Source organism: Lagenorhynchus albirostris, chromosome 11 (genome assembly GCF_949774975.1).
Source record: "Lagenorhynchus albirostris chromosome 11, mLagAlb1.1, whole genome shotgun sequence".
NCBI classification, from domain to species: Eukaryota; Metazoa; Chordata; class Mammalia; order Artiodactyla; family Delphinidae; genus Lagenorhynchus; species Lagenorhynchus albirostris.
This window is the reverse complement of record NC_083105.1, coordinates 37,006,535-38,159,967: the sequence shown is the minus strand read 5'-3', so window position 1 is coordinate 38,159,967 and position 1,153,433 is coordinate 37,006,535. Positions and strand designations below refer to the sequence as shown.

The 1,153,433-nt window shown below is 36.0% G+C and overlaps 3 protein-coding genes, 1 long non-coding RNA gene, 1 other non-coding gene and 1 pseudogene across 12 annotated transcripts; 2 read left to right on the top strand and 4 right to left on the bottom strand.

Moving 5' to 3' along the window:
• Positions 1–48,887: 48,887 nt before the first annotated feature.
• On the bottom strand, positions 48,888–183,421 carry LIN7A (lin-7 homolog A, crumbs cell polarity complex component). Of its 4 annotated transcripts, none has more exons than XM_060165119.1 (6): positions 183,288–183,421; positions 142,226–142,318; positions 92,416–92,487; positions 89,911–90,120; positions 57,906–58,124; positions 48,888–51,537 (listed from the first exon to the last, which is right to left on the bottom strand). In XM_060165119.1, exons 2-5 carry the CDS (start codon positions 142,316–142,318, stop codon positions 57,906–57,908), a joined length of 594 nt encoding a protein of 197 aa, XP_060021102.1. In that variant the 5' UTR covers positions 183,288–183,421; the 3' UTR covers positions 48,888–51,537. The 4 variants fall into 4 exon arrangements, with proteins under 4 accessions (XP_060021102.1, XP_060021100.1, XP_060021103.1 ...); XM_060165117.1 differs by having other exon boundaries at positions 142,200–142,318; positions 183,288–183,415; XM_060165118.1 differs by lacking the exon at positions 48,888–51,537 and adding an exon at positions 76,838–77,018 and having other exon boundaries at positions 57,971–58,124; positions 142,200–142,318; positions 183,288–183,415.
• Positions 92,990–95,158, bottom strand: LOC132529197 (lupus La protein homolog; annotated as a pseudogene).
• A 47,483-nt stretch (positions 183,422–230,904) lies between the features above and the next one.
• On the bottom strand, positions 230,905–292,777 carry LOC132528946 (uncharacterized). Its single transcript, XR_009543341.1, has 8 exons — positions 292,136–292,777; positions 290,398–290,523; positions 288,528–288,645; positions 285,988–286,082; positions 268,746–268,800; positions 266,770–266,887; positions 234,131–234,238; positions 230,905–230,987 (listed from the first exon to the last, which is right to left on the bottom strand). It is a non-coding gene; the product is annotated as an uncharacterized LOC132528946 (long non-coding RNA).
• Positions 292,409–440,175, top strand: ACSS3 (acyl-CoA synthetase short chain family member 3). Of its 5 annotated transcripts, XR_009543339.1 has the most exons (19): positions 292,412–292,823; positions 326,961–327,105; positions 343,249–343,437; positions 347,156–347,290; positions 349,793–349,933; positions 361,851–361,931; positions 362,012–362,107; positions 384,607–384,758; positions 395,276–395,379; positions 409,596–409,691; positions 412,433–412,496; positions 422,295–422,376; positions 424,527–424,649; positions 426,173–426,210; positions 427,500–427,566; positions 436,848–436,947; positions 437,033–437,208; positions 438,049–438,212; positions 439,944–440,069. XR_009543339.1 is itself a non-coding variant. In XM_060165113.1 (18 exons), the coding sequence occupies exons 1-18, from the start codon at positions 292,516–292,518 to the stop codon at positions 440,097–440,099; spliced, it is 2,253 nt and encodes a 750-aa protein (XP_060021096.1). In that variant the 5' UTR covers positions 292,410–292,515; the 3' UTR covers positions 440,100–440,175. The 5 variants fall into 5 exon arrangements, 3 of the variants coding, with proteins under 3 accessions (XP_060021099.1, XP_060021096.1, XP_060021098.1); XM_060165113.1 differs by lacking the exon at positions 438,049–438,212 and having other exon boundaries at positions 292,410–292,823; positions 439,944–440,175; XR_009543340.1 differs by lacking the exons at positions 426,173–426,210; positions 427,500–427,566 and having other exon boundaries at positions 292,414–292,823.
• On the top strand, positions 407,178–407,279 carry LOC132530082 (U6 spliceosomal RNA). The gene has a single exon (XR_009543646.1). It is a non-coding gene; the product is annotated as a U6 spliceosomal RNA (small nuclear RNA).
• A 1,768-nt stretch (positions 440,176–441,943) lies between the features above and the next one.
• On the bottom strand, positions 441,944–916,452 carry PPFIA2 (PTPRF interacting protein alpha 2). Its single transcript, XM_060165096.1, has 35 exons — positions 916,352–916,452; positions 915,659–915,765; positions 909,914–910,164; positions 857,786–857,836; positions 854,358–854,471; positions 831,715–831,768; positions 636,004–636,105; positions 624,419–624,583; positions 618,035–618,109; positions 588,513–588,629; positions 563,042–563,263; positions 546,972–547,118; positions 545,767–545,901; positions 540,365–540,448; positions 539,979–540,110; positions 538,363–538,425; positions 534,626–534,717; positions 530,028–530,163; positions 528,096–528,316; positions 525,433–525,670; positions 521,227–521,256; positions 518,241–518,371; positions 516,360–516,514; positions 504,427–504,520; positions 479,476–479,557; positions 474,991–475,191; positions 467,558–467,620; positions 466,278–466,307; positions 464,523–464,716; positions 460,553–460,650; positions 454,318–454,493; positions 453,368–453,436; positions 445,612–445,771; positions 444,312–444,403; positions 441,944–442,314 (listed from the first exon to the last, which is right to left on the bottom strand). The coding sequence occupies exons 3-34, from the start codon at positions 910,160–910,162 to the stop codon at positions 444,345–444,347; spliced, it is 3,939 nt and encodes a 1,312-aa protein (XP_060021079.1). The 5' UTR covers positions 910,163–910,164; positions 915,659–915,765; positions 916,352–916,452; the 3' UTR covers positions 441,944–442,314; positions 444,312–444,344.
• Positions 916,453–1,153,433: the final 236,981 nt, after the last annotated feature.

Below are 1,153,433 nucleotides of genomic sequence, written 5' to 3'. Positions count from 1 at the left end.
TCAGACTAAAAAATAGAGAAATTAAATCACCATTTAATAGTGGGAACTAAATTGAAAGGTCATGATGTTGATGGGACTAGAGAGTTTATGAAAGGCCATACGCAGGCTGAAATTATGGGAGAACATGAGTTAAGGTAAACCAAAAAGCCAATTGGTAGTGGAATAGAGTGGATTCAGAGGCAGAAGAGAACACAGCGCCCACTATTTGTAGTACATATAGGTCCCTGGATAAGAGTTGAAGTTGACCACTAATTTACCACTAATTAGCTGAGGGTACTTGGGTAAATTACTTAGATTCTCAGGCTGTTTTTTCACTTATAAATGTGGATAATAACAGAACAACTCACACAACTTTTTGTGAGAGTGGCATGACATAAGGCATAAAAAATGCTTAGCTTAGTGCCTAGTCCATAACACATACTCATACAATGATAATAAAAGAAAGTACAATGATTGAGATTTAGGATGAAGACTCATGAATGCCTGATGTGGGGATCTTTGGAATTATCTTGATTCCAAAGAAGTCCTCTTGGTTTAGTGACCATTGGCTCAAGTGATTCCCTTATTACTTTTCATGGGAGTCATATATGAGCTACCCTGAGTGGATTTGTAACTAAAAGAATCACAGTAAAACATTCTCCAAATATTAATCTGCAGATTTTTCTTCAGAAGGCCATTCATATACTCAGTGATCTATGGACTCTTTCCCCCTTGATGGCAATCTCAACATGGACAAAATTTGATTTGTCTTTTACTCCTACATGTCGTATTTCGTTTTGTAGCACCACATGCATACGTATGCATGCCAAAAATTTTAGAATCATTTTTAATTCCTCCTTTTCCCTCAACAATTAATTTAGTTTGTCTGGATCATAACGCAAAAAGGAATTGTTAAAATAATAGTAGTAATAGCAGTAGAAACAATAGTGTATTTCCTCAATAAGCGTAATTTTCCACACTGCAATTTATGAAATCAGTCTGAGTTTTATAGTCTTTGACTGCATTCATGGAATAGGATGCCTTTTCTCCTCAAAAAAGTTGCAAATTGGACATCTTATAATCAATGAGATTTTAGGGTAAAGTAAATGTTGACTCTAAATGAAGTTTAAGAAGGGACATTTATTCATCACTTTCTTTTATACCAGAAACTGAGTTTTACATGCCTTATTGATGTTGATCATGAGTAGATAAAAATAATTACCTCCATTCATGGGGTGACTACTATGATCCTGGAACAGTTTTTGAAGTCTGATATGCATAATATATAGCTAAGCATAAAAACAGCTCACGGAGTTGAGTACTACCCACTCCAGGCTACAGCTGAAGAAGGGCTTACACACAGAGGGGTAAATAACATGATTAATTTAAAAGCAGAGTTTCTGTAAACTCTTCTGTTACAGACCTATGAAGCAACTAGAGTTCAGTGAAAACCTGAGGCAAGGCGAGGCTCCTGAGCAAGTATTTAACTTAGATCTTGAAAATGGTGTTTTGGTATCCTGGTTGTTTGGAATGGAGAGCGAGTAAAGAGAACTAATTAAGAGGATACTGTAATAGCCCATGCATGAGGTGACATTTCCTTTAGCCCTTGCTGAGTTGTCCAGGCAAAGGGGGCTCTCAATGAAAGTTGTTGACTGATTGAACCACTGAGGTGGTGTCTGCATGATGCCAGACATCTGGATATAAAGACAAAAATCCAGTCATCCAGATGGTAAGGTTACATGATACAACACCATCAAACATTTAAAACTTTTAACTGACTGACTGCCTTTCTTACTTTACATCCAGATAAACAGCATTGAGTTAACTCAGCTTGAGCATGTACCAATTGCTATTCCTTGCTTTTTTTTAGGGAATGGTTAGGTTGCCATGCTGATGAATCACTAAAAGAGTAATGGTGGTATACTAGACAGGTGAACATGGAAATAAATGAGAACTAGGAAATAATGAAGAAAGTGAAAGCTTCATATGAGCAGAGACGCATTTTAAATACTATTTGTTGTGGTTGCCCTCTTTTTCATTCAAAGAATTTTCATTGGGTTGGGTGTCTCAAGCTTATAGCATTACAGTTCCCCAAGTAACTATTATTTTTTCACATCAAAGCTAACTCCTTGAAAATATTTCGCAGACAATTAAATGTTAACACTTTCCTTCTGCGCACAGTTAAAATGAGATATAAAAATGAAGCACTGTAATATCATATTTAGTTCACTAAAAGTAAATTATCCTCCTAAGTAACTCTATTGCATATAATAATGTATTTTTAAAATCCCAATTTTGATAAAATCATACTGCTGTAATTAAGTAATGATGGTAATAGAAACATACCTTTGTTCTTTAAAAAACTGTCTCCAAGTAAATATAACTTGAAAATAAGGATATTAATTTATCATTGAAGATAATGCCTTTTAATCATATTCATTCTATGTCCAAATGCTAAGTTGACCTGTTGTAAGTGAAAGTTTGAGTAAAGCAACTGGTTAACTGGGTGTTTTGTGTGAATGATGATAAAGAGATTGATTGATATGGGGTTGGCCTTTTTTTCTTTCTTGAAGAAATTACTGATTTTTAAAGTTACTTTTTGAATCACTTGGGTGGCTTTACATTTTGTGAATAGGGATAATACTCTTTTGGAAGATAAGCTTTCTACACAGGAAAGTGACAAAAAATTGAGATGATTTCCTGAATAACGAAACCCACAACTCCACTGATTTAAGCTGTCAAAACTTTTTGGAAGGATTATGAGTTTGTGGCTAAAGAATACTAAAAGTATGTGGGTTTGTTTTTTTTGTTTTGTTTTGTTTTGTTTTGCTGCTGCATTATTAGTACCCTCAATGCAGAACTCTTCTATGTATCCCTAGCACCTCGACTTGCTTCAGGCGTTTAAATGCTCATTAAATGTCTGTATTCTTATATCAATCTGTATACTTGTGCAGAAACTCTACTGGAGGAATTCAAACTTCTTCCCATATCTAATTGTAGCTCAGAACAACTATCCTGCTTTAAGTGTTATAATCTCTTTCAGAAAGACAGGATATATGATATGAATAGTCTCATACAAATTTAGAACCAATTCAACATGAAGAAATGAGTATCTGCTACAAAGACAGCTCTTTACAGTCACAGGCTTAATAACAGAGCTAGAAATAATTGCATAAGAACAGTCTGCCAACATTTGAATGGCAGAAAGAAATTTTTATAAAGTTACATGAAGAATTTTGAAAGTCTCTCAGGCTTGCTATGCTGGATGGATAAATGTCTTTTATATTGACATACTGCCAACTCAAAGCATCTAAAAGCCTTTCAGAATTACATATAAACACAAATCATTTCACCCACCTCTGGGCTGGAATGTGACAGCTGGTTAAAGTAAGCATAGCAACACCACACAACAATGTCAAACAGGATGAATGGCTTAACCAATCAAAAATAGAGCATCAAAGTAAAACTGCTCAAATTAGACTTCTGGCCCGGCAGAAAGGTTAAATGTTCTGTACTGGTATAAAGTCTCTAGTATACTTAATGACCACGAAAGTCATGTTAGTATAACCAACTGAATTCAAGATGTGATTCAACAGCTCAAGAGTTCTTTAGTACTATCACATGGAAACGTTTGTGGTTTTCTGATCCAACATAAAGAATGTAGAAAGCTATGTATATAGTACTTAAGGGAATGACCTGTGAAATAAGAGTGACCTTGGTCAAGTCACAAGTTCCCAGCTTATAAATTGATCAAACTACTTTCCCTCTCTGTGCTTTATTTTCCTCAGTCATAACAGAATTCTTAATACCCATTTCCACAAGATATTTTTAGGGTTAGTTATATGTATGTGTATCAAGCTCTGAAATCAATTCTTAGTACATAGAACACACACCATACATGGAGCAAATTATTTTGCCTATTAATGGTCAGCAAAATTCATACAAAATGTCAGGGAGGGGATTTTGAGAATTATTTCCTAATACACTAAATTATTCTTAACCTAGGGATCTGACAAGTTGTTGACCCAAGAGGTTGTTTGGTTTAACTTAAGACATTACAGCAGTAGTGATAGATTAAATACCATAGCTAGAAGTTATATTTAGGTAGAACTAGAGGAAGATAAGCATACTAATTATTTTTCCTTTTTTTCTGCCTAGCAATAAATACTTAAGCAAAATTCCAAGATGAATTGTTTCCAGCTCAGTTCGACAAACTCTAGAATGTTCAAACAGATATTACTGTTTAAACAGGAAGTTATATAATGCTGTAATATTAAAGTTATTTAAATGAATTACTTAAAATCATTGTTCCTTTTATTTTGGTTAATGTACAAGTTCTAATAAAATCTTATCTTCAACTCCAGAGACTATATCTTCTCCATTCCATCTCTTTTCTGAACTTTGGCCTTCATTCTTTGAATGAATAACTAAAGATATAACTTTAAAATGTTTTCACAATATAAATTAAATTCTGAAATATGAACAAATGTATGTGAACATATAATACAAAAGTGCTACAAAAACTAGTTCTTAACAATCCTTAGAGAAAAATATCTGAGTTCTATACTGAAATCATATACCAGTGATTGGTGTTAAGTGATCTACAGTCATATTACAACCATATGCTCTTCAATCTATCTAGGTTAATATGGCTATTTCACCATATGTGAGAATATCATTTTTAATCCTTACTCGAGTATGGTAGGCAAAATCATCCCTTTTAAAATCAATGTATAACAAAAGTAGAGCGGCAAGACTTAAAGCTCACTGAAACTAAAATACATAGGATTCTAATTATTAGTATAATCCTCTCCGGAGGTTAATTCCTAAAATCATGGCTATTAAGTTTCATGTGTTATATTTACTGTGGCACTTGGGAACATTGACAAAGGGTTGAGTATCTCCGGTATGCCCATCCTAGCTTTACTCACTGAGCCATATCACTTGCTGGTAAGCTATATAAAAGACTTCTATTTTTATGGGTGGTATTTTTTCAATTATTTTATGTATTAGCTCCCAGTAAATGTTCAGTCAAAAGTAATGACATTTTATAGAATTTTGAAAACTCCTCCACGCAGTACTTGTACTACATATTCCTATGTATTAATGCACAAAGAATGACGGTGTGTTTGGATGAGGGAACTATACATTTAATTGCTTCATTATTTTTTCCTTTTGAGTTTTTTCCAAGTTTTCTAAATGGACACTTTAATAAAGAAAACAAAACAGTGCACAACTTATACAAACTCTTCTTATATCAACATTATCCAACCTGTAATTTCCTCTTTAGAGAGTTAGTTGACTTTTGAAAGCAGCCCTAATGTTTCATGTGCTGTTTGCACACGGATACATCTACTCTCATTAGATATGACCAAAAGAAGAAAGGGTTGGGATGGGTTGGGAGAGAAGGAAGGTGTATATGAGGGGTACTACCAGACTTACTAAAAACCCATTAAGCTCATACACAACACTGACAAAAGGCTTTGCAAACGCTAATTGGAGTATATGTCTTTCCCTACTGCCCCTGTGACCATTCAGACCACCCCCTAAAAAATTATCCCTCCCCACGTATTATTTATACTCAAGACATCTGCTTTGAGAAAGACCATGCTAATTTAAAGACACAGAAAAATAATGATTTCAATCTAAGAGCTCATCCCAAGTCTATTTCAGGGCCAAGAATAGGTGCTAATAATTACAACTCCAGTATCTCTGCTTCTCAATAATTAGCCTTTAAATGCAATTATTTGTTGTAGCTTACTGCAGTATAATAGCTTATGTTAATCCCTTTGCATAATTTGTATTAGTTTTTATAATTATAAGACAAGTCTCATTCCTATAGCCAATAGTTTAATCAACATTTAGATGTATGTTTATTACCAGTACATCCCTCGTATTTTTTACTTTCAGTAGACAGAGCCATCTCTCCCTGAAAAAAACAGGTGGTCAGAGTCATCTGGAGAATATTCCAGAAGTCCTAGGAAAATACTAGATTTTCTGAAGACTGGAAATGAGGGACTTGTAATTCTTTAATAATCCACAAAATAACATGAAGATGCATACTTTATGTTACTTTTCCTAACAGATTTACAGAAAATTTTCTAATAAAAATGATGGGCTGGCTATAAGTTGGTGATAAAGAAGAGAAGCTGAAAGAAGAAAATGTTTTCATGGGAACTTCCTGATGTAAAATATAGGGGATTATCAGGGATGAAATTGCATGGCTTCCATAGGAAATCTGACCAGAGGAGGGAAGAGACACAGAGGCACCTGGAACACGTTTCTTTATTGTTCTTCTCCCCCTCCAAATCAAATATTCTCTTAGTGAATTATGAACCCCAAATAGCTGTGAGTAATGTCTGTAATGCTTGCCTTCTAAAGGACTTAAGCTGAGCTGCATAGTTTATAGCTGGTAAACTGGGAGTCAATCTTTCACTGCAGTGATGTATTCATTGCACTAAGAACTATTTCCATTGTAAATTAATTCTTGAAATGTTGGACCATAAATGTCATCAGCATCATTACCCAATCTGCTACCAGAAGCAGCGACTCAGTCAGTCTGCTGCAGGTGCTGGCTTCTAAAAGCAAGGTGCTCCAAACCAAACACATTAAACCATGACTCCATTCTTAAGGGCAACTGCTTTCAAAGGCCTCTTTGCATTATACTGCTTGGCAAAGAGATTAATGGATGCCATTTCTGACATGCAACTGGCTTCAGGGTTTTTCTTTTGCTCTTTTAGAAGGAGGTAACTTTCAATGCCTCTTAACAAATATATTTCCCAAATGTTCCTTCTTTAGAAGGCTCCGCTAGTTCAATCAGAATTCACCCTCTTTATGCCTTTGTTTGGAATATATGGACTTAAAATATAACCAGTTGTCAGGTCTTTATTGAGTCATCAGTGTGCAGAGAACTTACGTGGAGGCATAAAAGAATCAGGCAATACAGGGCTGCCCGTGAGGAGCTTAGGTTTTTGTAGGGTGAGAAGCAACCCTACCATGATGAAAATCAGGCAACAAATAATATATAAAGCCAATTTCAGGTATTAGTTACTCGGGGCCCTCATGGTACATTTTGCAGTGTTTACTAGGGAAAAAATGTTCTTGGAGAAACCAGAGTAACATGAAAGTTTACATTTTGGGCAGATTTTGTTGAATAGTACATCATTTGGAATATTAAACTGATTTCACAATTGCTATGCAGAGTAGACAGAATTTTAAAGGTAGTTTTCTTGTTTGTTTTTAGAAGATGTTCTTTCTTTTCAAACTGTTCAGGTTAATTCAGTGGAGTGTGCACAAAATCTAAAGCTCAGGATGCATCAATCTGGTGAAAAATCTTTTGTGCTGTCGAAGAAAACTGTTATTTCTTTAATCTTCTGATTTTGTAACCCAGGTAAGCACTAAAGAAGTGTTCTGTTCCTTTAAGAACTCGGTTGGAAAATGTTAAAAACCCTTCACCTGAGAAAGAATATGTGATTTAGAGAGAGGTCAGTGAATACATGGAAGTACTGGGAGGCGAGGTGGGGTGCCTGAAGAGGGGTAAATGTAAGTAAAGTGAAGAAAAAAAGTCATTCATCTGAAAGCAAAAGTCTGATTGAATAATTCTAAATTGGTGTTCAATCAGTTTAAGTAATGAGTGGCCAATTGGAGTTCCTCAACTCCTGACATCTATTTATGTCTTACCTCCCAAAGGACTTTAATTCACTGCCTTGTTTTAATAACAGGTATTTACTGAGAATTTACCTAAGGACAGTCACTGCAATCATTCCTCTACATGCATTATTTTACAGGTTATGAAACCATGTGAGGTTAGATTAAGAACTTTACTCAAATGTTAGACTAGCATTCAAGCCCAAGATGTATGACAGAATCATTCTTTTTTCCTATAGTTAGATTATTCACATTCAAAAGAAGGCAGAGTAAACCTAATTATATCTCTGCTAAAGAATCTGCATTTTATCCTTTTTTTTTCCTTCCACCTTTCCCAGTTCTGACCTCTTCCTCTTTATCATCTCCATCCCATCTCATCAATTCTTAATTTTAAGGTCAACATAAATGCTATGTCAGTGCTACTTGAGCTGTGCACATCATCAATAAACACAGTAAAATAAGTTCAAAGGAAGAATTAGCTATTCTGGTCACTTTTTTCTAAGAGGTTAACACTATTCAAGTGTTAAAAAAAATTTTATGAGCCCTTCCAAAACAAACAAATTGTGGTACCTAATTTCAAGAGGCTTACAATCACATGTGGAGGAAAGAAACAGACATTTTTTGCCTTTAAGCTTCAATCTGACTCTGACACTGATCTTCAAGCACTAGTTACTGAGCTCACTGATTAATGATATTGTAGGGAAAGGAAGCGCACAAGACCCTTTCATCACTCTATCAATCAAAAATATTTACTGAGATGTTTCTTAAAAATTCAAATGTAAATGATGAGAGGCAATTGGATATATATGTTTGAAGTTTAAAAAAAGGACTGGGATGGAAGTAAAACTTTCAGATTTTAAATTAGCTAAATATTCCTTGAAGCGATGAACATATTGGAAGGAGTGTAGAATGAAGAGAAGATGATTAAGAAGGATCCTTAAGACTGCCAATATTTAAATGAATCAGGGAAAGGAAGACAAATTGGTGAAGGAGGCTGGGAAAGTGCAGTCTGACAAGTCTGAGAAAATGAGTAAAGCGTTATATGGAAGCCAACGGTCCAAATATAATACATGCGGTTGCTGTTGTATGTTTAGTTTTGTGGCAATTAACAGTGTCAGTTGATCTTGATTTGATGGGGGAGTGAAGATGGGGTTATTTATTACCAAAGCCTGTGTTCCATAATGCCTTATAAAGTGGGTGGCAGGGGAGTGAGCAGCACAGGACTCTAAGAAAAAGAGTCAGACTTCTGGTTTCAGCTCTAACATGGAAAAACTTTGGAAATCATCCACCTGTCCTTTATTTGCATAGATGTGAGGCCTGTGTATAAAACTTAAATATTATACAAATTACTAGAGCCAATAAGAGTTCAGGCAGATGGTTAACTGTAAGATCAATATCTGAAAATTTCTTATTTCTTGGGAGAAATTTTTAAAACTTTATTGAAAAATATTCAGAAATATCTGAATAAAAAGAAAGGTATACTATATCCATAAATAGGGGACTGGGATATTTTACTCATGTCACTTTTCATCAAATTTAATCTTTAAATCCAGTATACTTTCATTGGGGAATATGATGAGAACTCTAACATTTATGTTGAATGACCAGGATACAACTGAAGAAGCCAAAGGTGGGGTACTTGCTCCACCTAATATTAATATTTACTATAAAAGTTATAGTAATTAGGCAGTTTGATACTGATTCAGGGACAAATAGAGCAGTGGGGCAGAGGAAGAGGATTGAGAGCCCCCAAATAAACAGACCCACCCATATGTGGACACTTTATGAATTATAGTGGTGGTATTTGAAATTCAGTGGTGAAATTATGGCTCTTCAACAAATTGTGCCTGGACATTTTATTATCCTAAGAAAAAAAGAAAGAGAGAGAGGAAGGGAGGGAGGGAGGAAAGGAGGGAGGGAGGGAGGAAGGAAGGAAGGAAGGAAGGGAGGGAGGGAGGGAGGGAGGGAGGGAGGGAGGGAGGGAGGGAGGGAGGGAGACTTTTAGGTAGAATGTAAATGTGAAAAGCAAAACTTTTAGAAGAACATATAGAAGAATATCTTTATGATGTTCAGGTGGATTTCTAACATAAGACACAGCACAAAACACAAAAAGAAAAAAATGATAAATTCTTCTACATTAATATTTTAAGTATTATTCATCAAAAAACGTAATAAAAAGTGAAAATATAAGCCAAAAGAAGGTTTTACAACACATCAACCAACAAAGGATTGTATCTAATATACATATATAATATATAGGTGTATATATGTATATTAAAATATTTAAATAAATAATGAAAAAGTTAAAAACTGGGCAAAATATGTAACCCAGAAAATCATAAGAAAGGAAACTGGAAACCTGAATGGTCAATAAACATAGAGAAATTTGCTCGACTTAATTTGTAATCAAGGAAATACAAAATGAAACTATAATTGGCTCTCATTTTATGCATAGCAGATTGGCAAATGTTGAAAAAGCCGACAATCCCAGGTGTTGGGAAGGATGTGGAATAATGGGAGCTCTTAAATGCTGCTGGTGGGAGTGTAAATTAGAACAAATATTTGCTAATCACTTGTCCCTTAACTAATAATTTTAATCATGTACATGGCTGTGACAAAACAATTTCATTCCTAAATATATAAACCCTAGGGCAGAAGTCTTCTGACTGAGTTACTTATATATCTCAAAGTATACAAAGACTTTCCAAGATATTTCAAAGGAATAGGGTTTCAGGTGCTCAATTCCCATATGCACACTTGCTTAAAATTGGTGTGCATGAGAACACATCTCAGCAAGTTTCTTACGTGTTCCTCTCCATCTCCCCTCTTAAACAATCTTTCTTCCATTTTATGAGTCAAAGGTAATCCTCTCGGGCTTCCCTGGTGGCGCAGTGGTTGAAAGTCCGCCTGCTGATGCAGGGGACGCGGGTTCGTGCCCCGGTCCTGGAGGATCCCACATGCCGCGGAGCGGCTGGGCCTGTGAGCCATGGCCGCTGAGCCTGCGCGTCCGGAGCCTGTGCTCCGCGACGCGAGAGGCCACGGCGGTGAGAGGCCCGCGTACCGAGAAAAAAAAAAAAAAAAAAAGATAATCCTCTCACCCATCCTGAACCTTACTAGGGTACATTGACCCCAGGTGCAAAAATCACCAGGATGCCAAACAATGGAACAAATTTAAATATTGGTGTATGTATTAGGAAGGTGAATGGCTATAATGACTAACATAGTCTTTTGATGACAAGTAGTTTCTAATCATCCCCTTTTACTTATTTAATGGAGGACCTAATCAAGGTATTTACTAATAGGTCATTAAAAATAGTGTTTTATTGGAGAGCCCTATGTGATTTTGACATATAACTCAGAAACAATTCAATGAACTAAATGACATTAGTTATTAGTCAGCTATCTTCTTCCGTTCATACTTACTTATGTGAATAAGATTTCTTAGTGCTTATTTTTATGAAAAAATGGATCTGAACCCTGCTTTACTTTAGCGATTAGTAACAGTCATTCTTCGATACATGAATTGACAAAGAGGACTGTCTCAAAAAATAAAGTATTTCATTAAGGAATATTTCCAATATAATTTTGCTTTTTATGTTTAAGAATTATCAAAACTAAACATTAGTTATTTTGATCAATTATGTATTACTACTAATTGTAAAATCACAACTTAATCCCAAAGAAATTTTTTAACACTCAGGATTTTATAGTCAGAGGAAGTTTCATTTTTTAAATTTAAATTTTATATCTACCTTTGTTGCAGGAAATTATAACAGTGAGATCAATAAAAGACCTTGAGTCATAAAAATTATAATGTATTAAGATCATATGGGCAAAATAAATAGAAGTACAAGTTTGAAAAAAAGGGATATGCTTGTTTTGTTTTTTGCGGTATGCGGGCCTCTCACTGTTGTGGCCTCCCCCGTTGTGGAGCACAGGCTCCGGACGCGCAGGCTCAGCGTCCACGGCTCACGGGCCCAGCCGCTCTGTGGCATGTGGGATCTTCCCGGACCGGGGCACGAACCCATGTCCCCTGCATCGGCAAGTGGACTCTCAACCACTGCGCCACCAGGGAAGCCCAGGGATATGTTTTAAACTTAATGTATTTTAAGTGGAATAAAAATATGAAGTACAATGCAAAATATCAGATCATATTATATGTCGTAAGAGTATCATTTCTTTAAAATGCTATTTCAGTTACACGTGTGTGTACAACATGTGTGTAGGAATGTGTAGGTATCTATGTGTATAATGAATCATGATATGTAAAAATAATTTTCATGAGAGTAACAGCAAAGATCATCCCAACTCAGGTCATTCTGATGCAGCAAGCCACATAATCAGAAACAATAACCTAGGAGCAGTAAGGCTGAAAGAGTAAGACTTTAAGACTTTGTCCTACCAAATAGATATTTTAATGTATATGCACGTATATGTGTATGTATGTATAAAATTATTTAAGATCTCAAAATACATATTTGGGAATCAACCTGAACTCTTGAGAAAGAACTGATAGCAAGGAACATAGTTTTCACGAGGCTGTGGGGTACAGGACACATTCAGTAGCCAGAAGAACCCTGAATCTTAGAGATAAATTTCAGGAGAAAGAAACAAACACACACATATACCACAGTAGTATGAATTAGGTTGATAGGGAGAAGAAACCTACTAAAGTACACAGATCCAGCCCATACAAGAACATAGACACGTGGGTGAGGGCTGAGCTTGGGGAGACTCTTACACTATAAAAACCTGATGAAGATCTATTCTTTCACATCTTAGGTTAGGAAGTTGGCATCTCCAGAAGTAGATCTCAAAATGGGGATCTGTGTGCAAGTAGTTTATTAAAGAAGTGTTCCCAGAAAAATCTGGTAAGAGAGTGAGAGAATCAGAACAGGAAAGAGGAAGAAGCCAAGAAAGGATATGATTTCAGACAAAGCTCCAGTAACAGCCTGATGTCACTGGGATCTCTGGAATGTAAATTTTGTCTTAGAATTTGTCCTCTCTGTAGGCAAAGGATCTGGGCTTTCATATTTAAGTATCAAGTCAGTCATGGCCTAAGGGCCCTGCTGGTGACCTAGGAACTTCCTGCTCTCTGCACTTTCAGGGAAAGTAGCTCTAGACAGGGTCAGCACTTTGTGTGGAAACAAGGCACACAGAACCTGGAGATGAGCACAGAGATGAAATCAAAGGGATGTGAGGGCACTGGGCAGAGCAACAATGATAGTGTGCACTACCCTTTGGAATAGTTTTCTCTCAGTAGGAGACAATGCTATGGAAAGGGCCAGTTAGGGTCTATCAGAAGGGTAAAGTGAGCCATAGATAGGAAGGTTCCCAGGGGCTCCTAGGGAAAATAAATAAAAATACAATCAACCCCCCCCAATAAAATAATTTTTAAAAATATGAGAATGGGAACTGGGCTAGTTTAAGGATATATTATTCCAATCTTCTATATTTTCTTTAACGTTGTAGGAATGAAATAACTTTGGCATGCCAGTCATAATACATAAATATGATTTAATTACAATGCACTTTATAAGCTTTAAGAAGGAACTATTTGGCATAATTTAGAGGGCAAGGGGAGGATATGGGAAAGAATATATTTCCTGAGTTTAGCCTGAACTCATGCTATGATAAATCTGCCAGTTTGCTGACTGTATCTCTAGCTACTAGAAAAGAAGACATCCAGGAAAGGTATGTAAGTACAAATGTAGGGTTTTTTTCAGGTTTATTGAGGTAAAACTGACAATAAAAATTGTTTATATTTAAGGTATACTGCTTGATGTTTTAATATATGTATATATTGTGAAATGATCACCAAAATCAAGATAATTGACGTATCTGTCAATCCATCACCTCACACAGTTACCATTTTCTTTTTTCTTGTGGTGAAAATCTACCTCTTAGATTTCAAGTTTACAAATATTTCTTGGCTGCTTTCAGCACCAGGTGAGAGAAACGCAAGTCTGGAATTTATGCCTTTATAAGGAGGCAGATATAAAAATGAAATACCAGTAGGAATTATAATCCAATAAAGAGGAAGATGTGAGTAATGGTGCATATTAGAGTAAATAGCATTTTGATTAAAAGGTTTAAAAACTCATTTTCTTTGGAATAATCAAAGGTGATTATTAAAGGTTGGCCCTTCTAACCATCTATCAGCTAGAAATGTTTTGGGCTGAAAGTAGCAACAACCTCAACTTTCAATGGTTAAATAAATAGGATAATATAGTGGTCAAAGAATAGGTCCTGGACATGAATTTTGTAGATTCAAACCTTAGATAATAAATTTACGCAAATTATCTAATTTCTCTGTGCCTCAGCACGCTCATCTAAAAGTGGAGATAATAATGGTGTCTATATGTAGTTGTGAGAATTAAAGTTAATACATGTAAAGTACCTGAAGTATACATGTACATAAAAGGGTACCTGAAATACAGTGAGGAATATATAAAGAAATAACTTAAAATTTGTCTTATATAAATAAAACCATAGAGATGGTTTTATTTTTATATATTTTTATTAATCCCTAGAATAAGTTACCAAAGGAGGTTCCTTCAGCCCCTACAACAACCCAGGCTTTACTTCTGGAATGGGATAATAAATTCTGTGCCTATTCATTTTGTATGCAAGTGGAATACCACGTATTTATTTTTATGTCTTCTACCTTGCTTAAAACAAAATTCAGGCATCTTTCCATATCAGCACTGTAGGTCTCCCTCATGCTCTTTAAAATCAGTACAGTATTCCATTATACCACTATACCATTATTTACTTTACACTTTCCAAACTGATGCGCATTTGAGTTGTTTACAAACAACACTGCAATGTGTATCCTTGTATATAGATCTTTGGATATTTATATGAATATATTTGGATGGTAAAATTAAGAGTTAAAGGATTTGATGTGACCCTACTCTGTGTAGACTATTACCGTAAGGATTAAGAGGAATTCAGGAAGATGAGAAAAATGATAGAACATGTTAAAACTAGAAATTTACATATATCTCACATGATTTAGAACATTCTGTGGTTAAATCTAAGTAAATGTGTACTAAAAACTGGGACTGAATATTTTAAATTCGATTTGACTAATCCTATAAGGAAATCCACCATCAACAAGTTTTTCTTGTGTATATAGAGCTTCTGATCAGCTTTTCAGAGCCGAGCTTTTAAACATGAGTAGACAACCAAGAATAAGCAGATGTACAATGAAAGAAAACATAATTAATAGAAAATAAAATTTTGGAGGAAACAGACACTGTGCAGAGAGAAAAAAAACCCTTCAAGAATCTATAAAAATATCTCCATGGGCAATCATTAAACAAATATTTAAGGGCCTACTATGTGCCAGGCACTAGAGATTCAGTAGTAAGTAGAACAGACAAAAGGCTCCACCTTGTGATGCTTAGAAATTATTGTATCATGAAATAAGAAATAACCCTACAAAAGGAATATTTGGAGAGCAAAAGAGGTCATGGAAATATAAAATATGAAATATTCAAGAGAAGGATTGAACAATAAAATTAAAGATACCTCCTAAAAAGTAGAAAAGACAGAGCAAATAGAAAAGATTAGACATTTTATTGGACCAGGCCAAGTGTTTTAACATCCAAATAATAAGAATTCTAAGAAAGAATAAAGAAAGCGGTGGAAAGGAATAATGAAAAAACTTCGAAATATTCCCCAGAAATAAAGAACAGGGTTCGTCAGGTTGAATTAACCATTGGTGCACAATGAGTGACTACTCGGCCAAATCAAATAACATCAGTATGCAGTTTCAGAAGATCGAGGACAAAGAGAGGGTTCTGAAACCTTCCAAGAGAACTCAGATTTATACATACGATCAAGATCTGAAAGGCAATAAACATATTAGGAGCAATGCTGAAAGATTGAAGGCAGAAGAACAATACCTTCACAATTCTGTACAAAAGTTTTTTCAATCTAGACTTTTTTCAATTAAGTGTGAAGGTAGAAAAAGGGCATTTTTAGTAGACATGCATAGCTTCAAAAAATTTACCTTCTTTCAGAAAGTTTCTAAAGGATGCATTTCACAAGTAGAAAGGAGTTCTACTTGTTCAAAGAACAAGCGAAACAAAATCCACAAAACGGGAAAGCAAACACAAGAATGCGTTAATGGGAAATTTCAAGGGGACAGCTGTTCATCTGGCCAATCAGACTGGAGCAAGACAGAATTCACCAGAATAAATATCTTCAGGAAAAGAAAACTGGAGAATACCTTCTGTTTTTAAATATATCGAGAAGTAATAACGTGGGAATGAGTGAGGAGATGAACTTAATATAAATGTACAAAAAACTCACACAAGAACAAAAGAAAACAAAAATGAATTCTATGGAAAACAAAACATTGTGCAGGAGGGGAAGAATAACCCATATGATATATGGCCCCTCTGTGAGTAGCACTTATAGAACCCCAAGACCTAAGACTAGGAGTAATATGGAATGAGGATGACATCATAGGCTGGTCGGTGGATTTTAATTCAGATACTTGAGGTCAGTTCTCAACTGATTTTGACCACAAAACGTCATAGGTTTTTTAGTTGATTGGGTGGACTGAGAAAATATGGCCACAATATTTTGCTGCATATCAACTGTGGGCTGATCTTGTGGCTTGCTTTAGCAAATAAAATGTCGTATGACACTGTACAGGTTCTTGAACCTAGAACCCGTGAAGTCTTGCAGCTGTCCCCTTCCCACACTTGGAACTCTGAGACTCTGTAAAGCAGCTCAACCAAGGCTTCTTGAGATAAAAGAGTACATAGAGAGAAAGACCCTGCCGTTCCAGCTGCCCCGGCCAAGCACGATCCCCCAGCAGCACACCAGCTGAATGCAGCCCCATGAGGAAGCTCAGGTGAGACCAGCAGAAGAGCCATCCAACCAACCCACAGAATCATGAAAATAATAGACTTTTGTGGTTTTCAGCTACTATATTTGGGGGCACATTGCTCTGCAGCAGTAGACAATGGATACAGCATATTGTATTTACTTGCCACTTCCAGTAGCACCTCTTCCCTCCCAGCTCAATTTTATCAATCTTACCCTGAATATTACTTGCTGTTGCTTTTCCCAAGACATTTCCTAACGTAGGACATATTTCCATTATTAAAACTGTGTAAAAAAACTTGTTTGTTGTTTGGTTTCACATTCCCTTCTAACAAATACTCAGCACCTACTGTGGATCAGGGTATATATATATATTTTAATATGAGGTCTAGCCTCTGACTTCATTTCTGGCCATTACCTCATTCCATCACTTGACCTAGTTGCAATCCTCCAACGGTGACATTTATCTCATGTCTCTTAGTCTTGAACAAGACACCGGTCCCTCTCTCTGGAGTACTCTTCCTTCCTAATCAGCCTGGCAAATGCTTACCTAGACACGTGGTAATACTGCCTTTTCTTTGCAAAGTTTAAAAATTTGCAATGTGGGATCCTCAGTGACCAGGTCTAATTTGTTTCTACTCAGCATATTCAAATCTTCTTTATTTTCATCTCCCACTAGAATCTGCGCTTCTTATGTTGTGATTCTACACTAAATGACAAAGCCTCCACTTTCTCCTGGGCCCAAGCATAGTGGTTGTTCCCACTGCTTTTCATTGTATTATTTTTTAGGCGTGTGAAACCAGCATGCTTCGGAAGGTTTTCACCTGATCTCCACATTGGTTCAGTTGCAGAATCTTCTTCAGCAGATTCCCGAACTGATGCTGCTTTCGAAATATTGAAGCTTGTATTCCAGGGTCCAATAAAGACCAATACCTCTGCTATGTGCTCCCCAAGACACTGTCTTCCTGAAGCTTTTGAAGGTTCCAGATCTTCCTTGTGCATATTTTTTTTACAGAGCTGCTATATTTTATTTCCCTTTAATATTCTCCTACTCTGCTTAGAAGAGTTAAGTCCAGCTTTTATAGTTAACCTGATTCTTAAGTTGCTCCCTTTCCTAGTTGAGACAGGTGGAACTAACACTGTTGGCCAAACTTGAATGTCTTGTTCTTTCCTTTCCTATCTTTGTTTTCTGGCTCAGACTTATCTTTCTTACATATTTCTCTAGATTTTGTCTCCTTGGTGTCTGCTTTAGACAGAAATATCAAGTTTAAGGGGCTGCTAAAAGCTTCCATAATTCAAACAAATTATGTCCACCTTTATTTTCCCCAAGTCAGATAATCTCACCCAGGAGATGTTCTTCTATCAGGCAAATATTCAGATCAGGCATGGACGCTGTTCTTGTCCTGCCCAGCTTCCTTTAGGGTCTCATCTCGTCTGTGCCTTCCCTAGGATTCGTGATGTTAAAACTCCCTGGATCATAGCCCTTCAAGGCAGAGGCAGTATATGCAGGCCTGTTGACAATAACTCTCACCTTGAAAGTTTACCAAGTAATTCTTGAGTCTCTATGTCAATGTCCCTGGTTTTGTTTTCTCAGTAGGTCCAAATACTCTACATTGAAACTGTTTGATAACAGCTATTCAAGGTGGGGGACTCCAGGTGTACTCACTTTGTGCAGCTTTACTTGAACTAACTGTGCCATTCAAGGTCAGGAATTTCCTGAATCCTGCTCTTTGTGCAGCATTTTTTTTTTTTTTTTTTTTTTTGCGGTACGTGGGCCTCTCACTGTTGTGGCCTCTCCCGTTGCGGAGCAGCAGGCTCCAGACGCGCAGGCTCAGCCGCCATGGCTCACGGGCGCAGCCGCTCCGCGGCATGTGGGATCTTCCCGGACCGGGGCACGAACCCGTGTCCCCTGTATCGGCAGGCGGACTCTCAACCACTGCACCACCAGGGAAGCTCTTGTGCAGTATTTTAACCTGCTCTTTAAGATCTTACTTCTCTTCCTCTATTAGATGTTATTGGATCCTAGTTACTCTTTGTGAATAATGGAAATAATTCCTTTCTTTTATATGTTCTCTTTAAAAGAAATGAGACCTGGAAGCATTTTCTATTTTTACATCTGTTTATTGTAGCCTTGAAGATCATATCTGTCTAGAATATCATCTATGGTCTTAAAATTAAAGAATGCTTTCTCTTCCTCAAGTTTACTTATTTGCTTTCCTTTATTTATTTGTATTCTTCTCTTGCTCCTTTCTGAGTGTATGGCTGAAACCTGTTTTTCCAAACCATTTCTTGATTTCTTGGGAACTGTGATTCCAAGAAATATGTTGTTCCAGGTAGAAGCCTCTTTAATTACTTTCATAACCTTTAGTTTTGCAAAGTTTCTCTGGGTTGTTTTCTGCCTCCAACCAAGAAGAAGGAATATTCTCTTTATGGTAAGGAACTACCTAATTTTACTTTTTTGCATAATTACCGAAACTGACCAACCTAATACAAATAAAATCAGAGTTTGGGCCTCTGAGATTTAAAACTAAGGTTAGAACGTCCGTAATGAACAAAGCTCCGGCCATTTCGAGACCACGTAGTGATGTTAGTGGAAGGTGTGCACGCAGGAACATGCAGACAAGGAACATTAATCGAAGATGTTAGCTCTTCGTCTGCCAGGAATGCAGTTTAAGACAACAAAAAGAAGGATGGAATTTTGGGCAGCTGACCTAGCACTGTCTGTTCAGGCCTGGCACTAATAATTTAAAGTCTGAAATTCATTAGTGTAGTTCACTTGGAACTCGACGGTCTCTGCTGTTCAAAGTCCCAATCGGAAGGCCTGGCTGAAAAAACAGAGCATAAGCAGCAAATGTTTCTCTCCCTGTCAATGTGCAAAAAAGAACAAGTGCATTTTTCGGTCTCTTTTGCAGCGCCATGACAGAACGCTGTTTACAATCAAGCTACAGCAGCTTGCATGCTAGAGCCCAAGCGGCCAACATCTGCCAAGGCCATTACGGCCCATTTCTGCTGAGATACAGTCGATGTGCCTGAGGATAAAGCCACCTTAAGTTGTGATGACCTGTCAAGGTCAAAAGAACCACAGAGGTTGCACTCACAAAATCCTAAGTTCTGAAGCCACTCACCTAAATCATGCCAGTTTAAAGTCAATTATGTAACCTTTAAAGCATGACATGGTGGTACAAATTTGACTATTAGCTAGATTTTTAAAAAAATGAACACTTGATTAAGTAAACCACCACCACCACTTCAAGCTCCAGTTATATTACCAGAAGCCTAAGAGCAGACCATAATATATTCTCTGGAGGCAAACAGATTCCAAAGGGAATCCAGAGGTGCCAGGCCATGCATGCTTAGTTCCTTCCCTCAAAGTCCAAACAGCAAAGTCACTCCTCCCTCATAAGAGGCCTGGAATTTTATTGTAGGACAGTCACACTATACTGCTAGTTCTCAACTGAGGGCAATAACTGGAGAAATTTTTGGTTGTCAGAACTGGAGAGGTGTTACTGGCATCTAGTGGGCAAAGGCCAGGGATGCTGCTAACCATCCCACGAAGCACAGGAAAGCTCCTACAATAAAGATTTTTCAGCCTCAAAATGTCCGTGGTGCTGAAGCTGAGAAATATAAAAGTTGGGAAATGATATTTCCCTCTAACGTCAAATTTGTCGTCTCACCAACAGTACACACAAGGGAGGTAGACGTGATTCTCCACAGAGAGCAGAGCACTGGTAGGAAGGGAAAAGCTATTAGAGTATAAAATGACAAATATCTTTTTCAAAATTATGTGTGTGTGCTCACATTTGGAATTATTAAGAGTAGCTACAAGGCAATATTTTAGGTGATTTTAATTCCAACATTTCTAAACCTATAAAAATATAAATTTTTATTTATATTAAAATTTTCCACGATGGTTAATTACTATTTCTGTAGTGATACATCTGAAGGAGTAAGTCACATCCTCTACTTGAGACAATCAGTCTGAGCCCTAGTCAGGGGAAAGAGAATAAACCTCGACATGATTCTGAGCCTTGCAAACACATCAGGGAGCCTGTATCCCCACTTGGAAGATTGCAAAAAAAGTACTATTCAGATTCTGACAGCCCTGCTGGGAATAAAGAAGAACTTATTACAATTATTATTATTTATCTTTCAAGTGGCAATAGAATTCTCTCTGCTCTGCGGAACATAAAGGAACACATGACTCGGCAAATTCTTCATCATGAGCTCTCTGGTGTCTGTATTTTCCCCTCTTGTGTGGCATAACCAGGAAGACAGAGTTGCTTGATTCCTACCATATCATTAACTCTAAATCACTTCTGAAACGAGAGCCCTGCAAGGAGGATTTAGATAACGGCACATCGAAGAATAAACGCAGTCTAAAAATATTTGGTTTAAAACCTCATTCACAATGTGCCAAGTGTGATTTTCTTTGACGTGCTCTTTTGTCTGCCTTTGCAAAACTATAATCAGAATAATTTCCCACTCATGTTCAATGGGGAAGAGCGTGGGGATTTTGTGACCCAGCTGGCAAATTTATAGAAATTGAGGAAAGTCCGGTTCAAAGAACTCTAGAATCATAAAATGCTAGAGTGAAGAGAAAGCAATGGTCATCAAAACTAACTTTCCTATTTTTAAAAACACAGAAACTGAGATCCCAGATGGAGGTATCTCTTGCTGAAGATCACATTGTTCATTAACAGAAGAGCCAAATGCCCTAAACAGTCCTTTCTTTACTCTGTGACACTTTCTCATCTACTGCATTTTTTCATCAACTATTCACTGAACATCGTTATAGGCCCTTTGAATCAGAGAACATCGTTACAGGCCCAAAACTGAATCAGAGAACTCTTATAGAGCTAACAGCTGAGTAAGAGGACGGACTTGTTTATCCAGAACTGCAAGAGCAGACATTAAGTGATACATGAGAGATACAGGCACTAAAACACAAAATCAGAGAAATGAAACTCTAACTCCTACAGAAACTAGACAGATAACGTAAACATGTGAAAGAGTCTGTGTGTGAATAAAGGGATTAGCGAGGACTGGGGCAAACAGAGACTCCAGGGAGTACTGTCAGCTCTACCTAATTATCACCAAGAAAGAACACGGGCCCATTTTCTTTTTTCAAGAGAAACTAAGAATCTCAATTTTTATGTAAAATTGTCACATTTTTTTTTAACCCTTTAAATTTATTTATTTATTTTATTTATTTTTGGCTGTGTTGGGTCTTCGTTTCTGTGCAAGGGCTTTCTCTAGTTGCGCCAAGCGGGGGCCACTCTTCATCACGGCGCGCAGGTCTCTCACTATCGCGGCCTCTCTTGTTGCGGAGCACAGGCTCCAGACGCGCAGGCTCAGTAGCTGTGCCTCACGGGCCTAGTTGCTCTGCAGCACGTGGAATCTTCCCAGACCAGGGCTCGAACCCGTGTCCCCTACACTGGCAGGCAGATTCTCAACCACTGCACCACCAGGGAAGCCCCTAAAATTGTCATATTTTTAAATGGTGTCAACTAAATGAAATTGTGTTAAAATTCCTAACTTTGTATGTGCATTGTAGGGAAAGGGAGGAATGATAAGGAAAAAGGAGAAAAGGGATGAACTAGATATGATTAAAGGCTGTGGGGCTGAGATGGCCATTCAAGCAGGATGCTAAATGTCATGCAGGTTTACAGCTGACCCTGTCCCAGCAATCCCTCTCCTTAGGATCCTGTTATATTCCATATGAGTTCTGTGGTTTTGTTTTAGAGTGAAGTAATTGTTGAACTATCTATTTTGGATGTCTTTTCATTACCTCAATAATAAAGCAGATTTTCTGACTCTAACAGGATTCATATGTACCCTGGACACTAGCATTTGCATTTTTTCTTACAGATTGAGATGTGAAACATCTCTGCAGCTTTTGTGCTACTCCTTTGAACCTTAGTTGGGCAGTGAATCTCTTTTGTGACAAGTTCCTACTGAAACTACAAAACAGATGGGAGTTGGCTAGAAATCATAAAGAACAGAGAGAAGCCAGCCATGAATTACAATTGCCAAGAAATCCTCCAAAGTTATTCTGTATTAACTGGCATGGAATATAATGAAGACCCAGAAGACTGAAGAATAATTGAGTCTTTTGTTTTTGCCAAAGAGTAGTGAATGCTTTTTGATAGATATTAAGCACCAGTTTTCCTTCTCCTAAGATAGAGATGGATGATTTCCTTTCAGACACACAGTAGTTAGGGTATAGGATGGGGAAATGGTTGGTACTCATGTCCTTTCTGCCACCCACGACAGGAGTTTCTGTGCCACTAAACTGTGAAGTGTGGTGCAGTAATGGCTCCTCATAGAAGACATAAATTCTGTCCTTTAAGACATTTAAAATAGAATATGTGTAGGAATTAATGCTATTTCAGCCATGTATTGATATAGCAGGAGACAGAAATGGATTCATCTTAAATCAAGGCAAGGAAAGCACAGAGTAACTCATTATGGATGATTTTTTAGTTTCCATAACTATTCTGTTTTTCAATGAAGAAACCATACAACCACTGGGGGAAACGTTTACTGAGCACTTACTATGTGCAGGGTATCGTCTCTTTGCTGGGATTTGTCTGATGAACAATGTAGTTCTCAACATCTACCATGTTCCTTTTTAGCCTCTCAGCCTTGGAAATGCTGTTTCTTCTTTGTGAAATATGATGCCCTTCTGCTTGTTCTTCAGATCTCAGCTTAAAGGATCTCTTCTCTAGGAAGCCTTTCCTGCCCCTACGAGGCTGGATTAATAGCTCTTTCCTATGCACGCTCATAAAAGCCTGTGCACATCTCTATTACAGCCCTGGACTTCCTGTCTCCTCTCTAGACTGTAACTACAGGCAGTTTTATTCAACCGTATAGCATTCTTACTTCTCAGAGTTCTTAGCATACCCCACTCACTCAATGAATGATTGCTGCAGGAATGAATACATGAGTGAACGAAGGAATGAACAAACATGAATGAATGAATGGATGGATGAATGAAATATACTCCAGAACATAGAGGGAATGACTTACTTCATCAGGAAAGACTTTACAGAGAAGACAGAAATACTTGTTGGGACTTTAAGCATTCTTTAATTCACTTAGTAAAGTTTTCTTGAGGGACTTCTCAGTGCCATATGCTTTTCTAGGTAATGGTAAGTACAGGAAGTCCAGAGCAAAAACGTCAAGGTCTCTACTGTCAGATCTTACAGAGTAGGGCTAAAGAGACTATAAACAACAGACTAATAAACAAATAAATGATAAATAAATAATAAGTAAATAAAAACATTTTAGGTAGTGATAAGTGCTATGATGAAAATAAAACAGTATTATATGAAAGGGCATGAATAAGGGCAAAAATGAGTACAACTTTTCCAGAGTTTAACTTAATCAAAAACTCTTTATAATTTTGTTAACTGATTCTGTTCAACTCTCAAGCTTGCAGCTTACTCGAGGCGTTAAAGCTGTCTTCTGGAAGGCACATTGCTCTAGTTGGGCAAGATCTTCAGCACCTTGCTGCTCCTTGCTCTCCTACTTCAAAGTTTCTGCCCTTTTCTACTCCACACTCAACAACACCCCTTCCTCTTACTCAGTTAAGCCTAAAATCAAACTCCAAATCTCTTAGCAAACAAGCTGTTCCCCTTTCTGTCTCCCTAGCCAAATGATCCAAGAAGAAGACAAGAAAATAAAGGAGAAAGTGGTGTCTTATGTTTGGGCTTTAGAGTTTTAAAAAAATGTGTTGTGGGGTTGGCGGTCAGCAGGCACTGAGGGAAAAGTGTCTTCCTCTTAAATGGGATAAACAACACTGCGGCTGTCCACACAGATATGTAATAGATCTCTGGGTGGCATGAGATGAATGGCAACCCAAAATTCTTCTGCAAACCTACTTAACAATAATCAAGGAATTTACATGCTGGTCAACCCAGAATACATACTACAATTTAAAAACATCTAATGAAAGCACTGAAGTGTCAACAGAGTTGTCAAAATTCTCTCTTTGAATGTGAGCATGTTCAATTCAGGCATTTCATGACTCATACCCATAAGCATTGTGGTTATGTTCTATAATAATCCCAAAACTCATTATAACAACTATGGATGAGTCAAATTTCCCTCACATTGATTTCTTAGTAATTTGTGCTCTTCCAAAAAGTAATGCATAGATTTTAGATACTCAGACTAACAACAGGTCATATTTGTTGACTGAAACATCACTGAGCACGGATTATAAAATCTATTATTCTAGCTTCTGCATCACTAAGGCAAAAATTTCAGTTTCATGGTAAATTTAAGATGCCTATATTACATGCAGAATTTCTCAATATAACATGCTGCTTCCAAGTTGGATTTTTTAAGTGAAAAAATAAGCACTTTAAGAAAGCTGTACTGGGCTTCCCTGGTGGTGCAGTGGTTAAGAATCCGCCTGCCAATGCAGGGGACACAGGTTCGAGCCCTGGTCCAGGAAGATCCCACATGCCGCGGAGCAACTAAGCTTGTGCACCACGACTACTGAGCCTGCGCTCTAGAGCCCACTAGCCACAACTATTGAGCCCACATGCCACAACCACTGAAGCCCATGCCCCTAGAGCCTGTGCTCCGCAACAAGACAAGCCACCACAATAAACCCGCGCACTGCAACAAAGAGTAGCCCCCGCTCGCCGAAACTAGAGAAAGCCTGCGCACAGCAACGAAGACCCAATGCAGCCAAAAATAAATAAATAAATTTATATATATAAAAAAAAGGAAAGCCATGCTAAGAGATTAGATCTTAAAAGTTCTCATCACTAGAAAAAAAAAATTGTAACCACGTATGGGGACTGATATTAGACTTACTGTGCTGATGATTTTGCAATATACACAAATACTGAATCATTATGTTGCTCCCTTGAAACTAATACAATGTTATATGTCAATTACACCTCAATAAGAAAGGAAGAAAAGAAAACAATGCAAAAAGGGGAGTAAATGAAAGCTGTGCTGTTCCACTAAAATACAATGACAAGTATTTTCCATTTATTGATTCACTCAACAAATATTAATAAAAACCTACTATGTAACCTTGCATTGTGCTAATTGCTGGAATGAAATGGAATGTACTTTCTAATTAGGAAGATATTAAATAATTATTCATATAAAAGTTAAATTACAAAGGATATAATGGTTACCAAGGAAAAACATATGGTGCTTTAAAAGCAAGTGATAGGGACCCTGATATAGTTTAGAAAGTCAGGAAGGCTTCTCTGAGGAAGAAATAAATGACGTGAGATTTAAGGGAATTAACTGAGTGATTAGAGGGTAGCTGGGGTGTGGGATTAGGGAAGAGATCTCCAAGCAGAGGAACTGCATACCAAGCCCCTGCACCAAACTGGGTTCCATCAAAAGGGCCAGTGTGGATGAAAAGGATCATTTTGAGATGAAACTAGAGAGGTATGTTGAAGCCAGACCTTGTAGGATCCTGGTAACCACTTTAGATATATCGGTCTTTGACTTAAGAACAACAGGAAGCCCTTGATGCATCTGAAGCAGAAGAATGATAATATGGTTTGTCATGGGTCATGTTTGAAATAATTTTTTGTTAAGTATGCCTCATCCTACATTTTAAAAGAATGAATAAAAACCTGTTTTGCTGTGCTTAAAGTGGTAAACAAGCTTTCCCACCGAAAGTGTTCTTTTGCTTGTAAACATGTTTTTCTCACTAGTTGTTAAAGTTGTAAACATGTATACTCCATTTTGGGTAAGCATAGAGCACTTTGGTTAAAGAAGATGAACACCTGCTGTGCCTCAAAGATGCAAACATATTTTGAAAAGTAAAAAAAGAAAGTTCTGGAATATATTCATAAGGAGTGATAGAACTTGCAAAACCATTATATAATCAATGATGTAATGGCTTATGTAACTTTGGGTCTAACCAATCAAAATGAGGCTGATACAACTGCAAACCAATCGAATATGAGGCCCTTCCAGAGTGCCCAGTTTCCCCAATTAGCTTATAGGTCTCCTGGCCAGACTATGAGGCACATTGAATCGCCAAGTCCTCGAGAGTGTGCAGAGCTGCCTGCAAACCGCCACGTGCAGACCATTAGGTAAGTCTTGCAAGTGACACCATGAGACACACCTGCTGGGAGTAAGCGGTGGCTAAGCTAGAGAGAAAGACTGTCAGTCACTGGACAGACAGCTTATGCCCTCTACCCCCATTCCATTTTGCTTGCTTGAAGATGTTTCTTAGCTTCTTTACAAAATAAAAAAAGTGAAAGCCTTTTGAGCTAAGTGGTATTTATCTGCAGTTTCTCTTGGTCTTGTCAACTCATCAAATCCCCAAACCTAGGTCCTTGTTTGGACCTGAGGTATATTTCCATAGACTGAAAAAGGCATGCCTTTAGAAAATCTCTTTTAGACTAGATGAAGAACTGCCTCCCTGGACACCCTTTCCTTGTTTTGCTAGTTTTTCTTCATCTCCCTGATCTAAAAATGTTGTTGTGACTCAGGCATCAGTGTCTTATATCGCTATAATTATTCCCTTAGTGAAATCATTCAATCTCATGGCTTTACATATTATCAAATGGTGAAGGCTCCCAAACTTATATCTCTAGTCTAGCTTTTTCCTCTCTGAACTATAAACTCATAAATCCAACTGTCTGATGAACCACTCTACTTAAATGTTTAATAGGCATCTCAAACTGCACATGAACAGAACTGAATTTTTTATCTTCCTCATGCAGTAAATGACAATACATTATTTCAGCTACTCAGGCAAAAAAAAAAAAAAAAAAACCCAAAACAAACAACAACAACAAAAAACCTTTGTGTAATCTTTGCCTCTCTTTATTTCATGCACTATAATGATTTATCAAAAAATCCTGTTGGCTCCACCTTCTAAATATACCGAAAACCAAAGAACTTCTTATCACCTCTATTGCTACCATGTTGGTTTAAATTACCACTTTCTCACACAAGATTATTGTGAGACTCACTTACCTAGTCTCTGCTCCTGCCTTGCCCTTTTCAGTCTATTCTCAACATAGTAATCAGAAAATTCCTAATGAAGCATACATCTGATCACATTATTCCTCTGCTCAAATACTTCAATAATTTCTCATATAATTCAGCACAAGGATCTACATAGTCCTTGAAGAGGTATTTCCATGTCACTTCTCTACTCTCACCTGTACTGCTCTTTCCCCTCCTTGCTGTTTATTGCACACATTCGTTCACTCCTACCTCGGGACTTGAGCTTACTCTTTCTGTACCTGGAATACTCTTCCTCCAAATACCCATGTGGCTCACATCCTCACTTCCTTTAGGTCTTAAATCAAATGTCACCTTCTCTGAACACAGAGGTATTCCTTGACATCCCCCATCCTTGCACATGTCTTACCCCTCATTTCCTGCTTTATTTTTCTCCTATAATTATTACCATCCAACATAATCTATATTTTACTCATTTATCTTGTTTATTATTTGTCTCTACCATTACAATATAAGCTCCTGAGGACATTTTTGGTCCATTATATTTTCCCTTATTATCTCCAATGGCCTAGAAAATTGCCAGACCCTTAGCTACTGCTCAATGAATCCACACTGAACAAAAGAATTCGGGTTCAGGGCATGATGAGTAAAAGTGTGGTGAATGCATTCAATAAAGTACTAGGCAGCAGGCAGAAGTACTTAATTAGCTGTACAAATAGCATCATGGATAAATTTTAAAAGCATAGTGTTGAATAAAGAAAAAATAAGATAGAGAGTATAATCTCTTGCATTATGACATTTACACAGTTTCTAAGCCCATTACACTGAAATAGTATCATATTTATTAACAAGTATATATACCTACATGAATAAGCAGAATGAGAGAAAAGAATGGTGATGGGAAGTACAGGGAGAAAAAAATATGAAATAAGAGAAGAACATTGCATGGACTGATGACGACAGTGTGCCATGAGCTGAGAAATACGAGTCACCCAATTCTTGACACCTGGGGTCCCTAAATAACCACACACACACCAACAGGAATCACTCTTACTGTAGAGTGGGGAATGACTTTTAGGGGGCAAAAGCCAATGTAAAGTATCTAGTTAAGAATCCATAGCGATTGTCCACGCGAGATATGGTGGTTGGTAGAATAAAAGGGGAGATGAGAAGAAGTGGATGCATTTAAAAGATACTGGGGAGGTAGGGACTTCCCTGGTGGCACAGTGGTTAAGAATCCCCCTGCCAATGAAGGGGACACGGGTTCGATCCCTGGTCCAGGAAGATCCCACATGCCACAACTACTGAGCCCGCATGCCACAATTACTGAAGCCTGTGCGCCTAGAGCCCATGCTCTGCAACAAGAGAAGCCACCGCAATGAGAAGCCCGCGTACTGCAACGAAGAGTAAACCCTGCTCACTGCAACTAGAGAAAGTCCGCGCGCAGAAACAAAGACCCAATGCAGCCAAAAATGAAATAAATAAAACAGATTAAAAAAAAAAAAGATACTGGGGAGGTAAAAATCTATAGGGTCTGATGCTGGATTGGCTATTGCATGAGGAAAGATAGGGAGATTTCAAAGATAATTCCTAGGTTTCTGATTCTGATGTTATCATTTGCTAAAAAAGCAAATATTAGCATAGGAATTTCCTCATCATTTTTGATCTGTTTCTATATTTATAATTTTTATCATCTACTTGAAATACATTCAGATAGTAGTGTTCATGAAGCTAACACTATAGTATTTTTTATCGATAGATGCTTGAATTACGTCTTATGGAATTCATACTTCATATTTTCTGATTCATTTCAACTTCAGATAAAATGATGAATTAAATTGAGTCCAGTTAGCACTTTAGATTACGGGACGTTACTATATTAAAAAAATAATCGTTAAAGCTTCAGGATTCAGGGCTTTGTACTTTGTACTTTGCAAAGCATTACTTAAACAAATTGAGGTAGTGACAAATGAAGAGCACAGAGTCTGATAACATAAAATGAAACCCACAGCAATTATTTGCAGTTGGTTGAGGTCAATTTAGTTGAAGCGTCTTGCAAGAGATAAACACACACACATATTTAAACTGAAATTTAAAAGTGGCTGTCTCTAAGTACTGAAATTAATCATTCCTATTCTCATCTTTCTATTGCACCCTATACCTTTATGATAGCACTTAGCACTTTCTGCCGTGAATTATAATTATTGGTGTTGTATGTCTGTGCCTCCTACTCAATTATAACCTTTTACTGGGAAAAGAAAATACCTCATTTTTTGTATCCTACTTGCCACCCACACATTGCTTAGTGCATAATGATCACTCAATATATGTTTGTTGAATTTAGTTTTATATACATATATATATATATATATATATTTTTTTTTTTTTTTTTTTGCGGTACGCGGGCCTCTCACTGTTGTGGCCTCTCCCGTTGCGGAGCACAGGCCCTGGACGCGCAGGCTCAGCGGCCATGGCTCACGGGCCCAGCCACTCCGCGGCATGTGGGATCCTCCTGGACCGGGGCATGAACCCGTGTCCCCTGCATCGGCAGGCGGACTCTCAACCACTGCACCACCAGGGAAGCCCAATTGAATTTAGTTATCTTTTAAATTATCCATTTTAACTTCTGCTGAGACATTTTCTTTTAATAGACTGGATCCGAGCCAGTTTTCCTAAGGAAATGAAAATGACTTTATAAGCGTGAGCTTATATTTGATGAACCTGACTCCTAGACCCTGAAGCATTGTAAAATACATTTTGAAACTCCATTCAAAGAATTTGTCATGTTCTTTTCTCTTAGATTTCCCCCCCATTCTTGTTACTCTTACTGTTCTGACCCAATTATACTCCTGGCATCTGAAAAGCAACTCTTCGGCAAGAAATGATGATAGAAATCTGTGTTAACAGAGGTTTGAATTTTGCCAATCTCACATAAAAGAGGAAAACAAGTGAATTTATATGTGAAAGTGCTTAGAACAGTGACCAATAAATCTTCAATGTATCTTAATTCCTCTCTATACACTACTTCTCTCCCCCTACTCCAATTCAGTCGTTCAGCAAATATTGAGTATTTGTGGTAGTTGGGACACATCCATCAATCAAACAAACCAAAATACCTGCCACTGTGGAGCTTACATTCAAGTGGAGGGAAATAGACAAAATAAAATAAGCAGCATAAAAGATGGAGGGAAGGGGGAGTGAATATAGACACACATGTATGTTGTTGGAGGTGATGAGTACTAAGGAACAAAAGGTTAAGTAGAACAGGGTATTATGGGCTGGGGATGTGGAGGGGTGTGGACAGGCAGGTTGCAATATTAAACTGAGTGGTAAGAGTGACCACATTGTGAAAATAAGACCTGAACACAGCTTTGAAGGATCTGCAGGAATTAGTCAAACAGGGGAGGGTATTCTGGGCAGAGAGAACAGCTAGCTCAAAGGCCTGAAGGTGGCCATGCCTGATATTTTTGAGGAACAGCATAGAGGCCAATGTGACTGGAGGGGAATGAGCTAATGGTAGGACTTGAGACAGAGAAGTGAGAGCTGGGTTACAGGAAGCCTTGAAGGACATTTTAAGTACCTTGGCCTTTATTCCTGGTGAAGAGTCATTACAGAGTTCTAAGCAGAGGAGTGACACTATCTGACTTTTATTTTTAAAGGATCTGGATGCTGTGTTGAGAATAGATTGGGGGTGGGTATGTGGAATCAAGGAGACCAGTTAGGAAGTTATTACAGTAATTCAAGTGAGAGATGGTGTCTGGGACCAGGATGATGGCAATGGAATTAGTGAAAAGCGGTCAGCTTCTGGATACATTTTGAAGGTCGAGGCAACAGAATTATCTAACAAACTGGAAGTAGGATGTGAGAGAAAAAGTGGAGTTGGGGGTCACTCCAATGCATATGCCTTAAAAAAAGTGGCAGGTTGGAGCTGCCACAAATTAAGATGAGAGGGTACTGAATGGGGGGTGAGGCAGTCAGAAGTTCAATTTGGATGTACTAGATTTGAGATGTCTATCAGTCATTTGAGAACTTACCTTTGAACTTCTTGGTTGAAAAAGAGCTTTGAGACTACAGTAAATAGAGTATTTGTCTGTCTAATCAATAATGTGTCTTTACAAATTAAGAGGTTCATTGTGGAAAGGACTGGATGGCTTGCATAGGGCTACACAGCATGACAATTGTTGTCACGAACAGTTGTTCTTTCAAACTTCAACCTAGTCATGGTCAGATTGCATAACCATAGCCATGGTCAGAATCCTCTGGCCTACTGAAGGGAAAATCTGTCAAGGGTAATGATTCCAGTCACCCGAGAAGGGGCTTATGGGAAACCTCCCTTGTAACAAAGACATACAACTAGCACTCATTAAGAGTTTGCATCATGCCAGACACACTGTCCCGTGATCTCACTTAAGGCTCACAGCAGGCCCGTGGGCTAGGTCCTGTAACTTTTTCCCCCATCTTACATAAAAGGAAAAGAAATTACACAGAGATTAAGCAATTTGCTTAAGGCGCAGAGCTGGGATTTAAATCCAGCATTCTGACTTCTGAGTCTCAAGTTCTGTACCTTCTCCCTTCTCCCTTCAGCTTAAGTGTTCAAGTCCTATAAAAACGCAGTCAGTGCTCAGAAGGGCAACTTTGAAAGCCAGTCACCATGTCTTTTATGGCAACTGAGGATATGACAACAGGTGTTTTGACAGAGGGAGGAGCAATCACGTGACTACTCGGCACTCAGGGAAGATGGGGGGCTGGGGTTACAGAGAGTGTAAGAGTTAAAGACCTGGGAGGGGGGAGATTAGAACGCCCAGATTTCAAAGACAAGTTTTCCAACTTGATTCTACGAAAGACTAATTATCCGTTGGAGAAGACCTGTTTAAATAAAACCCAGGGAAGGTTTTACAACATTAAGGGATTGTAGTCATACCTCGGATATATTGCAGGTTCAGCTCCACACCATTGCGATAAAGTGAGTCACAAAGTTTTTTGATTTTCCAGTGCATGTAAAAGGTATGTTTATACTATACTGTAGTCTACTGAGTGTGCAGTAGCATTATGTCTAAAAAAAAATGTACATACCTTAATCAAAAGATTGCTAAAAGATACTAACCATCATCTGAGCCTTCAATGAGTCATAATCTTTTTTGCAATAGTAACATTAAAGTTCACTGATCACAGATCACCATAACAAATATAATTGAAAAGTTTGAAATTGTGAGAATTACCAAAATGTGACACAGAGACACGAAGTGAGCAAATGTTGTTGGAAACATGGTGCCAATATACTTGCTCATCTCAGGGTTGTCTCAGACTTTCAATTTGTAAAGAAAGCAGTATCTGCAAAGCACAATAAAGCGAAGTTCAGTAAAATGAGGTAGGCCTATATTTTAAATTAAATGAAAAATACATATCATGGTGATCTTGTGTATTAAAGAATAATTTGTTTAAACTTGCCTAGAAGCAAGAATTTTATACTGCAGTTTTATTGATTTACAGTTGATGGAGTGGAGTTTAATTTAAAACGTGCCAATGACTAAACTAAACTCTTTATTGGCACTTACACATGAAGTTAAATTGAGAATTCACTTTTCTTCTTTTTGCAGCTAGCCTTGCTATGACTAGAGAGAACTTCTAGGGATGTCTCTGTCAGTAGATTAACTACGGTGACAACCCACAATGTTCACCTTCTTTAGACACTTCAAGTAATTCCAGGAAGCAGGGGCGGTACATGTGGACATCTTTCCTTTTATTAGTACTTGCTCACTTTCAGAGAGGAGACCCTGCCTCTTCAATCCAAACCCACAAAGTATATGACAGTTGATAAAGTCTTTAAATATATTGAGATGGAAAATGGCTGAGACGTTTTGTTTTAGTGTATGCCTTCTGGCATCCTTTATTTTTGAAAACAAAAGCACTACTGTTTGTCAATCACTTTATGTCTTCGGCTTTATTTACGCTCCTTTTGTTGTAAGTTTTTGACATTTTCATGTTCAAGTGATTGAAGAGCCTTTATTGCAAGGCATTTGTCTGCTACCTGGTGGTCAGATGGAAAATTGCACTTTCAAGCACTAAAAAACCATGTGTGTATTTCTGAATCACGTTAAAAAATAATAATAATATTTCAAATTGGCATTCAGAAGTCCATTGTCTTTCATTTTATCAGTAGGTGTGTCCTGCATTAGGTTAAATCATTGTTTTCTTAATTTCGCTGAGGCTTCAAATATCCCTTGCATTATAATATCCTAACATTTATACAGAGAAATTTTTATTTGCTTCATTTCAAGTGTACAGAGCTATAGTCTGGGATATCAGTTATTAAGGAGCAAAAAAGGAGAAAAGCAAGATTAAGGGTCATTCCTAGAACTGGGAGGGAGACTGGCGTTTCACAAGATGCTTCTGAATTGCTGGAATGGTAGGTAAGACCTAGGCTTTTCTCTGGTTTGTCTTCTTTATAACACATACACACACATGAAGAAGATAGGCTTTTCTTGGCAGTGATTATTCATTTTTTATAATTTTCCATTTTGATATCCAGGCCCAAAGTGGTGTGGCAACTGTTCAGTCTAACTCAGTACCCCTAGAAAGACAAATGCATCAGCTTCTCTTCTCTAGGTTTTCTCTCCTATAAGTCCCCAAATCCCCTAAAACATATGCACACCCAACAGGAGGTAGGTTTACCTACCCATCTGCAAGTAACCCTGAAAATCCGTAAGCAGAAGCAGGATGACTGTGACACTAATGAGGCTTAAAGCTTGGGGCTCCTCACTTGCAGCAGCCAGCCCTGCGAGAGGCCCGAGCAAGTGTTTTCACATAATCATGTGTTCCTATACAATTAGCAAAAAGTAAAGCATTTTAACGTAATCCGTCAAAACCATTTTTCATTGACTGGCACTTCTTTATATTTCCCCTACAGTGGCCTTGGGCATTTTAGGTTTGGGACAAGGGCACGATGAGTTGCGGATACTCCATTTTAATTGTAATTTATAAAGCCAGTTTGGAATGTTTCAATAAAACAAGGGAGAAATTATAACTCTTGATGTGGATATATATGGATATTATTGTACCACTTTAAAATGTATTTAATAATGAACTGAGAGGACATATAAATTCACATGAGTGAAACATGAAAAGAAAAGGTCACAAAAATGAGTGATTGGGACTTCCCTGCTGGTGCAGTGGTTAAGAATCCACCTGCCAATGCAGGGGACATGGGTTCGATCCGTGGTCCAGGAAGATCCCACGTGCCACGGGGCAACTAAGCCCGTGCGCCACAGCTACTGATTCTGTGCTCTAGAGCCCGTGAGCCACAACTACTGAGCCCATGCACCACAACTACTGAAGCCCACGCACTCTAGGGCCTGCATGCCACAACTACTGAGCCCGCATGCTGCAACTACTGAAGGCTGTGCACCTAGAGCCCGTGCTCCGCAATAAGAGAAGCCACCACAATGAGAAGCCAGCACACTGCAAAGAAGAGTAGTTCCCACTCACCACAACTAGAGAAAGCCTGCATGCAGCAACAAGGCCAAAACAAAAATTAAAAAATGAATAAATAAATAAATAAAATAAAAACTATGACCAAAAAAAAAAAAGAAAGAAAAAAAATGAGTGATAAAATCAATACAAATTAATCTGATATTGAGGAGTGAATTACAACAAAACAACAAATCAGATCATATCCAAAATAGTATTTTATTAAGAGGTAAAGATAAGCTTGAATAAAAGTAATAAGTAGGCTCTTGGCTTGATAATCCAGTCAAAAGGAAGTATTCTATATGAACAGAGTGGGAAAAGATAAACTGCTTGCCAATTTGGTAAGAAATACTGAGAGAAAAAGAAAACTTTAAAAACTCTCAATGCACTACCACTACAGTGAGGACATCAGTAACAAAGTGTTTAGAGAGTATTGCCCTAAAATAAATAGACTGCCAGATATTTCTCCAGCAACAATGAGTTTATTCGGGATCAGCAGAGAATTGCAACTCAGGGTCTGCAACCATGGTGAGCCACTTGAAGTCCCTGAGTAACAAGAGAAGGAGAACACCTTTATAGAGGGAAAAGCAAAGTTGGGAGGGTTGTGGAAAACAGAGGCCATGGCTTTTCACTGGCCAAGTCCCTGCCAGGGAAGGAGAGGAGTCTTTCTTCTTCTAGGTGGGCTCTGCTATCCTCATAGAGCATGAGAGCTCCCTGTTCTGGTCTCCAGACTCTATTTAATGGAGGTTTCTCGTTATTAATTTTTTACAGGAGTACTGTCAATTCAAATAGAATTAATATTAAGATAAATCATGAGCAAAAACTGTCCTGAGACTTTATGACTTATATATGACAGAAGGTTTTCCAAATTTAACCACAGTCCTAAAAAATTAATTTTATGTTCCAAATATCAAGTCATGAAGTTTTAAGAAACTCTACCAAAAACAAAAAAACAACAAAAAAATAACAACAAAGTTTAATCAACCAGTTTAGAGGAGACTGCTAAATGATCTTTCTATTTTTTCCATGGAAAATATTATTAAGTCAATGTTGTATCAAGAGACAATTCATAGGGACTTCCCTGGGGGCACAGAATCCACCTGCCAATGCAGGGGACACGGGTTTGAGCCCTGGTCTGGGAAGATCCCACATGCCAGGAAGATCCCACATGCCACGGAGCAACTAAGCCCATGCGCCACAACTACTGAAGCCCACATGCCTAAAGCCTGTGCTCCACAACAAGAGAAGCCACTGCAATGAGAAGTCCACGCACTGCAACCAAGAGTAGCCTCCACTCACCCCGCAACTAGAGAAAGCCCATGTGCAGCAACGAAGACGCAACGCAGTCAACAATAAATAAATAAATTTACAAAAAAGAGAGAATTCATAGACAGCAAAAAGAAAAAAAAAACGAAGAAAAAGAACAAAAGAACGAGAAAGGGAAAGTTAGAAATTATGTAACATCTGGATTTTGTGGAATTTGTCAAGTTGTGAAAATTTATAATTTCTTGTGATTTCTTTCTCACTCTAAATAAATATGCAGTTTCACCTAATTTTTATTTGCAACTTTTCTTTAAAAGCTTCATTTTCCACCTCTCCTCAGTATAAACTTCAGGTCCCTCAAAAGCAGAATTTACCCCTATACACACCTTCACTGTAACTGTTACCAATCATGGGTCCCTTCTCAATTCTTATAAACCAAGGTCTCTCTCACACACACACACACACACACACACACACACACACACACACACACTCACTCAATTGTGATTTAATTTCCTCTAAGAATAAAGACCTGGGGGCTTCCATTGCTAATTATCAGAGAAATGCAAATCAAAACTACAATGAGGGGCTTCCCTGGTGGCGCAGTGGTTGAGAGTCCGCCTGCCGATGCAGGGGACACGGGTTCGTGCCCCAGTCCGGGAAGATTCCACATGCCACGGAGTGGCTGGGCCCGTGAGCCATGGCCGCTGCGCCTGCGCTTCCGGAGCCTATGCTCCGCAACAGGAGAGGCCACAACAGTGAGAGGCCTGCGTACCACCAAAAAAACAAAAACAAAAACAACAAAAAACAAAACTACAATAAGGTACCACCTAATAACAGTCAGAATGGACATCATCAAAAAGTCTACAAATAACAAATGCTGGAGAGGATGTGGAGAAAAGGGAACCCTCTTACACTGTTGGTGGGAATGTAAATTGGTGCAGCCACTATGGAAAACAGTATGGAGGTTCCTTAAAAAACTAGAGTTGCCATATGATCCAGCAATCCCAGTCCTGGGCATATATCCCAAAAAGATGAAAACTCTAATTCAAAAAGATACATGCACCCCAATGTTCACAGCAACACTATTTACAATAGCTGAGACATGGAAGCAACCTAAATTTCCATCAACAGAGGGATGGATAAAGCAGATGTGGTATATATATACAACAGATTATTATTCAGCCATAAAAAGGAAACAAATAATGCCACTTGCAGCAACATGGATGAAGCTAGGGATTATGACACTAAGTGAAGTAAGTCAAAGACAAATATCATATGATATCACTTATATGTTGACTCTAAAAAAAATGATACCAATTTACTTAATGAACTTATTTACAAAACAGAAATAGACTCACAGACATAGAAAACAAACTTACGGTTACCAAAGCAGAAAGGGGAGGGAGGGATAAATTGGGAATTTGGGATTAACAGATACATACTACTACATATACAGTTTTGCTGTACACCTGAAGCATTGTAAAAAACTGTACTTCAATTTTTAAAAACTGGTTAAAAAAAAGACCCAGAGGCTTTCCAAAAGTCATTTCATTAACATAACATAAGACGCCTTTATTGTTCTCAACACAGGAAGTACCAAAGGTTTTAGGAGCTTTCTGCCACGAAGGGGGTCAAAGACCAAATACAGTCTCCCCTCTGTATTCAATGGGGATTGGTTCCAGGACCCTCAGGGATACCAAAACCCAAGGATGCTCGAGTCTCTTATATAAAACGGTATAGTATTTGCACATAAACTATGCAGCACATCCTTCTGTATACTTCAGATCATCTATAGATTACTTTTAATACCTACTACAATGCAGATGTTACGGAAATAGTTGAAAATAAAATGTAAATGCTAGGTAAATAGTTGCAGGCATGTGGCAAACTTAAGTGTTGCTTTTTGGAACTTTCTGGAATTATTTTTCCCAATATTTTCTATCTGAAGTTGGCCGAATCCTTGGATGCAGACCTGGAGGATATGGAGGGCTGACTGTATTTTTTATTACAAATAATATCATCCAGGGCTGTGTCACAGGACCCAGTGGTAAGGCTAGGTAAGAATCATGAGATTGGAAATATACAAAGTGCAGTGAATATTCAATTTACAAATCCCCTCAGTTTATGGCACACAACCACACAACCTTGCACAAGGTTAGTCACGCAAAGAAGAAAGAGAAAAAGAGGTAACGAACCACTCTGAAGAGGGATCCAGGAAGCAGCGTCTCAGTATGAGAGGTGGTCTCCAGTCCAGCAACTGGACTTGCGCTCATCCCGAAGTTGCCTTCTGTTCTGACAGAGCCTGCGGCAGCATCCCTCTGGAACAGCTCGCAACAGCTTAAAGTCTGGTCAAGTCGCTCATGGTCTCTTAAGGAGGCTGCTAATAGGGTGTAACAATTATGCCCCAAGGGGTCTTGCCTCTATGAGATCTCCTGTTTCAGTGAAGTCTTTTCACGGACGTTACCAAACAAATTTCTTGTCTAAAGCAACGCTCTAAGACACTCGCGGTCCTATATTGGACGTTTTGAAACTAATAATGGCAGTTCACACCGGCCATCGTGATTCCATTTTGAATTACTTAGCTTAAATCCTATGAGTTTCACACACGATGAGTAGAAATCATAACGCAAAAGAAATCACATCGTAATCGGCCACTGTAACAGCAGAACCAGCCCCAAACCGGCCTGGTCCTGTTTCTAACAAGATACTGAGTTGTTTTTCAGAGACAACAGAACAAAACTGCAAGTCATGCAGCCGGAGCATGCTCGGAGGAAAAAATTTTGACCTCACACACTACCCGGAACCAAAATTTCAGGAGCCAAAGAGCCAGGACATGACCGGAACCTGAAGGCAAGAACACTTTCAGAAGTGAAGGGTCCATACTTCCGGAAGATGTGCCGCTGAAGCCTCTTTACCGCATCTTGCCATAAATGGCCAAGTTCCAAAGCCCTGCAATCGAAACCTGCCCCGCCCGTGCTTCCGCATACCAGCCCTCCCCCACAACGCATAAAAAGCTTGACCTCATCCCAGATGGGGGGAAGACGGATTTGAGCCTCGCCTCCTTTCTCCTTGCCGGTCGACCTCTCAAAAACCAGTGCCATAGTACTGGCTTCTGTGATCTTCTGACAGTGAGCCCTTTATTCAGTCACACTGTTACCTGATTGGTTAAATTTTGAAGCAAGTCCTTTGCTAGAATTGGACTTTGATTCAAAGGTAAGGACTCACAAAAGGATAAAACAAGTTTAAAATTAGAGTGTAACAGAATTGTGATAGGATTTTTTTGTTTGTTTCTAACCGTTTTTTTTTTCAGAATCTCTATACCTTGTGGGTTTTTTGTTTGTTTCTAAGCTGTTATTTTTCAGCAACGTTTACTTGAATTTCCGCCTTGCAATATCATGGACAGATTCCACAACTTTCTGGTAGCTTATTTTTATTGAAATTAAACCCAATTCTATTTAAAACTGCAATTTTTATGTTTGATACACAGTCCTTCTCCAGAGTGTACCTAAGCTGTGCTGTTCAAAGTGTGGTTGACAGACACTTTTTGGTCCATGAGGTTTGCTACTGGTAAGAGGCAAAGTAAGTGAGAATAAGCATTTAGCAGCTTGTGGAGTAACTTGACATTGATGTAACATCCAAGCCCATCCAAGCCCTTCCTCTAAGTTCTACACTCCATCACATGGATACAGTGCCACTGCTGAGGCCCTCATCTGTGAATCCTGAAGGCCACAGGGAATTGGAATGAAGTGGAGATTTGTCCCCATCTTCTTCCCAGACACCACATTCCCTTCAAGCCCTGCTGGCACAAACCCTGAAGGGGGTCCCCCTAACTTCCATCTCTTTGTTCATGTATGTCCCTACACCCCACATGTCAAAGCTCTTCTAAGAACCCTCTCATGGCACTCAGCTGTAGAAGCAATGGCAACATCAGGGAACAATAGATCTCTGCAGCTCAGTAGCCATTCATCTGGGGAGTGAGGTTCTAGTAACTTTTTTCTTTTTTAATTAATTAATTAATTGATTTTGGGGGGGCTGTGTTGGGTCTTTGTTGCTGTGCACGGGCTTTCTCTAGTTGCAGTGAGTGGGAGCTACTCTTTGTTGCGGTGCGAGGGCTTCTCATTGCGATGGCTTCTCTTGTTGCAGAGCACAGGCTCTAGGCACGCAGGCTTCAGTAGTTGTGGCTCACAGGCTCAGTAGTTGTGGCTCGCGGGCTTCAGTAGCTGTGGCCCACGGGCTCTAGAGCGCAGGCTCAGTAGTTGTGGCACACGGGCTTAGTTGCTCCGTGGCATATGGGATCTTCCCGGACCAGGGCTCAAACCCGTGTCCCCTGTGTTGGCAGGCAGATTCTTAACCACTGTGCCACCAGGGAAGCCCCTAGTGACTTTTTTTCTTACAGTCACCTCTACTCTTTATGAGAGAGTGTCTTGAAGCTCCCCTCTCTCACATGGCTTAGCCTGGTTGGGAGTGGAGGTGGAGATTGAAAGCTTTCTCTCCAAAAACTGCATTCTCTCTCTCTCTCTCTCTCTCTCTCTGTTGCTGTGGTGTTTGGTGGTATGAGAGAGGTTGAAGTTAGTGGGGCTAATTCAACTACCTCTTAGAAAGTCCAAGGCTTTTTTTAGATTATAGGAACATATGATAAATTCTGATTTCAGCTTCAGGCCTTAGCCATCATTCTGAACAATAGAAAAACAAATTCTCTCAACATCCTGTTACATCTGCCTCAGTGGATTACATTCTGTTTGAGAGGAAAAGGTTGAAACCACCTGTGATGGTTAATCTTACGTGTCAACTTGACTCGGCTAAGAGATGCCCAGAGACCTGGTAAAATGTTTCTGGGTGTGTCTATGAGGGTGTTTCTGGAAGGGATTAGCATTTGAATCAGTAGACTGAGTAAACGTCACTCTCACCCGTGCAGGTGGGTAGTCATCCAATCCATTAAGGGCCAGAAATAGAACAAAAAGGCAGAGGAAGGGTGAAATTACTCTTTGCTTGAGTTGGGACATCCATCTTCTCCTGCCCTCTGATATAGACGCTCCTGGTTCCAGTTGGCAGGTGGCGGATCATGGGACTTCTCAGCCTCCATAGTCACAGGAGCCAATTCCCATAATAAATCTCCTCTTATATACATCTATCTGTTTATCCTTTTGGTTCTGTTTCTCTGGAGAACCCCAACTAACACATCATCCTATTAGCTGTCGCCTTCTACATGGGCAGCTGGGAACCCAAGCAGCAACTATGCAGAGTAGTCTGACTTCTGAGGAGGGACAGCAACCCACAGTTCAGGGAATTCCTGACTTTGGACTCAGTTGTTTCCTTTTCTAATAGTAAGCCACATCTAGACTTCCATATGCAGGTAGTCTATTTCTCTGAAATAAAAGATGTTGCAGGAATTAAAATGTGTTAATATATGTGAAGCTCTTAGAACAGTGCTTGGAACATGGTAAGCACTTAATAAATGTTAACTGTTAACTATAACTTTGCCTACTGAGGATTCTTTACCAATCATCTTATTTCAATGAAAGTACTCTTGTGGACTGATTGCAAAAATGGCTGTTTTCTGTCTCTCTGTGTATGCGTGCCCTTTGCAATGAACTTCTCCTTTCAAAACATAGAGACTTGGGCTTCTCTGGTGGTGCAGTGGTTGGGAGTCCGCCTGCCGATGCAGGGGACATGGGTTCGTGCCCCGGTCCGGGAAGATCCCACATGCCGTGGAGCGGCTGGGCCCGTGAGCCATGGTCGCTGAGCCTGCACGTCCGGAGCCTGTGCTCTGCAACAGGAGAGGCCACAACAGTGAGAGGCCCGCGTACTGCAAAAAAAAAAAACCCCAAATCATAGAGACTTCGCCCCCAGTCCTTGAATCTGGGCTGGCCTTGTGACTTACTTTGGTCAATAGAATGTGGTGGAGGTGACATTGTGTCAGTTTAACTCTCAAAAGGCTCTGTGGACTTTTGCTCTCTCTTGAATTCTTTCCCTTTGCCATGGGAACAAGCCCAAACGATCCTGCTGGAGGATAGGACACCATGTGGAGGATCGCTGAGGCACCTCAGTTGGGAGTCAGCCAACCAAGAAGCTGAGCTGCTGAGCTGATTCAGGGCGATTGATTATGGACACTTGGGGAAGCCCAGGCGGCCAAACCCACAAGGACTTCCTGTCTGAGCCCAGCCTAAATTGATGAGCTTCAGAATTAAGAACTAATACATGATTCTTGTTTTAAGCCAAGATTTGGGGTAGTGCTCCTCCTCTAGTCAATGTCTATCTCAAAGCTATTCCAGACTCCTTCCATACCTACCAAATCCCACTCAGATTTTACCACCCATTTCAACTGGTATCTCTTCTAAGAAGATTTTTCTAGTTTCTCTGTATTGTGTTATCTCACCTGTAATTGACCCTCTTTTTGATATCTGTGTCCATTTTGTGGTTCCTTTCCTAGCTTGCCTTGAGTAGAACTATTAGTGTGTTACTGTTTTTTGGCTTCCCTGCAGCTAACAAATGATACTCAGTAGACATGAGGTTGTGACCAGGGCTAGCCAATCATGCCACCTTTTCCCATAGTGATTTGCCTCAGGTGGTGAGCACCAGAACCAAGCAGGGCCATTCAGAGACTGCCTGTACGATATAGACTCTGAGAATAAGAGTCTAGTTTTCTTTTTAGACTAAGAGCTATAAGGATACATGCCTGGTACTGCAAGGACTAAGGGAGAAACAGACAAAGGAGAGAAACTGACTAGCAGGGAGAACAAGGGCCACAGACAAAAAGAGGAGAGACAAGTAGAGCTGAGAGAGAGCAGGTGAGAATTCTATCAACACTGAGATCCCAGATCTGGCCTGCTTTGGCGATAGTGAATTCTCTTTTTCACTCAAGCTCTATTCAGTCTTGTTTTTGTTACTTGCAACAAAATGGAATCCTCCCAGTCATCCTGTGAGTTGAAGAAGGTCAATAAGAACCATCATCCTAGGGCTTTATCATTTCTAGGTAGGTAGACAACATCTTGTTTTGTCTAAATTGGGGCACTTCTGAGAGTTGAAGGGGGTGCTGTAATTATTCTGAGAAAACAGGTGTTAGCTGAGACTGTCCCTGGGTTTCCTAGAAAAAACAAATGAGCCTGGATCTGCAAAGCTGAGGAGCAGATACTAGAAACTTGTGTTACAAAAAATTCAGGTATAGACCATTTATGGGTCTCCTTCTATGGCAGCCAGTCAGCCTCTCACTCTTATAGCCCTTTTAGATACAACAATGCATTTAATGAACAGAAGCCCATAGGAAGCACGATTTATTAGACAGGTAGCAATTAAACTCTCTGAAACTATGTTGCATTCATGTGGGATATTTCTTGAAGTTCTGTTTGTAATCATTCTAACTTAAAGAATGGAAAAAAGTGCATTTCTTTGTCTATGTATGGGAACGTTCCTTTAGGATATTGTGGTTTGTTTTCCTTAGGTTGGGGGGAGGGATTAAATTAATGTCATGTTTAAATTAAACATTGAACATGTTTGTTATATAAATGTCATACTCATAAAACAATGTGTTGGCAACACAAAATAACACAATGTGTGGCTAAGGCTAGTGAAATGTTTTGATTTCAATTAACTTTTATTTTTCCGGGTAAGTTAAGGAGTTGAGACAATAGTAATTACTCTCCCAATCCCCCATTCCGAATGCAGTGGTTTGCGGGGGGAGGGGGAGGTCTAATGAAGAGTAGGTAGTTCTGTGTTCTGTTGGAGGGTAGCCATAGGGAGGACCATTAATATAGGACTGGAGTCCAGTTGAAAGTAGTATTATGGTGCCCATTTTGTTTGTTTGGCTGTTGACTTGCAACCCAGTTTTTTTGTTTGTTTGTTTGTTTGTTTTTGCGGTACGCAGGCCTCTCACGTTGTGGCCTCTCCCGTTGCGGAGCACAGGCTCCGGACGCGCAGGCTCAGCGGCCATGGCTCACGGGCCCAGCCGCTCCGCGGCATGTGGGATCCTCCCGGACCCGGGCACGGACCCGTGTCCCCTGCATCGGCAGGCGGACTCTCAACCACTGCGCCACCAGGGAAGCCCGAAAACCAGTTTTATCCTTCATCATTTCTCCCGCGGAATAAGTAACCAAATATGTGGGGATAAACCAGCAGTAAACCATTGTGTGTGTGTGTGGAGGGGGTGGTGGTGGTGATGGTCATCCAAAATGTTTACATCGACCTCCACATTCATCCTGAGAATAAAAATCAGATCAGAAAAACCTAGGAAATAAGTGATAAGGATTACCACTTTTATCGTTACTTTTTTTTTAAATCAAAATACTCAATAATTAAGGCTTTATTCTCTTTAAAAGTATCTGGTGTTGAGTTCTCAATTCTGGTGAACTTCGCTGGTGAGCTACTGAGAACTGAGACCCCCAGAATAATCCGGAAGCCATTCTGTGAAGTTGACAGGTGAAAGGTAATTCCTTTTATGAAATATTAAGCACCCGCGCCATATGTAATTACTAATTGCAGGAGAAATCAAGATGATAAAGACACAAATGGGTATACTACAAGACAAGCTAAGAAAAGAGCTAAGGAGGGGTACAGATACCACAGTGGAATTTGATGATGGTTAATATCAGGCCTGGAAAAATTAGAAGCAGCTTCTTGGAAGAAGCACCATCTGAAATGGGCCTTAAAAGTTGAGGATTTTTTTTTCAGGAGAAGGAAAGAGGCATTTCAGAAATAATCAAAAGCTCAGGGGAAGAAGAGTTTAGGAGTTTCCAGGAATAGGTAGTGGTCAACTTGGATGGCAAGATAGAGCACGGCTGAAAAAGCAGTGCTATCTAGTCCGGAAATCCACATCTCAAACCATACTTGTTGTCTAATGTTAGGATGTTAGCATAACCCCGCACATTCACACACACACACACCACCCCAAACAAATATTTTGGAATTGGTGCATCATAATCTGATACAGTCCTGTATCTTCACCACAGAACACTGCTAGTCTCTCACTGCATTTCATTTCATCTAGAAGAAAAACTTGTGATATTTTTCAGTGTCATGGAACCCCGTGACTTCTATTTCACAGTCCATGTACCAGATTTCGGTACCATCACATTTCATGTTCTGTGTTTTGCCCTTGTAGATGGAGGGGTGGCACTATAGTGTTCTTCTCCAACATCATGTTAATGTTTTGGTTCAGAGTCTTGACTAGAAATCTTAATTTTTTTTGATGAGGGACCCCTTGGAGAATTTTGAGCAAAGGAATAGCTACAGGGGGAGTTATCAAGCATCAATATGTAGGGAAATTTATATGGGTAGACACAGTAATTGGGAAAACAGTTAAAAGCTCACAGAAGTCCTAGTAAAAAGTACTAAATTTCTGTTCATAGGTGGGAATATTGAAAATGGATAAGATAGTTGCGAGAGACTTTGTCAAAGTAGAATGTAAGAATTGATGTGAATGGCAAATGAGAAAGCTCAGTAGATTTGTACAGAGAACGGTAATATCATTAGTAAAAATAAAAGTGTCAAAAGGGAAGTAGAAATTAAGTATCGTTTTGGACAAAAGGCTTATGAGTTTACTGTTGTATTACGTGTAAAGCTAAACTTTCCAAAATATTATTTGAAGGAGCTAATTAGCTGGTAGTAGGAAAGAATGATGAGGTAATAAAGTTTTCTTAAGAATACTTCTTGCTTCCACAAATATGAACCAGCATTTAAGTTGCATCATATGCCCATTTAACTGGGAGGGGCCAGAGGGAGAATAAATTTAAATAATGAGTATGATTCCTCTTTCTCAATTTTTGCCTTTCATATTGGTTTTAGAACCTAACCCCTCAATAGCATGACCTCACTGTATGATCTGGAATGGAGAAGCACAAGGAACTTAACAGGAGCTTAATTCATTTTACTTAATAAATCCAAATATTCAGGTGCCTTCAGCATCTAAAAGTCCCTCTATATTCATGCTTTAAAAGAACTTAAATTTGAGAATGAAGACAATAATTCCAGTCTGGTATCTAATACTTTTACTTCCCAGCAGCATATTACCACTTTGGTCAGGTTGAACCACTGCACAATTTTGCAGCTCTTTCAGAAAAATAATGAAAACAATTAGAAAGACAAGATCACATGCAATGGTGAGAAAATAGTACTATGGCCCAATCTTTCCCCATAAATGTGGAATATCCTCGATTCATCTCCCCATTGTGTATTTATTATAAGCCCTTATAGCAAGGGATTTTGTTCTTTCAGTTTTTTTTTTTTTTTTGTAGCACCAAATAGACACAGTGGCTAACAATAAGTAATTCTCAAAAGTCATTGCAATAGTTATCACATGTCAGAAATTTTCTGGATCTGTACTTTTATCCATTTCCCTGGCTTGAAGTGTTCTTCATGAGAGTAAGCTGCAACTTAAGATTGAGTTCTCACTCTGTTTCTGCCACTGATGTGGTTTGTTGATCATAATACTTTACTAATATCTTTTTATATACTACTTTACAATTTCAAAGAACTTTTATATACAGTGACCCATTTATGTTACTGACATTTATTTTAATGTAATGGTGTCCCCCAAGCCACAGATAACGCTTAGACACATGAGCTTTTGTGTTATACTGTGTGGGTTCAAATCCCAGTTCCATCTGCTAACTGTGTGACCTTGGACAGGTCACATATCTGTGCTTCAGTTTTCTTGTCTATAAAATGGAACCTACTAAATAGAGTTGTTGAAGGGATTCAATGATATAGTCTATGAATGTACTGGGCATAGTAGTAAAAGCTAAATAAGTGTTAGTTATGAATAAATTATTACCTACCTCACTGGTAGGAGTAAGAGCTAAATAAGTGTTAGTTATGAATAAATTATTACCTACCTCACTGGGGTATAACTATGATGTTTGGGTACACTGAGCAGCATTTTTGAGTGGTGTGTTTAGAAAAGCAAGTTCACATAAATATGTGCAGAGTCTTTCATGATCTCCATGGGGTAAGGGATTCCATTTCTTCTATTAGCTGTGAAGAAGGATCCATTAGACAGTAACCCTAGTTATTGCTAGAGCAGTGTTGAGGAGCCCCTCACAGCAAACTCCATGGGGGTGCCGCATCTGTCTTGTTTGCCATTGTATTTCCAAAACGTAGCATATGCTAGGTATACAATAAATATTTGTTAGATGAATAAACACATGGAAAAGTCTTAATTACTATGTGATTAATCTTTAGCTCAGGTACATTCTAAGAGTCAAATAAGAAAGGAGAAGTGATCTTTTGAAAGCAGGAAAAGATTTAGAGATGGTGTCTCCAATTACAATGAAAGCCTTAGAGAAAAGTGGTTAATATATATTGAAGGACATATTAATAATATGCTTGATGATATGAATTTTCTTCTTTTTTAAAAATGAAAATATTTTACAAAATTTATAAATGCAGTTCCATGTTTGGATCATCCTTGTCATATAACTCAGGGACCTTTCATAAATAGCTAGAAAGGTTGAGTTTTATTCATTGTAAAAACTCTGAATCCCCAAACATTCCTATCTAAGTGTTCTCAAACCCTTGAAGCCTTTGAAGTAATTGATTCCAAATTCATATATCTAAAAAGTATTTATAAAGAGTCAATTCTGATTCTAATTATGTAATTCAGAAATTATAATGCCAATCAGGATAATATAAATTGGTGAAATCTTTCAAATTATCAGAAGGCAAAATTTATTTTTTTGTCTAATTTCATTCATTTATTTAGTTGTCCATTCATTCAACAAATATTAATTGAGCGCCTCTACTGTGCTGGCAGTATCCCAGATGCTAGGGATACAGCAGTCCACAAGGCAGTTATAGCCCTTTCTCAGGGATTTTATGATCTAGAGAGGGATGAGATGGGTAGGACTACCCCACGTTTCAGGAGATTTTGCCTTATGTTGGCCTCCCTGAATCTTCAGAGCATTGATTTCTACTTCATGATGCTGTTAAAGCTGGTCTTACTAACAGGCTGTGTCTGTGTGATAAACACAAACTAGCCAAAAGATGAGAAATTCAAGCATTATTCACACATCCACAAGTATCTATAGATGTTAAAAATAATGTAGACAAAGTATTCCAACATCTCAGAGTCCTATGGGCACAGTTGAGTAAAATGAACTGAGATCAGATCAGTTTGATTTGTCATGGTTGAAAACTGCATTTGTAAATTGGTATAATCCATCTCCAGCCAAGTTCTTCAGAGACAGCCTTGAATTCTTAAAAAGCTCCTGAATGACAGATTTTGTATTAAGATCTTAGCATTGTCTTAAAAGATAGTCGTAGTTCACATAACTAGAGAATTCCCTATTGATTACATGATTGAGGAAGCACAAAATCTGTTATTCTTTCCAAAGTCAATTGTAATTTAAGCTCATTATCTCCCTGTGGAGGTTCTATTTCAAATGGCAACAGAATCAAAATGTAAATGCCTCAGTGAAAAGGTTTAAGGATTCTTTTACTGAACTATGCTGTGTATTTTGCCTTCAAAATCACAGCAGGAAAGAGTTTAGAAAAATCTGGCCACCAATTAGGTCAAGGGAAAGAAATAAAATCCAGCAGGATCGAGTTTAGAAAAATCTGGCCACCAATTAGGTCAAGGGAAAGAATTAAAATTCAGCAGGATCACTGATGAATAGTCACAACAGATTTTTCCCCGACTTTTAATATCTCATTTGTTTACTATAAAGCTTCATGTAAGAGCAACATGATGTGTCTTTATTTTAATATGATTTTGGACTTGTCAGTGGCTCTAATATGATCAGTAATAATAAAAGGCATTAATACAAGTTGTGGTAACTTTCTTCCTTTTCCCTCTGGCTTCAGTGAACCTTCAGACAACCACAAGCAGCCTCTCTAAGTCTACTGGCTACTTTTGACGAAAGTAGCTACTTTTGACGAAAACTTTAGGGGAAAGCTTACATTTCAGCAACTAGATTTTACTGAAGAAAACTGGCCATCTGACTGGTCATTTGTAAACAGGACTAGTGTGACATGTAATCTGTCCTTAGATGCCTTAGGTGTGATGGATTGCCCCTTCACTTGGATAAACGACTTGGCATACATTTATTAGCACAAAACATTATGCAAATGAAGCATAAAATACAAAGGTTTCCAGAAAACACAAATGTAAGCTGTCTGCCCATTTGACAGTTGCTTCTGTAACACCATGACAATATTTATATTGACATGAAAACATATAACTTAATAGTAACCAATCACTTACGGCTAAACGAAAACATACCTTAAGCTCCAAATTTATACAGTGTACTGAGATGTGTTGAAATGACCATTTCCTCATCACAAGGGTGCAATGATTTCCCTTTATGACAGTCTGTGGTATAGCCTGAATAGCTTGAATATTTTTCTGTTAAATGATAACTAAAATATATGTTTTATTAAATTTTTCTTATAAAAATGGGAACTACCTCTTTCAAACTGAATAATACTCCTGTATTCTTCATTCATTCCCTTAGTCATGCTTACTTCTTTTGTAACCCTATTTTACATAACATTCAGGGTCCTCACCCTTGCTCCACCCCCACCCCAGTTCTCTCTAGTAAAAAATGATACGTGTTCAAGAAGGGGAATCTGTTACCACGGCAGGACATTGCTGAAATAGGTGCACCTCCTGGTTTCCTTACTGTTTGTCCTCTGTTGAGTGATGGGCTATGAAGAGTAGGCAGAACTTGGTATTGACAATAACACCACCCGACAGGGCAAAATGAAACATGTGGGGTAGTTCCAATTGGTTTTATTTTCAAGAAAACAGTTCCTAAACTGAGCTTCATAAATTTCTAATTTGAGGGACTATCTGAAATGTGAAATTTATTGTCTCTTGGGGAATCAGTTTCTTCATTTGAGAAAACGGAATATTCAAATATTTGCCTCAAGTTTTAATGATCTCTCTAGAATGTTTCAACTGGACATTTATTCTTTCTTCAGGTACATTTGTGTGGCTAAGGTATTTAAGTGCCCAAATAATTATTGCTTCCTGCTAATTCCATAAAGTAAAATCAGACTTATGTGCCTAGATTCACCATAAGTTAAAAGTTATGATCAGTATAGATGATTTTAACAGATCATTTTATAGTAAATGATACTTTCTGAAAGATATCTCACTATTTACGTACATGAATATGTGTAATGAAGTAGGTATATTTTTACCGTAGAAGCAGCAATATCTTTTCATTCACAATATTAATATCTCTGGTTTCCTTATGCCTAATTTTAAGAGGAATAATACTTTTGATCTTATATTGCCAAACATATCCAGTTTATACTTAGGAAAAATGATCTAGATTTTGTATGACATATATTTGTATATATATATATATATGCACATCCATAATTTAGTTTTGTAAAGCCCTAAGCTTTGAAATATCAAACAGACTTCTATGACAGCACATCCGTGTAGGTAAAAAGAGTTTAAATTTCTCCAGTTTATCAATCAAAAATATAAAATTAACAAAAAATATTGAGAGCAGGGTTATATATAAATATCATACGAGGATCAGTTCATGAAGCCGGGTCCTTTTGCTAGTATTCTCTTACCAGATTCATAACACTTGGTAAGAAAAGACCTAAGTTTGTAACAAATACACTCTGATAATATATATTTTGTGGAATAAAAGACATTATATTCTGTTAGAATTAATAAGAATAGATACAAGCAAGACTTAAATTAAAAAAAAAACAAAAAACAGTACTAGAGTTCTCTATCCTTGCTTTTAACTAACTAAAAGTTGAGTTGAAATTGCCCACTCTATTAATGCATAATAAAATTCATGGAAACAGAAAATAAAAAGCCAAATGCTTCTAGAACCTGAATTGAGTATAAATATAGTATAATAACTTGCCATTTTCAAGAGGGGAACAGAGGTTGAATTTGCAATTAACTGGAATTCTAATTCAGACAACTCAGCAATACAGACGTGGAACAGGTCTGGGTGAGGGGCAATGTGTAGGTTTCTTTTAAGTGGCGACAACCTTGAACTGATGCAGTTTGAACTATAGCCTAATGAGGGATTTGTTATTCCCTGGAAAAGCTATAGACCCAAGATTCACTTAACCCTGGCCCTGGTGATTTATCTGAAAGTCATGGACTTTATTCTTCTTATTCTGTTTCAGTCTGCAGACTGGAAAACCTCTCCCTTTACACACTGAGAATTCCCACTGCAGTGAATGGAAGGTCTGTGTGTGTAAAGAGCACGTGAGCAGCGGGGGTTTAGCCCCAGAGAAAGAAGGTGTCGAGTTGCCTTTGTAAAGAATTTATACACCACGTGTTCACAGTTTCTTGACAGGTATAATTATCAGTGTTGTCTTTTCCTTTACTATGTGCTGGGATTCTGAAGCACGGTTTCAAACTTGTGACTACTGGGTGTTTGATCAAGTAGCTTCAAGGACCTGAAAGGGGGGGGAAAGAGTGAAGAGAAATCAGTGATTAGTATTCAACTACAATATGCTAAAAATATCAAAGAAGCATGTGCTATGTGAGAACAGCAAGGATTATTTTGGGCGCTATCATTCATGCACAGCCTTCCACATGTGAAAAAACTGATGTCTGCAAAGGAAGTAATTATCAAATGAGGATGGAAAAGACACAGTTATTCCCTAAGATTAAAGTTTAAAAAATCAGTTTGGAAACACTTCAAATGTAAAACATTTCTTCCTCCCAATTCCAGATGACTCTATTTTTCTTCACGAAGGCAAAGAAGAGATAACTTTTATATATTATGACTTTTAGGGTGATTAGTGTTGCTCCTGCTGAGACACATGCAAGCAAAGCCTCTCTCTGATAGGCTGGAAGCACCAATATCCCTTCTGTAAAGCAGATAGTAGGCCTGTCTCTTCTCCTACGAGGTCAGCCAGCCTGACACAGAGTAGAACAGAGTAAGCAGATGCCCCACATGGTCACATTTGGGGGAGCAGCCTCCCCAAACATTCCCCCAGACCTGTCACTTTTCTACCATTATGGAGTCATTTCTTTCAGAAAGAACAGTGGTTTTCAATCTTTGTTTTTAAAGCTGCAGATATTTTTATTTCAATGAATGCAGAGCACCACACACAAAAAAAATTTTAACGAATTGTTCTGGTTCATGTGAAAGTGTGCGTGGGGGGTGGGTTTGCCATCTGCCTACTCTGCATCAGCGCTCTCCAGCCACCAAGCCTTCTAGAGAAATGCCTAAAAGCACCTTGGGCCTACAGCGTAGAACTGAAAGTCAAGCCTGAGGCCACTGTACTGCTTCAGGAGTCACCTAACAAGATATTGCATAAAAATATCATCTGCCATTAGCATTCTCACTGCTATACTACTGCCACTACTATTACTGTTGAGTGCTCACCAACTGCCCATATTTTGTAAAGAGTTTTACATGTTTTTTCTTACTTAATCTCCATAACAGACCATTTTCGTGAGTCTCACATTGAAAAACTTCCTTCAAGTCCCTTAGCTACCAGGTGACAGAGCTACCAAGTGACTGAGTTTTTAATCCATTAACTTATCGTACAGTTACAGGTCCTAAGGGAATGGGACTTAGAGCAGATGAATTTTAGTAAGAGTCTTGGGTCTCTTCATCTACCAGAGGGGGAGTAGGCCTGAGGGATATGCCAGCAGCTGAGAGAGCACGGGGCATCCAAACTGTGCATCACTGAGATACCCACTGGGAAGAACCACCTGCACCAAATGTTCTCATTATTTCCCTCATTCCCATGATTTACAATTGAACAGATTAATGATTCATTTTTTTGAAAATAAAAGCCTCATTTTCACATTAGTTGAATTTTTGTTGATCAAATTGCTTTGCTAATTTTTCAATGAGCCACTGTGGTAGGCAGAATAATGGCCGCTGAAATATGTCCACGTTCTAATCCCCAGAACCTGTGAATATGTTAGATTCCATGGTAAGGGAAATTAAAGTTGTAGATGGAAGTAAGCTTGCTAAACAGCTGATGTTAAAATAGGGAGAGGGCTTCCCTAGTGGCGCAGTGGTTGAGAGTCCGCCTGCCGATGCAGGGGACACGGGTTCGTGCCCCAGTCCGGGAAGATCCCATATGCCGCGGAGCGGCTGGGCCCGTGAGCCATGGCCGCTGAGCCTGCGCGTCCGGAGCCTGTGCTCCGCAACAGGAGAGGCCACAACAGTGAGAGGCCCACGTACCGCAAAAAAAAAAAAAAAAAAAAAAAAAAATAGGGAGAGTATCCTGAATTGTCCAGGTGGGTCCAATGTAATTAGAAGTGGAAGACGGTGAGAGAAGAAAGACTAAGGGAAGGGGATGTGATGACAGAAGCAGAGGTCAGAGGGACGCAATGTGAGGACTTGACCATCACTGGTGGTTTGGAGGGTGATGAATGGAACCAGGAGGCAAGGAATGCAGGCATCCCCTAGAAGGTGGAAAAGGCAAGGAAATGAATCTTCCCCTAGAGCCTCTGAAAGCCCAGTGAGACTGTCTTGGGCTTCTGTCCTACATTATTACAAGAAAATTAATTTGTATTCTTTTAAGACATTAAATGTGTTTTGTAATTTTTAGGCAGCAACAGGAAACTAACAGAGCTGTAATGGCGAAATACTCTGAAGCACAGGGCACTGTTTTAGAGGTCAGTGGTGAGGGTTAGCGCCAACTCTAAGCAGTGTGAGACTGAACTCCTGGAAAGCTCATGTGAATGTGTCTATGAGGTGGGATGGGATATGAAAGGGCAGGTGCCATTAAAGAAAGAGGTAGAGCAGCACAGCTGTTAAAAGAAAGAGACAGGCTTCCCTGGTGGCGCAGTGGTTGAGAGTCCACCTGCCGATGCAGGGGACACGGGTTCGTGCCCCGGTCTGGGAAGATCCCACATGCCGCGGAGTGGCTGGGCCCATGAGCCATGGCCGCTGAGCCTGCGTGTCCTGAGCCTGTGCTCTGCAATGGGAGAGGCCACAACAGTGAGAGGCCCGCGTACCACCAAAAAAAAAAAAAAAAAAAAAAAAAAAAGAGATGATGGGCTTCCCTGGTGGTGCAGTGGTTGAGAATCCACCTGTCAATGCAGGGGACATGGGTTCGAGCCCTGGTCCGGGAGGATCCCACATGCAGCAGAGCAACTAAGCCCGTGCGCCACAACTACTGAGCCTGCACTCTAGAGCCCGCAAGCCACAACTCCTGAGCCCGTGTGCCACAACTACTAAAGCCCGCGCGCCTAGACCCCGTGCTCCGCAACAAGAGAAGCCACCGCAATGAGAAGCCCGCGCACCGCAATGAAGAGTAGCCCCTGCTCGCTGCAACTAGAGAAAGCCCACAGGCAGCAACGAAGACCCAATGCAGCCAAAAGTATAAATAAATAAAACAAAATAAAATAAATGAGATGCTTATGGGGTGGGGGACAAAATAGGTGAAGGGGATTAAGAGGTACAAGCTTCCAGTTATAAAATAAATAAATCATGGGACAATGTATAGCATAGGGAATATAGTCAATAATACTGTAATAACATTGTATGGTGGCAGGTAGTAACTAGACTTATCGTGATGATCAATTTATAATGCATATAAATGTCAAATCACTATGCTGTATGCCTAAAACTTAATAATCAAAGTCAACTACACTTCAGTAAAAAAAGAAAAGAAAATGCTTAAAGCTGAATAAATGTGACAGTTTCTCACAAAAAGTGGGTACAGTATTAAAAAGAAACCTATATTCATATTATCTGCTTAGGTTTCTGTAATGTAATTATGTAGTGATCATATTTACTGCATTTAAGAAATGTAGTATATTCTTCCTGATTAACAAAGATGGAAGTTAGGGAAAAAGACAACTGAGATTCACTTGAGGAGAAGTTTAAAATTAAAAGTAGGCATAAGACACGTTTTCCACATACTACTTTCATTCAACCTATTTTCCATCTGTATGTACCACTGACCATTGCTAGTTACTTAATAACTTCTACCATCTCAGACAAAATATTATTTCTAATTTATAGAACAGAAGTTACATTTCATGTGATAAACAGTAAGACAATATCTGACAAGTATTTTTGCTTTACCTGGTCTTTGCTTGACTTGTCAAACTTAAAAAAAAAAAAAAATCAGAGATCTGTTCAAAGTAAATAGTTTCAGATCTCTTCTCAAAAGCAACCACAGTATGAGTTGGCAAGTGTAACAAATCCCATTTAATCCTTAAAAAATCTAATTAATTAAAAGTTGAACAAGAGCTAATGTAGGTCTCTTTGACTGAATCCACCATAAAATCCATGGATGACATGACAGAGTTGTACTTTGCTTGTACTTGAAATGGTCACTACAGTTTCATCTCAAGGGTCCATGATCCTGTGCATTACAAGTGCTGTCTTGGCAGGCATAGATATAAATTTCATGTTTACTTAAACAGAGCTTTACCGTATCCTGTGCAACAAATAAACATGGTTTTAAATGCCTTTTATTAAAAATGTTACTCTTCGATAATGAGACAGTAGGAAATTCTCAAGTGATTTAATGAAGACTGATGGAACAGAGAAATGGAATTGAGTATATGGCCCAGCAGTATTTATAGCCAAGTTGTATACTTCCAAAGATGACTGAATGAGCATAAATACTGGAAGCTTTTAGTAAGACCTCAGAAGTCGGAATGACAACATACTTCTTTTAAAACATTTTAAAACAATTTTACTATGGGCCAGTGTGGTAAAACAATTTAGGAGAATTGGTACAAGTCTGTATTATTGAGAATGGAAGAAAAAATGTGTTCAGGAAAAGAGTGTCAATGTTTGACTGAAGAATACTGGATCGTTATTATTAGCAAGAAGACCTTTGCAAGGATTCTGAAAGTACAAATGTGAAGTACCTTTATGTTTGAAACGGATTAGAGAGAAGGAGGATATGGACAAAATGACTTGTCTATAGGCATCCAAATCATTGCGTCATCCCAGCCCAAACCACCATATCTCTTGCCTGGACTCCTATATAATAGTCTCCTAATTGGTCTCTGTTTTACTCTTACCCTGCACTAATCTATTCTCCCCATAGCAGCCAGAGTGATCTTTTTTTAACACATAAATCATGTCACTCTTTTGCTTAAAAAGCTTCAGTGGTTTCCACTGCAATAACATCTAACTTCCCTAAGCAGTTTAAAAAGCTCTCTATAACCTGGCCCCCATCTATCTAACCGTCCTTCTCACTCTTTATTGCCTAACTACCTCAGCTTTCTTTCTATTCCTCAAACGTCAAACAGGCTCACATCTGCCTCAGAGCTACTGTACTGGCTATTTCCTCCTCTTCTTATGCTCATTTCCTGGCTTCGCACTGTCATTCAACCTCAGCTTAAATGTTACCTCCTCTGAGGGGTCTTCCCTGATCACCTCACAGAAGGTCATCACCTAGCCAGTCTCTATCAAAGCACACGATTTTAACTCTACAAAGTACTGGTCTCAATAGGATATTTTTTATCTACCTGTAAATTAACTATCTCCTCCAACCAGAATGTAAACACCATGACAGCAAGGATTTTGCTCTGCTCCTGCTGTTTCTATAGCCCATTGAACAGTGCCTGGCCCATCACGGTAACAAATAAATATTTATTGTTAAATAAATGTAGTTTTTAGAATGGAATGTAATTTTAGATAAAGACACCAAACTGTGATATATATATAACAAAACTAGCAGGCTATAAAAGAAAGATAGTTGAATCCCCAGAACTCTCTGTGAATAAATCCCATACTCTTTTTACTTCCCCATGCAGCTTCTTTTCATGAGTGGCGCAAAAAAGTTGAAAATCTCTTCTCGAATTCAGTGTGTGCAAATAGTAATCTGATATTGAATGAGTTAAAACCACCACTACCCATTGTCATCTTCCCAAGAACATTTGAACCTCATTTCAAATACACATTTGCAGACATCATAGCGTAGAGGTATATAACAATATGAACTGTCTCTTCCAAAGGATAGCAAGGAAAATTTATGTAACTCCAGAATTTCTGACGTTGGCACATGAAATACTTGGCAAAATAAGAAGGGAAAATATTCTATTACAATAATTCTTGTAAGTGTGGTTGTGGGGAATCCACTGAAGCTATTGCAGCTTTGTATCATTCATCTAAAAAATGGTGTTTTAGTGATACTTACTGTGAAGGGGTTTTTGAGGATAAGGAATGACATGTGAGAGCCTAGCACATAACAGGCACTTCAGAGATGGTGGTTCTCACTCTTAACATTTTTTCTTGAATTTTCTTAAAAACATGTAGCAAAAACCTGATTTAGCATTCTTTGTCACAAAGTGGAATTTAGAAAAAGGCAGGTGTACCTTAGACACATTTTAACTGAGCACCCAGAGAGAATTTCAAAATCTCTCAGAGCATAAACACTGCCAGGTCTCTACTTCATTCTTTTCAGTGGAGCAGTTTTCTAGTAAACTGTTTCAGTTTAGTTTGTACACTGTGCAAAGGCAACTGGCCAAGGAGGTGAGGGGGGCTGGAATCTAGCCCACACTCTTGTCATATAGCCATGTGCCTGAGGATCTGGGTTTGCACAGAGGCTGCATTTTTGTAATTTGTATAAAGGCATCATATAGTGTGTGCCTGGCCTCCTAAAGAATATCATTTTACAAAAATACCTTACATTTGCAGGGAATATGGCTGAATGACACATAAAGTAAGCAACTGTCTTGTTTACATTTTCTGAGGTCATTTTTTTATTTGTTTGATTTTGTTTGGATTATTAAATCTAGTAATTATGTTCCAGCTGTCTAAGAAACTATATTAAAAAAAAAAAAACATGTAAGGGACTTTCCTTGTATAGAAGAAGGCACCTCTTACCTATGACATGTGGTTTTGCTGTGTTTGTTGCTGCCGCTGCTGTTGCTGTTGTTGAATTAGCAATTGTTGCTGCTGCCGACGCCGGGCTGTCCGTAGCTTTTCAAAGCGAGCCTCCATTTCTTCCAAGACTTTCGGGGTGTATCGGACCACCAGCTTGACGCTGTCCTTAGCAGCCTTGAGTAGTTCCACAGCTTTCTCATGGTGTTCTCCTTCCACACTCTGAAAAGACAGTGACATTTCTTAAAGGGGAGAGTTTCCATGTTCTTTTCTCGAGAGCCAAATGTGAAATTAGTGTCATAGTACAATCCTACTCTGAAATTTCAAGAAGATATGGCAAATGAGATGTATTGCCATTGTTATTATTTATTACATTTGTAGCTGAATCGTGGGCAGGTTAGGCTGCACTAAGGTACAGGATGGGTTGAATGGAGGTTCAAGTTAGGAGGGTGAGAAACAGTGAAGAACTAAACGATAACACTAACATTTAGAATGGAATTTCTAAATTTCCCCTGGAAGAGTAAATGCACTAGTCTGGACACTTTGGAAAAAATTTAAAAAGAATAACGAATGGGGACTTTGCCTATCTGATATTAACATTTATTAAGAATCTAGGGCTTCCCTGGTGGCACAGTGGTTGAGAATCTGCCTGCCAATGCAGGGGACACGGGTTCGAGCCCTGGTGTGGGAAGATCCCACACGCCGCGGAGCAACTAGGCCCGTGAGCCACAGCTACTGAGCCTGCGTCTGGAGCTTGTGCTCCCAACAAGAGGCCGCGATAGTGAGAGGCCCGCGCACCGCGATGAAGAGTGGCCCCCACTTGCCCCAACTAGAGAAAGCCCTTACACAGAAACGAAGACCCAACACAGCCAAAAATAAATTAATTAATTAAAAAAAAAAAAGAATCTACAATGCTTAAAGCAGTGTCTTATTGGTGTAGTAAGGAACAGTAGAACGAAACAGAGTCTAGAAGTAGATCCATCATATATAAATCTTGATTGTACGATAAATGTGAAATTTGGACCAAAGGGGAAAAGAGTTGTTAAATAATGATGCTGAAACAACTAAAATAAAGCACAGGTCAGTGTTCATCATCTTGCAATGCAAAAGGAATTCTTAAGTAAAAATACCAAGAAAACCCCCCACAAAAATCAGATTTAAAGATTGTAAGTTTCTATGTCTCACAAACCATGAAAGGTCAAATAACAAACTATAAAAAATATTTTCAATACACGACAGTCAATTTGTTAATATTCTTCAAATGAAGAGCTCTTACAAGTCAGTAAAGATCTAAGCAAAATAGGCGAGAGAACTCATGGACAAATAATAATTTTTAAAATGCCCAATAAACCTATGAAAAAATGTCCAAGATCCCTAATAATTAAAGAACTATATATGAAAAAATATTTCATTTTTAATTTAAAAATGGTAAAGATGTATTTTTAAATATGGTGTACTGAAAAGGACGTAGGGAAAAGGTACTCATATACTGTTAATATAACACAAACTGGTACAGTTTTTCTGGAGGGCACTATCGTTATACACTGGATAAACCCTTTATAAATGAAGATTTTTACTTTCAGGAAAATTTACTAAGGATAAAATCAGATATACACACATACCTATAACATAGATGTGATGTGACAGAGAACAAAAAATAAATCAATTCTTGGCTTTTGAGTTTCAGAAATACTCTTTGAACGTCATGGCACAGACAATAGTTGGGGAAACTATGTTTACTATAAGTAAACTCAAAACGGCTCCCTTTGTGTGTGTGTGTGTGTGTGTGTGTGTGTGTGTGTGTGTGTGTGTGTGTGTGTGTGTATGTGATTTATTTATTTATTTAACATCTTTATTGGAGTATAATTGCTTTACAATGGTGTGTTAGTTTCTGCTTTATAACAAAGTGAATCAGTTATACATATACATATGTTCCCATATCTCTTCCCTCTTGCATCTCCCTCCCTCCCACCCTCCCTATCCCACCCCTCTAGGTGGTCACAAAGCAACAACCTAAGTGTCCATCATTGGATGAATGGATAAAGAAGATGTGGCACATATATACAATGGAATATTACTCAGCCATAAAAAGAAACGAAATTGAGCTATTTGTAATGAGCTGGATGGACCTAGAGTCTGTCATACAGAGTGAAGTAAGTCAGAAAGAGAAAGACAAATACTGTATGCTAACACATATATATGGAATTTAAGGGAAAAAAATGTTATGAAGAACCTAGGGGTAAGACAGGAATAAAGACACAGACCTACTAGAGAATGGACTTGAGGATATGGGGAGGGGGAAGGGTAAACTGTGACAAAGTGAGAGAGTGGCATGGACATTATACACTTCCCAACCCTTTTAATGTTTCTCCAGGTTGGGATTAGGGAGTAGTAAAAGAGAAGAAAAGTTGTAATCAGACATAATAGAACCCTGAGAAAGGAGGCAGTCCTTCCCTTTCAGCTGACCCCCAGGGTAGATGACATAACTCCGATTTTATAGGATCCAAGTGCAAAGGCCTTCTTGACTTGCTTCCTGGGTAAAGCTCGGGGGAGAAACGTGTGTGATGTGACAGATAGAGAGCAAGATAGGCTTAAACACTGCCAGAACACCGAAGAGTGGCACTGAAGTGGCAGAGAAGGCCACCCAAAATTGGTTGAGATTACATTTTCACAAGCCAAGGAGAAGGGGGGCTAAAATGAATATTATCTTGAGTTACAAAAAACAATTTGCATTTCAAGCACACAAATTATATCTTGAGATTCCTAATTACGACTATTGTACAGATTTGGAGACTTAAGAATTGTGTTCCATTCTGTCATTTGCTTCAGCGAGGTGGATGTGGACTGCAGAAAAAAAACGCTTTGAACTTAGCAATGAGATAGCCATTGGTGGCCTTCAGTCATTTGTCTGAAAACCAGGCAGATACTAAGGGTTTAAGAAATGACTGTGGAGAGCCCTGGAGGCAACTTGTATAACCACTCCTTTGCGGAGTCTGGGTTAAATAGAGAGCAAGGGGTTATAAATAGCTGTTGAGTCGAGTGAATTTTTATCTGTGGCGGAAGCCTAGGAAAATAGGCTTATTCACTGATTAATTTATTCCTTTAATTATTCACTCAGTCATTGACTTGGACACTCAACAGATGTTTATTAAGCATTTATTTTACCAGTCATGTTCTACTAAGTTCTCTGGAAGAATATGGACAGGGGAAAACTTTGACAACTTTGTATAACACAAACTCTGTTTTCAGTGTGCTTGTAATTTCTTTGTAATTTGCCCCAAGGTGAATTGTTAATGTATTAACAATTAATGTATGGAATTCTCCTTTAAAAGGAAAACTGGCTGATTTGCTTGTTCATACCCTTCTCTAGTTTCTTTTCTAATATTAAAACTTACATGTTTATATGTTTTAATAACAATGGTTCACCCATTTTCTAGGCCACATGATTAGTCTCCAGACTTCTTTTTGGCTTTTGTTCTATTTGCTTTCATTTAATAGGGTTGGAAATTCTAGGCCGGACCTTTGGAGGCCCATTATCCCAGTTTAGGCACTCTGCCTACTATTTAGAGTTGCCCCACGAGGGCTGTGGGACTAATACGTGGGACCATCAGGCTCTCACCATAGAGAATGGCTGAGAAACACGGCTGGTGTGCCATACTCAGCCCTGCAGAACTGGCAGGATTACCTCTCTCAACCCCAGCGCTGCTCTCCCCAATACGGTTAGCAACTGATAAAAGGCAGATCTCACAGGGGCTTCCTTGGTGATGCAGTGGTTGAGAGTTCGCCTGCCGATGCAGGGGACGCGGGTTCGTGCCCCGGTCTGGGAAGATCCCACCTGCCGCGGAGCGGCTGGGCCCGTGAGCCATGGCTGCTGAGCCTGCGCGTCCGGAGCCTGTGCTCCGCAACGGAAGAGGCCACAACAGTGAGAGGCCCACGTACCGCAAAAAAAAAAAAAAAAAAAAAAAGCAGACTCCACGGTCTTTGAATCCAGATTTTTGCCTCAGTGCTCTATCTTTGGTTTAGACGGTGACTCAGATTCTTTCGGGCGTGGCAGAGTTAACGGGTCTCCTAGTCTGACTCTACCTTTTCACTCTGTCTTTCCCACCAGGGCACAGAACCCACATGGGATCTGGGCAGTGTCACACTTCTTCATTTCTACTACTAAAAATGCTGTGTTAAAAATAATACAAATCACATGATTAAGCAGTATAACAGAAACTAAGAGGTAACTCAGAGATTTGAAGAAATATAAGCATGTTTATAAGACTATCATTTCAAACACTCAATAACTTTGTTTTTAAAATTGTTTTCAGAAAAATCTTGAGGATTATTCTGGGTGGCTCTCTTTTTCCACTGGCTTTGCCTACTTTATAAATACTTTGGGGGGCATATGTTTGTCTTAAGCTATGATTTATCTCTGGAGTGCTTTTAGTCCTTCAGTATAACTTTTTAATAAGAATAAGGCAGTTTTCTCTCCTTTCTCTCCCTTTTAAAGTAAGAACAAAAAAGCAGACAACCTTTCCTGTTCCATGCATAGAAAAAGCTATCTGATCAGTTAGGGTATACACGCTGAGGAACAAACACCTGTCAGCAGGTACTCCCTTAGCCCTGAAAGTTTATCATTTATTCCTACTTTTGACTTAGTCTCTCTCACTCTTAATGAAACTATGCCTCATTTCAAGCTAAAATATTTAAAACATGTTTTGAAATACAATAGTTTATTTGTAAACAGTTAAGATTTCTATTACAGATATAGATATGTGTATACACACACACACACACACACACACACACACACACACACACACACACACACACACACACACACACACACACACACACACACACACACACACACACACACACACACACACCCTCCTGATTCAGGAATTGTCCTTTATAACAATTAGCTCAGTTTGAGCAGTCACTGAAAACCTGTAACAGCAGCTTTTCACATAGGATGAAAACGTGGCCTTTATGTGATTTGAGGAGACCAAGGAAAACTTCCAATTTCAAAGTGAAATTCCCTCCTCTGTTAAAAAACCCTGAACTTTATACTTTCCATAAGAGCTTTCTATACTTTCTAAAAGAAATTCTGTAGTTTTAGATTTCATCCTCTTGCTTTAAGAGTTTATTGTACCTATTGCAATTTGAGGAAGTCATTAGCATGGGTTAATTTAACAAGGCTTTCCAACAGACATCTGGTAAAAGTTGGATGTCATTAAGGAGGTGAGGGGTGGTGGGGAAGGCATGGGGGTATACTAGGTATCCAGGAAACTTAGACCAAAGAGAAGTGGTCTGAAAAAAGAAAAGCCCCTAAAGAGAAATATTACCTACTCCACAGTAGTGCCTAGTCTGGCCACGAGCCTTTACCAAAGTAAATTAAAATGCACAGGAAGAATGGACATTCCCATCCTGAAAATATTTGTTTCCCCTGCTAAATTTTTAAAAAAACACAGATAGAAATCCAAATGAAAAGCAGAGTTCAAGTGGTTTTATTAATATTACCATTTCCAAATGCATAAATACAAACTAATAAAATACTAAACTGAAGAAAAACTGTAAGAACTGGATCTTCTAAAATGTTAATATATAAAGGAATATATTTTCATTCAGGAAGCTGGGAAAAATGATCTCAGTAAATAACCAGACGCATACTTGTTTCATTAGTAATCTCATGTAGTAGTAGTAAGCTGCGGGAAATTTTAAAGTTAGTTACTTTGATGCAAATTTGGCAAGTCAGTGGCTGATAAATGAACCAACTTTTAAACATTGTTGCATTCTGATTTTTCAGTAGTATTTTTTCCCCCCACACAATATGAGTTATCAAAATGGCTGCTATTTCTTGGTACACTCAATATCTTGGTTGATTAAGAATCCCCTCTAATAAGAGAGAACTTTGGATTACACTGCATACATGAATTTGCTCACAATATGTGCTCTCCCCCGTTATAGAAAAACCAGTTGTTAAATTTTGACCTTGTATAGACCTCAGATGGAAGAGATGCCTGCCCTGGAAAGGGATCTCAATATCTGTGCACAATCAGTTGCCCAATGGCCCATGCCCAGGTCTTCATGTGCATGTGGTTCTTTCTCTGTGAGGATTACATGGACATAATCCTGACCCAGCTTGCTGATAAGCTGCTTAAACACTTTGTTGGATAACGGAGAGTTGGCTATACCTCTCAGTTACTGTAGGAGTATCTAGAGCCAGGTTTATGCATAGGCTCCTAAATGCGTCAGTCATTCTTTTGGATTAAGGACCAAATAATGTTATCAGGAAATAAAATGATATCAAGGATATTGAGTTATGATATGTTAGTACAATTAAGTAGCTCACAAACTGAGAATATCATACCTGCAAAGGCCCTTAGAAGCAACCTCGTTTATCTCCTTGTACCTTAATACATAAGGAAGTAAAGACCAAGAGTGGCTGTGACTTGGTCCATTTTATCAATATGTTAGTTGCAGCCAACAGCCTCATTCTGCTTTTTTAGATTAACTAATTCAGATAATGGTGGGTCGGTTTTTACATGATGTGAAAGGATAGAAACTAATGACAAGGATGTGTCAACTCCTAGCTCTAAAGTGCATGAGTTGGCCAGTGAAGAAGCAGAATAAGACTATATGCTCACTATTAGTGGGTTATTATTCTCAACTTTGAAAAGGCCCAATATAGCCAAAGACAGACCTACTCCTTTCCCGCAAAGGTAATTGTGACTGTTCATTTTGTTCTTATGATAGTTCTGCTTTTAGTCCATGAAGGTGTTTTGATATTATTTTAAGAGTGTGTGTGTCTATACATAATAAATGTGTGTGTGTGGGGGGGGTGTGTGTGTATACTCTAACATTCACTGAGCACTTACTGAGTGCAAGGCGGTGTTAGCTGCTTTGTAATGGAGAGGTAATGGAGAGCTTAAGAAATTTGTCCCAAGTCCCCAGCTAGTCAGATGGAACTTAACTGAGATCTGTTTCCAGAGACTAGGCTCTTACCTACTAATCCATAGCCTTAAATAAGATAATAAAGAGAAAGTAAATAGCATATCAGCAGTTCTCCTATTCATGGGTATTTTCAGACCAGTTGTTTTTGAACCTGGATGTACACAGAAATCAACTTAAACACTTTTAAAATATAGAGACCTAGGCTGTATCCCAGACTTGCCGTATCAAGGTCCACAGCAATACGAGCTAGGAACATGTGACATTATAAAACTCTGATACAGCCAGCCAGCCACTGATGTGCAGATTAGTGTTTAGACATAGTGCCCTAGACTATAACCACCTCAAATAGTAAATGCCATCTTAGGAGTGTCTTTACTATGTTACTCCAGGAAAGAGGGCTGGATAGGTGAGGGAAATCTTACAATTTTGCCTTGGTGTAGCTCTGTAGTCAGCATTTTTGGTCATTAAAAAAAAAACATATGGACTGGATGTTTAATTCAGAATGGACTATCAAACAAAATTGAGTTATTTGCAATGAGGTGGATGGACCTAGAGTCTGTCATACAGAGTGAAGTAAGTCAGAAAGAGAAAAACAAATACCGTATGCTAACACATATATATGGAATCTAAAAAAAAAAAAAAAGGTTATGAAGAACCTAGGGGCAGGACAGGAAGGAATGAAGACGTAGAGAATGGACTTGAGGACGTGGGGAGGGGGGAAGGGTAAGCTGGGACAAAGTGACAGTGTGGCATGGACATATATACACTACCAAATGTAAAATAGATAGCTAGTGGGAAGCAGCTGCATAGCACAGGGAGATCTGCTCAGTGGTTTGTGACCCCCTAGAGGGGTGGGATAGGGAGGGTGGGAGGGAGACGCAAGAGGGAAGAGATATGGGGATATATGTATATGTATAGCTGATTCACTTTGTTATAAAGCAGAAACTAACACACCGTTGTAAAGCAATTATACTCCAATAAAGATGTTTAAAAAAAAAATGAACTATCTCCACACAAGTTATAGGATATATTCAGAAAAAAACCTTTATGACTCTTTGATCCTTTCCTTTTCTCAAATATGTTAATATCCTGTTCTAAATGTATTCTCTTTTCCTGAAGAAAAGTGGCAAGTATAAAAAGTAGTACATTTATCCTCTGGAAAAAATATGCTAATTCTCTCCCATAGTACTTTGTTCCTGCCTAAATGCTAATATCTATTTCAGTGCACTGTAATTTATTAGTTTTCAACCATTCTGCTGTCACTAGACTGTCCGAGGGCAAGATGAGTCTTATTTATCTCTGTGCCCAGCATCTATTGTGTGCTCAATAAATACTTAGTCAATGAATAAGCCATACACACACACACACACACACATTTATATATATATATTTTTAACATCTTTATTGGAGTATAATTGCTTTACAGTGGTGTGTTAGTTTCTGCTTTATAACAGAGTGAATCAGCTGTACATATACATATATCCCCATATCTCCTCCCTCTTGCGTCTCCCTCCCACCTTCCCTATCCCACCCCTCTAGGTGGTCACAAAGCACCGAGCTGATCTCCCTGTGCTATGCGGCTGCTAAGGAGCCAGTACTGCCCAAGTTTGAATTTGAGCTTCTTAACTTAGCAGCTTTGTGAGCTCAGACAAGCTGCTTAGCATCCCCACGCCTCAATTTTCTCATCTGTAAAAAGGGTATCATAGAGTGTTTACTTTATAGAATCATTATGGGCATTACATTTATTGATAATATACACAAGGCACTTGGAAGAGCACCTGACACTTTAAAAGGGTCCAAAAAATGTGAGCTGTTTGTTGAACTGTTTCCTGGGTGATCATGTCACTGTAGGGCTTCAGGTGCTTAAGGACAATAACAGCAACAACAAAATATAATTTGCCTTTGGAATAGGTAGAAGTTTCTTTTATATTATCTAGGAAGCCAAAGAAAATGTATTTACTAAATTAATTATGTATGGAGTTTGTTGGAAGGTTTGAAACTACTTAGGTAAATCAACTGCTTCTAATCACAGTCAAGTAATTTAGAAGCATCATTTCCATACATACAGTTGATATGCTAATTACAAATGATCATCATTTATTCATGAAAAACTGCTCTCTCAGTCCCTCCACGGTGCCAGACTTTGTTAGGGAAAGGAAGAGCGTGCAGGAAATTCTCTTGATAGGAGCATGCATAATGTGAGCAAACTTGAGAGGGGAAAACCATCAAATAGCCAAACACGACAAGAGAGCAAAGAGGTTAATGGGGGGAAAAAGTGTATGTAATTACACACATGTTTATCCTGTGAGAGTAGTTATACATATAAAATTTTTTGAACCATGGAAGTAGAGAATGCAGAGCACTAGCAGTCGGCCCAGGGGCAGAAAATTTAAAGCAAGCAAAAGTTTTAAGAAAAAAATCAGCACCAGAAATCACAGATCTAACAGGTGGTTGATCTGAGCCCAGATCCGGAGCCTAAAACTGGAAACAAATACAGCTACTGCATGTCAGTTGTAAGGCTTTATAGTAACTCTGCTTAACCCTCAATGTTCTGGCGCCGACAGGAGGAAAAGAAAGTCCTGATGGTTGCTGGGATAAATGCAACACACACATGCACACACATACATGTATACCTATACACTCAATAAACATATATACACATGCACACACATGCACACACGTATACGCATACACACACATACAGCCATCTTCAAGAGTACAAATGTGAACACTAGACATCTGGAACCAGAACAAAGCTGTGTGGAAAAATATTCCTAGAAAATGAGATCTTGAAATCGGTCTGTTAATTTTTGAGGGGTAGGTTTCACCCGGGAAGCCGAGTTCCAGGGTACACTTCCAATCAGGATTCACGCTGATCTGTGCTTCCAAAATACGTGCTCTGCCCACCCACACTCTCCCAAGCCGTGACACTCTGTGACACTAACCCCCCCCAGGAGCAGAGCCTCTCGCAAACGTCCAGAAGCAGGAATATCAAAATTGCCGACTCTTGATATTTGCTTCCAGGTCTGGTTTGACCTGAAAGGGGGGTTGTGGAGGTGATGATAACATACCCACCAAGAATCCCCTCCCTCATACCCATACGTGCTACCATTACAGCTCCACTTAAACATGCAAATACATCTCAGTCACTAAAATCTAGTGTGGTTCCTAATCAAATCGTCAGACCAACCCTGAGTACAGCCAGTGTGACGGGGCAGAAAGGCCAGGGATTCGGATTAGGAGGATCCCGGTTTGAGTCATAACAAATCACTGTCGAAGAGTGTGACCTTTAGAGAATGACCTCACCTCTTTGTGTCTCAGGTCTCCGATGGACACTGTCCTGGTTTTAGGACTGAAAGTCCCAGAAAATACCTCAGTCCTGGGCAAACCTAGACAGTTGGTCACTGACTAAGACGCAGGAAAATGTAAAGATTGAAGAATGCATAGTAGTGCTTGGTACATGACATATCTTCAGTAAATGTTTGTTTCTGCAGTAGCCCTTGTGGAATTTGAATTTTCAGTGGACATAGGGGGGAGCAATTTTATCAAAGAAGGATGGGTCTGTTGAACACCAAAGGGCAGCATGAGGAGAGGAAAGGGAAGGGAAGGAGGGATCTGAGTTAAGAGAAAGGTTTGGAAGAATAGGTTCGAGGGCGGGGGAGTCATTTTTGCTCACTCTGAAACCCTGCCAACACCCTAAAGACAGGTCTAGTACCACGGAGCATTATCTCCTTCTGGTACTGTAGAATCCCAAGGATGATGGAGCCTGGCTTAAATGGCAAAGCTAGTTTAGGAGGAGTATCCAGATTCAGGTGAGGCTTTTAAACTGATGAACCAGGCCTGCATACCTGGACACTGGTTGGATCCCCGAGGACAAATACCAAAGCCCATCCTTCAGATAGTCTCCACTGATTTTTATGGCAGGCGGGTTATGATGTGATGCAGACAGGATGAACACTGGAAGGTTCTTTGAAAGACTTTGCAACCTAGAAAAAGGCTTAGCCTATAGGGAGTTTATGGGAAGTCTCCCTTTCACTAAGCGTGGCATACATCATCCCATCTTCTCTCCCTAGATGTCAGCTTGTATTATGCTGCAATGGCATCAGGATTCTGTCAACCAGAATAGTTTTCTTTTTTCCTTCAGTATCTTACTCTAGTGATCTCAGAGAGACCGTTGTTTTCTAAGGGGTATCAATGGAGACAATAACAGGTCTCTGAAATTATTCACCCAAACTCTTCAAAGGGTACCCTTTATTATTTAACCTGTCTTAGAATCCTAGAAGCCCTGCCAATTATATAAAGCATAAAGGAGAAACACAACAAATCTAGGCACAAGTTGTCTGAGTCCAGAGCTGTCAAATGTGTTTCCTGTACAGTGTAAAGCAGCAGGGACTTTTATGTTGCTTTGTACCATGAATAATATACAGTAATAATAGCTATAATGCTTAATTTAATTACAGAGACTCAAAATTACAGATGCCTTCTTGTAGGAGAAGGAGTGAAAATTTAAGGGATATTTCAGGTTTTACTGTCAAATATCTCACTGGCTCTACATATAAATGTCTTTTCCAATTAAAAGCACATCACAGGGGCTTCCCTGGTGGCGCAGCAGTTGAGAGTCCGCCTGCTGATGCAGGGGATGTGGGTTCGTGCCCCGGTCCGGGAGGATCCCACATGCCGCGGAGCGGCTGGGCCCGTGAGCCATGGCTGCTGAGCCTGCGCGTCCGGAGCCTGTGCTCCACAATGGGAGAGGCCACAACAGTGAGAGGCCCGCAGAACGCAAAAAAAAAAAAAAAAAAAGCACACCACAGAATATTCTGTGGATTTGTCACCAGTGACTTATACTAAGATTTTTCAGGTAATTCAACAAAATAAAACTGTATTTATTTTAAATGTTCTAACTGGCTCTAATCCCCAAAGATTCTTTTCACCCCTCCCCTCTGGCTCCTGCTATCACTAGCCATGCAGCCACCCAAACTAGGCATCCAGGGGATGTGGTTAACTCTCCCCTCAACCCACATCCAATTAACCACGGATACTGGTTGATATTTATTCCCCATTTACCAACTCATCTCATCCTCTCCTCCCTCTTATTTCTTACCATTATAAAATATCCTCTAGTTTCTCTCTTGTCTAAATTCTTCTCCAGATTCTAGCCTGAGTCACTTGGTCTTCCTGTGTCCTTGCTGACAATCTACTGAAGGGCAGAAAGAACACAGTTCTGGTAGACCCTGTCCTTGAAGGCAGGGGCTACTGAGCTACACTGATTGTTTCTTCCCAGGCAGGACCCAGCCCAGTGCATAGTACCCACCCAATCTGGTGAGTGCTGGCTTTGAAGGATAGGCCCAAAGATTGCCAGCTGTATACTGTAGGGAAAGTTATTTCATTTCCTGAGGCCCAGTTCCCAACATGCAAAACAATGTGAATAACATTTCCTTTAAAGATGTCATTTAAAATTTAATGAACTACCCATGTAAAGTGCCAAGTGCTACACCTGGCCCACAGAATGCACCCAATAAATGAGGGTCCCCTTACCCCATGAATATTTCCCCATTTTCTAGAAATGAAAATAAAAGTATCCTGTGGCATGCAAAGCACTTCCATCACACAGGCAGGTCCAACTCTATTTCCTTATATTCAGCTTCAACATATGAGCACCATGCTTTTGATTTTACCACATATTTTCGTGTTTCCGTAATCTCTCAGTTTTATTCCCTCAGACTAGATGGTTCTTCCTCCTTCTCCTGTCTTAGGAAAGCTCCACTCATCATTCAGAGTCCATTCCAAATAGCACTTATTCTCTAATATGTTATTTTCTTGCTCAAAATTAAGTGTAAACACCTTACAATGGCCTGTAAGGACCTTTACTCTCCGCTCCCAGCTGGCCTCTCCAACTCCACCTTCTAAGACTCTCACTCTCATTCAAGCCCCAAATTACACTGGAGTTCTTTTTTGTATTATACATGCCTGGTTCATTCCTGCCAGGATTTTGTATGACTAGTTCCCTCTCATAAAGTTCTCAGGTAAACGATGTTCAACTTTAATATTAGTTAGAGAGATGCAGATTCAATCCAGAATGGAATAAACATTGTTCACTTATTTTTAAAAATTGGTAACTATTGCTGAGGATTTGGTGGAAATTTTTATTCTCATACAATTGGCAATAGAAGCTGGAGGTCAATTTGGCAGCATCTATTAAAATAAAGTGTGCCCATGTGCTCCTAACCTGGTTTGCCACCTATCAGTATTCACCCTAGAAAAATAGTCATTCATATACATAAAGATTTTCGTTGAAGCAGTGTTCACAATAACAAAATGAAACAAAACAAAACAAAAAAACAATTGGGTAACATGCTAAATGTCCATCAACAGGGGAATGGTTGAATGAACTCTGGTACCCACATACCATGGAATACTATACAGCAGATTAAAAAACATAAGTATGTACTGAGAAGACAAGATATCCAAGACATAGTTCTGAGAAAGCAAGTCATAGAAAAATAAGTATATATGAAAATATTAGTGTATTTTAAAAACTTAAAATAATGACTAACATTCATTGAGTGTTTACTATCAGGTACTGTTCTAAGTGCTTTAAATTTATCAAAATAGTGACTCTTCCTACATACCTGGTGAGGTATGTAACGTTATCATCCCAATTTTATATATGAGGAAACTGAAGAACAGTAAGTTTCCATGGGCGCACCATTAACGGGTAACAAATCTGTCTCCAAGCCTGGCCTCTTAATCACGGCTCTATATTGTCTCATACACTTTATATCTAAAAATAAATAAACAAATAGCTGAATACATGTGTGTGTGTGTGTACTTGCATGCAAAGGAAAACACTTGGGTAAATACCCACCATCATAGTGTTTCCTCAGGCGGGGAGAGGAAGGAACTGGAATGGAGTGATGGTGAGGAAAATGATTAAAGAGGCTTTTAAAAAAAATCTGACCAGTTTTTTAACATTGAATTCTTTGGAAATTTTATAAGGATGCATTCACATATTTCTTGTATAACTACTGTAGCCCAGAATCAACATGAGGAAAGTGAGTCATTCTAGAATAAACTGAAGAAGGTGGGACAAAGGATAATTTTGTTTTCAAAGTGCTTTGAGGCACAGCTTTGAGGTAATTTGAGCAAAAAATAAATTATACCTGCAATTGCCTGGGCCACTTAGGTGAAATGAAGGGGTTTTAGCTACATTACCTCAGAAATTATGGACGTAGAAGTGTGGTTTGTGGGAGCTTCAAAACCCCAATTATAAGGGAAGGCCACCAAAATTCCATTCAATCACGACCGAACGCTTTTTCTCCTGGCGTCGTTAATTTGCTGAAACCTGAGTTTTCCTTTCCTCCGTTAACTCTTGGTTGTTTATTTGTCCATGCTAGCTTCAGTTACATGACCTGCTAGATCATTCGTTTAAGTGTGAATGATATAAATTGAGGATGATGTTTGACTAAGACCTGGTGAAGAAGAATTATGAAACACCGCATGTTCGAATTTTTGTTTTTCACTAATGGCTCCTAAGATGAAAAACTGCAGTGATTTCGAGGCTGACAGATGTGAGATCCCAGAGAGAGTTACGAATCAGTCGACCTAGAAATTCTTTTGAAAATGAAATGAGTTGGTTTTATATTTCTCCTTTAGTACGATTATTATTGATCCTCTCCTCCCATTTCCCCAAATAACAATGTATTGTAACAAAGAAACACAGCTCTTCCCTACATAACAGGTTCATCATGAGATCTGTTTCTTCTCTCATTAAAACATTAAGTTATATCTACCCCTGGTTACCCTGCCTCAAATTCCGGCCCCTTCTAGACCACTCTTCACATTGCAATCACGGCAGTCTTTCTAAAATGCATATTTGATCGTATCACTCTCTTGCTTAAAATCTGTCTAAATCCCCATATTGCTCAGATACGGCCCTAGCTTTGCAGTCCAGTGTGCCTCATTACAATCTAGGCCCTGCTTACATTTTTAGCCTCATTTGCCAACTCTTAAGGGTCCAAATGGAAGAACTGGCCTGGCCATGTTCTCTCGTGTCTGGACTCTAGCATGGTTTACTCTGAGGTGGCCCTTTCATGCTCCTTGCTGCCTCCATCCACCTACCCAGCACCTACTTGCCTATGAGTTTTCTTCACAGAAAAGGAAGGAACCACCTCTGGCCCTCCCATGCCTGGGTTAGATGCCCCGGTTATGATCTCCCATGGAACCCCATACTTATCCTTATTTACAAAATAGCCTATGTTGCAAAGATAGTCTTCTTCCCTGCCTATTTCCTCCCCATACCTGTAAGCGTGAAATCAGGGTTTTTTTAATTTTTTTATTTTTTTGCATTACGCGGGCCTCTCACTGTTGTGGCCTCTCTCGTTGCGGAGCACAGGCTCCAGATGCGCAGGCTCAGTGACCATGGCTCATGGGCCCAGCCTCTCCGCAGCATGTGGGATCTTCCCGGACCGGGGCACGAACCCGTGTCTCCTGCATCGGCAGGCGGACTCTCAACCACTGCGCCACCAGGGAAGCCCAGGGGTTTTTATTTTTTATTTCACTGGTGACTAGGACAATACCAGGACCAATAATATTTTGCCAAATGAATGAATAAATATCTAAGTTTTATGACTGATTAATGTTCATCTACAAACTTGTAACTTGGGCTTCCCTGGTGGCGCAGTGGTTGAGAGTCCGCCAGCGGATGCAGAGGACACGGGTTCGTGTCCCGGTCCGGGAAGATCCCACATGCCGCAGAGCGGCTGGGCCCATGAGCCATGGCCGCTGAGGCTGCGTGTCCGGAGCCTGTGCTCTGCAACGGGAGAGGCCACAACAGTGAGAGGCCCGCGTACAGCAAAAAAAAAACAAACAAAGAAAACAAACTTGTAACTTAACTATGCTGTCACTTCTCAGAGAAAACATAATGATTTCTTATTTAAACCAATGGCTGCCCCCTTAATTATGAACTAGTAACAATCAACACAATTAATTTATATAGTAAATAAATAATTTATAATTATTTAATTAATTAATTTAAATAATTTATATAGTACCTACTACGTGTCAGGAACTATGTTATGCCACTTGAACACCAAAACATAAAAACAAGATAGCCACTATTATTACCATCTCTTAGCAGTGAGGAAACTAAGGTTCAGAGAAGTTACCAGATTGCTTCGTAAACTCCATAAATTACACTGAATTAGTCTGTGAGAGTTAATTTGCCCAGTGCATTTAGAGTGCATAGGAAATGCCTGGCCTGTAAGCTCTCAAAGGAAGGCTTTTCTATTACTACAGAAAAGTCAATTCTGTTACTACACTTAAAGGGCTGCCTGCTTTATTTCTACACCTAGTGTTTGGGGATTTTCAAACTACCGTTAATATAGTGGCATATACATTGAGTAGAAGATACATTTTTGAAAAGTTGCATATCTTTAATTAGCAAAAACTTTAAAAATTAAAACTGTGAGCTACTACTGCCAAATTCACCTCTACCTTCTTTGTTTCTTCTCCAACATGCCAGTACTCTTCCATCTTAGGGACTTTGCATTGATTCTTTCCTCTGTCTGGAATGTTCCTCCCTAGATACTCATGCGGCTCCCCCCGCCTCATCTCCTTGATTCCTCTTCTCAAATACCACCTCCTCACTGAGGCTACTCTGCCCAGCAGCACACCCTCCTCTCTCTACCCTGACATCCCGTATCCTCCTTAATCTTTATTATGGTTGATAATAAATACTTTTTGAATGAATGAATGCATGTTAAGACTATGTCCAGGCAATGCTGTACAACCTCGTTTGGCCACATATGTGCTCCAGATACAGGGCATTTACGTATATTTTGTCAATATACTGCCCTATTTAGTAGCTCTCAAACTTAGGGTTTGGTGGAGTAGCTGAGCAGGTGATCATGGTTTGATCTAGGAATAGTAACACAACGAAGAGAGGTAAAGCTAAAAGTTCAGCTTAGGTTACCCACGTTCCTATAAATAATTGAAAGTGCGTCAGAGGGAATTTTAATGACTATATTTGACTTGTTTTCTTCACAGAATAATCAAACATGCTTACTAAAAAATTCCACATAATTAAACTCTCGACGATTTCCTTAAAAATTAAATAAATTTATTAGAGGCAGCAGGTTTAAGTGATTGGGGTACTTTGTGGAACACTCAAAATATGTGCAAAATTATATTCAATACAACTGAAGGAAAACATATCTTAATACCTACAGATGTTGACACCATAAAATGATGTGTGATCTGATAACTAGCATCAGACAGCTTTGCATTATCCCTCCTGCCAACTGCATCCAACAAAACAGGACCCATGTGAAATGATGTATGCAATGGGTCCCTGTGGTAATTAGCTAGAAATTACTACATCCTGGTCAGTAATATTTAAAATTGCTTCTAACATTGTATAAGAGTGAAGAGCAACATAATAATGATCATTTAATATAAACTTTAAAAAAAATTTAAACAGATCATGGGCACAAAAATAAAGAGAATTTCAGGATTAGCAGCTGTCCCACTCCTAGGCTTGTGGCCAGCCTTTCAGATCTGTTGTAAAACTCAGAGGGCTCTGGTACCCTGAAGACTTCACTTTTAGACTTTATTGAGTAGTCAAATAGATACTGTGTCTTCTAGACTTAGGCAGAAGAGAAAAGTGGCAAGGCCTTAGCATATTTCTGTTTATGACATATTGACACACAATTTCTCCAAATCACCCAAACCTACAGCTCAGGCCAATTATAAGTAATGTGGTCCTGTCTATTTATGAAAAACTTAACTTGATGTTTCTAGGAGAATTAGGTAGAAGTGAGCTCCTTTAGGGTATGAGCTATGATTTGTTTAAACTTTCCCTTTCCCAGTGCCAAGCACATGGCACGTGGTTAATAATTCTTTTTTGGCAGTCTGATTGAAGCCTTTAAAGTGGTATTCTTAAAATACTGTTTGCCTGTAGAGACAGGTTCAATAATGGTGAGCGGTCAATCTCCTTGCCTTTGTTATGGAAGGTAATTAGGGTCAACTGCAGGGCTCCTCCTCACAGATCCTCAATTCAGAGACAAGCCTTAGATAAAGTCTCTTTTCAAGAATTGGCCTCATTTGTGAAATTCCGCGCATGCTATGATTTGGTAGAAGTCCATTCTATTCACATACACCATACAGTGTATAATGTACGCAATTTAGATTTTAATGGTGCACCTAATATTTGGTTTGTATCAGTCTCCTTGAAATTGGACCCGTTTAGTTTAAGAAAATGGTTCTCAACCAGGCATGATTTCACCCCTCAGGGGAGAGCTGGCAATGTCTGGAGACACTTTCGTTGGTCACCACTGGAGGCGGGGAGTGTGACTGGCCAGGAATGCCGGCCAAACATCCTACAATAGACAGAACAGCCTCTCCAACAAAGACTTATCCAGTTTAAAATATCAACTGTTCTAAGGTTGAAAAACTCTGATTAAGACAAATTAATTTAGTGAAAAGTTTACGAAGCAGAATTTTTTTAAAAAAATAAAGTTTCCTACTTTAAAATGCTGCCAGTTTGCTAGAACTCAATTCATTTAAAATTACCCGCGGCCTAAAACCTATGCCCTCTCCAAAACCAGATGAAATCGTTCTATTTTGTATACTTTCACATGGATGACCTGCAGACACCACAATTTGCTAAGTAATGGGCACCTCACTTTCTTGCCTGAAACACCTTTTTTTTTTTTTAATTGCCAAGTCACTGGAACACGTTTTGGACCATCACCAAGTGGAACTGTACTCTTAGGCCCCGAAATGCAGTTTTCTCTACATTTGTCCATGATGCCTGTGGGCTCCCGCCTCTGACCTGACATCACCGAGTCCTCCTGAGAGCTCAGCCTGAAACATCTTTTCTCCTGTATCCACAAGAGGCAGGAACCATGCCAGAAACTTAGGACTTCCTTGGTAATTCCCTCTCCTTTACCTCTCACATCTAGTCAACCGCCAGGTCTTGCTTATAGTACCATTACCTCCAAAATAGTTTTGAAATCTCTTCCTTTCTCTCCATCCTAATTCTTTTCTTGCAAGACGTTCATCATGTCTCTCCAAAACTCCTAGGAGTTTCCTAGTTGATCTCCCCACGTCCAGTTTTCTCTCCACTCCTTCACATACTCCCACTCCCACATGCTGGCAGTTGCCAGACCAACTTATCTAAATGCAAAAAAAAAAACATGTTATGTTGGCCATTTCCTACCACCTTCAAATGGTAAGTCCAGACTACTTATCATGGTTTATGGGGCACACTACGACATGGCCCCTGCCCACCCCTCCAAACCCAATCCCACCACACTTTGCCTTATTCTTTCGCTACAGACATCATGCTGTTTCTTACGTTTGTGCATTATGTTGTCTCCTCTGCCTGGAGTAACCCTCCATCAACCGACATTTCTATAGATAACTACTATTTATCCTTTTAAAATTCGACTTATATATCATCTCCTCTACAAAGCCAGAAGGTGTTTTTCGTTTTTAAAAATTCTGAACTGTCCGCCAACACTGTCCACATTATCCTATGGCAATAATTGGCTGGAACTGTGTTGGGACATTTCCTCTCTAGATTGCCACAGTTCCCACTTGGTCATCTCCATTCATTTATATAATCTCCTCTTGGTCCCCACTGTAGTCAAATTTATCTCTCCTACTCTAAGGGGAGCCAAATCTACTTTTACAAAACCAAATCTATTGCAGCATCATGCTCCCTTGGCTTTCAGAAGTAGAAGCTCAGTGACTGTCTAGAATCCTCAAGTTTTCTAATGTCACATTTTACTATATTTCTGAATACGTACTGACTACTGCATATGTGGTGATGAGTTCAGAAGGAAAAAGCTGAGTTGAGATGCAGGTGCTGGGTGATAAGCTAGGCTCAGGCGGATTTTAGGAGATCAAATCTTGTGCATACCAGCCTTGCAGAGATTTAAATTCATGCTCAGTCAAAAACATAACTGCAACATATTCAGACTTTAACTCCAGGATGTAAAGTCTCAGTGCCTTGCTTCATATTCAAAGCTACCTTCCTAAGTCTTAAGCTACGCCATATTTGCTTAGTTGTTGGTGATAACAGGCACACCTATGAATAAAAACATGACTTCTGAGAAGTGTTTAGGTGCCACTGAAGGGCTACAATGTAATTTACATTTCAGAGTAAAGTCAGCAGTAAAAAAGTTACCAACAAATGATTCTGTATCTATGAGAAGACAGAGCAAACCAAGGAGGGAAGGCTTATGGTTCAATATGAGACACTTTGCAACTGCATTAAAACTGTCCACACCCCATGGCTGAACTTAGAAACTGTGGTTCTGGCACCACAACATCTAAGACTCTCTCACTGAATTTCCCATAGCTGAGGCTCAGCAACTAACATTTGAGTGAAAGTTTGGGCATGTTACATGAACCCCCCAGTAATCACAGGCAGCTCATGAAGTGTTATTTGATTCCCACCTGTATCAGTGTCTTCTTTCTTTGAGTGTATAATCAGGAACAAGATAATCCATTCTATAAAACTGTACAAACTCTGAGGCTTAACTCGGTTTGCATTTCATTGGGTACACCTATGGAGCTGTGGTTATATTAACAACATTCCGACTTCGCTTTAGGCTGGTACCAGTAGTCTCCAGGCCAACATTTAGTAAGTTAGAAGAATGGTCCTTCTCAAGCAGGTTGGGCTTAAATCGAATCATAAAGCATAGCTTTTAGGTAACAGAAATTGGTTTCTCCAGTAATGGTTAAAACAATAACTGGTAATTGGGTTTGATGAGTTTCATAAAGCATAAATGATGCCAGAACGTGACCTAGCACAGAACTTGAAGGCAAGCACTGTATTCCTTCAAGGTGAACCGCTTATTTCTCAGCCAATAGAAGGATCCTTACTCTGTTTACATTTTCTGCTTTTGTAAATTAAGACTTTGCTGCCACAAGAACTATGAAGACATCCATCTGGGGGTTTGGTGAAAAGGCTGTTTACTAATAATATACAGCAATAATGCTATATTTTTGTGGAAAGATAAAGTCATATTTTTGCCAGTGCTATATTTATCAATTCTCTCTTTTACCTTCATTAGGAAAGGTAGATAGGATGCTGTCATTACATCAGTTTTACAGATGTAAGGACGCCCAAAAATCCAATGACTTGCCAATAATCAACAGCACATGAGTGGGAGCTAACTGCCTTTGAAATTAGAATATTTAATGAGAGAATTTTATTGTCCCTTGAAAATAAACAGAGCAGAGGAAATGACTTAGTCCGAGCTGAAAGTTTATATCTACATGCAAGAAAATTGTAGGACAGGAAGGAGACTATTACCTGCCTTAAAGAAATTTATATTAACAGTTAATAATAATTAATAGTTAGCAGCTATTGGGGTTTTTAAAATTATTTTATTTATTTATAATTTTTGGCTGTCTTGGGTTTTCGTTGCTGTGCATGGGCTTTCTCTAATTGTGGCGAGTGGGGGCTACTCCTTGTTGCTGTGCACGGGCTTCTCATTGCAGTGGCTTCTCTTGCCGCGGAGCACGGGCTCTAGGCACGTGGGCTTCAGTAGTTGTGGCACATGGGCTCAGTAGTTGTGGCCTGTGGGCTCTAGAGCACAGGCTCAATAGTTGTGGCACACGGGCTTAGTTGCTTCGCGGCATGTGGGATCTTCCCGGAGCAGGGCTCAAACCCGTGTTCCCTGCACTGGCAGGCGGATTCTTAACTACTGCACCACACGGGAAGTCCCAGCTATTGGGTTTTTAAAAGATATCTGCCATAAGGGCAGATACTTTCACACACTTTCTCTTATTTTAATCTTCAGATCAGCCATGTGAGAAAGATAGTATTATCTGTTTTACAGATGATGAAATAGAGTCCCCAAATTGTAAATGGTCATATTATGGTTAGACTATCCTTAAACTCCTCAGAAACTATAAGAACTTGAAATGTAATGACTTATTTGAAATGTTGAAAATATCAACTGACAAAAAGTAAAAGGTTTCTAATTTCCATTAAAAGTAGTGATAAAAAGACAGAAAACTACTTTTAAAGTTATCAGATGCCAGATCTTATTTAAGTGGTTTAAGGGTTTAGTAAGAAAATTTCAATATAGAAAAAATAATAATACTACACTAAAACAGAAAAAGTATAAGACACTTCAGTTTTTAGTGACTAGCCATAGTAGGTATCAGAAATTCTTAGCATAATACCAGATTTCAGAATTGACGGACAACATCGAGATTCCCATTGCACTTAGAATAAAATATAACCTTTTTGGTAGCACCTATAGGAATCTGCCCTATCTGGCTCCCACCACTCTTCAGCTCATCTTATCCGACTCTCCATGACCCAGTCTCTCTGCTCTTTTTTCAGCCAATCCTGAGACAGGCTGGGACCTGAGACTGGGACCCTTTGCTGCAGGGCTTGCACCTGGACAAATGTCTCCTCCAGCAACAAAATACAAAGAAACTATAAGGGACCAAAAATAACTGCGTGCATGCACAGTTGGGGCAAATTACGGACAACAAGATAACAAGCGGACCAAATCCTATTGCTACTTCTGAAGAGCCAGGAGCAAAAACAAGATGTTGGGAGCAAAAGCAGGGTATTGCGCATGCCCCCTGCACTCAACACCACCAAAGGGGTGGGCAAAGCACCTAAGCCATCCCTCCGGCCAGACCCCTGGACACACCCCTACCCTCACCCCATATAGGAATGAGCTTGCCCCTCCTTGGGGAGCGAGCAAGGGAACCTGTTACTTATTTTCGCTCCCCCGTGCTGTAGCAGGGGCCCCAGTAAAGCCTTGCCTGAATTTCTTGTCTGGTTTCTTATCAATTTCTATTGACTAAGGAAGGCCAAGAACCCTGGTAGGTAACAATCCTACACTGCAAGTCATGGACTTTCTTGCCTGGATACCTTCACACAAGCTTTCTTCTGATGATGACTGACTCGTCCTTGCCCTTAGTCTCAGCTTAAATGTCACCCCTCAAAGAGGCTATCCCTAACACTATTAAAAGGAGCTCCTCTTATTCTTTTATATGGCACCTTGTTTTCTTCCCCTTTTCCCCCTTTAACACTTGTTATAGTACTTCATTATGAGGCAGTGTTATATTCTGAAGTATTGATATAAATTTGTGTTTTTTCTGTACTTCCCCTTCCCCTTTGCTTCCTTCAGCTTACATTTTACAGAGCAAACAAAGAACTCAGAAATAGCTGAAAGACTTTGACTTTGACAGTAAGGCAGAAATGCATTTTTTTCCCCCTGTTATCCAAAGACTAGATAGAGATTGGGGCCAGGGGGGCGGGGGGCAGGAGGAAGAGAAGGATGAAAAGCTTCACTGATTATACAGGCAGAAGTAAAAGGAGAAAAGTATTCAAAGTGGGAGGGGAAAAAGAAAGTTGCATTGTCAGAACCAGGAGTAGGTGGAAAATACTCAGCACATACTGTCCTGAGAGTGGAAAACCAGTGTGCTCATGGTCTGTGGACAAGTGATCCCTTTCCATAGTCCTGGAAACTTGTAAGCCTTCTGAATTTAGAATAATGGTTTTCAAAGACATCAGGTCTTATTCACTGGAACCTGTAAATGTTGCCTTGTATGGAAAAAGGGTCCTTGCTGATACGATCAACTTAAGAATTTTGAGATGAGATTACCTTGACTTATGCCCTAAATGCAATCAGAAGTGTCCTTGTAAGAAAGAAGTAGAGGGAGATTCAACACAGAAGCTGCAAGGAGCAAGAAGCAAATTCTCTCCTAGAGCCTCTGGAGGGAGTCCAGCCCTGCTAACACCCTGGTTTGGGGTCATTCAAACTGATTTCTGAGTTCTGACCTCCAGAAATGTGGGAGGATAAACTTCTATTGTTTAAGGCGTCAGGTTCACGGTAATTTGTTACAGCAGCCACAGAAACTAATACACACATGGAGTAAAAATCTCATTACTGTGACCAGTGTGGAACTGAACTGAATCTCTGGGGGAATTTCCTTTATGCTGGGATAAGTGATGGCTATACCACCAGTTACATATACATGGATATGTATACAGGCATACCTTGGAGATACTGAGGGTTTGGTTCCAGACCACCACAATGAAGCAGATATCACAATAAAGTGAGTCACACGTACTTTTTGGTTTCTTAGTGTATATAAAATTATGTTTACACTACTCTGTAATCTATGAAGTGTACAATAGAATTATGTCTAAAAAAACAATATGTATACCTAAATTTTAAAATATTGCTAAAAAATGCTAACCATCATCTTACAATGCAAGGTTGCCACAAACCTTCACTTTGTAAAAAACTCAATTATCTGCAAAGCACAATGAACAAGGTATGCCTGTATGTTATTATCATCATCACTATTTTTCTACTCTTCACCGGACAGAAAGTTCCACGAAGGTTATAACCCTTTCTCTTTTGTTCACATTTATACCCAGGTCTCTGTTTAGTAGCTGTCACATAATAAGTGCTTTACAAATAATTGTTTTTTTTTTTGTTTTTTTTTTTTTTTTGCGGTACGCGGGCCTCTCACTGTTGTGGCTTCTCCTGTCGGACGCGCAGGCTCAGCGGCCATGGCTCACGGGCCCAGCCGCTCCGCGGCATGTGGGATCTTCCCGGACCGGGGCACGAACCCATGTCCCCTGCATTGGCAAGCGAACTCTCTACCACTGCGCCACCAGGGAAGCCCCTACAAATAATTGTTGAATGAATGAAAAGTATTGCTAAAATAGCACAAAATGAGAAAAACACAAACAACAAATGGTAAAAATAACTACGAAAAAGACTGTACCAGAAGAAAACTGAATAGTCAAATACCCATTACTAGCAATCTAAATAGAGATTTCGGCCAGTCTGACCCCATGGGTGGGAATGCTTTCCGGCATATAGAGACCTGTACTTTAATACTTGCTAAATGTGAGTGTATTCTGGCATTGATACATTTTCGGTCAGTTTCATCAGCACAACCTCAGGGTATGCTCAAAGCTCAAGTTGGTCTATTAACGTCTGAGAGCTAATGTACCTGGTGCCCGTTCCTGTAGGCTGAAATCGCAGGGCGGGAATGTAGCAGTTCTGGCCTGTGAGCTATGGTTAGCTGCTCGGTTGGGATAGCACAATATTCTTCTATTCTGCTTTGTAAGTGAGAAGATCTATCATGAGCCAATTCAGAATGAAGGGGACTAGAACACTACCTGTTCAATGTTGCAAAATATACCGGATTATGTTGCCTTGTTTGTGCCATTCCTGAAGTGACTGGGTTAAGGCAACATAATCGTACTTGTCTTGGAGCCTTCACAATTGTGAGTGGAGTGTCACATGAAATTATTCAGAGAACAAAAATTTTCAGCACTTAACTGAAATTCCAGCTTGCACTCCTATTTAATTATAACCCAAACAATCTCGCACGCAGCTGCCCAGCAAGGTAAAGAATCTGGTAACAATTCCTTGGCAAAGAGAATCTGAGAATAGCTTTACTTGAGGCCTCCTAGCCTAGAACTCAGGGATGCTCATGCCAGGCCTCTACAGGGACCCAAAGGCTGAGGCTCTGCTTTGCCTTCCCCCTCTTTATGCCTGTATGGCTTCCCTCTAACAGCCGCGTGGACCCCCAAGAGTGAGTGTGGATCAGGGCTGTCACTGGCTGTTCAGGCCACACTCTGGCCCTGTGCTTTCTGTGCCTGACACAAGGTGGAGTGATGGGTTAGGCAGGGATGGAACCATCGAACACATTCATACCAAACTCTCTGCACCCCCTCAGGATTCTGAGACGTTTGAATTCAAGTAAATGCCTCCTTTTCCAAAATGCTACTGTTTTTTAGGAATGGTTCTTAACTTTTTAAAGGTCAAAGCCCTTTATGAGAAACAGAAAAACAACAGACCCTCTCCCAACAAAAAATGCTTATGCAAACCTATAAAAGTTAAAAAAAATTTAAAAAACCACTTGATCATTTCTATACCATACAGGAAAATACTCATCTTTTAAGGGCTAAGATATTTATTTACCCTTAAATTAGGATGAATAAGGCCAGACTGCCCAGGTTAGACTCTCCACTTCTGTCATTCAGTAGCTGTACAAACTTGGGCAAGTCATTTGATCTCGCTCTTCCTCAGTTTCCTCATTTGTAAAATAAGAGTGACAATAAGAGCACCTACCACAAAAGATCATTATGAGGAAATAATAAATTCAATATGTAAAGTGCTTACAATGGTGCCTGGAGTTAAACAAATATATATGGAGCTTTGACTAGATAGGTGCTGTTCTAAGACTGAAGGCAATGAACAAAAATTACTGCTGTCAATGGGGCATGTGTTTTTAATGTAGAGCTTAAATTTTCATAGAAATCTTATAGTGTATTTCATAGTAATTAAAAATATCTTCTTATGTATATTTTCTCTTTGTTCAGATAATAGATAAGTAAGATTTAATACAGATTTCCCATCTGGGATGCTGTAGGTTCACAGAGCTCAGATCTAGACAGTTCTAATTTGTGTTTCATCCTCATTCCACACCTGATAGCCTTTCTGTATAAATAATTTGGGCTGTGAGGACTCACACTTAACTTGGCATAGGTATTTATAAAATGGGAGAAAAGCCAGATTCCAGGAAAACAATTTATGCTGTCCCATCCCTCAAGTTTTACTCATTCATCTGTTATGCTTAAAAATCAATTAGCGCTGTTCATACACTGTATCAACAGCTTTATTTAGGATTAACTACTGGGCAAATTTAACTGCAATTTCCCTACCAATGATGCTCTAAAACAATGCCTGGATTTCAGGAGCTAATGAAGGTCTCTTTTGACTATGACATATTTTTAAAGTTCTTATGCTTTTATTTTATCTTTCTGCCCTGTGCCTTCCTGTCTCCACCTGTCCTCTCTCCCATCAGCACCAGAAGGATATCATATTTCAGGTTGATTCTTGTGGACTCTCTCCCTTTTAAAAAATTATTAGGAAATAATTATTGAGTCACAGGAAGTTAAAAAGAAATGTACAGGGAGGTCCTATGCACCCTTTACCCAGCTTCCCTAAATATTAACATCTTTTAAAACAACTGTATAATATTAAAACCAGGGCATTGACATAGGCTCAATCCACGGAGCTTATTCAGATTTCATTGGGATTTACTTTTTAAGTAACCAGTTATTACATTTGGTAAGCATCGGTTTTGATCACAATGAAGGCTGAAATTCACTTCTTGTGTGTGTATTTGGTGTGGGCCTGTGTGTGCACACGTGTGTATCCATTTGTGTGTGTGTGTGTGTGTGTGTGTGTGTGAGAGAGAGAGAGAGAGAGAGAGAGAGAGAGAGAGAGAGAACAAACTCTGACCCTACCCTTTTCATGAGACTTTTGAGGAACAAATGGGAGAATTTTAGGTAAATACTGTTCATAAACTGTAAAATGCTAGATAAATAAAAAGCATTATATTGTAGTATATGTCTAATGCTCTGTTCAAAAAAAAATGTCTCATTAGTAGGGTACACAGAGAGTAGGTAGAGCCTACTTACCTGTATAAGGAGGGTGTGTGTGTGTGTGTGTGTGTGTGTGTGTGTGTGTGTGTGTGTGTGTGTGTGTGTGTGTGTGTGTGTGTGTGTGTGTGTGTGTGTGTGTGTGTGTGTGTGTGTGTGTGTGTGTAGGGGTATTTAGGAGTCTCAGCAAAATCCCATCTGAAAACACAGTACACAGAAGGGACCTTGGGACCAACTGTTCCAGTCCTCTACATTGTACACATATTTTGAAATACTCTTGCTGGTTAGCCTTCTAATCTCTGATTAAAACTTCAAATGATGGGCACATACTGACTAATGATTCAGTCTTTCCCTATGTGTTTAAAGGTCCTTCCTTATAATAAGCTGTAATCTGCCTTCCCTGTGGCTTTTATCCACTGGTCTTGGTTCTGCCATCTGCTGCCACACACAATGGAGGACAAGTGAAGGCAGCCATCGTTCCCCTGAGTCTCTTCTCTACCCTGAACAAGGCAAGTCCTTCTTTCCGTACAAGACTGCTTGACTCTGGATGAGCTTCTTGTTCTCTCCAAGGATGCAACCACGATCAAAGTACAGTGGGGCGTGAGCTGAACAGCATATTCAGAGCTGGACCAGTCTCCTCCTCTGTCTGTACATGATACTTGTATTAATGGCCCCTATGATTACATTAACATCTTTTTGTGTTTTTCATTTTTCCCCTCAACTTGCTTCATTTTTCTCTTGAAATCAATTGAAATCCCCTGGGCTTTTTTTTTTTTTTTCCCCCCTCAACTTGCTTCATTTTTCTCTTGAAATCAACTGAAATCCCCTGGGCTTTTTTTTTTTTTTTAAAGTGTAAATTTGCCTTGTTATTTAGCCATTCCTTCCTGATTCTGCACATAGGTAGCTAGTTTTCTGGGCAAATGAGCAGGACTTCATGTAGATTCTTATTAAATTAGGCCTGTTGTACCATTCTATTGATATTTTTTGTATCCAGACTCAATCACTAAATGTATTTACTGACCCTGCTGGCTGCATGTTGGCTGTAACCTTTATATACAGCCCTTTAGGTCCTTCTCAAAATTGCTGATGAAACACTTTGGTATAAAAGGGCAAAAAGGAGATCATTAGAAAGCTATAAATTCTAACTATAACACTGTGACCTCCTGTTACCGTTAAATTTTAATTGAGCATTCAGCTCTAAGTTTTTACTGAGGATTGACCTAAGAAGTAGCCATGCGCAAAAAGCCTCTGTGTAAAATTCTATAAAATTTTATTAGGCGATTCAATATCTCATTTGTAAAAATCCCATGGGAAATTTCTCCTGGAACTCAGGGATAGAAAAAAATCCCTACCAATGCTAGCTGAGCTGGTATAAGTTTCCTTCTGCTTTGATTTCTAAGAGGCTAAGAGAAAAAAAAGTACTTGCTCTACTGCTGTATCTTTTCTTTATTTCTATTTCTTGATTTTCTTCCCTTCTATCCCACTTCATTACCTAACATGCCATGTTAATAAATCCGTATTAACATATTTTACTTTTTATCAGATATCATGATATATCCTTTCTAAAAGCAGATAGGGCATAAAAACGAACATGCATAATTAAGACATCTTTTCATGTGTCTTTTCAGACGTTTAAAGGTCCATGCAACAATTTCTTACTTTTCAAGTAGGACACTAGGAAATTTTCCCCAGAGTACTTGTACTGAAGTAGTAAGGTTTGCTTCAGCCCTTCAAATCACTTCCTTCCAAAATTTGTTCTCAGTTTAGAATGGCATGTTCTGAAAATCTTCCATATTAATTTCCCCAAATGGTACTTTATTTTAAAGTGTAAATTTGATCATTTGCTAACATTTTCTCTTTTTGGCCCTTCCATTACAGAATTTTTTTTTTCATTAAATACTGCTATCTGCCTGGAATTATTTATCCTGAAAAGACTTGTGGATTCAACGTTAGGAGCCCAGGGTTGTTGCCTTGGATTAACTACTTTGTGTGACTATTGGAAACCCACTGGGTCATGAAATTTCTCATTTACAGAAGGAAAACTACGTTTTGATGAATATCTGATAAATATTAGTACTGTTAAAATGTATATAACTTACTTTTAAGTACTTTAAAATAGGTAGTTTATAATGTATAGTTTGATTATATAGATGTACCATGTTTTAAACTCCAAACTTAGAAGCTTAAAGCAGTCTAGGTGGTCAGCAAACATTATAGAGTGTTACCAAGGCAACATTCTAGAGGTTGGTCACGACAAAAGCATTTGTTATACCCATCTTGATGCTTTGTTTTATTAGCAACATATGTCAGAAATGGATTCCCACTGGCACAATTAGTGACTTATTAACTAGCATTATAAATAGAACTTAATCGACAAAATTAAAGGTTTTAAATATAAGTGGAATACTAGAGATTTTGGAGATGTCCCCCACCTTTGCATGACCAGGTTACAAAACTCTTAAGGAGGCCCACAGCCTGTACCGAAGGATCAGTGGCCTAAGTTGAACACTAAAGCTTCTTATTTCCAACTGTCACTCTAGTAGAATTTCTGGTTGTTTGATGCTGAATATAAAGATAACAAAATCCTGGCTCTGGAACGTTGTTTCATCTGCCTCAAGTAAACCTTTTTTTCAAGGTAATGACTGGAATATCTGAATAGGCAGAGAACTAGGATATCATCAAACTTATGGAAGAGGTTGTATGAGTCTATTAATGCCTATTTGCTAGTAAATGTTTGCTAAAATATGACTATATGTGTAGCAGAATTTGCTTTAAAACTTATAGCTGGCAATAGCAATATCATAGGGGGACTGCTAACCCTTTTCAACATTCTGCAGTAACCACACTTACCTATCAAAGGTGTGTATAACCAAATTATCACAGGATAGCTCTCAACAGACATTTTGCCTCATTTTAATTTTCATCAGAGCCCTTCAAATTAGTCACTACTCCCCTTACTCAGATTAGAAAATTCAGGTTTAGGGGATATTAATCCATAAAAATATGGATATTGAGTGGTAGAGCCTGATGTGTCTGATTTCATTGCTCCAACTGCTCCCGCAGACTCCCAGATAAAGTCACATGGTCATTGCAAGGAATGGATGAGTGGTTATGAAATGGCAGCAGCTGGGTTCTCTGCAAATGTTTGGGTTAAACAAAGGCTCTTTAGCCCTTTTGACAGATAGCTTAAAGTCAACTCATATTAAATTGATTTGATATATATTTACTGTTCCTTTATATATATATATACACTTACTATTAATATAGTTTTGGTTCTTTTTTTGTACTTCTCATGTTTTAAAATCTATACTCTCTTTTGATCTACCCAATATATTCAGAGAAATTGTACTTTCATACACTGAGGCACAGATTACTCTGTGACATAATTGCATGACCTAGCTCTAGAGCCCTCTCCTAGAAAGCTTGACTATAAAATTATCAGTTGAAACATGCTTTGAAAAGTCACAGTTATCTAAAAGTCAATAAAAAGCTCATCTCAAAGCATTGTTGCATAGAAAAAAGTAAATGAAATGGTAATTTTAGAATTGGAATGCTTAAGGGAAATAAAATATTCATGGACTGATGATTCTGATGTACAGCAGGGATCAGTGGAGTTGAATGAATGATTTGGGGTCCTATAAAGCTACTAATCAGGCTAAAAAAAAATGCAAGATATAAATAGAAGAATTTACTCCATAGTTACCAACAAAATATCACATTCCAAATTCATTTATTTTGGATATTACGTCCTTAGCAGAAATCAGTATGGCCACAAATAACCCAAATCTAATTTATTTTTTAAAATCTTAAGTTCTTAGAAGACAGATCCTAGGTGAACAGAAAAGTAAGCTTTGATATGTTCCTATCTATACTTCTGAAATTTATGCTTTAAGGTTAATTTTTTTATTTAAGTAGAAGTTATGGGGAAAAATTATTCATTTCACATGAAGCCATTTCATTAACAACTCGTTATTACATGTGGAGGTAATGGCATCCAAAGAATATGAGGTTATGAAAAAAATGTATGTTCTTAGTTTTAACTTCATGTGAAAACTAAAATAAATATGATGAATAGATAATATAATCAAACTTTTCCAGGAAAGAGGCTGATCTATTTTTGTTATACTCTAGCTGTATACCCGGCTTACAGAATTATCTGTGCTTTAGCCTTTCCCATGTGTGTTATTATTACACATATTAAAATTATTCTTCCTCTTTAATGAAAATGAAAAATATATAGAGTGAGAAGTTTTAGCTTCATTTTTTAAATGTGTATATTTGCTCATAATAACTCAATAAAAGTGACTTGAAATTATGTTCTTTTAAATATTAATTCAATTATAGTATTATATGGGGGAAATTCTACTAGTTGGGATAATATCTTGGGATGATTTTCCCACTAGGTCCTACTTATCATCCCTGAATAAGACAAAATGAGACATCAAAACTATAAAATTGCTGCTTTTGTAGGCTTAATATCCATCAATGCTGAGGAAGCTGTTTGGACACAAAATTAAGATTTGTTCTAGGATTTCAACATTGACTTTAGTAACAGCAGGGGAAAAACAAGAATGTGCTTAGAGAGAAAAACCTCTGATTATGTTATGAACGTACCACTCCATTCACTGATAGTAGCTGGTCTCCTCGCTTGAGGCCTCCGTGTCTTTCGGCCACCCCTCCAGGAATGATGCGAGAGATATAAATGGGGGAATTTTGCTCCTTTCCTCCCATCACATTAAAACCAAGGCCTTCATCCGTTTTTGGCAGCTCGACTACCCGAGGGTGGGAATGGCCTTCACTAGCTGCAAAAGCTGCAACTGTTGCCTGAAAGAAAAGATGGTCATTTGGTGATAAAAACGAGGGAAATAAGGCTCATCACATGACTTGCAGTGTGTAGATCTGGCAACTCCTCCTATTTTATAGCATTCTCCTGTGAAAGAAAGAACACGAAAGGGAGGGGGCTTTCTTCATTTAGATGTCCTTTATAATTCCTTTCTTTGGTAAAGCTCAGCCCAACTATTGATATTTCCACCTTTCTAGACCTTACCCATTATGATAAAAATTTCCCTTCCTCATAAACATCTTTCCCACTAACCTTGGTTAGATGCAAATCTTCCTACTCTTGGACTCCAAATAGCTTTGGTACATATAATACCTACATATGGTACATAAACTATAATTACTGTATATATTGTATATATGTTGACCATGGGCACCCGAAGGGCCAAGATCGTGGCTTCCACTTCTTTGTATGACACACGGTCTAACTTGGTGTTTGCACATAAATGTATTCAATACACTGATGAGCACTTAATATGTATATGTACTGGTGAATACATCTAGAATTTTGCTATTGCCAAACCACTGGCTTAGAAAATTTAGTTTCTTTTTCTTTTTTAATTGAAAATGCCTAAAAGAAAAAAAAGCTAAAAGAAAATAATAGATTCAAACAGATTATAATTATTTCATATCAATATTCCATATTATTATGAGAGGTCCTCTTATCTGGCACAGGTTTTTTCCCCTATATTTTACATTAATATTTCAACTACTGCAGTAATGTAGGCAAAATGAGCACTCCATGGTTTTATACCTAGATGTACAAAATATCATTTGATATGGATATAACTTTATTTTAAAATTCATATATATTAATTTAAAAAATAAGTTGAAGGAAACAACTTACCATTAGTTTTCACCCCCCTCCCCTCCATAGAGAAGATTTAAACAGTTTCTATCAAGAAAAGATTCTTCTGCCTGCTTCTTATTTTCCACCTCTGGTAAACTGCCTTAACCACAGTTGGTTGGATACCTACTATAAAGTGATTTACTCAACACTGTGAAAATATTGATTCCCAACGACTGTACATTCTTTTCCACACACAGCATTATCACATCAATTTAGCATTATGCTACTGTCTGCATTTAGTGAAAGATAGTGAATGATATGGAAATAATGGCTTGCTTTTAGCTACATGCATTTGCTCATGCAAACCTTGCTGTCATGCATAGATTTTAATGGCTGACATGGATGCAATGCAGACAGCCCAGAAACAACCAGAAAATATTGTGCTATTGCAACATTATGCTGCTATCCTGCTGTTCTACATGAATAAGAAATGAGAATGGTAAAACACTACATAATTCACTTTCCCCTTAATTAAACCATGTAGGGATCATTTTTCTGTGTGTGTTCCACTTCAGTACAAGCAAAGCATGATGTAATGATAATAATACCCTCTTTTTGCCTGGGTTAAAAAAATCAAAAAACAAAAAAATCACAAATCTATAGTGTTCAGTTACAGAATGAAAACTGAAAAAATCAGGAGAGAAACCAAACAAGCGGTGATGTAACACAAAAGAATTAAATGGAAAATTCTGATTATTTTCAGCAGTTCTTATTTCTTACACATATTAGAAAGAGAAAAGCTTTTAAAAAGCAAATGTGTATCTATTATAACATTTCTGTACTTGTAAAGTAAGAACTGCATTAGTGATTTTAGTTTAAAACTATTATTTCCTATGGTCTGTTTCCCAGATAATTTCATGATCCTACTGCTGTAACATTTTCATTCGGAAGGTCTCTGCAATCTCTGGATTTGAGTTTTTCAAGAGCAAATGTGGTCACTACCAAAACAGGTAACAGACCTTCCCTTTAGGTCAACATCATATTCATTCAGCTCCTCTGCTGAGTATATGGAAGAATCCTGCATCAGTGGGTATCAGGTGAGTTCTCGTCATGTCTAGCTTGAGTCAAACTTTTAGACTTGTACAAATCTTCATGCGTTGAATAGGGAACAGGTTCTTTTGGATCAGAGGAATGTGTCAGAAAACCAAGAAGTATTTATACAATGAACCAGCAGATTTGCTTGTGCCAAATGAACATTCAGTGAGTTTAATGAAATCATTCTCCTTTCTTAAGCTACAGAAGCAGCAGAAACGTTCAATTTTCCATTAGGATTTTTACCTGGGAAGTAGTACTGGTTCTAGACTCTGGGCTGCCACTGATGTCTAAATTCTCTTACAGTGTACACACGAGAATACCTGAAACACACACGCGCACAATCAATTACTAGATCACTGGGGTTAAGTATATTTTTAAAGTTACTCAAGTCTTACCTTTGCTGTGGCCCTGGCACGGAATTCAGGACAGCCATTAACAGTTATCGTTTCATGCATATATTGATACACCTAAAATGTTCACATAAAAAAAGAACGTGTAAGAACATTAAGAATATCAATTCTTTCATTGCAGATAGGACAATAAGTTTTCATTGTAAGACAGAAGTTCCCTATCACAAAGTGAAATAGCTTTGAATCAATTATCCTGATGATTTGGACCAAAAATCCCTCCTATTTTTTTTTGTGGGGGGGGAGCGGGCAGGTGGTGGTTAGGGCAGAGAAGAGAGGGCAATCACTTTTATTCACTTTTTAATTTGGCTATCCATGTTTATCAAGTAATAAAGCTTTTATATTTGGTTTTATAAAAACCGCTGTTGGTAAAAATTTTTACCATTATTTATAGTTCTATCTCTCAAATACGTAATAAAAATAATGTATATAGTTATTTCCTGAATCTAGGTAACACTTTAAAAATAGTTTTCTAAGTTAATATTCCACAGAGCTGGGATTACAATATCTTTTCCTTGAATGTTGGAAGGTATGCCAGTTGGAATGTGTTACTGATACACATTCATAATTCATAACTATAGAGATTCAGGAGCAAAGACAAGTAAAGTAAGAGATTCTTGGAATTAGTAATACAGAACAACATATCAACTATGGGTTCATGTTAACATTCAGATGAAATAGAAAAAATGGGGGGTAAAATCTGGACCCAGAATGATGTCATAGAAAGCATACAGGTTTTGCTGACTAACGGACCTACATTTGAGCCTTATAATACAATTGGGGAACTATGAGGTCTTGGTTGAACTACTTTACCACTTTGATGCTCTTTTTGCCCATCTGAAAAATGGGTAAAGAATATTTATTTAGTATGGTTGTTTCTTTTTTTTTTATGCAGTATACAGTTTATTACTTTGTACTAACACATTCTCAAATTACAAAGGCAATTTAGTGAAAGAATGTTTCTTTTGATATTTGAATAATCTGAAAGAACACAAACAGAATTATACATAAAAACATACTCGTTTGGATAACAACAAAAAGACAAGTTAAACAACAAAAAAATTTTCCTTTCTTACAGGTAGACATTGAAGTGGACCTAATTCGGTTTCCTGTTTAAAAGCCTCCAAAGACAAAAGCAGCTTAAAATCTAATTAAAATGAATAAAAAATGTTTACTAAATTACTGGTTTTTGGCACCATTTTCTGTTTTCTGTTGTATTATTATTATTATTATTTTTTTGCGGTACGCGGGCCTCTCACTGTTGTGGCCTCTCCCGTTGCGGAGCACAGGCTCCGGACGCGCAGGCTCAGCGGCCATGGCTCACGGGCCCAGCCGCTCCGCGGCATGTGGGATCTTCCCAGACCGGGACACGAACCCGTGACCCCTGCATCGGTAGGCAGACTCTCAACCACTGCGCCACCAGGGAAGCCCTGTTTTCTGTTGTTTAGATGAAGGTTCTTTGTCTGTTTCTTCTCTTGCTCTTTTTACTGGTCTAGATGCACCATTTTCATCATGTTCATCATCACTATCAAATTTAGTTTTCTTGCCCTGAAACTGTACTTTTCCTTTAGCAGACCCAATCTGGGCAGCTTTATTTCCCTTTCCTTTTCCTTTAAACCTGCGACCTTTTGACTTCTATTTGTTTAGGGATTCTTGTTGATCTTCTATTTTTTTCAATGCTTCTTTTTCCACATCTCTTTCTAGAACTTCCCAGGTGACCTCTTTGTTCCTTAATTGTAGGTTACCATTATTCGCGTCTTTTGCTTTCCATAGCTTTTTCTTTAAACAGAATTATTTCCTCTTTGGCTCCTCTGACAAAGTCTATCCATTTTATTTCACCATGATTTGAGAAAAGGACATGCAAATCTTCTCTACACATCTGATCATCTAAGTCCCCCAAGAATTTCAGCAAGCAGCCAATCTTCTAGAGATTTCATTTCAGCATTTTCTGCTAACTTTTGTTTTTCTTCTTGCTCGTGTTTAGCTCATAATTTAGCTTCTATTTTATTTTGCTTTCTTTCTTCATTTTTCTCTGTAAAGTAATCATCCTTGAAAAGTATTAGCAGGTCTGTGTCTTTGTACTTCTGGCCAGGGGTCTCAACAAACGCCTTAGCAGATTCAATGGTATCAAATACAGCAAATATTGATCCCTTAAATACTTTGTGCAATGTTCTTCTCATCTTAATATTTAGTACCTGACCTTTATCTTCCAACCATTCTTTTATGTCATCAAGGGTTGCATCAATTGGGAAGCCTTTAATATAAACAGATCTGTTTTTTACATCAGTTTTATACTCATCAGTCACTTCAGGGAAGGGTTTGCTTGGAGATCTTCTAATTTTAGTTTATCTTCACTTATTTCCATGAGTTCTGCTTCACTTATTTGCATGAGTTCTGCCTTTGATTTGCTCAATGCTTCTACTATTACATTAAAGTCTGTCGTTAGACGGTTTAACCTATTAAATTTTATCATTATCTCCAAAGGTACGCAACCTTCACCCAGTTTGATCTGTTCCTTTAAAAATTTGTCGCGTGGAAAATTGAAGTCACCAAAATAATGCTCGATTTGATGACAGATTTTGGCCTCCAGAGCAGCCATTTTTTCATTATCACCATTTTCTGCCATTCTGGCTATTTTTAAGTTCCCGGTCCCACAGAGACGCGCCACAGGGTCACTAACAGCGACCGCAACATCTCCCCTCCCCAGCACCGCCGGCTTGCCCAATGCACCTCAAGAAGATGGGGGTTGTCCCGGCCAGTATGGTTATTTTTCTTTGAAAGAATACTTTCAAAACGCCATCCAGAACAGGTACTCCTTAGACAGCAGGTATCATTACTAATTATGATTCTAGACACAACTATACAAATTGTTGAAACATAACAGAAAAACTGTTTTTCCTTTAAACTACCAGGGATGGGGGGGTTAGGAAATCAGTAGTAAAATAAATTGCTCAATTTTAAATAAACTGAAGTATAGAGGATGACTTTTAAAGGATAGTTTGAAGAGGATATTTTGAAAAAATAACACGATTAAATATGCTTGATTATATGCTCATTTTGAAGATTTAAATAATAAATTTGTAAATATCTATTGCATAAGGCACAGGGGTAAAAGTCCATTTGGTATTATGCTGGAGTATTTTTCAGGAGTGACCCATTAGCCACATCAGTAAAAGATGAAACAGGAGAATTTTAATTGAAGATTTTTTCCTTTCTATTGATCTTATTTTATATGCTTAAGTCAAAAATTATTAAGGTGAATTCAAAATTTGATTAATTCATCCATTCAACAACCATTCATTGAATGTCTGGGACTGATTTCCCAACATTTTTTATTGGCTCATGTCTCAAATATATTTGGTTGAATCTCCACTAATGCTGATTCATCTTTCCCAGGTAGCATATTTAGGAGGAGAAAGACAAAGTGGTCTGGAGCAGAAAAGTAGGAGCACTACTGAGGATCCACCTTTAATCCTTATGTTTCCACTAAATAACTGGGGTATTCAGTTTCTGTGGGAAATCTGAACAGGAAGAGAGCAAGTTTCCAGAAGACCATTTTGTGGAACTGGGACCTGTTCATGCAAATTCTTTAGGTTACCAAAATAACTGCTAAACATGTTTCCATGTTATTTCCTTGAAAGTGTATCGTTTTGTTTCACAGAAATGGTCCTTCCACAAATAAATGCCACTTACTTGCTCTTACAGCCCATTTAAGAGGAGGATTTTCTCCAGCCTGTTTGCCTGTTTCTCTTGTTAATAAACTCTCTCAAATCTGACCCGTTTGCTCCATCCTAACTTATTTATTATCTGTTGCTCGAAGCACGGAAATAGTGTCTTAATTGGGTCTCTCTATCACCAAAACACTATAGACTTTAGTTATCAACATCAAGTACCTACCTGACCATAATGCTGCTGTGCTCTTGGCTGTCTGCTGCCCTTACAGTAAAGGTTGCAAAGTCAAATTCTTACAAAAGTCAAGCTAGTGAAAATAATGCAGAGTACAGCCTCCTCTTTCGTCTTGTTTTCCTACTTCCTTTTCTCCTCCCTGAGCATTACCCAAACATATCGTACCCTCTTAGTTGCCCAGGCTTTTGCACATGCTGTATGTTCTGTTTGGAATGCCCTTCCATCAGGAAGACTCTTATTTATCTAAGTTTAACACAATCATTAAAGGCTTAATTCAAATATTGTCTTCTCTGTTAAACATTCTCTGCCTTCCCCAAGCAGAGTAAATTTCTCCCTCCTTGGCTCCTGGCCAACTGAGTTTGTCTGGAGTCATTGCGGTCATCTTTTCCAGAGGAGTGATGTGTTTGTTTGCATCCAAGGATGTTTATGAGGACAATCATGTAGCAAATAATTGGGGGAGGAGGAATGGTTGTCATCAATTGATTAAAACAAAAACTACTTTTTTTAACCAAGGAGGTGAAAGGCCTGTACACTGAAAACTAATAAGATGTCGATGAAAGAAACTGAAGACACAAATAAATGAAAAGATATTCTGTACTCATGGACTGGAAGAATTAATATTGTTAAAATGACCATGTCACCTAGAACAATCTACAGATTCAATGCAATTCTTAACAAAATTCCAACGGCATATTTCACAGAAATAGAACACAATCCTAAAATTTATATGGAACCACAAAAGACCTGAATAGACAAAGCAATCTTGAAAAAGGAGAACAAAGCTGGAGGCATCACACTCCTTGTTTTCCAACTATATTACAAAGCTGTAGTAATCAAAACCATATGGTATAAAAACCATATTGGTATAAAAACAGACACATAGATCAATAGGACAGAATGGAGAGCCCAAAAATAAACCCATACATGTATGGTCAATTAACTTATGACAAAGGAAGCAAGAATACACAATAGGGAAAGGACAGTCTCTCCAATAAATGGTGTTGAGAAAACTGGACAGCCACATGCCAAAGAATTAAACTAAACTATTATCTTGGACCATACACAAAAATTAATTCAAAATGGATTAAACACTTGAATGTTAGACCTGAAACCATAAAACTCCTAGAAGAAAACATAGGTGGTAGATCCTTGATATCAATCTTAAAGATTATTTTTTGGATCTGACTCTAAAAGCAAAGACAACAAAAGCAAAAATAAACAAATGGGTCTACATCAAGTTAAAAAGCTTCTACACAGCAAGGGAAATCATCAACAAAATGAAAAAGCGGCCTACTCAATGGGTGAAAACATCTGCAAATCATATATCTGATAAGAGGTTAATATCCAAAATATATGAAAAACTCATCCAACAGCAAAAACAAAAATGAAACAATCCAATATAAAAATGGGTAGAGGATCTGAATATTTTTCCAGAGAAGACATACAGATGGCCAAGAGGCACATGGAAATATGCTCAACATCACTAACCATCACGGGATGCAAATCAAAACCATAATGAGATATCACCTCATACCTGTCAGAATGGCTATTACCAAAAAGACAAGAAATAAGTGTTGGAGAGGATGTGGAGAAAAGGAAACCCTCATGTACTGTTGGTGCTGTTGTAAATTAGTGCACCACTATGGAAAGCATTATGGAGGTTCCTCAAAAAATTAAAAATAGAACTACCATATGATCCAGTAATTTCACTTCTGGGTATTTATCCAAAGAAAATGAAAACACTAATTTGAAAAGATATATGCACACCCATGTTCACTGCAGCATTATTTAGGGGAGCCAAGGTATGGAAACAACCTAAGTGGACATCAGTGGATAAATAGATAAAGAAGATATGGTATATACATGCAATGGTATACTAGTCAGCCAAAAAAAAAAAAAAGAGTAAAATCTTGTTACTCATAACAATGTAGATGGATCTTGGAGGCATTACGCGAAGTGAAATAAGTCAGACAGAGAAAGATAAATACCACATGATCTCACTTATACGTGGAATCTAAAAAAAACAAAACAAACAAACAAATAAAACCAAGCTCATAGATACAGAAAATGGATTGGTGGTTGCCAGAGAGGGGAGTTGGGAGTGGGCAAAAAGGTACAAACTTCAGTTACAAAATAAGTCATGGGAATACAGTGGACAGCATGGTGACTACAGTTAATAATACTGTATTGCATATTTGAAAGTTACTAAGAGAGTAAATCATAAAAGTTCTAATCACAAGGAAAAAAAATTGTAACTATTCATGGTTATGGATTTAAACTAGACTTACTGTAGTGATTATTTCACAAGGTATACAAATATTAAATTGCTATGTTGTACATCTGAAACTAATATATGTCAATTATACTTCAATAAAAAATAAAAATGAGGAAAACTGAAGCACAGAAGAAAAACTAATTTTGTAAGAGCCTGAGATAAAGCAAATACAAATTAAGAATAATTATCCTTAACACCCCAATTTGAACTGTGAACTTAAAAACGTGCTATGCAAGAAGTAGTACTATATATAGATAATTGCACAGGCTCTGGAGATGACTTGGAAACAAACCCTGGGCCACTTATTAATTGTATGATTTTTGTCAGTTACTTCATTTCTCTGGGGCTCAATTTTTGCATTTGAAAAATGTGCTTAAGGCATCAATTAACTTCTAGGTCTGTTGTGAAGATTCAATAAGATAAGAACAGTTTGTAGGATGTAGTAAGTGCATAAAAAATTAGTTATTATCACTACTATTATCATTATTATTTAATGTTTCCCAATGTATTTGACCCTGGGATCTTTGAGGAAGAATCCTCTAGGACTAGGAGTCTATGAACACTTTTAGAAAGAACTGATCAAAGACTGTAGTTCTCAACTAGGGGAATTTTGCCCCTGCCTCCAGGAGACACTGGGCAATGTCTGGAGACATTTTGGGTTGTCACAAATGGGGAGAGGGATGGTGCTGCTGGCATCTAGTAGTCGACATGCCCAGTAGCCGGGATGCTGCTAAACACCCTACAATGCTCAAGGCAGCTCCCCACAATAATGAATTATCTGCCAAAATGTCAATGATGCTGAGATTGTAAAACCCTGAACTAATGAATCAAGCTATATATTTTCTTTTGATGTGTAATAATTAGTGAGCTATAAAACAACACTTGTATCGCACTGAGAGAAGGGTCTCGTAAATGTTCAGTAAATAATTTTTGGAGTCAAATATGATTCTGGTGCACATTTAACAAGGACTTGCTGTAGGCCAAGAGTAGTGCTAAGCGTTTTATATTTATGAGTTCATTTAATTCTCACAACTTGTGATTCAGGCATTCTACACACAAGAAAACAGCCATGGAGATGATAACAAAACCACAACTGCACAGCTAGTTAGTGGCCAATTTGGTACAGAAATTGATATCCAGTTGCCTCCCAAATGTTTCCTCTTTTAACCACATCAGGTTTTCTTATATTGAGACAACATCGGACCACCACTATTTTGGCAGCATGTGTTGAAACAGATGTGCAGATGTCACAAGTACTTATATTTTGCATAAAAGTTTCTGGGTTTTATATGGTGTCTACCACCTATACAAGTGGTGGCTGCCAATCAACAATATGATTCTGAAACCAACAAATGCACCAACTCCAAATGAAAGTGAAATAGCATTTCAATCCTCTTTTCTGGTTATAACATACTAAGATTAAGTGAAATAAATCCAGTGTTATCGTCAGTCTTTTTTCCTATAAAATACAATAGATTCTGATACTTGGTTTTCAAAAGTGAGCTAAAAAGGTCATGGTCTAGTTATAGAGTCAAGTCAAAACTTGGAGATATTAATTCTACTTCCATTAGCTATGTCATCTTAGGAACGTTTCTTAGCTTTTTACTTCCTAAGAGGCAAAACCTATCCCTGCCTATCTTACTTTTCAAGGACAATTGTAAAAGTATAAAATTTTGAAGAAAGGTGTTATGGAAAGCTAAAGTATTTCCCAGATACCCTGATAAAGTTTCTGAAGGGAAAACAGAAAATGGTTGTATGAGCTTCTTCAAGGGACAGTGCATGGGGCTTATGGTCCTCTGAATCTTTTGGGTCCCCAAATGTCTGGCAACCTTACCTACAGCATTTCTAAGCACATTCTATTGGATATTATGGGTTTAATTCCTAGTGAAAGTCAAATAACTTATAAAAACTCTTGTATAGAGTTTTAGTTTACATCTTAGTCAATAATTTCCTAACCTTGAATAAATCCCACAAATTCAATAGCATTTTGTATATTTAGAAGCTATTCTAAGCTATTGAAAATTTACAAATACAGATCAATTCAATAAAGGCAGTGGAATTGTGGTGAGTTGGTTCAAAAAGATCCATTTATTCATTCATTCAACTAATATTTACTTACAAGCTATTCTAGTCAGTAGGTTAGGCACCTGGGCCAAAATATGAAAAAAAATATATTGGCTGTTTCTAAAACTTTGAATTAGTGTTAATGTTCATTATAGAAGGAGTGTTTTAAAATATTTTAAGTGAATAGTTTAAATTTTACTTTTCTTTATATTAAAAAGCAGATAGCCTATCTTTTCTGGATGGAAAGTTTGTCACTGGGAGAATATCAAGTACAAATGTCATAAAAGCTTCTCTTGTGGACCAAATTTACAACAGAATTCCCAGTTAGAGTTAAAACAAACAGCTAAAATTCAAATGCAAGAGGATTCTTGCTTCTTAGCTCTCATTTATCATAGACTATGTAGACAATATCACAATATAAACTTTACACTGAATCATTCTTCTTGATCTTGAAAACCCTGATTGGTACAGAGATGTAGGAAAGGGATGACAAATCTATATCATCAGTTTCTTGCCCTTTACTCCTTTTCTATGTGACTTTAAGGGACCTACTATCTGTGCACCTTAGTTTTCTACTATGTAAAATGCTACCTTCAAGAGTCAGCCAAAGAAGACAAAGTATGTGGCTTCATGAACCATAACCTGTTATTCTTATACTTTTATTATAATAGCTGCTATATTTCTATTATTACTATTATATGCGTGTCTGAGATTTGATTGGAACAATGCCTTTAGAATTTAGCTGCTTGGTGAGAAGTGTGGAAAAAACTTTGAGTTCAAAACTAGATTCTGATTGTTCTGTCTTCCGCTCTTGCAGATAGCTGTGTTGACTCTTGTATTTTGATGTTCTTTAAAGTCGCTGCGTGAGGCAAACACTACTTAGGCTCACCTTACCCCACCCCCATTTTCCACTCCCTCCTCCCAGCACTGCCTGGCCACATGACCCAGTTCTGTCCAGCGAGAATTCAACTGGAAGTAGATGAGAGGCTTCTATGAAAGTGTTGCTGTTTTGGTATAAACACTGTCTGTTTCCCCACCTCTATTTCTCATCCTGATTGTGGATAGTATCAGCTGTAGTAGCAACCTGTAACTGCAAGAGAAAGGCCAGGGAAACACATAGACATCAGCTCTGATCACTTGGAGCTCCTGAATCCCTGTGAGCAGCTGCCTACTCTCAACTAATTGTAATGAAGAAAAACAGTCTATTTGTTTCAGCCACTGAAGTTGGATTTTCTGCTACTTTCAGCCAAGAGAATTCCTCATTGCTACATTACTCAAGTAAATGTTATACAGAACTATGCTATATTTAGAGCCTGTTTTCTTCTAGCCTCTTCCAATTCCAAAAGTTACAATTTTTTCATTAGAAGTCAAAGCAAATTTGTTAATATGAGGGTTTAGAAACTAAGAGAGGATAGACTAAAGTCACAGTAAAAAAAAGATGCAGAAACTAACTCTTGGAAAAACACTGTTAGGAATATGAAAAGACAAGCTGACTAAGAGGAAATATTTGCAAAACACATAGCTGATGATGGCCTTCTATCCAGAATATAGAAAGAGTTTTCAAAAGTCAATAACAAGAAAACAACCCAATTAAAAATTGGGTAAAGTATCTGAACAGGCATGTCATCAAGAAAGGTGTATGGGTGGCAAATATGAAAAGATAATCAACATCATTAGTTGCTGGGGAATTCAAATTAAAATCATAATTAGACACATGTACACACTTATTAGAATATCTAGATTTTTAAAAATTCCGACAATACCTAGTATGTGGAAGAATGTTGAACAACTAGAACTCTTGTGGTAATAGAAAATGGCACATCCACTTGAGAAAACAAATTAATAGTCTTCCACAGATTTAAACCTAAACTTGTAAGGTTCACTTACCTACATTTAGCTATTTATCCAAGATAAATAAAAAATGTATATTCATACAAAAATTAGATACAAGCACACTTTATTCATAATCACCACAAACTGGAAAAAACTCAATAGGCTTCAACTGTGGATGAATATCAAATGGAAGCACATTCATACAATGGAATACTGCTAGGCAATAAAAAGGAACAAACTACTCATACATGCAACAACGTGGATGAATTTCAAATGCATGTTGCTAAGTGAAAGAAGCCAGACTCCATAGATGTCATTTACATGATACTCAGGAAAAGGCAAAATAATAAGGAGAGAAAACAGATCAAAGGTTGTCAGAAGCTGGGGGTGGGATGAATTGACCTCCAGGTATGAGAAAATCTGCGGAGTTTTGGAACTGTTCGAATATCTTGATAAAGGTTATGGTTAACATGATTGTATGGGATTACTAAAATTCTGAAACTGTACACTGAAAAGGGGAAATATTACTCGATGGCAATTATACTTCAATAAACCTGACTTTTAAAAAAGCAGAAAATATTTCTTAAGAGATGAAAATATTCAGAAACTTAATTGTTATTTTGGAAACCTAAAATAAAGACCTTAAAACACAAAAAACCTACAGATATTTAAGAAAGTATTTAATATAATAAAAAGATAACATTAGCCCCCATTACTCAAAGTTTATCAGTGTGGAAAGCAACATATACTTTAATGGATGATAATATCTCTTTCAAAGTGTCTTCTTATAGATGGGCTAGCTACTAAAATGTCAATAGAATTATAATCAAGATTAAATAAACTTCTCTATATCAATGACTGGAAAAAAGAAAGAAATTTTTCAGCAACATTGTGAAAAATGAAAATGGCATTAAACCAAGTTACCTCAAGAGGGAAAATAGTAGAAAGACATATGATCAGATTAGAGAAAATGAATGAGAAAGTCTAAATGAGAAAATTACATGGTCCAAATCCTACCACATTATAATATTAATTAAAGCTTCTTATATGTAGGTTTTTATTAAAAAGCAAGCAAGAATGTACTTTTTTAATAAGAAAAAAGCAATGTAAGTATTAAGACTGATATTTATATCTATAGCTATCTATAATTTTTTTAATGGATTTCTTGATTTTTCAGATTTGGAAACTGAGATAAGAGTTGAATAAAGTTATTTGATGTGGACTTTGATTTTAAAATACTTAAATATTTTCATAACACTAAAAGTGAAGACTGAGCTCCCTCATGTCCTTATATAATTAGAGGCCACCTGGGTAGTTGGACAACATTCACAATATTAAGCCACAGTGTATTTATAATAAAAACTTGGCAGTTTTTCTGAAAGCAAATTTTAGGCCAAGGGAGGTATCTAAAATAAATATGTGGCTCTAAATTTAATTGCATTTAGTGGAGTCCATGCATGCAGAAATCGAGTGCCCTGATGTGAAAGTGCATACTGTACTCGATGTGACTAGAATAAAATAGAAATAGAGATTTCGTCACCAAACACATGGTCTACTTATTTTAGGAGGCTTTGTAGAAATAGTTCCAGACCAATTGAAAATTGGCTCATCTATTAAGGAAGAGATATTCAAAAAATATCTAATTTTTGCCTTGAATTTTTTCTTCCATTTTGGAAAAATGGCAGCTATAATTAAATGTTATACATTTAAATCTATAGCAATCCATGTATCTATATTGTTCCCATATGCTTTTCTAACTATGGAAATGTTCCATTTAAAATCACAGTGTTAGAATTCCTATAAACCACAAAATTTAGGGTATAAAATTTAATGTCTAGAACATAATGTCTAGAACCAACCATTTTTTGAAAAGAAAAGAAAATGGTACACACTGGTTACAATTCATGTCTACTACAGTAAGACCATCAAGAGTCAAATCAATCCTGTGAAAATCCAAGAATAAAATATCTTGGGTAATGTCTTTTTCTACATCTCTCTTTGACCATCAACTTTGATGAAAACACGCCACCCATTGGCCAAGAAAAACACTAACAGGTATAGAGAAGCAAAGGATAATACATCTCTATTAGGTTGAAATGATTTTAAAAGAGAGTTCAGAGACTTCCCTGGTGGTGCAGTGGTTAAGAATCTGCCTGCCAAGGCAGGGGACACGGGTTCGAGCCCTGGTCTGGGAATATCCCACATGCTGTGGAGCAACTAAGCCTGTGTGCCACACTACTGAAGCCCACACACCTAGAGCCCGCAAGCCACAACTACTGAGCCCACGTGCCACAACTACTGAAACCCGCATGCCTAGAGCCTGTGCTCCACAAGAGAAGCCACTGCAATGAGAGGCCTGTGCACCACAACAAAGAGTAACCCCTGCTCAACGCAACTAGAGAAAGCCTGTGCACAGCACAGACCCAACACAGCCAAAAATTTATAAAAAAATAAAAATAATTAAAAAAAAGAGAGTTCAGTCATTAAAACAGACGTTTGATAATATTACTGGTAAAATCAATATGTTGATATTCTTGCCAGAAATGGTGGCATTATCTACAATCAAAAACAAAAATCACTGAATTTGAAGATTGAAAAATATGTGACATTTGGGGTAACTAACATTTCTGACCCCTCTCTTTCAAGTGTGGGCCTCTGTACACCTGCTTACTTATTGCCTCAATATCCCCAGAGAAGGAAGACCTATCTGCTCACATGATTGGTCAGCACCCAAGAACCGTATTAAGCCATGGTTTTACCAGGGTTACTGACAGTGTCTCTAAAAGGGTTAGGAGCCACAAGACCCATCTTCTACTCTTTCTGCACCCATGTCACAAGAATCCAGGTAGGAGTTGCCTGCTTGGAGGAGATGTAGCTGTTGCTCTCGTTTTCTATTCTGTAATACCTCCTTAAGCCAAACCTGACATCTCAGATTCAGACTGGAGAAAAAGGGGGATTCATTTAGATGTAAGGACCCAAACTTCATTCTCCAATCTATATTTTACCAGAAAGAGCCGTACTAGAGAGGATTTGGGTGCTTTCCATGCTAATAACAAAGTGGTCGTTTGTTTCCTATTTGGTTATGGGTCTTTCACGTTGCTTCCTTGGTTGGTAACTCCTTGAGAAGGACAGAATGCAGGACAGGATCTGAGTACTCCTGGACCACTGGCTATGATACCATCTTAACAGCACTGAAATCTCAAGTCTACCTCTCACAGTCCACACGTGAGACTCCATAACTCAGACTTTCTGCTGCAATGTGATACATGCCATTTGTGATCTGCTTTAAAGGGCACTAAGCAGACTACAGCAGTAGAAAAGCTGAATTGAAATGGTCCATCATTTGTGACCTAACTCGTGTGTTAAAGTGAATTTATGAAAAAGGTATTACTAGACTGAAGGAAAATATAGTCTCAAATTGCAAGTGATCAGCAATGCTTAGATAGAGATGAAGATAAGGAACGTTTTGGACAAATTGATGTCTTTCAATATCTACTCATCTTCTTAGCCAAGTTATAAAGGGACAGGAACTTTTTCTAAAATGCTGTTATAGGTTAATTCTAATGAGAAGGGCACACTAAGAAAGTTCTCCAGCACTCTGCTTCCTAAAGATGTGGCAGGGATGAGAGGACCCTCAAGGAGGATAACCTGGGATCACTTCCCAAAGAGGATTAAATGCCCCTTCATGCCTGACAGTAAATGGATGGCACATCCTTTCTTTTTTCTTCTTCTTTTTTTAGTTCTGTAGGAACTCAGTAGGGAGGCATCAGGACTGTTGGTATGTTACATATCACAGTCTTCAGAATCGCCATCAATTTTAAAATTTCCAAAAGTTAGTTATATCATTTGTTGTAAGTGAATTAAAATGATTCTGCCATATACTTACATTTTCCAAAGGGAACAGAAAATACTCTGTAGAGTTTTACAACTAATTATAATTATTCTGTTATATAAAAGCAGAAGCATTAGTTGTGAAACTATAAAACTGAAGAATGACTATAATTTTTAAAACTATGCCATTAACCGTTAATTTCTCTACTTATTTTTATAATTGGTTTATATTTCCTAGTGGGTTCTTAACACACATAACTTTCATAAGGTAGTACAAATACTTTGTACAAATTATTTAATAACTGCAAGGAAAAAATGAGATCACAAATAATGGATGATTTCCACAGGGTCCACGTGGCAGGTGGCCAAGCCACCAGGGAGAAATCTCTTTCCTTATGGTTGTCTAAAAAGAATTCCCTTAAGGCAGCTGTTCCTGTCCTGTCGTTGTTACACAGCAAGAGTCCCCTGTGACAGGAAACGCCTGAGCAAAATTTTGGAAAGATGTCATTTCCAATTAGTATAGCACCATTTAAAGGGGCTGGATTATCTCTATTTGCTTACTTTGGGTAAAATTCAAACAAAGTTTGGGGCTTATAATCTGTCTCCTTTTTTTCTGATTGGATTAAGACAATGTGAAATCTCATGAAGGATTCCAAAGTTCTAGGATATTGGCTCAGCAGGGTTGAAATTTACCTGCGTACTTAAAAGTTCGCAAGAGTTGTAAAATCAGTTTCTGCTTCTTAAAATAGGTATTTATCAGGAAAATGAACTAATCATTTTGGATAATTAGGAGTATATTGTCAGTGCCATATGAGTCATATCAGCTAATCAAATGAATAGTAAAGAAAAACTTTAACTCAGTAAAAATCAACCTGATTATTCAGTTGATTGAGATAAAATTATTACAGCTAGTAATAAAGTTGCCAGAGGTAACAGTAAAAATACAGGATGTACAGTTAGACTGGAGTTTCAGATAAATGATGAAAAATTTTTAGTTAAATTATGTTCTCTGCAATATTTAGGACATCATAAATGGATCATGGTTGAAAAGGAAACTATTATAGTTTGGCAAGCAAGAGATGCTGGATATAATTCAGAGTAGAATGGTGAATATGATTAAGGAGTAAACGGAACAGAATTTGGTGTTGGAAGCCTCTGGGTGAGAAAAGATGGAAAGGGGTCTAGTTTGCTGGCATGGGCAGGGATGCAGGATAATGAGTTTGAGTCATTGTGTGATCTCCAAGAAATGTTCAGTAGACAGCTAGATATGTAGGACTGAATATTAGAAGAAGTATATGGGCTGTAAGATATAATTTGTGAGTTATCTATTTATTTAGTTGGCAAATGAAGTCCTTTATGTATATGTTATCCTTTGGGAGAAATTTAGAGTGAGAAGATGTGAGGGTCTTGAGGGGTTCCAACATCTATTTATGTAATTTATGAGCTGAGCCTTAGTATTATATTTAACCTATAGAGCCAAGGCATCTATTTGAATTTATATAACTCATATATAGGCCTTTTCAAATAAAATATATTCAGGAGAGAGGGAATACAAAGAAATAAAATTTTAAAAAGTGATTTGACAGTAAAAGTAATCGATATATACTATAGAAAATTTGTACAACTGTACAAGCAAGAAATTAGAATCAGTTATAATTCCATACCAGGATATAACCACTGTTAACATTTTAGGGGATTTATTTCTAGTCTTCTTTACTTACTGATTTTAAGAAATCAATATCAAGTCAGTCATTACCTACCTTTTATAATCTGATTTTTACTTAAAATACTGGGAATATTTTTGTCATGTATTAGTCTTCTACATTATTTTAATGGTGCTATCATATTTAATCTTATAAATGTGCCAAATGTATTTATGAAAAAATGACTGAAAAATGAAAGGCGCTCCATGTATAGATCTTACCATCTGTCCAAAAGACAGAGTTTATCAATTACCCTTTTTACTATAGCCTATATACTTCATACTCAGTGATTCCTACCTCTTCTTGCTTCTGTTCAGATAGACTCAAGAAAATACAGGCCCATTTACTGGTAACTAGAAGTCTGATAAAAAATGAAAGGGATGGGATCGATAGAAAAGAGAAACGGACTATTTATAATTATTTCCTGATCAACTTTGGGATATTCACTGCCAAATTCATATTAGACTTGTCCTGATTTTCTTTAACTCCTGAGCATGAAAGTATACACTATATAATTTAACTCAGTATTTTACCAATTAGATCAGAGCCAGATCATTAAAACACAAAAACGAATTGTATCTATAAGCATTACTCATCAGAATCCTAGTGGCACAGACATGTTAAGTAGTGGGTCCTCCTGATTTTCATAAGAAAATGTGAATTAGAAAAAATCCTACTGGAGATAGACATATGATTTTTGAACCACAGAATTTCACTCCTAATGCAAAAAAAAAAAAAAAAAACAGAATCAGATTGTGTGACTTATTTCATAATCTACTAATTATTTTTGTTCTGCTTTGCTTTTTTTCTATTTTGATTACTTGAAAGTTAAATGAAGTTAAAACTGAGTTATAGACAGTTCGATAAGAAGAGAAGATATTAACAAATTATAATTCTAGTAATTCCCTATCTGGTTTTCTGCCAATTTATGTGGTACACAGAAATAAAGATCTTTTATACTTACTACAGGAAGCAATGCTTGCTATAGATAAATTTTTCTATAACAATTAAATAGTGAAAATTACTAACAGATTATTTCTGAAATTAAGTCAGTACCAAAAAAGCTTGTTTAATAAATGAAGCTTCAGAGTGCAAGCGGTTGCAGATACATGCTGAAAATGAGTAAAAAAGAATCCTGACTTCTGGTCTGGGTTTTAATACCAAATGATTGCATCATCACTTAAATTTTCCAAAGGTTCCATAGTTCCTCCTACTATTTAGAAAGTGTTTTTAAAACATGTGCTAACTCACCACTTAAAGACTTTTTTAGATAGTAGCTGTACAGCCTTCAAGTAGTCTTCAAAATAGAGAAGCAGAAGATTTGGTCCTTTCTCAAATAAGTTATCAGATGGCAGAAGTTTTAACTGTCTCAGTTATGACCAAATCCTTCAGCGTACACTAACCCTACAGTGAGGCACATTTTGGTAATCTCTGGGAAACCTATAAAAATAGTTTCATCATGTTTCACATGTTTAGGTATCCTGGAAAATTATGAATTATGATCCTTTATATTATACACCTGCATTCCTAGGCCTCATTTCTCTTCTTGAATTGACTATATTGAATATGAACACCACCGCTGACTCTTGTTAGTTGCAATAGTTATGGTCTATAAAGTCTCTGCAAACATTGAACTAGCAAATACTGGACCACTGCTCCTATGGAAAATTCAGAATTGGGATCCTATGAGCCTCTGGTTACATCTCCATCAATTGATGAATTTATTAGCTTGTTTTATGTGACTTTTTGTTTAAAGACACTTTATTCAATATATATTGTTGATAATTAACATTGAACTCAAGGCCAACAGCACTATAACTCATGCCTGAACAAAAGTTAATCTAGCAAGAGCATTCTCTCTGAAAGGTACATCACAGCCTTCTGGCCCTTAGGAACAGTGGACAGCACCTACCCATAGGTGCACACAAACTTAACCAAGCTGCTACTGATGGCAGATTCATTTGGCCTGAATTACCCAGATTGCTCAGGTCCCTTCCCATTCTATTCTGATGAGTTGTTTACTTATATGTCCTAATGACTATGATTGCTCAGTCACCCAAGAAGGGAGAAAGGAGGCTCACAATAACTCCCCTGGTGGTAAATAAGTGTGGAAAATGAGAATATTTTGATGTGGCCCATCTGATGTGGCATTTTGACATAGTCCTCCTAACACAGACAAGTAAATGTAAAACACTATTTTGTTTTAATGACCAAGCAATGGGTACAACAGACATCTCTGGTCCTCATCCATCCTGAACCCCATCTGGGGGTGTGGGTCAGGAATAAAGCTGTCATGATTGCAGGCACGCATAATGCCTAGGAATAGGGTAAGTGCTAATATCGCTTCAAGATCCTGATTTCAATACTTTTGGATAAATACCCAGAACAGGGGCTGCTGGATCATATGGTAGTTCTATTTCTAATTTTTTGAGGACCCTCCATACTGTTTTCCATAGCAGGTGCACCATTTTGCATTCCCACCAACCCACCAACAGTGTGTAAGGATTCCAATTTCTCCACCTCAACCAACACTTTTGTCTTTTGTTTACGCTAAGTGAAATAAGCCTGTCACAGAAAGACAAATACTCTATGATTTCACTTACAGGAGGTATTTAAATCAAATTAATAGAATCAATGAGTGGAAAGGTGGTTGCCAAGTGGCGGGGGGTGGGGGGAGGGATGGGAAAATGGGGAATTACTAAACAATGGGCATAAAATTTCAATTAAGCAAGATGAATAAATTCTAGAGTTCTGCTGTACAACACTGTGCCTAGAGTCAACAATACTGTATTGCAAACTTAAAAATCTGTTAAGAGGATATACCTCATGTTCAGTCTTGTTAATATCATTTTTAACAAAGAATAGGGTAAGGACACCTCTTGTGCACTGAACTGGAAATTCTTTTTTAAAAGCTAACTGATGAAAGGCTCTTTTTCGGGGGAAAACACATTAAAATATTCCTTTGAGGATAGGGCAGCCGCAAACATTCACTTAAACCCCAAAATATATCTAGATTTTATTTTAGAAAAACCTCATCTGCATTTTTGCAAAATTTCACATTTTTAAAATAAAAAAGATTTGTCAAATTACATGTCAATTATACCTCAATTTTCTAAAAAAATGATTTAAGATTATTTACACAGACCTTTCATTATTTCCATATCTACAGACAAAGTTACGCTCATAAGTTTAAGGGCATAATACTAAGAGCAACTGTATTTATTTCTTTGTTGAAACCAAATGAGCTAGACATGAGGTTCAAGATGGCATGGCAAATCAATTTCAATAGTCAATTCCCAAACTTGACCCCTATGATCTAATTATAACCTTACGGCTCTAAATATCCCCACTCTACTTGGAATCTATATGAGATTTTGTAAAAGTTGGTTCCATATCAAGACCAGAAAGAAAAGTTTAAGAAAATCACTTTATTGCTACAACAGAACACAGCAAAAATGATGTGAAAAAAATAACGGACTGTTTATATTTGCCGTTTTAGGATGAAGGCCTTTGAATTTTTTTGTTTTGAAAAATGATTTTTTTTTATTTGCCAGGAAGTAGGCATGTGTTTTCATTAGGGATATTGTTGGAAGATTCCTACAAAGAAAAACATCTGCATCATTATTACTACTGTCAGAAAAATTCTCTGGCACGCAAAGCAGGGAATGCCACTTGTCTCAGGCAGCAGAGATGCTAACTCATTAAAAAGCCCAGACCTGAAAAAGAACTGAACTTCATTTAACTTTTGGGAGTGATATGCCAGGTTTAATTATAGAATGTAAGAAAAAAGACACCAAAATGCAACATTTTTTCTGTGAAAATATTTCATAAGACGTTTTCTCTCTGAAAGAAAAAGTAGGTCAGTTTTATCAATGTGGAAGATGATTTGAATCCGAATGCATTATTAACCAGCCCTTAGGCATGACAAAAATCTGCCTTTGTATTTCCATATCCTGCAAATTAAATCCTATAAAAATCTAACTTTTGAAGGGGGAAAAATGCTCAGAAAGTTTTAATTAGGTTGAACTGCTTCATTACTACCTACCCTCAATCAGGTAAATGCTATCAATTCAGATTGATGCAAAGAATCTCTTTCTCAGCCACTGATTATTCCTGTTACATGGCCCATTTATTTTTATCAGAGATAACTGTCAGCATAACTCAGCATTAAAGGAAAACAACTTCTGATTCCATGCCTGCAAGTCTAGTGTCCTCTTTATTTTCTTACTGCCTATGTAAATGCATATTTTTAAAAGCTTTTATTGAAAGAATAAGTTCGCATAGTCACTTTTCTCATCTGTTAAGCAAATTATCACTTTGTATTATAAAATTAAAGAAATTCTACATTGACATGACCAATGAAATGAAAAGCCCATTTATCTGAAATTTTACCAGGCTTGTTTTTTTAAACTGAGTGGCCTATCCTGTTATCTAATGAGACTAGGGGTGCCTACTTATTATACACTATCTATACAGTTCTTATTATCTTACTTTAGGACAAAGTAAGAAATCGAAACCCCAGTCCAGGGAGAATGGATACATGATACGTATGGCTGAGTCGCTTTGCTGTGCACCTGAAACTATCACAACATTGTTAACCGGCTATACTCCAATATAAAAAAAATTCTATACTTATATATATATGTGTATATATATAAATGTTTTTTGGCCTTGGGGGGAAAAAAAAGCCCAGTCCAACGACTGAGAAGTGGAAAAGAGGGATAGGATCAATGACTGCCGGGTGATATTAACAACATCTTTGGAGAAACCAGAAATTTTCTTTGGCAGCTGTCACGATGTAGTGTGATCACATACGTGGTCAGCATGTAGCACACCCAAAATATCTACTCTTACACAGTAAGGTGACACTGAAATTCTCAGCAAGATTCAGAGTCCACTGCATAGTGTTTTATGAAACTATGAGAAGACAAACAGGCCGCTGTCCTCTGGCTCTTAGATAAGGAGATGAACTGAAGAGTTACTGCTATGTGATCTCCACCCTGGAAAGGCAGATGACAAGAAGTTACCCTCCTCAAAATAAGAGGAAGTACAGCCTTCCAGAGAGTGGAAAATGTTTCTTCTATAAAGTGGTTGTCATAGAATTGTTGCCATGATTTACCTTGAGCTGTTAGGATTCTTGCCTGTGCCTCGCAAGTGGAGCATACGCCACTGTGGACCATTTCTTAGGTGGTTTTCTAAATTCAGTATTATGATAATCATGGACCAGGTAACAAGGTGAGAAAGCAGATGGCCTTAATCTAATTCACCAATGTTAAATAAAAGTATGTGTGTGTGTGTGTGTGTGTGTGTGTGTGTGTGTGTGTGTGTGTGTGTGTGGTTGAGGGGATTTGTAACAGCTGACAAGAAAAATAAATCTTCCTTTCTTGAAATTATATATAATAAAAGCCCATATTTGTTTCTATTATGTAGACATATTCTTCAAAGACTAAATGTAATAAAGATGAAAGGATTCTCTCACTTTTAATTATCTCACATAAATTAAATTTCAGGTTACTAAACAGATATAAAGCTTTAAAAAAGGAAATGATCAGACTACTCTATCAAGAGTAGCGGGGGGGGCGGAGTCAAGCTGGCAGTGTGGGAAGACACCGAGTTAGCATCTCCCCACAACTAGGGCGCCTGCCGGCCGCTGGTGGGGGACCCTGATGCCCAAGGAGATGAGAGGAACCCCCAAGTGAACTGGTAGGAGGTGGGGGGACTGAGGGGGGAGGAGAAGTGGAGGCCAGACAAGATTGGTGCCCCTGAGGCCGGGGAGATCAGGAGAGGCAGGTGGGAGGGGCCCTCCAGTAGAAGCTGGAGAGGAGCAGAGGGCATTTGACCCACCCACTCGGGCACAGGGAGCCTGCTGAGCTCCCAGGCTGATCCCCTGCCCTCCAAGCCCCCCGGCCCCAACGCTGCACTGGTCCTGGGGGCTAAAGAAGGAGGGCGAGGGGAGAACAGGAGAGGCAAGTGGGAGGGGCCCTCTGGGAGGAGCGGGAGAGCAGCAGACGGCATTTGCCGCACCCACTCGGGCATTGGGAGCCTGCTGGGCTCCCAGGTGAGGTCCTCTGCCCTCTGAGACCGGGGTGGGGGGCACGACTGGGCCCCTTCTGTTCCTGGAGCCTAAGCCCCATCCTCCACAGCCTCCAGGGCCTTTTCCAGCCGTGTCCTAAGCATAAGCCCCACCCACCACCCAAACCTCGCCCTTGCTTAGGCCCCGCCCTCCATAGCCAAGGCCTTCTCCCCCTTTTTTTTTCTTTTCTTTCTTTTTTTCTTTTCCCTCCTCTTCTGTTTTCCTATTGTGGTACTGATGCACCTCCCAGTTGCTGGTTCATCTATATTTTTATTTTTATATTCTTTCTAACATATCTGCTAATTTCCTAGTCTAATCTTTTTTTAACCTTGTTATTGTTCTATTTTTTTTCCTCATGCTGCTTGGGGGATCTTGGTTCATGATCCAGGGGTCGGGTGAAGCTCCTGTGGTGGGAGCTCCAAGTCCAAACTACTGGATTAACAGAGAACCTCAGATCCCAGAGAATATTCATTGGAGTGAGGTCTCACGGAGGTGCTCACCTCAGCACGAAGACCCAGCTCTACCCAACAGCCTAGAAACTCCAGTGCTAGAAGCCTCAGGCCAAAAAAACAGTAAGACAGGAACACAATCCCACTCATAGAAAAAATTTAAAAATGAGACAGCGAAAAAATATGTCACAGATGAAGGAGCAAGGTAAAAACCTGCAAGACCAAATAAATGAAGAGGAAATAGGCAATCGACCTGAAAAAGAATTCAGAGTAAGATAGTAAAGATGGTCCAGAATCTCACAAATAGAATGGAGGCACAGACTGAGAAAATACAAGAAATGTTTAACAAAGATCTAGATGAACTAAAGTACAAACAAACAGAGATGGACAACACAATCACTGAAGTGAAAAATATGCTAGAAGGAATCAACAACAGAATAACTGAGGCAGAAGAACGAATAAGTGAGCTGGAAGACAAAGTGGTGGAAACTGCAGAGAGGCAGAATAAAAAAGAATGAAAAGAATTGAAGACAAGCTCAGAGACCTCGGGGACAACACTAAATGCACCAACATTCAAATTATAGGGGTCCCAGAAGAAGAAGAGAAAAAGAAATGGTCTGAGAAAATATTTGAAGAGATTATAGTTGAAAACCTCCCTAACATGGGAAAGGAAATAGTCAAGTCCAGGAAGCACAGAGAGTCCCATACAGGATAAACCCTAGCAAAAACACACTGAGACACACATTAATCAAACTAACAAAAATTAAATTCAAAGAAAAATATTAAAAGCAGCAAGGGAAAAACAAAAAATAACATACAAAGGAATCCCCATAAGGTTATCAGCTGATTTTTCAGCAGAAACTCTGCAGGCCAGAAGGGAGTGGCAGGATATACTTAAAGTGATGAAAGAGGAAAAACCTACAACCAAGATTACTCTACCCAGCAAGAATCTCATTCAGATTCGATTGAGAAATCAAAAGTTTTTCAGACAAGTAATAGCTAAGAGAATTCAGCACCACCAAACCAGCTTTACAACAAATGCTAAAGAAACTTCTCTAGGTGGGAAACTCAAGAGAAGAAAAAGACCCACAAAGACAAACCCAAAACAATTAAGAAAATGGTAATAGGAACATACATATAGATAATAACCTTGAATGTAAATGGATTAAATGCCCCAACCAAAAGACACAGACGGGCTAAATGGATACAAAAACAAGACCCACCTGTATGCTGTTTACAAGAGATCCACTTCAGAACTAGGGACACATAGAGACTGAAAGTGAAGGGATGGAAAAAGATATTCCATGCAAATGGAAATTAAAAGAAAGCTGGAGTAGCAATACTTGTATCAGATAAAATAGACTTTAAAAAATAGAGACTGTTACAAGAGATAAGAAGGGACACTACATAATGATCAAGGGATCAATCCAAGAAGAAGATATAACAATTATAAATATATATGCACCCAACACAGGAGCACCTCAATACAAAGGCAAATGCTAACAACCATGAAAGGAGAAAGCGACAGTAACACAATAATAGCAGGGGACTTTTAACACCCCACTTAACACCAATGGACAGATCATCCAAACAGAAAATAATTAAGGAAACACACCTTTAAATGACACAAGAGACCAGATAGATTTAATTGATATTTATAGAACATCTGCCACCCAAAAGTGGCAGAATACACTTCTCAAGTGCACATGGAACATTCTCCAGGATAGATCACATCTTGGGTCATAAATCAAGGCTCGGAAAATTTAAAATAATTGAAAGCATAGCAAGCATCTTTTCTGACCACAACACTATGAGACTGGAAATCAGTTACAGGAAAAGAAACTGTAAAAGTCACAAATACATGGAGGCTAAACAGTGCACTACTAAATAACCAAGAGATCACTGAAGAAATCAAAGAAGAAATTTAAAAAATACATAGAAACAAATGACAATGAAAACATGATGACCCAAAACCTATGGGACACAGCAAAAGCAGTTCTAAGAGGGAAGTTTACAGCAATTCAATCTCACCTCAAGAATCAAGAAACATCTCAAATAAACAGTCTAACCCTATACGTAAAACAGCTAGAGAAAGAAGAACAAAGAAAACCCAAAGTCAGTAGAAGGAAAGAAATCATACAGATCAGAGCAGAAATAAATGAAATAGAAACAAAGAAAACAATAGCAAAGATGAATAAAACTGAAAGCTGGTTCTTTGAGAAGATAAACAAAATTGATAAACCTTTAGCCAGACTCATCAAGAAAAAAAGGGAGTGGATGCAAATCAATAAAATTAGAAACGAAAAAGGAGAAATCACAACTGACACTACAGAAATATAAAGGATTATAAGAGACTACTAAAAACAACTCTATGCCAATAAAATGGACAACCATGAAGAAATGGACAAATTCTTGGAAAGGTACAATTTTCCAAGACTGAACCAGGAAGAATTAGAAAATATAAACAGACCTATCACAAGCAATGAAATTGAAACCATAATTAAAAATCTTCCAACAAACAAAAGTCCAAGACCAGATGGCTTCACAGGCGAATTCTATCAAACATTTAGAGAAGAGCTAACACCCATCCTTCTCAAACTCTTCCAAAAAATTGCAGCGGGAGAAACACTCCCAAATTCATTCTACGAAGCCACCATCACCCTGATACCAAACCAGAAAAAGATATCACACAAAAAAAGAAAATCATAGACCAATATCACTGATGAACACAGATGCAAAAATCCTGAACAAAATACTAGCAAACAGAATCCAACAGCACATTAAAGGGATCACACACCATGATCAAGTGGGATTTATCACAGGGATGCAAGGATTCTTCAATATATGCAAATCACTCAATGTGATACACCACATTAACAAATTAAGGAATAAAAACAACACAATCATCTCAATAGATGCAGAAAAAGCTTTAGAGAAAACTCAGCACCCATTTATGATAAAAACTCTCCAGAAAATGGTCATAGAGGGAAACTATCTCAACATAATAAAGGCCATATATGACAAACCCACAGCAAGCATCATACTCAATGGTGAAAAACTGAAAGCATTTCCACTAAGATCAGGAACAAAACAAGGATGTCCACTCTCACCACTCTTATTCAACATAGTTTTGGAAGTCCTAGCCATGGCAATCAGAGAAGAAAAATAAATAAAAGGAATACAAATTGGAAAAGAAGAAGTAAAACTGTCACGCTTTGCAGATGACATGATATTATATATATAAAATCCTACAGATGCCATCAGAAAACTACTAGAACTAATCAGTGAATTTGATAAGGTTGCAGGATACAAAATTAACGCACAGAAATCTCTGGCATTCCTATACACCAGCAACGAAAATCAGAAAGAGAAATTAAGGAAACACTCCCATCTACCACTGCAACAAAAAGAATAAAATACCTAGGAAGAAACCTGCCTAAGGAGGCTAAAGACTTGTACTCAGAAAACTGTAAAACACTAATGAAAGAAATCAAAGATTACATAAACAGATGGAGAAATATACCATGTTCTTGGATTGAAAGAATCAATACTGTAAAAATGACTATACTACCCAAAGCCATCTACGGATTCAATGCAATCCCTATCAAACTACCAATGACATTCTTCACAGAATTAGAACAAAAAATTTTACAATTCGTATGGAAACACAAAAGACCCCGAATAGCCAAAGCAATCTTGAGAAAGAAAAAAAGGAGTTGGAGGAATCAGGCTCCCTGACTTCAAACTATACCACAAAGCTACAGTAATCAAGAAGTATGGTACTGGCACAAAAACAGAAATATAGATCAATGGTACAGGATAGAATGCCCAGAGATAAACCCACACATATATGGGCACCTAATTTATGACAAAGGAGACAAGAAAATACAATGGAGAAAAGACAGGCTCTTCAATAAGTGGTGCTGGGAAAACTGGACAGCTACACGTAAAAGAATGAAATTAGAACACTCCCTAACACCATACACAAAAATAAACTCCCAATGGATTAAAGACTTAAATGTAAGGCCAGACACTATAAAACTCTTAGAGGAAAACAGGAAAAACACTCTTTGACATAAACCACAACAAGATCTTTTTTGACCCACCCCCTAGAGTTACAGAAATAAAAACAAAAATAAACAAATGGGACATAATTAAACTTCAAAGCTTTTGTGCAGCAAAGGAAACCATAAACAAGACGAAAAGACAATCCTCAGGATGGGAGAAAATATTTGCAAATGAAACCACAGACAAAGGATTAATCTCCAAAACATACAAACAGCTCATGGAACTCAATATTAAAAAAAACAAACAAAGCAGTTAAAAAATGGGCAGAAGACCTAAATAGACATTTCACCAAGGAAGACATACAGATGGCCAAGAGGCCCATGAAAGGATGCTTAACATCACTAATTATTAGAGAAACTCAAATCAAAACTACAATGAGGTATCACCTCACACCAGTCAGAATGGCCATCATCAAAAAAATCTAGAAACAATAAATGCTGGAAAGGGTGTGGTGAAAAGAGAACCCTCCTGCACTGTTGGTGGGAATGTAAATTGATACAACCACTATGGAAAACAGTATGGAGGTCCCTTAAAAAACAGAATAGAACTACCATATGAGCCAGTAATCCCACTACTGGGCATATACCCAGAGAAAACCATAATTCAAAAAGAGTCATGTACCTCAATGTTCACTGCAGCACTATTTACAATAGCCAGGACATGGAAGCAACCTAAGTGTCTATCAACAGATGAATGGATAAAGAAGATGTGGCACATATATACAATGGAATATTACTCAGCCATAAAAAGAAAGGAAACTGAGTTATTTGTAGTGAGGTAGATGGACCTAGAGGAGTCTGTCATACAGAGTGAAGTAAGGCAGAAGGAGAAAAACAAATACCATATGCTAATGCATATATATGGAATCTAAAAAAAAAAAGGTACTGATAAACCTAGTTGCAGGGCAGGAATAAAAATGTAGACATAGAAAATGCACTTGAGGACACGAGGTGGGAGGGGGAACCTGGGGCGAAGTGAGTAGCATTGACATATATACACTACCGAATGTAAAATAGCTAGTGGGAAGCAGCAGCATAGCACAGGGAGATCAGTTCAGTGCTTTGCGATGACCTAGAGGGGTGGGACTGGCAGGATGGGAGGGAGGCTCACGAGGAAGGGGATATGGGGCCATGTGTATGCATATGGTTGATTCACTTTGTTGTACAACAGAAACTAACACAGTACTGTGAAGCAATTATACTCCAATAAAGATCTATTTAAAAAAAAAGAGTAGTAGGTACTTGATTACATTTGAATATGGTTCAGTTAGATTGCTAAGTAACTGACTTAGAGTTCCTTTTGAAAACTATTAAAGCATTTTTTCTGACTTCTTATTATATTTTTCTTACTATTATTTCTATTTTTTAATCCAGTATAGCTACTCATACAAATAATGTTCTTAGTTTCAATTTTTTTTAATTTAAATTCTATTGTTTCAGTTAGGGAGCACTCAGATGGAAAAAACAAAAGATGTAATTCAAAATGGCTCAAACCAGATGTATACTTCAGACTTACAGTCCACATGAAAATACTTATCTCTGAAGCGTTACTACACTGATAGGAGAGCAAGGGAAAGCTGGAAACAGCTATTTTAAGCCTCCTGTAGTGAAATAATGGATGGTTAGCAACTTGACTGCATCTTGGTAGCTTTTCTTCCCTCCGATAATGCTGAAGTTGCCTCCCAGGAGAGTGTAATAGTAATTATGGGAGGCCATCTGCCTAGGAGCAAGGTAATCATTCACAAAGTTCTTCAAACATGTCAGTGTTTGTCTACTCAAGGATAAAGAGACACCAGCCCTGATGATAAGAGAAGCAAGACACTGAAAAGAGTTATGTCTTTCTTCACAGTTGTGTATTATTTGTCTTTTGGTATTATTTGTGTCAAAGTTCCCAGGAACTAATTAATTCAGAAACCAAGAAGTGGATAGTATCTCATTTAACTGTCCTCTAACAAGATACATCAGAAATGCTACCTGCCACATTGCTCAGGTGACCCATCACTCAGCTTTAATTAACTAAGTGAGCATATACAACTTATTGGATAAGATCACTAGAGGGCAGTACCTGCCTCTGGGCTGGTTTCACAAAGGGCTTTTATCACCCATAATCACTATCAAGTAGCAGGATAGGCTCACCCTTGAGGAAATCCTAGAGCAGACAACAGTCTCCAGTGTCAAAAACCAACCCACCGCATCTCAACTGCTCTGCACTTGACAATTTAGGAAGACTGATAAGGGTGTGATACCCAATCTAAACAATGACACAACAGCCAGCAAGAAGCTGCAAGGTGAAGTACAAGGTGAAGCTAAGGTAGCCTAAGTTTTGGCTTAGGTGGAGAAAGGACGCTGGCATTCAGCAATTTAAGCCAAGGTATTTTAATCTTTTACAACAACAACAAAAAAGTCCTTTAGTTCATGAGACAAATGAGCAGAAGTCTACAAAGCCCAAGTGAAGGTGTCATGTGAACTCACTTTGTTATGTAAGATGCATGTGCTTTCTGGTCACACATAAATAAAGAGAGCGTTCAATCTGAATTAGAGGATTCCTCAGTTGGGGGAGTTCTGTGGACACCTGATATGTCTGTCCCTTCTACTCAATTCAAACTGCATGGTCAGATTGTTTAGTTGGCTGTGTGTGGAGTCATCTTCAGTCAGAGGGCACCGCACTCCACCAGAGCACCATGCAATAAGCTTGGTAAAGAGTCCCAGAAGTTTAGGCTGAAAACCATGTCTGTTGGCACCTTCTGATTTTTTTAAATTCACGTTTCAGGTGTCCTTAGAATAGCCATATCCTTAACTTTAAAACTGTTGGGAATCATTTCACTGAATAACATTTTTTGGAAGATTCTAAGAAGTATTGATAGATGGCCATATAACAGTATATGTGTTGTTACAAATTTAAATGACTATGTAGCTACTAAGAGCATAATTATCCCTTACGTAATTTTTATATATATATATATTTTCTTCTTTTCAGCCTAAGAGAAGGTCACATTTGAATACTCTTGAATCTGGCCCGTGGTGTACTGAGATTAAGTGGACATGAATTAGGTAACTGTGTTGCATATAAACCAATCATACAAAATATAAAATTACAGAATCAAACACTTCCAGTAAGCATTTCTCATAAACTTTGGAGTTCTTCATGGAGAGGAAGGTAACCAGATGATTGAAAGGAAGGGAAACCATGCTGCATGAGGAAAGTTAAAAGATGTGAGGATGTTTAAATCAGGGAGAGGAAACTTGCTGGTTGCAAGGCTCCAAGAACTTCTGCTAAATCCCAATAGATTTGGGGTTTGTCGTAGAATGTCAATGTACATAGTATTTCTCCTCTGTGACAAATGCACAAAATGACAAAGAATATGTTATGAGAAATCCAGTCCTATACTTTGCACAAATGGTCCTTCTGCGCCTATTAGAAAAAGCTGGCCCTTCCTCAAGACACAGCCATCTGCCAGGAAACTGTAGTAATAAATATTCAAATTCAGGACAACCACAAAAATAAATGGTGTTCCTAAAAGGTTCAGTGCACAATCTTACATGGTACCCTTGAGAAGTTCAGAAGACTTACTAATGTAAGTATACTCTCCTTTTCAATAAAAAAGTTGAATCCTGCTTGTCCCCATAATAACTGATGCTACATACAGAAACCGGGCAAGTCCTGGGCAAAGGGTGAAGGACAAGCAGCTGCTACAAAATAAGCAGAAGTGGGGAGCACAGCAAGCATAGAGGACTGAAGAAATGTTCCAAAGGTGCACTAAATTATAACTATCATCACAAACACCCACGGTGTTTGGCACCATCATCTATGGCTTACTGGGAAGCCACAAAGGAAGACAGAGTCTTTTGTTACTAGACACAGTGAGCAGGAACTCTCCAAGTTTCAAATGAGCCAAGACTATGGCCAGACTATGTATGGATGAGTCAGGAACTTCACCAAGAGCTCCTCAGGTACTAGCTGGAAACTGAAAATTAGCATTTCATGCAATAAAGTAAAATATTTTTGCTGTACTATCATAGGTACATTCAGATTCACTCATTTTGAGCCTAATTCACTGTTATACGTGAAAACTGTAAATGTGATACGTTTGTGTCATTTTTAGCAGCCAACAAGGATTCTAAGGAATTATTTGTATACCTTAGGAAAGGTCAATGGAAAATTCTGCTATAAATGGAAAAATGCATTCATGTAAAAATGATCTAAGCCCCAACGTCATAAACCTAGTAAATGCTGCATTAAAAAAAAAAGAAAGAAAGAAAGAAAAACAACCAATATCACACACAGAATTAAAAAATCTTAGGCTGAAAACAGAATGTGCAGGGTGGAGCATGGGAGGGGGAATGCATCCATCTCATTCAGCTTCTTTCTCTCTTCCGGACACTAAAAGGCAAAGGCAATGGGAGGAGAGAAGGTAAAGAGAATATATCAGTGGATACTTGGTTTTTAGAGGCCAAGTGAAAGGAGAGGTGATGGAGAAGAGTGGGAAACAGGAAATGTCCCTCAGAGTTAACACAACATATTCTTTATTTATTTATTTCCTAAATAACTTGCTACATTAATATAAAATTATGTATATTGAATTGCATTGTCTGAAACGCTATCTCTAAAAGGTTATTTCTCTATTAGTAAAGTGAGTCAACAAGCTTAATTACAATGCAACTGCTTCTAAATCCAATTAAATAGTTTTATGTATTCAAATTAGCCATTGAATTGAGGAAAACTCTCTTTTTACTTTTAGTTGCTAATATGCACATTGATACCAAACACACACTGAAATATAGTTCAATAAGCATATGTTTTCCTAACAATTTTAAATATTGCTTTCTTCAAAGGAAATCAATATTTGTAAACATCTGAACATTTGGCATTAAATAAATAAAATAGCCAGACAGATGATTAACTTATGAATCTTTTGCTGTAAGCTCATATTTAATTAGACATCCTCTGTAAAACATCTCTCAAAGTTAAATATAAGTATTTGATGGTCAAAAACTTTCTGGGACTTCCATGGTGGCACAGTGGTTAAGAATCCGCCTGCCAAGGCAGGGGGCAGGGGTTCGAGCCCTGGTCCGGGAGGATCCCACATGCCGCAGAGCAACGGAGCCTGTGCACCACAACTACTGAGCCTGTGCTCTGGAGCTCGCGAGCCACAACTACTGAGCCCACGTACCTGGAGCCCGTGCTCCGCGACAGGAGAGGCCGCCATGATGAGAAGCCCGCGCACCAAAACGAGGAGTGGCCCCCGCTCGCTGCAACTAGAGAAAGCGCACACAGCAACAAGGACCCAACGCAGCCAAAAATAAATAAATAAACTTAAAAAAAAAAAAAACAACTTTCTGGAATCTTATAATAAATGAACAAACGTAAATCTTTATATCACTGGAAATTCAATGAGAAGAAAACATTTTGTCTTCTACAGAATGCAAATATTCTACGAAATATAATCACATTAGTCAATATTTATTTTTCTCACTATTAGATCATTATAACTAGCTAACTAAAGATAGAATAAATGTTCTGGGATTTTTTTTTTTTAAGCTATAGCTTAACAGAGTCCAATTTTAATTATACAGAAATTCAGATTGGGGAAATTCATATGTGTAGTCATATGTTCAAATATTTGGACATTTCAGTCTGTCTTTGCATTTGGCAATGCAAATATTATAAAGCTGTAATTACAATAACAGTCAATTTCAATTTCATTTGTTTTTATTTTTATACCATGATGACTAAATCATATTTTAAATGGATTCTTTTATTACCCAAGTTTATTCTTTCTAAGATGAAAGTTTGAACATCAGGTATGATTCAGCAATTCTATTACTTTTAGTCCTTATGTCATGGAGATCTTGATAATTCCTCCCTCAGCTGTAATCATGTGACACAAAGCAAATGAACATTCTCAATGAATTTCTTCCCCTTAACTACTGTTTGAATAATTGCCTATGCTTGACAAGGTATTTTGCATGAAACATCAACAGTGTGATTTGAATCACACTCATAATTATAAACTCTTCACCAGAGTAATTAATAAATTATCATCCTCCTATGGGACTATCTTCAAATATTTAAAGTATTTATTGTTGTGAAGTTCTGTTGAACTATTATGGGGCCTTCATAATTTTCTAAGTCCTTTAATTTCTTCTAATCTAATTATTTGGATATATTTTTTATTGAAATATAAATGACATAACTCTGTCATATCTGGAGGAAGGACACATTTTATAGCTTGTTTAGAAAAGTCTAATTTACTTAGCTAATGTCTGGCAATCCCAATTCTCTCAATGTGCAGTGGTAGTTGGTTAATCTCTATCCTAGACACAAAAGTAATTGCTGTCCCATCTGTGAGGAAACAATGATTTTCAAATGAATTTTATTAGAATTCAGTTATAATTCACTTTCTGAAATAAACAGTCAAAAATATCTGGCAGTTAAGCAGGTGGTCACAGAGTAAATTTAACAGAATATTCTTTCAATCAGAAATTTCAGGAAGTAGTATTATTTAATTTCTCTACACAGCCAGCAACCTTTCCCACATTGACTACATATGGGTTTATAGTTCTCAGAATAGTTAGCCCTGAGTATTTTTTAGAAGATGTGTTACAGCACTGTCATCTTTGTATGAGTGCATGCCTGTTGATATTTCCAAGTAGACAGGACCTAAAAATGGTGATCAAGGTGTGTGAAGAAAATGATATCAAGGAAATCAGTGAAAGAAAAATAATGTATTCTATTGGGTGTTGCAGAGAGATTAATTTCCCTTTCCTTTCTTGACCTTAAAGAAAGAGAAACATTACTAATTTAATGCAGAAGGTACACATCTGTCCATTATCATCAAGGTGACACTTCTGTGGGCTATCCAGACCTCCATGATTTCCCTGTTGCTGTTGTCCTTGGCAACTGACCCCATCTTTCCAGAAGCAAGACTGAGGAGAGGAAGAATATGTGTGTCTGCTGGGCCCTAATCCCTCCCTCAGTGACTCTGAGGTAAATAGTTTATTGTGTTGTTTTTGTTGTTGCTTGGTTAGTTCTTTATTTGATTTTTATACTTGCATATGTCTTTGCACAGCCCCTGAGAAATTTGCAAAGATGCCTTTAAAAATGACTGCTGTCAAAAATAGACCCAGAGACATAGAAAACAAACTATGGCTACCAAAGGGGAAAGGGGCGGGAGGAGGGATAAATTAGGAGTTTGGGATTAACATATACACACTACTATATGTAAAACAGGTAATCAACAAAGACATACTGTATAGCATGAGGAACTATACTCAATATTTTGTAATAAACTGTAAAGGAAAAGAATGTGAAAAAATAGGTATATAAATGTGTATAACTATTTTATGTGTAAAAATAGATATATATGTGAATCGTTTTGCTAAACACCTGAAACTAACACAACACTGTAAATCAACTATACGTGAATAAAAATAAATAAATAATAAAATTAAAAATAAAAATGACTGCTGTCTCTTGCCTATTAACTGGTAGGACTGGACGCTATGACTGCACCTCCAGCTGCTAGCAGTGTGTGAATGGAGAGCAAAGAAATTTTTGGCTGCACTTTAGCCAGTAGGCCAAGTCTGGGATGTATTTCTGCTGACCTATTGGAAACAGCAGCATGGAGAAAATGCAGTTCAAAAGTTTCCAAGTGGGGATTCCCTGGTGGCGCAGTGGTTGAGAGTCTGCCTGCCGAGGCAGGGGACACGGGTTCGTGCCCCAGTCCGGGAGGATCTCACGTGACGCGGAGCGGCTGGGCCCGTGAGCCATGGCCGCTGAGCCTGTGCGTACTGCAAAAAAAAAAAAAAAAAAGTTTCCAAGGGGCTTCCCAGGTGGCGCAGTGGTTGAGAATCTGCCTGCTAATGCACGGGACACGGGTTCGAGCCCTGATGTGGGAGGATCCCACATGCGGCGGAGCAACTAGGCCCGTGAGCCACAACTACTGAGCCTGCGCGTCTGGAGCCTGTGCTCCGCAACAAGAGAGGCCGCGATAGTGAGCGGCCCGCGCACCGCGATGAAGAGTGGCCCCCGCTTGCCACAACTAGAGAAAGCCCTCGCACAGAAACGAAGACCCAACACAGCAAAAATAAATTAATTAATTAATAAACTCCTACCCCCAACATCTTCTTTAAAAAAAAAAGTTTCCAAGTATCAGGCTTAATAAATATTTGGGGTCTCTTATAATATGGCCAACAAATAGACATGAGAATACAAGGTAGTTTTGGAAGACAAGATTACCTGTAACAGTTTTCTTTTCTCTTTATCTAGGAGAGCAGGCCTTCTCCCTAAAGTTGTGGCTACTGGTTGAAACGGTTTCCCTGGCTGTCGAGCTAACTTATTAGGAAAAGGACTATGGGCACATTTGAATAGATAAGCATATTTGTGATAGATCCTGAAACACATTTGCTAAAGCTTAGTCTTAAAAATACTAAATTAAAACAGAAACAGACTCACAGACCTAGAAAACAAGTTAGTGGTTATCAAAGGGTAGAGGGATTGGGTGACGTGCAACATAGGTAAAGGAGATTAAGAGGTACAAACTGCTAGGCATAAAATAAGTAAGTTACAAGGCTGTAAAGTACAGCACTGGGAATCTAGCCAACATCTTATAACTTTGTTTGGAGTATAATCTATAAAAATATCAAATCACTATGTTGTGCATCTGAAACTAATATAATATTGTAAATCAACTAACTATACTTCCAAAAAAAAAAGCCCTAAGTTATTCCAGACGGGACTGAAATTTTCTAGAAATGTCGTAACTGTTTTGGTGATATAATGCCAAGTATACAAAGATTAGTAACTAGATTTTTACATTGCCTTCTGGAAATTTGTTTAACAAATATATGATACAATATATTACAAAAACAATACATTATCTTGTGTTAAATGAGGCAAAGAAAGAACCAGAAGCAAAACTTTTAAATAACCCTGTTGGTATACATGGAACACTGATATGAATAGGAATTACGGAAATGGAATCATGATACAATTTTCCAATCATTTTAGCTCATTACCAATAAGTAGTGAAACAAATGTTTCATTGTTTCTACACTGCATAGTGTTCTATTTTTGCCACTGTCCTTAACAAGTGAAACCAGAACTAGACTTGGATTCAAGAGAGTGATTCTGTACTAATTCAGGCACTAACCAGCTTGAAAGACCATGTAAACTTTCTGGATCTTATTTTCTCATCTGTAAAATTAAGAGGTTATAATAAATCAAGATGCCAAATGGATCAGTTTCAGAGGATTTTCCAGCTCCTGCATTTTTAAAAAATATTTGCACATGTACGTATTCTTGGAAAAACGGTCCATAATTTTACCAAATTCACAATCACCAGAATCACACAGAAGTTTATAACTCCCCAAAGTTAAGAAGCACAGGACTAAGTGCTTCCTAAGATTCCTTTTACACCCTATACATATTATTTAATTTTATGTCAAATACAGTTACTACATGAGAACCCACGTTACGTATTTGCACATTTATACCAACATATATATTTATGCAAATACATAAAGAGCCTTGAAATTTGATTCTAATTACAAGTCAGTTTTCAAGGTTGGAAACAACTTTTAAATGTAAATAAAATTTCGCTTCTAATTACAGGTAGCCTTTCAAAGTTGAAAGCCATTTTAATGTGAGTAAGATCTTCTTTTGAACGAGAGGTGTCATCATGTTTTGTCTGGGATTTGTATGAACTCAGAGTCCTATCTGAAATTCAAGACTTATAAAAATCAAATATCTGCTTGTCTACTAATGAAAATGAGCCATCTTAATGAATTTCTTCATGCATCCAACAAGTATTTATTAAATGCTCATTATTATAGACACTATACTAGGTGCTAATTTTACTGTGATGACTGAAACATTCTCTGCCTTCATTCTAGTAAGATAGATGACTTTACTTTAAACCCTTTATTAACTTCGATGAAAGAAACAGAAAGAGACCCACAAATTGTGAATGTGAAACTATGCTCTGAGAACATTAGGCTATGTTCTTTTTTTTTTTCCTTCCCTCCTTGGGCCTCGGGTGCAAAGAACAGAATTGGAGTTACCATAAGCTTTAATTTATGGCACATACTCATCATTGTCCACTGATCCATGAATGGCTTGCTCTTATTAATTTACTTTTACACATTAGCAAGCACTGACAAACCTCCTAATGAAACAAAAGCTAGGATCACAACCTGCAAGAATTAAAACTATGCCTCGCTCCCTGCTGCTCCCACCCACCCCCATATTCATTGCCTTGGATCTCCCAAATGAGATAAGTAGGGAAATAATGAAGGGATAGATAAATTGACCAATTAATCAGAAAACCCAGAAACAGATCCCTGTGTATAGCTTTTGGTATATTAATGTAATGGATCAAGGAGGAAGTTATGGATTATTTAATAAATAAAGCTGGAAATATTTACCCTTATAGATAAAAAAAGAAAAAAATGGATCCCTACCTCACACTATACAAAAATCAACTCTAGATAGTTTAAGGACATAAATTTTAAAAATAAAATTTTTACTTTTAGTAGAAATTATAGGTGAATATCTTTTAGACACTGGAGTAGGGAAATATTTCTGAGGTGAGATACCAAAATGGCATTGATTATTTAAAAAATGATTAATGTGAATATTTAAAATTTAACAATTTTAAGACATCTTAAAGACACGTTACAAAGTAGCTGAATATATTCACTATATACACCACCAGTAAAGAATTGATAACAAGAATATATTAAATATATATGTATACATACATATACAAAAGCACAAACTAGTAGAAAAATACATGAACAGATGTTTCACAGAAAAAGAAACATATTTCCAATAATCACAAGAAGGGATATTCAACAATTTAGTGATCAATTAAATGCAAATGATGACTGCAATGAGATCCATTTTAGTTATTCAACTGGTAAAAGTTTAAATGTCTCATATGCCAAGAGTTGGAGCTAATGTGAGTATGCACCTTCTATATTGCTTTCTGGGGTATAAATTAGAGCAACCAAGTTTAAAAACTGGCATTACCTCTTAAAGTTGAACATTTTTACACCTTATGAACCAGAAATTCCACATCTACATATATATCCAAGAGAAGTCTTAGTCATCTAATAAATAAATAAATGCATGTATGTTAATAGCCACACCAATGATCATAGTGAAAAGCTTGGAAACAACTCAATGCTCTCCAATGGGAGAGTGAATTAATAAACATTTACACAATGGAATATCACACAACAGTCAAAACAAGTGAATCACAGCGACACACACACAAAGTTTGAATCTTAGCACTGATATTAAGTGAAAAAAAAATATCGCCAAAGATTTTGTTAGCATGATACCTTATAACATTTTAAACACATAAAATTAAAATAAATGTGTTTGAGGATTAAACACAGACACTGAGACTATATAAAAATCAAGGAAATGATGCATACAAGATGTGGTGGTCAGTTTTTAACCCTAAGTCTTCTATGAAAGAAGAAAAGGAAGAAAAGAATGAAGAAGGGAAACAAAGAAGGGAGGGAGGAAGTTAAGTGCCTTGCATATATTTGAATTACAAGTGATACTAATTTCATTCCCTTTTCTATGTACAAATCACACTCAGGGATAACAGCAAGCTGGTTAAAAACGCCAGTTTGTAACTTAACATTCATTTTAGATGGCTTGTACAAATGGACTTGTCTACATGTGTTGGCAATACTGAAGCAAGAAAAGGTTAAATGACTTGTTCACTGAGAGAAAAAAGTTATCATCCGTGGTGCCAAAAATAGAAGTTCTGATTTGCAGTCCTATGACCTCAACAGAAGACAGAATGTTCACTTTATCTGACTGATATAAAACACAGCTTCTCTGAGGGCTCTATTATTTTGAACTACTGTGTAAGTACATGTAATTACAAGCTTCTGGAAATATGTACTGTTTATTTTATCATTTGTAGTAGCAAATAGAAAGGCTAGAGCTGAGTATTTACCCAACAGTGATGCTAAACAGCCTTCAGAGTCATTACAGACTATTTGTAAGGGTCTGTTTAGATACCTTTAAGATCAATGACCCATTAGTGCAATTGTACTCTAAGATGGTTCCTGCCACACAGACCCTGTTCTTGCTACCAGAAAGTGATATGTTGATGTTATAAACACGCCTTACATTGTTAAAAATGTGTCTTCTCTCTGAAAAAGCTGCAGGAATAGAACTCTAACTATAGTTTACAAAATCTGTTTCCAGTGAGTGATGTAGTCATTTTGTTTTTGCAATTTCCTGTGATAAAATTATAGATTAGTTTCTCCGAAAAGCTCAATAAAATGAGTACACTTATTCTTTTATTATTTTTATCCATTTAGAAATCTTCATAGTATCTGTCTTTCCCACCCCATTCATACAGTCTCACAGTCATATATTCCTACCATGCATATATACTCAGCTTTACATAATTCCATGTAATCTACATAAAGAAAAACATTAAGGACTTCCCTGGTGGTGCAGTGGTTAAGAATCCGCCTGCCAATGCAGGGGACACAGGTTTGATCCCTGGTCTGGGAAGATCACACATGCTGCGGAGTAACTAAGCCTGTGCGCCACAACTACTGAAGCCTGCGTGCCACAACTACTGCAGCCTGCGCACCTAGAGCCCATGCTCTGCAACAAGAGAAGCCACCACACAACAACAAGGAGTAGCCCCCACCCTCCGCAGCTAGAGAAAGCCCGTGCGTAGCAACGAAGACCCAACGCAGCCATAAATAAATAAAATAAATAAATATTTAAAAAGAAAATTACTTGCTGTGTAACTATGTATAGATTCATAGAATTGGAAGGACCTTAGAGTTAGAGATGAACTAGTCATGTAGTTACTCAACTGATACCATCATCCTTTATTAGAGAGTTTTCTTCAGTTTTTGAGGGATGGGGGTGGGAGGAGATATCATAGACCCTTTTGAGAATCTAATGAAGTTATGGTATTATCCCAAGAAAATACATGTGTAAATGTTCATGTCTTTTTTTTTTTTTGGCCTTTGACATTGAGTCATTTCACAAAGGATAATGTGACTCTTTTTCCGTAAAAATTAATGGCTGTTCCCTAGAAAATATAATTCCAAATTAAACAAATCATATAAAAAAGAAAACTTTGTGCCTGCTTAAAGTATGTTTCAATAAGAAGGCTGTTTTATTTGGTTTAGAAAAAGTTAATATTTGGAGTTATCTTTTACATGGAAATATTTATGTCATTTTTAGTATCCAATCAAAGTCTGGTTTCATAGCAGCAAGTGCTCAAAGCTGCAGCTCACATCACTTTCAATAGCAAAGTCAGTTAAACACTATCAGAGCAGAGTAGCCTTCTATTGACACCTGGGCTTTCTCTAATACACTTCAAGTTGAATTCAGGTTCTACCAAATCCTTTATCCTCAAGTCAAATGATGTTATTTTTGAAAGGCTGGTGTCAACTATGCAGCCTCTGTCAGCAAGGAATGACGTTTGAATCCTTTTTACATTTGAATCATCTAAGCAGAAGTAACCTTTAAAAGAGTTTTGCAGGCTTTCCAGTTGTTGTAGATCTTCCCCATGCATAAACTGACAAGGCTTTCTCCGTTTCAACTCCCTTTCCCTCACAGATATCCTTCTTTCAGCACTGTAAATGTCACAAATTTTCAGCTCTAAAATCTCTCCCTCCAAAATGGCAGCTGTTTCCAACAGCAACTGTACACGATCAGCAAATCTGGAATCTAGGGACTGGCCTCCTTCTTATGGCCTAACATCTCTACAATAAAATCTAGCCTCGAATGAACCTCTCTTGTCAATTTTTTCTAAGATATAGCAATCCTTTACTTAAAAAATAAACATATTGAAATCTCTGACCCAAGTTCAACCAAGAGCATTAACACATCTTCTGGAAAGCCAAGAAACTTTTGTCAGTAAAAAGAACACATTTTGCTCCATTCCTAAATAAAAACTTGAAAATATAGGTTGCAGGCTATAGCTGTGAAATTATTGGACCACTTTCCACAGAGGAGGCAAGGCATCTTTTAGGATTATTGTCAGAGTCCTTGACATTAATGCACCCTGATGTTGAAAGTAATAAGTCTCTATGAAAAGTAGAAAGTCTGTCTTCTTCACCACACTAATCAAGCAGGATGCTAGACCCAGAAACTCCATATGTACTCCTCATGTACACAAAGTATCAAGATTTTTCTTCCATTAGGAGTTTTGTTTAACAAAGAAACTTTTCACTGTTAGAACAACTTGGCCTTTAAAATATCCACGGGGGTATCTCTCTCTCTCTCTCTCTCTCTCTCTCTCTCTCTCTCTCTCTCACACACACACACACACACACACACACAACAGGATATCATCATTCACAAGATAGATAAAAATCAGAACTTACTGAAACAATCATAGTTTTCACCCAATTGCATGCCAAGTGGAAATGGCATAGCTATTATTTTCACCATAACTGGCTGCAAAATATTAGCAAAATATCAAAGTTCAGAAGTAGGTTATAGCAAGTGAACAGAGGCACTCTTTTAATTTTGTGTTGTTTTTCTCAGCAACCCACCAGTTCAAACATTTCTAGAGCGCATGATTTGATCAAGCTTTCTCCAATTATTTAATGGTTTCTTTTGCTTGGAAAGGTGTCAAGACACACTGTGGCAAATATAAGTTTTAGTAAATTTTCACTTTTTAAAAATTGAGCTTTTTCTGTAGAAAACAAAAATTCTATATTCTGTGATGTATTTTCAGGATGCTCAGAAATAAGCTTTCTTGACTTCAGGCTCTTGTTGGCAGGAAACTTATCACACAAGAAACAGTCTGGCTTTTGTGCCCCATCACATTTAGCAATGCAAATAAAATCAAAGGAAGTGTAAGAGCCACCAAGCTTTCTTTTCTTTGTCATCTGCCAACTTAAGTTCAGTATGAACAGAAACATATGCATAAACATAATTTCAGATACATTTTTGTTAATTCTGACGAATGTAATGCTATTCTAAATGCCACTATATGACAAGGATGATAATTTTACAGAATGAATCCATGCCACTCTATCCATATTTAAAGTAAAACACTAAAAAACATAGTTTGCCATAAAATTTTTTGCACATAAAGAGAAGGAAATAAAAATAAATCTTATATATATTTGCTTTTTCCACACTTACAACATGAAGCCTATACATGACCTTAAGTTAAAAACTATTGTTCTAAAGTAATCCGAAATATGACCAAATGACCTCCGTTGTTATTAACTTCTCAACATATGACAAGGGTTCCAGATCCTTACGATATTGGTTTATTCTAAAACCACTCCAGACTGTCAACATTTTTCTTAAAATGTGGATCTCCCTATTAAAAAAAAAAAATTCTAGGGACTTCCCAGGTGGCACAGTGGTTAGGAATCTGCCTGCCAATGCAGGGGACGTGGGTTCGATCCCTGGTCCTGGAAGATCCCACATGCCCCGGAGCAACTAAGCCTGTGCACCACAACTACTGAGCCTGTGCTCTAGAGCCCGCGAGCCACAACTACTGAAGCCCGCGCACCTAGAGCCCATGCTCCACAACTAGAGAAGCCACCGCAGTGAGAAGCCTATGCACTGCAACGAAGAGTAGCCCCCGCTCGCCACAACTAGAGAAAAGTCCACGCACAGCAACTAAGACCAAACGCAGCCAAAAATAAATTAAAAAAAAAAAGCAATCGTGTAAAAAAAAATTCTACATTTGTTTGATTAGTAACTAAAGAACTATTATTCTCTATAGTTGTAACTAATATTTCCATTAAAACATAGTAAAATTTTGTGTTGTCACTAAAACCACTAATTATTTCACCAAAATAGGTACCATTTCTTAACTAGTTACTCTTTTAGCTAGGCACTATATTAGTCAAGGTATTTTATACTTTTTATCTCATTTGATCTAGTATTCCCACCAGTCCCAGGAAGTTATTTTATGTAAAAAAAAAAAAATTAAACAAAACCAAGATCATAGAGATTAAGTAACTTGCACAAGATCACATAATTAAATGGCCAAGCAAAACTTTGAATCCAGGTTATCTGAATCCATTGTCAATGCTCTTTCTAATTCCATGTAATGTTCTTCCTATCTTTCCATTATATATATATATATTTTTTTCTTTTTTTTGCATTACGCGGGCCTCTCACTGTTGTGGCCTCTCCCGTTGTGGAGCACAGGCTCCAGATGCACAGGCTCAGCGGCCATGGCTCACGGGCCCAGCCGCTCCGCGGCATGTGGGATCTTCCAGGACCAGGGCACGAACCCGTGTCCCCTGCATCAGCAGGCAGACTCTCAACCACTGTTCCACCAGGGTAGCCCTCTCCATTATATTATAGTACATTATGCCATGATTAGCATCAACCAGCCTTCCTTCTTTCTTCCCTCCTCCCTTCTTTCCTCTTCCTTTCTCTTCCTTTTTTCCTCTCACTCTCCCTTCCTCCAACTCTTCTTTCTCCATCTGTGTATCCTTGTTTCATCTCATCTTGTCACTACTGACCCAAGGATATGTTTTCTTAAAGTAATTAGAAATCTATATGCTATTATACAACCAATCATTAGCTTTCTCATAAAGCTCATTGCATTTGCCATCTGCGTTTTCATGCACAAAGTAGATTAAGATGCTGTACAAAACAGCATCAAGAATGAGCACTTGAGTCATAAAGTTATGGCCCATGAGACTGTGGAATTAGGATGCAATGGCTCAATTTATTTTAATGCATGACAGTGGGGCAATGAATATGTCTATTAGTCTTATGGGTTTTCTTAGATCTAGTCTATAGAAACTACCATTCTTATTCCCATCTGTTAACTATTTCCTGACTTACCAAAACACTGTACCCAGTAATAATTTGGGACTCTACTCTTTAATAATAATGGCATCCACTGATTGTGTAATTATTGGCTACCAGACTGTACTAGGAGGTTTTACATGTATGATCTCTAATTATCAGAATCACCTCAAGGCTGATGGTATTACTCCCACTATTAAAAACTGACGAAATTTTAGAGAGGTCAAAAATAAGTAGCTAAGTTGGGATTCGAACATTGGTAAACTTGACTACAGCACGGCTCTAAAGACTTTGCTGCTCACTCTGATCTGACAAAATGTCTAGCAGTGACATTTTCCACATGTTACTGGTGGAAGGCATGGTGGTGATAATTCTCAATCTATACATCCCTCCAAAAAAAAAAACTCATTGGAAACTAAGAGCACTTAAATGGCAGACTGAGGGGCTTCCCCGGTGGTGCAGTGGTTGAGAGTCCACCTGCCGATGCAGGGGACACGGGTTCGTGCCCCGGTCCAGGAGGATCCCACATGCCGTGGAGCGGCTGGGCCCGTGAGCCATGGCCGCTGGGCCTGCGCGTCCGGAGCCTGTGCTCTGCAGCAGGAGAGGCCACAACGGTGAGAGGTCTGCGTATCGCAAAAAAAAAATAAATAAATAGCAGACTGATACATTCCAACTATTTCTTCTATGTTGATTATACCTTCAAGTCTATAAAGCAAAGAAAAACCTTCATAAAGAAATCGTGTGAGGGCTTCCCTGGTGGCGCAGTGGTTGAGAGTCCACCTGCCGATGCAGGGGACACGGGTTCGTGCCCCGGTCCGGGAAGATCCCACATGCCGCGGAGCGGCTGGGCCCGTGAGCCATGACCGCTGAGCCTGCGCGTCTGGAGCCTGTGCTCCGCAACGGGAGAGGCCACAACAGTGAGAGGCCCGCATACCGCAAAAAAAAAAAAAAAAAAGAAATGGTGTGAGACTTAGATGGGGTGGGAGGTAGTGATGGAGGGTTAATGAGCTCCATCCTAAGGAAGAAAAAAAAGAGTAGGAGCAAATGGGAGATAAGCTAGAAGCAAATGCAATCTATGACCAAAGTGTCTCAACATTTAAAGTGTCTCAACATTTAAAAATTTATGAGCCATCTAATGGGCATTGGTACACTATATCAGATAATAATTTCACATAGTTTTAAAAAGATTTATCACAGCTTACTAAAAACACAACATAGTTTTAAAAAATTAATTTTGTTTTATAGCAGTAAAAGGGTTGATACTGCTTATAACCTTTTTCCAAGGTAAATTTGGCTTGATGACTATTTTATTTTTTTTAGCTATGAAAATGGAGACGCATGATTTAATAGAAAACATATTTGAGTTTGATGACTATTTTAGTATCAGTCAGGATAGCTTGAGTTTTGCTGTGGTACCATAACCCCAACATCTTGGGGGCTTAAAGTAACAAAGGTTTACTGCTTGCTGATCCTACATGTTCATTAAGAGTTAGCTAAAGCCTGCATTTCTCATTTTCCCACTCTGTAATCCAGGCTGATAGATCATTTATCAAATAAAACATCACTAGTCGTATGAAAAGGAAAGGGAACATAGCAAATACTGCACTGACTCAAAGGTTTCCATGAGGAAGTGGCAAGCACCCTTCCACTCACATTTCCTTAGTCAAAGCAGTTGTCATAAGCACATGTAGCTGAAGGGAGGATGGAGAAGTCCAACTGTAATATGTCCTAAGAAGGAGAGGAGAATTGGAATATTTTTCAATAATCCACTATCACAGAATGATAGCTTCTAGGTAGAGTTGGTTTTATTTTCTTATTGTATAGTTCTATTGTATTAGAAAATACTAGCACACACCATCTGGTGATCGGCCAAGGAAGGTAGTTTGGGGTAACTATGTCATTCAGTTCTGTATATTTGGTTCAAATATGCAAGCGACAGGCATAAGTGTAGGAGTAAGTCCACACCACGGTGTGCTCTCAGCAGCACAGCATACACCAGATCAGTGAGCATATCACTCTGGAAAGCAGGAAGCCTGAAGGCTTTAAAACTTGGAAGATAATGATAGCAAATAGATGGCTAATTCTGTTTGTTCGTGGGTTTTTTTTTAACATTTTAGTTTCAGAAGGAATTTTTTGGTATTCTGTTGCAGAAATTGGATTTTCTTTTAAAATATGACCATTCAATATACTATTGATTTCCTACTCTGAAGCACAAGAATATAAAGTGTTGGGAAAAAGTCCATCTTTTGGCAATTGAGCTATCTGAATGGCAACTTAATTCTCTTAGGAAATTCTCTTATCCAAAAATCAACATTTTATAATCCTTTTATTTCAACCGTTATTTTTCCTTATATTTTAATTTATAAGTTTGGGTCATTCAAGCTAATTAATAAAGTGATGAACTAAAACTTGAAGAAGCCACTTCAAGTGGCAGAGATGATTTTTACTGGGAATCAGTAGCATAGATTTTTAAAGTTCATCTCTCATTCAAAACTTTGTGTGAACTTTTGTCAACCGGTACCTCTCACTTTGGAAAAGCAGCATCACCTGTCACCCCATTTCTCTGCCATGTACTCCGAAATTACTTGCACCGAATAGGTACAATTGAATTATTAATCAGGTCTTGTTAAGATCACTGAGCAAAAAAACACAAGCAAGGTAAGTACTGCCAACTACCATCTGTATTCTGTGAATAAAGCTGGGTGTGGATTGTCATTCAAGTGCAACTCATTTATTAATAGATCAATGACTTTCTTAGTTGTATACATAGATGGTCTCATTTCAGTACTGATCTCAACAAAACTTTTTCAGTCTTTGTTACAGAGTACAGAAAAAGTTAAGTAGAGAAAACACCTCATCTCTTTTAATCATCCACATTAAAAAACAAAATAAAATTGCATGAAACTATTCTTCCCATATAAGTGCTGCACATACGCCAGAAGCTGATTCGGTGGTTTCACCCAAATGTAAAGCAAAATATGGGATTGCCTCAACATGAAACAATAACTACTGTCACACATGTATATGGCAAAAACAAAACCGGCAATAGCTTGTCCTGCTTTCTTTTAAAGCATAAATTTGGGCTTTACAGTCTTGTTGGCAGTGGTGTGACCTGCACCTGTTTTTGCTCTGGTAAGTGCAACTAAGAAGGGTGCCTCTTTAGTTCTTGTTCTTTTCTCCAACAGTCCTGACAACATTTATAACTTTCACACTGGAAAGTATTTACTGGCAAATATTTCTGAAAAGCCAAATAATTTAACCACAGAAATTCTGAGCATTATTTGAATAAGAAACCAAAAGTTCAAAGGTTTCATGCCAGCATGACAGGCAGTACCCAAGAGACCAGGAGTGAAATTAGATGTTATTTTCAGGTATTCATCTCTTACATCATCGTACTTCCTAGTTGTACTTTATTGGCTTGTGGATTCACCTGTCTGGCAAACTGTATTCATATTTTATATTTTTATTGAACAAATTTTCACTAGATGGATTTGCAATATTATTCAATGATTCAGAATTTTTGTATACATATAGGGTTTACACTTTTATCATTACTTCCCACAGTTAGTGTAAAACAACCCCATAAGAATAATAAAAATCCCAGACGTAACAAATATAAACAATACTATGCAACTGGTATGAAATGTTAGCCAAGATGAAGGGACCAAATCAATTTCTATATAACATGTATTGCCTTTTTTTTAATTTATTTTTTTAACATGTATTGCCTTTTTTTAAATTTATTTTTTTAACATGTATTGCCTTTAAGAACAAAATTATTACTAAGGACGGTGCTGTGAACATAAAATTAATCTTAGTCCAAGTTTATAAAATGTAAGGTAGATAAATTATATCATCTCTTTTTCCCCTGAAATTTTTGGACTGCTTATAGATCAGTTATAGATTTGCATGGACCACTAATGATAAACATAGCACACTTTACCACAGAGTTCGTAAGATATATTTATAATGCCTATACAATGTCTCCATATTTCTTTTCATTTTTTTCTTACTCCCATCCTCTTTTTCCTTACCAAGGTCTTTAAAGAAGAAGGCCTGTGTGTTTATGTGAACAGATATCTACATCACATTTACATCTCCAGCATCAGCTTCTCCCCTAAGCTTCAGACTTAGATACCTGCCAGACATCTCTACGTGGATGTCTGAAAAGGACCATCAATTTACTATGCCCAGAACAGAGCTCTTGTATAGTCTTATCCAAACCTGGTCCACCTCCAGAGATTCCCACCTCATTATATCACCACTGATCCAACTGTTCAAGTCCAAACCTAAGAATCCATTGAGACGCCTCTCTCTCATCCATATGTCCAATATGTCAATGCTTATTGTCTTTATTCTCAAAAACATACATATTGAACTTGACAACTCCCCACTACATGCACTGCTGTCACTTTGGTCCAGGCTGCCATCATCTCATCTCTTACGTGACCTACTCCTTACGTTATTACTGGTCTCTCTTATTTCTACTCTTGCACAGACACTTGTATTCTCTAAGTAGTCAGAGGAACATTTTTAAAAAGCTAATCAGGTGAGGTAAAACTCTCCAAGGGCTTCCTATCATGCTTAGGATAGAGTCCAGTGTTCTTACCATGGCCTGCGAGGCCTTGTGTGATCTGCTCTCCAGCTGCCTCTAGGAAGCCTACCTTCCTTCTTTCACTGTTCCTTCCATGGACTGAGATAATTCTTGCCTCTGTGTTTTTTCACTTGTGATTTCCTCTGCCTGGAACACTATACCACCTGATACCTGTGCGACTTGTTCCTTCAATTAGGTTATTTTCTGACCACGCTAATTTAATAGAGCCCTACCCGTACTCCCTTAATCCTGCTTTATTTCTCTCCATAGTCTTGTCACTTTCTGATATTGTATTATATATTTATTTATCATCATTTTCTCACTGGAATGTAAGTTCCATAAAAGTAGAGACTTTGCACTGATCACAAGCCGAATTCCCAGTGAGCAGAGAGAGAGATTCGATGGTTCCTATTCTTTAGTTAGTTCTGTGGAAAGAGAAAGGTGATAGGATATCTAAGATGAAAAGTCAGCCACCAAATCTCAGGGGAGTAGCACTCTGTGAAAGATAGGGGACTTAGCCTTAGTCTACAGAGTGACTACAGGAGGCCTGTGGAGTTTCTACATATCTTGTACCTTTCCCACTGAGCAGCTGATAGCCGAGAATTCATACACTTTGAGGAATTTTCTTTCAGTCTTCGGTCAAATTCATCAATTAAAGCTTAGAGATGGGGGAATTCCCTGGTGGCGCAGTGGTTAAGAATCTGCCTGCCAATGCAGGGCACATGGGTTCAAGCCCTGGTCTGGGAAGATTCCACGTGCCGCGGAGCAACTCAGCCCGTGCACCACAACTACTGAGCCTGCACTCTAGAGCTCTCAAGCCACAACTACTGAGCCTGTGTGCCACAAGTACTGAAGCCCGTGCACCTAGAGTCCATGCTCCACAACAAGAGAAGCCACCGCGTGAGAAGCCCGTGCATCGCAACGAAGAGTAGCCCCCGCTCACTGTAACTAGAGAAAGCCTGTGTGCAACAACGAAGACCCAACACAGCCAAAATAAATAAATAAATAGATTTTAAAAAAAAGCTTAGAGATAGAATTATGGTTATTTCCTTAAGCTGCGTTCATTATAAACAAAAATTAAGTAGTTAACACCTTCACTTAATAAAGATTTAGCACAAGCACAGTCTAAGTCAAATCCCAGCAAAATCCAAATATTAACCTCATTGGGTAGGCTATCGTTTACATATGTAGTGAGAGAGGTCTTGTGTGTCTCTGCCTTAGGCACTTGAGGTTTCTTCACTTAGTGACAACTCATAAACTAGCACTGTTGAGGCACAGAATATGTGTTACCCACAAGTAGAGTTGCAAAGAGGAAGGGAGGCTGATACAAGCATTCCTTGAGAGGTGCATGCCCTCTGCTACAACAAACTCTCCTGGCAGTCACTGGGTTCAGCTGGCTTTGGAGAGGATGACAGTACTTAATTCACTACTGGGGACTTCTAGCAGGACAAATATGTTGGATATATGAACTTTAAGTGCTAATTAATGAATTATTATTTAGTACCTGATAGGGAAGGGGTGATGGGCTTACTGAATAAAACAATGTAGTGTATATATCTTAAGTGAACATCTTGTAACCAGTGAAATACATTAATTGATTAGTCAATTCCACCACCAGTCAATAAAAAATTCAAATAGTCATTTTAAACACACTTGTTTCACCTCAGGCTTCTTGAAACTGTTAACCAGGAAAGCATTATAAAGATTTGTTGAAGGGCATATCAGCCTGTTCAATTTCCCCTTATTGCACTAGACAGTAATGTCTGGATAACTATAACTTTAGTCAGTAGGAGGTTACTCTTTCAGATTTACCTGAGGAAGATTTAGCTGAGTGTTCTTTTAAGAAAAGCTCAGTCCCCATTAATTATGACTATTTCCACCTGAATTTCCAGATGACTTCACGTGACTACTAAATAGTTTAGACTACACGCCAGAGTCCCCTGCTGAGGCAGTCACTTCATTGGTACCGTAAGATCAACATTTGGTTTTATATGAATGCATAAATCCTAACTGAATCTAATTTTGGAATTTAGCAGACTAAATTATTTTTATCATCTGTCCAAGCAGTTAGAAAGCTAAGATGCAGTTACAATCTTAACTACTTCAACTGTTTGTGTGGAAAAGACATGTTTTCTGTTCAGAAGACATATGGCAGAATATAGTTATTAAAATCTTAGTCTCATACCTCTCGAATAGCAGTACAAAACTCACTCTGGAGCACTTTTTTGAGGGACTGTAGCTTGTGCACTGGTACTTCTCCAGATTCCTGCAGTTTTTCCAGTAATTCAATTGCTCTGGCAACATCTGAATGAAAAAAAAAAATATCAAAATGGAGAGACATGGAGTAAACTGAATCTCATCACCAACGTACCATCATTTCAGTGACAATGAAAACAGTGACAAAGCAAAGTAAGTGGAATTAATTGCAAAATGAGAATTTACAATTCATAGCTTATTGATCTCATCTTTTGATAAAAGGTCATTTAAATCTATTCCACACAATTTGTCACTTAATACATCTTCCTTAATGGCATTTCTCATAAGTTATTTCTTGTCACACAAATTAGTTTGAATATTCTTTCAGGAAAGAAGAGCAGGAAGCATGTCTTTTGTATATTCTGATACCCCAATAACCAAATGAATCCTGTTAATTTTACCTCTGAGATGCTTTTTTCAGGTTTTCTTTTCGCATTCCACATTTATCACACCTGCATTTTTACAGTTATTAGTATGATGATTTGATTAATGTGCATCTTCTCCACTTGTCGATAAACTCCTTGAGGGTAAGAACTTAATTGGGTTTATTCATCACTGCAGCCCCAGAGTCTGGTGTAATTTATGTGGTTAACACCAGGCTACGGTCATTTAAGTTTTAAGGCGCCCCTGTATCTTGGGAACAATTAAATTATACTAAGGATAACCAGCTTAATAATGCTAGGAAATTGGGCCGTATGGACAGTGCCAATATATAATTTCCCTGACCAGTAGAGAACAGACTAAGTCAGATGACCTGGGGGTATACTGGGCCGCACCTAATGGAAGAATAAAATTAATTCTTACTTATGACTTCAGTAATACTGCTAGCTATGTTATTCGCACTTTGCCTGTTTTACCAGATTGTTGTTTCTTGCATTACCAAATGTGTCAATGAGCCTCTGACAAAAATATATAGCTCTATATGAGATCGATGATTGTAACAGTGTAACTCCAGATATGGCAAGATGCAACAAGAGGGGATTTTTTCCTGGACTGCAACAGACTAGTAAGACAGACGGTCCAGAGACTTTTGGCTACCGTTAATAAGGTCTAGTCCAATAATAGCACATAGAGTGGCCTACCAACAAAATCTTCGTCAGACCTGGGAATGAGCATTCCTAGCACTGTGGGATAAAATGGTCACGAAATACCTCTCAAACCATGGTCGAATTTATGACAGTGAGGGGGCCCTGTCACCTACAAACTGGCACTTGCCATCTACCTCCACAAGGATCAAATTATGAGCTGCTGCAGCTGCTGACCTTCAACACCCCCTAAAAGGAGTTCAAGGTGGAGGTCGATAATGAGGCCCTCTGTGCTTTGGGAAAAACTGGCAGAACAGGTCTTTAGATAGTTAGATATTTTCAGGAGAAGATTTTATGAGCCCAGTTCTTGCATCTCCTCGTATCTAGAAAAGCACTAAAATCCTTCATGGTGGTGTCTGCTCCTCATGACTAGCAGTAATTTTCACAGGACCAGCAGAAACCTTCTCCAAAAAGTAAGAGCCTGATTGCATGTACTCCCCCTCCACGAAAACCACATATACATTGACCTTCCCTCAGACCTCTTTGGAGCAGTTTCTCAGAACTATGTGGAATGCTGTCTCCCGGGCTATAGTCCTCATTTTGCCCCAAATAAAACTTACACACACACACACACACACACACACACACACACACAAACACACACACACACACGTTAATATATCAAGACACACAGTCTCTTATAGCCACAGCTTTAAAATTCCCAGGATGGTCTTGTATTGCCAAAAGAAAATGATATGATGAAGGCTATTTTAAAAATACTTATGGTGGGGCTTCCCTGGTGGCGCAGTGGTTGAGAGTCCGCCTGCCGATGCAGGGGACACGGGTTCGTGCCCCAGTCCGGGAAGATCCCACATGCCGCGGAGCGGCTGGGCCCGTGAGCCATGGCCGCTGAGCCTGCCCATCCGGAGCCTGTGCTCCGCAAGGGGAGAGGCCACAGCAGTGAGAGGCCCGCGTACTGCAAAAAAATAATAATAATAATACTTATGGTGATCTCTTCTACCTCTCTTGCTGTAGTCAATAACTCACTGAAAAGTCACTTAGGCATTTATGTATAGAATAGAGATTTTCAATTCCTAAGTGATTAACTCCAGAAAGTATCCCGTATCCCTGCCATCAAATTATAAATTCATCCATCCATCCACCCCTCAATTTGTGTTCCTATTAAACTTGGCACTAGCTTAACAAGACACACTTCTGAATTCACAACTAAATGAGAAAAAAACATAACAGTATAGCTACCTATAATAAAATTTCTACCACCTCTGAATTAGGGTGGGGTTGGTATAGGTTTATGTATCTAACCAAAGAAAATAACCAAAAAGTAACTTTAATGGAGACTCTCCTTTGACGTACTGCCAACTGATTGCCAATCTTAGCCCAAGGAAGCATAAATCCTGAAATCAGTAAGACACTGCCAGTTTCAAAAGTCTGTCCTTTGTTACATAAACTGAAAGTCAACATAGTCAACTGTACCACACCAGCCACATCCACAATCAGTAAGATACCAAGCTAAGAATTGTATGCATTTCTAACTGCATGAAAGACTCTAGATGCCAACAGGCACTTGGAACTCTCAACATGTTTAAAACTGTGCTCATCATATTTTTTTCCTGAAATTAGCTCTTCTCTTCTTATATTCCATATTTCTATTAATAGCATCTCCATCCAGCCTGTCTTCCAAGCTAGACCATGGCATCATCTTTCAGATTCACCCCCACATGCAATTAGTCAGTAAGTGCTGCAGGTTCTATCTCAAAATGCCTTTTGAATGGAAACCCTTTGCTTCATTACTTCTCTCCTGAGGTACTGGAACATCTCCTAACTGTTCTTTAAGTGGCTTTTCTTTTACAGTCCACTGTCCACTCTGCTCCCAGAGTGATAAATCTCATTATTATACTCTCTTGCATAAAACCTTCTCTGGCTTCCTACTGCCTAAAGGGTGAAATTCGGACCACTTAGGGCTACATACAAAGCTCTTAAAAACCAACCTCTTATGACTCATCTCTAGAAACCTCCTCCTGCCCATTCTATACGTTGACCATCCAAAATTTTCACTATTCTAGGACATGCCACAGGAACACCATGTCTCTGTGACTTTGTACATATCATCCCCTGTTCCTGGAATGCAATTAATTTATTCATCCAATAGTGCCAGGCATGGGAGACACTGTGGTAATAGAGACAGACGGGTGCTCTTGCTTTCATGGCATTTATAGGTCTGACGGATCACAGATACCCAACAGAGGGGGCATGAGCTATAAAAGCAGCTCTACAGGCTAGTACATGGATGTCTAACCAAGACATTTATCATCATCCAGGAGGTCAGGGAGGAGCTCTTTGTGAAAATAACAGCTAAGCACAGCCCTGGGTAGGAGGTACAGGTGAGGACAAGGAGAAAAAAAGTTCCAGGCAAATAAGTGTGGATTGAAGTCTTACCAAGAGTGTGGGGCATTCAGAGAACTGAGAGTTCAGTATGGCTGAAGTTGAAACCAGGCCAAGAGTAGCAAGAGATGCAGTAGAGAGAAATCATATCACGGAGGGTGTGTTAGGTCATGTAGGGAAGACTTGGCTTAAATAGCATCTCCTTAGGCATGTCTTCCCTGACCCTCCAAGGCAGATTTAGTTGCTATCATAGCCATGATCCCACAGTCCTTTGTTCACTTATCCACTGTAATAATTACTACTCTCTGCTATAGCTCTTTTTGCATATATGTCTCCATCCTTCACCCTTGCAGATATATTAGCTTCTTGAGGTCAGGAACAGTATCCTATTTGTTATTGTATCCACAGTTCAATGAGGAGTACTTGACAGATACTAGGTGTTTATATTTGTTGAATGAATGATGGATTAATTAATGAGACTAGCTAGGAAGGCAGGGGTTAGAGGTCTATGTCTAGGTGGACATATAACTAACTTCTCCTGAGACGAAACCTCCAGATCACTATCAGCCGTGATCAAGACTGGCTTGGGTCTGGTGTGGGGGGAAAGGACTCAAGCCTGAATCCGTAGGCTAAAGGGTATCACGTGACTGAACTAGAAGAAGTTCAGAAAAGCTGAAAGTGACTATTCAGGAGTTCTCACCCTGGACTGCACTTTAAAATTACCTGGAATACATTTTAAAATTATTTATTTATTCCCCCATTTTATTGAGATATAATTGACATATAACACTGTATTAGTTTAAGCGTACAACGTAATGATTTGATATCTGTATACAGCAAAATGATTACCACAATAAGTTATTAATGCCTGAGACTCACCCCAAATGAATTAAACCAGAATATATGGAAGTGTGGTTCTCAACCTTGGCTGCAGACTGGAACCACCTGGGGAGCTTTAAAACCCTTGGATACCTGGGTCTCACCCCAGAGATTCCAGTGAGATTAGCATAGGGGGAGGCCTAGGCATTAGGCTTTTGAAAGCCCTCAAGGTGATGCTGAAGTGCAGCCATGGTTGAGAACCACTGGTCTAGTTGGCATGGGTAGTTTTATAGCCCTATTTAATGCAAATGTGCATGCAGGGTTAAGAACCTCTGCTACAAATCAGTGGTTCTAAAACATGAGTGTGCCTAAGAATTACCTGCGGAAATGTATTAAAATGTAGGTTCCTGACCCCTCACCCCCACTGGAGGGAGGTTGATTCAGGAGGTATGAGGATAAGGCCCAGGAATTTGCCTTTTAAACAAATGATTCAAGGGATTCTAAAGTAGTTTCACAGACCCCATTTCAAGAGACAGTGAACAAAATGATGGTTCAGGTTTCTTTCAGCCCCAGCATTCCAGAAACACTTGCATTTTCTATTATTCTTTGATACCCTGTAGAACAGGATACTGAATGGGATTCTTCTGGGAGTCTCAGAATTATTGACAAAAGTCCATGAATGAAAGTAATTAGTGTTAAGTACCAGCCCCACCCTGAAACAATGCTCCTAGCAAAGGCTGCTCACCTGGATCACCTGTGGAGTTTTAAAACCAGCCTGCTTCCCCAGACCAATTATTCAAAATCTCTAAGTGTGAGATCCAGTCATGAGGTTTTGTTTGTTTCTTTGTTCTTAAGCTTCCAGATGATTCCTATTACCATCCAAAGTTGAGAAATAAAGTTCAAAACAGAGCGATCAAAGAAATTAGACACTATCCACTATATTAAGACTTATTCAAAGCTGGGCCGGTCCTGTTATGTAATGTAATACCATAGGCCGTTTCCAGTTCTTATTAAGAGGTAACTGTGGGATTTCCCTGGTGGCGCAGTGGTTAAGAATCCGCCTGCTAACGCAGGGGACACAGGTTCAAGCCCTGGTGCAGGAAGATCCCACATGCCATGGAGCAACTAAGCCCGTGTGCCACAACTACTGAGCCTGGGCTCTAGAGCCTGCGAGCCACAACTACTGAAGCCCGCATTCCTAGAGCCCAAGCTCCTGCAACAAGAGAAGCCACTGCAGTGAGAAGCCCATGCACCGCAACGAAGAGTAGCCCCCGCTAGCCGCAACTAGAGAAAGCCCACACGCAGCAACGAAGACCCAACACGGCCAAAAATAAATAAACTGATTAAAAAAAAAGATTTAATTGTGAGATGAAAGAAAATTCATGAAAAATTGTTAAGTCATTAACTTTGGACAGAATACTAGGTCTTTTGCTTCTCTTCCATTAACCAAGCGAGGAGTGTTCCAAATAGAACCAATTGTAGCCATTGGGGGTTGCCTGCAGAGGGAGACTAGAATCCCTTTCCTGGTGACACAGGCAGCAGACATGGTGATCTGCCTGCCCTCTGCCTATCTGATCAGAGGGAGAGATCTGGAGAGCAGTGGCACTAGAGCATGAACCATCTTGCTGGCATCTATCCAGGGAAATCTAGCAGTATGAGGTCATGGGGTATGTGGCAGTTGGTAAAAGCCAAAAGAAGTCTAAAAACTAAGAGTGAGTGAGATCAGGTCCCTCCAGCCCAGGTCTGGCTGGTGCTGCAAAGATGTGGTGAGTGATAAATTGGATGTTAGACTGGAGCTTAAAATGAAATTCTGATTCCCTTTAGCTCTGCAAAAGTACCAGAAACCTGCAAGCCAAGGTCTGGAAGGAAGCAAAAGAAGCCTTTGAGTAAGTAAAATACTTGTTCTTAAAATGATTGCAGTAAAGTGTGTGTAGTTTATTTATGAGTTCCCTTAGGGTTCTCATTGAGAACCTCACACTTGTTTTATGAAACTATTCTACAAAATTTGGTTACTAATACAGAAGTCTGGGTTTATCAGGATAGCTCAGATTAGAAGAAATATTAGATAACGACTGGGGAGGCTGCTTGACAAACACAATGAAGGCAAGAAGATCTCACAATTTTTTTCTGAAATGGACTCGTCCTCTGGTCTGCCAACTCTCAAGCCCATACTTCCACCATCTGTCCCTAACCACTGGACTGCCAGGGAGCTCTCTGGAGAGCATTTAAATGATAGGGAAGAGTGTTTCTCTGCCTTGGCTACCCACTGGAATCACCTGGGTTAACTGAAAAACAAAACAAAACAAAAAACAGATACCTAGATCCTACCTACATATATTTCGGATTTCATTGTTCTGGGATATGGCCTGGGCATTAGTATCTTCAGAGCACTCCCTAGAGATGACCATGCTGAGAATCACTGATATGGCCTCTCAAGGTACACCCCAGGGAATCTAATAACAATGTTACTTATTGCTGTCACGTACAGCAATTGCTAATTGCTCTCACGTACAGTGTTTAGTATGCACGAATTATAAACATTTTCCTTCTCTTAGCACTATGAAGTAGGTACTATTATCTCCATTTTACAGAAAAGGAAACTGAGACCCATAGAGTTAAAATTACTTCTCTGAGGAAAGAGCTAGTAAGTTGTAGAGTTAGGATTTGAATCCCGGCAATATGGCTCTAGAATCTGGACTACATTTGAGATGTGTCTCAGGAATCTATATTGTTAAAATCATTCCCAGCACCACTTCTCCAACATTGTTAACAGAGATTATGCTAACCTGATCAACAAATCCTTGCCTGAGGGCTGAAAACAGTGGTTCTCAAATTTTAGTCAACAACAACAACAAAATAACCCTGGACCATTTATTAAAAATTAAGATAAAAAAAAAGAGGCTGAGGGTGAAGCTTTGAAATTTGCTCTTTTAGTAGTCACCTCAGATGGTGCTGATGCAGAAAGTGGTTCACAGATGCACTTTAAGGTTACTGATAGTTCAATATGGGATCCAGAATAAAGTGAGTTAAAGGCCATCATTTATTCATTGTTTACTTGCCTTACTTAGCTCATCTTATAAAATCCTCAAAAATACATAAAAGGATTACTACTGTTCCTATTGTATAGTTAAAAACAAAATAAAACAAAACACCAACTAAGGCTCAGAAAGATGAATTATCTGGCTCAAGGTTACACAGCTAGTAGGGCCAGGATTTAAGACCAGAGGTGTTTGACTCCAGTGCCCATGCTCTTATTTATTTCTCTAACCTGCCATGGAAAAGGGATTAGAAATAAAACAATAAAGGTATGGCAAACTTATTTTTTAAATATAGCATCATCGCAAACTGAGGCAAACAGATATAACACTGCCCAGAGTCCTGGAAGGTAACCCTTCAATACATTATAGTATAATCAATGTGCTCATATTGATAACTTTTTTTTTTTTTTGCGGTACGCGGGCCTCTCACTGTTGTGGCCTCTCCCGCTGCGGAGCACAGGCTCCGAACGCGCAGGCCCAGCGGCCAAGGCTCACAAGCCCAGCCACTCTGCGGCATGTGGGACCCTCCCGGACCGGGGCACAAACCCGCGTCCCCTGCATCGGCAGGCGGACTCTCAACCACTGCACCACCAGGGAAGCCCCTTGATAACATATTTTAATAATTAAAAATGACCAAATCATCATCAACTGCCTGATGATAGTAAGATACCATATTCTGGAAAGACTTCCTTTAAAATAGTTGAACATTATAACCAAAAACAATAAAATATTGGAACTTAAGTGGGATGAACTTCCAGTCATCTGGAAGAGTGCAATTATCATCTTCTCTTTCCTTAATGATGACTTTTTATTAACTTGGTTAACATTTAGACTGCAGAATTTAACTGATGACTCATCTGCATCTGGAACTTGGATGAAGATACAGCTGGGTCATTTAAGGCACACTGTCCACTAATTCCATAAAAATGTATTGAGTACTATGGCAAACAATATGAATGATCTACCCCAAAGTCATCTAAAACCCTCATATCCCTTGCCTTCTTCTACTACAAAATCTGGAAAGCAATCATACTTCTCTTTCCAGACTCTTCTGTCATTTGGCCAAGTTGTTGTAAGTGTAAAGTCACTGGGTATGGCTTCCAGGAAGGCTTTTTTTTTTTTTTTTTTTTTTGTGGTACATGGGCCTCTCACTGCTGTGGCCTCTCCCGTTGTGGAGCACAGGCTCCAGACGTGCAGGCTCAGTGGCCATGGCTCACGGGCCTAGCCCCTCCGCGGCATGTGGAATCTTCCCAGACCGGGGCATGAACCCGTGTCCCCTGCATCGGCAGGCGGACTCTCAACCACTGCGCCACCAGGGAAGCCCCAGGCAGGCTTTTTAGATGAACAAAATGCTGGCGTATGCTTCAGCTTTTTGGTCTTTGAACCCTTACTCTTTCCCCATTCTCTTGCCAGCCTTAAATGTGCCTAGAGGTGAATCAGCCATTTTGTGATCATGAAAATGGCTGTCACATGCTAAGGCAGGTGGAGTAGGAAGAAGGAAGGGGCCTAGTCCCTGATGTCATCACTGAGCTGTGTACTGGCCTTGAACTGTGCAACCCCATGATTCTTGTCTATGAGACAAATATATGCTTTACTGTTTGGTTCCCTGTGACTTGCAACCAAATACAAACTAACTAATACCAGAGGAAATGACTTTAAAGGCACTATCCTAGCAGGGATAAGGTTGATGTTATTGAGAAACTGGAGTCACGTATGGTGGTCCTTTGACTAAGATAACCATGGAAAGCCACTCTGGGAAGGTGACATTGGACTGAGACTTGAATATTGATAACAAGCCAGCCATATGAAAATCCGAAGGAGAAATATCTGAAGAGAATAGCAAGGGCAAAGACCCTAAACTGAGGGGAGCAAGCCTACATAGTGGAAGAACAGACAAAACCAGTGTCAGTGGAGCACAGTGTGTAAGGCAGAGAGCAATAGCAGCAATGGTGTACTGGTAAATGATTAACAACCCGCTCTCCAAAACACATGGACAAAACAGAAAAAGCCCTTATTTGTAGCGTTTTCTGATTTCTGTAGTGTAAATACTGCTACCATGACCAGTTTCAAGCTACCAACATGATACCACTGGCTTGAAAAATTCTTGACTACTTGACTACTCAACACTCAGCTCTCACAAGGCAGAAAGTACCGATTACGGCACACCACTGTATAGGAAACAAAGTTTGAGAAGTAAACAGGGGTTAGATTTTAAGCAGATTTTACAAGAGCAGTGGTTGAGAATCTGCCTGCTAATGCAGGGGACACGGGTTCGAGCCCTGGTCTGGGAGGATCCCACATGCCGCAGAGCAACTAGGCCTGTGAGCCACAACTACTGAGCCTGAGCGTCTGGAGCCTGTGTTCCGCAACAAGAGAGGCCGCGATAGTGAGAGGCCCCATGCACCGCGATGAAGAGTGGCCCCGGCTTGCCACAACTAGAGAAAGCCCTCGCACAGAAACAAAGACCCAACACAGCAAAAATAAATAAATTAATTAATAAACTCCTACCCCCAACATCTAAAAAAAAAAAAAAGAAGGTTATATTTTTGTGTAATTACCAAAGAAAGCCATTGAAGAGTTTTGGGCAGAAGAATGATATGATTTGGTTCACATTTTATAACTATCATTATGACTACTGTTTGAAATGTTAATTCCAGTGGGTCAAGGATATACACAGGAAACCAGTTAGGAAGAAGGCTATTACAGTGGTCTTGGCAAGAAATGGTGAAAGCTTCAATTAAATGGTGGCAGCGGGGATGCCAAGGCACAGACAGCACAGGTGGGGAGAAGAGGAACCAGTACCCCGAGGAGGTGCACAGCTGTATGATGAGGTCCCAAAAGAATGTCTCTTCAGCAGAAAAGGATTTATTAGTGAATACAGTCACATGCCTTAGCCTGTTCCATCAATAATTGTGTCTGCCTCTTTACCCATAAGCAGATGGTGTCAACAAATTGAACAAGTAACCAGAATAACGAGGGAGAAGAAAAGTATCAGCACCCTGAAGACAGAATTATTTTAAAAGCACATAATAAGAGTGTGGTACTTTCTCCTGTTAGTCTCTTCCTATCCATATAAGATCCCTCTATTCAGCGTCAATTAGGGATGATATAAAATGTTTTAGCACTGCACCAAGCAGTTGGAGAATATGGATATAAACCTAAAAGTCAGAGACCTGAGAAGTATAAAATGTGGTAATACTGATTATATACAGTGATTGTGAGGTCTGAAGGAGAATGTAATTACGATGAGATTTTCATATAGAGTACCTGGCACATGAACTATACCTGACATCTATACCATCTTTTCTTTTAACCCTTTCTTTCTGTGGGCCCTCACTTCCTGTTCTATTAGTGGAAATATTTGAAAAGGAAATGTTAAATTATGGGAAGGAAACTATGCTACTCAAATTTCCTTTGAAAAGGTGACTAGAGGTCCTCTTTTTGAAGACATACTTGACCCACAGAGTTTAAGGAAAATGGCTATGGACAACTAAATCTAGCCGTAAGTTAGTATTTCATGTACAGTATTGTAGAAGTCATTATTAAGTCTACATTTTAAATAGTGTACATGAAATACTGACTGATTACTAGCTTCATGATGTATCTAAAAATTGGACCAAAGAATGCTCAGTTTAAAAATCTCATGCTGCACAACAGAGCATGTGTACCAACAAATGAAAATAAATGGCCAATAATGCTTTGCACTTGCATTGCTCTGATATGAAAGGAAATTCTGTCAATTTACAAGTAATAATGAGACATGACAACCATTGTGTCCTTCTCATCTGACACTCATCTCTGGATCCACCCACGACTTGCCATGTTCCTTAGAGGCACACTAACTGGTAAACCTTAGGACTAGCTCAATTTAAATGTGCTCAAATTAAAAGCTTTACTTAGTATGCTGTGAAAAAGAATCCCAATTTATGTTTATTATCAAAAGCTGAATGAATTCTCTTTCTAGGATTTGGGACGACAATGAAGTGTATCACAAAAGTCTGACAATACTAGAATTTTTAAATCATGAATCTCAAATTGTTTGCCAAACCTACTGCAACCAGAAGAACACTTTACGCTACAAAATGAAAAGCTGTAGTTGCTAAGAGATTCTCTGAAGTGGCCGGTACCTGTTTCATGTGAAAGTGATTACTTACCCAATAAACAAATCGTTAAGTATACAAAGCTTAAGATACAGCTTTGTTAAACAATCCGTTATGTGGTCTGAATGAGTAACGTGTTCCCAGTTTTTAAAGGAACTATAGTCAACGTTTTCTTCTTTTTCTTTCCTTCTTCCTTTTTTAAAAGAATTCATCTAATTTTCCCAAGCAGCTAAAATTGAAGCTTGATTTGCCTACCATCACCTGAGACCTCAGGAAATCAGGAGTTTCAACTTCCTTTTTTGTTTGCGCTTTCTTTTATCTCGTATTTGATGTCTTTCCCTTTCTTCTATGTTTTCACCTCACGTTTCTTTTTAATCTTCCACCCATGTCTTTACATAATGACAGCCAACTATAACCTTCGTCCTAATGACAGTGAAATTAGCTCATCTCATTTTCTGTTTCCAGCCTTCTTGGCAACAACGCAAATGAACACCTGACTTGATCGTGTTTGGAGAATCTATGAGAAATTAGACCTGGCCAAAATGTAATCTGTTTTTGCATGTCTGAAAGAAGTTGAACCAACTACTGCCCTCTTTTACGCTAAATACTAAAACACCTGTATCCTATTAATTTTTGTATGCGCCATTATATCCAATCCAGAATCATGACAATTGTAGGCCCTTAAAAACTGGTTGTTGAATACAATTGATTGTACAGAATTAAATGTTATTGTTATATTATACAAGTATTATGTATTATGTACTTATATATACCTATATATTATATTAATATTATATACAAGTATTTGTCTTCACTAGTTAACAGTGATACTATATCAAGCCCAATTTGACAAGATTTGGATTTCTTACAAAATGTGAATTCTGAGAAAATTAGGATTTAAGGGACTAGACTCCATCTTTTTATAATAATCAACTTTAACCTTCTACAAGTGGGTGGAGTAAGAACCATGGGTATGACTTGGAAAGTGGATCAGAGTTTATTTTAGCACTCATGAAAATTTTTAGGGAAGCCTTATTTTAAACTCTCTGGGAGGTATTTCAAAGTACATTGTCCAAACTACATTTTGTATGCAGACAAACTGTTTCTAAAATTTCTTAGACAATGGATACAATGAGCATTTCTTCATTAGCCAGTTAAGTACTGGGAGTATAGTTGTAGGAATACAACTGCCACGTACAGATTAGCAAGATGATACCTCAACACTGCATCACCAGCGACCCAGCCTGTCCATCCACACTATGCTTTATTCACACTTCATCTACAGCCTCAACTGATTTTAGATGCACTTGATGAAAGAACAAAACACTTTTCACAGAGCTTTAAATTTAACTCTTAACTGAAGTCTATATATTTTACCTTCCCTTCCATAACTCCTTATCTGTCTAACGTTTTCTCAATAGAAGTTAAATAATTATTGTCTGGCATCTTAAAATACTAGACACAAAAAGATATGGATCCTTAGGCTCTATGAGTTTTAGTATTTCCCTGGCTTAGTACGTAAGACATAACCAAGCTTTTACACTGGTAGTGATTCCACCTGTGTATATTGTCAAATTGGAAATTTTTTTCCTGGTAATTATTACTAGGACATCCCAATCGCCTTTTTCATATTGCTCGGGAAATTGGAAGGGAAAATTTTATCAGGAAATTGCTGGAGAGACACCCAATCAAGTTCGGTGTTTTCAAAGAGCTCATTATAAAGAAACCTTACAAATTTAACTTTTCATGTCCTCAAATATCTCCTATACTAGAGAATGGATGAATGTTTTTAATCTAAACTGACACTTCGATAAATTATTCTGCTGTCAAGCTACTTAATAATGTTTCCTCTGTTACCTTATCACTACTATATCTTACTATGACTCAGTTGCTTAGTTACTTTGAGAATTGTATAGTGAGGTTAGTGCAGTGCTATCTGTGTCTTTAAAAGATGATTAGAGGACAAAGTGAAGCTTGGTGTTTGCAGAAATTGCTATGGTGAATAGTTGTTTAGAACATGACTACTTTCAAGCTGTGCAAAAGATGATTTAAAATTCCAAATAAAAATCGTGAAATAATGAGTTTCTCCTCATTACATTAGATTCCCTGGGGCTGCTTTGTCAGACTTTCAATTGATGTTTCTTTTATAAAACAAATCTTGGGAATAGAGGAGGAGGAAAAATAATTGTTTAGTAACTTATTGCATTTGCATAGCAAATAGTAACTAATGAAGTGTTATTTAGTCATAAGTACAGTTAAATAAATTTAAAGATGACAAAAAACAAACTTGAATGCCTTTTTCCCCTAATTACAAAATAAATTCACTTCTTGGGGAGGTTTATAGGGTAAATATAAATTCCAGTCCTATGCTTTAGATATGTTTTCTTTGTTTAAAAAATATGAAAAAAATTTAATTTATGTTATCAAGACTATCACTAATCATTCTTTCTAAGATGCCCACTCTGTGCCATGGTTCTTTCATAGTACCGTCCATCTTTGTTTCCTAGTACTTATTATTGTAATTGTACATTTATCTCCATGACTCTTTGACTACTACCTCTCTCCTGTAGATTGTAAGCTTCATGAGAACAAGAACCATGACTGTTTTTTGTTCTCCTTTGATGTCCATGCCCAGCTGAAGGCCTGTAACAGGGCAGGTACTCATTAAATATTTACTGAATAAATAAATGAGCCAAAAGAAAATACCTGCCCAGAGATGGAGGAAATATTTTGGAGTAGTGTTGACTTGCTCTATGCTATTCAACACACACTACACAAAAGACTGTTCACTGACTCCGTAACCATAACTCAACTGCTGTATGCATGAAAATGTATCAGAAACATTTTTTAAGTGTAATTTTAAGGAAATTCTAGGAGATGAAGTTTGGAGGTTCGGTTGTAGACTCTAAGCATGAGGAGTTAAGTTTAAAATTCACAAATAAAACATTTATTTGGATAAAAACAGATGCTACAACTTCATATTAGATTAAAAATAACTTCATATTTTCTTGTCAGATGAAAAAAATTTAATCCCATAGACCACTAGATGTCCTTAAAATTATACTTGTACCTTTTCTAGTTCGTGAGTCATTAGGATCTGACTCAAAACAAACAGGCAAATGCAATAAACTCGAAATGACTTGTTCAACAAGGTCCTGAATTTATAGTAAATAGCTGGGTTTTGCTCCATTTGAGAGAAGATTAAATAAGCTTAGCTTTATCTTTTGAATAAGCTAATATCGCAATACTTAAATCTGAGTATGAATTCACATTTTTTAATGGAGAACAAGCTACTCATACATAAACAAGTTTAATTTGAAAGGCATTATTTTTCAAGTGGCCTTAACATAAGCCACTCTTGCCATAGTTTACTGAGTAGTTTTATCTTACCTTTAATTATACATACTCTGAATACCTTAACTCAGGTGCAAGAACGTCATCACATTCTAATAATACTTTAAACACATTTATTTTTGTTACATTTATCAAGGATATCTCTAACAGGTAAGGAAAAAGATTAACATGTCTCTCTTAGGGATCCTTTTTCTTCTACATGCATCTCAGTGTCAACACTTATTAATGCATATAAACGATGCAAAAGAAAAGAGGAAATTATGTTGGTTTATTAAGTGCGGATAGAGGTAACCTTACTATTTTTATCTGACATTTCAATAATAGAACGCCAGTTCAAATGCCATAGAAGTCTGAAAGCAGTGACTGAGAAAAACATATTGTTGGGCTTCCCTGGTGGTGCAGTGGTTGAGAGTCAGCCTGCTGATGCAGGGGACACGGGTTTGTGCCCCGGTCCGGGAAGATCCCGCATGCCGCCGAGCGGCTGGGCTCGCGAGCCATGGCCGCTGAGCCTGCGCATCTGGAGCCGGTGCCCCGCAACGGGAGAGGCCACAACAGTGAGAGGCCCGCGTACCACAAAAAAAAAAAAAAAAAAAAAGAAAAAGAAAAACACATTGCTTACCTGAAAATCATTGTGTATTTAAAGGCATTATGCTCTTCTTATGTATGGGGGTAGATGATGTATTTAACATGTGACTGTCAAAGTCAAGGAACATTTTAAACTAAATTAGATATGAAATCAATATGGCTATTTTTATCATGAATCATAGACTTCCTTTAAAACTACATTCTAGAGAAAACATATATATATATATATTTTTAATTGAACAGTTCTTAAAAGTTACTCAAGCCAGTCTCCTGAGAAGTGCAAAAAGAAATCCTTTATGTGAACTGATCCATTACCATACCAGGTGAATAGAAAATAGTAAAATTCAAATAAGCATTTTAGGAATTCCAAAATATGAATAAGTGTTATTTCATTCCAAGAAAAAATAAGAATAAAAAATATGGGGGTTTTGGTGGAAACAAATCAAGACTTTATTGTTTTTATTTGCAATTAAAATGTCAAATGCAAGAATTCACATGGCAGGGAGTGAGTTGAAGAAAACACAGGTGCCTAATTCGCAAACTACAAAAAACAGTATAAAGGTGACCATCTGGGGAGAGCTGGCTGACTCAATTTTCCTGTGAGCTTACCGTCTGCTCCATATTTTTCTTCCAAACTCCCCATTCTGACCTTGAAAATGCATCTACATGTTTTGCTACATGCATTTCCTTCTAAACATAAATGCAGGTAGACTTAATTATGCAAAGGATATTAACACAACAAAGGACATATTGTGCTGTATTTTATTTTATCTCAGTTTTCTGATTTTTTTTTAAAAGGTTTTATTTCTGATGGTGATACTTTTTCAGCCTTTCAGCTGTTCTATAAATTCCTAGATCACAGCAAGATCCTTTTTGACCTACCTCCTAGAGAAATGGAAATAAAAACAAAAATAAACAAATGGGACCTAATGAAACTTAAAAGCTTTTGCACAGCAAAGGAAACCATAAACAAGACCAAAAGACAACCCTCAGAATGGTAGAAAATATTTGCAAATGAAGCAACTGACAAAAGGATTAATCTCCAAAATTTAGAAGCAGCTCATGCAGCTCAATAACATAAAAACAAACAACCCAATCCAAAAATGGGCAGAAGACCTAAAGAGACATTTCTCCAAAGAAGATATACAGACTGCCAACAAACACATGAAAGAATGCTCAACATCGGGCTTCCCTGGTGGCGCAGTGGTTGGGAGTCCGCCTGCCGATGCAGGGGACACGGGTTCGCGCCCCGGTCCGGTAAGATCCCACAAGCCGCGGAGCGGCTGGGCCCGTGAGCCATGGCCGCTGGGTCTGCGCTTCCGGAGCCTGTGCTCCGCAACGGGAGAGGCCACAACAGTAAGAGGCCCGCGTACCGCAAAAAAAAAAAAAAAAAAAAAAAAAAAAAAAGAATGCTCAACATCATTAATCATTAGAGAAATGCAAATCAAAACTACCAAGAGATATCATCTCACACTGGTCAGAATGTCCATCATCAAAAAATCTAGAAACAATAAATGCTGGAGAGGGTGTGGAGAAAAGGGAACCCTCTTGCACTGTTGGTGGGAATGTAAATTGATACAGCCACTATGGAGAACAGTATGGAAGTTCCTTGAAAAACTAAAAATAGAGCTACCATACCACCCAGAAATCCAACTACTGCGCATATACCCTGAGAAAACCATAATTCAAAAAGAGTCATGTACCAAAATGTTCATTGTAGCTCTATTTACAATAGCCAGGACATGGAAGCAACCTAAGTGTCCATCAATGGATGAATGGATAAAGAAGATGTGGCACAGATATACAATGGAATATTACTCAGCCATAAAAAGAAACGAAATTGAGTTATTTGTAGTGAGGTGGATGGAGCTAGAGTCTGTCATACAGAGTGAAGTAAGTCAGAAAGAGAAAAACAAATACCGTATGCTAACACATATATATGGAATCTAAGAAAAAAAAAAGGTCATGAAGAACCTAGGGGTAAGACGAGAATAAAGACACAGACCTACTAGAGCATGGACTTGAGGATATGGGGAGGGGGAAGGGTAAGCTGTGACGAAGTGAGAGAGTGGCATGGACATATATACACTACCAAACGTAAAATAGATAGCTAGTGGGAAATAACCACATAGCACAGGGAGATCAGCTCGGTGGTTTGTGACCACCTAGAGGGGTGGGATAGGGAGGGTGGGAGGGAGGGAGACGCAAGAGGGAAGAGATATGGGAACATATATATATGTATAACTGATTCACTTAGTTATAAAGCAAAAACGAACACACCATTGTAAACCAATTATACTCCAATAAAGATATTTTAAAAAATAAATAAATAAAAAGAAATTCCTAGATATTCCATGATACACCTGCAAGTGCTGACAAGCACAGTTCTAAGCAACAACTGCTTCTTTTTTTTTTTTTTTTTTTTGCGGTACACGGGCCTCTCACTGTTGTGGCCTCCCCCGTTGCGGAGCACAGGCTCCAGACGCGCAGGCTCAGCGGCCATGGCTCACGGGCCCAGCCGCTCCGACACGGACCCGTGTCCCCTGCAACGGCAGGCGGACTCTCAACCACTGCGCCACCAGGGAAGCGTAACAACTGCTTCTCTGAGAGCAGTGGTCCACAAGGAGGCCCAGAAGGCAGATCTCTGAGAACGTCAAGGAGAGGAGTTGGAAACTAGGATTGTACTCCTTATGTGGATACAATGAATCATCACAGGGCGGATGACAAAGCTGAAACAGTGAGGAATTCCTGGCTTGTCACAATATACCGATTGCCCAAGTATGCTGAGGATGTCAGGATTTCTGAAGGAGGCATCACACTTTACTGACATGGGGAATTAATACTCTGAGCATAAAAACAGATTTGACACTGGTTTTCTTTTTATGTCTCAGTCTGAATACTGAAAATGATGCTTACTTTCAAGTGCTTACTTTCAAGCACTTGTTGCCGCATCGTTTCTAAAACTAGACTTTTGCTTTATCCCACATTTTTTTTTCTGGAAAAAAAAAAATCTGTAGCTATCACTTCTTCAGTATCCCTAATTCATGGTCTAATCATTGGCCTCCTGCACTGTATACATGGTATCTGCTCTCCTGAAACTTGTTTCCAGCCTTGAATTCTTTCCAGGTTAAAACACTGATTTATACTTGGTTGTCCTTCAACATCTTAAAGTTCATCAAGTGCTAAGCTAAACTCATCAAGTTTGTGAATCCACATGTCTCCCCTTTGACTTTTTTCCTCTCCCCATTTTCATCATCTATTAGTCAGTAAGGCATGCCCATCATTATCTCATCCTTCCTTTTCATTCCTATAACTCTTCCTCAAATTCAGGTTAGGTCATCCAGATTACAACAATAATACAACAGTGGTCCAAAACTGTCAAACTGTTCCAAAGAATAATAGGATTCCTGGAACAAAGAGTTCCAGGATCTGCATATTCCGTACGACCTAGAGATTCACAAAGTATCTGAAAGGCTACAGTAAAGAAACATCTTATTAAGTTTGTTTAACCTGATGTTTGGGAAACCCAATATCTCCTAATTCATTTTACCATGGAAAGGTTTTCAAAGAGCATCCAATAAAATCTCCCAGAGTCATGTTTGTAAAACATTCTTCTTCCCCATAGATTCAATCCTGCAGCCAATTTTCATAGCAGCTAATAAATATACAGCTCAGATGATTTCACTTCCCTGCTCAAAATTTTCAAACACTCTCGCTTACCCATCAAACAAAGCTAAGCACCTCTATCTATCTGCAACCTACACGTTTAATCTGCTCTTTCATGACTTCATTCATCTCTGTAGTTCACCAGACATCAAGCCTAGGATCTACTGTACTACAAGCGCTCATCCTCAAACCAAATAAATGTGTTTCATTAAATAAATGTGTACCATCATTTAGCAATGAATCAACCTTTCACACAAAACTCTGGTACTGTGAACAGCTCTTTAAAGACTTAATGGCTTCCTGATGCTCTCCAAACTTAAACCAAAGTCTACTTTGCTAAAGAAAAATATATTTACTTTCTTCTCTCCATGATCTGAAAAACTCTGCTGTAGATAGTTACATGCACTGAATATTTTTAACAAATTGAATTGTCATTATTGCATGGTTTTCCTGAAATAAAGGTGGTATGTGGTGCTTAGTATAATTGAGCCAGATGGGAAATTGGTAAGTAGATGTGGAATGATCATATTATCTGTGATCATTCCTTAACCAGTGTCAAAACACACATTCTTGTCCAATTTTAAAAAAGTAACATCTATTGAAAATACTTCTAAACCTTAAAAAATTTTAGGTTATAATTTTAACTGAAATGGTACTTACTGTTCAAGAAATACTCAGTTGCACATCTGCTTTGGGTCAAGCATTGGTACCAGGCAAAAAGCAGTCAACAAGATGGACACAGTTGTTACCACAGTGTGTAGTTCTTACCAGGAGTTCCAGGCATGCTGAGAATTATATCTCCCTCCAGCTACTATGCTATTTCTCTGAAAGCAAAAGTTCTACAAAATGTTGTTCTTACTGTCCCTAAAATATCTCATCCTCTCCTGAGTCTACACCAATGAAGCTTTTACCTACTATTTCTAAAAAGTGTCAGGACCATCAATGATCTTCACACTGCTAATCGCAATGGTCAATTCCCAGACGAGGTCTTACCTCACCTGTTACCATTTCACACAGATAAGCCTTCCCAGCTTCTTAAAAGACTTCATTTACTTGGCCTCTGATCACCACTGTCTTTTGCTTTTCCTCCCTGGCTGGTGCTTCCTCATCTTCTCAACCTTTAAGTGTTGTAATTACGCAGAGCTGAATCATCAAACGTCCCATCTTTTCATCCTCCAGATGGCTTTAAATACCATCTATACGTTGATAATTCCCATATTTATATCTCCATCCTGGACTCTTCCCTTGAGCTCCAGAGTTTTTATACAGCTGGCAACTCAAACTCTTCATTCTAGCGTCTGATATCTCAACACATCCAAAATCGGTATTTCTCCTGGACGTAAACCCCTCCCCCTACGCTCTTCTGGAGTCTTTCCAATCTCAGGTGAAACTTCATCTTTTCAGGTTCTCAGACCAAACACCTGATTCTTCATCAACTGCTTTGTTTCTCCTACACCTTATACTCAAACCTGCATCAAATCCTGCAGGCTAAGTCTTCCAGGCGTGTCCAGAATTTGACCATTCATCACTACCTTTCCTGTTACTACCCGGATCCCTACCACCGTCATCTCCGGTCTGGATTCTTTTATTTACTTCCCAACTAATCTAGCCCGTTCAAACTAAAAATCCCACCATCTGTGGCTTTAGTATATTAGACTAAAAGCCAAAGTCCTCAAAATAGCAAGCGTCAGCCTCCTCCAGTCCGAGGGCGCGCTGGCCTACCTCCAGTGCTCGGCTGGGCTCCCGGAACGCTTCCAGGCCGCCGTCTTCCCGGGGGCGGCCAGGTGGCCCTCAGCGGCCGCAGTCACCATGTCCGGCGGCGGGTTACCTACAGCTGCGTGGTGACGAGGCTGCCTGGGGCCCCCTGTCCCGACCGCCGACCGCTCCAGCAGCTCAGAAAGGAGTTGGGCGCAGACCTGCTGCGGTGGATGCTCTGCGGTGGCAGTCCCCAGGCTGGGACAACTGAACTGCCCCTCAAACATATGGGAACCATCTTCGGAACCCCGGACGGAAGCGAAACCCCTCTAGGGTGTTCGGGGGCCCACCAGCCCGGTGGAGGGCGAGGCCTGGCGTCCCAGGGAATCATCAAGACTCCCAGCCCCCAGCCTCGGGTTGCAGTTCCGGGAGCGGCCTGGCGCCACCTCGTGGCTGCTCCCGGGGCTGCACCCTTAGGACTTGGCTTTCCTAGGACTATCCATCCAGAAGCCACACCCTGCGCCTTCCCCCTTGGCCCTGCCCATCCCAGAGATAACTGTAACAACTAAAATGACATCACTTGTCCAGAAAAGAAAAAAAAAAACCCAAAGCCTCTCTGTCTTCATCTCTTTCTACCCTTTCCCTTGTTGACTGTGCCCCAGGCACAGGGCTCATTGCTGTTCCTAAAATACTTTCAGAACATTATTGCCTCAAGGCCTTTACCCTTGCTGTTTCCTCTGTGCTACTTTTTCCCAGTTATCCTCGGGGAAAACTACTTATTTACTTATACAGTAAGTCCCTTACATATAAACCTTCAAGTTGCGAACTTTCAAAGACGCGAATGTGCATTCGCACGTCCAATCACATAAGTTACTTCACGTGTCTGGGTTACATTGTCAGGTGCGTGCATCCTCCACAAGTGGTTGTGCTTTTGTGTACTTTATTGTACAGTACTGTATAGTAGTACAGCATCTTTATTTCAAGTAGTACAGCATCTTTATTTCAAGCCCAGGATGTCCGGAAACAAGCGTAAAAGCAGTGGTGATAGGTATTATAAACCTATTACAGAACAGTACGATATAGCCGATTGTGTTAGTTGGGTACCTGGTTAACTTTGTTGGACTTACGAACAAACTGGGCTTATGAACACACTCTTGGAACAGAACTCGTTTGTATGCAGGGGACTTACTGTATCTAATACAGGAGGACTTCCCTGGATCCACCCCTACTTTCCTTGGCTCTGTCACCGCCACCACCCCCGCAAACCTGCTTCATGTTTCTTCAGATTACTTAAAATTATAGAAAGTACTATGTACTTATTTGTTTGTCTTGTCATCCTCCACCTCCACCCCACTACCATATAAGCTTCACAAGAGTTGAAATTCTGTCTGTGTTCACTACACAGGACCTAGAACAGGAGTTGGGACATAGTAGGCACTCAAGAATCGAGTGAATAATTGGGTGAATTTACAAAAGGGCATTATAAGGTGCTATGGAAGCATAAAACAGAGGGAACTAAACTAGGCTCAGGGAACAAGAGTTTTTGAGGAATCTGAAACCCAAATGCTAAAAAGACAAGTAGGAATTTGCCAAGAAACGGGAGGAAGAGGAAGGGAAGAGTTCTCCCCACAAAGAGAACAACATTGCCAAGATCCTGATTTTATTTAACAAATATTTATTAAACACCTGCAATGTGCCAGGCTGTGTTCTAGGTATTTGGAACATAAGTAATAAAGGGGAAAGGCTATACATAAATAATTTTTGGCATATGATCAGTTAATAAAATTAAGAACATATTAAGATATATTTAAAATATTGGAAAATGGGAAGCCACTAAAAAGTTTAATGCAAGGAATGACATGATCAGATTAATATCTCAGAAAATCAAAACCAAACATAAGCCTTACCCCCAGTTCCTGGCTGTTTTGATACTTAACCAAGAAGAGCTTCCTTTCAGGTTCCACAGTCATTTCTAATATAAGCCCTTAGAATCAGATAAAGTGAAAATGGTGCTAATTATTTTCCTGTATGTGAATACAAAACAAAAAAAGTCTTATAAATAGAAGTTTTCAAGTTTTTCAAAACTTTAATAATAATTTAATGTCATTTTATTTTTTAAAAAATCTGCTTTTAGTATTCTTTTCTCATATTTTTCAGGAATCTTTTTCAAATTTACTTATTTTTTCAGTGCCATGTTCTCTCCTTATAGTTTCTATTTTTAAAGTGCATTTTAAAATCATTATAAATATGCTTAGAGTCTCTTTCTGGTTTCTTCTATATCGAGTTCTTTTAGTTTTTCAGACATATCTTCCTTCTTCTCTCTGAATTTCTGTTCCTTCTGCCCAAAACACAGGGCTCACTAACCCCCTGGTTTGTTGTCAGCACTGACTCACTCGAATGTTCTACCTCCTTCTCATTCATTTCTAATGTTTATTTGCGAGCTCACCTTTGGCAGGGATTGTTTGTTCTATGAGAAACCAGTAATGTAGCTGAATGCTTCTTAAGAGTGCTTTCATTTTACTTCCTCTAGTCTGTCCTAGGCTAGGACTCGTTTTATGTAAGTTCCTTGAGAAAAAGTTTCCTGAACCAGCTCAGTGGTATATATTCAGACTCCAAGCTAAGCAATGCAGTTTAGGGTATGGGTATAATGAAGATCTAACACATCACCCTCAGTTCCTGCTTTGCCCCCAGCCATGGGGCTTATTTCTCAGTCTGGGACCACTTGGCATCCCCTTCATCTCCCTCCGTCCACTTGTACCAAGATGTCAGCATGATACCACTGCCATTCCAGCCTTCACTTCCCCTTTCATTCCTGGCACCTGGAGATAATGCTTTCTCACTTGCATTCTAAGCTGTAGAGAGTTTAATTGTTAGATTTTATGTAGCACATCTTGATCTTTGTAATGGGAGAGGTTCTGTGTTAGCTCAGTCTGCCATATTACAGATTCACTCAAATTAGTCTCTGAATTGAATTTTAATTTGAAATATGAGCAACAACATAAAGACAGTCTGCCTAACCAAACAGTCACTCAGATGTGCAGATAAATACCAAAAATTAACCAGGCTGCAAAAATGCTTTCAAAGCCTGTCTTCCCAACTGGGAACACAATTTCTTACTCAATTAGGTTAGTGTGAATTTTAGCTCACATAGGATAAGTTAACTTTGCAAAACTGTAATAGTATAGGAACCTTGAAGAGCACAGAAACCCATCCAAGCAGAGAGGGGAGGTGAGCCAGGCTCACACCCAGCACAGGCTCACTCATCTGTGGCAGAGCACGGGCAGAAGAGTGCCATACAAATGGGGAAGAAGAATTCAGCTAAAGTGTTTAACTGATTGATGAAAGTCCAAATGTGAGCTAGCATGACAATATAAAACCTCTGGGAGTGGCAAAGACAGGCAATTTTTACAAACTTTTACTGGGAGCTCGTGAGAAAGAATGGGTCAGAGTTAAGAGTAAAGGTAAAAACCTGTTACAACTGGGAGACAGATAAAAGAAAAAACCTGTATGCCAAGGTGGAGGGAGAGGGAAGCAGGAAACAGTGTTAATTCCAGGATCCAATACCAATACTATTAGAGGCCCCCTACCGCTGAGGGAGGGGCAGGGAGCTCTCCCACCAAGACCCTCCAAGGATGAAGCCAGAGTTTAGTCTGGGAGACCAGGAAGAGGCAGCATCATCGAGAAAGCCCCATCCTTGAGGCTCAGGCACAGGGTCTTCCTGAGACCAAGGCTGGGCCAGGACAACAGAGAAGCTCCTTTGTGCCCCACCACCAGGCTAGTAAGTACCAAGAAAGGAGCGACAGTAGTCTACCCCTGTGGCAATGTAAGAGCAAAGAGCAAGAATCAGCTGGGACACGGGTGTACAAGGAAGACTGCAAGCTGAGGGTCAAGCAACTCAGATGGTTCAACTGAATGCAAACGTAAAGGCCATTCTCTCTTTTCTATTTCTTTAATGCTCTAAAAGCAGAGGTTGGCAGGCGTTTTCTGTAAAGAATCTGAGTAAATAGCTGAAGCTTTACAGACCAAATGGTCTCTGTCTCTGAAATTCCTCACCTCTGCCACTGTAGCCTGAAAGTAGCCTGAAAGCAGCCATAGATAACATGTAAATTAATGAGCATGGCTATGTTCCAATAAAACTTTACTTATAAACATGGAAATCTGAATTTAATACAATTTTCATTGTATTAAAATATTTCACTGTCACAAAATATTTCTCTTCTTGAGTTTTCCAACCATTTAAAATAATGAAAAAAACATTCTTAGCTCTCAGGCTGGATTTGGTTTGGGGGTTATGACTTGTGAGTCCTGGTTTAAAGCACAATTAGTAGCAATGAATTATGCATTTATAGCATAGATTTAACAATAGCACAAAAGACAAGAGGCAGCAGTTGGAAGTGTATTATTTTAAGGAAGGCTGTGATAAGTTAAAGATACACACTGTGGACCCTAGCCAACACCCCCCCCACACAATACAAACATTAAAAGAAAGACTTATAGCAAAATAAGCAAAGGCCTCCATCAATATTAGATCAGTAAAGTATTGTTTGAATGTAAGACAAATGATTAGATACAGCTCCTTTACATTTGGAAAATGCATAATTTACAATAGAAAATTTCATCTCGAAAAATATCCAGGAGAAACTGCTAAGAAAAAAATAAGTAAATGTATTTAAAGAATTCAATGTATTTGAAAATAATGGAGAACAATCCAAGAGAAGAGGCTCTGAAAACTTGTTCGTACATGTAAGACAAAGATTTCAAAACTCACACAGGGAAAAAGATGCAACTAAGGAGGAAATTAGGTATACCTCCGTGTGCATCTGTGTACAACTTATCTTGCCTATAGCTAATGTGTTCAACTACTTAGGATAGAGGATTGCCGAGGCTAAGATCATGTGATGATTGCTATACTGTCTTAGCTTAAATTGCTATAACAAAGTAATAACCTAAGTGGCTTCAAAAACAGACCTTTATTTCTCACAGTTCTAGAGAGTGGGAAGTTCAAGATCAATCTGCCAGCAGATTCAGTTTCTGGTGCAAGTCGCTTCCCAGCTTGCAGCCATCTACCTTCTGGGTGTATATTCACAGGGCGAAGAGAGAGCTCTAGTCTCTTCTTATAAGGACACTAATATCATCATGACCCCCACCCTCATGACCTCCTCTAACCCTAATTACTGCCTAAAGCCTCCACCTCCAAATCACATTGGGGGTTAGGATTTCAACATATGAATGGGGAAGGGAGAGACAAAAACATTCAGTCCATAGCATATACAATCTTAATACTTTTCTATTCAAAGTTATCATTTGGAAGCCAAACTGTCAATACTTGCAAAATGTGTGTCATCAGAAGAAATGAGTGTCTACATGATCCAGAATACCTTATTTATCCAGAGGCATGTATCTGTCAAAGTCAACTAACTAAAACGGGTCTGAGAAGCTGGAGTGATGCAGAATTTCCCTTTGAGCCATCCACATAAATATCTCATCATTCCGTTAGTAATATGCATTGCTGTCCTGCCTTACTTGTTTTATTTTCCACTATTCTTTTACAAAAGCTCCATTTTCTAGAGAACATATACTATACCAGAGAAGGAAAGAAAATGAATCCTATATTTTCGGGTTAAAAATGGTTAAAAATGAACCATTGATTAATTTTTAGTTATCTGTAAGGTTTTGAGGCAGGAGATAGATGGGCTCCAGGCCAGACATTTACACCTGGCCTGTTCACACTTCCTGGGGTGAGAAGAAGATGGGCTCCAGGCTGGACTTTCATTACCAGCCCCCTGTTTACACTTCCTGAGGCAAGAGAAAAACGGGCTCCGGACTACATATTTATGACCGGACTCCTCATTTATGACCGGACTCCTCTCTATATTTCGAGATCTGCACTTTGATATAAGAAACAGCAACAGGAATAGGGTAGATAACTGGACATTGGACACTTTTATGGCAGGGATAGAGAGGGGCTAAACCCTGTTAAAAGATCAGGAGGTCATACATTTCCCATCCTTAGGGCAAGGGAAACATTGCACATGCGCAGAAAGGCTCCTTGGGGGTCAAAAAGGAGGGGGTGCCACCCCATAATTTGTGATGCTAAGGCCATCCCATAGGCCTCTGGGCTGTGATCCATCTTGGAAAAAAGTTGTGCACACATGTTGGGGAAAGTCCTAGGGCAGGTGTGGAAAAAGGAACCAGATAATTGGCCAAAGATAAACAAAGACCCGGAAGAACTGACCTATATAGATGACTTAACGGCCTCTTTCCTGCACGCCTCCTCATTAGGGAGGAGGCCCACACCTTTCTCTCCGGGTGTGCATCTCTGCCTTGCTTCTATCTTAACTAAACCAACCGCTTCTCTGTGTGCTCTCCCACTTCTTGCTGTGCTATGTCTCCAATAATAAACTTTGTACGTGTTTTTAGTTTTTGCCTCCGTGAGAAATGTATTTTTTACTAGGAGGCAAGAACCAGGGGGGGTCTGGTGGCTAGGATTCCTGGTTTTCATCCAGGCTACCCGGGTTCAATTCCTGGGCAGGAAATTAAGATCTTGCCTCATGCCACCACTCACTGCTGCCTCTCTGAGATCAGTTTACTTAGATGGATCATCTCTCCCACATTTAATGCTAGGCAAATACAGCATGGCTTGGGCCACTGAAACACATGTTAAAACCTCAAGGCCTATATTTTAAAGATCATGGGTTAGCAGAGTGTGTTTATGCCCTTCAGGCCATTTAGAGCCAATCTTGAAGGAAGAAAAGAAGTCACAATTTTCTCTTCATGCCTGAAACTCAGGTTGTGCTGCACTTGTCTCACTTAACAGCAAAGACTGTACAGAAAGGGACTTGGGGCCCTATTATCACTTTTTCAACTCCCTCTGTGAGCCTGTCAAAATTCCAAGTATATGAAGAAGTTTTATCTGCGCGTGACAGATCACTGAAAGATAATCTAAATGTCACAGTCATAATCTCTTGGTTCACTGGCACAGCATGGAAAGAAGGAACAGAATCTTGCTAGACTTTCTTTTAATTCCATATTTGGGTATTTTGATCTTTTGTACCAAGAAAGTAATAAACATGATTAATAATAAGCACAACCATTTATTAAACACCTGCTATTTTCGAATAATTTCGAATAATAGACTTTTAAAATACATCACTTAAATTAGTCTTTACCAGCATTAGTATATACCCCTCTTATAAGCATTGAATAACATTCTTTCCTTTTTGTCTGAACAACATACTGTCCTGGTGGTGCCTCCTACCAGTCTGTCTGCTCTTTGAAGCCTTTGCAAGCACCTCCGTGTTTGCCATCCCTTACAAGTCCACGTCCCTCAAGTCTTGTTACAGACCCTGTTACAGACCTATGTACTTGCTCTCCACAGTGTAGCATAGTGATTAAGCTCAAGGTCACAATATAAACCAGACTGAGTTCCAATCCCTTTATTTAGCCTCTTTCTGCCTCAATTCGCACATCTTCAAAATACTAATAGCATGTGCCTCAGAGGTTTGTTTTCAGGACTAATTGAAATGAAATATGAAAAACTCTAAGCACAATGCCTGACGTAGTACATGCTCAATATGTGTGAGCTGTTACTATAATACTCAAACTATGTTATCATAAATTATGTTTCATGTCTGTCTCCCCTGGACTGCACGCTCTACCCCCAACCTTTGACTCGGTACCTGCCACATGGTAGATTCTCATTCTCTTTTCCTTGCAAGGCTAAGGAAGAACCTTAGCCTTGCAAGCCTATGTAACCACAGCCTGTAGCCTATGTATCACCACATAAAGTGGGTGTCATTATTCCTATATTAAGAATGAAAGAAACAGAATGTGGAGAGAGTAAGCAGTATTCTAAGCTTCCATACATAGTAAGTGGCAGAACTGCAATTCAAATCCGTATCTGTCTAAATCCAAAGCTTGTGCACTTTTCATTTACTGCACTGGGAAAAACACATGCTCTGGGGAGAAGGGGTGGGGAATAATCAATCAGTGTTGAGCACTTACTATGGACTTGGCAGCGTTCTAAGCACTTGCATATGTTTTCTTAGTTAATTTTTACAGTAATCTTAAGAGATAGAAACTATTATTATTTTCAATTTTATAGATGAAAAGTAAAGGACAGAGAGGAGATATTAACAGGCCAAGGTTACAGAGCTAAGGAAGAGGCAGGCATAGATAGGATGTGAACCCAGACGTCTGGATCCAGTGCTCACACTCCTGACTGGCACGTGTATGCCTCTCTCAGCGTCATGTGATGCTTCAAAATTAAACAGCACTAAACAAGAGTCAAAAAGTCACTCTTGGTTATATTTTCCCCAGTCAACTGTTTAGTACACTTTTTTTTTTTGGCGGTACTCAGGCCTCTCACTGTTGGGGCCTCTCCCGTTGTGGAGCACAGGCTCCGGACGCGCAGGCTCAGCGGCCATGGCTCACGGGCCCAGCCGTTCTGCGGCATGTGGGATCTTCCCAGATCGGGGCACGAACTCGTGTCCCCTGCATCGGCAGGCGGACTTCTCAACCACTGCGCCGCCAGGGAAGCCCTGTTTAGTACACTTCTGATATCTGTATAAATAAAATAAAATTAAAACCCTGAACATCTGCATAAACTCTAGTCCCTGTCCTTAACAATTACCGAATCATAAAGTCCATCTGTAACAACTTTTCCAATTTGTCATTCAAGTTTTGCCTGTACTTTTCCAGTAATCTGGTAATGGAATGTTCACAAATTCCTGGAAGGCACCCATTCTAATTTTGAACAGAATAAATGTGGGGAATTTTTTTTTCTTGCTTTTTTTTAAAAATAAATTTATTTACTTATTTATTTTTGGCTGTGCTGGGTCTTGGTAGCTGCATGTGGGCTTTTCTCCAGTTGAAGCATTGCGGTGCGCGGGCTTCTCATTGCCGTGGCTTCTCTTGTTGCGGAGCACGGACTCTAGGCACGCGGGCTTCAGTAGTTGTGGCTCACGGGCTCTAGAGCGCAGGCTCAGTAGCTGTGGTGCACGGGCTTAGTTGCTCCGCGGCATGTGGGATCTTCCCGGACCAGGGCTCGAACCCGTGTGCCCTGCTTTGGCAGGCAGGTTCTTAACCACTGCGCCACGCGGGAAACCCGGGGATTTTTTTCTTGAATAAAAAAAATCTGGGCTTCCCTGGTGGCGCAGTGGTTGAGAGTCCGCCTGCCGATGCAGGGGACACGGTTTCGTGCCCCAGTCCGGGAAGATCCCACATGCCGCGGAGTGGCTGGGCCCGTGAGCCATGGCCGCTGAGCCTGCGCGTCCGGAGCCTGTGCTCCGCAACGGGAGAGGCCAGAACAGTGAGAGGCCCGCGTACTGGAAAAAAAAAAAAAAAAAATCTGTCATCTTGTATCCTTTGCTAACTCACCTAGTTTTACCCCCTGACTGCTATGCAGTATTTGAAGAAAAAAAACACTAAGTTATTCAGCACACATTTGAGCACATGTCTTTCAGGCACTGTGATAGGCAATGGGTACACAAAGATGAATATAAATAACTTATGTTGTCACGGTGACGGCAGTGTAAAAGAAAAAATTCTATATTGTGTGGTAAGTGCTCTAGTACAAATTTGAAAATTAGTGTTATAGAAGCATCAAGAAAGAAAGGATTTAGGGAAAGATTGAGCTGGCAAATTAGGTATTTATACAGGAAATATTTGCTTTGACCCCCAGGCATCTCCAAATGCTTCCTGCTTCTACAGCATACCAAAATAAACACGGTCTCTGCCTCTTAGTATAGCTTGAAGGCAACAAACAGTATCTGTCCTTACCTCCTGGCAGTAGGGTGGGAGTACAGTTGACTCTCCATATCCGGGGGTTCCGCATCCACAGATTCAACTAATTGCAGATGGATGGTTGCTTGAATCTGCGGATGCAGAAACAATGGCTGACTGTACCACACCTTTTTATGTAAGGGACTGAGCTTCCTCTGAGTTTGTTATCAGCAGGGGGTCCTGGAACCAATATCCGGCGGATATCGAAGGATGTCTTCCTTGACTTTGAGGACTCAGGGAAGAAATAATTATCATTGTTGAGTGGTGCTCATGTGTCAGGCCTGTTCTAAGTATTTTGCACGTATTAACTCGTTTAAGGTTCGTCGACCTTATGAAGTCACTGCTATTTTTATCATTTCCCATTTCACAGACAAGAAAACTGAGATTCAAAACAGTCTAGTAACACTGGAAGTTACAGAGTTAGTAAATAGAAAAGCTAGGATTCAAACTCAGGCAGGCTGGCTCTGGGGTGCATGTTTTTTTTTTTTTTTTTAATTAATTTATTTTTGGCTGCGTTGGGTCTTCGTTGCTACACGGCGGGCTTTCTCTAGTTGCAGTGAACGGGGGCTGCTCTTCATTGCGGTGTGCGGGCTTCTCACTGCGGTGGCTTCTCTTGTTGCGGAACATGGGCTCTAGGCGCGTGGGCTTCAGTGGTTGTGGCACACGGTCTCAGTAGTTGTGGCCCACGGGCTTAGTTGCTCTGAGGCATGTGGGATCTTCCCGGACCAGGGCTCGAAGCCGTGTTCCCTGCATTGGCAGGCGGATTCTTAACCACTGCGCCACCAGGGAAGTCCTGGGGTGCATGTTTTAAGTGTCATACTAAACCATCCCTGTCTCGACCCAGAACTGAATCATTATGGCTTGACTGAGGTACAGGGCCTGCCTGAGGTTTTAGTGGTGGTTGAGTGGTGTCCAGTGGGGCAGTATTCACTGGGCAGTAGAACCAAGAGCAATGAATAGACAGCGCTGGCTCCCTTTTCCTGGTGAATGAATGAATGAAGAATACATTCATTTTCATTAAATTTTATCTCTTTTACTGTACCCTGTCCAAGCTAGTTATAATTTCATTTATTTATTTATTTTGAAGATTTTGGCAAACAACTTTTATTGAAAAACATTACATTCTTGTTACACTTTTAAAAATATCTAAATTTGTGAGCTTACCTGTCTATTAAACATTATATATATATTTTACTTTGAATTGTTGCTATTGTTTCACGGGTTTTTCTCTATTCAGTATGGAAAATTGATTTGGTACCAGTGAATGGTAGATATAATCTTTAAACTTTCTTTATAGATTTGTTATATATATATATTTTAATTGAAGTATAGTTAATTTACAATGTTGTGTTAGTCCCTGGTGTACAGCAAAGTGATTCAGTTATATCATATTCTTTTCCATATTCTTTTCTATTATAGTTTATTACAATATATTGAATATAGCTCCCTGTGCTATACAGTAGGTCCTTGTTGTTTATTCTATATATAGTAGTTTGTGTCTGCTAATCCCAAACTCCAAGCTAGTTATAATTTTAGAATACCGATTTGGTTGGCCAAATTAGTTGCTATTCTTCTTAGCTCTATGTCACTTATAAAAAAATCTTCTATGGCACTCATCCAAAATATTGGTAACAATGTTGAATAGGACAGAGAACCAAATCGCCTTGGAATAGTGTTTCAACCACTAGAAATCCAACAGTGCAATCATCCACTTCACATACCTCACACTTTCCACAGTGTTTCTATGAAAGTTGTGCTGTCGTGAGTATATAGTATTGCTATGGCACACACCTGAAATTTGAAAAAAAACTATTCTTGGTGATCCCATGTAGGCTCTGTGGGATCACCACTTTCTTTTTTAAGTGCCAATATCACATTCTTCTATTAATATGCCTTAGATTTTTCTGCCAGGAGGCAACAACAAGTAGATTGGTCTGTAGTTTCCCCAAACATCTTTAACACCTTTTTGGAAGCCAGGATATTTGTTCATCAGCAATTAGTGCTCTTTGACAACTTTCCTCAAAAATCACTTTCAGCATTCTCTCAGCCATATTTCCAAATTCAATACCATTAAATAGACCCAGCTATGATTTGATGGAGTTTTTTTCCCCATCTAACTTGGGGGTTTAAATCTTATTGCCATTCTATGATTCCCATTATTCTATCCTTTTTCCTTTTTTGGTGAAAGATGATTCTTTGATAGAAAAAAAAACAAACAGAGCTCATACTGAAATATCATTAACTATCACCACAGTAGGCAAGTAAACAAAAATAGCATATCCAGTTGGACTTGGAATAGCTGTGTTTCTAGAGGAAATTACCACCAGTTTAAACTAGAAGCCCTTGTTTTCTGTCCAAGTCAGATACTATCTGAGTATAATTTCAATATAAGTTTCAATTCAACCCAACTTTTTTCAAGTAGTCTTTGGGTATATTTACTTTTACTTTTAATAGACAAGTCTTCAAATTCAGCTAGCACATCACTTAGTAAAAGTCAGTCATGGAGAAAAAAAAACAAAAACAAAAAAACCTCTTTATCACTTAGACCAGAAGTAAAGCATTGATTTAATCTACATGACTTTTAAGGTTGTGTTTACATTTGCCAACCCAGAGTGATTTCAAATTAAATCGATTCTAACTTGTTTATCAGGACATAGCTCTATTATCCATCCATTTGTAGTTAAAAGGAAAAAAAAAAAGTAAGGCAGTATAGCTTATGCGTGTGTGTTGGTGGGGGGGCAGATTCTGCTAAGCCCTCCTCCTTTTTTGTCTTTTTTTTTTTTTACCCTTTTCAGTTGTACTCTGGCATTAACTTGCCTGGTTCAATTAACAAGTTAAGATGGCAGGTGGATGCAAGCAATGGAAGTAGGGCTACAAGTATAAGTATCAACACCAGCACCTCACATCCTTTCTTGGCCCTGGAGAGCATTCCACTTTTAGGTCTGCTACACACACACAAAGCAAAGTGACAAAGTAAGGTAGCCACCACTTTTACATTATTATATGTTGGAAGGCTTTTTTTTTTTAGCATTACGAATGACTCCATGATAGCTAGTCCAACTAAGTCAATTTCATTCATTCATTTATTCAATTAATCAATCAATCAATATTAAGAGTGTGTTGAGCTCTGTGTAAACAAATCCAGCAGAGTCTCTGACCTGATGAAGACTATATCTTAATAGACAGATGTCAGAACTAAGTAAAGAACTCTCTCCAAGAGGTATTGGCTTTGCACCTATAGTAGCATCCTTAAAACCCAATACACATATCTTCCCATTTGATACTCCTCTCTAAATGTTCTCTTTTCCTTATTAAATAGCTAAGCCCTAGCTGTGATCCTGAAAAAGCACCCCAAAAGCAAAAGCATTACTTTCATAAATGACCAGAGAACACCAAATACATCTCAGAGCTTGGATGGCTGACACACCAAACTAGAAGGTATTCACCAGATTTCTGTTTCTTTTCCTGGAAGTTCAATCATTAATTTTTCAATTTCAATTTTAAAACTGTGTATAAAACTCTCATTAAATGGAAAATACCTTTTTCAATAACTAAGACTTTTTAGAAATTTGGTTCCTTCTCTTTGTAACTTTTCATTATCAAACAAAAAGAAAAGGTGAATATGACACGATTCTGACTCCTGGAAAATATTTTGTAACAGTAGTGCAAAAAGAAACTCAAATATTGATTTGCAAAAAAAATTCAATATGTTTTTAAATGTTTAGTGACGCTTATGGAAAAAATGAGAAAGAAAGCAAATACTTAATGTTTGTAGACTAAAACATTTCTGGCTGCTGATTAAAAAGACTTTAGGACAAGAGCCATAAAATATAGTCAGCCCCTCTCTCCTCCCCATCACAACCATCAGGGCATACAACTTTAAAACAACATAAAGACTAGCTTAATTTTTACTTTCCTTCTTCCTTAATTTCTCCTCATGCTAAAAAATAAATAAATAAATAACGAAGAGAGAGAGAGGAGGAAGGCCCCTTTGGACTATGAACAAAAGCAATTTTCAGGCAAATACAGATTTTATAAAAACTGGTGAATACAGCTGATTAGAAAAGCTATAGGCTGCCCAAGGCTTGAATTAGGAAATACATAAAGTAATAAGCTCCACTTGCCTTGAAAAGGGAAAAGGGAAGAGAGAAAACTTTTAATGTATCACAAATTCTATGAAAAGTGTGGCACTCGTGGGATTTCCATTTGCATTCAACTTTTGCACTCATGTTTTTTTTCATAAGTTTGAAATCCACAAAATAAAAGCTCTTGGTTTTCTATTAGAATTTTCAAAGGACGAAAGTTTTAATTTTTTTAAAGGGAAAACACATCAAAATTTGTTTAATCAATATTTTACATTAAAACTTATTTTAGAATTCAAGAAAAGAAGATTTACATTTACACTTTTGCAATGTATCCAAGTTGAATTTAACTCACAGAGAAGTTCAGTGGCTGTGACACCAGCATTTTATTTTATATAGGTGCCTAAATGCAGATTGTAAACTATTGATCATGTTATAAGCAAAGTCTCAAATATTTAAAATTACACAATTTCTTTTTTTTTTTTTTTTTTTGCGGTACACGGGCCTCTCACTGTTGGGGCCTCTTGGGGCACCAACCCGTATCCCCTGCATCGTCAGGCGGACTCCCAACCACTGCGCCACCAGGGAAGCCCAACAATTTCTTTTGTTTTTAATAAATTTATTTTAAATTTAATTATTTTTATTTTTGGCTGTGTTGGGTCTTCATCGCTGTGTGCGGGCTTTCTCTGGTTGCGGCGAGTGGGGGCTACTCTTCGTTGCGGTGCACAGGCTTCTCATTGCAGTGGCTTCTCTTATTGTGGAGCACAGGCTCTAGGCACGTGGGCTTCAGTAGTTGTGGCACGAGAGCTCAGTAGTTGTGGCACACAGGCTTAATTGCTCCGTGGCATGTGGGATCTTCCCGGACCAGGGCTCGAACCCGTGTCCCCTGCATTGGCAGGCGGATTCTTAACCACTGCACCACCAGGGAAGCCCCTAAAATTACACAATTTCAATTACTCATAGAAATTATTTTAATTATCCATTTTTCTCCAAGAATTGACTTTGTCAGTCTTCTTTATAAGTCATGCAAAGACTTCCTTATAAGTCATGTTTTTTTAAAAAGCCATTCTGCTTAAAATCAGGGCAAAAAGATAAGCAGAAGTAACATTTTGGAGAATTCCATTGTATTATCTTTTCTGACCTTGAGATGGTAAGTGAAGGAGAGTTGGAGCTACTGGACTGAAGGAAAGTGCCTAAATCCATGCATTTTTTAATAGTGAAGTATTCCTATGTTCTTCGTTATAATGGTATTAAATATCATGGATTGCACCCTGCTTTGTTCCCTTGATTTTAGCTGAAGGTCATTCCTGACTGTAGAGATTAAAATCTGGGCAAAGGTGTAGGGAAGAATTGCACTGAATATTGTAAATTCTGGAAGAGATGATTCCACACTAATCTCCTTATCAGCATCTTCTCTTTGCCACAAGGGTAAATTACAGTTACTACTTTCTACATCACAGTCTAATATAAAATATCACACTGAAAATGAAGATATCTCATATTATGACCACTTGGGTTCAACATGTAGATCTATGCATAGTGACATGTAAATTACAATGATCAAGATATCTTTGGGGCTTCCCTGGTGGTGCAGTGGTTGAGAATCTGCCTGCCAATGCAGGGGACACAGGTTTGAGCCCCAGTCCGGGAAGATCCCACATGCCACGGAGCAACTAAGCCCATGCACCACAACTACGGAGCCTACACTCTAGAGCCCACGAGCCACAACTACTGAAGCCCACATGCCTAGAGCCCGTGCTCCTCCATAAGAGAAGCCACCTCAATGAGAAGCCGGCACACTGCAAAGAAGAGTAGCCCCCGCTTGCCACAACTAGAGAAAGACCCACACGCAGCAATGAAGACCCAACACAGCCAAAAATAAATTAATTAATTAATTTTTTAAAAAAGGTATCTTTGAAAATTTAATTATAATATATAGTGTTTTAGTCTAGCAGTAAGAAGCAAAAAGTTGAGATTTTCTTGGTATACTTATAACCAACTATCTGCCCCAGATGCATACTTAGAGTGTTGTTATTTCTTGGTAATTTTTCTTTTCAGTCATTTGCTTGGTTATGGAGGTATTAATGGGATGGTAGCCAAGCTTTACATGTGCAACAGCTTTTTCTTGTATTTTTCCCTCTATCCATAATGCTTTTCCTAAGGACCTTATTAATACACCAGAACTCAGATTAAATTTTACTTTCTCAGTGAGCCTTCTATGACCAACACCATCTAAATAGGTCCTTCCCCATTATTCTCTATCCTCCTGTCATGTTTATTGTCTTCAGAGCACTTCATATTTTCAACTAATCTAAAATCCTAATTATAATTTATATCATCTGGCCCCTGGCCACCAATTCACAAATCCCATTTTTTGCCACTCTTCCCTGTGCTCACATTTTCACACTGACTTTCTTGATGCTCCCAGGATACACACGTGAGGTCCTTCTCCAGAGCACATTCTTCCAGATACCTGCAAAGTTTGCTTCCTCACTTTAATCGGGTCTCTTCTCCAATGTCACCAACTCGGAGGAAAGGGTCTTCCTTGACTATCATGTTTCAAACAGCAGCCCATCACTCTCTTTGATTCAGTCTTACTTTTTCTCACTAGCACTTATAGTTGTATACCTATGTGTTGTTCAGTGTGTGGTTCTCTCATTAGTATGTAAACTCCATTAGGCTTTATCTACTTTGTTCATTAGGACCATATTGCTTAAAACAGTGCTTGCCATAAGGCTGACACTCAATAATTTGTTGAATGAATGAATGAATTCCTAACTTATTATGTTTTCCCCACTGGACTCTTAAGGACCATAAAAGCAGAAACTTTGTCTCTGGCATTCCTGTAGCATCTCTTATATAGCAGGTGATAAATGAATATTTATTGAATAAATGAATGGTTTGAATGAGTGTGTGTGTGTGTGTGTGTGTGTGTGTAATTTCTTCCCCCCCCCAACCTCTAATTACCATGAAGACTATGTGGTAGTCTGTTTAGCTCATCAGTATATAGCAATCCCACAGTAGCGTCTGACTTGGCGGTAGGCACTCAATAAGCAATCCTAAGGACTGGGACCAGCGTGAACAGGAACCTGCTGTGACCACAGCCACCCAGAAGCCCCCACAGAGGTAATCTGAGGTCTTAATGGCAGACGGAAAAGAGTTTAGGATACACACAGAGCAGTGAAAACCTGAAGCTACCCTGTTTGTCCTTTCAGGGGCCAGGCTGGTTCTGGCAAAGGCTTGCTTCCCAGACAAGACCCAGGAAACGAGCGCAGACTTCTGAGCTTCTTACTTTCAGATATCTTTTGAATTCTGGGAGGGATCAATCTTAATTTCAAGCCATAGCTTTGCTTTGTTTGCTTAAAACCTCTGCCCTGAAGATTCTAGATGAATCTGTTGATAATGCCAAAGGGCACCAAACAAGAAAAATTAGATTTTAGCATAAAATCTCCCACTAACTAGTAGAGTAACCTTGAAAACATCTCTTATCATTGCTTATTTCATGTTTTTCATTTGAAAAATGAAGATGCTAGAAAAGAACCAGCAGGATACATATGGATCATGTATTTGGGTTTGCTTGATGAGATGCCCTTAGTAGGCTTTATGCAGTGTCTTCTTTCCTTTTCTCCTGTGCTCACCTGCCACAATCCCCCTTGGTTAATAATCACAGATAAGTAAGCTTTGGTTGCTGATGGAAATCTGTCAAGTGCATGGGGGAAAACAAAGTTTAAGAACCACTGGCCTATGTTCTCCCTGCCATTCTTTCCAGGGTCAAAATGTTGTGAATCTATAAGCTGTACCTCTGTTCACTATGAAACCCTTATATTTTAACGGCGCTTAAGTTGTTACAATCCTTAGTTCCCTTACACTAATTTACATTAATTTTTGATCTTCTACTGTGCTCAGGGACTATGGCAGGCACTGAGAATACAAAGATGAAGTTAGAAATGGTCTCTTCCCTCAAGGAGTTCTGTTCAATGAGGAGATAGATGCAACAGAGTTTGAGAAATGCTTTGATGACGCCAAAGTAGTGGGTGACCTCAGGGCACGTCAAAGGACACCTGGAAGAGGTGGGAGAGGAAGTGATCTGCAAAATCTTCCAGCAGGTGACCAGAAACTGAGTCCTAGTTTTAATTCATTGAATTCTAGACTGTTAAAGCTGCACAGTGGCAGAATCATTTAATCCAAACTCCTTATGTGCCATAGAGGAAAACTGATGCCCAAAGAGGCTAACCAACTACTCCAAAGTGAGTATCAGAGCTACAGCTAGCAGCCAGATAAGTATTATTGGGCTCTCTCTTTTAAGAGATTCTTTTTCTTGTAGGAAAATTTTTATCAGTTTATTTCATCAATTTAATGATGTAATTAAACAGTTAATTATATTTTAATAATGTATAGGGGAAATTATTAATATGTATTGACTTCATGCACATTAATGATGCCAGTAACCCACCATCTGTAAATTACAGACCTCGCAGTGAGCTGCTGGTGAATTTATTCAGATAGATTCACTGTCTCACCCACCCTTGCCTCTTGAGCTACTTATTCCATGAACCTAATCACAACTGGGAAGGACAGGTACAGTCTGGCTGTGAACAAGAACAAAGAATAGAACTTAGTCTGATTGCACTTCCTCTCCACAACTGATCCAGGCATTTAAAGTAAGACCCCCCCAAAGTGAAATGTTTTTAGTAGTGTTAGTATATAAAATTCCTCAGGTATGCAATTTTCTTGGAGTTTGTTTGCTTGTTCGTTTTCTCTCCTAACGTAGTCGTTTTACTTGCGATGTTTAAAGACTATGATTTAGGAATGGGACAATATAAGATCTCATTACATTAAAACAGAAATACTTGGGAAATCCATAATTTCTAATAGCTTGCCATCTGTCTGGTTTTTAGAGGCAATGGATTTATCCTGCTTAGGGCAGATGATGATCCTGGGGAGAAATCATGGATTATGCAATGGATTTCTGACCTTTTTAACTACTGTTATTAACTTACTAGCTTGCAAAACAACATTTCCCAACATAAAATCAATTATTTTTTTATCTTTCAACTCCTACCCCAAGTAAGGTTGCTATGGGCACCACATAACATCCGCTCTGGCCCCAACAGATTACGTTAAAGTCACCCACAATCTCTCCAAATTAAAAACCTCACTAAGTTTGCCCTGGCTTTTTCACTGTACTCGCAGCAGGATGCTCTTTTGCCTTGCCCCACAGTCCAGTTTAATCCGCTACTAAGAATATTTTTAGAGGCACATCGGACTAAATCATTTTCATCTGAGCACACCATTTCCAAATGGCCGCCCATGGTCCTAAATCCGGCCTCTGCGGACCAGGACGAGGTGTCCTCCGCTGCAGAGTCGTGAGACTCAGCGCATTCATAACTGGACGTCGGAAGCCAGAAAGGAAACTCGAACACGCAAAGGACAGGTATAACCCCGCACGCATGCACCGGAGAGGCCGAGATCGCAGCGGAGGTTTACATCCTTAGGCTTGGGGAGGGCCTGGGAAGGAAGCAAACATTGCTTCCCCAGTCAAGTCAGAGGGCAGAACGCACAGGGTCGGAGGTCAGAAGTTGAATTTCAACCCAGCCTGCGCTGCGTCCCAGCGCCTTCCGCAGCCCGGGCACCGCGGTGGCACAGGGCTGGGAGAGGACGAGGCTGGCTGGGGCAGGACAAACTGTGAGTTGCCACTGCCGGAGAGCCGCCGGCGGCGGGGGCAGACGCGACCCCTGGCGCCTTCAGAGCGCGAAGCCCGGGAGAGCAGGGCACGGCTGCCGCGACGCTGCGCCCCCGGCCCCGGCACGGCTGCCCGCTCTCCGCGTTGCCCTTTCGGCCGAGGTCAGCTCCCCGCCGCGGCAGTCCAGCCGCCTTGCGCCCCGGCACAGGTCACACGGGGTACGCCTTGTCCGCCCCCGGGCGGCTGCCCGGGCACCCGCAGCCTGACCGACCCTCGCCCCCCGGCGCGGGGACAAACTTCCTTCCTCCCAGGCCCCCGGCAGCGTAGGCTGGCAAGCGGCTCACTCGCCAGGCTTCCCCGGTCTCCGGCTGCAGGCGCCCTCGCCCGGCTCGGCAAGCTTCCTCCCTGCCCCTCACCAGCCCCAAGCCCCGGGCGGGCGCCGAGCGATCCCCGCGCCTCCGCTCCAACAAAGCCGGCGGCCCGGAGGCGATCCGGCGAGGGGCTGGGAGTGGCGGCGGGGACGCCACAGCCCGGCGAAGGCACCCTTGTGCCGGGCGAGTGAGGCGTGAAGGGGGCAGCGGGGACGTGGCGGGCAGAGAAAGGGGGAAGAAAGTATCCTGCTCTCAGCGCGAAAGCCTTCTTCGCTCCTCCTCGTTGCCCTGCTCCCCCTGCCCGAGCGCGTCTGGCGGTCCCGGTGGGAGCTGGCGGTCCCGGTGGGAGCTGGCGGGGGCAGAGGGGGAGGCAGAGGGGACGCAGTGGCCTGACGGGTGAGCTGCTCCCTTACCTCTGTCCAGAGTGAGCGGCTGGACCACTGTCAATGTCGCCATGTCTGCCGTGGGAGCCGAAGTGACGCTCAGCTTCAGCATCAGCAACCGCTTGTAGTGAGAAAAAGAGGAGGAGATTGGGGGCGGGGTGGAGAGGGAAGACGGAAAGGAGGGGGGAAGGAGGGAAGGTGGTGGTTGTGGAGGAGAGAAGGCTTGGGTGGGTTGGCAGCCAGATGGAGACGCAACTGTTCCGCGAGGGGCAGACCTTCAGATGCGGCGTGAAGCTGAGCAGGTACCGGAGAGCGAAAGCATCGCCGGCTCTGACAAGGAAGGCTCTGCCCTAGAACTTTGCTCTTCCACCCCAAGGATCGCTGGATGCGTGTAGCTAGTGTGTTGCTTTCTTTCAACTTTCCACTCAAAATGGTCAGAGTGTACGTGCGTCTGGGGGAAGGGAGAAGAATGAAAGGGAGGGGATAGAGGGGAGGGAGGCAGAGACATGATTTTTTTCGGATTAAGAGAATTTGTCAACCCCTTAATCCCATCCCCTAGAAAGAAAATGCTTCTAGTTCAGAAATGTTGGGGGTTAACTGTAGTTGCTGCTAATTTCTGTTAAAGTTTATTTTGGAATGTTGACTTATAACAGTACACAAGACAGAGTTCCATCACTAGGCCCCCGTTAAGGACCTGAGTATATTGCCTAGAAAATAACTTATCTCACAAGCAAACTTCTTAATAATGGTTTTAAATTAAAAATCACAATGAGAAAACAATTAAAAACACAAAGAGAAGTTTCTATTACTAAGTTTGAAAACCATGTCCCTAGCACTCCTCCAGGCTGACCCTCAGAGCTGCCACTTGCTGATTAATTAACATATGTGACAGGAATTGAACTAAGCCATGGCCTGACTTGGGGATTCAATACAGTCCCTGCCTTCCAGTAGCCTGTAATCTAATGGGAGATGATGTTTTTAAAAGGGTGACTTTAGAGTCAGTTGATCAAGATTCAGTTACTAGAACCTTCAACTATTAGCTGTGACCCCTTCACCCCAACAGACTGCTTTCACTATCTTGCCACTGTAGGGACTCTCATTTTCTTGATCAAGAAATTAAGAGGCATATAGAAATCTTGTGTAAGCAGAAGGGTGATGACTATGGGTTCAGGATTGGAAATGACAAAGCTGCCTCCGTCACCTTCCCTATGACAGAGCAGAATTGTTTTGGCTAGCAATATACTCCTGAAGACAGACACAGTTTTACAGCAAAATATTTGCATATAATCTACGTCATTGTATTCTGATTACAATATGGATGGTTTCTGAAAACTTTCCCATCTCATGGTTTACATTTGAAAAAAAACTAACAAACAAGATTTCACCAGTGATTTGGGAAAGTCATAAATGATTGGCCAAACACCTAACAGACCTTAAAGACAAACGGAAAATAATAGTTCAGCATGCCTATATTTTCATTTAGTGTTTAGACAGAACACTGATCTGGAAATTCAAGTCTTAGTTATGTGCTTTTCAGAAATCAAATCTCTAACTGATCCCCAGTTTCTTCATCTGTCAAACAAGGGCATTTGTAATCTTCAATCTCACTGAGGTTCTGTAAAATGAGGGAACTAATTCTTCCCTGCAATCTCACTGAGTTTTGTGAGGGTCTGATGAGATCATGCACATGTATGTGCTTTGAAAACAGTAAAGTATATACAAATATATTCATACAACAAACATACATCCCACCTGAACTGTATGGCAACACTCTGCTAGACACTAGCCATGCAAAGATTAATGAGATGTGGCACTTTTTCTAGACAGTGCTCAGTACAGGTTGGGAGACAAATAATGAGCTGGTTGTGAGAATATGAGCAAGCTCTGAGCAAAAATGAGAGCAGTAAGTGCTCTAAGCACCGTAGAAAGGAACTGCTGTGGGAGACAGGAAGAAGCAACAATTCTGGTGGATTATCATTATTCACCTCCCCTAAATCAAACAACAGACAGAAGTTGAATTGTGGACAACAACAACAGAGTATGTTCCAAGGCTTTGCACAAAATACCAAACCTCATTCAATAACTGAGGACGAAAAGAACATACAAATCCCTTGGCCACTAATGTAGTTCTTAACAACATCCTGTATTGTGAATATGTACTTTAGTGGCTTGATTCATAAATCTAAAAGCCATGATTTCAATACAAATCCCAGATTGTGAAGTCCATGATGGTAGGCTTTTTGTCTTTTTGTTTCCTGATGTAGCCTCAGCACCAAACATTTAATAGAATGTTTCTGGACTTATGCTTTGAGCTCCCTAATTGAAAATTTACTCTACCATTCTCCCTCTCTGTTGACTCTGTAGGGTTTTGTATGGATTGAAAAAGACAGGACGAGAAAGCACAAATCACCATATATTCGTTAGTTATTATTTCTAATAGTGGCAAGTTCAATGCCTTTAGCGTATGTCTGCACAGGTGTAAAAAATGAATAATAAACAATTCATTATCTGTTAGATTTTGTTTTTTTATGAAGGATGAATAACTAACTACTGTCTCTGATAACACTTGTGAATTTCTAATTGAGACATGCAGAAACATAAGAAAATATCCTTAATCTACTGTATTGCTTTGGTAGATATGACCATGCTTAAGTCTCTTGAGTAACTGCCTGGACCACTCCTGTATCAAACACAGTGTTGCATCAAGGTCAATATACTTGATCCATTCACATGTGTGTTGCCTTGCTAATTGTGTATTAATCAGGGAATTGTTAAAAACACCTGTGATTATACTTTTAGCTATTTGGTTACACAATCAGTGCAATTTTTCATTAAATGATATATATTAATTTACCTCTGTGGCACCTTTATTTTCAATGAAATTCATTAATTCAGAAATACTTATTGAACACTTTATATATATGCCAGGCTTGGAGCTAGGTTGGTTTCTCTTTATGTCTTCAGCCCAGAGGATTAGGTATTATTATCCCATTTTATAGATAAGTAAACTGAGACTCACAGAGGTTAAGCAACTTGCTTAAAAATAGTAGCACCTGGGGCTTCCCTGGTGGCGCAGTGGTTAAGAATCTGCCAGGGGACACGGGTTCGAGCGCTGGTCCAGGAAGATTAATGTTTGCTCTGATTCTGCCATAGGCGATAGCACATGCCGTGAAGCAACTAAGCCCGTGCACTACAACTACTGAGCCTGCACTCTACAGCCCGCGAGCCACAACTACTGAAGCCCACGCACCTAGAGCCCGTGCTCCGCAACAAGAGAAGCCACCATAATGAGAAGCCCACGCACCGCAATGAAGAGTAGCCCCCGCTCGCCGCAACTAGAGAAAGCCTGCGTTTAGCAGCAAAGACTCAATGCAGCCAAAAACTAAATAATTTTTTTAAAAAGTAAATGTCTTTAAAAAAAAAAATAGTAGCACCTGTATTCAAGAGCCCCTGTGCTTTCCACTGAGAAACACACTTCACCTTGCATTATTCAAGATTTAGTGATTTCAGTCTTTTATTTCAGAGTTCCATATATGAGTGTATGTGTGTGTGTGTATCCTCTCTCTTTTTTGTTATGCTTGAGATATACTCAAAGAGAGAAATGCATGGAGGAAATTTAGGTCAAAGGAGGAAAGAACTATGACACTGGTTCCATTTTATATAAATACAGGTTAATATTAAAATGACTACCTATTTTGAATATAAAGTCTCTTCTTGTTAAAAAATTCATTCAAAGTTACGTTAAGGTCTGTTTCACTTAACTGAATCTTTGTGAATTAAATGACAAAATCAAGAGAAGGTTTGAATAAAGCATTAGCATACCAAGAAAATGTGTTTAGTTAGATTATAAATGGAGTATAATAAGCACAGTTTCATATGAGGAAAATAACACCACAAACTGGAATTCTTTCAGCCTTGGGTGTTAGAAATTATTTTTGACTGAGTCATGATATCTCGTTATCTTCTTTAATTCTCACAGCTTTGTCAAAATAGCACTAGATTAAGATGAAGTGCCAACCTATACTTTGGAATATAAAGGTTTGGGGTTTTTTGAATAATCATAGAGAACCTTACTATATTATTCTCTCCTTAGAGCTTTTTTAAACTGAGTGGCAAGTATGTTCACGGTAAAATATCTGAATCTTAGACTTGTTTTAATAACTACTTATCTGTCTGTTCAGTCAATAAATACTGTACTTACTATATCCCAGACTCTGTTCTAGGCACTGAGATATTGCAGTGAATAAGAAAAGGCCCTGTTCTCACTTGGCTTATATTCTATACGGGAGAGAAAGACAATAAACAAACTAAGAAACAAACAAGAAAGAGGTCAATTAGTGACTATGTGCTGTGCAGAGAATGAATAATTTGAGGACTGAACTGAGTCTAGAATAATGTCAGGATTACAAAAGACAGAGATAAGGGAAAAGGGCATTCTGAGAAGCGGGAGAGAAAAACCAGGGATAGGAGAGCAGACATGGTGCATTTGGGCAAAATAGGCAGTTCAATTTGGAGCATAAGAAAAACAAGCCTAAACAAGGGCCATTGAGAGGTTGTGAAAGATAATGTAATTAACAGAAATGTAATGAACCTTTCATGAATAGCTTTGTGCCCATCATACAATGAAATGTACAGACTATCCAGGCTAAGAAAAAAAATTGTGTTGTAGCATCTACATTAAAAACTACTAACATCAGAATGAAATAGAGTTACTAATTCTGTGTTGAATGTTAGAAAATTGAAGATGAAATAAAATATAAAATGTTCATTTTAATTATTTTTCACTTCTTTCAAAAAAAGTTTTTTAATTTATTTTAATTTACTTATTTTTGGCTGTGTCGGGTCTCCATTGCTGTGCACGAGTTTTCTCTGGTTGCACTGAGCAGGGGCTACTCTTTGTTGCAGTGTGTGGACTTCTCAATGTGGTGGCTTCTCTTGTTGCAGAGCACTGGCTCTAGGCGCACGGGCTTCAGTAGTTGAGCACGCGGGCTCACAGGCTCTAGAGCACAGGCTCAGTCATTGTGGCGCATGGGCTTAGTTGCTCCACGGCATGTGGGATCTTCCCAGACCAGGGCTCGAACTTGTGTCCCCTACATTGGCAGGCAGATTCTTAACCACTGCGCCACCAGGGAAGTCCTCAAAAGAAATTTTTTAAAATTTTGAAAGAATTCTGAAATCTGAATAATCCTCATTTGTAGGGTCTTATTTGCATTATTTTACATTACCAGTTATCATGAAAATAATAAATATAATAATTAATGTTTGCTCTGATTCTGCCATAGGCAATAGCACATGTAATAAGTGCAAAGTCTTTCTGGTAATTGTTTATTTTATTTATGCCTATTTAATTCATAGAATATAAAATGATGTTTTTGTTTCATTTTGAAATGAACATTTTTCTGTTTTCACAGTTAGAAGTTATAATTGATCTTTTATGATGAAATTTAAATTCAAAGCTTACAATTTTCCTTTTTTCTTTATGCATCCCAACCTCACAGTTACATCATTGGGAAAGCCTAATAGATGCAAGAGAGGCAAGATAAAGTGATTTTTAAAAGTGATACTGCACTCATTTCTTTCTCTCATCTACTCAGGAGATACTTCTGAACTTTTAGAACCCACAAACTTTAATGTTTTTTAAAAAATATTTTTAGGGCTTCCCTGGTGGCGCAGTGGTTGAGAGTCCGCCTGCCGATGCAGGGGACACGGGTTCGTGCCCTGGTTCGGGAAGATCCCACATGCTGCGGGGCGGCTGGGCCCGTGAGCCATGGCCGCTGAGCCTGCGCGTCCGGAGCCTGTGCTCCATAACGGGAGAGGCCACAACAGTGAGAGGCCCGCGTACCGCAAAAAAAAAAAAAAAAATTTATTACCATCACATCTTAAAATGTTTTTAATATACTCAATTTTGAGTCTACAATTATGCTTTTATTCAACAAATCTTTATGATGCACCTGCTACTGTATATGCCAGACACTGCTCTATGTTCAGTGGTAAACATGGAAGGAGTGACTTTCCTTATGGAGCTTAGATTTTATGAAGGGAAACAGATAAAACACAAATAAACAATAAATCAGATAATCTTAGGTAGTAGTAAGAACCACAAACAGTGATATGCTGAAGGCTGTTCACACGTGAGACCCAGTTATGTGCATCTTGCCCCAATGTCACTTTTAGTGACATCACATTGGTATCTTTAGACTGGCCATGGTGGGAGTGTTTACACCATATTGGCAAATATTACATATGGAAGCTTTGTGTTTTCCTCAGGAAAGCTAGTTGTTAAACATTTGCCATCATACCATGAAGCCTACAAGGAAAATAAAATAGAAAGTTGTGATGAAACATGCAGCAGGGAGCAGGCAACATTAGAATGATCAGAAAATAAGTCACATTGTGTTTGATACAAAAATTTTTTAAAATAATATATCTACCCTGTATTTGATGGAGTACTGACTAGGATGCCGGGCCTGGGATGAAGTTAGAAGAAATAGGAGACATTCATGTTATTTCTGAGGAATTACAAAATATTTGGAAAGGAAAGAGAAGCATCAATGGAAAGGCATAGTATGAATTACACAATGATGTATCAACAAGAATAAGTGATAGTATAAATTTGTATATGTTAAAGGCATACATAATAAAAAAAAGTCTGGGTTCCTTGAATGCTTCCTGGAGGCAGTTTACATTCACTTTTATTTTTTTATTTTATTTTATTTTTATTTTTTTATTTTTTTTTGCGTTATGCGGGCCTCTCACTGTTGTGGCCTCTCCCGTTGTGGAGCACAGGCTCCGGACACGCAGGCTCAGCGGCCATGGCTCACGGGCCCAGCCGCTCCGCGGCATGTGGGATCTTCGCGGACCGGGGCACGAACTCGTGTCCCCTGCATCGGCAGGCGGACTCTCAACCACTGTGCCACCAGGGAAGCTCTTTTATTTATTTTTTAAAATAAATTTTTAATTTTTAATTTTATTTATTTTTGGCTCTGTTGGGTCTTCGTTGCTGGGTGTGGGCTTTCTCTAGTTGCGGCGAGCGGGGGCTACTCTTCGTTATGGTGCGAGGGCTTCTCATTGCAGTGGCTTCTCTTGTTGCAGAGCATGGGCTCTAGGTGCATGGGCTTCCGTAGTTGTAGCATGCAGTCTCAGTAGTTGTGGCACGTGGGCTTAGTTGCTCCACGGCATGTGGGATCTTCCCGGACCGGGGCTCAAACACGTGTCCCCTGCATTGCCAGGCAGATTCTTAAGCACTGCATCACCAGGGAAGTCCCTACATTCACTTTTAGAGGAGACTTGGAGATATTTTCTTTCCTGTATGCGGATAATAAAATGTCACAGAGGAGAAAGCTACTCTTTGCAATTTTGAATCAAAAGATTGCTACCAGGGCTTCCATGGTGGCGCAGTGGTTGAGAGTCCGCCTGCCGATGCAGGGGACACGGGTTCGTGCCCCGGTCCGGGAAGATCCCACATGCCACGGAGCGGCTGGGCCCGTGAGCCGTGGCCGCTGAGCCTGTGCGTCCGGAGCCTGTGCTCCGCAACGGGAGAGGCCACAACAGTGAGAGGCCCGCGTACTGCAAAAAAAAAAAAAAAAAAAAGATTGCTAACCAAGTGGACCAGATATTCTATGGGATTTCATGAAAACTAAAGAAAAGGAGGGACAAGATTATCATAATTGGGTGCCTATATGTTACTAGAGAATCTTATCATGGTGATGAGAGAACTCTATTGCCTTGATCCTTAAAAAAGGACACTAAGGATGTTCAAGGCTTGTTTTATTCAAACTTTAGCTTTATTTAAAATATGGTTTAAATGGGTTTCTCTTGAAAGCACCTCAGTTCCTGACTTTCATTTTTTTCTTAATCCTGCCCAACTTCTCTCGAATTCTGGAACAATGGAATTAATTAGGAATATTAGGAAGAAACAGATGAAAAGGCCATCTTCAAATTCTTCCCAGATTGTGACATGATACAGTAATTGAGGCAGTAACAGAATTTACTGTAGGTGTGCTGAGGGTCATACTGCCAGTAATTAGCAAGTTTGAGAGCAAAATGCAACATTAGCATGGGCAGCACATTCAGGAGAGAGTTATAAACTCTTGTTTTTATCCTTCAATTCTCTAAATTAAAGCAAAAATCACTACAATTTTAATCAGTTTGCATTTAAATGTGATCTTTCTTAGGCTCAGCCTGAAGCATAAAGTGTAATATCTTTTTCCTATAACTTCTCAGTGGGGTCAAATTATGTTTTTCTTAAACTAGGTGCCCCATTCTCTGCTTCTCTGCCTTCCCTGCTTTTCTGGTGCTCGATGAATTCTTATCCCCTTGCTCGTGTAGGTGATCCTTCTGATGCTTATAATCTTATTGTGCCATTCCCCAAGTCCGCAGCTATGCAAGACGCCACCTTGAAATACAGGATCTCTGAGAAACTTCCTCTTTCAGTGATTTCTTAATTTTACTTCTTGCTCAAAGCATTTACTTGAATAATAAATACAATTATGACTTTATTTTGGCTTCTTGAGGATTTAACTGGAATAAAAATTTAAAAAAAATAAGGCAAATGAAAAATGTTTTAACTCTAAATCATCAGGTTCCTGTCACCTCGAATTTTGCAGAGATCAGTAGTGGCAAATCAAGCCGAACAAATATTTTTGTCTAGACCCCAAATCAAAGCAATTGCAAATAAATGGAGAAAGTAAGCAAATCTCTGCCATTTTTAACCTAGGACAAGCAAGTAAACTATTAAGTCTTTTATGTAGTTAATATATTTTCTTTTTAACGAGGAATTTTTTTTGAAATGTTAAGTGTAAGACAAGGCACATGGAAAACAATTCTTGATAGGTATTACAAAATCTTACCACAAGTAACCAATGTTAACAGGGATTTTCGTGTCTTCTTTCAGAAATTATATGTACATACACATATATATGTGTCTACACACATTCATGTGTGTTCACATATCTTTTAAAAAACTCAAATAGCCTTATACACCATATTTTACACCTTGATTATTTTATCTAGTGATATTTTCATATCAATACATTATATATGTAAGATCTCTTAACTACTTCAAAAAATTCCACTGAAATCTTCTCTTATAGATGAACTTTCAGGCTGTTTCTAGGTTTTTGCTATCTCAAACAGCATTAAGAAGGAAAATCTTTCTTGTTTATATCACCTTTATGAGCATAAATTCCACTCGGTTATAACTGTGTACTTCCGTATAACCCAGGACTAATGTGGCCCTTTTCAATGATAATGCTCTCAGATTATCATACCTGCAGCCATTTTATTCCTGTTTCATTGTAGGCATTCTATCCCATGAGAATTGATACCTCTTTTCTATAGAACTGTCATATTTAATTGAACCTAAAATGTCAAAGTGACTGAAAAAAACTATTTGCCATAGACTGAGGACCATTTTTGTCTTCAAAATATGTGGTATGAAGCACCATCCAGCAATCCAGTAAACCAATGATGATCACCCCAGTTTTCAACTGAGAAACTAACAGTGTCTAAAGCAAGTTAAAAATTAAGAGCCTAGGGCTTCCCTGGTGGCGCAGTGGTTGGGAGTCCACCTGCCGATGCAGGGGACACGGGTTCGCGCCCCGGTCTGGTAAGATCCCACATGCTGCGGAGCGGCTGGGCCCGTGAGCCATGGCCGCTGAGCCTGCGCGTCCGGAGCCTGTGCTCCACAACGGCAGAGGCCACAACAGTGAGAGGCCCGCGTACAGCCAAAAAAAAAAAAAAAAAATTAAGAGCCTAAAATAATCCACTTTTGGATATTTGTTCTATTGAAGGTTTTATTACCACCAAATGAGATAGGAACACAGTGAAAGCACAAGAAGATGTTTAAGTACCTTGTTTTTTCAAATAAAGTAACACATTGATTCACTAATTAGAGAAAACTCTAAGTAAAATTTAAAGTGAGAAATACTATTCTTTCATTAAATGTTGTTACTAGTTACTATTCAAAAGAATATTTAAATGTTAATGCATGTAGTGCTCTCTACTGGTCTTATCTTTATTGCAACCACACTGTGTCAAATTTGTATTTACAAAAGGTCATGAAAATTGTCTCTATCCCAAAAGACTACTAGTGTTTTTTAAAAATTTCTATTTGGTGTCTACTTTAAGTGTGTGTGTGTGTGTGTGTGTGTGTGCATGCATGGACACACAAATATTCATTTTTGAATTTCCATACTGAAGTCAGTTTTGAACCCTGCACATGAATTGATGACATACATTATCACAATTCAGTAATACAGAGATATTAAAAAAGACGGGTATATAGTTTTAATGCAGGGGATAATGTTTTTCAGTACAGTTAATAGGCAGTGGCAGCATCTAGGGTGCTTGCTTTTCCTGATCCCTGGAGAAGACAGGTGAAGGCCTCCTAGGAGGAGAATGGGTGGCTGTGTGTATTCAGCAATTTTTACGGGACAGTGGTCACCATCATGAGCTCTTCTCTTTTTTTCCCTCCACTACTCCTTCCTGCTCCACTCCTCAAATATTTAAAAAATCAACTTAGTGGTGATTTTTTTAAAGCTTAAGAGCAAATTTTATTACCAGTAGTTATGAAAGCTATTTGCTTCAGAAGTATGTGTGTGTGTGTGTGTGTGTGTGTGTGTGTGTGTGTGTTAGATAGAGAGAAAGAAAATACATTCATTCATTCATTCAATAGTTTCATGTCAAGTGGCTGCTACGCACCAAGCCCTGTGCACTGAAGATAAAGCACTGAAGATAAAGCAGTAATCAAGACCACTGATACTCTACTGGAATTATTGGTATCTGTGGAATTACTTCTCAATTAAAATAGTTACAAATGCTATTAGGGGAAGTACATGGTACAGTGAGAATCTATAACCTAAATCAATGTTTAGGGATTCAGAAATGACTTCTCCAAAAATGGAACATTAATGGTGTGTTTAAGGAGACACGTGAGCATGTTTAAACACTAGCCATTCTTTAGTATACTCAGTTCCTTCTTAAGCACAGAACTGATTTGGGAAAGTTATCTTTTCCATCATTACTGCCTGATTGAGTGAACATAAAAGGAAGGAACACTCATTACTCTGGGGAACTTCCTGGCCACGAGTTTTCAATATGGTCATCATTTGTCTAAAGCAATACATACCAGTCCTATATTTATTACTAACATTTAGTACATTATATTAGGCCTACTAAAATATTTGTTTGAAGCTAATTACTATTTTTCATGACTATTTGATATTACTTAGGAAATACCCACACATGCTCTTACTGTATTTGGTCCGAACAGAGAGAAAGCAACTTAATTCTAAAAAAAAGACAGCATTGATATTGACATATATACTACTGAACAAGTTGCATCCACCCAAATGTACTCCTCCAGAGTCAAAATAAAATATAATGATATTTTTGAGCCAATAAGGATGTTAAAGAACATCAAATCTGACCAATAGTGGAAAATGAGATCCAGAGAGATTAAATCATCTGCCCAACTTTTCCTAGCTAGTGAGGAACAGGGCTCAGACTGAAAGCCAAGTGACAATCAGTTCAGTCCTTTTTATACTACACTATAACACTAGATTGTAAATTTCATGAGCAGAGAGACAATGTTTGGTTTGCCACTGTATATTCATTGCTTGGCATAAAACCAGTGCTCAATAAACACTAGTGAATAAAAGAATGAGTAAAATAATCATTTTTCCTAGAAGATAAACTTCACTTTAAATGCATTTTACAATGAAAAATTAGGTCACTATATTTATTGATTGCTTCATTTGTACAAGATATTTGCTCTACTATATTCTATGGAGATTTACAAGAAAAGGATAGATAAAATGTGACCCCTGCCCTACAGTAACATATAGCTGTCATAATTATCTCCAGAATAAGGTAGGGCTTGGTAAGTGCCACAACATTAAAATATATGAACAAAGGATTACATGGAACATGGTAGGCATCATGAAAGACATGTCATTTATGCTGCGTCTTTGAAAACAGAAGGATTTTTTAGGTGGAGGCAGAACTGAATAGACGTTTCAGTTGAACTGAACAGAATGTGTAAATGTACGCCTCAGGAAGCAATGGCATGTATGTTATTATTGAAACAGTTAAACTTGACTGAAACATGGAAGATGTGAAGGAAGTAGCAAAATATTAAGATTAGAAAGAAGCTGGTAGGGAAGGGGAATGGCAGGTACCATAGGGGGCTTTGGAGGTCACTGAGAAAAGTTTAGAATTTATTCAGATGGCCATTAAAGTTTTTGAGCAGGAAGGTGAGGAGGTTCTTCTTGAAATAGTATATTAAAATTTATTACAGAAAAATGATTACAAATTCTAAATAGAGTAGCAGAAAGTCAAAATTATCCATATCAACTGGTGATGTTCTAGTCACATATGAAGAGAAAAGACCCAATCTGAGGTCACACAGACAGGGCTTCACACCAAACTATAGCTTGGTTGATTGGTTGCATAGCACTCAATGCAATTTTCTTCATTGTTCATCATGGAAGATATGAAACAACATTACTTTTTTGAAGGCTTTTGACTCTGGCTAAAGAAGTATCTCTAGTATACAAAGGAAAAGTAAGCAGTGGCCAAAGTTTGAAATTCTGAGGACTCAAGATTTCTTAACACCACACATCTTCCCTAAAATGTCACTGTATATATCCCCCCAAACTCTTTGCTCTTTTGTGAACTCCTACTACTGTAGTAGCTTACCTTATACTCCAGGTAGTATAAAAAGAACAATAAAATAACAGTAAAAAAAATGAGAGATTTTGTTATGGAGAGGATATAATGAAAATACTACTATTACATAGAAAATAAGATATTCATTAGGAGACGTTTTAGGGAATTATTGAGAAAACTTCTTCATTCCAAGGTAAGCTTTGAAATAATGATAATAATACATTCATTCAGTTGAAATGTTTTGAGGAAAATGAACTAGATGAGGACAGAGAGTGGCTATAAAGATTTAAATGGTGGTGCCTATACTGGGTCATTTATGTCAATTCTAATTAATATTAACATCAGTTTTAAAATTAGAGACAAAGCCTGAAGAAAAAAAATGGAACATGTTACTGAGCCTGTAGAAATTGTATTATCAGGCGGGAGGTATCTTCCTCTCCTTACCCCAAGTCTTTATGCGGACAAAATTCCCACCCTAGATTTTCAGCATCATAATGTGTTAGTACATAGTGATTGTCATTTTTATTCAGACTAGTGGTCATATAAAACAGAGATCCATATGTGTGAAAGACATATTTTAACCATAAATATGAGATTTTTAATCTTTCATTTTCATATGAGATATATATATATAAATATTATAGCTCTTGAGACATAAAGTATCTGCATCTGATATCAGTGGAACTTTCATAGTAGGAGATGAGATGATATATTTAGGAAATAGGAGAGATGCAAATGAGCAAGTTAACAATTCTGTGTTATGTGCAGCTCATAATTGCTGCTCTGTGAAGAGTTCCCACTGAGTCAACGGGAGGTGTGGGTGGAGGTTAGAACCAGGTTAATTGTTGCATTCAACATCATTCAGGAGAAAAAGTGTAGGTAAAATTGCAGCATTTATACTTCTGCCCTTCAATTCTCCTTCATCTCTATACTTGTATTTTCTTCACTTATTATTTATATCCCGTGTCTGAATGTTTTCCTCCCTTGATTCCTTAGGTTATTGAAGAGATACGGTCCATGAAGTTGACTTTCAAGGCATTTTAAAAATAAAGAAAATGCCATTCATCTATCCATTTTCAATACAGAGTTGGAAATACAGTTCCTCGAAACTATGACCAAGTAATATGATTGAAAAACAGATTTTGTGAGGAAAGAGGTATTTTACTATATGTCTCCCTGGCATGCTAAGGATTGCGGTACACCATCAATGCTAAGCCTCCAGGTAATTTTAATTATCATCCGACAGGTCATTTTTCTTTTTTAGTAGTTTCCTTTGGGATCCACCTACTCAATGACTAGTAGTTTCTTCTATGTAAGCAAAGAACCTCTGACTTCAAATATGCTGCTTCAATAATTTGGCCTTCATATTCTCTGAGTCCTCATCTTCACAATGTGATTTAGATCTGGGTTATAGTATAATAATGTGTCAAGGATACTACTGCCTAGTTATCGCCAACTCCAGGTAGAAATTCTCTTTAAATCTGAGACTTTATTATCAGTGTTTCTTCACTACTTTGTTAATTTAGAAAGTTAATGTTTGTGTAAATTAAAGAATGCCTGCATTTTGCTTCTTGTCTTCTTAAGTATTATTTTATTCTCCTTCTCACTCTTCAAATTTTTCACTTCTTTGTTTGCTTTTATGCTCACCCCTTTTACCAATATTAATATTGCCCTTCCAAATTTTTATTTTTTGAGACATTCCATTGCTAAATTTGGAAAGCGTTTACACAAATCCTGAGGGAACTGAAAGTAGCAGAAAGAAATATAAAACATTTTGTGGACTGTAAGTTGTCATCTTATGAAATGCAAAAATCCTTTTTAAAGAGGAATAAACAAAACTTACTTTTCTTTTGTGTCTTCAACTTTTCAAAGAGAGCTCTGGAAAACAACTTTTCATTAAGTTACAAATTTCCTTCTATGGTAGAAAGGCTTATACTGTATATTTGTTTCACAGGCTTATTGGTGATTTTTATTTTTCTTTTAACCGTATAGAAACCATGAGTCATACACTCATTTTCCTGGTTATACAAAATACAAGTTCGTTATAAAATTTAAACGAATTAAATATAACATGGCAACACCTCCATCAGACGAGACCTTTTCAGATGGGCATTACTTTATTGCGATGAGGGATCGTAACTGTGTTTCCTCCAGAATGAGATGTAGGTTGAACTTCCTCATCTTACTGGCCTGGAATCTCTACTTCCTACAGGTTTCATTTATTAATATTTTGGTGTTACTCATGACTTAGAAGTTTTCATTTGGACACAGCAGCATTTGGGCATCAAATTTGCCTAATTCTATCTGTATCACTGGAATAGTTTAGAAGTTAAAATCCAGGAATTTTTATTAAGAAAATTTTAAAAGTAGACATATAAAAATAGAATATAGACAATTGCAGTTGATTCTCCCAGCTTGATAACAGGTGGACATTTTTAGGCTAAACACATTATCTCTATTATCTAGCAGTAAAAGAAAGTATTGTGATTACAAACAAATGCATTTATCAAAGTCAAATGAGATTCTTATAATCCTTATCTTGTACCAGAATGTTATCTATTAGAGTTCTAATATATTAATATGAAGACATAATTCAACGCATTTAACATTTTTCTATGGTTTTCGGCAAAAGATCCAGTTCCACTGATCAACATTGGGCATGTTTCTAAGAGTTAAACCAATACTGAAAAATGTGAAAACTCCTGATTCTTTTAAAGGGCATAAGCTAAACATGGACAAGACCATGTTTGAGTTTTGTTTCATTTTGCTTTATTTTGTCCACATACCTAAAATATAGTAGTGAATGAATAATGAGTAGATGGAAAGAAGGAAGGGAAAGAGGAAAGGTACAAATGAATGAACAAATAAATGAAGAGTGATTAAAACTTGTCTGAAAAGGCGACACTGCTAATAAAAATATATTTCTAAGTATTTATTTTATATCTTAAATTTCATATACCACCTGCAATACAGCAAGTAGACTAGTGTTACCTAAAAACTTCTGAGACCTAATGAACAGATAAGTTGTCTGTAATTGGCATATCCCAGCACCCTGTTAGGGAGGACTGACTTCTACTTACATTGCATTTACTTCACAGGATGGCTGTGATTTTGCAAATTACAGTGAGATTGCTTCTTCCTAAGGTTAATCTTAAAGTCAGCTAGTAAGGCAAAAGATTGCCCTTGAAAAACCCCTTCTATCTCCTATAAAACTCGATTTGGGGTCTATACCCTTATATAGTAATTCTTAAATGCATTAAAATTTTAGGAGTACTGTGTTAAGTCAAAACAAAGTTGAAACCCTCAGGAGTGAGTCACTCAGTGCTCAGTGAGAGTATGGCTTCAAGGTTAAGAGTCTCTGCTTTGAAATCAGCCTGCTGATTTTGAATCCTAGATCCAATGATTAGAACCTGTGTGACCCTGGCTAAATGACAATGTCTCTTGCCCTGTTTCCACATCTGTAAAATTGGATTATAAATGGTACCTATGGAATAGGTTGTTGTGAAGGTCAAATGACATAATCTGTGTAAACTGTTTGAAACAGTGTCTGGCATGCAGTAAGTGTGTTTGCTATTCTTCCTGACTTTATAACAACTATAAAATTCCTAATAGAGAACAAATGATGGATGAGAATTATAAAACGTTTCTGTTTGCCTGAAGGATTTACTCCATTCTGTTTTAATAAATCAGCCTCTGTAAACTTAATGAATATAAATAAATTGTGTCTTAGGAGGAGGTTAACAAGATAAAGTGTCACTGGCACACAGTAGACAACGCTTACTGGATTTTAATCTAAATCTTGCATGTGAGCAGTTGGACATGCATACTATTCTTGGAAAAGATACGGAGATGACCTTGACTGCTTACATCTATCTTTCCAGACTGTCGGTAAGTATTGAGGCCCCACTGAACAGGAATCAGTCTCAGGCCCTTAGGCATTAAATGCAATTCATATGAGGGTTAGGTTCCAAATCCCACTCAAAAGTTGTTTTCTGGGCTTCCCTGGTGGCGCAGTGGTTGGGAGTCCGCCTGCCGATGCAGGGGACACGGGTTCGTGCCCCGGTCCGGGAGGATCCCACATGCCGCGGAGCGGCTGGGCCCTTGAGCCATGGCCGCTGGGCCTGCGCGTCCGGAGCCTGTGCTCCGCAGCGGGAGAGGCCACAGCAGTGAGAGGCCCGCGTACCGCAAAAAAAAAAAAAAAAAAAGTTGTTTTCCTATAACATAACTCCACTGCTCTAAGACGTACCAATTCACTCCTGCATAAATTTTTTTAACATCTTTACTGGCGTATAATAGCTTTACAGTGTTGTGTTAGTTCCTGCTGTATAACAAAGTGAATCAGCTATATGCATACGTATCCCCATATCCCATACCCCTACCCTCTTGTGTTTTCCTCCCACCCTCCTTATCCCACCCCTCTAGGTGGTTGCAAAGCACAGAGCTGATCTCCCTGTGCCATGCAGCTGCTTCCCACTAGCTATCTATTTTATATTTTGGTAGTGTATTCATGTCAATGCTACTCTCTTACTTTGTCCCACCTTAACCTTCCCCCTCCCCGTGTCCTCAAGTCCATTTTCTATGTCTGTTTCTTTATTCCTGTCCCACCCCTAGATTCATAAGAACCTTTTTTTTTTTTTTTTTTAGATTCCAAATATATGTGTTAGCATACGGTATTTTTCTCTTTCTGACTTATTTCACTCTGTATGACAGACCCTAGGTCCATCCACCTCACTACAAATAACTCAATTTCGTTTCTTTCTATGGCTGAGTAATATTCCATTGTATATATGTGCCACATCTTTATCCATTCATCTGTCGATGGACACTGAGGTTGCTTCCATGTTCTGGCTATTGTAAATAGTGCTGCAATGAGCATTGTGTTACATGACTCTTTTTGAATTATGGTTTTCTCAGGGTATATGCCCAGCAGTGGGATTGCTATGCCACATGGTAGTTCTATTTTTAGTTTTTTAAGGAACCTCCATACTGTTCTCCATAGTGGCTGTACCAATTTACATTCCTACCAACAGTGTAGGAGGGTTCCCTTTTCTCCACACCCTCTCCAGCATTTATCGTTTGTAGATTTTTTGATGATGGCCATTCTCACCAGTGTGAGGTGATACCTCATTGTAGTTTTGATTTGATTTCTTTAATGATTAGTGGTGTTGAGCATCTCTTCATGTGTTTGTTGGTAATCTGTATATCTTCTTTGGAGAAATGTCTGTTTAGGTCTTCTGCCCAGTTTTGAATTGGGTTGTTTGTTTTTTAGATATTGAGCTGCATGGGCTGCTTGTATATTTTGGAGATTAATCCTTTGTCAGTTGCTTCATTGGCAAATATTTTCTCCCATTCTGAGGGTTGTCTTTTCATCTTGTTTATGGTTTCCTTTGCTGTGCAAAAGCTTTGAAGTTTCATTAGGTCCCATTTGTTAATTTTTGTTTTTATTTCCATTTCTCTAGGAGGTGGGTCAAAAAGGATCTTGCTGTGATTTATGTCATAGAGTGTTCTGCCTATGTTTTCCTCAAAGAGTTTTTTATAGTGTCTGGCCTTACATTTAGGTCTTTAACCCATTTTGAGTTTATTTTTGTGTATGGTGTTAGGAAGTGTTCTAATTTCATTCTTTTACATGTAGCAGTCCAGTTTTCCCAGCAACACTTATTGAAGATGCTGTTTTTTCTCTGTTGTATAGTCTTGCCTCCTTTATCAAAGATAAAGTGACCATATGTACGTGGGTTTATCTTTGGGCTTCCTATCCTGTTCCATTGATCTATATTTCTGTTTTTGCGCCAGTACCATACTGTCTTGATTACTGTAGCTTTGTAGTATAGTCTGAAATCAGGGAGCCTGATTGCTCCAGCTCCATTTTTCTTTCTCAAGATTGTTTTGGCTATTTGGGGTCTTTTGTGTTTCCATACAAATTGTGAAATTTTTTGTTCTAGTTCTGTGAAAAATGCAATTGGTAGTTTGATAGGGATTGCTCTGAATCTGTAGATTGCTTTGGGTAGTAGAGTCATTTTCACAATGTTGATTCTTCCAATCCAAGAACATGGTATATCTCTCCATCTGTTTGTATCATCTTTAATTTCTTTCATCAGGGTCTTACAGTTTTCCCCATACAGGTCTTTTGCCTCCTTAGGTAGGTTTATTCCTAAGTATTTTATTCTTTTTGTTGCCATGGTAAATGGGAGTGTTTCCTTAATTTTTCTTTCAGAATTTTCATCATTCGTGTATAGGAATGCAAGAGATTTCTGTGCATTAATTTTGTATCCTGCTACTCTACCAAATTCATTGATTAGCTCTAGTAGTTTTCTGGTAGCATCTTTAGGATTCTCTATACAATATCATGTTATCTGCAAACAGTGACAGTTTTACTTCTTCCTTTCTGATTTGGATTTCTTTTTCTACTCTGATTGCTGTCGCTAAAACTTCCAAAATTATGTTGAATAATAGTGGTGAGTCTTGCTCCTGATCTTAGAGGAAATGGTTTCAGTTTTTCACCATTGAGAACGATGTTGGCTGTGGGTTTGTCATATATGACCTTTATTATGTTGACGTAGGTTCCCTCTATGCCTACTTTCTGAAGAGTTTTTATCATAAATCAGTGTTGAATTTTGTCAAAAGCTTTTTCTGCATTTATTGAGATTATCATATGTTTTTTATCCTTCAATTTGTTAATGTGGTGTATCACATTGATTCATACAGCATATTTTAAATTCATTCTTCAGTTGATGGACATTTGTTTTTTCCCACTATTTTGCTATTATAAGTAATGCTGCCATGAACATTCATGTATGAATTTTTGTGTGGACATTGGTTTTCCTTTCTCTTGGGCATATACCTGGGAGTAGAATTTCTGGATCTTATGGTAAATCTATGTTTAACAATTTTAGGAACTATCAAACAGTTTTCCGAAGTGGCTGCAACACTTTACAACCCCACCAGCAAAGTTGTTTGTTGAGTGACTTTCTTGGACTAATTCAGTCTGTGTTCTTTCTTGTATCCAGCCAATGAAGTCTCTTCTCAGTTAACTTAGTGATCAGCTAATGATTAGACAGAGATTTGCGTTAAGGCCCTGAACCAGTAAGTCTCTCAGTCTTGCTGAGACCCTTTGTTTGTGTGTTAGGGTACGCCTTCAGTGCTCCAGCACAGTTAAATCTCTGGCTTAGTCTTTACTTCCTACCTAGGTAGAGCATCAACATCAGCCAAAGATGGGCATTCTCAGGTCATTCCTGGGTATATGCACAGCTCTGCATGTGAGCATCGTCTCCTAGATTTTCAGGAATATGCCAGTCCTTTTCAAATCCCCCAATAAACATCTCATTCCCCATTTCCTTTTTGAGATTTTTGGTCAACCTCTTGTTAGCTACAAGTAGTATCACTGCCTCAGGCAGCTGCAATATCAAACAATTACCAGTAACTATTTTCTACAAATACCCTGGAGATAAGGCTCACACATAGAGAGTTCTGAGTTAGGTCAAATAAAGGCAAGTTCTAAGAATGAAACTTTACCTAGCAGCTGCTAGAAAGGTCAGATAATACCATTTCTCTGGGGATGAGACTTTAGGAAAATCCAAAACCACTCTGTCCCTCCAGTGGCTGCTGGACTGCTTGTTGTTACAGCTGTTTAGTTGTGAGCCTGTGGGTTTTCAGTTCTACTATGGAGCTGGGAAGTGGGTGATGGGAGTAAGGCAAGTTAAAATGCTACAATACTTACTCTTCTTACTGAGATTCAGCCATTTTTATTGCATAAAGACTTCTGTAATTGTTGCAAGCCTTTAGTTCACTTCCAGAGTTTTTAAAAAATTGATTTTGAGCATTATTGCTATTGTTCTCATTGTTTTTATGGGGAGGAGATTTCTGGAGATCTTGACTCTGTCACTCTGGAAATGCTACTTGGGTCATCCCTTCTGGTATGTCTCAGTGGTATCTTAAAGTCAACATCCCAAAATGGAATCATCAATTACACATTGTATTTCCCTACATTTTAATAATCTTCTTTTATAGTCTGTCTTAATGAATTGCTCCAATACTCATTAGGCTACACTAGCCAGAAATCTCTTTTATCTCTCACCCCCATATTCAACCCATTACCAAATCCAGCATATATTATTTCCTAAATGGCTCTCAAATCTATCCACTTTTTAGCATTTCCAGTAAAAACATCATGGCTCATCTTCTCAAAAACTGACTCCTGAGTGCTATAATAACCCTTTGACTAATCTACCTGCATCCAGGCCAGCATCATCTCACCATTTTTCCACATAATAGACTGCATGACATTTTTAAAATGCAAAAATAGTTATGTCACTTTGGGTTAAAACTCTTGAATGCTTTCCCTACTCTCTTAAAATAAAGGCAAACATTCTTACCATGATCCTCAAAGCTTATTCACGGTCCAAACTATCTTCCGCCATAAGTTAGTAGCATACATTCTACCCTCTACCTGGGAAATTTTCCTTCTTCTCTTGGTCTAGTGAACTTTTACTCACTATATCTGAGCCCAAGTGTGACTCTCAGAGAAGCTTTCTCCGAGTCTGACTAAATCACACAGCACCACACACTTGTCCTTCCTAGTAATTATTACAAGAGCAATTTCATATTTGCTTATATGATTATTTAATTAATATCTGTCTTCTTTTTTAGACTATAAGCTCTATGAGGATACTTTTCTGATGTTGTTTACAGTTGTATCCCCTGAATTTTACCACAATGCCTGATGCAAATTTGTGATCAGTAAATATTTGTTAAATAAATGAATGTTAATAATGATCTGTGCTAAGGCTATAATGGAATAAGCAAAATTAATTCCTTTAGCCAAGAAGTTAAACAACATAACTATCCAACAATCACAGGAATCAGTCTGTCTGTTTCACCTTTAGTGTTTTACTCTTCATTGAAAGAATTACTAGTTGCTTTTTTAAAAAAATGTTCAAACTATGGACATCAGGCCAAAGTAAGCATGTGTAGAATTTACATACTCAATTTGGAGTTAATCAATAAAATCAGATTTTGAAAATTATTTTGACAATTAAGTTCACAATAGCACATTGTATAGATTTTCTATATTTAAGTATTAGCATAGAGTACCAAAAAACTAATAAATATTTTTTCTATTTAACACATATTCTCTGATCTAGCATCATGAATAGATAAAGTTAAATTGCTTGAGTTGCTTGAGGACTATCCATTTAAAAAAGTTATTTTCTAAATTAATTAATTAATTAAATTAAATAAAATAATATGAGTGAATGAACATAATGGATAATGCCTTAAGAGAAAGAAACAAGAAAAGGAAAAAATTTTTTAAACCAAAAAGAAGATAAAAAGAATTTTAGAGAAATGGCAAAAATAAAAGATAGGCAAAAAAGAGTCAGGACAGCTCTGAAAAGAGTAATATAAATACGTATAAGAATCTATTATACCATAAAAGTGACATTTCAAATCAGTGGGACAGATTAGTCAATAAATTGTGATACATACATGTTGGGGTATAAATATTTCTCTGGAAGGATCCACAGCACGGCAAAAGCAGATGTCTCTGAGGAGGGAAATGTGTGGCTGGGGAACATGGGGAAAAGAGTGAGTTTTCATTGAATTCCCCTGTGTACCTTTTCTAATGTTCTGTCACGTGATTCTATTACCTCTGAAGTTCGCCTGAGTTCAAACCCCAGTTCCCCCAATTGCTAGCTCTTAATCTTGGGCAAACTCTTCACACTCTCCAAGCCTCTTTATCTGTGAAATAAGGTCAGTAACTTAGCCTGGTGCTGCCTGGCACAGAATAAACTCTCAATAAATGGAGATTATTAGTGAAAACAAAAAAAGTTATTTTCTAGGCAAAGGCAGGATGGTTCTAAATTATTTTTTTCTGTTATATTGGGGGAAGCCCTTGAAATCACTGATTTGTGGTTAACTATATTCCTAATAATATGTCTTTTGAAGGGACTATCATAGGTCTTCCAAATGATTAGATTGCTTCCTTATCTTCAAATAGACTGAAAAAGATATTTCCTGAGGATTAAATCAGGGTCTATCACTTCACTTCTAGCATCAGAGACCCAGGGTATCAGTGATACCTTATTCCAACATGATGTGACACAACCCTTGCGAAATATCAGTTTCTCTTTCCGTAAGATTGCCAGTGTGGCTTAATGTGGCTTAGAACCATCATTTTATAACTAAGCATTTTGTCACAGATTTGAAATGCTTCAGATGACAGCTTTGGATTTCTTTGCTTAAACTTTTTAAAGCAATCTCTGCAATGAACTGTGCGTCAATTTTAGATGTATTCTTGACATAGACTTGTCCTTGCATTTCAAGCTGCACCTTACAAGCTACACATTTTCTACCTGGGAGATAGTTATTTACTTGGGAAATATGTTTATGGTGTAGACTATTTTTTTCCTTTATATGTAGGAAAACCTTGTTTTCTTCCTTATTATACTGATTTTTTTCCTCCCAATATACAAATGAACTGCCATTCTATTGTATTGCTCACTGTGATTTCCCAGATGTTAGGCTAACTCTCTTACTGCTTTTGGGTAGTTTCCAAAATACAATACTTGAATTAAATGTGTCCCCAGTAGATTTTACCCTTTAACTGTGTCCTTCTCTCTTTTTTGTACTGCTATTATATAGAATCCCTCAATGACTTTATTATATTTCAGAGCATGATTGTTATTTCCTGCGATTTTTGTCTTTTCCACTTGAAATATAGTTTCTTATTTCTCTAGCATTTTTAGGATTGAAGCCCATTAGTTACATAGGCAAAAGCTGCAAACATTTCCAAACAACACATTTTAGTATGGTATATTATCATGAAAGAATAAACATATTTAGAACTCCTTCTTCATTTTATTCTGCTTTGTTGGATCTATATGGTAAAATAATTTGTACATCTAAATATGTAACTTATGGTCATCCAAATATAATAACTTTTCAAGTGTTCTACCAAATATTTTAATATTCTGTTTTATAATAGTTTTAGATTTACAGAAGAATTACAAAATAGAACACAGAGTTCATATATACCCCAAACCTAGTTTCCAATATAAGCAATTGTTGATAGCTTACGTTAGTGTGATATATTTGTTACAATTAATGTGGCAATAAAATCCTAACATTATCATTAACTGAAGTCTATAGTTTAAGATTTCCTTAAGTTTTTTTCCTGGTACGTGGGCCTCTCACTGTTGTGGCCTCTCCCGTTGCGGAGCACAGGCTCCGGACGCACAAGCTCCGTGGCCATGGCTCACGGGCCCAGCCACTCCACGGCATGTGGGATCTTCCCAGACCAGGGCACGAACCCGGGTCGCCTGCATCGGTAGGCGGACTCTCAACCACTGCGCCACCAGGGAAGTCCAAGATTTCCTTAGTTTTTTACCTAATGTTCCAGAATTTCTGTTCCAGAATTCCATCCAGGAAACCACAATGCATTTAGTAGTTATGTCTCCTTAGCCTACTCTGGGCTGTGACAGTTTCTCAGGTTTTCCTTGTTTTTGATGACCTTGACAGTTTTGAGGCATATTGGTCAGATGTTTTGTAAAATATCCCTCAATGGGGATTTGTCTGATATTTTTCTCATAATTAGACCGGGATAATGTATTTTGTGGAGAAAGACCAGAGAGGCAAAGTATCATTCTCATTATATCATATCAAGAGTACCAGGGCTTCCCTGGTGGCGCAGCGGTTGAGAGTCCGCCTGCCAATGCAGGGGACACGTGTTCATGCCCGGGTCCGAGAAGATCCCACATGCCGTGGAGCGGCTAGGTCCGTGAGCCATGGCCGCTGAGCCTGCGCGTCCGGAGCCTGTGCTCCGCAACGGGAGAGGCCACAACAGTGAGAGGCCCGCGGACCACAAAAAGAAGAAAGGGAAGAATTAGAACCAAGGAAAAATATGAGCCAGATTGATCTCTCAGAACATTTTAAGTTCATTGCTGAGCCAGGTACTCTCCCTCTGTATCAATTCTGTCTTTTCCAGACCAGTTTTTTGAATTATTCCCAAGTTTTAAACCCTCATATTCATAAATCCTTCTATGAGTTTATAATTTTGGATGCTAAATCCATTGATCAAAGTTTCCGTTACCAAGGCAGTCCAGCTGTGAAACAAGGTTACTTGTGTGGTATATATTTCTTCCTTAAAACTGTTACAAGTCATGGTAATCAGTAGAGAGCTGGAGAAAGATAAAGTATTACAGGTTAATCACACAGTATGCCTTATATGGGACATAAGAACTCTCCTGTTACTGATTTTACTAATTGTTTCTAATTGTTCAAAGTTCATTCTCCAAAATAATATGATCTTTCTTAGACTGGTGTCAAATGAAATAAATCTCTCTACCCACTATGCCATTGATCAGTGATATAAACCTACAGTGATGTATTTAAATGATACACCAGTTCATATAACTATTCATCATTCACTATATATGCTCTGGTTCAAGGAAGAAGTCTGTGGAAAAAAGGACTAGAGTAGTAGATTGGAAAAGGTGGGTAAAAAGGTTATATTGTTAGACTTTTTGGTTTATAGATAATATTCCAGAGGATATTAATAATAATATTAATACTATAATTGATATTAATAATGGAAATAATATAATATATATTATATAATATAATAATGGACACAATAATAGATGTGTCCATCAGTCAGGAATACAGAAACCACTCTAGATATTTCAAGTGTAAAGGGATTTAATGCAGAATTAGTTACAAAATTGTTGGAAAAGCTGGGTGAACCAAAGAGTACAGTGCTTTATCCATTGATCCAGAGCTGGCACCATTCCTGCCCTGAAGCCCAGCCTTGCCACTACTCTGATGGAGGCTATGTCCCTGCTGTTACTGCAGATGAGTGGGAACCTGGGAGCCACACTCCCACTCCCATAGAAGAGACTATGTGACACTACTGCTACTACTTCTGCTGAAGGCATCTCCAAAGGCAAGGAAAGATGGCATCTCTCTTCCTCTTGCTTTCCAAAATTCTGTACACAACTAAAAAGGGAAATATATCGGTTTGCAGGATACTACTTCTAAAGTTCAAAAGTGAATGAAGGAAGGCAAGAATAGAGCTTATTCCAGGAGAAAAATTACCAAAATACATACAATATGATGGGTACCATTTTAACTATTTTCGGATAGAAAGATATTAATTTAGTTCTCATAACAATCCTGTGTGGTAGGTATGCTTTATACCTATTTCACTGATGAGGAAACTGAGACATAAAGAAGCTAGATAATATCAACTTGATATAGCTATTAAGAGGTGGAATTAGGATTTGAACCCAGGCAATATAACTCTAGAGTTGATACCTGTAATCACTGTACTACAATTCAACAAGCACAGGTGCTCTGGAACCTGTTTCATTTGTCCAAAGGAAAAAGCTAATTTTTTCCAAGACCCCCTTCCAAGTATTTCTGATACATACCTGCCCAGGTATTTCATATGGCCTGATCTTCTCTTGCCACTGGTATTGGCCACATTTGATCAACATAGCTCCTCCTTTTTGAATAACCAACAATTTCAATGGTGAGTAATTTCTCTTTCTGGTCACATTCCCTTGAGCCACTGCTACTATCACTGTTCTGGCTTCAGCATGAGGAAAAACACTGGCCTTCCCCATTTTCTCTATGCCTAATATGAATACTTCACCCAAACAACAAAGAGACTCTCTCTTTAAGTTCCCACAACACAGCTAAATATGAAGCTACCACTTGGCTGGATTTTACTGAAGGCGGAAGATAAAAAAAGGATTTGAAAATACAGAATAAATTATAATTACAACAAAATAAGGTTGCTTTTGGAGCGTGCCAGTCCAGGCCCATCCCTGAAGAGTCGCAGTCATCGGGCACCTCCTGGCCTGGTTTCAGACCTGCCGCTAAATGGCCGGGGCCAATTTCCTCTTACCACATGGCATGTTTTTGAGTCTGTCTCTATTCATCAGCCTCCTGGCTCACTGCCCAAGCTCCAGTTAGAGAAGAAGTCCCTCTCAAGACTGAATTTCCCAGCTTTTGTTTCTTTTCCCTTACTAAGAGAAAGTATCCAAAACTTGGGATGCAAAAGAATGACTGCACGTCCTTTCCATGACATACTTTAGTACCATTAAACAGGTCTGCTCAAGGCTTATCTAATTCTCTAAGAGGATTCGGTTTTGTCTGATTAACTATTTACTACTGACAAAGTTCCACACTCCATGTAGTTAAATGTTAAGCTTTAGAAGACTGTTAAACTGTAAATGATTTTTGTCCATTTGAGACACAAATGATTTCTGTCTGATAGAAAAGGTAACCCAAAAGGTTACATTTTATGGTCCTGGAGTCTATTAAACAGTTTTGTATTTAATTTAGCAATGTCATTTCAGCATTTTTTTTTTCTCTCTGTAGTACATACTTTGTTCTTTCTTATACTCCATTGAACCAGCTTAACATTTGGCTTAATCCCTCACTAATGTTTTTGACTTGAGCTTACTGTATGTTTCTGTGAGTTATATTTTTAACTTTTAGAAAATTATACTTTGATACTCTGATTAGTAAAATAGAAATGTCTACTTCCTTCAGAGCAAGTCTGAACTTGGAAAACATTACAAATGTAGGTCCATATACAATAAGACTAAATATTTGAAACTTATAAATTATGACTACAGGCTATTAAATGAAATATATTCTTCCCTTCTACTTTGACAAATATCACTTCATAATAAACACATTGAAAAATATCTATTAGGCTTTGGTAATGTTTATTACCGAAGGTCAGCAAAATTCCAAAAATGAACAAATTCAAATATTACGTCACATACTCGTTAGTCTATTGAAAAGAGTAAAGTATTTGGATGAGTAATAAAGCAAAGCAAATTATAAATTATATATTTATTTCATATAATTTAATTTTTTAGCCCTCAGCAAAATTACTCATTACACTGTTATAATCAAGGTTTTCACATAATTTGTATTCTATTGACAATATTGCCATATTAGACCTTTGCTGAATATTACAGTGCTTAAAACATGTTTATTTGCTTTAAAAACTTCAATTTGGAAAAATTTATCTGGAACTGTTTATAAAGTTATAATGCAGTACTTGGAATTAGTCTATAAAGTTTCATGTTCAAATATTTGTAATGGTGGTAAGACTTGAAAAATTAACATTTCACTGAAACTATTTCAAAAATACTTAATTTAATTATATTAATATAATTTTATATTACTTATATCAAGATTTTTCCCATTTCATACTGCACCATCTATAACCATACATGTTTCTTTGAGTTGTTTCATTGCTAGGATATTATAAGGAAAATGTAAGGTAGTGATATATGCCTTGCACAGTTTGCTCAGCTCTATTCCATCAAGACCATACCTTGAATTTATAATAGCCAGAAAACAGTATCTATAGAACTTAGTTTCAGTATTAGTTGTCTACGAATCTTCTCCTTTATAATAGTTATGCAAATATTTTAAATTTTCTTAATTTCTTCATTTTATTAGAAATTCAATTTTGTTGCATATTTTACACAAAGTTTTTTAAATTAGAAAAATCATTTTCTCTAAATTTTGAAATAGTGTATTTTAAATGGTCAAAAATTAAAGTATCTAAATTAGTTTTGTTTACCTTTATAAGTATTTGTTAACATTATCAATGTCAAGCAAAAGTTCATATCAAACAACAGCAGATAGCACAAATTCAAAATTGATTTCATTTTCTGTCAAAGACCACAGTTTGCTATTTTACTGTTGGTTATTTAAAGATTGTTTTAATATTTTTGATACTTTATCCAATTATTTATACCAAGCCAAATGGAGATTTTTAATACATGATGAACATTTTCTGCAATTAATTTTGTGCAGCATATACACACAATTTTGAGCATCAACTATATAAAATTAGACAGATTCTAAAAATATTAATAAACATTGAAACCTCAAATTCCCATCACAACAGTATAAAAATTTTATACTATTTCAAAGATACAATTCCATACTCATACACATCCCATGAGATTCTCAGACCTATTATGGAATTGGTCAAAGAAGATAGAAAAATTCTGTGCTTAAGACAAATTCTTAAGAATTTGGGCTTTCTGGGGCAATGTATGGACTAATTAACTTTATTTAACAAGATAATGGTTTGGTATAATATTTGGATAACATGTGAAATACAGAAATTCCACAAATCTTTCCCCAAACAGAGAAAGATCTTCAAGCCTTCCCTTTACTCAGCATTCCTTGTGTTTAGGGTGTGGTTTCATCATTCAGGTTTTATTTGAGAACCTTGTTGTTTTCCTTAACTCCTCTAGTGTATCTTGTTTTAAAAGCATGTAGTAGACATTTCCACAGTGAGTCTGAAAATGGTGATAAGGTGGGATTTGGTATTTATTCCACCAAATATCTTAAAAAAATTTTCCACTATACTGATATAGCTGAAGGCTTTTTTTTTTTTTTTTTGCAGTTCAAAGTAGAATATATAGCACAGATAAATTTTTTTTTTTTTTTTTGGCCACATTATGCAGTTTGTGGGATTTTAGTTCCCCAACCAGGAATTGAAACCAGGCCCTCGGCAGTGATAGCACAGAGTCCTAACCACTGGACCACCGGGGAATTCCCCATAGCATGAATAATTATTCTGGGTGTTTGGCCATATTGTTGAATGTACATATTTCTTCTTTAGCAACACATTTAGGGCTATTTCATGAACTCGCCCTTGAAATTACTAATTTCAATAATGTATTTTATTTTTAGTCTTTTAACTAAATAAAATAGAAAATTTTAACCACTTTTTGAAATTTCTATTAAATCTTACTAAACATTTTTACACTAGTAGTTGTAGCAAATACTACTATTCTGCTTTCTAGAGTTTAGTGTCCTACTAGGTGTCTATGTGAGGGTTTGGTATTACACTTCACACATATTAGGTCTAGACCAGCACTGTCCAATAGAAATATAATGTGAGCACATATGTCATTACGAATTTTCTACTTGTCACAATTTAAAAAGTAAAAATAAAAGATGAAATTAATTTTAATAATGTTTTAACTAACATACCCAAAAACAATGTTATTTTAACAAATAATCAATATAAAAGATTCTTACGATATAATACATTATTTTGTCAACTCTTTGAAATCCAGTGTTTACACCTATAGCATTTTGGAACAGCCTCATTTCAAGTGTTCAATGGCCACTTTGGCTAGTGGCTACCATATTGACAGTGTAGGTATAGACTGACCTATACTCAAATTTAAGAGAAATATGAATTGTTTTATATTGTAAAATGTTTTTCAGCCTCCATTAGTGACTGTCACAACTATTGCACAATATGAAAGTACCTCAGAAACTATGAATTGGAACAGGAAGCAAGAAAATGGACATTCAGTACAACTGGGAAATGGTACTTTGTTAGGCAAGATTCTACTGCATACCTAAGAGAGTGAATTCAACAAGTTAGTTGCCTTCTATCTTTTCCCACTCGAATCATCCCTGTGCTTGGAAGTGTAGTCTGTCTCAAACTTCAGCAGCAGTACAACACATAAACCTCCACACCTACTAACAGCAGTTGCCTTTGTTTTGAAGACACAGGGCAAGCGATGTGAAGTAGCCTTTCCTGGGGCCTGACCAGTGTTTGCGATATATAGATTCCCTACAAATGGCCCATCATTTAATTCATAGTTAAAGGTCAGATTTCATCATCTTATAAGACCAAGACTCAGCTCTTTTTATTTCATAAGTAACTTCCCAAAGAAGAACACACAATCTTTACAAAGGCAAATACTTTGCCAGTGCAGGGCATCTTGCTGTAAACATTCAAAACAAAACAGAAAGAGAGAAAGACATTTTGGGCAAAGGAAAGAACAAGGAGAGTTCTGATTAAAAAGGTCCAAATAATTGCACCAGTTTCCCTCAAGAACAAAATACAGGAGGCAGAGTGCTTGCTTTATATATGTGTAACTGAATAGCCTAATAAGGTATTTCCCCTTCCCCAAGAAAGCAATCTATGTTTTAAAGGACTATTTGAATTCCATCACTTTCTCCCAAGTTCCTTTCCAAGCCTCTTTTTCTAATTTTATCTGATGTCAGAATAAAAGAGTAACATTTTTCCAAATTGAGATCTAAAATGGCTAATGAATATTTTTTTATTCATTCTTCATATATTTTATATTACATTCACTCCACCCCAGCCACTACTCTAGATGCTGAGGGTTAAAGTGCACAGTCCATGCTTCGGTCTTTTAAAGGATATATGTCATAGTCTGGCTTATTTATTTGCCCAAGTGAAAATATTTTTGAAGGCAAGGTGCCTTGGGGACACAGAAGAAGGATCTATTAGACAAGCAAGTATAGCATCCATTCCCAGTGCTATTTCTCCAGAGTAATGAGAATTAAATTCAATTCCCTATATTAATCTGCATTCATTTTCTGACTGTTGATGACCTTGAGACCATGAATAGCCAAAATTTCACAGGGAGGGGGCGTGGAGAGCCCAGCTGGGACTCCCCTTCAATAATATACTAAAGCCATAGAAGAATAAATTCAACCCAGTTACAGCCACATTTTTACAATCCTCACAACTGTCCCCATTGCACACAACTGTTTATTCTGCTGGAAAGATCAATGGATTATCTGTTTTTTCTGATAACTTACATCATTACTCTTCTCTATTTGTGAGTAAAATGGTGGATTAAAAATAGCACAATTAAGATTGAAGATAACACAATGGCTTTTAAAATTTAATGTGAAGAATATAATTTGTTAACTCTAGATAGCCTCTGATTTAACTGTTTAGAGTTGTAACACAGGGTAGGAGGATATGGGTGTGTTTCTGAATCTAGGCTCAACAGACCAGAAAATGTGCTAGTGAGTGCTTGCACATGAGGACTTACTAGAGTGATCAGAAATAACAAAGTCAAGTGGAAATCAATAGCATTTATTCTGAATCACCTGAATCAGAGGATGTGTTAAATCACTGATTCTTTTATTGAAATATGTTGAATATATTTATGAAATTTTATCTGAATTAAAGTATAAAAATCTTATTAAATGTTCATTCTATAGTTCCTCAATAAAAATCAATATTAGCCACTTTTTTTTTTTTTTTTTTTGCGGTACGCGGGCCTCTCACTGTTGTGGCCTCTCCCGTTGCGGAGCACAGGCTCCGGACGTGCAGGCTCAGCAGCCATGGCTCACGGGCCCAGCCGCTCCACGGCATGTGGGATCTTCCCGGACCGGGGCACGAACCCGTGTCCCCTGCATCGGCAGGTGGACTCTCAACCACTGCGCCACCAGGGAAGCCCATAGCCACTTTTTAATTTATGTATTCTTTCAAATCAGTATATATACTCATTCAAGTATCCCAAAGCATGCTCACATATATTATTCCATTTATCTTCATAGTAGCCGCTGCGAGATACAGAGGGGTTATTATTATCACTTCCTGGGATACTTGAATGAGTTCCTTGGAAATAGGAAAGCGAGGGAACCATAGGTTAAATGAATAGAGAGGCAAGCATAAATTGATTTATAGCTTCAAAGCCCTGCAAAATAAAATCATGCTTAGTTTACAATTTATTTTTAGAAATTATAGTTTCCCAGGTGTTTTAAAAGCAATATTTATCACCTTAGACTTTATCTGATAATTGTAAAATGTAGTGGCTTTTCAATTACCCTAGAGACTCATATTTTATTTCTGGAGATATACTCCATATAAGAAAATAATGCCGGAATGATGTATATCTAAATATTAATACGATCTTGGTCAATAATTAACATATGAAAAAATTCAACAATTTCCCGTTATGCATGAATACTTGAGTAATTAATTTATGGATAAATGTCAAAAATGCAATTCACATTTCCCAGTACAACTTTGCTATTCTAAACATACCTCGCATAATCATTCACTTTCAAAAGCGTCATATTGAGAGATTTCATGAGGATGTAAAATGGCTAATATACAATTCAGATCACTTTTATAACCTTGGTGCAAATGAAAATATAGGAGAAAAAAAGTCCATTATGCTTTAGTTACAAAAAGAAACAACAAAAACCCACACAATAAATAAGACAGTCTCTCAGCCTTGCCTTAATAGACCGTCTGCTCTTGTGAAGCAACCCTTGGGGAATGGATTAATTTATGTCCTAGCCTAAGGGGGTATGCCACAGAGGCTCTCAACCTGTGTTCCAGCGTTTGGTTCTTCCCTTCATCTCCTTCCAGTATTGACATTATCTTTTCTTTGCTGATCTTACCATATAAAAAGCTTTAAAAAATATCAGAGGCAAGATGATAGAATCCTTTGTTTACTTTCTTTCTTTGTCCTTTCTTTTCTATCCTTTTTATTTTATCAAAGAGGTTGTGCATGTATAATTCGAATATGGTTACAGCACAGAATTCTCCATCTCTTAAATTTGCCTGTAGAAAGGGATTCTGTAAATATGCACTTTTAACCTTTTATGAGTTTGTGTTTACTTGTCTTATGGGAATATACACACTACTCTCCTGAACTGATAAACTATAACCACAGCCATGGAGCCTCCATGTCTATGTCCCAGTAAATGCTGCAGAATGACCTGAAGAGTCATAACTGAAGAGTGTATATAAGGGCAGAGGTTGATGCCCTGGTGAAATATTCCAGCTGGATATGTGAGGGCAACAGGGATGAGTAGCCACCAAAAGCACTAAATAAATTGTGGCTACCTTTTCCTTTTTTCCATCAGTTTGTAGGTGTCAGCTAAATGATTGCCTAGCTTTTGGAGAGTCATCCTCTGCATTAGCATGCGCGAAAAGTTCAGAGGGAGACTTCTTAACTTTCCATGCGCTGAGACTCAATAACTGCCCTCCTATATGCCAATGAAAGACTCAAATCCACTGTGCATTAAGTCTTGTTGACCACTTAATCCACACACTGTTAGTTTTTCTAAATGACTGTTTCATTTGCTGTCAACACAGAACAAGATATCTTTGGCACTCCAAGGCACTTGAACTTTTTTTCATTGACTCTTTTAAAAATTTGGTTCTGATTAGGATCATTTGCCTTTTCATATCTGTCAGTAAAAGCACTGTGATAAAAATGAGCATGTTTAGTGAATATAATATTGATGATATTTTCAGATCTGAAATGAATTGGCTTTACACGTTCTCCATGCCTGGGGCATCGCTCAGAGCCAAAGGCAGAGTCAGATTGCAGTGTGATTCACCACATTAAACCCCGCCCCCCCCCATCTTATTCTGATAGAAACTGATGTGACCAGATTTGGATCAGGCCTGACTGTTGGAAGGGGGTATGGTGTGAGTAGTAAAACAGGAGCTGAACAGGTTCTCTGGAGTCAATTTGGTCATAGTTCTTCCCCAATTCACTAATATCTTGGAGGGCAGTTTTCTGTCTTCTACTATTTTTGTTTTTGTTTTGCTTCCAAGTGTGTACTCACCTGGAAGAGCCCAGTAATAAGTGCTAAATCACACTAATTAAGTAAGGAGTCTTTGCTGACCACCCAATCTAAAGTGACCCACCCCAGGCACTGCCTAGTCCAATAATTGTTTATCCAACATTTTCTAGTTCATTTGGTTTTTTGTATATTATTTGGTATCCCCATGATGGCAGGGCCCCCAGTACTTGGAAAACTACCTGAACTCCTATCATCATAAAGTAAATATTTGTTCAACAAATAAATAAATGAAGAACGCTAAGGTTTTTGAGGGTTTCCTCTCCAGGAAAGTAATTATTGTTGTCAGGCTGATGTGTTTAGTTTAGAACTATAGACACATCCCTAGGAAATAATGAAACAGTTCCGCTCCTTGCACATCTCTGATTTTCCTGCAGCAAGAAAAAGGAAACCAGAATGACCCAGACTCCTACATTTCTTAAAATCTGTGAGTAACTACAGCTAACTTTTAGTACTATGAAACAGAAACCAAAGGAACGCTCGACTATGTCAGACCTGAGGAGCTAGGCTAGAACTGTGTATAATTAGGAATACAATGAACCAAAAAACTTATTTGTAAGAAGGGTGCTGGACTAAGAAAGAATTCTTTTAGTCATAAGAATCTGTCTTTTATCAGGATAAAAGTTAAAATAGATAGAAAGAGTGGCTATTCTACGTGTGGTAGCCATCCATTGTAAGCCAGAGATTTTTCTATATTATTGCTTTAATGGGGGCATGCAACCGTCTTTTTCACTCACAAGTATAGAAGTTGATAAAGAATTTCTGCCAAGATACTGAGAGACAGACCAATAATACTGTGAGGTCAGGCTGAAACTCAGTGTACCTAATGACATGTATAGCCCAACTGATCAACTTTATGAAAAAGAAATATATGTCTAGGAAGTTCCCTTTATCTGTGGTCAAATTAATATAATGGGACCTTTTATTGGACTGAGAGGACTGATGTCTTTTTCAGATCCATGTGTATAATGAAAAGGTATGTTTGTATTATTCAAAATATTAAAGGTTATGTTGCAGCAGTAAACAATGCCAAAATCTTAGTTGCTTAAAATAACGTTTACTGTTTATTTGTGTTATATATATGAACTTGGTTTAGCCAGAAAGCTGTGTGTATCATGGTGGCACAAGGATCTGCATGATGCTTCCACATTTGCCTTGGCAGGGAAGGAGAGCATGAACATTTGCTCTCCACTCGGAAATGCTTCTATCCAAAAGAAGATAAAGAGGCACTCATTACTGCTGCTCACATTTAATGGACCTAAGCAAGTCACATGGGCGTTCCTGACTTTACGAGGATATATTTTCTTCTTGTCTATCCAGGGAAGCTCTAGTTATGTCTGCCATAACAGCTCTGAGTATAAAAGAAGGGTTACAAAAGAAACTGGCTGTTGCAGGGTGGCATAATGTTAAAAGATAAGGAGAAAAAACACTTTTTAGCAGAAAACAATCCAGAGGTAGAGGCAACAGGAAAATGAAGCAGGGTGTGGTGTAGTCAGTAAAAGGGAGAAATGTCACCTCCAACCATCCCTTCCTTTTGCTTCCTTTCCTTAACTTTCCTTTCATTTTTTTTACTTCCTCCTTCCCTCCTTTCCTTCCTTTCTTTCTTCCTCCCTCTTTCCTTCTTCCTTTCTCTATGTCTCCCTCCCCCCCTCCTTTTGTCCTCATCTCTCCTTGTATCTTCCTCCAATGTCTGATTGGGACAAAAATATTGTTAAGAATTGTGGTTATAAAGATTAAAAAGATAGTGCATTAGTAATGCCTAAGTATGTTATTACTCAGCTTGTAAACCTGACTCCATGTCTGTGTCAAGTTCTTTTATGCTTTAGGATGAAAGACATGACACAGTCGCATATACCTACTTACTTTCAGTTTAAGAACATTAGACCACTTTTTTGTTGGCTCTCACTGAGGGCACACTGCATGAGCTCCCCTATCTGAAGGAGTAGGTATATCCTATCAGTCTGTGAGTCCCTGTTGTATCCTCTTCTTCCTTTCAGTCAAGTGATGGTATCTTTATCAGCATGTCATGGTGGCAGCCAACAGAGCAGGCAAGGAGCTTGAGTGGTTCCATCAAGCTGTCCCTGAAAGTAGGCCTAGCACCACCTCCCTTCAAAGAGCTGAGCAACTGAAACTATGCTTCTTCTCTGCCATGACCATAGACGCTCAGCTGGTTCACTTCAAATCTTCCCAGCCCATCACACTATTTAAATACAAACCAACAGGTACATCATCGTAACAAATTATTTTCAAATAGGGGTCTAAGAACTTTTTCAAATTTGGTTTGATAACCAACTAGACACCCTTAGCAGCAGGGAACTATTAGCCAACAAGCCCTGCCTATAATATTCCCAGGATCTTCTCTGGTCAGAAACACAAACACTATGTAAAAGAATTTACAATATAAAAGGTAGAACAATAAAAAATGGAAAGCTTTAAGAAAAACTAAATAAAATTGCAATGTTCTAATTTTATATTTTTGGCTAATGCTTAGTAATAAAAATACAAATATAATAACTAACATTTTGATGAGCATTTACTGTGTGCTAGGCATTCTGTTGAGTCTTTTACATGGATAATCTTATTTAATCTTCACAACAAACCTATTACAGAGGTATACTTTGCCCACACAAATATGCAAGAAGCAATGAGAGTAGAGGTGAAGTTCTGTCCAAGTCTCCCTGAAGAAAGCGAATCAATAGAACCTGCACAGAGAAGGTGATGTTTGGAGACAAGACTTGAAGAATGATTAGGAGTTTGCCAGTCATGTAAGTGTGTCACACAGAGGGAAAACATGTTAGAATAAGATACAGTTTGGAGGAGGAAAGGGAAGTAAGACTCAGTAGGTTCAAGGGGTCAAATCACCAAATGGCTTTTGAGCCATACTAAAGAGTGTAGGTTGTAGGGAACCACTGAAAATTCATGAACAAGAGGTGACTGTATTAGTTGCTTAAGAAACAAACAAGCACCCCATGGTAATGGAGGATGGATTGGAATAATAAAGAAGGAAGGTATAAACTTCTTTAATATATGCACACATATAAGTCACAGAATTGACTAATCTAAAATATATGGGCTTCAAGGCCACACAGACCTGGGTTTGAAACCTAGTTTTTGCTACATAATAACTCTATGATTGTGGGGATATTATTTAACCTTTTTAAAATCTGTTTTTTTCATCAGTAAAGTGGAAATGATAATAGTACCTACCTCATAGAATTAATAAAATAATGATTATAAACTCCTTAGCATAGCCTTGAACATAATATCCACTAAAAATATTATAATGTAAAATGCATCATACAGTACCTAGAACATAGTTGGTTCTCAGAAAATGTAGCCTTTACTCGTGTGTTTATAGATATCAACATCTCCATCAATCTCCATTATCTACGTACCTCGGTTGTAGTTGTATTACCAGAATGTATTATAAAAGAAAGAACTGGACAATTGGCTGAAAACAAAATGAAGAGAAAATAACACTCTGGGAACTCTTTTTCCGAGGTGAAAAATAGAAACTGAGACACTCTCCATGCACTCCCACAAAGACTCAGTCCTCCCATAAGAAATCAGAGAAGGTTCTACATATTGTCCATGAGGAGACATCTGGTGAAAAGAGGAATAAAATTCAGTGGGCTATGGTTTTTCAGGGGATAGAAAGCAGAGCCCATTATGCCACAGGCACTAAGTCAGTGACTTCAGCAAGGAGTATGAGTGGAAAACTTTCCCTCTTTTGTAGATATCCCAGACGAAGCTTCAGCAGCATCAAGGCAAGGAAGATGACAGCATGAGAAAGCTTTTATAATCGTTAAGGTTTTAGGGGACTTCCCTGGTGGAGCAGTGGTTAAGAATCCACCTGCCAATGCAGGGGACACGGGTTCGATCCCTGGTCCGAGAAGATCCCACATGCCATGGAGCAACTAAGCTCGTGCACCACAACTACTGAGCCTGCGCTCTAGAGCTGTTGAGCCAAAACTACTGAGCCCGCATGCCACAACTACTGAAGCCTGCTGACCTAGAGCCCATGGTCCGCAACAAGAGAAGGCACCGCAGTGAGAAGCCCATGCACAGCAATGAAGAGTAGCCTCTGCGCTCTGCAACAAAGAGTAGCCCCCGCTCGCTGCAACTAGGGAAAGCCCATGGGCAGCAATGAAGACCCAACATGGCCAAAGTAAATAAAATAAATAAATAGTTAAGGTTTGTTTTTTTTTTAAAAAACCTCTTAAATGTGTGGGTATAATATTGATTCCATAGTACTTAAAAATATGTGTGTGGCATATCCTCCAACATAAATATATCAGTTATACTTCAAAAAGAAACACAAAAATTACTCTAAATAGTCCAAGAAGGAAGAGGTTTAATACAAAGAATTGGAAGCTTGGAAAACCACTGTGTATGTTGGAAGAGTAAAGGTGACGAACAGCTACCATAACTTTCAGATTCGCTGTTAGCTTTCTGCGACTCAGGCAGTTTCAGGAAATGTAGGGATCCACTACGTATGTTTATAGTTGCCTGAAGCTTCAAGGCAGATAATTTGCAGAGAAATTCTCAGAGGCTACTGCAAAAACATCCAATTAAGCTCAAATACATCCCACTGTTGACCAGGAGCAATGCATTTTGTTTCCCACATGAGCACCTTTCTTGGTAAATCTAGGCCATAATCTTGTTGGCAAGGGAAACAGACAGAGAATAGAATGATTCAGGAATGGTGCTAAGTCGCCAACAAACATAGATAAGAGAAAATAACGTTTCCACTAAGCAAAGTAGGTACACGCTAAGATAGGTAAAGACATTCATAAAGCTTTTAGTCTGGGTCATTTTAAAACATTTTTTTCAAAGAAGAATGCAATTTATTTATATTGATCGGTGTACTTTCAGTATATTTATTTATACTGTTATGTTAAATATATATATTTCATAGATGAATAACAAGCAAATAGAAATGCTAGTTGTAGGCATTAACAATTAGGATAGTCTTTTGATAAAAAACACTGTGAAACTGGATATCCACATGCAAAAGAATAAAACTGGTACTTCCCTGGTGCTACTGAGCCTGTGCTCTAGAGCCCGTGAGCCACAACTACTGAAGCCTGTGCACCTAGAGCCTGTGCCCCTCAACAAGAGAAGCCACTGCAATGAGAAGCTTGCACACCACAATGAAGAGTAGTCCACGCTTGCTGCAACTAGAAAAAGCCTGTGTGCAGCAATGAAGACCCAACGTAGCCAAATAAATAAATAAATACATTTATTTAAAAAAAAAAAAAGAATAAAACTGAACCTCTACCTCACACCATATATGAAAATTAACTCAAAAGGGATCAGAGACCTAAATGTAATAGCTAAAAATACAAATTCTTAGAAGAAAACATAAGAGTAAATCTTTGTGATTTTGGATTAGGCAATGGTTTCTTAAATATGACACCAATAGCACAAGCAACAAAAGAAAAAAATGGATAAGTTCATCTCCATCAAAACAAAACTTTTGGCTTCAAAAGACAGCATCAGTAAAGTAAAAAGACCACCCAAAGAGTGAAAGAAAATATTTGCAAAAGGGAAGAAAATTTGCAAATCATATACCTGATAAGAGACTTGTATCCAGAATATACAAAAGACTCTTACAACTCAACGACAAAAAGACAAATGATCTAATTTTTAAATGGGCAAAAGATTTTAATAGACCTATCTCCAATGACGATAAACCAAAGAGAAAAAAGATACATGTGAAGAGGCACAACACCATTCATTCATTAGGGAAATGCAAATTAAAACTACAATGAAGTACCACTTCACACACACTTGGAGGGCTAAAACAAAACAGACAAATAATACCAAGTATGCTTAGGGTGTGGCGGAACAGGAACCCTCATACATTGCTGATGGGACTGTAAAATGCTACAACCACTTTGGAAAACAGTTTCACATTTTCTCAAAATGTTAAACATAGAGTTACAATAAGAAGCAGCATTTCCACTCCTACCTAGGTATATACATACCCCAAACAATTGAAAACACAAAAACTTGCTTATTAATACTTACTGCAGCATTATTCATAGTAGCCAAACTGTAGAAACAACCTAAATGTCAATCAACTGATAAATGGATAAACAAAGTGTGGTATAGTCCTACAGTCCTATTCCTCCCTAAAAGAATAAAGTACTGATACATGCTACAGCATAGATGAATCTTGAAAATATCATTGTTAGTGAGTGAAACTAGATTAAAAGGCCACATATATGATTCCATTTATATGAAATGTATTGAATAGGAAAATCCATAGAGACAAAAAGTAGATAGTGATTTCTAGGGACTGAGGTTAAGGAGGAACAAGTCATGATTGCTATGGGGTTGCTTTCGGGAGTGACCAAATGTTCTAAAATTAGATAGTGGTGAATATACCAAAAACTACTGAACTGTACACTTTAAATAGCTGAATTTTATGGTATGTGAATTATATCTCAATAAAATTGTAATTTAAAAAATGGCAGAGCTGAAATCTAAAAGTAAAACAAAGAACAGAATGCTAGTCATTTAAACTCTTATGCTGACAAATACTTAGAACTATAAGTTATAAAATACAAAACAAATTATAAAATAATGAAATGAGATTAAAAAGTTTTTTATTCACAGGTATATAAAGTGAGGAGGGATTTGGAGCGGCTTATAAATTAGATTATATGTTACCAGATGAAAATGAGCACTTATGTTTCATACTATAGTCAACATGGTATCAATCCTACTACATGGATGCCTAATACAAACTTTTAATGATGCTTCTCTCTCAATCCCTTCCAGCATTGCAGTATTAAGAATGTGAAATGCTGACACTTTTAGACTTAGCAAAATTAGAGAATCTAGACATATATTCTGATTTTTAAAAGTCTGTTATATGTACATTGCCATAAAATAAAGGTAATAAAATGTGAATGTTAAATACTAAAAGAATTATTAAATAACATTCAATTGGAAGAAATTTGGGGGAAAATACATGTTTTTGTATTTATTATGTTTCAGCTGAAGCAAAGAAAGCTATTTTAAAACCAGAAACATCTTTCTAATTTATAACAGTAGCATGAAGGTGACTAACTTTACTAGGAGAGAATGACGTTGAATTATTCAAGAGAAATACTTAAATTTTTTTCAGAACAATGGCAACTAAGAAAATGAAAATAATGAATCAGTATATTTGAGTTTTAAATGTCTACATAAAGATGAACAGTGGGCACATTTAAATTTCAAATAAAATCTATGATTTTTCTGGTATCAGCACTGTAGCAAAATGGTTTTTTTTCTTCTATACCAGTCATATATGCTTTTACCACTGGGGATATTTTCCCTTTCATAGTTACTAATTTAAAAACAAAAATAATTATGATAGATAGAATAACTCATAAGTAGATTATACTAGCATTCTTTATAATCATTGCTTTTTTTTCTCTGCCTTATCCGTACTTTTTTTTTTTTTTTTTTTTTGCAGTACGGGGGCCTCTCACTGCTGTGGCCTCTCCCGTTGCGCAGCACAGGCTCCGGACACGCAGGCCCAGCGGCCATGGCCCACGGGCCCAGGTGCTCCGCGGCATATGGGATCTTCCCGGACCGGGGCACGAACCCGTGTCCCCTGCATCGGCAGGTGGACTCTCAACCACTGCGCCACCAGGAAAGCCCCTTATCCGTACTTTTGCCTCATATTCGTTATCTCTCTAAAATTTATTTTTAATTTCTAACTTCTATCCTATGATTCTATTTGTTACCTCTTGCCATTTTACATTATTATTTATTCTTTTTATGCAATACTCCTATCCTATTCTTAGATATCACTTTTATTCATTGGCTTTATTTTATAAATCTGCTTATTAGATATGAAAATAATTTTTCACCCAATTTTGAATCTTCCTAAAATAGTAACTCACATAAATTCAAAACCTGCAGTCTGTCTCTGAAGTTATACCCATAAAAAATATTACTGGTAACAGGTTTTTTTTTTTTTTTAAATTGTACCTAGCAGAGTTATTTTAATTTTATGCCTCACCACAGGAATTCTCTATAGGAATCTTAAGCATCTCTTCAACCCATAGGGTTTGGGGTTTACTACACTGATGACATTCTTTTTAGGTCTGGTTGGCAAGAGTCAAGAAATCTCTCAGACGCCTTGTCATGACGCACGATGTACCAGAAGTTAGGAAGTAATCTCCAGGATTATTCTGGGGCCTGCTATCTCGGTGAAGTTTCTAAAGTGCCAGTAGCCTAGGTCATGGTGACATATTCCCTCCAGAGTAAAAGATAAATTGCTACATCTTGCACCCCACCCCCCACCATTGAGAAAAAGGCCCCTCTAAATTCTGCAGGCAGCACCCATTGCCACCTCCCTCTCAATATGCATTGCGACCTCATGGGGAGTTTCTATAAACAACTGTATGAGAAAGGAAACTTCCAAGGGTGGTTTACATAAGAAAACAGATTTGTGGGACATCCCTAGCAGTCCAGTGCTTAAGACTTTGCCCTCCTATGCAGGGGGTGCAGGTTCGATCCCTGGTTGGGGAGCTAAGATCCCACATTCCTTGGGGCCAAAAAACCAAAACATAAAACAGAAGCAATACTGTAACAAATTCAATAAAGACTTTAAAAATGGTCCACATCAAAAAAAAAAAATCTTAAAAAAAAAAAAAGAAAGAAAACAGATTTGCAACCAGTCAGAACTACAAAATATAACATAACAACTCCACTCAATTAGGTTCCTGGAAGACAGGGGGAGATCTTCCTAGCAGGTAGAAGCTTGAGCAGTACATTTAGTGTTTCACTTTGCTGGTGATGGAAATGACAAGATATATGGATACAGATCTTCCTCAACTTACAATGGGGTTACAACCTGATAAACCCATTGTAAGTTGAAAGCACTGTAAGTCGAAAATGCTTTTAACACACTTAACCTACCAAACATCATAGCTTAGCCTAGCCTACTATAAACGTGCTCAGAACACTTACACTAGCCTACAGCTGGGAAAAAATCATCTAACACAAAACCTATTTTATAATAAAGTGCTGAATATCTCATGTAATTTCTTGAATACTGTGGTGAAAGTGAAAACCAAAATGGTTGTATAGATATAGAACGGTTGTAAAAGTGTCAGTTGTTTACCCCCGTGTGGCTGACCAGCAGCTGAGGCTAGCTGCCATGGCCCAGAACCACAAGAGAGTATCATACTGCATATTACTAGCCCAAAAGATCAAAATTCAAAATCTGAAATACAGTTTTTACTGAATGTGTATCGCTTTTGCACCATCGTGAAGTTGAAAACTCATAGGTCAAACCGTCATAAGTCTGTATATACCAATTAATAGATGGTCTCAAAAGATTTACTGAATAGTGATGAACATGGAAGGAACATAACTGGAGCATAAGTAACAGGGACGTTAGGGGAGGAGTAAATGGGAGATCAGCAGAGGAGAACCTTTTAGGTAATCACTGAGTGTGAAGGTAATTGTATCCCATATATACACCGCCTCACCAAAGGGCATACACTGCATAGACTCTTAATAATCATGTAGGTAAGATGACTTGACCTATAGATGTTAATCAGTCTCCTTCAACAGCCACCCCGGTGCTTGCTCAATGAATTCAAGAACAAAGTGTCCAAGGCCATTCAGATGGAAGTTGTACAAAAGTTAAGCCATATGGGCGTACTTTCTCCAAGGCTAATCTGGCCAGTGAACACTACTGCTTAATACCCAGTCTGTCAAGACTTAAGAAAGCTGAGTCTCCAGTATGGCACCATTCACTAGGACCAGCCAGTCACCTGGTGGCAAATTGATATATTGAATTTTTACATCTTATTAAGGGTAGCAATCTGAGCTCTGTGGAGCAGACACTGTGTATACGGATATCCCTTCTCAGTTCCATAATCTTTTCCCAGAAGCATCAACCCTTGGGCCCACTGAATGCCTTACTCACTGTCATAGAATCTCAAACATTGTTTATGACCAAGAAACTCATTTACTGTGCCATGTGTGGCAATAAATTAATACCCCTGGGATTTACTGATCTTATCAGCTACCCAATCACCTAAAAGGACAATGAGAACATGTGGGTCTGGCACTAAGGGAATAAGTGGGAGTGGTTCATCTCATTACTACTGTCTCAATTCCTGTCCTAACAACTTTGGGCTCTCTGATGCATAAGGGAGGAATACTTCTACCATGGGACAAAATAAAATTTCTATAAAACTAGAAGTTGCAATTGTCAATGAACCAACAGGCAATGAAGGGGCTTACTCAACAGTTTGGGATGAATGGTCCCGTTAAGGAAAAATAAGGTCTCTACTACACAGTGGGGTGGCCTGTGAAATAGAAGGGAAACTCAGAAGCAGGTGAGGACAAAGAGGACTTAGAACAGTTGCCAGAAAAAGGAAGTAGTTAGTATCAACTATTGATTCACATCCAGATGCAGAAATCATTACAGTGCCCAGGCATACTTTCTTGCTTAATTTTTTATGCATATATTTATGTATATTAACCTATGTCATTTTTTCCGTTTCTCCTTTTTTTTTTTTGCGTACTCCCATTGTGGAGCACAGGCTCCGGACGCGCAGGCTCAGCGGCCATGGCTCACGGGCCCAGCCGCGGAGCGGCATGTGGGATCTTCCCAGACCGGGGCACGAACCCGTGTCCCCTGCATCGGCAGGCAGACTCTCAACCACTGCGCCACCAGGGAAGCCCTCTCCTATTTTTATATAAAGTATTTTTGTGGTTGTTAACTTTATAATATATTGTTTAAAGTTTACCCCAAAATATTGTGACCAAACTAGAAGGATATCACCCTGATTTGGATAAATTAACTGATGGAATTTGGGATCATACCTTTATAAGGAGAGAGTGAGCATATATTTATTTGAATAAGAAATAATTATAACATGTTAGATTTAAGAATGCTATTTTTAAATTTGAATATAGGTAGAAGGTTCTATATGAATGCTGAATGGACAAATGAATGACTGTGCTGTGTATTATTTTGGAGGGACCAACCGCCTGCACGCTTATTTCTTTTCCTTCCTGTCCTCATATCACAGCAACTGGAAGTCTAGCAAATGCATTTCCCAGAATCTCTTGCCAGCGGGTTTCTGGTTTAGAGTCCACCAAGCAGAGGCCACAAAGTTCAAAATGCCATGAGAAGCAGAAACCATTGTTCTTCGTCCAGTAAGTAGACCTCATGGGCTTGAACAACTGTGATGCTTTGCAGTTCCTTTTGATCCCCTTGGAAGTTGTTCATCTGGTGTCGTGGTGACCTGAGATCATTAGTGGAAGTTTCCTGTGATTCTGAAACTTTCTAATCCCCTCATGGCTGGTGATAAAACTGAGTAATAGTGAGTAATAATGAATGCTTTCCACAGTCGCTGCTTCTCCAGGCCTTCCTATATATTTTTAAGTCACTAGTTCACTGTATTAAATTTCTCGCTACTTAAAACAGCAGAGTGGTTTTTTTATTTTTATGACTGAACTATGACTGATACCATGCAATTGCTTAAATCAATCTTAAACATTTGAGATTTGGCAACACTGCTTGTTTTAGCCTCAACTTTTCAATGAAAATTTGATAGATCAACTTTCACCACACTGAGCAAAACCCTTAGATAGGCTTTCCAGGATAAGAAATGAGAAAACACTACTATTCTTAGGGAAGAATATGAAAAGTCTATGATATTTGATATATCATATTTGATCTATAACATAATTATGATATTTGATATAACAATTATATTGCGTTAATATTTCTTGAATGTTTACTTTGTGTCGGGCTGTGTTCTGAAAACTTGACATATATTATCTCATTCAATTCTCACAACAATCCTAGGAGGTAAGACACTATGTTTACCCCTATTTTAAGGATATAATAACAGAGGCTCAGACAGGTAATTTGCCTGACGTTGCAGAGCTTGAAAATGGTAGAGACTGCATTTGTATCCAGGTATTGTGACTCCAGAGACCTTACTTTTAAACATTGCAATATGCTGCCGTGTAATGCAATATATAGAAGTCAATCCAAAGATGCATAGTCAATAGAAGCAGTTAAAATGTATAATACGTGACCATAGGTTTTATACAAATTAAAATATTTTCAGAGGTTGTCTATGTAACGTGACTGTGCTCCTTTCCCTGCCTTTCTGTGCCCCCTCCCCCAACTCCCACCACTATTCTGGTATTGGTTATTTGTTAAAAACAATAATGATGGCTATATTAATAACTAATGTTTAATGAGTAGATATTGGCCAGGCACTGTGCCAAACACTTCAGAAATGTATTTTATTCAGTCTTATTATTGTTCACATTTTACAGACTGGAAAGTTGAGGCCTAGGTGATTGAGCGATTTTTCCATGTAGATGAAATATCAGTAATAACCCAGCCTACTCTCTCCAGAGAGTGGCACTTAACCAGGCTATCATGTTCAGGAAGCTGTCACTATGAAGGAAATATATACATTCATGTCCCTTAGAGAAAGTCCCAGTATCTTGAAGGCATTGGAGAAATTCAAATTTAAACTTTTCTTTCTTTTCTTCTTCTCTCTATAAATACCTCTGTGAAAATAAACACATGCCCGGGACCTAAATTAAACTAAAGTGGCAAAGAAAATGAGGACACTAGGCCTAAAAGAAAAACTACTTTCTGCTTTGTCGATAGTGGATTCTTATGGGACTCTTGCTTCTTAAGGAGAATTCTGGATTTATTTCCTGCAAGTGAGAACTTTTATTCTCTTAGTTTAAAAGAAAGTAGAACCAGGAAAGGCCGCATACATGTAAGGCAGAGTTCTGCAGATATCTTGATGTTTGAAGCAAACAGAAGGCATTTATTTGCCTTTTCATTACTATCTTTCTCAGGTGATATGAACACCTATTTGGGCTGGTGAGGGGAGGAAATCTGGATCTAAGCCCTTTGAGATTTCAGGTTCTATAACTCCCAGAGGAAACGAGGATTAATAAAGCATTTTGATGTCAGCAAACTGATACACCACACATTGCCCTGTGCTTCAGTTTGCTCTGCATTTAACACATCAGCTGGAGAAGGCCTGTACCCATCAGCTGCCAGCCTTAGAGTGATCCAGGTTTCACCTTGAGCATACCTCTGAAAAATACATTGCTTCTTTCAGAGGCAGTTATCTGCCAGGTGCCTCATTATGTGATCTCAGAACACCCTATTCATTTATTTTAATTAATTAATTAATTAATTTTTGGCTGTGTTGGGTCTTTGCTTTGTGGGCTTTCTTTAGTTGCAGCGAGCAGGGGCTACTCTGTTGCAGTGCCCAGGCTTCTCCCTGCGGTGGCTTCTCTTGTCGTGGAGCACAGGCTCTAGGTGTGTGGGCTTCAGTAGTTGCGGCACATGGGCTCAGTAGTTGTGGCTCGTGGGCTCTAGAGTGCAGGCTCAGTAGTTGTGGTGCACGGGCTTAGTTGCTCCGCGGCATGTGGGATCTTCCCGGACCAGGGCTCGAACCCAAGTCCCCTGCATTAGCAGGCGGATTCTTAACCACTGCGCTACCAGGGAAGTCCCCACCCTATTAAATTTTGTGGCACTTACCACAGTTGTTGTGATATATTCGTAAAATTATTCTTTTTGAATTTGTCTTCCTCTTTGGCCTGGAGATTATGTTCTACTGTAGACTAAAGAAATTGATTTATAACTGTTATAACTGTTGTAAATTAACAATCAAAGGCTGTAACTATAGGGTTAAAAATAAATAGGGAGAAACATTTTTTCAGGGGATAAACTAGTGAATGTAGGCTTATGTTTTAGAACTTTGGTGAATATATCACTGAGCAGGAAAATTAAAAACCTCAGATTTAGAGCAGGCTTTCTTAATAATCCTAATTCTATTGACACATTGAGTATTTGTGGTGGGAGCTGTCAAACTACTGGGTTAAAAATAAATGTAGTTTGGAGACACTACATGTAGATTCAGTTATGGTGGAAAGAATCAAGAATTTTAGGCTTGGAAGCAAGCCAAATGATGGTCAAATATTCTAATTTTACAAGTGAAGAGGGTAGGTGCTCAAAGTCACACAGTTATTTAGTTTCAAAGCTGAAATTTAAAATAGGTGTATTCGTATCAACATCAGTACCCTTTCTGATCAATGGAAGACACTGCTAAGTTCCACAAATCTACATCAGCCAGTGAGTGCCCTCTGTTGTGAGCAATAGAAATAAACTCCAGTTAACTTCAGCAGAAATGAAATTTACAGAATAATGTTAGGACTTGTGAAATAAAATCACTATGAATTTGGCTTCAGTTGGGTCAACCAAGAGACAGACTTTGGCCAGAACTCCACCAACCTACTAACTGCAATAAACTCTCATTCTTTCCAGCAGATTGCAATGGCAGTCTGAGATACTGGGAATTAACTTGGCTCAGTGTACAACTCCCTGAAAGGTCTGGGCAAGTTAGGTGGGTAACCAGTCATCAGTCATTTTAGGGAAGCAAATAATTAGACCCATGTCAGCTGACTGAGTAACACACTGAATGAATCAGGACTCTCCGGGAGGTGTGCTCACAGTAATACCTTCAGCCCAATTTCAAATTATATTGCTCCTTTTTTATTTTTTAACATCTTTATTGGAGTATAATTGCTTTACAATGGTGTGTTAGTTTCTGCTTTATAACAAAGTGGATCAGTTATACATATACATATGTCCCCATCTCTCTTCCCTCTTGTGTCTCCCTCCCTCCCACCCTCCCTATCCCACCCCTCTAGGTGGTCACAAAGCACCGAGCTGATCTCCCTGTGCTATCGGCTGCTTCCCACTAGCTAGCTATTTGATGCTTGGTAGTGTATATATGTCCATCATTGCTCCCTCTTTTGTGGAGCACCGTCTATTTTCACTAATATTCCCACATATTTACACACATAAATATCAAAGTTCTGAAGTTCTCTGAGTCTGTAGGAAACATGCTGGTATATGGCTCCAGTTGGAAGCCTGGAGACCATGAAGGATGGACCACTGGATATGAAGAAAATTGACTTAACAAAACACTCTCATGCAAGGGAGTTACAGTGTTTTAAGCAAATGGAAAGGGGTTTCTTTATCTGGTTAGTGGGATTGGATAATGAGGGTATATATATATTTTTAGAGAAGATGTTGGGGGTAGGAGTTTATTAATTAATTAATTTATGTTTGCTGTGTTGCATCTTCATTTCTGTGCGAGGGCTTTCTCTAGTTGTGGCGAGCGGGGGCCACTCTTCATCGCAGCACGCGGACCTCTCACTGTCGCGGCCTCTCTTGTTGCAGAGCACAGGCTCCAGACGCACAGGCTCAGTAGTTGTGGCTCACGGGCCTAGTTGCTCCGCGGCATGTGGGATCCTCCCAGACCAGGGCTCGAACCCATGTCCCCTGCATTAGCAGGCAGATTCTCAACCACTGCGCCACCAGGGAAGCCCCATGAGGGTATATTTTTAAGCCCTAAGAATCTCACCCATATAACCACACCTATTATGTCCTCACTCTTTCAGAACCGATGCCATAAATTGTGAGTCACAAATATGTTTTGCACCCTGACATTCACTGCAGCACTATTTACAATAGTCAGGACATGGAAGCGACCTAAATGTCCATCAACAGAGGAACAGATAAGGAAGATGTGGTGCACATATACAATGGAATATTACTCAGCCATAAAAAATGAAATAATGCCATTTGCAGCAACATGGATGGACCTAGAGATTGTCATACTGAGTGAAGTAAGTCAGACAGAGAAAGACAAATATCATATGATATCGCTTATATGTGGAATCTAAAAAAAGGGTACAAATGAACTTATCTACAAAACAAATAGAGTTACAGATGTAGAAAATAAACTTATGGTTACCAGGGGATAAGAGGGGGAGGGATAAATTGGAAATTGGGATTGACATATACACACTACTATAAATAAGGACCTGCTGTATAGCACAGGGAACTTCTACTCAATACTCTGGAATGACCTATATGGGAAAAGAATCTAAAAAAGAGTGGATATATACATATGTATAACTGACTCACTCTGCCATACACTTGAAACTAACATAACATTGTAAATCAACTACACTCCAATAAAAATTTTTTAAAAAATTATTAAAAAAATGTGTCTTATGTAATTTAAAATTTTCTAGTAAGCCACAATTTAAAAGGTAAAAATAAACACATGAAATTAGTTTTTATAATTTAGTTAACCCAATATGCCTAAGATATTATTATTTCAACATATAAGCAGTAAAAATGAGATATTTTACATTCTTTTGTTCTTAAGCACTAAGTTTTCAAGTATCCAGGGTTTATTTAGCCGTATGGGGCTAGTGGCTACTATATGGACAGCACAGGTTTTATCCTCTTTTTCTCTCCTCAAGCTTTTCAGTATGATTATAAGTAACTACCCCGCCCTATAGTCTTGAATCCTTCATGCCTTGCATACCTTCATTGCCAGATTTTCACCTGTCGATAAGAACAGATTTGCATTCCCCTTCAGCACTGTTTAGGCAACATCGAACCCAAGAATCCTCCTTTCTCTAAGCATCTGCTGTCTACAATCTATTCACAAATACCAATTTCTTCACCAGAGTGTTTATTGTAAGCAACACCACCAACTCTGGAGAACTTAAGGAGAAATTATTTTCCTGGATGAATAATGATTAGCTAAAAAACTTCAGTTCAAAAGTCAGAGAATCAGTCTCAGTTAGAAATCAGGGAATACAGTCTAGTTCATGCTAAGGATACCACTCTTGGCACCTGTGCAAGCCTCACAGTACTGCTTTGCTAATGTCTTCATATGTACCTGCATCTTTGCAGATTCAAAGTCAAAGCTGAAGAATTTCACTGATTCAGTATCATGAGCTGGCTCTTTAGGGGGTCAGGGAGAAGTGATATCTAGATCCTTCAGTTTCTGTAGTAGAAGACAGAGTTCTCTTATCACTTGAATCAGGGGAATTCTTCCCAAATAAGATGGGCAGTACAGTGATGCAAGGTAGGATAATGGGCAGTAGGATAAAGAAGTCAACTGTCCCCTACAAAAACACTGGGGAAATAAATACAGTGGAATAAGTGCATTTTCTTATTTTTGGCAAATGAATTTATGGGCTGTCATAAATGCCCTCAGTAAAAACTAAGGGCTTATTTGAAGTGAGAGTTCTTATTTTTTGATCACATTTATGTTGCTAAATATTTTACATTAAAAAATAATATTTCTGATTTTAATAAATCAAATTTTAAAACTATGGCTTCATAACGTAGCCAGTGTTAAATGTTTGGTAGGTTTTTTTTCCTCTGCCAGGAGTAAAATTTTAGAGGCTCTCTGACAATTATTTTGAAGTGATAAATAAAAGCCTTCATAAACTCTTTATCACTGTAATTTTGACATTGCCAGAGTTTTAAAGTCCTTAAGAAAAAAATAATTTAGTTCCAAAAACAGCTTTAAAAAAGCATAAAAATTTTTGTTATGGTATCAAGGCAGTAGTATTCAGTAGTTTTTTTTAATGGAAGAAGAAGACAGAGAACCCACAGCACTCACCATTTACATTAATTTCAATGTCACTATAACTAGGATTTAAAATGCATTTTTATTGCCATTTGTAATCAGCTTCAAAGGTTAGAAAAATGATGTATACTATGCCCCAGTCTTTCCCATGTTTCGTTTTCTCCATGCCATGTAATGAAATGTGAAAACGGCAGGATAATGAACTCTGTGGGATCAAGGGACTGTGTAAAACCTCATCGCAACCAACCAATAAAAGCCTCTTAAGAGGAATGTATGCAGGACACAGCACAGCTGAATTGTGATTCAGGGGCTGGCAGACATACAGCAACAAAGAACTAGGGTTTAAAAATGAGTTGTAATCCAATTTTGATTGATTTTAAATGGAAAATGACACAAGGAAATTCGGGTGCTAAGTGTTATAGGTTCCAGTCTGTTTTTCCTAATTTTCTCAGCTGATGCCTCAGTACAGATTTTCGGGTAATCAAAAACATTCATTGATAACTAACGAGTTTATGATTAGGACAATATTCCAGAGTCATAATGTAAAGATAAGTCTAACATTACCAAGAAATCAGCTATGATTTTATTTGTTCTATTTTTTCCTTCTGTATATAATGGTTAACATTTTTATTAAGTGCTTGCTATGAGCATATACTGAACACATAATATTAAAACATATAACCAGGTAATTAATTCAACTTCCTTATAATGATTTAAAATGCCAGTTTGGTAAATGTGTCCCAGCTGATTATATTGAGAGCAATTTGATGTGATCAGCCAGCTAAGTGACTTATCTCCACCTGGCATATTGCTACTTTCTTCATCCTGCATCAGGCACTAGTGGCAAAATGAGCTATGATTCCAGCTGCTTTGGTACTGATGCCCTTACTTACTCAATTATAGAACACTTTGCTTCATTAGACACTGAGGAGCGCCTTAAATAGTAGAGGAACCAACTATATGGGTTTTTTTTATTTCCCAGAGTACCATCCATGCCAGAAGACAGGAAAAAATCAATAGAGATGGAGCTGTCATATTTTTCAAGCAAAGTATTCTTTACAGTGAGAGGCAAGTCACAATGAGGATGACTGAATGAGACCCAGCATCTGAAGGGAAATGAAGACGCAGTGTAGCATGAGCATATCTGACTCAGTTTTCTAGCTTCTACTATATTCCCACCCTTTCATAGCCCATGCTCAGATCATAATTTCACTACTCATTTAACATCTTTATTGTAAACATGAATCCAGAGTACAGAGACTTCATTCTTATTTTCTATCTCAAGATTATGTCAAACATTACTTTCTTTAACACCCCTGACACTTCCTATGTATCTTTTCCTATAATGTCCATATTATTCTGGGTTTTGCTTTTTTGTTTATTCAACAAATATTTATTGAGAACGTACTACATTCCAGGAACTGTTCTGGCAGCAGTGACTGGAGCATGAACAGGGCACATATTATTCCTGATATCATAAAGCTTAAATTCTAAACAGGAGAGGCAGACCATAAACAAACAAATAAATAAGTAAAATATAAATTATCAGAGGATGCTAAACGCTATGGAGCAAAATAATTCAGGATAGAGAGTGGGGGGGCTTCCCTGGTGGCACAGTGGTTGGGAGTCTGCCTGCCGATGCAGGGGACGCGGGTTCGTGTCCCAGTCCGGGAAGATCCCACATGCCGCGGAGCGGCTGGGCCCGTGAGCCATGGCCGCTGAGCCTGCGTGTCTGGAGCCTGTGCTCCGCAACGGGAGAGGCCACAACAGTGAGAGGCCCGCGTACCGCAAAAACAAAAAACCAAAAGAGAGTAGGGAAATTGGAGGTATATTTTTAAATAGGATGGCTAGGGAAGACGTTGCCAAGAAGATAACATTTGAGTTACGGCCTGAAAGAAGAGAAGGATCAAACTCTGTAGACATCACAATTATGTTATTAATAAGAGAATGGGTTTGTGCAGCTGGGATGAGCTACATAAAAATGCATCAATGTAGGTAATCATAGAAATTATTAATACAATAACCACAATGCTATTATAATACTTTTGACAGAGGTATCCAGTTTACTCTTAGAAGCAGAGTCCACAGAGCACCTGCAAACTATTAATCAAGTAATCATAGAAGGTTTGAATTAAAGTTGTAAAATAAGAGTGTGAAAAAACACACATTATATGTGTTCAATTGTAACCAAAATGTAGTGTTGGAAATTAACCAAGTAGAAGGTAGCAACTTTGAAAGGTAATAATATATGATAGTTTGAAAAATGCATGCAGTTTAATATTATGAGACAGGTTAGTCCTTATTAATATAAATCTACCACTAGAATTTTTAGAGACAATTTTGTTAGCCGGAGGAGAGACTATGATATTGTGATGAATAATAAGCTTATATGTAGAAGGCTTACATGTAGCTTGGGCAAGAGCGGATCTTGTGTATAGATCATTATTTAGAGCCTATTACTAAAAACATGAAAATTAGGATCTTGATAATACTTTTTAAATGAAAGGTATTTTTAAACTTACATTAATAAATATTAATATCCTTCCTCAATTTAAAAAATCTGGATGGCCTTTCATTTTATATTTAAAAGCTAAGAGTCTAAGACACAAATTCATTTGATCATATCATACATACAAATTAAATCAAACTCTATAAAGAGGTCATAGAATAGTTCACTAAGTCATATAAATAATTAATGAGTCCATGATAAAAAATAGATTATTCTAATGATTCACTTAGTTTTCTAAGTATTGAAGACATTCAAATAGGCAGCTTACTGTTTTTCCTTGGATTCATTTTATTTTTATCATTTTCCTACAAAATACCTTGTAATCCAGCTACCACTGTTGGTATACTTCCCTAGGCATTAACTCAAGTTAGCTTTTAAAATGTTAATCACACATTCTTTGAATAGATACAGGAGGCTGGAACATTAATTAAGGTTAGATTAGTCGATGAAAGAGTTTAACATTAACTTTAGCAGTAATGAAATGCTATAAAAAGTATATATATTCAATGAGCAGAAATTTTAGCAGAGAGCAAAGGTCCTTTCTGCTGTAGCAGATTTATTAAGTCACTATTAATATTTTACAAATTCAGTCTCCAAAAAAAAGTAGCAATGGCTTAGTTACTTATCTTCCCATTGCTTTCCTAGAAACCATATACAGCATCAAGGAGAATAGAGGGAGGAAAGAGGGAATTCACAAACTATATTTTCTGCAAAGCTAGGAAGCATCGAAATTCTGGAAACTACACGTACACATAAGGAAAGCATATGAGACCTGTGAAGTCTGCAGGGGAAACTGCTGGGTGCAGGGTGTCAGGGAAGAGTGGGGAGTTCTGATTGGCAAGTATCAGACATTGATAGGAAATAATCTCTCTCAGGAGAGAGTCCTACAAAGAGTAAGAATTTAAAAACTTTAATTAAAAATTTTCCAAAGCAATTATCTGTTCAAATAGAAAATAAAATCTGCATTAATAAATTTCTTAGATAAAAAGAAAAGAAAAATGAGAACTTGGGGGATACAGCCAAATGTATCTGTTCAAATAGAAAATAAAATCTACATTAATAAATTTCTTAGATAAAAAGAAAAGAAAAATGAGAACTTGGGGGATACAGCCAAATGTATACTCAGAGGTAAAGTAACATGCTTTAAAGAGGGCATCATGTTAAAAAAAACCAAGATGTTAATAAATTATTCAAATAAAGAATACAGAAGGGATGAAAATGGTTTACAGAAATATGAGAATGGAAATAAATGGGATCAAAGTAGAAAAGTGATAATTTTTTAAAAATTAGGAAAGAAACAATTCATAAATAAATCCAAAATATGGGATTTCTGTTGCAATTATTTTTGTTTTTGCATGTTTGTGGAAAGTAGGGATGAGGAGGGTGTGTGATAAAATAGAGCATAAACTCTATGACAAATGTGATAAAAAAAAAATTTAGACATAAAACAGGAGATAAAATGAGAGATATGAAGTTTAAGAGACTACCTTTCAGAGACCCACTAATAGATTTGAAAATATTATTGAAATAGGTAATTTTCTGAAAAATTACCAATATTGACTACAAAAGTAAAAAAAAAAATTGAATAATAACCATGGAGAAACAAAAAATACATTATTAAATTTATTAAAGGATTCTTTCCTTAATGGCTTAATTGTAGATGTGACTGATTCTATACAAACTACCACAGGTTAGAAAAATGGAAAGTTTTTTCTGTCATTTTCAAAGTGAACATATTTCTGAGCACAAAACATAGTAAAGTTCTCTTTCCCTCACTCACTTTAGGCAAACCTGCTTATGACTACATAGAATAAAAAGGAAACCTTTGGGATTGATTAAAAATCACAACAGAAACAGAAGCAGACTCATAGACACAGAGAACAGACCTGTGGTTGCCAAGGTGGATGGGGAGTGGGGGAGGGTTGGATTGGGAGTTTGGGACTAGCAGATGTAAACTATTAAATATAGAATGGATAAACAACAAGGTCCTATTGTATAGCACAGGGAACTATATTCAATATCCTGTAATAAACCATAATGGAAAAAGAATATGAATCACTTTGCTGTATACCAGAAACTAACACAGCATTTTAAGTCAACTATACCTCAATACAAAAATTACAACAAACTAATAACCCTCTACAACCACATAGAGTTATTCATAGGAATTCAAGGATATATTAGTATTAGGAAATATAGTGATATTATATTATCAATGTATTATAGAAAAAATACAACCATTTCAATAACCAAAACTGTATATAATAGAATTACATATCTAAAAGCTTATGAACCAAGAGGAAAATGAGGCAAGTATGGTGTTACAGAAACCTTGAGAAAAATGTTTCAGTTAACAGGTTGGGTGTTGGTTCTAAGATCTGGAATATAATGAAGATAGAAAGAAAGCCATTGTGTTAAGTAAGATGGAAAGTATTGAGACCTTGCTAAATGTAGTTTCAGGAGCAGAAGGGAGAATAGAGTGAGAATACAGAGAGGAAATACAGATAAATCTATGACGTTGGCTATGAGGTCAACAATACATAAATAATTGAATTGTGTGGTAAACTATCCAACTTCTTTAATATCAACTTTGGAATAACTAGAAATTAGAAGATTGTACACCTAACTAGAGATTCTATCACCTATAATATTCATTCATTCTTTCTTTCATTCACCAATAGCTGAGCAGCTACTAGAGAGAAAACACTGTAGCAAAGGATTCCAAATTTTATTCTGTTCATGAGGAGTTTGTGTGTTCTAGTTTTGGAAATTAAGATAATTAAAATACAGAATAGAAGGTTTAGGGCTATAATAAATTTTGTGCAGGCCAAACACACACACACATACACACACACACACAGCAGAATATTTCCCATAATTATTTCTTGCAGACCATGGTTTAATGCATATCCCAGAAAAATGCACACTAATACTTTTTAAATCATATTTTATCTAGAAAATAAAGGTAGATATATTTAAATACGTTATACTATGATAAAGTGTAAGTCTCTAAACACAAGGCAATTACTTGGACGCTTCAGGCATAATAAATCAATAAAATGAAACCATGAATCTTTCAAGGAAAATTGTTGGTTGTTCAGAATTTGTTTGGGCATCACAAATCTCATTTTCTCTTTAAATATTGACCTAATTTTAGTAAAGCTTTTTGGAGAGTATAGGTAAATCAAAACCTTCAAATGCCAGGAAAAACAGAACTGGACTAGGAAAACAAAAATTGCAAAAGTTGGTGAATGATAGTATTGATAGTTCAGATAATTGGTCCAAAACTGCTTTTTATTTGTTAATTAATTACAAACATGAATTCTGAAAAAAATTTACTGAGCACTTACCTTGTGTAAGGTACTGTGACATGCAATAGGAAGAATACATAAAGAAGCAAGAAGTCTACCCAGTCATATTTTATAGTTTAAAGTCTTCAGCATTTCCAGTAGTGCAGATCTCTGAAACAAATTACCTGTTTTGTCTTATCTGAAAATTTTATTCTTTATTCTTATTGTTAAAAGGATATTTTTGCTGAACATCAAATTCTGATTTCTTTTAGCACATAGAATTCTGGTTTCTTTTAGCAATTAAAGATGCCGTTCCATTTTCTTTGTTTTTTTTTTTTTCCGAATGGGAAATCAGTTCATTTAATTCATATAGCTATTCCTCTGAGTGTCATATATCTCGCCCCCCCCGCCCACCTTTTGCTACTTAAGACACTTTCTTTTCTTTTGATATTCATTTGTAGTTTGATTATACTGTCCCTCAGTGTTATTTTCTTTGTATTTATCCTTGTGTGGAGTTAGCTGAGCCTCTTGTTAGTCCCCAGATTTGTGAAAAATTTCTCCAAATATTTTCTGCCCTATTGTCCCTCTCTTATATTTCTAGAACTCCATTTGCATGTATCAGACCACGTAACAGTTATCACAGTTCAGTGATACTATTTATTTTTTTTTACAATTTTTTTATCTACCTTCAGATTGGCGAATTTCAGTTGATCTATGTTCAATTTCACTGACATTTTCTTCAGTCTCCAATCTGCTGTTAAGCCCATTGAATATATGTAAAGGCCTTGTCTGCTCCTTCCAATACCTCAGCCACCATAGAGCTTTTTCTGTTGAATACTTTAAAAAATTTCTTGACAATGAATCACATTTCACTACTTCTTTGAAGTCTAGTACTTTTTATTACATGTTAGACATTGTTGGAGAAAGATGTAAAAACTGTAATTTCTGTTATCTTCCTCTGAAAGTGTTTATTTTTGTTCTAACAGACAGTTAAATTACTGGTCATTCTCCTTGACCTTGTGGAGGGTTGTTTCAATACATTGCTACTTTGTTTTAAAATCTGAAACTTACCATTTTAATGACTGATATTTCACTAAATCTAGCTGAGATATAGTTGAGAGCAATTATAACAACAGCAACACTGCTAATGGATTGAATCGCTTTTAAATTTATTTATTTATTTTTGGCTGTGTTGGGTCTTCGTTGCTGCGTTTGCAGAGAACGGGGGCTACTCTTTGTTGAGGTGCGCAAGCTTCTCATTGCGGTGGCTTCTCTTGTTGCAGAGCACGGGCTCTAGGCACGCGGGCTTCAGTAGCTGTGGGACGTGGGCTCAGTAGTTGTGGCTCACAGGCTCTAGAGCGCAGGCTCACTCGTGGCTCACAGGCTTAGTTGCTCCATGGCATGTGGGATCTTCCCGGATTAGGGCTCGAACCCCTGCCCCCTGCATTGGATTATTAACGACTGCGCCACCAGGGAAGTCCCTGGATTGAATCACTTTTAAAAGGTTTTCAAACAGAAAGAGAGACACGAAGAAAGAAAACAAGTCGGTTGCCTTCCCATTGCCCTTAGGATAAATGCAATCTCCCAAGATTGAGATACATCACCCTTCATAGTCCCATCCCAGAGTAACTTTCCAGTTTTCCAGTCTCTGCTATCTTCTACTAACACCCAGCAGTAGAACCTAACTCAATTCAAGACTCAAAACTTTTGCAAATGCTGTTTTCTACACCAAGGATAGTCTTATGGCTAATATCTTTTCAATACTGCTCACATGTTACTCATAAAATCTGTCCTAATTCTATCAGACAAGGTTAGGTCCTGCATCCTAAGACCTTCTACAATACTTTTTTTATATGTCTATAACAGATTTTATCTCAGCATATCAGTTCTCTAGAGGAATTCTTCTTGAACATTTATTCATTTATGCAACAACAGCTACTCTGTACGTAAGATGTACCAGGCATTGGTCTAGGTGCTCAGGATACAGTGACAAAAATAATACAAATGATTTTTTAACTCAGAGTGTAGCGGGTGTTGTGTTCAGATTTTGTTGTGAGAAGCAGTACTAGACAGTGGTTAAGGGGACAGACTTTGGAACTGGACTGCATGGTTTGAAGCCCATCTCTACTATTTATGAGCTGTATACCCTTGAACAAGGTATTTCCCTGTGTCTCATTTTCACCATTTGATAAGTGTAAATAGTATTTCATAGGTTCCATGTGAGCTTAAAATATGTAAAACATTAGAATGGTGCCTGGCATACAAGAACTCAATAAATATTTTATATTATTTTTGTTTCTCATGCCTATAGTATGATGTCCAAAACAGTAGGTGCAGACAACATATTGTTGAATGAATGAATGAATGAATATCTATGCTTCTGGATTAAAAGATAAATATCACATATCGAAGAAATTTTATATTGCTTCTCTTTTTTTTTTAAACCAAGAAAAAGTTATATAAGAAGCTCTAGCTTCTTATATAAAAAACGCAAGCTAAGAAATGTTAAAAGTTGGGGCTTCCCTGGTGGCGCAGTGATTGAGAGTCCGCCTGCTGATGCAGGGAACACGGGTTCGTGCCCTGGTCCGGGAAGATCCCACATGCCGCAGAGCGGCTGGGCCAGTGCGCCATGGCCGCTGAGCCTGCGTGTCTGGAGCCTGTGCTCTGCAACGGGAGAAGCCACAATAGTGAGAGGCCCACGTACCGCAAAAAAAAAAAAAAAAAAAGTGGATTTATTAATGCAGTAACAGTATTTGCTTCTATTCTACTGCTACTTTCACTTGTTCATTCAACAGAAATTTTTTGTGCTCTTCTTAATTAAAAACAAAAAATGTGACTGTTCTTTTCCTTGGGAGTTTATAAGCTAGATGGGAAATTGATATGTAATTACATATAATAAAATAAAATGTAGTATACAATGAGTATGTGAAGGAAAGAAATGAATCACACATTTGAAAGCATGCATGAACTGCTTGGCATATATTAATTTGAATTATATGAAACTGCCAACATTTTAATGGCTTGACTATTCAAATGGCAATTTTATATGATTCAAAATAATAGCAGATCATAAAAAATACATTCCATGTATCAGAATAATATGTTATTCAGAAGAGGGGAAAACTTTCAAGGATTCATTTTTCAGGTTGACAAAGCTTTAGAAAAAAAGGCGACTGGAACAGATTTGAAGAAAAAGTAGATAAGAGTCAAGCGATTCAAAACAGTGATTCTTAAAATGCGGTACACAATCTTAGAGGAGCATAGGAAGTAATGACCAAACCTGAAAGAATAGCGGTCAGGTATTTTTTAAAAATAGTTATTTTATTTCATTTACTTCATTTTTCCCATAGTATTCCACTTTCTGAAGTTGAAAGGCGGAGGGAAAATTGCTCAAGATAGGGTCTCTCTAACTAATGAAGTAAACATTCTTATAATTAATTACATTTTACAGATCTAGTAACTTTATAAATCTAATAATTTTATTTTATTTTTATTTTTTGGCTGCACCATGCACCTTCCAGGATTTCAGTTTCCCAGCCAGAGATCAAACCTGGGCATGCTGCAGTGGAAGTGTGAGGTCCTAACCACCGGACCACCAGGGAATTCCCTATAAATCTAATAATTTTAAATATCTATGTCTATGTACTTTATGATAATATTTCCGCCCAGTAATTCTTACTTAATATAACTCCTAAAATTCCAAGTGACTAAGCTGGTTTTTTAGTTCTCTATTGTGTAGCACTAAATTATTCTGCGTTAAGTCAGAAGAATTTAAGTTAATTTTCTTGATCTACTTAGAAATTCACTTAGTGAAATGCAACAACATGCATTTCAAGGAGTCAGTTCTTTGTTCAAAATCATGCATTTAATGAATAGAAGGATACCAGAGCTGCAGGACACTCAATACTTAAAGCACTGCATAAGATTAAAAACACTGAGTAAATAGAAAATAAGGATTTTTAGTTAAGTTTCATGCTTTAAAGTGCAAGTTACTTGAACTCTAATTAAAGATAGACTATTTGTTAATATTTCTCACTTGAAGGCTTCGATTTATGCTTTTTTAAAATGGAAATTTCAAATGATATGTGTGTTGTTTATGATAAGTCCACTTAGCCAAGGGAGAATTTTGACTAGATTTCATATTAATTTATCTGCCTTTAATACTGATAATGTCATTTCAGCATCTTCACATGACATGAAAATAAGCAAAACAGCTACTCAGTCTTTGAACAAAATATATACTAAAACAATGTGCTTTGTCTAAAGCACTTACTCAAAAATTACTCCAATATGCTAACTAATCTGAACATTATTCTCTTACAGATATCAGTTCCATTCCTGAAACAATTATAAATGAAAATAAATATGTAAGGAGACAACAGCATTTTGATGTTGTGCAATCACCTCTGAACTGGGATTTAGGAGATCTTTGTTCGTCACCTGGGAAATGAGGAGTGTAAATTAGATTGTCTTTATCAGCTCTAACGTTTCATGATACTAATACTAGATTCACAAAGGTTCTGAAACTGCTGTAAAAAGGGCTTAATGGAAAATGCAAAGAGTTTGCCAGAAGATAAGCTATGTGTCTTATCTTTTTCTTTCTCATAGTTTAATCAGTCTGTACTGAAAGAAAAAAATCTTTTATACACAAAGAAGAGATATTGTTTAACTGAAAACCCTTCCAAATATAGCAGAAAAGGAGAAATAACTCTTCTTTGCATTTAAATAACCCATATGAAAGAATTAAAAATATATTCTGAAACTTTTATCAAAGTATCTGTTTTTCACTTGATCCCACTTGCAAAATAAACGTATTTTGACAAAATCAACCATAGGTAAATGTGTGAAGAATCTATAGGAAGACACCTTCTTGCATCCCAAATATTTAATCTTCATGCTGGGCTCCTCCTTCCATTATACTGATATCTTTTCTAACTCCTTGGAACACAGGAGTTCTTTTTGCCCACTAATGCTAAGACTAGTTTTCAACTGATTACTCACTATAGGGAAGTGCAAGGTAGGAGCCTACTCAGTGAAAAATACATGGATTTTAACACTGAGGACCCAAAGTGGTGAATACCTAAGTGATGAAATCCCAATATTATAGTATATTTAAGCAAAGTTCTCTTCCATCAGACTACCAAGTAGATACAGAGAAAGCTGGTCGTACATTTGCACCTCTATATTAAACGGTTACAGATCTATTTCCTTGGGTTTTAGGCACAAACTCAGGTTCACACTGGCATAAGAAAATAAATGGTGTAAACCATTTAAGCATTAAAGTTATGGATAATGAGGGACTAAGGTCTAGAGAGAGACCATCAAAGGGATGTTTGGCAGTAAGAGGAAAGAGTATTTGGCATGTCAGCTGAGAATCAACAAGAACTTACACAGGCAGAGAGAGGGGGGAAAGAATCAAAACGCACAAAAGGGAAAGTCATCTGTTGGGCTTCAGAGCAAACACAATATATCTGGTGTGTGAAACTCTGATGATGCTTATCGCATAGCTCAGAATATTCAAGTCTACTTGTAGAATACTGTCCTTGTCTGAGCATGCATGCCCTCCATTTGATCCCTCACTAATCCCTCAATAACTTGCTACACGCTTCCAAGAGTACCCAAAACAAACCAAGAGAGTGAAAACACCAACCAACCAATGAACAAAATCAGGCAATTTTTATTTGCCTGATTTTTCTTTGACTTTATAGAATGGTATAAATTGAAAACCTTATTTCTTTATACTTGGTAAAAAATAAATCTCTTTAGTTAATTAGACAACTAAATCTCTTTAGTTAATTAATAGTCACTAAGCTTACCTAACAGCTTCAGAAGAATTTATGTCAATAATTAACTTACTCTCCATTGGTAGTTGAGTGGGGGTGGAGATTCTAGAAGCCTGGACTGAGCCTGGCACAGAAGGAAGACAGGATAAATGACAGGAATAATTCCTTAAGAAAGATAATTTACCAAAAGTGACATAATAAAAAATAGTCTCTGGGCTTCCCTGGTGGCGCAGTGGTTAAGAGTCCGCCTGCCGATGCAGGGGACATGGGTTCGTGCCCCGGTCCAGGAAGATCCCACATGCCGCAGAGCGGCTGGGCCCGTGAGCCATGGCCTCTGAGCCTGCGCGTCCGGAGCCTGTGCTCCGCAACGGAAGAGACCACAACAGTGAGAGGCCCGCGTACCGCAAAAAAAGAAAAGTCTCTGAACAGTTCTATATCTATGGAAGAAATTGAACCTATAACTTAAAATCTTCACAAAAAATAAAATGCCAGCCATTACTTGTGAGTTCTTCTAAACGTATAAAAAATACATAATATTAATCAAAGCAAAACAAAACCAAACCTTCCTTGGCATATAAAGAGAGGGACTACTTTCCTATGTATTTTATGAGGTTAGAATAAATCTGATACTAAAACATGACAAGGACAATGTAAGAAAGAAAAATTACAGGCCAGTATCTCTCGTGACATGTAAGCAAAACCCTTAAATAAACATTAGCAAGTCAAATAAAGTAATATAAAAATATATGATGTGTTATCATGATGAACTGTGATTTGTTTCAGGAAAGCAGGTTTGGTTTAATATTAGAGAAGTTATCAATATAATTAATCACATTAATAGAATAAAGAATAAAAATAATTTAACTATATCGATACAGAAAAGTCATTTGACAATATTCAACACTCAATAATGATAAAAAAATTTCCACAAATTTCAGTGGAAGTAAGCTTCCTCAATTGCGTAAAGGATATTTATAAAAAAACTCATAGTTAACATTACATTTAATGATGAAACATTTAATATTTTTTCCTTAGGTTGCGAATAAGGCAAGAATGTCATTATTACCACTTCTATTAAACTCTGTACTGTAGGTTCTGTCCAGGTCAAAAAGCATTAAAAAAGTATAAAGGTTGGGAGGAAAAAGGGAAACAGATGACATGATTGTGTATATATATAAAATCTAGTAATACTTACAGATAAACTAGTAGAAATTGCTCTGTAAATTTATCAGGATTCAAAGCTAATATACAAAAGTAAATTTTATTTCTATATGTTGTAGACAAGAATTAGAAAATAACAATAAAATATCATTTATAATAGCACAAAAAATCTAACACCTAGAAATAAATCTTCCAATAGATTGCTAAAACTACAAAATATGGTTGAGACAAGTTTAAAATAACAAAAATAAATAGAACAGAAAGAATGCCATGTTCCTGGATTGGAAGACTCACTACTTTGTACCATGCAGAATTTTAAAAGAGCCCTAATGGTTCACACCATTGTGTAATCTCCCCCTCCTGACTGTGGGCAGACCTTTTAACTTGCTGCTAACCTACAGAATATGGCAAAGGTGATGGGATTTTACAGACATAATTAAGGTCCCTAATTATTAAGAAAAAGGACAATTATCCTGAGTGGGCCTGGCTAATCACATGAGCCATTTAAAAAAGGGTTTAGACAGCAAAGAAGGAAGAAGTCAGAGACTCTTTCCTCCTGGTCTTGAAGAAGCAAAAGCTGCCAGATTTCTATGCTGCCAGATTTGTGTATGGTCAAGGTCTGATTCCTGACCTCTGAGGGCCCCTGAGACAGATCTAAAGTAGAGGGAGACTCGGGCCTTAAGTTAATGGAGAGAAATCACATAACCAATGAGCTGGTAAGGTCCTTCACAGCATTTACCACGTTTAATGCAGGGGTCAAATAAATGTTATTCCCCCCAGTGATTCAGGCCACAATGAACTCCCAGATTCACCCTACACAGACAGTCCAGGAGACCCTAGAGCTCATTAAGAACACTGTGGCTGATGACTGTGTCCGGTTCCATGTGTTGAGTGCCTTTGACCCCTGCCCATCAGCCTCGTTGATGACCAAGCCTTGGGCTCCCAACTGCTCCACCAGATTATGTAGTTCATATACCTGGAAGTCAGTTTTGGTCCCCAACTACTACTGTATTGACTACTGTAACACTGACAGCTGACACTATATAAGCCTCACCACCAGCATCTATTGGCTCAACCCGCTCCACCTCCAGCCTTAGGGCTTCAGGAGCATCCAAGGAATTAACAACAATATCTCAGTCTAAGCCTATGAGACCCAGGTGAAATTTATTTTTGAGTTGATGCAGAATATTGACATAGACCTGGGGCCAGTTTTACACTTCCCACCTGCTCACTCCTAAACTCCTCCAAGAACAAGACCGGGGGTGAGGGAGGGCCAGCAGGAACCTGGTTATCCCTCCACCCAACTTCTCCATCCCTCGATGGAGTGGCTTTCTGGCCCCTCCTATCTTAGAAGGTATCTGGCTTCTCTGTTTCATGCTGGCTATTTAACTACTCCACCCTCCAGGCCTGACTTACCAAAGGCATATCTGAAAAATCTCAACCAGCTTTTACCTGCTTGAAGTGTTTAATTTAGGGCACTCTTGATGGGCTGCTTTCTCTAGAGCTTATATATTTCTTCTTGCTGTAAATTCCTTTCCTCTTTTGCCCTCCTCTCTTCTTGGATTATTTAGCTGTCTCCTCATCTCTCCTCTCTTGCTACCCATCCCATCCCCTACCCTCCAATTTATTTTACATCTGGAGCAGGACTTAGCCAAACGGTGCTGCTACCATAATTGTCACAACAATTAGTCAAATAATGTGCTCTGTGCAGGAAAAAAAAGAAAAGAAAAAGAAATGAATATTTAAAAGAGGACCCTGAGTTTCAGATCAGACCCCAGACCCTGCCAACAGTTTGACTGCAGCCGTGTGACCCCTAGCCCTGGGTAGGGAACCTAGATAAATGATGCCTAGACATTGGATTGTGGAAAATGAGATAATTAATGAGTGTCAGTTTAATTCCCTAAATTTGTGGTAATTTGTTATGCAGCAATAGAAACCCAAAACACTAAAAATTTTAAATCTCACCCAAATTAATCTACAAATTCAACAAAATTCCAATAACCCCAGAAGCTTTTAAAAAGTAAAATGAACAAGCTAATTCTAAAAGGAAATGTAAAGCTAATTCTATAAGGAAATGTAAAGAATTTTATGAGCCAAGGAAATCTTGAAGAAGAATAAAGCTGGATTACTTATATTCCTAGACATCAAGACATAAATCTATAGTGATTGTGAATATGTGATATTGGTGCAAAGATAGATATATAGATTAAGGAAACACAACAGAGAGTTCAGAGATAGATTCACACGTGTGTTCATCAGTTTTGTGATAAGAACATCACTAAAGTTTGTTGTACAAAAACAGTCTTTTCAATAAATGGTGCTGGGCCAGTTGAATATTCATAAATAATATGGATAAACCTTGATCTCTAAAAATTTAATTTGAGATGTACCATAGATATAAATATAAAAGGTAACATAATAAAGCTTCCAAAATAAAATATAGGAGAAGGTCTTCAAGTGTTTGAGGTATGCAAAGGTCCCTGAAACAGTTCACAAAAAGTGAATGTTGAAAGAAAAAAATGATAAATTGGTTTTTATGAAATTAAGAATACCTATTCCACAAAGGACACTATTATGAGAGCGGAAAGATAAGCCACTGGCTGGAACAAGATAATTGCCTGACATACATCCATCAGAGAACTTGTCTTCAGAATAATATACATCTTGTTCAATAGAAATCAATCAACAAGATTAAGAAAATCAATCAATAAGAAAAACATAGATCTCGATTTTATAAATGAGGAAACGTAAAGGCAAACAAAGAGAGGAGATTCAGATGGCCAAAAACCATGAAAACATGTTCAGTGTCATTGGTCATTAGGGAAATGCAAATTAAAACTGTAATGAGGTATCACTGCACAAAAACTGGAATTATTAAAATTAAAAGACTAATAATACCAAATGTTTTCTTACTTAAAAGAACTTGGATATGAGGTAAAATTCAGATTCTTGATTTGATATTAAGTTTAAATTGATAATTCAGGGTCTTGTTCTTTCTTTTCCTCTACATGTTAATATTCTCAGGGGACAGACGTTATGGATATTGACTAGTAAGCTTCTTGGAAGAAAACCTGTGGTTCGTCATGTTAACAAAGAAAACTATGGTGTTCTTCAGTACAGTGGGGAGAAAGGTCAAACAAGACAAGAAGAGAGGGGCTCATAGAAAGCTTCTGAACAGAACTCAGTTATAGCATAAATTACTCTCTATGAAATGATGTGAATAGACTTCTAGAGGCATCATGTCCAGGGAACTGATTATTGCACTTCTGTTTTTGTTTTGTTTTGTTTTGTCTTTATATTCTTCCTCCACTTCTTTTCTTGTAGAAATAACATTTTAAATAATGGTAGGTATAATGGCAGAATACTTGCAGACAGGAAGGTATCATTACTGCAGTATTCTACAAATTTTGCTAACTATGTGATCTGCCCTAAGTATAAGAATCTTAACTATAATTTCTAATGGAAGTCTCTATTCCAATATAACTTTATAATAATACTAGGAAGGTTTCTTTGATTCAAATTATGAGAAATTGAATGAGAATGATTCAACTCACACTGCAGAGAAAAAAAGTGTGCTGTGCAGTTAAACACAATTAAATAACTATAAATAATTCATACATTTCTCATGCTCATTACTAAAGCACTTGCTCAGACCCTTAGACATAAAGCTAAGGAACTCTCCTTGTAAGGTATCTTTCCTTTTCCTTTGTCCAGCCTCTGCTGATCTCTGTATGTCCCAATTTCCTCCAATCCCACTAACCACTGATATAAAATTGCTTCCTTTTATCAGGGACATTATTACTAATAGTAGAAATTGATGAGTCTATGATACATTTTCTCCTCCTCCTTCTCCTCCCCTTTCTTCTCCTTCTCCTTCTTCTTTCAACCTATAAAATTCTTCCTCCCAGGTATAGCTGAGTGAATCATTTACGGACACTTCACCCTATATAGGCCAATCAGATTCTGCCTTACAGGAACTTGAATCTATGATTCAGAGACAGGGAGGCAGTCTTTGAGTGTGCATGAATCCAAAGCTGTAAACTCAAGAACTGTGGGGGTCCTGTGCCTGGAGACCCATGCTAGTTCAAGATCTCGAGACTTAATCACATTGCACGGATATATGTGTGTGTGTGTGTGAATGTGTGTGTGTTAAGGGATTAAGGGATGACTATATAAGCATTCTTGCTTATAGTAATTTATTCAAACTACAAAAATAACTCCTTAAAGCATATATTACAACAAAAGATAGACGTACTCAAGGGTTTGCAATAATAATGTGTGCTACTGCATAAAGGACCATAACAACCCTTCACAAGAAATGTCACCATTTTGAGGATTAAAGGAATTAATGCATATAAAAAAACTTAAAACAGTCTCTGGGAGATAATGGGCACTCAATAAATTTTAGTTATTATTATCATTATGGAAAACTGGGTTTGGTGATCTCTTACGATAAAAAAAAAAAAGAGGTAAAAGGAAAGGGAAGGTGAAGAAAAGAGAAATGACATTTTTATCAGAACATGCGAAAACTTTGCATTGCAAGTTCACAAGAGTGTGGTCAGAGTAGAAAATAAAACAACACTGTGGCTCAGCTCTGAAGAGGATAGCTGAATAACTGTGAAATGAGGGGTTTTCTTTCCTTCAATTTCCTAAAGTGCACTTTAAAAAAATCACCCATTTTCTTTTAATCCCTTTAAGTATTCAGCCAAAAATTGGTGCATTGGAAAGTGTATCGCGAATACATGCAGCTTGAGAACCAACAGGCTAGTTAATGAAATTATTCTAGTGTAGTTTTTATTGCCAAATTAACTGTCGCTGAAAGATTAATTTAATTTATAAATATTTTTCATAGAAAAAAAATGAAGGAGGATGAGAGCAAAGAATTGTTTAAATCAAGATATATGATTTGGTTCTCTCTTAAGCCCAAATTCAGCACATAAAGTAACAACAGTCTAATTTAGTTATATAGAATTATATTCTAGAACAAAAATTATTTTTAAGATACTGTATATAATCTTTCCTTCAATATTTTCTATTGCCTACTAATAAAATTATCAAATAAAATAAAAATAAAGTAAAAACATTAGAAGGATAATATTATCTACATTTATGTATCCTTTACTGTGTATCAGAAGCTCTGCTGGGTGCATTACATAGATGATTTCTTTCACCCTATAAGGCAGGCTGCAGGGGACATTGATTTTGACATTCTCAGCTGCTATCTCTCTCCCTCTTTCCCTGCAGTGAAGCTGCTATGTGGTCTGTTTAAGACTGAACTCAGTCCCAAATCTATACATTGGCCTACACCAGTAAGAGAACTCTTTGTCATTTTTCCTGCTATAGAAATGATTTTAAAGGGTAGGCATAAGCCTCTAGATGATTAAATCCAGATGAAGTTTCAAGGCCTTATATTTGACATTTGTGGGAAGAGCAGGGCTCTCTTAACTCTGGAGGGAACAGGGTGAGATGGGAGGCTCACAACTGCTGCAGACATTTGGCTAGCCCAAAGTAAGCCAACATTGGCACACAACCTTAGAAAAATGCAGCCAGAGCTGCCATCAAAGCATTCTTGAAACTTTTGAAATCTCAATTTACATGAGCTAAATGCATTCATTTTGGTTATTTAAATTTTGGGGAGGTAGTTCTTAAAAACTTATAACCAACCATCCTAAATGATTCACAGATGTATTATTATCCCCATTACATACATGCAGAAAATTAGATTTGCTATGTCATCGCCTAAGAAAATAAGTTCTAGAACTAGAATTTGGATTCTGGAAGTCAGAACTCTACAGCTATAGTGTTTAACTGTTACCATAGATGGCCTTCCTAAATGATGTTTGAAAACACTGTAGCATTTATTATCACATTCAAGAAAGTTTAAAGAAGTGTTCTTTATTATTTCTTCATCTAATTGAAAAAATTTTGATGGTGAGGTTGGTTTTTGTTTGGGTTTTTTTGTTTGTTTTGTTTATTTAATTTCTTGGGGCAATGTTATATAAAGGACTGAGATAATGATTTGGATGTTTTGGAATCCAAAGAGTTGGACTACTCTGTATAAAAAAGGAATTTTGAAAGTATGAACAATCATAATAATTATTCCATTTCTCTAACTTGGAATTATTGTTGGGCTCTTGAGTGCCTTCTCTGTTTGAGGTACTGAGTGGTTAGTTTGGAGCAGTGGAAAGAGTATAAGTTTAGAGGATGAGAAGTTTGGAGACCTTAGATTAAATTCTGATAAATTCCTGAAGGGCTCTATGATATTGATCAGTCTTTGAACCTCAGTATCTTCTACAAAGATTAGTTAATAATACTTCACTCACTGGCTTATTGAACAAGTGAAATGTGATAATAGGACTATGACTGGCAGAAAGTGAGCCCTCAATAAATGGTATCTAAATCATATAAAATATTTTTGTAAATTCTGTATCACTATAGAGGCTGTTAGTAGTAGTATCTAATATCTGAACTTTCTCCAAACAACTGTGTTCCTCAGGTAAATGGTGCTGGTACATATTCATTCCTTCTTGGCAACACAGAAGAACATTAAGAGCACACTTATGGGCTTCCCTGGTGGCACAGTGGTTGAGAGTCCACCTGCCGATGCAGGGGACACGGGTTCGTGCCCCGGTCCGGGAAGATCCCACATGCCGCGGGGCAGCTGGGCCCGTGAGCCATGGCCGCTGAGCCTGTGCGTCCGGAGCCTGCGCTCCGCAACGGGAGAGGCCACAGCAGTGAGAGGCCCGCGTACCGCAAAAACAAAAAAACAAAATAAACAACACTTATGCTCTTACTGGACACATTTGCACATCTTATCACCCTTAGTCAAAATTTACTGTGTACTTCTCCTTGTTGCATGGTGTGTTAGATAGGATAGGATACGGACTTTGTAGTCAAACAGACTATAAATTTCAAACCTCGATTCTGATCCCAACTCTGATACCAACCATGCAAACTGAGCAATTGCTAACTTTTCTCAGGTCATTTGCCAAAAAAGAAGAAGAATTCTTTTTATTTTTAATGAAATAAGTGAGTGGATTACCAACCACGATAATAATATAAATATATGTGTAAAGTGTTTTGCATAAATTAGTCATTAATATTTATTCCTATTTGTCCCTCTTGCCTATCTCCTTCTTCACTGTCACCTAAGCACCACATCAGAGTATTTTTTTATGTGTGGAGGAATCAAGACTTTTCTGCTTTAATGAGTGAAATTTTTTCTCTTTGAAATCCAAGGAAATTGGGAAATCCATCTTAAAGTGCTGAATATAGTTCAAAGTGATCAAAACTAAATCAAACAATATTTCCCCCTACGTTTCAGACAAGTTAATGGATTCCTTCTAAATACCACTGATTAATATTGCTTCAAAAACTTCACCTGGCTTAAAAAATGGAGGGTTCCTTGCAAATCTTTTGTTTAATGTTTACTGTAAAATTTAAGATCAAATTTTTCATGAGCATTAGAATATCAAGATTATAATTCCATGTATTTTGCTGTGTATGCACATACGTGCATGCATGCACACACACACACACAGAGGAACTATACATAAAATAATACATCTAAATTATACAGATCCAAAATCTTTCTCTTTTTATATATATATATATATATATATATATATAGGAATTTTTAATCTGAAAAGCATGAGTAATTGCCTTAGTTCTCCATTTTTTATGCGCTTCATAGATCAACTTTAAATTTCACTCTTTTAAATTAACTTTGCTTGCTGTCCCAATAGAATAGCACTACATAGCATATATTAAATATGTAAAAAAGGTGCTTTATAATGCATTATCTTCACCAAAGTAAATTAAGGCTCTCTTTCAAAGAAATAGGATGTCTGTGTAGAATGCTAATAAGTTAAATGTTTATTTTTATGGGAACGGTTTCTATCATAAACAACAATCGTTCTTAAAAAAGAAAGAAGGAAAAAAAGCAGCAGAACAAAGCAATAGTTTATAAAATAAAACCTGAGCAGGTGCAGAGAAATACAATATTCAGGGTAGAGTAACGGTAACCTCTACCTTTGGGTAGTTGTTGTTTATATATTTAGAATTAGTATGGTGTCTGTAGGAGATTACACAAAGAAAGCCAAAGTAAAGGCCTCTCTAAAGGAGATGTATATTGTGTAGGGACTTTCTATCATCTTGTACCCTGAGACTGGTTCTAACAAGGGGCCATATTAGTATGCAGGCATTTGTGTTTTATTTCTTTTCCAGTTTTTGTTCTTGGAATGAGGTATTCCCATGAAACTCATTAAACCTATTTCTGCAGCTGACACACCACTCAGGCATGAATAATCTAAGGGTAAACAGAAAGTTGATATAAATATGCAAACATTTTTGATGAAACAAAATAATAGGGAGCTAAAAAACTGGGAGTGACTCATTAGCACAAAAAAGAACATTTAATCATTTTTATTAATGTTTAGTTATGAGAAACTCTGAGTTTTAAATTCTTGTCCAAATGCATGCTAGAACTCTTTAAAATTGTCAAGTGCTCATGCAGATATGTTAGTAGTAGTAGTATGAATATTTAAAGCATGGGGATGAGAAAATTCAAATAAATAATTATAAATTCCTTTTCCTTGATCATCTTTTTTTTTTGCGGTACATGGGCCTCTCACTGTTGTGGCCTCTCCCGTTGCGGAGCACAGCCTCCGGACGCGCAGGCTCAGCGGCCATGGCTCACGGGCCCAGCTGCTCCGCGGCATGTGGGATCTTCCCGGACCTGGGCACGAACCCGTATCCCCTGCATCGGCAGGCGGACTCTCAACCACTGCGCCACCAGGGAAGCCCTCCCTGATCATCTTTAAGATAGTGTCTTACATACAATGTAACAATGCAGGGAAGGAATCGTTATTTAATACCTTCTTTGGGGATATTTGCTTATCACTCTGAAAGAAATACTCCGGGCTTCACTAATTATGCAAATTCAGAAAATAGTCCACTTTGAACAAATGATTATATATTTCAAGAACACAAATTGAAAGAAAAAAATCTTTGTAAAATGACTACTGATACAACAATTAACATTCATCAGATTGGCTCAACTTAATGTCTGATGACACTCATAGGGACGTAAAATTCAAACTTCACTGGTGAGTGTCAATTCAAAAATTCCATTAGGAGAATAATCTCTCAACAGCTACTGAATAAGAAAATGTGCATGCCCCTCATCCCAGTCCCTCCACTTCTAGGTGCTACCATAAGAAGCACGTGCTCATGAGCACAGGCATGCCAATTGCAGCATTGTTTGTATTAGTGAAAATTGGTTTTAATGTGGTTATTGATATAACAAAAATAAACTATTAGAACCATACCTCACATTACACCTAAAATCCATTCCACATGGGTTAAAGACTCTACTGCAAAAGCAAAACTTTATAAAGTGTTCAAGAATGTATAGGACATTTACTGGTGTAGGAGAGAAAAAAACAAAAAAACGTTATACCACTGTGTATGAAAACTTACTGAAATATATATCATATTAAAATTACAAGGTTTGTTTTGAAAAGAGACATTGTAAACTAAAAAGACATATCTTAAAAAGACGTATCTTAAACTTAAAAAAATACTTAAAATCCATGTAACAGAGAACTACTTTTTAAAATAAATAGAAGAATTATTATGAATCAATAAGAAAAACAAAACCAACCCAAAAGAAAATAGATAAAAGCATGTGCGTAGGTAATTCAGAGAAAGTTTGATAAAAATTACATTAAAAATGCTAAACCTCTTTAGTAAGCACAGAGATAAAATTTTAAATAATATTTTGATACCATTTCATGCCCAATAGATTGGGAAAATTGAAACAGGCCTGACAGTAAAAAGGTGGGTAATATATACAGAACTGTTGATTCTTCTAAGATATTGGTGTGAACGTAAACTAGCACAACCATTTTATTACAGATAGCAATTTGGCAATATTTAGCAAATTAGAAGATGCTCACACACCTTGATGGAGCAATCCCACAACTAGGCATATGCCTCAGTGAAACTCTAGCACATGTGTTCCAAGTTAAAGGTACAAAATATTTATAAGAGCATTTAAAAAGTCAAATCTGATTTTTTTTTTTGAGTTCTGTCAGGTCACTGCTGAGTTTTTCTAATTCTGATTTTATGTTGTATTTTTATTAGTTTATTTCTTATGTATTTTTCTTGATATCTTTTAGCTCACTTTGAAATATTAGGCACGGTTTTAATATTTATTTGTCTGTCTATCTATCTATTGTATTTCTTTTCTGGGGTCTTTTAATTGCGTAGATATTCTTCTATTCCTTTTTTTCTTTCTACTTACGGGATTCACACATTTGTTTTCTCTTACTCATTTTAGTGTGAAATTAGTTTTCCTGAATTTTTAAAGGAAGCTTTGATTCTGATTGGTTCTTTTATTTCACAGAGCTCCCCCTTCTGTTGTTTCCAGTAGTAACTTGCTTCCTGACATTCCCGGCTCTACTCTCTCCACAACTATTATCTTTTCCTTACACTCTGTTATCTATGTTACGCTAAATTTGTGTTCTTCCCTGGGCCCTGCCCTGGAAGTTGGCCTTGGCAGGTCAATTTCAAGCCTTCTGAGAACTCTATTGTCCCCACTCCTTCAGGCTTCCTTACTGCAAGCTCTTGTGTTTATCTACATTTGAAGCATGCCCAAACTCCCCCCAGTGTCAGTTCTGGTTGTTATTGTCTTGCAGTGCTTTCCAGCAAACATCTATTGGCTATTTGAGTGCTCTCTTCTCATGCCCATCTGTGGCTCCACTGCTTTCTTCTGCTTCCCTCTCCCCTGGCAGCCTCTTCCTCCACATATACAAACACACACGTGCATGTGCATCTATTAATTTATTTCTTATTCTTTGTGGCTCTTTATTTACATTGCACTCTCTCATAGAGCCCTTGTTCTGGAGGAAGCAAGCTGCCATGTTGTTTGCTGCCCTATGGAGAGGTCCATCTGGCAAGGATATAAGGAAGGGCTCCAGCCAACAGTCCATGAGGAACTGAGGCCCTCCGTCTAAAAATCTCCAAGGAACTGAATCTTGACAACAGCCAAGTGAGTGAGCTTGAAAGCAGATCCTTCCCCAGTCAAGCCTTCAGATGAAGACACAGACCTGGCAAATCCCGATAACAGCCTTGTGAGACTGACTGAGGCAGAAGAATCTAGATAAACTCTGCTTGTGTTCTGGGCCCACAGAAAATGTGAGATAATAGATATTTATCAATTTAAGCTGCTAATTTATTATGCTAGAATAAATAACTGATATAACTCATACCTGCAAAATTATGTATGTGTGTTATATATTGTGGCATTATTTGTAATTGCTAAAAAAGTAGAGACAATCAAAATGTACATCAATAGAATAGTAGTTAAATAAGTAGAGGTTCATTCATGAAATAAAACATGATGCTACACAAAAAAAGGATAAGAGTGCTCTTTATGCACTGATATGAAAAGATAATCAGTATGTTATTAAGTGAAAAAGCAATGTACAAAATAACGCATAGCATGCTAACATTTATTTACGCCTATAAAACTTGTCTGCAAAGATACAGAAAAAACTAGTAACCATGGGTACCTATTCTGGGGGACTGAGGTGGGTAGAAACTGAGTGGCTGTAAGTACAGAGGTGGGAGGGAGATTTTCAACTCTATAGTGTTTTAGGTTTACTGATTTTGGAATCCATGTGAATGGATTAGCTGTTCCACAAATTAATTAACTGTTTAAATGCTTAAAGGGAAGAAATAAGTAAAATGTTTAACAAAAATGCATTTTCTTTTTCTAAAACAAAACATAACATTGAATAAGAAAAAGAAAATTGCATTCTGTGTTGTGCATGGACATGTTTTTACAGCAGGCAAATCATAATATATAACTTATTGATACTTGCTTATATAATAATAATATATAATCAATATAATATTGATTATATTAATAATATATATAATAATAATAATATATAATCAATAATAATATATAATCAATAATAGATAACTTGTTGTTACTTATATAATAATAATTTTTAAATGTGCATGGGAATGATAAATTCCAAATTTAGGCTAATAGTTATTTCTGGAAAGAGAATGATGTGAATAAGATTGGAGAAAAAGAAGCCAGGTGACTTCAACTGTATCTTTCACATTTTAATTTCCAGTTAGGTCATATAGATTGAAAAAGTACAGAGAAGGACAGAAATGTGGAAATACTTGATGTTTTCAGGTAAAGGAATTATTTTAAGAAAATCACTTAAATATATTTTATATTTTGATGACATTAACATTAACTGGGATTCTGTAAAAATTCTCATGAAATTTAAAGATGGCTATATTGTATAGTTATTGGGCCTATTTTGAGAGAGTTCATACAAAGAAACATAAAATTTCATGTATCTATTTTTGATATTAGGAACTATGGAAGTAAAAATCCATCAGTGTGACATACAGGGTGAGAAAGTGAGCACTGAGCATCATATGGGTAATTTTTTCAACAGCCATTCCTTGAACTTATAAATCTACATTTGATTGATTGAACTCAATCAAACAGCCACACCTAATTTATTGAGAAATGTAATTTAGTTGTGTGCACAGGGAAAGAAATGAAATTTAGTGAACACAAAGCACAGTCTCTTCCACAAGGGATGACACTACTAAGCATGTGGGAATGTTGACCTGATGATGCCAGACCTTTCCATTTTTTAAGAGCAGCCAGAAATTTAATTTTCTTTTTTTAATGTGACATCTCCGATGTTTAAATGTTGGCAACTAAATCATTCTTTGAATGACCTTATATGAGCCAAACAAAATATGTCTACAAACTAGACCTGTAGGCCAATAGTCTGCAAACCTCGACAGTACTAAAATATCCTACAAATGAACACTGAGAGGGACCAGAGTTCAAGATCTCTTTTCCTGTAGACTGTGGGTACACAGTATTCTAAAACTAAGAAGAGCTGGTGAGAGATACCACAGAAGCTAAGGGGTAGGACTAGGTTACACCCAGTAAATTAGGATGAGGACTCAAAGGCCACTGGATCCAGCAAATCAAAAAATAGGGCCAGCCACAAACTGTAATAAAGTTATACTCCCTGGCTCCTTGAAACTTGTAATGCAGTTGGAAAAACGCTGCATAGAAACCGAAGTGTCCACAATACAATACAGCCCAGACTTCGTGGTATAGACTGAACATCAAAATTAGAGAGTTAATTCATTATTTTGAGATGTGGTTGTTAGAAAAAATTTTGTGAGGTAGGGGAGACTTGAAGTACACTTTGAAGAATGTAACAATAGGGCTTCCCTGGTGGCGCAGTGGTTGAAGTCCGCCTGCCGATGCAGGGGACACGGGTTCGTGCCCCGGTCCAGGAAGATCCCATATGCTGCGGAGCAGCTGGGCCCATGAGTCATGGCCTCTGAGCCTGCGTGTCCGGACCCTGTACTCCGCAATGGGAGAGGCCACAACAGTGAGAGGCCCGTGTACCAAAAAAAAAAAAAAAAAAAAAAAAGAATGTAACAATAAAGAACCTTGGGTATATTCACATAATAAGTGGAAATGTGAGAAAGAAAGAAAAGACAGGAATTCTAAAGAGCTGAATTAACTCACAAGTTCTTCCTTCACTAGCTACCTGAGTTCAGAGGCTTCTAATTATCTCCTAATCACTATCCTCACTTTCTTCTCAATTTTTAGCTGGGCACAGAGCTTCCTTGCCTTTAGGTCTGATCATATGTCTAAATATTAGCTAACGGCTATAAGGAAAATAGGGTGTGCAACTTCCAGAAAATGCTTTTAAAGAGGGTCCTTTTAATCTCTCTCTTCTTGCTGGTTAAAATGAGTACCTATATGCTGAGACTCCAACAGCTATCAGGGACCTTGAGGTGGCCTTGGGAATGGAAGTCCTTTATAGCATAGTGGCAAGACAGGAGCCTGGGATAGAAACCTTTGGGCTCCCTGGATATGTAAGAGAAATAAACTTGTCTCATTTATGCCATAGGTATTCTGTTTGGTTACTATGGTTTTCTCTTAATTTTTTGCTTTAAAAAAAATACTCAAACTTGAACATATTATTTTACCTCCCTGAGCTGGTATTTCCTTAAAATGAGGGAGGTAAAGTTGTTAAGATAGTCCCATTGATGTCTTCATATTTCAACATTCTGTATGATTCAACAGGAAATTTTTAAAAAATCTCTTAAACAATTGTGTCCTGTCAGTTTGCATCAACACATCTTATACAAAAAGCGAAAATTTCAGTCAATTACTCAGGTATTTTCTAATGTATACAAGTTTCTCTTTGAGAAAACACATGATGACATACATCACACCTAAAATGGAATACAATATACAGGTATCCCCCTCTTTTCGAAAGTTTGCTTTATATCACTTCACTTTTACAAAAGACCCTCATTAGTACCTATTTTTGCTAACTGAAAGAAATCTTAAGAGGATTTTTCCTTTTAGGAAAAACGGGACAATAGTACTCAGTATTTGTTTTGCAGGGAGCCGTTTACAGAGGCAGTGCTCACCCCCCAGCAGCGAGAGGGCACCTCCAAGCTCTTTTCCTGGGAACTACACTCAGCACCTTAGCATCAGGCCACAAAAGCTTTACACTGTCTGTAAGCATCTGTGCTTTATCTCAATTTATTTTTGCATGTCCTTAGCAAGATGTGCCATCAGGTAATTGCTTCTTCACTTTACTCCATTTCTGCTTCCCAGAGTTTTCACAGGAACACTCAACTTTCAGATAGCGGAGAAAACTTTTATTCCAACAGAAGTTGGAATCAAAAAAATTCCAAATTTGCTCATCCATTAATGGATGAGCAAACAAAAAACTGCATCATTAATGATATTGTTGAAATTTTTATAACTGATCCCTTAAAGCTGATGATTAATATTACCTTCCTCCTGGTCAACTTTCCCCAAAGCATATTCGTTTGAATAAAAATCTTGATAAGAAATCAACAAAATACATATGCTAGGGTGAAATAACTGTTTATACTACTTTAATCCATGTTTCCTTTTGAGAGATTCACCAGACACATTAGAATAGGAGAAGTCCTGAGCCATCTCAAACAAGCAGATAAACAAAAACACTTATTTCTGTTTAATCAGTTATGTCTACAATATATTGGACCATAACAGTATTTTTCTTCAGAAGAGTGGTTGGGAAACAGTTCTAGATGGTATAGTTTTCCAGAATTCTTTCTTTATATCGTGCTGCTCTCCATTTAGGAAAGTAAACAAAGCCCTGAAGTAACAGATAAGTTAAAATTCCATTTGCTATTTCACAGCATACCCCACAAGAAAGCTGTTTGTAAACCACAGCTTGAGATTCTCAGAGGAAAAGAAGAATGATCAGCGAGCTCAGTTTAGACACTGCACATTTAATTTTACCTTTTGGGCTCTGCCTCTTGTAGCAAAGCTCAGCTTTGAATCAGAAGTACCATTATTGTACTGTGAGCTTTAAAAAGATAATTGATATTCACCCTGGATTTAATGTCCTTGGAGAGAGATTTCAAGAACAGAATTTTAGTGGTTGATTCTAGACTCTTCCTTGTCTGTAAACCTTACAGTTTACATAGGCAATAAATATTTTTTGAAATCAGTAAAAATGGAAGCAAGAGACTAACAAGTGAGAGAAGTACAATACAAAAATAAGCAGTTAGTACTTGGAAATGCCTCCTTTTTGGTATAGCGTAATTTTTTTTGTTGTTCTTTTGAATATTTTGTTTAGCAAGAGAACAGAAATCTTCTACAGGGACTAGGAGATGCCATCTGGTGATTTTATACAATATCACTACTAAAAAAAGCTCTATTTTCCCCAATTGTAATAGATCTAAAAACTCATTCTTTTGAGATTTCATTGATAGTGCCCAGAAAAACAGATTTTTCTTTAATTTCTTTTTAGCATTCAAGAAAATAAGCTAAAAGCTATTTTCATGATTTAAAACACCTATATGATTTATAATACAAATTAAGGAATGGAAAGAAAAACTGATATAGATCAAGAATCATAAATTCATAAAACTTCAGAGAATCCAAAATATTTTGAGAAGTATAATAAAAAATTATCTTAATATATTTCCTCTGGAAATCATAGCTATCAAAAGGCTACAAAAGGCCATGTTACAAACATGTGGATTTTTAATCCATAGAACAGACGGCAGATTTTCATTTTATTCAATTGCTTTACTAAGGGATGAATCAAACATCTGGTAGAATTTCTATTTTTACTTCATTTGCACTTATAACTCTAATTACATATAATGGAGTGCTAAGAACAGTTAACAGAATACTGTTATAGAAACATAATAACAATGTAGGATTATTAATTCAAAACTGCCATTTCTGGGAAAAGCCTAGAAATCAGTGGGTGGCAAGTAAAATATGAAACATTTGCTCAGAAACAATTGTCAGTTTTACATGTCAAAATATATGGATGGTCATGCATAGCTGTTTGTGTTAACGATTAGTACTGATGTATGTTTTTAGGTTAAAACAATGGATGCATTATACAGGGAAGAAAGAACATCTATAGAAGATGAGAGAGGAGACTGACAATTTTGGTTTTTAGCCAAATTCAATTTCACTGGGTTGTTAATAACTTGATTGGAGGTGACTGTGTTTATTTTGGGAACCTGTGCTTTTACATGATCACAAAATGCGATAACGCATATGTAGCTCAGACTGAAAAATACACGACACGATAGACCTGAGGATTGTATTTTCAATTTTGATTTAAATGTTTACTTGTCCACAGCAGAATTTTATGAAGTCCCTGAACTTATGAACCCATGCCAGTCTACACGGCTGGTTTAACATGTGCAATGCTTGATTGTTTTTCTGAATGACCACTAATATTATTTTGTGTACATAATTCACAATATTCTATTTTGAAATCCAGCATAACATTTCATTTCAATCTACTGATTTAGTCCTCTAGGAAGGCCAGAAACTATTAAATTTTCAAAGCTTCTCAGTGCTATTCCTGTATCTAATAGAAATAGCCAATTGAAAATAACCACTGTGGTTTCTCCAGGAACCTGGCTGTGCCTTGTTTCACAATGTCTATTTTCTGAGACACAATGTAACCAAAATTAATCTCAAGCTTATTAAATTGCTGTACCAGCCTTTAGAGGTGACTATTTTTATAAGAATAAATTCTAAAAGTTACTAAAGAAACAATGAGACACTGCCTGTTATTATTGGCATACACCTGCTGCTGTTATGAATTACATTGCTTCAGTAAATGAATTTCAGATAGCAAATTGTTTCTTTAAGTATCAAGAATAACCTTTTTAATAATATGTATTTCAAGTTATAATCCTACTAACATGAAAATAAAATAAATTTTTTACTAAAATAAACACACTTACCTGCTTGCTTACATAAACAGAAAGTATCAAGCTCTTCTTTTAACAATTTAGAGTCATTTTTACAATCATCAGTTTTATGCTTGGCTTTAGTATGGTTGCTTCTCTATTTCCTTTCTTACTGTTATTTAGTTATTAAATAACAGTTTAGTTTGTCAGTGTAATGCTGAGCACATGAGAAGTTTAAAAAAATATTTGTGGAATGGATGCACAAATTCTCAAATGAAGCTTCCAGTTCTCTTCTTAATTTGATGTGGACAGAGAAGTAAGACACCCAAGTATTAAAAATGTGTATTCATTATATCTAATGTTGAATCAAGGGTCTAGCCAGTACACAAGATGCATGAATCTTAGAATACTAGGTATTTCAGGGGGTCAGAACTTTTTCCATTTACTATCAGGTTCTCAGATTTGTTACAGATGTTGAATTTACCAAAAGATTGACCACTGAATACATCAGATGTTATTATCAATGACAAAATGACACGTGGAAATAATATATTGTGTTCTTGGGCAATACTATTACATTAACAAATATATGCCTTGCCTTGAATGGTTTTTATCTTTAGTTATTGGTTTAGATATAGAGGAAAAGTCACACATCAACTTTAGAATTTGCCTCTTTCCACATGTGAGGCCAGAATCAATTCTGCGTAATGGTACCCTGAGAGGATAATGTGGTATAAGTTGAAAACTGCAAGATTAGTGAGCATTCCTTGGGAACTCTCTGGGTTTCTTTATATATTGCCGAACTATTCTCTGTGTTTTTATTCTTACTAATATCTCCTAGGCTGAATATATTGATACTTTGTCTCTATTATATCTACATTATAGAGGACTTTGATGTATCTCTAAAACTCATTTGTTTTCATATAGTTGAAGTCTATTCCCAGACCCTAGAGATGTTAACTTGATTACGCCAGTGATAAATTAGAGAATGGTGACCAAAAACAAGCAAAAAAAAGCAACGTTGTTAGATAATTATTTTTAGAAAATATTTGTATACTGAAAATACTCTTTTCATCTAGATTGTTGAATTCCCTATAAAAATATAATTTAATTTGGAAAATTATATTTCTATATATGTGCTTTTTCTTCTCTTCTAGTTTTGGTACATTTATTCTTTAATAAAGTTTTAAAGATTTGATTGATACTAAAGTACTAAAAGTTGTTCTGAATTTTAACCTACAATGCTTATTATAATAATCTTAATTTTCATCATGATTTTTCCTGAAATTTCTAAATAAAACGGCAGATTACTTAGAAATGGTCAAATCTGTTTTGACTTTTTAAAATACATCTCAGTGAAATTTGTTCGATGAACAGTAGTATAGACATTCTGTGGAGACTGAGGTAATCTCCAGTTCACAAGCTGCCTTGGATTTGGATGGCACCTGTCTAAAAGGTGGAAAGCGTACTGATTATAGAACCTGAAGTTGGGGTCTGCAGCCCCCCTGGATCTGAGGATGTATCCTGTGGTTTTTACAATCATTTCACTGTATAATTTTAAAAATTTATGCTTCATTCTGTGTATGTGAGCTGAGTAGCAATGTTCTTATTGTCTTAGGTTCAACAGCTAAAAACCCAAGGCTGAGAAAAAAGCAGCATCAATTCTCTGCATTTAAAAGAATGTTGAAAATAATTGAGGCTATTATCTCCCTGATGGCTGGTTCCCATTCCCGATTATTGCCCTAGTCCCTATCCCAACCTCAAGTCCATTTAAGCAGAACCCCAGGAAACAGGGAGAACCAAAATTTATTCAAGTTGTGAATTATTTACCCAAGGAGGAAACTACGGATTTTTACTTCTTTGCCTGAAGAGTGAAGAAATGGTGCTTACCAAATCCAAGAGAGAAGACCTCAAGGAGTGCCACCACCACAAATTAGAAGTCAACACTGGTATCTCACTCCCCAGGTGAACGTTTTCTTATGCAGCATACTTGTTGATTTATGCCTGTCTGTTCAGAGGTAAGAGAACTAGTTTATGGATATAAATTAAATGTGATTTATTAAAAATTTCCTATAATTGTACATTTAATATGTATTTTTTCTGGACCCAGTTGTTTCAATATGATCTGCAGTTCATCAAAATACAATAACTAAAAGTAAAATTTTATTACAAGTATATAATAATTTCTTAGAAATGAATTCTTAATGAGATTAAGATAGCATCCTCTTAAGACAAGATTAGTTCATACAATTTTATAAGCTACAAAACAAAATTATAAATCAATGTGTTATTTCTCATTACGTATTTTTTAACAATGCAATGTAATACGTAGCTCAGATCATAAATCATTTATTTACCTGGAAATATTTCCTTGTTAAATGTGTGTACATACATGTATTAAACTCTGATGCTTGGTCATTCAAATAGTTAAATTAAAGCATTGTACAAAATCAGAAAGAACTCTATTATTTTACTAGCTATTGTGATCACATTTTTCTTGTATCTAAATAAAGAGAAACTTATCTATTGCCAAAACTAACCAGTCTGGCTAGATTTACTTTTACTTTTTATTAATAAAAGGTAGAAAATAGTCATTTCATAAGATGAAATAAGAGGAGGATTAAATAATTAAATATTTCACAATATGACTTGATAAAATAGGTTTTAACTACTTTGTTGAATAATACATACCAAATCTGAAAGAAAGCATAAAAAATTTGCCTATGGGTTTTATCCAGTGTATCTTGAAGATCTCAGTAATCTCAAAAAATATTCCAATTACGTTAAAAGGATCTACTTCACTAACCTATACTGCTTCAACTCTTCAAAGTTTTTCTTTTTAGCTAATGACAGGTCCCAAGGATGAATCTTGAGTATAGCTTAAAAGAACTACTTATAATTAAATACATGAAAAAAGCTATTTTCGATATTTAACATTTCTTAACTACGTGTTATTTGCTTTGCTCTTATGGAGCTCCCTGAAAACTGATACATTCTTTGACAATGTGAAAAGCTGGAAGAGGTGAGATCTTTAACAATTATCAATACCAATCCATTTTAAATGCCAGTTTTTCACTTTTAACAGAAATATCTGTACGACGGAAAAAGACCCAAGTCCTGAGATGGTTTATATTTCCTTGGTTATCCATTGACACTGATTTGTTTTCTTAAGCCAATATTTTGAAGTCACTTTGTTTGACGTCCAGAGAGATTTTTGAGATGTGTGCCTTTCTTTTGTGAAGCAGGATAGAAGAGATAGGGAGAGGAAGGTAGAAGGGAGGAACCTGCTTTGAAGTCCCTTCTACAGATTTATTCTCAGCTAGATCCCTCTCAGGAAAGGACACATCCTTGCTCCATTATTCCTTTTAAATTCTTGGTGTTATATTGCTTTGCATACCTAGGTTTAGAAACTGCTCCAAAGAGTATTGTAAAGGCAGTAATTAAAGAAAACTAAAACTCTCTATTTGTACCTAACCAAGTCCATACTCTTCAATACCTGAAAAACTAGATGGACAGATAGATAGATTTGCATGTATGTATACACATGCTTTAGATCATCTGATAGATTCTTTTATCATCATGCAACTGCGTTGTATTTTCTATGTAAATTTGTGTTTATGGTTTTATTAGACCAAGATATTACATAATGAAGTTTATGTGTGGTGAGTAGTAATTTTAAATGTGTTTAATATTTAATTATAGTATTTCTCAATCTAGGGTCCATAGACCCTTAGGGATCCACAGATACATTCTCAACAGTCTGCATGATCTCAGGTCTGAGAAATTCTGGTTAATGGACTTAGTCATTAAGAGCTCAGGCCATAGAGCCAATCTCATCTGGTTCAAATTGCAGCACCCTCACTTACCAGCTGTGGATCCTTGGGGAAGTTACCTTCCTTCTCTGAATCTCAGTTTTCTCACCTATAAAATGACAGATACAATGCAATGTAAAATGCTCACTTCCTCTTAGGTTGAATTAATTAAGAGAAACATTTCATCCATCCATAAAATCAGTAAGTCAAAAATGTTATTTCAGAATAACAGAGACTCATTATTCTGATGTTTGGATTCTGGATATAATCAAGTGAAAATAGTGTACCCTACTTCAGAAATACTTGTACTACTTTTGTTAGCCATCATGATCAAACTTTTTCTGTGCATTTAAAGAATGAGAAACTTTATATGGCTAAAAATTAATCAATCTGGTAGCTAGCATACAATTTTGGTTTACTAATAGAAAATACATTCATCTTATAAGTTCAAATAACTTGAGGATTAACTCTAATTGGAATGAGCATTTCATTATATGATTTGATGAGTTTGAACTACCAATATAGCTTTTCATTATATCAGACTCCCTAGAATCCCAAATTGTTCTTTTTCCACTGATAGGAAATTGTCTAATAGAAATATCTTAGCAGAAAATATGAACCTTGTGGGAGAGGAAAATATCAGTAATCATTAACAAAATCATTTCAGTGTTTTATGGGACAAGGGAGAATATTTTGGCCCTATGGCAAGCACTGTATACTTCTAATTTAGACCCATATTTCTTATTGTAGGAATGCTGGAAACAACTGATAGATTTTCTAGCAATATCCAGATCAAAGCCACCTTTATTTAGGCCAATGGGTACATAATTAATGATACTTTAATATACAGCAGCTTAATTGCCAGCAGCTTAAATATGAATGATTTAAAATCTAATTTCCTAAAAAAAAATCCACAAAGATTAAGTACAATTTTCCATAACACCCAAGTAAACAAGCATCAAAAGCTCAAGGTTAATAATAAAAATAACAATCATAAAACTAAAATCTCATAGATCTTCTTGCAAATAAATTACTACATTTATGGGTGATAAGATATAAATCTTATGATAGCAAGATCTAACAAGAAAGGAGCATCACAAACCTTGCTAATGTTATATTTTAGTGTCTTGATAGGTGACTGACTTATAAATATTCTTCAAACTTCTATTCTACTATTTACTTGATGTTAAAGCCTGGCCAATTGCTTTGTATTTTCAAAATACTCATATCAGGAACTTTAAGTTTCTTATTCTCTCAATATTCTAGTTACTTAAGCTTGGGGGTGTCATTTATAATTTATTTTAATTAATGTGCATTAAAGGTATTTGAGATTTTTTAAAAATTTCCACTCCTAATAATATGTTTACTCTGAGAAAAATTGTGCAAATGCTGCTGGTCAAAATGCTGATATTTGTTAATCAGCAGATCTAGGATATCTGGAGCTGGATTTCCAGCTCTCAGCTTTTGCATCGTGAATAAATCGTGACCACATGACCCAAGCAGAAAAGTACATGCTTTACCCAAGATTCAAATACTAGTTAGACCACAATACTTTTACCCACATATTTTGAAGTTTTAAAAAAGTACAATTATTATATCATGTCCATAAGACTGTGGAACATCAAAGTTTATACTGGCATCAAAGGTGACCATATTTGATTTACTGTAAATATCAATACAAGTGAGTCTACCCAGTAATCTATCTTTCTCTACAACTCCATAAAAATATTTTTGTGTTTACACTTTACTCTCTAACTCAAAATCTTACTATATCTAATTTGATTCTATTCCAAGCTCTTCTACATACTATCAGTTTAGTCTTCAGCAAGGCATTAATTTTTCTGAGGCTTAAATTCGATGGGCATTTAGGTTGCTTCCACGACCTGGCTACTGTAAATAGTGCCGCAATGAACACTGAGGTGCATGTGTCCTTTTGAATTATGGTTTTCTCTGGGTATACGCCCAGTGGCGGGATTGCTGGGTCATATGGTAATTCTATTTTTAGTTTTTTAAGGAACCTCCATACTGTTCTCCATAGTGGCTATATCATTCCCACCAACAGTGCAAGAGGGTTCCTTTTTCTCCACACATTCTCCAGCATTTCTTGTTTGTAGATTTTCTGATGAGGCCCATTCTACCTGGTGTGAGGTGATACCACATTGTAGTTTTGATTTGCATTTCTCTAATAATTAGTGATGTTGAGCAGCTTTTCATGTGCCTCTTGACCATCTGTATGTCTTCTTTGGAGAAATGTCTATTTAGGTCTTCTGCCCATTTTTTGATTGGGTTGTTTGATTTTTTGTTATTGAGCTGCATGAGCTGTTTGTGTATTTTGGAGATTAATCCTTTGTCTATTGATTCATTTGCAAATATTTTCTCCCATTCTGAGGGTTGTCTTTTCATCTCGTTTATAGTTTCCTTTGCTGTGCAAAAGCTTTTAAGTTTCATTAGGTCCCATTTGTATATTTTTGTTGTTATTTCCATTACTCTAGGAGGTGGGTCAAAAAAGATCTTGCTGTGATTTATGTCAAAGAGTGTTCTTCCTATGTCTTCCTCTAAGAGTTTTATAGAGTCTGGCCTTACATTTAGGTCTTTAATGCATTTTGAGTTTATTTTTGTGTATGGTATTAAGGAGTGTTCTAATTTCATTCTTTTACATGTAGCTGTCCAGTTTTCCCAGCACCACTTATTGAAGAGACTGCCTTTTCTCCATTGTATATCCTTGCCTTCTTTGTCATAGATTAGTTGACGATAGGTGCATGGGTTTATCTCTGGGCTTTCTATCCTGTTCCATTGATCTATATTTCTGTTTTTGTGCCAGTACCATATTGTCTTAATTACTGTAGCTTTGTAGTATAGTCTGAAGTCAGGGAGTCTAATTCCTCCAGCTCTGCTTTTTTCCCTCAAGATTGCTTTGGCTATTCGAGGTCTTTTTTGTCTCCATACAAATTTTAATATTTTTTGTTCTAGTTCTGTAAAAAATGCCATTGGTAATTTCATAGGGATTGCATTAAATCTGTAGATTGCTTTGAGTAGTATAGTCATTTTCACAATATTGATTCTTCCAATCGGAGAACATAGTATATCTCTCCATCTGTTTGTGTCATCTTTGATTTCTTCCATCTGTGTCTTACAGTTTTCTGAGTACAGGTCTTTTACCTCCTTAAGTAGGTTTATTCCTAGGTATTTTATTCTTCTGGTTGCAATGGTGAATGGGATCATTTCCTTAATTTCTCTTTCTGATCTTTTGTTGTTAGTGTATAGGAATGCAAGAGATTTCTGTGCATTAATTTCATATCCTGCAACTTTACCAAAATCACTGATTAGCTCTAGTAGTTTTCTGTTGGCATGTTTAGGATTATCTATGTTTAATATCATGTCATCTGCAAACAGTGACAGTTTTACTTCTTCTATTCCAATTTGGATTCCTTTTATTTCTTTTTCCTCTCTGATTGCCGTGGCTACGACTTCCAAAACTATGTTGAATAACAATGGTGAGATGGACATCCTTGTCTCGTTCCTGATCTTATAGGAAATGCATTCAGTTTTTCACCATTGACAATGATGTTTGCTGTGGGCTTGTCATATATGGCCTTTACTATGTTGAGGTAGGTTCTCTCTATGCCCACTTTCTGGAGAGTTTTTATCATAAATGGGTGTTGAATTTTGTCAAAAGCTTTTTCTGCCTCTATTGAGATGATCATATGGTTTTTATTCTTCAGTTTGTTAACATGGTGTATCACATTGATTGAATTGTGTATATTGAAGAATCCTTTCACCCCTGAGATAAATCCAACTTGATCATGGTGCATGATCCTTTTAATGTATTGTTGGATTCTGTTTGCTAATATATTGTTGAGGATTTCTGCATCATATTCACCAATGATACTGGTCTGCAATTTTCTTTTTTTGTAGTATCTTTGGTTTTGGTATCAGGGTGATGGTGGCCTCGTAGAATGAGTTTGGGATTGTTCCTTCCTCTGCAATTTTTTGAAAGAGTTTGAGAAGGATGGGTGTTAGCTCTTCTCTAAACGTTTGATAGAATTCATCTGTGAATCCATCTGGACCAGGACTTTTGTTTGTTGGAAGACTTTTAACCACAGTTTCAATTTCATTATTTGTGATTGGTCTGTTCATATGTTCTATTTCTTCCTGGTTCAGTCTTGGAAGGTTATACCTTCCAAGCATTTGTCCATTTCTTGCAGGCTACATTTTAATGGCATAGAATTGCTTGCAGTAGTCTCTTAGGATGCTTTGTATTCCTGTGGTGTCTGTTGTAAATTCTCTTTTTCATTTCCAGTTTTATTGATTTGAGTCCTCTCCCTCTTTTTCTTGATGAGTCTGGGTAAAGGTTTACCAATTTTGTTTATCTTCTCAAAGAACCAGCTTTTAGTTTTATTGATCTTTGCTATTACTTTGCTTGCTTCTATTTCATTTATTTCTGCTATGATCTTTATGATTTCTTTTCTTCTACTAACTTTGGTTTTGTTTCTTCTTCTTTCGCTAGTTCCATTAGGTGTAAGGTTAGATTGTGTATGTGAGATTTTTCTTGTTTCTTGAGGTAGGATTGTATTGCTATAAACTTCTCTCTTACAACTGCTTTTTCTGCTTCCCATAGGTTTTGGATCATCATGTTTTCACTGTCATTTGTCTCTAGGTAATTTTTGATTCCCTGTTTGATTTCTTCAGTGATCTCTTGGTTATTTAGTAATGTATTGTTTAGCCTCCATGCATTTGTACTTTTTACATTTTTTTCCCTGTAATTGATTTCTAATCTCATAGCACTGTGGTCGCAAAAGATGCTTGATATGATTTCAATTTTCTTAAATTTACCAAGGCTTGATTTGTGACCCAAGATGTGATCTATCCTGGAGGATGTTCCATGTGCACTTGAGAAGAGAGTGTAATCTGCTGTTTTTTGGATGGAATGTCCTATAAATATCAATTAAATCTATCTGGTCTATTGTGTCATTTAAAACTTGTGTTTCCTTATTACTTTTCTGTCTGGATGACCTGTCCATTGTTGTAATTGAATCGTTAAAGTTCCCCACTATTACTGTGTAACTATATATTTCCTCTTTTATAGATGTTAGCATTTGCATTATGTATTGATGTGCTCCTATGCTGGGTGCATATATATTTATAATTGTTATATCTTCTGCTTGGATTGATCTCTTGATCATTATGTAGTGTCCTTCCTTGTCTCTTGAAACATTATTATAATGTCTATTTTATCTGAGTATTGCTAGTCCAGCTTTCTGTTGATTTCCATTTGCATGGAATATCTTTTTCAATCCCCTCACTTTCACTCTGTATGCGTCCCTAGGTCTGAAGTGGGTCTCTTGTAGACAGCATATAGATGGGTCTTGTTTTTGTATCCATTCAGTGAGCCTGTGTCTTTTGGTTGGAGCATTTAATTCATTCACATTTAAGGTAATTATCGATATGTATGCTCCTATTACCATTTTCTTAATTGTTTTGGGTTTGTTTTTGTAGGTATTTTCTTCACTTGTGTTTCCCACTTAGAGAAGTTCCTTTAGCATTTGCTATAAAGCTGGTTCGGTGGTGCTGAATTCTCTTAGCTTTTTTTTTTTTTAACATGTTTATTGGAGTATAACTGCTTTACAATGGTGTGACAGTTTCTGCTGTATAACAAAGTGAATCAGCTATACATATACATATATCCCCATATCTCCTCCCTCTTGCATCTCCTTGCCACCCTCCCTATCCCACCCCTCTAGGTGGTCACAAAGACTGAGCTGATCTCCCTGTACTATGGGGCTGCTTGCCACTAGCTATCTATTTTACATTTGGTAGTGTATATATGTCCATGCCATTCTCTCAGTTCATCCCAGCTTACCCCTCCCCCTCTCTGTGTCCTCAAGTTTATTCTCTATGTTTGCGTTTTTATTCCTGTCCTGCCCATAGGTTCTTCAGAATCATTTAATTTAATTAATTTTTTTTAGATTCCATATATATGTGTTAGCATACGGTATTTCTTTTTCTCTTTCCAACTTACTTCATTCTGTATGAGAGACTCTAGGTCCACCCACCTCACTACAAATAACTCAATTTCCTTTCTTTTTACGTCTGAGTAATATTCCATTGTATGTATGTGCCACATCTTTATCCATTCATCTGTCGATGGACATTTAGGTTGCTTCCACATCCTGGCTATTGTAAATAGAGCCGCAATGAATATTGTGATATATGACTTTTTTTGAATTATGGTTTTCTCAGGGTATATGCCCAGGAGTGGGATTGCTGGGTTGTATGGCAGTTCTATTTTTAGTTTTTTAAGGAACCTTCATACTGTTCTCCATAGTGGTTGTGTCAATTTACATTTCCACCAACAGTGCAAGAGGGTTCCCTTTTCTCCACACCCTCTCCAGTATTTATTCTTTGTAGATTTTTTGATGGTGGCCATTCTGACTGGTGTGAGGTGATACCTCATTGTAGTTTTGATTTGCATTTCTCTAATGATTAATGATGTTGAGCATTCTTTCATGTGTTTGTTGGCAATCTGTATATCTTCTTTGGAGAAATGTCTATTTAGGTCTTCTGCCCATTTTTGAATTGGGTTGTTTGTTATTTTGATATTGAGATACATGAGCTGCCTGTAAATTTTGGGGACTAATCCTTTGTCATATGCTTCATTTGAAAATATTTTCTCTTATTCTGAGGGTTGTCTTTTTGTCTTGTTTATGGTTTCCTTTGCTGTGCAAAAGCTTTTAAGTTTCATTAGGTCCCATTTGTTTATTTTTGTTTTTATTTCCATTTCTCTAGGTAGTGGTTCAAAAAGGATCCTGCTGTGATTTATGTCATGGAGTGTTCTGCCTATGTTTTCCTCTAAGAATTTTATAGTGTCTGGCCTTACATTTAGGTCTTTAATCCATTTTGAGTTGATTTTTGTGTATGGTGTTAGGGAGTGTTCTAATTTCATTCTTTTACATGTAGCTGTCTAGTTTTCCCAGCACCATTTATTGAAGAGGCAGTCTTTTCTCCATTGTATATTCTTGCCTCCTTTATCAAAGATAAGGTGACCATATGTATGTGGGTTTACCTCTGGGCTTTGTATTCTGTTCCACTGATCTATATTTCTGTTTTTGTGCCATCATACTGTCTTGATTACTGTAGCTTTGTAGCATAGTCTGAAGTCAGGGAGCCTGATTCCTCCAGCTCTGTTTTTCTTTCTCAGGATTGCTTTGGCTATTCGGAGTCTTTTGTGTTTCTGTACAAATTGCGAATTTTTTTGCTCTAGTTCTGTGAAAAATGCCATTGGTAGTTTCATAGGGATTGCATTGAATCTATAGATTGCTGTGGGTAGTATAGTCATTTTCATAATGTTGATTCTTCCAATCCAAGAACATGATACAAACATCTGTTTGTATCACTTTTAATTTCTTTCATCAGTGTCTTATAGTGTTCTCCATACAGGCCTTTTGCCTCCTTCTGTAGGTTTATTCCTAGCTATTTTACTCTTTTTGTTGCCATGGTAAGTGGGTGTGTTTCCTTAATTTCTCTTTCAGATTTTTCATCATTTGTGTATAGGAATGCAAGAGATTTCTGTGCATTAATTTTGAATCCTGCTACTTTACCAATTTCATTGATTAGCTCTAGTAGTTTTCTGGTAGCATCTTTAGGATTCTCTATGTATAGTATCATGTCATCTACAAAAAGTGACAATTTTACTTCTTCTTTTCTGGTTTGGATTCCTTTTATTTCTTTTTCTTCTCTGATTGCTGTGGCTAAAACTTGCAAAACTACATTGAATAATAGTGGTGAGAGTGGGAAACCTTGTCTTCTTCCTGATCTTAGAGGAAATGATTTCAGTTTTTCACCATTGAGAATAATGTTTGCTATGGGTTTGTCGTATATGGCCTTTAGTATGTTGAGGTTAACTTCCCTCCATGCCTACTTTTTGGATGGTTTTTATCCTAATTGGGTGTTGAACTTTGTCAAAAGTTTTTCTGCATCTACTGAGATGATCATATGCTTTTTCTCCTGCAGTCTGTGAATATCATTTATCCCATTGATTGATTTGCGTATATCGATTGATTTGCGTACACCACCTCATGGTGTATGATCCTTTTAATGTGCTATTGGATTCTGTTTGTTAGTATTTTGTTGAGGATTTTTGCATCTATGTTCATCAGTGATATCGATCTGTAGTTTTCTTTTTTTGTGGCATCTTATTCTGGTTTTGGTATCAGGGTGATGGTGGCATCATAGAATGAGTTTGGGAGTCTTCCTCCCTCTGCTATACTTTGGAAGAGTTTGAGAAGGATAGGTGTTAGCTCTTCTCTAAATGTTTGACAGAATTTGCCTGTGAAGTCTTCTGGTCCTGGGCTTTTGTTTGTAGGAAGATTTTTAATCACTCTCTCAATTTCAGTGCTTGTGTGTGGTCTGTTTATATTTTCTATTTCTTCCTAGTTCAGTCTCAGAACGTGGTGCTTTTCTAAAAATTTGTCCCATTTCTTCCAGGTTGTTCATTTTATTGGCATATAGTTGCTTGTAGTAATCTCTCATGATCTTTTTTTTTTTTCCTCATGATCTTTTGTATTTCTGCAGTGTCAGTTGTTACTTCTCCTTTTTCATTTCTAATTCTATTGATCTGAATCTTCACCCTGTTTTTCTTGATGAGTCTGGCTAATGGTTTATCAATTTTAACTATCTTCTCAGAGAACCAGCTTTTAGTTTTATTGATCTTTGCCATCATTTTCTTCATCTCTTTTTCATTTATTTCTGATCTGATCTTTATGATTTCTTTCCTTCTGCTAACTTTGGGGTTTTTTTTGTTCTTCTTTCTCTAATTGCTTTAGGTGTAAGGTTAGGTTGTTTATTTGCGATGTTTTTTGTTTCTTGACGTAGGATTGTATTGCTATAAATTTTGCTGCATCCCATAGGTTTTGGGTCGTCGTGTTTTCATTTTTTTCTAGGTATTTTCTGATTTCCTCTTTGATTACTTCAGTGATCTCTTGGTTATTTAGTAGTGTATTTAGTAGCCTCCTTGTGTTTGTATTTTCTACAGATTTTTCCTGTAATTGATATAGTCTCACAGTATTGCGGTTGGAAAAGATAATTGATACGATTTCAATTTTCTTAAATTTACCAAGGATTGATTTGTGACTCAAGATATGATCTATCCTGGAGAATGTTCCATGAGCACTTGAGAAGAAAGTGTAATCTGCTGTTTTGGGATGGAATGTCCTATAAATATCAATCAAGTCCATCTTGTTTATTGTATCATTTAAAGTTTGTGTTTATTTATTTATTTTCATTTTGGATGATCTGTCCATTGGTGAAAGAGGGGTGTTAAAGTCCCCTACTATGATTTTGTTACTGTCGATTTACCCTTTATGGCTGTTAGCATTTGCCTTATGTATTGAGGTGCTCCTATGTTCGGTGCATGAATATTTACAATTGTTATATCTTCTTCTTGGATTGATCCCTTGATCATTATGTAGTGTCCTTCTTTGTCTCTCGTAACACTCTTTATTTTAAAGTCTATTTTGTCTGATATGAGAATTGCTATTCCACCTTTCTTTTGATTTCCATTTGCATGGAATATCTTTTTCCATCCTCTCACTTTCAGTCTGTATGTGTCCCTAGGTCTGAAGTGGGTCTCTTGTAGACAGCATATATATGGGTCCTGTTTTTGTATCCATTTAGCATTCAGCCAGTCTATGTCTTTTGGTTGGAGCATTTAATCCATTTACATTTAAGGTAGTTATTGATATGTATGTTCCTATTACCATTTTCTTAATTGTTTTTGGTTTGTTTTTATAGGTCTTTTTCTTCTCTTGTGTTGCCGACTTAGAGAAGTTCCTTTAGCATTTGCTATAGAGCTGGTTGGTGGTGCTGAATTCTCTTAGCTTTTGCTTGTCTGTAAAGCTCTTGATTTCTCCATCGAATCTGAGTGAGATCCTTGCTGGGTAGGGTAATCTTGGTTGTAGGTTCTTCCCTTTCAACACTTTAAATATATCATGCCACTCCCTTCTGGTAGAAGTTTTGCTGAGAAATCAGCTGTTAACCTTATGGGAGTTCCCTTGTACGTTATTTGTCGTTTTTCCCTTGTTCCTTTTAATAATTTTTCTTTGTCTTTAATTTTTGTCAATTTGATTCCTATGTGTCTCAGCATGTTTCTCCTTGGGTTTATCATGCCTGGCACTCTCTGCACTTCCTGGACTTGGGTGGCTATTTCCTTTCCCATGTTAGGGAAGTTTTTGACTATAACCTCTTCAAATATTTTCTCGGGTCCTTTCTCTCTCTCTTCTCTGCTGGGACCCCTATAATGCGAATGTTGGTGCATTTAATGTTGTCCCAGAGTTCTCTTAGGCTGTCTTCATTTCTTTTCATTCTTTTTTCTTTATTCTTTCTGTGGCAGTGAAGTCCATCATTCTGTCTTCCAGGTCACTTATCCGTTTTCTGTTTCAGTTATTCTTCTATAGATTCCTTGTAGTGTATTTTTCATTTCAGTTATTGTATTGTTCATCTCTGTTTGTTTGTTCCCTAATTCTTCTAGGTCTTTCTTTTTTACTTCTTATAGGTCTTTGTTAAACATTTCTTGCATCTTCTCGATCTTTGCCTCCATTATTTTTCCGAGGTCCTGGATCATCTTCACTATCATTATTCTGAATTCTTTTTCTGGGAGTTTGCCTATCTCCACTTCATTTAATTGTTTTTCTGGGGTTTTATCTTGTTCCTTCAACTGAGACATAGCCCTCTGCCTTTTCATTTTGTCTCTCTTTCTGTGAATGTGTTTTTCATTCCGCAGGCTGCAGGACTGTAGTTGTTCTTGCTTCTGCTGTCTGCCCTCTGGTGGATGAGGCTATTTAAGAGGCTTGTGCAAGCTTCCTGATGGGAGGGACTGTGTGTGTGTCTTTTATTCCCTTATTCATTCACTCACTCTTTAAGTCAATTGGTCAATCAGATACAGTCTCCAGAAGACACCTATTAAATATCTACCATGTAACATTACCATGCTAGATATCAAGGATACCAAGATAAGCCTGATCCTTACCCTCAGAAGTTAGAGTTTACTGTGGCAGAGAGTGGATTGTGGTAAGTGCTAAGACAGTGGAAACAGAGGCACCTACTACACTTAGAAAAGTCTTCCTGGAAGAGGCAATGGACAAGGAGGGATCTTCAGGCTGAGGAGGAATTATCTTAGGAAAAAAGAAAAGAACGGTCTAGCAAAATAAAACAATGTGTATTAGCAGAGGAGAGTGAGAACCAGTCATAAAGCAACTTAGAGATCTGGTAAGAGATGAGGAAGGGGAGGGAAAGAGAGGATAGTTCATGGAGGGCATTGTAAGTTAGGTTGAAGAATTTGGAGTTTATCTGGAGTACACTAGGCAAATCAAATTATTCCCCAGTTTCTCTTCTGTCTCTGACCTGAATGGTCCATTTCTTGGGTCATAATTTGGCATAAAGTCTTCTGTGAGTTTTCTCAGTGTACCGTCATGCTTCTGTTGTCATCACTGCCATTACTAAGTATTTTGGACTATATATTCTGCACATTTAAACATTTATATCCTGCTGGGTACAGTTTTCCTTTGTGATCTATATATCAAATAGTCTAGTATTTCAAGGTCCCTTGTAAAATATCTTCTGTTAATTTCTTTGAGTCCTTATGCCTCAGTTTTTTTTTTTGAATAATAAATTGTCTGTGATTGTAAAAAAAAAAAAGTCTAGGGCTTTCCTGGTGGCGCAGTGGTTAAGAGTCCGCCTGCCGATGCAGGGGACATAGGTTCGTGCCCCGGTCCGGGAAGATCCCACATGCCACGGAGCGGCTGGGTCTGTGAGCCATGGCCGCTGAGCCTGCGCGTCCGGAGCCTGTGCTCCACAACGGGAGAGGCCACAACAGTAAGAGGCCCGCGTACCGCAAAAAAAAAAGTCTAGTATCATGGCAGATACTGTTTGCACATTGACCATGGGGCTATCTGAAACTTAAATTAATGCTATTACTTGATGCTTCTGGACCATTCCATCTATGGCCCTCTTTTCTCGGCAGCCCAGGAAGATCCATTCCTCCTTTCTCCAAGATAACTTGATGCTGCCCTAGTAAAATGCAATGGGGACTATAATCCTCCAGGAAACAACACTGTCTGATACCCACACACACACACACACACACTCATGTACATATACTTAAAAGCCTCCAATTTCCTGTGACCCTGAAGATAAGTTCCATATTATTTTATGTGGCTTAAAAAGCACTAAGACGACATTACAAGTCCTGGCCATGTCTTCACTTGACCGTTAGTAACTGCTGTGTCTGGGTGAGGTGAGATGGGGCAGGGAGAATACAAAGAGGCTCAAGTGTGCTCCAGACAGAGGTTACAGCATGGCCAGAGATGAAGATGAGAAAGGCATATGTCTATCTGAACCTCTGAAAAAATTATAGCTATTTTCATAAGTTTTTCCTCTGCTTGGAACACTCTTGTACTTGTTGCTTGCTCAACCCCTGTCTATTATTGCATTTCCACATTTAAAAATCATGTCCTTCAAGCAGCCTTCTCTGGCTTACCTCCTTCCCCCACTTTTTTCAAGAATGATCATGTACTCCCATACTCCCACAGCACTTTTCTTGTAATTGATTATTTAAGTTTCTTTCCTAACTAAACTATAAATTTGATGACAACAGAATTTTGCTCCTGTTATATTCCAATTAGCCAACAGAATGCCTGGCATATACCTGATGCCTAATAAATACATGCTGAATCAATGAATGGAAATAACCATTTGTTTAGTACCAATTATGAATTAGGCACTGCACCAAGTGCTTTATATGCATTATCTCACTTAAGCTCACCAGTATTATTCCCATTTTACACACGAGGAAACTGAGTCTTAGAATAAGAGACTTGCTCCAAATCACACAGCTAATAAGTGATAGAGCAAGGACTGAAAGCAAGGACTGTCTGATTCAGGAGCCTGAACTCCTAACCTCTCTATTATAACAATTTCTCCCTGGTTCTCCCTATTATATTTACTCATTTGCTTTTGTTGAACTGGGATTTACAACTTGTTTGGCCTATATCAAAGGTTATTTGAGTGAGTGGAAAAAAATCATAGGTTTTAAATGTTCTTAAGTTTCTCCATTTCTCTCTCCTCTTGGATAAATGTTAGCTACACATGTTCATTATCAATGCTTCCACTTGTATTTTGACCTGATGTATTTTCAAAGTGTACACCTCAAATTTTGTTAATTTGCCTCTACCATATGGTTAGACATCTTGGTTCTTTTTGTTAATAAGAGGGGAGGTTACAGGTAAGTTTAAAGTAGAGTTAAAATAGTTATGCTCTTTTGTTCTTAATAAATCTGTTTTGATTGCATGCCAATGGTATTACTGTTATTTAAAAAAATTTTTTTAACCTACGTTCCATTTCCAAAGAGAAATTTGAAGTGGGTTGTGTTTTTTCCTTGGGAAGCTTTCTGATTGTCATCTTTCTAACCTAAGATGATTAAGTGTAGTTTTGAGAGACAGAGGAAGAATACTGCCTACAAACCCCAAATCTCTTAGATCTAAATCTTGCACAAAAACCTTGATCAAATTACCAAAAGTAAAATTGCAGCAGCTCAGTTAAACATTCACAGGATTATTTATTTTGAATTGATTTAAATGTATACTTCAATAAATCACTTAAATGTTATTTTCTAATACTATTTGTGGAGAAACAAGTCAACTTTGGGGTTATCATAACTATCACAAAAAAATCTGATTACCATTCAGTTATATACAACATAACTAAATCCCTAGTATAGATTTAATTTAGTTTTTACAGTAAAAGTCTTTGCTTTGCTCTACGTATTTTGTCTTTCATAGAAATTTAAGAATTTTGTTACATATCTTTTTTTTTGTTACATATCTTAATTACAACTTAATTATAATAGTTTGGTCTTTTTAATTACCACAATGCATTTACAGTGTTGAGATTCAAATTTATTTGCCTTCTGTAGAGTCTTATAGAGTGCTACTACATGCAGCATTGTCAAAATCAACAGGCATTGCACATGAGGTAAGCAACAAAGGAGTACACAGGGCAAAAGTCAGTCACTTTTCTATTACTGCTTATCTAATCCTGAAAAGAATAAATGTTCATGTTTAAGGAAATTGTGTGTTTTTTTAAGTTACATTTTTTTTTTTTTTTGGTGGTACGCGGGCCTCTCCCTGCTGTGGCCTCTCCCGTTGTGGAGCACAGGCTTCGGACGTGCAGGCTCAGCGGCCATGGTTCATGGGTCTAGCCACTCCGCGGCATGTGGGATCTTCCCAGACCAGGGCACGAATCCATGTCCCCTGCATCGGCAGGCGGACTCTCAACCACTGCGCCACCAGGGAAGCCCTTTAAGTTACATTTTTAATTCAAATATTGATTGTGGTCTAAGTGTCATTCAAAACAGTGTTGTTCAAAGACAAAATATTTAGTTCACTTCCTAAAGCATCTGATCTCAGGAAGACAAATTATAAATTACAAAGGAGGCATCTACTTAACTGAGCTTCTGCCTCCTCTGTACTTGTTTATACCAAGTGACTCTTGCTTGTTTTTAATGTTTTCCCATCACAGAGAACATACATGGGAAAAGCATGGTCTTGATGATGTCAAGGAGAATGTTTTTGAGGAAAGGGGTGAGGAATATCTTTAAAATGACTGATCTTCTTTCTAAGGTTAGTAGGTTAAGAACTTTATTAAGCAGACTGGATGTTCTGGGTCTAGAATAGCCATTGAGTGTACTCCAATTTGGAAAATTACTATCAGTTATAACAGTGAATGAATAAGGGGTATTTGGCACTATTTGGCAGTATTAAAATTGTATATTTTGGGGGGGCACTAATGCACTCAACTTTTCTTGAGTCTTATGAAGTCCAGAAGGGGGTTTAAGATGTTGACGTTTGGGGGTTTTGTTTGGTTGGTTGTTTAGGTTTTGTTCTGTTTGTTTGTTGGTTGGTTGGTTGTTTGCAAGGGGAGAGGGTGAAATTTCCTTATAGCTCTCTAATACGGACCTGACAAGAGAATTAGCAAAGGCTAAGAATGATTGAAGAATTAAGTGCCTGTCTACACGACAGGTAAAACTGGAATACAGAATCTAGGAGAAAGGGCTTCCTGAACTTGAGTCAAGGTGGGATTCATTATTAAAGTTCCATAAAATATAAACATCGTAGAAAAAAGGGACAGTGTGTCATTAGCAAACCCAAAGCCACCTCTTTGAAGGCCTTTTGTTACAGATGTCAGATTCAGGAGCTAATGGTTATGGTAAGGACCAGAATAGGAGGCTCAAAACCCCCAAACTTTATAAGCATAAATCAGATACACTTCTGTTTTTGAAATCCATCCAATAGCTCTCAACTGCATTTAGAGTAAAATCTAAATTCCTTTCTGTAGTCTATAAGATCCTTCAGGATCTAGCTCTTCCTGTCTCTAATACAGCAACTCTCAACCTTTAAACATGCTCCAACATCACCTGTTAACTTTCTAACTCCCATACCTATCAAGCTTGTTCCATCCACAGAGACCTTAAAAGTGTTCCGTCTGTCCCTCTCTCTAAAGTTCTCTTTCCCCATATATTCCCATTGGCAGTTCCTTCCTATAGATCAGGTCTTAGTTTAATATCACTTCCTAAGGGAATTTGCTCACTTGCCCTTTACTTTGTTTTATTTTTATCATAGCCCACATCCTTATCTCAAATATAGTTATATGTTGTGTTATAGTGTGCTAAGTTATTATTTTCTATATCTGACTACTAGAACATATACATCATGCGATCTAACAAAAAGCGTCTGTCTTCTTGGCCTCTGTATCCATGTATGCCTGACATATAGTTGATATTCAATAGCTCTTTGCTGAAAGGGCTACCTGAACAAATGAGCATACATCGAACTAGTCATGTCTCCAAGCAGAATAACAGAGGAGTTTTGGAGCAGGTGAAGGTCCAGGAAGTCACTCAACACCTGGAAGGTTTGGCAGAAGTCTGTCAGGGCACAATCATGACTGGGAGGCCGAATCTTTCATAAATAGAAATTCATGAAACTGGACAATTCTGGAATCCAGCTCTAGGAGCAAAACTCCAAGCCCTAAGAGGCTCCCAAATTATTCCTAAACAGCATAGGTGCTTCAGTTAATAAACTACTCCTTAGGTAAATGCATTTGGATATTGCATTAGCTCTTTTAGAATAGTAAGCTTCAGTCTTCACAGCTTTAGATTGCTCTTGCCCATAACTTGGCTCATTTAATGCTTGTAATAACTCTCTTAGGATAGTAACCTTTTGTCCTATTACTGCAGATTCATTTTAATAAAGTCTATAGGCTGTAACATAGCACATTTAGAATTTATATTAACTCTTTGAGTTCAACAGTTAAACATCATTAAATGCACCGAAGCAGGATTATTCTTTCTTGATTTAGAGAGGATCTTAAACTCTTAAACATTTTCTGAAAAATAAGTGTATTAATCAGGTAGTGTCCCCTAAAATTTATAGACATGATCTATGAAAATATAACTTTCGGTTATCCTTTTGGCAAAGATATAAAACGTTTATTTCAAAAATAGATTATGGGATGTGAAGGCAAATTTGTACTTTAACGGGAAACAAATGGAACCAAGCAGAGTCTGGATTGAAACAGAGCAGATCAGTTGTTCTCAGGCTTTTACACTCTGCAATTCTCTCTTAAGTGGCACAATGCCAGTACACACAGGTACACAAACACAGACAACATGCCACTAATTTGGTCATTCATTCAACTAACTTGTATTAAGAAGTGTTTGCTGTGTGTGGGAACTGTGTAAGGTATGGGGACACTGAGGTTAAACTAACATTATAATACATATTTCTGCAGGGGCTCACAGTCTTCCAGGGGAGAAGGGTTGGTAAAGGTAATTACAGTAGTGTATGCTATAACAAATATATGAATAGGGCAGAGAAAAGCAAGGGCTCATCTGCTTAATGTGATCAGGGAATGCATCCAGGAGATGAAGAGATTTGTACTAAATCCTAAAGAGAGAGTTGGAAGCGTTGCCAAGGTGAAGAAGCCACTGCAGTCAGAAGGAAGATTTGTGGAAGGTGAAGGACTAGGATTTTATAGGGAACTGTGAGAAGCCAGGTATGAATAGAGCCAGGTGTGTGCATGTAGGAAAAGGCAGTATATACAAAGTGTAGAAGAACTATCTGGCAACACTCTTGGCAGTTTGGTAAGGGGCTATAATTCTTTCCTGTACAAGATTTTAGTATCCTTGGTCTTTGCTCATGTTAAAAAGTAAACTCCAGTCACTACGACAAAGCAAAAGTATTCTTACTTTTGGCAGCCAGCCTCCAAGATGGTCCCCAATCATCCAGACTCTTCCTATTCACACCCTTGTATAGTCTCCTCCCACATTGTACCGAAGTTTGTCTGTGTGACCAATAGCATAAAGGAGAAGTGATAAATTGCCCTTCTGAGATGAGATTGGGTCATAAAAGATTGTGGAGTCTGTCTTGGTCTCTCTCTCTCTCTCTCTCTCTCTCACACACACACACACACACACACACACACACAGACACACACACATCACATCACTTAATCAATCCATCACTCAATCACTCATCTTGCTCCGGGGAAAGCCAGCTGCCATGTCCTCTGAACAGCCCCTTGAACTGAAGCTTCCTGCCAACAGCCATGTAAGTGAGCATGAACTCGATACCCCTGCCCATTGGCATGATCATAGTTCTGACCAACAGACCACCTGGCTACCACTTGATTAGAGCCAGAACCACTCAGCTAACTAACTCATTCTGATTCCAGATCCAGAGAAGCTCATATGAGATAATAAATATCTGTTGTTTTAAGCTGCTCAGTTAGGGAATAATTTATTAGACAGCAATAGATAATAGTACACTACTCATTTCCAAATGCCCTCTAGGGGAGCAGAATAGATCCCAAGTGAAACCGGCAGGTCTATGCCAAAGACTTTGGGCTTTGGACTTCTCACCATAGGCAGGTGGGAAGCCACTGACAGATTTTAGGCAAGATGGTGATACAACTGATTTATGTTTTAGAATGATTACTTTAATCCTAGGGTCTTCCATTCCATTTTTGGGTCCTCCACTATTGCTTTTTCATCTGCCTCTAAAGGGCCTAACAAACCATATGGCACTTGCTGACGTGTTTTCTTCCTGACTAGACTGTGAGCTACTTAGGAACAGAGATGGATGTATTAGTACCTCTTAGTCATTTATAAACAATTCTTTGTGTTCCGAGAATCCTGCTGAGCATGGGGAGGGAGAGGCACTCAGTAAACCCCTATGAATTAATTGAGTGATAGGAGATAGTTGAACCTGCAGAAAGGGAGTTGGGCTAGCAGGGTACTAGATTAGCTCGCTGAAGGAGTGACGAAGGAATGGACTTTAGAAATGTCAAAGGAGAAGAAAGCAGAAATTAGTCATTTCACACACACATACATTTTTAGTTAGTTTTGCAGGTGCAATCGTCTATCAAAAAACCTAAATCTTTGTACTGTCTCCTGGGGTTGTCACAGCAGAGGTGAAAGGGGGAGATTCCCAGAAACATTACTTGAAGTTCGTAGGTATGAAACAATGTTACTAAAAAAATGATAAAAAAAAATAACAGTTTTCTTACTCTTTCAAAACTGATAAGTTGGTTTATACTAGGCTAATAAAAGTTTCAGTGGGAAGAAGCAATATAATGTTATAGAGAAACTCTATATCCACATACAGTTATAAGTATATAGATATAAAGAGGCAAACTTTATATTCATACCAAGTTATAAGAGTATCTGGATTAAGCAAAAAAAAAAAAAAAAAAAGCAAGTGTAAGCAAATAACAAAGAGAAGTCCATTGAAATCCTTTTTATACACAAAATATCTCCACTGGGAATTCTGAACACACTCTAGAACTCTAAATATTCAGGTGTTCAATTCTAAAAACAGGTAGGGATTTGTATTAACAGGTAAAACAGAAAAGTATCACAAGAGTCATCTGAAGTCTCACCATTCAGAATGATGGTTGGAAAAAGTGTCCAAATACTTTATAATTTTCTTATGCACATAAATGAGATATCTTTTTTCACGATCTACTTAAAGTAAGCAATTTCTTTGCCTCCATATTTTCTTCAATTTTAAAGTAGCTTCATTTGAAAGACTTGTGTTGTCTTTAAAACCCCCAAATGATTACCCACTTCCTTGTTACATAAGAGCGGCTCTTGTTTTGGTTAACTGGACTTGTTTTTCATTTTCTAGTTTAATTTTGTATCTTCTTAACACACACACACACACACACACACACACACACACACACATTGGTAACCCAAAGTAATGTTAGGTAATCAACTACACTTTATGAACAATTTTATTATAAAGGATATTTTTCCTTTTCATCATTTGTTCCCTGAAAATGAGATAATTTCTTATATATTTAAAGTATTATTACAAAAAATTGAGTAACAAGCAGTGGCTTTGGTTTAAGAATATAAAACAGAAACAGAATACTTTCTTAGGAATAATCTGTGAAGAAGAATTAAAATGACCTCTCAAGGATTTCGGTGATCTGATTAAAATATTAGCCATTTTTACTGGATTTTCCATCACAACTGCATTGATGAGATTTCTCCCCCTCAACTGGAAATTGCTATACAGATAAAAACAAAAACAAACAAAAAAATGAAAAAAATAAAAACCCTAAGAACTTGAAAAATATGATTGGAAATATTTGCCTAGGTTGTTCCTTTTCCAGTTTTTCTCAGATAAAGACAGCTACATTTTTATTACCTTTTACTAATTAACACTAAATTTTAGGATCTTTTTAAGAAATAAAAATAAGGCTGGTGGATGAATCCCATACCTTATATTTGGTTGCTAGAATGAACTGAAGTTGTAGAGTTCTTCCCATCCACTGGAATGTTATTTGTTTTAAAACAATTCTTTCATCCGCCTTTTTCTCCTTGCCTTTATTGTAATTACTATGTGGGCAAAAAGAAGAAAGTTTCAAAATAGGAGTCTATAATTACATTACTATGAGTCATTTCACTTTAGAAGTTTTAAAAATATTTACTAAGCCATGAAAGTCAGCATATTTTCCAGAAATTCTCTGCTAAATCAGAATAAATCTGCAGTGTTTCTGCAGGCTCAAATTTCAGCTCAGCATGTACCTGCTGCAGAGATAAAGTAATTTTTGCAAATGATTCCATGTGTACTTGCCAAGTTTTCATAATATCCAGGAAATTCAATATATAACATTTTTGCTTTTGTCATAAGTGAAAATCTTAGTAGTTCTAATACTTACCCAAAGTTAGACATTTAACTCTTAACAAATTTATGCAAAAAGTTGAATTGTGTGGTCAGCAGAATACATGACCAGGGTAGTCTACACTTACTTTTCAATTGTGTACTCTTTAATCCCTTTTACTCTCTGCGAAAAAAGTTAGTCTGTACTAAGAATGACTGATCCTAGGCAGAAATTGTAATCCTAAGAAAAATGAAGTTGTAGGATTCCTGTAGCTTTTTTCTCTTTTAATGCTAATTCCACTCTGCTCTTCTAATTTTCAGCAACGTTTTCTTAGGCATTAAGTATTTCAATTCCAATTTCCTCCCTTCCGCTCATTCCTTCTTGAGCAGTCTTTCACACTTTTTGATTCTCTTCACTCTTTCCTTCATTATTATGCTTTTCCCATTTACTAGAAAGTTTCTCTCGGATAATCTGATCAATTAATCTTTGTTTAAGATTTCTTTAAAATGTCATCTTGAATAGCATATTAAATATACCGTTTATTGCCATACAATGAAATAAATATTGTACTTATAAAAGGCTGGAATTTTAGAGGGCTTGAACACTGAAAAGATTGCAACTACCTTGTCTCCAAATTAGTCAAAAATCTTATTTTATTTTTTGAAGCAGTATGGAATGTACATGCATGTTTCAATCAAAATAATTTCTTGCAAAAATTTCTAACTGTAAAATTTCAAGGGTGTTAATGAAGCTGGAGGTTTGGGGGTTGATTTTTTGGAGTGGCTGTTTCTTCACAGGCTTTAAATTACCTTCATTTGCTACTGCCTTGGTGCTAAGCAATTTACACATATTTAAACCTTGCAACAATCCTGTGAGGTAAGGATCATCAGCCTCAAAATACAGATACTGAAATTACAGTGTAGGGAAATTAGCTCATTTTCCTAGTTTTCCCACCTAATTACAGGCAGTACTAGGATTCAAACCGGGTCTCAACGGCTAATGATTTTAAGCTTTTCACATGCTTGGCGATAGTCAACAGGTTTTTAGTGTCAAAGGTGAATGGTCTCAAACTCAGGTCCTGGCCTGCATTTGACGCTATTTTGCAGCTCTGCATCTGGCTCATGTTTCTAGTCTTACTGCCCACTCCTGTTCTGCCTCTCCACTACACTCCTCCTGTGCTGTACTGTATGCTCTTCCCTTGGCTTGAAATGGAACTTACATTCACAATCTGTTTCGTAAAATTACTTAAAACATGACAATGTACTGCAGGGTCCAGAGAAAATGGTTCCACCCAGCAGTGTGTGTGTGGGGGTTTAATTTCATCTCACACAATCTTTTAATTAGGCCTTTGGTTTTTAAGCCCTTAACCTTCATTCTGAACCTCCAGGGGAACCCAGGGCCTCCAAATCCTGAGGCATTTCAGGTGTGTGACGAGGAAATCCATTTTCTCCATTCACCTTCCCCTGCCCCCACCCCAGTCACATACCATGAATTCATTTTCTTTCCATTCTCTCACTTGTTTTCTTGTCCTCTCCTGTTCTCTTTGTTCTTCTGGGTGTTTACCATCACCACCACCGCCACCACCACCGTACTTTCTTTTTCAGTGAGGTTTCTAGAAGAAGAGGAATGGATGTGGGTATTCACCTTGTCATATTTTATTGGAAGTCTAAAATCTTTCTTCTTTTTAATAATCACCCTGGTATGAAAATTATGGACTTTGGAGTCAGATTCTCCACCTTTTCCAAGTCGGGGCACAGAGAGAAAATGGTCTTTGTATAGTATGCTGGGGTGGGTGGCAGGACTAACCTAAGGAGCCTGTGCACCTTGAATCACTGGTGTGCCAGGATATCCGTCACACAGCCTCAAGGTGGTAAACACTGGGATTATACTTCCCGCTTCTTAGTACTTGGGAAATACAGGAGCTAACATATTTGAAAGTGCCAGCACAATGTGGATACACAGGAAGAGCCAGTAGAGATCTGCCTGCTTCCTTCATATCCCCCCCCCCCCCGGCAACAAGTCACAACTTACACAATGCAGGGGCTCACATATCTGTTAAGCAAACGACTAAGATGGATGGACATCACTGTAATACAATAGGGGATGATTTGCAGTCAGAGGATCTTGTAGACCAGACAGCAGCATTAGACGGCTGGGCAGAGGAAAGAAGGAGGACAGGAGGTTATCGGGCTTCCTAACTCTCTCTGCATTCAAATAGTGACAAGTGCCTTTTGCTATTGGAAATCATTTGCTGTGAGGCCTTTGGTAGAGAGGTAGGCTGCAGGTGTTAGGGAAAAGTCTAGCGCCTTCTTAGTTGAAAGGGAATAGCTGAGGTGATTATTTAAAGAAATGTTCTTTGTTTTGCATTAGATTTATCTCTGTTCTGTTTAACCTTTATCTTCACATTATTCTTTTCCTGCAGAAAAAAAAAATCTGTTTACAATCTTCCTAGGGTCGGGGCATTCATTATTTCCCACTTCAGATTTGGGAATACACATCTTTACATTTAAAACTGCAAACACCGTCACACCAAACAGCATATGTTTGGCGTAACAAAGGCAAACGCGACCGCATCTGTAATTCACTAACAGGTAGAAAAAACAGTGAAGGAATCTGAAGAATGTTAAACCCAGACGGTAATCCATACCGCCTTTCTCTTTTAATTTTCCTCAGCTTCCTCTTTTTCTCTTTAGATTCATCTTGACTTTGCTCTTCGTTTGGGCTTAAATTTTTTTTTGGGTGGGGGGAGCGTGGGGTCTCATCCAAAAAAAAGGGCAAAGAAACTCCAAAGAGGCAAATGGGCAGGGAGGAAAATCAACAAGTCACCCTGCTTTCTGCCTAGATCCTGCGGGGAGTCCAGTTGGCAAGTGAATCCCCATTCCAACGGCGTAACCTTCCCCAGCGGCAGTCACCCCCAAAGCACTTCCCAACTCGGTTGGGCAACCTCCCTCCACTTCTCCTCCTCTCACAGCTGTCGGGAAATCCTGGAGCAGCCCTCACCCAGGAGCCGCTTGTTTTCTAAATAGCCGAGGTTGGAGCTTGTTTTAAAGAGAAAGAAACAAAACTCGACGCTTCAGGGGCTGGGCCGCAGAGCCCAGCTTGGCGGATTCCCGCTGCGGGCCGAGGCGCGGCCGCTCCACCGGCTGGCTCTCCAGAGACCAACCCCGAGAAGCTGCGCACTGCTTGTTTGCTGGAAAACAATGAATTGGGTCCGTCGGCCTCACCTTAGGGGTACCTGTGCGTCGGAGAAGGGAGGCCGCTCTGCAGCCTGAGGGCGGTTTTCCAGGCGAAGTCGCGGAGCTGGAGACGCGCAGAGGCGTCGGGTTTCGCGCGGCGCCGCTCTCGCCCGGCGCGGGGACGCTGTGCGCCCCCCTCCCTGCCCCCGCTGCAGCCTGTGGCTTCCCCCGCCGCTCCAGGTCGGTTTTTCCCGGCGACTCCAGTGTGACTTCCAAACTCCCGGGCTCTGGGCACACCTCGGAATTTGCCCCCGCCTCCTGCCTGCTCCCCTCGGGCTCCAGGAAGTCGCGAGCGCCCCAGGGGTCGCCCGAGGAGTGGGCTCGGGACGGCGGGCAGCGCAGCCTGCAGGGGGGCGCCAACGGCAGCGATGAAGCCATCTTGGCTGCAGTGTCGCAAAGTCACCGGCGCCGGGGGACTCGGGGGGTCCCTGCCCGCGTCCTCTCCCGCCCGGGGAGCCGGCCCGGCCCGCAGGGCGTACGTGGCCCCCGGCCAACGGGGCGCTCTCGGGGGCCGGGGCTGCCGGGCGCTGTCCTCGGGCGGCTGCGAGTACAAGACCCACTTCGCGGCCTCGGTGGCCGACCCCGAGAGGTTCTGGGGCAAAGCCGCGGAGCAGATCAGCTGGTACAAGCCCTGGACCAAAACGCTGGAGAACAGACATTCGCCTTCCACCAGTTGGTAAGTGACGCCTTCGCCCACCCCCCTCTCTCTTGGGTGCCAAGGCTTGGCGTCCCCTGCACCGGAACCTGGAGTTCTTTTGGGAAAGACAATGCGACTGGAGATATGCTCAGACCTTTTAATTTGTGTTTAATTTCAATTTCGTAGTCAGCTCTTTTGCCTTGTCCTGAAGGATTAGGTTACCTATTGTGAGCCCCGCTTCCTATAGACCAGAAATTTACCTGTTTGGCAGGGCTCTGCTTAGTTGAGCAAGAGCCAGCCCCCAGGGACAGCACAGTCTAGTATGGGAAGCAGCCACGGGGAAACAAGTGCAAGAAGAGGGATAAACTAGGGGAGTGTTACTAAGTATCCACACACTCGGAGGAAGAACGACTTCAATAAGATTACACCTAAGTAGGGTTTGGAAGGGTGGATATGTCTTCTCAAAGTCCACAAGGTCCTAATTATTAAAGTCCACGAGGTGGAACACAGGTTGAAATTTGACTGTTGATATAGTTGCAACTAATTGTGTTGGCTGGAGAGGTGGGAAAGGGGGCTGGTGAGTCAGGGGTTGGTTTGGGAAGGGATTTAGGTATCATGCCAAGTAGCTCGGATTAGGTCCACAGCCCTGTCCTGTATATGAAGCTGCAGTACCGGGTACCCAGAAAGAATTTGCATACAGGTAGGTGGTGCTAGAAATCATGGTAGGATTGAAGTTTTTTGTTTTTCGTTTTCCTCCTAGAGTTGCAGTTATAAGTAGTTATAAACATTGTTTTTATATTGTAACAAACAGATACATTTGTAGATACATTCTGTATCTGTAGAATGTAGAATGCCAGAGTATTAAGGGTGAGTCACACAGTCAGAACTCAAGAGTTGTGGCTGTTCTTTGGGCCATGGGCCTTAAGAGTGTGGTTGCTTTCATCAGCAAGCCATTAGGGAGAGATGTTTCCTGTAAAAGTTTGCAAAACACTGCAGTGGGGTTTCCCACTACCATTTCCAAGTTCCCAGCAGTGAGATGGGGGAATGACATGGTCAGGTTTGCATTTGACAAATGCCTTCTTTTTTTTTTTAACATCTTTATTGGAGTATAATTGCTTTACAGTGGTGTGTTAAGTTTCTGCTTTATAACAAAGTGAATCAGCTATACATATACATATATCCCCATATCTCCTCCCTCTTGTGTCTCCCTCCCATCCTCCCTATCCCACCCTTCTAGGTGGTCACAAAGCTCCCAGTTGATCTCCCTGTGCTATGCGGCTGCTTCCCACTAGCTATCTATTTTACATTTGGTGGTATAGGTAAGTCCATGCCACTCTCTCACTTCGTCCCAGCTTACCCTTCCCCCTCCCCATGTCCTCAAGTCCATTCTCTAGTAGGTCTGCGTCTTTATTCCTGTCCTGCCCCTAGGTTCTTCAGAACCATTTAGTTTTTTTTAGATTCCATATATATGTGTTAGCATACGGTATTTGTTTTTCTCTTTCTGACTTACTTCATTCTGTATGACAGACTCTAGGTCCATGCACCTCACTACAAATAACTCAATTTCATTTCTTTTTATGGCTGAGTAATATTCCATTGTATATATGTGCCACATCTTCTTTATCCATTTATCTGTCAGTGGACACTTATGTTGCCTCCATGTCCAGGCTATTGTAAATAGAGCTGCAATGAACATTGTGGTACATGACTCTTTTTGAATTATGGTTTTCTCAGGGTATATGCCCAGTAGTGGGATTGCTGGGTCACCTGGTAGTTCTGTTTTTAGTTTTTTAAGGAACCTCCATACTGTTCTCCATAGTGGCTGTATCAATTTACGTTCCCACCAACAGCGCAAGAGGGTTCCCTTTTCTCCACACCCTCTCCAGCATTTATTGTTTGTAGATTTTCTGATGATGGTGACAAATGCCTTCTTGTTGAAAGTAGGAACCTGAAATGGAGAAAGACATCTTGACCAGAGACTGTTCTCTGTCACCACCATGCTCTGTCCTCTGTCGATTATTTGGAGCTGTTAAGGTGGTTTTATCTTTAGAATCTGAGCATATTTCCCCAACCAGTCAATTTTTTTAGTAGTGTTTCAGAGGATTTTTCAGATCCTCTCTTATGTGCTGGACAGTGGCCCAATCACTCGGTATGCATGCGGCAAAGCGGTAGGGGTAGGAGTCATGATGGTCAACAGCATGGTATCTGGTGCTGGAATTTTGAGTTTGAGTTCTGGCCCTTACAGTTACTGGCTGTGTGTTCATAGGCAAGTTGCTTAATGTCTCTGTGCTTCAGTTTTCTCGTATATAAATGTAGAACTAGTAAGAAGATTAATTTATTAAAGGGTTAAGACCAAGTCTTAATGAAATAGACCCTATAAATGTTAGAGGAAGAATAGTTGTCTTTGTACTTTCATACCACAATTATTTAAGAACAGGAAATCCTAGTGTTTCTCAGATCAAAACACAGAATTATTGTCTCGCCTAAGAATGTGTTCTCAAAAAGTTCTGTGTCCGTATATATGTCATAAAGTATGGAACTGAGATTATTTACGTGAGCGTCCTTCGCATAAAACTGTGTGCAGAGAACCCAATTAAGAAGTCACTGGGATATTCCAAGTAAAAACCAATGAGGGCCAGACCTAAGGCAATGGTCAGACCATTGCCAATGGTGGCAATGGAAGGGAAAGGACAGGTTTCTAGAGGATTAGTTGAAGTTGGTGAGGGCTCAAGGGAGTGCAGAGAATGTGGAAATCAAAGTGTCCATTAGATAGACATTTAAGATCTGGAGATTTTCTCTCTGATGTTTCTTTCTCTTTTTAATTTCTGGTTGCTTGCCTAAATTTTAAAAAATTGTATGCAGGCTTCCCTGGTGGTGCAGTGGTTGGGAGTCTGCCTGCCAATGAGGGGGACGTGGGTTTGGGCCCTGGTCTGGGGGGATACCACATGCCACGGAGCAACTGGGCCCCGTGTGCCACAACTACTGAGCCTGTGCTGTAGAGAGCCCGTGAGCCACAGCTACTGAGGCTGCGTGCCACAACTGCTGGGGTCCGCGCGCCTGGAGCCTGTGCTCCACGATGGGATAGGCCACAGCAGTGAGAAGCCCATGCACAGCAGCACGGAGTGGCCCCCCTCTTGCTGCAACTAGAGAAAGCTCGCATGCAGTGGCAAAGACCCAACACAGCCCAAAATAAAAACAAATAAATTAATTTAAAAAATGTGTATGCCTAAAATGTTCCTTTTTTTTTTTTGCGGTACGCGGGCCTCTCACTGTTGCGGAGCACAGGCTCCAGACGCGCAGGCTCAGCGGCCATGGCTCACGGGCCCAGCCGCTCCGCGGCATGTGGGATCCTCCCGGACCGGGGCACGAACCCGTGTCCCGTGCATTGGCAGGCGGACTCTCAACCACTGAGCCACCAGGGAAACCCCAAAATGTTCCTTTTTTAATGAGGATTTTTGTCAAAGGGTCCTTGTAGGTATTTTCAAAAATTCAGTACATTGTAGATCACTGATATTTGACAATATTGTATCTGAATTCTGTCTTTGTACTCTTGGAATCACGTGGCTGTACCTGTTTTATAGCAGCCCAACAGATCGAAGTGAATAACAGATAAGTCTTTGAGTCTGTATTTATTTTAGCAGTGTGATTCCGTGTTACTAAGGAGTTTGGTTGGCAGAGCAGAGTTGGGGAGGCAAGTAGACACAGCAGACCATACATCTAATCTGAAACTTCATTCAATATGTGGTTTCAATCTGAATCCTATTTGCAGATATTTCTCATTGGTTAACATTTTTCTGCAAAGGTAAACTCAAGGGCAGGACAAATGTCTTTTTTTTTTTTTTTTAATTTATGTCCATAGATTCTAGGACAGAACAGACATATGAGTTTGAAAAGTGATAGTCAGATAACAGGATTCATAGACCTGATGATTTTTGATTCTGTATGTCTTGGGAGGTGGTAAGTGGATACAGGCACAATTTGATGTGAAGGTGCTTTGCTTCTTTTTGAAGCTGGGATGGGGGAAGGGAGATGTTGACTGCCAAGTTCTTAAGTAAAATGAGGAGGGGTCGCTACAGCTAATTGTTCTCTTCTAGGTGGAGCTGGCATAGGTGTAGTCAAGATCTCTGATGCCCTTTGGCTTCCAAGAGGCAAGAGGGATTCTCTTTCCTCATTACAAGCTTGTCTGTTCATTTTTCATGAAAGTAAACGCCCCTCCGAATCTACAGGCCTACCAAAAGCCCCAATGCATAAATAGTAATGCATATTAGCTTTCATAATGGCATACACTACCCAATAGTAGTTTACGAATGCAGTAGTGTGAGCATGGAATAGAAATCTTTAAGGGTGATATACTAGGGACTTTCTATTGTAGGCAATAGCCCTGTAAAATACATTTCTGGGACTGTAATCGCTGAGATCTTTGAAAGACAAATTACATGTAGGTGCTTTAGGAACATGTGAAGAACCACCTTTCCTCACAGTTTGTTGGTTAATTCACATTGTTGACACCTAGCTTTGGGGGGACTAAATTCTCTATTATAGAGACTTCAGTAGAGAACTGCAATATAAGGTGAAGCAATTAGAACTCCTAGTAATTTCTCTAATCCTGGAACAACAGAATGGATGTTTTGGTTATTTTTTCCTGATGAATTAGACATCCTGCTGCCTTTCCTGAAAATGAAATCCAGCTGCCACTCTGAAAAATTAGGCAATTCACTTTTGCGTGCATTGTGGTTAACTCTTCAGTCTGTGTCATCCCTTATCCCTTTCTTTGAAAGCGTTGCAATTCTATTTTTTTTAAATAACATTTTCTATTTATTTAAACAATATTCAATGATCAGACTCTCACATACTGTTTGGTTTAGAATTTAATATGCATTAACAATGACTATAACCTGAAAAGGAAAAGTCTCTGACTAAATGCAGATTATTAGAAAATGATTTCTGCTTGGTTAACATCTCTATGATGGAAATTGTTTAGGTTAACATGCAAGATCTCAGTTTCTTACTAGCTATGAGATAAAGGTTGTTTAATCCCTCTAGGTCTTAAAATGGCTCATAAGTGATAAAGACACCAATCATTCACTCACTGTGTGTATAGTACAGAGAAAATGATGAAAGAGATAGTGGAGAAACTCACTACACAGTGGTAGGGGAGACATACATTAAATTATTACAAACCTATTTATTTAGAGTTGCAGTAGATGCTATGAAATAATAGGGGGATTTAAAATAATCTTTTCTGGAAGGATCATGGTAGGAGTCTTGAAGAAATGATGGTTAAACTGAGATCACAATGAGTAGAGATTAGAATCAGAAGGAGAGAGGAACATTGCAGACAAAGAAAACAGCACATGCAAAGTCTGTGAGGTGTGAAGTAGCTCAGTAAATTCTAGAAACTGAAAGAAGGCTAATGAGGCAGGGAAATTATCAAGAAATAATAGAAGAAGAAGAGAGCCATATTGTAAATGGTCTGGTGAGTCTCGTTAAGCATTTGAAAATTTCCTGGCACAAAACACATGTCACATAGTAGATGATCAAAACTTGAATTTACTACTCTTCTTTCTGCACTGGAACAAGAAATGTTTGTGTTCAACCCCAGGTCCGCCGCTTGCTTTGGACAGGCTTCATTATCCTTATTGAGTAAGAATAAAATAAGAATGATGATAGTATCAATTTCTTAGGATTATAGTGGTGGTGGGGAGCATGTAAAACGTCTAGGACTGTGCCTGACACACAGTCCTAGGTACTAATGTCTTTGGAATATATAAGCTAATATGGTCCAGGAAGTTTTCAGGGAAATGATAGCATTTAAACTCAATCTTAAAGTAGGACTTAGAAAGAAAAACACTTCTGTGTGCAGAACAAACATGACAGAGGGATAGCGGTGAGAAAGAACCAAATACACTTGTAGGATAGAATGAACAGTAGACCAGTTGGCTTCTCGTGGTTATTTTGAGTTACTGGTACTCGAATTCAGAAGGTAGTTTCAGGATGATTTTGGAAGGCTTGGAATAGAAGCTAAGGCATTTGCCTTCACTTCTTAGGCTGTAAGTCACAACCTGATTGTAATCCTGCAGATAGGTTTTGTGTGACCCAGGTGCTTTTTGTTTGTTTGCTTTTTAAAGTAGTTGTCAGTATTTAAACATTGGAAGATTTCATCTAAAATCTAAATTTCCTTTAATGATTCAGTTTTTGGGGGCTTCTCTTAAAAAAAAAAAAAAAGAATATCTGTCAGCAGTGAGTCAGCATTCCTGCATTGCAACACTTGGCCGGAACTGAGTGACTGCTGTTTCAAGCTAAATTAGACATAGTGACTTCCTGGCAGTGGGGTGTAGGGAAGTAAAGAAGTTATGGTGAACGTGACAATTTGACTCAGATATCCAAGTGGAGGAATTGATTGTGAGATTAAAGATAATGAGTTGAAAACTTGGCGAGGACTTGTAGAATTATAGATTTGACTGAAATTTGTAAAGAGGTGAGAGCTGAAGCTTGGTGAATGCCAAGTGGGGAGAGAGAGGGAGAGCAATTTAGAGGGAGAAAGAGGAGAGGGAGAGAGAAAGAAAAAAAATACTAAAAACCGAACTTGGAAGACAAGTGGAAGGGGAAAAAAAAAACCTATGAGAGTGAATGAGACTTGTTCAAAGAAGTAGGAGAAGGAACAGCAGGATGTTTTTGTGCCATGGAGTAAGAGGGAGAGAAGAGATAAAAATAGGGCAAATCAATAGCGGTAAAGGGCTCCAGAGATGTTTTGAGGCTATTGAGGATTGAAAGACAGCAGTTTTGACTCAGGGATCCTCAGTGACTTTTTTTTTTTTTTTTTTTTTGCGGTACGCGGGCCTCTCACCGTTGTGGCCTCTCCCGTTGCGGAGCACAGGCTCCGGATGCGCAGGCTCAGCGGCCATGGCTCACGGGCCCAGCCGCTCCGCGGCACGTGGGATCTTCCCGGACCGGGGCACCAACCCGTGTCTCCTGCATCGGCAGGCGGACTCTCAACCACTGCGCCACCAGGGAAGCCCTCCTCAGTGACTTTTAATAATGCGATGTCAATGGAGAGATGAAAGCCAAAGCCAGAATCCTGCATTACAGGGTGAACTGATGGTAGGGAAAAAGAGTCCATGGAGATGTTTGACAGTGACAGGAAGGGGAGACAAGATGATAGCATGTGGAGGTGTCTGGGTTACCAGAAAAATAGTTTCCTCACTATCTTTACTTTCCCCTCCTCCCCCTTTAGGAGAATCCTTTGTTTAAAGGCAGAAGTGAAGAAACCTGTGAAATAGGAATCAAGGGAATTTTGCTTATTTTGAAACCTGTTCCCCATCAACAGGACTCCGTGTTTTTACAAGTTGAACTTTGTGTGGTTTCTTTCTTTCTTTTTTTTTCTTTAGATACCACAAGTTCATGGAAGGAACAAAATGGAAAAGTCTAAAAGATGGAGTAAAAAGCTACTCAGCAGATCTATATGTTCTTGTTGTATATTGCAGAGATTCTAGTGAGCTAGATATCTAAGCATTTGATTGTAAGTTTGACAGAGAAGATAAGGAGACAGTTAAAAAAGGTGAAAGAACTAAGATTTGTTGATTTGTTAAATTATTCTGGGGTTTCAGACATCATGTCAATAAGTGGTTCAAAAAAAAAATAAGTGGTTCAGAGGGAAGGAAGTTCTTTATCTTGTACTTGCAACTTTTCTGAGTTTGACATTCTTTCAAAAGAAAACAAATAAGGAAAATATAATGCGGATTTTATATAACCAGAAAGTAATTTAATTCCTCTACTGAATTTTGATTCTTTGGCAAACAATTAGTCAGCCACGTTAAGCTGTTTCAGAAATTCAATCTCTCTCTCTCTCTTTCTTTCTTTCCTGTAAAATTTCCTTCGTATTTATCAGGTATAATTCTGGTTTGAAGGTGAGAATTTTACCTAGAGATGAAAAATGTGTCCCCTTTTGACAAACTCTAAATGAAATGTATTTATTCATAATATTGTGCACAGTACAGGTATATTTAAAATTTAAATTATCATTTTTTATAAATAAAAAATATTTTATGAAGGTATCTGGTCAGCATGAAAAATGACCTGTTAGAAATACTGTCCCTCAGATAACCTCATCAACAAAGACCAATTTCAAAAGATCGGCCTTATTTTATATTCTAAAGGTCAGCGGCTTGGTGCTGTTCTGTGTGTAATTTTCTCTGTCATGCTGCTGAACGTTCAGGACAGAACAGAGTGAACTACTGGAATGCTATGATTACATAAGCAAGGATGGATTGCCTGACAAATGGCACAATCAATGAACAATGGAAATTCAATCAGCTGTGACCAAGTGTGGGAGAAAGTCCAAACTCTTATCACCTCCCAGAAGGTGGCTTACTTTTCCTTTGTTCATGCTATATACTGTTAGTTGAGAAAAAAAAATCCAGTGGTTGAAATTATTTGTTTCTCCTTCTCCTCCTGCTGCTTCTTTTCCTTTTCTTTCTTCTTTTTTTTTTTTTTTAAAGAATTTCTGCTTAAGTAGCAACTCCATGAGGGAGATCATTGCTTTCCATTGTGGTGTGACATTTGTGAGAGAAATGTGTGGAAGGCTAATGTATCTTTGTGATAATATATATGAGTGTAATAACTTCTTTAAATTACAGTTTTAGGAAGCACATCTGAATGTAGAAATTATTTAAACCATGTGGTTAGAGAACTTGTAAAAAGTATGAATTATATAAACTTTTGCTGATATTATGGCCAAATGAGGTAAGCGACAGTGCATAGAAAGAAGTATTATTCTTATACTATCTAGGAAAATTGAAGTTTAAGAGTTTCCAGTATGAAATAGTCCAACTGAAAATCTTAGAATAGCTGAAAACAGGTTTTTCAAATACATTGTTTGGATAGCGTTTGATTTATAACTTGTAGGTAAGTAGTGAATTTTACTGATTTAACATATAAGTTGCTCTCAGTGGAAGAAATGCATCTGAAGTCTGTAGGTCTTTGATTTAAGAGATAACTCTGGACAATAGGAATATGTTCTCCTTAGGTTTTGATGTTAGAATAACAACATTTCCCAAGTATAATTTTTAAGATGTCTCCCAAGAGACATCAGTTAAGTAAAAGAAATTTGGGAAGATTAAGGGAAAAGAAAGAATACTCAGTATCTGCTGTAGACATGATCAATATAGATATTTGTGCAAAAAAAATTAGTACAATAAAGTGGTAAAAAAATTTAGTAGTCGAAGGGACATAAAATCATTATTATTGACTGTTTGCTAAAATAACCATAGGCAAATGCAACGGAGCTTAGAAAAATCTACTTTTGCGCTAATCTCACTTTGCTTTCTCTCCACACTTTTTTAAAGTTTTCGTAGAGTTTCATCAATTCTCAGTTGAGAATTTAGCGCTTTTCTAAACCACAAATGCCCTGACATTGCCTTCTTCCCAACTCTCCCTGCTTAATCAAGGCCGAATGAAGTTTGTCACTGTTACTAATGGGAATTTGTACGATAAGCCAGCGGTCCCCAACCTTCTGGCACCAGGGACCAGTTTTGTGGAAGACAGTTTTTCCACGGACGGTGAGGGCTGTGGGGGGATGGTTCAGGCGGTAACGCAAGCAATGGGGAGCGGCGGGGAGCAGCGGGGAGCGGCAGATGAGGCTGAGCTCACTAGCCCACCGGTTCCCAACAGGCAGTGGACCGCTACTGGTCCTTGGCCTGGGGCTGTTAGGGACCCCTGCGATAAGCTATCTTGGTGGGTAGGGGACAAAACATATTGAGGATCATTATTTTATTTTATTTTTTTTGGCGGTACGCGGACCTCTCACTGTTGTGGCCTCTCCCGTTGCGGAGCACAGGCTCCAGATGCTCAGGCTTAGCGGCCATGGCTCACGGGCCCAGGCGCTCCGCGGCACGTGGGATCCTCCCGGACCGGGGCACGAACCTGCATCCCCTGCATCGGCAGGCGGACTCTCAACCACTGCGCCACCAGGGAAGCCCCGAGGATCATTATTAGTGGAGAAAAACAAACTGATCTGGGTTAAAACTTAGGCCCCACTCTTTGAACAATACATTGTCCCAAATAATTATAAAATGGGGACTGTGATGGGTATTATGGTTCAGCAATGTCTGTTCTCTACTTTTGAGCACACAGGAGGATTGGATTTCCCTACCCAGGCGTGGTTATGTGATTAGCTTTGGCTAATGCAACCAGACTGAGGCGTGTCACTTCCTGGTGAAAGATTTAGTGGTCAGTGCTTCAATCCTTAGTCCCCTCTGGTCTGTCAGATCCATCGTGGAAGCACCTGTAGCCTGGATTGCTGAGCATAGATAACAATGCTTCCGGGAGTCCACTTGAAGCCTGAGTAAAGTTGCATGAGTGAGAAGTAAACGTTTTTTCAAGTTGAGAGTTTGCCGTTGTTACTGTGTGTAATCCAGCCTATCTTTATTGATTGTGAAATCAACTATATATATATAATCTATAATAATTACTTCTAGGACTGTTAGAATGAGTAAGTTTGCTCATGTACATAAATAGTGAGTGTCCAGCATATAGTGAGAACAGCTAAGCTTTATGGTATCCATGCTATGAGCCAGGTACAATACTAAGTACTTAAATTTATTTAAGTGTTTGAATTTATTTAATATTTCTAACAACCCTGTGACGTAGGGTACCTTTTATTCTCGTTTAGTGGGTATGGAAATGGAGATACAGAGAGTTTAAGAAACTTGCCTAAACATATAAAACTAGTAAATAGCAGATCTAGGATTTGAACCCAGGCAGTCTGAATTTAGTGTCTGTACTCTATCTAAATATATACTGCATTATATTGTTTCTATAATAATTGTCTTAGTTAATTTTAGTTTTTTTTTTTTTTTTTTTCCTTTTCTTACCCCTTCTCCACTGAAACCACTAAAAGTAATTTAAAAAATCTGGATCGGGCTTCCCTGGTGGCACAGTGGTTGAGAGTTCGCCTGCCGATGCAGGAGACACGGGTTCGTGCCCCAGTCCGGGAAGATCCCACATGCCGCGGAGCGGCTAGGCCCGTGAGCCATGGCCGCCGAACCTGCGCGTCCGGAGCCTGTGCTCCGCAGTGGGAGAGGCCACAACAGTGAGAGGCCCGTGTAACGCAAAAAAAAAAAAAAAAAAAAAAAAAAAAAAAAAAAAAAATCTGGATCTACATGTCAGAAACATTTGGAAAATATCCCTATTATATCTGGAATAATAGATTGATGTTCTTCGAAAAAATAAACTTTTTTTAATATAAAATATTTAAAATGTGTACAACAGTCCCAAAAGTGGTGGGAGAGGGGCTTTGTTTTCTTTTTTTTTTTTTTTTGCGGTATGCAGGCCTCTCACCGCTGCGGCCCCTCCCGTTATGGAGCACAGGCTCCGGACGCGCAGGCCCAGCGGCCATGGCTCATGGGCCCAGCCGCTCCCCGGCATGCGGGATCCTCCTGGATGGGGGCACGAACCCGCGTCCCCTGCATCGGCAGGCGGACTCTCAACCACTACGCCACCAGGGAAGCCCGGGAGAGGGGTTTTATATTAATTGTTACCTACTTTAGAAATGTTTCCTGGACAGTAGAAAACAATATTAAGCTCTTCTCTTAAAAATGCTGTGTTGGTTTTCTGGCTTAAGGAAAATCTATAATGACCACATTACTCATTGCTTGTAGTATGCTTTAACATTATTTTTATGAGAACATGGTAATAAGTAGCCTAATTAATTCATATAATTATGAATATTTGAAAATTTTCCTTTCCTCCAACTTCTCAGTAAAAGAAAATACTAGGACTTGTTGTATGTTTGTAATTATGGAAGTTGTTGATTTTGATTACTTTTTTAATGCATTCAAGTATAGTATTCTTTGCTGTTTTGCTTTCATTGCTTTTCATCTTGATCCTAGTGCAGGTGGACAGGCCTTGATAAATGGCGTATGTTAAGTGCAGAGATGAGTTTTTTTAGGAATCATATTGCATCTGTCTCTCTTGGTTCTAATATGAATATCTTATTTTTGAAATCCAGTACAAGGACCATGAGTTGTGGATTGTCTCACTTACCTGTGTTATACCATAGGTATTGCAAAACTTTGGGGAACAAATGATCTAAAAATGTTAAATTTTCCTTTGAATGTTTAGGGGGTGAAACACAATAATATTTGGAGAGTCTGTAATAGATTGAGAAGGAAACTCACATGTGATTATTCTCTAGCTCATGACTGAGCTATTCATTCCTTTCTTTAAAACTGAGGCATGCCTCTCAATAATGATAATAATAACAACAGTAATAACACCCATGGCAATACAACAGCCGTCACTAATTATGGAGCACTTGCTCTGGGTCAGATGCTATGCTAAGACTGTATGTATTTTTTGAATCCTTCTGACGCCTTGTGAGATAGGTTTAGTTATAATGCATTTTTATGACTGTGTAAACTAAAGGACAGATAAATTAAGTGACTTGTAATATAGCCGTAGACTTAATTTTTCACACTCATTGGGTCACATGGTAAAAACCTAATTTTGGTAATGAGTTGTGACTACACTCTTTAACTTCTTCTGTCTGGCTGTCATATGACTGTACCTAGAAAGTACAAAGGAATGAAAACAATGTTACAATTTAAAAAAAAATTTAATCAGAGATGCAACTTCCTTTCTCCCATTTGTCTCCTAGGTTTCTATGTGTCTTCCACTCTCCTCTCATTTTAGTGGAATGTAAATCTTCACTGTTTTCCCAGAGTCAACTTGCACACGTCTTCTTGACAAATGGTTCTTTCCTAAAAAGCCCATCACCTTGAATCTTATTTCCCTTTAAGCTAGTTTGGCAAAGAATGCTCAATTCCCATCTCCATTTAGTCACTATACACCCACTATATAAGCTCATACTCCACTGATACTTTTCTCTTACCAGTAATTAAAAAAATCACAACTAGGTGATAGAAGGGCAGGGGTCAGATCTCAGTCACCTTTGTTGTTATCTCTGCAGTGGAATGCACATAACCTTGTATATATCCATCAAACTGATTTTAAAACTTCACCACATAGAGATTAACCTTCTTAATCCATCTTCTAAATCTAGGTTCTTATATAAATTACAGGTAGATATTACCTGAATCATCCATCCCACCAAGACCCAAAATGATCCATGTCTTCTTTCTACCTAGGCGTCAGAGGGTCTGAAATTTTCTTGTCTTCATGGGTCTAAGTTTTACTATGAGGCAGTTGGGTCCTTTTGCTTCTCTTCAACATATTCATCGAGTCCTCAAGCCAAAGACACACATACTGCAAGGAGGGAAATACTTTACTTATATAGTACAGACCAAGTTCCCATGTGAGTATGGACTGGGAAAGTTGTCTCGGCACATATCAGGTTCCAAGAATTTCAGATTTAAGAGTTGTATCAGTATCATGTTACCAGATTATCATTTTTTAGTCTTTTTTTTTTAGTAAATATCTTAACCAGATAAACCAAATTTTATTTAACAAAGAAAGCCCACTGGTTAAAAGTAATAAAAGACAAATATTATATGATTTCACTTATATGTGGATTCTAAAAACCAAAACAAATAACAAAACAAAACAAAAACTAAGCTCATAGATGCAGAGAACAGACTGGTGGTTGCCAAAGGGGAGGGGGTTGGGGGTAGGTGAAATGAGTGAAGGTGGTCAAAAGGTACAGACCTCCAGTTGCAAGATAAATAAGTCCTGGAATGTAATGGACAGCGTGGTGACTACAGTTAATAACGCTGAATTGCATACTTGAAAGTTGCTAAGAGTAAATTTTAAAAGTCCTCATCATAAGAAAAGAAAAGAAAAAAATTTGTATACCGTGTACTCAAATATCGAATCATTATGTTGTATACTGAAATTAATATAATGTTATATATGGATTATACCTCCATTTAAAAAACAAAACGAAAGAAAGAAAAAAAGTGACAGCTATGAGATAACTTAAAAATATTATTTCTCTAGGATACATTTATGGTATTGCCACAAATGATAAAAATGTTAATATTTACATTGTTGGGAATAAAAGCTGATCTTAATCTGATAAAAGCTTGAATTTTAGAAAAATGCAAAACTGATTTTATTATTATTTTAAAATGTTGAGTTCTGACTGCTCAAGATCTTCAACATATATCTACTCTAAACATCTCATTTCACCTGAATATTTCAAGAACTGTTTGAAATGTAATTTGTTGTTACAGCCTTAGATCTTACAGCCTAAGATCCAACTTAATGAAATTTCCTTTCCTTAGTTTAATTTATAAAAGGATTAATTTTAAAATTTATAATTAGAAAAAAAAATTTTTTAACATCTTTATTGGGGTATAATTGCTTTACAATGGTGTGTTAGTTTCTGCTTTATAACAAAGTGAATCAGTTATACATATACATATGTTCCCATATCTCTTCCCTCTTGCGTCTCCCTCCCTCCCACCCTCTCTATCCCACCCCTCCAGGCGGTCACAAAGCACCTAGCCGATATCCCTGTGCCATGCGGCTGCTTCCCACTAGCTATCTCCCTTACGTTTGTTAGTGTATATATGTCCATGAGAAAAATTTTTTAATTAGGAAGATTTTCTTTTTCTTTTTTTTTTTTTGGTACGCGGGCCTCTCACTGTCGTGGCCTCTCCCGTTGCGGAGCACAGGCTCCGGACGCGCAGGCTCAGCGGCCATGGCCCACAGGCCCAGCCGCTCCGCGGCATGTGGGATCCTCCTGGACCGGGGCACGAACCCGTGTCCCCTGCAATGGCAAGCGGACTCTCAACCACTGTGCCACCAGGGAAGCCCTCTTTTTCTTATTAAATATCTAGTTATTTCAAATATTGTATTTGATGGAAATGATAATACTCAAATCAAAATCTCTTAAATCCTAAAAGATGATTTTACTCTGTACATGTGTACTTGTATGAGTGTGTGTGCATGCACATATGTGAGTGTGTTTGTGAGTGTGTGTTGAAGTGTTACACAATACAAAATATATTATCACAGTAAGAATAGCACCAGTAATACTCCTTACCATAGTTTTTTTAACTTCTCAAGAGAATACGTTCTTAAAGAAGAATTTAGGGAAAGTTAAGTAACTAGCTCATGTTCACTTAGAATGCAGGTGGCAGATCTTGGATGAAAAACCAAATCTGTTAGACTTTAGAGTGTATCAGCTTCTCATTGTGTCATATTTCCTCTCCAGTTAATCCTGTTTTATCCTCATACTACTGGTGTTAACAGATTTAAAAGCAAGTCAGATGCCCACACACAGACACACACACACACACACGTTTGTTGACCTGTTAAAAGTGGAGTTTTTTGGCTCTAGAACTTATCCATTCCTAACTCAATTGTTCCTTCATTTATTCTCTCATTCTTTCTCTTGTTCACTCATCAAATGTTTGAATGCCTCCTACATGCCAGGCACTATTCCAGGTGCTGAATGAGAGTCCAGGTAGAGTATAACTTTGAGGTATGATTTCATACATCAAAGAAAAAAAGTGTTTTTGCTTGTAATGAGATAGCTTTCATTTTCCTGTTTAATAAAAGGAGAGTAATCATGAGTGATATCTAGTTATTATTTTCTGAAAATATGGGTAATAAAATTTGCTTTTATTTTACAATCTACTCTGAATTACCTTTGACTGTTGAGGTGTGAGTAACTAGAACACTCAGACTCATATTTTGATGAACAGTGGTCATTTTGTAACCAATGAATCCTTTAATAGATAAAAGAGTCAACCAATTTTAATTTTATCCCTTTGTGCAGCCTCTCATTTTCTGCTAGAGGGGCTAACACACAGGAAGGTGAAGAAAAGACAAGTAACAAAAAAGAGAATAAAGAGACATAATGGGCTTGGTTAGCACCAGCTGGATAGTGAACTCTTGGATAATTGAGCAGGCTGCACTGTGTCCAAGTTTCAAATTATCGAAATGTGAGTGGAAAATGTTTTATCTATGATATGATATGTAGATAGTGGCAGAATTGGCAAGGATAGAGCAAAGATGTAGTTTGTGACCTTGTTCTTAGATTTTTTGATGATAAAACTAGGGAAAAAAGACAAAAAAATTGTCTACTTTTCTATTAGTTTTTATTGGAGTATAGCTGCTTTACAGTGTTGTGTTAATTTCTGCTGTACAGCAAAGTGAATCAGCTATACGTATACATATATCCCCTCTTTTTTGAATTTCCTTCCCATTTAGGTCACCACAAAGCACTGAGTAGAGTTCCCTGTGCTGTACAGTAGGTTACTTTTCTTAATGTTTTAACTTACACTTAGTGGTGTCTGGTTAGTTAAGTTGGATTTAGTTTCTGTCTATGTGTAAAGTTGTTTTGGTGAGAGTGAAGGTGGGAAATTGGAGGGGATATAATCTGGCTTAGGTAAAGGAGCAGCGGTTTTATAATCATAAAGCCTAGGTTTGAGATCTAAGTTTTGAATTACTTTTCATTGACATTTGTTATTCAAAAGTAATTCTGATTGAAATTTAGGTTTATGCTTTTCCCCCACAAAGGTGCAGTATTACTTTAAGTTTTAATTAGATGAACTCAGGAAAGCCAAAATAGGTGGAATATCAATTATAGTTCAATATGTAAATAATTCTTAGTATATATCTTGGTATAGTCGGTATATTTCCCTTCAGTCTTTTATTTTCTTTTTAAATTTTTATTTTGGAATTATTGTAGACTCATAAGAAGTTGCAAAAATAGTAGAAAGAGGTCATTTGTACCCATCACTCAGCTTTCCCCAATGGTAACATCTTACATGACTATAGTACATTATCAAAACCAAAACTGACATTTGTACGATAGTTAGACTGCAAACCTTATTCAGATTCACCACCAGTTTTTGTACACACATATTTTTGTATGTGTATGTGTTGTGCCTTTTAAAAATCTATTATCTCTGTTTGTCAGTCTGTTTGACTCTCTGGGTCTCTATTTTTGTTCTTACAGAAAAATAGAATTATACTGTTCATATTGTTTGATAACTCATTTTCCCAGTTGGAATAAGTTGTGATGTTTCCATTCCTCTATTCTTCTATTTCATGATTTTTAGTGTATGCAGAATATTTAAACATATTGGGTGAATGTAAGATTATTTATTTCACAATCCCTTCCTGTTGATTTTTGGGTGGTTTCTCTTTACTTGCAGAAATACTTGCTTTTTTGGACGCAGCGTTCCAAAGATTTCTCTGTCCCTGTGTCTGACTGTCCATCTGTCTCTCTCTGTTTCTTTCTTTCCTTCCTTCTTGCTGATGAATTCTTAGAAGATTTCTGGGTCAAAGAGAAATTATACACTTTCTGATGTATATTGTCAAAATATTTCTCCAAAAATATTAAGAAATATTGTGAATAAGACTCCACAGTCTTTTTCCTTACGAAACATTTAGAGAATAAATAAAGGTAATAATTTAGTGGACCCTGAACATTGGGCGTTGTAAACTCTTAACATTGTGCGTTGTAAACTCTTAACATTGTGTCACATTTGCTTCAGATCGTTTTATTTTAAGCCATAAAACAAACAAAATTGATGCTCCCTGTGTATCTCCCTCAATTACATAGTCTTTGTAGAAACAATCTCAGAATAATTTACAAGGCTCAATGGGAAGAAAAAGTTCTTTTTAGACCTTCTAAAATGATTGATTGTATCCTTCCACTTTAATAAGAGCTTGTATAGGACATCTCTCTGTGGACATGAGCTAAGTGTGCAGAATGAGTTAATGAATGTGGTGTCTGCCTTCTGGGAGCATCAGCTGTAGAGGACAGTTTCATCAGAACATTGCAGCGTATCGTTCTGCCTGAGTTATAGCTTTAAAGAGAGAGAAATGGATAGTTAAGATGAAGATGTAATATGAACACAGAAAAAATGTGCAGTCCTAAAGTCCTAAGGTTTAGAGCACATTAGTTTCAATCCTTACCTATTTCTCCCCTTTCTTCCCATTCCTCCTTAACCAAAGCAAGATGACACTATGTCAACAAATTGGCTTTCTCCTGCCCTGCATGGTGCTGGGGCTGCTCTCTCTTCTCCTTTCTCCCTCTCCCCCTTTCCTTTTTGTTCCTTCTTCATCACGTTGTCATGGCTATCATTAGGATTAAATGCTAAAAGGCATCCTCTCTCCCTTCCAACAAATATCGGTTCACATTGGAGAGTGTACCTCCTCTTCTGCCCCCTCCTGATTCCCTGGATGGTTCTGAGGTTTCAGGGTTACCTGCTTAGGGTCCCCGTGGGCATCCTGGTCTCTGTCTGGTTTTCTAGGAACCTGCTCTGATTTGGAGTTTGGTTCCTTATGAGCTCATCATGACCTGTTTCTGAGTCGGCTGGTTGAGGACTACTGCTCCAAAGAGTGTCCTAAGTAGCTCTCTTGAATAGGGCTGACTGATGAAGTTTACTTTCCTTTCGAATGTACTTTTAAACATATATTTATTGGGGATTATATTTAAATTTTAATAAATTTATGCTTTGAAATTTAAACATCTCTATCTTCACTTTTACATTTGACCTTTAGTTTTAATTATAATTTTATCTTTTCATCATTTGAATTGAGCTGAATCCCATTTCCTTTTGCTTCAATTCTTTGTTTTTCCTGCATTTCCTCTAGAATAAAAATAAAACAAGCAAGATAAAATTGTGTCCTCATCTTCTGCTTTGAATTTAGCTGCCAAGCATGACTCACAACCTGGGGATCTTTAGGATCATTCATTCATGCCTTCTCTCTCTGTTGACAGTGGATCCAGTTCAGATAACAGGTATTGATTTCTTGAAAGCCTTCCTTTTTATTCTTTTTCCTGTTGGCTGCATTTCTCACTGGCAATTCACTCAGTTTTAATCCGAGATGGTCTGGCAGAGGTGTAGATGCCTGGGCTGTCCTTTCATGCTGAGATGAGGGCAATCTGTGGCGAAAGCTAGTGGGATGGGGCCAGGTTCTGAGTGTACTCATGTGGAAAGTATCAGTAGGGCTAAAGAACAGATTTCTCTTTGCGTTATGTTGCTCTGTTAAAATATTGTCCTATAGAGAGATGTGCTTTCCAACTACTTTTACAAAAACAATATCCTAGTGGTTCAATTAACATGAGGTTATTATGCTGCCCCAAGTAAGCAGTTACCCAATTTGGAGGGTTTCCCGGAACAGTCAGTTCATACTGCCCAAGGCCAAGTACCTGTAATTTAGATGGGATGTCACAGTGTGAACAAAGCAATATGATGCTCTCTTAAAAATGCTTAAAGCCTTCTCTGTTTGTGTGCAATAGTAGTCTTTTGAGCGCGTCATTGTTTTTGCTGAGCAGTTACCTCATGAGACTCTTTTACTTATTTGTGTTAATGTGTCAGAAGAGTACTACTTCAATTCACATTCATTCACACTTGTAACATATATTTAAAAATAATTATTGAGGGACTTCCCTGGTGGCACAGTGGTTACGAATCCGCTGCCAATGCAGGGGACACAGGTTCGAGCCCTGGTCCGGGAGGATCCCACGTGCCGTGGAGCAACTAAGCCCGCGAGCCACAACTACTGAGCCCGCATGCCACAACTACTGAAGCCCGTGCGCCTAGGGCCCATGCTCTGCAACGAGAAGTCACTGCAATGAGAAACCCATACACCACAACAAAGAGTAGCCCCTGCTCACTGCAACTAGAGAAAGCCCGCGTGCAGCAACGAAGACCCAACACAGCCAAAAATAAAATAAATTAATTAAAAAATGTTAAAAAAGATAAAAACAATTATTGAGAATTTGCTGTGTGCCATTAATGAGCTAGCACATGGTCTTTGCGCACAGGAAACAGTGTCTAGTGAGGATATAAGAATTACTCAAATTAGCACACAGACATGGAAAATTGGAAATTCATCATATTTTCCCTGGAGTGGGAAAGCACTGGGTTCCAGTGTGCCATGTGTTAGTTTGATAATTCTGGGAAGTTATTTGACCTCTCTAAGCCTCATTTCTCGTCTGTAAAATAGGAATAACACTGTCTTCCTGAAGGGGTAGTGCGTGGATTAAATGATTTACCAAACTCAGAACCTGGCACATTATTGGTAATTAACAAAATGTTACTCCCTCTCTTACTTCAAAATTATGTATTTTTCTTTCTTATTTCAGGTGTCCCTTAAAGAGAACATAAACCTGATACACAGAGATGATGTGACCTCAGTTTTCTTTGATACACCCTTCTTCCTACTTCTAGCTCCTTTGATTTGTTTCTATACCTCCCCCACATTTTTTTTTTAACTTCCTGTTACTCTCTAGGCTAGTCAATAGATCCTCACTGATTCTGTTTCCTCGTTTGCCTCCCAAGAGTGACCTGAAAACCCTTTCTGAAGAGGGCATTCCCCTTTAATGGCCTCCCCTTTCTTAACAAGGTATTCAGGGCTTTTAAGGTAAGGTTTGCACTGCTCTTTCTTGCCTTAGCTCTTGTTATGCTCCCACCCCAATACACACATCTCTTCTTTCAGTGGCACTGATGCACTTGGACTTCCAAAACAGAACCTGAACTTTGCCCTGTTTTTTACTTTCCCATTTGCCAATGCCATTAAAAAACAAACAGTATTTCCATTAGTTTTCAGTCCCTGTCCCCTCAGCTACCTTCATGTTTCACCCTTCTCTTTTAATAAAATTCAGTTGAAAGATTTGCACAAGATAAGAGGAGCTAGAACATTCCCCTTCTCTTTACATGCTAACTTCTTTGCCATGTTGTCTATTCTCCAGGTCCTCCTCTCCCTTACACTCTTGCATCCACTGAAAGGTGGCCTCAGGCCTTGTCACTCTACCCAAATTACTCTCCCAAAGTTCATCAGTGCCTATTTGTTGCTTAATTCTATGGACTGATTTGAAGTCCTTACCTTGCTTGGTCTCTCTATAGTATTTAACTCTGGGGACCACATCTACCTCTTTGAAATTCCCCACAACTATGTTGTTCAATATAGTAGTCAGTAAGCCATCTGTGGTTATTTAAATTTAAGTTTAATTTAATTAGAATTAAATAAAATTTAATTTATGTTAGCTAATGATGCTATTGAGTATTTGAAAGGTGGCTAGTGAAATTGAAGAACTAAATTTTAAATTTTATTTACTTTTAGTTAGTTTGAATTTAAATTTAGCCAGCCACTTGTGGCTAGTGGCTACCCTGTTGAGCAGTGGAGATATGAAACACTTCCATCATCACAGAAATTTCTGTTGGACAGGGCTTCTCTGGAGCAAGGATTGGCAGAGTTCTTCTTTAAGGTGCAAAATGGTAAATATGTTTGGCTATGCAGGCCAGATAGCTTCCATTGCAACCACTCAGTTCTGCTGTTGTCAAGCAAAAGCAGCCACAGAGAATATATAAACAACTGAGTGTGGCTGTGTTTCAATAAAACTTTACACAAACAGGTGGTGGTCCAGATTTGGCGTGAGGCTAGGGTTGCTGACCCTTCTAGAGTCCTGGTTTCTTTGATAGATACTTTTTTCATTCTCTTCCTGTTTTTACTCTAAAAATTTTCTTTTCATTCTTCTGTATTTCTCAGATCTCTCCCTCATTTCCATCTTTATCATCACACTTGATTATTGCAAAATATCTCTATCAGTCCTCTCTCCTCTTGTCCTGCTCCAGCTCATTGTACCCATTGCCACAAAAGTGTTCTTTCATAATTCATCTAAGCCAGATGCTCGTTTGTAGATGTATGTAGTGATAGTAATCACCTCATAGCGTTACTGAAAGGAGTCAATGAAATGTGTATAAAATTGTGCTCATGGTGGGTGTAGAGTTCTCTCACATTAACTCATCCACACAGAATAGTGGTTGTGACTCAGAGCCTGACAGCCTGACATCCAGTCCCAGCTTGTCACGCTCCAGTGTGGACCTCAGATAGGCCACTTAACTTCTCTATACCTCAGTTTCCTCATCTGTAAAATGAGGGTGATATTAGTATACACACAGAGTTGTTAAGAGAATTAAATGAATTAATTTGTATTAAATGCTCTTAGTATTGTCTTGGTAAGTGCTATGTAGTTGGTTTTTATTTTATTTTCCTAGTTTCACAGATGAGGGAAGAAAGGCCTAGACATGTTAATTTGCCTACAGTCATACAGCTAGTAAACAACATGTCTGAGATTTGAACTCTGGCCTTTTGACTTGAAAGCCCAAGCTGTTAACTATTGATGCATTCCTTACAACATCCAGCCCTCTCCTTACCACATATCTGCAGTTGGAATTAAACTCTTTTTTATTGCGCTTTCATCATACTTAGTTTGTACTTCTGTCAGGAAATTTGCCACGTTTTGCTTCTTCTTATAGTTATTGCAAATTAGTCTGCCTTTCAGAGTGGAGAACATGTACCCAGTTATATTTTTTCCCCTTCCTTCACAGTCTCAGTTCTAATCAACAAATTATTTACTGTTAAATTTGTTGAACAGAAAAATGTTTTAAAAGGGTTATTGACAGTTAATACTGGGGGTTATAATCTGCCATAGTCTTCTTATAAAATAATGAATTATCAATTATAAAGATTATATGTTCATCACTATTTTAGTATATAGATATAGTGTTTTAGTATACAAATAACCAAATGTATTCATCATCTTTGAATTGTTCTCAGTATGTTGGCTTCAGGTTTATTTAACTTTTGAAAAAGAGCTTGGAGTTTGTTTTTGTTTTTTTCTGAAACTGTGATGAAATGAAGACCCACATAGGTCATCAAGGAAGGAAATTATAATCTGATCTGAAGGAAGTAAACTCATATCAGAAGGTAAATTATAAGTTAGACTTTCCAGTTATTTAATAATGAAAATTTGCAGAGTACAGAGCAGCTGAGAGTACAGAGAGGGTTACAACATTGTCACCACTAAATATGGTTGTGCTGGAGGAAGCTTTCAACAGTTATTTTATGCAAGTCAAAATATGACAGTTTGTGAAAGAGTTTCATAGGCTACACTGTTGAAAGTATATTAAATCAATTTTATTCTTGGCAAAGGAGGCAGTGGTGGAATTGAGAGGAACATTTTAGACTTTACCAATTTAACTTTACATTGCTGGGTAATCAAATCCACAGAGTAAATGCTATCAATTTTCCCCTCTGACACGAGGATTATTTATTTTTTTTGAGTGTCAGCGTTTTATTTCCTTTTGTAATGTTTGAAAACTGACAATAAATACATGCTTAAAAAAGAAAATTTAGCCCTCAACAGAGGGGAAGTTGATGGTTATAGGAATTGATGGGAACAGAAGAATCATGTGAAAATTTGCCAGTAGCTTTTTCTGGCATCCAGAGATCAAGACCATGGCACTTGTCAGGCTCCCTACCTCTTAAAAATCTTTTAGACATCCACCCACATTCACTGACTTAGCCCATTGTGTGGGCCAAGTACACACTCCAGTGTAACTCATTTGATGAAGAAAGCCAAAGTCAAATGCAGGGTAGGCTAGAATCAAATATTAGGAAAGACAGAGAAGACTTAGGTCAGCTAAAGTGAAGAACGGAAGAAATACAACTCAAGGCAGATTTTTTCCAAAGAGCTGAGTCCAAGGTTTTATGCTAGATGTAAGCTAGCAGGGCTTGATGAGAAAAAGGCAAAGGAAAATAGAAAATTATGTTCAGGACATCTAGAACGAATTTTAGAACCTTTCTTTTTTTCTGAGCCCCTTCTGCATACCCTCAAGCCCCGCCTCTGTGAACTCAGACACTGATGATGATGGCTTGTCTCTGACTCCTTTTCAAGGAATCTAACATTACTGTAGTGACTATAGAATTACACTAGCTGAGATTCCTCCTGTTTCGTTTGTCCTGGAATGCATCCCTTTGCCTTTTAAATTATGAAATATGATAATTTTAAAGCTTGTTTGAATTTGTGAAAATTTATGGATCTTAAGACTTTTGTATCAGGATAGATTAAGTTATGCTGTAGGAATAAACAACCCTCAAATCTCCCCGTTTTAAAATAGCCCAGGAGTATCTCACTTATACTACAGGTTTATCTTGGGTTACCCAAGAGATTTGCTCCATGTCATCCATCCTCACTCAAGGATATAAGCTAATAGTGCAGTTGCCATTTGGAGTATCCTTGTGGCAGGGAGAAGGAGAAGTTGTCAGCATGCATTTGCTCTTGAAGACTGCTTGCATTCCTTCTGTTGCCATTGCACGGGCCAGAGCAAGCCACATGGCCACACCTCATTTCAAGTGTATATGAAAGTGCAGTCTTACAAGTGCCTGGAATGAGGACAACCAAAATGATATGGACAGCAGGAATGATGACCACAGATTTATGACAGATCTCTCTATGTGATTTGAAGATTCTATCTAGCTATTTATTATTGACTGTTCAGCTGCTGCTTGAAGTTAATACTGGTGAGAATAAAAAGAAGGAAGTTTCTGTGGTCCAAATTTTAGTTCTTAAAACTGAGTTTAGATGTTATCATAAGTGTAAGAAATGCTTCTTTTTACCAGAAGAATATTCAAGAAGGTGTTTTTATTAAATTAGAATGTTTTTCATTAATGGTAGTTATACTGATTATAGAGTTGATGATTGAGTCACATCAGGAGACAAGCCATCTAGACTGTTAAAGCTTTTAATGTTATTTAAATATATTTAAATCATGTATTCAATATATAAATACATGCTCATAAAAATTAAATAACAGAGGAAGTACGTATCATATAAAAATATAGACCATCCCTTCTCCATACTGTCCCCCAACTTTCTCTTACCCAGAGTTTACTACTGTTAATATTTTCTTGTCCATTTTTCTAGACTCCTTCTTGTGCTTTTATGCAACAGAGATGAACACATAAGCAACTTGCTTTGGTTAAGTTAAAAGCACATTTTGGAGATAAGTATATATATCCACTCCTAAATTTGCTTACCAACTAATTTATTTGCTTACCAGCTTTACTTGAGAATGCCAGTTTCTCTTTTCTTTCACCAACAGTGTGTATTATATTTTTATACCAATCCAGTTTAGAAAAATGGCATCTCATTATTGTTTTAATGTTCATTTTCCTGGTGTTTGTAAGCCTGAGCACTGTTTTTATGTTTATTGGCCATTATCATTTTTTTTCTCTATGGGTAGTGTGCTGAAATTCTTTGCCTATTGGATTTAAAACTTTTTTCTTATTGACTTGTAGGAACACTTTAAATATTATTGAAGTTGCAAATATACCTTTCCCCTTGTTATTTATATTGAGAGTATGCCCTCCCCACACCTCAGCTTTATTTTGTCTTCTAACTCATATACACACACATACATGCACACACATACACATAATACACACATGCACACACACACACACACACACACACACATATGCTCATCTGAGTGTCAAGATTCAGCAGGTAGCTGAGTACATTTCAAAACCCAAGTAAGGATCCTTGTTCACTTGTCAATGAATACAGGTTTTGATTGCTAGAGTCATTCTTCCTATAATTGTTTGAGGGAGAAGAGGGGATTTCCATGTGGCAATCGTATGTAGAGTTTCTAGGCCTTTTAGAAGTTGTACAGAGCCTTGCTCCTATTTTACAGGTCCTGAATCTTTGGGACGATCATCCATGCAGAAATTATACTTAGTTTAGAAAGACTTTAGACAGGTTAAGTATTGTATGATGTGTGTGTGTTTGATTATGTCTTAATTTTCCATCTAAACATCAATGCCCATTCTTTATTCCTACCTCCCTCTGATCTGGGAGTTATTTCAGAGTTTTATTGAGAGAGGTTTTTTTTTTTTTTTCGGTACGCTGGCCTCTCACTGTTGTGGCCTCTGCCGTCGCGGAGCACAGGCTCTGGACGCGCAGGCCCAGCGGCCATGGCTCACGGGCCCAGCCGCACCGCGGCATGTGGGATCTTCCCGGACTGGGGCACGAACCCGTGTCCCCTGCATAGGCAGGTGGACTCTCAGCCACTGTGCCACCAGGGAAGCCCGAGAGAGGTTTTTTGGTGAGCCTTTGTATTTCCTTCTTAGGGTTTATAGGTTCCTCATGAATGTAGAGTATTCTGTGGTATGGCTCTATAAATTTTTCTACACCTTCCTTTTCTTTCTTTTAACTTAGCAGTATATAAAATGTCACGGAAATCTTTCAGTATCATGCGCTTGGATCTGTCATGTTTCTCATGATTTCTGGATTAAGCAGTCACTTTGCTCCTATCTGTTTTATATGTTAAAACTTTTTCCACTGTTCTGATCTGGGGCTAGCACCATTTCTAGTGGCTCCATATTGCTTTCAATTTTATTTCAGGTTTATATTTTTTTCTGTTATTCAAGTAGGTTACGGGTTACATTCAGGTTGCTTCCAGTTTTCTGCAGAAGGAATTCAGGGCAGGGGTTGGGTAGGATAAAGAGTATGAAATTTTTCCTTTCTGCAACAGAATTAAATCTGACTGGGTTTAAAAAGAGAGCTAGTCAAAGACTCTATTGGTAGAATATTCCAGTAGTTCTATCTAGTAGCTATATAGCCCTGACAAAGTTGCTGATATATGTATATGTGTGTGTGTGTGTGTGTATGTGTATGTGTGTGTGTGTGTGTGTGTGTATATAAAATACTAATACGTATGGGAAGAATGCAGCATCACAGATGAATGAGGACAGTAAGGATTAGTCAAAAAATGATGCTTGGCAAATTGACTACTGATAAATAAATATAATTGTACTGCCACATCATAATATATATATATATATAATATATATACACACATATAGTACATGTGTATAACATATAACAGATTTTACATACAGATTATATACATATATGAATAAATTAATGGTACATTTAAGGCATCAATATAAAAAATTAAATCAGAAGAGAGTAGTATGAATTATCTTAGAGGGAAAAATTGTGAAGGAAAATTATGAGTTTATTTGACTACATACAAACTTAAAATATCTTTATATCAGGAAACACTATGAATTAAAATTAGTGAATAAACTGAGAATATAACTTGTAACAATGTCAGACTTAATTCAATGTCCTATATAAAGAACTTTTAAAAATTGGTAAGACATTGTGTTTAATACTAGTAATCACATAAACCAAAATTAAAACTTCTAAAACTGCTGCTAAAATTGCAGAAGATTGAGAAGAATCTGTGTTTAGAGGAGTGTGATAAAATGAACTTTCAGGTAATGATGACGGTAATATAAATTGATTCAATATTTCCGGAAAGCAGTTTGTTTGTTTGATGTGTGAAAGTGTGTGTGTGCTTGATTGTAGGAATCTTGCTGGCATATGTAATAAAAAGCAGTGTGACCAATATTTCTCTACAAGAAACATCATCCTGGGGTCATTTAAAATTACGAAAATATTGTGAAAAGGAATTTGCAACAATGCAGGATAACTTTGTGCTTAAATAGTGCTGCGGAGGCTATTACTGAACAGCAGTTGAATGGAATATTATGCCTTCATTAAACGCATTCTGAGAGTTGTTCAGATCATTGGAAAAAACCCATAATGTACTCTTAAACATAGAGGCAGAATATTTACATATAGAAAATATAAAATACTCCAAAGTATATTTTCTCAGTTTTCTGCAGTGAGCATTAGTTATTTTAATAATCTGGGGAGACAAACCATTTAAAACCTTCTCATAAATTTAGAAGGGGTACTGAAGAGACAGCACATAGAAGGCATTCAGTTGACCTTTACTGAAATGATTTGATTTTAACTGAAATAAGAATCTTCTCATAGTAGAAAAATCAAATCTTTGAGCCAGGAGGCCCTTTGCAGGTCACTTGGTCCAGTCATCCGCAGTAAACCAGTCCTTAAATTTAGCCAGTTTATAGTGGTATATTCATTACCTATAACCATCTCTGGAGCCATGCCAATGTGTTACTTCCTCCAACAGTTCTTGCTTAACACTGCTTGCAGGCCTTTCCCTCTGCTTGAATTTCCTTCCTGTCTGTCCCAAAGGGTACCCTTAAAATTCTTTAAGTTTCTTTAAGGGCATCCTTCAAAAAGAAAATGCTAGGGTACAAGTAATTTAAATATTAAACCACCCAAAATTTGCAAATAATTGGAAAGAAAATCTGAAGTTCTTTGAGTATTGCCTGTAGAGTTACTGCTGTTTGATGTTCATGGGGTTGGTTCCGTAATACGCTGCCTTTAGCAAGTTGCTGTCAGATGAGTTTCCTCATACATAAAATGGGGTTTACAATAGTACCTACCTCATAGGGTAGTTTTTTTTAAAGTTGAAGTACAGTTGATGTACAATATTGTGTTATTTTTCAGCTGTACAACAGAGTGATCTGACAATAAAATACATTATGAAATGATCATCATGATAAGTTTAGTAACTGTCTGGCTCCATACAAAGTTACTGCAGTATTATTGACTATATTACATCCTTATGTAGTATACTACATCCCTGTGACTTATTTATTCTATAACTGGAAGTTTGTATCTCTTAATTCCCCTTCACATATTTTGCCCAAACCCCTATCCGCCTCCCCTCTGGCAACTACCGATTTGTTCCCTGTATCTGTATGTCTGTTTCTCTTTTGTTTGTTAATTTGTTTTGTTTTTTATATTCCATATATAAGTGGGAATATATGGTATTTGTCTTTCTTTGATGTATTTCACTTAGCATAATACTCTCTACGTCCAATAGCACAATTTCATTCTTTTTTATGGTTGAGTAATATTCCTGTGTGTGTGTGTGTGTGTGTGTGTGTGTGTGTGTGTGTGTGTGTGTATGTATATCTTCTTGATCAACACATCTATTGATGGACATTTAGGTCGCTTCTGCATTTTGACTATTGTAAATAATGCTGCAGTGAACATAAGGGTGCATATATCATTTTGAATTAATGTTTTTATTTTCTTCAGGTAAACACCCAGAAATGGAATTGCTGGATTTTATGGTAGTTCTGTTTTTAAGTTTTTGAGGAACCTCCATACTGTTTTCCATAGTGGCTGCACCAATTTACATTCCCATCAACAGTGCACAAGGGTCCCTAGGGTTGTTTTTTGATTAGATGATTTCATACACATGAAATATTGGTCTAGAATAAGGGATCAATAAATATTACTTAGAAACTTTCGGGACAAGTTGGACAAAATGCACTTTTTCCTATTCATCCTGTTAAATATAGCTAAAAACATAGGACATTATATATAAAATACACATAAGAAGACTCTGAAAGGAGGAGAGAAGAAACCAAATCAGCTAGGAACTTTGGGACATGAGAAATGACATGACACTGAGTTCCTTGGGTTTTCTTTCTTGTCTTATATATCCTATACTGAGTGCTGGAGAAGGTGGCAACCTAGAAACACCAATGGGTGCAGAAAAAAAGTTCCAACAAAAACGTCTTTGGACCTTCCCCCCCAAAGATAAAAGGGGTGGGGAGGGACAGCCTGCCAAGACAGGACATTTTTGGCCAGTAACTTCCCTAATACAGTCAAACACTATGGAAGGCTCTCATCCCATCTTCACCAGTGAAAAGGTGATAGAGAACCTAGACTTCTACTCTTACCAGGCTGTGACAAGGTGTCCTAAACATCGCCACCTCCCCTGGTGGTGTTAGAGAAAGTTATATCAGGAATGGGAACTTTCATTATGGCTAAGATAAAGAGGTAAGAAGGATCTTGCCCCTGGCATTGTCAGTGGAGTCCATGTGGGGAGTCAAAATGAGGTGCCATTCCCCACTATCAGCCAGGATGATGTAATGGAAGCCTAGTGGGATCCTGAACTTTTACCCTAGCTCAGCAGTAATGAGGTACCCCTTACTCTCATGAGTGTCAGTGGAGGCCTAATGGGGAGCTGGAACTTACACCTGAACCTGGTGGTAATGAGTTGCCTCCCTCCCCCACTGACACAGTATCAGAGGAGGCCTGATAAAACAGAAGATTTAAATACGATCTTTAAATAAGCCAGAATCTCCTAATAAAATACCTATAATGTCCAGGATACAAACAAAAATCACTTGTCATACCAAGAACCAGGAAAATATCAACTTGAATGAGAAAAGCAATCAGTAGGAGGCCTGATAAAACAGAAGATTTAAATACGATCTTTAAATAAGCCAGAATCTCCTAATAAAATACCTATAATGTCCAGGATACAAACAAAAATCACTTGTCATACCAAGAACCAGGAAAATATCAACTTGAATGAGAAAAGCAATCAGTAGATGCTAACACTGAGGTGACAGAGACTGGAATTATCGGACAAGGATTTTTAAAGCAGCCATCATAAAAAAATGCTTAAACGAGCAACTACGAACACATTGGAAACATTTTTTAAAAAGCCTCAATTAAATAGAAAGACTCAGCGAAGAAATAAAAGATGTAAAGAAAAAAACAAATGGAAATTTTAGAACTGAAAAATATGATAATGAAAATAAAAACTCACTGAATTGGTTCGACAGCAGAATGAAAATCACAAAGGAAAGGATCAGTGAACTCAAGGATAGAAAAAATATATATTTATAAATGAATGAATTAATAGGATATTGTGGACTAGGACACCAGTCAGGATGTCCAGAGACTTGGGTTGCAGGTATGGCTTTTTCCAATTCTTAGCCAAATGTCCTGTGCATTATTCTTTTTAAGACTCCATTCACTCAACTTTAAAATAAAATAGTAAAAACTACCCTGGCTACTGTACCTGGATCCTAAATCCAAAGTGTCTTGAAGGTTTACTAATGTTTTCATTCTTCATTTATCAAATATTTATTGGGTGCCTAATATATAGATCCTCAGACGATAAGGAAAATATAGTCTCTGCTGTCTGGTTATAGTAAAATGAGGGAAACATTTAAGTAAGTGGACTAATTGTTAATGTAATATGATAAGTAGTATTGTAGAGATATGTGCACAGGTCTTTGGAACTACCTGGGAGAGGGCGGTGGTAAAGGAGAAGGACAGCCACAGAAAGAACAGCCACAGAAATTCTTTGAATAATGTGAACTCTAGGAATTGCACATTTTGTAAGTCAATATAGCTGGAGCATGGGAAGTTGCATGAGGGGAAATGAAGCTGAGTAGGTGAAGGGTCTTTTATATCATCTAAAGATATATACTTTTTATCCTGAGCTTTATGGAAAGGTATTAAATGAGTTTGAGTGCCATTTGATGTGATAATATTTAATTTGAGGAAAGACATTCTAGTAGCAAAGGAAGATGACTTGAGAGGATGGGGTAAGACCTAGGGCAAGGAGATTAATTAAGAGAAAGGAATTGTAACCCAGGTTATCAATGAGAGAACTGAACAATTGCAAAGACAGATGTGACAGTACATACAATCGATAGAATGTGGAGAATGAGGGATCAAATTTAACTTTTGAGTTTCTATACCTTGCAGTGGGTGCAAGGTGGTTCCTTGAAATATGGAAAACAGGAGGAACAAGTTTGCAGTTGAGATGGGCTGTGAGTTGGAGGTGGGGTGAAAATGATTATCGTTTTGGACGTATTATTATTTCCAAGGAGAGATGTCCAGCAGGCTGTCGGCTATAAGGGAATGGAGTTCAGAAAGGGGATCAGAGCTGGAGCTAAAGATGGAAGTTGAAACCATAAAAGTGTAGAGATCACCCAAGGAATGTACGTAGAGTGAGCAAAGGGATAGATACAGAATGTTAGAAATTACTGTCAATTAAAGATTTGGCAAAGGAAGGAGATTTCATGAAAAATATTGTTGGTTCGCAAACTGGCCCCCATTCATAGAGGGCAAGGAGAGCCCAAAGAAAGGGGCAGGCCCCTCCAGAATGGTAGGTGGGTGGCAGATTTAATAAGCAAGGAAACTTGCGTCTGAGGCGTGTCGTGGGTGGCCAGGAGATCAGTAGATCTCCGCACCCACCCACAAGAATCTTGAAAATAATGTCCTTATCTGGGTTCAGACACATATTCAGTCCAGATGGACTCAACAACACGTTGCTTTCTCAAGACTATGTCCTTGAAACAGCTACTAGTATGGGAATAGTAGGTGGCACACATATTCCAAGGATGGGGGGATCCTCTGATTGCCTGGGTCCAGCTGACAGGTCAACCTGGGGTCACATACTCTCTGTGAACTCCTTCAACAGAAATCTAGAAGGAACGAGTAAGAAGTAGATAAGGCAAATGACAAAGTGAGTCCTCCATGAATCTTTGGAATCGAGTGGGCTCCTTGTTTTGTGAAATGTTATGGGCATAATTCAATATTGAGCACAAAGAGTGGTAGAGTAGAAGTGGTAGATAGAGGATAATGACATCATCAAGAAGTGTTCCAGTGAGTCTGTCTTTCATGTGTCTGAAATGTATTCTTTTCAGAAATAAAAGCAGAAACACAAAAATATGAATAAGTATTTTGTGGGAAAATTCTATAAAGTATCTTTCCTTATTTCTGCCAAAATATTGAGTAAATATTTTTTACTTTTTCTTGGTGCGTTAGTTAATTATAGCCACAGTTATGCTGCATATCACCATAAAAATCTCTGAGCCATAAGGTATTTATTCATCAGTTAATTTGTAGGTTGTCATGGGATCAACACAACTGGAAATGTTATTTTAAGACAGGGGTCCTCAACTCCCGGGCTGCGGACCAGTACCGGTCTGTGGCCTGTTAGGAACCGGGCCACACAGCAGGAGGTGAGCGGCGGGCAAGTGAGCGAAGCTTCATCTGCCGCTCCCCATCGCTCCCCATCACTCACATTACTGCCTGAACCATCCCCCCTGCACCCCCGCTCCCCCGGGTCCGTGGAAAAATTGTCTTCCATGAAACCGGTCCCTGGTGCTGAAAAGGTTGGGGGCCGCTGTTCTAAGACATGTGTCTGGCTGGGTTGGGCTCCTTGCTTCTTTTGGGCTCTGCTCCCATCTGCAAATACTCATTCTTGGCACCAGGCTAAGGAGGAGGCAGCAGTAATACCTGGAGGCTCTTCTCCTGGAGAGGGTGTAGGTGCAGGAGAGCAAGCCGTCGTGTCAGGCGCTTTCAAGCAAGTGCATGCTTCATGACTGCTTATTAGCCAGAGCTGACATCACATGGATGACCCCAAAGTCAAGGGAAGTTCTCTCCACTGATGAAGATGGAGGCAAGAGGAAGAGACAAAATATTTTTAATAGAAGTAAGGGTGAGGAGAAGAGACAATGTTTTTGAGCAAACATCAAATCTATTACACTTGGCAATTCAGAATCATTGTATTAATTACTCATTGTGCTGTACTGTAAGGTCATCATATTCACCATTACTGATGTATACAGGGTCACTTGATGCTGATTAAATGATTCCTCCTCCTACTGCCTTCTGTATCTGTTATTTCTTATTGCTGCCACTGTATCTATAGGCATTCTTAATTCCCTGCTTCATTTCACACAGGGCTCTTTGAGTGAAGACCTGACAGTGATACTCAGCTATTTAATGGGACTTTTTCTTGTTGCTTCAATATTTTCCTCTTGTTATTTTGCATTTTTATAATATTTGCTAGTCTGACATTGGAACAAATGGACCATTACTATACTTGTATTTTGTATCTAATACTCTCCTTCTAAAAAAGTGGCAAATTCCATGCTCAGGAAAATGAGCTATATTTTCTTAAAAATTTTCTCCATCTATCTACATTATGTCTTTATTTTCAAAGGAACGCACTCAGCAATTGAGATAAAGAGTGGTGAATTGAAAAGTTTTCAAAAAGCTATTAACGTTTTATGTGCATTTTGATTGTTTATTCAGATTATGAAGCATTTCACACATGCAGAAAAGAACTAACCTATTCTTTGTGAAATTGGGGGTATTGCATTTAATTGAAACAAACAAATATGTGTGTGTGTATATATACGCGCGCGCACACACACACACACACACACACACACACACACACACACACACACATATACATCTTTCAAAGAAGGATTGATTTTTCCAGTAAGTCTGTCTTTTTACAGCAGGTACCCAAACTTCAGTCATGCATCTACTATTTGCCCTCTCAGCTTAATGCATCTGTGCTGCACTTATATACAATTCATTTCATCCATGTAAAGTAGATTATTTTGGTGCTGTGTACTCTAGTTTCATCCTAAGCAATAAAATCCACAAAATTGTCACCTTGAAGTGCGAGGTATATTTTCTTCTTGTGCACATGAAAATAAATACATATTTATTAAAAGTGTCACTTCTGTACCATCTTAAATAGTTTACAGCCATCATTACCTGACATAACATGCATGGGGAAACACTTTTAAGGGCAGCTCTGCCAAAATAGGACTATAGAAACCTAGTTAAGTAACAATATATATTTTGAAGTCATTCACTTTTACTTTCCAATTATTTTTCAGGTTTGTGGAAGGGATGCTTAACATTTGTTACAATGCCATCGATCGTCATATTGAAAATGGTAAAGGAGATAAGATTGCTATCATTTATGACAGTCCTGTTACAAATACTAAAGCCACTATTACCTATAAAGAAGTCCTGGAGCAGGTAATATTATAAACTTTCTGTACATGTTATTTGGAAATCATACAGAAATTATTTAAATAGCATACATTCTCATTGCATAACTTTAATTCATTGACATGTTACTGTACTTTTGGTGCACACTGGAAATAGAGGTGTGTTAATGCACTTAAAGTATTTTTATTCCTTTATTATACTTTACAGTACGGGAAGATACTTATTTTAAAGGAAGAGGTTAACAAATCTCTAAGAACATGCTTATAATCTCTCTGGTCTTCGTTTTCCATCCACATTGCCGTCACCTTTGCTCAGCTGTTCTCTTCAGCTCTTGTACTGTTGAAGTAGTCTCCTAACCTACTAACTTCCCTACTACCAGGCTCTGCTCCTGTCAGACTGTCACCTAAAGTGACACTAGGATTTTCTTCCTAAGAAACAACATATTTCTCTACCCCACTTAAAAATCTTTTCTTTAAAAAATATCATTATTCAGAGAGCAAAATCGGGACTTCTGTGATGTACAAGACACTTTGGAGTCTGATCACATCATCCCTCCAAGCTTCATTTCCCAACATTCTTGGCCATGAACGCAACCGTTTTTCAACCCATATTTCCTGCCACTCCCGTCAGGCTTCCTGGCCCTTTAAAGCTCTTTGCACATACTCATTACTTTCCCTTATTTGCTCTTTCTTTACTTTTTTCCCATTTGGGTAGTTCTCAGATGGATCATGATATTGACAGATAAGTTATGAGATTTTTTTTTTCTTTTAATATTGGGGTAGAAATGGGATTGCATAAGTAATTATAAAAGTATTTGGGTATTATGAATTGTGGGAGAGTTATTCTAGCTTCTGGGGGAGGGCATTTATTTATTTATGATTTGAAGGGAGGTAGAGTGGAGGGCAGGGTTTCTCATCCTTGACACTATTGACATTTTAGGCCAGATAATTCTGTATTGTGGGGAGCTGTTATGTACACTGTAGGATTTTTAGCAGCATTCCTGGTCTCCCCGTTAGATGCACCCCTTCCCCAGTGGTGATAACCAAAAATGTCTACAAACATTGCTGAAATGTCCCTGGAGTGGCACAATCACCACTAGTTGAGAACTTCCGGTTGAGCAGAGTCTGTCATGCTATTTGGAAGCCTTTGCTTTTTTTTTGGTGGTATGCGGGCCTCTCACTGTTGTGGCCTTTCCCATTGCGGAGCACAGGCTCCGGACGTACAGGCCCAGCGTCCACGGCTCATGGGCCCAGCCGCTCCGCGGCATGTGGGATCCTCGCAGACCAGTGCACGAATCCACGTCCCCCGCATCGGCAGGCAGACTCTCAACCACGGCGCCACCAGGGAAGCCCAGCCTTTGCTTTTTTAATGGAAGCTTTTTGAATCACATTCTCTTACTTTGCCTTTTTTTTTTTTTAAGCCTCATTTAGAACTTTCATGCAATTTTTAGAGTATTCAGTCAACTCCCCCTGGCTCTCTGAAATAATATCCTTTTGCATCAGCAATATTTGTGTTTGGTTTTCTAAGAGATTTCAAGAAAGGCAACTGAAACAAAACAATTACTGCCCCAATCCTGAGTTGCTACAAACAATAAAGAGAGAAAAGTTGGTTTTGCACAGGCTGGGTATCAGCCTGGCTGCAGCAACAAATTCTACCTTCAGCTGATTTGAACATAAGAGGAATTTATGAAAAGTGAGGACTTAAGAACTAGGCTCAGAAAAATGGCACACCCCAAGGCAGAAGGGGCAGCAGTGAAAAGTTAAGAATCCACAAATTGTCTAGTAAGTAGACTTGCTGACCTGACTTCTAGATTGACAGAGTAGGTACATCTAGTTGGCCAAATTTAGGTTACATGCCCAAAGTCCTAGGCAGTTGGGAGGAACTGTCTTGTTGTCTTTTTATTTCTTAGTAGGAATGGGGCCCTGCCTCTCTCTAGAACTCATACTAGGGGAATTCCAATCTAATAAGAAGGGAGTTCAAATACTGGGCAACTGAATACAGAACAGAAGGAAATAATGCTGCAAATATACTGTTGGATATATTTCATTGGTCTGTAAGTGGGAACTGTGTATTTTCAGAATGAAGTGTACAGGGACAGAGCTCATGCTGGGGCTGAGGAGTTAAGGCACTCTGTTACCAAATGACCTTGTTTTTCATCTGAGGCTGTGTTTTATTATGAGATAACAGAAATTTCCTGATAACCTGTTATATTCTGTTTTATTTTAGGTTTGCATTTTCAGCTTTTAGATAAAGTTTAGTCTATGTTTAAAAACTTAATTCTGTGATTTGGGCATATTGCCATAGTCTCATTTTATTAAGACTTAGGTTAATATTAAGATACTGGTTAATCTTAATTGCTATACTGATTAGGAAACTTATTTATACATTATAAATATATTATCTGTATCAGTATATTGAATTTGACACATGACCAAGCATCAAAGAAAAACTTTAGAAACATAAAATTAGAAGAGTTAAATAATGGTTATTTCTATTCACATTTTCTGTTGTTTTCTTGTTAATCAATGAGTGTATATGATAAGTATATACACACATTTTGCTTAGAAGCCATTCTGCTAACTCATCTTGATTTTCTAATATTGAGTCTAGACTCTTAGACCCTTTTGAGATTTGTACTGGTTCATTGGTTTCAGTTTAGCCTGACATCAGAGTACTTAAAAGGCCTGTTTCTCTCACCTGCTGACAGCTTCTGATTCCCCAGGCTTTCTTCTCTAAAGTACTAAAGGAAGGACTGTTAGGAAAGACGGAGGCATTGTGCTCCACTTTGATTACCTATTCCTGGTTCTCTGTGGCTTTTATTTTATTAAGTAGAGAAGTTATTAAGTTCATGAATAGAACATTCAATAGTTCTACTTTCATTCAAAAAGTAAAAAAAAAAACTTTAATTCTTGTCTAAGAGAAATGATTATTTCCAATAATATCACTTGTCTCTTCCACACCGTAATTCTTTTTTACATTGGGAAATTTTAATTTTTTAATAGGATGAAAATCTTCTTTATTTTAATACATTGCCTAGCTGTGAAGGTTTATATCTTTCTGCATCCAAAGCTCTGCTTAAAACATTTACCTTACTTGGCCATTTTGGAAACCTGGAAGTCTGGTCTGTAGTAGTTTTTATTCTTACATTTGCTTAATGAATTTATTTATCATTCATTAGTAGGTTCTTATTAGATGAGTTGTCTTATCTTCAGGGTGGTTAAACTCTGACCTTTTTGAAAGTAAACTCAATAAAATCAGTAGGCAGTCTGCTTTGAATTTATTTTCTTGGATTGGAATGGTGATGGAGCCAAATTTATTTATTTATTCAAAACATACTTTTAGAAAACCTAATATATTTTTGGCACTTCTGTGGACACCGTGTATTACAGTAGTGAAAGATAAGTCTTTATCTACAGGAAAATTGCATTCTAATTGGGGAGATATGTTATGAATAAAAAGATAATACAATATAAGTGAAAAGATAGCACGATATAAGGGAAGAAAAGTATAAGGCTAGAGAGTAACTTGGGCTGCCCTTTTATATAGATTTGTCAGAGAAAACTACGTATCATTGAGGAGATGCCCCAGTGACATAGACTCAAATAAAGGCTGGGAGAAACCATGTGAACATTTGGAGGAAATTATATCAGGCAAAGACTTGAAGTAAGAATAGACTTGGAGAGCCAGAAGGCTGGTGATGAGAGGAGAGTGGTTGAAAGTGAGGATGGGGGAGTATCTAGGAGTCAGGGCATGTAGGACCTCGCAGGCCACGGTAAAGACTATATTTTATTCTGAGTATGACAGGAAGCTCCATATTGTTAAAGGAATCACTTTGGCATCTCTGAAGAAGCAGAGAACATAGTGGGCAAGATTGGAAACCAGGAGATGACAAATGATCCAGGAAAGAAATGAATGGACACCACTTGGGCTTAAATCCCCTTAACAATAGCAACATGTGCTTGCATGTGGGCAGTTAAAGGATAGGATATGGTTTGTGCCATGGGATTCTGGAAGCTGTTCCACATATGTATCTTATCTTGGATCTCTGACTTCATCTAATGGGTTTGCAAAAAGTCTCATTAAGTCTATTATAGGGCAGCCACCTATAGATGCCCTGCGGCTCTCCATCTTTTGAGGTGTTTTTGTGTAATGCCCCAAGGGAAAGTTTCTGTATAGTTTTCAAGCAGAATCCTAGGAAAAGAAGACTATTAGTTAGAAGCGCTTTAGTTTTCTTTCTTTCTGTTATATATATATATATATATATAAAATTTTTTTTTAATGAGAGTCCTTTTTTAAAAAATTTTATTTATTTTTGGCAGTGTTGGGTCTTTGTTGCTGCACACAAGCTTTCTCTAGTTGCGGCGAGCGGGGGCTACTCCTCATTGCGGTGCGCAGGCTTCTCATTGCGGTGGCTTCTCTTGTTGCAGAACACGAGCTTTAGGCATGCGGGCTTCAGTAGTTGCAGCATACAGGCTTAGTAGTTGCGGCACATGGGCTTAGTTGCTCCGCCACGTGTGGGATCTTCCTGGACCAGGGATCGAACCCGTGTCCCCTGCATTGGCAGGCGGATTCTTAACTACTGTGCCACCAGGGAAGTCCCTCTTTCGGTTATATTACACAAAAAACTATTTGGATAATTACCATCATTAAAAATTTGCCTAATAATTGAGATAATGTTAAACAAAAGCTTTAAAATTTTAGGTTAAAGGTTAAGCTGCTAAAACAAATGTGCCAAATAATATAGTGACTTAAAATTTTTAAAATGCATTTCTTGTCAGATGATGAGGTTCAGTTTGGCATGACCCAGATTAAATCTTACTGTACCTTCATCCCCTAGTTCCTTGTTTTCATCTGCATCATTGAAGCTGAGGCAAAGGCATATGTGTCCCAACTCTCGGGATGGTGGAAGAGGATGTAGAGGATCAGACATGCTGTGTTTTAAACCCATATCCAGAAATGTCATAAATGACCTTCCTGTACATCCTATTTGGTGATCAGCTTCTAGGAAGGCTGGAAAATGTAGTGTAGCTGGATGGATTTTGATGGGCAATTAGGAGTTTTTTTTTTTTTTTTTTTTTTTACCACAAATACTTTTCATTCCATAGGCAAATACCAGATTTTATATGTAAATAATTGTAACTTGTTAATGTTATAATTGACATTTTATTTGATAATAAAAAATTTTTCAGGGAGGTAAATAATAGCTGAAAATAAAGTCTCATAGGTGGTGTGCTGGAGGTAGAGAAGGAAAACATCTTCAGTGATGTTTTCCTCAGCATATAGAATGCTAATTGTATTAGGCAGTGGGCTCAGAAAGATGAATGGTTCCTGCCCTCAAGTTCTTAGTTTGCCGGTGAGAAAAACACAAAAGCAACTGTGTGTAATATAACAATAACATTTTTAGCACAGAGGAAAAAGGGACCAGTCTGGCCCCAGTAGCTGAGAGAAGCCTTTGGCGTGGAAGTGATGCATTAATTGAGTCATGAAAGAAAGATAGAAATATGTGCCCCATACACGGGTGGCCTCCCTATAGGCGTCCCTGGTCTGCAGCAGATTTTTCCAAGAGCTGGACCTGACATAGTTAATGATGAAGGTGTGCACTGTGAAGACAAAAAATGGTTGTCTTTGCTGGCCTAAATTAGGCCCACAAGATGAATTAAATGAGAAACCAAATAGAAAGATTGTTGAAGAATAAAGGAAGGAGACAGACAGTTACTAAAGTCAAGAAGGGGCAGAGGAGAAAAAGAAAAAAACATGTTCCTACGGGTGGAAGTGCAAGGAATTGGTAACAATTATTCGTTTTCTGTTGACAAGCACCTGTGCCTGTTGTATAGTCACCAACTTTAGGACAGCTGGGTACATCATCAAATTTCGGTTTCTGACCTTTAGTAATAAAGGTATGAAACTATGAAATTATTTGACCTGACATAATTTTCATAGCAAGCAGAGGATAAAGCTAATTAACATAAATTGAAGACACTGATTGTCTTAGTGATGCAAATAAAGATATGATGATAGAATCATATTTCAAGTATATGAAGTGAAATATTTTCATATAAGACTTTTCAAAATCAATAAATATCTACACATGGGAAGTGATGCTGTTAACATTAATTCATTTGACAGTTTTATGCTAATATTTTTGCCATTTGTACTAGTTAAATAAGTGTTAGTAAATCAATGCATATTGCATTCGGCAGAATTATTGTGAAGATTGGAGCTCTTGGGGAAATTGATTGTTCATTTTCTCATACCGTACTTGATTTAAGATCATTTTGTTTCTGTTATAAAGCTGAATTATGTTAGCGTTATCATATATAGTTTTTATGGGAAGTTTGATCTATTTATGGATATTTATGATATATTCTTGGCATGTGTGATGATCTGTGTTGCTTTGTTTATTAGTTACTAGGGTATGCATTATATTTGTGAATTTTTCATTTTTTAAAGATATGTGTGCCTCCTTTTGATCTTAATGCTGTTGAGAACAGACCCAGCTATTGGAATGATCTCATGTCCTTGTACCACTCCTGGGATATTTAGCAACTTCTCAATATAAATTGAGACATTTATGTATGTTGATTGACTTTTAGGATGTATTGACCAACAAAACCATTCAAGGTTAACAGGAACACAGGCAAATTCTGGGAAGTGTGGTTGGTGTACCCAGACTAGTTGTGCTGTTTTATGTACTGTTTGTAAAAATTCTGGGGGTGTTGGTTCTATTAAAGCTTTGATTAAATAATCAGTGCAGAATTCTTCTAAATGATTCAGGGTTCCTGTTGATATCTCTTGCTTCTTTTATATTTGTCTTTCTTTATGAGAAGAAAAATCAAAGAAACCATTTTTCCCCCTCTCAAAATTAAGACAAACAAACAGTTCATAAAGAAAAAACATTCTTACATACTTTTTGTATTGACTTAATTATTTTTAATGTGCAATTAAAACTAGGTTTTAATATCCTTTATTTATAGCTCAATACATATATAAAGCCATGTCTGATTTATAACCAGGATAAAAACAAATGTACAAAGTCAGTCAATCTCAAATTGACAATATTAATTTCATATAGTGAATGATATTGAGCTAGAATGGAATGACTGATTGCAAGGTGCTTATGGTTTGAGTGCTGTGGCCCTGGGTCCTTTGAGTTTGGCAACACATTCCCTATGATGCCTTAATTCTCTTGTCACATAGTAGTACTTGAACTTTCATAAAGCCTTTTATTATACAATTTTATTATAAAAAATAGTGATATCATTTGGCTTTTAATTAATATACATGAGATTATAAAAAACAAATACAAATAAATACAGTGAAATTGCATGAGTGCTCATATGATCCAGAATATGCTTTGCTTTATTTTTAAAAATTGTCATCAAAAGTAAAACACAAAATTAAAAAATTCTCATAGAAGACTCATGGACAACTGTGAAAATATCTCCACAGAGAATATCTCCCAGGTTGAGAAACACAACATTAAACAATTTATTAGACCAAGAGAAAGGAATCTGGTTTTAATTCACTTACTGCTACTTAAAAAAGTATTCTCCATTAGCCTTTTAATGTGGTGTTTATAGCAGCCACACTGTAACTGTTTTAAAATATTAACTTTGTTTTACATTTTGCATGCTTATTACTATATATACAAATATGTAGAGCAATAATTATTATCATGGCTTTTATGTTCATTGAAGAATATAGCCATATCTAGATGACTTACGTAAATTTGTATTGAATTGAATGTTCTTTATTAATAAAACACAGTAGATTCTGTACCCTTTTAAACATAAATTTGGAAAAATGTATATTTTAACCACACTTTGTTAGATTTTTTTAGAATGTCTATGTAAAGATATGTGAGTGTAAAATTGTGAAAAATGACTTCTCTAGTAGTTGAAATTTGTTCCATTTCAGTCCAGGTGGGTTATATTTTTAAAAACGTAATAAAACTTGCTTCAGGACTTGGAATATTTTCTTTAGAAATGTTCTAAGAAACATACAGAAAGTAATCAACTTTGACTTCAGCTATGCTTTAAAAATTCATTTGAGAACTCTTTAATTGGAATTTGTATGATATTTCTCCATATATCTCTGAATGGTACTTTTCTGAGTGGTGCTCGGGTTCCAATGTAGCTACCAAACTGCTTAACACAAAATATAGCTGAAATACAGTGCATTAGCAGTGACAAATAATAAAGTCAATATTCTTGCAATATTCATAATTCAAGGGATTAAGGGAGGGAAATAAAATGAATACAAATGAAAAATTATTGGAAATATTGCTAGAGAAAAGCAGGTTCAATTAGAGGAAAGTGTAGAGATAGGTAGAGACCAGTGAGTTAGTTTTGAGAGGGCTTTCTAAGCATTTTAAAGAGCTACAGAGGTTGATGTAGTAAATGGAGGGATCTGTGAGAAGGAGATTTACCTGAGGTGGGATAAGCTGAGGGATGGGGTGAACAGTGGAGGGAAAGGGGGACGTCGTAGATGTCCCAAGGACAAAAGGAGGACTTTGCAAGGATCAGCTGGAAACAGATGCATGAGGCAATCCTAGAGATTGGCTTTTTTGGTGGATGGAAGGTGGGGAAAGGGTCAAGATCATATGTAAATTGGGGCTTATAATTTTCAGAGTGTTTGTTTTAAACCTCTGGTATACAATGCAGCAAAACCACATTTTCAGACAGTCTGCATTTTTAGACACAATATCATTTGAATATCGTAGTTTTAAATGGTTCTGACTGTGTGTAGTCACTACCTAAGTTCTTCTGTTTCTATCTCTCAGCTATCCTGGTTAGCTTCTTTAACAACACAGCTCTCTTGCTAATATGCTCACCTGTCTTACCTGTTGTTCTACCTCACCTCTGTGGTGGAACTCCAGACCTGGATCAACCCAATTCTTTATTTTAAAAAATTTGTTTTTATTTTGCCTACTGTGTTTCCTTTTTTTTTTAAACATCTTTATTGGAGTATAATTGCTTTAAATTGTTGTGTTAGTTGCTGCTGTATAACAAAGTCAATCAGCTATACATATACATATGTCCCCATATCCCCTCCCTCTTGCATCTCCCTCCCACACTCCCTACCCCACCCCTCTAGGTGGACACAAAGCTGATCTCCCTGTGCTATGCGGCTGCTTCCCACTAGCTATCTAGTTTACATTTTGGATCAACCCAGTCCTTTGTTATCTTCATTCCTATATCTTAATATGTTGAATCCTGTTGGAGGAAAATTAACTCACTAAAAATACGGGTTTACTACAAATTCATGGTCCCTGGTATCCACTGGGGCTTCAGTGCTGTATTTTTTTCTCCTTTAGCATTCCCTTAATAAGTTTTGTCTTCTGCCCTCCAAAGGCCATTTTAAACTTTTGACCTTCCCATCTCCATGCCTCAAGCTTAACAGGGAACATTGATTCAAACCCAGGAACCAACTTTGTGAACAACATCACTTTCCAACCAGTTGCTAAAACCAAAAATCTGGGCCCATTTCTTCCCTTCCTCCCATTATTCCCTGCATCCATCAATCATCAGTCCCTGTACAGTCTACATGAAGTATTTCTCAAATCGTATTATTTATTTTTATCCCCAGTGTCACAACCCTAGATCTTGCAATAATCATTGCATTGCAAGAATAAGGAAAATGCCTACTTCTACAGAGGATTTAACACTTTTGAATTATTACACATTGAACTTAGGATAAATCGAAACTTAACAGAGCTTAACAAGGCTCTAAAAGATACAGTATACGACACTATACCTTTCCAGGCCATCGCACAACCTTTTCACCCTGAATTCTTGCTCTATTCATTCTGAACTGCCTTTACTTTCTCAGGCAAATTCCTGATCCAAATAGCAAATTCCATGAGGATTAGGAACTTTGGCAGAAACTATCAAGTGAGTAAAATCAGGAGGAAGTCATTATTACTCGACCATTAACGCCTAGAATGGAAAGATGTTAAAATGGGAAAAAGTGGAGGCAATAATTAATTATTTCTTTTCTATATAATTCCTTTCCTTTTTATTACACATTCTGTAGTCATGTCATGAATAAATGGTGGGCATCAATTACATTTTCTGTTCTTTTAGACCTTGGACTTCTCCTTGATGTAAGATTATTTTCTCTGTCAACAATGGCCTGAATGTTACATAGAGGTACTATTTTAAAATGAACAAAGTGTCCTTTATAAGATGTGATAAATTTTGATGATGTACTTGTAAATCACAACATATGAATATTAAAGAAAAGGAAGAACATATTCCTTATCAAGTCTATGAGCACATATGCATAGAGAAATGTAGGATTGAACTAATTTTCTGTGAAATATAGTCTGAAATCACATTAGTCTTGAAAGCTCACAGATTATTGAAATTGTGGTTAATTTGAGCCTGAACTAAATGGATTAAGCAATCCTCTAGTTCATTCTGCTTGCAAATACACAGTGTTAAGATGACGAAACATTGATTGAAACCCACTTGTGAAGAAAATGGGAATGAGAAAAATGATTATTCTGTGTAATGATATTTGTTCCTTCATTTGGAGAAAATTATTTGAAAGGAAATGTGTTAGTAAATGTTTTCTAGCTCACTGTCAGATAACTGTTTTGAAAATTAGATACTACTTTATACTTTTTTTAAATAGAATTCTGTTTTAAAATATGAAATATATTCTGTTTTAGATAGTAATAATACATTTTACTCTTGAATATAAATGGTATACTTTTATCTTTTGAGGAAAGATTTCTCTTCTTTTAATAACATCACATCACCTTCACTTTCCTGCTATTGAAAGGAATATCTCACAATTGAATGGACTTAATACAGCATCATATTTAAATGAGAATTACCTCAATTTCATCTCCAATAAATAGTCACTGTCTTAAAAAGTTACATTTCTGGAAGCTTCTTATGTTTGATGAAAATATTTTGCATTCCTGAAAGATTTCCTTTCAGAAAGATGGTTTTAGTATTATTTCAGATCTTAAGCAGTTTTAGTATAACTGATTCTTTTCACAGGTGTTTATTTACCTGGATGCATGGCTGGTGCATGGCCAAAAGAAGAAACAATTCATTAGAGATAAAGTCTTACCTTTTCGGTGGCTCTCTCTGTGTGTACAAGAAAAACCAAAAACGTGTGTATGATGTCTGTGTATGTACAAAATGTGTGATTAACTTATATGTTTAAAAGTAAAATGCAGGTATTTTAGGTAATTATCTCTTTCTGTGGGCAATTCTATATATTCTGAAGAACAGGTCATTCATCCCCAATTTTAGTAAACTGTTTCCTCAGATATTATAATTGATTTTTAAAGTAGTTACATTTTCTGATATTGATTCGACCAGGGTTTGCAGAGTAATATCATCACCGCTGAAAAGCATGCTTTCTCTTATCTTCTCTTCCATGTAATTTTCTTTGACATGGCCCTGAGGTTGCCTCTGATTGTTGTTTTTACTGTGATTTGGACACCAACGCTGTCTTTGTCATACAAACCTGATTTTCTTTAGATGGAACACTGGCAGTTTGTGAAGCAAGTGCTAATTTACTCTATAGAACATAGTCTTTGATCAGTTTTGACTAATGTTTATTTTTGTGTCATGGGCTTTTGGTCATGAAATTCTACTAAGTCGCAGACCGCTTTTTTTCCAATATGGTTTATTACAGGATATTGAATATAGTTCCCTGTGCTATACGATAGGACCTTGTTGTTTAAACATCCTATATATAATAGTTTGTATCTGCTAGTCCCAAACTCCCCATCCATCCCTCCCCCGCCTCCCCCTATGGTCTGTTTTCTATGTCTGTGAGTCTGTTTCCGTTTCATAGATAGGTTCATTTATGTCATATTGTAGATTCCACATATAAGTGACATCATATGGTATTTGTCTTTCTTCACAGACTGCTTTGGAATGAAGATTTTCCAGAATGAGTACATAAAAATTTTACTGAAGTTTTTTTTCATTATTTATGCTTACATGTTTTTATTTTACCATTCTAAAATTTAAAGTTTTTATTTGCATCTAAACCAAATATATGTGTGTTATATATAAACCAAATATATGTGTATACCATTTTATATTACATAAATATTTTTTGCATTTTCTTATTTTATCATTACTATTTATGTATGATATTTTTTCCTGGACTGTGAATTTCTTTGCCTTAAGGAACATATCTTCCTCATTTTTGCACCTGCCGACTTGACCTCAGTATAGGACACATAGCAGATACTATATAACTTGAATCAATGGCAGGATACTTAGATATTAAAATAACTTTAAATTAGTACCAAAATAATAATTCATGTAATAAATAACTAGTGGGAAAAAGCAAACACTGTTGTTCTAAATGAATATGTATATATACATTTGTTTCATTTCTTCAGGCTTCGTCCCCAGCTCAGTTATCCTCATGTTAGAGGAGTATCATGGCCTGACCATGATTGTATGGGTTATGTATTGCGCTTGATGTCAGAAAGAAAACCAATTTTAGTGATTTGTGCCTGTGTAAGACTATTAAATAGTTGATAAATTAAAATAGTTCTAAGAAGGTGCAAAGATTAATATAGATTGGGTGAGTGGCACATGATTTAATTTTTTCTTCAGTTGAAAAACTGTAGGTTATATGAAATACATGTTAAAATTTTTTCCTTTTGGATAATAATAAAAATTATAAATCTACACTCAGACACCTATGGTAGAATAAGAATATAACGTTGAATAAAAATAATATCTACCGTTTGATAATTTTCCATCAAAAAGCCAGTGAAAACAAGGTGAACCCTGAAATAGCAATAATCAGATTATCCTTTGTGTTGGTTTCATAGAACTTTATTTGAGTGATTATGAACTCTTAGGTGACTGAGATTTCTAGATATTTCCTCTAATTGCTCGCTGTTGCTTACACTTATCTTCAAAATGATTACTTTTGCATCTGAGTAAGACTATTAAGTATTCTGTTTTGGGATTTCCAAATTAACCAACGTGAGGTATAATATATTTTTTTAATAAATTTATTTATTTTTATTTTTGGCTGCATTGGGTCTTTGTTGCTGCATGCGGGCTTTCTCTAGTTGCGGCGAGCAGGGGCTACTCTTTGTTGTGGTGTGTGGGCTTCTCATTGCAGTGGCTTCTATTGTTGCGGAGCACAGGGTCTAGGCGCACGGGCTTCAGTAGTTGTGGCATGTGGGCTCAGTAGTTGTGGCTCGTGGGCTCTAGAGCGCAATCTCAGTAGTTGTGGCGCACGGGCTTAGTTGTTCCGCGGCATGTGGGATCTTCCCGGACCAGGGCTTGAACCCATGTCCCTGCATTGGCAGGAGGATTTTTAACCTCTGCACCACCAGGGAAGTCCCAACACTAGATATAATATTAATGAGGAATATTTTTTAATGAAACATTCTCAAATATTTTCATATTAAATCAATCCCATCTTTTGCTGTGAGCTAAAATTTCATTTTTCATTAGCTTATTTGTTAGAAGTCTTACCTGAAACCTATTTACCCATTCATTTTCATATTTATAAAAATAAATATATATATTTTAAAATTTAGAAGTAACAATGGAAAATTTTACTGGAGTGACATTTAGCACCAGAAACTACTAAAAAAGGTATTTTCCTCTATTGCTCATATAAAACTTTTGTCTTCAGAGCAACTTTGGTGTGGTTAGTGTCGTATCTAAACATTGAGGAGTAGCTCCAAGAAGGGAGGTTAGCAAGGCCAAATGGGCACTATCTATTGGTGATATAGACACAGTACAGCTTAATTTGACTGAAGATTGTCTTCAAGGCAGTGGTTAACAGCTCAGATGCCTGCAGGAACCAGGCAGATAATATAAGTGGGAGACATGGATGAGAGAAAAATCAATTATCTGTATATATCACATCTCTGTGGTTATGGAACTATGGTGTAAGCACATGACAAAATAAACAGGATGTAGAAGAATATATTTTAAACCCAGAAGGAAAGAAAAATGCAAGCTCTGTTATAAATAGCCCTAGGGAATAGCAACTTCATGGCAAACCCAGCAGCTGATCATGGGGTTCAGTTGATTGTTGTCATTCAAGAACACAGACCCACTGTGGCTAGACCTTCCAGTTTTTCAAGAGAACCTGGAATTCTGAATTTGCATATGAAACCTTCTAAGTTTAATATGTTGGCTCATTTCTTTTTCTTTTAGGTGTGACATGACCCCACCTTAAATACATCTTGGGGCTACATTTAGCCATTGTGAGATCCTTCTTTTAAAGAAAGTCTTGAATTTATTGATTTCATTTCTTTCAGAGGACAGAAAAATTTTGGACATCTTCCAACAACGTTGTGAAGTAAGACAGGATTATAAAGTTACTGAATCATTGCTAGATTGGGTTTTGGTTGAAAATTCTTTTTATTCAGCACTATTTAAGATGCCAAGGCTATAGCTGTAAATAGGACAAACTCTTCTCGTTGGTCTCTCCCAGTGCTGCACCTTAAACAGGACACCCAGTAATGCGATCCCAGAGCATGGCCACTTTCTGCAGGGTTTACACTGAGATATTTGGATATGACGTTCAGTGTTTGTCTTTGTTCTTGAGCTCCATATAATAGAATTTAAGTTCACGATTGATATTACTTTGATTTATCTTTCTTGTAACTTTCTACTGGGCAACTTGGGGCTCTTCAAAAATTGCACTAAATTAGAGTTTGCAATATAGGGCAGGATAAAACACTGAGAGAGTTGTTTGTTACTGTCTGTCTTTCCCCAGAGCCCTTAACCTTGACCACATCTTTCCCCATCTGCACAGAGGAAGGGAATAGAGAGAAAAAGGAAGAATGATCAGGATTCAGAATCCTTTGAACTTGTTCAAAAAGTAGGAGAGGCAGAGTGAAAGGAAAGGAACCTCAAATAGCAGTGTGGCCTAATTCCTTCTCTCAGGCCTCCTCTGTTTACTAGCTTGAACAGTCACATTCAAAGCCAAGCCATAGTCCTTCCATTTGCCCGGTGGATCCCTACTGACCCTTTAGCTCTCTGACCTGATCTATGACCACTTTCTCACTTGTTCTTTCTGTTTCAGCTCCCCTGGTCTCCTCTACGTTCCTCAGTCACATCACCTATGATCCCCCTTACGTCACTGTACTGGTGCCCTTTCTGCCTGAAATAGTATGCTCACAGATATCCACTTAGTCTCAACCTCTTATGTGTCATTGCTAAAATGTCACTTTCTTAGGTCTATCTTTTTTTGGGGAGGGCTGTGCTGCGGCATGCGGAATCTTAGTTCCCCAACCAGGGATTGAATCCATGCCCCCTGCAGTGGACGTCATTGTGGAGTCTTAACCACTGGACCACCAGGGAATCCCTTTTGGGACTACTCTGATCGTCCCATTGAGAATTACATCCCCTGCACTCCCAATCCCCTCTATTTTGCTCTATTCCCCCATCAAATAGCACTCAATACCTTTTAACATAATACATAATTATTACATTTATTGCATATCCTCTGCTAAAACATAAGTACTCTGATAGAGATCGTTGTCTTGTTTGTTTACTGATGTATCAGAAAACAGGGTGTGTGATGTATAGGAACTCAATATATATTTTTTAAATAAAAGAATGTTGAACTTCTTAGATCCTCACTTAGATCTGGCATACTTCCCACAGCTTGTTGTAATTGCCCATGAAAAGGTTTCTTGCAACAAATTTTATCATGTGTAGCCTTTTGATCTTAACTGTTTCCTTCAACAGTTAACCCAACATATAACTAAATTTGTAATTATTTTATTTTTCTGCTCACTTGACAGATTCTCCCTTTAGCATAAAAGCTCCACAGGGACAAGTCTTTGTCTTTGTTTTTCAGTGTTGTGTTCCCAACCCTAAACACAATGTCTGGCTCATGATAGTTTCTTAGTAAAAATGTTGTTGAATGAATAATTAAGCAAATTTAAGCCATGAAATTCATATGGGATAATAATAGTAAGTTGGTTTGTAGTCAGTTATTATAATCCAGATGTCTGTTATTATTGTCACCATCTAAACTCTTACCACCATCATCAAATATGTATTTCTCAGACTTCTATAATCCACTACAGGCGGGGGGTGGGGTGGGGGGTGCAGTGATCATCTTCTTGCATTACTGTCATAACTGAGAAGTTCAGTGAATTACCACAGAGAACATGTTGCTGATCTGATGATGTTGTTATAGGTCTCTAAGCTGGCTGGTGTTTTGGTCAAGCATGATGTCAAGAAGGGTGACACCGTGGTTATCTACATGCCCATGATCCCCCAGGCGATATACACCATGCTGGCGTGTGCTAGGATAGGAGCCATCCATAGTCTCATATTTGGGGGATTTGCATCCAGAGAACTCAGCAGTCGCATTGATCATGCAAAGGTAAGTGCTTTATTTGGAGGAATCAAGTCGTAGCTGCATATAGTACAGCTGTATTTATCTGTGGATGAACCATCGAAGAGTGATCTGTACTTATCAGATCCTCCTATCAACTGAGATAAAGTTTACTTTTTATTTGGCATACACTATTAACCAAAATTTTATTTTCGAGTCAGTCCTATGTGGTAGACATCTTTCTAGATACTGTGAAGAATATAACATATAAGGTGCAAGCCTTTCAAGTTAACTTGTCATATATTTGTGTAAGACATTTAAGAAAAATAATAACTAATTTACTCATTCAACATGTATTTATTAAGCTTCCACGCTATGCCTGGTACTGTCCTTGGAACTGGCTAAGAAATGATACTTATCAAATGGATGGGACACATGACTAGTTTTATAATCTATATATTTCCAGGAATGGTGGTATAGCACAGTGGTTAAGAGGGTGTGTTAGGGACAGGTGAAGTAACACGTTTAGGTGGGGTACTAAGATCACAAACTTGAAAGGCTGTTGTGAAATATCGTTGAGATACTGAGTTTAAAGCACTAACACAGTGCCTGGCATATAATACTCATTTAAAAAAAAAGGTTAGCTGTTATGATTCTATGAATTTAGAGCAGGAATCAGCAAACTTTTTTCTGTAAGTTACCAGATAGTAAATATTTTAGGCATTTCGGGTTACATGGTTTCTGTTGCAACTACTCAGCTGTGCTGTTGTAGCACAAAAACAGCCTTAGACACTGCAGGAACTAAGGGCAAAGCAGTGTTCCAACAACACTTTACAGAATGTAATTTGGGCAGAGTTTGGCTCTGAATCATAGTTTGCAGATCCCTGATTTAGAGGCAGGAATGATATCTTTTAGTTGGGGTGGCTGAAGGCAGCTTCCTGAAGGAGGTGAGATTTGAGTTACATCTTGGCTAAGATTCAGCTAGTTGAAGAGAATGACAGTGGGATCCAAAAGGCTAGAAAAAGAATAAGAGTCTAGCATGGGAGGCAGGAAAGGGTAAAAATTCATTTAAAGGACAGCAAATAGACCAATGTGATTGAAGAGGGAGAGAAGGTGAGCTTGAAAAGGCAGTTATTGTCTGAATTGCATCCTGTAGACGCTGACCGGTCAAATTTTTGAGCAGGTGACTGTCATGTTTTAAGCAATGTTAAGAGGAGGTAAGTCTTGCAATATGATGTGAGTGGGAGAGAGGATAGAACGAGAACCTTTGGTAGGTGGTCTCTTTGTGAATCAGTGGCTAGTGGGCAATGTGCAGGAGAGGAACAGCAGTGGGAAGATTAAAGAAGGAAGGTCATTATGGGAGTAGGAGATGACTGACCTTTATAGAGTTTTATAAGGCCAGGATGAGAAACATTCTTAACAAAAAAAAGGGAACTAATATATATTGAGGGTCCCCAGAGTACTAGGCATGAGGTGAGGTTTTACATATCTGACTTCATCTGGTAATAGATCAGTTATTAGAACTAGGAAGCTGGTTTGCACACTAACTGGCTGGATTCTCTTTTTTCTCTCTTTTTAAAAACATGTTGAGTTAGTGCTTATGAAGGGAAATCTAGGGGGAAATATCAGTCACTGATCTGCAAATCAGTGGGCGGTTGGAGACTTCCCTGAGGAAGCTATAGACTCTGGCTTTTCAGCTACAGAAATCTTAAACACCATTTGGGCAAAGGTATGATATATATATTGTTTCTTTTTTAAAAGATTTTATACGATGTGGGAAAATTTATATCTATATCTATATATATAATAAGAATTTATAAAACTCATGCTGTATCACTGGAGGAGTTTTCATCCATAAGACACACACACATAGACACCTCCCCCACCCCCAAACTTGTTAAGGAGTTTAGGCAGTAAGTGCATATTCTTATGGGCGGGACCATTGAGCAAGTCAAATTAATGGCGAGGAGATGGAGGTAGAGATACATACCGTAGATATTTGGATGATAATTGAAACCAGGGATGATTTTGATGTAATTTTCAACTAATTAGGCCGAAGAAAAAGTTTTATTTTAACAGATGAAGATGGGAAGAATGTAGTCCACTTGAGATGGAATAAAACCTCCAATAAAAGGCTCTTAATAGAAATGTGAAAGGGATTGTTTTCTAGAGGAAGAATCTAATTTTGACTTTAAATTATTCAATAATTATTTATAATATTAATATTATAAATATAAATTATTAATATAAATTATCAATAATTATTAAATTATTCAACTTTTGATATATTCTATATATGTTTTTAATTTGATGTGTAACTTTCATTTATTCAGAATTTAAAATTCTAATCTTAGGGAATGTTATCTGGAGTTATTTTTGTCCATATTTCAGATATTAAAATGTGAATTATATTCAAATGTCTGACCTTTAAAAAAGGATACAAGATTTACTCTTTCATTTCTTTCCTTTTAAAAGGCAGCTTGAAATAGTGGAAAGAGGAAGATTCTGAAATCAGTCAGTACTGGCCCTCTTTCTAACACTTCTAACCTGGAGCAAGCTATGCAACTGCACTGAGCCTCAGCTCCATGAATATTAAATGACATTAAAAACCAGAAAGTGCTATATATGCATATATTTGACATTATATAAACCTTCCCTAGATGAAATGTATTGTAACCAGAAATCAAAATTCAGGAATAGGTGCACTATGTTGGACTGATTATCTTTCTCCTGAGTAATTTATTATCTGTTTCCTTTGCTTTGGATTTCTTCGTGAAGAAACAGTGTACTTAAAAGAATAAAGATATGTTTGTTTTGCAGATTAACGAGAATTTTGGTTCAGTGCCACAAATATTTGTTGAGAGCTTATGGTATGGCAAGCATTGTAACAGGCATAGGAGACAGGGAGGTAACAGGGTCCAAATTTGGCCTGGGAGAGCTTCCTGTGCAGAGGTGGGGACAAAGGAACACTTTGACTATAGTTGGATATCTGAGGCCTGCTCAGAATCTACCAGGGAAGGAAGATTGATCCTAAGCCTTTTAGCTACACCTGTGCATATCTTGAAGAATGACTAGCAAGTTGTCAGGTAAAGAAGAGTGCCAAGTGTGTCTTAATGACGGGGGCATGTTCAGGTTTTGTGGGGCTTGAAACTTAAATGAGGGCCCTTTTAAGAAAAATATGACAAAATGACAATATAAAATTTGGTGAAAAAGAGTATGTATTTGGAATGAGAAAATAATCATAAAATAATTATTGGAGACTCAGGTCTCTTCCTTCTGAGTTCTCTCTAGGTGTTCAAGCAGAGATGCTTACATAAAAAACCTTAGAAATGCTTCCTAATAGCAGTCAGGCTGGGTCTTCCCCCGCTAAGAAATGCTACAACTTCAGCAACAACCAGCTGTTATGCAGGCCTCTGCAAGTGAGGGGGCCCTAGGCTTCCGTTTCACTGGTTCATGGCAAATTTACATCTACCTGATTTAATGAATTCTTTCGAAAGTATTTTTTAAAAGCTCATGTTTATTAGCCAGAAGCATCATTAAGTGTGGAATTCTGAACAGGTAAGTGAGATTTATGTGGAAGTGGTTAGGGCTATAACATTTAAAAATAGCTTATTGGTTTTCAGGCCTTTTATTTAATAGAGAACAGAATCATTCAAACGTTTCTTAAGAAATGTTAAATTGTCAGCCTGCATCTGAAATATTGTGGTTACCTTAATCAGGATGGTTAAGCTTTCTCATGTATTTATTTACTTATTTTTCATTGTAGCCCAAGGTCGTTGTTACAGCATCGTTTGGCATTGAACCTGGAAGGAAGGTAGAATACATACCACTTCTAGAAGAAGCTCTGAGAATAGGACAACACAAGCCAGATAAAGTTCTCATTTATAATCGTCCAAATATGGTAATCTGAATATTGAATTTGGTCCTTGCTTATGGTGATGTGCTAAGGATGCCTCTTTTTGACCATTTGAAAGGAACGCTTGATTTATAAACTGTTGAATATACAATACTTCAGGAATGTCACTATTTTTGGCAAAAAAGAATGATATTTTCTGTCATTATAAAAAACGAGCTTAAAACAAAAAGATTGGAACATAGGAGTATCTGTAATATTAATGAATTAGAATGAATGTGTAGTCTATTGTGGTGTCCTTTATTAATTTACATTATAACTATAATAATAATACAGTTGACCCAGTGCGGGGGTTAGGGACAGTGGCCCACTGGGCAGTTGAAAATCTGCTTATAACTTTTGACTCCCCCATAAACTTACCTAATAGCCTATTGTTGACTGGAAGCCTTACCAATAACATAACCAGTTGATTAGCACGTTTTATGTATTATATACTATATTCTCTTACAATAGAGTAAGCTAGAGAAAAGAAAATGTTATTAAAAAAATCATAAGGAAGAGAAAGTAGATTTATAACTATATTTACTCATACCATAAGTTTATGTCATCTGTTTACAAGCTGAATTGTCTATCAGTACCTGCATCAATATTGGCTTATATGATACAAAACACTGTAGATGTTCTACGTATTGCAACACTAAACATCAAAAATGAAAAGATAATGTGAAAAAGAAATTCACAGAAAAGATAATGTGAAAAAGAAATATTTAGGTGTAATGATTCATGCATTGATAAAGAAGAAGCAGCAATATGATTGCTTCATGGTAGCCCAGCCTACACACTAATGAGTGAATAATTATACAGTTTTTATGGCATATGGCATTACAGTAATATTCATACTACAGTATTAGTGGTGGTAAACTTACTTTCACTGAGGAACTTACTTTCACAAGTCTTGCCTTGTGCCTACTAACAAGTTCGCCAACTGTAAACTTCCTGATGTGTCATCTTGAGCTTAGTCAACATTTCATAAAATAACTAGATATGTACTGGATCATAACTAGAATTAAATAGCTATAACTCCCCACTAGAGTAATTTTTCCATAAGCCACTTCTTTTTTCTTCATCTATCTGGCTTATTTCATTGGCACCATTTTTAAAGAGGTCTGTCTAACTTAAGATTTGTCTGTCTAATTCATGGCTCTATTATTATAAAGTTTATAACACTAGAGCTTGGTTCTAGGAACATAAAAGAAAACAAACATTTCTACCATATTAGTCAATAATGTAGATGGAGGAAAACTTGGATAGCTTTTTGTGTATGTCTCATACTCTCATTAACTTCAAAACTGATTTTTGTTCTTGAAAAAGCAGAAGTAGATTACTCCTCCACCCCTGAAAGTTATTTAATATTCTCTCATTTGGAAAAATGGCCGCAGTATTACTCTTAAATGGCCCTGTATAAAGAGAAATTTTATTGGGTTAGTTGAGATTTCATTGTGAAGACAGTAGTTCCAAAGTAAAAGAAATAAGTTGTGAAAAATAGAAGTTAGGTCCATCCACGTCTCTACAAATGACCCAATTTCTTTCCTTTTTATGTCTGAGTAATATTCCATTGTATATATGTACCACATCTTCTTTATCCATTCATCTGTCAATGGACATTTAGGTTGCTTCCATGTCCTGGCTATTGTAAATAGTGCTTCAGTGAATATTGGGGTGCATGGATGGACCTAAAGTCTGTCATACAGAGTAAGTCAGAAAGAGAAAAATATTGTATATCAACACATATATGTGCAATCTAGAAAAATGGTACAGATGAACCTATTTGCAGGGCAGGAATAGAGACACAGAGGTAGAGAATGGACATGTGGACACGGGGCGGGGGAAGGGGGAGTGAGATGAATTGGGAGATTGGGAATGACATATATACACTAACATGTATAAAACAGATAGCTAGTGAGAACCTGCTGTATAGTGCAGGGAGCTCAGCTTGGTGCTCTGTGGTGACCTAGATGGGTGGGATGGGGGGATGGATTGGAGGGAGGTCCAAGAGGGAGGGGATATATATATACATATAGCTGAGTCACTTCTTTGTACAGCAGAAACTAACACAACATTGTAAAGCAACTATACCCCAATTAAGAAAAATAAAGTGTGTGTTTCAGGTCAAAAAGAAAATAGAAGTTAGCTTATAAAGGTGTTAGTGTACATGCATTTATAGAAGCATGAACCTCTGTTAGTTAAGCTCTGACTGTTGATGAAATCATGCCTGCATCATATTGAATTTCTTAAGGATATCTCTAGGTTTGAATAAAACATTTTCGGTTGTAAGTTTAGTTGAAGCCAACATCAAACTATTGGATTTTTTTATGAACATTTATCTTAACTCGTGACCCTGAAATACTGAGTCATAAGTCTGATATTTAGTGCTCTATAGGCCTAGATTTCAGTCAGATGCTCAGACTAATGTAGATTTAGCTACTCTCCAGTGTTCTCCTGATATAATCTCCTTTGTTCAGTGCATATTCCTATATTTTTGCTTTGTAGGAGCCGGTTCCTTTGGCGCCAGGTCGTGACCTTGATTGGGATGAAGAGATGGCAAAAGCACAGTCACATGACTGTGTTCCTGTTCTTTCCGAACATCCGCTGTATATTCTTTACACATCTGGAACAACGGGGTTGCCAAAGGTATGCACTATCTTAGGGATAGTGGCAGATTGTTTTGCACTGCGAATATTTGACTACTGACTGAAAGTACTTTATATCTTAAAGACATATTGTGTCTAAATATATAAAAATATTCATTATGAGAGATTACTACAAGCAACTCTATGCCAATAAAATGGACAATCTGGAAGAAATGGACAAATTCTTAGAAATGCACAACCTGCCAAGACTGAATCAGGAAGAAATAGAAAATATGAACAGACCAATCACAAGCACTGAAATTGAAACTGTGATTAAAAATCTTCCAACAAAGAAAAGCCCAGGACCAGATGGCTTCACAGGCGAATTCTATCAAACATTTAGAGAAGAGCTAACACCTATACTTCTGAAACTCTTCCAAAATATAGCAGAGGGAGGAAAACTTCCAAACTCCTTCTACGAGGCCACCATCACCTTGATACCAAAACCAGACAAGGATGTCACAAAGAAAGAAAACTACAGGCCAATATCACTGATGAACATAGATGCAAAAATCCTCAACAAAATACTAGCAAACAGAATCCAACAGCACATTAAAAGGATCATACACCATGATCAAGTGGGGTTTATTCCAGGAATGCAAGGATTCTTCAATATACGCAAATCTATCAATGTGATAAACCATATTAACAAATTGAAGGAGAAAAACCATATGATCATCTCAATAGATGCAGAGAAAGCTTTTGACAAAATTCAACACCCATTTATGATAAAAACCCTGCAGCAAGTAGGCATAGAGGGAACTTTCCTCAACATAATAAAGGCCATATATGACAAGCCCACAGCAAACATCATCCTCAATGGTGAAAAACTGAAAGCATTTCCACTAAGATCAGGAACAAGACAAGGTTGCCCACTCTCACCACTATTATTCAACATTGTTTTGGAAGTTTTAGCCACAGCAATCAGAGAAGAAAAGGAAATAAAAGGAATCCAAATCGGAAAAGAAGAAGTAAAGCTGTCACTGTTTGCAGATGACATGATCCTATACATAGAGAATCCTAAAGATGCTACCAGAAAACTACTAGAGCTAATCAATGAATTTGGTAAAGTGGCAGGATACAAAATTAATGCACAGAAATCTCTGGCATTCCTATATACTAATGATGAAAAATCTGAAAGTGAAATCAAGAAAACACTCCCATTTACCATTGCAACAAAAATAATAAAATATCTAGGAATAAACCTACCTAAGGAGACAAAAGACCTGTATGCAGAAAATTATAAGACACTGATGAAAGAAATTAAAGACGATACAAATAGATGGAGAGATATACCATGTTCTTGGATTGGAAGAATCAACATTGTGAAAATGACTCTACTACCCAAAGCAATCTATAGATTCAATGCAATCCCTATCAAACTACCACTGGCATTTTTCACAGAACTAGAACAAAAAATTTCACAATTTGTATGGAAACACAAAAGACCCCGAATAGCCAAAGCAATCTTGAGAACGAAAGAAGGAACTGGAGGAATCAGGCTCCCTGACTTCAGACTATACTACAAAGCTACAGTTATCAAGACGGTATGGTACTGGCACAAAAACAGAAAGATAGATCAATGGAACAGGATAGAAAGCCCAGAGATAAACCCATGCACATATGGACACCTTATCTTTGATAAAGGTGGCAGTAATGTACAATGGAGAAAGGACAGCCTCTTCAGTAAGTGGTGCTGGGAAAACTGGACAGGTACATGTAAAAGTATGAGATTGGATCACTCCCTAACACCATACACAAAAATAAGCTCAAAATGGATTAAAGACCTAAATGTAAGGCCAGAAACTATCAAACTCTTAGAGGAAAACATAGGCAGAACACTCTATGACATAAATCACAGCAAGATCCTTTCTGACCCACCTCCTAGAGTAATGGAAATAAAAACAAAAATAAACAAATGGGACCTAATGAAACTTCAAAGCTTTTGCACAGCAAAGGAAACCATAAACAAGACCAAAAGACAACCCTCAGAATGGGAGAAAATATTTGCAAATGAAGCAACCGACAAAGGATTAATCTCCAAAATTTACAAGCAGCTCATGCAGCTCAATAACAAGAAAACAAACAACCCAATCCAAAAATGGGCAGAAGACCTAAATAGACATTTCTCCAAAGAAGATATACAGACTGCCAACAAACACATGAAAGAATGCTCAACATCATTAATCATTAGAGAAATGCAAATCAAAACTACAATGAGATATCATCTCACACCAGTCAGAATGGCCATCATCAAAAAATCTAGAAACAATAAATGCTGGAGAGGGTGTGGAGAAAAGGGAACACTCTTGCACTGCTGGTGGGAATGTGAATTGGTTCAGCCACTATGGAGAACAGTATGGAGGTTCCTTAAAAAACTACAAATAGAACTACCATATGACCCAGCAATCCCACTACTGGGCATATACCCTGAGAAAACCAAAATTCAAAAAGAGTCATGTACCAAAATGTTCATTGCAGCTCTATTTACAATAGCCCAGAGATGGAAACAACCTAAGTGTCCATCATCGGATGAATGGATAAAGAAGATGTGGCACATATATACAATGGAATATTACTCATCCATAAAAAGAGACGAAATTGAGCTATTTGTAATGAGGTGGATAGACCTAGAGTCTGTCATACAGAGTGAAGTAAGTCAGAAAGAGAGAGACAAATACCGTATGCTAACACATATATATGGAATTTAAAAAAAAAATGTCATGAAAAACCTAGGGGTGAAACAGGAATAAAGACACAGACTTACTAGAGAATGGACTTGAGGCTATGGGGAGGGGGAAGGGTAAACGGTGACAAAGCGATAAAGAGGCATGGACATATATACACTACCAAAAGTAAGGTAGTTAGCTAGTGGGAAGCAACCGCATAGCACAGGGAGATCAGCTCGGTGCTTTGTGACCGCCTGGAGGGGTGGGATAGGCAGGGTGGGAGGGAGGGAGACGCAAGCGGGAAGAGATATGGGAATATATGTATATATATAACTGATTCATTTTGTTGTGAAGCTGAAACTAACATACCATTGTAAAGCAATTATACTCCAATAAAGATGTTAAAAAAAAAATATTCATTATGTTTAATGTCAAATGCTTTGTCCTTATTTCTTTCAGAATCTTCACAATTATCAGCAATATTCAATTGCTTTAGTAAGCTGTTAAAATTAATATATATTTGATTGAATATCAGTTGGTTTAATAAAATTTTATAAAATATATTTTAAATGAAATATTTTTATTTTTTAAATTGAGGCATAACCTTCATACAGTATGAAAACTGATTTTTGATTTAGAGAAATTCAATTCATCGTTAAAAATGCAACTTTGAGAATTGGCCTAGACAGTCTGAACAACAGGGAATTTATCCAGGGGATTGAACTATTTGATTTGCAGCACTGAAGACACTCAGGGGTTTTTTAAGTCTTTTACCCTGAAAGGTGTTTTCACAAAACAAAGTCAAAAGTGTCAATAATCCTGAATGTGTCAGATACCAAACAAATACCACTTTTGCCTAGTATCTCTAAATAATACTGTTTTTTCATATAAATTCATAAAGACTTGTGATATCATCTTCCTATTAATCTTTATTAAGGAGTTCAATATTCATTGAATCATAGCAGGCAAAGGGACTTTTACAATCACTTGAATCCTATAGGGCATTGGCCTCTTTATTGATATCGGACCTCTGTAGCATCAGAATTCTGAAAAATTACCTGCTAACACTCTTAAACTAGTGATTATGTTAGTTTAGATGTAAATAAAGGAAAATTAAGACTTAAGACGTTTTATATAAAATTCACTTGCTTGTGAAAAAGAGAACGTTTGGTAGAGGGATATATTTTCTCGGAGTACAGAGACCATGTTTTATTACATTTTGTTCTACCATCGTGTTTTATATGTAGTTGGTACTCAAATTTTTGTTGAGTGCATAAATAAATTAATGCATATACCTGAAGATATTTGTGTTGTTGTAAAATCAAAGCCCTATGATTATTTTAAGAACTCTGGTCATCTGAAAAATAAATATTTCTTATATTGCAGACTCTAAGATATGTTTGTATAAGCAGTCCAAAGGATCTGCTGGATGCAATCCTTACCCTTCACTTTTTGCAATCCTGCATTATGCACATAGAGTCCAAATGAACGTTTGGCTGTAAAATAAAAGGGGACTCAGCAAGTTATAATCTAATATAAAAGTATCAGCATGAGATGAAACCACTGACCCTGAAAACATAGTATAACCTAACCAAATAAAAAAAATCAATTTAGCTCCTTAAAAGCCGGAAGGAATCTTATAAAAACTTTTCTGCCACCTCAAGACTGAAACTCACTGTGGCCTGGATGGGGATCCTCATGAGAGGGCCGAAGAAGAGCTTGTCATCAACTCAAAGCTGACTCAGCTAGTGTAGTAGAAATAAAATAAAAGTAATATACAGGGCATTAACTCTGAAAAGTGGTGGTTCCAGATAAGGAAGAAACCTAGCTATTCCAGGTTTTCTCTGGGTCAAGGAGTTCTTTGTGGGATTCCTAGATGCCCAAACTGAAGATTGTTTGATGTTTTAATCATCCTCATTTTCCTTGTAATGTAGTCCCATCCTGAAGATAATCTATTTCTATAGATTGGAGAAGGATTTAATTGTTCGGAGATTAATTTAGAATTTAATTGTTCGGAGATTTCTGTTCACATTGAATTTAGCTCAATTCAGTATGCATTATTGACTGTTCATTAGGTGCTAAAAGAGATAAAAATATGAGTAAACCACAGCCCCTTCAGCATAGTGGGATTTTAATATATATCAACACAGATAAGGTAAGATAGTCTGTGATCCTTGCCCTAAGAGGGCAACCCTACTTCTTGCTTTCTTGAAGAAAAGATGAGATTGGATGGTGTCTGAAGGATTAAATTCCATTAATGCAACAAAGATTACTGAGCACCCAAATATATATCTATCTTTTAGAAGTTTACATTCTATGGCTAGACACAGGAAGTAAACAAAGAACTATACAGTCTGTGATGTGTTATGAAGAAAAATAAAGCAGGGTAAGGGTGATAGAAAGAGTGGGAGTGCTGTTTTATCAGGGAGATGTCAGGGAAAGCACTTGACAGGGTGACTTTTTTTTTTTTTTTTTTTTTTTTTTTTTTGCGGTACGCGGGCCTCTCACTGTTGTGGCCTCCCCCGTTGCGGAGCACAGGCTCTGGACGCACAGGCTCAGCGGCCATGGCTCACGGGCCCAGCCGCTCCGCGGCATGTGGGATCTTCCCGGACCGGGGCACGAACCCGTGTCACCTGCATTGGCAGGCGGACTCTCAACCACTGTGCCACCAGGGAAGCCCGACAGGGTGACATTTGAAAGATGAATAGAACTTCTTCATCAGGTGACATAATAGGGAGGAGGGCATGTGAGGTAGATTGGGTCGACATAAGCAAAGGCAGGAGCGTGTAAGGAAGGTTCCAGGATGGCTAGTGCATTTGGTGCAGATAAAGAAGAGAAATGGCCAGATATATAGGCAGGGGCCAATTGCTTAAAACTGAGCCAAGAAATTTAGTTTATATACTGTATGTAAGGAATGGAGAGCACTAATGCTTCTTAAGAAAAAATATGAAGGAAGGTAACCCTTGCAACATTTTGTTGAGAAGATAGGCAAATACACATAATGGAAACTAGGAGATTGGTTTTCCAGGCTGTGTTTAGTTTAGGACCTTACTTAGGACAGCAAACTTATTAGGGAACAATCAGATTTGGTTCAAGGATAAGAGTAAGGCAGAGGAGGAGTCCAAGACCTTGAACCTGAGAACATAGAAGAGTGGTTTCGAACATTTACTAAAGTAGAAACAAAGGAAAATGGTTTGGGGCTGAGAAAACTGGGAGGTTTTGGACATATTGAGTATGATGTATCCTTGGGACATTAACATGGAGATGCCCAGCCAGTAGCTGGAAGTGAAAGTCTGGGTCCAAGAATACATCTGGATTTGCAGATAGACCCTTGGAACGTCATTGGTTGTAGAGGAATGGTGTTTAAATCATGGGAACGGGTAGGTTTTAACAGAGTAGGACATGCAGAATGGCAAGACAAAGTAGTCGTTTCTCAAGGTCTTTCAGAAACATTTCCTTTAACCCTCCAGTGGACTTTAGAATTTCAATTGCATTGAAATTATATGTTGCCAACAAATATTTATGCCACTTATTTTATTCTACTTTTTAATATATTACTTTTTATTTACTTATTTTCATAACATTGCATGTTCTCTGAGGTCTTAGAATATACTTCATACATCTTTGAATCCACTCTGGCACTAACCTTAGAATGGGGCCATGGTAGATCATCAGAATATTTGTTAAATAATCTCCTACTTTTCCAGTTAGCTCCCAGATGCCTTTTTTTAAAATTAAAATATAGCTGATTTACAATATTGTATTAGTTACAGGTGTACAGCAAAGTGTTTCAGCTTTATATATATATATATATATGTATGTATATATTCAGTTATGTAGATATATATTCTTTTTGTAGATTCTTTTCCATTATAGGTTATTACAAGATATTGAGTATCCAGATGCCTCTTTATTCATAAGATTCTCACTTCATTTTTGGTAGACATAATCAGAATTAATAGGATCTGAATTTTTAATATTGCGATTCCCAGAATAGAAGTACAGGAAAGATGAGCACACAAACATTTAAATATAAATTTCATGTCATCATATAATTTGTTTTCTTGATCTTTGATCTTCATGAGGAAAAATAATGTTGTGAGCCCATAAAAATATGCTGCTTAAAAATGCTCATTTCTAAAAAAAAAAAAAAAAAGCTCATTTCTCATAGGCACATATAAGACACACACAATGCAGTCTGTTTTTTGGTTAGAATTTTCAGATCTATCTAGGGCATATTTGCGTCTCTGCATCTGCCAACCCTGGATTTGTCAGGTTGTTATATGACAGGTTAATCTGTTAGCTGCTGCACATATTCTAGCAACCACAGCTGAGCTGCTTTGCATACATTTCTGTCCTGTTGTACACTTTTATCCTGTTTGGTTTAGGTACCTATATTCAAGTTACTTCAAGGAACTACACAATAGAAGAATCCTCATCTGGATGGGGTGTCGTTTTGGGAGTGGGAGATTTAGTGATGGTCATATTTATCTTCTTCCGGCTTGCTGTCATGGAGGTATGGAGATAACCAAAAAAAAAATGAGTGCCAAAGGAGCACAGGGGAAAAGAAACCAAAAGCAAAGAATTAGAAAAGAAGGCATGACAGGAAAGTGGTAGATAAGTCCTTTGTCCTGATGTGAATTTATATAATTTATGTTAACTTTTATTCCTATGTGTTAGGTGACTTATTCATATTCTATACTGTAGAAAAAAATAAGAGAAAGTCAAATAAAAAAACCTGTGAACTTTTTTTTTTTAATCTGTGGTACAATTCTTGCAGTTAAAATGCTGAATTTGCTACACCTTTGCCCCTTATCTCACAGTTGCTCAGACCAATAAAAAATTATACTGCTGCTAAAGTATCCTCCATAGAGGCAGCTTCAGAGTCATTGTCTTGTCTACAGCAAGAGATTTTATGTTTGACAAAATATACCGAATGGAATCATTCCATTTCTACTAATATGATTCATTAAATTCTGAAGGTTTCAAGGGTTTCTCTTGAACAAAGAAGAATGTTTTTAAAAAATTATAGTTTTCATACATGTGCTTATTCATTTAACTGTTAACTCTTTTAATCAGTCAGAAAATGTATTAACTGCCTATTCTATGCTGAAGACACAAAAGCATTCTTATGGTGCCCAGAGTGGTGGAGGAGACTTAGCAGTAGGTGCATGTTGTTAGTGCTCAGAGGCTTAGAGAAGTTTGCAGGTCTTGGGGCCATGAAAGAGGAGAGAGAGGCTTTTAACACAAACCTAGTGGGTGTGGATGGCTTCCAGAAGAGGTGACACTTTCACAGTGTTGTTAAGTGCTTGTGTGATCAAGTAGGAGCTAACCAGGTTCAGAAAAGGGGTGAGGGTCCATTCTAGGAAGAGGGGATACCACCTGTAAAACCACTATGAGAGCAAGAGTATTGTTGGTTTGTTGGAGTTTTTAAGTAAGCAGAACCATACCTCATACTTTTCAACTCACTGACTCCAACTGTTCTTTGGTGATAGATTTCTTTTCTTCAGGTAATATTTTTGTTTCCTCTTTCTTCTTGTTTTGCTTTTACGTAATTTGCCAGACTGAATTGAAATGTATATATCAACATACATACAAAGCATAGGCATATACACGTGTACATATAGACATATATGCATATGTATTTACATATGTATGTGTGAATGAATATCTATTTTATGTATGTAAATATGTATATTTGTCTTGTATAAGTCTTTACTACAGAGTAGGGTGATAGAGGGGCTCAACTTAGGAAGTATGAGGTTTTGTCGGTTACTCTATCTAGACTTCTCTTACCTGAATAGTTTGAGATTTGCCATTCAGATTTTTATAGATCTATTAAAAAACATTTTAAAGACTCGCAAACTCTTAATCTTACCACACATCTTAAACTTCCTTTCTCTTCTACTACAACTGATGTTATTTCAACTGTATTTTTTTTTAATTGTGGCAACCAAACAGTACACATTTGATACAGACATGTTTTCTGTTTTATGTTAATGGCCCCATTTACAATATTTTGTGGCTTTCCTTGTCTTCAAAGGCAGCTCATTAAACTGGAAATCATAAAGAACCATCTGTGATAACTGCCGTCCCATTCCTGGATGATGAATAATCAGCCTTTAGTTTCACTCGTATGGACTGAATTTTTAAAATACCCATATACATTAAAAGTGTTTTGTTTAAAGAGCACCTATCTATTCTGAGATAGAATTCACTTTCATGTATTTATTAGGGACATGGAGTGTTAGTCCCACCTGGATGTTTTTCAAGTTCTCCAGAAGACTTGAAGTATTATGGCTGATCCTACAAAAACTAGAGCAGTGTATTGGCAGGTTACGGGACTTTTCTGAAAATATATTAGATCATCTATCTTTACTTTTAAGGTAGATAGTATAAGTACATAAAGTAACATATTCAAAAGAGTGAAATGCGTCATGCTTGTGTTTTAGGGGTAAGCACTGATGCTGAATATTTATATCTCATACTGAAGATTTCAGATATACTTTAAAATGCCATTTTTTGTTTCTGATTAATTTTGCATACTAGAGTATAATGATTTGTAGGTTTTTCTGAGCATGGTTTATGTATTTTCGGAGGCTGAACAGGGTTTATCTTTTGCATTTTAATTATCATTACCTGGAAAATATGATTACAAACAAGAAATGCTTTATCATCTTAATGTTAGTCACATATTAATATTATAATAAAGAAACTCTCTTCTTAAAACTAATCTTTCAGTTTTTTTACTCTTGAACTTCTTATAAAAGATCTACATGGAGTATATGAAATTATGCAGTTTTATTTTCTACACCATACCAAATACCCAGTAAATTGAAAACTGTCATCTGTTATTTCATATTGATAATCTATATTAATGAATAAAAAAAGATGTCTGAAGAAAAATTTTATACTCATTCTTTAAAAAAATAAAAATAAGTGGATATCAAAGACCAATGATAAACAGACATGACTTTTCTGTCTCCTGTAGCTCCACTTTAGTTGTTTTAATGAGAATGTTCAATGATAACCTCTAAATTTTTAATATTTCTGCCTTTTGTGTGGTATTAGCACAGGGAAAACTTTTTAAAAAAACAGTAATTGCTAGAATTAAGGAAATAATTTTGTTAGGAGGACATTAAATTCTAACCTGTATAATTTTATATACTTCTTCATGCATGGTCTCATTTTTAAGTCTAACTTTTTGGGGTCAAATGGATTTAGGTAGCCACCATTTTACAGACAAAGCAACATTGGTAAATAACCTTTAAAGAAGGGTTCACTTGAGAGGCAAACAGGAATTTGATAACCTATCCTTTAAAATATCTTCTAAGTTTTACAAATGAATTACTACTCATTTATTTTCTCCTTAGCCTTTTATTCCTTTCTATAACTTCCAGTTGATTAATCTTACCCTCATTTAATATAAAAATTTACCCATTTATAATGATATTTAGAATTATTTATAAATATGACCTCTAAATGCAGGGACAGGCAGGTGAAGAGAAATTCTAAAACATCTTAAGTGAAATCATGACTGACATTAATTATCAAATAATATGGATAGCATATTGTCTATGAAAAAACTTCACATTTTATCCTCTACCAAACGAATAAAAAGTTTTAGAAAAGAGTGTTTGCAAGTTGATTAATATCAAATTCATCAAGGTATTGAACTATAGGAAAAGACCTTCTCAATAGGACAAACAAATTAGCAAAATGCGTGGAAGACCATACAGCATATACTCGGTAAAGAGCTGCTCAGTTTACGTGGGAAAATGCATGTGTGAAATTTACTGGCAGGGGCTTAGGATTTCTAATACTCCCAAGGTGATCAAGAGAGCTAACTGCATGCTAACCATGTCATACAACCTAGAAAGTACCCATCAAATGCCAACAAAGTTGCCTGTGATGTTTGCCAAGAGACCAGATAAAATGTATTCCACAGCTTGATACCTATGTTTTATTAGTGGTACCTGAGGAGAGCAGCAATTTTAGTAACAAACAGAAAGTCAATTTCTTTTTCATTTCCTGATTCATGTATGTGTGTTACAGTTACAGAACTGTGCCAAAAAATGTTCAACTAGTAGCACGTTCGTTAATTAGGACCATGTGTGCCCTTTCAGGTAAAATAATTATCTTCTTCACAAAGCAATTCTAGTTGCTCTACTGAGAGGTGCTTGAAAATACTTGTGAGTGAAATATAACATATTTCTTAGCAAGCATTCACCTTCTTGCTCTGAATATTCACATCATTAAGTCTTTTTGAGCCAATGATGATTAATGTTTATAGTGAAGCAATAAATGAAATTAATTATTAAATTTACTATCAGTTATTATTTATGATAACTCTTGTGCTCAGTTTTCAAAAATTAATCTTGTATTAACATTGAATATGTTCACTGTCAAGGATAGCTGCTAGAAACTATAGTACCGTGGTGTAACAATCCCTACTTTTGCCCAAATGTAATGTAAGGAAAATCTGTCAGCCTTAGATCCAACTCATCAGGATTGATTCCTCAGAGTTTGAGAATTCATCACTAAAGAACTGCTCAGCTCTGATACTGTGGTAGTGTGACCACAAGGGTAGCATTGTATGAAGGATCCAGTTAGAATATGACTCTTTCCTCTAAGCATCCTGTTATTATTTAATAATATTAAGGAATAAATATCCTTATAGTAGTCTGTTTCTTAGGCATACAGCTACCTTTGACATTTCTGTGCACTTAATTTTGAGAGTTTCCATTTTTGTTCCGGAAATATGTGTGAAAATGTAATTGTTGAAAATTTCATGCTAAGTCTTTGATTTTTTTTTTTTTTGGCCGTGCACAGCGTGCAGGGTCTTAGTTCCCTGACCAGGGATCGAACCCATGCCCCCCACGGTGGAAGTGCAGAGTCCTAACCACTGGACTGCCAGGGAATTCTCTGTAATGTTGATAATTTATGTTACCACTGTAAATTTTTTTTATTGCATGTGATTCCATGAAATCATGTTTTCTTTAGAAGGTTCAGAATGGTCTGTGAGAATGGATTCTGCAAATGGACTAATATAGACAAATTATTCTATTTTTATTATTGGAGGAGCCAAAGAAATAGTGATTCAGATACAATTATATGAAAGCCAGAGTTATTTATAGCTTATAGAATATGAAATACTCTAAACAGGAACTTTTTTTAAGTGGACAGTATGAAGAGAGAGAATCTTTTAACACACTGTCTATTGATTTTAATTTCACCTTTTCTCTTTAGGGTGTGGTGAGGCCCACTGGAGGATACGCTGTAATGCTTAACTGGTCAATGTCTTCTATATATGGACTTAAACCTGGAGAGGTAATCATGGTTTTAAATTCACATTACATGACATTTCTCTGGTTAAGATATATGTATTTTATTATCTTCTTTTTGTTTAGGTGTGGTGGGCAGCTTCTGACTTAGGCTGGGTTGTCGGACATTCCTATATCTGTTATGGACCTCTTCTACACGGAAACACAACAGTTTTATATGAGGTAATAAAATAAAATTAGTACTACATATACATAATATTATTTTACTAAAAGTTTTAGAGAAGTAGTCCTAAGTAGGAAAAGAAAATTGAATGGGGGCAGGGGACGTTTTTATATCTTCTTCCAGTTATTTCATAAGAGAAAGAAATATATATTTAGAAAAAAATAAACAACTATTTAAATTGTGTTGAACAAAGACATAAAAATTATATTCTGAAAAATATTCACTAACAAGCTTGATGTCTATCACTTTCTAGAAAATATTACTAGACTGATAGTGATTTAGAATCTTAGAAAACAGCCATCATAAAACAAGCAACAGAGATTCACCTCTTTGTGTTCTTATAGGATTAATGGATTTCAAATACGTGGTTTCTTGATTTTAGCTAGACATTTTTGGTAGTTTCTGATGATCGCTATATGTATAAGGGAGAGAGTCATAGACTGATCAGATTCATAGCTGAATAAATGACTGCTTTAGATTCTGTTGCATGGACTAATGTTACCTAGGAATAATATTTTTGTGTGTATATTAGAAAATTCTGCTCTTATGCCTATTCTATTTAATTTTAGCAAATGCCTTATACAAATATTTAAAACACATGCCTATCAGATATGTAGGAGATCAAAATTTGAGAGGGACAGCAAAATGATGGTTTGCTAGATCAGTATACAAATGATCTTGGACTTTTGGGACAAAAAACACAAGATGGGAAAATATGGAAATCTTTACAATCTTATATTTATATTAAAAATAATTGCAAAAATGAAGTAAGGGAAACTTGAGTTGGTTGCAGTTTATGTGGTTAAATCCCTGTGTATTATGAGTTCAAACATGAGCGGTTGATAGGATTGTTTTAAAAAAATACTCACCATATGCAATGTTATAATCTTATTTTTTCACACTTGGAAAACTGTGTTCAGTTTAATGAGGAGGAGAAAAAAAATCATTAACTTATTAGAAAGAATTTGGATGAAAGGGACCAGGGTGAAAATGTCATACAAGAAAGAGATGAAGGAATTGTGAATGGTTAGTCTGATAAAAATAATATATTTAGTGTGCATATATGTTAAGTATCTTTTGACATTTAAAGAGTTGCCACATATAAAGGAAGTAGTGTAGTAATTGTAGTAATGTGGAGTTCCAGAGACCTATCTTTTGGAATAATCAGAGAAAATTTAACTGTCCGTTAGTAGAATAGGGAAGTTCTCAAATAGGAGGCTCTCTTTCACTTAAAGTCTGTCAACATCAAGAAAGAAATTTGAAGATGGGAATTTTATATGCGAGGTGTGGATAATAGTATTAGATGATGTCAAAGTTCTTTACAATCTTAAAATTCTTTAACTCAATGATTCTGAAAAAATTAGAGACTATTCTTGATCTTCATGGAAGTCTTCTAGTCCCAGTCACCATTTAAAGACATGAGTGTTTCTTCATTTTCAGCTGGCTGGTTTTCTGTCTCTGAATGCTCAGAGATACTAAGGCAGACTTTGACACAAGTATTAAACCATCATGCACTTCTCCACATATTTTATACTATGCCTTTGTCCTTTGTAGACTTAACATGCACTGTGGTGTTTGTAATAATTAAAACATAAAATAATCTTGACACATCTATCCCATACCAAAATCCTTGCAATAGAATAAATGTTTATTAAAATAATAATTCCCCTTGAAGTAAACAAAATAAGCCTCAACACTGAATACTTATAATGAATTATGAAATTGCTAATATAAAGTGACAAAGCCAAAGGTGCCATTATATTGAAAAGTATTTATATTTATAAGTATTAACCTGCCTTTAGAACTGAAGTACATGTAATTTTTGTGCATTTACCATTGGCCTTTTTTTATTTCTCAAGTTTATTTGAAACATGACTTTAACACCATGCAAGGGCCTCCGTTGTTTGTCTTTATCTTGGAATGATGTGCTTAAGAACATTGCAGATGCTCTAAAAGTATTTGTTGTACAAAAGAGTGATCCTTTTTTTAACCTTTTAAACCTTATCTCTGCACTCTGGTTTCTTTCCTGCGACTTGTAAACATCTTCAATTCTCTCTGATCACAAAACAAAGTCTTTTAGACTTTTGCACATTTCTAGCTATCCCATCTTTATATTCTTCTCCACTAAGTTCCTTGAAAAAATACACTTCCCATACTGTGTGAACTTTATATTCTTCCAATTATTGTTCATCTCACTGAAGTCTGGTTTCTCTCCACATTGCTTTATAAAGCTGCTGTATCAGAGGTCAACAGTGACTTCATAAATGACAAAGTCAAAGGGCCCCCTTCACTTTGATTTTATTTTTTCTCTCAGTGGCATCAACCCTGCTGACTGAAGGTAATTCTCTCTGTTTTCTTGAGCCCCCTGCCCTTTTGCTATTGTCCAGGCTGTTTCTTTTGCCTGGCATGACTTTCCCTCTGTCTTTCCTTGTTTGGTTAATTCTACCTATCCTTGTAGACTCTGATTAGATGTAATCATCTCTTGGAAAATTTCCTCATAGTCTTTGGCTGTGCTCGGTTCCCCTTTTGTGGTTCCGTTGCCCCCCCGAGCATATGTCTGTTAGTGAGCTGACCACACTGTCCTGAATTTATACCTAGTAAAGTGTGGGGACCTCAAAAGCCAGTCTCAGCATAGTGCAGAGTACACAGTAAACACTTAACAAATGCTTATAGAACTAAATTGTATGCTACTCCTCTGTTCTCTTTCTACCTCTCTGACAGCTTGTCCTCTTTTTCCTTTCTTGGTTTCTTTTACTTTGATGCTAAACATTGGGGATTAATAGGGTCTTGTTCTTAGCCCTCTTTTCCCATTCTGCTTATATTTCCTGGATAATCCCCATGCAGTTGGATTTGAGTATTACTAATTAAACCAAGGCTCCCAACTCCTCCTTTCTATATCTGACCTTTCTGCTAAGCATCAGCTTATTATTCGGCACCTTCAGACGGCCCAGTCATCCCTTATGCTCAAGACAATGTGAAATGAACTCACTATCTCCTCTCTTCCCTGCAAAGACATTGCTTTCCATATACTCTACAGTGTTGTTAATGTTACCTGCATTCACTCAGTCATCCAAACTAAGAATCAAGAAGTGATTCTAACTTCATTCTCCTTACATATCATAACCTATTGCTCATTACATTCTACTGAATTTACATTTTAGTACCTATCAAAAGTGTCTTCTTGTTTCCATGTCTCCTGCCATATGTTCAAGGCTGATAATTTAGCTAGTATGTTGTTGACTGGTGTGTATTCTATGGTTGGCTTCTGATCTCACTTGTGTGGTGCCTATCCTTTCCAGTTGTATATTTCAGATAGCCACTCTAGAGAATGTTCTAACAAATACTTCTGCCTTCAGACGTCCTCCAGGCCATCTCTACCCAAACTTCAATTTCTGAGCTCTCCTCACTTACAGTTATCTATCTAAAATGCAAAGGCCAAGATTTTTCAAAGGGTTGAGTTCTGCCTCCACGAAGATAGAGATGATATACTTTTCTCTATTCCTCCCGCTAAGTAGAACTAAACATTTTAGGTGTTATGTCTAAAACAAACATAAGACTGAAAGGTGGAGAAAAGACGGAAAACTGTCTTTAGGGACCTTGGGACTCAAAAAACAACATAATGATGAGAACTTGGGTTTTACTTTTCCTTCATATGTCTTACATTTGTGTCTGAAGAAGCTGGCAATCCAGAAATGCCAACAACTGCAGACCAAAAAACAAAAAAAAAACCTCCAAGAAGAAAAAAATAAAGCCTGATCTCTCAAGCCAAAGAATTAGGAAGGAGCAGCCTAAGCAAGACTTAAAACTTTTAGATGGCTCTACCCCAGATAAATGCCACAGAAAAATCCATAATCCCACCCCCACCACCAAACAGCAAAGGCTAAGTGGGAAGCTTAGACTTCCAAAATTGTCAGGCTTTAAGGAGGAGCCATAACCCTCCCTCTTCCCACAGGGTGGTGTCAAAGGAGTTTGACTAGGGAGCCAAGATTTTCATCCCTGTTAGGTTGTAATGAGGACCCCTTGAACTTGCAATGACAGTAGAGACCAAATAAGGAGGCTGGACTTACCTTCCTCACCTATCAGTAATGAGGTACCCCTTCCATTCTCCATTGGGATGGATGGGGTCAGTGGAGGCCTAGTAGAAAGTCAGGACTTTCACCAGCAATAATAAGACCACTTGTCTCTTCCCTGTGGTGTCAGTGGACACCACGTTGGGAGCAGTAACAGGGAGCTCTCACCTTGTCCAGCCAGGGAGGTGCCATTGGAAGCCTACCGTTAGAACTAGAAGCAACCCAGCAGTAATGAAGTGCATCTTCCCAATTGGGTATCAATGGAGGCCAAATGAGGGACCTGGATTTCTACCCTTACCTCTTCCTTCTTTGCTGGAGTGAAATCTAAGTAAGCCACTTTAAACAAGATTTAAATATGAGTCAGTCTCATAATATAGTACAAAAAAATGTCCAGGATTTGATGAAAAGATCATTCCTCATACCAAGAACTAAAACGATCGCAAGCTGAATATGAAAAGACAGTTGATAGATATCAATACTGAGATGACAGAGATGTTAGAATTATCTGACAAAGATTTTAAAGCAGCTGTGGTAAAAATGCTTCAACAATTGATGATGGACATTCTTGAAACAATTGAAAAAATAGACAGTCACAGTAAAGAAATAAAAAGTTCCAGCAAAGATATAGATGCTATAACGAACAACCATATGGAAATTTTAGAACTGAAAAATACAATAACCAAGATAAAAACTCAATAGATGGGCTCAGTACCAGCATGGAAGGGACAGAGGAAACAATTAATGAACTGGAAGAAGGAACAATAGAAATTACCCAATCTAAACAACAGAAAGAAAATAGACTGAAAAGAAAAAACTAACAGAGCCTCAGGGATATGTGGAATGATGACAAAAGATCTAGTACTTGTGACTTCAGTCATGGAAGGAAAGGAGAAAGAAAGTGGGCCTGAAAAAAGTACTCAAAAAAATAATGGAAAACTTCTGAAAACTTCTCAACTTCTCAGATTTGGCCAAAGATATACATCTATAGATTTAAGAAACTGAGCAAACCCCCAAACAAGATTACTCTAAAGAAATCCACATTCACACAAAAAAACCTTAACTTCGTGAAAATTGAAGGCAAAAGAAATAATCTTGAAAGTAGTGAAAGAGAAAGGATACCTTATCGGTAGGGGTAAAACCGTTTGAATGACAGGATTTTTTCAAATACTAGGGAAGTCAGAGGGAAGTGACAATGTTTTTCAAGTGTGGAAAGAAAAGAACTGTCAATCCAGAATTCTATATTCATCCAAAATATACTTTGAGAATAAAGGAGAAATAAAGACATTCTCAAGATGAAGAAAAATTTAGAGAATTTGTCACCACTAGGCCTCCCCAAAAAGGACAGCCAGTGGCCAGTAGTTAATGATAAAAGACTAAGTACTTCCCCTGATGTCTGAGAACAAAGCAAGGATGTCCACTCTTACCACTCTATTCAATATACTCCTGGAAGTTCTAGCCAATTTGATAAGGCAATATATGGAAACAAAAAGAGAAACATATCAGAAAGGAAGAAATAAAATTGTCTTTATTTGCAGATGGCATGATTGTCTATGTAGGAAATTATAAAACATATTTTAAAACCCTAAATTAATAAGTGAGTTCAACCAGGTCTCAGGAGACAAGGTAAGCATACAAACATCAATTGTTTTTCTCCATAATAAACACCTTTGGCTACAAAAGAGCAACATGAGGAGTCCTTGTAGAGATGGAACTGTCCTTTATCTTGATTATATCAATATCCTGATTGTGATATTAAACGATAGTTTTGCAAGATGTTACTGATAGGGAAAATTGTATTAAGGGTGCACGACATATCTCTGTATTATCTCTTACAATTCCATGTGGATCTACAATTATCTCATATAAAAAATGTAACTAAAAAGTACAAAAAAGGCTTCAGGGAACTCCTGTCAAAGAACGTAATTCAAACTCATTTGCACGATACAAATGATCCATGGTCATCTGCCCTTTGCCTGCCTCTAAAGTCTGTCTCTTGTTCCCGGCCCCTAATTCAGCTTCCCACCCAACAATCCACTCCTACTGGCACTTACATGAACAGAACTGCCAGGGACTAAGTTGTTTCCTCTACTAAAATTCCACTTTTGTTCTGATCACGTAGCCGAGTGGTTCTTTTTCTTAAGGGATCAACTTAAATTACATCTTCTCTCTGATATTTTCTTTGCCTTCCTCAGGCGGATTGAAGTTCTTTATGCTTCTGTTATACCATCTAGATTCCTTTGATCTTGTAAATACAGTGCTGTGATACTGTAAACTCCTTGAGGGCAGGGAATGTTTGTCATTTATGTACCCCCAAGGTCCAGCACAGTGCCTTTCAGGAAGTAGGTAAAATTCGTTGTGTGAATGAACCATTTCTAAGCAGATTGATTGACAACTTGAACATGCAAAATGCTGGGAAAAAACTTACTTGCTTGATTCATTAACACCAAACAAAGGTATAGAAGAGTCCTGACTTGTCACTAGGACAGCAAGTGAAAAAAATCTTTATTAACCTCCACCAAATAATAGTCCCACATGTGTCCCAATTTTAGTTGGATTACCAAATTAATATTAATATGATTTTATTTTAGTATTATTAGTATTTTTTATTTAGGAAACTAAAATCTCCCATTAAATAATAAAAATACATTCTTTACATAGTAAACAGAATAGTTTAGTAGATCATTCATATCTTCATAGGATTACCTTTTCTAAAGAGAAATAAAAGCATACAGTTGACCACAGTTTTATTTTCATTCTTAATGAATTATAGTATTTCAAAGCTATAAATGAGGTAGACAGTGAATTGGTATCTGTGATAATATTTTTCCTTAATGATATATTTTAATTTAACAAAAATTGATATTCTGAAGTATTAAGAGATTTGCAGTTCATTATGTGCCCAAATCATCTCGAGTACAGCAACCAGTTCATAAAACATTTCTTTTTATTAAATGCAAATGGTTCATGATATCTTATGAATAAATGATGAATGAATCCTTTTTTTCTCAGCAAAGTTAAAAAAAGTTATATTCTGGATTTTAATACAAATCTATATTTACAGTGGCCGAAAGAAAATTGAAAATGGTTATAACTAAGTTGGATATTCAGTTTAACTTCTTTTTTTTGCGGTACGCGGGCCTCTCACTGTTGTGGCCTCTCCCGTTGCGGAGCACAGGCTCCGGATGCGCAGGCTCATTGGCCATGGCTCACGGGCCCAGCCGCTCCACGGCATGTGGGATCTTCCCGGACCAGGGCACGAACCCGTGTCCCTTGCATCGGCAGGCGGACTCTCAACCACTGCGCCACCAGGGAAGCCCCAGTTTAACTTCGAAGTACATAAGAGTTACCCACTTGAAACAATCTGTGTTTCACCATAAAAGCTTACAGTGGATATTTAAATAAGATTTTCTTTTTTGCCATAGAGGACATATAGCCCAACATCTGCAGGTTAAAAACATGTTGGAAATCCTGGTTGTCTTCTTTGGTTTTAGCTTCCTGATAACTACCAAATTTTCAACACATCCCTGTTTCTCTCATTAAAACAAACAAACAGCAACCAAAAATCCCCACAAAAATCTTTGATTCTCTATCCCCTTGCAGTTACAATACTCTCTCTTCATCTTTAAAGGCTTGCCTATACCCAATAGCTTCATTTTCTAACCTAGAACTTAACTCTGCAATCCTCTCCAATTGGCCTCTGTCATCATCATTTCATAATAACAGCTTTTTGATAATTTCCCTAGTGATCTTTATTTTTTCAGATGCCAATGGACATTTTCAGTCCTCTTCATACTTGACTTTTCAACATTTGAAAGGGTTGACTTTCACTCTATCTTAGTCACTTTCTTCCCTTCTAAGGCACAACATGCTCCTATTTTTTTGAAGTTATTCTTATGCTCATTTCTGCTACAGTACTTTTCCTACTTGTTGCCTGAAATATATTCCTCTTATACTTTAGAGCACAGCCAGGTGTTACTTCCTGAGGGAAGCCCCCCTTGACCTCTCTGACTAGGTCAAATCTTTGTAGTCTCTCTTAAGCACCTTGAGTTTTTCCTTCCTGACTTGTGTCACAGTTGCCATTTCACATTAGTTTATAGGCTCCTTTGATTTATTTGCCCCTCTCTGTTCTGAACTCTGAGAGGGAAGGTATCATTTTAGTGTTTGCTCACCATCAAGTCTCAACTTTTAGCCTTGTTTTTGATACATTCTGAGTTCTCAGTAAATATTTGTTAAATAAATGCCTGAATTAATATATCAGAAAAAGAAACACAACAACTTCATTTGTAAGTAAGGACTTTTTTCCCTGAGAGAGGAAAAAGTAATTCTAATATTCTCTTTACTAGAGAACTTCATGAGCAACTTAAGTAATCCGTTATATTTTTTAATAAGCAAAGAGTTAATTTTGTTCATTGACCTGGACATATTTAATGTATGCAATTCTGGAAGCCATATTGGACTGACCAATTAAAATATGTAAACCAATTCTGAATAATTCAGTCCTTGTTTTTGAGAGGAAGAAAACAAACAGTACCTTTCTATAAATTTATTTTATTAATGCATGCTGATTGAAACAGACCTATCCCCAGCAACATATGGACGAGGACGTACTTGGTACAGAGGTTTTGTCAAAGAGGAAGAATGTAACAAACAGTACTCTAATATAGAAACCTTCATGTATAAACAAATTTAGCAACCTGCTGTGTGTATGTGTGTGTGTGTGTGTGTGTGGTTGTAAATGGTGTTTATACTCATATGTTTTCTGGCCTCTCTCTTCTATTTCCTATTTGCCCCCTTTTTCAAAAGGCCTGGCATCTGCTAAATCAAAACCCAACCCTTCTTCTCAAGGGCAAGCAAATTCTCCTTGGTCCTGTCTTTCTCCTTATCTTTGCTTGGGTGTTAATGGACAAATATGTATCTTGTACACACATTTCAATTGCCTAGTACAATGGAACTCAGGCTTCCACATGGTAGTGGTGGCTGAACAAGAAACCAGCTTAGCTGACAAACATCTCATAGTAGTCCCTTACGATTCTTTTAATATCTGAGGCATCCGTTATATTGTCTCCTCTTTCATTTCTGATTTTATTTATTTGGGTCTTTTCTCTTTTTTTCCTAGTTAGTCTAGCTAAGGGTTTGTCAATTTTATCTTCTAAAAAAGATCAACTTGTAATTTTAGTTTTTTCTATTGTTTTTCCATTCTCTGATTTATTTCTACTCTAGTCTTTACTATTTCCTTCCTTCTGCTAACTTTAGGTTTAATTATTATTCTTTTTCTAGCTCCTTGAGGTATAAAGTTATTTTATCTGAAACCTTTCTTTTTTTTATTGACAGCGTTTATCACTATAAATTTACCTCTTAGTATTGCTTTTGTTGTATCCCACAAGTTTGGTATGTTGTGTATTTCTTTTTGTATGTATTTCTTTTTATCTCAAGATACTTTTAAAATTCTCTTTTGACTTCCTTATGGACCCAGTGGTAGTTCAAGAGTGTGTTGTTTATTTTCCATGTATTTGTGAATTTTACTATTTTCTTGCTGTTTTTGATTTCTAGTTTCATTCCATTGTGGTCAGAAAAGACACTTGGAATGATTTCTGTTTTCTTAAATTTGTAAAGGCTGTTTTGTGACCTAACATATGATCTATCCTAGAGAATGTTTTGTATGTACTTGGGAAGAATGTATATTTTTCTGCTGTTGGGTAGAAAGTTGTTGAGCAAGGGATACAAAGTTTTAGTTATTCATGATGATTAAGTTCTGGAGATCTAATGTACAGCAATGTGACTATAGTTAACAACACAGTTTTGCATACTTGAAATTTGCTAAGAGGGTAGATCATAAGTGTTCTTACCACACACACAAAGAAAAGAAAGAAAAAAGAAAATGGTAACAATGTAAGGTGATGAATATATTAATTAGTTTGTGGTGATTATTTGTTGATGTATACATGTATCAAAATATCAAGTTATACACCTTAAATACCTATAAATTTTGTTAATTACACCTCAACAAAGGTGTAAATGGAGAAAAATGATAGTAAACTGCTTGTATATAAAAATAACACAAAATAAAATAGATTGTACTTTAAATAAAAAAGAAAAAGAAATCAATTTGGGTAAGTTATTACCTAGAGTGGATTATTAGTTATTAGTCACCATAAATCTATCTTGGCATTAAATTATAAACCAGTTGGTATAATTGACCTTGATGTGGCAATTGTCATTTTTATGTAATAACAGTCTCTTTGAAATCAAGGAATGAAAGCTTGCTTTCATTTTATATTTGTTTGCATTTCACAAATTGTATATTTCATAGCAGCAAGCCATTTCAATAAACCCTTTAGTATCCTCACTAGATTAACCAGGGCAGATGGTTGTCTGTTAATAATTCAACAGTTATCTTTGAAGATACGTACTACATTCTGCCTTCTCAGGCAATACATTATTTAGAAGAAGTAGAGGATTTAAGATTCTGAGTTGTGTTGTAGTAGCATGGTCACAGGACTGGAAATATGAATATCCATGTTATTTATCTTGGTCTGCCTTCATCTACCTGTATGACCCTGGAAAAATGAATTCATGCTCTTTGGTAATTCTTCATCATTAAAGCTGGAGAATTGACATGTATTCTCCCAGCTCTGCACTTCTGTGAATCTTCTCCAAGTCAGTTGGTTGTTTTTTTTTTTCCTAGAATAAATACATTGTTTGATAACATTTTAATTTTTTAACTCTGGAATTAATTCCAATTTCTTTTCATAGTGAGTGATGCTCACCTTCCAAACGCATTTACTGAAGAAAGGTTTCATTCTAAAATAATGAAAATTTTTAATGTTCTAGAGGAAGCATGGAAGTTCAGACTTCCATAGCATGATTCCTGAAACTTCTACATATTAATTATTTGGCCTCAGACAAGTTACTTAACTGTTTCTAGCCTCAGTTTTCTCATCTATAAATATCACTATTGGGCTTCCCTGGTGGCGCAGTGGTAGAGAGTCCGCCTGCCAATGCAGGGGACACGGGTTCGTGCCCCGGTCCGGGAAGATCCCACATGCCGCGGAGCGGCTGGGCCTGTGAGCCATGGTTGTTGAGCCTGCGCGTCTGGAGCCTGTGCTCCGCAACAGGAGAGGCCACAACAGTCCGGAGCCTGTGCTCCGCAACGGGAGAGGCCACAACAGTGAGAGGCCCGCGTACCGCAAAAAAAAAAATAATAAATAAATAAACATCACTATTAATAGTACCTTTCTTACATGGCATTACCTTGACTAATCCATTGAAATCCCTTAGGAGAGTTGCCAGGATATAATTGTACAATAAATATTAGATATTATAAGCTACTATTATTCTTCAAAACTATGAATTTTTTCTTTCCCAGAATAAAATTCTATAATATAAACACTAACCATTCATTCCCATGGAATCTGGCCATTGTAATGCTTGAATTTTCAGGTACTCACATTTCTTCTTTCAAACTGTGTTTGTCCTCACAACTGTGAAGCGACCATCAGAACACTAGAGGCTACTCCCTTTGGAGCCCATTAGTTCCCTTCTAAGCACCAGGCAAAGGAATCAGCACACAGAGATGTGTTGATCCTGGTCCTACCAACTTTGAAGAATGAGCAGCAGTTGTGGAAAATAACCCAGGGGTCTCTCCCCTCAAGGATCTGTCCTTTCAGAGTAGAACTTGTGAGTGAAATGAGAGTGGCCTGGAAGTCTTTAATCTGCAAATAATATAACACATTTCATGGTTCGTTATTATCCGAACATTTATAACCCTTCACTTCTATTTTTGATGGGCTTTATCATTACTAGCTTTTAAACTGCCTATATGTCTGAAAACTTCAGAGTATTCAGCTTGATAATCTCTTACTGAATGTTCTTTTCCTGAATTCATAGGAGGATGGAAGAGTTTAGATACCCCTAGTTTTTTCTTTCTTTATAGAATGATTAGTGTAGAAGTGAGCTCTATACTTTCCTTTATTTGTATAAAAATCAAATAAGACTGTGAAATTAGTTTGAAAGCTCCAAAGAAATATGATTGTATGTATTTGTATGTATAAAATATATACAAAATATGACGGTATGTACAATATAAATTTGTGTAAAATGTGAGACATTATTATCACTGTATATACATGGATCAAAATGTTAAGCCATTTTCCAGTATGAAAGTCTCGTGTTTGAGAATATTGAGGATAATTCTTTGAACTACTTTCAAATTATTTTTGTATTGAACACTCTTGTTAAATCATCCCCAGTGTTTCTTCAATGTTATGTTGTCTGCTCTGTGCTGCACTGGATCTGTAACCTCCATGAAGACATCCTATGATGTATTTTTCCACACATGGATGTTCTGAATTCTTAGTCCCTCCCAGGCTTCTTTTCAACAATGTAACTGTCACTTGCATATATAGAGTTATCTTCTCTTTGCAAGAAATTTGTACTTCCACCTATATTAACCTGTTTTCTTTATTGATTATCCCCTTTTCAAGGTCAGAGATTTGCTTCTTTCCAGCATAGAGTATGTTACTTCTTTAATACTAGTAGCCACAATTGTTGCTAACTAGTACACTCAATAGGCACACATCAGAGACTTTTCCCTTATTCCTCATATAATAGAAAATTATTTATTTCTTTTAAATCTAGTATAATGGCAATGAGCTTTTATGTATGTACAGAATGAGAAAAATGATGACTCAGTTATTACTTTGATCCTAGCTATATAATTTCATCATCTCAATTGGAAAAGATTGTAAAGCTGATGCCAGCGTCTTTTAGGTTTCTCACATGACTAGTTGTTCAAAGATTTTTATTTTTGAGTGTATTTTTCTCTGTGTGTGCCTGTGTTTTACGTTAGAACAAGCAAGTGCAGCTATTGTCATAGCTCCATCAACAATATTTATTGGTGCCTATTGTGAGCTCTACATTTTGCTAGGGTTGATAGGGGAGCAGAGTATATCAGATACACTCCTTGCACTGAAAGCACTGATAATACAGTCAAATAATTAAGATTAAAGGACAGAAAGCAAACCAATTGAAGAGACACTACCTAAGAAATTTCTTACAGTGTATAGAAGATGTGAAAAAATTTCCAGAAACTATTACATTGAACCATTAATACTCTACAATAAATTCTTGAACCTGTTTTGATACAATTTTCTGATGATGGAACTAAATAAGGCTCAAAAAAATTAAATAAGTTGCCTTAGGTCACATAGCTTGTAAATGGCAGTGTTTGGATTCCATCTTGGCTCAAAAATCTGTCTACTAGTCCCTTAAGAGAAGTTTAGGACTAGAGTAGACAGGAAAAACTTTGTGGATGAGACAGTACAAGTAATAATAATAGCTACTATGGATTGAGTGTTGGATGATAGGAACTCCTCTAAGAAGTTTATATGGTTTTAATTAATTCTGTCTCCAAACCCATGGGGTAAATTTTTTGCATCCCAATTTACAGCTGTAGAAACTGAGTATCAGAGACATTGAATAACTTTATCAGTGGCACAAGAGTGATGGAGCTGGGATTTGAAACAAGGTTTTCTGGCTCCAAAGGCAGTGTTCTCTAGTCATAATCTTAAGATGAACAATTGGGAAACTTGAGTATTACAAACTAGATGGCCAGAACCAGGGTGTCAGTGATCTGAACATTAAGGCAAAGGCAGGATGTTAGAGTGTCAAGTGGATATTGTAAGACAGAGGTAAAAAAGGAAGTTGAAAAAAAAAAAAAAAAGGAAGTTGAAAATAGTTTTGATGTCTTCAGCTAGGACAACTGATTAATGGCAGTTATCAACTGAAGTACGGTAGTGTGGGAGCAACAGTTCTTGTGGAGGAGTTTTGGTAATGTAGAGTTTAAAGGGGCTGTGCAGACATTTGTATGATATTGGGAAGTCAGGTTTGAAACTCAGAAGAACTTTCTGAATTAGAGATGTAGAAGAGTTAATAATTTAAGTCCCTAAGATGATCAAGATATGCAGAGAGGTGAAGACTGAGAAAAGAAAGCAATATAACTTGAGAGTGAGAAATTGGAGAGGCAATGGAAGAATCAGAAAAGTGTCCTGAAGACCAGTGGAGGGGAGGTTTTCCAGAAGATGGGGGATCAGCAGTGCCAAGTGCTACAGAAAGAGGTCTGGTAGGACAAATATTGAAGAGAGCGTTGGCAATTTGGATATGGTTCGTCACCCTGATCAGAGCAGTTTCGTGAGAAAATTTGTGTGTTCATTTTTTTTTTTAACATGGGGAAATAGGAGCATGTTGAAGGTTGTACTGGTAAATTATTGGATGTACGGAGGAGTCAGGCTTTGTACAGCCTCAGGTTGAATAGCAGTATACATACGGAATAGCCACACTTTACTTTCTGGGCAGAAATCTGTTAGGGTAATAATGCAAGAAGCCATCTAATTTCTCTGCTTACAGCAAAGTCTCTCACTACTCACTGTGAGTAAAGAAAACCTGAATTTGTACCTCTAGTACAGGATAGCAGAGTGATTGCTCGTCAGCCTGGAGGAATTCAGAGGTGAAAGCAGTCCTGCTAGAAGCCTTGAACTACCAGCTATCCTAGTGATAAATGTTCTCTGACTGCTGAGAACAGTAAATATGTCAGAGTCCCTAATTAGCTTAGCACTGGGTCTGCAGAATTACCAGTTCCATTGCTCTGCTTCATTTACTTGCCATTAATACTTTTGGGGGTAAGCATCTTTTTAGTATTTTTATGACCAAGGTGGAAGCAGTGGTTTATTCATTGGGGGTAGGATCTCCACAAGGCCCAGAATGGTCAACTCTAGAGATGGGAGAAGGCAGGGGAAGAACCAAACCAAAAGCAATAGATCTATTTTGATTTTTTCAACTCTACTGAGGTATAATTGACAAGTAAAATTGTAGGATATTTGATATGTGTGCACATTATGAAAGGATTCCTCCCATCTACTTAATTAAAACATCATCACCTCCCATATTATTTTTTTTTTCTGTTGAGAATGTTTAAGTTCTACTCTCTTAGCAAATTTCAATTATATAATACAGTGTTATCAACTGTAGTTACTATGTTATACATTAGATTCTCAGACCTTATTCATCTTACAGGTGAAGGTTTGTACAAAAGGGATAGATCTAGATGGAGTTACAGATAAACATACACATCCTTAATATAGTCATGGAGAAGTCTTACTTTTTCAGGCTGGAAGCTAGAGCATGTCCTTCTTAACTGAAGAAAGGCAAGGACTCAAGCCTGAGGAATTGCATCCCTGTGGTATCTACCACAGGAGATAGTAAAGAGGGATTGTCAAAATAACAAGTTTAGGGGCTTCCCTGGTGGCGCAGTGGTTGAGAGTCCACCTGCTGATGCAGGGGACACGGGTTCGTGCCCCGGCCTGGGAAGATCCCACATGCCACAGAGCGGCTGGGCCCGTGAGCCATGGCCGCTGAGCCTGCACGTCCAGAGCCTGTGCTCCGCAACGGGAGGGGCCACAACAGTGAGAAGCCCACACATCGCAAAAAAAATAAATAAATAACAAGTTTATAGAAAGCATTAATTTGAACCAGGTGAAATTGCTGATATTCGACTGGTTTTGACTTACACAAATGGCAAATTTTTATAATCAAAATAATAGGAGGGAAAAGAAGACAGGTTGGTTGGGGACCTCAGGTAGACGACTAAGTTTGGTTTTTGAGACTATTCGTAGCCCTTTGATAAAAGTGGATTAAAAGGGTAGGACTAGGGAAACTTATTTACCCTGTGGAGAAGAAAGTGAACAGATGTTATGATATCTACCTGTTCATCTGCCCTCTCGCTTCATCCAAGCTGTTTCTCAGAGCAAAACAAAATCTTTGAAGAGATTTTGCCTAGAAACCTAGGGATATATGTAGAAACCTTTTGGTTATGAAAGGGATTTCAGAATCTGATAAAAGCAGTTGACTTCCCTCCCTAGGAAAATGAACATATACACATTAAAAAAAAAAAAGAATATTTATGAACCCCCTGAAATTCAGGTGAGAAACCCCTCATTTAAAAGATAAAGATATATTGATCTCAAGCAGTGATACAACCAAAGTAAAATCCCAAACTAAGACTTAATTTTCAAAGGTCTCTGGAAAGCACGAAAGAGCAGCTGGGGTTAATCATTCCACCTTTGGAGATAAGGCATTTGTACTCAGCATGCTAAGTCTTACAAATCATATACATATATCTCCAGTCTGGAGTCTGGTTTATACATCAAGGCATAAAGAATTTGAAGCAATGAGGCATTTCTCTCCAATTATTTTCTCAGTAGATGGCTTCCTATTATCAGATTTCAGTTATCAGTATATTCTTCTACCAGTACTTTGATTGGCTTATTTATTAATAACATATGGAAAAAAGCAGCAAAGGTTAGTGTTAAATTCTAGGCTCATTCAGTAGGGTAACCAGGCAGGTGGATATTGGAAGATAGCCTAGCCTTGGGTAATGCTTAATATCTAAGGACTAGGCATTGGTTCTTAATCCTGGCTGTGGATTATAATTATTTTGTGAACACATAAAACATAACACTGTCCAGCCCCATCTCAAGGCAGATTAGATCATAATCTCAGGGAGTGGGGACCAGGCACTGGTACCTTTTAAAAGCATTCCAAGAAGTTCTAATGTACATTTAGGGTTGACAGTCACTGGTTTAGAGTAAAATTAGATGGTGGTATGGATACGATGAAGGAAAGCAAGATAAAAGTATATTCTCATAGGTGAGGCCCATGGAATGATGGGAAATCTCTAGTAAATAATGAGTTAGTCAATATAAATTTTTAGTTATTAATTTGTATTTATACGTAAGTTTTTACTAGAAACTAACACAGTATTGCGAGGCAATTATACTCCAATAAAGATCTACTTAAAAAAAAAAAACTCCTTATAGAAGCTCTTGACCACTGGTTGTCAGTAGGGGGTAGTTGGCCTTTGGATAGGAGTCTGCCCTTCCCCCTCCCCCGTGGTCGCCAGCAGCCAAAATAAAGCAAACTTTCCTTTTCACAAAAACAAAACAAACCAACAAAAAAACCAACAAAAAACAATACAAACAAACAAAAAGGAGTCTGCTATAGTAACATAGACTCTTAGGGCTGAGCGTCTTAAGGCATAGGGCAATTATCCCATCTGGCTTTAAAGCAGCAGTAATATTTTCAAAATTGGCACAAGATAATGTGAGTTATCAAGAGAGGAACTTCAGGAAAGAAAAAGCCCATCTTTACAAAAGGTTATGCACGCACTTGGTGCATATTTCAAAACTCACAAAAGGGTAAAGAGTGCAAACCTCATTGCCCTCTGTTCCCAGCTGTCCAATTTCTCTCACTTGGAAGCAATCAATCTCTTGTTTACAATAGTTCATTCATATATAAGCAGTGTCTTTTCTTTTTGTATACAAACAGCACTGTACAAATGGTATGCACACTATTATACATTTTGCTTTTTTCACTAAATAATATACCCTGGAAAATTGCTTATGTTTTAACAAGACTCAGGTTTAGATGTTGCATGTCCAAACTTGCATCCCTTGATACCAGGCATGTAGTAGGAACTCAACAAATGCTATTGTCAATTTCATCACTCTTCCTAAATAAATAAACTGACACTGCTGTACCTGTATGCTGAAATGAAATTCAGAACTAGTCCATAAGGGATTTTTGCTGTCTTCACCTTAGAACTATAGTAAAAGCGTGCCTTCTATGACATTCTCGGAAGTAGTGTTCAAAAAGAGACCAAATATATTTCAAATCCTGCCACAAAAAGAGGCAAAAACTGTAGTTGACTCAAAAATTTTATGTCAAAATCTGAGAAATCACAAGTACCGTTGACCCCCAAGCCTTGAATAAACTGAAATCATAGGATTAATAATAAAGCCAATTTTTTTTTACTCAAAAATTTAATTCTGATGTTTACATATACCTTTGTTTTAAGTTGTATTTCACTACTTTCCTGTGTTGAAAACTTAACCTCACTGGAACTTGTGTGGGAAGTCTAGGCATTACCTGGTTTTCTAACTCTGAACTTACATCTGTGGTCCATTAACATTAACACATTGAAGCAGTAAGTGGCAGACAATTATAAGTGAAGGTTAATTTTACGATATTTGGTATCTGAAGAGAACTGTCATGTTCTCTGTGCTTTGTACCTTTGCTAAACCACAATATAAATATAAGCAGTTGATATTTTAGAGATCTCTGATGTTAAAAAGTCATGATTTATAACAGCTGAAAGCTCATAATCTCTGCTTTGCCATTTAGGGATTGCTTTCTGCCTTTGTTTTCTGGGCAGCAATCAACACTGTAGACTTTAGTTTAGAGGCAGGGAATCAAAGCAACTGGTAATGACATCAATTGAGTTTTAAAGAGATGTTAAGTTACCTGCATTACTGCTTTGGGTGTATATGTTGTTTGTTAAAAATCCCTATAATCTTAGAATCTTCTTATTTTAAAATTGAATAGGTTTGGGGCTATTGCCCCTTACTGAATATGCAAGTTCTGGAGTCAGTGTCATTTTTTCCAAGCAGCTCAGCATACTTAGTGTGTTACTGGTTACTTTTAAAAAGCATTATAAAGGAGTCATATTGCTTATGTGTGCATGCATGTCTGTGTGTGCACATGAGCCTATGAAGTGCAGGAGGGCAGGAGAGAAGAGTGTTCGATCAAATCAATAAGGCATTGAGTCATCTGCATTTAGAGTTCATAATGAAAGAGGCTTACTGGCGTTGCTTCAGTTTTCTGAAGCTGCTAGTGGTGATAGATGCTGAGAACATATGGGTCCTACGTTTATCACTGTAGTCTTTCCCTTTATTAGACACAAAATAGTTTATAGCACCTGCTATGTAATTTTTAATAATATTACTACACACACACACCCCCAATTACTAAAGTGTAAGTTCCCTTAGAGCAGGACCTTACCTGGCTTGTTCAAATAATTATTCCCAGAATTTAGAAAAGTGTCTAGACCATAGTAGATGACCAATAAGTATTTATTAAATTAATGAATATATTAGCACTGTTTAATGTATTATGATTGTATGCAAACAATCATTTCTGATGAAAGATCTTATTCTGTGCTGTATTATACTTGCTAAGATGTTTATATCATTCAGAGCCTAATGTATGTGTTAATCAGCAGGCTGTTTTGGGGAACAAAAATTTCTTTGATGTATCATAACTTATATTTTAATCAAAATTTGAGATCAAATAGAAGTTTTAAGAAAATAAAAAATAAAATATATAAATATTAACATAATTCCAAAATAAGGAGATATCACTCATTGCCTCAAATGGTCTTCTGGGGCATGGACAATAAAAGACAAAACAATTGAACCTTTCTTAATTCAACTGACTTACAAAAAACATTGTGAGCTTTTATGCATCACTTCCATTAGTATCCTAATTGTAATGACATGTTATTTTGATTTTTTATGTTCAATAAATGTACTATTGCTGGAAATTTGGTACAGGGTCAGAATTGCAACAGTAACAATTTTATATTATCTATAAAAAGTATAGTGCAGTTGTTAACTATTATTTCTAATTAACTGTTGTTTCATTATCATTAGATACAATTAATTTGAAGGCACTATAAAATACATCAAATTGTGTCCTCCATGTAGGTAGTCATTATGGTATAGCATTTTCATTATGACACTAATAGCATTCTTTAGTGAGTATATTATCATTGTCCCATGACACTGGCACTGCAGTGGAATTCAACTCTAATTGTCTATAAAATATCTTTCTTCAGTAGAGGTCAAACCATCTTAAAATATTACCTCAGTGCTTTTAGCTTATCGGAATCATATTGGAAAAGTGATTTATTCTTATTTAGCAGTCAAGAAAATGGCAGCATTGACAGGGCAAGTCAATTGCGTAAGGTCAGTTGACAAATCATTTTTACGTGGGTGAGGTCAAGTTTCCAGAGACACAGTCTACTGCACAGGGTGATCAGTGCCTAAGACAGATTTGAAGAAATAAAAGTCAAATGTTTACCTCCCTTGGTTAGAAATAATACAGTTAGTGCTGATATGCTCAAGGCTTCAAAATTTGTGCATTAAATTATATACATGAGTTGCCATACTGTATCTGGCAGCTTTTTGTACTATGCCAATGTGTTGACCTGTATGGGATAGTAATGAAATAAATTGAAATCAAGTGTTTTGGGATAGTTGTGATAATAAAAATGAATTTCTAGTTGAAACAAATATCTTCTTTGGTATTAAAAGAGCATGAGAAGAAGCAACAGAATATAACAAAGAGGTAGTAAAAAAAAGGAAAATATAACTACATTAAAGAATATTAAGGGTAACTATTAAAAAAATAAATGTAAAAACTAAATAGTGCTCTAGCAAAGATCCAATTAGAAGTGGATAGTGAATCAAAATTATTAAATGGCTATGGTTGGCCTCATATTGTCATCCACTCCTTTATTATTCTTTATTTGGGGAGACCTCTGAGTTGACTTCTAGCAAATTTTTTCTTTCCTGCCTTCTTCCCTCCCCTCCCCTCCCCTCTCCCCTCCCCTCTCCCCTCCCCTCTTCCCTCCCCTCTCCCCTCCCCTCTCCCCTGCCCTCCCCCCTCCCCTCCCCCTCCCCTCCCCTCCTCTCTCCCCTGCCCTCCCCCTCCCCTCCCCTCTCCCCTCCCCTCCCCTCCCCTCTCCCCTGCCCTCCCCTCTCCCCTCCCCTCTCCCCTGCCCTCCCCCTCCCCTCCCCTCTCCCCTGCCCTCCCCTCTCCCCTGCCCTCCCCTCTCCCTGCCCTCCCCCTCCCCTCCCCTCCCCTCCCCTCCCCCTCCCTCCCCTCCCCTCCCCTCCCCCTCCCCTCCCCCTCCCCTCCCCTCCCCTCCCCCTCCCCTCCCCTCCCCTCCCCTCCCCTCCCCTCCCCTCCCCTCCCCCTCCCCTCCCCTCCCCTCCCCCTCCCCTCCCCTCCCCTCCCCCCTCCCCTCCCCCTCCCCTCCCCCCTCCCCTCCCCCCTCCCCTCCCCTCCCCCCTCCCCTCCCCCTCCCCTCCCCCTCCCCTCCCCTCTCCCCTCCCCTCCCCTCCCCCTCCCCTCCCCTCCCCTCCCCTCCCCTCCCCTCCCCTCCCCTCCCCTCCCCTCCCCTCCCCCTCCCCTCCCCTCCCCCTCCCCCTCCCCTCCCCTCCCCCTCCCCTCCCCCTCCCCTCCCCCCTCCCCTCCCCCTCCCTCCCCTCCCCTCCCCTCCCCCTCCCCTCCCCTCTCCCCTCCCCTCTCCCCTCCCCTCTCCCCTCCCCTCTCCCCTCCCCTCTCCCCTCCCCTCTCCCCTCCCCTCTCCCCTCCCCTCCCCTCCCCTCCCCTCCCCTCTCCTCTCCTCCCCTTTCCTTTTGTTAGCATAGTTCAGTGTTTCCCAAGTGTGTTTTCCAGAATACAAGGCCCATGGGATGCTCAGATGGGGGATGTGGACAAAGTTTAGGAAATATTACATAGAGTCACTCATCTCTTAGAATTTCCTGATGTACTTTAACACTTTTTAGTCTCAAGAAATGGTCCAAAATAGGAAACCTGTTTACCCCAACCCCTTCCAAAATGATTTGACTGTGAAATATATATTATATATATATATATTAACATTCCAGACACCTGACTTTAGAAACAAAGGGAGAAGTACCAGTGATGAGAATGTATTGAAGAACGAGGGGATATGGTTGGGCCAACATAGATTTTATGGGACACTTTGAATTTTTGCAGAATTACTGATATATTTATGCCATGCTCATTATCCACTTTGCAGGAACATCAGTTAAAAAATGCTTTGTGTCATTTTGAACTGTATAGTCTATAAAAATTGTTAAATTTTTATGAATGGATTATCCTTTGAACATGCATAATGTCATTTTGAGGCTGTGGAAAACCTACATATTTTGAGATATCTTATTGGATTTTAAAAAAAATTCTTAGAAATTGCTTTTCTTGGAGTGAGACATTTAATTGAAAAGGTCATTGCTCAGAAATCACTGTGATTCCAGATTCTTCTGTCTTCTCATATATTTTGAGAATTGCTATTTTCACTTTTAATAGCTATCATGAAAAAAGTTTAATATGAGAAATTCATAGCAACTACATTTCTCATATAATCTGCCAGACAAAACAATGTATTTAATTGCTTGGAAAATACAAGACTGTTTTATGTTATTAATTTGAATGTGATATATATATATATATTTCCAGTCCTTTATCTTTCAAAACTTATGAAAGGAAAAGTGCAATTTGAAAAGCTTTTAGGATGCAGTATTGGAGCAAATGGGCTCTCTGATGCCTGGGCATTTGGTTTGTTTTATTTATGATGGAACAAGGGAATATTTTAAAACTAAGATAAATAGCTTCAATGTTGAGAACCCTATTTTGTTAATATTGCTGTGTTAAATGTGTAGGTACTGAACAGTCAATGAAATATGAGACATTTTACCCAGTGACATTTTAAATGCATCTCCTTGTAGGGGAAGCCTGTCGGAACACCAGATGCTGGCGCTTACTTCCGTGTGCTCGCGGAGCATGGAGTAGCTGCCTTGTTTACAGCGCCAACTGCCATTAGAGCAATCCGTCAACAGGACCCTGGGGCAGCCTTGGGGAAGCAGTACTCTCTGACAAGGTGAACTCGGGATGCACAGGGCAAATTACATTAAAAACTGCAATCAGAATGAATAACTGAACATCCTATATATTTTTTCTATCACTGCAGTACCACTATGGAAAGAGCCAAAGGTTCTGAATGTTAAGAATGACTGTTCTAAACATATCTTTGAAATAGTTGGAAATTTAACTATACTGTGAATATTTTTTAATACCATATCATGTTTATTTCTGTTCAAATTTTATGAAAATAGTTATCTTTTTTAAACCACTCAGCTTATATATTTTCCTTAAAATGCTAAGTGTAACTTAAAATGAGTATGTATATATATATATATATATATACACACACATATATGTGTATGTATATATATACACACATATATATATAACATCTGTCTTTTGAAAATAGACTAATAGTCTAAATAGAGGGAAATATTATTTGATTTCACTTATAGAGATAAAACGTGGAAACTATAGTCCAAATTACTTATGTTGAAAGAGTGAAGGAAATTATTTTTCTATTGTTTTGTAATAATGTGCTCTGAATAGTTTAGGTATTTTTGTGCTGGTTTATTGCCATTCATTTTAGTTTAATGATATGTATATTCAAAGATAATTATAGCAATTTGTGTCTTCAAGGCAGTTTCCAACATCGAATCTTATTGAACCTTTTTGAAATAGGTCACTGCTATCATGAACTAAAAGTATTTTGTAGTTTCTTCAAGTCAAAAGTGGGTTTGAATTAAGTCAGTTTGAATATTTTAAATTAAATGCCAGATGCTATGAATTTTATGCTGCTATGGCCTAAGAAGGGGTTAAAACAGGTATCATACAGCAATTGCAGATATAATCAAGAAGATTTCAATTTGGGCAGGGTCAGTGGTTTTGTTTATTTGTTTCTTTTTCCTCTGTTTTTTTTTTGTTTTATGAAAAAATGGATGCAGATTCACGAAAAATGTTCATAAAATGAGCATACAGTGTGTTCATAAAATGAGCATACAATGTGTTCATAAAATGAATCTGCTATTATATTTCTATTCATTCTCTCTTTGTTCCTTTATTCATTACATTTCAACTTAGTTTTCTCCATTTCAGTCAAAAGCATAGAAACATAGATTTTGGTAAAAACATCTGAGGTTATGTTTCGTCTCCACGTCTTAAGACAATTCCAGGGGTTTTGAAGAAACAGTGACTGTTGTTCTTGCAGTGTCTCTTTTCTGACAAATGCATTCTGATTACAGGGCATGTAGATGTGTGACCAGCAAGCTAAGGTGTCTTGTTTGCTGCATCATCTTTTCCCATTTATACATGGGTTTTAGATGATAACCTTTACTGTAAAGGCAAGAACCATTTCTAATTTGCCTGAAATATAAAGCATCAAACAATACCGAATGAATACCTTTTTTTTTTTTGAATACCTATTAAAACATCACTCTTTCAAACTAATAGGTATAGACATGGAGTATGAGATTTGGGGGTAAGAGAAATTGCAATAAGTTCCCCCAATCATGCCCCTTTGTCTTTAGGCATCTAAGTTTTTCATGATGATGTGAACCTGTTTTTAATAGATATTTAGGAATGCAGACTCTATAAACAGCCTCAATTATTCAAATGACTACTATTAATAAATGCAAACACTTGCTGATCACCTACTATGTGCTAGGCATAGCAGTTAAAGTTTGTTATCTCATTTGGTTATAACAATAAGTAGGAATTGTGATTATTCTCATTTTACAGATGGGTGAAGTTAGGGCCAGAGAGTTTAAGTAACTCTTTAGAAAGGAAGTAACTCAGGCGATCTGACTAGAGCCCACACTCCTAACTAAATTCCATGGACATACTCTTCCTATGAAAGGTAAATTAGGAAACTAACTTGACCCAGGGATTCTTGTCATTCATGGCATAAGTGTAGCTTTTCCTTTTCATATATTTGTAGTCTGTACAAATAATACCTTCACTGATCTACTTTGATAGATTCTCACTTGTGGACTAAAGAGAATGTTAGAAACAGAAGGGACCTCCAACATCCAACTATCTCACTAGGCAACCAAGGTCCAAGAAAAGTTGTTTGGGTTAGAGACAAGTTAGAAAACCCAAGTCTTCTCATACAGCTATACTTTTAAGTTTATATTTACATTCAAGACATTTCATACTAACTTACTGAATGGATGTTCTGTTGATATTGTAATTGCAGGCTCATGATTGATTTGCAGTTTGTTTATCTCTCCTTCTGTAGAACATTTTAAGTGATGAAGTTTTCTTTTTAAAATGTTACATAGCTCATTAAAGATTGTTTTAAAATAAATTTAAAGATGTTCCCCCCAATTTAAGAGGGTACTCTGAAATAGGTAACTAACCAGAACTGTAAGTTCATTTTATCAGACAACTAGAGTTTGGAAAAATAGATGAGAAATCATCTAGTGTAATGATTTCATTTCACAGTAGAGAAAACTTTGGTACAAAGATGTGAAATAACATTCCCAGGATTACAAAGCTACTCTGGGGCAAAGCTGGGACTAGGCAGTATGGTATGGTAATTTAGATTCTGACTCTGGAGTTAGACTCCCTGGGTTCAAACCTACCATTTACTGGCTGTGTGACCTTGAGAAAGTTATATAGCCTCTCTGTTCTTTTCTTTCTTTCTTTCTTTCTTTTTGTGGACTATAAGAGCAGTAATAGTACAAGAATATAATGAAAATAAAAGGTACATAATCCATGCAAAGCACTTGGAACTGCTCATAACATAGACTGCCTTAGCAGTTATTATCATCTTCTGCTTTCTAATTCACTGCTCTTTTTTGTCACATCATAGTGATTTATTTTCCCATGATCTTCTAGTTCAATTTTAGTAAAGTTAGAAAAAATTCTGTGCTGGGATTTCCACTCAAGATAACAGTACCTTGTACTTTGATGCAGCCTTTCTTTCCCCATTACACAGCAATGAGAGATAATATGAAAAACAAGAAGCAGAGCATCAGAGCTGAGCTGAAAAATAAACTTTTCTGTGGACTGGAAATTGATTAGGTTTGCAAAGCGGTAAGGGTGGCTGACGCCAGAGGCTTGCTAGGTGTACAAGCATGCATTGGCAGAGTAAAGGGACTCAGTATTACCCTGCTTGGGTCATGGAGTCAGAGCTTGCTCAGTGATTGAGGATGGGCTGGGGTGTTCCTCTCCACTCAGGAAAGGAGGCTGATAATAATGACTGTCAGTTGTTTTCTGGGACTATGACATATAGCAAGCTTCGGTCTAGGGATCTGATTGAGACAAAGCAACCAGAGACTGAACCAAACTACCCATCTGTCATCCTAGAATAGGATCTGTGATATCCTGAGTATCACTGTGGATTAATAATTCTGAATCATCATTATGGCATTGGACCTCTAGAGGATAGTTATATCACTCACAAACCTATTGAACAGAGAAGGTGAGCGTAGGAGAGAGAGAGAAGGAGAAAAAAACAAAGACAAAGAACTTCTATTTCGAAAGAGTGTGGGAAATAAAATTCCAAACACACAAAGAACTCTAATGCTAATAAAATCAACAGAACATAGATTCATTCCAATTGAGATTATTTTTGTAATATAGCCAAATCAAACGTGAAAATAAGTATGTTAAGGATAATCAGAGTCATAAACTAATAACTCTTATGTAAAATTATTAAACTTGGGTATGAAAAAATTAAAAAGTACAATGGATAGTGTAAACTAAATAAATGAAACAAATATATGGGCACAAGGAAAGACTGTTAAAAATTACAGGATATTATTGAGGAAACTACCCAGCATGTAAAACAGAGAGACAAAGTAATAAATCTGAAAGAACTGTTAAAGAGACTTGGAGGGAAGAATAGGAAACTACAAATGTATCTAGTAAGAATTTCAGAAGAAAATGGAAGAATCGTTAAAAAAAAATGAAAGTTGAAGAGCCAATAATTAAATATGTTACTGAATTGAAGAAAGATGTGGATCCTAGTTGGAAAGTGCCATCCAAGTACTAAGAAGGTTAAATATAAGTAAATTCTCATTGGACAGTTCATTTGAAAATCGCAAAACGTGAACTGAGGCTATAGATAAAATCCAAAAAACTACCAGAGGAATCAACAGAGCACCAAAGAGGAAAATCCAAACTGATGCCAATAGATGCTAGATGACAATAGTGAAAGATCTGCAAAGTTCTGAGGGAGAATTGTTAAACAAAAAACTTTTATTGAAGACTGAGGGCAAAATAGAAAAATGTGCATATGGACAAAGCTAAGAGAACTTAAAACCCAGAGACTTTCTTGACAGGAAAAATGCACACAGGGGAAATGGTGTGGGATATGAAAAAGCAGCAGCAAAAACTGATGAAATATGTTGTTGAATTTATATAGTTGTTACTGTACTAATTATAATTGGATATTGTGTTTAAACAGAAGCCAAAATAAATGCAATAAATAACTAACAAAACGGTGGAGAGTTTTTTCAAAAGGTAATTTGAATTTTCTAGTGGAGAGTAATAGAAGAAAACAGAATGAAGGAAAGATGGAAATAACCACAGGGACGTTGATGGAAAAAAATAATGATGTTCTGTTGTGTGAACTAGAGTTGATGAGGCATCACTGAAATAATCTATTTTTATTTAACTTCTGTTGGCACAAGTGAAGAGTAATATTCTCTTGTTTGGTAGTTTATGGACCTTGAAAGAAATATTCATTTTAGTTTTCTTCTGCCCTAACTTTATTACCTCAGAATTCTTCACCATAATCTATCTTTGGCTTTTTATCCATTACTATGCAGCTTCCTGTGTATTTTGGAATAAAATTAATTTAACAACATAACCATTTTTCTGTTTCCCTTTTTGCTTAATTTTCAACTTAATTTGAGTCTTGAATTATACTCAATTTTATATAGAATTGGGGAAAGAGATATAGGTCTCATTCACATTAATCTCTCTCCCCCTTTTTTCTACTCTGGGTATTGTATATTATCATTTTGTTTATCCTTTTAGTATTATTCATCTGGAAGTAGATTCATCTTTCCATGTGTTACCATTATCAGAGCATCTCCCATATATTGAATTAGTATATAGCAATCTAGGGAAACATTCTCCAATAAAACTGATGTCTACAATATAGTAGGTACCAGCCACATGTCACTACTGAACTCTTGACAAAAGGTTAATACTATGAAGAAATTGATATTTTTAATTTTTTTCAATTTTAACTAATTTAAATTTTAAATAGCCAGAGGTGGCTGGAAGCGACCATATTGTACAGTGCAGAGACAGGACATATATAATTAATATGGGTAAATTCACTCTCCGGAGAATCCAAATTACTGTGAAAAATGGCTAATTTTCACTTAAAACAATTTTTTTTTATTGTGGTAAAAGTCACATAATATAAAACATACTATTTAAACCATATTTAACTGTACAGTTCAGTGACACTAAGTACATTCACACTGTTGTGCAACTCTCACCATCATCCATCTCCCAAATATTTCACCTTCTAAACTGAAACTCTGTCCGCATTAAACACTAGCTCCCCATTCACTTTTATGAAATGAATTTGTAAACAAAAATATATTTTTAAATTTTTTAATATGGGGCATTTATCTGTTTGTAATATTAATAAAATAATGGCAAGGTCATTAATGAGAAATTTCACTGTTGAAAAATGTTTCAGTTCCTTTTTTGCAAGCCTAAAGGACTAAATGTTCTTTACAAAATAAGAATCTAACTCTTGCTCTTAGGCATGAGTTTATCTTTAAACTATCTTATAATTTATCTTTCAATTATAGATTTATACTAAGAGTTTTTAAGTAATCATTTGGTTATAAAAATATAAAATTACATATCATGGTTTTGTTTGTTGGGAGGAATTAGGTGTTAAGTAATATTGGATTAAATATTTATTAGAAGATTTTAAATTGTCAGTCATGTCTTATTCCTGAATTTTATCTTTGTTTATAATGTGTTTATACTCATTAATATTATACAATTTGAAGTCTGTAATTGAGAAAAATAATAACTTTGGGGCAGTTTTAGGAACTTTAATACAAAAGTAGAGTGATAGTTTCTAGTGTATTTAGGGAAAGGGGATCATCTATACTATTTGATGTTTTTCTAAATTACCAATGAGCCCCAGAATTTTCCTCTGCTTTTGGTAAATAGTAAAGTGATTTTAATGGAAATGGAGGGATTTTTTTCTGACTTGCAGAGAAGGCAGACACCACTTTTACTATTCTTTATTGAATATCACACCTTTCTATTTTGCTTATTAGCGCCATTATGAAGATTGCTATCATGATGATACTAATGTAATTAAAAGATAAGAAGAAAGGCAATAGAAATGTAATGCAAAACAATAATAATACTACATTTAAAGATATATAATGCTGAAATTTATCATGAGATAAGGAATCAGTGCTATGCATGGTTTTTCATTATTACAATCAATTATTTAAATTAATAGTTTACTTGGCTAGGGAAAAAAAGCCCAAAAATTAATTAAAACTTGTAAAAATGCTGGTAATATCAGGTATGAATTATCCCTGGATTAGCCAAATATTATTTTATATGGTGTGCTAACATTTTTTAAGTGACAACATTTTGCATTACATTTTCATTAATAAATATTTTTGAAATTCTAGGTATTAAGTTTCATATATAAACTAATCACATGACTGTATGGATCGTCCAGAGCTCTTTGAAGTAATCTGTGGCTTGGCAGGTGATGGAAATGTGACCTCTGATATCCACAAAACTCTTCCTTTTGGTTGTTCTTTGCCTGTACTGTTAGAATCAGCCAAACCTAGCATTTTACAAATTTTAATACAAATCATCCAAATGCACAATATTCTTTTTTTTCAGACAGCAAACTATTGGAAATTTACTTCTGCCCTTAAAGAAAAATTTGGGACTAATAAATTCTGTTATACATGTGCTATTACAAAGAAAGAAGGTGGAAAAGGTACAATATGCTCCAGAAAATGATTACACCTTCAATGAAATACAAAGAATAGCTCCTCTGTTGGTTAGTAAGAAAACCATGCTTGAAACCCCTTGTAGTCATAAATGGCAAAAATACAACAAAAATCCCAATATGCACATATAGGTGTGTGTGTTCTTTCTGTTCTTCAAATTTCCTGTGATATTATACAACAGCAATATGGTATTTTAAAGTTAATCTATTGATAAAGTGTGAAGCATGTATCAATGATCAGTCGTTAAAGGTATCTGTTTAGTACAGTTTGAGGCAGCACAAAAGCAAGCAATAGTGGACATTTTCAGTCTTTTTTGCTTCTACAATTTGTCATGGATAGCCGTGTTTTCCTCCTAATCATGTTTTCTTTAATGTTACTTTTATTTAGGGTCAGGTATTTGAGAGTTTGGGTTTTTGGTTTATTTATGTGTTGGTTTTTCTTCTTCCAGTGACATACAACGTATTCCTAAAAGGCTTTTCAAGGAAACGGGAACTGTCAGTGGTAACAAGTCCCGTTGCTCAGACCTCCTAGATTATCCCCCGTCTCCACCTCCGCTTTTTTTCCCCGGGGGTCCCCGGGGGCTGCCTGGGTTCAAGTCTCACCGTCTCTGTGATGGCAGCAGCCTCCCAAAGCCAGGTCCCCTGGGCTCCTGTCCTGACCTTCCTTCTGTCCTCCCCACTCCTGCAAGTGGCGTCTTCCTAAAGCAAAAATCTCACTGTGCCACTCTCCTGCTTAAAATCTTTAATTAGCTTTTTTTTTTTAACATCTTTATTGGAGTATAATTACTTTACAATGGTGTGTTAGTTTCTGCTTTATAACAAAGTGAATCAGTTATACATATACATATGTTCCCATATCTCTTCCCTCTTGCGTCTCCCTCCCTCCCACCCTCCCTATCCTACCCCCCTAGGTGGTCACAAACCACCCAGCTGATCTCCCTGTGCTATGCGACTGCTTCCCACTAGCTATCTATTTTACATTTGGTAGTGTATGTATGTCCATGCCACTTTGTCACAGCTTACCCTTCCCCCTCCCCATATCCTCAGTCCATTCTCTAGTAGGTCTGTGTCTTTATTCCCGTCTTACCCCTAGGTTCTTCATGACCTTTTTTTTTTCTTAGATTCCATATATATGTGTTAGCATACTCAGCCATAAAAAGAAATGAAATTGAGTTATTTGTAGTGAGGTGGATGGACCTAGAGTCTGTCATACAGAGTGAAGTAAGTCAGAAAGAGAAAAACAAATACCGTATGCTTTAATTGGCTTTAATTAGCTTCTCACCACCTTCATGGAGAAATCCAAATTCCTTAGAAAACTCTATAAGCTCCTTCATGACAAGGCCCAGGCCTGCGTCTCCAAATGGCATCACTTGTTCCTCATTTACCCTAGAAATGCATAATATTCTTAATCACAGAAGTTTAAAAAAAATCAGGAAGCTAATAGTTTGAATAAGATACAATTAAAATATGTTTATATTTTTCAGTCATAAGATTATCAACAATATGGCGTTTATATTTTTATTTTGTCTTGTTTTTACATAGCATCTAAAATCATAGATGTATCAACATCATTTTTTTTTTTTTTTTGCTGTACGTGGGCTTCTCACTGTTGTGGCCTCTCCCGTTGCGGAGCACAGGCTCCGGACGCACAGGCCCAGCGGCCATGGCTCACGGGCCCAGCCGCTCCACGGCATGTGGGATCTTCCCGGACCGGGGCACGAACCCGTGTCCCCTGCATCGGCAGGCGGACTCTCAACCACTGCGCCACCAGGGAAGCCCTATCAACATCATTTTAAACTTTAAAACTTTACACTAGTTTTTCTTATACTTTAACTTACTTTTAATAGCTTAATGTGTTACTATTTATTTCATCCTGCTGTAACATTTCTGTCTGATGAGGTCATAATTGATAATCCAAATTTTAATTTCAAGCAAGTTATAAATGAATACATATTTGATTACCTGAATTTTAGCTTGAATTGCAAATATATATGTAGTTTGCTTAAAGTTAAAGTACCTAAAAATCCCAGGTATTTTGATTGATATCGAAGTCATAAAGATGAACGATCCTAAGGAGCTCACAGTGCACTGTGAGAAATAGGCAAGAAGCAGACAACTATAGAAGGAGATATATGTTTGTAGCAGAGGCAGGAAATGCATGTTGTTGGAGCACAGAGTGAGAATATTTGAATCTTCATCAGATCATCATGAAATGATGTAAGTTAAGGGAAGGGTAAAAAATCTTCTGTGGCTATACTACATTGTTCAGGATGGGTAGGCAGGTTTTTATTTGATTAGTTTTTATTTATTTTTTTATTTTTTTGGTTTTTATTTTGATGATAATGAATTAACTCTTATACACACATTCTTTGTTTTTTTTGTTTTGTTTTGAACATCTTTATTGGAGTATAATTGCTTTACATTGTTGTGTTAGTTGCTGCTGTATAACGAAGTGAATCAGCTATACGTATACATGTATCTCCATATCCCCTCCCTTTTGTGTCTCCCTCCCTCGCCGCTCTAGGTGGACACAAAGCACGGAGCTGATCTCCCTGTGCTATGCGGCTGCTTCCCACTAGCTATCTGTTTTACATTTGATAGTGTATATATGTCCATGCCAGTCTCTCACTTCATCTCAGTTTACCCTTCCCCCTCCCCGTGTCAGCAGGTCCATTCTCTACACCTGCGTCTTTATTCCTGTCCTGCCCCTAGGTTCTTCAGACCCTATTTTTTTTTAGATTCCATATGTATGTGTTAGCATATGGTATTTTTTTTTCTCTTTCTGATTTCACTCTGTATAACAGACTCTTTGACAGACAGGCCATGGGGTCATTGAGAATAGAAGAAAAAAATAGTCATTCTCTCAATGAAGCACCAATAGTGTCAACTCAATTCTGTTTTTCCTATTTCATCCTTTCTACACTGTGGCATGATGTTCCCTGCAAAGGATTCTTCGTCTCTTGGTAATCATATATTCCTTTTGATAGGAGGCTTTTTAACCTAGAAGGCCACAATGGCATTTCTTTTTAAATCACTAATCTTTCTTAAATATGTCCTTGGAATAGGGGAAATATGTGTTGAAATCGTAATAATCTTTACCAAAGTAACTCATGAGAAGGAGCAAGTGCATCATATTTATGAGCATGTTTGTTGCCTTAGCTGTTACTCCAGAGTGTATTTTTGTGTATAGACTTAAGTAGAATACAGCAATCAAATTTGGAGCTAAAATTAGCAGAGATAATGTCAAGGAGGAAAAAGGTTTTTCATTTTTGATTATTAGGTGACTATGACATATATTACAAAGATCAACTCAGTTGCTCTTCTCAGAACTGAGTAGCTGTAGCTGTGAATTCTACTTTTGAAGCATCTTTCTCCAGTGCTGTGCTATGCATTTAGTTATACCGCGTCCAAACAAATAATGCCTCTAACCATTCTGCAACCATTCTACAGTGTTTTCCTCTGACAGAATTAATGTGATTAGATTCTACAATGTTTAAAAGAAGGTAGATGAAATTGTTTCAGTTTATTTTCAAGGAATAATTTGAATTTACTCTCTCTCTAATATTCAGGTTCAAAACATTATTTGTGGCTGGAGAACGATGTGACGTGGAGACCCTGGAATGGTCCAAAAAGGTCTTCAGAGTACCTGTCCTAGACCATTGGTGGCAAACTGGTGAGCATTTTCCAAACACATACCTAAATATTGCAGACATGCTCAGAGGCACTGCAAGGATAGGAGGAAATTCTGAATTGTGACCATCAGGCACAAACTCAGAAATCAGGTGGTTCTGGTTTCGATAGAAATAAGCAATTCTTTGATTATCTTTTTGTTAAAAAGTCTCCTTAAATGGCATTGATGCTACCATTCTCTTGGTCCCTGGGTATAAAGCCCTGAAGACCACTTTTGCTTCTCATCCTCTTTGCTTCATATATCCAGTGAGTCACTAAATCTCAGATTTCCCTTTGGATTCATCCCATCTTCAGTACTCCCATTGCCTCTAGCTGCAGCAGCCATACTGTCATCTACCCTGATTTAAATGATCCTCATCTCTGTGCTCCCTGCTTTCCTATAACCCTGCACACTGCTGCAGGAGTACTTCTTTAAAGCACTGTTTCTTTTATAGGATTTCCTGTGGTTCTCTGGCTCTTTTCTTATGATCAATCAAATCAAATCTCTTCTGCCTAGCACTCAACAGACAAATGTATTTTTCACCAAAACGCTTATCATTATATCCGTAATTTATTTATTTACTTATTTATTCTGTTTTCCTCCCACTAATTGATCCTTGGGAAACAGCTTGTCGTATTAAGTGGATAGAATAAAACTTTGGTGCAGATAAAAAAAGACTTTCTGCTGCTTCTTTTGAGGAATGATTGTGTACATACGTGAAAGTAAGTAGTTTACCTGGAATCTGTTTTCCTTGTCACCGAATGTAGTGATTTTGTTGGCTTTTCCATTTGGCCCACTGAAAGGAGCTGTGAGTTATCAGAGCCTTTACAGACTTCCTATGTGTATATTTCAATTCAGTCCTACTCAGTTCAACTACTTAGATCAACAATTGTATATTCGTATTTTCAGAATTTCCATCTTCTGAGCATTTGGGGCAGGGCATCAAATTTGGATTAAAAAATTAATAAAATTTCTAGCAAAAATTAGGTCTGATTTTAAAAATTCTAGCAAAAATTAGGTCTCATGTTAAGATCTAGAAGATCAAGTGAGAGACTAAAACTGAAGTTCAGTGTTTAATATTTTAGAACTCTTTGATTCTGATAAATTATACTTTTATATTTTCTTGGATATTGCTCTTTTGGAAAATGTGTTTTCTATATTCATTATAATATGAAACATAAAATGAATGATCAGAGCAGAATACATGTTCTTTAAATAAGATGCAGATCAGAAAGAAAGTTTCTGTTGTCTGTAATTTGATTTGCTAAGGGAGAAATTTCTTATCTAAATTCAGATTTGTAACTATTCGGGAAATAAAAAAAGGTAAGATTCAATTTGGAGAAAGAGCAGTGCTATGCGTAAAATACATAAAAAGCAAGCGAAGAATTATTGCCTCTGCAAGGAAGAGTGTTTATAGACTTGATGAATCCCCTATTCATCCAGAAAGTTCTAACAGTTATTTTTCTGGGCGTAAAGAGGAAAATATTTTATCACCTTTAAGTTGGTTTTCCAAGGTGGTTTTCCTTTCCTGGTCAACATACAACTTGTTTCCAATACACAGTGACCTCACACAAGTGCTTGCAGAAGAGTTCTGTTCCCCACCCCTGGCTCCCTTAAAGGTGACTATGCTAAAGCTTGTTGAAGGCAACCAACACATTAATAAATAAAATTATGATTCCTTTACTTTTGCTTATTGATATTGTTGCACATAATAGCCTGTGCAGATGTATGTAGTTAGTGCATCCAGCCTTACAAAAAAGCTCACTGAATCCTGAGAAACAAGCATAAGAGGTCTCTGGTGGGTACTGAGTTCCACATGAATTTGCAATTTTTCTTTGACGTATTGTTCAGAAGGAATTAGTAGATACATTATGTCAGTGTGCTTTGAATGGCTGCTCATTACTGTGGAAAACAGTGTATTTCTACTAATAATGACGGATTCTTTCCATCCCCCACATTTAATTTTACAGCATTTGATATTGTGTCCAACTAAAGTACACAAATACATACATAGGGATGGGTATGTAGGTAGGTAGGTACCTAGCTAGCTAGGTTAGTGGTTTTGTCCTTTATAAAAGAAATTTATCCTACGTGGTGCAGGTGTCTGCTACTAACAGAAAATTTAGTTAGAATCTTTATTTATTTGCATAGAAGAAATCAGTTCAGTATTTTCAAAGTTGTATGTTGTGGTAAATAATTGCAAAGAGATACTGAAGTTTAATACTTGCAGCTGTTCACCTTTCTTAAGGTGATATCAGATTAATGGGGGGAAAGGCAAGCACTTTATGGGTTATTATTAACTCTTAGAAAAAAGAAAGAAAAATTTGATATTTCTAGCACGTTTATGAATTTCCTAATATTTTACGTATCAAATAGATGGTCATGCACTTCCCCAAGAGGTAGATCAGCAAAAACCTGATCACATTTGAAGGAAGATTAAGCTTTGCCCAAAGGAATGTTTTTCTTTATTTAAAATCTCAAGTCTTCTACAAGGTTGCTGTTCCTTGTTATTGACTTAGAAATTGATATTATTTTATACAATCACACACTTTTATGAGCCTTCCATGCAATGCATAATTTATGAATTTGCTCTCTGATTACATTAATATATGTGTACAAATGAGTTGTTAAGAAACTGTGATGTGTAATTTGGAATTAGTCAGGGGTATGTTAAGTAACTAAAATGTATGAGTGAAAATTGGTTAGTTCCTGTGACTTGGGCTATAAGAAGGCACTCTGCAGTCATTCCATTTATATTACAATGTTGTTTTTGTTACCCAAGTGAAATTTGTATTAGCAACAGCAGATTTCTAGTGACTAACATCCTCTTTTGATCTGTTAATATCAACACTCTTTGATGTCTGATTTAAATAATACCTAAGATTCTAAATTGAGAACTAATCTGTGGAAAATCCGAGAACAGATCAACTCCTTGTAGGGGCATTTTAATAAAGAATTGTCTCTGTTCAACACCACTGAAGCATTAACCCCTTGTTTTGGATTGTAATAATGTAAACATTTAATGCTCTCATGAAGGAAATTGGTCTTGCTAAGTTTATATAGGAGAGTTGTATATATTTGATTCATAATTTTGGGTAATAGACAAATTGTCATTTACTCAGATGCTTTATCTTCATAGTAATTTATCCATAAGATGATTGGAAGCATCTGGATTATTGACTGAATTTTTCATTTTTTTAAATAGGGGTTAAGAAATAGAGATGCTACAATCATAATTTGAAAAGGGGAAATTAAGAGAATTGATAATTGTTCCCTTAAGATATGATGATTTGTGTCCAAAGAAATAAACAGCCAGAACTTCATTACCCTCAGTTGTACAATCACCAGATAAAACACTGCACTGCTATAGATCATTTTTAGTACTAAGATGAGCTTTTCCAGAAATCAAACAGCACAAAGAAAGAACTGTCAGTGCAGTGCATTGTGTCCTTTGCAAGAATTTTTTTTTCTTATTTAAGATGCCTATGAAGGAACTGTTTTCCTTTTGAGTGAATCACCTAGTACAAAACAAAAAAAAAATTAAACAGCTAAGTACTAAAACCTAAGTACTAAAAAATTAAACAGCTAAGTACTAAAACCTAAGTACTAAGTACTAAAACCTAAAAACTAAGTACTAAAACCCATAGTAGACATTATCCCTTTTTGAAGTTTCCTCCTTCCTTTTTCCCTTCCTTCTTTCCTTCCTGGCTTCCGGCCTTCCCTTCTCTTCCCTTTCTTTTTCCTTCCTTCTTTCTCTCTTTCCTTCCTGTTTGCTATAAGATATGGCACTAGTTTAGAAATGACTGCAGCAAAAAAGCTTGGCATCCCACTTTGTAATGTTATTTAATTTTACGTAGAAAACCTTTATTCTTTTACTTGCTGTCAGTCACTTAAATAAAGATAACCACTGCAAAGTTAGAACACTCAAGTTCCACAGTAGCTTTTATAAGGGACAACTTGGTGAAGGGTTTAGATCAAAAGAATCAATGATTCTTTCCACCTGCTAGCAGAACAAATCTGTGTGGTTTCCATCAGAAGATACAAACCTTATGTTAAAGTGTTTTAAGTGATGCCCCCCTCCCCGTAGTGATGAAGTAATTGAAATGAGGTAATGACCACCAACTTGAGTAGCACTGGGTGATTTTGTTGTTTGTTTTGTTTCCATCACTTTAATGGAGGAGTAAAATTCTTCGTAGAGTTTTTATAACCCCTAGGAGGGATTTCAATGAGAAAATGGTAATCTCCTAATGGATTGAGACATTGGTGGCCATTGATCTTACTTTATCTGCCTTGAGCCACCTTTGCTGAGTTCTTATATCTTGAAGTAATCACAACATTTCTCTCCCTGTTTGATTGAACTGCTGCAGTTTTAGTTGCAATTGCTAGTTCTGAAGTAACTATATTCTATATATAGCCTAAATGCTCCTCCTTTGAGGAAGAATCTGATAATTCTGGATTTTACTAAAATGGACCCACAGGCTCCAGCAAACTTCAGTCATGCTGATTCTTAAATCAAAATCATTGATCCTAAAGGCACACACATCCTAATACCATATTATTAAAATGTGTCAAGGCTACTTGACCTGATAATCCTTATTTTTGCGCTGTTTGGTAGGATATACTTCCTGAGGATAGATAACTGGGACAAGAGTTTTAACCCACAAAAATTGGTTAAGCTGACCAAATTCAGTCCTTATCCTTAGGTGTATCTGGAGAAGATCCATTAGCCCAGGATTTTTTAAAGGCAGCAATATCTTTTATTTACAAGAATCAAAACCACAAAATGGAATAATTCATTATAGTTTAATAACAGTTATCCTAACCAGAGATCTCTATGAGAAGTGATACAGGCTCAAATATAGTACCGTCTCATTCCTCCTGGGTAGACTAAATGTGATTTAAGACTTGATAGGTAGAGTGTCAAAGTTTAAGCCACATTTTTTTCTGGATCGTCCTCTTCCTTGGTTACCCTTGCATTTTCACACTTTCCACTTTCAGGCATCTGAACTGATATACTTACTGAAAGGAATTTCCATCTGTCAGTGTGTAGTTCTGAGTTTAGTCTGTGACAGGGTATTCTCTTCATCCCTGGAATTCCACATGGGGAGTTTTATGACTCTTGTTATTTCTGCCTTTCTTTAAACCTTGTTACACCCATGTGCTAGTGTGTGACTTTCTTCCATCTTAAACATACCTAGCTTGTGCCCCATGCAAAATTCTGTATGTTTTCCTGCAAAATGGCTTCCTAGGGCTAAGGGATAAGAAGCTCTGTATGGCTGACAATACAGTGAGGAAAGTATCTTCTTGGTGACTATCTTGATGACTCTATCTTTAATTATTCAAAAATCTGTTCTCTGTGGTCTGGGTGCCAATAGCCACTAGCATACATTCCTTTGGTTGCAGATCTTGAAGTAAAATATTTCTATGTACAACCAAATGCTGCCTTTCTAGGTTTTACTTTTCAACTGTCATTCCCTGCTTTCTGGGTTTTACTTAATATTTTCTGAGCCCATCAAATTCGGGCTGTGGTGGTAGGGTTTGGTTAAAGTATAGGCCTGCATTTTCAAAGACGGTGGATTGAAGTAGACTTTTGAAATACACACTGTGGAACTCAGGGTTAGACTGGATAGGCAGTGCCATTGCCCCATGAACTGGCTTGTCCAGAATATGCCCTATGATGCTTTCAAATAGCAGAATGTAAAGAGTCTTTAGAAATATGAATGAATCACTATTGTCTGATGAATTTTGTTTTTCCCAGCAGAGTGGTCAAAAATAAATTCATCTCTCTTTTTCATTCACGGGAAAGAAATTGTAGATAGTTTGGCATGAGAAGTTGTGATTGGGAAAAGCAGTCATATAGACACAGTGTCATGTCAGCAGTGTTCAGCTAGTAAGACTGTGAAAGTATTCATCTGGTGAGGGAGGAAAAATGTCTTGATGTCATCTTTGTTGCCTGGCAACAGCATTTTTTTTTCTCGTTTAGAGCAAGTCTTCTTTAGTTTAAAGTAGGTAATTGTTACTGACAATTTGAGAAGCAGGAGCTTAGAGGTAAGCTGTGTGAGTTTGGTTTGTGGAAGGAATAATCTTTTGTCAAATGTTAGGCTTGGTGAGGCTTTCTCTTTCTGAAATGAATAACTGTGTACAAATTATTAATCCATCTGAAAACGAATATCCCAAGTCACATAGCAGCCACTGAATCAGACATTTTCATCTTTACAGCATTGTAATGTGGGAAGAACACCAAGTTGGTGTTGTTTTCAGATATGATTACTATACATGAAGTAGTTCAGATATGTATAATTGCTTTTTAGAATCCCTATTTATGCTCATTATTATATTAGTGATAATTTTTGACAAGAGACTAAACACTAAGAAATTGATTAATAATATGAAGTTGGTTTGGTCTTTGAAATATCATTTAATTGTCCTACCCTTGCCAAGAATCTCATTTAATACACTCTAGAAAGGTGGAAATATGTCATGTTTTTGTAGATCTTTACGAGACGAAGAGTTCCTAAACCCTCCCTTAACAAACCTTATTGTCTGGAAATTTGATTTTCCCTTGTTGCATGTAATTCTCTGCACTGTGGGCCCTTTGGCCCCATGAAGTAGTAGTTGCCAATTCCTCTTTTGCTGTCCGTTCTAATTAGAAAACAACAGGTGACTATTCTCCTTGGAAAAGCAATGTGGGTAGTAAAAAGTGATACTGAATCCCAATAAGACTGTTTAAATCCTGGTTTAGCCACTTACTCTGTAGCCGCTGGCAAGTCTCTAATCTAGTGCACGTGTGTTTGCTCACAGGCTTGCAGAAAGCTTGAAATGAAGTGAAATGTATATGAACAATGCAGCAAGTTCCTGGCCTATAGTAACATTCAATAAACATTTTTCTTTTCCTTTCCTTTCCTTTCTGTGAATAATCTTTCATGAATATAAAGGCCATTTTTAGCATCCTGGTCTGTAGATAGTCCAGACTCAAGAAAACTTAGAACATAAGAGCTCAATTTATAAATGAAAATATTAATCATAGAGAATTTAATTTCCCAGTGTCAACTAGCTAGTTAACATTAGAACCAGAACTCTCATTGTTCTGTGTTGATCAGAGCCCTTTCTTCTTATGTTTTATCTTATGCTTTCATTAATACAGCATTTTTTATCTAATGCAACTACAGGTTATTTATGAGTTTCTCTTAAGGTTAGACGCAGTGTGCTGGTGAGAGAGTAGGATAAGACCAGTGTCTCTCAGGTTGAATTAATGGTTTGCTTCCAGTACCAAAAGGTAGGCTGCGTTGAATCAAGTATTTTAAAATGTAATTGTACCATCTCGTGAACACAAAAGATTAAATTGATTTTCTTTCACTGTTGTACATCTCATTGTTTCTACTTTCTTTCTGCTATCACCATGCAAGTTATTTATAGCTTACAGTATAGATTTAGAGGTGTAGAGAATGGTTTCTTTACAAATTGCTTCTGTGCCCATCATGATGCTGTAATTAACATGACTCAAGGGCCCTGTGCCACTGAATTGATTTATTTCCAGGACTTCAGCTCTCTGCATGGGCCACCAACTTCTAAAATCCATACTGCTTAAATGTAGTGTTTCTAGAACCGCAGTGGGAGCACAATGGCAGATTTCCAGATGCAGCAGGAGCTCCTATTTATAGAGCTGAACCTGCCATAATGTTCTTCCTCTTAGCCCTCACTCACATCTACTCTTCTTTCTGTGTTGTCTTTCATCTATAAGCCAAAACCCTGGGGGTTGTCCTGGATTTCTCCCTCTTGCCCTGTCCCTATATCCAAACCATCAGCAAGGCCTTTTGATTCTGAGTGTAACTCCAACTTGGTCTCATCTTCCACTGCCACTCACCTGCATCAGACCACCAACATCTAACTGATTTCTTGCTCTGGGTTGGGATTCTCAGTTTAGTGCCACAGTTTGCAACTGAAGAGCTTTTTCTAAAGTGCAAATCTGAACAAATCTCCTCTGCTACAACTCCCTGAGTCCACCAGTGTTCCCGGAATAATATCCAAATTTCTTAAAATTTCGCGATCTGCCTTTGCACCCCCCTCTCATTTTGTTCCTTATTATTTCTTTTCTTTCACCCCTCGCCCACCCCCCACCCCAGCAGCCCTGCAAGCTTTGCTCTGGTAAATAACTTGCAGTCAGTCCTTGGTGGTCTAATGTCTCAACTTTGCACATAACTTCTATTTCCATTAGGCATGTCTTTCCATCTTTAACACTCTCTTCTCCCCAAAAGAAATGCATTACGTAGGTTGGATATGTTCAATAAATATTTGTTGAAGGACTGACCTTTGAATATCATTCTTGGAATAAGAAAAAGATTGTAACAGACTTGCAACAGTAACATACAGTTTTTTTCTCTTTCCTGAGTCCTCTATTTCTCTTGTTCTCTTGTTCATTTTGGGATTGCATTGTGTGATTTGCTACTTATTTTTTAAGAACACTGATCTTAATAATGGGAGTCAGAGCCTAAAATTATGTAAGTATGTGTTTACTAGTCAGAAAACATTTCCTGAGCACAAAATGTCAGGGATTAGGCTTTGGTCCTGCTGATACAAATGGTTCTCAAAGCACACAAGAAGAACCTGATTTCAACTGCAGGCTAGGAGAGTGTTTTCATATACTTACATGCACAATTCTTTTTTGAAAGATTTTGTAATATTCTTAATGTCAAGTGTTCCAAGTATCTATTGCTGTGTAAAAAATATTTACCCTAAAACCTAGTGGCTAAAAATAACCACCATATCTCATGATTTTATGGATCAAAGATATGAGTAGAGATCAGCTAGGGATTTTTTGCTCCAAGTACTGTTGATTGAGACAACACAGAGAGAATCGTGTGGTGAATGAGCTGCTCTGGAGGCTCCAAAGTGGCTTCACTCTCATGCCTGGGACTGCTGGAAGGTTGGACTCAGCTAGGACTGTTGTCCAGAACGCCTGCAAGTGGCATTTTTAGCTTGGCGGACTCAGAGTAGTGGACCACCTTACATGGCCCCTCACGGGTTCCTGAGACAGTGTTCTGAATCTCTTAAGGCCTGTGCCTATAAACTGACAAAACATCACTTTCACTCTTTTCTGTTACTCAAAGCCATCACAAGACAGTAGAAGAAGTATTAAACAAGTTGCACCCACCTGTAATCCACGACTGTGGAGAGATTTCAAGGTTGTGGGTGTAGCCTTTGGACTCTTCAATGTAATTTCTCCTTTGCTCACCATTCAGAAATGGTGTTAAGAAATTCTGTTAATATTTTAATGTGTATCTTGCCAAGATGTATATTTTTGCCCAATGTATATTATTTATTAAAAAATTAAATCACATTGTGCATTGTGCATTTTACAACATTTATCTAAACAATATTTTGTGAGAATTATTTCCTATCACTAGACATTTTCCTATGGTGTTTGGTTTTGCATTACTCCTTAATATGGAATAATTCCTATATTTTTGGACAATCTTTTAAACTCTAGTATAAACAATACTGTGGTAAACATCCTTGATGCTTAATATTTGTGAGCTCTTACAAATATTTCCTTGTGTATATCCCTTAAAGTGGAACAACTGAGTTAGAGGCTATGCTCAACCTTTAAGAGTTTTTAGAAAAATTGCTATTTTTAAGGCTTTTTATAAGAATTGCCAACTCGCCTTTCAGAAATGCTGTATTGATTTGTAGAAACAGTAACACTTATATAACAAAAGTGATTGTCTTTGGCTTGTGCGGGCAATCTGTCTCCCATCTACCACCTAACTGAGCTCTAGTCTTTCTGTCAATCTAGTGAATTGATTCTTGCTGTTCAGAAAGCCACAGGAATCTCTGTCGTTAACCAGCCATCCTAAAACAGCTCCCATCTGTCCATCATTTTCTCCCACGTCTCTCTCAAAGCCCCAAATTAAATAAACCTGATCATAAAACCTACATGATGCTCAAATATTTAAGTAGATTCTATTTGCATTGTTGCGATTGGTTAACTTCTTTGTTTAAAGGTCCACACTAGCTCACAACATCACTCAGACTAAAAACTTAAGGTTTTAAGAGGACTTTGAAGTAGTTTTACGTAAGCTGTCTCCTCACTACGTCTCTGACTTTATTTCCTGTTAATACTTTCCTCATTTGTTCTGCTTCAGTCCCAGTGGCTGCCTCACTGTTCCTCAAATACGCTAGGAATAAACCTACCTTGGTACCTTTGCACTTGCGGTTCCTTTCTCCTGGATTCTTTGTCCCTAGATATGTATAAGTCACACGTCCTCACTTCTTTCAAGTCTTTCCTCAAATGTCACTTCTCAGGGAGTTTTTATCTGGCTACCCAGTTTAAAATTGCAATCCCTTCCCATCGCTTCTCATATCCTAGTCTCATATCCTATCTGTGCTTTCTTTATGTTCTTAGTGGTTATCACTCTTTGACATGCTGTATGTTAGACTTTTGAATGTTATTATTGCTTGTTTCCCCAGTTAAAATGTGAGCTCCACGAAGGCAGGGATTTTGGTCACTTTTGTTTATTGCTCTATCCCCAGTTCTAATGACAGCACCTAGCACATAATAGCTGCTCAATAAATGTTTGCTAATAAGTGGTACGTACCACCATTACTTCCATTTGCAAGTATGAGAGACTGGACTCACTCTGTGTCACAAAGGTTTTTCTTCCTCTGCTGGGATGCAGTCTGGGTGAACTCTATTTTCTTCTCTCCTCTGTATTCTACACGGGAACCTCATGAGTGGCACACTTATCTATGCCATTCTTCTGCTCTGAAAGAACTATGCGAACCAGGACAAATGGTTTCAATTTTCTATGTTAGGCCTTAGTACTTTTCATCTGTTAAAATAATATTTTCTTTTCTCCCTATCAGTTTATAGTTGGATTAAATGCAATAATATAAACAAAAAGCACTTAGCACATGGTACATGGCATAACTCATGTTTGAAAAAATTATGTTTATTAGTTCTCTCTTCTTTTCTTCCTTTAGAATTTTTAAGGAAAATTCATTTAGGTAACAGCTCACTAATGCAATAAGGTGGAGTGCGGCAGTAAAAACACTAAAATAATAATGAAATATCTGTATTAGCTTCTCATGCAGTGTGAATATAAAACATACCAAGGTAACTTATTCTTCACAGCCTTCAATTTCCTGCCATCTTCTTCCTGGTTGTCTCTTATCTAAGGAAATTATGCTGGTGAATTGCTGAGCATTGTCTTTCTAAGGTTGGACCTCTTTGGAAAGATTTCTCCAAATGAGGTGTCCAATTCTTTTCTTCAAAGAGAATGTTCTGGTTTGTTCAATGTAGCCCTTTCCCAGTCAACATGTGACATCTGGATTTCCTGTCTGCTTAGATAACTGCTAGCCAGTTAATTATAGCCTGGGCAGTGTGAAGCAGATGTTTTTAGAACGTCTTTGAAATGGGGCTTTGGGAGTCCTTTGGAGCTTGATTAAGGACTGCAGCGTGCCTGGGGCTTTCCCTAACTGGAAGCCTGTTCTGCACGTGGACCTGCTGGGAAGCCAGGGTGTTTTACAGTCTGTGTGCATGAATGTGTGAGCATGCATCTGTGTGCCTGTGGTGCAGATTGATCAGTTCTTGGGTCTTGGGACGTTCAGGGGTATAAAGAGAGAAAACCAAAGTCTCTGTAACAACCATTATGGTCTTTCTCAACCCACTTTTGTCCTAACTGTGGCTGCTTATTATACTTAGATTCCTAGGAACTGTCATTTTGTCTGACTGTATCCTTTGCATGTCACTACCAACAGTTCATTTTTAATGCTCTAAATGAATATCAAAATAAAGTCAATAAGTGCTCACTTTGGCAGCACATATACTAAAATTGGAACGATATAGAGAAGATGAGCATGGCCCCTGCCCAAAATAAAGACAACAAGATGCTCAGATTATTAATGTTCAAAGTATAAACTTACATTATCTTCTTGAAGTAACTGAATGGATAATACTTTTCATTGCCCTTAAAATTCAGTCAAAATAATCATATAGAAAAATATGCTTTTCACAGTTCCTTTACAATCATAAACTACAACAAAACAGCTGAAGGTTAAAGGTTATGAGTATGTAATCACTATGAAAAGATGCTTAAGAATCTCAGGAAGGATGTATAGTGTCAACTTAGGCAGTAGATATTGACAGCGCTTCAGTTTCTAGTGTCTTTATTTAAGAGTAGGTTTTATTCTCCCTTCCTTTTCCCACACTCCCTTCCTCCCAGTTTTCAGAAGAACAGAGTGCCCATGTCTTTTATAAGAATCCACACTGAGATGAGATGAAGCAGGGTGCAGTTACAGTTTCATTGTTGCAAGGTTTTTTTTTTCTTTTAAGCAGCAGATACTAGAACCATTGATAGGTATTAGAGCCACTGGAAGGTACATTTGTACGTTCTAGAGCTATGTGGTGACAAGGGCTGAGAGGCCTTATGGTGTTGAGAAGTGTCAAGAGTTTGTACTTCAGATGATCGGAGTGCCCCTGCTGAGCACCTGAACTTGACAAGATATGCTTTAAAAATAGAAGATTGACTTCAGAAGCTGCTTCTCACCACGGTGGGAGGCAGAGCAGCAGCATCTTGAAGGGGACATCTCTTTTCCTAATGTGTCTTAGTACCTTCTGTTCTTCTTGTCACCTTGTTATGTCTGAGTACCTTCCTTTAAGCACCTCACTCTGCAGGGTTGCTTCCTGTCATCACCACTGCTCTCATCTCACTGCTCTTGCAGGGTAGCTAAGAGAAATACTCAGACGTTTTCCAAAAGGCAAAGGGAAAAATGCTGCTAAGTTTCCAAAGCTGTGGATTTCCTCCCATGCTTTGATTGTGCTGTAGGGAGAATGCTCATAGCTGATAGAATGCCATGGTCATAAAATACCTCCCGATTTTTTGTCATGGTATGAAAGTATTTGAGAATTCTTTGTCAAACACCAGCAATGTCTTCTCTGGTTACTCGCTGCTTCTCCTCAGCGGTGACCGTCTGGCTTAGCATCTTAAGCACTGGACTGTCACTCAGGAACTGGGTTTTAAAGTTGGAGAGTTCATCTTCTGTTATTGATACCAGCTGAGCTGCCATCAAAACGTGAATAATAAACTGAACTACTCTGGAAGGTAAAGAACAGTAATAAATTCTTCCCATCATTCTAAAGTGATATAAATACATGATAAATCATGGTGGAAACCAGAGTGGAAGAAATACATTCTGAGTCCTTAGGAAGATAGATGTTTTTAATATCTTGGATTACTTTGGATCTGAATGGCTTGGCAGTTAATCCCTTGGGTGTATGTAGGTGTACATTTATGTGTATAATATTAAGCCAGTAGTTCTGAAATTTTTACAATCAATACCCTCTTATCTTACCCTCCATAGAGACAAATCTCATATTCAAAATATTCTGGTGACTCCAAACTTGTATTTGCCAATAATAACAAATGCATTCTTTTATAAAAAATTATCAGTTTCAGAACTTATGATTATTATGTAATAGCTGCTGTTATTCTGACTGTTACAACTTGAGACAGAGAAGACAAATTTAACATTTCTGTTAATCAATGAAGGCTAATTGTGAATAAGTCTCTGGTCTTGAGGAAATCATCAGCATAAGATAAATAGCTTCCTTCGTAGGTTTTGGGCCTTCAGAAGTCCAGGAGCAACAGATTTAAGAGAAATTTGATAAAGCATTGGTAAATTCAGTTTTAGATGCAAGGTCTCTAGGCAAATGTAGTTCTTAAAAAATTAGAATATGATACTGTTCATATATTTTAAAAAATCTTCATGTTACCTGTTCCAGAGACTAAACTATAAATAACAGAAATATTTTGCCCGTTGCTGTTATTTACCCTGATAAAATAGCTTTAGGTGAGTTAAAAGAAAGCATCTTTTCTAGAGATTTTTCAGTTTTTAACATGTTTTGTAAAACTGTCACAGTCGTGTAATTCTCCATTCTTCATCCTGCTGATCCACAACTGAAAACACTAGAGAGGCCTTTCTTTTCTTTAAAAGAAGCACTACTATATATATTATTCTAAATTTGTGTCCTTAAATTTTTAAAATGTCAATATCATATCAATTACTGGATCTGTTTCATTTTTAAATAGTTCATTTGGACCATTTATCTATTATTCCTCATGCAGTGAAATTCTGTGGAGGGAGGGGGCAGTGCAGGCACTGAAGAAACATCATGATCTCAAGTTGAAATATTAAATTATAAATAATATTTATTTCTCCAGAGACTGGTTCCCCAATTACAGCATCATGCATTGGATTAGGTAATTCTAAAACACCTCCTCCAGGGCAAGCAGGAAAAAGTGTTCCAGGATACAATGGTGAGAAATTACCCTGATTACTTGAAATATGTAATGTTAATAAATTTGGTATTTTTCTGTATTTAGTGTGAATCATATTGCTTGAAACATACTAGGTGCTTAATAAGTACTTGAGTGAATGCCTTGTATTAAAAATGTCTAACTTTTTGTGATAACTTTTGTTATTAGCCAATTTGATCAAAAGTAAGATTGTAGACTTCTAAGGACATATTCTAAATGACTGTCATAATATAAGGAAGTTAAGCATATGTACGCGAGATTAACACTTATGGAATACATGCTAGGTGCCAAGTACTTTGCATACATCTTTTCAACAAATGCTGAGGTATATTTAATTTACCGATATTATTCACATTTTAGAGATGAGTTAGCTGGTGCCCAGAGAGACTAAATAACTTTCCTAAGGTAACACAGCTCATTAGGTCCTGAAGACAATGCAAACCATTATGTTTTATTTTGTTTGTTTGTTTCTGTTATAAAAGCTGCAGTTTTTCCCATTATATATGCTATCTTTTAATTTAGAAGTGATGATAAAGCTTTTGAATCTTGTTGGCTAAAAAAAATGAATATAAAGAGTAAGGATTCTAAAAAGAAAAATAATTTCATCCTTGCTGGCAGTATGTGACAATGAGAAACACTATCTTTTCCATATTTGTTTTTAAATTATTGGTAGTGATTATAATAGTTCAATAATCCCCTGGATTTCACCTCCTAGTTGTATGTCTTATACAAGGTGACTTGTTTAAGTTATACATTGTTACACAAGTCAAACATTCAACTTCCTTATTTCTCAATGGGAATAATAGTGCTATATGCTTCATAGGGTTGCTGATGGAACACAATGAAGCACTAACATAGCACCTGCTGGTAGAAAGACTGAACTGAGTCTTAGCTGGTAGTGTCATTAATATTTCAGAGAAGCCAGAGGGGCTGACTTGATTTAGTCTTACACATTCATTTTACAGACAAGGAAAATGAGGTACAGAAGTTACGTTGTTTGCATAAAGTCGCACAATTTAGCTTAAACCCAGCATCTAGGAACAGAATATAATTCCTGCATACGGTTTGTATCTGCATGTAAATTACAAAATTTAGAGATGTGTTTTTGCTTCTCTAATGTAAAAATATTACATTTTCCTTCTAGGACAATGACTGCTTAAGGATCATTTGGTTTAACCTAGCAGATATATTTATAAAAAGACTTGTAAGATTTTTTTTTAAGGGCAAAAATAGATACTCTGTGAAGTCAGTGACTTCTCCAGGCATGGAAGGGTGAACGCAGCTTTATGAAATCTTCCCTTTGAACAGTTCTGTCATCCCTACTCCTTTTATTAGAAAAATTGCTTTTGTGTTGAACCATTTTTAGGGGCTGATGACTGTGGGAGATGTTAACTACGTTCCCTTTCAGTGTTTCAGTACCATTTTCATATCCAGCTGTAAGAAAGAGTTAAAGCTTTGATGCCTCATGGAATTTCAGTACAGATGTTTCTCATTGTCTGAAAGCCTTTGGCTTACAGACAGCACAGCTTAAACGCTACAACTAAAGTATAACCAAGGAAATAATGACCTTATGACGCATGATTTTTATGGTTATTCAGAGATTCAAAAGTATAATGTAACATTTAATATTATACTGTTAAAAAGCCATATCCTTTTGGGAAAGGAAAGAAAATCATTTTTGTGTGAAAAACATTCAACATAATGTAATACTTAATTTCACATTCATTGAATATCTTATGCAAGGTTATCACTATATTTTTTTTCAAGTAATTATTGTACAACCCTATGAGAAGGGAATTTTTTCCACTTTTTAGATAGGGAAATGGGAGGGGTAATAGAGCAGGAATGTGTTCCAGGGCACATAGTAAATTGGCCACTGTACTGGGATTTGGGGAGACAAAGATGAATTATCATGGCTTCACCCTTAATGAGCTCACATCTAGTGAGGGACAGATACCTACACCGCTAATTATTGTCAGAATAGAATTTTGAAACAAAGTGCTCTGGGAACACACAGGAGCAATTAACTTTTTCTGGGGATAATGTTCTTCTTTTCTTATAGCATTTTTCAGTAGAGTAACCTGGATGGATGAAGCCACATAAAGGATCTATTAAAGCTTAAAACATGATGATATATCCTTACTCTAGTTTGTACTGAAGATTACTGCATGTGGATACAAGCTTTGGTCTCTTGAAATCCTTCAGGAGTTTTACAGTGTAGCATAGAACACATTGGGATAATATTTGGGAAGGTTAAATTGACCTTAAAGCTCATAAGTGGATATTAAGCCTTAAATCAGAAAAAGGAGTTTGCCAGGCTTCTGAATTCTTTATTTTTATTGCTTGAAATATGTTTTGTCTGTGTTTTAACACTTTGTATCCTTTAATTTTTGAAAAGCCGAACATATTTTTAATATTTTTGACAGAATGGAGGGGTATTTTTGAATGAATATAAACGAAGATTTAAAAATTACCAGTGTATTTAAAATACTATGTCTTTATTTAAGGGTGATTCTGAGCAAAAATTCATTATCTAATTAAAAATTAAAAACATGTACACTTAAAATTTTCATTTTAGCTTATTTATGTATGCTTGTGGTCTCCCAGGAATTAAAGGATGCCTTTTTAAAGCTAGAGTTTTGGGAAGCTGAATATAGAAATATTTGGAAACATTTAAGCCTTAAGTTTATGTGTTTTTATTCAATTATTTACTTATTTATTTTTAATATTTTACTTTCCAGTTATGATTTTGGATGACAACATGCAAAAACTGAAGGCTTGGTGTTTAGGAAACATTGTGGTAAAGTAAGCAAAATTTGCAGTGCTACTATTTAAAAGAGCAAGAATTGGTATGTAAAATTAAGAAAAAATAGAGTTGTTGCAATGATATTACCAGTGAAGATGTTCCAGAAAAAGCTTGTAAATTGTTTGAGAATACTCAATGCCAGCTGTTGTAATTTTAACATGGAAGCCCCATAAAGTGGAACCAATTTAGATAGGACTTGTAAAAACATAAATCTTGCATCTTTTAAAAAATATTTCTGATTATACGAGTAATGCATAGATGATAAAAGTAACTTAAGTACCAAAAATATAAAGAAGTAAATAAAGTTTCTGTACTCTGACCCTTCAGTAATACAGTGTTAATTTTGTAATATATATGACTTTCCACTTTTTGAAATGCGTTTTAGGTTGTTGGAACAACTTGGTTTATTCTCATGTATTCCTGTTTTTCCTTAACCCTGTCTCACAAGCATTTTAAATTTTACTCTGCCTTTTAAAAATGTTTATTCCCTTTCTAGGCCTCTTAGTCTTTTTTGAATATTTATGATTATAAATAATGCAGTATTGAACATCCTTTTTGTGTTGTCTATTCTTCTTTTCTGATAATGACAATAGTATGAATAAATTTCTGAAAGTGTAATTACTGGGTTAGATAATAGTACAATATATAATCCCTGACTCATCAAGTACCACAATTTCCTGCTAGCAGTTTTTATCATTGTTCATTTGATAGACAAAGTGCTAAAATTTGTAGTAAAAATATTCAAATGTACTTTCATTAAATCAGTACTTTAAAATTGTTAAGCTAGCAGAAGCTGAATTGGAAGTTGATTAAGTTGGAGACACACAGTATGTGACATTTTAATAATTGATACAGGTAGCTTTATTGCTTCTGATTAGCATGATATTGGCATCTCTACTGATATGCCTTAAGTAGTAGAATTTGCCAGAATGAGCTCTTATGAATAAAGAACGTTGCATGTGGTTTTAAAAAAGTTTTATTTTCCTATTTATTTAAAAGAATTCTTATTACTTGGCATTCTCAGATTGGTATAAGATTTTTCTCAGATTAATAAAACATTTTAAGTTCTTTGAAAATTAAATGAAAAATAGTTATTTTAAAAAGAATGTATTTTTTCAAGTAGGGATGCTTTAACCTTATAAAAGGCTAATAGAGGAGATGCACTATATGTATATTTCTTCTCAGATTTTTTATTGTTATCAGTAAACATGTGAACACTTTATTACTCTTTTTAATTTAAATTTTAAGACGTTGCTGGAAAATGGAAAAATGAATACTGAATATGCCATTTCTATTCATATTTTTCTGAATCAGAATCCATATTAACATAGAGCTGATTGAAATCTTCCCTGTGACGGGGAAAACTGTTGGGGACAAGAGGAAGGCTTGCTAAATGATTAATCTGAACAAGATTGTGGATGGATGCTTGACTAGCTTAGGGAAGCACATGGTTTGTGAGAGCTTTTAAAAGCACTCTAGCAGCTTACATTTTTACATAACCCCTAACTCTAAGTGAGTCATCTATTTCGTAAAGCAATGTTCGCAAGATCCCAAAGGTGGCGTTTGATGCCAGTAGAGTTTTAAACCCGTCATGCATCCTGTCACTCTAATTATCAGTGGCCTCACCCCACATCCATTCAGAAATAATAAAGCACATAAACTATAATTTTTTTTCTCATAGCCATTAGTGTTACTTCAAGTACTTGAAAATAACAGAACTGTTTATTGCCTTAAAACATTCTGTGCTTTAGGTTGTCACCAATTCAGAAAGATTTTCTTCCCTCTCTATTCCTAAACAGGGAATGTTATTGTACAGATCTCGGATTCTGAGATTTCATTATAAATTATTCGATGATACAATATATTATGACATGCAGTGGTCTTTGATTCATCCCTTAAGTTAATAGTGAAACTAGGTATTTGAAAATATTATATATATATAATTATATTCAAAAAGTAAGGTAGAAATAATGAGAAAAAAGTTACCACCAAGATCTCTCTTTTTGTAATAGAACAGTCTTGAAACCTTATTTTGGGAACTCATTTTTATCTGTGAGAGTAAGGATTTCCTTTTGAAACCCTCATCTCCAGTAGCCATTCCAGTCTAACTCATTGACCTGAAAATTTTTCATGCGTCCCAATAGCTGCTTGCAGTATGCATAGGATGTTTTTGTATTTAATCAAGAAGACTTGCTTGTATCCATCTATAGCTATTCTGTATGCTTTGAAGGGACACACATCATTCATCCAGAAAGGAAAATGGCTGATGAATGCTTTTTAAGAGCACATAATAGATATATGTTTAATTGAATTAAGGGAAGGGAAAAAGCACACCTTCTTGCCTTAATAAAAATTACCGTGGTTTAAAAAAGCAGTGTGTAATTTGAGAAGAGAATAATTTTTTCCATGTAGACCATATTCTAAAGGTCTGTGATCTGAAAAGCAGGGTCCTTTCCAGGGACCAGCTACCTGAGTCCCCAGAACCACTTGGTGGACTTTTAAAGGTGTTTGATGAGAGATTATATATGGTTTCCAGGGTTCACAAAATATCTGAAATTCTAATGTTTAAGAAACTTGAAAAATTTATAATCAAAATGAATATATATTTAATTGAAAATCTATAAATTTTAACATAACAACTTCATTGTCAATTTAGTCTTCATAAATTTTTCATTTTATTTGCAAACAATTTTTAGGTTGTATTTTCTTACTTCCCATGATTCCTGAGTATGTACAGTGATTGCTAAGAAATAATAACCAATGGTAAACTATAGGTGTGGCTTCTTGCCGTATGATTTCAAAAGCAAAAATATAACCTTTTCTTTTTCAGAAAAAGTTCTAGTTTATATGGTGTATTGCTATATTATACTATCTTTGCATGGATATGAGGTGAGGCCATCAATAATAAGAATGTCTCTGTCCCGGGCTTCCCTGGTGGCGCAGTGGTTGAGAGTCCGCCTGCCGATGCAGGGGACACGGGTTCGTGCCCCGGTCTGGAAAGATCCCACATGCCGCGGAGCGGCTGCGCCCATGAGCCATGGCCTCTGAGCCTGTGCGCCCGGAGCCTGTGCTCCGCAATGGGAGAGACCACAACAGTGAGAGGCCCGTGTACCACACACAAAAAAAAAAAAAAAAAAAAAAAGACTCTGTCCCTAAGAGGCTTAAAACAGATATGGTATTAAAAGCTACTGTGGGGAGAGACCGCCAGCCAGAGATAGATGTCCATTCTTCTCCATTATTCATGCCCATGCTTTTCTTTATTACTTGTATAATAATTAAGTGGAATATTCTTTGAAAGAAAAATATTCCCTAATGCTACTTATGTTCACTAATTATACCTGTAGTGATTAGAAAGAATAGAGAGAAAAAGCTGCATAGAATATTTGAAATGTATGGGGTTCAAACTACATTAAAGTAAGTCAGTAAAAAATTACATCTCACTGTTTTAATCCCAAATTTTTATTTATTTATTTATATTTTTTTTGCGGTACGCGGGCCTCTCACTGTTCTGGCCTCTCCCGTTGCGGGGCACAGGCTCCGGACGCGCAGGCTCAGCGGCCATAGCTCACGGGCGCAGCCGCTCCGCGGCATGTGGGATCTTCCCGGACCGGGGCACAAACCCGTGTCCCCTGCATCGGCAGGTGGACTCTCAACCACTGCGCCACCAGGGAAGCCCCCAAATTTATTTTTTGTAAATACAGTTATAGCTTCTTGTTTCACTGTAAAATCTGTTATAAATAGTGTAAGTATCATTTGAAATTATCTTTCTCTGGCAGTTTCTTTAAAATCTGAAGCTATAATCATATTTCTAAGTTTTGCAAGGTACTAAGCATAATGATTCATTTTATCATATTAAGATGATTCATCCCCAAACCAGAAATAATGATATGTGGTAATTTTGAAAAAACCTCTTGATCCATTTCAGCTCTTTTAACTCCTTTGTTAAGGCTTTCTAGAAATCTCTGTTTTGCTCCTCTGGGGATCCCTAAACTAGAAGGTAGACATTTAAGTGATTCCTAAACTACTGTAGACCCTAGGATGTAATAAACATGAATCTTGCAGTTCTTGTAGATTACTTGCTTTCAAAGGATTTATCTTTCTAGTACAAGAGCAAACTGTATGCCTGCATGGTAGAAAATTCTTCTGATTTTGAAACTTAACTCCAAGCACTTAATTTTGTGGGAAAGTTATGATACCTGAATTGCTATGAATACAAAATGTTCATGAATTTTAGAAGGTGCTTCTGTAATTGCAACCAGAGCTTCAAAGTGCAGAAATATGAGTCAGTGATTTCCAGGCAACACCGTGCAGGGCATGAGAGAAAAGGTTAACTGCAATGCCTTCCTCAGTACCACAGTGCTCACTGTTATTAAAGCCATACGTCTCTGACTCTTCCTGATTCGTGGGTACACATTTTTCTCTGACCAGACACGGTTGTTGCTATTGGAAGTGCAGCTTGTCTGCCTCCTGCTCTGTCCCACTGGCCTGTGCCCTGCAGGCAGTGATGGGATGCCAGGGAGCTGGATGGCCTTGTCTAAGTGGCTTTTACTCTGGTGCCTGCCGATTTCTCGGCCTCCAGATATTGAACACTTGGTCCTTAATGATGTTTGTTCACATCCTTATAGTTTTGCAGGAGTGATTTGGTCACTTACTGTGCTGCTGTTTGGGAGAGGATCAGTACGGCTTTCCTTCACCAGTGTATCCTTTGAATAAACCAAGGATGTCGTGTAATTGTAATCCCATTCCTTTCTAAATCTCCTCTGCAGATTTTAGTATGATCTTTTATTAGTCTTACAACAACACTGTGCGGTAGGCAGTGGGACAGATATTATCTCATTTTCGACATGGGAATCTGAACATCATTAGCAGTTACACAGCTAGAACTCAGATTTCTAACCCAGTTGTTTGTCTGCCCAGAGAGAAAGAAATTATGGCCTAATCAGTCTCTTCTGGGGAGATGAAAAGCAGCTTCATAGGAAAATCACAAGTAAAGCCTAAAGACCCTGTAGGAAATACTGGGAGTGCAAAGTTGGGGTCTAACTCCAGAATTCTCTAGGGAACAGGAGTTTTGTCTTCAATTTACAGTATTTGTGTTGCAAATGGCTATTCCTGATGGAGCAGTGAGTACAGACTGTCCTTTATCTGGGATTGGAGGTATCTAGGAGTTTTATTTATTTCAGATTGGTCAGGGATGTTTACCTTCTACAGTGATGGACATTCTCTTCCTTCATTAGCTATTTAAGGATTTCTCTATGATACCTCCCCCTCAACACACACACACACACACACACACACACACACACATTACTGCTGCCTCAGTTATTTCTCTTACAGCTTAAGAATGTTCTCTTTGGAAAGGGTTTTCTCTAAGAGGAACTCCTCATTCACAATTGGATAGTTTGTAACAAAACTCACCTTTTCACTCTGTTTGGGAAGAGTTAGGAAAGGTATCACAGGGTGGTAACATTTGATCTTGCATTTGAAGGATGAGGATAGGCATTTCCCGACATATTTCTTAGTATTTTCAGAAAATTTCCTTCCTTCTGCCAGTCCAATTTTTATGTTATTTATGTTTTATGTGAATTTTTATGTTATTGTAACTACAGAAAAAAAAGTATTTTTTTCTAGAACTTTAGAAATAGAGCCCCAATGCACTCGCTATTCCAGAAGGAAAACCTGCATTTAATGTTGAATAATCATTAGGTTAGCAACAAGAAAAGCATTAATTTCAAATACTGCAAAAAAATTCTGCTCTATTTCATATACACTTAACTTCTTTCTGGAGATTATTGCTTCTCTTCTCACATGTTTTACTTCATATATATATGAAGTACATATGTGTGTGTGTGTGTGTGTGTGTGTGTGTGTGTGTATATATATATATATATATAAAGCAATTATATATGTACACACTTCCAATTCTGGAACTCCCTTTTCTTTTCTGCTTTTCTTCAGGACCAATAAATGGCATTTTCCAAGGTACCTTCTTTAGAGTCTCTTTTCAATTTTGAAATAACATCTGAATTTTTAGACACCGGGCTTTATTAGTGAAGAATGGATAGCGTTCTCTTATTTTATACTACTAATTACCAATCGTAATTTCATATCTTGCTTTGCAGCCTGTTCCTCAGTTAGACTTGGGGATAATGAAGAAGTTTTCTAGGGGCATCTCTAAAATGACTTGGGACCAGACACATATGCCATTTGCAGCAGGTCCATACCTTGGCTGGTGATAAAAACTTCCCTTCCAAGAGTTCCTGTCAGTATAGGATTTAACCATCTGCTGTAAAACTTGCCTGACAAATATCTTAAATGTTTACATTTTGATGTTATGTCATTAATTTAATGGAATAGACATCATTCATTACAGTCTTTCTCCCTATATGTATTCTAAAAATTACTAAATTTCTTGTAAATACACAATATTCCAGGATCTCCACGCATCTCAGATAATAGTTTATATATTCTTTCCATTAATGTCTAACACAGTGATTTAGGAATACCAAGCACTCAACAAATACTTGACTGAATAAAGAAAATGCATGAGTTAATGCATGCATACATGAATGAATAAATAAATTAGATGATCAAATAATTCTTCTGGTGTTTTCTTCTCTAACTCTCAAATCTCCACCCTCTCTCCATTGGCTACTCTGCCCAACTTTTCCCCATCCTAAATCAGCCTACCTCTCTGCATTAAACCCTGACTTACATCTCTCCTTCCAGTCACCTGCAAACTTTTAAAAAGTATAGTCTAACCTTACTGCCTGCACTTACTTTCCTGCTTACTCCTTGATCACTCCAGTTCTTTCAGCTCCACTCTGCAGAAATGGCGATCCTGGGGGAGATTCACAGCATCTCAGTCACTAAGTTCCATGACCTCTGTTGAATCCACTTTCAAACAGAATTTGCACTTCACTTCACCTTGTTGAACGCTCAGTCATTATTAAAACTCTGCTCTGGAGGCCCCTCACATACTATCCTGGTTCTCGTTCAGTTGTTTGGTTATTTTTGTTCATATTTGGTTATTTTTGTTCATGGTCTTTTTTTCCTTGGTCCCTCTTTAATACTGTGTTTGGCCTTGGATTTCTCCTTCCTATTCTGTAATCTCTTCCTGGATATATGCTTGCTATGTTATACTTAATTCCCAAGGTCTATAGGTATATCCAAACTTATGAAGACCTTTCTCACAGATGATATAAAAATCCCTACGGTCCCTGTTCTTCAGAAGATTTATGCAAATATTTAAAGTTTTGTGCAACAGCTGAGAAAGCTGGTATCCTTAAAGCTTATTATTTATTTGTTTATTTATTTTGGAGGATGGCTGCCTCTACTTGTAATCCTCTAGGCTTTAATGAATTACAAGAATATAATCTATATGTTACTAATTGCTAGTACCAAATTTTTTTCAGGAAGTAAGAGAAAACACAGATTATCAGTCCATCTTCTTTTAAGAATGGAGATTGCAAACTTAACCAACTTCTGGGAAGTGTAAGATTTCCTTTTCTCTCCAGTAACACCCTTGCCAGAAAATGCTAACCTCTTGGTCTCACGTGCACTCACTGAATTAGGTACATTCTAGGCCACCAGGAAGCTCAGCTCGTATTCAATACACTAAGTACTAACTCATTTGGATTATTATTGCAAACACTCAGAAGTCTCTGCTGTGAAGAGGCGGTACGTGGTTGCCGGTGAACCAAAGTCTTAGCTTTGGGGTAGATAAAACGGATGAGACACTGCTTTAACAATATGCCCTTCTATATGCATTGTTCTTCGTATGGGCAGTGTTTTGTGTTCACGGATTTGGATCAGGATATCTGTGTGTTTGTGTATCTGTGGAGCTAAGGAACAACTGCTGCCACTCCACCTGGTGTGTACATTCAAACTTATCTCAGACCACACCACTCTCTGTTGTCCCCAGTACAGCCTGAATGTTAGTTGCCATTTATTATCACAGTTGCCTTTTTATTCTTATTGAAGGGAGGTATTTTCTTATACCCAAGCGTCTGTTAAAAGAATATCCCCATGAAACACAGAAAGTACTATATATTGTGGTACATTTTTGGGGAAGAACTGAAAATTATTTCTTACTTAATATGCAAGCGGAATGCATCTCTGTTAGGTTTATTGTTCTAGTTGCGTATTTTGAGTATAGTAGGCTTCACTCATTAATGTTTCCTCTTGTGGCCCATGTTGGCTTTTGATTTGTCATTTCTTCTTAACGTCCTCTTCATTTGTTTACCCTCAGCATCCTGTAAATGCTGCTAAATAAATGATTTTTAGTGGTTGCCATATTCACATTGTATTTCAATGTGTAATGATGATTTTTACACTTGTTATAAAAATATTAACAATTAAACAGGTAAAGTGAAATTATATACAAGGTTCATTCGAAAGATTAACATAGAAAAATCAGGTAGAAGGACCTGAAGGGATCATCTGCTTCAGCTTGCTGCCTTCCTGCAGGTTTAGTGATGAACAGTAACAGTAACAACAGCAACAGCAACAATATAGCAGCATCTCTGTAGTTTTGGGGTTTTTTTTCAGGTTACAAAATGCTTTCGCATGCATTTTATGAAATTACGGGAGGTCCAGAAACGCTGATGTAGCCTTTTTTCCTCCATCTTAAAATATTACAAAAAGAAGACCTAGCAAGGGAGGACCTATGGGTAGGCCAGACATAGAGGCAATGGGCAATCCCAGCTGGGCAGCTGATCCCACTGGTAACAGCATTTTCTGCCTGACAGAATGTGAGAATACAGTTCAGTGTCTCAGAAGTCTAATATTGGGGTAGAAGGTGTGTGATGTTGCCTCATGTTGGCAGTAACCATGTCTACTTCATTTTCCATTTTCTCACATCTGCACTGTGAAGTCACCACTTCACTTGGTGTTTTTTGTGAGTACAGGAGGGTAGGGTTTTGAAAATCTTTAAGTTTTACAGTATCTAAATTTCCAAACTATAAAGCATCTAAAAAGTTTCCTGAAAATACACCTAGCGGTTATTTTCGTTAGGTAATACTTCCTACAGGGAACCAATATGAGAATTCATTTGTTTACATAAAGATAGATAGACAGATGGGTGATAGATAAAGATTAAGCCCTTATTGTGTGTATAACACCTGTTTCATACTATGGAGGAATGAAAGAAATATAAGAGGAAATTGATTGAAAAGAACAGATATACGCTACCTTCTACTTTATATGCTCACCTATCTTCATGTGTTCATAGGTGTGAGAACTCTCATAGGTCTGGATGCTCATGAAAAGAAAGAACAGAAGAGAGAAGAGTGAGAGGGAATTCTCAGAGTGGGGAGGCACATTGATTGTGAAGATAAAGACTGTTTGTGGGATGTTTAATTGGAACATCTTATCACAAAGAGACTGGCAAAGGTGGCAGTTAGCACCTTGATACTTCAAAAAATTAGATTTATTTGCCTATGGTGGAAGGATATTTCTCTCAAAAAGTAATGCATTCAGTGATGCATTTTTGGTTCCTTTTTGCAGATGTTATGCTTCTTACTGAAACAATGATTGATGCTAATAACTATTTGAATGCCAGATGTGTGTGCCTTTTGTGCCCTTCCCAGGAACCACAGTCATCCCTTCGTGACTTTGCTATGTCATGGTCAACCACTTCAGCTTCAGTTAGACATGATCTGTCCAGTGGATTTAGGGGTTACAATTCAATGTGGGATTTGAATTGTAATTGTCCATCACAGTGAAAAACTGTTAGTTCTAATCAATCTGTCTTTATTACCATTTTCATCATAATTCTCACTGCTCTGTTTTTATATAAGGTTGCCATTACCACCTGGAGCTTTTTCAGGACTCTGGAAGAATCAGGAGGCATTCAAGCATTTATACTTTGAAAAATTTCCTGTAAGAACTTTATTGTACTTTTTTTTTTAAATCATCTTACACACTTCTCTATAGTTCTTGCCTATTAAGTTGAGTGGCTGGCTGTTAGAATCATGGATCACAAAGCAACTTTTAAAGGTTATTTGGACCAGTTTCCAGATCTCAGGGATAAGAATGCCCAAACCTCAAATGTCTAAATAAGTCATTTTAATATTTTTTATCAATGTCTGGACGTAGAAATTTCTCCGTTTCTCTTAGCAGCTTTTTCTGAAACGTAACAGCCTTTCATATCAAGAAAGGTTTTGTTAAATTAAAACTTCTGGGGACTTTCTGTATGATTTCTCACATTGGATTCCTCTGCACAGACTGAGAACATCTGATCAGAACTGGACACTGTCATTAGAACCTCTTTACCTCCTCTCCCCCGGTTATGTGAGCAAAATTTGTTCTGTTTGCCAGAAGTTGTATTTTTTTAAATCCCTTTAGCTATTACTGACATTCTTTCCTGAGTGTCCTCTGAGTTCTTTATTTTATAATACAGATACAGGATAGAGACAGTGTTCTCAACGCCTAACCGCCAGTGCTCTGGATAACAAACAGTATCTTTCTGTGTTCTGTTTTATCATTTACCTATTACTCTGGGGTTTGTGTTTATAACAGCACATAATTGATAATACGCGAAAGGGTCCCACTATCATCTTTCTGCTGTTTCTTCGCTTCTATTTCTTTCCCTGAGAGAGATACCTGGTCCTCATTTTACACTGGGTAAAAAAGAATGAATGATTAGAATTTCATTTTAAAAAAAGGTGAGTCTATTTAGCATTCTATCTTTATTATTTGTGAAGGACAGCTAACCTAATCAACTAGAAAAATGACAAGAATTAAAATAGCCTCCTTTAGAAAGACATCTCAGGGTTAAATGACCTCAGTAGCCAAGATTAAACATGCCCCAAGGGACTGTGGCAGAGAAGATTTGTCAGTAGAGTTGACTCCAATCAGCCCAATCTATCTGCCTGATGGGCCGCAGTCAAATCACCAGAGTACCGATGTGATTAATTACAACCTGACAGTGGTTCATAATATGTGCATGTGGTTTTCAGCATGACCACCTTTAACACTGAAAGCTCCTTCAAAGCCCCATAAACCATAGTTTATGATTAAACTATATGTAGTGAATCTATACTCTGTCTTGTTACCCTGACCTCAACCCTTTCATCTAAGGACTTAATAACAGCACAGAAGGGTTCTATAACTTGCTCCCAGTTTAGAAGTAACAGAGCTGACATTTGGACCCATATATTCTGGCTCCAGAGCCCATGTCTTTACTTTCTGATAGTAATTGCAGTAAGAGCTGCCGGTTATTCAGGGCTCATGATGTGCCAGGGTCTGCCCTCTTTAGATGCCCCATCTCATGTATGCTTCTCACAGCCTTATAAGGTATGGTCCATTACCCTATTTAATAGATGAGCATACTGAGTCTTAGGAAGATTTAGAAACACAAATAGTGACTCACCTGGATTTGTCCTGAAGCCCATGCTTGTAATACAGGTATTAATGTAACTCAGAAGCATTAGGGAAAATAATATTTATTTCTTTCTACTTCTTATTCTTCTTGATTTTTCATTCTATTGTGATATCTGGACCAGTGAAGATGTACTGCTACTCTTGAGTCGATAAAAGAAAAATAAATTTTATACTTACTATTTAACTATATTTCACTGAAGCTTCAGTGCAATCCAAATCTATGTTAACAAACTAGTGGTCTATTTTGTAATTATTCATAGAGAGCTTTAATGCTTTTAAAATTAACACAATTAAAGAAGAAATCTATCAAAGAACTACTTTGCAATACCAAAGTATACTGGAAATATTGAGTTATTATTTCTCCATTAAAAGGAAGAAATTGGGTTCATAAGCTTTACAACTCTCAGTTCAAACACTTAACGTGAACATATATAAGAACACTTTTATTCCTGGCTATTAGGGGAGCAGAGAGATTCTAGTAGGCTTTCAAAATCAAAAATAATTTAATTCCATAGGCTAGTTATGAAAATAATTCAAATGATTACAGTAAACCTATTTCTATCACATTTTATATTTTACCAAGCTTAAAAATGATTACATTACCTAATACTATATGCTAATCAGACATTATTTATTCTTATTTTCAGGGATACTATGACACCATGGATGCTGGTTACATGGATGAAGAAGGTTATATATATGTTATGTCTCGAGTTGATGACGTGATAAATGTTGCAGGTCACAGGATTTCTGCAGGTGCCATTGAAGAGGTATTGATGACTATTGGTCTTTTATTCCAGGTGGTGTTTAGGGACAGAACTGAGCTGAAGTCAATACTGAGGTTGTCAATATTGAGGTTAAGTCATTCCACTTGGAAAATTTCCAGACCCTTCCTTTGAAGCATAGGCTCGGTTGGTCACTCTGGTATTTCTCTCACCTCACTTTCTCTCCTGTGGATTTTCCTGTTCTCCAAATTCCCCTGATTCCTGCCTGAGTGGTAGAGAGGAATTTTAAGCACTTACATATATTTGTAAGTTATGGGAGAGTCTATATACATTTGGTTCTTGATCCTTGCTACCTGATTGCTTCTAGCTTCTTGATTTGCGCCTGTTGATAACCAGGTTTACATATAGTCTTTACTGGGTGTGTGATTTAAACATTTTATCATACTCTTAAATCCTGAGAATTTTCTTCCAATGTAAATTACACAAAGTCCCCAGAAGAGTATTTTAAAATGTTTTCAATTTTTTTTTACCTTAAAATAGAATAAAATCCTCCTTTTTATTGTATAATACTATGAGTTTTTTACTTATGGTATAGATTCTTGTAGCCATCACCAACAACCAGGATACAGAAAAATTTCAACACTGCCCAAGAATTTCCCCATAATGTCACCTTTTTATTCTGACCTTCCCCACCCCTAACCCCTGGGAACCACTAATTTTTTTTTGTTCCTATGTTTTTTTGTTCCTATGTTCTAGAATCTCATATAAATGGAGTAATACAGTATGTAACCTTTGGAGACTGGGCTATTTCATTTAGGAAAGTGCGTTTGAGATCCATTCAAGTTGTGTGTATGTCGATTATGTGTCCTTTTATGTTGCTGTGCAGCATTCCACTGTGTGGATGTACTAACCCATTTATGTTTCCTTTACCCATTAGAGGATATTTTAAGTGCTTCTAGTTTGAGGCAGTTATAAATAATGCTGCCATATACATTCAAGTTCAGGTTTTTGTGCAAAAGTTAGTTTTCATTTCTCTAGGATAAATGCCTGTAGTGAGTCTGCTGGGTTACATGTTAAGTGTATGTTTAGGCTTATGAGAAACTACCAAACTGTTCTCTAGAGCGGCTGTGCCATTTTATATTCCCACCCATAGTGTCTGAGGGGGTCTGTTTCTTCCCATCTTCATTAGTACTCAGAATTGCCATTGTTCTTTATTTAAATCATTCTAATAGATGTGTAAAGGTATCTCATTGTGCTTTGAATTTGATTGTCTGTAATGACTAAAATGTTGGAAACCTTTTCTTGTGTTTATTTGCCATCAATGTTCTTCTCTGTCATACAAATCTTCTGCCCATCTTTTTTAAAAATTGGGTTGTTTTTCTTATTGTTCAGTTTTGAGAGTTTTTAAGGTATTCTGGATACAAGTCCTTTGTTTGATATGCAGTTTGAAGATATGTATTTTTTTCCTGTCTGTGACTGGTCTTTCTATCCTCTTAAAAGTGCTCTTAATAGAGCAAAAGTGTGTTTCATATTGATGAAGTCTAATTCAGCATTTTTTTCTTTTATAGATGATGATGTTTATCGAAGAACTCTTTCCTAACCCAAGGTCATACTTTCTTCTTTGTTTTCACCTAAAATTTTATAGTTTTACATTTTATATCAATTTACATTTACATTTTGAGGGTTTTTTTTGTATATAGTGCAAGATATAGGTTGAGGATTTTTTTTTTAAATGTGTATGCCAATTCTTCCATGTGTTATATGTTGCAAAGACTGGACTTTCTCCATTGAATTGCCTTTGCACCTTTGTAAAAAATTAGCTGACAGTATTTGAGTGGGTCTATTTCTAGAGTATCTCTTGTTTTATTGATCTGTGTGTTTACCTTTTCACCAATACTATTCTGTCTTGATACTTTATAGAATGTCTTAGAGTTGAATAGTGTCCACTATTTTCGAAATCGCTCCACTTTTCAAAAATCGTGTGGATATTCTGTTCCTTTACTTTTCCATGTATATTTTAGAATGAGCTTTTCTATAGTTAAAATAAATCCTGCATGGATTCTGACTGAGATTGTGTTAAATCTGTAGATGGATTTGAGAAAAATTGATATCGGGACTCTACTGAATTGTCCAATTCATGAACTTTGTATGTCTTTCCATTTATTTAGGTCTTTTTTGATATGTTTCACTGACATTTTATACTTTTTAGTATGCAGATTCTGAACATATTTTCTTTTTTTTTTAATTTATTTTTTTATACAGCAGGTTCTTATTAGTTATCCATTTTATACATATTAGTATATACATGTCAATCCCCATCTCCCAATTCATCTCACCACCACCACCCCACCCCACCCCCGCCGCCACTTTCCCCCCTTGGTGTCCATACGTTTGTTCTCTACATCTGTGTCTCTATTTCTGCTCTGCAAACCGGTTCATCTGTACCATTTTTCTAGGTTCCACATATATGAGTCAATATACGATATTTGTTTTTCTGTTTCTGACTTACTTCACTCTGTATGACAGTCTCTAGATTCATCCACGTCTCTACAAATGATCCAATTTCTGAACATATTTTCTTAATTTATACCTAAGTATTTAGTTTTCTGAGCTATTGTAAGTAGAATTTTTTTTAGTTTTGGTTTCCAAATTTTCATTGCTAGTGGATATAGAACTGCTATTGACTTTTATGAACTGATATGTATCTTATGATCTTGTTAAATTCATTTATTAGTTCTAAGAGTTGTGTGTATATGTGTGTGTATGTGTGTGTTTGTATTTCTTGGGATTTCCTATGTGGACAATCATGCTGTCTGTGAAGAGAGGTAGTTTTATTGCTTGCTTTCCAATCTGAATATTTTTTATTTCTTTCTCTTGCCTTTTTGAACTGGTCAGAACCTCCACTATGATACTGAGTAAGAGTGATGAGAGCAGTTACCCTCGTCTTGTTCCTGATCTTAGGGTAAAAGCATTCAATATCTTACCATTAAGAATGACGTTACCTGTAGATGTTTCTGTAGATGGCCTTTATCAGATGAGGAAGTTTCCTTCTATTACTAATTTGCTGGGGTTTTTTCTTTTTTCTTTTTTTTATCTTGAAAGAATGTTAAATTTTATCAAATGCTTTTTCTGCTTCTATTGATATGATTGTGTGGGTTTTCTTTTTAAGCCTGTTAATATGGTGAATCACATTAATTAATTTTCAACTGTTGAACCAGCTTTGCATTGCTTGGGATATACCTCACTTAGTTGCAATGTATTATTGTTTAATATATTGATTTTTTTTTAATTTATAGTAATTTTTGCTGATCGGAAGTTGGCTTTGTGTGGTAATCATGTTTTTAATAGTGTTTGTATCATTTATCTTTTTTCATCCTTTCCTTTTTAATATATCTAGATCATTATGTTTCCTGTGGCCTTTTTGTAGATAACATAGTTGGGTCTTGTTCTTATTTTAATCCAGTTTTACAATTTCTATCTTTTAACTGGTGTTTTTAAGACCATTAACATTTAACTTAAGTATTGATATATTTATGTCTCCAAGTTTATTATTGGTTTCCTTCTTGCCTTTTCTCTTTTTTATTTCCCTCATGTTACATTTTCTCCCTTCTTTTAAGTCATTTGGTTCTTTTTTTGTAGCTTCTATTTCTTTGCTGAGAACTTCTCCATTCATTCCAAGGGTGCTTGCCCATACTTTCTGGGCCACAGTTACTGTGGAGTTGTTAATATTTATCTTTGTTAATTTTATCCTAAATGTGCAAATGAGGCATTCTTTGTCAAAGACAGATTTCTTAATAATAAGTGTGTCTTTGCTTTCTTACTCCCGGTCTTATCCCTAGGGGACCCAACAAGAGCCGATGGGAAATTTCCCTACATAAGTAGCCAGCCACACCATAGATGAGAAATAAGGAAAATTATTTTTCTCTGCTTATAAAGAGGAAGGAGGCAGCTATCTTTCCCCCTCCTAAAGAGGTCTCCTTGGACACATAATAGCCTGAATCCAAACTCCAGTTCTTTGATATGTACATAACATCTCTCCAGGAGGCAGATAGCCCTGTGTGTCTCAACTTTTACAACCTAGAAATGTTTCCAACTTCTAAGCCTTCATCTTTTTGACATGTAAATACCAAGGAAGATAGTGAGTAGGCCAGTCTCCCCAGCACCTTATGAGTTTAACCTAGGGATCTAGTCTAGGATGTAAGCATTTTGCCCAGCAGGGAAATTAGAAAATTTTATTATCCTTTCATATCAGAGCAATTGACTAAACAAACAGCTATAGATCAAATTCTCAAGGTATTTGAAGAGCCTCAGGAGGCTAGGGTTTTTTATAGGGCCAATGAGGAAATCTGGAAAAGTTTTATTCCCCTACAGATAAAATAGCTACATTAAAATCTTTATCTGATATTTTTAATATTTGGATTGGGGTTTGGCATTTGTTGATTATCTTTTTTAAAGGAGTGTTTAGGTTTTCCTAATTCTTTTCATGTCCAGTAATTTTGCATTTTATATTTTGACTATTACTTTATGAGATTTTGGATCCTTTGAAAATCGTCTGGATTTTTGTTCTTGTGATTGTTTATTTTAGCAGATGGTCAAGCCATTTAAGATCATACCACACGTCCTTACCCACTTTCTGTGGATTGTGGTTCCAATGTCAATTTTGTTTTCAAAGCCTTAACAGTGCTATTCTAGTACATCTCACTGTGTCTCTCTCCCAGAGGCCAATCTGAAACTCAAGTTAAGTGCTCAAAATCTGTGCTATGCTGATTCTGGTTGGATTCATGCATATACAACTTTACAGTAGGCTCAGGACATCATACTCAGATTTAAAATATCCCTTTTTCTAGCTCCTTTCTCTCCACGAGCTACTCTTCACTTTTTGATTCCCAGGGCTCCCCCTTACTGCTCTTCTCGGTATAAAGTCAGGGCTTCAGCCTCCCCGTACTCCTGCTGGGGTTCAGTCCTGCAAGGCCTACCTACATAGCGTCCCTGGGGAGAGGAAGGGACTCTGTCTCTTTGTTAGCACTTGCCTGGTATAGGGCAGAGCTAGTCAACAGGGATCAACTCTCAGGAACTGGATGGCTGCTGGTGGGGAGGACAAGTGGTACTGAATCTTTCCTGGCTCTCTTGGTGTAAGATGGGGGAGTCCCCAGTGCTCCATCCCCAGGATCTGCTGCACAGTGATAGTGGAGAAGGGAGAGGACACAGCTTTTTGGCTGCATTCACCTGGTGAAAGGTGTGAAGAGTCAACAAGGTGGTTACAGCTCTGTAGGAAGGAAGAGAGACACTGCTTCTTCATTGGTGTCCATCTGGAGTAGGGACAATAAAATCAAAATGATTCTGTTTCCCAGCTCCTCTGCTCCTTTTCCTGGACCTCTAGGTGGACACAGCAGGCATTTCTTAGGGCTTTTTCTGTCTGTACTTATTGACAGTTCCACATTTTTGACTGATATAGAACCCAGGCCAGAATATATAGGAGGCAAAATCATCAAACCAACAAACCATAACAACAATGAAAACCAAAAACTTCTAAACAAGCAAAAAACAAGGGACTCACCATCAGGTTGTCTCTCAAGTTCTGATAGAGTCTTCTGGTATGAATTTTTTTTTTTTTTTTTTTTTGCGGTACGTGGGCCTCTCACTGTTGTGGCCTCTCCCGTTGCGGAGCACAGGCTCCGGACGCGCAGGCTCAGCGGCCATGGCTCACGGGCCCATCCGCTCCATGGCACGTGGGATCTTCCCGGACCGGGGCACGAATCCATGTCCCCTGCATCGGCAGGCAGACTCTCAACCACTGCACCACCAGGGAAGCCCTTCTGGTATGAATTTTAGCCCAAAGTATTCCGTCACAATGAGTGGAAGTGATAAGATGGAATGTATTTACTCCATCTTTTCCAGAACCAAACCCAGAATAGTTTTCGAATGGAATGGGGCAAACTGCAGTTTAAATTAAAGAAAATGCTTAAAGCAGTATGACTGATAATGCAGTAGGATGAGAGTATGCAGAATCATAGTTCCCCTTTCTCTAATTAAAAAAATGGTCACTTTCTCAAAAGGTTGTACTTAACTTCAGCCCAAAATTAACACTTAACACTTCTTGTCATGTAGGCTTTTCTTTCTTACTGACAGTCAATGTGATATTATTTGAGTAAAAGGAAATAATTTTATAAAATATTTGGAACATGTGACTTTTATCTGCTGTTATAATATTGTTTTTAACTGACTGTGAATTTTGTGATAACCTGAAATTGAAATTTATGCTTCATGTATTTTGGTGTGTTGACAAAAGATGGTTCTGGCTTCAGGAACTTTTAATTTCTTGCTTATAGGAGATTACGTCCATTTCTGGCAGACTCAGCTAATCAAAATACAGAGATTACATATGCATAGCTCTTATTATCAGTCAAAATTCTTAGTGCTCTCTTTTATTTTTAGAATGAAGAGTGCCAACCTATTCAAATATATATTGTGCTTTAATGTTTCTACTGACATGCTTCTCACTATATGTAACAGCAGAGCGAGGCAGGCAGAAGATAGGCAGTTAAAACAGAATCCATGACATCTAACAGGAATTTTGTCCCTGGGCCTTTGAGTGCTCATAGCATGTAACAGGACACCTCTCAGCCTTAAGCCTTCTTGAAGTGAATGTCTCCCTTTATATGAATTAAATGATTAACTCTTTATTGTATTTTTATGTCTAATAAGGAAATTAATATCTCAATTCTGGGTTGTCTTCTCCATGTTAGAATCTATTAGAGGGTTGAAAACCAACATTTTTACCGGCTTTTTCCCAGCTCCTTAGTAAAGTTGTTTAACAAATTGATAATATGTACATGAAATGTTCATATTAATGACAGCTTTTACTGAAGTGCCCAAACCTTATTTTATATTTAAATGCTTTTCTGGGAGTCTTAATAATGAATGCTGGATTCCACTTTGATTTTTTGAAATAGGACTTGAGGGTCTTAAATCCATTGGGAATATTATTTATAGAAAATAAAAATAGACTGAATGTCTATTTATATACAGTGAAAATATCTGAGCTTTTTCAGTTTCCCAAAGTAACATTTGACAAATTTATCACCTTACATAAGACTAAATCAAACAGAAATTCTACTAAAATGACTACATCACAAACATTTCAGGAAACGCTATGTTCTTTTCTGTTCTCGACATAAGAAAATAGAGTCCTACAATGGCTTTTAGAAATTTAAGAGGACATTATCCTTGCATATCCCAATGCATGTGAGGGCCTTCTATAAATATCAAGTAATAACCAAATCTATTTGAACAGCTGATTAATCTTTGAAAGCCTACCGTCTAGCTGGACAATTGGGACACTTAGGTGGAAGTTCAAGGTATTCTTAAGAAAAATTTGTCCTAAATCTGCTAGTTCAGGTCATGCGAGCTCAAGTTACTAGGAGTCAATGTGGTCCTTCTGCTTAGTTCTCTTTCACTGTTGTGGGCAGATCTTTTCATGCAGAGACATCTCCAGGGAACAAATTGGGCTCCCTGATTTCATTCTTTCACTTGTAGCTTAAGATTTAGTTTGTTAAATAATCCTACGAGTATCCTTGGAAACTTGGAAACCTGGTGTTAAAATACTACATTTAAAGCCTAGGGCAGTGTTCGCATACAGTTTTCCCTTTCGAAGGTTATTCTGACCAAAGCATCACTGTTTGTTTTTCAAGCTAGCTATTTTGTTCACTATTTTAGGAATAATTTCTTCAAGATTGAATATATTTCCATAAAGTGCATATTCAACAAAGATGCCGTGCAATTTCATTTCTACCCAACATTAAATGACTACTGGATGTAAATAGTTGTAAAATTGCTGAATATTTTCCTGGGCACTGATATGAATATTGATGAAGATGTGGAATCTGGCAGTTTCCTAGGTGACTCCATTGTCAGAGGGGGTAAAACAATATTCCTCCTCTTCCCATAGCAAAGACAGTCTCCCTCTGCAGAGTGTATTGTACGAGGGTGCTTGATTTAAACTAATTTTTTCTAAAATTAAAATACTTAAAACATAATTAAGAAACCTGTATAATTTAGCCCACTAAAACCAGAAAACCATTTAAATCAAATAAAATTTACACAAAAATGGCAGTACTGCAGAAACCAAGAATGACAGTTACTTGCCAGGCCTGTTACCATAACATTTATATGCTCACTTTGGGTGAAACAATTACCTTTTAAGTTGTGTCACTTTTTTTGGTACTTGAATGCCAGTTAACCACAGATACTTCATGAATTTTATATGGAGGGAATATATGAGTGGCTTTTGATTTCCGCCCCCCCATAGGACATTTGGTGGGCTTCTGTCCCAATATGTTGCCAAGATATATTTTGATGCTTTCCCTTTTCACAATTCGGTTGTTGAAATCATTATTTGGCATGCAAATACTGTTTGTGGAGCCAACACAGAAAGCTGCCTCTCTTCCTTTATGGCATCTTTTTAACACTGATAGAATAATATAATGTTTTATCCACTATAATGAACTTCATTTACAGATGGCACGGAATTCTGGAGAATGACATGTTTCTCACAGATTTTTAAGAATCATATCTTCAGTTGGCAAAAAATGGGAAACTTTGATATTATAAGGAATTGTGTTATATCTTACTTCTGATTTTAAAATACTCTCTCTGCCCTTAGAGAAAACCAGTCAGCATTTTCCCATCCACTTCTAAAAACACTGAGACCAAGGATGGAAGTTAAAATAGCAAGGTGAAATCATGGCAGACTAGAAGTTTTGTTGTTCAATTTAGTTAAAATTATAGTCATACTCGTTAGGTGCAAAATATCTAGATGTATTTTTTTTTTTACAGTGATTTAAACTGTAAAACTTCAAAAACTCAGGTATAGAAGCACCAGTGAACACTTTAATAAATGGGCTTTTGACCATTAAAACTCTGGTTAGCCAGGTAAAAGTATTTTTCTCTATTCATTAAGGGAATACTAAATAGGATTTAAAGGATTGAACCTACCAAGTCTGTGTCCTACCTGCTCTAGAGAAGTTATTCTCTTCCACGGGCTGGTGACCGTCAAGACTAACTGCCCAAACAAAGCTCTGACAATAAAATGTGTCTCTACTCTCAACATACAGACTGAAAAGAAAATAAGAACTTAACAAATGGGAAACATTTTGAGAGTTCACACTGAAGCGGTGAGAGAAGGTGGTATTGTATGGTCTGTGTAGTATGTGTTTTGCAGAAGCTTTTGAGTCAGGACCAACTAAAGGAAAGAGGGCGCAGACACCTTTACCTCAGCAATGAAGTTAATAAAACATATAGTACAAAAATCATTTATTTATCACGTACCATCCTGAGCACTGCAGGAGTCAAAAGCTATGTCGATGGCAGCCCTCACAACTGAATACTTCAAGGCTGGTGCTCACAATAGGATAACGGGGCAATGTTGATTTGCATGCTTAATTAGGGGCAGTGTGAGTTAGTCCACTGGGTTTGTACCAAACATTCTAGCAGTTCATTGAGTCTTCTAGGAGTTCAGAGAAGAGAAAGCTCATTTTCAGCTTGAATTACTTTTTTTTTCCATAGAAAGTTTGGGATTTTTAGTGGCATGTCCCGGATTTTGTTGGTTTTTCTCTTCCCTCTGACTGTACCTTTACAGTGCAGTTTGTCAGCTTTTCCTTTTTCATACGGTCCTTAGATGTTAAGAGTTCTTTAAGGCTTTCACCTTTTCTCCTCACTGCTTTCTCCCCAGATAATCTCATCCATGTGCATAGCTTTCATTGTCATCTATACTTTAATGGCATTCAAATACACATTTTCAGATTAAGATTCTCCTCAGATCCAATTGCCTTGCCTTGGATGTCTGAAAGGTACTTCAAATGGAGTATCTCCAAGATTTAATACACGATGTTTCCTCCCAAGCCTAGCCCTCACCAGCATTTTCTGGCTTAGAAAATGACACCACTATCCAACCAGCTACTCAAGCCAAAAACCACAGAATCATCTTTAACCCCTTTGACTTCTTACTTCATATCCTATTTATCATCAAATTCTGTCCATTTTACCTCTAAAAACTCTGGAATCTTTTTATACCCACTACTATAACTTTAGTCTACTATTGTAGCCTCTCTGGGTGTTTCCCTGGGTAAACTATGACACCCACCTTCAACAATCCTCTATTTATTCTTCACAATGAACCAAAGTAAGTTTTTGTTTTTCAAAATCCACTCTGAAGTGAAAGTAGCCAATCTGTAAAGGCTACATATGTAGGATTCCAACTATATTAACATTCTGGAAAAGAACTGTGGAGACAGTAAAAAAGATCCGTGGCTGCCAGGAGTTATTGGAAGGTGAGGGATGAATAGGCAGAGCACAGTGGATTTTTAGGGCAGTGAATCTACTCTGTAAAATACTGTAATCATGGATCCGTGCTGTAAAACCCATAGAGTGTACAACACCAAGAGTGAAGTCTAACGTGAACTGTGGAGTGGGGTGAGAGTGATGTGTCAGTGTTGGCTCAGCAGTTGTAACTCTACTGCTCTGGTGAGGGATTTTGATGGTGCGGAGGCTGTGTGTGAATGGGAGCAGGGGTTATATGGGAACAACGTACTTTTTGCTGCTCCATTTTGCTGTGAATCTAAAACTATTCTGAAAAAATAAAGTCTGTTAAAAAACCCATTCTGATCTTGCATCGCCTCCTTACCTCCTGAAAGTGCTTTATTACCTTCCAATGCTACTAAAATAGTTGGAAGCCCTTCGCATTCACAGCCCTTTTCTATCTCTGTAGCTTCATTTCCTCTTACACCATTCTCACTTTTGCTCTCTGCTTTCCAGCCACGTTGGTCCCTTTTAGATTTGAATGGTACAAGCCCCATGCTTCCCCAGGGCTTTTGCTCCGCCCCTGTACGCAAGGGTCCTTGCATACAGACCCTTTAGACCTGAGCTCATCCTGAGTCACTTCCTAAGGGGAGTCTTCTCTGAGATCCATATTCTTCTGCCACATTGGTTGCTTTGGTTCTATCTCTCATTTAGAAATCCAAGTTATTTCCCCAAAGATTGTACCACTTTACATCTAGACATTCATAGTAATTAAATATTCATGATTATTTATTAACATCACCCTTTTCTACTAGACTGTAAGCACCGTGAGGCAGTACCCAGCTTATTTTTGCTCACCACCAAGTCTACTGCAATATAGGAGGTTGGAGGATAGGAGGTATTAGTAAATGTTTGTTGACTGAATGCATGGAGGAAAGAATGAGGACTGCCAAACTAGCCCTTGGTTACAAGTTTGCTCACTGTTTTCTCCAGTCATAGGGGTTTGGAGTCACTTGAAATATATATTAATCTCTCAGAAAAGAACTTTTTGAACATTCATTTTTAAAAGTCCCATCACAGCAGAATTTTTTTTTCTTAATCCTAAGCTGCTGTATTTCATGTGGTTACTCTATTCTCTGAGTTCTTGTGATTCCAGATAGAAATTTGCTTTGCTCTTTAAGGCATTTAGAGCTTAGGGTGAACAATATGAAAATCGTTGGTCAACAGTGGTGATTATCTGATGTCAGGGCTTCACTCCATGTCCAGCCTTTTCTCCACATCTTGGAAAATCCTCTCTGGATGGGTGGTCACTCAAGAAGAGAAGTGTGCTCTGTTCATTGCTCAGTAACAGAGGTGGAAATAAAATCACCATTTATTTTTTGTAATTTTATTTTATTTACTTATTGGCTGTGCCATGCGGCATGTGGGATCTTAGTTCCCCAACCAGGGATCACATCGGTGCCTCCTGCAGTGGAAGTGCAGAGTCTTAACCACTGGACCGCCAGGAAAGTCCCAAATCACTGTTTATTGATGGGGCTGCCTTGGGTTCCTCTGGAAGGTGTCCTCATGGTAGCCAGCACTGAAGCCAAAACACCATGAGGCCATCTGTTTTCCGAGGCTCGTTGCAATTTGTTCCCAAGTGGTATCACTGCATAGTTTCCCAGACTTCATTAATAAACAATTGAGATGAAGAAATCATTCCCTTACTTTCCAGGTAAGCTAAGCAGTTTGTCTTAATTGCTTAGTCAGCCTTTACTGAGAGACTACCTGGGGATCCTAACCAGTCACCTCAGTAATAGTGATGTGAACGGTGCATTGTAGTAGTTTTCACAGAGGTAGCTATGGGTTTTTAAGTTATCTGATGTGTACTATTTTCCCCAATTGAAATTATAAATATTGCATATATATGTGTATAGATATTCTAAATGAATGCGTTTTAAATTACAGTCTGTCCTTTCCCATGGCACTGTGGCCGACTGCGCTGTTGTTGGCAAGGAAGACCCTTTGAAGGGTCATGTCCCGTTAGCACTCTGCGTGCTGAAGAAAGGTGAGAGGTCTTTCTCCTCCCCGACTGCTGGGGCCCTGAATGATTAAAGTTAATTCAGAGCTTACCATCTGAACTTTCTCCCTAGATATAAATACAACAGAGGAACAAGTCTTAGAAGAAATTGTGAAACATGTTAGACAGAGCATTGGCCCCGTGGCTGCTTTTCGAAAAGCGGTGTTTGTGAAACAGTTACCCAAAACCAGATCTGGCAAAATTCCCCGCTCAGCTCTGTCTGCCCTTGTCAATGGCAAGCCATATAAGGTAAATTATCAAGGATGTTGAGTGCTTGGTTTTGAAATGTTTTCCCCCACTTCTTTGGTGTCAACTAAGATCTTTCAATGGTTCTCAAGCATGAATTATATCCCTAAGAAACAGGTAACAGTACTTTTTTTTTAATATTACGGGGGAAAAATTGCATAGCCATTCTCTCTGTAGGAATGAGGGTTTTGGAGAGAAACACAGATTAATTAAGACCATATACTTTTGATTAAAAGAACCAGTATGTGAAAATATTTTACTGTTAGTAAATATGTCAAATTCAAACTTGTGGAAACTCAATCTTATTAAATTAAGGATAAATTTTTCTTCATTGCCGTCATTAGTGACTAATAGTGAGTGAGAGGCTGGCTATAGATATTTTGAAAATTCTAATTGATATGTATGCTCATTATTTTTCCTGTTTTGAGTGAAAATTATTTTAGGTAATTTAGGCTGATTCAAGCATATGCATTCTTTTAATTTTGTGCATATTATACACGCACAAATATATGTATTTTTAATCATCAAGATCTAATAAAAAGTGATGCAACAGTAAGGAGTGGTTGTATGGCCAAATGCCAAAAAAAAAAATTCTTTCTATAGATGCTCATTGAAAGGCCCATAAAAGAAAGTACCATCTAGGACCAATAGTTTTGCTAACTGAACAGTTTATTTTACTATAGATACATTTTAAAATATTGAGTTCAAAGTTCCCTGTTTTTGAACTTTTCCATATGAGTATGATAAGATAATGGGGAATACAAGATTGCATACAATTGTTTAATTGTATAGAATGGAAGGGTTCAATGAAGCACCTTCATCTGGCTCTAATTTTCTTTCCAGGTATCTCCTACAATTGAAGACCCCAGCATTTTTGGGCACATAGAAGAAATGCTGAAGCAGGCATTATGACTTTTTTTTTTTTGTCACTTTTCTAATTGGAGTTAGATTTTGGAATTATTTCCCAGAAATAAATATTTAAATAGAAATTACATGCAAACTGAAATGTAAATTGTAGAGCTTGGTCTAAAAACAATGTACGTGAAAACTAGTAAAAGGTCTTCTGTTTGATTAGCCCAATTAGCACTGTTACTGGTTACCTGTAACATTGCTCATTATAGATTTTCCAGAACTTTGATTTAAGAAAAATATATCTGACATACGATTTATAAAAATTGTATCCCCAAAAAAAACATTTTAATTGAAAGTGACACTAATATCGAGCCACTTGCTGAAATTAGGACTCTGCAGCTTTGACCCAAGACCTAAAACTCAAGTGAAGTCAGAAAACAATTATAATTTTCTTATAGAAATTCTGAATATTTTCTAATATTCTTGAGATGCCCACATGCATGGTTATTTTAAATGAAATGGATGAAATGGGAAGTTTTAGGTAATCATCTAGACATGATTTTCTAAATAGGAGAATCTGTCTAGTCACATATTTCCTGAGGGAAGGCTGGGTACCAACCAAGGTACAGCTCTTTTCAATCCTTTGTTACTTAGTCAAGGGGAATCACAGGCTGGCAGAGAGCATAGAGGTCAATTAATCCAATCTCTTTGTCATGGAGATGAGGGCTCTTTAGCTGACTGTATACTCTTAATACTCTTTAGCTGACTGTATACTCTTAATGTAACTGGCAAGGAAAGCTCTTAAGGAAGAAATGTAAAAGTTTTTACATTAGCTAAAAACCGGGAGGAGTTTTAAGAGAAACCAAAAATCCAGATTTTATGTGAAATCTCTAATTTTTAAATAACTCACTAAAAAAAAAAATTGTCATATCCAAAGCACATCTTTCCATTTAAACTTCTGTAAAACTATTGAGCATTAAAAAAATAACTGAAAATTAGTCTTTGTTAATAAGCATATGATAATGTGCCAATTATCCAGAGTAGGTAGATATAGATAATTACTTATTTGGTTTACTTAGGGCTCTACATGAGATCAGTTATCAAAGAATATATTTAAACTCAAAAAATACCATACCCATGTCTTGACGGTTCTTAAAGTATTCCTCAGTCTTTCAGTCCATCAGGAACATTATTTTTAAGAGCAACTGTCTTAACATATAGTCTGGTAACATATCACAAAATATATATGAGAGATAATAGATAAGAGCTTATTGTTTGTTTCATAAAAATCGCTTACAACTTGTATAAAGACATTCTGAAAATGTTAGGATTTTTTGGACTGTAGCCTATAAGATAAATGGCTTCTCAAAGTTAATTGTTATTTGCTAAAATTGGCTTTTTGATTGTTACACCTGAAAAAATACATTCATCTAACTGTTCCTTTTAATTATTTTAGTAGACTGAGTTAAACTAATTAGATAGATATTCAACTTATAATTTGAAGTTGTTGGGTTCCTTAAACTGTCTCTTCTCTTGAGTACATTTTATCTTATCACAACTGTAATCTCACACTTTTTAATGTCTTAGAATTAAGATGTATTACCTTCTTTTTTCATATAAAATTCAGTTAATTTGAAATGGCAAATTCTTTAGCCGATTGTGTATCATAGTTCATCTGCAAGGTATAAACCCAGGCATATACAAGAATTGTGTTAACGATTACATCTTTGATCCTCTTGCACATTTTTCGTGGTAATCAATCTGAGAGACACTTCAGCAAGCGGGCTTGGGTTATTTTCCTGTTGAGTGGGATTGGAAAACAGTGCACAAGACCGGGGAAGTGGTGTTTTCTTGTATCTGGTTAAAGAAAGTGATCTCCTTTGCAGGGTCAGAGAAAGTACTGTTCCTCTCACAAGACTGAATGTGGGGCAAGAAAGATACAGTCATCAGATTGCTTAAATTTTGGAAGAAAAAAAAAGGAATTTTCTATTTTAATACTTACCATAAGGTACTTTCACTCAATAGTACTTAAAATATTTTGAATTAAATGTCTTTAAAAATAACAATATAATGTTACTAAAAAATGTAATTTGCTGAAATAAATTCTGCATGATCTTCTTTTGGTAGTTGCATAGAATTTTTTTACTGTAAAGTATTAAAATTAAAATGTAAATATTTTATTTTAAAATCTATAGAAAAGTGCCAATTAATTGATCTATTTTGCCTGTGAAAATGTACTCAGTGTATACAAATGAGAACTGCTTTACATTTAAAATTAGTTTTATTTATAGAAAATTATATTTGTAAAGGTTCTGATTATTAAAAATATGAAAATTCATAATGTTGATAGTTAAAAGGAAGAAAACCAAGGTTCTAAGCTTAATCCATGAAATGGGTTTTAGAATCTGGCAAAATGATCTTATACATCGAAGAATATTTTATGGTTTTTGAGGCAAGTAACTGGATCTTTTATATCCCTGTATGTTAGTCTATTTTAAATGGTTAATGTCTCTTATTAGGTGATATCTTAAAGGGGAAGAACTGTTTATGCAATTAAGTTGTGCAGAACAGTAGATACAAATCTAGTTTGTATTATTATGATACCATAGTTTATTATATTTCATTTCTGTAAGTCAAGATCCCCATATTCAGACGAACTTAAAAAGCTCTTTCCCATTGTTTCTAATCAGGCAACATTTTTAGAAAATTTAAAATCACTTTCATAAGCAAGTTTAGTGCTCCCTCTTGTGGCAGACTCACTTTTGAAGCTAAAAGATTGATCACTAAAAAGAATGATTTTCATTATAGTTTAAGTAAAATTTTAAACTATATGTGACTAGAAAACAAAGCTTAAACAGAGAACTGGAAGTATTTTTGTTTATTGACAATGGAGAGGGTTTCTGTTACCATTACCTTTTGAGTGAATCTGTTAAACAAAAATTGACATCAAAACAAATGTAATGTACGTGCAAACATAGCAAATTAAATACAAAAAAGGAATTACTAATGACAGGTCTTGCTGTTAATAAGATCAAGCAGCAGAAAATCAGCAGTTAGATAAATGGTATTCTTAAATAGATTTACTTTGAAATCTCCCATATAAACAAAGAATAAACAACAGTAACACCACCAAATAAAGCCACAGGGAAGAGAGAGATTATTCTTCTATACTTTTATACACTATATATGTTAATCATTCTGTCTTATTTCCTCTGATAAGACTGACTTCAGGGAAGTCGCAACAAGGCCTTCTCGGCTAAGAGCATATAACGTTAGTTAGACATGAGTCTGGCTAATGCCCTATTACATTGACAAAAGGGAAAGGTTTCTGGGGTTTTTGCTTTTTCCAGTGGAAATGACCTCAGACTCTGCAGTGGTTGACATTCACTGAACAGGGCTGGCTGGAGGTTCAAGGTATTTGGATGAACATGTGGTTCTTAGTAAAGAAGTTTTTTTTTTTTTTTTTTCCTTGGTCCACAGGTAATAAGAAGAGATTTTTTTTTCTTTATAAATTTTTTTAAATAATTGCTTTTGACTCTTGTAAACAGTTTGGCTTTGTTTTGTATTGAAAAAAGGAGATCGAGCCATCACAGTGCTATTTCTAAAGATATAGGACATCCCTGATTTCCTTTAAAGGTCTATTTTTGGCTCCAGTTCCAGGTTAAATCATTCTTTTTTACATGATCAGAGGCAGGTTTTCAGCTTTAAGGATTGACAGACTTGAAGGAGAAACATGTGGAAGCATGAAACATGCTTCCAGGAAACATATCAATTTGTTACAATGCAAAAACTGTAGAAATGGTGGAATGGTAAAATACAAACAGTACTTGGAATTGTCAAATGTTTGTTTGCACTCAAGACTCCATGAACCATATATTTTATTTTTAAAAAAATCATATTTATATCCATTTACATAAGACTTACACATTTAAAAAGAAATGCATACACAGTAATACATAAATGCCAAGTATATTACAATAAGACATGAAAAAACAAGTGGCTCCATTTCATAAAAGCATCTGTTGTACAGAATTTATGATGTGGATGATGCTTATTATTCAAATGACTTAAGCATTTTCTTACAATTGTAGTAAACTAATCAAACTTAATATCTGACTCCCCCCAAAATCATATTTTCAGCTTAATAAACCATTAGTTGTGATTATTTCCTTAGAATTCAGTCTTCACAAAGGTTTTCACTGCTTATCTTCTTAGATGGTAGTGCACTTTAGGTAGAGTAGACTGAAAAGACGACATCTAAAATATGTAATGGACAGCATTAGTTTACTGAAAGATCCCAGACTGGAAAATCTCCCTCTGCGACTCTTGGTGCACCTCCATGCATCCTGCCCACTTTTGTCCTAAGGGTAGGATATCATCTCAGGTCTAACCAATGGCTGTATGTAATTAATATTTGCTCCTCTCTAATTTTGTGCAGGCGAGGTTCATAAATAAGATTTGATCAACTTTGTAGAAAGTATGGCAGTAATATAAACAGAGGTAGTCACAGAAAACTTCAGCAGTCCTTTTGAAAAGCGTACAGCCTGCTCATTAATAAATTGAGTTGACCTATTCCGTGGAATAGATCTGTATTCTAACTCATATATTTTAGAGCTCTTTAAAAGAGACCTTTGTTTAATTGTGACAAAAACATAATGATAATCAGTAACATATAAAGAATCTGGGTTAGTGATGTGGCATCACTGATTCTTTCCAGTCATAATATACTTAGGAAAAGATCACAATTACTATCCCGACACAAGAGATAAATGATATGTTCTGAATTGTGTTAATAACAAAAATGCTAATGTTTCCTCACAATAGAAATTGGTTGTCCCAGATTAACTTATTGGAAATAAATACCTTTATTCCATTTAATGGTAAAAACTAGGAAATATGAACTAGAATGCCAAGCACAAAATACAGATTATAAATAGTTAAAGAGTAATTCTACCCATCAGTCAAGAGCTAAGAAGCAAGCACTACTCAACATATTAAGTAGTCATTTGTAAATTAGTGAAGTAGTCTAATTCTAGTTCCTGGTAAATTATCATGTTATGTGTAGAAACTATTAGAAACAGTACGTTGGAAAGCCTCTTATTTAGCCAAATTATTACAAATTTTAGATCATGCCTAATAAGATGCCAAATTGTATACCATAATTAAATTTTTAATGTTAGGGTTTTAAATCTCTTATCTGAAAGCTTTTTGTTTTATCATCAGCAGCTTCAAATAGTGACCCAAATAAGGCAGCATATCAGCTCCTATATTAGGCCCCAAAGACCATCAGTAAATTGTGTGGAGCTTTTAGTTCAAGGCAATGAATAAACAGCACAAGATGAGCTGTTCCCCTCCCCAACCCTGTGCACATACTTGGTTCTAAATATTGCTCTAAAAAGTGTTTCTCCAAAATTTTAATTCATCGTAAATGGTAGAATATTTTGGTAAAGCACAGTTGTAGATTAAGAAATGTTTATGAGTTCTTGACATTTACTTTCTATGAAAACACAGTTTTACTAAGACCGGTTTCCAATAAAATTCCATTTTCATATGGATTTGGAATTAGATTCCATCAACTAGTATTTCTCGAAGTACAAATGCCTTATAGCTTATGATTTTATAGGATGGTTTTCTGTCCTGTCCGCCATTGTTATAATGTTATTTCACTTGGTTTCTATCTGCTGTAAACCCCAGATACTTAAAATTCCTATACGTTTTCAACAAGTATTAATCACATTGATGAAAAACAACATACCAGAAGTTCAGATTTTTCAGTTATACTTTTGTTTTTAATGTGAAATCACCTCCAAATCATTTTCCTGATTCTGCCACTATTTGACTCTGGGTACCTACTAAAATACTATTTGCCTATTTCAACTTCCCCTATATAAAATACTCACTTAAAAGTGTGTTATTCTGTAAGTGCCAAACTCTCATCAGTAAAATGCTATATGCATCAATATAAAGTGCTACGAAAAAGTAGAAACCAGTGTAGTAGCAACCCATTGATGTGTAATAAGATAGTGACAGGCCTCCAACAGATGGGCCTTAAACCATAGCAGACAGATGGTGATAGGAAATCCTAGATTAAGAGTTACAATATAAAGAACTTTCCACTCTCTAGCAATTCAAAGGGGTTCTCTCACTTCTCTCACTCTTCGCCACAACGAAGAATATTGTGTATATTTACTAGTCTATGTAGGTTACATTTTTTTTGGCGGTTTGTTTTTTGTCAGCCAAGGAAAACTACTCACAGCAAGTCAGTGCTGCCTCCTTTGAGTGGCTGGTCAACATGAGTATGTGCGAACAGTGGAGTTGTCTAACCTCTGCAGTCTTGATGAAGGAACTGCAAATGGAGAAAAGGGCTTTAGAGGGACTTGGATGATTGAGTACAAAATTTCAGATGAGAAGGATTCATTTTCCCTGCATAAAGGGATCTGAGCATATTAATAGACCTTCTTTCTCTCAGATAGAAGCCACTCATATTCCTTTTCTCAAGACAAGCTACTAAAGAAAATATATTCCAGTGTGATTCACCTGAGCTTTCAAGTTGTGTATTCCTCCTTAGATGAAATCTGTTAACAAGAACAGTTCCCCTGGGTGCTCCTGTTTTTGAAGCAAAGATTGCTCTTGGAGAATTCAGTATGCTGGACTGTCTTCCCCTCCAATACTGAAAAGCTTCTATACTCATTTTAATCATGTTAAATTGCTCATGAATTTTGCTAATGTGTTCCATAATACTAACAACTTAGAAGAAATATAGATCAAAGATCATGGAATATAGATCAAAGATCATGGTTTATACTGGAACTTATTTTAAGGGCCATGATAACTATCACCTTGACAAGAAATAATAATTCTAGGTGATTGTCTCAATAAAGAGAGTGGGGCTTTTTTGTTTGATGCTTACCAGACAGACATAACTTTGTGACTACAACTTCAAATTTGTCTCTCCTCCAGAATGGCTGTTTTCCTTTGTGAAGTATATAACACAAGTCTAATGTCCACAGAAGGAAATACTAATTGGGAGATTACTGTCGGTTTTGTGTTTGTTTAGTTCTCTTCTCATGGTTGTGCTTGTTTATTTAAGGCCTTCTGCCTTGGTCATAGGTGAGAATATCTGATGAGTCTGAGTTTTTAAGATGAAATAGAAAACTTGCAATATTCAAGCATGTAGGGTGACAGTGGAGTTAATTTCCGTTTATTAAGGACCTTTAGTCCAAATCCATCCTCTAAACAAATTATTTACTTGGTGAATAGAAGAGTAAAGAAACACAAATCATGCAGATGTTTTTCTTCCTAGATGTGGACATTAGCCAAAATAGTCCTTTTTAGGATATTTTAAATTATTTTTAAAATATGAATAAAGTGCCATGAGTTCATGCATTAGCAGCTTACAAAAGAGTATGGTCTGATGAAAGCAAAGTAAACTTCAAGCAGAGCAAACCAACTTAAGAAAAGAATCAATTCCAGAAAGCTGTGCAAGATCAGAGAATGACGGCATTTGCTAAACAAGCTTTTTACTTTATAAGCAGAAATGCAAAACTACTGTACCATCCGTTGTCATTTTCCTTGACTGCCCCGACGTTGTGGTTAACCTAAATCCAGCCGGTAACGTTTCTGAGGACCCAGGCATCATGCTGATTCCGTGTACTTCACGGGGAGGAAACTGCCTTCTCCAGGTCGACCCACGCCTGAAATTCTTGTCATCACTCTGCCAGTACAGAGATACAATTTGATGTAATGAAAACAAGTAAACTAGTCCAGGTGCTTAAAACATGTAACTGATTATTTACATTCAGTCTGTAAAGTATACATATGGAATACTATATTTCAAGGGTTATATTGATTCCAAAATGAGAATGCAGGATATGTGAAATAGAAATGTTTTTATTAAAAAGTTCATATGATTTCGAATCTAAAACATATATGAAAGTAAAATCTTTGAAAATTTAAAATAAAACCCCAAAGTTTTTCCAAAAAGAATTTTGGGTATACTTTGTTGCACTTCATGCCAACTGTTTTTATGTTATGAGATGATATACTTAGCTGAATAAGTATTGGGTAGACACCATTTGATTCACACACTTGATTATTTCATGAATTTTGCTTTTATGTATACAAGATATATGTTATGGGAAATCTATATTTGATACAGCCTGGCTCATATGGGATACGATAATTTGTATTCTGTGTAAGAAACTAAATTTGTCATTTGCTAGATTTCAGCTGATACAGAATTAACTTGTAGTTTGTTGAAAAACCTATGCAAATGGTCACCTTCCTTTTAATAAATAACATGTGCTCATTAGATGCCACTAAAAGCATAATGTAACTCTGGCTGCTGTTTTACAATGTAATTCTTGTTGCTGATTCTATTATATCTTAATTGCATAAAATCTTCCCTCTCTGTGCATACACATTGTACCTGCAGACAAACCATTATTTTCTCTGAATTGGTAAGCAACAATATGTAATTTACCATTTGACTGATTATATTCTTTGTTTCTAATCTAAGGAAAATATTAATCATTCTACACAGATCTTATCTTCTTATATCACTAAGTTTTTCATCTAAGGAAGGACTGTCTACTCCCTAAAATTATAGTTAAATATGTGTGGTTGACTCTGCTAGCTCAGGTGACTTCATTTGGGCATAGAGAATATAGATAGATATTCAGCCTAAATTATTGTAATAAATAAGAAACACTATAAAGTATTCTTCATCATAGACTACTAATTTAAGTAGCATACAAGGTTAATCTGGGAAAAATAAAATCATTTATGTAATTACATTTATCCATTTTTCTTTTAGAATCCTTATTATTAATATATAAATTTTGTTTAGATTTGATAGCCATTTTACACTTTAAGAGATTTCTGCTACTCTTCTCAACTGCTGTATTTGACTTTGCCTTAGACTCCAAATGTTTATAAATGGAAAAAAAGAAGCAGAATTTCTCAGTTGTGGCCTCTCTGACTTCTTGAATCTTGGAGAAGTTGTTGCATGAACATAAATTTTCTTCAGTTCTATAAAACATTACATTACATTGTAGGAATGTACAGCTCCTATAATGTTTGAGATAAGGGCTCAAAAATATGCCAGTAAATTGAGAATTTAAATCATGATTCCTTAACTTCTGTTCTTTCAACATAGTGTTACTGCAGAAAGTTAATGGGAATTATAAGCAACAACATCACAGGAAAAGGTTTCCATGAGAGGAGACTGAAAGATATGCTCTCAGCTGAGGATATCCTCTGTCTGTAGCAGCACATGAACACTTCTCAAATCATTTCAGTGGAATCTGAATGCGATCAGCCCCAGAAGCAAGTCTATTCTGGCTCCAGCTAAGTTGTTTAGATATTTTTGTTCACACTCAAAAAACAAAACCAAAATCAAACAAAGAAACAAACAAAAAACTGAGACAAAAGCGACTAGAGGGTTTGAATGATAAAATCATGTGCTTTTTTAGTAATAAAAAGAGGTAGCATATTTTAAAGGCAGATAATAACGTTCCATATAGGCCTTTCAACTTGTTCATTACTTTTAAGAAGCAACACTAGAACCCACATTGACTTGTGTCTCTGACTGGACCTCTACTTCAGCTCAGTCTGCATTTTAGAATCGTTATGATATGACAGATCTTTAATAATTTTTATTAAAATTATTTTTCCAACTTTTAAGTAAGGATAATAATTGTACTTAAAAGTGTGTATGGGGTTTCCTTGGTGGCGCAGTGATTGAGAGTCTGCCTGCCGATGCAGGGGACACGGGTTTGTGCCCCGGTCCGGGAAGATCCCACATGCCGCGGAGCGGCTGGGCCTGTGAGCCACGGCCGCTGAGCCTGCGCGTCCGGAGCCTGTGCTCCGCAACGGGAGAGGCCACAACAGTGAGAGGCCCGCGTACCGCAAAAAAAAAAAAAAAGTGTGTATGTGTTTATGCAGACTATCTTTTTGATTCAACAATTAAGAATACGGATTAAAAGCAGATACAAACTACTATATGTAAAATACATAAACAACAAGGCCCTACTGTACAACACAGGAACCTATATTCAATATCCTGTAATAAACCATAACAGACATAAAAAGAAACGAAGTTGAGTTATTTGTAGGGCGGTGGATGGACCTAGAGTCTGTCATACAGAGTGAGGTAGGTCAGAAAGAGAAAAACAAATACTGTATGCTAAAACATATATGGAACCGAAAGAAAAAAAATGGTCATGAAGAACCTAGGGGCAAGAAGGGAATAAAGACACAGACCTACTAGACAATGGACTTGAGGATATGGGGAGGGGGAAGGGTAAGCCTGGACAAAGAGAGAGTGGCATGGACATATATACACTACCAAATGTAAAACAGATAGATAGTGTGAAGCAGCCACACAGCACAGGGAGATCAGCTCGGTGCTTTGTGACCACTTAGAGGGGTGGGATAGGGAGGGTGGGAGGGAGGGAGATGAAAGAGGGAAGAGATATGGGGATATGTGTATATGTATAACTGATTTACTTTGTTATAAAGCAGAAACTAACACACCATTGTAAAGCAATTATACTCCAATAAAGATGTTAAAAAAAAAAAGGAAATGGGCTTCCCTGGTGGCGCAGTGGTTGAGAGTCCGCCTGCCGATGCAGCGGACACGGGTTCGTGCCCCAGTCCGGGCGGATCCCACATGCCGCAGAGCGGCTGGGCCCGTGAGCCATGGCCGCTGAGCCTGCGCGTCCGGAGCCTGTGCTCCGCAACGGGAGAGGCCACAACAGTGAGAGGCCCACGTACCGCAAAGAAAAACAAAAAAGACTCATCAAATGACTCATCAAATAGAGGATATCAATAGAGAGACAGAAATTATATATGATATGTATTATATATATGATATATATATTATATATATACAGAGAGAGAGAGAGAATCTAATGGAAATTCTGGAATTGAAAAGTGAAACAACTGAAATTAAAAATTCACTAGACGGGGCTTCCCTGGTGGCGCAGTGGTCGAGAATCTGCCTGCCAATGCAGGGGACACGGGTTTGAGCCCTGGTCTGGGAAGATCCCACATGCTGCGAAGCCACTAGGCCCGTGAGCCACAACTACTGAGCCTGTGCATCTGGAGCCCGTGCTCTGCAACAAGAGAGGCCGCGATAGTGAGAAGCCCGCGCACTGGATGAAGAGCGGCCTCCACTCACCGCAACTAGAGAAAGCCCTCGCACAGAAACGGAGACCCAACACAGCCAAAAATAAATAAATAAAAACCATTTCTAAAAAAAAATTCACTGGAGAGGTTCAGTAGCATCTTTGAACTGGAAGAATAAAGAATCAGCAAACTTGAAGATACAGCAATTGAGATTATTCAGTCTAAAGAACAGAAAGAAAAAAAGAATGAAGAAAAATGAACAGAGCCTCAGATACCCATGGAACATCTTTGAACACACAATATACACTTAATGGGAATTCCAGAAGAGGAGCAAATTAGGCAGAAAAACATATTTGAAGAAATAATAGTCCAAAAATTTGATGAAAAATATTAATCTACACATCCAAAGTCCAAGTAGACATCATAGTAAAACTGTTAAAAGGCAGCGAAAATCTCGAACACAAGAGAGAAACTGATGTATCATACAAGGGAACCACAATAAAATTAACAGCTAATTTTTTATCAGAAACAATGGAGGCCAGAAGGAATGAGATGGCATATTCAAAGTGCTGAAAGAAAAAAATCCTGTCAATCAAGAAGTCTTTGTCTAATAAAAGTATCCTTCAACAATGAAGGTGAAATAAAGACACTCCCAGACAAAGAATGAGAATTTGTTGCTAGCAGGCCTGCCTTATAAAAAATACTAAAGGAAGTCCTTCAGGGTAAAAGGAAATGACACCTGACAGTAAACTGAATCCACATGAATAAATAAAGAGCAAAAGGCAATTATATAGGTAAATACAAAGACACTACAAACATATTTTTCTCTTTTATTCCCTTAACTGAGTTAAAAAACAATTGTTGGGTTTATAACATAAAGAGGGAATAGAGTTATATTGGAGAAAGGAAAGGACACCAGACAGTAGCTTGAATCCACAGAAGAAAATGAAAAGAACCATAAATGATAAATATGTGGTTTAATATAAAAAATTCTATAAATACATTTTTTTCTCCTTTCCGCTCTTAAATTTTTAAAAAGACATATAAAGCAATATTTATAACACTATTATTGGATTTAAAACACATGGATGTAATATATATGACAATAATAGCACAAAGGGTAAGGAGGGAATTGAGCTATATTGGAGCAAAGTTTTGATAATTTATTAGAATTGAGTTAGTAGTAATCTGAAGTATATTGTGATAAATTACATATTATAATCTCTAGAACAAACTGAGACTAGTAACTCAAAAATATAATAAAGAAACCACAAAGGAATTAAAATGTACATTAGAAAAGTATTTAACACAAAAGAAGACAGTAAAGGAAGAACAGAAGCACAGCAAGAACAAAAGAAGACATGAAGCATATAGAAAAAAATAAAATTGCAGAGAGAAATCCAACCATATCAATAATTACTCTAAATATAAATAACTTAAACATTCAGACTAAATGTGAATGACTTAAACATTATCAAACCAGATTAAAAAAACAAGATTCAATTATACACTCCCTACAAGAGACATTTTAGATGCATAGACACAAATAGGTTGAAAGCAAAAGAATGAAAAAATATACACCATGCAAACAGTAACCACAAGTGAGGTAAAATGTCTATACCAATATTAGATAAAATAGACTTTAAGACCAAGATATATACTAAAGACAGAGATACTTTATAATGATAAAAGGGTCAATTCATCAAAATGATATAATTATGTGCACCTAACAACAGAGTCCCAAAATACATGAAACAACTCCCGACAGAACTGAAGGGAGAAATAGAGCATTCCACAATAGTAGCTAGAAAGACAACATACTGAACAGGAGAAAACATTTGCAAATGATATGACTGATAAGGGGTTAATATCCAAAATATATAACTAGCTCATATAACTCGACAACAAAAAGAAACAACCCAATTAAAAAATGGGCAGAAGATGTGAATAGACATTTTCCCAAAGAGGACATTCAGATGGCCAGCAGACACATGAAAAGATGCTCAACATCATTAATTATCAGAGAAATGCAAATTAATACCAAAATGTGATATCACTTCACACCTGTCAGAATGGCTGTCATCAAAAAGAACACAAATAAGAAATGCTGGAGGGGGTGTGGCAAAAAGGGAACCCTTGTACACTGCTGGTGGGAACGTAAATTGCTGCAGCCATTGTGGAAATCAGTATGGAGGTTTCTCAAAAAACTAAAAGTAGAACTACCACGTGACCCAGCAATTCCACTCCTGGGTATATATCTGAAAAAAATGAAAACACTAATTCGAAAAGATACATGCACCCCAATGTTCATAGCAGCATTATTTACAATTGCCAAGATATGGAAGCAACCTAAGTGTTCATCAATAGATGAATGGATAAAAAAGATGTTGCATGTATATATACTATGGAATACTACTCAGCCATAAAAAAGAATGAAATTTTGCCATTTGCAGCAACATGGATGGACTCGGAGGGTATAAGTGAAATAAGTGAAATAAGTCAGTCACTTATTTCACTAAGTGAAATAAGTCAGACAGAGAAAGACAAATACTATATGATATCACTTATATGTGAAATCTAAAAAATAAAGCAAACTAGTGAATATAACAAAAAAAGAAACAGATTCACAGATATAGTGAACAAACTAGTGGTTACCAGTGGGGAGAGAGAAGGGCGGAGGGGTAAAATAGGGTTGGGGCTTAAGAGGTACAAACTATAATGTATAAAATAAGCTACAAGGATATGTTGTACAACACAGGGAATATAGCCAATATTTTATAATAATTATAAATGGAGTATAACCCTTAAAAATTGAGAATCACTATGTTGTACACCATAACATATAATATTGTACATCAACTATACTTCAATAACAAAATTTTAAAATTAAAAAAAAAATTAAATGGCTAAATAAAAACCAAAAGAAAAATTTAAAAAAATACAAACCATAATGGAAAAGAATGTGACAAAGAATATATATGTATATATACACACATATATATACATATATATATACATATATATATATATAGAGAGAGAGAACTGAATCACTTTGCTGTACGCAAGAAACTACCACAACATTGTAAATTAACTATACTTCAATAAAAAATTTTAAAAAAAGAATAAGGATTGAAAAGATCATCAAAGTTATAAAATTAAAATCAGTTAAATATTAACTGTTTTTAAAATATATTAATAATTATCCTGATTGGACAGGAGTATGAATTTACAGGAAGTTAGCTGAGGTCAAGACTGTAGAGCTTATCTAACTTCCTCTGAAAAGGACAGCTTGGGTTTTATAAAACCAAGATCACCTGCCCTGCCCATTTGAATGTGGAATTATTGTCTCATTTTAGGAATTGCTGTGTTCATTCACAAAACTATTTTAATCAGCTTTTCTTTACAGCCAAGAAACACCTGCATTTTGCAACACAGAATTATGCATCACTGTATTTTCCACTTCATACTCAGGTTTCCTCCCCATTTCTTCCAGAAAGATCCTTGAAAACCTCAGAAGGAATATTAAAATCCATAGTTTATCAATGCACAGAGTGTGCTAACGTCCCTTGTATTCCTTCATCTTGGGAGACTACTTACATGTTTACTATTTTCCAAATCATTTAAACATGCATTTACTATGTGTAGAGATTCTTACACTCAATATAACCTTCAATTCCTATGACTGTTAAAATGTTACTCATACATTTTTAAGGAAAACACAATATTGATATCTAAAATAATCAAAAACTTCCCATTTATTGAAAGCAAGTTTTTTCTTCCTTTTAATATCCTAAAATTTCCTGTGAAGATATACTGATATTTAAGAAATAAGCACATCCCTTATTAAAGAGCTGAATTTATTAGGGCTAGTGTTGCCATTACTTACAATTTAAAAAAATTTTTGCTCAACATTATTTTGCTGTCATAGCTCATGAAAAATGTCTGAATTTGAAATACTTCTTAGTGTTTCTAACTGCTAATATGATAATATATATGAATTTATAATGTTCTTTCCAAATCAAATTAGTAAAATTAAATATTTAAGAATAATAGTGGGGAAAATTCTAGATTCTATCCATAGAACAAGCATCTGATTAATTTTGAGCACTAGTCCTTGAAAGCCATTTTATTTGTACTGTCCCAGGTCCCTTTTGAATGACAATGACAGACAAAGACTTACTTCATCCAGTCGCCGTTCAGTTCCCAGAGCCAGGAGGTTATTGTATTCCCTTTCGAGAATCTGCCTTGCCTGTCGAGATCAGATTAGAGTTAACATCATTGAAGTCACCTTTTATTTGAAAAATCATAGTGATTATATTTACCTGAGAAAACATTCCAATACCCTGTTTTATTTACAGGGGTCTCATTTTTTTCATCCTCTATATCTATAAGCCATTGTAAATTTAAACTATAAACACAAGGAAGGGCAATTTTCTTCAGTCTGTGGACAGTAGAGACAGCCTCACATAAACGTCTGAGGTCAAAGGGTTTGACCTCACTTTGTTACTTTATTCCAATTGAATATTTTATGTAAACTTTGAAATATACAAAAATGAAATAAAAAGTAAAGTTAGACTGCCACATTTTTATCAAGTCTATGCAGGTAGTTCTGAAACCTGGCCAATCATCATCATTTGGGGAAACTTTAAATGATTAGGGTTCCTGTGCCCTATCTCTTGATATCTGATTTCTTAGGCTTGTGATGTAGATTGCACGTTTTATTTTAAGTTTTTAAGGAACTCCAGCAATTCAAATAATTATCCAGACTTGGGAAACAATGGCACACCCAGAGCTGAGTGTCTGTATAATTCAGACATGTAAATAGAAATGACTGCCCCTCAGAGGGGCAGAGACTAAAGGCCATCTGTCAGGGATATTGATTGGGGGAATCTGGCATTCAGGTGGGAGGTTGGACCACATAACTTCTAAATCCCTTTCAACTTAATTTTATGATATTGTTTTGGCTAGAAATCCAGTAGCTTGAAATTAAAGTCCCAGTGACATATATCAAACGTTGAACTAACTCCCATTAGGAATCATGAATACACAGCCGACTTTTTTTTTCCTAAAAGTTTACTTTGTCCTTACATAAACCAGGACACAGTGCAACTACAGCACAAAGGGGCTTGCCTGGGTGTTCTGTGTTGGAATCTGTAGTAATAAAGCTAAGCTGCTGTAGTCAAAGTTCTCATCCAGGGCTATAAGTGAGCCATGCACACCACTTTCAAGAATATTATTTGCATATTCTCGAAGTCCAATTGCTTGTATCCAGCGAATAACTCGATCATTGCTCCACACCAACACATCTAGAAAAAGAGGTGCATCATTTTAGGCTGCAGTATTTTGCATAGTAAATAAAAACTGCTGGCTGAAATGAGCCACAGGCGCCTGGCCAAGTTAGCATTTATGCTGGCTTCTTTATCCACTCCCTAGTGCAGCTGGCTCCTTGTGTTACATGTATTTACCTTTCTAATAACTAACCCTTTCTACTTTTAGCCCAGAAAAAAAATTGTGATTTTAAGAGTGTTTGTTGTCACTGAAATGAGAGCATTTCCATCACATGGAACATAATGTCTCAAAGTGTTTCTTGTTTTCATTCTGGAGCTCTAGGGGTCTGTCTGAAGTTCAATGCTTTTACCACCAGATGGGGACGTTTCTTATTTGTGTCCATATACAGCTCTTCAGTCAAGAGAGCAAGATGACAATCTAAAATGGTTCTTCATCAGAGTATTTTTAAACTACTACCTAACTATTGTGTATAGGCTAGAAGAAACTTTTTTTTTTTCCATCTGAAGCAATAAGTCAGAGAACAGAATAGTAAGAGAACAGGCACTCAATAGTTTGATACTTACCCTACTATTTTGTCAATCCATTATTTCTCAATCACATACTAATCCAAAAATCAAACACTCTCAAGTCATAAGTTGTTTTTCCTTTTAGGTTGAAACGCAATATTTTACTAAGGTACAAAACACTTTGAATTTTATTTTCTAAAACTAAAACCTTTAGAGAAAAATGTCATATATACCTTTTTAGACCAAAACATATCAAAGTATATTTTATCCTTTTTCCATTCCTTCTCATTATGAGTTGACATAATACTACATAATAGCCAGCAAAACAGTCAGAAGGACCAGAATGTTCCATTGAAAAGAAAGAATTTTGAGGAACTTAAGGGGAAATGAGAAAATAATTAAAACTTTTTTTCTAAAAAAAGAATCAAAACTTTTTTTCATTTCTAGAAAGGGAAATGAAACCCATAATTTACTAGTACAGTAAAAGTAAGTTTTCCTATTAATTTTTTTTTTCTTTCAGAATGAAATATATACCTTATCCGGAAAAAGTATAAAGAATACTTTGGGAACTATTCTTCAACTTCAACTGTTCATTTCCCCAATTTAACTTATCTGCAAAAATCTTATTAGTATTTTCTTCTTTGTGTGTGTGTGTGGGGGGAGAGTATTTATATATTAAGTTTTTCAAAAGCATTACTAATTTGTCCTAATGCATTAATTTATAACCAATTCAGATTTTCTTGTGTATAACATCAAAGCAATAAAGTGATACTTCAGCACCACAGAGGTCCCCTCATGTCCTTTCTCAGTTATTATCCTCACCTCAACAATAATCAATATTCTGACTATGCTCACGCCAGATTAATTTTGCCTGATTTTTTAGTTTTTTATAAATGCTGTCGTACAATATGTATCTTCACTCAATATAGGGTTCACCCATGCTATGGCAAATAGCAGTAGCTTGTTTATTTAGTATTCCATTGTATGATTATGTCACAATTTATCCCTTCTACTGTCGATGGAAATTTGGGTGGGTTCTACTGTGGTTATTAAGAATAGTGCTGCTTTGGGGCTTCCCTGGTGGCACAGTGGTTGGGGGTCCACCTGCTAATGCAGGGGACGCGGGTTCGTGCCCCGGTCTGGGAGGATCCCACATGCCACAGAGCAGCTGGGCCCGTGAGCCATGGCCGCTGAGCCTGCGCATCCGGAGCCTGTGCTCCGCAACGGGAGAGGCCACAACAGTGAGAGGCCCGCGTACCGCTAAAAAAAAAAAATACATATATATATATATATATATATATATATATATATATATATATATATATATATATCCACCAGTATCTTTTCAACTATTGCTTCTTCCTCATTCTCTCTTATCTCTCTTTCTGGGATTCCAATTACACCTATACTAGACTCCTCCCTGTGTCCAGTGTCTCTAATGATCTGTTTTGTATCACTCATCCTTTTGTTTCTTTTCACGTTTCAGGCCAGATATTTTCAACTGATATATCTTTTATTTCATTATTAGTTTCAGTTTAAACTTTCTGCTTCTTAAAATTTCCATTTAATCATTTCTTAACATATTGATTCTAGCTCTTTATTAAAAATTTTCCATTTTGTCACCTATTTTCTTAACACATTAATCACAATTGTTTTAAAGTCCATGTCTGAAAAAAAATCATCCAGGGTCACTTGTGGATATATTTATATTTTCTGTTTTATTCCTTTTGGTTTTCCTCATTTTGCCCCATTATTTGACATGTTTTATATATATATACATATATATATGTATATATGTGTGTGTTTGTGTATATATATATATATATATATATATATATATATATATAAATCCCTGACTTTATGACTGAAAAATGCCTCAAGAGGAACTTTGCATAAAGTGTCAGGCTTACTTATTTTCTGTTTCTCCAGGTTCTTGGTTCCTCAAGACCTGGCAGCTTTGGCACCTCTAAATTACAATGTTCCCTCCCCTGTTCTGTAAGACAGGGAAAAGCAGCAGAGAATGACCAGGCTTACCTCTCAACACATTTCTCTTTTTCTCAAGATCATGGCCTCTCAAGGCTCGGGTGTCTTAATTGCTTTCTGCTGCCTTCAAACAGCTGTTTATTGATTGATCTAGTTTTTCTACTTGTTCTTGGTTGATTTAACGTATTCCATTATAGTCAGAAGTGGAGATTCCTGAGATTAATTTGTACTCTTTTTGTCTCTACCAATCCATGGTGGTGGTAAAGCATTTGCATATGAATCTGGAAGGTATATATACCTCACATACCTCTACTTAACTCCTATTGTGGCTTGAACAATTTTATTTCAAAAGAAAGGCCCTAAGTCTCTCTTTGGATTTGGTTTAATGAGAAACATGTGAGGAAAGACTCAAAATGCCCACTTTCCACAATCGCATTACTATATCCTGCTCCAGCCAAAGAATGAATTTCTTCAGGAAGTAGGATGTTTATCGTCTCCCTCAGAGTTTCAGCTCTTTCTTTCCCCATGTCTTCAGCAAAGCAAAGTACTTTGGTAATAATCCTTACTATCTATGGAAATTTTATATTATATATATATTCACTGGGTCTCCCTGGTCAGTCCTAAAGTATATGTTTTCCTCTGAGCATTCATTAGTTTTTCCATTGAGGCATTAGACCTCAGAAAACAGGATGTAAGTTGGTTGGCATTATATTTTGGTTACATTAGTCAGCTGCTGTTGATAGCAACCGATTAGTTCTAACTACTGGTTATACCACACTTGCACTTCAAAAGTTGGGTAGGTATGTATGGTATGTATGGTTGGCAGTAACAGTTCTCCAATTATTTTTACTTAATGCAACATTTAAAAAACTAATGGGGGCTTCCCTGGTGGCGCAGTGGTTGAGAATTTGCCTGCTAATGCAGGGGACACGGGTTTGAGCCCTGGTCTGGGAAGATCCCACATGCCGCGGAGCAACTAGCCCCGTGAGCCACAACTACTGAGCCTGCGCGTCTGGAGCCTGTGCTCCGCAACAAGAGAGGCCACAATAGTGAGAGGCCCGCGCAATGCGATGAAGAGTGGCCCCCGCTTGCCACAACTAGAGAAAGCCCTTGCACAGAAATGAAGACCCAACACAGCCAAATATAAATAAATAAATAAATAAGTAAATAAAAAGCCAAGCATTTGAAGCCCTTAAAAAAATAAAAATAAAAAAAATGGGACAATAGTTCAACAAAAATGTAGAGTTTTCTTTACACTAAATGGATTTGCAAATAGGAAGTATTTGTTCTTTTCTGGAGCTGGATTTGTATTTTGATAGCCTATGACATATTTTGTAGTTACCATATTTCTGCAAATATACGTCTACCAAAAATTCCATTGCCATATCTGTAGTTATTCATGAAATAATAAGTATAAAATAATCCATTTATTTACAGGGTAAAGGTAAATAAGACAGTAATACCAAACTCTCTTCTTCAGAACAACACAGTTTTGTTTTTCTTTTCATTTTGTAAATCAGATCCCTTTCTATAAATCTGTTTCCAAGCAAATTTTATGCTCTGACTTTAAAGCTTTGTAAGGATCCTCTTGACCTAAACAATAAATGTCTAGAGATCAGTGTTGACTGTTTCCTAGCAACAAATTAAATGCTTATAGATTTTGATATTCACATGGTGTCTTCACTTCAGAAAGCTGTTCATTAAGGTCCAGGTTAATTAACACTTCAGATAATAACAGAGACCCCTAGTCACAGTCAAGAGTTATTCCTGTAAATGTCATCAGATCAGTTACAGGAAATGGGCTATTTATGATCTCACTCACAGCTACATCACACATGGAGTTGCCTGTGTATAATCATAGTGAATCCTGGCAGCTTTTCTCAGAGCTACACTCTAACTAGCAATTGCCAAATACTAATATAATATTTGATGTAGTGCCAAATCATCTGTCTACATAAGAAGCATTTCATGTGATGAGACCAAGCATAATAAAATCTAATTGGAAAAAATGCTTCAGAAAAGAAAACCAGAAACAGGTATCCCACGGGTAAAATCTATTTGTGTGCTAAAACATCTCTGTTAGGTCAAGCACAGACTTCCTTTTGGTGTCTTTATTTGGCCAATTAGCTCCCAAATTTCAATTCAACTGAACAGCAGTGCTCTAAAAACAACTTGCAATTTCCTGGGTACCCAAAATAAAGTGAAATCAAATAACCCAATTTTGATAATGGAAGAACACTTTCTTGCTCCTAGGTAATGAGTCAAATGAAGTGTTACAAGAAATCCATTGTGTGTCTGTCTACTCTCCAATGAACCATATATAGAAAAATACTTTTAATCAATCACCTTCACAGGCATTCAAACCCATTCCACTCTAACTAATGTACTGTCCAAGAACTGCCAAAGATAAAAGTGATTTCTGACAATATTTATCACAAATGAAAATTACAGAAGTCTAAGATAGGTGATCTGAAAGAATAAAACAGTGCTAAACTTTAATATGGGAAGGAAGGGTAACATGTAATATATACTATTTTCATGTCTAAGGTAAGCCCTAAAGGCAGTGAAGATGACAATAAACAGACTCGTGCCTAACTTTGAACAATTAATGTACAAACACTTATTGAATTTGATGAAATGCTTCCATGTATCAACTCCTGGGTAATGGTAAACAGAAATATAAGGAGTTTATTTTGCTTCTACTCAAAATTTTCTTCAAAAAATTTGAGACTTTTTTCCATTAAAAAGTATAAATAGACGTAAAAGGGCTTATGATTTTTGCCCATAAAAGTCCCATAGATATTTATATCTTATACCTAATCATTAAATTTTCCTTCAACAACAACAATAATAAAAATAAAGTGGTCTCTAACAAGTATAAAGTCTAACATGTTCTTTTTAAACAATTATTTCCCCTGTATATTAAGGTACTGCTCAACATTTAAAGAGTTAATTACTAAATGCAGTACTTTTCTAAAGTCTGTTATAGGAAGTGTCTTATTGGTTTGTACAAACAATAGTTGCAGCAGTTAGTAATGTTTCTAAAATCATTCCTAGCTAAAATTATTAATGGACTAGTCTCATTTATAGGGGAAAATTCCCTCTGTAACTTCTATATAAAAATCCCTGTATAATTTCAACAACTATATTACAAAAATAAAATATCTGGTCACTGAAATAGAATTCAAATGATGCAAACCAGGGATAAACTGCTATAAATAAATTATATACCATGTTTCTCTGAATCATAATGAGAATGTTCTATTAAAAGTCTGACAAAACTATCTATGTGGAGGCATGTTTACGATAAACAGAATATATAAGTAATAGGTTCAGAGGAATAAATCTCAATTCAGAAAATCAAGAATATTCCCCAAGTGGGATATCTATCTTATAAAGTGATGATATCCTTTTCTGAGTTTTAATCAGAAAAGTAATGAAAAAGAAATAATGATGACACTCTTCTAGCTGAATACTTACGTTACTTAATGACAACTGTAATGCATACAGCATTTTAGGTTCATAAAAGTGAAAGCTAAAAATCCCAGAAAAAAAAAGGCATTTGATATGAAAGAAAGACATATTACCTTTTATTTCATGTTGGCTTGCTTCTCGTCTTCTTTCTAGTTCTTTTCGGTCATAATTCAACCTCTTTAAGCACATAATTCCATATTGTAAACTTGTTCTGTTATTTTTTTTTTAAAGGAGAAAACACATTTAGTTTACTCAGTAGATGATTAAGCATAGTCAACACTATGCGCTACTTCTTCAGGCAACAGGTTAAAAAATTCCATTTGTAATTAAATCCTTTAGAATTGGAGGGAATTAAAATTATAGTTATTCTAAGTACACAGTGTTTCTAAGGGGTAAAAAAAAAATATTTTCAAAATAAAATAACCATAGTCTTAAAATTAATCTTGGATTATGCTGTTCATCCACATGTCTTTGTTTTCCATTAGGCTATTTCAACATTGTTTGAAGACAAAGGAACATTTTACTCCTTTGAAAAGAGTCACTATTATGGAGACAAGAAGGAAATTATAAGAAAGGGATACTCTTCTTTTTAGCTGATGAGAAAAATAATATAAAAACATGAATGAGGGCTTCTCTGGTGGCACAGTGGTTAAGAATGACACAGGTTTGAGTCCTGGTCCGGGAAGATCGCACATGCCACGGAACAACTAAGCCCATGCACCACAACTACTGAGCCTGCGCTCTAGAGCCTATGAGCCACAACTACTGAGCCCACGTGCCACAACTACTGAAGCCCGCACACCTAGAGCCCGTGCTCTGCAATGAGAGAAGCCACCACAATAAGAAGCCTGCACACCACAACAGAGTAGCCCCCGCTCATCACAACTAGAGAAAGCCTGAGCACAGCAACGAAGACACAACGCAGCCAAAAATAATAAATAAATAAATAAATTTATAAATAAATAATAAAATGATGAATGAGTTAAGTGATAACATACAGAACCAAATATCAAAATGAATAGCCACCAACTCTAAGTGATACAGAAATATGTGAAAGGAACAAGTCAGCAGATATTGAAACTCTATGTGGAAAGGATATTGTGGAAGAGCAGAAAACTGACTGATCCTTAAAGGATCAGGCAAAGGGAGGGTTAGTAAAGGATATGGAACACCATGAACATAGGATGGCTGATGAAATGTTAAATGTGTGGTGAAAGATCCTCTGTCCACAGTGAAGATCTATGCCAGGAAGTTAGGAGGAATAAGATTTTATATGGAGAATGGGGTTACATTAAGGAAAGTTTGCATTCAGAGTAAGTGTAACACATCAAGGTGATAAAAAATTATTGGACAATTTTCACAGGAGGATAAAAATGACAATAAAAGGTTTTGGTTTAAGAGAGAATAATCTGGAAGTAACACAAGAGTTGGGGAAAATAGGTAATTCTAGGGGACAGGGAAATTAGTTGAAGAAGAAATGCCGTCAAAATAAAGGTCCCACTAAGGACAAAGAAAAGCATGAAAAGAAAATCTAGAAACCAGAGATGTTCAGAGAGAAGAAAGAAGACTTACTGATATTATATATAAAGGATGTGGAAGAGTATAATAGGTAAAAAGAACCTCTAGGCCTCAAGAACAAACAGCACTGAATATTAGTGATTTCTTAAATGTTTAGAATTATAGACAAATTTAGACATACACATTGGCCAGGCTACTCTTAAGTGCTGGATTCATTTCTAAGCCCTGCATTTTAATAAGAACAATGCTGAGTTCAAATATTTCAGAATCAGAGGAAAATGGAAAGAAATCTGCATTAATTGCTGTTATGGGATAAACTGTGTTTCCCCAAATTCTTACAACGAAGCCCTAATGCCCAATACTTCAGAATGTGACTGTGATGGGAGACTGGGTCTTAAAAGAGGTAATTAAGTTAAAATCAGATCATCAGGGTATGCCTTAATCCAGTATGACTGGTGTCCTTATAAGAGGAAATTTGGACACACAGAGAAACCTGGGAAGTACACACACACAGGAAAGACGATGTGAGGACACAGTGAGAAGGCAGCTATCTGCAAGCCAAGGAGAAGAAACCAATAATGCTGACACCTTGATCTTTGTTTTCTAGATTCCAGAACTTTGAGAAAATAAATTTCTGTTGTTTAAGCCACCCATCTATGTTATTTTGTCATGCTAGCCCAAGCAAACTAATTCAGTGGAATACCAGATAATACTGATGTAAAAACCATCATAGACATTAGCCAGCTTGAGGTTAAACCACTGGGTCTTGCCTAACTTCTGCCCAATTTTTGTATGTAATGTAAAATTGTGCTATAAAAAGGATATATGTTGTTACAACAATGTCTTGTCAGATGGAAAACTGGGCTGTAAAGACAATGGGATGCCATATGCAGTAAAGTATTTCTTGCTTTAAGTCAGAGCTAAGCATAGCATAAAGATGAAGCTTGTGTATTTCCCAGAACAAACAAGAACCCTGCCATTTGAGTAATTTTTATTTTTTAAAAAAGAAAACTTGATCTCTGGATGCATCATTTCTACTATAATAATAAAGCAATTAAAAGTTGATCCAGTGAAGAATAGAAAACAGGCACAAGTGTGTCATCAAAAATTCTAATATTTAAAAGTCTATTGCAACCACACAAAATTTGAGGCCCTAAATGTTCAGTGACAGGGAACTCACTACCTCACAACGTGTGTACTATAGAGCAATTGAGAGTGATACAAAGTTGTATTTTCTGTTGAACATAAATCACTCACCCTATTATCTATACCTATTTGTACTAGAAAAGCACATGTTCAAGACAGCAAATATTACTCTATCACATAATATTAAAACATAAGAAAACTTATCTAAAGTCTTCCCTTATCCAAGCTAAATTTCTTTAATTCCTTCCTTTCCCCCAGATTTTTACCACTTTATCAAAAACAATTTAATGTCCATAAATTTATACAGTTTCTTATTGTTATCTCACCACATGATAGGACTTTTATTGTGCCTGCCAATAAACACAGTCTAAATATGCCCTGTCAAGCCATTAACCAGAACTGAGATTTTTGTGTCAGCTATAAATCACATCTTTTTCACTTGAACTGCTTTTAAATCATGAATTCCCCATCCAGCATTTTAATGGTTTTTAAAAACGATGTTATATTTATCTCTACTAAATTTAATCCAACAGTGTAAACAACTGTGTTAAGATTCAAAACATTTTGATAAATTTGACTGAAGAATCTCAATTATTATCTCTTTATCCTAACTTTAGTCATTAACCTATATGATTTTTATACCATTTTAATTTCCATCACTAATTAAATGTTGGACAGGATGTGAACACAGTTTCCCAAATTGTCTAGATTTATATTTATTAATTTATTATAATAACTAACTGTATATAAAATAATCATAATACAGATTCTGCAGATAACCTACAAAGAGATCAGGCTACAACATAACATTTATGACATGGCATTATAACAACCATTTTTTTACTCCCTAGATGATAAGCAACTTGAAAAACTAATTTTCATTTGCCTTTCATTTATCTGTGCTCTTACCAATGTCTCATAACCCATTCAGTATTTTTTTTCCTGAAAATTAATGTACAAATAAGCAAAAGCACTAAAAGGTTTACACAAAAACAAAAATTTTCTTCAGAAGGGAATTCCTTCTCAAATTTTTTTCTAGTATATCCCTAAGTTATATAATTTATAACTCCATATATAGTTGAGACTGATGATTTTATTCTTAATAAATAATTTTCTAATATTAAAACATATATAGATACAAATCACAAACATGAAATTTCCTACAGATACAGGGGAAAAAAAGATCTATGCTGTATGAGAATTTTGTACTCTCCAGTTCCATAAACTTTGGGCATGTAATATGCACCCAGCTCTACATTAGATAGTCCCTGCAATTTGTTGCATAAAGATACTTTGCCAAGTTGATGTACACAGATGTTTCAAAGAGCACATATTCTATATTTCTTAAATATCTTTATGTTCTAGTAATATACACAGTTATTTATTTTTCACTTTAATTACTTTTTGGAAAAAACGTACCGATGGAAACTATCCACCATTTTTAAATGGACACGGAGATCTTTTTTTGTTAGGTGATCTAACATTCTTGCATCTACCAAGCATTCCATAAAATAACTTCTGTATTGAGGTAACCCCAGGCTGGGAAGCCATTCGTTTCCAATCCACTCGTGGTTCATATCTCCATATGCCAGGGTCTGTAGGAAAACCGGACACTAGAATTGTTTTATAGCAGTCAAGTTTCTTAGCCAATAAAATGAGACGGTAATTGGAGGGTATGGGCTATCATTATAATTGATATTTAATTCCTATGGTATATTGAAACAAAGTAGAAATAATATTTAGCCTCTAAATATTTATTTTGGTACAAAGTGGAACTCTGGGTACATGTATCAAGGTCCTTGCCTAAAGAGAATGATTAGGTTCACTTTGTTTTGCTCAAAAGGAATTACATTTTATACAAATATGCATTTTAATTCAAAAGCTAAAATGAATGATATAATACAAATGCTGAGCTTAAAGATCCTTTCTTTGTATTGATAGATTTATTTAATTCAACTTATTTTATTTTTATCTGTTAGCCAATACGCCACCATTTCCTTCTCTTCAATGCTACTATTACCATTGCCATGGTGTAATGGCAAATCTTGATGTCAAAATAGAAACCTCAGTAAATGAATAGAGAAAGGAGGCACAAGGCTAGAGAGAGAGAATGCTGAAGCTTTATGTGGCCATTGTTGTTACCTAGGGAGGCATGCAGCCCGTATTCTATAAAAATTGATGCAGTCTTTCATAGATATCAATCAATACAGACTCTGCACTTAAAGAAGCAGAGCATGATCAAACTCTAAGACAATCTAATTCTTTAATATAACAATATGAACTGATCTTACCACTGTTCTTAAAAGCCAAAATGAAAACCAAAATCAACCATCATCTCTAAAGCAATTTTAAAAAAAAAACTATTAATCTCTATTAATTTGACAATGTCTTCTATTTAGTTCCTTATCAAACAACAAATTCACAATTATAACATGTATTTCTAATGAAAATCTAGGTGTTCCCTTTATTTTGTGTGTTCTTAAAAAATGAAATTCTCACTAAAATAAAAACCTAATGCAACCCTAATTTACTCAATGTTTAAATGTAGGTCCTAGTAATAACTACAAAAATTTTTCTTACAGTCAAAGTTTGAATCACATTACCTATAACACACATTAATTCTTTTAGTAATAAACATGCAGAAATGTTGAAAAAGGAACAGCTTCCTTGCAAGCATATATGTTTGTTCAAAGTACAGATGCTTAGCTCATATGCCATCTCAATAAATGGGAGTGACTTCTGACGTGTAGTCGCAAGGCTAACACATGTCCCTCCAACTCCATTTCTCACACACTTTCCATTATACTTTAAAGAATAGGTGATTCCAAATAAGTTTTTTGAAATCTCCCCTCCCTGCTTACAACCAACATAAATGATTCCTGATTAAATATATTCAGGGGTGATTTCCAAGAAATTTAAGTTATAGTTCATTCTTTTAAAGGAGAAATGAAATTTTCCTTTCAAAAGAGGCCAGGTATAAAATGATGATCATCTTCTTTGCAAAATATGGTGATTTTAAAAGACCTTATAGTATTCAACATAATAAAGTCAAATACATGATTAGCCTAATCTTAAGCTAAGTGAAGACTTATAATATTATGACATACAATTTTCTTACTTTATATCCTTATAGCCTACTAAATGATATTGTTTTAAAGCACATGAATTTCCTACCTGGGCCCAGCTTCCTTCCTCAGATTCTTTCTGTGTTAGCAGCAGGAAATGATTAATAAAGCAGATAAAGATAAATTAATCTCAAATTAATACAGTGAATTTTTTCTAGTAGAAGCAAAATTGCTTTGTTATTAAAAATGTTAATTAAGACACAGACAAATAAGTACACAGATCCTTATTCAGATCCACAGTAATCAATAGAGCAGTTCAAGGGCAACTAAAAAGGCACCTACACAGTTTCTAATTTATTCTAATTAAATGCACACACATACAACATATGGAATTTTCATGATACATTTGATCTGGTCATTCCAAACCTTTTCTAATTCTTAAAAGTGTGGGATTTTACAAATGTAATAAGTTATGACAAAAATTTCTGATTATATACATACAAATATACGATACATAAATGTGTATACATACATATGATGGATAAATCTTATATAAAGTAAATTAATGGAGTGGACAAAGTAACTGCATCCTTCTAACAAAACTTTGTGGTAATCGAATGGGTTTCAGTAAGAATCAACAACAAACAAAGCTAAACAAGAAAAGACCAAGCACAACAAACTAAAAATGTAATTAGCACACAACATTGGCATTTTTTTCATCAGAAACTAGATAATCAATTTTTCAAAGAGGAATAAAATTAAAAGGACATTAAATTAAAAATAAGTTGCTCATAATAAAATGCATGGCATGCCCAACTTTGTTACTTTAAATGAGAAATGATTATATGTAATATATTTTTAAAAGCTGACAATTACAATGAGTCACGATGAATTTTTTAAGTCTGTGCTTTTAATACTAAATGAACACTTTGCATGCGGGTGGGAGGAGGAAGCTCTGTATTTCAGAATGGTAAAGTACAAGAAACTAAATAATTATATTTAAAATGAGTATTCAATCTACACATTCTATTACAAATTTAATTGGGCTTGGTAACATGCATTACCTGTGAATATGTTCAATTTTAAGTGATATTTGTTATCAAAACTTTCCAATGTTGCAAAATGTATAAATAAGTGTCATTAAATTCTTGATTATTGTTTGCATGTTACAAACTCTTATATTAACCACATTATGCCAATCTAGTACGGCTCCATTTAAAAATGTCTAGGGTCAGTGAAATAAAACCATAATGAAAAATGTTAGTTATCATTGCATATTACTATGTAAACATACCCCATTTACTCTGATCTACACAAACAAAATAGCTTTTCCATCCAAATAGCAGCAAAATAACTTTCTTCATGTTCAACAAAGCTGTAAAGACTAACCGTTTTTGCTGGAGCTGCAAGATTTTCCATTTCTTCATGGGTCACCCAAACGTTGCCTGAAGGCTAGTGAGGAGGCCCAGAGGGAAGCAGTGGGATCCATGGGAGGGAAGCAGTGGTAAAGAAGAAACGCAGCACCACTGTAAGTTAATGGTACCACAGTAACACGACCATGCTCTTGCTTCTATAGCATGCACAAGAGACAGCATTGCTAGTTTCTCATAGCTGTCTTTTTCTTCTACTTCAAAAGATTAAATAGAAAGAGGCATGCTGTGAAGCTCACATGTGATAGATTTAAAATGATACTTCTGTAATTACTAATCAGGAAAAAGGCTTAATCAAAATTTGCATTTCAGTGGTATGCGGCTATTGGATCCACTTTTTGTAATCATGGAGAACTGAATAAATTTGATCTGTAGAAGAATATTTTTATTTTTTTCTTCAGTAAACAAAGGCACATGTATTTTGTTGTGTTATTACCTATATTTTGTTCACAAAGTTTTAATTCTTCAAAGTCCTTGGAAAGAGAAAACTGGTTGTAAATACAAAGCTGAAAGCTCTATCATAAACTGTGTGGAAACCAATATCAGCTTTTCCCAAATGACCGCTTCCTTTTACAGTTCAGTAAATATGTTGTTTTCCTATATTCTTATAGAGAAAAAAGAAGAGAAATGCTATTTTGGAGTTAATAATAGGTATTTTTCCATTAAATATTGTCAGAAGTCACAAAACCTAGGTTTCCTAATTTTTTAGCAGTATCCTTCACTATTATAGATGTAAAAGGAAATTTTCCCTCTAGCAGGCATTATTCTATTATGAAGTCTCATTTGCCTTCTAAATAAAACAACCCATGATGTTTGTTTTATACACTGAAGTATTAATACATACAATTTCTAGACCAAAGTCCACTTAGTAACATACAGATCACTGGGAACCACCTCCCATCAAATTCCACCATTTTACTGGGAAATATTTATGAACATTTCAATGTTGTCCAAGCACATCAATTCTATAGTTACAGTGGAATTTAATCTTATGTATTGCTTGTTACTTGTTTTGGAAGGGGTCTAGTTTCAAAGAATTGGAAGTAGCAAAGTTGATACCCCGACGTAAGTCATCACCATAATTCTCTCTTGCCTTTTCTACCAACACATAGTACCATGTTGACTTATTTTCTATCATAAATAATGTAATTTAATATAATTTTTAAAATAACTACATATAAACTAAATTGATGAATATAATTTGACATAAGATAAATCTCATGTATAAGAGAGTTACTCACATATATAGTTGTGTAACAAAACAGATTTGAGTAGTAAATATTTATAATAAATCATATGGGCATAAAATCTCAAAGGATAAGCATCATATATATGTAAAGAATTCTCATTCTCCTACCATTTTGGAATTTTGAGCATATATGAATTTTTTCCTAAAAGATAAAAGCGTGCACATCTGTAAAATATACTGAGAATACAGCAGCCATCCATGTCATTAAATGCCCCTCCCTTCTATCCCTAGGTTCCAGGAATGGTGCTCATTATAAAGAGAAAGTTGTGTATGAATATATGAATCATTAAATCATTTGGCAGAAATTGCTTTTACTGAATTTTTGAGCCGTGTACTATGCTAAAAATAATTTTGCAATCATCTGTCACATTCCCTTTACACCCAGTGACAACAGTGTTTTGCCTGAGTGGCTATACTGTTTAACGTGAGCTTCAGTGATGGTTACCTGAGAGGAAATTCATTTAAGCCAGATTGTTTTACAATGATTTCTAAGGATTCGACCTTGATTGTGAATCCAAACAATGAATATCTCCCTCCTTCTATAAGAAACTTGACCAGTATTATTTCATACTAGAATACATACATGTATAATCTCTTTCACAGGTTAAAGTCTATATTTGCCAGTCTATCACCATATTCTGGGGTGAGTAGGACTCTGCAAGCTATGGCTTTATCTGTATCTTTACATGCAACATGAGTATATATCCAGGGCAATTTTCTAAAATATGGTTGCGAAACTTTCTGAAGTTGTAAGTTAGCTGTTCACTTATGCTCTGCAGTTTTACTTCTGAGAAGCACTGCCTGCTCTAGAGTCTTGTAAAGTAATCCATAAAATGACTTCTAAACAACCCAATCAGTTAGGCATTAGTTGAGGTTTTAACAAGTTTATTTTATAAGCAAACCCATGTGTAGTAAGTCAATTATTCAGATTTATTTCTTTTTACCACCAGTTTAAAAGATGGAACTTTCAACAGGGTAAGTCATAAAAGGGTGCTTTAGAGCATGAGTGTTTCAGAGCATGTGTGTGTCTGAGCACATCTTAGAGAATAGCTAGAGTGGGACGCTTTGAGCAACCAAGGGACTCTGGTGCCTTGGGTCCAAGGATAAAGACAATGCAAAAAGTAGCTTGGAAAAGCATAAAGGACAAGTATCATATAATTTGGTTGTGGTTTTCTGAGAGCCGCTGAAAATCATTTACATCAGTCCACGCTGCAACCCCCAGTATCTGAGCTGGAGAATGCAAACCAGTAGACTTTTTTTCTTCTTCTTCTTCTTCTTTTTTTTTTTTTTTGTGGCGAATACCATTTGAGTCTAGCAAATGATTTCTAAAATTTTAACTATCTGGAAATTTACCAAATTATAATCAAGAGGCTTGAGTTCTAGCAGTGCCACTTCTCAGTAACTACCCAGGACATTTCCTAAACCTCTCTAAATTTTAGAATCTACATCCATTAAGTAGACTAAAACTGCATACTCATACTAGAAAAAATACAAATAATTTAAAATTATGATGTAATATATTCTGATACAGGGCTGGGACTAGGATGAGGTAGGTGAGGTGTCAAGGGGGCTACATTTAAAGAAGCACTCACTTTCAGGATCATGCAAGTGCAAGGTCGGTACTGACAGTGAGTGCCTCATTCAATTTTATTTGAGGTGCCTTGCTGGCCTCACTTTAGTCCAGATGGAGTAGAGTATTCAGATAGTATTATCAAATGAGATCTAGTAGGAAAATTCCTAAAGGATGTTGAGAATTAAAGCACTTAACTAATTAAATCATTTAGGACAGAATTATGATATAAAAATTAATATTAAAATGAGTTTAAGGAAAAAATGAGTTTAAGGGATAACTCATGAAAATTAATTGGAGGAAAATAATTCTCTTGCTGTCAGAAATACAAAATAAGTAAACCAGCCAGACCTCAGAATAATCCTAAACTTTATCTAGCTAGAAGTAACTTCTGTTACTACATAAGTCATTTTGAAGAATTTTTTATTTTATAATTGAATTACAAACTAAATTAATTTGAAATTTACTTTTCACTTTCAAAATGGCCTAGATCCACATTTTTCCCTTATCTGAATTGATATGTCTCACCATAAGAAGAGAAATATTTCTCATTATAATAAGACTAGTTTTACACAATTATATTTCACCTTATTTATATTAAAGGTTGAGGCTTAGGAGGTTAGTAATAATGAAAAGTGGAACCAAAGTAGACTGGAAGAATGTTGCAAAGAAGAAGGAAAACTGGTAGAGTTCAAGAAGCAGGAGAGTACACTTGTTAGGAGCATAGACTATGGGGCAAAACAACCTGGGGTGTGACCTTAGACAAGTCATTTAACCTCTCTGTTCATCAGTTTTTCCCATTTGTAAAATAGATGTCAAAAAGTACCCATCTCATAGCATTATCCTGAGGCTCAAATGAGTTATTGCATGTAGAACACTTAGAACAGGGACTGACACTTAGTAAGTACTCCACTGATGTTGGCTGTTACTACAATTTCACTAGAATTTTCATTAAACAATCTCTACCCAAGTAAATCTTTAGTTTAATAAATGCTATTTTCCCCATACATTGTGCTGAAGCCTATCTTATGCCTTACATGTCTGCTCAAATTTGCTGAATTCTATGTTTACTAAAGATCATTTATATTTGTTCCCAAACCTGTCTACTTCCACTGCACTTTTTAAAAAATTAGGCAATTTAAATAAATATCACATAGAGCCAAAATTAAATAAACTTGGCTCATGTATGAACACTAAGTTGAATTATTTGGAAAGACCAGATAAAGGTAAATCTTAAAGCACATTGTCAGTGAGATACAACTTCAGCAAAGTCTGGGGAAGAAGTTGTAAATTTCCAGGAGAATTCTGTGCTCACATAGCTTTTCAAGTATCTTCAAGTTATCACTTTAAAAAGAAACTCAAATTTTAAAAATTGAAGATGTTTAATGGATGAAGTTATCAAATAAACATAATGTGAAACTCCAGGCATTGGAATTATACTCAAAGAAAAGTCCTAGGGTTTCATCTAAATTTGCAAATGCCTGAACATTTACATATTTTTACTTAAGATAAAATATTTAAAGTATTTATTTATTCTTTATGACACACCTCTTTAACCAAATATTTCAATTACCTGATAGATATCTCCATCTCTATTCTATTTTGTAAGAGGCCTTCTACAGTAACTGTAGCTTAGGAAGAGGAAACAGAAAGCTGGAAGATTAGGGCTGGCCCAAAGATATAATAAATGTAAATAATATAATAATAATAAATGTAAACATTAGAATTTTCTAATGTTAGCCCATTTCGTCTAGACAGAAAAGGAGGGAGAGTTCTGTTCAGTTTAAAAAGAAAAAATCTAAGTATCTTGTTTTTTCCTCTTAGAACTTGAGTGAATGAACAATGATACATCTTTCTTAGAAACCAAACCCAAACCTAAACACATGGAAAATCTTGTAGGATCAGAACTATGTGCAGTGTTCTAGAAGACATGATAACATTTCTTAAAAAAAACAAAAAATAAAAAAAAAACAAACCAACTCCTTTTGAATTTTCAAAGTGTGAATCCTAATATATAATTTTAGGTGATGACTTTAAAATGTTTTCAGCTTCACTTTATGCAGTGGATTAATTCCTAGAAATTCACATGTAGTTTTTTTGCAAAGCAAATCATATTTGAACTATATTAGAAACAAGTAAATGCTTCCATGTAGATGAAATAAAAGAAATAAAAAGCACTCAGTAGATTATTTTTAAAGCAAATAGAGACAACTTATCTCTTATGAAACTTGCATCAATATTTAGCAAAGGACATATGTCTTCTGTGAATAAAGAGCTTTTACACATTAGTAAAAAAATGAATATTCCTATAATCCTATAGAAAAATGAAAAAGGTTATGAATAGGTAATTTATTTAAATGCTAAAATAAATAAGTATATGAAAAAATTTAACTTTACTAGTAATTTCTAAAATGTAAATTTAAGCAATGTAATCATTAACATTGACAAAGGAAAAAAAGGACTATACAATACAATTTGACAATTAAGGTTCAAAAGTAATAAGAATATAAATGCCCTGTATACAAATATTGCTATGGAAATTACTACAGTTCAGTTAATGCAATAATATAACTACTTGCTTATCCACTATGGTACTAAAAATACAAAGAAAATTGTTAAGTAAGCAAAATGTCCAATATTAGGGACTTGGTTAAATAAATTACAGCATTTCCATTAAGGAGCTATGCTGCAATTAAAAATATTACAATTGCATACTTAATAAAATGGAGGAAATATTCCTGCTATATTACTAAGTTTTAAAAGTACAAAATAAAATATTATGTGAAAATAATTCAATTTTATAAAATGAGAAAGAAATAGAATGAAAAGGTCTCTATCAAAAAGTTAATAGTGAAAGTATTAATAATTTTAATAATTAATTAACAATATATTACCTGTCTTTCAAATGTTAATTCCTCTTTGAAGCCTTATTCAACCAGAAGTGATTTCTCCTTCCTTTGAATTCCACGGCACTCTGCTTCTATCTCACATTAAGGAATTAAACTATGTCATCTTCTACTAAACCTGCTGGTGAACATATCTTCCTTTTCTTAGTTTGATTGCCCTCTCTGTAATCAGGGCATACATATCTCATATCCTCTATAATGGTGAGTAGAGTGACTTGTACAATCATCATTTTAAGATGCATATTTACTGACTATTTACAATTTGCCAGGCACTGAGTTAAGGCCTGGGGACTATGGAAAACCTGATAATATACTTGCTTGGCCTAGTGTGGGATGAATCAAGAAGAGAAAATTATAAAATAGCTTTTATAAGTATACGGAGTAGTAACTCAGGAAGGGAAGAAAACCCAGACTTTGGGGCTTAGTGAAAACTCTTTAGAGGAAGAACATGCAGGAATCATTAGATGAAGGATGAGTTGGAGAAGAATGGTGATCTTGGTCAAATGGTGATTGGTCAAATGGTGATTTGACCTTGTATTTCTAGCATTGGAATCTAGTGCACTGGGAAGGAATACAAGAATATATGTAATAAAAAGGGGGGGCTTCCCTGGTGGCGCAGTGGTTGAGAGTCCGCCTGCCGATGCAGGGGACACGGGTTCGTGCCCCAGTCTGGGAAGATCCCACATGCCGCGGAGCGGCTGGGCCCGTGAGCCATGGCCGCTGAGCCTGCGCGTCCGGAGCCTGTGCTCCGCAAAGGGAGAGGCCACAACAATGAGAGGCCCGCGTACCGCAAAAAAAAAAAAAAAAAAATGAAGCAAATTTCTCTAATTTATGGTCTGTGTTTAAGACCATGTGTAAAAATTTATACTCAAGTTAGCTTTGTGCCTGAAAACTGAAATAAAGTAATATCACTTTTCTATCTTTTGCCCACTATTCAAACTTACCTCATTCTTCCATATTTTATTATTTTGCATAAGACATGGGACCAGAAAAATCCATTTAACAACAGAAACCATATCCTTTATCAGCAAAAGATATAATTTGGGAAAGGACTAAAGAAAGAATGAATATTATTTGGGAGTTTTTCCTCTGTTTGAATTTGTCATCTGGCATGCCTTTTTTTAGATATTTTGTTCTTTCCTAATATTAAGATAGGGATGAAATTATGAGAGAAATAGGGATTTATAAATAAAAGGCAAACAGGTTTTGAAGGAAGATAATCCACTTGATATTTATAAAACATTAAATACTAAGGTACTTTCATAATTATGAAAACTGCTTAAGAAATAGTGAGTCTAGCATTACATCTTCAAAAAGTACTAATGCCCTATTGCTCATCTCCTGAGATGCTGGATTACATTAAAAAGAAAAATTCTGAAAAAGAGTAAACTCTTGGTCTTGTTGCTTGGGGGAAAAATCTAAACTTTAGTCTAGAGGCTAGCTCAAAAGTCTATCTTGGTTGCAGGCTTCAAGTCTGATAGGAATCACAGCTCCTCAGTTGAAAACCTATTAAAAGTAGCAGCAAGGTTAATGGAGAGCAAGCTAAATCTCCTCAGAATAATTCATGCTGACATTGAAATGTGTGCTGCCACAGTTTTGCTCTGTGGACTTGGAGGTGCTGCTATTCACCCAGCACTGGGAGAGGGAAGGAGCACAAATGGACTCACAGTTCTGGATGTTGGAGGAGCTGAAGGACTGGTTAGGGAAACCATCTCCTGGATTGCTAATCGGAGCTTTAAGCGATGCAGAGGATTGCTGATTCCAATTTCTCTCTGGATCTCAGTGTCTGATAAAGCAGACATAATGGCACCGCTCTTCACATTGGCTCGGCAGGCTGCCACATACCAAGCAGGCATTCCCAACCAGAGCTGTTAGATAGGGAAAAATACATACCCAGGTTATAATAATAGCTAACCATTAACAATGTCTATGCGCTAAACATTATTTTAAGTATCTTACTTGTATGAACTCATTTATTACCACACCCCATGAAAGAGATGCTATTATTTTTTCCCCAGAAGAGACAGATGCACAAAGACATTAAATAATTTATTCAAAAAAACCAGTTAGGCAGTAATGGAAACAAAGGTTGGAAATGTAGACTTCAGGGTCTGCAATTTAACAACTAATTTATATTATTAGGGATACATATAATGGCTGCACCTCACCAAATCTCCTCTTGAGTTTAAGGACAAGAACAGCTACAAGCTGCGTTTGGTAAAGGCTCAATTAACATTTGTTTAATAAACGACTTCAGTTTATAACTCTCCTTTGGAATTCTGAGTGCCTTTGATCAAAGGCTTTAATGTGGCTAATCCACATTTCCAATCTCTCTACCTATAGGTGTATGAACGCAATTAGATGCTAAATATGAAAATACTTTTTGGAGAATGAAATGCTGGGCTAATGGAAGAGGCTAACATTATAAACATCTGGAAAACATTAGCTAAAGAGAGTTACAAAATGAATATTGCTTTAGAAATTAGGGATTGTGATTCTTCAGCTTTGCTGTGAGGTTCTGGAAAGACAATTGAATTGGTAGTGCAATGAGCACAGCATAATGCCTGGCATATTATCTGCAGCACAGGGTGAATGCACTGTGTTGTAGCATCTGAATTACATACACTTAAATAAGGAATATTCTTTCTAATCCTGCCCACCCCTCCTCCATCATTAGCTATGAGTAAGAAACAGGCACATGCAAATGAGCAGTTTAAATCTTGGTTTTAAACAGCCAAAATACTGATTTTTTTTGTTGTTGTTGATTTTATTTGTTGATATGAACAGATTCAGTAAAAGGAGAGAGCATGAGAGTGAGAAAAAGTGAGAGAGTAAGAGAAGAAAACCTATAAATCATCAGTATACAATGCCAAGAGCTCTGGATCAAGAATCAGAAGGCTTGGGCTCTCATTCCTTCCTTGTCATTGGCAAGTCAAGTCCTCTAAACCTCAGCCTTATTTTCCCAACTTGTAAAATGGAAGGGATTCGGCTTTATTATTTCTAAGGCTTGGTGTTACGCAGCTTCTAAGATGGCTCCCAATGATCTCACTTCCTGACATTCCTGCCCTTGTCCTCTTCCTCTGAGTTTGGGCTGGACCTGGTGACTTATTGTAATGAAAAGACTATGATAAAAGTGATGGGATCTGACTTTCCAGATTAGGTTATGAAAAGACTGTGGCTTCATTCCTGCCAGTCCTCTCCCCCTCTGTCTTCTCCGAGCTCTCGCTCTGGGGAAAGCCAGCTGCAGGGCTGTGAGTTGTCCTTTGAGATGCCCACATGGAAAGGAACAGATGTCTCTGGCCAACAGCTAGCAAGGAACTGAGTCAGCTTGGAATTGGATTTCCCCAAGTCAAGCCTTGAGATGACTGCTGTCCTGGCTGACACCTTGCTTGCAGCCTTGTGAGAGACTTTGAACAGAGGCGGTAGCTAAACCATGTCCAGATTCCTGACCTACAGAAGCCAGGAGGAAAATAAATGCTAAGTGTTGGGATAATTTGTTACATGATAATAGGTAACACTGATTTTTTTTTAATTAAAAAATTCTGCCATATTAAAGGGTTGCTTGCCTCTGTAGAGGAAACACAAAAAGTCAAATCTTTCAGTCAATGTGGCCTGACTGAGATAAGAGAAGGAGAGAGGGGATATAGGTACAGTGCATGACTGAATATAGTATCTCCTACAGGTTAGGCAAAGGAATTGACCTTGCCTTGACAGACATGATTAGCTACGACAGAAGATGGGACTTGACTTCATAGTTTGTAAACTCAAGTTGTTCAAAATAACTAAACATCTAAATATACCTTCACTGGACCCTAAAGATTGTCACCTCTTTTCATCTCCTCTATGCTAAGATATTTGGATTTCCACACTGGTTAACATTACCCAAATGCTTGCCAATACATGGTTACCAAGGTCATCCCTGATTAGACTTCTACAAAGTTTTTGGTGTCGATAAATGGTGTGTGAAGCATCAGACTTATTTGTTCACATCACTCTTAGTGGGCTGTGCACTGAAGGAGATACTAAAGGAGGTGAAAGTTAAGAGCCCTCATTCATTGGATCACCCACCTCATTCATCTTGTTTATTCCATTGTATAATTTCACTTATTATGCAACACTGGTTTCCTTGTTGTTCCCTGGAAACAGCCCAGGCCTTTTTCTGCCTCAGGACCTTTGCATCTGCTGCTCCCTCTATTTGAATGCTTGTCCCCTCTATCTTCACATGCCTTACTCTCTCACATACTTTAAATCTTTACTCAAATGTCTCCTTCCCTCTGAATGTCTCTTCCCCTCCTTCCCAGAACAGCAAGCAGACATTCTTTATCCCCATTCCTTGCCTTATTTTTTTTTCCATGGCACTTAGCTTCTAACATACAGTGTCATTTACTCCTCAATCTGTCATCGCATGAAAGAAAATAAGCTCAAGGAGGACCAATGTTTCATATACATACTCTGTTCAGAGGTGCATTTGAAGCATCTAGAACAAAGTCAGGTGCCAAAGAGGTGCTCTGTAAATAGTTGTGAAGTCACTGCATAAAGTCATTTTATAAAGTCACTTTACGGAGCACATTATGAGCAATTTCTGCATGCTCAGGATAGTTCTAATTAGCACAAACTTCACTGCCTGTCATTTCCTAGCCCCTTAATGTCAGTAAATCTGTTTTTTTTTTTTTTTTAATATATAAAGGATTTGTTCATCACTTGCCGAAACAGCAGTTAACTCTCTGTCAAACTGCAGCTCATTTTACTGGAGTGAAACTGAACAAAGAATTGCTCTCAGTTTTTTTTTTTTTTTTTTTTTTTTTTGCTCTCAGTTTTGAGGTGGGCTTTCTTAAGCATTTTGTCTTATAATTGACTTTTAAAATATAGTAAGTTGAAAGAAATATTTGGAAGAAGCAGCTCTGATCACTAATAAGCTAAAAATTCCCTGACTGATATAAAAGAATAAAATAAAGCAAGACACAGCCTTCTTTCACTCAGACCAAGAAAAAAATGCAGCATGTTGTTATATTTATCTGTATATTATTATTTTTTACACTCAAGTGAGTTTTGATTGTTCCTTATTGATTAATTCATTAGCTCTGGATGTGATATGATAATGAAGGTGGACAACTTTATAATCCCAAACCTTTTAAAACAATGGGTTTTAATTGCCTCTGCCAAGCAAGAAAAGTTCATACAGTCAGTCCCTTGGTACCCTCAGGAAATTGGCTCCAGGACACCCCATACCAAAATCCGCAGATGCTCAAGTCCCTTACTGTTGGGCCTCGGTATACACAGGCTCATCATCCTCGGATTCTGTCTCGGATTGAACGTGTTTGGTTGAATCCACGATGGGGAACCCATGGATAGGGAGGGCTGACTGCATTCTTCTTTGCCTTGACATCAGCATATCCTAGCAGCTACCAACAGCCCGCACTAGAGAACTGAATGGAAGGGGCAGTGAAAACTATTGATAAGTGGTATGAAGGGGCCCTTCGTGGTCAAATATGTACTTCGTTCACTGTCCTGGTCTGCTCCTGCTGCCTCCAAGCTGATCAAGTATGAACTCACTTTTCCAGACCCTTGTGTTATGCAGGAAATGCTGAATGTAATTTTTGTTTCATTAAAACATTCAGTCTAGACACAGAAGGGAATAAGGGAATGCATCTTCTTCTGCATAGCTCCAAATGTCTAAATCTAGCTGGCCCCTAGTCTTGAAGAACTAGGTTCAGGAATTATACTACAAGCAAAGGAACGGCAGCAATATCTTGGATAAGACAGAGTGTTAAATATATGGAGATGCCTCTTCTCTGTTAACCTGCTGATGAGGAAGGGCTCTGGACTGATGTACTGGGACACGTGTTTTCTTGCAACAACGGAAGTATCACTCAAAAACCGTTTCTTGATTTACTCTAGATATGAAGAAGATAGAATTTACCAAAACTTTCTTTTATCTCACAGCCTGCTTCCTTCTGCCACAATCGCAAGAAAACATCAGAGTAAAATCACAAGAATGCCCATGGGTCCCTAGATGAAGCAAATATTCTCTTTATAAGTTATTCAAGACTATTGGAAAACTAGGATGTCAGGAACCGGTCTTTACTTGTCTCTAAAAATACTATCAAGTTAGCAGTGATTGGATTAAGAGCCTTCTGGTTTAACTCTCTTACCTCTAACCACGCGACTACAGTGGGCCCATCCCACTGCGCAAAAGGTAATCCCTTTCTCCGAGCTTCTTCTAGAAGTTCATGCCTGAAGTATACAGCAAAGATTATTAGTCAGGTAATATGGGAAAAGACGGCTGTGATTATTTTTAATCACAATATTTTTTAAAAACCCAATAATCCTTTATAAGCTTTTTATGAGTTAATACAGAAATAACAGAAATCCTTCTTCCTTTGAATAATACATGCAAATCATCCATTGATTTTATTAGAAATGAAACACTGACATCTAAAAATAATTTTCCCCAACACTTATTCACTAAAATTCAAACATTAAATGTTAATGGACTAAGAAGCTGAATTTTATTATCAGCAAATATCATATTCCTTAAACAAGAAACTGGCCCACATATGCGTGTTCTGGCATGCACTACAGGATCTAAATGAGGCTTCTTCCATCTGTCTTGCCTGTTTCCCTTATTATTTCAGTAGTAGATAAATGCCTGTTTATAGAGGCAGAAGATCAAGTTGGTCATTTTAGCCCCATTCAAGAGATATGCTTGATTTTAGTATGCTCTCTGGGTCCAGGTGGCTATCTTAGGAGTTAGCTTTTTGTATAGACTACAAAATTACTTCTCATTTGAAGAGAACTCCGAGGTAAATTGACTTCCATCACTACAAAGCAATGTAAGGTGTAAAATTCAATAGTACACTTATTTCCATGTATAATCACTACTGGTTTTAATGAAAGCAAAACATCTCAATGACAACAAATGGTTGTTTCTGATAACAAAAAGTTGTAAAGAACCTTGACAAATGCATCTTTAATCACTATTTCTACTACTGACCCTTGACATCCATCTACAAAACCAATTTCAGATCGCTCATGATTGAAATAGCAAGTTTCTGTTTTCTTTGAAACTCAAATTGATATATACCTGGCCAGGACTAGATTGGAAAATATATTCTCTATTTCTTAGATGCATTGATCCTACACACACATTTTTACACATATTGCTTTATATTGACTGTGTGTCTTTCATGCTTAGGAACTCCAAAATGAAGCATTTAATTATTTCCTACTACCAACGGATTAATTGTTTATTGTGGTGGACTATAATATGTTAAAATATATGATAAAAATGTCTTTTAACACAAAAGCTTTCCGTGTCTGTGATGGATGCTACCAAAAAAAATGCAGTGTGACAAAGAAACAGGGAGGCAAAGCAAAAATTAAAGTTATAGTAGATGAAGAGACACATAAATCAACTGCTCTTTCATTTCATGGGATAGCAAAGAAGCATGTGTAAGCTATTCAGCACCTGGGAACGGGAACAGCAACACTGGTGCCATGAATCCAAGGTGAAACTAGAGGAACTCCCTCACCTGGCTTGCTCTACCCTCACCCATTCCCTCAGACTTCCCAGTGACATTCCTTCATTGAATACCAGATTTGAATAGCATAGTCTCACTGTGACAGATGTATTGACAGAAATGGGTTGAAGGGTTAAACAACCAACCATCAGGTACTTATTGAGCACCTATTGTGAGCTGAGACCTGTGGAAATACAGACATGCACCCAGTTTTCCAGGAGATCCCTGGTTACGTAGAAAAAGCAAACACATGAAATTGTTTAAAAACATAGTACAATGCACAATTACATGCCAAAACTCAGTGAGGCATATTCTGAGGGTGAGGGTTTTGGAGAAGGGGTTAGTAGCAATGGAAATGATCAGTGAAGGCTTTACAGCAACTGAACTGACTTCGAAGGGCTGGTGGGAAGGAGTTACAGATGATGTTCCAATCTGGATGAGCAGTAAGGGTGGATGGGCAGAGGCAGGACTGAACACAGAATACGTGCAAGAAAATTTAGAGTAGGCTTCCACAGAGCCAAGAGCATTATTGAGAGTTGTAATATTATATCCATTAGGGAAAAAAATACTTCCAGTTATGTGACAGGTGAGTGGCATTAAAGGGGAAGAAACAAGTATACATTTACAACTGTTTTTTGCTACATTTAGCAAAAAAACAAGTCAATATGCACTCAACACCTAGGAAGCACATAACATTTTCACAAGTGAATTACATGAACTGTACATATGCCATTTTTGAAAACTAGAACATTTTAATTCTGACTAGTACCTTAATAAAAAAAAATGCACCACATGAGCTGGAGTGATCCTATTAAAAGTTAAATTGGATAATGTAACTTCTCTGCTTATAACTTTCCAGTTACTACCTGTCTCACTGAGAATAAAAGCTCATGCAGCTGATAGGATCCACGCTACCCTCTTCATCTTTCTGATTCAATTCCCATCTCACTCCGCAACACGTTTCCTTGTTGCTCCCTGGAAACAGCCCAGGCCTTTTTCTGCCTCAGGACCTTTGCATCTGCTGTTCCCTCTATTTGAATGCTTGTCCCCTCTATCTTCACATGCCTTACTCTCTCACATACTTTAAATCTTTACTCAAATGTCTCCTTCCCTCTGAATATCTCTTCTCCTCCTTCCCAGAACAGCAAACAGACATTCTTTATCCCCATTCCTTGCCTTATTTTTTTTCCATGGCACTTAGCTTCTAACATACAGTGTCATTTACTCCTCAATCTGTCATCGCATGAAAGAAAATAAGCTCAAGGAGGACCAATGTTTCATATACATATTCTGTTCAGAAGTGCACTTGAAGCATCTAGAACAAAGTCAGGCACCAAAGAGGTGCTCTGTAAATAGTTGTGAATGTTGAACATGTCAGCCAGTATTTACATTTAGCTGCTTCTTGTTTCAGCAACTTGCATCCCATAATGTATTTTTTAGTCCATTTTTTTAGCCACTTTGTCAGCATAGCACCCATTCCACACGATTCTAAGAGTCTGATCTGGTTTGAGACCCCTGATAGGAATCTGGTTGAGGTAATCCAGTGTGTTCAAATAATCCTATTCTCTTTTTGAACAGAAATTTATCATACAATTGTTTGAGAAGTCATTGGACGATGTAAACCTTGGAAAAGTTTTCCTTTTTTTTTGCTTTGTTTATTGTGTTTAAATCACAAACTCTCATAGCACAATAACTTTAGTAAGAGTTTGCAAAGATAATGAAATAAGGGGGCTCAAGTCCAGTGGATTCTGCCCTTTGGTCCTCAGCTTGCAGGGCTAAATCCCAAGGAGAGGCCTTTGAAATGACACACTTGAAACTGTGAGAAACAGGCCAGATTGGAGTGGATGGCTGGATTTTACTCTAGGACTGTGTGCTACATGATGTTAACTCCAGACCTGCTTTTCTTAACCCAAGGGCAGTTTTTATTATGTAAAGAAATGCATTGAAATTCTCAAAGCAATATTACATTTAATTCTTCTCTATTATAAAAAAAAGTCTGCATTATACAGAATTTATAAGAGACATATATCTGGGCATATTGGCTTGAGAGAGAGGCACTGTTAGAAAAATAAAGCAATATGGGTAATGCTCTAATTGTTGGAAATCACTGAGTTTAATACATGATGATTTCATAACATTATTAAGGGCATGTATAGCATTAATTTCATGGGGCCATGCTTGTTGTCATTAGATATTTTGAAGTCACTGTCAGAAAAATATTAGAAATACTAAATATAAAGCTGATTTGGCCCAAACAGGCATTTTGTATATACTGGTGTTCTCTGTTCGTCCAGTGCATGTGTAGAAATTTATGCATTCTCTCTGTATCCCAGATTCAACCTTTTCAAAGGTTCAGTGACAGTTCTTCCAGAGCGATGTCATGATCACATTCCCCAGTACACATCTGCGTCTGAAATTACTGTCTTTCTATTCAGGCCTGAAGAAACATTTTTGCCTCCCTTCCTTCCTTCCTTCCCTCCATCCTTCCTTCATCCCTTCTTTCCTTCTTTCTTCCCTCCCTTCTTCCCTTCCCTCCCTTTTTTCCTTTCTCCCTCCCTCCCTCCTCTCTTTCCTTCCTTCCTTTCTTTTAGACAATCTAATATTTAACCATCCTTTCCCCTCAAATCACTTATACATTACTATAGTTAAGGGCACCCATTTTTGTTTTAAGTTTTAGACCAGATTCAGTAGCACTTCCTTCTAGAGGAAGTTTCAGGTACAGGATTGTCATTTCCTGTGTGGAAACAAAAAAAGAAAAGTACTAATTGTAAGGGAAGGTCATTTTGAATCAGAAAAACTTGTGAGTCACTGAGTATTTTCAGGGAACACATTCTTGTCTGCAATAAAGAATACCATTAGATTCCCTCCAAAGGCCTCAGACTCTCTTGATAAGGGTGTCAGTGAGTTACTGTAAATGGAATGTGACACATTAAGAAGGCCCAGCACTTGGGGAATGCTCAGGTGTGTGAGTAATTGGCAAGTTCATACAGAAATGTGCAGAGGGCAGCCTGCACTTGCCTGTGCCTGCTCTGAAGACAGGAACGAAGTGTGGGCAGCCTAGTAATGTCTACACCCAAGGATTTCTAGATAAAGGATTGAGAATGTCTAAAAATGTAAATAAATCAAGGGTATTTTCCAGGCTTGTAGCTCCTAAATACTAATCCAGACTAATTTAAGCAAGTATGATTTTGCTTAAATGATTCCATCCAAATAGAAATGTCTGGCTCCTCCTTTTCAGGTTTTATGTCTTTCTCCAATTATTTCAGTCTTGACCTCATAGGTAGAGTATGCTTACCTTTCTAAGCTCTGTTTCCTTCACACTAAACAACATCCACATACCTTCCTGTCTTGTCTTCCCACTCACTTTATCTTGATTTTCGAGACACAACAAAAATACTTCCTCTCAGAAGCCATCCTACCCTGGACCCAGGGGCAATATTTACTACTTATTTTTATAGGCCCCTTAGTACTAAACAATTTTCCCTAGAATATCTTTAACATTTTATTGAGTCAGAGATTTAGCCAGTTTTATTTTTTGTTTTGAGGACAAAAACCAGATACATGGTAGGTCTACAAAAATCTAATGACTGACTGCCAAACCTAGTCCGGGGGCATACAAAGTCCCTGTTCTCGTACCCTTACAGTTTGGGAGAACAACCTGTAAATCAACAAATTCAATAAGATGATAAAACTCTGAGAAATGAAATTCATTAGTTACTCAAAAATTCATAAACTATGGGGACAGGAAAGTCTCCTTTTCCATATTTTTCCCAATGTGGATGGTTCATTGCTGTCAATGAAAAGAGACTTTATTCTCAGACCACTTAGCCTAGGATGCTATTTTGGGACGGCCAATTTGCAACATGACTGTCTAAATACCATACGGTACCATTTCCTTTGTCACTCAGACTGGCCATTTCAGTCACCCTCCATTTAATGCCTGTCAATTTCCCATTCATACTTTGCATTTTATCTTCTTTCACTTTCTATTTTCACTGCCATTATTCTTTTTTCTGTCTTTTAACTGGCCCCACTCTCGAAGCTTCTTACCCTTGCAATTCACTGCCATGAAAAAAATCTGCTGCCATGGCAAAGTAGGTAATGCAGTGGGCTCTGAAGTGGGAATGCTTGGGCTGGATTCCTGGTGCCCTCCCTTCTTAGCTGTGCATCCAAAGACAAGTCACTTTACCTTTTTGTGCCTCAGTTTCCTCATCTGTAAAATGAAGTTGATAACAGTACCTACCTCAGAGGGTTGGTATGAGAGTTGAATAAGAAAATATATGTAATGTGATGACAACAGTGACTTGTACAAAGGAAATAGCCAATACGTGAGCTATTTATCATTGCACTATCCTCTGAAAACCCTTCAATGGTTCTTCGAATGCCTAAAGCATAATCCTTAACCTGGATTACAAAGACTGAAATCGGTTTAGTCTTGATTTTCCTTTCTAATCATCTTTCCTTATTTTTCACTAGAACTGAAAACCTACTTTGGCAAATAATATGAATAATTCCGTCTTTGCAAGTACCATTTTCCAGAGATGGTAAGTTCTTTCTCTTCTTCCTCCACTATCAAAATCTTACTGTTTGCCTGAATCATGGAACTTCCTTTTATTTTTGATCATCCCAGATCCCACAATGACTTTTTTATCTTTCAAAATCTGGAAACTCATAGTGTCAGCATTGCTCTAAAGACTGTTGATGAGCAGCACATACATGGGCCTCATCTCCCACCCAAGACTAAAGTCCTGGAGATGAGAGTTTGCTCTTCTACTGTACCATGCATTTTTCTTTGCAGGATCTAGCCAAGAACACCTTTTGCAAGATTGCTATTTTGTAATCCATGAACTCTCAGTGCTGACAACCATCCAGGATCCTTGATCAAAGGGCAGCTTTTAAGTATTCTATGTCCTTGTTAATATCCAACTACTTATTACATCTTAAAAAGAAGTAAGAATTTTGCTTACCTGTTACACAGATTGGCTGCAGGAAGAAATAAAAGTGCCCTCTCTAACATTAAATATGACATTTTGTAAATTGATCAACTATTACCAAAGCTTTTGTTCAAATTCTCATTTGTAGATCATGGAAATGAACTCCCAGAGTCTGCCTCTCCTTTGGTATTCCCTACTTCTCATCCTTGTTCCAACTTCCAGAAAGACCTTTCTAAACACAAATATTTTTGTAAGAGTTGCCTGCTTAAAAATCTCCCCCTTGAGGTTTTTAAGCAGGCAACTGAAAATATAGGTCAAATATCTTAGTTCAACTAAAAAGACCCTTGGTGATCTGGCCCTTGGCTATCTCCCAGCTTCTTCTGCTCAAGCAATACTGAAATACTTGCCATTTTCCAAATACCTCATTCTGTTTTACCCTCTATGACTTTGTATATGCCTTCTTCTTCTGCCTAGAGCATCCTTCTTCGCATCATAATTGTGACAAACTCACACTTATCTTTCTGACAAAATTTATGCTTTATCCTTCCTGTTAAGATGCCAAGACCTTTCACAGGGAGAATTAATTTTCTCTTCTACAAAAATATTATAACTTGTATATACTCTAGTTATTGCACTTACTATACTTCTCATTTAAAATTGTATTTAAATGTAATTAAATAAGTTGTATTACAATTGAATACAGTGAGTACTATAATAGAACTTTATCTAATGTGCTCTCTTATTCATATGAACCACCTCATATCTTTCTAAGATATAATATCATGGTTTGAAAGACCAAAGTTTCTATATGCAGGCAAATTAGGGTTTAGATCTCAGATAATAACAGCTGACATGCATATATCACTTACTATGTGTGAAGCACTATCCTCAGTGCTTTATATGTGTAAGTCATTTAATCTTCACAACAATCCAATAAGATACATATTGATACACATTTGCAGATGAGGACACTGAAGAAAAGAGGCCGCTTGGAGCACAGAGCCAGAATTTGAGTGCCAGCCACCTGGTCACACAGTCAGCCTCTTAACACCCCACACTATCCTTTAGCTAATTAACCTCTCTGAACTTTTCATAACCATAAAAGGAAGAGAGTAACAACCACCTCTTTGTTAGAATTAAAGACAATGATAGTTTCCCACCTTTATTTCTCTCCTTTTTTTCATTCATATTTAGGCATACATTTATGTGACTTCCTGGCTAATATAGATAGTCTTTACCCCCTCACTATCACACATTTCAGTCCTCAACCCTGTAAGAGAAAAAAAGAGCTATGACTTTTCTTTTCTTGCTGTTCCCTACTACAAACAGGCTCTGAATCTTGGCCAGAGGAAGGACGTTAGCCCCATTTATACAATCAGGATGGAAAAGCTGAATTTGTTGTAACTTGTTTCAGTTCAATTAATTTTGTATTATTGTAATACAAAGTAATTCTCTGGTTGAATAATTTATCTTTAGGGCTTATTTACTTACTGAGGCACACAACAAGTACCTACTTACTGATACAACTGGGAGAAATAAGTATGTGGCTCGATAAGAACCAAGAATGAAATATAAGTCAAAATAATCTGACAATTGAATCTACTTCTTAAAAGTGTAGCACAGAGAATAAATCTTCCCTACATAATATAACAGTAAATTTACATAGACTTCACACCATTATTAATTATAAAATGTATCTTATTCCAATAAACGTCAAGAGGGTAAACAGAACATGATCTCCTCAAATTTCAACCAGACAATGAGCTATAATCTCATCATTCAGAAATCTCTATCTGTTGATCAATTCCATGAAAATTAAAATTACATATTTGAGAAACTGTTTGAAATTCTGGTCAGCAAATATGAAGGAAATATGGTGCCACTTCAAATTTTTTAAATTCTGTAAGCTGAAAAGGTATATATTAATTAACATAATTATCCTAAACAGAAATATATTACAAATCCCAATCAGCTGCTTCAGACACTGATTACCTAAGTAAACACAGTTAGCTCCATAAAATTAAGAGTTTCAGATCCGACATTAACAAGGTTGACTTGATTTTGAAAGCACCGCATGCTGCGATTTTGTATGTGTGTAAGTGCAAGTGTGTGTGTTTGTGTATCCTGTTATGGCACATTTTCACATGTAGTGCATATAAAAGTCCATTATACATTTAAGTAGTGTTTTATTTAGGTTCTCAGAATACATGCTAGGTTGCTTGAAATTATTTGATTACATAAAACCAAAGTTCATTCATGTTGAAACCTTTTTTTCCCCTGCAAGCTACTTGAAATGGAGGGCAGAGTCTCAGGAAAGAAATTTAATTTATTTGTGAATTTGAGTAGGGGTTTAAATAATTTCACTCCTCGTTTTATTTTGAATTTAATCACTTTCAAAACCGTTGAAAAGGTATAAACACACACATGCACGCACAAATGTGATGGAGCAATACAGTTACTCATGCTGTTATTAAAAACTAGAGGGGCTTGTATTACTTTCCAGTAAACAATTTCACTTTCGCAAGACACTGTGGTTTGTTCTTCCCAGTCCCTTCCTGACTGTAAATTGGGGACTTACTGGAGGAACACTGGTAATTTTTCGGGTTTATATGGATGTCATTTAGACTAGATGGCTTTAGTGCTTCATCTAATTTTGAGCCCTCTTTAACTCAGATTTGAAGGTTATAGTTTCTATGCTTCTGAGATTATTCATATCTTCTCATACTCTTGTGAGTATTGGGAAGTTGACAGTAATTTTAGAAAGTACACAGAATATGAGTCAGTCACTCAAAAGTATGCAACAAACACATGGGAAAGTTGGGGCTTAAAGTCTTGTCTTCTGATTCCTAATTCAATATTCTTTCCACTTCAAATCTTCCCACGTCTTTACTATGTTTGTACTATCTTCTCCTGACATTTAACCTCCTAAGCTTTCTTTTAGCAACTGTACTAAAGGAATGATTTTGAGGTCTTAAAATGTTTAAATTCCAGGAGCATGTGCAAGACAAGAAATTGAATTTTCCAATTAAGGTAATTATATCAGTTTCTTAAAGTCCATAAATATTGATGCATTATGAATCTATTATTTTTCAATATTTCATTCAAAAAGGGATGGGGGAATGAAGTTCATTATTTCAATTTCCTCATGAAACTTAAAATCATTAGGCCAATAATTCATGATAACATGAAAATAATGCTTTAAAAATCCAATGTCAGAATATCGATTGTTTTTAAAAAGTAAGATCTTACAACTTGCATTTGGCCAGCATAGTTGAATAGTATTCTAATCACAGCTTACCTTGCATTTGCAAGAACACTTCCTAGAATTTAATATCATAAATTATCCTTACTTAAGTAAAGATTTCATTGTTAAATAATTAGTAATAGTAACTATAACTTAAAATTAGAGTAGGAAAAATATAACAAATATAAACCATATTAATGAACAAAGCACATGACCTTTGTTGGTATATAAAATATCCATATTGCCAATTAGTGACACTCTCCACAATTCCTGAATAATTGCATCTTATTGGAGCCATTTTACGTGTCCCCTCAAAATGTTTTGCTTTAAATGTAAAAGCAAAACCTCTCTCGATCTAAAGTGTTTTGTAGCTCACCATGTTACCAATGCAGACATTTACACGAAGGTAATATTTTATAATGTTATGCATAATTTGTTTTACTTTGAAGCCCAGTTGGTTTTAGAAATAAATAACAAATTCTAAGTTTAGTTCAAAAAGCAGGATTTGAAATTTGAAACAGTAATCTTAGTACTATACCTTTTCAAAGCTTTAAAAATTAACTAGTAGTATAGGAAACAAAAGAACACACAAAACCAAAGGGTTCAGCCGAAACCAAGGATTACTTTGGAATCTAAGTGTAAAAGTTCTTCTGGGGAAGATCCAGCATTTAACCTTCTTCATGTACGTGTAGTTCTAATCAACAAATAAACTTATCTCTTGAATATAATGCCAGTGGAAAACCACAAAGCACTAGGAAAAACATACAGGCAGTCTCAGCCTTGCAGCACAGTCAAAGGTACTCAAGTGGCCTGCAGCTATTACTTAAGCCTCACTGAATGTCACACTAACTCCTAGAGAGTGACTTGAGAAACAGGGGAAATGTCATCTGGATTGCCTTTTGATATATGTGTAATAGAACCGAAGAAATTGAAGTGCCTGAAAGGACAACATGATTAATCTGAATGTGAACAACATTTCTCTGAACCAATGATTCCTTTTATGGTAAGGAAATGAATACACTTCACAACTTTCATTTTAGGTCAGAGGCAGTGCAGCTTGTGTTACAACTGAAAAGAGAAATACTAAAGATAAAAGAAAAAGAGGATGGTGCTGAAAATAAACATGTTCAGCAGCCATTGTGATTCAACTTACCCTGACGTGCTTTTCATGAGATGAAGAAGGACGGATGGAAAAGAAAAGCACACAAATGTTAATGGATACATTTCAATCCAAAGAAAGCCGTGGAATAAAACAAGAGCATCATTTCAGATGTGTGGAAGCTCAGATACGAGAAAGACATGGTATTTTTTTTTTTCACCATGACACACATACTCACTGCGTCCAAAAGCATAATCAGGCTGAGGGCAGTTCTAATAGTTGACCAGTAAGTCTGTCTCTTGAAAATGAGCCACTCTGAAACATGCATGACCACATTTTCCCAGCCTCTAGTAAACCCCTGGAGGAAGTCAGGCAGCTTGTTAAAGAATGTTTTTTGCCTCAGGCTATTGTTTACAAATAGAAGCAGTAACTTACTAAGTGGTGCTCAGATTCTCATACAGATTTATAAGCTTACTGTTAGAGCTTAAGAAAAATACAGCAGACTTTTGGAAAGGCAGCAACTTGAAGAAAGCACTGGTTTGAGGGTCAGAGTGTCTGGATTCCAGTTCACATACATGGTTTCGTCAAAATCACTAGTAGGTTCTGATGTTCAATCTCCTGAACTTAATTTGAGGCAAGAAGAAATTTGTACATTCCAGATCCATAATTTTATAATTCTAACAAGTGCTGTAACAATAATAATTATGTGCCAGTAATCAGATCATGAGAAAGTATAAAAAAATTCTATCACTCTTCTTCCCCTGCCACATGGAATTCTTCCTCCTCTATTTGAACTGCCAAAATAAATGTTGAGCTGTGCTAACTGGGTGTCTTTCAGTAGAAGCATTTATTTATCTGGACAGATGTTCATAAATGTTGCTCTGAGGGAGAAAATGAACTAGATTGGTTCACCAATGCTACGAAAAATCATCACAAAAACGTAGATTTAAATGTAGTGGTTGAAGTAGCCCACTTGTTCCCTGGATAGAATAGAGGCACTGGGAAAATATGGAATTTAAATAATCCAACAAAAGGCCATGAGAATATTATTTAAAATTTTCTGTACAAGCATAATAGATTAATTCTTAGAAAAATAAAACTTACTATAGCTCATAAAATAGAGTCAATATAACAAAATATGAAGCAGAGATTCCTATCTAAGAAATGAGGCAAGTTAGAGAGCTCCCTTTTTTATTGCACAATCATTATAAAGAAAAGCTGGACGTGCGATGCCACACCCTGCACATGCCTCCTCCAAACACATTCATTCAGAGAAACTGTGTATTCTTTCATTAAATGTGCATTTTAGAGAAATACATGTTCTTTGACCTTAGCTGCGGAACAGCTGTGGCAAGCTCTTTAAATTTTCACATAAACGAAAACAAAATTGTCCATACAAATTGGCATCACAATGGCCTAAGAAATTTAAGGCATATTTCTTACATCATATACGCAACATAAAGAAAATTAAGACCCAAAAGAGATACATTCCAGGCGGTTAAAGTGGTTTTCCTGTCAACATACCTGTGAACACTTTGATGAGTTCTGAGAAAAGGGCAATTTCTGTGCTCTTCATGGAAATTGCCAAAGTATTTGGGGCCAGTTATTACCATGGACAAAATAATCTTCCTCAGTCTACTAGCTACCTAGGAATTGCTCTCCAATAAAACAAGTTGAACAAATCTGCACACAGTGGAATATTAATATTTCTCACATATTTATCATTTTTAAAGTAGGAAACTTGTACCTATAGAAATACCCTGAATATAAAACATAAGAGAAATGATGAAAATAAACAGGAAACACAAATATAAAGGCATCACTCAAGAAGTATTGCTTAAAGTTCTAATATATATATCAATGTATATAAGTTATCTGACTTTTCATAGTTTTTATGAACTTTCTTCTCCTCTATAGTCAATTAGTTTAAGAGCAATACTGAGCAGCTATTTCACTTTAGTAAGTATTTCAGCTCACGACCTTCAAAAAAATATGTTCTGCAAAGAATCGTAAATGACTCTAAGAGAGTTTGTGATAATATATTATAAATTCATATCAGAGGTAATATATATTTGCATAATTTTTTTGGTCTGGATAAACTGATTTTTCTTCTTATAAAAATTGATATTCTTTTCTACATGCAGTTATTTACAGGAACATATAGCCTCTTATTCTTTTTCTTTCTACTCCAGATTGTCAAGGTTATGAGACTAGCAAGAGAGATTCTGGTCAAGAATTAACATTTTTCAGTTAAAGACCACTGTAAGTAATAGGCAAATAACAATTTTTCATTTACCTAGAACAATTTTTCATTGACCTAGAAAACAGGTTTTAAGGTACCCACTAATGAATAAGATCAATCCAGTTACTGGCACAATATTTTCCTTGGGAACATCAGCATACATCCAGACACAAACAAGAAGACATTATCAACCAACGTATATCTTATATTCCAAAACAGGATTCTTAAATGTTTAAGTTTCCTCACTTTAATCTTCTAGATCTCTTACTGAATGAATGGGCCTTCGGTTTATAAACTAGCTAACTTTGAATGTACAACTCCATATTAGAAATAATTTACTAAATGAACTCCATATGTGGAATATAGTTGCCTCTTGCTTCTTAAGGTTCAAGTTGGTGACTCAGAAATTTTAAAAATCAATTATTAACACCAGATTGGGAGGTGAACAGGTAGTAACTGAAGTGGAAAAGTGGAATGAAGAAAGGATTTCTTTCAATAGGTGAAACTTGATAATGTTTTAATGCCGATGGCCACAACACCGAAGAGAGCAGAATTTGAACGTATAAGTACAAGTGGGAAACTTGCACAACGTGACAGACAAAATGGGAAAGGATGCTCTTAAGTAAGAAGAGATTAACCTAGTTTCTGTAATAAAGCAGGATGGGGGCAAGTGTTAGTGTGGATTTGGCAGCAAATAATTCAGAGGACTCAGATTGGTCTCTTTTTTTCTCTCCCTCTGAAGTAGAATGTGAACGCACCTGCAGAAGATGTGGGTTTGAGGACAGTGGAGGTCTCCAACAGAAGTTGCAGAGAGTAGAAAGAAGATTGGTGAGAGAAAAGTACTGGGATTACCTGGCAGTGTTGAATTCCCAAATGAAGCTGGTCCAAATTTCCCTGCATTAATTTTCTCCTGCAGCACAGAGGTGCCCTAATGTAGCCATGGAGAAAGAATATTCATTGGTGGCTGTAGTTACGATGTGGATGTCACCAAATGAAAGAGGAGTGATGGGCTTTAGGAATTTTTGAGTGTGGTGAAATTATGGACATAGAATTTAAGCTAAATAGGGAGAGAGAAGAGGACCAAATGGGGCTGATGCACTGGGAAAGGATAGAAGTTTTTAAAAAGACGATAGTAGAAGTTGATAAAGGGAGCTGAAGGGAGGAGTTAGGAAGGAATGATATGCTTGAATTAGTAATTTTCGAACAGGAATGATTTGGGGATGATGACAAGATTCAGAATACAGCATGAGAGGTGTCTGACTTGGAGTAGAGAATGACATTGGAAGTAATGAAGCTGTGAACTTAAAGGTTAAGTTGTGAATGGTTGTTCTATGTGGATACAAGAGCACCCGGGGTGATGGCAGAAATTGCTTTACATATAAAGACAGATGATGGGATACAGATAAAAATAAATAGCGAAGCACATTTCTAGTGATCCTTACAAATGAAAGAAAATGCTTCAGAAGTTTTAAGTATGGTTCATCATCATACTTCTTCAGAAATAATTTTTCTTTAAAGTTAATATTGATTCAAAATAGCTAAAATATTTGAGACTCTTTAAAAGAGGTTTAAAAATCTTTATTCTTCCAAGAATTTTTGTTATTCACTTGCCTAGCAATCATACCACAGTCAAGCCCCAAATTAAAATATTAAGTATACAAAATCTGAAATAAAGACATTTAATTGTATGTTCATATATATATGCATAAAATATAACATATATACACATACATATTTTTGAATGAAAAGTCTTTTGTTATAGAACTATGTTTTATAAAATCCTAGCAATAGGACGTAATCAGTGGCCTTCTTAGAAATGTGGAAACAAGGTAGAGAAGCTTGCTTCCTGAAAGGGTAATTTTAAATAACTATGGGAAAAAAGCACATCTTCAAAGTCCTTATAAAAATTACCATACAGAGCTAATATAAGAGCCTAAATTTGTGGAAATAAAGAGAATACTCTCCCAATTAAGATGTCAGTCAGCATTATATTTAAATTTACCTTAATTAGTCACTTTTTTTCTTTTAATAAAGGAACTTAATTATCCTTGCTATTAGGCACTAACTTTGAACGTTTTACTGGGATGAATAACATTAGATTGAGTCAAGCACACATTTAAATTTCTTACATAGCTTATTTATTAGTGATCATTACTATTTTTTTAACATCTTTATTGGAGTATAATTGCTTTACAATGTTGTGTTAGTTTCTGCTGTATAACAAAGTGAATCAGCTATATGCATATATATATCCCCACATCCCCTCTTGCGTCTCCCTCCCACCCTCCCTATCCCACCCCTCTAGGTGGTCACAAAGCACGGAGCTGATCTCCCTGTTCTGTGCGGCTGCTTCCCACTAGCTATCTATTTTACATTTGGTAGTGTATATATGTCAATGTTACTCTCTCACTTCGTCCCAGCTTATCCTTCCCCCTCCCCATGTCCTCAAGTCCATTCTTTATGTCTGCTTCTTTATTCCTGCCCTGCCCCTAGGTTCATCAGAACCATTTTTATTTTCTTTTAGATTCCATATATATGTGTTAGTATACGGTATTTGTTTTTCTCTTTCTGACTTACTTCACTCTGTATGACAGACTCTAGGTCCATCCACCTCACTACAAATAACTCAATTTCCTTTCTTTTTATGGCTGAGTAATATTCCATTGTATATATGTGCCACATCTTCTTTATCCATTCATCTGTCGATGGACACTTAGGTTGCTTCCATGTCCTGGCTATTATAAATAGTGCTGCAATGAACATTGTGGTACATGATTCTTTGAATTATGGTTTTCTCGGGTTATATGTCCAGCATTACTATTCTTATATCAAACTTTGGGATAATATGTGTGGCTAATTATATCAGAAAAAAATCAACTTTATAAAGCAACAACACCACTTTGAAATTACCTCCATTTCTCATTCTTAAAAAAAGGTGTTTAATTTGAATACATTTGTTGCTCATTTTGAAGGATGGGATGGGGTCAAATAAGAAACTAAATATTCTCTATGAAAAAAATTATGTTACTCTTTTCAGAGTATAAAGAGATAGATTTTTTTTGACTCCCCATGGAGACTATTTAAAATTAGATAGGGTACTCAAGGTCCAGCTGAAAGACTGGACTACATACTCTTTAAATTAGGGCTTATCCCGAATCCTAAATAATTCAGAGAAAACAGGGCTCAGGAAACCTGCACTTTTATATACCACAGTGCTTGGAAAGCTATGTTTCTTCATGTGTGGAGGAAATAGCAGTTTCTACCTCAAAATCTTTGTGAAAACTTAAAGAGAAAATACATGTAAAATGTGTAGAACAGTGCCTAGCGTACTGCAACTACTCAGTGTGATTATTAAATATTTATTACATATAAAGTAGATCATTATTACCATTACTACACAAAGGATGAGGATGAAGATGGAACAGGATATATGCACACAAGGAGACAGAAGAAGTTATAAACAAGAAATAGATATTAAGTATACTAAGAACATAACATGTAAGATGGGAAGTAGAGACAGATAAAGCTGGTGAGATAAACAGGAACCAGATAATATAGGGATTTAGGGGCTATATAAAAGCATTTGGAATTTATCCTAGGGATGCTAGGAAATGATTGAGGGATTTTAGGCAAGTTCAGAAATATGATTTAGATAGATCTCTTTAGCTGAAGTGTGAAGAATGGATTAGAAGAAGGCAAGGCTGGAAGTATAGACATTGTTTTAGTATGATGGCCTGAGAAAGAAAAGAAGAAAATCAACATGCTTGAGAGATTTTAAAGACCTAGTATCTGGATTAATAGTATAGGGAGGTGACAGTGATCATGTACGCAGGTGCCTAGAGGAAGGGTAAGGACAAAGCAGAACGAGGGGTAAAGGCAAAGCCCAGATTTCTGGTTTGGTCATCTGGGTGAAAGTCACTGCCCTAGTTCCTGTACCATATTCTTAGTTTTTCCGTCTTCTTCTTCCACCCAGCTTCTAGTCCTGTGCTCATTTATTCTGAACATATGTTTTGAGTACCTACACTATGCCAAGCATTGCAAATGTTTAAAAAAAGTGGAGATTCTCTGCATCTAGTTCTTTGAATTGTGTAGAGAATCACAGAATCCCAAGACAGGTGCAATTTAAAGAGCATGTAATCTAATCTCTCAGCTGAAATTTGAATCCCTCATTTAATCATTTTGCCACAGCCATATGCTTGGCAGGTCTATGTTGGACATAATCATGAGGAACAACTCTCTTTCTAAGCGGTCAATTCTTCTCAGATCTGTGATTGTTAACAATTCTTAGACGCAGCTCAAATTTATTTGTAACAATCTCTCACTTTTGGCCCAAGATCCTATCATGCAGTCGAAAGAATACACCTGATTGCTCTTTTTCTTAGCAGCATCTGGATCCTTGTTGTCTACACTCCACATGTTCCTAATTATTTCTAACACTGCTTGAAGACATAGTTTGGTGTCATCTTGTTATGCTGGTCAAGTTCCTCTGAATATATGTCTGAATACATCTACTTCAAGCCTATTTCCCAGAAATAACCGAATATCCAGCTATGATCTGGTCAGTGCATAGAGTTTTGGCCTTATCAATTGCTTTTTGGATATTGGAAATCAATATCTTTATCAGGCATTGCTAATTTGTCTTTTTTTGGTAGGAACATTTTTCTTAGGAGCTGCAGTTAAATGATATATATCCCCCTATACACAAGTAATCAATAGGTATGGTCATGAAGTTGGATGCAGATTTATGTAAATGACCCTATTAAACTTCATCTTGTTAGATTTGCATCTCTCTTTAAAGGTCTTCCTTAAACAAAATTATTTATCTAAAACTTAACTATGTCCTTTAGCTTCATGCTTTCACAAATCTCATATTCGTATTTAAACCAAATATGAAAAGGCTGAGTCCACCATCTTCTGTTTCACTCAGTCATCATCAATTCACTTATTCAGCCCCTGTGGTTACAACGGTCCCACCAGTTATATTTCCATGTTGTTAGTCTCATTTCAATCTTATGTTCATTCAGAAAGTAATTGAAATACCTTGCTAAACTCAATATGTGGTATTTCAACAGCATTTTTCCTCATCTACATGTCTGGAAAATGTTTGAAAAGTTTAAGGACACAGCTTATTCTTAAGGAACTCCATTTACTCCTGGTGATCAATAATCCCCTTTCTTATTGTTCAAAAATAACCTAATAGATGTTTCACATTTATTTTGGGAACTAACAGTGAGGTGACCAGTCTTTAGCTCAGAGAACATCCGTTAAATAAGAACATTAGGTGGCTTTAGGCTTATGACACTTTTCTCATTCTATTCAAAGACCAGAGACTTAGAGAAGGGATCATGGCCACTGAAATTCTTAAGTGCAATAATTTATTTTCATGACTGTGTCTCTATAAGCTCTTTGAAGAGTGGAACTGTATAATTCAAATATCAGTAGTTTCTAACACAGTTCTTGGGACATAATAGGCACTAAGTGAATGAGTGAAAAGTTATCATTTGCATGTTCCATTAATCCAGGATTTACTTCAATCAAGACAAACAATATGGATTTTAGTTTTTAGAAAAGGAGGTCATTCTTCTGGTACATGTAACTATCTTGAGTTTTCACTTACTATTATTAATTCTTATTTTATTCTTTTCATTTTCATGGACAGCAAATATGGAGACTATACAGGGCTTCTGGTTCTACGTACTCTGTAATCTATTAACATTGCACTGTAGGTTCATAAGAGCAGCCCTATTTCCTCCATGTTTTCTTCCTTCCTCCATGTGTGTGTATATGTATATATATATATATATATATATATATATATATATATATAAGAGCACATTGGTTTTCCTCAGATTCATTTTTCCTAACAAATTTCAATGGATTTTGGCCTTTAGCCTTTGGCTATTAGTATTTTTTAGGTTCAAGAAATTCTTAGAATTGTCCATGGCTGGAGCTTGGCAGGGCTATCCATGATCAGATGGCAATGATAGCTCTAGCTCCTCAGCAGAGCGGACAAACTTCTGGGATTCCAAGTAGGAAACTGACACATTTTCCCAGATAAATATTGAGAACATTGGGTTCAGGTTCTGAAATATTCTACTTTTATTAGAGCTTTTTGAGTTGGTTGCCCAAGAGTGTTCCCCTGTAACCATGTCTGTGCTAAATGAACTCCTGACTATAACTAATTGATCCAAGTACAAATATCTCTTCTACATTAGGCCAATCAGATTCTTTCACCTAAGAACTTAAAAATGTGAAATAGAAAAGATGAGTTCTTGACAACACTCTAGAGAAGTATTTCATAATCTGTCATAGTTGAAATTTTAGAGTTGTCCTGGCACTGTTGCTTCTGCAATCTCTGAGATACTCTAATATCCTACCAGTGAATTCCCCTTTTTGTTTTATTTAGCCAAATTTAGTGCCTATAACATTCTTACAAAATATATTTTTGTGGGGGAAGCAAAGACATTTACCTTCCATATATATGACCTTACTTACATGGGAAAATGTATTCAAAGCTTCTAACACATGTCTTACAAATTAACCTCTGGAATACGACTCATTTATAAGTTTAACTTGGCACATAGGCACTTAATAAATATTTATTGAATGAAAGAATGTTGTGGAGTTTCTGTGATACCTTTAATTATGAATCTTTTCAGTGACATTTATTTTGCTTAGAGATATGCAAACTCTGAAACTTACAAATGCCAAAGATTAAACGTGCCAAGTCTCAAAACACATTGATGTCTATGCACTGAAGAAGACCCTTAGGATTGCAATGGAAATAAATTAACTAAATCTATAGAGCTTCACTTTTATATCTTTGAAGTTCTAACATAAAGATTCATCGGTAGTGATTAACTGTGACTGTTATGCTCCAAGGACAAAACTACTTCTCTGGAGGATGCTGCCGATAGCTGAGTTGGAATGTTAATTTCATTTTAGTGATGTTGAAAAATTGATTTCAAATACGAACTCCATATTCACTTAGCAGTGATATCCATTCAGGAGAACATAGCAAATCTAACATATAATAATATATTACCTATATTATAACTAAAGATTGAAAATGATATATTAGTCAGTATATTAATATTCATATGGTATCTTTCAATTTAGTCTCAAGATACAGAAGATTTCAACATGCATATATGTTTTAATAAAAAATTACACAGTGTTAAAATGCAGGAGAAAAACATTAGCAGATAAAAAATGACACAGATATTTCAGGATTTGTATTTCTGGAGCTAAGTAACCATTCACTGGGTATTCTGTCGATTTTAATACATTCACTGCCTATCAAGGACTGTCGTGAGAGTTAGACAGGTGTATTATTACTGAAACAGACAACTTCATCTTTAATCTCATAAGTCTCTAAAAATAAGCTTCTTAGAATCAAAGTTAAGTCTAGAAATAAAAATCTTTTAAGTCAATACATGTAACACAGACTAGTCTAACAAGTCTTTAGATTGAAAGTATGAAATAGAAAAATGAAACATAAAAATCATTTGAATATAAACATACTTATGACATTTTTGAACCTCAAAGATAAAGGGAGAACTCAAACTTTCAGGAGAGAGAGAGAGAGAAAGAAAGGAAAAAGAAATCCTATATGTTATACATAAAAGAATGACAATCAATTGACATTAGACATAACTGGAAGCCAGAAGAGCACTATGTTTAAAGTTTTGAGGAAAAATTATTTTAAACCAATACTTTTACAATTTTCAATTAACTTTATGTATAAAATATATTTACAGATCTTAAGAAGTTTGTCATAAACCTTATCAACACATTTCCAGAGATGGTGATATGGGAAATTGGCAGCTAAATATGTTCCAGGAGAAAAAATAAGGTAAGAAATCTGAAGAGATATTAATACAAATATATTGATACTTCTAAAACTCTTTTTTAGGCAAAGATGCTAATGACATAAAATTTCATTTTCTTCCTTGTGAGTTCATAGTTATTGATTCTAGAGTAACATATTTATGGAACCATAATACTGTAGATGCTATTTTTAAGGAGAGATGGGGCTTATACTTTCACATCTTGGAAACCTATGACTACCCAGCTCTTTCTGTGTCAGGTAACTTTATCTAACTTGGGGGTTCAGTTTTAGGAACCTCCCTTTTTCCCATATACCTAAATCATGTTCTATCAGCTGTGTCAGTAATAAAGCTGACATTTTGATCTCTTATTGTCTGACTCCTTTGTCTATTACCAAATAAATTCTAAACTTTGGCAAAGAACAGAGTTTCTATTTACTGGGTATTAAAATACCCACACCTAGATTCTAAGTGAAGTTCGGGGAGTTAGGGAGTTAAAGAACATTCATAAATTGAGGTTCTTGGTGGGCCAGACCATGTACGTTTTTGACCTTGCAGTAGCTTCTATTATGCTGTGCAGTTATTTTTTGGAGTTGTGTGGTTGATTTTCATTGGCCATCCTGAGCAAGTAGCTTTAGGTCTTAGTGTAAAACATTTGCTGGAGAGCTAAGAAAGGGAAATAAGTTCTCGAAGATCAGGATGATAAGTGTGAAAGAGAAGAAGTGAAGTTCTCAGGTCTAGTCTTAGAAATAAGGAAGATATTCAGTTTGTGTTAAATCAGAAAAGATGCTTGCCATCCAATGAAATCAAACAAGGGATGATGGAAAAGATCTCAGAGAGTAGTGACACATTGAGAAAACTGTGGAGAATCATAAATTTAATACGGAGACACATATTGCAAATAATAAGTGACTCAATTCTTAAAGATTAGGAGAACTATACAACAAGACTGCAGAAAAACTGGTCCAATTTTAAAGGGGAAGGCTAGACAAATTAATATGAAGTACTCGAAGGATTACAAGATGAGTTTCAGTTTGATGCAATTATTGTAGGTATTGACTGTACTCTATATAAGCCTGGTGAAGAAATTTATGGAATTAAAGCTTTAAAGTAAAGTACAACAAAGATAAGATGTAGTAAAAATGAACCAGGTAGAACAACAATAGATTGACTTTAGACCCTAAGATTAGATGTTGTTCTGATGGAAGAATAGCACCTGAGTGATAATACACAACTCAGGAAGATAATACTCAACTCAAGAATTTTTAGAACAGTAGGTACTTTAACAGATCCAGTATTGTTGATTTCCTATTTATCATTATAGGACAGTAGCTAGAAATATAAGAAAAACAAATTTCTGCACCAGAAAGCAAAGTAGAAGTAGAACAAAGTAGGAACACAGACCAAGTAAAATACTTTAATCTACACGTGTTTAATTTGCTGGATGGTAAATGCACCTCAGATTAGACCTTTGTTTGGGACTGCTAACATTGTAATTTCTGAACTTTGCAAGAATTTGGAATGTCTTGAATGCTGCTTTCTGAAAGTATGTCCCCCATATGGTTTTTTAAAATGTGTCATAAGTAACTTATTTAAAGATTTCTTCCAATTAAATTTAAATTCACAGATTGTCAACTGTAGATACCTGATATCCTAGTAAAGTTAAAAAGAAGACTTTTTTCCAGCTCTGCTATTCCCAGAGGTAGACTAATGAATCTCTGATATGAACTTTGGTACAGTGATCATAGGTCTAAGTACTATGTCCTGGACACATCATTTGGCTTGGTCATTAGATAAAATGTAGAAAAACAACTGTTAAGAAACTATAGTCATTGCAACCATGCATGTACAGTCTATAGTGTTCAACATTTTGAAATAGTTTGCTCCATTTTTTTGTGTATTTTTTCAAAAAAAGTACTTGAATTTTTTTCTATCTTGAAAGTAGACAAGTACACATGAAATTTGAACACAGAAAAGAGTATGATTCCTTGAAGCACACTTAAAGAGGATATGGTGTCTTTTAAAAAAAGAATATTGGAATTGTTTAAATAAAATTGTAAATGCTTTAGAAAATTTGAGAACATGATCAATATTTAATCATAATTAATAATATATTTGATAGAAGTAAATTTTGAAACTATGTCATTTAAAAATAATTTACCTTTGCTTATCTTGTAAAACCCATTACATGAAGGCACTTCACTCTTTGGTAACCCAGAAACCCAGGCATGGTGCCATGGAAGTCCTGAATAAGTGTTAGCACTTCCTTATATGTCTTACAAATACAGGTTGCATATTTGTGCTCATAGGGCTTTGCTATGAGATGATCAACAATAAGAGAGATATTTCTGTCCTTTCATTGATTAACAATGCTAGCCTTGTTGGATCCATTTTAACCCAAATATTATTATTCTATAGGAAATAGTTGTGCTAAGGAATGTTAACCTTTGTTGTATTATAGTTTGTTTTTAATATTCTTCTTAATATTCAAGACTAGTATTCTATTTACTACATTTAAAAATTATATTTTGCCAAAACATATTGCAAAATGAAACAATAAAGTCAAGCATAGTAAGATCTCAAACCAAGTCCAGAACTAAAATCACTTTCTGACTATGAGAATACTTAGGATTCAAGAAATAATTCCATAAAATTAATATCAAATCAATCCAACAGTGTGTAAACTTAACAATTGCTAAACTTTAATTCTAAATTTATGATATTGTCAAGTCATTGTATAATTGGAATTTTTTAACTTTAGTAGCTGTTAAAATGGACACTTAACTTGGTCCATAAACAACAAATGAACTATGTGAGGCACTGCCTTATATGCAATATGAAAACTGGCCAGATTGCCATTATTTGTAAATATTTCATTGTGGGAAAAATAAGAATTAACTTTTAAGGGAAATAAACCATGTCCATTAGTCAGGCTAGGTTTTGATTATTCTTATTCATTTAGATTTAAAGCAATCTTAAATAAATACATTCAAAATCTTTAGACATCAAATAAATTTTAGAGTCAATCAAAGGAAAAAATTTTTTTTTCTCAGTAAATAACCATAAAATGTAACATTTATTGATAGGAACAGATTGTGATAATATTTAAATACACTTTGAGTAATCAGTAATGAAAGAGGAAATATTTATTAGTGTGGAATGTGACTGAGCATTTAATTGTCTTCAAGAAATAATGCTCCCACGGTCACTTCTTTTTTCTGAACAGTATTTCTACTAAATTTAGGTATATAACTAATTTTAGTAAGTAGAAAATTAATGACACAATTAGACTAGTGGGCTTTTCTACAACTTGTAACTACATATTTCTTCATTATTAGCAAACATCTGCAAAGCAAGTGAGAAGACAAAATATGAAATAAATTAATTAGCCTGACTAGTATAACCACGTGCACATTAGCATGACTAATATAACCATGTTACAATAATGATGCCTAAAGCAATGAACATTCTTTCATAGGAAAGAAGGTTAATATGAAAACTATAAACATAATGTAATATTTGAGAGGGAAGAAAAGAAGTAACCAACCAAATGATTCTGGAATATAGAGAAATTCTTTGGATTTTAAAGAACATGGTCTAAAGGTCCTATTTCATCAGTGAAAATGTTACTAAGCTTTTAAAAAATATGTTATATATGGACCCACTTGCTTTCTAACAGCTGCTGAGACTCCAAAATTGCCAGTTTTGCAAGTCATTTAAAGGTTCCATATTATACATGAATGAAAAAAATACACTATCAGTTTCCTGACAGATGCAAAACAATCTGCTGTGAGTCTAAAATAAGTTTATGTTCAGTCAGTCAGAGAAACATTCTCCTTTTAAATACTTCATTTTAAGAGGAGGGCCTTTAATTGTTGTGAGAGGAACACAAAGTTGGATACTCTCTCATTTTATCATACCAATTCAGTAGAATTTAACATCAAATGGAATATTACATTATTTGTAAGGCTACATTTAAATATTTTAAATATATTTGAGTTTTGAAATAAATGATCTCTAGAAAAAAACTTTACTTCTACTATGGGCCAAAGATTTTTATTTTAATAGTTAGCCCATTATAACCATGAAACTGGTGCACCAAATAGTTTTAGGGAAGACCAGGACACTACTGGCCTCTGTCTATTGCTTTGTTTCCAATTACTCTCTTTTCAATTCCCCACAAACAATGACACAAAGTAAGTAAAAGTTAGAAAAAAAAAAATCTCCAAACCTACTTTTTCTTCAGTCTTCTATCCTTCTCAGCTTGAGTTCCAAGTTTGCCTAACCCCAGGGACTCCTGAGCTGCAGCTTCAGTCTCCATAAAGCCTCCTGTGAAGAAGTAACTATTCATATTAGGTTGGATATATCGTGTCAATTCTGAAATTAAATTTTTAAAAGTTTATTTGAGCAATTGTTTAGTATTACATTTTTTTTTTTTGGCCTGCCTTTGTATTTCTAACACAATATGCATTCAATGGCATGGGTACATACATAAACATATGCTGAGACGATGAAAAAAATAAAAGGTACCTCTTGGTAGACCATTCAATTGCACCTAGTAGCAACATAATACATGTAGCCTGTACACTGACAAACACTTGAATATATAGTTTGAAAGCTATGAGGTCTACTTTTCCTTATGAAAAATGAAAAAACTGTGCAGTGTGTGAGGTTTTTTTCGATGTTTGAAACGTGTGAAATTTTTCATATATAATGAAATAAATGATAGCCCAATGAGCAGAAACTCAGATGTATGTCTTCAATTCCAAGTTGAGAGAATGGAGAAACATTTGCTGAGTTACCAAAACTTTCTGTATCTTGTTCTGGAACCCTCTTCTGCTCACCTGGATGACTCCTATATCCTTCAGTACCAACGTAACTTCCAGAACTCCCTATGTTCTGGCAGGCTTTGTTTTGTTTTGTAATTTCTATAATAATACCTGAAAAAATTCTAAATCTTTCTTCAAAAGATCCTGGTAAGACTTGTTTTTACCTAGTGGGTCACAAATTATTTGATGTAGTGTCAGTTTTATTGGCTTTGGGATATATCCTATATATATATATATAAAACCTTGGAATAAAAGAAGGAAGAAAGGAAAGTGTGTTGGGCATCAAACAATTTTACAAAGCATTATTTAGTATCTTTAAACATATCATTGTTCATAAATTATCTGTTGTAATTGAAAAATGAGAACTTAATCCTGGGCTCTGTTTTCTCTTTGCTATTTACTATGTGAAAAACATGAAGTCAAGGTAAATGAAAAATGCTCATTATTTTTAAGTCATTTTAATTGGAAGAGATTTAAATTTCCATTTAAGCTCAAGATTAAGTAGAAAGATTTAAGCTAATACTAATTCTTAAAAGTCTACACAAAAACATTCACCAATATATCAGTAAATAAGTACTATTAAGGATAATTTTGTTGTAATTATTTTTCATAATTCATTTAACAAATAATTTAAATACTCAGTATTATTAATTCTGGATCATTGATATAAATAAGTTAATCTCATAGCCTACTAACTCTGTTACTGAACTGGATAATAATAAGAAAGTCCTCTTTAATTGAAAACACATTGATTGCTGTCTAGATCTTATTCAGGGATTCAGAGTTTGAGGACTGAAATTTATTCAATTATGCACGTATGCAATTAATACTTAAAGAACTTTTTATTGTGAATGATTTTCGTTGTTGGTATCATTAGGAAAGTCATCCACTAGTTGACTAAAGTACTCTTGGGAAACTTGTTTTTGCTGTACGCGGGCCTCTCACTGTTGTGGCCTCTCCCGTCGCGGAGCACAGGCTCCGGACTCACAGGCTCAGCGGCCATGGCTCACGGGCCCAGCCGCTCCGCGGCATGTGGTATCCTCCCGGACCAGGGCACGAACCCGTGTCCCCTGCATCGGCAGGCGGACTCTCAACCACTGCGCCACCAGGGAAGCCCAGGAAACATTTTTAAATGTGGGAATTTCCATTATGCACAGTGAGTGAATATTTTCATTTTATTTCTCTCATTGGTATACTTGCCCTACTGTATGCCCATAAATTACTATTCACAATCTGCAATCAACAATAAAATTGTTCTCTTGAAACATAAATGGAAATGAATAATGATTCACTTAAAAGTTTAAAATTCTTAAAAAAAAAAAAAGTTAAAAATTCTTGATCAGTCCAGATGGGGACACAGAGATTGATGAGTAGACCCATTCTATAAACAATGAGACATTTTCAACCACTACACGGTTGAATGAACCAGGCTTTTTGCCCTTCTGAACAAAGAACATATAAATTATGATTTAAATTTTTTTCAAGAACACAACATTTTAATTAGAGAAAAGAACAGTTTTTTAAAAAATTAACACTCTGGAGGAGAAACAAAGAGAGCTCTAGAGGAATTTTGTGAGTCAAAACTAGACCCAGAAAAAGTAGATATTAGACTTTTCTTCTCATAAATAAAATTATAAAAATAAAAAGCATGAGGAGCTTGGAAATACTCTGAGCACTTCAAAATCTAATATCCTTTGAAGAGAATTTAATAAAGAATTGTCGACACATCCTGTTTGAAAATGCCAATAGAAAATGACACTTAAGGCCAAAGTAGGCAAAATTATTTTTAAGCAGCATATGTAGAACCGTACCCTTAAGCAGGAGCAAAAGTCTAATTATGTGCATTTTTTAAGCCCAAATAAAACATTTCTAGATGAGAAAAACATTCTTTCATAGAACTGATCCATCTGCCCCATAAATCCCAGGTTCGTCTTTCCAACCACCTGACCAGCTAACTGGTAGGATGACCTCAGTCAAACCAGCTTATGAACTCTTTTACTCTGTGGATGATTATCTAAATCTGGTGAGAGTCTGCTTCAATTTTTCCTAGGCATCAGTGGGATCCCATGGCTGTGTGGACTTTAGGAATATCTACTCATCTAGACCAATGTATTCATTAATCACATATTGCATTGAGTACTTGAAATGTGGCTGGTCCAAATTAAGTGCTCTGAGTATAAAATATGCAAAAGATTTTGAAAACTTAGTACCAAAAAAAAGGAAAATAAGATATCTAATTAATAATTTTATATTGATTACATGTTGAAATAATAATTTTTTCTATATTGGTTTAAATAAAATACATTATTAAAATTAATCGCCCGTCTCTTTTTACTTATCTTAATATGGCTACTAGAAAATTAAAAATTACATATGTAACTTATATTTGCGGCTTGCATTACATTCCTGTTCAGCAGTGCTATATAGTAGTGGTTCTATACTGGACACAGTAGCAGTTTCCAGAGGGAATGTAAATATTTGCATATGTTGATGGAGGAAGAGGACCACATTTTTAGATGTCACAATGACTGCAAAGTGCAACCGATATATATTAGGTAGGAGACAAGAAATCTAAACTTCCTTCAATGAGTAGAAAATTCTTTAGTTTGCCCATCTTGAAATGGCAAGAGAGTCCCCAGTGAGAAACACTGGCTGGTGGACGCTAAGGGTTACTTATTCTCCAGGAGACCCCTTAGGAATATGGAGAGAGCATCATTAACTCCATCCGTCTCATGGCATAAAGTGCTCAGGCATAGAAGGCTCGAGTCCCATGAGCCAGTGTACATTCAGATAATAAATTGCTTATCACCTTGTCAGTGGCCCCCTAGTGCTTGCATATGCAAAAGCCCAAGCCAAACTTCATGTCCTCAGTGAAGTTCTCTGGGCACTCTATCACTCAGGCACACTCTCTTTTGTGAGGTTGTCAAGGACTTGGAAGTGTTTGAGACAGAATAACTTTTAGGGTGTGAGGGGCCTAGTCAAATATTTTTCCAACCCCTTTCTATACAGACATTTTGAGTAACCCAAAATTAGTGGGATGACAATCTAGTGTGGTCCAATCTCATATGATACCATTCTAACAGCAGGAGTGAGTGATTCGATTGTTAGACCATCCTTCTGAACCAGGGTCAGGCCACTGGTCCAGAACAACCCCATAGGCAAGTCTCTGGGCTTCCTAAGGCATCTGGTCAACCCCAGATACGAGGTAGGGAGTTAGGGAGAAACAGGGACACAGGTGCACATGGTTTGGTTGGATTAGGCACCCTGCCCAGATGGCACTGCCTTCCTGGCTAGTTACAGGGTCTGAAAGGTAAAAAAAAAATTTGAATTCTTCTAGAGACTCGACCTACACAGGTCCAGGTCTTGGGTGAGGGTGTTCTGCCCGGATGGCATTGCCAGCCCCAACCTCTCCCAGGCACCAGAAGGAAGGTTTTAGAGAATTTCAAGAGAGGTGCTACAGACTGTGAGGTTACCTAAGACCCAGGCTGAGGAATTTGAGGAAGGACCTTCATATGCCCAGATCTTTGGATGGTACTCGTTGGAGATATCTGTTCGTTTGGATTGTGAAGGCAAATATCTCTATGATGCCTGGGCCTCAGACTCCAATCAGAATAATATATTTCATGTTGACCCTTGAGGTACAAGTCTGTAGGAATTTCTGGCCAAAACCCACATTGTAAAAGCTCTGTATCTCCATCTTTCCCGCAGAGTTCCCTGTTATCGTATTAAAAAGGGAACTCTAATTCCAGGGAGATTAAGACTATAATCTGCTGCTGATCAGTAGTTTCATCTTTCTTCTACTTGACCTCACTTCGGTATTAATCCATACCACTCATTTTGATTTTAAATGCACTTGAATTTATAAGTGATTACTTAATTGTTTCATGACTCTTAGTCTGTTAGTTCTCTGGAGGATGCACCTAGGCACTGTGCCTGGCTCATAAATGGTATGTAATAAATGCATTCACAATTGAAGCTAAAAAATGCTTTCTTCAAAAGAAGACCCTTGCACTATGCAGAGCATGACTCATCTCTAATTGATACTTTGGGAAATTATATTGTATTTTCTAGTTCCATAACATCTAGGAACAATCTGAATTTCGGGGTAAAGGCCAGCATAGGCACCCAAATTTTACATGTAGAAAGGTGCTTGCTAACTAATGCTGGTGCAATGTTGATGTTGTTTCTGTCAGTGAGAAATTATTTTCTTCATTATGCTGATTATAACAAATCAAACAATTCAGACCATTATTACATAATCTGACAGATGACAATAAAGGAAAGAAAACTGCAATTTATCAGGCAAAAAAGTCTCTTTGAAATATATTGCTTCTCATATACACTTAAAGGAAATTTGCAAGAGTAGTTTTTATTTTTTTTACTCAACAATATATGCATTTTATACATCTGTAATCAGAGATACTACCTGTATAATTTACATACATTTTTCTGCTTTTACCATTTTTCCATAGCTTTGCTATATTTTGATCAATTCTCCATTCTTGAAAATCTCTGTCTTTGATTTCTGTTTCCTTCTTGTAATGTCTCTTTTCTTTATGCTTACCATTCACTGTTGACATCTGCTAGGGTAGTCACGTGTGATCTGTTCTTTTTTCTTTACAGTCATTATTATTAGGACTCTCTGAAGGCCTGGGAGGGCTGGTGTTTCCTAGGCAGTAAATGTGTTAAAATCATATGGAACAGATGACTCCCCCAGAAGTAGCAAATGTTTTTAACATCACTACCTCTTCACTCTCTATTACCGTTTCCCTAAGCTGGTAAACTGCCTCTAAAGCGTGGTACTTGATTGCTCTGACTCCTAACTCTCACTTCTGCTTGGATACTTGACCCTGGAACCTAGATCATTTCCTGTGTTGTGTCTGCTTCAATTTGCTGTCTCCTAATCTCTGCATTTCCAATCTCTCCACAGCTTGGTAACTTGACCCTCAATTTTCATCATTTCTTTTGCTTGATATTAATAATTTGGTTTCACACTCTGGACCCCAGACTGTACCCACTTCCCAACTAACCATAAAAAGAGCCAGGTTCCTTTCCATCATGTTCCCCTTGGAATTTGTCCTTTCATGTGGCTTCAGTACCCTTTTTTTCAGAGATAGGTCCTATTTGAAACTCAAGCTTTAATCTTTTCAATTCTGAAGGAAAATGGCACTTAGATGTTCCTAGTAGAATCAAACATATCCAGGGAGAGAAAAACTAATAATCGGAACTCTTTACTGACATTATGTCTATATGTTTTATAAGAAAATTTATAATATATTCTGTGATCTTTTTTATTATTGCCTTGAATTATTCTTTACTTTTTATGCATTTGTGTGTAATATCCTCAAGAAGTTATAAACTTTCTGAAAAAAATAATCATGTCTTTAATTTCATTAAGTTCCCAAACATGCTCCACAGGACTAGGAGCTCAGTGAGGTAATTTTTGATGGAAACAGTCCCACGAGTATATTGTCTGGAGCACTAGACCAGGAAGTGACATCTGGGAACCACTGCTAATTCTCCTACCAAGCAGCTGCTTTGCCACGATGATTGTTAAAATCATCTCAGTTTCTGTATAATACAGAATGTGGCTCACTACATGATCTTTAGATATCTTCTAATTCTGAAAGTCTGTAATTTTAAAAATAATATGCATTTTCATAGTAAATAACTCATGGTATATATTTTGTAGAAGGAAGAGTTGCTGGGTCTAAGGCTTAAATGTTAGAGCTTCATAGATTCAGGATTACTGGGGTTGAAATAGATCTTAAAGACCATCCAGTCCAACTGCTTTCTAATTCTTGGACCCCTTCCACAACAGTTCTTACTCGTATTTACCTAGCTTCTGCTTGGCCATCTCCAGTGACAAATAAGTCATTTTTTGACAAGCTAGCTTGTTTGTATACAATTATGACTCACCAGTGTTCTCTTTCTTACACTGAGATGAGGTTAATCTTTCTACAACTTTAACACTTTGGCTACAGTTTTGTACCCTCACTCAACAACAAAAAGACCAAAGATTCTGCCACATACCAGCTTTTCAGATATTCTTAATCAGCCATCCAGACAGGTCAGCAAGGAGAATAAACATACCCCTGTACTTAGCTACTTCTCACATAATTTCAATCCTCATCAGCTTAATCCTCTCCTCCAACCTTTTTCCGAGGTTATGATATGCCTCCAAAAGTGTAGTAAACAGAAATGGATACTATTCCTTGGCTTTTGTTTTACAACAGCAGAACAGAATGGAAAAGTCTTCTTTTATCTCAATGCTGTACATCTATTAATGTGGACTAAATTTACTGACTTATATATTGACTTTAGAGTTACCTGAAAATTCTAAATTTTTCTTGTAAAAAATGCTCCTGAGAGTTATACTTTTAAAGTGGGATATTTTTGGACCTTCCAAATCTCAGTTTTTTGAGGTAGTCTTTAAGGAAGAACACTGATTTTTTTTTTTTCATTTGTGATTTCTTTCCCTATCAGTGATCCAAAAATCAGATTACTGGGCTGTCGAAATATTCATGTCCAAGTGATTGGGGGATGTGAGGATCAAGAACAGGGTGAATCCTAATCTTGCCACTAGAAACCTGGATCCAAGGTGGCATCACTCCACTTATCATCACTATAAAGGAGGCCTATGCAACCAGTTATAAATCGCACCAAAGTTTTCCATCACCCAGGCCCCATTCTGACATCTTGTCTACAGGGTTGTCATGAGTTACAGCTCGCCCAAATGCCTTTCCTGTTCTGTTACCAAGTAACTTTGTCAAAGAAACAAACAAGCTTCATCTGATATGCCTATTTCAAACACAATTTAATTTGCTTTGTTTCAAAACAGGTTGATGCCTTCAGATAAAATTAAAAGTCAAGCCAGTCAAGATTCCAATTACTGATGCCTAATCATGGATCTCGAGGTTCAGAACTCCTGTTCATGGTTGTCTTGATAGGACAGACAATGTAGCAGGTAAAAGTTTTCTGGGCCAGAAACATATTCAAGTTTTTGATTTGTTTTAAATGAATGGTTGTCCATGTTTATGTACTACCTGTCTCACTAAATTGAATGTTCTTTGATGCCAATGCCATGCTTTAACCATTTTCCTAAAGTCCATGGTTGGTACTCTATACTTCACATTGGCTCAACATATGCGATTCACTCAAAGTAGGAATAAATAAATGACTTTGGATTATCAGCATTCCCCCTGTCCCACCCCTCAAGATATCAACTCTCTTGGGCTTCGGTGTCCTCTTGTTAGTGCCTCTTTTCTGGATGAAGTTTTGCTTTTCAAGTAAGCAGACAGAGGCAAAAATGTGAGTTTTGGAATAGGTCTACTTATTTGTATATCTTGTTCACATAAGGTACACCTTCAGTTTATTCATTTTCTTTAAACTTTAAAATTACTAAACAAAAATAATAAAAATAAGAATTTTATAATTCCCCTTTTGGTCTGGGCAGTTTTTCCAGTAATCAGTTTATTTTGGTTGGTGGCTTTTTTGACATTGTTCTTACATGTCTATGCCATTCACTTATATCTATTATTTGTTAGATAACAGCTTTTGTATCAAAATTTTTTAGAATCTGTTTTTAGGAAGAGGTCACCTATTTCAGATCTACTACTTAAGTTTACATTTTCATAAATATAGCTGTGAGTTTGTTACCATCCTCAAATTGCTTTGATACTATCTAGCCTTTCCTTCCATATTGGTTAAAACTGAACTTGTTTCTAGAATTTTATGTGTGGAAGTCAGGATATGGAAAGTTGTAAAGTGATTGACAGATGAGGAAGTAAAAATAGTAGTTGTGGACAACTCACTTAAGCTTGGATTATAAGGGCAGGGAAAAGATAAGTCAATATTTTGGGAAGATGGCAGGATTAATGATGACCTTTAAAATGTAGATTAGACATGAGCATGTTTAAAGATTAATGGAGGGCTTCCCTGGTGGCGCAGTGGTTGAGAGTCCGCCTGCCAATGCAGGGGACACGGGTTCGTGCCCCAGTCCGGGAAGATCCCACATGCCGTGGAGCGGCTGGGCCCGTGAGCCATGGCCGCTGAGCCTGCGTGTCCGGAGCCTGTGCTCCGCAACGGGAGAGGCCACAACAGTGAGAGGCCGGTGTACCGCAAAAAAAAAAAAAAAAAAAAAAATTAATGGAAATATCAGAGATGCATTGCATCTGGATGCATTACTCAGGGGGGAAAAGTTGTGGTTATTCAGCTGCTAAGTCTTTAAAGGGTGTTATTGCATCCTGTATCTATTGTATGCTCTAGGAAGTAAGCAGAGGTATTTACTGGCTGTGCTGTCTCCGTGTCCCTCAATGCTCAATGAGATTGTCGAACCTGTTTTTGCATCTTTTCATATTGGTGCTTGTAATATATAAAGAAAATGAAAGAAGAAAGAAGAGAGAAAGAGAAACTAAAACCAGATCCCCAAGTCTGCTAGAAGGAATATTTCCTCTGCCAGGACACTCTCCCCAAATTCAACTGTGAGTTTCAAGGAGGCATGGTTCATATATATGTTTTATCTTTTTAAATACTTTATCTTTAAAGTATTTTTAGCTTTATTCAAATGCTTTTCAATGTGTTGCTTCCTTTGACTTTTGGAGTTTCCACATTTATATTGCCTCTGCTATAACACATTTGTAAAAATAGATTATATGTATATTGAATTTGATTCTACATGGTTAGTGGTTATCAATGCAGTCACATTGACTGACTCATCATAACTGAAGTTCACTTTATTACCCTAGCTTTTCAGATTGTTATATAAGGAAAATAATGTCCCCTTTATAATTATTCTTCTCTGTGAATTACTAAGAATTCCTCCCTTTCTGTTTGTCATTCCTGATGGAATTGAGTGAACATTTTCAGAGTTCTATTTAGAAAGTTTTCTTCTTCCACACCTCATTTCATTTAAAGGCATCTAGCACAGCTACTCTCAGGTTAACTTACGTTTCTTTGCATTTATGAGCTAAACTCTTTAACAGTTCTAAATATTGGGACATGGTCCAAAATTTCAAATTTGGTTCTTTGACACCATTATCACTCTACCATATTACTTTCCATGCCATCATTTCCTATCTTGTATTTCTATTTTCATTGGTAGAGGAAACAACATTGACAGTGCTCCCACGTCAGAATTTTCTAGATCAAGATATTAAAATCATGATCACTAGAGATGTTTCCCTAATTTCTTCTGATGTGTGAATCAGCAGCATTAAGTGGTAGCCCCTGGGTTTGGTAAGTTTTCATGGTCCTCCCCTCACAACCTGGATGTACATCTTTCAGGACACAAGTAAACATGAGTCCATATCCCTCAACCAAAGCACTAGTGGTACCATGTACCATTTCTTCTGGAAAAAAATATGAATTCCTGAAACCCACTTGTGTCTGTGTTTTCTTCTTATTTTCTCAAGTATTATTTTCAAAAAAGACCTTTATTTTTGGTTTCTCCAGGAGCTTTGATTCACCCTCAGTGTAGCTTCTGTATAGCTCCAGAGGTATAGATTTTTGTCTTTGTCTTCCTCATCAGCATTGTAGTCCTTACTATGCTGCTGACACTGGCTTTGTTTATACTCGGTTGTTCTATGGAGTAAAACAAAATTGCTCAGAGCTCAGAAATCTTCTCAGGACTATAATGTGATCTTGAATAGCTATTGCTATTTTCTGACTTGGATGGAGTTGATAAGAACCTAATTGTAACTGATTCCCTTCTCATCTGTTCTGACATAGAGACACACAGTCACGGAAAATGGGTAAAAAGGCTAAGTTTCTAGAAGGTTCTATATTTTTCTAGACTTTAAATTATATCCTGGATACCTTGATTTTGACTATGAATAGTTGTCAAATAAAATAAAACAAATTTTGTAACAATGTCTTGGCATGTACATTTTGTATCCCCCAAGTAATCACCTTTTCTTTTCTTTCCTTATGCAATAATACTTTTCTTTTTTTATATCCTAAGGGGTTCCTATCCTGAGAAAGAGAAACCCAAAGAGGATTTAATTCTCCTGATGGTAACGCTCAATCACACAACTGGCTGCTCATGTGTTATAAACATCGGTTTCCTATGGTTTCTGATGTTTTGTGTGGGTTTCATGCTGTGGAAGTGGGGAAAGATATTTTTGAACAATATCATGGTTGTAAATCTGCAAAAAGAATATTATTCTCAGAAATTCTTGCGGTGCCAGGGCAGGAAACTAAGTCTAGGGGTTGGGACATTACTTGTGAATAATAATTCCTTTATTTCAGAATCCAAAGGGAGTGCTAAGAACTTTGTATCATTCTGTTCATCACTTACTATTAGAGGTAGGAGCTAAATCCTTTTCCCTGTAACTTAACTCTAGTTCTAAATTAAATAGAAGGAGAAGAGCAGGGAAAAAGAAGGGCAATCATAAATAACCAAGATGATGAAAAGAGATTTCAGAAAAAAAGTAAATATGTAGAAAGACACCAAAGAAAAAAAAGATCAAGTGTATATATCATCATTTTAGAAAATACATCTCACATATTCTTTTTGTTTCAGACTCTCCATCTATCCATCTATCTATCTATCCATCCATCTATGTACATAAATACATAGATATCTATGTATCTAAATACATAGATAACAAGGTATCTATGTATTTATATATTTACCTAGGGTCATTTCAAATGTACTGATCTATTTTATTCAATTAGTCACCAACAATAATTAATTCTAACACAATCTCTATTGCCAGATTCCTCCCGCTGTCTCTCCACCTACATGTTGTTGAGTTTGTTAGTGGAAAGTTGTGACAGTTTAAAACAAAGAAACCTTGTATTTTTTTACATTTTATGCCCTTTATAATGTATTCTGACCTAAAAAGAATTCTTTTGGATTTTTTGTAGGCTTCTTAATTTTTTCAACAGAAAAGCTTTTAAATTCACACAGCTAAGCTCTTATACACATCTATGCAGTATACTCAATGGTTTTAAGCTGGTTTTGAAACATGGCCCTAGGACAACTATCTCAGTTCTGCAAATTACTAATACGTTGTTTACTCATCAATAAATAAGGATGACAGTAATATCACTTGCCTCAGAGGGTCCTTGTGTCTATCACAGTGTTAACATTACATAAATTCTAGGTATTGTTATTAACAGAGAAATCAAAAGGACTGAAACTTTTACAATATTCTTCCTTTGAAACTTTTGTCAAGCTTGATTCAGCTGTATTGGATTAATAAATACAGCTGATTAAAACAGAAAGTTTGTCAGGTAGGAAAAAAATAAAAATATGAGAAATGGAACGAAAGACAGATGGATACTAAGAAGTGAGGAAAATGAGTGGCAGTGGAAAGTCAAACATGCGTACTTACGGAGCTGCCCAAGTCGAGCTTTTTCTTTTTTACCAAACAAACGACCTATTGAAGACTTGATTCCTTTCTTCTTGGGGGCTTTGTGAAGAGAGTCTTGGCTGCTGTTGGCACTGCCAAGCCCAAGGCTTTCAGCCTCGAGGGAGGCAGTTAAACTACTGTAAAACACGAAAGAGGACAAACTGCTTGCTTTGGTGTAGCATCCACAAGGTACACAAGATTAAATTCCTTGATAAAAGTACGAAAGGAGGAACAAGTACACTGAATGTTATTTTCTCCTTTTTTCCCATGTTTTTTCTTAACCATATTAAAGTGTGATTTCCTCAGGCTTAGGGCCCTGAGCCTCCAGGTTTTCTCTAGAAAAATTTCTTTTTTTCTCAAATATATTTTCCTTATTTTTCATACAATATCAAACTAATCAATGAACATAGGTTGGTTTATTAACTTATAAATTCTATAAATTAGCCCTTGACTCTTTACCTATTTCCTTCTTGCAGAGTTTGATTTTTAGATCTTAAACATAATGATCTATGACAAGAAATTTAAATATAGCTAATAAAGTTTATGCTCTATTCTAGCCCATGGTTTTACTGGATTTTCCTCTAGCTATCTTTCTCTCTCTCAGTTTTGGAGACTAATTCATTGAATTTTAAATCACCTGTGAGATTTTGAAGTAACAAATCATATACCCGAGTGATCACTGTATATTTTTTCTTACAGTTCTCAGGTATTCTTTTAGGTACATGATAAGCTGAAATTATTTCCAAGCAAGCTGGTCTAGGTTCCATTCCTGGTCAATGTATTTGACACTGTATTAATAGGATAGGTTCAATGATACTGTTATCCTTCTTTACAGCTGTTAATTTGACAATATTGTGATGAGTTATTTAACTTTATTCATCCAAATTAATCTGAGTTCATATTCTCTAAACTCCAAAAGCTACTGCTTTTCATATGTTACAATATATTTCACTCTTTTTTTTTGAGAGTAAAGTAAGTATAAATTTTGAATCTGGAATAACTTTTTTCACATTAGAAATTAAAAATAAACAAAACAGGAAAAAAAAAGTCGGCTGGCACAGAAAGCTCTGTTTTCAAAACCGTTTATTGTAAAACACATACTATTTAGAAGACAGATTCTTAAAGTATTAATCGTTAAGTCACTACATTCGGTTATATCAGTTAAGTGTTCAGAGATGCTGTAATTGATGACAGTGAAAGAACATACATTTAAGATGTAAATTGCATGCTTAGACTTATTTATGGCATTAATAGAGATCTGCTTCAATTTTTTAGGCAGATGGAAAGGACAGTAAGAAGAGTTGCTATGACAAATGGGGTATTTCCCCATGTAAACTTTTCTTTTAATATTTCGGCAAATGTGTTTTTTTTTTTTTTTTTCTTCTCTAAGGAGGAGCTGTTATAGCTGGCACTTGCAGCACCAATAGGGTGATTTACATACCTGTCTGTTAAAAGTAATTGGGGTACAAGCATGGACTTTTCAGACCTTAATTATCCTTATACTAGAAGCCAGATTTATAGTCTTGTATTAGAATTCTTTAGTTTTTTGTAACTATTCTAATAAGTCCTTCCTGTAGTCTGACTCTGTTTTAATAGGAAATATCCACTAAAAGTAGAAAATCTATTCTCATAAATACTGGCTAGTAATAAGATCATAAATATACAGTTAAATTTAAAACTGAAAATTTGATCTCAGAATGAAAATTTGTTTTTTTCACAAGTGACATTGTGGAGAGGGAGCAGAATTATAGCTTAAATCAAAAATTTTATATAAATTTTTAAGTAGTCTGTTTGATACTGAAAGAAGGAGGAATATTTTTGGAAAGAGAACATACAATGTGCAGTGTGCTGGGAGAGTCATACCTTCGGGCATCATTGTGGTAGGAAGAAGGGAGGGTGTGAGTCATCCTGACGGCTCTAGGGGTAGGGGGAGGAGAAGTTTCACATTTAATTGTTGCTTTATCCTCCCGACCATCTTCTTCTACCACTGCAATCTAGAAGCAAAAACGATACATCAGATGAACTTTTTCTAAATTTCAACTGAAACTGATGAAAATGGAGAATCAATAAAGCAAGGCTATTTGAGTAATTCTGCAAAATATAACTGTATCAGATAAAGTGTTTTAAATTAGGCTATTTAAATGTGTTCCCAGATGTTTAAAAAAAGAGCTGCAGTTTATAAGAAAAAAGCTTTCTTTTTAAAGTGAGAATAATAAAAGGTAAGAACAGAATTTCTGCAATTTTTTTCATTTCATTACCTCTCATGGGAAAATTGACAAAGGCATACAGAGCACCATAAGCAGATGGGATGGAAGGGATTTCTTTAAAGAATTTAGTTCAGAGTCCAGAACAATTCAGGATACCATAAATTTTGTCAGAGATAGATATATAGAACTGTAAGAGTTTTCAAAAATCAACTTAATTGTACAATAAAGATATTTTTAAAAACAATGCTGCATTTTTTCATAGCACCATTGTGCATTAAAACATATATATATATATAGAGAGAGAGAGAGAGAGAGAGACAGAGAGAGACAGAGAGAGAGAGAAAGACAGATTGTAGAAAGCACAGCTAAAAGATATATGGTTCTAGAAGTTCTGACGAAGAAATTTCTCAATATGGCTATAACAAAATGTTTAAAGCTGTGTTCTCATCTTTTGCCTATACCATGTCTTGCTAGTTTCTACATTAAGCTATTATGCATAAGTGTGTTATATATGATAAAGACGTTATGTGTTGGAGAAACGTAATGAAATTGTTTGTCTGGGCTCTTGTCATTTAAGCCTAGGTTACTTTTAACAGCTTAGGCAGTCATCTTAATAAGATCTCCTCTCTCCATTTCAACGAGCACAGTGCCACCAGAAGAACTGTTTTCAGGAACTGCTTTCAGCATGATGTCAACACTATGGAAAACCCTTTCTAAACTCACATCTCATCTAAACTCATAAAGCATATTTCTAAACTCTTCCTAATACGTACTTAAGTTTTCACAATTCCATTATCTAACCATGATTGTTTTCCACAATTGTTTCTGTGAAGGCTGATTACTTCTGTTTCAGATGTTTTCCTGAAACACACTCATTAAAATTCCCTCCTCTCTCCACATGGCGGGTCAAACTAGGCCAACTTTACCAAAATATCAGCTCTTAAAAACATCATACACAAACCATTTCTCTGAATAACACTTAGAGCTCACACTATATAAACAAAGTGGAGGAGAAAAGCTTCATAATCAGAGATGGATTTGAATCTTGGTTTCTCTTATTTGTTGAATGACATGTGCTAATTACTTATCTACTCTAAGACTAAATTTCCTCGTCAATAAAATAGAACTGATAATACTTAGTTTAATTTGTCCTTTTGATGTACAAATTAAATCATGCATATAACTCCTTACCCTGATATATATATATATAACAAATTTTAACTTGTGGTTTTCTTTCTTATGACCTACCTTTCTTACCAATCATCTCTTTACTCCCTGAATTCCCTGAGGCTATATTTCTGCATGGGACCTTCCTTTATGATCTTTTTTTCCTTATACACACTGAAATTCTTTTACATCATCTGCTCAGATTTCTTCCTTTATTCCCAGTATAATCCTTTTAAGTGGTGGAAGAGGTCAAAGAAAAATAGTAATAACATTATGCATGGTAAATTTGACAGCTGAGAACTAACTGGTAGTGTCCAGGAGAAGACGCTAAAAGAAGATAGACAATGGAAAATAAAAAGAAATTCAATCAATCTAAGGCCATGTAAGCATAGTATGGATTCCCTTCCCTGGTTCCAGAATTATTTGGGCATAGGCTGACTACCACATCTTGAAGATGCTGAAAATAGATTGATGTACTGGATAGTAGGTTGAACCTTTGAAATTTGTCCCATCTGATATCCCGTGAGTCTGAGCTCTGCTGTTCTCAGTCATCTAACAAGTTGTCATTTTGTGAATCAGAACTGTAGTGCATTTTGTTTCCTATACCCAATATTTATTCTCTTGACTTCATTCCAAGCAGTAAAGTAGTATATTAATTCTATTTTTATATTTTCTGTATTTGTGATGCTCTAGTATCTGAGACCATGCTGAGAATGCCCATCCCAGGGCTAGCTAATTCCTAGAGATAGGTAACTATGTTCCTGGAGTGTGTCTTCCATATGCAAACAAATCATCTTCATCAGTACCTCAGATCCTCTTCTCTATCTGGCTCTTACATTCCAGGAGGCACTATTCCTCTGTCTTAATCATCCCTGACCAGGTATCTGACAACTAGAGAGAGCCCCTAGACCCTACAGCCCACTGAAATTGTTCAAACTAGCCAATCTTAAACCTGCTTACCCTGCCTTTCCATTCCTACAAAAACCACAATAAACATTCCTTCCCATGCTTTCCTCTCACTCTTTCTGACTGCTGACCTGGTGCTTCCCATTGACCCGGCATAGTGAAGCAGGTCCCTTGCTCTTGGGAAGTAGAAGCAAGAAGCTATCACTTATTGGCAATTGTTTCTTGATTTGTTGGTCTTATATATCTGAATAATGGTAAAACCTATATTTTAAAACAAGCATCATTGTTGTTCTAGATATCAACAGTAAACTATCTAATTCTACCAAGAGAGATCTAAAAATTCTGTGGGAAATTGGGATATTTTAGTCCCCACAGTCTAATCATTACCCTAGAAAGCATAAACAATTTTATTTTGAGACATTTGCTCTTATGATCATATTTAAACAATTCAAAAACACTTAAATACTTTTAATATTTTTTATAAAATGCTTCAGTTAGAAGAAATATAATTTTAAATCTCAGAAAAAACAATGTTCAGTTAGTAATCAGATCAAAGAAATGTACAGTACCTTTCTCCGATGTTTCCTTAGATCACTTGGCTGTGATTGGCAGTAATAAAAGCGATATAAAACAGAACCAATTAATGATTACCATTTGACCATATCACAAGTTAAATAGTATCTATAATTTAACTACCTTTTTTTTGTTTTCATTCCATTCTTTTCAAAATAAATGTCTTTTAACCATTATAAAAGCATTCCCCCAGGGAACTATTTTAGAGAGGAAACTTCCTAGATGGCATGTTGCAGGGGACAGGTCTTCATGATGGGATCATGTGTATATACGTAAAACATGAGACATGAGACATGGACCTTAGGGAATATGAAGCACATATGGAGTGAGCTAGCCAGAAGTAAATATGAGACTATATCCTCCCGAGAAAATATAGATGGGAGTGAAGAAGACTATGTGTAAATGAAGATCCAATGCACATATATGTAGTTTATAAACACTCCCTTTTGTCTCATCTACACAGGGCTTTGGACCTTCTCAGGGTGGATATGCTGTTCCTACGTGATCTCAAACTTCCTGGCGTCCTAACAAACTCTCCATCTCCAAATACCAAAAGCTCTGGCCTCAGTATATCATATTTCTGGGGCTGCTGTTTTCTTGTCAGTGCTCTTTTAGAGAATTTTTAAAAAATAGTTATTTATTTATGATCCTAGATAAACCTTATTCACTTAATATTTGTTAATTTTTCTTATGTAAGCAAAACATTTTACTAAACTATTCCATTATACTTTACATTTTTGTTGCTATTGAAAAATGGGTTGATTTACCTCATTCAGTATTCAAATTAGATATCGCTAACATGTTATTTATGCCTATGGATTTGTGGTGAGGTAAAAGTAAATACAAATAGGCTTTATTATCAGGACAAATAATAATGTTTGCAAAACATATAAACATATACAATATGAATGAATACAATGTCTTTTCAATCTCTGTCCCTAAAATTTCAAATTTTGCTCTGAATATTCAAACATGAATTATATGCAACAAAATTATTTTTTCTCCAATATTTTCTACAGGTAAAAGAAAACCTTCCTGTCTTTCACTATAACAATAACGAATTTGACGACAAAGTTTTGTTAGGTGATAAAGACTTTCTGGGTTTTATTTTTTGTTTTTCTGAGTCAGATATTAAACATTTAAAATATTTTTTTTTACCCTCAGGAAATGCTCTAAATATCTGTTTTTTTTTTGAACTAGGTGTCTCTTATTTATTTATTTATTTGGTTGCACCGTGTCTCTTAGTTGCGGCAGGCAGTCTCCTTAGTTGCAGGAGGCGGGCTCCCTAGTTGTGGCATGTGAACTCTTAGCTGCGGCATGCATGTGGGATCTAGTTCCCTGAGCAGGGATTGAACCCGGGGCCCCCTGCATTGGGAGCATGGAGTCTTAACCACTGCACCACCAGGGAAGTCCCTCTAAATATCTTTTAAGTACTCTAATTATAGTATAATAATGCTGATTTACCACTGATTTATTTATAACTAACTGCTCAAGAAAATGCATGAAAGCAGTGGTATCCTATTCATACATACATAAACATTATGTCTAAATGGCTATGAATATATTATTTTATTATTATAAAAATAATAACACTGTCAAGGGTTATAATGCTAATATATAATGAAAATATTTAAAAGGGCAAAATACTAGGTTGCAAAAATGTAAGGAAATAATAGCAATACAGAAATAACCAAAGTTTTCTTAATTTGAATGCCAACTAAATTATGCTCTGTGGGCCAATATTCTTACCGTAGCTTTGATAATAAATAGGTCATCAATTACATATGGATAAACTAAGCCAGAGACACTCTGTGGGCCAATATTCTTACCATAACTTTGATAATAAATAGGTCATCAATTACATATGGATAAACTAAGCCAGAGACAATATCATTTTTAGTTAATAAAATCAGATGGACAGTTCCTAGATTTCTAAAATAAGCAGATCATAATGTAGATCAGTATATTGGGTTAGTTTATCTTAGTACATTGGCTAAAAGTTTGTGCTGTATCTAGCTGGGATCAGCTCTGATTAGCTGGCCTTTGTTTGGACTTGCCATTGTCTGTGCTATCTACTTTAAAATATCTTTAATATCAAGTCCGGAAATAAGCAAAGAATAGTAAACTCAATGGCCTAAGGAGGTAAGTATTTCCTTTCAAAAATTTTTTTTTCATCATTTCTCATTTATACAGATTTACTTGCAAGTTCCATAATTGTAAAGAGTTTGGATATGGGAAATATTGCCTCATCATATAAACAGTTTTCTGTATCAATTCTCAGTCGCAAAGTTAAAGAAAAAGATATCTAAACTGACAGACATAATAGAAATTTTATGAAGATAAAATTTTAAAACTTATTTACTTATAAGGTAGTTTTCCCCTTGGGGTGAGAGTATCATATATATACATACACACATACATATGCACATATGTGTGCATTTATATAAATTAATTCTAATGAAAATAATCTTTACAGGTTTTTTTTTTGCCACAATACACATTATTGCAACATAGTTATTTAAAGATACCACTTAGAAATTGAGTTAAACTTCTTTGTTCAGATATTATACACACCCATATACACAGAGAGATGCAGGCATTGTGACACTTTTTATAGAAGTTTCACAGCCTTCTGACCAGAAACACTATATACACTTAATATTCTTCTGTCGTATTATTAATTTCTCCTCCATTTGTTACATTTGTGCTAGATTTTTGCAGTATACCAACTATTATTTGACCTATTTGCATTTTACTTCATCTCTATCCCCAAACTTTATTTATTTATTTAATTTTTTTATTTTAATTTTTTTTTTTTTCGCGGTACGTGGGCCTCTCACTGTTGTGGCCTCTCCCATTGTGGAGCACAGGCTCTGGACACACAAGCTCAGCAGCCATGGCTCACGGGCCTAGCTGCTCCGCGGCATGTGGGATCTTCCCGGACCGGGGCATGAACCCGTGTCCCCTGCATCGGCAGGCGGACTCTCAACCACTGCGCCACCAGGGAAGCCCCAAACTTTTATTTTTAATTGGAATTTTATTGTTTTAATAACATAGTTTTAATATTCATTATACAAAACATAGAATTTTACCTCCATAAAGAGTTCAGAATATTTAAATCTTCATTATTGTTGTCATTTCAACATATTCCCAGGTAATCACAGAAAAAAAAAAAAAAAGAACAGTATATGCTTTTGAGTTAGCAAATCTGAAAAAAAATCCAGTCCCTCTTTAAAAGCTGTGTTGAACAAGGACAATTTACCCATACTCTCAACATTTCAGTTACTTTCGCTCGAGATAATAACATTTTCAAATGTTATCATGAGAATCAAGTGACTAAACATCATGACATTCAGTAGTCATTCCACCTAACATTATTTTTAGCAAGGAGTACTTTGATTTTGTTTCTCTCTTATGTTAAGGGTACTTCCTAATTTAGGTTTCCAACTTTTAATCCCAAAAGAAGATACATGAAATAAAGAATTAAAGAATAAAGAAGGGTGAAAATGTTGACATGAATTATAAAACTCAATTGGGAAATTGCTGCTATTGTTGATGGCTCTTCTTTTAAAATTATATTATGTATATTATAAAATTATAACATTCTATGTTGGTGTATTGAAGTGATTATAATAAATAATTTTGGAAACTTATTGTGTTAAAAATAACCCACCCAGGGCTTCCCTGGTGGCGCAGTGGTTGAGAATCCGCCTGCCGATGCAGGGGACACGGCCTCGTGCCCCGGTCCGGGAAGATCCCACATGCCGCGGAGCGGCTAGGTCCGTGAGCCATGGCCGCTGAGCCTGCGCGTCCGGAGCCTGTGCTCCGCAACGGGAGAGGCCACAACAATGAGAGGCCCGTGTACCGCAAAAACAAAACAAAACAAAACAAAACAAAAAACCCACCCAGTCTCAATCATCAAGGTATCATCAGTAAAAATGAATTTAATGGTTTAAGTCATTCAGATTTCTGATGTGATATTTAGATTTCTGCTCTTCCATTTACTTATTATGTGACCTTGGGAAAGTTACACCTGTGTAGGCTTCGTTTCCTCACTTCATAGTGGGATTAATATTTGTATCTACCACATAGGTTTGTTGAGAAAAAAAATAAAACACACAGAAAGTCTTTAGACTAGAATAGATTTCAGCTAATGCATCAGTAATTCTAATGGAAGCAAAGGTTCTCTGGACACATCATACCAGTGTCATGACTCCCATCCGATCCATTTCCCTGGCAGGACTTCGAGGGGTGAGCTTTGGTGTTGAGTGTCCACTGGGGGGAGATGAACTGGCCAGCGAAGAAGCTGTAACCGAGGCAGTGATGGAGGTACCTGGGTGGACCCTTGCTAAATTCAGGCCTTCCAGACTCACACTAGCCACTCTATTCTCAATTTCTTCAGCACGTAACTCTGTAGATTCTTTCTCTTCCTGAATTAGTCTGAAAGATACAGTTTATTTTTCATACATTTTATGCTGTTATAATGTTAATCGGAATTCACTAAATAAATAAATAACTGTGTGAACATTTTATATCAAATCTAATATTTTCTTTTTTCCCTAGGCAATATAACTTTCAATAAATTCCAGAGATTTCCTGGTTGAAAATTAGAAAATCTTTCTTTTCAAATGATACATAATTCCTCCCAACTTTCATTTTGACCCCATTTCTATACTACCACCTGTTAAAACTCTTTTAAAACCTTGAGTGCCTAGTTAATTTCTGCCACTAATCCTAATCTTACATTTGTACTCAGGAACGAATATATGAGACTTTTAGAAACTCAAATCTCAACAAAGTCATTGAGTCTTACCTCCTATCCAATGAAAAAGTATAACTGATAGAATTCTCAATAAATGGTCATTCATAATTATAATTTGGCCAAATAAAACCCTGACTCAGCCAAGTTGCCTTTACATAAGCACCAAGCAATTTAATAATGTAGATATGAGAGACAGATAGTGAAAATTTTTAAAAAAATACTGTTGCTATAAATGCTTTTGAGAAGACAAAACACTATTACTCTTTCTTTAAATAGGGAGAAGCTTCAAGAATATGCATACGTTATTTATTACAAAGACACAAAGAATAAAGAACTTTAGCTGGGTTGCTTCAAGATCCTATTTAAGTTGAATCTACACACATTTTGCATATTGATATAATAAAACTGGGTAACAGTATAGTTTGTTTGAAAAATGGAATTAGAAACCACCTCTCCTGAGATATTTTCCTCTTAACTACAAATGGCTTATTGTGATTTCCTATGATATAACCGTTAACTTCAAGGTTATGATCACTGCAAAGTTTTCTTTTTACGTATTTACTTTGGAAAAGTTTGGCAGTTTCTTACGGAACGTAACATACTTTTACCATATAAGCCAGTAACTGTGTCCCTTCATATTTACCCAAAGGACTTCAACGCTTATGTCCACACAAAACCCTGCACACAGATGTTTAGAACTTTATCCATAATTGTCCAAACTTGGAATCAACGAAGATATCCTTCAGTAGGTGAATGGATAAATAAACTGGTACATATATACAGTGGAACAATATTCAGTGCTAAAATGCAATGAGCTATCAAGCCATGAAAAGACATGGAGGAACAATAAATGCATGTGACTAAATGAAATAAACCAATCTGAAGAGGCTACATATTGTATGATTCCAAATATATGACACTCTGGAAAAGGCAACTATGGAGACAGTAAAAAGATCAGTGTTTTCCGGGGGTTGGGTCGGGGAGAGGGATGAATAGGCAGAGCACAGCGAATTTGGGGGACAGTGAAAATACTATGTCTGTATGATATCATAATGATGGATACACATTATTATACATTTTCCGAACAACTAAGAGTGAACCACAATGTAAACTATGTATTTGAATAATATGATGTGTCAATGTAAGTTCATCAGTTGTAACAAATGTACCACTCTGGTTAAGGATGTTGATAATGGGGGAGGCTATGCATGTGTGGGGCTGGGGGTATATGGGAAACCATTGTACTTTTCCCTTGATTTTGCTGTGAATCTTAAACTTCTCTAAAAAATAAATCAATACAAATACTGAGGCAAATTTACTCTTAATTTTAATTTTTCACTTACACAAAGAATATGAATTCTGTTACTTTGAAGTTTATTTTCATGGTGCATTTTTTTTAACATCTTTATTGGAGTATAATTGCTTTACAATGTTGTGTTAGTTTCTGCTGTATAACAAAGTGAATTCATGGTGCATTTTAACTTCATCCAAAGATCAGAATCCGAAAGGAAGGTTTAATCAAGTAACACAGTACATTATTAATGTTCAAACACATTCCAATGGAAAAACTGTCTCCTCTTCAAAAAAGAAAAAGAAAAAGAAATTTTGTACTTTCAAATGATTGGTGCTAAATGATTCCAGAAAAACCTTCTGGTGAGAGGCAATATGGTTCTGCTATACAAAAAATTGTAGTTTTAAACTCTAGGTATTCTATTAATTGTAAAGGAGAGTAAAACTTAGAGGAACCAGTTGAGTAAGAGATAGATTGAAGTTTAATCAAACAAAAAATCCAATGCTACCCAGATTTTCAGTTTATTTGGAAAACTCATCAAAGATTTCACCTTTACCTAATTCTTTTATATCGCTCTAATATCATCATTAATCTGTATATTTTTCATATATGTTTCTTACAAAAGCTGTCCTAATTTTATTCCGGGAATTTGTGAAAATGCACATTCTTATTAAGTAGGTGTGAAGCGAGGTCTGAGATACTGCAGTTCTAATAAGCTTTATTGGTGATGCCAATGTTTCTGATCTGATGATCACATTTTTAGAATCAAGGTCTTCTAATCGCTTGAGACCATCAAAAATCATTGAACTCACCTGATTTCTTTGTTGATAGCATCCAATTGTTCCTGAAGCATCATGGCTAGGGTCTGGGCATCAGAATGACCACTTGGAGAGAGAAGATCCATTGAGCTAAAAATCGTTTCTCTATCATCATCATCAATGTCAGACATTTCTGTGTCACTTTCAAAAGGGTGGCTGCTTAGCACTCCAATTTGTTGAGTTCTATTCCATTCATGATCCCCAAGAGATTTCACCTAGATGGTAAAGGAACAATTACAGTATTTATCATGCTGCTCATTTTCAAAGCATTATTCTGAAAATAAAAACTAAAAACATACATGCTTTTATAGCTTACTTGACAAAGGTAGAACTGATTATTAATATTTTAATTTATCATTTCAATAAAATAGTTCCTTGGTACTTAAATAATGGTAGGTACTAATTTCAGCATAAATATCAATATTTTAATAGGAATAAAAATGATAAACTTCTGCATGATTTTTAGTTCAACCCCAATTCAAGGCAGCAATTACTTTAATGCATCTATGTTTGCAACATTTTAACTTGTTTTCAAATATAACAATCTCTATTCACTTGTACTTCAGCATTTTCATCTCTTATACTAATTAGGCTGAGGGTACGAATATTACCACTCAATAAATTACACAAGAATTCTCTCTCCAACATTCTAAGAAAGTATTAATAAAAATATTGTGCAGAGGTTTAATTTCATCTCCAGTGCTCTGGTCACTTAAATGCCTCACTGATTTTTTTAAACCCAAGGCATACTACAATAATTTACATGACTATGTTTTTAAAATGAATATAATAAATCCTCCATGTGAACAAAAGTCTTGAGTAACCAACAGACCAGTGTTTTTCAAGCTGTGGTCTGAAGGTAGGAGATGGTTGAAAGTAAGAGAGCAGTCCTAGATTTTCTGCTTTTAAAAAAATTGTTTTTCATTTTTGTGATGATGTAAAATGACTTTTGGGGGGACCACAAGATACTGCCCTGAGTAGTTACTTCAGATTTGAGGACCTGAGTAAGTACTTGTGTTACAAATTGTTTTGGTACCAAGTAGCACTAATTTATTTACCACATAAAACTGAGAAAAGAACTGAGATGGATTTATTAATTCTTCGTTTGTTCATTTATTTATTTATCCATTCATTAGATATTGAATGCCTACTACAAGGGACTAACTTATACATGACATGTAGTTGCCAGCTAAAAAATCAAAGGATGTCAAGAGCCTTCTATAAATAAGGACAAGTAGGTTATATAGTATTTTGGACACATAAAAGAGGTTGAGGAAAACAAACTACACTTAGGGCACACAGGAACTATATATTACTTCTCTATAAAATGCAACTATATACTTAACATATACAGCCTACAGATTTTAAGTTATTGACTGAATGAAAGACTGGCACTGCAGCTTATAATGAACAGTTTTCTATAAACACTTTCAACAGTTTGTGTACATTTTCCTCAAAGTGTTATTAAAACAGTAATTATTATTAAAATATGTAAGTTTAATTAACAATATGAGTGCCATTGCTTAAATGCCCAAGCAAACTAAAAGCCCATTTGTTTGGCAATATGGCATAATAGATAAAAGTGTGGAATTTGAAATCACACGAATACAGGCTCAAGTTTTGACTCTATCACTTTAATGGCTGTGTAAGTGTGAACACTTAAAATTTCTCAGCTTCAATATTTCACATCTGAAATTAGTATAAAATAGTACTCAATTTACAATGTTATGTGGATAAATACTTGGGACATACTTGGTTCAACTTTTGGTACGTAGTAGGGGTTATACGCTAGTTATAGTTTTAAAAATATGTTATATATCACACCTGAAATTAATTAACAATGAATTCTCTCAGTATTAAAATACTATCCAAAGTGGAAGAGTGCATTTACTTAAACCATCAAAGACTTGAAATAAAAAGTTTAACCTTTGGCTCATCTCTCCTCACACCCATGCGGCCTCTCCTTGGTCTTCTTATTACTTTAGTTGTTCTGTAATCACACTGGCTGTCCACTAGGGATCCAACAGAATACCGCAGCTCAGCTGAGGTGTCTAGATGAGTTCTGGAAACAAGGAAAACATAAAATATGCTCAATCTCAAAACTTAAACTTTACCAGCAAATCACTATCCACTGCTTAATTGGCAGTAAAGCACAAATCCTCAAAGGAAGAAAAAAAAAAACTTCAAGGAAGAAAATAAGTGTTGAAGTGTTGTAACTCTCAGAGGTCTCTTCGGAGGCTTATGTCAGAAACCCCAGTCTCAGTTTCATTCTGAAGGTCAAGTTTATTTTCTCTTTTTAGAATATTAAAAAACCTTTCTGTTTATTAATCATTATTTTCAAAAGCAGTAGTCCAATGGAACATGTTAAGATTGACAACCAAAATCCACTGGCTTACATTCCGACAACTCTTAGTTTGAGCTATTTAGTGGATATCCCAGTACATGCTATTTATCACTGTATTTTTAAATATTCCTCATTAAGCTAAGAGAAAAATGTGTAAACTTTTGGGTCACAAAATTATCTATTTTCCAATGTTTTATTTTTCAATTTAGAAAATCAACAAAATACTTAAAATCAGATTGGCCCAAGGTTAATAATTTTTTTTAATAAAATAGGATATCTCACCAGAAGAGTTTTTCAGCTTTTGATAAGACATTGTTCCAAAAAGATTAAGAAAAATCTTTTAATAAGCACATTTAATTCTGAAATCTGCTTAGAGACGAAACAGTTGGAAAATTCTAACTGGAAAATATCGTCAGACTGGTTTTCAAAAAACATGATAATAAAGTACACTGTAATCAAAGTGCACTAAAGGTTTCTCCAAATATATTATTTATATAGAGATTTACAGCAAATTCAGTTTACTGCTACGATGATGATGATAATTACAAATGCAACATGCTGTCCTATAAAATGATCCATCATCATTAGGAAATATGCTTAAACCCGTGTTTTCTCTTGAACCTGGGGCTCCTGCTGATCTACTATGCTTTCACTCTTAGCTCTCTTTGTGAACAAAGACAAACATCCCCAAATATTTGGCAAGATTATAAAAGGTTAGGTGAGGTCTGGGTTTTTGAAAAAGTAGAAGACACTGACCTAACTGATGCATGTCTTTGTTTTGCCAAATTGGACATTAAAGCAAATGAACTAAAGAATCATCCCCCAAATAGATGACAGCTATTGTTTTTATAGAAGTGAACTTGAGACTTAATCAAGCAAATGGCTTTATTACGAATTAGTCATATATTAAAAAATAACCAACCAGGCCATAGTCATTAAATGGCACAACTCTCGGTCTTTATTTATAGCAGAGGGGATAAGTTTCATGAAGGCAAAGTTCAGATTTTAGTCACTATTGTATGCTCAAGGAGGTATTCCTAGAATACAATAAGAACTTAATAAATATCTGGTAAGACAATGAATGGATGCAACTGATTATAATACAGTCCTAACTGTCTAGGTCAGAACATCCTAGCGACCTTTAGTCTGTGGCTGCTTAGGGTAATGTCTCTGTGGGTATCAGAGTAGAATTTCTAAAATTTTAACACCTCATACTAGGAGTATTGCTTTCTTGTTTTGTTTTGTTTTTCTTGTTGTTTTATCTCTCAACTCCAAGTCATTTATAAAAACATGAAACAAAACACAGATTTGGTCCCATCAAAGCCCTGCTCAAAACTCTTCAGTGTCTTACAAGGTCCTCTACCTGGGCCCCTCCTACTTTCCAGCTTCACTGCTAGTTACTCTCTGCCTTCTCTCTTCGTCTAGCTGTGCTGTCTGTCATTTTCCTCAAACTTATACTTTCTTTTGCTTCGAGCCTTTGAACATGCTATTCTTTCTGCCTGAAATCGTCTCTTCAAACATTTATGTGGTTACTATTCTTAAGGTCTCAGCTTAAAAGTCCCATCCTCATATACTATTCTAGCTCCTGGTATTCCCTCTATTATAACAGTCCACAAATTCATATTCCTGCATTTTCCATCTGGAACATGTATTCTTCACTACCATCACCACTGTATCTCCAATGTCACAGGCTCACAAGTAGAAAGTACTTAATTGATCTTGAGAGAACAAAGACCTGAACCAACAACAATTGTAGAAGAGCCATTGCTTATACTTCATCTAAAGCAGTTACTCCTCACCTCTCTCTTTTTATTCAACTCTGTGATCTGTCAGAGGCAGTATATCCATATATCTCATTTTTAAAATTATTCTTGGTGTACAATATTTTGAGAGGCACTTGCAGATGTAAGTTACAATACAGTCACTGGTTCCTTTAAACAAGGAACCAGGTAGTTTTCCCTCCTGAATTTCCTGTGACTCTTGAATATAATCTCACAAAGGAGCTTCAATAGATAAATCAAGCACGAATTTTCTTAGAGAAAAGCTGTTACCCATTTCTCTGCTTCCTGGGATGTCCTTCATTGTCCTTTCCAATTATCCAGATCCTACCCTTTCCCCTGAGTTGAGCCAAATCAGGCTTTCTCGGCCACTCTGGAACTCATTTTACTTTCATTTCAGATTCTAGTAGAGGATATTAGTCACTGATACTCACTTTAGCTCAACTCTTCTTACCTCCCCACCTGTAAGATCAAAAACTAGTAGATGAAGTTCTCATGCACTTTCTGTCTTCTTTATTGTTTTTTTTTCAATTATGTGCACTCAGAAATATGAATGTTCAAGAAATAATTGCTCTTTAATAAATATTCAGTTATCTCATTATAAATTAGCTATCTTAATAATTCCTATAATACTTTATATTTGTGAGTTGATTTACTGTTTACAAAACACTTTTCTCACTTGTCTCATTATTTGCAAAGTAATCTTGTGAGATAGTCATAAAATATTATTTTATAAAAAATATTTTTATATAATTCATGTAAATATACATATATATTTTATAAAAATTATTTTATATAATTATGTAAATATACATATATATATATATATATTTGAACTTATTAAGGAAAAATGGGTTTTCCAAAATCAAACTGCTAGTTATTGTATGTTTAAGACCTAGGAATGTCAATTTTCTTATTTTTGGTCTAGTGTTGTTTCTATTACAATCCATTGTATCAAAGAATAGTTGCTCTGTATGTAGTTCCCAAGTTTCCCTGATGATCCTTCATTGTGGATTAATGTCACATTGCTAGGCTGCCAAGATGACTCACTAAGGTGATGAACTTTTACACAACACTTCTAGAACTCTGTATTTCTGAGACTGAAGGTCAAAAAGACAATGAAATGGCCATTTGGTCTTATTAAAATATGTTTCATTTGTTGACTGAATAATGTTAGTTCTATGTATTTACTCTGTTGGTATTTTATCAGCTCTTTCTTTCTCCTTTACCGTCATCATCATCATCACCATGTATATCACTGAATTAATAGCCTCAGATATATAAACCGTAATAAAACATTAGAAAAATAAACATTATTTTCAAAATTAAAGGCCTACCTATTTAAAAGTTCCTTGGGTGTATTTATGCCTGCAGAACTGTGTTTCTTATACTAAACTGAATTCAAAATACTGAATTTTGTTCTTATTAATACTCACATTGAAGAGAAGGTAAGCACCCTTAGGATTTTTTTTAATTTGGATTTTTCACCTGAATGTCCAAAAAATGCTTTACTAGATATTCATTTATTCAACAATATCTATTGAGAGTACACTATATACAAGGTTTCTTTTTTTAGGTGCTGAGATTATGGTACTCAAAACAGACAAAATATCCAACCTTTGTAGAGCTAACATTCTTAGGATAAGCATAAGACCAAGAAAAATGGACTTTTAGAAGTCTGTGGTGGTCAAAAGTTTCAAATAGCTGATACTGTGTTGTCTATCAAATAAATGCTCAAATGGGTGAATCCCTCTATGTTTTTTTTTTATCAACTTTAAATAAAAGGCTCTAAGCACAAAGGAAAATTATACATGAATTATTGAGCTTGATCTGCCTATCTAGAGAGTAAACAAGGATCTCTTTGCTTTTTTTTTTTTTTAAGATTAGGTATTGAGTCAAAGTAGATGAGTACAAACAAGTTTACTTGAAGTTTTTTTTTTTTTTAAACACATTTAATTTCTCCTTCCCTCTTTATTGTAATTAGTTTAACAAAATAGTCAGATACTAAGTGATCATACCAATGATGTTTCTTCAGCAAAATTAAACATTGAAAACATTTCTGCATGTAGAGAAAATGACTCTTCCTGGAAAGAGATGTAATCTCTGTATATATGGCTCCACTTCTTCATTTATAATTTATAATATATAAGAAGACATAGCTCTATATATATTTAATACAGAATACAAAAGGTAATAATTTAAATTTTTATTGAATATTTAAGGGAAGAATTACTGAATTAGAGAATTATTTTTGAGTGTAGAAACTGTAAATCAGTAAGGGATCAAAATAGGGCAATGCCTGCTGAGAAACAGGAGGTATTATTTATTTTACTTGAGGAGATATGAAACCATAAGGAAATTCATAATGATTATTGGTGAAAAAGCTTTTTATTTAATGTTACCTTGATATTGTGGGTTCAATTAAAGAGCCAGTTCTCATTTTCAACTGGTCAAGTTCAGATCTCAGCTTTTCAATTTCTTCTGCTAATCTTTCCTAAAAGTCAAAGAGGCATTACTCAGATGATATGCATATGCCAATAGTACCAACATTCAACTATGATAAACCAAACAACAAAGCTTAATGAGTTTTTAAAAATAGAAAAAATGATTAACATATTTTTATTACATATTGTTAGACATGACAGCAAAAAATGCCTGATTTTCTCCTTGAAATGAAAATATGACAGCAGAAATCAATAAAATTTTATCTACATTCCCTAACATTCACTAATGCTAAGTTTTTCTAAATATATGGGAAAACTAAGGTCATGACCAGCTATGTATACATCACTTCAAAATCTGAGTAAAAAGTATAGCAGTTTAAAAAATAAAGAAAAGGTCTTATTTCTACAGTAAGTAAAGGATTTCAACCATCCTGTAATGGTCGAAGGACACATGGGTGAAAGAGAAGGAAGATTAAATTAAAAGGATGAGAAAAAAATTATCACTTGATATGAGTTAAAATTATTAGCTCGATATTGGTACAATAATTTATGCATCTGATAATTTTCTCAGATTGGCATTAACAGTTTCAGTCTGCAAATTTATGAAGATGAGGGTGATCTTACAGCTCTTAATTAAATATTCATGTAAGGACTTAATTTTGTTTTTGTAATTATAAATTTTATAATATTATAAATGTGTCCTTCCAGATTTTCTATTGTTGTTATTTTTTCCCCCTTCATGTGGCCAATGCTGGACATTTTACTGGACTCATACTTCTTTTCTCACCACAATTTTTTATCAATGTGGCCTTTGCAATGTTTCTCTTATCTGCTCTTTTTAAAATTCTTTCTACCACCATCCTACATTACACACGTTTTTACCTTTTTCCTGAATTATTTTACCAGCTTCCACGATGTATTGCTACCTTCAATCTCTTTCCCACACTTTCCTCTGCTAGATGTATCATTTTATTTTATTTTATTTATTTATTTATTTTTTGCAGTACACGGGCCTCTCACTGTTGTGGCCTCTCCTGTTGCGGAGCACAGGCTCCGGATGTGCAGGCTCAGCGGCCATGGCTCACGGGCCCAGCCGCTCCGCGGCATGTGGGATCTTCCTGGACTGGGGCACGAACCCGCGTCCCCTGCGTCGGCAGGCGGACTCTCAACCACTGCGCCACCAGGGAAGCCCTACAAATTACTTTTTTTTTTTACAAATTACTTTTAAAGCGTTTGACTTTTATTCTGAGTGAGATAGGAAATGATTGGAGGATTTCTGAGCAGAGAAGTGACCTGATCATTCTGATGGCTGTGAAATGGACAGATGAATGGGATTAGGAAGTAGAGAAGATAAAAAATTATTATGTTCTTCCAAAAACAGGCAAGAGAATTATGGCTTGGACAACAATAGTGTTAGAAAGAGAATGGCAAGGATATTGGTTGTATTTGGAAGATAGAATTAAGAGAATTTGCTCTTGGACTGGCTATGGGGTGTGTGATAAAGAAAGAGGTCAAGAACAGCTCCAAAGTTTTTAGCCTGCGTAGTTAAGAAAGAGAAGTTGTGATTTACTGACAAGACTGCTGCTGGTGGTGATTAGGTTAGGTGGTGGTGGTGTTTTGGGGGGTTTGGGGGATTACTTGTTAAGACTGAGATGACCATGTGTCCAAATAGAGATACTGGGTTGACTCCTGAATATATGTACTCCCTCAGGGAAGAGGAAGTATAGTAGGTGATCTAAATTTGCAAATTCTTAATTTACAGATGGTATTTAAATCCATGAACTCACCAGGGACCGAACATAGAGAAGAAATCCAAGGACAGTCCTAGGAACTTCAAATTTTAGAGATCAAAATAATGAAGAGAAACATGAAGAGGTTGAGTATATGAAGGATATTTACTAATAATGGACTGTGAGTTAAATATAATCGAGTGAAAATTTGAGGAGTTATAGGAGATGTGGTTAGATGAGGAAATGTGCTCAGCTGTATGGAATGATATTCAGAAATGAGGTTATGACCTGGGATTTGCTGCCTCTAGTGATTGACATGAACAGGAATGCAAAGCATGGAATGATTAGTACTGCGGGTTGCCTGGGCAGACTTTTGGAGCTACAGGCTTGGGTAGGAGGTTGGGGAGTGGGTTCTGGGGATCTTGCCAGAAGCACACAGAGCTTTGGATAACATAACATTCCATAACAGGATTAAGTCCCGAATTCACAATCTGTTTACACCCTAGTTCTTTAAACACAACCAGTCACAGCAAACTTCTGGTGATTCAGCAAATCAACCATCTTTGTTTTCTCTGTGCTATTGCATAGTTATCATCTTCTTCCCTACCATTCTTTATTTGTTAAGATCAAATGTGCCTTCAAGAGCCTGATGAAATGTTATCTTCTTCACTGTAGACTTTCTGAACTACTTTAGAAAGAATTAGATGCTATCTTCTAGGCACCATATTGTATTGCTCTAATACACCTATATTTTCGGGTTTAAGGGTGTGTACATCCTGACCGTGGGACTAAATAGTTATTTTTTAAATTAACATCATAATATGTAGTATTCAATTCAGTTAAATGTACAATTGTTCTTTCTTATCTTTATTCTCTCATCTTTTCCAATACCTTCCAAATGACATACTGTTGCCAGATCTCCTTCCCTTCCCTCCTTCCTTCCCTCCCTTCCTCCCTCTCTTCCTCCCTTCCTTCCTTCCTTCTATTACTCCCTCTCTCCCTCCTTTCTCTGTTTCCACTCCTTCCATCTTTTGTTTAATATACATCTATAAGTCACTTCTTAAGTTAGTGATTTTATATTATTTCATTTACTGATGCTGAACAAAATGAAATAAGACAAAATTGCTAACAAGAATTTTACATGTTAAGGAAGGAGGAAAACACATTAGCAATTATAGCTTTTAACATTTTATAATCTGGTCCTTATCTGCCTAGTCTGTCACATATCCTACAATAAGAATAACTGATTCCAGCCAAACTGTTATGTCCATTATTATTTAAGATATCAAAGTCACTACTCACCTCCTCCCCACTCTAAGTACTTGCAATCATGGCACAGGCACTGTATTTGAAAGCCTTGCAAAACAGTCCTATCTTAAAGCATTCTGAAGCCTTCTTTATAGCAGCAATGTATATTGATCTATCCTACCTGTAGTTCTTACTATCTTTCATTCATTTGACACTTGGCATCTGTGACTCTACAACTCATTGTTTTGTGTTTGCTCTCCTCAATTAGACTTTTCAGGTACTTTAGAACTAAGTTCATGTTTGCAAATATAACAGCACAATTTTATGCACAGTAGGTATTTAATATATTTCTGCTAAAATAATATCTCAAACTAGACACAAATCAGTGCATACATTTTTATCCCATTTATATAAAGCATGAAAAAAGTCAAAACCATTTTTTTTCTGTTAGAAGTTAAGCTAGTGATTATCCTTTAGGATAAGAGTAATGATTATATGCTAAGTGGGGCTTCCAGGATGTTGATTTTCAGTGTGTTTGGTTTGTAAAAATTCATCAAGCTCTCCCTATATATGTACACTTTTCTGTATGTATAATAAAAAGTTAAGATATTTTTAAAAGATAACATCCTAAAATTATTTATTATCAAATTTATTTTATAACAAAATGTTCACCAATGTGAAATAGAAAACTGGGCAAAATGTAAGCTTTCATAATACCTTGTCATGTAAAGATTCTTCCAGATTCTTTCTGAAAGTTTCTGATTCTTGAATTAAAACATTCTACAAAAAAGAAAAAAAAAAACAGATAAATAATAAATAAAACAGAAAATAATTAAATGTGTAGATTAATTTTTTATCACTCAAGAATCTTCTTTGATTCCTTCCTTGGTGCATCTATTTTTTTGTTTCCATGGAAACCAAGTTTCAATGGAATCTTTAAACAAGACACCTTAACATTTTTAGAAATACATAATTTAAATAGGAAATGTCATTTTGTAACACTTGGATTGACAAATAAGATAAATATTAACTTTTAAGCTATTTCTGACTGCCTCTTCCCAGTCTTTTTAAAATTTGAAATAATTAGGTTACTTTTCAAATGAGAAAAAGTGAATAAAAAGTAAAATATTAGACAAAGTTATCATAGAGAAGAATTCAGATAAACTCATTTTTACTACCCGAAGAAAGAAGAAATTGTAAGATCAGATTTTTTTAAAAGTTCAATTTCTGGATCTTTATTTCAAATACATAATTAACAATTTCTAATAATGTTTAAATTATTAGATAAATAAAAACAAAATATTAGCTTTTTTAAAAACTAATGTTACATATCATGATGTGGAAATAACCTGCATCATAGATTTGAAAAAAATCCTTGCCATAAAAGTATTACTGTTGTAAAAGCTTTATGCTTTTCTTATAGTATTACAAAGCATGATTTAAAATAATGTATTCTTTTCACATTTATAGAGTTAAATTAAAACACGAGTGTGGTTATTGGCATGCATTTGGTGCTGGATGGGACGAAGGCATGACTTATGACTTCTTAATGGGTAAATTAATCAAACTACTTTAACATTTCATTGAAACATTTTTCCTATTTTGGTTTATTGTATGGAGCAGGGGAAAATGTCTAGCTTAGGTAGCGATTGTCATTCCATCTAAATTTCCAAAATGATTTCTCCACCTAGGTTTTAGTCCCTACCTTTTTTTATACTCTGGAATTGGCAACCAGCTCACTAGCTCTTGCTGGTCAGGTAGTCACCAACTATTAATCGGACATATTAACTGTGAAAGAAATTGTAGATTGTACAGAAACACTTTTTTGGAAACAATGCAGCTGAAAGTTTTGCATTTCTAAACTCTGTGGTGGGACTGACACTAGTGCTATTGGTGATATAAACTCACTCACATTTTGGCTTTTAGACTAGCAGTAGATTCAGTTACTTGAAACATTTGTATGGTTCAAAGCAAGCCTCCCCACACACTCCAAAATACTAATTTTTGTCTTACTCTTCGTTTTTGCATACCACATGAAAGACAAATGAAATATTTTCATCACAAAAGTGCAACATGTTTTAATACCTTTGTCTTATATGATCATGCTAATATGTAAGATTTATATACCATGTAACATTTTTTATTCATTTAAAAATTGATCTTACATATTTTTACAGAAACTATTTGTTCACTTTTAAGAATATATCAGGCTTTTTTTAAATTAAGGAAAGTAAATGGATCATCTGAACAATGCAATGATTGTAGCAGAGTGTAAAACAAACATGATCGTAAGAACATAGCTGATAATCATGTGATTCTACTGGTCCTTTTACCTTCTCTTCTAGAGCAGCCATTCGTTCCTTTAAGTGTAGCTGTAAGCGTTCATTGGATTCAGTCAGAAGTCTATCCACAGTATCGGATAATCTTTTGTTGTGCTCCTCATTCATTTTCTCTCTTTGCCTAGCCTTACATTCAAAAAATAAATAAATAAATTTAACATAAAAATCACTTAAAATATTTGGGTTTGTTTTTTCTACTTTTAAAACTGGATTTAATTTTATGTCTGTTTTGATTAAATTGGCAGAAACTTTTTTTAATGCACAGGGCATATCCATATCATTTTAAATATAACCTATAATCAAGAAAGACATTCAGTTCTTATATGTAGAATATAAATCCATAAACTGATGCTTGAGAGGGATGGTCTTAAAATACATACTCTTTGAAGTTCTTGATTTTTCTCTTCAAGTTGACCTTCTAGATGCCTCATACGTTCTTCAATGTTTCCATGTCTTTCTTCAGCCTGTTAAGAAATATGAAGAATGCACCTGACATGTAAGATATGGTTAACACTTTTCCTCTAAATAAACTGAAATAAAATGTAAAGCAAGCTACTACCAACCGCAAATGTAGTTTTCAAAAAATAAACTTTTTTTAAACAGGCAGCTGAACAGCATTGCTTGAAATGTGTCAGCTACAAAGGCCTGTTACATCCAAGCATCAGCAAAACATCGGAGTTATTTATGAGCAATGAAATCAGCCAAATGTAACATGCAGACTGTGCATGGTTTGAACACAAACCTGCCATTGTCCAATCTTAAGCTCCTGAAGCACTGAACTGCACAGATGGTCGATTATCAATAAATAAAAGTAACATAATTTTTACAAATGAAAAGAAAAACTTAGATGAATTCTATTTAGCAATAGAAAGTAAAGTCCAGTAGGACTACCTTCCTACGTATGGAGATCATTTCTTGTAGTTTAGCTTCCATAACATATTGATAATCATCAGATGAGGTAGAAGAGGTTGGATCAGACTAACGAGTCAAGGAAAAGGAGAGGGACAAAATTGAAAAATCAGAACTAAAGGCACTGACACTGAACAGAACATAGCACAGAATGCTTAAAAGAAAAATGTGACAGCAAATTTAATACTTTAATAGAATTTTATGTGGAAAGAACTACACTGATATCTGGTGAATATGATGAAATTGATGGTTATAAGTGAAAAATAATGATATGCTCAAATAAAAAGCTACCAACCTAAGGTATGGAAGGTTAGTGATGGCTGGCAATGAAAGACCACTACAGAATGAATTAAAGCAACTCTGAAAGAGTCATGTAATAATTGGAATTATGGGAAACCAAACACTAGAATATGTCTCTGATAGATTGTTAAAAGTTTTATATTTTGGGTTGTTTGTTTGTTTATCATATTACTTAAAAATAATGGAAACAAAGTACCTCAATATTGAGGAGTAGGCCAAGCCAATGACTCAGGTGAAATAAATTTGGAACAAAATTTATTATAAACCCAGCTCTGTAGAAATTAGAGAAAAAGCTAAGCCACGGGGTTAATTATTATGAGTATTCTCCAATTCAAGCAGGATTGTTTCCTCAGCAGCACTGGCAAACTTACAAGATGACTTCTGGTCTCTGAATACAAACTATGGCTGTAGGTGTAGAACCTCAGCGCCTATTCTTAGACATAGCCTTAATTCGACATTTTAAATGAAAATGATTAGAAGTCCTCAAATAAAGTGAAAATAATGCTGTGAGGACAAGAAAACTTATTGTGAATTCTCCTGAATGATACTAGGGACCACTCTAAAACTGATTCTGCATTGATTTGTTGCTATGGAAACAAAATAGTGCCCTAAAGTGAATAGGCATCACAGTGCCTTTTGTGAGCTAATGTTTGTCCAGTGCCAAGGTTAGTTACATGTCTTGGAGGTGAATGTCAGGTTACCACAGATGCAGAGTGTTCAACACATGTGACATTGCTGATAGCTGAATTGTATTAGTATGTTATGCACAGATTACATGTAAAGTTACATCAACATTTTAATCATAATTACAAGTTAAATAATCACAACAGCCAAAGTACCCTATGTCAGGATAACAAAATTTAACTCCAGAGCATATTCTATTACATTTTATAAGTTTATTCTAAAACAGTGAAATGTACTTTATGCAAATATAGGACTATATATAAATATATCATGCAGTACCTGAAAAGAAATAGTAACCTATTCATGTATTGGTTCATATGCATATGTACTATTTTATGCAAGAAATTCCAACTTAATCTATAAAATAAACATTTAACGGCTGTGCTTATGCAAATAACTAAACGTTTACATTTTGAAAGATTTTCCTTCTGATATTCTTATTTCATAAATCAGGAAAATAATGAAGAAATAACAAATAACCAATTTCTCTCCTCAACCAGAAGCAACACAGAATGCTACCATAGTCTTCAAATGCCACAAAATGATTTTATAATATTTTTTAAAATTTATAATTCAATTAAGAATATAGTAAATGGTTCAAAATGTTGCTGAAATTATGTATTTTAAATTCTTAAACATATCTGTAATCTCTCAAAAGTACATTTTAACAAGCAGTTAATGTTATGACAATTAATCTGGTGACTGACTCAAGGTAGTCAAGGCATGAACATTTCAATTTCCAAAACTGTTTATTCAAATATACAAGTAAGTCAGTAGGTCCTTAAAACCTCTAGCTGTTTCCATCTTAACTACTGAAAGCACACCAAACATTGTGAAAATTCACTTCAGAGATTAAACGAGAATTCTGTCATGTTTAAATCACTGTTATTGTTGATACTTTTTATTGGTACTAAAAATGAATGAAATACCTTATGGAATTCAAGATGAATTATGTCCTTGCTGAGGAATATGCATTTTAATTAAAGAAGTAAACATCATAAATAATAAGACTGGGATCCCAAAATGTTATTATTTAATTGTATATACACTCACCAAAGCCAAATTTTAAATTTTATCCCTAGCCATTATTCAATACTTCTTACTTTCTAAAAGCCTTTTTAAATGAGCTTTAGCTACCTATTTTTACACACACACCCCCCCACACTGGCAAAAAAAAAGATATTCTTATCAACCAAAGAATAAATTCAGACATCATCTCTAAACAAACACTGGATCAATTTGCAACCACTATTGATTTATGTTCACCTTAACCTTATGAAGACTGCAATTTAAGCAACTGGTGTAAATACTATAGTCACATAAGAACAATCTTCTATATTTTGACTCCTTGATGGGATATAGGGCTTATTTTGGTTTCACTCTTTAATGTGACAAGGCAATTTTCAAACGAGCTAAAGTTTTAGAAGAAAACTTTACAGTTTTCTTTTATAGGCAGAAATAGTTTTGGGAAGAATGTGAATATATCTGGAAATGGAGAAGCAATCAAATTTAAAGAGAGGAGGGCCAAAGAGAAGAAAACAATAGTGGCAGATAATAAAAGCAGAAAAAATACTTATAGGCCAATTAAAATATATGAAGGATTGTTAACAATATCATTCAAAATATAGGAGAGGGAGCCTAAACTAAGCATAAATCATAAATTAGTGAGAAGTCAAAAACATTATGACGTAGAAAAGACTATGGAGATCAATAATAAGACATTGAAAACAAATTGGAATTGAAGTAATGAATAACTAAAACCGGTTTTAGAGACAGTCCCTAAAGGTCTTGAGAACAGAGATAAGAAAATGGTCAAAAATCTTTTTAGCCATAAAGCTTGGGAGAGCAAATGAAAGACTGATCTTCAAATGTTATAAAAGGGTTACAAGGAGAGGGAGTACACTGAAAATAAAATCTCAGCACCAGAGGCGTGTGAATAATGAATTAAATATGGCGATAATCTACAAACTGTATATCTGAAATAATGTTGATACAGAGCCAGTTAGGAGAGAAAGCAGTAAAAAGGACAAGCAGAGTGAATTCTAACATTTTCATACTTTTTAAGAGAGGTAAAACTCCTGAAAAGTGAGGAAATCAAAGGGGTCTATTCCCTTTTAATTCCCTTTCTATTCTCTTTTAATTCCAGATGAAGTGGAATTTTAGCAATATATTATCAGGTAGGAGTGAACTGAGGAAGTTACTTGGAGTGCATAAGTGAATATATGTATCAAATATGACCTCAGTAAAATAAAATAGAGGGAAAAACAGATGAGACACCTATTTTAAGTTGTTTTGTTTTACATTCTAAATTAAGGATTCTTAGGAATTTTTAAAGCCTCATATGTCAAGTATTGTATTTTAAATTATGCTTTATTCTCAATCCATCAGAGGTTAATTTGGGGCAATTTTTTGCTGAATTTTAAATTATGTTTTTGGGGGAGAGATTCCAGACTTTCTTATAGTTTACTTATGACACTATTGATTATTTTACACTAAAATATTACAAAAGTTACTTTTATTATTTAGCCACTTGCCTAACTCCCCCTAAAATAGTTCAGTTCAATAAGATAACTCTTTATAAAATTTCTTTATATTCCTCAAATGAAAAGCCTAAGTATACATATCTTAATCCATATTATAGTAATTTTAAATGTGTTTGCAAGAAAAAATAGCATACTACTACTACTATGTTTGCACTTTTTATATAATTTCAATAATATTTCTAAAATTAAATAAGTTTATATTTATTTTAGAAATCACACATCTCTGAAATTTCCAGAGTGGTTTATGGCATGGTCTGTGACTATGGAAGGATCCAGATTGTATCACCCTAATCAGACTAAAGTTTCATTCAGCTAGTTAGTCCAATACTCTACAACAAACTATACCAATACTTTCTGCTTTGTCAACTGTTTGTCTTTTCACTACCTGTTTAACTACCCTATTTTAACTAATAGGCAACAGTTTACTGTTCCTCTTTAATTATTTACTTTTCCAAAAGTAACTATATGTGGCTACTTTTATTTTGTTGCATCAGTTGTTTTGGATAATCCCTAATGCCAGAATTTATAACTTGCAGTTCATGTATCTATCTGACCCGTTTACTGCAGTGGTGTGGAAAACAGCACATGGTAATGACTATGTGAACATCTAAAATGTGTGTAAATTTTTGAATTGATATTAAAAGTCAAACATGCTTTTAGTGACAAAATCTGTACTTTTACTCTAGTGACATGTGACTTTCAAGCAATGCCATTCCATTTGACTGTGAAAGGTAAGAATAGTCGTTTTAGCATTATAATGGTTGCTAAATTCTAAAATATGCATATAATTGCAGAATCTAATGTCCATAACATAGCAGTTAATTTTGAACATTCTTCAGAATATTATTGATTTTAATTGGTTCAGAAGAAATTACAACTATTAAAATCACTTTCTGACTATTTAATGGCTTTAGACTTCTACAAATCTAATGTCTAACTTCTAACAAAATTTTTTCATACCATAGTCAGAAAGGAATCAACTGCTTATGATATCTCCTACATTTCTAATACTGTACAATTTATGTTGAGCTTACTAAATTATTATGTCTCATGTATATCCATATGTGCAAATATAACCATGGAAAATTAACTCTAAGGATGTGATATTTTGTTCGTTTTTGTTAATGTTTAAATAGGCAAAAGAATTATCATATCATATATATCAGTCATTCATTTCAACATAAATATGTGTAACATAAAAATTCATCTAAATAACAGACCAATAGAGTAAAGATTAAATAAACTTAATCTTCATAAAGCCTAAAGAAAATCTTCATATATTCCATTTTGATTACTAGTCATTTCTATAAGTATATCTAAGTTGACCAACTGTTTTATTGCAGTACCTTTGTCAGGGCTGCAATTCTCTGAGCCAGTTCAGCCTCTACTTCAGGTAAGGTCTCAGCTTTTCTCATAGTTTGCTGCAACTTTTGCTCAGCTAGCTCAAGACGCTCTTGTAACTGTCTATTCTTCTCTTCCATCTGAAATAGGGATGAAAAAAGAGACACTTAAATTGTCACAGTTAGGATAGCAAACACCAGTCACCAGGGGCTGTGGGCTTCAAGTCACTCTTTTAGAGTTAAAATAAGCTACTACTACCATACCTACTGTGCAAAGAGATTATTGTTCTCATGTTTTCATATATTACTTATCCATAATCCTTAATAAATTCAGCACATTAAAAAAAGAAAACCTTTTACTGATGGCAGCAAAAAGAAAAGAAGTTAATAGTGAGTATTAACCTGGACAAATGGAATACAACTTAGTACTAAGACTTCAGATACACCGTAATAGCAACATACTGAAAATCGTAACATTAGCTGGAGTAGGAGAGGGAATGTAGCATAATGATTGAGAGTCCAGGCTCTAGAGATGAAGTTGGAAGACTCTTCCTGTGAAGGCCAGATGGTAATTATTTTAGGCTTTGTGTATCATAAAGTCTCTGTTCCAACTATTCAATTTTACTGTTGTAGCACAAAAGCAGTCATAGACAATGATTAAATGAATGGGTATGTCTATGTTTCAATAAACCTTTATTTATAAAACAGAGCCATAGTTTTGGCACATGGGCCATAGTTTGCCCACTCCTTCTCTAGAGCCGAATAGACCTAGGTTTCCATTATTGACTCTGCAATTACCATATGTGTGACCTTAGGAGAGGATTCATGTCTCTGAACCTTAGTTTCCTCGGTATAATAATTGTACTTACTTTACTCCTCAGTATAATAATTGTATAATAATTATTTTACTTTACAGTATAATAATTGTACTTACAGGTGGTGGTTGGATTTAAGTGAGGTAATACATGTAAACTGTTTAGCACAGTTTCTGGTTCATGTCTAGATCCAAAGTAAATATTAGTCATTATTTTTATTATTATTAAGATAGATTTCTAGATTACACACTGAAAATCGCATCTGTTTAGTTAGCTTGGTTATAAATTTTAGAGAATGATTGATTACCAAAGAATACCATATTTTATTTACTCTATGTTTTGTGAGAATGGTGAGAACACACAGACCAGAACAAAACCAAGATAGAGATACTGAACCTGCCGTAGGATGGCCTCTTTATTTGCTAACTCATTTTCTAGTTTGTCATTCATGTCATGTATGGAGGTAGATTCTCTCTGAGCACTGAGGTAACGCTTCTCAAGGGTCGTGATTCTTTCTTCCATATCTTCCTTCTGTGCCATGGCCTACAATTAAAATAATTTAAAAAATCAGATTCTTAGTTTATATATTGTCTTATTATTTAAGTTGAATAGTGAGCTATAAAAGAAACTATTGCTTTCTTGAGGTAAATATTCATTCCTTTCTTTTCATTAAGGGGATGCAAGATTTCATGTGAGTTTTCTCAACTTATTTGTCAGAATTCTTCTTCCATCTTGGGTTAGCAAAAAGCTTTCTCTATCTGAGAATGCAATGGAGCACATTTTAAAACTCCTTACTGTAGACTTGGTATTCTTAGAAAAGAAGTGGCAGAAAAATTAGTTCATTACACAGTAGAAATAAGTATAATTATGGGTAGAGTTGCAAACCATAAAATTGGTAAAATGGTGGCTATAGTTCCAAATTGCAAAGGGTTTTTCAAAGAAGGATAATAAATATCATCAGTATCCTTATTGTCATGTATAAGTAAGAATAGCTCAGTGGTTAAAAGAGAAGGCAAAAATGAAAAAAAAAAGTAAATTTGAATCACACTCACAAATGAATTAACAAATTTACTTTGGAACCTAACCATTTCCCTTGTTTAATTGGAATATGATATATTCCAATGAAAAAGAATTTATAGAACTCAATGAACACAAATCTCTAGGGGAAAATCAGTTATTGGTGCAAATGAAGTGATAATTTTAAATACTATATTATTAATATAATATTAACTACATTAAGCAATAATTTTAAACCATATAATTCATAGATAACATGGAAATGATTTTATCTTCCTAATAGCTTACATGGGAATTTATTAGTAGGTAGATAACCTACTTTTTTGAGATATTGGGAAAAATCAGCTGCAGAAGTGAGCATGTTGGGCCTGGTGTGGTTTTCTGATAATTTGGGAAGCTCCTTTGCATAAGGAGCCTGACATTGAGAAGATGGTGGTGTTTTCCATTTATTACCATCCAGGTTTCTTTGACCACTTGTTCCTAAGTAGTCTCTTTGTTACTCTCCTACAAGATCCAGAGTCAATCCTGCCACATGCACAGAACAGATAAATTCCATTCTAATTTTCCAACAGAAATAGAAGCCCTTAAATGGACAGTCCTTCAGCTTCCTGATCTTCCCTAACCACCATCTGGAAATTTAACTACATCCACATAAATCCTTAACCTCTATCTTTTAGTTTAGAACAGGTGTCCCACCTTCCCTCAAAGTTCAGTCATTATCTGTATTCTGGGTTTTATGCCTTTTCTTTTCTTTTCTTTTTTTTTTTTGCGGTACACGGGCCTCTCACTGCTGTGGCCTCTCCCGTTGAGGAGCACAGGCTCCGGACGCGCAGGCTCAGCGGCCATGGCTCACGTGCCCAGCCACTCCGCGGCATGTGGGATCTTCCCGGACCGGGGCACGAACCCGTGTCCCCGGCATTGGCAGGCAGACTCTCAACCACTGCGCCACCAGGAAAACCCTATGCCTTTTCTAATTCAGGGATTTGGTCACTTTTTCTCCTGAATTTTCAAGGTGCTAGTAGAGGTAAATCCCATAACAATAGCAAGAAGAATGAAACAGGCTTATAAAAAATTTGGTACAGATCAGAGGTGGAGAGCAGAGGAAACAGAGATGATTCAAAGAAAATAAGAATGAGAATTCTTATTCTCATTCTTAAAAATAAGAAAGATAAATTATCCGATAAATTATGGACCATTGTCCATAATCTGAATTGAAATTATGAAACCAAACTGTTGGAGTGGGTGGAAAGACTTACCATAGCTTTAAAAATAAGTAAGCAAATTTATTTACCAGGTAATTAATAAAATCCTAGAAAAATAGAAAGCCATACAAAAGGAAATATTACCATTGAAAATGACTACTTGGATCATTTGTGGAATTATTTACATAGTCATAATAATCGTAACACTGAATGTGATTTTGAGATGATTATAGTGGAAGGATGGGTGTTAAGAGAAAGGAAGGGAAAGAAGAGAGTTAAAATCCTCATATAATATAACAGCAAGACATAGGATAAGTTTAAATAAGAGAAAATACCAGAAGTAATGGCTAAAAGGGTTGAAATTAAGAATTTCAGAGACTCTCCACACCTCTCCTTCCGGGAGCCTGTGCAGCCCGCCACTGCCAGAGTCCCGGGATCCGGGGACAACTTCCCCAGGAGAACGCACCACACGCATTAGGCTGGTGCAACGTCACGTTGGCCTCTGCCGCCGCAGGCTCGCCCCACATACCCTCCCTCCCCCCTGGCCTGAGTGAGCCAGAGCCCCCGAAGCAGCTGCTCCTTTAACCCCGTCCTGTCTGAGCGAAGACCAGACCCCTCAGGAGACCTACACGCAGAGGCGGGGCCAAATCCAAACCTGAACCCCCAAGAGCTGTGCTAACAAAGAAGAGAAAGGGAAATTTCTCCCAGCAGCCTCAGGAGCAGCGGACTAAACTTCCACAATCAACTTGATGTACCCTGCATCTGTGGAATACCTGAATAGACAACAAATAATCCCAAATTGAGGAGGTGGACTTTGGGAGCAACTATATATATATATATATATATTTTTTTTTTCTTCCCTTTTTCTCTTTTTGTGAGTGTGTATGTGTATGCTTCTGTGTGAGATTTTGTCTGTATAGCTTTGCTTTCACTATTTGTCCTGGGATTCTGTCTGTCCGTTCTTTTTTTTTTCTTTTTTTTTACTTTTTAATTTTTTTTCATAATAGTTATTTTTTATTTTAATGACTTTATTTTATCCTACTTTATTTTATTTTATCCCCTTTCATCCTTCCTTCCTCCCTCCCTCCCTCCCTCCCTCTCTCTATCTCTCTCTCTCTTTCTTTCTATTTTTTTCTCCCTTTTATTCTGAGCCATGTGGATGAAAGGCTCTTGGTGCTCCAGCCAGGAGTCAGTGCTGTGCCTCTGAGGTGGGAGAGCCAACTTCAGCACACTGGTCCACAAGAGACCTCCCAGCTCCACGTAATATCAAATGGCAAAAGTCTCCCAGAGATCTCCATCTCAACACCAAGACCCAGCTTCACTCAACGACCAGCAAGCTACAGTGCTGGACACCCTATGCCAAACAACTAGCAAGACAGGAACACAGCCCCATCCATTAGCAGAGAGGCTGCCTAAAATCATAATAAGGCCACAGACACCCCCAAACACACCACCAGACATGAACCTGCCCACCAGAAAGACAAGATCCAGCCTCATCCACCGGAACACAGGCACTAGTCCCCTCCACCAGGAAGCCTACACAATCCACTGAACCAACTTTAGCCACTGGGGACAGACACCAAAAGCAACGGGAACTACGAACCTGCAGCCTGCGAAAAGGAGACCCCAAACACAGTAAGATAGGCAAAATGAGAAGACAGAGAAACACACAGCAGATGAAGGAGCAAGGTAAACATTCACCAGACCTAATAAATGAAGAGGAAATAGGCAGTCTACCTGAAAAAGAATTCAGAATAATGATAGTAAAGATGATCCAAAATCTTGGAAATAGAATACACAAAATGCAAGAAACATTTAACAAGGACCTAGAAGAACTAAAGAGGAAACAAGCAATGATGAACAACACAATAAATGAAATTAAAAATTCTCTAGAAGGGATGAATAGCAGAATAACTGAGGCAGAAGAACGGATAAGTGACCTGGAAGATAAAATAGTGGAAATAACTACGGCAGAGCAGAATAAAGAAAAAAGAATGAAAAGAACTGAGGACAGTCTCAGAGACCTCTGGGACAAATTAAACGCACCAACATTCAAATTATAGGGGTCCCAGAAGAAGAAGAGAAAAAGAAAGGGACTGAGAAAATATTTGAAGAGATTATAGTTGAAAACTTCCCTAATATGGGAAAGGAAATAGTTAATCAACTCCAGGAAGCAGAGAGAGTCCCATACAGGATAAATCCAAGGAGAAACATGCCAAGACACATATTAATCAAACTATCAAAAATTAAATGCAAAGAAAACATATTAAATCAGCAAGGGAAAAACAACAAATAATACACAAGGGAATCCCCATAAGGTTAACAGCTGATCTTTCAGCAGAAACTCTGCAAGCCAGAAGGGAGTGTCAGGACATATTTAAAGTGATGAAGGAGAAGAACCTACAACAAAGATTACTCTACCCAGCAAGGATCTCATTCAGATTTGATGGAGAGATTAAAACCTTTACAGACAAGCAAAAGCTGAGAGAGTTCAGCATCACCAAACCAGCTTTACAACAAATGTTAAAGGAACTTCTCTATGTAAGAAACACAAGAGAAGGAAAAGACCTACAATAACAAACCCAAAACAATTAAGAAAATGAGAATAGGAATTTACATATTGATAATTACCTTAAATACAAATGGATTAAATGCTCCCACCAAAAGACACAGACTGGCTGAATGGATACAAAAACAAGACCCGTATATATGCTGTCTACAAGAGACCCACTTCAGACCTAGGAACACATACAGACTGAAAGTGAGGGGATGGAGAAAGATATTCCATGCAAATGGCAATCAAAAGAAAGCTGGAGTAGCAATTCTCATATCAGACAAAATAGACTTTAAAATAGAGACTATTACAAGAGACAAAGAAGGATACTACATAATGATCAAGGGATTGATCCAAGAAGATATAACAATTGTAAATATTTATGCACCCAACATAGGAGCACCTCAATACATAAGGCAAATACTAACAGCCATAAAAGGGGAAATGGACAGTAACACAATCATAGTAGGGGACTTTAACACTCCACTTTCACCAATGGACAGATCATCCAAAATGAAAATAAATAAGGAAACACAAGCTTTAAATGATACATTAAACAAGATGGACTTAATTGATATTTATAGGACATTCCATCCAAAAACAAGAGAATACACATTTTTCTCAAGTGCTCATGGAACATTATCCAGGATAGATAATATCTTGGGTCACAAATCAAGCCTTGGTAAATTTAAGAAAATTGAAATCGCATCAAGTATCTTTTCTGACCACAATGCTATGAGACTAGATATCAATTACAGGAAAAGATCTGTAAAAAATACAAACACATGGAGGCGAAACAATACACTATTTAATAAGCAAGAGATCACTCAAGACATCAAAGAGGAAATCAAAAAATTCCTAGAAACAAAAGACAATGAAAACACGATGACCCAAAACCTATGGGATGCAGCAAAAGCAGTTCTAACAGGGAAGTTTACAGCAATACAATCCTACCTTAAGAAACAGGAAACATCTCAAATAAACAACCTAACCTTGCACCTAAAGCAATTAGAGAAAGAAGAACAAAAAACCACCAAAGTTAACAGAAGGAAAGAAATCATAAATATCAGATCAGAAATAAATGAAAAAGAAATTAAGGAAACAATAGCAAAGATCAGTAAAACTAAAAGCTGGTTCTTTGAGAAGATAAACAAAATGGATAAACCATTAGCCAGACTCATCAAGGAAAAAAAGGAGAAGACTCAAATCAATAGAATTAGGGGCTTCCCTGGTGGCGCAGTGGTTGAGAGTCCATCTGCCGATACAGGGGACACAGGTTCGTGCCCCAGTCCGGGATGATCCCACATGCTGCGGAGCGGCTGGGTGTGTGAGCCATGGCTGCTGAGCCTGCGTGTCCGGAGCCTGTGCTCCACAATGGGAGAGGTCACAACAGTGAGAGCAGTGAGAGGCCCGCGTACCGCAAAAAAAAACAAAAAAAAAAACAAAAAAAAAACAATAGAATTAAAAATGAAAACGCAGAAGTAACAACTGACACTGCAGAAATACAAAGGATCATGAGAGATTACTACAAGCAACTCTATGCCAATAAAGTGGACAACCTGGAAGAAATGGACAAATTCTCAGAAATGCACAACCTGCCAAGACTAAACAAAGAAGAAACAGAGAATATGAACAGACCAATCACAAGCACTGAAATTGAAACTGTGATTAAAAATCTTCCAACAAACAAAAGCCCAGGACCAGTTGGCTTCACAGGCGAATTCTTTCAAACGTGTAGAGAAGAGCTAACACCTATCCTTCTCAAACTCTTCCAAAATATAGCAGAGAGAGGAACACTCCCAAACTCATTCTATGAGGCCACAATCACCCTGATATCAAAACCAGACAAAGATGTCACAAAGAAAGAAAACTGCAGGCCAATATCACTGATGAATATAGATGCAAAAATCCTCAACAAAATACTAGCAAACAGAATCCAACAGCACATTAAAAGGATCATACAACATGATCAAGTGGGTTTTTTTCCAGGAATGCAAGGATTCTTCATTATACGCAAATTAAACAGCGTGATTCACCATATTAACCAATTGAAGGAGAAAAACCATATGATCATCTCAATCGATGCAGAGAAAGCTTTTGACAAAATTCAACACCCATTTATGATAAAAATAAAACCTGCAGAAAGTAGGCATAGAGGGAACTTTCCTCAACATAATAAAGGCCATATATGACAAACCCACATCCAACATCGTCCTCAATGGTGAAAAACTGAAACCATTTCCACTAAGATCAGGAACAAGCCAAGGTTGCCCACTCTCACCACTCTTATTCAACATAGTTTTGGAAGTTTTAGCCACAGCAATCAGAGAAGAAAAAGAAATAAAAGGAATGCAAATCGGAAAAGAAGAACTAAAGCTGTCACTGTTTGCAGATGACATGATACTATACATAAAGAATTCTAAAGATGCTACCAGAAAACTGCTAGAGCTAATCAATGAATTTGGTCAAGTAGCAGGATAGAAAATTAATGCACAGAAATCTCTGGCATTCCTATATACTAATGATGAAAAATCTGAAAGTGAAATTAAGAAAACACTCCCATTTACCATTGCAACAAAAAGAATAAAATATCTAGGAATAAACCTACCTAAGGAGACAAAAGACCTGTATGCAGAAAATTATAAGATACTGAAGAAAGAAATTAAAGATGATACAAATAGATGGAGAGATATACCATGTTCTTGGATTGGAAAAATCAACATTGTGAAAATGACTCTACTACCCAAAGCAATCTACAGATTCAATGCAATCCCTATCAAACCACCAGTGGCATTTTTCACAGAACTAGAACAAAAATTTTTGCAATTTGTATGGAAACACAAAAGACCCCGAATAGCCAAAGCAATCTTGAGAATGAAAAATGGAGCTAGAGGAATCAGGCTCCCTGACTTCAGACTATACTACAAAGCTTCAGTAATCAAGACAGTATGATACTGGCACAAAAACAGAAATACAGATCAACGGAACAGGATAGAAAGCCCAGAGATAAACCCACGCACAAATGGTCACCTTATTTTTGATAAAGGAGGCAAGAATATACAGTGGAGAAAAGACAACCTCTTCAGTAAGTGGTGTTGGGGAAACTGGACAGATACATGTAAAAGTATGAAATTAGAACACTCCTTAACACCATACACAAAAATAAACTCAAAATGGATTAAAGACCTAAATGTAAGGCCAGAAACTATCAAACTCTTAGAGGAAAACATAGGCAGAACACTCTATGACATAAATCACAGCAAGATCCTTTTTGACCCACCTCCTAGAGAAATGGAAATAGACACAAAAATAAACAAATGGGACCTAAGAAACTTAAAAGCTTTTGCACAGCAAAGGAAACCATAAACAAGACCAAAAGACATCCCTCAGAATGGGAGAAAATATTTGCAAATGAAGCAACTGACAAAGGATTACTCTCTGATATTTACAAGTAGCTCATGTAGCTCAATAACAAAAAAACAAACAACCCAATCCAAAAATGGGCAGAAGACCTAAATAGACATTTCTCCAAAGAAGATATACAGATTGCCAACAAACACATGAAAGAATGCTCAACATCATTAATCATTAGCGAAATGCAAATCAAAACTACAATGAGATATCATCTCACACCAGTCAGAATGGCCATCATCAAAAAATCTAGAAACAATAAATGCTGGAGAGGGTGTGGAGAAAAGGGAACACTCTTGCACTGCTGGTGAGAATGTAAATTGATACAGCCACTATGGAGAACAGTATGGAGCTTCCTTAAAAAACTAAAAATAGAATTACCATATGGCCCAGCAATCCCACCACTGGGCATATACCCTGAGAAAACCATAATTCAAAGAGTCATGTACCAAAATGTTCATTGCAACTCTATTTACAATAGCCAGGACATGGAAGCAACCTATGTGTCCATTAGCAGATGAATGGATAAAGAAGATGTGGCACATATATACAATGGAATATTACTCAGCCATAAATAGAAACGAAATTGAGTTATTTGTAGTGAGGTGGTTGGACCTAGAGCCTGTCACACAGAGTGAAGTAAGTCAGAAAGAGAAAAACAAATACCGTATGCTAACACATATATATGAAATCTAAGAAAAAAAAAAGGTCATGAAGAATCTAGGGGTAAATGGGAATAAAGACACAGACCTACTAGAGAATGGACTTGAGGATATGGGGAGGGGGAATGGTAAGCTGTGACAAAGCGAGAGAGTGGCATGGACATATATACACTACCAAACGTAAAATAGATAGCTAGTGGGAAGCAGCCTCATAGCACAGGGAGATCAGCTCGATGCTTTGTGACCGCCTAGAGGGGTGGGATAGGGAGGGTGGGAGGGAGGGAGGGAGACGCAAGAGGGAAGATATATGGGAACATATGTATACGTATAACTGATTCACTTTGTTATAAAGCAGAAACTAACACACCATTGTAAAGCAATTATACTCCAATAAAGATGTTAAAAAAAAAAAGAAATTTGGACACAGTGGGGGAGAAAAAAAAAGAATTTCAGGGAAGTGAGATGGGAGGTAAGTGGTGGCTTTTTGTATATGTATGTGTTTTGTGCACGTGTGTTTAGATTTGTACTTTCTTGATAGTATTTGACTTTGAAAATTATGTGTATATAAAAAAATTAAAATTAATTAAAAAGTCGTATTCTATAAAGAAACTCATCATGTTTTCCTTAGTCTCCCTGCCTCCCCCTACCTAGTATTACTTGACTAGGGAATGACACCATGCTGCATAGAAATTTAGGATCATCCTTGAAAACTCCTCTACCCTAACTCCCACTTAATAGCCTAATCTGTCATCTTGCCATTAGTCTTTTTTCCTGCTTACTTATTCCCAACCTGCTGACCAACTTGCTTCTTGACAATACCTTTGTATGTTCCCTCCATCTTCAATGTGAAATCTGAGCTACAAAGCCTTGCAAACACATAGCTTAATGTCCTGACACTTTCTTTATGTACAATATCTCTATGTACTGAGAGGAATAGTGAAAAATTCATGTTCACTTAGGACTTGGGAACGTGATATCCTTTGTAAATAAGGTTTTACAGATGTAATCAAGTTAAGATGAGATCATACAGGATAGGGTGGGCCTTAAATCCAGTGACTGGTGTTCTTATAGGGAAAGGAAGATTTGGGGACGAAGATATACAGAGAAAAGTGCAATGTGAAAAAGGAGACAGAGATTGTCTTTATACTGCCACCAGCCAAGAACACCAAGGATTGCTAGCAACCACCAGAAGCTAGAGGATGCAATAAAGAATACTTCACCAGAGCCTTCAGAGGGAATACTGTATGGCTCTGTTGATACCTTGATTTTGGACTTATAGTCTCCAGAACTATGAGAGAATAAATTACTGTTGTTTTAAGCCATCCCTTTTATTGTAATTTGTTATGGCAGCCCTAGGAAACTAACACACTCTGCAACATTTCTATCTGGAATGAGATTTTGTTGCCTTTTTGACTACCTTAGTCTTGCTGAACTTCAAGACCAAACTAAAGACTACTTGGTTAATTATGTTAATATTAATGTTCAAATGTATGCAACAATTAATCCATCAATTTGGCAAAAATTATCCAAACTAATTTTTTTCAACATTATATATGCATCCCTAGATTTTAGCCATCCAAACAAAAGCTACTATTTAAAAAGCTTTTGCTTAAGATTTTGACTTTTTCTGTTTCCTATATTTTTTAGTCCAATGAGGGTAGAGTTTTCAATCTTAGACTATTCCTTCAAAGTGCTCCTTACAATTATTAATTCTGTATTGTTAATTTCATTTTCACACAGAACTCTAGGAATGTTATGTCAATTTTGTAGCCCAAGAAAAAATTCTAAATTTAGCCTACATATATAAACGTCTTACAAAATTATAAAAGCCATAAATTCAGTTAAAGGCATACACGTGTTTCTTTAGAACATGAGCACGAAGTAGTACATACTTGCTTTAAATTCTAGTTTTTGATACTTATTAACCCTGTTATGGGTAAACACTGCTTAGCTTTTCTAAACTTAATGTGCTTTCTTTTTTCTTATATTTTTTTTTTCGGTTTTTGGTTGGGATGTTAATACATGACATTGTTGTGATATATTTTAAGTGCTTTGCATGATGTCTTATGTACAATATACACTCAGTAAATTCTAGCTTCTTTTTTATTATTATTCTTTTTTATTACCATGTACAATACACACTAAATAAATAATAGCTTTTTATTATTATTTATGTATTATCTTTTTCTTACTATTATGCCTATAATTAGCTGATCTGACAATGGCGTATATTACATATAGGAGTCATTGGATGTGACTTTGGTATTTCATTTTTAATTCAGTGATTCATATGGGAGATTCAATTTATAACTGCAGGCTGTGTTGCCAAGAATAAATTTTGAATTTACATGTTGGAGAAGTATCTTTTCGCTGTGTGTTACTTGGAAATTTTAAAAAAGAAAGCTTTTTCTAGTTCCTGAAAACTGCTGCCTAAAAAAAGTTGAAAAACTGTATAAAGGATTAATTTTCTCTTAACTTGAAGTTTATGTTAAAACTGGATTTTATTATATCAAATAAATATAATTCTATAGTAACTTAGAGCTAGTAAAGTGAAAAATATAACTCCATGTTTCAGATAATAGAAAAGACAAAATTGATATGTATTCACTCATATAATCACATAGCGAACGTTCAAAGAGCTCTTAATAAGAAGTTGGAGTGATAAGCTGTATTCACAAAACAAAATATAACTGAAATACTTCACAGGAAATTCTAACTCTTTGAATATCAATATATTTAATGAGATATTAGTATCCAAATACCCAATTAGTAGCCTTCTTGATTAGAGTGGAACAAATATCGTATATTAACGCATATATGTGGAATCTAGAAAAATGTTACAGATGAACCTATTTGCAGGGCAGGAATAGAGATGCAGACGTGGAGAACAGACGTGTGGACATGGGGCAGGGGGAAAGGGGGGTCGGATGAATTGGGAGATTGGGATTGATATATATACCCTACCATGTGTAAAACAGACAGCTGGTGGGAACCTGCCATATAGCACAGGGAGCTCAGCTCAGTGCCCTGTGGTTACCTAGAGGGATGGGATGGGGGGGAGGTCCAAGAGGGAGAGGAATATATGTATACATATAGCTGATTCACTTCGTTGTACAGCAGAAACTAACACACCATTGTAAAGCAACTATACCCCAATTAAAAAAAAAAAAAAAAGAGTGGAGAGGTAAACTAAGCCTCCATATGAGACTGACTATATTTTGTAGTCTGGGTACTGTGCCAAGCTTTAACCCTTACTCCAAGAAGTGACAGTCAATTTAAGGAGCGCTTAAGACAAAACTTCAAACAAAAGTAAACTTTGTAAATATACAAGACATTAAACAGATGTAATCATCACCCTGGCTTAAAAAGAAAAAAAAAGAAAAGTAAACTTTGAATAGATTTATTTCTTGACAAAGAATAATTGCAAAAATATATTCTAAAACCATGAATGAAATATATTTACACAATTTGTTTCAGATATATTAGACTATGCACATGCACAGCAAAATGCATTTCAGTTTTTAATTATGTGGTCAGTTTTTTCCTATTCTCTATTCTTTTTCCTAATTAATTCAACAAATAGTTATTGCTTATATCATATATAAATCATACTGGGTTAGCAGTGCTATAGGGGTAGCAAGGAGAATCACCTTGTTTGTCTTTTCTACTTAAAATCGTGCAATCTAGTAGACTTTGTCGTGACCACAGCTCAAGAATACATAAAAGCGAAGTATGGAGTTTTCAGTGTTATGTGATACCTTTTTAAAGTATGTGATTTTCACATTTTCTTGCTTATTGAAAAGATCAAAAGATTGATTATTTAGGAAGCAGTTATAGTGCAGCTGCATTTTTTATGATAGTTGCTATCACTGAGTAAATGATTGCATCTTGTTGATTTTGGAAGCTGCTCATAGTGGAAGAAGCACAGATTTTGAAGCTGGGGTAGTCCTCTATTCTTCCTGGTGCTGGGGGGTGGGGAAGGTAGTGTGTTGGGGAGAATAGTGGTTAGGCCTTGGACAAGTTACTTTACATCACCTGAGAAAAATGGCACAATTACAAGTACCTTCCCTAAAGGACAGAAGGAATTAAAGAAATTAAATATAAACCAGGCTCCCATGGCTTGCATCCTGAATCTTATGGGAAATATTTTATTTGGTCTTCACAGTGTGCTTAATACACACACACACACACACACACACACACACACGTGATGCATCTAGAAAGGCAGACCGAGTATAGGCTCCTTGTTCAGGTCTCATTAACCCTATCACTTCCTACTGTTACACCTGGCACTTCACACATTTATATTGTTTACCTGGCTTTGAAGACATTTGTGTTTGCAAGCCCCCTCAAAGGTGAGTGATGAGAAATACTCCTTTCTTGTGAAACTCTTCTAAGATATAACTACCCAGAACTCATAGAGCTGATAAGAATAGTTATATTGTAAAAGAGGGGCCTGGTGAGGGCCTGGTGAGGGGCTTCCCCGGTGACCTGGTGAGGGGCTTCCCTGGTGGCACAGTGGTTAAGAATCCGCCTGCCAATGCAGGGGACACAGGTTCCATCCCTGGTCCGGGAAGATCGCACATGCTGTGGAGCAACTAAGCTCGTACGCCACAACTACTGAGCCTGTGCTCTAAAGCCCACGAGCCACAGCTACTGAGGCTTGCATGCCACAACTACTGAAGCCCGCGTGCCTAGAGCCTGTGCTCCACAATGAGAGAAGCCACCGTAATGAGAAGCCCACGCACCACAACGAAGAGTAGCCCCTGCTCACCGCAACTAGAGAAAGCCCGCACACAGCAATGAAGACCCAACACAGCCAAAAATAAAAACAAATAAATAAATAAATTGAAAAAAACAAAGGATTCCTGGCGAAAGCAGAACACCTTACCTATGAGAAGGTATTCCTAATTATAAAAAAAAATTTGGCATCAGATAGATGATTGACATTTTAAATCTGACTTAGCTTTTTGTCACCTATATCCAAAGACTATTAGAATCAAAGGGTTATTTTTACTTAGGTCATAAGAAAGGGAGAGCTGGAGATACTGGGCTCTATCTGCAAATGACACTGGATTAAACAAGCATTAATAGAATAGGTGAGTGTTAAGTGAAAGAAAAACAGCTAAAAACAGCTAAACAGAATGAAGAAATAGGAAATGAGCAAAAGCTCAAGAAATGGCCCTGGTGGTTTACTAGTCAAAAATCTTAGTGTTCCTTAACAGTAATATAGAAGAGGGGTTAAACTGCATGTACTTTATAAATTCTCTGAGTTTGGGTTGTGGGAGGAGTGAAGATGAGAGATGCATTCCCGAACTGTTAACTCATAAAAAGGTGTATCATTATCTGTGCGGTGACAGAACCACTTCATGGATTATCTTACTCTGAGATAGTAGGCATTGTTTGGGGACATAGTCTGATTTCATCCATGCCTTTTGATGTTTACACCTAACACCCATAAATATCCATCCTTTCAACAAGAGCTTTTGAGTGCCTAGTATATACTCAGTAGTTGTGTATGTGATTAAAATAGAGCAATGAACAAAACTAGACAAAACAAAAAACCCCAGCTCTTATGAATCTTTATATACGGTGGAGAGGAAAGCATATGACAAACAAGTAAATCAGCAAAGTACATACTGTGTCAGATGGCAGTAATTCTGTGAGATTTTTAAAAAATGAAAGAAGAAGGAGAGTGTATATGTGTAAATACCACGGTTAGGGAACACTTCACTAAGACATTTGAGTAAAAGGCAGAAGGAAAAGAAAATGCAACAGAATAGATCTGGCTTGCTTAAGAGGCCACAGTAACTGAACTGAGTGGATTAAAGTGAAAGAGTAGTAGATGAGTTCCCAGAGGTCAGAGGGTGGGAGTAGAGATTGTACAGGGTTGTTGACCACTGCAAGGACTTTGATTTTACTGTAAGTAGAATAGGTAGCCATTGAAGAGTTTTAAGGAGAAAGTGACTTGAGCTGACTTACACTGCAAGAGGTCACTCAGGCTGCTGTGTTGAGTATAGACTATTAGAATAATCCAGTGAGAGATGGTGGTTGTGTGAAATAAGACAGAGCCATGAAGAGTGTGTGAAGAGGTCACAGGATGGATATATTTTGAAGTTGGAAGTAATAAGATTTATGGATGAAGCAAATGCAGTGTGTGAGTGAAAGAGAGGTACCAAGGACAGTTCCAAGGTTTTTGATCTAAGCACCAATAATGGAGTTGCCGTCAGCTGAGATATGTAAGACTGCAAGTAAATCTGGCTTCTTGGGGGGAATATCAGGAAAACAGTCTTGAGAATGTTAATTTTGAGATACCCGTCAGAGATCTAGATACAGGCATCTGGAAATCAGGAGAGATGGATAAGGTGGAGATATAAAGTGGGAATCATAAGACCACGGGTAGTTTTTGGAGCCATGAAACGGCATGAATTTACCAGGGGAGTTAAGGTAAATTGAGGAGGAAAGGCATTCCACGGTTGGGGATGAGAAGTAGAGCCAGTAAAGGAGGCTGAGATGGGGGTAGCAAGTAAAAATGAAGGAAAATCAGGAACAGTGTAGTGTGCTATTAGCCAAGTGAGGAAATACACCAGGAAGTGGTAATTAGATCAAGTGCTTCCAAGGACTGAGAAGTGTCTCCTGGATTCAGCAACATGGAGGTCAAACTGGATAAGAACAGTTTTGATGGGACCGTGGAGGCAAAAGTATGATAAAATGGGCTCAAAGGAGAATTGGAAGAAAATAATTGGATACATAGAGTCAACTCCAATAACAGCTAGTTAATGATGTACAAAAGATAAAAAAATAAAAATATGATTTAAAAGAACATGTAAAAATGGAAAAGGTGAAAAGTCACAAAATAAAATTTTCATAAATATAGATAATTTTCTTTTTAATTAAATAGAGTGATAACAGTGAAAAGATTCTAAACTTTTCACCTCAGCTGGTACGATGATTTGGCAATATCACAAATAAGACATCTCCTTGTAATTTTTGTCATAACTTTAAAGTACACTTTTTCAAATAGATGAAGTGATGTTAAGTTTAGTAAGAACTGAACATATAGAGAAAGAAAGGTTCCCACTTTCACACATGTACTTTCACATTCACAGATAGAAAACCAAAATAAGAGGGATATTTTTAAAGTAATGTCTTTGAGTATTCCCATCTGCTAAGAGTATAGCAATTCATTATTCGTACCCGAATCTAGGGTTATTTAAAATTAACAGCTTAAAACATTTAAAAATTCATTTAAAAACCTGTAGTTTTTATTACTTCTGAGATTTGATACCAACATTTTCTTTCCATACATATTTATGGGGTGGGATAGGGAGGGTGGGAGGGAGGGAGACGCAAGATGGAAGAGATATGGGAACATATGTATATACATAACTGATTCATTTTGTTGTAAAGCAGAAAAAAAATAAAAAAGTAAAAATAAAGGGGTGATGAAGTAAACTATTTTTGCCTTAGTGAAGAAGTTTCATAACTAATATAATGCATACTGATTTACGGTCTTTTGAGAAAAGGTAAAGAGTATATGCCATTAGGGGAAATTATGGAAAAAGCATCTCAGAGACAGCATTCAGGAAGCAAAGACTGAAAGTGTTGCGAATCACTTACCTCCCTAATGTCCCTTTGATACTTAGTGTTCATTTCTTCTGTTTTAATGAGATCCTTTCTTGCTGTCTCTGCTTCCTGTTCCACCTCTCCCACTCGGGAAGAAAGGGCTGCTAAACGTTCTTTCATTTGGGCCATTTCATAGTTTTGTTTTTCAAGCAATTCTTGTAGTTCAACTATTTGACTTGTTTCATCAGTTGAATCTATAGAACCATTGGACAAACGCTGCAGGAAAAGAGAAAGAAACTGCACTTAGAATTTTCTTCATCTTTACTTTAAAATTCATGAACTTAAAGATATGAGACTGATAAAGATTTCATACTGAGAAATAAGAACTCTAACAGACTAGCTTTGGAGGAAAACTAAGTTTCTGAGAAAACTCTTAATTGACATTAAAATATAAAGGTAGATCAGTAATTTTCAAATAGGTTAATAGATGCATTTGAACTGGAAACTATTATATATGCTACATTATACACAGTTTAGCACAAAACATGAATATAGCATAAACATTCAATAAGTGGCAGCTATTTTTAACCAATTACATATAAAATTTATTATAAATAAATATTTATGTAACACAGCATGTTATTATTAAATAATAAATAAGGGCACAGAAACTATGTAATATTTTCTATTTTTATTCAAGATCCTTTGTGAATTTGCAAGTCTTATTTTCAATGACTCTCAGTAAAAGAAAACTTACACTTTTCTTTTAAAGCAAGTTATTCCTGCTGTGAATCTGACCTAGCTGGAACAAAGGTATAGCATAGAAAAGTCGTGCTTTCTATATTGCTATCAACATAAAAGTAATGAGTGCACACAACCCACAGGAAAGAGGCTGAAGAGTTTAAATACTTTGAGATTGATTTTTCCTCTTTTTGAAGGGGCTGCCTGGAGACCAGGGTAACTCATGTCTTCAGAAGGATGACCTACAGCCTAGCTGCACTGGAGAAATTCTGTGGTGAAGACAGTGCAGGAACTGGGGAGAAATAAGTGCTAAGAGAAAAAGATCACAATAAACTAGAAATAGGAAAGTATGGAGAAAAAGAAAAAAAAGTACTATCAATTCTGTTAGAATGCTTGTTTGGAAAATATGAATTCATTCTAGCATGACAGATACATTAAGAAACAATTTGAAAAAAAAAAGAAAGAAAGAATTTGAACATAATGTAACTTTTGTGTTTTCTTATGTACAATCTCATTCCTGATAATCACTGGCTGAACACAGAAAACCAGACCTAGCTGAATCAATCAGTGTAGGAATATACAAAATGTACACATGCACTTTCCTCAAACATCTAACACCAACCTCACACTTCATCAAGCGCTTTGAGTCAGCCCATCCATATCTGTGTTACACCTGTCTGATTTTAGATACTCCGCCTTCCAACACTTCACAATAGATCACAGCTATAACCCTTCTGACATCCACTGTGATCAGCAAACTTCAGATCTTTTTCAAAGTAAAGAGTTAAATTTATCACAGCAGTTATGCAATCCTTAACCATTTAACGTGTAAAACTGTGCTACTATTTTTAGTATTAGAAATACTAGAAATAGTATTTAGAAATAGTATTCTATTTATTTTAAAAGTCATTGATAAAGGTTTTAGTGTTGTACTGCAAACCCCTTTCCCCCATAAGCCCTGTGATTTTTATTTTGAAATTTTGCATAACTCATGATATTTTGGAATGCAAATGTCCTATTAGACAAAACTGACTGTAGGATAAAAGGAGGAGTATAGAAAGCATCACAAAAGCAGCTAGAAAGATAAAATAGAGAGAATGGGAAAGCAAACAAATGGCAAGAGGTATTGGTAAGTCCAGTTGCCTAACACGTGGAGAAACAGTTGGACAAATCAAAATTAAAAGGGCAGAGAAAGATAGAGTCAGTCTTAAGATAGCATCTTAAGATACCAGTTGGATTTGCAGAATTAGTACTTTGAAAATATGACTGAACTTTTGTATTGCAAGTGCCAAACTTTTTCTTATCTAGTGAAAGGTGTAAGAGTGTTGGAAAGGATCAAAGGTCAGTTGACCAGTTGCTCCTTCAGAGTCTTGATTCCCCTAGCTGCTGGGACTGCTTGCTTGCGGAGGGATCAGAGCTGAGAACATGCCTAGCAATCGCTCTTAGTGGAAGGGAACTGCCTTTCCAAAGTTAAACCCCTCCGTTGGGGCGTGCAATACCACATACAATGCAGAGCAGTATTATTGTGAAGCTAATAAAAAACCAACATTTTAGACAGTTTTTATGAACACAAAACCCAAAAACATTGATAGTGACATTTATATAAGATACCATTATCTGTACATTGAACTGGGAAAAGCCTATTTATATTCATTAGACAGCAATTGAGAACTGGTTTAGGGAGAAAGGCTAGAGCGAACTGCCAATCAATTATGTCCAAATTTGGGATAACTGAGGTATGATATTACAGGATTTCTGTAATAACAGCAAATATCTTCGAACTCTGTACACCACTTACAAGTAATGAGGCAACCTTCAGCTTTAATAGAATATCTGCCTCCTCACATTGAGCATTTCCTCTAGTCAACTAAAAAATGGCAATTTTTAGAAACTACAAAAGTCATTAGAAAATACATTTTTGCAGTGAAAAATTTTTTTTGTCATTGAAAAATTACATTTAAGATTTGAGTCCTTAAGAACTTTGGAGAAACTGAGACTTAGGTAATTATACGAAGTTGATTTGAATTAAAATGCAGAACTTTGAATTCCGAGGTCATTTCATCTACCCTTTACCATATTACTTTTAATCAGAACATAAAAATCAAAACGATAGAATAACACATGCTGGATGGTATTGACAAGTAACAAGAATGTAGTGTGTGTATGTATAGCTATATGAATATACATACAACAGTACACACACACACACACACACACACGTGTATAAATTCTACAAATATTTGTTCAGTGCAACTGAATGATGTTAATTTTCTAATTAGAAAAATGATTATTCCAAATCTGTGTACCTGAAGTCCATTAAAATCTTGTCTAAAAGTTGCAAATTTTTTAATGGGCTCAAGGTAAGAGAAATTTAAGTAAATATAAACAGTAATCAGACAACGAAAATAAAACACTTTCAAAATGTTAACCTCTTCAATTCCTTTAAGTAACAGATGTGTACTGCATAGTCTTTATGCTACTTTGGAATTTAGTACTACCCATGGAAAATTTTTGAACAGTCAATTTTTCTCTGAAGTGCTTATTGACATTATATGTTTAAAAATGTGTAATATTTCATCTGTTCAAATCACCTTAAATATATTTTGTGCTGAGCTTAATATATGTTTTCATAATTTCAGAGTGGAAAGGTCATCTTAAACCTGTGGTGTATACCTTAGAAAAAGAATATACAGCTTTGTTCCAAATCATTATTATCTTGGTCTACCTTTAAAATAAATTGTGGCACTTTAACATAAAGGGCAAATGAGAGAATTAAAGGAAAAATCAATGCTTATTTTAAATAGCTTTATCGAGATCTAATTTGCATACCATAAAGTTCAACCATTTCAAGTGTAAATGTCAACGGTGTTTAGAATACTTAAAGAGTTGTGCAACTATCGATGTAATCTAATTTGAGAATATTCTCATTACCCCGAACAGAAACCTCATACCCATTAGCAGTCCCCTAAGAGCAGACCCCCACCCCCAGCCCGAGGCAGCCACTAATCTACTTTCTTTCAATACAGATTTGCATATTATGTACCTTTCACATAAATGGAATCACAGAATAGTCTTTTGTGATTGCCTTTATTCACTGAACATAATGTTTCTGAGAGTCATTCATGTTGTGGCATATTATCAGTATTTCATATCTTTTATTGCTGAGTAGTGTTTTACCATGTGAATATTCTACATGTAATTTATATATTCATCAGTTAATAGACATTTCAATGGTTTCCACCTTTTGACTACTGTGAATAATGTACCTGTGAACATTTGTGTACAAGCCTCTGTGTGGACATACGTTTACAGTTCTTGTGGAACTCCTAGGAGATTCCTAGGAGAAGAATTCTTCTCCTAGGAGAAGAATTGCTGGATCATATGATAATTCTATGTTTAACATTTTGAAGAAATATTTCCCAAAGTGGTTGCCTCATTTTACATTCCCACCAGCAATCACAAGAGTTCCAATTCCCCACATCCTCACCAAAACTTGTCTTTTTATTATAGTCATTCTGGTGGGTATGAAGTGGAATCTCCTTGTGGTTTTGATTTGCAATCCCTAATGACTAATTATGTTGAGCATCTTTTCTTATGCCTACTGACATCTTGTGTATTTACTTTGGGGAAATGTTCATTCAAAGTATTTGCCCATTTACTAATTGGGTTATTTGGCTTTTATTATTGAGTTATAAGAATTGCTTATATATACTTTGGATACAAGTCCTTTGTCAGATATATGACTTATAAATAGTTCTTTCCAGTATTTCGATTATCTTTTTTTACTTTCCTGATGGCACAGTTTGAAAGTGTTTTTAATTTTAATGAAGTCCAATTTATCATTTTTCTCCTTTATGTGCTTTTGGTGTTATACCAAGAAGTTATTTCTTAACATAAGTTTATAAAGACTTCAATTTTTTTTCTTTTAAAGTGTAGAAGTATACACTTAAATTACTAGTTTTCAAAGGCAATAAAGGCTCAGATGATAAAATGTTTTAAATATATATTTTGATTCAATCAATAATTATTTATTGAGCACCTACTATGTGCCAAATGGAAGAAATTAGCTTTTAGGATTTTTAAAAAATATGATGATACATTCCTGCCATTAAGGAAATTTTCATCTAGCAGAGAAGTGACACACAAACAAGCAGGTATTAAGTACTGCAATGAAATATTATCATAGAGTTATGTTTTGCTTACATATTTGTGTTATGGGAGCAGAAAGAAGATACCTTTTGTGACACTCTTTGAGTTGGGTTTTTAAAGGTAAGCAATTATATTTCAAGTAAAATAAGGGAGGGGGTAGTTATTCCAGGAAGGGGAAACAACATGAGCAAAGGCAGGGAGGCATTCTCTGCAGAGGGATTATGAGTAGCCCTGTGTGCAGAGCAAAAGATGTGCTGTGGGGAAATGGGAGGATATGAGACCTGAAAGGGAGGGCCAGCATACATTAAGATGTCCTTAGCTTCTCATATGAAATAGCATGAACTTTGGGTACTAAACAGAATGACAGAGAGTCATCAAAGGTTTCTGAACAGGGAAGTTACCTGTAAACATTTGCTGGCAACCTGCTCATCTCATGGTCCTGGTGGTCTGTGTAAAGCCTTTCTTAGCTGCCTGTAGTGGACAATTTTTGCTTGCCTGCTCAGCATCCATTTTTCCTTCCCACTTCCCCACAGTTAGAGTTGCCAGATGAAACACAGGGTACCCAGTTAAACATTTTTTTCCTTTGGAATGTACTTTATTATTTTCTTTTAATTAAAAAAAATTGTTTATTGTGGTAAAAGTCACATAATATAAAACATACTACTTTAATCATATTTAACTGTACAGTTCAGTGGCACTAAGTATATTCACATTGTTGTGCTGCTCTCACCATCATCCATCTCCCGAATTTTTACCTACCCAGGTAAATTTGAATTTCAGAGACAATGAAAAATTATTCAGTATGTCTCATGCAGTATTTGGGTCAAGCATATACTAGGGGAATTGATTATGGAAAGAAAACATTGAGCCAAACCCAGAATGAAAGCATAAATTATGTGTTTACTTGACAAAGGAAACAGAAAAATCAAAAACTGGGAGACACAAGTGGGTATAGGATTTTTAAAGCCACCCGTTGTAGCTAGAATTGAATAGGCTACAGCAAGAAGATGGGAGTGGGTGTAGGTGGAAGGATGATATGAGTTCTTGAGATGATGCGGGTTCTTGAGATCATTGCAGGACTTTGACTTTTACTCTGGGTGAGATGGGGACCCTATGAAGGTGCTGAGCAGAGGAGTGGCATGATCTCACATTTTCAACGCATTCCTCTGCTTTCTTGTAAAAGCCAGATTGTAGGAGTAAAGGATAAAATTAAAGAGATGAATTATAGAGGTTTAAGTAATCCAGGTGGATGACAATGCTGGCTTGCACCAGGGTGTTAGCAGTGAAGGTTGGGAGAATTGGTCATATTCTTTCAATGGATTAGATGTGATATGAGACCAAAAGCATAGACTCAAGCAGGACTTTAAGAATTTTGGTCTTCAATTAGAAGAATGGTGTTGCTATTTATAGAAGAGGGGGAATCTTCAGAAGAAACAGATTTGGGATTAGGATGGGGTAAAATAAAGAACTGGGTTTTGGAAACAAAGTTTGAGGTAACTTGTGAGATGTCGAAGTTAAGTCTCTTAGGCTGTTGCATGAGCCTGCAGTCAGGAGTAGTCAGTGCATGGATGTTTTCTATGAAAAATTATAACACTGGATGAGATCACCTGTGGAGTCAGAGGGGAGGATCATCAAAGGTGACTAAGAAGGTATCTTTAAAGGTCTCTTCACATATCACTTTATCAGAGAGGTCTTTTATTCCTGCCATGTAATATGTATTTTGTTTGTTGTCTGTCTCACTCACTAAAATATATATTCCTAAATTTTCTCTCTATGCCAGGCTTAACCTGTATATTCTTGTATGTTCAACTACTACTCCATCTTCCTGCTTGAATATCAAATAGGCAGTCCAACCAAACTCAGAATGTTCAAAACCAAATTCCTGTGCCTCTTCCCCAAATCTGTTTCACCTTCAACCTTTACCAGCTCAGTTGGTAAAAACTCCATCCTTCCATATGCTTCCACAGGCTGAAAAACTTTGGTGTCACCACCAAGTCCTCTCTTTTTCTCCCATCTCCTATTGAGTCTATTAGAAAAACATGTTTGCCTTATCTTTGCAATAGAATAAATATGACTCATTTTCATGCTGTCTACTGCTGTCACTTGTTGGGGAAGCAGTCTTCATGCAAACTGCCAACCCTCTCCAGGATTGCCCAGTCAATGTCCTGCATCTGGAATATTCCCCTACATGGAAGCTAGGTGTCAAGCTATAACTTGGCCCCAGATTCTTCTTCCTTATTAGGAGAAACCATTTCCCTGTTCTAGGTATGCAGTTAACTTCCTTGTATTGCATGTGCTATATGTCACCTGGCCAGCCCCACCAGTGTATCTGCCCCTCATGGGAAGAGAACGGGTCTTCTCCTGCAACATGAGAGGCGTGCGTGCAGTCCATTGTCCTGCCTCTGCTACCAGGAAGGACCAATTCCCTAGCCACGGGAGATTTGTGCAGGCCACAGATGCTGATCTTGCTGCCTCTCTTCACCTTTCTGTGAGTAGTGTTGTTCCAGTTGGAAAGATCAAAGGTTGGGAGACACAAGTGGATTTAGAATTTTCAAGGGGACCCAGTGTGGCTAGGATGGAATGAACTACAGCAAGAGGATGGGAGTGGATATAGATGGGCAGATGATGTGGGTTCTTGAGATCACCGTAGAACTTTGACTTTTACTCTGGGTGAGATGGGAACCGGAGGAAGATTCTATGAGCAGAGCAGGGGCAATCTATTAGGAAAACATGTTTGCTTTATCTTTGCAGTACATGTGAATCTTCCCCATGTATGCTACATCCTGTATGTCAAGGAGCTCCTTGTTGTCAGTCCTCTTTGCTGACTCTGAAACCCCAGAAGATGCAATAGGCTGAGATATGTGGGCTCTGACTTCTGGTGGTTGGTACTGTTATAATCTTTGCCATCCTCCATGCAAATCCTCACCTGGGATTGGTAGCTGGTTTTTCCTGCTCAACACCAGCCCTTGTCTGCATCATCTACTCTCACTAGAATCACTGTAATAACCTCCTAACTGGTCTCTTTGCTTCTAACTTTGTCCTTTTATGTTCATTCTTAAAACAACCAGAGTGATCCATGGTGATCTTGTTACATGATAGATAAAGTTATTCCTCTGCTCAAAACACTACAATGGTTTTTCATTCTACTCAGCACAAGAGCGAAAACTTACAGTGAGCAATAACCACTGCCCCATCCCCCTTCCCCTTCCCTACTCCCCTCCCCTTCCCCCATGCCTTTACCTCTCTGAACTCTCTCCTGCTATTCTCCCATTTGCTCTCTTGCGTCAGCCACACTGGCAAACTCATTGTTCCTCTAATAAAGTCAATCACTGTCCCAAGTTACAGTCTTTGCTTGGTTCTTCCTTCTGCTTGGAATACTCTTCCCCTAGTAACCCACATGACTAAAAACCTCAACAATTTCAAGGACGCCAATCTTGACCACCTTATTTAAAAGTGCAAACTGTCTCCATCCCTATGTCTCCCTAGGACTCGATCCTTTTGTGTTTCTCTAATTTTTTTTTCTTCAATAGCATTTATCATCTTCTAACATGACAAATGATTTACTTATTTATATTTATTGTTTATTTTCTGCTAACCTCCTCCAACTTGCTGGATTATAAGCTTCAGGAGGTAAAGAGACTTTATATGTTTGCGCTTTGGTGTATCACAAGTGTCTAGAAAGATGCCTGGCACATGATGCAATAGACTTTTGTTGACTAAATAAATGTTTTGATTCCTTCTATGTCTCTAGTGACCAAAACAGCATCTTCCACAAAAATATATTTGTTGGATGAATGAATGAATGTTTCCATTAATGAATATGATGAGTTTTAGGAAAAACATAAGGATTCAAAAAGAAAAGAAATATAGAGACAATATACTTAGCTTTCATTGTATAAAGTTTATGACAGGGAATTTAGTCTTCTTTTATCCTGTTTTAAAAGCACTATATAGATGAATTATCTATAAGAGTGGAAACATTTGAAGTAAAATTAGGAAAGCATTGTTATAAATTCACCTTAAAATAAATAATATGGTCAAAATAGACAGCCTATGTGTAAGACCAAGTGGAATAAATGAAGCCCCAGAGGCCTCATCATGTCACAGTCACAGTGACTTCTCATGAGATGAAGCCAGGAATTTACACATGTTCTTCCATATTATACCAGGTAAAAAATGGAAATAGGTCTCTCTTTGAATTTGATAATCACCGGCAAAATGACCTAACCATTAATTTTTTTTCACTCTACTTCTAGCTTTAGCATATATTAAAGAATACTCTAACATGTTTACAAAACAGTGGTACAGTTAAATTACTAATGTGACCATTTTAATTCTGCATTTTATGCTCCTTTAATGGTTATTACTTATTTTGGGCATATATTTGTGGCCATACATTGCTCTCCTGCCAAAGAATAGCAGTTTGTTAAACAAAATAATAAATAATTTTTCACAGTGCTTTTAAGTGATGAGAGTGCCTCTTTAGTGTACAGAATAGAGGGCATTTAAATTGCTATATTAACATAACAATAATTGATTTCTCCCTTGGATAGATATTTCTTGACAAGCTATTCCAGAGGATTTAGGAACTATGTTAATTATAAATTTTTAGAGTTCGATGGTGCTGCCCATGCGGAATGAATATTTGGTTGACCTTTTTCATTTTCCTCAGGAGCTATTACACTTGGCAGTAGACAGTTTTTCCCCAGACTTACTGAGATATAGCTGACATATAACATTGTGCAAGTTTAAGGTATATAAAGTGATGATTTGACGTATATATACATTGTGAAATGATGACCACAGTAAGGTTAGTTAACACAGCCATCACCTCACATGGTTACCATTTTTATTTTGTAGTGAGAACATTTGAGATCTACTCTCTTAGCAACTTTCAAATACACAATACAGTATTGTTAACTACAGTCACTATGGCAGCTGATAATTTAAACTTTATTCTGAACATATTTCTCAACTTGACTTGTACATTTTTGACACCTCCCTGCCCATGTTTTTCATGACTAAAACATAAGTCTTGGATTCTCTCCTAATGAATTTCAAAAAGCTCTTTTTTCTTTTATGCATTTTACTTCTCATGGTTTATTAATCTTTCTAGAGAAAATAGAAAAAGATGCTAAAGAGTGGAAATTAGGAATTTATCTTACTATTAATTCAGATATTAGAGGCACAGATATACTTAAAATTCATCAGCGTTTAAGGGGTAAACAATAAGCAGTTCCATTTCATTTTTGAAAATAGTTCTATAAAATTTTATGGTTAGAGATGAATTATTGATTGTCTGCTCAAAGAAGTTACACTAAGATTTTCAATCATTAACGTAAATATCCAGCACCAATAATTCTTTAGCGGATATGAAGAAATCCTTAAAACAGGAAAGTAATAAAATATATTTCATTCTGTGAGGAAAAGAGAAATGTAGTACAAAAGAAATGTAGAACAAAGAATAAAGAAAAAAACCCCAAATCCATAAAAAGGAACAGGGGCAATCTATTAGGAAAACATGTTCATAGGCATAAAAATAATAAGTAACAAAAATTAGAGCTGATAGTTCATTGTAAATTCCATGAGAGTCATCAAGGTATTAGGATGAAAGAAATATACATAACAGAATGAAAGACGGAACCAGTCAGGGATTCCATAGGCTGATAATGAAGTCTGTATGTGGACTATATGAGTAAATCTGAGATCAGGCCTTGACCAAAGAAGGGACTTGGAAGACTTCAGTCAATCTGATACCCTAGCAAATATTTCCTTTTATTCCAAGAGATCGTTGTACTCCCCATTTTACTTCAAATTCTCAAATTTGGATTTGCCTCCAAATCCCCATATAAGACTGTATCTTTCATTAGAATAATGACAAATTATAATAATAGCTAACATTTATTGAGTACTCACCCAAGAACTTATAGCTAAAAATTTTTCTGGCTCTAAGCTTTCATTTGTAACAATTACTCCACTTCCCTAACATTATTAAGTTCTAAGTGTCAGGTACTGTTCCACATGAATTATGTGCATAAACTCTTTAATCCCTGTAACAACCTATTGGATACAGAAATGGAAACTGAAGCACAGAATATATTTTGCTTAAGGTCACACCACTAAAAAGTCATAAGATTAAGATTTGAATGAAGGCATTCCGGTTTCATATTCCTAGGAGTCTGTACTTTCTCTCTACCTACCCCTCTCCTTTCTTCCTTCTTTTGTCAATTTTCTCTCTCTTTTCTTGTTCATTCTCTCTTGTTCATTTATCATTTCATTTATCCATTCATTAAACCTACTTATTGTTTCATTTATTCATTCAATCACCAAAACTCTGTTTAGCTTCTACCATATGCCAGACACTAGGTTGGGTGCTCAGAATATGAAGACTCCTGCTTAAATGCAGCATAATGTGGGAAAAAAGAATAAACCAAATAAAGCAACCAATTAACCAAATTCATAAGGACCAGAGAGCAATTCAGCACTGGGCATTTCTAATGCTTCAAGGCTATGGCTTTTGGGCATCTGCCTACACTGCTGTTGTTAATCTCCATATTGCTTTTAGCTCTCAAAAATCAGACCTGACTTCAGGTTTCAAATCTTGTCCAACAAATAACAACATTTTGTCTTTGATTTGAAATTCTACAGCACAGAATTCACAGCTGTTACTTCTAATTCCACAATGATTCCTTAAATCTGTTTTATTATATGTAAATCATTTATTTACAATCGCTGCAAACCTAGAGCCTATGACAAAGCAGAACTAATATTTGTATTCCACATCAGTTATTCTCAACCATTAGAATCCTTGGAAGAACTGAATAAAAATATAGAATGGAAACCACTCTAGACCATATCCAAGGGTGGGGTGCAGACATATAATTGTTTTTAAATCTCCCTAAGTAACTGCAATGTTTAGTTGAGGTTAAGAACCACAGATCTATATTATCCAGGTACTTTACTAATAACTGTATGTAATTTATTCATCAAACCTAAAAAACTGGCATAAAGAGGAAAAGCTTCAAAGTAATACAATAATAAAATTGTTGGTGAAATATATGTAATAAAAGATGTGATAATAGACCCAAGAATAGTAGACCCTAGAATCAACTAATTATTTTTTAATGTAATATTTCAAATGGAACGACTTGACTTTATCTCTTAATTCCGAATGATTAGAAGAAACAAACCTCTATAATAGAATTGACTAAATATTGTCCTGCTTGGAAGGTTTCTAGACCAGATGATTTCTTTTTTTTTTAATAAATATATTTATTTTTATTTATTAATTTTTGGCTGCATTGGGTCTTCATTGAGGTGCGCAGGCTTCTCATTGCAGTGGCTTCTCTTTTTGCGGAGCATGGGCCCTAGCCACGCAGGCTTCAGCAGTTGTGGCTCGCAGCCTCTAGAGTGCAGGCTCAGTAGCTGTGGTACACAGGCTTAGTTGCTCTGCGGCATGTGGGATCTTCCCGGACCAGGGCTCGAACCTGTGTCCCCTACATTGGCAGGCAGATTCTTAACCACTGAGCCACCAGGGAAGCCCCCCAGATGATTTCTTATAGTTACTTCTCCATTAATAATTTTACTGTTCAACACTGAGATCTGCAAACTCATTATGATAAAGTAAATTCCTGATAATTTTATTCAATTAAAATATCCAGCAATAGACCTTTGCTTGTCGGTTCTTTGTTTAATGTGATCAATAATGTTTTGTTAATAAGTATAAAACAGATTTATTATCTTTACAGAAATTCTAGATCACTTTTTAATTTCCACTGAATTTAAGGATCTTTTCATCTGAGGAATCTCTTGTCATTCTGAAGTTCTTATAATGCTTAAACTAGAATACACATCATTCACTAGCTGATGTATGTGGCTTAATAGAAATATAATTCATTTTTATAGTGTCTTAAATCTAAATAAAAGATGAGAAATTTCTAATGTTACCATGATCAATGTTAATAACACTCATAAGTATAAAAAGTAGCTACTTCTCATATTACAACATGAAATAAAAATATTGAATTATTAATGTGGAAAAACACTCATCTGTAAAATTCTTAATCTATATAATTAGAAGATACGAGGAGATGAATTGTACATAAGGAGTTTTTTTGTTTGTTATTGTTTTTTATTTTTGTTTTCAATTGAAAGTCTTCAAATGTTTCTTTGTTCAGCTATAGAATAAAGAAGTAACACTGAAGAGGATCTTTCTAGCTGTAAGAATTACTAAGGAGTCCTTTTAGATATGTAAATATAAGAAAAGTATACATCCTGCCCCAGAGGAAGAATATTTAGTGGAGCCTTGATAAATGATTTCTTCCACAGTGTCTTGATGGGGTGGGGGTGGGGGTGTGCATAATTAGCATGAAACCTCTGGAGGGAGAGGAAAAGAGAGACTTTTTTTTTTTTAACATCTTTATTGGAGTATAATTGCTTTACAATGGTGTGTTAGTTTCTGCTTTATAACAAAGTGAATCAGTTATACATACACATATATCCCCATATCCCCTTCCTCTTGCTTCTCCCTCCCACCCTCCCTATCCCACCCCTCTAGGTGGTCACAAAGCACCAAGCTGATCTCCCTGTGCTATGTGGCTGCTTCCCACTAGCTAACTCTTTTACGTTTGGCAGTGTATATATGTCCATGCCACTCTCTCACTTAGTTCCAGCTTACCCTTCCCCCTCTCCGTGTCCTCAAGTCCATTCTCTAGTAGGTCTGTGTCTTTATTCCCGTCTTGCCCCTCGGTTCTTCATGACCATTTTTCTTTCTTTTTTTTTTTTAGATTCCATATATATGTGTTAGCATACGGTATTTGTTTTTCTCCTTCTGACTTACTTCACTTTGTATGACAGACTCTAGGTCCATCCACCTCACTACAAATAACTCAATTTCATTTCTTTTTAATAGCTTAGTAATATTCCATTGTATATATGTGCCACATCTTCTTTATCCATTCATCTGTTGATGGACACTTAGGTTGCTTCCACATCCTGGCTACTGTAAATAGAGCTGCAGTGAACTTTGTGGTACATGACTCTTTTTGAATTACGGTTTTCTCAGGGCATATGCCCAGTGGTGGGATTGCTGGGTTGTATGGTAGTTCTATTTTTAGTTTTTTAAGGAACCTCCATACTGTTCTCCATAGTGGCTGTATCAATTTACATTCCCACCAACAGTGCAAGAGTGATCCCTTTTCTCCACACCCTCTCCAGCATTTATTGTTTCTAGATTTTTTGATGACGGCCATTCTGACTGGTGTGAGATGATATATCATTGTAGTTTTGATTTGCATCATAATGATTAATGATGTTGAGAGACTCAATTGCTCTCCATTTAATTATGAAGTTCAGTGTTATTTCAAATTCTCTCACAGACTAAGACAATTGACTACATCAGAAAGGGCTCCAAGAGTTCACATGGAGAACTTACCATGAGGGAAGTAAGAGTCTGGACTGAGACCTGAGTTCACTATCCAATGTCAGCAGGTTCCAGCTTGGTGTGTGGCTAAGACTGGAAAAACCTTCCTGGCTCAGTCATCTTGATGTATTTGGGAACTTAAGTGTGAAACTAAGCCTCAGTCTGGTATAACTTGGAGAAAGGAAAACCTCTGAAGAACCACTCAGTTAGGGAATGACACTACTGTTAGTGGAACTTGAAAACCAGGCCAGTGATTGGTATGGAATGGTTTCATTTAGCTCGTATGTCAGTGGGTTATTGCAATAGTACGTGGGTGGCATTTGATTTTGAGGGGCCACCGAATTTGAAGTGATACTTTGAAGACTATAAAGTCAAGCATACCGTTCTGACCCATGCTATTCTACACTATACTGAACCAATATGTAAGAAATAAAATCTAACAATCTGCAATACTTCTATGTGAAAAATTAAACAATTTTATAGAACATAAAACAATACATAAATAAATGGAGACTCAAACCATATTACAGATGGCAAGACAATATATCATAGAAGTGACTATTCTCCCCAAATTAATTAATTTATTTAAGCAATTTCAGTGAAAATATCAATAGGGTTTTAAAATGGGAATTCGAAAGCTGATATTATAATTAAACTCTATAGAGTTTATTCTTAGCTGGGGTGACAGACTATAAATTATAGACATTATAAATAAATGAATCATACTTTATATTAGAATATCAGAATATATTGATGACATTTGAACAAAGGTTTGATGGAAGTGAGGATAGCCACGCAGATATCTGGAAGAAGGGCATTCTAGACAGAAGGAAGAGCAAGTTGGAAGTCAACAGGAGGCCAGTGTGGCTGGGGTGATGGTGGAGATGAAGTCATAGAATGAGGAAAGTCAAATCATGCAGAGCCTTGTGTAAATGGGAAACACTCGCAGAGTTTTGAGCATATGATTGACACGTTCAGATTTATGTTTTAAAGCATCACTCTGATTCATGTCATGTTAAAAATAGACAATAAGGGCCCACAAGAGAAGCAGAGAGACTTGGAAGGAGGTGATTACAATAATCCAGGTGAGAGATGATAGTGGTTTAGAGTAGAGTGCTTAGTGGAAGTGGTGAGAAGTGGCAGATTCTGGATATATTTTGAAAGTAGAGCAAATAGGATTTCTTTACAGTTTGATGTGGGGTGTGAGACACAGGGAGGACTTGAAGATAACTCCAAATTCTTTAGATTGAACAACTGGAAAGGTGAGATTTCCATCATTTGAGATAGAGAAGATGCAGGGAGTTTTGGAGGGGAATATCAAAAGGTAAGGTTTTTGACATTTTAAGGTTCAGTGACTTTTAGATACACATGTGGAGATGACAGATGTTCAATAGGCAGTTGGATATATATACTTGGTTGTAGGGTCTGTAGAGGTAAAGATTTGTAAGTCATTAGCATATGGACAGCATTTAAGGCTATGAGGCTGATTGAAATCACTGAGAGGAAAGATGGAGAACCGAGCCCCGGTCACCTCAACATTAAGAATTCAAGAAGAAAACAGGCAATATAGCCAATATTTTATAGTAACTCTAAATGGAGTATAATCTATAAAAATACTGAACTACTATGTTGTACACCTAAAACTAATACAATATTGTAAATCAACTATACTTTAATAAACAAACAAACAAACAAATAAATATTAGAGCAAGGTCTGACCATGAGAATGTAAACTTTCTGGAATTTGAAAAAATCTTGGGAAGTATATAGGAGCTTCCATTGGATGGGGATAGGAGTTTAAAGCAAATTTAATGTAACTCTCAGGATAAAATAAACTCACTGGACATAAAGTACATATCTAGATGCTTAAAAAAAAGAAGTCAGGAAGAAGAATATGGTCCAAGAAAAGAATGAGCCACTGGTGAGGGAAGAGAAAAACAGAGTGAAGTTTCCTATACTGCAAGTGAAAAATAAAGAAGAATCTAATAATAAAAAAAAAGAAGGTGAACAACTATGACATCAACTCAAGAAGGGCTGAGAATTGGCCACTGTATTTAGCAATATAAAATTAGTGATGATGGTAACAGGAGAGGTTTCTGTGTAGTGGTGGAGCAAAGACCTTCCTGGAATAGGTTTATAAAGAAAGCACAGAAAGCAACTGGGGACAGTGAGTAGATGATCCTTTCGAAGAGCTTTGCTGTACAGGGGAGTAGAAAATAGAGCAATAGCTGATGGTATAAGTAGGACCAAAAGAGAATTTCTTTTAAGTTGGAAGAACTTTGTATGTTATGGGAATGGGATGGATGAAGAAAAAAACTGATGGCAAAGGAGAGCACAGTAAGAATTGCTGGAGCAGTACACTTGACTACATGATTGTGGAGACATCACATGGTGTAACTCACAGGTGTCACAAAGTTTTCTTTGTCTAAGGTGTTTTTTTTTTTTTTTTTTTTGATTTTTTGAAGACTCATGCTCAGCCTAATAAGCTCTTTCATGCTTTTAGACATCTGGACAGATTTAAGACTTTGCTTAAAGTAAATATTCTTATATTTTGAAATCCATGAAACCAGGTAGTTTATATGCCACCTTTTTCACCCATGTTCACTTTTAATATTTGTATACTTGTTACACTATTTATCTCGGCTCATCCTGCTCACAAGCTGTGTGACTTTGAGCCAGTAATCTTTGCTCTACAAACATCACAGGGTTATTACAGGAATCCAATGAAACAACTACGTAAAAGTACTTTTGGCAAATGTAAAGGGCTTTGTACAAGTTATTTATCTTGTTCTCATTGGCATGTAGCCCTTTTGTTAATGAGGTTTACAGACAGCTTTGAAGAACAGTCTGCCTGTCTTTGAAAGGCCAGAGCCAGCATTAAGGAATATTTTTCAGAGTACCCATTTTGGCATGTGCAATTCTCCTGCAAATAAAGGGAATTTCTGGTCATACAAGTTTAGGAAACACCATGTACTATGTTTCCTCTTGGGCAATTTTAATAAATTTTAATAAATACTACAGTAAAGATAACAGTTCAAAATTGTATAGCATTATATATATTAATATTCTTGTCCTGAAAAATCTCTTTTTTTGTGGGAGTGGGTTCTGTAAAACATCCATTAAATTTCTGGGGAACTCGTGCTTCATGAGAAATGTTAAGATGGATAAACTCTACCAAAGTGAAAAATAAAATTAGGCCAATTGCAGAACATCTGAATGATAGACTTAAAAATTCTCCTGGATTGGCTTAAAGACCAGACAAAGCAATGAAGAGGGAAGGAAAGTATTTGTTCTTCTCTATATCCATATAAGAAAGCAGAGTCCCTGTCACAGACTAGACACTCAAATTATGCCAATAGGACAGAGATAAATGAACAAACTTTCTGTCAAACTCTTGTGAATCACTCAGCCTTTTAAAGTCTGAAACTATCCTACTTCAGCAAAAAATTGTTTTTTCTGCTTCTCTCGAATCTGGGCTAATAATATAAATGATACTAAATTTGTTACTAAAGATAGAGGAGTCAGGGCTTCCCTGGTGGTGTGGTGTTAAGAATCTGCCTGTCAATGCAGGGGACACAGGTTTGAGCCCTGGTTCGGGAAGATCCCACATGCCACAGAGCAACTAAGTCCGTGCGCTACAACTACTGAGCCTGCGCTCTAGAGCCCGCGAGCCACAACTACTGAGCCCATGTGCCACAACTACTGAAGCCCGGGTACCTAGAGCCCATGCTCCACAACAAGAGAAGCCACCACGATGAGAAGCCCGTGTGCCCCCGCTTGCTGAAACTAGAGAAAGCCCACGTGCAGCAACAAAACACCCAATGCAGCCAAAAATAAATTTAAAAAAAAAAGATAGAGGAGTCAATTCCACTTTCACTTCCCATCTATTAAAAGAATAGTGAAAGCATAAAAATCCAGTCACTGCATTCAGAGAGAGATTTGTTTTGAACTTAGTAAATTCCCATACAACATTAGAAGATTTTTACTTCTTATTTTTGCCATTGTATATAAAAGATGACTTTTGGTCATAATCTTCCTATCCTATAAAATTGATACTCAACTCCTATAAAATTGATACAGTCTAACTTCCTGTGCATATGGATGAACCATGAAACAGCCTAACCTTGCCTCTTCTGGGCCCTTTTCTAGCCAATCGTAGTCCTCTAGGCCACTCCTGCCTCGTATATCGAGGGCTATACTTGGACCTTCTTTTTGCTAGGAGGTGTGCCAACCCCAAAATGGCAAATTCATAAACCCCATAGTTCTGTTTGGTTTCATTGCTTGAAAATTCAATTGATGAATTAAAAGAGAAGTATACACTTTATTATCATGTCATTATGAGAAATTAGATCACTATATAGGGGATCAACACACAGAAGAAAATATTCTGTTAGGGTTATTCAGATGTAAAAAAATTCAAATGATAATTATCTTTGATACAGAGAAGAAATTGAGGCTTAATCAATAATGCATAAAATAAGCCACAACTAACAAAGAACTGAATTTTTGGATGAACAGTTACTGGCAGTAGTTGATGTGGAGTGAAGAAGGCATATAAAAATGGGTAAAATACAGTTAATAACTGGACACATCCCTATGGATGAGGGCTTTCAGCCGGAACATAGCAGAGATCTTTGAAAGAATAGCATTTGTGATAAATGGTATCTTACAGTATTTTTAAATAGATATGTGGTATGTTCATAAGCCAAACATTTAAATATACAGCTAACAGGTCTGTATGAGACTGTGTAGAATCTGTATATTATGGTATTTCATAATATGGCACAATAGCATGAGGAAATAAAGGTTTTTTGTCATTACTGAGGTGCATATTGCTCACATAGTTATATTAACTTTTTCTAAGTGCCCATTTTTGTCCTTGGTGGTTCAGTCTAAAATAGCCTTGTATCACTAAAAATCCACAAAACCCTTAATTTTGGTAAAGGCACATCCCATGTTTCATCTTTTATTAAACTTCAGCTCAGTGTCCTTCATGCACAGAATGCAACCATTACACAATTACTAGATTTTCTGATCTCAGAATTATTCTTGCCACCGATTCTTCATTTTGTTTTACATGTTTTTGGCCAAGTTCTTCTGCCTATCTGGCATGAATTAAAGAACTGAAAAAATGCAAACAGAAATATATTTCTGATTTTATATTTATTCAGCCTGCACATTTACATATTACCCAATTATTATGTTGCATTTTATTAATTTAAAGAACAGTCACAAATTAATGTCAAATTCTAAGAGGAGAGAATAACGAGAGCAACACTTTTGAAAAGGGAAGCATCAGCTCGGTTCATTCAGAGTAGCTAAGTTCAAAGTGGGGTGACAAGCAGAGAAGCTTGAGAGGTGAGAAGAGGCCAGCCAGTTTGGAAAGGACGTCCCATGACGTGCCAAGGATGTGCTGTTGTGTGATCACTGGAAAGATCAGCCACCCTTAGCTCTGGGAAGAACTACGGTAATTCCTCAGTCACTAATGAACAAAAAATATCAAAATGTATTGCATATAGTAAAGTGTAACTATTCTTTCGTGAAACTTCAGTTTCAGTTTTACACCCTCATGCACACAGATGTATACATACACGTGCACACATACATGCGTGTGTGCGTGCGTAGTAAAATGTTGCAACTAAATAATATTTCTTACAGTGGGTAGCAGACAGGTGGGTCCTTAGTGTTTGTGGAGCCCAAGGCAAACGAGCAAAGAGAGGCATACATGCCATAACTCCAAATATGTAACAATTATAAATCAAGCTAACAAACTGTCAAATAAAAATATGTCCTACTATCTTCCTTGAAATAATACCTTCACACTGGCTTTTAGGCCAGAATGAGTAATTCTCAGACTCCTTGAAGTTCCACACCAGAACTTAGTTACCCAGATATGGCCCTGGACTGTAGCCTGCTCTCCTTCTCTTCTCAGCCTCAGCTCCTTCCAGAATACCGGTCTGTTTTACCTGTATATATGTGGATACCTCAGTCAGCACTTTCAAACTCCGTGGGACCCAAAAAACAGGTACCCCTTGGTCTCTTCTTAGGTCCAGGGATGGGTGCACTGGAGGGCGGGCAGGGACAGATGTTGCTCCTAGGAACAAGCTCATAAAGGCCCTGAAGGCTAAGGTCTGTTTGGTCAGAAAGCCTGGGCTGCCAGGAGCTTGGCATGTGGTCGCAAAGGGGTGCTGGTGTGGCTCACACCTGTGCAGTTTCCCCTGGTCCCATTGACTCAACATCCTTAGGGAGAGGCACAGAGGGCCAGAGATAGACCTGCTAAATTGTGGACCCCTCTTGCCTAGGTTTAAAAGCCATACTCATAGTAGTTAAAATTTTTAAATGCTACTGCCTTGGAGCATCTGTTCAGAGTAAAAAAATATAATAGAGATTTTTGGGAAAAAAAGTAAGGAATTAAAAAAAAATCATACTCAAGTAGAATAAAATAATCAACTCTAGACAAATAAATATGTGTAATTATGAAAGACTAAAAGATCAGAAAAAAATAAGGTTGAATTAGAATGAATTTTCAAAAATCAATAATAACACCTAGAGAAAGCATCCTGGCATGAAGGAACATGACAGTACAAAGGAGGTGAGAACACCGGGGTTCTCGTCCTGCTCTGGACAAATAAGTCATTTAGTTTTTCTAAGTAGGCATCAATTTCATTGTCTGTAAAATTAAGAAAAGGAAAAAAAGTCTCTAACTGCTTCAGAAGTATTATATGTGAAAAAATGATAAATGGACATAAAGTTGTAGTGCAAGTGATTTTTTTTAAAGTATCTAATCAAGATGCTTCCATGTTTAAAACACTTCTATGTTTTCCCATTGCTCTGAAGATAAAATTGGACTCCTTAATACAGCCGACAAGAACTTAAATGATTTGGTCCCTGCTCAGTGCCCCTGTGTGGCCTGTCTCCTGCTTCTCCCTCTCCTGACAGCTAGACTACATTACCCTGCCATCCTTTCTTCCCAAGAATGTACCAAGAAGCTCTTTCCCACTGTCGGTGCATTTGCACTTAGTGTTTCCTTTGTTTCAAAAACTCTAAGCTTTTCCATTAACTCTCTGTATTCTTTTGGGTTCCGGTTCAAACTCCACCTCCTGAAAAGCTCTTCAGTGCCATGTCTACCTATCCTCCCCACCCACCTCACACCTGCCCCTTGATCACACTCACTCCCTTTTACATGTATGTGCTTATTGTCTGTGCCCTCATCTGCCCTATTCATTAGCGTCCCAACCACCCAGAACAGGACAAATTTCCCAGCACTTCAGTAAGGTCACCGCTAAATATTTATTGAAAAATGAATGACCATGAGAACACAGTATTAATAAATATTATAACCATACTGTTTATTGCTTGTAATCAATGTGTCAAGAATTTTGTCATTCATAGTCAGTGTTTCTATTCTTTACAACGAAGCTACCAGTTAGGCATGACTATTTACCTGTAACTGATACTCAGGGAGGTTACAGAGTAAGGACACCCAGGTAGTTATTGGCAGAGATGGGATTTGAATCCAGGTCTACTGACTTCAAACAAGTCACCGTTCCACACTGTCTCTCTGACACTTCCTGTCACAATTAATGTATCTCTCCTTTAAACTCTAGTATCATTTTTGACACCACTTTATTCATCATGTTTTGCAATATTAATTTGGGCAGATTATTTTCACTGCATATTATTTTCACTCCTGCAAATTTTACAGGGAATGTCTTCTGAATCTCAACCACTGTCTAACATACTACTTACCCACATTACTTAGCAAACATTTGCAGCTGGAAAAAATAACTGGAAGTACAGAATATATGAGCCAGGAGCATTACTATCTATTTTACAAGAGAAGCATGCTTATTAAAATTTATTTTTCACAAGTTAGCTCCTCTCTGGAAAGCAGCAGGAAGAAAGTTATGGATCCTAGCCCTGAACTTCTAATGAGGTAAAATTTAGTATTCTGAAAAATGTTTTATTATCCCGTGGATAATTACGTTCTTCTAGAACACCTGATTAAATCCATGGCACACAGAAACAAAATTGTTTCAGTTAAGCTTATTTTTTTCTTTTCATTTTTGTTTTCAAAATGTTCGTAGTAATTACACAACTTTTCTATGAGTAGTAGGCCTGTTTCAGAGCGTGCTTTTATGAGACTATTTTTATCAACTATTTTGTCAACAGAGTTTTCAAGCCACTGCCGTAAAACCTCTCCTGTTGGCTAATAACCCACCCTGACTATGTAATTTAAGTAACTTTACTGCCCTAAACAAAGGGCGATCCTTGTGACTAGGATTTGCAAGTCACTTTCTGACAGCTCCACAGCACCTGACAATAGTTTCATGTTTCCTCCCCAACAACCCCTTTGCAGTTTATACACTAATACTACAGTCATCCTACGCTGATAACCTTCGCTACATAGACACTCCAAAATAATATTCTCTTTTCCTTTGTTTTAATATACCTTTTAAACACTTGTTAGTGAAAAATTAAGTGTTAGGATTTAAATTACAATCCTATAACACTTGTTATTCAATGGTATTAACATACCTTAAAGAATCCTGTTAAAGGGGATAATTTCAAAAAGATGATTTATAATGTTCAGGTGCATAATTTAGCAGTATTTATAAAGGGATGATAAAAATAATAATTAGGATATTATTTCAGCTTTTATCAAAAAATGTCAGCAGTTAGAAGATGAATAAATTCTGGGGATCTAATGTACAGCATGGTGACCATAGTTAATATTGTATACTTGAAAGTTGGTAAGAAAGTAAATCTTAAATGTTCTCACCACACACACACACACACACACACACACACACACACACACACACACACGGTGATGAACTAATCTTATCATCATCATTTTACAATATATACTTATACAAAATCATCACACTGTATACCTTAACTTTACACAATTTGTAGAGCAAACCATCACATTGCACACCTGAAACTTATATAATCTTATATGTCAGTTATATCTCAATAAAGTTGAAAACAAAGGAAATATCAGGCAAAGAAATATGATATAAATAAAACTTTTAAAGTGCTTTCTTGAATCATCTAAGGAGTAATATGAATTAAAGCACAGTTTATTTATTTTTAAAATTAAAAAAATATATGACATATACTTTAGGATTACATTGCAGGATAGGGGCATGATATTTTAAAAAATACTAGTATATCATTATTTCAAAGCATTTGGAAATCACTCTTCCTACAATTCTGGGAAATTAAAAAAAAGTATGCCGATAATTACAATGTTTAAAAATCTTTAGTTACATCTATAAAAAAGTGTGAGTGAGTTAGCAATGGCACAGAATTTCTCTTCTACACTGGCTGAAATGCCTTCACCGAGAACTGGAAGGCAAAGAAAGTTAAAGACAAGTACTTTAAGTCTTCAAATACTCAGAAACCTCCACGTATATACCACTATCTGTTGAGTCCAATAGAGACAAACATCATTTATTCACAGGTCCTCATCCTAATACTGTAATCAGTTTCTGAAAATTAATCTGACATGAATTGTCTTATATTCTATAATGCCTAAATATTTAGGGGTTATATCTTAAAAAAAATAATATTTGAACAAAACTACATGTATGAGTACACCACTCCCCAGAAGTACTAGAGGAATGCTTTAAGCACCAAATGGTTTGTTATCGAATAGACAAGATCTTAAGTTCTTTATGCCTTTGAAAGCTTATTTCTTTAATTTTCATCCAGATAAGCATAATATGGCATCACTATATTTTGAAGACTTCTAAGAAAAAGACTAGATGACCATAAAGTCCATTTTCGTACTCAAATCAATGTCATTCTGTAATTCTCTGAGGAAAGGTATAGCACTGTATTACTGATGACATAATTAAAATGAAACAGTAATAGTAAAATGACATGTTAGTTTCCTAAACTGAGGATTGTGTGCAAATGCCCTAAAGAGCTTGCTGGTTTATTTACTGAATTAATGCCAGTTTACTTATCTGAAGAAAAGAGAAATAAGTTTTATTCAAATTTGAAATATAGCTCATGAAATCTAGCTGTCAGATTGTAGCTTATTGTTAATACCTACCTTAAGATTTCTATAAAATACATTGATAAAGGCTAAAATAGTAAAGCCTTTAATGAAGAGTTGTTTGCTTCTCAGCCACCAGAATTGATGGCGGTCTCAGGAAATGTCTGGTTTACTTGGCTTCTTTTGCTTTTACAGTTGAAGGAGGAAACATACGAAGCCCCTCCATTTGTTTCAACTGGATGAATGAGGAAGGGCTCAATTTATTATGATAAGAAGTCTAGTGCTATTTGTTTTGTGGTACAGTCACTTGCTTCTTAGTCGCTATGTTTTAAAACCTCCTGATATTCACAATGACACCAATTTAGCTACCTGATTTATGAGATCTTGATGATTAAGGAGCTCAAGCATCCAGGGCTATAACTTGCAAATATCCAGGAGATGGTCTAAGTCTCATGCACAGGATGTGCAAATGCTTATGTAATCTTAATCTGATTCCAGACCTACCAGCAACTGCCCTTCTTTCTCTTGTGCTGGGAACAAGTGGTTCAGCACAGAAAAGCGCCAAACAGACTGTTGGTTTCCTTGGCCTGGGTCTATGCCCCACCCGAAAGGAAAATCAATTTCTTCTAAAAAACAGTAAAAGTCTAATGACTTCAGATATCTTTTAATGTAAATTTTCATCAACTGGAGTACTGCTGTAGTCTTATCAAACACATGGAAAATAAGTCAAATAAGATATTATAAAGAAGTTTTTGCAGTGATAAGCCACAGATTAGTCACGAATTGTACATAATATCACTTATAAATCAAAATTATTGTTACTGTATTTTAAACAGTCCTGGATATAGATTATTAATATATCTATAGAGATATATAGATATATTTAGATATTTATTCAATTTATAATTTATTCAATTATAGATATGTTCAAACAGATATGTAATTAAATTATTTTTAAGAGAATCAAGTTAATAGCAAGTAATGAGAAATTCAAATATATATATGTGCATAAATCCACACATATATTATTTTTGAGAGAATCAAATTAGGAGCAATTAATGATAAAGGAAATAATAATGCACTTTTGATCAACAAGTCAAAACACAGTAATGTTTATTACATGAATTACACAAATACTTCATACTCCTGTCAAACGATATAGCAAGTAAACACTTCCATGTAAGAGCATGTCATATGTGTCATACCTTTTCATGGACTTTCTGGCCAGGTTCCATCCCTTCAAGATGTTCTGACTCTGTGGATCCCTCACTTGATGCCATTTTTCTTTGTATATGAACATTTTGTTCACGCAAGGCAACAATCTGCAAAATAAAAGCACTATGCCTTTAAAATCTAAAATAGAGCATGAAGTATAAGAAAACTGAGTTTACTTGAATGTGGCTAAGAATTAATGAATACAAACAAATAGTCAGAAAATAAACATTAAATTTTACTCATATTATTAGTTCAACAATATTTCTAAAATTTAAGCTAGCATTTCGAATAATATTTATAATATTTATAGGAACGTGAAATTAAGAAAATATTTTCTAGTTGGAAAATGTATCTATCTAGCTTGAGATGTTTTTAAATCAGTGGCATGATCCATGTGTTATTAATTCAGAAATTACTTTTTAATTTAACTTATGAAATGTAATAAAATTTGTATTAGTCTGAATTTTTAAAGTATGAAAGAAAGATAAATCAGAAAATTGACGACTAAAAACTAATTATGAGCACATTCATCTTCCCTAAGAGACAGCACATCTGCAATTTTAAAACAAGCAAATGAAGCTAGACTTAAACAATTTGTGCTACTATCATGAGCATTTAAAATTAAATTGGTCTCATTGTCATTATTTTAACGGCCATTATTTTAGTACTTCTAGTCCAAATATAGTTAATTTACAGGAAAAAAATTCTCAGAAGGCAATTAATTCTTGCAAAATTTTAGCTCAGATTTATACACATGATACTTTGAACTAAGAAACAGATTCTCAGATAGTTGTAGTTTAAGTGATCTTAATAATATAAAGAGTGGAAAATCACATTCTAGCATTTAAAAAATATATTTGCTATTTATACATATTATTTTGAAAATATTTTACATTATATTAATACCATAAATTATTTGTTTCTTGGCAAGTTTTATTATAGTATCAACTCAGATATTGAGTCAGTATTGGTTCTAGGGGAAATCAATGTCCATAGTATTTAGCACATATTAAGCATATAAGTTTAATATGATTCAATATTTATTGAATTTTATATTTATATTGAATATTTATATTAAATAAATATTGAATCATTAAAATTATATGTTGAAATTATGAGACCAACATGTCACACAGACAAAGAATTATCAAGTAAACAAAAGACATCGAGAGATTGGGTATGTGTCCTGCTGCCTGCCATTGCTGCCCACATGTCAATGATATATTCATGAGAAAAAGTGATTTTGCATATGACCTCCAGCAATTCAACACATAACTTATCATTTCTTAAGGGCATATCACCACATAATGAAGAACAACTCTGTAAAAGCCCTTCTCTCCTGTAGTACTGCAATCACCAAATAATTGGTTCCCTTACTCCCATCCTTGCCCATCTACAATTTATCATCCACAAAGCAGCTAGATTCATCTTTTAAACTTAAGTTATATTGTGTCACTCTTCAGCTTTCCAAAGAACCTCTCTGTTTTCCCAACTTGTTTAGCATAATTTTAAACTTCTTAACAAGGTCTGTAACACCCTACATGATCCCTTCTGCCACAATGGCCTCCTTTCTGTCCCTCAAACAGACCTGGCACTTTCTCACCCAGAACTGAGGAACTTGCTGATCTTCTTGCCTGAAGGATTTTTCCCCAGCTCAGACTACAGCTGACACAATCTCAGCTTTCAAAAGGCAGCTGAAAAACCTACTTCTCAGAGAAAGTGTACCTAGCCATTATACTTTTTACAATATATCTGTTTATGTTGGTGTGTATCTTACTCATTAAAAACTAATATTTTACTCCTTTATTTATTTACTCACTTTGCTTGTTTATTTAGCTAGCAGAAGTCCTAATGATATCTCATGGGAAAATAATTTTCAAAGGAATACATTATTGAAAACAACATTTTCATATGAAGCAGCACATCACATTAGTATGTGCAGGGATTTAATATAAATGTTAAATTAAATAATAAATGGATATAGAAAAACAAAGAATGTAAACCTAATTCATTCAGAAAAAACAAAAGATAAAGATTTACTGTGCTTGAGAATCATCAGACATTCCTCTCATGTTAGTTAGTGTAGAAATGAATTACATCAAAGGAAAAACAAGAATGAAACAGTCCCTGGATATATCATTTTCATATTACATTCTTAACATCTTTCTCTTGCATAAAGCAATAATATTATAATCAATACATAATAAAACTTTATTATGAATTTTTAAATTAAAGTATTGTACGCTGACATTTCACTAAGATAACATCCATGACTTAAATATGTTAAGACAACAGTAACAATAAATTTTAAAATTCGATGCTTTTTCTTTCATTATTGAATTAGAAGTGAAGAGAGACCTTTTTAAAAAATATTTAAATATCAAACTTAACTCTCAGTTTACAGAATAACTTCAATTTGTTTAGTAGTTCAGACAAATATCAAATACACCATGGTGCCTAAAATAAAGCAGGCCATCTATAAAGATTTACTGAATGACTCAGTGAAATGATAAATTAATGACCTTAATTAGAAAAGTCAAAACACCAAATTCACATGGAAAACCTTATGCAAATATGGTTGTGCCACCATATTAAAAAATTACAAACTTCCAGTTTTTCATAAAATATATACATGACAATTAATTCCAAGACAAACTTTTCAACCACTAACATGCAAACTCTACTTTTTCTAAAAAATCAATCCTGCACATTAGATTTTTGAAACTGGAGAATTGATGCAGGATCCTCTACATTCTCTATCATTCTAATATGATTATATTCTGTTCTATTTTTGCTCACTAACAAATTATCCTGGGTAGTTATGAAAGCAAAGCTTCAGCATCTGATTTTATTGTAGGTGTTAATAAGCTTGATTCTTCTTCCTTTCACACTGGGGAAAGTGAGAGGTTCTCTCCTGCGAATACAACTTTGGGGGTTGGGTCTGCTCTTCTGTGTGTTCAAAAGCACAGTGAAGGTCACCTAGAAATCTGTAGCTGAAGGTAGCACAGGCCTCTTTAGGAAATTCTCCCAGCTGGCTTGACAAAGGAATGCAGTAGGTGGCTTCAGAAGTGGTTTACAAATATAGCAAGCAGAATGAAAGTGGCTGATAGCCTTAAAACATTCTCTGGGCTCTACTGACAGAAAACGCTGTTAAAGGGAGGGCTCAAGTGACTTGTCTAGAATAGTTAAGTAGGACTGGATCCCTCACTGTTAAACAGCATGACCTATTACAAATAGGATGGCGTGGTGGTTAGGACAAATCACTTCTGGGGAGTCTCTGTTGCTTACTCAGTTGTGACATAAATGCAACAATGCACTGGAAACCCACTATGTGCCAAGAACTGTGTTGAACTATTTTAACCTGCAAATTAGGTCTTATGATCCACATTTAACAAGTGATTAAACTGAGATAAAGAGAATTTAATGAGAACTAAGGAATCAAACAAAAGTCCTTATCTTTATACCTTGTACTATGTCACATTGTCTCACATGGCTTTGCATTGGGGCTCTATTAAGTCAGGGGAAGTTAATGGTGGGTGAGGATGGGAAGGAAGCATTTCCTTTCCAAGCACTGCTACCCTCCCACCTTGGAATCCTTTGTACTTCATTGAAGTATGGACCCCTCCCTGGACAGATTCACATATAGGCAGAATTTTGCATGCATTTCCACACATACCAATCCACTGAGGCCCATGGAACACTGGTCAAGAGAAACTTTCTACAGCCATTTTAACTGATCAACCATGATTTGTCAAGTGTTTGTCGACATTTGTTTTAAAATGTCCAGAATTCATTCATATTCCTTTTGGTGACAACATCTTACATTTTCACTGGGGAATTTTCCTTCCCCACTCTAATCTTAGAGAGACTGTCAATCAGGGGGCCAGACTCATGGCCAATGGGTGGGCACATGATCTAAGCCAGGGCAGTTAGAACATTCCTTGAGAGAAATTTCTGGCAGAGATATGGGGGAAGAGTCTCCTTTCTACTATGGAACGTAAGCTGGTGGGATATGATCAGAGTTCTGTTTGCCATCAGTTCCTCCTCATAGAGAAGCAGGTAGAAAAGTTGGAGCCCTGACGAATTACTTCTGCTGCTGATTTTAGCCATAAATCAACTCTATCCCTGGCATTTCAGTAAAATAAGCCCAAAATTTCCCCTCTGTGCTCAAACTTGTTTGGATTCATTTTCTGTCATTTGCAACTAAAAGTGTCTTTGCACTTATTTGGGAGGTGGAAATGTGCCCTTCTGGCCAACCCGAGCCAGGTACTTCCCAGACACCTCTCCTGATCCTGGAGGTCCATATGTTACAGAGATTTGGGGTGTGTTTATTTAAAAAAAGACACATACAACCCATGGAGGTGGGGTGGAATTTGGGGATCAACCGTTAAGTTCACATCTGATATTACTCAGCCATAAAAGAAGAATGAAATAATGCCATTTGCAGCAACATGGATGGACCTAGAGATTGTCATACTGAGTGAAGTTAGTCAGACAGAGAAAGAGAAATATCGTATGATATCGCTTATATGAGGACTCTAAAAAGAAACGATGCAAATGAATGTATTTACAAAACAGAAACAGACTCACAGATTTAGAGACCGAACTTATGGTTGCCGGGGGTGGGGGGGTGAAGGGTGGAAGGGATAGTTAGGGAGTCTGGGATGGATATGTACACACTACTATATTTAAAAAGGATAACCAAAAGAACCTACTGTATAGCACAGGGACCTCTGCTGAATGTTATGTGGCAGTCTGGATGGGAGGGGAGTCTGGGGGAGAATGGATACATGTATATATATGGCTGAGTAGCTTGGCTGTGCGCCTGAAACTATCAGAACATTGCTTATCGGCTATACTCCAATACAAAGTGAAAAGTTAATTTTTTTTTTTTAAATCTGGGGCAAAAAAAAAAAAAAAGAGTTCTTTAGAAAAAAAGAATACATGAGGGTGTACCAGTACTCATTCAGGCTAGTCAAGGTGACAAGGAGGAGGAAAAAAAAAAAAGGAAGAAGATAAAAGAATGGCAGGTGACTCAAAAGGCTAACGTACTTCAGCTAAAACTCTGGCATCTGTGTGATTCTTGCTCTCTGGCTTATTGCTTTGCCTGGACCCTTCTTCGTGTTTCCTGATAGCTCATTAAGCTTCTGACAGCCTGACTCACTGCTTCTAGGCACTCCCAAACCCATTATATTCCCAAGGCAGCCTTCCAAGTTTTTTTCTTTAAACCTTTGCCTCTGTCAGGTTGTTTTTGGCTCTTATCAATCTCTGACAAGCTCTGAGCTCACACAGTGGACTACTGGTGGTCTTGGTGGCCAGTCTTCTAGTCAGGAAAATTCCCCAGCCGCCATCGCTTTTTCTACCAGACTATTTCAGGGTTCCTAGTATGTCTTGCAACAGACTCTCTTCTATCCTCTTTCTTTGAAAAACAGTTTTCCTTGATGACCTGGAGAGATTCATTCATTTCACATACATTCATTGATATTTCACTGATGATATATCAGGTATTAGGAAAATTAATAGGGGGAAAAGGCAAAGTTCTTTAATTCATTCTTGTTGGGTGAGACAAACTACAAACAAAAATAAGTGGAATACATTTTTAAATGGCGATAATTGCAAAGGGAAAATTAAAGCAAGGGAGGGATGCTATGAGGTGCAGTTTAATTAGGAATTAGGTGATTTCTGAGTATAGACCTGAAGATGAGAGGCAGGAAGCAATGTGGCTATCTGGGAGAAAAACTTTCCAGGCAGAGAGTTCAGAAAATGAAATTCATTATTGAAAACAAAAGTTTGAGATTCATAAAAATGTTTTAGTGAGTTCTTCATATGCTGTAAGATGTCCTCTTCAAAAGACAGCTAAAACATCACTGAAAGTTGACATCTTGGAAACTTCAGGTGTCAGGAAATGCACAGAAACATGTGATTCTTAAGAGAAATGTGATTTGGGAGAAAATAATAGAGTCTATCTCATATCTCTATATTCTCACATTTATCAAGTGTTTAAAATGTATTTTTTTTCATATTTTGTTGCTCCTTGTTTATTCCTAAACTTCCAAGTTTATCTGTGGGGTCATATCCCTTCAGCCTGAAGAACTTCCTTTGACTTTCTTTTACAGCAGGCCCACAGATGATAAATTCTCTTAGCCTTCATTGAGAATGTCTTTATTTTACTTTCATTCCTGAAGGATATTTTTTGCCAGATGTAGAGTTGTTGACAGTTCTTTTCTTGAAGCACTTTATTTTTTTATTATTATTGTTATTTATTTATTTATTTTGGCTGTGTCACGTGGCATGCGGGATCTTAGCTCCCTGACCAGGGATCGAACCCATGCCCTCTGCTGTGGAAGCACAGAGTCCTAACCGCTGGACTGCCAGGGAAGTCCTTTGCAGCACTTTATTTTTTTTAATTAATTAATTAATTTTATTTTTGGCTGCATTGGGTCTTTGTTGCTGAGCGCAGGCTTTCTCTAGTTGTGGCGAGTGGGGGCTACTCTTCATTGTGGTGTGCGGGCTTCTCATTTGGGTGGCTTCTCTTGTCGTGGAGCACGGGCTCTAGGCACGTGGGCTCAGTAGTTGTGGCTTGCAGGCTCTAGAGCACAGGTTCAGTAGTTGTGGTGCACGGGCTTAGTTGCTCCACGGCATGTGGGATCTTCCCGGACCAGGGCTCGAACCCGTGCCCCCTGCATTGGCAGGCGGATTCTTAACTACTGTGCCACCAGAGAAGTCCCTAAAATGTATTAATCTATTTATTCAACAAATATTCATTGATCATTGTTCTAAATATGAGACACCACTGGGGAAAAAAGCCCTTCTCTCAAAAAGCTTACATTCTAGTAAATGAAGGAAACAAAGAAAGAAGCAGTAAGGCAACAACAACAAAATAACAATCATTTAATGAGCTCTTACAATGTGCCAAAAACTGTGCTCAGCACATTATATAAATTTTTCTTCTTTACATCATTTCATCTATACTATCTTTTCTTCCAAGTTTAAGATTTCTTGAGAGCGGACCCTGAGACAAATAATTTCACACAGTAGTTTATTTGGAAGGTGATTCCGAGAAGCATAGCATTCTTAAATATTCTTAAAAGGCCTAGGATGAGTCCTGCCCCTTCTAGGTGTTACTGGTTGTATGATTTTATACAAGTTTCTTAACCTCAAGTTCATGTTCCTCTGCTATAAAATGAGGGATAATAATACCTATGTTTTAGTGTGTTTGGACTGTAAAATACTTAATTGTATATGATGTACTGTAAGCATTTATAATGTAACAATGCTCACCTTTATCTTCTTATTCATACTTCATGTTCTAGCTTATTGAAGGACTTGCAGTTACACACACCCAAAATGCCATCTTGGCTGTGAGTGTTTATATTCATTTGGAATGCTCACGCACAGAGCTCCTAAAACCCTTGTAAATTCCTGACAACAGCACTCAGGGCATCTTTTTTTCTAATGGGGGATTCTGGGTGGGCTCCTGGATGGGGGCTCATCGCCAGAAGGACCAAGCTGTGATTTCAAGCTTGGAATTTTTAGCTCCATCCACCATTCTCCAGAGAGCAAACAGGGGCTGGAAATGAACTTAATGACTGATATGCCTATGTAATGAAGCCTTCATAAAACTCCCAAAAGTACAGGGGTTGGGGAGCTTCCAGGTTGGTGAACATATCCACATACTGGGAGAGTGATGTATCCCAACTCCACAGGGACAGAAGGTCCTGAACTCGAGACACTCCTAGACCTCACTCTATGTATCTTTTCATCTGGTTGTTCATCTGTATCCTTTATCATACCCTTTAATAAACTGGTAAACGTAGGTTAGGTAAATGTTTTCCTGAGTTCTATGAGCTGCTCTAGCAAATTAATCAAACCCAAGGAGGGGTTAGTGGGAGTCTCTGATTTATACCCATTCAGTCAGAAGCACAGATGACAAATTGGACTTGCAATTGGCATCTGAAGTAGGGTGGGAGTGGGACTGAGCCCTTAACCTGTAGGATCTGGTGCTACCTCCAGGTAGATAGTGTCAGAATTGACAGAACAGGACACTCTGTTGGTGTTGCAGTGAATTGTTTGGTAGGGGAAAAACTCCTGTACAACTGGTGTTGGAAGTGCTGCGAGTGTAGCAGCAGTGTGAGCGGAAAGGAGAATCACAGAAGGTAGGACAGAGTTTTTCCTTACACACCCTTCCTCCTCCTAAACTCTTCTCAGTTATCTTTCAGGTCTTAGCTTATATGTCATGCACTGTGGGATGGGTGGCATCCCAGCGATTTAAGTTACATACTTCCTTAGCATTCTCCAATAACTCATATCATACAAATTATCACTCGTTAGCACAATTGGCTGTTAGTTTTCTGACTGCCCATTTTGACGCTGAGTGCCTTGAGACCAGAAACTATATCTGATTGATTATTTATTCCCAGTTCTTAGTAAACTCTCTGACAAGTAGAAAGCACTCTAGAAATATTTATGGAGTATTGAATGACAGCAGACGGTATGAATGGAAAAGTCCTATAGGGAGCTGGAAAAATTGGATGGAAAAATACTTGAGAATGTATACATGGAGAAGCAAATTAGTTATCCACATAAAAGACCATATGAACTTGAAGTCTTTCCTAAAGTTCATATTACATGATTCAAGGTTAAAAAGGAGCCCTGGGCATGGAAGAGCTCACTGGGGAAATACAGAAAGAAAAGAACAAGAAATATTGACATAGCCTTGTAGGATATTCACAACTCTCAGTGTGAGGAGGTGATGTAGAAGGCACAGACAACTGTAAAGGAGGATAGGGATAGGACCACGGAAGGGCAGCTTAAAGAAAGTCTACAAGAGATACTCTATAAATATAAAGTAATAGGCAATTTCATTGTGTCTTAAAATATTAAAAAAAAATTTTACAAGTGTATTGTAGCCTAGATAATATGATTGAGGTGCACTGAAGTACACACTGTGTTTATATGCTTTAGACTTAGGACAGATTGACATTAGATGGAAAGTGGAATTCCAAGGGTATCCAGAAACTTGTTTCTGCCAACAAAATTCTTAAAGTGGAAACAGAAAAGCAATGTAAATTAATTTAATTTTCACTTTTTTTCCTCTTCCTCATCTTTTTGAAAATGTCAATGTACGAGATACTTCCCTGAAGTTGGATAAGGAAGGAAGACAAATAAGGAATAGGAGTTTAGAAATTAAATGTATAATTAAGAACTGCTAGCAATAATAATAGTTGCTCTATGTTGAACATCAATTATATGCCACATACACGCAAAGCAATTTACATACATTATTTCATTTAATCTTCCCAGTAACCTTATAAACTGGGTATTATTATTTTTATTTTATAAGTAAGGGAACTAACATAAAGGGCATAAATAATATACTTGAGGTCATACAGAAAAAGATACGACAAAGGTTTCCAACCCAGGTATGATACCTTCAAAATGGATGGTTTTTAAGCATTATGCTATAATGCCTTTTGAAAATTAATGAAATGATTCACTGCATACACAATCCAAATATTTATCAGGACTACAGTTCTGTGGTCTGATAGCAGAAGAATTTATCTGCCCTGATTTGGCAAAACAATTTAGACACATAAGATGTCTTCAATTATTTTTAGGAATAGAAATCATGCTGTTTACATTATTTATCATTTTTATTTATAATTCTTTTGTGGCACAGCCATTCCAGTTTACCTTGAAAATTTCCCAGCTACTTTTTAAAATAAATCATGTCTACCATACTCATGCCAATTCTCAGATCTTCATTCTGATGTTTTTAAATTCATAGTTGCCTTTACGTATTTAACAACAACTTCCAGACAGTGCCCACATCTAATTAACAAAGATTCTTTTCATCTATTTTTACCCCAAACTCAATTAACAATTCCAAGAGTGAGACTTACAGAATTCTCACTACACCAACACATAGTTTGCTTCTACACAGATAACTTATTCTAATTTAGCTGAATTCCAGGCTTAGATTACACTGAGGTTGCAACATGATAAGAACAAAGACAAAGCAACTAGTAGAACAGAAAGGATTTACAATTTACACTTAAGCAACTCAACTCTCCAGACACAATAGTTTGGATTTGTGTTGTTATATATTAATTGGGAAACCAAAAAGATTGAGACACTTATTCAAACAGAACTAAGGATACTAAGACAATAGCAATTTCACTTTCCAGCTCTGGCTTTTGGACGTAAGATTTATGAGCATCACTGAAGCATATTAAAGCCAGTGAAAAGCAACTTCATGTATTCCAATGCAGTTTGATCAGCTCATGTGTAACATTAACTTTCATTGTTTTTCAGTGAGAATGGATAGACTGAAAATTTGTGAAACGTAACTGATCCAATGAACAATCAAATTGTCTTGACATGGGAATCAGAGGTTTGTATTGTGAGGATTAACCTCTTGTCAAGTTTAAAAAATAGTTATTTAATTAATGATTTAAAGAATGAATCCATTTATCCAAATGAATGACTAGGTAGCTTGGAGGTGGGAAGTATAGTTTAATTTGGTGGTTGCTTAGAATTTTTACCACTATACTATTCAGTCAATAAATAATTACTGAATTAATTAGAACATACTGCATACTTTTATTTTTAACCTACTCCACTCTGGCTGACCAGCCTTTCCAATTCCCATTAGATGAACTGACTGGATATTAAAATTTAAAAGCACATCACCAGTAAGTTTCTGGTGACGCTTTGATGAAAAAGATAGTACACAAACAGTACATGCAATTTGGCTATTTCCAAATTTTACATCTGCTTATATCTAAAAACATAAAGATACCTTGTATGACTACGGAATCTAAGCTTATTTAGTTTTTAATGATGAAAAAATTCTTTTAAGATAATATTAAAGATTTTTAAGACCATTCTTAAAACAGTAACTGTCATGCAAAACTGTTATTTTTAGTTTTAAGTTTAAGACAATGGTTGAAAGAACAATAACATTTCAAATGTTTCCTTAGATTTGTTTTTACAGTGAATGATTAAGATTCCTATTTCCAACGTTAACTATAACATTCAACAATAGCTGTATTTTAGTATAGTTATTGATATGTAATTCTGATCTAAATTACAACTCTCTATCAAACTATCTCTATCCTTTTCATCTAATTGGTATTTCAGTCATTACATTTTTCTGATACTTGGTTACTCTTTATTTTTATTTATTTCCACTATTCAAATAATTCTTTAATATTTAAAATGATAATAAAATCAAATGCTGGCATCATTAGGAGCATATAAATGCATTAGAAGCATATAAACAAAACAACTTAAATTGGACAGTATTAGTGGACTTTGTTAAGGCACAGTACTGCTATTGTAGTAGAGTAGCAGCTAAGAATGACATTAGATGAAAGAATAGTAATAAAAATGGCCAAGGAGGCTGTTAGTGTGGTAAAGTACAGGAATTAATCCAGAGAACAAAAGCAAAAGAGAAGTCTTAAAGAGTTTTCCCAAAGTGTCAATAATAGAAAAACACATACTGAACAAATTTTATTTTTCACTGCAAGAAAGCAAGCCTCAGTTGAAAATATAAATAAGCAAATAAATAAATGAGGAGGGGTGGAAAATATTCATTGATGTAAACAAATGACACTGAGAAGTGCAACACCACATGTAAACAACTGCAATAATTCAGTGTTGAGTGCTGAGAATGGTGGCAGCAATTTAGTTGAAAGTTTTGAATGTCATGGAAAAAGTATATTGCAATCTCCATCACCCTGGAAGATGCCATTGCTAATAACTTCCCTCCCTAAAGAAGACAGCAGAATCCTACTTAAAAAAATAGTTTAATTAAAAAAGGAGGCCATTAGATTGCGGTGGCTCTAATGCCAAAGCGACCTACAGAAGCAAACCAAAATCTAAGCCTGTGACGCCTCAAGATTACACAACCAAACACTTAGGATAACCGATCACAAACAGCCAGTTAGGATTTAAGCTACAGCCAATCAAATAATTTCTCTTCTTTGCTCCCGCACTATTTCTGAGGGTTTCCCCATGCTCCTATAGTGGAGCACTCCTGACCACTTCTGGTTTGGCATTGCTCGATTTGATTTTTTTTCCAATAAACTCTTACAAATTTTTAATATGCCTCAGTTTATCTTTTAACACTTGTCTCAGAATGAGAAAAGCAAATAGAACTTACTATAGGTATTGATTATGATAAAGTACTTCTTGACATGGAACAAAGGCTTACTTCTTCGTTTTCCCCACAGTCACTACCACTAGGTCCCTTACTCTCTAAAGTCAGAAGTATCAAAATATGCTAATTTGGTTTGGGCTTCAGCTAAAGGCAGAGGGACAACTGACTACATATATCCCTTCTCCTCCAAATAAACAAAAAAGAAAAGCAAAATGAGGAGACCGAGTTATGCTGAGAAGAGGGTCACAGCAAACTAAATAGTCCATTGAGAACTTACGTTTATAGAGTAGCAGGTACGCTCTGTGACTAAGAGTCTGTCTTCAAAAGTCTCAATATTTACTCTTTTATGAATTATGCTGACATGAATAAAAGTTTCTTCTTTAGTTATTTCATGTATACAAGGTAGTATTAAATTCATCAAGCAAATACTGATTATTAAATTAATAAAGGCAGGTCTAGATAATATTAATCACATCTCTGTCATCTGTTTATTCAACTGCAGTCCATCTGCTGTCAGGAAATTTGGGATGTTTTAGAATGAACCTTCTGTTTTAGTAATCCAAAGGTGCTATATTTCCATCAACATATATTTGAATCCTTTAAAACATCACATTAAAATTCATCTCTGTGATCTGAGTACTAACCAGGCTTGGACCCTGCTTAGCTGCAGAGATCAGAAAAGATATCCGGTGCATTCTGGGGGTTGGGGCAGGGGAGAATGGGGAGTTGTTGCTCAATGGATATAAAGTTTCAGTTATGCAAGATGAATCAGTTCTAGAGATCTGCTGTACAACATAGTGCCTATAGTTAACAATATGGTATTGTGCACTTTAACATATGTTAGGAGGTGTTGAAATAACTTTCTAGGTCCGAGATGGACCCACATCAGCAAACCAGACCTTAGGTAACTTAGGTAACTCTGTCCTTGTAAATGCTCTTCATGACCAGAAAAGCAGCATATCCAGTCAGTCAACTCCAAACACCAAGCCAACTCTGGGTCTTCCCACCCGTAACAAGGTGAACAGTGTGGGCCCAGACAATCAGATATTTTCTATTTTTCTCTTCCTTGTTCTTTATTCTCTATCTTATAAAAGCTTCTTGTCCTCCATCCCATTTTGTAGTTTTCTGAAAAGAGACTGTCCACTTCACAACGTGTTAAATAAAGCTGGTTTGTATCACCTAAATTGTTTTCTTTCAATATATATATATATCTTTTTTTTTGCGGTACGTGGGCCTCTCACTGTTGTGGCCTCTCCCGTTGTGGAGCACAGGCTCCGGACGCGCAGGCTCAGCGGCCATGGCTCACGGGCCCAGCCACTCCGCAGCATGTGGGATCTTCCCGGACCGGGGCACGAACCCGTGTCCCCTGCATCGGCAGGCGGACTCTCAACCACTGCGCCACCAGGGAAGCCCTCAATAATTTTTTTTTTTTTTTTTTTTTTTTTTTGCGGTACTCGGGCCTCTCACTGTTGTGGCCTCTCCCGTTGCGGGGCAACAGGCTCCGGACGCGCAGGCTCAGCGGCCATAGCTCACGGGCGCAGCTGCTCCGCGGCATGTGGGATCTTCCCGGACCGGGGCACGAACCCGTGTCCCCTGCATCGGCAGGCGGACTCTCAACCACTGCGCCACCAGGGAAGCCCCCTCAATAATTTTTTAATGGAGGATAGATCTAATCTAAGTGTTCTTATGACAAAAACAAAAACAAAAGCAAAACAAAACCAACAAAAGAACACAAGGACCTTTTTTGGAGGTGATATATGTGTTTATTACTTTGACTGTGGTGATGGCATCATGAATGTATGCATATGTCCAAACTCATCAAAATGTATACTTGTACAAAATGTACATTTTTTGTATATTAATTATACCTCAATAATGCTTAAAAAATCAAAATGGCCAACAAGCCTATGAAAAAAATAAAATAAATCTCTTTGGAGATGGACTATACTATTCTTTCAGCACCATGAAATTTGACCTCCTCAGCCAGGCAGGGCTAATACTGTAAGTACATAGTTGAGGTTTGCTGTTGTTGTTTTCCTCCAATCAGGGCAGAAGTGACAAAATTATAGGCTGTGTCCTGAAACAATTCCTTTTATCTCTGTTATGCTAAGGAAAAGAGTCTTAAGGGAAAGAAAAGCATTTCAAAGTGCTTGAAAGTACTTGAGAAATTGTAGAAGGCAGAAACAATATCCATTAGTCATCCTTGCTTATAAAAAAGCAAGCCAGGGCAATAAAAAGGCTTTATCCATTTAGTTCCTTCCTTAGAAATCACAAAAGCAGCATACTAAACCCATTATTCTGAACAATTCTTTTTAAAGTAATCCATTTGCTTGGGTTCTAAAGGTAGTAATCTTGCGTTATATTCGTTTGCACGCATTTCAATTTTATTTTTATGTGATTTTTAAATGTGTACATATTATAAAATGCCAGAATGGGAAGGGTCCACAGCTTATGTGGTCTTTATACCTTATTTTTATGGGTGAAGAAAATGAAGTTTACAGAGAATGAATGGTAAGCCTCTTCTCATCCCCAGTAAATTGTCACCTGGTCAGTCCCACGGTGGACACACACTCCACCTCTCCAGATCTCAGTTCAATCATCTTATTAAAAAGGAGTCGAACAGTATCATGGCTAAAAAGATCAACGTCAACATCAATAACAATAATATTTACTGAAAGATACTTCGTGCCAAGTACTTTTAAGCACTCTACATGTGTCACCGACAAATTGACACTTGCCATTGACACTTGCCATCTACCTCTACGAAGATTAAATTATGAACCACTGCAGCTGCTGACCTTCAACACCCTGTGAAAGGAGTTCAGGGTGGAGATCAAGAATGAGGCACTCTGTGCTCTGGGAAAAACTGGCAGAACAGGTCTTCAGATCGTTAGATATTTTCAGGAGAAGATTTTATGAGCCCAATTCTTGTACCTCCTCATATTTAGAAAAGCACTAAAATCCTTCATGGTGATATCTACTCCTCGTGACTAGCAGTAACCTTCATGAAACTAGCAGAAAACTTCTGTAAAAAATATGTACTTGATTGCAGGTACTCCCCCTTCACCAAAATCACATATATATTGACCTTCCCGCCTACCTCTTCGGAGCAGTTTCTTAGAGCTATCGAAATGCCATCTCCTGGGCTATAGTCCTCATTTTGCCTCAACTAAAACCTAACTCACAACTCTCACATTGTGCATTTTTTTCAGTCGACAGTGTATTAACTCATTTAACCCTTACAATAACCTGATGAGGTAAATTCTATTAGAGTTGAGGTAATTGACGCAAAGAGGTTATAAGGAAATTGCCTGTAGTCACAGAGCTAGCGAAGAGCAGAACCATTTAGGGGGAAAGTAAATACCCAGGTGCGGTGGTTACAGCTCCTGTTTGGAGTATGCTTACTCCTTTCCTTTCTTGTCATCAGCCAGGGCAGAATATATTCACAGCACCCAATTGAATAGTCTAGATAGAATGATGGTTTTGTACTTGCCAATTTCTCTCCACTTGCCCACACTAACTTCTAACTGCTTCTTACTATCCACTTCTCATAGAATATTTCATATTTTTGTCTCTTTCTTTCTATTGTGATACATATCTCACTGTGTTGTAATCTGCAGTTTACGGATTCTATGTCCTATATTTATGTTATATTTAGATCAAGATACTTATTAGCAGTTCAACATCATCGTGATGCTTCCTTAAAATGCAGATTTCATTAAAATGGAATCTGCATTTTAATATTCTTCCAGGTGACCATTATACACCCTTCAGTTTGAGGACCAACGCATGTGAAGTCTTCAAGTACAGAGAAGTTTTTCTTGCTATTGCTGTATCGCAGGTAGAGGCAGCAGCCCCGTGAAAGGCTGCTGAAGGCTGTGACAGAGTAAGCCTCTAGGACATGACCTAAGTGATCATGTAGTGCAGGGGTGGCCAACTACATCCTCCAGGCTGCCTATTTTTGTCAGGCCCACAAGATAAAAAAGGTTTTCACATTTTGAATGGTTGAAAAAAACTCAAAAGAGGATAATACTTTGTGATACATAAAAGTTAAAAGAAATTCAATTTCCATTGCTCATAAATAGGTTTTTACTGGAACAGGGCCAAGCTCGTTTATTTACATAATTGTCTGATTGCTTTTGCTCTATAATGGTAGAGTAGTTGTGGTACAGAGCTTCTAGCCCACAGAGCCTAAAGTATTTACTAGCTGGCCCTTTAAAGAAGTCTGCTGATCCCTGGTATAGTGGCCCATGTCCATCTTTTTCTTTATAAACTGTTCAAATGGACTCAGTGAAAGTCAGAATTATAACTCTACTTCCTGATTTTTAGACTTATTCTCTATATTCACTTTCATACATTATTTCCAATTTCACTTAAATAAGTAGAAACATAGAATAAATTATCCCTGAAATGCAATTACCTGATGAAGTGGATATGTTTCTTTCACATGCTCTTTGCTAAACTCATGTCTAAATAAGAATGTTTTAGATGGCATTGGTTAATATTACAAAAGTAAGAACTGAGAGAACACAGAAAAAACCTAAAAATAAGTGTGGATTATATTTGCAGTGCTTTCTATCCATAGCTCTGTGTAATTTGTTTTATAGAATTTTTCTCTACCTAAAATTAATTTTAAATCAAAAATTTCTAACATAAGCTCTTTGAGGGCAGGGAGTTACTTCTTACTTGGTTACTGGTATATCCTCAAGACCCAAAAAGTACTTGGTACATGTCCAGTAGATTTTACAGAGTACTGATTAAGATCATGAACTATGACGTAGAATTCTGGTTCTACCACTTTCTGACAGTACGAACTTAAGTTATTTACCTTCTCTGTGCCTTTTTCCTTTTCCATAAAATGATACTATTTGTAAAAGTCACATAGCTTGTAAATGGCAGACTGAGTCGAACCTATGTTTGTCTGCTTCAAAGCCCACGATTTTTCTCTACTATAGTTCTCAACTATAGGCTCAAATCAGAATCATACTATGTAATTTTTTTAAGTGCAGATGGCCAGGACTCATGCTAACAATGGATCAGAATTTCTGGATACATTTGTATTTTTCAGATGCTCTACAGGTGAGGCAGGTGTACAGCCAGGATGGAGAACTAGTACACTAGGGTGGACAACCTTTCTATTTCTCCTCTTTACGAGAGGCTTCTGTGTATCGGAAAGAATAATTTTTTTAAAAGGATATCAGTAGATTTCTCTTTTTCTAATATTGAAATATTAACTTATTTTCCTTCCCTGTCCTTTTGTTCTTGATACAACAGAAACATCAGTGAGAGTGTAAATCCATCCAATTCCTTGGGTAGAAAATAGCTATACGTCTGCGAATCAGTGGGAAATAATCAATACCTTGTGAAGAGTTTTTAAAAGTAGGGATCTGAAGAAATGGATAGACTCAACAAAAGAGCAGTTGCTCAATTATTTACTAGCTGTGTATTTCAGGTGAGTTACTTCAAGCTTTAGAACCATGTTTTCTGCATCTTTAAAATAGTGACAGTACATTCTGCCTATAAGGTGATGAGACGTTAGCAGGATCTCAATAAACTCTCTCTGTTAATAACAGCAAATATCTCATAATGTGGGGATCCATAAACCTGAAGGTGAAGAGAGGTAAATGACTGAAACTTCCTGGAAGCCTGTGAAAACACAGCACTTAAGTGCTTGACCCGGCCCAGTGCCTTCAAAACAGTAGGTGCCCCCCAAATATTTCTGACACTATAACTGTATTGCAATTTTCTCTTAAGAAAACTATATTTTTCTTTCTCCCACTCCCTTCCACACGTCTCTCCCTCTCTCTCTTTCTCGCTCTCTCTCTCTCTCCCTTTCTCACTTTCTCTCTTGTTAATTGATCTTTTAAAACTTCCTCAACACATATTCTGATTCCACCTATAGGTTTTCTTCCTCCTTATCTCCCAATTACAGTGTTTTCTGAGTGGAAAATAACATATTGGCTTTATCAGCATGTTATTAAATAAGGAGATATTATTAACACTAAGTGTTCATTAAAAAATCTTCAGTTAGGATAGCCAGTTAAGATGATCTCTAGCTGTGTAGTAAAGAATTTGGCTTTGCCTGAAGAGAGGTCAGGCCTTTGCCTTCAGCTTTTGGAGGTAATCTGCATCATACCTGATATGAATGTTTTCGTTTAGGGTGAGGTCTAATTACGGTGGATCTTAGGATGGGCCTGGTCACACTTAATAGTCTTAAATTGGGACTGGTAATGTCAGAAAGACCAACCATATGATTTAGGAGTCTTTGCGTCTCGATCTAGAGGCTGAGATCAACCACATGGACAATCAAACAATCAATTATGCTTATGTAATGAATAAAATAAAACTCAATAAAAACTCTGGACAGTCAAAGCTTGAGTGAACTTCCCAGGTTGGAGAATTATCTCACATCAATTCAAGGAAGGTAACGCATCCTGTGGACAATGGAAATTTAGCATTTGGAACCCTCCCAGACTCTGCCCTGTGTGTTTCTTTCCTTGGCTAATCTTGATCTGTATCATTGCCCTGTAATAAGCCATAACTGTAAATGCAATAGCTTTCAGTGAGTTCTGTCTTTCTAGTGAATTATCAAAACTAAGAATGGATCTGGGAGCCCCATGAACTTGCAGTTGGTATCAGAAGTGAGGCCAGTCTTGCGAATGACTGTGCCCTGGAGCTTCGCAGTTTGGCTAAATGCTGGTAATGGTGTTATGGATTGAATGTTTATGTCCCCCTCTGCCAAATTCATATCTTAAATCATAACCCCCAATGTGATAGTTGTAGGAGGTGGGGTCTCTGGGAGATGACTAGGTCATGAGGGTGGAGTCCATATTTAATGGGTTTTAGTGCCCTTATAAAAGAGATCCCAGAGGTCTCTCTCATTCATTCTGCCATGTGAGGACACAGTAAGAAGGCACCATCGATGAACCAGGAAGCAAGTTCTTATCAGACACCAAATTTGCCAGTTCCTTGATCTTTGACTACCCAGCCTCCAGAACCGTGACAAATAAATGTTGGTTGTTTAAGTCACCCAGTCTATAATAGTTTGTTTTAGCAGCCCAAAAGACTAAGACAAATAAATAGTATATGGTAAATACAAGCTGATCAAATTTATGATGTTTTCTGCTATCAACTTTTTAAAAAGTAAAATCATGAGCAGTCAAGTTACTAATTACACACACACTCACATACACAAAACAAGATTAAAGCAATTTGTGCATTCTTTTTGTCCATACATTTCCTTTTAGCATCCCCAAAGCTCACCTATTTGGAACTTCCAAATTTCTCAACATTTGAGATCCATTGTTCTTCCCTGCCAAAATGAAATGGGAACAGAGAAGTGCTACCGAAATACTCTGATACTGTTTAGTAGAACTTGAGGTCTCACATTTTCTACACTGAAAGTATAGGGACTAATACAATGCTATCACGCTGTTTATTTCAGGACTTCAGGCAGCATCACCCTGAAGTGTACACCAAGGGAAAACATTTAGATGCAAAGTTTAAAATCCAGTAATTGAATTTATCCAAATAACTGCAAATAGCATCTAGATGTTTTAATGTATCTTTTCTGTAGAGTTAAATGTTTAATTTCAACCCAATATATGGCAGTTGAAATGCAGGTTAATTTAACTAATTGATTTAATGCGTGTCATTAATTAATCCCTATTTTATCTTTCTGTCAATATAGTGAAGCTATGATCCTTGAAGTAATCCACAGAAATACAACAAATATAAAGATGTCATGATGAATTTAAATAACTGGTAAAAGTTAAACTGTTGATTTGGAAACACAGTTTCCACATATAAAGAAAGTTTGCTATTAAAGAGAAAGGCCAGGCAGCCTTGTGCCTACTGTTAAACACTCAAATTTGGAGTCTGATATCCTGGACTTGGATTGCTACTGACTAGTGATAACATGCAAAACAATTCACCTAGTTCTTTGAAGCCTCAGTTTCAAAATGCTAGTAATAATTACAATTCTCTCAGATGTTCATTGTGATGATTAATTGAAAAGTGTGTGTGTGTGTGTTGGGGGATATGTACAGTGCTTAGCCAGGCACACAATAGTCTCCCTCAAATTTGTAGATGCTATTATTTTTACAAGCTGCATAAAGGAGTGAATTGCAAAGTCATTTATAAAGTGCATGTGCTACAGAATCATCCTATGAATAATAAGGTTTTTGTTCCTTTAATAAAAGGAGATTTTGTTCTGAGTATAAAATAAAGTACTGTTATTTTATCAGCATGTTCGAATTGTCAACAGAAGAGAGTTTTCATCTACTTAACTAATAACTACCTGATATTCACCTTTTGAACGTAATAATAGCAATACAACTTTAGTACTTCAAGTTTACACAGTGTTTCCTTGTATATTATTTTATCTAAACATCATGACTTCTTTGAAAGATAGGCTAGTCCAAAATTTATTTATATTCCATTTCACAGATGAAAAAGCTGAGGTGCAGAGAGGTTAAATAAATTGCCAGGGATTATAGAATCAGTAGGTGATAGATATAGGAGTCAACTCAAACTGAAATCTTTTGACTTGAATTTATTATTCTTTTTTATTTTTACTTTGTACCTTGTATCTCACTAAATTTCAGTACTCTACTTACATTTTTAAAAAGATAAGTAATCTCTCAAATATTTAGCTTTAAAATTAATAAGACTACTCTAATAAACACATGTGTAAAATAATTGTGATGCTTATGATCAAAGTATTAATATCAAGCATGATCTTGCTATTAATAAAAAGAGAAAAAAACAGTTCATGATCTCCATGTGCAAAGATAAAACAACCAAGTCTGCCATCACAAGAAAAACAAACCTTATACTTTCGTTAAAGAAAAGATTCTAACCAAAACAGGAGAGTTTGAAAAGACTTACAAACAGACTTCAAAAGTCTCATAAACAACAGGAGACAATTTTAAACTATATTTTAAACAATTGCTTCATAGAGGTCTTGGAAATAGTAAAAACAGTGGAAGTAGCAAACAGCAATTGCTTTAGCTCTCTTTTCACTGTTGGGTTTTAACATACATTGTCATAAGATGTCTTGATTTCTTTCAATTTGGGAAAGATTCTTTGTACTGGAATAGTACAATTATTAACAGCAAAGAAGACATTTTTCTATTGATGATAATAATTTGGGTAATTTACAGTTTCAACACTTATTTTTATAATGCAGTATAGTAAAGAAACATCTAGAGGTATAATGAGGAACCTTAGGCCTTTGTAAATAACTATGGGTTTGACAATGTTGAAACTTCGAGTTTATCAATATAAAGCAAAAAAGGACATCATTCAACTATGATTAAACTCTTCCATTAAACAAAATCAATTAAGAACTATACAATTTTCTAACCCAAAATGATACAACTCCAACAGGAAGAGTAGGTTCCCAATAAGTGGCTTTATTGGAGACTCGTAACATTTTGGAGACTCCTAACTCATAACTTTATTGGAGACTCGTAACATTTGGCTTTATTGGAGACTGGTAAAGAATTTTTCATTGTCTTCAAGGGATGTAAGTTTGGAGCTGCAAGGATGCCCTTACCTTTTGCAAACACTGTTGTCATTTAAAAAAATACTATTTTTTGTTAAATTGAGCCATGGTGACTTGCTTCAATGTTAATAAAGCACAAAACTTATATTTGACTTTCTGTTAGAATGTTAATTCACAGTTGGTCATGGAATTTACTAATAATGAAAACAGTTTCATACAGTTACTAATGATGAAACTAAATTAATCAGCTGAATTAGGATGTGTGGTATACATAAACATGCAGGAAATTAGAAAGCTGTTGTAAGATTAATCATTTTTTAAAGGCAGTGAGAGACATAAAGTATTAAATCTGCTTTTATCTCATAGAACAGTAAAGAAACAGAATTAAGAGAACCAAAAAAATGAGTAAATGGCAAAGGGTCTATCAAGATAAATAATTATCAATTTTAGGGTTCTGAAATAATTTAACTTAAGAATTTTTTCAGTGGTGTCTTTTTCTACATCTGGAATTTTCCACTGACAGATATGGCAGTTTTAATTTGAAGAAAAAAATTACTTGGTCATTTCATTAATTCTGCAAATAAGTGATCCTATGAATTTAGGTGAGTATTGCTATCAGCTCCCCCAAGGCAAATTTTTCTAATAATTACTGCTCAACAACTTTTCCACTTTCCACATGTTTTTCTGGATCATCTTTATCAAATATCTTTCTAACTATTTAAATATAGAGTTGCTCATGGATTTCAGAAGCTTCCTGATTTTTACCCCTGTCAAGTTTAGGGAAACATTTTACCTCTGGACCAAAGTCATCTGAGACAACGTTAGTTTCATATTTGTATCTCTTCCTTTCAAATTATGATGAATAACAGAACTTCATAGATTAGATAAGGAAATACCATGGTGAATCCATGTTGCTTCAGTTCATAAGTTCTGTGGAAACTGGCTTTATTTAATTTGCCAGGGTAATGTAATGAGAACTTCCTCTGGGTCTACCATCCCACCCTAAAATATCCTTGCTTAGTCTTATTGACTCTTTGCCATATTCTACATTGTCGTATTCTTAGTCTCCTTAAACTCATTAAAGTAACTGTTTCCACTTCCCTTAGCAGATAACCCATTTCCTTGGCAAGCCTCTCTGATAAAATTGCTATGTCTTCTTTCCTCTCCAAATCAAAATCTTCATTCATCTCTCTACTACACATTCTGTTCTCCTTCCTGCATTTCTCAGAGGAAGGAGTTCCACTACTTGCCATTGATCTCCAAATCACGCTTATCCTCTTCCGTGTTGTCCATCAATAATCCCTTCTCCCTTCTCCTTTGTCTCTTCTTCCTTTGCATTGGCTGTAAGCATTTTCAACAGGCCGTCTTTCAATATTGCCTAATTATTTAGCTTTTAGCCTCCTCTCTCCTTCATTGCCAAACTTCTCAAATGAGTATTCCTCACTGTCTCCCATTTTTAGACTTCTAATTGACTCAAATTCTTTTCATCACAGCTATTCTCCTTCCACTATAGTTTACTAAAACTGTCTTTGCAAACATTTTCAGTGACCTAATTGTAAATCTAATCACCTCATAGTAGACATATTCCTACATGCCTTCATGCGACATTTAATACTGTCGACCACATCCAATCCCTACACTTAAAACTCTTTCTCTCCCTCCCTCTCTCTCTCTCTCTCTCTCTCTCCCTCTTTCTATCATTTCTTTGCTTCAGGGATTCTTGACTCACTTGAGTCTCACATAACATCTCTCGTTGCTCCTTCCCTGCCTTTTATTTGCTTTTGGGGGTAGGTTCCACCTTTGCCTGTATCTATTTACCTTTTCCATATTTCCATTCATTTCCATGGATTCAACAGAGTACTGGTTCTTAACTCAACTCAAAAGACTGTTGTGATGATTAAATGCATAATGTATTTAAAACAATGGCTGTATTCCGTGGTCCTATAAACCCCCAAAATGTGAATCTGCTGCCTCTAGCTCCCCTCACCATCTTGATCCAATATTCTTCTGAATATGAATGATACCTGGTTTGCCCATAAAGTTCTTTAATTTTTCCTTAGGAAATTAGACTTCAGGAATAAGGCTGGTTGTAGATGAGGTAACATGAAATGCTAATTTCCTTAAGAAAATTCAAATTGAAAGTTGGTAAATTCAGTGGTTGGAATTAAAAAAAACAAAGAATGAAAGCAACATAAAAATATAGTTCAGTCTACAATTAAATGTGCCAGTTCTTTTTTATATATAATACAATCATGCAGAAAAGCTTTTAAAATATGTACAGCTGTGTATTCACTGAAAATTAGTCTGTCAATTGAATATTTATTGTAGCTTCTGAATAATTCATTTTGTCTGGTTTAATTAAATAATTAAAAAAGCATATGGGCTTCTGCTAAAGGAGAACACATTGTTAGAAGGTAATCTATTTATTCCTCTTTATTTCCTTTTTCTGTACATTTTTTGTAGTTTTCTAATTTTAAGCAGTAACAAAAATATTCTGCGAGAAATAAAGACTTGATTGTATTTTCTCTGCCTAAATAATCTGGACTCACTTTTTTAGGACAATGGAAAATGTATTCAGTGTTAACAATACAATCTGCCCTTGCAGGGCTATTCAAAGAGGCATAAAATGACAGCAAATTTTCATTATGTATATATATTTATTTACAATATTGTTTTGATTCTTTCATTTATATCTATATTTCCCACTACTAAAAGAACATAAGAAATGCCAGACTGTTCAAGTTCAAGTTCTCTGTGCAAGTTCTATATTTTGCAACACTAGCCCTTTCTTTCAAGAAACAGTAGTGATTTTTACAAATCTGAACTATAAACACAGTACCTTGATTAGGATATATATTTTTTCATCTTTAAATTTTATACACTGGTCTGCAAACTTAAAAATCTGGTTATATTTCTTCCCTTTTAAAAACCCTTCACTGACCCATCATTGTCTACAGGACGAAGCCCAGGCTCTAGGCATCCTTAACTCAGATTTGCCTTTCTCTGCAGCCTCATCCCCATCTCTACTACTGCCTGCTTCCCTTTTCTTCCTCCACCTCCAGCTGACAAGCTCTTTGTAGTCACCCTTCAAATTCTAGGTAAATTTTTTGCTCTAGGAAGATTTAAAAACTTTTTTCCAGCTTTATTGAGATATAATTGACAAATAACATGTGTAAGTTTAAGGTATACAATGTGAATATTTGATTTATGTATATATTATGAAATGATTACCACTATAAGGTTAACTAACATACCTATTACCTCACATAGTTACCATTAGTTTTTTTTTTAATTTAATTTAATTTTTTTATACAGCAGGTTCTTATTAGTTATCTATTTTATACATATTAGTGTATATATGTCAATCCCAATCTCCCAATTCATCCCCATCCCCATGGTTACTATTTGTGTGTGTGTGTGTGGTGAGAACATTTATGACCTACTGTCTTAGTAAATTTCAAGTATACTATACAGTGTTGTTAACTATAGTGCACATACTGTACATCAGATCCCCTAATTTTATTCATTTTATAACAGAAAGTTTATATCCTCTGACAAACATCTCCCTATTTCCCCCACACCCCAGCCTCTGGCAACCAATCTACTCTGTTTCTTTGTGTTTGATATTTTTAGAATCTGTATATAAATAAGATCATACAGTATTTGTCTTTCTTTGTCTAACTTATTTCACTTAGTCTAATGCCCTCAAAGTTCATCCTCATCCATGTTCTTGCAAATTACAGGAATTTTCTAGGAAGATTTTTGTAACACCATCTGCTTTTCCTCATTCATGCCCATACAATTAATTACTCTCCTTTGTAATACTACTAAAGCTTGTACTTTCATTTTCACTTTAGTCTTATTGTATTGTAATTACTTTTTATTGTGATAAAAGGTATATAATATAAAATTTACCATTTTAACCATTTTAAGTGTACAGCTAAGAGGCAATAAGTACATTCACATTGTTATGCAACCATCACTGCCATTCAACTTCAGAAATTTTCACATCTTCCCAAACTGAAATTCTGTATCCTTTAAATAATAACTCCTTATTATAGTTACTTTTTACCATGTTTATCTTCCATAACAGACTTGAGAGAATTGTTGCTTTATCAATATCTTAGTTTATCAATATATTTATACCCAGTACTTAATGCAATGACTGGCAAACAGAAAATGCTCAATGAATGTTTAATTGATGCATCATTATCAAAATCACATATCAGATGACTATGTCAGCTAGCCATATCAGATTGCCAACTTACCAGCTCTACTCCACCCAACCCCACAGCTCACAAAAAGAAAAAAAAAAGAACACACTTTCAGTGGATTTCACTTTACCAAAACCAAAACCAAAAACAAAACCAAAAAACAAAACACTACAAAACAAAAACAAAACTACACCTTCAGAGCTTTCTCATTTCATAAAGTATAAATTCCAAATTCTGAGCTTTGCATTCAGAGTTCTCTAGGATCTGCATCCTATCAACTCTCTACACTCCTATATCTTTTCATACCCTAATTCTTACCAATACAATATCATCCATTATCCCTAAAACAGGCAATTTTAGGTTCCCTTAATCATACTGTTTGCTCAGCTTGAAATGTTTCTCCACAGTTTTGAAGCCAAATCATTGTTTTCCTTCAAGGGTGAAGCCTTCTTTGATACTTTGGTTTAGAATGAATACCTTTCTCTCTGCTCTTTTGCACTTTGTTTGGGTCTCTATTTTATGTTAATTTAGTTCTGTACTAAATTACATCTTACTTATATGTTTATATGTTTGTCTCCATCACTGGAGTGCAAATTATATAAACATTTGCATAATGCTTTATTAATTATTTTATTTTTTTCTATTTCTTCCTGTCAGGAACTCACAGAATTTTCTGCACATAGTAGTTGCTCGATAATTATATTTTGAAATAACAAACAACTTAATTTAATAATATGATCAGTGTATTGCTGTTTATTGAGCATGCCTCAGGTTGTTCAAACTATCTATTAAGGGGATAGCCAAGGAATAATGTGAAAACACCAGGTAGAATGAACTCTATACAATGCAATCTGACAAATATATATTGATCACAAGGTTTATATCACTGTACCGAGTGAAATAAGCACAAATGAGCAATACATAGCCCTCTTTCTCAGGGAACTAGGCTTAGACAGGTATATAATTAACTCTAATACTTGTTGAACAGTCATAATAAATGCTGAAGCAATGAGATTAAGCAATTTAAACTAAAAAGCAATGACTGTTGGCAAGAAATCATAAAAGATTTCATTGAAAAGGTGATGTCTGAACTTGAGTTTAAATGGGAAAGTATGATTTCAGTGGGTGAACTGGGGTTGTGGAGACATTCCAAGAGAGACATTAGCATAAATAAGATTTAGAGTCAGGAAGAATGTTGGCTGCTTTCAAAAACAGTGAATACTATAACTTAACAAGAACTTAGAATGACTCAGAGTAGTAGGGGTAATAGGAATTAAGGGTGATTTTTAGGTTAGGACCACTGAAGAGGTGCTCAATAGTATATTACAGGTCTAGTAGTAGATACCATTATATTTTAACATATATAAATACGTAAATTATATTATTATGTTAGTAGTATATTAATATGGCATATGTTACATTATATTACATGTGTGAAAATATTATGAAAAATAATCAATATGATTGGAGCTTTGCTTAGTTGTTTTAACCCTGAAGAATTATATAGCAGAAAACATACTGTAATATCCCAGTTGAGAATAATGAAGATCTGAACTACAGTAGTTTTAATGTATATAGAAAAAGCTGAGAGTAAATGGATGTAGGGTAGACTGTGGACATAGTTAAATGCATGGATTGGAATCACCTGAATACATAGAGCTAAGATAAATTCAAAGATAACCACATTTTCAAGTAGGAGAGAACAGTGGTACATTAAGAGAAATAACCTCTCTGGGCTCACTTGTAAAACAATAGTAGTACCTAACTTCCAGTATCATTTTGCTGATATATGTGCACTTAGACTAGAGCCAAGAGATTTAAAGCACTTGGTAAATATTAGCTATCGTTATTATTAATTTATCAATAGAATAATCTAATATGGAAAATGGCATCTGACTCTAAAATATCTTTATTATTTCATTTCTTTATAAGCATAATGAAAATTTATTAAAAAATCAAACGCTACAGAAATATATAGTACATATTTGCAAATACCAAAGACAACTAATAATAACAGTTTGGTATTTATATCCAAAATTTATTTTTCCTAGTCCTATAATAATGTATTATTATTACTTGTAATTGTGCAAAATTGGGAGCATTCTCTGCAGCTTCTTCCTTTGTGTATAGTAGAACATTTTGGATCTTTTCAGAACAGAACATATAGTTATCTCATATTCTTTTTAAGAAGACTGATTATTTCACTGCATTAATGTACCATAGAGAACCTAAGGGGACACAAGGAAAAATTAAGTGGAGATCCAGGCCCATTAGCACATATGGTGCCTTTGTGTAAACTAGAAAAATTGGTCCCTATAAGTGGTTACAGTCCCTTTAGTGCATGTCTTCATTATCAAACCCTAAGCTGGTTTTTAATCCTTGATTAACCCCTGCTGAACACGTGTGTCAGAGAACAATTTATACAAACATTAGCAAAGCAAAGTCCTGTGGAGATGCCAAACCAATGTTTACAATCTTTTGTGGAGCTCAGAAAAGAGCATGGACTTTGAGCTATAGATTTGGTTTCTTTTTCACCAGAGTCATCATTGAAACCTTGGATGGATGAGAAATGGGTGAAGTCTTCATGGGAGAGATTATATAAAGAAAAGTGTTAAAGGGTGATAACTCCAAAACCATCTGTGAGAATGGGAAATTCATTGCTGAAGTTTAAATTGTTGAACCTAGGACAAACAAAAGCCTATAGAAGCTCATTTAATTGGCCTAGCTTATTTTAAAAAACTAGGGAGTTTGTAACAACAAGATTTTTAGCATGGTTGAAAATGTGTATTTGTTTATGTGTGAAATGTAAATGTAAATATTACTTTGTTAAGAATCTCTTGGTAAGACTTATAATTAATGACACTGGCCTCCCACTTCCTTAATTATTTAAAAGTAGGAAGTTATTACTAAATAGTTTTAGTAACAATAATACCTCCATTTGCATTCCTGGAATAAACTCCTGAAAAAGGTAGCCTTGTAAATTATCTGAGAGAGGGAGAGACAGAGGCAGAGAGACAGAGAGAGAGAGATGGGGCTATTTTAGTGCCCTATATACATTTAATTTGAGATCTATTTATCTATCACCTATTCACCTATCTATATCTTATCTAATGACCCAAGTTCATTTGTAGACAAATAACCAAAGAAGTAAAATATTCTAAGGAAAAAACAACTCTTTAAATCCCATGGATGATTATAAAATACTTTCTCAGAGTTATGAATGAGAGCAAAAGAGTGGATTCAATGATGCCACTAAACATGGGAACAATGCTTCATTTGTAACATTTTCTAAATTTAACAGATATTTGACATGTTTTCCAGTTTTGGAGCTGTGTTTTACTTCTCAAAAGGCCCGGCGTTCTGACTGCAGTCTTTCTAAATCCCCACCTCACTAGCTCTCATATCACTAGCTCATGATAATTCTCCTTTCATCTCTTAGTGACAGATCTGAATCACCAGAAATCAGAAAGCATGACTCTGGCAACTAGTTTTAACAGGTCTTGTTCAGTGGCATATACCAAATGTAATTTATTTTTTGTGACAGTTTTAATAAAAGTGACGTGAAACACAAGGGATATAAGGTTAGCGATATTGCACCTCAAAAGAGGAGAAAGTTTGGTATGTTACCTCCTGATTAGCAGCAGCTAGTTCTTCTTCCAGTGCAGAGACTCTTTCTAAAGAAACCCTCAGTCGCTCCCTTACCTAGAAGAAAAACCAAAATATGTGCAGTAATGTACATCCCATACATATTAAACTGTGCTGAATCCATTAACATTATCAGAGACAGTCACATTTGAAAAAGTATTAAAGTATATATAGCCTTAAGTGCTCAGGAATACTATGACTACATTGTCACCTCATAGTATGACTGTATTAAGGGATTTTCTTGTAAGCAAGTCCTTCTAGTGTTTCGTGACAGAGTTTACAATGGGGTTGAAGAGCAACCCCTCTTGTTCTGAATTCTGATTCATAGTAAGTGGAGGCAAAGTTCAAAAGTTTATTATGAATTCATCTGAAAAACAGTCAATGATTAAGCATAAGATATAGGCAAAATCTTTCTACTTCTTTAAAATAATAACTGTGTTTTCCTTTGACATTTAGTACAAAATAATTTGTCTAAAAGCAAAGGATTCTTAGAAGCTGAAAAATGTTGTCCATTGCTCATGAAATTAATTTTGTATTAGTTTGAGGTCTACATTGTTATTGAGGGATTGGAAAGTATATATCTACTCTGGAATTCCTAACTACTTTTCAGATACCAAAGGTTAAACCATTATATTTTATAGAACCAAAGACTGCACATTTAGTTTGAAAGTAATGATTTCCAAATGTTTCATACACAAATGAAACTCAGTGAAGTGTTTCTTTGATCCTTGCTTTCTTAGAACTTCTAAGATTGTTTTAGTTATTATATGTTCAGATCTATAGATATGCTCCATATTAAATTTGTCAAAAGTAGAAAAGTTCAGAGAAAGAAATTTGGTTAAACTAAAATAAATGACTACAGCAATTTAATTTTCCTTAAAAAAAAAACACCAAAGTTTATAGCTTCAATTCAATATGGAATTCATGGTGAGTTTTAGATTATTTATGAATTAACATTGATTTACCATGGGAATATAACAGTGTGCATTTTAATTATAGAAATAAATTATTTAAATGAACATTCATTTTAGTAATTTATTAATGGTATATTTTAATTAATGGTCTTTTTCTTTTTTTAGCAAGATTTAACTGGGAATATAAGTTAAATACACAAAATATCTAAAAACCTAGATACACAGTAATTTTAAAGTTGAAGTTACAAAATTATTTTCTAGTTAGCAAACAAACAAAAAACAAGTGATATCCTATGAATCTAGAATCTAATTAGAAAGTTTTAAAAATCTCAATTATTTTAGTAATGTATAATGATGACTGAAATATATTCAGGTGACTGGGTGCACTTAACTCCTGAAATACATCTTGAATAAGAAAGAATTAATGCCTGACTGGAATTTTAATATTAATTTTACTTAGGTTCAAATTCTCTGAAAATTAGTAATACATATATAAATGGACATTTCATATCAAAGATAATCACAGAGGATCCTTCATGATATTTAAGTATGCCAGATGGGCTGCCAGGTACCAGTGTTGTTAGACAAATATCCAATTGTTCATAAAAATGCATAAAACTAATGCTGATTCATAACTGAACAAGAGCTTCTTAGAAGGAAATCTTTAATGATTTGACTTGGGAAATACTTTTTTCATGAGTGCTTGGATAGATGCAAACAAAGCAAACATCCCAAAGGCATGAAAATGAGGAGGACTGCTGATATGTAGAATACAGATATCAACAAATATCTTAGTAGATGTCCTTGTTATTTAATAGGGATGATTGTAAAGTTTTATGTCCACTTCCTAAAATAGCAGGTATAAAATATGGGTATTCTGATAAAAATCTAAGAATCCTAGTTGATGAGAACAGCAATATGAAACAGTCTAAATATAAATTAATCTCAACGTATGCAACATAATCAGATCACATTTAGACTGCAATACAGAGGTTAAGGCACTATATTTAAAGACATACTGATGCATTGGGATGTTCCTAAAAGAGTCATGCAAGCCACATAAGGAGCAGTTGAAACCAGGCTATACTGCGGGTTAAATGTCTTCCTTTCTTTGTTAAACTGAAAATCACAGAAACTGTTCCAAACTGTTTCAAATTTACCACAAGTTAAGCATGTATATTCTTATTATATTGAGCCTTCGAGCAGTAAAAATTATCAAGCTTTTCAAACAATAGGAAAAATCACCCCTCAATACATTTATAACAGCATTTGCAACTTGAAATTATATTATATACAAAGTAATGAACCTAAAACTCTTTTCACAAGAAAATAAAAACAATTGCTGAATATATTTTGAATTCATGTTATAAATGTAAAAATTGATGTTACAAATATTAATACATTTATGATATGAATGCTTTATTCACATTTATATGAGAATGAAGTATTCTCTCTGTATTTATTTCTTGGGTAAGACTCAAATGAATGAAACATATTTGCTTCCTCTTGCACTAATCTCTGCTAAACTTGGTAAAGAAAAAACAAAGGGAGGATCCAAAGGAGTAACCTTTCTAGAGTATAAAGGAATCTAACGTTTTATCTTGTCTATATAACTGGAACTCCACTGGTAATAAGAAAAAATAGTATTTCTGACAAGGCTTGCAGCTTTTTGCTAGCTGCACTAGCAGAATGCCATAATATCCTTATTTTTCTTGTTGAATTTGGTGTTCTTTTGAAGTTATCTAGACAAGAAAAAAACTATAGTTTTAATTTTTTCCTAAATATAAGTACACAGTTGATGGTCTTGGCTATATACTTTACTTTTTCTAGTTTTTTGCTATTTAATTACATTCAATTAATCTATTGTCCACATAGTCTTTAAGATATATTGATTGCTTATTTATAGAGCTATAGTATAACCTCCTAAATATATTTATGTACATCTAGAATTTTTGATTTCTAATTTCATCTGTTACACTTATTTTCTTCATAGTGGTATGAAAAAATAAAGAGAAAAAAATTTTCCTCAAAAAAAGATGTTTCAAGAGAAATGTTATCCCTGAGGATTAAAATAAGTCCCTAAGAATGACGAGTATGTTGCAGGATAAAGAAGGACTTGGGTGGAAAAGCATACATTTCAAATTTAAATTAAGGTATGGCAGGGGTTTATTTTGGAATTATCAATCCTGCAACAGAAAGCATCGTGAGGGAATCTTAGACCAGACATTTAAATCCAGTTTGGGCACTGTGATATTAGATCACAGGAATATATGTGGAGTATATGTAACATGTGTTTTGGTTACATTTCCCATGCATACCCAGTATATCTTTTTAAAAAATACTCAGTGATATCTGAGTGATTGAAAAACACATGTATACTTCTCATTTCCTCCAGCCCACAGAATTGATAAACATGTTGGAGACTTATGTCAAAATCACTGCTGGTCTTAGATAATTGTGTAAATTCTACCCTACAACTCAGTGGATATGTAAATAAGGACATCAATAATGAAGACTGCCAATCATTGTAACTGTCCACAGCTATGCTCAATCTTTTGTATTTCATTTATCTCTTCCTGTGTTCTAAACCTTCTGTGGTAAAGTTGGTAGTTTCTTGCCCTCGATATGATTAATTGCATCTTCTTCTGATATTCCACATATGTTTTTTATATATATATATATATATATTTTTTTTTTTTTTTTTTTTTTTTTTTGCGGTACGCGGACCTCTCACTGTTGTGGCCTCTCCCGTTGCGGAGCACAGGCTCCGGACGCGCAGGCCCAGCGGCCATGGCTCACGGGCCCAGCCACTCCGCAGCATATGGGATCCTCCCGGAACGGGGCACGAACCCGCGTCCCCTGCATCGGCAGGCGGACTCTCAACCACTGCGCCACCAGGGAAGCCCTCCACATATGTTTTAACGTAATATCCATAGCACTTAAAATAGAATATTGTAATTACTTGTTCATATGTCTGTCTCCTTACCTCTCCTGATCTACACAAGAAGCTGTGAGCTATTCTTAGGGGAATTGTTTATGAAGGTGCTGAGGCACATATTAACCCCTTAAGAACTAAATGAATGTTAATTTAAATAAGCATGTGAATCAACTGTGATACCAATATCTTCACTTAGTTTGAAATTTTTGTCAAATGCTGAAATTTATCATTAACAATAACATTCATTAACATTTACTGAGCATTTGCCATATGCTAAGTACTGGCTACGAGCTTTGCATGTCAGACAATGCTATTAGGTAGGTATTATTATTCTCTTCATTCAAAAGAAGAGAAAACAGACTAAGAGAAATTAAGGTACTTGTCCAAGTCTGTCTAACTCCAAAGCCCAAGATCATAATATTTTTCCTTCAGGCTGTTAGGTATTACTTAGTCGATAATCAGTTCTGTTGCCCCGAACTCACCAATGTCCAGGGCACATTTGGTGAGTTACTAAACCCTATTACAATTCCTAGGGTCACAGTATGAAATACTTCATTTAGTCATGCTAAGTTCACTGAACATCTATATACTAAATTACTTTTAGATCCTAAATTGTACTACAACCATTTTCTTCTTAAATGTACTCACACTCATTACGTTATTTGTCCTAAGTGCTGTTTATTGCCTTCTATTCATTTTTTCATAAAAGCATCCCTCACCTAAGTGATGTGGGAGCACATCTAGGGAACATCGCAAATCACTCATTCTCAAGTCCCTCATTCAAGTCACTCAAAACTGTTAAGTTTTCTCTGAGCAGGCCATGTTCTTTTCAAAGCTCTGGGTTAGTTCACATATTGATCATATTGCTTACAGTATGTTTACTTGTCTGCTTAAAAAATCCTTACACAGTCTAATACCCAGACCAAATTTCACCCCCTCTGTGAAGACATTCTTGACTTTCTCATCACTTCTTCAGGAAAAATTAGTCACAACTTTTCCTGTGACTCCATATCACATCGTATATATCTCTTCTTACCACTCCCTCTTATTGACATGTGAACTCCAGAACTATGAACCCCTCATTTGTAAAGAAAATGTCTTATTTATCTTTGTGTGCTAAATATATGCCAAGGAGTCTGACACATAATAGATATTCTATAAATGTAAAGTCTTGCAAATTCTTAATAATGCAGTTTTGTAATAAGAAATGAAATATAATATGAAAGTAAACATTAAATATATTAAATTATTATTTGACATTTGATATTAGTTGATATTATATTCATCAGGGATTTTTATATAATATCCATTTCTGTTTTACTCAAAATTATTCATAAACTAGTTGCCTCTCATACTAAAATTAAAAATAAGATACAATTTCTTCTTAATAATCTAGAAGACAGAATTATAGATATGCTATGCACACACTCCACATAAATCCCCTGCTCTAAGAACATCTGAAAGACTGATGATAAAAATATATATGTATATAAATATTAAATAGAGCAAAAAGTGTCTGTATGCTCAAAACCTATATATAACTGAGTAATAATCCTTAGTTTGGATTTTAATGCTCAGAACTTGTCAGATACTTTACAATGAAGTGCCCCAATTCCCACTGTACAAAATCCTAAAGCCTCATTAATTTAAAAAAATTCATTCTTTGAAATTTTACAGAATTGAAATGATGTCATAAGCCTTACTAATATCCAAAGAATATTATCATCATATTGGCTTATTAATGTCCATAGAGCTTATTTGAGTAACAGCTAAGAGAAACTTACAGTTACTTTAAAAAAGACCTAAAGCAGATTTTTCTACTAATACCTTATGCTGTTACCCGCAGAAACTCTTAAAAATGTGTGTTCAGAACTAAGATATTAGAAACCCCCAAAATAAAATTGTATGATTCTAATATGAATCTCTAAAGGTTAAAGTATTTCCAATTTACACTTCAAGATATGTTTTATTGTCAGTTAATAGTCTCCTATGTTGGCATCTATAGCCACGCACTTCAGAGGGGGTAGGGAGGATAGAGACTGTGGGGTGGGGAGGGAATGAGAGAGAGAGAGGGAGAAACAGAAAGGTTAAATGACAATATTAAATTTCAAATGGCCATCTGGACTAGGACTCTCATGTGCCGTAATAGAAGTCTTGATAAACCATAGATTCAGATGTATTAAAAAAAGAAAATGGTTATGAATAATATAATGAATGATGAATAATGAATAATGAATAATACCAGTATACATGTAATAGTCAGGGTGCGTTTTTTTTTTTTTTAGTGATTTTTCCTGTAGTTCAGACGTGTTCCTCTGAACTGACTGACTTCAGCAGCCAGTAAGAGTCATGAATGAAGACAAGGAGCTTGATGCTGATGACAAAAGCACAGTTAAGCCTGAAATCTTTTGTCAATACTATACCTTTTTTTCCAGTAGTTTTTTAAAAAAAAAATTCAGCTTTATTGAAGTATAATTGACATAAAATTGTAACAATCCTTTCACAATACTATACCTTTTCATCCAAGGCCTTGTGGTGCTCAAATAAAGATTTCAGCGCCTTGAGAACCTCAACTTCGCTGGACACTCCCGAGGGGGACTGGGCTTGTCGCTTCACCACCGTCATTCTTAGTGACCTTTCATGTCGTGACACAAGGCACTCCAAATGCTCCAGTAACAGCTATTGGGTTTAACAGAAAATGTAATTATCTTATGGATGCAAGTCACTAATACATACAGATGATTTCCATTTTAGATTTCAGATTTATATAGTATCTAATGATAACCTCAGATTATACTACAGATAGCATCAATGAAGCACAAATCTGAGTTCATAAACCAGGGTTCATAAAGTATATTAAAAGTAAATTGCATTTCTATCAAGTAACAATTTACTGAATTTAAAATATAATGTGAATTATATGCATTCTTTTAGAAGATTTAATAATTTCAGTTTAAATTGAGGAGAACTAGAACACACCATAATATGTTCCAATAGGACAATGACTGAAGAACATTGAACAAAGCATGATGATTTTGTTAGAGAATAGAACTGAAAGTCAAAATTAATTTCACTTATATCTGATCATTTAAATTTTTTAAATTGAAGGAAATGAGTATAATCACCATGTTGCTTTAAATGTGATTATAGTTATAATCATAGGTTGTTATAGCAATTATAGTGGTAACACTAATGATTTTATTCACAATTAAATTCTTAGATTACATAATAGAAAAATATATACAGCCAACTGGAATATAGTAACTGAGACCAGCAATAATCATTTTGAGAAAAGAGGTTAAAGGACATAATTTTTAAACTGTCTACTCTGGAACCTACATTCACCAGTCAGTGTCTGGTACCATGATAGAGACTAGGGGAAAGTCCAGTGAACAATGTTTCATTCTGGTTCCAGACTCTATGCTCTAACTCTTCCCAGATAAATTTTGCTTTTAAATGTTCTGTGAATTGGAGTTTCACCTTCATTTTATTTTATAAGTCAGTTCTGCAACTAAAAGCAAAGATATATGAAAAGAAAATAAAAAACTGTTATCAGTTATTAAAATTTTACTACTGAAGAATAATATATGACTAGTAAGGAGGAGAGATTTTCAGAAGGCTAGTGAAAAGCATAGGCTAACAAATGATGTCTAGGCAAAATAAGCAGGAGTTACTGAAACAATAAAGTAAAAAGCAGATATAAGATACTGAGGTGGAAAGAAGTAAAGAAAAACTATTTTCTTTCAAGATTTTTCCTAAAGCTTATACTGTAAAGAAAATTTTTGTTTTTAACAATGCTACTGTTAATTTCAGTGTCACATATTAGTATCACATTTCTTAGTTCTTTATGGGTTAATTTTGCCATATTCACTGTCACTAATTATGGTTCAATGTGTCAGAAAATTTTGCCTGTTATTAACAGAAAAAACCCCAGACATATCTGAGATCTTAAAGGTATATAGATCAGTCGGCCAGAGTCATATGTAAGCATCAAAGTAATATTAAAAGTTCTTCAATATGAAGATGATACAATTAATATTTTCAAAGAGCTTTTCTTTTATTTACCAATCTCTGATTATATTCATGGTATTCTACTCTCTTGATTTCTATAGATACATGTGTGCATTGGTTAAATCCAAGCTGTTTCACATAGGTTATAGAGATTTGCCTATTTCTTCAACTTTATCTGCTGTTAGTCTTTCTCTGGCAAACTCTGCTCTAACCATGCCAGCCTACTTTCAGTTCCTCAGTCTTCCAAGCCTTTGCACATGCTGTACCCTCTGCCTGAAATACTGTCCTTTGGCTCCTTAGTTGGTCAGCTCTTTCTCACCTTTAAGTCTCAGTTTAAATATCCCCCTCTCAATAAAGCATTTGCCCACTACTCTAGGTAAAGCATTTGTAGGTCTCTCTCTTCCAAGTCTTCATAACTCTCTATTTCATTCTCTTGCTTCATTTCTTCATATAATGTGTGTAATTTCTTAAAAATAGTTTTACTAAATTTCATTCTATTTCCTCATTGAAATATAAGTTCCATGAGGATAGGCACCATGTCTGTCTTGATCTTTTCTGTATTTGAGTATTGGCTCAGTTCCTGGCATTTATGCATATGTAAAAATATTTATTGAATGAATAGAAAAAAATGATAAATTAGGTAAATTTCCCAGTGTACATTCTGGCCTATATCAAAGCTAAATCTGCAGCCATGGTTAATTGGCATTATTTCCTAAAAGCTTAAGCTAATTAACACAGTTTATATATATATATATATATATATATATATGTATGTATGTTTTAGGTAGATGATATACTTACAAAGAAATAAGACATAATACAAGAAAACTGGTTTCTCTGTAAATTAGAGATGTCTTCATCTATACAGTAATTTAATAACTATTTGAGCTTCTAATATTGCATGGGAGTAGGTAGGATACAAAATTGTATAAGATATAATCTGTACCCTCTAGGCAAGAAACACAATATGAGTATTATATTGAAGCTATAAAGAACATCTGTTATTGGAGATTATCTAAATCTTTCAATCACACTCTTTACATTTGGCAAATTTCTCACAATGTTAATCCCACCTTCTCAACATAGAGTGCAAAAAACTACAATTCTCAGTGTTTGGTGCCACAGAGGTTCTATTAATTACACACATGCAAGAAATGAGTGGTATAAATAAGTTATAAGCCATATAAATAAGTTGGTGAAGGTATCTAGTTTGCTCAATGGGAGGTGGAATCATGATTTTGCACAGAAAAGGAGAAAAAATCTGTTTACCAGCTTTGCAGTGAAGTTCTAAAATTTTTTCCTGAAAGGTTAGGCTACAGATTGTTTTGGGTAAGAATTTCTTAATTACTGTTAAAAATCACTGTTGTCTACTTAAACTAGCTAGAGAGTGAATTCTGTTATATGCAAGTAAGAATGCTATGACAGTACATCAGGTCATACCGACTGCTACCTTTCATTGTAACAGTCATCTGCCATACCCTGGTCATTGTTCCTTGAATGTCTTAGCAACTAGATTATTGTCATTTTTCCAGTGTTACCCCGGTTGTAATTCTTGGTGATTTTTATAACTCATTTAAATATATGAGTGATAACTCATTTAAATATATGAGTGATAACTCATTTAAATATATGAGTGATAACTCATTTAAATATATGAGTTAAATATGCTGATTTCTCCAGCATATTGGCATCTAAATTTCTAGACTTTGTGTACTCCAATGGTCTCAATTTCCCCCCTATTTCAGTAACTCACAATTATGGTTTCATGATAGATTCTACTGTTATCAATAAATGCGACTAATTTCAGTTTTTATTATACAACTCACAAATCATTAGTTTAGTTCAGTTATTTAAATGCTCAAACTCTAAAAATACTTGCACCTTCAATCTCTTTATCGTAGGAATTTATTACTACTTCTCACCATACTCTTGCCTTCACTTTCTCTTACCCATCTTAAAATTTATAGTTCAGTCTTTAAAATCAATCTTTTCCATGTTCCTACAACTTCCAGAATCTAACCACTTGCCACTGCACCCACTTGCCACCTGGGCCCAATACCCATTATCTCCCACAAATTATTATAGTAGCTTCTTAACTGGTCCTCCTGCTTTCATCCTTCCATCAGGTTATTCTCAAAACACTATTTAAGTTAAAATGGAAGCCAGGTCATTCATACCTCTGCTCAAATCCTCACGGTCTTCTCATCTGGCTCAAGTAAAAGCCAAAGTCCTTAAAAGTACCAAAGGGATCTCAATTCTCTGAACTCATCTCCTATTCTTCTTGCTCACTCCAGTCTAGCTGATTTGGTTTCCTTGTAGCGTTGTTTCGTTTTGTTGTTTTAACATTATCAGACATCCATGCTATTACATCAGGGCCTTTGTGCTTGCTGTTTTTTTCTGCCTAAAACACTCTCTTTCAGACATATGCATGCCCATCTCATTCCACTGTCTCTTTCGTGGTTTTTGTCAAATCTCACCTTTCAACAAGGCTTTCCCTAGTCACCCTCTGTACGAAATATCTCCTTTCCAGTTTGTTTTTCCCCCTTGGCATTTGTCTATATGTAATTCACTATTTACTTTATACACTTATCTTGTTTAAGTCTGTCTCCCAAAACATAATGTAAGGCCCATGAGGAAATGAAGTGTTTTTATTTACTTTTTTCCTATTTTGTCCATTGCTGTATCTCTCAGTGCCTAGAAGATTGGCATAGTAGATGCTTATAAATTTTTGGTTGAATGAATAAATGAACCCTGATTAAAACAGCAGTTTTTAACAGCTATGGCTATAAGTAACAACTCTTCAGACAAATGGGAATATGGGATATCTGACCCAGACAGATTTGACAAAGTAATAAGTAGATTAACGTCAAAAAAGGGGCATTGTCTCCCGTGGTTCATGGATAGCTGCTGAAGTGACCACCTGAGTTATCCTGAAATGGGCTGTCTCTGACAGTAAGGCTTTGATGGACTGAGTCATATGTACAAAAGACCATTTTGAAGGGCAGGAAGAATATAAGGACAATGAGGTGAGCTGGGTGCTTTGAGTTGCATTGAAGAGTTTAAAGAAAGAAAATGACAAGCATAACGTTTTAAATTTTAGGTCAAGGCTCAGAGAACTCAACAGTTGCTACGGCTGCTCATAACAGCCTCTTATTGAGGTCCCAAGACATAACGGAAAAAAGATAAAGAGCCTGATCTAGGAGAGGTCATTGAACTACAATGTATGATGAATCCAGAGCCTTGCCAGGTGTCTTATTTGGAAATGTTGGCACTACTATGAAAATAAAAAGGTACCACCAAGAATTAGAGAAAGGAAATTTAGAAAGTTTCAGATGAATCTGATTTACTTTATCCACCAAATTCCAGTGGGTCGCCCTGCTTCACTGATAAGTGTCATCTTATTTGTCTTAACAACCATGTATGACTCAATCATTAAGTAGGTGCCTGGCAAAACATAGCCTATGTTCCCCCCTCTTGAATCTGGTTGGGCCTGTGACTCTTTTGATCAACCTGTGTTGTATGGTGACAGTGACAATTTGTGACTTTTGAGTCTAGGTCCTAAGAGGCAATGCAGTTTCCATCTAGTTCACTGGAGTACTTGTTCTTAGGTCCCAGAGCCACCACACAAAAACTCACTAGTCTGAGACCACTGTGCCACAGAGGTCATATGGAGGCTCTCAGATATAAAGTCCCAGTTAAATCTGTCTGTCCTTCAGTCACTCCAGCCCAGGTGCTAGACACAAGAGCAAAGGAGTTATCTCACAAGTAGATCTTTCAGCCTCCAGATATTTGAGTCACCACCTGAAAATCATATGCTAAAGCTGGTCCATACTATCTTGTGAGAGAGGATAATTTTCAGAAATCTTGTGAGCTGGTAGTTAAGCACAGTTATTGTTGAAGCTTACATTATGTAAGCTTTGATTTAATAAAATGTTTTTAAAAGATAGTGAATGCTCAAAATATATCACTTCCTAATTATCTTACTATATTATACTATTACTCATGCCTATAGGGTTGTTTACTTCAATGGTATTTGATAGTAGAAAATACAATATAATGGTTCACTACTGTGCATCTTTTCCCAACTCTGCATTTAGTGACATGTTGGAAGTTTGAAAACAGCCACCATGGGAGTATTAACACCACAGAAATTAACAAACAGTATATATCAGTGCTTTTTGCTTTTTCTGATAAAAATAAATCATCTACCAGTCACTAGCCATCAAGTCATCCCAGTTGAGAGCCCAAACCTTATGGAGAAAAGAAGGGCTGTCACCACTGTGTCCTTTCTGAATCCCTGACCCATAGAACTGTGTGTATAGTAAAATATTGCTTGTGCCATTAAATTTGGGGGTAGTTTATTATAAAGCAATAGATAATCAGAAAATCTTCCCTAAAGGGACCTGTGCCCATGTAGCATGGTAACAGCTAAGGAAAATAGAATACAAAACTGTTTTGGCTATTAGCTCTAAACTACGACTATATCTTTGGTACCCACTGGTATAAACGCGTTCAATAATCTGGTAGACAAAATGATTCATCCTCTGGGTATTGACTTATTTCTTTGGCCACCACAGCATTTGCTCAATGGGCATAAAATAGTGACCATGGTTTCTGGGATAGAAGTTATTCATTGAGACAAAATGGGCCTCTCATCATTAAGGTTGATAGGGTTACCACCCCAGCTGAATAGCCAATTTACTTGCTGTAGCCATCAACCTTGAAGTCCTGACATGGTGCAATATACCTAGAAACAAACTACTCATCTTGAATCAAGGAGATTACATCAAACCCCTTCCATCAGGGAGGCAGCTGTCTTTTGCTACTATAATAAAAACTTTTTCTGGATATGGATTTGCCTTATCTAATGGCTCTGCCTCTACCAGCAACACCATCTTATTAGATTTTTGCTTAAAATCCTGTTATCATACACAATATTACTTCTGCCCCAAAAAACTCATCTTACAGTGAAAAGGCTAATGCAATTGACTGATGCTCCCAACCCTGTTTTTACCATGCTATCACATTGTTCAGAAGCAGATGATCCTAAAGAAAGGTTAAGTGACCCAAGGAAGACTCTATTTTAATTTAAATTGAGAGGTAACACATTGATAGGTTGGGATGCTATCATCCTGGAATTAGTATACACTCAGAATTAGTGATGGAAGTAAGGTTCAGTTTCTCTCAGTTTCAGACCCGATATATATGGGTATAGACCCAGGTCCAGGAATCAAGGTTTAGAATTGGAATTTATATTTGCCAATAGGACTTTGTAACCAGTTGGAGAAAATAGGATCTTTCTATTTTTATTGTATCATACACATAGTATATATTATTTTCCCATTTTCTTGTTATATTTTTACCCTTTTACTCTATTTTATATTGGTTATGTTGATTCTGATGAACATTTAAAGTAGTCCATAGGTTACAGAATATTAAGATAAGATTGTGATTTAATGAGAGTAAGACTGTACACACTGAAGAAGCCCATGAAGCTGGATGAAGCTGGATGCAGTTAACTAGAGGTTATGAACCTTCTTTTTTGATAAAGGGTGATTTTATTTTTGTTTAAGAAGTCTATTTGTATTGTTGGGTAGAGACATATCAGTATTGCTGCTATTTAGAATTTTAATATGAAAAAAGGGTATGATAAAATCTGGGTGGTAGTGCAGACTGCCATTTCAGGTTGCCCCAAATCTTTTGAATATACCCTCCATGTTTGCTAGGTCTCCACGTTCTGAATGCCATCTTCCCACAGTAGGATTCAAGGAACACTTCTCAGGCATGTTTACCACCAGGTGGCAGACATGTGACTTAAGAGCCGGCCAGCCAGAGCTCCCTGCACAGGACAGATTCTGAGGGGATCCAGATGAGGAAACATTCTGGGCATGGGGCATCGATTTTGCTGGCACAGGTATTAGCAGATGCTGCATGTTTCTGGGACTTGGGATGTAAAATAAACTTACAAAGCTAAGAAACATGGTCCTAGAAATTGTGCCTGGAAGTTCAGTTTAGAGATTTCTTATATGCTTTAATTAATGCCTTCTTGATTAAAATAGCAAACTGTGTTGTTTTGTGCAATTAGGAACTCTCATCCATATAACAATAAAACCAATTGTGTTTTTATTCATATAAAACAGACTCCTTAAGGGCTTAAAAATTTATTCTGAATACTCCTCGATGCCTAGGAAAATATTCTATATAATATATGCTTAGTACTTGTTGAATTGAACTAATAATGAATGTACATTATGTATATTGGAGAATGTGGCCAAAAATGTCCTAATCTAGCATGTTTCTATAGCTTTAAACTTCAAGTGAAAATAAAAATAAAAAGGCACTTACCTAAGATGACACTAACAGTCTACTACTTTGTACACCTTCGCTGGGAGCCAAACTTTAATCGAATGTTTCATAAATCTTGCAGAAGGCACTCTCTTTGGTACACTCAAAGGACTGCAGGGACCATGTGAGTGGCCATTCATCTATGTTGGAATTCACTTTAAATGACCACAGCCTATATATGTATACACACAAACATATAATATTGTATATGCATATACACATACTGCCTCACTGGGAATTTTTAAGCTAAATTTCTAAAACTATAAATCTTTCCATTAGATATGAATTCAACATAACCTTGTGTGCAATTATTTTCAAACACACACGGCTTTCAAGTAGAAATGCATTCTGCCCTGTAAATTAATTTGGCCTCTGTAATATGGTCACATAACACAATACTAACATCTGAAAATGAAAACCTTCAAATTGATTGCTTTCATGATCAGTCCACTCAGCATCCTTTACTCTCAAGTATGGTTTAGATAACCTATGTGTCTTCTTATGTATGTGTTTGAGTCCCACATTGAAATAGCTGTTGGGAGGGTATATGTCCTATCTTATTCACTCTTGTATCAGTCATATCTTGTTGTAGCACTTTCAAAAATATATATACATGAATCCATACACGCACGCACATATCTTCACCTGCTTTCAACTACTAGGGTCTTCCTTTCTCAACTGGATTGTATGTTCTACTCATCGAGGAAATAAGTTTGGAGGGAATCTGTTAACTTGTATAAACAGGTTTGTCAAGAATGGGAAGCTTTTCTTTATTAATGGCAGGTGTCTGATTGTATTTGAACATTTATTTAACATAATTATTTTGGATCAAAACAAAAAGGCATAGTAAGGAATGTTTCAAATTCAGTCTTTCATTTGAACTAAAGATAACTGTCTTTTTTTTAGTTTATAACCTATGAGATGAAATTACAGTGTAATGATTCATAACTGACATTAAGACTAGCTCTTGAAACCCTAACTTCTCTTTCAAAGTCATACAATAGTTGCATTCTGAAACACTGTTAATAATATAAACCATCCTTTGAGATCTTCAGGCACAAAAACAGTTGAAACAACAAAACAACAACAAAACTTGTCTACTCTGATATTAAGAAATAATTATATTAATATTTCTAGTTTTCCTTTACTTTTTAATTAATTCAGGTAATTCTGCCAAAACATAAGTTTTAGTAGTCAATTTGAGGATGTTGAAATAATGGCAGGAATGCTGTTTTCTGTAAGTATAACTTGCCTAGGTATGGTCAGAGAAGTTTTAGGAATAATAAAATTTGTTTCATCATTTTTTCTACATTTTTGGTAGTATGGAAACATTAAACAATAAAGCTTGGTTGAATGTTTCTGTAAATACCCACTACAATTTATGAAGTTTTTATTTTTGTATAATCATGAATAACATTAGGATGATTTTATTTGGATGTTCTCAATTTAATAGGGCATTATGGAGGAAGAAAGAAAGTGGCCTGATTTTCAGCCCTGGGTATTTTTGGGGTGGTGGGGGAGGGTGAGAGGTGGTTATGTAACTTAAGAAGTTATTATATAATCAATATTTTGCACAAGGAAGGTTTCATAAATCTATTTTCCTTGACATAATGAACAACAAAAATCCTCCACATCATTGCTTTAGGAAAGGTAGAAAAATGTTTTCCAGCTTGATTCATGTTTTCAAAGTAGTTATGGTTCACGTTTAAAAATCAATGGCTTCATTTTCTATTACCCTATTGGAACTTAATATTTGTACTTCTCTCACTTTGATTCCTGAATGGGTATTTCAAGTACAGCTTGCCTTGCTTTCTTTGTTGCCCCAAATTCCTTTGCAGATGCAATAACGACAGGTAGTTCCAAGCTTCATGGGGTGTAATGTGATGAAAGCTGTGAGGATGCTGTTGCCAAACCTCCCAGTCTCTGGAATTAGTCACAATCAAGAAGGCATAACGCACTCCATACTACAGTGGTCAACTCTTAGGCAATGTTTCCCCTAAACTGTAGTAAATCTTTGAGTTTCTTCCTCATGGCTAAGGGCACAGGCTCTGGAGTTAGTTTGTCTTAGCTTTCAAATCCCTTCCCTGCTATTTACTAACTGTGTGATTTCTGGTAAGCGATTTGCCCTTTTCTGAGCTCAGCTGCCTCATCTGTAAAAAGGGGATAATTATAATATTTCCCTCATAGGGCTGTAGAAAGGGTTAAAGGGCTGTATAAAGGAGAAATACATACATGGCTAATAAAAGAGTTTCTTGTGCATTTTAAATAAGATTAGTTGGAAGTCTACTGGGAAGTTTGCATTTCCCTCCATTTTTAGCTTCCTGTTCCTGCTTTTACATTTGGCTATACTGAGTTACACTTGGGAATGTTGCCTAAAGCATTAAAATAGAAAATAGTGAAATAGGGCAGAATAAATCTCATGGCAGAAATACATTTTAAATTTGTATGGAAAATACATTTTAAATTTGTATGATTTAAAAATCAAGGGTGGGAAAAATATATAGAGGGAGAAAGAAACAGAAAAAAATAATCTGACACCTGATAACACGATCTAAATTGCTCTTGTTATGTTCTATAAGAGGCAGTCCATGTGACTGGCTCATCAAAGTCTCAATGAAAACCAATTCCTTATGTACATAACCTGTGAATTCTCTTTACCATAAAGTAAGACCCTGAAAAATAAGAAACTGAGTTTGATCATATAACTATTATGCATGCAATGGTATCTCTCATTCCATGGTCACAAGCTCATTCCAGGGGCACAAGCTGACTGTTTGTGGAGCTGTCATTTTTATATTACTCTCTAAGACCAAGCATGCAATGAATATACAGTTAACTGTAACTTACCTTCTCAGCATGAATCTGCCATAGCTCTAACACTTAAAATATTTTCACCTACTTCACATTGAGATTGAACTATAATCACACCAAAGTGGTTTTTCTCTACATTCTTTTACTAGAGGAACTTCTCTTATTTATGGGTAATATGGCGATTTATATATTTTATGAAATTTAGTGAATTTTTCTTCTGAACTAGAAAATATAGCATCTTTGATGAAATTTTAAACTTTAATGTTACATGGCATGTTATGAGATTAAACAAATACATGGGTTTCCAAGAACAGAATACTGTAAATTCCATCAGGTTCATAAAATCACAATATCAGAACTGGAAGTCTCCTTAATGATCCTCTAAAACAGAAAAGGTATGCCTCTTTTAATTAGGAGAGTCCTGTTCCAGTGGTTTTATGTTTTTAAACACCTTTTAAAAAATTGTTATTTTTCTGGGGTGAGGTGAGGATGAATGTTAGGTCATGCCCTCATAGCACCCCAAAGTCAAAACTCATGCTCCCCTCTCAAACCCATTGCCCTCCCCCATCACCCACCACCAGCTTCTGAAGTATCATTGCCCACCTATTCCAATGCAACAGTTTGAAACTCACTATTGAAATACAACTCTTCTTTTTAAAGTCGAATAAAGCAAAGACCAGAAGAAATACTAACTTTTTTTAAGGCAACATAATGATTTAGTAGCCGAGACTGTAATTTAGGTTTCCTGTCTTCCTGTTTTGACTTTTGTAGTACAGTAAATTCTTCTTTAATTTAAGTAACAGACCATGAGTTGGCGTCTGCTTAAAGTCTTGCTCAAGTTTTTAAAGGCTTATATTTCTATGAGTATACTAGAGATAAGGCACTGAGCTATACATGGAATTAATTCCAAGCAAAGGCAGTTTTATACTTACTCTTGTATTGTTTCTTTCAGCTTTAAGTTCAGAAATTTCTTCTTCCTTTTCTAGAAGTTGTTCTCTGCAGGCATTTAATTCTTTTGTCAGTGCAGCAAATTCCTGAAAGAGGAATAAAAAATTTTGAAGACATATTCCAGATTAAAAAAATGTATTCCAGCAGGAAGAAAAAAAAATCAAAATATAAACTTTTGAGTGTAGAGAATAGAAAACATGGCCTAGATTACTATACATTGCTGTTATTTATATGTACATTGCTGTTATTAAATTAACTTGGTTCCAACTTTAAAAAAATGCTAGTACACGGTATTTAACAAATACATATTATAATACGCTGCTCAGATGAGTGCATAAAATATATTTCAAAATGTATCAGATACATCATATTGAATTTAACATTAGTATGATAGCATATTGATAATATAGAATAATTTAAATTTGGCTAATTTTGTGAACAACTCCAAAGATCTCATACTCTCGTTCCAGATAGCAATGTTTAGACTGAGCATACTACATCATAAGAAAAAACCAACAACCACCACCAACAATCAAAAAAAAAATTCTTAAATAAACTATTTAGAGATTAAGAAGTTTACTTATTTAATAGGCGGAAGAAAGAGAATGCACTTGTATCTTACAAAATAATAAACGTATCTAAGACTTGATAACATTAAGATTCTCTTATTAATTTATGCATTTAGACACAATAAAGTTTGCTTAAAAAGAAGGGTAAGACACTTAATTCAACTATTCAGTTACTCCAACTTACAAACAAATATTTTTAAATAATTTTGAAAAATAGTAAATAGTAATAGATCCATATTAACATTAAATTCTTTACAGTGATTCTCAGTAATAAAATTGATGCTTGTCAAATGCATGTAAATATTTGGGAAAATTTGGCACCAGGCTGGGAAAGCACTGTCAGAAGATCAAAAAGAAAAGCAAAATGAGGAGACAGGTTTGGTTAACCTAATCTCCACAAAGGCAAATTTAGCAAAAAGTAAATGAATATGATGATTATGCAAAGCTGGGAAAGGTTTAGGGTTTATATTTTTGTTTGCTTCAAACCACTTATTGTGCTAAGTTTCTCTGAGTGGCTTCAAACCAAGTGGGTACTTCAAAGACCTCAGAGTAGACTTAGTGTAGAATCAAGATGAAAGAGTTCATTGTTACATTTGGCTGGCATTACAGATAAATGTTTTCTCCTCTGATTGGTGCCTGCTTCAATGTTGATATTCTCTGAGTATATTATTTAAGTGGAGAATGGAAATAAGCAACAAGTAGAAAACAATAAACACTTCCATAAAAAATTTTTCTTCATATAAATGGCATAGTTTTGATGGAGAAAAGAAGAAAGTAACAAAGATTCTGCATTGTATATTATTAACATATATATTTAAAATTAATCCTATACTCATGAATATTATAAGGCAAAATATTAATCAAATCTGTACATTTAACATCATACCATTTTTAAACAAAACATGTATCTGGTTTATCTTTCTAGAGATTTAGCTTGCTATCTACAGAAAGAAAAAAAAAGATCAGAAGGAAATATTTCAGAATATTAACATTACATATTTCCAGGTGGTAAAATTATCAGTGAATTTTGTTTTTAGCTTTCTGCTATGTATTTGTCATCAAAACTTTCTATAATAGAGAAAAATGCTTTTATGCTTAGTGAAAAAAGAAAATATAAATCTGTAAGTGCACTGAAACAATCATGTGTTCATAACCAACGAAAGAAATTAGTCAAGATGTTATTGGTGACAGAGACTTTGCATTTTTAATTCACTATCATGGCACTGATTCTGAGCAAACTATTTAGTGACTCCATGTATTAAGATTAGTCTTACATTTATTAACTTTCTAGCAAATTTCAGGCACTATCTTCACATTCATTATTTCATCTTGCTCTCTAAATAAATAGTGAGGGAGTCTCATTCCCATTTTATGGCTGAGGAAACTGAATTATCAAGATATAAGTTGAAGTTCATGAAGCTCACAACCCATAGAGAGTGAATTATGCTGTGAACACAGTTCTCCAGACTGTGTGTCCAGTGCTTCTGCACTATACCATTTTGACCTAACTGTTCATCAGGTTTTTTTTTTTTTTTTTATACAGCAGGTTCTTATTAGTTATCAATTTCATACATATTAGTGTATATATGTCAATCCCAATCTCCCAAATCATCCCACCACCAAACCCCCTGCTCCCGCCAGCCACTTTCCCCTCTTGGTGTCCATACATTTGTTCTCAACATCTGTGTCTCTATTTCTGCCTTGCAAACTGGTTCATCTGTAATATTTTTCTAGATTCCACATATATGCATTAATATATGATATTTGTTTTTCTCTTTCTGACTTACTTCACTCTGTATGACAGTCTCTAGGTCCATGCATGTCTCTACAAATAACCCAACTTTGTTCCTTTTTATGGCTGAGTAACATTCCATTGTATATATGTACCACATCTTCTTTATCCATTCATCTGTCGATGGGCATTTAGGTTGCTTCCATGTCCTGGCTATTGTAAACAGTGCTGCAATGAACATTGGGGGTGCCTGTGTCTTTTTGAACTATGGTTTTCTCTGGGTATATGCCCAGTAGTGGGATTGCTGGGTCATATGGTAATTCTATTTTTCGTTTTTTTTTTTTTTTTATGGCTGTGTTGGGTCTTCGTTTCTGTGCGAGGGCTTTCTCTAGTTGTGGCAAGCGGGGGCCACCCTTCATCGCGGTGCGCGGGCTTCTCACTATCGCGGCCTCTCTTGTTGTGGAGCGCAGGCTCAGTAGTTGTGGTTCACGGGCTTAGTCGCTCCGCGGCATGTGGGATCTTCCCAGACCAGGGCTCGAACCCGTGTCCCCTGCATCGGCAGGCAGACTCTCAACCACAGCGCCACCAGGGAAGCCCCTATTTTTAGTTTTTTAAGGAACTTCCATACTGTTCTCCATAGTGGCTGTATCAATTTACATTCCCACCAACAGTGCAAGAGGGTTCCCTTTACTCCATACCCTCTCCAGCATTTACTCTTTGTAGATTTTCTGATGATGCCCATTCTAGCTGGTGAGAGGCGATACCTCATTGTAGTTTTGATTTGCATTTCTCTAATAATTAGTGATGCTGAGCAGCTTTTCATGTGCTTCTTGGCCATCGGTATGTATTCTTTGGAGAAATGTCTATTTAGGTCTTCTGCCCATTTTTGGATTGGGTTGTTTGTTAAATATTGAGATGTATGAGCTGTTTATATATTTTGGAGATTAATCCTTTCTCCGTTGATTCATTTGCAAATAGTTTCTCCCATTCTGAAGGTTGTCTTTTTGTCTTGTTTATGGTTTCCTTTGCTGTGCAAAAGCTTTTAAGTTTCATTAGGTCCCATTTGTTTATTTTTGTTTTTATTTCCATTACTCTAGGAGGTGGATCAAAAAAGATCTTGCTGTGATTTATGTCAAAGAGTGCTCTGCCTATATTTTCCGCTAAGAGTTTTATAGTGTCCGGTCTTAGATTTAGGTCTCTAATCCATTTTGAGTTTATTTACGTGTATGGTGTCAAGGATTGTTCTAATTTCATTCTTTTACATGTAGCTGTCCAGTTTTCCCAGCACCACTTATTGAAGAGACTGTCTTTTCTCCATTGTATATCCTTGCCTCCTTTGTCATAGATTAGTTGACCATAGGTGCGTGGGTTTATCTCTGGGCTTTCTATCCTGTTCCATTGATCTATATTTCTGTTTTTGTGCCAGTACCCTATTGTCTTGATCACTGTAACTTTGTAGTAGAGTCTGAAGTCAGGGAGTGTGATTCCTCCAGCTCCGTTTTTTTCCCTCAAGACTGCTTTGGCTATTCAGGGGTCTTTTGTGTCTCCATACAAATTTTAAGCTTTCTTGTTCTAGTTCTGTAAAAAATGCCATTGGTAATTTGATAGGGATCGCATTGAATCTGTAGATTGTTTTGGGTAGTATAGTCATTTTCACAATATTGATTCTTCCAATCCAAGAACATGGCATATCTCTCCATCTGTTGGTATCACCTATAATTTCTTTCATCAGTGTCTTATAGCTTTCTGCATACAGGTCTTTTGTCTCCCTAGGTAGGTTTATTCCTAGGTATTTTATTCTTTTTCTTGCAATGGTAAATGGGAATGTTTCCTTAATTTTTCTTTCAAGTTTTTCATCATTAGTGTATAGGAATGCAAGAGATTTCTGTGCATTAATTTTGTATCCTGCAACTTTACCAAATTCATTGATTAGCTTTATTAGTTTCATGGTGGCATCTTTAGGATTCTCTATGTATACTCTTATGTCATCTGCAAACAGGGACAGTTTTACTTCTTCATTTCCAATTTGTATCCCTTTTATTTCTTTTTCTTCTCTGATTGCCGTGGCTAGGACTTCCAAAGCTATGTTAAATAATAGTGGTGAGAGTGGATATCCTTGTGTTGCTCTTAATCTTAGAGGAAATGCTTAGTTTTTCACCATTGAGAATGATGTTTGCTGTGGGTCTGTCGTATATGGCCTTTATTATGTTGAGGTAGGTTCCCTCTATGCCCACTTTCTGGAGAGTTTTTTTATCATAAATCGGTGTTGAATTTTGTCAAAAGGTTTTTCTGCATCTATTGAGATGATCATATGGTTTTTATCTTTCAATTTGTTAATATGGTGTATCACATTGATTGATTTGCATATATTGAAGAATCCTTGCATCCCTGGGATAAATCCCACTTGATCATGGTGTATGAGCCTTTTAATGTGCTGTTGGATTCTGTTTGCTAGGATTTTGTTGAGGATATTTGCATCTATATTCATCAGTGATAATGGTCTGTAATTTTCTTTTTTTTGTAGTATCTTTGTCTGGGTTGGGTATCAGGGTGATGGTGGCCTCATAGAATGAGTTTGGGAATGTTCCTACCTCTGCAACTTTTTGGAAGAGTTTGAGAAGGATGGGTGTTAGCTCTTTTCTAAGTGTTTGATAGAATTCACCTGTGAAGCCATCTGGTCCTGGACTTTTCTTTGTTGGAAGATTTTTAATCAGTTTCAATTTCATTACTTGTGATTGGTCTGTGCATATTTTCTATTTCTTCCTGGTTCAATCTTGGAAGGTTATACCTTTCTAAGAATTTGTCCATTTCTTCCAGGTTGTCCATTTTATTGGCATAGAGTTGCTTGTAGTAGTGTCTTAGAATGCTTTGTATTTCTGCAGTGTCTGTTGTAACTTCTCCTTTTTCATTTCTAATTGTATTGAGTCCTTCCCCTGTTTTTCTTGATGAGTCTGGCTAATGGTTTATCAATTTTGTTTATCTTCTCTAGAACCAGCTTTTAGATTTATTGATCTTTGCTAATGTCTTCTTTGTTTGTATTTCATTTATTTCTGCTCCGATATTTATGATTTCTTTTGTTCTACTAACTTTGGGTTTTGTTTGTTCTTCTTTCTCTAGTTCCTTTAGGTGTAACATTAGATTGTTTATTTGAGATTTTTCTTGTTTATTGAGGTAGGCATGTATAGCTACAAACTTCCCTCTTAGAACTGCTTTTGCTGCATCCCATAGGTTTTGAATCATCATGTTTTCATTGTAATTTGTCTGTGGTATTTTTTGATTTCCTCTTTGATTTCTTCAGTGATCTCTTGGTTATTTAGTAACGTATTGTTTAGCCTCCTTGTGTTTGTGTTTTTTACGGTTTTTCCCTGTAATTGATTTCTAATCTCATAGTGTTGTGGTCAGAAAAGATGCTTGATATGATTTCAATTTTCTTAAATTTATTCAGGCTTGATTTGTGACCCAAGGTGTGATCTATCCTGGAGAATGTTCCGTGTGCACTTGAGAAGAAAGTGTAATCTGCTGTTTTTGGATGGAATGTCCTATAAGTATCAATTAAATCTATCTGGTCTACTGTGTCATTTAAAGCTTGTGCTTCCTTATTAATGTTCCCTTTGGATGATCTGTCCACTGCTGTAAGTGAGGTGTTAAAGTCTCCTACTATTATTGTGTTACTGTCAATTTCCTCTTTTATAGCTGTTAGCAGTTGCCTTATGTATTGAGGGGCTGCTATGTTGGGTGCATATATTTTCATAATTGCTATATCTTCTTCTTGGATTGCTCCCTTGATCATTATGTAGTGTCCTTCCTTGTCTCTTGTAACAGTCTTTATTTTAAAGTCTATTTTATCTGATATGAGTGTTGCTACTCCAGCTTTCTCTTGATTTCCAATTTGCATGGAATATCTTTTTCCATCCCCTCACTTTCAGTCTGTATATGTCCCTAGGTGAAGTGCGTCTCTTGTAGACAGAATATAGATGGGTCTTGTTTTTGTATCCATTCAGCAAGCCTGTGTCTTTTGGTTGGAGCATTTAATCCATTCATGTTTAAGGTAATTATCGATATGTATGTCCCTATTACCATTTTCTTAATTGTTTTGGGTTTGTTTTGGTAGGTCCTTTTCTTCTCTTGTGTTTCCCACTTAGTTAAGTTCCTTTATCATTTGTTGTAGAGCTGGTTTGGTGGTGCTGAATTCTCTTCACTTTTGCTTGTCTGTAAAGCTTTTGATTTCTCTGTCGAATCTGAATCAGATCCTTGCCGGGTAGAGTAATCTTGGTTGTAGGTTCTTCCCTTTCATCACTTTAAATATATCATGTCACTCTCTTCTTGCTTGTAGAGTTTCTGCTGAGAAATCAGCTGTTAACCTTATGGGAGTTCCCTTGTATGTTATTTGTTGTTTTTCCCTTGTTGCTTTCAATAATTTGTCTTTGTCTTTAATTTTTGCCAATTTGATTACTATGTGTCTCAGCGTGTTTCTCCTTGGGTTTATCCTGCCTGGGACTCTCTGCACTTCCTGGACTTGGGTGGCTATTTCCTTTCCCATGTCAGGGAAGTTTTTGACTATAATCTCTTCAAATATTTTCTCAGGTACTTTCTCTCTCTCTTCTCCTTCTGGGACCCCTATTATGTCAATGTCGTTGCATTTAATGTTGTTCCAGAGGTCTTAGGCTGTCTTCATTTCTTTTCATTCTTTTTTCTTTGTTCTGTTCCATGGCAGTGAATTCCAGCATTCTGTTTTCCAGGTCACTTATCCTTTCTTCTGCCTCAGTTATTCTGCTATTGATTCCTTCTAGTGTATTTTTCATTTCATTTATTGTATTGTTTGTCTCTGTTTGTTTGTTCTTTAATATTTCTAGGTCTTTGTTAAACATTTCTTGCATCTTCTCGATCTTTGCCTCCATTCTTTTTCTGAGGCCCTGGATCATCTTCACTATCATTATTCTGAATTCTTTTTCTGGAAGGTTTCCTATCTCCACTTCATTTAGTTGTTTTTCTGGGGTTTTATCTTGTTCCTTAATCTGGTACATAGCCCTCTGCCTTTTCATCTTGTCTATCTTTCTGTGAATGTGGTTTTTGTTCCACAGGCTTTTGTTCCACAGGCTGCAGGATCGTAGTTCTTTCTTCTTGCCTCTGCTGTCTGCTCTCTGGTGGATGAGGCTATGTCCATCAGGTTTATATGGTTCAGATTTGGAGTGCATTTAGCAATCCTTTTTTCTTTTAACTGGAGAATTATATAATCATTACTTATAATTTCCGTTTAGGATTCTTCTTCATTAGTCCAAAGGGAATGTGGAGAACTAGGAAATGGGGTACTCCTTCCATTCAGAGCAACAAGTGTTAGACAAGAACATCCTGCATATCTAGGACTGCAACAGGTGCAGATGCCTCGTTTGGAGTTAATCATCAAATGTTTTTACAGTTTTTCACTGACATCTCTCTCTCCGGTACCTACTCCTCCATCCATGCTATCACATGAACTGAGCATTTTTTAAATCAACTTTTCCTAGATACTAGTAACAGTAAAGGTAGTTATCATTGACTGAGCCCTTACAATATGCCAGGCACTCTGCCAAGCAATTTATATTAATTATCTCATTAATCGTAATGAAACTCTGTAACACAATACTAAAATCTCACTAAACAAAACTAAACACTCTTACAATACAATTCTGCAATCTCACTCCATGGTATTTCATTCCAAAGTAATGCCACTCCAAAGAAAGCTGAGAACTACATCTGCACAAAAAACCTGCACGTGACGTTTATAGCAGTTTCACTCATAACTGCTAAAACTTGGAAGCAATTGAGATGCCCTCCAGTAGGTGAAGGGATAAATAAACTGTAGCACATGCAGACAATGGAATATTATCTAGCGCTAAAAAGAAACAAACTATCAAGCCAGGAAAAAACATGGAGAGACCTTAAATGCATATTAGTAAGTGAAAGAAGCCAATCTGAAACAGGCTACTACTGTATGATTTTAACCATACGGCATTCTTGAAAAAAAAATTATGGGGACAAGAAAAAATTATGGGGACAAAAAAAAATTATGGGGACAGTAAAAAGACGAAAGGTTGCCACAGGTGTTGGGGGTGTGGAGGGATGAATAGAGCATAGAAGATTTTCACGGCTGTGAAAATGCTCTATGATATTTGATGAAGATACATGTAATTAAACATTTGTCCAAACGTATAAACATACAACACCCAAAGTGAACCATAATGTAAACTATGGACTTTGGGTGATAATGATGTGTCAATATAGTTTCATCAATTGTAGCTGATGTACCACCCTGAAGGGGGATGTAGATAATGGTGGAGACCATTTACCCGTAGGGGCAGAGGGTACATGGGAAATCTCTGCACCTTCCCTTCAATTTTGCTATGAACCTAAAACTGTTCTATGAATATAAAATCTTTTTAAAAAAATCACTGAAGCCTAGAGAAGTAAATAAAATTTCAAAAGTCAGACACTTTGTCAATGGTATAGCTGGGTTTTGAATCCAGACATCTGTTTCATAGTGGATGACTGAAATAGATTGTTGTTTTTTTTTTCCTCTCCTGATTACAGTCTTTCCCCTTCTAATTTGTCCTTCCTCAGTCTTTAAAAAATTATATTTTCCTCAAGCTCACAAAATTTTTCAGAGCTTCCTACTTTTAAGCACATCAAATTTAAACAGGTTTTAACTTTTAAAATCCAAACCATCTAAAACATGGCCCTTTCACAATGAATTAGCTTTATTTCTCACTGAAAAATAGCAACTACCATTGTGAGCAGGAGCCACTTTGCTCTGCCCTGAACTTAGTATTTTATATGAATTACTTCATCTCTTTCCTATTTTTCAGATGAGAATACTGAAGCTTAGCATGGATGAATAACTTGCTCATGGTCACACAGCTAAAAATAATCCTCCTTGATTCCAAAACTCTTTAATTTCTGCACCACTGCTTTCTTCTCACTGAAAATGGAAAATCATCAAATTTTTCAACAGTAACAATTAATACAAACATATCATCTCTCTAACTATCCATCCATACATACCACATTTATTGTGCATCTACACATACCAGACCCTATGTTAAGTGCTGTAGATATGGAGATAACTTAGGCATGGTTGTTGCACTTGACCTCATAGATCTTTCAGAATTCACATTTGAGGCATATCAGGAATTTTCATCACTAATAAGCACTCAAAACCCAGCACCAAAGTGCCACACAGGAAGAAATATTAGTTTATGTGCTTAGAGGCACTGTTGACTTACAGGTAACTCTTCCTCTCTAATACCTTCTTCTTAGTATGTCTATTGCATCTGACACAGATTATTTCTTCCTGTTTCTATCTCCGCCTTTCCATTTTCTCATCTCTCTTATTTTCTATCTCCTTCACATACTATTTCCTTTACCAGGAATACTCTTCCCTATCCTATCTGCCTGACTTATTTTTAAAGCACTGCCTTGTTAATGATCTATAATACCTTGTTCAAGGTCTATCAATGCACTTACTGCATTTTTTTCATAATAATTGAATTATGTACTCATCTCCAAATAAACAGCATGATCCTTTAAGACAATTTTGTTACCTTTGTTTATTTATTTATTTATTTTTGCATTACGCGGGGCTCTTCACTGCTGAGCACAGGCTCCGGACGCGAAGGCACAGCGTCCATGGCTCACAGGCCCAGCCGCTCCGCGGCATGTGGGATCTTCCCAGACCTGGGCACGAACCCGTGTCCCCTGCATCGGCAGGCAGACTCTCAACCACTGCGCCACCAGGGAAGCCCTCTTGTTTATTTTTATAGCCTCAGGACTTAGCAGAGTTTCTGACAAATCGAGGATATTCAATAAATCTTTGTTGTAACAATATGTGAATGGTTCACTTTCCCTAAACTTTAACTTTAATACCAAAAACATTTTTTAAAAGGTATAATTAATTAGAATTATTTATTTTTCTGAGTGAGATTGTTAGAATTTGCTCAATATATAACATGCCCGATGTTCTTTTTGCTTTGTAGCTGTTGTTTTTGCCTATATCTGAAATTATACCATATTATATTTGCCTATATCTGAAATTATATTGTACTATATTCTACACAGAAGTGGGCATTATTGTCTGCTATATTTTATTGCACATATATGAAGTAATACTATTGTTCCTAAATAATTCACGCATTCAGATTTATCATTTGTTCATGGGACATTATTTTTGTCCCATGAACAAAGTTCATTCTCAAAGTAAAAATGCATGTTTAACTCATATGTTACTTCTCTAATCTAGAGTTTCTCAAACTATATTCCATAGAACAGTATTTCCACAAGCTCCCCAGAAACAAAGCATGGCCAAATGGATTTGGGAAATGATGCAAGGTTCGTAATTTGCTCTTGAAAATATACTATAGACATCAGAATATAAGAGATTCTGACGAAAGCTGGTTTTATGGCCAAGAATTGGAAACAACCCAGGTTTCCATCTATAGGAAAATGGATGAATCAAATATAGTAAAAACACATGATGGAATATTGTGTAAAAGGCAAAATAAGTTGGCTAGATCTTTACATAACAACATGGAAAGAATTCAAAAATATGATTTTGCATTAAAAAAGGTGAGAAACAGAACATCATGTGTAACACAGAGTATTGTCAGAAGCTGAAGGCAGTGAAGGATAAATATTAGAGGAAAATTTAATTCATGCCTCACCATGTCTGAATTCAAAGGAGTCTATAAGAAGAACTGAGTTTGCTTTGAATCACTGAGACAGAATTAGTAGATCAGTTGCCAATCATAAACCATATTCAACAATTTTCAGACCACTTTGTTCCACAAACACAGCCTGCCAAAAGTCTTACTTTCCCAATAACCAAAATGACTTTCCCCACTCTGTATTTTTTTTCTTGGAATTTTAAAGAGTGGTCAGGACACACAGTGCCATAGAAATATCCTCAGACAGAAGGGAGTGCCCTTTTCTTTCTTAGCATGTGTTCATGAACACCACACACACAAACCTTCACATGAGCACTCCCTATGTGCTAGGGAGATGACAGTGAAGGAAGCAAGTTAAAGTCCCTACTCTCAAAATGTTTATACACTTTCAGGCATTTACCACTCAATGTACTTTACTCAGAGTGAAACAATTCTAGCTACATTAATCCCCCTCAGTACTAATTCAACTCACGATACAGAGCAGCAGTTCCTTTAAAAAGAGAGCAAATTAAAATAAATTTCTTCCTGTTAGTAGTTTTTAAAAAATTGAAGTATCATTTCTTTTTTTCTTGCCTTCTTGTTTTCCTTCTTTTTTAAAAAAATGTTATCAGATTATATTGATTTACAATGTTGTGTTAGTTTCAGTAGTACAGCAAAGGAAAGCATCATTTCTTACAAACGAACACGAGTCGTCTAATTTCTGTGTCCTCCTAATTCTAAGTTACAAGTCTCATAAATTGCATAAAATTCAAAGTTTCTTTATGGTCAATTTTTAACTCTAAGTTCTTAGTGTTACCTCTTTTCTCTCCTACCCACCGCATCCTCTTCTTAAGCTATCGTTTCTTGAGCACTTATTATAGGTTAGGGATATTGTTAGGAATTTTACATGTTATATCATTTATTCATCATGACAGCCTTATTCTCCCCAGATAAGAAAACTTGAATGCAAGAGATTAAGTAACTCTAGCAAGGCCCAGGCTAGTATACAACAATGTCAGTGCTGGCAAGTGAGCTAAGGGTGAACTTGAATAATTCAAGTGCCTGAGCTGCTAGTATTTCAGTTAACAGCCCTTAAGTTAGTGGGTTGTTCTCAATCAGTTTAGTGGAAAGAAACTTCTCTTGTTTTGGGCCCTCCATGTGTATTCTCAAAGTGGAAGATATACCGGCAAAGTACAGATTGATTCAGTTCTTGTGCCTACTTACACTCTATAGAGACATCCTGGTCAGGCAAACATTGTATAGATTCAGAGATTCCTCAGGCAATGCTTCCTTTTTCCACCCTGTAAATCACCACAACCTACCAGGCTGCCCATCTTCACACAGATATGGAAAATTCTATTCTTATACACGTTCATCTTTAAGTGCATTTTCTGGTATCTAATATTAAACATGGAAGGACGGAAAGAGATTAACTTCCTGGCCTCACTTCAGGATGGTGTGCTTACTTGAGGAGGTTTATTTGAAGAAAAAGGATATATTTTCTCATTAACCATAAGCTTGAAAGGCCTTGACTTAATAGATGAGTCCTCACCTCATAAAAGCAAGTCAGCAGAAGCTGCATGACAGAAGGGGAATTCAACCTTTTAATTTCAAGACATTGACACCAGGCAGTCGTCTCCAGAGTAATCTATGACAATCCATTCATCATAATTATAATTTTAACACTCTTTATCTTTCAATTAAACTTGCGTTCTGTGGGCCACTTAATTAATGAACTGACAATGGCCTTATTTCTGCAACCATATATCTGAGTAAGCACTGGCTGAAAAACCATGAGTGTAAATCAGTCAGAAAGAGAAGAGAAAAAATAAAGGATGAGCTGGAATTCAGCTTTCCTAAGCACCACCAACACACTCACCAACCACAAAAAAGCATCTTTTAAGTTTATTCTCCAACCATCTAACATTTGTGCAATTCAAAAATAGCTCTGAGGAAAGCATATGGCAGGAAAGCATGCTGACTTGACCATCTAGCATTTAAATTAGACAAATTAATTACTTCAACATGTTTTTATAATGACTTCCTTAGGCTGTGTCCCCAGTCTACTATATTTTGGTGTCTCATCTTTTGAAAATTGAAAATTCTTCTAGCAATTCTATTTGTATTACTTGGTGGAAAGCTTTGGATTTTAAATTTATACTTATTTGGATATAAATAGTCATAAATTTACATGTATAAAGATACCCATCTCCTTCTCCACACCATAGAACATACTTTCTAGAATTAATAACAGAAGTATTACATTGGAGAGATGAAAACAAAGCAGCTAAAAGACTTAATATATTCCCTAACTTTTGTATGTATACATATCTCAGAATATTTGTTGTTATAAATTCACAAGAGTCTCTATAAATTTAGTTTGGAAATCATTTAGGTTGGAAGCAAAAGAGCATTTGTTTCATAGAATCAATACCCTATCCCTCCCTCTCTACATATATTTTTTCCTATTTTCTCATGTTATATAATCAAATGCGGTATTAATGACCTCTGGTCTTATAATTGCCTCCTAGACTTGCATGAGCTCAGGGAAAGCTGTCATCCAAAATTACTGTGTGAAACCGCTGTGCCTCATGGTCAGCACTGGGCTAGACAGCTCGAAGGTAGAGATGCCTGCATAATAATACAATTTGACAGGCACAACAGGACTTTTAGAGTTTTCACAGAAATTGTTGAGTAAGGCTGCCCAATTTAAAAGGAAAATGAGATTTAAACGTTATGCAAATACTATTTTGTGTCCCCTTGATTTTTTAAGTATCCATATTCCAATAAGACAACTGTTTTGTCTTTTTGCTAAAACTGTATAATAGAAGATTATGTTAATGTAAGAAGATTATGTTAATAATGACCTGAGAGATGCAAGTCTGTTTAAAATCAAACATGCTACAAGAGACACTTCATGGTATAGATGTGGCCATAGGTACTGGGTAACTTTGTTTTCAAAAATCTTCCAATCAAGGTAACTGGCATCATACAAAAAGTATATGCTTGTTGAGTCAAATACAGGTGCTGTCAGGCAGCCTCAGGCTGTCTGGCCATCAAGTCATATTCCTATCATGCCTCGCTTGCTACACACCCACTGAAATGTGCCCGTTTTATATCTTATCCCTCCTCTGCTTTCCAGACTTTAATTTGTCAGTGTGTGTATAGAGCTGCCCCAGGTATCATGTGCTCTTTAACAACATTTGTTTGACATAATTTGGCTTTGTGGTTGAATTTTGGAGAGCAGGCAATGTTATCATAGATTGTCAGCAAACACATTTAGAGGCACTTAGTTTTTCAGAACCCCAAAATTGACGACTCTGCCAGCACTGCATTATGTCTTCTGTGGGCCCTATGTAATTTTGCCTTTGTGGGCCCCTCTGTTCATAAAAAAATATTAAAATCTTTATTTTATGGCTGTGCTGATATAAAGATTAATATAATACAGACTGAAATATATTCATTTATTTTCTTTTAATTTTAAAAGTAATCGAAACTTTTCCAAGGGTTCCTAAAAGTATCATGAGGTCTAAGTGGTGCTTTCATTGTGGCTAATGGGTAAATTGGCCTTATACTCTACCTACGTGGAAGTCACGTGTGGCTTGGTCCAAACAGTACCGATTTCAGAGTGAAACGCAGCAAGGTTAATATCTAGGCCAATAGCAGTGAACTTTTTAAGCCTCAGTTTTATATCTAGGAAATGTAGGTGGCAGTGCCTTCTTATTGGGTTAGTGTGGGTAAAAATGAAATCATTAGTCCGTATGATCCAGTAATCATGCTCTTTGGTATTTCCCAAATGAACTGAAAACTCATATCCACAAAAATCACTGAACATGGATGTTCACAGCAGTTTCATTCATAACTGCCAAAACTGGGAAACAACCAAAATGTCCTTCAATAGGTAAAAGGATAAATAAACTGTGGTACATCCATACAATGGAATATTATTTAGTGCTAAAAGGAAATGAACTATCGAGCTATGAAAAGACATAGAGAAACCTGAAATGCACATTACTAAGTGAAAGAAGCCATCTAAAAAGACTACATACTGTATGATTCCAACTACATGACATTCTGGAAAGGTTAAAACTATGGAGACAGTAATTTTTACTGTCAGTGGTTACCAGGGATTGAGTTGGAGGGGGTTGGGATGAAAAAACAAAGTACAGAGGATTTTTAGGGCAGTGAAAATGCTCTGTTATGATACTATGATGACAGATACATGTCATTATACATTTTTCCAAACCCACAGAATGTACAATACCAAGAATAAACCCTAATGTAAACTATGGACTTCTAAGTGATAATGCGTGAATGTAGGCTCATCAGTTGTAGGAACTGTACCATCTGATGGGGGCTATATTGATAACATGGGAGGCTGTGTGTGCATGGGGGCCAGGGGTATATGGTAAATCTGTGTACCCACCAATCAATTTTGTTGTGAATTTAATACTGCTCTAAAAAATAAAGTCTTAGAGTAAAACAAAAAAATGAGACATTAGTAAAAATGTGACTAGCATAGGTCCTGGTTACAATAGATGTCCATAAATTATATATACTCAGTAATTTTTGAGCTACATGTAGTTATTTGACATACAATTTTTTTTTTCTTCCAAGACCAAATTTTCCATATTAGGATGGGATACTTCATTAGATGCTTCAGGAAATAAAAAAAAAAAAAAATGTGTAGTTTTTTATTTTTTATTTATGTTAACTGAAATGTAACTGGAGAGTCACATAACTGACAAATATATCACTTACATAAATCTCATTGCTAATCAACCATCCCCTCTTTTTTGGGAAGATCCTAATATCACTCCTAATGATAAATCAGGGACAGCAGGATTGTTCTCAAGAGTAACAATAAAGAGGAGAGGGTCACTGTGTCATTAGCGGACTAGAATGCTAAAAAATTATCAAAAGTATTGTGATAGAGTAAAATCAGCACTTGTTTTTTTTTTTTTTTTGCGGTACGCGGGCCTCTTACTGTTGTGGCCTCTCCCATTGCGGAGCACAGGCTCCGGACGCACAGGCTCAGTGGCCATGGCTCACAGGCCCAGCTGCTCTGGGGCATGTGGGATCTTCCCGGACCGGGGCACGAACCCGTGTCCCCTGCATCGGCAGGCGGACTCTCAACCACTGCGCCACCAGGGAAGCCCAGCACATTTTTATAAGAGAAAATGACTTGTCTTACCTCTTTATTCCTTTGCACTTAGTAAATTCTTGCTGATCAGTTAATTGGGTTATTATTACCTAAACCACATCAAATAACACTCTATGTTCTCTTATTAAACTAAGCCATAATATTAATGGCTATAAAGATAGAAACTATGAGGAAATTCTCTGGACATCGTAAAACTGTTCTTTAAAGTGCCCTAGAACACATGTCTCTGATCTTATCTGCTATTATTCTCTCCTCACTTCTCTGATTGCATCTATAACCATTACCCTGGGGCTTACACAACTCTCAAGATATTGTCTATCATCAGATATGAAATGACAGGATAAAACATATTTGAGGAGCTTTCAGTGAATCCTTGTGTTGGCTGCTATGAGATGCTGTTTGTGAGGAGCCCAGCTGCCTGTAAGAATTCTGGCCAGAATCCAGGTTTTCAGCCTAAAGCCTTTTATAGATTTCCTAACCCAGGTGATTAGGATGAACCATGTTGAATGAAGAGTCCTCCCCCTTGGCCTCTGAATAAGTTTGAGTAGCTTCTGTAACTCCCAGATTCTGCCCTCTGCCTATTATTACTGGAATGAGAAACACAAAATCAATGGCCTAGAACCAAGACTAAAGTTACCCACTTCAAGTGTCCTTTCCCTTTAACCTCCTCCAGTTCCCAGTGTATTTTTAGCCAAAAAAGAAAAAGCCCTTAGGCCTGATCTTATTGTATCAGATATATGGAAGAAGAGAGAAGGTCACCAGAGGGAAATCCTAACAGAGAACTAAGGCTTTTAATTCTATAACCCAATTAATGATCTTGTCCTTGATCTTGACTCAGCTTTATGGAAAGAAAGGGAAAGAATCTTTTATCTCTACCAATGTCCAAAAGATATCTTTGCTTATTTGGTGCGTGAAAAATTTGGAAATTTATTAAAACTCAACATTCTAAATACATTAGTAAAATCACCTGGCCCAATACGCATTGTAGCTAAAGCATGTCAGGGCTGAGTCACTGCCAACCGAAAACCCTGTTGGCAGGAAAAGCGAATTTTCAACAGCTCTGACAGTGTAAAGCAGGAGGCATGTTTGACAAGATGCCGCGTATTAAATTAAAAGGCTTTAGCATCTGGTTAGGTAACACCTGCTGTGGCGAACACTCCCAGGCACACAAAATAGCATTCAAGCTGAATATTTAAATCTCCCAACATAACCCAACAAAGCTCTAACTCTAAATAAAACAAACGAAATCATGTCTCTCTAGCAATCAACAGAGTTATAATTATATAACCAAAAATATTCGGGCTATGGCATTGTTTGCTATCCACCGAGTTAAAATGTGGTAGTGGGTGCTATAGAAAGTTATAAAGTTACAAAGTATATTAAAACGTGTTGCCCTGCCTTGGAGAATTTTACTGTGTGCAGTATTTAGAAGAGGAACAGAGCTCAGAGAATAACATTTTGTGTCCTATTATGTTGTATTGATATATAATTAAAGCAGAAATTGTCAGTGAGAAGGGGGAGATGATGGTACCAAATAACAGAGAAAAATAAGCCATAGGAAAAGAAGAGCTGGCAGGGCTCTTCTAAGGACTTTGTCTTTGAATGGGAGTCAAGGCTCAAGGATTAGAGTCATCAGGGATGGGGGAGAGGCAAGTGTATGTGTGTTCTGGAATTGTCAGGACACACTACCATGACATAGTACTGTTAAAAGTTCAGTAACATGTTCTGAGTCTATGGATACCAAGAAATATTCTTAGAATAATTGAATTTTCTGTGTAGTTTCCTGCAGTGAGATTTGTCAGCTCAGTTTGGACCAGGTTATTTGACAATTCTATTTCTCACTGTAAATTAATAAATTGACACTTAGATAATTCCTTTATTGACTCCACAAAATATTATTGAATGTCCAACATGCAGGAGATCCTGTAATTTTTTTCAGATATTACAACATGTACAATGGTGGAAAAAACATAGTAAACAAAGGTAACTGAAGCAATTACAGTACAATGTGGGAAATGCTATAATGGAGCTATAACCAGCGTGTTGAGCATGCACAGGCACAGTTCAACTAACCCCTGTAGTGGGTATGTGTATGGAGGGAGCATCATATGAAAAATGAGTAAGAGTTAGCCAGGCAAAATATCTGTTGAGTAAAAACACTTCCAGATTAGGGAACAGCATAAACAGTTTCCTAACGTCCAAAAAACCATGAGTACGTTAAAATTATAACACTCTCAGAGAAAACCTCAGGGGTAAAATGTAATCTTGGATTAGGCAATGGCTTCTTAGAGACGACACTAAAAGCTCAAGCAACACAAGAAAAAACAGATAAACTGGACACCATCTGCTATGGCCTGAATTGTGTCCACCCAAATTCATGACCCCCAATGTGATGGTATTTGGAGATGGAGCCTTTGAGAGATGACTAAATTTAGATGAAGTCATAGCAGTTGGATTATTGCCCTTTAGAAGAAAACAAAGGGGCAGCAGAGGTTTCTCTCTCTGCCATTTGAGGAGAAGCAAGAAAGCAGCCATGTTTAAGGCAGGAAGAGGACGTGGCCATGCTGGCACCCTGAATTCAGATTTTCAGCCTCCAGAACTGTGAGGAAATAAATGTTTAAGCCACCAAGTCTATGGTATTTTGTTATGGCAGGCTGAGCTCACTAATACGCTATCAAAACTAATAAGTTGTGCACTTCAAGTGAAATCGTCCAGAAAAGACAACTGATAGAATGAGAGAACATTTTTGAAAATCATGTATCTTATTATAAGTACTTGTTTCTCGAATATATGAATAACTATAACAACTCAAGAATAAAAAAATAACCCAGTTTAGGAGCTTCCCTGGTGGCGCTGTGGTTAAGAATCTGCCTGCCAATGCAAGGGACACAGGTTTAAGCCCTGGCCTGGGAAGATCCCACATGCCGCAGAGCGACAAAGCCCGTGCACCACAACTACTGAGCCTGAGCTCTAGAGCCCACAAGCCACAACTACTGAGCCCACGTTCCACAACTACTGAAGCCTGCTTGCCTAGAGCCTGTGCTCTGCAACAAGAGAAGCCATGACAATGAGAAGCCTGTGCACCACAAAGAAGAGTAGCCCCTGCTCACCCCAACTAGAGAAAGCCCGAGCACAGCAACAAAGACCCAACAGCCAAAATAAATAAATAAATAAATAAATTTACTAAAAAAACAAAACAAAACCCAGTTTAAAAGTGAGCAAAGAATCTGAATAGACAGTTCTCCAAAGATGTACGAATGGCCAATAAGCAAAAGAAAAGATGTTCAACATCATTAACTATCAGAGAAATGCAAATCAAAACCACGAGATACCACTTCACATACACTAGGATGGCTATAATCAAAAAGATAAATAATAAATGTTAACAAGGATGTAGAGAAGCCACATCCTTGATGTGGAGATGTAAAATGGCACAACTGATGGAGATGTAAAATGGCACAACTGCTTTGAAAAGCAGTCTGGCCGTGTCTCCTATGGTAAAATAGAGTTATCATATGATCCAGCAATTCCATTACAAGGAATATACCCAAGAATATGGAAAACATATGTCCACACAGAAATTTGAACATGAATGTTCAGAGCAGCATTATTCATTATAGCTAACAGATGGAAACAACTGAAATGTCCAACAATTGAAGAATGGATGGAAAAATGTAGTATCTACATAAAATGGAATATTATGCAGAAATAAAAGAAACAAAGTCCTGATACTTGCTGTATCATGGATGAGCCTTGAAAATGTTATGCTAAGTTAAAGAAGCTAGTCACAAAGGACAATGTATTGTATAATTCCATTCATCTCAAATGTCCAGAATAGACAAATATATAGAAACAGAAAGGAAATTGGTGGTTGCTAGCACTAGGGGAGATGGGGAGATTGGGGGAGGTGATAGCTAAGGAGTGCGGGAGTGCTTTGGGGTTAATAAAATGTTCTCAAATTGATTGTGGTGATGGATGCACAGCTCTGTGAATCTACTGAAAGCCAATGAATTGCATTTGAAGTGGGTAAATTAGATGGCATGGGAATGATGCTTCAACAAAACTGTTTAAAAAAGGCAGTTCAGTATGGATTCAGTGTAGTGTAAGCTGTGTTAATCATTTTGGTCTTTGGTGAAGGGCAATGGGAGCCATGGAAGGGATTTAAGCAGGTGAATGACATTATTAACATTATCTTCCTTCTTATGAATTTAACAACCACTCAGAGACACTGAAAGCAACAAAATTCTGGACTTGCCAAACTAAGGGTAGGATTCTGGGCCTTATTAAATTTATCAAGGCAATAACACCCTGGCATACTCCTTTTAATAACCATTCAGTCTTCTTGTAGACATCCAAATCTTTTAATTTCAACAGCATTCATTTATTGTTGCCATTAGAAATTTTTCCATTCCTTTTTGACAATCTTGATATCCCTTCCCCAGTAACAAAACAAAAGATGTTAAACCAACACTGTACATAAGAAATATGTCATTTTCCCTTTTCCTTCCTTCCCTTTTCCTTTTCCTTTCCAGGAAACTTCCCCTAACATCTGAGTATCTTTTGGTCAATAGAAGCATGAAGAATCTCAGAAGACTCTACTTTCTTGGGAAGTACCCTTCAAGATAAATTTTTCAAGAAGGAAATATATGGAAAATAACTCACATATATTCTTAATCTCTTCAATTGCTCATAAGAAATCTGCAAAGACTTAGCCAAAGTTAGGAAAAACTCTTGAGTTCCCTCTATCCTACAGATATTTATTCATTTATAGAACAAGTCTTAGCAATACTGAACTGCTACATAAACATACATGTGCATAAAATTACATATAGAGAGTGAAATGTATAATCATGTACATAATACATTGATTTTTACTGTCATATACTGTCTTTCTACAGCTTCATCAAATAAATCACGTGTTGGCACTCTATCTTCCCTCACCCGAGACAACGTGAAATAATCACTTATTTCTTGAAGCAGCCTTGTAAAATTCCTCCATCTGAACTTTAAGTAGCAACTACTTAGTAACCCAAACTGGCACAGGAGATGAACCCTATTTGCCATCCTGTTCTGAAATTGTATTTTTTTTCACATCTTCTTCAAAAATTAATGCTTTGCAAATAGTCCAAGTTATAAACTTCTGTAGAAATTTTTTTCAACTGCAGAATCATGTTTTAGATTATTATCTTTTGTTTACATGCATAAATTGCATTAGAATGATTGACTCTTGTCCACATTATGCAGATAAAGCAACACAGGAAAGTCACTGTATTTGACTGAGAGACCATAGCACTCCTTACCTGTTTTTAAGCTAATGTTTCTTGGGAGAATGGAAAATAGCTATGAGTCAAAGTATATATTCAGATGTTCTTTTTTCCCAATTTTATCTTTCGTTGTTGAAATAATTTGTTTAATAATGTACATCAAGAAGAAGAACATATTTTATGAGTAAGAATTTTATACAGGAAGAAGTAAAAGGAGATTATTTTTCAGGGAAGAAAACATTTTCAACACTTCCTTCGTGCTGAGTTTTTACATTCTCTTTAACAGCCCCACACTATTAAATACATACTAGCACCCAGTCTCATTGTGCAATAACTTAGTTACTCTGAAATTTATTATTGCCTTTTGCTTGTGTTCTTTAAAAACCCTTTATCTATACTTCACAAGTAAGCAAAAATCAAATTAGCTTTTCTAAATCTCTGCTTTTAATGCATTAAAGAAGGTTCAGTCCTCTTCTAATTAGCCATGAGTTTGCTAATTTTGCTCTGTTGCTTTGAAAAAAAAATCACTCTTAGAATCATTTGAGTGGTGAAGTCAATGGTACACACAAAAGGAGGACCCTGACTGGTTGAAGAATCTTGACAGATGTTGAACTATGAATTGTTTAGAACACAATAATACATAAAACATTAAAATTAATGAGATGTTTAGGTGAGATATCTCTCATTTTAAATTACTCTTTCCACTCTCCCTTTGATTTTTGTTCATCAAGCTTAGTAAATCTTCAGATCCCAGTAAGACAGAAGACAAAGCTTTTTGTTCTAATCCAATATAAATAACTCTGCATCTAGATGGTAAATTCTGTGAGGGCCAGAACTAAGCCTTTCTTGCCTCTGTTATACTGCCAGCTCCTCACTCTAGGTTTGTCAAAGAGATTACATTTGTTAAATAAAGACAATGTTAAACTGTTCACATTTAGTAATGAAAACTTTAATGCAGATGGATTAGCATTAGAAAAAACATAACTAAAATATTGTTCCTGATAAAGCTATTGAGGTATGAATTTTAAAACATGCCATACCAGGTTCATTCTTTTAGAAGCACTATTCTTTTTTTTTTTAATTTTATTTATTTTTGCATGCATTGGGCCTTTGCTGCCACACGCAGGCTTTCTCTAGTTGCGGCGAGTGGGGGCTACTCTTCGTTGCGGAGCACGGGCTCTAGGCGTGCGAGCTTCAGTAGTTGTGGCACGTGGACTCTAAGAACACAGGCTCAGTAGTTGTGGCGCACGGGCTTAGTTGCTCCGTGGCATGTGGGATCTTACCGGGATCAAACCCGTGTCCTCTGCATGGGCAGGAGGATTCTTAACCACTGTGCCACCAGGGAAGTCCCTAGAAGCGCTCTTCTTTAAACATTTTAAACTTATATTACGTGTATTATAATCCTAAAATTTGATATCCTTGGAAATAAAATTTGCTACTTATTGTGTCTTCTGATTCTAGCACAAGGCAACTTAGTTCTTCTTGTGATTTAAAATAGAAATTGCAAGCTCATGTTTGGTTATCTTAATGTGTGGAAATTCTGTGAGGTCTGGCTGAAAGAACTTCCTTCAGAGAGAATATATTTTTCCTTCTGTTAGGCACTGTGAAGCAGGGACTAGTAATTTAAAAATTTGAACTCAAATCCTTTTCAAGGGCAGTATGGTGGTAATAACTTTTTTTTTTCTAAACCTTAACTCAGGTTCATACTGATAGTCTGACATCTTTTTGCTGATGGTAGAATTCTTCAAGGCAATCCTGTCTCTGGGAGTGTAGTCCTTCAGTGGTTCTGGATTTATACAGGGGTTTTAGTTATTCTCTTTCTTCCTAGATTCAAGGCCCTGTCTCCTCCCCTGCTCCCAGCATACCCCATTGACATTAAACCCCGAGTTTTTAGTTCTTGGGCTCAGCAAATGTCACCAGGCTGCTCAAGTCTTCAGAAAACACTGCACTGGTTTTTCAACAGCCTATTTGTTGCATTTTACCAAGGCTTTTGTACTGTGAAGGTCTTTCAGACTTTCATATTTGCCACATGAGCAGAAAGTGGAAGTTGAACATGATAAAATATTTAGAGATGTTGATTTCCTATACTGAATTAACATTAAACATGATTCAGGCTATCATGGAATTATCCTTGGAATTTTTTTCTCTGCGAGTTACCTAGTTTGTGAGACACATGATTAAATGTGACATAAAAAAATTAATAAGTTCATAAAAGAAAACCACAAGAAATCTAGGTTTATATCATATAAAATATGAACTGTATTTAAAATAATTCAGTCAACTAAAAAATTCACATTTCATCAGTGAAAGTGCTTTCTGTTAAAGATGTTTGGTCTGAAGAAGAAAAGCAAAACCTCAGGATTGAGAGGAGAGAGGATGAGAGCTACCTTCTAGCTAGCTACCTACCTAGCTAGCCTTTGAAAGGCTTTCACTTGGAAGAATTACTTCACAGATGGAATTATTATAAGGAAGTCAGAAAAATGTTTTTATTAAATTATAAATTCACATCACCATTTATTAATTCAACATTTTTTATGTGATTGTCATGTGTCAGAATTGTGCTGGCATCACAAAGATGGATGAAATAGGTTTCAGCTCTAAAGTTCTGCTTACAGTCTAAGGAGGTGACAGACATGTTCCAGATATACTGTGATATATATTACATTGTGATAAAAATTGAAATTCATTCTAAAAAGTGGAGACAATTTTTCGGCAACTCAACTGTGCATCATGAAAAGTTATATAGAGCATTTATCATTGTTGGTGGGACTGCAAAATGGTGCAGTTACTTTGGAAGTTTGTCACTCCCTCAGAATGTTAAGCATAGAGTTACCAAATAACCTAGAAATTCCATTCCTAGTTATATACACAAGAGAAATGAAAACACATCTCTACTCAAAAACTTGTATGAGTGTTCATAGCAGCATTTTTCATAATAGCCAAAAAGTGGAAACAACCCAAATGCCCATCAGTTGATGAAAGGATAAACAAAGTTTTATCTGTTGGATGGTAGATCCATACAGTGGAATATTATTTAGCAATAAAAAGAAATGAACTATACTGATACATGCTATAACATGGATGAACCTTGAAAATGTGATAAGTGAAAGCAGTCACAAAAACCACATATTGTGTGATTCCAATTATATGGAACATACATGAAATGCACAGAATAGACAAATCCATAGACTAAGAAAACTAGTGTAGTAGTTTCCAGGAGCTTGGAGGAGAAGGGGAATGGAGAATTAACGCTAATAGGGACAAGTATTTTTTTCTTGGTGGGGATTATAGAAATGTTCTAAAATTAGATAGTGGTAAAGGTTGCACAACTCTGTGCATATGCTAAAAATCACTGAGGAGTACACTTCAAAAGAGTGAATTTTAAAGTTAGTAAATTTTATCTTAATAAAGCTATTATAAAAAACTATAAGGGAAAGAAAGCTACATAGAGCTTTTAAAAATCAAAATGGAAAATGACTTTCATAGAAGACAGCTTTTCCATTTTTGAGATCTAATATTTTCAATTCTATAGGATATAGATTTCAAGTTTAATTAAATACCTTGCTGAACACTTGGGAATTTATAACATTATAAATGTAATAATTTCAAAGTACTTGATAGAATCACCCCCATCCCCTTTTTTTTGGTTTGATGAACATATAAAGGTAAATTGGTTCTTGTCTTCATGCAGAAACTTGAAGGGTCTTTGGGGTAGGAATCACTTTTAAAATGCCGTACTGCTTCATCTGTGGTAATATATTCTTAGAGGACACTGAAAAAAATTAAATGCCGGGTGCCTGGGTAAAAGTCATTTCCTTATTAATAACTCCATTGTTTTCTAGTAATTCTTGTTTCATTTTACTGCCCTATATAAGACCAAATAAATAGCCTAAAACCACCAGGGTAAGAGTCAAAAGCTCTTGAGGTACGCATAATGCACAAATTCAAAAAATTAGTCCACACTATTTTAAGCCCGGCTCTCTGCTAGACACTTTTGAATAAGATGTAGTTTCAATCACATTGATGCTGATTATCTAGTGGGGAAAACAAAGCATATAGTTATATACAGTGGGACAGGACCTTATGATTAAAAGTGTGCAAAGTGCTATAGGAACACTCCAGAGGAGTGGGATTAATGGTAAGTGTGGGAGCCAAGGTTGGCTTTAAAAGATATTGTTTTCATATTGTTGAATATATTCAAACATTTAACAGGCTTTTGTTTGCCATCATGCTTCCATACTATTTAAATTCATACTTTCTGGGGCTTCCCTGGTGGCGCAGTGGTTGAGAGTCCGCCTGCCGATGCAGGGGACACGGGTTCGTGCCCTGGTCTGGGAAGATCCCACATGCCGCGAAGCGGCTGGGTCCGTGAGCCATGGCTGCTGAGCCTGCGTGTCCAGAGCCTGTGCTCCGCAATGGGAGAGGCCACAACAGTGAGAGGCCCGTGTACCGCAAAAAAAAAAAAAAAAAAAAAATTCATAATTTCTAATTTATTTATATTTCACTATCTTTCAATACCAAGTTTCTACTGAAGGAAATTAAACATTCTGAAAGAACATTTCCTCTTTAGGCTTCACATTTCAGTCAGTTCATTGTAGATAATTTCTGTTATATTATCATACATTTTCAGGGGTAGAAATTAAATTAGTTTCTAGATAAAACACAATTCATATGATCAATAATAATAGCCCCAAACAATAATTTTCACTATATTTCAAGCACTGTTCTAGACCGTTACATGTGTTGACTTATTTAATATTCAGGATAATTATTTGATCTTGCTACTATGCACATCTCATTTTGTATGAGGGGAAATGGAAGCACAGAGAATTTAAGTAATTTCTCCAGTGTCTTACATGTCTTAATGTCTTATATGGAAAGGTTAGTACTTGAAGCCAGTTGTCTGGTGTCAATGTTCTGTTTTTAAAGCACTACACAGTACTGCCACTCTCATTCATTATTACATGGACACTGTAACACAATCTCATATATAGTACAAAGCAGAAACTTTAGGATATAAGCTCAGAGAAAGGATAAATAACCACTGTATTTCTAAAAAATGCTATTACCAATGCATATTCAAGCACAAACTACTTAAGAAATATTCTGTTTATTATAAACATATTAATATTTTAACATTGCAGATTCCTAATGATAACTCTATTCAATAAATGTACACAAATATTTTCAAATTTGGTTGCTTAATCCTTAAATCCGCTAGTGATTACATCTTAAAACTAGTAAGTATGCCATGTTTAATTCATGTAACTCTTTCTAGTAACAATAGGAAATGAACTATACATCTTCAGTTTAGAAGAGTTATATATTCACTCTTGGCTAATAGTAACCATTATAACAATAATAAATAACATTTTTAGTCTGTCTAAATGTATTGTTTTTACATAACTGTCAATTCCAATTTGTTGATGAGAAAGTGCAAGTGAAATTAAAGAGAAATATGTCATCTTTTAGCTACATATTAATGTTTAAGTAAACCTGAAAACATGTGCCAGTCAACTCCATGTTCTTATAGTCAAATGATGAATCATGTAAAACCCTGGGACTAGATTTCTTTATAAAAATTGTATATATTGATTCCTTTATTCAATGGATATTCATATTTTGTAAAACTTAATGTGATTTCTGACCTTAGGGAGCTTCCCTTAGGGATGAAAAACATGTGAACACGCACAGCACCGTGTGTTAAGCTTGAAGCATCTGTAACATCCAATGGCCATGACTGCGCTGATCTAGAATGTCTGTTGGGGGTGAGTCTGTCATTAGTTTATTCACATGAGAAAGAAAGGTGACTTCTGGGAAGGTAAATTAGGTAAGTGGTTTAAGTGTCCAGTTCTGGACACAACTGCTTTTGTTAGAATCCCAGCTCCATTCTTTTAGCAGCTGTGTATCCTTGGGAAATTTACTTTACCTTTTTGTGTCTCATATGATTCATCTGTAAAATAGGGAGGAATCACAGAACTAATCACGCAGCCTCATTAGGTTGCTGTGAGACTTTACTAAATTATTCATGTAAAGTGCTTAGCAAGTATAAGTACTTGCTGATTAACATTACTATTATTAATTTTTAAAATCATTATTGGAACACACAGCTCATATCTTTAAGGACAGGAAGCTCATGTCACAGGTGATTCTAGGAGTAAGCCATTTATCCCCAAGCCCCACCTATCTATAAGGACTGGCACTGTCACATTAGTCATCAGCTTCCATGGATGATATTTCATATCCAGGCTCCCAAGTTCCCCCTCAGAATTCTATGACAGTCAATTCCAGTTATTTCTATTATGGAGAGAAAAGTGTCATTTGGGCCTAATATCATAATAATGACAGTTGTTTGATGGCCAGCCTGATGTTTAAAGGATCTGGACAGAACTGGTCCGAAAAAGCAATTAATATAAATGACCATAGAAGACAAAAGGTAAAAAATATATCAGACTCACAAATAATTTGGAATGTGTGTGAGGGTAATGAGTCCCATAAGCTGAGTTTTTGATTAGCATTTGCATCTTGTTTAAATTTTTATTCATTTTCACATTTAAATTAGCGATTTAAAATACATGTTACATTGTAAAATACTTTGTGAATATATTAATCATTGCTGAGAATTCCAGCACTTGTCCAAAGAAAAGTTCTGTTATGTAACAATACTACACAAAATAAATTAGAAAGTTGATTTTTCATTGTCTTTTCCTATCATTTTATTATTCCAGGTTTTTAAAAATATTTGCATTTTGAGAATAGGATCAGACAAATGTGAAACATTTGTCACATACAGAGGGTATGGCCATATTGAACCAGAATCCACTCCAATTTTTATCCGCAAATGAGTAAAATGCACTACTTTGTCATCTGTTTCCTCCCACCAGCACTACTAACGATTGTCATCACCTGCCATTTTGACATTTCAGGATTTTTAAAAATTAAGGTAGAGTTAACATATAACATTATACTAGTTTCAGGTGTATAACATAATGATTCGATATTTGTATATACTGTGAAATAATCACCATAAGAAGTCTAGTCTAGTCTACCATCTTAGCAACTTTCAAATATGCAATACAGTATTGTTAACTATTGTCACCATGCTGTACGTTACATCCCCATGACTTATTTATTTTATAACTGGAAGTTTGTACCTTTTCACCCCCTTCATCCATTTTGCCTATCTCTCACCCTGTGTCTGGCAACCACCAATCTGTTCTCTGTATCTATAAGCTCTTTTTTTTTTAAGAGTCCATCTGTAAGTGAGATCATACAGTATTTGTCTTTCTCTATCTGATTTATTTCACTTAGCATTGTGAAAATCACTTGCAAGTTCCATTATGACAAATGGCAAGATTTCCTTCTTTCTTATGGCTGAGTAATAGTCCATTGTATATATATATATATATATATATATATACCACATTTTCTTTGTCTAGTCATCCGTCAGTGGACACTTAGGTTGTTTCCATATCTTGACTATCGTAAATAATGCCACAGTGAACACAGGGGTGTACATGTCTTTTTGCAGGATTGGTTCTTAAAGATCACATGCTATCCCTCCCTGTTCCATCATAACTGGGAGCAGTTACCACCAACACACACATGTACAAACACACAAATTAAAAGAGACAGAGACAAATAACACAAAGATTTCTCCTTGTCTTTCTGTCACAATTTCCAACTGATTATCACGTTTTGTCATTCTGCTTTTTTGATATCTCCTGTATCTATCCATCGTCTCCTTTTCCAGTACCATTGTCTTTTATTTTTAAAATTTTTAATTGAAGTATAGCTGATTTACAATATTATATTGGTTTCAGGTATAATATTTTTATTGATTATAATTCATTTAAAGTTATTACAAAATAATGCCTACATTTCCCTGTGCTGTACAATATATCCTTGTTGGCTGTTTATTTTATACATAGTAGTACCCCTATCTGATGCCTTACCACTCCCCATTAGTAACCACTAGTTTTTTCTCTATAACTGTGACTCTGTTTCTTTATTACTATACTCACTCATTTGTTGTATTTTTTAGATTCCACATATAAGTGATCCCATAGAGTATTTGTCTCTGTCTGACTTATTTCACTAAGTATAATACTCTCTTCTTTCTTTTTTATGGCTGAGTAACACTTCATTGTATATATATACAATGTGTATATATATATATACACACACATACACACCACATTTTCTTTACCCATTCATCCATCAATGGACACTTATACGTTTTTTCCATAACTTGGCAATTGTAAACAATGCTGCTATGAACATTGGGGTGCACATATCTTTTCAAATTACTGTTTGTGTTTTCTTCAGATTTACACCCAGCAGTGGATTTGCTGGATCATATGGTAATTCTATTTTTAGTTTTCTTGAGGACCTCCATACTGTTTTCCATAGTAGCTACACTAATTTACAAACCCACCAACAGTGCACAACAGTTCCCTTTTCTCCACCTCCTCACCAACTTCTGTTACTTGTAGACTTTTTAATGACAGCCATTTTGAAAGGTGTAAGGTGGTATCTCATCGTGGTTTTTGCATTGCTCTGATGATTAGCAATGCTGAACTTTTTTTTTTTTTTCATATGCCTGTTGGCAATTTGTATACCTTCTTTGGAAAAATATCTATTTAGGTCTTCTGTCCATTTTTTTTTTTTTTTTTTGCGGTATGTGGGCCTCTCACCGCTGTGGCCTCTCCCGCTGCGGAGTACAGGCTCCGGACGCGCAGGCTCAGCGGCCATGGCTCACGGGCCCAGCTGCTCCGCGTCATGTGGGATCTTCCCGGACCGGGGCACGAACCCGCGTCCCCTGCATTAGCAGGTGGACTCTCAACCACTGCGCCACCAGGGAAGCCCTTCTGTCCATTTTTAATTGGGTTCTTTGTTTTTTAATATTGAGTTGTTTGAGTTGTTTATAAATTTTGGATATTAACCCCTTATTGGTTGTACCATTTGCAAATACTTTCTTGCATTCAGTAGGTTATCTTTTTGTTTTGTCCATAGTTTCCTTTGCTGTACAAAAGCTTTCACATCTAACATGTCCCATTTGCTTGTTTTTGCTTTTCTTTCTTTTGCCTTAGAAGACAGATGCAAAACGAAATTGCTATGATTTATGTCACAGAGTGTTCTGCCTATGTTTTCCTCTAGGAGTTGTATGGTTTATATTTAGGTCTTTAATCCATTTTGAGTTTATTTTTGTTTATGGTGTGAGGGAATGTTCTAATATCATTGTTTTACATGAAGCTGTCCAGTTTTCCCAGCATCTCTTTATTTGGGCGGGGGGGCATGCCATAGAGCTTGTGGGATCTTAGTTCCCCGATCAGGAATTGAACTCAGGCCCACGGCAGTGAAACTACCGAGTCCTAACCACCGGACGACCAGGGAACTCCTCAGCATCTCTTAACTGAAGAGACTGTCTTTCCTCAGGATTGCATATTCTTGCCTCCTTTGTTGTAGGTTAATCAACCATAAGTACATGGGTTTATTTATGCATAATTTCCTATTGATATACTACCCATCTTTCAAGATCCATTTTGTATTCTACTACTATAGAGAAGGTTAGTCAAATATTGCCCCAGTTAGAAATAAATGGTCCTTATATTTCTCTCTCATCCATCTATCTATCTATCTATTATCTTATATCATTTGTTCTTACTATTAGTCTTTATTTTGAATATATGTCCAGTTTCCCCATTACAAGATCTTCCCCATTATAAGACATAACATTCGTCTTGGTATTATGAACAAACATCTTAGCAGTGTTGAGCATATGGTAGATGCTTAATAAATTCATATTGAATAAAACAAATTAATTGGTTTGGAAATACACAACTCAAACTTATAATGTCTGCTGATTCACAGATAGGTCTATCCAGGGAATTTTAGGAGCTATGAGGTCACCTTTCAAAAAATTCTGATTTTTTTGTTTGTTTATTTTGCTTTGTAGGATATTTCTAGAAAGGCAGCCCACTGAAAATTGCAAATGCAAACATTAGAAACTCAGCATAAACATAAACACCTACCTTGATGGAAGCTCATAATTGTCAAAGAGAGAGAAATGCATCTGGGCTATCAACATCAATCTTTTCCATGGTTCTCTCTATCACAATTTTGCCACCACTAATGTTCCTAAATAAGCAACATACTATTTATTCTAAATTGGATGTTTATGTTTAAGAAAATGCAAAAGTAAGAGCACTAAATGCAATTAGAGGTTTGCTGAAGTTTGTATACTTAGATCCTATACGAAATCTGGGTGTCAGATTCACATTCATCAGACGTAAGTAATTTTTCTTAAGTAGCTCTGTGCAATGGAAAAAGCAACAAAAACTTCTTCAGACTTCTTAGACTTCCAGACTCTCAAACTGTCTATCACAGAACCCCCCTCTGCATTTCCAATGTGCATTTTCCTTCAGTCTCACCAGTCTTTTCCTGCTTTGTTCTCATTTTATGCTGCTGCTATTGGCACTTAGGCATTTACTTATACATGTTCCATTGATTTCACTCATGTTTAACACCCTCAATTCATTCCACTTTCTTCGATGCATAACTCCTCTATTAAGAATCTTTCAATGAAAGGAAATGACAGCCTAGCTTGCCAACTGTAAGCGGTTATCTGACTTCATTTCTTCAAGGCCTCTGACAATTTCTGGCTTCATCTCCTGCCATTTCCCACTTGAGCATAATGCTACTTTTACCCATTCCTCGATTACATCAGACTCTTGCCTGAAGATGGACTTCTAATTTGCTTTTCTTTAGGCCTGGAAGGCTCTCCTCTCTTCAATGCCATCTTCTGAGAGAGGGCTTCCCTTTTCACCAACTCTAAGTTAGGTTTCTTCAACCCTTTCTTACCAGTTACTATCTATCTCTCTATTCTTTCATGCTTTTGGAAAATTACCTTCTGATATTTTCACTCAATTCAGCATTGATATTTTTTTGCTTTATCCCCACTCTACTAAAACCCAATTGGGGTTCTCTACCTTCAATCTTTTATGTTTAATTCATCTTACAGCTAGAATGCACTGAAACCAACACCTTGTTTGGCCATTTCATTCCCCCATTCTGCAATCAAAATATGCCAACCCAGTATTTGATAAACACCCCATGCCTAGAGGATAAAAGTCCTTAGCCTTTTGTTCAAGGTCACCCTGTAGAGCCTCTACCTACAGCCCTAAACCATAACTTCTACTACTCCTTTAAAAGGAATGCTCTGCCCCAGGGAATAAAAAATCATCTTTACATACATTCCTGCCTGGTCAGTTCAGTTTCACATCATTTCTCTTGCCTATTTCATTCTCTCACTCACCCTTCTACATTTCTGAATCTTTGTTCTTTATTTCGGGCCTAGGTCAAGTTCTAGCACTTCAGTGAACACTTCTCCAGCTGCTACAGAATTTAATGACCATTCCTTTTTTTTCCATACTTACTCAGATCTAAGCAGGAAGAGTTTTATGTTAAATGCTTCAGAATTTAATGACCATTCCCTTTTTCTTCATACTTACTCAGATCTAAGCAGGAAGAGTTTTATGTTCCTGACTATGAAGACAATTTAAAATAGTCTTACAAACTGTTGTATGAAAGAAGCATCTTATAAGTACTATACGGTTTATGTTTGATATAATGAAGTTGCAAAATAAAAAGCCAGAAAATCTCTCAATTATCATTGTTTTCAAAAATTCATTACACTCCTCCATGCATGCATTCACTCAGAAACACTGAAAGGCTTTCTGGTTGAGGATCCAGCGCTCTGTCAGAAAATGGAAACATAGTAGGAGACCATATTCAGTCAAAAGAGACAAAACTCCTTGCCATTAGGGAGCTTACATCCTTGCAGGGCTGGTGGTGAGGGCTGAGAAGACAGAAAATAAAGAAGACAAATAGGCAAATATAGAGAATAGTAGATGGTGGTGAGTGCTAAGGAGTAAACCAAAACAGGGAGGGATGGGGTTGCAATGTAGATAGGGAGGGCAGAAAGCACTCAGGGAGAGTGTGACATTTGAGCAAAGGCAGGAGATGATGAAGGAATAAGACGTGAATATCTAAGGGGTGGGTGCAGTGCTTCTGGTATGATGGAAGGACAAGTATAAAGGACGGAGTATTCTGAGCAGAGTGAACAAGGAAGAGAAGGAGACCAAGTCCCAGTAGTAACTTGGGCCTCAGGCATGTAGGACTTTATAGGCCATTGTGAGGACTTGGCTTTGGGGAAGCAACTGGAAGATTTTGAGCAGGGAAGTGGCATGATGGGATTTCTGTGTTAATGTAATTCTTTGGGTAGCTGCTGGAGAGACAGATTGAAGTGTGGCAAGAAAGGAAGCAGAGAGATCAATGAGATGGCTCTTGCAAGAATCCAGAGAGAGGCAGTGGTGACTTGGACCAGACTGAAGCAGCCCGTTTCAGTAGCCAGTGTATATATGAATGTGCTTTAAATATGTTGTAAAATTATATGAGGGTGTGACATAAAGAGGAAAGTCAAGGATGATGGCTGATGATTTGGAGAATTTTGGCCAAAGCGTCTGGAAAACAGAATAGAGATCTGGAAAATTATGAGAAGGGCAGGTTTGGAGCAAGGGGCAGGGAGTTAGGAACTAAGTTTTTGATGTGTTAAATTGAGATGCCATTTAGAAAATGAAGATGTATTATTTTGAGGTCTGGAGTTTACCAGAGGAATCCACCTTGAAGATGCTAATGTGGGAGTCATTAATTATAAAATGTACTCAAATCTATAATTCAGCCAAGATTTATGCGATAAAATGAATAAAAAGTGAAGAGGTTCACAGACGGAGTCTGGTGTGCTTCTCAGTGTTTGGATGTTGGGGAGATGAGGAGGGAGCCAATAAAAGAAACTAGGAGAGAGTGGTCTGAGAGGGAGGGGAAAAAAACATAGAAATGTTATTACTACAAGGCTGGAAGACGTTGCAAGCAGAGAGTAATCAACTCTGCCAAATACCCCTGGAGACTAGAAACTAATCACTGGATTTGGCAACACAGAGATCACTGATGTCCTTGATATTATCAGTTTCACTGGAGAGCTGGGGGCAAGAGCCTGAGAGAATTAGAAGAAACTGGAGACAACGAGCATTCACAATTTTCTGAGTCATTTTGCTGTAAAGGAAATGAGAGAAACTGGGGTGGGGAGTGTAATTAAAGCCACAAGTGGAGTCAAGAGAACTTGTAAAAATGTTATTATTAATATTGGAAAATAACAGAGTTTTGAACATTGATGGAAAAGAAAAGCATAGAGAGAGAGGAAGATTATAGAAATCATCTGAGTAAGCAAGAGGGAGCTGAGGAAGGGATTGGTCTTTGCCAGGAACAGGGCAGGTTTTTCCACAGTAACAACAGGGAAGAAAGACCATAGCAGCATGAGATGCAAGGGGGTGGGGAGATGTGGTGATAGGAATTTCTGTTTTCTCTGAGTAAGAGGCAGTCAGCGACTGAGAATGAGGATGGGAAAGGTGGTGTTGCAAACGTGAGAGAAAGTGAAGGTGTGAAAGTATTGTTTAGGACACAAGTCTTCAAATGTATTTGTTCAATTATCCCCTAAAAGAAATTTAGAGAACACACCTCCTCACACATCTTTAGTGACATATAAAATTTGTTACTCTATGTTAAATTGGGAGCAAAGTATGCAGTTTCTGATATATTGTAAATTTTGGCCTATTAAAAATTTCTGCAATAAATATATTTAAATAAATTGAATCAAAAATGTGCAACATCATAAGGCTCCAATTTTTAAATCTTCCTTCTAGCTTGAGTTCTCATGAACTGCTGTTAGTCAAAATTATTAGTCAAATTATTTTTAGTCAAAATTACTGACTAATTATTATTAGTCAAATTCCTATTCAAAGAAAAGCAACATACATATAATAGAATGTTTAATTATAAAATACAGGAAGTAAATTTTATTTGCAATGTGTAGCATAATAAAAAAGATAGGGAGGAAATATTGTAACTTGATTAAGGAAAACTTCACAGATGCCAATGCATGTTTTGTCTTATTGTTTTGTATCTCAGAAGTTTTTCTAATTTAGAGCAATGTGCCATGAAAAATTTGGGACGGATGAAAGTGATGTATTGCCTCTCTCCCCTTCCCCCTCCCTTCTACCCTCTCTCCCTTCTTTTCTTCCTTCCTTCCTTCTTTCCTTTCTTTCTCCCTTCATATTTCTTTCTTTTATAGAGAGGGAGATAGGTATTTGAGAAATGGGATGTGAGAAAGGAGAATCAGCTTGATTCTTCAATAGGCAAATCAGTTTGAGGAAAGGGAGCTCATGGAAGATCCAATCATGGATCAATGTGTGATCCTTGATTAAATTCTAGACTGAATTTAAAAGCTACAAAGAATAAGAATATTTGGGGGAGAACTGGAGAAGACTGAATATGGATTATTTCTTCAATAGCATTGTATCATGTGAAATTTCCTTGGTGTGATAATAGTACAGCAGTTATAATGGGAGAAAGACATGCTAAGCCTTTAGGGGTGAGGCACCATGTTATTTGCCACTTACTTTATAATGTCTCAGAAAAAAGTCAGAGAAAGAAACAGGTGAAACAAATGTGCAAAGTAATCAAATCTAGAGGGTGAAGGGAAAAAAATTGATAACAATATACTTTGACTCTACACACTGTGTCAGCTTTAATACACATGATCAGAGTTCAATGTTTCTAGCACCCAACCCTGTGGGATAATTCAACAGCCAGAAATGAAACAGAAGGGATATGCTGAGTATATGTGTATCATGGGATGCTGATGATGTTATGTTTATATGAGTAAGACTAGAAGGATGGTTTAGTACGATAGAAAAGGAGACAGATTTGAGGCATAAAAATAAACCCGAGAAGGTGGTATATTATGCAACGTACCACAGCTTGCTCTTCTTCTTGACTATGACATGCCTCAGAGCAAATAGAGCTGACTTAATAGACTTTAAAATGGCTTTAGCCCTACTGGAGCACCATTTCCCTGGAGAGTGGGGTTACAGACTGTTCTTAAAAATTCAACAATCAGTAATGAAAATCTGCCATAATGAATAGTCCCAAATCATAAAGGTCAAAATATATGTTCTAACCCATGCTTAGTTCCTCATGCATATGAGTTGTCTGGCAGCAGTCCCACTTCCCTAGAGACAACCAAATGCTTTATTTACCAATGACAGTTGTGACTACAGAAATAATCCTCTTAGAGATTGTTCTTTGTGATTAATAAAAATGAAAACAGAAGCCCTTGCACCCAGGCTACATTTTCAGGTCATTTCATGATTATTTTTGGCTCAACAATATTGAAAATTAAGTATCAAAAAACAATGAGATGCCTTTGAATTCCTAGATGAGACTGGTGACAATATCTTTTCTTACCAAGATTATTTGTAAATTAATCTTCTTTATATTAATTTTCTTTTTAAGAACACAGGTTTCCCTATATGTTTTTGGCATATGGGTTACAAAAGAAAACATAATAGGGATGAACTATAAAAAGGCCTCCTCTCTGCTCTGATTATGGTCATGATGGTCTTGTGTCTAAATACATCCCCATAACTCACAGTTAGGACCTTTTTTGATCCTCTTAAACACACCTAAAGTTCTAGTTCTAAAGCATTTCCTTCACATTTCATGGGCATTGCTCAATTTCTTTTTTCCATAATTTGTCCTTTCACAGGCTCTTCAATAAAATTGATTTGGAGGAGGGGGACACAGTATCCCAAATGCTGATAATATAAACAAAAAACCTAATAGCTGCTTTTCTCATAAATTTACATATAGTTAGTTTGGCTGGTGAGAGCACACTGTAGTATATGCCATAGAGGTTTTTTTATATGTAACCTGAAAAAATTTTAAATTTACAGTAGAGTTACAAAGACAGTGCAGAGAGTTCCTATATATCCTTTACCCAACTTCACCTACTGTTAACATCTTATATAATCATGGAATATTTATCAAAGCTAAAAAAATTAACATTGGTGCAAGACTATTAACTAAACTATTCAGGTTTCCTAAATTTCTCCACTAATATTCTTAGTCTGTCTCAGGATCCAATCCAAGATACCACGCTGTATTAAGTCATCAAGTCTTCTTAGCCTCCTCTAATCTGTGACAGTTTCTCAGTCTTTCTGTGTCTTCAATGATCTTTATGTTTTTGAAAAGGACTGGTCACATATTTTGTATAATGACCCTTAATTGGGGTTTATCTGATAGTTTCTCATGATTACACTGAGGTTATGAACTTTTGTGCCCCTCTTATTGCATCATCTCAGGGTGTACAATTATAGGGTTTTAAAAAATGCATATTTCCCTCTGGGAAAGAAAAGCATTATGCACCAAGTAATGGAAGAGAAAAATTATTATGATATTCTCTCTGGTAGCTGTTTTGGCCTGCTGGCCATAAACCAACACTATAAGTTAGCAAGTAGGGTGTTGCAAGGACTCCAGTACTTCTGCCACATTCATCTTTGTAGGCCCTGCCAACCCTGCAGTGAGCGCATGGAACATTCTCCCTGCCAGGACATACATCCTGTCTCTGTTCCAAGTCTCTGCAAAGCCTCTTCGAAGGGTGAACCATTCCACATCTGCTCTCCATCTTCTACTGTCAAAAACTATAACAACTAAAGGGAGTCCCTGACTGTTATTTGTTGTTGTTGTTCCAGATAAGAAAATTGCTGATAACTTCAAAAAAAGGGCTATTAACTTTCCTTCTCTCTTTTATTTTCTCAATCCTCTCTTTTAATCTACATCAGAGCAGAGAGGCACAGTCAAAAGCAATGCCCCATGGGAGTCCACGTTCTTCCCTGAGTTAATTCTCACCCTGGAGATATTGGCTCAGCTAATAATTATTATATTGTTGAAGAACAGGGAAAGGGGGAGAAGGGAAGATGAGTCACCATGTATGTACCACGCTCAGCACTTTCCATCAGATCCCATTTAAATCTGAGTACCTATGAGGTGAATATTATTTTTCCCTATTTTACAGATGAGGAGAGTGGAGTTCAGTGGGATTAAAAAAATTCTTCAAAGACAGCCAGGTAGTAAGGGGTAAAGACCAAAGGTCCCTCCCTTTCTCACCTGGAGGTATAAATCATGCACACTCTCTGAGTCCAAGGTTAAAAGGCATACATTTTCATGATATCACCAATCAAATCCAATCCTGATCCCATTCTTCTGGAGGGTGGGTACTCCAATCATTACCCTGAGATATTTGGTAATGGCTATTTCTGTGGCTCTGATCCCTTTTAAAAGGCAGAGATGATGTAAACAGTGATATCCATAACGCACAAGGATTTCACAAAGTTCTTATTCGATTATATATAGACTGGACCCTGTTAGAGGTCTGAGAAGGATTTTGTTTATCTCCCTTAAAGAGTTTAGTGCCTCCCCTTTCATATGGCTAGTCCTACTCTAATACAAATGAGTATTAGAAATCCTGGAATCCTAAAGTACAAACAAAAATGATTTCCCTGTTTCTGATGGCTCCCTGTGTCACACTCAACAATAACTAAGAATTCCTTGTAGGAATGTGGCAAAATGAGAAACTAAACACAAAGATTCTGACCTTTACACTTGGCTTTAACATTATTTATCTGTAAAGATCCTGAATTTACAGAACAAATTTCTTCATGCCCAAGGTCTTAGGACTCTCTATTAAAAATGAGAAGTCCGGCTGATCACATAACTCTCATGGCAGCATGGGCTGCCCAGCACTTCCTGGAAACTTTTCATCTCTTGTGAGATCCCGCGTCTGGGTCTCTGATTATTCCTCATGCCTAAGTGCCTACTTGATAATCCCTCCAGAACACTACGCTTCCAATACTCTGCATTGCTATTTCCAGCCCTTACCAGGAAACCTTAAACCTAAGGACATGATCCTCCTGCACTGTCTTACTTCAGCCAACACAACACTGACCAGTTCCTCAGAGAAGGGAGCCATCTGTGGTTGTCATTAGAGATGCTCACAAATGTTCCAGGTCTTCTTTTCTTTTGGGCACATGGCAACATGCACTTCCCTCCCCTCTACGAAGTTAGCTGTGGTCATCTTCAAATCCTAATTCTTCCCTTTGCTGGTTAAGTGACCTGGACAAGATAGTTAAAATCCCTGAACCTTAGTTTCATCTGTGACATGAGGAACACATACTTAATTCAGAGGGTTGTTGTAAGGGTTAAGTGAGTGTGTAAAGCACCTAGAATGGATATTGCAGGATTTCCCCTTTCTCATTGCTGTAAACAGAATCAACCTTTACCTTCTTTCCACTCTACTCTCAGGGCATGTAACTTACAGGCAGCTTTAGGAAATACACATTCACATAGTTTAACAGTTGATTTTTACAAGTTGCTCTTTCTCATCATAGTGGAAAAGGGTTGGCAAAGATTATTTCTTATAAAGTTTTGCAGTTCCAGCACAGTTCCAGGATATAGCATACACACAATAAATGCATATTAATTAACTGACTGACAATGAATGAATGACGACCTCCACCTGGAAACTCAAATGCATTCTTCAAAATCCGGCTTATTGGCTCCCTCTTGACATCTTTTTTGATTCCTCCAGATACCTTTAGTACTTTCTTCCTTGCGATTACATTGAACCGTCTATCTATCTATATACTATCCAATCTATTTTATAACACATAACATTATGAAATGTAGAGTTTGATATCGTAACTTGTGAACTCTTAAACTCAGACAAAAAGCAGCAACAGAGCAACTAGCATCATTAAATGAGTCATTATTATATGCTTGACTCTCTGCGAAGTACTTTATACAATCATTTAATCTTCCATCAGACCTATAATATAAAGCAGATATGCAATCACCATTCACATTTGAGGAAACTGAGGTTTAGAAAGATTAAATTACTTACTCAATGTCATAAAGCTACCAAGTATCAGGGTTGGAATTCTAGTCTCTTTGGCCCAAAGCCTGACCTCATAACCACTGCAGTATATGTTCTCTCTATCCTATTCATCCCTGTGACAGCCACCTCTGCCCAGCCCCTGCTTGTAGTAAGGTGCTTGGAATACAATGAGCATTCCATAAACTTCATTGCATTAATTAATTTCCATAAGCTTTTATTTATTTTGAGTTCATTTATACATTTTACCCCAAATTTTAGCCATTTCAGACTGGAAAGCTTCCAGATCAAAGAGCACACTCCACATACAACACTACTTTTGGCAAATAGATTCCAACATCTTGTCAAGCTAACAACCTGCCGCCACTGACACACAATAGAAACTGCTCAATTTCTATTTCCAAAAAAATACAGTAAATTATTTGTTTTAAAAATATAACTTAAATTAACATAATCAGATTCTTGTCTTACCTGGGTATTATATTAAGTAGCATTTAAGATGCTATTTATAAAAGTAGCATTTAGGGTGTCAAATGGTCACTCATTCATTTGTGCTAATGATGTTCAAGTCCCGACCTGCTATATGACCCGTATCTTTGAACTGTGGGCTTTTCTGAATTTTATCTGTTAATTTGAGCCTGATTTCTCAGCTGCTGTTTCTGTTTGTCCATGGACTTAACTCTTGTACTCCTGACTTCTCCTCTTCATAATCAGATAAATTCAGATAAAGCTGCTTCAGGGAAGAAGTCAAAACCATTGCCAATAATAGCAGTTGCCCTACTTCAGTCTATTTTCAACACAAGCTGGGAGATTCTGTTCACACCAAAGTCAGACCAGCACCACCACCCACTGCTCACAATCCTCGAGGGGCCTCTTACCTCGCTCAGAGTAAAAGAAAGCCAAAGTCACCGCTATTGCCTACAATGTCCTACACGATCTGCATGCCTCTACTCTGATTTTATCACTGATTTTTTTTTTCCTAATCTATTCTCTTATAGCAGAATTGTCCTTTTTGCTCAAACATGCCAGGAATGCTTTCACCTCAGAGCCTTTGCACTTGCTACTCCCTTTGCCTTTTCCCAGAGAATTTCTCCCTCATGTCATCAAGGCATTCTCTGCCACCTTACTTAAATTTGCAGCACCCTTCTTTGCTTTATTTTCAACCAGGATATTTATAGCTATCTAACATACTATATATTTGCTTAAATTGTTGCATTTATTGTCTAGTCCCCCTGAACACTATGTAAGCTCCATGACACAGGCACATTTCTCTATTTTGACCATGTTATATTATGGAGCCTAGAGAAATATTTGGCACACAACAGATGCTCAAAACACATTTATCAAATGAGTAAATAAATGGACATGTCATTATCAGCTTTTGCAAATGTTTGAGGCATGGATTATTATAACTAAATAATAGTTACTAAACTAATAATAGTAATTAGTTTTTAGTAATAGTTACTAAACTAATAATAGTAATTATTATTACTAAATAATATTACTAAACTAGCCAGTTTACAGAAGCTAATATACGGTCTTGTTTTACTAAATCTTTACGTTTATCATTAATATTTTTATTTTTAATGAAAATTTTTAAAGAATATGCTAAAGACAATATTATTTCCAAGATGAAGACTGACTCAAGTAGATTTAGTGCTTCTAATACTCCTATTGTCAATTTGCTGCTAAGGTAGATCAAAGAAAAAGAAACTGAAAGCCAAGGATGCATAGAGCTAGACATTAGTATGGCTTTGAAGAGAAAGAGATCTGAGCCCTGGCACTGAGAGGAAGTTGCATAATAAGGAACATTTTCTCTCAGAAAAAGGGATGTGCATTTTGGGGGCACTGCTTTGTTTCCCAGGGGAATACCATGTTTTCATCGAATCCATGCCTTGACCTGATTTATAATTTTAAGAAAATAGATCAAATGACCCTTTCTCATTATAAGCAAACCTTTCAATCTTTCTTTCTTAGCCTCAGCCTTAGACAATCTGAACTCAAGTTAATCTAAATTTATTTTTCATCATTTATCTAAACTATATCTACAATTAGTAAAAGTAGGCCATCATCTATTATCTAATACCGCTTATACTGCTCCCTTTACTTGGAAAGTCTCCTCTAGGAGAAAGCCCAGCCTCCATCAAAAGCCATCTACCTACAGAAATTTTAAAAGAGGAAATAAAGAGAGAGTGCAACAGAGGCAGACACAGAGAGACAAAGAAAGACAGAGAGAGAATATTTAATTTCACTTTGACACCAAACAAGAGCTCTTCAATTATTTTGAAATCCTATGTGTGGTTTTTATTCTCCAGTGTTTTATTAAACATTCCCACCTCCCATAACCACTTCTCTCTAGTGAGTCCTTTTCTCTCATTTTCTCCCTTTCACTGCCACAGCCCTGGTCCACATCAGTTCTTCTGGTAAGGATTATGGTAACAGCCTTCTAACTAGTTTCCTTTGTAGAATCTTTACACTCCAGACAAAACTTCAGATCTCAAAAAAAATCCCTGAAATTCAGATCTGCTCATCACACTGTTAAAAAAAAAAAAGCCTGACAAAGTCCCACTGTCCACATGATAAAGTTCCAAGATCAAGTGGTTTAGCACGGCATACAAAGTTTTCCATAACCTGACTCTGACCAAATTTTCTTGTGCAACTCTAGCTAGCCAAGTCTAGATACATAGGACTATTCACTCTTTTGTTGTTTTGTAAAAAGAATAACCTTTACTAACTGAAAATATAAAACAAAAAAATGCAAACAGTTTTCTTGTCATTTATGCAGTTTCTGACAACCTTTTGGTAGAATAGGAACTGAAATCTACAATCTTTATACAGAAATTGATTTTCCTGGGTCCCTGGAGATTGTTCATTTTTTCCTATTTATAAATCTTACATTTTTAAAATTGACCTCAAAGTCTAAGTAGTCATGCAAATGCTTATGCCTAAACACACAAAGAAGTTATTTTAAGCCGAATCTACAACGTATAGAAAACTGGGGCAGACTGCTAAGTAATGCTTAGTTCAAAAACTCATTTAAAAGAAAACCTTTTGGATTGTTATAGTTTATGAAAAAAATACAAAGAAGGCAATTTGAGCAAAATAATACTACATTTAAAGTAAGACAATTAAAGATAGACTGATATTCTGGAGGCAGATTATTATTATTTGTTGTCAGATACTTTTACATGCAGTTTCATATTAAATAATTTAATTATAAACTAATTACACATAGATTAGGTATTTCCCAAGTATTTAAAAGTCTTAATGAACACAGAATCTTCTTTCTCATAGATTTTTGAGGCTCAGAAGAAGGTTGACTATGGAAAGGAAACAGAAGAAAGTGCCAAACTATTAAAATGCTGAAAAGAAGCTGCACCTGAATGTATTCAGAGTAATAAGACTAACTGTTACAAGGCATCTTTGGAAAGAGATAGAAAATCTTGTCAATCAATCAAAAGGACAGGATCTGGCATTCTATTCTTTTTACCCAAGTATTTTCCCCATGACAGTTTTTATTTGATGTCTTTGTTGAGCTCTTGCTCTCTATGCAAGTGGGTTTGATCTGTATCTAGAACTACAGTGATGGCCAGCAGGTCTGATCTGTACCCAGAGCTACAGTGAGTACTGGTCCTAGCAGTTAGTACTTGTTTTCTGGCATCTGGCTACAGGTTTGCCCATAACATTTGCAGGGCTTATGACAAGAGTACAGAAGGAGGTTGAGTGCTGTCCGCCTTCCCTTCCCACCCAAAACAGCTGTCCCACACAGTGAAGAGGCTCAAACACATGTGTGCACATGTACATTCTGGCCCACAGGTTTGAGCTCCTCCACTACAAACAGCATCTCTTTGGCTCAATGGTTCTATGGGTGCACATGTCAGAGTTGAGGTCTATAGACAAAGGAAGAGGTCCCTTCAGGCCTTGGGAGCAGGCTCAGGTTATTGGATCAGGGCATTTCAGGGTTCCTGGTACATAGAGATGACCTAAAAGGGGTAGTAGAGGACCTAGTTGAGCATATCCTCTTGACCTGAAGAACACCTGTTCTGGTGGGATGAATGAGATCAAAGGAGGACCAGAGCAGGGCTCATTAAAGCACAGAACACAGAACAGAGCTACCCAGACTTTGTCAGGTTCTGGATGAAGAGTGAGGATGGAGTACCAATAAGTATTTCAGCAGCTGCTAATACCATGAGAATGCTGCCATGCAGGCGTAAGGAACAAGGTTGAGGAAACTGGAGGTCATACATAATGCTCAGTTAAACTGGGCTTATAAGATATTCCCTAGGCTTACTTTTTATCAGAGACCCTGCTATACACTGAATGTTTGTGTTCCCTCCAAATTCATATGTTGAAAGCGTCTCCAATGTGATGGTATCTGCAGGAAGGGTCTTTGGGAGGTGATTAGGTCATGAGAATAAAGCCCTCATGAATTGGATTAGTGCCTTTATAAAAGAGGCCCCAGAGTGTTCACTGAGCACATGGATTGTGGCTCATTCTTTACTCCAAACAAAATACATTACTGATATATACTAAGGATACTATTTGTTGATAAATTAAATTAAACACATATATTAGGTTTTCTATTCCTATACTATTCTGTTAATCTTTATCTTGAAGCTAATGTTTATCGATGTCTTTTGTGAAAAAATATTACCAGGAAGGTCTACAGTAGATATATTATCTTCATTGATCAGGACTATCAGTTGGATAGCAAAGGGCCAGAAAGAAAATATTTTAGGATTTGCAGACCATACAGTCTCTTTCCTACTACTCAACTCTACTGTTGCAACACAAAAAAAGCATAGATAAGATGTAAATGAATGGGTATGGCTGTGTTCCAATAAAAGTTTATTTACAAAAATAGGTGATGGGACAGATGTGGCTCTCATCTAGACCAGTATTCCTCTACCATGACTATACAAAAAATAAGGCATTTTAAAGAATAAGAGGAACAAGACCACTTCACTGGGGTCTGAACCAAAGCAGAACTACCTGTCCATTAATTCCCAGTGAAGTATGGATATACGGATGCTGGAAATTGGGTAGTACCACTCCATAGCGGTTCAAAGACTTCAGATATTACACAGGAATTAGAAAATGGTAAGGGAAAGAAAGTTTTTAACACTAGCCCTCCTGTTGATGAGAGAAGACCTTCAAATTATATTACTAGAGTGCCTATTCCATCATCCTCTTCTCCTATCTTTGATCTGAGATGATATATCTGGGCCAAATCCCAGGTATAAAGCTGAGGTGAACAAGCTTTTAATTACAGTGACTTACATAAAGTCATCTCTGTCCCAAGGATCTTAGGGCCCTTGATAGCTCCCTCTTAACCATGTCCTCTTGCTTCAGGGACTACTTTCAGTCCTTGCTTTCTGAACCTGCTCACTCTACCCAGCCCCATTTGAGGACCCTTCATTTCAATTTTAGCTCTTGATTCCTAACTTTCTCTTTAAACTTGAAATTGCATGATGTCTTCTTGTGTGAAATTCAGTCTTTGGTTTCTCTCTGCCCCAAGCTCAAAGCTCCAGGTCACCTCCACTCAATTCCACAATCAAATGAGGCTTCTGTGGATCCAGGACAGGTCAGAGTTCTGAAAACAGAACTTGAACAAAAGAGGAAGCCAGACACCACCTTTAAAGAAAATATTCTCCCTTTTCCTTGACAATAAAGAACTCAAGATCATTTCTGTGAGAACTCAACCTTGTCTTTCTTCATCAGAAGTAACGAACATTTTAAAAAGTTCAGAACCATTATATTCTATCTGTTAGATGTTAAGGAAGACTAGAAGAGGAAAAAAGAAAGGAACATATTACACAGATAAAGAGCAACCCGACTATTTCAACCACCTAATTGCCTATGCCTTATATTTTGGTTTCTTCACTTGGCAGATCCCAAATTATCTTCACACACATTCCAAATTTCAGCTGAACCCCCAAGAACTGAATATTTTTCAAACAGCTATTTTTTTTATATATATATATATATATTCCCATAATAATAGATATACAAACAAACACAAGATAGATGTGTATGTGTGTATGTGTACATATTGTATGTATAATAACTTCCCTCAGAAATATACATTTCTCATGAGCTTTGGGTAATTTGAACCTCAAGCTTGTCTACATGTTAGTTTTTCCAATTTTCATGGATAAATTCACATTTGTTTTTAAGTTTGAATTTGATACTTGTGTAACTTTAATCTATCAGTACAGCCACAATAAAATCATTGACTACTGAACAGAATTTTAAAAGAAAACTATATAAATATATTTATAATCATATTCTATATTTAAAATTTATTTATCACCTCTTAGGTACAAGATACTATTCAAAGCTCTTTACAGATTTTAATGTGTTTAAAAACAACACCATGAGATAAGTTTCATGAGTATACCAATTTTAGTGAAAACAAAAGAGGTACAGAAAGTCACAAATATGTGTGGCAGAGCAGGGATTTAAACACAGGGTATACCCCAGAGTCTTCACGCATAACTACTTCTGTTTTTTTTTTTCCAAACCAATGTTATGATGTACTAATTTTGTATAGTCATCATAAAAGAAAAGCCTTCAAAGAAATTGCTATTGTAAACAAAATATTCATGACAAGAAAGAATAAAAAGAAGGCCAAGTCTGAAAACATATCCACATACACAAAACTAACTGAGCTTCACCTAGGGAAGTTTATGTGCCTATTAAAATATTCTAATTAGCTGTCTTTTATTTTTATCTTATTTTCCATCTTCATCTCTTCCATAACCTTCAAATGGAAATGGGATAGATGTGTAGTTGTTAAATCCACAACAATTTACTAGGAAAAGCTAAAGCCACATATTATAAGCTTTTCATTGCAGAATAAATGACAGATTTTCCGAAAGTAGTCATTGTGAGCAACAGAAAATTCTGAAAAATTTTCAAGCAAAACAGTGAAAGCTGAAAAACTCCTTGGCATAGAAAGAGATCCTTAAAAATTCTGGTTCAATCTTGTGATCACTTTTGACCCATCTCTGAACATTTTCCAACAATACATCAAGAGATAATGTTTACATTTAAAAAAACCCCTTTCATCATTGCTACTGAACACTTTTCTGGTGGGAGTGTTAACTGGTATAACCTTGTACAAAGTTAGTATATACTCCAGGATATCATTATAAGGAAATAATCAGAAATGCAAATCAGGATTTATATACAATGATATTCATAATTAAACTTACTAAAATACATTTACAATCATGCCAGTTTAAATGGTATACTCTGGAATACTTGGATGAGTGAAGAAGTACTTTAATTCTGCAGGGAATAAAACCAAAAAACAAGAAAAAAAAAATGGTATAGAAAAGTAGTCCTAAATAGTATTGTTTCATAAAGCACTGGAAAAGAATATATGTCATATATATATATATATATATATATATATATATATAAATTTGATTTCAAATATATAAAATTACACTGAAAGCTGGAGGGTCTATGAGGGAAAAAAATTGTGTTGTTCACTTTCATGTTTCAGGCACCTAATTCAATATCAGGAACATAATTCATGCTCAATGCAAAAAATAAAATTAACAAATGAATTAATATTTATAGTTGGATACCTGGTCAGGAGTCCTTTAAAGACCTCACCATTTCCAACTCCTGAGTTGATTGCTTATCTTGAAAGACCAAGAACAGCTACACAAGCAGACATCTTCTATTCAAAGGAAGGGTCATTTGCATTCTCTTTTAGCATCGCAAAATTAAGCAGTAGAGTGTTTTTATTTGTCCATGAAAAAAAAGATAATAGCCTAGTTACAATCTCATAGGATTCTTGTGTAGTTTAGATGACTCAAGGCATGGAAAGCGTTTCACACATAAACATATAGCACTAAAGAAATACGTGCTACAAGTACTGTAGTATATTTGTCCCTTGGTATCTGAGGAGAATTGGTTCCAGGACCCCCACAGATACCAAAATCTGAGGATGCTCAAGTCCCTTGTATAAAATGGCATAGTATTTGAGTATAACCTAGGCACGTCCTCCTGTATACTGTAAAGCATTTCTAGATTACTTACAATACCTAATAAAATGTAAATACTATGTAAATAGTTGTAAATACAATGTAAATGCTATGTAAATTGCTGCCAGCCTGTGGCAAATTCAAGTTCTGCTTTTTGGAACTTTCTTGATTATTTTTCCCGCGAACATTTTTGATCTGCCCTTAATTGAATCCTTGGAAGAAGAACCTGGGGATACAAAGGGCTGACTGTAAATTGAATCCCTTAGGGCCTATTGAGATGCACAATGTGATTTTTTGTCTTCTGCCTGCTTTTAGTTCTATTTTCCGTACTGTCCATCAATGTCAGCGTGTTAGCTAACAGTGTGTCTAATACTTAGTAGATCTTGCCTTATCATCCTTCAGTTAAACTCCCGTAACATCTCCCCTGTGTTTGTATGACAAAATCTAAACTCCTCATACTGACACAAGAGACACCAGATGGCCTGGCGCACCTCTACCTCTCCTGTCCCATCTTCCACGAGTAGGTGCCCTCAGCCAAACCACATTTCTTATATTCCCTCAATTCTCTACTTTGTGGACTTTGCAATGCTGTACCCCAGTTTGAAATACAATTTTCCGTTGATCTGACTTTTAATCTTCCTTTAAAATCACAACTGTCACCTTCTCTCTCTTCCAGGTGGATCTGGGGTCCCTCTTCCATACATGCCTCAGTGGCCTCTGATGTCATTGCAGCTTTCCTTGACTGACCTCCACTTAGACTGGCACATGTTCAAGGTCAAGTACTGTGTCTTAGTTATCTTTTCCAGTACCCAACACAAAGCTTAGCCCCAGATAGAGGCTCAAGACATAATTATGGGATGAATAAATTGCCTAGCATAGTGTTTTCAGCTGGCTTAGTATGGACACAAGAACAGAGCTTTATGAAATCATTTTATTGATGTGCGACTACAGTGAATTAGTTAAAATTTACAGTATTCAGTTTCAAAACCAAAAAGGCTTGATTTTTCATAGAACATTTTAATAATTTAAGGCAGGTTTACCAAAGAGGCCAATTAAGCATAAAAGCACATTTAGTATGGACCTAGCTTTCCAAGGTACCTTGCAAATTAGAAATAAACCACTTTATGTTCATAGGCATCTCATTGGCATGCCTCATTTTCTAATATAGCACTTTATTGTTATAGGCTTTGAACATCTGCCTTATTTTTTTCATCACTAGCATATGTGTAACCTTATGTGTAGTAAAGGCATTTATGATATTTCAAATACCATTAAGACTCCTTTCCTAAAATAGTCTAACAGTTAATGGGAAGGATTTAATATTTCTTTCTAACAAAATAGAAAATGATATTTTTCATTTTCAAACAATGACAGTGTTTATCAATGAAAAATAAGAGCTTAGTAAGATTAACTCAAAACAATGAAAATTTATAAATAAATTTTTAAAAACATGAATATCTTGTATTAAAAAAAAACTAAACCAGAAAAAGGCAGAAAAGGTAAAAGGCAGAAAAAGAGGGTTTACCAAGTAACACAATAGGCCAATAAACATAAAAAGTAAATATCCTAAGTGACTAGAAATATACTTTCTTCATTTGTAAAAGGAAGCCAGTGTTTCCACATAGTATTATAGTTGTCATATATAAGATAATTAATGTCACAAATGTCATTTATAAGGTGATTTAGGCAGAGTAGGCACACATTCAACTAGGGAAATGTAAAGTCACACATTTCTTTGGAAGGCAACTTGGTAATATTTATCAAAATTGAAAATTCAGGTATTCTTTGACTTAACTCTGCTTCTAAAAATTTATCCTGCCATATACTATTAAAATGATTTTAAAGGTATGTAAATGTATGTTCATTGCACTACTTTCTGTGTCAGCAAAAAAACTAGAAACTTAATGCCTATTAATTCATGTATAATTACATACAGTATTATACCTCCAAACAATGGAATACTATACAACCATTAAAATAAATAGTTTTAGTTTTTACTGAACTTCCTTTTATAATTTTAGCTTTTTTTCAAAAGTGTTTACTTTCTTAACTGTTTATTATAAAATACTTTTAGATTTATAGAAGGCCTCTTTCCATCAACATGAAATATTTCTCCATTGGTTTAGTTACTTAATTTCATTCATCAGTTTGTATTTTTCCTCATATAGATCTGTATATATTTTATTAGATTAATACCTAAATATTTCACTTGTTCGGGTGCTAATGTGAATGGTGTTGTGTTTTTAATTTCAAATTCCACTTGTTCATTGTTGGTATATAGGAAAGCGATTGACTTTAGTATGTTAGCCTTGTATCCTACCACCTCACTTATTAGTTCCAGGAGTTTTTTTGATGATTCTTTTGGATTTTCTACAAAGACTATTATGTTATCTGTGAACAAAGACAGTTTTATCTTCTTTTCAAAGAGCTCTAAAGATATAGTTCCCATAAAGCCTTCATCCTGATTTTCTTAATATCAACATCTTACATAGTCCCAGTGTATTTATCAAACTAAGAAATTAACACTTTTATTTTTTTAATTATTTATTTTTAAAAAGCTATGTCATTTGAAATAGATCAATAACATATAGTAACTGTAGAATAATCAAGCATAGATAGGTAGGTGACCTCTTAAGATCAGTTTTCTAATAGCAATTTATCAAATGAATCTAGATTTACTTCTCATTTGTGACATTTAAATAGCAATAAATTAGCAGCCTGTCTTATATATGATTCTTTCCCCCTCATTGCCACAACTGAACCCCATTGTTCTATAAAAATAAATGAAAAATAAAAATAAAATAAAAGTGATATGCAAGTATTTGTGTTTCATCCTCTCATTTATTTATATGATTATTTCTTAAAGACACACTGAATCAGTACTACATGAGCAGATTGAATTGGAATTGTGAGGATAGATAGAAAATCTTCTTAAGTTTGTTTCAATAGAACTAGAAGAATCTAAGGAAAGACTGTATTTGTTAATTGGTCCTGCCCTTCTCTGTTCCAGCCCAGATTCCTCCCCTGAACCCTTCCATACAAACTCTGTACGTAGAGTCAGTCCAATAAGCAGACCTGCTCAGAAATGTTCTTCTTTTCTTTAAGCCCTACCCACATGTACACTCCTACTGATGCTATCATTCAGAATACCTTACCTTACCTTTCACCCTGGGAGTAGACTAATTTAAGTAATATGCAACAAGCAGAATGAAGGCCTTGACTTTTACATTGTATGATAGTAATTCACGTACTGAGTTGCTAAATAATAACAAATGCCTGTAACTTCTTTTTGCAATCATTTGAGGAAATGGATTAATTGTAAGTGAGGATACTTTATTTTAACCCTTTTAGAAGTTATTTTTTAAATGAGCATTTTCACCCGCACAAAGTTAGGATCTTTTTGGAGGGATGCACTCTCTCATAACTTATTCACATATAAATACTTTATTAAGACCAGGAAATTAGGAAAAAAAACTTTAGGAAGTTATAGTATTCTGATACAAATAAATGACACATTACTGACAAAGTTGGAAATTCAAAATAATTACCTTTATAGAATAATAGATTTGATTTCTATTTCTTATAGTAAACTTACTAAACTATCCTGCATGGTTTAGCCTTTTCCTTTCTGCAATCTACTGTCCTTTCCTTGATAACATATTGTAGAAATAAATTAACTCATTTGTTACTCTATGACATTTTAGTATTTAATCTGTCATTTATGCTTTTATTTTAAAGAATAATCACTTGTGGATTCTCAGTGTTTTTATTCTTATGTATTTTTTGGCATTCCTTCAGTGTTCTTTCCTGCTATTAACTTTAATCTGTGAGATCATATACATGAAAACTAAGAGGAATTTAATGAGAGAGAAAGTATAGTATGTTCCTATTACTGACATCTCCATGAATTTTATAACACTCATTTTCTTTTTAGTAATTTTAAATTACTTATAAAAAATGGACTGACAAAGTTATACTTTATTTGTAATGAGCAGTATTTGGCACTTGAAAAATAGCAGATAATGCTAACTTAACAGTAATGTAATCTATGACAGTGCTACACCCCTCTTTCCTGCCAACTCGATGTACTGAATCATTGGCAAGTGTAAATCAAAAGGAAACTTACATGTAGGACAAAGCCTGTTTTTTCTCAAAAATCTTGAGGATTAACTAACATGTATAAACACACTCTAATAACTGCAAATAATATACAAATGCATATTATTTATATTGCACAACATACTGGGCTTATATAATTAAATTAATAAAAATGTAATTAGTGAAAAAATTCTAAGTACTGTGCCACAATTATTTCAGCTTCATCTGTTTTCTGACTTATGACTCATATTTGGAATTGGCTGCTCTTGAACATTTACTCTGATGTTCAGTCCAGGCCTCTGAAGACTATCATTGGCTTCTCCCATTGGCTCAGATTCTCATATTTGAACTTAGTGCACGTCATCTGAATGTTTCAAAGTCACCTCAAACTCAATGTCCTCAAAATTTACTTTCTCTATGTCTTCTCCTTTTGAATACGGTTCTATATACACGTGGATTCTTTTATGACATTATTTTATGACATTATTTTAAAATCAGAAATCTGGGAGTCATTCTAAACTCCTTTTTTCTCATTGCTACACATCCAATAAATCATCAAGACTTATAAACTCTACCCTGGACACATTTCTCCTCCTCTCCTTCCCCACAGTCCTTATCACCTCTTACTGAAACTCTTACCAAAAGTTTCCACCATAGCAGTATCACATACCAGGAAGGACCTTAAATTCTCAGCATACCAACTTTTCTGTTCCTCATGTTTGAAATAGTTCTTACAATATTATCTTTTTCCATGAAGATTGTGAAAATCAAGGAAAGGATGTTTCTAGATTTATAATTCTTATATAAATTTCTATTTGGGGAAAACAGTATAGAAGAGTAGAAAAGTGCATTAGATTTGTTTCAAATAGATTAGTTTTAGAACTTCAGAGTACAAATACTGTTTTTTGTTTAAATTTGGCTGAATGATGCAAATACCCAGAATATCAACATCTTACATAGTCCTGGTATATTTATCAAACTAAGAAATATCATGACAGTCTAGTCATTAGTGAAATGAGGATGATATTTCCTGATAGAGTTCTTACTGAGATTAAATTAGTGAATTAGATATAACATACAAACTTCTTGTCTCTTTATCAACTCTACTATGCACTTACCTTTCAGTTACCAGACATTTATATATATTTTTTGGTTTCTGTTATGGGTTGAATTGTGTTCCCCCAAAAGAGGTTGAAGTACTAACCCCCAGTATCTATGAATGTGACCTTATTTGGAAATAAGATCTTTACAGATGATCACACTAAGATAAGGTCATTTGGTTGAGTCCTAATCCAATATGATTGTGTTCTTATAAATAGGGGGAATTTGGGTAGAGAGACAGACACTTACAGAGGGATGACAATGTGAAGACACAGGGAGAAGACTATCTAAAGCCAAGGAATCCCTGAGACAACCAGAAGCATGGGTCAGGTTCTCCCATACAGCTCTCAGAAGAAATTAACCCCGCCAACAGCTTGATTTCAGACTTTGAGCATCCAGAACTGTGAAACAATAAATTTCTATTGTCTAAGCCACCCAGTTTGTAATACCTTGTTAAAGAAACCTCAACAAAGTAATGCAGCTGTTTTATTTGTTTTATATAAATGTGTCCGTTCTTGTGTTAATTGTTTTCGAAGGTTAATTAAGAAAAAAGACTCACTTGGAATACATAGATCACTTGTCATGGCACTTAGTAAAGTTCTCAGGTAACTAGATAATTAATGAAAGATATTTATAATGCCAGACATGAAATTCTATCAGACTCAGAGGAAAACATGTTCAAATAATTACCCTTACATTCTACAGAGCCAAAGGGAAGGCCTCGTGATCAAAAGAGAAGCTGAAAAAAAGTCATTCATGTAACATTTTTCCTTAAGTTCTCTCTGTATGACTATCACATGGTATTCTGTGTAGCTCTTTCTAACTGCTGAATACTGTTCTATTAAAGAGGATGCTATTAGAGACCAGAATCCACTCTAGCTAGTGGGGGATTCATCATAGCATATTAAGTTACTGAATCACTGGGAGGGCTAAATAAACTGACTTTAGGTTAAATATTTAGTAACGAATCCTAAAGCTACCCCACATGACAAGTATCAAGGGGAACTGCTATCCTTTCCCAATCAGGAAGTCTCTAGCTTTCAGGCACCACACAGTGATCAGGAAAACAACAGCAGTGGCAGCTCCAGAAGCCCAGCATACCTGCTACAGCTGGCAGCAATAAGATCTCTGCCACATTCCCTGCCTCTCAGCATCCGCAAAGTGGCTAACAAGATGCTGAGACCTCTGTCAACTCTTCCACAGAAGCCCTAAATACCTCTCTGTTGTGTTTTCCAGCTGACAGGATGGAAGCCACAGAAAGAGAGCTTTCTGAGAGGTCATGAGATGGACTGAACCCGAATCAAATCATATCAGGAGCTCTGGCTGCAAGAGAATCTTGAAAATGTAGGTTCTAGCTTTCCATATTCTGCTATTCATCAAGACCCATTAGAAGTGGGATGGTGTTGAGCATCAATCTACCACACCCACCAGATAAACTAGCAATGTTTGTTTGATATGGAAGTAGCTGAGTGCCCAATGAAATTTCTTGTATAGGAGCTCTTACTCTTCACTGTCACTGTCAGACTATTTCCTTCTGGAAAATCTCCAGTTTTGAAGCCCAAACTCTTGGGCTACACTGCCTGCTACCTTTCTTTGTTGTAGTAATTTAAAGATGTAATTTAATTACTTTCCCTCATACCTTAAATATTTTAACATCTGGCTCAAAGCCACTTTCTTTTTTCCAGTCAGAATTCTTGATGATTCAACATTCATGCAAAAGAATCTTGACCTTCTTGTTTTCAATGATTTGATCCTCAATCACATCTTAGCCACCCACTTTCAAGGTCATGCTATGTCCTGCTAACATCAATAGCTACATCCTAATTACCAGAATCTAAATTCTAAATATCTCATTTCTATATATCATTTTCTGTACTTCTAACTATTCCCTCAAATACCCCAAATTCAGTTATTCTCCAAAGCTAGGAGTACCCACATCCACTGCATATCATCTCTTCATTCTGCCTCATGTCCTCACATCCCTAGATACCCATCTTAGATACTGTAACCCATCATTATAATCTTACAGACATCTTCACCTTTCCAAGCATCGCCTTGCCTTCTCCAGCACTTTCTAAATCATTTTTCTTGCCTTATAATTTTCCCTAACACCTTTCTATCCATCCATCTATCTGCTTCTTTTTTCACTTGACAATAATTTCCACAAGGCCAAGACTGTTTTGTTCACTGCTGTTGCCTCAGAATGTACCGTACTGTCTGGCATGTATTAAGAACTCAAAAAATATCAACTGAGTAAATAAATGACATAGTTATCTTGTAATAATTCCTTAATTTAACTAGAACACTGGTTGTCATGTTATAGGTACTCAAATATTTTGTTGAATAAATGAGTCATAAAGAATTGCCATTCTAAGCTGAAGCAAGCCCGTACAATTCTATTTGGTCTACCCATTTAAAGCTAAATGGAAAAGTCCATTTTGTAAAGTCAGTGATACACAAGAAATACAAAGGTATCCTATTCTTTTAGTTATATGAAATTTGAATATATATATTTGAAATGTTTCCTCTTTTTTATTTTCCCTCATAAAAGTTCCCACCTTTTTAATGATAATTTCTTCAATTAAAGTAACCATATAATTTCTAAAGATTAAAAATATATGAGATAACTAATTGAATGAATTCTCAAACTGGTCAATTAAAATAACTATATGTTTTATTAATATTATACTGAAACTCTTATTCTCTTCAAACTGATTCTATCCTCTTCAATTTGCCTTTAAGAAAGGAAATTAAAGGGGCTTCCCTGGTGGTGCAGTGGTTGAGAGTCTGCCTGCTGATGCAGGGGACATGGGTTCCTGCCCCGGTCCGGGAAGATCCCACATGCCATGGAGCAGCTGGGCCCGTAAGCCATGGGCCGCTGAGCCTGCGCGTCCGGAGCCTGTGCTCCTCAATGGGAGAGGCCACAACAGTGAGAGGCCCGCGTACCATAAAAAAAGAAAGAAAATTAAATAGCTTGAAAATATTTAAAGATTCATTTTAATGATGCCTTTCAGCAGTCATAATGTAGTTCCCAAGCTATTAATTACATCAGGTAAGTCAACCATGACAATCTATTAATAGGAAATGGAGAAGAAAATTAAATTAGAAAAATTATTTGAACTGATTAGCTAATTACAGAGAGATCTACATTACATAAGCATGCAATAGGAGAGCCTATATCCGTACACTTACATGCATGTAACTTTGATTGTTTACAGTGATGTTGCTTTCATTACTATAATGAGCCATCCAGAGATCTATAGTATGCCAAATTACATGAAACAGTATATTTAAAAAAAATGTTTCAAGTCCTGTGTAATTAACATGCTGCTAAAACCTGCACAATCTTTAGCTGTAGAGGCATATTACACAAAATGCTATTTAGAGCTTATCATAATATTTATGATGGATTATTTTAAAAATGGAATTATCTGGGTTTATTCATTTGTAACCTCTCACAATGCAAAAGACAACTGTTGTTTTCTTCCCTTTTTCCTTTCTGCTTTCTTTCTTTCCTTCCTTCAACAAATATTTTTTGGTGACCTACTATGTGTCAGGTACTTTGACAGGTTTGGCAGAATAACAAATAACAAGACAGACAAGGTGTCTGAGATCTGAAGGTTAAGAAGCAGTCAGTCAAGGGAATACTTGCGAGGGAGGGGTCAGGATGCTTTCCTGAGAGCATACACACAACTTTTCTGGTGGGAAAAGCATAGTATATTCTAAGAGCTAGTGTGTTGGGAACAGAATGGATGACTGTAAGTGTGTGAAAAGAGAGTAGGTAGGCAGCACTCATACCATGTAGTGTCTGGTAGCCCAGGGAGGGAGTTTGGATTCTATTGTAAGTGCAATGGGAAGCCAGTATAGTGCTTTTTGGGAGGGAGGAAAAATGGGGTAGTGTCAAATTATCAAAGTATCATAAAAGATAATAGTTAAAACTTCTTTTTATTATATGCTGTCCTAGTTTGTATTTAATGTTAGAGAATCACATAAATCCAGGAACTACAGAACATTTTTTTTTGAAAAAAGAGTGGTATTAAATATTCATAGACAGATTGCTAAAGTATAACTAAATGACTAGAGTTAATGGAAAACAACCTGTTCTTGACACTTACAGATCTAAGGAGTCACACGAAAGAAATTGTGTGGCCTAATGATCACTGACAAAAGATCAGAGTGAGTTTTGAGCCTTCTACACACCCTAGATAATAGTCCTTAACAAATACTGATCAATACAGTAACTCTGGTGAGTGGTAATTTGACATATTAATCATCTAATTGAGGTTTATTCTAATCTTTAATCATGAATTCTTGGGAAAGAGCCAATATATTGCAAGCTTCTGCAATGTATGATCCACAATAGCAAGAGCAGTTTATGTATAAGTACTCAATATGGCTGTTTTCTTAATTGAAGTATGATTTTTAGTAGTGATAAGGCATCCAAATGGAAAGATTTTGAAAGGTTAATAGACTTTTGTTAAAACCATTGCACATTTTTATATACAAATCAATTTTTTTATCTTATGAAGAAGTTAAATTATCAATACATTCAGAACTGCTTGATTTTGTATTATAAAGTTTACACTCTAGGTTGTTATGTAAAGATAAGAGCAAGAATTGATTTTTGCAATTGTTTTTATTCCAACCAAACATAATCAGAGAATACATTTATCTAGGGGAATAAATTACGATGCATTAAGGAAAATACTTAAAATATAGCTTTTTATGTATATTTGATCCATCATGACTTTTTGAAAACATTAAATCTGTAGATTTGAATATGGAAAAAATGTAAACTGGACTGCAAACATGCACTATTCAAGATATTTAAAGCTAGCTATTTAACTGCTTCAAAATAATCTGTTGCAGGTTATATTTTTCCTTTGATTCTACTGCCTATACCTCCCCCCAAAATGAATAAGTATTCTCATATGTACACATATACCTTCTTTTTAGAAATATGCATTGACCCTCTAGTGTGGATTCTATATATAAAATACAATATAGGCAAAATTCAATGTAACTCCATGTGTCTCTATGTTCAGAAGATATGATACATTAAAATAGACTATCATTCCTATCTGAAAAAAATGTTTTAAAAGTTCTCATACAGAAAGCCTTAGATATAAAAACTTGAATCAATCATTCTACATCTCTTTAAGTACATAATAGAAATATTTCTGACTAGGAAATGACACAAGTTTTCTGCCCCCAAGCTCCTTCTAGCTCAGTAGTAAATCCATCCTACATATTACTGCAAAAGTTACATCACTTCTTCATTTTATCCCACTTTGTTTCCCTCCCATCCAAATTTTTCCTTAGAAGCCCTTTTCCATGAAAATAACTCTCTTATTTAATTCTTCACAAAATTCTTTCCACCTGCCTGCCCTGACTGAAACCAAGCTTTCTTTGGAATGCATCACTCTCCTATCCCCTTACTCATGGGGACAATATTCTGTATTAGTTAAGGTAATGGTAGCTTCTACAACAGAAAAAGTCTTAAACCTCAATGGAATTGTTTTCTAATCAGTGGGCCAGGGAACTCTGCTCCACACACTCTATCAAGGACCCAGGATGATGGAAGTTCTGTGGTCTTTAACATGTTGCTTCTAGTTTGTTTGGGGAATCAACACCCACCTGTCAAAAGATTACATGGGATTTTACAGGCCAGAAACTTGTGCTTGCTTTTGTGGCCACTAATTCATTGGCCATAAATCTGTCAGATGGCTGCTCTTAAGAGCAAGGGAAGAAGGGACATATCCTGTAGCCCAGTGCCTGGAAGGAAAGGAAACCGGTTTTGCTAAACAGCTAACCAGTCTCTCTCAGTCTCCTGTGCTTCATGTACAACAGGCATAAGGCTTACTGGCATTTTTCTATTTAGTAAATAGTTCTTTATTCATTGAGACCCGTATAGAAATCACACCTTCTTAGAATTGACCACCTTCTATATTCTCATCAATGTGAGAAGTTTTAGTCTTCATGTGGTTGACCCATTCTAAAACCTAGCTTCCAGTTTTGTTTTGTCTTTTAAATTTATTTAAACATAAAAAAATATTATTTGCCTTCCACCTCTTCTGCTACATATTCATGGATGCTTGTGTGCACTGCTTTACACATTCTGGTCATTTGAACATTTGAATTATTTCAATTCTTGAATACTGTGTCCTTTTCCTCATCTGCATGCCTCTTGAAAATGTTATTTGTTTTGGCAAAGCTCTATTTATAAGGGATTTTTTTTCCTGCCCTTTCCTTCCCCAGTCTGAGGGTGGTATCTGTACTCTGTGTTGTCTGAGAAGCTAGAGCTTACATCCATAATGTGAAGGATACTGAAAAATGAAAATTTTCTACTAACTTCAGCAAGAGCTTTGACTGAATTTTTCTACCCAAACCTCTTGCCTTGCTAAACCCATACTGACTCATGAATAGCAGCTAAACCATGGCCCCAGTGCCGCTCTGTCTACATCCAATTTAAGTTGCTATGTTTGTGGTAATTTATTATTTAGCACTAGGAAACTAATCCAGATCATTTATATATGTTTTCCTAGCATTGTGTACTAACTTGGTTACAACACTCAACATACTATAAATGTGGTTCATTCACATCTTTCTTCCTGGTGAGACTCTGAGTTCCTTGAAGGCAAGATGCATATCTCATCTATAAAATTTAATAAATCAGTAAATATTTTATTGCTGAATTGAATAATATACTTACACAATAAAATTCCTATAAATTTCTCCACTATGCTTGTCTAAGAAATCTAGTCATTAGTAAAAGAGATAAAATTTAAAAATCAAGACATTCTAATAAAATCTAGGTCTCAGCAGTGGACATTGTTGGCTTCTTTTCTCCTTTCTAGATATCCAGATTTTAGAACAATTGTTTACCCCTCCTACATGCATCCCAGGTAGTCTGGGAAAAGCTAATTAATCTCCTAATTTCAGAGTACCTTTTTGACTTGAGAAAATCAGCATTTTTACTTCTTTGTCCTCAGGACACTATCTTAGGGATGCACCCTCAGTGAATCTCTTACTTGGAATCCTGAAATAGAAAGTGTTCTGTCTTCTACTAGATGTGAATAAAGATTCATGTGGCCCTGGTTGCTAATGGAAGATAATTTGTGGCTGTGAGTTTTGCCTCTTTGGGGATGGAGATGACATTTCTGGAGGGCAGAGCAGAGAAACAGATGAAATTGTGTTCTTGATGACACAGTTGAAGTACTGTACCATCTAGTACTGAGTCCTACCTTATTTTTGGATTTTGAGTTACTGGTCAATCTCTTCATGGTTCAAAACTAGTTTTAGATGGGATTTTGTTGCTTTAACATAAGACACAATTTCTAAAATGGATACAGTTTCTAAAACTATGTTCTTAAGGCATTACTAGGACTTGATATAAAGTAAACATTTAGTCACTCAACTAGTTGTCTATAGAATGTCAAATAACTGAATTGATAATTTTGACATGTTAATACATTCCTCATATGATAATGTAAACAGAAAATAATGTATTTTCAGCTTAATGTTAAGTTACAAAACTAGAAGTAACAAATATCTGATATTTAAAAATATTTAACATACTTGATTTCTTAATGATATTTATCTCTAGCTCCTCATAGTCAAATGGTTCTACATAGGTTTAGTCTACATATGATTTGTATCTGTTTTAATAGATATAGTTATTCATATTTTTGAATCCTAATAACAGAATTATACTTATGCTTCTAGATAGGAATATGACCTAATGGTTAAAATAAAGAATTTCTCTCCATGAGAATTTAAATTAGACTTTGATCAGAACCAAGGCAATGGCATAATAGCAAAACTGCTGGGAAATTCAGTTAATTTTGTAAGAAAATCCATGCCAATTATATGGTCAAAATATTTGTGTCTTGATCTATTTTTTTGAATCATAATGTTTTCTTTGCCTGTAGGAAGTGGGATAATCAATATCTAATTTTAATAGGTGTCAGTACTACATAAGCAAGACATAAAAACAGACTAAGAAACCAGAAATGGGCATCTGATGCATCATTACTTTTCTCTTTCCACTGGACCATTCCCATCAGCATACAAACATGCTGCAATTTCAACTATCCTAAAAAATGCATTTTTAATCCTTCCATCTCCTACCTACCACCATCCCATTTTTCTGCTTTTCTTTAGAATAAAATTATTTTTAAAAGTTGTCTCCACGATATAGAGATGTATGGATACTGAGGGGAAAGCAGAGGATGGGATGAATTGGGACATTGGGGTTGACATATATACACTACTATGTATAAAATAGATAACTAATGAGAACCTACTGTATCGCACAGGGAACTCTAGTCAGTGCTCTGTGGTGACCTAAATGGGAAGGAAATCCAAACAAGAGGGGATATATGTATAAGTATAGCTGATTCACTTTGCTGTACAGCAGAAACTAATACAACATTGTAAAGCAACTATACTCCAATAAAAATTAATTAACAAAAAGAAATGTACACCTATAAAAGTTATTAGTAACAATGTAATTTCAATTATAAATCATTTTATCTGGAACTCTATGAGGTGCTAAATAATTTTTAACAAACATGCAAAGTAAGAGTAGATTATACTTTCTTAATCTCATTCTAAAATTATATTTAAATTTAGCACCAGATCACATTCCACAGACAAAAGAAAACTAATATAGGGACAACCTCTGATAGGAGCAGTCTATTAAACAAAATTATATTTTTATTTTAAACCTGCTTTGTAAGAACAGGGGTTACAATTTCTGGAAGGAGCCATATACAAATTAAAAATGAGCCATAATTCATGCAAAAAACCACAGAAGTCGTCTCTACTCACGGTATTTACCTCCACTCTTTCTATTCCCTTCCAAACCCTCCTGACTAAAACTCATTTTGACAAGGGTATACAGTGACACCACACACTCACTCTCAAATATCTGCACAGTTCATTTCTCACCTCCTTTGAGTTCTTGCCCAAATGTAATACTCAGATTAGCCTTTCCTAATACCTCCAGAATTACTGTTCTCTTTAGTGCTTAATGATTATCTGATATACTCTATATTTTATTTATATATTTATCATCATCATCAGTCACTCCCACTAGAATGTAGGCTCCACAAGGGAGAGTCTTCTATTTATTTTTTTAACTTCAGTATCCCGGTTCCTAGAATAATGCCTGGCCATTAGTAGACACACAATAATTTTTATTGAATGAATGAGAGAGCACCATTGATCCAATAAGCAAGAGTTAGGGCAGCCATCATTAATAGGCAGAGGATGTCAGGGTACAGTCTTAAAGCATACAGGTTGATTGAAAAGGATCAAGAACCCAAAAAATGTTATAGGTAACAGGAAATCAGACTCAAGAAGAGTAGGTAAAATGCATAGGACTCCACCTTTCAGAATAGAAGTAGATAAAGCATCAGCTTTCTACTGAAAATAATATTCAGTCTAGAGACAGAACTTGTTTTGAACAGAGCTTTTTTATAAGTGGAAGCAGACAAATATAACTTCTATGGAATGAAATAAAACGAGTTCCTGACAATGAGAGGGAATCTACATTCCATTCAAATTACTGGGTACTTATGTGTTCAGCCCTAAGCAGTAGTGACTTATCATTGTCTATGCCCACAAAATATAATTTAACTTTACAAATTTGTAAATAAGTAAACAAACAGAAATACTAAACCAGCAACACAAGCTACAAAACACATCATTAAAAGTATTTCCACAGAAACATCAGAATAATTATCTCTATAATCAGCAGCAGAGGAAATGTGCTAAAGGCAAGTTTTATTTTTCTCAGAATCATGGGACTGCGGTGCTCACCCACACAACAGAATCAGCAGCATGAACAAAAGAAAATTATATTTTACACATAAAACAGTCATGTGCACTCTACAATTAGACATAAGCCAATGAGTGTAAAAGACATATTTTATAATAATGGCTATGAAAAGAAACACTTGTGGTATTTTTCAATATCAGTAAAATGTATCATATTCTAATTTTGGATTATTTCTAAAATTAAAGCATTGCACCAAGAGTTACAATTTTAGAAGATGAGATGCAAGAAATCAAACATCTTCATATATAACTCATTAGTGAAACTGTTTTCTTTTCAACACAAAGAAGAACTCATCTGAAAGCAAAGAAGGCATCGGCTATCAGAGTCAATGTGTCAGAGGAATAAAAAACTGACTGCCAAAATGAGAATTATTTTTATTTTAATGGATTTCATTAGCAAAGAAGACATTTCTCTATATTAAATAAAGATTTAAGAAACAAAATATAAAAATGAGGTTGTTATAGATTTTTATAGCCAATCAAAAAAGAGTCCTGAGCCTAATGCTAATATCTCATTTTCCTTTCCAGCATCAAATGATGAAGTAACATTTAATTTCCTCAAAATTGTATTTTCCTATTTTCAATCTAATATTCTTAACCTTTTATTTTATGTTGCACCATTCTAAAATCATGAGTAATGCATTAAAAAACAAACACAAAAAAAATTGTGGGGAAGAGAGAGAAAAAAATGAGAGGTCCAATGAGAGAACTAAAGCCCAATCCAATAGTCCAGCATGAAGGAATAACCTCCAGGAAAAATATAAACTTTATATTTATTCCAATTATAGATATAGATATATAGATGGAGATAGGAGAAGGAGATAGAGAGACAGAGATAAATTATCTATGCATCAAGATTGTTCTAGGTACAATGGTGACCAAGGCTATTTCTTGTTCTGTGTCAGCTTAGTTAGAACTGTTATTTTAAGTAAAAAAATTTACTAAGTTTACAATATTGAAATATTTAAGGGAATTCAGACTTGAATATATTATATTTATTAAAGTGCAATTTAAAATGATGTTATCTGCCAAACAATTTAAACCATTAAAGGGAAATCAAGGTATTAACTATATGAATGCAGACCAAAATATAAAAAGGTACTAATTAAGTTTGTAAATGACAACGTATAAATTTAACAAAGCTCTGTAAAGATGAGTGTTAAAATTTGTTAGAATTAAAAGTAGAAAAATATGAGTCACAATTTAAAATTTAAGGCTAATAAATGAGAGAATAAGAGACTAATAACTTTAAACCAATGAATATTAATTCTTAAAACTAAAGTAATCATCTAATAAAATTTTTCTACATGTTAAAATAGACCTCATAGATATATGTGAAAGATGGGAAGGAAACCCCCAAAATAAATAACCATAAATGTACATTATTTTACATAGTAATATACATCAAAAGAAAGTCGATCATAGTATGCTGAAAGAAACATGAATTGAACTCTTGACCAGGGAAGACTTCAGTAAGAAGGTGACATTTTAGAGTGAGTCAGGAGATTGGTTCAAGATGGTAGAGTAGAAGGATGCGTGCTCACTCCCTCCTGCAAGAGCACCGGAATCACAACTAACTGTTGAACAATCATCGACAGGAAGACACCGGAACTCACCAAAAAGATATCCCATATCCAAAGAAAAATGAGAAGCTGCAATGAGATGGTAGGAGGGGCACAATCACAATAAAATTAAATACCATAACCACTGGGTGGGTGACTCACAAACTGGAGAAGAATTATACCACAGAAGTCCACCCACTGGAGTGAACGTTCTGAGCCCCACATCAGGCTTTCCAACATGGGGGACCGGTGATGGGAGGAGGAATTCCTAAATTCCTAGAGAATCAGACTTTGAAGGCTAGTGGAATTTGACTGCAGGATTTCGACAGGACTGAGGGAAACAGTGACTCCACTCTTGGAGGGCACACACAAAGTAATGTGCACATCAGGACCCAGGAGAGGAAGGAGCAATGACCCCATATGAGGCTGAACCAGACTTACCTGCTAGTGTTGGAGGGTCTCCTGCAAAGGCAGGGGGTGGCTGTGGCTCACCGTGGGGACAAGGACACTGGCAGCAGAAGTTCAGGGAAGTACTCCTTGGTGTGAGCCCTCCCAGAGTCTGCCATTAGCGCCACCAAAGAGCCAGATAGGCTCCAGTGCTGGGTCACCTCAGGCCAAACAACAGGGAGGGAACCCAGCCCCACTCATCAGCACACAATCAGATTACAGTTTTACTGAGCTCTGCCCACCAGAGCAACACCCAACTCTACACATCACCAGTCCCTCCCATCAAGAAGCTTGCACAACCCTCTTAGATAGTCTCATCCACCAGAGGGCAGACAATAGAAGCAAGAAGAACTACAGTTCTGCAGGCTGTGGAATGAAAACCACATTCATATAAAGACAGAAAAAATGAAAAGGCAGAGGACTATGTACCAGATGAAGGAACAAGATTAAACCCCAGAAAAACAACTAAATGAAGTGGGGATAGGCAACCTTCCAGAAAAATAATTCAGAATGATAGTGAAGATGATCCAGGACCTCGAAAAAAGAATGAAGGCAAAGATCGAGAAGATGCAAGAAATGTTTAACACATAGAATAATTAAAGAACAAACAAACAGAGATGAACAATATAATAACTGAAATGAAAAATACACTAGAAGGAATCAATAGCAGAATAACTGAGGCAGAAGAAAGGATAAGTGACCTGAAAGACAGAATGGTGGAATTCACTGCCATGGAACAGAATAAAGAAAAAAAGAATGAAAAGAAATGAAGATAGCCTAAGAGACCTCTGGGACAACATTAAACACAATAACATTCGCATTACAGGGGTCCCAGAAGGAGAAGAGACAGAGGAAGGACCTGAGAAAATATTTGAAGAGATCAGAGTCAGAAACTTCCCTGACATGGGAAAGGAAATAGCCATCCAAGTCTGGGAAGCACAGAGAGTCCCAGGTAGGATAAACCCAAGGAGAAACACACCAAGACACATAGTAATCAAACTGACAAAAATTAAGACACAGAAAAATTATTAAAAGCAATGAGGGAAAAATGACAAATAACATACAAGGGAACTCCCATAGGGTTAACAGCTGATTTTTCAGCAGAAATTCTACAAGCCAGAAGGGAGTGACATGATATATTTAAAGTGATGAAAGGGAAGAACCCACAACCAAGATTACTCTACCCGGGAAGGATCTCAGTCAGATTCAGTGGAGAAATCAAAAGACAAGCAAAAGCTAAGAGAATTCAGCACCACCAAACCAGCGCTACAACAAATGCTAAAGGAACTTCTCTAAGTGGGAAACACAAGAGAAGAAAAGGACCTACAAAAACAAACCCAAAACAATTAAGAAAGTGGTAATAGGAATATACATATCGATAATCACCTTAAATGTGAATGGATTAATTACTCCAACCAAAATTATCTTATGTGAGTGTTTTATTTTGAAAGGTATTATGTAGTTTCTATATTTAACATTAAGGCGGAAAATGTAACCAAAATTAGTATTCTTTCTCTATACATATTGGTACTTGAAGATTCCTTTCAGAAGAAACCCCAGCCTTTTCTTAAGTTCAATCCTCGTTTTAACTAAAGTCATCTTTCTAATTCAAAGGCTGTGTTCTTTTTGAATACCACACATGGGGGTTAAGCTGATGTTAAAACAGTTTGCAATAAAAAAAAATTAGCTTAAGTCATTTAATCATTTCAAGTGCATTCTGCATCCTATAAATATAAGTTTGAGAATTTTAAGAGAATTGTATTTCATTAAGTTTTGCATATCTTTTTTTATGCCATGTAAATTCCCTTCTTTTTAATACGATTAAAGGCTTGCTGAATGCATACAAAAACGAGACCCATCTATATGCTGTCTACAAGAGATCCACTACAGACCTACACATACAGACTGAGAGTAAGGGGATGGAAAAATATATTCCATGCAAATGGAAATCAAAGAAAGCTGGAGTAGCAATACTCATATCAGATAAAATAGACTTTAAAATAAAGAATGTTACAAGAGATGAGGAAGGACACTACATAATGATCAAGGGATCAATCCAAGAAGAAGATATAACGATTATAAATATATATGCACCCAATATAGAAGCACCTCAATACATAAGGCAAATGCTAAGAGCTCTGAAAGAGGAAATCGACAGTAACACAAAAAGAGTGGGAGACTTTAACACCTCCCTTACACCAATGGACATATCATCCAGACAGAAAATTAATAAGGAAACACAAGCTTTAAATGACACAATAGAACAGATTGATTTAATTGATATTTACAGGACATTTCATCCAAAAACAGCAGATTACATTTTCTTCTCAAGTGCACATGGAATATTCTCCAGGATAGATCACGTCTTGGGTCACAAATAAAGCCTCAGTAAATTTACTAATATTGAAATAATATCAAGCATCCTTTCCAACGACAATGCTATGAGATTAGAAATCAGTTACAAGGAAAAAAACGTAAAAAACACAAACACATGGAGGCTAAACAATACGTTACTAAATAACCAAGAGATCAGTGAAGAAATCAAAGAGGAAATCAAAAAATATCTAGAGACAAATGACAATGAAAACACGATGATCCAAAATCTACGGGATGCAGCAAAAGCAGTTCCAAGAGGGAAGTATATAGCAATACAAACCTACATCAAGAAACAAGAAACATTGCAAATAAACAAGCTAACCTTAAACCTAAAGCAATTAGAGAAAGAAGAACAAAAATACCACAAAGTTAGCAGAAGGAAAGAAATCATAAAGATCAGATCAGAAATAAATGAAAAAGAAATGAAGAAAACGACAGCAAAGTTCAATAAAACTAAAAGCTTGTTCTTTGAGAAGATAAAATTGATAAAACTAAAAGCTGGTTCCTTGAGAAGATAAACAAAATTGGTAAACCATTAGCCAGCCTCATAAAGAAAAAGAGGGAGAGGCCTCAAATCAATAAAATTAAAAATGAAAAAGGAGAAGCTAAACGGACACCACAGAAATACAAAGCGTTATAAGAGACTACTACAAGCAACTCTATGCCAATAAAATAGACAGCCTGGAAGAAATGGACAAATTCTTAGAAAGGTATAAGCTTCCAAGACAGACCCAGGAAGAAATAGAAAATATGAACAGACCAATCATGAGTAATGAAATTGAAACTGATTAAAAATCTTCCAACAAAGAAAAGTCCAGGACCAGATGGCTTCATAGGTGAATTCTATCAAATATTTAGAGGAGAGCTAACACCCATCCTTCTCAAACTCTTCCAAAAACATGCAGAGGAAGGAACACTCCCAAACTCATTCTACAAGGCCACCATCACCCTGATACCAAAACCAGACAGAGATACTACAAAAAAAGAAAATTACAGACCAACTGCACTGATGAATATAGATGCAAAAATCCTCAACAAAATACTAGCAAACAGAATCCAACAATACATTAAAAGGATCATACACCATGATCAAGTGGGATTTTCCCCAGGGATGCAAGGATTCTTCAGTATATGCAAATCAATCAATGCGATATACCACTGTTAATATAAATTGAAGAACAAAAACCATATGATCATCTCAATAGATGCAGCAAAATCTTTTGACAAAATTCAACACCCATATGATAAAAACTTTCCTGAAAATGCGATAGTGGGAACTGACCTTAACATGATAAAGGCCATATATGACAAACCCACAGCAAACATCATTCTCAATGGTGAAAAACTGAAGGCATTTCCTCTAAGATCAGGAGGAAGACAAGGATGTCCACTCTCACCACTATTATTCAACATCGTTTTGGAAGTCCTAGCCATGGCAATCAGAGAAGAAAAAGAAATAAAAGGAATACAAATTGGAAAAGAAGTAAAACTGTCACTCTTTGCAGATGACATGATACTATACATAGAGAATCCTAAAGATGCCACCAGAAAACTACTAGACCTAATCAATGAATTTGGTAAAGGTGCAGGATACAAAATTAATGCACAAAAAACTCTTGCATTCCTATACACTAAAAATGAAAGATCAGAAAGAGAAATTAAGGAAACAATCTCATTCAACATTGCAACAAAAAGAATAAAATATCTAGGAATAAGCCCACCTAAGGAGGTAAAACACCTGTACTCAGAAAACTATAATACACTGATGAAAGAAATCAAAGATGACACAAACATATGGAGAGATATACCATGTTCTTGGATTGGAAGAATCAATATTGTGAAAATGACTATACTACTCAAAGCAATCTATAGATTCAATGCAATCCCTATCAAATTACCAATGGCATTTTTTTACGGAACTAGAACCAAAAATTTCACAATATGTATGGAAATACAAAGACCCTGAATAGCCAAAGCAATCTTGAAGGGAAAAAACGGAGCTGGAGGAATCACACTCCATGACTTCAGACTATATTACAAAGCTACAGTAATCAAGACAATATGGCACTGGCACAAAAACAGAAATATAGATCAATGGAAAAGGATAGAAAGCTCAGAGACAAACCCAAGCACCTATGGTCAACTAATCTATGACAAAAGAGGCAAGGATATACAATGGAGAAAAGACAGTCTCTTCAATAAGTGGTGCTGGGAAAACTGGACAGCTACATGGAAAAGAATGAAAGTAAAACACTCCCTAACACCATACACAAAAGTAAACTCAAAATGGATTAAAGACCTAACTGTAAGACCGGACACTATAAAACTCTTAGAGGGAAAACATAGGAAGAACACTTTTTGACTAAATCACAGGAAGATCTGTTTTAACCCACCTCCTAGAGTAATGGAAATAAAAACAAAAATAAACAAATGGGACCTAATGAAACTTCAAAGCTTTTGCACAGCAAAGCAAATTATAAAAAAGATGAAAAGACAACCCTCAGAATGGGAGAAATTCTTTGCAAATGAATCAAAGGACAAAGAATTAATCTCTAAAATATATAAACAGCTCATGCAGCTCAATATCAAAAAAACAAACAACCCAATCCAAAAATGGGCAGAAGCCCTAAATAGACATCTCTCCAATGAAGACGTACAGATGGCCAAGAGGCACATGAAAAGCTGCTCAACATCACTAATTATTAGAGAAATGCAAATTAAAACTACAATGAGGTATCACCTCACACTGGTTAGAATGGGCCTCATCAGAAAATCTAGAAACAACAAATGCTGGAGAGGGTGTGGAGAAAAGGGAACCCTGTTGCAGTGTTGGTGTGGTAGGAATGTAAATTGGAGAAGAGTACGGAGGTTCCTTTAAAAACTAAAAATAGAATTACCAGCAATCCCACTACTGGGCATATACCCAGAGAAAACCATAATTCAAAAAGACACATGCACCCCAATGTTTATTGCAGCATTATTTACAATGGCCAGGTCATGGAAGCAACCTAAATGCCCATCAGCAGACGAATGGAGAAAGAAGATGTGACACATATATACAATGGAATACTACTCAGCCATAAAAAGGAACAAAACTGGGTCATTTGCAGAGACGTGGATGGACCTAGAGACTGTCATACAGAGTGAAGTAAATCAGAAAGAGAAAAACAAATATCTTATATTAACGCATATATGTGGAATCTAGAAAAATGGTACAGATGAACCGGTTTGCAAGGCAGAGATAGAGACACAGATGTAGAGAACAAACGTATGGACACCAAGGGGGGAAAGTGGGGGTGGTGGTGGTAGTGGGATGAATTGGGAGATTGGGATTGACATATATAAACTAATATGTGTAAAATAGATAACTAATAAGAACCTGCTGTATAAAAAATGAATGAATTAATTAAAAAATAAATAAAAGTAACAGAAAACGCCCCACAAAAAAGAGTGAGTCAAAGATCTTGGTCAGAGCACTCCAGCCAGGCATGAGCATAGTAGAGGAGGGTTATGAAGGGCAGAGTCAGGATTTGAAGCATTCTTTTTTCCAAGTACACTGGAAACCCTTAGAGGGTTTAAGTATGGAAGACATGAGACACGATCAGTACTTTTTTTTTTTTTTTGGTCACGCAGCATGTGGGATCTGAGTTCCCTGACAAGGTATTAAACCCATGTCCCCTGCAGTGGAAGTGTGGAGTCTTAACCACTGGATTGCTAGGGAAGTCCCTCGGTAGCTATTTTATTTATTTTTTTTTTTGCGGTACGCGGGCCTCTCACTGTTGTGGCCTCTCCCGCTGCGGGGCACAGGCTCTGGACGCGCAGGCTCAGCGGCCATGGCTCACGGGCCCAGCCGCTCCGCGGCATGTGGGATCCTCCCGGACCGGGGCACGAACCCGTGTCCCCTGAATCAGCAGGCAGACTCTCAACCACTGCACCACCAGGGAAGCCCTCGATAGCTATTTTAAAGGATCACTTTGGTTTCTATGGTGGGGAGACCTATGGAAGCACGGGGCCCAGGTAAAAGGCTACTGTTATATTTCAGTTAAGAGTTGACATCATCTAACACTGGAAGGAAATTAGGATATTTGGATGCATGACATCAGGTAAAGCTGATAGAATCTGCTGATTTCCATTGAGAATTGGGGGATGAGGTATATACAAGGAAAAGGGAGAGATCAAGAATGAATCCTAAAAATAAAAAAGAAAGAAAGAAAAAGCAATCTGAATAGATGGTGCTGCTATTTATTGAGATGGAGAAGATTGGAGAGATGCAAGATTTGAGAGTGGAAAATCCTCTTTTGAGGATATCTGAGGTGTCTGTTAGACATCCCAGGGGAGATGTGAAGTATGCAGCTGTATATACACTTCAGGGCTCTGTGGAAGTCAGGGCAGCAGAAATACATTTGAGACTTACACCTGTTTATCTGTTTTTTTGTTATGTTTTAATATACTTCAAATTCATTTATATCAGTTTAGTGATAAGCTTGGAGTACAATTATCAACACATAATTTTGATTTACCATAGCAATATTTATGAGTAAAAAAAACCTGATGTTACTACTAAACACTAAAAAGTCAATATTTTTCTATAATATTAGTGTTTTAGTATTGAAGAATTATTAGAGATCATTTATTCCTTGTTCTTTATTTTATTAGTAAGAAACCTAAGGTGCAAAAAGTTATAATTCTTTGGAATTATATTCAAAAAATAACTTGAATTATTTTCCTACTATATCATTCACCTTTCTCAAGGGAAATTTTTCAGTTTTATTATATCCAGGAAATGGAAACCACACCAGCAAATCAAACTGTCATAAATAGTATGGTATTTATTCATTAAAAAAATGCTTGTTGAGTAATTAGTTACAATGTGCCTAGGACTCAACAAGGCCCTACACATTCACAGATAAAAGATAATGCCCCTGCCCTTCAGAAAACTTTAGTAGAGCATAAGAGACAGATAATTAAGTAACAACACTACCTGTACAGAAGAAATATGATGATAGTGTAAGTAGAGTATACCATGAAATCACAGAAAAGGGAAACAAAATGCAGCATCAAAGGATCAGAGACTTTCAGGGTTAATATTTGGATGGAATTTTTGGATGAGTTAATATTTGGATGGAATTTTGAATAATGAAGAGTTCCCTAGGCTAAGGCTGGATCAAAGTACAGCAAAACAAAACAAAACAAACAAATGATGAAGAAGAAGATAATAATTGGCAACCAGTAAGTGATCAGATGATTGACATATTGGCATGTGAAGATGTGGCAAGATATGAGATAGAAAGGAAGAAGGTCTTCATTCCCACAAACCTTGTAGGATATGAAAGGGAAGATTTCCTCGTAAGGGCACTGGGGAGGTTTTGAAGATTATTATTATTATTTTTTCTTAAGGAGAATGACTCAGGAGGGTACACTGAAATGGAGTAAGACTGGAGTCAAGGAGGTGAATTTAAGGGCTAAAATAATAACAAAATTGGTAAGAAAAAATGGGAACAACAGAATCTGAAAATTAGAAAGAAACTCAGAGGTCAGTTCCCAGGTTTATGATATCAATTCTGGAAATAACAAAATAAACTAAGTAGATGTTAATTAAGAAAATAAATGTAATGGACACACTTTCTGAGAACTCGTGCTGCTCAGTTTTCTAAAAGGTCAGCATTATCTTTAATGTAAGCCTGTCTCCCCACCCACAACTTCAGTCACAGTTGGATCAAAAATAGTCTTCTAAAATAAATGCAGCCATGACATTTGCTAGACAGAAACTTATGACTTGGGTGGTCTGGCTTTAACAGATGAGTTAATCCAATCAAATTAGAGATTTAGAGATTGTTACTAGTGAGCTGTTGACTTCATAGCTGGAAGATTATGTACCCTTAGGTTCTGGGGTGGATATTTTCAGGCTTGTGCAAACTGATGACTAAGCCAATTTGTAGAGAAAGGAGGATAGAGCAGACATAAAAAAAGAAAGTGAGATAATAATCATGCAGTCCCTGAGAGCCTGTTCATACAGCTCAGCTGGCAGCCTAAGACTGGCTCAGCCTGCCAGTTTTCATAAAGTCAGATAATCCTTTCACTCCCATCCTTGGATTCTGTGAGGTCCTTTAAACCTTTATAATTAATACTCCCTGTTATCGATCTAGTTCACATGCATCTGTTGCTTTCAGCCAAAGGAGAACTGGGTGAAAAATGCAAGAAATCAATAATCAAACGAACACATAAGATATTATGCAGTTAGGATTTTCCTTTACTCTATGTGTAAAAGAAAATCCAGCTTCTCTGTGAATATCTAGTTAACAGAAGCACAACTTTTTTGGATACAGTCTATTCCATTTTCAGAATTTTAGGTATTAAGTATTAGAAAGTTCTTGATATTATGATGGAATTATCAAAGCATGAACTTGCCTATTGCTTGTTTTTTCCCCCATCCCATAACCACCTACTCTTTAGCAGCGTGCCTAGGAAAGTTTTAAAATTTGTTATTTGCATCTTCCTCTCTCTCAACGTATTAACAGAAGTAGCTTCTCACTGATAAAAGTAAAAGCCCCTTTATCTCAATTAAGAAGTTGTCTCCATTTATCAAATTTCCCTTAAGAGTTTTCTATTAATAATGTGTCTCTCATGTAACTGGTTTTTGGCCAAAATTTAGCTGACATTCCAACTTGTATCATAACACTGGTATGAAATACTGTGAAGGGGCACTTAGCCGTCTGAGCAAAGTAGGGTTTAGTTTCATATCCAATGTCACCAATACCTTGGCTGAAGAAAGGGATGAATAAAATACAGTGGGTAACTAGATGAAAAGGACACTGGTTAAAATGTTCAAAATGCTTATAGGTATTCAATATGGTACTGTTACAAATAATGCTGAAACATTTTAATATAAAAGAATATTCTATAAAATGTACTAATTTTCTCCAAAGATCATTTATGATTCTAGGGTCTATCAAATATATACATATATTCTTTAAATGGTGTATGTCTCTAATACCCTTTTTATCCTATTCTTCAGGCCCAGGTTATTAAAAAACAAACAAACAAAAGAGTACAATGGAGCAGACCTCAAAATCTGGTAGATTATACTCAGTTGCAGAATTTCTATAGTGATTTTCACTACTTATGAGTTTTTAAAACTTGTAAAAGTTTTCAGTGGGAATGAAATTGGGTGCAAAAATTGTTCTGAATTAGAATAGGGAAAATGTGTGAAATATAAATTACAACTTATCAGTGTTATGACAAAGATCATCTTCAATTATAATGGTTTCTAAATTCGTATTTCCTTGCTTCAAGTCATTGTGCTATCCTGTTTCCTAGTGACCTTGAATAATATAATATTTATCTTTCAATCATCACTTCCTTGCTGGATATTTTACCAAGTAAAAGAAGGAGTGCAATTAAGGAGGCCAAAGTTTTGAAATATTTCCAATGTATTTTCCTTTCTTGGAAATTAAATTACTTTCTTGTTACTTTTCATTCTTTTAGAATTATTTTAGAGAAGACCATGAGGGAACCTCCAGGACTAAAAGTTTATTACTGAACTTTGAGTTTCAAACTTAACTAAAAAATTCATAGCAAAGCAGACTTTCAAAAGAGAGAGTACAAGTTTTTCTAGAAACAACCAAAGGAGAGTTTATATCTGTTAAGAACCAAAGCCGAGATGATAGACCATAATGTCAGAAGAGCAGATAAAGTAACAGACACATAAAGAGATTTAGGAAGATTGAATCAATTCAGGTTGATTGGAGAAACTGATCATCTTGGAAATTTCCTGCTTCCCCCTGTGTAGTCTTGGCAAACTCCAAAGCCCTCAGAGAAACCCCAGTGTTACCAGTTGCTATGGTCTCCATGACACAACAAAGTAATGACAGGAGAAGTTGTCTAGATGAATAAACATGAGAGTAGCCTCAGCAGATATGGCACACTCCAGCCTGAATTATGAAATATGTGGTTGAAATCTTCCGGACAATGGACACCAAGGGATACACAGAAGTTCTGAGAATGATGGTGGATTTCAAGAGGCCTGGGATAAATATAAGAGCATCCCAGAGTTTGGGAACTCTTGACTACAGGCAAAGGCCAGGTATACAGCTATCAGCAGTGGGTTCCAGAACAATACTTGAAAGATCAGATGGGACCAGCCACACATCAATGGATACCAGGTCATGATGCCCAATTTCCTGGAAGGTAAAATTTCACTGCAGCAGATGCTATGAGATCATGGTGAGACACCTAAAACTAAGAAAATCTAATTCAATGTCAAAAAAATACCTAATATTTCCTCTCTATCCAGATACAATCTGGGCAAGGAGGGAAGGAAGATAGTTCATGGACATGGATAGAACCCCTCCCCAACCTTATCCTCCCCCCAAAAACTGAATAATTATGTAAAAGCTATTCATTTTGGTCTCTTTTATGATGCTATCACGTTTCTTCATATGAGGAAATGAAGGCTGAAGAACAAGAAGATATTCATTATTAGGAAATAAGGATATTTATAGGACTTTTTTCATATTTAGGAATTGTATGAAAATTTAAGTTCTATTATAAGACTTAAACAACTTGAAAAACTCACTCATGTGGCCTTTGTTGTAGCTCAGTACAGATCTATCCTTTATGTATGAAACGAGAATAAAATACAAGGTAACAACTAGGAGAAAAGCATTAGCAAACTGTGCTGTTAGTCACTTCACTAAATCAGGCAAGTCATAAAAGACGAGCAAAGCCAGATTTTCAAATTTATTCTACAAATTCATTTTCACACATCATCAAAGCTAAGTCCTCAGTGAAAATACAAGTATTATAAATATAGTCAGCATCTCAGCATGGGTAGAATACACTATAAGAATTAATTATCAAAGCACTTAAAATTATTCAATAATCACAGCAAAGCCAACAGCTATTACTTACTTCCATATCAGATTAGCTGAAGATAAACAGGAAACAAGATAAATGTATCATCCATTCTGAATTATCAACATAGCAATCCTCACTGGCTCAGTATAATTTCCAATTTTACTCTAATATATTCAGATATTTAATATTACATCAAAACTGTAATTTTTATCTCAGACTCTTATTGTGCTTTACAAATAAAGTGTCTAATTGTATATTCCAAACTACTCAAGTACCAGCCTTATTTTAGATACCAGCTAAAGACATCTTGTTTCCCGCTCCCCAATGACTTTATTAGAGAAAATAAAAAATAGAAATATTTTTAAAAAGCCATGAATGGTTCCCTGCCAGTGCGTGACAAGTTTGTTTTTTCATATCAGTTAATATTAATTTATATAGCACATACTGTTTGTACAATATAGCCCTAAAACCTAGGTGGAAAGCAGAAGGTGAAAGAATTAAAAATAAGTCTCTTCCAATGAAGCACTTAAATATGTACATAAGTATTCTATAGATGAAACAAAAAGTTTAATCTGAAACAGTCATAGAGAAACCAGAAACAGAGGATAATTATTTGATGTGATATAAGGTTTAAAAAAATCTCTTCTGGGACAATTATGTAGTAGAGGAAATTCAGCATCTAAACATTTGACTGACTTTTCCCATTTTTTTCACAAATCCTCCCCATTGGCCATCCAGACACTGTCTCCAAATCCTTTACTCCCTAACTTCGAAGAAAAAAGAGAGAAATAAAGGAAGTACAAGAGATAAGGGAAGGAGAGAGAGAAAAGTACAGAGTGGCCCCAACTAGAACTGAAGACATCCAAGAATACATCAGTTTTCTCAGTGCCTTAGTCTCGACCAACACTTTGTGGAAAATTTACTCATTTAACCCAGATCCCTGAGATGCCTCCTTATACCTCCTGAAATGTAGATGCTCTTGATAGACAATTTATTCTACTGTCAACATACCTCTACTAGAGCGCAGATCACAAAATACTTTAAAAATCCCTTCTTGGGGGACCTTCAAGATGGCGGAGAAGTAAGACGTGGAGATCACCTTCCTCCCCACAAATACATCAAAAATACATCTACATGTAGAACAGCTCCTACAGAACACCTACTGAACGCTGGAAGAAGACCGCAGACTTTCCAAAAGGCAAGAAACTCCCCACGTACCTGGGTAGGACAAAAGAAAAAAGAAAAAACAGAGACAAAAGAATAGGGATGGGACTTGCACTTCTGGGAGGGAGCTGTGAAGGAGGAAAGGCTTCCACACACTAGGAAGCCCCTTCAGTGGTGGAAACGGGGGGTGGGGAGGGGGAAGCTTCAAAGCGACAGAGGAGAGCACAGCAATAGGCGCACAGAGGGCAAAGTGGAAAGGTTCCTGCACAGAGGATCCCTGCTGACCAGCACTCAACAGCCTGAGAGGCTTGTCTGCTCACTCACAGGGATGGGTGGCGGCTGGGAGCTGAGGCTCGTGCTTCGGAGGTCAGATTCCAGGGAGAGGACTGGGGTTGGCTGTGTGAACACAGCCTGAAGGGGGCTAGTGAGCCACAGCCAGCCAGGAGGGAGTCTGGGGAAAAGTCTGGACCTGCCTAAGAGGCAAGAGACCATTGTTTCGGGGTGTGCGAGGAGAGGGGATTCAGAGCAACGACTTAAACGAGCTTCAGAGACAGGTGCGAGCCGTGGCTATCAGCGCGGACACCAGAGACGGGCATGAAACGCTAAAGCTGCTGCTGCAGCCACCAAGAAGCCTGTGTGCGAGCACAGGTCACTATCCACACCTCCCCTCCCAGGAGCCTGTGCAGCCTGCCACTGCCACAGTCCCGTGATCCAGGGACAACTTCCCTGGGAGAACACACGGCGCACCTCAGGCTGTTGCAACAACACGCCAGCCTCTGCCACTGCAGGCTCACCCTGCATTCCACATTCCATGCCCCTCCCTCCGCCCAGCCTGAGTGAGCCAGAGTCCCCTAACCAGCTGCTATTTTAACCTCATTCTGTCTGAGCAAAGAACAGATGCCCTCAGGCGGCCTAAACGCAGAAGCGAGGCCAAATCCAAAGCTGAACTCCAGGAGCTGTGCAAACAAAGAGAAAGGGAAATCTCTCCTAGCAGCCTCAGGAGCAGCGGATTAAATCTCCACAATCAACTTGATGTGCCCTTCATCTGTGGAATACCTGAAGAGACAAAGAATCATACCAAAATTGGCTTTGGGAGCAGCTGTAGACTTGGGATTTGCTTTCTGCATCTAATTTGTTTCCGGGTTTATGTTTATCTTACTTTAGCATTTAGAGCTTATTATCATTGGTAGATTTGTTTATTGATTTGGTTGTTCTCTCCCTTTTTTGTTTTTACTATATATATATATATATATATATATATATATATAAAATTTTCCTTTTTCTCTTTTTGTGTGATTTTCTGCATAGCTTTGCTTTTACCATTTGTCCTAGGGTTCTGTGTGTCCATTTTTATTTCCAGTATAGTTTTTAGTGCTTGCTATCATTGGTGGATTTGTTTTTGATTTGGTTGCTCACGTCTTTCTTTCCTTTTTTTATTATTTTTAAATTTTTTTATTGTTAATAATTAAAAAAAATTATTTTAATAACTTCCTTTTCTTTAATCTCTCCCTTTCTTTCCTTCTTTCTTTCCTTCCTTCCTTCCTCCCTCTCTCGCTCCCTCCTTTCTTTCTTTCCTCCTTCCTTCCTCCTTCCCTTCCTCCCTCCCTCCCTACCCCCCTCTTTCTCTCTCTCTTTCTTTTCCTCCCTCCCTCCCTCCCTCTCTCTCTCTCTCTCTCTCTCTCTCTCTCTCTCTCTCTCTCTCTCTTCTTTCTTTCTTTCCTTTTTTCACCCTTTTCTTCTGAGCCATGTGTCTAACAGGGTCTTGGTGCTCCAGCCAGGAGTGAGGGCTGAGCCTATGAGGTGGGAGAGCCGAGCTCAGGACATTGGTCCACCAGAGACCTTCCAGCCCCACGTAATATGAGATCTCCATCTCAACGCTAAGGCCCAGCTCCACTCAATGACCAGCAAGCTACAGTGCTGGACACCCTATGCCAAACAACTAGTAAGACAGGACCACAACCCCACCCATTGAGGCTGCCTAAAATCATAAGTTCACAGACACCCCAAAACACACCACCAGATGTGGTCCTTCCCAACAGAAAGACAAGATACAGCCTCATACACCAGAACACAGGCACCAGTCCCCTCCACTAGGAAGCCTACATAACCCACTAAACCAACCTTAGCCACTGGGGACAGACACCAAAAACAAAGGGAACTACGAACCTGCAGCCTGAGAAAAGGAGACCCCAAACACAGTAAGTAAAGCAAAATGAGAAGACAGAAAAACACACAGCAGATGAAGGAGCAAGGCAAAAACCTACCAGACCTAACAAATGAAGAGGAAATAGGCAGTCTACCTGAAAAAGAATTCAGAATAATGATAGTAAAGATGATCCAAAATATTGGAAATAGAATGGAGAAAATACAAGAAACGTTTAACAAGGACCTAGAAGAACTAAAGAGCAAACAAACCACTAAACCAACCTTACCCACTGCAGGCAGATACCAAAAACAATGAGAATGACAAACCCGCAGCCTGCAAAAAGGAGACTGCAAACACAGTAAGTTAAGCAAAATAAGAAGACAGAAACACACAGCAGATGAAGAAGCAACGTAAAAACCCATCACACCAAACAAGTGAAGAGGAAATAGGCAGTCTACCTTTAAAAGAATTCAAAGTTGTTATAGTAAAGATGATCCAAAATCTTGGAAATAGAATGGAGAAAATATAAGAAACGTTTAACAAGGACCTAGAAGAACTAAAGAGCAAACAAACAATGATGAAAAACACAATAAATGAAATTACAAATACTCTAGAAGGGATGAATAGCAGAATAACTGAGGCAGAAGAACGGATAAGTGACCTGGAAGATAAAATAGTGGAAATAACTACTGCGGAGCAGAAAAAGATAAAAGAATGAAGGACAGTCTCAGAGACCACTGGGACAACATTAAACGCACCAACATTTGAATTATAGGCGTCCCAGAAGAAGAAGAGAAAAAAAAAAGGGACTGAGAAAATATATGAAGAGATTATAGTTGAAAACTTCCTTAATATAGGAAAGGAAATAGTTAATCAAGTCCAGGAAGCAGAGAGAGTCCCATACAGTATAAATGCAAGAAGAAACACACCAAGACACATATTAATCAAACTATCAAAAATTAAATACATGTTAAAAAATGTTAAAAGAAAAAATGTTAAAAGCAGCAAGGGAAAAGCAACAAATAACGTACAAGGGAATCCCCATAAAGTTAAGAGCTGATCTTTCAGCAGAAACTCTGCAAGCCAGAAGGGAGTGGCAGGACATATTTAAAGTAATGAAAGGGAAAAACATACAACCAAGATTACTCTAACCAGCAAGGATCTCATTCAGATTGGATGGAGAAATTAAAACCTTTACAAACAAGCAAAAGCTAAGAGAATTCAGCACCACCAAACCAGCTTGACAACAAATGCTAAAGGAACTTCTCTAGGCAGGAAACACAAGAGAAGGAAAAGACCTACAAAAACAAACCCAAAACAATTAAGAAAATGGTAATAGGAACATACATATCGATAACAAACTTCAATGTAAAGGGATTAAATTCTCCAACCAAAAGTCATAGAATGGCTGAATGGATACGAAAACAAGACCCATATATATGCTGTGTACAAGAGACCCACTTCAGATCTAGGGACACGTACAGACTGAAAGTGAGGGAATGGAAAAAGATATTCCATGCAAATGGAAATCAAAAGACAGCTAGAGTAGCAATTCTCATATCAGACAAAATAGACTTGAAAATAAAGACTATTACAAGAGACAAAGAAGGACACTACATAATGATCAAGGGATCGATCCAAGAAGAAGATATAACAATTATAAATATTTATGCACCCAACAAAGGAGCACCTCAATACTTAAGGCAAATGCTAACAGCCATAAAAGAGGAAATTGACAGTAACACAATAGTAGTAGGGGACTTTAACATCCCACTTTCACCAATGGACAGATCATCCAAAATGAAAATAAATAAGAAAACACAAGGTTTAAATGATATATTAAAGAAGATGGACTTAATTGATATTTATAGGACATTCCATCCCAAAACAACAGAATACAATTTCTTCTCAAGTGCTCATGGAACATTCTCAAGGATAGATCATACCTTGGGTCACAAATCAAGCACTGGTAAATTTAAGAAAATTGAAATCATATCAAGTATCTTTTCCAACCACAATGATATGAGACTAGATATCAATTACAGGAAAAAAATCTGTAAAAAATACAAACACATGGAGGCGAAACAATACACTACTAAATAAGCAAGAGACCACTGAAGAAATCAAATAGGAAATCAAAAAATACCTAGAAACAAATGACAATGAAAACACAATGACCAAAAACCTTTGGGATGCAGCAAAAGCAGTTCTAAGAGGAAAGTTCACAGCAATACAGTCCTACCTCAAGAAACAAGAAACATCTCAAATAAACAAACTAACCTCACATCTAAAGCAATTAGAGGAAGAACAAGAAAAGCCCAAAGTTAGCAGAAGGAAAGAAATCATAAAGATCAGACCAGAAATAAATGAAGGAAATGATAGCAAAGATCAATAAAACTAAAAGCTGGTTCATTGAGAAGATAAATAAAATTGATAATTCTTTAGCTAGACTCATCAAGAAAAAAGGGAGAAGACTCAAATCAATAGTATTAGAAATGAAAAAGGAGAAGTAACAACTGACACTGCAGAAATACAAAGGATCATGAGACATTACTACAAGCAACTATATGCCAATAAAATGGACAACCTGGAAGAAATGGAGAAATTCTTAGAAAAGCACAACCTTCCGAGACTGCACCAGGAAGAAACACAAAATATAATCAGAGCAATCACAAGCACTGAAACAGAGACTGTGATTAAAAATCTTCCAACAAACAAAAGCCCAGGACCAGATGGCTTCACAGGCAAATTCTTTTAAACATTTAGAAAAGAGCTAACACCTATTCTTCTCAAACTCTTCCAAAATATAGCACAGGGAGGAACACTCCCAAACTCATTCTACGAGGCCACCATCACCCTGATACCAAAACTAGACAAAGGTGTCACAAAAAAGAAAACTACAGGCCAATATCTCTGATCAACATAGATGCAAAAATCCTCAACAAAATACTAACAAACAGAATACAACAGCACATTAAAAGGATCATACACCATGATCAAGTGGGGTTTATCCCGGGAATACAAGGATTCTTCAATATACGCAAATCAATCAGTGTGATACACCATATTACCAAATTGAAGGAGAAAACCAGATGATTATCTCAAGGCAATATATGACAAACCCACAGCCAACATCATTCTCAACAGTGAAAAACTGAAACCATTTCCACTAAGATCAGGCACAAGACAATGTTGCCCACTCTCACCACTATTATTCAACATAGTTTTGGAAGTTTTAGGTACAGCAATCAGAGAAGAAAAAGAAATAAAAGGAATCCAAATTGGAAAAGAAGAAGTAAAACTGTCACTGTTTGCAGATGACATGATAGTATACATAGAGAATCCTAAAGATGCCACCAGAAAACTACTAGACCTAATCAATGAATTTGGTAAAGTAGCAGGATACAAAATCAATGCACAGAAATCTCTTGCATTCCTATACGCTAATAATGAAAAATCTGAAAGAGAAATTAAGGAAACACTCCTATTTACCATTGCGACAAAAAGAATGATACCTAGGAATAAAACTACCTAAGGAGACAAAAGACCTGTATGCAGAAAACTATAAGACACAGATGAAAGAAATTAAAGATGATACAAACAGATGGAGAGATATACTGTGTTCTTGGAATGGAAGAATCAACATTGTGAAAATGACTACACTACCCAAAGCAATCTACAGATTCAAAGCAATCTACAGATTCAATCCAATCCCTATCAAACTACCAATGGTATTCTTCACAGAACTAAAAAAAAAAATTTCACAATTTGTATGGAAACACAAAAGACCCCGAATAGCCAAAGCAATCTTGAGAAAGAAAAATGGAGCTGGAAGAATCAGGCTCCCAGACTTCAGACGATACTACAAAGCTACAGTAATCAAGACAGTATGGTAATGGCACAAAAACAGAAATATAGATCAATGGAACAGGATAGACAACCTAGAGATAAACCCATGCTCATATGGTCACCTTATTTTTGATAAAGGAGGCAGGAATATACAATGGAGAAAAGGCAGCCTCTTCAATAAGTGGTGCTGGGAAAACTGGACAGGTACATGTAAAAGAATGAAATTAGAACACTCCCTGACACCATACACATAAATAAACTCAAAATGGATTAAAAACTTAAATGTAAGGCCAGACACTATAAAACTCTTAGAGTAAAACATAGGCAGAATACTCTATGACATAAATCACAGCAAGATCCTTTTTGACTCACCTCCTTGAGAAATGGAAATAAAAACAAAAATAAACAAATGGGACCTAATGAAACTTCAAAGCTTTTGCACAGCAAAGGAAACCATAACAAGACAAAAAGACAACCCTCAGAATGGGAGAAAATATTTGCAAATGAAGCAACTGACAAAGGATTAACCTCTAAAATTTACAAGCAGCTCATGCAGCTCAATATCAAAAAAACAAACAACCCAATCCAAAAATGGGCAGAAGACCTAAATAGACATTTCTCCAAAGATATACAGATTGCCAACAAACACATGAAAGAATGCTCAATATCACTAATCATTAGAGAAATGCAAATCAAAACTACAGTGAGGTGTCAGCTCATACTGTTCAGAATGGCCATCATCAAAATATCTGGAAACAATAAATGCTGCAGATGGTGTGGAGAAAAGGGAACCCTCTTGCACTGTTGGTGGGAATGTAAATTGATACAGCCACTATGGAGAACAGTATGGAGGTTCCTTAAAAAACTAAAAATAGAACTACCATATGACCCAGCAATCCCACTACTTGGCATATACCCTGAGAAAACCATAATTCAAAAAGAGTCAGGTACCACAATGCTCATTGTGGCTCTATTTACAATAGCCAGAACATGGAGGCAACCTAATTGTCCATCGACAGATGAATGGATAAAGAAGATATGGCACATATATACAATGGAATATTACTCAGCCTTAGAAAGAAATGAAAGTGAGTTATTTGTAGTGAGGTGGATGGACCTAGAGACTGTCATACAGAGTGAAGTAAGTCAGAAAGAGAAAAACAAATACCGTATGCTTACATATATATATATATATATATGGAATGTAAAAAAAGAAAAAATGGTTCTGATGAACTTAGGGGAATGACAGGAATAAAGACACAGATGGAGAGAATGGACTTGAGGACGTGGGGAGGGGGAAGGGTAAGCTGGGACGAAGTGAGAGAGTGGCATGGACATATATACACTACCAAATGTAAAATAGATAGCTAGTGGGAAGCAGCCGCATGGCACAGGAAGATCAGCTTGGTGCTTTGTGTCCACCTAGAGGGGTGGGATAGGGAGGGTGTGAGGGAGATGCAAGAGGGAGGAGATATGGTGATATATGTATATATGTAGCTGATTCACTTTGTTATAAAGCAGAAACTAACACACCATTGTAAAGCAATTATACTACAATAAAGATGTTAAAAAAAAAACACAAAACAACGAATCCCTTCTTCCTCTTAGTGAGTTCTTTGTTTCACCAGTGTTTTCCAGGGTTTGACACAGTACTTATGTTAATGCTTTTACTTATTTTCATATTCCTTATTGTTTCATTTTCCACTTCTTTTAGGCATGATTGCTTGGAGCACATTTTATCCTCCCAAGTTGATTTCTGTAACTTCAATGTCTTTCTATTAAATCTGATTAAAGCAATGAAAACTTAACTAAGGTTTTACCCAACCAGGGATAATCAGCATTCCAAAATAGGACTCTGCTTATTGAAATGAATTCCCAAAGTGTGAGGGAGAGGAGAGAGCGAGAACAAGTGAACCAGTAGAAGTTTGTGTAAATTGCCTCTTTTAGGCAGATTCTGTATGTCTCATCAACTACCACTCCTACCTTATCAAAGCAAGAGAATAAACACACAAATCACCTGACAGACCTTTTGAAGTTCTCTTTAATACTTAAGGAAGGTAGAAAGATTTACTGTAAGATTAATTAAGAATGGAAAAAACTGTGTTTGATACCGGCTGAACAACTAATTTGGGGAAAGTGATTTATCGTCTCAGAACCTCCTCACTTTCAACAATAAATACGTATACAACTAGAAAACCTTCCCTGCAAACTCACCATGAGGGTTGAAATGAATCTCTCATATGAGACAATGCCTTGCCGAGCCAACTCAGCAAAGGTTAAGTTGTCATGAAAATAGATGGAAGAAATTATTTCTCGTTAAGGAAGGAAACTTTGAAATGGGGAATTTATCAACCATTTAGTATTAAATATAGTTCTTTAGGGCTTTAAAAATATTTTTAAGGACATAATGCATATGTCTTTGTGTTCCTTTGTGTTATTATTGATAAAAACAGGGACTATTGCAAACAAAAATTTACATACTGCAATAATTATCTATATTAAAAAATTATTACATTTTAGAATTCTAAGATATTTTGGTGCATTTCAATGAAAGTAACATATAGAAAAGTATAGTAATAATATGACAGACAACCTACACCTATCAAGATTTTAGAGATGTTTCATATTTCCATATTAACTTTAGGTCTCTCTTTAGGAAAAAAAAATTACATATCATAAATACAATTAAAGCCTGTACCTCCTCAGCCAGTCCACCTTTATCTCTTTCTCCAGGGGTATCCACTATCCTGAGGTTGGAGTATATTATTCCCATAAGGATTCTTGCATATTATATACATATATGTATTTATAAGCAACGTGTAGTATTCTGTGTTTAAAATTTGTATAAATAACTTAGTTTTTTTTACTTAACATTAAGTTTTTGAAAGTTGTCCATATGGATACATGTAGCTGTAGTTCCTTTGTTTTAATTGCTAAACAGTCTTCTATTATAAGAACAGAACAGTTTATTCTTTTATAGAGAAATCCAGTCATTTCTACCTTTTTTCTTGTTGCATTACACACTGTTCATTGGCAGGCATTTTCTTTTTTTAATGAGTGCTATTCAAATGAATCCAGCTGTAGGAAATTATACACAGCATGGTCAAGTCTGACTACCCTGTCCATAAGCGCCTTCTCAACAGCTGTCCATACTAATGCAAGATAATTTTATGTAAAAATTAATGTTTCTATAACATGAGAGGAGTTGTCTTTTGTGGTGGGAAGTCAAGTGCCAAAGGAAAATCGTAACCTCCAAGAAGAAATATACAACAGAGTAAATTTGTTTTGGTGGCTCCCCATGTGATCTTTACAGTACCTATGATAATTTGAAAAAGTCTTTATTTTCTTTTGTGGAAAATAAAAGTCTTGTGAAAAAACTGTTATTGCTCAACAAAATAGTTCCTTTTTTTTTTAGTATTAATCAGATTGATTATGCCTTTAAAGTGGTCAATAAACAAAAGACTAGCAGTTTCTTGAGTATTTAGGATAACCGTGATCAGGCTTCTGATAAAAAGACACTTTCTTGAGTTCACTTGCTCAGGAGTTGACTTGCTCCAGGCTACAACTTAACAGTTTTGAAATCACTATAGATATATAATGGAATTGAACAATTAAGTAAATGGATGGTTGATGGTGACAGCCAGGTCTCTCTCTTGGAGTCATAGGTTATAGAGAAGCAAGGGAAGAAGACTAGAATAATCAATATGATACCAAATTAGGGTTAGAGACATTTCATGAATTCATGCTTAGCTTAATAGAGATATAGAGGAATACTGTAGTGGGATAATTAATGAGCCCTAAAAAGATGTGTTTGTCCTAATCCCTGGAACCTATGAATATTACCTTACTTGGCAAAAGATGTGATTAAGTTAAGAATCTAGAGAGGAGCTTAATCTAGTTTATCCTGTGGCCCTAAATGCAATCACATGTATCCTTATAAGAGAGAGCCGAGGAAGTTTTGAGACAAAAGAGGAGCAGGCAATGAGACCACAAAAGCAGAGACTGGAGAAATGTGGTCAAAAGCCAAGGAATGCCTAGACCCACCAAAAGCTGGAAGAGGCAAGGAAGGAATTCTCCTCTAGAGCCTTGGGATGGAGTGTGGCTCTGCCTCAAAGCCTCAATTTTGGGCTTCTAGCTTCCAGACTGTGAGAGAATATATTTCTGTTTTTTAAAAAAAGTTTTTAATGCCATCCAGTTTGTGGCAATTTGTTACAGCAGCTGCAGGAAATATAGATCTATATATCTACATTATCTATCTATCTAATTTATCTAGATAGCTATCTAGATACATATCTTTGTGGTCAGATAGATAGATTAACATGCATATATTTAATTGCTCTTTCAGCTGAGAGGGCCTAGAAGTAATGATACCCCAACAGCAAAGGGAATACTAACCAGACCCTGTTTTATTTGAAAACATTTTGGAAAGTCTAACTATCAGTGACTCAAGTCACCAATATAATACCTCATCTGTCATATTCACAAAGATCCTACACATAAGTAAAGGCATCTAATACGCTCATTATGTCTGAACATGTCTAAACATTTACATATTAAAATACATGCCATTTACTATGCATTAACTTTCTTTTACACTTCTTTTATACTTCAGTTAGAGTGTTACACTGACTTTTTAAAAATTATATATTTAGATGAATTATATTAATATTTTGTATGAATTTCACTTGAGGATGTAAAAAAGAGCATCACATTGGAAAGCAACGGACTTATTATAAGTCAGGGTTTTAGGGTCTAGGAAGTTTGAACACCACTGATCTAGGCGCTTCTGATCCTGTGATTGTTTTCTTCTGCAGTATGGAAAGAGTTAGCATGTTGTGACTTCTCAGTTCCTAATCATGCCCTAAGCCTGGCAGTGAGAAGTGTGGCAGAGGCTGGGGGTGGGAGTGCTGGAAGGGAAAAGAAAATAATATTTTCCAATACCTAGATTCTGGTGTTGGCAGTAAAATTATTTGTCCATGACAAAATGATTTATCTTCTGTGGAAATCGTGCTCAATTTATGGAACTATGCTCACTTTAACTACAAACCTAAGTTATAGTGTATAAGTTTCATTTACATTTTATTTTATTACCAAAAAATGTACTGATCAATTATACATTTTGCATGATTTCAAATCCAGGTATCAAAAGTCTACTTCTGAGCCTCAGTCTAATACAAAATTATATACTCTTCACTTTATGGTAACTGTTAACTTATTGACTAACTTGTAAATGGTTCAGTGATATATTTAACTGAAGAGGCAACAAAATTAAAGAACAAAGAGAATTGCAGATTTGAGCTATATTCCACCATGATTTGCTGTAAAGTTCTCTGACAAATGATGTAAATTCCATGTGACTAATATTTTAATAAGGAAAATGATCTCTAATTATAGGAACAATAAAAGTATCTAGGATAAATGTAATAAGGAAATGAAGCAGAACTGTATTGTGTTTTTCCAGCTAAGGACTATTATTACCTTAAAAAAAGTGAGAAGAGAATTAGAATATTTATTTTCCTTTAAACAATAACAACATTAATTCATGACTCCTGTAGCTTCAGTTAGGAATTCTGAGATCAGTCATTAAACTAACATTACAATAGATACTATGATTTTACATGAAGAGACTGCAGGTGCTTCTTATAGAACTATAATAATACATTTGCAAAGAAAATATTTGTGTCATTCCAAAGCTTTAGTTGGTAAGCTTTTTATCAGCAAAAGTATAAGGAAGCTTACTTTCCCACAAGAGAAATAAACAGCAGAAATCAATGTCTTTGAGCCGTAGCTTGCCTCCACACAAGTAGTGAATCATACTCTCCCATCTGTCCCAACCCGACTGCATCCTTTAGACACACATGCCTCTTTGGAAAGAGCATTGCCACATATATTTATTATTGCTTTCATTTATGTATAGTTCTAGCTTTGCCACTATCTTCCTAGAACTTTCTGTTCTTTAATGATGTTGAGTAAGCTTTATTGGAAAGATACCAGTCACAACCATTCATAATTGGAGATTGTATTTGAATTGACAAGTGAAGAATTAATGTATTCTAAGAAAAAAATCCACTTTTAAGATACCTAATGATATACAATAGACACTAGAGAAACTGATAGACATTTTAGCTTCTACAAAAATATGACCTAGATGTCAACTGAGGCCTTTTTCATTTTGAGATTTAAACATTATTGGTTACCTCCATATCATGTCCTATGGGAAGTCCAACTCATTCCTTAATATTTTTAAAAATATGGGCATGTTTGTTCTCACAACAACTTCTTCACTTCAAAGTTTTCGTCTCACTGAATTCTTGAATATGGCCTTTTTTCCTAAACAGTCTCAAAACATCATTCACATATGGCACTTGCATGTTTAATAAATAATAGTAATCTCAGAATAAATAATAATAATGCATAGTAACAACAGAATAAATGATAGTAATCTGAATATGAGTTATTCTTATTCTGAAATGTTATTTTAGCCACTCCTTCTCCACATCACTGTGAATCTGTTGCTGTCCAACTGACCATTTTTCCTGCTGGGGGCTCTATTATTTTCTCTCCATATCCACAGATCCCGATTAACTTATTATGTGAAGCAGTGTACTTGTCTCTGTCTATCCCAAAGCAGCCTCAGACCATTTTATCTTAAGTAAAAAACCAAGCCATTAAGATACATTCTGAAGCAAAGAGTTTTCTTGCTGAGATTGAGTTTGTGAACTTCATGGTAAAACAAATAATTTAGTATAAAAACACTTCTAATCTTTAATCCCAAGTAAATGGACCAATTAATTAGCACTAGACACAGGAGATACAGAGTAAATGACAAATTTTTGCCCTTTCAAAATTCACAGCCTGGCCAGGAAGATAGACAAGTGAAAAAGGTTATATACAATGCATTAAGTGCTATAATAGGGCTGTATGGGATGTTTAAGAAGCAGGGAAAATCCAGAGATTATAGAGCTCATGGCCTAGGGGAGGATTCACATAGAGGAAACATATGATCTGAGCTAAGTCTTCAGAGATGGATAAGAATTTGCTAGGCATTTGTGAAGTTAAGGCATTCCAGACCGAGGGAAGAACACCTGTAAAATCATGGAAGTAATTTATTTGGAAAAATAGTAAAGGGATATCTTTGATAGGGTTAAATATACAAAACGATGTGATGCTATTAGCCAGAAGGTAGGGGATTAAAGTGATATATTTTGACGATCTAAGTAAGGCAGATAGTGGAAGTAAACAGGTCTTAGAGGACTTGAACAGAAACAAGTTTCCTGTTCAGATTCTGGTTTCAATGGACTCTGAGGATTCTGGCTGAGGTAGCTCCACAGAGCAGTGTAAGAGTACTATTTAATGGGGGTTTTATTTGGCATTTGAGTTGAACTAATCTTGATATGCATATGGGATAATTCTTTAGTAGAACTAAAAGTTACAAATAAAGTCAAGATGCCTTTGCTATAATGTCATTAGTACATAAGAGGGAGTGAAGGCAAATATATGATAAAAATGTGAAGAAAGAGCATTTAAGTGAAAAGACCAGTGGACTAAGAAGTGAACTCTGGGGAAAATCAATATTTAATGGCTAAAGAGAGGAAGAGTCTGAGATAGGGAGAAATTTGAGAACGAAATTGGAAGAACCCTATGATTGAGCTGTCTTAGAATCCCGTTGAGAGAATTCAAGAAGGAAGGAGTTAACAGTGATAAATGATACACTGAGATCAATGAAAAATATTCATTGACTTTGGCAAGTAGAAGGACAAAGAACATGGTGAAAGCAATCTAGTTGGCACAGCTAGGGTGAACACAGATTACAGGGAGTGGGAAATGATCAAGCTAGAAATACACACTCAGAAGTTGGTGGCAATGTCAACATATCAAGACCAAGACAACAGCACTTAGCATTTAGCAGATGGGCAATAAAAGTTTGTGGGGTAACTGAATGAAGAGATGAATGACAAATAAAATGCTGGGTTTATCCATATCCAAATGAAATAGTGATAATGTACTTATTATTGGGTACTGCATTATTAAATTTAGTAAACTTCAATACATTACTATAATATTCAGAGGAAGATACTGTCATAAGAAAGTGATCTATTTTTGAAAGGTTTTATATATATATATTTTGTTGTTGTTGTTGTTTTGTTGTTGTTGTTGTTTTTCGGTACGCAGGCCTTTCACTGTTGTGGCCTCTCCCGTTGCAGAACACAGGCTCCGGGCGCGCAGGCTCAGCGGCCATGACTTACGGACCCAGCTGCTCCATGGCATGTGGGATCTTCCCGGACCGGGGCACGAACCCGTGTCCCCTGCATCGGCAGGAGGACTCTCAACCACTGCGCCATCAGGGAAGCCCGGAAGGTTATATTTTTATAGTTACTTATTTCTGTATTATAAAAATTTACTTCTCAGAGTTATCTTTGTGAAATGCTTATTTTACCAATAGCTTTTTAGTTGTATACATAAATACCTTTTCAAGCAAGGGTATTCATGTATTTTTTGCCACATCCTTAATTACAGTCTCAGTTTTATCTCCCCAAAACCTTTCTCAGAAAGAATAAGATCATACTCTGAAACTATGGGTTTTTTAATAAAAATAACCTAATTAATAATTTGATCCCTCTCTTAATCAACATGCTCTTTTCTATATGACCACACTGAGGTCTGGATGAATATGCTGAGGACAAAAATTCTAAGAAATCATTTCAGTACAGCCCACTTAATTTTAAAGAATTGAAATATCTGTTTTATCATTACTATAATAGCACAATGGTATATAACTAAAATTATTATTGTACTTTAAAATAATTAAACAGTAAAATTGCTTAATAAGATTAATCAGCCTCTCAAAAATTACAGATTGAAGAATGAACAGTTTCATATATATATAAGCCTTGGAACTCTACACTGGGGATAGGGGGTGGGGAAGAAAACCTGATCAAGTAAACGCTTAATATATTACATTGTGTATCCCATCCCTGAATGCTCTTCTGAAGTGCTATCTTACCCTGCCATCATCAAGAGGTGGACTGGGTTCCATCTCTCTACCTTCTTGAATCTTGAAAGGCCCTGTGAATGCTTTGACCCATACAATGTGGCAAAAGTGAGAGTGTGCCAGCTCCAAGCATAGCCCTTAAATGACCTAACAACTTCCGCCTCCTGCTTCTTGCAGGCCTTCACGCAAGAAGTTCTGGCACTGCTAAGCGGCAAGACGCAGAGGAGCGCTGAGCTGCTAGACGTAGAGTGAAGAGGCCATCTTTGATATCCAGCCCAGTTGAGATTTCACATGACTCCAGCCCCAACTGCTTTCCAACTGCAAATTCATGAGAGACTCCAAGTGAGAATCATCCAGTCAACTACCAGGTAATGAAAAATAGTGATCAATTGTTGATTTAAGCCAGTGTGTTTTGGAGTTTTTGTTCAGCAACAGTAGATAACTGAAATATAGAGTGTATGTTTTGGTGGTAATGATGGGCTAGGTGGTAAGAGATAGATCTGGAAAAGTAGCTGGGAACCAGATTAAGAATTATCTTTATGGAATTTTAAGATTTGGGTTTTATCTTTTTTTTTTTTTTTTTTTTTTGTGGCACTGCACGGATTGTGGGATCTTAGTTCCCCGACCAGGGATTGAACCCGGGCCCTTGGCAGTGAGAGCATGGAGTCCTAACCACTGAACTGCCAGGGAATTCCCTTGGGTTTTATCTTAAAGGCAGTGGTTAGACAGAAAAATTCTAATTGAGTTGATACAATTTTGTTGTTGTTAGAAATTGATCTTCTACAAGTAACGTGTTAGATACTGCAACTTAAATTGAAAGATGCTAACACTAGAATCAGGGGACCAGGTAGAAGGGTGCTTCAATAATTGAAGTGAAAATAATGAGCCTGAACTAAAATGCCAGCAGTAAGGAAGGAAGGATACAAGTTGTGTCAAGATCTATATAGGAAAAAAACATTGTAGAACTCAATTGTTGGGAGATACAGTTTTGGGCAGTCAACTACAAAAATGACAGCAACCCAAATTAAATTTCTTAAGCCAAAGTAGGACATATTTCCAGGATAGTGAGATTTGTCCTGGAACTCAAAGCCTGGGATGTGTCTGGGTCTCTGGGGCAACTGGAACTAGGAACTCTAATGTCTCCACATCTCTTTCTTCCTTTCTTCTCTATTTCTTCCTAAATCTTTTTTTTTTCTTAATTAAAAAGAAATTTTTTTAATACAGCAGGTTCTTATTAGTTAACCATTTTACACATATTAGTGTACACATGTCAATCCCAATCTCCCAATTCATTACACCACCATCACCCCACCACTTTCCCCCTTTGGTGTCCATACGTTTGTTCTCTACATCTGTGTCTCTATTTCTGCCCTGCAAAGCAGTTAATCTGTACCATTTTTCTAGGTTCCACATGTATGCGTTAATATATGATGCTTGTTTTTCTCTTTCTGACTTACTTCACACTCTATGACAGTCTCTAGGTCCATCCACATCTCTACAAATAACCCAATTTCATTCCTTTTTATGGCTGAGTAATATTCCATTGTATATATGTACCACATCTTCTTTACCCATTCGTCTGTTGATGGGCATTTAGGTTGCTTCCATGACCTGGCTATTGTAAATAGTGCTGCAATGAACATTGGGGTGCATGTGTCTTTTTGAATTATGGTTTTCTCTGGGTATATGCCCAGTAGTGGGATTGCTGGGTCATACGGCAGTTCTATTTTTAGTTTTTTAAGGAACCTCCATACTGTACTGCATAGTGGCCGTATCAATTTACAGTCCCATCAACAGTGCAAAAGGGTTCCCCTAAATCTTTTTTATTTACTTTTTCTTTTTCTGTACAATGGCTTCTTCCAATTTTTTCAACGTAATGGAGGAAAACATGGCCTCCAAATCGGCTAAGATTTACACTTAATAGTCCCTAATCCAAGAGAAAGCCTATTTCCTCTTCCTCAGATCTAGGAACAAAATGTTTAAGAAATTTTCTGGGCAGATATTTGAGACAAAGGGAGTTTTGTCTGAGGTGTGGTGAATAATCTCACAGAAGAAAATGTTTCTGTACAGGTGAAAGGGCAACAGATCAAGTAGAAGTTCTTAGTTCTGAGAGTTGAAACAGAAATGTTTTCTGAGCTAATTAAAAATCTATACAATATTTTCAGCACAATAACTGAAGGTTGTGTGAAATGTATGCCAGGGTTTTTCTTGTTTGGTACCATATTAATTCATTTTCAATTCTCAGTGACAAGGCTGGGTGGATATTTGAATAACTAAGGCTTTTCTCCTGTCTTTAAAAAAGGTAGAAGTTCTTTGCTGAATAGGATGAAAGGCTATGGTTTGTAAGCAAATCTTAAGGGAGTGAATTGGTTTTAGAACAGCATTTCCCAAAGAGAGCTCCTCTAAATACTTTAAAAACACAGGCTTTTGTGATCATGTAAATTCTGGAAGTGGTACATTTTGTGCCTGCCTTTTAGACATTCATTATATAGAAGATTAAAAGCTCTGAAAACATATCTTTCTCTCTTTCATATATGTATGTATATACATATATACATATATATGGTACTTTCTAATGTAGTTGACAAAGTTTTTTCAATAACCTTTCTAATATTCTATACTACATGTTGTGAGAAATGCATATAAGATAATGTTAATTTAAAAACTTATTTCCATGATTTCAAAATGGTAAGTATTCAAACTAGAATTCCAATTTAGATTATATGGTATGTAATATAGTGTTATAACATATAATAATGTGTATAAAATCATTATCACATGTTATTCATTAAATGAAATCTCATTAAATATGATAACTATAACTAAAGAATAACATTGGCATTCTTTTCCTATTTTTCCCAAAAGAGATTATATCTCATTAATATGAGATTCTTTGAATTGATAATCTGTAAATCTTAACAGGCATAATTTTCAAACAGTGACAGACTTTCATTAGGAGAAAATAAGTAGTTCTTTAGTCATGGGTTTCTGTTAACCTTTTCACTGATACTTTGGAAAAACACAAAACATTATAATTCATTTCATAAAGGACAAGAATAAGATCAGAGCACAAATCAGCAAATCAGTAACTTGATAGAGCTGAGATCATTTGCAAAATAAACAATAGCACTTTAAATGTAAATGAAGAGCAAAAAAATATCCAGACTCTCAACCCATGTCAGAAGAACAAAAAGCCTAAGGCTCAGAGACATACATACTACAGTTACACTTCTTCTGGGTGTTTGAATATGGCACCGATAACATATAAGAGGACACAGTCAAATTCAGTGGCTCCTGCACCTTGCTGCCTATCAGGATACTTCAAATAGTTTTTAGAAATAGAGACTCCCAGGGGTTAACCCTAAATAAACTGAATAAAAAGTTGTCGGCAAGGAACTAATAAATGTTTATGCTCAGAAGCACCCTTGGTGATTCTGATACCACTAGTCTATGATTAGCCATGATATGAAGAATCACTGGATTGGGTGCATCCAGGTCACTTGCCAACTGTTTCCAAATACTTTAAATAATGTACACTATATTTTCACACTTTCTAGTTATCATAACTTATTCATCGTAATGAAAACTTACTGATTAGGCCAAATACTTTGGGGTGAAGATCGTCCAATAATTATTCATTGGTAAATGTGTGATGGTTATTTTACCAAAATTAACCCAATGAATAAACAAAACCCTACGGCTATCGAGTGAATAATACATCTTATTATGAATAATTGGATGGGTTTATTGACATTCTAACATTTTAAACAGGCTCCTTGTTGAACCTGATTAACTTTGGTTTTATGATTATTTATAGAATATTTCTTACAATTTTCCACGCATTTTAAAAGATGCAAAATTCTGAACTGTTTTTCACCAACTAAATGTAAAATGTGTTGATAGGTCATTCTATGAGTGAACGCTTGTTGCATAAGATGAGATTAGGTAGGCAGTGAAGTGGGATTTGTCATCAAACGGAAGTGGGGAAATTTGAGCCAGCTTTTAATGAATGCTTACTAGGTTGTTTAGATTCAATTTATCTACCCCCTAAACTAACTTTTGTGGCTGGTAAGACATCAAGCAAAAACCTTATCAATGGCAATCAACCAATTTAAGAGAGAAATTCCACGTATAGCATGAAACCTGAGAGCTACCCATTGTTGGGGTCCTTATTACTGAAATTCATGATAGATCTAAGAGAAGCTAAAATGTAAGGTATACATCAGGAGTATACATCTTGCACTTCTTAATTTATATTTTCATTTTTCATTTATTAGCAAGAATGTGTCAGATTATCTAATTTTCAGATTCAACATAATTTTGAGTAGCAACTCAATTTCTTAAACTGCTGAAAAAAAATTTATATTTATATAAATGACCTAAGTTATCTTGATGGCCCCTACTTTTATTTTTTAAAAAGAAAAAGAAGGTATTAAATAAAAAGTGGTTTATCAGGTCTCTTTGATTCCAAAACTTACACACATACACACACAAATAGTCTTTTTCATAAAATGAAGTTAAGATTATCCAACCATTTCAATGTAAATCCTACCAAGCATTCTTGCAATCTTGGTTATTCTGATTGATAAAGTTCCCATGCCTGTTCACATTTAGATTTGAATAATTGGTAAAACCAACTCAATTTACCATTAAATTATGATTACAGAGACTGCTAGAGAATTATGAGACACTAGATTTGAAGTAAAAAGAAATATAATTATGTTCATCTATGGGAGCCTTTTCTATTCCCTCTCCAAGTTAAAGGAAAGTTATTTTTACATATTTTTAGAGAACTGAATATTCTTCCTTGATTTACAGCTATACACTATTTAGAGTGATTACTGTCTGCCAACAGGACTGAAAGAAAGCTCCATGTGTGGAGGAATCAGGCCTACTTTCATTCATTGGGATATTCCCAGATCAGCAGTTTCTCGTACAGGATAGACTCAAAATCCCCAAATACCAAAACCTTAAAGGAATACTTAAAATCCTTTCTGTCAGACTCACTCTGGTTAGAATTCTTGCATATTTTCTTTTCTGCTTACGAGAGTAGAGAAGGTTCTTTAAAATTGATCAACTTTAAAAAGTTATATAATTGTTATAATTAATGATTTCTTATTCAAAGATCTTATCACAAAGCCTATCAATTATTCTGGGAAGCAGCATTATTTCAGCAATTTCCACCAGCTATCATTAAAGTTAGTCTTTGCATAGGTGAATAGCTATCACCTTTTCTATCTTATTAGCCAAAAGGTGGCATAGAAATGTTCCACCTTCATTCTCTAAAATCTGAAGGGTAGAAATATGGAATTGTACCTGGGTCAAATTTCATGACAGCCATTACAATAGCTCTCTTTGAAGAATTTGTTATGTTAATGTATTTATAATTCAATTTTCTTAAAGTGTTAATATATAGAAATATAATACCACAAGATTTTCATTTATTTTTCTTACTGGAGTAAGAAAATATATTTATTTAATTATCTGACACATCTAAATTTATCTAGATTTGCAAATATTAGTATTATAATAAAATTATATTGCATATTTTATTGATGCTATCTTACATAGAATGCAAATAAACAATATTTTCATATAAATCCACATGCATTTTGGAAACAGAACAGAATAAGTTTTAAATCTATATGTCATAGAAATACATTGTAGAATGCAGGAAAAAAAGTTGTAGAACGGAGAAAAAAAAGTTGTAGACGCTAACTTACTCTCACTGACAAGAAATGTACATATTTTGGTAAACTAAAGCACTTCTCAAATAAGAGCCATAGGATGGCACAACTAAAGGGTTTTCCCTGGAATCAAGTGGTCCTTGCTGAAATCTGCCATTATAGAAGGCCATTATTTGAATAATAATGTCCAAAACGTTTTTGAGTCATTATCTTGTTATTCTAAAGATATCCCGTGAAACAAAATCACCCTAAAAAAGATGATATTCTACTGGGTTTACCAAGTATAGTTTCTTGGGATCCCAGATGTTGGCTCATTTCTCAGAGGAGACATCGATGATTTACTCTGCCTTATAAGTAAGAAATACTATTGTATCACGCCTGATTTTTCTCACAACTAAATTGAAATACGCAGAGAATTATATTCATGGTTTTCCAAATGTTCTCTAGACTTCTCAATTTGTGATGCTTGGACTTAAATCAGTATTTAAAACAAATGGAGGATTGATGCATAGTTAATATGATCTATATTTCTTTACCCTAATGTGAATATATTTTCTTATAATTTATAACTTGAGATAAGCTCACTGACAATAATCAGGAAATCCAGATAAGTAAAACACAAATAAGTCGCCAATAATTGGACCACCCAGAGAGAGGATTCCCATGCTTCTGCATGGAACACATCATGGCCCTGGCATATTGGTGATAGTGGAGACAAGCCCATCTGAGTGTGATCACAGAGCTATAGAGCAATGTGCATCAAAGAGTCCAGGACAGTCAATGAAGATAACAGTAGCTCAAAGAATTTATTTAGGAGAACTCCTGAGATATCTCTGGAGACTTTTAAAACAGTTGAAGCTGTGGCTGGCCCTATGCTAAGGATTTAAAGACCTGTAATGGCAAGTGAGGGCACAGATAGTAAAATATGGGTTACTACCTGCCAATTTACACTCTGGCTGGAGTTGCCTGGGGAAACATGCACTGCAATGCATGTTATGAACATATGTATGTTTCCATTCTATTTTACACAATGGCATTAGTGCCATGTCTAGGTGAGTATGTTTTGTATTAAAAAGGCTGAAATTTAGTCCTTTTTGTAATAGAAAAGCATAAAACTTGTTTTCATAAGTTCTTGAAATACAATATAGGGCTATTTGGCTAGCTTAATCTCTTTTTAAAAATTCATCCCAAAGTTAAGAAATTTTGAACCTTTTAAAAAAAATGCTATACAACACGAAATAGTTGAAACAATTTTAAAACACAGGGAGAAAATGTCATCCTCCATTTCTCTAAAGGAATCAAGAATTGCTTCAGGATACTCTAACTGGTACAAAACTCAGATAATAATAGCTAGCTACATTTCAAAAATAAGTGTTAAAGAGCATTGTTTTTCTTTTTAAAAATGGAATGTGGGTGTGGTGACAGCAGTATGTGTGTGTGTGCGTGCACGTATGTGCACACACATGCGTACACATATTTTAGGTGGTAAGACAATTAAAGGACAAGAAAAGATGATGCAAAATTGGACTTTCATGGAGCTGTCTGTTATGGGTTTCCATAGTTTTATTCATTTGAAAGGAAAATAATTTTTATCCCAAAGTTAAACTAGTGTTTTCTTTCTTGCATGACCAAAAGTATGACTTCAAGCTAAAGAAATTTTATAAATATATGGAAAATTATACCCAAGATGCCCTTAAAAGACTCTTTGCTTTTAGGGCTCAGTAATTCTAGACTTAAGAATGAATTCAAGTTCTACTATATCAAAGAGTTCACAAAAACATCAAAAGAAAACATTTTCATATTTAAATGGGATATTCTCTTTAAAATTGCAAAGTAAAAATATTTACTAAATGATTTTACATTTTTTTCTCTCATCCGGTGCTTTTTCCATGGTGCTAAGTTCTTTTGCAGTCTTTTTGCTCATTTATTTCCCTAGAGTGATGTTGACATACATCTGCTCAAATTAATTAACATCCTATCTCAGTAGACTCATTTAGCCTGAATAGAAAGTTCAAATGCTAATTTGTGGCTGACCTATGTGGCCTCCTCCAACCAAAGTATAACACCTTATTCTGTTTCACACTAACAGGCAGAAGAGCTGTGCACCTCCTTTCTTGTTTTTGTCTTTTTCAATGACATTTATTGGCTATACTTATGATCCTGAGGAATACACGTATCAGAGGCTAAAATGCAAGAATGCTAAAATATGTTTGAAATGATATAGAAACCAGAGGTAGTATAGGTAAGATGTTTAAAATATTATCAGAAGTACTGGCATCTCTTTTTTTTAAGAAACATAACTCTGCATGTGTGTATGAGAGAGAGAAAGAGAGAAAATCCTTTAGCACTGGAAGAAGAATTATTTGTGAAAAGCAATATGTACTAATATATTAGTTACAAGTATTGATATGACCTCAAAATTTGATTGTTCTTATAAAATATTAACAGAATCATATGTATTTTGAAAAGAACTTAGATTTATCAGGTGTCTTATTTAAGTTTTAAATAAAAACTGAACTGACTTATTTAATAAATGTCCATAAATATCCATTACGAGCCTACTATTTGTCAGGCAGAAAACTGGGCTCTCTCTCAGTTTTTCAAAAAAGACTTTTTCAGATCTTAAATTTGTAGCTCTAAATATTTTAATTTAGCTTAAATATGTCAACAATTTGCCTTTACTATTTTTAAACATCATAGAACCTTATGTGTGTAAGCAAGAGAAAGCATAGGATAGTAGAAAGAGGCCATATTTGGAATCACAGAGACCTAAGTTAAGTTTCAGCTCTAGTATAGGTACCTCAGATTCTATCATTATAGGAATGATATCTTGGTGACTATAGAGGATTTAGTTTAGAAAATTTAACAAAATATATCTATCTAAAAACAGCCGATAAATTTAATCTATTGAGACTTCTGATCAGGAAGAATAGACATCAACAAACCATCTTTTATGCAAAAGACATTCTGCACAAATTATAATAAATGAGCTTTGATTCTAAAATGAAAAGCTAATTGCTGATTTCTACTTATATTTTACAAATACACAACTAAACTCGTACTTTATTACAACTTTCAGAGGAGGTTTACCCATGGTATGAGGATGCGCATAGGAAAGATATGGCTTCATGAAGTGTGGCTCAGGAGAAAACCGCAGTGTGTAGAGACATTGCTGTAGGCACCCCAGGGGTTCCTAAACCTATGTAGATAAAAGGTTTGTCTTCTCTTGGTGAATATTTTTTGTATTCTCCGGATCATTTACTGAGACAGTTTCACAAACCACTTTGTCCTAATTATAACACAGAGTTCTGGTGGAATTAGTATCAGATGCAAGCAATTAACTTCTGTTTTTGTAAAAGCCATCACTTTCCAAAGATCCTTCACTTTCTTTTCAAAATATATATGTGTATATATTTATGTAATTAAAATATTATGAAACATCACCCATTTGGTGCTTGGTTTGGTTAATGTCAAGTCAAAATTTCTGTCTAGATACTTATGTACTTCATCAAAGGGAGAGTTTGTATACACTGAGCACCTAAAATATATCAATCATTGTAGAGATGCCATCTAATTTCATGTTTGCATTAACTCTTTTGAGATAGTTATTAGAAGATTACACATGGAGTTCAAGGAAAGGAGAATAGAGTGTGGGGAGATAATCAAGGATGTTTCATGGAGGAGGTAAGAGAAGAAAGACATAGAGTTCAGGTAAATGGGATGATGTAAGAGGGAACCAGGGGGTTCGAGTATAGAGAAGTATAACACACAGAGCTTGGAATAGGCACTAGTGTTGAAAAGTGTGAAGTCACCTGTCTGATAGAAATGAAGTTCCACATGGGTACCTTTCAATAAATAAAAAGGAATAAATATGGTCGTACATTATAGTTTAAAGAAAAACAATTTAAGAAATATCTACTCTTCTTCCAATCATATGTATAAATTAAAAAGCAATAATATTTTGATAAAAATAATTGTGATAATAATTCAGGAATTGTGAGTATAATTCAGCATCTCTTGTAAAAACTATCTGTTATATATCTACAATTAAGAAGATATAAAAAGCACAAATACATTTTAATATCAACAATTATCCAACTTAAAATTCTGCTATCTGTATTATTCTTAAATAATACTTATAAGTTGGGATAAATATTTTGAAAAGCTTTTCAAGAAGAGGCCCCTAAATCCAGAAATGTTATAGTGTGAAGGTTAATTGAGAATTTTAATATGCTGAACAGAAAAACTCACTACTTGAATCCTGGAAGAATTTTAGATCCTTTGTAGTGTGAATGTAGACACTAAAGTATTTTCAAAAGAAATACACTCAGGTAAGCAAGTAATTTGTTGAAATGGAAATAACCTATTGTTTGTTAAGTTTAAACGCTGAAGTACTAATTCTGTCTCTAAGCAAAAAAAATAGGCTTTTGCAAGGGTATAATTTCTTTGTTTTTTCTCCTTTTTAATAGGATTTTTATATTATACCAACCTATATGACATTATTTATGTAGAACTTAGTTCATAATTTTAAAAGTTTATAAATATCAAACACTATATAAATATTTGACTATCTCATCTACATCAAATTTCACCATACTTTATCAAATTTTAATTGACCTACAAATAAGGAATGTACTTACAGCAACCATAGTTAACAGATAAACAGCTCGAATTAGTTTAAGAAAGATAAATTATTATAAGAATAATGGGTGTCATAAAATTCAGGGATAGAAATAAAACTGAGTCTCAGGAATGAAGAAAAGAAAGAGTACTTGAATGTCAACAGACTCACTCTTTTTATCTGTACCCCTCTCTTTAATCTTTTTTCTTTTCTATTTTACCCTCTGAAAGTCTGCTTTCTCTCTTTAGGTTCCCTAGTCTTAAAAAGATGGGACTCCATACTGCTCCCAAACTTTATGTGTACAAGTACAGAGCTTCCTCTTTTCCTGTTTCTCTTAAAATTCTCTAGAATGATTTCATTGACGAGTTCAGACAAGGTGGTCACCACTTGAACTAAGTATAGTCATCCTTCGGTATCCATGGGGGATTGGTTCCAGGACAATGCATGGATACCAAAATCCGCTAATGCTCAAGTCCCTTATATAAAATGGCTAGTCCAGTCGGCCTCTCCGTATCCGCGGGTTCCCTGTCCAAAATTTTTGAATCCGCACATGTGGAACCCGCGGATACAGAGGGCCTAGACTGTGACTGAGTTGGGAGAGAGAGAGGTAGAGGGATGGATGCATGTGTCTTGATGGAAGGAAAGGTCTGCATTTCACTGCCAAAAGCCAGATGCTTACCCTGATCCTTAACGACCAGAGCACCAGTACATTCAGCCATTTGGATGCTTCTACCTGCAGTTTATAATCTGAGACATGTGATAGGCAGCAACATGGACAGAGCCAATTCATTCCACCAAAATGGAGGCAGTAATATTCAGAGTCCAGTGACAGCCTTTTATGTCCAGTGAATTCTGGCTAGACTTTCTTTTAACTGTAACAAATACTCTGTGTTCACATTTTTTTTTTTTGCTAGTGACATAAAACAGAGATATCATCAAAGATAAAAAATCATTTAATAAGTTAATATTGACAGAACTACCTTAATTCTAGTTTTCTTATCTCACGAGAAGAGGATGGTCCTGCATGTTTTTCAGACCCAGTTTTACAGCAGTTATCTGTTGCCAAGCATTGCAGAAAAATAAATATAACTTAGGAGACAGGAGGAGAAAATTACGAAAACCCAGTAGAAGAAAACAAATTGAATGAATCTAAAAGTGGTAAGTTACTAAGAAGAATACAGTAAACTAATCTAAACCAATGGTTAATTGCAAATGTTCTCTGATCATAAAATTATAACTTAAGTAAAAAATGATTAAGCCAGCATATAAAATGAAAATAATTCAGAGAAAGTGTATTGTTTTTATTGTCCACAGATAATTTGCTTTTATTCTACAGATAATTACAGAAACAATACTATTAGAGAAAAACATTGAAAACTCTTGTGTTGTTAGGACTAAAGATGATAGCTAAAAATGGTTCACTGATGAATATTTCAAAGTGTATAGCCATTTTATAAGAGAGTTTGTGTTGACTGAACAATAACCACTTGCTCTGGAGAATTCTAATATGGTAATATGAATACTCCTTCAGGGCATTAGGCAAGGAGAGAGATTCTTACAAGTCATTATTCATTGCAATGGACAATGAACATTGTCTACCCAGAGAAGTTATGGCCTCCATCTTTAGTCTTTCTTATTTACGTGTGAATCTCTTTATCTTGCCCTCTTTTCTACACATGCATTCATTTTCTTTTTAAAGTATCTTTTCCAAAGAACTCAGTCATCTATTCCTTTCCAAATATATCAATTTGTTTATGAATTACTTTTATTTTCCTCTACCTCCTCCGATGTGTCATTCCGCTACTCACCCTGGGTACCTTTCTCTCCCAGCATCTCCACTGGATCCTTCAGCATGACCTTCACACATTATACACCATTGACATATTTAAAAATTAAAAACAATGCCTTTAACATATTTACAACCTCTACTCTACTGCCTTAGATTTCTCCTTTTCATAACTATGCTTCTTAAGTGGTCTAACTTCACTGCTTCCACTTGGTTTAATTTGTTCATTGCAATCTGGCTTCATTTCTAAGGAATTGAATCCAGTGATCCTTTTAATCCACTTCTAATAATCGGTTTGATACAAATTATTGCTTCTTTCTTTAAAACTGTCTCCACTCTTGGCTTCTATAATGACACATTCTTTGGTCACTATTAATTTTTTCATTTAACAGATATTAAACCATTATCACTTGGCAGGCATCATTGTAGATGCTAAAGTATAAACCTCAGTAAGATGTGGTCTTTGAACTTTTGAGGGGAAAAACATACACAAATAATTATTATAAAACGTGATAAATGCTGTAATAGAGATATTTACATTACAGTATGGTATCATGGAAGAGGACTCATTTTTAAAATCTTTAATACAAATCATTGTTTCAATTCAAGTATATAAAATCAACAAAACTTACTTTATATAAATCTCTTCCTTTAGACAGAAATAAAAATAGCTTCTAAAGAGTTCTGTGTGAATGACATAAATTCACAGAATGAATGACTCATTCATTTTGTAAAATAGACTTAAGTATGAAGAATAATTATTTTGAATGATATTAGTTCTGATTAACATTGTAAATAGAAAACATTCATCTTCATTGAATACTTATGAAATTAATCATTATTCAAATGACACTTCAGAGGCTTATATTTGAACTGAAAAAAACTTATAAAAATATAGTCTTTTAAAGCTGAAGGGGTCTTAGAGATCATTTAGTCCAAACCTATTATTTTATAAAGAAAGAAGTGGTTCTCTGGAAGATACTTGCTCCACATCATGCAAATTTGTAGGGGCATAATTGAATCAGAACCCAGGATGCTCTGTTCCAAATGATCTTTCTAAAACAGGCAAATTGAGCACAATAGTAAGTCTATCTAGTGAAATACACATACCTCTTTCTGAAAGTATTGACAATAGGCTAAAGAAAAATATTTTAATGAGTATCACATGTGTTCCCCCCATTTACTCCAGTTATAAAATGATAGACCAACTCCTAAACACAGTGTTAAACTCCCAGGAATGCTCAAATGGATGTTACTTAACATAACTGAAACTGTGTTGCCCTAAGAAACAAGAATGAGAAAATTAGATTCCTAACAATGTCTTTCATGTAAAAAATTACAAGCTGTGCCTCAAAAAATGTCACAGATAATGCAACAAATATTTCTTTTACCTGTCATCTGGTCACTCTATTTTAGGGCAAATCTACAACTATTCACTTTTGTTTTTTAAAAAATTAGTTGCCAAAGGCTAACCTGAATATGGTGTCTTCAAACCTGTCACATATACATGTTTACAGGGAAATCACATCTTTTCTGTGGAGAGGGTTAGGTTTTAAAGTCAGCTCATAAGGCAAAAACCAATTTATTCAAAACCACTCTAGAAAATCCCTCAGGGAGGCATCACTCTGGAGAGCGACATCCTGCATCACACTAAGTCCATTCCAGGCAGTTCTCCTCCCAAGTTAGAACATATCACTCCCACTGAGGAAGAGCACCAGATGCATGACCTTCCCTGCCATGGAGCTTCTTTGTATGAAAAGTACAATGTGTACTTTTTAATGGATGAGAAGTATCTTTTAAAACAGGGGTTGCATTCAGCCTCACAAGGTGCTCACACCATGAGAAGCACAGGATCTACTACAGATATTGTTTAGGTTTCCCATATCACATTCACTTGGGGAATATGTTCATTGCATGGAATCTTCTGTAACATTTAAATGGTTATTTGTCTCCCCTTTTGTTGTTGCAGTACATGAATAGTTGAATTTACATAATATACGTGTGCAAATGGTGCCATCCCGCTTAATACATACCCTTTTCTCATATATATGAGACATACCTGTATATACTCTGATATATATACTATGCATACTATGTATACACTATGTATATACTATGTATATGCATACTCAACTATACACATATATGTAGTACAAGAAATGTTTTGATGGTATAAAAGTTTGTTTCAGAAAACTATTGAATTTTGTTAAAATTCTAACAATAATACAATTTCTAAAATATGTAAACTGTTATATAATAACACATTTGTTTGGTCTTTTGTCCCAGGTTCCTAGGAGGAAGCTTCTGAAACTTTGGAATGCCCCCAGTGATGAGTATCTTTATTATTCATGGTGGGTTCCTTAGGCCATACTTGAGTTTATGCTAATGAGGTGACTCATGATAGGCCCTCAGATAGTTTCAGGATAGGGTCAGAGCAATCCAGAAAGATCAACCATGTGATTAGAGGATTGGAGCTTTGAGCCAGGTGATATTAGCCTGACCTTATGACCTCCAATGAGAGGATAGGATTGTAGATCAAGTTCTATTACTTGGGCAGTGATTCAATTAATCATACCTGCATAATAAAACCCCGACAAAAACTCTGGACACCTGCAGCCTGAGGAACTTCCTGATTGGTGATACACATCAATGTACCAGGAGGGTGATGCATCCTGAGAACACGGAAGCTTTACAGCTGGGACCCTCCCAGATCTCACTCAAGTGTCTCTACATTTGGCTGGTCCTGAGTTGTATCCTTTGTAGTGAAACTTTAATTGTAAGTATAGCGGCTTCCTGAGTTCTTTGATTTGTCCTAGTTAATTATTGAACCTGAGGGAGTAGTACAGACCCTCAAATTTAGAGCCAGTTGGTCAGAAGTATGGGTAGCTTGGGAACCCCAGAGCTTGCCACTGGTGTCTGAAGTATGAAGAGTCTTACAAAGGATTGTGCCCTCAACTATGAAGTCTGTGCTAACTATAGGTAACCAGTGTCAGAACTGCACTACAGTAACCATGTCATAAATGTAACTAGCACTATGTTTGAAGGTAGAGTGAGTTGTTTGTTTGTTTACTATGTAATTCACCTAATTCTCCTGAAGAAGCTACATACATTGGGTGGTGGATAAGAAATGAACTTAATCCAGTCTGACAATTTAAACAGTCCCTTCAGGTAAAGCTCTGATTCCCCAGGACTTCCATATTTTGTACTCTGGCTACTCTCTGAGATGACAGCTCAGGGTGGTAAGGCTTCTATAAGCTCACAAAAGAAGAACAAGAGTAGGGGCCTCAAAGGATGCTATCCCTACCTCCTTTGTTCCTTGTCTGTCCAGTGGTGCATCTCCCATCTTATATTCTTATATTCACAAACGGTCTTAATGTAGCTTGTTAATGTAGCTTGGGATGTCTGTTGGAGCTGGTCAACATTGCCAGCCAGCTTATCCTCACCTAAGCCTCAAAGTCCATTGATTTTCCTTGGATGGGTGTCCCCCCTTCCCACACACACCTTTACTGCTGGGTCAAATTGCTTTTTCTCACACCTAGCCCAAAGGCAAGCCCACAGATTCTCAAATCAGCTCCTTTCAGTGTGTCCTTTCAGGAAGATTTGGTCTGGGAACTCACAGGTTTATATGTCCCTACAGGGGAAATAGGCATGCTAAGGAAACCAAATTCCTTTCTGCCCCTAGCTGAGGGAATCTCAACAGGAAGTCCATTATGGTCAAATCTTCTCTCTGCCTTATATGCCTCTCTCTCTTTTACCTACTATATCTTGACTGCTCAATTCCTGTCTGTCATTCCTCTTATTTCCCCTCTGGCTAGAGAGGGTCAGGCTTTAACCCATTCTCTACATTATTACTCAGTGTCAGAGGTTAAAAGCTACCAATGAAACTATGGCTTGATGGGAAAATTATTTCACTTTAACTTTTTTCAAAACATTATCCTTTGTTAAATAAGGATATAGATTTTTTATTACTTATGTAAAATAATAAAAATGTGTAGCCAAAAATAGAAAACCACTGTTTAAAGTAAAACTAAATTAGATATTTTTCTACTTTTCTTCATAATGATATTCAAATAGAATTGTTTAAAACAAACCAACATTTGAACTATTTAATTTAGTCACCAATATGCACTTATCTTGAATCATGCTTTTTCATTAATATTGCTAAAAATTTACCTACATGGTATCACGATTTGTATAAATCATGTCATCTTTCTATGCTTCAGTTTTTCAGGTTTACTCAGGTCAGAGCCAAATGATAAACAAGCTCACAACAATTTTATTTAGACCAAAGGCATGCACTGGTGATAATGGAGCTGTTATATTCTTTTATCGTTAATAAACAAAATATATGATAAATACCTAGAAGGCTTTCCATGATTTGAAAGAACTTTGTACCTTATTTATTAGCTCTGATTTACAAGTGAAAAATTAAAATATTTTAAGATTAGCATTGTATGTAACTTTTATCTCTCAGCAAAAAAGTAAAGTACATTTACTCTACAACAATTTGAATGTACAAGTAAGCAAAAACAAAATAAAATCACCTAAAATCTGCAAATCTAACAACAACAAAAAAAACCTTTAGTATTTTGTGACATGTAAAATCACTTTAAATCCTACTGTTCTGGAAAGAAAAATCTGGTTGTAGTATCTTTCAGGGTATACTTCCAGAATTTTAAAAATACATTCATTCAAAAACATTTATAACAATAGGATTACACTGTACATTGAACATTGTGCCCTGTATTTTTAATTTAACATCAAATAATATAAATTTAGAATATTAAAAAATTTCAGAACACTTTCATTGTGGAATTAAGGAGCTATTAAATAATATCACCAATCAATAGCTTCACTACCCTTAATGAAAGTAAGAATTGTACAAAACTATATATTCTATTTTACTTAATATGCAACACATGATACGAGCACTATCATTATTCCTTGTATCGATTTTTTAGTAGGTTAGAAGTGGTTAAGTCAACTACTCAAGGTTACAGAGCTGCTAATAGTTTGTGAAGGTATTTGAAGTCAGGCCTATCTAAAATTTAAACTCCAAGTTTAAAGTTGGAGTTTAAATTTACTACTGAAAAACAATCCTGAGAGAATGAGCCATATCTACCAGCTCTTTCACAAAGTCTCTAAATCTAGACACAGGTTAGCCCATTATCTCCAATTACCTCAAAGCTCAGCAATTCTTTGTCCCCTCCTCTTTGTTTCCAATCTATGCTCATCACCTCTACTTTCTATTTCTCAAATACATGATAATTTTCTGTATGGTTAACATCAGGAGCCAAAAATAACCTATCAAAGAACAAGTCTGTTGTGACTAAACCCAGTAAAAATAGGACAAAAGATGCTCTATTTTAACTTTACAATTGCATTTAACATTAGTCTGTATATTTTTCCCTAAATGTTGATAAAATTTTAAATTAAGACTTTCAAAACTCATAGGCCCTACTGATAACTTGCCAAGTCCATACGAAAGTTTATTGGGTGTTTTCAGGGTTTTTTTGCCCTTCATGTCTTGCAACTTAAATTTAGAGAAAGACAACTGCTGTGTTGTCAAATCATGAAATGTGTTTAGGCGGAGTGATAGGAGTTGAATTATGAGCAATAAGAGACACTGCTATTTTTGACAAGACAAATACAGAATGCATGACTCATTAAAAATAATCTATTATATACCTTTTATGCTATCTTGTTTATTTTCAAAAATTGATGCATTCATTAACATTCATGAATGATAGACACTTTTGTTAAAAAGGGGGAGAAATTTTGTCCCATTCACTGTAAAAAAAAATGTCTGTATCTATTGATGAAACTTAAAGTTACAATTTTATATGTTAATTGCAACATAATAAACTGTAATGCAGTTCATAAAAATAGTTCCACAGTGTCTACCAGGTGATATTATCCCATCATAGAAAGCCAGTTTGAAACTAACTGAAGATAAATTTGTCTTGCTGGTTTTGACTGACCTATAAATCTAGATTCACAATTTTTTTTTTAATTTACATGGCCTATTTTATTTTATTTATTTATTTTTTTAAATAAATTTATTTATTTTTGGCTGCATTGGGTCTTTGTTGCTGTGCGCGGGCTTTCTCTAGTTGCGGTGAGTGGGGTCTACTCTTCGTTGAGGTGTGTGGTCTTCTCGTTGTGGTGGCATCTCTTGTTGTGGAGCACGGGCTCTAGGCGTGTGGGCTTCAGTAGTTGTGGCTCGCGGGCTCTAGAGCACAGGCTCAGTAGTTGTGGTGCATGGGCTTAGTTGCTCCATGGCACGTGGGATCTTCCCGGACCAGGACTCAAACCTGTGTCCGCTGTATTGGCAGGGGAATTCTTAACCACTGTGCCACCAGGGAAGCCCTACATGGCCTATTTTAAATTGCATCTTCTAGTAAAAGAATTCTTCTAGAACATTTCCTGTAATCAACAGAGAACTAACTCGTTTAATCTTTTTTTCATATTGAGGATTTTTTTTCCATTTTGCTATGCTATGATTACGCCAACCAGTTATGGCATCAACATTTGCAGAACCTAATTAGAATGTGACTACGTTGAGGATGTTTTAGGATTGAAAATTCCTTGGGAAAAGAGCTGTAGAATATTCTTCCATATCATCCAGATTTGGAGTTCCATGTAGTGATTAGTTACTGCTATTAACGTTTCTGAACTATATTCTGAGCACTGAACTGGGCATTGGAGATAGAGAAAAATAAAGGAAAAAATGTCTAACAACTTAATAGAGACATAAAGGCAGAATATTAGGAGAAAAAATATCTGTATATACTACCAACTCTCCCTCTCTCTGTTTTACCTTTCTACTAGCAACGTGGCAGCATGTTGATACTTAGAGGAACTCTATAATATTGGTTCAAAGACTCGGGAGCAGACTGCTTGGGCTGAGATCTGGGCTCTGCCACTTACTAGTTGTGTGACCCTGAGCAAGTTATTCATTTGAAAATGGGATAATAGCAGTACTACCACACTGAATTATTATAAAGTTAAACTAGCTAATATGTGAGTAAACTGCTTAGGACAGAGCACATGGTGTGTACTCTAAATGTTGGTAGGAGAAAAAAAAAAACAACCTTGGTCCCTTCTATTTTATAACCTTATGATAATTAAATCTATTCAATAATCTTTTCATTCACTTATTCCAAAATTATATACAGAATACTGTAACTGTTTCTCTTTCCTTTTATGGGCCTAGAATATTTTTGTCCAAGATGATGAGAAACAATATTTCTTGATACGTTATAGGAATTAAGAACTTAATAGAAGAGAAAGGCAATGTGTTCTTTCCAATTTCATATGTAGAGGTGGCCTTCCATGTAAAATATTCCCTAATCCTGTTAATAAGCCAAACCGGTAAATTTAATACTAGAGTATGAATATTGATACCTAGGGAAGCTAAAGAGAGAACTGCTTTAGGGTATCCCTCAGAACATGCCAGATATGCAGCTCTACCTGACCATATCTGATCACTCTGGCTCTAGCCACACTGGTCCCCTTGCTTTCTTAGGACACATCAAGTTATTTTCCACTTCAGATTTGTATTTGCTGCTCCTTCAGTTTAAGTACTAGCCTTCCTCCCAGCCCTACCATTCCCCCAGCCTATAACCTGCTTGGTTCACACGCTCAGCTCCTTCAGGTCTCTGCTCAAAAGTCACAATTTCAGCAAGTCCCCCCACTTGGACTCCTTTATAAAATAGCCACCATACCTTTACTCTGTCTCCTTTACTCTGCCCCCTAACTTGTCCTGCTTTGTTTTCCCCCACATCACTTATCACCATATAACATACTAAATATTTATTTGCTTATTTATTATTTTCAATCTCCTTTCCACAGAGTGTAAGCACCATCACAACAGTAAACTTTCTTTGTAGCCTCAGTGACAGTGACTATCTTGGGGATACAATTTGTATCCTCAAGAACAGTGACTACCACATAGCACATACTCAAATATTTAATGAATAGAAGAATAAATGCAGTTACTTTCTCAATTTGAATGCATCTTGAGCTATTTGCTTTCCTGAGTACAATCTAAATAGATTATGACAATCTGGAGTTGTGTTCAATTACTAAAAATTAGTAATGAGCTCTTCTTGTGCTCAGATCCTGGATTCTAAAGACATTTTACCATTAAAAGAAACCAAGATCCTTTGGATAACTGACTGATTTTATGTCTGGAGAAGGGAAAGGAAGGTGAGTCTGAAATGCAACTTTTCTGTGACAGAAAATAAATAAGCATTCAAAGACTAACAGAGGCGTGTCAAAGGACACAAGGGTCAGCTCGAAGGAGCTCCCACTGACTAAATCTGGGATAACTTGAGTATAAAAACAAATGTCTACAATTGATTAACTGATCTTAATGTACTGAAAATATAAAAATGCATGAGTCCATAATAAGATTTGTGTGTGTGTGTGTGTGTGTTTGAGAGAGAGAGAAGGGGATAAGGGGAGACACTAATTTGCCACACTGAAAGATTCATTAACAAAATGTAGGATAAAAATCATATGATCATCTCAACAGATGCAGAGGAAGCATTTGTCAAAATTAAACATGAATTTATGATAAAAAACCCTCTCAATAAAGGGGGCATAGAAGAAATGTATCCCAACATAATAAAGGCCATATATTGTAAACTCATAGCTAACATTATACTCAATGGTCAAAAGCTGAAAACTTCCCACTAAGATCAGGAACAAGACAAGGATGCCCACTCTCTCCACTTTTATTCAACATAGTATTGAAAGTCCTAGCCACAACAATCGGGCAAGAAAAAGAAATAAAAGGCATCCAAATTGGAAAGAAAGAAGTAAAATTGTCACTATTTGCAGATGACAAGATACTATATAGAGAGAACCGTAAAGAGTCCACCAAAAAAAATTAGAACCAATAAATGGGTTCAGTAAAGTCACAGGATACAGCATCAAAATACAAAAATCTGTAGCTTTTATATAATACTTTAATGACAAACTGTCATAAAGACAAATTAAGAAAACAATCCCATTTACAATCGCCTCAAAAAAATATCTAGGAATAAATTTAAACAAGGAGCTGAAAATACCTATATATTGAAAACTATAAGATGCTGATAAAAGAAATGGAAGAAGACACAAATAAAGGAGAAATATTCCATGTTCATGGATTGGAAGAATTAATACTGTTAAAACCCAGGCAATCTACAGATTCGATGCAATAAAGATTCCAATGGCATACTTCACAGAACTAGAACAAATTTCTAAAATTTGAATTCGAGACCACAAAAGATCTCAAATATCCTAAACAATTCTGAGAAAGAAAAACAGAGCTAGAGGTATCACACGCCTTGATTTCAAACTATACTACAAAGCTACAGTAGTCAAAACAATATGGTACTAGCACAAAAAACAGACACACAGATCAATGGAACAGAACTGAAGGCCCCCAAATAAGTGCATACTTATATGGACAATTAATTTACGACAAAGGAGCAAAGAACATACAATGGAGAAAGGATAGTCTCTTCAATAAATGGTGTTGGGAAAACTAGACAGCCACACGCAAAAGAATGAAACTAGACCACTATGTTGCACCACACACAAAAATTAACTCAAAAATGAATTAAAGACTTGAATGTAAGACCTAAGTGATAAACTTCTTAGAAGAAAACATAGATAGTACCCTCATTGACATTGGATTTAGTGATGTTTTTGTGGATCTGACTCCAAAGGAAAACAAATGCAAAAATAAACAAATGGGACTATATCAAACTAAAAAGATTCTGCACAACAAAGAAAACCATAATCAAAATGAGAAGGAAACTTACTGAATGAAAAAGATATTTGTAAATCATATATCCAAATTTTGTGAGACAATTCAAAGTTGTCAATACTGTGTAACAACTGCTGTATTGATTGTACTGTGTCTAAAATGATTCTTGTGCTATTTTAATGTGAGAATTTTCACCTATAAAATCTCTATGCACGCAACACACACAAAATAAGAAAGTTTCTATAGCATCAGTTCTTTACTCTATTGGTAATTCAGAGTTGCTCTGTTATTTTAGGTGGAACTATAGCTCATCCACAGCTAATAAGACAATGCTCTTCTTTACAGTAGTATCCCAGCTAATAAATAGAAGGGATAATAGGATGATAAAGTTACTTTTTCACAATTCCCAAAGGAAAATATGATAGTCAAGGACCACAGATCCTTGAATGCTAAAAATGTTGGGTAACTATTCTAGAATAAAAGAGACTAAAGAGACAAAAAACAAATACAATGTGTGATCCTTAATTTGATCCTCTTCAAAAGAAAAATAAAGTCATAAAACATATTTCTGGAACAATTGGAAAAATTGGAATATGAGGTGTGTATTAGATGATATATACTGGGGTATTATTGTTAATATTCTTACATGTGACGTGATTGTAGTTATAGAAGAGAATATTTTACTCTTAGGAGTTCATGATGAATTGCAATGATCTACACAACTTACTTTGAGATTGTTCAGAAAAAAGAAAAAATAGACATAATATAACCAAATATTGGAAAACATTAACAGTTGTGCATCAAGATACGGTGATTCAAATCTTCATTGTACTATTCTTTCAGTTTCACTGTATTTTGAAAATTTTCATAACAAAAAGTTGAAATACAAGTGTCAAAACTTGGATGCTTGAAATTGGCATAATGATAATAAATAATATAGTCTTTGTATATAAGTTAGAAAATGTTGATGAAAATTAATTGCTAACATTTCTGGAATACAACACCCTATTCAAGGTTTCTTTATCTTGGCACTAGTGACATTTTAGATAGTTATTTGTTGCGAGGGACAGCCCTGTGCATTGTAGAATGTTTAACAATATTCCAGCTTATATCCACTAGATGCTAGGATATTGTCCCCTCACCCCCCCCAAAAAAAACCCCCGCAAAATGTCTATAAACATTGTCATATGTCCCCTGGAGGAACAAAATCTTCTCTGGTTGGGAAGCACTGCTTTACATGTTGATTTTTTTTTAATTTTGTGGGCATTCCTCCAAATTGCTACTTTTCAGATATTTAGAAAATAAAAATTAATTGATCATTAATATAAACTACATTTGTTAAAATCCAACTCTTCCCATTAAACACAAAGTATATGTCTCTATTCTGATACTTGGGGATAAAAATGGTTGAAAGGATTGCCAATAAAAGAACATTTTTAAACATGTAATTTTAAAATGTTTTTATGATAAAGCCTCTACCAAATTTTAAAAATAAAATCTTGCCTTTTCCCACACTATTATTGTGAATAGAGATCAAATAAAAATTGTTTTGGCCTGGTAGTTTAAGGCTTGCTGTTTCTAGTAAGAGATATTAAAATTGTAATTTGGTCGATGGCATATTTACTAGGAAAAAGATATAGGCATTTGGAATAAAAATTACCTCCAGAACTATGTATAAGAAGCTTTTAAAAAATACATGTTATTAATACATACAACTGCTTGGATGAATCTCTAAATGTATTAGGTTGAGTGAAAGTAGCTAGTCTCAAGAGGTTAAATTATGTATGATTCCATTTATATGACATCCTTGAAAGATAAAAGTAGAACTATAATGATGGAGAAGAGATCAAATTTCCAGGGGATAGAGAGAGAGGGAGAGTGATGGCATAGTGATAGCAGGAGGGAAGTTTTTGGGGTAATGGAACAGCTCTGTACCTGAATTGTGGTGGTGGTTACATGAATCTATATATGTGTTAAAATTCATCAAACTGTATAAAAAACATCAGTTTTACTGTTTATTTATAAAACAGAATAAAATAAGGATTTTCTTATAATTCTAATTATAATCATGTAAAAAAGGTCAGTGCTTAATAAAGTTCTTTTTCTAGAAAAGCCTTTTTTGTTGTTTAGTAATAAGGGTGAGTTATTAACATATCATATGTAAAGAAAATGCTTAAAGAAAATTAATAAAAATTCATAACCTAAACTCGAAAGTACTTATAAAATACATAATAGGAACTAATATAGCTTGGTTGATATCATAAGAAGGCAATAAGAAGTTTGATTAATTAAATTAATAATAAGTTTAATTAAATATCATGCTCCAAATGTCAAATATGAGTATCTTCAGATTATCAGATTTTGTCGCATATTGGTGGGAAGAAACCGCACAGATGTATTCATGTGCTATAAGTTCCCAATTAAATAGTGACAGTCACAGACCTTAAGAAAAGAAGGGGTACCAGCCAAAGCAGTAGCATATCTTGGCTTGTCTCTTCCTTATCATTTGACTCCCTAAAGGGTGGCTACACAACTGCTATCACATTCTCTGTAGTAGTGAGAAAATAGCCAATTTCTTTCTAATAACAACATAATGTTCTACACTTAGACCTTATGTCATCATTTTGGAATGCCAACAATCTATGCATGTCCGTTTAAAAAATGTTTACAGACACCCATTCTTGTGATTCTTGACCCACACTTGGCTTTAGCAAGACTGCATCCTCAAAGGGGAAACAGCAGAGTCAATACCTAGGTTTCACAAGCTGTCTCTACTTCTAGGTTCTTTCTGGTGAACTTGAATCCCCACATTCCACTCTGCCTCTAATTTCAGAGCTTTCACCTCGTGATTCTGATCCTGGGTTTGGTCTGATAACCACAATCACAAGTCTTTCTTCACTTTCCCAGCTAAGAATTTATAAACCCCTTAAGGAACACAGAAAAAGAGCAGCACAGTTTCAATCACTGTTGCTAGAAGCTTCAAAACTGTTAATTACAATGCTCCTGTAGAATAGAAATTAATTACAGTCCTTAAATGTATTAAATTATTTTTGAAATATCTACTGCTGTTAAAGAAGCTTTAGTTGACCCCAAGTTCCTAGAGCGATCAATATTTCTTTCTAACTTAAAAGCACTCTAATATCTCAACTGAAAGAAAAAATAAATCCAATCTGTACACTGTTCTAGTCTGGAAACATTCTCAGTAGGAATTGTACCTCTGACTTTCACCCTCTCATTAGAGCTTTACTTAATATGTCTGATCAGTGATCATGATTCTGGCTTACAACTATACAGATGGTATTCAATTGCACTTTTAATGTTAAATTTTCTAATATCTCAATACAAAAACAGTTATCATGGGCTGCATATCCATTTTCTGTAGACACCCAGGAAAAATAACTTTCACATTTCCTCTTTTATCATCTACTTCTGTACAACCAGCAGGTTGCATGTCACGCCTTACCATCTGTTGATGTATTGCTTGTTAATATATTTTTGTTTTAATCAGGGAATTAATGGAGAATTCTAGATAATATAAAATTCTATTTAATAGCAATTGATTATCTTTTTTAAGCAATTAGAATATATCTAAGACTAAAACTTCATGAACCATTACTGACTCTTTTGATGTTTCAGAAGGCCCATCAGAATTTTAAAATTTCTTGTATTAAAAAAAAAAAACTTAGAGAAATCCCATTAAATAAAAAATGGTCAGAATTAGAGGAAGATTATTCTTATTTCTATGCCACTGCGCTCAGCTTTCCAAGCATAAATGTTTACATCCTTTTATTAAGACTAAATGAATGCAATGGTAACAATTTGCACAACCCAACAATTACCTATTTAGTAATATGATCCTTAGAATAGCCCTTGACTTTCCAGTTCCCATGAGCAAAATACATATGAATGCTTTTCTACCTGTAGTTACCATGGTGCCTCTATAGACTTTCTCTTTTTCTTGGGGAAAAAAACCCTCCACTCCCCTGAGAAGGCTAACATTCATGTCCATTTATGGAAACAATTTAATTGATTAAACAAGGATCAATTAAACAATTTAATTGATTCTTTTATGCTTCTTGCTGCTCTTACATTTGCCAAGTTTAATTGCTCGGTAAGGCTTTGTGTTCCTGAGGTAAGATGACATGCAACCCAAATTCTTTTGATATTCTCTCCTGCTTTCATGGAATTGTATCAAAACTAATTTGAATGCTAAATAAACTGAAACAAGATTGTGGGGTTTTTTGGTTCTGAAAACTGGCAGAATTCTCATAATGAAGCAAAAAATCATATATATATATATATATATATATAAATTTTTTCAAAGCATGTAAGAGAGTGAAGAATATCCTCTAAGTTTAAAGATGCAATATTTGTGAGATTTTAAAATCACCTTAAGATTGTTAAATTTCTATCTTACTGTAGACTTGTGAACAAATGCTTAATAACTATTTTTCAGTACCCCCATCTCCATAATGGAAATAGTTCCTAAAAGTAAAGATAAATGTAATTAAGAAACCTGGAAACTGAATTTCATCAGAGTGATGAGGACAGTGGATTTCATCATCCCACCAAAACAGAGAGTATTTCTCACACTACTTTTCTCACCAGCTAAGTCTTATGACAAAGAGATAGTATTAAATCCACTACTACTGCTGGACAGATAAACAGAGGCCTCTGTGCTTTATGAGAAATTTAAAGTTCCACTTAAGCTTATCAATCTCAGCTCATACATATTGACCTTATGATCATTCCTTATAGAACAGATATTTATGAAAATATTGACTTTGTGGTCATCATCAAGACAGGCTTCAGTGGAAAAAAGTGAGCAAAACCATACATGGGCTCTGCTGTCTGGAGTTTTCATTTAAAAAATCCATATATATATAATTATATAATGAGATAACTAGAAAAGAGTATGGTGCTTATAAACCTGTAAAACAGAGGAACTTGAAGTTATCTAATGCGTTAGCAATAGCTGTTATATTAGTTAGGATAAGGTTCAGTTGATATAAAAATCACAAAATAAAAGTGACAGAAGCAAGAGAGAAGTTTACCGCTGTCTCATATAAAAGACTGATAGATGTATGTGGTCCAAGGCTATTTATGGAAGTTCCAATTTAACAGAGGCCCATATTCCTTCTCTTTTGTTTCTGCCAATTTGAGAATGTGCTTCTACCTCATCATCAAAGATGCCTTCTTGAGTTCCAACAATCAGCTTTGCATTCCAACTATCAATAAGGAATAAAGTGGGGAATGGTGCCTTTCATCTCTTTTCAAGAGCTTCCTAGAAGTATTACACAACTAGTCCTACTACATTAGTGGGTGAGAACTTGGTCATATAGCCATACCTAGCTGTAAGGCAGGATGATATAGCCATATTAAATGTGCCTAATTAAGAACTGAGTCACTTTTAATAGAGAAGAATAAAATAATAGATATTTGGAGACAAGTATCAGTATCTACCATAGTTTGCCTGAGAAAATGACTTTAGATCTGAGGTTTGAAGAATGAATAAGTGTTAGGGAAGAGGGGAAGAGTGAAGAGAATTCCTGGCTAAAGCACAATCCACATGGCTATACCAGCCTCCAACACAGCTGGACATGGACTACTCGTATTCAGTATTCTTTTATGTAGTACAGAAAAGAACTTCTCTCTTGTTGTAGTCAATTCTATTTTGAGAATTTTAAAATATTCAATTCAACTGAATCCTAACTAATTTTATGTAACATAATAGCCTTTGCTAACTCCTTAGATAAGGTCCAGTTTCTCTATATTACTATTTTTCTTGAGCCTGGTATATGATTAATGTTTTTGTTTTGTTTATTAATTATAATAGGTTTACTTTTATGAGCTTATATAAGCTTTTAATATTATCAGAGACACACAGTCAAGATCATATAAATGTCATCAGAATATATATATATATATATATATATATATACATTCTATAAGAGCTGCTTGAAGCACTTTTTGCTGAGCTAAAGCAAAGATTTTGAAAATGTTTAGATAATAAAATCTCATATTTTAGGAAATATTTCAATGAAAACACATGTTAAAATAAGTCAATTTAACTGCTTATGTCTTCATCTGATATATACATACTCTGAAAATATCCTGTGACCATTTATTTTTTGAGGAAAGGGGTTTGGAAATTTATCCAAAACAATTTCAAATACTTTTAGATCAATCATTTATTTGTTGACAAACCCAGAGCTGACAGGAACAGTTTTAAAGTACAACTGAAGATATTAAAATTTCACATAAACTTTATCACACTTCAAATATTAGAATCAATGTTATGCTGAATTTTGTTAAGATAATAAAATACATTACTAACCAAGCTACTCTAATCTGTATATTTACTTAATAGGGGTTCAAAGTCTTTCAAAGCAAAATGCTATTTTATTCAAGGAAGATGAACATTCGTGTATCTTTCTTTCATAAAATAATTATTTTAACTATCCAGATTACTAAAATTAACATTATTCTGCTTATAAGAAAACTGTAAATTACAGTAAAATGTTCCACTTAAAAAATCCTATGAGGGGTTTCTTCTTTTATTTTTTCTTCCAAATATTCTCTTTGGACTGGTTATCCCCTGCCTGAAAAACTCCTGTCCTGTGCACAATCTTAGCAAGTAGACGTGAACTTCAATCATGTGACTTTCTTACCAAGAAAAAGCCTTTGGCAAGTACCAGAGAGCACATATATGTTTATGTAACCACCATAAAGTAATGTTAAACCAGATGAGCTGCCAAAAGAATCCAAAGAGAAGTGACGTTACCTGCTGATAAAGCAACTTATACGTTTATTTTGTAAACATCTTAGAAAGGACTTTCAGGAAGAAAGGCCCATGAAATAGTTTTCATGTGAAGGATATTGATGCTCGAAGATTGAAGAACTTATGAAGTAAAAGCAGGGAGGTAAAGTGGGGAGCAAAGATAAATCAGGTGGCAAAAGAGCAAGTTGGTTTGGCTAGGAAAGCTATATGAGGGGTAATGTAATATAAATGGACAGACTAGGTTACCGTGAACTTGTTTAGAGATGACAAGGTTGCCATGACAGTCGTGTTAATTATCTATTGCTATATCAAATCCCAAAATTCAGTGGCTTAAAATAACAGTGATTATTTATTATCTCATTATTATTGTGAGTCAGAAATTAGGGGATGGCTCAATTGGGTAGTTCTACCTTGGAACTTCTCAGAAGGTTGCAGTTAGAGATTGATTTGGGCAGCACTCATGTAAAGCCTTGACTATACTACTAGAGGATCCATTTCCAAAGTATTTCACTTGCATGACTGGCAAGTTAGTGCTGGCTATTGGCTGGGGGTCTCAGTTCTGTTTCATGTGGGCATCTCTATAGGGCTTCTGGGGCATTTCAGAAGGCATGCACTTCCACTTACACCATATTTTGTTATTCACACGGGGGCAGTTCTAATTTAATGAAGGAGAGGTCTACACAAAGGCATGAACTTCAGGAGGTGAGAACCATTGGTGGTTACCCTGGAAGTTAGAAACCAAGTCATGTATCATTAATATTATTATTATTATCATCATTATAAAAGCTTACTCTGTACTTGGTAGTTTACCCATTTTTAATCTTCATAAAATTCCTGTGAGATAGGTTTTATTGTGTTCATTTTATAGTGAGAGAACTGAAACTGAAAAGTTAAATAACTTGCCCAAAGTCACACAGGTGGTAGCTGGCCGGATATCTGTTGATCTGATTTCTAATGTTACACTCCTTCAACCATGCCACGAAGACTCAGAAAATATTGTCTGTTCTAAGGATGATCCTGCTGGATGTTAAAAAAATGTCTGCATAGTGACTGTTGTACTTTTTAAAAATAGCACAAAGGGCAGGAGACCGAGGCATTAACAAACACTAATAATTCAAGTATTTTAAAAGCATTTTTTCTTAAAATATATCTAATGATGATGCTTATTTTGTAAGATTAGAATAAGATTGCTGACTATCTTCTCATTGAAGCTAAATTCAAAAAAATCTTGAGACAGCTATTAATGAACTTATAACCAATAATAAACTAGTGCTTTCTTCACGACTGTTTCAACATTAGAATTTTCCTATGAACTTGTGATTTTGAACTTGCAAATACATCTTGACATAAGGGCAGATATTTTATGAAAGCAAAGTGACACTTCATAGGCCTTATTATTGAAATTCAGCTGAAGGCATAAAGATAATTATCAAACACACAAGAGGGCTTATTCTTGTTATTTAAGAATTATGTAGTCCAGGAATAGCAACCACATAACACCACTTTTCTAATGAACACTTATTACTTTAATCAGGCTCTAATTTAATTTAAAAATCAGAATTTTTAAAACAGAACTGGTCACATTTACTATAGTAGATAATTTAAAGGTTTTATTTCATTTTACATAATTTCTGGGTGACAGATAAATCATTAATTAACAACAGATGAGTATCATTCTTGACACAGCAATATATTAAATCTGAATTTGGAAATTCCCTGACAAACACATCCCCTAAAGGAGGGATAAGTTAAAGGTCATCATTACTGAGGGCTGGTCCTTGATTTAATTAGCTTATTTTAATGCAAAGAAATGGTTTGGAATTCTCATAATTCATACATCAACTGGAGTTAAAAATTGGCCCATGAAAGATATAACTAAATGAATTCATCACAACAAATCAAAATCATGTCTTTCTAAAACAGAATAACTATTTATAACTAGAAGAAGGCCTTGTGGATATTTAACCTTCTTCCCACCAGTTATCCTTCAAATAGAAAGTACCTTTTATAGTCATAAAAGAACTCCATCTCCTGTCCACTGTTTCCCCATTTGTGACATTTCTGCATAGACAACACTTGGGATTCTGTTTAAAAATGAAGTTCCTTGGCCCTTACCAGATTTTCTGAATCATCTCTGGGGGTGGTATATGGTAGCTTACATTTCTGGATAATTATGTATTCTAAAGTTTGACAATCCATATAACCGTTCTAAGAATCTTTTATTCTGATCCATGAGAGAGGAAGGATAAAATATAGTCAATAATGTAAAATCTGAAAGCCCAATATCAATTCCCAGAGAGAATTTCCATTGATAGTTAGTAGGAAGTAATTATAGTCTTGAGAAACAAAGTATTCCATTCAAATATTTGATACTTTAATAATAATATTAATAAAAATTATGCTTTAAGTACTTCTGTTTTACATTTGTGTATGTTGAGCCCCACAGTAAACATCTCACTTGACCTTAATGACAATCCTTTGAGGGCAATATTTCTATCTACTTCATTTATAGATGAAGAAAATGAACTTAGAGAGATTATGCCCAGTAGGTGGCAGAGATACTCAGGTCTGTCTGCCTTCAAACTGCTATACTATCTAGCACTATAGATTAATGAAGATTTAATATTCAAACCTGATAGCTTTTGGAAGATATTAGATAGGGAAAGAAAATTGAAGCTGATGTACAGCATGGTAATGTAGAGCATCAAACAGATTGAAATGGAACATCTAAGTGTTATATGGAGTTCACATGAAGTGCATAGATCCTGATATCATTTAGTGAACATTAAATAAGAATGAATATATTTATTTAAAATTTAGGAATGTTTAAAATTTTTTTCTTTCAAAATTTTTACAAAAAATTATTTTGTTAATTACATCTCCTCTCCACCAAATAAACAAAGAAAACAACATCAACAATAATGCACACATGCATGCATGCGTGCACACACACACACACAGAGGCAGGATAACTATCTTCTGTTGGATAATTCATATTTTGTAGTCACAATGTCAAGTTTAATTGACATAGTCTCAACGTAAAGCTTGGTATAAAAGGCACCTTGAGACTTTTTGGGAAAATGACATGCATCCTTTATATATCCAGACATTTATTGAGCACTCATAATTCGTTCAGCTAACAAATATATATTGTGTCTTTAAAGAACTCACAGTATAATGGGGAAACAGACATGCCTACTTAAAGTAGATTGGTGTTAATTATTATGATAGAGGTAAGCACAACATTTTATGGGATCTCAACAAGGAGGGTAGTGAACAGCTGGGAACTGACATATCCACAAAAGACACATATTGTAAACAGTTTGAAAGAATGAGTGAGTTGGGGGCAAACAAGTAGAAAATGGGGAAAGGAAGTTCTAGGAGGAGTGAGGAATATAGACATGTAATGGATACTTTCTTTTCTTAAAGAAAGGCTAAAATCTGTTTGAGCACTGTATTCTGTCTGTAGTGTACCTCATTATAGTAAATGGAAAAGTGTTGGGACAGAGGTTGAGCAAGCCAGGCAGAAGGCAAGTAGATGACGGCACGTTTATGATTAAGTGAGGTCCAGGTTGGACCAACCAGACTTCTCTCTCTTGAATTTAAATCTTGAATGGAAGGAATGTAGGTAGAGTTAACCTATCTGGTGGTAGCACTGTGAAGAGTACACCCTTCAGTTCATTCTCGTACTGAGATCTAAAGCTGTTCTGATTCCTCCAGGTCTTTACTCACATGTCCTCTTCTCCACAACGCCTCCGCTGCCCAAAGTTTAAGCTGTGCACTCGATGCTCCCTATCCACTGTCTATGCTCTATATTTCTCCTTAGCGTTTATCACCATCTAACATACTATACATTGTCCTATCTATTTTACTATCTGTTTCATCCAATTAGAATATAAGCTTCATGGTTCACTTGCTCATTGCTATATATTATCCTATTTATTATCTGTTTTGTCCCACCAGAATAAAAGCCTCATTTTTCACTTACTCACTAATTATCCAATGCATAGAATAGAACCAGGCACACAGTTTACTGTATGAGTCAATAAAAGTGTTTCCCATATCATTCAAATACATTTTTCTTTTGACTAACATACCATAATCAGTTTCTGTTGCTTGTAAAAGAGCATTAACTGAACTGTTTTTAAATGTATAAAATGCTTTCAAGTACATTTTCTCACATCAACCCTGAGAAATGTATTATTCTCATTACTTAAAAGTGAAGAAATTGAATCTTAGTGAAGTTTAATACTTTTTGCATATGCACATGTTTTAAGTTGCAGATATGAGACTCAAATCTATCTCACCTGCACCTTGCCTTTTGTACTCTGCCTCCTCTTGAAAATCCCCAATATAAAGGTTTCATTGAGCTATCACTGACAACTACCCACTTTCATGTTTTATCACCCCAATAGTCATAAACTCATTTTCTATATCCAACTGAAACTTCTTCTATTTTTATTCAGACTCATGTGTTCCTGCAGTTTTCTCACCACATATGTTGAACAATTACAGTGTATCAAATCAAAAGAACATTTCTTTTGAGTGGAAGAGATTATGTCTTTCTTCCATATTCCTTTCCCTGGGCTACATAATGTCCACAATTTTTTCCATCTTTTCTTCAAAGATCTATTTTTCATTTAATAAATTATGTAGACAGCATTCCATATTAAAGATTTATCTTAAAATATGGTACCCTAACAGGCTATATTAAATGAAATTATATTAATGTAATGTGAAGAGTAAGGGCAATTTTCTAGATAATCTAGCCTGTGGCATGCTATATATATGACTGTATGTAGAGCTTTCCCCACAAAGGCACAAACTCCGCTAACTTTTGTTTAGCTTATAAGTTATGACTGTACTCTTATCATTACTTACAATGTTTTATCTACTCATATTTCCCTAAATACATGTTGTATATTGCCATTTAATCTTTAATATTACATATAGGCAAAATATTTAAATAACTTTGATAATTACCTAATAGAGTAAACTATATTAATTTTTTTTCAGTTATAATATTTCATGAGGTTAAAAAATCTTTAAATTTATATTGTTAAAGAACATCTATTCATTCCACATATATTTTTGGAGAGCTTACTATGTGCCAGGCATGATGGAATGTTCTGGGAATCACTGTTAAATAAAATACATTTTCTTGGAACTTATGTCTATAACATCATATTATAGAAGCATTGAGTAAAGCGTAATTTTTCAGTGAGCTTTTATCCCCCTTTAAAAAAAAAAAGTGAAATATAATTTCAATCAAAAATATTACTTCCTATGCAATATTAGACTGAAGACTGACCCATGTTCAGACTGTTTAACCTTAATCTTGTTAGCACTTTGATTCTTTGTTTACTTGATTTTTTTTTTGCCACATTTACCAATATTTATTCCCATTCCAATTTCCATTTATGGCGATTAACACAGAAACTCACTTTTTAAGACTGATCCAAAATTATGCTTCCATTCTTGGCTCCACTCTCATTGCCACTTGATGTCTATTATCCCAGACACAGCCTCTATCCCTTGATCCATTTTCACCTTTTATGTTTTATTTCTTGGAAAGCGAAGCATTCTTCTTTCCAAGGCCAATGTTGCAGCTCTTCCTTTAGCCTCACCCTTCTTGATTTCCCTAGCTTTCTCTACCCTCTATCAATACGTATGTTCAGTGTCAAAGAAAATATATAGCTTATTTCTTGCTATGCAAAATGGTTTTTTGCTTTAAAAAAGAATAAATGTTGAATGTTTAAGATTTAGTAAAACAAATCAGTCATTGCTCTTTTCAGAATACCATGCTAGTTCAGGAACGATTCTATTCATGAAAGCCTCTTAGAAGAAGAAGTATTTCCTCTTCATGATCACCATCATCATAAGGTTGTATTTTTTTAAATTTTATTATTTTTCTTTATACAGCAAGTTCTTATTAGTTATCTATTTTATACATATTAGTGTATATATGTCAATCCCAATCTCCCAATTCATCACACCACCACCCCCACCCCACCCCACTTTCCCCCCTTGGCATCCATACGTTTGTTCTCTACATCTGTGTCTCAATTTCTGCCCTGCAAACCGGTTCATCTGTACCATTTTTCTAGATTCCACATATATGCGTTAATATACGATATTTGTTTTTCACTTTCTGACTTACTTCACTCTGTATGACAGTCTCTAGGTCCATCCACGTCTCTACAAATGACCCAATTTAATTCCTTTTTATGGCTGAGTAATATTCCATTGTATATATGTACCACATCCTCTTTATCCATTCATCTGTCGATGGGCGTTTAGGCTGATGCCATGACCTGGCTATTGTAAATAGTGCTGCAATGAACATTGGGATGCATGTGCCTTTTTGAATTATGGTTTTCTCTGGGTATATGCCCAGTAGTGGGATTGCTGGATCATATGGTAATTCTATTTTTAGTTTTTTAAGGAACTTCCATACTGTTCTCCATAGTGGCTGTATCAATTTACATTCCCACCAGCAGTGCAAGAGGGTTCCCTCTTCTCCACACCCTCTCCAGCATTTGTTGTTTGTAGATTTTCTGATGATGCCCATTCTAACTGCTGTGAGGTGATACCTCATTGTAGTTTTGATTTGCATTTCTCTAATAAGTAGTGATGTGGAGCAGCTTTTCATGTGCCCCTTGGCCATCTGTATGTCTTCTTTGGAGAGATGTCTGTTTAGGTCTTTTCTGCCCATTTTTTGATTGGGTTGTTTGTTTTTTTGATATTGAGCTGCATGAGCTGTTTATATATTTTGGAGATTAAGTCTTTGTCCTTTGATTTGTTTACAAATAGTTTCTCCCATTCTGAGGGTTGTCTTTTCATCTTGTTTACGGTTTCCTTTGCTGTGCAAAAGCTTTGAAGTTTCATTAGGTCCCATTTGTTTATGTTTGTTTTTATTTCCATTTCTCTAGGAGGTGGGTCAAAAAAGATCTTCCTGTGATTTATGTCAATGAGTGTTCTGTCTTTGTTTTCCTCTAAGAGTTTTATAGTGTCTGGTCTTACATTTAGGCCTTTAATCCATTTTGAGTTTATTTTTGTGTATGGTGTTAGGGATTGTTCTAATTTGATTCTTTTACATGTAGCTGTCTAGTTTTCCCAGCACCACTTATTGAAGAGACTGTCTTTTCTCCATTGTATATCCTTGCCTCCTTTGTCATAGATTAGCTGACCATAGGTGCATGGGTTCATCTCTGGGCTTTCTATCCTGTTCCATTGATCTATATTTCTGTTTTTTTTTTTTTAAGGTTAATTAATTTATTATTTATTTTTGGCTGCATTGGGTCTTTGTTGTGGTGCACGGGCTTCTCATTGCGGTGGCTTCTCTTGTTGCGGAGCACGGGCTCCAGGCACACAGGCTTCAGTAGTTGTGGCTTGCAGGCTTAGTTGCTACGCAGCATGTGGGATCCTCCCGGATCAGGGCTCAAACCCATGTCCCCTGCATTGGCAGGCGAGTTCTTAACCACTGCGCCACGAGGGAAGCCCCTATATTTCTGTTTTTGTGCCAGTGCCATATTGTCTTGATTACTTAGCTTTGTAGTATAATCTGAAGTCAGGGACATAAGGTTGTATTGAATGAGTGTCTCTACATGTACATGACACAACACGGACACAGAGAAAGTATAAGTAAAGACACAGAGGCCTGGTGTCTATACTATGTTTTGGAACTGCAAGAAGATACACGACACTGAATATCTGGGGAAAGCCCTGCAGGGGCAGAGGTCTGTCTAGGATGGTCCCACAGATCATGGCCCCTTGGCCAGTCATAGAACATGGCTGGTATACGATGGCCAAAAAATTTTTTTCATTTATATTTCTGTGATATAGTTATTTTGAAATTCTTTACTATTTTTTAAAAGTAATGTTCTTACTTGAAGTCTTTCTCAAAGACACACTTGAAATTAACTGATTCTTTTAGCACATCACTGTATTTTGCATGATTCTCTGTTCTAATATTTATTTTTACTTATTATGTATTGTAACATTTGCTCCTTGAAAATGTAGACCACGTCTAAAGCAATTTCTCTGAGTGTTTCTTGAATGAAAGAAATGTGTATGCAAATGTTTGAATTGCCTTGTATTATTGTTAAAATATTTGATTTTTTATGCATTAAATATTTTAACATCTAAACAAAATGATATTACAACATGATATACTTTAACAATGATTAAGTATAACTTTTCAAATATAGTGAGTTTATAATATTTTATGATAGCTTTTTTGTTTTAGGAGTTCAAAGAATGCTTTTTTTTTAGCATCTCGTAGGCCTACTGTAATTTCAAAGATGGATTATTTGAGAAAGAGAAGATTAATGATGTGCTTAATGAGAAAAACAAAAATACAAAATAAAAGGAAACAGTATGCTATGTAACAGTGTAACATTACATTGTAGTTCACAACTGTTGCTTTTGCATTGATTTTATTTGATAGAAAACAACAAATAAGTATGTCTTTTTTTGTGTATCTTCTGTATCTTTTCACCAACATAATTAAAATTGAGAATATTTAAGCTGTAAAAACTAGATTATGTTCATTTCTTCCTAATGACATTGCTCAGTTGTCCGTGTAACTTTGCCAACTTCTGTTTTGTGATATAACTTAGAGAATAATTTTGTGATGCTGTTTAAAAATGTTATACACTCCTTAGCATTGTTAACATACTCAGCAATTCTTTGACCGTTCTGCTGCCAATAATAGTATCAAATCTGGTTGGCTCTAAATAAATTTAGTAATTACTCTAAATCTTTACATATTGTGTGGAGCACCCAGCATACAAAGTGAGCCACTCTCTTTTAATCTGTAGATATTTTGAATTATATCCTAAGTTAGCCAATTTCACAAACTGGTCATTTTAAATTTGCATCTGTATCTGTGCGAAACTTGAGATGGTAATAAAAGTCATAATGAAGATACAAGGTAAACATCAAAATGACTTTACCAAATACAATTGAAAAATACCAAAAATGTATTTATAAAAGGAATCCAAGTATACTTTCAAAGGGATACTTAAATCAATTCTCTGAAAGCTTATATTCTATAAGCACAAAAATATTTAATATAAAATTAAGATCTTGAAAAATTAATAAATATATTTTAATAAGATCCCTTAGCATATATATGAAGCACTTAAAGTATTTAAAGTGGTGAATATGTTTTCTTAGCACTAATTTTTTCCTAAATTTAAAATAAGCAAAAGGAAAAAAGATCATTTGTGGAATAAATTATGCTATTATTTAGAAAGTACATTAATCATTAAAACAACACTAGCTAATCTTGATTGAATGCCATCTTTATTGGAAGTAAATACTTTATATATTATTCTATAAATAATCAATTTAACATCATGATAACCTCATGACATGCTCTACTGTTTTCCAATAGACAGTCAAGGAAAGTGAAAAGAAAGAAATAATTTCACGTGCTTATAGCCAGACTCTAGTGAACGGTGGAAACTAGTTTTGGACCATGTGTTTAATTTCAAAAGGCATGCTCCAAACTATCATGCAATTTTATTTTTTGAGAATAATTCTTATTATTTGTAAAATATTTTGAAAATATAAAAGAAAGAACCAACAGTGGAAAAGTTAACTGTGGACCAGAATTAAAAATAGATTTGGAATTAGAATTATTTAATTGGAATTGCATAAATTATAATAGTAATATCTATATGAACCTTTAAAGTCAAAGTATTTTCAGAGAACCAAATACTGTGCTATTATGACTGTTGGATAATATTCCAAGAGGCGACTAATACTTTTGAGCACAGAAAACTGGTATTTTGCTCACCATAGTTAAAGTCTGGCATAATGGGGATATTCAACAAGGTGTGTCAAATGATTTCAGAGATTAATATAAGAGGATTAATTTTAGCTAGCCTTCAATTTACACATGAATTCATTCATTCAAAAAACAGATTCTGTCTATACGACAAGTATTAGTCTAGGTGTCAATAAACAAATATGAGTAGTTAAGTAAAACAAATTTCATGCTTTTCAGGAGTTCACAGACTAGTGGTGAAGAGAGATAAGTAAAAAATTAAATATGGTATAATAAATAATACAATAGACATATATCAAGTTACTTTGTGAAGGTGTTAAGGACAGGAGGATTTAACTTGAATTAAAGTTCAGGGACAATATTTGAGGGGGTTAAAAGGAAATGCTAGCTACCAAAACGCATTTACAAAATAAAGCAAAGACACACACAAAGAGGCAGGAGCACCTAAACTGAATTAGGTTCAGAGGTGATATTCAAGGAGAGGTGATTAGGAAAAAGCTTCCAAACTGTGTTTGCAAAATAAACCAAGCACACACACTCCAAGTGATAATAATTCTGGGTAAGTCAGCGGGTCCAAGGATTCCACGCCCAGCCCCACCCCCACCCCATTCTTCTCATTCTTTGCCAAGGTCATTTCATCCATTTCCATAGTTTTCCCTACTCTGTAAGCAGATGCCTCCCACATTTACATCTACTATTCAGGCAGACCTGCCTCCTCAGAGCCAAACCCGTTATTTCCAACTGTCTACTCAATCTGTCCAAACCCAAACTCAGTATATTGTTTTGCAAAGCTGCTCCTCCTCCATATTTCTCTCTCCCTCACTAGAGGTAATCTTGCCTTTTTCTCTCGTCTCCTATATTCAGTAAGTTAATGGATTCCTTTGAATCTATCTCTTAATGACTTTTCCTTTGTCCTTTATGCTCATACCCTTGCCTTCTCTAGTACGTTTTGCAGACCCCACTTTTGGTCGCTGCTGTTGTGACTGCTGCTCATTGAGCTCTTACTAACCACCAGGCACTGTGCTCTGTGCATTAAAAGCTTTATCTTAAGAGCCTCCTAATTAATTTCCCTACTTCCAATTTCCTTCCCCTGCAGACAATACTTGAAATATAAAGCTATGTTAGCTAGGTATAAGTGAAATATATTTGTGGACGCTATGCTGGGTATCTTACAACCATTTATGTATTCCTATGGAGAGGTCATTCTAGATCAGAATACATACTCCTTTTCAATTTGTAATTCAATTCAACACCTACTTACTAAATCAAGGCTGTGTGTTGGACACTGCTTGGTGCTAGTGATTTAACAATGAAAAAAAAGTACACAGTGCCTGTCCTCTTAGAATATATTGCCTAGCCAAATTCTATCAAGCACAAACCTCTGCAGATGGAAGACATATGATTTCCTATGGGGAGCTCAGGAGCTACTCATTGTTTTCTACAGTTGGTCTCACTGATATACAGAGCATTCTTATATTAATAAAAGTGCGTGTTTAGGGAAGATTTTCCCCCTCTATTTCCCTTTTTGCCTTTCAGCACAATTTGATTAGCAATTTGATTACTATAAAAACATATTTCCAACTAGAAGAAAACTGTGTTAATAAGGATTAAATGAGAAGATGTAACTGAATAAGAACCTCAAGTTTAAAAACCCAATGAGGCTGTAGTACAATGTTTTGAAGAAGTAGAGTTAAATTTCTATAAGTTTCTGAATTAATAGGTCAACAGGATTAGAAATTATATAGCTTGGAATACTTTTGCTGATGTATGTAATCATCAGCAATTTCAGAAGAAGACTATACAGAAAAGACTGTGGAATTTTGGGTTCCATAACCCCAGATTCAGACAGAAACTACGTTACGTATACCCTGCATTATTAACAACTACTTAAGTGCCTGTTTTGAGCATCAGTTTTTTTCATCTGTAAAGCAGGGAAGTCATGACAATTCATCTAGATATTCATCTAGAAAACTACTGAATAGTTTTCTCTGTCCTATCAACCAGCCAAGGCACAATCCAATATTCTAACTAAACAGTAAATCGAAGCTTGTCATTCTTTGCTGAAAATCCTTGAATCCTAAATTCAAGTTCCTGAGGATCTGGACTTGACATTCAAACCTATTTTTATATTCTGGAGTTTGCACATTGACTTTTAGCCATTTCCTTCTCCAGCTTACGTTCCAGTTATACTAAACTCTGCCTTTCCCAGACACCAATATGTACCTTTAAACATGTCAGTCAGCTTGCTTGAAATACCTCTTGTGTTAGCTCCACCAATCATAATCATAATCATGACTGCATACAGTTGGGCAACAGAGAAAAACCTCAGTTCTCTCACTAAGCTGGGGAAGTCTGCTTATATTACTCTGTAACCTTGGAGCCAAAGGGTCTGTCTTTCTTATCTCTATTAGGCTACTTTGCTTTCATTCTTCTTTTTTTTAAAAATACATAACATGTTCCAAGCATTCTGATAGATATTTCCAGTGCGTTTAAAAAATATCAACAGTGGGGCTTCCCTGGTGGTGCAGTGGTTGAGAATCTGCCTGCTAATGCAGGGGACACGGGTTCAAGCCCTGGTCTGGAAGGATCCCACATGCCGCAGAGCAACTAGGCCCGTGAGCCACAACTACTGAGTCTGCGCGTCTGGAGCCGCGTGATCCGCAACAAGAGAGGCCGCGATAGTGAGAGGCCCGTGCACTGCGATGAAGAGTGGCCCCCGCTTGCCAAAACTAGAGAAAGCCCTCGCACAGAAATGAAGATCCAACACAGCAAAAATAAATTAATTAATAAACTCCTACCCCAAACATCTTCAAAAAAAGAAAACCACAGCTTTAAAAATATATATATATCAACAGTAAGAAGTTATAATATGCTCCAAATAATAGAAAAATAATGGTATATTCCCAGGGAGAAAAAAATGATAGAATATAAAAAAATCTGTTTTTTTTCCCTGAAAAGCCAGAATTACCTCAACCTCATATGATCACAAAGATATGGTGCCCCATCCTAATTATTAAGAATTTGAGTGAAATTCTTCATGCAATTGAGATTTCCAACTTGCCTATTAGTCTTCTATATATTTCAAGTAATAGTATCTGCTAAATGAAAAATTATATATTAATCAATTTTAAAGTTCTCTTGATAAAATATGAAATACCCCAATTAATAAGGAATGGTAAAGTGGTATAAAGAAAAAAATCTCAAAAAGGTTTTGTCTAGCTGTAACAGAAATCTATTTTAAAAACAATAAAATTAAAGCTTTCCTGAGATCACTAATGTAACTCTTATCTATTTTGAAGACCCCAACACTGGTACACAAAGCTTAGTATTAAACACATTTACCTTTATATATCTTTAGATATTTCTCTAATAATATATGTCTCACCAACTGCTTATATAGTTAACACAAAAATAAGTTGTTGCTTATTGTGTTGAATTTTCATATTTTAATCACCTTCCAAATATATGTCTCTGCTTATTATACAGAGATATTTGCAGTATCCATTTGCTAGGGACACAGATTAATAAAATGCTCTCGGGGATTAAAACAAAGCATAATAAGGGAGGGATAACTTGGGAGATTGGGACTGACATATATACACTATATATAAAATAGACAACTAATAAGAACCTGCTGTATAGCACAGGGAACTCTACTCAATACTCTATAATCGCTTATAAGGGAAAAGAATCTAAAAAAAAAAAAGAGTGGATATATGTGTATGTATAACTGATTCACTTTGCTGTACACCTGAAACTAACACAACATTGTAAATCAACTATACTCCAATTAAAAAAAAGCATAAAAAAAAAAAGCATAATAACTGCTTCAGTAGTGGTATAAACAGGCAAATGATCAAAGGAAATATACTTAATACATCTTAATACGTCATGCATGAAGCAGGTGAATGAGTGAAGGCTTCACGGGTAGGTGGCATTTGAGATGAGTCTTTAAGCAAAAACAATTTTCCAATGGGCAGGTTCAGTGAAGAGGCAAAGAACAGAAGCATACAGACAAATTTCTGGGAAAGCAGGTAAATAAAGTAGTATGTTGCATGAACTCCAGACCAGGAAGAGCTTTTATATGACAAGTTAAAGAAGTGAATTTTATCCTTTAAGGACAGGGGATACACAAAGTATTTTTTTTTTTTTTTTTGTGGTATGCGGGCCTCTCACTCCTGTGGCCTCTTCCATTGCGGAGCGCAGGCTCCGGACGCGCAGGCCCAGCGGCCATGGCTCACGGGCCCAGCTGCTCCGCGGCATGTGGGATCTTCTCAGACCGGGGCACAAACCCGTGTCCCCTGCATCGGCAGGCGGACTCTCAATCACTGTGCCACCAGGGAAGCCCCCATAAAGTATTTTAAACATGGAAATGGCAGATTAATGTGTTTCCATATTTTGTGACAAAGTGTCATTCTCTTGTCTTCAGTGGATACCAGGGGGCAACAGTCAAAGACTTTTACACACGTTCTTGGCAGTTAATGTTATTAATACTAGGATGAAATGGCAAAGAAATGTATTCTAAGCAGAAATAATTGCTCTGTGGATTCAATAGATCAAAACTGCTCCCATCAGAAATATATTCCTTTGGTTTGAGGAAGTGGTTTACAAACCACTTTTGCTTTGTTTTTGATAGTAGTATACTGTTTGTTATTGTTGTAGTTCATGAAAGCTTGCATAAAGCTCCAATGAATAAAATAGGTAAATGTAGAATAAGAAAACATTAAGAACCTCAAAAGAATGTATTCCTCTTCCCTACTGTCTCTAGCAACTACTGACAAACTCCCATGAAATCTTAGGACTGGGCAGACTTTGAAAATGTCTAGGTGAAGATACTTAATCTCTAGGAAATGAGGGGGTAGCGTGTTGCTCATCAATACCTCTGGGAGAATTAACACATTAAGTCATGATTAGCTAATCTAGAAGTTTAGTAAAGCATTATTAAATGGTTTTGCTTGCAAAAATAGAGCTAAATGTGAAATGATGTTGGGACATAATTGTTTTTTTAACCTCTTTATTGGAGTATAATTGCTTTACAATGGTGTGTTAGTTTCTGCTTTATAACAAAGTGAATCAGTTATATATACATATATCTCCATATCTCTTCCCTCTTGCATCTCCCTCCCTCCCACCCTCCCTATCCCACCCCTCTAGGTGGTCACAAAGCACCGAGCTGTGGGACATCATTTTTATAGACATAAAATTTAAAAGAATTTTTACTGCATTCACATATATATATATATAAAATATAATTTTGTTTGAAGGTAGGTTTCCCATTTGTACATATTTGAGTCCCATAAATTGACAGTTCTAATACATACAAATATTATAATTAATTTTAATTTTCGCCAATCAAAAATCATTCTAGGCAACTATACTCTAAAATTTGATTTTGGGTGATAAGTTATGCACAAAATATATAGTGCAAATTGGGTGTTGGCATCACCCAGGGTCTAAGAACCTCTGAATAGAAACATGCAGACACAACTATCTTCACGGAATATTGAAGTGAGGTCTCATTTATAAGGAAATTAATTTAAATCAAGTGTTAGTCTATACAAAATAGTATTTGCATGTGTGTGTAGAAGTATGAATGTATTTGGCTAAATTAAAATACAATGAAAAAGAAAGGCTTGTAATTAGAATATCCTTCAGCTTCTTATTTGTTGTCTTTTTACCTTTGAACACTTCAGGTCAAATACATTCTGTACCTTACTTTTAAAATTTAATATTGTACAATTTCAGCAAAAATGACAAGCTAGTTTAAACATTTGATGAGAAGATGGAACTGAAACTCAGTATCATTCATGCTAAGCTATCTTAAATGTTTTTGCATATGTTAACTCTTGTGCAAGAATAATTTTAAGAAAGTAAGCATTAAAGTCTCAATTCCTTGATGCAGAATCATTTCAGAAATGCATTTATGCCATTCTATAATGAGAACCACTTTTGAAAATTTAACTAATCATTTCCACAAGATACATTTTTTGACGAACGGTTTGTTACTTTTACAGCATCTCATTTCTCATGACAGTATTTCAACCAAAGAAAGTATAACGCATTAAATAGGTTAATATATATATATAAGAAAAATAATTCTGTTTAATTCAGTCCTTTGAAAATAAAAGCAAAGAGTCAACTCTTAAAAACCTTTATATTCATGCTTTAAAAACCATCCTTCTTTCTTCCTTCTCTTCCACCAAAAGCAAAAACAAACAATAGCAACAAAAAGTTAAACACACATTGCCTGTTATCATGAATGTCAGGATCAAATACCATTTTCTGATTTTAAAACTGTAGGAGAACAGAGTTCATATTTGCCAACATTTATATTTTATCTGAAATCCTAGTGTTTTTACATGAATTGTTATAACATCAACAAAAAAATAAGTGGTTAAAAATCATTCTAGTGTGTTTTCAAAGAAAATCACCTGCCAGGAAATGTGTCAGCAAGATCTACTGAAAGAATTGTAAAAAGCCTGTGTCATGACTGAGCTACGGAATTCACTGACCCTTAAACTTTAAGAGACTGAAGCAGAATACCCAATGTCAAAAGCTGCCCCTAAGAGGCAGCTATGGGATATATTGTAAGGAGTGTTTGTATCTCAGTGTATGGAGAAGAAAAAAGTAATAATTCTGTAGAGCAGCCCCGGGGCAATTGCATTCTGAGTCACTGCCACAATAAGCTGATCGCCACTGGGAAGTAAATATATTCTGTAACAGCACAGACTTGCGCTACCAGTAGACATCAGTGTAAGGCAGGAGAGGCGACAGAATTAAAAACAGAAGTATAAGAAGGGGGGGAGAGAGTAATTATAGCTACTGCTATAGTTTGCAAAGGCAAGAGACTTTAATCAATCAGATGTGCATTTATTCAGAGCCCCCTTTCAAAAGAATTCATGCTGCCTATACTATATTAATTCTCTAGGTCTTTGCACTTATTTTTTCAGTGCATTATAACTATATAGCTAAAATAATTAAATGTTAGGCTGTTTATATTCCCATAGTGTAAAATATACGAAGAGAAGAGTTTCATTTTTCCTTTTAATCTAATGATGATATGACTGAATTGCAAAGTAATCCTTAGTACTGAAAAATGCAATTTGAGGATAAAAATGAAATAGAATATGATTTACTTTAGACAACCATTTTCTAGACTGATGACTGATTTATTCACAGGCAGTTGAAATATATTTAGTAGGTAACAGCTTTGTAACTCACATTTACATTTATATTGTAAATTATTTTGACTTTTTGATAACACAAAATCTTCCATCTTAATGAGTTTCTACTTTATCTCAAATTGAAAAGCATACTAAACCTGGTACTTAAGCTACTGTATTATTGATTGTATATTGCACACATAACAAAATTAAATAACAGGAGTTATGTTAAGCTATGTATATGAAATACAAAACATTTTTCTAAGCCCAGAGAAGATAGTTTGCAAAGTTCCCTAAAATGTCTTTTAATTCTACCCTTTCTGTGATATATCAGGGAAGTAACTCTGTAATTTTCACCATATTACATCCATAAATAACAACTTCAAGAGAATAACTCATAAACTCTCAAAAGATGATACAGTAGCAGATTTAAGAATCCTTGTGAAAATTAAGGGTTCACTATTATTTTGCTTGAACTCACAGAGAATCCTAACGCCATCTCATCTCCATATTAAAAAAAACAGATTAAACTGACATGCACGTTATCTATATCTTACATCCCCTTTAATACTTTCACACTTTGCAGTTCTCCTTCCCTTACTTTTCTCTTTATTAAAAGTTTGACTATATATTAACTTCCTAAGTAGTGAAGCCATTTAAAGCACACTTACTTGAAAAGTGTAAAACCGGGTCCCATTAGGAGGATGCACTTTAGGGGAGCCAGAAACGGTGTTCATATCCGAGAAAATCATTTCTGATCAGAGAGACAATATAATCCACAAGGAGCTAGAGATGCAGAGCAGAGAGCTTAGCGTACAGATAAATCCGTGCATGCATTGAGGGAGGCTAGAGGGTAAAATGAAATCTGCCCCATCCTTCTTAGATACACAGTGATAGCATTTTGAATCTTTCTCCTACATTTGAAATCTAAGCTGAAAGGTCATCGGCTACTGACCTTTTGTGCAGCTAGTTCTTTAGAACATACAATGTTTAAAAAAAAAATTTAAACACCGAAGGAAAAAAAGCAAGAACCAACAATAAATGGAGCTTGTGCAGAATCTGGCAGTGCTGTGGACCTGCCCATCTGTTCTCAGTGATAATCACCTCCCTCCACCACAGTCTAGCAGAGTGATTATGCTAAATATCCTGGTTAACCAATAACATACAGTTTCATTTCAGGGAAGCATGCACAGTGTAATTCAGAGGACCTCTTCTGACTAACCTGAAGCATGCTTCCTATACTGTTTAAAACTGTATCTAGTAACAAATTATTATTTCACCATGATTATTTCTGTATGTTTCTAAATCTCTTTGTTAATCCCAGTCTGTCCAACGAGATTTTAAATTTTAAAGCCTTTTTTTTTTTTAATGAACAGTTCTTTTTAAAATGTATAGATCAAGTCATATTTTAGCTGGCTAGGACATTCAGGGGCAAGGCATATAATTCAGTAAGGCTATATAATACTAGGCACTTTATCAAATAAAATGCTTCAATTATTTTTACTTTTCTAAACTCTTAAAGAACATCATGAATATGAATGTAATCATTGTTTTCTTATTTCCCCCACATTAACTCAAAAAATTATTTCACAATTAATGCTTTAAAAAGTACCATACATGTGTTTTAAATAATTACAACTTTAACTCATGTATATAGAAAGCAATTAATAAAACATATTTTAGATACATGAAAATTTTTGACCCAAGATCTAAAAATATTGATTACAAATATTTAGGCTGTGTTGCAATGCATGTTCATTTTTCTATGTCTTTTCACACAGATTATTCAGTCTGTATAAAAGATCATATTCAGATGACTTTACACTTTTTAGAGGTAAAAATAAATGTTCCATTTACACATCATTCAAAGGCGGAGACTTCAGGAGGACAGAGACTAGAATGAACCAAAAGTGGTGTCTTTGTGAACGTATCTAAGATGACATAGTTATTTACAATCAAGAACCAGGAACCACCTCCTTTGAACCTGAAGACTATAAAAGTAATATGATGGTGATGAGCTCTTAAAACTTAAATTATTATTCATTTTTACTTTTGATTGTCTAGTCATGATTCAAATTTATAATATCAATGGGGAGGAAGTAGAAAAAATTTTCATTTCCTTAGATGGGATTCCTATATTATGGTAAATTATGTAAGTAGGTAATTGTTTACTTAGCAAGCTGCTAAATAAATCAGAAGATAACTTGTTAAATAAGTGTTCAATTGGGGGATAATTTTAGATTTATAGAAAAGTTGCAAAGATAGTATGAAGAGTTCCTATATCCCTCACCCAATTTATGTAATTGTTAACATCTTACATTTCTATGGTACATTTGGTAAAACTAATAAACTGATATGGTACATTACTATTCACTAAACTAGGCTTTGCTTGGATTTCACTAGTCTTTTCATTAATGTCCCTTTTCTATCCTAGGTTCTAATCTATGGTACCACATTTATTTAGTTTCTATGGTTCCCTAGTTTCCTCTGGGCTGTGACAGCTTCTTGGCTTTTCCTTGTTTTTCATGATCTTGATCGTCTCTAGAAGACTATCAAGAATTTCTGGTCAAGTATTCTGTAGGATATCTCCTGATCTGATGCTTATATTATTTTTTCTGATGTTTTCCTCAAGATTAAACTAGGGTTATGGGTTTTGGAAAAGAATACCACAGGGGTGAAGTGACTTTCTCATCACCTCATATTAATGAAGTGACCTCATCACATCATACTGGGTATACATGATATCCACATATTACTAGCGATGTTAACCTTCATCACTTGGTTAAAGTAATATTTGTTAGGTTTTTCAACTGTAAAGTTACTATTTTTCCCTTTCCATACTCTGTTCTTTGGAAGTTAGTCATTAGCGTGCTCTCAAAGAAGTGATAGGGAGGGGTGAAATTGAGCTTTACCTCCTGGAGGTGGGAGTAGGTACATATGTTACACGGAATTCTTCTGTACAGAAGATTTGCCTCTCTCATCCGATTATTTTTTCGATCATTTATTTATATTGGCATGGACTCAGGTATATTTATTTTATACTTTGGGTTATAATACCATTTATTTGATGCTTAAATTGTCCCAGCATTGGCCACTGGGAGATCCTTCAGGGTGGATCCTGTTACCCTTTGATGTGCTCCCATCCTTTTTTTCTTTAAGCACAAATAATTATTTTTTAAAAATGTTTTTTCCTGTATAAAGTATGTATTATTTGCTAAGATGATTAGTCTCCTTAACTACAACTCTAATTATCACTGCAAGTTTACTTGAAAAGTCATGTTTTCCATTATTATTTTAATTGGCCATATTATTTTGTTTTTCAAATTAATCATTTTTACCCTTCTGATTTCTTAGCCCACATGGGGTTTATTCCATTGATTCTCAAATAAAGTAACTATATACACATATTAGCTGTGGTAATCAGTGATGTATATATAAATTTTTGGTTCTTCCCCCTTGAAATTAATGTTGGGATAATAATTCCTCTTATGGTGGGTGGGACCATGTAACTCATACTCTCAAGAGTTGTGAGTGGAAAAAATGTCTCAAAAACAAACCTGAAGCTTCTTGGGAACCCAGGATTTAAAGGAAAATTTTGTTTGCCAAGTAGATTATTATGGTACAACTATAACCCCCATTTACTTTTATGCTTACGTGTAAGTTGGTTCTGGTATAATTTAGATCAAATGACTCACTATATTTCTTATTATTATTGTAGAATAGACAATAAATCAAATATTTCTGGTATAATATCACATATTCCTGGAATAATCTCATATATTTGCTAAATTTGCATAATCCAGCAAACTATATAAGCTAGGAAATCTGAAGTATTTGGTCAATAAGAATATATGTTCTTTCTTTTTCATATTTCTTTTGTGGAGAGGGGAGGAAAGCAGTATGAATTAATGTTGAAAGAATGAGGAAGGAGAAATAGTGTTAATACATAATTATTTTAAGCATACTGCTTTATTCTAAATGTCGTTGAAATTGCCAAAGTATATATTCTTCCCCAAACTTTTCTTTTTTCTATGTAGGCTATTTACGATAATAACATTATTTCATTGTTCTGAAGGTCTATTTGGAGACAACTCAACTTTCTCTCTCTGCCTAGTAGCAATAATAAAAGTGGTGCCCAGTTCTGAAAATTGCTAGGATACAGAATCCTACCTTATCCATTTTGGTTATAGAGGCCTGGTACTGTTTCCAGATGCTAGGGGCACACCTATAAAAGACACAATATCTGTGCTCAAGGAACTTTAAATTTGGTGGGAGAAACATCAATTAGTAAGAGACAGTTAACTAGCAAGACAACTGAAATGCAGTTTAATTAATACGACTGACTTAACCTAAAGGAGACTAAGTGAGGTCATTTGAAAAGCATCTAATTCAAGGGATTTATCAGAGTGACCCTCGCCAAAATAGGAGGTTGAAGTCTTTCCAAAGAGAAGTATCCATGTGTGAAAAGATGTGAGATGGCATAGAAATAGAACAGTTGGGAAAATATGGCTGAAAACATTTCAGGGCATAAGAAGTAAGTCCGCTAGGTGTGTGTTTGTTTTCATATAGAAACATTTGTTCAAGTGAAATTAGTAAAGAGACAGTCTATGAACACCCTATTCCTAAGAAATCAAGTAAAATTAGAACATACTTGTCTTCTAAAATTATATGAGGGCTTCCCTGGTGGCGCAGTGGTTACGAATCCGCCTGCCAATGGAAGGGACACAGATTCGAGCCCTGGTCCGGGAAGATCCCACATGCCGTGCAGCTACTAAGCCCCTGAACCACAACTACTAAGCCTGCGCTCTAGAGCCTGTGAGCCACAACTACTGAGCCCACATGCCACAACTACTGAAGCCCGCATGCCTACAGCCTGTGCTCTGCAACAAGAGAAGCCACCACAATGAGAAGCCTGCGCACCACAACGAAGAGTAGCCCCTGCTTGCCGCAACTAGAGAAAAGCCTGCGCACAGCAACGAAGACCCAAAGCAGCCAAAAATAAAATAAATTAAAAAATAAAATAAAAAATAAAAATTTATGAAATGTAGAGGCATATTCTCATACTTTTGGTTAGCTTTCCAAATAGCTTTCCAGGATGGCTGTGGCTTGTCAAGAAATTTCATACTTAGTTTAATTGTCTCTGATTTAAAATAAGACTATTTTAATTATTAACTTAAAAGTAAAAAAAGTACAGTATTACTATGTAAAACAAAATGTAACGTGCTGATGGTAGCAACTGGTTTTCAGCCAATGTTTGACACATGATGGGTAAATAATATGTCTGTTTCAATTGTTACACACAAACCACTCCCTAAAATCTCTCAAGATATATCTTTCACCAACAGAAGTAAATTAACGATATTAACTCTAGAAGGTTTAATGCCAGCTATCTCAAGCACTTGAATTTTTACAGAAAATAATTGAAAATGAAAAAGCAAAAGGATAACTAAATTACACTTTTTAAAAGTGGGTAAAATAAAAGTCTTCAAGCCAGACACTTGTTTTTAATAGACTTACAGAGAAGATTCCCAGAAGTCATATAATATACCCTTCTGCCTCTGGGAATAATTACTCTTAAGCCTTCTGAAACGTATGTTATCAGTTTGGTTTTATAAAAAGTTCAAAAATACTTTATTTTTTTCTTAAATTCCATATATATGTGTCAGCATACGGTATTTGTCTTTCTCTTTCTGACTTACTTCACTCTGTATGACAGACTCTAGGTCTATCCACCTCATTACAAATAGCTCAATTTCGTTTCTTTTTATGGCTGAGTAATATTCCATTGTGTATATGTGCCACATCTTCTTTATCCATTCATCCGATGATGTACACTTAGGTTGTTTCCATCTCCTGGCTATTGTAAATAGAGCTGCAATGAACATTGTGGTATATGACTCTTTTTGAATTACGGTTTTCTCAGGGTATATGCCCAGTAGTGGGATTGCTAGGTCATATGGTAGTTCTATTTGTAGTTTTTTAAGGAACCTCCATACTGTTCTCCCTAGTGGCTGTACCAATTCACATTCCCACCAGCAGTGTAAGAGTGTTCCCTTTTCTCCACACCCTCTCCAGCAATTATTGTTTCTAGATTTTTTGATGATGGCCATTCTGATTGGTGTGAGATGATATCTCATTGTAGTTTTGATTGACCACCTAGAGGGGTGGGATAGGGAGGGTGGGAGGGAGGGAGACGCAAGAGGGAAGAGATATGGGAACATACGTATATGTATAACTGATTCACTTTGTTATAAAGCAGAAACTAACACACCATTGTAAAGCAATTATACTCCAGTAAAGATGTAAAAAAAAAAATACTTTAGAGCTACTATTTCATATCCTGTCAGGAAGATTAAGCAGAAACATTTTTATATCCCTTCAACATAATTTTTTTTCAACAAATAACTGTTAGACATATTCTGCTTCAAGACAAGCAATTCAATATAGCTTTTCTTTCATTCATTTATAGGTATTGGATAACAAGCTGAAAAATTTGCTACAATCATAAGAATTTGGGGAGTTAAAGGAATACACTGAAAAGGGCTTCTCATTTGCTGTTAGTTTCCAATAAATGCTCGGGGGGAAAGTGTCATACTGGATGAAGAACAGGAGAGAGAGAGAGTGCAGAAGAAGGAAGAAGAGGAAGAAAGACGGGGAGGAGGTGGAAGAGGAAAGGAGAGAGGAGAGATATCAATACAATTTTCATCACAGCATTATAACAAAGAATTTTATAGCCAAGCATCCAGTTAGAAGTCATGCCAGATGGAGTGAAATTTACAGCCCAGATGGGAAATACATCCTAGTGAATCCATATGGATGACATATGGAAGATAATTAAGTATATATTGCTATCTATCTATCTACCTATCTATCTATCATGTATCTATCAATCATCTATTTATCTATCTAAATATATATTCATAATTATGCACCTTTATCTATATCTGTATCCTTGTATTTATATCATGAAGTTTTCAGGACGCAGCAAAGATGACCCTGTACAGATAGCCAAAACTTTTACATCCTGCTTCTGAGTTTCCTACTTTCTGATACAGCTGGCTGTGCACAAGTTTGTAAGGTTGGTTCATTCATTCACTCACTCATTGATTCAACAAATCTTTATTGAAGGGAGAGGATGTACCAGACCCCTATTACAGTTAGAACAGAAATGAAAGGCAGGTGAACTGAGGGGAAACAGCATTTTGTACCATGCCAATGAGATGCTCAACTTAACAGGTGTCATCAAGTCTAGCAATGAGATCTTGCATTAAAGTATTTCAATTAAAAAAAATCTTCTAATGCCTCAGAGACTTTTTGCCAAGTTCAAGAATTTTTTTTAGCTAGTTAACCATTCACTGAGGGTGTCCCAAATCAAGACAATTCTTAGTATCCCTCAAGATTTGTGACCATGTAGACCAAGAAAAAAAAATCAAGCATATGGAAATTGAAATTGACAAGCTTCCATTTATAGCAAAACAAAAATATTAAATTTGGCTTGAATCCATATCTTGATAATAATGTGTTATATTTTTACATTATCTCATAAAGTTTTATATATGTATCTATATATGTATGTATATACATATATTGTGTAAATTATACACAATGTACATATATACACACAGATATGTGTATATACATTACACCTGTGTACACATACATACACATACATACCTGCATGTATACTGTCTTCAGAACTCAACTTAGAAAAATTTTAAATGCTATCTTGTTTTCATATTTTTTGTTCTCTTTCACTCTGGTTTCTCTTGAACCACATTTTTTTTTTTTTTTTTTTTTGCGGTACGCGGGCCTCTCACTGTTGTGGCCTCTCCCATTGCGGAGCACAGGCTCCGGACGCGCAGGCGCAGCGGCCACGGCTCACGGGCCTAGCCGCTCCGCGGCATGATGGGATCTTCCCGGACCAGGGCACGAACCCGTGTCCCCTGCATGGGCAGGCGGACTCTCAACCACTGCGCCACCAGGGAAGCCCTCTTGAACCACATTTTTCACAAATGTTTACATGTATTATGATGGTAGCCTATGAATATTTTTATGCTTAAATTACAAATATTAATTGTATGAAATTCAGCATTGAGTTTTTTTGTTTTGTTTGGCCCTTTAGCAGAAAAAATATTAATTGATTAGAACTCTAAATTCTACAAGTCAATAATTTCATTACATTATGTTAAGTTTATTACATGTTCTGAAATATATGTCATTAGTCTGATTTTACAGAAATCACATTAAAGTTTTATGATAGGATGCTATTTCCTCATCTACCACTCTGGATACCAGATGCCCACATAGCTCAGGTTTTTATAATGATATCTGAAAAAGTTTCAGAGCTCTGACTTTATACACATGAAAAGAGTTAGTAGAGAAGTAGGAGGTCCATTCTATGGCATGATAACTACATATATAGTATTATATGTTGAACGTGAACCAGAATATGCCCTACATGCTGTACTATATGGTACAGTTTTTACATTAAGTTTCAATTTTCCTTACAAATTGACAAAATTCTTAGCCATTTGTTACCAAACAGAATACCTCCACTCTGGACAAATCTTATATACTGTCCAGTTTCCATATATGTTCTCAGATACTCTGCACTAGAACTATTGCATCAGAATACAGAGAATTCTCAGTTGCTCATAAAGAATTTGAATTTTACTTTTTAAATCAGGAAGCATAATTCCTAGCTAAAGTTTGAGGTAAAAGAAGCTTCCTTAGTGTGCAAAAGTTGTGGCTTATATGGAACTTCTTGTCTGTCCCTAACAAAAACCAGTACCATGCATGCCATAGAATAGGCATCCAATAAATATTTGGGAAATGCTTTAAAGATTCTCTTCTGGCTGGTTTGCTTCTCTTTTCTCATGGATTGCATTTTAATATTAACTATCTCTTTTTGACTTGCTGACTAGTCCTGATAATTCAAAAATCTTTATTCTCATTCCCAGATTCTTACAGTTAATATGTTGTATATTTAACAGTCCAACTTTGGGCTGAGTGCACTGTTTGGTACATAATAGGCAAGTCTTTGCTGAATGAAATGTACAAAAAGAAGAATGAACAAATCCAGATATTCTAACTACCAACCCATATTGTTTTTATTAAATAATGCCATGTAGCGGTTTAGGAAATAGATTTTAAATATGTATGTTGAGACAGCTCACTTTGCACACATATGTATCCACTCACCCAAATGTACACATAAATTCTCCATGCACACATTCACAGAGCTTTGAAATACCATATTAAAGAAAATAAAGGTATATTCCAAGCAAACAAGACAGATGTTCTAATGCTTTTCATCCGGTTCACTTTACGTTAAACACTTTATACCACCCCAGAAGAAACAGATTTAACTGATAGGATGAGAGAAATCATGATGGTAACCAATTCTATGCAAGGACCTTTAGGATAACATTACCATGGTTAGCTTGGAATAATAAAAAAATTAAAACAATTAACTTATATGGATGGACACTCCATTCATAATCCCATGTTTAAGATTAGAAAGATTGCAATAACACAGGAACAAGGGCAATATTACGCAAAACTGTGGAGTGAACTAAACTAATCTTTAGACTATTTCTTTCTTTTTAAAATCTCTACTGCCAAATTGTCATGGTAGCAAGTACATTATTTCCTCCTTAATTATACTTTTTCCAAGAATTTTCTTTGGAAGCTAAAGCCAATCACTATCCTGTTTTATTTTCTATTAAGAGCAAAAACAATGGCTCAATAGTTACCATTTATTGAATGATATTCTATGCCAGTCATAGTGCTGACTTTTACAAAACCTTCTAAAGGAGGTATTTTATTCCTCAGTTATATATAAAGAATCTGAGTCTTAGAAAAATTATAACTTGTCTGGGTCACACAGCTGGTAAGTGAGAAAGTCACTTAACTTGAAATCAGGTTTATCTGATTGCAAAACCACACTGTAACTCAAAATTATATCTTGGCACTGCTTTATCCACCACTGATTTTAATTCAGTACAGAATATGAAAAGGGGATTTACACATGATTGATTGATTGATTTCATACATCCAAAAATTTTTAGGTGACTCTATATCTGACGAACTATTTATTTTAAAATTATTAAAGTGTTCAGATTCTCCTAATGGATCAGTTGTGGGTTGTGAAAGACAGAAAATAATCCAATACAACTGCAAGTCCTTTGACCTGAGCAGTTGCTCAAGTTTTTGGCTTGATCAATGGAAGAATGAGATTGCCACCAACTAAGATGGAGAAGACTGCCACAGAAGCAGGTTTGGGGAAAATTCAGTTGCTCAGTTTTACACATGTTAAATTTGAGGTTTCTATTAGTCATCTAAATAGGGACGTTACAAAGGAAGTTGAATATACAAATCTGGAGCCCAAATTAGCATACAGACTAAAACCCAAAAGACTAGAATGAAGTCATCAGGAAGTGAATGTAAATAGAGAGAAGAGGTAAGAGCCCAAGCCCTAATGCACTCCAACAGTAAGCATCCTGGGAGACCAGCAAAGGAGAATAAGTAGAAACAATCAGCAAAGTAGGGGGAAGACCAAGACAGTAATGCGTCCTGAAAGGCCACTGATAAACCTGAATCCAAGGGTTGAGAGTGATCATCGTATCAGATGCTGGGAGATCAATTAAGATGAAGATTGGCCCTCGGATTTAACAATGTGAAGGCTGGCTTGGTGGAGGGTTGGAAGAAAAGCTGATTGAAGTTAAGCTTAAGATAAAATGGGAGGAGAGAAATTGGAGACTGTTTCTACAACACTTTAAAGCATATTGTTGCAAAGGGAATTAAAGAAGTGGGACAGTGGCTGGCAAAGAAAGGAAGGAGAGAAATAAGTACATGTTGTGCTGAGGGAAAGGCTCTAGTAGAATATGAAAAACTGATGATGCAGAATGAAAAGAGGCAAATTTCTGGAGCAAGGCCCTTGAGTAGCTGAGAGGAGACAGAATCTATGAGAACAGAGACTGGCTTTACAGAGGAAGAGGACCCCATATTTGATAACAGGTGGAAGGCAGAGTATGTGAGTCCCTATGCTGGTAACTGTGGTGGTACGAGTTTGTGCAAATCCTTGGGAACTTAAGAAGCAAGGCCATCAGCTGAGGGTAGGTTGGGGAAGGGTGTTTTGAATGTTTGAGAAGTGAGAGAATGGTATGAATTAATCATGTAGGGGAGAGAGAGAATATTGAAAAATAACCATATTAAAGAACATAGCTTAGATATGTGAGCAAATCAGTGGACTTTACCTCCTAAAATTAAAGGCTTTGGCTATAGATGTGTGGGTTAAGAGAAGCTACAAAGTTTACAGCGTGGCAAAAAGCAGTTTAGAATGCCTGCGCCCCTGAGGCAGGCAGTTCCACAAACTGATAAAATGAGGGACCGAAAAAGTAAGCCATGCATCCCAGTTCATTCTCTCAGACTGGCTTACCCAGGAAATCATTTCTCCTTGGAAGAGTACAAGTCAGGCCAGAAGTATTACTTTAATGGGATTCCTGCCACCTGGTAGAGAGGGTATTTCCCAGAACAATCAATCCTCATTCTCTCATTCCCATATTCTTATACTTCCACTATATTTTTTCTTGGACATCATGAAAATAGACATCATTTAATCCAGTTTTCTCCCAATTTATCAGCCAATTCTTATTTCCACTCTCTCCACACCTAACCAAGAATCCATGGTCTATTATGACTTCCATTTTCTTGCTGATATCATCATCCTATTTTCCTAACATAATTTTATTTGATTCATTCAGTAAAGAATTGTTTTAATCCAACTGTCCATCTTCTCTGCTACAACCTGAGTTGATGTGTGCTGCTGGAGCACATCATACAACCAATGCACTTTCAAGCTTGCCAGGCTCCACCTCAACAGTGCTCCCTAAGCTGCCTGCCCCTCATTATTTCCCTCTTTCTCCTTTCACAGCAGCTGAATAAACTTTTCTCCAATCTATTTAAGGCCTTTATCCCCTGCTTGCTCACTCACCCTCCACAGATTAACAGTAGTTTTATAGTGAAATCCCTTTCTTTATACGCTTACATGTATTTGCACCTATGCTTATCTTTTTCTCTCATCTCAAAGTCTGAGACTGATACTTCTATTTGATTTTGTCACAACGAGAAAGAGAAGCTTCCTGGCAATTTCAGGGCTACAAGGGATCTTCTTAAGCATCATTGCCAATGGCTTGCAATCTCTTTTCTAGGACTGTCTCTTTTACGGATTTCCCTTGATTGTCCCTTTAATGCATCCACATATTCACTCGCCTCTAAACTTAGGCTGCTATATACTATCTCCAAACATTATGTAAAATCTCAGATAGTTAGAGACATAAAAGACCCTAGCAATCATCTAGCAATATTAGAATCTTCCAACATTAGAATTCTCTAGGGTGCTTTAAAAAATACCAATATTTAGGCCTCACTTCTAGTGATCTTGGTTTAATTAGTTTAAGGATGCCAAATTAGTATTTTTTTAATCTTGTTTGTTTTTCAACGTACAAACAAGATTAAGGGATCACTGACATAGTGCAATTCTTTTATTTTATAGTCAAGCTGAATATAAGAGAGATAACAATATCCTGCTCTTCTTGGTCACACCATGAATCTTTCTGAGCTAACTAGGGCAGAGCATCTCAACTAGTGTGCTGCAAATAGGTTACAGGTGTGCTGCAACACCAGTTTCTCAGTTTCGGGGTGACTCCTCAAAGTCTGGGACTTGCAGAGCTCCTGAGGTGCTCAATTGTAGGCTTGAGTATGCTCCTCTGTCTACATTACTGTGATGTAGAAATCTCATGATTTTCTCTTTGTGCCACTATGTGAACCAGGTTGAGAAACACTCATCTAGTGTACCCTTGTCCTCAAAATTTGCTGGCTAATATTTCCTCTCTGAGAAGTTTATCTTTTCACCTTGTTCTCCATTAAATTCCATTTTTTATGTTTACCCTCTCTTCTAAATCCAGGTCATGTGACCAGTTTTGTGTTATTAGTACATTCTTCAGTGCAATAACTAAATAAGGAATGAATGATTAACCACCACTTAGGGAATGACCTCAGCAAAACTTCATTTTGAACACATTGACAGTGAATTATTACTACTGAATTACACCTTCTTAGCTATAAATGTACACAGACTCCTAAATGACTCTGGTCAAGTCAGTTTTGCAGCTTGTTGATTAGGAGGGCATGCAGACATAGAATTAAGAGTTTATTATGTCACGATAAATTGTGGGCATTTATTAATTCCTTCAATTTATCTGCCTTGTAATTAACATTCACCACACATAAATAAATGAAAGGAACATAAATATTAACATTTCATAACAAAGGCAGAAATCTGTATTATAAATACTTTGATTTAATTATCAAAAGGACACATAATTAGTAATATGATTACAGTGTCTTGGACAGCATTATATACACTGGAAACCCCAGTCATGCAAAAAATGTTAATTTGGTTGAACTGATTAGATGCAAGGAATAGGATATGTCTTTGAGTTATGATTGTATTATCATTAAATCATCAACTCGGTACATGGGCTCTCGTGTCAAACAGATCCAAATTCAAATCCCCATGCCTCTACTTTCTTGACCAATAAAACTTTGAGTTAGCCTCTCTGAGTGTCAGTTTTCTTTCTCTGAGAAGTGGAGATTAAAATAGGTTTTAACTCATTGGTGGTGGTGTGAAAGTCAAGTGAGATAATGTATGTAAAGCCCTTAGTGTCATCATTACCCTCTCACTCAGAATCAAATCTACTTTCTAAATTTCTTTTTTTTCACCAATAGATTGTATTGCCTTTCTTGATTGCCTTCTGTTACCCAGAATTCCCTTTTTACTGAAATTCAGGATCCAGATCCAGTGCCCCCTCTTCTATGAAGTCTCACCAGTCCAGAATCTTTTTTATTTTCACTCCACTAGTCTGCACTTCAGTTGTAGCCCTTAACAAGGTCTGCAATAGGTGAGTTATTAGCATATTGGTGCACCTGTCCACTCAACTAGGAGCTCCTAGAAAATGTGAATTGTGTTCTTCATACAGCAGCCTATAAGATCTGTAAATATGTGAATCAGACCATTCCATTCTCTTTCTCTCAACTCTTTAATACTTTCCTATCACACTTCAGAGAAAATCCAAAGTCCTTTCCAAGCCTACAAAGCCATGCAATATTTGATCATGGCCCTGCCTGTTTACTTCATGCCATTATGCCCCTGCACACTATCCAGTGGCCACACAGTCTCCTTGCAGGCCCCAAAATATAATGTCAACTGATACAGTGAAGATCTACTTAGCACAAGCTATGAGTCATATGCCATTCTAGGCATTTAGGGTACATTGGTGAATACAATAAACAAATACCCTTCTTTGTAGAGCTTCCACTATACTGGGAAAGAAGTGCAGAAACCACCAACATAATAAGTAAATTATATTGTACCCCAAAAAGGAATAAGTGCAATGGAAAGAAGTAGAGCAGGGGAGGAGGACAGGAACTAGAGCAAGGGAAGAAGAGATTAGTTAGTTGTGATTTCAAATCCCATATTAAGCATGTCCTCCCCTTAGTATTTGCAAATGCTATTCCTTTTGCCTGGCTCTCCCCCAAGCCCACCCAATATTCATATAGTTCCTTCTATGAATTATTTAAGTGTCTGCCCAAATGTCAACACTTCCAGAAGTCCCTATCTGAAGAGAGTGTAAAAAGTATACTCCCAATCCCCACTGCAGCTCTCTATTCCCTTAATCAGCTTTATTTTCTTCACTTCATTATATATCTATATATTTGTTCATTTTATGATTAATATATTTTTTTCTGTTTTATTAACTGTTGTATTTCCAGTGCTTAGGACAATATTTGCCATAAAGTTATAATAAATATTTATTAAATAAATGAATGCAGGTAATAATTAGCTTCAGCTAATGGTTATTAAATGTAAAAGGTAGAGCCAAGAAAACTGAAATTTAATCACCAATATATTATTTCTCAATAATTGGGAAAACATTTTATATTAAAAAGTTCTGCTTTTTATGCCCATGGCACTTTTATAGATAACAATAACCTGCCAAACTTCTCTAAATGAGATCCCTCACTCATTAATTCAACAATTGTTAATTGAGTGCTTATAACATTCTAACTTTTGCACTAAGCACTGAGGATACAACAATTCAGAAGACGGATATAATTTTTTTTTAAAAAGCATCTTTAATTATTAACAAACTTGCATATATATATATATATAATTATAAAAATCAAAACACAGAGATTGTTTGTGAACATGATCACACTGCTTCTTTTGAGTTAAGACACCATTCAGAACTGGTTGGTTGAGAAAACAGCATGGAGAGGGGTGGTTAGAGTGGAACAAGGAAAACAAGCTAGGAGGCTGAGCAGGTAAATGCAGATGGTGGCTCAGACCAACGTGGTAGTGGGGAAGTTGGTGAGACCTAGCTGGACTCTAAAAATATTTTGAAGGTAGATTTGGATGCGAAGGAAATAGGAGACAAGCAAAATTTCAAGAATTTTACCTACCACAAATGGAAAGATGGAGTGGCCATAAACTGAGATGGGAAGATTACGGTTGGATCAGGTTTGTAAGAACCATCCAGAGCACAGTTTTCAACATGTTGAGTTTTAGATATCTATTAGACATTCATGAGGATATGTCAAGGAGGTAGTTGGACAAGGAGCTTGGATTTCAATGGCGAATCCTGGAAAGAACTATAAATTTGGGAGTCTTCAGTGTATAGGCTTAAGTGTATAGGAGTAAATGTAGAGAGAGAATCTTCCAGCACCCCAATATTACAGAATCCAGTGAAATGAGGAAGGACCAGCAAAAGACGCTAAAAGGCTAAAAGCTAAAGGGAGCTAAAAGCAGGCGTCAGTAAGCATCACACTAGGATTGGTATTTCACTGGTGGAGCAGTCCACTCTTATGCTCCTGCTTGAAGCAAGAGCCTCCTATCTAGAGTGGGGAGGCTTTTGTCCAAGCTGATAACTTGGACAACAAGCCAGGTGGATTGAAAAAGGAGGTGGCCTTTTCCTGGCCAACCAGGTCACATAAACCCACAGTGGTGACCAATGAAGTGACAAATTATCACATAAATATTATCCTATTCTGACTTTAATGGAAGGCCAGGATGGGAATATACCAATAAACAACATGTGTTTGCAATTTGATATAGAGTTCAACACCAACACCAAAATAATCTGGAGGGCTAGATGTCAGTGTTAAGGGGTATAATATAGATTCTTTGAGTAAAATGTTGATATAATCCAGTAACTAGTAATTTGAACTTTTTTCTAAATGGAAGAATGTATGTTAAATAAAATTAAATGTGGAAGCCCACAATATAAGATATACAAGAGTGGGATTTCTTTGTTTGAGGCAAAGTAGCAGAATCAGAGACCTGCCTGTTCAGAGTCCCTGTTGGACTGTCCTTGGGGCATCCTGACACAGTCCTAGAGTCCTGGTAAACATGGCTTAAAAGCACTGGCAGAAGCTTAAAAAGAAAGCAGGTCAGAGATGAAAACAATTGGCATTTGAAGCAGTCAGGGAAGGTCTGGGAAAAATGGACCGGATAGAATAGACTGAGCCCAGGTTGTCAATACTTTGGATTTTCCCCGAGAATTATGACATCTCAGTTACAAAACCTCCAAAACTAAAGAAAACATACTGGGGACAACCAGGGTCATCTAGCAATAATGTTAAGTAAATTATAATTTAAAGAAAGAGAGAAGATTTATAGTCTAGAAGAAAATAAAACTGATGTGAATAAGAATACACATATACAGTGAAGTTTATCCATTTCAGGAATATATTAACTCTAAGGTAAAGGGGTAAAAATGCATTTAAAAGTTTTTTTTAAAACAAGACAGTGAATATGCTCTTCCATAACTAATTCGGGAAAGACAGAAGTTGCAATGAAGAGCACGCTTGATAATGAACCTCCAATTGCATCCAATATCAATCTATTTTAATCAAATGGGAGATTAGCCTTCCTGCAAGCACTAAGTGGAAGTGTGAATAGAAAAGCAATCTTGTAGGGTCCCTCAAGAGGAATATTCCAACTTATTTAGAGATAAAAGACTTTCAGGCAGTATTCAAAACAGTGAAAATAGAGACTCAAAATGCATGAACTAATTTCAAAGAGTAGATAAAAAGGAATAAGTGTCATGAGAGATACAAACTGGAAATTATAAATGCTCATTAAAGTGATGAGGAACTTAGGCAATTTTAATGGCTCAAAATGATATAGCATTAACTTCATCCATCTACTACATAGAATTGGGACATTATTTTTTCTGTCTAAGGCTGAAAGATATATCACTAGTTTACAAATGTGAGCAGTGAAATGATCTGCCAAAGATGTCAGAGTAACTTACATTTACAATATAAGAGTCCCACCACCACCTGCTTTCAGATTGTATATCCAGTATATCCCCAATTGTATCCGGTGGGTATATGGGTACAGTTCCTAAAACCAGGCATTTGAACGAAGAACAAATGTCCTGATGATTAAGATATGTATGTGGACATTTTCTTATATAAATTTGATACAAAAACACATGACAAGGAATGAAACTCACTCATTTTCTCCTCCTACTAGAATTATGTGAATTATATAATGGGAGGGAATTTTGTTTTGCTCATTGCTGTAAACTTAAGGCTTAGAACAGTGCCTCACATAAAGTTACAACTCAATGACTATTTATTGAATGAATGAAGACCAGTCAACATACACAAACCAAAGTGACAACACTATTCCCTGGAAGTCAGTAAAATGTCCATTTTAAACAAGCTACTTTGCATAGTAGAATTGTAGACTTGCACAGGTAGGAGGCCCCAAAATATATATTCACTCTTTAGAAAAAAAAAAGACATTAGTTATTCCCAATATATAAATAATACACTGAGTTTTTGGTGAAAATAAGAAGATAACAGTATTTGGTAATCAAAACAAACCATAAAAATTAAGGAACTAATTTTTCATTTTTTTCTTTTTTTTTCAGTTTTAATATTTTTTATTGAAGTATAATTGCTTTACAGTGTTGTGTTAATTTCTGCTGTACAGCAAAGTGATTCAGTTATACATATATATATACAAGTTTTTTAAAAAATATTTTTTCCATTATGGTTTATCACAGGATATTGAATACAATTCTCTGTGCTATACAGTAGGACATTTTTGTTTATCCATTATATATATAAAAGCTTACATCTGCTAACCCCAATCTCCCACTCCATCCCTCCCCCTCCCCTGTCCTCCTTGGCAACTACCAGTCTGTTCTCTATGTCCCTGATTCTGAAGAAACTGATTTTTCTAATTTTACCTAAGCCAGTAATCATCAGGGGTGATTCAGGAAGGAGGAAAGCTTTAAAACATGGTTAGGTGGCATAAGGTTTTTCCACTCAGACTAAAAGTAGGCCAAAGTAGTTAAAACCAAACAAAACCAAAAAGTATACAAGCATAAAGAACCACAGGGTTGGTTAAAATTCAGCTTGCAGGTGATCCAAAAGAGAAATGAGTATTCAACTTTGATTTCTTAAAAGGACTCTATGTGTGTGTCTGTGTGTGTCTGTGTGTGTGTAAAATGGGAAAGAGAAAAGGAAAATCTTACATCCTAAATAAGTTTATCACAGGTGCAATCATCCTTGTGTGATTACTATGTTGTAATTATTCATTTGATATAAAATATAAATGTTCATATAGTAATTATTCATTATTGTATACAAACCTCCAGCCACAGTGGTATAATTTCTTCCTCACATATACTCCCAGATGATTCTGTTTATAGTTTTATTAGAAGGCTTGTAACTATTTCTTACATTAGACTTATTTGTATATTCATTACCCTCAATTCACTGTCAGTTCTTTTAAACAGCATGTATAATGGCTTACTAACCTTTAGCATTAATATATTGACAGTTGAATCATAAAATGTGACAGACAAATCTGTATTTTTGTATTTTCACCTATAAATTAAGACTGTAAGCCTCATGAAAGAAAAGATCCTTATTCACCACTATATTTTCTATGCCTCAATGTTTAAAACAATATCTATCGAATGGTTAATTTAAAAGATTTCTAATTTTTGTATTGTTATGAAGAACAATAGACATCAGGATAAATAGCCTGTGTTATTATGATACATGTTAGTTTAAAAAACTTATACAAGAATACTTTAAAAAGTAGAATTCAAGTTAGATAAATCAGGACACCAAGAAAGTTTTTGTGGAAATGGAAATTATTATGTGCTAGCTAAAGATATCATGTTTTTGAGTTTGGAGTCTATTTTGAATAGAGAAGTGTTAACCACATCATTTTCCACCAAAGATGTGATGAAAGTAAGACTGTGATATTGGGGTTAAAAAAGGCAAATTTTACTTAGTACTCTTTTATCTCCTGTAAACAAGTCAGCTAAATTTGGGGCACTACTCAAATAGCTGCATAAAAAGAATAATAAAAAACACACAGACATACAATCTAAAACAATATTCACTATTTTCTTGATCAGAACACCAATAATCCTTTATATTGAATCACCTATTATTTTGCACTAATTGGTTATTGTGATTAATGTATCTTCCCCTTGCCAAGAGAAAAGATTCCATGTGAAACAGTGAATAGGAAGGAACAGGTTCAATGGAAGAGACAGGTAGGTTGAAAAATGGATCTTCATCTCTACAAACACTAAATGTCAAAATACACTCTTCCTAGTAGTTGACAATCACATGCCAACTTGCAAATCCAAAAAATATAGAGTAGATATATGACCGTTACTTTCTGTATACCCTATTTTTTAATTATTAATTTCTTAGGTTCTGAGCCAGGCCAATCCTATAATCTGTACGTTGCTTAGCACTTGTCCCAAGTCACAATTTTATATACAATATCTAATCAGGATAAGGATGATGATGAAATATCTTAAAGGTTTCCCCCTCAAATTCTACCAGAGACAACAATGAGAATTTAGACAATGACATACTCTTTACTGGTTTTGGCCTTTCACAAAATTTTGATAGAAGTAACAACTTCTAAGATACAGGTTATATAAATTTTAAAGTCTTTTCATATGTTAAATATGACATCAACTTGCAAAAGTGAGGGAGATTAAGCCATCTTGCAATGTGCTACCTTATTAACTTAAATATTCAGTTAAAATGTGAATAATTGGGCAAATTTCATGTAGAATGACATTAACTCTGTTAAAGCATATAGGTAATGATGCTATGATGTTCATATAATCACTGTCTGAAGTGGTACTAGAATTTACCCCATGCTCACCACCATCTTGCAAAGAGTTGTCCTGTGTCATAGAGAAACTTGGCTCAAAACTATGGTCATTTAAATAAAAGTTCATGACAGTGTGGGACATGTCACTACTGTGTACTTAATACACTTTAACTAGGGGTTATGGTTGGGGCCTAAGCTTATCAATCTCCATAACTGTGATAAGTCAAGGTTGTCTGTAATATGTCCAATTTGCATGGACATGTCCTAAACACTTGGAAAGAGCTGTGAATGAGGAATTCAAAGCCTATATTTACATCTTGAAACAAGAAATTTAGCAAGAAAAATTATGCTTGCCCTCAGATTCATTACTGAAATTTGAACTCCCTTCGGATGGCACCCCACGAACGCAGGAAAACTCAGTGTGATAGGAAAGAGCTGAAGGCTGTGTATTAAAAACCTTAGCTGGTATCATAGATACATTAATGTCACGACATGATCTTCCTTGCAAGGTTCCTCGGTCAGACTAAGCAAAAATTTCCCAGCTTAAAAACAACAACAACAACAAAAAACCCTGAAAAAAAGCCCCAAAGAGCTTTCAAAATTCAGCCAAATTTGACTGACATATCTGAGAGGAAGCCTTATCACATTTGGTGAGAGGGTGATACACAGCTTATGCACAGACCACGAGAGCTGACAACACATGCGTAGAGCAGGGTTCAGGATGGGATGCAGGTGAGTAGGAGCATATGTGTAGAGAAGTGGCTTCTATCTCTCCACTATGCTCTGGTGCCTTTCAGATACAGAGCCCAACATTCTGCATCTCCAGTCCTGGCAAACTTTTCCTCTTTTTTGCTCTTCCTCTATTTTTCCTCCTTTTATATCCTTTCTCTCTCAACTTCTTCTATTAGGCCAGGAAATTTGTTGATCTCTAGTGTTCTGGTAATTCAGTAATGGTCATTAAAAATTTTCACAAGAGCCAAAAAAAAAAATCACCTGGCTTGGATTCAGATGGCATGAGTTGAATCCTGGCTCTGATACTTTGTATAGCGGCTATTTTGTGTCCCTGGGCAAGATTCTTGGCTTTTAAAGTCATGGTTTCTAAGGCTGTAAGCTGGCTACAATAACACATACCTGAGAGAGTTCTTGAGAAGATTGTATTTGAACATCTTATTTGAAAATAACTAGCATTATAGGTAGTAAAATAAAAGATCTATTGATTTCATTTATATTTCTATTATTCTCCAGTATTTTTCTAAGTATTATTGCTATTTCTGATTCTTTCTCTCTTTTATTTTTACTCCCCATAATCCTTTTATGTGCTCTCCTTAGCTGTTTGTGATAGAGAGAAATGTGACGCACAAGTCACAGAAAGAGGGAGGACTAATTCTCAATAGCAAGCATTCTCAGATTTCATTAAAAACCCAAACATACAGCCTTACTTAATTGAGAGAAATGTCCAGTTCCCATAGCAGGATATTTAACACTAGATTTTGTTACTCCTTTTCTAAGTTAGATTATAAACTCATGCTGATACCATTTATAGCAAGTTTGTAAATGTAATGTACACATCTTACCTACTACAGGAACATTAAAGCATGTGGAGAGGACTTATTCTAGGTCAAAAAGGACTTTAAAGCTACCTGAAAGAATCCTTCTCTGTAAATTGAAAAAGAAGCTATTTTCAAGCTTTTTCCATTGCATATCAAAGCGATGCTTTCTACTAATGTAGCCTTTTTCAACTTATAAAATCTCAAATTTACATGGTGTGAGGGACCACAAAAATATAATTCCAGAAAATATTTAATCCAGTATTATTATTACAACTTTATTAAATTAAAAAAACCACATACTCTTAAAAATTAAGGCATGTAACCAAATAGACACAATGTTGGATATAAATAGAAATTCTGCCAAGCTGTTTGAGTCGCCCTGCAGTATGTCTGGTAGAATGGGCAGAGTACTGCAAACAATAATGAAATAAATAAAACTGGAATTGTGTTCTGAACATTATGTTCTTGGCAGGAATTAAGGTGATGCTATCATAAGGGACACCTGCTTCCAGAAATTCAATTGGGAAACTCTGTTGCATTATTTCCCTGGGAACAAAAGCATACATTTTGAATGATGGGTGTTATTTTGGGAATTTGTTGGGTGGGAGGTTAGCATGGGCAGAGATTTTTGAAGTACTCAGTATACCAAATCTTTCTTTAATCTCTAAACCCTTTTTTCCTCTTTGATCCTAGTAAAGAAAGTACCCATTTTATGCTACGTTACCTTGAGTCATAGGGATACAGACAATACTAATCAATCCACTTTTACCTCTCAAAATAGATCTTAATCTATAAGGGATCCTTTTTTGCCTTAAGTGTGCTCTATGATGTGAGCACACCCAAGATCCCTTATAGAGCACATCTATAAGGGATCCTTTTTTGCCTTAGGTGTGCTCTATGATGTGCTTGAAAACAGATTATCAGTGATTAGGCAAGGGTCACCAAAATCCTTGACAATCTTTAAAAATTAGTCATTTTGATCACTGAAAGACGGTCACTCTCCTAGGACGGTACTGGCTGTTCATTACAACTGTTTTTCCACTACATCATTACGAGAACGGTGTAATCTTATTCTGGTGTCACACATGGGATGTATCAATTGCATAGCTGTAAACATCACAACCTAAAGGAAAACATGTAGCTTAATTTGTCTTCATTTCCAAGTTTGAAACAAAATTAAATACTATATAGTTAAAATGGTACCCTTTTATATATTTTGACAATAATACTAAATTCATAATCAAGGATAACTTACAACATCCACACATTAAATGCTGCTGAGGTGGTCCTTGGAATTTCAATTATTTTCATAGATTGCCCTCTTGTGGCCATATATGATGCTACGAACAATAAAACGAAAATGCTACATATATTTTGTTTCGTTCTATCTGGTAAATGCCTTGAGGTTTTATTAATATCTGAATATTCATTTTATAACATTTAATGATAAAATACCCATGAATATTCTTCAATTTGAATTATAAGCAAAATATTGATTTCTGAAAATTCACTATTGGCTGCAATAAAATTATTCAAGAAATATAATAAGTAAAAGAAGGTTTCATATGGTTATTTATTAGTTTTAAACCATGAACATTCATTGATTCATAAAGCTAATATAATGGTTTAATTTCATAAAATAAAGTTTTAGTCCTATCTTTTATATAATTTGCAGGAGAAAGAAATTTTAGAATATAATAGTAATATCTAAGATTAGTATTAGAAAAGTACTACTACTGGTATTAAAAAGAATTTCTTCTTGGTTATCTAACATACTTAGTAAAGCACTTTTATTCTCAAAGACAGCTTAAAATAATACCACTATGCTATCAGGCACTTAAGCTGTTAAATACGTATTGATCCTGGGCTGGCTATTTAAGCTTTCTCGGCCTCAGTTTCCTGATTGGTAAAGAGAGAAATTTGAGCCAGATATCTTGACTAACACCTATTTCAGATGTGACTACATCCCATTCACAAGAACAAACTAGCAATCAACAGTTCTGTTCTTGTTCTTACTTTCTCCACCTGACTTCTAGAATGCAAGGCAAAATATCTATTGAGTTCTCATTTTTTGAAGCTGCTGCCTCCTGATCCCATTTGCAGGCTTCAGAGATAGTTCTTTTCAGAGCAAAGGGATTCAATGACACACAGTGTTTACAATCTCCTGTTGTTCTCAGTGCTAGAATAGCAAGGTGTGGCCCAGAGCCAACAGAATGGAGGAAAAGGACCACAGGCAAAGGGAGGCTGAGCAGGCTCCCCTGGGTAAACTAAATTAGTTGACCTTTCTACCTCTTCCAGAAGGGATATATGCCAAGAAGAAAGGTAAAACAAGCTCTGTGGCTAATATCAGGATCAGAAATGGACATAAATTAGATCATATAAGCTTTGTAAATATTTACATAACATAGATCTGAGGAGATATATTTATATATAGTGATTTTATAATGTATCGATTACACCAATAAAATGTATATTCATTGAATGAGCTTTAATATATGATTTAACGATAGATTTTAAACCTATGCATCATTAAAAAAAATTTTTTAGATGTAAAGATTTAAAAAAAAAGCTGATTAATCTCTAGTACGTTTAAAACTCCTAGAAAAGAACATAAGCAGAACACTCTTTGACGTAAATCATAGCAATGTTTTTTTGGATCTGTCTCTTAAGACAAAAGAAATAAAAGTAAAAATAAACAAATGGGACCTAATTAAACTTAAAAACTTTTGCACAGCAAAGGAAACCATGGACAATACAAAAAGACAACCTACTGAATGGGAGAAAATATTTACAAATAATATAACCCATAAGAGGTTAACATCCAAAATATATAAACAGCTCATACAATTCAATATCAAAAAAAGATATGGACACAAACTAAGTGTCCATCAACAGGTAAATGGATAAAGAAGATGTGGTGTGTGCGTGTGTGTGTGTGTGTATGCATGTGTGCATACACACACACACACACAATAAAATAATCCTCTACCTCACCCAATCCAAAGGTCAATGGTATGTTAAAATGAAGGGAAAACAAATGATAATGTTGTATGAAATTATAAAATTGTTATATAAAAAGACAGAAGCAAAAGGCAAAATTCAAAATTGTTTTTCATTCTTTTTCAACATTTTTCTGGTGATAAGTACAGAATATCTAACTCGTGAATTGTTGAATTTTAATTTGGAAGATATCATCTCAGCCAAGTTACAACATAATTACCACAATGTCTACTATTCAGTGTTTACGCTTCCACAAACACTTTCATTCCAATACTGCATTACGACGGCTCCTAAACATTTAAGCAGTGTAGAAGTGTGTTCAGTGGCAAAGACTTCATTCCTGACAGATCTGATATCCATTTCTGGCTCTCACCTGTTCTAGTTACAATGTCCCAACAACCCTCTTCACATGTAAAACCGTAGTAATCATAGTACTTAACTCATAAGTTAGAAACATGACTTAATGACATGACATAATGCCTTAGGGATTTGGCACATTATCTGGTACAGGATAACTAACTACTCAGTACATGTTAATTATAAATATCAGCAATGTTGGGCTTCCCTGGTGGCGCAGTGGTTGAGAGTCCGCCTGCCGATTCAGGGGACATGGGTTCGTGCCCCCGTCCGGGAAGATCCCACATGCCGCGGAGCGGGTGGGCCCGTGAGCCATAGCCGCTGAGCCTGCGCGTCCGGAGCCTGTGCTCCGCAACGGGAGAGGCCACGACAGTGAGAGGCCCGCGTACCGCAAAAAAAAAAAAAAAAAAAATTAAAAAATATGTATCAGCAATGTTAAGTCAAGGATGAATCAAATATATACTGAGTGAATAATAGTTGTGTCCATTATTAGGGACACACACTATGTTCATTTAGGCCATATGTTTCTAGTGTTGTAAACCATTAAAATGTACAAGAAGTAGGTGTTCTATAATATATTTCTTTTTCTCCTAGAAAATACCTTTAATACATGTGCCTTTACATAATATATTGCATACGCCAGTGTGGTGAGCACATTTTTCTTCAATGAAATAACACAGTCCTTATTCACATATATATGACTAGCATTCTTAGAATCATTTTTACATGTTTTTTTTAAAAATTGAAGTATAGTTGATTTACAGTGTTGAGTTAGTTTTAGGTGTACAGCACAGTGATTCAGCTATATATATACACATATATATACATATATATGTGTGTGTGTATATATATATTCTTTTTCAGATTCTTTGTAGTAACCTTACAGGTTACTACAAAATATTGAGTATAGTTCCTTGTGCTATATAGTAGGTCCTTGTTGTTTATCTGTTTTATATACAGTAGTGTGTATATGTGAATCCCAAACTCCTCATTTATCCCTCCCCCACATGTCCCCTTTGGTAACCATAAGTTTGTTTTCTGTCTGTGGGTCTATTTCTGTTTTGTAAATAGGTTCATTTGTATCTTTTTTTTTAGATTCCACATATAAGCGATATCATATATTTGTCTACAGGTGTTTTACATGGTGCTAATGTAGACTTCTTATCAAAATACAACTCTTGAAAGTATTCATTAACAGAAAATACAGGAAATATTTACTAAACCAGACAATGGAGTCCTGTGCTGGGTACTGGGCCAGGTACAGGAGATTTAGTGAAAAGTTTCTCATTGTCCTCACCTTCCAGTTTTTGACAACCTTGTGGAAAGCAGATATACAAACAATTCTAATACAATGTGATGCACAGTCACCTAGGTACTCAGCTAAAAGAACTAGTGCTGTAGTCATGGTTAGGTTAGGATGGGTTTTTTTTCTTCTTCTTCTTCTTCATTTTTTTTTTCTTGAAGGACAGCAAGAAAATACTTGCAGAGATTTCCCAGAGAAGGTGACTTTTGAATTTGTTCTTGAAAGCTAAAAAGGAATTGGCCAATAGAGAAGTGTATGGTAGATATAGCAATACAGCATTTCAGGCAGGAGGAATTTTATGATCAAAGGAAAGAAATCTTAATAAACTAAAGGTCACACATTTATACAGATCAAAACTGTATAATTAAATAGAAAAAGATAATGAGACAATGGAAACTATTAAACAAGATAGGAGAGTGTAAAATTAGCCATAATCCCTTATTATGATGATATGTAAGGTAATTTTATTTTTGTTTTGTGGCTGTGTGTTTTGTGGGGGGTAATAGAGGGATTGTTTCTATTTTTACTGGGATCTCAGGAAAATATATGCCAAAAATGAGAGAACCAGGTACTTAAAACTCTGTTGGACTCTTTAGCAAAACTTGGAAGTAAAAAATCTATTTATAGGTACTCTCTGTGGTAAGCTGGTATTCACTTTGGAATGGCTTGGAATATAAGTAAAATGTTACCATTTGTTTTTTTCAGTAAAGCAGTTTTTGTGCCCTGCCACATCAAGTATGAATGCAAGTAGAAGTTGGAGCTTTTTTCATTTCTAGAAATGTCTGTAATCTTTTTAATAGTGGGTTTTGTTCTCATGAGCTGCTCTACATAAATTGTTGGTTTGAAGGTTGGCATCGTTTTGTAGCTTGCAATATGAATTTTATAGTTAAGGGTTTAAAATTATGTATAAGGCAAAAAGTCTCTATTCTTTCTTTGAATGTTCCTGCTGCAGCTAACTATTCCCATTTTTCATAGCCAGAATGATTTCTATAAGCTTCTTTCATGGAATGAAAAAATGTTTAAGCTTTCATTTTGTATTCTTTAGAGCAAAGGGAATATTTCTGGTCTTCAGGTGACTTGATGAAGTGGTCCAATCCAAATGTAACTTGGCTGTTTCCTAGAGCAGGGAAAGCTGTTTAATAACTTTTTGAAATTGAGTCATTTTCATGTCTTACACGTTAATTCTCCACAGTTAAAACAAGAGCCCCCAGAGGCTCTTGCACTGCCCTCTTAAGGAGAAAAGTGAAGTATTTTTCCTTTAAGGAACTTGCTGTACATTATAATACAATTTTCAAAAACATTACCCATCATCATAATTAGTTTTGAGAACCACATTAGACAGTGTAATAATTTTATTTCATCCATCAAACATAATTTTGAAAACTCAAGAGATGAAGGAAAGTATATTTATCCGCCTTCCATGTTTTTTCTTCTTTCCTGATGTTCCAAGTTTCCTTCTTTTATTATTTCCTTTCTGTTTAGAGAATTTCCTTTAGACAATCTTTTAGAGTAGGTCTATGGGTGCCAAATTCTCTTACTTTGCTCTCATCTGAGAATTTCTTGATTATCCCTTGCATTTTTAAAGGGTATTTTCACTGGATATAAGATTGTGTTGACAGATCTTATCTTTCAGCATTCAAAAAAAATACTACACCACTTTCTTCTCACATCTGAGGTTTTTGATGAAATTCCACTATCATCTGAATTGATTTTTTCCTATAGATAACATGTCATTTCTCTCTGGCTGCTTTCAAGATTTTTTCTTTGTATTTGTTTTCAGAAATTTGACTAGAATGGGAAAATGGGGAATTTTCAGCTAATATTTCTTAGAAGACGTTTCCAGCCCACCTTCTTTCTCTTTTCTTTTTTAGACTTCATTGACATGAATGATAGAGATTTGGTTTCAGTTCCATATGTGTGTGAGACTATGTTGTTTTTCAATTTATTCTTTTTTTCAGATTAGGTGATTTCTATTTCTTTTAAATCTCCAAATTCTGTGACTCTTTCCTCTGCCTTCTCCATTCTGCTGTTGAGCCCAGCCACTGAGTTTTTATTTTTGTTATTGTACTTTTCAGGTCTAAAATTTCCATTTGGTTCCATTTATATCCTCTACTACTTTGATGAAACTTTGTATTTCTTTGCTGAGACTTTATTTTTTTCAAGTATGTTTATAGTTTCTCATTGAAGCATTTTAACGACGGCTGCTTTAAAATCCTTTACAGATAATTCTAACAATTGTGCCATCTTAGGATTGATGTCTGTTGATTGTCATTTCTCATTCAGTTTGAACTCTCCCTCATTCTTGCTATGCTAGTAATTTCCTATTGAAACCTGGACATTTTGGGTATTATGTTATGAATCCTGAATCTTATTTAAATTTTATGTTTTAGCAAGCCTCCATTGACTACTCCAGTGGGTGAAGTGCTTACTGTCTCATTAATTTCAGGTAGGGGCAGAAGTCCAGGTTCTCAACCTATTCCTATTGCCATTCTTAATGGCTTGAAAAATGACAGGAAATTCATTCAACAACCTGATTTTTTAGGCTTTTCAGTGTCCTTGCCTCCGTTAGTTTGTCTCTGACACCCATGCTCATATGGCAATGCTTGATCTTTCATCGTCAGTGACTGCCTGATTTTCTAAAGCCCAGCTATAAGAATTTAAGTATTTGACTACCATCTCCAGTGATCCACCTCACTTCTTCCTGTATTCCATTGCCGCTATGCTGTGATCAGATTTACATGTCACAGAGCCACTTACTATAGAAGTTAGAGAACAGTTTGAGGGAGTGAAGCTGTGTGTAAGGAATCTAATTAGGAAGCTGTTGCAGAGGTCCAGTTGAGAGATAGCAGTGATTGGGACCAGGGTTCTAACAGTGAAAAGGGAATGTTTGGGTTTGAGATGTATTTTAAAGATTTAATTGATGGAAATTGGAGAGTACATTGGTGGAAGTTGGTGATGAAAGAGTAGTTCAGGAAAAAGAAAGATTCAAGAATGATATTTAAGTGTTGGACTGAAGCACTTGACTTGGTGGTAGAACCATTTACTGAAATATAAAATATAGGAGGAAAAAATGATGGCAATACTGGATATGTACTTGAGGTGTTTGTGACATGCAAGTTGTAAAGTGGATCTAGAACTCAGGAAAAACATAAGTAATCAATAATAAGTAGTAAATAGCACATGTTGAGAGAAATTTATCTTTGTAGAGATAGATAATTTTTAAAGCTATACTTGGAGTCACAAGTCTGGATGATTTTATGGAGAGAGATAAGTAGAGAGCTGAGGATGGGTCTTGGAGCAATGTTTGTCTAATTGATTTCACCCACATATGATCTATCCAGGATGATAATCATTTTATAAATGTGGGGTCTCTATGCAAAGATTTCTTAGAGCTCCATATTTAATATGGTGAGATGAAAACTGCTGCAGTTCCAATTCTTTCTTTTTATTGTCTTAAATTTTCTTCCCCACTTCAATATATTTTGGAGACTCCTTCCCATATTTCTTCCCTAGTTTCCTTGGCTTTTCTCTTCTCTCTTTTGAAGGAAGTACTTATTAGCAAGGGAATTGTCAAAGCCCTTAGTGTGTCAAATAGGAAAGCCAACAATCTTGTTCATCACTATGTGCCTCATGAGGAAACAAAATAAAACTACAAAAGCAATAACAACTACCAGATGAGTAGTGTAGGAGTAGGTTTGACTGGTATCAATTTCCCCCCACTTTTTGTCTCTTAAAACATGTTCCTCTGGATCAAATTTCCAAATACCACCTGCAACAAAAACAACATTCAGCAGATCTCTGACAAAAGAAAATAGAAACTACAATAGAACATTCACTCCTGAGTCTTGAAATATCTCCGACATATCAACATACCGCCTACAGCCTAGAAAAATAAAACACAACCACCTACATCCCTTCCCACATCTAGCACGACTCAAACACACACTTTCCCCCTAACCACACTTATAAAGAATGTCTACTCAGTTGAAAAATTTAGTTTTCCTAAAGTCAGCAATAAAATATAATATATTATGCAGTCACCACAGGTTTTACTAATGCTGGAAAATATTTCTGGATTTAAACTAAGAAAGTTAAAGTATATGTGTTTCACACAAAGGTTATAAATGTTATCTTAATTGATAAAGAAGAACATCCTTCACAGAATATATGCTCAGTAAATGTCTATTATATAGAACTGGAAGCTGTCATAATATTTCACTAAAGAGTGCATACTTGTAATAACATATAATGGAAAAGAATCTGAAAAATAATATATATATGTATAACTGAATCACTTTGCTGTACACCTGAACTAACACAACATTGTAAATCAACTAGATTTCAATTAAAAAAAAGAGTTCACACTAAGATTATAATAGCTATATAGGAGTCCAAAATTGTTCATAATCTGGACAATATTCTGCCCTATGTTGAGCCATTAATAAAATGAATGTAAGGTTGTTTTTGAAAGAACCAGATGATTCCATGTTTTCCTATATCAACTGCAATTAGTTACTACCATTTGTACCTGGTATTGTTAATTTTATACTCAACTACCAGGAATAACTTTTTTTTTTTTAATAAATATTTGAGTTTTGAGTTTAGGGGAAACTTAGATATGATAGATGATCCTTGAATGTGAACATGATTACATACAAATATATACGGTTAGATACATTTAAATTGAATGTTTATGCAATATGAAGGACTACATAACATTTGTGGAATCTTATTTATGTTATGAACCTTACGTCTTCTCTTTTATTAAATTAAAATATTTCTTGAGTTATTATTATTCACCTACATTATGCTTCAGGCTGAGATCATTAAGCATGGAAAGCTGGGGATGTATGAAATGTCCTTACAGAGGAAAAGGATTCTAACAGTTGGTGACAATGCCAATGATTGGAAACATGATGAGCAAAAATTAGTGCCAGGAAAGCAAACGACAACAAAAATACCATCTTATCCTATATATTTGATCAAACTTGCCAAATTAATCATAATCTAATCTTCTAAATTCCTAAATATTTAGTTTTGGCTGCCTGTTCTTTTTCTTGTACAGATCTTTGCTCCAAATTTCCTTCATTCCCAAGGTTTCAAATGTCATCTCTATATGGACATTTCTATCTGTGATTTCCGTCTAAAACCCCAGTTTTAAATTTTCAACGCCTCAGCAACTATTTCCATTGACAATACAATCACACCTTGTCCAAAACAGATTACTTTCAAATGAGTTTTCTTTCTGATATGTGTTTTGTTGTAATCAGGACACTATTCATAATACTACTAAGGAAATTATTAATTCTACAAATAATATACTAATGACATTTTTTGAGCCCTTACTCTATCAAGCATACAGTTATGCACTTTATTTTCATGATTTCATTTAATCCAACCAATCACCTAATGAAGTAGCTATTATCATTTCCAGTTTTTTGCAAATGAAGAAACAAATCAGAACTTACAGAAAATAAAAGACATGTCTAAGGTCAGTTTTTAGGGAAGGGAATTAGTGATAAAATTGAACAGACTTTTAATCCAAGTCAACTTTACTGTAAATCTTTAAGCACGTAAATTATGTTGCTTCTCATTTACAAAGTCTCTTAAGTCAAATGATTTAATTTGACTTTTCTCCCTTCTTCAATTGTTTCTCTGATTCCAGGTCCCATTGATTATTGTCTCACAGTGTGTATGGTGATACTGTGAAAAAAAAAATATATATATATTTGGTCATTCAGATGACCAAATTATATTACTCATATACATTTGGTCTTTGTGTGATTCCTCGCTCACAGCTCCCAACACCCATGTAATTTCCTAAGTGTGGAGAGTGATAAAGTGTTATGTTAATGAGGTGACTTTTGGATAGCTCCTAAGAAAGGGGGTTGGTTGCCAGTGGAACCAACCAAGTAATCAGAGGATCTGAATTTTCAATCCCACCCACTGACCTCCAGGGAGGGGTGAGGGGATTGGACATTGAGTTCAGAAACCAATGGCCAAGCAGTTAATCAATCATGACTATGTAATAAAGCCTCCATGAAAACCCAAAAGGACACAGTTTGGAGAGCTCCCCAGTTGGTGAACAAGTGGAGATTCAGGGAAAGTGGTGTACCTGGAGAGGGCATGGAAACTCCACACCATTTCTTCATGCTTTGCCCTATGCATCTATTCCATGTGGTTGTTCCTGAGTTATAGCTTTTTATAATAAATAGTAATCTAGTGAGTAAACAGGTTTGCTGAGCCACTCTATCAAATTAATTAAACTCAAAGAGGGAGCTGTTGGAACCTCCAATCTATAGCCTATTGGTCAGAAGCACAGGTTATTTAGCCAGAGCTTACAACTGACTGGTGTCTGAAAATGTGTAAGAGTGTGTGTGTGTGTGTGTGTGTGAGTGTATCTGGTGTGGGGGGTGGGGTCTTATGTGACTGAGCCCTCAACCTGTGGAATCTGATGCTATCTCTGGTTAGACAGTGTCAGAACTGAATTAAATTATCAGACATCCCCCCCAACTACACATGCACATTGGAATGTGGTCCAGGAACCCAAAAAGAGTACCTTTTCCACTTCCATGGCTACAAGTCTGGTTGTGGTAGATTACAAAAGTGACCACAATTTTTTTGCAGATCCACCCACTAACAAGTGGAGTTACAGTTACCTCCTCCTTGAATCTGGACTGGCACGTGATATACTAAGGACCACAGAATGCTCCAGAAATGAGGTTGTATGAGTTCTGAATCAAAGTCTCAAGAGACTTCTCATGCTCTGCTCTCTATCTTGAAACATCTGCCACTGCTGTCTATTGAACACACCTGGCCCATGTAAAAACTAAAAGAAAAACACCAAAGACCTCTCAACTACGAAAATACCTTTACAGACTCCTGTCCTAAGCTACCATGAACTACCCTGTATAATGATGTCTGAAATCATGCAAAATCCAATAAATCTGTGACTAGTAGTTCTTCAGAGTCATACTTTAATTAGATGTAATAAATTATGAATGAAAACAGCTACAAGTAAAATTATTTATTTGAATTACAAATGGTTATAAGAATAGAGAGAGAAATATTGCTATAGTCCAATAATCCTGGTGGGTTTGATTGTCTGAGTTGAGGCTTTTGGAGAAAAGATATGGGCATGTAGGCTGGACGATATGATGGTGAGATGGTTTCTTATCAGAATGAATAACTGGATTGTGAGTCACCTGAATGTTGGTCACCATTAGCAAGACTCAAGTTTTTGTAACTGAACCTTTATAGTTTGCTGTTGCTGTATATGAAGACACAAAGGCACATTTACAGATTATATTTATCACTCAAAGTTACAGAAATAAGGAGCAAAGAACAGAATCAGGATATATAAAGATTCTAACAAACTGAAAGAATGAAAGTCAGATGCTTAGTTTCATTAGAAATAATTGCCCAACTCAAACATGTTAGAACAGGGTGGGGAAAACCTGGCTTAAGAAAATCCCATGTTTGAAAAATAAACCATTAAAAGAACAAAAACCAGAATGGATTTTATTCTTCCACAGTTTCAGCATAGAAGAGTGATATGACTTGTTATCAAAAAGTAGTAAGGTGATTTGGAATCCCAAAGCATAAGTACAATGTTTGATTTTCTAAGATGATGAAACCTGTGTTCTTTTTATATTTGGGAGGAGGAAATACTTTCCAGCTCTGGGCTCCCTATTGCAAGAGGAATATTACCAAACTTTAGTCCAACCTTTGAAAGTAAGTTGAGATGAAATAATGTCAAACGTGGAAGCTCTAAAAGAACCAGTATCAATCTAATCCATAATATATGTTAAGTTTTTTCAAGTTAAATTCCATTAAATACTAGATGCGTTAATTATCTATTGTTAGAAAAACAGGGATAATGTGCCACAGAAAGATTCTAGAAAAATGAGTATTATTTTTAAGTAGACAATAGTATATTATATGGTATGTATTTTTAAAATTATGATAACAAAATTCACTTTTGTTAAGTAATCTATTTCCTGGTACAGATCAATGAAGGATTCCCCAGTACTGGTCAATGAACTATTACTATATTCTAATGTCTGACAATTGATCAAAACCAGTCAGGCAAACAGGAATGATGTTTTCGTGACCATGTCTAGCCCTCTACTGGTTATACATAAGTTTGTGGACACACTAAATTCACTCCCTCAATTCTGGTTTCCCTACTTTTAATGAAAGGCTTTTTGGGGGTCAGGTCATCTTAATAGTTCCTTATAATGCTATTTATTATGTTATCCTAAAAACTAGTTCTAAAATAATGTTCCTATAAAAGGAATCATTAGTAGTTATAATTTTACAGAAGATTTTTATTGATTCATTAAATATGAAAAAAATTGATGTACGACTGCATAATAAAATTTTTCTAATTCCATCTTTCTATCTTTTAATTTTCCTTAGGAAAAAGCATGAGGTTTTATTTCTATGCTAATAATTTAGTATAGTATAAATTATAAGCACTATTTTTTAAATGACTTATTATTCCTGTCTTCCATTACATATAAGCATATATTCCCACAAGGTGGTGCTCTTTATTTAAAAATTCCAACAGAAAGTAGTTTTGTTCTATATTTGTATAGTGCGCAAAGATATAGTACAGGCTTCAGCATATTGTAAATGATCAAATGAGCAGTGAAAATGCATGTGTTACTTAAAATTTATTTTTACTGATCATTTTATTTCACATTGGATTAAAGTCAGATTTTTATTTGAAAAATGTTAAATGTACAAATAAGTTGTGGTGGTAGTAATTCAGTTACTGAAAATTTAGATGTTTTAAAAATTAAGAGTTAGGACATGAATGGGAAAATGCATTTTATACATAAGCAAAAACATGGAGGGAAAGATAATAAGAATATAAGTTTGTCTGGAACAGAAGTTCTTCTCTGGATATAGAGGGAAGCTACAATATAGCATGGAAACAGTGTCTAGAAAATCTTAAATATCAAGCCAAGTACAAAGAAGTCATACATTAAGCACATTTTATTAACTAGAATTCAGCTATTGGGGAAGGTGGGGGGAAAGCAAAAAGAGGGGGGGAGAAAAAATAGAAAAAGAGAAAAAGAAGGAAAGATATAAAGCAGAGAATGAATAATGACTGTGTTTTTTTTTTATTCACCATTTCTTTCAAGAATCTCATTTCTTGAGTATGAGGTAGGAAGTTTGAATTTGCTATTTCTTCAGTGCCCTTAGTTCCCTCAAGTCTCTCAGAGTATTACTTCTCACCTTCTAAGGCCCATGATAATGTTCAAAATTTTATATTATTTGTTCACATCACTCATCAGTACTAGGTAAAGAGCTTACCTAGTAACCAACCAAAAGAAGAATAATAAATTCTAATACTGGATAAAAAAAAAATTGGGTGAGAGACTTCCCTGGCAGTCCAGTGGTTAAGACTCCGAGATTCCACTGCAGGGGGCACGGGTTCGATCCCTGGTCGGGGAACTAAGATCCCGCATGCCGCACTAAGATCCCACATACCGCACAGCGTGGACAAAATAAAATAAAATAAAATAATATTTAAATTTACAAATAAAAAAATAAAATAAATCAGGTGAGGAGTTCTACTTCCACTTAGGATAATAGAAAGTGTTAAGAGAACATTGCTCCTATGCTAACAATGAGAAAAAAAAAAGGTGATCTAAAAACATCATAATTTTTCCTTTAAAAATCAGAGAGCTGAGGATGCAAGGCAACCAGATAAATCAAATACTCAAGGTTGGCAAGACCCTCTGAGGAAACACAGGATGCTCAAACTGTTGAGACAAGTAAAAGCAGTCATAGAAGTAGGTGAGAAGAAATAAACTCACATTTTAACAAATTCTTAAAAGCCTAGTGTGGGCTATCATGAGAGATCAGAATTCCTGCACCAGCTCCACCATCAGTTTTTTATAAGATGGGCTCAACTGCTGTTTGGGGATAGGCATAAAAACAGAAAAAGGTGTCTGCCACTGAGGAAAGGGCGAGAACCCTTTTAGCATCTAACATCTTTCTTGTCCTGCTTTGATAAGAAGAGTCATCTGTCTGCAAAAGAAAGGAAGGGAAATCCTGCCCTAAGTCCCAGGCAGAAGTTGGCTGCCACTAGGGAGGGCACAGAGAATCCTCTCACTCCTTGTTCCCAGGACAAGGTCAGCTGTCACTGGGAGTGGAATAGAAATCCACCTCCTCTAACCATCATGGCCAGTAGGAAAAAAAACATCTGCCATTGGGAGAGGAGGAAGAAACCGACCTAATTCTAGGACTTTGCAATGATATAAAAAAGAGGTCCATTGCCATGGGGGAAGGGCAGAAGACTAGCTTGTGGAAACACTTACTGATTTGAGACAGAGGTCAGCTGCCTTGGAGGGAGAGTAGAAAACTCTAGACCACTAGGGAAGGTCCAGGGAAGTAGAGAAAGACCCTGTCCTGAGGCTTGATGCACAGAACCAGCTTAACACTAAGGCTGGAGGAGTCGAACTATGAACTCCCAGTCTCCCTTTTCCTGGCTCTTCACAATGTATAACAAGCTACAGTAGTCTATTGCTAGGGAGGGCCCAAGAATGCAAAGAGAAATTTCCCCCCCCACCCATTTTGTAGCACAGGCATGCAGAGTCTTCTGAAAGTTGAGGGTGTTACAGGAATACTTAGACAAATCTCCCAGCATGTACATGATACAATGTCAATGTATCAATGTTGTATGTACATGACTAAAACGTAAAAATGCTATTTTTTCTCTCTTTTTTCATTATTTTCTCCCTCTTTCCTCTACTTGACTCTTCCTACCAAGGCCAGCTTCCAAGGTGATGATTCAAAATTGTGTTACTTTAATGGTGTTATGTCTGAAGGCTACAAGAGGCTCAGAATCTTAATTATAGTTACTAAAGGATTATGATAAATCCTCACAAAACAATGAAATGCGGGATTAGTTTTACAGATGAGAAAACTGATGCTCTGTGAGAATAAGTAGCTGGTCTAAAATCAAAGCACTTATTAAAGTGATAAAATTGGGATTAAACCCTAGGGTCATTTCTTAAGACTTTATTTCTATCTCATATAATCACAGTATTTAATAAATATTCTCTCTTTTGTTCTTTCCCTCAATGAAACTAAAATCTAATATTGCCTTTTAAAGACAGCATCCCCTTGTGATTAATTCCAAAGAGGGGTTTCCACAGTTGCAGCTTTGACCAGCCAAAAGAAAACCAGTGATCTTAGTTCCACTTCTGCCACTAACAAGATATGACCACCACCGGAAGGTTATTTGTCTTTCTGAATCTTGATTCCCTTATTTGTAAAGGTATACAGCCATACAGTTTGTAAGGTCAATTCCAGTTCTACAGTATATAAGTGTAAAAATGGACTGACTGTAAAAGACCAGTTCTACCATATTGATGAACCAAACTTTGGATGGGCTATATGTTTGCATCCACCTTTCTTTTCAGTTGGATTTTACATATAAACATTTTAAAGTTTACTATTTGAACTGGCTGTGAAGTTAAGGACAAAATGCTATTGAAGTTTATTACTCGTAGAAGCTATCAAAAGCAATGTGAATTAGATTTGTGGATTTACAAAAATGTCATTGGCAATTTGCTTCAGTAATTCCTTATCCTGTCTTAAATAGTAAAAAGTAGCATAAAGACTAAAAACACAGAAATTCCAGAGACTTACTCTGAATGTATTGCTGAGGAAAATCCCTACTTACCTGTTTCTTTCTATAACATAGCATTCATTAACATTCATATATTTTCCAGCAGGAAGCTTCTTATTTAATGTCCTATATTGCATATTTTCCTCTAATTAGCTTCAGTGTTGGCTTGGACTTCTCTCTTTCTACACTCTCTCCCTAGATGACCTTAACTATTCCCATGCCTTTAAATATTATTTACATACTGGAGTCCCTGAAATTTAAATCTCAATCCATGTAAAGAACTCACATATGTCAAGCTAAATAACATCCTCCTGATATACACCCAGGAGTGGGACTGCAGGGTCATATGGTAGCTCTATTTTTAGTTTTCTAAGGAACCTCCATACTGTTCTCCATAGTGGCTGTACCGATTTACATTCCCACCAACAGTGCAGTGTAGGAAGGTTCCCTTCTCTCCACACCCTCTCCAGCATTTATTGTTTGTGGATTTTTTGATGATAGCCATTTCGACTGGTGTGAGGTGATATCTCATTACAGTTTTGATTTGCATTTCTCTAATAATTAGCAATGTTGAACATCTTTTCATGTGCCTCTTGGCCATCTACATATCTTGTTTGGAGAAACGTCTGTTTAGGTCTTCTGCCCATTTTTTTTTGGGGGGTTGGTTATTATTTTGATATTTACCTGTATGAGCTGTTTGTATATTTTGGAGATTAATCCCTTGTCAGTCACATTGTTTGCAAATATTTTCTCCCATTCTGTGGGTTGTCTTTCCATTTTGTTTATGGCACTCCTGGGCATATATGTGGAGAAAAACATGGTCCGAAAGGATACATGCACCCCAATGTTCATTGCAGCACTATTTGCAATAGCCAAGACATGGAAGTCACCTAAGTGTCCATCAACAGAGGAATGGATAAAGAAGATGTGGTACATATATACAATGGAATATTACTCAGCCACTAAAAAGAATGAAATAATGCCATTTGCAGCAACATGGATGGACCTAGAGATTGTCATACTGAATGAAGTAAGTCAGACAGAGAAAGAGAAATATCGTATGATATCCCTTATATGCGGAATCTAAAAAGAAATGATGCAAATAAACTTATTTACAAAACAGAAACAGACTCACAGACTTAGAGAATGAACTTATGGTTACTGGGTGGGGGGGAAGGGAAAATTAGGCAGTTTGGGATCGACATGTACTCACTGCTATATTTAAAATGGATAACCAACAAGGACCTACTGTACAGCACAGGAACCTCTGCTCAATGTTACGTGGCAGTCTGGATGGGAGGGGAGTTTGGGGGAGAATGGATACATGTATATGTATGGCTGAGTCATTTTGCTGTGCACCTGAAACTACCACAACTTCGTTAATCAGCTATACTCCAATATAAAATAAAAAGTTTAAAAATATCCTCCTTTCTCACTCCTCCCCAGTTTTTATCTTCCTTGTGTTCTCTGTTTTGGTAAATTTCATGAACATCTACCCAGTAGCTCAGCTCAAAACTTAGGAAGGCATTTAACATTTTTCCTCATCATGCACTTTCAATCCATCAGTAAGTCATCAGTTCTAACTTCAAAACAGATCTCAGCCTGCTTTACTTCTCTGTTGCCATGACTCTACACCAAACTCCCGCCATCTCTTACCTGGACTTCTACAGTAGCCGACCCGCTTACCAGATTCTCCTTGCTTCAATTCTTGTCCTATTCTACTCAGTTCTTAAGAGCATCCAGCATATTATTTTAACACATAAATCCTATGTAATTTTCTCACATAAACTCTCCTATGACTTCCTATAGCACTTGAAATAAAATCCACACTTCTGTAAGACACGACATGATCTGGCTATTTTCTCTTACTCCAATCAAATGTAATACTCCAAGAAAATGCACTTTGTCCTTAGCTTACTAAACTTTAGTCACTCTTAATTCCTGTCTTAGTTTCCTAAGGGTGCTATAATACATTACCAAAAACTTGGTAGCTTAAAACAGAACTGGATAGTTCTGGGTGCCAGAAGTCTGAAATCAAGTAGTTGGGCAGGTTCGGTTCTTTCTGGAAACTCTGAGGGAGGATCTATTCCATAACTCTCTCCCAGTTTCTGGTGATTGTTAGCAACCCTTGTCATTCTTTGATACATAGGTGCATGATTCCAATCCCTGTCTCCATTTTTACATGACATTCTCCTTTACATGTCTCTCTGTGTGCTCTCCTCTTCTTATAAGAACACTAGTCATTGGATTTAGAGCCCACCTTAAATCCAGTATGATTTCATCTCAAGATCCTAAACTAATTACACCTATAAAGACTATATTTCCAAATAAGGTCACATTCCAAGGTTCTGGCTAAACATGAATTTGGGGGGAACACTATTTAACCCACTAATCTCCTTATGTTATTACATTCTCCCAGATCATTCATCATCTACTCGTCAGGTAATTCATCTTTTTGAAGTCACTTCCTCAGAGAGAACTTCCTTGACCTTGTCTTCCATTCTTAATTATAGCCCCGTGTTGTTTCCTTCACAACACCAGCCAAACATGTATAATTTCAGTGGAGTATTTAACTTTACATATATGTGTATGTATACATATATACATACTAAATATAAATGTATAAATGTAAGAAAAAACATTATATAGTAACGTGTTTATGTGTATGTGTGTACACGCACATGCTCTGTATGATCAGTTAAGAAGATAGGATATTTCTCTTTTTTTTGGAGTATTTCTTAATTTAACTTTGTCATCATGCATACTCAAAGGAAGCTAGCAAGAAACAGCTGGAGTATTTAAGAAATGGAGAAGAGTAACAAAATTACTTGAGGAGTAAAGAGTACAAGTGAGGAAGAAAATAAAATGAACAAAAACACCTGTAAATCTAAACGGGTGTTAATGATAAAATATGAGAAAATAATGGAAAGGAAAAGGGAAGACATAAGGCAATAACACTTTGTATTATATGAGCTGTTGAGAAAAAACATCTAAAGTTCAAGAAAACTAAATATAAAACTTGTAGTCTGTTAATCTGAGAGTAAGGATTATAGAGTTCTCTGATAGATCTGCAAAAGGAAATTTTTTTTGTTGCTTCCATAAAAACTAGCTTGCCGAAGGCAATAACATCTTAAGAAAAGGAAAGAAAGTTGCCTTCTCAGTCATTCATATTAAATCTAACCTTGATAGAAAATAATAAAAGAGTTAGATGAGTGGCTATGGATACTCTGCTTGATATGATAGTTAAATAAAACCTTTATATACTTTAGCAAAATCTGCATTTTTAGAGTTACACTTTGGCAATACATTTCAATTCTTGACACATCTTCAACATTAATATAAATGAAACTTCGTTTTGAGTATCTACAGCAACCTTTCTTACTACAATATCTTGAAAATGGAATTGCTTTATGTCCAAATAAATATTTAAAATTGTTTGAATAGCACTGAAAATGTGAACGTAAGTTAATTCCTTGACGACTTTAGAACTACATTTCTTAAGGACTAGGACACAGCATTCTTCCTGTGTTGTTTATGGCATCCAACATCATGTAGTTTAGATAAGCAAATCAAGACTGATTGCCATGTAATCCAATGTAAAGAGTTGATTAGTGCTTTGAAAGAAATAGATCCATAAGTAAAAATTTTAAAGGGGGGAAGGAAGGAGGGAAGGAAGGAAGGGAGTCTTACCATATGATCCAAGATATCAACTGTACTCTTTAGCTTAATACTAGTTACATCCTCTAAAAACAATACCAGGTAAAGACTATTTTATACTGGAAACTTTTTTAGGCTGCGATATATTAAGTCCCAATGTTAACAACCATAAAATAAACATAATTCCAGACATTTATCAGTAGTTTAAAAGAATATTAATATAAACCTCTACCTAATTATCATTTACTATGTATGCATTTTGGTGGTTGGTTTGTAGAATTAAAGTTCTGCACAGAGTAGTGAAACAAAAATAATATAACTTTTTAAATCTTCATTCTGGTTCTGGTTATCTTTCTATACAATGAGTGTAACTATTACAGGTTACAAAATTTTCATGCTCCAAATTATCTGGGAAGTATATCACACAATTTATTTCTATCTTCTATAATCTGGAAAGTATATCACATAATTTATTTCTATCTTCTATAATCTATCTTCTTTACACTTTAAAAAAAATCAAACTAGGGTGAAAGTCACATTTCCTCAAAGATTTTTTATTTCATTAATTTCGTACGGTTGGCCAAGAAGTAAGTTTGTGTGATCTAGCCATTAAAAGGGAGTAATTATATTAAATGAATTTTGAAAGTTAGACATCTCCAGCTGTTAAATATAGAAAGATCTGGAAGATCTACTGTTTGGTTAAATAAAAAGGAAGGAAATAAACATAGAAGGGTGGGAGAAAAATATTTATTATTAAATAGAAATAAACCCAGCTATACATTATGGTAAGTGTAGAGTACTTTGTGTGTACCTTTGATGTGTAGGTACTTTGATAAGTAGAGTAATCTTCTCTGTATAGTGAATGTGCATGGAGAGCTGTCAGTATTTTAAAGGAAGACATTCTCATGAGTGTATATAAACAGGGAAAACAGCTGAGTTCCTGGCAAATATTAGTTGTTCAATAAACATTTGAATAAAATAATGACATTCAATAATTAATAAGAAAGTTCATTCTATCTCTAGAATGTTGAAATTTTACCATGATAAATAATCATTATATCATTAATATGTAATAATATTAAGTCATTACATGATCATTATATGATATAAAAATATCATTATAAACAAATGCTGAATTTTTATCTACATTTAGTTTGCATCTGTGTAGATGATCATATGAATTCTTTTCTCTATTAATTAACACAGAGAATTACATTCACTGAATTGTGAAAGTTAAAATAACTTTGCATTTCTGGAACCCAGCTAGGTCCTGATGTCATATACTCATGTATTGCTTCATTTAATTAACTAACATTTTGGTAATATTTCAGGTCTTGCTTTAAGACTTTTTGGCCTCATGTAGCAGACAGACCTAAGAGTGGCCCTCATGTTCATCCATTCTATAAACCCCTCCCTTTGAGCATGGGCAGGGGGTTTATAGAAGGGATGAATATGGGGCGTACCTTTGAGCATCACAGGGCTTGTGATTTGCTTCTAACTAAAGAGAATATGAATGACAAAGGTAATGGAGATCATAACCATCATTACACACATGTGTGTATATGTGCATATACACACAAGCACTCACACACATACACGTATATATAGACATATATACAAATAATCACGTGATCTCAGAAGGAGACCCGGAGCTCCAGATCAGAATGCCGCCTAGCCCACACCTTGATTGCAACCAGTTAAAACTCTGAGCAGAGGACCTACCTAAGCTATCCTCAGACTTCTGACCCACAGAAACTGAGATAATAAGTGTGTTCCTTTAAGCATTAGGTTGTGGTAATTTGTTACATAGAAATAGAAAAATAATACACCTCATAAAACAACTTGGGAAGTGCTTCTTCATTTTAATTGTCTTTTAGAAATTTTAATAGTATAATTCCTCCCTTAAACGATAACAGAATTCACAGGTGAAGCCATCTGGCCCTGGATTTTTCTTTGTGAAAAGATTTTTTAATTGATGATTCCATTTCTTTCATGTGAAGTATTATTGGCACTTTTTAATTTCTTGGGTTAACATGGTTTAAGACGTGTTTTCCTAGGAATTTTCTCATTTCATCTACAGTTTCAAATTCATCAGCATAAATTGTGCTCAAAATAGCCTCATTATTTTGAACTTTACCAACCCACCAAAGAATTATCAGTTAATTTAAAAAAAAACCCAACGTTTAGCTTTGTTTATACTCTATTTAAATATATATATTTTTTATTTTATATTCCATTTTATTTATTTATTTTATTTTTTTAACATCTTTATTGGGGTATAATTGCTTTACAATGGTGTGTTTATTTAAATATTTTTACCTTATTAATTTTTGCTGCTAGCTTCATTTTTGCCTTCTTTCTATATACCCTAGGTTTTATTTGCTCTTTTATTTCCTAGCTTCTTGAGATAATGCTTAGATCATTGATTTTTGGCCTTTATTTTTTCTAACATATAATAATGATATAAATTTCTAAGTGGGGCTTTACCTCCTAATATGTTTCAATATGTAGTACTCTAATATCACTAAATTCAACATTTTTTTCCTATTTTTAGTTTGAATTCTCTGACCAACGAGTTAATTAGAAGCACAGAGAATACTTTCCAAAAACTTAAGTACTTTCTATTTATCATTTTTTAATTTCATTTTTTGTATCAATTTCTAGCTGAATTCTGCTATTGTAAGAGAACATATTCTGTATGATTTCAATTCTTTGAAATTTGTTGAGTTTTCCTGTATGATCCACATTTGGTCAATTTTGGGAAATAAAATGCGAGATTCTCTATATATCACTGAAGACAATCTTGTTTATCACATTGCTCATATTATCATTATCTTTACAGATTTTATTTTCTTGTTCAGTCAGGTACTGAAAGAAGTGTTATAATATTCCACCATGACAAAGGGCATTTTAATTCTCTTTTTATTTCTGCTAACTTTTGTTCTCTATATTTTGAGTGTTTGTTATTAGGTACATAAGCATATAAAATTTCTACTTTCCTGGTATACCTTTTTTTTTTTTTTTTTTTTTTTTTTGCGGTACGCGGGCCTCTCCCGTTGTGGAGCACAGGCTCCGGACGCACAGGGTCAGCGGCCATGGCTCACGGGCCCAGCCGCTCCGTGGCATGTGGGATCTTCCCGGACTGGGGCACGAACCCGTGTCCCCTGCATCGGCAGGCAAACTCTCAACCACTGCACCACCAGGGAAGCCCCCTGGTATACCATTTTTTATATTTAAGTATCTCTCTTTTTATATTTACTATTTTTTATGAAAGACTGCACTTTCTGATATTAATATAGCTGCATCTGCTTTATTTTGTTACCTAGTATTATATGGTATATCTTTTCTGTCATTTTAGTTTCAACCTTTATTACCATATTTTAGATTTCTTTTATAAACTACACGTAGTTTAAAAAAATTCATTCAGGGCTTCCCTGGTGGCACAGTGGTTGAGAGTCCGCCTGCCGATGCAGGGGACACGGGTTCGTGCCCCGGTCCGGGAAGATCCCACACGCCGCAGAGCGGCTGGGCCCGTGAGCCATGGCCGCTGAGCCTCCGCGTCCAGAGCCTGTGCTCTGCAACGGGAGAGGCCACAGCAGTGAGAGGCCCACGTTCCGCAAAAAAAAAAAAAAAAAAAAATGCATTCAGACAGTCTTTATTTCACATTGACTATTTTTTCCACTTATATTTAATGCAATTACTTCCACTTATATTTAATACAATTACTTATATACACTTATTTAAAAGTTAAAATAATGATGTTGGTTGTAATATCAAATTTTAGTGAATTTCCTGGCCTTTTAGAGAATGGTAATGTAAATTAAATGAAACCCAGTGTTTCTGGATATGAATACCAAGATTTTTAATTTTTTTTTTCAAAAAGCTTGTCCATAGAAGAAAAATAGTCACTCATGTGGATTACTCATTTTAATCTATGATGAAGAAAAGGAAAAATAGAAAAAATAACTAGCATTACCACAAAACTTTCCACCATACTCCAATAAAAATATAAATTGTTCCTATGAGTAAAATATAAGATATCTGGAGAATTTGCTATATAGCCAAAAGATGATTTTGCAACTTTCCAGGGACTTTGATGAACATTTTTAGCCAAATATTAAATTTTTAATATTATAACTCTTCTACTTTTCCTATAACATTTATTATAATTTTATAAATATATTTCCTATAACACTTATAATTTTATAAGTATATATATAAGTAGAGGCTATTAAATTATTTTTCAAAAGATATTTGAATTCAAATATCTTTTGAATAATATCTTTTGAAAACTAATTTAATAGTCTATACTTATAAATAAGTATATTCAAATATCTTTTGAAAAATAATTTAATAGCCTATCATAAGGCATATTCCTATTATGTGGTGTTCTTGAAACAACACAGATTTCAACTGAAAATAATAATTTTGCAAAATAATAACTTTGTTATGAATATATAATCAGATTCCTTTTTAAAGTGCCTGTAGTGGTTATAATTAATGTTAAGTGAAAAAAGAGAATATGCATGTAATTTCAGCATTCACATTTTGCTGATTCATGTTTCCCTGAGCGTGCATTTGAAAAAGACAATGTAGTTACTGAAAGGTAGTTAGAATAAGTTGTTTTCCTTCCAGGTAAGTTCCTTCACATGGCAACACAAGTTCCTAGGCAGGGCTAGAAGGACAAGTAAGCCTCAATGCTGCCTCCTCTGGAAGCCTAATGAGGAAATAGGGGAGCCACAGAAGTGTGCAGTTTCTCCAGCCAACATTTGATGAATACCAGTGGTAGAATGGGGCAAATCATCAGAAAACTAGCTCCTTTCTCATTTTGCCAAACGAGGTAGTGCATCACCTCACTGGGATCCCTGGAAAAGCAATAGCAGCAGCCCTAAATCTGTGCAAATTCTACTGCCTCAGGCTATGCAGGAGTGGCTCATCAGACCCTCCTTCTTAGAGGGCCAGCTGGGTGCAATCATGACTCTTTTCTGGAATGGCCAAATAAGAATTGGCCCATAGTCTAATCTCATTGAGGCTGAACAGGTGTTTAGCCATTAAGCTGCAGAGGCCCCTGGAGGGTGTCTGGGGCTTCCTAGAAAAAAATAACTCACATATACTTTTAAAAAAGTACCCCAAGACCAGGTTTAATTTTATACTCTAAACTTCAGCAATTAAATTTAAACTGATGTACTATAAATAAGTTGCAATAGCCAGTTTTATGAGTTGCTAAAGTCTATAGAGTTGAACTACTTTTGGATACGAAAGACCCTTAATTCCTTCCATCCAAAATAAAGATTTTAGCTTAATGCAAATTAGATCTTCAACATCTGGTTCAACATTCACCTCTCAAAACAAGTCTTCCAAAAAATCCCCCCTAAACACACTTACTGTGATTATTTCCATATAACACAAAAGTATTTATCTATGTACCATTGTTTTACACTTATCAATCATGTTTTTAAAAGAAACAATTGGTAACCAGTTAGAGTGCAAAAATCTATAGCACTGAATTGATATCTTTCATTTTTTCTAAAGTCCCAGAATAGTACTGCATACACAGTAGCATTACAAATATGTTTCCTAAATAAACTTTTATTCTTACTTTATATTTTTCACATTTTAATGAGCAATTACATGTATAAAGCTGTATTCATCCATCTGTCTTTCAAATAAACATCCAAAATTATAAGCATCTTTGAATAAGATGAATAAGATGAATATCAAGAATAAAAATAGTCCCACTTTATTATGTTGGATAAGAGCAGTCTAATTAGAAACCAGCCTCTTGTTTAGTCAAGAAACTAAAAAAAAATCCCATTTTTTGTAGGAGAAAATACATATTAAAATTAAAAAAAAGAAATATATATAAATATGTATGTTTATACATATTATATATATTTATATATATACTTAAATGTGCTTATATATGCTATATATAAATACACACATATGTACAAATAAATTTATGTACAATAAAAATAAAGAGAAATAGAAAAGATAGGAAAAGAATAAAATACAAGTATTTACAATGTCTGTAATTGAAATAATATTACTATTTTGGACAGAACTGCAATAGGGATTTTGAGGAACAAAGATAGGTAAATTAAAATGATTCATATTAAACTTTATATGATCAGAAAACTGAGTATATATTAATATATAGTTTATTGTTTTATTATTATTAACAAAAATAATATATCTTTGCAATAATGCAAGTTCCTAATTTATTTTACTTATTATGTCCTTTTTCATTAATATATTGCTTTTCCCTCAAAAAAATTTCAAGTACCTTTATTCTTATAGATTGATGAGAAATTAATAGTAAGTAACAACTAAGACCCTTGTTTCTAACAAGAAGTTGTTTTAAGCTTCCCAAATAACTTCTCCTATTCTGGAAAAAATCATTTCTAAAATGTTTCTTAACACATTAATCACCAGTGAAACAATATGCTGAGAGATCTCAAAAGTGCTTCCTCATTCAGTGTTATTCAAACCCAACTTTTAGATGTTAGTCTATAATTCATATCTCTTTGCTCACTTTCATATTAAACATGATATAAATGTTTGAATATAGGAAACCATGTTCAAATGTGCCCTCTAAATAAGTAGCTTGTGTTGAAATACAGATGCTTAAATAGGTCTAATCAGTAATGCATTAATGAATAGGAAATTACCTAACACAGAAATCTTTTGGTATCATATATACAAAGCATTACATTTCTCTCACGACAAAATTCCTGCATACGAACTATCTTTCATTATTTTGGCTACATATTCATGACTTCAATATTTTAAGTACCTATTCTGACTAGCTGACTAGTTAAAAATATTGATAAGTTAAATAATTAAAATGAAGTTATTGATTCGTTTCTTCCCTATCCCCTATCCACACCGGCACATAGGAAGCAAACATTTGATTCAGTTGTTATGTGTATATCTTCAAACTCTAAGGGATACACATTAATTTCCTTCTCCCCTTGCCTTACGTATATTCCATGGAATTGCCCGCTGAGATAGCTGTTGAATAAAATCTAAACACAGAGATAACACTGCCTTCTTCTATGAGTCATTCCTTTGGGTCCACTCCCATTTGGCTTAGGAGAAGGACACCCTTCTCTTCTTCATGAGAGTAAAAACCCTGCATTACTTCTTACCGGCTGAAATTCTGCGAATGAGTCCTTTCTGGTTTTCACTTAGAGAGGCTAAAGGTGGTGATTCACAGTGGCAGGACTGATACTACTGTAATTATTAACTAGTAAGTCTGTGGGTATGTTTAGCACTTCTTCATGAAATGCGGAGATGCTTATCACCAATGGTACTATGCTTTGAGGCTCTAAGTAAAATTTTGAATCCACAATGGAAGTTCCACTTCACATCTTTTACTTTCTTATTTATTGAAATTTTCAATACTTGGTTTCCATTTGTTCCATCTGAAGACCTATTAAATTCCTCTTCTTCATTCATTTGTTTGTTGGAGTGTAGTTATAAACCAGGCAGAAATTTCTGCTTTCAAAGGGATTATATTTAATGATATTAAACAAGATAAATAAGATATTCAGTATCCAAATATATCCTTATGATTTTTGCACTGCTGTTATTTTTCCCAGTGGCCAGTATTTGTAGTTATCCTTGAGTCCTATTTCTTTTCCCACCGGAAGATTCTATTAATACTGCCTTTGTAAGGTTTTTATTCTCTGCTATTTAATTCTTGCTACCACTACCATAATCTGAAGTACACTCGTGTAATCTCATTCCAGAATTATTATAACAGCCTCAATCCCTTTCTCCATAAGGTATTCTGCTAGAGTTCTTATCAATATATTAAGTACACAAATATGATCATATAAATCATGTGTTTGACAGTATTTGTTCTTACTCATTCAGCAAATATACACTGAGGAACTCACATAACAGTATTATTCTAGACCTTTGGAATATAATAGTGAACAAAAGAGACAATGCCTCTGACTATATGGAGTTTATATCATAGTAGAAGAAAACAAACAATAAACACATAGGGCCAGAGAAAAGAATATTGGATGATCTTTCTGATAAATTAGCATTTGAACAAAAGACCCAAGGAAAGTGAGAGAGTAGGTTTAGGGGCTATCTGTGGAGACAGTATGGTAAGCAGAAGGAATAATAGCAACAGCATACACAGGTAAAGGGATATCAAGTTGGAATGAACTATGGGAAGGAAGGTATGAGATGAGTTCCTAGAGGAATTGTAAGGTGAGAAGTCATGAAGCATCTTAGAAACCACTCCATGGGCTTTGGGGATTTTATTCTGATGGGAAGCCAATGATGATTTAAGCCTTGATGTGACATGATCTGACTCATATTTTAAGAAATTTATCCTGCTTGGTTCACTGAAAAAGGACATATGAAAAGGATGGTGGTTCTGATCAAGGTGGTAATTTTGTACGGGTGTTTCTGAAAATTGGTTAAATTATCAACAAATTATGAAGACAGAACTCATAGGATGACTCTAAGGCTTTAACTTTGTAAATAGTGCATGAAATTGCCATTAATTGATAGGTGGGAAACTGCAGGAGGTTTGTGGAGAGTGACAAAGACCAGAAGCTCAGTTTTTAATTTGTTATGCTTTAAATTCATATTGGATATACAAGTAGACATGTCAAATATTTAGTTGGATATACAAGTCTGAAGTTCAGGGGAGTGATCCAGTCTAGAGATGTAAATTATTCAGTTATCAGTGTCTAGATGGCACTTAAGCTGTAAAACAGGCTAGGATTATCAAGGGAGTAAATATAGGTAGAAAAGACTGCAGGGTCCACATAGATAATCCATCCAACTGCCCTCTCAGTTCCTTGATGTCATCAGTTCCAATGAGCTTCATTCCCTCTGTACTTCATCCATTTCCATGACCACAACTTGGGTCTTACCAGCACCTGGGAATGTTTTGGTCCTAAAATGCTTAAATCAAGCATTTTACCCTCTCACCACAATTCTGTATCCCTCTTCCTACACCCTGTTTTTCAAATTTATTGAGACCCTGAATACTCTGCTTCATCAATCCCTTCCTACCTTCACTGAAATTCTTATTCAGCTTAGACTTTATGACATTCTTGCTAATATTCTCAATTATCTTGCTCCACTGGCCTTCCACAGTAATTGACTGGCAGAACCACAGCCTGAAATTAAAATGACTGTAGGCATCCCCCCCACCCCCGCCCATACCTGGGCTACAGAGCACTGTTGGAGGAAAAGAAAACACACCTTTGAGTTTATTTATAACCACTACAAATTCACTGCCTACAAGTGTACCCCAACACTTTCCACTAATCCATCTATGGTCTACCTAATTCTCCCACAATCCATAATGGCTAGATGCATCTTCTCTATATTCCTGAAATATCTTAACCCATCATCTCCCCACTACTGTCAGCTAATTAGGTCTTTTTAACTTTGTGGGGAAAACAGAAACGATTAAATGGAAACTCTTGCAACTTTTTAAGATCCCCACCTACAAAAATGTTTGCATCAGTTTCCATTCTTTTTTCCTACTTCCATTTCACATCTGAAGCGACATTTCTCTTTCTGTGTAACATGCTCTGGAGTCCATCTTTTTCTGCTTCATCCAATGACCTATTAATTAACTTCTCTTTCCTCAGTAAATTCTTTTCCCTCTCTATGTGCTTTCCGTATGTTTCAACACACTCAAATTTTCTCTCCTTAAAATAATTGTCTCTCAGCCTCATCGCTTATATTGGCTATTATTTCTTTTCACTTCCTTCATAATTAAACACTTAGAAATTGTTTCCTTAGCCACTGAATCCAATTCTTACCTTCCATTTAATTTCTTAGGCCACTGGAAACTTGATTCTACCTGAATTACTCCACTAAAATTATTCTCACCTAGACCACCCTTTATCCTCTTGTTGCTAAATTTCAGTGGGGCACTCTGTTGTTGAACTCTCAACATCCTGAAACTGCTAATAACCCTTTTCACCACCCTCTCTTGACCTTGGCATTCGTGATTACAAACTTTCCTGGTATTCTTTCCTGTAACCAACCTGTTTTATCTTTTTTGAGAAATACTCTTCCTCTTAATTTTCCCTTTCCCTTTCCTCTGACCTTTAAATGCTTTTCTTCCTCAGGGGTTTATTCTGAACTCTTATCTTCTCATTCAGAATACATTTTTTTGGAATGATTTCATCAGCTCCAACAGTGTCAATTAACTATTCTACATGTTCAAATTAATGGCTATAAATGATATCTAACCTTTAAATTCCAAAATCATTCATATATTCCAAACTCTGTCACCTCAATTTAATGTGTCCAAAACTGAACTCAATATCCCCCCTCCAGAAATGCTCTACCTCATGGGATTCTTGTCTCTATGTATGGTACCTTTATCCATTCAATTGCCAAATTAGAAAGTTCAAAATCATCCTTGACTCTTCAATAAGTTTTATTCTCCTTCCTCCAAACAACCACTTATTCTTGTGTGTTCACTAAGTCCGTAATAGCTCATGAATCAGTTTATTCCTCTCCATTCTCACTGTCACTTGATAGGCTCATACTAAAAATTTATTGTTTTAAACAAAATAAAATGTTGACTTTCCCCTGAGACATTGCCTCAATTAGTTTTATAATATAGTAGGACAGACAAAAAAAAAAATCACCATTATCATTTTTGTCATCCCTCCTTTGGATGACTGCAAGAGCCTTTTTCAATGGTTTTCCTGCTTAGTCGTTTCTCTAAATCACTCTCCACTAGAGTCAGAAAAATGTTTCTAGAGGACAGAGCTGATAAAGTGACTCTCCTGTTTAAAGACTTTAATGGGTCCTCATGTTCTTTAGTATAGAGTACAATTTTTTTCCATGAAATTACTTCTTGCCCTGGATTAATCTTTTACCTTCTATCTCACCACTACCTCCCATCCTTCAGCTTATTTCATACTCTAGCCACTGTAAGTTATTTTCTAATTTTTAACTTATGCATATAGTATTTCCTTACTTAAAATTCCATGTTCCATGTTTCTCAGTTGGCAAACTTCAACTCATTCTACAATTAGATATTATTTTCTTTTATTTGCCCTCCTTGATCCTCCAGCCCCTTTTTACTCCCATCAATTGGATTACGTGATCCTCTTATTTTCATTTCATCCTGTGCTTACATTATATTGTAATTAGTTTTTACCAACCTGTCTACTCCACTATATTGTAAGATTCTGAAATAAGAAACTGTGAATTGTTTACGACTGTATTCCCAAAACCTAAACAAATGTCGAGCAAACAGCATACACTCAAATATACACTGAATTCTGACTAAACAAATACGAGAATGAAAGTTAGTAATATAGCAATATAACATTCAGGCTGAAAGAAATGAAATTAGATAAAAATTCAGACTCACATATTTTATTCCCTTATCTTTTGAAGCAAGTGAGTAGAACATTGGCATTTTTTGAATAATCAAATTAAGATCAGTTTTGGAGACTTTAAAATTTTAATGCTATCTACAATATGAAAAATATATAACCTGGTCTAAATAGCACCCTCAGGAAATTGAATTTGTTTTAAATTCTGTGGAGTGTTTACTCAAATTGCTAAGAACCATCAGGAAGACCATTAAAATGAGAACAGAAAGTACAAAAACATGGAATGTACAATTCCGGTTCCTCAGTGGGGAAAGAATTAATAGAGCTGGAGAATGTTCAGGACAGTGTGCATATCAAGCCCAAGGATACCAATTAGATGCATACTCACTTATTCATCACACTCTAGAAATAAAGAGAACCATTAGCATTTGAATAACGGAAACTTAGAACAATTAAAATACTAAGTTGTGTAGGAAGCAAATTTATAGAGCTTCTCACTCCGGGGTAACAAATAGAAAGAAAAACAAGGGAGGAACTGAATAGCCCCAGTGGCATTCTTGCTGTAAGTCCTGGATGAGGTAATGAGGTGGACTTGATTCAAACACTGATAATAGAACTGTGAACTATCAGGACACTTCGACACTTGACCAGTGTGTTCAGTAATTTGTTTCATATAGTCTAGGGTTTGTCCCACATTACTCTTTATTAGATTTTGTCCATAGTAACCCTCAAAAAGAATCAGAAATAATAGGAAAGTAACTAGCTAGTTTATATCAGTTTATAAATAATCAGAAAGTTTCTTAAACCAAATGACAAAGAGAAACTCCCCTCATTGTATACATTAGTCTGTTTAGATCTATATCACGAAACTTAACTTTTGTGGCCAAGCCAGCTGAGCTACTAAAACCCACCTGCAGACTTAGACCTAGCTTGCAGTCTGGGACGAATCCTGGCTCCAGGCTGAGGTTCCAAATCCTCTATGTCACCAGCTCATGGGCTCAAAACAGGACAGTGATCTGTCACACTACTGGTACCACATGGACCTGCATATCCACAGCTCTCCAGATACCAGGTTCAGCTGGTATAGCAGTATAACTATTCATGCTTTATACCTGTTTTTCAGCATCTAAAATCCCCTTGGCTATCAGAAACTGAGTTACCTAGACCTTACCCTGGCCTTCCTAATGGCCAGCCTGATGACCTGACAACTTGATAATGAGGGATATCCCTGACACCTATACATTTCACAAGCTCTTCATTTTTAATAATGGTAATATTTTAAATTTAAAACACTATAGAAAAATGGTATATTAAAAAAGCACTTAATAATGATATTTTACCCTTTAGATTTTAATTATTTCCTTTTTATTTTTATATGTAAATATATGCTATGTTTTTACACTGGAGGTTAATCTGTGATCTAATTTTTATGAATGAAAAATATATGCATAATGTAGAATATCTTTGATACAAATTTTCAAAGACAATTTTAAGTTAACATAATGGGCCATATTTTTCTTAATGATAGAAGGGTTTATTTTCTAAGATAACTATGTGATTTAGAAAAATCTGCAAGTTCTATTTGTAGCAGCAACTGATTTCCAGTTTACAAATTTAAAAACATACTTTTTGAAATTCTTTTCAGAAGAAAGCCATTATAAAACTTCCTGAATTGCCCCTGAAAATAATGAATGAGAGATTCTCTGTTATTATCAGCATTAAAACTGAGACTTCTTGAATTTTCAAAAAATGTACTTAACATATTGTTAAAAATATTAAATAATAAAAATATTAATGCAAACTATATTCCTGGAGTCACTCAAATTTATTCTTACCAGATATGCAAATTTATTTATAATGACATTTGCAAATTTGACATTTGCAACTTTTTATACATGCTTACTATTTGAAAAAATGCAAAATTCACTTTTTCCTAATGCTTCAGAAATAATATTTATATCCACCCACAGAAAATTTTTCAATTTTTAAATATGCCATTTATATTTAAAGATGTATCTGATATTTCTATTATACTGGTAAAGAAATTACTCCACAGCTACATATCCTTGTGAGAGACCATTCATTCAACACTTTATATATTCTGTTCAATGAGGAAAAATTATAGGAACTTGAATTTCTTACCAATGAAAATTTCATCATAGAATGGGTTTAGTAATACGCTGTCAACATTTATAAAAAAGACACAACTTTAGAAATGGATAATGGATAACAGTATTCAGATAATCTATTAGAAAGGCCTTTTTTTAAAGAAGGAAAAAGTAATATGAAACTTCAAATGGACTTAGGTTATATATAATTTAATCTGACTTTCAGTTTTCTAACGGGGGCAAAAACAATAGCTTAATTCAAAGCCTTATTCTTAAATGACTGAAGCAACTCTAGACACCATTACCATTTTACCTTCATACTTAGACTACTTTATATAAGCTTTATAAAGGATTAAAAAGTGATTTTATTACCTAGCTCTTGGTAATATCCTCTCAATATCTCTTTAACAGTGGGAAACACTAAATGTATGTATACTGTTAACACCCTAGATTGTCTTAGCTCTTATGTACTCTGACATTTGTGTGATGTTTTCCACTCTACAAAAAGTTATAAAGTAAGCACTACCATTGAATTTCAGAAAATGTAGGTAGCAGTATAAAATACCCATCATCATGGTAAGGGATGGCCAAGAGAGAACCTATATCTTCGTAATATTATAAATTATGTCCAAAGAAAAAAAGACATACACACATGTAGTATAAAAATACAGACAAATATACAGTTCACTTTTAGCTTTTGGGAATTAAGTTGATTAAGTTCGCCTTTAGGTCACCATCTTTCCTTTCTGTGACCTTTTTCCCCTGTAAGGGGCTTCTTTCAGTAACTAGGATTTATGCTGACTCAATCTTTCATGTTTAGAAACTTGCTTTCTTGAAAGGATATGATAAACTAATTTATTTTAATATGTAAATAGCAGGTAAGAGTTTTATGGTCACATGCAGAAGAGAGGTGTTTAGTTTAGGTTAGTTTTGAACAAGGGACAAATCCTCTTAAAACCAACTTATCTCTAATCGCAGGATTCTTTCAGGAATCAGTGAACACTGAGGGAGGTATTTTAAAGGAAATGAATTTTTTCTTCTAATAAAAGTTGAATGCTATGCACAAACATAACACAAAGCAGCAGGATGAAATTACATCACATAAGCAGTCACCTACACTACTACACTGACTTACATTTCATCTTGTCTTATGCTGCAGTATAATAGGTTCAGGGACTAAATATAAGCAGCTATCTGAAGACAGTACATTTTTTTTCCTGCATAAATTTAGACAATGAAAACAAAAGGAAGGGAAAGGACTAAAACATGTTGTTTAGCCTACTTTAGGAGCATTATGAAGATTAGACAACATCATGAGACACATGAGAGTGAGACAGGAGAGAAAGAGCTACAATTGAAAGTTATCTTTTTAACACTTCAGTGGTGTCTTAAAGTAGTTATATACTTCAGCTAGATGCCTAGATGAAGTATAGCTAAAAACTGACAACACAGGATTCTGTGTGTTCCACATTAAACCTCACAGTGCTAAGTGAAAAGCAAGCAGTGATACAAATTTATGCATTGGCTGTTTGTTGAAATAAATTGAATTTTATTACTTTAGATATACACCATGAACTCATGTTTGTGCCTCAAGCATGAAATCACAGGAATGTTGTTTTACTCAATGTTTTCTGAAATCAGACATCACAGAAAGGACTACAATGTTCCAATGACTATCAATCTCTTGCTATTGCCTAAAAATGATAATCTTTTAAAACTTTCAAGCACTTTTTCCAATTTTCTAGAAGCTTCCTGGGTAAAGCAGGAAAGAAACAGCAATATCAAGAATCAATACTGTGAAAAAAATGGGCTGATAAAATAATTTTTTCTCGGTAACTAGAAAGTATATTGCAACTGAAATCATACACTTATTTACAATGGTAAACTCTCAAGTTCCAAAAAGCTTTAACTTTTTTTGTAGCCCGTTAGTAGGACATAAGGTGTTTACACATACTAATGAAGCTTTTATTCTTATTTTTAGAATCAACGTATGGAGATGAATTTTATGAGTATTAAAACTTTTTAAAACACTAAATGACACCTCAGAGCAAGTTCACATTTTTGTATTAGTTACTGCAATAGCTATAAAGTTTTGAAAGAAACTATTTCAAAAAGTTACCTGTATGACAACTTGTATACAAGTAACTCTGATGATCTGGTATGTACATAATTAATTTCGTCAATAGTTAAATTTAAGGAAGAATCTAACTTACCGGTGGATCAGCCCCCTTAGAACCAGTCAGCCCTCCTGTTAGGGATTCGATATCCTGAAAAGGGGAGAGGTGTTGATTGTAAAATGCCACTCAACAGCATGGAGAATTTCCCAGTCCCACAGTGTAATATTTTCTTTAGCTACAAAGTTAGGGCAGTCAGCTATATTTTTGTTTTGTTTTGAGACAATCTTACACACTGTAATGCTATACCAACTGTCATATCTAAAAATCTAGATATTTTCTCCAACTCTGTATAATCTGTAAATAGAAAAAAAATACAAACAGACTAATTATTTTTGAAATATGTAAAGAAAATGGCTCTAGGTGGGAAAGCAGATGTTTCATTCTCTAAGAAGCTGAAGTGAGGGCAGAAAAGAAAAAAGAAAATTTAATGAAACTGCAATTTAATATATTATTTGCAAATACTGAACCCATGGAAAATGCTTAAACTACAAAAAAATCTAATTATCTACAGTTCACTCTATTACTATACATAGAAGATGAAAATATTAACAGATATGGACAGATTAGCTATTCTTTTAGAAGGATTGATTTCTAATCTTAAATCGGTAACCACAGTAGATCATGCCTGAGAAATGATTACAATTGACAAAGGTATCACAAATGAAGAAATGGGTGATGCTGTGACAAACTCGAGAGCAAGTGCGCTGTTTTAGGAACTAGAGCTCAGCCTTATCAGTTGTACGGCTTTGGTCCCAGGGTTACTAATCATATAGCTTTTTCAAAAGAAGCTAGAATTTTAGGTTTTTAAGTAAAATCTCTCAGGACTTTAATGTTTGCAACTGTTTTAATTTTTAAACCATCCCCCCACTCCTCCCAAACGAAAAAAAACAACAACAACAAAAAAAAAACCTGTCTGCTCATAGGTAGATGAATAGGAGTTTGGGGCTAAATTGATAAGTTACAGTTTTTGCTAAAAAGTTTCTTTATTGTGACCCTGGTCACTTCTTATCTGTTTGCATCTAGTTGAATGGATAGGTTTGAGGAACCTGGGGAAATGTATTTCAGTAAGAAATCAAAGATGAAAGAAAGATAATTGAGTAAAGATAGAAGGAAAAGAAATTTAAATATCTATGATCAGAGAAACAGCCAACACCTGGATATCATTAAGAAGACATGCTACTAATTCACTTGGGACTCAATTACATCATTTCACTGGTATCTCAAAAATGGGGAATCTTAACAATAAATATGGGACTCAAATGAGCACGTGCAGGAAACATTAAAGGCAGGGCAGCGAAGAAGGAAGGGATGGTGTGGTGAAAGTTTCCATCTGGAGCTGACTTGATGAGTGATGAATTTCTGCATGCATATTTTATTAAGGGCCATGAATGATAAGGCAACCACAAGAATGCTTGCCAAGAAACTTACTGTCTTCTTCGTAATGCATATATTGTATATAGTATTTTTTCCTACCCAGCATCCCTTTGAGGAACTTCTTCCCTCTCCATTCTAGTTCTAAAAGAGGCTTATAAAAATTGTTTCAAATGTTGTAGGGGCCTGCCAGAGAATTAAGGCAATATGGATTCTATAAGATATAATGGGAGTGTCTTAAGTCCTTGATAATATCATTTGAGCAATGTTTGAAACTGGATGTTCTCCCTGCCTGCAACTTTAAGATAAGTTTCTGGCTCCCAAACACTAAAAGATCCTAATTAATATGTCTGCAATATTAAGTCTATTTTGAAAAGGCCCTCCCTCTCCATCCTATTGAAATTCTTTATTCCAACACCATGCATACCATAAACAATCAAATCATCTAAATTATTTGATCTTATGTGATCTTTAACATTTCTATTGTTATCTAAGTAAATCATGTCAGTATACAATAAAATTAAGCATGAAACATATTTATAAATTGGCAAACAAAATTAGCATTCCTTTTGAATCCAAAGATTAAAATATAATCTAAAAATTGTTTTAGAATTTCATGGAGTGAAATAAAATGGTAATAAAATGGCTAAAGTATTAGATTAACAAAATAAAACACACAGACCTTTGCACTTTTTGATAATACTCCTGTTATGACCATGACAAAAAACAAAGTTCTATTCACATGAAAGGTTTCTTCCAAGCACATTTTAAATGAAAAGAACAAAAAAAAGGTGTTAAGTGTATTTTGAGTTAATACCTTCGTTATTCATAGAAAGGCATATAAATTATATTAACAATAGAATTTCTGATGACATTATCAGAGAGATAATAGGGAAATTAATTCAGAGAAAAAATATTTTAGCAATTTAGTTGAGGCATTTTGTCATCTTGTTAATTAAAAGTTCTACCATGATTTCTTGCCATCGTAGAAAAGTTGGGCCAATGCTCAGATCTGTAAAATTTTAAACTTTTCATGATAGTCATGGTCTTGAAAAAAAAATAAAGCAACAATAGAATTTTGAAGATGAATGGAAAAGGCATTGGTATTTCTGTTTTTTAACATGTTAAATTAAAGCAAATTATGAACTCATGGCTCTAAAGAGAATACAGATATATTATTTTATTCTGTTTATTCTTTTAATTAAAAAATCTTTTTTTATCTTATTTTCTATTTTGAGTGTAAGTTGAGAGAGAGTGTCCTACTTGGATAGATGCCCAAATTAAACATGGCTTATCTATCACTTGACGCAAAAAAAATTTTCAGGTGTGAATAACAAGCATAAGTGTGCATGAATGCATTTATGTTGTAAAATTAATAGGTGAAATAAATCCCTTGAGAAACTCTGAAAATAGTTGAAAGTGAGTCAGTCTTTCTGATGGTTGCTGAATATCTTATCTACAAAATATAACTTAAATCTTTGACAAATTTGTCTATCTTGTTATTTACATGTATTTTTTATAGAGATAACAAAAACGGAGACACTAAAAAGTAAAAACATTGATTTCCTAGATGGTTTTTAAACTTACTACTGTAATAATGTTGTTTGATTAAAACATTCAAAACAAACTTTGATTTTTTACTACGTTATGCAATTTTTTAAAACTATGTTGCATACCATATTCATTTAGATTTAATAGCTAATAAAATAATAACTACTTACTGAACATTTACTACATGCAGGCACTCTTTAAATGCTTTATATACATTATAAACAGTTTTATAGGGTAGTTATAAGAGCCTTACAAAGTAGTTATTTCTTTTCTCACTTAGGCTAAAAGGTTTATATAATTTACCCAATATCACACAGTTATTAAGAAGTGGGGTTACAAAATATATTTGTTTGACTCCAAACCTACGTTTTTAATACCAGTTGTAGGAGAACAGCTTTATCCTGGCGTCCTGGTGACCTTGCACATATCCACATGGGCCATGTAGGCAAGGCTAACCTTAGGTTGGCCCATGTCTTGGTGGAATATCCTGTGGACCTCCAGGTAAGCAAGTCATGAAGACCTTACACATGGCTGTTTCTCATTCTCCTCCCTGGCACCAATGAGGCATGGAACTTTCCACTGCACTCATCTCCCCCATCCCCAGATCCATCTGAAGGCTATAAAACTGCTAAGGTGCAATATGGAGTGGGCTCCTCCCCAGCAGAGCAGCCTGTCACTCTTGTTGTCTGTCATCTGGCTCATCCAATTTAGTGTTGTCCTGTGAGCCTAGCGACCAAGTACAGGATTGGATTTAGGCTACTGATGTGACTAAGGTGCAAAATTTAAGGAGGCACTCATTTTGAGGGTCATACAGGTGCTGATCCTGCCCCTGCAGGATCCTGACAGTGAGTGCCTCCTTAAATGTTATACCCTAGGCACCTCATTCTTAGACATCTGCAAAAACAAGCTGACACTTGTACAATCCTGAGAGTGAATGACTCCTTAAACTTTGTGCCCTAAGTACCTTACTTGTCTCACCCTAGTCCTGGCCCTTTTAGGGGTGTGGAAAGCTGACACCACGGAGACTTCGTTTATGCTGTATATGTAATATATTCTTTCAATCCATTTGGAATCACTGTCTCCTTCCCAGTCAAATCTACAGAAGTGTGGCAACCCAACCTGACCCTGTCCCTGCTCAGGGACAGCTTGCTGCTTAATATCAGCATTATATAGCCTCCTTTATACGGGCTGCTGTTATCTACACAGAACCAAATAAACTAGGATCTATTAATTATGGAATCCAATTCACTTCTTAAAAAGAAAATTCAGGTAATGAAAGTTTCACTTCCCTCTCCAAGGTTCAAATGCCTGAGCGAGGTTATTAGCAGTCCTTGACACAAGCTGTATACAGTCAGTCTCTTTTAATATGGGAAAACCCTGCTTCTGAGATGGAAACCTGGTAATTCAAGGCTGACCCATGAATCAGAAGTCTTAAGGCTTGGGAACGGCGAGCCACAGATGCAGTGGAGCAGTCAGTGTCAGAGCTCTAAGCAGAGTGAAATTTGAGGGCAGCCTGGAGCATGGGTATCACCTCCGCCCAGGTTTAAAATAAACTCCACTTTGTGCTGCACTGATGCTGTTGGTTGCCCATCTGCAACTTTTTCCCTTGCTCTAAAAGTTGACATATTTTTCCCTTGACAGACAATTTGAATGATGGAGCTATAGGGATTAATCATGTGGTTTGCCCTGCAGATCATTAAGTTCAGATGTTGTAAATCTTGCTTCCTCTGTGTGGAGGTAGGAAAAAGGAGGATATTAGAAGTTGAGGTTTCACTCAGGGCTATTGCTGGATCCTTATTTTTATCCCTGAAAAGTACGATCAGCCAGTTACGGTCAAGGGAAAGATGTTAAGGTAGCTTGGGTATCAAATACATTAAAAATGAAGAATAGAAAATTCTAAACAGTCAGTTGAATCTAACATTGCACATGCCATCAGACCCAGAATATCTTAAAACCTAATAGTTACATTTAAAGTTAATATCAAGTTTTCAAGTACTACTCTTCTAAAGAATCACTTTACATAGTATGAAAATACTTAAAGCATTACAATATTGTTACCAGCTATGAGTATTTTGAAATTTGATTTATGCGTATTTGTAATTTGCAATTATTTTAGAATATCTTTAGAGGAAAGTGATTATATTTCAATATAGAGTACATTTTCATGCACTAAACAATCTATCAAAAATATATTAGTATAGTGAAATCAATAGGAAAACATCAACCATATTTACTGAATTATTATATTTAAAATTTGTTTCAAGGTCTTTAAAAATATGATGAGATATTTTATGTTTGTAGAGAAGTTTACAAAATTCATATATTCAAAATATCAAAATTAAGCATTTCCCTCATCCGTTTTATGGAAAAATTCCCCCCAAATATCCCTCACGTTCCGTTCTCTCTCGATGCAGGCTTTTGTCCCCGCTACATCACTGCTACCCCTCTTATCAAAGCTGCCAATGACATCCAATTAGCTGAATCAACTGTCAATGTTCATCATCATTTTTCTTGTCTCTAAGTCACATTTGACACAGTTAACCACTCCATCCTTCCTGAAATACTTTTTGTCTTAGTATCCATTGACTTTCACCTTCTGTGTAATTTTATTTAGTACCATGGCTCCTAAGTACCATGTATGCTAATGAATTCTGGATTCCTTTTATCCTCAGAGATTTACACTGCCTACAACCTCCACTTGGGTGTATTACAGTTATCTAAAACTTAATGCAAAATCAAACTTGATTTTCACCTGAAAACCTCCCTCAAATTAGGTTTCTGTCCCAGTACTGTCCATCTTGACATCACCATGTACCCAGTTTCTTAGGTCCAAATCCATCAGCAAATCCTGCCAATTCTATCTTTAAAATATGGCTTGAATTAGACTATTTCTTACCACCTGCATTACTACCAACCTGATCCCTTGGACCAAATCAACAATATTCTCCCTTGGGCTAAAGAATGATCTTCCTAACTGTTGTCCCTGCATCTGTTCTTGTATCCTCATTCCTCACATATTCTCCACACTGCAGTCAGAGCTATCTATTTAAAATGCACATTAAATCAGATTACTCCCATGATCCAAACCCCTCCATGGTTTCCCACTAATCTTAGAACAAAATACAAACTTATTACTATGTCATGCAAGCCCTGTGATGATCTGGCTTTGCCCACTTCACTGATCTTGTCTTTTGCCATATCCTTCTTTCTCATGCCACCCAGCCACACTGGCTCCATTGCTGTGTGAAAAACAAGCCAAATATAACTAACTGTCTAAATCAGTGAAGGTTCTACCCGGTAACAAAAGGCAAACTCGAAAACAATGTAAAAGAGCATTTAATCAGAGGATATTTTATAGAGGTATGGAGGGTTTAATGGATCCAGCGGAATGTGAAGCATGGAGACTGACGGAAAATCATAATAACCACTCCAAGCCCAAAGGAGTAAAGGTAAAAGAACAATGTTGTCACGAGTTCAGCAAGGGATGAGCACCACTCATCAGCCTCTAGAGCAGTTTGCCACACATGGAGCTCAACAAGTACTTTTTGAATGGATGAATAACTGACTGAATGAGTGAAGCAGGTAATATAATTTTATACCTAAAACAGCCAAGTCTCAGAGTATACAAATGATGAAGGATTTCTAATTGTTGTATAAATGTATCACTTTGAAAGCATGGCTCAAGGTAATAGTGTCTGTACACCAAATCTTTTTCGAATGCCTGAATGAACAAGTTAATGAATGACTTGCCCAAGATCACACAGCCAGTAAATGCTCCAAAGAAGCTTTGAAATCCTGGGTGTTATAACCCCAAGCACAGTGTACATTTTTTTCCATTATACATCACTAATGAGATATCCTCCTTAAAAAAGACACTCAACTCTATATTATCTTGAGGCAATACATTTCTATATATCCCAGAGTTTCTAGTTCATAAGAAGGAAAATACACATGATTTAATAGATAATAAACAATACATTAAGTTTATCTTCTGGTGAAATACTGTCAATACTTCAAATTAAAGACCTGATACCCTAATTATTGCACAATAAATAAATCAGTGCTTGATAACTTTATATAACATATGTGCTGAGCATTAATAAATAGTTCAAATACATTAAACTAAAAATCAATAATGTTTATTTTTATGTAACATTTCATAGTGTGTAGGTACATAGCACTGGCAATGAGTAACAGTCAGAAAACAAAATTTCTTTTAAAAAATCATTCAGTTTTTTACATAAGGCTTAATGGAAACAATCTTTCATCCCAGAACACCAGCTCCTTGAGGCAAGCATCCAAATAATGAAGCTGAGTTTATTAATGAGGCATCTTCCTCCTCTACCAGGCTTAAGCTGTTAGTGTTTCCCTGGCAACTTTACAGGGTAAATTTCCGGGGAGGCAGAGAAGAAGCAAGAAACACACACAACCAATAAATCGTCTTTCTTACGGAAGCCAGAAAGAGTCCTATTTAGTCATTCTTTAAATTTTTTTAATAAAGGAAAATATCTACACTCTTACTGCAAGCATAGTCCAGCCCAAATCTGAATTTTCCCTGAGCCACACAATTAATTCCTTCAAATGAGAATGACTGAGCATCTGTTATGACTGAGGCACTGTGCTGGACACAGAGAGCATGATGATGAATAAGTCAAGGTCACAGCTTTCAAAGAGTTCACAGTCTCGTAGGGCATGAGAATGACAAAGACAATTTAGTCAACAAATGCATGTTGCACACAAAATAAGAACAAGGCACCACACTGAATCTGGTGTATGGAATCCAGACGCTATGACATCCTGACTTCAAGGATCTTTCAGAATGTCAATCTGAAGAATAACATGAGGAAGAATTCAGAGAAATAAGGTGCTGAATTTACAACATATAGGGGTTGTAAAGGGAAATTTTATAAAGTGACAGTAAGTCTGAGTATTTCATGTTGCTGGAATTGTATTTGTTTTTGAACGCACACTGGGTAAGTCTGCCCTAAGACCTTGGTTGGGTAACATAATAATTAACATTTATTAAGCATTTACTGTACCAGACGCCATGCTGAGAGTTCTATTGCCTCATTAAAAAGCATCCCAGCTCTTTTAGCTGATTATTTTCACCATTTTTAAGATGATGGAACTGAGTCTTCAAGAGTTTAAATGACTTGACAAAGGTTACATTAACTACTAAGTGTTCAAAGCTAAACAGGCTAACTTCAGAGGCAATGATTTTTAACTATTATGCTCTCTTGAGTAAGTGGAGGTGTGGAAAAAAATGTGGAGGACATCTTGGCATGCCATATAGTGACTTGGCAGAAAACATACTTATTCAATATTTGTAGAAGAAATGAATAAAACTGCAAGCAGAATTTTTCTGAGGTGAGGTGGATATTCTCTGATGGAAAAACGAATATCCTTGTCTGACCTACAGATAAGAGCGTTAATGCCACTGCATTTAGCAAAAAAGTAAAATTCCAAAGATTTTTGTTATATATTTCTAAGTTCAAAGTATCCTTTTCAAACTCAAACCTAGACAGGAAATCTAATATGTATCAAAAACATAATTGTGTCAGTGTTGCATGGAATAGGGTTTTCTGAAGAAAGTACCAAAGAGATTTAAGGTTCTGCCTTTTCCATGGAGTGCCCTCTTTGAAGCACTTTCCATTATGATTTTTTTGTGCTGCTTTTTTCCTTGTCTATTCCCTTCCATATGGCTGAGGTGATAAAGGGAACCTTTTGCTAAATCCTGACTCAGACTCAGCTCCTTTTTGCCAACTTTTACGCATTGATGGGTACTTGTTATCTCAGATTTAATATGGTCACATCAGACCTCATCTCCTCTCCTCCTCTGCCATTACTCTGGGCAACTGCCTCCATCCAATTTCTTCTCCCAGCATTTATCTCTTTTGGCATTTCCAATAAACAGTCAATTGAGATTTCTGGAGGTCAATAGAGTGTTCCCTCACTCTGGTATTCAAATACCAAGCCAGTCAATTTTTCCTTCTAGATATCTGCTTAGTTCAATCTACTACCTCCTTTCATCATCCACTCCATTCACTACCTTAGTTCAAAGCCTCATTTTATTTTTCCCCTATTCCTGGATTTCTCCAAAATAGTGTCTTTTTGAGTTCTTTTTTTCTACTCTCATCCTTATACAATCTCTTCTCCAGAGAAGTGTTTCTCACAATGTGACCTGGAAACTAGTAGCATCAATGTCACCTACGAACTTACAAATGCATTTTCTTGGGGTTTACTCCAGTCCTGCTGAATCAGAAACTCTTAACAAGCCCTCCAAGAGAGTCTGAGGCAGGCTAAACTTTAAGAACCACTACTTCAGAATGATGTGTTTTAAATGGAAATATGTATATGTCACTCCTATACTCAAAATCCTTAATAAGATCCTATTCTTTTTAGGATGAAAAACATATCAAGCATATTTATGCATGAAGTCATTCATTATATAGTTCTAGACTTTTCTTATTTCACTTTTCACCACTTCCTCAAAAGAAACCTTATACTCTCTATCATAATGAACCCTGTACTTCCCTTTTGTGTCAAGTGTTTTCTTACTTCTATGCTTCTGCTCCACAGATCCTTCTGCCTAGAAAGACACCCCTCACTCCTCTGGTTAAATCTTACCCTTTGAGACTCAGCCCAGGCATCACCTCCTCTCAGGAGACTTTCCTGAGTCCCTCAAGCTGGGGTAATGGTTCTTCCACAGCATCTTCCACTTAACCCACTCACAACTCTACCACATCATTTTATAATTGTCATTCTACTCATCTGTCTTTGCCATCCATTTGAGGGCTAAATTAGCTCAGTGAGGCACTTACCATCTCTGTATCTTCGGTAGTTATCACAAAGCATGACCAATAAATGTTAAAGGAATTTCATAAATTTATGTTGAATCCTCCCATGAACTCCTATAAGGAAAGGGCAAGCTGACTGGCTGACAGTAGTACTTGAGATCACTTTGAAATGTTCATTATCCTATATTAGTACATTTTCATTCTGGATATATATCGGTTTGGTTAGTGTATACCAGCCATTGAGAAGCTGATTATCTTTGAGTTTACTGCAGAATTTAAATTTCTGGATGGCAAGACTGATGATCAGATATTTTTGTTAACACAATAGAGGACCAATCATCCCAAGAGAACCTGGCTGAGGAGTAGCCAACAGCCCTTTAATTCTACCTCAAGCCTACAAGATGTAACACACATGCAAGAAGAAATATCTTAGTGATCAAGAGAACAGGTTCAAGCCTAGCTTCACTACTTACTAGCTATGTGACCTTGGGCAAATTGCTTTATATACCTCATGTAAAATAAGTCAACCTATGTCTTACTACTTATCTTAGGAGGACCTTGGACTATTAATTACAATTGTTCATGGAAAGTTAAGTTGATAATCTATAGTAAATTATCAATTAAAAGTAGCTATTATTAAGCATGGAATAATGTACAGGTACAGATTAGATTATACATGTACAAAATAAAGATAGTCCTTGGACACATTACATAATGATATACATTGAAACAGATAAGCATTAGCATGCATGTAGATGAGACCAACATACAGATTAATTTTAGGTACGAATCTCCATTAAATTTCTAGAATGTATTTTCCCTGAAAGGCAAGATATCCTAAGTTTCATACTTTACCTCCTCAATTATCCCTATAATTTTCATGCATTTCTATGACTTTGGTTCTTATAAATTTTTCACCAATAGTATTTTTTAAATACGTAATTTTTATTCTCCCTACTAAAGTTTGAGGAATCTTTTTGCTGTAGAGTAAGAATTATTTTTTGTATAAAATTTATGAATGTATACACAATTTACTCCTCTTTCAGTGTTGTGTTATCTGACGTCACATATTTATATACCATGGTGGGCAGCTTTAAGCCTGTTTTAAATGTGCTATAGCAATTTAGAGGAAGGATCCAACATTTAAAAGAGGATATCAGTGTTATGATCCTAGGTACACAAAATTTGTGGAAATTTATCTATCAGTCTTTATTGTTTGAGAGTCAGACTCAATTACTATGATCTTAATTTATAATTAAACCTTCAATTATATGATGCTTGATCTTTCCCTGACACAAAACACAAGTAGATATCTAGGAAAAAATACAATACCCCATGCTTTTTAAAAAATCAGGTTTTATGTTTAACTCAGTAAATAATAGCCTAAAACTTTTACTGGGTTAAAAAAAAAAACTGGATATTATCCTGAGGTGACTTTTTTAGAGGAAAGAATAAAATATATCTCTTTTCCAACTATTATCAGCAATTCCACTGACTGCAGTACCTTAAAGACATGTATCATTCTGATTTATAAATAACTACAAGGAAGAATTGATTGTGAACTGAAAACAAAAATAGGGCAAGTAGTCTATTTAAAAATAAATATGTATATTACAGATATTTCTAACAAATATCTAACCATATCTGTCTAAATTTTATGTATTAGACCAATTAACATATATAGTTTTTCAAGGTAATCATGAGAAATTGGCAAGAAAGCAGATTAAATATTTTCAAATCCATTAAGTTCACACTTACAGACAAGTCTGGTACAGGATTTTCAGCTAAATATTAAGTATTTCATGATAATACCTTAATTTTGGAAATAACAGTCATGTAGGAATCAGGTAGAGAGATTAGAACTAGATAAAATAGTAATAAGTAGCATTATCTAAAATAAGATATGCAAAATTTTCAGAAAGAAGTCTAATTTGAATCTAAGGGATATGCAGACAACTTCCCTCTATATTGCTATTTTCTTTTAAGAAAAAAACTTATCAAGTTCTAAACCATAGGAAATAGATTTTAAATTCATTTCCTATCTCTTCTGTTTTTGAAGTAAAGAATGATGACTATAATGGTAACCAGAAACAGCAAGAGGACTATAATTTCTCTATTTTTTCTTCTGAGCAGCTCCATTTCAATCGATGCTACCAGGATTCTGATATGAATCAATGTTTGCAATATCAATATCACATTCTCAAAATACTATTAAATAAAAGCAAATGAAACTGACTGAAATCAGAGCATAACATATACTGATATTATGCAATTAAACTAATTGAGATTATATCATAGTGTGAGAGACTTCCAACCTGGAGATTTAGTCAATGACAGAATGCTCTATAGTCGGTGTATGTTCTATAGACAGTCTTGTTTTCTTCTATTCAACTGAACAGGTTCCCAAAAAACCCAACCAATATCAAAGTTTATAATAAATATGCTTTGATTTATAAGATATAGTAAATCAAATATAATTGGAATATTTTATATTCAGATCTCTCCTTTCTTTAATATTTCTGAAACTTGTTTTTCCTTATTTATTATTCCTCCCAGATGTAAAGGAGAGCATTCAACTGAGCCACACAGCCAGATAAGAATTCCAAAGTGCACAGAATTCTAAGTCTCTTGAGATTAGTGCGGTGGCAAAGAAATTTGGCTATTTCTCTTAAATGAAGCCCTCCAGACAATAAATGCAGATAGTCCTCACTTTGTACGATACAGTGTTAACCAAATCTGGTGAATATAAGAACTATGTCCTGGTTTTGCATGGCTCTGTGGCAATTCAGTTGTTGTGTAAAGCAAGGCCACAGCTCCTCTGGTTCCAACATGCACTGGTTTCAGTTAACACAGTAGCATGCAAAGTAAGAACTGCCTGCAGTTACTTTTAGATGGTAGATTAGTCTTTATTCCTTTGCCTCCAGCATCCCCAAAACTAGATTGTGAATCCTGAATACATAATGCAGTAGCTATGTATAACCCAATATTAAAATTGGAATCCTTCTCAATTTTAGCTTGGCCCAAAGGCTAAGAACAATGCTATGGTGACAAGCATCCCCACATCCTCAAGCAAGGAGTTGCACGAGGTCTTGCTAAAATACTGTAAAGAAATGTTCTGCCAGAATTGAAAAGCATCTTCTCTTAATGGGGCACTATTGACATATTGGGTAGAAAAAAATATATATCGTTTTATATACATTAAGCACATTTAATATGGGATCTATCCTCTTAACAAAATTTTAAGTGCACAATGCAGTACTATTAACTGTAGCCGCAATATTGTACAGCAGGTCTCTAGAACTTACACATTTTACATAACTGACACATTACACCTGTTGGTTATCAACTCCTCATTTCCCACTCTCCATAACCCCTTGAAACCACTACTCTCTAATTCTATGACTTTGACTATTTTAGATACTTCATATAAGTAGAATCATGCAGAATTTGTTCTTCTGTGACTGCCTTATTTTACTTAACATAATATCTTCAAGGTTTATCCATCTTGTTGCATTTGGCAGGATTTCCTTCTTTTTAATGGCTGTATAATATTCCATTGTGTGTATACATGTCTGTGTGTGTGTGTGTGTACACATATCACATTTTCTTTATCCATTCATCCATGTAGATCTTTTGCACATCTCAGCTGCTGTGAATAGTGCCCCAGTGAAAAATATTTTTGAGACTGTGATTTAAATTATTGTGCATAAATACCCAGAAGTGAGGTTGCTGGATTACATGGTACTTCTATTTTTAATTTTTTGAGGAATCTCTATACTGTTTTTCACACTGGCTACACCATTTTGCATTCCCACCAACAGTGTACAAGGGTTCCAATTTCTCTACATCTTCACCAACATTTGTTATCTTCTTTGTGTATAGTACAGTATCTTTGTTTTTCAGGATGTTTGGCATCTTCAGACATGGGCACCAAAGTCTGTCCCTGTTTCTCACTCCTTAACCCCAAAGCACACCCCCCCCCACCCACATACAGACACATACACACACATTTCTGAGGACTAGATGGGGGCTGCACAGGAAGGAGTGCATCTTGAAATGTAGTTGACCCAAAAGGACTACCTAGAAGGATTAAGCAAACTAGCCTGGTGGTGGATGAGTGGAATCCCCGGGGATAAGGAGTGTATTAACTTCCTATTGATGCTTTAACAGATTACTATAAATTTAGTAACTTAAAACAATACAAATTTATTCTCTTACAGTTTTGGAGACCAGAAACCTGAAAATTAAGGTGTTGGCAGGGCTGTGTTCCTTCTGGAGACTTCAGTGGAGAATCTACTTTCTTGCGTTTTCCAGCTTCTAGAGGCCACCTACTTTCCTTGGCTCATAGTGCCACTCTCCATCTTCAAAGAGCACCAGTTTAATTTCCGATTCTACCTTCACATCTTCTTTTTCTGACTCTAACCCTCTTGCCTCCCTCTTAGAAGGACCCTTATGATAACACTGGATCACCCAAGTAACTCAGAACAATCTCCCCATCTCAAGATCCTTTAAATGTACCTACGAAGTCCCATTTACCGTGTTAGGTAACATATTTTCAAGTTCTGGGAATTAAGACGTGGACATCTTTGGGGGACCATTATTCAACCTACCACAAGGGGATATTAAAAATGCAAGCCAGAGTAGGCTTGGCCTGAATCACAGGATGTATGAGGATACTTCAGATTCAAAACAAATAACACTTTCTTGACCATCCCAGCCAGCAGTTTGTTTGCTTGTTTTTGTTTTTGCACCCTAAAATAAAAATGTCAAATATAATTTTAAAAAAATCCATCCACTGAATTTTCATTATATTTATTTTCATATATATTGGGTTCACCAAAATTTTGTTCGGGTTTTTCTCTAAGATCTTACGAAGAATCCGAACAAACTTTTTGGCCAACCCAATATATTGTCTTACATTATCATTCTATGTGTTTTCTTTCCACATAAATTCTGACTCCTTTAGCAGAGATTTATCTAACTATGTTCTGTGGGTTCTCAAAAAATACATTCATTCATAAAACCCCAAAGCCATGGAAGGAGGCTTGGAGTAGACAGTTGCCTATATGGTGGTAGCAAGGCCTTCTTAAGGTCTCTGCCAAAAAGTAACTCCTTTCAGGTCCCAGTACCTGATAGTCTCCCATGATACATTATTTTTCTATTCTAAGTTATTGAAACCTAAGGCATAATTAAAAGATAACACATTATTATAATAGTCACTAACACTAAGTGAATCATTTCCACAGATTCTATCCAATCTTAAGCACCTCAAGTGCAAACTCAATGGGAAGAAGTACATTAAGTTACTCATTCTTTCATTGTCCACAATGCATTTGCCAAATGTCTTGCACATAAAATAAGATTACTTCAACAAGTACCTATTGAGGGATAATAGCTCAAAGCAAATTTTAATCAGTCATGGGAAGGAGATGCATCATTTCGCACCAGAGGTAACACCCAGGGAGAGAATTCCATAAAGAAGAAAATTATCAAAAAGGGAAAGGGAAGAAAAGATACATCTCACTTATTTTGCAGTATTGTTTATGATATCTTTGGAAACTGTGGTAGGAAGTCTCTAAAATGGATCTCAACGATCCCATTTCCTAAATTTCATGTCTGTGTAATCCTCTCCCCTTGAGTATGAGCTGGAACTAGTGAAAATGTAGTAAAAGTGATGAGATGTCACTTCTGAGACTAGGTTACAAAACCTGTGATCTCTCTCTCTCTGTCTCTCTCAGTCTCTGTCTCTCTCAACCCTCTGGAGAGGCTGCCACATTACAAGTATTGCTATGGGGAGGTCCATGTGGCAAGAAACTAATGTCTCATGTCAATAAGCAGCCAGGAAATAAAGCCATGTAAGTGAACTCAGAAGCTACTCCTCCTCTACTTGAGATTAAGATGACTGCAGCCCGGGTGATACTTTGATTGCAGGCTTATGAGAGACTTTGAGTCTGAGGACCCAGGCAAACCACACCAAATCCCTACCCACAGAGACTGTAAGATAATAAATGCTGTTGTTTTGAGTCAGTTGGTTTTGAGTTTTACACAACTGCGTAATTGTTTATTACTCAGGGATAGATAACTAATACAGCAACTAAACAGGAATAGATAACTAATACAGCAACTAAACTCAATATTCACACAGTTCTAATAATATTCACCATATAAGGGCTCATGAATAAAATAAAAATATTTCACAGAATTAAATTTTTTGTACCAGTGAATCAATAAAAGAAATAAGCATTTTTCTTGTTCTGGTTTTTATGCATTTGTACAACTCTAATTATATTTCTAAAAGTAAAGGAATGTTGGGGAAAAAACATTAAGTGATCAACCGATTGACTGCACTGTTATTAACAATTCTCAGTATGAATTATAAAAAGTATGCAAAACTCACAATGTATCTTCTTCCATATACATTTCTGTTGTCTTGGCCATTTCTGAATATTTAAGAATTCTTAAATTTCTAAGAAAAATATTTTTTTGTGGTGACTACTACTAGATTGAACTTTGATACCTTAAAGGCACATGTAACTATCAGGTATGATATGGAATCTTATAAAGAAAAAGCAATTTCTTTTCAATTATGTACGAATGACTCAGTCAAACTGACATAAAAGAATGTTTAAAAAGCACTGTGATTTTTAGCTGCTGAATATACCATCATGGCAGATGACTCATGCTTTATTTTTAGCCTGAGATATTTTACAACATAGATTAAAATACTCCTCATTCAATATCTGACCACATAGTAAAAATATGAACATATGCATCCAATTTATTTCTACCTAGTGCTTTAGTAATAAATAAGGCAATTTAAAAGCATGCTTTCAAGGAGGCACTAGAAAGTATATGACATTCTTAAAACTCCATGTAAAGAATTCCCCCCATAGGAGCATTTACAGATGACCTAGCCTCACTCTGTGCACACACACACACTAGTCAAAAAAATAAGAATACGTTTTCCTTAGAAAACATATCTTTCTGCTCAACTGATCACCACTACACATCAATTGACTTCTGTTTCTTCTCAATGGTTTTGCATTTTATATTCCTCAACCTTAATTTCCTCAGGCAGCTCCCTAACCTCATTCCTAATTTCCAGTGTTACGTAATTGTCTGAACAAGTAGGCCCCCCCAAAATGACAAAAGAATTTATCCAGAACTGTGCAATCATAAAATCAACATATAAGCTAATTTAATTTTAACATATTGTGGTTTTGTCATGTAGTTTCGTGTTCGTGTTAATACAGGGGGCTGTATAGCTTGCTTAGAAGTATGAGCTTTAGAGCCAGGATACCAAGGTTCGAATCTTGACTTTGACACTGGTTAGATATGTAACCGTGGGCTACTTACTTAACATTTCTGTGTTTTACTGTCTCATATATGAAACTTATCTAATAATAGTACCTGTCTCACATGATTGTTGGGGGAGTAAATGATTGCACATGGCAAGTGCAAATAAGGTTTAGCTGGTAGTAGCATAAGTAGCAACAACAATAGTCATTGCAATATTGTTTGGATGTGTTTTGTTTTATACAGGTAGGGGTGGAAAAAAAGTTGGCTTTTCAATTCTTCTACCAGGTATGTGGCCTGCAGGCTCTCCACTCTCATAATCTAGTAATAAAGAATGTGGCACCATAATTTCATCAGGAGACATTGTGACTGAATAAAATGTTTAGGGAAAAACACTTAAAAAATGCATATTTACATATTTAAACCTTGCATATTTGACTTACAAAACCATGAAGCAACCAGGCTTATCTTATGAAGCAGAGACATAAACCAAGGTGAACAGATCTCAGTACTTTTGCAGGTTTAATTGGGACCTATAATTAAGTATGGTCTCTTGAAGTCTTCTTGTATATAATGGCTTCAGCAAAACTTTTTGTCTACAATACATATTACTGCATTTTTATTTCTTCAGAATTCATTATTGATAAGGAATTTCTCAAGCTATATCATGAATTCTTCTCTCAGGGAAGGAATTAAAGGGTTTTTTTGACAGTTTTTTTGAAAATAGACGAAAAAAAAATTAACCTACTAAAATGGGATCCAATTAGTCCTGACCTATTTGATCTCCTGCTATGTTTTTTCTCATTAGATGAAAAGATACTCTTTCATCCTTAAACCTCATACACTTAAAAGGATATAGAGTTCTACCTTTTGACCTTGATTTTTTTCTCTTAAGGAACAAGATTTTTTTTGCATGTGAAAGAAAATAATTTTTATCTTAAATCTGTGTTTATTATGAATCTAGAATCATTTTTTGTTGTTGAAATAAATCACAGATAGACATTACTTAATGAGAGAAGTGGAAGGCTTACATAGAAAACGTAGATTTTCCTCTGAATTTCTAAATTTTATGTAATGAACATGTTTAATTGTGTAATGAATTAAACATAAAAAGGAAGAAATCTTCCCCCTCCCTCTCAACTGAGAGGTCTTACTGGAAAGTATACACTCCAAATGAGATAATTTCTCAGTAATTTTTAAGACCTTAAGGCTATTCTGATTCACTAAGTGTTATGCTATATGATACATTATTTAAAACTGATTTACAAAATATAGTTACAGTTCTCTTCCCTTACGACAACTCTGAGCTCAGACTTAGGGAGATACATCCAATTAGTTTGGGGAAGGAAGGGAAAATAAAAACAGATAAATTAAATAAGTCACATTTATAACTATGAAGAGTTTTATAGGACACTTGAGCTGAAAAATCTATACATAACTATATCATACTATTGGATTTACATTTACATATTCAGAAGAGGGCAATTTATACTTTTTAGTAATAACATTAACCTAGAAACTGCAAGAGAACATGGGTTCTCTTTAGTAAAATGAAAATCAATCAATAAAAACTTACAAATGCTCTTAAGTTCTCTCCCCTTCACTATTCAGCATGTTTCCGCAAGGCCAACACTTTGTTTTGTTCACCGCTCAATTTCCAGCACCTTGTGGCCTCTCCCGTTGCAGAGCACAGGCTCCGGGCGCGCAGGCCCAGCGGCCATGGCTCACGGGCCCAGCCGCTCCGCGGCATGTGGGATCCTCCCGAATCAGGGCACGGATCCGTGTCCCCTGCATCGGCAGGCGGACTCTCAACCACTTCGCCACCAGGGAAGCCCTGACATTAATTTTTTTTAAACAAATTTATATATGGGGTTTGGAATCTGCAATATAGAATACCATAACCAATGTGATAAGAGTAATCCTATTCAGATAAATTTGTTGAGGGACATTTTAAAATAAGCCACATAACATATATTTACATGAATGTCACCATGGGTATCACTATTCCAGGAGAGAAACATGAAGATGACAAAAATACAGATCCCATATCTTACTCTGAGAGTTTCTGATTTAGTAGACCAAGAGTTGAAAATATTTGTTTCTAAGAAATTAGATTTGTTTATGTAGGATTGTTGTGGATAAAGAGTCAGAAGAAGGAAAATGAAGATATAGGACCCTGAGGAAAAAACAGATTTTTTTTATAATTTGAGGCAAATCCTTTGTGGCAAATTAATTTGCATAACTTTTGGCATTTACTGTGCCTGTGGAGGGGTGGTGTGTGGAATGTGTGGTTTAGAGGTGTTATTAATTTAACCTACCTAATCCTTTTCATATATATATATGCACACAGTTATACATACACATACACATACACACACACACACACACACTGTTATGGAAACAGATTCATTCCTTTTCTTCTTTAAAGTAGTGACTTTGAGTAGACTGGATGCAAGTTATCTACTGCATGTTCCATGACAATTACCATGTACTGTAATAAAATATATTTGAGCACAGAAGACTGTATTGCAAATATTGTTAGAGCTAAGATATTTGCTATCTTTGAGTAACTTTGAAAAGCAGAGTTATTTCTTCTAACTCAGAAAAGCCTTTAGATCTGATATTCTACTATCAAACGATACTCAAAATCAAAACCACAGAAATAAAACATTGTAGGATTCAAGAAATTATAAGAAGTTACTAAAGGTGGCATATAGTATATAAACCTTTATTAATGGGCAAATTTATCCTCAAAGATAAAACTGGGCCAATTGACTACTGACTTGAATCTGATTTGTTTCAATAGCAGTTTAAAAATGTGATAGGGTTAAGCAGACCTTGCTCTGTTATATATTCTTTTTTAAAAAAATAAATACAATACATAAAATTATTTCAAATTTTTATGATTTTATAATTGTGTAAATGACTTTTTGCAGACATATTTTCTTCTTGATTTAAAGTTTTTTTTCAGTATTTATCATGAATATTTGATGTAACAAAAATTGTGTAGTGGTCAAATTACTTTATTCATATTAGTAATATAAGCTTTCGTCAAGAATATGTGAATTAAAAATTATGAAATATACCCTAAAACAAAAGTGAGCTTCTACCTTGATTATTAGAGTTAGGTATAGGTTAGTTAAGTGTAATCACAATGAAAGGAAAAACAAATTATTGGATTCTAAGATGGTTCTATAAACATGAAAGTTTGCTTTTAGTGGATTTTATCACCATGCTGATTCTCCATCTTATAATATTAAGCAATATTAATTATTGTCTCTGAATATACATTTCTTAGCCCTAAATCATCCCCCAGGTATCTCTCTATCTCTCCTTCTCTTTTTAGTTCAACTTTTAGGTGTAGTATACATTTTTCTCTCTCCATATCTTTACTAATCATTCAATTCCAAACTTGTCTCCATTTCCACATTTGTACTGAATCTTATCTTGTCAAGGGCACAATAATCTCAATATGTTGCCAAATAAAATTCTTATTAGATGTCAGTACTACTATAGCATGGGTAAATCTTCGCTCCTTAAAATCTTAATCCATGAAACTTGTCTTCCATAAAAATATTGGATTTTCTTTTAGTTCCACTCTTAACCTCATGATCACTCCTTCTCAGATTCCTCATGGATGCTTCTTCACCTGAGCTCCCCTGAAACTGGTATTCCACAGAATTCTATCCTTGACCCATCTGTCTTCTTGCTCTGTGATTCCCTCAGATGATCTCGTTCATTCATAGAGTCATAACCACCAGCGATAATATATACTGATGATTCCTAAATCATTACCTGTCCTGGTGCATAATGTCACCAAGAAATCTCAAATATAGTATATCCAAACTGAAGTTTTTATCTTTTCAACTGTCCCGCATATCTCAATTAATAATACCAACGTTCATCACCTAGATCAAACTTTGAGAAACCCCTGTATGATTCCTTTCTCTGTCACATTTAATTGATCACTCAGTCCTGCTACTTTTACCTTGTAAGTCAGTCTCAAATTTCTTTGCACATAGAGTAAACTGGAAAGCTGATAAAAAGGCATATCCTACACCTCATCCAAAAGTTTCTGATTCAGAGGATCTGGGGATGAAAATCTGCATTTCTAGTATAGGAAGTTTGTTTTTTTTAGGATGGCAAGATCTGAACATGTTTACAGGCTGCATATTGGCTGTGGATAAGGAATCACCAAAGAAGAAAAGAGGGAACTAATAATGTTGTTAGGCATGTAGGCACCCCCTTTGTTGTGACATCCGTCCTATAACGTTTGGTAATGCACAGTACTTTGAAAGTAGTGGAGGGGTGGGCGATGTATAAAGGTAAAGATCCTATTATTTTTACCCGACCTTGTCTTTTCTTAGCTGTATAAGTCAGTAAGACTTTTTTTCTGCTTCTTTTTCAAGTCTTACTGTTCTATTTTATACTGCATTAGAAAAGATTATATTCTTTTTTTAAAACAAGAAGCCCAAAATGGAGTTGCTTACGCTAAGCCCCTCACCAAACTGAGACAACTTACAGCGTTGGCTCTCCCAGAAATGGCATCTTAAACCAGTCAGGAATCGCCAGATCAGCCTTAGTTAAGGAATCTGCCTGATAGACGCCTGCCATCTCTTAAAGGAAAGTAACTTTGCTGTAACCAACGTGCTTTTTTGCCTAGTTTATTTTCCTCGTTCCTACTCCCTTCTGCCTAAGAAAGTCTTTCATTTTGAACAGCTCCTTGGAGCTCCTCTCCATTTGCTAGAATGGATGCTTCTCGATTGAATCGGCTTTTTCTCATATATAACTCCTAAACTTTTTTTTTTTTGCGGTAGGCGGGCCTCTCACTGCAGTGGCCTCTCCTGTTGCGGGGCACAGGCTCCGGACGCGCAGGCTCAGCAGCCATGGCTCACGGGCCTAGCCGCTCCGCGGCACATGGGATCCTCCCACACTGGGCACCAGGCTCCGGACGCGCAGGCTCAGCGGCCATGGCTCACGGGCCTAGCCGCTCCGCGGCACGTGGGATCCTCCCATACTGGGCACAAACCCGCGTCCCCTGCATCGGCCGGAGGACTCTCAACCACTGCGCCACCAGGGAAGCCCACTCCTAAACTTTTTAAAATGCCTCAGTTTATTTTTTAAGAGCTCTTAGTGTGAAAAGAGGGAACCGCAGGAGACCCCCGACCGCCACAGGAGCGACGAGCACCCCAACGTGGTACCTGCTGAGCCCTGAGCCCGAGTCCTTCTCGCCGCCTCAGGAGGTGCTGGGTCGGTCGCTCAAGGAGCCTCCGCGGCTTCTGCCTGAGGAGCTTTCAGACTGTGTTTGAACTTATCTTTTAACAGGCTCGCTGCCGGAAACCTCGGACTGGGTCCCACTTAGAAACGGACCGACTTGCGGTCAGATGTGGGTCCGACTTAGAAACGGGACCGGATTTGGGGTCGGACCGCGGACAAGTTAGAAAAGGGACTGGTTCCGGGTCAGACTGGGCTGGACTGAAGCTGGACTGGGCCTAGCGTGAGGCGTCAGGGGAATAAATTCTGTTTTAAGGCCGAACAAGCGGGTTAACCTTACCCAAGATAAACCGTGAATTACAGCGGCCACAGCAAGAACTTTTAACCTGGATAAGCTTTTCCACCTACGAGGTGCCCTAGAAAATAGGGGGTTCTCGGCCAAGAACTCACTAAAAAGAGTTGAGGGAAAACTATTTTTCCGCCGCCTCCTGAGCTTCTGGTGGACAGGATGAGACCCGCTTGGACATCCCACTCGCTCCAGAGCCTGTAGAATCCTGGGGAAAACTGGCAGAAGAAAGCAAAGGGTAAGAATTCTTATCAAAGTCAGCGCTCCCAGATTTCTATTTGTGGTGCCTGGTTGAGAGAGGAAAGTAAAATTTCAGGTTGTCCCTTCCTTCTCAAATTCAGACTGGCAGGCAAAAAGCACTTGTAAGAATTAGATCGTTGACCTGACTTGTGAATTTGCTTTTGGATACCCATTGGTTGTTGATTCTTTCCCAGGGAAAGTACTGCCTTCTTGATTGTCTCGTTGGCTTGCCAACAGTCAGGTGGCTGGGAGTCCCCCAAATATGGCTGGACAGAAATGTGGGTTGCACTCTGTTTGCGGCTGGGTTCCTACTGACTGTTGCAGCTCTCAGGGGAATTGTCTGAGTTTTTTTTCTTTTGGTTGTCTTTAGGAGTGGCGCTGGGTCTTGGGAGGGTAGTATCTTTTGACTCTCTTTGGGGGCACCTCTTGCGTCCATGGGGTTGTTCAGTACTGCCAGTGAAGTCCCTGAGTAGGGGCCGAAATGACAAAAAAAAAAAAAAAAAAAAGGTAGGGGGGGATATTCCATCTTTGCCATCTAGCTAATTCTGGGCTTGCCTGTATTTAAAATTATTTGGCTCTCTGAGGCTAGCCTCTGAGGACCACCATTGCCTCATTTGAAAAGCAAAGATAAACCTATGTAACTGTAAAAGTAATAACAAAGATCACACTGGATATGTAAATGAAAATGTTTTGAAACATTACAGTTGTTCATCAAAGGCAAAGTTGTACTAACTGTGTCTATCACTTTCAAATTTTAAAAATAAGTTATAATTCCTGTTCTTAGGCTTTTTAAAGATGTTTTCTTCTGCCAAATGTAAAATCTGTCATAGCATGTGAAAAAAAATAATGAAGAGCTTATTCTTATAAGGAATAAAGATTCTTATTCTTTATAGGAATAAAACATGGAACCTGAAAATTTGCTCTGTCCAGAGTTTTGGGTTTTTTGGGTTTTTTTCACATTCCAAAGCATATGGTATCCGAACATGTATTGCCAAATAGTTTTATATCATTATATAAAAGATTACTAGTGCCACTTCTGGCATTGTGCACTATGTTTGAATTTACATTTTAAATGCATACAGTGTTGAGAAATATAAAAAGCAAAGTGATGGCTAAAAATTACCACAGAAATATTTCGGAGGACAATTACCAGTAAAAGCAACAAAGAAGAAAACAAACAAACATGAAATCTAAGTAGATTAGTTGATTATAAAAATTGAGTAAAAAGAAACATTTTGAATGGAAATAAACTTCACTGAGAATGCTCAAAGTATGGACTTCCTATATTTTATATACTTTAAAAAACAACAAAATGTCACCTACAAGTGACTCCCAAATTGAGATTAAAAGGTTTAGAAAATAGAGATGGACTATGGAGAAATGGTTAACTCAGTAAGAATTCTGAACAAGTAAAAGTATGCAAGATTTTGAGATTGACAACTTAGACTTTGGAGTCATGTTGCCTCCTCCAACACTTAGTGGTTAGGTTGCAAATGACCCAACCACTGTGAATCTCATTTCCCTTATCTGTGAGATAAAGATCATCAAGGGCCCCCTGAACAACATTATTGGGAAGATTAAATGAAAATGTCACAAGTAAAGTGGTTGGGACAGCGCCTGGCACTTAGGCACCATTCAGCAAAGGGCAGCTCATGAAGTGTGGGTGTTGTAGCTGCTGCTTATAAGTGTTAGACAGAGACATGGTTCCCTCCTTTTGGGGCTTGGGTCAAACTGATCCATTCATTTAGAGGGCACCATCTTTGAGGAACCACATGATTCTGGAACTCTGCTTGGGCATCCATCCATTTCTGGTGCCTCAGGCAGTAGAATTTAAGGGTTAGAGCTTAGACTTTGTGTCAGACTACTTGAGTGAACTCCTGGCTCCAAGACTTCGGAAATGCATGATCTTAATTAAGTCACTTAACCTCTTTATTTATCTATACAATGAGGATGAAAATAATAGTTGACTAAATGGGTTATTGTGAAATTTAAATAACATGTTTCACATAAAGCACTTAAAACAGCATATGAAACATAGTACTCAATAAATAAATATCAATCACTGCCTAATCTACCATTTTATCCTTCAGTGTGTTGTAAAAATAGTAATGAGGCTATCCACTAAGACTATCTAAATAGAGGCTTATTACTTATGCTTCATTTCACCACATAACTGTTCTTCTGATAAACCCTGAACTGAACTCTTTTTCTGATTTAAATTAACCTCAGAAGAGTAAGCTATATATATTCTGGGAAGGTAAAAAGAGTAAAAAAGGAAGTGGCTGAAAGCTTAGAATTATGAGTTGAGTAAGGAAAGAGAGTGAGAAAGAGAAAGAACAGCAGACTGGTAACTAGAGAAAGTGAGAGAAAACATGGGATGTAAGCAGGAATTTCCTGTCACTTGCTCCTAGCAGCTGGTTGTTGGATAGGAATAAGAAAAGTAGGGCAGCTGGCAAACACCCAGCTCTAGCTTCTGTTTCTGAGACCCTCCCCCACTACCAATGGCACTGTGACTACTCTTGTCTAGCGCGACGCTCTAGCCCAGATTTTGCAAGCTGATGTAGCTCTGCACACACACCCCTTCAATACAGAAAGGTGCTGTAGCATGTCCCTGTCTAAATGTATCTCTTCTCTGTCCATTTTCTTTCCCCATTACTATGTTTCTCTCTTGCCATTGACAGCCACAATTATAACTGTTGTCTCCACTAGTTCCTTCCACTATGAATATTGCCTATTTCACTCCAGTCTGGCTTCAAATACACCATTCCAGGGAAGCCAGTCTTGTTGACATCATCAAATTATTTAAGTCCATTTTACTATGTGTCAGTACAATTTCCTGGAGTTGTTCGTATCCTTTTTCAAAACCCTGGGATTTATAGATCACAATAAGGATTTTGAGGTTTTATCCAAAGTGCACTAGAAAACCACAAAAAGATGTTTTGGGAGGGAAACCTCCAGTGACACTACACTCTCTGGGTTTTGCACCTACTTCTCTAGTGTATCCTCCTCAAACAAAATTCTAAATGCCAGTTGTTATCAACTGAATGTTTGCATCTCCTCCAGATTTACATGTTGAAGCCTAATCCCCATAACGATGGTATTAGGAGGTAGAGCTTTTGGGAAGTGCTTAGCTTTAGGAGGGTGCTTAGCTTTAGATCAGGAGGGTGAAGCTCTCAGGCTGGTATTAGTGCCCTTTATAAACACAGGAAGAACACCAAAGTTCTCACTCTCTCCTCCATTTGAGGACAGAGAGAAAAAGCAGAGGTCTGCAAGTCAGAGGGAGGGCGCTCACCAAGAACCAAATCTGCTGGCACAGTGATCTTGGACTTCCCAGCCTCCAGAACTGTAAGAAATAAATGCTGTTGTTTAAGTCACCTAGTCTGTAGTATTTATTATGGCAGCCTGAGCTCATACACAGGTGTTCCCCAGGGTTCAGTTTGGAGACCTCCTCCTTCTTTCTCTACACTTTTTCTCCAGGGGTTTTCATCCAGTTCCATAAGTTTTCAAGACTATCTAAATGTGTCAATGAATTCCAAATTTGTACTTTTTGGCTCCCCAAATTTCCTTTGAGCTCCAGATTTTTATAACAATATGCTTATCCTACATTTTATTGGGCATCTCACAGATACCTCAAACTTAAGTTTAAAAATTGTTTTTTATAGCCTCCTAATTATATTTCTTAGTCCTGCCCATCTTTTTTATTTATTTTTTAACATCTTTATTGGAGTATAATTGCTTTACAATGTGTGTTAGTTTCTGCTTTATAACAAAGTGAATCAGCCATTCATATACATATATCCCCATATCCCCTCCCTCTTGCATCTCCCTCCCACCCTCCCTATCCCACCCCTCTAGGTGGACACAAAGCACCAAGCTGATCTCCCTGTGCCATGCAGCTGCTTCCCACTAGCTATCTATGTTACATTTGGTAGTGTATATATGTTCATGCCACTCTCTAACTTCGTCCCAGCTTCCCCTTCCCCCTCCCCGTGTCCTCAAGTCCATTCTCTATGTCTGTGATTCCATATATATGTGTTAGCATACGGTATTTGTTTTTCTCTTTCTGACTTACTTCACTCTGTATGACAGACTCTAGGTCCATCCACCTCACTACAAATAACTCAATTTTGTTTCTTTTTATGGCTGAGTAATATTCCATTGTATATATGTGCCACATCTTCTTTATCCATTCATCTATCGATGGACACTTAGGTTGCTTCCATGTCCTGGTTATTGTAAATAGAGCTGCAGTGAACATTGTGGTACATGACTCTTTTTGAATTATGGTTTTCTCAGGGTATATGCCCAGTAGTGGGATTGCTGGGTCATACGGTAGTTCTATTTTTAGTTTTTTGAGGAACCTCCATGCTGTTCTCCATAGTCTGCCCATCTTTTTTAAAAAAAGAAGTTTTAACATCCACAAGTTGCAAAGCATAAGCACTGTTAGTCATTCTTGATTCTTCATCCTTCCTTAATCCTCCCATACTATCCCTTAAGTCTTCTCCAAATCAATCCAAAATATCTTTTATTTTCCTCACCACTGCTACGACTCTGGCCCAAGTCACCATCTTCTATCCTAGGAACTCCTACAGTGTGCGTCTTATTCTTATTCTATTTGCCCTCTTGCCCTCCTCCACTTGCTTCTGCAGATTCATCTGTTAAAATATTAATGATGCCCTCATTACTCAAAATCTTTTAAGTAAAACCCAATTCTGCTGTTGCCTACAGATCTCAGCTTAATCCTGTGTCTTGCCTACCCATCCACCTTCATTTCATGCCCCTGGGTCCTAGGTGCAGTGGCCATCTCTTAAATCTCAGCAGGGACCATGCTCTGTCTTACTCATGCTGTTCCCTCTCCTGTGAATGCTGTTTCTGCTGATCTTCATATAGCGATTCTTTATTAATCCTTCAAATCCCAGTTTAAATGTCCCCTGCTCATGGAGGGCCTACCCACTTCATCTATGTGGATTCCCTTTCTTATTCTTTCTTTCTCAATCATTTGTTCCTGATTGAATTAAGAGTATTTTATATGTATTGTTGCTTATATATTTGCTATCTTTATTTCTCATTACACTGTAAAATACAAAAGGGCAGGATCTTGTTCCTTGTATTCATTAATGCATGCTCAGTATCCAGCACATTTGCTGGATTCGTAGCACACAATATGCTGAATGAATGAACTCAAGTATGAAACAGGCATGCAACATGCACCTAAATAATTAGTTTATTATAAATTACACCATATAAACATGTTTAACTATATTACTATTTAGTAATGCTTAAATATTACACATAATTGTTATGCAGAAATATTTTGAGTTCACCAACACATTTTTATTGAACCCAGTACCTACTTTATGCCCAGAATACTGTGTGGTATTATGGGGAGAGTTGATTAAAAATAAAGATAATCATTACTCTTAAAAAAAGGTTACAGTCTAGAGGAGCTAATGTTTAAATACACAAAAAACATGGAAAGGATGTATAAAATGATTTCGTGATGTGAAAAATAGCTGTAAAATATTTAATGAAACTTAATGATAATGAGGATCTATTTGATGAAGAGTCATGGCCCTCCAAAAAGTGAGCACCTATGAGATGAGATAAAATAAATAACAATAGCAGGTCCCACTAAAGTTGCAGAATCATATTACATATATGTGTGCACATGCAAAGTTCATGTGCCTTGGGAATTTTTAATACCTGCAGATAATTTATAAGAAGAATTCAGAATTGTAGTTTATCTAAGAAAAGTCAAAGTACATAATACTTTGGGGTAGCAAAATATAATATATAAATAATAGTAACCTACCTTGCGTTTATCCTCTGACTGGTGTCAGACTGGCAAAAATGAATAATGTATATACCTGCTCACAGTGTGTCCACAGTACGGTTGGAGGGAGAGGGAAGTAAAATAATCATATAAAAGCCAAATCAATTTACAGTTCAACAGGTGGTATAGAAAATACATACACACAAAGATGCTATGGAAGCCCCATGATTGAGGAGTCAGCTAATTTGCTTGTGGGAGTCTAAGGTGGATTTACACAGGGTGTGTCATTTGAGCCAAGCCTTGAATATAAGTAGAGTTTTGACTGCTCATAAAATGAGAGAAGCTTATTCTAGATAGAAGGAATGACTTGTTCAAAGTCATAGGCCTGAGAGGAAACGAGTTGTCTGTGGAATATAGAATGCAAAGCAGTCTCAGTGAATTAATACAATAGGTTCTTGGAGCATACAAGCCTTTTTCTACCCAGGCCAAAACATTCTACTTAAAGGAAAAATGCAAAAACGCAAGCCAAATATGGTGATACAGCTGGTTATTTTGTCATGATGCAAAACTGCCTAATCAGTCCTTTAACTTCTTTCTGCTGTGTTAACCATCTTTGTTAAATGAAAAATAGTTTATCTTTTGGAGAAACTTTAGGGACTCTTAAATCACAGATCAATGCATGTTCTAAAGCTTTACTGCCCAATTTGGAGCTGCAAGCCACAGGTGGCCACAGAGCACTGGAAACGTGGCTGTTATCACATGTTGAAATGATAATATTTTGGATACATTGGTTTAAATAAAACACATTATCAATATTATTTCACCTACAGGCATACCTTGGAGATATTGCTGGTTTGGTTCCAGACCACTGCAGTAAAGCAAATATCACAATAAAGCGAGTCATACAAATATTTTGGTTTCCCAGTGCATGTAAAAGTTAAGTTTACACTGAACTGTAGTCTGTTAAGTGTGCAATAGCATTATGTCTAAAAAACAATGTACATACCTTAATTTAAAAATACTGTGTTGCTAAAAAATGCTAACCATCATCTGAGCCTGCAGGAAGTCTTAGTCTTTTTGCTATAGTAATATCAAAGATCACTGATCACGAATCACCACAACAAATATAATAGTAATGAAAAAGTTAGAAATTTTGTGAGAATTACCAAAATGTGACACAGAGTCACAAAGTGAGCAGATGCTGTTGGAAATGGCACCGGTAGGCTTGCTTGAGGTAGGGTTGCCACAAACCTTAAATTTGTAAAAAAAACACAACAGCTGCAAAGCACAAAAAACAAAGTGCAATAAAATGAGGGATGCCTGTATTTATTTTTCCTGTTTTTAAATGACTTCTAGAAAATTTTAAACTACATGTGCAGCTATTTCTGTTAAAGAGTACTGTTCTAAAGGGTTTATAAAACAAATTAATACTATTCTCTAGGAATGGACAACACCAATTTAGAAGATTAGGGATTATTCAACACTGAGCCCATAAAATCCTCTCTAAAATTTATGTGATTAAAATGAAAACCATAAAAGTTTAGCATTGTATGACACATAAGTATTCTCTCATACATGTGGGAAAGCATTGAGCATTTTTTTTAAAATGTGGTTTTACCTAGAGAAACTGTATTTTATCATTTTAATTAAACCTGGAAAGCTTCTACAGTACTGTGTTGCCTTAGTGGAGAATTTCATGACCACCTTTATTTTTTAAATGAGGCTATTTATTGTGTTACTTTTGTTATTTCCACAATCTTAGAAAATTAACATACAAAAATACTTTTCTGATCCACGTGTGATACCCTTCCTTTGACTCTCTTCATTTTTAATAGCACTTTGCATGTATTAAAGCTAAAGATACAATTAAAATGAAATCAGGTAGAAATGTATAGCAATTATTTTTATTGTGATTAGTTTTTTTTTAATTTTGAGAAATATAAAAGTAAAGAAGATGACAGCATAATTTAGAATCAAATTGAAAATGGCTTAAAATGGTCAATATTTATTGGTCAAAACTAGACATTTTGGGACCCATCTACCATTACTATAAAATTAAGGAAATGCATTTAGAAATTATTTGTAAGTCAATAAACCTCAAATAAAAAGTTTTCCAAGGTTATTTTGGTAAAATTATTACCTGTACAAAAATTACAACTAATATTTATTTAGCTGAGTTAACATGAAGCAATAGTGACATTCAATAACATTAAACTAATTACATACAGCCACTAATTTCTGCGAAGTGCCTTAAAATAAAATGGATTGTTACTATCCACTGTGTTTAGGGAATTTCTGCTAATATAAGAGACTCAGTTTATAGGCTTCTTGGAATGATTGGGAATAACACAGCTGTTAAAATGCATGAGATTACACTGTAATAGCATCTTTTACCTAATAACAAATCAGGCCAGAAATACTAATAAACATAATCACTGGGCCCTTAATGGAAGATTTCTGCTAATTTTGAAAGCTTTACAATTAGCTGTGATTCAATGAACCTGATTCCCTGTTAAACTGTTAGGGAAGGCAAAACAGTGTTGTTTTAGGAAGGCAATGCTAAAGATTCTATGTGAATTTTTACTTTATAAGGCAAGGTAATTTTAAAAATAAAATTGTTTCATTATTTTTTGTAACTATAAAAAATTCATACATTGCACTAAGATTAAAGTACACTTTTAAATACTCACAACCCACCAGGGCCATTGTACTACTAGCATCTCAGGCTTGCTCTCACACACTTCTCATTGTGCAAGAGACCTTCTTCCTCCTCCAGCCCTGCAAGCCTATTCTGGCCTGAGAATCCTTGTCCTTGCTGTTCCCTCTTCCAGAAAGGCAGTGTTCCTCAGTTCTCTCATAACTAGCTCCTTCTTTTCATTTAAATCTCAGTCAAACATTACTACTTCAAAGTCCTCTTTCCAGAGTTCCCTTTTTAAGTGCTCATCATTTCGCCTAATGCAAGAATTATTCCTTTCTTTTCCTCAGAACAATCATCAAATTTGAATTTATCTTGTTAATGTGTGTGCATAGTTGTTGTTAGACTTTCCTCTGTAGGACATACACTCCATGGAAGCAGAAACATTGTTTGGCTTGTCCACCTCTGCTAACAAACTAATTAATGAAGTAATGGTATACATACACACATGCCACACACACACACATATTTATAAATATGTAATATATTTATTGTCATATTGCTCCTGATATTTGGTAGTTTTTTTTTTTTTCATTAAAAATTTATTGAGAGGGCTTCCCTGGTGGCACAGTGGTTAAGAATCCGCCTGCCAATGCAGGGGACACGGATTTGAGCCCTGGTCCGGGAAGATCCCACATGCCACGGAGCAACTAAGCCCGTGTGCCACAACTACTGAGCCTGCGCACCTAGAGCCCGTGCTCTGCAACAAGAGAAGCCACCGCGGTGAGAAGCCCATGAACTGCAGCAAAGAGTAGTCCCCGCTCGCTGCAACTAGAGAAAGCCCGCGTGCAGCAACAAAGACCCAACACAGCCAAAAATAAATAATTAAAAAAAAAAAATCTATTGAGAGCTTTCAAAGTCCATAAGCATATCTCTATAGCATATGTTTTAATGATTACAGGGCTTCCACCATTTCAATACACTAGACTTTGTTATCAAATCCTCTATTGTTGGATACTTAGGGTCCTACCATTTTTGCATATTATAAACAATATTTTGACTTACATCCTTGTAGGTACATATTTGAACACTTGCCTGATTATTTCCTCCAAATAAATTCTAAGTTAAACTGCTAAGTAAATAAAAATATACAAATTTAAAATTTTGACTCATATAATCATACTTTTCTACAAAAAGTTTTACCAGTTTCTACTTACATCAACATTGTGTATAAGTGACTATTTCTCCATAGTCTTGGCAATATGGAAATTATCAATACTTGCCGATTCAGTAGGGAAGAATATATCACATCTATTTTTTTTTGGCTGTGTTGGGTCTTCGTTGCTGCACGCGGGCTTTCTCTAGTTGCGGTGAGCGGGGGCTACTCTTTGTTGCAGTGCATGGGCTTCTCACTGCAGTGGCTTTTCTTGTTGTGGAGCATGGGCTCTAGGCGCATGGGCTTCAGCATTTGTGGCTCGCAGGCTCTAGAGCACAGGCTCAGTAGTTGTGGTGCACGAGCTTAGTTGTTCCATGGCATGTGGGATCTTCCTGGACCAGGGATAGAACTCGTGTCCCCTGCATTGGCAGGCGGATTCTTAACCACTGCACCACCCGGGGAAGTCCCTATCATTTCTTTTTTGAATGAATTGTTCATGGCCTTTGGAACATTGGAAAGTTTATCTTGTTCAATGATTTCTAAGATCTATTTACATATTAAGATTATTTAATATATGTGGTCAAATAACTCTGTTACATATAATTTTTTCTAATTTTTATATGTATTTTATCTTTTTCATGTATGTTTAGCTGTTTTATAGTAAAATCTGTTTTCCCTTCAAGTTTTTTATTTTTAGTATCAAGTTTTACAGGGTGCCACTTTATCTCAAGACTATGAAAATTACACACACACACACAAAACATACATAATATGCATATATTATAATATATATCACATATGTACATTCTATATATTGGTCTCATTTTCATCTTTAATATTCAACAAAAATCTATAAGTATTAGAGAAATCACTTTGCAAGTTTGAAAGTGTTGAGGCTTATATCAGTGTACCATCCTGATAGTTTGATACAAAGTCCTTAATATTTTCTATTGATCTCAAAGAGAACCTCACAAATAATATTGTTCCTGTATAGGACAAAAATGCTAAAATCCCTTAATTGCAAATGTGTCTTTCTCAATTGACTTTAATTTTGTTTCATAAGGATGTGCCTTAAAAGGGGCTGCCTAAACTTCTAAACAGACTTAGAAACTTAGAGTAAGAGTTTAATAGTAAGTACCAGTAATAGAGATTACATGTCTTTAGGTTGCATTTTGGTACCATATAATGTTTTCAGTTATGACTAAAAAACAGCCCACTCTCAAATATATTCTGAAGGTAGATACAGTTTGAAACATCGTGATTTAACAGGTGGCTTAGTGGGTGACTCAGTCCTTTCACTCTGGCTCTAACAATAACATAAAAGGATTTTTTAGTGTGACATCACTTTTCTTTTTTCTTTGATATCAACCACACACAAAAAAAGACTGGGTTATACTTCCAATTGTGCTGTCTTTAACTTGGATAATGAAGTTACCATCCTATCAGTACCTACGACTTCCTTAAATGTTCTGTTATATTCAACCACATCTCCAAGAGAAGTGATGATGGGGCTAAAGTCCCACTGAGTAAGTAAAGTTTGCTTTTATCATAAACTCATTATTCTCAAGGCAAGGGCTGGAACCTATTTTTGGAAGCCTGAAATATTAAATTTTTCATTTTCTTGTTAACTTTTTTCATTTTCTTGCTCTTTTTGTGCATAATAGAAATTAATAATAAGACAAATTGTCACCTGTGTGATACATAGCCATGATTAGTATTTCTGTGGTTCCCTTTAATATTTCAGTGCAAATTTGTTAGAAAATACCATAAATAATAATAACAAAGCTGTTGTAAGGACTGACTATATGCTAAGAGCTTTAAGAATATTAATTCATTTAATCTTCATAGCAAACTCATGAGATTAGTACTATCTATATTCCTACTTGACAGGCAAAACCTGACTGACCAGAAACTTAAGACACTTGTCCAAAGTCACACAGCTAGGAATGGCAGAGATAAGACACAAAGGTAGGCAGACTGCTTCTACAGCCCCTCTCAAAGAGTATACTCTCTACTGCTTCACAAAACTTACAGTTTCCTCCAGCTTCCGTAATCTGAAGTTATGGCAGGGTTATAATGAAAGTAATAGACAACATTTCACTGATCCAGCAAGGCCAACTTCTACAGTTCTAAGGCAACCCGATTTCAATTACTCCTAAGACGTTCTGGAAATCCTAATGTGTTAGGGGTGTATCATGGGTTTGCTAGTGTACTCTGTCTATAGCATACTACCCGCGTCATTGCTGAGAAGTTTCCTGCTGTCTAATTTAACTCCCACGTCAGCCTGATTCATTTATTCATTGACATTTATTGAATACTTACTATGTGTCCATTACTGTTCTAGCCACTGGGAAAACAGCAGAGAAGGAAACAAAATCCTTGCTCTTATGAAGCCTATATTCTAGATAACAGTGATGAGTGATAAATAATTTGTCTACTAGCAATAAGTGCTGTGGATGAAAAAGTCAAAGATGGGAAAAGTCACTTTATATGAGATGGTGACATTATATATAAATGTCATCTCAACAATAAGATGACATTTGATTAAAGATCCAAATGAAGTAAAGGAATGATCCATGTAGATTTCTGGGAGAAGGCCACTCCAGGAAGAGTTCTGAAGAATATCCAGAGTACCAGTGTGATTGGAGGGAAGGAAACAGAGGAGAGTAGTATGGTCAAAGAGACAGAGGGGCAGATGAAATGGGAAATGTGTGTGTGTGTGTGTGTGTGTGTGTAGTACATGCATATATACAGACATGCACACATTTCTATGTATTTAAAGTAGAGCCAAAAAGATTAAATGCTGGTTTTCGTGTGTGTATGAGAGAAAGAAAATTAAATATGACTTCAAATGTTTGGCCTAAGCACCTGGAAGAATGGAAGCTATTACAGAAAGATTGAAGGCAATTGGGTGAGCAATTCTGGCAGGGAGCTAGATGTTCAAGTTATAGATATGTTAAATTTGAGATTCCTATTCACTTTCAAAATGGAGCTATTGAACAACCAGTTGCAGTTGTGAGTCCTCCTTGAGGAAGCGTTACTAGCCAGAGATGAAATCTGGGAGTTGTCATGTTATGAATTGTATTTAATGCCATGAGACTGGGTGAGTTCACCTTCAGAGTTCATGTAAAATGAGAAGACAGATGACCAATTTTGATATCGGTTGACATTTAGAGGCTATGAATATGAGAGAGAAATTACATTGTTTGACTGAAGAAAAAGAAATAGAATATAAAATCTGAAGGAATAGAGGATCTTAACATCCTTCAGACAATATTTTATGACAATATTATGTTTTACAACTACACTTTCATAAAAGATACACGGTAGAGTTCATGGAGATAATGTACTTGAATAAGGGAAGAGCCTTTGGCTTTACCAATGAACCAAGAAGAATATAAAGTTGATATTATTTTATGAAAATAAAGGCAATGACAGGGATACATATGTTAATTCTTGGCATGGAATTGGGTCAAGAGCACATGCCAACACATCATTTTCAAGAGGTAAAGATGGAGAATTTGTTATAAATATCCTTAAATGGTCAATGGATATTAACGAAAAGCAAAGTCTGTTTACAAATTTCCCTGAGTCATTCTTCTTCTTATTAATCTTGCAAGCAATAGGAGGTCAAGTTGTTGAAGAAATGAAAGTGTTCCTTGGCTCTAATCTCACAAAACAGCACAAGAACCCTGGTATATATACGCAGATAATTTCCTAATATACACAGCAGACCATAGTAATAACACAATTTTTTTACATAGAGTGCTAATCCTGGGAACACTTCCTATGCATTTATAAGACAGAATTATTTTTATCTTCATTCATCTATTTCCCCTGTTTACTAATATTAAGAGAATTTCATTATATTAAAGCTGAATTTAGTACTTGTTAATAGCAACATACTAATAGCTGAATCTGGTACATGTTCTTAAATTCGTGCTTGTGTTCTAAGTTTTATATAAATAACATTTTAAATTTTTTAAAAATAGGGAATGATAAATAAGTATACATTTTCTCAGATGATTTCATGTTGAATGCTCAAGTGAAAAAAAGCTATTGGGTGTGGGCAGATTAGATAATGATCAAATGTTATGGGCTTTTCCTCAGCTTTTTTTTTTTTTCATAACATTCATGTCAGGGCCATAACATTAATGAGAGGAATGCAGCATTTGCTGTCAGACTTTATGAACATAAACCTCAATGCTAGGGTGAATAACGAAAACTCATTAGTAATTTAAGTAATGCTCTGCAAGCTGGATGTACAAAACTTAGGCAAAGAAATCTAAATTATAAATCAAATGAACTACCATTGGCAAAAGTATATATTTCACATGAATTTAAGAGAAGCTAATGGCTTATACACCTTTGATCTCATTTTACCTTGTATATTTTACCATTTAGGACTAATATAAAGGGTGCAAACTTACAGTTATTAAATAAACAAGTCATGGGGATATAATGTACAACATGGTGACTATAGTTAATAATACTGTATTGTACATCTGAAAGTTGCTAAGAGAGTAGAACTTAAAATTTCTCATCAAAAGAAAAAATTTGTAATTATTTATGGTGATGGATGTTAACTAGATTTATTGTGATCACTTCCCAGTGTAATATACAAATATCGAATCATTATGTTGTATACCTGAATCTAGTAAAAAGTTATATGTCAATTATATTCTCTATGAAATAATTTAAAACAAAATTGACCGTATTATTATCAACATAATTATAGCTCAATACATACGATTGACCTTTATATATAGACAATTTTTTCCAGCCTTATTGAGATATAATTGACAAATAACACTGTGCAAGTTTAAGGTATACAGTGTGATGATTTGATAATCATATGCATTGTGAAATGATTACCACAATAATATGAGATCTACTCTCTTAGCAAATTTTAAGTACACAATACAGTATCAGTAACTGTATTCACTATTCTGATGTCAATTCTCCCATTATACAAATTTCTGATCCTAATAGTGCTTCCTGATTATTTGCCATTAAAAACTTATTAGTGTGGTGATTACCCCTTAATGAGGAGATGTCCTTGAAATAGAAGCCTAATTTTCATCTCTGTGTCCCACTTCTTCTGCTTCTTTTTTTTAAACATGTTGAGATACCAATGATATCAAAGAGAAATTTAAGTCAAACTGATGCATTTGGAGGAGTTAAACTTTTTACCTGAACACCTGTATCTATCTTAGTTTAATTAAATCAGTATTTAAAACAGCATTCAACCATAGATCTTAAAAGGATCATTGAATAAAAATTCATTACCTTCCTGCAATTATATATATTTTAATACCTTGGTGGGACAGACTCATTTCAAAATAGTGTGTATGTCCACTGACTTTTAAAATAGGGTATGTCTGATAAATAACATCATGACATACTTTGCTTAATTTATTTAAAACTCCTTGTTTTAAATATAAGGAATATTTGAGTGTGAAAGAGCATTATTTAATTTTCTTACAGTTAAAGATGATGTTTGATTTATTACCAAATTGTAACCATTCTAAATGTATTGAAAGTTAGTAAGCCTCAAGAAAACTTAATGCAATTTAAACATAGGCTGGCATTCTCTACTTTATTTATCTATTTGATATTTAATACAAACTTTATTTATTTAAACATCTTTATTGGAATATAATTGCTTTACAATGTTGTGTTAGTTTCTGCTGTATAACAAAGTGAATCAGCTATATGTATACATATATCCCCATATCCCCTCCCTCTTGTGTCTCCCTCCCACCCTCCCTATCCCACCCCTCTAGGTGGTCACAAAGCACAGAGCTGATCTCCCTGTGCTACGTAGCTGCTCCCCACTAGCTATTTTACATTTGGTAGTGTATATATGTCAATGCTACTCTCTCACTTCGTCCCAGTTTACCCTTCCCCCTCCCCATGTCCTCAAGTCCATTCTCTCCACCTGCATCTTTATTCCTGTCCTGCCCCTAGGTTCATCAGAACCATTTTGTTTTTAGATTCCATATATATGTGTTAGCATATGGTATTTGTTTTTCTCCTTCTGACTTACTTCACTCTGTATGACAGACTCTAGGTCCATCCACCTCACTACAAATAAATCAATTTTGTTTCTTTTTATGGACGAGTAATATTCCACTGTATATATGTACTACTTCTTCTTTATCCATTCATCTGTCGATGGATACCTAGGTTGCTTCCATGTCCTGACTATTTTAAATAGTTCTGCAATAAACATTGTGGTACATGACTCTTTTTGAATTGGCATTCTCTACTTTAAGAAGTCAAGTATGATTCTTGTGAGCTAACCTGTGATATAATCGGTGAGAAAGCATGGCCTACATATGCCCACATCTTAAATTTCAAATAGAATCAAATCCCTAATTGTTACTTTCTTCTGTGAAGACAGTTGCTCTCAACAGGATTCTTTAATTAGGAAGAGAAATGGTTCTGGAAAAAGCTCTAACTGATTTTAAAATGTTTTTTAGAAGAAAACTTGGTTGAAATTACTGGCATTAATACATTTGGGTCTGCATGTCAAATGCATATACAGACTTCATTCTTGAATGGCTAAGAGCTACGTACATATAAATAGAACTAAAATGATAGAATTTAAGACTCCAACAGAAGTGTCATCTATGGTTTTCTTAGCACAGCATTTATTCCCTTTTTCTGTTAATGAGAATTCAACTTCTTTGGAACACTGCCCCTCTCTGTCACATACTCTTGGACCATCAATTAAAGTATAGACCCCTTGTGGCCACGATGTGAGCTTGTGACTCAACTTTGGCTGTTTCAATTCTTTCACCTGGGTATGTGAATTTTGAACAGAGTGCCGTATAGCGTGAAAAGAACTGGAGATGATACAGCTCATATGCAAACACCCCCTTGACTGTTCTTTTGTTCCTGTTCACATCGCTGGATTTTCCTTGGTCCCTCTTTCTGAGACCTAACTATTAGGTTTTCTTTCTGAGATTCCACACTGCCTTGTATACGTCTAATAAATTCTTTTTTGGCTCTAGCTAGGCAGAATCAACTTCTGTTACTTACAAGCAAAAATCTCTGGCCAATGAAAGCTCACAAAAATGATAAAATATTATATGTTAAAAAAAAATAAATGTTTCTGTGGGGAAGTAATACTAAATAAATTAGAATCGGCACATAAAATGTGCCATAAATCTTAAGTTGGAAAGTACAACAGGCAGGCAAGTGATTAATGAATAAACTGTAACAACCTAGCAGGAAAAAAAATTGACAGTTTTTATTGCTTAGCTGCAGCTATTAGAAATTACATTAGTTCTACAACAAAGATAAAAGTGAAATGGAGATACAGGTGTAGATGAGGTCAAGCTTGGATATTCTTTCACATTGATCCCAGAGATTTTCCTAGAAAAATTCCCCTGATCAACTTTGTTGCCCCTCAGTAGGACTATATATTTTGTTTTGCATATGTTCTAAGCTCTTTTGCATTCTTTAATGCATTTTTAAGCTGAAATTGGGCAGAGCTTGTGGTTACTATGTTTTCTATATCTGGTAGAGTGAATCCTGCAGAATTATTATTCTGTTAACACATATTGACTTCATTCCAGTTAGTAAGCACACACACACACACACACACACACACACACACACACACACACACATTTATTGGCAATTTGATCTCTAAGACTGCTCTCAATGATTAGGTAGCTGCTGTTGAGACATAATTTCAAATGAATGGGGGTCTCACAAAGCATATTCTACACAATTTTACCATTAAAAAATATTATTTTACTACAAGTCTTTTCTAAAAGCAACTCTACCTCTTTCTTCATAATCTCATGATATAGCGCTGGTACTATACCATCCACATATTTTTTTTAGTTACATAAACTTCATAAGCCTAAGGACAACATGGCAGAACTACAGTAGCTCTAATACGCTTCAATGCCAATCTATGTAAATTCTTTAAGACAAAATTTATGTCTGTTTAAAACCCAAGGTCTTTATACAATTACAGAAGAGATTTTAGCACACTAGTCAAATAAAGCATTATACGAAAACTTTGACATGCCTGAAAATAAATGCACACAAAAATTTAGTGAACTATGGGAGACTGTTGAGCTCAGGCTCTGGCATGACCTCAGAACTGGGTTCAACTCTCAGAGAGTGTCAGAGCCAAATGACACAACCAAGGCAAAGAGCAGGACAAGGAGGGCTTTATTACTTGCATTTCCCCAGCACCAGTTATTGAAGAGGCAACTAACTGCAGAACAACCATGTGGAAAAGACTGAAACCTACCAGAAAAGATCTCTACAACTAAAGATATAAAGAAGTAACGCCAATGAGACAGAGTCAGCTTTACCCATCACCAGTCCCTCCCATCAAGCCTCTTAGATACCCTCATCCACCAGAGGGCAGACAGCAGAAGCAAGAAGAACTACAGTCCTGCAGCCTGTGGAACAAAAACCACATTCACACAAAGATAGATAAGATGAAACGGCAGACGGCTATATATCAGATGAAGGAAGAAGATAAAACCCCAGAAAAACAACTAAATGAAGTGGAGATAGGCAAACATCCAGAAAAAGAATTCAGAATAATGATAGTGAAGATGCTCCAGGACCTCGGAAAAAGAATGGAGGCAAAGATCAAGAAGATGCAAGAAATGTTTAACAAAGACCTAGAAGAATTAAAGAACAAACAAACAGAGATGAACAATACAACAAATGAAATGAAAACTACACTAAAAGGAATCAATAGCAGAATAACTGAGGCAGAAGAATGGATAAGTGACATGGAAGACAGAATGGTGGAATTCACTGCAAGGAAAGAATAAAGAAAAAAGAATGAAAAGAAGACATCCTAAGAGACCTCTGGGACAACATTAAACGCAACAACATTCGCATTATACGGGTCCCAGAAGGAGAAGAGAGACAGAAAGGACCAGAGAAAATATTTGAAGAGATTATAGTCGAAAATTTCCATAACATGGGAAAGGAAATAGCCACCCAAGTCCAGGAAGCACAGCGAGTCCCATACAGGATAAACCCAAGGCGAAACATGCTGAGACACATAGTAATCAAATTGGCAAAAATTAAAGACAAAGAAAAATTCTTGAAAGCAGCAAGGGAAAAATGACAAATAACATACAAGGGAACTCCCATAAGATTAACAGCTAATTTCTCAGCAGAAACTCTACAAGCCAGAAGGCAGTGGTATGATATACTTAAAGTGATGAAAGGGAAGAACCTACAGCCAAGATTATTCTACCCGACAAGGATCTCATTCAGATTCGATGGGGAAATCAAAAGCTTTACAGACAAGCAAAAGCTAAGAGAATTCAGCACCACCAAACCAGCTCTACAACAAATGCTAAAGGAACTTCTCAAAGTGGGAAACACAAGAGAAGCAAAGGACCTACAAAAACAAACACAAAACAATTAAGAAAATGGACATAGGAACATACATATCGATAATTACCTTAAATGTGAATGGATTAAATGCTCCAATCAAAAGACACAGGCTTGCTGAATGAATACAAAAACAAGACCCATATATATGCTGTCTACAAGAGACCCACTTCAGACCTAGGGACACATACAGACTGAAAGTGATGGGACGGAAAAAGATATTCCATGCAAATGGAAATCCAAAGAAAGCTGGACTAGCAATACTCATATCAGATAAAATAGACTTTAAAATAAAGAATATTACAAGAGACAAGGAAGGACACTACATAATGATCAAGGGATCAATCCAAGAAGAAGATATAACAATTATAAATATATATGCACCCAACATGGGAGCACCTCAATACATAAGGCAACTGCTAACAGCTACGAAAGAGGAAATCGACAGTAACACAATAATAGTGGGGGACTTTAACACCTCACTTACACCAATGGACAGATCATCCAAAATAAAAATAAATAAGGAAACAGAAGCTTTAAATGACACAACAGACAAGATAGATTTAACTGATATTTGTAGGACATTCCATCCAAAAATAGCAGATTACACTTGCTTCTCAAGTGCGCATGGAACATTCTCCACAATAGATCACATCTTAGGTCACAAATCAAGCCTCAGTAAATTTAAGAAAATTGAAATCATATCAAGCATCTTTTCTGACCACACACTATGAGATTAAAAATGAATTACAGGGAAAAGAATGAAAGTAACACAAACACATGGAGGCTAAACAATACGTTACTAAATAACCAAGAGATCACTGAAGAAATCAAAGAGGAAATCAAAAAATACCTAGAAACAAATGACAATGAAAACACGATGATCCAAAACCTATGGGATGCAGCAAAAGCAGTTCTAAGAGGGAATTTTATAGCTATACAAGCCTACCTCAAGAAACAAGAAAAATCTCAAGTAAACAATCTAACCTTACACCTAAAAGAACTAGAGAAAGAAGAACAAAAAACACCAAAGTTAGCAGAAGGAAAGAAATCATAAAGATCAGAGCAGAAATAAGTGAAACAGACACAAAGAAAACAATAGCGGGCTTCCCTGGTGGCGCAGTGATTGGGAGTCCGCCTGCCGATGCAGGGGACATGGGTTCACACCCCGGTCCGGGAGGATCCCACGTGCTGCGGAGCGGCTGGGCCCATGAGCCATGGCTGCTGAGCCTGTATGTCCGGAGCCTGTGCTCCGCAGCGGGAGAGGCCACAACAGTGAGAGGCCCGCATACCACACACACACAAAAAAACAAAACAATAGCAAAGATCAATAAAACTAAAAGCTGGTTCTTTGAGAAGATAAACAAAATTGATAAACCATTAGCCAGACTCATTAAGAAAAAGAGGGAGAGAATTCAAGTCCATAAAATTAGAAATGAAAAAGGAGAAGTTGCAACAGATACCGCAGAAACACAAAGCATCCTAAGAGACTACTACAGGCAACTCTATGCCAATAAAATGGACAACCTGGAAGAAATGGACAAATTCTTAGAAAGGTATAACCTTCCAAGACTGAACCAGGAGGAAATAGAAAATATGAACAGACCAATCACAAGTAATGAAATTGAAACTGTGATTAAAAATCTTCCAACAAACAAAAGTCCAGGGCCAGATGGCTTCACAGGTGAATTCTATCGAACATTTAGAGAAGAGTTAACACCCATCCTTCTCAAACTCTTCTAAAAAACTGCAGAGGCCAACACCACCCTGATAACAAAGCCAGACAAAGATACTACAAATAAAGAAAATTACAGACCAATTGCACTGATGAATATAGATGCAAAAATCCTCAACAAAATACTAGCAAACAGAATCCAACAAAACATTAAAAAGATCATACAGCACGATCAAGTGGGATTTATCCCAGGGATGCAAGGATTCTTCAATATATGCAAATCAATCAGTGTGATACACCATATTAACAAATTGAGGAATAAAAACCATATGATCATCTCAGTAGATGCAGAAAAAGCTTTTGACAAAATTCAACACCAATTGATGATAAAAGCTCTCCAGAAAGTGGGCATAGAGGGAACGTACCTGAACATAACAAAGGCCATATACGGCAAACCCACAGCAAACATCATTCTCAATGGTGAAAAAGTGAAAGCATTTCCTCTAAGATCAGGAACAAGACAAGGATGTCCAGTCTCACCACTATTATTCAACATAGTTTTGAAAGTCCTAGCCATGGCAATCAGAGAAGAAAAAGAAAAGAATACAAATTGGAAAAGAAGAAGTACAACTGTCACTGTTTGCAGATGGCATGATACTATACATACAGAATCCTAAAGATGCCACCAGAAAACCACTAGAGGTAATCAATGAATTTCTTAAAGTTGCAGGATACAAAATTAATGCACAGAAATCTCTTGCATTCCTATACACTAATGATGAAAAACCTGAAAGAGAAATTATGGAAACACTCCCATTTACCATTGCACCAAAAAGAATAAAATACCTAGGAATAAACCTACCTAGGGAGACAAAAGACCTGTATGTAGAATACTATAAGATACTGATGAAAGAAATTAAAGGTGATGCCAACAGATGAGGAGATATACCATGTTCTTGGATTGGAAGAATCAATATTGTGAAAATGACTATACTACCCAAATCAATCTACAGATTCAATGTGATCCCTATCAAATTACCAATGGCATTTTTTATAGAACTAGAACAAGAAAGCTTAAAATTTGTATGGAGACACAAAAGACCCTGAATAGCCAAAGCAGTCTTGAGGGAAAAAAATGGAGCTGGAGGAATCAGACTCCCTGACTTCAGACTCTACTACAAAGCTACAGTGATCAAGACAATATGGTACTGGCACAAAAACAGAAATGTAGATCAATGGAACAGGATAGAAAGCCCAGAGATAAACCCACGCACATATGGTCAACTAATCTATGACAAAGGAGACAAAGATACACAGTGGAGAAAAGACAGTCTCTTCAATAAGTGGTGCTCGGAAAACTGGACACCTACATGGAAAAGAATGAAATTAGAACATTCCCTAACAGCATACACAAAAATAAACTCAAAATGGATTAAAGACCTAAATGTAAGCCTGGACACTATAAAACTCTTAGAGGAAAACATAGGAAGAACACTCTTTGACATAAATCACAGCAAGATCTTTTTTGATCCACCTCCTAGAGTAATGGAAATAAAAACAAAAATAAACAAATGGGACCTAATGAAACTTCAAAGCTTTTGCACAGCAAAGGAAACTATAAACAAAACGAAAAAACAACCCTCAGAATGGGAGAAAATATTTGCAAATGAATCAACAGACAAAGGATTAATCTCCACAATATATAAACAGTTCATGCAGCTCAATATTAAAGAAACAAACAACCCAATCCAAAAATGGACAGAAGCCCTAAATAGACATTTCTCCAAAGAAGACATACAAATGGCCAACAGGCACTTGAAAAGCTGCTCAACATCACTACTTTTTAGAGAAATGCAAATCAAAACTACAATGAGGTATCACCTCACACCAGTTAGAATGGGCATCATCAAAAAATCTACAAACAACAAATGATGGAGAGGGTGTGGAGAAACGGGAACCCTCTTGCACTGTTGGTGGGAATGTAAATTGATACAGCCACTATGGTGTTTTAAGGTTCCTTAAAAAAGTAAAAATAGCATTACCATATGATCCAGCAATCCCAGTACTGGGCATATACCCTGAGAAAACCATAATTCAAAAAGACACATGCACCCCAATGTTCATTGCAGCAGTATATACAATAGCCAGGTCATGAAGCAACCTAAATGCCAATGGATAGATGAATGGATAAAGAGGATGTGGTACATATATATATAATGGAATATTACTCAGCCGTAAAAAGGAACGAAATTGAGTCATTTGTTGAGACATGGATGGACCTGGAGACTGTCACACAGAGTGAAGTAAGTCAGAAAGAGTAAAACAAATGTATATTAACGCATGCATGTGGAACCTAAAGAAATGGTACAGATGAACCGGTTTGCAGGCACAAGTTGAGACACAGATGTAGAGAATAAACGTATGGACACCAAGAGGGGAAAACCGTGGTGGGGTGGGGATGGTGGTGTGCTAAATTGGGCGATTGGGATTGACACGTATACACTGATATGTATAAAATTGATGACTAATAAAAAAAAATTAGTGAACTATGAAGATTAAAAATCAATACCAAAGAGAAAAAATTTACTACTTGGTCACAAACAGCATTCTGAATATCTTGGCAATCCAGACAAAGAGCAGAACATGATCACTTTTGCCATTCAGGGTCTCAACCCCTGTGAGCATAAGCAATTGTGAGAGCCCTGCAGAAATGTGTCTAAAGGGCCAGTTGCTGCTCAGCTCACACTTACTGGTCCCATGAAGAAATGCAAACTCTAGTAACCAGATTACCCAAGTTTTTAGAGAGATTAGAATTTCAGACTTTATGTGAAATCTCCCAAGTTTGAAGTTTAGAAATTAATCCATAGTTAGTAGATTAAAACCAAAAAGTAGCTCTGGGATCAGACTGCTGGAGCTTATGCCTTGGCTTCATCATTTACTGTTGCTTTTCCATGGACACGACAATCACTCTCTCTATACCTCATCTGGAAAAACAATGATAATATCAGCTTCATAGAGGTTTTGTAAGGACTTCAAGGAGATAAAGGAGTTTCTGATAAATTATAAGAATTTAATACATTAGCCATTTTTGCTATTTAAAACAATATGTAGTAGAACCAAAATATGTCTGTAGTGATAGATATAGGTCACTAGTTTAGATCTGTGATTTATAATTGTTACTACTGTCCAGAAGGGAAAACATATCTATTTTTCAGAGAAAACTTTATCTATAGCATTTATCTCTAAAATAATATTTTTTCATGCAAAACTTCACATAGATGTTGCAATACATAAAATAGGTATAACCTAGACAGAGTTCTGTGTTATGACACACCTTCACTCTCTCCCCCAACTCCTACTTTCCAGCAAAGTTTAATCTTAACCAAAAATCAAGTGGTATCTTGAGCCTTGCAATAATACTAAAATACGCTATACAGCATTCAACAATAAGAACTTGATTTCATGTATGTCAATCTGTTTCTAATATAGACTTTTCTCTAAACAAGATTCACTGTCCATCAAGTCATATGAGAATTCTCATAATGTACATATAACATATACCTTACTCCCAAATCTAAACTGGCTAGATCTGGGATTAAACTATCAAATATATTTTAAGATAAAAGGCAACAATGCTTCTGTAGTTTGCCTCAAAAATTTTTTTTAATTCTTCATTTATCAGCAAAGGATTATCTAACATCACAGAACCCCAGGAGAGAAAGCGCACCTATCTCACTTCTTTATGAAACTTCAACTTCCCACAGCAATATCCCTTAAGAAATAGTTACTGTTTTTTCTTCTCCTTGCCTTCCCAAAGACAAATCAGGACACCACCTCAGGCAAGCTCTGGTTCTACAGAGGAACTTTTTATTATTCAAAATTTAGGTCTTGATATAGATGTTATAGGCTGCTTCATTCCAACCTGCATTAGGAAGATTTCCATTCTGAAAAACCAGCCCACTTGATACTTATCTAAACTGGTCTCACTGCTTTGTCATGACATGATTTATTTCCAAATTTCTCTTCTGATAGTTCACAAAGTGCTTCGTGTCAAGCATAAAGGATTACTAATTACCTCTGCAACTTGTCAGGTCTCTGAAATACATGAATTACATGTCCACTGGCATTATATAACATCAACCAACAGAACCTAGCCTGAGGATATAACCTTCTATCATCTGTGCCTAGCCTCAATTAAAAATTTAGTTGCCCATGTGTACAGGTTAAAGCATATAGGCAAACATGTTCAGGAACACAAAGGTTATGAATATGCTGTGCCTTTCCTTGGCTGCCTCATATTTCACTGCTCCACTAACTCTACACAACCTCTTTGAAACCTGTAATTAACACTTTGAAATACTGATGAGTTCACTGTACCCTTTCTGCCTACAGCTGAAAACATAAGAAGGACATGCATTGTCAGTTTACAGAAAATATATGGCCAAGATTGCACAAGCCACCTCAGTTTATAGTGATAATTAGTTGAAATGATATATGGCACATTTACAATTTGTTTTAAATATATAAAGTTAAAAGAATGTTAATAAATAAAATGTTAATAATTTGAATTTACTTTCATGAAAACAATGACCAAAGTGTATCACTCTGTAGAAATCTGTCCATACTGAGGTACTTAGGAGAAACAATGAGACACAATCTCATCTATCAATATAGTCACCTATTCTTTCCTTGGTATTTTAATTCTAACACATTCTCCAGGTTTCCAAGAAAATAATTACTCTTCTTCATAAAAATAATCATGTCATCACTTAATAGAATACAATTCCCTATACACACTGAAAAGCTTCCAGTTGAGTGCATTAAGTTTTGCAAAAACATCTATTGTAATTTAAATTATGAAATATAAAGCCACTCTAGAATTTCTGTCTATAAAAGCAACTCATTGAGAAAATTCTTCATATTACAATGGGATAATTCCCCCCCCCTTAAGGTGCTTTATATCTGAAAGCACAAATTAGAGGATAAAATTAAAAGACACTTCTCAATGAGATAAATTGTAAATGATATTTTCTGTTAATTTTATCTAAAATGTCTAAGATTGAAGCACATTTTAGGGAATTTCAAATTATTATTACTTTGCTTATTTTAAATATTGGAGCTATCTGAAAATATTAGGAAAAAAAAAGAAAAATATCACTGTTTCATATGAGTATTTCCAGTCATCTTTTGGCTTGGCTACAACTGTTTATCTCTAAATTTGAATAATCTTAAAAATAACACTAAAGATTTATACAATATCTTCTTTTGAAAGATTGTATTTGACATTGTTAACAGTGATTGTTAATTGCTGCACTTATTAGTTTCAAAATGACATTGTGTTATACCTGGCTGATAACTTGAAAGCTCTGTAGTTATAAGAAATGACAAAATGTTATTAAATTTCCTATATAATTAATTCAGCCTTTTCTCAGTTCATGTGAGATCAACTGTACCAAAATTAAATAACAATTTAGAAGAACTGCATAAGATAGGTCTAGATAATGTATACATTAATTTCTACCTTGAAAAACAATAGAATAAAGTTTTTTCCCAAATTGCCTTAGAAAGTTTACAAATTTTACCATATTAGAATATTTTAAAAAATCAATAAGTTGAAAGTTGGCACTAGTAAAGATCACAGTTTCTGATCAGAATGTATTAAAGATAGAAACACTAATAAACTTAGAAAAATAAGCCAAAAATGTTTCTTCATCTGAAAAGTTCAAAACTATTTACTCAATTATATAATTTTTAAAAACTGCATAATATTTTAAACACTACATATCAGAACCTATTGATGAGAAACCAAACAGTTCTCAGAAGAAAAAAATCCTTAATATTCATAATAATGAAGAAGAAAAATGGAAAATAAGTGAATTAAACATCCAACATATAAAGTTAGAAAAAGAACAAGATGATAAACCTACAGAAGAGAGAATAAAGTATTTGAAAATGATAAAAAAATATAAATTGATGAATAAGGAAACAAATATAAAGCTGATAAGCCAAATAAATTCAGTAAGGTAAAAAAAAACAACAAAAGCTAACCTTTTAAGTACTCTAATCAAGAAAAAAAGGGAGGAGAATGCATAAATACACAAAGTGAATAAGAAAAAATAGCAAGTAAACAATAGGTACTATAACAAACCTTAAGAGGATCCTTAAATGCTTTTTAGCAATCATACTCTACATCCTAATTCATTTTTCTTTCATTCTCTCAGAAAACTATTTCATATATTTTCTTCTTTCCCCAGCTTATCACCCATATTCATTCTCAATTTATTCTTTTGCTCCCTACTGCACTAAGAATACTGAAACAACCATCAGAGAACTTTCACAGGCTCTCTAGCACCTCTACTGACATACTTTAACATCTCATTTACTATCACAGAAAAAAAGAAAAAAACTGTGTATTCTCCTATGTAAAAAGCTATACATTCTCCCATTCCCAAAATCTCCTCAAAAATGTAACTCCAGAAAGTTCCCCCCATCCTTCATACATCACAAATTTAAGGAGATTATTTCCATCAGCACCGACAGTGTAAAAATATCCTGTTATTCTATCTGGAAGAAAAGAAAACATTTCTTTCTTTTGATTCCACTTTACCCATCAGCTACCACCCATTTGTATCTTCCTATTTATAGCAAAGTTTCTTAAAACATTTCTTTCCACCTAAAATCTCTAATTCTACTCAATTCATTTTCTCTGAAACTCACTGAAACTGCCTTTTGCCCACCCTGCTTCACCAAAAATTTGCAGGAAATTTACAATATGCTAGATAATGTACAGTGCTGGGAATACCCAAAGTTTAATTAGATACAGGCTTTGCTTCTGAGAAATTTCTAATGTAAAACAGTCATTACTTTCCCTAGGATTATAAATATTTAAGATAAAAAACAGACACCATCAACTAAAACAGTCTTTTTTTTTTAAAGTACAATAAAATTGTTACATTGTAAATCCAGACATCCTGGCACTGCTAACTCTGATTGCAACTACCACCACTTCCATTGGCTAACATCACTGCCACCACTGCTATAAAGCTCAGTAAAATTCAGTTTTTACCTTCAGAAGTCCTCCTTTGGATGCTAATCTGATGGCCTGGTGCTGGCTGCTCAAAAAATGCTGTCTTCTTTTTCATCTCCCTTTCTATTTTTCTTATTTGAAATCAGCAGTTAAAAGAAAACTATCTCTGGTCTGTCTGGGAGAACTAAGACTAGAACTGGAACTTTGCAGTGTGTCTGCATTTCTCCACATGACATTGTGAAATACTTGAATTTGAAGGCTCAGTCCCTTTTGCTGGTTTTTCTTGGCTATGGATGTGAACCTCATTAACTCTTCAAAAATGAAGAATCTGCAGCACAGAGAGGTTGAATAGGTTGATGTAACTTGAAATCTACACTTCAAATTTCAGAGGCAATGCTTTTTCTTTGTATATCAAGGTCTAGAGTCAGTAGACCTAAGTGTCTCAGGTTTACAAAAGGGCTTTATTTTGCTAATATCTTAACAGGAAAAACAAAAACAACCTTTCCTTTTAGGACATTTCAGTTAAGTAAAAGATATATGAGTTTGAAATAATACCAAAAGTTGTATACCAGTATATAAGTATACCCATGTAGACTGATAGTGTGAGAGTTCAGAAGTCAGACTTTCTTAGTTAGAATTGAAACTCTGACATATACTACTTTGCAACCTGGAGAAGGTGAGTTAAACCCTCTCCATATGAGTTTCCTCACCTGTAAAAGAGGAATAACAGTACTTCTAGTCCATAGGGTAGTGGTTCAGATTGATTGTTTTATATGTAAAGTCCTAGAACTGTGTCTGGAACACAAGCTCTTAAACAGTAGCTATCATTTCTGTTTCTGATTCTAGTCACTAATCTGAAGACTTAATAGTGCCGGGGTGCATGAAGAGCAGTTATAAAAGATTTCAATTATTAAAACCTAGGTCACAACATGATATGAGGAATATAAGTGAATATAACATGGAATTTGACCATATAAAAAGTTAATAGAAACTGTCATATTTGTAAGGGCTCAGAAAATATACCACCACTCAAATATCTTTCCTAGAAAGTTTAGTTAAGATTACATTCTGGGCTTCCCTGGTGGCGCAGTGGTTGAGAATCTGCCTGCTAATGCAGGGGACACGGGTTCGAGCCCTGGTCTGGGAGGATCCCACATGCCGCGGAGCAGCTGGGCCCGTGAGCCACAACTACTGAGTCTGCGCGTCTGGAGCCTGTGCTCCGCAACAAGAAAGGCTGTGATAGTGAGATGCCCGTGCACCGCGATGAAGAGTGGCACCCACTTGCCACAACTAGAGAAAGCCCTCACACAGAAATGAAGACCCAACACAGCAAAAATAAAAAAAAAAGATTGCATTCCATCTAGCCAAGAGATGAACCCAAAGGTAAAAAATATAAAAATGGGTAAATGATGTATACAGGAATGATACAAACATTCAAACATTAAACACGAGTGGCATTTAATAGCTGCTGAACACTTAATTGCAGCCCTGAATGCAAGTATAGACAATATACGTTGGAGTAAAAGTATTATATAAAAGTTTCTATATGGATTTATGCTAACACAGATGGGGAAGTTCAGTATGGGAAAAGAGCAAGAACAGAGAAATATCCAGTTCTTCTACTTTATACCATGTGCAAAAGTGATACAGTTACTCTCCTAATCTTGCTAAATAAAGAAATATAGGTGATTTTTTTTCCAAAGAAAAACAGTGTTCACTAGTTTAATTACAAATAATTTGTTTTTCTTATATATACTGCAGAGAATAAAGCAAGGAAACCCAGTTCAACAGCCAAAGCAAAAAAACAAAGGCAGCATCAAAGAAAAAGGAAAGAAAATTTAATGACAGGCAAAATTGCTCATAATATGTTAGACGAGAAAAGTAGCATATAAAATTACATATAGTATGATTCTAATTTTGAGAAAAGCATCTCTCTACTAGTGTAAGAGATGATAAAGGTCTACTTAAACTGAACTTTAAATAATTGTAGGTGTAGATACCTGAACATTTTCTGCAAAGCACAAAGAAAGCAATACACAAGAAAACAACTTCCAAGAACAGACCAAAGATGGACAAGGTCACTATGGGACTCAGAATGGAAAATCAGCAAAATATGTGTCACAAACTCTGTTGAAAATCAGCTCAGAGCATCAGAAAAAAATTCTCTTAGTTATATCTGATCTTGTGTTTTTGACAAATCTCTTACTGAAGAGATGTTACAAATTAATATAGCAATCCCTTTGAGGCCTCTGTATGTTAGGATTATATACATTATATTTAAGTTTATGATGATGAAATAGAAAAAAATTCTGGTTCTAAAGTATGTCATCATTCTAAAGAATCATTTTTTTATTTAATAAAGTTTCAAGTTAAATGATTACTCCAGAAATGTAAAACAACTAGTATCAAGTGTTTAATATTGTTCTTGACTATCTTTGACTCTAAAACCTTAAGTGCTTTAAAAGAGATTGCAGTCAAGATGGTGGAGTACAACGACGTACTCTCACTCCCTCTTGTAAGAGCACCGGAATCACAGCTAACTGCTGAACCATCATCGACAGGAAGACACTGGAACTCACCAAAAAAGATACCCCACATCCAAAGATGAAGGAGAAGCCACAATGAGATGGTAGGAGGGGCACAATCACAATAAAATCAAATCCCATAACTGCTGGGTGGATGACTCACAAACTGGAGAGCAATTATACCACAGAAGTTCACCCACTGGAGTGAGGGTTTGGAGCCTCCCATCAGGCTTCCCAACCTGTGTGTCCAGAAATGGGAGGAGGTATTCCCAGAAAATCAGACTTTGAAGGCTAGTGGGATTTGACTGCAGAACTTTGACAGGGCTGGGGGAAACAGACACTCCACTCTTGGAGGGCACACACAAAGTAATGTGTGCATCAGGACCCAAGAGGAAGGAGCAGTGACCCCATGGGAGACTGAACCAGACCTACCTGCTGGTGTTGGAGGGTCTCCTGCAGAGGCAGGGGGTGGCTGTGGCTCACCACAGGGACAAGGACACTGGCAACAGAAGTTCTGGGAAGTAATCCTTGGCATGAGCCCTCACAAAGTCTGCCATTGGCCTCACCAAAGAGCCTCTAGGCTCCATGCTGGGTCGCATCAGGCCAACAACCAACAGGGAAGGAACTCAGCCCCACCCATTAGCAGACAACCAGATTAAAGTTTTACTGAACTATACCCATCAAAGGAACACCCAGCTCTACCCACTACCAGTCCCTCCCATCAGGAAGCTTGCACAACCTCTTAAATAGCCTCACCCACCAGACAGACAGCAGAAGCAAGAAGAATTACAATCCTGCAGCCTGTGGAATGAAAACCACATTCACAGAAAGATAGACAAAATTAAAAGGCAGAGGACTATGTACCAGATGAAGGAACAAGATGAAATTCCAGATAAACAACTAAATGAAGTGGAGATAGGCAACCTTCCAGAAAAAGAATTCAGAATAATGACAGTGAGGATGATCCAGGACCTCAGAAAAAGAATGGAGGCAAAGATCAAGAAGATGCAAGAAATGTTTAACAAACACCCAGAGTAATTAAAGAACAAACAGAGATGAACAGTACAATAACTGAAGTGAAAAGTGCACTAGAAAGAATCACTAGCAGAATAACTGAGGCAGAAGAATGAATAAGTGACCTGGAAGACAAAATGGTGGAATTCACTGCAAGGAAAGAATAAAGAAAAAAGAATGAAAAGAAATAAGGACAGCCTAAGACACCTCTGGGACAACATTAAACACAAGTTTCGAATTATATGGGTCCCAGAAGGAGAAGAGAGAGAGAAAGGACCCAAGAAACTATTTGAAGAGATTATAGTTGAAAACTTCCCTAACATGGGAAAGGAAATAGCCATCCAAGTCCAGGAAGCACAGCGAGTCCCATACAGGATAAACCCAAGGAGAAACACGCCGAGACCCATAGTAATCAAACTGACAAAAATTAAAGAAAAACTATTAAAAGCAACAAGGGAAAAACGACAAATAACATACAAGGGAACTCCCATAATGTTAACAGCTGATTTCTCAGCAGAAACTCTCAAGCCAGAAGGGAGTGGCACAATATATTTAGAGTGATGAAAGGGAAGAACCCACAACCAAGATTACTCTACCCAGCAAGGATCTCATTCAGATTTGATGGAGAAATCAAAAGCTTTACAGACAAGCAAAAGCTAAGAGAATTCAGCACCACCAAACCAGCTCCACAACAAATGCTAAAGGAATTTCTCTAAGTGGGCAACAAGGGAAGAAAAGGACCTACAAAAACAAACCCAAAACAACTAAGAAAATGGTAATAGGAACATACATATCGATAATTACCTTAAATGTGAATGGATTAAATGCTCCAACCAAAAGACACAGGCTCACTGAATGGAAACAAAAACAAGACCCATCTATATGCTGTCTACAAGAGACCCACTTCAGACCTAGGGACACATACAGTCTGAGAGTGAGGGGATGGAAAAAGATATATTCCATGCAAATGGAAATCAAGAGAAAGCTGGAGTAGCAACACTCATATCAGATAAAATAGACTTTAAAATAAAGAATGTTACAAGAGACAAGGAAGAACACTACATAATGATCAAGGGATTAATCCAAGAAAAAGATATAACAATTATAAATATATATGCACCCAACATAGGAGCACCTCAATACATAAGGCATATGCTAACAGCTATAAAAGAGGAAATTGACAATAACTCAATAATAGTGGGGGACTTCAACATCTCACACCAATGGACAGATCATCCAGACAGAATTAATTAGGAAACAGAAGCTTTAAATGACACAATAGACCAGATAGATTTAATTGATATTTATAGGACATTCCATCCACAAACATCAGATTACACTTTCTTCTCAAGTGCACATGGAACATTCTCCAGGATAGATCACATCTTGGGTCACAAATCAAGCCTCAGTAAATTTAAGAAAATTGAAATCATATCAAGCATCTCTACTGACCACAAAGCTATGAGATTAGAAATCAGTTACAGGGACAAAAACATTAAAAAACAGAAACACATGGAGGCTAAACAATACATAATAACCAAGAGATCACTGAAGAAATCAAAGAGGAAATCAAAAAATACCTAGAGAGAAATGACAACGAAAACACAATGGTTCAAAACCTATGGGATGCAGCAAAAGCAGTTTTAAGAGGGAACTTTATAGCAATACAGTCATACATCAAGAAATGAGAAAAATCTCAAATGAACAATCTAACCTTACACCTAAAGGAACTAGAGAAAGAAGAACAAACAAAACCCAAAGTTAGAAGAAGGAAAGAAATCATTATGATCAGAGCAGAAATAAACAGAAACAAAGAAAATAATAGCAAAGATCAGTGAAAGTAAAAGCTGGTTCTTTGAGAAGCTAAACAAAATTGATAAACCTTTAGCCAGACCCATCAAGAAAAAGAGGGGGAGGACTCAAATCAATAAAATTAGAAATGAAAAAGGAGAAGTTACAACGGACACTGCAGAAATATAAAGCATCATGAGAGACTACTACAAGCAACTCTATGCCAATAAAATGGAGAACCTGGAAGAAATGGACAAATTCTTAGAAAGGTATCACCTTCTAAGACTGTACCAGGAAGAAATAGAAAATATGAACAGACCAATCACGAGTAATGAAATGGAAACTGTGATTAAAAATCTTCCAACAAACAAAAGTCCAGGACCAGATGGCTTCACAGGTGAATTCTATCAAACATTTAGAGAAGAGCTAACACCTAACCTTCTCAAACTCTCCCAAAAAATTGCAGAAGGAGCACTCCCAAACTCATTCTATGAGGCCACCATCACCTGATACCAAAACCAGACAAAGATACTACAAGAAAAAGAAAATTACAGACCAATATGACTGATGAATATAGATGCAAAAATCCTCAACAACATACTAGCAAACAGAATCCAACAGCACATTAAAAGGATCATACACCATGATCAAGTGGGATTTATCCCAGGGATGCAATGATTCTTCAATATACGCAAATCAATCAATGTGATACACCATATTAAAAAATTTAATAGTAAAATCCATATGATCATCTCAACAGATGGAGAAAAAGCTTTTGACAAAATTCAACACTCATTTATGATAAAAACTCTCCCGAAAGTGGGCATAGAGGGAACCTACTTCAACATAATGAAGGCCATATACAACAAACCCACAGCAAACACCATTCTCAATGGTGAAAAACTGAAAGCATTTCTTCTAACATCAGGAACAAGACAAGGATGTCCACTGTCATTTAACATATTTTTGGAAGTCCTAGCCATGGCAGTCAGAGAATAAAAAGAAATAAAAGGAATACAAACTGGAAAAGAAGTAAAACTGTCACTGTTTGCAGAGGACTTGATACTATACATAGAGAATCCTAAAGATGCCACCAGAAAACTACTAGAGCTAATCAATGAATTTGGTAAAGTTGCCGGATGCAAAATTAATGCACAGAAATCTCTGCATTCCTGTAAGCTAACAACGAATGATCAGAGAGAGGAATTAAAGAAACAATCCCATTCATCATTGCAACAAAAAGAATAAAATACCTAGGAATAAACCTACCTAAAGAGGTAAAAGACCTGTACTCAGAAAACTATAAGACAATGATGAAAGAAAGCAAAGATGACACAAACAGATCGAGAGATATACCATATTCTTGGATTGGAAGAATCAGTATTGTGAAAATGACTGTACTGCCCAAAGCAATCTACAGATTCAATGCATTCCTATCAAATTACCAATGGCATTTTTTACAGAAGTAGAACAAAAAATCTTAAAATTTGTTTGGAGACACAAAAGACCCCAAATAGCCAAAGCAATCGTGAGGGAGAAAAACGGAGCTGGAGGAATCAGACTCCCTGACTTCTGACTCTTCTACAAAGCTACAGTGATCAAGACAATAGGGTACTGGCACAAAAACAGAAATATAGATCAATGGAACAGGATAGAAAGCCCAGAGATAAACTCATGCACCTATATTCAACTAATCTATGAAAAAAGAGGCAAGGATATACAATGGAGAAAAGACAGTCTCTTCAATAAGTGGTGCTCGGAAAACTGGACACCTACATAGAAAAGAATGAAATTAGAACATTCCCTAACAGCATACACAAAAATAAACTCAAAATGGATTAAAGACCTAAATGTAAGACTGTACACTATAAAACTCTTAGAGGAAAACATAGGAAGAATACTCTTTGACATAAATCACAGCAAGATCTTTTTTGATCCACCTCCTAGAGTAATGGAAATAAAAACAAGAATAAACAAATGGGACCTAATGAAACTTCAAAGCTTTTGCACAGCAAAGAAAACTATAAACGACGAAAAGACAGCCTTCAGAATGGGAGAAAATATTTGCAAACGAATCAGCAGACAAAGGATTAATCTCCAAAATATATAAACAGCTCATGCAGCTCAATATTAAAAAAACAACCCAATCCAAAAATGGGCAGAAGCCCTAAATAGACATTTCTCCAAAGAAGACATACAGATGGCCAAGAGGCACATGAAAAGCTGCTCAACATCACTAATTGTTACAGAAATGCAAATCAAAACTGCAGTGAGGTATCACCTCACACCAATTAGAATGGGCATCATCAGAAAATCTACAAACAACAAATGATGGAGAGGGTGTGGAGAAAAGGGAACCCTCTTGCACTGTTGGTGGGAATGTAAATTGATACAGCTAATATGGAGAACAGCATAGAGGTTCCTTAAAAAACTAAAAATAGAACTACCATACGACCCAACAATCCCACCACTTGGCATATACCCAGAGAAAACCATAATTCAAAAAGACACATGCACCCCAATGTTCATTGCAGCACTATTTACAATAGCCAGGTCATGGAAACAACCTAAATGCCCATGGACAGATGAATGGATAAAGAGGATGTGGTACATATATACAATGAAGTATTAGTAGTCAGCCATAAAATGGACCGAAATTGGGTCATTTGTAGAGACATGGATGGATGTAGAGACCATCATACTGAGTGAAGTCAGAAAGAGAAAAACAAATATCGTATATTAACATATATGTGGAATCTAGAAAAATGGTACATATGAACCGGTTTGCAAGGCAGAAATAGAGACACAGATGTGGAGAACAAACATATGGACGCCAAGGGGGGAAGTGGTGTTGAGGGGTGGTGGGATGAATTGGGAGATTGGGATTGACATATATACACTAATATGTATATAAGAACTTGCTGTATAAAAATAAATAAATAAAATTCAAAAAAGATTGCATTTTAAAGGTGCGATAGTATAAAATTTAGGTTATGCAAAATGAGTAACTCTAGAGATTTGCTATGCAACATTGTGTTGTAGTTGACAATCCTGTATTGTGCACATAAAAAAAATTAAGATGGTAAATCTCATGTTAAGTGCCCTTACCATAAGTAAAGAAATTTTTAAATGAATAAATATATATAAAATAAAATAATTAGGGAAACCTGTATTTAAATCCTGCTTCTGATACTTTCCAGTAGTGTGAGAGAGAAAACATACTTCTCTGAGATTTTTATCTTACTATACATAAAACAGAATTAAAGGGACTACTTTCAGTACGCTTTCTTTCTTTCCTTTTTTGATGAGCTTGTTTTTAATTCATAATGTTTCTTTTTTTCCCCTCAACATCATACTCTTTATTTTTAAATTTTTTTAATTAAAAGAAGTTTTATTTTATATTGGACTCTCATGAGAACAAAATAAAACAGTTGAATGAGTCAGTTAATATAGTACTTGGGAATTTGTGATCAACATGCTTCTTCTCTTCCCCTATTCCACTACTCTGAGATTTTTGCTCATGTTCATTATTTCCATACTTCCATCATTGTCAAACTTCTATCATATATAATCATAAATATAGGTTTAATCATCAGTCACCTCAAATAAGCTAAGCATTCCTTAAGGCAAATGCATCTTTCATTTACCTTTTTCATTTCTATAAGTTAAGTACAATAACACCCCAGGATAACCTACATGCCTGCCCTTTGTGTTCCCGTACTACTAGTCACATGCCTCTCTATAACATAGACATTTTATTATAATGTTTTGATTAGGAATCTGTGACTTCTGAAAATATGTAAAATCACTGAGGGCAGGAATACAGTGTCTCTCAGCTTGAAAATGATCGATATTTGTCCTAGATAAAACCATGGTCTCATGTTACCACTGTTTTCTATTTAAGGTACATATAGCACTCACATCTGAGAATACTGTGTTGAAAATGATAGGTGCTCTTCCTGTGGCTCTGGTGCTCACAGTTTGATTTTCTCTTTAACCCCAGGTGAAACTCTTCAAACATCTAACAATCGTTAACTGCAGATAAAGCCAGGCTCAGCACTGCATTAGTAGTTTGGGGAGATATGGAGATATAAGATAAAATCTCTATATTATCAGAGAATGCATTTGGAGAAAAAAAAATACATGAAATGACACTGAGCAAGACAGCATTAATAAGTTTAGGCTTGTATTTTAAGTTATGAGGCACACAGTGGAATATTAGGAGGAAGAGAGGCAGATTTGAAATCAGATTTTGAAATATAGTAAGAAGATTAATAATTTATTTTCCAGATTAGTGTTTTCCAAATCTAATTATATGAGTTATCTGAGGTGATTATTAAAAATATGAAATGGAAGTATCCAGAGAAGATGATGTCATTGTCAACAAGCACTGTGATTTCTTATTTTCTGTGAAGTTTTTGAAAACTGTTCTAGAGGACTAGGAGCCATGAAAAAAATATTTTTCTAACACCTTCATTGAGAAATAATTTAAATACCACAAAATTCATCTGCTTTAAGTGTGCAATGCCATGATTTTAATGGATAGAGTTATATAATCATCACCACAATACAATTTTAGAATATTCCCATTACCCCAAGATCCCTAGTGCTCACTTGCAGTTACTTCATTTTCCCACCTCTATCCCTAGGAAACTATTAGTCTACTCTCCATCTCTATAGCTTTGCCTTTTCTAGATATTTCATGTACACGGAATCATACTTTATGTGATCTTCTGTGATTGGCTTCTTCCCCTTAGCATAATGCTTTTTAGTTTCACTTATGCTGTAGTATCAGTAGTTTGCTATTGGTATTGCTGAATAGCATTTCATTATATGGATATACAGTATTTTGTCCATTTGCCAATTGAGGGATGTTTTTTCCACCTCCATTTTTGGCTATTATGAATAATTCTGTTATGAACATTTGTAAACAGACTATATGTGGACATATGTTTTCATTTCTCTTGGGTAGATTTCTAAGAATGGAATTTATGTTTAACTTTTTTAGGAGTTTTTGATAGTGGCTGTACTATATTAGATGCCAATCAGCAATTTATGGAAGTTCTAGGTTCTCTACAACATCATTAACACTTGATATTGGCTGTCTTTTTGATTATAACATTCTCGGATGTGAACTGCAATCTCATTTTGGTTTCAGTTTGGAATTCCTAATGACTAAAGGTGTTGAGTATATTTACATGTGTTTATTGATATCCACTTATCATCATTAGTGAAACGTCTATTCAAGTTGTTTGCCCACTTTTTTAATGTTCCGATATCTTATTTTTTTCCAGCTTTATTGAGATATAATTAACATATAACATTGTTTAGGTTTAACGTCCACAATATGATTGATTACATTTAAACATCATAAAATGATTACCACAGCAGGATTAGTTAACACCTCCATCACATCAAGTAATTACTGTTTCTTCCTTGTGCTGAGAGCATTTAAGTTCTACTCTCTCAGCAATTTTCAGGTATGTAATACAGTATTATTAACTACGGTCACAATGCTGTACGTTAGATCCCCAGAAAGTATTCATCTTATAACTTGAAGTTTGTATCCTTTGACCAACATTTCCTTATTCTCCCTCCACATACTACGTCTCCACTCCTGCTCCCAGTCCCTGGCAACCACCATTCTACAATCTGTTTCTATGATTTCGGCTTTTTTAGATTCCACATATAAGTGATATCACACAGTATTTGTCTTTATCTGACTCATTTCACTTAGCATAATGCCCTCAAGGTCCATCCATGTTGTTGCAAATGGCAGGATTTCCTTCTTTCTCATGACTGAACAGTATTCCTTCATGTATATATCACATCTTCTTTATCCATTCATTTGCTAACAGACACTTAGGTTGTTTCCATATCTTGGCTATTGTGAGTAATGCTGCAATGAACATGGGAATGCAGATATCTCTTTTTGAGGTCCTGATTTCATTTCCTTTGGATATATATCCAGGAGTGGATTGCTGGATTATATGATAATTCTGTTTTTACTTTTTAGAGGAACCTCCATACTCTTTTCCATAGTGAGTGTACCAATTTTGTTGGTGCTGCAACTTGTCCACTGGAAACCTGGACTTCCATAAAGGCTCTCTTGATTATTGGTGATTGTCTAAGACATTGTTCTCCAGTGTCTTCTGGACCCCAGCCAAGAGGGGCTGGAGACAGTTCACAGGCCACTGCAGGGTCCACAGCTGGGACCAGGGTCTATATGTCTATTACTCAATACATAGTGGGTGAGACTCCTCCCAGATCTCTTGGCATATAGTGCTGAATCCCACAGCTTCCACAAAGGCACTTTAATCCATGAATGGAATGCCAAATTGTTGTTGTTGAGGGGGCAGTTTGAGTGAGGGACTATTATTAGACTATGTTGTTGACATCACTTTCTGTTTAGGAATATTTTAATTATCTTATTATTGAATTGTGAGAGTTCCTATTATATCCTGAGTACAAGTCCTTTATCAGATAAATAATTTGGGAATGTTTTCTTCTAGTTGTCTTTGTCTTTTTATTTTTCTTTATGGTGGCTTATAAAGTATCCATTTTAAAATTTTGATGAAGTCCAATATATCAGTTTTAATGGATTATGTTTATAGTGCCATGTATCTTTGCCTAATCCAAGGTCTCAAAGATTCTCTCCAATTTTTCTTCTTCTAAAATGCATACTGTTTTGCTCTAACATTTAGGTCTCTGGGCCATTTTGAGTTAAGTTTTGTGTATGGTATGGGGTAAGAATCTAAATTAATATTTTTATGTGAATATCCAATTATCCCAGCATTTTTTGTTGAAAAGTCTATATTTTCCACATTAAACTGTCTTGGTATATTTGTTAAAAATCAATTGACCATAAATCTAAGAGTTTTGTTTGGTACTTTCTCTTGTCTTCCATTGTTCTATCCTTATGTCTGTGCTTAATCTATTTGAAGGATATGTTTATCCTTAAGCTATCTTTTTTGTGGTACGCGGGCCTCTCACTGTTGTGGCCTCTCCCGTTGCGGAGCACAGGCTCTGGACGCACAGGCTCAGCGGCCGTGGTTCACGGGCCCAGCCGCTCCACGGCATGTGGGATCCTCCCGGACCGGAGCACGAACCCGTGTTCCCTGCATCGGCAGGCGGACTCTCCACCACTGCGCCACCAGGGAAGCCCAAGCTATCTTGATTACAGCACTTTTAGACTAAGTTGTGAAATCAATAAGTGTAAGTCCTTCAATTTGTTATTATGTTTCAAGATTGTTTGGGCTATTCAGTGTTCTTTGCCTTTTCGTATAAAATTTAGAATCACCTTCTCCCTTCCTGCAAAATAGGCTGCTGACATTTTTGATAGGAATTGTGCTCAGTATATAGATCAATGTGTGCATATGTGTTGTATTAATTTTGAGTCTTCCAAAACATGAACATAGAATGTCTCTCCCTGTTTAGATCTCTTTAATTTTTATTAGCAATATTTTATAATTTTCAGTGTGTGTTTTCAGTATTCAGTTTCAGTACGTATAAAGTTATGTATTTTGTTAAATTTATTCTCAATTATTTTGACTTTATTGTGGATGGAACTGTTTTCTTAATTTATTTTTTTACTTTTTGATACTAGATAGAAACAGTCAATGTTTGCATATTCATCTTTTATTCTGTGACCTTGCTGAACTAGTTTATTGGTTCTAGTAGTTTTGGAGGTTTTTTGTTTGTTTTTTGTTTTCTTTTTGTGGACATGGAAGCATTTTAAGAAAGGGAGTAGCATACTCATATTAGAATTTTAAATAGATAATTTTGCAGCTGTGTGGAGGACGTATTAGAAGGAGGAAATGCTGGAGGAAAAGAGATGATTTTTCAACACTGTTGCAATAGTTACTGACAACCAGAATCCAGCAGGAATATGTAACAAAACTAGGAATACATCAGAAAATGAATTAAGAAAGATAATTGATTACTATTTTTCACAGTATTGGGCATGTTTATTTTAAGAAAATTGCTTTAAGCTGTCTTTTCAATTAAGTACATTATTGAGCTCATTAAAGCTTATAGCCTTCTGCTTCTAATAATGGCATCTGCAAGTTGAATGAGCTTTGCTGATAAGAAAAACTACAAATATTACACATTAAAAAAATTGGTTTACTTATGATCTAATAATAAGATCAAATAAATAAATAAATAAAGGTACAAATAAGATTCCTGATAAATCATAAAGAGACAAAGGGATAGAAAATAAAGAAAGGGTATATGAGGCATAGAATACAAAATGAGAATAAGCATACAGGAAGTAGAATTCAAGAATTAAAGGAAAAACAGAATTTGACGGTAGCAATGATTTCTAAAAATGAATAAGAATTTTCCCAAAATAATAAAAGGCATTAAGTTACAGTGTCAGTAATACCTATGAACACAAAACAGGAAAAAATAAATACATTTTATTGTAAGATCATCATAGTAAAACTTCTTAAAAAAAAGAAACATTCTTTAAAGCAGCCAAAAGGAAAAACAAAAAAAAGTACAATTTATTCTCAAGGAGGCAACAATTAAATTGGCTACTGCCTTTTCAATAGCAACAATGAAGTTCAAAATAAAATGATATGTTAAAAGTGCCAAAAGAAAATACCACTAACCTAAAATTCTATATCTAGCAAAAACATCCTTGAAGAATAAAGGTGAAATAAAGGCATCTTCAGAAAGTCCTAAGCTGAGAAATTACTTATCTTTAGATCTACACTAAAGAAAATATCGAAGGCTGCTTTTCAGGTAGAATAAAAATGACCTCAGATGTAAGATCTGAGATCCAGAAAGAGTGATTAGTAACACAAATGGTAAATGTATAAATAATCTAAGGGAAATATTGCCTCTAGACAGCTACAAAATAATATCTTCACATCATACACATGGAAATATAAGGCAGGAAAAGTACACATTAACATTACACTTTGGAAATGGGAGGGAAGTCCAAAAGGGAGGGGATATCTGTATGTTTATGGCTGATTCATTTTGTTGTGCAGTGGAGACTAACACAGCATTGTAAAGCAACCATACTCCAATAAAAATTCATTAAAAACAAACAAAACAAAACATTACACTTTGGTACACTGAAAATGGATGTTGTAATTTATACATTAACTATTAGAAGAAAAGCAAGAGTGTAAAAGTGCCAGAGTAATAGAGGGAGGAAATTGAATGATAAAAAATACGTAGTTAATCAATTCAAAAGGAGACATGAAATGTTAATAACAGAAATGCAAAACATATAGAGAAAATAAAAAGCCCTTAGTAAGATAGTAGATTAAGTACAAATATACAGGTAATCACAGTAAATATAGAGAGACCAAATAATTTAAAAAGAAAGATTGACAGACTGCATAAAAATAAAATCCAGAAACTATTTGCTATTTGTGATACATGTACAGACAGACACATTGAAAGTAAAAGGATAGAAAAAGATGCACAGTGCAAACACTAACAAAAAAGAAATCTGCTGTAATACTATTAAAATCAGACACAATAGAATTTATGAGAAAATGCCTGTCTAGGACACTTCATGATGACATAAGGTTAAATTGGCCATGAAGTTAACAATGATTCAGCTGAATGCAACTAATAAAAGCCTCAAAACATATGCAAAAATTAATAGAATTGTAAAGAGAAATAGGAACTCTATAATCATAGTGGGAGTCATTAAAACTTGTGATTTATACCAACATAGAACTTTAGACTTGGAATTGTAAAATGAAATTACCTTTTTAAAAGAAAAGTTACATTTACTTAGCAATGTTACTTAAAAAAATGTGATTTTAGAAATCACATCTTTTCTATGAAAAAGATGCTAGTAGATAAGTTTCTTCTGTCTCTAGCAGTGTAAACTGCCATGGAATATTTTGTACAGACTGAATATAGTTCATAGGACCACATTCTGATGACAGAGTATATCAGGCAATAAAATCTTTAGATGACATTTTAAATAAGAATTGTTAAATAATATTTCCCGTATATAAAATTAACAATGATAAAATAATATGGCCATTATTTGGAATTAATTGATCATTAGGTGAGAACTTCATCATGAAAAACTTTCAAATTAATAACCAGTATTTTTTAACTTAGTCAATTAAAAATCTATAAGTCATCAAAACATGAGTGAATTTTCTAAACTCTTAACAGGAATAGAAAAAAATTTGAGCCAAAATATATATCTTAAAGCAGCTTACCGTAAAAGTGGGCATAAAAAGAATCATAGGTAAAAATAACCAGAAAAATTAGTTTACTGTAGAACATTGTGATGTCAAATTCTAATCATTCCCATTCTTCAGCAATTTCCTCTAACATCAAAATTAACATGGGCTTGCAGTCAAAGAAACATTTCAAAGCGGAAATTTTCTTCTGCCAAGGTACTTGAGGAATAACTGTTAATTCTTATACCTGCCTTTGAAAGGGACCTGAGATCTGATCTCTTGAACACCTCCTGGGAGGGGTGGGAGGAGGGGATAAGAGCCAAGAGAGATGAGATTTCCTTTGTTCCCATAGCACCCATTCCAAGTTCCAGGATAAGGGATCTCACTTTATGGGAGGCAAAAAAGAGTTTAAAAATTTCATTTTGGGAGAAATGTGTCATAATTCAAGGATCAAGAAAGAAATTACCTATTATTCAGAATCTCACTCAATAAATTCTGTCATGTTTGGGGGAAATTAGTAGACTTTTATGTAAAAAAATCACTAGAACCACAAATAAAACTTGGATTAGAATACAAAGTATAATTTAAAATTCAAGTCCTATACCTTTGGCCTGCTAGTCTTCAATAAGATTAAATCACATAATCTTTAAGACTGTTAAGTAATCAGACAAAAAATTTTAAGGGCTTAATAAGGGCCATGCAGCATAAGCTAACGCAGAGCTACTATTTTGTAAACTAATTAAATTGCAGAGGTCAATACAAAGATGTATGATATAATTAGCTAGTGTGTGATAGTCATGTTTTAAAAGAATTCCACAACTGTAGTTCTAAACTCTCTCTCTTTTCCCAAACTACAGCATTTTTATGGCTGCTACCTAGCTTTGAGCCATAAGGCTCTGAAGAGAAATATCCAGTAAAAAGTAAATAGTGTGAATTTCAACACCTTTGTTACTGAATCTAGATTTTCTCTTCAAAGATTAACAAAAAACAAACCAATCGTATGCATGCTAATATTAAGTATACCAAAGTAGACTATAAAATTTATTGGAAAACTCAGGTTAGAAATTCATCTTGAGAATACTAATGGCTTTTTTCTCTTAATATTTATTTTTAGAGAATGAGAATGAGAGCAAGCAAAACAATAAATAAATAAACTGCTTCAAAGATAAAAACTAACCCAAACATTGTACTTTTATCTTTGTTTTTCCATGAACTGAAAGTCAGATATAGATGTCAAACAGTGGTAGTAGTTTTGTAACATCACAAAACTATTTATACTATTTCTTTTATGAAAGCTGGCTTAATTTAGGAAGTAAACTCCTTAGTAAAAGAGCATGAAAAATGTGAAAAGAAATGAAGTTTGAAGTCAAAAGAACTTGGAGTAATATCCTTATTCATACCTTCAAAGCAAGTCATTTACATTCTGAGCTCCCATGCTCTGATTTGTAAAATATTCAAAATGCCACCACCTCTTGATATAAAACTCACTTCATTCTGGAAGGGGCTTTGAGGTGTAATATTAACACCAGACTCATATATACTATGACTTTAACATTATAAACACTTTAGCCATAAGGCTTTATAAATTGTATTTGTTCTTTTGTTTTATCAAGATATTTAATATATGCTAACATGTTTATGACTATATGACTTGCCATGTAAGTACAAAATATAGAGAATGTGTTCAAAAAGCAAAGGAATACTTTTTGCTTTCATTTTATTATTTGGTTTTTTTGAACAACAACTAAATGCCAGATACTGTTGTAGGCAGAAAACACAGCTGTGAACCGGTAAAAAAGAATCCCCTGGCTTCACGGAATAGAATCTAGTGAGGGAGAAGGAGATAATAAACAAGACAAAGAAATAAAATATGCACTGTGTTGGATGGTTATAAGTGCTATGGAGTAAAAGCAGAGAAGAAGGACTGGGAGTATTAAGGAGGGGGCTATTATAATTTTAAATGAGTGATCAGTCATGGCCTCACTGAGAAGGTGATATCTGAGTAAAGCCCAGAATGAGTTGAGGGAGCAAGTCACATGGTTTTATGGGGAGGCAACTTTCCCAGGCCTAGGGAAGAGCCAGGGCAAAGTCCCTAAGGCAGTTGAATGCCTGACTTGTTGAAAAACAAGAACATCAGGATGGTAGGAGTAGAGTAAGTGAGCTAGACAATAGCAGGAGATGATATCAGATGGATAAAGAGGAGGAGGCAGAGATGTTAGACCTTTGAACCAGTTTAAAGACCTGGGATTTTACACTGAGATGGAAAAGCATTTCAGAGAATTGAGCAGATGTGAAACAAAATCTGACCTACCTTTTATCAGAATCAGGATCTCTCTTGCTGTTGTTTTTGCAGTAAACTGATAAGGTACGTGGATACAAGCAAGGAGACTAGTTAGCAAAATCCTAATCTCTTGGAAAAGATGGTGACTCTTAAGATGTAGTTGTAGAGGTGATTATAGTGGTTCAAGTCTACACATACTTTGAAGATAGAACTGAGAGGCTTAACTGCTAAACTGACTACAGAATGTGAAAGAAATAAGACACCAAGGTTTTGGCTTAAGCCCACATAAGATTGACATTGCTATTAACTGAGATGCAGAAGACTAAATGAAGATCATGAACGCAGTTTTGGACATGTTAAATTTCTGCATTTGACAGCATGAGTCTGAAGGTCAGAGGAAATGTCTGGATTAAAAACGTAAATTCCGAAGTCACCAACATTTAGATGGTATTTAAAACCAGGAGATGGAAGGGATCAGTGGTGTCAATAGAGATAGAAAGAGAAAAGGTACAGGTATTGAGACCTGGAGTAATCAAGTATTAATAAGTCAGGAGTATGAGAAGTAACTAACAATAAAGACTGAGGAATGACCAGTGAGGTAGGAGAACAACCAGGCAAGTGAGCTGTCCTAGAGCCAAACGAAGAAAGTACAAGAAAAGTGTCTAATGATAAACAGGAATGGAGACTGAGAATTGATCACTGCATTTACCAATATGGAAGCTATAGATAATGTTTGCAAGAGCATTTTAGATGAAGTTGATGCGGTGAATGCCTGAGTGGCATAGATTCAAGAGAAGTGAGAGGAGAGAAATTAGAACAAGTATAGGAAAAGAAATTTTTAACTTTCTCTGTAAAGGGAAAGATAAATGGGGTGGTAGCTTGGTAGAGCATGGTTGTTAATAGATTTTTTAAATGGGAGAAATATAAGCATATTTAATATTATTTGTTATAATCCATTACAGGTGGAAACATTGATGATGTAGGAAAAAGAGGGAAAACGTTTTGTCCTAGAATAGCAAGGGGGGAGGAGATCTAGAACACAAAAGAGGGAACTGGCCTATTCTAGGAACATGGACGGTTCATCACAGTAGAGAATAAAAGGCAATAAAATAACTAGAAACAATAGTTTCAGAGAATTTACAAATAAATATAATATTCAGTGGATTATAGGCATTGTATTCTTATTACCACAGCATATTCCTAGAAACCATAATTGGCCAAGGTCTTAAAATAAAAAATATATATATGTATACTGTAAACACAGAACCTGACACAGAGCAGGCCCTAAAATATTTGTTGAATAAATAATAATTGTGTATTAAATGACTATGAATAAATTAATAAAGCTAAGGTGCATACCCTTTATAATCATTTGAAATTGGCAAAAGTATACAACATATTAAGCAGTACTAGAATTCCATCTTTTATATGTAAGTAAACAGAAGCCTGAGAAGTTCAATCATTTTCTGTTGTCACAGAGTTTGGCAGAATTGAAACTGAAATCCAGGTATTGTAATTTCTAGTTAAATACTCTTCCCTGAAGCCTATACTGTCTTGCTTATTAACTTAAAAAAAGGCACATAAAAAGGCAAATTCATGGTATCATAAATATGAGGATTGGGATCCTTGAATAATTATATTCAGTATAATTATACCAACTCTAATAATCATTTCACATTTCATTAATGATAATTTTATTTTAATAAAATTTTCCTTATTAGAACTTAGGAGTAGTCCTGATAAGTGCTTTCAGTGGCCCATGTCTCTTAAAGGTTTCTACAGAAGTTTAATACTTCTTTAAATCTAGATGAACATAATGAAGTAAAGAAGATGGCTTAGAATAAAACAAAAGTAAGCCATGAATGGAATCCTGTTTTGAATAGGTTACTTGACCTAGTAAGTTTCAGTTTTTATCATCTCTAAAATGAGAATAATAATAACCACCACAATTGGAATGTTTTGAGGATTAACTGAGATAATACATCTAACCAGTTTAATGAAAGAGCTGGTTTCAGAAATGAATATTATTACATCTCCTCTGATTCCCTCAGGTGAAGAAATTAACCCCAAATGAAATTTCAGCCAGATGTCTTAGCTTTTCTGCTCATGTTTAGAAAATAAACCATCTGTCCTTTTGTTATGAAATTATGCAGTCTAACAATTTCATAGTTCTGGTTCAATACAGGGCTGCATAATATACTAGTTCTGAGCTCCTATCCAACCTAAAGATGTGCTATCCCCCACCCCTCACACATACTTCAAAGCTTGAAACGAGCCTGAACTAGGTCTGAATTAGAGGATGAGGGCATGGTGGTCTCTCTTTACTCTGACATCCCCCACCCATAGCAACAGTTTCTGACCCTTCTAAGAATCAGGGCCAGGGAAGGAGAAATTGGGGAGACAGATCACAGTGGTATGGGCTGACCTAGTTGTCATCTATGATCAGGGCTTTCTGAATGGCAAATACACAATCAATGAGCCTTCTTCTGGGGCGTGTTCGTGGCTTTCTCAAAGAACCCCTCTGTAGGTTCTTCCCCGGTTTTACTTGACTTGCTCTCAGTCTCTTCTCTGAAATCAGTCTCCCAATTTGTTACTCATTGTTCACCATTTAGAAACCTGGGCTTCTAACAGTCTACTAAGTCTGTGGGTTTACACAAAGATAACCCTAAGTAATATCCCCTTTTGAGGGAACCATTTGCTCTTCAAAAAATTAATCTTTGTGTTGATATTGGAGGAGTTGCAGTTTATCTGAGAAATGACTCTTCAATCTGCTGTAGAGGCAGGGGCATCTCCAGCCATGGCTGTGACTTTTAGACTTCAGCCTCTATATCCTTCAGCTTCTGGAGGAAACACATCAAGCTCAGAATGTTTCTCCTGAAGCCCTTCTCACTTGGCTAAGTTGAATAGGAATCACCCCATGCCTCATACATGGAGTAGGAGATTATGCACAGCAGACCAACAGCTATGCAAAACAGTTCTGTCTCTCTTTTAGCTTTATCAACCTTTGTAGAGTCTTAAAATAGAGTTTTACCTAATACTGGATTTATTAGTTGGATTATATGTTAGCACATCCTGCAAATAAAGTCTTGTACCTCACTTATTTAGCCTCCCCTCAAACAGAAAGACTTCATTTTAATATCTGGATGCTTAAATAAAAACATTGCCTGGTATAGGCAGAGTGTTCAGAAATGTTAGCTATTACTATCATTCATCTTCTATTTATTATTTAACATTTAAAAAGTGGCTAGATGAGGAATTGCTCACAGAAAAAAATTATGAGAAAAAAGTCAAAAAGACTTAAGAATGAAGACAATGTGGTGTCATAAAAGTTAAGGGGGTAAAATAGTTTTTTGGGTTTTTTTTTTGTTTGGGGAGGTAATTTTTGAGAAGGGAGTTAATCACAGTGTCAAATTTTGCAGTGAATTTTAATAAAACAAACCTATTGCATTCATCAATTGGTTACCGGTAGTATAATTTTTAGCAAGGTATTAGAGGAAAAGCCCAACTGCAGTTGCTCAAAAAGTGAATAGAAGATGAAGATATTGAGACAGTGAAAACAGACAAGTTGGGAAATAAAGGAAAATAAAAGAGATTGGTAGCTAAGTGGAGACACAGTGTTAAGGAACTCTTTTATTGGTGTTGTACTTGCTATCATTTACTTTTAAGGAACAGATTTGAATATGTTACCAAAAAGCCAGCTGAGAGGGAGAGGGAGAAATTGAAGATGCTGGAGACAAAAAAAATCAAAGGAGGAGATGAAAAGGAGGGGATCAAGGATTTGGAGGGAAGTATTGCTCTTAAACAAGAAAGGCAATGCTTAAGATTGGAGAATATAGGTAAATAAAGACGAGTATGGGTATAAATAAGTGTATGGGGGTATGTGGGAAAAGAGTGAGTACTGAAGAACAACATACCTTGTAGCCTATGAGGGGAATGGTTATGAAGAATTAAGGACATGGGAATTTCAAGATGAAATAATTAATAGAATAACTTGGCACAAAGATGCCAAGGAACATGAAGAATGAAAGAGGATCACTAGATTTGCAAAATGTGTACCCATTGGTGGCATACAGGAGTGTAGTTTTAGGAGAATGGTGATGAGACAAGCCTGATTATAAGGGTTAAAAAAGAAGAGAGGGACTTCTCTGGCAGTCCAGTGGTTAGGACTCCACACTTCCACTGCAGGAGGCATGGGTTCGATCCCTGGTGAGGGAACTAAGATCCTGCATGCTACACGACATGACCACACCAAAAAAAAGAGATATAAAGAAAGACAAATAAAGGGTTATAAATAACAGGAAATAAAGGCTGCAGATAAATACCATTTCATTTGTCCAGGGGAAAAATACCTAACTGGAAAAAAGAGAAACACATTAAAAATAGAATAACTATAATCAGAGGTAGCAAAATATGCAGCATCTTTCTTTTTGACAGGAGCGAGGGATATAACTCTTGTGTATGTGGTGGTGGCATTAGGTTTAATTGAAAAGGAAGGAGCTCAATCCAGATGTTATCTTCTTAGCACAACAGGAAGTGAGGAAGTGAAGAATTGGGGAAAACCATTTAAGAGAGTGTAGTTAGGATTTTTTTTTTTCCTTAAAGAATGATCAATCAAAGAACTTACAAAATTTGATAAAGATTGTGGAGAGTAAGGATTTTTAGTGCTTTCAACTTGTGCTAGTGTTCATTATTACCCAGTAAAACTTCGCAGTTAAGTTTGGCTAAGGATAATGATGATATTATCTATGGTAATAATAACAGCATCAATAGCTGCATGTAACATTTATTGAGCATGTACTATCTGTGAGGCACTGAATTGATCATTTGCCATGTTCCAGCTCATTTATTTCTCATAATGATCCTATGAGGCAGGTTCTATCGTTATTTGAACTAAGTACTTTGACCAAGGTTATTAAGCTAGTAAGTAGCAAGCCCAAAAGATACCTAGGTAGAGCGCCTCTAGAATAAAAGTGACTTCTGTAACTCTCTGTAAGTTTCACTTAAATATTTGGTATTTTAAGATGTTAAAATATAAATGTATCCCTCTTCTCCACAAGTAGCCTCTTTTAACTTAATTCCTCATCAGAATATATACTGGCACATCCCAGTTTATGAAAAATACCAGGTGACATTTTATAATGTTTAGGGTTTCTGAAGCACATACACACACCTCCTTTTAACTACTCCTAGGGTAGATATCATCCCCTCCTTCTAATTAAGGAAACAGAGTTTCAGAGAAGTCAAGTTACTTACCAGTGGTATCTCAGCTAATAAGTGGAAGAACTCCAATTCAAATTCAGATCTTCTAACTCAAGTCCAAAGTCATGGCCATTTAGTTCATTATCTGGCTATGTCCATTCTTTCCCCTCAACATTCTTTACATTAACATGTCTTTCTTAATTTCAAGGTTCACAATCCTATTTCAAATTCCCACACCTCACCAGAACTATTACATTATCACAATAAGCTCTCCTAACATAAATAATGACCAAAATGATGTTAACTGTGTTTCATCTGTCTTTGTAATTTTTCCACGTGATGCTGCATTGCTTCGCACTCTGTCTCTGGGCTTGGTCAAGGGGTATTACAAAAAAAAAGAAAAAAAGACCCAAGCAGAAGCTTAAAAGTACTTGCTTGTTTCTGCTTTGCTCTTACTCCTTTGCTATCACCATGAAAACATGCAAAGACTAGCCTATTGAAGGATTAGACACATGAATAGAGTTGAGGGGCCCCTGTTGGTGCAGCTAAGGCCATCCTAGATCAGAAAGCCAGTTAACATACAGTTGACTGAGCCAACTTTCAGCCAACCAGTGGCATAGTGAGCCCAGCCAAGATCAGTCCAAGTCAAGGTCAGCTGAATTCCATAAACCCAATATTTTGCATGACAATGAGGTTTTGTGTCGTTTGTTACATAGCATTATTTTAGCCATAGATAACTGATACATGAGTATTATATAACCTATCCTAAATCAAAATGGCAGAACATTATTCCTTCATTATTGCCTTATCATGTCACTAGTTCACTCAAACTTCTACTGCTTACCAAGTATACAAATGTCTGTCCTTAGCTTCCACCACACATATGAACAGGCTGCAATCCTCCACTGTCACTATACAAAACCTCATTCCTACCCTACAGCCCTTCAACAAACAATCTGTTAGTTACTCTCCTTATTTAATTCCTATTTACTCTTCTCTTTTTAACTAGGTATACTGCTAGATCAACTGTCTCCTTTACGCAAATTAGGAACACCAAGCCTAGCCTGGAAAGCAGAACACAGGCTGAATTTTTTTTTTTTTTTTTTTTTTTTTTTTGCGGTACGCGGGCCTCTCACTGCTGTGTCCTCTCCTGTTGCGGAGCACAGGCTCCGGATGCGCAGGCTCAGCGGCCATGGCTCATGGGCCCAGCCGCTCCGCGGCATGTAGGATCCTCCCAGACCGGGGCATGAACCCGTGTCCCCTACATCGGCAGGCGGACTCTCAACCACTGCGCCACCAGGGAAGCCACCACAGGCTGACTTTTAATCCCCCACATGTCCTTAAGCAGGGTCCTCTATGCACAACTGTACTGCCTGATGCGAAATACCCTCTAGCCCTTTCTAACCTTTTCTTAAAAATACCTCTTTAATATCACTTTCCACATGAAACTTTCTGTAGTTAATAACATATCAGTATTATGGTGCAAATACTTTCAGTACTTCTATAATCTTCTGGTACTGTATTAATTTGGATCCATTTATATCTATTTCCTAAGTTCTGTGGGAACCAAACTATGTTCCTTTTTTTCTATCCCCTTTACAACATATGTAATCATTTAATAATACACAGAAGACCCTTAATATATGCTAAATCAGATGCTGAAAAGAAATTTTAAACTTTTATATCTAATGACTTTTTGCAATGGAAGTTTCACTCCCCTTACCTCTCCTTTAAGTATTCTTAGTGAACATATTAGTAATTGGTAAATATTTGCTCTGTTTTCAAAAATGTTAAAGACTTTATTTTATCAGTATTCCTAGCAAATTGTTCTAATACTCATTGACATACATATGCAGAAATTAGTTCATCTTTAGCATTCTGGATAAAACAAATGCAAGCATTTACGTATTTAATGTCTTGTAAATAAATGACTCAATTACTTATATTACTTTCTTTAATCATCACAAACTACCTTGTGAGGTATTAATATTAACCACTTTTTGTAGCATGTCAGTTTGAAGTCCTGACTCAAGCTGATAATGTATGATAGAAACACATTACAAACCAGATCTTCCTATGTCAATTTTTTTCCTCTTTCTACATCAAAATGCATATACATTTAGTTTAGTTTTACTTTAAAAGCCCTCACTATGGACCTGGTACTCTGCTGATCCAGAGGGTTGTAGGTGATTGAGATATACTCCTGTTCTCAAGGAGCTTATAGTCTAGGGTGGGAAACAGACACATAAACAGATAATGTAATGATAAAATGATAAGGGTAAGAAACACAGAAGACATGTATTTGGGGATTCAGAAAAGACTTCCTAGAACAGACAAAGTCTTGGCTAGGATGAGAAATGAACCAGACAAAGATATTGAGGAAGAACTTATGGGCAGAAAGGAATATGCTTGAAGGAAAAAGACTGGAATAGCATGATGTTTGTCAGCACACAGCAAGCAGTGTGCTATTATTCAAGCAAACAATGTGACACATTTACAAAAGTGGGAATGTTAGGACATAGAGCGAAAAAGAAATTAAGGGTCAGGTGCCAAAGAACAGAAAAGAATAGAGAGATCTGAGGATTATTTAAGAGAAAAAAACCAGTATGGCCCAATTCAGAGATGGTGAAGAAAGCAATCAGCTATGAGGACTCTCAGGTGTCTGGGTGAGGAGTTAGAGCAGATTTGGTCCAGTGGGAGGCAGATGATAACTGAGTTTGGACATGTTGAATCTCAGGTTCCATGGAACATTAAATGGATCTGTGCATTAGAAAGGTAGAAAATCGGTGTATAGCTTAGAAACATCAGGCCTAGAATGTGGAATGATGTGGAATTATCAGTCCTTGTTAAACACAGTTACACTCCATCACATAATGAAAAAGTAGACAATATGGCTACAAAATATTTTCATGGTTAGGATTACTAAGATCACTGCTGCATGTGTTCATAAAAAATGTTATAGGAGAGAAATGACTAAAGCAAAGCACTAAATCATCAACAGCTAAAAAATATTGTATAGGCAGTTGAAAACATGATACGTCATAAAGTTTGACTCTGCTTTGAATTCTGTCCCATGTTTGCTAAAACAAATTTTACTTTTATGTTATTGTAGTAGTAGTTTTCAATTTTACATACTTTATTTCTGCCTCAAAACTCACATTTATGGGAGTCATTTTCTCCTTCCAGGTAAATGTCAAATGAAATGCCACCAAACAGCGCAGGTACATTGCTCACAAACTATTTTAAAAGATTCAAAGATACCAATTGAAGAAGAATTTTATATTCCTCTATTACTTGCAAAAAACTTATAGCCCTAAAGTTACAGATGAGGTTATTAAATACTTGCTTTAACAAATGACAGGACCATCACTATCTTTGAGGACCTGTGGATTGCTAGGGGTATTAAATATTTCTAATAGTAGAATACAAATAAATATTGAAAAAATGTGTCAAAGTATTTATAAAAGAGATTGGAACTATAACCATCTAAATGTACAGGCTCATAATCCCTAATCTATAATTCCAAAACTCAAATACTCTGAAAACTGATATTTATTTGTAAGTATATTGCAAACTTGATTGGTGGCAAAACCAGACCTTACTAACATGAGGTCATTAATAGTCTTTATATTTTCCACACAGTAAGAATATTCATAGAATTCTCTTCAGAAATATGAAAGTGTATAATTATAGGGTGCTTCCCAGAATCTGGCTAGTGGAGTGTTCCATAGGATACATTGTACACATACAAAAATTGGGGAAACTCTAAACTTTAAAACACAAGGGGTTTAGATAAGAGATTGTGCACCAGTATAATTAAAATTCAAGGGGCTTCCCTGGTGGCACAGTGGTTGAGAGTCCGCCTGCCGATGCAGGGGACATGGGTTCGTGCCCCAGTCTGGGAAGATCACACATGCCGCGGAGCGGCTGGGCCCGTGAGCCATGGCCGCTGAGCCTGCGCTTCCGGAGCCTGTGCTCCACAATGGGAGAGGCCGCGGCAGTGAGAGGCCCGCGTACCACAAAAAAAAAAAGTTATTTTTTATAATATTACTACATATAATAGTAATATTATTATTACATATACATAATGCATATAACATGTTATTACATAGTACATATAAAATGATTATTTTATAAATATTTACTTATAAAATAAAATTGTTAAAATCTAACAATTTTAAGTTTGTGAGAATAAAGCTGAACTTTTGCCTTTTCTCCTATTTCCAAAATATATTTTTTTTAAAAAAGAAACTGGTCAAAATGTTGTTTTCAGAAGAGAGGGTAATACATCAATAAGTTCAAGAATTTTAAGCAGGTGTCAGGCATTATTAAAGAAAGACAAATAAAAAATATTGGACAGCAGACTTCCAAAGTACTATTATTTCCAAAGACAGACTACATAACTGAAAATGTAAAATACATATTTCCAAATGTCATAATAGTGTTTAAAAAGTAAGAAGGAGAAAACTATTCCCACATTCTTGTAATTAAAAGCTGATCAACAGGTAATTTTCTACCTCCACCAAAAAAAACAGATAAAATTTTCAAGAGAAAGACCAGATAGGAACTCATGTTTCAAATCCCCCACCACAGAAGTACCACAATTTTGTTTGAGGCAAGGTTGCATGTAAATTAATTATGTATTCTTAAGTTTTTCTCACCAAAATTTGCATATCATATCTACTAAGGGCAAAAGTAATTTTAAGAATGGGAATAAAGCAAAGCTTATTTAAGTCTTATCACATTTTCAGTTGCAGTAGGAAGGACAGAAGCTCCCAGGAGGCATACCTGTGGCAGGGCTGAATTGAGCTGTCTCTGGAGCGAATCTCTGTCATAGATGACATCCTGCAGTCTTTGCTGGGCAAGTGAGAGGCTTTCTTGGGTTTCCCGAAGGGTGTCTAGAAGACGATCCCTTTCATCTAGCATATTCACCATCAGCTGCTCAAAATGGGAGTCTGAGTCCGAGCCACTGCTTTGGGACCCCCTTTGGCTCATTGGGGTGTCCTCATTAATTGTGGGCATCACTTCACACATCATTGCTTAAAGAAAGTAAAAGGGAGGGAAGTCTTAGTAAAAAAATGATTTCCAGTAATCCCACCTGACCCTCAACTCTCCAAACTCTTTGCAACTCATCAACCTAATTGTCTATTTCTCCTCTACCCACTTCCCCAATTCCAATGATGCTAAAAGTTTTGACCTCAATGAAATATGGTTCACTGACTTCCTCCATCTAACATGCTTTCTCTTTTCATGACAGTCTAAATATCTCCTACCTACAAAACGCAGCTTGATTTAACCTACTTCTCAAAGTTTTTTCATGATTAACCCCACCTAATTCAGCTTATAATAAGATGTTACTAAGCTTATTAATTGATCACCTTTCTTTCCCTGCAAGTTTACAAATCACTTATAGCTAATACCTCCATCTTACCCTTATTCGTTATTATGTTGTTAACAGCAAGCATAGTGTTTGGCATTTAACAGGTGGGAAGTAAATGATGTTTGTATTAAATAATTGAATGAATTAATGTTCATTCTGTCATTTAGAAAATCCCCAAATAATTGAGTATTCATTTTATATAAAAATTAGCTTTTACTTTTTAATTTTATTAATTTTTTTCATACAACTAACTTAAAGCTTCTTGACTTTACACCTCCCATTTTATTATTGGATTGGCCAAAAAGTTTCTTTAGTTGTTAAGTAAAAATAAAAGACACATTTTTCATTTTCACCAAGAACTTTATTGAACGTATTTACCCTTTTGTACCACTACCTTCTGCCATTTTTCAGGCAACTTCATAATTCCATCTTCCCAAAACATTTTATCTTTTTGAGCAAAGAACTGTTCCAGGTGTGTTTTACAGTCTTCCAGGGAATTGAAATTTTTTCCATTAAGAGAATTTTGTAAAGACCTAAGTAAATCGAAATCTGAAGGTGCAATGTCTGGTGAATACGGCGGATGAATCAGAACTTCCCAGCCAAGCTGTAACAGTTTTTGCCTGGTCATCAAAGAAATATGCAGTCTTGCATTATCCTGATGGAAGATTATGCGTTGTCTGTTGACTAATTCTGGACTCTTTTCGTCAAGTGCTGCTTTCAGTTGGTCTAATTGGGAGCAGTACTTGTTGGAATTAATCATTTGGTTTTATGGAAGAAGCTCATAATAGAGGACTCCCTTCCAATCCCACCAGATACACAACATCACCTTCTTTGGATGAAGACTGGACTTTGGTGTGGTTGGTGGTGGTTCATTTCACTTACCCCACAGTCTCTTCTGCTCCACATTATTGTACAGTATCCACTTTTCATCGCCTGTCATAATTTGTTTTAAAAACGGAACATTTTCATTACGTTTAAGTAGAGAATCGCATGCAGTCAAGAAGGTTTTCTTAACTTATGTGGAACCCAAACATCAAAGTGATTAACATAACCAAGCTGGTGAAAATGATTTTCGATGCTTGATTTGGATATTTTGAGTATGTCGGCTATCTCCTGCATGGTATAACGTTGATTGTTCTCAATTAATGACTCTATTTGATCGCTATCAACTTCAACTGGTCTACCAGACCGTGGTGCATCGTCCAGTGAGAAACCTCCAGCACAAAACTTTGCAAACCACTTTTGACACGTTCAGTCAGTCACAGCACCTTCTCCATACACTGCACAAATCTTTTTTTTTTTTTGCATATCGGTTGCGTTTTTACCTTTCTTGAAATAATAAAGCATAATATGCCAAAAATGTTGCTTTTTTTCCTTCCATCTTCAATATTAAAATGACTACACAGAAATTCACCAATTTTGATAAGGTTTTTTTAAATACACACTAATATGACAGCTGCCACATACAGTCTAACAAAATTGTTTTGAATGAAGTCAAAGATAACTAATCGCTACTAGAGCCAGCTTATGGAAAAAACGAACGAACATTTTGGCCAACCCATTAATTTTATATACTCTCTTCCTGAATTCCTACAGTAGTCTACACAGAGTAGACAAGTGATTCTGACTGAATTAGACATATGCTTTATGAAATAGACTGAGATGCATAAATTTGTTTAGGTTATTATACTACCAATTACACTTATTCCTTTGTTTCCTGTGAGCTGCTTTGTCTGGTTTCCATCCAAACAATACAAACTAACACTCTTTCAAATATTCCACAGAACAGATGCCATAAATTACATTAGCTAATGTAGCAACTTCACATCCTAACTGCTAATCAGGAGTCAGTCATAAAATAAATGAACTGTTCAGAATATTTTTAAATTATTTATTTAAAATAGAAAACACAGACATTAAGATGTAACATTGACCTGTTGTGTAGCATTTTAAAAATCAGAAATTATCTTATTTTCTCTTTTCTATCTTATGTTTTTTAAAAAAATCAAATCCATCTCAATTTTAGTTGTTGTACTGAGGCCAGGAGCTGTTAATTAGAGAGCTTGGTTTTGCAGAAGTCTGATGTGGAGAAAGGCTGGTTTGGCTGTTGATCCTGGAGCATTCTTTGGTTTTATAATACATTGTCAATTCATTTTTCTGCCTACATATTCCTGTCCTTGGGGAAAGTATTTCTGGTGATATTTTCAAATAAAATATCAAGATTTAACAGCTCAATAGTTAATTATTTTTTATGATTCTTGATATAAATTGGGTTACTGAGGAGAGAATTCAATTATCTGTGAATAATTTGGTCAGGGCCCACTGAAAACCAGGAGAAACTTTTTAAAAGATAAAGGAAAGTATTTTGTGACTGATAGCCTATGCAAAAGAATTAAGGCGGTGGTAAATTTTAGAACAATTTGAGGTAATGCTTTGAATTATTGCTCATCATTCAAAACACTGGGCTCCCTGAAGACCAGAAATTGAATTGTTCAATTTCTTATTCACCCTAAAATATAGAGCAGAGTAGATATATAGGATGTATTTAAACACAAACTCACAACACACACATGTACACACTCACACTCAAACATTTGATATTATTGTTAACCACTTAATGGATGAAAATATATTTTTTGATTTTTTTTTAACCTGAATTTCATTCAGACAATATCACAAAGGTGGAAAAGATGAGACTCTTTTCTAACTGTTACAAATTTTCTTTACATTAATTAAAAAGGAATTGGAAAACAAAAAAAAAAATGTTCCAACACATTTAAATATTTAAAGCAATTAGTTCACATACCATGCATAAAATCCACACACTGAACAGCTGTGTCATTCTGAGAAATCATTATAAGAAGCCAATGTTTCTTTTTGACATTTAAGGTTAAAACAAAATACTGGGAGAGGAAATGGTAGCACAGTGACAACCTGTGCCAAAACACTTGTAAGGTTTAAATTTAAGGTTAAACATTTTCAAAACTGTATTTTAAATCATATCCTTCCTGAAGAAAGCTATTAGCCTGCCTCTACTCTGAATTACTTATAACAACTTTAAATTCCAAGGAAAAACATAACTGTAGTGATTACCTCAGCTACAGTTTTCTTCTGAATATTCTACCCTAATTCTAACAAACGTCATCACCGTGAGACATTAGACATTCACAAACTTCAGGATCTTAGATCAGTATAAAAGTTGCTCTTTGATTTAGTTAGTTGAAAGATGCTATGATGGAATTTAGAAAATCTACACTCAAAAGAACTTGATTCAATTTTACTCCCAAGGCATGTGAACCAGAGCAAGTCGCTTCATGTCTCCAAACTTCAGTTTTCTCCTCTGTAAAGTAGGAATAATAATGCAAGCATTTATTTTAGCAAGCCCATTGTAGGGGTCCAATAGGATACCTGACTGAGAACAGATTGTTAATTAATAAAGGACTATTGCAAATTCAAGTATTTCTTTCTATTATAAAATGACCAACATTCACCTTTGCAGAAAGAGTATTTTACCTTTATGATTCATTCTGCTTCCATGCCTAAAGGTTTAATTCCAATGGGTGCTCTAAACTTTTCAAATTTAATTGAAAAAAATCAAGCTATGCAAAAGTTACTTAGGAAATAAGATGAATACATGCTTCTTTTTCCTCACAGTCAACCCAAATAAGTAAATCTAAAGTCTTCTTATCAAAATTAGAAGGAAAAAATTTGTCTGCAAAAAATAAGGCCACTTTCATGAGTTAGCTTAGTTTCTTGTAATAAAACAGAATCTTGAGATTCTGTCTAATATAAATTACAAAATAGTTGTATATTCCTTAAAATATAGTATAACTTATTTCCTAAATGCACATTTTTAGGTATTAAAAGCAATTAAAAATCTGTATTCAATGTAAGAGTCAAACACCCTCTTACAGAATGGATGAAATCTGAAGCAACTTGCATAGTACAGAAGGCTATGGTCATTCAACCTCTAGTCTATTTCATATACCGCTTTTAACTTTTAGAATCATTTTCAATATTAAAAACTGCAGTGTACCACATAATTCCTGAAAAACCAGAAAGGGCATACTAACAATTTGCTTTGATATTTGTCTTTTTGTCATCCCCTCCCCAGTCAATTGCTATATGGATTATGTTATACTCTTCTAGATGTTGATGCCCCTTTTCATTAAATTACTGAAAGTTTCAAGGTCTAGTTAGAGACATTATTTTGTTGTGAAAAGAAACAAAACAAAACAAAACACCTAGCTGGTTTAATTATCTCAGTGCTTAAATTTAGCTTGAAGAATTTTATACCAGGAAAACCAACTCCCTTTTTCTTAGCACATAACCTTGACTGTCTTCTAAATCCCTCAGATTTCAAAATAAAAGTTTTGAATGCCCACTGGAGTCATTACCCAAGGGCTTTCAAGATCCAGTGTGTTTCTTAGCAATATGTGCTGTTCAAACAGTACCTATTCAGATATGACAGTGCTACAAAAGGCTTTTTTTCTGTCAATGAATCACTTTATTCAAACAGATCTTTAGGATTTAGATCCTACTAGAGAAAAAGATGTAATTATTCTCTGTAGTCAGTTTCTTCTGCAAAGATTTAGTCTTAAGAACTGACCTATCTCCACCTCAGTTAACCCACAAGGAATAATTCGGTGAGAGAAATCCTAGCCATTGTCTGATTACATTACATGAATATTCCTCCTCCTAGTTAACTCTTTGAAGTACCCTGTCCTCAGGAAATATTATTAACCCCTTTAATGGAAGCATTTTGCACTTTCTTTACCCCAGTTAATTTAGAGCTGGCCAAAGACCCTGCACACACCATACGGCGGGCTGGACAGTTCTCTCTCAGCCACACACCCACCACCCCCGCCACCACCCTGAAGAAGTTGACTTCATGATTTCTGCACCAAAACTGTTCATCCTGCCCAACAGGAGACATCCAAGTAGGGAGAAGGTAGAGAAACAGGAGAAGGGAGAGGTTGGGGGTGGAAAGCAAGAGGTACGGAACAGTGATTGACAAGGAGGGAATCTGCATCTCATCTTCCCTGGGGGCGGGGTGGGGCCGGGGTGGTGGTGGTGGTGGGTGGGGGAAGGGGTAAAAAAAATAAAGCCGGGGCCGGGGGGGGAACCGTGTAACTCAAATACAGTTTCTGTACCTAATGTCTGTAATTTCGGGTCCTGCTTCTTCAATTGATCACTGACAACCGCAGTCTCCGGCTTGACGAGCGGGGAGGCTCACACCCGGCACTCGTGGACCATTTCCCTAGCAACGCGAGGAGAAAGGTAGCTTAGGCAGTCGGGTGCCCCGGCGTCCTCTGGAACGTGCCCCGGCTGGGTGGCGTGGCAGCAGCTCGGCATCTTTCCGCGGCTCCGTCAGCAGCCAAAAGGAGAAGCGTCCATCGGAAAAATGGCATATTACAAATTTTGCTTTGGGAAGCAGAGCTCGGTTCAGACCATTGTCAAAGGGAGGAGAGGGGGAGGCGGCTCTTAAAGCAGCAGCGGCCCGATTGCCCGAACAGCCGCAGCTCCCCGCGTGCTGCTGGAGACCCGGGGAGCCGGCAAGTGGGGACTGGGTTTGACTTGTAGAAACTGAACCAAGCGACGCTGCTCTCCCTCCGCCACCGGGCCACCCAGAGTGTGGCCCCGAAACCTGAGCTTTGGGGAAAGGTGTGAGGACTATCTGGAAGGGAATTTCTCCACCCAGTCACCCACCCGGAGCCCCTCTGGAGTTTATGGCTACCACCAGGAGTTGGAAAGCTAAAGGGAAGCGAGTCCCCAGGGACGCGAGAAGCAGGGCAGGTCCCCTCCTGGCCCCCTGCCTATTTCCAAGCTAGGGTGTCTTATTTCACCTAAAAGAGGTGTTTCTTCTGCAGAAAGGCAAGCAGCCAGCCCCCCTACACCCAGCTTCGCCTCTTAGCCTCTTTGTAAGCCTCTTTGCTGGCATCAGTTGGCCCGTAGAAGCAACCTGCTGGGCGCCGGTGCGGATGCTGTAGCATCTTCTCTCCTTACTAGCCTTGTGCTGTTGTCGCTGCCGCTCCTCCTCCTCTGTCCCTCCACCCCCCCGCCCCCCCACCCACTCCTTGGCAGCCACCACCTCCTCTTCCTCTGAAACTAGGGCTTCCCCTGGAAGCTGCTGCAGTGGTTTCCACCGGCCCTTAAATAAATTCTGAAGTAATCACGTCTTTGCTCTCCTCACGCACACGCGCTCGCGGATACACACGACTCCCCCAAAGCCGCTGCCGGCTGGCGCTGGTCCCAGTGCCCCCGGTGAAAGCAAGAACTGGGGATGGGCAGGTGTGAGAAGGGGGTATGTTCTTCCTCGTCCGGGCTTCCCACACACAAAGGTCTCTACAGGAAGGCGTGTGTTGGCCCGCACTGCTGGGGACGGGAACAGGCTTGGGGATCTTTTGGCTGTCTGGCCTTCCGTGCTTGTCATTTCTTTAAGCGGCTTCCTTCTCCCAGGACCAGGGCATGGAAGTCTTGGTTGTAGAGACCTGAGTCAATCTAGGGTGTGGCGGAATCTGTCACTTCTCATTACCTCTCCAGCTCTTTTCCATCCATTGCTTTGGCAATGAGAACTGTATGTTAAGTACTCCTTGCCCGAGTAAATTTCAGCTTTGAGCAAAGTCTGCTCCCTTGATCTTTTCCAGTTCCCCCATTCCTATACACCACTTGAGGTATTCTCCTTTCTTTCTGCCTCTGCTGCCCATTCATATAGACCCATCAGGAATAGGGAAGAAGCAGAAGACAAAACAACTACCTACTCTAAGCAAAAAGGAAAGGTTTCAGTAAGGGAAATTAAGACATCCTAGTTTTAGTGAAAAGGAAGATGGTATGCAAGAGGGAATTGGGAGAAGAGTTCAACATTGAGTACAATTTGGAAGTTAGTACAAATATCCTCATGAGGTAGTGCAATAAACCCAAAAGGTATGTTTCACTTTTGTGTAAAACATAGTTCAAAGCTAACTATAGAAATAGTATTCAAACACCAGCTCACTTACATTAAGTTCAGTATTCAGGAAACAGACTATTTTATTTTGGGGGCAGCATTTAATTAAGTTAATGACCTCACAGTAGAATGTGAGCTCAAGCTCACATATTTACCCCCATCTCTTCTAGACTGTTATTCAAATTCTGCATCACAACATAAACATATTTAAATTAAGTATAAGAGTAATAGAAAGATTCATTAGATGTCTACTGGAGCACTATCTCTCAAACATAATGTGCATATAGATCACCCATGGATCTTGTTATATTGTTGATTTTGATTCACTAGGACTGGGGTGGACCCTGAGATTCTGCACCTATAACAACTACCAAATGAAACCACACTTTGCATAACAAGTATCTAGATCACCCAAGTAAGCTACCATTTGATGTTGACTTAAATACTCTTTTTTTTTTTTTTTTTTTTTTTTTCCGGTACGCGGGCCTCTCACTGTTGTGGCCTCTCCCATTGCGGAGCACAGGCTCCAGACGTGCAGGCTCAGCGGCCATGGCTCACGGGCCCAGTCGCTCCACGGCATGTGGGATCCTCCCGGACCGGGGCAGGAACCCGCATACCCTACGTCAGCAGGCGGACTCTCAACCACTGCGCCACCAGGGAAGCCCGACTTAAATACTTTTAACCACAGGAAAACTCGTTAAGTCACGAGGCATCCCAGTCCATTTTCATATAAATCTAATTTAATAATAGCTTTATCATACTAATCATATATCAGTACTCATAACTTTCACTCTCTGGAATTCCCCAGAAGACATAAAATGTTCTTTAAACCTCAGAAACCTTATTTTTAAAGACAGTTGAAATATCTCTTTGTACAAGATTTCCTTCCTTATTAAACCTTGGTTCTAATTTCCTTGGTAATCAACATTTGCCAAGTACAGCCTCAAATGTTGTTAGTATTTCCAAGGAAAGTCTTGATTTGCCTGACTCCTATTCATATATCAAATAGAAGTATTAATTCTAAATATAATACCCACATATAATTGACACACAGAGTTAAAAGCTACCTGAGAGTTGATATCACAGAAAGGAACAGTTTGATAATGGATGGCAGGAAACAGTCATGGAGTAAAGAGTATTTTAGTAAGAAGAAATATTCTTCATGGTCATTCTCTGCTTAGAAACTATGTGTTCTCACATTCTCACCCTTAACACCACTGCAAAGAGTGTAAGTAATGTTTAGGCAATGTAGTCATCCCCTACACCAGTTCTTCTAGTTTAGTGGATCTCAAGTTTAGTAAGCAAGAGAATCTCTAGAGGGCTTGTTACAGCACAGATTTCTGGGCCCCATGCCTAGAGTTTCAGATTCAGTAAGTCTGTGATATGGCCAGAGAATTTGCATTTCTAGTAAGTTCCCAGGTAATAGAATACTGTTAGGTCAGGAATCCCACTTTGAGAACACTAAATAAATAAATCTGAAGAAATTTGGGAACAAAATAAGTACAGAACAAGAAAACAACTGATATTTTGCAGTTAAGGCAAAAAGGTCTCCCAAACAAATATAAAACGAATTATTATGCTGAGGTTATCTTCTACTCCTAATGATTTTTGATAGCCAAGGATCAATGATTAAGATGAAATATGCTAGAACAGACTGTATAGCACAGAGAACTCTACTCACTGCTCTATGGTGACCTAAATGGGAAGGAAATCCAGGAAGAGGGGATACATGTATACGTGTGGCTGATTCACTTTGCTGTACAGCAGAAACTAACACAACATTGTAAAGCAGCTATACTCCCATTAAAAAAAAAAGATGAAATATGCTTATCTTCTAAAAAGTCATCTAGGTTTAGGCAGAGGTAGTGGAACCCACCTCTTTTATTAGTTTTAGTGCCTAACATCAATGAAAAAATTTAATCCATAGAGGTATCAGTAGGCACACCTACTAATTCTTTTTATATTTGAAATAAATATATTTCCATGCAGTAAATAAATAAATAAATAAATTTGAAATAAAATGTGCACATTTTATTTCAAATGTAGTCTTTTTGTCTATATGCTCTTTTAAGGGGAGCATGTCATACAACTACTCTCATTTTTACTATGGTGGCCAGCCCTTCCATCTCTTTAGATATTCTGAATATCACATGGTATATTAGTAACATAATATAGTAATAATAATAAAAAGCACTGTTCTATTTAAACCAAGGACGATTTTTTATGTCAAGGTAAAGTGTACTAAGATCAGATGCCAAAGAAACTGAGTAATTAAGTATGGACCATGACAGTAATAAAGATTCAGTAAGTGTCAGTAAGTTGCCTTTTAAGTGCAAATACAATTTTGAAGCAAAATAAAGCAAATATTTATAGTTGTAATAGACATTTTACTTTCAATGTCACCTCATTTCAGCTATAGAGTTAACTGTTTATGAAAATATTTTGCCTATATTCACAACAGTTTTATTAACTGTTATGAGGATTATTCATATTCTGTTATTAATGGTAACATTATTGAAACAAATTACATTTTCTTATTATGCTTACTGACATTGTGCTTACTGTTGAATTTAAAATTTAAGATGGGTTTGAATAGATAATTTAATAACTGCCATCATAATTTTACCTACCTATAGTTTTGTGGGAACATGAAATTTATTTTATTTCCATTAAAAAATTAGGCCATGTGGGGCTTCCCTGGTGGCGCAGTGGTTGAGAGTCCGCCTGCCAATGTAGGGGACATGGGTTCGTGCCCCGGTCCGGGAGGATCCCACATGCCGCGGAGCGGCTGGGCCTGTGAGCCATGGCCGCCGAACCTGCGCCTCCGGAGCCTGCGTGTCCGGAGCCTGTGCTCCGCAACGGGAGAGGCCACAGCAGTGAGAGGCCCGCGTACCACAAAAAAAAAAAAATTAGGCCATGTAATATTATTACACTGTATTATTTAGAGCAGGCAACAAAACAATCCCACATAAATAATCGGTCACAAAGCCAACTGAAATTTATTTTTTACTTTTTCAATATTCCAAGATGAGAATTGGTGAGTGGGCTGCTTTTTTCCATGCAGTAATTTAGAGTCCTTTCTTGTCTGATTTCTACCATTTCCTTGGGTTTTGAACCCAGATGGTGGGAGAAGCAGCATACCCACTTCTAAAATCCTTGGTTCAGAAGTGAAACATACTTTTCTCATATGCCACTGGTGAGAATAACTCACATGGCAGCATTCCAATTACAAGAGAGCCTAGGAAAGTAGTCTAGCCTTAAGGCCAGAAGAAGAATAAAGAGGATGTTGGTAAAAACTCATCCAGTTTCTGTCACATACTGTTTGTGAAAGTGATAGTGGAAATAAAAAGTATGTAGACAATATGTTTAAACTTTCTGTTATGTGTACGTTTAAAAAAATAAATGCAATTAATTGGAATCAATGGTCATACAATTAGTACCCAATTCTGTCACAGATAGTAAGCATTGTTTATTATATAGGTTTCATGTAACTTGTTGCATTTATGCTACACATTATTCTTTTTACCTGTCTAAAAAAGCAGACTGTAGAATATGAAAGTTATATAAGCACATAGTTGCTGATTCTTGTGCTTCCACACAAATGTATAAGTATCATTTCTCACAAGATAAATTTTGTAAAAGGCTACATTAATCAGCCTTTATCTATGCATTTATATGAGATTACTGTAATATGTAGCAATTTGACAAGTAGTCGCAGGGATTTCAATTTATAACTAAGGAATCTTAGTGTTCTAGAGGAGCAAAAACTTAGTTATTTTTTGAAGTCAAAGTGTAATAAGAGAAGACAAGTTTCAGAGAATTTTATTATGCATCATTCAGTGTCTAACATCAAATCTAAGAGCAATATGAGGGCACTGAAAACAAAATTAGAACAGTGATGCCTTATGAAGTAACTTTTTCTCCTTTTTAAAGGAAAAATAATATTTCATGGGAAAAATCTATATTCCTCTTTAGACTACTATGAGGTAAAATATTAAAGAAATATTCTAAATATATTTAGCAGTTGTTTTTATCTAGAGAGGAGATTTATTCTAACACGAAGCCCCATAATAAAGATTTTAATTTTTGCTTCTACTCCAATTCAGAGAGCTATGCTTTGGAATTAAAGAATCATGGAATTTTATGCTGGGAGTTTTAATATAACTCCAATCTTACAGATGAGTACTCAGTAATACTAATTCCTGGGTTTTCTAGCTCAAGTACCTGAAGAAACTAGGCAGGTACAGCTTGACTTTTGATATCTACTTTTTGACTTTTCCTATTAAATATAAATCTTCCAGAACTTGATTCAGACTTATTTATGATTACCTATCTACTTTGATCATTGGTATCAATGATACTAATCCAATTATTTCTTTGAATCAATTGGCAACACAAATAAACTGCATGAAGTTGAGATCAGTGATCACTGCTGTTCTTTGGATGAGAAATCATGGGAAAAAATAATCACCAATGTGAAAATGAGCTTTTCCTTAGTGTTCACCATTTAAAGACATGTGCAAGCAGTTATGGATAGTAAATTAAATGATGAAAATAACTGATATGGGTAATCCTCATTTTAGATAGTTTAAAGATTCACAGAGCAATGAAGAATACAAATGTATGCTTTAGAAAGAATATGAAAAGAAGGCAGCATCTTCAATACTATGAATAATTTAATAATAAGTCCTAGATAGTTGAAGTCATGTAGAAAACGCTCTTCAAAATGACAGTTATGTGTAATGTCTTTAGCAATTGAGTCTTATATTCTGCTCAGTCTTAAATCGGGTGGACTCAAGTTCATAGCCCATGAATATGGAGGGTGAGATGTGGAAGGGAGTTCAAGACCATGTGGGGAAATGGCAAGTGTTTTGGTATTTATTACTGAGTGAAAAATTATTCCACCACTTAGTAACTTAAAACAACAGTCATTTTCTTATTTATTGTGGTATCAGTTGGTCAGGAATTTGGAAAGTGCTCACATGGGTAGTTCTGGCTTGGAATTCCTCATGTGGTTGTAGTGTGATGGTGGCTAGATCTGGAAGAGGGGAGGTGTAGGCAGCTAAAGCAGCTGGGGCTGACAGGGGAGATCTCTTTTTCTCTCTCTAATCCCATGGCTTCTTTTTGTAATATTGCTAAATAGAATGATTTGGGCTTCCTCACAACATGGCAGCCTAAGGGCAGTCAGATATCACACCAAAGTCAAAAGAAGTAGTGAACAAGGCAGAAGCTCCTTCACTTTTTATGACCTAGCTTTTAAGGTCACATACTGTCAATTCCACCATAACTCTATTATTGGATGACAGTCACAAGCCAACTTGGTTTCATGGGGAAGAAATATAGACCCCCCACCTCTCAATGGGAGAAGCATCAAAAATCACATGGTAAGAAGAGTATTCTTGAAGCCATTTTTGGCAAATACAGTCAACCACACCATCTACCTTTGTGAGATGTACAGTTGCTATTAAAACTATTCAGTTATATTAGATGAATAAATTTGTGGTTTGCAATATGTAGGCAGATGTTTTACATATAAAATGTTTTAAGAATAGATTAGTAACTGGTAAGTAAAATGTTTGTTAGACATGGGCAGAATTCATGGGAATTGCTAAGTATAAAATAAACAATAGACAGAATAAGATGGAAAGATCAGAGATACTTAATGCTCATGAAACATCTGGGTACCATATATTTATAATATGTAAATATATGTAAGAACAAATATACAAGAGTCTCTAAGTATTCAGGATACACAAGATACACATGAAAATTATCATTCATGAAGTCTTTATTTGGCCACCCATTGGTGACTTCAGTTATCACCCTATATGCCTTCTGCCCAAGTAACACATATAAAATCCATAGCTAATAGGAGAGCTAGAAATATTGGCCAGGTGTATTTGTCCCTGCATCTCTCTAGTAGAACAAGTGTGTGTCATTTACCCAGAGCATCTTCTGCCTTTTTACCCCCAGCTCAAACTTTAACTCTGGCCTTTGTAACCACATCATCAGTGAGGACGGTTGATATGGCAGAAAGAGGAACAGGACATTTGAACATACATTGCCCCATCATTCAGATAGTGTGATCCTTCCCCACTGCACCTTATCCCATCAGTGTTAACATATCTTATCTCTTTTCCCTTGTTTCTTTGTGTTTTTAACAGACTTGATAAAATGAGTGATTTGACTATTTTCATTTGTTATGTGAGCTTTTCAATTCCATGACCTCTGATATACATTGCTGGTAATGTACTTTGAGGCTCCCATTGCCTCAAGGTGATGTTCCATATGACACTTTATCTTGGGAAGGGAAATTTTGGGTCCTTTATAACCCCAAGTATTTTTTCTGGTGTTATCTCTCTGGATTCGGCTCACAAAAAAAACAAAGAAACAAAAAACAGCAACAACAACAAAAAACCCTGATACTAACCAAGTGCCAGCCTACTGGATGTTCTCTGAAATCTTATTCAGCCACAGAATGCAAAATCATCTCACAGATATGTATGGTGTGGCAGACAACTATCATCAAATAATGTCAAACTGTAACTGGGTCCAGGTTAGGTTTGTATAGGGAAACCATAACTGGACTCCTGGCAAGCTGGTATTAAAGTCCCATTAGGATCCTTTGAGTAATCTTCAAATTATGAAAACTGGCACATTATATAATTAAATTTATTTTAGTAATCATTTTAACATGGTTAGTAAATATTTGTTGTGGTGTATATCGGTGTTTTATTTTCATTTAATTTCCCAGTGAATTTTGGAGTTGTAAAATGGGTCTTTGGGTATTGAAACTTATTTTATAATATTACACATTTGTAAATAAGTGTTTTATTCATAATTTTAGGTGTCCATGCATCATCTAGGAACCAGCTGTGTAGGGAGTCAGAAGTCACACAATATGACAAGAGATATAATGGAGGTGATATAGGAGCACAGAAAAGAACCATCTAATCTACTTATGGGAGATCAGAGCTGAGGATGAGAAGTGTTTTCTAAATTAAGTCTGTGAAAAAATAGTGTGAAAATGTAACAGCAAGGGCAAATAACCAGAGGCAGATAGTCTATAGCTTGCATAGGAAAGAGGGAAAAGTGCCCATTTGGCTACTGTGTAGAGATAGACTGAAAGAAAAGAATGAAAATCTAAGCACCATATGAAAAGGTTCTTTTCACCATGTGAAAGAACATGTAAATCTTGTTAGAGCTTAAAATTTATTGAGGCGAATAGGAAGCCTAGGAAAGTTTTAAATCAAGAAAAGTTAAGGCATATTTTGGAAAGGACAGGATAAAAAATTGGGAACTAAGAAAGAAAGCAATAGGTAAGATATGAAGATTGAACCATCCTTCAGTGGGATACGAAGCAGGCAGGAGTGCATTTCAGTGAAAACAGAATGAATTCACTTTTGATCATGTTTTTGTTTTGTTTTGTTTTGTTTTTTGTTTTTTTTTGTTTTTTTTTACATCTTATTGGAGTATAATTGCTTTACAATGGTGTGTTAGTTTCTGCTTTATAATAAAGTGAATCAGTTATACATATACATATGTTCCCATATCTCTTCCCTCTTGCATCTCCCTCCCCCCCACCCTCCCTATCCCACCCCTCCAGGCTGTCACAAAGCACCGAGCTGATCTCTCTGTGCTATGCAGCTGCTTCCCACTAGCTATCTACCTTACGTTTGGTAGTGTATACATGTCCATGCCTCTCTCTCACTTTGTCACAGCTTACCCTTCCCCCTCCCCATATCCTCAAGTCCGTTCTCTAGTAGGTCTGTGTCTTTATTCCTGTCTTACCCCTAGGTTCTTCATGACATTTTTTTTTCTTAAATTCCATATACATGTGTTAGCATACAGTATTTGTCTTTCTCTTTCTGACTTACTTCATTCTGTATGACAGACTCTAGGTCTATCCACCTCATTACAAATAGCTCAATTTCGTTTCTTTTTATGGCTGAGTAATATTCCATTGTATATATGTGCCACATCTTCTTTATCCATTCATCCGATGATGGACACTTAGGTTGTTTCCATGTCCTGGCTATTGTAAATAGAGCTGCAATGAACATTTTGGTACATGACTCTTTTTGAATTATGGTTTTCTCAGGGTATATGCCCAGTAGTGGGATTGCTGGGTCATATGGTAGTTCTATTTGTAGTTTTTTAAGGAACCTCCATACTGTTCTCCACAGTGGCTGTAGCAATTTACATTCCCACCAACAGTGCAAGAGAGTTCCCTTTTCTCCACACCTTCTCCAGCATTTATTGTTTCTAGATTTTATGATGATGGCCATTCTGACTGGTGTGAGATGATACCTCATTGTAGTTTTGATTTGCATTTCTCTAATGATTAATGAAGTTGAGCATTCTTTCATGTGTTTGTTGACAGTCTGTATATCTTCTTTGGAGAAATGTCTATTTAGGTCTTCTGCCCATTTTTGGATTGGGTTGTTTGTTTTTTTGTTATTGAGCTGCATGAGCTGCTTATAAATTTTGGAGATTAATCCTTTGTCAGTGGCTTCATTTGCAAATATTTTCTCCCATTCTGAGGGTTGTCTTTTGGTCTTGTTTATGGTTTCCTTTGCTGTGCAAAAGCTTTGAAGTTTCATTAGGTCCCATTTGTTTATTTTTGTTTTTATTTCCATTTCTCTAGGAGGTGGGTCAAAAAGGATCTTGCTGTGATTTATGTCATAGAGTATTCTGCTTATGTTTTCCTCTAAGAGTTTGATAGTTTCTGGCCTGGTGTTAGGGAGTGATCTAATCTCATACTTTTACATGTACCTGTCCCATTCTCCCAGCACCACTTATTGAAGAGACTGTCCTTTCTCCACTGTACATTTCTGCCTCCTTTATCAAAGATAAGGTGACCATATATGCGTGGATTTATCTCTGGGCTTTCTATCCTGTTCCATTGAGCTATCTTTTTGTTTTTGTGCCAGTACCATACTGTCTTGATTACTGTAGCTTTGTAGTATAGTCTGAAGTCAGGGAGCCTGATTCCTCCAGCTCCATTTTTCTTTCTCAAGATTGCTTTGGCTATTCGGGGTCTTTTGTGTTTCCATACAAATTGTGAAATGTTTTGTTCTAGTTCTGTGAAAAATACCAGTGGTACTTTGATAGGGATTGCATTGAATCTGTAGATTGCTTTGGGTCGTAGAGTCATTTTCCCAATGTTGATTCTTCCAATTCAAGAACATGGTATATCTCTCCATCTATTTGTATCATCTTTAATTTCTTCTTGTTATCTGATGGTGAGCCATCCAATTAGAGATATTCAAAAGGAGTTGGAAATGCTAATCTATCAAATGAGAAACCTGGGCCTATGATAAATGTTTGCAAATCATTAGTGACATTTGAAACAATGGAAGTGAACAATATTGACAATGAAGAGAGTATAGAATTAGACAAGATGGGGGTAGGGTCACACAACCTCAATTAACACAAATATTTAAGAAATAATTCTAACAAGAAATATGCAGAGACAAGAGAGGAACATAGGAGGGTATATGTCACGGATACCAGGGAAAGAGAACAAGCATTTGAAGGAAGAGGTGAGTGGTCACCAGTGTCAGATATTCCTGGAAATCAAGTATGATGAAAATTGGAAAACATTTTGTAGATTTAGCAATAGACATTACTAGGATATTTAGCAAGGGAAGTTTCACTGAAATGATAATTGCAGAAAACAAATCACAATGGCTTAAGATTACAGGTAGAAATAGTAGCTATCCATGAAATGTGGCTACTAATGGTGTGAAAGAGATGGAAGCAAGCTGAAAAGATATAATAAGAGCTCTTGTTTTGGGAGTCAGTAGTGCTCTAGGTGGTCATTAGGTGGGCATTAGAAAATTCCAGAATCCCCCAAAATTGTATGCAAACTTTGAAGTATATGCATAAGTGCATTTCTTTGAGGTGAATATTTATAGCATGAGATTCTTAAGGCAATCAGAGATCAAAATATTAGTAATCAGAGCTGTATATGATGTATTAGATACCCATTAGTTTTATACACTATTTGTATAATCTTTATAACTTGTATAGACCTGAGTTTATATACAATGACAATATATTATTGTGACTGGTTTTGTTTGGGGCACGAAAACAAATCTCGTTACTTTATTATAATGCATGTTGTGGTATATTTTATTACTGTTTGCTATTATTCACAATATTCCCTGAAGAAGATTATAAATCGCCACCTACTGCAATGCTTATTTTACTGCCCTTTGTGGGAGGAGTATGTGTCCCTTCCATATTGACATAGACCTTATATTACTTGTTTCTGTTCATGGAATGTGAGCAGAAGTGGCCATGCCAAGACCTAACAGAAATGTGAAGAATCATCACAATTTGCTGTGGCTTTTTTCCCTCTGCCACAGATCCACAATAGTTGCTATTCCTTCAGGCTGACTAGTACATAAGTATACTCTTCAAAACAGTATCTTTTCTAATATGCTCACATATCACTATTCTTCGGATATTGTTGCCATTTTCAGGTTTTTTCCCCCTTTTCCATTCTATATAAGCAATGAAAAAGAAGGACTGCATCAAGAATTTTTTTTTTCCACAGAACAAGTATATATTGAATGATGACAGTATATTGCTTAATATTAACTATGCAGGAAGAAAACTGAGGCCTCAATCCTTGGGCCCCTAAGGGGCAAATAAGACAAAATCACAATGGACTTAAACATGGAAAAGTAAAATTATAAGCCAGTGAAATTTTATGCAAATCAAACGAGTAATGTCTCAAATTAAGTGAATATGAATTTGGTTTTAAATGTTCTTTGTGAGTTACATTAGGAGGGAAAAGTATGAGTAAATGGCTTGAACAAATATACAGACTTATTTGGGGCATGAGAGAAGCAGAGAAAAAGGGTTAAATGATGAGAAGGATCATCTGACTGAGAGTTGACCTGCATACAGAGGAATGAGAAATCTAAATTATCAGACATGAGATTATTAGCTTGCTCAAATAGATGACCCTAAAATTTTAGTGATTAAGAAACCAAAGGACATTTGGAGTAAAGATCTTTTGGCATTATGTTCATTTTATATGGAAATAAATAACAGGGAGAGGAAGAACAAGAAGTAAAATTAGAAATGCAAGATGATACTTGATGCTTGGTTGGGAATTAAGATTATAGGGATTGGCAGTGTTAATCCAAGTAGCCAGGAACATTTTTCTGCTCATATAATTTTTCGCTGCTCCTATTAATTTTATTTATAAATTTCATTTCTTTCGTACTATATATGCTTTATTAAGCATCTATGATATGCCAGACAATGTTATAGATGCTGAGAATGTAGCAGTGAATAAACAAAACAAAACACACCTGTGCTCATGGAATTTACATTCTAGTATTCATTCCAGAATATTTATTACAGGTCATCTTCTCATCAGACAATTCATCAGTATTATGGTTATAAATATCAGTTATTGTATGGTACTTTTCAAACCATAGACCCATAGTGTGTGTGCGTGTTTGTGTGTGGAGAGAGAGAGGGAGAAACTTTTGACCCTAGAAGCATGACACAAATATCTTACTTTTAAAATGCAGAAGACCTGAATAGGTATTTTTCAAAAGAAGACAGACAGATGGCCAGTAGGCACATGGAAAGATGTTCAACATCTCTAATCACCAGGGAAATGCAAATCAAAACCACGAGATATTACCTCACATCTGTCTGAATGGCTTTCATCAAAAATACAACAAATAATAAGTGTTGGCAAGGATGTGGAGAAAAGGGAACCTAGTGCACTGTTGATGGGAATGTAAATTGTTGCAGCCATTATGCAAAACAGTATGGAGGTTCCTCAAAAAATTAAAAATAAAACTACCAGGTGATCCAGAAATTCCTCTCCTGGGTTCATATCTAAAGAAAAATAAAACACTAATTTAAAAAGATATATGAATCCCAGTGTTTATTGCAGCATTATTTATAATAACCAAGATATGGAAGCAACCTAAGTGTCCATCAAGAGATGAAAGAATAAAGAAGAAGCCATATACATATATACAATGAAATACTACTCAGCCATAAAAAGGAATGAAATTTTGCCATTTGCAACAACATGGATGGGCCTGGAGGGTGTTATGCTTAGTGAAATAGGTCACATAAAGAAAGCCAAATAGCATATGTTTTCACTTACATGTGGAATGTGAAAAATAAAGCAAACAAATGAATATAACAAAACAGAAACAGACTCACAGATACAGTGAGAGAGGAAAGCAGGGAGGGGCAAGATAAGGGTAGGGGATTAAGAGTTACAAACTACTATGTATAAAAAAAATAAGAAACAAGGGTGTAATGTGCAGCACAGGGAATATAGCCAACATTTTATAACTTCATATGCAGTATAATATATATTGAATCACTATATTATTCAAGTGAAACTAATATAATATTGTAAATCAACACTTCAATTAAAATATACACTTCACTTCTATATTCCTATTAAGTTACAGAGAAGCTTAAATACAAAATGTACTTCTTCACAAAACTGTTCTTTATTTTCTCATTGCATTTGTTTTTTATCATGTGTGGTTTTTATGACTATAAAGATACTTCCAGGTTACAATAAAGTTGACAAATTTGGAATAATGTTTGAAAATTTTAAAAAACACAAAACTGTATTAGTGATTTCTAAACCCCTTCAGAACCTAAGGGCAATCAGTTTTAAAGATATAGCAAAAAATATAATTCTCCTTTAATTAATTTCTGTTGAATTGGGTTTCAGTATTCTAATTAAATAAGTCAAAAAAAAAAAAGAGAGAAACAGAAAAAGTCAAAGAAAACAGAAAAAAATATTCTTTGCTTTCTAAATATAAATACATTACTTCATTGACTATTTTAAATATTGTAAGTAATAATTATATAAATTTGCCTAATCAAATTACCAGGAATAAATCTTATAATCTCCTCCTTCAGACCTCTGTTTCTTTATAATGTAGAATTCTGTAATAAGATACTTATTAAAACACCTTAAAAATTACCTGCAATGAAAACTTAAGCATCATTAATCAGAAATTTTTAGACTGATTTTTTATTTCACTTTAAAGTTATTAAGGTCACAAATAAAAATTATTAAGAGTATTTTCAAATTTAACACTGAAATTTTTTGAGATTAATTGAATATATCTGTAAAGCAGATTCTGCCTTAGTGAGATCATTTGATATTTTTTTTAAATTTATTATCAATTAAGTATAGCACATTCAATTTGAAATGAATTGGCCTTGAAAATGGCAAATTTAGATATCAATCTATGCCTTCATCTAATAATTACAATTAAATTTACAATGAAATTACTGAAGATTATGTGCCTCTTAGTGCAACTTACTGAGCTCCTACATCTCACTATGAGATATTTAAAAAGTAAAAAAAAAAACCATGATATTATGCAAAGTGATTGAATAAACATGTGAACATCATGTCAAGATACTCTTCATATGTTTCTCCTTTGCCTCAAACTTAATGTAGCCAAAACCAAATTTCTTTCTTTTCTTTTTTATTCCTAACTCGTCTCGGTATCCCTTTTCTCTGTATGACACATCCATCCTCCCAATAACTGAGGTTCATAATTTTGGAATCTCCATTTAATTCTAAATTTTGATCCCATACCTAATATGATACTAAGATTTGTTGAGTTTTAACTACAAAACATTCCCGTTTTTCTTTCTCTTTTTACCATTGTGACTCAATATTCCACTCCACATTATTGTAGAAGTCGTCTGAGTTTTTAATAATCTTGAAGGAGTTCAGCAAGTGTAGGAGGAAGTCAGGAAATAAAGAGTCTTGGAACTAAAAACAGGCAGGGAGATGTACCACTGAGATATACTGATAAATTATACACAAGTATTTAAGCAGGCAGAGCATCTGAATCATTATGTCTATACATAATAGGTCACAATCCAGCGGTCAAGTAGGGGCAAGTAGAATGAATGTCTGGCAGCATGTGGGCTTTACTCATATATAGATAGAAGCAGAATTTCAGCCCATGAGAGGCTGAAAGAGCAAGGGAGGACATCGGCCCTAAGTAAGGAAATAAAATATAGTACTAAAAGCATCATCTAAGCAGACTGCCTGGTTTCAAGTCCTCTCATATGACAGCTGACCTTAGGCAAATTATTTAGATTTTCTTGTTTCCCGTTTCATTATGTATAAAATTGGGATAAAATAGTATCTATATCATAGGATAAAGGAGATCATTTATATACAGAACTAAATAAATGCCAGCTATTCTTAGCACCAGTAATTCCAGACCTGAGAAATCAGGCAAAACCTAGTATTTGCAGCTGAGATAAGAATTAGAGGTCACAAACAGTAGAGCAAATTTGTACAAGCAGGTAAAAGTCAGGGGTGGTCTTGATAGATAAACATACCTTGGTTTACCCTCTCAATTTTGAGGTTTCATCTAAAAAATACATAACTAAATTATATAGAATTTATGTTATCATTTAAGCCACCAATATACCATTTAGTTTATTAATGAATTTATAAAATGCTTTGTAATGCAGTTATTATCTTTGTATCAGAATATAAGCATTTGAACAGTATGGAGGTTTCTTAAGAAACTAAAAATAGAGTTACCATGTGATCCCACTCCTGGGCATATATCCAGAAAAGATGAAAACCTTAACTTGAAAATATACATGCACCCCAATGTTCATAGCAGCACTCTTTACAATAGCTAAGACATGGAAGCAAACTAAGCGTTCATCAACAAATGAATGGATAAAGAAAATGTGGTATATAGCATATGCCATGGAATACTACTCAGCTATAAAAAGAATGAAATAATGCTATTTGCACAACATGGATGGACTTAGAGATTGTCATACTAAATGAAGTAAGTCAGACAGAGAAAGACAAATAACATATGACATCTTATATGTGGAATCTGAAAAAATGATACAAAGGAACTTATTTACGTAACAGAAGTAGACTCACAGACATAGAAAACACGGTTACCAAAGGGGAAGGGGCAGAGAAGGGATAAATTAGGAGTCTGGAATTAACAGATGCACACTACTATATATAAAATAGATAAACAAGGACCTACTGTATAGCACAGGGAACTATATTCAATATCTTATAATAACCTATAATGGAAAAGAATCTGAAAAAATATGTATATGTGTATAATATATATAACTGAATCAACTTTGCTGTATACCTGAAACTAACACAACATTGTAAATCAACTATACTTCAATTTTTAAAAAGCAAGCAACATCTAATTAAACTATCCTAAGGTATTATTTTTGCTTTGAAAGGGTAAAAACTTGTATGTGCTTAAATATCACTCTAATAATGCAGAAAGTGGCTGACAAACTGAACTTTAAAAAAAAAGTGACATTTTAGAATTTTAAACTGAAATATGCAAAGATAGATTGTTCACTTGAATAACTTTGCATAATTGCTTTACTCTAGGTCAAACTCAGGTTTATTTGTTTGTTTATTCCTCCTACTTCACCAAGATGTCACTTATTTGATGGAGCATTTTCAAAATCTTATGTAAAATGTGGGCTACTAAAAATAATTACCTCACAGATACTACTTTTCCAAACAGGAGGCATATTATAGGAAAATCTCTTAAGTACTTTAAGATAATTTGAATATTTGGGTTCTTATTATCAAAAACTAAATATTAAAATTATATTGAGATTGAAACTGGGAGTTAGTTTTCCTGATATGGGAAAATATAATTTAATTTAATTTCTCCATTTTACTCCAAGAATAAACTCAATATTCCTGTCAGTCAGTGTTTAAGAATTTCATTATATCCTGTTATGTTTACTGCCATAAACATTACATTTTAAGAATTTAAATGTCGGACTTCCCTGGTGGCGCAGTGGTTGAGAGTCCACCTGCCGATGCAGGGGACACGGGTTCGTGCCCCGGTCCGGGAGGATCCCACATGCCACAGAGCGGCTGGGCCCGTGAGCCATGGCTGCTGAGCCTGCGCATCCGGAGCCTGTGTTCCGCAACGGGAGAGGCCACAACAGTGAGAGGCCCGTGTACCGCAAAAAAAAAAAAAAAAAAGAATTTAAATGTGTAATTTATGTTTTGGTTCATTTTCGGAAAGACATTACATTTTACTTATATCAAAAGCTCTAATTTTAATAAATAAATTATAATATTCCATATGAATGTACTCTAAATGTAAATTGAAACTGCACTTAAGGCATTATGCACATTTGAAATTGGCCAAATAGTTGAAGATATGACTAATAAAATAGGTACTGTCATAACATTGTAAAATGAGCCTACAACTAAGGAATATTACTATCATTTATCACTTGCTATCAATTACTATCATTTATCATTTATCAATTACTGTCTCCATGAAATGTTTTATACCCAGTCTCTTCATATTATTTATAGTTATTTCCTACATGCATACTTATATTAGGTATTTATCTTGCTTTATATTATCTTACATACCCACATTACATTACTTGAAACATTTCTGAAATAATATTTGTACAAAATAATATTTGTACTTATTTATTTTCTTGTCTTTTACTGGAATAATGTATTTACCATGTAAATTGAAGACAGTGTTTCTGCCTGAAAGGCCTTCAGATGACTGGATTAATTGCTTTTCTGTAACCTCGAGATTTGTTTAACTTATTCTCGTGAGAAAACTATTCAAGACTCCAGGGTTGCAGTGATGTCATCTTCATGAAAAACTTTAGAAAAACCTTTATTTGATGAAGGAAGGACACATTTTAGAAAGGACTAACCACACTGGCCAATCTGGCTAAGATTAATAAAACACCACAAGCTTAATAGGCTGCATACGTTTATTGGGCAGGCACCATGCAGGCATCAACAAGAGTAATCCAATATTCCCTTCCTTTGTCATTTACCTATTATAGGACAAAGGAACTCTACAGATGGACAAGGTGATTTAGTTTAGACTAATTTACAATGATTATTTTGTGATCACTTAGACAGTGGATGTTAGATGAAGTAGTTTGTCCTTTAGAAATTAGATCAAGGTATTGAGGATAACCTTTAGATGGTGACCTTTATTCCTTTCAACTTTGGATAATTTTAGATCTTGGTTTCAAGGTTAATGATGTTATATCCATTATACTGTCAGTTTTCTAAGATAAATCAATTTTAAATGATATGACTGTAGTGCGAAGTTTTCACATCAGGAGCTATTCTGGCCATGCACTTCACAATTTAACCACTGTAAAAGGAAAACATGCTAAACTGTAGTCATTATATTGACACCTTTAAACAGAGTGCTGCCAGTACACTTTCATTTAGATCTCTGAAAATGAGTAAAGTTACTTTAAAAAACTTTAACTTAAAAATGCATAAAACACACAGAATAAAACAAATTGCTTGCTTATCTTTGTATCATAGATTAAAAACATTTACCTAGATTATATATATATAAACACACATACATTTTATATTTGTGGAAGATAAGAAAGCTAATTATATTGCATTTCTTCAAAGAATTTCAAGTATGATCAGATAAAATGCTCAGTAGTAGGTATAGTATGGGAGGCTTGAAATACATTTGTAAGTTTCTAACTCCTCCATGTGCAAACGATTTATTCACATGTAAGGAATTTGAGAATAATATATGATTTCCATAGTAAGACCAATTCTTGCCTACCACGATAAATGACACCATTTCATGATCCCATTGTGAACTAAAAAAAACACTAATCCTTGACAGTAATACTAACACAAATAATAATAAAACCTGTCCTATAAGGTAATCAGGCCATAGGTATTAAATTACTCTTTTCATTTTATACAGTGCTTTAGAATCAAAGCTAGAGCTAAAATAAAATGTTTACTCCTGTAATCTGCATCTCTAATTAGTTAGGAAATGTTTTCCAATACTAGACAATTAAAAAAATGGATATGGAAAGTCTGTAGTAGCTCAAAATAAGTTATGGAAATTTAAAAATGCCATGCTGAGATCTTTTTCAAGAAGTTATTGAACTGTCAGTTATTAGATCATCATTATTATATCTCAGTTTAAAGAATGTATACATGTTTTTAAAAATCTGCCAAAACCTAACTAGGAACTCTAATACAATATTCTAAAGGATAAGGTAGGAGGGTTTTGTTTAGTTGAATGTAATTTGATGAGGGTAAGGGCAAAATTATCGAAAAAGGAGTATCCTTTCCTGTGTCCATCAATGTTTGGCTGACAGGTCAAAGAAAACAATTTATTAGCTTTGAATATTTTGCTCTGGGAGCTTTTAAAATTAAACTTCACATTACAACTATTAATTTAATCAATTATGTCACAGATCTGTCCATCAATATAAATGATGTACAATTTAACTTCACTATCACATAGTATTGTTTAATATTATTTACCAAAGAAGCTAATGTTTATTTTACGTATTTTTAGAACATTTACTCTCTTCCAGTTAACATTGTGAAGCTGGTATATGCCTGAAAATTTCCCTGCCACTGAGTGAATTAATAGCATAATCTGTAATTTGCATCTTCAACATTTTTCCCACAGGTTTGCCATCTTTATTTCTTTTTATACACAGCAACTTAACAATGAAAATATCTACAACAGATATGTAAATCACAAGTCTACTGATTGTAGCTATCCATTTTATACCACATTTTAGGGACCATATTATTTGAACAATAAATTTACCAGCAACTAATTCAAGCAAAATGATCTCTACCCTCAAATAGCAACTGTAATCACAACATTTAAGCATCAGTACTGACAGTTTGCCTTAATGTTTCATCATGTACTTCATTCTTCACAATAAATTGTAGTTTAAATTAGAGGCATTGCTTTGGCATAGGAATCCATTTTACCTTTTGGAAATTAAGATTTTATATTTAAATCCATACTCACATAAATCTCAGCTATCTTCCTTTTGTATTTTATTCTGTCATTTTACATTCAGATTATCCTGATATCAAAAAGTCCTGCTGTTTTGCCCTTCTCCATTAGAATAGGGAACTAACAATAGAAATGTTCAATGATGAAACCATGGTTACATTAGAAGTTCTGCATTAGTAAGAGATTCTATTAATTTGTGTTATGTCCATCATATGAGGCATATTTCGGTATTTTGAAGCAGCCTCTATTCATGAGGGAGATACAATAAGAGACAGGGTTTTAAAAGATTAACTACTTATATTAAACAATATCAGAGGCTTCTAAATAAAACAGAAATGAACAAAGTATACTCTTTCATTAACATGTGAAATAGCATTCTGCAGATAAAAATAATCATCTTATAAGGTTGGCGATAGCACAAAAACAAAAGTACCGCTCATACCTCTCATATATGAAGAAGATATTCTTCTTCATATCCATAGAAAACAAACACTATTTTCTCTAATATATTATAACTGTACATTTTTAACTCATAACATATATTTAGCAATTTTATTCAGTGAAACAAGTTTCAAACTTTTGACTGTTGTTCATTAGCTACAAGAAAAAATTATGTTCTTTATATTAGGAACTACAAGCAAAATAATCAAATGCACGTGCTAATTTTTGTTATACATATATAAGTTGTTACATTTTAATGTGATATATATGTACACATTTATAGGCAGATACTTCATATGTATACAGGTAGACAGTATACAAATATACACATAGATATAGATATACTTACATAATTTGTTTTTAATTCATATATCTGTATTTTTAAATTAATGGCTTGATGCATAATCTTCCTTGACATACTCTGTGAACATACAAATATTCATATTTACATGAATCAAATAATTTAACAGTAACAATCATAGGTATTATTTACCTAATGAGTGCACATAAAATAAAGATTGTGTTCTAAAGCCACACTTCCAAATTCACATTCAAGGTAAATTCCTTGATAGATAAACTAACCTTTATTTTTTTTATTTTATTTTTTGTGGTACGCCGGCCTCTCACTGTTGTGGCCTCTCCCGTTGCGGAGCACAGGCTCCGGACACGCAGGCTCAGCGGCCGTGGCTCACAGGCCCAGCCGCTCCGCGGCATGTGGGATCTTCCCGTACCAGGGCACGAACCCGTGTCCCCTGCATCGGCAGGCGGACTCTCAACCACTGCACCACCAGGGAAGCCCGATAAACTAACCTTTAATATTTAAACTCTCAGTTCCCTTATCTTTAAATTTTGGAAGTTAGGATGACAATGACAATAATACAAACATCTACATAATATTTTCTATGTTCTGGACACTATATACGATATAAATATATACATATCAACTTACGTAGTAGTCTCCATTCATAGAGCTATTGAAGATTAAAATAGTTCATACATAGTTCTTAGAATATGTGGTACATGGTGAACAATCAGTACATGTTGCCTTTCATTACTAATGACCCAAGTCTTTTTGGCTGGTATGTTACATTCATCCTCTCATTTAATTCCCATGATAGCCCAGTGGAACAGACAATACCTGCTTAATTTAGAGATGTGGAATTAAGGCTTAAAGAAGTTAAGCCATTTTCCCATAGCCATTCTTGTCAATGGTATAGCTGGGACTCAAGCTCAGGCTCCAGAATCTGTAACACTAACTGTTTGATAATTTCTGTTTTACATAGCAGATATGAGCACTGCTGTTTATCAACTGTTTATATTTTTACAAATCTGATAGTAGTTTTATTAATACATCCATATATTCATAGATATATTGGCCTTTGGTATGTTATTTTCTTATATTTATTCATTATTAATGTAATTTTATAAACTTTTTTCCATTTCATTTTCTTTTTATATTACAAACACATTTATTTATTATAATTTTTACAAATGTAGGATTATACTATATTAATATTCTGCAATTTTGTTTTATTTCCAAAATAATCTGTCCTATTCTCTTCATATCAGGATATAGAGATTTCCCTTGTTCTTTCTATATGCTAAATAATATTTCATTTTGTGAGTGTACCAAAATATATTTAACCACATTTTTCTTGCTAGAATATAGAAAAAAAAATTTTTAATTACAAATGACCCTGCAATAATCACGCTTCCACATACTCTGCACCTTTACAGTGTTTTTCATTTTCCATTGGACTATTAATCTTTTCCTTAACTAATTATGAGTTGTTTTGCATATTAAGGAAAACTGGCTCTCATCTGTTCCATTTATTGCATACATTTTTATCTATCATTGTCTTTTAACTTTTTTGATGTAGAGTATTCTCAGCTACTATGTAAAGAAATTCACTAATCTACTACTTTAGGGGTCCTGTATTTCATGTCATGCTTATAAACAACATCCCCATCCTTTAGGGCGTTTCTTTCCTCAGCCTCCAGGAGTTTTCTCACAGTCATGGACTTATCAGTATTCTCTTCAATACTCAGGGAATCCACGGCAGATCTCTGTGCAGCTCTCTTTTCAGGTGTTGGGATTTGCAGAATTCTTTCCACCTTGGTTTCTCCAGACCTCAGCTCAGACTCCTTAACTCAGGGACCATGGCAGTCTCCACCTAGGCACCCCCTCTCTGTGCCACACAGCATGGAAGCTCTCTCAAGGCAAAAAGCTGGGAAGAGCTCACCTCATTTTTGCCATGTCTCTTAGGGATCACTGTCTTTCCTTGCTTTATGTCCACTGTTTTGAATACCTTTGATTTACAGATCTTGTCCATTTATTTTTTCATTGTTTTTAGGTAGTAGGGTAAATTGAGTCTCTGTCACTTCATCTTGGCCAGAAGCAAAAGTCCACACATAGGTTTTTGGCTTTTATTATTATTTCCTAGAGACTCAGCAATTTTTAAAAAATTTTTATTGAAGTATAGTTGATTTACAATGTTGTTGCAACCTCTACAGCAAAGTGGCTCAGTTATACACAGAGACATTCTTTTTTTTTCATATTCTTTTCCATTATGGTTCATCATAGGATATTGAATATAGCTCCCTGTGCTGTACAGTAGGACCTTGTTGTTTATCCATCCTCTATGTAATAGTTTACATCTGTTAATCCCACACTCCCAGTCCTGCCCTCTCCCACTCCCCTCCCCCTTGGCAACCACAAGTCTGTTCTCCATGTCAAGACTCAGCAATTTTGAAATTGATTTCCTTTCTGAACCAACAGATCCCAACTATCTATCATTATTTTGTGTATCTCATTTTACATGATTATATTTTTATATATTTATTTACTGTATTTTATATATATATATATATATATATATATTTTTTTTTTTTTTTTGGTGGTATGCGGGCCTCTCACTGTTGTGGCCTCTCCCGCTGCGGAGCACAGGCTCCGGACATGCAGGCTCAGCGGCCGTGGCTCACGGTCCCAGCCGCTCTGCGGAATGTGGGATCCTCCCGGAGCTGGGCACGAACCTGTGTCCCCTGCACCAGCAGGCGGACTCTCAACCACTGTGCCACCAGGGAAGCCCCTATGTATATTTTTTTAATACATCTTTATTAGAGTATAATTGCTTCACAATACCATGTTAGTTTCTGTTGCACAGCAAAGCGAATTAGACATATGCATACACATGTCCCCATATCCCCTCCCTCTTGAGCCTCCCTCGCATCCTCCCTATCCCACCACTCTAGGTCATTGCAAAGCACTGAGCCAATCTCCCTGTGCTATGTGGCTGCTTCCCACCATATTTTACATTTGGTAGTGTATATACGTCAATGCTACTCTCACTTCGCCCCAGCTTCACCCTCCCACCCCATGTCATCAAGTCCATTCTCTATGTCTACCTCTTTATTCCTGCCCTGCAACTAGGTTCATCACTACTATTTTCTTTTTCTTTTTTTTTTTTTAAGATCCATATATATGTGTTAGCATACAGTATTTTTCTCTTTCTGACTTACTTCACTCTGTATGACAGACTCTGGGTCCAACCACCTCACTACACATACAGTCTGGCCAGAGTATGTGCTCTGTACAATTTCTAGTGTTTTGAAGTTATTGAGAATTTTTCATGGTTCAGCTACAGTCACTGATGCCTCCATTATATTTTACTTATTCCATTGAAATGTGTCGAAGTCAGCAGTATGATTCTGGAATCAGCCTCCTCAAGACATGTTTTGGTGATACAGTTTAGAAGAGATTCCTGAATACCTTAGGGCCCTGTGAGCTGCATCTTCCCCCTACTTCTGTTATATTTGCATAGTCTGATGATTCTACTGTAGTTCCCCGGATGTCTCCAATTCCCTTCATAGGGTTGGAGTTTTCCTCTGAACCTCTGTCCATGTAGCTGGTGACACTCTGCCTAGTACTTCTAATTTCCACCCTCCTGAGAGTGGCTCCTTCTCCCGGACACCAGCTTCTCTTCATGTGCTCCAGGGAGCTAGATGACCTCTAGGAATCAGAAAATGACCCTTGCCTGCCATGAAGCAATGCTATGGGCTAAGAGTTCCTGTTGACAAGCTCTGTCCTTTGGATATCATCACCATTTCCAGTTACTTCTTGTTCACAATCACCCTTCATTCCTCATCCCCATTTTAGGATAAATGCCCTCCTCTACACTAAATTCTCTGCATTTCTCATTCCCAAGTTCACTTGAGATAGGACATTTCCCTTAATGTGGTATAGTGTGGAAGAATTAATTATTCCACTTCACATGCCATACTGAATTATCTTTCCGTTTATTTTTTTTTCCGTTTTTTTCCGTTTTTTTTTCCATTTTTTTTCCATTTTTTTTTCCATTTTTTTCCGTTTACCTTTACATTGTATGGCTAAAGTTCACAGTGAAGAACAAAAAGATGCCTTAAGAAAGGCTGTTTCAGTAATACAGGAAAAATTTTCTTTAATTCTATGCTAAGTCACTGAATCATTTTGTAATTAGGATTTTCAAAACCTAATTAAGTGCATGTGACTTAAATGATGGGCTACAATTTATATTTTATATAGCACCTAGTCTATAATAAAAATAATAAAAATATCAAATTAGTTAATTAACAATGTATTAATTAAATAATGAATATGCAGAGTATGCTACTTCAAAAGGGTTTGGGGCCAGGATGTGTGGGTATATAATTATCAAACTTTATGGCAAATGAAAATAAAATTTCAGTTTCATAAACCCCATCCTAATGTTTACTCTCCTGATACCACAAGTTTTGATTAAAAGAATCAATCTATTAATAATTACCAGAATAGGAATACACTAATAAGAAAATCTTTGTATATGGCTTTACAGTTTACAAAGGGTTTTCACATATGGATAACCAATATAATAAAAAAGAGAGTAAAACTAGTCAAAATTTATGCTTCTTTCATTTACATTACTCTACCTTTTCTTGGAATAATTTAAAAAATTAAACTGAAGTCACACACTAAAACATTTTTTAATTTCAATTAAAAGGCATGTTTAATTTTGAAATCCATATCTTATTCTCAAAGTGTCTGCAAATATGGTGTCTTTCATGTGCGTTCTTTCACTGCATGAGAAAAATATTAGTTTCTTACCCACATTGTAAGTTTTTCACCACTACAAGTAAAAATCAGTTAAGATATGTTGACTCACCCCGATGGCAGGTGAAACTGTTCCATTAAAAAATATTTGAACACATTGGATAAAATAAATAGTAACATTAACAATAGACTATATCATTAATAGTCATAGTATTGTTAAAATGCTATGGAGGATAGGATGGCTATATCTTTGTAGAAAAGAAATGTTATCTCATTCAGTTCCACTTGCAGCAGTGAAATATCAAAAAAGATAGACTGATGTTTGTATTGTTACCCAGTGAGAAAGTCACAATCTTATAATACAATATAGTGTTTCTCATTTTTAGATTTTTACTAGAGTCACTGTATCATGTACCTTAATAATGAAGAAACCTTAATTTTATCAGCTATAGCATATAAACAGATACTGATTTCTTTCCAGTAGTGGCATAAATAATAAAAGGATGGAATGACACAGCCAAATGTAGGCAATAAACTCAACCTTTATTGAGTTACATTGTTATGTGAGAAGTGAAGTAATGACTGAATTGAACCAAAGTTTTAAACAGATGAATTCTATAATTATATCTCATTATAGCAGCAGTTTCACTGGTTTTCAACTCTTTAAAAAACATTTTTTTAAATCCTATAAGGGTTTCAGAAGTTCTCATCCAGAAACTGTAAAAACCATAAGACAGAATTTTACTTTCCATAAAAACATTTGGAGGCAAATTTTATTGAAAGTTAAGATGATAAATGAAAGCTTATTATTTTGAGCCAGAATTATATTTATCTGAGCACTTTAATAACATCCTTGTTATAAGTTTCAGGAATATTTTGCATCTCTCAATTTCCACTTGAAAGTTCTGACCTAGTTATCACAGCATTTCATGAAACTTAAAACCCATTACTACTATGATCAGTCTTCTTAATATTTTCTCGTTTATTTAATGTATTTTATAAGGAAATTCATTTCAAACTACTGAAGCCTTGTCTTCATAGATTATTATTTTATCCCTTCTTAGTAAGAGTAATTTTTCTGTTATTTCTGTTGGTTCTAATTCACTTTAGGTTTGTTTCACACAAGTAAAACTGAACTTTGTATAGAATGTTCAAAATTCATTTAAATTGGTTTCAAATATATGCCAGTGCTCTGGAGCGCTCACCATGTTTTGTTCTACTGATATTCTTTCTCTTTTTTGTTATCAACCTCTTGCTTTCTTTTGACTCCTTATTTCAAACATATAAACCTGCTCAAGTCTCATCCATCTTTTAAATCCCTCCTAGGACCCATCTACTCTCCCAGTTACTACTCTAGATCTCTTCGCATTTACAGCCAATCCCCTGATATATTCATCTGTAATCTCTCCATTTCATTAGCTCCCACTCATTCTACAACCCACACCAATATTCTCTAGCTAATGTCAACTTTGAGCTTCATGTTGCTAAACCAAATGGGCATTTGACACTCTTTTTTATTTATTTATTTATTTGTTTGTTTGTTTATTGGCTGAGGTGGGTCTTTGTTGCTGTGCGTGGGCTTTCTCTAGTTGCAGTGAGCAGGGGCTACTCTTCGTTGCAGTGTGCGGGATTCTCATTGCGGTGGCTTGTTGCGGAGCACGGGCTCTAGGCATGTGAGCTTCAGTAGTTGTGGCTCGCAGGCTCTAGAGTGCAGGCTCAGTAGTTATGGCACACGGGCTTAGTGATCCGCGGCATGTGGGATCTTCCCAGACCATAGCTCGAACCTGTGTCCCTTGCATTAGCAGGAGGATTCTTAACCCCTGCACCACCAGGGAAGCCCTGACACTCTTTATATAACCAGAATGACAGTATTTCTTGTTTTGCTCAGGAGACACTTGAATTATGCTTGCTGTTGTTATGGTGTCACATCCAGTTTTATATTTGTCCAAGACTTTTCATTTTTTAGTAAAATATAACTTTTAACTCTTGCATTAAGTATGGCCAGTTGTATTCAGTAAACTGCTGTTTTGAAATGTCTACCTTCTGCTGTGACCTTACCTAGCAAGTGAAAAACATAAGCAATGCCCAGACTTCTCATTTTAATAATACTTTAAACATTATTATTATGATATTGTCATATTAAAATATCCCTGGACAGAGTCTCATATTGGCTGTAGATTAAATTTATATTCACAACATATTTGAACAGACCAAAAGATAGAGATAGCATGATTAAGTCTCATTATTTCTGCACCCTCCCCAAATAGGATGTTTAAACTCTTGGAAAACATAGTATTAACGGAAACCTCAGAAGCATTGCTTTGAAATACTCAATGTTTTATAGCACTTAAAAAATCATTTCCAATTTTTTTTTAACCTCAACTTTTTACCTATACTAGATGCTTTTCTTTCCCGTACACACACACACACACACACACACACACACACACACACACACACACACACACACACACACACACACACACACACACACACACACACACACACACACACACACACACACACACACACACACACACACACACACACACCACAGAGTAAAAGGCTCTCTATTTGACTTGTTTTGGGCTTTTTATGCTTTACTACTGATTTCCTGTAGTTGAAGAGCTGAATCATCCACTCAGGGCAATACTTCTTAAAAATATTCATTTCCTTGTCAGAAACGCTGGTAGATACATTGCAACTTGCCCAGCTCATCTTTATTAGACTTGATGATGAGCAAGACATGCTTGTCGACTCGGGTATTTGTCCTTGAGCGTGCTGTGTTTAAGAGTCACTTTCAATACTCAGAGAATACTTGTTATTCTCAGTGTCTATGTTTACAGTCCTGGAAACTCCAATCTCTTTCTCTAAAGACTTATAAAACCATATTAATGCTACACAGATTCATTAAAGAAGCTGAACTGAGATATAGGGGGAAATGTTACTGTTTTCTCTTTTGCCCAGAATCTTCAAGGCCCCATTTCAAACATCTCATTTTGATTTCTTAAGCAAAATCCAGATTCTTCACACTTCCATTTCCTTTCCTACCAAGAAACATAATTATTCTGATTAAACTTCTTATATTTCCATTCATCTAATATGTCTAAAGTTATTTGAAAATAGGGACATCTTAAATGATTTTTTAATTTAATTCTCAGAAAAGCCTCCAATATGTGAATATTTTACAACTTTTGAAAAAATAAAGTATTTTTTAAAAATGTCTTTAGAAATTTAGGAAACACAAACAATAAAAACTACTGAAAATATATGTGACTGCACTTTGACAACTATAAGGTACTAAGCAAATGGAGACTAATACAGTTATTATTATTACTCTATTAGGCACTAGGATATGAATCTTTTCTACATCTGTATGTAGGAGGCCAAGAGTAAGGGGAGGACTAAGAATTTGGAGGGGAGCAAATCCTGAGGTACATTCTGTGGATATTACATATCTTTGGGAAATGGTCAAGATAAAGCCCTGTGTGGCCTCCTTCAGCTCTGCAGCTAAGCTTCATGCTTCAATTGCCACAGCTTCTTTGGCCCTGTTTTATTAAATTCAACACTAACACCAGGGTGTAAAGTTGCTAGGGAAAAAATTTGGAAAGGTACTTATTCACAGCCCCAGTTGGTTTTCTATGGATTCGTAAGTAGCTCGGTGCAATTTAATTCATTTCAAATCAATGATGCTACCAATCTATCTGCGGAAGAAAATTATGCTCATCTCTGTTTAATATTGGTGAGTGAATTACCTATTTGTACTGCTTACTTCCCTCAGTACTTAAATGTTTTTAATTTTAGCGTAAACAGAATTATCTGTCTGTACAATTCTGGCCTTTAGCACATTGTTAAATTTGTGCAGTAGCTTTCTAACTTTCCACAGCCACATCTGGTATCTTGGGCCAACTGCTGTCAAAAGAACCTGCCTAAGACAATGATTTCACTGTGGTGCTTTTGTCTCAGAAAAGGTCACTAGCTTATGAATGTCACAGAATATTTTTCTTGGGCTTCTAAAATTCCCTAGTAATCATTCCTATCAATCATCTGGCAAAATTATATACTATATTGTAATACTGATTGTGTGTGTGTGTGTGTGTGTGTGTGTGTGTGTGTGATGTATTTCCAATTATATTCCAAGCTGCTTACGGACAGAGAAATTGAATTTTACTTCTGACTTCTGGCTATTATTTAAATCACGCCTGCTGTGTTATAAGAACATTATATATCTCATATATCTAATTACATAGCACCTCCTGCTAGGTGTTGTTTTCACCATCTTATATTAAGGAAACTAAGTCACAGAAGATGTGTAACTTGACTAAGTCCCCACTCCTGAGTAGATGATAAAGCCACTTTTAAATTGAAAACCCTTGGCTCCAAAGCCCTCTCTTCATACGACAACATACTGCCTTTAGTAATTTGTTTTTGCTTTTAATGATATTTGGCCTCAAGAAAACAAAATTATCAACAGGGTGATACATACTAGATGAAAGAAAAACCAATGAGATGGTTGCTACCTTCTCTGTTTGCTTGTTAGAGCTAGGTGAGAGAAGCAAAGTGAAGAATCCTGAAACCGATGGCAGGGAAAACATTCAGCAGGACTGGGGACACTCTATATTGCTCTTGTATGACACATGTCCCCTGATTCAGTAAAATATACATAGAGTAATAGCCTGCCTTATTTAGATACCAGTTTTAAGGCAACTTAGGAGAAAAAAAAGCCACAAGGAGAATTGGCACCTGTGCAGTAACATTCTCTCCAGACTAATGAAAGAAGTAAAAGAATCTTTAGGACACCTTCCTTGAGTGTTGAAACTCATGCAGAGTACCTTTTCCAACAGGAGGTGCCACTGGCTGCTGGGAATTTTTGATGGTCACTGTCCATAGACACGTGGAAGGCAGAATGTACAGAAATACTACTTTCCTATGTCCAGACTCTAAAAAGGAGGAGGCACTTCAACAAATATTCCCTTTGTGTCTATTGAATGTTTTGCCTGATTTCATGTGCACTCCATTAGCAAAAAAAATCTCTTCATCCCAGTGGCAAAAGAGTAGAAATCTTTTTCATTCTGGAAGGTTGTAGACATGAATTCCTTAATTTAAAAAAGGAATCTTTTAGTAATCAGTTTCTGTGCTACCTAACCAGCTCTTGACAACCAGACAAAGATAAAAAATTAACTTTTGAGGGTAGGAGATATAACACAAAATGAGTTATCTGTCGTTTTTAAAATGTTGGAATTAACAACATTTAAAGTTCATGACTTTGAAAATCTCTGTCGAAAGTCTAAACAAAGCATTCCATCAAGACTCTCGTTTTGACACAGGTTCTTTGTAGAAATCATCTTCTCCCTTTTTCACCTGCCAGGGCATTGGCACCCCTCCCCATTATATCAGTTCTCGCCAATGATAATTTTAGCAATAAATGTACGTGCCTTTGTGAATGTACATGTTACAAGAATTTTACATGCATACAAAATTGTAGACATCTTGAAATTCTTTTGATAGTAATCTTAGGTGAAATTCTTTCTTTTGTGGGAAGGAGGGCAGGAGTTATCATCTGTCAGGGAGTAGTTCAGTTAATTTTATCAATTTCTAATGCTATAGAAGAGAAAACATTAGAGAATCAAGTGGAAGAGGAAAGATTAGTGATATACCATAATAAAATATGGTTTTTAAACATAATAGTACTGATAGTACCCTCTGAAGGTACAACATTCATTTTTTTTCAAAAAGAAATGTCAATATAAAAGACAGGCAATTATTACTTTTAGTGTTCATTCTTATCAGTATTCTTTTTTTCTGGACACAATAAAACCACACTTCCTCTTAAATTATGTAATTGAGAGGGAAGAACAAGGACATGGCTAAAGTACATCAAATAAGATAAAACCTACTTTGTAAATACAAAATAGCAAGTGACCTTCTATATTACCAATGTAAATTAATTAACAGTATGAATATGATGTAGCAAAAAAAAGACTAATTTTCAAAGGTAAGCCCAAGTCAAATATATTGTGGTATAATTCTCACATGTCTACATTTCAGAGAAGTATAGTGGATTGGAAAAATTTGGTATAATTTTATTTGTTGTAATAAATACATTGCTGTAGGGCTATAAATCATTTTTCTATTGTTAACTGAAAATGCAACTGAAAAATAGCATATTTACACTGTGCAAATATTAAGTTAGAATTGCAGGTAACCCAAGTGTGATGGGGTTCCCATGGTCAGCATCTCATTTATTTTTCCCATCCTGAGTAAGAAACTTTTTGCACACCCTTCCCCAAAGTGCAATTCTAAAAAGCAACAACTTGCAATGTAGATTTTACTGAAAATGGAGATTTACTGCAACCACATAGCAGAACTTCAGAAAAATCTAAGCCCCTTCTATTCCTTCCTCCTCCTGTAGCTCTCTCTTTCCACACAGGCCTCTCTAGCCTCAGGACTACAGCTTTTCAACCTCTGGAATCTGCCCTCAGGGTTCTTCTTCAGCAGAATGCAGTTATCCCTCAGTCTCTCAGGTCTTGCAAATTTCTTCAGTCTTATCACCCAGCTCAGCAAGCAACACATGTTCCTTATAAAGCTTTGGGGGCTTGAAATATTTAATATTTTCCTGTCACAAATGTATTTTTATTCACAAGTAAAATAAATATCTGAAAAAAAGATATTTAAGGATTGGAACAGGAGAGTAAAGGGAATTATAGCACAGATTTACAGGAACTTATGGGCACAAATTGATTAAATAGACCATCAAAAAAAGGTGGGGGGGAAGGAAATACTGATGAATAAGACAGAGTCCTATAGCAATTTTTATTAAGTTCTGCTGCGTGGTACCAATGTCTCTCCAGTTGCAATACATTTTTATTAAAACTTATTTATCAAAAGGCCCTATATAAAGCCAAGCTTCAGAGAGATGATATTTGTAATACTTATATCTAAAGAGAACTTTCATTCAGAATATTTCACATTAAAAAAATCCAACAAGAAAAAGAAGATAGATGACCCTTTCCAAAAAAAAAAAAGATAAACAAATGACTTGATCAAGCTCTTCACAAAAGAGGAAATCCAAATTGCCTTTAGGTATATTGTTGCCAACAAATTTTGGCTCCCTGTGCACCGATGCTGAATAGAAATAAGGAGACAGATTTGGAGAATAAGAAATAGAGAGGTTTTTTATTTTCTTTGCAAAGGCAAAGGGAAGACACAGCAGGCCAGTGCCTCAAAAACTGCCCCCCTGTCCAGGGGAATTACAGGGGGTCTTATAGGTGGAACTCACAATCCAGGGTAAGTGATAAAGATCAAAGCGGTGAAGGTATTGCATTCTTCTTCTTCTTGCAATATTTTAAAACAGTCACTGCTGGCATCAGGCAGCCTGGTAAATGGGTCCCTTCATCTCTGGGTTATCTGTCTGTGACCTCCTTTTTGAAATGCAAACAGCTACAAGGTGTGATTTGCTACAAGAGAAATTACCTAAATTACATAGGATTAGGGGTGACAGGTTAGCTTTGTGAAGGACAAATCTAACTACAGACACTACAGATTAGCAACAGTTAAAATAAAACTAGGAGTGATTAACTCTTTCAGGCCAGGTTATGTTTCTTTTCTAGCCTGTTTATTGTTCGCTTTGTTTTCTTTGCTTTTAGTAGAGGGAAAACTTCATTTCTATTTTCACTTCAACATTGTGAAGAAGTGTTTCACATCCTTAATCATCAGGGAAAAGTAAAATGAAAACCAACAATGAGATACCACACTACACCCAAAAGAAAGGCTTAAAAAATAGCTGGCATAGCTGGCAATGCCAAGTGTCAGTGAGGATGAGGAACAATTTGAACTCTCATGTAGAGCTGCTGGGGCAGAAATTGGTACAATCTCCTTGGAAAACGGTTTTGTAGTTTCTAACAAATCAGACTCTAATCATCTCTTCAATTCCATCCCCAGGTAGATACAATATACAATGTACAGTAGAATTGTGAACAGAAACATGTAATATGAACACAGTGCTACATATTCATTACAGTACTCTTTATAATAACACTAAACTGGAAAAAAACCAAATAACCATCAGCAGTAGAATAAGTAAATAATGTTACGTTCTTAAAATGGAGTACAGAACAGCAATGATAAACAAAATCACTGCTAGGGGGATTGGTTCAAGATGGTAGAGTAGAAGGACATGTGCTCACTCCCTCTTGTGAGAGCACTGGAATCATAACTAACTGCTGAACAATCATTGACAGGAAGACACTGGAACTCACCAAAAAAAGGTACCCCACATCCAAAGACAAAGGAGAAGCCGCAATGAGATGGTACAAGAGGTGCAATCACAATAATATCAAATCCCATAACTGCCAGGTGGGTGACTGGCAAACTGGAGAGCACTTATACCACAGAAGTTCACCCACTGGAGTGAGGGTTCTGAGCCCTCTGTCAGGCTTCCCAACCTGGATGTCTAGCAACGGGAAGAGGAATTCCCACAGAATCAGACTTTGAAGGCTAGCAGGATTTGATTGTAGGATTTTGACAGAGACTCCACTCTTGGAGGGCACACACAAAGTAGTGTGCACATCAGGACCCAAGGGGAAGGAGCAGTGACCCCATGGGAGACTGAACCAGACCTACCTGCTAGTGTTGGAGGGTCTCCTGCAGAGGCAAGGGGTGGCTGTGGCTAACCACAGGGACAGAGACACTGGCAGCAGTTCTGGGAAGTACTCCTTGGCATGAGCCCTCCTGGAGTCTACCATTAGCCCCATCAAAGAGCTTATAGCTTCCCATGCTGGGTTGCCTCAGGCCAAACAACCAACAGGGAGGGAACCCAGCCCCACTCATCAGCAGACAATCAGATTACACTTTTACTGAGCTCTGCCCACCAGAGCAACATCCAGCTCTACCCACCACCAGTCTCTCCCATCTGGAAGCTTGCACAAGCCTCTTAGATAGCCTCATCCACCAGAAGACAGACAGCAGAAGCAAGAAGAACTACAGCCCTGCAGCCTGTGGAATGAAAACCACATTCACAGAAAGATAGACAAAATGAAAAGGCAGAGGACTATGTACCAGATGAAGAAACAAGATAAAACCCCAGAAAACAACCAAATGAAGTGGAGATAGGCAACCTTCCAGAAAAAAAAAATCAGAATAATGATAGTGAAGATGATCCAGGACCTTGGAAAAAGAATGGAGGCAAAGATTGAGAATATGCAAGAAATGTTTAACAAAGACCTAGAAGAATTAAAGAACAAACACCTAGAAGAATTAAAGAACAAAGAGGTGAACAGTACAATAAATGAAATGAAGAATACACTAGAAGGAACCAATAGAAGAATAACTGAGGCAGAAAAATGGATAAGTGACCTGGAAGACAGAATGGTGGAATTCACTGCCATGGAAAAAATAAAGAAAAAAGAATGAAAAGAAATGAAGACAGTCCAAGAGACCTCTGGGACAACATTAAATGCACCCAGCATTTGCATTATAGGGGAAGGAGAAGAGAGAGAGAGAAAGGACCCAAGAAAATATTTGAAGAGATTATAGTTGAAAACTTCCCTAACATGAGAAAGGAAATAGCAACCCAAGTCCAGGAAGTGCAGAGAGTCCCAGGCAGGATAAACCCAAGGAGAAACAGGCCGAGACACATAGTAATCAAACTGACAAAAATTAAAGACAAAGAAAAATTATTAAAAGCAACAAGGGAGAAATAACAAACAAGGGAACACCCATAGGGTTAACAGCTGATTTCTCAGCAGAAATGGTACAAGCCAGAAGGGAGTGGCACAATATATTTAAAGTGATGAAAGGGAAGAACCAACCAAGATTACTGTTCCCGGCAAGGATCTCATTCAGATTCTACGGAGAAATCAAAAGCATTACAGACAGGCAAAATCTAGGAGAATTCAGCAACACCAAACCAGCTCTACAACAAATGTTAAAGGAACTTTTGTAAGTGGGAAACACAAGAGAAGAAAAGGACCTACGAAAACAAACCCAAAACAATTAAGAAAATGGTAATAGGAACTTACATATCAATAATTACCTTAAATGTGAATGGATTAAATGCTCCAACCAAAAGACACAGGCTCACTGAATAGACACCACCATCTATATGGTGTCTACAAGAGACCCTCTTCAGACCTACAGACACATACAGTCTGAGAGTGAGGGGATGGAAAAAGATATTCCATGCAAATGGAAATCAAAAGAAAGCTGGACTAGCAATACTCATTTCAGATAAAATAGACTTTAAAATAAAGAATGTTACAAGAGACAAGGAAGAACACTACATAATGATCAAGGGATTAATCCAAGAATAAGATATAACAATTATAAATATATATGCACCCAACATGGGAGCACCTCAATACATAAGGCAACTGCTAACAGCTATAAAAGAGGAAGTCGACAGTAACACAATAATAGTGGGGGACTTTTAACACCTCACTTACACCAATGGACAGATCACCCAGACAGAAAATAAATAAGGAAACACAAGTTTTAAACAACACAGTAGGCCAGATAGATTTAACTGATATTTATAGGTATTCCATCCAAAAACAGCAGATTACACTTTCTTCTCAAGTGCACATGGAACATTCTCCAGGATAGATCACATCTTGGGTCACAAATCAAGCCTCAGTAAATTTAAGAATATTTAAATCATATTAAACATCTTTTCCGACAACAATACTTGGAGATTAGAAATCAGTTACAGGGAAAAACACGTAAAAAACACAAACTCATGGAGGGTAAACAATATGTTGCTAAGTAACCAAGAGATCACTGAAGAAATCAAAGAGGAAATCAAAAAATACCTAGAGACAAATGACAATGAAAACATGACGATCCAAAACCTATGGGATGCAGCAAAAGCAGTTCCAAGAGGGAAGTTTATAGCTATACAAGCCTACCTCAAGAAACAAGAAAAATCTCAAACAATCTAATCTTACACCTAAAGGAACTAGAGAAAGAAGAACAAACAATACACAAAGTTAGTAGAAGGAAAGAAATCATAAAAATCAGAGCAGAAATAAATGAAATAGAAACAAAGAAAACAATAGCAAAGATCAATAAAACTAAAAGCTAGTTCTTTGAGAAGATTAACAAAATTGATAAACCATTAGCCAGACTCATCAAGAAAAAGAAGGAGAGGATTCAAATCAATAAAATTAGAAATGAAAAAAGAGAAGTTACCATGGACATGGCAGAAGTACATAGCATCATGAGACACCACTACAAACAACTCTATGCCAATAAAATGGACAACCTGGAAGAAATAGACAAATTATTAGAAAGTTATCACCTTCCAAGACTGAACCAGGAAGAAATAGAAGATATGAACAGACCAATCACAAGTAATGGAATTGAAACTGTGGTTAAAAATCTTTCAACAGGGCTTCACTGGTGGCGCAGTGGTTGAGAGTCCGCCTGCCGATGCAGGGGAAACGGGTTTGTGCCCCGGTCCAGGAAGATCCCACATGCCACAGAGCGGCTGGGCCCGTGAGCCATGGCCACTGAGCCTGTGTGTCTGGAGCCTGTGCTCCACAACGGGAGAGGCCACAACAGTGAGAGGCGTGCATACCGAAAAAAAAAAATCTTCCAACAAACAAAAGCCCAGGACCAGATGGCTTCACAGGTGAATTCTATCAAACATTTAGAGAAGAGCTAACACCTATCCTTCTCAAACTCTTCCAAAAATTTGCAGAGGAAGGAACGCTCCCTAACTCATTCTATGAGGCCACCATCACCTTGATACCAAAACCAGACAAAGATACTAGAAAAAAGAAAATTATAGACCAATATGACTAATGAATATAGATGCAAAAATCCTCTACAAAATACTAGCAAACAGAATCCAACAGCACATTAAAAGGATCATACACCGTGATCAAATGGGATATATCCCAGGCATGCAAGGATTCAGTATATGCAAATCAATCAATGTGATACACCATATGAACAAATTGAAGAATAAAAACCATATGGTCATCTCAGTAGACAGAGAAAAAGCTTTTGACAAAATTCAACACCCATTTATGATAAAAACTCTCCAGAAAGTAGGCATAGAGGGAACCTCCCTTAACATAATAACGGCCATATACGACAAAACCACAGCCAGCATTGTTCTCAGTGGTGAAGAACTGAAAGCATTTCCTCTAAGATCAGGAACAAGACAAGGATGTTCACTATTATTCAACATAGTTTTGGAAGTTCTAGCCACAGCAATCAGAGAAGAAAAATAAATAAAAGGAATACAAATTGGAAAAGAAGAAGTAAAATTGTTACTGTTTGCAGATGACATGACACTTACTATACATAGAGAATCCTAAAGATGCCACCAGAAAACTATTAGAGCTAATCAGTGAATTTGGTAAAGTTGCAGGTTGCAAAATTAATGCACAGAAATGTCTGGCATTTCTATACACTAATGATGAGAAATCTGAAAGAGAAATTAAAGAAACAATCCCACTCATCATTGCAAAAAAAGAATAAAATACCTAGGAATAAACCTACCTCAGGAGGTAAAAGACCTGTACTCAGAAAACTATAAAACACTGATGAAAGAAATCAAAGATGACACAAACGGAGAGATATACCATGTTTTTGGATTGGAAGAATCAATATTGTGAAAATGACTATACTGCCCAAAGCAATCTACAGATTCAGTGCAATCCCTGTCAAAGTACCAATGACATTGTTTACGAAACTAGAACCAAAAATCTTAAAATTTGTATGGAGACCCAAGAGACCCCGAATAGTCAAAGCAATCTTGAGGGAAAAAAACGGAGCTGGAGGAATGAGACTCCCTGACTTCAGACTATACCACAAAGCTATAGTAATCAAGACAATATGGTACTGGCACAAAAACAGAAATATAGATCAATGGAACAGGATAGAAAGCCCAGAGATAAACCCACACACCTATGGTCAACTAATCTCTGGTAAATGAGGCAAGGATATGCAATAGAGAAAAGGCAGTTTCTTCGATAAGTGATGCTGTGAAAACTGGACAGTTACATATAAAAGAATGAAATTAGAACATTCCCTAACACCAAACACAAAAATAAAGTCACAATAGATTAAATACCTAAATGTGTGACTGGACACTATAAAACTCTTAGAGGAAAACATAGGAAGAATACTCTTTGACATAAATCACAGCAAGGTCTGTTTTGATACACCTCCTAGAGTAATGGAAAAAAAAACAAAATAAACAAATGGGACCTAATGAAACTTAAAGCTTTAGCACAGCAAAGGAACTACAAAGACGAAGAAAAGGCAACCCTCAGGATCAGAGAAAATGTTTGCAAATGAGTCAATGGACAAAGGATTAACCTCCAAAATATATAAACAGCTCAGCAGCTCAATATCAAGAGAACAAATAACCCAATCAAAAAATGAGCAGAAGACCTAAATAAACATATCTCCATAGAAGACATACAAATGTCCAAGAAGCACATGAAAAGCTTCTCAACATCACTAATCATTAGAGAAATGCAAATCAAAACTACAATGAGGTATCACCTCACACCAGTTAGAATGGGCATCATCAGAAAATCTACAAACAAATGCTGAGAGGGTGTGGAGAAAAGGCAACCCTCTTACACTGCTGGTGGGAATGTAAATTGATACGGCCACTATGGAGAACAGTATGGAGGTTCCTTAAAAAACTAAAACTAGAACTACCATACGACCCAGCAATCCCATTACTGGCCATATACCCAGAGAAAACCATAATTCAAAAAGACGCATGCAACCCAATGTTCATTGCAGCACTATTTCCAAAAGCTAGGTCATGGAAACAACCTAAATGCCCGCCGACAGACAAATGGGTAAAGAAGATGTGGTACATAAATACAATGGAATAATACTCAGCCATAAAAAGGAACAAAGCTAGGTTATTTTTAGAGACTTGGATGGACCTAGAGACAGTCATTCAGAGTGAAGTAAGTCAGAAAGAGAAAAACAAATATCATATATTAATGCGTACATATTGAATCTAGAAGAATGGTACAGATGAACCAGTTTGCAAGGCAGAAATAGAGACACAGATGTAGAGAACAAACATATGGACACCAGGGGGGAAAGTAGGGGTGGGTTGGTGGTGGGATGAGTTGGGAGATTGGGATTGACATATATACATCCATATGTATAAAATAGATAATAAGAACCTGCTGTATAAAAAATAAATATAAATAAATAAATAAATCACTGCTACATACAACAACATGGGTAATCTCAGATGTATTATGTTGGACAAAAGAGTCCATGCAAAAAAGAATATACAGTGTATGATTCCACTCCTGTAAAATGCAAAAAAGGCAACAAAAATAGTTTTTTTGTGATTCAAGTCAGAAAGCAGTTATCTGTGGAGAGAGCACTGGAGAGTGACATGAAGGAGCTTTCTCAGAGTGCAGGGTCTTTATTACATGATGATATATGTAGTGGTCACAGAGGTGTGTTTATTTTAGTACTTAAGCAATACAGTTATGATTTGTGCACTTTTATGCATGTACCATATAGTTTAGTTTTAAGAGTTTAAAACAGTGAATTCAGTGACCTTTTGAATTTCTTTACCATCTTGTCATTCCAACAAAAGCAAATGTAAAATCTCTACTACTTCAATTTTCACGTTTGAGACATAAATGCTTCAATTTATTCACTTGTTGCTATTGGTTGCGTTTATCTATGCCCTAGTATCCATTTGAAATTGTAAGTATAAGGGAGAGAGCAGAGTCCCCTCTGTTATTTCCTTTCCTTCTTTTCTTTACTTAGAAGAGTGCCAAGCACAACAACATATAGAAGTTTGTCAATGCTACAGAATAAGATGCTGCATTTTGAGGAATATTAAATATTTTAAATTATTACATAAACCACACAGCTACAGAGACAAAATGAAGGGTCATTTCTGTTTTTAGTATTTGTGACTACTATGCAGCTTTCAGGATGAAGTTGCTAAGGAATGATGATGTATCAAAATCCCATTTTTCAATTGAAAATTTTGGAATGTGGGGGCACAGTCAGGAAAATTATAGACAATTGATCCACTGTTGGTCACTTTTTCTATAAAATCATAGCTCTTCCCTACTGAGACCAGCCTTCGGTGGGACCATGCATGTGGTACATTAAGCCTGTGTCCATGCTGGTGAAGGGAACAGCATTATTAAAACTCTAAGAGGGAGCAAATAGCATTGTCGAGGAATATGAGTCATCAGATTTGTTCAAAGTAGAGGCTTAGGAAAAGACATAGACGGTCCTAAAATCATGATCAAGGAAGTTGATTGGGCTCAGGTCCTGGAAGATCTATAATGGTCATTAAAGAAATCGTACTTTTTAAGAAAGTTAATGTGATTGGAATAAAGAAAGACAAGCCATTCCAAAAAATCACTTATTTTGCAGGAAAGGAAAAAGGTATCATTCTCCCACAAACACACACAAAAATGCTACCTTAGAAAAGACCTTCTACAGGACTTTCAAAACAAAGGCGCCTGTAAATGCACAGTCACATCCTGTGTAAATGAGAGTAATCATTTGATGGCAGAAGAATTAGATTGATGCTTTCTTTCCATCACCATATTATTTGGAAATCCAAAATCTAATTTCTGATTTTAAGAAGATGGTATATAAAGTTTAAAGGGCATTTTAAGGGAGATGATTAGTATCACGAGTTATACTTAATAGTCACTGAGGCTTATCTGAGGGACTGCAGAAAGCTTTGGTTCCCACACAAGCCCAAACAACCAAAATCTTTTCAACTCTCACCATGGTGGAGAGTTCGTTATTTCCTGACATCCTGAAGACTTATCAGTTCTGTACAGCCTCCTACAAAAATGAAAAATCTACTAATAAAGGAAGTACTATGTATATTTTATATATATATAGATAGATAGATAGATATTTAAAAAATAATTAACTAAAATCCTCCTAATAGCAGAAGAGGAAAAATAAGGATCCCCAAAGTTTATGGATGTATATATTAAAGTGGTCATGCCAAAGGACATTTCTTTGTATTATCAAGCTCTATCTAAAAAGCCGTGATAACTTTATATTCTACTGTACAGTATATCATATTCATCTTTCTTTTAATGTGCACTTTAATATTCTAAATTACTTAAAATTTGCTTATCAAAAATTTAAAGCAAATATTTTAAACTGCTTAAAGTTGAGTAAAATTGATGCTGTAAAGGAGGTATCCCATGAGTTTCAAACTCTGATGTTGCCTACTCAATTTTGATTCTTTCTTTCTGTCTTACATCACAACTCTGACTTTGTTTGTAGTAGCAAGGTGTCAATAGAAATATCCATCACCCTATACCTTCTCACAGTCAGGGGAAGCCATATGACCCATTTCAGTTCCATGTGCTATAAAGAGCCTAGTAGCTGGAGATTCTGGAAAAGTTATTATTTTTCTGGAAAAAATAATTGAGAAGAGAATCAGCTGTAATCAGCTTGTTGGCTCTTACTCTTTCCCTTTTTCTTGCCTGGAGCATTGAGCTTGGGCTCATGGACAAGTATACACAATGAACAACCTAGTAAGAATCTAGAAGGAGGCTGAGTGTCACCAGTGCTGTGACTGCCATTGTCCAGTGGAAATTTCTGTGTTGTTGTGTGCTGCCCAATACAGTAGCCACTGTCCTCACAAAGTTATAGAGCATTTGCAATGCAGCTAGTAAGACTGAAGAATGAATTTTTAATTTAATGTATTTTAAAATTTAACTAAGAGCCATGTACGGCTAGTGGCCACTATATTTGATAGCACAACTAGATTATATCTCTATTTAGTTGAGTATGTAGGCAGGTTTCTTTAACATGCAATTGACTGCACTCCTAACTAAATATACTGTGTTTATTCCAGACCTTCGAATTCTCTCTTTTACCTCTTGGCACACACACATATACACACATCTAGTCTGAAAACCTTTCCCTTAAATTACTCTCAGATCAATACTTTAGTGGGATTGACCTACAGATGACTGAGATTTTCTTTAGACTGGGACACAGGATAGAGCAAAGAATGGAAACATGGAATAATGAAAAGAGAGAGATTTACCATGAGCAAACTCCAATACCTGGGTGTGCCTCTTTCCGAATGTAATCAAGCTTCTTCATCTGCATTTCTCAATGCAAGCAACTAAACAATGCGAAAGGATATGTGTTCCTGGCAGGTTCAGCCTTTCCTTCTCAAAGAAAACTGGGGCTCTGCTTCTCCGCAAGGGATATGTCACATCCTGCATGTTATGCTGCTCTGATTTATCTCACTTCATATTCAGACACGGTACCTATGCTGACATAGGTTTGTTTTATATTGGGGCAAAAGAGGATAATGCATAGGCAGAAAGCCCTGACTGATGGTAAGCAATACACATATGTTCAGTTTCTTCTTGTTTCTGAATCATTCACACAGACCAGAGGAAGAATAGAGATCAGTGTCACAACCACCAGAAGGAACAGAAGGTTAACTTTGGGCAATTGAAAGAGCAGGAAACAATGTATAAAAAGATCTTGTCTTTGAAGACTATGAAAATAGAAGGATCTGAGTCTTGGAATCCCAATCATAACCATAAATATACCTTCTGTGAAAAGGAGGTATTAAGGACATTGCTGTGGTGGTCCTTTGCATCCTAGGTTGCTAATGGAAATACAGCCTGATAGTGTTTCATACAGAGAAGTTGTTAGGCACCGTTTGTAAAAAAAAAAATGCCTTTGTGTATTTATGAAATAAATTATTACACACTTTAATTTTAAACATTAGAGATTTAGAAACTACCCTTACCTAACTATGGCCTTGATGTGTATCTGGTACTAACTGAAGCCATGTTATTACATTGCATTTGCTTATTTTCAGTCACAAGGTTTCATTTGATATACTCATTATGTAAGAAATATTAGAGCATAAAAACATCTTAAAGGTTTTTAACAATTTTTTTCAAACAGAAACTATGACAAATAGTCATAACTGGACTTATGAGAGTGTGTTTCTTTCCAACAAACACAATTCTGGACCTGGCTGGCTCATTACAACATGCAACTAAAGGAACTTAAATAAATGAAGAAAACATACCACTCTCTGACACGTAAATTCTAAATCACTTAATGATATACTGAGATTTCAATTATACTGGAAATGATAGTGGGTAGATATAATAAACCCAAGGAAAATGTCAAACCCCAAAAAGAAATCCAGAACAATTAAATAGTTTGCTTTAAAGGCTTCCTTAGCTATAGAGTGAATAGCAGCTTACTTGACATCTATTAGCCACTTAATAAATAATGATAGCAAAGACTTATTGAGTACTATGTTCCAGACCCTGTGCTAACCACTTATATTTATTGTCTCATTTACTCCCTTTAATCAATTGTTATAAAATCAAATATGATCAAGGCAATATTTTTTTAGCTTTATGAAGGATTCACATTATGTCATAGTGTATCAAAAATATATTTCATATTAGTTTGTAATCATTAGCTATAATATGAATTATAACCTCCAATGAGGTAATGAGTATATTAGAAAGAATTTTAAACTGTAAATCTACAAGATTAACATCCTTGCATCCACTTTGGGCTCTACCACTGATTTATCAGGTATATGACTATGAGAAAGCCACTGAAAATACTCCTAACAACTTGTCTTATAAGTTTTGAAAAATTGTTTCAAGTAACTACAAAATAATAACTGAGTGAGGAGGTGGGAAAAAAATAGAACATACTCTTGAACCAAAAATTGTTGATCCAAGAGAACAGGAACAGGACTTCATTACGTGTGCCTCTTAAAGATAAGTGAAGTAGAGAAGGAATGGAAAATGATTCAGATGGTTTTCAGGGCCAGTGTAACTTTTATCTGGATTTTCATGAAGAAAAGCATAGCAACTATGTAGGGGCAGTTGGAAACAATAGAGCAAAATGGTAAGAGAGGGAAACCTGTCAGAGTCAACTTACAACCACTTATCATGTCTCACAAAGACATCACACAGCTGGGTTCCATGAAAAGGAATAGATAGGAAAAAGTACAAAGCATGGGCAAGAAGCAGGCAGAACTTTTGCATTAGCTTGCCTGAAATCATGGACTGCAAGAACAGTTCTCAGGGAAATGGATTGAAATGAGGTGTCACAAGTATTTAAATCTTTGTAGTTTGTGTAATATTAGAATTCTTAAACAAGTATGGCTTTTGTCTTATGTTGGTGACTAATACTTCTCAATGATTGACTCATCCACCTCCTCCGCTTTCTCTTCAAATTACCCATGAAATCACAAGTGTCCAAGTCTGCATGGCCCTAGAAGGGAGAGTACTAATTCTGATTTGCCAAACTGTGGGAGGTATTTCCTCTGCTACACAGCAGATGTGCCACATTCTGCAAATACTCAGACCTGCTCTATATTTTGGTGGGTGAAACAAACACCACCACACAGGGAAGTCATGAGTTTGAGATTCAGGTAAAATCACATGGATGGTGCCCTTGAAACAACAGGATCTGTACCAAAACTGAACCTGCTTTCTTCAGTTTTATGTCATTACTATCCCTCTCTGTAAGCATTTGCCCTGGACACTATGCATCCACGATGTAGTTTGGCCAGCTGAGAAAGTTTCCAAACGGGGATGTCAGTCCTGGGACATGAATGGCACTGTATGTTGGGGCAGCCATTCTGAGGTTAGCAAAACAAATACCATTTATTTCAAAATATCCAGGGGGGGAAAATACCATCTTTCAGTGTTGGAAGAACAGTCAAAATGAGAAGGACAAGATAATTCCTTAATCTTGCAGAACCACACTGGCTAAAGACTGCCAGACAGGAGAAATTTGTACATTGAACTGTACTCAAGCAGAAGATCTGAGAGGAGTATTCTAGCAGCATCCAGGTGGACCTGAAGATTCCAAGGAGAAAATGCATATCTTATCTGTGCTGAACAGCAAACTTCTAAGATATAGTATTCATTATTCAAAAAAAGGAAACTAGAGGAAGTGTTAAGGGAAGGAAGGGGCCTTAAGCTAATGAAAAGACTATTGCAGGGTGTAATGGGGATATTGCCTTAAAAATGTAGCACAAAGTTGACTCTTGAAATGTAGTCCCACAAGAAATGTAAGAAAATGTTAGACTGCATTTACTATGTGTTATCACTAAAATATAAGAACAATACATGCTATCTGAAATAAGACGAAAAAAAGGAGGACAAATATAATGGGGACAGACTGGCAGGATGATAGCTACATGGCATTTAGAGTTTGAAAATTTGCATTCAAATCCAGGCTTGGCCACATCACTTATTAATGCTATGATTTAACTTTGTTATTTAGCATTACAGAATCATAAGCATCCTTGTAGATAATAAAGGAAAACTAAAATGATGCAAAAATTTACAAAGATAGTACAAAAATGCAAAAAGTAGAGGATAATATCTGTAATATAGGCTTAATTAAAAACTTTAATAAGAACTACTGAGGATAAATCAACATATGATATAGCTACAAATTTTTAGCTATTTGAGAAAAAATAAACTCATATTTTAACCTTACACCATATAATATAATAATGCCAAACAGTTTGAAGAATTATATGTGAAACATACAACTACAAAGGAACAAGATGGAAATACAGGGGACCATGTGTGTATGATCTAGGGGAGAGAGATAATAAAGTTTTCTAAGCACAAAATCATGAAATAAATCATACAGGAAAAATTAATCTGAATATATTATTATTAGATATAATTATCTATTAAAACAAGACCACCATAAAGAAAATCTAAGCATAGAAATTTAAGTAAACTACCATACATAAATAAACAACAAGGCTTTACTGTATAGCACAGGGAATTATATACATAAAAAAGATATGAGTAGACAACTCATAGAAGGAATATGAAGGGCTAATAAACATACAAAAATTTACATCCTCATCATGAATTGCTTAAATTAATATTCCGTATTACCTGTCAAATTCACAAAGAATAAAGAATAATAGTGTGGGTGGAAGTGTACAAATTAAGCACTCTTACATCTGCAGGGAGTAAGGCCCAGAACAACCCTTCTGAGAAACAATCTCGGGTATTAAAAAGTAATCTTTAAAAAAAAAAAAATCTTTGACCTTGTGTGTTACTTCCTGCTATTCTATATAGAGGCAATAAAAATTCTGACAAAGATTAATGTGCATGTATATTCATTGTGGCATTACTTTTAATAGCAAGATATTGGAAACAACCTACATGTTCAGTGTTTGGAAAATGATTAAAAGCACATTGTCACATCTATCTGCTGTTGGGAGAATGGGTAGGCATAGATTTAAATCCTGATTCTCTCCTTTATCTGTGACTTTTTCTGAGTTACCTAACTTATCTTAATCTTTGTTTCTTCAAATGCAAAATGGGGTTAATAGTATCTATTCCAGAGTATATTTTCAAGAGTAAATATGATGATGCTCTGCACATGTGCAATATAAGAATGTTGTGCTTAAGAAAATTTATCAATATAGTGTTTGTGGAATCAAATTATACGAATTTGTATGAACATTTTTGAAGAAAAACTCATCCATAAAATTCAGGGTATTATTTTGTTTGTTCCCTTCTGACCTTGATTCTGGTATGTTTGTGCAGGGTGCTTTGCTCCCTCCCCATGCCTAACCTGAATTTAGAGCCTAGATTCCATGTAAGCTGAGCTCCATTAGGTATTTGCCTGGGAGTTATCATGGCAAAAAAGGCTCCTTTCCCAACAGTAGCAACAAATTTGCACCCCAGTGGCAGGCCTGAGGATGTTGCCCCCAAGGAAGCTTTTGGAATTGCAGAAGCCTCTTTATCACCAAGCACTGTGTAAGTGGGTTGAGTAAAGGGGCCACCTAATAGGGGATTTTCCCCACTGGTTTGTGGGATCCAGGCAACACTGTTTGGTACACAGAGTGTTGTGACAAAAGCTATGTGACAGGCTGGGAGACACAGAAACACAACAGCAGATTACTCAGGTTTTCTCCACTGCCAACTGAAAGGGGAATGCACAACTTAAAAGTTGCAAGTTAAGTTTTATTCAGGGACCTAACTTAGGGCTATAGCCTGGGAAACAGCCTCTCCGATAGCTCTGAAGCTACTCCAAAGAGGTAAGGGAGAAGCCAGGATATGCATGAGTTTTTTTGCTGGAAAAAAAAAAAAATGTAGTCCAACATCAAATGATTACTGCTAATCACAAAGAACAAACATCTCAAGATAATGATTTCAGTGCTTTATTGTGTGTGGGAAGATGCTAGAATCTGGGTTCATAGAAATTATTCCTTAGATATGCATCTTAAGTATCTAGGGCTAGTACCCATAGCACAGAATGCTTCCTGTTTTTCTCCACCCTGAATTCCCCTCGGGTGCACCGTTGCAGGACAACATTAGCAGTGGCTAATGGCTTGATCCATGTAGAACTAGAATGGCGGCCAACATTCTTTGTTTACAGTACCCACATACAAACAAATAAGACTCTACAGACAGAAAAGGTGAGACCCTCAGATGTGGTAAGGTAGGGAATTTAAAGTAATTCTTCAATAAATAATATGAAGTATTAAAATTTACCAATCCTCTAGGTGCTACACATGACTCTTCACACATCCATTCATGAATTCATTCAGTAATTACAACATCTCTGTGAGTTGGTTCTGTTATTAAAACCATTTTATAAAGATGGAAACTGAGACAGAGATGATAAATGACTTATCCAGGGTAATACACCTAATACCTAGCTGAGCCAGGACCCAGATCCTGGGAGTCTGACTTCAGAATCTGAGCTCTTTGTCAATGTGCAACTGTCACTCATTGATAACTTCATTGATAATAATAATAAACAATAATAATGGCCACTTTTGAATGTTTACTATACACTAGGCTCTGTAATAAGTACTTTATAAAGCTTATCTCCTTCATTCTTCACATAATGAGCTCTGATATACATGCATTGCATCTTCTAGCACAATTTGTAATCAAATCCCAAAGCCTGAGTTTGCAAACCTCTCAGCTATACCTCCTTCTACTGGAGCCAAAGAAAGTCAAGATAATACCTCTAGTGATCATAGATTTGGGAGTAAAGAAAAAAATTAAGAATAAATATACATTCTTACTTACATATTGAGTTGGTGGAACATAGAATTTGTTCCCTAGAACAAATTATTTATACAAAGGTTATTTATACAAAGATTAAAGATCTTTGTGTATTTCCCAATTACAGAAGTTTAAGAATAAACTACCATGTAGAATCTGTGGTGATGAGACACCAAAAATTTGTTTACCCTCAAATATTCCTAGGATTACCTACTCCATATATATTACCATTAGAATTATTCCTCCTAAGAAGACATAGAGATGGCCAAGAGGCATATGAAAAGCTGCTCAACATCACTAAACATTAGAGAAATGCAAATCAAAACCACAATGAGGTATCACCTCACACCAGTAAGAATGGGCATCATCAGAAAATCTGCAAACAACAAATGCTGGAGAGGGTGTGGAGAAAAGGGAACCCTCTTGCACTGTTGGTGGGAATGTAAATTGATACAGCCACTATGGAGAACAGTATGGAGGTTCCTTAAAAAACTATAAATAGAATTATCATATGACCCAGCAATCCCACTACTGGGCATATACCCAGAGAAAACCATAATTCAAAAAGACACATGCACCCCAGTGTTCATTGTGACACTATTTACAATAGGCAGGACATGGAAGCAACCTAAATGACCATCGACAGATGAATGGATAAAGAAGATGTGGTACATATATACAATGGAGTATTACTCAGCCATAAAAAGGAACGAAATTGGGTCATTTGTAGTGATGTGGATGGACCTAGAGACTGTCATACAGCGTGAAGTAAGTCAGAGAAAAACAAATATCGTATATTAATGCATACATGTGGAATCTAGAAAAATGGTACAGATGAACTGGTTTGCAAGGCAGAAATAGAGACACACATGTAGAGAACAAATGTATGGACACCAAGGTGGGAAAGTGGGGGTGGGGGTGGGGGTGTAATGAATTGGGAGATTGGGATTGACATGTATAATATGTATAAAATTGATAACTAATAAGAACCTGCTGTATAAAAAATAAATAAAATTTAAGAAAATTAAATTAAAAAAAAAGAATTATTCCTATAAGGTAAGACAGTACAGGTCCCCTAAGAATCCTATTAAAATGTGAATGTATTACCTAATCTATTAATTTCCTATGGCTGCTGTAACAAATTACCACAAATTTGCTGGCTTAAAACAACACACGTTTATTTTCTTAGAGTTCTGGAGGTCAGAAGTCTGAAATCAGTTTCACTAGATCAAAATCAAGATGTTGCCATTGCTGTGCTTCTTCCAGAGGTGCTAGGGAAGAATCCATTTCCTTGACTTTTTTAGCTTCTAGATGTGTATTCCTTGAATTTTTTGGCCCGTGGCCCCTTCCTCTATCTTCAAAGCCAGCAGTGTAGCATCTTGCTACAGTGGTCACATTGCTTTCTTCTGTGTCAAATCTACCTTTGCCTTCCAATTTGGGGTTTCATTTAGAGCCCATTTGGACGATCTAGGATAATTTCTCCATCTCAAGATCTTTAATTTAATTACATCTGCAAAGTCTATTCTGCTACGCAATGTCACAAAGATCTCAGGGATTAATACTTAGTTATCTTTGGGGTCCATAATTCAGCCTACCACACCTGAGAAATGTGAGAAATGTGACCACTTTCAGTGAATAGCAGATGATGAAATAAGAGCCTAAAAGAATGAGAAGCAAAATAAATGCACACTATTTAGTAGTTACAGTAGGTGATAAAACTGCTTGGGTCCATTCAGAGAGTCACAATAAAATGAAGGTTTGAGGTTACTAAGTACAAACTTGGGGGGCTATGATCTGCTATTCTATCCTAAGATTAACTTTTGAATTTTAAAAGCTTACCTTTAAATGTTTATCCTGTAGAAAATTGGAACCCTCATACACTACTTGTAGAATGTAAAATGTTACATCAACCTTGGAAAATAGTCTGGTAGTTCCTCAAAGTGTTAAACATAGAGTTATCATATGACCCAGTAATTCCACTCCTAGATATATGCCCAGGAGAAAATAAAACATAAGTCCACACAGAAACATGATCACAATTGCTCATGGCAGCATTTGATTTATAGTAGGCAAGAGTAAGAAAACGTAAAATGTAAATCAACTGATGAATGGATAAATAAAATGTGGTATATCCATACAATGGAATATTATTATATGGCAATGAAGGAAATGAGGTAGTGATAAATGGTATAACATGGATGAACCTTGAAAGCATTATGCTAAGTGAAAGAAACCAGTCACAAAGGATCACATACTGTATTGTATGATTCCATTTCTAGTAAATATTCAGAGTAAGCAAATCCATAGAGATAGAAACTTGATTGATGATTGCTTAGGACTGGAGGAATAGTTTGGGAGGAAGTGATGAGAGGTTGCTCATAGGTACAGGGCTTCTTTTGGGGGTGGATAAAAATTGTGGTAATGGTTGCATGACTCTGTAAATCAACTGAAAATGATTGAATTGTACCCCCATAAATGCATGAGTTGTAAGTTATGTGAATTATATCACAGTGAAGCTCTTATAAAAAAAATACTTGTCTTGACTTTCACTTATATCAAAGCCTACAATGTCAATTAGTCCTAGACTATTCAGAATAAGAATCACTTAAATTTTAGAGTTGAAAGAGACATTAGGTATTTTACATTCCAATCTCAGTTTATGTATCATAAACTACAAAATAGTCACTCTCTCTCCCCAGATGACATAGCTAGATGTTCAAACTGTTCTTTAATACTGAGGATTATTTTCTCCCGCCTCGCACTCATTTTGTATCGTTAGCAGACACTTAGTTCCAACAACCTTGGTTTATGTACAGTTTAGGGAGAAGAGCTCCAAAATCCTGATGATACCTGAAAAAAAAAAAAAAAAAACAAAACTATGTGATGTAATTTTTTTAAAAGAACTTGCTTCCGTCCATTTCATTCAGATCTTGGCTCAACCACTTACTCAAAGGCATTCTGTGAATACTCAGTAAAGTAGTTTAATATGTACTATTGTTACCAAGCTCAGGTCCAGTTTCTTGCCACTCAAAAGCCAATACTCAAGCAGCAAGTGTTGGTGGAAAGGAAAGGTTGTTTTATTCAGGAAGCCAGCAACCTGGGGAGAAGGTAGACTCATGTCCAAAGGCCAACACCCCCTGTTGATCAGGGGGAAAGAGCTTTTAAATGGGAATTTCAGGGCTGTATAGGCGGAGAAAGAAAGCTACATGAAGAACAGCATAGTCAGCTCCGACAGTTATCTTGAAATTAGTCATATGGTGGTCTGATCAGCATCATCTTGATTGTTTTAAGTATAGTTAATCTGCAGTTCCAGAGTTGGTTTGTTCCCATTTCTCTGAGGCCAGTTCTCAGAACTGTGGCAGCTTATGTCATGGCTACAGTCAGGTCATCATGTAGTTAACTTCTTCCACCTGTGAAGGTTTCAATATCTACAAATCAGCTCAAAAGATATGGCTCAAAATATTACCTATAGCCCTTGAGACGAACTAAAGACTTTGCTTAATTACTAAACTATTATTACTTTGCCCTGTTTGACTGCATTTTGTTTGTTTGTTTGTTTCTGCATTTCCTCACTTCTCTGATTAAATTTGTTCTTTGACTAAAGTTTTTCTGCAGACAAAAGGCATGCTGAGGACATGGGAGGGGGAGTCTGTCCTGCGAATACCCCATAGGGCCTTGTACCATTTTACTATATTTATTTGTGTATTGTTCATTTCTCTTACCAGAATATAAGCTCTGTAGGGTAGGATCTTTTTCGTTGTAATACAACCTAAGTTGATTTGGTCATGCACAATTTTTAAATTTTTAGTTTTTTAGTTTTATATTTGCAGATTACAGCAATTGGCAAAGAGGTCTGGGGTGGCCTGGCCCTTCTCCTCTGTATTCCTTTTCTTCTCCCAGCTCTCTGTTCTTTCAGGGACACCAGCCACACTTTGCACAAAGGGCAGATAAAACAATGTTCTGTCATAATTACCGTCATCTTCAGGCAGCAAGCTATCACCCTGCCTGAGGCTGACTGTAGGACACAAGATTCATGATTTGCTATCTTTTAATGCTCTATTGTGTAAAGGAAGGAAGTAGTTCTAAGACATTTTAACGAATGGATATTTCTTGAATATTGTTAAGTTCTCCACTAATCCCCAAGTGTAGTATTCATCATAATAGGCAAGAGCCACACTTTTCACTAATATAAATCCACTTCTGGAGTCCAGTATGCCAACTAGAAAACTATTTGTTTTTCAACACACTGATATCTGAAGCCCTTATTGTAACCACCACTAAAGCGTTGGTCCTCTAAAACAATGGAGATTGACCACCCTAGACTGTAACTCTTGATTACACCAGCTAATGGCCTCTAGTTTTTGGCTCTTAAACTAATATCATGTTCTGTAGGCTGAACATTTTAAAGTATGGTTCAAACATCTTTACATCTCTCTCATTTGCTATTGTATTCTCATCACTTAGAACTTTGCCTTAGCGTAAAATAGATGCTCTGTAAGTATTTCCTGAATGGATAATGTCTGCATATTTATCTAAAAGTTCTCAAAACTGTCCATCATGAGTCTTATTTTAGGATATTTATTTTCTTATGAGACCTTGGTTTCAGAAGTTGGTTTTAGGCATTTTTTGCCATAGAAATTGTGTGAATTACATATATCCCTCCATTTATACAAATTCCTTTCCTTATTTATTAAACATATACCAGGTGTCTATCATTGTACAGTAAATTGTTTCATACAAACTCAAGATGCCATCTGACCCTTATCCTCAAACTTCTCATTCTGCCATAGTTATAGTGCATAATCAGATATAATAACTTAAACTGCAGCAATGATAAAGAACTTTACCTAAAGAAAATAAAAGAGCTAAATACGATGTTCTTGTGAATAAGTTCATCCTCATTCATGAATTTTGCTTTTTCCTTTTTATTTTTGTATACCTTTGGATGTGGTGACCAAAGGATTTTTTCACCGAGGCTCAAGTAGAATTTCAATTGAAAATCAGTTGCTTTTGTTTCCTGGGGAAAAATTAACATTGAACACCTTGACTTTTTATTATAACTTAAAATATTGTCAGCTTACTTTATTTTTGACTAAGAATTTTTGTCTCAGTCATGAAGAAACTTTGCCATGATAGATCAGAATTAGTTTTTAATTATAATAGATGCTACATAGCATGTAAAATGGTATAGTTACTAGTTAATGGACTCTTTATCCCAAATCATAAACATTTACTATAAATAAAGCTTTATCATAGAAATGTAATTTTTAATCATGAATGTAAATAGGGAATGATATTTTCAAAGTTCCTTTAAGTTTGAACTCATGCCAAAAGACAGCCTTATGTCAGTGTGGCAGATGCTGGCAGTTGGCTCACTCATGACTCACTGGAAACCTCTCTTTCTTTTCTGTAGAGACTGGGAAGCAAAATACTCATTACTCCAGTCTCTTTACAACCTCCTTACAGGATTCGTCAGGATATAGAGTTTCGGCCAGTAGAATGTAGAAGGATGCCCCAGGTTTTACCTCCTGAATGAAATGTCAAAATCTCTTGAAAATTAGGCTTTGCCTTTGACATTCTCTTATCACCTTCCTCATCTCTAGAACATGAACATGATAATCAGAAGTTCAGAGCCTTCGTAAGTCAGGGAAGAAAATGTATGTTAAGGGTGGAAGAGAAGGATAGAAGAAGCAGGGTTCCCTGAAGACATTCTTGAGTATCTCTGCTAGACCTGGACTATGTAACCTCCAGATTTTTGATCATGAAGAAAATTAACAACCTCATTATCCTAATACAGCAAATATCTAATATAAATAGTTGCAGTGATTGAAAAAGGTAGTTTTAAAAGTGATTTTAAAGACAAGACTGAATTCTTCCCTTTCTTCCTATCACAGAAAATATGACAAACTGGAGGATGTTTTTATTATATTACCTTTAGGCATCAGAATAACAGAATTTTCTGTTAAGTTTGGATTCTATGTTACCATTTGGTAGTATAGCCTACATAATTTAACTCTTTTTATTAAATATGTATTTAAAACAGAATAAATCAGGTATGTGATTGAGAGTTATGCTGTAAGTTATGACAGAGTGCTGATAAAAATGTAACCTCACATTACTTTTATTAATATGCATAAAAGTTTCAATACTCATATAGGAATTGCTTCTTGAACTTTGGTCATGAAAGTTTTTTTATCCCAGGAAAATAAAATTCATAGTTTCAAAGGGTACTAACAAGGGGTGGAGCAGAACTTTTCTTTTAAGTTAAAAATATCAATTTTCTATACTTTTAAAGTGCTTCAGGATCTGTTTTCATCATTTTTCTGTATTCCATTCTGAAAAGAAGGGTTATGACCAAGATAAGGGAAAAAGAAAAGCTGCCAAAAGATACAGGCTTGTGTATCATGATTAATATTTTGCACATGATGACCCACATGCATTTTAATTTCCCCTTTAAATCATGTTTGAGTTTTCCATCTCCCACCTCCAGAACTAAGCCAGGAAGTTTATAGCTCCTGGGAAGGAAAGTGTAGGATTTTGTTCTTTTTAGCAAGAACATTGGACAAGAAGAACCAGCTCTATGGAGAGAAAAAAAAATTACCGGTTTGTTTCATCTCTCACTTAACATTTTGAAGAGTAGTAATAAAGTACACAGCCATAGCAAAGAGAACATGCCTCTTCCTCCTGTGACAGCTAGGCTTTAAGGCTCTTTGTTCTTAGTAGAAAGAAATTAGGACATAGAGAATGGGGAAAAGCCAGTCCTTCTCTGTCCTGTGGGATTGTGGAAGCAGGGAGAGAGAAGAAAATGAAATCGGCAAAACTCCTCCTCTGATTTTTCTTTCCAGTCTTTGACATGGAAAGAAGAGTCAGATAATGAGAAAGAGAGAGGATGTCCTGGTTCATTTCCTTTTGGATTATGGAATAAAACTATCTCCCAGGTGTTATCTTCTCCCATAGATAACACCTGGGATTCCCATAGCAGAGTAAGTGGTCATATGACATAGTTAGGCATTAATGGTAGGGTTTGACTCCCCAAAATTCTTGCATAAATTGATGTGGGACCTGGAAGATAGTGAGGGTGCTGGCTGCTAGATTCTGAGAGTTGTTTCAAGGTTACTTAGGCAGGTGAACTACCCAAGTGGGGAGTCACAGAAAGTGCTGTGATGAGACTGTCAGGAAGCACCATCATGATTTAACCAAACTGAAAGGAAATGGATTATGGGTGTTACTGGTCTCAGATTTCAGACCTAACACTCAGTCATATTGCTACAGGTTTGTGCCCTACAAAACTGAACTGTGATTAATTCTATGTCAAGCAATGCCCATCATACATATTGAGAGAGAAAGACAGAGATAAAGAAAGGCAGACAGAGAGAGAGGAGGACGGAGACAGAGAGACTCCCTGGGCAATTTTATAATTTGATAATTGGAAGAATTTGTTTACAGATTAATTTCTGGCTCCATACATTTCATGCATTTTAGACTTTTTTTTTCTCCATCACTACTCACATACTTCTGGTCTCTGATGCCATAAAACATGTTCATATGATATTAAATCCTCTCGCTCTGCATTCTCATGTCATGAAGTAGGGTGAGTTATCAGAGTAGACAGTAGTAGGAGTAGTTCTGGGAAGCCATTGCTACACTGAGATAGCTAGCATAACAGAACTCTACATGACAGTACTCGGTGACCTTCAAAAATATGTCACCCTTGGGCTTCCCTGGTGGCGCAGTGGTTGGGAGTCCGTGGCCAGGCCCGTGAGCCATGGCCGCTGAGCCTGCGCGTCCGGAGCCTGTGCTCCGCAACAGGAGAGGCCACAACAGTGAGAGGCCCGCGTACCGCAAAAAAAAAAAAAAAAATGTCACCCCTGACCCAAACTAAACACAGTCCTAACATTTTCAGTGGAACCCCAAAATACCAGCAGCCACTCTCCTTTTACTCAAGATGAGGAAAGGTGCACTGTACATATTGTTGGAGTGAAAAATATAGCCGTCTTAACTAATTAGAATTAAATATAGTATTACTCTTCAAATTCTTATAAAAAATCAACAATGCTAAAACATTGCAAATAGTGCACAGTAAATACTCTTCTGAATGGAAGACTAAAAATATATGAGAGACTAAACATTTTGTTTTATTTTGTATGTCTCTTGATTAAATTATCTTCATGGAAGAGGGTTAAAACTGGATAAAACTAAAATGTGAAATTTTCCCCACTGAATGGTGAATTAAAGGTCAATAAAAAAAGAGAAACAGATTTGTTATAAAAAACTACGTTTTAATCTACATTCAAACTTTAATGTGATTTTTTTTACATTAAATATATACACATTTTGAATAAGCTTCCTGCCTTACATCTTATCTCTATTGAAATCTTCCTCTTTCTTTAAGATCTGACGTAACTGCCACCTCTGCTTTGAAGCCTTCCCTGATCACTAGGGAGAACTGAACTCACCCAATTATGAATTCCAGTGGTACTTGCTTTGTACATTTCTTATTTCCAGATACTAATTACTTACCACTTTATATTTTAGTTATTGGTTTATATACATTATCTCTAGGGTGATCACATGATTTATTGACTTAACAAGGCCACCTTTGAAAATGAAAGGGGCATCTTATTAATTAAGCCAGGAACACAGGTATAAATTCAGACTGCCCTGAGGAAACTGGGAAGGACGATTATTCTTTATCTCTCTTATTTGAATGAAAGCTTTTGAAGCACATAGATTGGAGATTTGAATTATTTTTCCTTTAAGGAACTTAGTAATTTTCATTAAAATCACTAGAGAGGAGTTTAATAGAATTTGTTAGATGATTGTTTTAGTTGTTAATTTTAGAAATTTCCCTTTATTGAATTATAGTTTATCTTTCTGTTTTATGGACAATTAAGTCATGACATGGACACGGTTCGTATGAACAATTTCTTAGAGGGTATAAATTAATAAAAATTGTTCAATAGCTGGTTCAATAAACACACATATATATGAGGTGTGTAGACATACATCATTATGAACAGAGGTCACTCTGAATCATAGAACAGGTATTTCTCCTTTATAATTTGATGGGCCACAATGCAAATTTGAAAGATGTAGTTCTCCAAAAAGGCCTAAGTCAACAAAATTAATTAGACTACAAGGAGGAAAATCGAAGTGGTTCATTTCCCATTCTGGAAAATTGTGAGTATTAATTTAAATACCTGGATCATTCATTATTTTAATTGATAGAGTTGACTAGAATGATTTCGTATTTTTGTTATTAAAATAATGGTAACTTTTTTCTGTTTTATATCTCTAAAAGATTATGTAAAAGAAATTCAAGAATTGTGAACAATGTCACATTGAATGCATTTTCCTGTTATTTTGACTTCAGCTTAGATTTTACATAAGACTCTTAGAATTTTTATGGGATATTTTTGGTAGTTTTTTTTTTTTTAAAAACTAGGTTTTGTTCATTCAATAAATATTGATAGTTTATTGTAATTCATGAAAAGTAGGTTATTCACTGTGCTATACCCTGGGGACAAAACAGTGAAGATGATACATTTAATCCATTTAATCAGAAATGAACATCATCTTAATTACATTTAAAAAATACTTGAATTTACCTCTAGTTTTACACTTGGGGTTGTAAATTTTATAAATAGAAGTGTTAGTTTTTAAAAATAATCACATACTAAGCTAAATACAGTTAAGACACATTAAGTGTATACATGATTTTTACCTGCATATGAGCACAAAAAAATGCAAATATAGAGAATAATTCAATTAGGTTTCTTGCCTGTCAGTAGAATAGTTTGTAAATTACCATACAGTCTTCTGAAAAAAACTTGGTTTTCACTGGAATGATGTTACACTCTGTTATAGTTGAATTTATCAGGTCAGATTGTTTTCTATTTTTTCCACAGTAGCAATTAATTTTACAGGTTTCAAGATTCAGATTACTTCCTTTGGCAAAAAATACTCCTCCAGTTTAGTTTCTTATTGAATATCATGTTATAGGTAATATGACTAACATAAGTATATAATCTTGGAATTAGGCTCATATAAACAAAAATATATCAGAAGTAATGTGTAAGTCAGGGTCTCAGCAAGATAAAGATGGTATGTTCAATTAGGATAAATTGAGGAGGGTTTATTAAAGAGGTTATTTTTAAAGTTAGTAGTGTGGCAACCCTTGAAGAATTCCATAGGGAAATGGCTGGTGCGCTAAATAGCCAGTTTATCTGTCTTCCTTCTGATCATCTGTCTTGAGATTCTTTATTGGCCAAATTCAATTGGAAGAGGACAGGAGAACCTGATGAGATGGTCAATATAGGTGTACTTTTCAGGAAGGAGAGTAGAGTGAAGAGTGAATCTAAAAAGAAAGAAGATATATGGCACTGTTCATCCTTTTGTTTCTCAGCATACACTGTTGTCTTTGGCCTGAATGTGTTCCCAATACAGGAGACACATAGAGACCCACAGCATGTTCATTCAGTCATACTCCTATCTGACATCTAAAATATTAACCACGACCAGTTTTCATATAAGAAAGTGGGAGAAAAAGAGGGATAAAGAGTTAAATAATGTTAAATATGGCTAAGTCACCACTTCTTTAGCTGGTCAAAAGACCTTGGTTGATGATTATAACTACCTTAATCCACAATACATTCCGTATTCTCCTTACCCTTAGCCAGTAAGTTTCTGGACAGGGTTCCTTAGTGTGGTAAACCAAATCATCTTTCCTACAGAATCTGACACCTTGCATTGCCACAGTATTCCACTGATCAGGACTATTAACAAGCACAAAGAAGTAAAAAGAGGTGCCCAGTGAACCTCCTGGATTCCAATAATAGTCTTCTTTTTGCCCAATACATTCCAGCTAATGGGATCAATAATGCCAGTTAGTTCTGTTCTTGTTGATTTAGAGACATGAGAAGCCCCAAATGGCCAGGAGTAGATTTAGCCTCCAATTTGTTAGAACCATGAATGTATTTTTTTGAGCAAATATTCCTTCTTTGGGTACTAGAACCCCCATACCTACCAAGTTCAAGGTTGCAGTGAGAAGAAGAAAAATTCCTCAAAATATTACTATATGTAATATTGAGAGGAACCACCTTCATTCACTGTCATCTCTTGGTTCCCACATCTGTCCATTCTGGGCATATATGAGCTGAGATTTAAGGCATATATCACATCTCCTGTAAGCCTATTATGTCGTATTTCTTCCCCAAAATTGAGGTCCTTGATGGTATGAGTATGCAACCCTAAATCCCATTAGGCTACTTGTTCTTTTATCAGTTTTCCATGCATTCTCAACAGGGGTACCCCCAAGTGGGGGATATTGGGTTTTGAGTGTAAAAAATCTGGAATATTATAATAGTATTTAATAGAAGGAGAAGGACAAGATGGGGGGTGGGCACCATTAGGAAAGCAATGTCTAAAAAGATTCTATAGGAGATAGGCAGCAAAAAAATGTTGAGAAACACTGAATTACTATGAAAAAAATATTGAGAAACACTGCATTACTATATACTTTCATTTAAAACACTATTTACAAAAGTATGGGTAGGATCTTGGAAAACCACAAAGGAAAGTGTGATACCCTGAGGGTAGGTACCACCTGTATGTCAAAAGAGACAAGAAGGAGGAACAGTTAAAAGAACTTGGAAGCACATACTCACATACTCATATTTAAATGACCAATTTGAGAGGAGATGTGACCTTTTGTTGAGAAAAACAGCCAGTTTAAAGAACCCCTTTGGGAAAGACTTCAGGGTAACAAGTTTCCTAACCTTACTTTCCTACTTTTTCCTGATCTCTTGCCACAGTTTCCAATTTTCTATACTGGAAGCTATACAGAAAGGGTACCCATTGATACAGGCTATCCAGGTCAGCCTCCTAGGTCAGAGAGCAGAGTGTAAAAAGGTGGAGGGGTAAACAGATGCTATTCAACACAATAACATTTAAGGATAACCAACAAAAGGGAGATATTTTCTAAAATTTGTCTGTTGCTTTATTGAAAGTGAAAACATATGGATTAATCATTATCTTCGAAATATGTTTCTAAATAAAATATTCTTGAATCAATCTCAGTCTAAATTAAGATGGGAAGAAACTGATGAAAAAATACTGAGAATGGTATGATAGTGGATAAAATTTTCATAATTTCTAACAAAGGTATTACAGAGTTATTAACACCTTGGGTTCAAGGTAACCTTCATTATCACTTTTATATAGGATAGTGTATTCAGAAGTCTGTGGAGAAAGTCTATAGAGAAGACCAATTTTGTCTAAAATTAAGAAGAGTTAGTTTGTTTTTTAGCCTAAGTATAACGTATCAACATTGAGTTAATTAACCAATACTAAGTAAAAAAAATTCCTTTCCAAAACACCCCCTCTGTATGGTCTGGACACTTGATAGTCATACCTTTCTCAGTGTAGTGCATGTGTCTATCCACAGTTACCAGGGGACCAGGGAATATCAGGAGGACCCCCAAGTGGATCATATGGGTTTCACATGCATTATTCCCTGCTCTCATTGTGTAAAACTGCCTTACAGCCTTCTGCTGATTAGGGTCATAGCCTGATGGTTCTCAAGGAATAGCCTCATATGGTGGACTCAGTACTGGCTTCTGTTCCTTAAAGTTACACATTCAGAGGTAGCTGTAGCTAGATATACATTGGTAAAATACTTCATGAAATTGGGCCCATAAATAGCCGCCATGTCTGCCATTTTGGCCACTTTTTTATTCTGCTCTTCATCCCATTTTGGGGGTGGTCGCTGAAGAAAGTTGGCTAAGTCATTTTGTCTACTTCATTGTTCAGAGCCTCTTCCATGATGGATGCTTTTTGGTGTAAAGTAAATACAAAATTTTCACTTTGTGTCCTGTGCCATATGTCTATTTGCACACCTCTATTAGGGATTTTGTCTCTGACCTTTCAGTCTTTTTTCATCCAAGCCTCTGACCAGTTGACCAATACAATGGTCAGTAACATGGATCTATATATATATTCTTTACTCACATCAATTTTTGCTCACTGTGTCACATTGGCATTATGTCCATCAGTGTGGTTCAATATGGTTTATATGGGATTTCTCTATAGCCCAAATCTTTTTGACTTTAGTTTGGTACAGGGCAGGAGAGTTGACATAGTCCTGAGACAAAACTGTAAGTTAATTTTGTCCATCCCACATGAATGCAAACTGTTTCTGACATTTTATAATTGGAATGTTAAAAAATGCATGTGTGAAATTAAAAATCACATACCATGTGCCAGAGGTATTATTAATCTGCTCTAGCAGTGACACAACAGCTACTGTTGGAGTTACTACTTGGTAGAGACTGAAATAGACTATGGGTAATTCTCTAATTTCTGCAACGACCCCAACAGCAAATTAAATGGATATGTGATAGGACCCCATTACCTCTGCATCTCTTACGTGTTTAATGGTTGCACTGATCTTCATCATACTCTTCAGGAAAAAATATTGTTTTCTTGGCTGGAGTTGAAGTTGGGGAAGTAGTTTCAAAGTATTCCATTTGGCTTTCCAAAGTACATTAGCTCTTATGCCATAGACCAGGGACTCATTGTAGAGTCACCCCTATTGCCAAGTACACCAATTCCATTTATGTGGTCAGGAATTGAGAAAGTGAGCACTGAATGGGTGTGCAGACCCAGTGGATTCACTATGGGCTAGACTTTCACCAAAACTCACTTTATTACCTGGCTCCCATAGGTTCTCATTTGAACAAGAGAGAAAGAAGGAGAGCAAGACAATGCTTTGGGTCTCTGGGTGTTGATGCCAACTCAGATTCTGTTTGCCATAGTCCTTGAAATGTTTGTGTATAAAGAAATAGAGAAGGAGCTACGGAAGGGTGGGAAAGTTGTCAGACTATGTTGAAAATCAGTGAAAGAGAGGGAGAACTTGGGGTGGAGACAAGGAGGTTCAGCAAAGCCATTTGTGCGCTTGAACCAAAGTTGGTCAAGAGTCCTGTGTTTCCTAGAAGGGATCGACCTTAGCATTCCTACACATTTAGTCACTCAACAATCCTCTCACCTTTTGTTTAGAGAAGTTGAGTTCAATCTCCCTCTCCTACTACGATAGTCTTGAAGAAAGTCTTCCTTGTTTCTTTAACCTGTCTCATGCAATTTTCTTTACACATAGGCAACTACTAATCTACTTTCTATCTCTATGTATTTGCCTATTCTGGACATTTCATATTAGTGGAATCATATAATACTGAAGTGACTGACCTCTTTCATTTGGCATGATGCTTTTAAGTTCCATCATGTTGTAGCATGTTTCAGTACTTAATTTCTTTTTACTGCCAAATAATATTCCATTGTGATGGCTATAGCATGTTTAGTTTATTCATTCAGCAGTTGATAGGCATTTGGGTTCTTTCCATTTTCTATTATGAATAAGGCTGCTATAAGCATTCATGTACAAGTTTTGTGTGGATATTTTTTTCATTTTTCTTGGGTATATACCTAGGAGTGAAGTTGCTGGATAACTTCTTATGTAATATTTAGAATAACTGCCAAACTGTTTCCCAAAGTGGCTGTACCATTTTGCCTTCCCACCAACAATGTATGAGGGTTCAAATTTCACCTTACCCTTGCCAACCCTTGTTACTATCTATTTTATCACAGCAAGTCTAGTGGTTGTAAAATGGTATTTCATTGAGGTTTTGATTTCATTTCCTAATGATTAATGAAATTGAGCATCTTTTAATGTGCTTATCATCTTTGGAGAAATATCTGTTCAAATCTTTCACATAGATCTAAACTTTAAATGATCTTGTCTTGATTTTTCAAGTTTGAGAAGATTTTCAAAGGGACATTTCAGTTGTCATTTTTGTGCAGTTATATATGTAGAAAAAAAATTTTATGTGGATCATGAGGAAATAGAAACTTTTTTTTCTTTATTAGTCATGCTATTTATTTTTGGATCTCAACCAGTGTTGACTTAAACCATGAACCACTTCTTCAAAGCTTGAACTTGTTCCCTAAAATATACATAGAGTTGAAATGCAGACATTCAAATTCTTGGTTATCGAGTGTTATTTAATGTTCCTTTTTATAAATCCAAGTATGCCCCACTCTAACAAATACTGGAATAAAAGACTCTACATTTACAAAACTAATAAATTAGGGTAGGGCTTCCCTGGTGGCGCAGTGGTTGAGAGTCCACCTGCCGATGCAGGGGACACGGGTTCGTGCCCTGGTCCAGGAAGATCCCACATGCCGCAGAGTGGCTGGGCCCGTGAGCCATGGCCGCTGAGCCTGCGTGTCCGGAGCCTGTGCTCCACAACGGGAGAGGCCACAACAGTGAGAGGCCTGCGTAACGCAAAAAAAAAAATAAAATAAATAAATAAATTAGGGTAAAATTATATATACACTATAAAGTATTCTTTTGCCTAGAAAAGTAAGAAAGAAATGATTACAAGATTCTTTTAAAACATTTGTCCACTGGATTTAATCATCATCTGACTAATTAATAGTGAGTTTGTACGAGATATTTATGAAACATAAAAGGAGAAAATCATGTATTTGAATAGTCATGTTCAAATAAAAACATATGCAGAAATATATACAAGTCATACCTCCCAGTACAATTAAATCAGTTTAGCTAAAAGTGTATTACTATTCCTCCTGTAGTATAGTGGAAACAGAACTAGAGTTAGATTCAGAAGAATTGCGTTTGTGGCCAAATGTGTAGCATAATGGTTGAGTGAACTTGGGCAAGAAAGGAGAAAATATTCGGCAAGCTTTAAAGTTTTATGCAAATATAAGGTGTTAATAGTTGTAAACCTGACAATTAAAAGGAATATAAAGAACAGAAGATAGCAGGGAAACTCATCTAAGGTGGGGGGGAGCTATCTATCTGTATCTGTATCTATATCTATCTATATAACATAACTTGACCTTATAATGACTTTTAAGTAGCTGATGATCAATCATACACGTAATGGTTGACAGTTATTTTCCTTCTTTACCACAGACAGAACAAGAAATTTTGTAATCTAGGGAAATTAAAATAAAGACTTTCTCAAAACTTCCAAGCATAACTAACATTGTGTATCAAAGAATGTTTCCCAATGAAGTCAGAATATCTAGACTTGTATTGAAATAAACCTCTGTGAGATAACATATTTTGAAAAGATTTTTAGAAACACAATAGCTTGTGGTGACACAAGAGGACAATTTTACACTTAACTTCTGGAAAGAATTCTACAATAAGCAAATTTATGATAACAAAACTAACATTAACCTTCAGTCCCACCCAACAGCTGACCTGCTAAGTTTCTCTGGTCAGATTGCTTTCTCACTCTATAAATTATTTGCAAATTTCTCCACTCCTTGCATCCTATCCTCTGTGCCCCTCCCTGTCAGCAAATGATCTCCCTTGCTATTTGACAGAAGAAAAGAAAGAGGAAGTCATTCAGCTTCCTTCCACCAATCTTGCAAGCCTATACGTATACTCATTCTCCTCTCTGTTCTTTCCCTTTCAATAGAGGTGTCCCTCATCACATCCAAGCCCAATTTTTCTATCTGAGCTTCTAACCTACACCTTCCTGCCCTCTCAAGAACCTCAACTCACACCACTGGTTATTATTTCTTTTTCCTTTACATTCAAATTTTCCCTTTCAAGTGTTTGCATTAAAGCATTATCAAGCCTATAATACAACAAACAACAAGCACAAAACCTTCCTAAATCAAACAAACTTTTCTAGCTAACAAACCATCTCCTTCCTGCTTTTGCTAAGAAGATATGGAGGAGTTTTGAAATTAAAAAAATATGTTGTTGAATCTTAAAATCGACATAAAGGATCTTTTCAAACTGCATTAAAAAAAAATCACTATCCTATCACAGTATTTTTCTAAAAGTTTCAACTGCTAAACTATAAATTTCCTAGATAATTTTAACTCGAAATTTTTTCAATATGTGGTCAGATATACTGTGAATTTCCCATTCTTGCATATCATTTGATGAGTCTATATATTCTGAAAATTTCCAACGGCACATTAAAAAATCTGTAATTGCCCATTATAAAAATTGCATCTCACTGGTGCTTTCTCCAGTTTTACTGTGGAAGAATTTCTGCTAATGAAAGAGCAGTAAAATAATATTATAATAAAATAACAAAGCCTTGCTTACTGTAATAAAGATTTATAGACTAAAACATGAACTGGTCTTTCTCTAACACAATTAGAGTTCCCAAACAAAATTTATTGAAAATCCAAAGGACTCTGTATATCAAAGACAATTTTTTAAAAAGAAATTTTATAGGACTTACACCATCAGATTACAAGGATTACTATAAAGCTATAATAGTTAATACAGTGTGATGCTGGCATAAAATTATACAAATAAACCAGTGACTAGAATAGAGAGTCAAGAAGTAAATTTATATATACTGAGTCATTTTATTTATAAATAAACATGCCAATGCCGGTAGCCTTTTCAATAAATGGTACTAGAAAATTAAATAAAATTAGAAAGCAATAAATCTGTACTCATGTTTACCATAATAAAGAAGAAATTCAATTATGACTATTGATGCAAAAGAGAAAGATAAAAAAAATAATACTTATAGAAGGAAACATAAGAGTATATATCTTCATGACCTTAGAGTAGGCAAAGGTTTCTTTAGTAAGACATACAGAAAATTCACTGAAAATTTCTAACTGTACATTAAAATTATCTGTTCATCAAAAATTATTATTAAGAGAGTTAATAAATATGACATACTTGAAGAAATTATTCACAATAAATATACTGGACAAAGGATTCATACTGAGAATATAAAGGACTCTACTAAGCAAATATTTTAAAAATCTCGATTTGAAAAAAAAAGTCTATTTAAATGAAAATGGCCAGAAGACTGACCAAGCATTTAACAAGAGGATGCTAGTCAATAAGCATATGAAAAGTTTCACATCATTAATCAAAGAAATGCAAATTAAAACCACTGAATACCCACCACAGTGGCTAAAATTAAAATGAGAGAACATTCCAAGTGGTAGAACAGAGAATGAGTAAGGAAAACGCTCATACATTGCTGATTTTAGTGTAAATTGGTACAACCACTTTGGCAAACTTTGAGGTAGTATTTAAGAAAATTAAACCTACATTTACCTTAGACCTACTATTTATACTCTTTGATATTCCTAAGAGTGCATATCAGTTACAAATCATTTATTAATAGGAGCTTTCTTTTTTTTTTTTTTTTTTCCGGTACGCGGGCCTCTCACTGCTGTGGCCTCTCCCGTTGCGGAGCACAGGCTCCAGACGCTCAGGCTCAGCGGCCATGGCTCACGGGCCTAGCCGCTCCGCGGCAGGTGGGATCTTCCCAGACCGGGACACGTCCCTGCACTGGCAGGCGGACTCTCAACCACTGCGCCACCAGGGAAGCCCATAGGAGCTTTCTTTACAGTACCTAAGTACTTGAAAAAACTTAAATGGCCATAAACAATAAAATAGATATATAGATTATGTATTATGCATACTTAGAGGAATACTACACAGCAATAAAAAAGAACAAATTAGCGATAACCACACATAAATAGATCTCACAAATGTTGATTGAAAGAACTCATGCATAGTATATGACTCTATTTATACTAGCTTCAAGGATAAGTGAAACAAATCTATGGTGATAAATATGATAAATAGCAGAATATTGGTTATCTCTAGAGGAAGGACCCTAGGATGGAACACAGAATGAGGGAATCTTCTAGAATTCAATATCTTGGTCTGAGTAGTGGTTATATAAGTGTATTAATATTGAAGAATCATATATTAACATTTCTCCAGCCATACACTTAAAATTAGAGCAATTAACTGTATAGATGTAGACTTCAGTTATAAAATAAACACACACACACTCACACTTAGACTCACACAAGAATAGATATGATCAAATGCTCTGAAAATGTAGAGGAGAAAGTCATTACTTTTACTTGTGATACGTTCAGCTGAAGAGGTGCCCAGCCATCCTGTCACATGCTTCATGCCCATGACTAAGCATAAGCAAGTCTGAAAAACACTTGGTCTGGTTAAATTTTTTTAGACTGATACATAATGATGCCCTTCTGTTTTCTTCATGCTTTGTGGGACTTTGCTGACAAGATCCTGAATCTTTTACAATTAATATTCTGACATAATGAATCACATTTGAAGATGGAAGGGTTTTTAAGGAAAATGTGTTTCTTTCTTCATAATGATTAATAACTTTATCCTGTTAATACTAGTATTCTTAAGTTGTTACCTCCTTTTTCCTTCAAAATATGAGGCTATAGTTAATCTGGATGTGGTTTTCAAATAAGAATGTAGTGTAGAGCTTGTCTTTTCAGTAACCTATAGTTTCCAGGATGCCTACCATTCTCCCACCTGCTCCCATATTTTTGACATCTCTTGAAAATGCTTACATAAGTTTATTTTGTTGCATATTTAATTTTGTAGTACTAATAGGCTCCTAATTAAGTGATATAAATGAATGAATTGAACATATTTCCCATAATACTTGATGTTAAAATTAGAGAGCATCTATGTACAAAAAAAGAAATAAAAATAATTTATTAACCTGATTACATTTGTACTTATTTTTCTGTATTGTGTAAGAAAAACTTTTAGAACCATGAGTGTCAATTATCATGTGAAATATGTTGAATTTCCTAGATTTATATAAAATCTATATGTTCTATCTCACATAAAATGTATGGCTTAATAAATCTTTTTCTTTGATACAATCAAAGCAAAAGATTTTGCATAATAAAACAATTTTAAGAAAATAATTAAAACTATAAACGTAATTTAAAGGATAATTATTCTTTTCTTTTAAAACATTTTATTTGGTCATAATGTACATGAGATGAGTCGAAAGTAAGCAATACATTTTTAATTTGCAAGTTACTTCAAAAGTGATGATAAATTTCATTTGAATATCAAATATAATCTGAGTTTAGCAAAAATAATTAATCAACTCAAATATGATTTATCTTCAGTTTTGTGAGCCAACACAAAAATTCATGCATCCAAAATATCATTCAGGGTTAAGTATTATCATTTTAGAGCAATTTTTCTTACTATTTGTCCTATTTGTCTCCTTACCTCTTCAGACTGTTTTCTCCTTCAGTCAAAAGTTTAAAATACGGTATTAGGATAGTATTAATTCCTAACATTTATCATACTTGTTTATTACATAGCCAACAATCTTGCCAAGAAATAGAAATTAAGTAAAATTGATTTGAGCAGTGATTTTTAAGACTCTGGGCTTTCAAACATTCACTGACTACCACCATTGCATTCATATTCCATGCTCCCTTTGGTTATGCTCCTGCCTGTAAGTGATTCCTGTTCCCCTACACTGAGAGTCTGCTTCTTGATTATTTCTCTTTTGATGTTTGGTCTTGATGAGTGTTACTTTCATAAGAACTGGAGAGTGATTCAGGATTCTCTGCTTAAAATGGGAGAGCAGGCAAGGAAGGAGATCTATAATCAAAATGAGGGGAAAATAGTAAGCTGAACCTTTATACTGACCTTCAGCTCACTATTTTTCCCTCAATCCAATCTATTCCCCCAAAATTGTGTTTCAATGCAAATAGGATCATGTCACTTGAAAGGTCCTCAATGTCTTTCTTTTGATTCTAGGATCTAATTCAAAATCCTCAACATGGCCTTCATCATTTAGTGCATCGCTAACAAAGCCAATGTTCTACAGGCTATATAGTTTTTTTCAGAAATATACATTCAGCTAATTACTTGAGTGAAGCAAACTAATTGGAATAAAATGCCAGATGCTTTCCATATTCCAAACAATACCAAATAAAGTGCTTTGAAATGGGATATGAGCCTGACCAACTCCTCCTTCTTTTCATGCAAGCTGTTACTATGCCTAATCCTGGTGGGTTTTTGGAATTAAAAAGTATTTAGCTAAAACTTCCAAAACTATGTTGAATAATAGCGGTGAGAGTGGCCAACCTTGTCTTGTTCCTGATCTTAATGGAAATGATTTCAGTTTTTTACCATTGAGGATGATATTGGCTGTGAGTTTGTCATATATGGCCTTATTATGTTCAGGAAAGTTCCCTCTATGCCTACTTTCTGCAGCGTTTTTATCATAAATGGGTGTTGAATTTTGTCGAAAGCTTTCTCTACATCTATTGAGACGATCATATGATTTTTCTCCTTCAATTTGTTAATATGGTGTATCACGTTGATTGATTTGCGTATAATGAAGAAACCTTGCATTCCTGGAATAAGCCCCACTTGATCACGGTGTATGATCCTTTTAATGTGCTGTTGGATTCTGTTTGCTAGTATTTTGTTGAGGATTTTTGCATCTATGTTCATCAGTGATATTGGCCTGTAGTTTTCTTTCTTTGTGACATCTTTGTCTGGTTTTGGTATCAGGGTGATGGTGGCCTTGTAGAATGAGTTTGGGAGTGTTCCACCCTCTGCAGTCAGAGAAGAAAAAGAAATAAAAGGAATCCAAATTGGAAAAGAATAAGTAAAGCTGTCACTGTTTGCAGATGACATAATACTATACATAGAGAATCCTAAAGATGCTACCAGAAAACTTCTAGAGCTAATCAATGAATTTGGTAAAGTAGCAGGATACAAAATTAATGCACAGATATCTCTGGTATTCCTATACACTAATGATGAGAAATCTGAAAGTGAAATTAAGAAAACACTGCCATTTACCACTGCAACAAAAAGAATAAAATATCTAGGAATAAACCTACCTAAGGAGACAAAAGACCTGTATGCAGAAAATTATAAGACACTGATGAAAGGAATTAAAGATGATACAAATAGATGGAGAGATATACCATGTTCTTGGATTGGAAGAATCAACATTGTGAAAATGACTCTACTACTAAAGCAATGTACAGATTCAATGCAATCCCTATCAAACTACCACTGGCATTTTTCACAGAACTAGAACAAAAATTTCACAATTTGTATGGAAACACAAAAGACCCCGAATAGCCAAAGCAATCTTGAGAACAAAAAATGGAGCTGGAGGAATCAGGCTCCCTGACTTCAGACTATAGTACAAAGCTACAGTAATCAAGACAATATGGTACTGGCACAAAAACAGAAATATAGATCAATGGAACAGGATAGAAAGCCCAGAGATAAACCCACACACATATGGTCACCTTATCTTTGGTAAAGGAGGCAATAATATACAGTGGAGAAAAGACAGCCTCTTCAATAAGTGCTGCTGGGGAAACTGGACAGGTACATGTAAAAGTATGAAATTAGAACACTCCCTAATACTATGCAAAAAAATAAACTCAAAATGGATTAAAGACCTAAATATAAGGCCAGACACTATTAAACTCTTAGAGTAAAACATAGGCAGAACACTCTATGACATAAATCACAGCAAGATCCTTTTTGACCCACCTCCTAGAGAAATGGAAATAAAAACAAAAATAAACAAATGGGACCTAATGAAACTTAAAATCTTTTGCACAGCAAAGGAAACCATAAACAAGACCAAAAGACAGCCCTCAGAATGGGAGAAAATATTTGCAAATGAGGCAACTGACAAAGGATTAATCTCCAAAATTTACAAGCAGCTCAATTTAAAAAAAAAAAAAAAAACCCAATCCAAAAATGGGCAGAAGACCTAAATAGACATTTCTCCAAAGAAGATATACAGATTGCCAACAAACACATGAAAGAATGCTCAACATCATTAATCATTAGAGAAATGCAAATCAAAACTACAATGAGATATCATCTCACAGCGGTCAGAATGTCCCTCCTCAAGAAATCTAGAAACAATAAATGCTGCAGAAGGTGTGGAGAAAAGGGAACACTCTTGCAGTGTTGGTGGGAATGTAAATTGATACAGCCACTACAGAGAACAGTGTGGAGGTTCCTTTAAAAGCTAAAAATAGAACTACCATATGACCTAGCAATCCCACTACTGGGTATATACCCTGAGAAAACCATAATTCAAAAAGAGTCATGTACCAAAATGTTCATTGCAGCTCTATTTACAATAGCTAGGACATGGAAGCAACCTAAGTGTCCATCAACAGATGAATGGATAAAGAAGATGTGGCACAGATATACAATGGAATATTACTCAGCCATAAAATGAAACGAAATTGAGTTATTTGTAGTGAGGTGGATGGACCTAGAGTCTGTCATACAGAGTGAAGTAAGTCAGAAAGAGAAACACAAATACCGTATGCTAACACATATATATGGAATCTAAGAAAGAAAAGAAAAAAGGTCATGAAGAACCTAGGGGCAAGACAGGAATAAAGACACAGCCCTACTAGAGAATGGACTTGAGGATATGGGGAGGGGGAAGGGTAAGCTGTGACAAAGTGAGAGAGTGGCATGGGCATATATATACTACCAAATGTAAAATAGATAGCTAGTGGGAAGCAGCCTCATAGCACAGGGAGATCATCTCGGTGGTTTGTGACCACCTAGAGGGGTGGGATAGGAAGGGTGGGAGGGAGGAAGATGCAAGATGGAAGAGATATGGGAACATATGTATATGTATAACTGATTCACTTTGTTATAAAGCAGAAACTAACATACCATTGTAAAGCAATTATATTCCAATAAAGATGTTTAAAAAAAAGTATTTAACATAGCAAGGGTGTTATGGCTATGGAAATCTCTTCATAAATGGATGCTAAACAAGGAAATTCTTTAAACCTATTTTAAAACAAAATATATTTAAATAAATTAATAACTCCATGATATTCTGTCATAAAATATTCAATTTTCAACTACTAATTTATTTGAATGGAAAGCTAAGTACATACATATCAAATATGTATATATTTATTGAATATATATGTTTAAAGAATTGTTTCTCGGGCCACCTTTCCTTGCAGGTGTTCATAGAAGTTTTCAAGACATAAAAGCTAAATATAGAACTAAATTATATTTGTTCATGTCACCTATCAATAAATATCAATGATTTAAATCCTTAAGAATTCATCTGAGATTAAGCAATCCTTTTTTTTTTCCTTCTAGATATATTTTGAAGTGTACCTTTAGCTATTCTCCTGTGACTAAAATTTTCAAATCTCTTTTTAGTGTTTGGTGATATAGACATATTTCCAACACGGCTCAAAATGCATTTCATGCACTAAAAGCTTTCTATGGATTTTAGTAGGTGCTTTATGAAAAAAAAATCAAATATCAATATCATACTAGGAAAATTTGGGGTTAAATAAAATGAAATAGGTTTCTCTACTGCAGGACTTCTTAGACACTTTAATAGGCTAATATGCATTGAGATTCAATAATAGTAAAATAAAGTGTGCTGTAATTTCCAAAATTATTTAATCAAATACCTACTGAAAAAAAGAGAGCACTACTTCATGAAACTTTGAAAGGGCTGGCAGAAATGCACGTTGGTAGGTAATTTGCTTATTGTGTTCTAACTTTCATAACTAAAGCTAAATATTGTTTCTTCTGATGCTTTATTTAGCATCTGAATAGAATTATCTTGTAACATCTTTTCTCATTGAAATAACTTGAGAAATTGAAAGCATCTTTTGGTTTACCTGCTGTATTTTGGAAAGTCTTGTCTTAAACATTATTTCTTTTGTAAGACTTTCTCTCACCATACAGTAACTACATAGTCTATCTTCTCTCACATCACCATTTTAATTTCCTCATGATATATGTATCCTCCCATCTGCTTCCTCTCACTAGAATTATCTACTTCATTACTATAGTCCCAAAGCCTAGGCAGTGGTTGACACATAGGAAGTTCTCAATTAGTATTTGTTAAATAAATGAATGAATTCTTTAGGGCTTTATGGCTTGTAGAAATTTAAACAAAATAGTTACATACAGAAAAGCAGTATAAATCAGGGTTAAAGGCCACATGCCCTACTAAAGGATATTATTTCAGTTAGTTAAAGTTTTACCAATATTTTAGTGAAAAGCATCAAGCCAATAGTCATAATATCGAAAGACATGTGCCTCTGTGGAAAAATCATGAACTTGTAGCAACCCTAGCAGGTTGTTGTACGGGAACATAATGTTTCTCAGTGCAGTAGTTCACTCTTCTTTGAACAGTTCACCATTTCCTTTAAAGCCAGTTAACACTGAAAACTATGATATAACTGGACAATGCTGTATTTGCCATTTTTGGAATGCCTTGACAATCAAAATTTAAAACATGCATTTAAAATACACAACCGCAAAGCATTTCACTTCATAAGAAGTGAGACGCTTAGAACTTAGATATTTCCAATATACTTAGCTATATAATGATTATCTCAAAAGATTTTTATTTATTTACTAAAGGAAAGAAAGTTTTTAAATATAAAAAAATAATTACAAATGTTTGTAAGAATAGTTAGCAAAAAACCTCAAATAGAAGTCTTTCATTCTACAGTACTGTTAGGTAAAGTTTTTTTTTTTTTTAACATCTTTATTGGAGTATAATTGCTTTACAATGTTGTGTTGGTTTCTGCTGTATAACAAAGTGTATCAGCTATATGTATACATATATCCCCATATCCCCTCCCTCTTGCATCTCCCTCCCTCCCACTCTCCGTATCCCATCCCTCTAGGTGGACACAAAGCACCGAGCTGATCTCCCTGTGCAATGCAGCTGCTTCCCTCTAGCTATCTGTTTTACATTTGGTAGTGTATATATGTGAATGCCACTCTCTCACTTTGTCCCAACTTACCCTTCCCCCTCCCCATGTCCTCAAGTCCATTCTCTGCGTTTGCATCTTTATTCCTGTCCTGCCCCTAGGTTCTTCAGAACCATTGGGTTTTTTTTTTGATTCCATATATATGTGTTAGCATACGGTACTTGTTTTCCTGTTTGTGACTTACTTCACTCTGTATGACAGACCTTAGGTCCATCCACCTCACTACAAATACATGAATTTCGTTTCTTTTTATGCCTGAGTAATATTCCATTACATATATGTGCCACATCTTCTTTATCCATTCATCTGTTAAGGGACATTTAGGTGGCTCCCATGTCCTGGCTATTGGAAATAGTGCTGCAATGAACACTGGTACATGACTCATTTTGAATTATGTTTTTCTCAGAGTATATGCCCAGTAGTGGGATTGCTGTGTCATACAGTAGTTCTATTTTTAGTTTTTTGACGAACCTCCATAGTGTTCTCCATAGTGGCTGTATCAATTGATGTTCCCACCAACAGTGCAAGAGGGTTCCCTTTAATAACACAATGTTAAATTATACTTGTCACAATAGTATTTTAAGATGTAGTTTCAAGTATGGAAAATTTTAGTGTTCAAAATATTGAATTATGTTATTTCTTTTTCAATATTGTCATTTGCCCATTAAATAAAATGGATTTTAAAAGTGAATCATTTTAGTTTTTAAATTATTTTTTGTGCTTCTAATTACTCACTTGAAATTGGATTTTGTCACTATTTGAAAAAAATTTTTAGTAATGGCAAGGAACATTCTACTTTCTGTTAATGCTCCATCTTGAACTGTATTCAACTTGAATTACAGTCAAAGCAAATTGAAAATTGCATAAATGTTTTATTCATAGTAAATAATTGTGTCCTTTTATTTGGGGAACAAAAAGCACACACAAAATAGTTTCTTATTTGCAGCCTGATAAAATAAAGTAGAACATGTTATTATTAATGTGATCATTTATTTTATTGTTCAAACTGGGACAGTTTTGAGAGGTTAAGTGGACCTAAAATTAAATCACATTATTTAAAATATTTATATATTGACTTTAAAAATTGTTTTATTATTTGAGGTGGATATATAAAATAGTTATAATCATAACTATAATCATATGACCTTATGACTAAAATACACTAAAACATACACTAAAATATTCATAAAGCACTTTTTTCCAATAGCCCAAATTGGAAATTACCAAAATGTCTATCAAAATTAGAATGTGTAAGTAAATTTGGTATGTTCACATAATGGAAATCTACAAAGTAATGAGAATGTGTTAACCAGAACTATAAATATTAGGGAATATGGAAACATTATTATCAATATTTTGAGATAAGAAGCCAAATAAAGAAGACTACATAGTATATGAGTCCATTTATATAAAATTTGAAACTGGCAAAACAGATCTATAGCTTAATAGCAAGTAGAGAGAGGCATGAGAGGGGTTTATGTGTTCTTGGTAGTGTTCTGTTTCTTGATTACATCATTGGGTTCAATTAGTGAAACTCTTTGGAGATGTACACATATTATTTGTGAACTTGTACGCATATGCTTCAATTAATAGTTTTTTTAAATCACTGATATACTCTGTAAGCAAAATTATTCTTGGTAAGCATGCATAAACTTTACTGAAATCTATAAACGTATCTTATTCTAATGTAATGTCTTCTATCTTTCTGAAGAATAAATCATCTCTTTTTCATAAAGTGGTCTGCAAATTATCTTCAAAATTGCATTTATGGTTGGTACACTTGAAATGGTTGACGTGTTTAATTAAACCTCTTCTAGAGACCGTAATCTTCTTTGAGGAAATAATCTCCCAGTAGGTACTGAGGTAAAGGAAACTCAGAGAAGATTCTGGTAAATGGAGGTTACTCTCACTGCTATTTTTTATACTGAAATAGATAATTATTTCAACCCACATATTTTCAAATGTACTTGTCTTTTTTGCCTTAACTCAGAGAAACTTTTTCTTACAGTTTACAGCAAACTAAAAAATAAATTAACTCTATATTTACTTTTCCAAATGTCACAAAATTTAGATGCTGCAAAATCATTAGGCTTCTCGAGTTAATTTAGTTTTGGCATAGAAAGTAAGTTTATTCAATTAAGTATACAAATTCCTTTAGTCTTAAGACAAATCAATATATAATAATAATTACCCTATTTCAAAGCTATATCTCATATACTATTTATGTTTCCATCATCTAATTTGTTTACTTCCTCCCTTGTTTTTGTAGGAAACAAATGAATTCCTGTTTGCAAGTATCATTTTCAGTAATTGTAACTTACTAAGAGTTCTAAACGCTGTAGATTGTTATTGCATTCTTTATTGGTTTTAGGCTTCCAAATGATTTTGGCCAAATGCAACCAATTTAGAATACAAATTCATAAAATAAACTCAATATTATTCTAAGGCACTTAATTTACAAGGTAGTTTCATCAAAGGCTCAACATTTTAAAAATCCAGTTGCTGATGAGCAACGAAGAAAGAAGGCACATAATGCTATGCTGTAGTATCGGTATTTAATATCAGCTTCACTGTAAAATAGTTTAATTAGGTAACAGTGTATAATAAAAAAATACTTGTGAACATGGACAATTTTATTTTGGTTGGTAGACTATCACAGCTTGTTTCTGCACAATTATAAATTTGTGTGTGCACCACAATCAAAATCAAACCACATTACTCCTCTGAGCGTTCTGAATTTGATAAGAAAACAGGTTTTCCATGACATTGTGCTCCATCAAAATTTGTGTTTGAATTTTCACTACAAAACCACAAATTTTATGTTCAATGTTGAATTTTTAAACTGAATTTACAGTAGTATTCATAACAATGTCAGGTATTTCACTTTGTACAAAATGAACTTCCCAGTGCTTTACTTTGAATTCATGAAATGAAAGCAGTAGATTAATTCAACAACTGATTTTCTGTCTGAAGCATCAGATAACACTGACGAAAATGTCATCGTTGATATGAAACAATTATCCTTTACTTGTTCCCAGAGTTCTGCTAACGGAGCAACACATTAAAAGTGACTGACTGTTTTACCTTTTGTACATGTAAAAAAAATTAGGGGAAAAATGTGAAATTAATTTAGAAGAATAGTTATTTGCTCTAAATAAAAGTCATGTTTCAAGAGAAATACATAACACATTTTCTACAGCTACGTGAGTTAATTATTCATCTTGTGGGGCACCATCTTCTTAAAATGAAGACTTACATTTGAAGTAGATGCTGATGCCTCTTAAGCAGATTTTATGACTTTTTACTTTCATGGGCCATTGATATCATCATGAGGCCCATGGCAGATGTTAAATGTAAGCAAACAAAATTTCAAAATGTTAACAAAGATAAAATAAATGCATATTTTAATACTATGTATTTATATCAAATAATAAATGGCAAAACTGTAGAAGCAAAAACATTCAGAATCTCTATGCTCTCTAAACCATGGGGCTCAGGCTCTTTTTCTTGCTCACATTTTGTACAGCTAACCCATAATTTCCCACTGTTAATGCTAACTGTTCTCACACAGCTTCACATATCTTACAGGCTGTGAATGGGCCATGACACAGCTGATGGTCACATCAGTGCCCAGCAGAGGCCCAGAAGGTCTTGCTCTTCATGCTGCCCATGAAGAGAGGTGTTTGTTAACTTGTGCCTGGAAAAAGCAGTGGAAAAGAGATAGATTGATAATGGTTGTTTTTCCATTTTGTGTGCACTTTCAAGTGAATACTCTGTGCACTGCACATGTATTTCAGATGCTACTAGAAAATATGACGCTAAAAAATGGGCAGAGTGGAGTCAACCAATTGCATGTCAGTTTATTTTAATGCACTATTGGTAATAATTAAAAAGTGAAAACTCGGACATATGCTAAACCAGGTGAGATTCTAGGTCATTAGTCATAAACCCAGAAGTAAAGTTTTGCTGACTGTGATCATGAAAGAATTCTTAGAAGAGGTGGCACTAAATTTGGGATTTAAAAGATGAAGAAGTGTTTAACAGGCAGAAATGGGAGTGAAGATACCTGAGGCAGAGAGAATGGCTTTAGCAAAAATTCATGACCTATTTTACTGTCAATAAGTAAGCCAATTTTCTTGTTCTTTGTAGGAGTAACACAAAAGCTCAAGACACAGTCAAATCCCCTTAGAAACACTAATGCTTTTCATACCAATAAAATATTCAGTACATTTTCTTGATACATCCCAATTGTGGATCATACCACTGATGGTAAAAGATGATTTCATTTATGTGAACACAATGTTAAAAGAATTAAATCAAATACTGAGACAAATATTCTCTTCAATCTTTCTAATTATTTCAAAAGGAAAATCTCACTTTATTGCTTATTTGTCTTTATTTAACACCTTTCTAGATTTGATAATATATGTTTTTCAAGTAATAATTATCTGGAAAATATTTGCATACTTGTTAAAGTAAAAATTTAATAAATTTTATTTTAATTAATTAAACTGTTTTATTTTTATTATTAATTTTTATATTTTATTTGTAAAAATTGATGCTTTTTTAAAGTCACGATATAAAGTTTTCCTTTAAAATAAATTTCTTTAAGTGAAAAAGAAATTTGATTTAAATATAGTATTTAGTAAATAATAGTTAATGCAGTTTGCAAAATGGTAAAAATTTCAAAGGTCAAAGTGCCTAAATTTGGGGAAATAGTGTGTTCAAGATTTGAAAGCAATCTATAAAGAAAATTCTAAATTCACCAACGTAGTGACCAGGCATTTCAATGTGTCAAAATAAGGACCACTTAAATTTGTCTTTTACAAAGACATTGCTTTTCCAGATGTCCTATATAAAATCCAACATTCATTTAATTCCAAGGTTTATCTTTATCTTTCAACATGTAGTCAACCTGGAAAATTTTAGAGTGGCTCATATAATTTTTCTTGAATATTTCCCATGAATTCTACAATTGTGATATGATCATGTCTGGAATCTGACCTCTCCCTTCCAAAAGAACATATACAATACATTTGCCTATTTAAGTCTAGATTTAAAATATTCTACAGAAATTGGCGGGGAAACGTTATATAAAATATTTTTAAAGATTATTCAGTAAGTTAACAATTATGCCTGGCCATCAGAGTACTTTTAACTATGGTGTGTTTTTATTACTACCTGCATAATAAATTTGGTTCCTTTGGGTTGGAAAAATGTTTTCTATTGTTTCTGAAAAAATTTGTCATAAATGTATGGCTTTTATTCATTTAGTCAGACCTTGATGCATTTAAAAATAAGCTTAAGCATTGTATAGCAACCATTCCTTTATTTACCATACAACATTAACAGCTTATTTAGAAAGGACCTTTTCAAATGATACCAAAAGAAAAAAAATGTTTAGTTATAGTTTACGTCACATGCATCATTTCCTTGGTTAGATCAGAGATTGTGCTAGTGGTTTAACTTTACATTGTAATTTATTTCTGAAAATTTGCCAAGACGCTGAACTCAGCCATTACTTCCATTCCTTTCTTACATCAGTTCCTACATCATGCCCTATGTTTCTAAATTAGGTTAAACATTAATCTGTAATCTGACATTCAGATAAGATTTACTGAACATTAATTATGAGTTGAAGTGATCTCAGAGCCTCAAAAATATTAGAGTGTTACAAAAACAGAAAGAAGCAGAGTCTCTGCTATTAAGTATAAATGCTAGTTAGGGAAAAACAAAATATAAACATGAGAAAATTAAGGGAATTTAAAAAGCAACTTGCAATTTACTATAAATTAATTAAAATAGTAGTTGAGAATTAAGAGATGGGAAATGAAAGGCAGCACATTCTCAGTGAAATTCCCAAATATACCACTTATTAGCTGTGTAATCTTGAGCAAGTTTCTCAACAATTCTATGACTCAATTTCCTCATCAGTAAAACGTGGATCACATTAACACGTTAGGCAGGTAGGTTAGCTGTTCAACTCTCTCTCCTTCTATGTTAGTCAGGTTTTGCTGGGCAAGATTTGCCCATCTATAGACTCCATTTCTCAGCTATCATTGTAGCCAGGTGTGGCCATGTTACTAGTTCTTACTGAAGGAATCTGAACAGAAGTAATATTTGTCTCTTCTGTACCAAGATTATTAAGAAGAGAGTGTTTTTCCTTCATGCTTTCTTTCTGATTCCACCAGCTGATGGCAGGTGAATGTGGGCATACCTCTGCCCATCTACCAGGAATAATCCCCTTTGACTATTTAACTGAACCATTGGGATGAGCCATTTGTTAAAGTAGATTACCCTACTCTGATACAACTGACCTAAGGTTGTTGTGAGGAATGATTTAACAACCTTATGGTGTTAAATAGCATCACCCGTGGTGAAAGCTCAATAAATGCTATCAGTAGTGCTTTAACTGTGAAATATTTCTGGATATTTTCTTAGTTGCCTTATCAATTAGTTCTTTCTATAAGATAGATGAAAAATGTCAATCAACTCTAACTTGAGAGAATTAAACAACAAACCCAACTTTTTAAGCCCATGTTACCAGTATGCCATTTGATCCAAAAAGTATTTCATATTATCAAAAGAAAACAAGTTATTCTGTCAATAGTGAATCTCCAGGGTTTTGCACAATAAATGCCTGCTCTTTTATGTTTATTATTATAATTATTTGATAAATGAACAAATGCATGATCCAAATTGATAATCATCTCCAAAACTAGCATGTAGCAATTCTATAGATTGGTCTCAGATAATGCACTAAAAATGACTGGATAGGGGGTTCAACAATTGTTTTTCAGCCTTCATGTATGTACAAGAGAGTCAATATCTAATATAATCCAATGGTTAATTTGACAAAGCGGTAACACTACATTTTTCCTGGTTGCTCTTTCAATGGAGTCTAATCAAATCTTCAGTAATTCATTTCACAATCAACAATCTATCAGTTTTGCTGGATGTATTGTATTGGCCAAAAAGTTCGTTCGAGGTTTTCCGTAAGATGTTTATATTGGCTAACCCAATACAAATCCAACCTCATGTAGAAGTTACTATTTGACAGCTTATATCAGACATGTTATTTCTTAGGAGTTCTCTTTGCCTTGGCTGTCATTTTCTTAGTCACTTTCAGAATATCTGTCATCAGTTTCTTGTTTTTCACAGTAGCATCCTTTTATGATAAGCCATCATCCTCCAGTTCCTTACAATCATATAGGATTTCTGTCATCCACAAACCAGGTAATTTTCCACTGGTTCAGAGTATTTCACAACCAATTAATTGGCAAATGATCTCTACTTTTTGTTTTATTCTATAGGAAGTATTATAAATCCAAGCCACTGATGACTGATTGTAAATTCATATTAAGGATCTATTTTTGCACTGTAATGAACAATTTAAGTGCACTATATTTGTCACTTTGACACTTTTTATAAATTAAAAACATAAAATTAAAACACTTCCCACAAATACAATAGTCTGAGCAAGGAAGACAATAGTCTGAGGAAATGTGGACTAAAAATCAGCATTGAATATGCTTTGTCCTGAGACAAAACTTGGGAGTAGAAGAACCAGCTGTTCTCTATCAATGATCAAGACGGTTTTACCTGTAGATTTCCCAAAAAGATCTGCTTAAGGAAGAATATATTTAGAATTGGATAACAATGTAAACTAAGGACCAGTGAATATAAAAAGACAAATATAAATCAGCAATTTTTCCAAAATCCTCTTGTAATTAATTTATAAATGAAGAAGAATTATAAATACCATGGTAACTTAGCATTCTGAAATAAATAATGAACTTTCACACAGAGATATTCAAGAGTGAAGATCTCCTGACCAATTTTGTTTCTGCTACTAGAGATGTTTCCTGAGAAATTTATGTAAACTGATTCATATTTATTAGGATTGAATTCTCCATGCATAAATTGAACGACAGAAATTGTGTTTCCCTTAAAGAAAAACAAAAGAGTTATATTTCTTAAATTTTGCTTCTTGAAGATTCTAAAAGAGGAATCCCCAAATCCTTTTTTATTATAAAACACAGGACCTGAACACACGAATAGTACAGCCCTCTGGTGTTGGCCGTGAGCGTAATACATATACTTTCATTTCAGTTGTGAGTCTATTCCATCTGATAGTGATTTATCTAAGGTAAATAAATGAATGCTGTTCTAAAACAAGAGGCCTAGAAGAGCTATATTAACTAATGCACTATACCTCTATTCAAACAGATTACCTCAGTCTTCCAGTTCTTACACAATCCAAAGTCCAATTCCTTCCCCACATAAAAAAAATTGTATTACTATATTCCTAACCAAATAATGTCCATATGTTATATTGTTTCAAAGTCTTTTGTTCAGCATAACCTGTTCCTACTGAAGTCAAACACCAGGAAAATCTACCTACAAGGGAAGCAATCATTTTAAAGGACTGCAGGTGATCTGAGTGGTTATTTGGCTTCCATTTACATTAAAAAATCAGGTGAAAAATTGAACACAACTAAATAGGAAAAGATATCTGTGAAGGGCCAGTGCTTCTGGATCCACTAAATGCTGTCATTCTGCCTAACTGGGCAGCTTTTGCTCGTCCATCCTTTCCAACAGAACTAGATAATAATGGCTAACATTTATTCACATGCATCATATGCCAGGTACTTTTCTAAGCACATTACATGCACTAAATTCTTTAATCCATATAGCAACGTATAGAAATAGAGACTATTATTATCCTTCCTCACCGTTTGACAAATAATGCTACCAAAGCTAAATATTACCCATAGTTATAGTTAGTATATAAGTTAACATCCTTTTTGAGACACTTTGAGAATAAAAGTATAAATAATAAAGATAAGACAGCAAACATAAACTAGGACTATCTCAGGCACACCAAAACATATGGTCATCCCACCCATATTTCATAATGCACTTTAAAAAATAGAAGTTATGCTACATGTTAATCATTGTTTTTCTAGCACTTAAATATCTACAATTCCAAATTTTTATTTCACTACTTCCAAATATTTGGGACTGACTGTATGGTACCTACTAAGTAGCAATGTTGAGAAACAGTTTTCAGCAATATTTGTTTTATACTTCAAATAAGCAGAAAAACAACTTGGCAGAGGAGTTAGGAAAAATACAGAGAATTTTATGTTCCCTTTAGATATATAGAAATTTCAAACTTTTAAGCAAAATTGCTTAAGTCATGTCTTTAAAAGGGGTAATTGAAAAACAAATTAGGGTACTGTATGTAAACCTAAATCCATCTGAAAAGGTTAATTGTTCATCTCAGAAATGTCAACATGAAACAATACTAAAAGACATCATCCATTCCTTTAACACATTTGTTCAGGACACACATGGAAGCTAATATTTTAGACTTAGTCTAAATACTGTACTATACATAGTCTCAATTATTTAGAGAAATTGATTTAACTGACATTTGTTGACTACCTACTGTGTGCCAAGCAGATAGGAATGGTGAGAAGAAAACAGTCAAATTCTGTTTAAGGGTGTGTGGGGTGGGGGGAGAGAGAAAATGACTAATAATGTAAATAATCATATAATCACAGTGTATCAGATATTAATAATTGCTATAAAAATACATTATTGAAATAGTGACTGGAGGGTAGCAGAGTACTTTTGATTGGGTTATTAAGGAATTCTTTTCTCAGGGGTAAACATTTGAGCTGAGATTTTTATTCTAGGAAGGAATCAATCATGATAAGGTTGGAAGAAGCGTATAATGCAGAGGAAAGAGCAGATTCAAAGTCCTGAGATAGGAAAAAATTGGGGAGGTGAAGAGGATGAAGAAGCCTGTGGGTTAGAGCTCAGGCACAGCAGGAAAGAGGGTATAAGGTGAGGCTGGGAAGTCAGTCCTGGCCAGAGCACCAGTCTTCTGGACGCTGGTACTTGCTGTGGGTTTAATCAAAGTGCAATAAAATGCCTTTTGAGTTTTAATCAGCGGTACCATGAGTTGGTATGCCTTTTAGACAGATCATTCTGGCTGCAGTGCAGAGTACAGATAGATTATAGGAAGGCAAAATGGAAACAGTGATACCAACTAAGAGGTCTTCTAGGTAGCCAAACAGTGGTTTAGGTCTGGGAGAGGGCTTTGGAAGTGAGAAAAGGTGGATTGATTTGGAATGTATTTCAGAATTAGAACAAGCAAGATTTACTGGTAGACTTTCTGGTAAAGAAATTACAGCTTCTTTTTTTCTGACATAATTTTTGCTTAATTAATGAGATTAGTTTTTGCTGCTTTATTTTGTTTTGTTTTTCACTTGTCACAGGATTCAGAGTTAGTTAATAGATTTTGGGTGCTCAATGACCTATCTAAAATTGTATGCAAAATAATCAAGTGCATTTATTAATATATACAATTTTGAAAGGAAGTCAGTTAATTACTTTTGTTGGGTAATCAGAGGTCCATGGCCCAGAGCAAGAGAGGAACTAGTGAGCTTATTTCCCTAAATATTTCACGTATGCTTTCCGATGACCTATCTCCTTGTTTTCCTCTCTTGCTACTCCTGTCTGGTAATTTACATTATAATAATACCAAACTACCTCTTCTATGATATTTTTTTCTATGATATCTCTGCTTATACTGTATTCTCTTAGCATTTTTGGTTTATCAAACATTCCTCATCCTTCAAAATTTGCCTAAGATATAAATTCCTCCACAATGTGTTTTCTAAACTCCTAAACTCAACTAACTGTTTTTCCCTAAATGTGCCTCAGACTTATTGAAAGGACATTCTATGTTTAAATCTTTTAAATTTTTATCCCGTGTGGAGCATAATGCCTGATTTGTGATAGACAATAAAGGAATGTACGTATTATTTTTATTTACAGAGTTCCCAAAGACTAAAACCTTCTTTTATATTGTTTACTGTTCATATATGAAATAATATATGTTGTGCTGTTCTTGTCTAGTCTTTCTACTTTTAACTCATATGGAGGCCTGGTATTTCTTCTTAATGTTTTCAATTTATAAATTTTTATACCTAAATATAGGCAAAGAAACCGTGCTTTTTATTTGTGGTTGTTTTGAGGCTTTAAAAATTACTTCTCAGACAATTTTGATATATTTCCTCTTTGGACTACCACCATAGTTTCTCAATATAACTTTCCAATGTAGACAATGTAAATAATCACAAATTTATTTAATATCATTTGTATTATAATATGTATTTTAAAATTATAAAAGTATTGTAACCATATTACAGAATATGGAAAGAGGCAAGAAAAAAGTCACTCAGAATGCTACCAATTTAATACAACTACTGTGACGTGATGTTGTATCTCAAGCTAGGATTTCTTTTATCTTTTTTACATACTCACAATTTCTACTCTCTTTTTCACTTAAAACTCCAAGGATTTTCCTTTTTGCTACAGATTCTTCATAATGTTTATTTTTAATAGTATGTAATATTCTTATATAAACTATTATTTATGTAAGAGTCCCTTATCAGAGTATATTTATGTATTTATTTTTATATCAGGGTTACTTCATTAGATAAGGTCCACAGTACAGATATTACTGGATCAAAGATTTTTAACATAAAGATTCCTTTTAATACATATTATCTAATATATTTCTAATACAGTTGTATAATTATAATGTCACCATCAATGATAAAACTACTTTTATATCACGCTCTCCAGTATAAATATTATTTATTATATTATGCTTAATGAGTACAACAAGAAATGCTTTTTCATTTTGCCTTACTTTGCATTAGTTTGATAATGACCAAGGTTGAATTTTTTAAAATGACTATTTATGTACTAATAAATTTCCTCTTTTGTTTGCCTACTTCTATTTTAGTTATAATTTATTTTATTTTTTCTCATTAATTTGTAAGAATTATTTATAAAACAAGCAATTATTTCTGCCATATTTGCAATTTTGTTTTAGAACTAGTTAACATTTATTGAACACTAATTGAACTAGTCTATGTCACAACCACTGTGCCTAGGGGTTTACATACACTAGCTCATTAAATTTGCAAAGTTAATTATGAGATAGGTGCTATTGTTAGTAAGGAAAAACAGAATCTAGATTAAAACAGACTCCAGAACTCTTACTATTGATACTTCCCTAGAAAAATCTAACCTGTTACAGTTGACATATTGCTTTTGGTCTGTCTCTGAACATAAGGCTTTGACTATGTAAGTTTATATTGTTCTTAATTTGTATTTTAGTTCCTTGATTAGAAGAGGGTAAATACTAATTCCTAGTTATTTTCTGCTTAGTGATATACATAGAAAGGTATGTGTTCCAGTGTTAGCTCTTTGAAATCAAAAGTCTGAAAAGTATTGGAAGTATGTGTACAGAAGTTGGATACTTCCAGTGCATCATCTCAGCTACATAGTCTGCAACATGAATAGTGCTCACTAGAGTTGTGGGTGTACAACACCGCAATTGTACATTGTAACCCTGAATTGCTATAGCTTGGTATCTAACTACAAACTTATAAGATCAAATAAAATAAATATTTTAACTTATCTGCTGGGTACTTCTAGCTCTGTCTTCTGGAATACTGTGCTCTTAAATGTTCATGGTACTAGATTGTGGCTACTATGCTATGTGCCAATATAAAGAGTTGTTTTGTTTCTCTTGAAAACATTTCTTAAACCAAATATGTGATCTATATATTAATTCCTCAGCGTAAATAGTGGTTTAATAATGAGCACATAGGAAGTCAGCATCACAGGGGCAAAAAAATCTCAGGGTCTGAATCAGAAAGACTGTAGAAATTCATGTTCTGTCATTTACTATGTGACCTTGGGCAAGTGAATAAATTTGTTTCCTTACATTTAAAATAGGGATCATAATAGCATCAACCTTCTTTCAAGTATATTTTGGTGCTTAAATGTGATATTTACTGTACTAGAAAAGCAAGTTAAAGTGTTTAATAATGTAAGCTATTTATATAAAGTAAGGTCAGAAATGAGTATTAATCTAAAAACAGTGCCTTTAAGTAATATCTGGCGACTGTCAATATAGAGCTTTTTGAGTTTTATTCTTGGACCTCTGCATTAAGGCCCTCTGAGGTGGCCTTCACTTCAGTGGATAGGCAACCCAATAAATTAGGCCACTGTAAAAAACACACTCTTGACCTGGCTGTCAGTGAACTACAGCTTTTTTCAGTTGGGAGAATGTTTTTTCCCCTCCCAATAACTGTTTTTCAGTTAAATCAAAATTGAAAACATAATTATTTCAGTTTATTTTCCAGATTGCTGAAAGTGATGACTTCATTTATTATTAAGAGCAGCAGCTGGTAACATAGAGCATGCAAATCAGTTAACCCACTATGATTTGGTTTTCTTCTCTCTTTTCCAGTGGGCTACAGCTTTCTTATTGATCCAAAATGTAGTTATGTTTAATATAAGAAATAATCAGCAAGTTGTTTATCAATATCAAGCAGATTATGCACTGTGAAGATATAGGGAGTTTTGAGCTGATAGAGTAAGAACTTCTAGTATATTATAATAACTCAGGTATCCTATATTTAATTTAACATGAGAAAATACTTCTTTAATATGATAAATGATTTTAATGCTGCTTTGCTGACCACTGTCATCTGAATTAATTATATTATAATAATGGTCAATGCTAATTTTGGCTAACATCTCTAGGAAAAAAAAATGAACAAACCCACTTTATTTTGGGGCATTGACTCCATGTGAAATGTAAGAGTATTTTTTTAAATATTAAAATATAAACCTACTTTAATTTAACTAATACTTTAAAATAAAGATAGAAATTCTTGCATAAAATTAACATACTTAATAAAATCATAAACCATTTCTTCATTAGAAATTTTTACTAAGTCTTTAGTATGGCATTTATATTTTTATCACTAGAGACAATTTTTCATGTTCATTTTATCTAGTCCTTTTACAGTGTAAAGAACCAGGAAAGTGATAGAGTAAACTTTCTATCCCCTTATGGAAAGAATAAAATATTTCCCAGCCAAAAACTTGGCTTTTCCTATTTATCATCTACCCTTTGATTCTAAAATAATTATAACTGTTTTTACACAATTTGCAGCATATTATTCATGTATTGCTAAGCATGTTTTGAAACATTAAACTATTATTCTCCTGGAACTATTATGAATATTAGAGGTATATTTCATAAGTCTCTTCTAGTAAGAAAAATATGACTAATAATGAAGACTAAAACTCTAGGCTTTTTCCTAAGTTATGCCAGTTATTTGATCTGGATTTTATTTTTCATTGGTTTTCTTTTTCTTTTTTTTTTTTTTTCCTGCGGTACGTGGGCCTCTCACTGTTGTGGCCTCTCCCATTGTGGAGCACAGTCTCCAGACGCACAGGCTCAGCAGCTATGGCTCACGGGCCCAGCCACTCCGCAGCATGTGGGATCTTCCAGGACCGGGGCACGAACTTGTGCCCCCTGCATCGGCAGGCGGACTCTCAACCACTGCACCACCAGGGAAGCCCTTTCATTGGTTTTCTAGTACATGCATTCATGATAATATTTTTTAATTATTATTTTCAGAAAGTGTCATAGCTAAATAGTATATTATCTTCACCAGCATCATCACATTTGCTGTATTATGTCTATAGGATAAAATAAAATTCATAAACCAAGATACTGCTGAATTTTAAAATACACATAAATATTTTAAAAACAATAAAATGAACATTTGCATTTAGAGAGCCAAATGAGAGTTCTTAGTGGCCAAAACATCCCAAATTAAATTTGACAATATTTCAAAGAAATTGATTTTTAAATATTATTTCATCATGTTGGTAGCTGTTTTCATTTTAATTCATCCATGTAGTTAATTACTCATATTTCTACTTTTTTTTCTAAATTAGTTCAAAAACCAGAGTATCTGGTGTCATTAAAATTAAACTACTTTTGCTTTTGACTACTTTTAAGGAGAGTACATTGCTGAACCAAATTCCCCTACCTATGTGCTGAGAATACATTTCCACTTTTTGAAACCACACAAATAGGGTGGTATTTTGAACTTTTGGTATTCTGGATCACACTTAAAGATTTGTTAATTCTATGACACAGATACAACTTTATTCAAATAGCTTATTGAGCATGCTCCTATAAGAACTGAGACACCCAGGACAGGGAAGTAAAAGATAATTGCCCTGAAGAGTCCTAGGCCTTCTAATGAGACGAGAATAAGATGCCAACCTTGGGTGGCAAAGGGAAGTATAAACAGTTTCTCCCCAAATTCCAATTGGAACTTAAGTGCACAGAATTAGATCCATGGCTTATTATAAAATATCGTACAGTTCATGATATACTATTAGCATTGGTTCATATATAGTCTTCTTTCTGTCTTATTTTCTTTCTTTATAAAAACAAACAGTACCATAAATCCAACACCAACTAAAAACTATAACATTAACCTTAATTTATATTTACTATGCATTCCTTTCCTAATCAAATTTGTATTCTGAGTTTTATATTTATCATCACCATATGTAGTTTGTTTGAACCTGCGTTTTTCACTCAACATTTTTACTAAGATTCATTGCATATTTTCCTATAGTTGACTATTTCCTACTATTCCTATTTCTTGACTTTTTTAGACACCTTACATAAGTAGAATCATGCAGTATTTTTCCTTCTGTGACCAGCTTATTTCACTTAGCATAATGTCCTCCAGGTTAATCCACGTTGTTGCAAATGGCAAGATTTCCTTCTTTTTAAGGTTGAATAATATTCCATTGTATGTATATACCATATTTTCTTTATCCATTCATCTGTTAATGGATATTTGAGTTGTTTCCATATCTTGGCTATTGTAAATAGTGCTGTAATGAACATGGGAGGGCAGATATGTCTTTTAGATTCTGATTCCAATTTCTTGGATATATACCGAAAAGTGCTATTATGGGATTATACAGTAGTTCTATTTTTAATTTTTTGAGTAATCTCCATTTTGTTTTCCATAGTGGCTGTACCATTTAACAGCCCCACCAATAGCCTACAAAGGTTCCATTTCTCCACAATCTAGCCAACACTTGTAATCTTTTGTTTTTTTGATAATAGCCATCTTAAAAGATGTAAGGTGATAACTCATTGTGGTTTGATTTGCATGTTCCTGATGATTAGTGATGTTGAACATCTTTTCATATACTTATTGGCCATTTAGATGACTTCTTTGGAGAAACATCTATTCAAGTCCTTTGCCCATTTTTAAAATTGGGTTATTTGCTTTTTTGCTATTGAGTTATAGGAGTCCCATATGTATTTTGGATTGTATATATCTCCTAGTGCAAATATGCTATAATTTCTTCTGGGTATATGTAATTTGAAGCAGAATTATTGGAGAGTATGTGAATGTTCTATATCACAACACAATGTTAAAATGATTTGTGAAATGGTTTATTCATTCAGCAAGTATTTATTGCAAAAATATTGTGAGAAGCATCATTTCATATCCATAATATATTAATGAATGAAAACAAAGGATACTCCCTTCATAGAGTTTACATTCAGGTGTAGACTACAGATGATACATATAATAAGTAAATTACAGAGTTAGCTAGAAGGTGATAAGCATTATGGGGAAAAAAGTATAATAAGTTTAGAAGTATTGGAAGGACTGTTGAGCAGGGACAGGGAAGAATTTCATTCCATTGAAAATTCAGTTGAGTAAGAATTTAGTACCTGTTTTCATTAGCCAAAAGAAATTCTAAGAGGATTTTTGCTTTTATGGAAAAAGCCAATACGTACTAATGTAGGTGTTTCACGAAAGTGAGATGGACTAATGTGAAATTTCAGAAAGTGGAGGATACCTGCACTTGAAGGTTAAGTACAAAAGGATTTTCTAAGAGAATGTATATGGTGTGTAAAGATATATAGAAGTCAAATATAACCCCAAGACTTTTAGCGTGAGCAACCAGAAGTTTGAGTTGCCATCACCTAAAATGACAAGTCTAGCAAGAAAAGTTTGTTGAAGAAAGACCAAGAGTGTAGTTTTGGGTGTGTTCATACATGTTTAAAATATCTATTTGGGGGCTTTCCTGGTGGCTCAGTGGTTGAGAGTCTGCCTGCCGATGCAGGGGACACGGGTTCGTGCCCCGGTCCGGGAAGATCCCACATGCCGCAGAATGGCTAGGCCCGTGAGCCATGGCCACTGAGCCTGCGTGTCCGGAGCCTGTGCTCTTCAACGGGAGAGGCCACAACAGTGAGAGGCCCGCGTACCTCAAAAAAAAAAAAAATATATATATATATATATAAAATATATTTGGCATCCAAGTAAAGATGTCAAATATACAGATTTTTTAATATTCTTTTCCATTATGTTTTTTTTAAAATATTTATTTATTTGGTTGTGTCAGGTCCTAGTTGTGGCAAGCAGGCTCTTCGTTGCAGCAGGCGAGCTTCTCTCTAGTTGTGGCACGTGGGATCAGTAGTTGCGGTGCACAGGCTTAGTTGCCCCGTGGCATGTGGGATCTTAGCTCCCCGACCAGGGATTGAACCTGCATCCCCTGCATTGGAAGGCAGATTCTTAACCACTGGACGACCAGGGAAGTCCCTCCCTTATGGTTTATTATAGGATATTGAATATATCAATAGTTCCCTGGGCTATACAATAGGATCTTGTTGTTTTCCATTCTATATATAATAGTTTGCATCTACTAGTTCCAAACTCCCAATTCAACCCTCCCCACACCCTTCCCCCTTGGCAACCAAAAGTCTGTCTCTATGTCTGTGAGTCTGTTTCTGTTTTGTAGATATGTTCATTTGTGTCATATTTTACATTCCCCATATAAGTGATATCATATGGTATTTTTCTTTCTCTTTCTGACTTATTTGGCTTACTATGATGATCTTTAGATCCATCCATGTTACTGCAAAAGGCATGATTTCATTCTTTTGTATGGTTGAATAATATTCATCTTCTTATCCTTTCATCTGTTGATGGACGTTTAGATTGTTTCCATGTTTTGGCTATTGTAAATAGTGCTGCTATGAACGTAGGGATGCATGTATCTTTTTGAATTATAGTTTTGTCCAGATATATGCCCAGGAGCAGGATTGCTGAATCACACAACAACTCCATTTTTAGTATTTTGAGGAACCTCTATACTGTTTTCCATAGTGGCTGCACCAACTTACATTCCCACCAACAGTGTAGGAGGGTTCCCTTTTCTCCACACCTTCTCCAGCATTTGTTATTTGTAGACTTTTTAATGATGGCCATTCTGACCAGTGTGAGGTGGTGCCTCATTGTAGTTTTGATTTTCATTTCTCTAGTAATTAACAATGATGAGAATCTTTTCATGTGCCTATAGGCCATCTGTATGTCTTCTTTGAAGAAATGTGTATTTAGGTCTTCAGCCCATTTTTTGATTGGGTTGTTTTTTGTTTTTTTTGTTATTGAGTTGTATGAGCTATTTCTGTATTAAAGAAAGTTTTATACTCTGTTTGAGAGAGAGGACTTTGGAGTTTGAGAGTGAGTTCTTAGCAGGAGATATAAATTTGAGAAAAGTTAGAGTACCCTGGATAAGACTATAAGGAAGTGATTGTATGTAGAGAAGAAAATAGAACCAAGAGCTGACCCTTGGGACATTCAAACATTAAAAGTTCACAAGAGGATGGACTGTGAAAAATAGAGTGATTAGAGAGGAAAGAAAAAGATCAGGAGTTTAGTGTCCAGAAAACCAGTGACAAAAGTATATTAAGGAATACATAGTGACCAACTTTGTCAAATGCTGCTAAGGCGTCACATAAAATGAGAACAGAATTGACCATCTGGGTATAGCAGCACACAAGTCATCAGTGTCCTTTCCAAGAGCACTTTCACTGGAGTAGTGGAAGTGAAGACCTAATTAAAATGGTATAAGAGAGAATGGGAGGAAAGAAATACCAGTTTATAACCCCACCAGCGATATATGAGATCCTACATAGAATGACAGAAATAGTCATGTCATTTGCCAAGCTTTGCTCAAGTTACAACCATCCTCAACTTTTCTATTTATATTATCTTCCACATTTACTCAACAACTCTTCTATTAATATCATCTTCTGCATTTGGTGACTAATTTTTAAATCTCTTCCCTACACTCTATCCTCATTCACTTAACTTCTCTTATTCATGCTATTGAAATAGCATCCTCTGTGGTCTTCCTGCCTCATCCGCATCCAACCTCCACATGATTTTCTAAACCAAATCTGATGTTTAATAGATTCTTTGGCCCCCATAGACACACAATTTTAAATGGAAATCTTTGTTCCCCCTCATCAACTTACTTAAGATTGAGCAACTTTATGTAGAAATTTGCCAGCAGCCTTGAAAAGAATAAATAACAAGAACATTTCTTGGAATAAGTTGTTCCTGACTTTGACAAAAGGGAGTAAGAAAAATTGCACAATACATTATACAGGAGAGTAAATTTCCTGAGACTTCTTCTCAGAAATGAGAACAACATACAAATCGAGTTAAGGTAAGATATCAGGGGCATGCCAATTAGTACTTTTGAGATAGTAGAACAAAGAAAAAATAATGATAATAGCAAAGTGGGCTAAGAATGGAGGCTCATAAATGTTTGTGTGAGGAGTCTGAAGGTATTTTTGAGAGAAGACTAATATTGTTAAGCCTTCTTCCCAGTGTCTTGTCCCATCTGGGTTAAATATACCTTAAAGCAATCAATAAACTGATGTAAGCAAGCTATTTGTTAATTTTTTTTTTTATTAAACCACAGGATCTGAATGTGCTCAATACTGAAATTTCAGAATCTCTTGATGTATTGGGTTGCCATGACCTTGGGTTATTACTACTAGGAGAATCATGGAAATTTAAAAATACCATTCTTCTGCTTAAAACTCTGATTATAGGATAAAGTTATTACTCCTTTAGTGAAATGAAAATCCTTCACACACAGTAGCTTCCTTCTCTTTTTAGGTACTATCCTTTATACTTTGTATCAGCGAGTGTCCATCAGGAAACAGTACACTCACACAGCTGATTATAGAGAGTTTAATAAAAGTGTCAAATATATGTTAAGTATCATAGTGAAAACAATTCAGTAGAAACACTATCATAAAAGCACTGATAAAAGTTTGTAGTTGGTTTTTGAGGTTTTTTATGTTTAAAAAAATTTGCCCAATTGAGACGCAAATCCAGTTCGGGACAAGGCATAAATATCCAATTCAAACACAAATCAAAGCTGACAAAGCACAACGCAAATTAAAAATGAATAATCAAATTAATAAAATTGCTCAGATCTGTTATTAGGCTCAACGTTTTAATAGACATAACTATACTCCTGTCCTTGGCAACCTCCTTAATTTTACTGGATAATTGGTTCTATAGAAAAGGATATCAGTTAATATTTGAGGACATAGTTTATTTTGTTTTTGATGAGAAAGGAAGTGGGAATAGGACTGTTTATTTTGCCACCCAAGGTTGGCCTTGTAAAATCTGGGCTGTATAATTTAGTATCAGCTGGTAAAGGAGAGCTCCTGCCTGATTAGAAAGGAAGCAATGCTTTTGTGGTAAACCAACACACTTTTATTCATATTATTGTACTAAATAGACCTTTGAGGTCAGCAGGGCAGAACATGTTATGATCCCTATTTCACAGCTGAGGAATCAGAGACTCAAAGTGTTTGCAACTAGTTCAGTAACCCACAGATTATTTACAGAAGAGCTAGAATGTGAATTTAAGTCTCCTAAAATCAGACTCCAGAAGTCTTTCATGCAATTCAATTTAATCCAGTCAAGCAGCCATGAGTACCAGGTACTGATTGGTGTTCATTCAAAGTTAGATGAAAAGGAATTCTATCCTTTAGGAATGTATAATCTGGTTTGAGAAAAGAAATCTACAAATTTGATAACATAATTTAGAAACTCATTCTGAGACAATTTTTAAAATATAAAGCCCTATATATAGAAACAGTGGAAAACTACCGTGATTATTGTGTGCAGATAGGGATTGAATGCAGTAAACAATGTGTGGTAAACTCTTTCTAAACTGGTTTTCTCCGATTGACTGTCAAGCTTTTCCCCAAATAGTTTATAAAACACTGATTAAAACATTCTGCATTTTGTAAGCATTTCCTCTGATATGTTAAAGTCATATAGTGCATACATGAAAATGGTTTTATACAAATTTAGAGGAGCATATAATTATTCATGTTACTTGGTGTAAGTACTTACTTCAAAATTAGATGGAATTCAGGAATATTCCTACAGTGTAGTAAAATTACCTTTGATATTTTAATCCTTAAATATCTGTCATTATGCTTTTCAGGGCATTTTATGGCCTAAATATACACTACTATGTCTTAAATATATATGCATTCAGAATGTGCAAATATTTTAAATACTAAGGTACTCAAGGAAATCGTAGTCACTTTGTTCCCTCCTCCACCTCTTAAAAAATTACTTAAATATGATACTAGAACAAAAACTGATTATTTGGTATATTATAGTATTCCTTGGAAAAAGTATAAATATATCAATATATTTTTTATCTTTTTCTAATGATTATTAAAATTTGAGGGAAATGTAGAAATGGCGTTGAAAACCATATTTTTCCTGAAGCTTCACCACTAGCTTTACCTTGATCAACAGTGAGTTAACTGTGCAAGGGGAGTAGAAATATGAAGTAAATGTATTTTAATTATTTTGAGTATAACACTGTATGCTGAGAGAAAAATATATATAAGTGTAATGATAACATTTATTGATTGTTTACCATCAACAACACACAGTGTTTGCTAAAGGTGTCACACATATAATCTCATATTTTACCTACAGTTGTTCACTATTTTCTCCTTTTTATAGCTGAGGAAACTGGGTCTTACAGAAGTTAAGTAATATGTCCAATATATATGCAGTGGATATGGGATGAAAACTCAGAACTTCCCAATTCTGGCACCTAATTTTCATGCTTTGATTTCACCACCTTAATATCAGGGTAGTTATCTTTAACATTGGAAAAATAAATAAATTTTAAGAAAAGAGTTTTTCTTTCCTTAGAATGCTAGAACTAACATGAACTAATTGATGACACACAAAACATTTTTTTCTTGCCATCTGTTTCTTGGATAATTTTTGGCGGATAGACATCATTTTATTTCATCTTACTATTTAAAAATAATAATAATAAAATGTCCAGTCCTGGGCTTCCCTGGTGGCGCAGTGGTTGAGAAGCCCCCAGTCCTATTTTTAAAATATTATTTTCTTATGAATGCCAGCAGTTCTTTTCTCTGGTAGGATTTAAGTTTTTCTTCTGATCATACCTTCTAACTCTGTCTTCTCAAAGAAAACATGTGCTATCCATCAAATATTGCTAGAACAAATGAGGAAAATAGTTAATTCACGAAAATTACATTTAAAAATTAAGTTCTGATTCCAAATTATCATTAAAAATTTTATGGAGCCATTTAATAAGAAATGCTTATGTCTGTTCCATTACTCCATAAAAAATTCCTGAAACGCTCAGTGATAAATGACTAACCCTGAAAGACATTAGGATGTAAGGAGGATTTCAGCTAAAGTTTTCAAGCTCTTTAAACAGAAAAATAAAACAGTATAAAGGGGCTTCCCTGGTGGCGCAGTGGTTGGGAGTCTGCCTGCCAATGCAGGGGACGCGGGTTCATGCCCCACGTGCCGCGGAGCGGCTGGGCCCGGGAGCCATGGCCGCTGGGCCTGCGCGTCTGAAGCCTGTGCTCCGTGGCGGGAGAGGCCACAACGGTGAAAAAAGAAAAAATAAACTTTTTTTCTTTTACTATTCTAGGAAATACAACGACATAGAAGCAAAACAATATGGACGGGATTCTTAAATGTAAGTAATGAATCATGTCAGCACTAATAAGACAAAGGATCTCAGAATCTGTTTGCATCTTTTTATCGCTGAAACCAATTACTTTGCTTTGCCATGCGTGGTTTGCTCATTTTTTTAAAAAAAAATGCAGGACTTTAAAACTCTTCCTTAATTTCAAAATTATGCCTTCAGTGAAAACACTCTTCTGTAAATTTCTGTGGCAAAGTAGGATTTATAAAATTTATGAAACTTGAACACAGTGGGCAAAAGAAGGAAACCAAAGATTATTGGCACTGTGCTAGAATCCTTAAAATCGTTTCTCCATTTTCAGTATGCATTATTTTCACCATCCTGAAAATGAAGATGAGGAAACGAAGGCCAGAGAAAGACCATCTAGAACAATAGAGCAAATATGCTGCTTTCTCAAAAAAGAAGAGAAAGCATCATGGTGTCCACTAGTAGTATGCACACGTGTAATTTTTGGAATTTGCTTTCAAGCCTTGAGTGTGTCTTTGAAGTCTTTGGCTGGCATTCTTCTTAACTTTTATACTTGGATTCTTAACCTCAAGCTCCTGACTTAATTTTTTTTAATAATCTAGCAGTCTCTGCCATTATTAGGTAAATGCAAACATAATTATGTATTAATTTGACTAAACTAACTTTCAAACTGTATCAGAAAATGTCTTAGATTCAAATTGCATTCATTATATTGTGAAAAAACTAAATATTTAAACGTTTTTGCAGTTGGCCTTTTGTTTCCAATGTCAGAAGGTCTGCAACATAGAGACAGGTATTCCTTCAGGAATTTTACCATAAGAGCTACATATTTCCAGGATGCATTACTCATTTATGTCAGTCACTGTTTCCCTCATTTAGCTACCCTTATGCTTCAGTGGCTTGCATACTTTCATGGGAACAACAACAAAAAATAATTTTACTGGATGATTTGAACTTAACAGATGATCTGATCAGTGAAGAGAAACCGTCTTCTCTTTTGTAGAAGGTGCATTAAACATTTGTTTCCATCTAACACATAAGCTTTTAAAAGGTATCTCTATTTTCTGTTTTTCTATATACATTTTCTGCAGTTTCTCACACATGAAACATTCAACTAATTGTTAATACAATTCAATTTAATATCAGTAACTAATGGTGAGGATACTTTGAAAGTGATTTACCATCTTTAAAGATGCTTTTTATGTTATTCTGAATAAATAATGGCAGTTTTATTAGTTACTATAGCAACCTGAAATTCTATTTAAAAATGCGACATTCCATTTTCTCAGAAGGCATTTTAATTAAAATATACTCAAGTGTTTACTGAAATGAATATCTAATCTCACCATCATAGCAGGAGAGCATATAATACATATGTATTGCTGTCTGATAATACACGGAGTACATATCACTAAAAATGAATTGAATTTGGAAAAATGTCTTTTTCTATCTGATTAACTTTCTTGTTAATTAGGTTTGCTTAGTGCTACCACTACTACCTATAATTTAATAATCTTACACTTTTGACTTACTGACTATATTGAACTTGCTGTTACTTGAATACCAGATACTATTTCGTATTTCTTCTCCTTCACCCTGTCTTACAAGTCCATAAGTTAAACAAACATCTTTTATCTTCAAGACTCAACTAAGATATTCTTCTTTAGGGTTTTTAAACCAATTTCCCCCTTAGGAAGAATTGCCCACTCCTCTAAGTACCCCCAGTGTTTTTAATATAGGTCATGAATATGTTTTGTATGTATTTAATTCTGTTTCCTCTTCACTGAGTTGGTATGTCTCAAAGGCAGAGCTACATTTGTTTCCCAGCATCTAGTTCTAGCACTCAAAATAATAGACTCCCAATAGTGAAATTAATGCCTAATGTATACATGCATGCAAGAATGAATGGAAACGAACCAAATCACAGATGGCAATGATTTATAAAGGCACATATTTGAAAGATCTCATGAAAAGATGAGAATAAATGTTATATATCTAAGCTTTCACTGTCTCAAACTATTCTCTTGAGCTGTATCCTTATTGCAATTTTTCTTAAAAGTTGTTCCTGTGCAGTTTAGAACATACTATTAAGAGAAAAGGGTAGTTATAGAACAGCATGTATAACATGATATTACATAATATGCTATATATGGAAATCGTGTGTGTGTGTGGGTATACTTAGAGATCTTGATAGGGTTTATTAAAGTATTAGAGTGTTACATTAGGGTGTTAAAATTTTATGCCATATTTTGTTTCAATTTTTAAAGTTTATTTGAACTTCTAGATTGATCATATAAATTTATTTATTTATTTTTGTTTTGTTTTGTTTTGTTTTGTTTTTGCCGTACACGGGCCTCTCACTGCTGTGGCCTCTCCCCGCTGCAGAGCACAGGCTCCGGACGCGCAGGCTCAGCGGCCATGGCTCACGGGCCCAGCCGCTCTGCGCATGTGGGATCCTCCTGGACCGGGGCACGAACCCGTGTCCCCTGCATCGGCAGGCGGACTCTCAACCACTGCGCCACCAGGGAAGCCCATAAATTTATTTTTTAAAAAATCTATTCCCGGGCCTCCCTGGTGGCACAGTGATTGATAGTCCACCTGCCAATGCAGGGGACGCGGGTTCGTGCCCTGGTCCAGGAAGATCCCACATGCCGCGGAGCGGCTGGGCCCATGAGCCATGACCGCTGAGCCTGCGCGTCCGGAGCCTGTGCTCTGCAATGGGAGAGGCCACAACAGTGAGAGGCCCGCGTACCGCAAAAAAAAAAAAAAAAAAATCTATTCCCTAAATGAAAATATGTTATCAATTTTCATATTAAATGAAAATATATTAGTAAAAATGCATATGTATACTAGAATTGAATAATTCAAAATGATAATACTATTTTTCTATATGAAGGAATTACAGTTGTCATTTTTCCTCTTTTTAAAATACAGTTTTCCAAATAATTAAAATATAAATTTTTTTCAAAATGAGAAAACCATTAACTTTAAGATTAACAACAACAAAAACCCCAGAAATAAAGTGCCTTACCACGTTTGAAAACTCTCCATCTGGTGACTTCCAAGATTTTTAAAAAAAGGCAAAGAGTAATATCAGGTAAAAGAGGAAGCATAGCACACCAGTATTTCAGATTATTTTGTAGATTTTAACAACAAAAGCTCCAGAAGATAATGATGACAAATGTCTGTATATAGTTAATGTTACTTCTGCTTCACACATTATGTTTACAAGTGGCTAAGTGTATTGATAGACCATTGTTACAACAGTCCAACTATATCCTAAATAGAACACTTCCCAGTGTTCTAACATAGTTAGTTTCACAAGATATAAGGTAGTCTTTAATTATCTTCTCATAGTAAAAAAAAAAAGAAAAGAAAAAAATGATCCACCGCTAGAACGGTACATGGCCCTAAAAATGGTTGTTCTGAGGACATTTTCCAACAATAACACTGCCGTGAGGATATTCAGTCTTAGATGGAATGAAATTGAGACTCAGAGTCAGTGATTTCCCCACTGACTACGATCATCAGGAGGCTGAAACGATCTCAGCTTGGATACTAGTAAATGTAGAAGTAAATTGTCTTAGGAAAAAAGATTTCCCAATTTGTGTTATGCTAGATTCTCAATGGATAAGATGAAGCTATAAAGTCTATCAAAGATCACCAAATGTGAAAGAAGTGAAGCCACTATAAGTCAAAGTCAGATGAAACAATGAACAAAAAGATTTAGATGTTCAACTATAAAGATATTGAATTGCAGATATTAGAACAGCTACATATCAATTATTTTCAAACAGTTAGTCTGCAGAAAGTCCCACAAGCAGAATTTTGTTTTTGCTTTTTGTCTTAGTACTCAATACAGTATGACTATGAGATAATCCATTAACCTTTTGCAATACATAAAAATATTCTCTCCCTCTATACCACTGGCTGTTAAAATCATGAGACACCATCCCTTCTTACCTATGTAACTTATATTTATGTATATTAGGTTATTAGTATTACCCTATTTTGCCACCTTCTAGTTTTAAAGAGAATGACTTCAGCACCATAACACTCATTCCACTATTTCCCCAATCTCCAGTTATTTTTGAAGGTCACCAATGTCTATTTTATATGATTCCAAAGACATTCTCTCAAGTTTTTCTGCTCATTTCCATCTACATGTGAAGTTCTCCTGGACATTAATAATGTTTCAGTTCTCATGGTGTCAGAGCTGCAGTATGATCCTCATGGATATTGAAAAAAACTACCTACCACTCAAGATCACACTTTGTCTCCTAAGCCCTGAGATGACACTGTATATTCTCTGTATTCCGAAATCACTTTGAAAACATTAACCTTCACTTTTTAATTATAGGACTCTTTTTAGAGATTTCAAAACTAGTAAATGGAAGCAAGTTTGAGCATAAACCATCTTGTGCTCTCCTTCTCCACATCCAATTTTTCACTTCCTCTAGACACTTCTCACAAAACTTCTTCTCTCTCCCCCACATTAGTAACATCTTGTTCCTGATCATGTATCACTTTAAAATAAGAAAGTTAGCTCTAAACAATGATAAAGTTCAATATTGTTAGCAACTTGTATGTCATAAGAACTGCCTGAAAAATCAGAACACCCGGGTGGTATGTCACACTGGTATATACCTGCTGAATCATACAATAGCAGTAGTATAAGCTCTAGTAAATCTAGGTTTCATCTTAGGGTGGCTTGAGCAGGTTGTCAATATCTTATCCTCCATAGTTTTCTTCTCGTCATTGTTGATGGTTCAATATCTATCCTCCAGTGTGCTGTCAAAAATAAGCACTCAGAAGTTTTTGATACTTTGATGGTAAGTGAGTTATAGTTCTAGTAAAAAAAAAAGTTACAACTTTATAGTATCTGCAGAAGTGGAAGCATTTATTAGTTGGATCGATTTTATAGTTTTATATATTCTGTAGAAACAAAAGTGTAACACTCAAAATGGCCACTGGCCTTTTATTCATTGCCAGACTAATGTGTGATAAAATAACTTTTTCAATTCCAAGCATCATGGTGGCTGATAGAGTTATTTAATGACTGGACATCAGCTGGCATGAAAAGTCTGACATGGGCTATTGCCATTGTCACATTGATTTATGTTATAAGCAATTGCACAAAGTAGACATTTAAGATTCAAATATCACCCTAAACACAGAAGAAGAATAGAGAGACAATACATCCATGTCCTTTATTTCTAAGACAATTTCATCATATCTTTTTTGGACTAAAACTGTATCTTTTGCTACAAAGGCAAAATTGCAAATGGCAAAGGGGTGTGTGTGTGTGTGTGTGTGTGTGTGTGTGTGTGTGTGTGTGTGAGTGAACATATGTACATACAGATATTTGCATACAGTAAGAGTTTGAAACAGCCCTTGGGAACTAACACATTTCTGTATATATGCAAACTGATTGGGAGGAAGGCAAGAAATAGGAACAAGTTTCTCATATTTCAGCATTACAAATGTCCTAATACAAGCTCAGGATACCATTACCCTTGTTGCCTCCATTTTTTCTTCCTCTTTACTAAGCTAAATTAACTCCATCATCACCCAAATGTATCCAGTACCACAATTAAACAAGCATGTAGAAAAAGACAACATAACACATTTTCCATTTACACTTCTTGCTCATTTATATCTCAACAACCAAAAATTGGCTTAAGCCTAGAATCCAGTATAAAATTTTAATATGAGGGTTAGGAAAATGAGTATGAGAATTAATGAAAGAGATTGCAAGTGGTAGCTGGAAAATGTATGGAGACATATTATCCTAGCACCTCTGCTATAATTTTCAAAGTATAAATACTGGGACAGAAGAGAATTCTTTTTGCCATTGGATAGAACATAAATCTTTAAGAGTTGAAAATGTCATCACCTCTTTTACCCAACTCCAAACCAACAGCAGTAGGATTATTATTAAATTATGTTCCTCTGCAAAATTCTGCTCATATCAAATATTATAGGACAAACTTAAAACTTGATCCCTAATATACAGAGATTGGGCTACTTATATTCCATCAGTAGATCATGCACACTGAGTTCTCCATTCAGAAGTCCAGAGAAATTTGCACTGATTAATACAGCATTTCATATTGCTTTTGCAAATGACATTCTCTATAGCATTTAAAAATTTACAAGTATATTAATATATATTTAAATTCTTGAATTCTCAGTAGGAGATAAATAAAATACTTTGCTCTGTTGAACCAATTAAGAAAACAGAGATGCAGAAGACCTAAATAACTTGCAAACTGCATGTAGATAGTAAGTGGGAACTATAATTCAGATTCTCTAATTTCAAGTTGCATAGTTTTTCTATATGCAATGTTATAATTACAGAATAGTTTTTAACCATGAAGATAAAATGACTAACAAGGCCATATGAGCATTGAAACTAATTCATTCTAAGAGAGAAACTACAGAGAAAACCAGACTGAGCTTAGAAGCTTAAATTTTTCCCCCAGAGGATGCATTAAAAAAAAAAAAATAGAGGAAAGTTAAATGCAGACAAATATTAGAAGATATTTATTTATTATTATTAATTTTTAAATTAATACATAGTGAATTATTCAGAGAAAAAATTATATGATTTATTGGATTTGTTTTAAAATATTTGTGCCAAAAAAAGTGTGTCAGGAAGATAGATGAAATTAAACAGTAGAATGTTTATATAATATATATAATTGATGTTGGCAAATGGGTACAGGGGAGTTTATTTTATTAACCTATTTGATGAATGTTTGGAAATTTTTCATAATAAAATGTCTTAAAACTCAAAGTAATACAAATCTATGCCAATAAACGTGAAGACTTAGGTAAAAGGAGCAATTTTTCCTAGAGCATATCTTATCAAATCTCATTTTTAAGAAATAAAAATCTCAAAAGATACAGAACCACTAAAGAAACGGAATCAATAGTTTAAAATCTGCAGACATACATACTTAAACCTACTGAGCTCAGATGTTTTTGCAGGTGAAGCCTATTTTCAAGAAACAGATAATTTCAATTACATGCCAATCCTTTCAAATAATCATAAAGTGAGTATACTCTCCATTTCACTTTATGAAGCTAATATAGCGTTGTTACCAAAACCAGAAAAAGGCAATATGAGAAAGGAAATTTATGGATTAATCTTATATATTATCATAGATGAAAAATTCTAAGTAAAATAGCAGCAAATCTTATTCAGCAAAGCTTAATACAAGTAATCAGAAAAGTTTAACATGAGAAAATATCTTCATATGCTTTGCTTTAGTCAAAAGGGGAAAATAAAATAATTTTAATTTAAAAGAAGAAAAATAATTTAAAATGATTAAATATGCATTTATAATAAAAGTAATAAACTCTCAGGAAACTAGGAATAGAAGACAGTCCCTTAAGCTGACAAATGTTCCAATACAAGCCCATAACAAATACCATACCCAATGGTGAAATATTATGATGGTCCCTTTTATACAAAAAACAAGAGTATAACACGATCAACACACTTTTACTAAATATTTTTCTGGAAGTCCTAACCAAATACAGTAAAAAAAGAAGTAATTTTATGATGATTAGAAAGAAAAGTATAAATACTCCACATCCTAGACAATATGATTGCCTAACTAGAACATTCACACAAATCTACAAGTTATTACACTTAACAAGAGAATTTGGTAAGTGTGCCACAGTTTAGTAAAGGGATTGGCAAACTACACAGCCTGTAAACCACATCCATTTTGCTGCCTGTTTTTCTAAGACCCGTGAGCTAAAAATGATTTTAAATGTCAAAAATTTCTTAGCTTTTTGGTGAGAACAGTTGCTGGATTTTGCTCCTTGGTCTACAAAGCTGAAAATATTTACTAACTAGACTTTTATAGAAAGATTTGCTAACCCTTGACCTAGATCCCCAAATAAAATCCATTTACAAACACAAACAATTAGAAAATGTAATTTATAAACATCATTTTAAAAAGTTAATATATAGGGTAAGACTAATGTATCAAAAGAAGTGTTGACTTTGGTAGAGAAAATTATAAAACTTTGTTTAAAGGCATTAAGATTAGCATGCAAAAAAATATAAAGAACTCCCACCAATCAGTTTTAAAAAGTCAAATATTCCAGTACAAAAAATAGAGAAAAGCACAGGAAACACAAATGGCCTATGAACTTTAAAAAAATTTTATATCTGTAGTAATTAGGGAATTGCATATTAAGACTATAACGAGAAACTATTTTACAACTATCAGGTTGGTAAAATTTATGTTTGACAATGTCAAGTATTAATGAGGATGTAGATCAAATAACATTCTAATATTCTGGTATAATCATTGTGGAGGAAAATTTGACAGTTTCTACTGATGTTAAAGATATGTATAACCAATGCCCCAGCAATTTCATCACTGGAAATTTACTCTAGATAAACTCATGTTTGTTTGTAAAAGAGGTTGGATTTGTACTAGAACATAAGCCTCAGGAGGATGGGTAATTCATTTTCCTCTTGTATCTTTGATGTGTAATAAATATTTCTTTAATGAATGATAAATGAATGGAATAAAATCAGATGCCAACTAAATGTCCACCAACAGGATAATGGATTCATTTTGATATAGTCACAATAAAAATCCATACAAAAGGAAAAATAAGTGAACTAGAGCTACATGAATCAATAGGATGAGTCCCAAGGGCATAATTTGGAGTAAAAAACAAGTTGTAGAGGGATACATACAGCATAAATATAAAATACTAAGTGTAAAAATAATACTATATTTTTAAAAGGTAGAAACATAGTACAAATATAAAGACATTTATGAACCTGGTTTTCTCTGAAGTTTAAGAAAGAAGGTTATGTTGGGGAAGAGCACATAATGAACCTCTGAGGATATTTTTTTAAGGCTATGTAGTTTATTCTGGGTAATTAGTAAATAAGTATTCACCATATTTTATAAACTTTTTCCCAAGTCTAACATAGTTATTAAAAATAAAATAATAGCAGTGAAGTATTCTGGGAACAAAGAAGACAGTTTATTAAAAAATTTAGCCATAATATTTGTTTGGCAGAAGATGAAATGCAAAAACAGGAGGCTTTTTTTGCTATGCTGTCTGCCCTGGGCATACCTGCTAAATGGAAATCAACTTCCTGAGTGTGGAATATGAGTTTGGGAAATTAAATGTTAGTCTAATCATAAAAGGTCTTGAATGTCAAGTTAAAGAATTTAAACCAGTTTCTGAAAACACTACATTTTCTAGCAAGGCGATGACATGCTCAGAAAGACATTTCAGGATAATGTGCTGAGCAGCAGAGTTTATATACAGGGAAACAATATGGAGACCATTAACATAGTCTAAATGTTATGTTATGAAAACCTGAACATACACCAAACAGAAAATAAGAGTTTGTGACCAATCATGAAGGAAATAGAAAAGCTAAAAATGAGTTGAAGTTTTTGCATCAAATTGAAGGGGTAAAAAAAGAAAAAGATGGCAGCATTCTTTGGATATGAATGGCAGTCTAGCAGGAGGGTTCACACTGGAATTGTTTTTTAAGTGGTGAGTTGGTTATTTAAGTGCTAAGTTTTAGTTTACCCGACTTACAGAGAGCAGTCTAGATCTAGGTAGCTGTCATAATTGAGGAGTACCACAAAGAACAACTGTACCCAGACTTTTATTTCTCTTTTAGTTGATGGCTAAAAATGTTAGCTTATTATGTGAGAAGGATCATTCTATAAGCTTTACATTTCATTCTCTCAAATGTACCATGAGGTAATATATCAGTTTGTTAGGACTGCCTTAACAAAGTACCACAAACTGGGTGGTTTAAACAACAAAAATATATTGTCTCACAGTTCTGGAGGGTAGAAGTCTAGAGCCAGAAAATCTCAGGTTTGGTTTCTTCTGATGGCTATTAGGGAGAATCTGTTCCATGCCTCTCTCCTGGCTTCTGGTGTTTGTTGGCACTCTTTGGTGTTCCTTGGCCTGTAGACTCTGCTTCCATCTTCCTGTAGCATTCTTCCTTTGTCCATGTCTGTGTCCAGATTTACCCTTTTGATGAGGACACCAGTCCCATTGGATTGGGGGCCCACTCTACTCCCATATGACATCATTTAAGTAATTATATGTTCAATGACCCTATTTCCAAATAGGGTGATATTCTGAGATACTGGGGTTTATGACGTTAATATTTAAATATTTGAGGGACACAATTCAAGCCATAACAAGTAAGTTTTAATTTATTCCAAATTTTTACAGATGATTAAACTGAGGAAGAGAAGGGTTAAGTTTATTGCCAAAGATCACTCAGGTAGAAAATGGTGGAGGCAGACTTCCCTGGTGGCACAGTGGTTAAGAATCTGCCTGCCGGTGCAAGGGACACGGGTTTGAGCCCTGGTCCGGGAAGATCCCACATGCCGCGGAGCAACTAAGCCCGTGTGCCACAACTACCGAGCCTGCACTCTGGAGCCTGCGAGCCACAACTACTGAAGCCCGCGCACCTAGAGCCCGTGCTCTGCAACAAGAGAAGCCACCGCGATGAGAAGCCGGCGCACTTCAACAAAGAGTAACCCCAGCTCACCGCAACTAGAGAAAGCCCGCGCACAGCAACGAAGACCCAACACAGCCAAAAATAAATAAATAAATAATTCAGAAAAAGAAAAAGAAAATGGTGGAGGCAAAATTTGCAGTCAAGCTGTCTGCCTTCATATGCCATTCTTTAATTTAGAAGTTAAATAAGATGTGGATGGACCTAGAGACTGTCATACAGAGTGAAGTAAGTCAGAAAGAGAAAAACAAATATCGTATATTAACGTATATATGTGGAATCTAGAAAAATGGTACAGATGAACCAGTTTGCAAGGCAGAGATAGAGGCACAGATGTAGAGAATAAACGTATGGATACCAAGGGGGGATGTGGGGGGTGGTGGTGGGATGAATTAGGAGATTGGGATCGACATATATACACTAATATGTATAAAATAGATAACTAATAAGAACCTGCTGTATAAAAGATAAATAAATAATTTAGGAAGTAAAAAAAAATTAGAAGTTAGAATGAATAAAAAACTGCCTTTGATAAGAGGTTGTCTTAGTATATACTGGACATACTAAATCACATTTTAGGGAAAAGTGATAAATTTGTCCCGAAAAAGTGTAAATGAAACATGTGAACAATAGGTACCAAAGGGTGAGGGTGAATAAATGGATACAATGCAGAAACCTGGCTCTCTCTCCATCAGACTCACTTTGCCAAACAGCCATTTCCCCCAGGCCTCCTCTGAATCTATTAACTTCTTCGCAAGTCATTAAAGTCAATGGGAATATTGCAGATGGGGATGTGAGAAATAGTTCAAGTCTTGAAAGAATTAGAGACGTTGGAAGTTGATCTTTGTATAACTCAGTTTGCTTTAACTATAAAATCTTATCCTTAAATATCAAAATGTAGGTAATTCTAAAGATCTATTCTGAAGCTCTACCCCTATTTCAGGCCCCTATTTTTGCCCATTTATTAAGATACTTCCAAATTTTTGTATTCTAGATATTGCTGTGAGGAGCATCCCTACTACTATATCATAGTCTATTTCACGTTATTTTTTTAGAAAAAACTGCTATACATGAAATTGTTCAAGGTATATATAACTTCCAAGACTCTTGGTATATATTTTGCAGTTGTCCTCAATTTTCCTTGGAAAATGTCTCAGTATGAAACATGCCATCTGGTCCTCAATACCCTTTCACAGTCTTATCTCTCATCAAAGTTATTTTTCAATCATGAGTTTACTTATGGCTCCCTGAACCTACCATGTGCTTTTTCTGTATCCCTTTGCTATGTGATAATATCATATCCTAAGTCCAATTCACAGTTATTGCTTTTTTGGGGGGAACTCTCCTATTCTCATAGCAATATTAATCTATCCTCCTGTGCTCCCTCTGCAGTTGCCTCAGATCATTAAACAGTTATCACATTGTACTAGTTATTGTCTTTCTGTCAATAGCTGTCTTTCTGCCTGGCTAAGGTGGTAGCTCCTTATGAACAGGAACCTCCTCAGCAAGGACTAGTGTTAAGTAACATGTAATCAGATTTTAGTAACTGTTTTTGAATGAGTAAAAAGAGCATATACTCTGTTTCCTCAAATTAGACCTATATTCTCTGACCCAGTTTTTATCATCCCTTACGGCAGCAAATAATTCTGATAATGGCTGACTGTGGTAAATCTCAGTTCCAAAATTACATGAGACAAAATTCAAAAAGTTGAATAGATTTACAGAAAGAACTACATGGGAATTCTAAGTATGGATTTATTACACATTTTATTAATGGCTGTATGAATGGCTCATTACCATTTTAATCATGTTTACTCTTAGAGCAATGTCAAAAAACAAACTAATTGCATGTGTCTTGAAGAGAAAACAACAGATTTCAAAATTGTTTTTCATGAAAAGCAAGAAAAGCATGACAATTAAAAAGCACTTCTGAGATTAAGGACCATAGAATATTAAACATATGTTGGTCTTCTTCTTTTAAAAATATGTATATTTAACCACATATTTCAAAATCTGCAACTTATTCAAAATAGTTCAAAAGCCAATGTGAGCATCTTTTTAACCTGCTATTTGTGTTCATCACAGGTCAGGGAATTTTTACCCATTAACTTCAAAAGTAAATTAACTCTCTTGTTTTTTATGAACTGTCATTTTAACTCTCCTCTCCACAGCCTGATCACTCAGACTTTTGTAGACATTTGGTACTCATTGCTTATTGCATCCCTCATGAACATTTACATATCCTATATATGACCTTCACTTAGAACTCTCCTCCCCACTTGGGCATTAACAAACCAATCTTTGTTAACAGGAGAATGAAATTATTAATCTTTCCCATGATACACGGCTGCTGTCTGCCTAGAAATTTTGTAGAGTTTCATAAACCAAAAAATGTCTTTATTTTTGGGAATTTGATGACATAGCAAGCACTTTGGGAAATCATTTTCTGTCAGGCAAGACTTTGGACATAGCCTAAAGAAGTGGTCGTAAATTCAACTTCTATAAAGTAGTTGGACAAGTAAGACAATGAGCAATGCAGATATTGTGTGGCAAACTTAAGTGTGAAAGCCCCATCCTGGTAGCCCCACAGCTGCTTTATTCCAGAAGATTTTTGTCATGCAGGGTAGCAATAATGGAGCCCAGAATCCCAAATTTCAGTTTGCTATGAAATGAAACATTTTAAAATTGTTGTTAAATAATTTAACATTTTTGAAACATCATGTAAGCCAAGGAAAACATTACCTCAAGCAGGATGTGAAAAGTGGGCATCCGGTTTGCAACCTCTGTGACATAAATTGTGTCAAAAATATTCTGCCTTTGGGACTAGAGGCTGTACCTCCTAATCCAACATGCCTTTTGGAGTTCAGAAAAGTTCCAAGGGAAGCATTCAAGTTAGGAATCCATTGTAGCTCCAGATCAGATTATTCGTAACTATCAAGAAATAGGAAGTTTGAATCTTTTGGAAATGTTCAAAGTTTGTTTTAATGGAAAAATTCAAGAATGTTCAAACTTTGTTTTAATGGAAAAATTCAAGAAAAATAAAAGCTTTTGCTACAGAAATTTTTAAACAGTAGGTAAGAAACATTTTTCCAAAAAATTGGTGAGGCACATTTAGCATGATTTAAATTATCAATTTTCCCAGCCCCTGCTTAAATTGTTATAAGTAATTTTCATCTTTCCCAAATTATATGGCTATATTTTAATTGGAAATAAAAGAAATTTAATAAATGTTACGTAATATTCTAGGAGTTCATACCAGTTTAATCATTAGTGCATTATTTCTTTTTCTTTATTTTTATTGAAGTATAGTTGATTTACAATGTTGTATTAATTTCTGCGGTACAGCAAAGTGATTCAGTTATACATATATATACATTCTTCTTTGTATTCTTTTCGTTATGGTTTATCACAGGATATTGAATATAGCTCCTTGTGCTATACAATAGGACCTTGTTGTTTATCCATTCTATATGTAATAGTTTGCATCTGCTAACCTTAAACTCCCATGCCATCCACCCACCACCTCCCTCCCTTGGAAACCACAGGTCATCTGTTCTCTATGTCCATGTGTCTGTTTCTGTCTCATAGATAAGTTTATTTGTGTCATATTTTAGATTCCACGTATAAGTGATATCAAATGGTCTTTGTATTCATCTTTCTGACTTACTTCACTTAGTTTGATAATCACTATGTCCATCCATGTCACTGCAAATGGCATTATTTCATTCTTATGTATGGCTGAGTAGTATTCCATTGTATGTAGGTACCACATCTTTTTTATCCAGTCAACTGTTGATAGACATTTAGGTTGTTTCTATGTTTTAGCCACTGTAAATAGTGCTACTATAAACATAGGGATGCATGTATCTTTTTGAATTATAATTTTGTCCAGATATATGCCCAGGAATGGGATTGCTAGATCATATGGCAAACTCTATTTTAAGTTTTTTGAGGAACCTCTATACTGTTTTCTATAGTGGCTGCACCAACTTGCATTCCCACCAACAATGCAGGAGGATTCCCTTTTCTCCACAGCCTCTCCAGCATTTGATATCTGTAGACTTTTTAATGATGGCCATTCTGACCAGTGTGAGGTGGTACCTCATTGTAGTTTTGATTTGCATTTCTCTAATACTTAGCAATGTTGAACATCTGTTCATTTGCCTGTTGGTCATTTGTATGTCTTCTTCGGAGAAATGTCTATTTGGGTCTTCTGCCAATTTTTTGTTGTTTGTTTTTTCTTTTGCCAGTTTTTTGATTGGGTTGTTTGTTTTTTTGTTGTTGAGTTGTAAGAGCTGTTTGTATATTTTGGAAATTAAGCCCTTGTCAGTCATATCATTTGCAAATATTTTCTCCCATTCTGTAGGTTGACTTTTCATTTTGTTTATGGTTTCCTTTGCTGTACAAAAGCTTGTAAGTTTGATTAGGTTCCATTTGTTTATTTTTGCTTTTATTTCTCTTGCCTTGGGAGACTGAACTAAGAAGACATTGGGACAATTTAAGTGACATTATTTCTTAACACTAATAAATACAGTCCTTACAAATTACCCTTTATCTTTCATTAAATTTCATTTTTTCTGTTATGATAATGAATAAAACCTCACTGCAGAAAATATGTAAATGGAAAAATTAATTTAAAAAGTTTAAAAAGTAATTATGAATACTCTCTATATAGAAACTTCCAGGTTGAATATAGGTATACACATACAAATATGGACATTGTTTTAGGTCAATAAATATGGATACACAGTTGACCCTCGAACAATGTGAGGGTTAGGGACACCAACACCCTATGCAGTTGAAAATTTGCATATAACTTTTGACTCCCCCAGAGCTTGACTACCAATAGACTACTGTTGGCCAGAAGTCTTACTGATAAGATAAAGTGTTAATTAGCACATATTTTGTATGTTATGTGCATTATGTGCTATATTCTTCCAATAAATTAAGCTAGAGAAAAAAATTTTATAAGAAAGTCATAAGACAGAGAAAAATCATTTACAGTGCTTTTTTTTTTTTTTAATCTCTTTGTTTTAGTCCTCTTTGCCAAGGGTAGAGTTAATTATGGCAAATTTTTCATCATTGGTCCTTTTTGTAACTTTCTTTTTTTAAAATGTTTATTTATTTTCTTATTAGTCATCCATTTTATACACATCAGTGAATACATGTCAATCCCATCTCCCAATTCATCACACCACAACCCCCATCCCCGACGCTTTCCCCCCTTTGTGTCCATGTTTGTTCTCTACATCTGTGTCTCAATTTCAGCTCTGCAAACCGGTTCATCTGTACCATTTTCTAGATTCCACATATATGTGTTAATATACGATATTTGTTTCTCTCTTTCTGACTTACTTCACTCTGTATGATAGTCTCTAGATGCATCCTCATCTCTACAAATGACCCAATTTTGTTCTTTTTTATGGCTGAGAAATATTCCATTGTATATATGTATCACATCTTCTTTATCCATTCATCTGTCGATGGGCATTTAGGTTGCCTCCATGACCTAGCTATTGTAAATAGTGCTGCAACAAACATTGGGGTGCATGTGTCTTTTTCAATTATAGTTATCTATGGGTATATGCCCAGTAGTGGGATTGCTGAATCATGTGATAGTTCTATTTTTAGTTCTTTTTTTTTTTTTTTTTTTTTTTTGCGGTACGTGGGCCTCTCACTGTTGTGGCCTCTCCCGTTGCGGAGCACAGGCTCAGCGGCCATGGCTTACGGACCAGCTACTCCACGGCATGTGGGATCTTCCCAGACCGAGGCATGAACCCGTGTTCCCTGCATCGGCAGGTGGACTCTCAACCACTGCGCCACCAGGGAAGCCCTATTTTTAGTTCTTTAAGGAACATCCATACTGTTCTCAATAGTGGCTGTATCAATTTATATTCCCACCAAGAGTGCAAGAGGGTTCCCTTTTCTCCACACCCTCTCCAGCATTTGTTTTTGGTAGATTTTCTGATAATGCCCATTCTAACTGGTGTGAGGTGATACCTCATTGTAGTTTTGATTTGCATTTCTCTAATAATTAGTGATGTTGAGCACATTTTCATGTGCTTCTTGGCCATCTGTATGTCTTCTTTGGAGAAATGTCTATTTAGGGCTTCTGCCCATTTTTGGATTGGGCTGTTTGTTTTTTTAATATTGAGCTGCATGACCTGTTTATATATTTTGGAGATTAATCCTTTGTCCAATGATTTATTTGCAGATATTTTCTCCCATTCTGAGGGTTGTCTTTTCGTCTTCTTTATGGTTTCCTTTGCTGTGCAAAAGCTTTGAAGTTTCATTAGGTCCCATTTGTTTATTTTTGGTTTTATTTCCATTACTCTAGGAGGTGGCTCAAAAAGATCTTGCTGTGATTAATATCAAAGAGTGTTCTTCCTATGTTTTCTTCTAAGAGTTTTATAGTTCCTGGTCTTACATTTAGGTCTGGAATCCATTTTGAGTTTATTTTTGTGCATTGTGTTAGGGGGTGTTCTAATTTCATTCTTTTACATGTAGCTGTCCAGTTTTCCCAGCACCACTTATTGAAGAGACTGTCTTTTCTCCATTGTGTATCTTTGCATCCTTTATCATAGATTAGTTGACCATAGGTGTGTGGGTTTATCTCTGGGCTTTCTATCCTTTTCCATTGATCTATATTTCTGCTTTTGTGCCAGTACCATATTGTCTTGATCACTGTAACTTTGTAGTATAGTCTGAGGTCAGGGAGCCTGATTCCTCTGGCTCCATTTTTTTCCCTCAAGACTGCTTTGGCTATTCGGGGTCTTTTGTGTCTCCATACAAACTTTAAGATATTTTGCTCTAGTTCTGTAAAAAATGCCATTGGTAATTTGATAGGGTTTGCACTGAATGTGTAGATTGCTTTGGGTAGTATAGTCATCTTCACAATATTGATTCTTCCATCCAAGAATATGGTATATATCTCTCCATCTGTTTGTATCATCTTTAATTACTTTCATCAGTATCTTATAGTTTTCTGCATACAGGTCTTTTGTCTCCCTAGGTAGGTTTATTCCTAGGTACTTTATTCTTTTTGTTGCAGTGGTAAATGGGAGTGTTTCCTTAATTTCCCTTTCAGATTTTTCATCGTTAGTGTTTAGGAATGCAAGAGATTTCTGGGCATTAATTTTGTTTCCTGCAACTTTACCATATTCATTGATTAGCTCTAGTAGTTTTCCGGTGGCATCTTTATGATTCTCTATGTATAGTATCATGTCATCTGCAACCAGTGACAGTTTTACTTCTTTTCCAATTTGTGTTCCTTTTATTTCTTTTTCTTCCCTGAACGCCGTGGTTAGGACTTACAAAACTATGTTGAAGAATAGTGGTGAGAGTGGACATTCTGTCTCGTTCCTGATCTTAGAGGAAATGCTTTCAGATTTTCACCTTTGAGAATGATGTTTGCTGTGGGTTTGTCATATATGGCCTTTATTATGTTGAAGTAGGTTCCCTCTATGCCCACTTTCTGGAGAGTTTTTATCATAAATGGCTGTAGAATTTTGTCAAAAGCTTTTTCTGCATCTATTGAGTTGATCATATGGTTGTTATTCTTCAATTTGTTAATATGGTGTATCACATTGATTGATTTATGTATATTGAAGAATCCTTGCATCCCTGGGATAAATCCCAGTTGATCGTAGTGTATGATCCTTTTAATGTGTTGTTGGATTCTGTTTGCTAGTATTTTGTTGAGGATTTTTGCATCTATATTCATCAGTGCAGTTGGTCTGTAATTTTCTTTTTTTGTAATATCTTTGTCTGGTTTTGGTATCAGGGTGATGTTGGCCTCATAGAATGAGTTTGGGAGTTTTCCTTCCTCTGTAATTTTTCGGAAGACTTTGACAAGGATGGGTGTTACCTCTTCTCTAAATGTTTGATAGAATTAACCTGTGAAGCCGTCTGGTCCTGGACTTTTCTTTGTTGGAAGATTTTCAATCACAGTTTTAATTTCATTGCTTGTGATTGTTTTGATCATATTTTCTACTTCTTCCTGGTTCAATCTTGGAAGGTTATACCTTTCTAAGAATTTGTCCATTTCTTCCACGTTGTACATTTTATTGGCATAGAGTTGCTTGTAGTAGTCTCTTAGGATCTTTTGTATTTCTGCCGTGTGTGTTGTAACTTCTCCTTTTTCACTTCTAATTTTATTGATTTGAGTCCTCTCCCTCGTTTTCTTGATGAGTCTGGCTAATGGTTTATCAATTTTGTTTATCTTCTCAAAGAACCAGCTTTTAGTTTTATTGATCTTTGCTATTGTTTTCTTTGTTTCTATTTCATTTATTTCTGCTCTGATCTTTATGATTTCTTTCCTTCTGCTAACTTTGGGTTTTGTTTGTTCTTCTTTCTCCGCTTCCTTTATGTGTAAAGTTAGATGGTTTATTTGAGATTCTTGTTTCTTGAAGTAGGCTTGTATAGCTATAAACTTCCTTTTTAGAACTGCTTTTTCTGCATCCCATAGCTTTTGGATCATCACGTTTTCATTGTCATTTGTCTCTAGATAGTTTTTGATTTCCTCTCTGATTTCTTCAGTGATCTCTTGGTTATTTAGTAACGTATTGTTTAGCCTCCATGTGTTTGCGTTTTTTACGTTTTTTTCCCTGTAATTGCTTTCTAATCTCATAGTGTTGTCGTGAGAAAAGATGCTTGATATGATTTCAATTTTCTTAAATTTATTTAGGCTTGATTTGTGACCCAAGATTTGATCTATTGTGGAGAATGTTCCATGCGCACTTGAGAAGCAAGTGTAATCTGCTGTTTTTGGATGGAATGTCCTATAAATATCAATTAAATCTATCTAGTCTATTCTGTCACTTAAAGCTTGTTTCCTTATTAATTTTCTGTTTGGATGATCTGTCCATTGGTGTAAGTGAGGTGTTAATGTCCCCCACTATTATTGTGCTACTGTCGATTTCCTCTTCTAGAGCTGTTATCAGTTGCCTTATGTATTGAGGTGTTCCTATGTTGGGTGCATATATATTTATAATTGTTATATCTTCTTCTTGGATTGATCCCTTGATCATTACGTAGTGTCCTTCCTTGTTTCCTCTAACATTCATTATTTTAAAGTCCATTTTATCTGGTATGAGTATTGCTACTCCAGCTTTCTTTTGATTTCCATTTGCATGGAATATCTTTTTCTGTCCCCTCACTTTCAGTCTTTATGTGTCCCTAGGTCTGAAGTGGGTCTCTTGTAGACAGCATATATATGCGTCTTGTTTTTGTATCCATTCAGCAAGCCTGTGTCTTTTGGTTGGAGCAATTAATCCATTCATGTTTAAGGTAATTATTGATATGTATGTTCCTATTACCATTTCCTTAATTGTTTTGGGTTTGTTTTTGTAGGTGCTTTTCTTCTCTTGTGTTTCCCACTTAGAGAAGTTCCTTTAGCATTTGTTGTAGGGCTGGTTTGGTGGTGCTGAATTCTCTTAGCTTTTGCTTGTCCGTAAAGCTTTTGCTTTCTTCATTGACTTTGAATGAGGTCCTTGCTGGGTAGAGTAATCTTGGCTGTAGGTTCTTCCCTTTCATCACTTTAAGTATATCATGCCACTGCCTTCTGGCTTGTAGAGTTTCTGCTGAGAAATCAGCTGTTAATCTTATGGGAGTTCCCTTGTAATGTTGTTTGTCATTTTTCCCTTACTGCTTTCAAGAATTTTTCTTTGTCTTTAATTTTTGCCAATTTGATTACTATGTGTCTCAGTGTGTTTCTCCTTGGGTTTATCCTGTATGGGACTCTCTGCGCTTCCTGGACTTGGGTGGCTGTTTCCTTTCCCATGTTAGGGGCGTTTTCGGCTGTAATCTGCTCAAATATTTTCTCTGGCCCTTTCTCTCTCTCTTCTCCTCTGGGATCCCTATAATGCGAATGTTGTTGCGTTTATTGTTGTCGCAGAGGTCACTTAGGCTGTCTTCTTTTCATTCTTTTTTCTTTAGTCTGTTCCACAGCAGTGAATTCCACCATTCTGTCTTCCATGTCACTAATCCATTTTTCTGCCTCAGTTATTCTGCTCTTGATTCCTTCTAGTGTATTTTTCATTTCAGTTATTGTATTGTTCATCTCTGTTCGTTTGTTCTTTAATTCTTCTAGATCTTTTTTAAACGTTTCTTGCATCTTCTCAATCTTTGCCTCCATTTTTTTTCCCGAGGTCCTGGATCATGTTCACTATCTTTATTCTGAATTATTTTTCTGGAAGATTGCCTATCTCCATTTCATTTAGTTGTTTTTCTGGGCTTTTATCTTGTTCCTTCATCTGGTACATAGCCCACTGCCTTTTCATCTTGTCTATCTTTCTGTGAATGTGGTTTTTGTTCCACAGGCCGCAGGATTTTCTACAGTCTGTTTTTTGATACCATAAGTTTACATTCTCTGTTTTCAGATTGAATCATCTGTCAGTACCTACATCAATATTGTCTTATATGGTACAAAACACTGTAGTTCTACATATTACTAATACTAGACATCAAAAATGAAAAGATAATATGAAGTGAAATTTCTGTTTATTTACAAGTATAATTATTCATACATTGATAATGAAGAAGCAGTAGTATGATTTCTTTATGATAGCCTAGTGTAATTGATATAATTGCTTCAAGGTAGCCTAGCCTATACACTAAAGTATGAATTGTTATAGAACTTTTTGACATACAGTATTATAGTCAAATTCATAGTACAGTATTGGATACATTGTTACATTTTAAAAAAGACGTTTACCTGTGATGGTAGGCTGACACACAATTTCTAAATTAAGAAAGAGAGAGGGACTTCCCTGGTGGTGCAGTGGTTAAGAATCTGCCTGCCAATTCAGGGGACATGGATTTGGTCCCCGGTCTGGGAAGATCCCACATGCCGTGGAGCACCTAATCCCATGTGCCACAACTATTCAGCCTGTGCTCTAGAGCCCACGAGCCACAACTACTGAAGCCCATGTGCCCAGAACCCATGCTCCACAACAAGAAAAACCACCACAATGAGAACTCCATGCACCATGACGAAGAGTAGCCCCTGCTCGCTGCAACTAGAGAAAGCCTGCACGCAGCAATGAAGACCCAACACAGCCATAAATAAATAAATAAAATTTAAAAAAAGAAAAGAGAGAGAGAGACACTACCTGAGAGAGAGATACCGTATAGTAATGTAATTCTTTGAAAGCGAAGTTATAAAACTGTAAGAAAACTAATACATATTAATTTTATATTAATTCTCTCTCACCTTATAGCTATGTAAGATAGACTGGTATATACATGTATTTTATGCATTCATGACATATCTAAATTTTTCTTAATTTTCTTCCAGTAATTCTAGGTGATCCATCTATGATTCTTTTCAAATTGTTGTAAATCTCCAAAACTTTTTCCAAAATATTTATTGAAAAAATCTGCATATAAGTTTGAACCCATGCAGTTCAAACCCATGTTGTTCAAAAGTCTACTGTGTATTATTTTTGGAAAGGGCAAATATCTAGATGTACCTTTATTTTTAAATGAAGCTCCTAATTCATATACATTTAGAAATTTTCTGACTTTCTTACTATTATAAATAGTACCTCAATGTATATAAACTTGTATATATAACATGTTTTGTTATTTATTTAGGATAAAATATGGTAAACTGAATTTCTGGGCATTTTGTATGGACATTTTGAAGACTTTTTGATAGGTAACAAATTTTCCTACAGAAAATTCTTTGAATTTAAATTTCCAACAGCAGTGTACTAGGAGGGCTTATTTACCTATGCTGATATTACTCTTTTAATCATTGTCTATGTAATTTGTGAATAACAGGATCTTGATATTGTTTTAGTGCTTACGTCTTTGATTTTGTAACAACAAGACTTTTCCTGATATCTCTTGGCCATTATCTTTCTCGTTTTGTAAGTCTTTTCTTTTTAGACATGTCATCAAGTATTAAATCAAATCAAATATTTATTTATAGAACTTTATATGTTTAGATTGTTCATCTTGTGCATATCATACTTGATGCAACTATTTTCCTGAGATTAACATTTGTGTTTTATTGTTTATGTACTTTTTTATATGTTTGTTAGTTTTTACCATACATGTCCTCTATGTGCATGTAATCTAATTTACCAAACCACATTGAATTACAGTCTTTGCAGAATTATCAGAAAAAATTTCTCCATCCCCAAAACACAAAAATGTTTGGCTGTATTTTTATAAAAACTTTTATGGTTTTCTTTATATTTACAGCTAAATCATCATCTTTCTGTAATTAATTTTCTTGGAAATTGTGAGGTAAAGTATATTTTTACAAATTGTTAACCAGTTACCATCATTTTATTTACTTTTTCTAATACTTTTATTTCATTTTAAATTTAATTCTTTCATTAAAATAGAATTTAGATGCTTTTAAAACATATAACCAGTTTTCACATCAACATTATAGATAAATTTATCCATTTCCTACTGTTTTAAAACACTTTATCATAAAAAATAGGCTTCTACAGTCAGTAAACTATATCCAGGTTGTGTGACTATATGGCTTGATTCTTTATCTGCAGAGTTCTTCACAGGAGTGTTATAAAGATTTTGAGTTAAGGCATGTTACAGACTTAAGAGAGTTCTTGCCATATAGTAAGTGTTCAATAAATGCTAGCTATGGTGATGATGATGACGATGATGAAAGTGATGTGCCAATTTCTGTGCTTTCTATTCTATTCCATTAAACTCTCTATTCATGTGCATTATAAAATATGACATGGGAAGTTCACCATTGTTATTGTTATCAACCCATATTTTTTTTTGCTTATCTTACTCCTTTATTTGTCCAGAGGAAATTAAGTATCACTATATTAAGTTACATGGTTAATGGTTTCCTCAGGTGTTCCATACATATCTTCTACTGGGCACATTGTGATAACTTATATTTCTGTAGAAAATTATCCATTACATAAAATATTTATAATTCATGAAATGCTATTGAACATAGTAATCTCTTATAATTTAAAAATATTTTATGTGATTATATTTCATTCTGAGTTTAAATTTTGTGCATCTGTGTTTTCTCTCTTTAACATACTTATTTCTTCATTCAATATTCTGAGTATTTAAAACCTGTATAATTTATTTAATAATTGTAAACAAAATTATTTATTTTAACATTATTCGGTATGCTAATTAATTGTTGTGGGCAATTTAGATAGTGCAAAAGTAACAGTGGGTAAAATTATTGGTGCCTTAGCATGGATCAAGGCTGTATCACCAAACTGTACTACTAATCATTGCTTTCTTCACTGCCCTGTACTTGCAGAAAAAAGTCAGTTTCCCTTAAGAATGTCTTCAATGAAACAGTAAAAATTATTAATTTTATTAAAACCTGACCATTATTTTAATAGTCTATGCGGTAAACTGGGAAGTATGCATCAAGCACTTTTGCTGCCTAAACTACCATGGTAGTCTCAAGGAAAAGAACTTGCACAAATTGTTTGCTTTGAAAGCTGAAACTAGCTGCCTTTTTCATGAAACAACATTTTTACTTGAAAGAACAACTGGCAAATAAACTATGGTTATTCAGACTTGGATAACTGGCAGACACTTATTTGAAAATGAACAGAGTAAGCCTGTCACTTCAAGAAAACAATTAACAGTATATGTTGCCAAAGATCAAATTTGATCCTCTGAGTAAAACTTAAAACATTGGAAAACTGCTATTTTTTTTAAGAATTTAATTGAGGCCAAATATTTGCTGCTTTTAACATGCCTAATAATTTCCATCTTTGTCTTACTTGAATAATCATTAAGTATTAGCACTTTATTTTTCTGCTTTCCACTCATTTTTATAAAATAGGTTTAAATAAAATATTCAAATCATTGCATAAATCAACAATGCTATACAGATAATAAAACAATCCAGACAAAACAGAACTAATGACTGACAATGACTTCCTGGAAAGTGTGGAGTAGACTTGTAGGTTCGATAAGTTTTTCTTTATTCTTAAGATGAGTACTTTATCATTTTAATTCTACTTTCCTGACTGTTATACCCAGGCTATTTTAAATATCTGGACTCAAGCCTTTCCAGGTTCCCAACACAAAGATGAAAATATTTGGTACAAACACAATTTTTGTCCATTCCTTGTCATGTGCTAGAGGTCACATGTGAGAACAAGATAATTAGTAGTTAGGTTTTCCTTCAAGTAACCTCTTTGGAAATATTTTTCAAGACATTTAGTGAGAGATTTCAAATGTGGCAATTTGAAGTTTAAAAACAATCCAAGATAAATAAATGTAAGACTACAGGACCAAGTCTTATCAACACTACTAATGTATTCACTAGTTGAATGTTTCTTTTATTATTTTTTTTTCTGTGAATTTTATTTTTAAAAAATATTTTATTCAGGTATAATTGATTTACAATATTATATAAATTTCAGGTGTACAACGTAGTGTCACAATTTTTAAATGTTAGACTTCATTTATAGTTAGTATAGAAAAATATATCCCCTGTGTTGTACAACATATCCTTGTAGTATATTTATTTTATACATAGTAGTTTGGACCTCTTAATCCCCTACCCCAGTCCTGCTCCTCCACACTTCCCACCCTCCACTGGTAACCACAAATTTGCTCTCTACATCTATGAGCCTGTTTCTTTTTTGTTTCATTCACTAGTTTGTTTTATATTTTTAGATTCTATATATAAGTGATAACATTCAGTTTTGGCTTTCTCTATCTGACATTTCACTATGTCTAATACCCTCCAAGTCCATCCATGTTATTGCAAATGGCAAAATTTCATTATTTTTTATGGCTATATTGTACATATGTACCACATCTTCTTTATCCATTCATCTGTTGTTGGACACTTAGGTTGCTTCCATGTCTTGGCTATTGTAAATAGTGCTGCTGTGAACATTGGGGTGAATGTTTCTTTTCAAATTAGTGTGGAAAAATGCTCTTTTAGGTGGCGTGGTCAAGGAGGTGCCCTTGGAAGAGTGACACCTGAGCAGATGCCTGAATGAAGCATAAAAACAAGTTATGTGACTCTCTAGGAGGAAAGCTTTCTAGCCATATGAGGGGACCAAATAAGTATATTCATAATATATATTCTCAGTTGTAGAAAATATAAATTACACACATCTCTTGAAGATTGAAAGCACATCTCTGGGTTTGTGGTACCCAGTGAACCATGACCGTAACTGAAAAACATTTTGATATGATAAAAACTATTTTCTCCTTTGTATGTATTGTGACCATACCTAATGCTATATCGACGGGTCTCAGAATAGCTGGTAAGTTAGGTGTTCAGTACATCTGCAAGATGTCTGCTTCCACTTCATTTATATCCTGATGTTGCTGGACTCAGAGCTGTCACAGGTTGATTGACAAGCTATTACCTGATCTCAAACTTCTTATACTTCTCAGCAATTAAACCATGTATAAATCATCTTGAGCTATGGGCTCAAATATAATATAAACTTGCATAATTTCCATTTCATATCTTTTGATAGCTTCAATATAAACATGTGAATAAGGGAAGGACTATGTACTAGCAAATTACAAAATTCCTATTAAATATCAAGTATTCAATAGGCACTTTACATATTTTATTCCATTTGTTTATCTTAACTCATGAAGTATTATTAGCTCCATTTTGCAAATGAGAAACTAGGATAGATGGAATTTAAGGAATTTGTACCAGACCATTCAGATTGTGACAGACAAAAAATAATGTGAATCCAGAAAAGATTAACTCTAAATCCTATCTGCTTTCTAGCTTGCTTTCTTCATAAAACTGAGAGCTGCTTCTAAAGAAAATAATCTGCTTATGCTACCTCCATGTTTAAGAATTTTGAATGTCTTTTCTACTGTCCTTGGGACTAAAACTAAACTTCTTAATATGTTTCACATACGCCTTCAGAACCTAGCCCTTCACCTGCCCCTGACAGGCTAGCACTCTTCCTCGTGTGCCATATTCCCAAATATGAAGCACATTGCTTTTCCTCTAATATGTCATGTTCTTTCTCATGTTTTGGCCTTTATTATCAATTGAGTCATAGGCTGAGTTATAAAAACCAAGAAATCCTAATGGAATGTTTTAAAGGTAAGATTTCTTTTAGGTTTTATTAGTTTTGGATTTCAAGCATCTTTTATTAATGGTAAAAAGAAGCAGCCTTTGTAAGCCCAACTCATGCTTCAGTGTTCTCACAAGACAGGCACAATGTATTTGTTCATGATTAATAATTCTATATTATTTGTCTAAGGCAGTGCTGTTCAATAGACCATTTCATGGTAATATGAATGTTCTCTATATATGCACTGTGCAGTAGAGTAACCACATGTGGCCATTGAACACTTGAAGTGTAGTAAGTGTGACCAAGTAAATGAATTTTTAACTGTATTTAATTTTAATTAATTTAAATTTAAAGAAGCATATGTGGCTAGTGGCTCCCACATTGTAGAGCACAGGTCTAGGGAAGTATGAGAGACAATTTAAAAAAAAAGAACAGAGAGACAGCAGCATAAGTATTAAAAAATTATAGTTTATTTCTTTCTCTCTGCTTCAATTCTAGTCACTGAAAACTCATGTTCTCTCTTTATTTGACCTTTTGTATCCCCAGGGGATGCAACAAAGCCAACTACTATTTCAAATAAATAATCATGTAGGGAGGAGACCATATTTTTTCTCAAAATTTTCCTAAGATATGCATATTGGGAGGAAAACCTGATTATGTTGGGATATAATTTTAAATAAAGTCATGGATGTGATGTTTACTTTTATGTATCAACTTGGAGAGTGGTTTTGGATGAGATTGACTTTTAAGTCAGTAAAGTGTAAGTAAACAGATTGCCCTCCACAGTGTGAGTGCGCCTCATCTAATCAGTTGAAGGCCTAAATAGAACAAAAAGAATGGCCTCCCTGAGCAGGAGCAAATTCTCCAGCAGACTATTTTTGGAGTTTATCTGTATCTGTTACTTTCCTAAGTCTTCATCTATTGGCCTTCAGATTGGAACTTCACTGTCAGCTTTCCTGGGGCTTGAGCCTGCGGGTCCACATTATAGATCTGGACTTGCCAGTCTCCATAATTGTGTAAGCCAGCTCCTTATAATCTCTCTCGATAGATAGATAGAAAAATAGATAGCTAGATAGAGATAGATATACATGTTTACATATATACACACATCCTATTTGTTCTCTTTCTCTGCAAAACTCTACTAATATGATGAACTTTTGGCATTTTAAATTTTCCATTGGTGTGTCTTCTTCAACATTTTACCCTTTCATATTTTATCATCTTTGTGATTATAGGCTTTCACCAGAGAATTCAAAAACAATAACAAATTTATGAAAAAATTAAAAAGTTATTAACTTTATAAAAAGATATTCAACAAAGGAAATATAAATCACAATATACTCAACAATGAATAACATTTACATAGCCATATAATCTAAGCACTGAATAATGATTAAGCTAAAACTTATGATTTCCATATTGAGTGCAAGAAAGGGAATAGCAAGAACACAAGGAAACAAAATCTTTACCTGCCATAAAAGGAAGTCAATATATTTTATACAAAGATACAAATTAGTAAGTAATGACATTAACATGTTACTTAGAAATTTGTAGGTAAATATCATAAGAGACAACTGAATGAATGAGAAATGATTACTGCTGAAGATTAGCAGTGGAGAGTGTGATTTGCAGTATTATGTATTTTTAAACTGTATGTCCAAATTACTTTGATAAATATTTTTATATGAAAGCAAAAACGGAGGAGGGGGTAGTTAATGGAGAGAAAAATGCAACATTCTATGAATTCAGTAAAAACTCCTGGAATGAAATGTTATAATATGCCTGATGCAGCAATTATCTCAAAACTTAATCTTATTATAATTGCCAAATGTAATTGCTAAATGTAAAGAGTACTGTCTAGGCAGAAATGGAGTTAAATGAGTAATTTAGTATATAATCTCAGGCCCCAGACTCTTCAAGCCAAAAGGCACCATAGAGGTCATCTATGCATTTCTCATTGCTCTTTCCAGTCCATCTACTTTTCCCTTTATATCACAAAGAGGCATAGGCATGAAGCTCAGCAAAGGGATGTGCCATAGCTGTTGCCTCTCACTAGCTTGCAATGGTCAAGTGGGAGTAGTCAACGTTGGGAATCTTAATTCCATGAGGAAAAAAGTCACATGATCTGATTAATAAAGTATTAATAAAGTTACTGAATTAATGAAGTTATTGAATTAAAAACAGTTATTGATCTTCTTATTGACTACATTTTAAGCTATTTTAATATCAACAAATTTAAATTAACTTTGTTTAAAAATCTTCCATAGATTTTCATTGAACTTAAAATTTTTAGATCTTTAAAAATGTAGCTATATTAGACAAATTAAGATGAACACTCACAACAGTTAGGATAGCAGTCTTTATTTTACTGTGGAGTGGGAAATGTTCAGAATTAGACTCTCTGGAGCATGATAAGGCATTTCCTTATCCTAAGTGATCTGTGAACAAACTGAACTTTTGGCCATTTTTATCATTAGACTGAGGAACTGGAAGAGCCTTTAATTCCCAGAAGCAATTTTTGCATGGTGTGATATTATGGGTACCTACATTTGTAGTTGTACTAATTCTATTATGACATTAGGGGCATACTTAGCAAATGTTTTTGTAGGATTTTAAGCTTGTTTCTCTTGCCTATCCACAGAGAAATCCTACTTCCCACACTGCACAACTCCAGGGGAACCCTAAGCAGACCCTACAATTAATTGTAAAATGTGGCTATGGGTCTGTCCACATCCTCAAACAGTTAGCATAGGCAGAAATTCGGCATTGGGTGGAAATTGGTCAAGGACACTGTATACTCCAGAGCTGAGAATAAGTGACAATTAGAAAGAATGGCATTACTAGCTCCAAGAGATAAGAATATAGATAACAAAGTTTCCAAACAGCGTGGGAAAAAAAAAAAATGCGTTGTTGCAGAAGATACAAATCAATCTGGAAGGTAATATGAATAAAATATGATTTTCAACAATTGTTGTATATAGAGAATATTGAAATTTCCAAAGGAATTTCTTATTCATCATCTTATCCCAAGACATCAATGACTTTTTTTTTGAGGTGAGATATTGTCACTGAGCCAAAAGGCTTGGAAAGGATAAAAATTGAAAACAGCTGGTTGGGTTCTAGGTACCAGGAGTGAAGAGATTTCTGACAAATTGCTTAACTGTAAATTGTGGAAGACAAATGTCATATGTAGTTGACACAGAAGAATTTGAATTAAATGAATTTGTGGAAAGTAGGGGAATATGAAGCTTTTTTTGCCTTTTGTAGTCATAGTGGATATGAATGACAGAAATATAGATTCCACATGGATTTATTTGAAATATCTCAAAGGACATTTGGCCTTAAACAACATCAGATTTATTTAGAATCATGTATTTTGTACTGTTGATAAAAGTAAATGACTAGATTAAATGACTAAAACTAAAATTGCTAATTATGTAGTTTAAAAATTATAATTACAGTATGAAATAAATTACATAGTGTGGCTATAGAAATAAAATTGTATAATTTTCTTTTTAAGTTTATATCTTGACCAAAGACTCTGGTCCTCCCTCTTTTGAATTTTATCTTCTTGGCAAAGAAGAACCTGTAGGACTCCCTGTAGACATCAGTGTAATTCTTATCTCAGCTCATTAAAGATCTTCTGGGGTCCCATGCAATGTCTTAGAGATTACGTTTTGCTCAGGTGTGAGCTTAAGAGGAATTCCATACAGAAGGCCGCAGTGTTGATTTCTTCACTAGGGAGAATTTTTAAAAGTCATAAGTAGCATCATGTAGATTTACCTTCCTAAAAAAAATTATGCACAACGTTAAGTAGAACACAGAATTCGAAACATACCTTTAAATTAATTGTTGAATTCCCCATAGCTTTATATTTGGCCGTTTGGATTTTGTGACTACTGTCTCAAGTGAAGTGAGTTGCTTTGTATAGCAGTCTGAAGCTCAGATTGCTGACAGGTAATCACCGGCTATTTTTAGAATCCTTGTTCTATGATTTATCTTCTTCTTGCATCATAAATTAAGCTGTATTTGAACTACATTATTGTACACAGAGGAGTCACCCAGCAACATAAAACAAAGTAAATATATTTTTGCTACTGCAGCAGTTTTAGAGAACGCACTTGAATTTTTATAAAATGACAACAAATTAATCATGAAAACCCATGTCTTAATAAAGTTATTACTATATTACTTTCTGGTTATTGATGACATATTTTAACCCGGGAAAGGGCAGATGGATTTAGTAAAATGCTATACTGTGTGCTGTAGTAAATGCTAAAATGCTATACTGTATACAAAATGCTATACAGAATTTATTGATGCCAATATTGAGAATAAATTTTGGTCTAATAATTAGTACATATTTATTGAGCATTAACAGTGTACTTAGAAATATACCATGTTTTACACATCTTATTTTCCTAGAAATAATTTTATTAACACTATTTTTTTGGTCTCATTGTTAAATGCTTACTTTATCAGTCTGCGTACCTGCAGGAAGTAGATGGCACAGTCAAGTGGGTAACTGAGATTCAATGAAGGATAAGTTACAAGGGTGTAGGAAGGGTTGAAGGAACAAAAGAAATAGGACAAAAGCCTAGCAATTAAAACAGAAGACTTGTCCCCTGAGGGGCAAGGACAGCTAGCAGTTACCAGACCTAGGGATCCTAGAACCTTTGGAAAGGTGTTATGGGACAGCTGTGACCTTAAATAGGCAAACATAGCCACTATTGGGGTGCTTCAATGGGAATAAATATAAACCCTAAATTTCCTTTCTCCTCTGAGTCTCTGAAAGTATTTCCCACTGGCAAACTTCTGCAAGTATAAAGCCAGAGGGCAAACGAGTCCAAATTGGTAATCTGTAGAGGCCAGCTTCCCATAGCACAGAACATGCAGGGAAAGAACTTGAAGCAGACCTGGTAAAGCAAATGGAGAATATGCAGAACTGTGTTCTTGGTACTCTTTTAAGCTCTTTGGTATTACCAGTTCACAGAGAAAAACGCCTTCAGGTAGGGAGATTACATTCTAATGGGATGGTGCATAAAATAAACAAAATAAGTAAAATATATAGTATACAACAAGTTGATAATAGCCATGGAGAAAAACTAGGGCATTGAAAGAATAGAGGGAACAATAGGAAGTGTAGAAGTTGGGGTAAAAGTTTTAAATTTTAAATAGGATGGTCACGGAAGATCTCGCTGAGGAAGCAGTATTTGAGCAAAAACCTTAAAGAAGAACCTATACAGCCGTTTGAGGAGAAAACATTTCAAGCAGAGGGACTAGCAAGCATAAATCTCTAGTTGAGGACAGGATACACAGGCATACTTCATTTTATTGCACTTCGCAGATACTACATTTTTTTTTTAATAAATTGAAGCTTCAAGGCAATCTTGTATTGAGCAAATCTATTGACACAATTTTTCCAATAGCATTTGCTCACTTTATGTCTTTTTGTCACATTTTGGTAATTCTCCCAATATTTCAAAACTTTTTATTAATATTGTACTTGTTATGGTGATCTGTGACCACTGATCTTTGATGTTACTATTGTAATTGTTTTGGAACACCATAAATAATGCCCATATAAGATGGCCAACATAATTGATAAATGTTGTGTGTGTTCTAACTGCTCCATTGACCGACTAGCAGTTACTTCATCTCTCTTCCTCTTCTCAAAATCCCTATTCTGAGACACAACAATTTTGAAATTAGGCCAATTAACAACCCTGCAATGGCTTCTAAGTATTTAAGTGAAAGGAAGAATCACATGTCTTTCACTTTAAATCAAAAGCTAGAAATGATTAAGCTTAGTGAGGAAGGGAAGTTGAAAGCTGAGACAGGCCATATGTTAGCCCTCTTGCACTGAACAGTTATCCAGGTTGTGAATGCAAAGGAAAAGTTCTTGAAGGAAATTAAAAGTGCTACTCCAGTGAACACACAAATGGTAAGAAAGCTAAACAGCATTCTTGGTGATATGGAGACAGTTTCAGTGGTCTGGATAGAAGATCAAACCAGCAATAACATTCTCTTGAGCCAAAGCCTAATCCAGAGCAAGGCCTGAATTCTCTTCAATTCTGTGAAGGCTGAGAGAGGTAAAGAGCTGCAGAAGAAAAGTTTGAAGCTAGCAGAGGTGGGTTCATGAGGTTTAAAGAAAGAAGCCATCTCCATAATATCAAAATGCAAGGTGTAGCAGCAAGAACTGATGTAGAAGCTGCAACAAGTTATCCAGAAGATCTAGCTAAGATCATTAATGAAGGTGGCTACACTAAACAACAGATTTTTAACGTAGATGAAATAGCCTTATATTGAAAGAAGATGCCATCTAGCAATTTCATAGCTAGAGAGAAGAAGTCAATGCCTGGCTTCAAAGCTTCAAAGGACAGGTTAAGTAACTCTCTTGTTAGGAGCTAATGCAGCTGGTGACTTTAAGTTGAAGCCAATGCTCATCTACCATTCCCAAATAAGGCCCTTAAAATTTACGCTAAATCTACTCTGCCTGTGCTCTCTAAATGGAACAACAAATCCTGGGTGACAGCACATCTATTTACAACATGGTTTACTAAATATTTTCAGCACACTGTTGAGACCTATTGCTCGGAAAAAGATTCCTTTCAAAATATTACTGCTCACTGACAATGCATCTGGTCACCTAAGAGCTCTGATGGAGACGTACAAAGAGATTAATGTTTTCTTCATGCTGCTAATACAATATCCGCCAGAAGCCCATGGATCAAGGAGTAATTTCAACTTTCAAGTCTTATTATTTAAAAAATGCATTTCTTAAGGTTACAGATGCCATAGATATTGATTCCTCTGATGGATTTGGGCAAAGTAAATTGAAAACCTCTGGAAAGGATACACCATTCTAGATGCCGTTAAGAACATTCATGATTCATGGGAAAAGGACAAAATATCAATGTTAACAGGAGATTGGAAGAAGTTTATACCAAGCCTGATGGATGACTTTGAGGAGTTCAAGACTTCAGTGGAGGAAGTAACTGCAGAGGTGGTGGGTATAGTGAGAGAACTAGGATTAGAAGTGGAACCTGAAGATGGGACTGAATTGCTACAATAATTCATAATAAAACTTGAAAAGATAAGGAGTTACTTCTTATGGATAAGCAAAGACAGTAGTTTCTTGAGATGGAAACTTCACAGTGCGAAGATGCTGTGAAGATTGTTGAAATGACAATCAGCCAACAAATTGGCTGCTTACTCAGTCTAAGATAGAGTCCTCACATCATTTTACTGGGATATGGAAGCCTTAGTTTTATGAAAGGATTTAGAATATTACATAAACTTAGTTAATAAAGCAGAGGCAGGGTTTGAGAGGATTGACTCCAATTTTGAAAGAAGTCTACTGTGGGTAAAATGCTATCAAACAGCATTGCCTGCTACAGAGAAATTGTTCGTGAAAGAAAAAGTCCATTGATTCAGCAAACTTCAATGTCTTATTTTAAGGAATTGCCACTGCCACCCCAGCCTTCAGCAACCAGCATCCTGGTCGTCACCAACCATTAAAGTGGAGGCAAGACCCTCCACCAGCAAAAAGATTACGACTCACTGAAGGCTGAGGTGATGGTTAGCATTTTTAGCAATAGAGTTTTTAAGTAAGGTATGTGCATTGTTTGCTTAGACATGATGTCATTGCACACTACAGTATAGTGTAAAAGTGAATTTTATAGGCACTGGGAAACCAAAAAAATCCATATAAAGTGAATATTGCAATATTCACTTTATTGCAGTAGACTGGAACCAAGCTTGCAATATCTCCAAGGTATGCCTGTAAGTAGTATGTTAGTGAAGTGGTAAAAGAGCAAAAGAAAGCCAGTGTGGTTGCTGAGAAACAGCAAGGGAAAGCCTAGGGTGAGATAAGGCTGGCAAGGTAGGACTCTTGAAAGTCATATAAAATAATTCTGTTTTATTTTAAAAGCAAAGGGAAGCCATTAAAAAATTGGAAGAGGAGGTTAATGTGGTGGTTAGCTCTACACTCGAGAAAGCTCACTCTAGTTGAAGTAAAGAGTGACAGAAATGTGTTGGTGTAGGAGGTGAGGAAAGGGTAAGGAAGAAAGATGTAGATGGTCCAGGCTGTTGGAATTATGTAGATGTCAAAGGATGCTAGCTTGGATGAAGTTGGTGGCAGTACAAATGGAGAGAAGCAAAAAGGTTCAAAAGACATTTAAGATGTAAAAGTCACAAGTCATGGGAAAGCACTGGATAAGGAGGGTGGTGAGGGAAAGGGAAGTGAGCAGGGTGCTGCCTTTCACAGGATTGCGTTTGGGTTTAATTCAACTTCGGATATGTTGAGGTGCTTTCAGACACCCAGGAGAAGATGCCAGGTAAACTGTTGGTATTTTCTTTGGAGCTTAGATTACAGTCCTAGATCAGATATACGAGCTGTGACTCATCTAGCTATCTTCCTTCAGGTGCGTAAACAAACAAACAACAAAAAAACACAGTCATAGATGTAATTGATAGGGAGAGCTTTGGTGGTGAGCTTTGCTTTGAATAACTTCAAATTTATTAGCAGATAGAGAAGAATGAGCTTGAAAAGGAAAAAACATATATACATATAAATATATTTTTAAGTGTGTGACCTCATACAAAAATGAGCTATACTTTATGTTCTAATGATTAATTTAAGCATGAGTAGCTACAAAACTACAAATAGTATAAGGCTATATCTATAAACTGGTTCTAATATTAATGTTCAGTTTCTCATTGAGATGTAAACTGGACATCAGTATTTTCAGAAAATGGGCTCTTTTCCCCACTTCCACAACTTTTCATCATAATCCTTTGTTGATTTTTTTCTTTCTTGTTTTTTTCCTCAAACATTTGCAAATATTCTTTCTGTACCTAAATAAATCATTCTTTTGTTTTATAAAAACATATTTATTCCAAATGTCTTCAATTCCAGCATTTTGGTCATATCTAAGAGAAGGTAACCTTAGATTTGTCTTTGTTCAAAAATACAACTTATTTTTCCTTGCTTACATTTTCCAAGGGATTTTATAGAATTATTCTCCCTTAAATATTCTACCAACATATTCCCCTGTGTACTTTCACCCAGCTTAAAAAACAAGACAGCTTAAGGAGCAGCAGATATAAAGTTTTAAGCCAAAAGAGACTAGAGCCTTTTGGAACATAAATTGCATATCAATTAGAAAAGAGAGAAGAGAACAACTTTCTGGTGGATTTTCTTCATTGAATTGCCTGAAAGAATTTTTTGTCATGCAATGGTTGTTTATGCTTTGATTTACAATTTATGGTTATGCCAACCCTCCCACAAAGGATCCCTGGTAAATAGAATTCCTTTCAGTAGTTAACAGGCAGGTTTATTACTTTTTTCAACAGTTGGGCTGCTCCTGTCCCCTCATTATCTATGACAACAAATTGGCTGCTTACTCAGTCTAAGATAGAGTCCTCACATCATTTTACTGGTATATGGAAGCCTTAGTTTTATGAAAGTGTAACTCTTTGAAGTAAAACAAAATGTACAATTAACCAGATTCTCTAGAGATTAAATGTAGGATTAACTTTGAATAGTAATATATTCCTAAATGCCTTGAAAACATCAAATACAAAATACATTGTTTTATGACATCTTCATTTCAATCCAATAATTTGAATATTGATGTAGCTGACCAAGATGGACTTTCCTTAATGTTCCCCTCAGCTTTACTAAACTTCAACCAAATTTCTTGTTTAGTATATGCCCCTGATCTCCCTTCTTAGAACATTTACTTTAGAAAACTTGCAATTGTAAATTATTTCTATGCCCTTTGGAGATGTAAATCTTCTACAACCCAGGAATGTCTTTCTCAAGGACCTGGGATTCATTTCTCTGAAATGTAATCATCAAGAAACATATCACCCCTATCTCCCAGTTTCTGTGGGAGGGTAGGAACCTAACTTCTATAAGCATCAATTAGCCTATTCGCATTGATTGAGCCTCCCCTCCCACACCCCCATGTCCTTCAGTACTTTTCCACTTTTCGTTTCAGTGGAGTTGAGTTCAATACTTCTGCCCTATTACAACAGTCTCTCTTTTCTGTTGTGACAGTCTTGAAAAAAGTTTTCATTGCCTGTTTAACTGACCTGGTGTCATTTCTCTTTTGCTGAAAACTATATGAATATGTGGGTCAAATGGACAGAGATTGAATCCTAACTTGTAACGTAGCTTTTATTCACTCAGTTATACAATGCATACACAATTGAATGGGACTGTGGTGCTCAAAATCTCTTGACTAAATTCATTCTTTTCTTGCCAGTTTAGTACAGTTTTGAAATTCAAAGAAATAGCATGGTCTTGGTCCACGCAGTTTTTCAAATATAGTTTCCAACACATCTTTTATTTAAATTCTTGTGTTTAAATTCTTGCCACATTCATGACACAGCTTTTAAAATTATTGGATGCCATTTTTTCATGGATACCTTCATTTTAGAATTCTGTAAATTATCATTTGAATTGAAGATTAATAGTAATTTTAACTTCAGGTTGTCTTTCAAGTGACCATATTTATTAAAAACAGTGGTTAAAATATTATTAAAAAGTTTGGCAAGTGAAAGAGAAAGTATAGCATTGGGAAAAAGGACGTTTTAGTATACTCTAAAATATAAATATAGTGATCAAATATTATTAAAATTTAACATGTTAGTATTTCCACTTAAGGCAATGAATGATTTTTTTCACATTTATCGAGTTATAATTGACAAAATTGTAAGATATTTAAAGTTTACATCATAATGATTAGATACACATATACATGTGAAATAATTCCTCCCATCTAGGGAGGAATCATTTAACATATTTATCTCTTTTTTTTGGTGAGAATATTTAAGTTCTATTCTCTTAGTAATTTAAATTATACAATACTGTGTTATCAATTATAGTCACCATGTTATTCAGTAGAACCTTAGACCTCAGACATCTTTTAGCTGACAGTTTGTACCAAACTCTCCCTATTTCTCAAACATCCCATTCCCCGGCAACCACTTTTCTACTCTCTGTTTCTATGAGTTTGACTTTTTATTTAGATTCCACATATAAGTGATACCATGTAGTATTTGTCTTTCTCTTTCTGGCTTATTTCACTTAGCATAATACCCTTAAGCTCCATCCATGTTGTCTCAGAAAAGCCAAGATATGGAAGCAATTGGCAACTTAAGAATTACAAAAACACCAATTTGACAGATATTGTACATACTATGAAACTTCTGAAAACCTTGTAAAACTTTACCTTACATTACGAAATTATTTCGAATCAGAACCAGATTTATAGTGGAATAAACACTTAGATTAATACTTTTCTCCATTGCACTTTTCCTCACCTCCCCCATCTACCATCAATTCTCTGCCCACCTCTGCCCTACTGTGTGCTCCTGTAGTCTGCCCTCTGTGGACTGCAGCCTCTGATTTCTAGCTGGACTACGGAGATGGAAGACACCAGCAGGGGAATAGAAGATGATGCTTTTCCTGCGCATGTCTTGTCTCCACAGCTCTAGCTCCTTTCCTGTGGCACATTCCCAGGGCTCCAGCTCTCAAAAATTACAGTAACACTGTTTCATTCCCTGCCCTTGTTGTTTCAGGCCTAGGATAATACTGGCTTCCATAAATCCCTTAGGATTCACCATCCCTTGGTTTCCTTCACTCTGAATTCATCTCTAAAAATAATTCAGCCATTAAACTTCTGTCAGTTAACTTCTTTGAGGGTGCCATCTGTTTCCTGCTGGGTATATGTATCATACTGATGCTACATATGAACTGAGTTCAAGTTCCTGTCTAGGACAATTGAGGAAATTAACATCACATTTTAAAATAAGGCCTGTTTTAAACATTTCTCTTCAAAGACAGTAAAATACAACTTCACAGTTATCTTTATTATCTTGTTATAAATTTGCATTAATCAAATTTCCAAACATACACAGCAGTAGAGTAAAATAAGCTCCTGTGACTCCCATCACCCAGTTTCAAAAATTCTGTATATTTTACTGTACTTGTTTCAATCTATCTTCCTTGCCCTTTTTTGGGGGAAAGACAAATGGTGAGGGTGGGGATAGGGCTGAAGTATTTTAAAGCTAATCCCAGACAGCATATCATTTCACGCAATTTTAGTATACATCAAAAGCAAAGAAAGTAATTTTCTTAAAAATTCATAATGTCATTATTACTATGAACAATTAACAAAATTAACAATTTCTTAGTATCAGCTAAAATGCCTTTGTCTAAAAAATATCCTTTTATATTTGCTTTTTTAAAAATTAGAATCCAATCCAAAGGGTCCCTTCTTTGTATTGGGTACCGTATTTCCTAAATCATTCTCTCTCTGTCTCTTTTATTTTTTTAATATAGAAAAGTCTCCCCTCCTCCCACTCTATTTTTCTTGTCATAGCTTTTTTGAGGAAATTAGGTTAGTTATAGATGATCCACAGTCTGGTTTGGGTGATTATTTCCTGTGGCATTTTACACTGTATTCTGTTAGACTAGATATAAGTCCTCAAAAACTTGATTCAATTCAAGTACTTTGTTTTCTTTTTTTGCAAAAATATTTTATAGATGATGCTTTCTTCATCATACTGCATCTCTTTGGAGGCACATATTGTCCCATTGTCTCAGTTCAGTGATACTGATTGATATGTAGTTTCATATGGTTGCAGTCTGTTTCCTTCGTTGCAAAATTCTCCATCAAGTTTCACCTAATGGTTTTAGCATCCATTATTGACCATTGTCCAAATCAGTTCTTTTGTTAATAGTAGCAAAAGAGTGTTTTCTAATTATGTCATTTCTTCTGCATTTATTACGTGGAATTCTTCTCTTATAAAAGACAGTTTTCTCCATCTACTAGGGTCTTTTTGTTACATAGAATTATAGTTCATGTTGGGAAGGTAGAATAATTGATTAATTCTTTTTTTTTTAAGTATCATACTTTAAATTCAATTAGAATAATTGCTATGCTATCTATTTCCTGTGGTGTGGAGTGAATTTTCTTTCTCTCTCCTTTCTTTTAAATACTGTGATAAACTCATGACCTTTAGTACTCACTGTGTATTAAACAAAGTCAGTCTTTTTTTTTTTTTGAGACTCACACTCTCTCATCTTTAGTCGGTGACACTTCCTGTGAACTTTGATGTCAACTCATTTATTTTCTATAACTTACTTTCCAGCACAATGGGATGTCAGACTTCTCTTGTACATTTCCTGACCCAGACTTGAAATCAGTCATGTTTTCAAGAAGCCTACTTTTTCTACTGGGAAAAGAAATTTAGAGACCAATATGTGAAAGCTAGAAGAGCTCAATATTAGTATGTTTTCATTGCCTCTAGGCCTTTTCAATTAACAGAGCTGGGGAATGTGTAAAGTTTTAAAAAGGAAAAACTAAAGTGGTCACACTGCTTTTTCCCATGAACTGCACAGTTAACAGTGTTTTCACTTTCTTTCTTTCTTTGATTTAATACCTGCATAATTTTACTTTATGCTAGAAAGCTCAGTTAACAACAAATAGCATAAGTTACAAAAGGTAATACTGACTTACTCCCTCCTACAATATACATAGAATACCTGTGACTTTAAAATTGATTCAATACATACCCTTCAGGAAAGAGTTTTTAGGAGAAAAAACAAAACAAAACCCTCATTCTGTTTGGGTTAATAATTTATCTATATAACTTTCACTTCCAGCTACAGTGGAGTAATTGGTATTGGACCTATTCTGTACCATAAATAATTACAAAACTAGACAGAGAATATGAGCCATGGTTTCCCTGAACTAAAGATCACAGATTGAAGTTAAGGCTAATGAAGTGGCTGCTAATTGCAAAGGCTAATGATGATGATCCAGAAGCCTATGTGGGGTTCCTTATGAGTCTTTGATCAATAGCTGCACTGCAGATGCAAAGGGCAAGACCTAATGCTGCATGGCTGAATCATGGTCACACCATGATATTTCAGCTTGATCAAAGTGAAGAGAACTTCTTTGCAAGGCCATCACTCACTCAATTTCAGGTAAAATCCTTGAAAGCCAAATCTTAAGAGTAAGAATCATGCATACCACAACCAAGTAAGACCGCACCCTAGGAGTAAAAATAATAACTAAAATAAACTGCCCAAAGTATAAAAGCTTCATGGGATCAAAAGGATCCACCTAACTGCCTTCCAGAAGCTCAACACTCATCTTTTTTAAGAAGTCAGCATAATCCAGACTCTCTATACTGTACCATCCAGAGTGTTCATCATAAAATAATTTATCTAAATATTTCTAAATTGTTATAACTTGTATTTCTAAAAACAACAGACTTGTCTCCTATATCCCTATATATTGTATAATGCTTTTCCTGAAAATTTGCATTTTGAGCAACCTTAACATTTTTAACATTTTCTAAGACCTGTTCTGTCTTGGTTATTTGTTTCCATCATTAAAAAGGATGAGGGGAGGGGAGTGGAGTTACATATAATATTAGTATGCTTCTTTGTGCAGCAGTTTGTTTTGACTTCCAACAAAATTATTTTGTATTCTACTAACTTTATATATAACTCTTTTGATGATGTACATATTTCTGAGATTTTTTAATATTAATAATAATTAGAGAAAGCAGAATAAGAGTTTCTTTTCTCCAGTTTATAAAGATTTCTCAAGTATTATCAAATCTCCCATGCACAGACAACATCAGATATTTACCTGCTAACAATGCAAAATTTTTGTTAAAGTTAAGCTGTTGATTTATAAATGACCATGCACACTAATAAAATAGCAGAATACACAACTGATTTTCCTACTGTAGACAAATGAAAAAGAATTACTGATATTCATCACCATGTGGACAGTTACTTTCTGACACTGCACTATTTTCAAAATACAAGATATTTTACCTGAAATTCAAGACTGTGAAAATAGTGCTGGATTTTCTACATTAAACATACGGTGTGTTGTCATTTTCAAAAAAAAATATGAGTAGTTATTGGGCATCAAAATTATATAACAAAATGGATGAATTAGCAAATTAAGACATATTTTGAACTATAAAAAATACATATTAGTTTCTAAGTGCCCTCCTTAGGGATTGTCTGTTAAGTACCACAAGAGTGCCAATGTAGTCTTAAGTCCTTGAAAACTGAAAATAAAGAAAGCTTATAATAATTGTTTCAAACAATTATTATAATATTTGCACCCTAGGAAAGATTTTAAAAACATATTAGTATTAATTTTTCATTAAAATGAATTTGAATGGAGTTTCTTGCGTGTGGTTTTCAATTATTTAGGCAATGATGAGTTATGGAAAGAACAAGGAGTCTAAGGTCAGCCAGACCTTTGTTCTAAATCCTGACTTTGTCATTTCAGTGTATCATATTGGGCAAAGAGCTTAATCTCTCTGTTTCTCAGTTTTCATATCAATACAATAGTCACACTAATGCCTTTATTTCAGGAGTTTTATGAGTATAAAATGTGATAACACAAGTAAAGTTTCTTTAGAGTGTGTGGAATGTAGTACGTATTCTGTAAATGTTGGTATCCTTCTTGTTCTTTTTCTATTTCTCTCTCATGAAATAAGAAAATTCAAAAATCAAACTTTTTCAGAATTTTCAGGGACTAGGCAGTTGAGATATATATTCATAGGTTATTAGAACACTTTCGTTCTCTCACCATGATATGCCTCAATCTACTGCACTGTACTCGTATTCTCTGCCTCACCTCCATCATAAGGAATGAACTACTTGCATTTTTATCATAGATTTATCTGTCACTTATGACTACATTCTACCTGCTTTATCATAGTCTGGAGTTTTGCTCCCATTGTATCCCTCTCTGTCCCTCTCCTATATTTCCCTTTCCTCCTGAATTATCTTTCTTAACATATAATCATGCTGTATTTTCTTCTTTCTTAAAAAACAAAAACAAATTTCTCTTGCCCCACATTCTCTTTCTGCACTCTTTGTTTTCCTGTAAGCAAAACCAAAAATCTGCTATACTTGCTATACTCTAATCCCAGACCTCATCTAATTCAGGAATTGTTTTTATATCATACCTTCATATATCCAGTATAACATAATTATTCATTTTAATTCCAAGGTTGGATTGCTGGTTATTAAAAAGGGTTTCTACAAAGTAACCTAAAATGTTTTCTCATAATCTACACTAATTTCTCTTTCAAAAGAAAACTGAAAGTTCTTAAATCTTTGATGACTGTCATTATGTCTACTTTTATTAATTTCTTCTTCAGGCTGAACATCTTCTTTTCTAACATTTTTCTTATAAAATATAGCCTCCAAATTTTTCCATATCCTAACACTAATTTTCTACATCTAGTGATATTTTTCAAGGCCTCTAATAATTTTTATTTTAGCTAAACTTATTTAAGAATAATGTTTTTTTAAAATTTTTTCAAAATTTTTATGAAAAATTTCAAACATCAATAAAGTTGAAAGAATTTTATAGCAAACATTCATATATCTACCATTAAATTCTGTCATTAAAATGTTTTATACTTATTTTACTACATATTTATCCATCTATTTATCTATCTATCCATCAATCCATCTTATTTTTTGATGTAATTCAAAATAAATTTCAGACATCAGTACATTTCTCCCCAAATAGTTCGGCATGCATATATAACTAGAATTCAATATTTTGCTCATACTTTTTTTCTTTTGATATAAAACACACATAAAAATGCACAAATCTTGAGTGTTTTTTAACAAACTTTTGACAGATGCAAACAGACCTGTGTAACAAAACTGTGATCAAGGTACAGAACACTGGCATCGCCAGCGTGCTTTGTCCCAGTCATTCCCCAATCCAAAAGTAAACCGCTGTTCTGATATTTTTTCCTGCATAGTTTAATTTTGCCTGTTTAGAAGTTCTTATAGATGGAGTCAAAGAGTATGCACTTTTTCCTCTAAGGCTTCTTCTACTCAGCATAATTATTTTGAGAACTGTTCATGTCATTTATATATTAGTACCTTTTCCCTTTTTATCGTTGAATAGTATTTCATCCTATTATTATTATACCCTAGTCAGTTTATTTATTCTTCTATTAATGGACACCTAGGCTGTTTGCAGTTTAAGGCTATTGTGAATAAAGCTTCCATGAACATTATTGTACAAATCTTTTTATGAATATCTATTCTTATCTTATTTGTGTAAATACCTAGGAATGGAATTGCTGTGAGACATTCCTCCAAGTGACTATACCGTTTTCTATATGAACAATATATGTCAGTTGCAACTGCTTCACATCCTTATCAACGATGGTGTGCTCAAACTTTAATATTATTCAGTCTGGTAGGGTTTGTAGTAATTCTAATTATTATTTCCTGGAGACTAATGATCTTCAGCACTTTTTATGTGCTTACTGGCCAGTATTTATCTTTTTTTATGAAAGATTTGTTCAAATATTTTGCACACTTAAGAATTGGATTGTTGGAATTTTATTATTAAACTATAGAATTATATATGTCCTGGATACATGTTCTTTACATTTCACAGATATTTTCTCCCATTCTGTGACTTGCCTATTTATTTATTTATTTATTTTAACATCTTTATTGGAGTATGATGCTTTACAACGGTGTGTTAGTTTCAGCTTTATAACAAACTGAATCAGCTATACATAAACATATATCCCCATATCTCCTCCCTCTTGCATCTCCCGCCTACCCTCCCTATCCCAGCCCTCTAGGTGGACACAAAGGACCGAGCTGATCTCCCTGTGCCATGTGGCTGCTTCCCACTAGCCATCTGTTTTACATTTGGTAGTGTATATATGTCCATGCCACTCTCTCACTTCATCTCAGCTTACCCTTCCCCATCCCCGTGTCCTCAAGTCCATTCTCTACGTCTGCGTCTTTATTCCTGTCCTGGCCCTGGGTTCTTCAGAACCATTTTTTTTTAGATTCCATATATATGTGTTAGCAAACGGTATTTGTTTTTCTCTTTCTGACTTACTTCACTCTGTATGACAGTCTCTAGGTTCACCCACCTCACTACAAATAACTCAATTTCGTTTCTTTTTATTGCTGCATAATATTCCATTGTGTATATGTGCCACATCTTCTTTATCCATTCATCTATTGATGGACACTTAGGTTGCTTCCATGTCCCGGCTATTGTAAATAGAGCTGCAATGAACATTGTGGTACATGACTCTTTTTGAATTATGGTTTTCTCAGGGTATATGCCCAGTAGTGGGATTGCTGGGTCATATGGTAGTTCTATTTGTAGTTTTTTAAGGAACCACCATACTGTTCTCCATAGTAGCTGTATCAATTTACATTCCCACCAACAGTGTATGAGGGTTCCCTTTTCTCCACACCCTCTCCAGCATTTATTATTGGCAGATTTTTTGATGATGGCCATTCTGACCGGTGTGAGATGATATCGCATTGTAGTTTTGAATTGCATTTCTCTAATGATTAATGATGTTGAGCATTCTTTCATTCTTTCATGTGTTTGTTGGCAATATGTATATCTTCTTTGGAGAAATGTCTATTTAGGTCTTCTGCCCGTTTTTGGATTGGGTTGTTCATTTTTTTGATATTGAGCTGCATGAGCTGCTTGTAAATTTTGGAAGTTAATCCTTTGTCAGTTACTTCATTTGCAAATATGTTCTCCCATTCTGAGGGTTGTCTTTTCGTCTTGTTTATGGTTTCGTTTGCTGTGCAAAAGCTTTGAAGTTTCATTAGGTCCCATTTGTTTGTTTTTGTTTTTATTTCCATTTCTCTAGGAGGTGGGTCAAAAAGGATCTTGCTGTGATGTAGGTCATAGAGTGTTCTGCTTATGTTTTCCTCTATGAGTTTGATAGTATCTGGCCTTACATTTAGGTCTTTAATCCATTTTGAGTTTATTTTTGTGTATGGTGTTAGGGAGTGTTCTAATTTCATTCTTTTCCATGTAACTGTCCAGTTTTCACAGCAGCACTTACTGAAGAGGCTGTCTTTTCTCCATTGTATATTCTTGCCTCCTTTATCAAAAATAAGGTGACCTTATTTGCGTGGGTTTATCTCTGGGCTTTCTATCCTTTTCCATTTATCTATATTTCTGTTTTTCTTTTGCCAGTACCACATTTTCTTGATTACTGTAGCTTTTTAGTATAGTCTGAAGTCCGGAAGCCTGATTCCTCCAGCTCCATTTTTCTTTGTCAAGATTGCTTTGGCTCTTCGGGGTCTTTTGTATTTCCATACAAATTGTGAAAATTTTTGTTCTTGTTCTGTGAAAAATGCCATTGGTAGTTTGATAGGGATTGCATTGAATCTATAGATTGTTTTGGGTAGTATAGTCATTTTCACAATGTTGATTCTTCCAATCCAAGAACATGGTACATCTCTCCATCTGTTTGTATTATCTTTAATTTCTTTCATCAGTGTCTTATAGTTTTCTGTATACAGGTCTTTTGTCTCCTCAGGTAGGTTTATTCCTAGGTATTTTATTCTTTTTGTTGCAATGATAAATGGAACTCGTTCCTTAATTTCTCTTTCAGATTTTTCATCATTAGTGTATAGGAATGCAAGAGATTTCTGTGCATTAATTCTGTATCCTCCTACTTTACCAAATGCATTGATTAGCTCTAGTAGTTCTCTGGTAGCATCCTTAGGATTCTCTATGTATAGTATCATGTCATCTGCAAGCAGTGACTGTTTTACTTCTTTTCCAATTTGGATTCCTCTTATTTCTTTCTTCTCTGATTGCCGTGGCTAAAACTTCCAAAACGATGTTGAATTATAGTGCTGAGAGTGGGCAACCTTGCCTTTTTCTTGATCTTAGTGGAAATGGTTTCAGTTTTTCACCATTGAGAACCATGTTGGCTGTGGGTATGTCATATAAGGCCTTTATTATGTTAAGGTAAGTTTCCTGTATGCCTACTTTCTGGAGAGTTTTTTCATAAATGGGTGCTGAATTTTGTCAAAAAGTTTTCTGCATCTATTGGAGGATCATATTGTTTTTCTCCATCAGTTTGTTAATATGGTTTATCACATGGATTGTTTTGCATATATTGAAGAATCCTTGCACTCCTGGGGTAAACCCCACTTGATCATGGTGTATGGTCCTTTTAATGTGCTGCTGGATTCTGTTTGCTGGTATTTTGTTGAGGATTTTTGCATCTATGTTCATCCATGATAATGGCCTGTAGTTTTCTTTTTTTGTGATATCTTTGTCTGGTTTTGGTATCAGGATGATGGCGGCCTCATAGAATGAGTTTGAGAGTGTTCCTCCCCCTGCTATGTTTTGGAAGAGTTTGAGAAGGATAGGTATTAGCTCTTCTCTAAATCTTTGATAGAATTCGCCTGTGAAGCCATCTGGTCCTAGGCTTTTGTTTGTTGACAGAATTTTAATCGCAGTTTCAATTTCAGTGTTTGTGATTGATCTGTTTATATTTTCTATTTCTTCCTGGTTCAGTCTCAGGAGGTTGTGCTTTTCTAAAAATTTGTCCATTTCTTTCAAGTTGTCCATTTTATTGGCATATAGTTGCTTGTGGTAATCTCTCATGATCATTTGTATTTCTGCAGTGTCAGTTGTTACTTCTTTTTCATTTCTAATTCTATTGATTTGAGTCTTCTCCCTTTTTTTCTTGATGAGTCTGGCTAATGGTTTAGCAATTTTGTTTATGTTCTCAAAGAACCAGCTTTTAGTTTTATTGATCTTTGCTGTCATTTTCTTCGCTTCTTTTTCATTTATTTGTGATCTGGTCTTTATGATTTCTTTCCTTCTTCTAACTTTGGGTTTTTGTTTTTTTTTTCTTTTTCTCCAATTGCTTTAGGTGTAAGGTTAGGTTGTTTATTTGAGGTGTTTCTTGTTTCTTGAGGTAGGATTGTATTGCTATAAACTTCCTGCTTAGAACTCCTTTGCTGTATCCCATTGGTTTTCAGTCGTCATGTTTTCATTCTCATTTGCTCCCAGGTATTTTTTGATTTCCTCTTTGATTTCTTCAGTGATCTCTTGGTTATTTAGTAGTATGTTGTTTAGCCTCCATGTGTTTCTATTTTTTACAGATTTTTTCCTGTAATTGATATCTAGTCTCATAGCATTGAGGTTGGAAAAGATACATGATACGATTTCAATTTTCTTAAATTTACCAGGGCTTGATTTGTGACCCAAGATATGATCTATCCTGGAGAATGTTCCATGAGCACTTGAGAAAAATGTGTATTCTGTTGTTTTTGGATAGAATGCCCTATAAATATCAATTAAGTCCATCTTTTTTAATGTATCGTTTAAGGCTTGTGTTTCCTTATTTATTTTCATTTTTGATGATCTGTCCATTGGTGAAAGTGGGGTGTTAAAGTCCCCTACTGATTTTGTTACTGTCGATTTCCCTTTTTATCTCTGTTAGCATTTGCCTTATGTATTGAGGTGCTCCTATATTAGGTGCATAAATATTTACAATTGTTATATCTTCCTCCTGGGTTGATCCCTTGATCATTATTTAGTGTCCTTCTTTATCTCTTGTAATAGTCTTTATTTTAAAGTCTATTTTGTCTGATATGAGAATTGCTACTCTAGCTTTCTTTTGATTTCCATTTGCATGGAATAACTTTTTCCATCCCCTCAGTTTCAGTCTGTATGTGTCCCTAGGTCTGAAGTGGGTCTCTTGTAGACAGCATATATATGGGTCTTGTGTTCCTATCCATTCAGCCAGTCTGTGTGTTTTGGTTGGAGCATTTAATCCATTTACATTTAAGGTTGTTATAGATCTATATGTTCCTATTACCATTTTCTAATTTTTTTGTGTTTATTACTGTAGGTCTTTTCCTTCTCCTGTGTTTCCCACTTAGAGAAGTTCCTTTAGCATTTGTTGTAAAGTTGGTTTGACGGTGCTGAATTCTTTTAGCTTTTACTTTTCTGTAAAGGTTTTAATTTCTCAGTCGAATCTGAGATCCTTGCTGGATAGAGTAATCTTCGTTGTAGGTTCTTCCCTTTCATCACTTTACATATATCCTGCCACTCCCTTCTGGCTTGCAGAGTTCCTTCTGAAAGATCAGCTGTTAACCTTATGGGGATTCCCTTGTATGTTATTTGTTGCCTTTCCCTTGCTGCTTTTAATATTTTTTCTTTGTGTTTAATTTTTGTTAGTTTGATTAATATATGTGTTGGTTGTTTCTCCTTGGATTTATCCTGTATGGGACTCTCTGTGCTTCCTGGACATGCTTGACTATATCCTTTCCCATCTTAGGGAAGTTTTCAACTATAATCTCTTCAAATATCTTCCCAGTCCCTTTTTTTCCCCTTTTCTTCTGGCACCCCTATAATTCAACTGTTCATGCACTTAATGTTGTCCCAGATATCTCTGAGACTGTCCTCAATTCGTTTCATTCTTTTTTCTTTATTCTGCTCTGTGGTAGTTATTTCCACTATTTTATCTTCCAGGTCACTTATCCGTTCTTCTGCTCAGTTATTCTGCTATTGATTCCTTCTATAGAATATGTAATTTCATTTATTGTGTTGTTCATCATTGTTTCCTCTTTAGCTCTTCTAGTTCCTTGTTAAACGTTTCTTGTATTTTTTTCCATTCGATTTCCAAGATTTTGGATCATGCTTTGTCTCATTACTCTGGATTATTTTTCAGGTAGACTGCCTATTTCCTCTTCATTTGTTTGGTCTGGTGGGTTTTTACCTTGCTCCTTCATCTGCTGTGTATTTCTCTGTCTTCTCATTTTGCTTAACTTTCTGTGTTTGGTGTCTGCTTTTTGCAGGCTGCAGGTTTGTAGTTCCCATTGTTTTTTGGTGTCTGACCCCAGTGGCTAACTTTGGTTCAGTGGGGTGTGTCAGCTTCCTGGTGGAGGGGACTGGTGCCTGTGTTCTGGTGGATGAGGCTGGATCTTGTCTTTCTGGTGCGCAGGACCACGTCTGGTGGTGTTTTGGGGTGTCTGTGAACTTATTATGATTTTATGCAGCCTCTCTGCTAATGGGTGGGGTTGTGTTCCTGTCTTGCTGGTTGTTTGGCATAAGGTGTCCAGCACTGTAGCTTGCTGGTCGTTGAGTGGAGCTGGGTCTTAGCATTGAGATGGAGATCTCTGGGAGAGCTTTCGCCATTTCATATTACATGGAGCCAGGAGGTCTCTGGTCGACCAATGTCCTGAACTCAGCTCTCCCACCTCAGGGGCTCAGGCCTTACACCCAGCCAGAGCACCAAGACCCTGTCAGCTCATGGCACAGAAGAAAATGGAGGAAAAAAGAAAGAAAGAAAAATAAATAAAATAAAGTTATTAAAATAAAAAATAACAATATATTACTAAAAATTTTAAAAAGTAATTAAAAAAAGAAGAAAGAAAGAAGAGAGTAACCAAACCAAAAAACAAATCCACCAAAGATAACAAGTGCTAAAAACTATACTAAAAAAAAAAAAAAAAAGGACAGACAGAACCCTAGGACAAATTGTAAAAGTAAAGCTATACAGACAAAATCCCACAAAGAAGCATAAACATACACACTCACAAAAAGAGAAAAAGGAAATAAAAATATATATATATAAAAAGAAGGGAGCATCAAATCAATAAACAAATCTACCAATGATAATAAGCTCCAAATACTAAACTAAGATAAACAGAAAATCAGAAACAAATTAGATGCAGAAAGCAAACCCCAAGTCTACTGTTGCTCCCAAAGTCCACCACCTCAATTTTGGAATGATTTTTTGTCTATTCAGGTATTCCAAAGATGCAGGGTACGTCAAGTTGATTGTGGGGATTTAATCAACTGCTCCTGAGGCTGCTGGGAAAAATTTCCCTGTCTCTTCTTTGTTTGCACAGCTCCTAGGGGTTCCACCTTGGATTTGGCCCCGCCTCTGCGTGTAGGTTGCCTGAGGGCATCTGTTCCCTGCCCAGACAGGGCAGGTGTTAAAGGAGTGGCTGATTATGGGGCTCTGGCTCACTCAGGCTGGGGTGAGGGAGGGGTACCGAATGCAGGGCGTGCCTATGGCAGCAGAGGCCAGCATGACATTGCACCAGCCTGAGGTGTGCTGTGTGTTCTCCCAGGGAAGTTGTCCCTGGATCACGGGACACAGGCTCCTGGGAGGGGAGGTGTGGATAGTGACCTGTGTTTGCACACAGGATTTTTGGTGGTTGCAGCAGCAGCCTTAGCATTTCATGCCCATCTCTGGGGTCCGTGCTGATAGCCACGGCTCACGCCCATCTGTGGAGATCGTTTAGGCGGTGCTCTGCATCCCCTCACCTCACGCACCCGGAAACAATGGTCTCTTGCCTCTTAGGCAGGTCCAGACTTTTTCCCAGACTCCCTCCTGGCTAGCTGTGGTGCCCTAGCCCCCTTCAAGCTGTGTTCATACAGCCAACCCCAGTTCTCTCCCTGGGATCTGACCTAGGAAGCCCGAGCCTCAGCTCCCAGCCCCCACCTTCCCTGGCGGGTGAGCAGACAAGCCTCTCGAGCTGATGAGTGCTGGTCTGCATGGATCCTCTGTGTGGGAATCTCTCTGCTTTGCCTTCTGCACCCCTGTTGCTGCACTCTCCTCTGTCACTCCGAAGCTTCCCCCTGCCCCGTCCCCACCAGTGAAGGGACTCCCTAGTGTGTGGAAACTTTCCTCTTTCAAAGCTCCCTCCCAGAGGTGCAGGTCCCATCCCTATTCTTTTGTCTCTGTTTTTTCTTTTTTCTTTTGCCCTACCCAGGTACGTGGGGATTGTCTTGCCTTTTGGGAAGTCTGGGGTCTTCTGCCAGCATTCAGTAGGTGTCTGTAGGAGTTGTTCCACATGTAGATGTATTTCTGATGTATTCGTGGGGAGGAAGGTGATCTCCACATCTTACTCCTCCACCATCTTGAAGGTCCCTATGAATAATGTTTTAAATTTAATTAAAATTAAGTATTTTATGATTATCTTTAAAGACAGGAATAAATTACACACTATTATAATTTTGTATGATAGGCTAAACCTAGGGTAGGACAAAATCTTACTCAAAGTTTTGGTAGGTAGAATTCATTTTACCTATCCCCCCCAAAACTAATTTTGAAGTGTTTAAGTAATGAAGGTCAAATAAACATTGAAGAATTCATGTAGACTTTTCAGGGTAAGGAAAATAGAAATATAAATCCAGTACAATGGTTTATTATTAATCAAATTCCTTTTATATAAAATTTTAACCAAAGTATTTGTCAAAAACAAATATAAGACACAAGAGGGAAGAGATACAGGAACATATGTGTATGTATAACTGATTCCCTTTGTTATAAAGCAGAAACTAACACACCATTGTAAAGCAATTATACCCCAATAAAGATGTTAAAAGAAATTATAAAATACACATCATTCATCCTTTTAAAAATAGTTTATCATGAAGAGTGAAAGTAGAACAAAACAAAGAAATGGAATAAGAAAAGAAGACAGCTAAGGTTGTTCATATTGCCCATCAGAATCTATTCTGTGGGGTGAATCAGTCCATTTACCAGACTGACAAGTTGATCAAAGGCTGTAGATATAGACAGACTTCCAGGAAGAGTTAGGAATTCAAATAGGCCAAATTCCTTTGAAGTAATAAATATCTTTTCTAGCCAGCAACCTCAGGTTGCTTTTGTACTTCCAGATGATCTAAGGATTTGTTGAAAAAGATGAACTGGGTTTCAATTTACTTCCTTAAGTATATAGAGGTAACTTTTATAACTTCCATAGCAACATATTTAAAAGTTTACAGAAGATTTGAGATAATATTTACTTTTACTTTCTGAATCAGATTTCTTATTATAAAAATATGAAAGAGAAACCAAAATAAGCCAACACATATTATAGAGGGAATATAAAACTTTTAGAAGTCAAAGCCGCATTCTAAGTTTAATGTAACATGAAAAGATAATAATAAATTTATTCCTATTTTTAAAGAAAATCATAAAATGCTTAGCTCAATTCATATTAAAACATACAATTTCTTGGGCTTCCCTGGTGGTGCAGTGGTTGAGAGTCCGCCTGCCGATGCAGGGGACACAGGTTTGTGCCCCGGTCCGGGAAGATCCCACATGCCGCGGAGCGGCTGGGCCCGTGAGCCATGGCCGCTGAGCCTGCGCGTCCGGAGCCTGTGCTCCGCAATGGGAGAGGCCACAACAGTGAGAGGCCCACGTACTGCAAAAAAAAAAACAAACAATTTCTTAAACAGGGTCAGCTAAAATACACATATATGACTAGCATACAGTTCTAAATTTTATCACTTTAAAGATATTATTCCACTGTCTAATGACTCCTATTAGTGATATAGAGAAAACTGTTGACAAAAAGATTGATGTTAGTTTTCCTGTTTTTTTCTTCCATCTTCACTTATGATCTTGTCTTTGTTTTTGGTGTTCTGAATTTTCACTCAGATGTGTCAGCAAATGTATTTCTTTTTGTTTTCCCTACTTAAGTTATGTTGAGCTTCTGGAATATGAGGTAGTGTTGTTTCAGTTCAGAAGAATTCATAGCTACTATCTCAGGGACTATATTTGCTTCTTGAACCTGGGAGCTGCCAATGGTTTAACAACTTGCTCTTCCAAGTCAGGATGAGCTGGCTCCAACACACCACTGAATAGACTTTTAGGTGGACACTATTTTTCTCTCTTTACATTGAAGCTAATAGTATACTTTCTTTTGATTTTAAGAAGAAAAGTCTACTGTTCAAAAATGACCATTGATCTGTACCTGATCTGACTTTTGCCTTCACCTTCTTTTGGTACAGTTTTCACTATAATGTGTTGAGGTATGGCTCCATTGTTTGTTTATTCTTCTCAGGAGTGGACTGTGCTTCTTGAACCTGAGGATTTAGGTCTTTTATCAATTCTAGGAAATGTTAAGCCTTTATCCGTTCAAATATTGCTGTTTCTCATTCCATTTCGTTTGTATTTATAGAATTCCTATTCAGTACATGTTGAATCTCCCTCTATATTAATTTTTCAAATATTCTCTCTTCAATTTGAAGTGCTGCATTTTAAGTAATTTTCTTCAGTCTATTTTTTATATTACTAATCTCATTTTATGTTGTGACTAAATGGCAATTTAACCCATCTACTGGGCTTTTAATTTCACTAACTATATACTTTAATTCTGTACGTTTTATTTTATTCTTTTTAAAATCTATAGATTTTTATAAAATATTGTCATTTCTTATCTTTGATTTTTTATTTTATACTTTTATATGTTAAACATACCTATTTAATGAGTACTTACATATCAATTATATAATAATACTTATTTAATAATAATAGATTATTTTTCTTCCCAGAGTCCAGGCTGAGAAAGACAACCTTCCTTGTCATCTTCTTATTCTGCAGTGGATTTTTAAAAAATCTTTATAATGATTGTTCCCAGCTATAGACAGGTATCTCACTATCACCTCCTTGTCAGTGTTCCAGCTCCTTTCCTTTCATGAAACTTAAAAACCTCCATCTCCAGTGGTAGGCTAGTGACCCAGACTTTGTTATTCAATCAGCATATTTTATCTTCCTTGCTCATAGTGATTGGTTAAGTGTTACTCATCATTCAAATACGAGAAATAAAACTTAATACTAGTTCTAAAATCAGAATGCTTGATATGCAGATTTTTTTTCTTAGTTTGTTTGCATCAGACTTCCTTGTGTGAGGTTTATGAAATCCTAAGCAGTGGAGGAAGCCAAGAAATGGTGAGAATGTTTTTAATGCAGATGAAAGCAGATGTGAAAGATAAAGGATGGGAATCCAAAAATATATAACTTGTTTTGAATCCCTGGGTTCAGCAGCACCTGAAGCTAGCATTGCCTCCAGATTTTCAATTTATGTAGTTCAAGACTGCTTGAATTGGATGTATGCTTCCTGAATATGAATCACCTTTAGTACAATAGCATAATAGCTCTTCCCAGTCTTCTCTTATTTTTCTCTGCCTGGCATGTGGTAGGAAGTATGAATTTGAATGTGAAAGGTAGAGAACAAGGAATAATTTAACTACTCCATAGTGAACACTGTGAAGTCCATCTCAGATACCCCTTAAGGACTGACGGGTTAATCAACCAGCTACTGGGCATTCTGTTACTAGACAGTTTTTAGCTGTCAGCTTGTATCAGTCAGGGTTCAGAGAAACAAAACCAGTAGAAGGTATATATGAAGAAAATTACTGCAAGAAATTGACTTACCCAATTATAGGGACTGGCAAGATAAGTCTGGAATCTGTAGAGCAGGATATCAAGAAGGGCAAGCTTGACCTTTTGGGCTCAAGCTAAAGCTGCTATTCACATGTAGAATTTCTTCTTCCTCAAGGAAGTCACAGCTCTTTTCTTAAGGCCTTTCAACTTATTGAATTAGGGCCAACCAGCGTATCTAGGACAATCTCCCTTACTTAACAGCAACCAAAATTACCTTCACAGCCACACCTATATAAGTAGTTGACTGCCTAACTGGGGACTATAACCTAGTCAAGGTAATACATAAAACTTACCATCAAGTAGCCTTCTTTGAGAATCACCATAGTTGAAGAGAGTCTCCTCAACCAAGGCCATGGCTCCTGCCCAGAGTACCCTGCATTTCATGATTGGTCACTGCAAGACTACTAAATCTGGCACTCTTGCCCAAACTAAGGAAAACTCTGAAGGGTCATATCACATTCAGGATTTCTTTTGGAATTCGCTGAAGACTTTGCTGAGACTGCATCACAGCCCAACTTCTCCCTTTGGCCAACCTCCTTTCTTGCATACCTTCCACAGGCATGGAAATACTCCTTAATAAATTTCACATGCAAATCTCTTCTCAGAATCCCCCTCTTGGGGAGCTCCATCTATGACATGCTTCAACATTTCCTTTATTTATCTTTCTAAAACACACATGAAAAATACTTTAAATTTTCTTCTAAAACCTATCACAAAATAGTAAGACTAACTCTCCAAAACATTCTAATGCTGAGACTTTATCCATGTAGTTTACTACTTTATTTCGAGGACACAGACAGCATCTGGAATATAATGTGCTTAATAAAGCAATATAAAGCATTACAGTTGGTTACCATGAATAGTGAAAATCTCTATGCATAAACTTGGAATGAAAGATTGTTTTGATCAACACTTAAATTTATTAGAATTGTACCATTGTTTTACAAAACAGAAAACATGATGTTCATTTTAAACTGAGAGAAGACTACTGAATGAATTTCTTGCCACATTAGAAGTAACCAATATCCTATATCAAGATTCCACAAATTAGCTTGTGATGCCTTGTTTTAATCAATTTATTTATTTTTTTAACATCTTTATTGGAGTATAATTGCTTTACAATACTGTGTTAGTAGCTACTGTATAACAAGGTGAATAAGCTGTATGTACACATATATACCCATATCCAATCCCTCTTGCACCTCCCCACCACCCTCCATATCCCAACCCTCTAGGTGGTCACAAAGGACCGAGCTGATCTCCCTATGCTATGCGGCTGCTTCCCACTAGCTATCTGTTTTACATTTGGTAGTGTATATATGTCCATGCCACTCTCTCACTTCGCCCCAGCTTACCCTTCCCCCTCCCTATGTCCTCAAGTCCATTCTCTACGTCTGCATCTTTATTCCTGTCCTGCCCCTAGGTTCTTCAAAACCATTTTTTTTTTAGATTCTTTTGTCTCCTTAGGAAGGTTTATTCCTATGTATTTTATTCTTTTTGTTGCAGTGGTAAATGGGAGTGTTTCCTTAATTTCTCTTTCAGATTTTTCATCATTAGTGTATAGGAATGCAAGAGATTTCTGTGCATTAATTTTGTATCCTACTAGTTTACCAAATTCATTGATTAGCTCTAGTTGTTCTCTGGTAGCATCTTTAGGATTCTCTATGTATTGTATCATGTCATCTGCAAACAGTGACAGTATTACTTCTTATATTCCAGTTTGGATTCCTTTTATTTCTTTCTCTTCTCTGATTGCCATGGCTAAAACTTCCAAAATAATGTTGAATAATAGTGGTGAGAGTGGGCAACCTTGTCCTGTTCCTGATCTTACAGAAAATGGTTTCAGTTTATCACCATTTAGAATGATGTTGGTTGTGGGTTTGTCATATATGGCCTTTATTATGTTGAGGTAGGTTGACGCTTTGCCTAATTTCTGGAGAGTTTTTATCATAAATTGGTGTTGAATTTTGTCAAAAGCTTTTTCTGCATCTATTGAGATTATCATATGGTTTTTATCCTTCAGTTTGTTAATATGGTGTATCACATTGATTGATTTGCATATATTGAAGAATCCTTGCATTCCTAGGATAAACCCCACTTGATCATGGTGTATGATCCTTTTAATGTGCTGTTGGATTCTGATTGCTAGTATTTTGTTGAGGATTTTTGCATCTATGTTCATCAGTGATATTGGGCTGTAGTTTTCTATTTTTGTGATATCTTTGTCTGGTTTTGGTATCAGGATGATGGTGGCCTCATAGAATGAGTTTGGGAGTGTTCCTCCCTGTGCTATATTTTGGAAGAGTTTGAGAAGGATAGGTGTTAGCTCTTCTTTAAATGTTTGATAGAATTCACCTGTGAAGCCATCTGGTCCTGGGCTTTTGTTTGTTGCAAGATTTTCAATCACAGTTTCAATTTCAGTGCTTGTGATTGGTCTGTTTCTATTTTCTATTTCTTCCTGGTTCCATGTTGGAAGGTTATACTTTTCTAAGAATTTCTCCATTTCTTCCAAGTTGTCCATTTTATTGGCATATAGCTGCTTGTAGTAGTCTCTCACGATCCTTAATATTTCTGCAGTGTCAGTTGTTACTTCTCCTTTTTCATTTCTAATTCTGTTGATTTGAGTCTTCTCCCTTTTTTTCTTGATGAGTCTTGCTTATGGTTTTTCGATATTGTTTATCTTCTCAAAGAACCACCTTTGCTATGTTTTATTGATCTTTACTATTGTTTCCTTTATTTCTTTTTCATTTATTTCTGATATGTTCTTTATGATTTCTTTCCTTCTGCTAACTTTGGTGTTTCTTTGTCCTTCTTTCTCTAATTGCTTTAGGTGTAAGATTAGGTTGTTTATTTGAGATGTTTCTTGTTTCTTGAGGTAGGATTGTATTGCTATAAACTTCCCTCTTAGAACTGCTTTTGCTGCATCCCATAGGTTTTGAGTCATTGTGTTTTCATTGTCATTTGTTTCTAGGTACTGTTTGATTTCCTCTTTGATTTCTTCAGTGAGCTCTTGGTTATTTAGTAGTGTATTGTTTAGCCTCCATGTGTTTGTATTTTTTACAGATTTTATCCTGTAATTGATATCTAGTCTCATAGGGTTGTGGTTGGAAAAGATACTTGATATGATTTCAATTTTCTTAAATTTACCAAGGCTTGATTTGTGACCCAAGATATGATCTATCCTGGAGAATGTTCCACGAGCACTTGAGAAGAAAGTGTATTCTGTTGTTTTAGGATGGAATGTCCTATAAATAGCAATTAAGTCCATCTCGTTTAATGTATCATTTAAAGGTTGTGTTTCCTTATTTATTTTCATTTTGGGTGATCTGTCCATTTGTGAAAGTGGGGTGTTAAATTCACCTACTATGACTGTGTTACTGTCAATTTCCCCTTTTATGGCTGTTAGCATTTGCCTTATGCATTGAGGTGCTCCTATGTTGGGTGCATAAATATTTACAATTGTTATATCTTCATGGATTGATCCCTTGATCATTATGTAGTGTCCTTCTTTATCTCTTGTAATAGTGTTAAGTTTAAAGTCTATTTTGTCTGTTATAAGACTTGCTACTCCAGCTTTCTTTTGAATTCCATTGCATGGAATATCTTTTTCTATCCCTTCACTTTCAGTCTGTATGTGTCCCTAGGTCTGATGTGGGTCTCTTGTGGACAGCATATATATGGGTCTTGTTTTTGTATCCATTCAGCCAGTCTGTGTCTTCTGATTGAAGCATTTAACCCTGTACATTTAAGGTAATTATCGATATGTGTATTCCTATTACCATTTTCTTAATTGTTTTGGGTTTGTTATTCTAAGTCTTTTCCTTCTCTCGTGTTTCCTGCCTAGAGAAGTTCCTTTAGCATTTGTTGTCAAGCTGGTTTGGTGGTGCTGAATTCTCTTAGCTTTTGCTTGTCTTTAAAGGTTTTAATTTCTCCGTTGAATCTGAACGAGATCCTTGTTGGGTAATGTAATGTTGGTTGTAGGTTTTTCCCTTTCATCACTTTAAATATGTCCTGCCACTCCCTTCCGGCTTGCAGAGTTCCTGCTGAAAGATCAGCAGTTAACCTTTTGCGGATTCCCTTGTATGTTATTTGTTGCTTTTCCCTTGCTGCTTTTTTTTTTTTGAATATAATTTTTGATAGTTTGATTAATATATGTCTTGGCATATTTCTTCTTGGATTTATTCTGTGTGGGACTCTCTGTGCTTCCTGGACTTGATTGACTATTTCCTTTCCCATGTTAGGGAAATTTTCAACTATAATCTCTTCAAATATTTTTTCAAACCCTTTCTTTTTCTCTTCTTCTTCTGACACCCCTATAATTCAAATGTTCATGCACTTAATGTTGTCCCAGATGTCTCTGAGACTGTCCTCAATTCTTTTCATTGTTTTTTCTTTATTCTGTTCTATGGCAGTTATTTCCACTATTTTATCTTCCAGCTCACTTATCCGTTCTTCTGCCTCAGTTATTCTGCTATTGATTCCTTCTAGAGTATTTTTAAGCTCATTTACTGTGTTGTTCATCATTGTTTGTTTGCTCTTTAGTTCTTCTAGATCCTTGTTAAATGGTTCTTGTATTTTCTCCATTCTATTTCCGAGATTTTGGATCATCTTTACTCTCAGTACTCTGAATTCTTTTTCAGGCAGACTTCCTATTTCCTGGTCATTTGTTTGGTCTGGTGGGTTTTTACCTTGCTCCTTCACCTGCTGCATATTTCTCTGTCTTCTCATTTTGTTTAACTTCCTTTGTTTGGGGCCTCCTTTTCACAAGCTGCAGGTTCATAGTTCCCATTATTTTTGGTGTCTGCCCTCAGTGGGTGAAGTTGGTTCAGTGACTTGTGGCGGTTTCCTGGTGGAGGGGACTGGTGCCTGTGTTCTAGGTGGAGCTTTATCTTGTCCTTCTGGTAGGCAGGGCTGCATCCGGTGGTGTGTTTTGGAGTGTCTGTGAACTTAGTATGACTTTAGGCAGCCTCTCTGATAATGGGTGGGGTTGTGTTCCTGTCTTGCTAGTTGTTTGGCATGGATCATCAAGCACTGGACCTTGCTGACCATTGGGTGGAGCTGGGTCTTAGTGTTGAGAAAAAAATCTCTGGAACAGCTCTCACCAATTGATATTACGTTGGACTGGGAGTTTTCTCGTGTTCCAAATTCCTGGACTCTGCTCTTCCACCTCAGAGGGTCAGACCCGTCATCCGGCCGGAGCACCAAGACCCTGCCAGCCACACGGCTCAGAAGAAAAGGAAGAAAGAAAAAAACAATGAATAGACAGAATCCTAGGACAAACGGTAAAAGCAGACCTAATTACAAAATCACACAAAGAAGCATATATATACACACTAACAAAAAGAGAAAAATGAAAATAAATTTTAATTAAAAACTATATATATAAATTAAAAATATAAATAAAAAATTAAAAAAATAAAAAATACATATAAAAAATTAAATAAAAATTTAAAAAAAGGAAAAGAGCAACAAAACTAATAAACAATCCACCAATGATAAGAAGCACTAAAATCTAAACTAAGATAATCATAAAACCAGAAACAAATTAGATGCAGAAAGCAAACCCCAAGTCTACAGTTCCTCCCAAAGTCCACTGTCTCAATTTTGGGAACATTCACTGTCTATTCAGGGATTCTTCAGTTGCAGAGTTTATCAAGTTGATTGTGGGGATGTAATCTGCTGCTCCTGAGGCTGCATGGAGAAATTTCCCTTTCTCTTTTTTTGTTTGAACAGCTCCTAGGGTTCAGCTTTGGCTTTGGCCCTGTCTCTGAGTGTATGCCACCCTCAGGAGTTTGTTCCCTACACAGAGAGGAGGGGGTTAAAGCAGCGGCTGATTAGGGCTCTCTTGCTCACTCAGGCTGGAGAGAGGGAGGGTTATGGTAGTCATAATTGGAATGTGGGGCAAGCCTGCAGTGGCGGGAGCCGGTGTGACATTGCAACAGACTGAGGCATGCCATGCGTTCTCCCAGGGAAGTTGTCCCTGGATCACGGGACCCTGGCAGTGGTATGCTGCACAGGCTTCCGGGGGCGTGTGTGTAGTGACCTGCACTTGCCCACAGTATTCTTGGTGGCAGTGGCAGCAGCATTAGCGGTTCATGCCCATCTCTGGGGACTGAGCTGATAGCTGTGGCTTGTGCCTGTCTCTGGAGCTTGCTTAGGTGGTGCTCTGCCTTCTGTGGGCACATGGGGAAGGAATCCCCTCTCTTTGTGCACCCTGAAACAATGGTCTCTTGCCTGTTTGGCAGGTCCAAACTTTTTCCCAGACTCCCTCCCAGCTAGCTGTAACACACTAGCCCCCCTTCAGGCTGTCTTCACACAGCCAGCCAACCCCAGTCCTCTCCCTGGGGTCTGACCTCCAAAGCAAAAACATCAGCTCCCAGGCCCCACCCGTCCCAGCAGGTGAGCAGACAAGTGTCTCAGGTTGGTGAGTTGCTGGTCAGCACCAATCCTTTGTGTGGGAATCTCTCTGCTTTGCCCTCTGCACCCCTGTTCCTGTGCTCTCCTTTGTGGCTCCAAAGCTTCCCCCCGCCCACCCCCATCCCCGCCAGTGAAGGGGCTCCCTAGTGTGTGGAAACTTCTCCTACTTCCCAGCACCCTCCCAGAGGTGCAGGTACCATCCCTATTCTCTTGTCTCTGTCTTTTCTTTTTTCTTTTGCCCTACCCAGGTATGTGGGGATTTTCTTGCCTTTTGGGAAGTCTGAGATCTTCTGCCAGTGTTCAGTAGGTGTTCTGTAGGAGTTGGTCCATATGTAGATGTGTTTCGGATGTATTTGTGGGAAGGAAGGTGATATCCACGTCTTACTCCTCTCCCATCTTGAAGGTCTCCTGTTTCAATCAATTTAAGTTCTGGTCTGCTGGAGTAGAAATGACCTTAATTTAGTGTTGCCATTTTATTCAAATCTCTCAGTGCCTTTACTATAAATATAGTAGCTTTATTATTGTTTCTATTTTTCATTTTCTAGAATGAAAGAAGAGAATTACTATTCCTTTAAAAAATGAGCTTGCACATTGTTTCATCTTAGAGGTGATCATGCATGAACACTGTTCCAGTAATGCTGATAAAATGGCAGACATATTTACATGTTCCTAAAAAAAGGCTAGAAAAAAATTCTGGGTAAGTGACAACTTTTAGGCAGATGCTCTTAACTCTCCTGGTCATAATCACTATTAAATTGAACAAAACAATGAAAATTGGGGGGAGGGAGTATTTATACCATAAAAATTGGCCAATGCTATAAATCAGGGCTTTTCCCCAGATTGCTGGTTGTTCAAATTTATGCGCACAAATCCTAATACTCTCCCAATTACTCAAGGACTTTATCCTAGCAATTTTCTCTCTTTCTCCTTATTATTCAATTTTAATCAAATAAAAAATACACAAAAAAGGAATTTAAAGAAAAATGAAAAATGACTAACTATACCAAGTTTACATTATTCTGTTCAAGACAGCAAAACAGTTTTCAAACGTGGTGATTATATAACAAAAATATAACATATGTTCAGACATTAGATTGCATGTGAAGGGTAAAGTTGTTTTTGCTAAGGAGTTTGTAACTTGTGGAAAAAGTACCATATATCATTTATTTGGAGAATTACAACCAGAAAGGTGACCTAATTTCTATTTGCTTATCCTATCATGCAAAGAGTTTATTTTGTTTATGACAGGATACATTATGTGAATCCTTATTCATATTCTTCTCCCATACACCTCCCTTGTGTTCAAAACCCTCCAAAGGCTAGTTTTCTTTCCAAGGAAAAGCCTTCAATGGGCTTATAAAATGCAGCCTCTATGAGAAAAAGGGACTTTGTATGCTTTGCTTACTGCTATTTAATCAGTCTGTAGAACAGACCCTGGCACATAGTAGGTGCTCATTAAATATTTTTACCAAAAGCCAGCCTTTAGGCCCAAATGACCAAAGCCTTGTTGGGGAAGATGTTGATCTCTAGTCATTTTCTTCTTTGATCATAGATTTTCTGTGGACATTATCTAAGCAATAATCTTAATTGCACAATGGTTTCAGAGACTTAAGGTGTGTGTTCAGCCAACCTGAGAAAATTGAGTTAGTCAATGAATATGCTGTCAAAAAGAACTGGTCTTTTTAATACCTAGAAAGTTTAATCATTTCCTGGAGTCTGCTAGAGAAAAAGTAAAGTGAAATTATTACATTAAAATAGGTTGAGATAAAGATACAGCTAAAAAAAAGAAGTTTATACCTGGAATACTTTTTCTTTGTAAATCAGAGTAATAGTAAAAGAGTGGAAGCTAGTATTTATCAAGTACTTATGATTTGTCTGATATTTTTCTAAGTAATTTGATTGCATTGTCTCAGTTTTTACTCATAACAACTTTATAATATAGGTAGTTTTATTCGCCCATGTAAGAGCTAAGCTGAGAATTTTAGAAACTTGCTGTGTCAGGGTTCTCCTGAAAATAGAACCAACTGGATATACACATACATATATATTAAGAGTTTATTTTAAGAAACCGGCTCATGTGATTGTGGGAGCTGGCAAATCTGAAATCTGTAGGGCAGGTCAGCCAGCTAAAAGCTCAGATACAAGTTGATATTGTAGCCTTGAGTCTGAAATCTAGAGGGCAGAAGGAAACTCAGGCATAAGTTAATGCTTCCGTCTTAAGAGAGATTTCTTTTTCTCCAGGAAACCTCAGTTTTCATGGTTCTTTGCCTGGTGGATAACCTAAACATTTACTCCTGAAGGACCTGGGTGATTAATTTTCCTGCCAAAATTGGGTTATCATGGTTTTCCATTGACTTTAATCAAAGGTCATGGTAGTAATAAGAGAAATCCTTAAGGGATATCTTGTATTCCAGACATACTTTTCCTTACCTTCATTGTGTAGTAGCCGTCCAATTTCTCTTGGTAATCAGGATCAATCACCCCAGCCAGAATAGTAACTTCCTTCCTTGCCTGTTGATTCAGAGGCATGAGGAGCCCCAAATTTTGCAACTAGAGGTAACTGTGAGTGGTGTGACTTCCATTTCCACCTCTTGATTTCTAGAATCATGAATTATGGCTATGGGGAAAATAGACCATATATCAGATGCTGATTCAGAGCATATATAGCCTCTGGAGAGCATTGCTGCCAACCTGCACAATATTGCTACCTAACTAGCACTATAACTAAGTCCTCAAAAGGCTACTCTGCTGTTCTATCAAGCCAGTTGTTTCAAGAGGATGGGGAACATGGTAAGACCAATGAATTCCATGGGCATAAGACCACTGCCACACTTAGTTTGTTGTAAAGTGAGTTCCTTGATCACAGTGTGTGTGGGATACCATGACAGTGGATAAGGCATGCTGTAAATTCTTGGATGATAGTTATGACAGAAGCATCGTGTGCAGGGAAGGTAAGTTCATATCCAGAGTAAGTATTTATTCTAATAAGACTAAAGCACAGTTTCTTCCATGATGGAAGCAATACACTGTAATAAACCTGTCACCAGGTAGCTGGTTGATCACCCTGGGGAATGGTGCCATGCTGGGGACTCAGTGTTGGTCTCTGCTAGGGGCAGATTAGATACTTAGCGGTGGCTGTGTGGTAGTTCTATTTTCAGTGTTTTGAGGAACCTCCCCAGTGGTTTTCATAGTGACTGCACCATTTTACGTTCCTACCAACAGTGTACAAAGGTTCTAATTTCTTTACAAATTCACCAACCGTTGGTTTCTTTCAGATTTTTTGATAATAGCCATCCTAACATGTGTGAGGTAATATATCATTGTGGTTTTGATTTGCATTTCCCTGATGATTAGTGATATTCAACACCTTTTCATGCATCTGTTGGCCATTTGTACATCTTCTTTTGAGAAATGTGTGTCTGAATGTAACTTCACCGAGAAATTCCTATTATAATTTTTGCATCTATGTATCGATTTTATCTCTCTTTCAAAATGTACCTAAAAGTTAATGGTAGTTATTCCTGGGTCATAGAATTATGGGTAACTTAGTTTCTTCTTTATATGTGCCTATATTATAAATATTATATACAGTTAATATGTTTTACATTTTTATACAAAACACCAAAAGACAGTAAATATTGTGACTAGTTTACAATTGTAATACATATGATATAAGATAGTTGGCCAACTGTTGGGAAAATCATAATAAACAGATACAATTTTAAGCACAAACTAAACAACAATAATAACTTCACATAAAAATAATATACTAAGCTGATGAGAGAAAAATCCAGTGACGATCTAAGCAAACTTTATGTAAGCTTTGTGTGAAAGGCAACGAATATGTCACACAGCATTTTGTAGAAAATTAATGTGACTGTCAAACAACTCTACCCCAAGAGAACAAAAAGGAGGTACCAACAAAATTTTATAGCAATGTTAATAGGTAATGTTAACTAACAGTAGAAGCAAAACAAACATATAAAACTGATAAAATAACTTACTTGTGATGTAGAATATCAGTAACTATTTCCTCAATCCATATATACTCACTTACCTTTGAAGATGTCTCATTAAAGATTATAGAAATTAAAGCCATTCATAAAGTATTCAAGCACAGTAAGAATAAATTATGATAATTCTTTTACTGACCTTGGTAATGTTCCAATAAATGTTTGACAGACAAGCAAATTAGTCATTATTAATGATTAATAATGTGCAGCCTGCTGTATTTCAATATTATATAGTATAATAATAAAATTGTATTGTAAATACAAGTCATATTATATCCAGCACAAAAATTATAATCTAAACAAATTTAAATTTATTAAAATGAAAAATTACCAGATTCTCTTTTTGATAATACAATACAATCTAATTCCACCACCCTGCCTGCTGAAGTCAACTTGTGAATTTTGAACACAATGCTTACCAGAAAATACATATGAAAGTAGGAGGAATTCTTAATGGGTAAAAATTTTTGTGAAAACAAATGTTATAAAAGAAATAGTGATCTCAAGAATTTATTTCTGAACTTACAAGGTAAAAATCCAAGTAAAAAATTTAGTTAGTATTCCATAAAAAGATTTACACATCTTCATCTTTTTCCCTCTCTCCAACTTGAGGGTCCAGCCTTACTCTTGATCCATACAGAAATCTTTGTGAATCTGGTAGAGCAGACATGATCTAAGCGAATAATTTGACTTTAACCTCTCTAACCTTATAGTTTACTACCCCTCTTCAAAAAAATACCCAAGAAGTGTCATGCTATATTAGAATCTTGTGAGTCAGAATTTAGCTGGTAAACCCACTTCTGTGCCTGCTGGCTGTAAGAGCTTGGACAAATTTCTTGGTGGAGTAATTTTCAATGTCTTCATCTTCATTCTCCATGTCTCTCCCCCCACACACACACCATCCATCTGTTTGTATGCAAAAACTGTATCAGGCCCTATCTATATATTGTGATATATGTAGATAGTGCCTGAAACATAGTAAACACTCAACATCAGTCACTTACTCCTCTCTCATGTTCTATTCCACATACTCATTTATTTAAGCCATTTTCCTCTTTTAAGACCCAGATAAAATCCTTCATTTTCCACTTGAATTTTGCCAACACTCCCACATCATAGTAATCTTGCCTCACTTGCCAATTAGCATTCACTCTTTGACAAAGTTTGCTATGTTTGTCTTGGATATATAAATAATCACTCTCTGAACTCCATTCTAAGCATCTTGAAGAAAAGGTTTATATATTTTAAAATTCATATACCTTAGTCTAATATAGGACTTAAAGTACTTGCTCAGTAAATATTTGAGACTGAATTTAAAGAAAAGTTTACTTATTTGTACAAAAGGATCTATATGGAGCTTAGACCAAGATCTCTATGGTGCCCGGACCAAGGTCGTGTCTCTCTAGGTTTACTTTCTTATTTTACTCACTATTTATTCAATGATTTCTAAATATCAGCATAATGAAACTAGTTAACATTTACTGAGCTTCTACTATGAGCCAAGCCCTTTGCATGTATCATCTCATTTAATGATCACAGTGATCCTATGGGGATCATTAATCCCACTTGCAAATCAAAACTCATAGAGGTTAACAAAATTTCTCAAGGGCCCAAGCAGTAAAGCCTGAATTAGATCTCAGTTTGCCTGACCTCCAAGCCCAGGTTCTTCCCACCATACTGCAGTACTGCAATGTCTACTTATACTCTGGTGACCCAAGTCTGTTTTCCTTCCAGGTTTCTTATAAGTGGGATTTGCACAGACTTCTTAATTTTACAGTTGTGCAGCTCTGAGTTAATGCACTTAAGTACACACACACACACACACACACACACACACAAAATACACATTCCAAAAGGTAACTATTCTCAAAAACAATAGAGTAATAAGAAGGTAAATATTTACCTGAAGATCCCCAAAGTTTACATAGAATTAGAACTCATAAGTATGCAAATTATTTGTACCAAACCCTTAGATTCTCATTCTCATTTCAGCTAGTATTTCCTTTGCCATGCTGAGAATGAAAACTAAGCCAGTTGCTGAACCTCATCCTTCTTCAGTGCTACTCAAATATCAACAGAAAATTCCAGTCAAAATGAAATAATTGTTTGTGCTGTTTCCACATGTTAGTATCCAGCCTACTTTCAGGTGTGTGTAGGGGAAGTGGGGTTCACTGACCCTAAAAACCATTGTTTTTTTACCGTCTCCATAGTTTTGCTTTATCCAGAATGTTGTATAGTTGGAATCATACAGTATCTAGCCTTTTTAGACTGCCTTCGTTCACTTAGGAAAATACATCTAAGGTTTCTCTGTGTCTTTTTCTGGCTTAACAGTTCATTTCTTTTTATCATTGAATAATACCTCATTGTATGGATGTACCACAGTTTGTTCATCCACTCACCTATTGATGGACATCTTTTTTTCCAGTTTTACTGAGAAATAATTGACATACATCATTGTACAAGTTTAAGGTGTATATCTGAAGGACATCTTGGTTGCTTCCAACTTTTGGCAATTATGAGAAAACTGCCATAAATATTCATGTGCAGGTTTTTGTGTGAACATAAGGTTTCATCTCCTTTTGGTACGTACATACATAGGAGCAGAATTGATGAATCATATGGTAAGACTAATTTAAGAAATTGTCAAACTGTCTCCCAAAGTGGCCGTACCATTTTGCATTCCCACCGGAAATGAATGAGAGTTTCTGTTACTCCATATGCTCACCAGCATTTGATGTTGTCAGTGTTTTGGACTTTAGCCATCTGACACATGTGGTAAGATGGAGTTTATATATATATATATAAAAAATCTTTGTTGCTTAAAGCATTTTTCAATGCTATCTTCACTGTTTAGGGTCTAAAAATACCTGTCTCTGCCAATATTTTAAAGCTCTGAGTTTCTGGGATATCTAGTCCTGTTATTTATTACTTGCAGAGCCAACAAATTCTTTTTTGAGCTCATGTCTTTCTGCAATTCCTGGGCAAATGCAGTCAACAACAACCAATATATACATTGGCATTCTGTTTTCTGACTTCATCGCCTCAAGCTAAGAGGTCTATATATACATGATTTGCCTCCCAGGTCTCCTCAGGAGACAGATTTACCAAATATTTTCCCACAGGATAACATGAATTGTCACCACATAACATCGATTGCCTTCTTAACCACCAGCTGCTAAACCAACATCATATATTGCTTTTTAGTTTTTATGGAAGACCCTACTACTCGTGATCAACTCCTATATTAGTAAAAAATAGCTAGTTTCTTCTTTTTTAAATGAATCTCCAAATCAGTGTGATTTAAAACAAAAGTTTATTTCACTCATGCTGCTTGTCTGTCTTGGGTGAGCGGGGGGGCTTTGCTCTACTTCATCCTCTTTTACGGTTGTAGGCTGCTGGAGATTCCACCTCCTGAAATGTTGTAGTTTGCCACAACAGGAAGGAAAGAACACAGCAAACGATATCTCAGTCCTCACAGGCTTCTACTGTCAGGTGACACATGTCACTGCTGCTCACACTTGATTTGCCAAAGGAAGTCATATGTCCATGCCTGTCATCAAGAAGGCTAGGACATAAAAGCCTACCCTGTGTCTGGAAGGAGAACCAGAAACATTGGTGGACAGCACCAATTATAATCACAGCAACACAGGCTGAATTTAGGGCAAGAGAAAAGCCCCACTTCAAATTTTATTAAATACTATTAAAAATTTTTTAACATCTTTATTGGAGTATAATTGCTACACAATGGTGTGTTAATTTCTGCTTTATAACAAAGTGAATCAGTTATATATATACATACGTTCCCACATCTCTTCCCTCTTGCGTCTCCCTCCCTCCCACCCTCCCTATCCCACCCCTCTAGGTGGTCACAAAGCACCGAACTGATCTCCCTGTGCTATGCAGCTGCTTCCCACTAGCTATCTATTTTACATTTGGTAGTGTATATATGTCGTGTATATATGTCCATGCCACTCTCTCACTTTGTCACAGCTTACCCTTGCCCCTCCCCATATCCTTAAGTCCATTCTCTAGTAGGTCTGTATCTTTATTCCTGTCTTGCCCCTAGGTTCTTCATGACCATTTTTTTCCCCTTAGATTCCATATATATGTGTTAGCATACGGTATTTGTTTTTCTATTTCTGACTTACTTCACTCTGTGTGACAGACTCTAGGTCCATCCACCTCACTACAAATAACTCAATTTCGTTTCTTTTTATTGCTGCATAATATTCCATTGTATATATGTGCAACATCTTCTTTATCCATTCATCTGTTGATGGACACTTAGGTTGCTTCCATGTCCTGGCTATTGTAAATAGAGCTGCAGTGAACATTGTGGTGCATGATTCTTTTTGAATTATGGTTTTCTCAGGGTATATGCCCAGTAGTGGGATTGCTGGGTCATATGGTAGTTCTATTTTTAGTTTTTTAAGGAACCTCCATACTGTTCTCCATAGTAGCTGTATCAATTTACATTCCCACCAACAGTACAAGAGTGTTTCCTTTTCTCCATACCCTCTCCAGCATTTATTGTTTGTAGATTTTTTGGTGATGGCCATTCTGACTGGTGTGAGATGATATCTCTGTAGTTTTGATTTGCATTTCTCTAATGATTAGTGATGTTGAGCATTCTTTCATGTGTTTGTTGGCAATCTGTATATCTTCTTTGGAGAAATGTCTGTTTAGGTCTTCTGCCCATTTTTGGATTGGGTTGGGTTTTTTTGATATTGAACTGCATGAGCTGCTTATAAATTTTGGAGATTAATCCTTTCTCAGTTGCTTCATTTGCAGATATTTTCTCCCATTCTGAGGGTTGTCTTTTCGTCTTGTTTATGGTTTCCTTTGCTGTGCAAAAGCTTTGAAGTTTCATTAGGTCCCATTTGTTTATTTTTGTTTTTATTTCCATTTCTCTAGGAGGTGGGTCAAAAAGGATCTTGCTGTGATTTATGTCATAGAGTGTTCTGCCTATGTTTTCCTCTAAGAGTTTGATAGTGTCTGGCCTTACATTTAGGTCTTTAATTCATTTGGAGTTTATTTTTGTGTATGGTGTTAGGAAGTGTTCTAATCTCATACTTTTACATGTACCTGTCCAGTTTCCCCAGCACCACTTATTGAAGAGGCTATCTTTTCTCCAGTGTATATTCTTGCCTCCTTTATCAAAGATAAGGTGACCATGTGTGCGTGGGTTTATCTCTGGACTTTCTATCCTGTTCCATTGATCTATATTTCTGTTTTTGTGCCAGTACCATACTGTCTTGATTACTGTAGCTTTGTAGTATAGTCTGAAGTCAGGGAGCCTGATTCCTCCAGCTCCGTTTTTTGTTCTCAAGATTGCTTTGGCTCTTCGGGGTCTTTTGTGTTTCCATGCAAATTGTGAAATTTTTTGTTCTAGTTCTGTGAAAAATGCCATAATACTATTAATTTTTAAAATTACAAGTGTCTTTCCTTATCTCAATCGTGTTTCTCTAAGATAAATGTAAATGTATTGGGGTGAAACAGAACCAATGGGATATATATATATATATGTATATACATATGAGATTATTATATATAATAATATATTGTAATTATTATTTTATTAATTATAATTATCTCTTATACGTATATAGGAGATTTATTATAGGATGGCTTAGGCTGCTATGGAGGCCAAAAAGCCCCACAATCTGCTGACTATAAGCTGGAGAACAAGGAGAGCTGATGGTGTAATTCAGTCTTAGTCTAAAGGGCCAGGAACCAGCAGAGTAAATAGTGTAACTCTTAGTCTGAGACCATAAGCTTAAGTAAAATGAGCTCTGACATCTGAGGGGAGCTCAAGAAGAGAGGAAAGAGAATTTGCCTTTCTTCCACCTTGCCCTTTCGTTTTTTAGACCCACAAGGAATTGATGATTCTCTCCCATATGGGTGAGGAGGACCTTCTTGCTAATCTATTCCAGAATAGATTTCTAATCTGTTCTGGAAACACCCTCACAAACGTAACTAGAAATAATGTTTTATCAGCTATATGGACATAGCTTAGCTCGGTCAAGTTGGCACAGAATCAACCATCGCTGTACACTGTCCTTGACAGGTGCCCCACAGAAACTGTATTACCCACTAAAACTTTGGTTTCTGCTCTAAGCGAAGGCCAAGTGCAATTACAGTAACAAAATTATACTTATTTTTATCTACTTCCCTATATTGTAAAGGATCTCCAACGCTTTGCAATTTGAAAAGAGATCTTTAAGGAGTTTGCTTTTTTATTCATCAGAAAGGGACTATCAAACAGATACAGTGCTGCAGGATGGTTTAATAGTAACAGGAGATAAAACCAGACAGTATGAAAAAATTCAGACCAGGGTAACCTATTAGACATATGATAAAATAAAGCCCATTCTAGATAGTTGCTTCTGCCTGGCTTAGATTACTTTTCCAAGAGAATTAGGGAATAAGAATTGTTCTCTGCCCGATTTAAAGAAGAAAGGTGCAGAAAGTGAACACTAGCATTTTAAAAGTGTGTGTATACGTATTTTTTCTAAAAAAGAAAAACAAACCCAAAGGTTTGTTTGATCAAACAGAGCCACATTTTAATTCTAGCAATGTAAATAAGCCACTTCGTTTTCAAACCCAAGATTATTGCTTTAATAGTCATGCTTAGTTTAAAACTTGCAGCTGTTAAAATCATAACTTATTTTAATAATGTTGGTTGTTCCAAAATAAGAAAATTGTGTCAGACTATTTCAATTAATTCACTTGGAAATGAAAATTAGAAGTAAACATTGAAAGATATTCCCAATTATTGTAATTCTTTATTCACACAGAACACTATTCTTAGAATTTAAAAGAACGTCAAATACCTATTATCTGATTTTCTGTAGTGTGTGAGGCAGAATGCATATTGTTCCTTTCCCTGCAGAATAGAAAGGTTTCAGCAGAAAAAACAAGTTCCTCTTCCTGAAAATGTATCCTTCCTCTTGTACTCTGGATCCTGCCCTCTCCCAAACTGGCATAAATTATCCACCTGTTCATTCATTTATCCATTCTTTCACATATTCTGCAAAATTGTATTGAGATCCTACTATGTACTGAGCCCTGTGCTTGGCATTGAGAATACAATAATCCTAGAGAATATGCTTGAGAAAACAGCAGAAACTTGCCATACAGTGCAACCTGGCAGTCGGCTCCTGTCCTCCATCCAGCTCCCCTTCTCAAACTGAAGCAGATCAAAGCTTTTGTTTCCTGGGGGGAAGAGAAGTATATGGAAGGTGGTTGGAGTCAGGCAGGGAAAATGCAGGCACTGCTGATTTTTATGTTTTCAGTATTTTTCAGTCCCAGTCTCTCAAGGGCCAGATGACTAGGAATATTGGAATTGCAAGTGCTGTCCTGGAAGTCACAGCCATATTCAGGTCCTAGAATCATCTTCATGCGTATTTAAGCCAGAGTAGAGAGCAGCTATAAGATGGTACCAAACAATAGCCAGAACAAATTGGATTTGGACCTTGCAGACAGACCCCTGGAATTTAGGGTGGTTGCTGTGCAGGCTTGGACTTCGTTTCATTAATCTTGCTATAATGTGACCCCCACATATTAGGTTATTTAATTTGGGGATCTGCTTATAATATTAGAGTGGGGTAAATTACCCAACAGGCACCTTTTTCCTTTGTGACACAATGCAAACAAGAACAAAGGAATGAACGAAGATGATGATAGTTCCAGCATTGGTGACAAGGAATTGAGGAATTTTCTATCTACTGAGTTCTATTTTCTCTGTGATTCAGGAAGCAAGTTCATCTGATGAGAATGGGGAAGCAAATATATTAAAACATACTCAAGTCTTTCACAACTTAAAAACAAAACAAAACAAAAACTTTCCCAGTCCCTATGCTTTTCCTTCCTCAACCTTCTTCAACAGATGCTTCTTTCCCTGCTGAGACTCTTTAAACTCTTCTACTTCCTGACTTGTCCCTGGCTTTACTTTTACTTAATTTGTTTTACTTGTTTTCTTTGACTCAGCATGGCATAAGTGGTATCTTTGTCTCTCAGTTCTAAATTTCAGTTTATTAGAAACAAGAACCTGACAGGGCCAGCTTGGCTCAATTGGACCAGCTGTGGCCAGAAGTCAAGTTATATAATCCTGGTGGCCATACCCTGAGTATAGAGACTATTTCTGGAAATAAAAGAAATTGTTGTAAATCAAATAGCCGGAAAATGTATATCTGTGGCACATTCAACCTTTCCCATGGCCTGTGTGTTCCTAGTATTATTTATTTTCAGGAGATTCTTTCTCAGTCTTTTTATTGGGCTCTTTTGCCTCATCCTGAAATGCTAGTATTTTCCAGGATTCTCTTCAAGGTCTTCTTCTCTTCTCACTCTGCGACCCTCTCCTGGGTGATTTCATCCTTTCTCAGGGATACAATCAACACTGATCCAGTGATGACGCCTATATCTATACCTCTTTTACAGATCTCACTCCTAAGTGGCAGGCTGTAAAACACCACCAAGAACAGAGCTGAGAGGTTGTAGCGCAAAATCTTGATGACATCAGAAGGGTCAAAACCCTGGATTTAGCTGGCCTGAAACTAGATCTGTCTCTAGGATGTTTTGTAATAAGAATTATTCTTGCTTAAGCCAGATTGAACTGGGTTTCTGTTACTTACAACCAAATATTATTTGACTGATTCAGTGATATTGTTTTAAGCTGGTTTCTTCCTCAGTGCTTCCTCTTGCCATTTGTCCAGAGATCCTTTCTTGGTCATTTCTTTCTTTTTCTCCCAAGGTCAGGCTGATAGCAATCACAGAAAACACTCTTAATGCCCTTCCAGAAACATTCTCACTTTCTTATTATCACGATCTTCCTTTCCCAAATCAACACACACATTCATACACACACTCAAAATGCTAGTTACTGTTGCACTCTTAATTAATAAACAGTTCATTTGAGAATGTGTAGCTATCAAAGTTAATCTAAACACAGTTCTCTGTTTTCACTAGAGATAGAGATAAGGTTTTAGCATGACCTGTAGTAAAACAAAAACTCAGGAAACCTGAGACTCCTCCCACTTATTTTGACAATAGATGGGAAAATACATGTTTTTTAAAGTATTTCTGCCTTTTTAGTTCTTCCCTAATAAAAATTATAATACCTACTTCTCATAGTGTTGTTACAAAAGTCTAATTAGTAAGAGCAGAGAAATGCTTTGAACCATGAGAAATTGCTCTTCCACAATGACATCTTAAAAGAGGTAGATACACATTTAAAAGTAAAATTAGGTGATATTAAATGAACAAGATCTTAAAATAAATACACATAACAATACTTACCTATATGCCCTTTTTATCTTGAAATATACAAGAATATTTGCATTCTTGTTCATCTAGACCATTTTTTTTTTTTTTTTTTTTTTTTTTTTTTTTGCTGTACGCAGGCCTCTTAACTGTTGTGGCCTCTCCCGTTGCGGAGCACAGGCTCCGGACGCGCAGGCTCAGCGGCCATGGGTCATGGGCCCAGCCGCTCCGCGGCATGTGAGACCTTCCCAGACCGGGGCACGAAACCATGTCCCCTGCATCGGCAGGCGGACTCTCAACCACTGTGCCACCAGGGAAGCCCTAGACCATAATTTTGTAAATAAAACTTTGCAAATTCTTTTCATGTATTTACAAATATAGGAAACTGCAAACTGTATGGAATTCATATACATTATAGCACTACAACATGTGTACAAATGATTTAATTTAAAAGGAAAGGAACTCAGCCATTATTTAATACTATACAGACATATTTGTATCTTGACTGCATGAATATTGATCTAGCCAGAACTGCAAAGTTGGATTGATCATAAATATATCTGGTTTCAGTATATAGATTATTTTGTTTTAGATACTGAGTGCAACATAATAAGAAGTTGTAAGCAGGTCCAGAACAATGCTTTAGAATACTCCCAAGCGATTCCTAATGCATCAAGTAAAATAAAGTTCAGTACAAATTAAAAATAGATAATACATTTTACTTCCAAAATATGTCTTGCCTATAGAGTATATCCCAAAATAACCTCTCAGTAAGACTTACAATCTTCATAGCAACCTTAATTAAGTATTAATTTCTTTTTTATTTATGTAAAATAGTGTCAAAAAGGGAGCTTTTTAAAATTAGGACTGGATAATAATTGTCTTGCATTATAAACAAATCCTTCTTAAAACTAATTTCATTAAGCTAAATTTCTCATTGCTTTTAAACTGTGTAGCTACCTTTAAAATAATTTATTAATAAGAATTTAGAAAGGTAACACCAAAAGAACAAGTAGAATAAAAATATATTGATGTAGTGAAAAGAATAGAAAGAGACTGAAGTCTTAGTACCTGGTTTAGTTCTTGAATTAGCTAGCTTTGTTGACTAAAAAAAAAAAAAGTACAACCCAAAGGTTGAGAATTATATTTTATTTTGCAGACTTACTGAGGACTTAAGCCCAGGATACTGCCTCTCAGATAGCTGTGAGACATTGTTCCAAAGAGGTACAAAGAAGCCAGGATACATAGGAGTTTTTGATGAAAAAAAAGAAAGTAGTCAAACATCAAAAGATTACTATTAATCACAGAAACAGACATTTAAAATTAATGATTTTAGTACTTTTCTATGTATGGGAAGATGCAAGATTCTAAGCTTATTGAAATTATTCCCTTGATATGTACCTTAACTATCTAGGACAAGTATCCTGCTTTTCTCCATCCTGAATTTCCCTCAGCGTACATCATCAGGGGCAGCTGCAGTGGCTGATGGCCTTATGGCTGCAACATCCTTTTTTTACTGAAATGACAGGTGACATTTTTTGTCCACAGTTGTATGACCTTGTCCTAGTCACATGCTTTCCTTTCTCACCTGAATAAAGAGGATGTGAATTTTCATCAAGAAAACCTCTACTCATCCTAAGTTGCATTTTAAGTATGTCAGTTATTATTGAGTGCAGTAAGGAGAGGAATTAATACACGATGAAAGCACATGCTCAATCTTAGGCAACATTACAAAGAAAAATAAAAGATAAAAATTTTCCCAAAAGAAGTTCTCTCATCTTTTGAAATTGTCAAGTGTATTTATGAAAGGATTAGCTCTAGTTTAATCTTAAGAAATGGGGAAATGTGCTTACTCACATATTGTGGATTATTTTTCATGTTCTGCTGTATTTTTCTTTACTAAATTATGTGCTTTTTGTTATTCTTCCTCTAAATAGTTAAGAATTTAGAAATTTGGCCTATAGCTGGGAAAAATGAAAAAGCCCTAGGTGACCTAAAATTGTTTAGAATGCATTTGTATTCCACTTTAAGAAAGACAGTAAATCAAAGAAGAGTAAGTAAAAAGTGGCCTGGGGCAACTTTAACTGATGCACCAATGGCACACAGGATTCACGAGCGGCTTTGTACAACTATCATTTTTCTTTCTATTGAAAAGCAAATGCTGCAGGATCCACTTAAACATTAGTCTTGTCAAATCTATGCTGGATTTCTCTTTTTTCCTGGAGGCACTTATACTAACAAAATATCATTATTATTTTTGAAGGAGCTGAGACTGGCTCTGTGCTCAAGATGCCAAAGTAATTTAGTCACTACCAAATGAATCGTTTGGCATCATACAAACATAGATTCATTTGGGGTAGTCTAAGTCTTTTGAAATTGTTCAGGAATAAAACATAATCCACCAGTCAAAAAGAAATAAAGTCAGGCTTTAGTGCAAAAAAAGGTTAGGACAATAGTCATTTGGGAATAGAGTAACACCAAGCTTACTAAGAAGAGTTATTTTAACAGCAAAGAAAGGCAATTTAGTCCATTTAGTGGGGGAAAACTCTAATGAGACTTTAATAATAGAAGAAATATACATCTCCAGGCTTAAGTGGGGTACCCCATCAAATTCCTGGCAATGAATTTTAAAGCTACACTTCCTCCATACCTGCTATCCTGCCTGTGTTCATTCACATAGTAATTATGAAACATCTACTATATGCTAGATGCTTGCAGCTTATATGGAGATGAAAAAGGTAGCATCTGATTTGTAGGTTGATAATTGTTGTGACATGGTTATGCACAGTATGCTAAGAGATAAAAAGAGTGACATTTGGCTAATGTTGGAACTTCATAGAGGATGACCTAGAGAAGGAAATTACTGACCTAAGCCTTAAAGACAGATAGGAGTTTCTCCAGTTAAATAAGGGACATCTGACTATTCCAAGGGAAAAGGACATCTTTCAGTAAATAATAATTGAGTCAGAAAACTCCTGGAAGATAGGTTACATGTACCAGAAGAGTGATAGATGAAGTTTCAGAGGCAGGGGTCAGATCATGGAGAGCCTTGTAGATTAAACTAAGAAAACTTTTATTTTATTTTGAACACTGTGGGGAGCCATTGGAGGAATATAAAAAACAGAGTAACAAGATTTTGATTTTTCTAAGACTTTATTTGTATGCAGAGTTTAACCTTCTATTCATACACTCAGCAAATATTTGTGGAACATCTGTGAGAATGTACTGTATCAGGAAATAAATATGCAACTATAAATCAGAAAGTCAGGGTCCCTGCCCTCATGGAGTTTATAGTTCCTCAAAAGAGATAGATAGCTAGTTGCTTATTATTTAAGAGGTTATTTCAATAAAAATGGTGAGAAGTGATGGGGGGGGGTCACAATTCAGTCAGTAGCAACAGGCACTGTTGAGAAGATAGAGAAGAAGAAGTGCAAAATAGGAATAGAAGTAACAGAATTTGGTTATTCTCATGACCTAAACACAGGTAAGATCTTTAACAATAACTATGAAGCTGATAAAGAGATATCTATTGAGTGGCTACTCTTTTCAGGCACTGAAACAGGCACTGTATTTTACTCAATGCTCATGAAAACTCTGTAAGGTATATATCATATGCTAATTTTATCAAAAATTAAGGATGGTATAGATTTCAAAAATAACCTCAATACTTCACAGCTCCTCCCCTTAAGAGATGAAGCCTATTTCTCCACAAGGCTTGGTCCTGTGGCTTTCTTTGACCCCTAGAAGGCAATGGGAGTGATGTCATACCAGTTCAGAGCCTGGACCTCTGTTTTGTGTGCCCCCCTTCATCCATATGCCCATGACTCAAACATTAAAGATAACAGGATGAATGAACAAAACTGGGAATGGATACCAACCATGAAGCGTTCCTAAATCTGGATTTGGTGGACTTACTTTCAGATTCTCAGAAAAGATCCTACTCTTTGCACAAGTTTCAAATCTCATATCTTTTGTTTCTGGGCACACATGTCACTCCCCGCCTTTACCACCATAGCATTTCATTCTTCAGGCAAATTCAGAGACCATTTGGATCCGGAGCAAATGTTCATGCTTGTGAATAAATCAAGATTTACTAGCATTTTTTAGGATTCTCTGCGAAGTTCTTGTGGTACAAGTGTCTCTCATTGACAGTGAACCTCTGATGGTGTTTCACAGACATTTTAAAATGTAATTCTCTGGTCATGTAATTGTTTACCATAATAACTGTGAAACAAGAATCATGCCACAGAGCCATACATAGAAGAGTATATCAGAGCTAGAAGGGTAATTAAAGAAAATATATTGTAACTCCTTTCACAGATGAGAAAACTGAGGAGTTTCAGAAAACAGATGAGGTTCAGAAATACCATCACCAACCCAAAGTCATACAGTTCATTAGTCAGAGAGGTAGAATCAAATACAGGTCTTCCGAAGTTCTGTCCAGTGCTTTTTCAACTATAAAAAGTACTGCTTCTAATCAATGATTCATAAATAAAAGGGGAAACCAAAACAGGCACTTTCATTTCCCTAGGAAATTTTCAAGCCCTACAACATTAAAATACAACTAAATGAAAAGAATCAAACAATGCAAGAGCACATGGGGAAGGAAACAAAATGAAACAGTCCTTTCTTAACAAGCCACATTTTCAACCCTTTTCTTGAAAAGCAAAAATCAATTTTTATATAGTTCATGAGAGAGATAAAATTCAGTCGAGACTATTTTTAAACAAAATCAAATATTCAGGAGTGCAGTTGATACACACTTTAAAGAATTTTTTTTAAATAAGTGTTATAGAACAATAATTAGTGCCTAAAGAATAATCATTACTGAAATAAAATGATTGTGATTATCTTTCCCAAGGTAGTATTACCTGCAATAATCATTCTATGTTTTTAAAAATAGTAACAACTTTTGAAGTTTACACAACTACTCCTATTTCACCTGAATTTTCTGAATTGAACTACCTAAAAATACAATGAAATGAGCTTTTCCTAAAATTCTCAAAATGGTGCATACAATTATCTCATTTATTTTTTACAATGAGAATTTTTGTAGTTTTGCAATTGTGGGATGAGAAGTTTCAATGGCTTTTTGAAGGTTACTTAGAAGACCTGGAATAAATATAGAAATAGAAGAAAGCTGGTGATTCTGTAGGTATACTATGGGGTGCCTTCCCAGCCAACACTCCTCTGAGAAGCATCCCCAGACCCAGGCTCTGATAAAGGGTTGAACTGCCCTCTTATGCACCTGTGACTTCCCTGCAAACACAATTGATGGGAACAAAAATGGGCATATATTCCAAAATAACCTAATCTTATTGTTTCTCTTGGAAATTTATGTTTTCTGATTCAGGGACTTAGTTTGTGGGTATTGATTCTTTGAGTTACAAGGTATTGTTCAGTTGGTGTTTAAACTGGTGTCATAGAAACCTAGAGTCACCATGAGCTACAAAGAGACTCATCGACAAGCTTGTCTATCTAAAGAGAAAGAATGAAGCCAATATGCAGTACACAGCCTGAGAGAAATAACTAGGAGAGAGAATTCAAGTGTAAGAAAGAGAGAATAACAAAAGAACAGGAGAGAGGCTACTTATAAACCTAGCACATATGAAATTAGCTGTATTCTTTGCAACTGGGTTCTTTGAGTCCTCTGGTTCCTAAGTGCTTCACAGACATATCAGTTAGGATTGTACAGAGCTAATAAATTGGGTCCCTAGTTTGGAACCAATGGAGAGACAAACTTGGAAGCATAACAGAAATCAAATTGTCAGCTTTAGTTAGTGATCAGATCTAAGTTGGAGAAGGGCAATCTTCTAATAACGTATCCTAAATTTGTCAGATTTACATACCCAGTCACAAACCTAAAAGGAATTCTGCAGGTCTCACCCATGAGTACCTGATCCTGAAGAAGAAGGCATAGATAATATAGTTCTCTGTACTCAGAGGGCAGGAAGCAGTGGGTGATCTGCATACATTCAATGTGTTCTTCCAAATTCACTAAATAATGTCATGTCTACTTCTCTGTGATGTTAGGTCTCATCCAAGATATTCTTCTTTAATTAGCCCGGGTGTTACCAAGGCACTGGTACTATCTAAAGCTCCCCAGGTGATTCTAATGTACAGCTCATCCTAGGAACCTCCTTTCTAGGGAAGACTTGCTAAAGAAAGGAGTGGCCACTCTCAGCTATAGGACTTGATCATTTGACTTATGATCTACCTAGGATGTGATTTTCCCTCTCAGGTGAGCACATCAGCATTTTCCTCAGAGTTATCCCACTACTATAACCAAAAGGCTCCAACCAAAATACCAATGGCTTCATTTTGGACTATCTTTGATCTGATGATGGGTAAGATATATCCCACAAAAAGCTGCACAACCCATCCTAAAACTATTTTAATATATCAGTCAAATTAACTCCAAGTGTTGCTCAATCCAATGTAATACCCTTTACTATTTCCCAACCCAGAGTATGTCAGTTCATGTCATTATAGTTCATCAGTTTCTGCAATAAGATTAAATGAGTTTAAGTTTACTAGTGATAAAATAACAACTAAGATATGCTCCATATTTGAATATAAATCCCTTCCATTATTAATTCACAGGAAGGTATGAAAAAAGCAGTCCAAAGAAATTTTACATTTAAAATTGAAATAATTTATTCATATGAAAGAATTTAAAGCCTGATGAATTTAAAGTCCTACCCAATTTCTTATTCCATTTAATCTCTGCAAGAAGAGGTCTGGATACTTGCAGCTATAGTATCAGTTTTTGTCTACTGAGAAAACTATAAATCCCGTAGCACCAATAAAGTTGAGCTTATCTCTGCCAAAGTCTCCAATGTGCCTTATTTAAAAAACTGATAGGTATCCACCATTATAGTATTATACAGAATAGTTTCACTGCCTTAAAAGTCTCCTGTGTTCCACCTACTCATCCCTTCTTTCCTCCAACCACCCCCTGGAGACTGCCGATTTTTCTCCTGTCTCCACGGGTTTGCCTTTTCACATGAATACCCTAGTTGGATCATCAGAGCATAGCCTTAACAGATTGGCTTCTTTCACTTACCACTATGCATTTGAGATTCTTCCATGTCTTTTCACGGAGCTCATTTATTTTTATAGAAGAATAAAATTTCAACATATAGATATATCACAGTTTGTTTATCCATTCACCTATTGAAGGACATCTTGGCTCAGGGTATTTTAATGTCCAGTCAGAGTTAAAAATCACTGCTGTAGACCACAGCAGAAATTCAATGGTTTTTGAAGCAAGGAGAACAAATGGGGAAAATATTTATTTTAGCTATGGTGGGAAGTCAGACACTCAATGTCAGTGTATATTTAAACATACTTTTAAGAAACACAATCAGGAGAAAGTTCTCATTGAGGAGTTAATATTTTTCACTAAATGTTTTTCATTTGGAGCTGGGAAAGCCACCTACTCATACTGTTTTCTCATGCAACATTTGAGCTATTGTTGCCTTCTTACTAAGTCTAGAAGTGCACTGCTACCAGTTCCAGTCACCATATGCTGTTTTACTGTCTCCCCATCTAGCCTTTAAATTTAATTCAATCCTTTCTAATTTATTTCTCTTTGGGGCTCTATGCTTTCACACTATTATGTAAGCAAGCATTTTAGTCCTGTGCTTTAGGTCATTTAATAAGGGTAGAGACTTTTGTAATCTGTGGCATAAGAAAGGCTTCCTCTAGTCTTCTCGTTTGTTTCAACTGGAGAATCACCGTCAGCATATTTCTAAGGGAAAACATCTCTGTTTTTTTCTGTACCTTGTGACCCCAGAGGCTTAGGATGGACCAACTTGTGTCAGGTGATCTTAAATACATTATCCTGTACAGCTTCAGAAAGTCCCTGGCCTTGTATGTCATCACTCTTTTTGTTGTTGTTTTTGTTTTCAAACAGCTTTATTGGGATATAATTCGCATACTGTATGATTTATCCGTTTAAAGTATACAATTCAACATTTTTAAGTATATTCACTAAATTCTGCAACCATCGTGAAAATCTAATTTAGAACATCTTCAATCCCCCTGAAAAAACCTGTTCCCATAAGCAATCAATCTCCATTCTCCCCCATTCAACTCCAGCACTACGGTAAATCTAATTTAGAACATCTTCCATCCCCCTGCTATATAATGCTGTTATGAACATTCATATACAAGTTTTTGTGTGGTATATATTTTCATTTCATTTGAGTGTATATCTAGGAGTTGAATTTCAGGTCATATGGTAATACTGTGTTTAAATTTCTGAAGAACCGCCATTCTGTTTTGCAAAATGGCTGCACCATTATACACTATCCCTAATGATGTATGAGTTCCAATTTCTCCACATCCTCGCCAAATTTGTTATTGTCTGTCTTTTTTATTATAGCCATCTTAATGAGTGTAAAGTAGTATATCATTGTGCTTTTGATTTGATTTGCATTAATGATGTTGAACATCTTTATATGTGCTTATTGGTCATAAGTATATCTTCCTTGGAGAGAATGGCTGTTTAAATTATTTGCCCATTTTAATTGCATTATATGTCTTTTATTATTGAAAAGTAAGTCCTTTTTAAATATCTGGATACAAGTCCTTTGTCAGATATACGATATGCAAATGTATTTGCCTGTCTATGATACTTATTTTACTTTATTTTCTTGATGGTATCATTTGAAGCACAAAAGTTTTAACTGATGTAGTCCATTTTTTTCTTTTAGCATTTGTGCTTTTGGTGTAGTACCTAAGAAACCATTGCCTAACTCCTGGTTGTTAAGATTTACTCCTATGTTTTCTTCCAGGAGTTTTATATTCATAGTCCTTACATTTAGGTCTATGATCAATTTTGAGTTATTTTCATTTTATTGTACTGTGTTGTATTATATTGTGTTTTTTTGCATGTGATTTGAGGTAGGGTCCCACTACACTCATTTGCACGTGGTCATCCAATTTTCATAGCAACATTTGTTGAAATGACTATTATTTCACCATTTAATTTTCTTGGCACACTTTTCAAAAATAAATTGACCATATGTTTATAATTATGTCAGTACCACTGGAATAACTAACTGTCTTGATTACTATAATTTGCAGTAGGGTTGAAATCAGAAAGTTTAAGCCCTCCAACTTTGTTCTTCTTTAAAGTGTTTTTTGGGTGTACACACATGCACGCACACGTGCGTACACACACACACATCTTTATCCATTCATCTGTTGCTGGGCACTTGTGTTGCTTCTATTTCTTAGCTATTATGAATAGTGCTGCAATGAACAGAGGGGTACATATACATTTTTGAATTAATGTTTTCATTTTCTTTGGATAAATTCCCAAGAGTAGAATTGCTGGATTGTATGGTAATTCTATTTTTAATTTTTTGAGTAACTGCTCTACTGTTTTCCGTAGTGGCTGCACCAACTTATACTCCCAGCAATAGTACACAAGGATTCTCTTTTCTTCACATCCTTGTCAACACTTATTTGTTATCTTTTCAATAAAACCCATTCTGACATGTGTGAGGTGATATCTCATTGTGGTTTTGATTTGGATTTCCCTGATGATAAGTGATGTTGAGCATCATTTCATGTGCCTGTTGGCTGTCTGTATGTCTTCATTGAAAAAATGTCTATTCTGGTTGTCTACCCTTTTTTAAATTGAGTTGTTTGGTTTTTGATATTAAGTTGTATGAGTTTTGTGTATATTTTGGATATTAACCCCTTATCAGATATATCATTTGCAAACATATTCTCCCAGTTAGTAGGCAGCCTTTTCATTTTGTTGAGTTTTTTTGCTGTGCAAAAGCTTTTTAGTTTGATATAGTTCCATTTGTTTGCTTTTGTTTCCCTTGCCTGAAGAGACATACCCCCTGAAATATTGCTAAGACTAATTTAAAAGCATGTACTGCCTATTTTCTTGTAGAAGTTTTGTGGTTTTAGGTCTTAAATTTAAGTATTTTATCCGTATTGAATTTATTTTTGTAAATGGTGTGAAAAAGTAGTCCAGTTTGATTTTTTTACATGTAGCTGTCCAGTTTTCCCAACACATATATTAAAGAGGATGTCTTTTCCCCATATATTCTTTCCTCCTTTGTCATAGATTAATTGACCATATAAGTGTGGGTTCATTTCTAGGCTCTGTATTCTGTTCCATTGAACTATCTTTCTGTTTTTGTACCAGTACCATATTGTTCTGATTACTGTAACTTCGTAGTATACTTTGATATGTCTGTTGATGTAAGTGGGGTGTTAAAGTCCTCCAGCTTTTTCTTCTTTCTCAAGATTATTTTAACTATTTGGGGGTCTTTTGTATTTTCATACAAATTTTATATTTGTTCTAGTTCTGTGAAAAATGCCATGGGTATTTTGATAGGGATTGCATTGAATCTATAGATTGCCTTTGGTAGTAGTATGGTATAATTACCTACATAATTACCTTTAGTGGCACTCTGTTCTTTCTTATGATTTTGCATTACTCTCTGTCACTTGCTTTCAGTCTTTTAATATTTCTTTTAAGGTTGATCTACTCAACAAATTCTCAGTTTTTGTTTATCTGGGAATGGCTTTATCTCACCCTTATTTCTGAAAAATAGTTTTACTAGACATAGCACTCTATGTTTTACAATTGCTGCTTTTGTACTTTGAATGTCATGCCACTGCCTTCTGACCTCTATTGTTTCTGATGAGCAGTCAGCTTGATGTTATGATTCCTTTTTCTCTTGTAGTTTGTTGAAGTTCTTGACTGTCGTGTATGCATATTTTTCATCAAATTTGGGAAGGTTTCAGCCTTTATTTCCTTAATTGTTTTTTCTCTCTTGCTTTCCTCTCCTTCTGGTAGTACTATTATATACATTGGTGTGTTTAACAGTGTTTCACATTTCTCTTGAGACTGTTAATTTTTTTTTGTTTTTTTCACATCTTTTAAAAAATTTTATTGAAGTATAGTTGATTTACAATGTTGTGTTAATTTCTGCTTTGCAGCAAAGTGATACAGTTATGCATATATATATTCTTTTTCATATTCTTTTCCATTATGGTTTATTACAGGATATTGAATATAGTTCCCTGTGCTATACAGTAAGACCTTGTTGTTTATCCATCCTATATATAATTGTTTGCATCTGCCAGTCCCAAACTCCCAATCAAACCCTCCCAGACCACTCCCCCTTGACAACCACCAGTCTGTTCTTTATATCTGTGAGTCTGTTTCTATTTTGTAGATAAGTTCATTTGTGTCATATTTTAGATTCCATATATAAGTGATATCATATGGTATTTGTCTTTCTCTTTCTGACTTACTTCACTTAGTATGATAATTTCTAGGTCCATTTATGTTGCTGCAAATGGCATTATTTCATTCTTTTTGATGACTGGGTAATATTCCATTGTGTGTGTGTGTGTGTATATATATATATATATATATATATATACAGACACACATATATATACACCACATCTTGTTTATCCATTCATCCATTTAGGTTTTTTCATGTCTTGGCTATTGCAAATAGTGCTGCTATGAACATAAGGGTGCAGGTATGTTTTCAAATTATAGCTTTGTCTATGTATATTGAGTGGGATATCTGGATCATATGGCAACTCTATTTTTGTTTTCTGAGGAACCTCCATGCTGTTTTCCATAGTGGCTGCACCAATTTACATTTTCACCAACAGTGTAGGAGGGTTTCCTCTTCTCCACACTCTCTCAAGCATTTGTTATTTGTAGACTTTTTAATGATGGCCATTCTGACTGGTGTGAGGTGGTGCCTCACTGTAGTTTTGATTTGCACTTCTCTAATAATTAACGATGATGAGCATCTTTTCATGTGTCTATTGGCCATCTGTATGTTCTCCTTGGATAAATATCTATTTAGGTCTTCTGTGAATTTTTTGATCGGGTTGTTTGTTTTTTTGTTGAGTTGTATGAGCTATTTGTATATTTTGGAAATTAAACCCTTGTGGGTTGCATTATTTGCAAATACTTTCTCGCTGTCTGTAGGTCGCTTTTTATTTTGTTTATGGTTTTCTTTGCTGTGCAATAAGCCATTTTGAGTTTATTTTTGTTTATGGTGTGAGGGTGTGTTCTAACTCATTGATTTGCATGTGGCTGTCCAACTTTCCCAACATCACTTGCTAAGAAACTGTCTTTACCCCATTTTATATTCTTGCATCCTTTGTCAAAGATTAATTGACCGTAGGTGTGTGGGTTTATTTTTGGACTCTCTATTTTCTTCCATTGATCCATATACCTGTTTTTAATGCCAATACCACACTGTTTTGATTACTGTAGCTTTGTAGTATTGTCTGAAGTCTGGGAGGGCTATGCCTCCTACTTTGTTCTTTTTCCTCAGGATTGCTTTGGCAATTCTTGGTCTTTTATGGTTCCGTATAAATTTTAAGATTATTTGTTCTAGTTCTGTGAAAAGTGTCATGGGTAATTTGATAGGGATTGAATTAAATCAGTAGACTGCTTTGGGTAGTATGGCCATTTTAACAATATTAATTCTTCCAGTCTATAAATGCACTTCTATAAGTGCATGGAATATCTTTCCATTTCTCTGAATCACCTTCAGTTTCCTTTATTAATGTTTTATAGTTCTCAGCAAATAAGTCTTTCACCTCCTTGGTGAGGTTTATTCTTAAATTTTTTTTTTTTGGATGCAATTTTAAAAAGGATTGTTTGTCTACATTCCCTTTCTGATATTTCATTGTTAGTCTAAAGAAATGCAACTGATTTCTGTATGTTAATCATGTTTACTGCTACCTTCCTGAATTCATTTATCAGTTCTAGCAGTTTTTGTGTGGGAGCCTCTGTTAATTTTTCTTAATTCCTTATTCTCTCTTTTAGATTACGTAACTCTATTGCTCTTTCTTCAAGTTCTTTGATTTTTTTAAGTTCTGTCATCTCAAATCTATTGTTGAGCCATTCTAGTGAAGTTTTCATTTCAGTTATTGTATTTTTTAACTATAGAACTTTAATTTGGTTCCTTTTAAAAATTTCTATTCCATTATTGATGTTCAATATTTTATGAGATATAAAAGAGATACCGTCTTTTAATTCTTTAAGCTTTGCTTCCTTTAGTTCTTTGAATATATTTGCAATATCTGCTTTGAAGTTTTTCTTCTGCTCAGTCCACTCTCTGGTCAATTTCAAAAACCTATTCTACTGCTAATTTTTTCCTTATGTATAAGTCACACTTTCCTGTTTGTTATCATGTTCCATTATTTTTGTTGAAAACTGGACATTTTTTGATAATATATTGTACAAGTTCTAGATACTTATGACCTCTGGGAATTGTTACTTGCTAGGTCATTAGTTTATTTGTTTAGTGACTTGAAAAAAATGATTCTATAAAATGTATTTCCCCTGCAGTGTGCAGACTCATGTTTGTTGCTCATGTCCCCCAACCCTTTATTTTCTTAAGCCTGGCCACTTGGGTCAGCACAACCACTTATTGGTCAAAGGTTACACATGAGCCTCCTTAGCCAGTTAGGTTTTTGTTAAATGGGTTTGTGTGGTTTGGAGACTATCACATTTCAGAGATTTTATATTTCTTCCCATGTTCAGCCAGGAATGATAGCTTGAAGTTTCTCTCTCTGATCACTACTAAGAGAATGCAGCCTTGGGCATGCACATGGTCTTTGCGATTTCCAGGGATGACTGTGGTATTATTTAAAAACTTGGCTTTTGAGGAGTTACCCCTGGTTAGAGTAACTTATTCTGTCAGTGTTCAGTCAGAAGTTGTGTTTTAGCCCCTGTGAAACTTCAGACAGACACTGTTGATCTGTGTGAGGCTTGGGGTATGCCTTCAATTCTTGCCCTGACTGTTCTTGAGTGGGCTCAGCCTAGTATATGTGCTTTCCAAATCCTAGTGTTGTCTATGATCCCAGGAGGGCTTTTATTGACTGTCTCTTTCCCTAGTTCTCTTTACTAAGCTTCTGGCTACCCTGCCATTTTGTTTGTATGAGAGCTACTGGTGTCTTATCCTTGAAGCTTGCAATAATGTCGTTGTGTTTTTTTCCACTACTACAGCCCTGAAAGATGGATTTTTTTTTGTAATAGGAAATTATTTCCTTTTATTTGTTTACAAATAATATCTATCACTTCATTGTGAGTGAAATGACATTGAGGCTCCGATATCTAAAGCTATATTCAAAATTCAGTAATTACAATTCCAGAGCAGGTTGGTTGAAGGTTACTCTTGACTTTGAGGCATGTATGCCCGGCATGAACAATCGTAGTTTAAAATGTCATCAGAGCTCTATAGCACTACATGGAACTCAATTCTCTTTATGAATAAAAACTTAGGCCTCAGTTTGTAGATTCAACTGAGAAAAAATTTAAGAAGCTGAACAATTATTTCTCACCTTAATGTCTAAAGACCTATTTAGGAGAGATTCTCTGAAGTAAGCAGAATTGATAAGATGGCCTCTCCCTGACTCCAAGATTTCTGGCCCCTAATGTATACAACTTCTCTCAGTTATTCAAACACTAATATAAGTGCTACTGTGAAAGGATTTAGCAGATAATTAAAATCCCTAATCAACTGGCTTTAAATTGGGGAGATTATCCTAGGTGAGTCTGACCTGATCAGGTAAGACCTTTAGTAAAGTGAAGTGGTAAAATTTCCTTTTTATTTAAAGGCTGAATAACATTCCATTAATGTATATGTCAGATTTTCTTTATCCATTCATCTGTTGACAGACATTTAGGTGGTTTCCATATCTTAGCTATTGTGAATAATGCTGTAATGAACATAAAAGTGTACATATCTCTTCAACATCCTGATTTCAGTTCTTTAGGACATATATTCAGAAACAGGATTGCTGGCTCATATAATAGTGCCTTTTTTAAATTTTTTGAGGATCTTCCACATAGTTCCCACAGCACCTGCACCATTTAATGTTTCCACTAATAGCATTTAAGGATTCCAGTTTCTTCATAAACTTACGAATACCTGTCTTTTTTATATATATATAATTACTATCCTAACAGGTTTGAGATGATTTCACACTGTGGTTTTGATTTGCATTTCCCTGAGGATTAGTGATGTTGAGCACCTTTTCATACACCTGTTGGCCATATGTATGTCTTCTTTGAAGAAATATTTATTCAAGGCCTTTACCTGTTTTTCAGTCAAGTCATTTCTTTTTTTTTAACTATTGAGTTTAAGAGTTCAATTTTATATGTTTTGAAAATTAACCCCTTACCGTGTACATGGTTAGCAAATATTTTCTCTCATTCTGCAGGTTGCCTTTTCACTTTGTTGATTGTTTTCTTTGCTATGCAGCAGCTTTTTAGTTTGATGTGGTCGTACTTGTCTATTTTTTCTTTTGTTGTCTTTGCCTTTGGTGTTATATCCAAACCATTGTCATAAGGCTTTTCCCCTGTTTTCTTCTAGGGGTTTTACAGTTTCAGATCTTATGTTTAAGTATTTAATCCATTTTTAGGTGATATTGTGTATGTTATAAGACAAGGGTTCAATTTAATTCTTGTGCATGTGAATATTCAGTATTCCCAACACTATTCACCAAATGGGTGAATCTGGCGGACATTATGCTGAGTGAAATAAGGCAGTCACAGAAGGATAAATACTGCCACTTATATGAATATCTAAAAAAGCCAAGTTTAGAGAAACAAAAAGTAGAATGGTATTTGCCAGGGGTGAGGAGAAGGGGGAAAGAGTGAGTTGCCGGTCAATGGCTGTAAAGTTTCAAATATTCAGTACGTTGTAGAGGTCAGCTATACAGCACTATGTCTGCCATTAACAATACTGTATTGTGCACTTCAAAATTTGTCAAGAGGGTAGAACTCATGTTAAATATTCTTACCACAATAATAAATAGGTCATAGATAGATATATACGTAGATAGCAAAACAGATAGCTGGATGGATAGATTGATATATGATAGATAGATAGATAGATAGATAGACAGACAGACAAAATAAGGTGAGGTGTGAGAGAGACATTCTTCTGGGTTGGTCTAAAAGAAAAATGGAATCTGCCATGAGTTCTGCCAACAAACTGAATGATTTTGGTAGAAGTCCTCAAGCCTCAGATACGAACACAGTCCCTGCTCCCACCTGACTGCAGCAGTGGGAGACCTGAGCAAAAAATCCAGCCAAGGGCTTCCCTGGTGGCGCAGTGGTTGAGAGTTCGCCTGCCGATGCAGGGGACACGGGTTCGTGCCCCGATCCGGGAAGATCCCACATGCCACAGAGCGGCTGGGCCCGTGAGCCATGGCAGCTGAGCCTGCGTGTCCGGAGCCTGTGCTCCACAACGGGAGAGGCCACAACAGTGAGAGGCCCGCGTACCGCAAAAAAATAAAAAATAAATAATCCAGCCAACACTTGCCTGGACTCCTTACCATGGAAACAATGAAATAGTATTTGTATTGTTTTAAGCCATTAAGGTTATGGAAATGTGTTACACGGCCACAGAAATCTAATACACTTTTTCTCTATAACCAAATCCTTTGCCTCTGCCGTTCATGATTGCTAAAGGCAGTACTGTCCACCTACATTTGCTAAGGCTGCTGCTGTAGTCCTACTGATTTAAAAATAGCCAATTGCCTGCATAAAACTTGCTCACCTAAATAAAAATTGCTACAAGCCTGTGAATAAAGCTTTCATAAAGGGTAGTAACCTGGCAAGTTCGTAAATTCATGTGGCCAACCCTTACAAAAGGCCAAGATCAAAGCAACCTTCCCAGCCTACATGGTAAATAGTCAACTGCAAAACAGGAAACACTGACTTCAAGAACCACATAGTCTTCTGAATACTATCAAGGTCAAAAACTACCACAACTCCCACTTACTAACCTAAGGCTTAAAACTGCAATCAAGGCTCAACCAGAAGATGTCCAGACCTTGGGAAATGTACATATCTTAAACCTAATAATACAATAAAAATACAGATCTGTACAATTCTTAAAGACTGAGTTATCATTTCTAAGCATGATTACATTCATAGGTGTGTATATATACGTATGTGTATATGTGTGCATCAGCAAATTTGTTGGGAAGGAAGTAACCACTGCATATGTAAATAGGCAATAATTCCTAACCTTGAGATCAGATATCTTATTTACCATTCCAGAAGAGTATCCATTAGATTTTTAAATGACCTCTGAAGAAGCCCATTTTACTCAGGTTACACATTAAAAAAGCATTTGGCAGATGAATCCTTTGAACATCCCTATAATGTGAAAATATACACAGTTTATTTTGAGGAAATAGTCCAATTTTAGTATTAAAAAGTGTTTTCCATACATTATCAAACTTCAGAAAAATTAAAATATGTGAAACAAACTTGTCTTCTATACCTCTTTAGAAATTTGTGATACCCACTTTCCCTTAATAATCCTGATGTTATTAATTAGAGCACAAGCTAAACTACTATAACAAAGAAATCCAAAGTTATAGAAACAAAGAAACAAAGAAAATAGATGGTTCTTATATCTCTCATAAATCCTTACCTCTTTGGAGGTAAGGAGCCTGAGATTAGAAGGCAATCTGTAGTCCTGAATACATGACTTCCATCCTTGGAGCAAAAGATGCTGTTCCAGTACTTGCCATCTGCCACAAGCAGGAAATATGAAGGCAAGGGATCACAAGTACATTTCATTTTATGAGCATGACTACAAATGTCATTCTTTATTTCTAGTTACGCCCTATTTGCCAGAACTTAGTCACACAGATATACCAGCTGTGGAGAAAGCCGGGAATGTAGCCTGTAGTTGATAACCATATAGTCTGTACATGATAGCCATAAGCTCTGCTAAAACTTGGGGGCTCTAATATTAAAGAATTAGGTAATGGATATTGTTGGACTTTTAGTATTTGTCCTTAGCTCTTTCCTACATAGGTTACACATAGTAACCTACTGTGTTCGTCTTCTCCTATTTTTAGTGGTTATATTCCAAAATTACTTTTCCAGAATCTGCAAGCCACTTATTATTTCAAAAATAAATTAGCACGCAAAGTTTAAAACTTCTACTCTTCAAAGGAAGCTATAAAGAGAATGAAAATTCAAGCCACAGACTGATTGAAAATACGTATAATTCATATATCTGATAAATAATTTATATCCATAATATGTAAAGAATTCTCAAGACTTAGCAATAAGAAAACAAAAAACCCAAATTTATAAAAATGGGCAAAAGATTTTAGCAGACACATTACAAGGGCTACACAAATCTCTATCGTATGCACACAAAAAAAATGCTCAGCATCATTAATCGTTAAAGAAATGCAAATTTACCACAATGATATACAATCACACCTATTAAAATGGCTAAAACTAAAATGAGTGACCATAATGCTGATTAAGATGTTGAGGAGCTAGAACTCTCATACACAGCTAGTAGGAATGTAAATGGTATAACTGCTTTGAAAAAGTATAGCAGTTTCTTAAAAATGTAAACATATACCAACCATATAATTCAATTATTCTGCTTCCAGGTATTTACCCAATAATAAATGAAAATTTATGTCCATATAAGTCATATACACAAATGTTCACAGTAGCTTTACTTTGCATTAGTGAAATACTTGAAACAAACGGAAGTCCACCAATAGTGGAAAGGATTAACAAACTGTGGTATATTCATACAATAAAATATAACCAAGAATAAAAGTTAATGATCTATTTATACTTATAACAAGATGAATAAATATCAAAATAATCATTCAGTACAAAAAGCCAGACCTCCACCTCCTCCCAAAATAGCATCTCCTCATTCCCTGATTTCATTTGTTTAAAATTTTAGAAAATTCACACTAATTTCTAGTGATAGAAACCAGATCAGTAGTAGCCTGAAGATGGAATCATATTATGGAGAAGTAGAAAAGAGGAATTACAAGGAAGCACAAGGAAATTGTTGGAATTGATGGATATGTTCATTATATTGATTGTGATAATTGTAAAGGTGTATACATATGCTGACACATTAAATTGTACACTTTTTTTTTTTTTTTTTTTTTTTTTTTTGCGGTACGCGGGCCTCTCACTGTTGTGGCCTCTCCCGTTGCGGAGCACAGGCTCTGGACGCGCAGGCTCAGCGACCATGGCTCACGGGCCCAACCGCTGCGCGGCATGTGGGATCTTCCCTGACCGGGGCACGAACCCGTGTCCCCTGCATCGGCAGGCGAACTCTCAACCACTGCGCCACCAGGGAAGCCCTAAATTGTACACTTTAAATATGTGAAGTTTATTTAAAGTTTATCAGTTATTATTGAATAAAAATTTTTAAATACATGAAGAACAGCAGGTTCAAGAGTATCATTGGATTTCAGTATGACAGAGAAGGATGTAAGTTACCATTTGGACATGGAATAGCTCATAATCTTATGTACCCCTTTGAGTAGGTGTTATGAATGTGAAGGTCATCTGTAATTTGTGTCTCAGTAGGAAAAAACTGGAACTTCTGTTTGGGGCTTATGCTTGGACTAAGGACCATAGAGCAGTAAGACATGGTCCCTATGCTACAGAACTCTTATAAGAATTGCAGCCAATGCCACTCTTCTCATTTCACATCTCAATTAAATTGTGAATTCCTTAAGGAGCACAGTAGACTCATAAAATGTTAGAAATGAAAGCAATTTAAGTTTATGTAGTCAAGCCTAACTATTTTCAGAAGATGGAATTGAATTTACACAATAGTACACAGAAATATATAGGCATAGCTGGGACTAAAAGCTACCTCTTCTGGCTCCCTTCACAGGTTTTCTCCATTATATCATTTTGCTTTTACTGAACACTATACTCTGAACAAAGTCAGTTATCAAAAAATTTGCTTAGCAACTGATGATCAGAATTGACAGAATGCACAGAAAGCATCCCTTCACAGTTATAGTCTGTTTAAAGGATTGAGGGACAAACAGTTCACAAGAACAAGACAGGGTGGAAGATTCTGAATCTTCATGTTTATTTCTTCTTTTTCTCTTTCTTTAAGAGTAGATATTTTAACACGTAAGTGCTGTAAAATAAACAAACAATAAATGATTAAGAGCCAATCCCTACAAACAATAAAAATTAATTGGCACTTTGATGGGAAAAAAATTTAGAAAGGACTGCTAAAATGTCAATTTATGAATTAAGACTATTAGTAGAGATTAATCTGGTGAACAGTCAGTGGGAGACCTTTGAGAAATTCCATGCTGTTTATAGTAAAGGCTCTGAAGCTATGCTGTTCATTTTTATTAGGTAACAAAATTACTACTGCAGCAGAAGCACTTTGTAAGGTCTATGGCACTTGGCAGGAAGAGACCATTGATTCCAGGCCAAGGAAATGACAGCACAGTATACCTACTGCTGGATTGAAGAAAGCAAAAAAAAAAAAAACCAAGAATAGATAATAATAGATGCATATGGGCAGTAAGAAGAAGTGCCATCAGCTCAGATTAAGTACAAGCCCAATAAGTACGTGGAGACAAATTTTGAAGGAACCCAAGATAAAAGGGAGTAAGCAGGTAGGGTGGCTGTAGGGAATTGACATTCAGACAAAAAAGAAAACTCGAATTCACATCAGCTAAGATAAAGGACCTGTCACAAAAGGGACACCATGAATGACTCTGTAAGCAGGACGAGGTAATCACAGGCCCTGGCACACGGAGACACATTTAATCTGCTCAAGGGAGTTACTCTTAGTTCTTGTCAGTATATGATGTTCATTTTTCTTAGGCCATTTTGGGAAATGTATCATGGTGAACAGGAGTACTGATGACTTATTAGGAAAACAAATGCTGAAAAATGTTAATAAAAACAAACTTTAGGGCTTCCCTGGTGGCGCAGTGGTTGAGAGTCCGCCTGCCAATGCAGGGGACACGGGTTCGTGCCCCGGTCCGGGAAGATCCCACGTGCCGCGGAGTGGCTGGGCCCGTGAGCCATGGCCGCTGGGCCTGTGCGTCCGGAGCCTGTGCTCTGCAACGGGAGAGGCCACAGCAGTGAGAGGCCCGCGTACCGCAAAAAAAAAAAAAAAAAAAACTTTAACTTCTAATTGAGTCACACTATCATATCCCAAAATCACATATGCAATATATTCACCATTATAGGTTGTAGTCCATAGTTACAAATATGAAGAAAATAAAACCAACAAAATCGCTTTGTCCAAAATGGATATCACAAAATCCATGCCTTCTGATCATATGAGACACCCTCATTTTCAATATGACTCTTGGTTTAGATTTGATTTCAATAAGGTTGTGTTTTCCAATAGCAAATATATAGCAGAAAGTTCTAGAGAGAAGGAACTGCTATAAATAGGTTATCAGCAGAGAAAATGTATGTAAAACCATACACACTAAGGGTGATTCATAAAAATTATGAGACAAAGTAAATCTTAATCAAAGGTCAATCTATGTAGAAACATACATTTCTACACCTCAACTGATCATGATACCAACACATTATATGATGGAAGATGTTTAGAGTGATGAATCGAAAATCACTGAAACAATGAAAAATCAACTTCAGTACACTCTACAACAAAGACATGAAAGTGAAAAGTACATTATAGAAATGCCTCCATGCAAAAGTATTAAAATTTAAAGAAGTTACTGCCTTGAATACAGAAGCCATCTGGAAGATTCCCTTCTGTGAAACATTTTATTGGTTGTGAGGCATTTTCTAGACAGGACACAGTAAACTCACTGGCAAAGAAAAGAAATATATATTTGGCATATGGCTTTTGCTTGGAAATGAGAGAAATCCAGCTAAAATGATTAAAGAATTTTTCAGTTTATGTACCTGAAAAGCCTAGTGTGTGGAAATATAGCTGGATAGAGGTATATAAAGTGCCAGGAATCTATTGTTCTTTATCTCTTGACTCCATTTCTTTCTTTGTTTTTTTTAACTTTTGATTTTGAAAGTTTTACACTTACAGAAAATTCGGAAGACTATCACAAAGTGTTCACATGTATTCTTTATTCAGTTTTCCCTAATGTTAATTATTTAGATAGCCAAAATACAATTTTATGACTGGGAAATTAATGTTAGAACAATAATATTAGGTAAACGGTACACCTTATTTGAATTTCACTAGGGTTTTTTTTTTTTTTCTCCTAAAGTCTTTTTTTCCTTTCCCAAGATCCAATCCAGACAGCTATCATGCATTTAGTTGTTTTGTCACTTCAGTCTCTTCCTATTGTGAAAATGCCATTCTTTCCTTGTGTTCATTACTTTGATACTTTCGATGAGTACTGGTCACTTATTTTGTAGATGGGTCTCAATTTGAGTTTGTCTGGTATTTCTTCTTGTCTAATGATTAGATTGAAGTTAGGCAATTTTGGCAAGAATACGACAGAAGTAATGAGTTTTTTTCTTCTCTAAATGCATAATATTGAAGGAACACAATGCCAATAAATCTTATTTCTGGAGATGTTAACCTTGATAAGTTAAGGTTTCTCTGCCAGGTTTCTCCATTATAAAGTTAACATTTCTTCCTTTGTAACTGATAACTTGGAAGAGACACTTTTGAGACTATGCGAACAAATTGTTTCTCCTCAAACTTTCACCCAATGATTTTATCACCAATCTGTGGATATTGTCTTGAACGATTATTCTGTGATGTCTGCCTTGGCACTGTTTCTTCTTCATTAGCTTCAGTCTCACAGGGACACTGCTAAAGAAATAGTGACTACAAGTAGCTCTAGATTAAGTCCAACCAGCTCAGCAATCCCATTGAAAGGGGAAGTTCCACCAGTTACAACAAAACATCTAGTGCTACCAGTTGTTTCCTTTGTTTGGGTCATATAGTCATTGCTGAATTGATTACCAACAGGGATAACCAAAGGGAAGACCACTGTCATAGACCAGGCCTGGATCATGTTCCCACACCTGCAGCTGGAGGATGGACTATCCCACTGTAATCACATCAACTGAGACTGGAAGGTAGGAGGTGCCCCAAGAAAAAAACAGAATATTGTTACCAGAAGAGGCAATAGGTGGTGCACAGGCTAAATCAACAGATACCTGCTACACTAAGATATAAACAATTATTCTTGCTGTGTTTTGAGATCTAAGTTTGTGAAAAACAATAGCTAAACCCATCAATCTTAAGAGTATAAGCATTTAAATTTACCTTATTTATCACAATATGGAAGACTGCAATTCTTGGTCTTCTACTTCAGTGTTTCCCAATCCTTACAGTTGCTATAATGTAAGATTTCTTTCTCCTCTGTCCTTGATATAAACAGGAAAAATAACCATACTTGCCTCTACAGTTAAAAGAGAGTACTTGGTATAATACATGACACATAGATAACTACTCAAAAATGTCATGGTTGTTATTATGATTATTACTATTATTAAATATTCAATTTGACACATTTATGGAGTGTCTGTTGTATACAAGATATATTAGATTTAGGAACTCAAAGATGAATAAGAAAGGGTTGTGATTTTAAGGAACACAGAGACTAGTATGGAGGGTAAAATATGCACAAAACTCTAATACCAGGGAGAATGTTACAAGTCTCTACAATACAAGTAAGTACTATGCATATAATACATGTTTATGTGTTTTAAATATTAAGTCCCTACTTAAGCCCTTCCTCAGGCAATACAAAAACAGAAAATAAAAGAGCACATTTTCATATAGCTTTTTCTTAAAAGATTAGGCTCTCCACACACACTTGACTTTTTGGATATAAATTGGATGTCACATTAACCAGCAACTGAACAGAGTGAAGAACAGTTGACTTCATTGTTATTAATGTCTTAGATAAAAAGACTTAAAATAAAGATCACAACAAATAATCTAGTCAGAATGTTATTTTTCAGCATTTCATACTATAGCCCTTTATATATAACAATAGACTTCTGCTTTTTTTCCTGTACATGAAAAAAAACAGACTATTTGATTTCTGTTTGACAAAAGACTTTGTGATTTAGAGATCATTTTTGAACTAAATGACCAGACTGTTGCTAAGCAACTATGTAAAACAATTCTTAAATACAAAGACACGTCTAAAATATGAGCGTAAAAGGTCTATGGTAATATGTCTGACATTTTTGTATAATCAAGTCTATTATTTTAAAATAAATATTTTCAATATTCTCTTTCAAAAATGAATTGTATGTGTGAGTGTGTGTATTCAGAGAAAGTGGATAGATTGAATGTGAAATAGAAAGCAAAATCTCAACCCTATTGTGTTAATTTTGAATAATAATTTTTCAGGTCTGCATCGGCCCTGTTGGCCTGCCAGGGCCCAGTATTTTTCTAAATACTTTTGGTTTCTTTGTTGTAACTCTTGAAGCTTCTAAACAGACAATTATGCAGATGTTCTGGATCAATGACTCTGATCTGGAAATAGATTTTATATTTTACAGATATTATTTCTGGGAAAATAGCAAGACAAGAAGGTATTACCTGATTTGATAACACATATTCAAATTTAGAAATTATTACATAATTAATATAATTTTATTATGAGGGTAGATACTAAAAATTTAGCAAGTTATTACTTAATAAATGTAGGTTTTCATTACTAATACTACAAATGTCTGGAATATACTTGTCACACAAAAAGAGAAGACTCACTTTCCTTATAATGCTGTGATAGGTGGTAAGTCTGGTCCTTTGAAACCAGAGAAAGAAGCCCTTGAATTATTTTCCTATGAAAATACTGCTTTACTTTTACAGAAGTAGCTCTACCATAGGGCAAACTTGGTGACTGATGAAGCTACCACTCTGTGAGGAGCTAAGTTAACCAACCATCTCAAGACGCCCCCTGTTGTCCTAACTAGAGATTTTCAAACCCTCAGCTATTACAAGTGAACCATTTCTGCTTCATTCACATAAGAACATTGCATTCACAAAAGTCATATGGACAAAGCAAAAACAAGAACTTACCCTGGAAGGGAAAGGTCTTTGAGTAATTTCCCTGCTAACCTACTTTCTGTAGAGGTTGAGTCCTATGGACGTTAGTATCAGGAAAAACCAAGATCCAATGTGACTAAACTTTTGTATTAAGAGACAAGGATAGGCATTTGTTTTGCTCTTGAGAGGGAAGTGTGTGGAGACAAAGAAAGAATAGAGAGAGAGTCAGAAGAACCAGGGAGACAAAGAAAGAATAGAGAGAGAGTCGGAAGAACCAGAGAGATGTGTGTGACAGGAATACCTGTGAGAAGTATCCAGTGGAAATTATTTACTTTCTAGTTATTCCTCTTGCTTCAATATACAGCTTCTCCTCTCCCAACTCTCACCTCATCATAATATGCTTTCCAATCAGTATTTGATGGACCACCTCAGTTACGAGTGATTTTTTTGTAGGATATTTTCCCCAAAACATTGTGAATGGAAATAAGCTTCACTTCTGAGTTGTATGAGGTAAAACAGCATGTACAAAAGCATAAGCCCGAAAGCAGAGACCATAACAACAGAAGCTCCAATAAATTCACACAATGTTAGAGAAAGGGCTTAGGTTTCCAAAGGTTATGTTTGGAAGTTTGAGCCTATCTTAAGTGATTTCAAAGGGGTGGGAGATTCCACCCAGAAGATATCTGGCTTATAGATATAATGTAAATGAGTATGGTGTTTTGGGTTATTTCATCTGCAGAATTTGTTGAACTGTCATTTTAAAAAATTATATAGAACAAATATAGGTTGTCACATATCATCTTAAATGTAAAACTCAGGCAGTATTACATTTGCTGCAGGAATATTTTATGCTCCCTGCATCTTTGAGATGTGGATCACTGCCTGTCCAAATCAAATAAAACCAATCAGACCTCTATGCAATTACATAATTCTCTAATTACATTAAGGTCACATACAGATTGCTTTTTACACCAGTAATCTTGGTACAAGTTAATAGGATACTTTGTGTAAAATGTAAACTGATTGAAGTAGTATTTAGCGACTAATAATAAAATAATAAAATTAGACCCATAGCAAAAAACTCAATAAGCAAGAAAGAATAGGACATTTATTTATATTATTCAAAAAGACAAAAGCAGAACACTTTTGAATAGCACAGCTTTCTCTAGCCATGCATTTCCTAACACTGGGCACTGGTTTGGAGTAAAACTCTTTCCAGGCCCCAATATTTCCTCACCCAGAAAGCAAAATGATATAGCAAATATATTTTTATTTATAAACCTTTTGCCACTGGAATCATATTCAAAATTGAAGATAAATTATAGGAGAAATAATTAACTGAAACGTCCTGTCAGAGTACTAAGGGAGTACTCACACCTTCACAGGTTAAACATCATTAAACATGTAGTCTAGCAACCAAGTCATATGAGAAAAGATGTGGCAATTTTTAGTTTTTTAGCAAATATGACTAATTATAAGCTACACTTTTTCTATTTAATTCAGAAACAAATTTATCACCACATCTCAGGGTATGATTTTTCAAAGGAGTTTAGTGTAAACTGTATTCATAAAGCAAAATTTTGTACTTGGTTCAATTCTACTGCTACAAATTCACTGTGACTCTTGGAAGCATTTTCAAATACAATGTGTACCTAGGTAACTGCAACAAAAAAGTTACGTACATTTAATATTATAGAGTGCTATAAAGCTGGCCCAGGAATATTATCCTTGAGTTTGATGATATGAAAAATAATGCATGCTCTTATTTGGGCATATTTATGGAATATAGCTAAAGGTCTTGGGAATAAACCTTTGTATGACTATATTAAATCTATTTAGAGAAAGAAGAGATATTTCCTCATGAGGATTTTCAATTTAATACAGAACAGCAGTTTAGCAGAAACCCTAGAATGCATATAGTATAAGACAGGGAATCAAATGATATAGGGAAAAATGTAAGGGTTATATGCAACAATGCACACATGGGCACACACACACAGGCACACACACACACACACACACACACACACACACACACATACTACACCAGTGGTTTTCCACAAAAAGTTTTTGGTCAGTGCAAAAATAATGATACCTTAAAGTATTAAAACATCTTTGGTAAGCAATGGAGAATAGAATTTCATCACTGGGGATTATTATGTTGTAAATATCTTCCCACATTAGAACACATTTTAGAAATAGTCTATAGCATGTAATTGAAGAGAATAATAACATGAAGCAGTTTAAAAATTTTACCCAGGTCCCATTTCTGTAGACCTTGAATTCACTTTGAACTGGATTTGTTGCATGAACTGGGTTTCCTTTGTTTGCTTTTATGTTTGTATTTCCAGCTTGCTATACACAGTATGACAATGCTCATTCTTGCTTACCCTATTAGTAAGATTTATCTTCACAATGTGTATCAATTGAATCAAATGACAGATACTTTGGACAGTTTTTCCTTTCATTATGCTATTCTTCTTGACTGTCCAGATGGTAATGGAGTAGAAGCAGATACAGAGACCTCAAAACTCATCAAAAGGTGTGACAAATATTTAAACTTGATACTTCAGTGAAGCTCTGACAAGGAGCCCATTAGTCTATAATATCCTTAAGGGTGGAACTAACATCTGTCTTTTTCATTGTTTTATCTCCATCATGTACTAGAGTAAACTCACAGTAGGTGCAAAATAAAACTTGCTGAATTATTTAGGAATTTATCTCCTGGTTCAGAGATGTCACCTCCAAATAAGTAGAAAATTGTTTTCTTATGTATTTAATTCAAGATTTAAAAAACATCAGATTCACATTTATTTACACTGGATGTTTAATAAATGAACCATAAGAAAAGATATTCAAGACCATTCAACTTTCCATTTTGGTCAATCTCAACAAAATGCCTTTTGGAAGGCAAAAGATACCTTCTTGCAGAAATACCATATTAATGGAAAACAAACAGGAAGTAAGTAAACTAATAAAAAACAAACAAATTAGTGTAATCTGTATAAAATAAACAAAAGAATGACGTGATGAGGTGATTGGGTGGGGACACAGGGAAGTAGTCTATTATAAATATTATAGACTATTATTCATAAAAGTCCGCTATTTAGGTTTACTTATAAGGAGAAAGACCCAGCCATTTCAAGATTCTAGGGGGAATTTCCATGAAAAGGGAGGAGTGAGTGCAAAAGCTTGAGAGGAAACCCATATTGGTTATTAGAGGAATAAAAGAAGACTTGTATTACTGTACTCAGAAAATGAAAGGGAGAATGGTAGGAGGTGAGGTCAGAGGAGTTAGGCATACATCAGACTAGGGGAGAATTACAAGTCGTGGTCCAGATTTTAGATTCATTCTAAATTCAGTGGGAAGCTTTTGAAGTGTCCTAGGCAGTGGAGATGTGATGTCCACCAATTTGAAACAGTGAATTTTCCTATGACTTTAACCTGTTAGTAGTCTAATTAAATGTAGGCTACATGAATGGCATTTTAAATTGTAATACATGAAATAGCAAGAGTAAGTTCATCCACACTGCAATAAAACAGTGTAGAGTTTTTGGAGAAAAAACTGGAGGAATCAACAATCATTACATTACATGCAAAAAAATAATTTTTAAAGACAATATCAACTAAGGTCTGAGTTTTTTTATGAGAGGTTATTGATCTAAGACAGAGTTGAAGCCTCAGAAATTTAATGAAACCCTAGCCTGCTTATGATGTTCTTCTCTTTATCCCTATCTAAATGGAAGAGCAGCAAATTATTCTCTACAAATGTCTAGGTTTAGAAGGTCAAATTATTTCTTCAGGAAGTCACATCTCACAGGACTCTCTTGACACTGGTGAGAAGCAGGGATTGAAGAATGTCAGCCTCTATGTAGAGCCACACTTCACAAGTTTTCTGCTGGTAGACATAACCGAATTTCACTCTGTGCATTCGTTCTGCAATGTGCTTTCAATAAATGTCCCCATGTACTCAGGAAACAACTCTAAAATTAATCCCACCTGAGGTAGTATGTCCGAATTGGGCAGGTTAAAGGCTCTCATAAAACCTTACATGATATTTAAGCCTCAGATGTGGCCATTCAGTGTAATTAGGAACTTGTTAGTTGGAGGAGTGTTTTGACTTTATGTGCAATGTATTTATATGTTGCTTTGGTCCAGAAAAGACTTTTAAGAAGATATACAATGAAAGACGTTATGCCATATAGCAAGGTAATATTAAATTCTAAAAAGAGAAGAAATACAAGGCAGAGAGAAAATAAGCATGGAAGTAAAATGGAGCCAGCATGAGCTTAATACAAAATAAATACCATTAACCTTTTGAAGGGTTCACAGGTTGGCTCCAAGCTTTCCAGAAGAATGGCATTTATTCAGTTACATTCTCAGTGTGTTAAGATAAAAACAACTAGTTTCTCAAGGAAAGCAATAACTCTTCCTTGTTCTGAGATCAGAGTGAAATTTATTCCACGGACCCTTTCAAAAGACCCTCTTTAATGCACTGAACGACATCCTCAATAACATTCTTACGGGAAATGTAAGCTTTGTGGCATTGTTTTTATAAGGAAATGGATGAATGAGACTTCTATATCTACACATGCTAAAATAATAACATTTCATATTTCTCAGTTTAAACTGCTTTTAGCATTGAGAATAAGCAATTGAGTAGTTTAGATTGAGGTTACTAGGGGTTTAAAATAATGTCTGCGAATGGGACTCAGTCTCTCTAAATGCTCTTTCTTTGGATGAACACTTAAGGAAAGAAAGGTGGAATGATGCAATCAAGTATTTCTTGAGTGGGACTAATTCTAAGGGAGGAACGGTTGGAGTGTGGAGGAGTGTGCAGGAGAGAACATTTACTTCTCTAAATTTCTATTATTGGTGGATGAGAAAGTCATGGATTTGAAACAGAGAACACAGAAAAGTGCCCTAAGGGTGCTTGAGGCCAACTACATTTCCCTCATAAAAGAGGTTCTGAATCAGAAAAAAACAAAAAAACACAAATTTTCATATATATTTTCTGGGTCAAGGACTCCTTTAAGATTCAGATGAAAACTATGTATCTTCTCACTGGGAAAAAAAAACACATTCTAATGTAGCAAACATCAGCTCTCAGCCCATTCTAACCTTAGAAAAATTTTGATGATGAGGTTCTACAACAAGGGGAAAAAAATTCCAGGCACTTTTGTTTTCTCAGTTTGCCCATCTGCATTAAGAAGAGAGCTGGCAAGTTACAGGTACATACATGTGGAAAGTATTTTGTCTAAAGAAAAGAGTGTAATAGTGTAAAAGTGACTATTAGTTTTAGAGTTGAAATGGTAACAGATATACAATGGTGGCAATAAGCCCGGGAAAGATCATTGGCAAAGGCCAGAGGAAAAAAGAGTGTATCAATGGAAAGGCGGAAGGCATCCTTGGCAGTGAACATGACAGTGGTGCAGCGCAAGAGGGCAGAATTTTCCTCACCTGGTTGTCTTAAAACTGTGCCTTTGTGCAGCATTGCCAGGAATTCAAGTACTAGAAGGCACAGAGAATAAAGAGTCAGTGATGGAGTTATCCCATCTCACATTTGGGACTGCAGAATGAGCTACAGCATTCTCCCTGTAGTATGTAAATAGAAAGGAAGGTGAGAAGAATGAATCCTCTACTAAGATTAGTTAAATGGAAGAGTGCAAACTTGAAGTCTTTAAACCAAAATCAACTTGTTAATGCCATCTATTGTGCTAGCCCAATAGGTTTTTGTAAAATTAGTTTTCAGTATGTAAAACTAATATCTATATAAATATGTACATTTCTGGCTTCTTAAAAAATATATATCAGATGACTTGACAATGGTGGACTCCAGTTTCTCCATGCAGCAGTCATTCCCTCACAGGCACCAAACTTTGTTTTTCCAACACTGAGGCTCTTATCTTCAAGCTTGACAATTGTTTCTTTCCAGTAGCCAGGTTGCCTACTTTGTTAATTTATATTACCTGCCTCACCTCTGTAGCTTTGAGTTTGTAATGCACTCCTCTCCACTCCTGAACTAATGTGTTCTATTTTATTCATCTAATGTGGCAGCCATGAGGATGCACCTACTAACCTCCAACTCTAGGGAGCTTAACTGTCCACAGGTATCAACTGCTGCACTCTGAATCCACCACCATATCTTCACCAAGGCCATACTCCTTATTGGCTGCTCCCCACCAATGATTGAACACACCAGGAATCCTAAAATAGCTCCAGGACTCTCTAGTGATTTCGCTGAAGCTTCTGAACTTGCAGGGCACACTAAGATACTTTCCCCTAACTTTCCTTTACTATGGGTCAGACTCACCTCCCCCAGCTTTCTCCAGCTCCCTCTCATTTTCTGTCTTAGAGGCATTTTCTCTAGTAAAACCCTTGCTTACTTAACGCATCTCAATGTCTGCTTCTTGGTGAACCTAGACTAATATAAGTGGTATCAGAAATAGGGTGATGTAAGAAAGCAGGCAATAAGATTAGGATTGGGGATTGGCTCACCCACCACCCAAAAGGTGAAGAGAGTGTCATTGTGTCTGATAAATGGGACATGGCTAGTCACTGGCACAAAGTGTCAGTGTACTTGCTAGCAATTTTACCTGTAGTGACTTGAAAATTAAAAAAGAAGAAAGAAAACAGTCCCAGTGGAGACTTTCACTTGGCAGGTGAAATGATGTAGGCATTTAAAAAATTGGGGGATTGGAGGATACCTAGAAAGGCAGTGGAGTTTACTGGATACTGCTAAATTGTATCGATACCTTATGGAATGATAATGAGAGATTGAGGACTATTTTTTTTTTTTTTTTTTTTTGCAGTACACAGGTACGTTGTGGCCTCTCCTGTTGTGGAGCACAGGCTCAGGATGCGCAGGCCCAGCGGCCATGGCTCACGGGCCCAGCCACTCCGTGGCATGTGGGATCCTCCCAGACTGGGGCACGAACCCGTGTCCCCTGCATCGGCAGGCGGACTCTCAACCACTACACCACCAGGGAAGCCCCTTGAGAGCTATTTTTAAATTAATTTTTATTGGAGTATAGTTGATTTACAATTTTGTGTTAGTTTCTGCTGTACAACAAAGTGAATCAGTTACTATTCATATACATATATCCACTCTTTTAGATTTTATTCCCATATAGGTCATTACAGAGTATTGAATAGAGTTCCCTGTGCTATACAGTAGGTTCTTATTAGTTGGAGAGATTGAGGGCTATTGAAAAAGTAGTCAATGGCTAAATACTTGGGACAGAGAGCCACTGTGATAGAGCTTCTTATTACCTGCAGTAGAAGGACAGACATAGTAGACCATCTGGTTGAAGACTGTTGAAGTCACAAAGCCTCAGAGATATCTGAATGCTCAGTCAAGTCAAGTATGTTATACAAGGTTTAGGGCCTGGTACAGAAAACCTGAGATGCTAAACTATGATTTGGGGACATTTGGATGGAGACTCCTGACCTTCTCAGACTCTCTGGTCTAGCAGAGAGGTGATCCACTCTTCCCTGGTAAGAGCTCACATTTCACTCTGCTGGAATATGCTGCAGGAGCCTCTCTCTCATGAAGCATCAAGTGTTCTTCCACCTCCTCTCCTGGACACCAAGCTGATGACAAATGTTACATCCCAACCTAATCCAACTGAGGATGTGCTCAGCCTGATAAGGAAGGATAGAAACTATATACATTAAGGAATTGCAAGATTTAGCAGACATTTACCAGCAGGAGCCGGGGGTGCTCCCGGGATTGCATTTTAAGAGTGCTTGGTCAAGAGTGCCAGAATGTAAGAGTGCATAAGGAAGAATTCATTGACTTGAGGAGGTAGGGCATTTTCTCAGGACATGAATTTAATACTCTACCAAGAACACCATCAGGTGGAGTAAAGTATTTGCTGGAGTGGCTGTTAGATGCCTGGAAAAAATGATAGTTGAGTCTAAGTGAAGTAAAAATGCCTGAATTACCCTGGAAGATGATTGGGAAAGGAATTAAGAGGCTGAGAGAAGTGGGCACACTGAAATGGCTATATTATGTAAGGGCAAAAAATCCACCAGAGGATTAAGATCCATGAGAAGATCCAAAGAACACACCATTCAGCAAGTCCTTCAGGAATGTGTGGTGAGAGGGGTATCATCACTAAGAAGTACCTTGGTGGATATCCTCTGTAGTCCAGGGAAGATGTAAGAGAGGAGGTCAGAGAGCTGGTGTTGCTAATGTTCATGGAATGATGGGGACCTGGAAATAATAGATGCTAGAGGTAGTACTTAATTGCCAGAAACCAAGAGGCAGTAATTACTGTAACTACTAGTAAGGTCAGGGAGCAAATTAGCTACATGATCCGCCTTGCATCCTGGAAAGGCCAGGGATTTTTCCTCACAGGGTGAGATACTTATTGTGGATTGGGTTTGCTTTTCCTCCCTGCAGAGCCTCAGCCAACCCTACTGTGAGGGGCTTATGAAATGTCTAATTCATAGGCATGTAATCCCACACAGCATAGCATCTGACCAGGGGACCCCCTTGACAGTGAAGGAGGTATAAGAATGAGACCATGCGCTTCCCTGGTGGCGCAGTGGTTGAGAGTCCGCCTGCCAATGCAGGGGACACGGGTTTGTGCCCTGGTCTGGGAAGATCCCACATGCCGCGGAGCGGCTGGGCCCGTGAGCCATGGCCGCTGAGCCTGTGCATCCGGAGCCTGTGCTCCGCAACGGGAGAGGCCACAACAGTGAGAGGCCCGCGTACCACAAAAAAAAAAAAAAAAGAGAAGAATGAGACCATGACCATAGAATCCACTGGTCAAATCTTGTGCCATGCCATCCAGAAACAGCTATTCCCATAGAAGGCTGCAACAGTCTTCTAAAGGTGTAACTGAAGGAAGCACTCTGAAAAGATGATGTGTTATCCTCTCAGGGCATAGTGTATTCATTAAATCAGAGATCATAGTATAGTGTTATATTCTCAATAGGAAAGATACACAGGTCCTTCCAGGAAGCAGGAGTTATCCTACTTATCATGCCTTCCAACGACACACTGGAGGATTTTGTGCTTCCTGGCCCCATGACTCTGGTCTTGTCAGTTCTAGAGGCCTGAGTGCCCAAAGGAGGCACACTCTTGTCAGGAGATCCCACAAGGGCCTACTGAATTTTAAGCTATGGCTTAAAATTTTAAGCTATGGCTGTTGTCAGAGCTTTAGACTTCCTGTGTCAAGGGAGCAACAGGCAAAAAGAGGCATTCACCATCTTCCCTGGAATACTGACTCCATTCAGCAGGAAGTAGAGATGCTTTCACACAATGAGGACAGGGAAGGATCTGTGTGGAAATCAAATGATCCACTTGGGTGCCTTCTGCTGCTCTCTTGTCCATTGTTTCTGTAAACAGACACATACAGAAATCCTAATCTGAAAAGATATGATGATCAAGGGCTCAAAACCTCCACTGCCTTGAAGAAAAGTAAAGTATGGTAATGACCTGTATCACAGTGGAACTGATCTGTAGCAATATCCTGAGTCCTATAACCCTCTGACTTTATTCTGATCATCACACTTAGTAAGCATTTACCCTGTACCTGAAATGCTCTTTCCTAGGAAACTGACACAGTGTGTTCTAACCTCTTTTTGTCTTTGTTCAAATATCAACTTCTTAGTAGGAGCTCCATGACTGCCCTATTTAAAACTTCATCATTGCTTCCTATTTATCTTTCCTTCATTCCTGCTTTATTTTTCTCCATGGCACTTATCATCACCTAAAATACAATATAATGCGGTTTTTTATTTTCATATTATCTATTGCCCCTCAACCCTAATGTAAGCTTCAAAAAGACTAGGATTTTTGTCTCTTCATATATTGCTGTATCTCCATCCACTAGAACAGTGCCTGGTGCATGTTAGAAGATCTTATTGAATGTGATGAATGCTTATCATTATAGGCAGCAATTGTTATATATGTGAAGCAATGTAGTTAGAAGCTGGGTTGCAAAGGTGTTGCAGTGTAAATGCACATTGAGAAAATATTTAGCATCATCATCATCATTGACCTCATCATTATTCCAACAACTGACATTTTTTGAATGCTGATGTGCTAGATACTTTGCAGTCTGTTTTACATGCATTTTATTATTTAATCTTCCCAACTTTATGACATGGATTCTAGTATTCTTATTTTCTCTACAGCTTAGAAACGTAAAATATATTAATCAAGATAGAAATAATTGGCAGAGATGTTATTCTAACTGGATTTGACACTAAAGCTTCAATTCATAATTTGAACTCTCTGGGGAACACAGAAATCACAGAGAACAGTTTTAGAACTTTGTAGTAAACGAAAGAAATGGAAAAGGCCAGAGAAATATTAAAGTAACTCAGCAATAAGAAATGTAAACATTTCTTATTTTTATTTCGTTTTTACATTTCTTATTTTTAAAGTGTGATTTAATAAAAATGTGGATAATATTTTTTAAAGAGATCAGAAAAAATAACACAAATTAAGAAAATCATGTTTTATGCCATATCTTAAACATACATAATCACCTTTATTTAAAAAGTAGACAACGACTTTGTTCCTCCATCAGTCTTTATAATCAGTTTTAACGGAAGCTTAATTAAGAGTTGATACAATAATAGAGCAGAATCATCACAAAGACAGGCAATAGCAATATTCGAAGTTCAGCAAAGAAAAATAAAGGTTTTTATGGAGGCCTAGGTAATAATATGTGTTCTAGAATGCTACACTGAATTTTTAGGTCACTAGCTTTAGTCCACACTATTTAAACATACACACACACAGACACACACACACACACACACACACATTCATGCACAGAATTAAAGTTTATTGTGCTTTTTTGACTTTGTCTTTTGAGGTGTAATTGAGACCCAGGTGCAGGATATCATAGAAAAGTCTGCTATCTCAGAAACAGACAGCTAAAGAGCTCAGTTACTTTAAAAACATTGAGATTTCAAGGACAGTTTTGTTGTTTAAATGAAAAGCAGGTGAAAACTCTACAGAAAAGTAGCAAATCATAAAAGAACCACAGATATGAAAGGCACTTGGGTCAAGGCTAAGGAACAATGGTAGATACATGTACAGACTAATCTCTGCTAATATGGAAATAAAGGAACCATTTCCTTTGAAAACTCTCACTGCATTTTTTGTTTCTCTGTATACTTTCACATTTGTTGAAACCAATCTCCACTACATGAAAAATTATAGGAAACATTTACCATGCTTTGATGTGCACATATTTGAATTTTAATTTTACCACACTGCTACCTCATTCGTTTCTACACACACACACACAAACACACACAATTAATTGAAAATCTCTTGAGTAATAGATATTGTTAGGTTTTGCTGCAAATATGAACAAGAATTTTCCTTGTCCTGGAAGCGAAGTTCCAGAAACATACACAGGCACTGAAAATTGCAATACAGTGTGAGAAGTGTATGGATCTAGGTAGAATCAGGATGAAAAACAGTTGATTTTAAAAGAAGGATTTAAATCCTATATAAATTTTCAGGAGTGAGGGATATTAAAAGATGGATGTTAGTCCTGAAAAATCTTGAGGGACCGAAAGAGCTCAGTGAGACATTCATGTGTCTAGAGCATGGGCTGCTGCAGTGAGGCCAGAGGCAGAGGATGGTATTGGAAAGTGAAGTGTTTGCATGAAGTAAAAAGGAAAACTAAGGACATTTTCAACAGGAAATGATGTAATCAGTTTGGTTATTTAGCCGACTAGTGTAGAGGCGGGCAGAGTGTACTTGAGTTATTGGAGGTGGAAAGCAGAGACAATAGTTGCTAAAGGTTAGACAAAGTGAGGATACAGTCTAAACAAAGTTGTTAAAACTAGTCTCAACCAAGGTGTGACCTGTTTGAGCTCTTTGTTATAAGCAGCAGTGAAATTAGGCAGATGCCATGCATGGGATTCATAAACACATTTATTGTCTGTTATTCTACCCTCTTTACCCATTTGTGTTCCAATTCTCTCAGGCATTTATGTTTCTGAGACCTGGACTAAATTTAGGAGTAACAGAGAATTAGAGAGAAGGGGCCAGAAGTCTTTTCTTTGCTGTCTCAGATAAAGCTGATTTTCCAACAGGATATTTGTGATGTTCTCATTCATCATTAATATCCACATTAATTTCTTCCATAGTTTAGATAACAATATTTGAGCAATATTAAAATTATGATTGTCTGTGACTATAAGCCCTTTTTAATTATAAGGTTTTCAATGGAATTTGCTAGTTTCAGTGTTATTTATGTCATGAAAGTTATCAATATTTCATTATGTACCATACATTTTATTCTTGGGTCATCATGGATATTGGCCAATCCTACATGCGCTGTTTAGCATTTAATGTGTAAGCTAGATTTTCTGGAACAATTACTAGAAGAAGCACAGAGATGTATCCCAATCAATGAGCCAATTTCAAGTCAGGCAGTAAAATCCAAATATAAGAAATCAGTGTACAATTTGAAGAAAACAATGGACAGCCTGATGCAAGTTCATTTTACGGTAGCTACTTTGTACTTCACAGTAAGAAATAGTTGACAAATGTGGAGGTCATCACTAAAGGCATAAAACTTCATTCATCATGCACACATTTCTAGAGATATTGATTTTGATGGAAAAAAATCCATTGCACATTTTGAAACCAAAATCGTCCCCAAATAGTTTACACTATCAATTCAAGACATGCAGTGAAATGACGCAAATGCTATAATTCTGTGTATGATCTCTAAATTGACAAAACAATTACCCAGTTATTTTCTGCTCTGAGACCCTCTGTAATTGCAAATGCCTATTAAACTTTTTTTTTCCAGTCTTTTTTTGCTTTTCTATTGGAAGAGAAAATGGACCCATATTTCCATTAATATTAGCATCTTTAGCAAATATTTACTGACAGGTAGGGAGAGAATTAAGATGTTTTAGAAAAGGAAAAAGTTGTGTCTTTTTACCAAGCACAACATGAAAACATTATTTCAACCTAAATTAAGTTGCTAATTGTATACATGCTTTGTTCTAACTGCAAAATCCATAATGTGAGGGAGACAATAAAAAATATAATAATTTGGAAGAAAAGGGTGAGGTAATTGGGAGCTAAGACAATTTAGCATACAATATAACTACATCTGTGGCATATCTAAATGCTTTAAAAAGGAGGTTTAATGAGATGGACTTCTTACAGTTAAAAAACGAGTAATTTTTCAGTGGGTCATTAATATAAAACTGGTCCTTACAATTTGTTCATAAACCTTGATTATAGAGTGGCTCTTTTCTCTGTTCACTGAATAACTGACTAAATGTCTACTTCAGTTTACATTGACATGACCTAAAATAACAGAAATGTAACATTTTGAGGTTATAAAGGACTTTAAATTTTACAGTTGAATAAGCTAACATGTAGTTTCCTGAATATCAAAACATAGCATTTATTGAAGGCTTTCTCTGTCACCAGCATTTTACATTCTATCTCATTTAAACATCACATCAACCTCTGATCAAGTACCATTATTATCCCCACTTTACATGGGGGAAAATAGAAGGTCAGAGATAATCGACTAAAAGCCACGAAATTTAAAAGTGGCACATTTAACATTTGAATATCTATAGTTTAACTAAAAAGCCTAAATTCTTTTTTGTGTGTGAAGTGTGCTACTAAGGAATGTCCTTTTTTTTAATGTGTTAATTATTTTTTATTTATTGAGGTAACATTGGTTTATAACACTGTATAAATTTCACGTGTGCATGGGGCTTCCCTGGTGGCTCAGTGGTTAAGTATCTTCCTGCCAATGCAGGGGACATGGATTCGAGCCCTGGTCTGGGAAGATCCCACATGCCATGGAGCAACTAAGCCCATGCACCACAAATACTGAACCCTGCACACCTAGAACCCATGTCCACAACAAGGGAAGTCACTGTAATGAGAAGCCTGTGCACCACAACAAAGAGTAGCCCCCACTCGCCACAACTAGAGAAAGCGCACATGCAGCAAGGAAGACCCAGTGCACCCAAAAATAAAATTAATTAATTAATAAAAAATAAATAAATTTCACCTGTACAATATTATATTTGACTTCTGTATAAACTACAGGGCACTCACCACCAAGTTTAGTTTCCTTCCATCCATCACCATATAGTTGACCCCCTTTACCCATTTTACCCTTCCTCCTACCCTTCTCCTCTGGTAACAATTAATCTGTTCTCTGTGTCTACCTGTTTGTTTTTATTTGGTTTGGTTTGTTCATTTTTTTTTTGAAGCCTAAATTCTTAACTATTATATCATACTACCTCCCAGCTCACAATGAAAATCACAAACAGAATTCTGTAGCATGAGAAAAGTATTAAAAAAGTTGATATTTGAAATCTCTGTCAAAAGAATTTTTAAATTCTTTACCAGGCACTGCTGAAAAGACTTGTGAATGAATGACAACATTTTTACTTAAAATTGATTAATATTTAACCAGTCATTTAGTTACCCCATGAGCAAATTTACTAATTGGAAGTTAATGTTATTCATGGATCTGTCTGTCATACCTCATGGCAAGATCACTGCATAAAAAGCAAAGCAGGAGGAGACCTTAAGGATGGCAGAGGAGTAAGACGTGCAGATCACCTTCCTCTGCACAAATGCATCAGAAACACATCTACATGTGGAACAACTCCTAGAGAACACCTACTGAATGCTGGTAGAAGACCTCAGACTTCCCAAAAGGCAAGAAAATCCCCATGTACCTGGGTAGGGCAAAAGAAAAAAGAAAAATCAGAGACAAAAGAATAGGTATGGGACCTGCACCTCTGGGAGGGAGCTGTGAAGGATGAAAAGATTCCACACACTAGGAAGACACTTCACTGGTGGAGATGGAGGGTGGGCGTTGGGAAGCTTTGGAGCCACGAAGGAGAGTGCAGCATCGGGTGCAGCAGGCAAAGTGGAGAGATTCCCGCACAGAGGATCGCTGCCGACCAGCACTCACCAGCAAGCTACAGTGCCGGACACCCTATGCCAAACAACTAGCAAGACAGGAACACAACCCCATCCATTAGCAGAGAGGCTGCCTAAAATCATAATAAGTTCACAGACACCCCGAAACAACACTGGACGTGGTACGTCCCACAAGAAAGACAAGATTCAGCCTCATTCACCACAACACAGGCACCAGTCCCCTCCACCAGGAAACCTACACAACACACTGAACCAGCCTTAACCACCTTGGGCAGACACCAAAAACAACGGGAACTGTGAACCTGAAGCCTGCGAAAAGGAGAATGCAAACACAGAAAGTCAAGCAAAATGAGAGGAGACACAGCAGATGAAGGAGCAAGGTAAAAACCCACCAGACCAAACAAATGAAGAGGAAATAGGCAGTCTTCTGGAAAAAGAATTCAGAGCCATGATACTAAAGATGATCCAAAATCTAGGATACAGAATGGAGAAAATACAAGAAATGTTTAACAAGGACCTAGAAGAACTAAAGAGCAAACAATGATGCATAACACAATAAATGAAATTACAAATTCACTAGAAGGAATCAATAGCAGAATAACTGAGGCAGAAAAATGGATAAGTGACCTGGAAGATAAAATAGTGGAAATAACTACAGCAGAGCAGAATAAAGAAAGAAGAATGAAAAGAATTGAGGACAGTCTCAGAGACCTCTGGGAACATTAAACGCACCAACATTTGAATTATAGGGGTCCCAGAAGAAGAAAAGAAAAAGAAAATGACTGAGAAAATATTTGAAGAGATTATAGTTGAAAACTTTGCAAATATGGGAAAGGAAATAGTCGATCAAGCCCAGGAAGCGCAGAGAGTCCCATACAGGATAAATCCAAGGAGAAACACGCCAAGACACATATGAATCAAACTATCAAAAATTAAATGCAAAGAAAAAATATTAAAGCAGCAAGGGAAAAGCAACAAATAACATACAAGGGAATCCCCATAAGGTTAACAGCTGATCTTTCAGCAGAAACTCTGAAAGCCAGAAGGGAGTGGCAGGACATAATTAAAGTGATGAAAGGGGAAAACCTAAAACCAATATTACTCTAGCAAGCAAGGATCTCACTTAGATCTGACAGAGAAGTTAAAACCTTTATAGACAAGCAAAAGCTAAGAGAATTCAGCACCACCAAACCAGCCTTACAACAAATGCTAAAGGAACTTCTCTAGGCAGGAAACACAAGAGAAGGAAAAGACCTGCAATAACAACCCAAAACAATTAAGAAAATGGTAATAGGAACATATATATCGATAATTACCTTAAATGTAAATGGATAAAATGCTACAACCAAAAGATAAGACTGGCTGAATGGATACAAAAACAAGACCCTTATATATGCTGTCTACAAGAGACCCACATCAGACCTAGGGACACATACAGACTGAAAGTGAGGGGATGGAAAAAGATATTCCATGCAAAAGGAAATCAAAAGAAAGCTGGAGTAGCAAAATAGATTTTAAAATAAAGACTATTTCAAGAGAAAAAGAAGGACACTACATAATGATCAAGGGTTCAATCCATGAAGAAGATGTAACTATTGTAAATATTTATGCACCCAACATAAGAGCACCTCAGTACATAAGGCAAATGCTAACAGCCATAAAAAGGGAAATCAACAGAACACAATCATAGTAGGAGACTTTAACACCCCACTTTCACCAATGGACAGATCATCAAAAATAAAAATAAATAAGGAAACACAAGCAATAAATGATACATTAAACAAGATGGACTTAATTGATATTTATAGGACATTCCATCCAAAAACAACAGAATACACTTTCTTCTCAAGTGCTCATGGAACATTCTCCAGGATAGATCACATCTTGGGTCACAAAGCAAGCCCTGGTAAATTTAAGAAAATTGAAATTGTATCAGGTATCTTTTCCAACCACAACGCTATGAGACTAGATATCAATTACAGGGAAAAAATGTGTAAAAAATACAAACACATGGAGGCTAAATAATGCACTACTAAATAACCAAGAAATCACTGAAGAAATCAAAGAGGAAATCAAACAATACCTAGAAACAAATGACAATGAAAACACAATGACTCAAAACCTATTGGATGCAGCAAAAGCAGATCTAAGGGAGAAGTGTATAGCAATATGTTCTACCTCAAGAAAACATCTCAATTAAAAAACCTAACCTTACACCTAAAGCAATTAGAGACAGAAAAACAAAAATCCCCCAAAGTTAGCAGAAGGAAAGAAACCATAAAGATCAGATCAGAAATAAATGAAAAAGAAATGAAGGAAACAAAGCTGGTTCTTTGAGAAGATAAACAAAATTTTAAAACCATTAGTCAGACTCAAGAAAAAAAGAGAGAAGACTCAAATCAATAGAATTAGAAATGAAAAAGGAGAAGTAACAGCTGACACTGCAGAAATACAAAGGATCATGAGAGATTACTACAAGCAACTCTATGCCAATAAAATGGACAACCTGGAAGAAATGGACAAATTCTTAGAAAAGCACAACCTGCCAAGACTGAACCAGGAAGAAATAGAAAAGATAAACAGACCCATCACAAGCACTGAAATTGAGACTGTGATTAAAAATCTTCCAACAAACAAAAGCCCAGGACCAGATGGCTTCACAGGCAAATTCTGTCAAACATTTAGAGTAGAGCTAACACCTACCCTTCTCAAACTCTTCCAAAATTGAGCAAAGGGAGGAACACTCCCAAACTCATTCTACAAGGCCACCATCACCCTGATACCAAAGGCAGAAAAAGATGTCACAAGAAAGAAAACTACAAGCCAATATCACTGATGAACATAGATGAAAAATCCTCAACAAAGTACTAGAAAACAGAATCCAACAGCACATTAAAAGGATCATACACCATGATCAAGTGGAGTTTAACCCAGGAATGCAAAGATTCTTCAGTATATGCAAATCAATCAATGTGATGAACCATATTAACAAACTGAAGGAAAAAAACCATATGATCTTCTCAATAGATACAGAAAAACCTTTTGACAAAATTCAACACCCATTTATGATAAAAGCCCTCCAGAGTGTAGGCATAGGGGGAACTTGCCTCAACATAATAAAGGCCTTATATGACAAACCCACAGCCAACATCATTCTCAATGGTGAAAAACTGAAACCATTTCCTCTAAGATCAGGAACAAGACAAGATTGTCCACTCTCACCGCTCTTATTCAACGTAGTTTTGGAAGGGTTAGCCTCAGCAATCAGAGAATAAAACGAAATAAAAGGAATCCAAATCGGAAAAGAAAAAGTAAGGCTGTCACTGTTTGCAGATGACATGTTACTATACATAGAGAATCCTAAAAATGCTACCAGAAATCTACTAGAACTAATCAGTGAATCTGGTATAGCAGCAGGATACAAAATTAATGCACAGAAATCTCTTGTATTCTTATACACTAATGATGAAAAATCTGAAAAAGAAATTAAGGAAACACTCCCATTTACCACTGCAACAAAAAGAGTAAAATACCTAGGAATAAACCTACCTAAGGAGACAAAAGACCTGTATGCAGAAAATTATAAGACACTGATGAAAGAAATTAAAGATGATACAAACAGATGGAGAGATATACCATGTTCTTGGATTGGAAGAATCAACATTGTGAAAATGACTGTACTACCCAAAGCAATCTACAAATTCAATGCATTCCCTATAAAACTACCAATGGCATTTTTCTCGGAACTATAACAAAAAATTTCACAATTTGTATGTAAACACAAAAGACCCCGAAGAGCCAAAGCAATCTTGAGAAAGAAAAACGGAGCTGGAGGAATCAGGCTCCCTGACTTCAGACTATACTGCAAAGCTACAGTAATCAAGACAGTATGGTACTAGCACAAAAATAGAAATATAGATCAATGGAACAGGATAGAAAGCCCAGAGATAAACCCACGCACCTATGATCACCTTATCTTTGATAAAGGAGACAAGAATATACAGTGGAGAAAAGACAGCCTCTTCAATATGTGGTGCTGGGAAAACTGGACAGCTACCTGTAAAAGAATGAAATTAGAACACTCCCTAACACCATACACAAAAATAAACTCAAAATGGATTAAACACCTAAATGTAAGCCCAGACACTATAAAGTCTTAGAGGAAAACATAGGCATAACACTCTATGACATAAATCACAGCAAGATCCCTTTTGACCCACCTCTTATAGAAATGGAAATGAAAACAAAAATAAACAAATGGGACCTAATGAAATTTAAAAGCTTTTGCACAGCAAAGGAAACCATAAACAAGACCAAAAGACAACCCTCAGAATGGGAGAAAATATTTGCAATTGAAGCAACTGACAAAGGATTAATCTCCAAAATTTACAAGCAGCTCATGCAGCTCCATAACAAAAAAACAAACAACCCAATCCAAAAATGGGCAGAAGACCTAAATAGACATTTCTCCAAAGAAGATATACAAATTGCCAACAAACACATGAAAGGATGCTCAACATCACTTATCATCAGAGAAATGCAAATCAAAACTACAATGAGGTATCACCTCACACCAGTCAGAATGGCCATCATCAAAAAGTCTACAAACAATAAATGCTGGAGAGGGTGTGGAGAAAAGGGAACCCTCTTGTACTGTTGGTGGGAATGTAAATTGATACAGCCACTATAGAGAGCAATATGGAGGTTCCTTAAAAAACTAAAAATAGAACTACCATATGACCCAGCAATCCCACTACTGTTCATATACCCTGAGAAAACCATAATTCAAAAAGAGTCATGTACCACAATGTTCATTGCAGCTCTATTTACAATAGCCAGGACATGGAAGCAACCTAAGTGTCCATCGACAGGTGAATGGATAAAGAAAATATGGCACATATATACAATGGAATATTACTCATCCATAAAAGAAACAAAATTGATTTATTTGTAGTGAGGTGGATGGACCTAGAGTCTGTCATACAGAGTGAAGTAAGGCAGAAGGAGAAAAACAAATACCGTATGCAAACACACACATATATATATATAATCTAAAAAAGGGTTCTGAAGAATCTAGGGGCAGGACAGGAATAAAGATGCACACATAGAGAATGGACTTGTGGACACGGGAGGGGGAAGAGTAAGCTGGGACGAAGTGAGAGAGTGACATTGGACGTATATACACTACCGAATGTAAAATAGATAGCTAGTGGGAACCAGCCGCATAGCACAGGGAGATCAACTCGGTGCTTTGTGGACACCTATTGGAGTGGGATAGGGAGGGTTGGAGAGAGATGCAAGTGGGAGGAGATATGGGGATATATGTATATGTATAGCTGATTCACTTTGTTATAAAGCAGAAACTAACACACCATTGTAAAGCAATTATACTCCAATAAAGATGTTTAAAAAAAATAGCAAGCAAACATATTTCTAGTTTTATTCTTTTTATTGTACACTCAACTGACATTTTCGTTGTTTATTTATGCCTTTTTTAAAAGTTTAAGCTATCTTACATGGTTACATAAATGCAAGATACAAAAATTTTATAAATGAGGCGATTTATAAAATCTGGTACAGCTATTCAGTTATTATTGCATCTTCTGAGTTCAGTAGGGGATCCAGATAAGGGGCAGGATGGTGGGCACCACTACATACACTTTCCACAGAATCCACTTCTGATAGATTCCACCCAAAGCTCATGGGTTATTCAGTGAGTGAAATGTCGCCTCTGATATCACCAACATCCAGAGAAGCTCAGCAGGTATTGTGCCTCTTTGTTCATGGGTGAGTTGTGTAAGGTATAGAAATTTGTCTTTTTCTTTAGAAAGAGTACCCTGACATGCTGCAGATTTCTGGGTCCCTGGGATCAACACATATATGGCGAGCTTCCAAGGTTTATGGAGTTTATCTTATTCTCTGGGACTCATAGTTTTTACTAATCATTTAGGTATTTCCTACTTCCTTCTTACCACATCCGATGAATCTAGGGGTGGAGAGAAAAGAGAGAAAAATCCAGCACACTCTCTAGGACTACTCTCATGGAGACAAAATAAAAATATGAGAAAACAATGAAAGGGGGAATGTTGTGGTATTGACTTTGCTACAACAGAAAGAGATCAAAATTGATTTGATATCTTACTTTAATCGGTTTTCTAAACAAAGCAGGATGCATATTGTGCAGTTGTCAGAAAAGTAACTTCGGTGTTGGTGTACTGGCTCAACTGAAATATTTTACTTTCTTTCTAGACAATGGAAATCAATATATCATGCCTGTAGGTAATTCCTGTCTTTTAGACCATTGGTAGGTTGAAAAGAACCACTGAAATGGTACAACTGATGAGTGGATTCTGATCTGGGTTACATTTATATTATAATGTCAGGTATCTTTTACATGTGTGACTGTGTTCCCTAATCAGTTTTCCCCATTATCCCTTAAGGAAATGTATAACACAGATTAGTAGAATTTGGTGGGAACTTTAATTCAGTATATGAAATGAAACATTTTTTCTTTTTTGGTGTTTGAAGTTTTCTTTGTTTGAACTTATATGTAGCCCAAGGTTACCAGGCTAAAATTTCAGACTGCTGTTTTGACTCTAAAAATGTGGGTGTGATTTCAACTACATTTCCATTATATATGAAGTCTAACACTGAGCTAATTATTTTATCACTCATAAATCTGACTCAAAAATAATTTCAAAAGCATGCTCTAAAATATTTTAAACATGACATAAATATATAGTCACCAACGGTGATTATTTTCTAAGTGAAAACTCACTTAATACAACTATTTTAATTCCATTTTTAGAAGTCTCATGTCTTCACCTTCTCACCTTGTCTACTTCTTCAGAAAAAAAAATCAGAATCACAAATAAAACTATGTGATTGTTGAAGAAGTCTGATGGTGTTTTTAATTAGTTGAGTGAATCTAAGAATTTGCTACATATATACATACGTATGTACATATTTATACATAGAGATACTCTATGCATGGTTTTCCAAATGCACATAAAAATGTAAAAACCAGTGAAATGGAGTGATTCACAATTAAATTTCATCAGTCTAGTTCTTTTATTGCTCATAAACTTGACTTTAAAAAATATATCAAAAAGTTGCTCAAAATATTTTACATGATAACACCTTTTACATGACTATATAGGAAACAATTTACAATTTCATAAATTATAACCTAATAAAATCTAAGAATCTTAGAGCATTTTCCATGTAAATAAATATACCTCTATTAACTAGAAGCAACAGTTATTATAAGTGTGGTACCATTTTTGTAAACTAAATATTGTAAAGATCCCATCCAAAATATGTAGAATATAATCCATAAAGAAAATTAGTCAAAAAATTCAAATAAACTTTGCAATAATCTGCCATTAAAATTGTGCAACTAGAATTGCCCATATTGTTATTTTCTAACAAGTTCCACATTTAGTTTGTGAGTTAGCAGGACTCTATTTTGAGCTGGCCAAAGATATCTGTGAATTATTTATGGAATAAGCAGGCATATGACTTAAATGAGATATTTCCTCCCTATAGAATAATGTGTACCATTTATAGTACTTAAGATCAACTTCCTTTTCATATTTAACAGAATTCTTAAACAAATATACTGATGAATCTGAAACACAGCAATATGTCCTCTTTCTGTAAAGGACATGTGAGGACAGAAATAACAATTGGAATAAAATCTGTTTACAGGATCTGGACAAATAAATTCTTGGAAGAGTGTATTTCCTATTGGGTAAATTTGCAACATCAGGTTTACCAATTATTTTATGGAATAGTATTTAGTTTTCCATTATGAAATCAAGGCATAAATAGATTTTTCATAAGGAAACTGTGTACAACTTAAGAAAAATGATTAGAAGCTAAAATATGTAAATGTGTGGCTGAGTCTGGGACAAATCATATTCTACTCTAAAAAGAACTAATTTGAAATACTGAGTTTCCCCCAGCTTTATTGAGGTATGATTGACAGGTAAAATTTTATATACTTAAAGTGTAAAACCTGATGTTTTGATATACGTATGCATTGTGAAATGATTACCACAATCAAGTTCATTAACACATTCATCACCTTACATGGTTACTTTGTGTGTATGATGAGAACACTTAAGATCTACTCTCAGCAAATTTCTAGTATATAATACAGTATTATTAATTATTATCACCATGCTGTACTATAAAATTCCTCAGAACTTATAACTGTAATTTTGTACCCTTTGACTAATATCTTCCCATGTCTTTCACCACCCAGCTGCTGGTAACCACCATTCTATTCTCTGTTTCTATTAGTTTGACTTTTCTTGGTCTAGATTCCACGTATAGGTGATACCATACAGTATTTGTCTTTTTATGTCTGTATAATTCACTTAGTATAATGCCCTCCAGTTTCATCCATGTTGTCACAGATGGCAGGATTTCCTTCTTTTTTTCACACTGAATAATATTCCATTGGGCATATATATCATGTTTTCTTTATCCATTCATCTGTCAAAAGACACTCAGGTTGTTTCCATATCTTGACTATTGTGAATAATTCTGCAGTGAACATGGAAGTGCGTGTCTCTTCGAGATAGTGATTTTGTGATTTTGTTTCCTTTGGATACATTACTAGAAGTGGGATTGCTGGATAATATGGTAGTTCAATTTTAATTTTTTAAGGAACCTTCATATTATTTTCCATAATGGCTGTACCAATTTCTATTCCCACCAACAAAGTACAAGTGCTCCATTTTCTCCACATCCTCACCAACATTTATCTCTTGCCTTTTTGATAATAACCATCCTGACAGGTGTGAGGTGATATCTCACTGTGGTTTTTACTTGCATTTTCCTGATGATCAATAATGTTGAACACCTTTGCATGTACCTACTGGTTATTTGTATATCTTCTTTGGAAAAACGTCATTAAGGCTAATGGGGAAAGAAATATTTTCAGACAGAAGAAATAACAATATATTTGTATACAATCTACTAGCAAGTAAAAAATCATATTGGAGATGAGAGGATTTCTGGAACAAAGGCAATGAGTATGTGACAGTAGATGGCATCTTGTGCATAAGCAGAGGGGTAGTCTTTAAATAGAAACACTATGAATACACATATGGCGACAGGCAGGAAGGCTGGAGTATGAATGTGCTTATATTGGTAGATTGTTAGATGTAGTAGTGGCTTTCTGTGAAAATTCACTGATACTTGCTACAATTCTCTCAGTGAAGTAGTAAGGTGAGGATGAAGAGGTGTTGAGAGTTTGAGGAGGAGAGAAAATAAATAGTCATCTGGAAGAGGAAATATGAAATGACTAGGGATACAGAGTAAGATTGCTGGGCATCATGAAGGATCCATCTGTGATTCAAACTCATGAATTTAAAGTGAGACAAGTTAGCATAGTTGTGCTTTTTTCCCCGCCTTATGTTGCACAGGTGGAAGCCTGGTATATAAGAGAATAGTTTAATTAGACAAGACTTATGTTTTGCTAAGGAAGTAAAATAAAGCAAAAACAACATTAAGTAAGGGAGTAGAGAGTATACACAAGGAATTAAAATCAGAGATCACAATTTTAAGCTGAGTGGAAGAAAAAGATATGAGGAGGGTGAAGAACAGTGAAATAATGGCCATATGAATGCAGTGAGGGTACTGGTTAGATTGAAGGAGACTTGAGGTCTAGTTACTCGAGGTAAATAATAAAAAGAGGATGTGGTTAGAGAGTGAAATACAACAAAATTGAAATCTGGAGTGGCTGTAACTGTGGTAAGGACAGGGCCTTAGGGGTATTTCCATGGAAATATATGACTGAGGTAGGATAGAAGACAAGGTAGATGAATGAGAGGTCAAAGTCAGAGAGCATCAGTTGGTGGAAAGATTATCTATTTTTATTTTTTTTAATTTTTTAAATAGTTACCCATTCTTTTTTTTGATGTTTATTTATTTGGTTGCGTGGAGTCTTAGTTGTGGCAGGCAGACTGCAAATTAAGTCACAAGAGAGTGACTGCAAAAGAAAAAATAAAATTCTTGAGAAATGAATGTATATGTAACATTATAGGTTCTAACGATTGATGCAAAATTTGTGTTCTCCAATATCCATCTTAATTTAAAACTTTGTTGTTGGATGAAAAGCTAATTTAGTTACATTATTTTGGACCTTATTTTTAAATGTTATTAAATAAAACTTTATGACTTTGTGGAATCAATCCCCCAAAGAACTTGCTATATTTATAGTCAGTGTTGCCAATTGAAATGAAACAAAGTCTTCCTCCATGTTATAAACGGAGGGAGGGAAAAACTTCTTTTCCTAGTATGTGAGATCAGAGCAACTTCTCAGAAGACGATACATCCCTGTATTATAATCAGTGGCATGAGTAGGTATCAGGTACACCAATTTATGCAAGACGTTTATTAATTTTAATAGTCAAACATATGGTCAGTGGAGGCTCTCCTTAATGTTAACTGCTAAGGTTGTATGACATGACAACTAAGACAATAAAATCAGAGAAGATATGAGTATGATCTGAACAAGTGGTGGCATGGAGAACCAGGTACAAATTCTCTTAGAAGTAGAAACAAAGATGAGAATTTTGAGGAATGTAATTTAATGCTGTAACACCATATGACGATTGGAATAACAAAACTAATGCGTTCCAGTGAGATATTTTGATAGAAATTTTAACAAATTAGAAATCATTCAGCAACCATAGGGATATATTTGGAAGAGAAAAATCATGAGTATTAGGATAAGCAAGGCCAGCTAAGTTACACTGCAGTAACAAACAATCCCCAAATCTCTCTGGTTTCAGACAATAAAGGTCTGTTTCTCCCTCATGCTACATGTCCAATGCAGGTCAGCAGAGAGGCTGTTCATGGAGGTCACTTAACAGACCTATGCTGATAGAGTTTGCATCCCACACTGGTATGTTAACACCTGGAAGTTATGCATACAGTATCTGCTCACAATTTCTCAATCAAAGCAACAAAGGCAGAGAAATGAAAGATTTGTGTATAGCCCTAATGACCACAAAATTATAATAAAATAATCCAGCTAAATAACAAATTTTCTCAAAAACTAATATACATATATACATATATATGTGTGTGTGTGTGTGTGTGTGTGTGTGTATATCTTTGAGAAAGGGAAAGATGTACTTCAACTAAGCAGGTAAAATCTCTAGTTCCTAACAAATCTATAATACTATCTTATGACTTGCACCCTCTGAAAAATCTAGAAATTGACACCAAGTAGTCCTACCCCTCTAGCTCGTCATTATCAAGTGATTAAAATTGTCCCTTGCATAAAATTGAATGTAAAATACCGTATATAGTATCTCCCCAGTCAGGTGAGAAGGACTAAATCAGGCTTCTAGACCAATATTCTTCTTAGAATAATTTTAAGAACATCTTCCTGTGGCACCCCTCCCTTCTCTTTTCTTTTCTTTTTCTTTCAGGTGACTCTTAATTCCTTATTAGACATAATCTGAGGGTTTGATTTCAAAAAGAAACTGAGATCTTCTAAAAAACTTTCAAAATCTTAGTTATTTTTCTTTTCAGCAACATTGTTTAGCTTCTGCTATGTAAGGACACCTGGAAACTGTATATAGAAGTATTTTGGTCAAGCACAGCTGTACTCACACACAGTTAGCAAAACGTTGCTATTGGGGAAGATAATGTGGGTCAACACTTCCACAACACTGATGAAGACTTTTTAGTAAAATCATGATTACTCTTTTAAAGGAAGGTTTGGTCCCAGAAGAGTTAACATATCGCTAAAAGATTCTTGATTTTAATGGGAAGGTAGGAGAGATGCCAGGAAGAAGAGCCCAATAGCTATCCAAATGTCAGTGAGCTGAGGCACACAATGCTGAGAGACAAGAAGTCAATTTCCAGATGGATCTGCATGAGGCCGGAAGCTTGATGTTATAACTTTATTTTTTCAATGCAATTTCTAGGAAAGTTGTGAAATGGCCTTCTTTTTATAGTGTTGAAACTGTTGACTGTGTATATTAAAGGAACACTTCTTTTCCATCTTTTATTTTTAACATCTTTGCATCAACCATTATCTAATTTTAAACTTGTCATGCAAAATTTCTTCAAGGCTAGCTATTTTAAATCATTAGAGTTAACCCTAATATTTGGGGGTATTTTTACTTTTACCTATGTCCTATAAAAAGTATCTTAAGAGGTATAAATTGCTATTTTGATGGATTCATTAGCCAAAACATTTGTGGAAACCATGTGCAGAATTAATTGCTTTATCTCTCTCAGAACATTCAAGCCATGTATGTTCATGGAAAACCTAATGAAGTTATTTTAGTAATTTTATAATCATGCCAATTATGGAAAAAGACATTTTCTGACTCTATAGAAATTTCAATGATCTAATTCATATTTTTCTATATTTATAAGGAAATGGAATTTACTGTGAAATAAACTACATTTTAGTAAGTACAACTTAATGATTGAACTGTAATAAATCTTTGTCTTTTTTAAAAGATTTTGTTTTTTTAGAGCATTTTTAGGTTTATAGCAAAATTGAGAATGTAGAGAGATTTCCTGTATAGCCCTGCCTCCACACATACATAGCCCCTCCCATTATCAACATCCCCCACCAGAGTAATGAATTTGTTACAATTGATGAACCTACACTGACACATCATAGTCACCCAAAGTTCATAGTTTGCCTTAGGGTTCATTCTATGAGTTTGGACAAATATTTAATGACATGTATCCATCATACAATGTATTTTCACTGCCCTAATGTAATAATATTTTGCATCCTCTGAAAAGTTTAGTCACAAAAACACTTACATCTGACAATACTATTTGAAATACAAATTCCGAACTATTATTTATTTAATTAGTATCGTTCTCTAGCATAGTAATATATAGGTTGAATATAATTCCCTGTACTATACAGTAGGTCCTTGTTGTTTATCTGCTTTATATATAGTAGTGTGTATCTGTTAATCCTAAACTCCTAATTTATCCCTCCCCGCTCCTCTTTCTCCTTTGGTAACCATAAATTTGTCTTCTGTGTCTGTGAGTCTATTTCTGTTTTGTAAATAAGTTCATTTGTATCAATTTTAGATTCCACACATATAAGTTATCAGATGCTATTTGTCTTTCTCTGTCTGACTTACTTCACTTAGTGTGATAAACTCTAGTTCCATCCATGTTGCTGCAAATGGCATTATTTCATTCTTTTTTATGTCTGAGTAGTATTCCATTGTGTATATTTACTGCATCTTCTTTAGCCATTCATCTGTTTATGAATACTTAGGTGCTTCCATGTCTTGGCTATTGTAAATAATGCTGCTGTGAACATTGGGGTGCATGTATCTTTTCAAATTAGAGTTTTTGTCTTTTCCAGATATATGCCCAGGAGTGAAATTGCTGAATCATATGGAAAATCTATTTTTAGTTTTTTAAGGAACTTCCGTACTGTTCTCCATAGTTGATGCACCAATTTACATTCCCACCAACAGTGTAGGAGGGTTCCCTTTTCTCCACACCCTCTCCAGCACTTATTATTTATTAGTTGATTATGGCCATTCTGACTGGTATGAGGTGATACCTCATTGTGGTTTTGATTTGCATTTCTCCAATAATTAGAGATGTTGAGCATCTTTTCATGTGCCTGTTGGTCATCTGTATGTCTTCTTTGGAGAAATGTCTATTTAGATCTTCTGCCCATTTTTTGACTGTGTTGTTTGTTTTTTTGGATATTGAGCTGTATGAGCTGTTTGTATCTTTTGGAAATCAAGCCCTTGTCAGTCGTATCATTTGCAGATATTTTCTCCCACTCCATAGGTTGTATTTTCATTTTGTTTATGGTTTCCTTTGCTGTGCAAAAGCTTTTAAGTTTAATTAGGTCCCATTTGTTTATTTTTGCTTTTATTTCCATTACTCTTGGAAACAGATCCAAAAAAATATTGCCATCATTTATGTCAAAAAATGTTCTGCCTATGTTTTTCTCTAGGAGTTTTATAGTATCCAGTCTTACATTTCATCCTTTAATCCATTTTGAGTTTATTTTTATATATGATGTTAGAGAATCTTCTAATTTCATTCTTTTACATGTAGCTGTCCAGTTTTCCCAGCACCACTTGTTGAAAAGGCTGTCTTCTTTCCATTGTATATTCTTGCCTCCTTTGTTGTAGATTAACTGACCGTAAGTGTGTGAGCTTATTTCTAGGCTTTCTATCCTCTTCCATTCATCTGTATGTCTGTGTCAGTACCATATTGGGTTTTTTTTTTTTTGCGGTACGTGGCCCTCTCACTGTTGTGGCCTCTCCCGTTGCAGAGCACAGGCTCCGGACGCGCAGGCTAAGCAGCCATGGCTCATGGGCCCAGCCGCTCCGCGGCATGTGGGATCTTCCCGGACCGGGGCAGGAACCCGTGTCCCCTGCATCGGCAGGCGGACTCTCAACCACTGCGCCACCAGGGAAGCCCCAGTACCATATTGTTTTGATTACTGCAGCTTTGTAGTATAGTCTGAGGTCAGGGAGCATGATTCCTCCAGCTCTGTTCTTCTTTCTTAAGATTGTTTTGGCTCTTTTCTGTTCCCTTACAAATTAAAAAATGTTTTGTTCTAGTTATGTGAAAAATGCCACTGGTAATTTGACAGGAATTGCATTGAATCTGTAGATTGCTTTGGGTAGTATGGTCATTTTAACAGTATTGATTCTTCCGATCCAAGCAAGGTATATCTTTCCATCTTTTTGTGTCATCTTCAATTTCTTTCACCAGTGTCTTACAGTTTTGGAGTATAGGTCTTTTGCCTCCTTAGGTAGGTTTATTCCTAGGTATTTTATTAATTTTGATGTGATGATAAATGGAATTGTTTCCTTAATTTCTCTTTCTGATATTTTGTTGTTAGCATATAGAAATGCCACAAATTTCTGTATATTAGTTTTTTATCCTGTAACTTTATGGAATTCATTGATAAAACTATCACTGTTTGCAGATGAGATACTATACATAGAAAATCCTAACGATGCCATCAAGAAACTACTATAGCATAGTAATAATATAATAATATCAAAAGAAATGATTAAATATTAAAGCCTTTGAACAAATTGCTTCTGGAGGAAAATTATTTGTGTTACACAAGAAACCTCATGGCATTGTGCAGCCTAAGTCCATATTTAATTCAGACTTGAAGCAGAAAATTACTCTTCCTTCCAAAAGAGGTTTAAGTAACCCTTTAATTACCAGCATGTGCATAATGCTAATTATGCAGGAGAAAACAATTATTAGGTCAGAGGTAAAAATCAGTTACTAAGTGCACTTATAAGAAAGATGCTAATATATATATTTTTTGATGCTAATATATTTATTGTGTAGCCATTTGTGATAACAAGTAAAACAGGCCATTACTATTTTTACATAGACTCCTGGAGCATGTCACACTTCTGCAAAGTCTGTGAACTTTGAGCATTTGCTGTAACAAAATCAGGTACAGTGTTAACTCTAGGGGAATAACTGCCATGAAGTCCTGGTTACCTTGCACAATCCAAATAGGTAGAGGTTTGAATCACAGCTTATCTGAGTCTTGGCAGGATGCCTTATGATTCTCTTGGAGTACAAGAGGATAGGATGCCTCTAAGGAGCTGTTATGAGGCCATTTCCTACTCACCTTTTTTCCTCTGGGAGGCAATCTACAAAACAGTTTCTCATGGTCTCTGGGTTTTGATGAAGTATGGGGCTTTCTACCCCACCCCCCTCAGTATAGTGTCAGAATATAAACCCACATAGCTACAGTCTGTCTTTGGTTCCTCAGCAATGGTGTCTCCAACAGATCTCATTGCCATCATCCAGCCCCTTTTGTTTCAATATTATCCTTCTTAGTGTGTGGAACAAGAATCACAGGGAACTGGCACCTTTGGTTTAATCTTCTTTCTATGTAAGTCTATGTAAGTAATAAATGGTCTAAATCTGTAAGTGGCTCATTGTATCTTTACCAGTTGGATCAATCAAGCCTTGGGCTTCGCCTTGCCAATCTTATGTGTTAGCTTGACAGTAACAAGACCTCCAAATTGACTATGTCACATTTAAGGACAGAACATGAGATGTCACGAGGAATATGGAAGGAGTCCAGGAGAACTGAAACAATAAAATGATAAAGATATTTTGGATGGAGATCCTGTAGTGGCCATGTAATATATTCTAGTTGATTATAACCATCACTTTTAAATAATTAAATAGAAACAAAACGAGGGAAAAATAAAAATAGCATAATTATAGAAAAAATCAGAGTGCATAGTATTTAATAACATTAAGCTAGCATACAAAAAGAGTTGTTATGTGAAACTTATGTTTCAGTTATTTATGTAAGTATTCCTCTATATCTGTTAACTATGGGCACAATAATTCTACATTTAAAAAAAAGCAACTAAATTTCATCAGCATACAATAAATTCTTTTTTAGCCCACAAATTGTGGGTTGGCTAGAGTTTGTCTGTTCTAGTCTAGGCTTCACTGAGTGCCTCTGCTGGTCTCAACAGGGCTCATTCACTGGAGAGGATGGGGGTTGGCTGATCTGGGGTCCACCTGGTTTGGTTGGCTCTGCTCCATGTATCTGTGATCCTCCTCCTGGGACCAGAGTGCTGACCTGGCATGTTCTTCCCATGACAGTGGAAAAGGAGGCACAATCACACATATGTTTTTCATGGTTCTTTTTATTATATCTGCCAATATCTGGCCAAAGCAAGTCACTTGCTGAACCCAGATAAGGGACAAGGGAGGACAGCCTTCCCAGAGTTGGAGGGCACTGTAAAGTTGCATGGTAAAGGGTATGGATGTATAATCCTGTTACAGGAGAGAGAGTGAAGAGCTAGAACAAAAATCCAGTTAGCTACATTCTCTGTAGCTGAAGTTTCTCTATCTGAATATATGCTTCCATGGAGTACTGTCATGTAGATTCAATTTTCTGTATCCAAATCAAAAAGAGCTTTACAGTGAATCTATATGCATGTGTTAACAAAAACATAAATTGCCTGTGAGTCTGAAAAGAAAATGTAAGATTAACTTGTCATCATATCTCAGCTTTTCTTCCAACAGGATCATGTTTTGTACTTCTGTCATTTAAATGTGTTTTGTATTTTGGCTATAATCTCCCCCACATTATTAAGTTAAAAAAAGTCTTCAAAAACAGGTAAAAGGCTTTAAGGAAATTAACAGAATTAAGAGCCCTAGAAAAGCTCATGTGCTAGAATAAAAACTTATATTTGAAAGTTAATTTAAAGTTATAAAGATAGAGGAAAGCACATGAAAGTGGTAAACTTGGACCTACATATGAGTAAGAAAGTTAGCAAAAATTGTAGAAATATATTTGATTCTAGAAAGCTTTACCATGATACCAGGGTACAATATAATCTTTTTGCAGTAACTAGGGAACATTGTGTGCTGTGTATCAATGGCCACAATTAGCATAGAATGTCTTCAAGCATCATGTTCAGACAGCAGAATATGTTGAACATACTCAAAAATCTGAGGAAGGAGGAAATGGAGGAGGGAGTTGCTTTAGTGAAGGAGTTGGGTTTCAAAGGAAAAGTTGGATGAATCAAGGGACCTAAGAAATTTTCTAAACATGCATCCCATGAAGAAGCCTGTAGCTTAATTGACCCTGTGCAGAATGACGATTACCTCACCTTTTTCTTATCTCCAATCATCTTTCCCCATGCCTCAGACCACCCTGCTTCTTAAACTCATATATAATCTTGAGCCCCTCTCCTTTGGGGAGGCAAATTTGAGACTTGTTCTCCCATTTCCTCACTTGGTTGCCTGGTGAATAAACTCTTTCCTGCAAACCTCTGCATCTCAGTTTGGCTTGCTGAGTGTCTGGCAGACAAACCTGTTTGGCAGCGCTATCAGTATTCCCTCAGACATAGCCCCCTTACAAACCAAACACAGGCAGTCTCCTCAGCTGCCATCAGCAGCACTAGATAACATTTTCCCCACTCGCAAATGCTTTCAAATCTTCCATCAACCCAATACAGGGCATTTATAAGCATTTAAAGATAGGGTAAATTCACTGGTACTTTCCAGGGCTACATTCTTTAAAAATTCTTTAATAAGTACAGAGAATCTGCTCAGGTTATAAAACTGGAGCTCCTTACCTTAGTTCAATAATTTGGGATTTGTATGGTAGTTTCTTGAAGCTTGTTTATGCTTCAGAGACCTCATGCTCAGACAGAAAGAAAGGTTTTCAATATCCTTTAAGCTTTAAATCGGTTCCAGTGGAATTTCAACAGCAAATAGCACTAACTAAAAACTAGGCTTCCAAAGATCAACAAGCAGTTTTTTTCCTCTCTCTCTGGCTATGAAAAGAAGTAAACTGGAAAAAAAATGCTATGAATAAAAATCTCAAGCATATTAAAATGTTCACATTCCCCAAGATAATTTCATTCAGAGCATTATAATTTGTATTTGACTATTTACATATGAGGATTTCTACTTAAAGTCTATTAACCTAATAATCAACTTGCTGCAAACTGGGAGCAATGCTTCCTCTATCAGCAATCATTTCATTTTTAGTAAATTCCTAATAAATCAATATTTGTAATTGAAAACATTATCTAAACTCACCCAAGACTCAAGCTGATATAACGGAGGAAATATATATATATATATATATATATATATTTTTTTTTTTTTTTGCCTGTGTCGGGTCTTAGTTGCAGCACGCGGGATCTTTGTTGCAGCATATGAGATCTTTTGTTGCAGTGTGCAGGCTTCTCTCTAGTTGTGGCGCACGGACTCCAGAGCGTGCAGGCTCAGTAGTTGCGGCTCGCAGGCTTAGTTGCCCCATGGCATGTGGGATCTTAGTTCCCCGATCAGGGATCGAACCCCTGTCCCCTGCATTGTAAGGCAGATTCTTAACCACTGGACCACCAGGGAAGTCCCAACGGGGAAAATTTTTTAATGCAAGAAATTTAGATTTAATGTTGAACTCCAATAAAAGAAAGTAGTTCTAACATTATTCTTCCTTTTAAGACTACTTTTGAAGGACAAAAACAATAAGTCCCATTTCTAGTTCAAAAATAAGCTTCTCCCCAAACTATATGGAAGCCTGTTAGAAATATGTATTTGTTTCTTTTTATTTGTGAAAAGCTACTTAGAGTTCATCTCTCAAACCACTGAAAAAGATAGGTCCTCTTTGTTTAAAAAGAGGTTACTTTAAATGTGGCACTTGGAATAGTCCACTAGTTCCTGTGATCTAGGGCAATGAGGTGTGCCAAAGTTGTTTGGCTGAATAAAGCTGTGCAAAATCTGACAAATGGCAGAGGACCATACTTGGGTTCTTATGCTTATTGGATTCACTGAACCCTTTTCTTTAGTACCACAGCGAGGCAGGGTAGGGAAACCTTTGTTCACAGTTGAGTTGCCAATATAGACTGTTACCTCCTATCTTACCACCGGAATCTAATGAAAACAATCTGAATTGTAATTCGATTCTTCACATTTTTCACAGTGGATGGCATTTCTTTTGCATTTTCAAAGAATATACTAACTCAACAAAAATGTAAATTAAAAGGCATATATCAAAATGTATTGAAGTTACCTGTATCTGAGACTAGATCTGCTGTTAGCCTCCTCAACTGGAGTGGTGTAGCACGTAACTAACATTCAGCACCTAATTAGGCATTTAATGAATGTCAGTGGAATTGAAAATGAGCTGCTACATTTCATCATTTTTTTAAGCATAATGATGATATAGGAAAAAAAATAGGATTTAGAGTCAGAACATCTAAGCTCAAGTGCCAGCTCTGATAGTTACCAGCTTGATGTTGTCAGAAAAGTCACTAAACCTCACCAAGTCTCAATTTTTCTCTTACATAACATGATGATAAAAATAATTTTCTAACAGTATTATTAGTAGGATCAAAAAAGGTAAAGAATATGAAAGTGTTTATCAAATGAGATATCCAAATACTCTCAAAGGTAGATAGAATATAAATAAAACATCAAAAACAAACTTAACTCACCAATATGATGAAAAAATTCTAATTAGTGTTACTATACCACTGGTGTTTGCCTTCTATTCTACCCTGGAATAAGCATTACTTCAAATGACAGTAACTTGGATTAAATAACTGAGTAATACTGGCACCAAAAGAGTACACCGAAATTAAATAACATAACAATATTCATAATCATTTGTCCTCTCATTGCAATTAGTTTATTCATTTCCCCTTTTCTTTATTGGCATTTTTTCTATGTAATTTACTTTCATTCTTAGGACATTAGTGTATAACGAGACAAAATATTTCCGTTCATTAAAGAATATGTGCTGAGGTTTGATGAAATCATGTTTGATTATGTTTAATTTTAGTTTAATTTTCATCTTGTACATTTCACCTATAGGGATAATGGAATAATCTGAGGGAAAAAACCAAAATGTTAATGCAATAATTTGTAAAGATTTGAGGTTTGATAGCAATGAGGAAATGAATAGCAAATAAGAAAGAAGGATTTCTGGGTAGTACTAATGTCTCATAGCAACAAGAACATGTAATAGCAATGAAATACATATATCTAAAAACACCATATCACATTCTACATTGTCAGAAAAATGTTAATATAGCAGTTAGTTAGGTTTGAACTAGCCAAATCTACTGTGTGTAAGAAAGAATCACTGTCTTCCTGAGTATCTTTGGCTAAGTAAATATTGTTTGTAAATAAAATCAGGAATGGAGCAAATCATGGCACTTCAAAAATCTCAAACAGCCTTTACATGTTGATCACATCTGAAGGCCATTTTAACACTTGATGTGTTGCCTAGAAATTATTTTTAAATACTGTTTATAAAATATTTCATTTCCACTGTGTAACTTATCAGGAAATAACACCTATAATAATAATCATGTTTGCATTTATTATGCTTTAATATTTTCTTCAAAAATTGTAGCTTCAGGTTGCATATGGCTGGTCTACTGTTTCTAGTGTGCGGTACTCCTGAATCTCTGCATTCATTCAATCACAAAGTCCTGCCGGTTCCACCTCCAGTATCTTTTTAACTTGTCCACTTGACTGGGCTATCTGCTTTTAATCTTAACACCTTCTGCAACCCAATGCATCCTCCAAAGTTCAGCCAGAGTAAAATAATCTTTCTCCTACCATGCTCTGAGTATCATACTCCTCTTGAAGTATCCTAGCAGTTCACTGACTTCACAACTGAGTCCAGTCTTTTCAAAAGCTGGATAACCATTCCCCTCCACTCAACTCAGGTCTTTTCTCTACCCATTTCCTATTACACACTCCCACGTCCCACTCCATACCAACGGATATATTCTGCTTCAGTAATTCTCCATGCTCTCCTAGACCACTGAACTTCTACACATACTTTTTCCATTGTTTAAAGTGCTCTTCCTCTATTTTGTCCAGCTAATCCTCATCCATCAGATCTCAGGTTAGATGTCACATTCTCTGGGAATACTGCAAACTAGAATGGGTTTCCTGCCTGTGTGCCCTCATCTTACCCTCACTTAGTTGCCACCATATCCCCAGTCTAGAAAAAAGATAATAAATTAGGCATTTAACAAAAAGACACTGAAAAAAATGAACAAAGAAGGAAATGAATATTCAGACAAAATTGTCATGTATAGTCAATCAAAATGTGACTCTCATTGCATTTTAAACTAGAATATTTATGAATCACTTTCTAAACTCACTATTTTATAGGATCACTTAGTGATAAAATAGAAAGGTGTGTACTGAAAAATTCTCAAGGTAAAAGCAGAGGTTTTGAGGGGGCACCTTCAAGATGGCAGAGGAGTAAGAAGTGGAGATCACCGTCCACCCCACAAATACATAAAAAATATATCTACATATGGAATAACTCCTAAAGAACACCTACTGAACAATGGCAGAAGACCTCAGACTTCCCAAAAGGCAAGAAAATCCTCACATACCTGGGTAGGGCAAAAGAAAAAAGAAAAAACAGAGACAGAAGAATAGGGATGGGACCTGCACCCCTGGGAGGGAGCTGTGAAGGAGGAAAAGTTTCCACGCACTAGGAAGACCCTTCACTGGTGGAGACAGGGAGTGGGCGGGGGGAAGCTTCAGAGCCACGAAGGAGAGTGCAGCATCAGGGGTGCAGAAGGCAAAGTGGAGAGATTCCCGCACAGAGGATCGCTGCCAACAAGCACTCACCAGCCTGAGAGGTTTGTCTGCTCACCCACCGGGGCAGATGGGTGCTGGGAGCTGAGGCTAGGGCTTCGGAGGTCAGATCCCAGGGAGAGGACTGGGGTTGGCTGCGTGAACATAGCCTGAAGGGGGCTACTGTGCCACAGCTAGCTGCGAGGGAGTCTGGGAAAAAGTCTGGAACTACCAAAGAGGCAAGAGACCATTGTTTGGCTTGCGCGAGGAGAGGGGATTCCTTCCCTGTCTGCCCACAGAAGGCAGAGCACAGCCTAAAAGAGCTCCAGAGATGGGACAAGCCGCAGCTATCAGCTTGGACTCCAGAGATGGGCATGAAATGCTAACGCTGCTGCTACAGCCACCAAAACTCCTATGTACAAACACAGGTCACTATCTACACCCACACCTTCCCCCAGGAGCCTGTGAAGCCCGCCACTGCCAGGGTCCCCTGATCCAGGGAAAAGTTCCCCAGGAGAATACACGGTGCACCTCAGGCTGTTGCAACATCACACCGGCTTCTGCCGCCGCAAACTCACCCCGCGTTCCAATTATAAATACCATATACCTGCCTGCCCCCGGCCTGAGTGAGCAAGAGCCTGCTAATCAACCGCTGCTTTAACTCCATTCTGTCTGGGTGGGAACAGAAGCCTGAGGGTGACCTACACACAGAGGTGCGGCCAAAACCAAAGCTGAACATCAAAAGCTGTGCGAACAAAGAAGAGAAAGGGAAGTATCTCAGTGCAGGCTCAGGAGCAGTGGATTAAATCCCTACAGTCAACTTGATGTACCCTGCATCTGTGGAATACCTGAATAGACAATGAATTATCTCCAAATTGAGGCAGTAGACTTTAGGAGCAACTGTAGACTTGGGGTTTGCTGTCTACCACTGATTTGTTTTTGATTTTTATGTTTATCTTAGTATAGTTTTTAGTGCTTGTTATTGCTGGATTTGTTTATTGGTTTTGTTGCTCTCTTCTTTTTTTAATTATTTTTTTTAATTTTAATAATATTTTTATTATTTTTTTCCTTTCTTTTTTTTTCTCACTTTTCTTCTGAGCCATGTGGCTGACAGGGTCTTGGTGGTCCATCCTGGTGTCAGGCCTAAGACTCCAAGGTGGGAGAGCCAGGTTCAGGACATTGGACCACCAGAGACTGCCCAGCCCCATGTAATGTCAGTTGGCGAGAGCTCTCCCAGAGCTCTCTGTCTCAACGCTAAGACCCAGCTCCACCCAATGGCCAGAAAACTCCAGTGCTGGATGCCCCATGCCAAACAACTAGGAAGACAGGAACACAACCACATCCATTAACAGAGAGGGTGCCTAACATCACTAAGTTCATAGACACCCAAAACATGCCACCAGATGTGGCCCTGCCCACCAGGAAGACAAGATCCAGCCCCACCCACCAGAACACAGACACCAGTCCACTCCACCAGGAAGCCTACACACGCCAATGAACCAACCTCACCCACGGGGGGCAGACACCAAAAACAACAGGAAATATGAACCTGCAGCCTGCAAAAGGAGACCTCAAACACAGTACGTTAAACAAAATGAGAAGACAGAGAACTATGCAGCAGATGAAGGAACAAGGTAAAGACCCACCAGACCAAACAAAAGAAGAGAAAATAGGCAGCCTACCTGGAAAACAATTCAGAGTAATGATAGTAAAGAGGATACAAAATCTTGGAAATAGAATGGAGAAAATACAAGAAACGTTTAACAAGGACCTAGAAGAACTAAAGAGCAAACAAACAATGATGAAAAACACAATTAATAAAATTACAAATTCTCTACAATTACTCAATAGCAGAATAACTGAGGAAGAAGAACGGATAAGTGACCTGGAAGATAAAATAGTAGAAATAACTACTGCAGAGCGGAATAAAGAAAATAGAATGAAAAGAATTGAGAACAGTTTCAGACACCTCTGGGACAACATTAAACACACCAACATTCGAATTATAGGGGTCCCAGAAGAAAAAAAGAAAAAGAAAGGGTCTGAGAAAATTTTTGAAGTGATTATAGTCAAAAACTTCCCTAACATGGGAAAGGAAGTAGTCAATCAAGTCTAGGAAACACAGAGAGTCCCATACAGGATAAATCCAAGGAAAAACATGCCAAGACACATATTAGTCAAACTAGCAAAAATTAAATACAAAGAAAAAATATTAAAAGCAGCAAAGGAAAAGCAACAAATAGCATACAAGGCATTCCCCATAAGGTTAACAGCTGATCTTTAAGCAGAAACTCTGCAAGCCAGAAGGGACTGGCGGAACATATTTAAAGTGATGTAAGGGGAAAACCTACAACCAAGATTACTCTACCCAGCAAAGATCTTATTCAGATTTAATGGAGAAATTAAAACCTTTACAGACAAGCAAAAGTTAAGACAATTCAGCACCACCAAACCACCTTTACAACAAATGCTAAAGGAACTTCTCTAGGCAGGAAACACAAGAGAAGGAAAAGACCTACAACAAACCCAAAACAATTAAGAAAATGGTAATAGGAACCTACGTATCTTTAAATGTAAATGGATTAAAAGCTCCAACCAAAAGACACAGACTGGCTGAATGGATACAAAAACAAGACCCGTATATATGCTGTCTACAAGAGACCCACTTCAGACATAGGGACACATACAGACTGAAAGTGAGGGGATGGAAAATGATATTCCATGCAAATGGATATCAAAAGAAAGCTGGAGTAGCAATTCTCATATCAGACAAAGTAGACTTTAAAATAAAGACTATTACAAGACACAAAGAAGGACACTACATAATGATCAAGGGATCAATCCAAGAAGAAGATATAACAATTGTAAATATTTATGCACCCAACATAGGAGTACCTCAGTACATAAGGCAAATGCTAAGAGCCATAAAAGGGGAAATCGACAGTAATACAGTCATAGTAGGGGAATTTAACACCCCACTTTCACAAATGGACAGATCATCCAAAATGAAAATAAATAAGGAAACACAAGCTTTAAAAGACACATTAGACCAGATAGACTTAATTGATATTTATAGGACATTCCATCCAAAAACAACAGAATACACTTTCTTCTCAAGTGCTCATGGAACATTCTCCAGGATAGATCATATCTTGGGTCACAAAGCAAGGCTTGGTAAATTTAAGAAAATTGAAATTGTATCAAATATCTTTTCCGACCACAATGCTATGAGACTAGATATCCATTACAGGAAAAAAACTGTAAAAAATACAAACACATGGAGGCTAAACAATACACTACTAAATAACCAAGAGATCACTGAAGAAATCAAAGAGGAAATCAAACAATACCTAGAAACAAATGACAATGAAAACACAACGACCCAAAACATATGGGATGCAGCAAAAGCAGTTCTAAGAGAGAGGTTTATAGCAATACAGTCCTACCTCAAGAAATAAGAAACATCTCAAATAAACAACCTAACTTTACACCTAAAGCAAACAGAGAAAGAAGAACAAAGAAAACCCAAAGTTAGCAGAAGGAAAGAAATCATAAAGATGAGAACAGAAATAAATGTAAAATAAATAAAGGAAACAGTAGCAAATATCAATAAAACTAAAAGCTGGTTCTTTGAGAAAATAAACAAAATTTAAAAACCATTAACCAGACTCATCAAGAAAAAAAAGAAGACTCAAATCAATAGAATTGAAAATGAAAAAGGAGAAGTAACAGCTGACACTGCAGAAATACAAAGGATCATGAGAGATTACTACAAGCAACTCTATGCCAATAAAATGGACAACCTGGAAGAAATGGACAAATTCTTAGAAAAGCAGAACCTTCTGTGACTGAACCAGGAAGAAATAGAAAATATAAACGGACCCATCACAAGCACTGAAATTGAGACTGTGATTAAAAATCTTCCACAAACAAAAGCCTAGGACCAGATGGCTTC

Bases quoted from the DNA above. Each gene is read 5' to 3' on its own strand.
- LIN7A (XM_060165117.1), bottom strand. From the start codon at position 183,369: ATGCTGAAGCTGAGCGTCACTTCGGCTCCCACGGCAGACATGGCGACA. The intron at 90,121-92,415 runs GTAAGACTTGAG...CTTTTCTTTCAG, and splicing joins GTGCCAGGGCCACAGCAAAG to GCAACAGTTGCAGCTTTTGC. The intron at 58,125-89,910 runs GTACGTTCATAA...CTGTCTTTTCAG, and splicing joins TACTATCAGTGAATGGAGTG to AGTGTGGAAGGAGAACACCA.
- ACSS3 (XM_060165113.1), top strand. From the start codon at position 292,516: ATGAAGCCATCTTGGCTGCAGTGTCGCAAAGTCACCGGCGCCGGGGGA. The intron at 409,692-412,432 runs GTGAGAAATTAC...TTTACTTTCCAG, and splicing joins AAGTGTTCCAGGATACAATG to TTATGATTTTGGATGACAAC. The intron at 436,948-437,032 runs GTGAGAGGTCTT...CTTTCTCCCTAG, and splicing joins ACTCTGCGTGCTGAAGAAAG to ATATAAATACAACAGAGGAA.
- PPFIA2 (XM_060165096.1), bottom strand. From the start codon at position 910,162: ATGATGTGTGAAGTGATGCCCACAATTAATGAGGACACCCCAATGAGC. The intron at 464,717-466,277 runs GTAGGAAATTCA...AAACAATTCTAG, and splicing joins AGGAAGGAAGCTGGGCCCAG to TGTCCGGTTTTCCTACAGAC. The intron at 460,651-464,522 runs GTACGTTTTTTC...AAAAAATAACAG, and splicing joins ATGGTGGATAGTTTCCATCG to AACAAGTTTACAATATGGAA.